General features: G+C 38.8%; 6 protein-coding genes and 1 long non-coding RNA gene across 12 annotated transcripts; 4 read left to right on the top strand and 3 right to left on the bottom strand.

Moving 5' to 3' along the window:
* Positions 1–53,217: 53,217 nt before the first annotated feature.
* LOC137498548 (oocyte zinc finger protein XlCOF6.1-like) lies at positions 53,218–119,686 on the top strand. Of its 4 annotated transcripts, none has more exons than XM_068226243.1 (6): positions 53,218–53,270; positions 58,423–58,673; positions 83,688–83,746; positions 94,342–94,479; positions 99,358–99,428; positions 117,208–119,290. In XM_068226243.1, exons 3-6 carry the CDS (start codon positions 83,708–83,710, stop codon positions 118,013–118,015), a joined length of 1,056 nt encoding a protein of 351 aa, XP_068082344.1. In that variant the 5' UTR covers positions 53,218–53,270; positions 58,423–58,673; positions 83,688–83,707; the 3' UTR covers positions 118,016–119,290. The 4 variants fall into 4 exon arrangements, with proteins under 4 accessions (XP_068082344.1, XP_068082346.1, XP_068082341.1 ...); XM_068226245.1 differs by lacking the exons at positions 53,218–53,270; positions 58,423–58,673 and adding exons at positions 59,711–60,173; positions 119,437–119,686 and having other exon boundaries at positions 117,208–117,844; XM_068226240.1 differs by lacking the exons at positions 53,218–53,270; positions 58,423–58,673 and adding an exon at positions 59,711–60,173.
* A 36,136-nt stretch (positions 119,687–155,822) lies between these two features.
* LOC136856733 (zinc finger MYM-type protein 1) lies at positions 155,823–335,323 on the bottom strand. Its single transcript, XM_067134809.2, has 6 exons — positions 335,263–335,323; positions 306,211–306,269; positions 284,465–284,695; positions 268,592–268,662; positions 211,206–213,363; positions 155,823–155,940 (listed from the first exon to the last, which is right to left on the bottom strand). Exons 2-5 carry the CDS (start codon positions 306,247–306,249, stop codon positions 211,209–211,211), a joined length of 2,496 nt encoding a protein of 831 aa, XP_066990910.2. The 5' UTR covers positions 306,250–306,269; positions 335,263–335,323; the 3' UTR covers positions 155,823–155,940; positions 211,206–211,208.
* A 2,051-nt stretch (positions 335,324–337,374) lies between these two features.
* LOC136856732 (serpin B4-like) lies at positions 337,375–642,206 on the top strand. Of its 3 annotated transcripts, XM_068231104.1 has the most exons (13): positions 337,375–337,582; positions 340,934–341,061; positions 362,749–362,820; positions 363,258–363,317; positions 388,740–388,916; positions 421,546–421,619; positions 547,851–547,929; positions 548,771–548,953; positions 573,200–573,413; positions 594,578–594,786; positions 610,856–611,041; positions 632,286–632,421; positions 642,052–642,206. In XM_068231104.1, exons 3-13 carry the CDS (start codon positions 362,770–362,772, stop codon positions 642,189–642,191), a joined length of 1,509 nt encoding a protein of 502 aa, XP_068087205.1. In that variant the 5' UTR covers positions 337,375–337,582; positions 340,934–341,061; positions 362,749–362,769; the 3' UTR covers positions 642,192–642,206. The 3 variants fall into 3 exon arrangements, with proteins under 3 accessions (XP_068087205.1, XP_068087203.1, XP_068087204.1); XM_068231102.1 differs by lacking the exons at positions 547,851–547,929; positions 548,771–548,953; positions 573,200–573,413; ... (2 more) ...; positions 632,286–632,421; positions 642,052–642,206 and adding an exon at positions 457,158–458,966; XM_068231103.1 differs by lacking the exons at positions 362,749–362,820; positions 547,851–547,929; positions 548,771–548,953; ... (3 more) ...; positions 632,286–632,421; positions 642,052–642,206 and adding an exon at positions 457,158–458,966.
* A 96,514-nt stretch (positions 642,207–738,720) lies between these two features.
* Positions 738,721–780,012, top strand: LOC137498546 (uncharacterized). The gene is made up of 3 exons (XR_011017825.1): positions 738,721–738,863; positions 761,117–761,192; positions 779,543–780,012. It is a non-coding gene; the product is annotated as an uncharacterized lncRNA (long non-coding RNA).
* Positions 780,013–829,015: 49,003 nt separating this feature from the next.
* Positions 829,016–857,081, top strand: MED28 (mediator complex subunit 28). Its single transcript, XM_067142402.2, has 4 exons — positions 829,016–829,092; positions 829,182–829,361; positions 841,137–841,487; positions 856,392–857,081. Exons 1-4 carry the CDS (start codon positions 829,033–829,035, stop codon positions 856,593–856,595), a joined length of 795 nt encoding a protein of 264 aa, XP_066998503.2. The 5' UTR covers positions 829,016–829,032; the 3' UTR covers positions 856,596–857,081.
* Positions 857,082–900,504: 43,423 nt separating this feature from the next.
* On the bottom strand, positions 900,505–1,088,085 carry LOC136856731 (cytosol aminopeptidase). Its single transcript, XM_067134808.2, has 11 exons — positions 1,087,853–1,088,085; positions 1,087,660–1,087,775; positions 1,022,001–1,022,161; positions 995,697–995,868; positions 995,513–995,615; positions 990,064–990,244; positions 953,115–953,261; positions 942,398–942,589; positions 913,815–913,964; positions 908,058–908,134; positions 900,505–901,004 (listed from the first exon to the last, which is right to left on the bottom strand). The coding sequence occupies exons 1-11, from the start codon at positions 1,087,943–1,087,945 to the stop codon at positions 900,852–900,854; spliced, it is 1,545 nt and encodes a 514-aa protein (XP_066990909.2). The 5' UTR covers positions 1,087,946–1,088,085; the 3' UTR covers positions 900,505–900,851.
* Positions 1,045,938–1,052,647, bottom strand: LOC136856729 (E3 ubiquitin-protein ligase COP1). Its single transcript, XM_067134807.2, has one exon. It carries the CDS (start codon positions 1,052,607–1,052,609, stop codon positions 1,050,627–1,050,629), a length of 1,983 nt encoding a protein of 660 aa, XP_066990908.1. The 5' UTR covers positions 1,052,610–1,052,647; the 3' UTR covers positions 1,045,938–1,050,626.
* Positions 1,088,086–1,089,169: the final 1,084 nt, after the last annotated feature.

The following is a 1,089,169-nucleotide window of genomic DNA, read 5'->3' as shown; positions in this document are numbered from 1 at the left end:
AGGATATGTTTCGTTCATATTTTGAACATCTTCAGTTATAAATATTCTTACGAGGTTAAATTGGTAACATTGTTCTAGAACTTACACTTATGGTTTGCCATTAACAAACTTATCCAAAATAAACTTTAAAAGCCTCTTAAATATAAAGCGTTTACATATTACATCGTCTTATTGAAAATAATATGACCATTTGTTGAGTTTGAAACTTTAAAACCTTATTCTAATATTTAAAATACAATGCTATTAGTTAGTCTCTGTATAAATACATTTACAATCTGTTAAAATTGTTGAATGTATTAAAATTATTTGTTGAATACATATTAAAACATATTGTTACAACTGGCGTGAACTTTTTCACACGTTGTACCATATGGTAATGAAATCTTAATACACTCTCAACATGCTGAGTTTAGGCGTGAATATTATTCTTTTCGTCCATAAAATTACAAAACCGATGCATACTGTTGATTATAGGGTATGAATTTTATCCTACTTTAAATATTTAACGTCCAATTTTTCAAATTCACAAATTACTTGTGGACTTTACCAGTGTAGGGCAATCCTACAGACGTAAGCAATGACTCAGTCAAATGGTGACAGTCAAGTTTTGGTGATAAGCAAGTGGTAACTTCATCAAATTTTACGTAAGTCTGTTGACGTATCTGTAACAGGAAAATATTTTTGTCAGAATATGTTAGATGGTTTAAAAGTTGAAGAATCTAACTTTGAAGGATCAGCACTTACCCCTTCTACTCCTGCCTGCATTTACACTAGTGCACTCAGCTGTTTGACGACTGCTTGCACTCCTCGTGTTGTATGTGTGTCTCCGTATCTGTGGGGCAATGGGAGGGGAGGTAACCAAATGTCAATAGGGAAGGTAATGCGAATGACAGGAAGCATGACCAACAAATGGCAGATAAATTAATATGGGAAGCACAGCTCATTCAGAAAGTGATGGAACCAACTAGAGGGAAGAATATCCTGGATGTGGTACTGGTAAAACCAGATGAGCTCTATAGGGAAACGTAATAGATGATATTAGTGATCATGAAGCTGTTTTTGTCGTAGTTAAAAATAAATGTGATAGAAAGGAAGGTCTTAAAAGTAGGACTATTAGGCAGTAGCATATGGCTGATAAGGCAGGCATGAAGGAATTTAAAAACGTAACTATGATTGGTGGAAAATGGTAAATAAAAATGTAAACAGACTCTGGGATGGATTTAAAGCAATTGTTGAAGAACGTAAAAACAGGTTTGTACCTTTAAAGGTGGTAAGGAATGGCAAAGACCCACCTTATTATAACAGAGAAATAAAGAGACTAAGAAGGAGGTGCAGATTGGAAAGAAATAGAGTTAGAAATGGCTGTGGAAGTAAGGAAAAATTGAAGGAACTTTCTAAGAAATTGAATCTAGCAAAGAAGTCAGCTAAAGATACCATAATGGCAAGCATAATTGGCAGTCATACAAATTTTACGGCAGAAACAGGTTCCAAGAAGGAGATTCCAGGAATCATTAATGAACAAGGGGAGTGTGTATGTGAGGATCTCCAAAAGGCAGAAGTATTCAGTCAGCAGTATGTAAAGATTGTTGGTTACAAGGATAATGTCCAGATAGAGGAGGTGACTAATGCTAAGGAAGTATTAAAATTTACATACAATAACAATGACATTTACAATAAGATACAAAATTTAAAAACCAGAAAATCAGCTGAAATTGATAAGATTTCTGGGGATATACTAAAGACAATGGGTTGGGATATATTACCATATCTGAAGTACTTATTTGATTATTGTTTGCATGAAGGAGCTGTACCAAATGAATGGAGAGTTGCTATAGTAGCTCCTGTGTATAAAGGAAAGGGTGATAGACATAAAGCTGAAAATCACAGGCCAGTAAGTTTGACATGCATTGCATGCAAGCTTTTGGGAAGGCATTCTTTCTGATTATATTAGACATGTTTGCAAATTTAATAGCTGGTTCAATAGAAGGCAGTTTTTGTTTAGGAAAGGTTATTCCACTGAAGCTCAACTTGTAGGATCCAGCAAGATATAACAGATATCTTGGATTCAGGTGGTAAAATGGACTGTATCACGATTGACCTGTCTAAGACATTTGATAGGATGGATCATGGGAGACTACTGGCAAAAATGAGTGCAATTGGACTAGACAAAAGAGTGACTGAATGGGTTGCTATATTTCCAGAAAGATCTCAGAGAATTAGAGTAGGCAAAGCTTTATCTGGCCCTGTAATAATTAAGAGGGGAATTCCTCAAGGCAGTATTATTGGACCTTTATATTTTTTTATATAAATAAATAAATTATATGAGTAAAGAAGTGGAATCAGAGGTCAGCCTTTTTGCAGATGATGTTATTCTGTATAGAGTAATAAATAATGTAACAAGTTGGCGGGGTAGTATGATCAATTAACACTAGACTGGTAGCTTCAATACTAAGATTTATTAGCTATGCACTAAACTACACAAGACTGCACACAACTTTTGCTCATAACACAAACTTACACAGTTTGTGCGCTCTCTCTCCCTTCGTTTCTCACTTGTTCTCACACTGCACAGTTTTACACTCACACACAAGGTCCCACGTCGCACGGCTACACGTTCTCTCCTTCGCCGACAGTCCGCACTGTAGCACACTAGTCCGATAATCACTGCAGTTCACATACTTCACTACACTGGCAGTCGCTCACGACTGAACCACACCAACTTCTAACTCAGTCTAACTCTCACTGACTGCAGGCAGGTCGTTCCTCTCTTATATACCTGCGCTGGCTCTTCTAGAATCGTCCGGATGCTGGATGGATCCAGGAACATCGCGAGATGGAACACTCCAGATTAATCGTGGAGTCATTTCCATACTCTTCTGTTACAGGACCGCGAGCGGAAGCGAGTGGGGCTGGCCTAGCATTTAGCGCTGCTAGTGATTGGCGCAGTTGAACCGTAAGGGGTGGGTCTATACGGTGCCGGGCCAGACCCACTGCCAGTTGACATGGCGGACGATATGACCATTACAATAAGTTACAATGTTGTGAGCAACTGCAAAATGACCTTGATAATGTTGAGATGGACAGCAGGCAATGGTTGATGATAAACGGGAGAGTCCAGTTGTGAGTTTCACAAATAGGAAAAGTCCTCTCAGTTTTAATTACTGCATTCATGGGGTGAAAGTTCCTTATGGGGATCACTGTAAGTACCTAGGTGTTAATATAAGGAAAGATTTTCATTGAGTAATCACATAAATGGGATTGTAAATAAAGGGTACAGATCTCTGCACATTGTTATAAGGGTGTTTAGGGTTTCTAGTAAGGATGTAAAGGGGAAGGCATATAAGTGTCTGGTAAGATCCCAAATAATATATGGTTCCAGTATATGGGACCCTTGCCAGGATTACTTGATTCAAGCACTGGAAAAAATGCAATGAAAAGCACCTTGATTTGTTCTGGGTGATTTCTGACAAAAGAGTAGTGTTACATAATTGTTGCAAAGTTTGGGCTCGGAAGACTTGGGAGAAAGAAGACGAGCTGCTTGGCTAAGTGGTATTTTCAATTAGAAATAGGAAAGAACTTCCACCTTATCAATACTTATTTATTGCACTTATTATGCTACAGTACTGGTTTCGACCCCCTACATAGGGTCATCTTCAGCTGAACAGTACATTCACATATAGATCATGAAGCTATGTTTGAGATTACATTGCCTGGGGAATCCCATATGATAACAAATATTTGGTCACGTCCAAATGGGGCATGTCAAAACGGGAACTGGCGTGTGTGTCACTATGTGTGACAATGCAATTATATGTCTATAATGATATGCTTTAGGTCTTAAAATTAGTTTATAAAACACTATCTCCACATGAAACTAACTTATAAGTATATAAGATAAAAGCAATATATGTAGGAACACTTCATGCACATGAACGTTCATGTCTTGCATGTTATTCAGTTCATCGGTTGACTTCTGTGTCCAAGTCTTATTTTCATAGTTGTACACTTGGTTGAAGTTTTGGAGCTTGAATGATATGATTTGCTTGAAAAATTATCACATTATATGTATAAAAGATTTTGTCTTCATGTATATACATAGAGTAAAACACTTTCCAAGTTTAAAAAGCGTGCCAGGCATATGGATACAATTAGGATAAAATATGTATATTCAGCTTTGTTGTGTGTTGAATCTTGTTGTTTTCTGTTAAAGTTGAATCATGTTGTCCTGTGACATTCGTAAAATTTGAGTGGCATTGAATTCAATGTGGTGGCTCCTTTCCCATCTGTAGCTGTGCAGTGAATGTTATAATTATCTGTGGAAGATAAGATTGAGCTGTGAGTGATATTTTATGTTGGAGGAATGTCTAAGGATTCTGTATGCTAATTTCAATATGTACTTACTGTTATTGGTGTGGTTGAGTTGCGTTCGATATGTGAGCTCGTTGTGTACTGCTTCGTGTTCGTCTTGGGCTCATACTAGCTGCTGTGAGGGGAAGGGAAGGAGGGGTAGGGAGAGTTGCTGTTGTGAGGGTAGGGGTGGAGCTAGGTGTGTCGTTTGATGTTTCTCTGTCACGTGTCATGTTTTGTTTATTGATTATCTTAAGGTAATCTTTTTTTTAGGGTGGGGATGACTGTATTGAAGATGATGTTAGTTGTTTCTGTAAGTTAATTTATGTTGAAACTTGGATTGGTATACTGATCTAGAGAAATGTAAAATTCTTCTGTTATGTTGAGCAGGGTCCCTGGGGGTTTATGTTCAGGATTTGCGTGTCGTTCTCGATGTTCGTGAAACTGTGTTTATAGTCTTCAATATGTTGGCCTATTGAGGAAAAATGATTGTCTTTTACAGCATTTGTGTGTTCATTATATCAGGTTAGAAAGTTCCTACGGGTGCGCCCGACGTAGCTTGTCTCACAGTTATTGCATTTAATATGGTATACCCCTGAGTGGTTGTATTTAATATTGTAGTTGATTGTCGTGGCGTTGTGTATGATATTGGTACTGTTGTGTGTAGTTTTAAATGCTATTCTTAAGTTATGTATTTTTTAAACGTTAGTTATGGGGTATATGTGTACATTATTGAGGGTGAATAGTGCATAATCTTTCTTGGGTTTGTCTATTTTTGTTGATTTCATTTTGGGTTGGGATTTTATTTTGTGAATGATTTTGTTAACCATTTCTTTCTTGTATCCATTGTTTTTAGCTATGTCATGAATTAGTTGTAATTCTTTATTTAAATCTTCTTTTGTTAACAGTATATTAAATGCTCTGTGTATCATGCTGTAGTAAGCTGCTCTTTTGTGTGTGTTGGGGTGAACGGAATCTATTTTAATTGTTTTAGAGGTGTGCGTGGGTTTTCTAAATATTTTGTAAGAAAGGTGGTCTTCTTGTCTGGTTAACGTTATGTCCAAATAGTTCAGAGTGCGATTGTTTTTGGTCTCTGTGGTAAATTTTATGTGGGGGGACTATTGTGTTGAGTTTGTCTAATATATTGGTTTCATTTGTGGACCTGTTATGGATGATGACGGAAATGTCATCAACAAATCTACACCAAAAAAATATATTGTCTGTTTTACTAATTGATGTGTGTTCTAAATGGTCTATGTACATTTCGGCAAGTGTACAAGAGGCAGGAGATCCCATCAGTAAGCCTTGTTGCTGGTAAATAGTATCATGGAATTTAAAGTAGTTGTTACTAATGGCAAAATCAAGTAATTTAATGAACTCTTCTATTTCTAAGGTGCTTAGAGTGCTGTGACTTTTTAGATTGGATTCAATGGTTTCTATTGTTCGTTTTGTGGGAATGTTGGGTTACATGTTTATTATGTCGAATGGTGCAAGAATGTGGTGGTGTTCAATCTTTAATGCTTTTGTTCTATTACAAATATCTATTGAATTCCATATTGTTTTATTGGCTGAGAATACATAGTGCTTTCTAAGAAATTTTTGGATAAATTGTGAGAGTTTATAGGTTGGGCTTGCTCTGTAGTTGATAATAGGTCTCATTGGTATCTGTTCCTTATGTATTTTGGGATAAGCCTTAGCAGTTGGTATTTCAGGATTCATTACTATATGTTTTGAGGATTCTGCTTCAGTTAAAAGAAAGTGTTTATTTTTTAATAAGGCTTTGAAGTTTCTTTGTACTGTATGTTAATTGTTGGATCTTTACGTTTGATGAGGAAAGTGTTGTCTTGAAAACATTCTTTAGTTTCGATATATATTGATCTTTGTTGATGATAACAGTGGTGTTGCCTTTGTCGGCTTTCGTTATGATTAGATTATTCTGTTTTATTTTGTCTTTGAGTTTGTTTATGTGTGTTTTATTGGCAGAGTTATTGTTTCGGAAGTTACTGTGAATTTTGTCGATATATTGTGGGAACCTTTTTTTAATATCATATCTGACGTCATCTCGTAGCTCGTGTTGGATTTTCTGTATGTCATTTTCTATTTCAGTGATGGTGGTTGTGATGTTCTGGAAGGTTGATGTGTTGCCCCAACAGTTTCCATTTTGTTAAAAGTCGTGTTAGTGAGATTTTTTACGGGTGGATGGAATTTGTGTTCAGCAATTTTGTTGGGAAGGGTTGGAGAGCTCGTGTTCAGAATTTAGGTTTGTGTGTTTGGTTTGGATAGTTGTTTAGGCGCTTCTAATTTCTTATTTAGTGTATTCTAATTGTTAGTGGCTAAGTATTTTATTTTTTCTACTGTAATCTGTTGAAAATCATCCCGGTAGCTGTGTGGTAGCCCATTGGGTGCTTTTAAATGTATTTGGTATAGTTTGTTGTTGAGATGATGTTGTTTGCGGTATAAAAATTTATTTCTTCTTTCAGCCAGATTTTGTTTATTCTTTTTTGGATATTGCGACTTTGTATAGTGTGTCTATGTTTATTATTATATTTTCTCAAAAATTTTGGTGTTAGGTCATTTATTAGACATTCCTTCAGAAAAGCAATGCTCTTAATTGCATTTGTTAGTTTGATCTTTAAGTTTCTATATCTGTATGCATTCCATTTTGCCTGGTTGGCTATGGTATCGTAATCTATGATCTTCATATCTTTATTGACAAACTGCACAATTAGAACATAGCTTCTTGATCTATATGTGAATGTATTGTTCAGCTGAAGATGACTCTATGTAGGGGGTCGAAACCAGTACTGTAGCACAATAAGGGCAATAAATAAGTATTGATGAGGTGAAAGTCCTTTCCTATTTCTAATTGCGTAGTTCGTCAACACGGATATGAAGATCATAGATTACAATAAGTGGTATGTTGATAAAGATGTTGATTCCCATAGAGAACTTGAAATATTTGTTCCGAATTAGTAAATTGATAATACCAGTGTAGTTGGTCCATTATTGGACACTATACATTTTCCAGCAAAACTCATTCCTGGTTGCCAGCGTTTCGCCCAGTGTGCCAAGTTGGGCTCATCAGTTGTAAATGGCACACCCACCAAGACGCATGGCTAGTGCATACCGTGGAGGCCACTGTGTAGGCTACTTGGAGCCACCAGCAGTGCCAATGCACTATGAGAGACTTTGTCTCATTTTCAAAAATTGATGCCTGCCTGGCCATCAGATGATAAAGATTTTGATTCCCATAGGGAAACAGCGAAACGACTGGATAGGTCTCAACCAAACTTCATATTGTCCTTGCCACAATTTTTGAAGCTGGGTATGGCATTAAAAAGAGAGAAAACTTCAGTTAAATCTTCAAATTGTTCACATTCCCCTTCTTCATTTTCTCCTGCTTCTATACTTCTGGCTCATAACAATTTTGTCATCAGGCCCTGTTAGCAACAGCTTGCACAAAAGGATTTTCTGTAAACTTTTAAAAATCTTTTCAACAATACCTTGATCCATAGGTTGTATAACCCGGCCCCATCGTGTAAGTAGCATGCTTACCTCTTACCCAAAGGCCTCGGATTTGATTCCCAGCTAGGTCAGGAATTTTTACATGGATCTGAGGGATTTTTTGAAGTTGACTCAGCCTATGTGATTACAATTGAAGAGCTATTTGATGATGAGATAACTGCCCTGGTCTAGAAAGCCAAGAATGACAGCCAAGAGGATTTGTTGTGCTAACCACAGTAAACCTCGTAATCTGCAAGTCTTTGGGCTGAGCAGCACTTGCTTGGTAGCCCAAGGCCCTTTGGGGCTGTTGTGCCATGGGGTGTGGTTTTTCATAGGCTATGTTATTGCTGTAATATGTGGCAGTAAGAACTGAACTTAGAAAATTTCATCAGACCGCTACGGTAGCTGTGGAGGCCCTACAGGAATTCTGAAAAAGATGGCGGCTAACGGAGCTCTGGTGAAGTCTCGACAGGCCTAGCAAATTGGTGATGGATATCAACCCGCTTTCAGAGCATAAGAATAATTTATTCGCCATTGATCATTTACATGAAATAGGTTTTGTCATTCATTATTACAGTATAATTTCTATTATCATCTATATATAGTTATTAAAAGTCAATATTAACAAGTTTCATTTCCAATAATTCCTTTACATCATAAAATGGATTTTCCAATGTCCAGTTATACAGTTTTCTTTTAAAGTTATTGATGGACACATCCTGCACAGAGAATGATAATTTATTTAAAAAATTTGTACTATTTACATTATGTGAGTTACCTGTTTTCACAAGTCTATTATGGTTTTTAACATACAATAATGAGATTATATAGATTTATAATTGTTTATTTTAAACCTGATAAAAAGGGAATGACAGTGCTCAAAAGAACCAGCTTTACACATTATACAAACAAGCTTCCTCTGTATTAGAGATACATTATGAACATAAGATGAATGTCCCCACAATAGCAGCCCATATGAAATATGGACCTGGAAGAGTCCAAAATATGCCATTCTCAAATAGTCTGATGTTACTAATTCCCTCACTTTCCACATGAGATATGAGACCTGTGATATATTTTTACAGACATTATTGACATGTACTTCCCAGCTTAATTTGGTATCAATATGAATACCCAGTAGCTTAGCTGACTGAATGTTTATATTATTGGACAATCCTAACAGAAGATGTTGAGTTTTATTCTCATTAAACCATTTTACTGGAGTCCTAAGAGCTTCTAGTGTTATTTCTTGTAGTCTTAATACGATCGTACGTCCTGATTCATCTTAATTAGTATTGTGTCATCCGCATATGGTATAACTGATTGTGACACAACATTTTGTGGTAAGTCATTAACAGCAACATTAAAGAGAAATGGGCCAAGTAGAGATCCTTGTGGAACACCTGTCATAACATCTTTCAGTATAAAAATGTCTATTTCTAATTGCTACAAACTGCATCTGTTACTTAAATATATCTTAATTGCATACAAAGTGGGATTATTTATGCCATAATACTGAAGCTTTCCCAACAAAATGTCATGATTAATACAGTCAAACGCTTTACTCAAATCACATAAAACCAGAGAAAACATTTTCTTTCTTTCAAAGGCTGTTAAAGTTTGACTGACAATTTTCAGAACAGCAGAGGTAGTACTTTTTCCCCATCGGAATCCATATTGATTACTCGACAAATGGTCCTAAGTTTCAAAGTAGTTACTAAGTTGACTGTAAATAACTGACTCCACTATTTTAGATAATATGGGAACAATTGAGACTGCGCAGTAATTATGGGGAAGATGTTTGTCGCCACTTTTGTAGACCAGAATGACTAGAAATTTTAAGCATATTTGATAAAAAAATTCAATCTTTAAACACTTATTGATACTAAACAGTAGTGGTTCACAGATCAGATGTACCGGTATTGTTTGTTTAATAATGTAATTATACAATCAGTACCAGTCCATACTTTAAGAATTTTATCATTTTGAAGCTTTCTTTATGATTTTATTTGGCAAAATGTCAATGCAATGGAAAGTATGTCTCCCTAATTGATGTGGACCAGGCCCAAGGATTGTAGATGTACAGTACCTGTTGGATTATCTTTTTCACCTGTTTCTTTCACTGTGTTCAAAAAGTAATCATTCATAGTATCTGGATCCAGTAATATGTCATATGCATGATTAGGAGTATTCCTCTTGTGCTATAATATACCAAGCTGCCTTGCATTTGTTGGATGCACTTTCAATGTATGTTTCACAAGCTAATTTTTTTTCAAGTGCAAGTTTAGTTCTGTAAAACATTTTACACCTGAGATATACTTCATACTCATCTTTCTGCACATTCCCTTGTACCCAAGAATTTTTATAAACTCTATAGAGAATCAACATCGTTTTCCTTATTTGGGTCGATGTGTCAGAATACCAGTTAAGTTTCTTATTCCTAACTGTGCACACATTATTGATCTTTAACATGGGGAAGCAAGAATGCCAAAATTCAGCACAAGTTTTAAAGAAAGTTTTAATAGCAATTTCATTCTTGTTTTGTCAGTTTGATTTTTATATAAAACATTCCAGTTTACTTTCTTCAATCTTTCCATAAATTAAGTTAATCTGACTATCTTTCTGAGTTCTTATCCATGGAATGTCAGGCTCCCTACTGGTCCTTTTGTCTGTGTAAGGTAAATTCTTTTGGCAAAAAGAAAGTACCAATGGTTCATGATCAGCAAAAGACCCACCAACGAGCTTGACATTATACATATTTCTTGAGAAATTGACAATAATGTTATCAATGCATGCATTATTGCGTGTGGATGTCTTGTTTGTACAGGTTAAATTTAATGATCGTAAAAGTTTGAAAATGTTCTTGAATTCTGTTTGTCTGACTTTGCCATTTCTGTATTAAAATCACCACAGACAGATACTTTAGTATTCGGTTTTAAATTTTTTTCATAACTATTTCAAACTTCCCTAGAAATACTTGAACATTGCCCTTTGTAGATCTATAGAAACTTACAATTATTATTATTATTGATCTTCTACAAGCCAATGTTCTGACATGCACACCACATCACATTTTTTCAGTTTTACAAAAATGTTCTAGTTCTAACACTTTATTTCTGATGCACTGAATATTAACCTGCAGGATAGTCAGTAAACTATTGTCAGTTTCCATCTCCTGGACACTATCAGATTCTGATAAGAACCTAACCTAGTCTGTCTACCTTGCACATTAACACTATTCCCCAGTACAGTCTTGAAAGAACCTAACCTGTACGGACTATCATGAGTATTAATACCATTCCTCAACTCAAGCACAACAGACCGACCTACATCATCCAAGAAATACGGAACAATAAGCTGGACAGATGTAACAGACGATGACCCTGGCGAGGAACAGGATTACGAATTGGAACATGAATATACAAACATTGACTGGAAAAGTAGAAGAGGTTGTAGATGTGATGGAAAGAAGAAAACTGGCAGAGACTAAATGGAGGGGGAAGGTAAGAGAGAGTTGCGGAATGGTTTTTGGTTGTACTGAATAGGAAATGATGAAAGGAAGCAAAGTGGAGTAGGGGTGGTAGTAAGAAACGGATTGAAAGAGGAAGTAAAAGAGTTAAGTGACAGGTTGATGAAAGTCAAAATATCAGTCAAAGGAAAAACCTGGGAAACTGTACAAATATATGCCCTACAAGTAGAATGCATATAACAAGATAAAGATTGAGGAAGAATAGGAGAGACAGTTGAATGGCCAAAAACTCATAGTAATTGGGGACTTGAATGCCCATGTAGGCATGGAAAGGAAGTGATATGAGAAGGTGCATGGAGTGGAAGGATGGGGAAATAGAAATAAAGAAGGGGAAAGGCTTCAGAATTTGTGCAAAAGAAATGGGATGATAGTCGAGAACTCATGGTTCAAGAAAAGAGAAAGCCATAACCTGGTACAGTAATGACTGGTCTAGGATATCCATTGTGGATTACATGACCTATGACTGGGAAAGAAGGGGAATATTACAGATATACCGTAAGGGTAATACCAACAGAGATCCTAGATAGTGACCACAAACTACTGGTAATGAAACTGAGAACAATGAAGGAAAGAAAGAGGACAGAGAAGAGAGAAAGATGTATCAAAATATGGAAATATAAAAAGAATAATACCAGGAAAAAATAAGATTGAACTTGACACCAGGTGATACAAAAGCAGGAGAGGAGGAATGGGAAAGGTTCAAAAGGACATTAGTAAAAACTGCAGGGGAAGTTTGTGGGATAACTAGTACCAGGAAAAGATGCAAGGAGACCCCATAGTGATATGACAGAGTCAAAGTGGCAGTTGGGGAGAAGAATAAAGCTTTTAGAGTGTGGTTTCAACAGAGAACAATGGAGACAATTCAAGAACATAAGACCAAAGAGGCAGAAGCTTAAAAGGTTGTAACAGAGGAGAAGAAAAATGCATGGAAAAGTGGACAAACATGATGGAAGTAGATAGCAAAGGAAATTAAAAAAGTACCGTATGTAATGGTCAAGAGTAAGAGGATAGGCATTAGAGAAGATGTTATGATGATACATAAAAATGGAAATGAAGTGCAGGAAAAAGAGAGATTCAAAGGAATGTGGAAGGAGCATTTTGAAGATTTACTAAACCCAGAAGGATGCACTGAGGAAGAAAGTAGCAGCAGGAAGAAACATGAAAAAAGAAAAAGACTTAACATGGGGAGAAGTGGATGTAGCACTAGACAAGATGAAAGAAGGGAAAGCTCCAGATTTAGATGAAGTGGGTATTGAGATGGTGAAGGCAGCAGGAGAGGAAGGGAAACAGTGGCTTTATCGTGTGTTGAAAGTATTTTTATTGTTCTGGGGTTTCCATGGTTCACAGAGGTGTAAGAAGCGCCTGGGGTGAATGGGTGGACAGTGAAAAGATCAGAAAATAAGTTAAAGCACTAAATTCTGAAATTTTATTTCTTTCGTACTTTCTTTTTCAGAGTTTCAAATTTGATAGCTACTTTGAATAAGCAACAACAAATAACAGTTAAAGATGAGCTCATTAGCTCGTACAATAACAATGACTTAAACTCAAAATCAGGTACAATAGAGAAAATGATTGGCACAATAACTTGCAAGGGTTGAGCAATCTAGTTCAAAACAATTACACTTTTACAAGAGCATGTTTGCTCCAAAAGTTACTGCAGTCCAGTCTCTCAGGGGCATAAGTTTCTAACCAAATTTACACCGTATAAACTTCAAAAACTGTATTTACTCTCATTTCTGCTCGACAGTCTGTTACACACTCGTGACAGTTTGAACAGGGGCAATGAGTGCCTATTCTAAATGGCCTTAATGTACAAAACAAAAGGTTTAAGTCTATCAGCCATGAACAAAATTCTAGGAAGTGAAACACTTGCACTCCGTTTTGAAATACACTTAAAATCCTAAATGGGCTTGTGGCCAGAAGTTTGCAGAGGCTAAGCATATACTACAGTGGGGTGACTAGATGGAAAATATGAAGTACCAAAGCAGAGTGAAGAATGTAAAGGTTTAGAAAATCTTAGTCACCCCATACCAAGTTGAATGGGAGTTAACAGAGGGTGAATTACATGTTTCCCAGCAGGGATTTAAACAAAGTCCTCAGACTTGCTGAAAATTTACATTCAAACCGTTATTTTAAAAATTTACAATAATCAAGATAGTTTGAAACCTTCCCCTCAAGTCATCTAACTGGAGCTATCACACGTTAAGAGATGCCTGCCATTACCTTGAGTTGTTGGGCCTTCTGACAATGGCAAGGCTGCCCCTGCCTCTTAAAATATGCCATATACACACACTAGACCGGAGTGATGAAGATGCCAATACGGCCCTAGGACCTAGGGAATACTTTCATTCCCCTCCCCGAGGAGTAGGGGCGGGCCACTTAGAAGGTGATGCATTCTCTCTGGCCAGGAGATTATACAGGGTTAGGAGATTTGAAAGAAGAAGGAGATGGGTGAACGGTGATGTGTTTATGAGGGAGTTGTGTAGGAGAATTGGCCTCTTGGCTGAGGGAGGTGCAGTTATTCAGTGCTTTATTGAGACATAGATAGCTACTTAGATCAGGGTGCGAAATTGGAAGAAAATGGTGGGGGGGAGCAGGATCATGAGGCTTAACTACTAGTGTTTATTTCAAACAGTATATAGGGGGTATATAATTCCCTTGGAAGTAAATTACCCCCTCCCCTTAAAAATGTACATTTAAAATGTTTTTATTTGAATTCCGTTATAACAAGGATGATGTTCAATGGGAAATTATTCCCGGTTTTCAGATGGACTTGCCAGAATGAAACATGAAAAATAGGCTGCATGTGCGGAGTTGCCGCCGCTGCATTGTTTTATTGCTCAAGGTCTGGCAGTCATCCTATTATTTCTAACTTATGTGTATTATTGTTGATGTTTTTATGAAAATATGCACAGTAAAAGATATTGATTTCAGTAATATATGTGTTACATTTTCCTCATTTTATAATGAAAGAATCCCCCCTCGGCAATTTTAGTGGGGAAGAACCTTTGAGATAAAATCATCGGTGGGGGGAAAACCCTCCCATCCCCCCCCCCCACGATTTCGCACCCTGACTTAGATACATACAGGATTTAAATACATGTGCGTTTTATAACCAAATTGCGGACGGAGATGCGACGAAAGAAAGTTTGTACGAGGTTGAGGGAGAAGGTGAAGTGCGAGGATGTAGTAAAGGGATGAGAAGTTTACCAGAGAGGTGAGTAGAAGGCTGAAGAGTTTAGATGGATGTGGGGGTGGTGGAAGGTTTCTGGGTGGAGATGGTGGAAAACGGATGTGTGGACTGGGTGGTTGAAGAGGGGGTGCAGGCTGGGGACGTGAACGTTGGCGGGGTGAGTTAGGTCGGGTGATAGATTGGGGAGGAGAGCGGGACGGTTCTACCCGGTGGTGTCGGCCATTGAGATATATTCCTTGAGTGATGAGACGTTGGGCGTCTTCGGGTGTTGGCTGATGGGGGCGTACTAAGTACGTTGGTCCATCCATGTTGCGTATTCTAAATGCTCTTCTCACTGGGATTCCTGTCTGTTGGAGTTCTTGAACGATGGTTGCTGCTGGTAGGTTGGGGTCCACGCCGCAGGCGACGCAGCTGAAGACGTTATTCTGGTTGGTCGGTGGTGGTGGTGTTGGCGGACGTGCTATGTCTGCTGGCGCGGCGGTTTCTTCATTAGGCTGCGAGGGAGATTCTTCCTGTTCATCCTGGATAGGAGGGGTTGGGTGGGGGGAAAGTCATAAGGGGGAGGGGTGGAATGTCACTGTAATAGTAGTAGGAGCGGTAGAAGTAGCATGAGTGAAGGTGGTAGTCGTGCTGGTAGCCGGGGAGGTGCTGCAAGGAGAAGGCGAATGCTGCTGTTGTGGTGCGACTATAGTGGGCGTGGCACGTGTGTTGTCGAGCAGCTAGGCAAGTATATTCGGTGGAGTCGGTTCTACTTGATGCAGGAGGCGTCGTTGGATATACACTCCACTATCCAGGACTTTGTAGCAGTCATCCAGCGAAGGGTAATACAGAAGTACATTTCTTGAAGGTGCAGGACTGTCGTACAGTCTGGCTGCACAGTCGGCGCCGGTCGGACGGAGTTCCTCGAGGATGTCTTCTTCGGAGAGAGCTAGGTTAACATCGTGGGCGATACAGGTATACCTATTGGGGAGGCCGACTTCCTCTTGGTGTCAGGTCTATATGCTTTATTGCTTCGGCAGGGTGCGTTAGTAAAGCTGTGGCGTCACCCGGCCGATATAAAAGAAGAGATGGTGTTTGTAGAGTAAACAGTCCACTTTCCGACGGCCCTAAAGCGTCCAGCTTTTATAGTATCTCAGAGGAAATAGTTCCCAAACTCTTTTGAGCTAGGCAGAATGCCTGTACACACCCCCAATTTTAATTGGCTAGAGAAATATACCAAAATTCCTGATTGATTAGTAACTAAGGAAAAAGGAAGCCGTAGAAGTGCTGATAACCTTAGCACATAAAAAAACAAACTACAAACACTTAAGGGATTTTTCTATGTTTGTAATCCTTAAAAGGTAATTGTCTGTAATCCCGCCAGAGGTGGCACATAGGCTGATAGTAGAGACATCTAAAGGTTAAATGTCCAAGTATCTAGTGATACGTAGTTTAGGACACATAGCACAGATGGCCTAGAGAGTGCGCAGTTCCACGGAACGGAGTGTACCCGTGGTTCAGACCTCCAACCCCTAAGGTTTTATCAGAGTCTGAACAGTTTTGAAATCTTGCATCTAAGAACATTTGAAATTTTTGAAAAGTTGGAAGGTATCTTGATGGAGAGTCTATTCAATTTTTTTTTAAAGGAAAGAAGTCTTTACGTAGTTGGCGAAGTCATAGAAGTCCAGTTAGTTATGCCCAAGGTTGACAGTAAGAGCAGCCGGCCGCCACTGGCGATGTCAGTCAGCATGGGTCCCCTGGACCCCCAAGTACCATCAGATATCTTTCTCCCGGTACCTTGAGAGCAGTAGCTATGGTGATGGTTACTAAGGACCAAGTAGCATAGCTCCGCCCAATGATGGAGTGGGCGGTTGGGGTTCTGCTTCCAAGCTACTCCCAAAGATGGCAGCCCCCAAGTCGGCCGATAATAAGGAGACATGGCCGGAACGAGGCGGTCTCATACCCCGTGCCGGCATCCCTCGCCAGTTGTCACGACGTGGTCTCAGGTGAAAATAGGGCACTGTAACAATTGAATTCCTGGGCGACAGTAACTGGTTTATAGACTGTGGTGTATATGGAGCAGTTAAGATTGGCGGCTTGCAGGACGAGTGCACGGACTTTCTGGCTCAGGTTTGGAAGCAGGGGCGGTAATGGCAGAAAGGGAAGGAATTATTGAAGGGGAGGTTTTCAACAAATGATTTTTACAAAATTGAAAATGACAACTTAAATACCTACACATTTTCACCACCAACAGGGGCAGAAGGTCTCCTTATTTAAATTTGCTTGCCCAAAACTTAAAACTAATAAGATGCTAAGGAAACAAATATAATTAAATTGGCAATGCCATCACTTGGTGTCCTATACTGAAGGGCAACATTGTTCACACAGGTTTTACTTGAGACAGATGAACGCGAATAATCCTCTCTGTTTCAGGGTTACTCACCAAGAGGGTGACAGGAGTTAGAAAATCTAATATTACACAAGGTCCATGAAATGTGGGGGTAAGCTTGCCTACTGGAACGAAGCTTTCAACCATGACTTGATCTCGAACTTTTAAATTGGTGGGTCTTTGTCCACGATCATATTTCTCTCTTATTTTCTCATGAGAGGCTTAAAGATTATTTTTGGCCTTTCTCCACAGATCCCTGATATTATCTGGGTCTATTGTCTTTGATAAAAGCTCATTAATTGACCACAAATTGGACGATAGGGTGTTCGGAACAAACTTAAACATAGGAGATGCGAGAGAAAACTTGTGTCAGGTGAACAGCCGAGTTAAAAGCAAATGATAACCAGTGCAGTGAAGTGTTCCGACGAGAATGATCTTCGTGGTGGAAAGCAATCAGGGCAGATCGAACATTACGATTAACCCGTTCAGCTAGAGATGGCTGTGGGTAGTATGCTGACGTTGTGACATGTGAGATGGATAGATCGAAACAAAATTTACGAAATACATTAGGGGTGAACGCCTTGGCGTTATCATAAACAATATATTGACAAGGTCCAAAAGATGCAAAAAAATAGTATTGAGGCAAGAAATAGTGGACTGCGCGGTGGCAAGCCCAGTCGGAAACAGCCATGAGAACTGTGTGAAACCATCCACACATACAAGAATGAATTTATTCCCACTCCCTTTAGATTGAGGGAGAGGCCCGACATAATCTGTGTCCAATCGCTCCATAGAGCGAGATGCTTGGTGTGATGTCAATAGCCCTACCTTAGCAGGCAATGTGGGCTTGCTAATGTAACAAGTTTTACATGCTTTAACCAGCTCCCTAATCTTGCCATAGTTAATCTTCCAGATAAACATTTCTCTTACCTTCTTTCTAATTTTGAAGATGCCCAGATGTCCTCCTAATGGGGGTCTCGTGGTAATACTTGAAAATCATAGACACATTGACAGCTGGAACAACAATTTTCATCTTCTGATCTTGCCTCGAAGGGAAACACAGAACCACATTCCTCAGAACATAAGGGACAACATGTTCCCTACAAGGAAGGGTTTCCATAATAGGAGCCAGCACCAGATCTTCACGTTGATGTTTTGTTATATCGTTAAATAGCATCGGGGCAGCAGTCAAAATGGCATTTATACTAGGAGGTATAGACATAGAAGCTGAAGGGCTTTCCTCCGAGTCAGCATCATCGATATCACCAGAAAACAGCCATCGGTGACCACATTCTTGTATCCCCGAATGTGTCGCACGTCAAACTGAAATGCATAAATTCGAATAGCCCAACAGGCGGTTCGCCCGGTACGACCGCGCCTAGCCAAAACCCAGCTCAGAGTCTGATTGTCGGTCTCTACTTCTTTTTTTGCTAAGGGCTTTACGTCGCACCGACACAGATAGGTCTTACGGCGACGATGGGATAGGAAAGGCCTAGGAGTTGGAAGGAAGCGTCCGTGGCCTTAATTAAGGTACAGCCCCAGCATTTGCCTGGTGTGAAAATGGGAAACCACGGAAAACCATTTTCAGGGCTGCCGATAGTGGGATTCGAACCTACTATCTCCCGGATGCAAGCTCACAGCCGCACGCCTCTACGCGCACGGCCAACTCGCCCGGTGGTCTCTACTTCAAAGTCGTATATGGAGTACTTAGCTTCTTGAGATGACAAGGTTCTATACACATAGGCAGTTGGCCACCTTCCGACATCAGATTCGTGAAGAAAACTGCAGCGACCGCAGACGGCAAGGCGGCTGTCTGTACAGTGAATTTATTGGAGAAATCTGGGATTGTCAAGACTGGGGCTTTCCATAGAGCTCATTTCAAAAACCTCGAACGCAGCTTGCTGCGAAGGACCTCATTCAAACTTGACCCACTTCCTACGGTGATGATTTAGAGGTGCCGCCCTATTAGCAAAGTTGGGGCATGCCGATGAATCTATCAACCTCTTTAACATCTTTGGGAGGCTTAAAGTTACGAATTTCATGCGTTCTGGAATGATCGACTAAAACTACGTCAGGTGATACAATATGCCCTAAGAAGGACATAGATGGTTTAGCAAACGATACCTTCGACAACTTGACTGTCAATCCAGCCTTATGAAGGCGATTTAGAGCTTCCCCTAGATGAGCTAAGTGTTCTTCAAAGGTCTCAGGGAAAATATCATCATCTAGATAATAGTATAGATATTCAAATTTAATGTCGGAGAAGACCCTATCTAGTAGCCTAGTAAGAACAGCCGCGCCAGTGGGGAGCCCGACAGGCACGCGGTTGTATTCATACAAATTCCAGTCGGTAACGAAGGCAGGCAGTCAGATGTTTAGATTGTTCCGCCAGAGTATCTGATTATATGCTTGGTTAAGATCTAGAATGGTGAAAACTTAGCCTTACGGAACCAAGAAAAACGTGAATGCAAGTCAGTAGGGATAATGATTGTAATACAATCTTACGATTTAATGACCTAAAGCCACCTTGAGGTTTTGGTGCCAGAAAAATGGGTGAAGAATACGCTGACTTTAAAGGTCGAATGATACCATCCTTCAACATTTGATGTATGAATTCCTTGAGGGTCTTAATTTTAAGTGTAGATAGCCTATATGGAGGAAACCTTACAGGAACTGAATCCGGCACCTGGATCTTGTATTCGATTAAATCAGTCACACAAGAATTTTCCGAAAACACATCGGAAAATGACTGACATTATTTCCGAATGCAATCAGCGTGATCCTCAGGTAGATGTCTAAGGTCAACGACATCTCACGCTGGGTAGGCGAAATCATAGAAGACGGTGCAGAACTACATTTCAAAAGAGGGTATATGGAAATTACCCTTAAATTGGAATGTGCTGGATTTACTTTGAAGATCGAACACAAGTCCGAAATATGACGTCCCTACTACCACAGGGCATGACGGGTTTTTAGCAACAAATACACATTTTAGTCTGAATAAATTCCAAAATATCTAGAGGGGAAGAATTCGCCGAAACACATTTTACAAAAGAAGAAATATATTCATAAATAAATTTAAAAACAAACATTTAATTTGGAATACCATTCTTCTGAAATAATGGAGCCAACACTTCCTGAATGTAAAAGGGCCGTGACCGGTTCATTATTTATTTCAATTTTGAGGACGGGCAGAATTTTGGGGTCTCAGAGGCAAGTTTGAGACTTCTCTAGGACATTCAAAATATGTTTTAGACGGCCTTCCCTCCTCAGAAAATTCGATGCTCGAATTGAAGTGGACTGAGCCTTGAGAAGCTGACAGTAATGACTCAGCCGGGCACGCTAGTCATTTTCAATCGCTTAGATTAGCGGAGGTAGAACCAGAATTAGTGAAAGAAAGTGTGCTATTAGATGGGTTACAGCTTTTAGCGAGGTGTGAGAGTCACGACCCGCATTTGAAACATCCTTAAGAAGACCCTGCTCCATTTCTAGGAATATTAGTTTTTATAAGAGGACACTTATTCCTAAGATGGTCCGCCGATCGACGCGCATAACATTTGCGGGGAGAGGAGGTTCGGTGAGTTGGTGGCCGAGAACTATTAGAAGACGGTGGTGGTTCCCTAGCGACTCGCAGAGTATCTGCGTATCTTACTCTTTCCGTGGACACGGACATAACCTCAAGTTCAGCAAACGTTTGCGGACGGAAAGCAAACATAAATATGATCTGTAAGATGGAGAAATCCCTTCAATAATTGTCTATACTATTTGTCCTATCGGATAATGCAATGCAAACACTCTGGTGTAGAATTTAAGGTCTTGTATGAAGTTTGCTAGATTTTCATCTAGCCTTTGGACTCGGAAGTAATATTTTTGAACTAAAGATGACGAAGCTTTTGCAGAGATAAAATCTACTAATAGATGGGCATGAAAAGTGTCGATGGTACTCCTTTCCACTATAGCTTTGACTATCTTATCTGAGAGAGCACCAACAGAGTAGGGGTAAATAATCTTAAGATTTGTGAATGCGAGAGAGCGTACACTAAGGCATGGTCCTGATATTTTACCAGAAATCTTAGGAATGCTATAACATCATTAGTAAAATTAACCAAGAATTTCGAAATGTCCTTAAGCAACATGGCTAAATGGTGAGGTAAACTACTAAACCCTGGTAATATGACCGGAGAGTGCGCCGGAGGTTGAGGAGGTTTGAAAGCGGGGTTACTGATAAAAAAGAGGAAGATGTTGTGGATTACTTGTTCGAATAGGGCAAAAGCTTGTTGTGGGTTAATCGATTCCCCACTCTCAGATGATTTATTAGGGTCCTCTTCTGTATGGACATCTAATGGGACAGCGTAGTCATTCTTTCCACTCGCAGACCCGAATAGGAATTGACTAACTTTATTAGACAACTCAGAAATATGTTAAGCTAGGGAGTTAGCCATACTAGAATGTTCATCGTTAAATTTCAGAGGCATTAGGTCCTCCACTCTATTGTAAAAATGAAATAACCTAGCTTGAACACGTTTAATTTTGTTACCGGAGGGTTCACCTCCATCAAAAACCTGAGAACAGAGGCAAGTTCAATAATGTTAGTCGCGATCAGAATAAAGCGTCACCAATGTATCTCCATACACCGGAATACTAATGGGCAACTCCAAAGAATCTTTACGTCTAGATGCGTCTGTTACAACCGTGCCACCAGACTGAACCTTTCTAATTGATCATTCATAAATGAGTTCTTCCTTGTGCAAATACCAAGGAGCAAGAACCTCTCTAGCGCCAGACAAAAATGAATGAAAAATTGACAAATTTTGTAAAATCACAAAACAGAAACAGTTCTAGCGTTCAATTTCGAATTTTGAGAAAAGTCGTCAAAAGGGGTTTTGTCCAGACCCATTCAACCACGCTCTGCTACCACGTATTCCGGGGTTTCCGTGGTTCACAGAGGTGTAAGAAGCGCCTGGGGCTGAATGTGTGGACAGTGAAAAGATCAGAGCATAAGTCACAGCACTAAATTCTGAAATTTTCTTTATTCTTTTTCTGAGTATAAAATTTGATTAGGTACTGTGAATAAGCAACAGCAAATAACAGTTAAAGATGAGCTTTCCAGCTCCCATAATAACGATGACTTAAAGTCAAAATCGGGTACAATAGAGAAAATTATTGGCACAATAACTTGCAAGGGTACAATAGAGAAAATTATTGGCACAATAACTTGCAAGGGTTGAGCAATCTAGCTCAAAACAGGTACACTTTTACAAGAGCATGTTTGCTCCACTCATTGTCATTCTAGGAGACTGTGCTCCAAAAGTTACTACAGTCCACCCCATGTGGGTGGGGGACGCAGATGAATAATACAACCACGGTATACGTGCTTGTCGTAAGAGGCGACTAAAAGGGGCCCCAGTAGCTCTCAACTTGGCTGCGTGGGTTGGCGACCGTGGGGCCCTTAGCTGAGTGCTGGCATTGCTTCCACTTACGTTTATCAGGCTTCTCACTTTCATCTATCCTGCCCGACCTCCCTTGGTCAACTCTTGTTTTTTCCGACCCCGACGTTATTAGAGCATTCGAGGCCTAGGGGTCTTTCAATTTCACGCCCTACCGAGCTCGATAGCTGCAGTCGCTTAAGTGCGGCCAGTATCCAGTATTCGGGAGATAGTAGGTTCGAACCACACTGTCGGCAGCGCTGAAAATGGTTTTCCGTGGTTTCCCATTTTCACAACAGGCAAATGTTGGGGCTGTACCTTAATTAAGGCCACGGCCGCTTCGTTCCCACTCCTAACCCTTCCCTGTCCCATCGTCGCCATAAGACATATCTGTGTCGGTGCGACGTAAAGCAACTAGCAAAAAAAAAAAAAAATCACGCCCTTCATGGCCCTTGCCTTTCTTCATCCGTTACTTCATTTTTCAAAGTGACGGATCCCTTCTTTTTCATTTTTTCTCTCTGTATACCACCCTGTGGGTGGGTGCGCAGACGAAGAATACACTCACGGTATCCCTTGCCTGTCGTACGAGGCGACTAAAAGGGGCGACCAAGGGATAACTGTATTAGAACCATGAAATTACTTGTGATTAGTACCATCACGCGGGGAACACCATGGGTTGCCTTTAGTTGCGAGTAGTACTACTATGTTAGGTACACAATAGGAGTGTGATTACTAAGCAGCAGAGAGTGGTTCACTGTGGGTTTCAAGTACCCGTGATTAGTACCATTATGAGAAACACTACGGGTCTGGGCGTTGCCTGTGATTAGTACCATTATATGAGCGACACCGTGGGTCTGCATTGTCTGTGATTAGTACCCACTATATGAAAAATACCACGGGAATACCGGCGCCCATGATTAGTACACTTATGTGAGAAACACCATGGGTTTGTGTTGCCTATGAGTGGCACCATTATGTGAGAAACACCATAGGTCTGCGTTACCTGTGCGACGCACAATGTTTGTGAGTAGTACCATGCAGTGTGGAACACCGTGAAGCTACGCTACTTTTGATTAGTACTTTACTAGCGATAAGTACCGGTACCATTATGAGGAGCCTTTAACTTGGATTTTGGACCCCTTTAGACAAAGCATGCATCCTCGATTCAGGATTGTGCGTTAGAAGCAGTCCCTTGGTCAGTAATACTATTCTTTATGGTAGTTTCTGGGTCGGATACACTGATTGTTTTAAATTCATATCCATCCATTCATTCTTCTTCATATTTTTATTCTGGTCAGTGGATGAGTTTGAGCTTTTAAATTGTCATTACACTTCGTACCATTTGGGATGATGGCCTAGATGTTAGGCCCCTTTAAACAACAAGCATCATCATCATCTACTACAGTCCAGCCTCTCAAGGACACAAGTTTCTAACAAAATTTACACCTTATATACTTAAAAATCTGTATTTACTGTCATTTCATCGACAGTCTGTTACACACTCGTCCATAAATATTGACAATTTGAACAGGGGCAATGAGTGCCCATTCTAAATGGCCTTAATGTTCAAAACAAAAGGTTAAGACGATTGGCCATGAACAAAAGGCAAAGAGGCGAAACACTTGCACTCCATTTTAAAATACACTTAAAATCCTAAATGGGCTTATGGCCGGAAGTTTGCAGAAGCTAAGCCTATGCTACAGCGGGGTGACTAGATTTGAAATATTAATTAGTACCAAAGTAGAGTGAAGAATTTAAAGGTTTAGATAATCTTAGTCACCACATACCAAGTTGAATGAGAATTAACAGAAGGTGAACACTCTTTATTACCTAAATTGCATGTTTCCCAGCAAGGATTTGAACAAAGACTTACCAAAAATTTACATTTAAACGGTTATTTTAGAAATTTTCATTAATCAAGAATGAAACCTGCCCCTCAAGTTATTTAACTGGAGCCATCACATGTTAAGAGATTGTCTGCCATTACCTTGAGTTGTTGGGCCTTCCAACGACGGCAAGGCTGCCCCTGCCTTCTAAAATACGCCGTATTCACATACTAGACCAGAGCGATGAAGATGCCAATACGGCCCTAAAGCGCCCAGCTTTTATAGTATCTCAGAGGGGAAAGTTCCCGAACACTCTTGAGCTAGGCATAATGCCTGTACACATGTCTAGAGAAATATCTACAAAAATTTCTGATTGGTTAATAACTAAGGAAGAAGGAAGCCATAGAATTGCTGATAACCTTAGCACATAAAAAAACAGTCTACAAACACAGGAGGTTTACAAACACTGAAAATGAAAATTTCTGTAATAGGTAATTGTCCGTAATCCCGCCAGAGGGGGCATATAGGTCGATAGTAGAGACTTCTAAAGGTTAAAGGTCTCAGTATCTAGTGATACATAGTTTAGGACTCACAGCACAGATGGCCCACTAGAAGGCGCGCAGTTCAAGGGGACGGAGAAAGTGTACCCCCGGTATTATTATTATTATTATTATTATTATTATTATTATTATTATTATTATTATTATTGTTCCGAGGTATATGTGGAACAGCAGAGGTGAAAGAAAGTGCGGGCTGGAATGGGTCTAACTACAAGTCCGAAAGATGAATTTTAAAATTTAAATAAATTATATTTTCAACTGATAACAATTTTAACAATTAACAATTTCCACTAGGTGAAACAAAGAAAATCAGGTACAATGCAACTTTACAAAGAAAGCACCAGTTAAGGGGTCTTTACAAATTCGGGGCTACGGGCCCACATTCATCAATCCTTGAGCACTCAGCTCACAACCACAAAATACCAAAGGGCAGAAAACCCTTAATTACATGGAGGCCTTGCTCCCGCTTAGTAATGTCAAGCCTCCTAGAGACACCTTCCAAAATACTAGAAAGAGCTGACCTGCTCTCAATTTGAAAAGCCTATCAAAGGCCACAACAAACTTTACTTCTAACTGCCCTCAAGGCACACTTACAAAGAAACAGGGGTATTTGTACCCAACCTACAGGGCCTTCGCATGAAGAAAAAAACATCAGGTTAAGTTACTGGTCCAAAGTGCAGAAAGGACTGGAGGCGTGAACTTGCACACCTAAATACACATTTTAAAACCTAAGTGGCGCTAGGCCGATACACAGGGGCTAATCCCAAGCTAGGGAGATGACTCGTATGAGAAAACTTTAATACATTAAGGAAGAGAAGAAACGGTCACAAAAACGCAGTCACCTCAATTTCAAATGAAGGGGAGCTCGAGAGGGTAAAGCACTCTCTATCCCCGAATTAAAGTTCAAGAAAACTGAAGTTTACCAGGGAAAGGGTTTACATGTTTAATAGTTTACATATTAAATGTTTCGAACCTTCCCCGAGAGTTAAACTGCTGAGGTAGCAAGAAATAAAGATGTTAAAAGGCCATTACCTTGTTGAAGAGCTGCTGCTTGAAGAAAGAGGCGCTTCCCGCCCCCTGCTACATATTCACACACAGAGCAAGATGTTATACGAGTGGCCCGGAGACAAGAAAATCAGCAGTTTTATACCCTCGTGGAAAATTCGAGACCTTTCAGGAATGAGTAGACACACCCACTCAATTTTTATTGGTTGGCCGCAAAAGTTACATACAAATCGATAAAGAAACACCTTATTGGTGGAAAATTATTTACAGAATTTTAGGATTGGTGATATTCAAAACAGGCGGGAAGAAAACTTAATATTGCCAACCGACAAAAGACAGAACAAAATTTAGTAAATACAAAACTTATGAATACAACATTTCTCCAAGAAGGTTCATTCCTTTACACCAGAGTGCGTTATCATAGTTTTTGGTAGAGACATCTGTTAGAGAATGTCTACACTTCTTGATCAATGGAAAACCAAAGCAAATCAAAAACACACAGTGACATCTTCTGATAACCAGTAGAGTTAGTTCAGTTGTTAAAATCCAGGGTTTCTCCAGTAGAGAAGTACTTTACGGCGAATGTGCGGCGAATAGGTGTACCAACCGGTACAGCCCCCCCCCCAAAGTCCTTCCAAGGGGGTGATACAGAAAAAATTCATTAACAAAGGTTGTTTTCAACAAAAATGTCCATATTTCAAAATTAATTGGATTCCAGCTTCCTTGTAATTAGATGTGTTTAAAAACATTTGACGTCACATTAATCGATGAAAAAGTTTTTTTTCTGAATAGCAGATGAATCTTGGAGAAAAACAAATTTTCAAAGTCTTTTGTGTTTGATCAACATTTTCTGATTCCTTGCCAATAGCTTGTTGAAAATTCTTGGAAGAGTTATTAGAGGTTGAAATTGATTTGTAGAAGAATATTGGAGACGTTACCAAAAGGAAAATTTTCACATTTTTTAAAAGTAGATTTGTAGAAATTATTTAAGCACCAACTTTAGAGTTCCTTTGTTGTAACCAGCAATGTACACTGTGGTAATTCTGACGGCTAGACCAGCCGCCGCTGCCAGTGTCCAGCCGAGGTCGCCCGGACCCCTCAAGTACCCTGAGATACACCTCTCCCGCTACTATGAGAGGGGTAGTCGTGGTGAAGCACGCCGCAGATGCAAAGTTTGTTTACAGTCCTCGAGTAGCTTGCGCCGCACATCAGCCTTGGCCGGAAGGAGGGCTCCGGCTCGCGGTACACTGGTTGGCCTCACTGGAGTGGAGTGGGCCCGTACCCCCACCTCAGTGGCTGTACGCCGCCGCACGGCTCCGGGGTCACTGAAACAGTAAGATCTCGGCGGCAGAATTTGCGTTGGACATTAATGTTTTAGGGTACTGTCTTTGTGGTGAGGCGGAGGAGCCAGCGGCGTGGAAACTTTATTTTATTTTGCCACTGGTGTGGTTTAGCAGGAGACGGGAGCGTGGTAATGGCCGTATTGACAGGACAGCAGAGTAACTATGGGGAAGGTTGTACAGAAATGCTTATATCAATAACCATAAAATTAATTGGGGCAGAAGGCCACGGAGAACGACAAAATATAACCTTTACACCATTGCAAAGCATAGGTGGCTAACTATGATATTACACAGGTTTCACCTGAGACAGATGTGCCCTAAAGATCCTCTCGGTGGCTGGATTACTCACTAGCAATGTGACCGGCGTAAGAAAATCTAAAATAATGCACAGCCCATGAAATCTGGGGGCAAGCTTGCCCGTGGGAACAAAGTTCTTGATCATAACTTGGTCTCCTACCTTCAAATTGGTGGGCCTCCGTCCACGATGATATCTTTCCCTAACCTTTTCATGAGACACTTTAAGATTGGCCTTAGCCTTCTTCCAAAGATCTCTAATATTATCTGGATCTATTGTCTCCGGTAGAATATCACTAAGAGACCAAAGGTTAGAGAGCGGCGTGTTGGGAACAAACTTAAACATCAAGGAAGCTGGAGTAAACTTACGAGATTCGTGAACCGCCGAATTTAAAGCGAAAGCTAACCAATGCAAGGACGTCTCCCACCTAGAATGATCATCATGATGATAGGCAATAAGAGCCGACCTCAGATTACGATTGACCCGTTCAGCTAGAGATGGTTGAGGATAGTAAGCAGAAGTAGTCACATGAGAGATGGACAGATCAAAACAGAATTTACGGAAGAGATTGGAGGTAAAAGCTTTAGCATTATCAGAAACAATATATTGACACGGACCAAAAGAAGCGAAGACTGAATTTAAACAAGAAATGGTGGACTGAGCGGCAGCCAGCTTAGTCGGAAATAACCATGAGAATCTACTGAAGCCATCTACACACACAAGGATGAACTTGTTGGCATTCCCCTTTGACTGGGGGAAGGGTCCTACGTAGTCGATGTAAAGAAGTTCCATGGGGCGCGACGCTTGGTGAGAAGACAATAGGCCTAGCTTAGTGAACATGGTGGGTTTACTAAGCCAACAAGATTTACAAGCTTTTACTAATTCACGAATTTCGCCGTCCATACCTTTCCAGATGAACATTTCTCTGATCTTTTCTCGAGTTTTAAAGATGCCTAAATGCCCCCCTAATGGGGTCTCATGATAGTACTTGAAGATCATGGGCACGAGAACAGCTGGAACCACAACTTTCATCTTCTTATGCCCCGACGGGCAACATAAAACACCATTCCTCAATACATATGGAACGACATGTTCCCCAGAAGAAAGGGTTTCCATAATAGGAGCCAGCACTGGATCTTCACATTGATATTTTTCAATATCCCTAAATAACATGGGGGCATCAATTGAATGGCATTTACACTAGGCGATATGGACTCGGGAAGTGAAGAACTGTCTTCCTGTTCAGAGGTCTCTATATCTTTAGAAAACATACGGCTAAGTCCGTCTGCCACAACATTTTCGGTACCTCTTGTATGCCTGACATCAAATTGAAAGGCATAAATTCTGATGGCCCAGTGGGCTATGCGACCAGTACGACGCGGCCTAGCTAAGACCCAGCTTAAGGCTTGGTTATCCGTTTCCAAGTCGAACTTGACGTGTTCCTGATAGAGGCGGAACTTTTCTAGAGCAAATAAGACAGCCCAACCCTGAAGTTCATAGATGGAATACTTGTATTCTTGGGCCGATAATGTCCTCGAGGCATAGGCGATGGGTCACCTCCCTAGTTCAGTCTCTTGAAGAAGGACTGCAGCTACCACCGAAGACGACGCGTCGGTTTGGACGATGAATTTCTTCGAGAAATTAGGCATAGCAAGAACAGGAGCGTTACAAAGAGCTAATTTGAGGTCTTCGAAAGCGGCTTGTTGAGAAGGCTCCCACTCAAATTTGACGCCTTTCCTGCGGAGTAAGTTCAAGGGTGCCGCTCTATTAGCGAAATTTGGAATAAATTTCCTGAAGAAGTTCACCATGCCTATGAACCTGGCAATACATTATGTCCTTGGGAGGTTTGAAATCACGGATTGCCTGTGTTCTAGAATGATCCACTGCGACACCATCGGGTGACACAATATGCCCTAGGAATGACATGGAAGGTTTAGCAAAGGCAACCTTAGATAACTTCACAGTTAACCCTGCCTTACGAAGGCGATTAAGGACCTCTTTCAGATGATCTAGGTGTTCTTCAAAGGTCTCAGAAAATACGACGACATCATCAAGATAATGGTATATATACTCAAATTTGATGTCGGAGAAGACCCTATCTAGCAGTCTCGTAAGCACAGTTGCTCCCGTGGGGAGCCCGAAAGGCACGCGGTTGTATTCATACAAGTTCCAATCAGTGGCAAACGCTGTAAGATGTTTAGATTCTTCCGCCAGAGGGATCTGGTTATAAGCCTGATTGAGGTCTATGATGGTGAAGAGTTTAGCCTTTCGGAACCATGAAAAACAAGAGTGAAGGTCTGGAAGGGGCACAGATTGTAACACCACCTTCCGATTGAGAGCCCTATAATCAATCACAGGCCTGAAGCCACCTTGAGGTTTCGGAACAAGGAAAATAGGCGATGAATACGCCGACTTAGAGGGCCGAATTATGCCATCTTTCAACATCTGATCTGTGATTTCCTTCAAAGCCTTCATTTTAGGTGGAGATAGCCTATAAGGTGGAAAACGGACTGGAATCGAATCCGTAACCTCAATCTTGTATTCAATGAGGTCAGTAACACACAGAGTATCAGAAAAACTTCTGGAAACGACTGACACAACTTGCGAATACTATCAGCCTGCTCCTCAGGTAGATGTCTAAGGTCTAACAACATCTCATCCTGGGTAGGCGAAACAGATGAACGATACAGAACTACATGTTAACAAGGGGATTTTGAAACTACAAGCAAACTTGAAAGTGCACGACTTGCTCTGAAGGTCGAGCACTAGACCGGTGTGAGTCATGAAATCCGCTCCCAATATAATGGGGCAAGACAAGTGGTTAGCCACAAACAGTTTAACTTTCCAAGTAAATTTAGAAATACCAATTTTGGCATACAGGAAACCTAAAATTTCTAATGGGGAGGAGTTTGCCGAAACGCGTTGTACCAAAGACGAACAATAATCAGGAAGTTTACAAACAGATTTCAATTTGGAGTACCACAGGCCGAAATAATGGAACACACACTGCAAGAATCTAATGGAGCTGTTACAGGTTCATTATTCAATTCAATTTTGAGAAATGGAACAGGTGCGGGGGAATCCGCCGCAATCCTAAGACATTCTTTGGGACATTCAAATGGTAATGTAGAACATTTCTGACTTTTTCCTGAATTTTTGTCGGATTTAACCTGGGCTGAGCCTTGAAAAGATAAATCTGCCGACTCAGCCGGAGCCACTAGTCACTTATGATTTTTGGTGGAAGTTGCACCCGAAGTTGAGCAGGAGGGAGTGCTATTCGAATTCGGGCAATTTTTGGCAATATGGGAGAAAGCGCCGCATTTAAAACATCCTTGAGATGACCCTGCTCCCTTCCTTGTCCCGCTAGATTTGATCAACGGACACTTGTTCCGAAGATGGTCTGGCGACCTGCAAGCATAACATTTACGGGGTGTGACGGGTCGGCGAGGTGGAGGCCGAGGATTACAAAATGAAGGAGGGGGCTCCATCGCGACACGTAAGGTGTCGGCATATCTAACCCCTTCGGCTGAAACAGCCATAGCTTCCAACTCGGCAAAAGTTTGCGGACGCGACGCAAAGCACAAATATGACCTGTAAGATGGTGAAATTCCTTCTACAATAACCTGAAAAATTTGATCTTCGGGAAAATGGAGAGCAAAGACTCTAGTGTAGAACTTAATACCTTGGATGAAGTCTGCCAAGTTTTCATCCAACCGCTGTACACTATAATAGTACTTCTGTATTAGAGATGACCTTGCCCTAGCCGGAATAAAGTTAGCTAACAAATGGGCGTGGAAGTCTTCGATAGATGATTGTTCAGCAATGGCTCTTACTATTTTGTCCGAGGGAACACCAACAGAATAGGGATAAATAATCTGCAGAATTTGACACGGAGAAAGAGAAAAAACAAGAGCATGATCTTGGAATTCAACAAAAAAACCTTAAGAATGAAATAACATCACTGATAGAGTTTACAGACAACTTAGAAATACCTCTGAGCAACATTGCTAAAGGATGGGGTAAACTGCTGAAGCCAGGTGACATAGTAGGTAGAGGCCTAAGCGGCGGAGAAGCAGATTCAGAAGGTGCATTATTCAACGAGGTACGACGTTCAGATTCATTTGTATAATGGGGCAGAGGTTTGTTGAGCTCCTACAGATTTCCTATTTTATTCTCCTTTAGAAGACTCTTCCTCGCTAACTACGTTTACCAGAGCGGGTTGGTCGGTTTTGGGAGGGACTGCCCCAGTTAACAATAGGCTAACCTTACTGGACAATTTGGAAAGGTCTTCGAGAAGAGCACTAGCCTCTTTCCCTTGAATGTCACTCAACTTAGGAGACAATAGATCACTAACTCTATTGGAAAAATGGTACAATCTAGCTTGTACACGTTTGAGCTCATTAGGTGATGGATCACCCCCTTCAAAAAACTAACTACAGATGCTAGCTCAGTGGCATTATCAGTGATCGTGGAGAGAGCATCATCAATATCTTTCTCTCCCAAAGTTGGGATGGTAATAGGCAATTCAAGGGAATCTTTAAGCTTAGTGGTATCGGCCGCAACCGTGCCTCCAGACGGAACATTTCTAATAGCTAATTCATAGATTAATTCCTCCTTGCGCAAATAGCCGGGATGGAGGACATCGCGAGGGCCGGACATGATGACAGACACTTTACAAATTTAGAAAAACCGACAAATTCCAGCGACGGAGAAAATTGTTACAGTTCGAATCAAAAGCAATGATTAGCCGTCAAAAGGGGCTAAATTAAGACCCATTCAACCACGCTCTGCTAGCACTTGTTCCGAGGTATCTGTGGAACAGCAGAGGTGAAAGAAGGTGCGGGCTGGAATGGGTCTAACTACAAGTCCGAAAGATGAATTTTAAAATTTAAATAAAGGTTATATGTTCAACTGATAACAATTTTAACAATTAACAATTTCCACTAGGTGAAACAAAGAAAATCAAGTACAATGCAACTTTACAAAGAAAGCAACAGTTTAGTAATGTCAAGCCTCCTAGAGGCACCTTCCAAAATACTAGAAAGAGCTGACCTGCTCTCAATTTGAAAAGCCTATCAAAGGCCACAACAAACTTTACTTCTAACTGACCTCAAGGCACACTTACAAAGAAACAGGGGTATTTGTATCCAACCTACAGGGCCTTCGCATGAAGAAAAAACATCGTTAAGTTACTGGCCCAAAGTGCAGAAAGGACTGGAGGCGTGAACTTGCACACCTAAATACACATTTTAAAACCTAAGTGGCGCTAGGCCGATACACAGGGGCTAATCCCAAGCTAGGGAGGTGACTCGTATGAGAAAACTTTAATACATTAAGGAAGAGAAGAAACGGTCACAAAAACGTAGTCACCTCAATTTCAAATGAAGGGGAGCTCGAGAGGGTAAAGCACTCTCTGTCCCCGAATTAAAGTTCAAGAAATCTGAAGTTTACCAGGAAAAGGGTTTACATGTTTAATAGTTTACATATTAAAGGTTTCGAACCTTTCCCGAGAATTAAACTGCTGAGGTAGCAAGAAATAAAGATGTTAAACGGCCATTACCTTGTTGAAGAGCTGCTGCTTGAAGAAAGAGGCGCTTCCCGCCCCCTGCTACATATTCACACACAGAGCAAGATGTTATACGAGTGGCCCGGAGACAAGAAAATCAGCAGTTTTATACCCTCGTGGAAAATTCGAGACCTTTCAGGAATGAGTAGACACACCCACTCAATTTTTATTGGTTGGCCGCAAAAGTTACATACAAATCGATAAAGAAACACCTTATTGGTGGAAAATTATTTACAGAATTTTAGAAGTGGTGATATTCAAAACAGGCGGGAAGAAAGCTTAATATTGCCAACCCACAAAAGACAGAACAAAATTTAGTAAAGACAAAACTTATGAATACATCATTTCTCCAAGAAGGCGTTATCATAGTTTTTGGTAGAGACATCTGTTAGGGAATGTCCACACTTCTTGATCAATGGAAAACCAAAGCAAATCAAAAACACAGTGACATCTTCTGATAACCAGTAGAGTTAGTTCAGTTGTTAAAGTTCAGGGTTTCTCCAGTAGAGAAGTACTTTACGGCGGGAAATTCAAATGTGCGGCGTATAGGTGTACCAACCGGTACAATTATTATTATTATTATTATTATTATTATTATTATTATTATTATTATTATTATTAACAAATACATTGCAATTGGGAAATATCCCAGTGGCAATGCTCACTTACAGGTGTGTGATAATAAATTTAAATACAATTACCCAACAACAACAACAACAAGGGTACAACAAGCAATTCCTTGGAAAGAAAATATTACATGAAATACTATTAGTTTAACATCCAGTATCATCATACACAATTTCATACACAACTTAAATATCTTTAGTGCTTAACAATGCGGCTTACAGTACTATAGGTTTAACATTACAAGGATAATAAAGTAAACTTTAAAAACATAATTACCCAACAACAGACCCCTGAAGACTCGAAAAAGGGGAATTTTTTCTATTTGCTTACGTCGCACCGGCACAGATAGGTCTTATGGGGCCGATGGGACAGGAAAGGCCTAAGAATGGGAAGGAAGCGGCCGTGGCCTTAATTAAGGTACAGCCCCAACATTTGCGTTGTCTGAAAATGGGAAACCACGGAAAACCATCTTCAGGGCTGCCGACAGTGGGGTTCGAACCCACTATCTCCCGGATGCGAGCTCATAGCTGCGCGCTCCTAACTGCACCAAGGGGAATAATCATACTCATCTTCAAGAACGGGAATATGAAAGATTTTAAGAAGTATAGGGGACTCACATTCATATGTCACTGTTCGAAGGTATTTGAGAAGATTCTGGTAAATAGAACCAGAGGCAGGGTGGAAGAAAAGTTAAGAGAAGAGCAGTATGGTTTCAAATCAGGAAGGTTCACATTAGACCTTATATTCGCCGCGAGACAATTACAAGAGCATCATCTTGAGTGGGGTAAAGATTTACTCATGGCCTTCTTGGATGTTGAGAAAGCATCTGATCGTGTGTGCAGAAAGCGGGAGAGAGAACAAATTGGTTTGAGCAAAAAGTGGATTAAGACAAGGATATGCTCTGTCACCTTTGCTCTTCATTGTAGTGATGGACGAGCAAATGAAAAAAAAGTGGCGAAGAAAACTGGGGAAGGGAAAATTAAAGTGATGATGCTTGCAGATGATTTGTTAGTCTGGGGAGGAATGGAAGAGGGTATCCAGGCACAGCTAGATGCATGGGAAGGTGAGGTGGAACAATATGGAATTATATTTAATGCCGAAAAGAGTGAGATAGTGATCACAATTAGAAAGAAGGGAAGACCTACGAGAGGAATGATGTTTGGAGGGGAACGGCTTAGGAAGGTGAAGAGTTTCGAGTAAATGGGAAATATCATAGAGGAAAGTGGAAGAAATGATAAGGAAATAATAGAGCGTGGGAGACAAGCAGGAGCGTTCCTGAAAAGTGTCAGAAGCCTGGTTTGGAGGAAGGATGTGTCTCAGAGAAAAAAAAGAGTGATATACAGGTCGTACTATATACCTATTCTGACGTATTCAGCTGAAACTTTGGGTAATGAGGCAGAGAGCTGTGGCTAGGATACAGGCAAGTGAAATGAAATATCTGAGGAGCAGGATAGCAATGGCAAGAATGGACAAGATGAGAAATGAGAAGTTTAAAGATATAGTAAAATGAGAGCCACTCAGGGCAGGAAGGAGGCATCTAGACGTAGAGGTATGGACACACGAAAAGAATGACAGAGGAAAGGCTACCGAAGAGGATGCACGAAATGGAGATAACAGGAAAACCCCAAGAGCCAGGTGGATAAAGGAGTGGATGAGTATATACAGAGGAGAGGAGAAGACTGGGAAAGAGTGATGAGAGAGAAGTGTTGGGAAGACAAGAGGAGATGGAGTGGCTTATGTTCCAAGCAGACCTGGCCAATAGCTGGAAACTGCATATGATGATGATGATGATGAAAATCATTGGCATTAAAAACTTCATCTGCAGGACGTGTGAAGGTGTTATCTAGAATTAAAAAGAACTTTCCCTCTTTTATGTTCATTTTGACGATGTGCTTTAATAATTGATATACATTTATTTTCATACCGATCCTTGAAAATATCAGCAGTCACCCAGGTGATTTTGGGAGTTGTATGTTACAGGCAGACACATAACATTTTGAAAACATGTCAGGTGTTTGCTTTCCCGATAATCTTTAATGGAAGAGAATGGGTGTCACTTGCATTACTGCACACCATTTCACTCACTCTGACCTTTCCAACTTTGTTTCCTGGGGCTTAATATATCTACATAGACTCACACAAAATGCTGTCAGTTGTGAACAATTATTTATTCAGAACTTATTTTCACACCATACACACATAACCTAATCAACTGCCATCTTCAACAAAACACGAATACGGAGAATAAGAAGAATGCGACTGCCATCTTGAAAACATTTGACTGTTACAATAACATGTCGTCAGAATCACACCACGAGCTCACGAAAACAAATACAACTAAATAATAACTCCACTCCACCATCGAGACTGTTTCTTTATATAGGTTACCTGGTCAGGCTTCCAGAAGGATATATTACAATATACCTTCTCGTAATTTTAGAGTGTCTAAAGCCTAGTTATAATGTAAAAGAACATTCCAAAACATATAGTGTCAAAGATACGTTATTCTAGATGTTACAGTGTGTTGCACAACGATACTGTGGATTATACATCATATATACAAGTAATAATACATTATGTACTATTAATAACAGGTTCTTACATTAACTAAACTCATATAAATATATATACAGCACATGTTTCATGATATAACCTCACAAATAATAATAATAATAATAATAATAATAATAATAATAATAATAATAATAATAATAATAATAATAACCCGAGCTCGATATTGGCATTATTTACCCCTGGGTTAAAGGCTATTGTTTTCAAGTTATATCAGTCTGTTACACTTGCGTCCATATCCTCTCCTTTAACTTGAAACAATTTCGAAAGTCCATCACACTCGTCGACTTTGCCTTGGACGTAGATTGTATCTGCTCTCTTCCTCGACGTCGCTGGATGTGCTTTCCTCCTCTTGACCGGATCGTTCTGTGTCGGGGGTCGGGTTTGCATCGCTGCCAGCCTCTTCCTCGATGATGGTTGATGCGTTCTCCTCATGACCAGACTAATTTGTATTATTAGTAGCCTCTCCTCCATGTGGACCCGTAGTAGTGCCAGGCTTACTCTGTATGCGCAGCGGTTGGATGACTCACCGCAACTCCGAGGCGTGGACCTTGACAGGAGGATTGGTCTTTAGTAACTAGACCCCATGGCCTAGCTGCTTTTCCGCCTCGACGGGACCGAACCACTTATGTGCGAGACCTGCGTAAAACCCTCCAATCTTACTACTGACTGGATGGTTACGTCACAGTACTTGTTGGCCTGGTAAGAAGGTCTGGGTGTCTTCGACATCTTGAGCCTTGGCCTGGGTAAGGGATCTCTTTTCGGCCAAAGCTTGTTTCTCCTTGATGACCTGTTGCTGCTGCCACTCTGCTAGGGAAACAGGTGCATCAATTTGACCAGAAGCGGGTGGTAGACGAATCTCCCAATCCCCGGTGCCGTATAGTTGTCGACCAATGAACAATTCCGCTGGGGAATAGCCAGTGACACAGTTGATGCGTCGTCGCAGGACAAAGAGTTTTTGTGGTATCTGACGGTCCCCACAGTCGATATTCTTTGTCTATTGCGTGGACACATAGCATCCTTTTTAGCTCCTGGTTCCGTCGTACTTTTGGACTGATCCTTGGGTTTTAGACAGGGGTGGTCCAGAGCTCCACACCCCATTCTGTCATCATTTGCTGCCACCTCTTTACGTGAACTGACTTCCGATGTCTGAGAGAATGCACCGTGGATAACCGTAGCGGCTGAATACCTCATCTTGTAGAAGGCTGGTGATGCGCCCCGTTGTGGCTGCTGGTATCAGAAAGGCGTCGATCCATCTTGTGAAGATGTTGGTGATTTCTAGGAGTCCTGTTTTACCCCGTGGAGTTCTAGGATAAGGACCCATCAAGTCCCGGGCTATGGCCTCCCATGGGCGTTGCGGCCGTCTTCCCCGCCGACTAGAATCTGCCTTCCTGTTGCTTGCCTTGGTGCAGGCGCAGATGTAGCAGCCCTTCACATGGTCCAGGATGTCTTTTCGCATACTGACCCAGAAGAATCTTCGTCGGATAGACTGATATGTCTCTTCACCTCCTGGATGTCCGGCTTCAGTGCTGTCGTGAAACTTCTCGAGGATATCCATCGTGTGCTGTCTAGGGATCACCACTACTGCAGGCGCATCGGAGAGGTGCGATCTGTACATTAAGAGTCTTCCGTCAACTCGGAATTTCTTGTAGCACAACTTGAATTCCCTCGGGACGAGTCCACTATCTGTCTCCTAATCCACTGCATCATGGTCCTACAGGGCTTGTCTTGTTCTTGCCACTGTTTTATTACTCCCAAATCAAGTTCCTTCTTGATGGTCATAAGGACAGGTTCCTTAGGCTCACTCTGGTGTTTCCGTGTATACCACCTACCTACCTATCTATTACTGAGGACCGGTCGAAACTGGCTAAGAACTGCTAGGAACTGAATCCGGGCATCTTAGACCAGAGAAACAAAATGTAAAAGGCATGTCCCAAGAGAAGAGAGACAATAACATAGAGCAGAGGTCAGTTGAAACGAATAAGGTTTATTAATATAAGCATAGCGAGAATAGATTAAAATATGGGCACATAACACGCAAAATGGGGAAATCCAGGGAATCGAGTACTCACATACATACTTTGTGATGATATATCAATAACAATCGGGTCGTTTGACTCATCAAACTGGATCTCATGAAATTTCTACACTGTCGCAACAGAGGCCATCATGAAAGGCGATACAACTACGTGCAATCGTTACCAGGCAGTGGTACTTAAAATTTTGTTCAAAGTATTTCTTTCTTAGATACCAGGCGTCATAAAGAGTTGAATGTAGCAGTTTTTATGCAAGACAATATTATCACGGCTCCCCAGATAAACTCAAGGCTATATTAATTTTTAAAAGAAACATGGGTCCCAACAATCTTCCTGGAGACCGTATCCCCAGAAATCAAAAACGCCAGTGAAGTAATGCTGGTAAAAAAGAAAACAAATATGGAGCACAAGGAGGTTAAAAGGAGTTGTCATAGTTACGGAAACAAATAAACATAAGTCAAATGAAACAAGTAAAATTGAGGGTAAAATCCCGAAATAAGCAAGTAAATCGGCTGAGCAAGCCTTGAACAAAAGCGAGATAAAACAATAATAGTGATAAAAGCAAATATCCATAAGATACTGAAAAATAACACAGGTCCGATAACACACACACACACACACACACACACACACACACACACACACACACACACACACACACTCAGAGACCTAATATGCGAAGAAGAATGAGAAAAAAATTGTATCAAGGCACGTACGATAAGAATCGCAACAGCATGACAAGAATCATTCGATAGCTCATGAGCTCGATATGAGAGCACAGATCAGATACCTGGGTCGTGCAAAATAGATCAGGCTCACCCTGTGAACACCATAACCAAAATTATCTTACACGCCACATGCCACATTCATATCGCATATCAAGGCGAACACGAATCGTACAGCATCAGCGCTAAACCATATTACAGAACATAAGCTGAAGCCAGACGTCGAAGCCGAAGCGAATTAAAAGGTCTCCAATCAAAACCCACAAACTAACTCATCACACACATGAAACATTCGGATCAGTGCTACCTTTCGCCTAACGTACGAACGATAACATAATAAGCAGACATGAAGAAAAAGGAAGGACACTGAAATAAGTCTGCAGCAAATAAATAAAAGAATAATATACAGTAAAGAAACTAACATAACTATGGTAAGCCAAGGAAGGATAAATAGGGTAATTACCTAGATACTGAAAGAGCCAATCGCATTGATTCAAAGTAATCATGTTCATTGACTCTGAACTGAGTCCGGCTCCATAGATAAATGGTTAGCATGCTGGCCTTTGGTCACAGGGGTCCCGGATTTGATTCCCAGCAGGGTCAGCGATTTTAACCATCATTGGTTAATTTCTCTGGCACCGGGCTGGGTTTATGTGTCGTCTTCATCACCATTTCATCATCATCATCATCATCATCATCATCACGACGCGCAGGTCGCCTACGGGTGTCAAATCGAAAGACCTACACCTGGCTAGCCGAACTTGTCTTCGGACACTTCCGGCACTAAAAGCCATACACCATTTCATTTTCATTTCATTTACTTTGAACTAAGAGAGCCATACAAAGTACAGCATGAATCTTTTGAAGTACCAATTAAATGAGATGAAAATCATCTCGTAGACTAAAGTCTCTATCTTTTTTCATCAAAGCCATTATTGTCCGCCGATCAGAGATCATAAGACTCAACGATAAGTTAGAAAGAAATGCTTTGAAAATCTTCCATTACATGAGGTGCCATCTGTCTAATCGGGATGAACTGCATATCAAGTTAGTTATAGAGAATACTAACCAGTCACAATTAACTGATCTATGACATCGTAAAGAATGTGATATCAGAAAGTAAGATACGAAGGTAATGAGGTGCGGCACACGTGGGAACTCCCTCTCAACAATAGTCCTTCTAGCTTCAGGTTCCAGCCGGGTGCCTAGAAGATGCCTTGCCTTCAAGCTGCATTGACTGGTTATCCCACATGTCTACGTCGACTTCCGCATCCTTGCGAGTCCGGAGATCTCCATCGTGCCACGCGACCCTCAGACATCTGTCCTTTCCCAAAAAGACTTCACGAGCTGCATAGTCAAGGATCACTTTGTATTCTACCAGAAAGTCATGACCCAATATGACATCAGGTATTAGTTTGCGAATCACTGACGTTAGCTACAATCGCCAGGTCCACGCATTTAATGGTTAGGTTAGTCTGTCCTTGGATGGAATAGGTTACCCTGTCCGCTGCTCCCACTACCCTTCCGAGATGGTGAAACTTCACGGACAGTAGTAATCTGGCAACAGTCCCATTTACAAACGAGTGACTTGCTTGGCTCTCGAGTATGATTGAAAATTTCTCGTTGCCTATCCTCAAGATGATCGCTGGGCGATGTTGGTCTGTTCTGCCCACAATCAGACCAATCCCTCTCCTGCTTGCCCAGGGCTGCTTGTCTGTCAGGTCTTGAGGCACCTTCCTGTTCCCGGTCCCATCCCCCCTTAATCCAGAACGGGCCGGGCCTAGTTTCTCCGACGTCAAGCTTGAGCCCTTGTTCTTCAGGTGTCCCGCTCTTCCACTCTGGTAGCACTTATTGACCGAGCCGGTCTCTTCCGTAGCTTTGTTCTTGTGTTTCTTCTTCAACTGGGCTATGCTTCTACGTAAATCAGCAAAGGATCTTGGTTGTGATACCGGTACTTTAACTAGGGGTCGATCTGGTAAGATCTCGTTCTCGCTTTCTTCCGGGTGCAGAAATTCCTGAAGAATGCAGAGTATTTATTTTCAGTGCCAGGCAATAGGCAGTACAGTAGGGGGTTGTTTTTTATAATGTCTGTTCAGTGGACTGAATGTCATAACCATTCAAGCATTGAATCAATGAAATGTTTGTCATTATTTTGTTAAGTACCGGTAGGCCTACAGTTTGAAATAATTAGAGTACCTACAGTGCACAGAATTTTATAATATACTGAACAAGATGGATTTGACAAAAATCACGTCAGCGGATAAGTATGTGGATGGAGCTTCTCATGGTTTTCTTGCAGTTGCGTTGTGTTTTTTAGCGTGAGATCCGAAGAAAACTTTGATGCATCGATACGAGGTTACACATTTTCAACCTAGTGCGTTGTTCCTTCTTTTTACTACATCGATGGACGTCTCCATCCGACTCATCAGTAAGGACCTTCAGTCAATGAAAATCTTAACTACTATACCTTATTCTAGCATGATATTTATAAATAAATTCTCAAATGAGGTTTTATTAAACTAACATTATTTATTGACAAGTGAACATCTGTAGAAATGAACAAACAAATAAATCCGAAGAGGAAATAATAATACCATTTCCAAAATGCTTATTACGGTACAGCTGATACTACATTAATACAACAACATAACCCTTCTTGCTATCATCTTCAATTCATGGAAAAAATCTCGGTATTACAGTAACTCTATAAGTGTGGCTAACGAGTGCTTCATTCTGATTGGCTCCGCCATGTTTTAACCAAATGCCCCGTCAGCTGATTTAAACCAAATACAGTCTTTGCTGTATTTGTTTAAACGTATGTATTCCGCACAGGGTAAGATCACTCTTTATGCAATTTCAGCGAAGCGCAGGCTAACTATTTTAACTTTAATACTACTGAAAATATGTTTTTATTAAACACGGGGATTATTTAGTAGTATTAGTTTCGAATTGTGTGTGAATTTACGTATTTCTTGAGGTCTGAGATTTGAAGAAAATTACGCCAGCCTGTTGTGCTTATGGATGCAGAAACAGATCCGGAAAAGGATTTAAAATGAAAGTAGACAGTTGCTTGTTTTCAGTTTTTAATGTAGCACGTTATAAGACGCTCCCAGCAACGGGTAGAGTTGTCTCATGCATTATAATTGGAAAAATAATAACAAATTTTATGGAGGCCAAGGCAGTAAATGACAGATTTCTCCGTTAATATTCGCCGTATCGAAAACCTGTACATAACGAAAGTTGTTTAGAACAAGGGCGCCCATACCCGGGGGCAAGATGCCTCCCCCCCCCCCCCGTAGCCCTGAGGGCAAGAAAAACCTACTGTAGTCAGGTGTTTTCCTTTCAAGAAAACGATTTAAAAGTCAGTATTACGTAGTAGCGGTAGTACCGTCCCCCACCAACAGGCAGAGGATACCGCGGGTTATTCTACCGCCCCCCAGGTCTGGGCCCCTTCTACAAACTGTCATATGGGCGCCCATGGTTTAGAATATAATTTCCGATCTTTTAAGTTTCGTGCGATTTTACCGCGTAAGGAAAAATAAGAGATTTTCACGATTATATTTTTTCACAAATTTCCAAGTATCCCAGAAAATATCTGTTTTATCTAAAACTTATACATAAAAAAATATATAGGAAAGGTCATTCCCGATCATTTATGTCTCATTCATTTTCACCGTATGAGCTACCATGATGGATATATTCTCGATTTCAAGCTTTTATGGCTATTCATATCTTAAAGGACGTGGTTGTAAGTGCCACCTAGCATCAACTTGAGTTTTCCCATACATTATAACGATAACAATAATAATCCGACTCCGTGGCTGAATAGTCAGTGTTCTGCCCTTCGTTTCAGAGGGTCCTGGGTTCGATTCCCGACCAAGTGGGGTATTTTAATAACTCGGGCTTGGGGACTGGGTGCTTGTGTTTGTTCCAACACCCTCCTGTACAAATCACCACAGAAACATGCAATAGTGAATACATCCCTCCATATAGGATTGACGTAAAGAAGGGCATCCGACCGTTTAACAGGGCCAAATCCACATGTGTGACGCAGTTCGCTCTCATGTGGGAAGAGCGGTCGAAAAAAGGTAATGATAACAGTAATAGCAATGTATTAGCATAACAGATACTAGCAAATAGGATGTTTAAAATACAGTGGATATAGTACTAATACAGTATAATCGAACCGGGGCACAGAATTAGTCGCACATCACGGGGATCGAACCGCGGGTTATCGGTAACAGAGTCCTGAATACAACTACTCCGGGACCAGGATAACTGCTTGTTTTCACCGAGCAAAAGTAGTATTTTCTCAAATTATATTGTATAGTTGATACCAATATTAAATTCCATAATAGACTATATCTTAACAGACTTCGAAATCAGGAAAACTGTTAGGAATGTACGAGTTTTCGGTGGATTTTTCGATGATACAGACTACTATCTGATCTGTAGTGAACTAAGTATCTCTAGGCTTAGGGTAGAGAAAGTGAAATCTGTCTGCAAACGAATAAGGGTAGAAAATCTCCAGGACGAGGAAATTAGACAGAAATACATGGATATGATTAGTGAGAAGTTCCGAACAGTAGACAGTAAGCAGGTTCAGGACATAGAAAGAGAATGAGTGGCATACAGGAATGCTGTAGTAGAAACAGCAAGGGAATGCCTAGGAACAGCTGTGTGTAAAGATGGGAAAAGGCGAACATCTTGGTGGAATGATGAAGTGAGAGCAGCTTGTAAACGTAAAAAGAAGGCTTATCAGAAATGGCTCCAAACAAGGGCCGAGGCAGACATGGATTTGTACGTAGATGAAAGAAACAGAGCGAAACAAATAGTTGTTGAATCCAAAAAGAAGTCGTGGGAAGATTTTGGTAACAACCTGGAAAGGCTAGGTCAGGCAGCAGGGAAACCTTTCTGGACAGTAATAAAGAATCTTAGGAAAGGAGGGAAAAAGGAAATGAACAGTATTTTGAGTAATTCAGGTGAACTCATAATAGATCCCAGGGAATCACTAGAGAGGTGGAGGGAATATTGTGAACATCTTCTCAACGTAAAAGGAAATCATCCTGGTGGTGTTGCGAACGGCCAAGGTCATGGGGAGGAGGAAAATGATGTTGGTGAAATTATGCTAGAGGAAGTGGAAAGGATGGTAAAAAAAAACTCCATTGTCATAAAGCAGCAGGAATAGATGAAATTAGACCTGAAATGGTGAAGTATAGTGGGAAGGCAGGGTTGAAATGGCTTCATAGAGTAGTAAAATTAGCATGGAGTGTTGGTAAGGTGCCTTCAGATTGGACAAAATCAGTAATTACACCTATCTATAAGCAAGGGAACAGGAAGGATTGCAACAACGATCGAGGTATCTCACTGATTAGTATACCAGGCAAAGTATTCACTGGCATCTTGGAAGGGAGGGTGCGATCAGTCGTTGAGAGGAAGTTGAATGAAAACCAGTGTGGTTTCAGACTGCAGAGAGGCTGTCAGGATCAGATTTTCTGTTTGCGCCAGGTAATTGAAAAGTGCTACGAGAGGAGTAGGCAGTTGTATTTATGTTTCGTAGATTTAGAGAAAGCATATGACAGGGTACCGAGGGAAAAGATGTTCGCCATACTGGGGGACTATGGAATCAAAGGTAGATTATTAAAAGCAATCAAAGGCATTTATGTTGACAATTGGGCCTCAGTGAGAATTGATGGTAGAATGAGTTCTTGGTTCAGGGTACTTACTGGGGTTAGACAAGGCTTTCACCTTTGCTGTTCGTAGTTTACATGGATCATCTGCTGAAAGGTATAAAATGGCAGGGAGGGTTTCCGTTAGGTGAAAATGTAGTAAGCAGTCTGGCCTATGCTGACGACCTGGTCTTAATGGCAGATTGTGCCGAAAGCCTGCAGTCTAACATCTTGGAATTTGAAAATAGGTGCAATGAGTATGGTATGAAAATTAGCTTCTCGAAGACTAAATTGATGTCAGTGGGTAAGAAATTCAACAGAACTGAATGTCAAATTGGTGATACAAAGCTAGAACAAGTCAATAATTTCAAGTATTTAGGTTGTGTGTTCTCCCAGGATGGTAATATAGTTAGTGAGATTGAATCAAGGTGTCGTAAAGCTAATGCAGTGAGCTCGCACTTGTGATTAACAGTATTCTGTAAGAAGGAAGTGAGCTCCCAGACGAAACTATCTTTACATCGGTCTGTTTTGAGGCCAACTTTGCTTTACGGGAGCGAAAGCTAGGTGGACTCAGGATATCTTATAAGTTAGAAGTAACAGACATGAAAGTAGCAAGAATGATTGCTGGTACAAACAGGTGGGAACAATGGCAGGAGGGTACTCGGAATGAGGAGGTAAAGGCTCATTTAGGAATGAACTCGATGGATGAAGCTGTACGCATAAACCGCTTCGGTGGTGGAGACATGTGAGGCGAATGGAGAAGGTTAGGTTACCTAGGAGAATAATGGACTCTGCTATGGAGGATAAGAGAAGTAGAGGTAGACCAAGACGACGATGGTTAGACTCGGTTTCTAACGATTTAAAGATAAGAGGTATAGAACTAAATGAGGCCATAACACTAGTTGCAAATCGAGAATTATGGCGACGTTTAGTAAATTCATAGAGGCTTGCAGACTGAACGCCGAAAGGCATAACAGTCTATAATGATAATGTATGTATGTATGTTATATTAGTACCACGAGTGGAATGGTACAGTATATAATGTTAAAAATTATATTATGTTAACAAAAAACCTGGAATATGGTAATATTAATTTTTTAAATATAAATGTAGGATAACTTTACAGTCATCACATACATTATTTAAGACAATGACTATAATATTTTATGCCAGGGGTATTAAAATATAAATGTTATTATAGGCCTAGCTACCAACACAGAATTTCTAACATTTAAATAATTGTGACTTGTATACCATGTATAAATTTAAATTTTGAAGTCTTACGTCAGGTAGTCATACTTTCAATATAACAAATACTGGTAGGCCTATACCCACACAGTATAAGCAAAATAAATAACATCTTAAAACATTGAAGTACTCTATTCTTTATCAAAACGATAACAACATCACTCTCCTTCATCTATCAGCTGATTGAGTAGGCCTACTTGGCTAAAACATGGAGACTGGACTTGGCCACACTGTACAGGCACTCGGTACTCACGAGCAATCCCATCTATCGGAGCTAAGTGCCAACAAAAGACACAAAGCACATCACGACAAACAACGGTCAATATAATGATTTGTTGATCAATTTAATGAGCTTTCTACACTGTAGGCCTTCACATTTAGTTTTCTTTCGACTCTGTGATATTAGGGTGTCTTACAAAATTACTTATAGCGTAGAATGTAGTTCCTTATTCCCCGACTTTAATACCGATTTTCAATAAATTCTGTTTACCCATTTTCTCGTGACTTGGCGCTGATATGGACTTAACAACAAAAATCCAAATTCACGAATATCTCTGTTATCATAGTTGGTACGGTAAAAATGTATACGACACAAATGATCGGAAATGTAATACTGTAACCGTCCAGGTTTCTTCAGCCCTACTAATTTAATATAATATCATTTTACGCGATATCATTTGATATCAAGTTTATCCGCCATCGGCAATTATTCGTAATAACATATGTATTCTACGTCAAGCATTTGTAAATAAGGTTTTTGCAATCATATTGTATATATTATAACATCATTTATTATATATTATTATATTATGAAATGATTTTTTTTAATGTATTGGATTTGGTTAATATGTTGAAATATAGTTGTTGTCATTTCATCTCATATTTGTGTATACGGAAAAGGTTATTCTTGAGCGTGGAAAATTACATGACTCACTGGATTTAATTCATGAGCCAAGGCTAGTAAACAGCGACCCGCGCGCGAGGCTTGCAAGCTGGTCAGCTACATCATCGACACGCCTGCTGGACTTGTCAAGAAAGAAGAGAAGGGGAGTTGATAAATCGATCTACGAATCGGATACTTCGTTGTATATGAGTTTTGAGATTGAACTGTTACCAAGAGTGGGGGTGAGCCCGGATATCCACGAGAATGGCACCTAACAACCTAACTACAACTTCTGCTGGCAACCTAACTATTATTAGAACATCTACTTTGAACGACGTTATTGATTTTTGAGACGGTATGTGCTCGCTCCGCGACATAGTTATTTTGAACACTGTGTTATCGCTTCGATACAGTACTTAGCTGAAGTTATGTTATCGGATCTGCGTGAGATGAAACAAGCTTACGGCTTGTGTTATATTCAGTAAATCTTCTGGACGAAGAACTATGTTTAGTTCAAGTCCACGGAATTTGGTACAAGACTGTACCGTATAAATAGTATAGCTCAGTTGGATTGAGATTTCTACTAATATGGAAAAATTCATATCTCTGAATTTTCTCCTCATACGATCAACGCTGATCAGCTTTTACAAGTATAGGACCAATGTCTAATTTAAAGACTAGGCAATTAGGGAGTGCTAGTCCAGATAGCCCATACTAGATCAGATTGCCCATGGAGCAAATTCTACATCGAGAAGAAGAGAACGAGTAACCACGGAAACCCGATACTTAATGGTTAATTATTTAAAATCCTACCCCTGTGATTTAAGTATAACTCTCTATGCTAGTAAATATAAATTTTGGTTTAACCCTGGCGCCCAAACATCACATAGAGAAATGGGAAACCATGGAATGTTAATTGTTTCTATTTGCGTGGCAATTTGCGGGCAAGCCACATATAGTTTATTTGATATTTACGTGCCCCAAGGTAATAACTTTAATCTCCCCAAGTATCTTGATGAGGAGAGCGAACAGTTACAATATTATAACATTAGTTATGTACTATTTATCGATAGGACCACTAATAACATAAATATTTGAGAAATACATTTTAGGCCTTCCCCTAAACTACAATTTCACTCCGCGTGAATACAATTATTTATGGGCTAGATTGTAGCGACGTATTCCCTAACTTTGCATACCGATTTTTATTAAGACAGGACCACTAATAACATGAATAACAGAGAATTAAATTTTAGGTCTTCCCCTAGACTACCATTTCTCTCAGCGAGAATAAAATTATTTATGGCCTAGATTGTAGCGACTCATTCCCCGACTTTGCATACTGATTTTCATTAAATTCTCTTCAGCAGTTTTCTCGTGATGCGTGTACAGACAGACAGACAGACAGACAGACAGACAGACAGACAGACAGACAGACAGACAGACAGACAGACAGACAGACAGACAGACAGACAGACAGACAGACAGACAGACAGACAGACAGACAGACAGACAAAAATTACGGAAAATTAAAAAGTGCATTTCCTTGTTACTATGAACACGACCGATAAATATATACCATCCTTTTTAAATTCTGAGCAATGTACAGGCAAAACTCTTATTTTATATATGAATATTAATGTCAGTAATATAGCCCTATGTGTTCTACATTTTCCTCATTATTTTATAATGAAAGATCCACCCCCCGGGCAACTTTAGTGGAGTGAACCTCTGAGATAAAATTGTCGGGAGGAGTACCCCCAACCCCCCCACGATTTCGCAGCCTGACGCGGGGCATTATACACTGACTGACAGAGCAAATGCAACACCAAGAAGGAGTGGTTCGAAAGGGATGAAAGTTGGGAAAAAAACAGAGACGGCACGGACGAATAATTGATGTTTATTTCAAACCGATATGCAGGTTACACAATGCGCACGGCATCGACTCAGTAGGATGTAGGACCACCGCGAGCGGCGATGCACGCAGAAACACGTCGAGGTACAGAGTCAATAAGAGTGCGGATGGTGTCCTGAGGGATGGTTCTCCATTCTCTGTCAACCATTTGCCACAGTTGGTCGTCCGTACGAGGCTGGGGCAGAGTTTGCAAACGGCGTCCAATGAGATCCCACACGTGTTCGATTGGTGAGAGATCCGGAGAGTACGCTGGCCACGGAAGCATCTGTACACCTCGTAGAGCCTGTTGGGAGATGCGAGCAGTGTGTGGGCGGGCATTATCCTTCTAAAACAGAGCATTGGGCAGCCCCTGAAGGTACGGGAGTGCCACCGGCCGCAGCACATGCTGCACGTAGCGGTGGGCATTTAACGTGCCTTGAATACGCACTAGAGATGACGTGGAATCATACGCAATAGCGCCCCAAACCATGATGCCGCGTTGTCTAGCGGTAGGGCGCTCCACAGTTACTGCCGGATTTGACCTTTCTCCACGCCGACGCCACACTCGTCTGCGGTGACAATCACTGACAGAACAGAAGCGTGACTCATCGGAGAACACGACGTTCCGCCATTCCCTCATCCAAGTCGCTCTAGCCCGGCACCATGCCAGGCGTGCACGTCTATGCTGTGAAGTCAATGGTAGTCTTCTGAGCGGACGCCGGGAGTGCAGGCCTCCTTCAACCAATCGACGGGAAATTGTTCTGGTCGATATTGGAACAGCCAGGGTGTCTTGCACATGCTGAAGAATGGCGGTTGACGTGGCGTGCGGGGCTGCCACCGCTTGGCGGCGGATGCGCCGATCCTCGCGTGCTGAAGTCACTCGGGCTGCGCCTGGACCCCTCGCACGTGCCACATGTCCCTGCGCCAACCATCTTCGCCACAGGCGCTGCACCGTGGACACATCCCTATGGGTATCGGCTGCGATTTGACGAAGCGACCAACCTGCCCTTCTCAGCCCGATCACCATACCCCTCGTAAAGTCGTCTGTCTGCTGGAAATGCCTCCGTTGACGGCGGCCTGGCATTCTTAACTATACACGTGTCCTGTGGCACACGACAACACGTTCTACAATGACTGTCGGCTGAGAAATCACGGTACGAAGTGGGCCATTCGCCAACGCCGTGTCCCATTTATCGTTCGCTATGTGCGCAGCACAGCGGCGCATTTCACATCATGAGCATACCTCAGTGACGTCGGTCTACCCTGCAATTGGCATAAAGTTCTGACCACTCCTTCTTGGTGTTGCATTTGCTCTGTCAGTCAGTGTATCACAACAGTCTATTGTCTCGCAACTGACCCCATACAATGACCTGCGACTTTGTCGCTCGGTGTGTACCGGAACTAGCCTTTACATTGTTACATTGTCACAGCTCACCAGTATCGGCGACTGGGGATTTAAAGTGCGGGGCCAAAAAATATACACCTAAAGGCGCGTCCAGACTTGTAACAGAACATCGTAACGTAACCGCGTCGCGCTCCTGTCTGGACGGTACTGCGTAACCTCGTCGCGCAACCTTAGCCCGCAACATGAACGATACGGAACGAGGTTCGCTGCGTTCCACTGCTTGTCGGTTTTCCCGCGTCACATCAAAGAGCTGCGCGCGCGGAAGTTACAGCAAGCTTGGACGTACACAGGACCTCGGCGCGTAACACACATTCGCCTCTGTCTGCTTGATCAGTAAAAATGTTGTGGACCGAGCAAAACACACTGCATTTTATTGAAATGTACAGAGCTAAGGAAATGTTATGGCTAACTAGCCATCCCACGCATTTCAACAAAATTTTAAGGAATGACCGCTTTCCCCATCCACTCCATTCTCCGGTTCACTCTACATATTCCCAATATGCCCATCATGCTGCACAACATAATGTTCATCAGCTGCCGAACCCATCACATTTTCAAGGTTACACCGTGTCAACACCCACTCCTTCAGCTTTCTTATCCTCACCGAATATTACTACTACACCCAATTCTTCTCACTCCAACTCCAATCTGTCCACTGAGTCAAATACAGTAAGCAATTCCCACGATGTGGATATGGATTTTCAGGACTTGATTCGACTTACAAAGTAGTGTTTCTGTGTTGAATAAGCAATTAAAATAGATAATGTTTAATGTATGAAACCTAGAATATTCCAGCAATAAATTCCTTACTTACGTTTATATTTTCTTTTAGCGCTTCAATCAGAGCTTGTCACATTCCGGTATGATAACACTAATCGTCTGTTTGGATATTTTGAAAAGATACTGCAGACTAGTGTTTGAATCACCGGTTGCTAGAAATCGTACTGTCACAGCCAGTCTATCTTGCACCGAGATAGCCTCTCTGAATGTGGTATCCTTCTTAGCAACTTTAGGCCCTATCAAATTGATGAGGTGGGATCTCTCGCTGAGTCTGAGGGAAAAGCCAACTCTGGAGGGTAAACGGATTAAGAAAGAAGAAAAGACATGTATTATTATTATTATTATTATTATTATTATTATGGAATTTCTAATATGTTTTCATGTAATAAGATACTACTTCCGTTTCATTGCTGTCATTTTTGTTCAATTAATATGAGTATAGCTATGCAGTATAACTTAACCTCTACAAATGATGTTAGGGCAGTAAATACATTGCAAAAATGATGTTGAAGATAACTACATTAATATAATTAACATAATTTTTGCAATGTATTTACTGCCATTACATCATTTGTAGAGGTTGAGTTATACTGCATAGCTATACTCACATTAATTGAATAAAAATGACAGCAATGAAACGGAAATACGTATCTTATTACATGAAAACATATTAGAAATTCCATAATAATAATAATAATAATAATAATAATAATAATAATAATAATAATAATAATAATAATAATAATAACCCGCTGCTAGTACAACAACTAGCTGCCTCTGTGGATCAGCGGTAGAGTGTCGGCCTCCGGATCCCAAGATAGCGGGTTCAAACCCGGCAGAGGTAGTCGGATTTTTGAAGGGCGGAAAAAAGTCCATTCGACACTCCATGTCGTACGATGTCGGCATGTAAAAGATCTCTGGTGACACATTTGGTGTTTACCAGACAAAATTAATTAAATCTCAGCCATAGACGCCCAAGAGAGTTTCAGTTTACTCGGCTTGCCATCTAGTGGCGGCCTAGAGTAAAACGGAACGTCGAAATTGACGAGCAGACAGCCAGATGGCGTCAAATTGAAATGTCTGCACACGGTAGCTGAGGCCATACGATTATTATTATTATTATTAGTCCAACAACTACAACAGCTGTTTGCCTTTCCTCTATGTTAAAACGAAATGCTATCAAACCATGCCAAATCTTTTCAAATCTTATCAAACCTTCAGCAATGTTGAACAGTCTTTGACAAGATTTGACAAATTTCTTGTGAAATGTTGAACTGACAGGAAAATGTAATGGTGTACAACACGCATAAGACAGTGGTATTTCCTAGCCCGGAAGTTCAGGCGTTGTTATAGATTAAATTTATGAATTAAATATAAGTCCGCACATTCCACCACACACTCCCCGAATTATTCAGATCACGAAATGAATTAATGTAATACGAAGACATGGAGGCGAAAAAAGGAGAAGTCTGCAGAGAATTACGACTTTCTTTCAAAGACGAAATGTGTATTTCGGTCAGTTCAGTCACTTCACCGTTGTAAAATCTTATATACTGTAATATTATAATATTGTAAAACTAAAGTACAGAAAACCGTCGTCAGGCCTGAAAATCGCTGAGCAGGGTCGGCTACAGTCAATCACTTGTTTATTTTCACTTGATGAAAAACGTGTTTAATAATTATTCTACTATGTTTTCACTACCCATATTACCGGGCGAGTTGGTCGTGCGGTTAGAGGCGTGTAGCTGTGAGCTTGCATCCGGAAGATAGTGAGTTCGAACCCCACTCTCGGCAGCCCTGAAGATAATTTTCCGTGGTTTCCCATTTTCACGCCAGACAAATGCTGGGGCTGTACCTTAATTAAGACCATGGCCGCTTCCTTCCCACTCCTAGGCTTTTCCTATACCATCCTCGCCATAAGACCTATCTGCAAAAAAAATCTACCCATATTGAAACATTTAAACCTCCGACTTGATTGCCTAAGCAATAATACTTTTGCGCGGAACTCGAAAACACAAAGCGTTGGAAACGGAAACGACGCCTTGGTCAGGTTTAGCAAGTAAAATGTTTACAATGCCCACTAACTCTCTGTCAGCCAGCAAATTTGAACCACCATGTGTAGTTCTACGTGAATATAGCTGAGTTTGCCACCATCGCCTATGTTTCCGTTTAGTTGCATAATGCAAATAAATATAGGCTGCTGCAGCTAAGTCCATCTTTCAAAGCTGCACTCTCAACTGGCGGAACGCTGGTAGGTTACGCGTTACGACCTGCGGCGCGGGGAAAAGTTGCGTAACATTGCCCCGTTTAACCTTGGCGCACGACTTGGTTACGTTACAGAGTTAGGCGCGCATGTCTGTACCCGCCTTAACAAGCGATACCCGGGTTTGTAGGATATAGTGGCCGGGGGGGGGGGGGGGGGGGATGGGAGGTTATATACATCAAAACTGAAGAAACAAGCTCCAAAATGGTAAGTTTTTGATGCTCTCTGAGCGAATTTCGACAGAGAGGTAAAGGTTGAGAGTTTACCAATTATAACATACATACATACATACATACATACATACATACATACATACATACATACATACATACATACATACATTATCATTATAGACTGTTATGCCTTTCAGCGTTCAGTCTGCAAGCCTCTGAGAATTTACTAAACGTCGCCACAATCCTCGATTTGCAACTAGTGTTGTGGCCTCATTTAGTTCTATACCTCTTATCTTTAAATCGTTAGAAACCGAGTCTAACCATCGTCGTCTTGGTCTCCCTCTACGTCTCTTACTCTCCATAACCGAGTCCATTATTCTCCTAGGTAACCTATACTCCTCCATTCGCCTCACATGACCCCATCACCGAAGCCGGTTTATGCGTACAGCTTCATCCATCGAGTTCAATCCTAAATTAGCCTTTATCTCCTCATTCCGAGTACCCTCCTGCCATTGTTCCCACCTGTTTGTACCAACAATCATTCTTGCTACTTTCATGTCTGTTACTTCTAACTTATGAATAAGATATCCTGAGTCCACCCAGCTTTCGCTTCCGTAAAGCAAAGTTGGTCTGAAAACAGACCGATGTAAAGATAGTTTCGTCTGGGAGCTGACTTCCTTCTTACAGAATACTACTGATCGCAGCTGCGAGCTCACTGCATTAGCTTTACTACACCTTGATTCAATCTCACTTACTATATTACCATCCTGGGAGAACACACAACCTAAATACTTGAAATTATCGACCTGTTCTAGCTTTGTATCACCAATCTGACATTCAATTCTGTTGAATTTCTTACCTACTGACATCAATTTAGTCTTCGAGAAGCTAATTTTCATACCATACTCATTGCACCTATTTTCAAGTTCCAAGATATTAGACTGCAGGCTTTCGGCACAGTCTGCCATTAAGACCAAGTCGTCAGCATAGGCCAAACTGCTTACTACATTTCCACCTAACTGAATCCCTCCCTGCCATTTTATACCTTTCAGCAGATGATCCATGTAAACCACGAACAGCAAAGGTGAAAGATTACAGCCTTGTCTAACCCCTGTAAGTACCCTGAACCAAGAACTCATTCTACATCAATTCTCACTGCAGCCCAATTGTCAACATAAATGCCTTTGATTGATTTTAATAATCTACCTTATTTCCATAGTCCCCCAGTATGGTGAACATCTTTTCCCTCGGTACCCTGTCATATGCTTTCTCTAGATCTACGAAACATAAACACAACTGCCTATTCCTCTCGTAGCATTTTTCAATTACCTGGCGCATACTGAAAATCTGATCCTGACAGCCTCTCTGTGGTCTGAAACCACACTGGTTTTCATCCAACTTCCTCTCAACGACTGATCGCACCCTCCCTTCCAAGATGCCAGTGAATACTTTGCCTGGTATACTAATCAATGAGATACCTCGATAGTTGTTGCAATCCTTCCTGTTCCCTTGCTTATAGATAGGTGCAATTACTGCTTTTGTTCAATCTGAAGGTACCTTACCAACACTCCACGCTAATTTTACTACTATTTGAAGCTATTTCATCCCTGCCTTTCCACTATACTTCACCATTTCAGGTCTAATTTCATCTATTCATGCTGCCTTATGACAATGGAGTTTATTTACTATCCTTCCTCAAGCATAATTTCACCAACATCATTTTCCTCCTTCCCATGAGCTTGGCTGTTTGCAACACCACCATGATGATTTCCTTTTAAGTGTGGTAATAATAGTTTTTAATTTTTTTGATTTTTAAGATTTTGATCCAATACTACACAATAAAACTTTCACCAAAGGAACGATATTACACATTTATTACAATTAAATAGTAGTAACTTACGGCGTGATAATGCAATTAAAATCATTTAGTATTGTCTACACACTAAAGAACTAACAGACGCTGAATAGACTGCCAGACTGACGAATGGGCGTGGCAAGTGGGTGAATCATACCGCAGTGCCCATGACCTTGGCAAAATAAATCTATATATACCGGTGTATCTATCCCTGGTATCCTTCCTCATCTTCATAGCACGTGCAAAGTCTCCAGTACTTACTGTGGCGCTATACAAATCAGTTAGCACGACGAATGACATTTTGTGCGTATTTCCGCTAATCATTTTGTTAATAATTAAAGAAAATAAAGGAAAAATTAGCTGATAAGACAACAGGGCTTGTAAAAATCGCGTTTAAAAAAAATTATTCCTAGTTTCAGCCGGCAAAAATGCGAAAAAAATGTAATATATTCTCCAAAAAGTGGGGGAGGGGGCGACTGCCTCCCCTCGCCCCCCAGCTAATCGCAGCAGCCGGCAAAAATGCGAAAAAAATGTAATATATTCTCCAAAAAGTGGGGGAGGGGGCGACTGCCTCCCCTCGCCCCCCAGCTAATCGCAGCTACTGCAGCTCTATTATATCCTCTTTGGCTCGAAGCTGCCGGCGAAAATGGGGTAAATTCGAAAGAAAACTCGATGCACTCCTACAGGGGACTGAGGACATACAAATAGTAAACCCAGCCCAAACGGATGAATCCCTAAAACACTCATAAATGCGATCCAGGCAGCCACAACTGCGAGCATCCCGGTACACAAACCCAGACAACACACTAACATCGAAATACCGGCCCACATTAAAGATCTAATACGCCCGCGCAACCAACACAAGCGCAAATGGGCCCGATACCACCGCGATGAAGACCGGATGCGTAAAAATGAACTCAGAATCGAAATCGAAACCGAACTAATGGAGTATAGGTCGCGGATCTGGAATAACAAACTGAGTACGTTTGACACTAATACCAGACCGGTGTGGAACTTCGCGAGATATTTCACACGAGAACCACACGTGATCCCAACAATCAAGGGACCTAATGGACCAGTATACGAAAACAATGATAAAGCCGAGGTGATAGCAGACTCACTGGAAGCGGCCTTCACGCCCAATGACGAACCGTCAGATCCCGCCTTCATTAGACAAACAGAGGTCCAGGTAGCGGAATTTCTAGCAAACGTACCCAAGCCTGAGGTTAAGAAGACTAATATCCACGAAATTAAGTGGATAATAGACTACCTTAACCCGAAGAAGTCACCCGGCCCAGACGAGATACAGAACATAATACTAAAAAAGCTAACACCGAAAGCCCTCGCATTACTCACTAAAATATACAATGCAATGTTTCAATTGCAGTACTATCCGGAACAGTGGAAAAAAGCGAGAATCCTTGTATTTGGCAAACCAGACAAAGGCAAGTCTAACCCTAATAATTACAGGCCCATCAGCCTCCTGGACGCCCTCAGCAAGGTATTCGAGAAAATACTGCTGAAAAGGCTAATAGCACATATTAAGGAAAGAGGAATCATTCGACATGAACAATTCGTTTTAAGAACGACCACTTCACCCCGCAACTGCTTACCCGGGTCTTAGAACAAGCGACCATCGGACTAAACAAGCGGAGGGACACAGGCACTGTATTCCTCGATATCCAGAAGGCATTCGATAAAGTCTGGCACGAAGGCCTATTAGCGAAATTAATAGACCTCGAATTCAACCCAGGGTACATTAATTAAATCATACCTGGAAGGCCGAGAGTTCCAAGTAGATGTCCACAACACACTGTCAAGCACGCGACCGATCAGGGCGGGCGTAGCCCAGGGGTCACTCACTAATAGGCCCAATCCTGTTCATCCTATTTACGAATGACATGTCGACAGCGGAACTCGCTACCACGCACCTCTACGCGGATGACACTGCTATCACAGTACAACACCCACAGCTAGCATGCACCCGAAAGAGACTACAAGTAGCACTGCGAACCCTCGAGCCCTGGCTAACCAAATGGCGTATCAAGGTCAACGTTGACAAATGCCAAGCTGTGATGTTCACTAGGAAGAACAGATGCACACACAGGCCAGCCAATATAAAACCACTCAAACTATTTAATCAGATATAGCATGGCACGACAAGGTCAAATATCTAGGAGTAGTCCTAGATAGACAACTAACCACGCTACATCACATTAAAGAAATCCAGCGGAAAACACACGCACGACTGTCACAGCTCTATCCTATACTGAATAAAAGATCCAGTATTAACAAGAGAGTAGCAATCAACATGTACAAGGCCCTAATTAGACCAATAATAACGTACGCAGCCCCCGCCTGGGGCTACACTGCTATGACGAATCTGGATAAGCTGGAACTAATACAAAACAAATGCATTTGAGCAGCGGCTAGACTCCCGTATGACACACCAATACGCCACCTACGCGCAATTGCGAAAGTCAACTCGATAAGGCAACATATACGAAAACAAACACTCCGAATGTACACGAAGTCATGGGGTAGTTTTTTTTGTTAGGGGCTTTACGTCGCACCGACACAGATAGGTCTTATGGCGACGATGGGATAGGAAAGGCTTAGGAGTTGGAAGGAAGCGGCCGTGGCCTTAATGAAGGTACAGCCCCAGCATTTGCCTGGTGTGAAAATGGGAAACCACGGAAAACCATTTTCAGGGCTGCCGATAGTGGGGTTCGAACCTACTATCTCCCGGATGCAAGCTCACAGCCGCGCGCCTCTACGCGCACGGCCAACTCGCCCGGTTCATGGGGTAGTAAGGTCAACCCACTAGTCAGTGGAATAGGACGCTATGACGTCGACCTATACACCAAATACCCCACACCGAAACACATTCTGTTCAGCCACGGGGTTAGGAGGCCGAGGGCCCAAAACCGCCCCCCCCCCTCTTAAGCTGACACCAACTCACTACACCGCATTACGCACACACACTACAACACCTGTATATATGTACATGCCTGTTTACTACCTATATCCTTGTCCTAGATTATGTTATTACTATGTTGCAGATTTAGCCACCACAGGGAATCAAGTGGGGGAGGATTGAGAGAAGAAACACAACATGACGAAGGCAACACAGCCATAATAAGAGACGATCCAATCCAACCCCGCCCCCCGCCAGTGACAAAGAAGTGGACGAAAAACCCACCCCTGCTAATACCATTTAACTAGTTTTACAGGACACGAGAGCGGAAAAGCGGCCCGCACTCTACAGAAGAAAAGTATTAATGTATATATGATAGGATAAGTGTATATATGTGTATATATGTGTATATAGTTACAGAGACAAGTATGTGCCACCAACACCGAAAAGAAGGGACGTCATCAGGTGAGAAAGAAGATGCCCGTTACAATAAGTAAGGCTTGGCACTACTCCCCTTCTCCTTAAAAGGAGACTTGGCACCAGGGAATGCTGGCTGCTGGACCAAGGGACTAACCTGTGGCCCAAGGTCAGGATGCCAGCGGACCCGAGCCGCACCAGGCAGTGACAAGAAGGAATGATTCCTCATAATAATTGACAAAAGCTAGGTAAATGGTTATGATTACATGACACATACTCCTAACTAACACAACCTCTGGACTTTTCCAGCCCACATCTTTGCATGTGCTATCAAAAGATGTCTTGTTTTACATGTAGGCTCTTTCTATTTTCTGCCTATGCGGCTTTTCCCTGACCCTTCAATACCATACCTTAACACCATACTACCAATACAAAATCGCCTAGTACCGAGCTCGATAGCTGCAGTCGGTTAAGAGCGGTCAGTATCCAGTATTCGGGAGATAGTACTATAGGTTCGAACCCCACTGTCGGCAGCCCTGAAAATGGTTTTCCGTGGTTTCCCAATTTTCACACCAGGCAAATGCTGGGGCTGTACCTTAATTAAGGCCACGGCCGCTTCCTTCCTACTCCTAGCCCTTTCCTGGTCCATCGTCGCCGTAAGACCTATCTGTGTCGGTGCGACGTAAAACAACTAGCAAAAAAAAAAAAAAAAAAAAAAAATCGCCTAGTAACGTGTTTAACATGGAAACAGGCAGATACTCCTTGTATCACTTCCCACTCTCCCTGCTATCTCTTTCTACTTAGAAGTAATAGCATGTCGGAGGCAATGTAGATTGTGTCGATTGCCACGCCGGGGGAGCGGGCTACGGGAGCCCCCGTAAAAAAAAAAAAAAAAAAAAAAAAAAAAAAAGCTGCCGGCGAGAAAGATGTGGGACGGGGGCCAGAACCGGTCAGTCCTGAGCGGACACGGGGCTCCGTCAGTGCTCTCTAACCCTCAAACTCTGAAATGGAGAGGTCTGATCCAACTGACGAGCTCGCTGCACCACTGGGGCAAAATGCTAGTAATTTCACGATTGAAAAGGCCTAAAGAGTTTGAACGCCAAGTGAAAGATTATTTGTGAAGAGTTCATTGAATTTTATTTTACCCTTCAAACGACTGGAACGAAAGACAAATGTGTTTTACAAACAACTACCGGTACCAAATTCTTGTAAGGTAGCATATTGATAATAGCATACAGGTTCATCCAACATGTATTGCTCAAAATGTCTTTGGAAATCAGTTCTATAACTGGCGGCAACTCCTCATGAATCATCTTGTGCATCCGTTGCATTTGTATATTTATGAGAAGTAAACAAAATTCTGAATACTCGAAAGAGTGCTCATTTAAAAAAAAAAAAGGTTTCTACAATAAATCAATATTCAGTAAGTAGGCGACTGTACGGGTTCCGAATTGTCGTGATTATGCAGTACCAGTACCTTATTTATATCGCAGAATATCTTCAGACCACTGATTGATTCAAACTGCCGTACACCTGTGGTACAAGACGTTTGGCAGCGGACAGAAGTATTCTTTCAAGTGTTCACTTGGTGGTAGTGCGTAGGCAGACTATGTTTGTATTATGAAGTAATCAGTGCGATAAAATAAACCAACGATTATGAAGTAGTCAGTGCGATAAAATAAACCAACATTTAGCGCACTATTAAATATTCTCAGGGTTAAGAAAGGATATTTACTGTAAGTTAATGGGTAAGTATATTCTGCCATATCCTCTAGATAGTTCCGTTGTTTTCTGTGAAGTACGTTTCTGTTTATATTATTTTGACTTATCACTTCTCACCTCTTACTATACTTCCTTTGAATAACGGGCGCTTAGACTTATTGCCTGCCGTTCGCCAATGGATATACGACATTTACATGGGAATTGTAATCGATTTGAGTATACTTGCCTTAGGTAAGCAGAAGTATTACTGTAGGGTATAATTAAGTTGGTTGTATGAAGCATTATTACGGTCTTTTCCATTTGCCTGTTGTTCTCTTTCGTATATACCAATGTGTAAATATTTTAAACCTTTTTGAGGTGTGGGCGCATTTGAGTCAAATACGAATGGAATGTGTATCTTTGTCGAAGTGTACGATTATTGGTTTGAAGCTAGGATGGAAAGAGATAGGTAGCACCGCCGTCGCGATCCTCTTATACTGCCTGGTCTATGCCACTAGTTTTAACCGTTGCTTACGCTATAATACAAGGCCTTGAAATGCACTCGTGGAAACGGGTTGCTTCCTAGTTCACCATTCAGCCGCTAGGATCGCGGGCTTGCCCCCTTGTATTCGCATGGCCGTATGTGTCAATAAGTAAAGTATATCCTAAATAAAAAGAACTGAATGTTTTTGCGAGTATTGACAGTACTTTATTTATAGAGCGGTGCTGCATTGGCTTGGATATGTCATTGAGGTTTCAAAATTTTCCTTCTGAGGAGCTTCTGATCAAGTTTCAAAACTTTCTCTCTTCTACTTGAGTGGCTCAAAGCAATGTTGTCTAACAGAGGTCTCAGAAATTTTCATAGTGGAAAAAGAGATGGTTTGTCGCCTTTACACTTTCCACACTTAATTTCACTGTTGAACATGTCTTTCGAAAAAATAAACGTACACCTTTTAGTAACTCTCTTCGGGACAAGTACTGCGTAGCGGAAGTGACAAATTCCGTCGTTCACTGCAGAAGTGCCACAGACGATTTACGATATCTGAGGGCTCCTCGATCTTGAAAACGAATAAGACACAATGTTGGACTTTGAGTAGCTGGAGAACAGATATGTTCTAAACAGCCTTTACAGTCTGTTTTTTCTTTTGCCACACGAACCATAATGTCATTGTATTCCGCTTGGCGTCTTAGGTAGCTGAAGAAAAGCTCGACGTCATAGCTCGTTAGGTTCCTCATCAATGCATAATGCAAACGTATACTTATGAGGTACCGTATTTTACGCAGGCCACAGTGGACTGGGTAGTCAAGATCTATGCCTGACACATTTCTCTCATGATTCTTTTTTACTTTCTCTGAATGCATTTTAAGTTTCTTAATATATGACAGGAAATCATTAATTAATCAAATGAGGAGTTCATCTTCAGTACCTACTAAAAGTTGCTTTTTTTTTTTGCTAGTGACTTTACATTACACCGAGACAGATAGGTATTATGGCGACGATGGGATAGGAAAGGCCTAGGAGTTGGAAGGAAGCGGCCGTGGCCTTAATTAAGGTACAGCCCCAGCATTTGCCTGGTGTCAAAATGGGAAACCGCAGAAAACCATCTTCAGGGCTGCCGACAGTGGGATTCGAACCTACTACCTCCCGGATGCAAGCTCACAGCCGCGCGCCCCTAACCGTACGACCAACTCGCCCGGTTAAAAGATGCTCTTTTGTTCTCGTTCCTGAATATGTCCCATGTGAGATGTTGCAGACATGCGCATTGAATAATTTAATAAAATGCTCCATAAAACAAATGGCTTATTTTAAACTGTATTTTATGCTCTCGGGACAAAACCACCTCCATACTTTACAAACCAGAGATTGTTTCAGGGGAAAATACAATATTTTTAGCTCTTGCTACATTTATTTTCGTGAAATTTGTTGGGCAAATTATTTTCCTCGTTGGTTTCCTAATTTATGATTTCTGAGTTTGAAGACGCCTCTCAAATGATTGCCGGTCACGGTAGCATAGTTTAAAAAAAGTCCAGTGACAAATTTTGGGATCGCCCAATTCTTATGACGTAACTCGGATCAAAACTTAGGAACATTCACTGGAAACTTGTGAAACGAAATTCCACTACCTTTAATTGCTCGTGAATAAACCATGACTGGAACTGCGAATGCTTAACATCAGACAAATACATAATACATTCACAACCAACTCAGTTAATGAACACGTTTAAAGGCGCGAGCCTGGTAAACAGGGGGGCAAGATAGCGATCCTAGCGGCCTGGCATTGAACTTCAGTGTAACCACTTCCATAGCGTTTTACGGGCTCTATTTCCAGGCCTTGTATTATAACGTAGGCAACGGTTTTAACACAGGAAGGCGCGAATACCAATATTTCTTCACGTCGCTGTAAGAGTGCAGTAGTAGACGCACAATCTTAGCTGTGTGTGGGTGAAGCACTGTGTTATTGGTGCATGAATGTGTGTGGAAAGCTGAGTTATTTCTTACAATGAGTAAACGTGTCTGCTCACTTCCGTTTGTACAAGGGATATTTTGTATAGAACTGTGAAATGAATTAATCATGTTATGCGTATAGATATTTCAAAAATGATTTTAAGGTGTACTTGTTTCTTTCTGTTTGTGCAAGGTATATTTTTTGGTAGAACTGAAACTTTCGATTTTTCCCCCCGAAATAAACTAATGAGCACCATTTTGCCAATCTCGGCAAGGTGGTTCGCAGCCAGAAAAGATACGACTCTATGAAATACCGCCTAGAAGGGAATTAAGAGAAAGGCGGCTGTCGGCTTTATCCAGGCAAGGACCTAATAAAGGAAGTAATTGGATGTCCTCAGATTACTCTCGCATCTGTGCCTTTACACCTTACTTCAGAAGGTGATGGAGCCTCCGTGACCCAGGCGGCAATGGGCTGGCCTCTCACCGCTGGGTTCCGTGGTTCAAATCCCGGTCACTCCATGTGAGACTTGTGCTGGGCAAAGCGGGAACGGAACTGGTTTTTCTCCGGGTACTCCGGTTTTCCTGTCATATTTCAATCCAGCAACACTCTTGAATATCATTTCAGTTCATCTGTCATTCATTAATCATTGCCCCAGAGGAGTGCGACAGGCTTCGGCAGCAGGCACAATTCCTATCCTCGGCAAGGTTTCATTCCATTCCCGACCCGGTCGAATGATTAGAAACAGGCCGCGGGTTTTTTTCCAGAAGGTGATTAAAGCCGTGGAGTATAGTGGATTCCTTGTGATAAGAATTGTGACGGACAATCACAAAACAAACGTTTTCATGTTTAGACATTTTGGACAACCTCAAATATCCAGACGATAATATCTCAATAAAACTAGAAACAGGAAATCAAATCCTAATTTGCGGGTACTTGGTTCGTGTTGTTGAAGAGAGGATGGAGTGTGACAAGTGCGTCAGCAACATCTCACTGCCTAGAGCTTCAACACTGTTAAATGGAACTGATTTGATTATGCATCAGGACAGATGAGGATTTCGATACCCGAAACCTTGTTATGTTGCTCTGGTGAAGTATCTGCAGGAGTTTGTTTAAGCTACTGTGCCCTATTGTCGAAGTCCTTCAAACGTACGAGCATAATATGAGGACCTGCGACATCTTCCCTTTCAGAATGTGTTTTGTTACAGTGTGAGGTCAAAAAACATCAGCAAACTGTTTGTGTTATTATCCTAACCAAGTTCGTAACACCTCTATTAACTGATATTGCGTTGGCAAGAACACAAAAAGTACGGTACCACTTCAAGGCTTCGTCGGGAAAATCTTTAAATTGTGCATGAAGAGGCCAACTGCGACTTCATACAGGTAATATTGCCGATATTTAATATTACTGATGTAATTTACAAGCTTCAGTGAACATATGACCATAACGCATAGTGTTTTGTAGGCTGTCGTCATTAGAATATGTTTGGAACATTATGAGTTAATGCCTGCCATCTAGCGGAGAAATTTTGTCGCAGTCTAGTCTCAAAAAACCTCGCATAGCAGGCAGTATAGGAGGATCGAGACGGTGGTGAAGGATAGGAATGGCAGGAGGGGGAGTATTCATTCTGTTAAAAGAAGAATTTGTAAGCTACAAAAAAGTTAAAGATGACAAACATGAAATTCTAGGTGTAAGACTAATCTCTAAATATAATAGGCAACTTGATGTCTTTGGAGTGTACAGACCGGAAAGGGTAGCGCTGACGCTGATTCAGAATCTGTAATAATAAAAGGAAGTGTTTGTCTGTCTGTGTGTCTGTGCGCGATGCCCAGCAAAATTTACAGCACGCAGAGATCTGAAATTTTGAACATGGTAGATGGAAGGGGGCCCGAATGCACCTCGAAGCCGGAATTTTCATTTTCGCTTTCATTGGTGAGTTATGAACGAAAAGCCATCGGAAAACGTGTATTGGGATATGACAATCCAAAGTGCTGTCACCAAGATTAAATGCATAGAGTCGCTGTCGCTAGGCAACCTACATATGATAGGTAGAGAACACAATATTCAAGGAGCCATTTTACGTCCAGGGCGTAGGAAGCAGTTTTTGGTCTTATACGGTGTGAGGGCATATGGCGCTGTTGATGATGATTCGTCCGTCGGATCAGGACGTAAAGTCTTGAGCTATTCGAGAGGAGTGGGCTATGTGCTGGCGCCGGGTTTCATTCTTACTATCATATATCATGTCATTCATCCCTTTGAACAAGCAACTTTTACAAGAATTACCCGATGTTGTACAAAGTTACAAGTCTATCGACTTCACGGCAGAGCTTTTGAAAGACTTGGAGTCACCTGGAGTACCCTCGAACATTTTAGAGCGGACGATTGTGGTTCCAATTATCCTTCTTAAGAATAAGAATCCTGCACTCTGCAATGAACACGACTCAAACTGTAGACTAATATTACTGAAGCCATTCTCATGATTGGGCATGCCGCGAGCGAAGTAATATTCATTCCTCGGTTTCGAATAATTTCTTCGGATATATAGTTTAAGTTTAGATGTCTGCAGAGTTCAGAATAAAATTTCTCTACGGGACGCAGATACCTAAAGATGTGTTTTAACAACGACATGGAAAATAGGTAAAAAAAAAAAGAAAAAAAAAGCTTATTCTCTGAATCTACCGTAGACAGGATCTGAAGTTCTGCGTTCTCCATATGGTCTTCGAGAAAAAGTAAAACGTGAAAATGATGCATAAATAACGGTATGTTAAATATACAAAGATCTCACAAACGTAACAACGTTGGGGTCGTATCAGAGTAAGAGATGGGTATCTATACCCTGTGTTCGGGGACCTATGAAAATGAAAATTTGGCTAGGTCTTGCAAGCCAAATACTGTCGGGCTCGGAAGAATATAAGGGTTGACTAAGTAAGGTACGATATAAACATGAATGTGGTGAAGCTGGTAGAAGTACATGGAAGAAGTGTCAGACATGGCTAGTGGTCCCATGGTCTGTAGTCTCTAAGTTTACCCCTTTTAGACCCTCTTACGACAGGCAGGGGGTACCGTACACATATCCTACGTTCCAGCCAACGGGCACAGGTTGCTGCACAGGTACTGTCAGAAAATAACATATATAGCAGCTATATGTAACGAAAAGCATAACACCTAAAAAACTACATCAAGAAGAAAATTCACAAATTACAGTACAATTTAAGAGGCTGTGGTATCTTCGTCTATATGTGTGTGAATATCTCATTGAACTGTTCTATGTGTTACTACGGAACCACAACAATGAGCCAGATGGAGACAGACAAAATGGCGGGTAACCCGTCTCTCATAAACTGGACTGGGAATGAAATGAAGCGTGTGTTCCTGTAGTGCATGATTTTAATGTTAGTGTATAATGGCGAATTATCCTTCATAATTCTGCTCACAACCAAACAAATGCCAGCCAGATTCACTTCGCTCATTTCATTACAGGATTACTAACTCATTGAACAGACAATGCGGCTAAATATCACGATAAGAATGCCAAGGCAATGAAGTGGTAGCCTCCATAATGGTTATAGGCAACAATTAGTTCGCTGAGTTTCAAGCAGGGCGCTGTATCAAGTACATTTAGCAGTCTATATCTCTCATTCCATTGTGTTTTCATCACAATCCAACGCGCCGTGACCACGATTAAAAGTACACATTCGTAGTCGCTAGGCAACCTATTTCCTGTTATCGACATGCATTACATCTTCGTCGTATCTCCGTATACGTCAAGATCTGTTTTCATTAGTTATTTATAGTACCTACTTTTCATAGTTTTAACTACATCTTTATTGAATATATACCCGATATTCATTTCACTCCTTTCTTATCGTTTTGTTCCAACGCGGCTGCAAATTAACACTTCGAATTGCGTGTAAGGTTATTGACTTATATTTTCGCACATGACAAAGATGCCGCAGCCTCCTCGGAAAAAGAAATGTGTACGAAATCGACAACGAGAACACAGAGAAACACAACAAAGAAGAAGAGAAGTGGAATCTACCCCTGAAAGAGAAGCAAGACAAATAGAAGACAGAAGAAGACATGAAAGAAGAAGAGAAGCGAAATCCACTGCTGAAAGAGAAGCAAGACAACAGCAGAGCAGAGAAAGAGAACAAAGAAGAAGAAAATCGGAATCCACCCCTGAAAGAGAAGCAAGACAAATAGAAGACATGAAAGAAGAAGAGAAGCGGAATTCACCCCTGAAAGAGAAGCAAGACAAATAGAAGACAGAAGAAGACATGCAAGAAGAAGAGAAGCTGAAACAATACCAGAAAAAGAATCCAGACTACAGCAAGCTAGAATTGCATCAACTACTTTAAGAAAGCGCATCTGGAGAAATTTAGAGAATGCAGCTTTCGATTACCACCGGTCAGCGGATTATGCCTCCAATCCTTTGTGTCACATCGGATCAATGTCTATAACATGCCAACACTGTGAAGCAAGGAAGTGTAAAGGTAAAACCACAGGTATGTGCTGCAGTGGAGGAAAGTACTTTTCTAACTGGCGATTCCATCGAAGCTAAACATTTCCTGCAAAATATCAGACGCTACAACTCATGCTTCCAGATGACCTCTTTCGGTGCCACCAGAGAAATTAGAGAATCAGGATTCATGCCGACTTTCAAGGTTCAGGGCCAAGTATATCCTCGCGTCGGAAGTCTACGGAGCCTACCGAATAAACACCCTAAATTTCTGCAAGCATATTTTATAGGGGACAGTATGCTACAAGCGGAGCAGCGTTGCAGGAATGTACCACAAACGAGAAAAGATATAGTAATTCAGTTGCAAGACATGCTGAACCGTGAAAACTCCTAAGTCTGTAGCTTCAAACGGGCTATGGAAAAGATGAGTCCTGAATTCAATCTGGTTATCTTAGCGGACAAAACCCCACAAGGTGAACATGAAAGGCGATTCAATGCACCGACGACAACGGAAGTGGCTCTAATAATGGCCGGGGAACATCATGGAGCAAGAGACATAGTTTTAGAACAAAGAAGTGGTACGATCAAACGAATTCCCGATACGCACCGATCGTATGATGCGCTGCAGTATCCACTGATTTTCTGGCAGGGTGAAGATGGATACCATTTTCAACTGCGACAAAGAAACCCAACTACAGGAATGCATATGAACAAGAAGATTTTTGCTATGGAGTTCTATGCTTACAGAATTATGATGCGCTGTTCAAGTTTCAATATTTTCCTGCGAAGTAGAGGCCTCTTTCAACAGTTTATCGTAGACATGTGTGCTAAGATTGAATCTGAAAGGCTCAGTTATATTCGACATAACCAGAGGACATTGAGAGTGGATCAGTATGCGCAGTAGGAAAGGGGGCCTGCCATACAAAGGAGAGACCCCAGTCTAATTCTGGCTGGCAGCAGACAAGAGGGGTTGCCATTGTAATGAAAATTTCCGAAATGCATAATAACTGCCAGTAGGCAAGGAGGTCTGCCATTACAATCAAAACTCCCCAAATCAACTGTGAATAGCAGTATGCAAGGGTCTGCCGTTATAGTGAAAACCCCCCACACGAGTGTCAATGCCAGCATTGACACGAGTGTCAATGCCAGTAGGCATGGGGAACTGCTGTTATATTGAAAACTCCCCAGCTGGATTGTGACTGGCAATAGGCAAGGAGGCGTGTCATAATGAAAATACTCGAATTCGATTCTGGCTGGCAGCAGACAAGTGGGTCTGACACTACAATAAAAAATTCTCAACTACATAGTGATTGACAGGAGGAAAGGGGCCTTAACTTCAAGTGAAAACTCCCCTACTCTACTGTGACTGGCAGTAGGCAAGGGGTCTGCCATTACAATGAAAACTTCCCAGCTGGACTGTCATATAATGAAAACACCCCAGCCTCGCAGCAGGGAAGGGAGCTGCCAATATAATAAAATTTTCCCAACCACATAGTGATTGGTAATAGGAAAGGGGTTATTCAATTATAATCAAGAAACTCCCCAAATCAACTGTGACTTGCAGTATGATGATGATGATGCTTGTTGTTTAAAGGGGCCTAACATCGAAGGTCATCGGCCCACTTGCAGTATGCAAGGGGTCTCCAGGACGAAGAAATTAGACAGAAGAACATGGATATGATTAGTGAGAAGTTTCAAACAGTAGACAGTAAGCAGGTTCAGGATGTAGAAAGTGAATGGGTGGCATACAGGGATGCTGTAGTAGAAACAGCAAGGGAATGCCTTGGAACAACTGTGCGTAAAGATGGGAAAAGGCGAACATCTTGGTGGAATGATGAAGTGAGAGCAGCTTGTAAACGTAAAAACAAGGCTTATCAGAAATGGCTCCAAACAAGGGCCGAGGCAGACAGGGATTTGTACGTAAATGAAAGAAACAGAGGGAAACAAATAGTTGTTGAATCCAAAAAGAAATCATGGGAAGATTTTGGTAACAACCTGGAAAGGCTAGATCTAGCAGCAGGGAAACCTTTCTGGACAGTAATAATCTTAGGAAGGGAGGGAAAAAGGAAATGAACAGTGTTTTGAGTAATTCAGGCGAACTCATAATAGATCCCAGGGAATCACTGGAGAGGTGGATGGAATATTTTGAACATCTCAATGTAAAAATGAAATCATCCTGGTGGTGTTGCAAACAGCCACGGTCATGGGGAGGAGGAAAATGATGTTGGTGAAATTAAGCTAGAGGAAGTGGAAAGGATGGTAAATAAACTCCATTGTCATAAAGCAGCAGGAATAGATGAAATTAGACCTGAAATGGTGAAGTATAGTGGGAAGGCAGGGATGAACTGGCTTCACAGAGTAGTAAAATTAGCATGGAGTGTTGGTAAAGTACCTTCAGATTGGACAAAATCAGTAATTGCACCTATCTATAAGCAAGGGAACAGGAAGGATTGCAACAACTATCGAGGTATCTCATTGATTAGTATACCAGGCAAAGTATTCACTGGCATCTTGGAAGGGAGGGTGCGATCAGTCGTTGAGAGGAAGTTGGATGAAACCCACTGTGGTTTCAGACCGCAGAGAGGCTGTCAGGATCAGATTTTCTGTTTGCGCCAGGTAATTGAAAAGTGCTACGAGAGGAATAGGCAGTTGTGTTTATGTTTCGTAGATCTAGAGAAAGCATATGGCAGGGTACCGAGGGAAAAGATGTTCGCCATACTGGGGGCTATGGAATTAAAGGTAGATTATTACAATCAATCAAAGGTATTTATGTTGGTAATTGGGCTTCAGTGAGGATTGATGGTAGAACGAGTTCTTGGTTCAGGGTACTTACAGGGGTTAGACAAGGCTGTAATCTTTCACATTTGCTGTTCATAGTTTACATGGATCATCAGCTGAAAGGTATAAAATGGCAGGGAGGGATTCAGTTAGGTGGAAATGTAATAAGTAGTCTGGCCTATGCTGCGACTTGGTCTTAGTGGCAGATTGTGCCGAAAGCCTGGAGTCTAATATCTTGGAATTTGAAAATAGGTGCAATGAATATGGTATGAAAATTAGCCTCTCGAAGACTAAATTGATGTCAGTAGGTAAGAAATTCAACAGAATTGAATGTCAGATTGGTGATACAAAGCTAGAACAGGTTGATAATTTCAAGTATTTAGGTTGTGTGTTCTCCCAGGATGGTAATATAGTAAGTGAGATTGAATCAAGGTGTCGTAAAGCTAATGCAGTGAGCTCGCAGTTGCGATCAACAATATTCTGTAAGAAGGAAGTCAGCTCCCAGACGAAACTATCTTTACATCGGTCTGTTTTCAGACCAACTTTGCTTTATGGGAGCGAAAGCTGGGTGGACTCAGGATATCTATTTCATAAGTTAGAAGTAACAGACATGAAAGTAGCAAGAATGATTGCTGGTACAAACAGGTGGGAACAATGGCAGGATGGTACTCGGAATGAGGAGATAAAGGCTCATTTAGGAATGAACTCGATGGATGAAGCTGTACGCATAAACCGGCTTCAGTGGTGGGGCCATATGAGGCGAATGGAGGAGGATATGTTACCTAGGAGAATAATGGACTCTGCTATGGAGGGTAAGAGAAGTAGAGGGAGACCAAGATGACGATGGTTAGACTCGGTTTCTAACGATTTAAAGATAAGACGAATAGAACTAAATGGGGCCACAACACTAGTTGCAAATCGAGGATTGTGGTGACGTTTAGTAAATTCACAAAAGGTTGCAGACTGAACGCTGAAAGGCACAACAGTCTATACTGATTATGTATGTATGTATGTATGTTTAGTTGGGAGTTATCAACGAAAAACCGGTGGAAAATGTGTGTTGGAATATGACAATCCAAACAGATATCATCATGAAAATATGTATAGGTTCACTGTTACTGGGCAACATATACATTATCTGGCTAATACAAGTCAAGAAACCATAAGTTCATGGTATAGGAAGCCATTTCACTCCCTGACATTAGGAGCCATATTCAGTCCGTGATACCAGGAAGTGTTCGTCTGTGTGTGTATGTGTGACACCTAGCCACGTCTATGGCATGTTGAGACCTGAAATTTTTAAACAAAGATGGGCACTGCATTTCGTCGATTACGTAGTCCGTTTCAAAAAGCAATTCTTGCTCCAGGAAATGCTGTCAATATCACCAACAAGCAAAATTTGTAAGAAATTCCCAGTGTTCCATAAACTTACAAATCTGTCGACACCACACCTAATACAGAACAGGCTGTGAACCACACGACAGAGCTTTCCAACAACTTGGTGTCACCTGGAGTACCATGGAAAATCTTGGAGCGGAAGGTTGTGAATATGAATCCTTCTCGCTGCAATGGAACATGACTCTCAATCAAGAAACTAATACCCAATATTATTAAGAGCACAATCATCACTCATTCCTGGTGGAATTTATATCATCCCTTCAGATATACCGTTACAATTTAGGCGTCTCCAGTTCCACATTCATTTCAATTTCGCTATGTGCATAAACAAGGCATAAGGAAAATCTTTTATAGTTGTAGAACTCGATCTTCCGAAATAGAACTTCTCTCGTGGTCAAAACCGGTACGCGATTTAGTCCAGAGTTGGAAAGGAAAACACACCATACATCTCAGCTCCATATGGGAGGAGACTCAGAATACTATATCCGTTAGAACTGTACGAAAAGAAGGTTGTTTTTGTGTAATATGGTCTTTTATATTATTTTAATATGATTTGTACCATCCATTAACCCAATATCTGGAGCGTTGAAAGTAAAAACATAATTAAAAAGAAAATATTACACATGCAATTTATGTAAAAACATTGCATGTTAAATAAGTTTCGTTTTGCTTTTTAAATAACAGTTTTAAAGTATTTAACCAATGAATTAAAAATGCGGGCCAAGCCGCAGGTACATGCTAATTATTTAATAAGATAATCACCTATGTGGGGAACTATATGGAAAGGAACGTGATTGTAGCGGGTGATCTCAATTTACCAAATGTCAATTGGCAAGGTAATGCGAACGACAGGAAGCAAGACCAACAAATGGCAAATAAGTTAATATGGGAAGGTCAGCTGATTCAGAAAGCGATAGAACCAACTAGAGGGAAGAATATTCTGGATGTGGTGCTAGTTAAACCAGATGAGCTCTATAGAGAAACTGAAGTAATAGATGGCATTATTGATAACGAAGCTGTTTTTTCTGTAGTTAAAGTTAAATATGATAGAAAGGAATGTATTAAAATTAGGACTATTTGGCAGTACCATACGGCTGATAAAATAGGCATGAGGGAGTTTAAAAAAAGTAACTATAATTGGTAATGTAAACAGACTCTGAGATGGGTTTAAAGCAATTGTTGAGGAATGTGAAAACTGGTTTTGTATGTATATAGGTGGTAAGGAATGGTAAAGATCCACTATATTATAACAGAGAAGTAAAGAGACTAAGAAAGAGGTGCATGTTGAAAATAGACTTGGAAATGGCTGTGGAAGTAAGGAGAAATTGAAGGAATATACTAGGGAATTGAATCTAGCAAAGAAGACTGCTAAGGATAACATGATGGCAAGCATAATGGGTGGTCATAGAAATTTTAGTGAAAAATGAAAAAGTATTTATAGGTACTTTAAGGCAGAAACAGGTTCAAAGAAGGACATTCCAGGAATCATTCATGAAAAGGGGGGGGAGGGGTGTGTATACAAATTTTCTTCAAGAGTCAGAAACATTCGGTCAGCAGCAGTATGCAAAGGTTGTTGGTTAAAAGGATCATGTGCAGAAAGAGGAGGTGACTAATACCTAAGAAGTATTAAATTTACCTTGAAAACTAGAAAAGTGGCTGGAATTGATAAGATTTCTGGGGATATAATAAAGGGATATAGTATCATATGTGAAGTACTTATTTGATTATGGTTTCCTTGAAGGAGCTATACCAAATGAATGGAGAGTTGCCATAGTAGCCTCTCTGTATAAAGGAAAGGGTGATAGATATAAAGCTGAATATTACAGGCCAGTCAGTTTGACATGCATTGCATGTGAGCTTTGGGAAAGCATTCTTGCTGATTATATTAGACATGTTTGGAAAATTAATAACTGGTTTGAGAGAAGGCAGTTTGGGTTTAGGAAAGGTTATTCCATTAAAGCTCAAGTTGTAGGATTCCAGCATAATATAGCAGATATCCTGGATTCAGGAGGTCAAATGGACTGTATCACGATTAACCTATCTAAAGCATTTGATAGGGTAGATCGTGGGGGACTACTGGCAAAAATGAGTGTAGTTGGACTAGAAAAAAGAGTGACCGAATGGGTGGCTATATTTCTAGAAAATAGAACTCAGAGAATTAGAGTAGGCAAAGGTTTATCTGTCCCTGTAATAGTTAAGAGGGGAATTCCTCAAGGCAGTTTTATTGGACCTTTATGTTTTTTTATATGTGTATCAGTGATACATGTTAAGAAGTGGAATCAGAGATAAGGCTTTTTGCAGATGATGTCATTCTCTACAGAGTAATAAATAAGTTACAAGATTGTGAGCAACTGAAAAATGACCTCGATAATATTGTGAGATGGACAGTAGGCAATGGTATAATGATAAACGGTGTTAAAAATCAGGTTGTGAGTTTCACAAATAGGAAAAGTCTCTCAGTTTTAATTACTGCGTTGATGGGGGGAAAATTCCTTTTGGGGATCATTGTATCATTGTCAGTACCTACGTGTTAATATAAGGCGAGATCTTCATTGGGGTAGCCTAATCACATACATATGATTGTATATAAAGGGTACATATCTCTGCACATGATTTTGAGGGTATTTAGGAGTTGTAGTAAGGATGTAAAGTAGAGGGCATATAAGTCTCTTGTAAGACCTCAACTAGAGTATGGTTCCAGTATATGGAGCCCTCACCAGGATTACTTGATTCAAGAACTGGGAAAAATCCAAAGAATAGCAGCTTGATTTGTTCTGGGTGATTTCTGACAAAAGAGTAGCATTGCAAAAGTGGTTCAAAGTTTGGGCAGGGAAGACTTGGGTGAAAGGAGATGAGCTGCTCGACTAAGTGGTATGTTAATAACAATTATAATAGGAAATTATTTATTGTTCATCTCTTCAATACTATCCACCTTTAGGTGGTTATATTTTCCTACAATTATACCTCTTTACGGGACATGTTTCGCTCACGTAATCTTAAAATGATGACCTTGAACATTAGTGAACATACTAAAAATCTATTGTCAGTGTTAAAACTACACCATGGTCTGTAAAACTAATTTTCATTACATCTAAAAAACAACGCTAAACACTTCTTACGGTAAAAACCTGAAAACTTGAGTGATTGTAATTATCACATTGTCAATACAAAGCCTTGTGTCTGAAACTAATGATAGATCTTCATCCTATAGATAGTAGTAAGCGTTCAGTTTCATTTCTGCAAAATTGGAGTTTACCTTGGAGCTGTTTGAGATTATATAAAGCTTGAAATATAAATTTAAAGGAAGCGGGATCATAAGCGGATGTAGCATATACAATGTATAACATGGTAGGCCTGATTTCTAATATGATTGTGCTACTGTACTTATAAATAATCTGGCCAGTTCATAAAATTTAGCTTAAAAATCTCTGTGATATTCTGCGTTAAAAGTCAACGTCATTATGAAGAGGCTCTTCTTCGTCACCGATTAATGCAATCATCTTCAAAGTCATCTATTTAAATGCTGGAATAAATATAAAATCTCCGGTCTTGGACTTCTCCAACTCGTCCTTCGAATAATGTTTTTTCATTTCATTATCATTGTCGTACATGTATTTCAAATGGAACCTCTTATTCCATGCAAAAAAAGTACAAGAGAAAGGAGAAAAATGAATACAGTTATGCCCAGCACCGTTCAGAATAGCGAAATAATGGCAATGCTACACACTTCTGACTTTAACATTAACGCCACGTTAGTTAACGAGCTTGTTATAGTGTTCTGTGAAATGCGATTTCCATAACGCATGTTAAAATCTTAACAAGGTGTTAAGTAACACTCCTTTTTCAGATTTTTAAGTGGTTGATGAAACTGGCCCTTAGCCACATGAAATCTGTTACATGTTTCAACCCTATTAGGTCATCTTCAGCCAATTACGAACATTGAAATGACATCTTAAAAATTATAAAATGTGTTGAACATATGAAAAGTAAAATAATGAAAAAGATGTAAACGTGAAAAGGTATTTTAAAAACACATTATGCTGTGTCTCTCATGGAGTAATTTTCTTGCTTCAGTTTGGTTGAAATTAACAATGTGGTTATTAGAAACACAGCCTGTCCTATGTTGATTTAAATTTTTATCATGTTAGTTTAGAATAGATTCTCTTGTTCATTGTGGTGGATGGATTCACACAATGACCTTTTGCTACGTTACCTTCAAAAATACTCTCATTCAACTTACTATCCTCTTATGTAGTCTTATTTTTCTATTTTCTTAGTAAGTCTATTATTATTTACCCTGTCAAAGGCTTTAGACAAGTCTGTTGTTATACAGCTTGGCTGTTCTCTGTTGTGTAAAACCTCAGGCACATCTTGTTGGACATGAGCCAGCTGATTTTCACAAGAGTACCCTGCCATGAAACCAATCTGGTATTCAGCTAACCTATCTTATGTATTTGTCTACTGTACCTTCAAAAACCTTACACATGATATGTATTGTCTCCTTATTGTACCATCATGGTAATGGGCCCCAAACTAGTCAGCTGGTCCCAGGTGTGCTCAGTTCAAACTCTGCCAAAATATATTTATCATAAAGTTACACCCTGGATTTTTGATGGGGAACATATATTTCTGTTATGAACAAGACGAAGTAGACTATAGCTACAATATAAGTGATGTTGGCAGAAGCATGGCATCAGATTTGAGGAAAATATTTATTCACACACACACACAAAAAAAAATGAAACAGACCATCAGTTACAATAGATGTGACAAAATTACAAATTTAAGATTTTTCTCAATTTTATAGAATTCATCTTGAGATAATCTTTACAAAGAAACACAGCAACCGTGCGCCGACACTCCCACTTAATATGTACAGTGAACCCATTAAAGGACTTGGGTTCGCGTGCTCGCACCACACACCTGGCTTGTTTTGTTAATTCCTTCAACTATAGATAAGTATTTCCCTTGCCTGCACTCTTGACATTGCAGGAGTGTCCCTAACATTATACATAATGTAATACTGTTTGGAAAAAATACCTAAACTAACTGTACACATGAGATAACTGAGTGTAAAGCACATCCTACTATTATACAACTCAAGAAAAAGCAAAACAAAACCCATCAAACTGTGAACCAAAACCACACACAGATCACATGAAAAGAAACAAATATTTACATAAATCGTGGAGCATATCATGTCACACACACACACACACACACACGCACGCACGCACGCACGCACGCACGCACGCACGCACGCACGCACGCACGCACACACGCACGCACGCACGCACACACACACACACACACACACACACAAAATTTTGATGGAAAAGGTGTCGCAGTAAACAACAGTTTACACAATTCACTCCCTAATCAATGTTGGTCTCTGGGAAAAAATACATCACACAAATTCAAATAAACAGAGTGACTTTAACTTCAAACATTTACTGTAATTCAACGTTGGTCTTTGGAAAAGAGTACATAACACAGATTCAAATCAGCACCAATATTATAACATCAGGACGTCTCAGAAATGAAAACAACGTGCTATTTAAAGATCTCATCTGCAGCAATACAGAAATGACTTGGACAAAATACAAGAATCGGTCGTTTCTAAAAACCATCCTCGGTAGATGCAAATAAATTGCCCTCGCCTATCACACAGCAGAACAACACAAAATAACGGAGGTTCAGACTCCTAAAACAGCGACATCCTTACGGGATTGTAGCCTTAGCCACACGCTGAAACAAATCTACCCGAGGCAAGTTATACAATGAACATCAATAAATCAGGCCTTAACTGAGGAATGTGTCCCCTTAAACTCAACAAAATATAGTCCCATGACCAAAAGATTGCTAAAGCTCACATCGCAATAGATGATGCTGTCCTATTCTTCCATAGTCTTCACAAGTCCGTGCTCATTAAGTTAAATTCAAATAAATGACCAACTCTGTTCTGATACAACATTTAAGACTGAAATAATACCAAATATCACACAAATTCATTGCGGCATCAATTTTTGAAATGAGACAAAGCTCCTCATAGTGCACTGGCATTGCCGGTGGCTCCAAGTAGCCTACGCAGTGGCCTCCAAGTAGGGAATTTGATCCTGGCCCTTATTTATAATCCTGGGATTTTGGGGTTACACTTGGTCAATACGGGATTGAAGGTTACAAATAAAAAAAGAAACTTACAGAAATCAGCTGTTTAATCAGCAAATCAAAATTGAGACAAAATCAATATATTTTAGGTATACACCTAGCTAATCTAATCACTCTAACTAATCAGACTTAGAGTCAGATTTAAAATCACTCAGTCTCTACGTAAAAATTATTATTTTCCAAGAATCAGTGAGATCTCTATAAACTTACATAAATTAAAAAATCTTATGTAACAAACTATGGAAATTAACAACAATCTCTCTGAACATAGACTAAATATCGACTTTCATGTAACAACATAATAAGTAGGTAGAAAGTTTCTTGGCAAAAAGTATTTAAAATAACATTAATCAGTTACATTTCTCGTAAATACAAAGAAATATAATTTAATAGGAACATTCTAATTTGAATTGTGAAAGTAAGATCTGAGAAATAACAATGCGTCCAGTGTTTCATCACCAAGCCTGCTTCTCAATTTGTTGCACATATATGCAGCTGCTGAGAAAGCGCGTTCAGGTTCGATCAAACCATAGTCTTTTTAAGCACCTAAAAACAATTCTAGACGCACCAAATAATACTATATTTTTTAACAAGACATGTTACTTGTATAACATAAAAAAGGGTTAATACTAACTAGCCAAGTTTTAATATTTTCCATGTAAAATAGGACTTGTTGTTTTAAAACTGTGGTTTAAATGGCAAAAGTAGATTCTTTTATCAATTTTACATGATTCTATTGTACATAGACTTTGCCAATTATATATAAAAAATAATTTTAGATGCACTAAATAATATTGTATTTTTCAAAAAAGACATGTTATTTGTATAGTACAATGGGCCTATGCTATTTAGCTATATTTTTAATGTTTTTCATGTAAGAATAGGACTTGCTATTGCATATTTTTAAATTTTTGAATGTTCCTTGCTATTTAAAAAACTCAATGGCTGATGATGGCATAGTGGATTGCCGAAACCGGTCCCAAAGATGTATTTTATGATAAGTTAAATAAATATGTGATGTTCTAAATAGACCATTACGATAACGCATTGAATAGGTGGAACCTTTAGCTTTACTAAGCATTGTAAAATAGTTCCTGGTTTTCGGCATGTAACCAGTTATTCCTAATGCATTTTAAGATGTGGACAGAATCAATGGCAAAGAACAACTTACGGCAAGGATCTTTAGGATGAGCATATAAAAATTTCAATTCAGGAGGGTCACTCAAAAAGATACAGCTTTCCTGTTTAGAGCACTGTTGTCAGCAACCAAACAGAGAACCTCAGACCCTATGTCCTCCAAACCAAGGGTAACGTCCTGTAGAACTTTAAGCAGCCCCTTTCCTCTGATATTAGTTACAGGCACAATGTGAGCTACATCCTTGTATGGTGAATGTAAACTATTCACCATAAAAACATAAGCACTATGACATATTCACTACTGTTCACTGCACTACCCACAATTCTGCCCTGCTTGAAGTCTAACTGAGGTTTTATATGGACTTCATCCATTAAAAGTAAAACCAACTAATCTTCTTTAGATAAGACAGAAAATTTGTTCTTCATGTAAAGAAGAAAATTGCCACTTTGCTCATTTAGTGAGTTGGTTAACAGCTTTGAACAAACAATTTTCAAAATCCGTGGTGCAGGAAGAATCATATTACCAGATGATCGAATAAATTTGTAGCAATGAGGGGAAACAGAATAAGTTAACGATGAAAAAACAAGCATTTCCCATGAATAATTCTTAACTTGAGGCTTGTGAAGCAACTGAATTTGATCCAGTAAAAATGATACCATACGTTTCCTCAGAGGAAACTTTTTCTCAAAATTATCTAATATAGTGTTAAAAATAACCATAGAGTCTTCAACACTGTCAGTTCCAAATTGATCACACCCAGCATACACAGAATGCATACTGTCAATGACATTTTCAATATCCATCAGTGAGCCAACAGGCACAGGATGATTTAACTTTCTACATCTTACTTCAATATTCTTCACAAACAAAGAGGCACGTAAGTCACTTCCTACCTTAACACAGCAAAGAAGATGTGGGATAGGCTCTTCCTTGATTAAAATGCAGTAAACACACTGTTCCTTTTCAATGCAGTTCCAGTCTTGTTTTACAGATATTGAACTTAATTTTTCTTTAAATTTCTGGAAGTTCATGAAAGAAACAGTACTGACATGAGCTTGATAGGTCTCTAAACTTTGAGCAAGAGCCTTGGCCAAACTTTCATATTCTACTCGACAAGCCTTTCGTCTGGAGCTTCTTGGTGGGCAGATGTAGTACCGTATCAGACAAGTACTCTGGGCAGTTTGGAAACTGAGAAGGAACAGCTCCTAAAATGTTTAGACCAAATTAGAGTGCATTCACCTAGATATAAATGCACTCATCTATTAATTCATGGCACCACGTACTTCACAGGACCATGTCATGTCTTAGATATATCTGGTTGATTTTAATATAAAATGAATACCACACAAGGAGACAGAGAAAATCATTGATAATGTAATTTACAATAATTATACAGAACTTGCGATATTGTACCCCTGCGTAGGTTTACAAACATCCCCACAGGGGAAGGAATGAAGGAAAAAGCGCACGGGCCTGGGCCTGTTTCAAACTAACATTCCTTTTAGCGAATAAGCACATTTATTTTCAATACAAATCCCCTTAGTGGGTTTTCCTTTAAACTTGTTAACACGTACAATATCGTTTAAATCTCAAGACAGCCTCAGGCTGTGAACTAAGTACATTAATGCTGGGCGTTGAACCAGAACATTAAAAACAAAATTCAACCATTCAAACTGCCCTCCGTTCAAAAGCACTCAGTACATACAATAGTAGAGACTCTATTATCCTTAACCAGTAACATTGGAGGTGGCAGCTAATTTTCAAGGTGCCTGCCCGTATACAATAACATTGAAAGGCACGTCGTAGGACTGAATATTTCGGAATCCCAATAGTGAGATCCTCCCTTCGTTCTACCCCGCGCTAGTACTTCAGTTTTATCTAGGAAAAGAGCTTACCTCCACACCGAGGACAAGACAGGGTTCGAAACCCAAACGGACTAGCCACCACAACTCAAGGCACCGAGAACATCTGCCGCTGCTGGCTATCAGGCCAGTCAAGTCCCTCACCTCCGTCCGTAGCTCGACAAGTGAGCGGCGGACCGGAGGGAGGGGAGGACGGCCAGCCCAATTGGCTGGAAGAGGGGGGAGGCATGTTGCCATAGTAGCGCGGCGGCAGGACGAAGGGAGAAAATCAATGTCGATAGAAGGTGCTAGTTAGTGACTTTTATAAATCATAACCTGTAAAAGGCCGTACACAGCTAATAATAATAATAATAAATAATAAATGGAAAAAACAAACGTTTAAAGGCGCAACCAGGCAGCCAACAAAGCCCAAAGGGGGCAAGGGAATTGCCTAAAACATACGGCACAGATATAATAAATAGAACTGCCTTACTTGCAGTTAAAGGTCCAGCACAGAAGGAATACATGAAAGCCAATACCTTACATGCCTTCATAATTTAGGCCCTATAAGTTTTCCCAGAATATCACAATACCCACAACAGTAGTCCTATAAAGTAATGTGAATACTCAGTACATCCCAAACTAAGTGTAATAACTGGTAAATTCAATACAGCAAATGCTTATCAGTAAGATATAAATTACCCCAAAAAATCTACTATTTCATTTATAAATAGCAAAGATATAAGGGACCTATCCACAAACCTTGGATGAGATAAAGGTGCACTTCCTCATATGTATGAAACCAACATCGATGAATGTCTTTCTTCAGGTCACCAAAAATGTGAAAATCACAAGGTGAAAGATCCGGGCTGTACAGAGGATGTTGAAATGTTTCCCAACCAAATCACTGAAGTGTAGCATTTGCCAAATTGGAAGTATGGGGGTGAGCATTATCATGCAACAGAATGACTCCATCCGACAGCATTCTTGGGCGTTTTGTCTTTATGGCACGTTGCAGTTTCTGCGAAGTGTCTTCATAGCGCTGCGCATTGGTTGTGCTTCCACGTTCGAGGAAGTCGACGAGCAGAGGGCCCCCATAGTCAAAGAAGGAGATCATCATGACTTTACTGGAACTTGTGTGAACAGATTTGGATTTCTTTGGCGGGGGAGAATTGCAATATTTCTTTTGTTGGCTTTGCCTTTTGCTCTCGGGCTCGAAATGGTGGCACAACATTTTGTCCCCTGTGACAAAACAGGACAGAAACGCCTACTCTTCCTTGTGGTACCGCTACAGATGACTCGTACATGACGCTATTCTGTCAATTTTTTGTCCCTCTGTCAGTTGATGCGGAACCCACTGCGCACAAATTTTAAGGAAATGCTAGTAATCTTTGATAATGGCAAGCACGGAACCATGGCTAATGCCGACCTGAACACAAATTTCTTCCTCCATGATTGGTTGGTTTTCCCAGATAAAGCCATCAGTCCGCCCTATAACATCAGGAGTAATGACTCGATGGGCCTGTCCTGGGTGCGCATCATCTTCCAGTAATGTGCGCCCTTCTCGGAATCTATGCCACTCATGCACACTCGTCTTGGACATGGTGTGTTTGCCATACACAGCAGACATGCGGCGATGAGTTTAGCGTACTCCAGCACCCTCAGCCACCAGAAAATGAACCACTTCTCTGTTCTTCCCTGCTTGCTTCCATTTCTACAGCTGGACCAGCCCGTGCACCAACAAAGACATAACCCAACAACTGCGTGCACTTATGAGTTGTTATTATGTAGTTCTCCTATCACAGCAATGGCAGTATCAGTACATTATAACAGTGTTGCCACCATTCTTGCAGAATGTGTGCTGTGGCGGGTGTTTGGTTTTCAATTGACTGCCCCTTATATATTTCTCTGCCTGTCTTTATAACCCTTTTCCGTAGTTACTACTTTAAGTAAAAATTTTCCGATTTTTGCCTTAACACATTGACAACCGGCCCTGGATATTTCCTTAGTACTGCGGCCAGCAGTTGACGACGGGCCCTGGAGATCTACAATTTTACGCATGGGTATCGTTTGTACCTTGTTGTGGTATCTCTTGGGTATAATTTTAACTACTTTCAATCATGTCATGGAGTAAAGGGATCGTAGATTTTAGTGTTGATGAATTGTACGATCAGGTACGATCGTTGTAGCCATGGAAACTTAGCATATACATGGGTACTCTTACGCACCGAGAATCATTGCCCATGGCAACGTGCCTTGTATGACGACAAACTATTTCAACATTTATATCCAGATTCATTAACTTACGTGCAACATGGATGATGAGCACTGAGAATTCTCATAGTTTCCATCCAATAGTAGGTGACGGGCTGCATAAAAATTCTCGCTTTTCTGCACCTTGTATTTTCTTGATTATTGATGAAATTGTGGGCAAAATTATAAGTTCCAAAAGGTATAGTCTTGGAATATAAATTATTGCTGCATCTTTTTTCTTTAAACCTTCATGTATTTAACAAGATAATATCAGATATGTAGAGCTATTCCCTGGAGCACCCGTGGTGATGTCAACATGGCACGGTGTTTTCAGTTGCTGACAGCTACCGATAATTGTGATTAATTATGAACAGACCGATTATAATAGGTACCAAGTGACAGTCAATTAGATATTACTTATGATTAACAGCTAACACTAAATGGTGAGTAGCCGTAAAGGAAAATTCTTGCATACTTTGAAACAATGAGTATATGAATGGCATCACGACGTACAGACTACGAAGCAACTTAGTGAGTACATGTTCCAAATTTGAGGTCGATATCTTGAATATATTTTGAATTAGTGGTTTAAGTGCAGCCATGTAATTTCTTTCTTGGAGGCTTGAACTACCTGGTCTGCATGGGGTAGCAGCCTCTGTTCGGTACCCGTCGTCAATGTTTTAATTAGTTCCATCTGTAAGAAGTGCAGTTTCCTCTTCCATTACTAATTTTATTCATGGTCATCCTATACTTCCTCTTTAGTGTCTTGACAACCCTGTTATGATGTGACAGGATTTTTTATGGGTTGTTATTGTTTGTGTACACTTTGAGTCTTATAGCAGCCCTCCAGTGAGAACATTTCAATAAGCAAATAACAGGAGACTAATGAACATAGTTGGCCTTCAAAATGATGACAAGTCTTGATGTTCAAACATTTGTGGATAAGAGGTGTTAAGAACTATGTGGCTGTAAATCTAATGTGAAGAATTTTAATGGATTTGCAGGCTGAACAATAAAATGTATATTTGGTGTAGGAATGCATTAATTGTGTACTACAGTTAATACTTCTCCTTACTTCCAGATTGCAGTTAACTTTGTAGAATGGCAGAGTTTGTTACTGTCAAATGTGAGCCAGATGAGGTGAGTAATGTATAAATCACATTCATTTTTAACAGAGGTTTGAAATTTCTACAGTAGAGACCTGTGTGATGTGTAAGGCCAACAGCAGTAGATACCTGTGTGATGTGTAAGGCCAACAGATGGTTGTTAATTGATTGGTTTGGGTATGCCAGCCATAGATTTATTACTTTTATTGTTTCCCGTGGAGCTTCATTATAGTAACTTTGAAGTTTTACATTCTTTGTTAGTAACAGTATAAACTACCCTAACCATAGAACCTGTGATGATTTCATTTATTGTTACCACTTGTCTCAGTCATTCCTGCTAGTGAGTAGGACATTGACGTCTGTTACATCTATAGAGCAGGTGTGAGAGTGGTTTGGAAGCAAGGAAGTCTGCATTTACATTCACATTAAAGCACTCTTAGCGATTATTAGCGAGCTGGGAATGCACAATACAGATTGCATGCTATTGTGCTGCTTAATCTGTTTGAATATACAGAGTTTTCCTTATAAGATCTGATTGCTTGTACATGGCTTAGCCAAAGCTGGATGGATTCCCTCACACTCGCAGCTCACCAGGCCACAGCCGGCCTGTACTCTGTCTTTGCTTCTTAAATCTACTAAACACTAATCACTCAAACACTTCCGTAATTGTATCCATGGACTCCTTAGCTGTATGAGCAATTGCAGAATGTTGTTGAAACCAGGAGTTTGCTATTTTTCTTCCATTAGCTAATTGGAAAATGGGGCAAGAATGACATTTCAGTACCACTATTCATTTACTGTATTACTATTCTTCTACTGGGCCGTTTATGTGTGTTGTGCCAATTGCATACCAAACTCTGATTTTCCTATTATAAAGAGGAGTTGCCTGTATACAATGTGGATTTTCAGAACACCATTAGTGTGTGTTGTGAGTGTTTATATATCCAGATAGGTTGAACAACGCCTTGTCTGTAAAGGATACAAGATGATGGTCGATTGAACCTTCAGTCACTGCTCACAGAAACCACTCGCAATAACACACGTGCTGCAGGATCAGCTGGTTTTAAAGTATGAACATATGTGCAGTTGTAAAGTTTGAGTTTTAATAATTTTATTGTTCTATGTGCAGAAGTCACTGAAACCCCAACTTGCTGTGCTAATTTTGGTAGTGATTTTCGTGGTGAATGTTGAAGTTATGCGCCAGTTTTGTTTAATTTTATCTTCTGTTAATATTGTACATTTTTGCATGCATTTTCTGGTTTAGCACTGAACCACTAGTCTCAGCCTTATTCTCAAAATCATGAATTGAAGTTCTGGGAGGAAGCTGTTGTCTGGGGAACCACCTAATTAACTCCATATGAACACGATGATTCGGTTCATATTTATAATAACACTAGCTGCAGTACCTGTTGTCGATGGGATAGTCACATAGCATGTGCAAAGTTATCGAAATCCCCAGCAATATTCAGGCATGCTGTTTTAGTTGGGATGCAACAGTAATCCCATCTGTCGGAAATGAGTGGCAGCATAAGAGACAAATCACACCACAACAAACAACAATGATCAATGTCATGTTATTGTTGATCAGTTTTATGAGCTTTTGATATTCATAATTAGTTTTTTTCCGACTCTGGGACATTAGAGCATCTGACGTAAAGGGAGTCCTTCCTTCTTTCATGGCTCCCTTTTGTCTTATTCTTCAAGCAATCGTTCCTTTACACAATTTTTCTCATTTTTTATAATATTCTAAACAATTTTCATTGTAAATACAGACCGATGACCATGCGGTTTTACCCTTTAAGACAATTATGACGAAAACCATCGCCAGTTGACATGATTAAACAATATTTCCATGTTAGCAATGCTCGGCGTTGATATAGGTTAAGCAACAAAAGACTGAATTCATCAATTATATTATCATAGTCGGTATGGTAAAATTGTATGACATAAATGATTTGAAAATTTATTCACTTTTGTTAACGATTTTCATTAAATTCTGTTCACTCATTTTCTTGTGGTTCGATGTTGATGTGGACTTAACAACAAAAATCCAAATTCATGAATATCTGTTATCATAAGGTAAATATGTATAGGACATAAATGATCTAAATTTAATTCTATATAACTTCAGTTATGTAGTATTTATCTATAGGATCATTAATAACATACATATTTGTGAATTCCATTTTCGGCATGCCCCTAAACTACCATTTCACTCAGTGCAAATACAATTATTTATAGCCTAGATTGTTGTGCCTCATTTTCCAACTTTACATACTGATGTTTATTAAATTCCCTTCCGCCATTTTCTTGTTATGCCTGCACAGACAGACAGACAGACAGACAGACAGACAGACAGACAGACAGACAGACAGACAGACAGACAGACAGACAGACAGACAGACAGACAGACAGACAGACAGACAGACAGACAGACAGACAGACAGACAGACAGTGATGACAGAAAAAAAAGTGCATCCAGGAGACAGGGGATTCTACCCCCTCTTTCAGCAGCCCTGTAGATTGTTTTCTGTGATTTCCCATTTTCACACCAGGGAAATGCTGGGGTTGTACATTAATTAAGGCCATTGCTGCTTCCTTTACATGCCTAGCCCTTTCCTATCCTATCGTCGCCATAAGACCTATCTGAGTCGGTACGACGTAAAGCCATGGGCACCGGGCATACATGTATAGAAGGAAATTAAAAGGCAGATAAACTGGTCAGGAAGGGGCAGAAACACATTTTGTAGGCCCAGAACCTGTATGCGGGATTTCCTATGGACAAGCCCGACATACATAGGAAAATGGGTACAAAAGAAACAAATGGAAATCTGGAAAAATACTCCACGATGAAGGCTTGCAAAGGAACTAATAAAAGGACCAAACAAGAAGCATACTAAAGAACTGTTGAAACTCAGCAGAGAAAATATAAGATGGATAGTTGGACTGTTGACAGGACACTGCTATCTGAAAAAACACCTACAAAAATCCACTTGATGCATTCAAAAGTGTCTTTGATGAATATGAAACCCTTCATGAGGAGTTTTCAAAGTTCCTTTTCTATTCACCTTGCTTGAAGAAGTTATAAGGAATCTCACAGGAAGATTTGTGAATCAAGAAAAGATTTCTGAAGCAAGAACTACCTACAAACTTACGACTTTAGACCTGTCACACAATAAAAACATTCCAGTTGAGAAATTTAATTTTGGATATGGTGCCAGGATTTTCTTACGAGAGTTCAACTGTATGGAGCAAGAGAAGTTGTTTTTAAAAACTTTTTGTGAGTATGGTACAAAAACTAAAGGAAAAATGCCCTTGAAATCACATCTTGAATGAGGGTTAACTTGTTTTGAACTTAAAATAATATTTCTCCAATCACATGTTGGTTTGAAGAGAGCTGATATTGTCCTTGAAGAAGTTTATGAGAGTATAGCCAAGAGGGCCAAAAATCAGTATGCCCTACTGATAAACAAAGCTCAGTCTGATGGATGGAAGAAAATATTCAGTGATTCTATATCCAGTAACAAATATACTGTTGGACTTGATGAGTTCTTTTACACACTTATTGGGAATGGCAAGAGATTTGTGGATTTATGGTTTGTTGTGAAACTTTGTTTTGTTCTATCAAATGTAAATGCTTCTGTTGAAAGTGGCTCTTCTGTGAACAAAAATCTCATTGTTAAAAATCTAACAGAGGAATCTTTAGAGAGAGAGAGAGAGAGAGAGAGAGAGAGAGAGAGAGAGAGAAGGAAAATTGAGCAAGAACTGAGAGACCTTGGGGAAAAGAATAAAAGGATTAAACTTGAGCGAGAAAAGGGGAATATTCTGATGAACCAGTAAAGTGTGGAGGAATATCTAGGGTAATTTAATTATACGCTACATGGAGTGTAGAAGAGCAAATTACATATCCATCTATTCATTCTTTGATCGTCTGCAATGGACATGGTTATGACATTCACTAAGAGCATATATAAATAAGAATGGCATTTTATAGGAATTCCATACATCCTCCCTACCCTAGTCAATCTCCAGGGGAATGACCAGCTGGGCAGGGTGCATTAAATGTCTTTCAGCTGCAGTATGAAGCACAACGGTTCTTATGTTACCATCTCTCCATTGACATAACTCATCTACATATGCCCGCTTCCACATATGCCTTGGATGTTGGTCCTCTTTTAGAAGGACTAGGTCACCAACTCAGAGCTTTGTGTCTCTTATGTGTGGCTGTTGAACTTCGTGATGCGCGTAGAGGCGCGCGGCTGTGAGCTTGCATCCGGGAGATAGTAGGTTCGAATCCCACTATCGGCAGCCCTGAAAATGGTTTCCCGTGGTTTCCCATTTTCACACCAGGCAAATGCTGGGGCTGTACCTTAATTAAGGCCACGGCCGCTTCCTTCCAACTCCTAAGCCTTTCCTATCCCATCATCGCCATAAGACCTATCTGTGTCGGTGTGACGTAAAGACCCTAGCAAAAAAAAAAAAAAAAAAAAAAAAAAAAAAACTTTGTGATAGCGGTGGAGTTGGAGAAGACATTCTTCCATACCTATACATCTTTTCTAGAAATAATCTGTGGGTTGTTGGCTGAGATGGAATTGCTTCTGTAAGTTGAGATTGATGTTTGGTTCTCATTTAGTAGGCATGACAATTTGCCTCCATGGAGAAAATGTGCTGTTGTCCAAGCAATCACCATCCTCATCTTGAGCTAAAGGTCATGAATTGATGGTAGGTCCTATTTTGGATAAGACAGTATTCAGCACTTCTTTGCGTACGTGGTGTTTTCCTAGATTCTTCCTCAGACACTGTTTAATTGTATCAACCATGCACTCTCACCAGGAGCGCCCCACCAGACTGCTTTGCCGGCAAATTCAAATGGGTTCTGCAAAGCAATGTTGCTAAATATGCACATGACATAAGACCAGCTTGAGAACACTAATGGAAGAAAAATCTTCGCCAGGGGAAGGATTTGAACATGGATCTCCAAGCTGGCAGGATTGCACCATAGCAAGTATGCTACGGTGATACCTGCTGAAACCCACAATGTGATTGATGCTGTTTTCTCGGCAGTGGTAGCTATTGGATGATCGGTCATTTATGGAAATATGGCATTCGTACACTGGACTTGGACTCATGGTGCAATGCAAGCTTTGTCAATGTCGACAATGCCATACAATGGTTCATTTATGCAGAGTTTCTTCCAAGACCTTTTTTTCTTTTTTTGAACAGTATCCTTGAAATGTTAAAAAATTTAGATTTAATTATTTTTCTGTGTTTAATAACAACACAACGCATTATTGTCAGGTTAATTTAATGCTAATTGTGTTTATTATTTTCTTAAATGGTAATTTAATTTTTAAATTAATTTTAATGGGGAGGGAATTTGATTGAATGTTGATTAGGTTACAACAAACCTAAAGTTTATTTCCAACAACACTTCATTCATCAAAATTATTTATTTTTGCAACTAAAATTTCCAACCCTAAAAATTGAACATAATTTTCTGTTACAACTTGAAACTAACCTTTACTAACCCATACTGATTTCAACCTGTAAACATTGTTATATGGTTCATGGTGTGCGTTACTGTAGTCATGTCCTAGTTCATTAACCATGGGCAACGGTTGAGTGGCCTAGTAAGTGGTCCTGAGAGTCGGGATATCATTTGCTATGGAATGGGACTGGGCATCTTGGACATATTCTGAGTTGTGGCCTTCCTTTAGCTCAGGCAGCTAGGACTACAATCCACTGGTGGTCCCTAACCCATTAGAGGAGAGACCCTCACTTGGACTATGTGCAAGTAGGGTAGCATCCAGCTTCATGAATTCACCAAGCTCAGAACATTTTAAGCAAAGCCTCGGACCTATGGGAGTAACGGAGACCCACTCTAATTTGACAGGCGAGGGACTCCTTGGAAACAACTTGGCAAATGAAATGGAATTCGATGGGGAGCTATCAATATTAATGGGGCTTATGGAAGAAAGAAAGTAGAACTGCCTGAGTCAGAGGATGCATCTGGATATACTAGGAGTAAGTGATATTCGGGTCAGGGGAGATAACGAGGAAGAGATAGAAGATTATAAAGTGTATTTGACGTGTGTTAAAAAGGGAAGGGCAGTGTATGGGGTAGGACTTTTTATCAGGAATACTATTGCACACAACATAGTTTCTGTTAGGCATGTAAATGAGTGAATGATGTGGGTAGATTTGGCAATTGGAGGATTTAGGATGAGATAACATTCTCTATATTTTAAGCTCAGGGTCCTGACCTAGTTTTTGTTGCATTAATGGTTGATGATGTTCGCTATGTCGAACGAATTATGTCCCAATATTAGACACTTCATGTTTATATTATAATTCAGTGAGTGTATTGTAATGTATTGAATAGGTGGTTATAAATAAAATAATTTTATAATTTTAACACTAGACCACTCCGCTCACCAACAAAGACATAATCCAACAACAGCTTGCACCTGTGATTTGTCACTGTGCAGTTCTCCTACCACAGGGATGGCAGTATCAATATGTAATAACAGTGTTGCCACCTTTTGCATGGAATGTATGTTATAGCGGGTGTTTGGTTTTCATAAAGAGACTAAGAAGGAGGTGCAGCTTGGAAAGAAATAGAGTTAGAAATGGCTGTGGGAGTAAGGAGAAATTGAAGGAACTTATCAGGAAATTGAATCTAGCAAAGAAGTCAGCTAATGATAACATGATGGCAAGCATAATTGGCAGTCGTACAGATTTTATTGAAAAATGGAAGGGTTTGTATAGGTACTTTATGGAAGAAACAGGTTCCAAGAATGACATTCCAGGAATCATCAATGAACAAGGGGAATGTGTCTGTGAGGAACTTCAAAAGTCAGAAGTATCAGTCAGCAGTATGTAAAGATTGTTGGTTACAAAGATAATGTCCAGATAGAGGAGGTGCCTAATACTAACAAAGTATTGAAAATTACCTATGTTAATAATGATGTTTAAAATGAGATACAAAAGCTGAAAACTAGAAAAGCAGCTGGATTTGATAATATTTCTGGGGATATACTAAAGCCAATGGGTTGGGATATACAGTAGTAACATACCTGAAGTACTTATTTGACTATTGTTTGCATGAAGGAGCTATGCCAAATGAATGGAGAGTTGCTATAGTAACCTCTGTCTATAAAGGAAAGGGTGATAGACATAAAGCTGTAAGTTACAAGCCAGTATTTTTGTCATGCGTTGCATGTTAGATTTGTGAAAGCATTATTTCTGATTATGTGAAATTAACTGGTTCGAGAAGACTGTTTGGGTTTAGGAAAGGTTATTTCACTGAAGCTCAACTTGTAGGATTTCATTAAGACATAGCAGATATCTTAGATTCAGGAGGTTAAATGGACTGTATCCTGATTGACCTATCTAAGGCATTTGATAGGGTAGATCATGGGAGACTACTGACAAAAGTGAGGGTTATTGGACTAGACAGAAGGGTGACTGAATGACATTAATTAGTAGACAAATAAGTTTGATGGTATTTTTTAAAAGTAGGAAAGACCACAATATGAAGACAAAGTTGGAATTCAAGAGAACAAATTGGGGCAAATATATTCGTTTATAGGTAGGGCAGTTAGGCATTGGAATAATTTACCAAGGGAGATGTTCAATAAATTTCCAAATTCTTTAGTATCTGCCACCTGGGTGACTGCAGATCATTGTTGATTGATTGATTGATTGATTGATTTATTGATTAATTGATTTATTTCTGGAATGGACTGTATGTATCACATACACATCAAAAGAGAGCACATACACCTTCTAGTGCTGTCTCCTCACTGAAGGTTTGGCAACCTTGACGGAGTATTTTTTTTCTGTTTTGTGTTTCCTCTATCAGAGTAAAAAAAATACCAGTTTTGGAAGTTAGAACTTCTGATGTAATTATCCAGGAATAATGTAGGTTGTGCGTGATGGTGCATGAGCTTCAAACATTCTTAATAGTATTGTACTTCAAAATTCACTGCATATCACTTATATAGGATTTAAATTCTCAATAATCTACATAGCATAAATGTGTAAATATTTTTCGTTAACATCATATGATGAAAATGTAATGGTGTTTTTATGATACCATATCTGTATTTGGAGTAAGTATTTACAATTTATTTGTACTGGAATTTTTGTCGTAAATTTGCTGTATATTGCACTGACACAGATAGGTCTTAAGACGATGGGATTGGAAAGGGCTAGGAGTGGGAAGAAAGTGACCATGGCCTTGATTAAGGTACAGCCCCAGCATTTGCCTAGTGTGAAAATAGGAGATCATGGAAAAACATCGTCATGACTGCTGACAGTGGGGTTCAAACCCACTGTCTTCTGAATGCAAGGTGACAGCTACATGACCCAAACTGCGCAACCACTTGCTCAGTATTTGCCCTGTTACTAGGAATGGGAGTGTTATGTAGAATGGATGGTCTCAGTCAAGCAGATGGAATATCCTGATGTAGATAGTTTAAACTGTTATAACAATTATATTTACTATACTTGGAGATTCAAAATATCTGAGATTCATAAATGCAGAACAGTAGACAAATTTATGTTTTCCTTAAAGCTGTTCTTCAGTAAATGCATTTTGTCAGTCTCTGCTAATGGGCCATGATAGCCAAGTTCATTGTCACTGACTTCTCAATGAAACAACTGTGGTTCGAATCTTGGCCAACGGATGTGGAATTTAAAAAATAAAAATTTACTTTCGTGTGGTTCAGATATCATGTAAGCCTGTTGCCATGATCACAATATCAATAGTAATGTATAACTACAGTCTTTGCTTTATAAGTCTCTGCAATCCTTAATCTTTTTCTTAATGCATATGTTAGAGTTGAATTATATCAGATTTCATAGTCAGAGATCTTAGCTTGGTTTCATTGTATAATGTGTTTACTTTGAAATAATTATGGCATTCAAAATCTGTAGGTTATAAAATTGTTATAGTTGTTTTTTTAGAGATATATCACCAAGTGTCATCTAAAAAATTGGGTTAATATTTTAGAATAAAATATATTATATATGTCCCAGACTTAGATTTTTAAAATACCATTACTGTACTTAAAGTATTGCCTAGTTAGAGTTAATGTTATAACTTTGGCTTTTCATTTGATCAACACGTAATAAATTTTCAAGTTAATGGAACGGATGAACAATTTAAACAATGTGAATGCTCTTGTTCTGTTTGAATAAAACAAAATGTATCACATTGATTAATTAACTGAAATGAAAGAGATAGATGTGAGAGAATAAATAATTAAATAACATAAAATGACAAGTGCCTTGAAAAGAAATATTAAATGTGCAGTAATTTTACATTAAGGGCAGAAAGGTTGTCAAGGATATAATTTATTCTGATATTGCTAATGCAAAAGAACAAACAAGTGCAAATCAAGTCATGTATAGAAAGATAGGTTCGGGGTGGTCACCTAGCTATCAGCTTGCATTCAGGCGATAGTGATTTCGAACCCCACTGTTGATAGCCCTGAAGATGGTTTTCCATGGTTTCCCCATTTTTACATCAGAGAAATGCTGGGGCTGTACCTTAATTAAAGCCATGGCCGCTTCCTTTCTACTCCTAGCTCTTTCCTATCTCATTGTCGCTGTAACACCTATCTGTGTCGGTTCAGCATAAAGCAGATGACAGATCAAGGTGGGAGAATTGAGAAGTAAAAATAAAATGCAAAAGGAAAGAACAATCTCCACGTCTTCATATTATACTGTCACCTTCAAATAGATTGAAGATATGAAGGTTGTCCTTGTCCTTTTATGTTTTCTTTCTGTTTCTCACTCTTCCTACACTGATCTGTCATTGTGTTTGTCCTAGTTTGTGTTTCAGTGTTCTCATCTTTCTAGGTATGACTTGATTTGCACTTGTTTGTTCCTTCCTATAACATATTGACTCATTGGGTTCCTTTATCTCCTCTTGTGTTTGTCCTCCTTACCTAGTCTTTTACCACCTGTATTCATTGTTGTTTTTTTTGTCTCTGTCTTTTTCCTTTGTTTATCCAGCTTTTCTCTTATCCTACACTTCCCATACCAAGACTGTCAAGACCAAGAGTGTCAAAATGGTCCCTCAATTAGTGTTGAAGGCTGCACTCTTGATGAAGCTGGAGAGTAGAAACAAGGTCATCAGGTGTGGGGGCTGAGAAGAAATGGATATAGAACTGCTGGGATGGATGAGCCAGTCTGTATGAAAACAACAGTGTATCAAGATGTGGAAAGTGTCTTTGCCCTTTTGTATTTTCTTTCTCTCTTCCCATACTGACCTGTCATCTTTTTGTCCTATTTTATGTTTCTTTCATTGTTCTGATCTTTTTATGACTTGATTTTAATATTAGTTATGGACTAACTTGTCAAGTTATTATTTAAAATATGTTTAAGAAAGAGTTTCTGTTGCAGACTGTAATTAATAATTTGATGAATTATTTAATTTAGTCTTCCTATGTATGAAATGTTTTGTCATTAGCTAATACAGTACATTTGATGCTGAATTTGAACCGAGCTGTTAATGTGACATTGTTAGTGTGGAAAATACACCAGTTAGATTTATGATCCATTGAAATGCTGAAATTATTGTTCTAATTATGCTAAGCATGTATCATTTTATTATAACAGGTCTATGAAACAGAACATGATGAAGAAAAATATTCAACAATCGAAGAATCAGAGAAATCTATAACAAACATTTGGGTTAAACAAGAACCAGAATTAGAAGTTGCATCTATTAAAATATTAGAAGAAGATCCAGTTGAGGTGGGTGAAAATTAGAAACTTTAATTTTTGCAATTTTGTTGTAGCTAATGTTTAAAATCATAAAACTTTTTTTTTTTTTTTTGCTGGAAATTCTTCTGTAACTATAAATATGTTTTGTCCCATTTGGAGGCATTTTGTCAACAGACTATGGCTACAAATGCATATCCAAGATATATTTATCAATATATATTTCTGTAACACTATGTTGGGTGAGAAGATACTACCTGTTGCACGAGTCCTTGCCGGCAGGATTCGAGTGAAGTAACAGTTGTGTGGGGCACAGTTGGTTGAATCAGAGCGTGCGGTACAGTCTACACATGTGAATCATTGTGCCACTTGCACTAAGCTCAGTTTCATGTAGGATGCAGTGTTGCTATTCGTATTAAAGAGCTTTATAAACATTTGAGGGAATTTACAGAACTTGGCATGTCATTGCATTGTATTTAGAATGTACACTGACTTAGCAAATGTCATGGGATAGTCACCTAACAGCGTGTGGGGCCTCCTTTGGCCCTACGAACTGCAGTGAGACACTGTGGAAGTGAGTCAACAAGTCCCTGGTAGTCCTCTGGACGCAGCTGACACGAAGTCGTTTGCAGAGCGGCCGCCAATGCTGGTCTGTTCATGGGTGCAGGATCCATGGCACGGAGCCTGTATTCCAGCACATCCTAGATATGCTCGATAGGGTTCATATCGGGGCTCCTGGGTGGCCATGGCAGTCGTTGGACCTCCGCTGCATGTTCCTGGAACCATTCCCGGGTGACATGGGAGCGACGTGGCGGCGCGTTATTATCTTGAAACATCGCAGAACTGTCTGGGCGCTGGAAGGCCAAAAATGGGTGGAGATGGTCTCCGAGCAGCTCAACATACCATTCAAGCCTCTTCCAGAACAACTAGGGGGCCCATTCCATACCAGGAAAATGCACCCCAGACCATAACAGACACACCAGCACCCTGGACCACACTTTCGAGACAGGCGAGATCCATCACTTCATGTGGTCTGCACCATACACGGTGCCTTTCATCGGGATGGTGCAGTTGAAATCATGATTCCTCCGACCATATCACGTTACGCCATTGTTCCAGTGTCCATCCCTGGTGACTGGCGACAAATGCGCGTCGTTGTGCCCGATGACGTTGGGTTAACAGTGGCAACCGTGTGCGGCGCCGGCTCCCATACCCCATAGAACCCATGTTCGTACGGATTGTCCACTGGGAGACGTGTCCAGCATGGCCTGTGTTGAATTGAGCCGTGATTTGTTGCACGGTTGTTTGTCTGTCACTATAGACAATCCGTCTCAGATGTCGCCGGTCACGGTCATCGAGGGTGGCTGGACAGCCGGTCGTTTGTCTGTTGTGGACGGTGACACCCGCATTCAACCATTCACAATACACCCTGGACACAGTTCCATTCAGAATTGCTAGGTGGGCAATAATTCCATTGTGGAGATTTATCTCCTGTATGCAGTTATCAGACTGTGCCTCTTATAAGGGCTTCTGATAAGTTCACCTGCATACATCCCAGCGTCAGTGGGTAGGGTCTGACATATCCCACTCTGATGAGTCTAGTGTCAGACCTAAGACGAAACACTGGTTAATAGAGCAAACGCCTGAAAAACCTTACATATGATATGTTTTTAACATGATAGTGTGAACCGAAATTCCCGCACCACTTCCGAAATCGCACTTCCCATCTGTCGGGCACCGACCACCATATCCCATTCGAACGGTGTCAGCTCACGATGACGTTCCATGTTACACCTGTCACATGCACAGCCACTGCTCAGAAGGTCTCCTATACAACTGCCGCTAGCACAGGGGGCATGTGGTGCGCAGACAACAAACCTGCGCATCAATGCTTCACTATCCCATGACATTTGCTCAGTCAGTGTAGATGTCCCTGAAGATATGCAAAAAAACTCCCATCTCAGAGAAGAACGTTTTATACTGTTCTACAGTTTTCTAAAGAGGAAAAGGGGAGAGGTTTCGTAATCCCTCTCCGGAAAGCTATGGCAAGGACTGCTAAAGCTACTGGTAGAAGTGAAAGGACTGTGCGGAATGTTGCTAGGCAGTGTGCAAAAGCCACAGGAGATGGAACTGTGATTTTTACCCCAGGTAAAAGTCGTCCTCGTCGGAAGAAGACAGAACTTAATGAATTCGATAAAAGTATTGTCTGCCAGACATGTCTGGAATTTTATGTTCACAAAGAAATCCCCACTTTATGTAATTTTCTTAATGCTGTCAAAAGAAAAATACCATTTACAGGAGGGAAGCACACATTCTGAAGACTCGTAAAAAAGCTTAGGGTTTAAATTTAAAAGGTCTAAAAATAAGAGATATATTGATGGAGCGTAATGCATTGAGGCAGAATGAAAATGGATCTAGAAAGCTTGTTGTGTACACAGATGAGACATGAGTTTATACCCTGTACACAAAGAGTGATGGTGGTTCATGTGCGTGGTGAAATGGGGTTCAGTCAAGGTGCAGAGTTGATTTAAGATTACTTTTTCCTTTTTGTTTTGCAAGTTGCTTTACATCGTACCGACACAGTGAGGTCTTATGGCAACGATGGGTTAGGAAGAAAAGGGCTAGAAGTGGAAAGGAAGCGGCCATGGCCTTATTTAAGGCACAGACTGGTGTGAAAATGGAAAACCACAGAAAACCATCTTCAGGGCTGCCGACAGTGGGGCTCGAACCCACTATCTCCCGAATACTAGATACTGGCCGCACTTAAGCGACTGCAGCTATCGAGCTTGGTGGATTTAAGATTTGAAATTCCAATCAAAAGATTACTGTGGTGAAATGAACAGCACAAATTATACAAAGTTGTTGTGGGAGCGATTAATTCCAAACCTGCCTGGTTGCATTGTAGTCCTTGACAAAGCACTGTATCATACCGTTCAGGGAAATAAACCTCCCACATGTGCTGCTCGCAAAGACATTTCATTGTTGTGGTTGAAGGATAACAAAATTGCTGTGATTGACAAACTGACTGGGAGAAATTGTGAAAGCAAATAAATTGGAACTTGTGTACTTGATAGATAAGATTTTGAAAGACAGTAGTTTTACTGTTCTGAGATTTTGAAAGTACTAACATGCGAGAAGTAACCAAAGAAGATTGGATGAAAGAGTATGTGAAAGTTAAAGATATCACTAATGGAACCGAAGATTGCCTTCGAAATATGGACAATGACTAGTTAAGGGTTAATATAACTCATGTTATACTGATCACTACTTCAACCCTTCAATCAATAAAGCTCTGTAGTTACAGTAGGGCCTTAAAGCATAGTCATATTTATTTCATACTTTTATAATTTGTATGAAAATCTAACTGAAAGCTAACTGTATAAAATATACAGGTTTACTAAATGGAGGAATTCAGCATCCATGTTGTTATTGTGTTACATTGAATTTTAGAAATATTCATGGGAAAATATACAAAAATATAGTTACCAGTACATTATAATAATGTTTAAAAGTTTCTTAAGCTATCTCATAATACACTACTCAAAATGGAAATTGCAACACAATGAAGGATTGGAACTGCAAAGCTGCAATTGGGTATGTAAAATGCAGCTGGGCAGTGATATAATGGTAATATTTTCCAGTTTCTCTGTGTACATGTTTGGACCCAATTCAGTGCTAAACATTACAGAATTCTTTGGTGCATGGAGCAAATTAGGCTACTTTATGGGTGATTCAGTGTAGATCTCGCAGAGTGGTTCGTTGGTGGGTTGTGATGTCTGTAGATAGATGTCTTTAATTTCTTCGAGTCATTTGCGATAGGATCCACTACCGAAGACAGTTATGGCTACTCTAGTAGAGTGATCCTATTATCATAGAGGAAATTCTTATGAGAACTGTATGATGGATGCATGCATTATTGTCCATCAAGACAAATTATCCTCCAAAATGCTGGCAATATGTTGTCACTATGGGTCAAAGGATGTCATCCCTGTATCGTACAGATACCCTATATAATGACACCCCAATAAATCAGGGAACCATCCACCACCTTGTTGCACATGCTGAACATGCTGAGATGTGAAGCCTGACCAGATTGCTTCCAATCACGTTGACGATGATCATCAGGAATCGAAGTGATGTGGTCCAAGGACTACGACTGCAATCGATGACAGTTACCTTCAAATTCCAGCTCAGAGGAACCTTGAACACAATGCCACCATACTGAATAGTGACTATGTTTCAACTCAAGACTGTGAGGAACTTGCAACAGGCTGTACCAGGCCCCATGATGTCTAGATTTGAGAGCTGGGCCTCACCGTGGGTGTCGAGTGAAGTCAGGTCTCATACAACCTGTTTCTCACAGTTTTGAGTTGAAACACGGTGATCTGTGGCTGCCGGAAGGTCACTCTTCAATATTGTGGTGTTGTGTTCAAGGTTCCTCTGAGCTGGAATTTGAAGGTAACTATAGACTGCAGTCGTAGTCCTTGGGCTACATCACTTTGATTACGGCCCACCTTTCAATCAACTACCCTTGTTGACCATCCTTCTTGACATTATGTATTATGCGTACACATGTCAAAGATGCCCACTACACTCCTTAGAACATACCTCAAATGCTTGTACACTAGTGCTACAACTTCAACTCAAATACTGCCTTCTTTTTGAGCACAGCACATTCTGCATGTGGGTTGGGATACATGCAGTTGTATGTCTACAAACATCCTAAGGGTTGTCTTTCTGGCCTGCATAGGAAAAGCCAAGATAGCAACACAGTTAAATGACACACAAGGGTGCTGCAAAACATTTTTTGATTTGTGTATTATTATATGAGAATTCGGATTTAAAAAATGTAATTGTAAATAGAGTGATGTATGGGAAATAAGAGCTTTTAGTGTGCCTTCTTATTTACAGGTTACAGAGAAAGAAGTTAGGAGTGATGAGCAAAATATTAAGTGTCTGCTTCCTGGTGAAACAAGTATTGAGTAAGTATATCTTTCATGTAAACTATATCATGTGGAATTAAAAGATGACCTGGGTCATCTGTTGTTAACAAAATTTTAATTTTGCTAACCTTTAATTGGGAATATTCTCAGGTGGCCTACCTTATCAAATACTATAGAGAGAACCATTGTATTTATATGAACTTCTTTAAAAATGTGCTGTTGCATGTTTTTAATTTTTAATATCCTGAAGGACATTCTCAGGTGAGGAGGTACTAAAGGTATGCAAGATTTCACTGCATTTACAACCAAATCCTGTATATACCCTGTAGAATAACATTTTAAATAAAAATGAATTACCCACTCAATGGTAAAAACTGAAAATTACTCTTATCTTTTTACTCTATCATCCTCTGATGAAAGCTACAACAAACAATTTTGGTATCTTGTGTTTCTCTTCTTTGTAAAAAGTAAAAGTAAAGTAGCAAAGTCTTCTCTGTACAGGCCATGAAAGCTGCTGGAGGGGTGGAAGGTAAAGGCTTCCACTATCCGTAACCTCGGCACTTGATGGGGGTAGAGTGGTTAGCTCGATGCCTGGCCGCCTTTGCCCCCAGGAATTAACCTGGTACTAATTTTTTGTGTACGCTGAGTGAATCTCAGGGCCATGTGCACCTCCGGATGTGGAAATCTTGTTTCTTAAATTTTACGACTTCCTGACGGGGATTCAAACCCACGTCCTTCCGGGCAAATCGAGCACGCCTTTACTGCCTTGGCCAGGCAGCCCCTTTCTCTTCTTTGTACTCTGTCCATATGTGCTTACATGGTAGCTAGCTGCTCTCACTTTGTTTGCTGTGGATAAACTCCATGGATCAAGAAGTTCGTGCACTGATCTCATTATGTACCTTAGACATTATTGGCCTCTATCACTTTCAGTAGTCCCCTTATGAGGCTCAAAATTTATTCCAGCAGTGCTGTCATGATTGCAAGCATTTCAGGAAGTCATTTCCTTCACCATCTGAAATCTTTGCCCCTTCAGCTGCATTTTCAGTTTTGGGAATAGAAAGAAATCTCAAGATCAGACAGATACGGAGGATGTGGCACCAGGTTCATGTTATTGTTGGTGAACAACTGTTGAGTCTATAGAGCAGTATGGACAGGTGCATTCTTATGGTGAATGAGCCATGTGTTGTTCTGCCACTGATCAGATTGCTTCCTCACATCTTCCTGTAAGTATTTCAGAATTTCAGCATAGAAAGCAGCATTAACCATTTGACCAGATGGAACACCACGCTCCTTGTGAACCATTTCTGTTTGATGAAAAATTAAAAAATCAACATGCACTTGGTGTTGCTTTTTACTTTCCTAACATTCTTCAGTCAAGTTAACTCCAGAATTTGTGATAGTATATATATTACACCCTCGCACTGTATTTAGAAGTGAGAGATATTATTGTCAGTATTTGATTTATTATTATTATTATTCTTGTTTCGTTTTGGCCAACTAAGGACCACGTCATTTCAACTGTTTCCCTTGAGCTTTAATGTTGGTCCAGTATTCCTTCATTCGTATACAGTGTTGCTCCTTTTGCTCTTCCGTCCATGCCTTTCCAGTTTTCATCTTCGGCTTTGGTAGGAAACTATGTTCTTGGAGTTTTTTCTTAAGCGGGACACGCTCCTGGATATCTTCAGATGAAATCCCAATCTCCTGCAGATCTTTCTGTACCTCACTGAACCATGCCCCCTTTGCCTTTTTCCCTTGGAGGAAAGTGAAAATGCGGTTGGTTAACCGTGTTGAATTCATTCGGGCCATGTGTCCATAAAAAGTAATCCTCCTTTTTCGCATCACATCAGTTATTTTCTCCACATGCGAGTACAACTCCTGGTTGTGCCGTCTCCTAAACTCGCCATTGTCTTTGACTGGACCTAAGATTTTTCTCAAAATCTTTCTTTCCTTGGCCTCCAATTTCTCCATCGTGCCTTTTGGTTCATGGCGAATTCCTCTGCATGTAGAGCCTCTGGCCGGATAACAATGCAATAGTGTTTGATTTTTGCATTCAGAGATATAGATCTTTTGTTATAGACATTTTTAGTCAGATGGTAAGCCATTTCCATTTTATTCATGCGTGAAGAAAAGGCTTCTTTTTTGGACAAGTTAGGTTCTATCTATTCACCAAGATACTTAAATTTTTCAGCTTGCTTGACTTTTCCATGAGTCCCTTCTAGCTCACTTGGCACCAGTTTGATGTTTGTAATGAATTTCGTTTTCTCAAAGGAGATTTGGAGGCCCGCCTTTGCAGCTTATCTTTGAAGCTGGTTGATCTGCTTCGTGGCCACATCCAAGGAATTATTATTATTATTATTATTATTATTATTATTATTATTATTATTATTATTATTATTATTATTATTATTATCAGTATTTCAGTTGTATATTTTGTCATTAATATTTGTAAGCTGTGAGGTCTCCATATGTGGTATGAGTAATTTGTTTTGTACAAACTGATAGGAAAATCATTGCTATCATAACTCAGGAAATTCATATGACTCATGTGTTTATCCCAAAGTCTGATGAGGTGGACTTGTTATTGTAGTCAAAAAGTTCTGATGACTCATGTGAAATACCCGAGTCCGTTGATGGTGTTATTGTCTTGGGGCCAGGAAGAGATTCAGGGCGTGGTCTCGACTAGAGGATCTACTCATGATTGGCTGGCGAGGATGAATCCAGTTAGATCACGTGAGAGGAAGGAGAAGGCTGAGATCTATATATGCAGGTGTCATACGGTGAGGAAGGACGACACTGTACAGGAATGAAGGAGTGGAGACACGACACTACTACACTTACAACTTCTGATACGGTACTGGAGTGACACTGCTGCACTATACTGGACTGAACTTCAAAGTTTGTGGAACGTAGTCGTTATGCTTGTGGAACGTGGCTGACCTATGAACTGTGGAGCGCTTAGGCACTGGTTATTGTATCACTTTGTGGTGGCCTGGTATTATATGTTGGTGAAAGCTATCTCAGACTACATAATTTATCTTCAGGAACGACAAGCGTGTGTTGCTCAAGTGAATATATCTTTAAAACAAGTGTTAGAGTCAGTGAACACAGTATTATGAGGTACAATATCTGTATGATATAATAAGTGCCGATTATGAGAATCTGCAAGTCGTGCTGATACAGAGACAGTGAAGGGTACTTATCTACATATATGTGCATTATTCAATGGACTAACTGCAAATGGTGGCTTAGTCCTCACTTTTGCTCTCCTACTATTTTCATTGTTATTGTTGTAACTATGGAGTCTTCCAGTAATATTTTGTGTGTGTACTATATGTACGTTTTGGTGTGTTGATGAGGTGCTCATGCACGGATTTTATTGAGAATATAGTTAGTTATTTTAGAATCAGTGGAGTTATTGATGAACCTAGGTGCAGTTCCTACCTATTTAGTCATTTTCAGAAGGTTAGGTAAGGGCTGAAGCAGATGTACCAGTACACAGCTTTTATGTACATGCCCTGGGAGAGAAATAATTACTATCATGCTCTATTAAAATTCGAGGGATCCATTCTGGTGAACTCTGGCACCCATACTACGGACATTTTGATTAATTATTTTTGTTAATTTAATTTATTTCAATTATTTTATTAAGTTTTTAAGTAATTTTATTTAAGATTATTTTTATTGTTATTTACAAACAGTTACAACTTTTCCATTGACTGGATTGTTGTTTGGTTTCTGGATCACTGGCAATGTTCTTTGAGGTTCGAGCCAACGTCCAAGTCCTTTTTTGCTTTGAGTCATCACTCAGGGGATTGATCATGAACTTTGATGCAACAAGCCACATGTATAAATTTTCCATTACAATTTTGCAGCAACTTCCATGACTAGATTGCCACCACTGCCTTGACTTCATGTTTAACTGATGGTTTGAAAACTGTCTTAATAATTGTTTTACACATTTATCCAAACAAATGTTTGATGAAACATAAATTTTCTCTTTTCTATTCTCATTCAAAAAGTTATTTTTCCTCTGCTCAGTATAAAGTAGGACTGATGAAGCAATGTGTAAGGGCACTGAACAAAAATGACAATTGCTTCAAACACATATCTGGATTCTTTCCTGGATTGAGTATGGAAAAATCAAGAGCAGGAATCTGTGATGGGCCTCAAATTTGTGAATTCATCAACAATTCAAGTTTCACAAACTGCATGATCACTACCGAAGTTTTTGAAGCTTCTGCCTGATGCATCTTTGTCATGGTTGTCAAAAACTTCTCTGGTAATCATAAAGCACAAAATTACTGTGATTTGTACATGTTATGCTCTCAAAATTTCAAAATCACGATGCTAATATGCTCATGAATGTAAGCTATCTCCATAGCCACTAGTAAAGATTTCCAGAAAATCTTGGTAATTTGAGTGAGGAACAATGGGAGAGGCTCCATCAAGATATACTGGTGATGGAGGAAAGGTAGCAGATGGGAGAGATATATTATGGCAGACAACCATTGGAGCCTTTAGTATGATTGTCCTGATGGCCCACATAGAGGGAAATAATACAAGTGACAATTTTAAGCAATAATTGTGATAATTTCTGTAACGTACTGAATATACAAGCATTCAAAATTCCATAATTTTTTTTTATGTACAAGTATTGTTTAGGGTTGTTAAAATTTATAATAAACATAGTTTGATTCTTAGATTGTTTAGGTAAGTGCCACATTTCCCCAAAGATTTTGCTGAGGTATTAATTACATTTAAAAAAATATAGCCTATTTAGCAAAACCAGTGCTATAAAATGCTTTAAAATGACTTTAATATGATTGTCAAGAAAATGTGTGTTGACCAGTATAATTTATGTAAGCAGTACAACACTGTTTGATTAAAAATTTAAAATTCAGTATATGTAAGTTCCATTATCTGTATTGAATTCAGAATTAGCCACAAAAATACTTAGTCATAAACATCATATGTTTTAATTTATGTTATATAAACCTGCATTCATATAATATTTTTAAAAATATTCAAATTTTAGCTGAGTATGGTACTTTTTAGCTAAGTATTATTTAAATGTTTTTTGGCAACAATTTTATTTCCCTGGGGAGTTTATTATAAAGTATTAGTGTAGTTTTAAGAGGATCCTGTTTAGCATATTGGGTGTTTGCCCTTATTTTGAAACAGTTGTCTTGTCTTCACGTTTCAGGGTGCATGCTACAGTTATTTACCATTTATTTCTTACTAGTAAGATAACTTCTACATTTGTTTACCATTTATTTCTTACTTATTTATTTATTTATTCATATCAGAAGCATACATTTTACATAGCATAATGGTACTTAATGACATACATATCAAATAGTGTCTGCCCAGAATTTTGCCAAATCACGGGCATTAGGTGTTGCAGCCATCAAGTCCTCTATTGTGCAACTTAAAGGACACTTACTACAGTTCATGAAATGGGCTGTGGTTTGGTCTTCACCACATTCGCATTGCATGGATGTGCCAGGAAAGCCCCACTTTACCATATTGGTTCTTGATCTACCAACCCCAGTGCGAAGCCTGTTCAATGATTTCCACGTAGACCAATGTTCCTCGTGTCCTGGGGGGAGATGTTCAATTAGTAGCATCCAATCAGCAAGTTGAGGATTTCTAGTTCTCCATAATCTCAACCTTGTGGATTGATCAGATTCGTTTAAATCTTCGGTTGTATTCAGGAAACTCCTCCTAGACCTCAATCTTCGGTGGGCAGGTTCATATGCATTCAATGGGTGTGCACATGAGGCAAGTGCTTTAGTTCTCTCATTCATGGATGCAACTTCTCTTCTTATATCTGGTGGGGCGATTCCAGCCAAACAGTAGATTCTGTCTCGTGGAGTTGGTCTCAAGCAGCCAGTAATGAGTCGACATGTTTCATTTAGAGAAATGTCAACTTGTTTAGCATGACTTGATCTGTACCAAACAGGGCAAGCGTACTCTGCAGCGGAGTAACACAGAGCCAGGGCTGTAGTTCTCAACGTCTTTGGATGTGTACCCCAATTGGTTCCAGACAACTTGCGAAGGATGTTGTTTCTAGCCGACACTTTCTGCTTGATGTTCATGCAGTGAGAGCACGATCCAATGTTACACCTAGATATTTAGGTGTTGGGCAGTGATCTAGTTGAGTGTATGATTTACATTCGGGCGTTCCCTGGGCAGCGGTGAGGTGTTAACACCGGCTGATCTTTCCAATCCAGAAGTAACATCAACTATTATATAATGACATTCATAAGTCGGGAAAGGTTCTTTTCAGAACCGAAAATGACCATCATATCTATAAACATAGAAGGTATGTCAACTTGTAAACAACAGCTCTTACAAGAACTTTGCCAAACAACAAACTGTGATGTAATATGTGTACAAGAAACTCACAGGGATGTACACCAACCATGTCCTAGAATACCAGGTATGAAATTGGCAGCAGAGAGACCGCATGGACGATATGGTAGTGCAGTCTTCGTCAAGCCAGATCTCCAGATTCTCTCCACATCAATTACAGAAGAAAATGATATAGAATTGATCACAGTGGAATTGAGCAATTCAGTTATAGTTTCCATCTATAAACCTCCTAATGTAACATTCTCATTCATGTCACCTAACAATCTCGATGATTGGAAGGTATCTTTCTTCATTGGTAACTTCAACAGCCACAGCAGTATTTGGGGTTACGAACAAGACGAGAGTGGTGAGAATGTTTTAGAATGGGCTGAAGAACACCATCTGTCTCTTATCCATGATAGCAAGCTCCCTTCTTCTTTTAACAGTGGTAGATGGAAGCGGGGTTATAATCCAGACTTAATATTTGTGAGCGAAAAGATAGCACATCAGTGTGTTAAATCTGTATGTGCTCCTATTCCGAATACACAGCATCGCCCAATAATGTGTCAACTGGTAGCTGCCTTTAGACCTCAAGAGGTCTATTTTAAAAGGAGATATAATTTTAAGAAAGCTAACTGGGAAAGATTCACCAACTTACTGGACGAGAAGATCAAACCACTCAATCCAATTCCAGAAGCATATGAACAGTTTAATAATATCATCAGGGAGTGTTCTGGAGCTACAATCCCTAGAGGATGTAGAACAAACTACATACAAGGTCTAACTCAAGAAACCTCTGCCCTCTTAACAGAGTATCATAAACTCTTCGAAGAAAACCCTTTCAGCAATGACACCATTTCTTACTAGTAAGATAACTTTAAATATGTACAGACATTGAAGTATTAAAATATAATTTTGCTGAAATGCTAATCTATCTCTGTCTCGGTTCAAATATTAATCTAACTACCCTTTTCTGTCATTTGAATAACCTGTCCGTGTGACTGTACTGCACCTCCCCGTATTTCATACCATATGATAAATGAGAACATATTAAACCATAGTATATCATAGCTTGATGTTCATTGTTTATACAGTTATAAATTCATTTTAATATGAAGGAATTCCTGCTAATTTTCTTGCAAATTTCACAAGTTTGTCAAATTATTATCTATTATAATACTCAAAATTTTGTTTGAGGTTACTTGTTGAATATTTTTCACCATCACTGGCAAGGTCAGTATCTACTTCTAATTGAATTTCTTCTGAAATATTACACTGGGGGAGAAAATATCCGAACACCATGAAATAAGGAATGTAGAATATGGAAATTTTGGCAATACACTTGTCGAGGTAACACATTTAATTAATTAAATGTACAAGACTACATGTTAATATCCGCTTGAGAAAAGCCATCGTGAATGTGCCATGCTGGTCCATTAACAACCGGTGTAATCACTTGACTGTTAAATCCAGGTGTGCAAACATGCATGCATTGTGTCGTACAGGTGCTGGATGTCAGCTTATGGGATGGAGTTCCATGCTTGTTGCACTTGGTCGGTCAATACAAGGGCGGTTAATGCCGGTCGTGGATGATGTGTATTATCCTGTTGGAAAACACCTTCCCCCGGGAATGCTGTTCATGAATGGCAGCACAACAGGTTGAATCACCAGACGGACGTACACATCTGCATTCAGGATACGTGGGTGCGGCGGTCCTCCCACTCGGTGGTGCCACAGGGACATCCGGATCTCAGTCTTCTTGCGAGCTTACCTTCTTGTGACCACTGCTGCCAGCACGCATGGACAGTGGAGACATTCCTGCCAATTCGTTCTGCAATAGCGCGGAAGGAAAATCCACCTTCACGTAGCCCTATTATACAGCCCCTTTCAGTCGCAGTTGGCTGTTGATACTGGCCTCTTCATCGCGGTAAAGGCATTCTTGATCCACTCACAATCATTTCATCCAATCTCAGTGGTAACTAAAGCTCTCACACAGTACAGCCTGTATTTAAAGCAAACCTGATGTGCAATGTCATGGGGCCATTACTAGCGTGGTTAATGCGATTTGGAGGAAATTTGAATCAACATCATCTTTCAGATGTATAAACATGCCTACCATCGTTCATTAATCTAGCAAAACCCCTTCTTGGCGTTTGGATAAAAAAAATCCACCAGTATATATAGCTAGTTGTGGAGAGATTTACTCAAGTTTCTTTTCTTTGAAGTACATTTTTAAGTGACCAATTAATTACATTCTGAGTTCTGTTGTGTAAACCAGCAATATTTGAGTCTGAGGTTGAAACTGAAGTTTCATCTGCATGGATAACTAAATTGTGTTCTGTGATACATCATTTACATGAAGAATAAAAAAATGTGAACCAAGAATAGGTAGTCTTGTAAGCTTTTCTGAACAAGACACACCTTTCATTGAAAATTAGAATATTTCTTTTCTTTTTTGCACAGGATTTCTCTCAATCTTCATTATTAAATATGATTTTATTAAATCATCATGATGTCCCTCTGATGTCATAAGTGTCTCCTTTATGTAGCAATGTTCTATGATCTATGCTGTCAAAAACTTTTAACAAATCAATTAAAATTCCTAATAAATATTTATTTATGTTGAAAGAAGAATGTAACACTTCAGAAAACTCTACAAGTGCATTTTGAGTTGATAAGTATTTTCTGAAACCAAACAGCTGTTTATTACTGTAATTCATTCTTCTCCAAAAACTCTGTTATTCTGATATATGACACATATTCTAGAAACAAAATGTACAAATTATAGCAACAGGTCTGTAATTGTCTAATTGGGATCTGTCCCCATTTTATAATACTGGCCTAATTATGTTTCATTTCTGTTTCTTCTACAACCTGTTTCCAGTCATTGACCGGGTCAGGGATGTAACGAATGGATCATATATAGTCTATTATTACAATGGGGTCATCTCTCCCAAAAGCGATGTATATTAATGACTGATAGATGCTATGAAATGAGAATGGAGAGTGTTGCTGGAATGAAAGATGACAGAGAAAACCGGAGTACCCGGAGAAAAACCTGCCCCGCCTCTGCTTTGTCCAGCACAAATCTCACATGGAGTGACCGGGATTTGAACCACGGTATCCAGCAGTGAGAGGCAGATGACCTGCTGTCTGAGCCACGGAGGCTCGGCCTAATTATGAAGAACTTTAAAATATCAAGGAATATACCTGCCTTTTAGGACATGTTTATTAAATATCTTAAAATTCCGTAGATTGGTTCAAAGAGAGGCGAAGGTGTTACTCTTTGTCTGACTTTCGGGTGTACCCCTGCCTTTCAGAAGGGTTTTTATTGGTGTTCCGCAAAGTGATGGAACTCGCTGTCGGGATGCCCAAAATTTCAAATGTATGTAAAGAAAAATGTAATTTAATTAAATTGCTGCATGTATCTGTGAGTGTGTGGGTAAATGAGCGAATGACATATTGTTAGAATGAAAGGAAGTATGTCAGCTCAGGAATAATTGAATGAATGAGTGATTAGCTAACTGCTGATAGAGAGAATGAATATCGAATGAACAACCAGTAAGAAATTAAGTGTACATGCAACCTGTATTTTGTGAACTACAGTATGTAAATATTGTAAATGATATCTCATCTGAAGATAGGTTTTAGGAACATTTATATGTACATGGGGACCCATCTTTTTTCTCTAGACCTTCCATATTTCTGCACAGAATTGTGATAAATGGATACTAATACTAAAGCACTGTTTTATTACCTATGATGAAATTTGATTCCAGCCATAACTACGTTTGTTTTTTTAAGTTCCTTCTTATGATTCTCACTTCAATTTCTGTTACTGGTTTCAGGAAGATTACATTCTGAGTTCTGTTGTGTAAACTAGCAATATTTGAGTCTGAGGTTAAAACTGAAGTTTCATCTGCATGGATAACTGAATTGTGTTCTGTGATACATCATTTACATGAAGAATAAAAGAATGTGATCCAAGAATAGGTAGTCTTATAAGCTTTTCTGAACTAGACACACCTTCAGATTCTTATGTAATTACATCTCTCATTCTTTTACTTTTAGACCACTGAAAATGAAAACTGTCTACTACTTGTGGTTCTGATTTGGTTATACTTGGTTTTTATTTTACGTATTATGTGGAAGATGTAACATTTTTGTACAGTGTTAAATTTATTTAGTAATGGTTATTTATATCATTTTCATGCTACGAGTGAAACAGAAAATTAGCTTCAACAATAAATTGAGTAAAATACTCCACGATTTACAGTGCAGCGCACCTGGTGGTCATGATTATCTGTATGGTCTTGACACCATGGTTAGCCGATTCAAGTCCTGTTGGTCAGAATGTTGGGCGGTAGGGTAGGAAAGGTGGTGGTGTAGAATTTTTAGTCTCTAGGTTGTGTGCCAAAAATCTGGATTCAATTCCAAACCTCTCCGCAGTGGTCATAGGGAATGAGGGCATGTGATGTTGTTGATGGTGATTTGTCCATCTGATGGAGATATTAAAACCTTGAGCAAGCCCCTTGGTGCTATTTGACAGAAGTAGGCTGTGTGCCCACATGACGTTTCATCCTCTCTTTTCCTGCTATCATATGTCACATTATTCAGTTCACCCCGTTAACTCTTCTGATGAGATTGACGTCAGGAAGGGCATTGGGTGGCTTCACTACAAAGATTCATCTCACTTCATACCCAACCACACAGAGAAATGGGACAAGGGTTAGATATACATTCTGCTAATTACAATGCATAACATTCTTTTTTTAAAGTTTTTGAAGTATTTTGATTATGCCTTTAATTATTTAATAAGTAACTATACAGTACATACTCTCATTATTAAAGAACAGTAGATGATGTAAATTGTCTAGAGCAACAATAACTTTAGACATGAAATAGGCTTTCGGATTTATGCCTTGTCAAGGAAACAAGGTGAAGCTCTTTACATTTCGCAGAGAATTTTGCTCTGCGTTTTCAGAAGAAAATTTTGACTGTTCACAAGGAAGACTTCTGCAGTAATGGAGGTTTGAATTTTACAGTTAGTAGAAGAAAGTGGTACGTTCATTCATCACCAGATGGCTCACCGTATGCTGGCACAACAGTAGCATTTCAAGCGGGAGCTGATGGCACCATCTAGAGTTGGTCAGGGAGGGGGGTTGACAAACATGCCACTCCATTGGTATTGTATCAAGGAACATCAAAGAAATATCCGCCTCAATCAGCCGGACAAGTCAGCAAATGCTGACATGCTACTGTACCAGTCAAATGTTCCAAGATGGCAGGCTTATTCTTCTGATTATTCATGTAGTGTTTTATTATGTTGGCAGCTTAATAGTGCATGTATGTAGAAGATGTAAATATAATTTGTGAATAAAATAGGGTGCACAACTGACAGCATTTTATTTGCATCTTTGTGAATACATCACTATAATACTTGAACACAGCAAAGCTGGGAGTAGCTGTGTTATAAACCATTTTTGGAAGTTCTCGAAGTTCATTGACATGATAATCACCTGATTTCTGTCCTAATTTAAAAATCAGCAAGGCCCCTTCCACAAAACTTTCCTCCAGGAATAATTATTAGTCTTTGCTCAGTCCCAATATTTGCCGTAGTGCCTACTTCCTCTTCCAGTTGCAATGTACAATGTGCGACTGCTGAATGTACATCTCATTAACATAAACAATGTTGTAACCTTCGCGCTTGAACTGTCCGATTTGTTGTAGGTACCTTATCCTCCATGTGATTATATCAGGATGCTTGATAAGTAGTTTCCTCTTAGACTGGCATTTCTTCCTAGTGAAACCCAATTTTCTTTTTATCCTTTGTCTTAAAATTTCCCTTCGACAATCAATCAGGGAAGAAACGAGTTTACCAATTGTGGGAATTTCCTTTTTCATAACAAACAAGAGGTGAGTTTTCTTCCTGATCACACAATCTGTTAGACTATTTTGATTCTCTTCTTTCGTGGCACACTTTTACCCATTGGCGTAGAGAAGTGAGTTTGTTCCTCGCAAAAATTTCCTTGTATTCTTTCACAATTAATTGTGCTTACAGAACTCATTGCACACAAGTAACTTTACTCGTCATTTGTAACACATTCCTGTTTGCATTTTTTGTATGCCCGTTTTACTCTCTTGAAATATTGGTAAATATTGTACATGATTTCCTGCACTTGCACCCTGAGAGATCTTCTGGACACACTTAAGGATTTTGATGTCAAACTCATCACACACAGATTTCTACAATATAACATGCGTAAATAAAAAATTGCAATCTGCACATGGGTTACACTAGCCACAGCTACACAAAAGAGCGAGTGAGCCCTATAACGTAGAACGGGCAGCAGGCATGAAGTAGAGTGAGGAAGTCTCTTCCTCTGTGCTGGTGCACATGTGCAGGCTGACTATTTTTACAAGTTGGTATACCTATAACTCTCCCACTTATATGTTCACCTCTGTAGAAGCAACTTTCTAGAAGAGATGGTGGGTGTGATCCTTATGTCAGCAACCCTGAGGATGGATTTTAAATTTTCCCAATTTTCAAAGTTAGCCAAATACTAGGGCTGCACATTACTGAAGGCCATGATTGCTTCCTTTCTAGTCCTATCCTTTTCCTATCTCATTGTTGCTGTAAGACTTGACTTGTGTTGGAGCGACATAAAACAAATTGTAAAAGAAACTTGCAAGAACGTAATTCTCCTCCCATTTACAGCCATGTCATGCTTTTTAAAGTTTAGTAACTAATTGAGATGACATACTTTATTACCACACATAATATACCAAATGGTTTGATGGCATAGAGACATGTTTCTGAAAGAGTTATGAAGCCTGTGATTGGTTTGATTGCTGCCTTATTTTGAACTGAGCGTACTTTGGTGGGATCTTTGTATTAAATTTGATGGTCATTATAAAATCCTGAAGATATTGTTGTTTTCACTGAATAAAATGAAGAGCAAATGTACTAATCTTGCTTTTTGCTTGTTGATTAAGGTGTAAATCATGTGCTTTATAGCAGTTTTGCACAACACTGTTGCAATCAATTACTTTAATGTTCTGAAAGTGCTTACAAATTTTGGCAATGTTACTATCAACTCTTTTAAATGTAGAGACGACCATAATATAAATAATATAAATTAAAGTTGCAATTCAACACAAAGGGTGCAATGCATATTGAAACTGTTGTTTAATTATTTTTAAAAAATCATATCTGTATGGCACATTGACTACTACAACATTTGTATGGGTCAGTGCTAGTTTATCTTTCATTCTTTAGCTATGGCTCTATTGACCCTTCTCTCAGACACTAGAAATGTCTGTAGATTAAAATTTTTGCACATTTGTACAGTGGAGTTATTTTTTTGTAGGTGTTACAAGCTTGTGGCTTCCCTGGAATTGCCCTTACTGCCTTTGTTTAACTGCTGTCTGGTGTACTAGTCCACACAAATAAGCATTCTGCCTTGAATAGTCACTGATTTTGTAGAATCTTTCAAAGAGTTTTCTTCTTTCATCCCCAGAGAATGATTCTGCACATCTTTTTGGATAGCTGCAGTCAGTATTTTGGAAAGTTTTACCTTTACAAGAGTTCCTTTTATATTTATATAGGCCTTACCCGAATTATGCAGGTGCTTTGCAACGTTTCTCTTTGGTGGGTTCCTTTTCTCTCTTCCAGGTTTTGGTGGTTGCAGCCATGGTCACGCCCGTGGTTACTTCTGTGACCTCCGTGGCAGCTTTTACTGTTGTCCTGCAAATGCTCCTAAAACAAGACAGTCTCGTATATTATATGAATGTGTTCATTCAGAAAATATAATTACAACTAACAGAACACTTGTATAATAATGGCGTATGGCCTCCAAAGAGGTCGAGTGCAAGTCTTTCGAGTAGATGCCATATAGAGAATGGGGCCCTACCTTTGATGAATTTTAATGATGAATATGGCACACACCCCCCAGCCCCCAAGCCATTGGAATTAACCAATGGAGGTTAAAATTCTTGACCTGGCCGGGAATGGAACCCGGGACCCTCTGGACCAAAGGCCAGCACATTAACCATTTAGCCATGGAGCTGCACAGAACACTTGTATCTAAAATACTAATACTAATAATAATAATAGGCTGAACAGTGTTGTAATAAGTTATAGGAACAGCACCTATTGACCTACACACATAAAAAGCTTTATTCAGCAAGGTTTTATTTCATTAGAGTTGCTGGTTTAGTTTACAAAAGTAACTAGTACCTATCTATTGCATGTTTGAATATCAAGTTTCCAAATTGGACATAATGAAACTTCAATTTAAGATAACAGTAAAGTAATTTACAATAATAAACTTCATTCTTACATCTGTACTGAATTCAATACTAGTTTCACATTCAAGAGTTAAGTAATACAGTAAAGTAAGGAAGCACATTGGCAGCAACAAGTTATTGACTTACCTGATCCTTCAGATGCACTGTCAATATCATCAGAAGCTTGGTAGTCTGGAACGTTGTCACAGTCATCACACATTCTAACAATTTATCCATATTTATACTAGTGGATTCCATGCTGCAAACTGTTACCACAAAGACAAAGCAACAAGGATCTTAACAATTCTAACAATCTTCCCACGCAATGCATAACAATCATAGTGGCTTAACTCTGTCTTATGCCACTATGATCCTGTAAATTAGCCAGTGTCCTTGAAAACAATAAATTGTGCTGCCTTCTAGCAGCAATTGATGTTATCTGGGCTTACTTCACTATGAATCTAAACAGAAAGTGTTATTGTAATACCATTTCAAGGCCTGACTCCATTTTTGAATTTTGCTGAATTACGCCACTATATTTCTCCTCCCCTCATATATTAAAGAGTTTTCTGAAGCTGACTGCAGACTTTCCTTCATGGGACCTTTAAGAACTTGATACCACGTGCTTGAATTAGCAGAATCGCTTGTGGATTACTATTTACTTTTCATTCCAGTAGACTCAGTTTTGTCTTTAAACACTTATTTTCAGTTTTTAAAGTTTGTAGGTTCTGTTATAATAAAGGTAATATTAAAAGTACATTGTCATTACTTCCTTCATCACAGAAATGAGAATTAGGTGATCTGCTGTATGTTGAAGGCCTAATTTTAAGTCCACCATTCAAGTTGCTCTCACCACTGCTCAAGCAAGTTGAAGTATCCTTATTTACACCATAACTAATGCTACATATACCTTCAAAATAGTACCTAACTCACTCTGGATACCGTTCTTTAATCAATTTCTGTTTATTTATTATTAAGTAACATACAAAAAAAAACAGGAGCTAGCTTCACGGACACCCATCTTTTAAGATGATACTGATTTAAAATATTTTCTCATGTATTTGAGAATTTTTCTTCTAACACATTAGAGACCAAGCCCGAGTGGGTATCATGGTGGGATAACAGTGTAGATGACCATGCCGGAGACTGACTCTAGCCCATGTATTTATTTATATTGTCAACTATATAGACCACTTTGTAGAACTTTTACAACAAGTGTATCATGTACGTGTGTTTGCTTCTGAACTCCATGCTTCCAGCTGCTCAAAACCTATGCTTTCACTGTTTTTAGTGTCTAGTCTGTCTGTCTGTCTGTCTGTCTGTATGTCTGTCCGTCTGTGATTTACAATTTGTTTCTGGTATCATGAGTGGATCTTTGAATGAAAGTGGAATTGTAGAAACATTAGAAAAAATGTTTGATGACATTGGATCAGAAGAAGAGGTAGCTGGTTCAGATTCTAATCTCAGATATAGACACTTTTAATTTTTTGATATAAATGTGTAAATTACAACCTACCTACTAATTTCCACATTGTTTTTAAAACCTTCAAAATATGGCAGCCTGTCTGGTGCAGTGTCACCTTACAGACATAGTCTTCTACGTGTTACTCAGTTGTACAACTACTTCACTCAGATTTGTTAAAATACTAGTATTGCCCTTGCCTATAGTAACAAAACTCATTCAAGTTTTCTTACTCAAAGGAAATTGAAATTCACTAGGACTTAAGACACTATTGCATTTGTATATGTGTGCGTGTACTTGCTTAAAACATATATGATGATTGAATCAATTTCCTACTACAGAAGTATTGTCTTCATTAATATTCACTCTCAGATAAATGGTGATTTCATTTACTTCTTAAACGAAAACACAACAAATTTATTAAATCCATCTCCTGTACAAGGTAATTATGTGTAAGATAAAAATATGAATGGTAGGGCCCATTTATATGGTAGTAAAAGAATTGGGTAAAGAAATATTACAAAAGAAAAATGACAGGTGTTTATTGTTGAAGTACGGTACCCTTCTAAGTTTTGAAATTGATAATACGCTCACTTTAGCAATACGTAATAGAATTCATGCAATATAAATTTTCCTGCACATTGACCTTGCAGATAACTAAAAAAGGAATTGTGGGACGTAAAACTAATAAGGTTTTTGCTTCAGTAACTAGTAATTAAAACAATATTTTCATTGCTATGAGTTCCATAAATAAGGGTACGTTGAGCAGTCAATCCCTCTGACTTGTTTTAAATATATTGTTTCAAGGTGTTGCATATGAATTGACAATTTGTTAAAGATTGTTATTCCAAAAGTGAATAGATTTTGGTAATTATTATCATTATTACAACCTGTCCTTGTTGTTACAATCCTTCAACATGATTTCAATGGTGTACTGATTTTTCCTTAGGAAAACAAGTAGTATAGTTAGTTAAGACTATCTTTTTTCTCCTCAGACATTGTCTACCATGCAATATGTGGATTTTAGTTATTCAAATATTACAGTCAAATTTTCTTACCGTCACATTACAGCAAAAATTGTCCAGCTCCATAGCTAAATGATTAGCATTCTGGCCTTTGGTCACAGGGTTCCCGGGTTCAATTCCCGGCAGGGTCGAGAATTTTAACTATCATTGGATAATTCCGCTGGCATGGTGCTGTGTCATCTTCACCATGATTTCATAGTCATCATGACACACAGGTCACCTATGGGTATCAAATCAAAAGACCTGCAACTGGCGAGCCGAACATGCCCTCGGACACTCCCGGCAGTAAAGCCAGACGCCATTTCAGTGACAGCTAAAATTATTTAATTTTTGACTAATTTTTATTCTGGCATTATCAAATAGGGAATAATAGCAGATCATGTAATATTGTGACAAAAAGAAGCAACTACTTTTGAACTGTTAATGTTCCTTCATTTTTGTTGAGCTATGGATTTTTCAGGGTTGCAAAATGAATGTTCCGAACTTTGGGACATACCTTTGCCTAGCACCATAGTCCTCGCATAAAACAGAATAATCTCCTTAACAGTGTGGCTGCAAAAATCGTTATTTTCTTATTTACATATATTCATTGTACATGATATTCTCTAAACAGGCAGTGTAATAACTTTCAAACACAATGTACACATTGCAGATATGAGCTATAAACAGGCAATTTTTCTCATTTCAGTACAGAAAATGAAGGTTATGCTGCGTTGATCAGATACAATTCCATACAGACTGACAGATATAAAGCTGTCAAAGTTCAAAGAAAGAGATCGACTACAAATGTAGATAAACCTTCCAAGACATACCAGTGTGACCACTGTTTGAAAATATTTCGACGTCGTTTCCATCTCGAGCAGCATTTACTGATTCATTCAGGTATTAGAGAATTCCAGTGTCCCGTATGTGAAAAATTTTATGTTCGGAAAAACCATCTCAATGCACATATGCTAACTCACACAGGGGAACGTAGATACTCCTGCAGGATATGCTCGAAGACTTTCACACAAGGTGGATCGCTGAACTTGCACCTACGTTCTCATTCCGGCGAGAAGCCCTTTATGTGTGACGTATGCGGAAAAGAGTTCTCTCAAAGAGGACATTTATCGAGTCATATGATGATTCACAGTGGAACTCGCAAATTTACCTGCTCTATTTGTTATAAATCTTTTGTGAGGCGTTGTCAGTTAAACATTCATGTTCTCACTCACAGCAAATCTCGCCCATATCCATGTGAAACTTGTGGTAAATGTTTCACTGAAAAAGGCTCTCTTAGAAGACATATGTTCATACACACAGGAGAAAAATTATTTAAATGTCAGGTATGCTCCAAATCTTTTGCGGTCATGGCGAATTTGAAAACACATCTAGTTTTACATTCGGGGGTGAAGAATTTTGAGTGTGATATTTGTTCAATGAAATTTGCTCTCAAAGGTGGTTTGCAAAAGCATGTGCGGAGGCATATTAGGAAAGCTGCTTTGTCTAAAGAATAGGTATTGGAGGTTCTAAATATATTTGTCCCAACCAACTGAGATAGGCACTAATTGTATTTTTAATTAATTCTGTTAGTGAAGCCTGACAAGCCCCCTTTGCTCAATTTCAAGTAACTGGTCAATTATATTAGCATAATTGGCTGCAGTTGTTTCTCATATTTTTAATGAGGCTGTGTATAAATTCATACTGGATGTTATATCTATTGGGACATATGAGGACTGGAAAACATTTATTGTACAACCAACATACTGCTACATATATTGCCTTGCTGCATAGGACAGACAGATCTAGATTTAATTCTAGATACATCCCATTGTTGCAGTTGGAAGTAACAAGTTAAAGAGCTTAGCCACCTGACTGATTAGAGGCATAATGTCTAAAGTGAATGTGTCTAGGTATGTTTATTGATAAATAATATATATATCATATATTTTTTCAAGTATTATACAAGTTGTTCTGTTTTCAAGTGTAATACTCTTACCATATATTTTCTTTTTCAGGTAGTTTATAAATTTATTATTAAAAAATTATTTATGGCAGACTGACGAACCTAACTGTAAAAAAGATTAAACTGATAGATATTGTAATTGAATGCATGTATTAACACCAAAAGTCTTCTTATTGAACATAAATGTGTGATTAGCTATAATGAACAGTGTCGTATTCTTCACATATTGTGAAGGATATTGCTTCTTTGTATGAGTAGGATACAAAGTTCAAGTAATCAAATTCAAATTTATCATGAGTTTACTTAATTATACAAATTAATATGTAGTAATACAGGAAGGGCATCTATCACATTTCAGGGGCATAATGTATAGCATACCAGCATTCTGTCAAAACTAAAATTCGGGCCCTCTCATATAAAATGTTAAACGTATAAATAACTAATATGCATTTAATTACAGCAGGTAGAGTAATGCAGGTAATATATTGTCAAGTAGTATAAACAAAGTTGTTTTATATTATTGTAAATCTCAACCTCCCAATGTCGTCCCACAGATGCTGGTAGATGCTGGATTTATACCAATTTAATTGGTTTAACTTTTCTGTAACTGCAGAACTATACTCTGTAGCCAATAAGGAATTCTCATTCGATTACAACACCGAACCAAGAACTGTTCAAATACAGTTTGAAAATTATCAAACCGCACAGCTGATAAGCCTAGTCTATTATTAACTCCATGCAGAGAGATCTTGTTTGAAAATTAGTTGACCGATTGTTACTACACCAACTTGTTATTTGAATTATATATTGTTGTCAAATAAATGTGTGACAAAAGTGTAATGTTCAACAAAATTTTTCCATAATACGATCTTTGGTGCACTGAGCACCAAGAAAGTATCATTTTCAAACTAAAATGTGGTATATTCATGTCAATTTTCATTGCTATAATTATTTTTGAACAATTTGGTACAGGTCTTTCATGAGGAGCATGTCACGGTGTTGGGAGAGACAGCAATGGCAAGCTGTGCTGTGTTACACTCAACAGAAGTACAATGACTGTTGCTGCATGCAACTATATAGCAGTTTCTCTAGCTACAATTTCTAAAAACGAATTATTTCGACTGAGTTTACAAAACTGCCTTGACCATTTCCGTACAGAGTGACATAGGCTAGATTTTGTGAGGAGTCTGCGGGGGCCCTTAAAGTTCCTGGCCCGCCTGCATTACAGCCTCTAACATTACGTCCCTGCACATTTAAGAGAAATTGATGTTAAATATCACGATGGTATTTAATTTGGCACTGTTACATATTTATGTAACATGTAACACTGTGTTCTATTTTATAACTCACTGAAATTCATTTACTACCATAAATGGGTAAATTGTAATTATGATAGAGCTAACTGGAATTTACAGTAGTGTACTTCTTGTGCATTCCTTTTGGATATCAGGCATCCTGTGGAGTATATAGCTTACCTTGGCTTGCAAGGCTCTGGTGAGTGTTGACCTCTTTATTTCCCTAGCTTCACATGGGACCAAGATTGAACCTGGGATTTTTAGTGTTAATATGCCGATGCTGAAGTGTGGTACCCTTCAAGAAACCGCGTCGAATAAAGAAGAAATGAAAACGGTATACGGTACTTCAGTAGCTGTGGATTATAGAGGGCTATTTCTTTCAACATGCGACCGGTCACGAAATTAAAACCACAGTGAGAATGAAGCATTGTACAGATGTGTTGCACAGTGTGTTTAATATGCCTGTCGACCGCGTCACGTCGCAATTGTCAGTTCTGCGCATGCAGTGAGCACGTAAACATGCCTGGGACAGTAGAGTCTCCCGCCAAATGTGAAGTGCGCGCTGTCATTCGATTTCTTCATGCTGAGGGGTGCAGTCAGCTAGTAATGAATACAGGGAGAAGCCTTGGAGCTCTGAGACTGAAGCGCAATGACAGTGGTCTACATGGGGGGCGTGGTCGTAAATAATCGCGAGAACGCATGCTATTTTTTGATAGTCAAATCTGTCACAGCTCATTGAAGTGAATACGGTGAACGCAAATTGTAATTGCGGGAATTTTCAGATGCAAACACACTGTACGACACACTAAAATGTAAAAAAAAAGGTACTAATATTTAGTTGATGTTGTAGCTCTTACAATGTCGTGTTTTGCATACGGTTATACGAATCGGAAATCGAAAAATATTCCTGGAATAACATTTCAAGGCAAGATTCTAAGTATGGCTTATATTATGTAGTACAGTATATTATATTACCTCCATTGTTATTGTGCTAGTATTTCGGAGTCTTAGAACATCGTCCACTTTTCGTAAGAATTTTTAGGTTAGATTTTCTGTTTATCGTCAATTTTTCCGGAGGTTTCCTGTTCATGAAGAAAGGAGAACAGAGTGGCTTAAGGCCATTAGAAGGGAAAATTGGATAAAATCTCCTTACACCAGAATAAGTTCAGCACATTTCAAACCGGAATTGTTTGATCGGTCCATGGAGAAATTTGTTTTGAAGGAGAATGCAGTACGTACTATTTTCGTGCATTCCCTTCTTACGTACAGAATTAGAGCACTCGAGGCTTAGAGAGTTTTTCATTTTCACGCCCTTCGTTACCCTTGTCTTCCTTTGGCCGATAACTTCATTGTTCGAAGTATCGGATCCCTTCCATTTTTGCTCCTAATTAGTGTTAATAGAGAATGGTTGCCCAGTTGTACTTCCTCTTAAAACAATAATCACTACCACCACCTCTAAAATATTTATATTCTCATATGGGCGAGGATATAATAAGGCTCTCGGTATCCCCTGCTTGTCGTAAAAATCCCTGTAAGTTGGGGGTAGTAGAACAACACCCACGGTATCCCTTGCTTTTCGTAAGAGGCGACTGAAAGGGGCCCCAGGAGCTCTCAATTGGAGCATGGGTTGGCAACCACGGGGCCCTTAGCTGAGTCCTGGCATTGCTTCCACTTGTTCCAGGCTAATTTTATTCTCATTTATTTTATTCTCATGTCCCCGAGGCTATAAGAGGATTCGGGGGCTAGGGAATCTTTCATTTTCACGCCCTTCATGGCCCTTGTCTTTCTTTGGCCGATAATTTCATTTCTCTCTGATTAGTGTTAATAGAGGATGGTTGCCTAGTTGTACTTCCTCTTAAAGCAATAATCACCACCACGTGCGTCCGGCTCCATGGCTAAATGGTTAGTGTGCTGGCCTTTGGTCACCGTGGTCTCGGATTCGATTCCCGGAAGGGTCAAGTATTTTAACCATCGTTGGGTAATTTCGCTGGCACGGGGGCTGGGTGTATGTGTCGTCTTCATCATCATTTGATCCTCGTCTCGACGCGGAGGTCGCCTACGGGCGTCAAATCAAGAGATCTGTACCCGGCGTCCTGAACATGTCCTCGGACACTCCCGGTTCTAAAAGCCATATGCCATTTCATTTACCACCACGTGTCTTAAAAAGGCGATTTAGGGGGCCCAAGGGGCTCTTACTTTCGGAGTGTGGTTTGGCGTCCAAGTGGCCGAAGGGGCTCTTAAATTCGGAGTGTGGGTTGGCGTCCAAGAGGCCATTAGTTAAGTCCTGCATTGTTTCCACTTGTGTCAGAAGGTGGTTTACTTGATGTTTAAACGTCTTATTAAAATAATCACCACTACCACCACTCCAAAATATGTAGTAAGCAATGTTGCTATGCCCAGTTTGGTGATTTACGCATTCACGTAAACATTCAGATTGCGGTATTCCCTTATTAATAGCCTATTCCTTATCTTTACTGATATCTGGCAAAGATTTGCATCTTCTGTTTTTAAGATACCTAATCGGTTTATTATTACCGATAGTCGACTAGCGAGAGAGTAGATTTAAGGCTGCGGGTCATGAGAAACGCTTCCTTAGAGCTCAGTAGAAAACATTAATAGGTCTGTTTGCCAGAAAATTTTGTTACAGTTAATCGCCGTGTTATTTTGAAAACGATTGTACTTAATTGGGCGATTCGAAGTTTCCCTACTCCCGAGAAAATGTCTTAGTTTGTATATAACCACAACGTAAGAATTGCCATGTTTTGGTAATTATAGGGGGCGTGGCCGTTGGCTTCAAGCGATAGCCACAGAGAGTAGTCTAGCGGGCAGCTCCCTGTATTCTTTACTCGCTGGGTGCAATGCAATTTTCTCGAAACGCCTGATCAACTCGCTGAACAAGATCATCGCCTGACACTCGCTTTCTTCCCTGACCACCTGCATTACGAACGTCTGTACGTCCTGCCTCAAAGTTCCTGCACAATCGCTGTACTTCGCTGGTCACTCATTAAAGTTTCACCGTATATTGCACTCCTCAGCATGAAGAAATCGAATGACAGCACACACTTGTCGCGAGACTATTGTCCTAGGCATGTTTACGTGCTCACTGCGCGCTCAGAACTGACAAGTGTGTCGTGATGCGGTCGACGGGCATACTGAAGATACTGCGCAACACATCTGCACAACGCTTCGTCGGATTCTCACTGCGGTTTTAGTTTCACGACCGATCAGAGGTTGAAAGAAAAATAGCCCTCGTATAAATTACGACCGTCTTCCTCGATTCCTGGTCGCTACCAGGGTCGATAGTAAACGTTTTCTCGAGGAATGACCCTTTCTGATCAGTAATTCAGTTGAAATAGTTGATGTTGGTGAATTCGACGAGATGCGAAAGCTTCGCGATGAATCCGTACTCATTAAGGCATCGGCTGAACAGTCCAGACAGCTACTTAAAGCCATATTATTCGGAAAGGTAGAGTCAACATTGAGAAGCACTAATTCCTGAACTCCTGCAAGGGAGTTATATTCCACAGGGATTTGGTTAAGTCTTCCGATGATACTATGATCCGATACTTCGGGGTGTAACCGACGTGAAGAGGTTTAAGAGGCGTGTGGGTGAGAAGCTGCTCAATAGGGGCGCTTTCATCCTGACCTTTGATGCCGAGACCGTCCCGAAAGAATAGAGGTGTCGACCGACTGTTCATCCGTGTATTCCAGATCCAATGAGGTGCCAAAACTACCAAACGTTTGGCCACATCTCATTGCGATGTCAAGGTTCGACGACCTGCAAAATGTGTTGGAAGTGCGAGCATGCAGGTGTCAACTGCACACCAATAGCTATGTTTATGCTCATGTCTCCAAGGATCGTCCCACATTAAGCGGGAGAAGATGATCCAGGAAATAAAATATCGGTATAGGATTTCTTATCCAAACACAAGGAGAAAATTCAAATTTGTGGCTGCTCCGGAGTTTTCGGTCTCTGAGGCATACTTCGTGGTCTCCAAACAAGATTGTAACTATTGAATAAGTCACATTGCTTGCGTCAGCTGTATTGCTCGATTATGGCTGCGTTAGCTTCATGAAATGAGCTGTATTAACTTGACAGAATCCCGACAGGTGACGACTTCCGTCTCATATGTCACGAAAGTCTTTCTCTCGATCTGTGGTTAGTTGAATAATGTCTGACTTGATTCTCTAGTAAGGATGGGCAGTCGGAGACGGGTTCTCGAGATTCTTCGAGACTAGCGCTGGCACTGTTTCTTGCGAGAAATTTCGAGAGATCTCGAGAGCGTTGTCCTTGCATTGCGTGGCGAGCAGCGTGTCGTAGACCTACAGTACACGGTGCTGAATGTTGTTTGTGCCGAGTATGCTAATAGCGAACCACGGGTTTCTCCATTCCCTAAATACGTATCAGCAAGCGACTAAGGCGTTAATTTCTTTCATTTCTACCGATATATTTTGACACAGTATAAAATAATTCTAAAAGATACGCATTTTGGCATTGTATGCAGCGGCAAGTACACGAATGAGTAGGCTAAGTACAGAAACTTACGGCTACTGTAGGTACACCTACCTGAATACTAGAGGCGTGCATTATTCGAACTCAGGACGGGGCATGATGCGTCTTGCTGCATATGCATCCACCATTACGCATGAATGTAACATGCAATCTAAAATGCCTGAGTCTACTCCAATTCTTTCAACAAGTAGGTGTACCTCGTTATCAGACCCCACACTCAATATGATATGACCGGCCACTTCTTGTGTTTACTGATATTTTGGTGACGAAAGAAATAATTCTTTGTAATGTTATAGAGTACACGTGTCATAATTAGGTACCGTACTTCTGTATATGGCGGTGCAATGTGTAATTGTGCCTAATTGTACGCCACAACGTAAGTAGTGCATGCTGGTTATTTTGAAGAGATTCCACATCACACAGCTCGCTGTGTTGTTTGTTCAAAATAAGTAAAATGCGTCGGTAGAAATACTTCTGGGATGATCCGCCACTTAAACATACATTACCGATATAATTAATGAAGAGGAATCGTCACAGAATACCTCCGGGCCGGTCTCACAAGAAGCTACCCTGTCGACAACAATTGCTGGGTATCCAGGTAGGTGTATAAGTCGTGAATAGTTTAAGATACTGACATTCTGTTTTCACTTTCCTTAATGGTATAAAGGGGCTCAAAGTTCAACATGCAGTACTTTCCTAGGCTTATAATAAAATGTATCGACACACACGTTTCCATATGAGAACTGCTGTCCGACTCGGTCAGCTGAATGGTCAGCGTACTGGCCTTCGGTTCAGAAGGTCCCGGGTTCGATTCCCGGTCGGGTCGGGGATTTTAACCTTAATTGGTTAATTCGTACGGCACGGGGGCTGGGTGTATGTGTTGTCTTCATCCTCATCACGACGCGCAGGTCGCCTACGGGTGTCAAATAGAAAGACCTGCACCTGGCGAGCTGAACCCGCCCTCGGATAGCCATTACGTCATTTCATTTCATATGAGAACTGCTGATGATATACTATCAAGCTTACACACGTTCGAACTGGGACGCCGCACAGCTCGCAGTACAGAAGAATCGGTCTCTGAATTCTCGTGAGTCTCGAGATCTGTGACGTCAGTTCGAATAATGCACGCTTCTAGTATCCAGGTAGGTGTACATGCTATTTACAGTTATTCAAAAATTATGCAGGGTTATTCAGCTAAGGAGTCCACTTCGAATAAGTCATGAACAATTTAAGATACTGACATTCTGTTTTCACTTTCGTTAATGGTATTAAGGGTTTCATAGTTGAACGTGCAGTACTTTTGCAAGCTTTTGGCAAAATTTATGGACACACACGTTTCCATACGAGAAAGTTACTTCACGCAATAACTACTTATGATATACTATCAAGCTAACACTCGCAGTTACTGGTACGTCGCACAGATCGCGCCACAGTGGAATCGGTCTCGAGTTTCTCGCAAGAGTCTCGACATCTGTGACGTAAATGAGTTTTTAGCGAGAGCATTGCCCATCACTACTATCTATTACTGTTTGGTTGAAAAATGGAGGCAAATTACATGAACTCAGCCTTCCTAAGTTATGAACGTTACTTTAAACGTTTCAAAGAAGTTCATGTTAGCTCTCGCTTGCTCAAAGGATTCAATGATATGCATGTCTTCAGAGCACTCAAGGTAATTGTTACTGCATATCGCATTAACAGTTATATTTGAGTGATTTTATGACTTATTTGTGTAACTTACATTATTGTAGTGTTTTATTTATATTTCTTGAAATTGTGAATAGAGGGCAGCACTTGGCTTCCGGGACTGTTTTCTGGCGCGAGTGACTGGCGAGAGAAAAGAGAGTAGCGCGTCAGACATGCCGCTAGTAACATGTAGAGACAGCAGTCTCACAAAATACTAGCACAACAGTGCTAACCTTTCAGGTGCAGCCAAACCATTGGCACAATAACAATTAGGAACACAAGTGTAAAGAATATTTCGAGTGTTAATTTGTGTCAGTACGTACCGCATGTGTAAATAAAATTTTATTGTATATGTACAAGAAGTACGTTCAGTACTAGTGCCTTTCGTAGTTCACGTACATCTGAATATATGTGACTTGTGTACTTTTTATGTTTTATATACTGTATTGCCTTAATAACATTTAAGTGGTCCTCCGAAAGTGTAATTCATTGTTTTTATGTGTGGTTATCATACGCGACCTCCAGAGGTAAAGTTTTGATCGAAAAATAAACAACATTTTCATCTCGGTCAAACATTTTGGTCCTAACGGGCCGGAAACTTCGAGCTTTCATTTTATGTGACAACAAACATAGTGCATTTACAGTGACTGGATTATGCCGATAATATATTGTGATGTATCGTGGTGCAATTTATGACGCAATTCGCCACATGGCTGATTTACGCGCGAACTCACGCCGCTAAATCAGAGCTACCAACCGTGCCGGTCAAATCTTCCGCGCTGTGGAATACAACCTGTGGACTGTTGGCAGTAGCAACCCTGAGCCATATCAAGATGGCTCCTTGATGACAACAACTACTTCCCACACCTTACAAGGTCAGATCCAATTCATATCTTTATTCCTATCCTTTCATTATGGCAGAGGAGAGTATTAAAATTCTAATACGCAAACGAGGTGTAATAAAGGGCAGCGTAACACGTATTAAAAACTTCGTAGATGGGTTTAACAGTGAGCAGGGAATTGTGGCTATTATCTCTCGTAGGGAAAGTTTAGAGGAATTGAAACAAAGGTATGAGGACATTCAATCCCAGCTAGAAATCAGTGAGGAGGGAGAAACATACGAAGCAGATAGAGAAATATTTGAAGACACATATCATCAGATGAAGGTCGACATAGACAGAATAATCACCCAGCATGAAATAACAGGTCTTTCCAGACACTCCAGTCAAGGGAATATCTCAGTAAGCAATAATTACAATGGGGCGCACATCAAATTACCTACTATTACACTGAAACCATTTGGAGGCGAGTACGAAGACTGGAGAGGATTTCACGATTCCTTTGTATCTATGATCCATAACAATCAAGATTTGCATGATATACAGAAATTTCACTACCTAATTAGCAGTCTAAGAAACGAACCTCTTTCAATTGCCCAAAGTCTCCCTCTATCTGCTGAAAACTACAGCATAGTTTGGCAAAGGTTAATAGACAGGTTTCAAAACAACAAATTAATTTCGTCAATCCACATTAAACGGATATTAGAGCAAGACTCAATCCAGAAAGAGAATGCCAATTCTCTCAGAGAGGCTATAAACACAAGTCAGGCCAATGTAAAAGCATTACAAGCCCTTGACTTAGATGTTTCAATTGAAGATTTATTATTGTCACAATTGTTAATCAACAAACTAGACCCAGCGACTAGGAAGGCATGGGAAATACACACTTCAGGTTCTGAGTTAGAATCTCTGGAGGCGTTGTGGACATTTTTAGAAAAGAGATGTTTAGCACTTGAGGCAATCAAGCCAGGTACTCAAGTTCAACAGATTAAACAGTCGATTAGATCTACACCCAAACATCAAGTAAGCAATGTGCATGCTAGTGTTAATTACCAATGTGTACTCTGCAAGGGCTCACATTACCTATTTAAGTGCGAGTCCTTCAAAAGGCTCAATGTCCATGAGAGACATAATGTTGTGAGAGATTACAAATTATGCTTTAACTGCTTGGGCAGTAATCATAATGTCAATCAGGCTCGTGCAAGATGTGCGGAAAGTATCACAATTCACTATTGCATGATGACACCAGACGTGACCGCAGCAGGCCAATGCTTAGCTCACGGGAAACAGAGAGAGAACACAGTTCACGCCAAGCAGTAGCTAATCACACAACCCGTTCAACAGATGTTACTCACTGCGCTGTCAAGGAATCCGATCTGTCTACAGTCTTGATATCAACAGCAATAGTCAAGGTTAAAGACATTCACGGTAATATGCATGAGGCTAGATGTCTTTTGGATTCAGGTTCTCAGACAAATTTCGTGAGCGAAGAACTAGCTCAATTATTACGTCTAAGAAAACAAAAACATGTTACACCAGTAACTGGAATTAACGGTGCAGGAGTTCAAACCTCACACTGCATTACAGTTCATTTGCAATCTGCGGTCAGCCCTTTCAATGTAGATGCCACATGCTTAGTGCTACCAAAGATTACAAACAATTTGCCAAGTAGAAAAATCGACATTTCAAGATGGAATCTACCCACCAATATAAAATATGCCGACAGAAATTTCCACATTCCAAGCAAGATCGATTTGCTACTCTGTGCAGACATATTCTTTAAGGTTATATTGGAGGGCAAGAAAACTCGTGATGGGTATCCAACATTGCAGAATACGAAACTGGGTTGGGTAGTAGCTGGCCAGGCACCCATACAACACCAAGGGGAACATGCAACATCACTATTCATCCAGGTAGACCAATTAGACACACACCTTAAAAGATTCTGGGAAATAGAAGAACTGAATATGCCACCAATCACTAAAGAAGAAAGAGATTGCGAAGAACACTTCACTAAGAACACAACGCGAGATGCTACAGGAAGGTTCCGAGTTCGACTGCCACTTAAACAGACTTCATCGCAGTTAGGGAATTCATACCCTCAGGCAGTAGTGAGATTCTACAGTATTGAGAAGAAACTTAATCGTGATCCCAAATTAAGAGAAGAATATTCAGCATTCATGAATGAATATCTGAAACTTGGCCACATGAAACCGGTACCCACGTGCACTGAAGATGGAGGATACTTCATGCCACATCATGCCGTATTCAAACCAACAAGTACCAGCACTAAAACTCGTGTTGTCTTTGATGCGTCTGCTAAGACTGACAGTGGCGTATCTTTGAATGACAAGTTACTCGTAGGTCCTACCATACAAGACGACCTGCATTCTATTGTACTACGTTTCAGATCACACAAGATTGCTCTTGTCGCAGATATTACAAAAATGTATCGACAAATACAAGTTGACAACAAGGACATGAAACTACAACGAATACTATGGAGAAACACTAGCACCGAACCTCTCCAGTGTTATGAACTCACGACAGTTACTTACGGTACGGCAAGTGCTCCCTTTCTCGCTGTGAGGTGTTTGAAACAGTTAGCCGATGACGAGTCAAAGGAATTTCCACAAGCAGCAGCTGTCCTTAGAAAGGATTTTTATGTTGATGACCTCCTAACCGGAGCCAGTACTGAATCAGAAGCCATTCGTTTACAGCAAGAATTAGAGACATTACTGTTAAGAGGGAGATTTGAACTTAAGAAATGGTGTTCTAACAGCAGTAAGGTCATGTCAAAAATACCAGAAGAAAATAGAGAAACCAAATTACCACTTCAACTCGACAATGCAGACACAGTAAGAACATTGGGAATACTCTGGCACCCTTCTACGGACCAGTTTCAATTCGACATAACTGTTAAAAGGGTTTCCCATGCAACCAAGAGAAGTGTACTCTCAACTATTGCTGCAATTTTTGACCCTCTGGGCTTATTGGGTCCAGTTATTCTCTCATGCAAGGTCTTCATGCAACAACTCTGGACCTTTCAATTAAAATGGGATCAAGACCTGCCGAGTCAGCTTCTTAACACTTGGAATGCTATTTACTCGCAATTACCAGAACTTAACGACATCAAAATTGACAGGTACATTTTAAGTAAGACTAAAGTTGTAAATTGTGAATTACATGGTTTCTGCGACGCCTCTGAACGTGCTTACGGGGCTTGCGTGTACATTCGTACCACAGATGAAGAAGGGCTTATTTCATGCAATTTGATATGTTCTAAATTAAGAGTCGCCCCACTTAAACAATTGTCAATTCCACGCTTAGAATTGTGCGGCGCTCTCCTGTTAGCAAGATTACTTAAGCGAACGTTCACGAGTCTCAACCTGGATATAAGTTCTATTCATGCGTGGACAGACTCTACAATTGTCTTACAATGGATTGCGTCACCGTCGACGAGGTGGAAAACATTCGTCGCCAACCGGGTCTCTGAAATCCAGGACACGGCAGAAAACTGCACATGGCATCATGTGTCTACACAAGAGAATCCAGCTGACATATTGTCACGAGGAAGCGAGCCTCAAGCATTAAAATCACATGACCTCTGGTGGCATGGACCGTCCTGGTTGTGCCAGCCTGAAGAATTATGGCCAATCAGTACTGCAGAATGTACCTCAGAAGCACTTGAAGCCAAACCCACTACATGTGCAATCAACAGCTGCGATAATGAAGACATCACTACACGGTTTTCCTCGTTATCAAGAATGAAACGTGTCTTTGCGTACTGTAAAAGATTCATCTACAATTTACAGCACTCACATGCGAAGATTACAGGAAATCTAAGCACGGAAGAATGCAACAATGCACTACTTTGCTGTGTACGATATATTCAACACCAGGAATTTCAGAAGGAAATTCAATATCTTCAACTGAAAAAAGAAGTTGACAAGAGAAGTCAGTTAAAATCTCTCGCTCCATTTCTTGATAAAGATGAGTGTCTCAGAGTGGGCGGGCGATTACGTAATGCAGACGCAGCATATGACCAGAAACATCAGATTATACTACCAGCGCATCACCATGTCACGAAATTAATTATTCGTGACGAACACTTAAGATTACTACATGCTAGCACACAGCTACTAGTTGCATCACTTAGAATGAAGTATTGGATTCCTCACGCCAGGACAACTGTCAAAGGTGTCATTCGCAAATGTGTGACATGTTACAGGTTCAAGGCCGAGAGCTCATCGCAATTGATGGGCCAGCTGCCTGCTGAAAGAGTTAAACCCACTCGTCCTTTCCTATATAGCGGTGTAGACTTTGCGGGACCCTTCTTCATTAAACAGGGTTCTCCACGTAGTAACACGAGAGTAAAATGCTACGTTGCACTTTTTGTCTGCTTAGCCACCAAGGCCATTCACTTGGAACTTGTAAGCAATTTAACCACCGAAGCCTTCATTGCTGCCTTAAGGAGAATGATAGCCCGGAGAGGAAAGGTACTTCAACTTCACAGTGACAATGGTTCATCATTCATCGGAGCCAGAAATCAACTTCGAGAACTTAACAAATTATTCCAATCAGAGCAACACCAACGTGAAATTGATAATGTTGGAATCCAAGAAGGATTTACCTGGAAATTCATTCCTCCACGAGCACCAAATTTCGGAGGTCTTTGGGAAGCTGGGGTGAAATCTATGAAATTTCACCTTACTAGAATCACAAAGCACGCTCACTTGACATTCGAAGAAATGACCACTCTTCTCTGTCAGATTGAATCCATTTTAAATTCACGTCCAATCACTCTCCTGAACAATGACCCAAATGACACCTCTTATCTTTCACCCGGACATTTCCTGATAGGAGAACCCATGATGGCCATACCTGAAACAGACCTAACCTTATCAAATACTTCAAGGCTTTCCAGGTGGAATCATCTTCAAAAAATGAAGGGACATTTTTGGAACAGGTGGTCATCCGACTATCTGGGCAGCTTGCAGCAACGCATGAGATGGAAGTCAGCACAGCCCAGTGTATCTACAGGAACTGTTGTCCTAATTAAGGAGGACAACACTCCACCATTGGACTGGAGACTAGGCATCATTGAGCAAACATTTCCAGGCAAGGACGGGTTGGTGAGAGTCGTTGATGTTCGTACACCCACAGGAGTTTATAGGAGACCTGTGTGCAAATTATGCCCACTCCCAATTGACTAGTGACCTCAGTGTAGTGCGTCGTCCATATTTTCTTGTGTATTTGTGCATATGTATTTATCTTTGCCTTGACAGTTTTTCTTTTTTTTTTGAGACAGAACTCATGCATTACTTGTCTTATTTTCAGGGTATTTAATTTCATTGTTATTGCATTTAATTTGTAAAATGTGAGCACATTTTAAGTGGGCCGGTATGTTACTGCATATCGCATTAACAGTTATATTTGAGTGATTTTATGACTTATTTGTGTAACTTACATTATTGTAGTGTTTTATTTATATTTCTTGAAATTGTGAATAGAGGGCAGCACTTGGCTTCCGGGACTGTTTTCTGGCGCGAGTGACTGGCGAGAGAAAAGAGAGTAGCGCGTCAGACATGCCGCTAGTAACATGTAGAGACAGCAGTCTCACAAAATACTAGCACAACAGTGCTAACCTTTCAGGTGCAGCCAAACCATTGGCACAATAACAATTAGGAACACAAGTGTAAAGAATATTTCGAGTGTTAATTTGTGTCAGTACGTACCGCATGTGTAAATAAAATTTTATTGTATATGTACAAGAAGTACGTTCAGTACTAGTGCCTTTCGTAGTTCACGTACATCTGAATATATGTGACTTGTGTACTTTTTATGTTTTATATACTGTATTGCCTTAATAACATTTAAGTGGTCCTCCGAAAGTGTAATTCATTGTTTTTATGTGTGGTTATCATACGCGACCTCCAGAGGTAAAGTTTTGATCGAAAAATAAACAACATTTTCATCTCGGTCAAACAGTAATAGTATTCTAGATTTCTAAATGCAAGGTAATGGTATTCCTTCTATATCATACCTTGTTTGGTGGGTCCTATTTTGTCTTTAACCTCACATGTTTGCCATAATTATCCGTGGAAGGTGTTTTATTTCTATGTTCCAAATGAATTGATGGCTCGAGCTTGAATAGTTTTCCTTTTATTTCATTTATGATTTTCTTGCTTACATGATTATGTAAATGAGTTTTGATTTGCATTCCATTGTTCTGTGTGGTAGTGTGGATCCTTTTCTACCTTGAGACTAAAATATGATTTTCTGCTGGGACGACCGAATATTGTTTGTGGCGATAGGGACTGGTTCTTATAAACTTATTGCCTGATACACGCGGCACATGTCCGTAAGAAGGCCTGATTGATACTGTATGAGGATACGTTCGCGGGATGCGTTGATGATTGGCGAGATGATGGAATGAAGGTAACCCCTTTCGTGATTTACCTTGTATTTTGAGACACTATTCTATCTAATGCATTATACGTTTGGATTCGTGACCGAGGATAAGGTGCGTCTGTCATGATTCTTTTTTTGTGTCTGGACGTGTATAAATGTTGTCTTAGTTGGATCGTTGGATTCCCTAGGAATAACCATGAGTTAATTCTCATATTGTTGGCATATTTAGCCAGTTAGTTTGTTTGTTCCCCCTTTGTCCTATTTTCATGATTATTTCTGTGGCAACCAGTGTGCTGATTTAAGTAATTGTTCCTTGTTATTTTTTTCGTTCTCGGCGCATGGCTTTTAACCTTGACCCTCCATTAGCATCTCTACAACAGAGATGATTCTTGCTGTTCCTTGAGATTTTTGGGGTATATGGGGTATTGTAGAGAAAAATTATGGTTGAAAATAGAATAGTATTTTTATTGACCTGAAGTAAATTGGTCATATTGAAAGTAAAGATTTACTCTAAACTTGCATTGGCTCAGTACAGACGACTTGTACCAATTTTGAAGGTAAATGATGTTTTGTAAAAGGAACGGAATTGTTAAGAATAGACCGGAGTTGTTGGAGTCGGTCTGTATATGAACTGACGATCGATGTGAGTAACTTCTTGTTTTAATATTTTTCTTTATCTTTTGGGTCATTTTTCTTGGTTTTTAATTAGTTAAACCCCATATTCTAGTTTACATTGAGCCCTTATGCTTGCATACTCACTATGTTGTACATAAGCATCAATTGGGGCAATTTCGCACAGAGTCACGAAATATAAATGTGAGTTTTATGATTAAGTTAACGGCGGGCCAGGAAGGTAAAAGACAGCTGCGTGGAGAAGAACAGACAGACAAGAACATGACAATACAGCTCATAAACCTGTCCCTACCCGTTATAAACGATGAAAGAGCGTATTGCTTGCCCGGCGAAACAATACATCGCAGGAGACAAAGCCCGGACCGATTGGATATGCTTGATAAACAAGGGGCGAAAAAATATAAGATTTGTAAAGAACTCCAGAAGAATGTCATAAAAATAAAACAAACCTTGAGAGAAGGCTGAGGGTTCGAAAACATCTTTCAAGCTGAAAGGACAGAAGACGAGAACAATGAGGCAGATTGAGACCAGACCCCGGTCAACTGATGCCAGGGGGGAATCGAACTTGGTGAGCAAACCACCAAGTCAGGACCAGTGAGGGATAGCGCGGGGAGAAGGACTGAAATGTGATTGGAAGTGAACCCGGGAGAAGAATCTGAAAATCTAGCGTAAGAGAAGCGACAGAAGTGATAAAAAAGTGACAACTCGGAGCGCGGAGGAGGATTACCATGCGTTTTATCCGTCTATCAGTAACATTTTACCTGTCTGTTAGCAGTCTAGTGCTACATTCGATCTCCATCAGAGACTTTAACGATACGTAACTGTCCTTACACAGTTGAACTTTGTGCTCCAGACATACGGCGCGCGCTAACTGAATGTCTCATTTTCCCGACTGAGTCGTGCGAACGTAATATGTATACGGCAATACCACAGTGTTAGAGAGTTTTTTTTTTGCTAGTTGCTTTACGTCGCACCGACACAGATAGGTCTTATGGGGACGATGGGACAGGAAATGGCTAGGAGTGGGAAGGAAGCGGCCGTGGCCTTAGTTAAGGTACAGCCCCAGCATTTTCCTGGTGTGAAAATGGGAAAACACGGAAAACCATTTTCAGGGCTGCCGATAGTGGGGTTCGAACCCACGATCTCCCGAATACTGGCCGCACTTAAGTGACTGCAGCTATCGAGCTCGGTGTGTTAGAGTGTAGGCGCATGTGTGAAAGACCTAAAAAACTCGACGAGTGCAAGTCCAGAGCGCAAAAACGCGACAAAACGCGAGCGCGTGGGAGTTGAAATGCCGAGTACGATTCCGATATTACAGAACGAGTGACGCAGTGCGGGTGTGATCTATCGGTCATCGCGACGCCTAGATGCCGTAATTCCTGAACTATGTGTATGCAGAGACATACTGAACTAGCGGGTGAATTGACCCTAGCCAGATGTAACGTGTAATCATCACGTAGCCATAACCTTTTTATAGGTAAGGCAAATAGCTTAAGGTCACAAATTTGCCTATAAATGTTATGTCCGGCTCCATGGCTAAATGGTTAGCGTGCTGGCCTTTGGTCAAAGGGGTTCCGGGTTCGATTCCCGGTAGGGTCGGGAATTTTAACCATCATTGGTTAATTTCGCTGACACGGGGGCGCCTTCGTCATCATTTCATCCTCATCACGACGTGCAGGTCGCATACGGGAGTCAAATCAAAAGACCTGCACCTGGCGAGCCGAACATGTCCTCGGACACTCCCGGGGCACTAAAAGCCATACCCCATTTCACTTCGCCAGGCTACTTATCAGTCAGCAGTGAACAAGATTCAGCACAGCCGGTTCCAGTACCGTCAGCATCAAAGAGGATTCGCGATTATGAAACGAGACATCAGGACCAGACCCATGAAGAACGAGTTTCTGGAACATCCCCCGACGATGATGATGAACGAGTAAAGCAGTACGGGGCCATCCAACCTGAGACAGAGTGTTACCTGAAATGAGTAGCTTTTTAAATCCCTAAGAACGTAATATATTATGTAGTTAATTAGAGGGGTTCTCTTGTACATAGTAGTCATAATTAAATAATTTCTTTGTTCAGTTTTTAGTGATGAGGCGACCGCCAGATTTATTTAACTAGATATAATGATAATAATTACGGTGCGTGAATCGTATTCAGTTCATCCCCATTTCATTTTATTTGTGGATAACAGTAAAGTAACAAGCATGTCATTTGAAGTAATTGTATATAAGGGAATGTTAATCAGTAAACCTAAAAGACCAAGGCAAATGTCAAGTAAGCATATCAGCTCCTAACGTCATGTCAGGTCTAGCACACTTGAGTAGTTGCATGTCCAGTGTTATGAATATAAGCATTGATGTGAAAGCTATTCTGTGAGTTTGCTTTTAAATAAAATTGTGACCGTTTCTGGTTTATTTGTGTTTAGAGACTTATCGTTGAAAATATTGTGTGTTCAAATTGGAACAAAGGTCAGTGTGTATTTAGAGTAGATATAAATATCAGGCTTAATTAGAAATCAGTTGAAAGCGGTAGGTCATAATTAAATGATTGCTGGACGCAGAGAGGAATCGTCGAACGAAGTTAATCAGTTAGGTCGAAAGAGATCTTGTGATAGAATCGTCATTTATATGTTATGAGAAAGTAGACTGACAGGGTAGTTCATGTAGGACTGTGGAATAATTTTATTGTTAATTTCATATAAGAATTCGATAGAGAGCCGTTAATGCCATGAATAGGCAATTAATTGACAGACCTTGGGGATAGTAATAATGATGTTTAGCAGCATGTTCTTCGAAGTGAAGGCGGGGCCGTGGTTGCCTGCGTCTTAGATATTTGAATCTTCGAAAGGAATTAATGAATTAGAGGAGCCTGCGATCTCTCGCATCTACTGGACGCAGGAATCGTCTAATGAGAGAAATATAGCACCAAGGACTTTTTAGATAGTATCCTATATTGTGCCCTATAATGCCTTAGTCAACGTCACGCCAATGCTGAAATCTGACCAAGTACATTATAGTTACCAATACACTCACCGCCAGGTAAAACACTTTGACACATAGCTTACCTTCTCAATAATCATCTTCATCAGCTCCGGCGTAACATAAATCTTCAGGGAGTATCGGGTAAGAAAAGGGTCAACGTAATAAATAAATTAAGTGAAGAGGAATAAAAATGAGCAGGTCATGAACAAATCTAACCAAAATAACAACGTTTGAGCTGCATCTTCGGTTTTAACAATAAACTAAAAATTCTGATAATGAACAAATATCAAAAGAAATTTTACATAACTGACATAATTGTCATAAACAAATCTAATTGATTTCTAGACATCAATGGGTATCTCAATTGACGTTATAACCTGTGTGGAGGAGATGTACTACATCATGGAAACATCTGGCACTGCAACAAGCAGCATAATGGTTACGTCAAATAAAATGAATTGAATCATAAATCTGCTCGTAGGCAACTCATATCTACAAAGAACATAATCTATTTCTAACGTGAATCTATGGCTCAGTGCTCATAATTACCCTACAAGTTCTAAACAGGCATCCAATATACACGCTACTGTCTGGGAATCGATCGCGAGACCTTTCCAAGTACAACAACCATATGGCATCAAATAAAATGAGAATAACCTATATTACACCTTACGGATACATATGAATAGTAATGTGCCACTATGAATGACCACAAGAATAGTGTATAAAATCTCGTCTACCGGACCCTAATATAAAAAGGTCACTGCTCTCCCGTCTACTTGACAAACACACACTTTCCACCTTCAGGCTCGTGTCATGACGTCGGAAACGAACCACATTGGCTCTTCAACATCTCGTTTTTTGTGTGTAAACTGAGCAGCCATTCCTCTCTGCTATAAATATCTCCCTCAGCTGACAGCCAGTAAACAGAGACAAGGGGGCGACTCTCCCCTCTTTCCGGCGGAATGTGTCTACCATACGTATTGCCCTCATTATAATATAATTACTACAGGTCATTTTATTCCTTAGAGTTCAAATTCAACACTCTAGCGCAGATAAAACTCAAATATAACAGGCCCGTTCATTATTTATCACTGGTGCTCTCTGCGGCCCATTCGTATACATACCCTAGCATTCTTATCGGCACTCACTTTCACAAATTATTACATAACCATTATTTCTCCTGCTATTTAGGGCCTCAACTCAATACTCTGGGCATAATAACATTATTCCTCATTCCTTATGGGCTTCCTACGACATGACTGCTCAGTTTAATACGCCAACCCGAGTGTATTCAAGAGATATAAAAGATCTTAGGCTTTATTCATTTGACAAATAACATTACAGGCTACCCTGCTCATGCACTATGCTAGTTGCTAAACTACCTGTCTTGGTTACACTTATACAAGACCGCATAGGTCCCGGTGAAATGAAATACACGAGCTAAAATTCCCTACCTTAAACATAATATCTCTGCAATAATGACACTAACGACACAAATGAGAATAACAACATGCAAATATAAACTATCTAGCTAAGCTCGAGTCCTGGGCATAAATTCTATTTACACGGGCATTCATACCCCCACATATTTACATATTGGCGGAAGGTCAAATCTATCTCCAACTGACCTAACCATTATCATACTGCTGCATGCTTAAACGATGGAATTATCTAACATGTGTCTGATGATATAACTGAACAGTCCCCCTGTGGACATTGCGAATTTACGCCATCATGTTGATGTTAGAAGCTGGCGACTCTCGTGGTTCGACGACTGGTGACATACTGGTGGGCTGCGATGTTCTCCGCAACTCGTTCAGGTGGCTTGATGATCGCCTCCTCGATGTCATGATGATTTGACGTCACTGATGGTCCACGTTCGCATCTCGATACCGTGAAGAATGCTCTGCAGCTTCGTTCCCAATTACCGCTTCAACGTGCTGAATGAGCAGTGTCCAGTCCACTTGTGATGTAGGAAAAACTTCCCAAGTATAAGGTGAACTCTGATTGCGTTGCTTGTAGATAAAGGCGGTCTTCTCTTCGCTGAGTAGCGGCGTGACAGACACATACGTGACAGCGATACACACAGTGAATGACTCTCGCGCGCTCGCCAGTTGTATATATTAGCGGTCTCGCATCCACGCTATCAAGCTTTACGTGTGTGGGCTTCATGCGCGCGCCCGCGGAGTGGAAAATTTCTCCCGCGATATGCATATTAATTACACATACTTTATTGTGATCACAACTAGAGCCATGCAGCATATCAAAATTTTCAGAAAAATATCCTGATTGCAGTTCTTGTATCCAATCCTCTGCATTCATCTTGTAGTCGAAGATATTGAATAAATTCTTTTCCCTCCAACGTAAACTTCCCCGCGATAACTCATGGAGCTGCATGCGTCCCAAGCTGCAAGTGAAGAGGTTCGCTGGGGTAATAAATTTTAATGAGTATCTAGAAACTTCAGCTCGCTTCTGACGCTAAGTTCTTCTCGAAAAGCGCGCAATCTCAAATACTATTACACAATAAGATGCCACCCAAGGCGCTTTCTTTGTGGTCTCATACGATTCCCATAATAATTATTAAATCCACATTCTTTGACCATGAACAGAATGGTCCAATATGCAGTGAATATCCACAGTACTTATGAGCGAGTAATCATAGCCGTTCTGATCCTTTACACCAAATTAGAAACGACGGCGCACAATTAGGAAATTGGTAGAGGAGATTAATGAGAGAGCGTAAATTGAGATTCACAGACAGCGCCAGTATGCATGAGAAACGATGAACGTGGAATGGCAGAGATCTCTCTTTGTCAGTACCGGTATGTATTTTCTTTTGTGTACCGGTATGCTTGCGAGAACGACATGATGTTACAGGTGCGTGTGCTACATGCCAATTTATTGATTTGATTTGTTGTAAATATGTGTTTTATCGTGGTGAATTGAAATCCACGTGAGGTTTTTATGTGATTGTATGTAAGTTTATTGTGTGTGTGTAATTACTTTACAAAAGAAAATATTTATAAAATCCTCCTATCAATACAAGTCAACCACATCGACACAGATACACAGTAAGCCACACACAGGCTTAGTTGTCAATGTGACTTGAGACCGACAAAGTCATCTCCATTCGAGACGACAACTTTTAGTTACAAGTAAGTCATATGAGTTTTCTTTTCGTACATCATTTTTAACTTGTTTTTCATCCACTCATATATTCCTTTTTTTCTCATTACAGACGTTATACACGTTTTATTCGTAGTATTGACGGTCTCACTACACTCCTCAGCATAGTGTTTTCATGTTAACAGTCAGCAAGATCTATTAGACGAGAGGACTTTGTACCTCAATGTGTTTTTAACTCACTAATCATGATCACTGTCACTTCACATCATTACGATTTTTAATTTGTTTGTATATTATGTAATCACTGTTTTACTACTGAAGATAGCCTTGAGAATAGGCTGAAACATGTATAGACTTTGCTTCATCTAACATATGACTTGACTTATATTGATAGGAGCATTTTATAAATATTTTCTTTTGTAAAGTGATAACCGTCAATACGGAATGAGATTCATAACTTGCAATGTGTGTAATTAGTTATTGCGATACACGTACGATTATTAAAATAAGTGTAGGCTAAGTGATAATACCCCCTAAATAATCACGTAAAGACTGTTAAGGACACCACCACCGTGTTTGCGTACATAAAATTAGCTACTCATTTCTCATGAATTAAATACAAGTCACACGTGATTAAATCGCAGGTGTAGTTTGGTAATACTCTAGTTATTATATTCTGAACTGATAAGTGTTTCCACGTGGGATTAAGCGTGTTGATGGACCCGTGAAATCTGTTGATATAATGTACATTTATTTGTGTGTGTTTATGCTTGATCGTTTTCATTGAGTTCGATCATTTTATGGTTTCATGCCTGTTTGTTTGAATAAATTTAGTAATTAATTTAACCGACTGTCGTCGATTATTTAAGTAGATAGCTTCACCTGATATTAATGCCGGTCTATCGAAGTATATGTTACCCAAAATCTGTATTAGCGGTAATATTTTACTTTAGACTTTGCTTAGAGAGTTAGGACCGGACACGCCTGAGTGATTGGCTACTTGGGGCATCACCAGATTTTTGTGGCGATATGGGGACATCATGTAGTTGTAGTTAGCCTCTTATGTTCAGCTCACTTTGCTTATGAGAACGAAATCAAGTTTACGGTCCGTTTGCGGTCATTTTCAGTCGATATCCAAAATAACTATATAATCTTATGCAACTTCCACTGCGTTTCAAAAGTTCTGGTAAATTTGTGAGAATACTGCCCTTGTTATGTTCCAGTGGCGTATGCTGCGATCAAGACGTGGGCTACCACTGGACTTAGGTCACTCCTTTTCGATAGTTGGTTTAGTGACGTCAAGTCCTAATTGTTTGAATCACCAGAGTAGCTTGCTGCCTTTGGTCCGATGGCCCTCGTTCAATTCTCGGAATCAATCTTCTCGTACTCTTAATTCCCCTCGCTTCGGAACTGGGTGTTTATGACATCTTCATTGGGTCATCGTCAAGCCTTTCCAGAAACTATGCACCACATTATTATTATTATTATTATTATTATTATTATTATCATTATTATTATTATTAAATTAACATGTGGAATTTTACAGCGTTACATGCGGTCCTACACGTCGTTCACTGGTTTATTAGCTTTCTCGGCGGATTAGTGGTGGTTCGATTCCAAACAGAAAAAGAGAATACTGCAATCTAGATTGCATTTCATTTTAGCAGATCGACGTATAAAAAGAAAATTATACTACTCCTATGACAGCAGACATTGCAGTGTCTTCCTACAGTACAAGGATGTAGAAGTAGACGGAAGTAAAAATGAAATACTAGCACTCTGTTATCTATATAATTAAGTCAGAAGAATGACGTAAGGAAACATATGTGATAAGGAACGCATGGTTTCTCTCTCTACCTGGTTTAGCAGTGGCGATCTGTCGAACGGAAGCTTTGCATACCTATCCCCTCGGTTTCCTCACCTATCTGATATACAGCAACGAGCGAGTGAACGAGTGCGTGTGTGTGTAGAGAGAAGTGTGTTCGGTTGATCTTCACTGAAAAGGTCGCGAACGTGTGGATCACCCCACAAAGTTTTGTACCAACTACCTCTACAGAGCAAGCAGTGGTTATTTCAGCCATTAATATGAACAAGTACGAAGGCCATCCGGAAAGCGGTACCCGTTTTCACAATAAAGACGCAGGAGTTTATATTAACAAATATACACATTTTTATTGGAAAGAGCATACTTTACACTACTTCTCCACAAAATCTCCAAGCAAATTTAGGCATTTGTTATAACGTGGGACGAGTTTCTGTATTGCAGCGTCATAGTCTTCCACCGCCAGCGTATTGAGATACGTAGTCACGGCTCGTTTAAGTTCTTCATCGCTGTCAAATCTTTTTCCCGCCAGAAAGTCTTTAAGCTTCGTAAAGAGATGATTTTGTCGATTTTGTATTGCTCACCGTAATTTCCTTAATGTTTCACAATACGCATTAGCATTAATTGTGTCTCCACGGGCCATAAAATCAATGAGCAGTACATCTCGGCGATCCCAGAAAACGGTTGCCATGTGTTTTCTGATGGACAGAACTGTCTTGAATTTGTTTGGTTTGGTTGGTGAATGAGCATGATTCCACTCCCTTGACTGTCGTTTACTCTCAGGTGATGCATAACAAACCCATGTTTCGTCGCCAGTAATGATGCGAGTCAGGAAAGTCTCTCCTTCATCGGATTAACGTCCCAGAAACGTCAGTGCTGCAGCCATATGCTTGGTTTTGTGTTCCTCTGTAAGAATGCGATGGAACCCACCTTGCACAGATTTTTGAATAGTGCAGATGGTCTTTGATAATTTCATGAACAATTGTTCGAGACACATTAGGAAAACGTTCACAGAGTTCATCAATTGTGACGCGCCGATCGTTCCTCACGCATTCGTCTTCTGCGCTCGGCAGTTGGTCTGTAATGACAGATGGTCTCCCTGAACGCTCCTCGTCGTGTGTATTCCCCCTCCCCAGGCTGAAGTTGCGACACCAGCGTCAAACAGACGACTCGTTCATCACATTCTCTCCATATATCTCCGTTAATTGGCGATGAATATCACAAGGTCGAACGTTTCGTGCATTAAGAAATTTAATCACGGCCCTCACTTCACAACTGGCGGGGATCTCAATTTGTTTAAACATTTTAAACGATCACAGACACAACACAGGCAATGCAACATGCAACATCGCACAGAGCGGGCAGACAAGCTACTGACGCGGTCTGACCTTGCCCAGCGGCTACGCGAGTCGTCAGCGCTTCATGCGGCGCTAACGGGTACTACTTTCCGGATGGCCCTCGTAAGCATCTAGTGATCCCAAGAAGGTAACAGGTCCTCCTGGGAAGACAAAAAGTGTATTATTGTCGACATTGCCTGGGAAGGGACCTTCCCAGGAATGTTCGGCTGGGAAGTCCTCCGCCATCAGGGCGGGGTAGGGGGTGGGAAAGACTTGATTTTCTCAGGAAGAAGGCCCAGCGTTCCCAGTCAGAAAGTTCCCTATTCACGGAGTGCTCGGTCACGTTGTGTCCTTCTGCTGAGGAGACGGTAGGGACTGAACCACTCATTATCGTGGATGGTGATGACTCGAAAGGACATCAACAAAGATGGCGGACAATGCACTGTAGTACGCGGAAACAAGGAAAATAAATTGTCCTAATTTTGTAGCGCTACATATCTACACACTCGCACAATATTTATCACTGTCGCCTAGCTGAGTTACGTCAATTAATATCAGTCTCTGTGACATCCATATTTTGTCTACGGGAATCTCGTTTGAGAAATTGACACGACACGACTATAAGAGGATATCGTCTTTATTCTAAAACAGAGTAGCTGTGGATGGCGCGGCAACTGGGTGTGTTTTTCCCTAGTCAACTCCGACACCTTAAGCGACGAAATACCGCTCCGTCCTCAGCTAGATGCAGTTGCAGTTCTCGCGCCTTTGCCAGTAATGACAACGGTGTGCAACGTGCACATTCCGCCGGACAACGATCTTCAAGTGCTTGACCTCCAAGATTTGATTGCTCAGTTACTTCCTTTTTTGCTGGAAGACGTGAACGCCCGTTACACACTTTGGGGTTCTCCGACTTCCTGTGCCAGGGGTAGAACTCAAGCGATTGATTAACCAGTTCGATTTTTGACTACTTAACACTGGGGAACCGACATATTACAGAAGCGCACATGGTACATTTTCCCACCCGATGCTACCTTGTGCAGCCGTGGGCTCGTTTCTGTGTTACGGTGGCAAGTACACGATGATCTCTGTGATAGTGACCACTTCCCGATACTTCTAACTCTCTTGAATCAAGGACAGTCCGAAATATCCAAGCGCTGGTTATTTCGGTGGGCAAATTAGCCAGAATTTTCAAAGCGCGCTGTGATGGATGGTGATTTGTTGGAAACTGTTGACTACCGCGTTTCTTCCATTGCAACTAGAATTCTGGTTGCTACAGAATCCTATGATTGCCAGTCATATCACCATCAAGCGTCTCCGCGTTAAGGCAATTTTTTGATACAAGAATCTAAGGAAGCTACCTGGAAAAACTATGTGTCTTCCATGACGACACATACTGCATTGTGTGGACAAAACTGCGCTGTATTGTTGGAATTCAGAATTTGCTCCTCAGTCCATGGAATCTCCAGGAATGGAGATGTAGTCAGTCATTGGACAGCACAACGCGTCAAATTTCACACATACGTTCAGCTCTGGAAGTTACGACCATGCATTTATGCCAATTAAGCGCGAAGGAGAGACATACCAGCTCTGCTTCGCCACCAGTGCTTCGCATTTTTTAGTACCTTTAACGGAGTGGGGATTGGGAAGTGAACTCACGCTATGCATGGACACGGCTCCTGGACCGGACAAAATCCACAATCAAATGCCTAAACATTTGAGTGACCGATGCCTCAACGATATCCGCACCGTATTCAACAGAATATGGAGTGAGGGAGTGTTTTCATCTCAGTGGCGTGAGGGAATTGTGATACCAATTCCCAAGTGAGGTAAAGTCAAAACTTCTGGATGGTTACAAGCCAATATGTCTTACAAATGATCTTTCTAAGCTATTTGAAAGGATGGTGAATCGACAACTTCCCTGGAAAACGAAGATTTCTTGGCTAACTACGAGTGTGATTTTCGCTCTCATCGGTGTGCCACTATTTATCTGGTCAGACTGGAGAGTACCATTCAGGAGACCTTTCCCCGGAAGAAACACCTAGTTGCCGTGCTTTTGACCTAGAGAAAGCTTACGCTACTACTTGGCGATATGGAATTATCTCCACACAACACCAGTGGCGATTTCGCGGAAATACACTCTTTATTTTTTATGCGGGTTTGTTGTAGACCGAAATAAAATTCTTGATGTGTGTGCTGCTTAGGGGTGGGCCTCTTGCGTGTGTGACTACGCTCGAAAACACAACGGTATCCCAAAAATCCAGTTGCGTGGGAGCACTATGTACCCGCGCGGTAGTATCCGCCTGACAACACTGGTTCCTGCACATCCGAATGCCAGAAGGACATATTGTTAATTGTTCTTTATTTTTAGCGTATACTTATCACGCTGTACACGCTATGGGGCATATGCTGTTGTGGGTGATTTTATAAGGCGAGTCTTATTGATCATGGCCTCATTCAGCCCGTATCGTCCAATATCGGACCCCGGGTAATACCTGCTAAGACCAGGTGGGTATTTCCTAGGCAGCTTGGTTCAGCTGCAGAGGCCCCTGATCGGTGTGGGTGGTATTCGGGTAGGATGATTTCTGACATGGCTTCGAAACACCTCACCAGGGTGATCTGCCACCGAAGTCTTTAACATTTTATTTATTTTTATTGGGAACAAGCGCAGCGTGTTAATTTTGGTTCCAGCTTCCCTAGGTTCCTAGTTTCTACCAGAAGATATGTGCAAAATGTTTAGCTGGTGAAGTATATCTTGTTCAGCAGACACATTGAAGGAATCTACGGCGAACTGGAAAATTTAAATAAAATGCGCAATGGTAGTTTGCTGCTCAAGACTCGTACTGCACATCAAACTGATCATTTGCTCAAGTGTGACTACTTTGGCGAAATGTCCGTCAAAGAGGAGCACAAAATCTTGAATGTGGTTCGAAGAGTTATCTTTCACCGTGATAGAGCACTGACGATGAGTTGATGGAAGGCATGGAAGCTCCGTGGCGTAACACACATTCGGCGCATTACGCACAAAGTCAACGCTGAAGACGTTGTCACGGGTGCATTCATAGTCTCCAAATTGTCAATGTTTCCAGAGAAAGTCAAGGTAACAAATTATCGCTGTGTACCGGGCAAGTTGGCCGTGCTGTGAGCTCGCATCCGGGAGATAGTGGGTTAGAACCCCACTGTCGGCAGCCCTGAAAATGGTTTTCCGTGGTTTCCCATTTTCACCCCAGGCAAATGTTGGGGCTGTACCATAATTAAGGCTGCGGCTGCTTCCTTTCCATTCCAAGGCTTTTCCTGTCCCACCGTCGTCATAAGACCCATCTGTGTCGGTGCGACGTAAAGCAACGAGCAAAAAATATATCGTTGCGATGTGAGACAGTACATTCCGCCGCTCATGCGGTGCCTTCAATGCCAAGGATTCGGACACATGGTATCTCATTGTTCGAATCAGTCTGTGTGTGGTACATCTCCTTACAGCCGGCATCTCCTTACAGATGCACTAACTGCCCTGGTCTTCATTCTCCTCGAGGTGGGATCTGTCCGGTATTTCTCAGTGGAGTGAGAAGGAGATCCAGGTGATGAAAGCCCAAGATGGTCTTTCCTTCCATCAGCAATCAATACTGATCTGCATTTAGGGCAGTCGCCCAGGTGGCAGTAAGCGTGCCTTACGTTCAATTCTATAAATGCACCTGCCAAGACATTACACTTCAGCATGATAGCACAGAATCTACCAGGTTCGTCATTCACATCAGCAACACCTTCTCAGAAGATCACTGCGCCCAAGGCTCCAGTGATCAACGCCGCAATGTGTAAAAGCTCGAAGGCGGGATTATCCCAACCTTCGACCACACAATAACCTGTGCCGGCTAAGAAACCTAAACAGATGTAGCAGGGGAAGGGTCTTCTTTCCCCAAGAGGACGGCGAAAGCTGCGCCCAAGCCGGCATCTTTGCTGGGGCTGAGAATTTACCTCCCAGTCCTTCTAAACATGCAACGGAGGTGGAGAAGGACGCCCTCACCAGGCGTTCTCCCACCCCTCCTGCGAAAGGGGACACTCGCCCTCCATCCGGAGGGTCTAAGTCAGCACCAGCAAATGTTAGTGTTCGAAAACCTGCGCACTCCCCTTGTAGGAGAAAACTCCACCCCCTGAAAATGTCGAAGAAGCTGAAGCTCACCACACGAAGTGATGCTCTTCGAGCACTTATCTCCTTTTGCGCATGGGGACGTGAGTGAAAGTTAAGTAGCATCTCGCCGCTTATAACCTAAAATATAATTTACACTATGGCACTGTTATAGAGGAATTGTAGCGGTTATGACAGGCACCTTACTGGGCCACGCCAGTTAATTAGTCAGTTCGCGGTGAATATAGTTTCTATTCAAAAAACAAATCTGAGACTTGGCAATCGCACGGTCTTGAGTAATTTTGGACTATACAGGGAAGCCAGCACATTTCACCTTCCTTCCCCAATTTGCCTTACACTTCAACGTTGGGGTTTCTTACGTGCCGTAGTTTACCTCTGATTCTGTACCAAAAAAAATAGCCCCAGTAAACCCCTATCTCCTTTAACTCATAAAAATAATTTACAGCTTAGTTTCTTCCGCTTTTTATCTTGAACTTAAATCCTGAATTTGTCAGATTTATGAGCCACAATTTTCCCGTCATGGTGTTGGGCAGAGCCGTTCGATATGACAACCCTGTTGTCATAAGAGCAATACTGTTTTCTTAACATGGAATGCACTATAGTTTCTTCTTAAGCATACTTAACTCCGTCACGATATTCGTATATTATCAAGTCACTCGCGATAACCTACATTGGTTCATTTTCAAGATTCAATCGACCTACTCCCTATTCAACAAAATGCAACTCTACTATATTACATGTTACCTAGCTGTTATGTTTAATGTGGTATGACACTTAATTTCTATCCTTTAAGTGGTCGGGAACATGTTGGTTTTGGTCCTCTGTCGGCTGTGGTCAGGCTCCATCCTTCGGTCATCTCGGTTGGCATGGCACCGAACAGGCATCCTTCTGCTTCTTAGAATATCATCTTGAGCTTGTCTTGCACACTAAACAGAATCATGTACATATATGACATCATCTGGGACATTATGACAAATATGCCTGCTAACATTAATATATTGTCTGTAGTCACGTTTATTATCGGCTTTTCTTTAAATATGAGACAGATTCCCAAGATGTCTACTGTAGTCTTATCTTCTTCTAATGGCTATTAATTGCTAGTTGGATTAATTTGTAGCTGTTGCGTTAAATTCGTTTTCTCGTTTATAAGCCAAGGCTTGTTCAATTCCTTCTTCTCTATGTATGGCTTACTTAATCCTTCTTATTTCTTGCGTATTTTGCGCAACTATATTAATTGTGTTGATATATAATACGTACTTTATTCTTCTCTCCTTTATATGTCTTAATTTTATATCGCATATATTTCTTCTTATAGGATTTGCATCTGTTAACTAGCAGTATGCATTCATTTGTGTGTTTTTCTTCGGTGTTAGGCGCAACATTTTTGAACTTTTTCTTGTCACATGCACTGCCATCATGATTGTAACTATTTCCTTATTTCCGTGATATCATTTTCTTTGATATTTCAAGAATTTGTGTGTTGTATCTAACCCCATTACGGGCAATCGCGCGTAAATCGATCCTGCCGTGATTACAATTAAGGAGCTATCTGACAGTGAGATAGCGGCCCCGGTCTAGAAAGTCAAGAATCACGACCGAGAGAATCCGTCGTGCTGACCACACTGCACCTCATAATCTGTAGCCCTTCGGGCTGAGCAGCAGTCTCTTGGTAGTTTCTTCGGGGCTGTTGTGCCATGGGGTTTGGTTTTTGAGGTTTTGATACACGTCTTTGATTATTGGCGAAAATATTTTACTCTATGTTGACTATATAATTTCCCCATTTTTCCTTTAGTGATTTAGTCAGCAGTTGATCACATTTAGAATGTGATTTTGTATTTAGAAAAATTGAAACTAATACTAAAAGATCACTTTTCAAATACGTTCAAAACGACCACATTATTATTGGCCGATTTATACGCCACGATTGGTATCTCTCCGGAGTAACAAACATTGGTTATCCAAAACAATATTTTTGTGTTGCTGTAGCTATTCCACTTCTGAATTATTTAATGGAACTGTAAAGTAGTTTTTCAGACCGCAATAAAATGCTCTCCACCTGAGTTTGAGCTGTGAAAAATTTATTCGGCGAAAGAAGTTGAATTAATACGACCGACTGTGCCACTCAATCCCTTGATGAGTGTAGTGGTGAAATGTACCAGAACAGTTTTGCAAGCTCGCCAGTAACCACATACACTACTGAAAGAATACTCATTTTTTAAAATATTCTCAGTATACCTTAGGAAGTCCTGTCGCCAAGAGCATCTCACAGGACCAGCGCTGAGGCATGAGCATAAAAAAATTGTCATTCTAACTGTAAAAGTTGTTAAGGAATAGATACTGTGAGAAAAGACAAGGTTGGATTTTGTTTTACAAAGAATATTATCTTATGTCAGCAAAGTACTACCGAACATGAGAAAACTGGGCACCTTAATTTATGCAAAAATGACTTAGAAGATATAGAGCAATTATTGAACAAGAATAATGTTATTTGCTTTACGCCCCACTAACTACTTTTACAGTTTACGGAGACGCCGAGGTGCCGGAATTTAGTCCCGAAGGAGTTCCTTTTACGTGCCAGTAAATCTGCCGACATGGCTGACCGGACTGAGCCAGGATCGAACCTGCCAAGTTGGGATCAGAAGGCCAGCGCCTCAACCATCTGAGCCACTCAGCCCGGCTATTGAACTAGAACCACATACTGTTCAAATATTGTTAATCGCAACTTCTTTAGTGTAAAATATGTGCCACCATTATTATTTTGAAATTCAAAGCTTACAGAAAATCAATAGAGGAGCCTACAGGTGTAAATAGATATCTTAAATCCGAACCTTAACATTATCTTACTTTTCTGTTTTGCAACCGCAACATAAGATTATATTATACAGCGTGATTCAGCTGCCCCTTCCAATGTAGTTTTATGCAACCCACAATATTAATTTCGTCCTAAAAACATCTACCCTGTCGATATGCTCAGACAACATAATTGGATATCTTGGTATTTACCTCCTCACCATGATAGGATGCCGTGATGTTATACTCGTATTTAACACTGGAAGACATACGTTTGCTTTCTAGATCATATGAACCTGAGACCCCGGGGAAACACTAAATTGATATTGTGACCGCAGTAAAGCTAATACTTGCTGTAAGCTGCCTATTGTGCCGTACGGAACCGTAGTGTAAGATGTAAAGGCGTGGCGGACCGGGCTTGCCTGTCAGGTGGTAGGTTCGAGTCCCGGGCGAAGATTACACATTTCTGAAATATTTGTTTAATACGTATCGCAAGCAATGTAAGTTCAATACCCGCTTTCATGCGAATTTTGTGTGAATGAATGTGTTAGTGGCCCTAGGAAGGGCCGATTAGTTAGCAGGCGGGACACATACAGACCGGAAATAATAGGAACACAATTGACCTGACAATGTTCTATCGCAGCAAATGCTCGATGTGTCCGCTTCTGTGGTGTAGTGGTTAGTGTGATTAGCTGCCACCCCCAGAGGCCCGGGTTCGATTCCCGACTACGGCACGAAATTTGAAAAGTGGTAAGAGGGCTGGAACGGGGTCCACTCAGCCTCGGGAGGTCAAATGAGTAGAGGTTGGTTCGATTCCCATCTCAACCATCCTGGAAGTGGTTGTCCATGGTTTCTCACTTCTTTCCCGGGCAAATGCCGGGATGGTACCTAACTCAAGGCCACGGCCGCTTCCTTGTCTATCCCTATCTCATCCCCCATAAGGCCACTGTTCAGCATAGCAGATGGGGCCACCTGGGTAATATAGTGGTTATTCTCCCCGGTGTTATCCCCTGACCCAAAGTCTCACGCTCCGGGACACTGCCCTTGAGGCGGTAGAGGTGGGATCCCTCGCTGAGTCCGAAGGAAAAACCAACCATGGAGAACAGATTAAGAGAGAAATGCTCGATGTGATGACCGTTTAGGTATATGCACATTCAGGCCCGGTATCCAGTAGATCGTCTTGCGCGCTGAAGCATTCCAGGTGTTGTTCAAATGGACCCACAAGAAGAACTTGTGTGATTAGCTGCCACCCCCAGACGCCCGGGTTCAATTCCCGACTATGCCACGAAATTTGAAAAGTGGTATGAGGGCTGGAACGGGGTCCACTCAGCCTCGGGAGGTCAAATGAGTAGAGGTGGGTTCGATTTCCACCTCAGGCGTTAACGGCAGTAAATCCGGTGATCTGGCGGGCCAAGAAACAGGGCCTCCTCGTCTTATCCATTTCCTTGGTAGTTCCTCGTTCAGATGGTTACGAATGCGCAAAGTTGAATGTGGTGGAGCTCCATCCTGTTGCAACCACATCGTCAAACGATCGTGCAAGGGCACATCCTCCAGCAACAATTGGAGTTCCTGACGAAGAAAGGGCAGGTAGCATGGCCCAATGGCCCTCAAAGAAATAAGGTCAAATAAGGCGATCCCCAAGATTCCACACCAAACATTCACTCCCCATCGTATTGGATGGGCCGCCTGTTTACCCAGTGAGGACTGTCCGGACTCCCAATAGTGCATGTAGTGGCGATTGACGTTCCAATTATTGTGGAAGCGCGATTCGTCCGAGAACATATGCGATACGAATGCTGCTTCATTGTCCAACCTGCCTACTAGCCACAGACAGAACTCCATTCAAGCTTCGAAATCCCGTCCATGGATCTCTTGGTGTAGCTCAAGATGGTATGGGTGAAATTTATGTTAATGCAGTATTCGCCAGACGGACGGCTGGCTGCTGTTCACCTGTCGTGTGATCACCTTTGTACTGATGTGCAGATTATTACGAGCTGCCTCCAGAACGGCCTCTTCTGTTTCACCCAATGTAACGGGCCTATCGCGGACTGGTGGCTGGTTGGAAATCACGCTTGTTGTTCTTAGGCATCTTTAAACAAGGCGGAATGTCGTAGCACCCGGGTGTCGTCTGTCGGGATACCGTTCCTGGTACAGTCATACTATCTCGCACGCGTTTTTTCTTCTTTCCCCATAAAGAGGAGCATGTCAACGCATTCCTCTGTTAAACATGCCAAATGAGAGCAGAGATTACAGTACATTCAGGGCCTAACCAACGGAGTATGCGCAGGGCACAAGATGAATAAGGAGTCATTCTACTGTTTAAATGTGGCAAACGTGGGCCTGTGTTTATGTATTAAAACATCGTACCGTTGCAAAAATATTTGAACGTTGCAGGATTCGAACCGCCACTGGCACATTCCTTCGATTGCTAGGCGAACGCCTAACCATATCTGCTATGCTACATGGCTGGAAATATGTTGGTAGTACGATGAGAACAGAGTACACATACGTCATCCTGTTCAGTGTTTGTCATTAATTACTGCACTGTTACCTCGTTTTATGCATTGATTCCCCTCTTCGTTACACCCGGTCACGAGGCACGACACATTAACGTAATTATATGGTAAAAAGACGTTGCTACGTGATTTCGAGACATGTTTTGCAAATGGATAACATTTCGCTAGCATTCCGAATCGTGTGCAAAATGTGCTCACTGAACATTAGTACCCTACACTACGCCTGCAGGGGAATAGAACTCCTATTAGTACCCCACACTACGCCTGCAGGGGAATAGAACTCCTGTAACCATGTGCATGTTAGTTGGACTGCAGCAAATGATATTGGAAGGGGCTGCTGAATCACACTATATAATAGCATGAGAGTATAATTTATCCTGGATATGGACCACTACACATATGAAAAATGCTCAATGGGCAGGTTCTTAGCCTCAAATTGAGCAAATTCTCGATAACTGGCAAATACATCCCTTGAGTTTGAATGTTGATTTGATAAAACACCTAATCAATTAACCAAATCTCTAGTCAACCATAGAGACTGGGTTCGAGCCCCACTGTCGGCAGCCCTGAAGACGGTTTTCTGTGGTTTCCCATTTTCACACCAGGCAAATGCCGGGGCTGTACCTTAATTAAGGCCACGGCCGCTTCCTTCCACTTCCTAGGCCTTTCCTATCCCATCGTCGCCATAAGACCTATCTGTGTCAGTGCGACGTAAAGCAAATAGCTAGCCATAGTAAGGTAACTGACCTCACAACAAACATAATTGAAAATCTGAAATGAGATTTTATATGATTTAATCAGTTTAATTATCAAGCAATACCAGCATCATTGTTCTTATCAGTATACTCTAACCAGGCAGTTATATAACTTTTGATCAATAAAAACACAAGGGAGAATGGATTCTAAAATTTTTATTGCCTTTAAGGAAATTTCAGGAACTAGCATAGATCAGTGAGGAAATGAATATAAACATATTTAATTCAATTATACTAAAAGTACATAGAAGTTATAGAGGGTGAGGGTGTTGAATCCAAAATGAAATATTATTACACTGGAATGCTGAGGAGTTTAGAACATACAACCTATGTCAATTTGACCAAGCTGAGGTTGAAGAGTTTATTTTTAACTTTTGAAGTTGATCAATGGGAACATCATTTTTTGAGTTTTATTAACTACGAATATTTAATTATTAAAAAAATTAGGTTTATAAATACGGAACTTTCCAAAAAATTGCAGTTTACCAAAAACACCCAACACAAGGTCATTTTGATCCACGTTTTTGTAAGTGATTCATGTCTTACTGTTGGTATCTCTGATTGTGAAATACTTCATATCACTCCCTTTACTCAGTCACCAATGGCATTTAGATGCAAGTAAAGCAACAATGCTTCTATTTATTTGTTGTTATTGGGCATGATGTGATCCCTGTCTGCTTCTCTTGAGAGCTTGGTGTAAAGATGCCTCATAAACAATTGTGTGACTAAAGAAATCCTGGAATAACTACATTTTATGGAGGAAGAATCTGATGGATGAAATGTAAGTTTGGGTGAATTAGATGATATCGTAATTCCAGCAACAAAAGCATCCAGTGATTATAAATAAATTGAAAATAACATGAAAAAATCTCTTTACCTCCCTTCATAGTAATTTTCTTTTTTCTTTATCTCCAACTCACGGATGTAAATTCAGTATTTGCCAACATTTTGAGAAGATTTCTTATATGTTGTTATGATTGTAATTTATGAAGAAGCTACTCATATTGCCCATATGGCTGGATCTCCAATAAATATTACCGCTCACAAACAATAGTTCTTTAATTTCAAAACGGCATTATCAACAATAAAATAAATACACCATCATTTTATAGCTTCGGTGAAATTGACCCAGGTTGGGCATTAAAGGCAAACTGAAAAGCCAGGTAGTGGAGTGGCAACTCATGAATAATCATAGTAGCTACCAACTAAAATATTTTTCACTACATAATTTCAAATACCTCATTATTGAAATTAATGGTCTGCCTCTGTGGTGTAGTGGTTAGTGTAATTAGCTGTCACCCCTGGAGGCCCGGGCTTGATTCCTGGCCCTTCCATAAAATTTGAAAAGTGGTACGAGAAATGGGGTGCACTCAGACTCTGGAGGTCAACTGAGTAGAGGTGGGTTTGATTCCCACCTCAGTCATCCTGGAACTGGTTTTCCATGGTTTCCCACATCTCCAGGCAACTGCTAGGATGGTACCCAACTTAAGGCCACAGCCGCTTCCTTCCCTCTTTCTTGTCTATCGCTTCCAATCTTCCAATCCCCCCCCCCCCCGCAAGGCCCCTGTTCAGTATAGCAGGTGAGGCCGCCTGGGCGAGGTACTGGTCATCCTCCCCAGTTGTATCCCCCGACCGAGGGTATAAAGCTGGACACTGCCCTTGAGACAGTAGAGGTGGGATCCCTCACCGAGTACAACGGAAAAACCGACCCTGGAGGGTGAACAGATAAAAAAGAAGAAATTAATGTCAGAAGATCAACTCCGAATTACAGTGAGTAAGTTATACTTGAGTTATAAACTTCATGGCATACTTCTTACTATGGACTACATCGGTTTGCGGCAATGCAAACGTATATGCTTGTTCAGGGCACTCTTGGTAGAAAACTTCTTTAAGCAAACAGCGCACTCAAAATTTTTCTCCCCAGAATGAAATATTAAATGTTGCTTCAGATTCCCACGAACAGCAAACGACTTAGAACATATCTGACATTGAAAGAATTTCTGACCAGTATGTGTAAACATGTGCCTTTTCAAAGCACCACGTTCAGTAAAGTGCCTACCACAGATTTCACAAGGGTACGGGCGTTCTTGAGTGTGTGTCAAGGCGTGAAATTTCAAGTGAGAGTGCCGAGTGAAGGACTTGTTGCAGAGAGAACAAGCAAATTTACGTTCACCACTATGGACTAACTTGTGAGCTTTAAGATGACTTCTTTGTGTAAACTCTTTACCACAGATTTCACACATGAAAGGTTTCTCACCGGAATGACTACGCATGTGGATTTGCAACGTACCAGGTCTGTTGAATGTCTTCGAGCAAACACTGCAAACGAAATTCCGTTCCCCGGAGTGAATGACCATATGACTTGCAAGATGATTTTTTCGAGCGTAACACTTTGTGCATAATGGGCACTGGAAATCCTTTGCTCCAGAGTGGACAAGCATATGTTGATTCAAATGATAACGGCGACCAAATACTTTAGCACACACTTCACATTGGTGCGGCTTGTATTTTCGGGGTTTTGTGGGATATGTTTTCTTCTTTTTAACTCCACTCTTACTAGAACCAGCAGGAGCATTAATGTCGCCAGTTCTTAGGGTTATTTTAGCTTCCAGTATTCCAGTAGCAACCCTGAAAGAGGAGTAACAGGTTCTTCATAAAGAAGCATATCAAACAAAGAAATATGTATGAGAGCAATTGCACCATACATATTAACAACACAATGAAAGCAGCTGATTTTCAATACCAGGATCAACAAAATAAAGTATAGCATCTAAACCTTCCTTGACCTAGAATCATCTTTACACTACATCTGAACTCGCCTAGTCACAAGATTGCCAGAAAGAAAGGACTTTAAAAAATAATACTCATTGGATTCACAAACAATTTATAAGAATGTTTTACAACATATCTCATTCAGCATAATTTTCTATTAAACTGTGAGCTGAATAAAGTCAACTTTGGTACAATTGGACCTCTGATTGCCAGGATTAAGTATAAAATTAAACAGATGCAATAAGTTATGATGAGACAGATTTGCCCACAATTGTTTCTATTTATACTTTATACCACTTGAACAAAATCAATATCTATGAAATGAGATATCATCTGGTGGCTGTTTGACAGATGACGCAAGATCATCAGGCATGCCAGTGAAGTGTTTAAGTTTGAAAGCACAAGCTCTGCTCAGCCCCTTGTACTGCTGGAAAAACAGCACTTTGAGACTCAGTAGGTAAGATTTCCTCGTAACCATATATATGTCTACTCCTTGGTCTCGCTTCCTGATATGGAGTCGGGGATGACGTGAGATGTTTTATGTGCCATGTTCTTTACGGCCGGATGCCCTTCCAGACGCCAACCTTAGTTTAATAGCTATTGTAAATATAATGGATGGTGAATTAAATTGATACGGAGATGGAAGGAATCGACTATGGCATATGAATAGGAACAGGCATTTGTCAGGAAGTGAAAATGGGAAACAACAGAAAACCATTCCCAGGCCAGTCAATGGTAGGGTTCAAACCCATCTGTCTCCCGAATGCAGACTTGGCTCTATAGTCATACTGCATTAACAAACAAGGCCAGTCTGCTCAATATCATGACCCTCTAGCAATGTAAATCATAATTATATGCAAATAGCAACATAGACTATCAGGTGATTTGTAGAATGTAGTTGAGGTATGCTTTTTAGCATTCACCCTAAGTCCCGAAAAGTATGGCACAATGGATAACTGCTATTACAGGAAAGTGTGATTTGCCACTAAAGACAATATGTCATCAGTCTGTAGCATTCCATGTGTTTCTGAGCTAAAGAATGCAACTATGCAGACATGTTGATGAAGGAAAAGGTCGCAGTAGGCTTGCCTCTCTGTGATGCTTGGAAAAATTTGTAGTACATATAAGGTGCCATATGGGAAGCTGGATTAGCTGGCATACCACTTGAATGGCTGCAGTTCAAAACCTTGTGAATGTTGTGTTGGAATTATGCCTGAAAAGTTAAATGATGCCAGGAAGAGCATCAGTCAAACTCAAGCCAAAATTCAATAGGACCACCCCCGTGACAAAACAAATAACTAGGATAAACCAAAGTTTTTGTGGAGCTGGCACATATTTCTAAAAGTTTAAGACCTATTCATGCTTTTTGACAAAAGTTCCTCCCTCCTGATGCAAATAAATTCCTTCTGGAATCGGTCCACAATGTATGGGTACCTTCATGAGTTGACTGGGTCCAACATAATGTGACTGAAATTCAAGCCCCCAAATGATGGGCAATTTTATACAAAATCCACAATGGCTTCTGCAGTTTGATTATATGGTCGGTCTCTAAGACTATTTTAATTGGACTTCCTGATGTCTTGTGCATCTTCTGCACAAACATATGATACATGAATGACTTCTGGCAAATATTGCAATTATCACATATGGTTTTCTGCTGGCCACCCTAAAAAGCAACTGACTACCCATGTACAACGTATGTGCATGCTCCAAAGCACAAATTCATAGCCTATTTCATCAATATAGCTCTTTACAAAATGTTGTGGTTTATAAGTGTGTTTTCTTTTTTCTCTTACATATGCTCAAATGTTTATACCTGTCAGTACAATTACCTATAGGATTAGTTCGCATACTCAAAGTACTTTTGGGCTTAAAAATGCCAATTCACAATTTAAACCTCCAGTATATTTTTTAAATGATGGAATAATGAATTTACACATAATTTTTGCATCTAAGGAGTGAATAAGTAGTTCTAAATTGCTACTGTAATTAAAGGAGAAAGTAAGATTAAATATAGTAATCTTACTCATTTTGTCACAACTTTACAGTTTTGTAGATGATATACAGTATATTTTACACAGAAAATATTGTATAAATTATATGAAGTTCGGAGAAATGTAATATGATCACTTAGTGCCATTCTAATGTCCTCAATTCATAAATAGCAGCACTTTACTCACCTTGCTGCCGGTCAATCAATGAACTGCATTTAGCACTGTGCCCAGGTGGCAGATTTCATATCAACTGTCCTTTCTTAAATAATTTCAAAGAACTTTGAAATTTATTGAACATTTTCCTTGATAATTTATTCCAGCCTCTTACACCTCATCTCATAAATGAATATTTGCCCCAATTTGTCCTCTTGAATTCAAACTTAATCTTCATATTAGGATCTTCCCTAATTGTAAAAGCTCCGCTCACATTTATTCGTATAAGGTGAATTGGGGTAAGTGCATACCCTACAAATGGAAGTGCAACTTTGAATTTTAAATGTATCTAAATTAATTCCATTACCAAAACAAGACTTCTTCCGCATACTGACTGGTTATTTATGTGCGACTACTGCACCTTGAATATGCTTCGAGAATGTATATTCCATTAGGAAATTAAATATCACTATAATGTCCAGAGTACGTATTTGCCCCATGATATGGGGCAAGTGCATCTCTAGCCTGTATTCTTCCATTAAATGTATAACACATAATCGTGGGGAAAATTCATATTTCAAAATTTATAATGTTTTCTATTTAATTCTTCAACTTAGTATGTTGGGGTGTGTAAGATACAAAACATCACAAAAATATGGAAATTAAAGATGAAAACTGGTGTTTCCTTACATTTATTCGTAGCTAAGTTGCTTAGGTTTCAAAGCAATTTATTAACTTAACAATAACTAAAAGCAAATTGTAAAACCAAGTTAAGTTACACCAAATAGGTTACAAGGAAAATATATGTCAACATTAGATACACTGTATCAAAGCACATTAAAAATTGTGTATGAAATTTTTAAAATAAAGGAACAAAAATTAAACAATTTCACTAACAGTAGACTGCAAATATTCATTTAAATAACTTACTGTGTTTAAATCTCCTTATTAATAAAACAAAAGTAAGCTTCACTTGTGGTCCATCATAAAAAATTGTCATATTAAGTTTCACTCTTCACCCATTCGCTGAGTAAAGTAAATGCAAAACAACAGTTTACCCCTGCGGTCTACAGATGGCGGAGGGAGAATAGACATTATTTCATCTTCTAAAATATAACTGATATCTTCGTTGGCTGGATATGTGAAAGCCAAGGTGTGCGAGCTTTCAGAAACCTTTCTAACAAATTTTACTGTAGGGTTTCCTTCATGATTAAATGATAAGATTTGTGCTACAGTGTGTTTTGAAGATTTCTTGCCACAAAGATTTACCAAGATCCAGTCTCCTAATTTTCATTCAGATGGATTTCTTCCTCAATTGTGAACATCCTCCAAATCATCCAATTCTTGCTCTACAAGTTGGGACAGGTAGTCGTCATCACTTGAATTCAGAGGAGTACAGATGTCACAATCTAATGAATCATGAACAAATTTTTTATACGTTTCGTGATCTTTCGTTCTTTCTATTTCCCTTTCCCACTTTTTCTTCGCACATCATCATTCGCTTGATAACATCATCATTTGTGATAACTTTAGCACCAATAGCGATTTTCTTTCGTTTTGTGTTTTCACCCAGTGAGGATTGTTCAATGATAGCTACTAATAATTACTTGAAAGTAGTGCTAGCTTGATGCGTGGCATTAATACTAGCAACAGATGCAGTGTGCTGGATATCTCCTGATCTTGAAGGGATGGGTTCGGTTACTGAAACACTAACAATATTGTCATCTGATGTTGAAGGGACAGTTTCAGCAGCCGAAGCATTAACACTATTATTGTTAGATACTGTTGTTCTTAACTTCCATCTTCTAAGGACTTCTGGATCAAATCTGTCTTCTGGTACTGTTGTATGATTGAAAGGATAGATTCCTCCTTTCTTAAACCCATTTACAAATTACATCCCTAGGTATTTCATTCCATATGTTTCCTACCATTTTTGCAAATTCACTCTTTGGAAGCTTCTGCCCAATATGTTTTCTCTGCCATGATGTAAGCGTTGCATCCTAGCGAGCTTTGAGAGACTTCATGACACTCAAATCTAACGGTTGTAAACGATGGCTTGAATGGGGTGGCAACTTGATTATCACCATATTTTCTTTCCTAGCCATTTGAATCAATTTTAGACCTACATGAGTTGAACAGCCGTCATATTAGGAGCACTGGTCACTCTTCTCCGACACATGTAAGAAAACTTTTCTTTAAATAGTTCTTGAAAACATCACTTTCCATCTAGCCATTGGCCGTAGCTGCATATGTCGTGCCTGGAAATCTGGTTCCTGCTGGTGCTGTCCATTGGTCCCATACATTTTTCCCTCGAAAAATTATTAATGGGGGCCCTCATTGCCATTTGCATTACAACAAAATAGGACTGTGATATTCTCCTTCCCTTATAAACTAGTTATTCTTGTACACGCAGCTCCTTTTGATCCAACTACTTTGGTTTTAGAAGGATCTTTGCAAAAACTGGTCTCATCGAGATTCCATATCAAGTGTAGTTTTTCTGAGAGCCCTAACTCTTCTATTCTTCAAAATGTTAAAGTACTCATATATAATGAATGGATCACAATTCATCGTTCATGCAATCTTGACACTTTGTGGTTTTTTGATTGAAAGATTATTCCATCTCATAAAGAGCACCAGCCAATCAGCTCCAGGATGTCCCTCCTTAAATGGCATTTTTATTCCATTTTGGGAAGCATATTCCTCTACCAGGGACATAATGTGTTTACTAGGTAGTCCATAGCCATATTTTTCAATGTATTTTAATCCTTCAGCAAGTTCAGTTTCTATCTGCAAGGATAAAGCTGTAGGACGACCAAAGTTTGTTGATTTCTTTCCACGCCTTCCCTTAACATGATCAACCAACGTACTACGAGGAATGTTGAATCATTTACTTGCTTATTCAGTGCCACATCTACCACTCATAACCTCTGTAATTGCTAAATTCAAGTCATCTTTCGAATAACCTCCTTCTCTGGCAACTTCCACACATAAATACGTACCATTGTGTATGCAAATGAATTCAGAGCTGATTTCGTATCTGAGATAGAGTAAAATAGTGAAAATTACCAAAAAAGTTAAATGCGAAAGTTTGCAAGTAATGGACAGGGTAAGTGCACACCCCACCATGCACTTGCCCAATTGGGCATGAACGAACTTACCCCATATACTTGTTCTGGCGGGACAAGAGCAACCCCTCAAGTTTTTGTAATTAGTTACGTGGTATTTCTACGATTAAATATGTTAATGAAAAGAGTATACTTTTAGCTTTTAAACTTACTATAAATGAAGTTATTACAATGAAATATGGTCCAGATACGTGGATTCGGAAAGCACGGTGAGTTCTGATGGTTAGTTGACAGCATTACTTCTGGAAATGGCCTATACAACTGCTTGTTAGTCGACTTCACCCACAACATCTAGTGTTAAATAAAGGCAAGACAACTTTACCTAACTCCCCAAGAGATGGCAGAAGTTTCAAACGGACAAATATATTATGGACCAGGGATGCACTTGCCCCATCTCATCTTACTGTCATTCCATGCTATCTCTGTACTGACAACTCAAAACATACCATATAGTAGAACATCCTCATCTCCTTACTCTCAAGTCTTCCCAACCCAAATGTTGCAACATTTTTTGCAACACTACTCCTTTGTTGGACATCACCCAGGACAAATCGTGCTGCTTTCCTTTGGATCTTCCTCATCTTGTATCAAGTAGTCCTGCTATGGGTCCCATACTCCAATTGGGGTCTTACCAGTGACTTACAGATATCCTCTCCTTTACATCCTTACAACAACACCTGAATACTCTCCTATTGATTGCAATGGTATGTAAGGAAAAAGGTTTGAATAATGAATTACTTCTAGGCAGCCCACAAATGAGAAGTTTAATTATGAATTATACTGATAATAGTTCAATTTTATTGAAACAGTCCTTCTAAGCAACCAGAAGCAACCTGCCTGGTGAAGTGGGGAAAAAATTGGAATCAGTTGTGCATGTAGGAACCAAATATTGCACAGTAACAATAATCACTAGCTTGAATGGAAGCAATAATATACAAGTGAAACCCTATGTCAATAGCATTCAGTTTCTATCAAGTTCAAGAAATACCGAGCTCGATAGCTGCAGTCGCTTAAGTGCGGCCAGTATCCAGTATTCGGGAGATAGTAGGTTCGAACCCCACTGTCGTCAGCCCTGAAGATGGTTTTCTGTGGTTTCCCATTTTCACACCAGGCAAATGCTGGGGCTGTACCGTAAGTAAGGCCACGGACGCTTCCTTCCCACTCCTAGCCCTTCCCTGTCCCATCATCGCCATATAAGACCTATCTGTGTCGCTGCGACGTAAAGCAAATAGAAAAAAAAAGTTCAAGAAATATTTTCACTCTCTCTTTTCATGTGCGGTTTTCTGGTAGCACTGATATTGACAAAAATATCTGAGATGTCACATTTTAATCACTCCATTGACTACTTGCAGCTTCTAGTTTCCTTAATTCAAGTACCAAGTTTAGTAGAATTATGTTTAGTGGTAGTTTATACCCAATATTGTGTAATACACAGACACACAAAATCATGTTTTTTTTTTGTTGTACAGAGAAATAAACCTCTTTAATTTTCTTGCCTTCTCCATTACTGCAGATTGGCCACAATCACAGCGAAGTCTGCCTGGTGTTCAGCTGTCCTTCTAAGACTACTCAAATTCAGTCCTGTCTAGTCCCGTAAGTTGTTCAGCCACGGGTGTTTTCTTTGACTGCGACCTCAATGTCAATAAATTTTACCCTCTATGATCAATTTTAGGAAGTTGTACTTGTCACTCTAAATATGCCCAAGGTAGCTGTCTTCCTTTTTTTTTTTTGCTTGTACATATCAACGATCACTCTCTACTCAGGCATCAGAGTATGATAGCAATGGAGACTTAGTCAGTCCACAAGATCTATAAAATCCTTCAGAAAACCCACAAATCGAAGGCATTTATTCTCCTGATGGTGTTATATTTCAGGTCCGTAATTCAGCTCCTACAGAAGCACTGAATATACACAGTATCTAACAAATTTGTGACGTGTCTCCCAGCTGAGGCATTTGTCACACAGTAGATTCATTTTCAGAAAGCTAGCATGAGCCATTTCCATTTGTAAACAGATCTCTAAGTCCTCAGTAATCCAGCTGCCAAGGTACTTAAATTTCCGTACTTGACCAACTTGTTTCTCATAAATGTTCATATGAATGTGAGCATTACGAGCACTTGTAACGGGCATCACCTTTGTCTTGTTGGTGTAAATTTTGAATCCAAGCTTATACCCTTCTTCTATGATTCTGTATACCAGTTGCTGAAGAACTTCAGTACTGTCAGCTAAGATGACAGTGTCATCTGCGTATCTCAGATTGTTGATCAACCTGCTATTAACTTTTATTCCTTCTTCCACTTTTATTTCTTGAGCAGCAGCTTGGAAGATCTGCTCAGAGTACAGATTAAACAACAGGGGAGATAATATGGCATTCTTCCCAAACTCCCTGTTCGATCCTGGTAGCGCGAGTCTCAGTTTTCAATTCCTATGGAAACTTCTTGATGTTCGTACACTTTCGGATAAATGTAAAATCTTCAATATCTATTCCTATTGTGTTCAGAATTAGCATGAATTTGGAATGTTCAACCCAATCAAATGCTCAGGCATAATCAGTGAAAAAGATACATCTTTAGACTGGTCTTTACATTGTTATAAAAGTGTCATACATAGCGAACATTGCAGTTTCTAGTTTCCTTTAATTCAAGTACCGAGTTCAGTAGAATTATGTTCAGTGATTTATTTACGTCTAATATTTTGTAATACACAGACGTATAAAGTCATCTGGTGTTTTTTTTGTTGTTTTCATACACAGAAATGCCACTCAGTATAATTACCTGTAAAATTTGTTTGCATGCTCAGAGTAATTTTCCTCTTTTGTAGTGAAAAACATTTCAATAAGCATAATTTTACCAGAGATATTTGAGACCTAACCTGCTCTTGACAGCTCTGGAGCCATGGCACTACTGAAAATGAAGGCATGAATTAAACTAACCAGTCCATACACTTGGCAAAAAACGACAATGTTCTCAGCACAACTGCATGGTGGGGTGGGAGACAAGCTGCCCTCTCTCCTCCCACTACATGCATGACAAATTCTTGCCCAAAATGCTTTCTATAAAATCAAGCTATAGCAAGGCTTATTAAAAATCAATAATTATAAGAATGACAAGTTTCTATAAACTTGATGATATTAATGGCTTATAGTGGTCTGTAATGACTACTTACAGTGACAATTTCACTACACTGAAAAACAGGAGATGAGTTTTCCTTGTCAAGTGGTTTAATAATGTTATTTGCTTTATGTCCTACTACTTTTACGGTTTCTGGAGATGCCAAGGTGCCAGTATTTAGTCCCGCAGGAGTTCTTTCACGTGCTAGTATATCTACCAACACGAGGCTGATGTATCTGAGCACCTTCAAATACCACCAGACTGAGCCAGGGTCGAACCTGCCAAGTTGGGGTCAGGAGGCCAGAGCTCTACTGTAGTATCTAATCATACGTGTTTTGAGAAAATGTAGTTTTCTTCAAGAAAATAATGTTGTTGCTGTTTGAGTCATCAGACCATAGACTGGTTTGATGCAGCTCTCCATGCCACCCTATCATGTGCTAACCTTTTCATTTCTACCTAACTGCTGCACCTTACGTCTGCACTAAACTGCTTGTCGTATTCATACCTTGGTCTACCCGTAACATTCTTACCCCCTACACTTCCTTCAAAAACCAACTGAACAGGTCCTGGTTGTCTTAAGATGTGTCTTATCATTCTATCTCTTCTTCTCATCGAATTTAGCCAAATTGATCTCCTCTCACCAATTCAATTCAGTATCTCTTCATTTGTGATTCGATCTATCCATCTCACCTTCACTTCCATACAATGCCACGCTCCAGACGAAAGTCTTCAAAAACATCTTTCTAATTCCTATACCAATGTTCGAAGTGAGCAAATTCCCTTTCTTAAGAAAGGCCTTCTTTGCTTGTGCTAGTCTGCATTTTATGTCCTCCTCACTTCTGCCATCATTTTTATTCTACTACCAAAGTAACAATATTCATCTACTCCATGTAAGACTTCATTTCCAAATTTAATATTTCCTGCATCACCTGACTTCGTTTGACTGCACTCCATTACTTGTGTTTTGGACTTATTCATTTTCATCTTGAACTCCTCACCAACGACTCTGTCCATACCATTCAGCAATTTCTCCAGATCTTCTACAGTATCAGATAAAGTAACAATACTATCAGCAAATCTCAGGGTTTTGATTTCTGCTCCTTCGATTGTGATACCTTCCCAAATTCCTCTTTGATTCCCTTTACTGCCTGTTCTCTATAAACAATGAAAACGATGGGGGGCGGGGACTGCAGCCTTGCCTCACTCCTTTCTGGATTGCTGCTTCTGTTTTAAAGCCCTCGATTCTTGTCATTGCAGACTGATTTTTTTATACAGATTGTAGATAATTCATCGTTCTCGATATCTGATCCCGAACACCTTCAGAATCTCAAATAGCTTGGTCCAATCAATATTATCGAATACCGAACGAGTTGGCTGTGCGGATAGGGGCGCACAGCTGTGAGCTTGCATCCAGGAGATAGTGGGTTCGAGCCCTGCTGTCGGTAGTCCTGAAGATGTTTTCCATCCCTTTCCTATCCCATCCTCGCCATAAGACCTATCTGCGTTGGTGCGATGGGAAACAAATTATCGAATGCATTTTCAAGATCTACCAACGCCATGTATGTGGGCTTGTCCTCCTTAATTCGATCCTCTCAGATGAAAAGTCAGAATTGCTTCACCTGTTCCTACATTTCTTCTGAAGCCAAATTGATCTTCTCCCAACTGAATTTTAACTTACTCTTTCCATTCTTCTGTAAATAATATGTGTTAAAATTTTGCAGCCATGAGATACTAAACAATTTTTTTTTGCTAGCTGCTTTACGTCACACCGACACAGATAGGTCTTATGGCGACGATGGGACAGGAAAGGCCTAGGAATGGGAAGCGGCCATGGCCTTAATTAAGGTACAGCCCCAGCATTTGCCTGGTGTGAAAATGGGAAACCATGGAAAACCATCTTCAGGGTTGCCGACAGTGGGTTTTGAACCCATCTCCCGGATGTGAGCTCACAGCTGCGCACTCCTAACCACACGGCCAACTCGCCCGGTGATACTAAACTAATGGTGCGGTAGTTTTCATACTTCTCAGCACTGGCTTTCTTGGGAATAGGTATAACAACACTCTGGTGAAAATCGGATGGCACTTCTTCTGTCTCATACATCTTACACACTAAATGGAATAACCTCAATATTTTGGTTTCTCCTAAGGCAGTCAGTAATTCAGAGGGAATGTCATCAATTCCAGATGCCTTGTTCCTATTTAGGTCTCTCACAGCTCTCTCAAATTACGACCTCAAAATTGGGTCTTCCATTTCATAAACATCAACTTCTTGTTCCAGAACCATTCATCTATATCTTTACCCTGATACAACTGTTGGATATATTCCTGCCTTGTCTTCTTTCCCTAAAAGTGGTTTTCCATCTGAGCTCTTAATATTCATACACCTAGTTTTCCTTTCTCCAAAGGTTTCCATGATTTTCCTGTATGCAGTATCTACCTTTCCTAGTACCATACAACCTTCAACATCCTTGCACTTCTCCTTCAGCCGTTCATCCTTAGCTGTCCTGCACTTTCTATCCACTTCATTCTTTAATTGCCTGTATTCTTTTTTGCCCTCCTTTTTTTGCATTCTTGTACTTTCATCGTTCATCAATCAGGTCTAGTTATCCATTGGTTCTTAGGTGATCTTTCCTTTCTTCCTATCATTTCTTCAGCAGCCCTAGGGACCTCATTCTTCACAACTATCCATTCTTCCTCTACTGTGTTTCCTGCAACCTTTTCATCTAGTCCTTGTGCAACATGTTCCTTGAAACAGTCCCTCACACTCTTTCCTTTCAACTTGTCTAGATCCCACCTCCTTGTATTCCTTCCTTTCTTCAATTTCTTCATCTTCAAGAGATATTTCATGACTAACAAGTTGTGTCAGAGTCCATGTCTGCTCCTGGGAAAATTTTGCAATCCAACACCTGGTTTCTGAATCTCTGCCTGATCATAATGAAGTCTATTTGATACCTTCCAGTGTCTCCAGGTCTCGTCCACGTATATGGCCATCTTTTGTGGTGTTTGAATATTGATCAAAATCCAATGACTTATTTAGAATGACAAATTAATTCGATGTTCGACTATTATCAAAACATTACTGAAAATGAACAACTGAAATACAGGTATTACATGTCTATTTTTTTCATCTTCAAAGATCGTAAACTAATAAAATGGTCCACTCAGATAATACTATACAGTTATTCTTCAGTAGGCTGATGTTGTTGCTACGTAATATAATGCTTATTGTTGATCCAATATTCTTCTAGGACTGTGAATGTAAATTAGCTGTGGCAAACAATGTACTCTAGGTAATGGGAAAGTAGCAGGGTTGTGACCTCTTAAATCTTATTGCAGAAGTGTTTGAAACCTTGATTGGGAGAAAGCTCATAGATTTATTATTATTTTATCTCTTTTCAACATATGTTCTTGCCAATTTGAACAACGAGTTTTCTTCTGCCAAAATTTCAATCAAATTTAAGTCATGATTACCTTGTTTGCAACAAGCACGTAAACAGTTTCTCCAAGATATTCATGTTAATCCCTTTCTGAACTGTGTGCAGTAATTTTATGTTTATAAGTATAAGAATTTATTGAACATAACAGGCATTTAGCCCAGGTACATGTTCACAATGCCTGGTTACATGCACAAACAGCTTACAACGAAAAGAAAGAACACGAGACTCCTTGGCCATGCCATGAGGTCCATCAGATTCTCCGGAAAAGTGACACTCCCTAGGGAGGGTCACCACAGTAGTCATCCTCAGTCCCTACATGCCACGTCCATGGTCTCCACTGGATGTTCAAATAAAAAAAATAAAAAAATCATATGACCTACTACTACTGCCCAGCCATGTCATCACCCCTGGTGAGAAAAAGGGCCACCCTCCCAGTGATGATATGACTGGTCCTATCCATGGGGACCAAAAGGAAGGCCCCAACATCCCCTACCAGTTGACAGCGTGAATTTCTCACCATTTCATTTGCGGCTGGCCACATGAGGTGGAAACTGATCTCCTCTGTGCTCCGCCTTTCTCTCTCTCCTCACTCCACATATGCCTCTATCTTTCTTTTTTAGGTTCTCTGCATATATTTTGGGTAGGCCCATCTTCTTTTTTGCTAGTTGCTTTACATCGCACCGACACAGGTAGGTCTTATGGCGATGATGGGACAGGAAAGGGCTAGGAGTGGGAAGGAAGCGGCCGTGGCATTAATTAAGGTACAGCCCCAGCATTTGCCTGGTGTGAAAATGGGAAACCACGGAAAACCATTTTCAGGGCTGCCAACAGTGGGGTTCGAACCTACTATCTCCCGAATACTGGATACTGGCCGCACTTAAGCGACTGCAGCTATCGAGCTTGGTGGGCCCATCCTCTTACGGTTATGCCCTGCTCTCCACATACCCATCTCTCCTTACCATCTCTTACTATACATAAATAGTGAGAAATGAGCACATGCCAAAATAAATACAACTAGGTGTCGTAAACTGTAAGGAAAGAACAAAGGCAAATAAGACATGACCAGTCGACATGTTACGTAACAAAAATAACAAGAGACGAAAGATAGTGGAGAAAGAAAGATTATGCAACCATGTAGGCCTACTTCTACACTTTTATCTTAGCCTGTCAGCGTGTCTGAAAGCACTTACCACTACACACTAACGTTATCATAACATTTTAAATTTGCTGAGTGCCAATCAACTACTAACCTACTTATGCTGGCCACTTCACTGATTACATTCCAGGTCACATATACATTTGCTTAATTACATCATATAATACCTTTCACTTACCTTAACACTGTTTTTTTTCTTTTTTTTTTTTTTTCTGAACTTAAAAACTTATTTGAGTTACCTTCACTTTTCCAATGGTTCGCAATCCACACTAAAATTTTTCATTCATTGATAATCCTGACAGGTCAAACTATAAATACCTGATCTATTGTATTAACTTTATGTGAATTAAATAAGATTTTGTTCTTATGATTGTTAGTTCTATAAGCTATTTCAATGTCATGTTTTTAAAAACCTTAGACAATTAGTTTACTTTCCTAAGTGAGCACTGAAAAATTTCTTTTTTCTTTCAGATCTTTAAGTACAGTTGTTTAGGGCCTGTTCAGCATTTTAGTCTTTATTGTATTAATATAATACTTAGAGTACCCATTACTCCTTGTGATTTCACAAATTATTTTCATTTCTTAATTAAAGTTATCATTCTTTAAGGGAGTATTAAATGCTCAATTAATTAGACTATGTATAGAAAGTTGTTTATTTTTATGTTGATCAGAGTGATTAAAATCTCTTTTAATAAATGAAATTCGCATATGTATTACAGACCTACAGTGTTTCACACATTGCGGCGCCATTTAGAGGCAATGCAAACCTATAGTGTTCATCATATAAGTGTATCAACCACAGGGACTCGTACTATCCCATGCTGTTCCTCATATAGTGGGTACTAATCATAGGCAAGCCTGAACCATGGGTTCCCTCATCCCATGGTGTCGTTCATGTAGTGCTACGAATCACAGGTACTGTAAAAGCCATCGCACTCTCATTTGCTACTAATCAAAAACCTATTTGGTACCTAACATAGTGGTACTACGTGCACATAAAAGTGACCCATGGTGTTCCCTGTGTGGTGGTACTGTTCACAAGTAATTTCATGGTTCTAATATAATCATCCCATGGTTCCCCCTTTTAGTCGCCTCTTAAGACGGGCAGGGGATACCGTGGGTGTATTCTTTGTCTGCGTCGCACACCCACAGGGGTTGTGTGTTTGGTCCACGAGAGGTATTTTATTTCCCTCAAGTCCGCCGGCAAGCCGGTTAGGACCCCACTATCTGCTACCTGGGATGCGCCACATGGGAGTATCACCTCTTCCCCTGCTACGCCAGCGTAGAAGGTTCGTGGTTGGATGTTCTTTAACTAAGTTATTAATCTGGTTAAATGTCTAGTAAATTATGTTTACTATCATACTTAAATACAGTAGTGTAGCCAGGATTTCAGTTTGGGCGGGGGGGGGGGGGGGGTGTGCATTCATCCAGAATTTTATTTTGATAGGTGTCCAAACTTCCAGAATTTAGGTGGTGTAGAATACCTAAAAAAGGAAATAAGTGTACTTGGATCCAAGTAAGAGTGGTGGATTCATGTGGATTAGGAAGCTAATAGTAATCTTCTCCTTCTTCCCCCACTTTTCCCACATCTGTGGGGTTGCGGGTGGGAACTGTGTCACACATGTGGATTTGGCCCTGTTTTACGGCCGGATGTCCTTCCCGACGCGAACCCTATATGGAGGGAGGTAATCACTGTTCTGTATTTCTTTGGTGGTTGGTAGTGTAGTATGTTTTCTCAATATGAAAAGGAAAGTGTTGGGACAAACACCCAGTCCCCGAGGCAGAAGAATAATCAGACGCGATTAAAATCCCCGACCTGGCCGGGAATCAAACCCGGGGCCCTCTGAACCGAAGGCCTCAACACTGATCATTCAACCAATGAGTTGGACTCCGGAAGCTAATATTAATATACAATATATATAAAAAGCTTAATAAAAGTACATTTGTTAAAACTTCTGGGGTGTCCGGACTCTTTGGACAACAACCACCCAACACTCCCCCGCCTCGCGGCTACCTCTGTTACTCCCATCCCAACATAAATGCAGCATTTCATATATTCCGAGCACAAGTGAAATGAATGCAAGAGTAAACAGTTTGAGTAAAGATGCAATATTCTGGTTTAGAATAAATACGGAAATATTATTATACCGGTAATAATGGCCATGTGATAAGCAATAAAGGAGTGACATTTTATACAAATAATGCGGCAAAGAAACAAACACACACACGCACGCACGCACGCACGCACGCACGCACGCACGCACGTTGAATACAGGTTTCTTGCCCTTCTTGTCCATGGCTAGATGATGGAGTCAAGAGAATGATGGCCCACCGTGACTTGTTATTTCGACATTATAAAAATACCCTAGATGACACAGACTTCAAATCTTACCACATCTTAAGAAATCGCACAAAGCAGTTAACCAGAAATAAAATATATATATATATATTCCTGGAATTTAGCTAACAACTTAAATTCTAATCACACATGGGACCAACCTAGAGCTCTGGGAATAGGAAAACATCAACAGAGACAGGCAACTCCTGACATTCCACTCGACGAACTGAACAATTACTTTAGTAGAATAAATATTCAACCTACCCCAATTAACTGCATCGACTCACCGCCCTCCTCTCCACATTCACATTTCACAGTGTCACAGAAAATCAGGTTAAAAAGGCTTTGTACTTGATTAAATCAAAGACTACAGGTGAAGATGATATTCCTATTACTTTTATACATAACATTATGGATGCTGTCCTGCCTATACTGACACACATACTGAACTAATGTTTACTAAACGGAACTTTCCCTACTGTCTGGAAAAAAGCCAATATTAGACCGATACCTAAGAGTTTAGACCCACAATCACCCTCTGACTATCGTTCTATGTCCATACTTCCTGCGCTTTCTAAAATCGTTGAACGTTTAGTATACGAGCAGGTTCTGGAATTTTATAAATAAAGTTGTATGGGATCCGCTGTCTGTAATTCCTTTTGTTTTGCCAAATTTTCAAATATTTATCCGTTTTAGGTCAACTCAAGACCGAATCAGTGGTTTTTACTTTTCGTGTCTGTTTGTTTGTTTGTTCCACCATCACGTCGAAACGGCTGGATAGATCTCAACCAAACTTCATATTTAGAGTATAATCATCCCAGGGAAGGTTTCGATAGGCATATCATTTTAAAATCTTCTAGAGTGCGTCTGTACATTGACAATTTTGGCGAAATTTCCATACAGTGATCCGTTTCAGGTGTAATAATGACCATCTGCATATATTCAGTTTTGGTGTCTGTCTGTTTGTTTGTCTGTTTGTCTATAACTTGGAAACTACCGGATATATTTCCACCAAACTTGATATTTAGAATCCACCTGTCCTTTGGTAGGTTTGGTAGGTGCAGACCTTTATTCCGATAGTTACTGCTTTGAAACTGTACGACGTATCTACAAACGGACTTCACCATCTTGTATCTTCTATATTTATGGGTTAGATTGAGTTAGAGTCATTGAATGGGGTGAAATTTTGTACAGTTTTCACATACTACTTTATATTTTTGATACTCATGTGACAGCTAGAATCATAAAATTTGGCTATAACCACAACGGTTTTCCTCCATTTTCTCTTATACTATTAATTTTCTGTAAACTCTGTGGACCGTATGTGAAAGGTCTCTTCATTATAAACAACTTTCGTTATGTTCATAATTTACCTTACTCTTCAAATGACGGAGAAATTTACTATTTTCTGTCGATACCATGCTCTGCATTGAGTGACCGACAGACTGACAACGAATATATGGGTTACCATGGCAACATCTCTGACTGCTTGCCAGCAGGGAAGTAACGTATTGCCAATTTCCTCATCATTCCTTTAAATTCGTGGTTGTTCCTTGGGTAGAAAGCAAGAGAGTCGTCAATCGGCCATTCTGCGGGATATTGGTGGAATATCATTGGAGGTTATAACCGTCCTTGAATAGCTTAAGTAATAACCCAAATATTCATCTTCTTAACTGATTACCTAAGAATCCCTATGCCTAAATTTCTCTCCGGTTACTGCTTTCTTATATACATAACTCACACTGGCATAATTTATTGAGGAGCATTTGATTTTCCAATACATTCACTCGGTATTTACATATTTGTCGCCATCCGGATGTCCTCAGTATAATCCATTTTCTATTAATTTCAACTTACTAAACTGTATTATTTTCTTCCTTAATTACCACGTATGTATGCGAGTGCTAATCCCGAATGCTAGACATTCTTTTCTTTGAGGAAATATTCTAAGCTATGCAAATGTATAACATTTGGCGCAGGAAAATTCCGAAATATGGATGCAATTTTAACGACGGTGCAGACCTTCATTTCAGGGTAATTGGTGGCTAATCAGTAAATCGTATCACAAGTCAGAAAGCAAATGGCGTTTCATTTTGGAGAGATCTACAACTTTTGTCCTATGACTTTTCGTCATATTTCTATCCCTCTTACGTTAAATACAGCTGTATTTCTCGATTTCAAGTTGATTTTGTACTTTTACACGTATATGTTATCATTTGGCACACTTATAGGAAAGATAGAATCGTGACATTCGGCATGCATATTAACATGACCATTGGCCATGTTATAGCCAAATTTTATGATTCTAGCTGTCACATGAGTATCAAAAATATAAAGTAGTATGTGAAAACTGTACAAAATTTCACCCCATTCAATGACTCTAACTCAATCTAACCCATAAATATAGAAGATACGAGATGGTGAAGTCCGTTTGTAGATACGTCGTACAGTTTCAAAGCAGTAACTATCGGAATAAAGGTCTGCACTTCTAGAGTGCGTCTGTACATTGACAATTTTGGCGAAATTTCCATACTGTGATCCGTTTCAGGTGTAATAATGACCATCTGCATATATTCAGTTTTGGTGCCTGTCTGTTTGTTTGTCTGTTTGTCTATAACTTGGAAACTACCAGATATATTTCCACCAAACTTGATATTTAGAATCCATCTGTCCTTTGGTAGGTTTTAGGGCAAATATTGTTTATAAATCCCTGAATCGACTGGAGGATTATACGAAACCGAACCCGTGATTTTGCATTCCCACAAAATATACACAACCAAACTTAATGTAAATTTACCTGCCTTAATGGAAATTAATTTCTAAGCCTCCTCATGTGCATCATTTCAATACGAGGATTAATAAGGGAGATATCATTAACGGACCGTTTTCCGGTACAAGTCCCACCGGACTTAACTCAAGAGCGGGTGCGTGTAAAGCGTATTTTTTACAACTTGAAAACTACTGAAGATATTTGAGTCAAACTTTACATTAACATCCACCTGCCCAACGGTAGGTGTTAATCGTCAATAACATTTCATGTTCCCGGAATGGACTGGCGGTTTATAGGGAACGGAAACGGTGATTTTACTCTTACACAATATATACAGTACAAGACCAACCTGACTGGAAATCGACCAAACGTGATGGAATTCCATCTCTAAAACTTTTTTTATGTGCATTTTTTCGACAGGAGGATTAATAAGGGAGATATCATAAACGGTCCTTTTTTTCAAGTTAAGTCCAGCGGATATAGCCCAAAAGGTGTACGTGGAGCAGGTTCCTTATCTATCTATGTAAATAAAATCGTAACGACTGTGTGCTTGTACATGACTATTTTGGCAAAATTTTCGTACAGCTACACGTTGAAGGGGTAATAATGACCATCTGCATATTTTTTGGTTTAATTTCTTGAAAGTCCTAATTTTTACACTCCTCACCGAAAACCCAGATTGCGGCAAGATCAATTATGGTGCATACTTCCGGGAAGTATTATCACATAACGGATGGCACAATCCCCGTTCAATTTGGAGTGATCTACAACCTTGGTCTTACGACTTTTGTCGTATTTCTATCCCTTTTACGTTTGATTTTTCTCTATTTCTCGATGTTAAGTAAATTTGGACTTTTCACATACATCACTTATAGGATAGAATCATCAAACTCTACACGAAAACTGGTCCACCCAGTAGCCATATGTGAGCCAAATGCTATGTATGTAGCTGTCACTTAATTATCCGAAAAGCAATGCAATGTGAAATAATCTTACACAAATTTTACCCTATTCCATGTTTCTAACTCCATCTGACCCATGAATAGATGAGGTATCATAAGACCAGCAATTTAGGCCGCTAAATCCAGCGTCTTATGGTACAATCTTTTCTCGATATGATGTACCGTTTAGCAGCAGTTAATCTGTAAATGAAGGTCTGCAATATTGTAAATAAGCACATACTTTCGTATGTCGAACTATATATGTTCACTGATGTCAATTTTGTAGCGACTGAGAAAGGGTGTGTCTGCTATTGTAATCAGTACTCCCCACACCGACTTTGACTGGCAGTAGGAATGGGGTCCTTCTCTAATTCCTGTGTAACTGGCATTAATAAGGCAGGCCTACCATTGTAATGAATAATTCACTTCTCGATTTGACATGCAGAAGGCAAGGGAGCATGCAGTTTTGTTCAAAACTCCGCTTACCCGATTGTGTTTGGCTGTAGGCAAGCGTTCCCGCAGTTATAAACAGATGTACCCATCTAAAATGTGACTGGCATTAGGCATACTGGCCTGCTATTTTGATGGAAACTCACCGACTTGGTGTGACTGGCAGTAAGCTGGCTGGCAGTTGGAAAAGGGGCCTGTCATTATAATGATAGCTGCACAACTCAATTTTGACTGGTTGTAGGGAAGTTTCCTGCCATTATAATAAAAACTCCTCAATTTGTAATATGTCTGGAAGTAGGAAAGGGGGCTGCCATTGTAACGGAAACTGCCCAAATTGATTGTGACCGCGCAGTAGGCAATGGGGCCTGCAATTATAATGTAAACTTCCCAACTCGATTGTGAATGGCAGTAGGCAAGTGAGCCTGTCGTTATCATCACAAATCCATAACAAGCACTTTACAATGGAAACAACGTATGGGGACCTCTCCATGCTGTTTCTCGCATAACGCTAAGAGACATGCTATTTTAAAACAATCTTATTTACTGCATATACAGTATTTACTTCAATATTCGTATACAATGCAGAATACCGTAGCAAAGCAAGGGTACATTTGCTAGTACCTAAATAAAAATGCTCTTTTGGGCCCTTTGCAATCTGGATTTAAAAAGGGTCACAGTACCGCGACTGCACTTTTGAAGGTTACTGAAGACATTAGAAACGCTATGGACAAATGACTGCTCACTATCCTTCTTGACTTCAGTAGCGCCTCTGACACTATAGTAATTCAGACTATGCTAAATTTCGACCTGGCAGCACTTAAGGTTTTTAGTTCTTATTTGAGTAACCGTTAACAGCATGTAACACTAAATGACAAGGTCTCTAAATGGAAAATGAAACTTACTGTTGCCCCACAGGGCAGTATTCCAGGGCCCCTAATTTTCTGTATTTATATCAGTGACATACCATCTGTGACAGGAAATAACACACACCACCTCTATGTTGACGATCTTCAAATATATCGACACTGCAAGACATTAACAATGACCTCCGACGACTCAGTGTATATGCACAACAACGAATCTCTCTTATACTAAATTGCACAAAATCTCAGGCAATCATAATTGGACCACGAAAATTACTGAGCTGCTCAAACTATGTCGCAATCCCGCCTATCATACTGAATGGTAACATTATTCCCTACAGTAAAACGGTTAAAAATCTCGGTGTAATGATGAATGAAACAGTTGATTGGCCTGATCACAGGAAAGAAATACATAAAATGATTTTTGGAGTTCTACACGCTCTTAAATGGCAGAGGGATGTATTTGCATTTGAGCTACAGGTCAAACTAATACAGACATTCATTCTCCCTATTCTTGATTATTGTGACATTGTTTTAGTTGACATGAAGAGAGAAGAAACACAAACTTCAACGAGCACTGAATTCCTGTCTGCGATTTATTTACAATATCGGGTAAGATGTTCATATCACCCCATACTACCAGGCTGTCTCATGGCTGATGTCTGATAAATGTCAGCAGCTACACATTCTAATGATTGTGTTTAGAGTGGTAGCCGAAAGTCAGCCACTGTATATTTCTTCTAAATTAATCTTTTTATCACCATTTCACAACTTAAATACATGTTCTAGATTCATTCTTTTTATTCCACTGCACCACACAAATAAAATTAATAGATCATTTGTGGTGACTGTGGCCAGATTATGGAATTCCCTGCCAGCTCAGGTCAGAGAAACTAGCTTTTTTTTTAAATCACAATTTAAGGTCACCTGCCGAGACTACCTGCTGAGGACAGCTGACTGAATGGTTGAAGTATGAATGTGTGCGTGCCTGAGGATTAGTCATTTTTAAGATTTTAAAAATATTAATTAATTTTAATATTAATTTAGTTAGTGAAAATGAAAATCTACAGCCTGTTTCCAGACATTCGACCAGGTCAGGAATGGAATGAATGAAACACCCATCTAGCGGCGAGGATAGGAATTGCGCCAGCTGCCGAAGCCTGTCGCACAATTTAGTTAGTAATTTATTTAAATTTATTTTAAATTCTATTCATTTATGTAGTTTTAACTAAGTTATTTTAAGTATCTCAGTATTCTGATTAGTATATGGTTAAGTGTACGAGAGGGCCTGGAGCCCTAACTTTGCCACTGTACAGTAGGCACTAATAAATAAATAAACAAATAAATAATTACATAAATATAGAATGTAAAGCATATGGGTATAGATATTTCGTTAGATGGTAAAGAAAAATACACGTCACAACATATGCTAGGTAGGGTTTACCTTGTTCTATTAGTTTCCCTTGCGGTTAGGGCCATGTAGGTGTGAGCTTGCATCTGGGAGATAGTGGATTCGAACCCCACTGTCGGCACCCCTGAAAATGGTTTCCCGTAGTTTCCCATTTTCACACCAAGCAACTGCTGGGGCTGTACCTTAAGGCCATGGCCGTATTCTTCCCATTCCTAGGCCTTTCCTATCCCACTGTCACCATAAGACCTATCTGTGTCAGTGAGACGTAAAGCAAATTGTTAATTACTTTCCCTCGCAAGCCTGGGATACCAAATATAGTAGTATAAAGCGACAGTTTTGTGATGCTAATATTCGTATATATAATTTTTATTAACATGCCAGAAACCAACAACACGGAGCTATTGCCATTCCAACACCGTTTTAAGGGCCACCGACCCAAGCCGGGATTTGAACCTGCGAACTTGGATTCAGAATGTCAGCGACTCAACCAACTGAGCCACATGAAAAGGAGGCGTTTATGATTATTGTTATAAATAGACGCAGTTGGTATTTTTACAAAGGTTTTATGAGGAGCGTACGTTTTCCAACTGTCCTAAATGCACGAGGCCGGACAGAAGAACTAGCTGGAAGCTAAAGAGCCTTGCAGGAGTGTCTCTTCCTTCTCTGTTCAGTTTTTCAAACCAAACTCTATGGCATAACAGCCCCGAAGAGCCACTGCCTATCAATCGACCTCTGTTCAGCCCGGAGGCCTACAGATAACGAGCATGACGAATCCTCTACGCCGTTATTCTTGGCTTTCTAGACCGGGGCTCCCATCTCACCATCTGTTAACTCCTCAATCATAAACATGTGAGCTGGTTGTACCTCAGACCAGCCCTCAGATCCAGGTAAAATTTCCTGACCTGGCCAGGAATCGAACCCAGGTCCTCTGGTAAGAGACAGGCAAGCTACCCCTACACCACAAGCCCAGCTGGTTACTTTTAGGTTTTCTTATTTTAGAATTTGACTTAAGGCATCCTGCATTTGATTCCCGGCATTGACAGAGTTAAGAAAGGCATGGGATGGGGAAGATACAGCCTTGTTTCTGGGTGCAGTAGAGTTGGCCTCGAGTCTCCCGTAATCGAAAGATCTACAACCTGGAAGGTAGTCACTTTCACGGGGTGTAGTACCAAAGTGGTTCCTTTTTTTTAAGAAGACAAATTAAATGAATATTCTACTTCCTCACAAACAAACAATTTTACGAACAGTTTCAATAATGCAGTCGGTTTATGTTAAGAGTACAGAAGCTATGATTGTACATGGTAACAATCAAAACCATCAATATCTACTGAAGATCCGTCATCGCACTTGGTAGGACCGGCTTTCTTTTCATATCCACCGGGCGAGTTGTTCATGCAGTTAGGGGCGTACAGCTGTGTGCTTGCATCCAGGAGATAGTGGGCTCAAACCCCACTGTCGGCAGCCCTAAAGGTGGTTTTCCATGATTTCCCATTTTCATACCAGGCAAATGCTGGGGCTGTACCTTAATTAAGGCCACGGTCACTTCCTTCCCACTCTTACCTCTTTCTTTTCCCATCGTCACCATAAGACCTACCGTGCGACATAAAGCAAATTCTAAATAAAAATTAAAAAATCTTTCCACAACCCCTTCCAAGGAAAAGTTGTATCCACACTACTGGCCTGGACTTACTCACTGAAATTATTTTGTGGGTATGGCACTGCATCCACTCACCATTTAAGGTACAAAGTAAGCCCGAAAAATGGTCGGATAATCAAAATACACCACCATAAATGATGCAGTTATGGCTCAAAAGTATAAAGAAAGGTAATTGATGGGATCTAGTGTTTTAAGTAGAATCCGTATCAATAGAACATGACTTCCCATTTTAAAAATGTTTCATGCATCGACTGTGGTCTAAGCCTGGGCCGTCCTAATGAGAAGATGGTGCCATTTGAGGTTCCAATCTGTCCCCAGGCATTTGACAAAATAATATAAGCCTACCTATCGAACTTAGGCATGCATCCGTGATTGTCTTGCTGCTGTTAGAATTTTAAAAAAACTTTTCCATAACGTACCAAGGATGCACATAGTTTTGGCTTGTCAGTGATTACTTATATGGCACAAAATGAGGAACTAACGTGCAGCTCACAATCCTGTCACAGTCTTCCCAACACTGTAACTTAAAAACAGCACATCTCTCAACCAGGGTACAACCTGAGGATCCCTGGGACATAGTTGTTTCTGGGAACAGATGTGCAAAAGCTGACACGATGTTGTAAGCTTACAACTGTTTCTGGCCGTTGCCCCCGTTATCTCAGTGGTCACGTTCCAGAGCCCTACTGAATAATCCCTTGCTAATTGCCCCCTTCCTCATGTCTTGACATTTGTCAACACACGGTTACATTCCCAATACTGAGGCCTCTACAGTGAAACATCCCCACGCATCACAATCTTAAGTGTTTTCCTTTCATTCAAGCAGTACAAATATGGAGAATTATGTATGGCCCTATTGAGCCTTGCTAGTAGATTCTTTGTCGCTGTGTTAACTTAACAAGTTTTTAAGTTGTTCATACCGTACGTAAAACAACGGCTTATCCTTACTGTAGTTTCAGGAAACATTTTGGGGGGCGGCCGCCCTGGCCACCCCTTGGCTATGCCAGTGCTTAAATACCATTAACATTGTGTGTGCGGGGCTGAGTGGCTCAGACGGTTGAGGCGCTGGCCTTCTGACCCCAACTTGGCAGGTTCGATCCTGGCTCAGTCCGGTGGTATTTGAAGGTGCTCAAATACGTCAGCCTCATGTTGGTAGATTTACTGGCACGTAAAAGAACTCCTGCGGGACAAAATTCCGGCACCTCGGCGTTTCCGAAAACCGTATAAAAGTAGTTAGTGGGGCGTGAAGCAAATATCATTATTATTACATTATCATTGTAAAATAAACTAATAAATAGGTTTATGACTTATTAAAAGGTGTTGGCTTGTAGAATACAGCAGTCCTGTGTTTTTGGGTATATCCTGTTAAATTTATTTGAAAAACCTGTAAGTGACTTTTCCTTGATTTTATTATTATTATATTGTCGAATCCGGCGTCTTTCTGAAATTTTAACTTGTTAATGTATTAAATGGATGTTAAGAGATAATAATTTCATAGTGTTCTGTATTGAAGTGAGTTCACTATAAAGTTGAAAGAAGGTATATGATGGTTCAACCTTTCAATACTATTAAAATCAGAAATGTAAATTTTACATTTCTACTTAATTATAATTGGTAACCGGTTTTGACCATTATTCTTGGACATCATCAGCCGATCACAAGTAAGTATATAAGACAATGGACAGGTAAATAAAATATGAAATTTAAATAATCCCATCAGTTGCTGTTTGTGAAGCAGTAAAACACTTTACGGAGCACTGTGTATTGAAATTTCAGCCGATCACAAATAAGTATAAAAGACAATGCACAGGTAAATAAAATGTGAAGTTTAAATAATTCCATCAGATGCTGTTTGTGAAACATTATAACACTTTAGGGAGCATTGTGTGTTGAAATTTCAATGTTATGAATAAGTCTAGGACCAAATATGTATTTTTCAGTTGCAGTTCATGAGGCAGAATTTTAGGGATCAGCAATGCATGTTGATAGTTCCCAAAATCATGAAGAAGTCATAGATCAAATATGTAAATGTAGTACAGAGCAAGTTCTTGAAGAGTAGGAAGACATATGTGCCGATCGACACTGTGCTTCCAAAAGTTTATGGAAACCCAAATTTTTTTTATTATTATTTTTTTAAAATTTCAAGTATCAAGTCTTTAAATGGTGATCTGCATTTAGGGCAGTCACCCAGTCTCCTATTATAGAGATCATCTATGTCATATGTGTCAAGAACTTCAAGAATCTAACGAGTTTCTTTAACTTAGATATATTTCTTTCGACAAATGATATACAACTATATTGTACTATTTCACTCATATCAGCATTTAAAGACTTGTTACTTGAACTTTTTAAATTTTTTCATTGGGTTCCATAAACTTTTGGAAGCACAGTGCCAATCGGCACATGTCTTGCTACTCTTCAAGAACTTGCTCTGTAATACATTTACATATTTGATCTATGACTTCGTCATGATTTTGGGAACTATCAATACGCAGTGCTGATCCCTAAAATTATACAGTGTCCCAATAACTGCAACTGAAAAATGTGTATTTGATCCTAGACTTCTTCATAACATTCAAATTTCAACACACAGTGCTCCCTAAAGTGTTATAGTGCTTCATAAACAGCATCTGACGAATTATTTAAACTTCACATTTTATTCACCTGTGCACTGTCTTGTATACTTATTTGTGATCGGCTGATGATGACCAGGAATAATGGTTGAAACTGGTACCAATTATAATTAAGTAGGAATGTGAAATTTACATTTTTTTTATTTTAATAGTATTGAAGGGTTGAACCATCACATATCTACTTTCAACTGAATAGTTAAATGGATGTTATCGAGCTGATTAGATGTTTGTTATTGTTTAGTTGTAAGAATAACTTGCCGCTTGTCATTGACGAGGATCTAATGGGGGACTTCTCAATTTAAAATTTGAAGACGGAATCAGTAGCTTCAAGTTTGAAGAAGGGAGTTGATTGAGAGTCTGTAACAAGAAGAAATGTGTTTTAATATTGAATTGTGTGTTATTGATTTAATGGGGAGACCGCGCTAGAATCTATTACTTACCCCCTCATCTCTCATGTGGCTGGCTTGTCTTATTGACGGTACCATATTGACTGGCTATCGCTGAACTTGTACTCCGTGTGTTGTATTTGTGTAATGCCTGCTGAGGGGGGTGGGTGGGTGATTATACGGTTAATCATTTCTATATTGAATCCGTTAAACTCAGCTAAACTCTTTATATATTTTATTTCCTTATTGCGATCTTTGAGTGCCAGGGGAATTTTATAAGCTCTATAAATTAGAATATAGTATGCTGCTTGTTTGTGGAAATTAGGATGTAAAGAGCTGTTTTTAATTGTAATTGGAGAAAAAGTTGGTTTTCTATAGATTTGGTACTCAAATTCTTCATTCTTGCGGAGGGGAGTGGGTAGGAGAAGAGTGTGTGGTTGGTTGATTTTGGAGGAGTTTTTACTGAAGGTGGAGTTTTTGTGAGTGGATATTTTTTTAAACATTTTTTAAAGATATTCTCTTTTGTTTTTAATACTTGTGATAATTGTGGGATTAGCTCATAAGGAGCATGTTTGGTGTCTATTGTATCGTTTAAATTCAGGTTTTTACTGAAATGTTGGTCTAGAAAAATGTAGATATTTTCATACTCATTAATTAGTTTGTCTTTCTTTAACTTTTTAAGGATTGTTAAGTCTTGTTCTATTGTTGTATAATTGTATCCGGTTTCTTTCATGCACACACTCATGGTGAAAATTTGTTGTGCTTATTAGCGTTAAAATGTTCCAGATATCTTGTTGAAAAACTATGTCCTGTCTGTCCGATGTACAAAACAAAACACTGTGAGCATGTGAGCTTATAAATCCCTGAACCTGAATATTGGTCATTATTGAAATTGACAACATTACGGATAAAGAATATACTTTGGTTGGCGTTCTGTGTTTAAAAAAAGCAAATTTGATGTCTTGCTTCTTAAATGGGTTTGAGACCTGATAGATTGTTATATGTAAATGTAGTAAAAGAAGACATTTTTTGTTTATCTAGAATAAGATTTGACATTAGCTTATTTTTGACTGTTTTGATTATACGGTTAATCATTTCTATATTGAATCCGTTAAACTCAGCTAAACTCTTTATATATTTTATTTCCTTATTGCGATCTTTGAGTGCCAGGGGAATTTTATAAGCTCTATAAATTAGAATATAGTATGCTGCTTGTTTGTGGAAATTAGGATGTAAAGAGCTGTTTTTAATTGTAATTGGAGAAAAAGTTGGTTTTCTATAGATTTGGTACTCAAATTCTTCATTCTTGCATGTAGTAGTGATACCTGAAAAGTTTATAGATTTATTGATTTCTTCTTCTTTAGAAAATTTTATGTTCTGATCAAGGGTATTCAGGTAATCTAAAATGTTGTCACTATTGTTAAGTTCTTGATCTATTATGGCAAATGAATCGTCCACATAACGTAGCCATAGGCTTAGTCCTTTTATTTTAGTTAATATTTTAGTGTGTTCTAAGAGATTCGCATAAATATCTGCCAAAATACCCAAAACAGGATCTCCCACTGATAAACCCTTAAAAGTTGTTTTTTAACACATTAATCTATATATATATAAAGTAGCTTGTCCTGACTGACTGACTGATTCATCATCGCCGAGCTAAAACTACTGGACATAAAGAGATGAAATTTTGGGGATATATTCATATTAACACGTAGGTGCTCGCTAAGAGAGGATTTTTGGATATTCCTTCGCTAAGGGGGTGAAAACGGGGGTGAAATTTTAAAATGAGTTGCTCTATATCTCAAAACTTTAAAAGTTTACAGATGTAAAAATTGGTATTTAGAATCTTCTTTAAAAATAAGGAAACACGTATTTTTTTGTTTTCAGAAAATCCCAATAGGAGGGGTGAAAAAGGGTGAAAATTGGGAAAAATGGGTTGAATGCCTTTAATCAGGATACCGGTACCTATATCTCAGAAACTGAAGATATTACAGACCTGAAAATTGGTACTTTTGACCTCTTTTAAAAATAAAGAAACACGTATTTTTTTGTTTTTGGAAAATCCAATTAAGGGGAGGGTGAAAAGGGGGTGAATTTTTAAAATGAGTGAATCTATATCTCCAAACCTTTAAAGTTTACAGATGTAAAAATTGGTATTTAGAACCTTCATTAAAAATAAAGGAACACGTATATTTTTGTTTTCAGAAAATCGCAATAGGAGGAGTGAAAAGGGGCTAAAAAGTGGTTGAATGCCTTTAATGAGGCTACTTATATATCAGAAACTGAAGATATTACAGACCTGAAAATTGGTGTTTGGGATCTCCGTTAAAAATAAAGAAACACTTTTTTTTTTTGTTTCTGGAAAATCCAATTTAGGGGGGTGAAAAGGGAGTAATATTTTAAAATGAGTGTATCTATCTCAAAATGTTTAAAGGTTATATATGTGAAAATTGGTATTTAGAATCTCCTTTAAAAATAAATAAACACACGTATTTTTTCGTTTTTGGAAAATCCAAATATTGGGGGGGGGGGGGTAAAAAGGGGGGAGGTTAAATTTTTTAAAATGAGTGTGTATACATCTTAAAACTTTAAAATTTACAGATGTAAAAATTGGTAGTTAGAATGCCCTCTAAAAATAAAGGAAAACGTATTTTTTGTTTCCTGTAAATCCCAATAGGAGGGGTGTAAAAGGGTGAAAAATGAGTTGAATGCCTTTAATGAGGATACATATATCTCAGAAACGAAAGATATTACAGAACTGAAAATTTGTATATGGGATCTCCTTTAAAAATAAAGAAACACGTATTTTTTAGTTTTGGAAAATCAAATTAATGGCGGTTAAACAGGAGTGACAAATTTGGTGAATTTTTGAAAGACTATATCTACAGAATATCTTGGAAACGTAAAATGTTACAGACGTAAAAAGTGGGTGTTTGTAATCTCCTGTAAATCTAAAGAAACATAGGTGATTTGTGTTTGGAAACTCCACTTAAGGGGAACTCAAAAGGGGTGAAATTTTAAAATGAGAATTTTTACAGTTTATCTGAAAAAATTTAACATGTTACAGAAGTGAACAATGGTTTTTTATCTCTATTAAACATAAAGAAACGTGTATTTTTAGCTTTCGGAAATACCACTTGGGTGGAGGGGGGGGGGGGGGTAAAAGTGACTGAAAATGGTGTTGAATTCTTTTAATTAGGCTACTGATATCTCAAAAATGAAGATGTTACAGACGTGAAATTTGATATTTGCAATCTGCTTTAAAAATAAAGAAACACGTATTCTCGGAAAATCCAATGAAGGGGGGGGGGGGTGAAAGATTATTGATAAATTAATTGAATTAATTGAATGAGAATACAGACATCTAATAAAAACTAAAGTTGTTACAGACGTGAAAATTCGTATTTGGATCTCCTTTAAAAACAAAGAAAAACGCGTTTTGGGGGGAAACCATCTTGGAGGGCGGGAGTGTAAAGGAGTTGAATTCCTTTCATGAGGACACAAAAATCTAAAACTGAAGAAGTTAGAGTCGTGATAATTGGTATTTAGAAGATCCTTTACTATTAAAGAAACAAGTATTTTTTGCGGGAAAATTCACTTAGGGTGGGGGGGGGGGAGTAATGTGAAATGAAGTGAAAAAAGTAAATTATTTTTATGGGGATACTTATATCTCAAAACTGAAGGTAATAGACGTGAACATTGGTGTTTGAAATCTTCTTTAAACATAAGAAACAAGCCTTCTTTTAATTATTTTTTTTTGGGGGGGGGGGGGGGTGCCGGTAAATAAACTTAACGGCGGTGGGGTGTAGAAGGAGGTGAGACCAATTGATTTTACTGTTGTTAATGTACTTATAAGGATCCTCGGCAGCGCGCCGGCCTCTCACAGCTGGGTTCCGTGGTTCAAATCCCGTTCACTCCATGTGACATTCGTGCTGGACAAAACGGAGGCGGGGCTGGTTTTTCTCCGGATACTCCGGTTATCCTGTCATCATCCATTCCAGCAACACATAATAATAATAATAATAATAATAATAATAATAATAATAATAATAATAATAATAATAATAATGTTCCGGACCGTCGTCAAATGTGCGGACCACGCTGGAAACGGCTCCTGGACGGGTAATGACTAAGAATGCAGTCCGGCCGCGGGTTCAGTGCCTTCTAGGCACCCAATATGACACCACGCCGGATCTCCTGAAGGATTTTATCCACATTAAAAATGATTATAGGAAAAGATGGCAAAGATTTACGGACCCAACTGACCGGGAGGAATATCTGAGCCTAGCCCGGGAAGTACGAAATCGATTGCTGGAAAAGAAGATTGAAAAATGGGAGGAAACATGCCGTAATCTAATAGAAAACGAGTCAGATCGGGAATTTTGGTGGGTTCTCGCAGAAAACGAGTCAGACCGCGAATTTCGGCGGATTATATATCTAAAACAGTAAGCATTCAATTATAAATTTCAGTATAATACCGTAGCGAAGCACGGGTATCTTGCTAGTATATTAATATATTCATATTTTGATGATACATTTTTCTATTGAAGGTGAAACAGTTGTTTTTTAACATTAAGTTTAATAAAGTAATATTAATTTATTAATATATAAACTTTTTAGATATCACTACTACATGCAAGAACAACAGATTCGAGTACCAAATCGCGCGGTCTCCCCATTAAATCAAAAACACATTTCTTCTTGTTACAGGCTCTTAATCAACTCCCTTCTTCAAACTTGAAGCTACTGATTCCATTCAAATATTAAATTGAGAAGTTCTCCATTAGATCATCGTCAATGACAAGCAGCAAGTTATTCTTACAACTAAACAACGACAAACATCTAATCAACTCAACAACATCCATTTAATATGCTAACAAGTTAAAATTTCAGGAAGGTGCTGGATTTGACAATATAATAATAATAAAATCAAGGAAAAATGACTTACAGGTTTTCCAAACAAATTTAACAGGATATACCCAAAAACAAAGGACTGCTGTATTCTACAAGCCAACATCTTTTAATAAGTCATAAACCTATTTATTAGTTTCTTTTACAATGTTAATGGCATTTAAGTATGACAGTAAACAAAATTTACTAGACATTTAACCAGATTAATAACTTAGTTAAAGAACATCCAGTGTGAATTAAAAATGTATTTTAAGAGTACGTGTTCAAATATGAATCAATATACCAGTGGACAACAAGACTTAAGTGCACAAATTTGTCAAAGTTGTTTGAAGAATTTTAAATTTAAAATATTTTAGTGTTATTCCAATAATTTTATATTAGAGTGCAGTATTTCACTCTATGTAAATACATAATTCTATAGTCATCTTTAACTTGTCAAATGTGGACACCTATTGTAACGCAAAAGCACATTTTAAATGACTTTCATTATATTTTACGGAGTAATGCTAGTTCAAATATAAACAGGATCCTGATTATATTTTCATAATTTTAAGGCAAGAAAAATGGCTGATGATGCCCATAATATGAAAGTGAAACATGTCCTATTTATAAAATTAACAATAATGTAAAATTTGTAATGTAATAAGAAAATATATTGTATTGAAAAGGTGGAAAATTTTAAAAACAAAAATTAGATTTTAATAATTACATACCACTTAGTCGAGCAGTTTGTCTCCTTTCCCCCAATTCTTCCCAGCCCAAACTTTGCAACATCTTTGTAACGCTGCTGTTTTATCACGAATCATCCAGAACAAAATGAGCTGCTTTTCTTTGTATTTTTTCCAGTTCTTGAATCACGTAATTCTGGTGAGGGTCCCATACACTGGAACCATACTCTAGTTGGATTTTACCAGAGACTTATATGCCCTCTCCTTTACATCTTTACTACAACCCCATAATATCTACATAACAATGTGGCAAAGATCTGTAACATTCATTTACAATCCCACTTGTGTGATTACCCCAATGAAGATCTTTCCTTATATTAACACCTAGGCACTTACAATGATCCCCAAAAGAACCTTTAACCTCATTAATGCAGTAATTAAAACTGAGAGAACTTTTCCTACCAGTAAAGCTCACAATGTAACCTTAACCCTGTTTATCATCATACCATTGCCTACTGTTATTCTTACAGTCACTTTGCAGTTGCTTACAATCATGTACCTTATTCATTACTCTAATACAGAATAACATCATCCACAAAAAGCCTTATTTCTGATTCCAGTTCTTTACTTATATCATTTATATTTATATATAATGAATAGAGCCTGGATTTCCATGCAAATGCATGTTTTTAAATAAGCTAGTTACACTTCTCAAACTTTGCAAATATTCGTTTTATGACTTAACAATTCCAAATAAGTTCTTTTTCCATGCATGTTTGCATGTTTTGGCCTTTTTAGGAGAAAATGCAGGCATAATGCATATTTTGAAGATTCTGGACTTAATAGCGAAGATTTGGACGTTTATATTGTATAATATAACTGTTCTTCTGACTTTAGCGCATATATAATGTTAAATTGCATGATAGTGTCTTTTATGAACATTGGTTTGCACAATTTGGGACCGCTTTACCACGTTATATGTCTCTTATTGAGAGACGGATAGAAATAGAATGTATTCATGACATCATACCTGACAACCAAAGTTAGTACATACCGTACAAATCCTACAATCCAATTAGCCAAGCACTTTCTTATCTGTTGCTTGAGTAAACGTTGACGTAAACCAGAAGGCCTGATGCTGACCGCTGTAATTCTTAGAAATAAGTTATCTCAGTATAAATTGCTATAAATTGAACCGTAAATTGTCGTTACTAAATAACGGCTCATGTTTTTCGTCTACATTAGACAAACAAAACAAAAGTTGTATCACACTTCTGTGATGCCGTGTTACTGATACAGTGGCTTACAAACCTTGGTTTTGTACTAAACCTTCTTCCGTTCTTATCCTGGAATTTTCTACCTGGAACTCTCACTCGTCACATGTACCAGGCCAAAATCATTGAAAGAAAGGAGGCAGTTGGGAAGCAGCATGCATGCACACTGCAGATTGCAGTTTTGTGTTTCACTGTGTTGTGAAGTGTTGTAATGCTGCCTATTAAAAGTGTAAGAAGAGACCTCATGTCTAAATGGATTGAAGGAAAGGAATTCCTAAGTTTGGATGGTGATGTAGTTTATTATGATTGTTGCAATAAAGATGTAAGTACCCGTGCTTTCTTTTACCTGTCTTTAACAGTTTATTTTCTTTTAAATATTTATATTAGCACCTTATACTAAGTAGTGACCCATTTTATTTAAATTTTACTATTTCTGGAAAATGCACATGTAAAAAGAATGACACATGTTTCATTTGCAGATTAAATATTCAAAAAAGTTTCAAGTTGATCAACATTATAAGTTCCATTTCACACACTGAAAAAATGAAATGACGAAAGGAAACCAAAACAGAATGTGTTCAAACATATATTACTACAACACCAGCTATGCCAGGCCCAAAGCCCTTTTTTTTTTTAATGGATTTATGTAATGCTCTAGTGGAGGCAAATATAGCACTTGAAAAACTGGCAAATCCCATATTGAAATTAAGAGAAGTATATGAAACATGATATCCCAGATACAACAACCTTAAGAAAAAATGTCTTCCAATTTTATATGCAGAGGTACAGAAAAGCAGATTTTTATTAATTTATTTATGCTACTTTTTAAATGTACTCCAATTAATATTATTTGGAAATGTGGAATTAATTTTTGAAAAGACACAACCTCAATCTTTGTTTAACTTACATGAATAGTAAGTTATGATTTCGCCAATTAGGTTTTAGGTGAAATTCGAAACGACTTGGGAGATTCAAACATATGGGCTTCTGTGGACGAAAGTACAGACTCAGCAGGTCAATATATTGCCAATTTGATAGTTGGGAAGTTAAGTGAGAATGAACCTGGTGAAGCTCATCTTGTGTGCTGCAAAGTTCTATGAAAAAACAAACCATTCTTCAATTTCATGAAGGAATGCTTGAGTAGTCGCATTAATTTTGGTAAATTATCTTACAAAATGATGTACATCGTGATTTAAAATGTAAATGAATTCTAATACTTTTACTGATATTTCAGGAATTTTGTGGCCAAATAATTTAGATAAGGAAAGGGTTCTCCTACTGTTGAGTGATGCTGCGCTATATATGGTGGCTTGTATTGAATAGGTGGCACAATAGAATAAATTATTTTGTGATAATTTACTTATATATGCCAATGGCCTTAGCCGTGTTGAAACACCGGATCCTGTGAGATCTCCGAAGTTAAGCAACATTGGGCGTGGTCAGGAGTTGGATGGGTTGCCACGCGCTATTGGTAGGGGGTAAGGGAATGGAGGAGCGGAAAAGAACTGGCCACCCTACCGCACGTAAACTCTGGCTCAGGCATACCTCTTCGGAGGTTTGGACCTGCCTTCGGGCAGAATAACCCTTACCTTACCTTACTTATATATGGTGAAGGCTGGAAAAGCCCTTAAAATATTTTACATCAATTTGAAGCTCATTACATGCTTAGCCCATGCGCTGCATCGTGTGGCAGAAACAATACGTCTTAAGTATGAGAAGGTGAATACACTGATTTCTTCCACAAAGAAGGTAAATAAATGCATAAAATATAGTGTTGAATATTAATTAAATTGTATTCTGAAAAGCAATAATATTCTAAACCATCTATTGACACAATATTTTCATATTAAATAAATTCCTGAAAGCTCCTGATCGTGTTGCTGCATACAGAAAGAGCTTGCCAGATTTGCCCTTGCCACCACAGCCTATTTCAACGAGATGGGGTACCTGGCTAAATGCTGCAATCTTTTACTGCAATAATTTTGAAGCAGTTAAGTCAATAAGAAATCATTAATCTGGCTATAGGTAATAGTAAATGTAATGATTTTTTGAATTTACCATAAATGTGCTTAATGCCATTGATTAGGCGTAATAACACTTAATTGAATCATTTTTTCCGGTTTTTGGTCGTAGACTGTTTTCCAGTAGATGACGCTGCTTGCATTAAAGATGCGCAAGTGGAATTTGACAAAAAGAATGTGCATCAAAACTTAATGTATATAAAAACAAATTTTAGCAAATTGCCTGCTATGATAACGAAGTTGGAAGATACAGGTCTACCTCTTGTCGAATCTTTAGCTGTTATTGAAGACATTCAAACATGTTTGCAATCATCACATGAAGAAGTAGCTGCGGCAGCTAGAGATAAGCTGAACAAAGTCATACCGGGCGAGTTGGCCGTGCGTGTAGAGGCGCGCGGCTGTGAGCTTGCATCCGGGAGATAGTAGGTTCGAATCCCACTATCGGAAGCCCTGAAAATGGTTTTCCGTCGTTTCCCATTTTCACACCAGGCAAATGCTGGGGCTGTACCTTAATTAAGGCCACGGCCGCTTCCTTCCAACTCCTAGGTCTTTCCTATCCCATCGTCGCCATAAGACCTATCTGTGTCGGTGCGACGTAAAGCCCCTAGCAAAAAAAAAAAAACAAAAAAAAAGAGAAAAAAAAAACAAAAAACAAAACAAAGTCATCTGGTCAAATCCTGATTTACCGGACGAGTTGGCCATGCAGTTAGAGGCGCGCAGCTTTGAGATAATGGGTTTGAGCCCACTGTCAGCAGCTCTGAAGATGGTTTTCCATGGTTTCCCATTTTCACACCAGGCAAATGCTGGGCCTGTACCTTAGTTTTCCTATCCCATCATCGCCATAAGACCTATCTGTGTTGGTGCGACATTAAAAAATAAAAAAATAAAAATCCTGATTTTGAATTCATCAGGCTTATAAAAGACATACTGTGTGGTGAACATGCAAAAGATGTACAATTTGACTTCACTTTGTCTCAAATGTGTCCATTTAAGTATGCACCTATCACTTCTTGTGATGTACAACATTTTCTGTGTTTAAGAATGAACTGACAGATAAAGGGATGAGCTTAAGTGAAGACAATTTGGAGAAATTAGTTGGATGCCGTTATGCATCACTAGACCAAGCGCCAAAAGTTGGTTGCGAGATAATCGCGTTTAAATTTGGTTCTATGTGTAAATTCGGGCGAACATAATTTTACTAAATATGGTATTACTGGTGTTGTAGGATAATAGATTGTACCTTCTCACCAAATTTCAACATTTTTATAATCGCACTACATAGATTTTCTTCAAGAAATGGCGCTTAGTCTACTGATGCAATTTAAGGTTTTTCTCAAGTGCGAATAATGTATCACGATGCTACACCAATAACCCCTAACTGTTGAGTATCTACTGAGTAAAACTTCAAAAAAATACAACGTGGTGGCAGCCATGATTAAAAACTGAATCTCCTACTGTCTGAAAAGGCCCGCTAAGTGCTTGAACCACCACGAGCCGCGCCACAACTCCGGTACATTATTCAAGTTTTAGATGGAGAAATTCTAGAAGGGAAGCTATTCTCTAAAGTCGTTGCTATAACGACTTACTGATTTTAGGAATTTCAACTTATTTGAGTCAAATACAAATGGTAAGACATGAGCCATTCTAGTCTATACAGTTTTTAATGGATTTTCCTTCACGATAGGCCTATTATATTCTGAGAGTACAGTATTGACGTGATATTTTTAAGCCTATGGGTAAGTTTTGTTCTGCTTGAGACAGAAAATGTGATTAAAGATATTTTCTCCCATAAATACACACAAATCACTGGACAGGTAATAAGATTGTTGCTCTCAATTCATTCAATCTCGAAATCAGGATCTCCATTAAACTCATCTACGTCATCCACGATCTGAGAATCTGCTTGAAGATTCTGGTAAAATTGTTTGGCATCTGTAGGTATTAGGTGCATCAGCGAACCAAAGTCTCTTAGTTTGGCTTCAGAGATAGGGTTGCCTTTTGGCCACAGAGGTATTAATGCCTGGTGAAATGCAACTCTACTTTCCCGTGGTCGTCCCTGTCTTGACTTATTTAGATTTACTTCCTGAGATTCACCATCAAATTCTGGAGAATGATTCTCAGACGCAACCTTCTTAGCAAGCTGCATTAGTAACATTGTCCTTCTCCTTACTTTTGGAAGTACTTGATACATCGCTGAATTTCGTCACTTGATGAACCACTCAATGTATCACCACGTAAAAATGTCAGCACTATCGAAAATGCGGGCTCCCACGCTGTCATCCGCGTGCAATGTGAGGAATGTGGCGCTTGATCCAATGATGCAGACTGGAAAGTCGCATAGTCTACTGATGCAATTTACGTTTTTACTGATTTCCGCTTTGTCGCTTAGGTTTTCTGTTTACTAACAACTAACGGCCTCTTGTAATGCAGTGGGGAATTTTTTATAAATAGTTCAAGCCTTCCTCTACAAGATGGCGCTAAAATCTCAATTTTCATCAAATGGCGCTTAGTCTACTGATGCATAACGGCATCCAGTTGTTGTACAATGTTTCAAAAGGAACTGAAAATGTAACCACGTTGAACTAAATTTTGATAGTGCATATTTTCAGATTGGATAGTACATGGAAATCCAGGCTCTAATAATAATACTGCCTTGAGGAATTCGCCTCTTAATTATTACAGGGTCAGATAAAGCTTCACCTAATCTAATTCTCTCAGATTTATTTTCTAGAAATATAGAAAGTAAAGTGAAGTTATAATTTTAAAATTAAGGATTCTTTTATTATCATTATTAACAACAATATTATTGCTATTATTTGTATTTGTAATTGTAAGTTATGCAGATGTATACTCTTCTAGTGGTTAGATGTAAGAGAGGGCCTTGAGCACTAACTTCGCTACAAATAAAAGCATTATCTATCGATCTATCTATATGTAACCAGGAAATGTCTTTTTTCCTTTACAATTTGCTTTACATCGCACCGACACAGAGGGATCTTATGGCAACCATGGGAGAGGAAAGGGCTAGGAGTGGGAAGGAAGTGGCCTTAGCCTTAAATAAGGTACAACCCCAGCATTTTCCTGGTCTAAATATGGGAAAACATGGAAAACCATCTTCAGGGCTGCCGCAGTGGGGTTCGAACCCACTATCTCCCGAATGCAAGCTTACAGCTGTGCGACCCTAACTACATGGCCACTTCCTCGGTACCAGGAAAAATAACTAAGCCTATTTTTATAGAAGGAGTTTGAAAATATGAACATGCATACATATATTTTCATTATAGTTAAACTATTATGTTTTTCAGCATTTAATCAGCAAGCCTCTGTGAATAAACTACACACCTCTACAACCATTTATTTGGCACTAACTGTATTGTTTCATTTCCACACTTATTACATAATTAAAATTTGAGTCTAGATACTGTTGCCTTGTTCTCCCTCTATTTCTCTTACCTTTTATGACAAGTCGATTTTTCTCCAAGGTAATCTGTCCTTCTCCATCCACCTCACATAGACCCACAACTAAAGTCAACATGTGCACAGCTTCATCCTTCAAGTTTATTCCTAGCTTACCCTTTATTTGCTCATTCTGAGTACCTTACTGTCATTGTTCCCTCAATCATTCTTACTACTTTCATGTCCATTTCTACTAACTTATGAATAAGATACCTTGAATCTACCCAGCTTTCACTCCCAAACAGTAAAGTTAATCTGAAAAAAGATTAATTTAAAGGTAGTTTCATCCAAGAGCTGACTACTTCTTCACAGAATACTGCTTACTGCAATAGCTTTGCAGCATCTTGATTCAATTTCACTTAGTATACTACCATCTCAGGAGAATACACATCCTAACTATCCACCTGTCCAGTTTTGTATTCCCAAACTGACATTTAGTCCTCTTAGATTTCTTCCATACTAAAATCATCTTAGTCTTTGAAATTCTAATTTTCATATACTCTGTGCACTACTTTTCAAGCTCTAATTTATTACATTGCAGGCTTTAAGCACCACCTGCCGTTAATACTACATCGTTGGCTTAGGCCAAACTGCTGACTACATATTCATCCTACTGAATCCCTCCCTCTTAACTTTCAGTAAATGATGCACGTGTACTATATATATATATATATTTAAAAAAAAAATTACAGCCTTGCCTGACTCTGTAACTACTTTGACCAAGAACTCTCTCCCCCATCAATTTCCACTGCTGCTCTATTACCAGCATAAATACTTTTCATTGCCCATAATAATCTACTCTGAATTCTATAATCCCTCAGTGCGGTTGACATCTTTTCCCTTCGTAATCATGTCATATGCCTTTGCAACATTTGTGAAACATACATATAACTATTCCTTTTGCAGCATTTTTCCATTACTCAGCACATACTGAAAATCCGTTCCTGACATGCTCTCTGTGGTCCAGAACCATGCTGGTTTTCATTCAACTTAATGTCCACCACTGATCACACCCTTCCTCCCAAAATGCCAGAATACCTTGCCTGATATACTGAACAATAAAATACCTCAATAGTTGTTGTAATACTCCCTATTCCCTTGCCTAAAAGTACTGTAGGTGCAAGTACTGCTTTTGTCCAATTAGAAGGTACCTTACTATCTAATCAATCGATCACCACTAATCTGCATTTAAGGCAGTCGTCCAGATGGCAGATTCCTTATGAGTTATTTTCCTAGTCTTTTCTTAAATAATGACAAAGAATTTGGAAATTTATCGAACATCTCCCTTAGTAAATTATTCCAATCCTTAACTCCTCTTACTCTAAATTAATATTTGCCCCAATTTGTCCTCTTGTCCAATTTTATTTTCATATTGTGATCTTACTTTGTTTTTTTTTAAAAACACGACTCAATCTTATTCGTCTACTAATGTCATTCCTCGCCATCTCTCCACTGACAGCTCAGAACATACTATTTAGTGGAGCAGCTCATCTCCTTTCTCCAAGTCTTCAAAGACATTTGCACAATGCTACTCTTTTATTAGAAATCACCCAAAACGAATTGAGCTCATTTTCTTGGATTTTTTCCAGTTCTTGAATCAAATAATCCTGGTGAGGGGTATCATACAAGGGAACCATACTCTAGTTGTGGTCTTTTCAGTGACTTATATGCCCTCTCCTTTACATCTTTACAACAATCCCTAAATACCTTCATAATCATGTGCAGAGATCTGTGCCCTTTATTTTCAATCCTGTCTATGTGATTATCCTTAAGATCTTTCCTTACATTAACACCTAGGTATTTACAGTGATCCCTGTAAGGAACTTTTACAACATCAATGCAGCAATTAAAATTCAGAGGACTTTTCCTATTAGTGAACCTAAAATCTGACATTAACCCCCATTGATCATCATACCATTGGCTTGCTGTCCATCTCACAACATTGTCGAGGTATTTTTGCAGTTGCTCACAATCTTGTAACTTATTTATTACTCTATACAGTATAATATCATCTGCAAGAGGCCTTATCTCTGATTCAATGAATCAATCAATCAATACTTATCTGCATTTAGGGCAGTCGCCCAGGTGGCAGATTCCCTATCTGTTGTTTTCCTAGCCTTTTCTTAAATGATTTCAAAGAAATTAGAAATTTATTGAACATCTCCCTTGGTAATTTATTCCAATCTCTAACCCCCCATCCTATAAATGAATATTTGCCCCAATTTGTCCTCTTGAATTTCAACTTTATATTCATATTGTGATCTTTCCTACTTTTAAAGACGCCACTCAAACTTATTCGTCTACTAATGTCATTCCACGCCATCTCTCTACTGACAGCTCAGAACATACCACTTAGTCGAGCAGCTCATCTTCTTTCTCCCAATTCTTCCCAGCACAAACCTTGCAACATTTCTGTAACGCTACTCTTTTGTTGGATATCACCCAGAGCAAATCGAGCTGCTTTTCTTTCGACTTTTTTTTTTTTCCAGTTCTTGAATAAGGTAATACTGGTGAGGGTCCCATACACTGGAACCATACTCTAGTTGGGGTCTTACCAGAGACTTATATGCCCTCTCCTTTACATCCTTACTACAACCCCTAAACATCCTCATAACCATGTGCAGAGATCTGTACCCTTTATATACAATCCCATTTATGTGATCACCCCAATGAAGATCTTTCCTTATATTAACACCTAGATACTTACAATGATCCCCAAAAGGAACTTTCACCCCATCAACACAGAAATTAAAACTGAGAGGACTTTTCCTATTTGTGAAACTCACAACCTGACTTTTAACCCTGTTTATCATCATACCATTGCTTGCTGTCCATCTCACAACATTATCGAGGTCACGTGGCAGTTGCTCACAATCTTGTAACTCATTTATTACTCTATACAGAATAACATCATCTGCAAAAAAGCCTTACCTCTGATTCCACTCTTTTACTCGATCAACATCTTTACTCATATCATTTGTATATATATATATAAAACGAAACATAAAAGTCCAATAATACTGCCCTGAGGAATACCACTCTTAATAATTACATGATCAGATAATGCTTCACCTACTCAAATTCTCTTAGTTCTATTTTCTAGAAATATATAGGAACCCATTCAGTCACTCATTTGTCTAGTCCAATTGCAATCATTTTTTGCCAGTAGTCTCCTATGATCTACCCTATCAAATATAGATAGTCTGGTTAACCTCCTGAATCTAAGATATCTGCCACATCTTGCTGGAATCCTATAAGTTGAGCTTCAGTGGAATAACTTTTCCTAAGACTGAACTGCCTTCTATTGAACCAGTTATTAATTTTGCAAACAGGTCTAATATAATCAGAGAGAATGTTTTCCCAAAGCTTACATGCAAAACACATGTCAATCTGACTGGCCTTAATTTTCAGCTTTATGTATATCACCCTTTCTTTTATACACAGGTTACTATAGCAACTAGTTTACATGGATCATCTGCTGAAAGGCATAAAATGGCAGGGAGGGATTAAGTTAGGTGGAAATGTAATAATCAGTCTTGCCTATGCTGACGACTTGGTCTTAATGGCAGATTGTGCCGAAAGTCTGCAGTCTAATATCATGGAACTTTAAAATAGGTGCAATGAGTATGGTATGAAAATTAGCCTTTCAAAGACTAAATTGATGTCACTAGGTAAGAAATCCAAGAGAACTGAATGTCAGATTGGTGATACAAAGCTAGAACAGGTCGATAATTTCAAGTATTTAGGTTGTGTGTTCTCCCAGGATGGTAATATAGTAAGTGAGATTGAATCAAGGTATAGTAAAGCTAATGATGTGAGTTCGCAGTTGCGATCAACGGTATTCTGTAAGAAGGAAGTCAGCTCCCAGACGAAACTATCTTTACATCGGTCTGTTTTCAGACCAACTTTGCTTTATGGGAGCGAAAGCTGGGTGGACTCAGGATATCTTATTCATAATTTAGAAGTAACAGACATGAAAGTAGCAAGAATGATTGCTGATACAAACAGGTGGGAGCAATGACAGGAGGGTACTCAGAATGAGGAGATAAAGGCTAATTTAGGAATGAACTCGATGGATGAAGCTGTACACATAAACCGGCTTCGGTGGTGGGGTCATGTGAGGTGAATGGAGGAGGATAGGTTACCTAGGAGAATAATGGGCTCTGTTATGGAGGGTAAAAGAAGTAGAGGGAGACCAAGACAACGATGGTTAGACTCAGTTTCTAACGATTTAAAGATAAGAGTTATAGAACTAAATGAGGCCACAGCACTAGTTGCAAATAGAGGATTGTGGCAACGTTCAGTAAATTCACAGAGGCTTGCAGACTGAATGCTGAAAGGCATAACAGTCTTTAATGATAATGTATGTATGTATGTATGTATGTATGTATTACACCCATAAGCGAATTTACATCATTAATCTATGAATTAAAAATTGAATAATTCGCATATCGAATACTACAGTAGGCTGTGAGAGCTAGCGGTCACAAAGGAACATTCTGGCGCCAGTCAGTCGGCAAGGAAATCCTCGAAACTTGTCTTAGAGCACGAGCAACTTATAGACCGACTTGAGTACTGCATCCAATAAATTTTATGGTACCGCCTAGGAGTGGCAACTTTCTACTTGGTTCTCACGAGAAAATCACGCGTTGAGGCTTGACCTACTTAGCAGGACAAGGGAGACAACGATAACACCCACCAACCCTTGGGAGAAAATGGAAACATCCATGCTGCGAAGAGCGCGAAAGTCTCAGCCAATCACAAAATTCCAAATTTGAATGTCCTGTCATAGCGGGAATCTACAGTCAGTATTTCGCTATTTGGAGCCCGGAAGAGTTGTGGAAAACAGTGTCCTGACTTCCTAATAATATTTGAAAATTTATCGGTGCAAATCTGTGGTTAATTAGTGCCTAATTAATAAAATTTAACTTCACATGGAAGAGTAGTATCGCCCAGGAATTGAACTGTCATGGCGGGAAGGAGCCATTCGCTGGAAGAAAATAACGCCGGTGACGCGCGCCGTCGTGTGGATTATCCTGTGATCGTTTCCCACGGCGCAATATAACAAGTAAGTCAGACCGAAATTAGGAAGATTTTGTACATAATTTTTGAAACTTTAACCTACGGATGTATGATAAAGCGCTCCCAAGTGCTAGATCACTACGCCACATCCCTTCCACAGAACTATTTTCAAGGTGGGGGGAGAACTCATTACAAAACCAGTGAGCAGAGTGGTGAATCTTCAGTGACTGTGTGTTCAGTGTGTGTTCACTGTGTTTAGTGTGTTCACTGTGTTTAGTGTGTTCACTGTGTTTAGAGTGTGTCAGCTAATTCAGTTAGTCAGCTTTGAACTTTACTTTTGTCTGGTAGGAACACGATCAGAGACACTTGTTGGCATCCGAGTGAGCCATGAATTTTACTTGGGAGAGTGATATTCCAGGAGAAATGAACACTTTTAACAAACTGTATTTTATTTTGAATTTATGCAGAGATAACAGGCAATAGCTATATTTCTCAACACTTGCCTTAAATGAACTCACATTACCAACAGAGACGAACAATGGAACATGTTGCGACACGTAACTACATAAAACCTTTCTAATCCACGTGTAGTTTGACATTTGTTGGAAAGCTATTTATTCTTTCATTTTGGGAGGACGATCAGTATAAATTTCCCCACATCAGTGGAAACTGCACTTTTAGCTTGCTTTTACCACATACAATAAACTGTTATGGCAAGCGAGATGTTTTCGGGGAGAAACTAGTTAAAGCAGACAGGGAGGAGAATGACTTTTCTTTAATGGAAGGCCGCAATGTTAAAGACCTTGAGCAAACTGTTATGTTCTGAAGAGGTGAACAACCGGTAAGCTGTAAGTAAACAAACTGAGACCAGCAGGTGTCTTCAGGCAGGTAGCGAAGAGGAAACTTTCGACTTCACGTCAGGAGTCTATGCAGTGCTATGGTATCATCTTTACTGAAGTGCTAGAAAATGCGTGTGTTATGTTAATATGAACGTGTGTAACGCCATGATAAAAATATATCAAGTATGCGTGTGTGAAAATTTGGAATACCACATCAGCTTCAAGATGGAATTCTAATTCATCATGACGGAGCCCGGCGGGTGATCCAACATGCCTCCAGCACCCAGGTATGAGCATCAACAAAAATAATATGTAAATAAATATGTAGGACTGTGAACTAATCGATGATCAAAGGTAGCTTAGACTGTTAGATAGGATTGTAAATAATTCACATAATAATAAATATAATTATAATAATAATAATAATAATTTTTTGCGCTTTTAGCTAGGGTTATTTGTGCACTTCCTTTATGTAGATGTGTTTGCGTATTATTATGGATCATTGTAGTAAGTCACTTTGACAATTTAGGATGCTATATTACGAGATCTCAAGGAGTGTAATGCCGATTTATAATATTAATAATAATAATAATAATAATAATAATAATAATAATAATAATAATAATAATAATGTTATTATAACTTTAGTTTTGAGCGACATTTCTGTTGGAGTTGTGATTTTGTAGACGCCGCCTTGTTGATTTTAATGCTTATTTTGCTATTTTGCGCATTCAGTTTGTTTTATGTTGTGGAATCATCATTCAGATGACCGTTTCCGGTAGTCCTTATACCGTTTATTTTGCGACGATTTTTGGTAGACGCGAGTATTTATTTCTGTGTAGTTGCGGTTACACATTTTTCAATAGCCGTGTTTTTGAGAGGCAATCTCGTCATTTTTAGTAAACAGTTAGTGACAGGAAGCCATTGATGAGTCAGCTCTGATATTTTGTGATATGTGAAGCAGAGAATGATCTAGAGATCGAGCTAAGTGAATAATATCCCTGATGATCTGCGTTGATAATGGAAATGTGATATTTGGACCATGTCATGAACTGTCGTAAGAAATAGAGATGTGCACGACAAATATTTCGCCCGCCGGATACGAGCGAGGCCGCATTATGAGGTACTACGTCGAGAATAATGATGAGTAAATAGAATTGAGAGATGAATAATTTAACCAAGAGTGCTAAATACGTAACGACATGGGTAATGATTGTAGGCAGAAGCCTGTATTTTGTTTCAAATAGTTCTAGGGAAAGTAGATGCTTGGCAAATAGGCCAGTTTATGCTAGCCGTAGTACATGTGAGCAGAGCGACGAATCAATGTGTATTTTGATAGTCATGTAGAGTCATGGATGACATGGAGTAGCAGTAATTATTGTCCATAAAGGTTAAATTGTGTCATGGCCAGACATTTGTCGTCTGAGGTTAGAGATTGCCATCAAATTCACAATATTTTTGCTACTCGTAGCGGGGTAAATTTTTCTGTATACTCCGATATTTTGCGCATTTCATCCTTATTAATTTTCAGTAGGCAGCGATTTTGGGATCTAGATTTGTTTATTTATTATTCTTTCTTTTATTACCGTTTATTTGTGGAATGTGATCGTATGTGAATTATTTGCATTTGATTTGATGTAAATAGATAGGTGTAGTTAGGCTAGTTTTGATTTCTGTATTTTCTTTTGTTGGAGTAATGTTTCTCCATTAACAGGTCTAATTATGTAAATATGATTTCATGTGTTAGGATAAGAGATCATCGATTAGTTCATAGTAGTAGTGGTATGCTCATACCAGGCATTCAGTAATTACCAAACCTTTAAAATCCACTACATTTTAAATTAGGAAATGAAGCAATCTTTAATGAACCAGTTGTATAATAACTGCCGCAATGAATGAGGTAAATGAGATGGGGTCTGCCTCCATCTAGTGGTGGTACCACAAATTATGAGTTCGTAATGAAATACAGTCAGCGGCAAATTAAGTAAAATTTTAATGTACAAGGATCGCTTCATTTGAAATGTAAACATGAGGCACTTGGCCTAATCATCATTTATATTTTAAAGAGGTCCAGGCTATCACAGTCAACCAAGTGAAGTTTAAATAATTAAATGAGTGATTGTAACACTCAGGTTCATGTTTCAATAATGTCTTGTTTTGCAACGAGCAGGTGTTTGAATATGGCAGTGGTTACGTGGTAAATGGAGTACGATGTTCATGGCTGTTTCTTTGATTCCTTATTTGTTACACATGGTTAGTGCAGTCCACGATTATTTTAAAGTTGGTTGTTTCCCAGCTAAGTCACATGTGTTAAATATTTGATAAACACCTCTGAGTCAGTGTTGATTTGATGATTAATTAATTAATTAATTGACCACACTAATTTATTTTGAGTGACATTTCCATGTATTTCAATTCAGTATTTCAAATGAGGTGGTGTTTTCTGACCAGAGTTTTAAATTTATTCACGTCATCGTCTTGAAGACTGAGTCAACGTAATCTGGAACATAACCTGAATATTTTAATTAATTTGATTCACCTTCAGTCAGTTTTATTAGGCAGATAACTGAGTTATTGTAAGGCAGATCTTCAATCTTTAATTTCCTTAGTCTCATTTCATTTCACTTTACTTATTCTTCACCTGTTTATTTTTCATAAATTTTGGCACTTTGCACTTTATTCAATAAATCAGTTTGTTATTTAAATTTTAATTCAGTCTTTGGGTACCGTCATTTATAGTTTACCCCAACTTTTTATTTCCTCACTCCCTGATCGACGTGTGGCCTATCTTCGGGGATATACGGACGCACCGCGCCTGAGGAAGAAGAGTCTACATGCAGCGGTGAGTATCATTTAAATGTCATTGATTACAGGAGCAGCCGGCGCACAGAAGAAGGAAGAAGTTCACCGCAGTTGTTGCCTTGAAAAGGGCACAGTATGTATGTATGTATGTATGTATGTATGTATGTATGTATGTATGTATGTATGTATGTATGTATGTATGTCACCCTTTCTTTTATACACAGGTTACTATAGCAACTTTGCACTCATTTGATATACAAAGGTCACAGTCCCAAGGTCACTACTACACTGTTGTGAACTCTGCATCGAAGTAGGAGGGGGGCATATTGTAGCTCCTTCATGCAAACAGTAATCAAATAAGTACTTCTAATATGGTACAATATACCGACCCACTGTCTTTAGTATAGCCCGAGAAATCGTATCAATTCCAGCTGCTTTTCTAGTTTTTAACTTTGTATTGTAATGTCTTTGTAATTATAAGTAAATTCCAATACTTTGTTAGTATTAGTCACCTTTGCTATCTGGACATTATCCTTGTACCCAATAATCTTTGCATACTGCTGACTGAATATTTCTGCCTTCTGTAGATCCAATCTCTCTCTCTCTCTCTCTCTCTTTCTCTTGCTCCATTCATTAATGATTCCTGGAATATCCTCCTTGGAATCTGTTTCTGCCTTAGAGTACCTATACAGACCCTTCCATTTTTCATTAAAATTTGTATGAATGTCAATTATGTTTGCCATTATGTTATGTGTAGTAGACTTCTTCACTAGATTCAATTTCCTAGTAAGTTCCTTCAATTTCCCCTTACTTCCACAATCATTCTGAAATCTTTTTCACGACCTGCACTTCCATTCTAGTATCTTTACTTCTCTGTTATAATATACAGGTATATCAGAACTATACCGACAACAAAATCAGAGATGCTCTTTGAGTTATGTTAAGAATGCTGGTGCAATCTGAGAAATTTTTTTTAAAAGAAATAATCTTACTTTGTTACTTCCAGGCATGCTATTCAAATGGACGGCCTTGCGGTATTTGGTATGGCAAAGAACCAGCCACTGCCTGTTGCAGTTAGTCATTGGAGGGAAGGGAAGGGAAGTGAAGGGAAGGGAAGGGAAGGGAAGGGAAGGGAAGGGAAGGGAAGGGAAGGGAAGGGAAGGGAAGGGAAGGGAAGGGAAGGGAAGGGGGAGTCAGAGGTAATGCGCAACACACCACACATCCAGAACAGAGTCCAAAGGTCACTACTACACTGTTGTGAATTCTGCATCGAAGTAGGAGGGGGGCATATTGAACCCCTACTGCAATCAAACCATTGGGTGTATTGTTTCCTTCGTTCAGTGTTTCATTCCATATACAATGTTGTGAGTGGAGGATTAAACAATCGTGGGGCAGCAGAGTTGCAACTTCAAGCATGTTCAGTAATAAAGAATGTTACTGCGACCAACATAAAAGAGGAGAAACAATCTGGTGCATTCCTGGACTAACAAGTGTGTCTTAATTACAGTGTGTTCTTGTACTGTATGTGCAGTTACAGCTGTTTAGTAAACGAACGGTTGATATTGCATGTAAAGGACAAGAATAATCCTGCGCGAGTTGAATGAGGAAATTTCTGCATACATGCGGAGCATTACTTCAGTGTCCATCATAAACTTCGCTTGCCCTCTGCTGCAATTCCCTGAAGCACGGCAGTGGCTTGTGCTCTGGTATAGCAAATTCGGCAAGTTTGTCCATTTGAATTGCATGCCTGGAAGTAACAAAAAGTAACCTCAATTTCTCGAAAAGAAACATTTTCTCCACCAATCCGATTGCAACATCGTTCTTAACCCGAAGAGTATTCCTGATTTTTTGTTGGTATAGTTCTGATATGCCTTTGCTGGCGGGACCTAGTGTTTACACTGCACTATGTCTTCTGGTATGGGCTAGAGCAATTTTGTTACTTTCATTGATCTGTCTCTGTCTTATCCTTGGCTTTGACGATATGAAAGTGACTGAGGTATGAGCGATGCTAGTAATGCCATTCCTTACGCAGCCAGTCCCTGCTATGAATGGTGTGAAACTGTTGCTCATAGGGTCGGTTGGTGCATGCATTTCAGTGGGTTGGCAGACTGATAAGTAATAGCAACTTCTGGCTCGGTGAGGAAAGCAACGGGAAACTACCTCACTCCTCATTTCCCTAGTACGCCTCTTCAGTGATGCCTAGGCCATCTATGACAGCTCATGGTGGAACTGTTGAGGATCCAACCAGCCTTCAGGCTGATGACTAAACAAAAACAACATATAGTTCTGATACACCCTGTAGAGGGTCTTCACAATTTCTTACCACTTTTAAAAGGTACATACCTGTTTTCACATTCTTTTGCAATTGCTTTAAAACCATACCACAGTCTGTTTACATTTTTTATTTACCACTTTCCATTGATTATAATTACTTTTTAAAAGCTCCCCCATGCCCGTCTTATCAGCCATATGGTACTGCCTGCGAGTCCTACTTTTACGACCTTCCTTTCTGTCACATTTATTTTTAACTATGACAAAAACAGCTTTGTGATCATCTATTACTTCAGTTTCTCTATAGAGTTCATCTGGTTTTACCAGCATCATGTCCAGAATATTCTTCCCTCTAGTTCCATCACTTTCTGATTCAGCTGTCCTATCCAGATTAACTTATTTGTCATCTGTTGGGGTCATGCTTCCTGTCATTTATATTACCTTCCCAATTGACATTTGGTAAATTGAGATCACCCACTACAATCACGTTCCTTACCGTATCGTTTCTCACATAGCTGATTATCTTATCAAATAATTCCAAATTAATGTCTGCATCACCATTTAGAGGTCTGGACGCTCCAAAAACATCAAGGTGCCTATTATCTTTAGAGATGAGCCTTACACTTAGAATTTCAAGGTTGTCATCTTTAACTATTTCGTAGCTTACAAATTCTTACTTCACCAGAATTCCTATCCTGATAAATTCTCCAGTCCTGTGAGAACATTTCTTCATCCACTACACCATTTCTCAGCAATGATTCAGCTCCTATTATAATATCTGGTGAATATACATCTCTTAAATTACTTTATTCCTTTCTTTACAATACTTCTACAGTTCAATACTAACATTCTTATGTCATCCCTACTTGATTTCCAGATCACTGTACCCTTATCACCACTTCTTAGTCCATCCTGTTTCCCTGAATGTACTTCCCTATAATCCTTCTAAACAAACTTCCTAACTTATACATACCAACGTGGTTCTAGTGAACACCATCTGAGTGCAGATCCCTATCTCCTACCCACCCATGAGGATCTACAAATCTCACTCCCAGAATGAATCAATCAATCTGAATTTAGGACTGTCATCCAAGCAGCAGATTCCCCATCAATACACCATTGGGGGTATTGTTTCCTTGTTTACCTAGGTTTTTCTTTAAAATTTTCAAAGAAATTGGAAATTTATCAAACATTTCCCTTGATAATTTAATCCAATCCCTTACTCCTCATCCTATAAATTAATAATTGCCCCAATTTGTCCTCTTGAATTCAAACTTTCAAGTTTCCAAGTTTCCCCACATATGCACTTTACAGTCTCATTTAAATCCCCGATCACCTTCCAGTCAGTATACCTCCGACACAGTATTCCACCAATAACAATTTCCGCTTCCTTGAACTTCACCCGGGCTGCATTTACCAGATCCCACACATCGCCTACTATGTTTGTACTTATACCTTCTTGCTTTATATTGTTGGTACACCTACATAAAAAAACTACCACCTTCTCCTTTCCCTTCTATTTTCCTCAACATCTGCCTTAATTTAATTCCGGGATAACATTTTACCCTGTTTCCGTTTCCTCCACACACTTTCCCCACAAGTCTAACAATGGGATCCCCCATTACCAGAGCCTCAACCCTATCCACCTCATTTGATCCCCTCCCCTATCATTCCTGCCGACTACAGAAGCTACTTCCCCCTCCCTTTTCTCCCTCTCATGACGATATTCCACTTTTCTTTTCCTATCCCCTACTCTACATTTCCCTGTCCTACCTTTTCCTTCCTCTTACTTCCACACTCCTCAGCAACAGCTCCCTGTTTCACATCTTCTTTATGTTGTTCTACCTGCAGTGACTCATACAGATTTCTCACCGATACCCATCGTGAATTCTGCTCCTGAATAGAGCCCTTAGCCTGCAATTTCCTTCCGCTTAAAACATCAGACCACCTGTCTTCTACAATTCCCTCTTTCCTTCCCATTTCTCATGTACAGGTACTGTATCCCGTACATTGTTTGAGGGAAGCCACCTTCCTTCCTGTCCTCCGAGAGAATCCTAATTGAAGCATGCCATCGAACAACGCTGTATAGCACATTTTTTGTCAAGTTGAGTTTATGGTCGAATAATGATGTATAGAGCATTCTGCGTGCATCGCCACACAAAACACTGCAGGATGTCATTTACAAGTACCTCGTTGCAAGTCTATAAGTTTGGCACCTGGTGGAACAACGCTGTATGCCACGGTGGAGTCTACAATATGGTGAGCCCGGGAGATGTTGTGTTGAGTCCTAGTAGTATAAACCAACTGAACAGATCAGAAAACGTAAAGTGAACGTGAGTGAGTGGAAGGATATTAAATATAAAACACTGAGGGGTCAGGGGAAGGCATATATAAGTTGACGTGGGAGGAATATCCCTGCTAAATCCAAGTAAGTGGAACAATGCTGTATGGCTCGGTCACAAGCTATGCTGTTTATACAATACAGGGTTGGTGAGAAGTGTGATGTCAGGATTGCTGAGCACATTTATGATGAAAATCTTAGGAAAATGAAGCAATTAGCTACGTTCACTTTCTGTTTGGGTGTATAACAAGCCAAATACATTAAAACGTAGGCCGATCTGAAAACTTCCCTAGGCACATTGGAAAGATGAAAGAATTTTGCATTACAAAAAAGGAATGATAGGGGAGGAGATCAAATGAGGTGGATAGGGTTGAGGCTCTGGTAATGAGGGATTCCATTGTTAGTTTTATATGACTATTGAGATAATCAAAGGCATGGGACCTCCAGTTTTGCATGGAATCCGAACAACAGACACATCTCTTTCCATTTCAAAATCCCACTTGCACTGACTGGGTTTCGAACCATGAGTGCTTTGGGTAGAAGCCAGCGGCTAGATTGCTTGGCTAACACATCTTTAATTTGGCATTACTAGAAATGATATAAACCTTCAATTTATTTTAAACACATTAGTATTTGCCTGACTTGATACTTCATGCGAAAAGTAGTAAAATATCACCAACGCAAAACGAGCTGAAAAATGATAAACCCGGTATTGCATAAGTAATATACGATGTGACTACACTTAACCTACAGGTTATACATTACACATTTTATGTAGGCATACTGTTAGGGAGCTTCTACTCCTTCTACCACTTTTTCCACATCTGTCTGGTCGCGGGTGTGAACTGTGTCGCATATGTGGATTTGGCCCTGTTTAATGGCCGGATGCCCCTCCTGACACCTACCCTATGTGGAGGGATGTAATCACTATTGTGTGTTCTTGTGGTGATTGGTAGTGCAGTGTGTTGCCTGAATATGAAGAGGGAAGTGTTGGGACAAACACAAACACCCAGACGCAATTAAAATCCCTGACCCGGTTGGGAATCAAACCCGGCGTTCTCTGAACCGAAGGCCTCAACGCTGACCATTCAGACATGGAGTCGCACCATTAGAGAGCTTATGATGTTTTCGGGCTCTTGGCTGAATGGTCAGCAAACTAGCCTTCTGCTCAGAGGATGCCAAGTTCAATTCCCGGCCGGATCAGGTAATTTTAACCTTAAATGGTTCATTCCCTTCACTCTGGGATTAGGTATTTGTGTGTCTTTCATCATCATCTCCACAGTGTAACCCCTCCTAAATGGGTGCATACTGAAAATGGGGTTGCAAATAGGCAGCCGAACCAGCCCTTATAACTCTCTCGACCAATAAAGGCATACACCATTTCATTTTATTGTTAAGTAAGGTTTGTTTCACATCTGTCCTTCCCGTAGCATAGTGGCCAGCATAGCTGTGTACCATTGAGGTCACCCGGGTTCGATTACTGGCACCAGCAGAGATTTTCACAGAAGGGTGATGATTCCATTTCATCTTCATTCATCTCTCATTAACTCCTCTCAGTAGGACAGCATCAGGAAGGGCATGCGTCTGGAAAACTTTGCCACATAGTTTGCATCTCACCTTATCCCCGACCACGTGAAAAGAAACTGGGTTAATAAGGGGTAAAAGACGTAACAGGCTAGTTCAGCATGCCATAATATAACAAGGCAATAGATTTCACCCTTTCCTCATTTTCCTTGCCAGAACCGTGTCTGCAATCCAGAGCACTGTTTTAAAGATGGCTGTTTAGAGTTGAAGGCAGATGAAAAAGAACAACTTTATATGGAGTTCCACAGCCTTTTGTATGAGAACAGTCCTTTATCGGTTGCTTGCATCAGTGCCGAAATGAAGGAGGAAGGGTAAGAAAGATGCCACTTCAAGAAAGAGCTGAATCTTTAGTTACAACATTGGACAGAAACGGGTCTGTCAAAAAACTTTGCAGGACACATATTCCATATATAAAAAAATTAAAAACATCAGAAAACTTCATTTTGAGTTTCTGATGTTTTTAATTTTATTATATACGTATATGTCTTACTGGGGATGACCCTATGCCAGGTTGAACCATGTCTATGTTAAGTTTCATGTTAATTGGATGTAAAATATTATAGCACTGACTAGGAGGATATCAATATAATTTTGTACAATTTTGTAAGAAAAGAAAAACGAAAAGATGCGGTGTCCTTTGGAAAGAGGAACCCAAACAGGCCCACTCACAAAGAACGAGGGAATTCTGGGCTCAAACAAAAGCAAAGTTCACTGCCAAATGCAACAGGATTTAAACCGGTCCTTGATGGCCCCAGTGAACAAAAATAATAATAATAATAATAATAATAATAATAATAATAATAATAATAATAATAATAATAATGATGATGATGATGATAAAAACAAAATAATGAAAACACTGTACATCCCAGCGGTTTTAGTGCAGGTCCATTGTAAATAATGTGTATCTGGTAACCCCCACCCCTCTGCACCCCTTCACTGTTTGGGAGATACAGGATTAGGAAATTGTCGATACAGCTCTTTTACCTCTTTAAGAGTACAAGCAGTTTTCTTATTAGCTTTCACAATGCCTTTTAATACCCTTCTATCTTTGTCATTAAGTTTACTCTTACTTTCACTGCTGTATTTAGCAAATGGTTGGCTTTAACTGTGCATGTTAAATAGCTTTGGGGAGAGATCCTGTATTCAGCATCTTTTTTTTTCTTTTTTAATTACAGATGCTCCTGCAGGACGGGCAACGGCAATTGCCCTGTTTTACAGTCTGTCAAGTCTAATGTCATGTACCATAAACACAACAGCATGACATGTGTAGATTAACGGACACCAGCAAACAGTTAAAGTACACACTACAGAGCAAAAAGAAATAAGATTACTGTATAAAAATCAAGCTTGCTAATAATATTTAAAAAATAAATAACTGGTGAACAGTGTTTCTATTACTTCATTTTGTTCCTTATTGAATAAAAATAAAAAGATAAAAAGAAACAAATTGTTATATTGCAAAATTCATTCCATCCTGTTTTGAAGGAGTATGTGGCCACCATACTTACTCTCTACATTTTCTTGTAAATCAAGTCCATGCGTCTACCTTTCATCTCTGAAAAGATGTCTATAACTCTTTCTTTCAACAAAGTATCTCGAGAACAATTGTAACTAAGTTCCTTCTCTATTGCTATTGTTGCTATATTGGACAGCCCACTGTTGGTCATTGTGTTACGAAGATATGTCTTAATTCTTTTCAAAGTACTTGTTGAGTGTTCGGCAGAGGCCAAACTAATAGGAATACTGAGAATCAGCTGGAGCAATTTCAGTGTTTGTTCATATACTGTTTGGAGTTCATTATTAACAATAAACCCCAACAACTCTCTGCAAGGAAGTGCTTTGTCTTCAGAGCTGTAAATAACAATCAGTTCATTTTGTAGTACAACGAAGTCAAAATCATCACGATAAGTCTTCTTTAGTGTTCGGAAAAGAGTTTGAGGAAAGACTTTTCTGTACCGAGCAAAATTTTTGTAATTCAAAAGTTCTACAAAATAAATTTCTTCAAAGCGACCAAATCTTTGTTCCAGCTGTATTGCGACTGAGTCCACAATCCCAAAAGCAACACGTTTATAGGTGTCAATGAAATGTTGCTGTTCAAATTCATCCTCGTTGTTGGGTTTCAAATCCAGACTTTCTTGGAGGCACGTCTCAAGAACTACTTCTGAACGTAAAGATAAAATGTTTAATTTGGCAACTCTAATTTCATTCACACACAAGTTTACATCATCTGCTGATTTCAACTGAAGAACATTAAAAAGGTGTTCGCTGATCACAAAAATTCGATTGAAAAAACAAAGCAGAAAAGTGAACAATAAGGAATTTAAAATTCTTAGAAGACTCATCGCGCTATGCACAGAGTCAGGATCCCAGTCATCAGATTCAGTTATGTGACTCAAGGCGCATCGCAGCTCGGAATAATGATCTTTGATGGTAGACACGGCATCCGAGAGATAGTTCCATTGTGTTTGCGCTGGACCGGGAAGTTGGAATCCTTGCTGTTGAAGCAGCTCTGATCGACTTGTAGATCCACTGAAGAATGAACTAAATGCAGAGAGACTGCAAATAAAGAGTTTCACTTGTTTAATTGTTTTGGCACCATGTAATAGCACCAAGTTCAACTGATGTGCATAGGAGTGCATGAAGATAACTTTGGGATATTTTCGGCGTATAATGGCTTGTACTTCGCCGTAACAGCCTGCCATGACCAAAGCTCCGTCATATGTTTGGCAAACAAGTTTTTCTTGCATATTGTATTTCTCTAACACTGTAATTATTTTCTTTGACATGCCTTCAGCACTTTTATCACCTGATACATCATAAAACCCCATAAAACGCTCTTCTACATTTTTTCCAAGGACAAATCTAGCAATAATGCTCAGCTGTGCCTTTACAGAAACATCAGTAGTCTCATCTGCCTGAATTGATACAAAAGTTGCATTGTTTATTTCACTACGGATCTGCTCATGTATCACAACAGTAACAGATTTTATTAAATCATTCTGGATTTCAGGTGAAGTTCCTTTAAAAACAGAGCTGGCTTCTAAATGATCCTTCATTAACCCTTCACCTAGCGCAAGTAGGTTTAAAGTTTCTAAGTAGTTCCCTCTGTTGAGAGAAGCTACACTCCCATCGGGTTCTCTGAAAGCTAATTCTTGCTTTCCCAAGTGACAAACAACATCAATAAGGCGGCCCACAATATTTCGATTACGTGTGACATTCTCATTGTGTTTTCTAGCTTGATCACGTTCACTTTCTGAAATGCAATGGTCAATCCTGTATCTTCCAAGCATGTGAAATGCCTCAGAGTTTTTTATGTGTTGTTTACTATTGGCATGTTTTGAAGCTTTTTCTTCAAAATGTTTTAGGGTTGTCAGGCCTTCTTTGCACCACGATTCTTCTCCTCCAAACATTAAACAATAGTAACAATGATATTTTTGAGTCGTTTTGTTCCCTGCCAACCATCGGTATTTCTTATACCACTTTTCCTGAAACATTCGGGTAAATTTTCCATCTTTATGAGAAATATTTAACTTAGGACGGGCTATTCTTGCTTTCAATTGAACCTTTTGCTCAAGCGACAGGCACTCAGCAGAATTTCTTATTAAAAAGTCTACCGAATTGAAGAGTTCACTGTTGATATCTGCATTATCTTCCACCATTGGGTTTCTGTTGAAGAAAGATAATCTAGATCATATTTAGGTCTACAGAAGTGATATGGATGATGGAGGTGCAAGACCTTGTAAACCACAAAAATTGCAAAACTGCCATTTTTACACTGTTCATTGCATAAGCTAATACCGCATTTGATGACAAATGGTTACAACCCACTACCTCCCTCCTTATACTGTATGTTACAATTCAATACCTCATATCATCAGTGATTCATGTAAAACCTCATATTTATTACTAATAAAACACTGTCTGGCTCCATGGTTAGCCTGCTGGCCTTTGGTCACAGGGGTCCCGGGTTTAATTCCCAGCAGGGTTGGGAATTTTAACCATCATTGGTTAATTACTCTGGCAGGGGGGGCTGGGTGTATGTGTTGTCTTCATCATCATTTCATCCTCATCATGACTCGCAGGTCGCCTACGGGCGTCAAATCAAAAGACCTGCACCTGGTGAGCCGAACATGTCCTCGGACACTCCCGGCACTAAAAGCCATATGCCATTTCATTACTAATAAAACACCATAAGGCATAGAAGTGCATACATGTGTGTTGTAGTTTATTGTGCATCATGTATTCATGTTTTAAAAGTTTGCACATGAAAAAAGTATATTCCAAACACTTAATTCTACATTATAGAGATAAGACTGCATTGGATTTAGTTACTAATGTTAGAATTGTTTGGCCTAAAGTATGGTAAGACTGTATTAAAACTTAAGCTTTCAGTCACCAGTTATCAGGATAACGTTTTGCTGTGAGCACTACACATGTTGGTCATAAAAGGAATGTTGCAGATGTTATATGTTTATGAAATATTGGCCTTATTCAACAATTTAGTAATTCTTCTGTGCTCTAAGTTACAATAATGATTATGATAAGCAGACAAGTAGTGGTTATGAGATGAGAAATAAGGAGGTCAATAATTTCTTCAAACGTTATGTTGACTCTAAGTCAGTAACTACTACATCTATGATGCAATCGAATTACAAGAAGTCAAACTGTAAGATATGACAGAAGAATAAAACCAGTAACTGATTACTTTCTGAGGAAAGGACAAATCATAGACAGCTGATGGATATAACAGTTTTACCAGAAGAAGCATTTACTAGAGATCATAGAGTTGTGATAGCAAAGACGAGTGGGAAAAATTAAAATAAAAGATAGCAAAATAAAAGTGTAGAAATTAAAAGATAATGTACAGGAAGAATTTCTGGAGAGACTGAAACAACAACTTCCAGTTACTGTAGTAGGAAAGGTGGAAGGTGATTAGTTCAACTTCAAAAGAACATTTATAAGTGGGGCAGATGTTAGAGTGGCAGAACACTGATGAGAGTGAAAGAAAAAAAGAAAGCATGGCATGAATGGAATAGAGATAAAAAAGAAAACAAAAGGAAGCAACTTGATAATAAAAGGAAATGTAAGAAATTGGTAAGAGAAGAAAAATTGGGAAGAATTTAAAGAAAAGATGGAAACGGATGAAGCTGGCAGTAAAAGACTGCTGTATGGAATTATACAAAGTAATAGGAAAGAAAGAGTTTGTATTAAGCTGATGATGAAAGAGAGAGTGGAGAGTTGATAACACATCCAGAAGAAATAAAGAGAAGATGGAAGGAGTATTTTGATAAAGTGCTGAACGTGTGAAATTGTGCAGAGGCGATGGTAGTAATATGGTGTAATGACTCAACAGTAGAAGACGATATAACAGTTAGAGGAGGAATAAGCAGTCCGTAAATGAAAATGGGGAAGGCACCAGGGATAAATGAAATTATTGTGGAAATGATAAAGGCTGATGGATCTGTTGGACTAACACGGGTGTGCAGATTGTTAAAGTGCATATGGAAACAGAAAACATGTGCCAGAAGAATAGACAAAGGGAATAATAATACCAGTCTTTAAGATGGGGAGGGGGGGATGGCCTATATGTTAGGCCCCTTTAAACAACAATCATCATCATAAGTCTAAGAAGTGGGAACAGAAAAGTGTGTGATAACTATACAATAATCACACTCTTATCACAAGTGACAAAAATACTGGAAAGGATATTAGAGAGAAGAAAGAGAAGAAAGGTAGAAGGAGAGCTGCGAGAAGAACACCATGGCTTTAGAAGAAGAAGATCTACAGAGGACCCAGTCTTCAGCATGAGGCAATTAATGGAAAAGAATTGGGGATATGGAAACAATCTGGTCATGCAATTCATAGATCTAGCTAAGGGATATGATTGTGCTCCCAGGGAGAAAGTTTGGAAAACCATAGTGAAAAAGAGACTGGGTGCACAAACTGCAGAAAAGGTGCAAGCAATGTACAACAACTGCATTATCAACATACAGACACCGGCTGGAAAGACGGAATGGTTTAGAAATGAAACTGGACTAAGGCAGGGGAGTGTGCTGTCACCCCTTTTGTTTCTAATGGTTATAGAAAAAAATTGTAAAGGAGACAAAGGAATCATATGAGAATAGGGAATTGAAGTTATTACTATTTGCAGATGATGTTGTGGTCTGGGGAACAAACAGCAAAGAAATACAAGAACTTGATGCACTGAATGAGAAAATTGAGAAGTATGGTATGAAAATCAGCACAGAGAAAAACAGGAACATGGTGATAGCAAGAGGAAAGAGATGAGGGAAAGGTATTGTGAAAATTGGGGGTTAAAGTCTTGAAATTGTTACTCACTCTCACTTTTCTGGTGCTACAGCCCATGAAGGGCCCTGGCCTCTCCAATAGCACTCCTTTTGGTCCAGAGCTCTCTTTTTCCACCCCTGGACACCTAACAACTCTAAATCTCTCAAGATATTGTCAAGCCATCTTAGTGGATTTTCTGCTAAATTTGGCAGAATTAGAAGACTGTCGGTGGAGAAATATACCATTTAGCGGACAGCAGATTTTTTGGCGGAATTCTCGATTTATAATAGCGGAATTTAGTGTTTTATCCATTTTACTTTTTTAAATTTGTACTCCAGTCTGTCTCTGAGCTATTCCGTATTTCTTGTCAGGAGCTAGCAGTCACATGAGGAAAACATGTTATTTGATTTGATGTTATGAGATCGTGGTATCATAAATTTGTAATGCATGGGGAAAGGGCACTTATCTCTTAGTTGACGAATGACGACAGATAATGAAACTGTGAGAGAGTAGCATTTATATTTATGCTATGAAGGAAGACCATTTAATGAACTGGCCTGTTCTGTGTGTGGCCCCTGAGGTAGGGGATTCACCTAGTTTGTACCCGGCACTAAAACGCCTACAAGTTTTAGCTCACCGACTCACAGGCAGGGGGTTAATCCCAGTGAAACTCACAGATCAGGTGAGTGCAGACATTTACTTTTATTATTATTATTATTATTATTATTATTATTATTATCATTATTATTATTATTATTTTATCAATTTTGGCCAGCTGCGGACCACGTAAATAACTCCTGTCGATTAAAATTTTTTTTGGCACCAGTACGGTACTCCTGCATCCTCCTGCTTGCTGCTTCTTTCCTTTCAGCTGTCCATTGTTGTTTCTTCTTGGTCGCTGTTTCTGGCTCTAGGAAACCCTTAAATGTGTGTAACTTTTTTCCTGAAGGTGGTTCTATTGTGGATGTCTTGATGTTTGATGTTCATTTCTTGCAACTCTTTCTTCGTGTTAACAAAAAAAAATTCATAAGAGTTGCCTTTCCTATTGGGCTTATTGAAGTGGTTAAAGATTTTCTTAGTAAGTCTGTCAACAGGCATTCTTGAAATATGTCCAAAAAATTTAAGTCTTCACTTTCGAATGACATCTGAAATTATTATTATTATTATTATTATTATTATTATTATTATTATTATTTGAGATCGGATTTCTTGGCAGAATTTTAGCGGATTTTTAGTGGTATTTAGCGGATCTTGAAAATATAAGTTGGCAACACTGCATCTTGTCCTTCGCTGGCCACCAGGATGTTGGTCGAGGATCTTCTTTTCTGCTCAGTCCTGGTCCATCCTTATAATGTGCCTGAGGTACCAAAGCCTCCTCTTTCTGGCTGAGGTCACCATACAGGGTGTAGACTTCTTCATTGCTCCTGATGTGCCACTCTCCTTGATCATGAACTGCACCAAAGATCTTCCTCAAGATCTTTCTCTCCCACACCCATACAAAGTTCTTGTCATGCTCGTTTAGGATCCACGTGTTGCAGACATTCAGCACTACTGGACAGATTTTAACCCGGTACACAGTGAATTTCAATCTTCTGGAGAGCATTGTAGTCTTCAGTAACTTCTGGAAGGCAAAGTAATACCTGTTCGCAGCTGTCACCCTCGCCATTATCTCCTCACTGACCTTGTTGTCCTCAGTCATGACGGCTGCCAGGTACTTAAAGTGTGCCACTCTCTCATAGGTGTCACCTGCATATTCAAGGCCATTCACGCCGTGAAATCTTGCTACGTCTTGGGTGTTCACCAAGTACTTGGTTTTGTCCCTGTTCATCTGCAAGCCCAGATATTATGATCTCTCACTCATGTGCTGCAGAAGTTCCGTCAGGTAGTTTGCACTTGTCCTGAGCGGGAAAACATTGTCCGCAAAGGCCAGGTACTGGAGGGTTCTGTTACAAATGGTACCTCCCCCATGGGTTCAGTAGTTTTCGATGCTTAACGTGCTCCAGACAGAGGTTATGACAGCTTTAAATACTTACGGAGTGAATTAATGCAGAATACAAGGCTGGAAATGGAGATTACCAAGAGGGTGCAACAGGGCAATGCATTCTACCAGAGTGTAAGAAACCTTGTCTGGAATAAGGAAGCACCAAGGAAGTGCAAAGAGATAATGTAAAAAATGTATTATGCACCTATAATGACTTATGCGGCTAAGACCTGAACAATGATGAGTAGGGAGGAGAGTAGAATTCAAGCTAGCATACCAAAGAAGTATGATAGGAAGGACAAGGAAAGACAGATTGAGAAACAACGATGTGAGAAAGGAAGTCGGAATGGAAAACCAAAATGAGAGAATTGATAGAAATTAAGATGGTTTGGACATGTAAAGAGGACAAAGAAGTTGAAGGAAAGCAATAGTAGCAAGAGGGAGACCTAGAAAAGGGTGGATCGAATCAATAAAGAGGACTGCATGAAGAAGAAATATAGACTGGGACAAAATGATACAAGCGGAATGATGGAAGGAAAGAGGATAAGGGAAAGGATGATGATGATGACGATGAAATCCACTGGCTGAGAGTATAGAAAGCATTCAAAAACTGGGAGGGTGATCACCTTGCTGAGAATCAGAGCATAAACAATGGAAGAAAGAGAAGGAGAAAACAATGGCACTGCACTGAGACTCATCAGATAGCAAATATATTTACAGATATCTTTGTGTGTAATGAGGATGTCTTGAGATTTCATCTTAATGTTTTCATCTTCCAAACCCAAGCAATAACGGAAAATGTTTTCTCAAGGCTTGCTTAAAACCCAAATGGACCAATGCAGAAAAAATGAAATGTCCCTCACCAAGAACAATGTGACATTCACACACTGCTGCCTCTCACAGAGATAGCCAATGATACCAAAAGATTTGCAGAAGAAATAATATCAAGTCAGAGAGAAAGGGACAAGAAAGAAACACATACAAACACAATGTAATACTTGTGCTAAATACAAAGAAAAATTTGGATGAATTTAAATGGATGGAAACAAACCAGGACAAAGGATGAGTGATAGAGGAGTGACACCTCTTTAAAAACCTTGGTCCAGCTGGCCCCAATGGTAGTAACTTGTAAGGACTCCTTGTCAGAGTTATGGTGAAGTCTCTGATGGCAGCTTTGGTGGAGAAGGAGATCTTCAGACGGCACAGTTGGCAGATGAGACATTCCAGTACTCAATCTATCATCTTGTAGATAAAATAGGGGAGTACTAATGGCTAAGAGAGTTCACTCTGACAGAAAACCTCACAAATGTGTTAGGTCTATTGAGTCAACAGAAGAGGGAAAGAGACACTGCTTTCAACAATAATGGAACAAGCTTCAGATCATGAGGCAGCTTGTTCATTCCCACACCCAGCCTGCTAGAGTGAAGAAGCGATGATGATGATGATGATGATAATAAATGTACACAAATATCATTATATTAGTGCCACATCTGTGTTTAGTATAAGAGGGACAATATCTCGTAATCCACATTAAGTTCTGATTTTTAAATGACAATACCTCATAAACCACAAAAACTTTGAAAAATATTTATAATTTGATTGTGTTTACAGTTCAGTGTTTTCTATGACAACACATTTGCCAATGGAGACATATTAAACCTAAATTTTTAACCAAAACCATGTCTCAGCAACTTTTAACCTTGCCCTTTAAATTTACTCCATGTGGTTTCCAAAGGTCTTGAATCTCCATCATCAATATTTAAAATGTAAGACACCTATTTGAAGCTTTGCATAACCTTTTATGAAATAACTGCAAGACACACTATGTTTCATTAATTTACATTCTGAAGAACAATAACTTAATGGGGTAGAGATGAGCAATGTTTAATGTAACAGTTAAGATAATAGAGTAACATTTTACCAGAACAGCAGGTTATTCAATTAACCCTCCTCAATTAACAAGAAACAATTTTTCTTCAACCTTTCATTATTTAATTAGACATTTTATTATCCTATGACATTTGATATTACTTAAGTTATTTTAGCTGATTACAATAGCATGGTTCTTAGTTGAATCATTGTTCATGTTGTTATGTTGTACCACATTGGAAAAAAACAAACAAATTGCAGCTCATCTGCAGACAACCCATCTGATTTGCCATGGGCAAGTTGGTTTCTGATTAGATTACACTGGGCAGGCTGGCTTCTGGTAAGATCATAGTAACCAGACCTGCTCCTGCTTGGAATGCAATATGAGCATGGACATAAGTTAGCTTCAATGGGTACTCTGTAACTCTGGGTAGCATTTCTAATTGTTATCTTCAGTTAAAAGACTTTGTACCCCTTACTGAAGTTATTATGATGTATGTACATTTCAATATCTTCAAGGTAAAATAGGGTACATGAGTGGGGAACAATGAAGCTGAAAAGGGAAATGATAAATTCCACTGAAGGAACTATGTTCTGCTACAGTAGATTTTTCACACTGAGGAAAACAACAGTTCCCCGTCCGTTCGTTACAGTGGATCACTAGAGTAGGTTATCCTATAAACAACAGTTGGTCTCTTGGGTTCTTAGCTGAGTGGAGCCATGTAATTTTAAAAACAGTGGTTACATAGTACAATTTGAAAAGTCATTTGTATTTCTGAAATAAGAACACAAGTGTTCGTCTTCTGTAGAGAGTGGGGTTGAAGTAACTGGTTTTATTAGCCCAGAATGCAGCACTCTCTTCACCTGTCGGGGAAATAATAGTTTACTTGACAGGCAGAGTACAATTAATAATGCAATTCTTATTAGGAATGGGCTGACTCTGTGGTCTAGAGGTAACGAGTCTCCCTCTTACTTGGAGGTCCAGGATTCAATTCCTGGGAAGGTCAGGGATTTTTTAACTGGATTGGAGGGCTAGTTCAAGGTCCTCCTAGCGTATATGAGAACAATTGAGGAGCTATCAGACGGCAAGATAATAGCCAAGAAAGTCAAGAATTAGGTCTGAGAGGATTTGTCATGCTGACTATGCATAATCTTGTAATATACAGACCTTCAAAATGAGCAGTGGTCACTTGGTAGGCCAAGCCCCATCAGCGTAGTAGCACAATGGGACAGCCAGGTGCACAGATTTGAAGAATATGGTCCACAAGAGGTTTGAACATCCCTCTGTGTATAGATATGCATACACTATGTGATCAAAAATATCCGGACACCCCCAAAAACATACGTTTTTCATCTTAGGTGCATTGTGCTGCCACCTCCTGCCAGGTACTCCATAGCAGCAACCTCAGCAGTTACTAGATATCGTGAGAGAGCAGAATGGGGCACTCCGCGGAACTCATGGACTTCGAACGTGGTCAGGTGATTGGGTGTCACTTGTGTCAGTAGTCTGTACGCGAGATTTCCACACTCCTAAACAGCCCTAGGTCTACTGTTTCTGATGTGATAGTGAAGTGGAAACATGAAGGGACATGTACAGCATGAAAGCGTACAGGCCGACCTTGTCTGTTAACTGACAAAGACCGCCGACAGTTGAGGAGGGTCATAAAGTGCAATAGACAGGCATCTATCCAGACCATCATACAGGAATTCCAAACTGCATCAGGATCCACTCCAAGTACTATGACAGTTTGGCAGGAGGTGAGAAAATTTGGATTTCTTGGTCGAGCGGCTGCCCATAAGCCACACATCACGCAGGTCAATGCCAAACGATGCCTCGCTTGGTGTAAGGAGCGTAAACATTGGACGATTGAACAGTGGAAAAACGTTGTGTGGAGTGACAAATCACGGTACACAATGTGGCGATCTGACGGCAGGGTGTGGATATGGCAAATGCCCGGTGAACGTCATCTGCCAGCGTGTGTAGTGGCAACAGTAAAATTCAGAGGTGGTGGTGTTATGGTGTGGTCATGCTTGTTGTTTTGCGTTGCACTATCACAGCACAGGCCTACATTGATGTTTTAAGCACCTTCTTGCTTCCCACTGTTGAAGAGCACTTTGGGGATGGCGACTGCATCTTTCAACATGATCGAGCACCTGTTCACAATGCACGGTCTATGGCGGAGTGGTTACATGACAATAACATCCCTGTCATGGACTGGCCTGCACAGAGTCCTGACTTGAATCCTACAGAACACTTTTGGGATGTTATGGAATGCCGACTTCATGCCAGGCCTCACCGAGCGACATCGCTATCTCTCCTCAGTGCAGCGCTCCGTGAAGAATGGGCTGCCATTCCCCAAGCAACCTTCCAGCACCTGATTGAACGTATGCCTGTGAGAATGGAAGCTGTCATCAGGCTAAGGGTGGGCCAATACCAGATTGAATTCCAGCATTACCAATGGAGGGCACCATGAACTTGTACGTCATGTTCAGCCAGGTGTCCGGATACTTTTGATCACATAGTGTATGATCCTACCCCCCTTCCTAGGTTTCTGTATTCAATATATTTTCATACACTCTCTCGTTCTCTTTCTTGTGCATGCATGTGGCCAAGAATTGATAATAATAATGTTGTTGGCATAACGTCCCACTAACTACCTTCTTTTATGGTTTTCAGAGATGCCAAGGTGCTGGAATTTAGTCCCACAGATCTTTTATGTGCCAGCAAATCTACTAGCACAAGGCTGATGTATTTGAACACCTTCAAATACCACCAGACTGAGCCAGGATTGAACCTGACAAGCTGAAGTCGGAAGGCCAGAGCCTCAACCAACAGCTCTCAGCAAAACTTTTCCTGGGTAATCTCATATTTACCCAAACCAAGCTTGCTAATCATGAATTTCCAGTTTACAAAATACATATTATATCTGTTACTCAGCATAGAGTAAAAGTACTTTGACAGCATCGATAGAATATGGAAAAGCACAGTTAACACACACTACAAGTCTAATTTAGTTGAAGTACTTGTTTGAATAGGTTATGATTGAATTAATATAGTCACCTGAAAGTGTTTGATGTGTTTAACACTGGAAAAATTGGGGAATTTTTTTCCATCCTATTCAATAAAGATATTTTGATGCAAGATATTTTATATAACGCATATACCTTCGAAAAACACAGGAATAAAACAAGGATATCAAACAATGTTTTAAGAACAGATACATTTGCTTTCTTTCTTCATACAATTCATACATGGTTTTGTGCAAATTACTTGAATCCTCCATAGAATAACTCAGCAACTGGCAGAGGACAAGTTATGATGCAAGGGTAAGTCAGGCAGAAAGGGCAAGGCGGAGTGAGCAGTGGAATGTATTACTGCATATATAAATGGGCACAATGGTGTGCAGTGTAGTTTGTGTATAGTGTAGAAGAATCCAAGGAAAAATACATCGTCTGTTTTCAAGTTTCAAAGTAGACAAGTGTGGCAATACTGCTTAAAGTATGTTCATAGATGTTCCGCAGCCTCATTTACACACCAGAATAATTCTGCAAGTAACCATGTTATGTAATTAATGCTACTATAAGTACATTAAATTGATTCTGTCTGTTAGGTCTGCCTGTGGATGGGGGTCAGTAGAATATATTCACAGTATCCCCTGCCTGCTGTAAGAGGTAACTGAAAGAGGAACCCAGAGGCTTTCCTCTAGGGAGCATTGGTTAAAGGCCACAGGGCTCCTAGTTGAGCCTAGCATTGGTTGCACTTACTTATGTCAAGTCTCTCCACCTCCATATTTCCTATCCAAACACCCTCCGTCAACTTTCGTTCTCTTCTGACCCCACCGGTATTGGGGTTGCAAGGCCTAGACAGTCTTATTTTCATGTCCTTTCCTTTTGTTTGCAGTTGCCTTCATTCTTCTAAGTATCAGACCTCTTCCATTTTCCTTTCTAATTAGTGTTTAAAGAGGATGGTTGCATAGTTGTTCCCCCACTTGAAGCAATAATCACCACCACCTATCTGTTAGGTCATCAGCCTAGAGGCTGGTTGGGCTCTCAAACAGCACCATCAGAGGCTATGCAGTTATATGGAAACTGCAAAAACCAACAGCAATGCCGAAATGAGGCATAATAGGCAAGATGAAGAGTAAGGGAGTTTGCCACTGCTTTCCTCACTGCAGTTGGCCTCATTCTTCGAAGTATCAGACCTCTTCCATTTTCCTTTCTGATTAGTGTTAAAAGAGGATGGTTGCATAGTTGTTCCTCTTCTGACCTGTGAGTAATAACTTTCATAACACTCAGATGCACTAGTCATGCTCAGCATATCATTACTGAGCATCACCCATCCCTCAATAGCTACTATAATGGCACAGCCATGAATGAGGCTGGGATTTCGGTGGAAGCTACATTTTGCTCTGGTCTGTGTCAAGACATGGATACAAAAGTACTGCATCCCTTAAGAAATGGCAATAGATGGATTAAATTGAATTGGAGCAAAGTATTTTGTTGCAATGAGTCCCCGTGATTGTACAGTTTTGTTTTCATACAAATGTACTGTTATTCTCGCTGCAATGGATTGAAATTTCAAGTCAACTGAGAATTATGTACACTCCCATTGTACTATCTTAGAATCAAATTAGCTTTATGTGCTGTGCCATTACTGTTAATTTGAGCTTGTCAGCCCTTACTTTCCAAGCCATGCTCAGTATTCTGAGATTGCTGAGCAGGGAGTGCAGCTACTATGATGTTTCAGGGCACTGAAAATGCCACCATCTGGATTAACTATCTAAACAGTCTAAACACTCTTTGAATGCAGTATGTGTTTCACTGTCTGTAGTCAATGATAACTACTTACCAATAGGAAGAATAGAAGGCATTAATAATATACATCTCAACACAGTATATGCTCACAATATTCTAACAAACGTAGCAGCCAGCTTCATTCAGATGCAGACAGATTGGCCATAATTTAGTCTAATAAAGCTTCATGTTAAGAACAGTCTTTTTTCACTTTTGTTTTACCAAAAATGGCTGAATAAAGTATACACAATCCAAGCAAACACAGATTTCTCCAACTGCCAGCAGAGATATTAAAGTGTCTTGGAAAGAGAGGTGTGAACGAAATAACACACCTTTGTAATAAAATATACAACAAAGACTTTCTCTCAACAATCATGATAAAAATTCCAAAGAATAATTCCAAGAAATGCAAGGACTACAGGACTAGTAGCCTGACATCCAATGCAGCCAAAATACTACTTAACCCTTTCCACTCGAATTATTTGTACGTCCTGATTTCTCCCAACTCGTATTTATTTCTGTCAGTATTCTTCATATTTTAAAACCTGGTGTTAAGTACTGGTTGTAACAATATATGCAGGAAGAAACTACAAAATTAATGAATGTATGGTCTGTACATGACACAAAATCATGTTTTTCACTTTTTTAACGGTATGTCTTGAGTGTGTGGAAGCGTTCAAAGCAAATGCTTGGATGGAGCCCTGCTTGCTTATCCAACCAGTCTGCACTAAAATAATCCTGCATTTCTGCCTTACTGTTCATCCCCATATTAATAATTACACCAATAAATGCCTTCAGCTCTTCTAATGTCACAGCTTTCCAAGAAAACCAGATAGATCTATTCTGAAGTGGAGTATTTTGCTATAACATTTCGGCAAATTTGTTTGTCTCATGGACAATAGAGGTTATCAACTGATCAGTAAAAAATAGCTACCAGTACTCTAGTTCTATTTTAAGTCTATTGCCACAATTTATGAATACACTGACTAATCTGCAAGGAAATTTGGGTAATCCTGCATCACCCGTTCTCCGCAATCTCCAAGGTATGTTTGAAGACAGTACTGTATGACTGGGACCGGGACGAGTCAAAATACTATCACCTCCTCCATGATTTCTTGCGATGCTGATATCAATATCGTCATTTGAATCACTAATAGAGCTATAACTTTCATCGCCAGATTCAAAATTTCATCACTTTCACGGTCACTATAAAAAAAATCAGCCCAAAATAGACGCAAGAATCTCAGCTTCGGTCAGACCGTGCGCCGCCATGTTGCTTCACGCAACTGCTTTCCATTGTCAAGGAAACGGAGCAATTTTGCCAAGCAAAGAGAAACTAAAACACACCCATTTGGTTTCTTTCGGTTTCCGGAAGGGACCAGCACTTACGAAACAAAGTACAAAAGCCCTGGCATTCCAGGTAACCTAACAACGAGTGGTGAAACATTGTGTCGACTCAGGGTCGACACACAAGCTATAACGCTGAATGACGGCTGTCGACCTCAGGTCGACACACGAGCAGAAAGGGTTAAGAGTATTAGCTAGAAGACTGTATGGAAAGTTTGACAGATATAATGCAGAAGAACAGTATGGTTTTCAAAGAGGTAAAGGGACAAGAGATGCAATTGGAGTGATGAGAACCATAGGTGAGAGATACACTGAGAGTGCTGTTTTCATTGATTTAGAAAAAGCCTTCAACAGAGTGCAATAAAAGAAGCTGATGTACATACCCATGAGGAAAGGAGTGGATTGGAAGGACAGAAGACTAATCAGAGGCCTTTACTTACAACAAAAGGTCTGAATAAAGGTAGGGAATGAAATGACAGAGCAAAGCAGAATTGGAAGGGGCGTTAGACAAGGATGCTGTCTATCTCCCATATTATTCAACGTTTACCTGGAAGATATTACCAGGGAAATGCATGGATGGAATACGAGGAGTACTTATTGGTGGCAGAAAACTAGAGTGTATTCGATTTGCAGATGACATGGTGTTATCAGCAGAGAATGAAAGGGCTCTAAATGAAATGAGAAGACCTGAATACCACCTGTGAGCAATACTGAATGAACATGAATAAGAACAAAACAAAGAGTATGGTGATAAGTGCATGAGGGAACAAGGCAAATGTAAAGATAAACCAGAAGGATATTGAACAAGTGTCAGCTTTCAGATATCTAGGAAGCATAATAATGAATGATATGAGAAGCAGTAGGGAGGTAAGAACTCACAGCGCCATCACTAAAGAAGCCTTCAACAGAAAGAAGCGACTCCTATGTGGACACTTGGACTTGAGATAGGAAGAGGCTGGCAAAATGCTTTGTTTGGAGTGTGGCGCTGTATGGAGCAGAGACCTAGACGATAAGGAAGATACATGAAAAGATGCGGTTATGGAGAAGGATGGAAAGGATATCCTGGGTGGAATGGGTACAGAATGACCAGGTATTGGAGAGAGTTGGAGAAGAAGTTATTATAAACCATCCATACAAGGAAGAGGAACTGGCTTGAACAATGGCTATGAAAAGAGTGTTTGCTGATGGATGCTCTAGAAGGACTGGTAAATGGAAGGAGAAGAGGATGAAGAAGGTACAAGACAGTGGACAGTGTTAAAACAGCAGGAAATTATGAACTAAGGCGACACTCCGGATATAAAAAAGATATTTTTACCTAATGTATGGATTTTCACGAAACTTTGTGGGAATGTCTCCTACATAAAAGTACAGATATCACGAACATGTCTTTCATATACAATTAATAGTTTTTACAAAATAAATTGTTTCTTTTGATTTTTTAAATTTCATTTTTTTTCATGAAATTTAACATGTTAATGTAAATTTGTAATTAGGTAGATAATACTTCTTTTAAAAGCACTACGTATCGATTTTTCTGAACATAATTTATATAAGGAGATATATTGTACTAAAGTTTGTGTAATTTTTTATGTTCTAAAATTTGGGATTTAAAAATCCCTACTACCTGAAAAAAATCTGCAATCAAAAATTCCATACGCATGTTTCTTAATATAGCTGTGATACATATCCTACACAAATTTTGTTACATTTGGTAGAATATTATGGGAGAAAAATGGGATTTAAATGTAAAATTACAATTGGCAAACAAAGCATTATTACAGTAATAAATTGTTTGAATTCAGCCGAATAACTTTGTGACAAGAAAAACGAAACTGAATCCTTTCAATTTCAGTCATTAAAAAATTCACTAAAATGATCAAAATATCTATTTCTATCTCCAGAGTGTCGCCTTAAGAGGATGGCAGCTTACAGGACTGCATGGAGAGCAGCTGTATGAAGACTCAGGACACATTTTATATATATACTAACTGTAGTACCCGGCACTGCCCGGTTATTTTTTGAATGTTCACCTTAAAGATTTGTATTACCAGTTAGTTATGTTTGAAGTGAATTTTTATAGAATTCCTTTTTTAAATGTTGATTTATATTTTATGATCTATGATGTAGTTTTAGAATTATTGAAATGTGTCTGATTTAAAGTTTTAGATTATTTAAGTTTCGAGTAAAACTTTATCGTTGTGGAAGCTCAAACTGACTGGGAAATATCTGAACCTGTCAAAAATATAATAAATGATAACTATACATCCGTTACACTATAGATACGATGTACACAACTTCAACTGTCATTGGGACTGCCACCAATCATCCTTGCGACCCCAAAAGCAGTGGATTCAACACTAATCTCTGTTATTTTAGACTATCTACTTTTAAGCCCATCTCAGACCCCCGTCTCAATGGAGGCTGAATGTGGACTTTTAACGGTATCCAGAGCATAACAGTAATTCATCTCAGCGACACATAAACAATGGATTCAACATTAATATAGGTTCTTCTACCACTTTTCTACATTTGTGGTTTTGAGGGAACGAACTGCGTCATACTTGTGGATTTGGCCCCGTTTTACGACTGGATGCCCTTCCTGACACCAATCCTATATAGAGGAATATAATCACTATTGCGTGTTCCTGTGGTGGTTGGTAGTGTAGTATGTTGCCCGATTATGAAGAAGTGTTGAGACAAACACAAACACCCAGTCCCTGAATGAGAATAATTAATCACAGCGATTAAAATCCCCTACCCAGCCGGGGATCAAACCCAGGACACACTAAACTGAAGGCCGCTAGGCTAAGAATTCAGCCAAGGAGTCGGATGACATTAATATATGTTATTTTCCATTATTTTTACATGTCATCCCCTCCCATTCCCCAACCTCAGCGGGGCTTGGGATGTTCCATCTGCACAGGTTTTCTTTTCTCCTGATGATCATATGTATACCAAATTTTGATGAGAGCTATTCTGGAACATACTCACATTCATCCATAATCTTGGTCATTTTTACATTCATTTTCACCCCTTCTCAATCTCCAATCTGATTGCAGCTGAAGTAGGACTTAACCAGCATCCAGAGTGTCACAGTTCAACTCAGCGACCTCGTAAAAATGGATTCGACATTAATATCAGTTGTTTTTGTGTATTTTTTATTTTACCCCTCCATTCCCTAGGAGTGCTAGGAGTATTTCCCCCCAAACAGTATATTTTTCAAATAGTAAGTCATACGTGTAAGCACTTTCGTTGAGAGCTATTCTGGAACATACTCACATTCATCCATAATCTTGGTCATTTTTACATTCATTTTCACCCCTTCTCAATCTCCAATCTGATTGCGGCTGAAGTATGACTTAACCAGCATCCAGAGTGTCACAGTTCAACTCAACTACCTCGTAAACAATGGATTCAACTTCGATATCAGTTGTTTTAGTTAATTTTTATATTTCACCTCCTCTCTTAGGAGTACTAGGGGTGTTTTCCTCCAACAGTATTTATTTCAGATAGTAAGTCATACGTGTACCAACACTGTATGAGGGCTATTCTGGAAGAATCATACATACATGCATAATTTCCATAGGTTTGAATATTTTCCTTCTGTACCCTTCTCATCCTCATGCCAATGCTGGCCGAACATGAACTTCAAAGACATCCGGAGTGTCATTATTCACCTCAGGGATCCCGAAAACTATGGACTGCACATTAATATTTGTCGTTGTTTATTATTTTAATATTTTAACCCTCTTTCCGTACTTTTTTATAATTCAACTCCGCTGCTAGCGGTGCTAGCTGAATCATACCTCTCTAGTAATTTCTTCCAGGTAATTCATACTGTATATGTACCATGTTTGGTTAAGAGGTATGCTAGACCATATACACATACGTCCGTAAACTTGGTCACTGTAGGATGCTAAATAGTTGATTAATAATATCACCTATTCAATACATTAAAATTTTAAACAATTAGGAATTTATCATTATTACTGTACTAGCTGATGTACCCGTGCTTCGCTACGGGATTCTCAGAAAGACTGTCTTTCTGGTTTTCCTAACTGAAGTCAACTTAGGCCATTACAAAAACGTCAGTAGAAAGGTAGTGATTAAAAGCAATGTTGTCATATAAAATACTCGATCAAATGAAAAACTGCACATTTTCCTCACTTTTAAACAAACAGTACTACAGTGCCGATCTAACAGTCCAAAGTTCCAGTGCTGGAATTACCAGACCAAAGACAGCCGTGAATACTCCTCTGCCATTACTCCGTTCAATATGCGCACTGCTCATTCCAATCAGTGCCACAGAGTAGGGATTGAAGAGCTCGAATGCAATGATGAACCAGTTTGTTACGTGCCAGTAGTATCAGAAAATTTATGAACCAGAGGAACGGCTTGCTAAAGAAGAAAGTTATCTATTATAACTCCCCAGCTACTTCCCGCCAATATTCAGGCAGGCCGTTATACTCAGTACGACCGGGAGAGTTGGCCGTGCGGTTTAGGGGAGTGCAGCTGTGAGCTTGCAACCAGGAGATAACAGGTTTGGATCCCACCGTCGACAGCTCTTAAGATTCCATGGTCTCCCATTTTTACACCAGGCAAATGCTGGGGCTGTACCGTAATTAAGGCCAGGGCCGCTTCCTTCCCACACCAAGCCCTTTCGTATCCCATCGTCGCCATGAGTCTTATCAGTGTCGGTGCGACGTGAAGCAACTTATAAAAAAAGACTCAGTATACAGCAGTAATTCCATCTATCAGAGATCAGTGGCAACAGACACACAAAGCACATAACAACAAACAATGGTCAATATAATGTTACTGTTGATCAATGTTATGAGCTTTCTGTATTGTAGGCCTTCACATTTAGTTTTCTTTCGCCTCTGTAATATTAGGGCGTCTCACAAAATTAATTATAGCGTAGACAGTAGTTCCTTATTCCCCGACTTTACATACCGATTTTTATTAAATTCTGTTTACCCATTTTCTCGTGACTTGGCGCTGATATGGACTTGACAACAAAAATCCAAGTTCATGAATATCTCTGTTATCATAGCCGGTACGGTAAAAATGTGTAAGACATAAATGATCGGAAATTTAATACTATATAACTTTAGTTCAACTTATTCAGTACAAATAAATAAGAAATGTAATGTCCGACTCGTTGGCTGAACGGTCAGCGTACTGGCCTTCGGTTCAGAGGGTCCCGGGTTCGATTCCTGGCCGGGTCGGGAATTTTAACCTTAATTGGTTAATTCCAATGGCACGGGGGCTGGGTGCATGTGTTGTCTTCATCATCATGTCATCCTCATCATGACGCACAGGTCACCTACGGAAGTCAAATAGAAAGACCTGCACCTGGTGAGCCGAACCCGTTCTGGGATATCCTGGCACTAAAAGCCATACGACATTTCATTTCAGAAATGTAATGTTACATTCCTATTTAATTATAAGCGGAAACGGTACTGGTTTCGATCCCAATCTGCGTCATCATCAGCCAAATAAAACGCAAAAACAATGCATAGGTAAAAAAGAAATTAAAGAACGAGTCCCCACAAAAACAGTTGAAGAAGCAATATAGGACATTTTCACACCAGGCAAATGCTGGGGCTGTACCTTAATTAAGGCCACGGCCACTTCCTTCCCACTCCTAGCCCTTTCCTGTCCCATCATCGCCATAAGACCTATCTGTGTCGGTGCAACATAAAGCAACTAGCAAATATTAATAAACTATATAGCATCCTACAGTACAGTACTTCAATACGGATCCATAATGATATTTACCACTTGCAACTCTGTCACTTTCAACATTTTCTTTTCTTCACTCGTTCTCAACCCCTCTGCTGATTGAGACTGAACTTTGTCCTAAACAGCATCCAGAGTGCCACAATTTATCTCAGTGACCCCGAAAACTAAGCATTCGACTGAAATATTGGTCTCTTACCCCTACAGTACTTTTTTCCAGACAGTAAGTCATACTTGTCTGAATATTGGTACAGAGCTATGCTGGAATGTACACACATATGTTCACCTTTACTCACTCACGATGCCAAAGGGAGGTTGACTTTGGACTTTAAAACATCCGGAGTGTCACTATCATCTCAGCGAGCCTGAAAACTATCGATTCAATACTATTTTCCATAACTGACCGACCGACCGACCAACCAACCAGTCTTCTGATAGTAAGTCATTCGTGTAGCAAGTTTGGTTTAAATCGGTTGAGTAGTCCTCAAAACTATGGATTCGACACTAATATCGGTCGCTTTTAGCTCTATTTATATTTCACCTCCTCCCTTGGAGGTTCCAGGGGAGTCTTGGCCCAACATTTTTCACAGGTAGTAAGAAATCTTTGTACCAAATTTAGTTGACAGCTATGCTGGAAAATGCACACATACATCCATAATCTCCAACATGTGGGTCATTTTATTTTTTCACTCTTTCTCTCCCCCTATGCCAAAGGGGCCTGAACTTTTATATCTCACTTCCCCCTTGCCCCCACCGAAAAGCGGGCTGAACTTGGACTTAAAAACATCCGGAGTGATACTGTTCTTCACAGCAACCCCAAAAGCTATGGATTCCACGTTATTTTCGACTATTTCTTATTTTTATACCTCACTCCTCCCTCCCCCACCCAAAAGAGAGCTGAACTTGGACTTTAAGAAGATCCGGAGTGTTACTATTCATCTCAGAGACTCCGAAAACTATGGATTTGACTCTATTTTTTATTACTTTCATATCTCACTTGTCCTCGCCTCCCACCCAAAAGGGGGATTATCTTGGACTTTAAAAAATTCCAGACTGTCACTATTCATCTCAGCAACTCCAAAAATTATGGATTCGATACTATTTTCCATTTTCTTATATCTCACTCCCCCTTCCGAAAAGAGGGCTGAACATTCATTTTAAAAAATCCAGAGTGTTACTATTCATCTCAGTGACCCCAAAAACTATGAATTTGACACTATTTTCGATTATTTTTATAACCCACTCCCCCCCTCACCCCCCACCACAAAGGGGGCTGAACTTGAACTTTTAAAAATTCTGTGTGTCGCTATTCACATCAGCGACCCTGAAAACTAGGATTCAACAGTATTTTTGATTATTTTTATACCCAACCCTCCTGAGCCCTCACTCCTAAGGGGGCTAGAGATGGCTTACCCCCACAATGCTCGTCTCCTGACAGCAAATAATAAGTATTCAAAATTTGATTGAAATTACTCCAATGGTTTAGGAGGAGATGTGTCATTTACACACATACATCCATTTTTATATATAGAATTTTATGTCTCACTTCTTCCTCACCTCCCCCCTCCCCCCAGCGCAAAGAGGGCTGAACTTTGACTTTAAACAATCCGGAATGTTACTATTCATCTCAACGACCCCTAAAACTATGGATTCAACACTATTTTTTATTATTTTTATATCTCACTCCCCCCTGTTGCCCTCCCCCACACGACAAAGGAGGCTGAACTTGTCACTATTAATCTCAGCGATCCCAAAAACTATGGATTCGACAATATTTTTGATTATTTTTATACCCGACCCCCCTAACCTCCCCCCACCACTAAGTGGGCTAGAGATGGCTTACCCCCACAGTGCTCGTCTCCAGATAGCAAATAATAAGTATTGATTGAAATTACTCCAGTGGTTTAGGAGGAGATGTGTCATTTACAAACACACACACATACATTTATATATATATATATATATATATGTATATGTAGGCCTATAAAAGTACAAGGGGATCAGAATAGACAGAGCAAACTCAGTAGGATATAAGAGCCTGTAGTAACAAGAGTATAACTAACTAGCTGTTGTATTCTACTGTTGACATTTTTTTGTGTGGCAGTAATGCCATTTACAGGAGATGAGTAGCAGTGGAAGAAACACAGCACACCTAAGCTACTAACAATAGATAGTCAGTGCAACATTACTGCTGGTAAGTTTTAAGGGGGTAAGGTATTGCAGGTCATCTCATTTTGTTTTCTTACAGTGTATCAATATTATGGCTTTCAACACCATTTTTTATGATTCATTTTCCCCCTGTTCTTTGAGTAATTGATTTAGGTGCTAGGATATTTTGTTTCCATTTGGCTCGGTGATATTAAGGCAAACAGGTTAGTTGTTTCCAGACATGCCGACATCTGCCACTCATATGCGATGAAGCAAGTTGGGCTTTGTTTGCTAAAATGTAAGGTGCAGTATGTTCGAGAGAGAAAAAATTTGCAACCTCCTTGGAGCAGTCATAAACTCCAAAACTTCACTGCTGGTGGCAGGTCTCATCCAATCACAGGATTTCGACTGTCATCTGTCTCATAGGGGAAAAGACAAACTATTCTGCTGATCTTTGTCATGAAACCAAAGTTAGTAAACTGTTTTATTCTCTTGTGGACGGCCATAAATTAAGATGATTTAATGGCCATTCAGTAGTAGTATTTTATTCTCGGTCTGGTTACTTTTAAAGAGTGTGCAACAGTGTTGAGGGTGTCTGATTCCATGGCTAAATGGTTAGTGTGCTGGCCTTTGGTCACAGGGGTCCCGGGTTCGATTCCTGGCAGGGTTGGGAATTTTAACTATCATTGGTTAATTTCGCTGGTGCGGGGGCTGGGTGTATATGTCGTCTTCATCATCATTTCATCCTCATCATGGCAGGCAGGTCGCCTAAGGGTGTCAAATCAAAAGACCTGCACCTGGTGAGCTGAATATGTCCTCTGACACTCTTGGCACTAAAAGCCATACGCCATTTCATTGTTAGGGTTGAGGGTACACGACTACAATCACGTGACCATGGGTAATGAAGTCCAGAGGAACTATTTGCACCGAAAACTATAACGCCCCTGACGCTTCCTAGTTATTCAATACTGATTAAATAAGTGAAGAAGTGATGACCAGTTTGGAAGACTGTACACATTTTTCCAGTGTATAATGTTGTAAGACAGTGATGAAATCAAAGAACTTTCTAAAGGAAGCCCACAGAGTGATCATTTCTGGTATACGAGGATGTGTCAAGACAGAATTTTAAATACACGTGGCACGTGGGATGCAGGGTCTATTCCACTTGATTCCTCTGAAGTGTTCGTGCTGTCAGATCACGTTGCAAAATTACAGATGTAGTTAGCTTTTGTGCGAATAGTTCAAGGTGGCTATCTGCATGTGGCAGGGATTTAAACATTTATTTCCATGCTACTGCTTTAAAATTGGCTGGTAATATTCACTCACAGTTCCGTAATCCAGAGACTATGCAGGACAGAGGCTATAATGCCTAATAGTAGCATGTGAAGGGATAGTACTATAAACTGTATCAGTTTAGGTGAAGAGAGAATTCTTAAACATTTCTCCAATATTCAGTTAAGTTTGGGTAGTAAGACAGATTGATCGTCAAACAGTTGGCAGGAAGGACATGTTCAAGGCTGACCTACTAGCAATAACTCATATGGACAAGTTTATGACAGGATGGAACAAATAATAGCAGTTTGCTTACTTCTGAAAGTGCAAGAACAGGCCTTAACAGAGACATTGTACTTAAATATCAGAACAAACAATGTGCATTGACGTGGAAATCTGTTTAATTTAATTGTATGAGTGAACTGTATTAGTGTAAATTTAACATGTGTTTTGTTTTTGGTGTATGCTGTGTATTGTGCCACATAAGGAAGAAGGAATGTATTCATCACCCTATCATGGATTTATGCCAAGTCATACAGCTATAATTATGAAGTAGCACACTATGTCTGGGTGCAGATGACAGGCTACAGTGAAGCTAGGGATTAAAGTAAGTTAAAGTAAATGAAATTATGTTGATCTCTATGTTTTAATTATGTAAATATTTTGAGTAAGCTGTTGTCCGTTTGTAAATAGTAATCTTTTGTGTGACAAGGCTGATAGTCGAGCCATTATAATTCTTGGTCGTCGTGTGATGTTCAGTGTCAGTCCTTCAGACTTAACGATAGTGTACATTGAAAGAGGTTTAATTATTATTGTGAAAGTGCTAACTGTAACCTCACTAAGCTTAGTGTTGTTACCTTCCATCATATTTAATATTTGGTTGCTTGATGCACTCCTTGAAATGTGTGTCACATTAATTATTTTCTATTTAATATACCTTGTGGCATTCATTCAGGTCACTTATGCTATTCTAAAGATTTCTGCTCTTTGAGGTGTTATAACTGGACTTCAATTGCATTCTTCATAAATACATTCATGCACAATTTCTTGTGATTCTTGGAACTACCTAATCTCGTCACATGATCCCATTCTTGCTGTAGGCTATAACAATTAGTCACCGTCAGTTACTGATTGCTCATCAACTGGGGAAGATGTGTCTCTGGTTCGGTGATCTATTGCTCCTGACTGAGGCAATGCTGATGTCCTACAGTGTCGTAAATGACCCGGGCTAAGAAAGAGAGATGTATCTCTTGTTAAATCAAGTTTCTTCAGCAGCTTTATAGTTTAACTAGCTGATGTACTCATGCTTCGCTACGGAATTCTAAATTTTATACAGAATTCTAGGTTAGGTAGTGTAAACGTTGTGAGCAAGATTGTATTAAGTAGCATAGCTCTTAACATTGCCCTAGAAGCACGACGGGCAAGTCACCAACGTCTTTTCTCATATCAAGACTGGGTTAGGGAATTTTCATTGTAATGGTAGGCCACCTTGCCTACCGTCGGTGACAATCAGGTTGGGGAGTTTTCATTATAATGGCAGACACTCACTATCCGCCTGCCTTTATAGATTCTCAGAAAGACTCTCTTAGTGGTTTTCCCATCTGAAATGAACATGGGTCATTACAATGACATCGGTAGGAATGGTGTGATTAAAAGCAATGCTTTCATATTAAATACTCCATCAAATGAAAAACCACACATTTTTTCACTTTTAACGAACAGTACTATGCTGCCGAACTAACAGTCTGAAGCTACAGAGCTGGAATGACCAAGACACAGACATCCGTGATCCATGAACAATCTTCGTCTTTTTTTCGGCGGAGGGGGGATTGTTCAAATAGTAGATAGTCCCAGGGCAAAAACTATGCCCGTTTACTTATCGGCTTCCTGGGAGTACCCGATGAGTCGGAAAAATCTCAATTCACTACACTGGCAGGGGAAAGAACTATCTGACGTGGAGGCAATTTTTCCTCCAAGCCAGAGAAGAAACCACATCTTCGCTGCTAATTTGGAATAAAATTAATGTAGATTTAATGAAAGTGAAGAGGAACAAGCTTTTCTTAAGAAACGGCTCTTTTCAAGGTTGAATTTTGAGTTATTTAGTGAATTTGGAATTTGGAAATGGGCTAAATTGTAATTCCAGACCAGTTCATACTACTACTCCTACTACTACTACTACTACTACTAACTGAGCCTCTGACTTAAGTGCGCACACTGCTCATTCAAAACAGCGCGTCCGAGTAGGTATCGAATAGCTGGCATACTATGATGAACCAGTGTGTTACGTACCAGCAGTATCAAAAAATGTATGAACCAGAGGATTGGCATGCTAAAGAAGAAAGTTATCTAACTCCTCAGCTATTTCCCGCCAATATTCAGTTAGGCTGTTATACTCAGTACGCAGCAGTAATCCCATCTATCGGAGTTGAATGACAGCATAAGAGACAAAGAACATTACAACAAACAACGGTCAGTGTAATGTTATTGTTGATCTATGTTACGCGCTTTCGATATTGTAGGCCGTCACATTATTAATTGTCTTCTGGTTCTGAAATACCACTCTTATCATAGTCGGTACGGTAAAACTGAATAAAACATAAATGATCGGAAATTATATTCTCTATAACTTTTGTTATGTAGTACTTTTCCATAGGACCAAGAATATAGTTATTTAAAAATTAAATTTTAGGTGCCTTCCCCTAAACTACCATTTCACCCAGGGTGAATAACATTGTTTATAGCTTAAACTGTAGTTTCTTATTCCCCGACTCTATATACCGATTTTCACTAAATTCTGTTTACCCATTTTGTCGGGGCTCGGCGTTGATATGGACTTAGGAACAAAAATCCAAATTCATGAATATCCATCATAGCCGGTACGGTAAAAATGCTTAAGACGTAAATGATCAGAAACTTAATTATATATAACTTTAGTTATGTAGTATTTATCGATATGACCACTAATAATATAAATATTTGAGAATTTAATTTTAGGCCTTCCCCTAAACTACCATTTCACTCAGCGTGAATAAAATGATTTATAGCCTAGATTGTAGCGGCTCACCCCCCGACTTTACATACCGATTTTTATTAAATTCTCTTCAGCCGTTTCCTCGTGATGCGTGTACATACATACATACATACTGTACCAGGAAGGCCTAGGTCCTGGTCCATATTAATTGAAAGAAATGTTATTTCCAGCATTAAAGATCCGACCGACGTACGAACATCCATGTAAAGAATGTTCCAGTATGTGCCAGACCCTACGAGTACGCTAGGCGGAGTCAAGTGACGTCACCTGTCGCTCGAAGCTCACCTCCCCTAGAGATATTTCTCGAAAGAATTTTTCTTTTAACAGCTTTTTAACACCTTAACCAATTTCAACGGGACAAACGCTGAATTATAGCAAACATCATAAAAGTTAATCCCTGTAAATTTCAAATTAATTCATCAAACGGTTGTTGAGTTATAACAATTTAAAGTCTCAACGAAATTACGTAATTACGGTCACATGGCCGAGAGAGAGCTGCCACCCCTCCCTGCGCTGGCATCTATATATGTCAAGGCCAGATAGCCCGCAAACCAGTAGAGTACAGTACAATACCGTACAAGGACAAGCAGACAACTGTGTGAGTGAGATAGTGAAGAGACCGGCCCGCGTACAGTATGTTCGCGCAGTCACGGTAGAAGTACTTTCGTCGTATCTCCAGAACGCGAAATTCTATAGCCGATAAAGGACGTCGCACTGCAGTTAGTATGTCGCGTCGCGATTACAAAATAATCCTAAAAAGACATTTAAGACTGTAACACGAGTGAACTTATTGGAGTACAAATATTAACTATTTCATTACGTGTGGACTTAGGCAACGTCAAGTAACATTAAACCTCTACAGAGCCTAATACTTAAGAATCACCAGAACTTATTTTTTTTTTCTCTCGAGTATTGCATTATATTTCTTTATTCACGTCACATCAATATTTTGAATGAAAAAGTAAGAACTTTTCTGAGTTAATATAACAGGATTAGCAGAAAATCTAACTTAATGACTGTGTTCACAGACTGTGCTTATCGACTTGCTTTCTTTTTTTTCTTCAAGTGTGAACTGTGTGATTAAGAACGTTTCAATAACGACTGTAAATAGTATTTAGTACAGAAAGGACTGTGATTCTTCATACGCCATAAATAGTGTTCAACAGTGTAAGTGATAACCAGTCGCACTAAATGAATTTTCGTGTGCGAAACTCAACAGTTCCAGCTGTCATCACCTCATCGGGAACGTCAACATCGCCGATCCTGATTCTACATGGAACATTCCAGATGTCCATCTTTCGACATTTGGTAACAACAGTTCTTGTCATAAGTGAGTAACAAACTGACTAAACTTTTTCATTTATTTTGAACAGTGAAACTTCAGTGTCGCGTGTGAACAATTTTCATAATTTCTCAAAAGTGATAAATTTAATTTCAATTTCATTTCTCGTAGAAAGACTGTAGGATTTCAAGTGTGCTGTATAACGAGATTGACGAACTGAGAACTGAAAACTTTTAATAATTTCTCATATCCATTTACCATTATAAAAGTGTGCTTAGGTTTAAAAAGACTTTAGGTGGAAATTCACACATATGAAAGACTTTGAAACCAATGATATTTATGCCATTTTTTTTTCAAGAAGATTATTTTCAACATTTAATTTCAATATAAATTTTGAGTCAACAATCATACCGCAGGGTGAGAAATTAATAAATTGTTTAAAAAAAAAATTATTTACCATCTATTATTCGCTCTGCGAGACTATCCTTCTCTGTATCGGCTCCAAAACCCAGTTCCACTCCCTGAGGTCCTACTCATGCCCTTTGCCCACAACTTTTCCTGGTACAATACATACATACATACATACATACATACAGACAGACAGAAATTACGGAAAAGTAAAAACTGCATTTTCTTGTTACTGTGGACATGATCGATACAGAAATACCATTCTTTTCAAATTCTGAGCTATGTACAGACAAAACTCTTATCATATCTATAAGTAATGGCCGTGAAAGCATCAATGGCAACAGGGAAGACTGAATTAAATATTTTGATAACAGGTTGTTATTTAAATGATTATTGGGTGCCTAGTAAAATTTTAGTGAATTATGAGTTGATCTACGGTAATAAAGGTACGGACAGTTATTGTGTTTTAATGTTTGTTACAGTAAAATAATGCACGCAGATTCAATTGTATTCAAAGCATGGCTTTTTAAAATGACAACGTGCCAATGTTATGAATTATTTCATTGTTGAGGTGGATTGATTTGAAGGTTTCCAAATGAGATTACATCCAGGTGCAAACAGTTAATCATGTTCTTGGTTGGCTGATATGCCTCATATGTATGGTATGGTCATGAAGGTGTGTTGCAGAAAGATCACTGAAACTTAGTAATGGCAAAACCAGGTTCTTGTTTGTTCATATCAGTAGTTATAATAATTCAGAACTTAAATAATAATGATGATTTTCCATTAAGAGCTAAACCGTTGTTTAAACTAGAAATGTGGAATTCCAACAATTTTTACAGCAGTGTAAATAGAAATTTATGTGTTGTCTTCTAGGTCAACGAGGGTTGTTGCATGTCTCATAGTGTTTTGTGAACCAACACTGATATTTTTATTTACGTAATCCACCCATGATATCTTTTGTGTGTGCTCGATTTTCAGGATAGATTAGGGAAAGGACATAAGCTAGTTTAATTATTTAAATATAGGCAACAGTCAAACCAACAGTGTCCCAACAACAAAATCATGTCACTGAGCAGATGGTTTATTTTCTTGAGTTAATTACACTGACTGACAGAGCAAATGCAACACCAAGAAGGAGTGGTTCGAAAGGGATGAAAGTTGGGGGAAAAACAGAGACGGCACGGACGAATAATTGATGTTTATTTCAAACCGATATGCAGGTTACACAATGCGCACGGCATCGACTCAGTAGGATGTAGGACCACCGCGAGCGGCGATGCACGCAGAAACACGTCGAGGTACAGAGTCAATAAGAGTGCGGATGGTGTCCTGAGGGATGGTTCTCCATTCTCTGTCAACCATTTGCCACAGTTGGTCGTCCGTACGAGGCTGGGGCAGAGTTTGCAAACGGCGTCCAATGAGATCCCACACGTGTTCGATTGGTGAGAGATCCGGAGAGTACGCTGGCCACGGAAGCATCTGTACACCTCGTAGAGCCTGTTGGGAGATGCGTGCAGTGTGTGGGCGGGCATTATCCTGCTGAAACAGAGCATTGGGCAGCCCCTGAAGGTACGGGAGTGCCACCGGCCGCAGCACATGCTGCACGTAGCGGTGGGCATTTAACGTGCCTTGAATACGCACTAGAGGTGACGTGGAATCATACGCAATAGCGCCCCAAACCATGATGCCGCGTTGTCTAGCGGTAGGGCGCTCCACAGTTACTGCCGGATTTGACCTTTCTCCACGCCGACGCCACACTCGTCTGCGGTGACTATCACTGACAGAACAGAAGCGTGACTCATCGGAGAACACGACGTTCCGCCATTCCCTCATCCAAGTCGCTCTAGCCCGGCACCATGCCAGGCGTGCACGTCTATGCTGTGGAGTCAATTGTAGTCTTCTGAGCGGACGCCGGGAGTGCAGGCCTCCTTCAACCAATCGACGGGAAATTGTTCTGGTCGATATTGGAACAGCCAGGGTGTCTTGCACATGCTGAAGAATGGCGGTTGACGTGGCGTGCGGGGCTGCCACCGCTTGGCGGTGGATGCGCCGATCCTCGCGTGCTGACGTCACTCGGGCTGCGCCTGGACCCCTCGCACGTGCCACATGTCCCTGCGCCAACCATCTTCGCCACAGGCGCTGCACCGTGGACACATCCCTATGGGTATCGGCTGCGATTTGACGAAGCGACCAACCTGCCCTTCTCAGCCCGATCACCATACCCCTCGTAAAGTCGTCTGTCTGCTGGAAATGCCTCCGTTGACGGCGGCCTGGCATTCTTAGCTATACACGTGTCCTGTGGCACACGACAACACGTTCTACAATGACTGTCGGCTGAGAAATCACGGTACGAAGTGGGCCATTCGCCAACGCCGTGTCCCATTTATCGTTCGCTATGTGCGCAGCACAGCAGCGCATTTCACATCATGGGCTACCTCAGTGACGTCAGTCTACCCTGCAATTGGCATAAAATTCTGACCACTCCTTCTTGGTGTTGCATTTGCTCAGTCAGTCAGTGTATGTTCGAGTATTTAATGTTTCAATGTTAAAATGATAATGAGTAATGTTCAATTACCATATTTATTTGAGTATTAGACCCTTCCTTGTCCCACTTTTACAGCCAAAAATAGTAAAGGGGACTCCAATATGCGATAAACTCAAATTCTGTGCAGTGAACACATGACTTCTAGGCTATTGTACATGTAAACATTCTACACCATTCTTTAATAAACTTACGAATGTATTTCAGTTATACTGGCTATTTTCATTAGAAGGCAGTACTCCTAAATGTAAAAAGACAATAAATGGTGAATACGACTTTTAGGCCTACATAAGTAAATATAGGCAGTTTTAGTTATATGTATCACGTCATTCATTTCATCTCATTAATTCCTCTGAAGAGGTTGATGTCAGGAAGGGTATATGGTCATAAAAACTTGCAACGAAGATTCGTCTCACTTCATACTCGACCCCGTAGAGAAAAGGGATAAGGGTATCGTATTATCATATTATGCCATATGGATACAAAATAACTTAATGGGCAGTCATTTGTCTCTGTCAATTGAGCAGTAGGCCTACCACATGGTAAACCTGAGTAAATCTGATCACTGCTTACATTTGAATTACTGTCTTGCACCGCCAACTTCCCTGCTACTGGCAAGTCATCATTCCAAGTGACGTCATCTTCACTGCCATCTCATCAACCACGTCAGCCATGCACTACAATTGAGAGCATTCGAGGTCCCGTCTCCCTTAACCCTTTAAAAATAGTTTCGTTCCCGACTATAGAGTCCGAACAGAGTGAATCTATTCCCAAATGGTTTCTGGAGATGGTCTCTGATATTCCCAGTTGGTGTATGTGTAGCAGAAGCCACTCCTTCCGAATAAAGCCGTGATGCAGAAAGCGTCCCAAACCACCAGGTGATACTAGCATATGTTACGAGTTGTACTTCCAAATGTAATACATAGAGAGTGGAAGCATTCTTTTGATAACTGCGGCTGTTGAAAGTAAGTATATTTCATGCTTGTTCTCTACAATTATCACCTCAGGATTTACTTAAACAGTAGCAAATGAGATAAGAAAGACCACATTGTTTAGGTTAGGTATGCTATCGCCCAGATAGTGTAAAAAGTTCCACAACAGAAAGAATAAAAATAAATAACAGGAATGTTTGCCACATTTATGGATATCTATAAGTGTGGCATAATCATCATGTTTTATTTCGTACGTTCGTTGTCTCCATTTTTTAATTAACGGATACCCTAGTATGATTTGTTTGGTGCCTTCGACAATTGTTAAAGTAAGTGGTGACATAAAATCATTATTATTATTACATCGGTGAGTAAAACAATCGTTATGATTGAATAATTTTTATCACGTTTTAAACTATATTGGCCCGAGTTGCAAGATATTAAACAATCACTTAGTTAATGATCTTGTCTGCTATATTAACCCTTTGACCGCCAGCCTCATAGGCGGTGTCCATGTCCTATACCGCTAAGGCCTAATGAGCACTTTTTACCTTGCAGTAAATTATTCGCAATAACTTCTGTTCAATTTATGCTAATTGGATGGGCATTTTTTTGTTGTGAAGATTATTTCGGGCATTTTACTGATGTTAATTAATGCACCTTTATTTTATAAATGTTTATTTTATGAAGTGATAATTCAAATAAATATTTCCTTACTTTGAAAAAAGTATTTTATGATCAAAAACATAAAGAAAAAATATTTTTACTATCAAAAACTGCATTATTTTAGAGAGGTGGTGTTTCCTATGCCACATATAAAAAACAGAGCCTTATGTACAATATTACAGTTACAATGTTTTTATTATGATTATTACATTAATGTGAAATTTTTTAATCTTACATTATATGCAAATGCTGTAGTTCCTGGTTTGTTTTCAGTGACAATGAAATGGCACATGGCTTCTAGTGCCGGGAGTGTCCGAGGACATGTTCGGCTCACCAGGTGCTGGTCGTTTGATTTCACTCCCGTAGGCGACCTGCACGTCGTGATGAGGATGAAATGATGATGAAGACAACACATACACCCAGTCCCAGCGCCAGCGAAATTAACCAATGATGGTTAAAATTCCCGACCCAGCCGGTAATCGAACCCGGAACCCCTGTGACCAAAGGCCAGCACGCTAACCATTTAGCCATGGAGCTGGACTCGTTTTAAGTAAAAAGGATTACTAATGTCAATTTCACACAAACTTAACACTCAAAAATTCACTTTTTGCCTTAAAAATATGATACAAGACACTATTTACTAGTATTTACATATGTTTATGATGTGTTCTAGCAAATGTGCTTAGGGAGACACGAAGGGTGTACACTTTTCTTACACTGTTTACAAATGTATCTGGTCTTTTTTTTCCATTTATTACCTTGACTAGTACTAATGTTTCTGAATGCGGAACAGTTGTGTGTTTTTTTTTTTCCGGTAAAAGAGTAAGGGGTTCATTACCTGCCCGCGGGAGCTGAATTGCCGCTTGGCCACCAAGCCACTCGGCAGCAAGTTCCTCAACTAAACTTATTGTATATAGTCTTATTTAATTCAATACTAGTCCAAAACATGTATTATACATTATTAAATTGAATAAATAACTTGGAAAATATATTTTTTTGGGAACGTCCCATCATAATGCCTCAAAGTCTCTCATAGTGCATTGGCACTGCCGGTGGCTCCAAGTAGCCCACCCATTGGCCTCCACGGTGTGCACTAGCCAAGCGTCTTGGTAGGTGTGCTAGGTACCAACTGATGAGCCAAACCTAGCATAAAGTGGAGGCCACTGCGTAGGCTACTTGGAGCCACCGGTACTGCCAATGCACTATGAGAGACTTTGTCTCATTACCAAAAAATTGATGCCTGCTTTGCCATCAGATGATATAGATGTTGACTCCCATACGGAATCTGAAATATTTGTAAATTTTTAAATTGCAACTTTGAAAATTTATTTGTAAATTGTAAATTTATTTGTAAATTTATAATACAATATTGGCACTCTGGTGGCTCCAAGTAGCCTACACAGTAGCCCCAATGGTGTGCACTAGCCATGCGTCTTGTTAGGTGTGCTAGGTACCAACTGATGAGCCCAACCTAGCACATGGGGGCGAAACGCTGGCAACCAGCAATGAGTCAGCTGGAAAATTTATAATGTCCAATAATGGACCATTTATATTGGTATTATAAATTTACTCATTCGGGACAAATATTTCATATTCCCTATGGGAATCAACATCTATATCATCTGATGGCCAAGCAGGCATCAAATTTTTGGCAATGAGACAAAGTAATTATTAAATTAATGTAGTAATGGTCCACCTTTCAATACTATAATATGTAATATTCTAAATTACATTAATTAGGGACTAGTTTTGGCCGGGGCTGGCCATCTTCAGCCTTATTGTGAAACAACTAATAACTAAACAAATGTACATGCACACAATTGACATAAAACAAATGAAAACAAATATATACAAAGTGACATTAAAAACTGGGATGGAATTATGAATTAATCTGAAAATGAACTAGGTTCTAACATCTTGAGTATGTTCATCATTGAGAATAATTTCAAGTATTAATTTATATACACAGAACTGTTAGTTCTAATACTGCTGGGAACTGGTAAATGTTGATCCTGTAGTTTGTCATCAAATCTATTTGTGTGGTGTTAGCTATATGTAATCCATTGGACACTGCTGTAAATAACCACTAGCTGATGGGGAACTGTTAGATGTTGTTTCATTCTCAATCAAAATAATAAATGAGATGCTCTCATGGGGCTTGTTAAATCTTGCTGAAAATGTTGTTGGACATTGTCAGGACAGCACATGAAGATGTGGTTAACACAGATACATTGTGTCTGGTATAAAATTTTTGCAATTCATTGTGGTGCCCATGAAGTTAACCTGATAAATTAGATAAAATTAAATTAATGAATTGAATGAGAGAATGTGTTAGTTAGATGGCATAGGTTATATGAGACTTACCTCTCAATACAGCATGAGGTGTGTGGTCTATTGTTGAGTGTGCTTCAGACTAACTGTTGTGAGATTCAAATGAAAAGGAAGGAGAGGGGAGGGGAAGGTCAGAAGGAGAGGGGTTTGGAGAAGGGGGTGGGGGTGGGGGTGGGGAGGGGGGATTAAGGTGGGGCTGAAGGATGTGAGAAAAAGGATGGCTCAACCCAGATAACAGTAACTCCCATAATTCACCCCTTACTCATGGCAACAATAGCTACAAAGATTCTATCATCGCACAAAAGCAAATACTGCACCCGTCCACCTCCCGAGTCCCAGACTAGCATTTATCTCAGGGGTGTCGGTTCATTATTTAAATCATCAAATATAAATATAACGGCATAATAGAACACGGGGATGAACGGAGCAACTTAAAATTAAAAGGGGGAAGGCTCGATTGTAACTTGAATTTAAGGACTCCATGATAGGACTAGGAAGTGACTGTTACTTTAAAAAGGGCATCATCTAACTACAATAAAAAGATTATGAGAGTGGTTTCCTTTGAAATAATTTGCCAGAAGGAGCGGTTTATTACGCCATTTGACGTATAAAACTTTGATACACGTGGCAACAATATTTGAATTTACACACCTGTTACATATATAAATCACTTGCCATACCGCAAGTGGTATCAATATCTTGCTGCGTTGCTTCTGAAATAAAATGACATTTTGGAGGTATAATTTCCGGATCGATTCCATTTGAATCGAACCGTTACTCAAGGATATAGCTTCCTTCTATCGGGAGCCCGAGCATAACCCATGTTACGGTCGGCTTCCCGATTTAACTAAGATGATGTACTCCGGCTATATACATTTTTCCGAGACCGGTACTCGGACTGGGTAATGTTTCTCGTGAAGTGCGAAAACTGGATTCCACGGACAGTTCCTATCTTACGATATCCAGCTGATACCATACCAATGAATTAGCATATACATATTATTTACATGTGATCTGAATTGTCACCAGTTAGCCTCAGTAGACTACTGACACAGATGAGATAACGAGAAGCGGTGGGAAATACCGTGGCCATGGCCCCCCTCGCATCGCGAGCGAAGTAAACTAACACGCAAGTATGACTGTAACATCGTCCCGTACGGAAACCGTACAATAACGCGGTAAAAAAAAATGATTCTAATATTATCACACTCATTATTCAACATACGATTAGAGGGACGTTGTTACCAAATAATTTAATCCACGCTCGTCACAATCTTCATGAAATTATCATCCTCGAAATTATTATTATTATTATTATTATTATTCACGTCACTTAAGAGGTTATTATTATTAATGGACCGGTCACTTCCGCCAAATTATATATTAAGATATCGGTCGCAATTACAAATTAATTCACTGATCAACCAACGACATCATTACAGTTATTATTATGACTATTATTAATCCGACCGCGGTGATTTAACATCGTCCTTACATTGTTATTATTATCGGTTGCATATTCTCAATTAGATTCCCGTTTAACATCTTCATCAACGCTCATTTAATTAAGGCGGTCCAATCCTTTATCTGCAATATTTATTATTATTATTATCACGACATCATGATTGTCCTCACTCGTTATTACAATGAATACAATATACGACCATTTCTGTGGAATCTGAACTCTCATTATCCTTAGATCCCTTGTATCTCAACGAATAACTGTGCAGTCTATTTATTTCGTACATGCTGTCACGGGTTCGAATTCTACCCGCTGCGTAACTCAGTATTTCTCTGTGACACTGCCCGTACATTTTACACTCATATCAATATCCTAAGTGTCTCTCGTACGGAATTTATTTTTCTCTCTATCTCAATATTCCTCGATTCATTTATTTATTCCTCACAGAATTATCAACTGACTTATTTATTCATTTCGGACATCGTACGACCTTTTATTATCTGACTGCAAATTCTTTCACATTTTCTATCTCATTTGGATCTATGCCTTAGTTCATTCTCCACAAATAATCGTAACATCTTGAAATTATATTTACCAAAATTTGACAATCATGGTCTCGTAATATTAGCACTACATGTTCCGGCTAATGAATCGCAACTTCAAAACGCGACATTTATACGTAAAAAAAATTGGACCGTAATTTAAACCACACGTTCATTAACATGTACGGATTATTAACACCGATCTACATTTCAATATTATTAATCGATCAAATTAAGTTATCACGCACTTTAATTCCAAATTAAAACGACCTCCCGTCATTAAATGATTCCCAATAAACTCAACACTTGATCACATAAATTATTATTATCTCCAAATCATATTAAAAAAAGAAATATCTTCACAAAAAAAGTAGTTATATTATTTATTTATTATTATTATTATTTATAAAAAAAAAAATTTCGCCTGTAACTCGGTAGTCCACTCGTAATATGTTTAACGCATAACCCCTTGTACAAAGTCGATTCATTCTGGCACTAAACACTCCAGATATGATTTACTTGGAAATATTATATTAATCGCATCTCACAAATTTAACAACTTCACTTTGAAAATATGACCATATTAATTTCAACAAAACACTCTTGGTATGGCGAAGCTGGATTTTCCTTCCATGTCATTAAATGGCTCGTTAAAATTGACAAAACATAAAAGCACATATCGGGTCTTATTTAACTAGCATAACCAAAATCAAATGTAAAGAAAATTATCGACTACAAAGAAAATATGAATGCATGCATGACTTAACGTACTACACTATATATACAAATTTACATCTCCAACAAACTGAATACATAAAAGACCCGATTATTTACATTATTATGATTTACTACTGTCCGTGCTACAAATTTAGGATGGGGTCGTTAAGCGACCCATCTTGTTACGGAAGGTAACCAAGTATAATCAAATTATTCCCATTTTTCCCATCACGATAACATTTCCCAAATATATTTTACAGTTTAGTACTCATCTTAGTTATCGGTATTCCATTGCAGCTTCGCAGACGAGAGGCTTCATCCAGCCCCTCTCTGCGTTTTACTCCTCCATCCTTGATGGCGTAGTTTCACAAAAGATTTCCTGGCACATTATTATTATTTTACACTCATATCTTGATTACCACAAACCTTCACCATTTACTACGTTAACACTGTATACTTTAATTTGGATACAACAAATTTCTATCCTAGACCCAAGAATTTAATATATTTACACTATTTAATCTTCGTCCACCTACCGCACAATGGACCTGGACACGTACGACGAGGTGTCAACTATTTCGCCCGTCGCGATACGCCCGATTTATACGGCATTCTTGACGTGTTCATTACATCGGTTCGGTATAGCTAAGTACAGGCTACTACTTCCTTAAAGTACTGTTCGTCACACAGTCTATTATGTACGTACTTATGGTGATATATTTTATGCTACTCTCTTGCAGGATAATTACTTTACATCACTGATATTCACAAAGGACAAACACTGTCCTACGTTAACATTTTCTAGATTTAACATGTTGCTTGAGCGCGATCACACTTTACAAACACTGGCGGATGCTCGCGCCATTAAATGACTGTACGTCCGTAGAATTCTAAGTTACCGGCGACCAACAGTTCAGCTCCCGATATTCAATTCACGTGTGCTGGCGACCGTCAATTCAGCTCCAACGATTCAAGACAAGTGTGCTGGCGAGCGTCAATTCAGCTCCAACGATTCAAGACAAGTGCTGGCGACCGTCAATTCAGCTCCGTATATATGGATGAAGCCTTTTTCCCGCGGATTTGTTGACGTCATGCCCCTTAGGGAGGGGGTGGATTTTTAATATCGGTACTTACACTCCGAATTGGAAGTTAAAATTTACATCAAATTAATCCACTCCGCTAGCATATCTGCTGGATAAAATATGAACTCCAGGTGATCACAGATTTAGGAGATATGGATGGATTTCGCTCCTCACATTTCGCGCCTTTGTAAGCGTCCCTGACAACGTGGTCTTCTTTCAGCCAATGAGATTCAAGCTGTCCGGTTTCCAAGAAATCCAGCCTTCAATTTAATTAATTTGCCAATAAGTATTGATTATTTTTCCATGCGTGACATCTAATAAATTCATTACATCCATCCGCGTACTCATATTAATTTATTACTGAATACTTTTGTAGTTACGAAAATATCTCATCCATCATTCCTTAAGATGGTATCACTGAGTCTCCCATCACATTTTTACTATTGGCCGGCAAGCGGTCACGTGATTTAAATCTCCACCTGCTCGAACTTAGGCTAGCGAACGTACACTCAGCCGCTGTACTTTTCCATGAGGTCATGGAATTTCCGTCCTACCAAAAATATCCCAAGGTCTTACTCATGTGGTGGGTTTTCTTTGTATGACTCTCCCCCTTCCTCTTTCTGACCACGACTTATTTGTGGACTCTGTATTTCCTTGTACGCCAACTAATGATATTCCCTGCTGTGAAGTAGCTAAAAGTTGTCGTGTTGAGCTAATCCGTCAGGCTCCAGTCTGTCGTCCTTCCTTCGCTCTGATTTCGACATTACCTAAACGAAATATTTTCAAATACACTCCTCTGTATTTCAATAAATGTATCATATTATTTTACCGATCAAATCATGATTGATTATGGGCCTAAGTCACTCGGGTTCATCTTCCTCTTGCCCAGGTAAAAAAAATCTAGTGAGCATCATGAGATTTTTTTTTATGATGTGTCCATATCATCACTATCATGATTTGACATTGGATCCTCTGTTCTGCGACGGCTATTGATTTCGTCTCTCTACATCTGGTTCCTGACCCTTAACTCCTCGTTCTGTCTTTCGATATCATGGATCGCATTGACAAATTCCTGCACGTCTCTGTCTATCTCTCCACACTCTGGACATGGCCTTGCTTCAATTGGTGTATGGATTACTTGGACTTCTTCTTCCCTTCCGTCATCTTCTTCATCCTCTTCTTCGACCTCATCTTCTTCCGGCTCGTCATCTGCTTCTTCTCGTTCATCCTCTGCTTCCAGTCACATCTCTTTGTTTCCTTGTCCCGAATCGAACGTCGGTGCATTCGGGTTCAAGTCGCTGCCCCCTTTCCTTGCTCTTTGGAACTGCAAGCTCTCCGCTCCTGTCGCTTCCTCATCACGGCCCCGATCATGGATCGCCTCCTTCCATTTTCTCTTGTTCAGCTCTTCTATATACCGCCTAGACTCTTGATATCTGTCATCCTTCTCCTGACGAGATCCTCCCTGGTAATATCTCGGGTTCCCTTGACTTCTAGATGGATACGGCCTATAATTACTTCTCTGGAATCCACGGTATCCCCTGTCGGCTCGAAAGTTCCCTTGGTTGGTTTGCCGGTTGCCTTCCGCAAAATTCCTTGGTCTCGTCCATTGTCGCGGCTTCCACTCCGTATTATATGCTCGACGAGGTTCCGGATCCGTACTAGTTCCCTGGTTCTTCGTACTAGTGGTCTTCGGTTCGATTATCCGTTCGATATTATTCACCTGTTGGTCCCTGCTCCTAATTTGTCTTGGGTTCGAATGATGCGTTGTGAGGTCTAATTGACGTAATAAAGCCTCCGCATCGACAGCTGTCTGGACATTTGACGCTATCATCATTCGTTGGACCTCGAATGGCAATTGCTTTCCAATGGCGCTAATCAATTCTGTTTCGCTCATTGGATTATCAAGCTCCCGTAGCTTGTGAAATTGTGCCACAAAGTAATCAGAGAATTTCGTTGGTGAAGATGTTGCATATCGTCTGGAGTATACTTCCAGCCTTAACTCCTGCTGTTCCTGAATACTCCAGAACTTTTGGAGAAAAGCCCGCCGAAATCCTTCAAAATCTTCAAAAGTATACAAGAAAGCCCTGAACCATACAGCTGGTGCTCCGTCTAGGAATTTCTCGACTGTTCGCAGTTGTCGCTCTACTGGTATTTTATTCTCACTTATATAACTGGCGATTTCTCGGATGAAACCTTTCGGGGTGACATGCCCACGGGCATCGAACTTTGGTGGCTTGTCATCAGACATCTTAATGACGTGTACCACCGATGTCGGGATAGCACTTGATGACGTAGACGACCCATCTCTGTTTTCAAACTTGAAACCGTGTGTATCAGCATGGGATAGGCCTCCTTTCTTATGAATCCCCTGGTTATCATGGGGTTCGTATTCGCGATATTGGAGGTTAAAATCTTGGCTAGACGCTGATGGTTCCAACCTAGCCTTCAACACCTCCAAGTCTTTTCGGATGTCATCCATTCCGTCGGGATTACAACTGGCTATTTCTTTTGTGCCGGAATTTTGCCCATTATACGCCTTGCATTGTTCTAATAGGCGAACTTCCGTGTCGGCAAATGATTGGCCCTGTTCGATTAGATCTTCCGTCCGCTGGAATAACGCTAAGTTTGCGTCTTCGCACTTAGTTATTCTCTGGCTACGGTCTTCTAAATTTATAGTTAGTTCTTCGACTTTGTTTTTCAGTCCTGCTACGATGACAAGTGTACGTGCGGCTTCCCCACGTAACTCGTTCATGCCCTTGTCATGCTTGTCCAAGGTGCCAGCTATCTGCGCGCATTTTTCTTCTACTTGTCCCCGGACGATGTCATTCTCCTTCCTACACTCATCCCGAATTTCCTCTATGTGTGATTCTATGTCTTTTCTGTCAGTTAATCGTAGAGCGGCGAGTTCCTTGACACTAGCGTTCAATTTTTCCTTAATTTCTGCGCGTTCCATTTGAGCCTCATCTCTAACGCGGTCAACCTTTTCATTAACGATGGTAATGTACGCATCCATGTGCACTTTTAATTCGTCTTTCGCGAAGTGACATGCTTCCTGGACTTGAGTTAATTGGTCCCTAAGTTCCTGTCCCATCGCTACGCTCGCGGCCTGAACTGCATCTATTTGTGCCTTGAGTTCTGATTTATTTATTTCACATGCAGCCTGTACTCGGTCGATCTTATTCTCTAGTGAAACACTCGCAGCCTGTACTTGATCGATTTTGTCAACAAGTTCATGTTTAGCTGAAACATTATCGGCCTGCATTTGATCAACTTTATTTTCTAATGAAACACTATTAGCCTGTACTTGATCTATTTTGTTTTCTAATGAAACACTATTAGCCTGTACTTGATCGAACCTACGTTCCATTGCAACATTATTCACAGCCAACGCTTGCATTAAGTCCTCTAACGTGAGAGCTTTCACCTCTCCCTGTCCTTCTACCAATATGTCCTGGGATTGCTCCCCACCGTCGTCAGACATTATAACTTTTCTTGAGAAAGCAAAAGGGCCGATCGGCCTCTCGCCTTGCTGCACACGAAGGAATACGCTATTGGGTCTAGGCCCTATCCTATGACATTATACCCCTACACTAACTTTCATTTAACAAAAAAAAAATTTTGACTATAAAACTTGTTTACATTTGCAGGTCATTCAACTTGAATGCTGGCTTGCGCCTAAGATTTCACAATAAACCGCTCCAATATAACAACAACAACAACATTAAAAACAACGATGAAGTTGGAAATCTCCTGCCCTGAAATACGTTAATTTTAAATTTATACCATCTCAACCTCTTTTTAACTAATAACTTGAACTGGTGCTCAGTAATATTTTTACCATTTCAAGCCTTCCTAAACAGCTGTTTATAATATTCATCTCATGTCCAATGACATTTAAATGGAGTCCTGAATAACAAAAAAAATATTAAATTCCATATGGGAAAAAGAGAAACATCAAATCTTCGAGCTTATTGAATTTTGAATCATTGCCAAACTTGAAGAGATTAGCAGTGGATTATATTAATAACTAGTCAAATCTAGCTCCGTTCGAAACTAACCTTACTCTAGCATGATATTACGTTACAAGTGAACACACACTTGACCGTGATGCGGTCATCAATTAATAAAAATCAAAAATTTAAAAATATAAAATTTTGAAAAAAGGTATAAAAATATAAAAATTGATTAGCAATAAAATTTGCCTCTCTGCGTTCTTAAAGCAACACTTTGCCGTTCTTAAAGCCCCACTTTGGGCCAGCCATTTTGCACCCGTCCACCTCCCGAGTCCCAGACTAGCATTTATCTCAGGGGTGTCGGTTCATTATTTAAATCATCAAATATAAATATAACGGCATAATAGAACACGGGGATGAACGGAGCAACTTAAAATTAAAAGGGGGAAGGCTCGATTGTAACTTGAATTTAAGGACTCCATGATAGGACTAGGAAGTGACTGTTACTTTAAAAAGGGCATCATCTAACTACAATAAAAAGATTATGAGAGTGGTTTCCTTTGAAATAATTTGCCAGAAGGAGCGGTTTATTACGCCATTTGACGTATAAAACTTTGATACACGTGGCAACAATATTTGAATTTACACACCTGTTACATATATAAATCACTTGCCATACCGCAAGTGGTATCAATATCTTGCTGCGTTGCTTCTGAAATAAAATGACATTTTGGAGGTATAATTTCCGGATCGATTCCATTTGAATCGAACCGTTACTCAAGGATATAGCTTCCTTCTATCGGGAGCCCGAGCATAACCCATGTTACGGTCGGCTTCCCGATTTAACTAAGATGATGTACTCCGGCTATATACATTTTTCCGAGACCGGTACTCGGACTGGGTAATGTTTCTCGTGAAGTGCGAAAACTGGATTCCACGGACAGTTCCTATCTTACGATATCCAGCTGATACCATACCAATGAATTAGCATATACATATTATTTACATGTGATCTGAATTGTCACCAGTTAGCCTCAGTAGACTACTGACACAGATGAGATAACGAGAAGCGGTGGGAAATACCGTGGCCATGGCCCCCCTCGCATCGCGAGCGAAGTAAACTAACACGCAAGTATGACTGTAACATCGTCCCGTACGGAAACCGTACAATAACGCGGTAAAAAAAAATGATTCTAATATTATCACACTCATTATTCAACATACGATTAGAGGGACGTTGTTACCAAATAATTTAATCCACGCTCGTCACAATCTTCATGAAATTATCATCCTCGAAATTATTATTATTATTATTATTATTATTATTCACGTCACTTAAGAGGTTATTATTATTAATGGACCGGTCACTTCCGCCAAATTATATATTAAGATATCGGTCGCAATTACAAATTAATTCACTGATCAACCAACGACATCATTACAGTTATTATTATGACTATTATTAATCCGACCGCGGTGATTTAACATCGTCCTTACATTGTTATTATTATCGGTTGCATATTCTCAATTAGATTCCCGTTTAACATCTTCATCAACGCTCATTTAATTAAGGCGGTCCAATCCTTTATCTGCAATATTTATTATTATTATTATCACGACATCATGATTGTCCTCACTCGTTATTACAATGAATACAATATACGACCATTTCTGTGGAATCTGAACTCTCATTATCCTTAGATCCCTTGTATCTCAACGAATAACTGTGCAGTCTATTTATTTCGTACATGCTGTCACGGGTTCGAATTCTACCCGCTGCGTAACTCAGTATTTCTCTGTGACACTGCCCGTACATTTTACACTCATATCAATATCCTAAGTGTCTCTCGTACGGAATTTATTTTTCTCTCTATCTCAATATTCCTCGATTCATTTATTTATTCCTCACAGAATTATCAACTGACTTATTTATTCATTTCGGACATCGTACGACCTTTTATTATCTGACTGCAAATTCTTTCACATTTTCTATCTCATTTGGATCTATGCCTTAGTTCATTCTCCACAAATAATCGTAACATCTTGAAATTATATTTACCAAAATTTGACAATCATGGTCTCGTAATATTAGCACTACATGTTCCGGCTAATGAATCGCAACTTCAAAACGCGACATTTATACGTAAAAAAAATTGGACCGTAATTTAAACCACACGTTCATTAACATGTACGGATTATTAACACCGATCTACATTTCAATATTATTAATCGATCAAATTAAGTTATCACGCACTTTAATTCCAAATTAAAACGACCTCCCGTCATTAAATGATTCCCAATAAACTCAACACTTGATCACATAAATTATTATTATCTCCAAATCATATTAAAAAAAGAAATATCTTCACAAAAAAGTAGTTATATTATTTATTTATTATTATTATTATTTATAAAAAAATAATAATTTCGCCTGTAACTCGGTAGTCCACTCGTAATATGTTTAACGCATAACCCCTTGTACAAAGTCGATTCATTCTGGCACTAAACACTCCAGATATGATTTACTTGGAAATATTATATTAATCGCATCTCACAAATTTAACAACTTCACTTTGAAAATATGACCATATTAATTTCAACAAAACACTCTTGGTATGGCGAAGCTGGATTTTCCTTCCATGTCATTAAATGGCTCGTTAAAATTGACAAAACATAAAAGCACATATCGGGTCTTATTTAACTAGCATAACCAAAATCAAATGTAAAGAAAATTATCGACTACAAAGAAAATATGAATGCATGCATGACTTAACGTACTACACTATATATACAAATTTACATCTCCAACAAACTGAATACATAAAAGACCCGATTATTTACATTATTATGATTTACTACTGTCCGTGCTACAAATTTAGGATGGGGTCGTTAAGCGACCCATCTTGTTACGGAAGGTAACCAAGTATAATCAAATTATTCCCATTTTTCCCATCACGATAACATTTTCCAAATATATTTTACAGTTTAGTACTCATCTTAGTTATCGGTATTCCATTGCAGCTTCGCAGACGAGAGGCTTCATCCAGCCCCTCTCTGCGTTTTACTCCTCCATCCTTGATGGCGTAGTTTCACAAAAGATTTCCTGGCACATTATTATTATTTTACACTCATATCTTGATTACCACAAACCTTCACCATTTACTACGTTAACACTGTATACTTTAATTTGGATACAACAAATTTCTATCCTAGACCCAAGAATTTAATATATTTACACTATTTAATCTTCGTCCACCTACCGCACAATGGACCTGGACACGTACGACGAGGTGTCAACTATTTCGCCCGTCGCGATACGCCCGATTTATACGGCATTCTTGACGTGTTCATTACATCGGTTCGGTATAGCTAAGTACAGGCTACTACTTCCTTAAAGTACTGTTCGTCACACAGTCTATTATGTACGTACTTATGGTGATATATTTTATGCTACTCTCTTGCAGGATAATTACTTTACATCACTGATATTCACAAAGGACAAACACTGTCCTACGTTAACATTTTCTAGATTTAACATGTTGCTTGAGCGCGATCACACTTTACAAACACTGGCGGATGCTCGCGCCATTAAATGACTGTACGTCCGTAGAATTCTAAGTTACCGGCGACCAACAGTTCAGCTCCCGATATTCAATTCACGTGTGCTGGCGACCGTCAATTCAGCTCCAACGATTCAAGACAAGTGTGCTGGCGAGCGTCAATTCAGCTCCAACGATTCAAGACAAGTGCTGGCGACCGTCAATTCAGCTCCGTATATATGGATGAAGCCTTTTTCCCGCGGATTTGTTGACGTCATGCCCCTTAGGGAGGGGGTGGATTTTTAATATCGGTACTTACACTCCGAATTGGAAGTTAAAATTTACATCAAATTAATCCACTCCGCTAGCATATCTGCTGGATAAAATATGAACTCCAGGTGATCACAGATTTAGGAGATATGGATGGATTTCGCTCCTCACATTTCGCGCCTTTGTAAGCGTCCCTGACAACGTGGTCTTCTTTCAGCCAATGAGATTCAAGCTGTCCGGTTTCCAAGAAATCCAGCCTTCAATTTAATTAATTTGCCAATAAGTATTGATTATTTTTCCATGCGTGACATCTAATAAATTCATTACATCCATCCGCGTACTCATATTAATTTATTACTGAATACTTTTGTAGTTACGAAAATATCTCATCCATCATTCCTTAAGATGGTATCACTGAGTCTCCCATCACATTTTTACTATTGGCCGGCAAGCGGTCACGTGATTTAAATCTCCACCTGCTCGAACTTAGGCTAGCGAACGTACACTCAGCCGCTGTACTTTTCCATGAGGTCATGGAATTTCCGTCCTACCAAAAATATCCCAAGGTCTTACTCATGTGGTGGGTTTTCTTTGTATGACTCTCCCCCTTCCTCTTTCTGACCACGACTTATTTGTGGACTCTGTATTTCCTTGTACGCCAACTAATGATATTCCCTGCTGTGAAGTAGCTAAAAGTTGTCGTGTTGAGCTAATCCGTCAGGCTCCAGTCTGTCGTCCTTCCTTCGCTCTGATTTCGACATTACCTAAACGAAATATTTTCAAATACACTCCTCTGTATTTCAATAAATGTATCATATTATTTTACCGATCAAATCATGATTGATTATGGGCCTAAGTCACTCGGGTTCAATACGTGCTCTAAAAAAGAAAATCAATGATAATAATCTCATAATTACGAAGGCAGATAAAGGCAACACTACCATCATAATGGACAAGAACGAATATGTAAGCAAAACAAATCAATTTTTTAAAGATAGCTCATTCTCTACAATAATGAAAGACCCTACTGCAAGAATCAAACATCAACTTAAGCAGACCCTCAAGAATACTTCATATCTTTTAACAGATCAAGAAAAAACTAAATCAATTAATATGAACCCATGTTTACCCACCGCCAAAGCCCTCCCCAAAATACACAAAACCGGTGTCCCCATTCGCCCGATCATTAACTACAGACCAAGTCTCTTATACAAGGCATCGCAATTCATTCAAAGATTTTTAAGAAGAAACTATCATTTCTTATCGAACAAATCCGTCAAAAACATTAAAGAACTGATCGATAAATTGAAAAAATTTAACATTCAATCCAATCATTCTCTCCACTCATTCGATATTGTAAACATGTATCCTAGCATACAAACCTCCAAAATATACCCCATCATTCAAAACAATTTAAGCAAATACAGCAGCTTAAGTATACTAGAAATACAGGATTTCATGTCTATGCTTAAGTTAGTTATCAGCAACAACTATTTCACTTTCGATAATGTTATTTATCAACAAGAAAGATTGGCTATGGGATCACTGGCCTTAGCTGGGATCTACCTGGATTTTTTAGAACACACCAAAATTGATGATAATAATAACTTTAACAACATCCTTTTCTGGGCAAGATTCGTAGATGACATCATAGTAATTATGGATGAGAGCATTACAAATGCAGCTACCACTCTCATTAATCTAAATAACATTGACCCATATATAAAATTCACACTTGAATCCGAATTTGAACAGAAAATAAATTTTCTAGACCTAACTATTACCAGACACCCAAGTTACTTAAGTTATAAGATTTTCAGAAAACCCACCCAAACAGTCACCACAATCCGTCAAGATTCTTCACACCCCCAAATTCACAAACGAGCAGCATACAACAGCATGGTATACCAAGCCTTCAATGTTCCAATGTCTAAAAGAGACCTCAAAAATGAGTTGAACACTATTCGCCATATAGCTAAATCCAATGGATACAGCAGATTCTTTATAGATAAAATAATCAATAAATATAAATACCGCCCTTCTACCACCTTGAAAAAAGATAAGAAAAACAACTCCTCTCTTTCTATCTTTACCTTCAACAAACAAATCTACCAAGTCACCAACATCTTTAAAAAGCACGATGTAAAAGTAGCTTTCAAAACAAAGAATAGGAATGCACAAATCTTACATAATGCCACATCCATAAACAAGTTCAATAGTTATTCAAAATCAGGAGTATACAGGATCACTTGCAACAGTTGTAATTCTTCTTACGTCGGACAGACCGGGAGAAATTTTAATATAAGGTACTCAGAAAACGTCAATGCCCTGAAATACAATAAATTTTCGGCTGTAGGACAGCATATGCATGACTATAAGCACAAATTCACAGACATAAAACAAGATATGGAAATTCTCAAAATCATCAATAAAGGACCCCTCCTTAACATTACCGAAAGCTGCTTCATACATTTAGATCAATATTGCAACCCAAATCATAATCTTAATGAAATTTCAGAAAAACATAATATCCTTTTTGACCTTCTAATTCCCATTTTCAGCAATGTCAAACCAACAAGTCATAATTCAGTTTTTCATTATATTCACAGCACATTTCCTCAACAGCCATCCTTTTTCCCACATCCTTCAGCCCAACCTTAATCCCCCCTCCCCACCCCCCTCCCCACCCCCACCCCCACCCCCTTCTCCAAACCCCTCTCCTTCTGACCTTCCCCTCTCCTCTCCTTCCTTTTCATTTGAATCTCACAACAGTTAGTCTGAAGCACACTCAACAATAGACCACACACCTCATGCTGTATTGAGAGGTAAGTCTCATATAACCTATGCCATCTAACTAACACATACTCTCATTCAATTCATTAATTTAATTTTATCTAATTTATCAGGTTAACTTCATGGGCACCACAAAGAATCGCAAAAATTTTATACCAGACACAATGTATCTGTGTTAACCACATCTTCATGTGCTGTCCTGACAATGTCCAACAACATTTTCAGCAAGATTTAACAAGCACCATGAGAGCATCTCATTTATTATTTTGATTGAGGATGAAACAACATCTAACAGTTCCCCATCAGCTAGTGGTTATTTACAGCAGTGTCCAATGGATTACATATAGCTAACACCACACAAATAGATTTGATGACAAACTACAGGATCAACATTTACCAGTTCCCAGCAGTATTAGAACTAACAGTTCTGTGTATATAAATTAATACTTGAAATTATTCTCAATGATGAACATACTCAAGATGTTAGAACCTAGTTCATTTTCAGATTAATTCATAATTCCATCCCAGTTTTTAATGTCACTTTGTATATATTTGTTATCATTTGTTTTATTGCAATTGTGTGCATGTACATTTGTTTAGTTATTAGGTGTTTCACAATAAGGCTAAAGATGGCCAGCCCCGGCCGAAACTAGTCCCTAATTAATGTAATTTAGAATATTACATATTATAGTATTGAAAGGTGGACCATTACTACATTAATTTAATAATTACATTGTACTTGCAATTCAATACGGATCAGAACAATGAAGTTTATAACCTATGAATGAGACAAAGTCTCTCATAGTGCATTGGCACTGCCGGTGGCTCCAAGTAGTCTATGCAGTGGCCTTCACAGTATGCACTAGCCAGCGTCTTGGTAGGTGTGCTACGTACCAACTGATGAACCCAACCTAGCACACGGGGGCGAAATGCTGACAACCAAGAATGAGTTACCTTGAAAATTTATAATGTCCAATAACGTTTATATTGGTATTAACGTCCGATCAACCTGACATTGGTGGTTAAAGGGTTAACAATACCAATATAAATGGTCCGTTATTGGACATTATAAATTTTCCAGCTAGCTCATTCTTGGTTGCCAGCGTTTCGCCCTCATGTGCTAGGGTGGGCTCATCAGTTGGTACCTAGCACACTTACCAATATGCTGGCTAGTGCATACCGTGGAGGCCACTGCGTAGACTAACTGGAGCCACCGGCAGTGCCAATGCACTAAGAGACTTTGTCTCATCACTAAAAATTGATGCCTGCTTGGCCATCAGATGATATAGATGTTGATTCCGATAGGGAATCTGAAATATTTGTCCTGAATGAGCAAATTTATAATACCAATATAAATGGTCCGTTATTGGACATTATAAATTTTCCAGCTAGCTCATTCTTGGTTGCCAGCGTTTCGCCCTCATGTGCTAGGGTGGGCTCATCAGTTGGTACCTAGCACACTTACCAATACGCTGGCTAGTGCATACCGTGGAGGCCACTGCGTAGACTAACTGGAGCCACCGGCAGTGCCAATGCACTAAGAGACTTTGTCTCATCACTAAAAATTGATGCCTGCTTGGCCATCAGATGATATAGATGTTGATTCCGATAGGGAATCTGAAATATTTGTCCTGAATGAGCAAATTTATAATACCAATATAAATGGTCCGTTATTGGACATTATAAATTTTCCAGCTAGCTCATTCTTGGTTGCCAGCGTTTCGCCCTCATGTGCTAGGGTGGGCTCATCAGTTGGTACCTAGCACACTTACCAATACGCTGGCTAGTGCATACTGTGAAGGCCACTGCATAGACTACTTGGCAACCAAGAATGAGCTAGCTGGAAAATTTATAATGTCCAATAACGGACCATTTATATTGGTATTATAAATTTGCTCATTCAGGACAAATATTTCAGATTCCCTATCGGAATCAACATCTATATCAACATAAAGGGTTAACAGCAACAACTGTGAATATTTCTCAAATAAAGTAAACTAGTTTCCGCATCCCGAAGTGATACAGCTCTTTTTAGACACACCCCTAGTGAAGGGGAGTTACCTGTACCATTTTTACCGCATATCAACCTTCCTGCCATTTGTAAATCTCTGGCAGTACCGTACTGGGAATCGAACTCAGACTCCCAAGAATGGCAGCTAATTGTGCTAACCATTTTGCTGACAGAGATTATTAACTACAAAACACAGATATATAGCATGACTGATGGATGCTTACAATGCGCGGGTCAGACACGAAACTATTCACCTATTCATGCAACGTCATCAGAGCTGCAGTAGGCCTATGCTACAGAGGCAGACATTTGCTAACTACGAAATACAGATGTACTGCATGAATTACATGCATGTTATCTCTGTGTGGGTTGTACAGATGAAACTGTTCACAAATTTGTGTGATGTCATCAGGGCTACAATAAGACTTGTACCCACTTCAAAGCGGAATCATTGTTCTTCTCTGATTAATTACGTTGAGGGGGGTCCTTGTATGCGAGATTCACTCTTTTCATTTTCGTCTCGAAAAGCCGGGTGGGGGGTCTAATACGCTAGGGGGTCTAATACACGAGTAAATACGGTAATAACAATGAATTAATTAATGAATTCATTTGTAACAAATTCTTGATCTGTTAGGTGATTAGGAAATTGATTTTGGCAATGTGTAAATATAAGCAAAAAGGCCTTCGTGTTTAGCAAGTTTTGTTACACCCAGATAAACTTTTAACCTATGGCTCAAGTGGAGTCTTAACCATGGCAATATTGATACAATTTTATTGTAATAAATATGTGAAATCTGTGGAGCTTGTCATAATAAATTAAATCTTGAACAAAGGATTGATGTGGAATCTGTGGCATGATAACTGTGTCGCTGGATTTATGTAAAGTAGGTCCTGTATTTGCCTCAAGCTGTGACTTGACAAGTTTGTGATCATACCCATTGGTCCATGAATACACTATATTGATGAATTTTGTATAATTACAATATGGGTTTCATTAAAAGAATGCACAAATTTTCATTTTGCTTGATTCTGTTTTATTTGCTTTTCCCTGTTGTCCACGAAAGGGACATGAAGCAAGGGCTAGGGATGGAGAGAACATGCAATTTATTGTCAGGAAGCAAGATCGTGGGCAATCATAGCACGCACAGAACGCTGAGGTGTGGCGCTTAGCAACCCTGGTACGAAAGGTGTGTTTGTGTTTCATCATGAAGTGGGGACTCCCCGAGGTGGAGAAGGGTGGAGTTATCCCAATTACAAATCGTCTGTAAGAGGAGAGAGGGTAAAACTTTTTATGATTGTAAACTCAAAACAGCTTGGCCAACTTTGTTTTTGATATCACGGAGCTGCTCGTCATCAGCGGATTTTATAACGATCTGTGACATCTTTTATCATGGTAATGATCACTGGAAAGAAGGAATAAGTTGTTATATAATAGTGGAAAGTTATAGAGACCATATGGTTATTCTCTCTAGAGTCACTTGATGACATAGAAGTCCCATGCGTTAGTTGGAGAATGAGAAGAGATATTTAATTACTACTTTGGATTGTACAAACAGATTTCGTCCGGGATAATCTTAACCACCTTATAAGATCACTGGTCATTATTACGCCTCTAATACCCCGTAAATAGGGCGTATGCATTTTTATAACATATTTTGCATTTTTGTCCATTTTTAAAAATAATTTTCAGTCAGTTCTGTTCCCTTATTTGTCCTTTGGTTATTAAATTTTCATTCAAATATAGTCAGCCTATTTATTTAGTCCAGTAGCCTTTAATTAGGAACCTTATAAACCCCATTAAGATATGGTGAATGATGCAGCCCCCTGGGATAAGAGAAGATAGGTGAGCAGTAAGTATTTGAGCAGTGCCGGGAACTTTGAGAGCTTACCATCCAATCATGCCAATTATGGTAAGAAGGGTATACTTGTTAATATCCCCAATGATTCTCCTTCCAAATGGCTAGAATTCAAAGACACACCCTTGAAAGCTTCCCATTACAGCTACATACGAAGCATGTTTTTTTTTTAAGTAAGTACCATTTTGATATAGAAATTAAAGCAATGAATTTTTTTAAACAATTCTTCTTTTACATGTAAGCCTGTACCTAAAATTATTTCTCAACATAAGTTCCAAGCACATTAAGGCACTCGTATAAATCTGCCGCCTAATGTTCCAGCCACTGCAACACAGTCATTTTTAGGTCATCATCATCAATTGTTGTCATGGTGCTGACCTCCTAAATTCTTTTTCAAGTGTAGGAACAAGTGGTATTCACTAGATGCTAGACTAGGACTATATGGAGGATGATCAAATTCTTCCCAACCAAATGAAGTGATGAGGTCTCAGGTTCAATTAGCCACTTGAGGTCGCGCATTGTCATGAAGCAAAACAATCCCCCTTGTGAGCATGCCACACTGTTTCTTTTGGATTGCACAACAGAATTTACGTAAGGTCTCGGCGTTGACTGTGTCATCCCGGTGCAAAAAATCCACAAGCAACACACCCTGCCTATCCCAAAACACAGTGCACATGAGTTTGTGAGCGCCGGGCTGAGTGGCTCAGACGGTTAAGGCGCTGGCCTTCTAACCCCAACTTGGCAGGTTCGATCCTGGCTCAGTCCGGTGGTATTTGAAGGTGCTCAAATACGACAGCCCCGTGTAGGTAGATTTACTGGCACGTAAAAGAACTCCTGCGGGACTAAATTCCGGCACCTCGGCGTCTCCGAAGACCTTAAAAAGTAGTTAGTGGGACGTAAAACAAATAACATTATTATTATTATTATTAGTTTGTGAGCTGAAATTTTTTGCTTGCACTTCACTTTCTTGGGTGATGTTGAGTGTTTCCATTCCATGGATTGCTGTTTTGATTCCAGCGTAACATAAGTCACCCATGTTTTGTAACTGGTGACAATTTGGTTTAAGAATACATCACCTTCATTACTGTACCACTCAAGAAAATTCAAAGCACTGCCTACACGCTTGGTTTTGTGCAACTAGCAGCATCCTTGGTACCTAGCATGAGCAGAACTTTCGATAATCTAAGTGTCCTGGTAGAATTTCATAAAGAACATTCCTTGAAATTTCAGGCAACTCCAAACTTAATGACAAAATCGTAAAGCGTCTGTTTTCTTGAACCTTTGCATAAACTTTTTGCATCATGTTGTCAGTAATGACAGACAGTCGCCCACTACGCTTTTGCCAATAATGATATCTTGATTTCAATTTTAACATTAATTGAGCTTTAAACTGGTGTTCTCTACAAAGAATGAAACATACTTATAATATATAAAATAAACATTGTAAACTTGTATTGTATAGGTGCGACTTTTCTGTGATTTAACAAGCCCATTAAGGTTGACAATATGAACCAAATATGAAGTTGGGGCCGATGACCTTCGATGTCAGGCCCCTTAAAACAACAAGCATCATCATCATCATCAAGTATGAAGTTTACAAATTTTAACACTATGCTTCTCGTTGCGGACATTATTACGGTTTTAAATGCCTCTCCCTTGCTCATAGTGTGCTCTCCGTACACTTCACTGATTTGCTGATGAATTTCAAAAGTTTTTACATTTTACATTTAGAAAACGAACTGAAAATGAATCACAGCACGTTCTTCACACTCATAAGAAATAAACTGACAAGAGGGTCCACCTTTTCAATACATTATATATCAAGTACATAATATTCCATCAGTCTTGGGACTAGTTTCAGCCACCTAGTGGCCATCTTCAGCCAAATAAAAATTAAACAGATTATGTGATAACTAAAACATATGTATACCAGTTAAAGACAATGTTGCAGGAATAATTATAACATTAAAATACATTTAATAACAAAAATTATGGTTATGATCTTCTTAATACCAATATAAATGGTCCGTTATTGGACATTATAAATTTTCCAGCTAGCTCATTCTTGGTTGCCAGCGTTTCGCCCTCGTGTGCTAGGGTGGGCTCATCAGTTGGTACCCAGCACACCTACCAATACGCTGGCTAGGGCATACCGTGGAGGCCACTGCGTAGGCTAACTGGAGCCACCGGCAGTGCCAATGCACTAAGAGACTTTGTCTCATCACTAAAAATTGATGCCTGCTTGGCCATCAGATGATATAGATGTTGATTCCCATAGGGAATCTGAAATATTTGTCCTGAATGAGCAAATTTATAATACCAATATAAATGGTCCGTTATTGGACATTATAAATTTTCCAGCTAGCTCATTCTTGGTTGCCAGCGTTTCGCCCTCGTGTGCTAGGGTGGGCTCATCAGTTGGTACCCAGCACACCTACCAATACGCTGGCTAGTGCATACCGTGGAGGCCACTGCGTAGGCTAACTGGAGCCACCGGCAGTGCCAATGCACTAAGAGACTTTGTCTCATCACTAAAAATTTGCTCATTCAGGACAAATATTTCAGATTCCCTATGGGAATCAACATCTATATCATCTGATGGCCAAGCAGGCATCAATTTTTAGTGATGAGACAAAGTCTCTTAGTGCATTGGCACTGCCGGTGGCTCCAGTTAGCCTACGCAGTGGCCTCCACGGTATGCACTAGCCAGCGTATTGGTAGGTGTGCTGGGTACCAACTGATGAGCCCACCCTAGCACACGAGGGCGAAACGCTGGCAACCAAGAATGAGCTAGCTGGAAAATTTATAATGTCCAATAACGGACCATTTATATTGGTATTATAAATTTGCTCATTCAGGACAAATATTTCAGATTCCCTATGGGAATCAACATCTATATCATATGATCTTCTTGTCATAAATATGATTTCTTAAAACTGACTTAGGACCTCAGACAAAGAAGTAAATCTCTATCATGAAATATACAGTATATCTAATGTCTGATGTAGAACAAGCACTGACTTGCTGGAGGAAGCAGGCAGGCCATATAAGTACTCGTGCTTGTTCCCAATCCACTCCTTTGTTCACATGGCTTGCCTGCTTCCTCCAACAAGTTTTAGTTACCAAATAATCTGTTTAATTATTTGGCTGAAGATGGCCACTAAGTGGCTGAAACTAGTCCCAAGAGTGATGTAATATTATGTACTTGATATATTGTATTGAAAAGGTGGACCCTTTTGTCACCTTATTTCTTATAATTGCACTTCAATATGGAACAAAAATGAAATTTATATATTATAATTAAATACTTCACACTTGGCGGGACCAGTAACTATCAGAGGCATTTTCAATATGCACAAACATAAATACTGGCAAATGCTTCCATAATGGTGTCTGTGGCTAGCCTAAAGATGTACAAACTGAGTGCACATGCTCTGAACGATGATTGAACCACTGCAGCAGTCATATTTAAAGAAGATACTTACTTAAAAAACATGCTTCGTACCCTCCAGAAAACGCAAATACAGATGGTGCAATAGCACCTGTGGCAGGGCCATAAGACAACTTAGAATTCATTTAGGCCTGCAAAAACTGGAATTCCCATCAAAACGATCAATTCATCAAATTCCAGAAACCTCAAAACCCATCAGATCCAAAAAAACAAAAAATACAATTAAAAAAGACTGGCAGAAATCAAACAACAAAAGGAACTTATACAGAACATTCAGGGAATGATCAAATTATCAAGCACCTAGTCTCGTATTCAAATGTCTGGACTGGACTCTGGAAATAAATAATAAGGAAAATCGAAAACTCCAAAAAAATTATTTCAAGGACCTTTTAAGCTGTGAATGAACGAAAGAACAACCACTCACCTTTGAAAAACCCACATCAAATTTAGACTCAAATACACAAGTACATTGTACTAAGTAAGTTCAAACGCACTCTTTAGTTCAGCATAATGAATCAATAATAATAATAATAATAATAATAACAACAATAATGACATATATATATATATTTGTGTTATACTCACATATTGTCACATTCCTCAATAAATTGTGGACTAATTTTATACTCTTGATCATCAACTTCAGTCTTTATGCCCTGTAAATATAAAGAAAGACCGAATATTCATGGCAGGTCAAGAATAGATCAAATAAAGATTGTATCTTGTGATGTATGTAATGTTACATCCAGACAGCACAAGCCTTAACCAAGTACAGTGAAAGTCCGGTTAAATGTGGTCCGAATCAACGTGTATTCAGATTGAATGCTATACAAAGCATGTAGTAAGGAACTGCACAGAGGGATTCTGCTATACAATCTATAACTAATACTGACTCCACGCTAAACAGAACTTCAAAGGATAACTGGATGGGGCTTTAGAAATTGCATGTCTGTCTATTCACGGAAATAATGGTGTGCCGTTTCCACATGATGTCTATCAGTGAGAATCATGATCAGAACAGCGAGAATACAAATGTGAGGAATCGAGTTCAGCATGATTCTTCAAACATGGCACCGGACTAATTTGATACGGCTATGTGTACATATACTATAAATGGAAAAATCTTAATAACGAGATATGGACTTTTGTAACATTAAAAAAAAAAAAAAAAAAAAAAAAAAAAAAAAAAAAAAAAAAAAAAAAAAGGCGTATGGCTTTTAGTGCCGGGAGATCCCAGGACGGGTTTGGCTCACCAGATGCAGGTCTTTTGATTTGACACCTGTAGGTGACCTGCGTGTCATGATGAGGATGAAATGATGATGAAGACAACACATATTCACGACACTGCTGGGAATCGAACCAGGGACCCCTGTGACCAAAGGCCAGCATGCTAACCATTTAGCCATGGAGCCAGACTTTGTAACATTTTAAGAATCTAATTATGTATAATATTATTCATTTAGTGTTAATTTATATGTTATGTGTGTTGTAATTAATTAAAAGACGAAGCCAAAGAAGATAGGTAAATGAATATCACATAAGAGTAAAGTATTGAAGTGTCCATAACACGATGGTGGCAGCATGTATGCCGTGATCATCGAAGCTACATTCTTTGAACACATAGTAGAAGGCACATTGAGTTAAGGATTTGTTTTTACTTTACTGTTATGTTAAAAAAATAGAAAATCAGATGATTATTGTTATTGTTAAATGATAGAAAAAAGCTTTAGAGATCATAAGAGTTCTGACTGATGATAAGCAGGATTGATATTAACTAGCAGAAACAAATCATCGTTTATGAGTATAATAATATTTGAAAAGATTATTTCAGGCTCATTCTACGAGAGGATCGCATATGTTGAGTTATAATATGATCCAGATTAACGAGATGGAGTGCTAAAATTCAAAGATGAGCCCCAAACGTTGTAAGCCTTGCGGACATGAAGAGGAGGCATAAAGCCACGAGCAACATGGACCCTGGCGTTCAAGTCAGTAACCTATGATATTATATTTATAAAATAATATTCTTCATGTAGTCTTTCTTCTATCTTGCTAGACGTGGTATATGATTTACATCAAGTTTTAGATGTCCTGAAGTAGTTTAATCAATGAGGGAAGCAAACACACAATAAATTATTGCGAGTGACATTAATAATTAAGGTATTGCGACACGTACTTGTCCGAGTTATGTGTTCTAAATTTAACACTTTAATTAGCACGTGCTTGATTATTTTGCTGTGATATTCTGACCTCGGTAGATTAAATAGTGGATGATGTCATTGAGTATTAGTGAACAGTGAGATAATATCCGCGAGTGATGTGTATTGATCTGATTGATATTTATGTCAGTTTAATGGTGTGCATTATTTCACACAAATGCTATGAATTGGTTTCTTGTGTGTAATGGTTTAATATTGCCCAGGTTATGACTAGTTGTGTTGCAATTATATCATGTGTTATATACTATATGGTCTTCAATATATATTATAATGGTAAGTCGTAGAGGTAATGTTGAGTTTATGATTGGTATTCAACGTGAGTATTTATATTTGTTGGTCTTCGTTGATGGGAAACGTTAATGGTAATAATGTGTTGACGAACGATGTTGTCGATATAGATGACGATTTATTGACATTGATGTGTTCTTCGAAATGTATCAAAGACGTATAGTATATCTGAATCTGACTCATGTGCACTCATTAATAAGACATGGAATGCGAGTGAAGTTCTTCAAATTAATGTCAGATTCTTGCAAATCCTGGGTAGTTATTGTTCATCGTTCGAATCCATAGATTATATTCGTATCATGCATGATAGAGGTAATAAGCGTGTGTATTCCCAATTTCTGTACATGTTTAAGAGAACATTGATGAATTGGATGTCATGATGTCCACTTGTAAGCTACTGCTGATCTTGCCATAGGGTCGTTTGCCTGCTAATTCGAGATATTTTATGTGAATGATCATCACCGCTATATTCATATCGTAATGCTCAATATCAAGATGGGATGTGAGTGCCATCATCATTATTTAAGTAGTTATCACATAGCTGCGAGGATGTCTAACCTATTATTTAATTATAATCCAATTGTAGTTACCTACTTATGAGTAAGTTATAGTATTATTGTAGAGTGTAGATTAGATGTGTTATTTATTTATTTTCATTTCTTAAATATGATTTTAATTTCTTGTTCTTGTTTCATGCCATTTCATTCATAATGTCATTCATTATGTTGTTGGTAACATAGATCCTCGGAGATATGTGGGCACACTAATATGGGTTTGATCTTCTGTGAGTGCAAACGTCTTCAGGGCAGTTTTTCATTCAGAATAGGTTAGTTTAGGATCATTTTCATTTGATTTCCACGGCAGAAGAACATTATTAAATAGGATTTTGTCTCAAAAGCAAATCTGAACAACAAAATTTTATGTAATTTAATCATTGCGATACACGCGACAGAATGATCGTGAATATTAAGAAGTCTATGTTATATAACAGGATAATTACATCCAAATTTATAAATTTCAACTAAGATGGTATATCGCATCAATAATGATTGAAAGAAAACAATAATCTAAATGTTAATTGTAAACCAGTGTTCGTATAATATGGAACAATCAAAACTTGATGAGCAATGACAATCGATTTCCACTGCATTATGTTGTGATAGACTTTACTTAATAACTGATTTCAATTTTATCATTTTCATTTTATAATATTTTGACCTAATATTAATCTTTGGTTTCGTCTGAATATAGCTTAGGGACTTCATTGAATCAACATGTTACCACCCAGAATATCTGAGTTGTTGTTCAATGTAATATAGAAATGTTCAACCATCCGTGATCACATACAATGATATTATGCCTATCAATATGTAATGCGTCATTAATATCCTGGGTCTAGACAATCTGGAAACGATGATCATAATCATACGCAATAATGTAGTATATAGCCTATAATGGTGTAACGTTAAACTTAAAATCAATCATGGTATATAAACTCATTGGAATTATATGATAAACCAAATTCTCAGTCTGGAGCATTGATCGCCCAATAGGATTCCTATTGCAATTTGATTTCATCGTCATTTTTAGATTTCAACCCAATCGATGATATTCGTAACCGCATTTGACTGACACTGCGGCACCCTAGCTACCTGTGGCGTTCAAGTATCTCAATTTAATCTCGCTGGTAAGAAGAACCTGTGAAAGACCCTGAGTGTGGAGCTCCATGACACCAAATGTAAGGGTGCACTGGGACATGAACAATTGGCCAAGCTTTTGTATACACAGGGGAAGTTAAACAATTCAAACTTGTTTGCCCACATCTGTGCTTACAAAACACGTGACCGTGTTGATTTTTATCTTCTGTTGGATAGTCTCCTAGTAAAGTCTTGAGTTTAGTGTAGGTACTGTGATGTCACAAAAGAGAGAAGCGTACTCTGAACAATACACTGAACATTATTTTGTGGTGAAGAATGGAATGTTGAATTTGGGTATTTTAGGTGTTCTCTTGTAGCGTACCATTTTTTGTCACCATATAGGTCATTTTCCATTTACCGTACTTAAGCTACAATGCCAGGTAAAGCATATCCCCAAAAAAATCATGTTAAATCGAGCTCCTACTGCATCTAGATATATCTAGATCTACAAATAAAATATACAAGTAATTTGGTTATTTTATCTGTGGTTAGTCTCTATGTAGGTCAATGAAATGAATAGTACCTCAAGGAACGAAACATAGGGTAAACAGTAACCAATAGTGCACCTCGCCTGATAGCCGTGATCGTTAAGGGATAAAACCTTTATGGTCTAACACTGAGGTTAGCAGGTTCAATTCTTGTTGGTGGCACTTTTCATGAACAGAATGTTGGTCAGCAGGGTAGAAGAGATGGTAGTATATAATTTCTAACCACTAGATTGCATGCCAATTTCAATTTCAAACCTCTCCACATTTCTCATACAGAGTGAGGGTATGAATGCTATCGATGATGATTCAACCATTGGATGGCAACGTTAAGACTTGAGTAGACCCTCTGGAGTTATTTGACATGAGTAACTTCACACTCTACTGATATCATCATCATCATCATCATCATCATCATCATCATGCAGTCATCACATTGAACTACATGAAATTTAAGATTGACTGGAGGCCCGGTATGTGGTTTAATAGGTACATGCAAGGTCTATATACACAGGTCAGGACACAAATGTTACTTAGGGAGCCACCATTTTGGGACTCAATGTGGGCGCTTCCTACAGCATTTTCCATCTTGCATATGGGCAAGTTTCAGATTTTTAAAAACGGATTTAAGAACACAAAAGCTGTTAAAATAAGTTTCACTTGTCTTGGATTACATGTAATTAATAGTTTTCCTATAAGCAGTGAATTGTGATATAGTGATACAGTAAGATATCTATTTTGTTATCTGTAAGAACTTGTGTTTCATATTTTGCGAACAGCTGAAATGGAATTAACTATATGACAAAATTATCAGAATTTTTTCAGCCTATTTATTGTAATAATTTTGTAAATTCATATAAATCTATAAACTCTCAGATTCTTTAATCTTTAGACATGGTTTTCTTGATAATAGTACACAAATATTACTTAGGGAGCCAACATTTTGGGACTCAATATGGACGCTTCCTACAGCATTTCCATCTTGCATATAGGCAAGTTTCAGATTTTTAAAAACGGATTTAAGATCATTTAGGGTACCTACGCATGAACAAAGTAATATAATGATCAATGAAGTATGGAAGGTTAAAAGTAAATAATTACACATAGGTTAAGGCCTAAAATAACATTGTTAAAATAAATATTACAGCCAGCAATTTAAGATACATTCCTAATAACAGGAAAACATGCAAATATTAAAAAAAACTGTGTAGCGTAACAGTGTTATTAACTCCCATTCTCAGGGTTCCGGTTCGATTCCCTGTACTGCCAGAAATGTAAAAATAGCAGGAGGGATGGTATGTGGTTGAAATGGTACATGCATCTCACCTTCATTGGGGGTGTGCCTTGAAAAAGAGCTGCATCCACTCGGGATGAGGACACGAGTTTACTATCATAATATAGTGATATACATTTTATATAATAGTTATTATTGAATAAATTATAGACATTTTACATTACTATTATCAAGAAAACCATGTCAAAGATTAAAGAATCTGAGAGTTTATAGATTTATATGAATTTACAAAATTATTACAATTATTAAAATAAATAGGCAAACACAATTTTTTTATACAAGCATTGAAGGCAGTCCTCTTTCCTTCAGGGCCTTCCTGGCACACAAGAAAGATTATGGAGGATTAGGAATGTCGAGGAGTGCAGGGGTGGCATTCCGAATGTAATTTTCACTAACCTCATGAGAATCACTACAGGTTTGCTACTTTTTGTTTTTAAAAAATAATTAAATTGAGCTTTGCAGTCATTTAGACATATCAAAGAACCTGGAACAATAATGTAAAATATGAACTGCCAACATGAACAAAACATTACACAAACTTTCCACAACAAAATCTGAACTGAGTCTAATGGGTGAATACTGTTCAACAACGTACAATAGTTTACATTGGCATTGCAGAACTGTCAAAGCAATATGTTTCACAACAACTAATTTTATATGGTGTCAGCCTTATTTTATTACAAGAAAAGGTATTATCATCAAACCTTCTTAATAAGCAGCACAGCTTTGATGTTCCTTTCTCTCTTTCAGTAGACGAGGAAGGCAGTGACAGCACTGCCACGTTCTCAGAATGCTGAATGACAGCTGCTTGTACCACACGTTTTCATTGTCAATGTGATTTTATTTCGGTGTAAATAAATATGAGATACGTTCACTTCCTTACATCAAACCACTTTATTGCCACTACGTCTATTCCTTAACAACACACATTTATACACAACACAACATCATTAATGGAAACACTGAAACAATTTACTGTCAATTCTGTCAAGTACAGATATCAACAAGTCCTTACACTGATCATTTAGTTCACCATCACACTGTCAATTCTCAAAAATACAGACATCAAGTCCATACACTGATTATTCACTTTACCATCATAAGACAAGGCTGACTACCCTCTCACTCAAGTCGATTCTGACAAGTTCAGATATCAATAAACTCTTCGGCTCACTGTAACACTCACTCTAACCCACATTCTACACTCTGGCCTCTCGGCCTGTCAGCTCGGTATATAAACTGTACAACTAACAGTCTAGAACAGACTTCTGGAAATGTTTTTGCAACATTCTAAATGGAACACATCCGAACATACAAGGAACAATCGATCGATCGGCCTCTTGATTGGAGTAGATCAAACTCAAATATTTGGTTACATATACACAAATGAAAATAACCTCAGCCTTTGTGGGTGGGGTTAACTTCCAATAACTAACCAGGGGAACCTGACCCCTACAGAGCGCGTCCCCAGGTGCAGGTAGGGGGCCCCTACAGTACGTAGGGCTGGTTGAAATACCTAATACAACCCACGAACCAATCAGGTAGCCCAATTTCTGGGGTATTTAAAATACTGGGACACCCTCTCTCCAGGGGTCATAAATATGGAGGACCCTTGACCTGGGTTATGGGTGAAGACCTCAACGGCATCTACGATGGAGAAGATGGACTTCGGTATGGTGGAGATGGCGGAAGGGGCAAACCCACAGCGCCTGTAATCCAGAGGAGCGGCTACAAAAGGCGTCTGACTCCATGTTAGGGGCGGCCTAATTTGAACCTGGCAGAAGGTAATAAAATGCCTTTGGGAGTGCCGAACCCATCATACAAAGAGCCTATAAAATGAGTGCAAGTGAATCGAGGCCTCAGAAAATGCTAGGACGTCACCCTGAAGTGACGCGCAGTTCCTGGTGCTTTCGGTGAACTGTGAGAAGTGGGCTACCAGACATCACAAGAACCGGTATTATCAATGTCATGACTTTGAATGGCAAGGTAGAAGAACTGATAGAGTATATGGAGAAGAAAGACATAGAAATAATGGGAATGAGTGAAACAAAAAAGGAAGGGGAAAGGTCAAAAAGAATTGAAGAAATGGTATAGATTATAGATTATATTGGAGAGGAGGAAAGATGGCAACAAATGGTGTTGGTGTTATATTGAGAGAAGACCTAGCACATTATGTGGACAAAATTAACCAGATCAGTGAAAGGATAATTAAAGTTAGACTTGGACTTGAGCGTGGAATCAAGAATTTTATACAGGTTTATGCACCCCAATCGGAGAACGCAGATGAATGTTTAGAAGAGTTTCTAGAAGAACTGGAAAGCTGTATTGAAGAGAAAAAAGTTATAATAATGGGAGACATGAATGCACGTGTTGGAACAGACAGACAGGGGAAAAAAGAGATAACTGGCCCCTATAGTTATAGAAACTAAGATGAAGAAGGAGATTTGGTAATAGATTTTTGTAGAAGGAATTGATTAATTGTTGGCAATAGATGATTTAGAAAAAAGAACTCACAAAAGATAACAAGATATGACTGGGGAGATAGAAAGACAAAGACAATGATTGATCATATTCTGGTGGAGAAGGAGAAACGTAGACAACTCGGAGATGTAACAGTAATGCCAAGAGCAAATTTTGAAGGAGACCATGAAGTGGTCATAGCCAAATTAAGACTTGGTAAAATAACGAAGTTAATAGAAAAAAGGGAAAGAAAAATAAAGGGATGAAAGTTAAAAGAGAAAGAAAGAAGGGAAAAGTTTCAAGAGGATCTGAAGAAAGAAATTCCCAAAGATGACTTGAACAGTGTGGAAGAGGAATGGACATGTTTCAGAAATGGATTTGTAAAGTCTGCAGTAAATACCTGTGGAAGACTATCAGGGAGGAAAAAGGAAAAGGAGACTCCTTTGTGGAACAGCGGGGTAAAGGAAGCACTTAAAGAGAAACAAATGGCTTGGAGGAAGTGGATAGGCAGCAAAAGTACAGAGAATAGTCAGAAATATAAAAGCCAAAAAGGTATGTAAGAAAATAGTACAAGAAGAGAAACGATAGAGCTGGGAAAGTTTAAGAGAAACTTTACAGGAGGATATAAAGGGAAGTAAAAAGGTTTTGTATGGTTTGGTGAAGAATGTTTACGAAATAGGGGAGATACAAAATTTTAAAAAACTGAAACAGGGCAAATATTGACGCAAAGAGGTGACATACTACAAAGATTGGAAGAATATTTCTCAGAATTGCTAAATATTAAATATTGAACTAGTAGATGAGAAGGAGCAAGAAGAAACAATGGGGAAAGAAGAAGAACAAGAAAAGAAGATATCGATGTTGGAAATAGACGAAGCCATACAAATGAAGAAGTGCGGTAAAGCAGCAGGAGTGGATGAGGTAACTACAGAAATGATAAAAAAAGCAGGACCAATAGGGCTATAGTGGCTGTATAGATTATTTAGAATAATCTCGAGGAAGAAAGAGATCCCAGAAGAGTGGGGAAAGAGTTTAATTATCCCGATATTTAAAAAAGGTGATAAAAAATGCAATAACTAGAGAGGGATCACCCTTATTGCCCATATAGCTAAGATATTTGAGAGAGTATTGGAAGGAAGACTGAGGAGGAAGCTAGAAGGAGAAATGGAAGAAAAACAGTATAGTTTTAGGAAAGACAGATCAACGTTTGACCTGATCTTTACATTAAGATATATGATAGAGAAAAGATGGGAGTTTGGAAAAGACATAGTGATGACATTCATTGACATCGAGAAGGCTTATGACAGCGTGCCCAGACAGTTGGTATGGGACACATTAAAGAAAAAACAAGTTAACAGAGTAGAAGTGCAAATGATAAAAGCTATGTACAAAAGTTTTGTTAGTAGTGTGAAGGCTAGTATAGGAAAAACAAAATGGTTTAAAGTTGAAACTGGTCTCTGACAGGGAAGTGTATTATCCCCCATACTATTCATCATAGGCATGGCTGAAATTCATAAGAACATTAAACGGAGATTGGGAAGACAGGCAACAAAAGTCATGTTGTTTGCAGATGGCATAGTGATATGGGGTGAGGATGAAACGAAGATGTATGGAATCAAGAGAAAGAAAAATTTGGGATGAAAGTAAGCACAGAGAAAAGTTAAACAATAGTGATGACAAGGGGAAGGAAGGAAGGAAGGAAGGAAGGAAGGAAGGAAGGAAGGAAGGAAGGAAGGAAGGAAGGAAGAGGAAAGTGGGAAGTGTGATCACAGAAATGGAAAGAATACCAAGGAAATTGGAAAAATACAACAAGCAAACAGCTTCTACCAGAGTGTAAGGGAACCAAGATGTCCTGAAGAAATGTAAGAAAGTATTATATTCAACCTATAATGAACCCATACTAACCTATGCAGCTGGATCGTGCACTACAACAAAACAAGAGGAGAGTAGAATACTTCAAGACAGGATAGAAACAACAAAGCTAAGGTGGTATGGGCATGTGATGAGAATGGGTGAAGAGAGAGTGCCAAAGAAAGCTTTTTCAGAGAAGTTAACAGGAAAGAGACCACGAGGAAGACCCCGAAAGAGGTGGACAGATTCAGTGTGGGAGTGCATAGAGCAGAGGGGAGGAAACCTAGATGATGTACTTAAAAAAGGAGAAGAGTGGTGGAGAGACAGGCAGCGATGGAGATCCTTGAATCACAACTGGACCCGGGAAGCTGTAAATGGGAAATGAAGATGATGATGATATACACAAAACACAGTGACAAAATCTACAATACTCCTAATGTTTCTACATGTATCTGGATAATAAATCATTATTACAGTAAGTTTCCAGAAACCTCCATATGTATTAGAAAGAGAGTGGATTATACCAATACGAATATTACAGAGTTTTCTACAGTTTTCAACTACACAGATTTTGAGGTTAGACGTATTTCTCAATACGTATTTGAGGTTATACAAATGTACAGTACATATTTACAGGGTATAGTTGTACTTAGCATTTAATAAAAGATAATTCAAATATATTAAACATAATAATTGAAGGTTTTACACAGCCCACCTGGTGGCCATGATCATTAAGGTCCCGTTGGTCGAAGTAAATTTCACTATCAGAATGTTGGCCGGCGGTAGGGGAGGGGGTGGTATACACTTTTTAATCACTGAATTGCGTGCCAAAAGCCTGTATTAAATTCCAAACCTCTCTGCAGTGCTCATATGAAGTGAGGGCATATGATGCTGTTGATGGCGATTCGTCCATCGGATGGCGATGTTGAGCCTTGAGCAGACCCCTTGGTGCTATCTGACAGGAGTAGGCTATGTGCTGCAATGGGTTTCACCCTCTCCTTTCCTGCTATCAAATATCAGATCATTCATTTCATCTCATTTATTCCTCTGATGAGGGTGATGTCAGGAAGGGCATCCTGTCATAAAAACCCACCTCGACAGATTCATCTCACCTCATACCCAACCCTGTAGAGAAATGGGACAAGGCTTGGACAAACAAACAATTGAAGGTTTTACAAACATTAGGTTAAGAGTAGGATGGCGTACATATGACAATGTTCAGTGATGTACTGTATATGCTGTAGTCCCAAGCCCAGGAATTATATTAATGAAGAAGGGGAGGACAGACTGCACCTTATATCGATAGATTTTGTTACTCTGGCAGTGAGAAATTAAGATTTTTAAAAAGATACTCATATAAATATGTCCATTTTTATTTCATACAGGCAAAATATTACAGAAGTGTTTAAACGTTTTGGGATGGGGGTGTGTTCAAACCTGGTAGACGCCACCTTTGTGTACAACTCTGCACTGGACACTGAAAAACATACTCACACAACGACCTTTGCCTCTGAGGCAAATAAATGAAGATTGTAAACCGCCCATCATCACAGCCAATGGACTCGTATCCGAGTACCTGGGCAACAGAATGCACACACAAGCTCAACCATCACTAACCTGCATTTAGGGCAGTTGTCCAGGTGACAGATTCCCTATCAGTTGTTTACCTAGTCTTTCACTTTTTTTTTCTCCCTTGTGACCAATAATGTGGTAGTCACACCCATATCAGATGCTTTAACGCATTATATTTTTGTCACTATTTTTTCTGACATTAGTAACTGTATTTCCTAAACTCTACAAATATTTAACATTTTAATCTCTTCAATAGGGAATGAATTACACCACAGCTTCATTGAAGACATGATCTGGATCAAAATGAATTAACACGCGAGAGGTCGCACCCGCGGCAATTTGCCGCACTTTTAAATATTTGTTAATAATTTCGTTGCTAGCCGCTGTAGGGCTTAGGGCTCTCGTTTCATCCCTCCCCTCCCTCTCTCTCACCTGACGTTGATTATCGTCAGTGAATTACCTGCTGCATTCCGGAGTAGTTTAAGTTTTCTTTCACTCCCACATCTGCCGCGGCATATTGCCTTCATGCGACCCCTCGCATAGTGCATTCTTACATGACTGCATTTCCAAGAAAGTTTCTTAAGTAAAGTTCATGAGGTTTATGGTGGCTTTCAGTGAAGTGTGGTACTGTAGTTTTATCTTGAATTGTGACCAAATCATTCACTGAAATGTACAAATGGAAACATTGCAGCAATTTGCTCACGTGCGACCTCTCGTGCTCTTTAAAAACTCTCGTAACTTTACCAGATTTTGCGACAAAATTCATTAATTTTTTTACATTGAGAAAATATTGTTACTGGGTAATTATGTTAGTACTAGTCGAAAGGCAATTACACAGGGTACATATTAATATATTTATCAGAGCATTCACCGCCAAAGGAAAATAGCAGCTCATTAAAATATGAAGCGTGAGCAATTTGCCTTCGCGCGAACTCTCGCGTTCTAAAACGGGTGTGACCTCTCGCGTGTTAAGCATGCTATCAGCAGAGGTTGCTGATATCTTGCATGATGTCTAGTTCAGATCAGTACACCAGCAGGAACATTTTTGGTGCCAAGGCATAGATAATGTTTACAAGGGATAGGCACAAAGTTGTCAACAAGAATCACAACAAAACTTTCAATGCAGAAAGATGTTTAGTCCAAAGTGCTATATGTAAGATACTTTGTTTTACAGCTGTCCATAGTTCTTGATAACAGTGAACGGAAAGTGGAGAGCAGGTCACCTATGTTCACTAGGAAACACATACAATACATAGCTCTTGGCTTGTGCCACTCGCATACCTGCCAACTTTCCAAATGACCTATCAGTAAAATCACTGTACGGCAAAATACACTGGAACCCGATGCACCAAAATGTGGTAAAACACGACAACATTCATGTAGGTATTTTCTTCACTTCAGATAATTACAAGTTCAACAACATTAATATAAAACACTGTATGCAATTATAAGGGACAAAATATTTCACCTCAGTTAAACTAACACAAATATCTTTAAAATGCATCAATGAAATCTACTTACACAATGTAGTTTCTTTATACACACAACTAATAAAAACTTTGAAGCAAAGAGTATTTTGCTGCACATAATTATATGCACACAAGGTATTTAAATTATTTACACCATCACACACATCTTCATTCTGATGTACGAGCTAACGTTGTGACTTGCTTTGCTTTCTTCAGAAAGTCAACAGAATATGTGTTTGTATAACATGCTTCAGAACTTCTGGTCTTCAAAATGGAAATGGCTTTCAGAGTTCCATTGGACATCAATGACCTGAACTGTGTTCTGTTCTTCTTAAACAGGCTAAAAATTTGTTCACACTCTGCATTTACTATGTGATATAGTAAGAACAGACAGCATGAATCTAGAAATCCTGTCGAATTTATAATGTCCATCAGCTCCACAAATATTCAACAACTGTGCCCATTTCGAATCATTTGTAGTTTAGTTACTTACAACCCTGGATACGTCGTTTATCTGAAAAGCCGCAAACTGGCTTTGGAGTTCATTCACAGCGTCATCTTTTGTTTAATTTTCCCTTTTACACAAAAAAACAGGAAACTTTTCCAAAAAGAAATTAACAGAAAAATACTGTGCTTATTCAATGGCATCAAGTTTAGCAACCTGTGGATGTTAAAGTACACAATTCTTAAAAGGGAACTTGTTATCCATGTAGACAAAGGCTGCATAGAAATAGTTTCCCAATGACAAGGAAAACAGATTCGTCTTCATCTTGTAGTCCCTTAATCCTCTTAGAGCCAGAGTCACTGTGAGCAATCCTCAAAAAATTAACTAAACTTGCCAGCATCGCTCTGGGAGATGCTTCGTTTCTTTATGCTTTGATAGGCTTCTAGACAAAAAAATGGTGCCTAATCTTGGCACGACCATCGAAAAGAGTTCAAGCTATCATGTTCTGACAACATTTTTTTTCTTTTCTGTCTATCGATAATCTCGAGCAATATTTAAAATTCCTCGACTTGTTTACACGCAACTTGCCAAAAGCACGGTGTCGAAGTGTAAGAAAAGTGGTGTAAGAGAGGAGGAAATTAAAGAACTAATGAGTCCAGGAAATGTTGTGGAGCCTGTGCAGGATTGTCATGGTCACCATTCCTTTCTTCCCAACATCTAACTATCACTTGCTTGGTTATATACAGTCACATTCCACACAGGCCTTGTTCAGGTCAGAGGAAAGAAACAAACAGCTTTTCTTCTCGAGATGTAGTGAGATCCATGATTCTGAGAACAGGTCAGTCACATTTGGAAGAACATACTGTTCTTTTGGAGGAGGAGAATGAGGGCAGATACCCTTATTTACCGACTTTTTGTGAACTGAAAACAAAATGGTAGCTCTATTATTTGTATGTATGCTCCACTTCCTGACATCATTATAGAAACACCAGATTTTTATGAATCCACCATTTTTTTCAGCATGCTTACCCCTTATTTTACAAGTATCTGTTGCCTGCCCAGGTCATCTAACATGTTGGTCAGATCATAGTTGAAAATATTGTTGAGAGGCGGGGAGAGATTTTCCAGCACAGCACTGGCTTTATGTCGGTGAAATATATTTCAACAGATACTTCGTTCACTTCTATGCAAACACTTGTAATATTTTTGCTTTGGTAAAAAATCTTCCAAGCACCTGTTGAGAAGTAAATGTGCCCATTTTTCTCCTGGTAGATTTTTGGAAAATCACCTCTCTTTTCAGCCAGATTTATTCAGGTAACCTTTGAATAAATACTTAATGTCCAATTTAGTGAAAGAAAATCCCCAGTGAGCATCCTTGATAATATCTTGTTTTAGCATTTCCTTTTCTTCCTCATTTAGCACGGGTTGTACTCCCAATTTCTTCAGATTTATTTTCTGTACTTAACTCTGTATGATAGACCTAGGTATACCACACAAATCACATGTTTTCCTGTATGATAACATGCCACAGTGAATATCTTGTACAGATTTTTCTAAAAGTTTGAGTCAAATTTACATCATTTCTAGACACTGTCGAAAATCACCCTGGACTACTTTCACTTTTCAAATGTGTCAAATACTAATTTTCACTAAAAACTTCCACAGCATCATATAAACACTTCAGTCAATTGATCTCATTAACAACCAGTTAAAATGCATTTCTTCCAGTTGAAGTAATTGAAAGTACCACTTAACAACAATGTATGAACTTTAAACAATGACAGTCCAAATAGCAAATTGACCAAGGTATGAAGATGAAATGGCGTATAGCTTTTAGTGCCGGGAGTGTCCGAGGACATGTTCAGCTCGCCAGGTGCAGGTCTTTTGATTTGACGCTCGTAGGCGACCAGCGCGTCGTGATGGGGATGAAATGATGATGAAGACGACACACACACCCAGCCTCTATGCCAGAGAAATTAACCAATGATGGTTAAAATTCCCGACCCTGCCGGGAATCAAACCCGGGACCCCTGGGACCAAAGACCAGCATGCTAACCATTTAGCCATGGAGCTGGTCGGTATGAATATGACTCATAATTATAACTGTATAATAAGGGAAACAAAAATAAAATGCATGTAGAAGTGCAAAGCTGCAGCACCTCACTGCTACACAAAAAAAGGGAAAAAGAATAAGGGCAAATTTATCATACTGTCTGAAACCATAATCTGAAATCACCCTGTTTGATGATTTAAAAAAAACTAAATTAAAAATCTACATGACTATAACCACATATGATCTCTAGTTTTATGGGGCACCTGAACAAACAGAATGTGACCTTACATTTCAACTCCCACATACGTCAGAATTTGAACCAAGGCCAGCCTGGTGAGAAGCTACTGACAATGTCACTCAGCTATAATGTCCCTTATTACAACATTTATTTTCTGTATTTTGTTAAGTCTTGTCTCCTTCAATTTCAATTTAAGGTGCAACCTGTACAAATAAACAATAATCTTCCACATGTACAAATAAACAATAAACAATAATCTTCCACATAACAACACAGTTACTAAAGCACAGTGGGTACTCCTTAATAGACAGAAGAATAAAGATTCTTCCAATTTTTTTTGATATGAATGAATGAAAGAATGAAAGTAACATTTGCTGTTTTGCCTACCTCCTTGAGATCTTCTTGGGATGATGGATCTACTGATTGTTCAGCATCAGTTTCTAAGGAGTATCCTTCAAAGTTCTCAGAGAAATGTTCTTCTTTTATTTCATCTATCCTCAAAGTATTTCCTGGTCCTGCTCCTACACCCGGTTCATGTTTCACCCATACTTCAGATTCGGAGTCCTTCAATCCTTGGATATATGGATCATTCCCATTTTCCAGTTCATGTTCGTGTCCCTGCCAAAATAAAATTATGCATTTGTAATTTTAATGTGTACATGTTTAAAATGTGCATATGGACAATAATTACTTGTAAGAATTAATCATAATATTGTTTAAGAAAATTGTGATATTCTAAAGGACCAAAAAATTACTGAAATCAATAAAAAAAAGCTGTGAAGGTAAATTTTTAAAAAGACCGGGCGAGTTGGACATGCGGTTAGGGGCGCGCAGCTGTGAGCTTGCATCTGGGAGATAGTGGGTCGGCAGCTCTGAAGATGGTTTTCTGTAGTTTCCCATTTTCACACCAGGCAACTGCTGGGAATGTACCTTAATTAAGGCCATGGCCAGTTCCTTCCCACGCCTAGCCTTTTCCTATCCCATCATCGCCATACGATCTATCTGTGTCGGTGTGATGTAAAGCAAATTGAAAAAAATAATTAAAAGGTATTCATCATCTGATTCCAGATAAATCCCTGGTCAGAAAATATGTTTCAATTAGTAGCGAAGTATAGAATTGTCCTGGCTGTGCAGTACTCTTCATTCCTTCATTCACATTCTTTTTGACCCACAAAGCGGCAAGGATATGTTTGTACAGCAGCCAACACAGTTCAACATGTGCTGTGAGTGTGTAAATAAGCAAGGTGATGTTTTACGATCCACTCTGCTATGGTCGGCGACAGTGTTGATGGCCCCGGCCGTGCAGAGAGAGAAATGATGCAAAACACAGCATTGCCGCATATGGGCAGTCATTCCCGCCACTCATAACATCCAAAATCAAATATAATGTGTGCTCGGACAAGTTTTTGTGATAGAGATTCTACATATTATGGTTAGGATAAAAGCAAACAATTTTTTTTTTTAAATATAGAAACAAAAATCACACTTCTACACCAAATGGTTTGCATTTATGGTCTGTTAACAAACTTAAACTTTAAGGATATAAAACTCTCTGTAATAATAACCTATGATATTCTATTTTTGGCTCTCCTAAACACCAAAAGAGTCTGGATATGACAGTTCTCTCAACATTAAGATGTCGGGAAAACTGTGTGAATATTGAACCTGAAATTATGTGAGATTAACATAAGCTCCTAGTTTGAAGTGACTGTTGATATCGTGATCATGGTCAGAGGCCTCCAGTTTTATGTGGAATCCGAACCACAGGGACGTGACTTTTTCATTTAAAAATTCACGTGCAATTGCAGGTCTTCAAACCACGGCCACCTTGGTGAGAATCCAACAGCTACACCACTCAGCTATCATGCCCTTCTAATTATGACCCTCTGTTCCTATCACTTAACTTGAACACAATAACGAACATAATAAATTCAGATAAAAGCATTTGACGTGACTGTTGATATCATGATCATAGCCAGGGGCCTCCAGTTTTATGTGGGATCCAAACCACAGGGAAGTGACTTTTTCATTTAAAAATCCACACGAAATTGCCGGTATTCGAACCATGACCACATTGGTGAGAATTCAGCAGCTACATCACTCAGCTATCAAGCCCTTGTAATTATGACCCTCTATTCCCATCACTTAACTTGCACACAATAACGAACATAATAAATTCAAATAAAAACATTTTTCTGTGTAGACAACACCCATGCCTTTCAAATGACGTATCGCATGTAAATCTAGCAAACACAATAGATTTGGGTCGCTCTTTCACTCTCTTACACTCCCTAACATCCACAAGGATGCAGGATAGCAGATATTATGTGTTAGGCTCGTAGCGTTTGGATTTTATTTCCCTTACAGAAGTGAACATATTGTCATATGTCATAGAATGGAGTTGTGGTAATGTACACTTTGGCTTAAAAAATGTTTAAATATGTTACGATTTGTAGACATTATTTTGATATATATTCTGTTATATATTTGTGGCTTTTGCTTTGAACCTTTAACTTATACATACAAGAGTACATACACTTAATAATATAATCTATTAGAAAAAGACCTTCACCAGGCCTTGTTGGAGGCAATGCACCATTATTATTTTTACATAATAATATGCATTATACAAAGTATTAGAGATTATAAACCAATAACACAAAGAAATTGAACAACTTAATCAACATAGGCTACATACGTACATGGTTACTTCGTACTGTCAGAATCACTGAATTCAGAGCCAGAACTTGAACTGCTAGATGTTCCTGCCACATTGATGATTATCAACTTCATTAAATCGTCTCTCACCAATTCTTTACAGAAATCGTCCACCTGCAGTTCATCTGTGTGATGTATGCAAGCTTCCCAATCTGCAATCGAGACTCGATCTATCGCTTCACGAGTTAATCTTTCAGTATTGGCATTTTAAAATGTGGTATTATATTCTGCCATTTACCCCTTCACTTGTGCCCATACCAACTCAATACGGGTAAAGTGACAGTGGTAATCGTACCACCCTGTGACCATGCTGCTGAGCTTTCGTGTCAAGTTCATACATTTTCCCATAGCCCTTTGCCTACTTCATGAGCTGTAATAATTCGGCCCTGGTTTGTGTTGAGACATGCAATATATTGTTACTACTTAGCCATAAAATTATATCATTCTTCTGTGCATTTGCTGTAGGAGTGATAGCTACAACCAAAAGATAGCTCGCATTGTCTATTACAATGAGAGATGCAGGCCGCAGATAAGGTAACAGCTGGTTCAAAAACCATTCTTGCAACATTTCTGTTCATTTCAGTGTGGTAGTAGAAAATTTTCAATTTGGATTTCACCCTAAACCCTAATTTACTCTCGGAAACAAATCGAGTTGCAGCAGAACCAGCATGGCATATAATGAGGTGGCCACCTTTATCAACAGGAACTTTTAACCCCCCCCTCATCCTTCTGTCGACTGCCAAATCATCAATCTTGTGTCGCTCTAGTTTACCCAGGTCTCATCTAAGTAATACATGTTGTGAATTTTTTTTTCCAATTTGCTTTATGTCGCACCAACACAGATAGGTCTTACGGCGACGATGGGACAGGAAAGGGCTAGGAATGGCAAAGAGGTAACCATGATCTTAATTAAGGTATAGCTCCAGCATTTGCCTGGTGTGAAAATGGGGAATTACGGTAAACCATCTTCAGGGCTGCCAACAGTGGGGTTTGGACCTAGTATCTCCCGGAAGCAAGCTGATAGCTATGTGACCCACACTGCACAGCCACTTGCTTTGTTGTTGTGAACCCTCTTCTCTCAAATTTCATGCACTGTTCGTAGAAATGTCATTCGCTACGTTCCATTAAAAATGTCCTCCCATCATTATATTTTACATACCTGAAACCTGCACAGTTTTACATGTTCTGCATAAATTGAGATATCCCCTTAAAATCAGTGTCTTCATGCATTACATGGACTAACTTCTTTGCTGTAAGGAACTCAACTCTGTCATAAAACTCAAATATTTTACTGTGTACAACACTGTGGTCAAAATAGTCAGTGCCAGTTTATCGTTTTAGTATTGTGTTTTTTCCCCTGGAGATCTACACTGTACACTTCCACTTGCCTGTTCAGATAACTTGGTCTCTCAAACTATTCATTTCACACTTCGTACTCCTATACCACCACATGCAAGTGCCGCGTGCTCTTAAACTTTGGCAACGTCACAAAATGGACTCCCTGCATCCGCTTCCCGCTTTAAGAATGTGTACACATTGTAAATTAACTCTCTGGCCTGTTTATGAAATACTTCCTGCCATTTCACTGGCTGAGCCATTGTAGGAACACAATGGATATACATAGAAATATGCAATAGTAACTCTATTACAGAGTTATGCTTGTTATTTTAATAAACACACTCACATTACACTGAGGTTCTTAAAGCTACGAACAGCTGAAGATGACGCCCAACAGCGTCGAAACTAGTTCCAAGTGTAAATATATGTTGTAAATAAACTATAACATTTATTTGTATTGAAAAGGTGGACCCTTTTAAGTTTCCTATCTTCCATTCTACGAACAGCAAAGCGTGGGCAGGCTATTACGCATCCATAGTCCAGGAGCCAGTAATGCTGTCACCGAGCATAGTAGTGAAAGCTAACTGCACCAATAATTGGAAAATTTGTGACAACGAATACAATATATGGTGCCTGTGGGAGGCACCTTCCTCAGGTTAATACAATTGTGAGCAGTACTAGTAATAAACAAGCATGTAACAGCCAATATTCTTCACAAATATCACCCAAGGCAAGGGAAACCCATCCATAAACAAGAATTCATAAATATTTTTAAGATATAGGAAGTCAATCCCCAATAGCAAATACAGTTACAGCCACAGGAGTACCCAGAACAACAGTTAACACTATAATTCCACAAGACATCTCACACCATGAAGCACCAAAGAAATGACAGAAGAGGTATAAAAATTTGTCCAAAATTGACAATTTTGATTGAAATATAATGTGATCAATGATACATGAACTTCAACAACAATAAATAGCAGCCACGGTACACAAAATCCTTTCAGAAGTGAAACAGAAGACATGCATCCATCGGTTTCAAATTCAAGGCAGAGGATAGAACAGCTGCAATGGAATCTTACAAAACACAATATTGTGATCCAAGTACATACATACATACATACATACATACATACATACATACATACATACATACATACATACATATCCATAATAGATCATTATGCCTTTCAGCATTCAGTCTGAAAGCCTCTGCGAATGTACTAAATGCCCCCACAATCTTCTATTTGTAACTAGCTCTGTTGCCTCATTTAGTTCCATACCTCTTATCATTAAATCACTAGAAACCGAGTCGAACCATCGTCGTCTTGGTCTCCCTCTACTTCTCTTACACTCCATGTATGTTATCTATCGTCCTCCATTCACCTCACATGACCCCAACACCAAGACTGGTTTTTCCGTACAGCTTCATCAATCGAGTTCAACCATAACAACAGCCTTTATCTCCTCATTCCGAGTACCCTCCTGCCATTGTTCACACAGGTTTTTACTAGCAATTATTCTCGCTACATTCATATCTGTTACTTCTAATTTATGAATAAGATATACTGAGTCCATCCAGCTTTCACTGCCGTAAAGTTGGTCTGGAAACAGACTGGTTCAGAGTTAGTTTCGTCCTAACAGAATACTGTTGATCAGAACTGTGAGCTCACTGCATTAGCTGTGTTGCACCTTGATTCAATCTCACTTACTATACTACCATCCTAAATACTTGAAATGATCTATCTGTTCCAGTTTTGTTTTGTATTCCCAACCTGACACTCAATTCTCATAGTTTTCTTCCCTTCTGACATCAGTCTAGTCTTGGAAAGGCTAATTTACATATTATACTCATTGTAACTATTTTCAGGATATTTGATTGCAAGGTTTTAGCACAGTCTGCCATTAAGACCACATCGTCAGCATAGGCCAAACAGCCTACTGCATTTCCACCTAACTGAATCCTTCCCTGCCTTCAGTAGATGATCCATATAAACTATGAACAACATAAGTTAAAGGATTACAGCCTTGTCTAACCTCTGTAAGTACCTTCAACCAAGAACTCATTCTACCAACAATTTTCACTGTAGCCCAATTATCAACATAAATGCCTTTGATTGCTAACAACCTGCCCTTACTCCCATAACCCCAAATAAGGCCAACATCCTTTTCCTCAGTACTTTGTCATGTAGTCCGCCTCTACAGTGTGTTGCACCTTTATAAGTGTAATTAATTAGCTGCCACCCCCGGAGGCCCGTGTTCAATTCCTGGCTCTGCCACAAAATCTGAAAAGTGATACGAGGACTGGAACAGGGTTCACTCAGTCTCAGGAGGTCAACTGAGTAGAGAGAGGGTTTGATTCCCACCTCAACAATCCTCAAAGTAGTTTCCCACGGTTTCCCCACTTCTCCTCCAAGCACACGCTGGGATTATACCTGAAGTCCATGGCTGATTCCTTCCCTCTTCCTTGTCTATCGCTGCCAATCTTCCCATTCCCCACAAGGCCCCTGCTCAGCTTAGCAGGTGAGGCTGCCTGTTCGAGGTACTGGTCCTCTTCCACAGTTGTACAAGTCTCACGCTCCAGGACGCTGCCCTAGAGGCAATAGAGGTGGGATCCCCCGCCGCGTCCTGGGGAAAAACCAACCTTGGATGGTAAACGGATTAAATAAATACTCTAAATATAAAACCTCTGTTGCATGCCTTCTCTAGATGTATGAAAGAAACATAACTTTCTATTACTCTCGTGACATTTATCAGTTACCTGGCACATGTTGAAAATATGATCGTGACAGTTCCGCTATGGTCTGAAGCCACACACGTTTTCATCCAACTTAGTCTCAATCATTGATCGTACCCTCCCATCCAAGATGCCAGTGAACACCTTGCCTGGTATACTGACCAATGAAATACCTTGATAGCTGTTGCAATCCTTCTTGTTCCCTTGCTTTCAGATAGGTGTAATTACTACTTTTATCTGATCAGAAGGTATTTATTCATTTATTCGTGTCAGAGGTACCAATATATACAAGAAAGAGATACTGAGTATGAAAAATATACATGTACAAATTAATTGTACATAGTTATAAATGAAGCACTCAAAAAATTTGCATATGAAGTATAACACATGGAAGATCATAAATAAAAATCAAAAAGGAGAAATCAAGTATTACATGAAAATATCTACACTATATATACAACATATACATAAGTTGTGACCAGTATTCGGCTACATTGATGGCAATTTTTCCAGCCAATGCCAGTTCCAACCCTGTACATGAATCTGGGCATAGAAGACAGTCCAAAAGATGCCTAGAAGTCTGTTCCTCTCCACATTCACACAATGAGTCCCCATCATGCACGATGCCCCATTTCATAAGATTGTCCTTAGATCTTGCAACGCCGGTCCGCAGTCTGTTTAAGGACTTCCATATACACCATCCCTCTTCATGACCACGTGGCAAATTTTCAATTTCAACACGTTCTGGATGATCTGGATACCTTAATTTCCATAGCTTAACCCTGGCCTTTTTTGGGTCAGAATCAAGTGGAGCACAAGACTGTAGAAAACTCTTCGTGGACTTCAGTCGAGCTGGTGGTGGCTGATGTTCATGAAGGAGATGGGCTGAGATGCTGCAAACATTTTGTCTCTCGATATTAGCGGCCACCTCACCTCACGTCTAATATCAGGTGGGGCTATACCTGCAAGTGAATAGAACTTCTGGGTGGGTGTTAGTTTTAAACAGCCTGTGATTAGCCTGCAGGTTTCATTCAAGGCGATGTCGACTTTCTTTGCGTGAGCTGATATGTACTACATAGGACTAGCACTTTCCGCAGCAGAGTGCTAGGGCAGTTGTCCTTACTGTCTGGGGATGGGCACCCCATCCAGAATGTCCGGCTCCATGGCTAAATGGTTAGCGTGCTGGCGTTTGGTCACAGGAGTCCCGGGTTTGATTCCCGGCAGGGTCGGTAATTTTAACCATCATTTGTTAATTTCCCTGGCACAGGGGCTGGATGCATGTGTTGTCTTCATTATCATTTCATCCTCATCACAGTGCGCAGGTCGCCTACGGGAGTCAAATCAAAAGACCTGCACCTGGCGAGCCAAACCCGTCCTGGGATTTCCCGGCACTAAAAGCCATACGTCATTTCATTTCATTTCATTTTTACCAGTTACCTTACACAGTAGGCAGTTTCATGATGAAACTTTTGCCTTGTGTTTGGTGCAGTGCGTGGTGAAGGTCAGCAAACGATCCAGGATAACACCAGGGTACAATGGAGTATTGCTGTGTTCCAGCTCCATTCCTTTCCAATTCACACGCAGATTCTGCTAGGCTTCTTTGTTCTTTAAATGAAAGGCACACACATTAGTTTTTGATGGGTTGGCTTAAGGTGATTTTCCTCATAATAATCTGACAGCATCGTTAATGCAGCAGTAAGGTTTTGTTCCACTGGCTCGAAGTTTTTACTCTGAGTTGCCAGGGCCAGGTCATCTGCGTATAGGAAGCTCCTTGTGTGAGGTGGAAGAGGTTGGTCGTTGGTATATATGTTAAATAGCATTGGTGCTAGGAGACTGCCTTGTGGGGGACCATTCTTCTGTGTTCTTCATCTACTTCGCTGTCCTTGGAATTCAACAAAGAAATGTCGGTTCTGCAACAGTGTGGCAATAATCATTGTGAGCCTGAAATCCATAGCAAGATGGTAAAACTTCCTTAGAACTATCTGGTGTTGTACAGTATCATATGCTGAAGGGAGATCAACAAAAGCCACTCCAGAAATATCACTACGCTGAAATCCGTTTTCTATGTGCTGTGTCAGATTAAGGATCTGTGTACAGCAGTTCCTTCCTGATCTAAATCCAGCCTGCTCTGGGATTAGAAGAGGTTCAACCAATGGTGTTATACGGTCAGAAGCATTCTTTCAAAAATTTTATATAGATGGCACATGAGTGATAATGGTCTGAAATTCTTTGGATCCATAGGCTGCTTACCAGCAACCACCTTAGTCCTCCTCCAGATTTTAGGGATTTGAAATCGTTCCAGACAATTACTGAAAAGCTGTAGGATCCATTGTTTCGTAGCATTTCCAAAGTGTTGAATCTGCTCCATATGCATGTCATCTAGACTGGCTGCTTTGCCAGTTTTACTCATTTTTATGGAGTTTTCCAGCTCATTCATGGCGAAGGGATTGGAGAGATTGGATGTTTTTTGTTTGATATTTCTTTGATGTTTTGGGGGTCTTTTTCACTTATCTGTTTTGTCATTTATTAGGAGTTGATGAGCAATCTGGTTAGGAGTAATGTTGCTATGTAGAGGACTTTTCATGGGGTCAGTTTTCAGACGTCTAAGTAGCTTCCAAGCTTCTCTGCTGGTTTTTTGCCATATCTAATTCTTTCATCAACTTAACCCAATGTTCTCTCTCTATTTCACCCATGGACTGGATTAGTTGTTAGTCAGCCTGAATAATGTCCTCACTGAAGGGATTTTCTGCATAGAGCAGTAGATATTCATTTAATTTATCTACTGTACTGGCGTCTAGACCCTGTATATACTGAGACCTACAGCCTCTTAGGATTGACGTGCGAAAGCATTCTTGCACAGCATCAATAAACACATCATATACCTCTGGAATAGACTGCTACCATTTCATCTAAGTACTATGTGCAGAGATGCCAACTTTCAAGAAAGGTAATTCGTAATGCACCCGTTAGGGCAAGGGGGGGGGGGGGGGGAGAGTGGGGGGGGGGGGGGGCGAGGGCGGTCGCAGATATTTTTTTTTTCGTAATCTTACTAACTTACATATCATTTAATTTAAAGCTTGTAGTTCCTGTTTGGTAAACGTACACTGGTGACATGCTTTTTCTTTTCATATCATGTGCATCCTCTGCACTAACAGAACACTAACAGTTCGGAGTTCATATTAGCACGAAATTCAGTCTTGTTCTTTTGTTCTTCTTCATCATGCGCATCCGAAACATCGCGGCTACACACACTACAAAACACGTGTGAATGAGATTTTGAGGAATGCATTAAACAAGGCCATTCTTCCGAGTATACCTCCCTAAATTTTTTAACTATATTTATTACTAGCGTCACTAATCACGGTAACGTAATCACACGTATTTTCCTGCACAAGAAATCGCTTCATTATTTCTAACCTTTCGCATTTCGTAACACACGATTAGCATATATCCTAGAAGAGCAATATATGTAAATTTGGCAACCAAAATAGCAATAAATACATCTTCAACAGTCACGCACACAGTATTCACAATTAAACGGAGTTTGTCACCACTTTACCGCCAAAACAAAGACAAAAGAACTCGCATACTTGCATGCAAGTCTGATTATGTGACGAACAAAGACAACAACTCCGCAAGATATACCACTTCACAGGTGCGTATATTTCCGGAACTGGAGGCACACACTGCGTTTGGTGCGTGAAAACTCGAAATATTCTTAAACGAGGAACAGGAAAGGGGTATAAATTATTACTCAGAAATCCGAAAATAATATTCTGAGAATTCAAGCCGCCTTGTATATCCTTTTGAACAATTCATACACTTAGATTTAAAAATCAACAAAAAATCGTAATTTGTGGTGTGTGATTCGTAAAGGCGTAATTATGATGGGTAATTCGTAATTATTACGATTAAATCGTAATAGTTGGCATCTCTGTATGTGTACTTCACCAGTCAGCTTGTGGATGAACTGCTGAGAAAACTTGGCACATAATGGGTCTGTGCTGTGTGTTGGGTATATGTTTGCAGAGAGACTTCACACACTGCTGTGATATAGCATCACCGACAACAAAGAGATCTGGGTTGTATCCACGTCTCCACCAATGACTGTTAAAAAAAGCAGGAAGTTTACTGTCGTGTATTAAGGACAGTTGACTAGATTCTGACCACATAATCACAGATTCACCGTCTTCACTGTCTTCTCTATATTCCCATAGGCAGCTATGGCTGTTGAAATTGCCCATGATGACACAAATCTTGTCCTCTTGCCCTACAGCTGAATCAGTAAAGTAGAAAGAAACGCTCGGTGGTTTATAAACAGATGTTATGATACAGGTCGATAGCTCCATGGTTAAGATTTCTATATCACTGTTGTCTGTAGATGAGGCAGATATTACGTTCAGCTCTGGCCTTAAGAATATAGCACTACCATAGTTTTCATGCGGTCTCTAGGCTACCAAATGCATTCCTAATACTCTTGTTCGTCTTTGGCCACTACTCCTGTGAGTTTCTTGAACACAGAGACCGTCACTTGTGTGTTTGGCAAAGTTGTTGTAACAGGGTTTCCTTGTTTGACGTTATGCCTTCTATGTTAACTGATACAACTGTCAGCTTTGGTCGTGAGAAGGACCATTTGTGGGGTTTATTAACCATTGAAATTTACCTTGGTACTTCTGCAGTGAAAGACTCAGCTGTCTAGCAAAAGTCCTAGTCCGTTGCCCAGGAGACCCGGATGTATTTGCATGTGATCAGAAGGTACCTTACTAACATTCCATGCTAATCCTCTTATGTATGAACCCAGTAAACAGTGCATCCACTTCCGGAGGAACACATGGCCCTGAGGTTCACTCAGCCTACACCAAAAATGAGTACCAGGTTAATTCCTGGGGGCCAAAGGCGGCCGGGCGTAGAGCTAACCACTCTACCCCATCAAGTGGCGAGGTTACGGATAGTGGAAGCCTTTACCTTCCATCCCTCCGAGGGCCTTCATGGCCTGTATGGGGATGACTTTGCTTTTTGTATACGGTGCAACCTTGATATCTTGAATCACCTTGGAAGCTAAATTTTATTTCGAGTTATCGAAATTCTGAGATATAGAGAATACCGTTTTTGAGTATGTATAGCGCATAATTGAATCATATGCATCTACAAGTTTATACTAAATACAGTATTTTTTACATTATTTAAAAATATACTAACAAACCCACACTTTACAGCATTGCTTTAATCATGACCCTTATTAAAGTAACTTTTTAGAAGTGAGAATACAGTAGTGAAACGAGAAACATACCTCTGTTAACACCTTTGGAAAAAATCGTTAGTCTCTTGTGTTTTTTACTCTTAACCTTCTTTTCTTCCACATACATTTCAACATTTATTGCTCTGAGAAACACTGTCATTTATATTCGACTGACTCTATATGAAGGTTCGAAACACGCAGCCAAGATTCATAAATGCAGCTTGTCATCCACAACTTCCGGGGTTGCTTTTGTACGTAACTGGTAATGAATTTACACCAAAAAAACAATGAAGCTTTGCCGATTTTTCCCATCACTAGAAGTTTGTTTTTCGGTACCTGTCATTTTTAGCTTCCAGCATCATTGTAACCTTTTCTTTACTTGTTAACTGTTCCTCACAAACTAAAAATGCTGTATTGCACAGTCAATATTGTACACAATTCGAGTCACAGAGTATTTTTTACTTCAAGGGAGGAAACGTTTGCTTCGAGACATTGAGAAATTTGTGTAACCAAATTTTGAGTAATAGAAAAATAAATACACGTGAAGAATAGGATAAACGGCCGGGAAATTAAAGTTACTTCGAGATACTGAAAATTCGAGTAATGGAAGTTTGAGATATTGAGGTTTGACTGCATTTCTCCATTTCGGGTCTAATTTAATCTATTCTTGCTGCTTTATGACAATGGAGTTTATTTACCATGCTTTCCACTCTCTCAAGCATAATTTCACTAACATCATTGCCTTCTTCCCCATGAGTTTGGCTGTTCACTTGTCAACAGAAAGAGTTCCTTTTACACTGAGAAGATTTTTAAAATATTCCTTCTACCTGTCCAGTGATCCTCTGAACTCTATAATGAGTTCACCTGATTTACCCAAAACAGTATTCGTTTCCTTTTTCCCTCCCTTTCTAAGATTCTTTAATAATGTCCAGAAAGGTTTTCCTGCCACTTGATACAGCCTTTCCAAGTTATTACCAAAATCTTCCCATGACTACTTCTTAGATTCAACAATTATTTGTTTTGTTGCATTTCTTTCATCTGCATACAATTTCCTGTCTGCATCAGTCCTTGTCTGGAGCCATTTCTGATACACCTTCCTTTTACAGTATGTTCATAAGTGGCCCTCATTTCATCACTCCACCAAGATGTTAGCTCTTTGCCATTTTTACACAGAGTTGTTCGTAGGCATTCCCTTGCTGTTTCTACTACAGCATCCCTGTATGCCATGCATTCTTTTCCTTTATACTGGAGACTATCCATTGTTTGGAACTTTCCACTAATTGTAGCCATGTACTTCTAATTTGCTCATCCTGGAGATACTCTACCCTTATTCATCAGCAGACAGATTTCACACACTCTGCAAGTTGCTTTACGTCGCACCGACACAAACAGGTCTTATGGCGATGATGGGACAGGAAGGAGCTAGGAGTGGGAAGGAAGCGGTTGTGGCCTCAATTAGGTACAGCCCCAGCATTTGTCTGGTGTGAAAATGGGAAACCACGGACAACCATCTTCAGGGCTGCCGACAGTGGGGTTTGAATCCACTATCTCCCAAATATTGGATACTGGCTGCAATTAAGCGACTACAGCTATCGAGCTCAGTCACTCTCTCTATCCTAGGCCTAGAGACAATGGGCAAGTTCACTACAGATCAGATAGTGGTCTGTATCATCGAAAAAAAAACCCCGCACATTCCTAAGGGATTTCCTGAATTCAAAGTCTGTTATGAAATAGTCTATATTAGATCTGGTACCCCTACCCTCCCACGTGTAGTGGTGAATAGCCCTATGCTTGAAGGAAGTATTCATAACTGCTAATCCCACACTAGCAAGAAGTCTAGTAAATGCTTCCCCTTCCTATAATCTTCCACATCTTCCCTACATTTACCCAACACCTTGTCATATCCTTAAGTTCCATTTCCAACTGTCGCTTTAAAATTGCCCATTAGCATTATCCTATCCTTGATGTTGACACTGATTATGATATCTCTCAGTATCTGTGCCCAAGTCAAACTGAATATTAAAGACAGTAAGGATATCAAGATCTGTATTTGGACGAGATATGGTATGATACACACAATGGTGTTTTATGCCACTGGACTGAGGGCACAGACACTAGTGATACGTAGTTTTTTTACTGAAAAAGGTGAAAGACTTATTGTACATATTGGGGGAAGAAATGGTTTTGTACCCAGTGTATTGCTTTCAATGCACAAGAGTTTAATGGGTTCCCTAGCTTATTACCCTGGCACCATAAATGCCAAAATATTTGAAGAGTGGTTACACTAGAAGAACCATCAGTAACTGGTAATGGACAAAGCTCAATATCACTCGCATCTACTGCAATCCATGCAAAGAAAAGTGAAGACATGATATTTACAGTATATTTCAACATTTAAACTTCTCATGCCACCACCAACGTCAGTACTAGAGCTGAGGAAACTCAAAGAAACATTGTTTCAGGACACCCCCCCCCCCCCCAACAGCATTCTCCAGAATATGTATGGTCAGAGCTGAAAAGAAACATACCCTACTATGAAAAAAAGTTTCTAAAAGGACATTAGTTGAAAATACAATAAAAGACATCAAATTCAAGAACTAAGTAAAATATGTTGAAGGTTAAGAATTTCATTCATTCAAAGTTGTAATGAAAAACTGTCAGCTCCTGTTAAATTAATTGCAAGAAAATGACACTACATCTTCAGAGGATGACATTTAATATTATTTTAACTTTACTGTCTGTTTAACTTGTCCAAAGAAATGTCTTTCATTTTGTATGTTTTGTTTCTTAATTTTTTATAGGTACGAAGGCGGATCAAATATAAACGGGAATTTGAATGTACCACTGCTGTTAGTAATAATTCTGAGGCAGGGCTTTGCCATGATGTTGGTGGGCGTGTCTGGAGAACGCGTGAACGACTATGCAGAGCTGGGCTGCTTCAGTATGCCATGAGTGAGCAAGAAGTGCAAACGTTAGTTGCGCAACGCATCATTATAAAATTTCTCACAAAAGAGGACAACAAACCTTCCAAACTTTTGAGATGGCTCCGCACACAGTTTGGGGAAGAAACACTTTTGCAGACTCAAGTGTATGAGTGGGCTAAAAAATTTGTGGCAGGAAGAGAAGCTGTGGAAAATGAACCTCATGAAAGGAGACCGCGGACAAGCATCACTGCAGACAACACTGTTGCCATTTGTGATATTATTGCTGAAGATGAGCGAATAAAAATTTTGCAAATTGTTTTAGCCGCCATAGGAATAAGTTACAGAAGTGTTCAAAGTATAATCTAAGATGAACTCCATTTCAGAAAATTGTTTGCCAGGTAGGTTCCTCGTCCCCTCAACCAGGAACAAAAAACTTTACGCCAGGAAGTTTGTCAGAGACTCTTGCGCCGCAACGAGGAGGAAGGAGAGAATTGCTTGTGTTGTATTGTGATTTGTGATTAAACTCGGGTGCATCATTACACCCCAGAGTCAAAGCAAGGTAGCATGGAATGGCAGCAAAGAGACGTAGCAGGTCCGTCTAGGACAAAACACGCCCATCTGCTGAAAAGGTGCTTGCAACCGTTTTCTGGGACTCTGTGGGCGTATTGCTGGTGGATTTTCTTCACAAACAAAAGACAATTAATGCAGCTTATTACTGTCGATTTTTGGATGAAGCAAAAGCAGCGTATCGCAACAAGTGACGCTGGCAACTGATCTGAAACATCATTCTTCTCCATGACAATGCAAGGCTGCATACTGCCACTTTAACGCAGGGAAAACTGGAGGAAATTCACTGGACACCTCTGGAACACCCTCCGTACAGTCCAGATTTATCGCCCTGCAACTACCATTTGTCTGGACCAATCAAATAAGACCTAGGAGGGCAGCGGTTCGATGATGATGCAACTGTAGAAGAGTTTGTGCGCAACTGGCTCTCCACACATCCCTCTTCTTTCTATCAGGATGGCATAAAAAACTTAACAATCCGATGGAGAAAATGTGTATCGAAGGCAGGACACTAGGTAGAAAAATGATCTCTATATGTGTATTTCTTTGGTTGATTAAACCAGCTTGGCATAACAGAATAAATAAATTAAATAAAGCAAATTATATTACCAAGACTACATCATGCATGCCAACTTTTAGAAATCAAAAATGGATTTCATCACATACATTGCACCATCGTCTAAGTGAAAAAAGGACAGGATACAAGGCATACATATATACAGTTACAGTATATAATTTAAAATCTTAAATTAAGAAAACATTAAAGTGTTACAAGAAAATGTAGGGCCTGCCTAATCATTCTCATTATGACACTTACACACAAATAATAATATTTATATCACACCAACACACACAACAAAATGCATAATAGTTCCCTTTATTAGACTGTAAATTGAACAGAAATTTAATTTTATAGGTATCTCTGAACACTTGGAGATAACGCTTGTTATGTTTTTTGACCATAACGTGAAGAGAAAATACCAGAAACTGTCGCCGACACAAATCTCTGAAATACAGGCAACCCATTAAAATTATGAAGTAAGAATGAACACAAATGCACAGAAATATGCAAAACTACCACATACAAAACAGATTAATATGTCTTATACATTATTAACATATGACTCTGACAGGGGCGAAAAGCACAGAACCGCAAGAAAAAACACGTGGTCTACAACTCCAATGAAACTACGTGCATAAACGATGTTAACAGTGCGTGAACCACGCAATAACAAACTCATTTTTTCTTCTCGATTAACTGAGTCGCTAGCACGTGCTAGCCTCTCTTGTAGGATGATTTCTGTCTCGAATCCCCACCTATAAAGCACACATGATACACGAAGGCGATGGACGATACTCTTGCAAAATAAAGCATCAAATAAATACTCATAAAAATGGGGTTGCATAAATTACACAAGCACATAAGAATTTATCCTTTTTCCTAGGGGAAGAAGATTGACCATACTGGAGGTTATATTGGTCAAAAATAGGAGGAAGTAAGAATAAATCAGAAAATCGGAAGACGAGTTTAAAAAAAAGTTTCCGGGTAAATCAGAAGGGTTGGCAGGTATGCTACATACGATTAAAAAAAAAAGCTTATCAATAGCAGCAAAATTACGACATTATAAAACAGTCACACAGTCAGAAATAACTTATGCTAGTGAAACCATTTTTAAAACTACTAATACAGCTGAAACAGACAGACCATGCATAAATAAACAGTACCAATATCAAGTTAATGGACAATGGAGAATAGCATCAAATAAAACAGTTTATAAGGAAATTGAACAAGTATTGAGCCCGATTAGGAAAAAAAACGTATATCATTCTTTGGACATCTTATCAGAACACCTGACATCAGAATTAGCAGAAGAAGAATTGAAAATTTACAGAATAGCAAGAACAAGATTAAATGGATCACGGAAATTAAGGAGGTTATTAAAGAACTACAAATAACAATAGACGATCTCAAAAACAAAACAGAAAAAATTAAGATACTTCAAGGCACACACGCCAGGCTACAGACCAAGATCAATAAAGGGATGATAACCTTAGATGTTAGGCCCCTTTAAACAACAAGCATCATCATCATCAAGATCAATGAATGGAAGAATGAATGAGGTTAGGATTTATAGTTTGTTATATTATTTCCATTATTCTGTTTCACAGAAGTTTATTATAGACAATATGTGATGAAGTGTAAGAGAGGGCTGTGAGCCTTAACTTCGCCACAAATGAAGGGATGAAAACAAACAAACAAACAAACAACAGTCTGCTGCGAAACACCCACAAATCCAGCAACTTCACGCACCGTATGGCCATGGGCTGGACCAAACACGATTGCCTCCTTTTGCTACTCTGTCACATCCTTATATCTACTCATGTTGACGTACACTGTCAGCTTGAAACATCAATGTCTCACTGATCGCAACTGCCTTATGCTCATGTAGAGCATGGGATTCGTTTTCTGCGCCATCTGTACAGGCTTAACGATCCATCTGTGCATGTGTACTAGGGTGACTCATTTTTTGTCTGGTGAGCTAATTTTACTATCCTGAGAAAGAACATTATGAAGTTCCTCAGGCTGTATTAAAGTTTCTATTTTTCTTTATTTATTTTTCAATGAGCTCAATAACTTTATCAGATGGTAAAAATGAATGGCCTGTCACAGGGAAAGTTAACTCAATTTCTTTAATGCTCTTAAATGACTTTGCCACAAACCAAAAGTACAGCACATATCATAACATAATTCTTGTTCTGCCGTCCACACCCATCAGCAAAACACCTTATAAAAGAAACAATGGGCATATAGCAAGTATTTAGTTTATGATAAAGTGCTGGCTCCTATCCGTAAATCATTTTCACCCCATGTATAAATTAATGTGTTATCTGTCAATGGCTTTTTTGAGGAATCACTCACAATGATAAAATTGTATAAGTACACTTGCCTACTATAACATGTTGCCAGATCTAGAATTTTAGGCACAGGGAAATTCTTTTGACAACCAAAAGAAAGAATCAGGAAATCATATCTTTTCTTTCATTAGTTGATAAAATGCTCTAGCCCTGATTTTATGCAGATCTTTTTCTGTGCTTAAGATCTCTGGATTGTCAGCCAATTTAATTCTTTCATCTAATTCAAGTCACTCGGAACGTACATCTGTACGTCTGGAGCCAAATCCAGTGTTAAAGTGTGTGGTGAAAATTTTGTAAAACAGACCTTCTTTTACCCTTAATCGAGTGACAATTTTGGAGTTATACATGCACCACATTTCCTTAATATTTAACTCGCTACTTAAATAAACTTTAACATCAGATTTCTCTCTCCTATACTGTGATTTCAGACCCTTGAATTGCTTTATAAAAGTTATAACAGCATCCCTCTTTTGTGAATATATCTGGGTTCTATGGTCATCTCCCCTATTTTATTTTGGCATTAAACCAGATTTTTGAAAACGTTTTGCCATTCCCTCTACTCTGTGTTTTGGTATATTAACACACTTAGAAATGTTTCCCTGCATACATGAATTTTGGTTGTGTTTCTGTTCATATAATATACTACTGAAAGTGTTTTTTCTTCCCTGGTGGCAGGACTAGGCCTATGTAGAACTGGAAGCATTAAGTCAATGTACTTCAGAATGAAGCAATCTTGTCTCATTTTGTCAGGATATCTGTACAATTGATTATGAAAGGCAGTTATATCAGTGTTCTTTAAAATCATACACTGGTGAATTTTTGTTGAATGCCCATACACTGGAAGTCTCAGCCTGCTGCTTGAAGTTTGAAAACAAAACACTCCCATTAGTGTGCAAAATTCAAAACTGAAATCAGTGAACACGTTTAAAAACATATTTCACTATAGGAAGAACATCAAAACATAACATTAAAAGCTACACTTTACCTTTCCCTTTTCTGTTTTTCTCATTTCCAAGAGGCCGGATTCCCCTGCCTTTTTCTGGCCCTTTCAAATGCCATTCCATCTATCTTAGTGTCCATTTTTCCCCAATATAATTATAATAGCTATATAGTTCCATAATAAAACCCACAACTTTCATTAAAGCAGAACTACAATAGTCACCACAAGTCAGCTGTTCTTTCCTGCATGATTGCTCCAATTGGTCTGCCCTCTAGCATTAGAGGAGATGGCCGTTATTGTAATTCATAACCATACGCAGACGGCTGTGTCTGCACCTAACTCAAATTTTCTATGAACAAAATAAGATGGTTAGAGGCCGAGTTTGCTGTCTAGTGTTTTTTTTTACGAGTTTCTTTATATTAATAACACTAGTATGTTTTTATTATTCACCCACCTATTCAATACAATACAATCTTAAAGCCATTTTTACCTTAGGAATAGATCAGATATCTAATTGGGAATGACTTATGAATACTGTTAAAAAGTATGTCTTGTAAAATGGATTAGAGATCATTAAACAACTATTTCAATATAAAAACTGTGGTATAATATTACTTAAAAAATATTTGTGTTAATGTTTGAGTTTAAAAATATACAACATAGGTGGTTGGTTCTTGATATTAAAAGATGTTACAATAAAGATAAAAATCAGAAAGTCCATTCCATATAATTGTCAAATGACATGTTAAAAACTTGAGGAAAGTTAAGCATTAGTAATGGTCATTGGTTCTTGAAGTTAATAAGTATTGATTTTCATTTATTTGCTTATAAATTTGAAGAAGTTAACACCTCAGCGATCAAAGGGAATTTCATCACACACTTGGCTACCCACCGATTGAAAACAACGTTCCCTTTTGAAGAATATTAGTTGGAATCCTGGTGCCGTAGGCTATATTGAAGTTTGTGCAGACATCATTAGGCCATTTTCTTTAATGTAGTATTTGTGGGAAGAATTTGTTGTTGAGATGAGCGTACTAGTCAAAAGGGAACGCTGTTGTCAATCGGTGGGTAGCCAAGTGTGTGATGAAATTCCCGCCCTCAAGATAAGTTAACATCTCAGCGATCAAAGGGAATTTCATCACACACTTGGCTACCCACTGATTGACAACAATGTTCACTTTTGATTAAAACGCTCACCTCAACAACAAACTCTTCTCACAAATACTACATTAAAGAAGATGGCCTAATGACGTCTACACAAACTTCAATATAACCTACAGCACCAGCATTCCAACTAATATTATCTTAAAAAGAACCAGCCATACACAAATTCTACAAATTTGTAAGCATATAAATGAAAATCAATCAACAAACAAACTTCAAGAACCAACGACCATTACTAATGCTTAACTTTCCTCAAGTTTCTAACACGTCATTTGACAATTATATGGAATGGACTTTCTGATTTTTATCTTTATTGTAACATCTTTTAATATCAAGAACCAACTACCTATGTTGTATATTTTTAGACACACATATTAACACAAATATTGTTAAGTAATATTATACCTCATTTTTTATATTGTAATAGTTGTTTAACGATCTCTAATACATTTTACAAGACAGTTTTTAACAGTATTCATCTGTCATTCCCAATCAGGTACCTGATCTATTCCAAAGGTAAAAATGGCTGATGATGCCCACTATTGATAGGCGAAACATACACCATCTAATGTATTAATTTTATGTTAACATTTTGATAAGGACAAAGTATTGTATTGTAATGAATAGGTGGGAGAATAATAAAAACATACTAGTGTTATTTATACAAATACTTTGAATATGGACCCAAAAATGAATTTTATCGCATGTAATAAGTTTCTTTATGTCGCACCGACATAGATAGATCTTTTGGGGACAATGGGACAGGAAAAGGCTAGGTGCGGGAAGGAAGCGGCCGTGGCTTTAATGAAGGTACAACCCCAGCATTTGCCTGGTATGAAAATGGGAAACCACAGAAAACCACCTTCAGGGCTGCTGAATCCGCTATCTCCCGAATACTGGATACTGACCGTACTTAAGCGAATGTAGGTATCGAGCTCTGTACTCTGTCTTGTGTAAAAGTGGACAGAGAACACATTCAGCACAAAGAGTGGATTTCAATTTTTTTCTATTTCTTTTGGAGAAAACCAGTTTTGCAAATAGACGACTCATATAACAATTATTCAAGAACTAGCAATGCCCTTGCACTACAAAGAATACTTCCTGAACCAACTCTGAGCTCAGGTCATAAATTAGTTTGCCTTTTATGACAAACTGCCGATTCTACCATCCTTCACTATTCAACAGCATAAAGTCATAGCATAGAGATGTGCTTCTTTGTATTTGCTGGTATGTTCCTCCCTTCTGCTGCCTTACATGCATCTCCATTTGTACAATCAAAGTCCTCTTCTTATTACAAACAGAGGAAGCTATTCCCCGTCACTAAATATCTTAAAGTAAATAAAAATATTTTAAAATAAAAAAACAACAAAAATAACTTCAAAATTCAATACTGGGGAAACATTTCAGCAAGCTTTCCCAAAATTTCCTGAAACTCTATGGAGAAGGGTATGTGTACCAGTTTGGCAAATGATGTTTTAGAGCAATGAATGGTACACAGAATTCACCATACACTTTCCACACTGTTCAATCCATACTGATACATGAATACTCTATAAATAATGTCTAAGATACTGTATGATTACTCACCTCAAAGGGTTCACACTTGATAAGAACAGTATCATCCATGATGATCAATTGACCATGAGCTGAAAAATACGAGGAAGTAAGAACATGTTGCTTTATCTTAATACAGGCCAATAATAGTATAAAAGTGAATACTGTACACATAAATATGTAATTGAATCAATGATGTACCACATTTTGGCAAAAGGTCTGGGTTGCCACAACAAAATTCTGCAGAGAATTACAGTAATATCAAAGCAGGAGTATTTAAGAAACAATAAAAGTATTATTTTCTTTCAAATCCTGAGATTTGGTAAGCGAAATCTATACATATAAAAGAGTTTTGTCTGTACATTGCTCAGAATTTTAAAAGGATGGTATTTCTGTATCAGCCATGCCCACAGTAACAAGGAAATGCACTTTTTACTTTTCCGTAATTCCTGTCTGTCTGTCTATCTGTCTGTCTGTCTGTCTATATGTATGTACACGCATCACGAGAAAACGGCTGAAGAGAATTTAATGAAAATCGGTATACAAAGTCGGGTAATATGTCACTACAATCTAGGCCATAAATAATCTTATTCACACTGACTGAAATGGTAGTTTAGGGGAAGGCCTAAAATTTAATTCTCAAATATTTACGTTATTAGTGGCCATATCTTAATGAAAATCGGTATACAAAGTCGGGAAATAAGTCGCTATAACCTAAGCTATAAATAATTTTACTCACGCTGAGTGAAATGGTAGTTTAGGGGAAGGTCTAAAATTTGATTCTCAAATATTTGTTATTAATGGTCGTATCTTAACAAAAATCGGTAGGGGAAGTTGAGGAATAAGTCTCTACAATCTAGGCCAAAACTTATTGTATTAACGCTGAGAAAAATGATAGTTTAGGGGAAGACCTACAATGGAATTTTCAAATATTTATGTTATTAGTGGTCCTATCTCAATGACAATCGGTATGCATCGTCGGGGAATAGGTCGCTATAATCTAGGCCATAAATAATTTTATTCACGCTGAAAGACATGGTAGTTTAGGGGTAGGCCTAAAATTTAATTCCCAAATAATTATGTTATCAGTGGTCGTATCGATAAATACTACATAAGATATGTAGTATTATATTTCCGATTATTTATGTCTTATACATTGTTACCATACCGGCTATGATCAGAGACATTCATGAATTTGGATTTTTGTTACTAAGTCCTTATCAGCGCCGAGTCACGAGAAAATGTGTAAAAAAGATTTAATGAAAATCTATATGTGAAGTCGGAGAATAAGGAACTACCGTCTACGCTATAAATAATTTTATAATACGCCCTAATATCACAGAGTCTAAAGAAAACTAAATGTGAAGAACTACAATTTGGAAAACTCACAAAATTGATCAACAATAACATTACATTGATCATTGTTTGTTGTGATGTGCTTTGTCTTCTGTTTCCACTGATCTTCGATAGATATTGTCCGGCTCCATGGCTAAATGGTTAGCGTGCTGGCTTTTGGCCATAGGGGTCCTGGGTTCGAATCCCGGCAGGGTCGGGAATTTAAACCATCATTGGTTAATTTCTCTGGCACGGGGGCCGGGTGTATGTGTCGTCTTCATCATTTCATCCTCATCACGACGCTCAGGTCGCTTACGCGCGTCAAGTCAAAAGACCTGCACCTGGCGAGCCGAACATGTCCCCGGACATTCCCGGCACTAAAAGCCATACGCCATTTCATTTCCGATAGATAGGAATACTGCTGCGTACCGGGTATTTTTTTAACATTTGCCTTACGTCGCACCGTCACAGTTAGGTCTTATGGTGACGATATGAGTGTGAAGGATGTGGCCCTGGCCTTAATTAAGGTGCAGCCCCAGCATATGCCTGGTGTGAAAATGGGAATCCACGGAATATCTTCAGGGCTGCCGATAATGGGGTTCGAATCCACTATCTCCCGGATGCAAGCTCACAGCTGCATGCCCCTAACCACACAGCCAACACTCCCAGTCGTACAAGTGGAACAGTCTGCCTAAATACTGGCGGGAAATACCTGGGGAGTTAGGTAACTTTCTTCTTTAGCATGCCATTCCTCTGTTTCATAAATTTTCCGATACTAAAGGTACGTAAACACACTGGCTCATCATAGCATTCGAGCTATTGAATCCCTACTCTGAGGCACTGCTTGGAATGAGAAGTGTGCATATTTAACGGAATAATAGCAGAGAAGTGTTCATGGCTGTCTGTGGCCTGGTCATTCCAGCTCTGGGATATTGTACTGCTAGATCGGCACCATAGTACTGTTCGTTAAAAGTGAGAAAATATGTAGTTTTTCATTTGATCGAGTATTTTATATGATAATTTTGCTTTTAATCGCTACATTCCTACTGACGTTTTTGTAATGACCTATGTTGACTTCAGTTAGGAAAACCACAAAGTTAGTCTTTCTGAGAACCCCGTAGCGAAGCACGGGTACATCAGCTAGTGTTCTTATAAATTTGTGATGTGGAGCTCTCTAAGAAGCTAACAACTCAGTTTATATATTCATGAATGATGTAAAAAAGTATGCCAATCAGAATTGTACTTTATCTTCCTAAGGCCATACTACTATTTTCTTTTTTAAAAGATTCTCTTCACCCACAATCGCACAAACAAGCCTCATTTTACAGTTTAGTGTACAGAGCGTTAAAAATTCCCATGTCAACCGTCAACTTAAAAAAAGAAATAAATACCATAAAAGAAATAGCTGTTTTCAATGGATACAATCCTTCAATCATACAGAAAATAATCAATAAAGTGAAATTGAAATTGGCCATGAACCTCTCCCCAATGAAAATAAATAAGCCTAAATACGCATCTTTCACCTACATTAACCCCATCATACATCAAATCGCTACCTCTTAAAAAAAAACATGATATCAAGATAGCCTATAAGACCCATAATTCTAGTCAAAAGCTATTCTTCAACCACAATAGGATAAACTCGGACAACAATAAATTTTCGGGCTCTGGCATTTATAGACTGAAATGTGCTGAGTGTAACAGTTCATATATCGGTCAAACTGGTAGAAACATTGTAACTAGATATGCAGAACATTTCAATCCCCAAAAGCACAATAAACACTCAGCCATGAGCATCCATATGAAAGACACCGGACATAGTTTTACCACAATTGAACAGGATCTCCAAATTTTAAAAAGACTAGCTAAAGGCAGACTCATGACCGAGTTTGAAAATTTGTACATTTTTTGGACCAAACAGATAATAAGAATAAAAATTTAAATGATCCAATAGACGACCGAAGCCCTCTTTACGAACAATTTATATTTTCGCTCAATAGATTAAATCTGAAAGACAAAAGAATTCTTAACGTCCTCAAAACAAGCTCTCCAAGCACCCCCACTAAGCCGTTCAACTCATCGCGCCCCTATTCTCCCTCCAATACACACAACTCCTCCCTAAGCGCCAATCACATGCCCACAGCCCCGCCTTCTCAAATCCACTCCCCTCCTCTAAGATGTCATTCGTACAACACGAGGAGCAGGACATCAGCGACAGCCAGTGCTCCACAAACCTCCTAGCAATTAGGTAACAGCTCAACAGCTTTTAAGGTAAGCTTCAACTTTCACATTTCCCCCCCCCCCCCCCCCTCTTTTCATCTCTTTTTCCGTCACTTCACTTAACTAATTAAAGACAAATCCTCCATTTCAGATTCCCTCATACGTAAGACAGCTCAAACACCGATTGCACTGCACAACGTTTTCAATCGTTGCCCATTCAACCAACAACTGAATTTCCACACTTCAACAACAAAAATATACGCAAACCTCTAGTCAACTAGGAAGAATCTAATGACATTTTAACTGCCTTCATTTGAAGACATTGTTGTTTAATTCTGTCTTAGCACAGCCTCATTTTATAATCAATAAAAACTGCAGTTCACTTGCACTAGGCACTCCATCCATATAGAGAGTGACCAATGGAGGTGACTACCTCATGAATCCTTGGGTGAATTATTTTGGTTGGAGCCAAAATCACAAATAGACAAAATTGGAATGTTTCTCCTCACCAATTTGAACAATTATAAATAAGTGTATAGTAATTGTAAATTGTATTTTATTTTCCAACATTTGTATACACTACGTAAAACTACCTTCGAACTCAACATCAAATGGACTTTAATTACCTCCATTGTTATACTGTACATGTGATGGCCTCATTTTAATGTTAAGAACCACTAACGTATTTTACTACGTGTAACTAGTCAATTTGTTATTTTGTCTAAGATAAAACCTTGTAAGTGTTTTTTTTAAATGTACTCTCTCTCTCGCATATTATGTTCATAAGTCCCAACCAGACGTCTGGTGTAATTTTGAGGTGCTTTGATATGACTGATGATGCCCGACATAGGGGGCGAAACAATCAGAAGGAAGAGGCTGATCTTTCAAGGACACATACCGAGAATAAACCCATATAGATGGATGTTATAGAATACTCGCTCATCAGGAAAAATGGAAAAATCCCCATTGGTGTAGAGAAGTGCACAAAGATGTAAAGGAAGGAGGCATAAACCCTAAAGAAATTAAAGCCACTTTGAGAACAAAGTTGCAAATATGAGGAAGAATCATGCTAAACCCCACATCATCTCAGCAGAAAAGTGACAAAAGAGAAGCCTGAGATTTAAGAACCTTTGGTTACAATATAAAGACAAAATGGTAAGCCTCCAAAAGAAAAATACCATGTAGTTTGTGTAATCACAGCCCATAGCTGGTTGTATTGATCTAATAATATTAATAATATATAGCATTAACATAAATGTTCGCATCAATCAATTACTATGATCTGCATTTAGGGCAGTCGTCCAGATGGCAGATTCCCTATCTGTTGTTTTCCTAGCATTTTCTTAAATGATTGCAAAGAAATTCGAATTTTATTGAACATCTCCCTTGGTAAGTTATTCCAATCCTGAACTCCCCTTCTTATTGCCCCAATTTGTCCTCTTCAATTCCAACTGTATCTTCATATTGTGATCTTTCCTACTTTTAAAGACACCACTAAAACTTAACCGTATACTGATGTCATTCCATGATATCTCTCCACTGACAGCTCAGAACATACCACTTAGTATTTACAATGCCATTTACATTTTATTATCCACTCAATTCAATACATAGAATGTTTATTGTCTCTAAAGGGACAATACAATACAAACGTTAATTGGGACATATTTCGCTCATTGTATTGAGCATCTTCAGCCATCTTATATACGATTTTCTCAAAATTCAGCTATACGTATAGAGGATGAAAACAACGGTTCATTAAATTTCCTGGATATAAACGTAACACGTATAGATTTTGGATCTGACTTTCAGATATATAGAAAACTGACACACACTCCATTTAAAATAAAAAATAATTCCTTTCATCTGAAATTCCATAAACAAGCTTCTTTTTCAGCTTAGTATACAGAGCTTTCAAGATCCCTTTATCACCAGTTACCTTAAAGAAAGAACTCAGACTTATAAAAGAACTAGCACTAATTCATGGTTACAAAATAGAGACAATTAATCAAATCATTAACAAAGTAAAACTTAAACAGACCATTAATCTTACTCCACAGAAGACCAAAAAATCAAAATATGCTACTTTCAACTACACTAATCCTGCGATTCACCAAATTACAAATTCCTTGAAAAAAAGAGGTCTACAAATAACATTTAGGACAAATAACACTAATAGCAACATCTTTTTAAATCATAACACAGTTAATGTAAATAAAGATGAATATCAGGGATCCAGAATATATAGATAAACATGCACACAGTGCAATTTAATGTAAAGATGAATATCAGGGATCCAGAAAATATAGATAAACATGCACACAGTGCAATTTCTCATATGTTTGCCAGACTGGGCACAGGTTTATCACAAGAAATAAGGAGCACTATAACGCATTAAAACATAATAAGTATTCCACAATTGCTAACGACATGAAAGAGACTAGCCATCAATTTAGCACAACAGATAAGGACCTCACGGTAATAAAAAGAATTGAGAAAGGAAAGTTAATGACTAAACACAAAAAATTCATATTTATTTAGATCAATAGTGAAAAAACACCAAATGATGCAATCAAAATAACAAGCCCATTAATAGAACAATTGCCAAAATTGCTACAAGCTTTTAAATCAGACTCAGTAAATTTCAAAATTTTTCAACCGTAAACCTTCCAATACCTCAACAAATACAACACCCACCACAATTCTTTCCCCTACGGCCTCTACTAGCCCATCACGCCAATGCCCAACATACCGCCCATAGACCCTTTTGTTTCCCCTCCACAAGCTAATCTAGTATCCAACACCCGGCCCACATTTCCCTCCCCTACGCCTCCCACTTGCCCTCTTCACATTATGCCAATGACCAATGTTCCGCCCATAGCCCCTTCTCCTCCACCTAATCGCCCTATACCACAACTGCCTCATTCATATAACACAAGAAGTAAAAACATAACAACAAATACTCTCAATCAATCAATCAATCAATCAATCAATCAATCAATCAATCAATCAATCAATCAATCAATCAATCAATCAATCAATCAAAACTGATCTGCATTTAAGGCAGTCACCCAGGTGGTAGATTTCCTATCTGTTGTTTTCCTAGGCTTTTCTTAAATGATTTCAAAGAAATTGGAAATTTATTGAACGTCTCCCTTGGTAAGTTATTCCAATCCCTAACTCCCCTTCCTATAAATGAATATTTGCCCCAGTTTGTCCTCCTGAATACCAAATTTATCTTCATATTGTGATCTTTCCTACTTTTATAAACACCACTCAAACATATTCGTCTACTAATGTCATTCCACGCCATCTCTCCGCTGACAGCTCGGTACATACCACTCAAGTAACTATTCTCATTTTGGTTCCGTATTGAAGTTGATGTATGTCTCAAATATTATTACAATATTATAGGTTCACCTGTTCAATACAATACAATATGATCCACTATTTCATATGGTCAAAATTTTTATACATAATACATAAAAGTCAATGGTACATGTTTCACCCTCCTTATGGGCATCATCAGCCTATATCAATCTTAGAAATAATACATATGGAGTCATTCTAATCTTATAAATTATAGGTTAAAATGTTGAAAAATGATTTCGTAAAACATTATACAATAACATCTAAAACAACGATAATGCACCAAAGTATGTTAAAAGAGAGTAAATTAACTGTTTTTGAAGATTAAAACGTGGTTAAACATGAATTTTGAGAGTTTAAAACTAAAATGGATCCTTTTTTATAATATCATTAAGACTGTGATGGCCTTGAGTGTAAATACAATCATCGAAGGGGGATGTTTCTTCAATTCCCATAGTTTGAATCGAAGATGGTAAAATCACTGTCAGTTATTTAAAACGGAAGTGTGAACGTAATAAACATGTTAAAATGTATACGGTTGGTATATCTGAAAGTAGAAAAGAAAATGGAACTTCTTGTAGAGGAGTTGCTAATGATAAAACGTATGTCAAAGCTAGCGGATGTCAGTAATTATGTTGGTAGTCGATTTGATTTAAAAGACAGTTAAGTTGATGTTATAATTCCGTTGAAACATTTGTTGGAAGAAATGATCAAGTTTTTCTGAAACAAAATGTAGAAGAAAGTTGGTTAAATAATACCGTACTGTACAAGAGACTTCCCGTACGTCAAAAATGCCTAAGGCGGTACTTACTTGTATGGTGCGTATTAAGTACGTCGGGTTGTTTCAGCAACGCTAGCTTCACTGGGCTTTCTACTTCTAGTATTATAACGGTGTGGCTGAGGCCGTGAAGGATATGGAGGGGGGTAATGGTGGGTGGATCCTTGCGCACGTGTTGTTATTGGAGGGCTGTTAGGAGCAAGATGGGCGGGCCTAACATTTGACGAGGTGGTGGAAGCTTTAGAACAAGAAGTTCTAAAAGTTTGCGGGATTGTATTATGTTTTGAATTCACCATGCCTAATAACTTTGGAGTTAGCTCATATAAAGGATTTTTTGCTTCCGTGGCATCGTTAAGATTATGGTCTTTGTTATAGGCTTGGTCTAAAAAGATGTAAAGATTTTCTAATTCATTAATAAGTTTTCCTTTGCCTCTACATTTTAGAATAGTGAGATCTTTATCAATTGATGTAAACTTATGTCCTGTTTCACTCATGTGTGAGCTCATCGCTGAATATTTGTTGTGCTTTAAGGCATTGTAATGCTCCATATATCTCGTATAAATGCTGCGCCCAGTCTGTCCAACATAACTAAATCCACACTGAGCACAAGTTAGTCTGTAAATACCAGATCTCGAAAAACGGCTGTTTTTATAATTGACTTTATTATGATTAAAAATATACTTTGATTTGTATTTACTGTTCTGAAAGCAATATTAGTGTCATATTTCTTCCGTGTGTTGGCGATCTGGTGGATGGCCGGGTTATTGTATGTAAACGTAGCGAAACTAGTTTTTTTAGGTTTATCAGGAATGAGATTCGTGGATAGTTTATATTTAACTTTATTGATTAACTGGTTAATCATTTCAACTTTGAACCCATTAAGCTTAGCCAAGTTCCTGATATAGTTTAATTCTATTTTTAAGTTGTTAGGGGAGAGTGGGATTTTTAAGGCTCTGTGTATTAAATTATAGAATGATGCTTGTTTTTGAGATTTAGGGTGTAAAGAGGAATTATTTATGGTTATAGGAGATGTGTGTGGGTTTTCTGTATATTTGAAAATCGAAAGTATTATTGGCGCGCGTGATCGTTATATCTAAAAAATTTAAGGACTGTTTAACTTCATCTTCTTTAGTGAATTTTACATTAGGGTCAATTTTATTTAAATTCTCTAAAACTTCGTCGCTGTTAGTAACATTTTTGTCAATAACTACAAAAGTGTCGTCCACAAATCTTAGCCATAAACATATACCTTTTATATGTTCTTTGATTTTCTTGTATTCTATTGAGTCCATGTAAATGTCAGCCAAGATGCCGGACAAAGGGTCACCCATGGCTAAGCCAGTCTGTTGATAAATCTTACCATTAAAGGAGAAAAAGTTATTATTCAATACAAAATTCAGGATCTTCATAAATTCATCAATTTCCAGCTTACTCAAGCTGCTATGTTTTGAAATATTATCATAGATAATTTTGACTGTTTCTTTAGTAGGCATATTTGGGTACATGTTTATGACATCATAGGAACACATTATATGGTTAGGTTGTAAGTCAAATTTACTTAAAATATCGCAAAATTTGATTGAGTTCTTTAAAGGAAGTTTATTATTAAACTTATAATGTTGTTTTAGAAAACCGTGGATATATTTGGAAACTCTATAGGTAGGGCTATTATGGCAATTAATAATCGGACGTACGGGAATGTTGCTTTTATGGATTTTAGATAGGGCTCTGGCTATTGGAATGCTAGGGTTCATGTTGATCAGTCTCTGTTGTTCCTGTTCATTGAGAAGGAATGTGGAGTTCTTAATTATAGATTTTAAATTACGTTGTCTTCTTACGATAGGATCTTTGCTAACTATTGTATAAATCTTTAGTTATGTTGGACAGACTGGGCGCAGCTTTTATACGAGATATATGGAGCATTACAATGCCTTAAAGCACAACAAATATTCAGCGATGAGCTCACACATGAGTGAAACAGGACATCAGTTTACATCAATTGATAAAGATCTCACTATTCTAAAATGTATAGGCAATGGAAAACTTATGAATGAATTAGAAAATCTTTACATCTTTTTAGACCAAGCCTATAACAAAGACCATAATCTTAACGATGCCACGGAAGCAAAAAATCCTTTATATGAGCTAACTCCAAAGTTATTAGGCATGGTGAATTCAAAACATAATACAATCCCGCAAACTTTTAGAACTTCTTGTTCTAAAGCTTCCACCACCTCGTCTAATGTTAGGCCCGCCCATCTTGCTCCTAACAGCCCTCCAATAACAACACATGCACGCAAGAATCCACCCACCATTACCCCACCTCCATGTCCTTCACGGCCTCAGCCACACCGTTATAATACTAGAAGTAGAAAGCCCAGTCAAGCTAGCGTTGCTGAAACAACCCGACGTACTTAATACGCACCGTACGAGTAAGTACCGCCTTAGGCATTTTTGACGTACGGGAAGTCTCTTGTACAGTATGGTTTTATTTAACCAACTTTCTTCTACATTTTGTTTCAGAAAAACTTGATCATTTCTTCCAACAAATGTTTCAACGGAATTATAACATCAACTTAACTGTCTTTTAAATCAAATCGACTACCAACATAATTACTGACATCCGCTAGCTTTGACATACGTTTTATCATTAGCAACGCCTCTACAAGAAGTTCCATTTTCTTTTCTACTTTCAGATATACCAACCGTATACATTTTAACATGTTTATTATGTTCACACTTCCGTTTTAAATAACTGACAGTGATTTTACCATCTTCGATTCAAACTATAGGAATTGAAGAAACATCCCCCTTTGATGATTGTGTTTATACTCAAGGCCATCACAGTCTTAATGATATTATAAAAAAAAAGGATCCATTTTAGTTTTAAACTCTCAAAATTCATGTTTAACCACGTTTTAATCTTCAAAAACAGTTAATTTACTCTCTTTTAACATACTTTGGTGCATTATCGTTGTTTTAGATGTTATTGTATAATGTTTTACGAAATCATTTTTCAACATTTTAACCTATAATTTATCAGATTAGAATGACTCCATATGTATTATTTTTAAGATTGATATAGGCTGATGATGCCCGTAAGGAGGGTGAAACATGTACCATTGACTTTTATGAATTATGTATAAAAATTTTGACCATATGAAATAGTGGATCATATTGTATTGTATTGAACAGGTGGACTTATAATATTGTAATAATATATGAGACATACATACCACTCAATCCAGCAGCTCTTCTTCTTTCTCTCAATTCTTCCCAACCCAAACTTTGCAACATTTTTGTAATGCTACTGTTTTGTCGGAAATCACCCAGAACAAATCGAGCTGCTTTTCCTTGGATTTTTTCCAGTTCTTGAATCAGGTAATCCTGCTGAGGGTCACATACGCTGGAACCATACTCTAGTTGGGGTCTTACAAGAGCCTTATATGCCCTCTCCTTTACATCCTTACTTACTAAAACTCCTAAACACGCTCATAACCATGTGCAGAGATCTGTACCCTTTATTTACAATCCCATTTATGTGGTTACCCCAATGAAGATCTTTCCTTATATTAACACCTAGATACTTACAATGATCCCCAAAAGGAACTTACACCCCATCAACGCAGTAATTAAAACTGAGAGGACTTTGTGAGACACACAACCTGACTTTTAACCCTGTTTATCAACATACCATTGCCTGCTGACCATCTCACAACATTTTCGAGGTCACGCTGCAGTTGCACACAATCTTGTAACTTATTTATAACTCTATAGAGAATAACATCATCCGCAAAAAGCCTTACCTCCAATTCCACTCCTTTACTCATATCATTTATATATATAAGAAAACATAAAAGGTCTGATAATATTGCCTTGAGGAATTCCCCTCTTAAATATTACAGGGTCAGATAAAGCTCCACCTACTCTAATTCCCTGAGATCTATTTTCTAGAAATATAGCAACCCATTCAGTCACTTTTTTGTCTAGTCCAATTGCACTGATTTTTTGCAGTAGTCTCCCATGATCCACCCTATCAAATGCTTTAGACAGGTCAATCGTGATACAGTCCATTTGACCTCCAGAATCCAAGATATCTGCTATATCTTGCTGGAATCCTACAAGTTGAGCTTCAGTGGAATAACCTTTCCTGAAACCGAATTGCCTTCTATCGAACCAATTATTAATTTCACAAACATGTCTAATATAATCAGAAAGAATGCCTTCCCAAAGCTTACATACAATGCACGTCAAACTTACTGGCCTGTAATTTTCAGCTTTATGTCTATCACCCTTTCCTTTATACACAGGTCTTACTATAGCAACTCTCCATTCACCTGGTATAGCTTGTCCGACCAAACAATAATCACATAAGTACTTCAGATATGGTACTATATCCCAACCCATTGCCTTTAGTATATCCCCAGAAATCTGATCAATTCCAGCCACTTTTCCAGTTTTCAACTTTTGTAACTTATTGTAAATGTCATTGTTATAATATGTAAATTTTAATAACTCTTTGGCCTTAGTCTCCTCCTCTTATCTCGACATTATCCTTGTAACCAACAATCTTTATATACTGCTGACTGAATACTTCTGCCTTTTGAAGATCCTCACATACACACTCCCCTTGTTCATTAATTATTCCTGGAATGTCCTTCTTGGAACCTGTTTCTGCCTTAAAATACCTTTACATACATACCCTTCCATTTTTCACTAAAATTCATATGACTGCCAATTATGCTTGCCATCAAATTATCCTTACCTGCCTTCTTTGCTAGATTCAATTTTCTAGTAAGTTCCTTCAATTTTCCTTACTTTCACAGCCATTTCTAACTCTATTTCTTTCCAGTCTGCACCTCCTTCTTAGTCTCTTTATTTTTCTATTATAATAAGGTGGGTCTTTACCATTCCTTACCACCCTTAAAGGTACAAACCTGTTTTTGCATTCGTCAACAATTTCCTTAAACCCATCCCAGACCCTGTTTACATTTTTATTTACCTTTTTCCACCGATCATAGTTACTTTTTAGAAACTGCCTCATGCCTATTTTATCGGCCATATGGTACTGCCTAACAGTCCTACTTTTAAGACCTTCCTTTCTATCACATTTATTTTTAACTACGACAAAAACAGCTTCATGATCACTAATACCATCTATTGCTTCAGTTTCCCTATAGAGCTCATCTGGTTTTATCAGCACCACATCCAGGATATTTTTCCCTCTGGTTGGTTCCATCACTTTCTGAATCAGCTGTCCTTCCCATATTAACTTATTTGCCATTTGTTGATCATGCTTCCTGTCGTTCGCCTTTCCTTCCCAATTGACATCTGGCAAATTCAGATCCCCCGATACAAACACATTTCTTTCCATGCTGTTTCCCACATAGCCGACTATCCTATCAAATAATTCAGAATCCGCGTCAGTGCTACCCTTTCCCGGTCTGTGCACTCCAAATATATCAAGTTGCCTATCCCTTTATTTACCCATTTAGCCTTACACCTAGAATTTCATGTGTCTCATCTTTAACATTTTCGTAGCTTACAAATTCTTCTTTCACCAGAATGAATACTCTCCCTCCCACCATTCCTATCCTATTTCTATGATACACACTCCAGTGCCGTGAGAAAATTTCTGAATCCATTATATCACTTCTCAACCATAATTCAACTCCTATTACTATATCTGGTAAATATATATCTATTAAATTACTTAATTCTATTCCTTTCTTTACAATACTTCTACAGTTCAACACTAACAATTTTATGTCATCCAGTTCCCTGTTCCCTTATCACCGCTCCCTAGGCCACCCCGTTTCCCTGAATGTACCTCACTATTACCCTTCCAAACAAATTTCCTAACTTATACGTACCACTGTGGTTTAAGTGAAGGCCATCAGAGCGCAGATACCTTTCTCCTACACACCCATTAGGATCTAGATATTTCACTCCCAGTTTCCCACATACCCACTCCATAGTCTAATTTAAATCCCCAATCACCCTCCAGTCAGTATCCCCCCTACACAGTATTCCACTAACAACAATCTCCGCTTTCTTAAACTTCACCCGTGCTGCATTTACCAGATCCCACACATCTCCAACTATGTTGGTACTTATATCAGCTTGCCTTACGGTGTTGGTACCAACGTGAAACACTACCACCTTCTCCTTCTCCTCCTCCCTTTCTTCTACTTTCCTCAACATCTGCCTCAATCTAATTCCTGGATAACATTCTACCCTGGTTCCTTTTCCTCCACACACTTTCCCCACGTGTCTAAGAATGGAATCCCCCATGACCAGAGCCTCAACCCTACCCACCTCATTTGATCCCCTCCCCTCCTGGTCAGCCCTATCTTTCCTGATAGCTGCAGAAGCTACTTCCTCCTCCCTTTTCCCCTTCCCAAGACCCAGTTCCACCTGTCTTTTATTATCCTCTACTCTACATTTCCATTTCCTACCTTTTCCCTTCCTCCTACTTCCACACATCTCAGCAACAGTTCCCTGTCTCTCATCTTCCCTCTGTTGTTCTACCTGGAGTGACTCGTACTGATTTCGCACAGCCACCTGTCCTGAATTCTGATCCTGAATAGAGCCCTTAGCCTGCAATCTCCTTCCCCTTAGAACATTAGACCACCTGTCTTCTACAACTCCCCCCTTTCCTTCCCCTCCCTGTTGTACACCTACTGTAACCTGTACATTGTTTGAGGGAGTCCTATCTTCCTTCCTGTCTTCTGTGAGAATCCTAGTTATCTCCCTCAAACTCTCCAACTCCTCCCTCATACCCCTCAATGCCTCGTCACACCCACAGGTCGTACACTCGCGCTCCTTAGCCATTCTTTACGGAAAAAATGAAAATGAAAATAAAATAACTTATTTGCAAAAAATAAATGAACAGAGGGATATACTGTCTGAGATAGTACTCAAAGATCACACAACAATAAGGTAATTAATATACGACTACACTACAATTCTACTTAGTCGTACTCTATTTTTTTATCCTACATCCCCTAACAGGATAAAAACTGCTGTTAATTACTGAATATGGAAAGTAATATATAAGAACTACACAATTGCAAACTGCAATTAAGCCTATCCTAATTACAACAACAGAATTTTATTAAGAGTTTCTACAGATAACTCTACTACACCAGTGCTACACAAATATTTTACAATAATAAAATAAGCACACTAAATTCTAATAGGATATTACTCGTATACTACTGTACAGTACACTACAGTCATTTTTAAACTACTTTCAGACATATCCTAGTTACAATACCAGTACCGTATGTCACTACTAAGCAAAAACAGAAATGAAATTTGCAGGAACTACTGTACTCAAAGATTACCAACAAAGCTAAATGCTTAAACAAATTATTATTGGTACTACGCTCTATATAGATACACACATAAGATAACACACGAATATAGCAGGCAAGATACGGCACTATCTAAATGTACCAGTACTGTATCTATACTACAATGTATCTACACTACAATTTTCAGCTGAAGTGTGGTTATATGAACTTTTACCGCTGGTGGATTAGTATTATTTTCCCTACTGCGCGGGACGGAGAATAAAAGTGTCCTTAAATGCTGAGAATAAGGGGTTGTCTACTATAATTTCTGTCAAAACCACGCCGGTGGCTTGAAGTGCAATATTATTGGGATATAGGAATTTGATTATTAACCTTTACTCTATGAATAAACGAAGGTGGAAAGTACAAGTATGCAGGGAACTAAGACTACAAATTATCGGAGTAATGAATCAGCTGACTTTGTATTTATTTACACTACTATCTTGTGCATGTAGCAACAATCGTCAACAATACAAAAAACTGTTAAGTACCGTAATTATCCAGTGAAATTACCGTGAATTCTCTTTAACTTCTCTTTAAATCAATGTTTACAGACTTATCGTGTTATTTAATGTAATAAATTATTACCTTTGCAATAGTTTGAACGGATATCTGTACGAAATATCGGAAAAGTAGCGACGGAAATTACAGTGAGTTACAACTCCTTATGCTAATCTGCCTTTGTAAGTATAATACCAACGAACCTACAGATATTTAGAAATATTGTTTTAAAAGTTAATATTATTATAGAAAGTATTTCTTAAACCTAAATTCGAAACAAAGTACACCTAGTTAGCCTACTTAACCTAGAAAATGTAATCTACTGAACACCAAATGTATTACTTGTTATAAAATTCAAATAAATAACACTACCCCCAATTTCTACCAACAAGCACTAAACACCAATATACAAATAGCACTAAATGGAATGCACACTCACAAAATTTAAATAATTTCAATAGGTTTTAACTACTCTCAGTACTGCAACAATCACAACTAAACAAAAAAGCATGAAACAAAGGGGTAAGTGATATTCCAGCTTCAATGTACTCATAACAACATTTACAAACTATTACAATCTTAATAACTTTTTGTTGCAGACACAATAATCCATAAGGTTGCAGTATACAACACATCACATCTATGTAACAATTATTGGTGTCTCTGTAAACTACGCTTAACACGAACCCGGTGCTTCAACCAGACAACTTTCTGTTTGATGTCTATAGAACCTCATTTGGCTATGGAATATTTTCCCTGCCCCCTGTGATTATAAACTAAGATTAAACCACTCTGCATATTTCTGACATGTCAATGCTACAATCATCTTCCAACGATTAAAACAACGGGACACACTTGGTACTAGACTTTTTCATATCCTTGCTCACCAAGCTGCTCTCTTGTAAATATGTATATAAACTGTAAATTCTCAACTATTCAATTGGATAATGTAAATTTACTGTATAGTTGCCAACCATTGACAGTAATTATTGTTACAAACATTGATGGCGAGCACTATACCCTTTCCCCCCTGATTGTTATACTGTAAATAATTTTATAAACTTTATAATTTCCTATGAGTGCGTCAATTATTCTTCAGAGCACCGCTGCTGAACTCTGCTATAATTACCCAGTAATTTTAAGCATTGGTGCCGACTTCTTATTCTATAAACTTATATTGTTTAACCACCACCATTGTACAAGTGTTTCTCATACTTAATTTTCCCATTGTAATGTGTATTAATTTGTGCATGTTAAATACTAATCAGGTACCTGATTTTTGCCTTGAGGAGGTAATTTGACTGATGATGCCCTCAATGAAGGGCGAAACATGTCTCAAGCGGAATTAACAATAAATTCCTAAATGTAAAATTTATATGTATTGAATAGGTGATGAAATAAACCATTTAGCATCCTACATAATAAAAATAAGAATTGTAAACACTAGTAGCAAGTTCGATATGGGTAAAAACATGAAAATGGTCTTATGCAACATACCCTTAGTCGAGCAGCTCATCTCCTTTCTCCCAAGTCTTCCCAGCCCAAAAATTGCAACATTTTTGTAACGCTACTCTTTTGTTGAAAATCACCCAGACAAATCAAGCTGCTTTTCTTTGGATTTTTCCAGTTCTTGAATCAAGTAATCCTGGTGAGGGTCCCATACACTGAATCCATACTCTAGTTGGGGTCTTACGAGAGAGTTGTATGCCCTCTCATTTACATCCTTACTACAACCCCCAAATACCCTCATAACCATGTGCAGAGATCTGTACCCTTTATTTACAATCATAATTATGTGATTACCCCAATGAAGATCTTTCCTTATATTAAGACCTAGGTACTTATAATGATCCCCAAAGGGAACTTTCACCCCATCAATGCAGTAATTAAAACTGAGAGGACATTTTCTATTTGTGAAACTCACAATCTGACTTTTCACCCCGTTTATCATCATACCATTACCTACTGTCCATCTTACAATGTTATCGAAGTCATTTTTCAGTTGCTCACAATTTTGTAACTTATTTATTACTCTGTACAGAATAACATCATCTGCAAAAAGCCTAATCTCTGATTCCAGTTCTTTACACATATCATTGATATATATATAAAAAACATAAAGGTCCAATAATACTGCCTTGAGGAATTCCCCTCTTAATCATTACAGGGACAGAAAAAGTTTCGAATACTCTAATTATCTGAGTTCTATTTTCTAGAAACATCGCCACCAATTCAGTCACTGTTTTGTCAAGTCCAACTGCACTTATTTTTGCCAGTAGTCTCCCATGATCTACCCTATCAAATGCCTCAGATAGTGCAATCAAAAAACAGTCCAACTGACCTCCTGAATCCAGGATATCTACTATATCTTGCTGGAATCGTACAAGTTGAGCTTCAGTGGAATAACCTTTCCTGAACCCAAACTGACTTCTATCAAACCAGTTATTAATTTTGCAAACATGTCTAATATAATCAGAAAGAATGCTTTCCCAAAGCTTACGTGCAATGCATGTCAAACTGACTGGCCTGTAATTTTCAGCTTTATGTCTATCACCCTTTCCTTTATACACAGGTGCTACTATAGCAACTCTACATTCGATATAGCTCCTTCATGCACATAATAATCAAATAAGTACTTCAATCAATCAATCAATCAATCAATCAATCAATCAATCAATCAATCAATCAATCAATACTGATCTCCATTTAAGGCAGTCGCCCAGGTGGCATATTCCCTTCAGATATGGTAGTATATCCGAACCCACTGTCTTTAGTAGCATATATCTCCCGAAACCGTATCAATTCCAACTGCTTTTCTAGTTTTCAACTTTTGTATCTTACTGTATATGTCATTGTTGTCATATGTAAATTTTAATACTTCTTTAGTATTAGTCACCTCTATCTGGACATTATCCTTGTAACCAACAATCTTTACATACTGCTGACTGAATACTTGTGCCTTTTGTAGATCTTCGCATACACACACACTCCCCTTGTTCATTAATGATTCCTGGAATATCCTTCTTGGAACCTGTTTAAAGTACCTATACATACTCTTCCATTTTTCACTATAATTTGTATGACCACCAATTATGCATGCCATCATGTTATCCTTAGCTGACTTCTTTGCTAGATTCAGTTTCCTAGTAAGTTCCTTCAATTTTCTCTTACTTCCACAGCCATTTCTAACTCTTATTTCTTTTCAGCCTGCACCTTCTTCTTAGTCTCTTTATTCTCTATTATAATATAGTGGATCTTTACCATTCCTTACCACCTTTGTAGGTACAAACCTATTTTCACATTCCTCAACAATTCCTTTAAATCCATCCCAGAGTCTGTTTACATTTTTATTTACCGTTTTCCACCGATCACAATTATTTTTTAAAAACTCCCTCATGCCTGTTTTATCTGCCATATGGTACTGCCTAATAGTCCTCATTTTAATATCTTCCTTTCTTTCACATTTATCTTTAACTACCACAAAAACAGCTTCATGATCACTAACACCACCTATTACTTTGGTTTCTTTATAGAGCTCATCTGGTTTTAGCAGCACTACATCCAGAATATTCTTCCCTCTAGTTGGTTTCACCACTTTCTGAATCAGATGCCCTTCCCATATTAACTTATTTGCCATTTGTTGGTCATGCTTCCTGTCGTTCACATTACTTTCCCAATTGACACATGTATCTGTATACTCAACGCATTATAACTTCTCAGATAATGTTCTCTTCTTACCCAATAGAATAATATGAGTGGTTATTATTAGCTCTTACAATGTAGACCCTCTGATGAAGGTGAGTGCATTTGCCATGTATACAAAATTATGCTTTATTTTGGTGAAGGATAGTGTTTGGTATAGTGTATGAGGAGCAGGGATTTAAGGGACAGCACAAATACCCAATCCCAAACCAAGGGAGTTGATAATTTAAGATTAAAATCCCTGAACTGGCCGGGAATCGAACCTGGGGCCGTCTGAACAGCAGGCCAGTATGCTGATCGTTCAGCAAAGAAGCCAGATATTTCTTACTTAACACTAGAGAGGGACAGTTTATGTGTTCGTCACTTTGAACTTGGTGAGGAGGTGGGCTCAAGCACTAAACCATAACACCCACTGTATCTCCAATTATGCTAGTGAATTAACTCATCCTAGGAAGATGTCAATCATGCCCACTCCAAATCTACCACCAAACTTTTTTTTTTTTTTAAGAAAATACCAGCTTCTCCAAGGGTCACAAATTCAACTTAAGTAGGAGGGTCGTTATAGACGAGTGCCATAATCACTGGCTTCTCACCAAGGCGGCCCCGGGTCGAATCCCGGCCAATGCATGAAGTATTTCTGAAATTAAAGGTCATCTCCCCGTGCTTCGGATTTTACGTAAACTAGAGGTCCCGTGTCTATGAGATAGGCCTACCGATTACGAGAGATGACGCGGGGTCACCGCGAAGAATCCTTTCGGCCGTTATTCTTGGCTTTGTTCACCAGGTACGTTGTCTCATCGTCATATAGCTCCTCAATTCATCTCGCGTAGACGTAGAGCGACTGGACTCAAAACCCGTCCTCAGATCCAGGTAAACATCCCTAGCCTGGCCATGTATCGAACCCGGAGCCTCTGGTAAGCAGCACGCTCTATACCCTTAGACCTTAGCTAGCTTTTTCAAATTTCGTCATCAGACTAGCACTAGCTCCTGAAATAACCACCCCTAGTCACAATATCACCATGTTGGCAACAGTAAAAAATCATTTGCGGCAAGAGAGGTGACATAGAACATCGATGGATCGCACAGTTCGACAAAAAAGTACGAAACGTACGAACTACATTAAACACAGGACGCAATACATAGGCATGGTATTGCAAAATAATCGTATGCAATATTGAGTCTTTGGCTGGCAAAACAATAGTTCTACTTTCGTATACTATCCGTCGAATTGAAAAACTATGCATACGATGCGTAGAAAAATAAGAATCCAAAGATTGTCACCAGATATTAGCCAGCACATATCATGAATCTACTATAATACGTAAGACAAGTGTATAGAACTGCTCAGTATTCAGAGAGCTAATATAGTGAATTTCCTACAGATCTAAATGAGAATACAGTAACATAGACACACTTCAGTATCTATACGTTCAAGATATATTTACGCACATATTATAATTTTACCACGCACATCACTAAATAGCTGAAGCACCTATGTAATACATATATTTACAATACTGGAACCCAAAGTGAATGCTGGAACCTTACCTCGTTACGAAGTACCCCTTAATCTGAAGTTAAGTATTTCCTGACCAAAACTCCACAATAGTACGAATCGGTATCAAGTACATCCGCCGTTCCACGCTGTTTGTTAGCCACTCCGCACCACTCATTCTCTTTGCGATGCACATGAAACTGACCCCCGCGGAATTTAGCACTTATTAATAACAACCTAACGTTGTCGAGGAAGTCTTTTAAAATCTATCAAAAATCTGAAGCAGTTGGACTCCATGGGAAACATAGTCACGATGGTTTACCTCCTACCAGTAGGCCTATTCGTATACATAATGTCAAAGCAAATTGGTCCCAAGCAACAGTGTGCCTAAAAAATGCCAATGAGTTCCTGTTGACACTAGGCCTATACTACTGGATGGGTAAAATTTTATTACATTGCGACGAGCGAAATTTAATTTTTTGAATTGGGGTGTCTAATATCGGAGCGTAGTGGTGTTAAATACGGCACGGTATATGCATAATTACACCAACTCACTGCTAAAGATAAATAAAGTGTATTATAGTCGACGTACTTGGGTAGATTATTATTATTAGGTGAGGTATTCGGTTTAAATGTCAAAACATTCCGTACGGTACTTTTCTTTTGTCACAGGATCGAGCCTTTTCTTTGGCAAAGAAAGAGTCAGAACGGATTGATATGGACAAGGAAGATGATAATATTATTTTTAAATTATGGAGATGCAGAGGTGCTGGAATTTTGACCTTCATGAGTATTAGCGGTATGTGACATCAAAGCTACTGTACTGACACGGAGCACCTTCAAGTACAACCGGACTGACGGTGGTGGTAGTGGTAATTAGGTTCGGGTATTATTTTAATGATGCTTGTTGTTTTAAGAGACCTAACATCTAGGTCATCGGCCCGGTATTATTTTAAGAAGGTACTGGTGTTATTTTAACAAGTACAACTCGCCAACCATCCTCTCTTAACACTAATCAGAGGAAGAGCCCTGATTGTTCAAAGATAAAATAAAGGGGGGCCATGAAGGGTGTTGAAAATGAAAGACTCCTTAGGCCTCACAAACCTAATACTTTCTAGATCAGATGAGAACAAGAGTTAGGCAAGGGGGTGTTGGATAGTAAAGATGGACGTAAAGTGCTTGGCACAACCAAGTGGAAAAGTGCCAGATTCGGCTACGAGACCCGTGGCCACAAACCATCACTTATGTGAGAGCCTCAGGAAATGTGAGGATTACATCGTTTAGTCGCTCTTACGACAAGATACTATGGATGTCACCCTAACCATAGGCGTCCACCAAACTGAGCAGGAATCGAATACACCACCTTGAACTCAGAAGGCCAGCCCTATACTGCATTCATCACTTAGCCCAGTGGACAAGGAAGAGGATGACTTTCTGAATACCTTTGCACTCCCCTACATCACTACAAATTTCAGTTTAGGAATGTCAATGAAATGTACCGGTAGGTAGCCTACTCTTGCTGAACTTTACCTACCAAAATGTAACTTTGTCCAACTCCCACGTTAAATGGTCAGCATGCTGACCTTTGGTCCAAGGTGTCCTGAGTTCGATTCCCGGTCAGGTGGGAAATTTCTTTCCTTCTTTCTAATCTGTTTACCCTCTAGGGTTGGTTTACCTTTGGACTCAGCCGAGGGATCCCACCTCTGCCACCTCATGAGTATTACGTGCCATTAAAGCTACTGTACTGACACAGAGCACCTTCAAGTACCAGCCTTTTTCCCTCTGATTATTAAGATAGGATAGATGCTAAGCGTGGGTTGGCGACCAGAGGGCCCTAGCTGAGTCTGAAATCGCTTCCACTTGTGACATGCTCCTTGCTTTAATTTTTTCTATCTGACTTTCCTCAGTCCACTCTCGTTCTCTCCAACTCCGAAGTTTGCTAAGTCAAGGGAGTCAAGGGTATTTGATTCTGGCTGGGTCTGGAATTTTAACGTTCTTTGGTTATTTCCTCTTGCTCAGTGACTGAGCGTTTATACCATCTTTAACATCAGATTTCATTCTAAGTAAGGCCCAATCCTCACAGATGCGCAGGTCGCCCATGACTGTCAAATCGAAAGATCTGCACCAGGCCTCTCGGGAGGCCACATGCCGTTGTTATTATTATTAGTGCAGGAGTCCGACTCATTGGCTGAATGGACACTGTTGAGGCCTTCGCTTCAGAGCGTCCTAGGTTCGATTCCTGGCCGAGCCAGGGATTTTAATCTCCTGTTATTAGTTCTCCTGGCTTGGGGACTGGGTGTTTATATTTGACCCAACACTCTCCTGATCATATTCAAACAACACACCACACTACCAACCATTACACAGCAGTGATTACATCCCTCCATGTAGTGTTGACATCAGGAAGGGCATGCTGATGTAAAACAAGGCCAAATCCAAGTGTCGTACAGTCCACACCCACAACCCCAGAGTTGTGGGAAAAGTGGTAGAAAAGGAAGATTATTAGTACAGGAAGAAGAAATTATGGTGATTGTCAATTTGGCTTTTCCACTCGCTTTCTGGAGTAAATACAACTCATGTGCTGTCACATCTTATTATTATTGGAATTCTTATTGCATACGAGAAAATGGAAATGCACTGCATACTGTTGTTTGGCTTAACATAAGCTAAGATTCTATTTTTCTTTAATTCTTTCCTTCATTCCGTGTTCATATTACAATTTGATTTACATCACACCAACACAGATAGGTCTTATGGCGACGATGGCATAGGGAAGGGCTAGGAGTGGGAAGGAAGCAACCGTGGCTTTATTTAAGGTACAGACCCAGCATTTGCCTGGTGTGAAAATAGGAAACCACAGAAAGCCATTGAACCCACAATCTCCCAAATGCAAGCTTATAGCTACATGGACCAAACCATGCAGCCAATTGCTCGGTACATGCCGTGTTATAAATGATACTTACAGCCTATTTGAACCAAGCAAATTCCATTTCTTCATATTTCTTATTACTGTTATGTTTGTGTTTGGGACCTTCTTGACACCAATGCATACCACAAAGGTCCAGCAAAACTAGAAGATGGGGGTTTACTCTATTGTAATCATGGAATCAAGTGCTCTGTGCCCGACTGCCTTCGTCTCCAGAAATTAACCCGGTACTGATTTCTGTTGTAGATTGAATGACCTCTAGGACTCTCTGTGTTTCCAGTCTTACTTCCTGAAAGGGAATCCAACCCATGTCCTTCTGGTTGTATCTAAAACACTTTTACTGCTTCTGCTATATAGCTCATCCCCCTGCTATCGAAAAATTGGGAGTACTGAATTTGCTTAAAAATCTATATCCTAATCTAGAGTTACCTGTCTTATTAGACTTAAGCTAGGGTCCATTAACTGGCTGGACTTCGTCCACACTGTCTGAGATTGCATCAAAATTCCATTCACAGGCCTACACAGATAACATAACAATATGATGAGAATAGTATTATTTTCTCTCTTTGACAGGCTTGCACTTCCTTCTTTCCAAATACATCCTTGATTTAGCAAGAACTAGGTGGTGTGACTGGGTCTGGCATTTGTTAAATGACCTTAAAGGTTGGAATAAGCTCTACATTCCCCGTTATTAGGGCGTGAGTGTTGAGTGAAATCTCACTGTGAAGGGTGCCGTTCAAATCCAGGCTAGTACATTTATGTGGGATTTTGAAAATGAAAGTCACATCCTTTTGGTTCAAATTTCATGTAAAATTGAAAGTTCTGTTTTTAAGACTACATTACCAGCCACCAATGGAAATGAACGGTACCTGAATAGTGCTATACTCACTACCTGAAATTATATGTTTTACTTGAATTTAGCGGAGGAGGAGGTGGGGAGTGAAGGTAGAGATTAGTAGAGAGTCATCCCATGGCATAGGGGTAGTGAGCCTGCCTCTTGCCCGGAGGCTCTGGGTTTGATTTCCAGCCAGATCAAGGATTTTTTACATGGATCTGAGGGCTGATTTGAGGTCTGCTCAACCTATGTGAGAACAACTGAGGAGCTATCTGACTGTGACATAGTGGCTCCTTTCAAGAATTACAGTCGAGTGAATTTGTCACACTGACCCCGCATTACCTCGTAACCTGCAGGCCTTAGGACAGAGCCGAGTTTGCTTGATAAGCCAAGGCATATTAGGAGCTGTAGCAATGTGAGGTTTGTCTTTGATTAACAGAGTGAATAAGCTGTCTGCTTTCCACCCAGACCTACTCTCTGATCCAGATGTCCAAGCCTCGAATATCAGTCAATCTCAGAATTTTCACCTGATAAATAACGAAGCATCAGTAATGGTGTCAGACCTTGGCCAGTTCTGAAATATGCCAGGTGGCTCTAGTGACCCCAGAAGAATCCAAGACACACCAAAGGAAGTATTTTTAAACTTTACCTATCCACTCATGAATGAAGACCTATATTAATCTAAACAACTCATTCCAACTGTCATTTTGATATTAACCTGATGCTAATATTCACTTAAGGTTTCTCCATTGCTCATTGCGTGGATTGTAGTTTCCAAGTCACAGTTTAAAGAACACATAGAACACAAGTTGTTACTGGCAGTACACAGGTATTGTAGGTTACTCCATACCAGTGCCTGATATTGACATCTTTGTTGATGAAAGTATATCCAACACAACCGCATTCTATGAAGAAATTATACTGTTTAGTTGTCCTTCTCTAGTTAGATTTTGTGGTTGTGGTAGATCTACTTGTATTGGTTTTGTGGCCTTAGAATTTTAGATTTCCCCCATATTAATTTCCAAACCAGTTGCTGCTGAAACAACCTGTAGTTTTTGGATTACAGCATTCAGTTCTTGCAGCTCTGCGCTTATAAGTACAATAAATTCTTAGTAAGATTTTAAATATCTTGCCCCCCCCTGTTCAATACAATAAACTATGTTAAGGTCATCTTAATCTTGATGTGCAAAAGACAAGACATACATATAAAGGAACAGTACATAAGAATTAAAATAATAAGAAAGGAACAATTTTATAGTATAATATTTATCATTTTTCCAGTCTTGCTGCGATTTAAATGAGTGCTGATTTAACTAGAAATAAGTCCAGAGTTGAATAAAAAGTGGTTGGCTGGAGCTGTATCACTGAAATCAGCTAGACCATGTACAATGGAAATGTCAGATATTATCGGTCGTCAATGTTCAAACACAGTGAAATTTAAGTTCTGTTTTTCTTTAATGAAGGTTAAAAATGTTGATTAGGTATCTAAAAGGAAATAAAAATATCAAGTGTGATAATGAGAAAAAATTTGAAGAAAGAGTTATCAAATAAAATGCTGAAACATGTACTCTCCCTCTCCTCCGGCTTTGTACACAAGTTGTTCGGGTTGGGTTGATGTTGACCTTAACACTGACTGGGGACTGCTCAGAGATAATGTTCACTAGGGGAAGTAGCAGGTGAGGGAAGGAGGAATGAGTTGAAGGACAAGGAGCTGCACATGTGTTGCATGTTGTGACAGGCGTGCTTGTTTGCTAATTAAGATCTCTTTCAATCATTATATGAACAAGAATGTTACCTTTTCCCAAACTTCATTGAGATTATGAATGGGATGCAATTTTTGATCAAGGTCAATGTAATTATTTTCCAGAATGTGTAATAATAATTCCAATGAATGATATTTCTATGTTTTAACAGAAATATTTAATTTAATCAAGACAATATAGAAAGCTGCTTTTCTCAGCTTCGAAGATTTAATGAACACCCTCTTCTTACAGCTGTAATGCAAAAGTGTGTTATTGACAATGCATATAATTTCCTAACATTTGCTGTTTGTGTTGTTGACTGTGTATATAGTTTCCTAATACATTGGACTCTTTTTGATTGGAACTCAAGGGGAATCAGAAAAAAATTGAATTGTCCAAAATTCCAATCAACCAAGAATGACTGTTTAATAAAAATACAGTACTGTACTAATTCTTAGCATACCTTAAAATGTTTGTATCATGAATATTGTAGAATATGTTTAGTTGATTAGGGAAATCAGTACCAAAATAAAAGTGTGAACCATGTTAAAATAGAAAAAATAAAATGAGCACTTTCTTCTTATGAATACAATCAATTTTCATCTACATCACACAATTTATTTGACTTCAAGTCACTAGCTACCCTGCAAGTGAAGAAAGAAATGGAGATATTACTTCAAATGAGATTTATATCACCATACTCTGCCGCGCTATGAATGGTCAATTATTTACTACAAGTAAAGTTATAAAGAACATTTTAATGCAGCTAGATACAGAAAGTTTCCTTCTATGAGTGAACCCATGAGAGATTACAATAATTCATTTTTGTCTATAGATAAAAATTTAAATATGCTGCACATAGCCAATAAAGGAACTTGTAGATTAAAGGTTGAAGAACATTTTAACACTGTTCTTCAACCTTTAATCTACAACTTTTTATCTTCTCATCAATGTGTTCTACATTTCTACCATATGCCTATGACTTTTGTCTCCTAGAAAGGAATATAGTGATCTCTTGACTAACCTTCAACATTATTTTCTCAATATTACTTTTTGAATAAATATGACTGATCGTCATTCTCGTCAGAGTCTAATTGTAACCGCCAATTGCTCAACTTAATTTAATAGCAATCTTATTACTTGTTCATCACAGTTTGTTGCTTTGTCCATTTTACTTGTGATAGCAGCCTTTTAATGTCAATAATTTTAATACTTCCACCTTTGTAATTCTTCACATTGTAAAAAAAATTTTAAAACCAACATTGTTATTTTTAATGTTAATTTTAGTTTAAGTCTCTTCAAGATTTCTTAAATTAATTTCATCTTATTATATATTAATCAAGTGCTTATTTTTATTCCAAGATTAAGACAATGGCTGATGATGCCTTCATACCAGGTGAAACATGTACCATTTTTAGTTAATAGATCAATGTAAATCATCCAAGACAATGACTTATTGTATTGATTAGGTGGTCAATTTAATAAATAACTTACTGTTATTATTCTAAACACACTCCAGTTCCGTAAGAAAATTTCTGCATCCATTCTATAATTTCTCAGCCATGATTCAGCTCCTATTACAATATCTGGTAAGTATATATCTATTAAATTACTTAGTTTGATTTCTTTCTTTACAATACTTCTACAGTTCAACACTAACATTTTTATGTCATCCCTACTTGACTTCCAGATCCCTGTACCCTTATCACCGCTCCCTAGACCATCCCGTTTCCTGAATGTACCTCCCTATATTTATATTTAATAACAGCACACGAATGTGCAGGAAGTTTTAGGGAGTCAGATCTCCTTACTGTACTTGTTCATGATCTAGTTGACATTTGGTACGTTCAGATCTCCCGCTATAAACAAATCCCTTTCCTTATCAAATAATTCTGAATTAGCATCATCACTACCCTTTCCCGGTCTGTACACTCCAAAGACATCAAGTTTCCTATTATCTTTAGGAATGAGCCTTACACATAGAATTTCATGTTTGTTATCCTTAACTTTTTTGCAGCTTACAAAGTCTTCTTTCACCAGAATGAAAATTTCTGCATCCATTATAAAATTTTTCTCAGCCACAATTCAACTCCTATTACAATATCTGGTAAGTATTGTTATATTTTGCTGAAATACCTATAAATAATAATAATAATTCACTATAATCATTGCCCCACACTTGGGTGCAATTTGTAACTTTACTGTTAACAATAATAATAAAATAAATGACTAAATAAAATTACTCAAAACAATAAAATACTTGAAATAAATTAAATTAATAAACATAATAAATCGAAATGTCCATAGTATGGACGCCAGAGTTCACCAGAATGGATCCCTCGAATTTAGATAGAGCTTGATAATTCTTTATCTCCCAGGGCGTGTACATAATGCTGCATACTGGTACATCTGCTACAGACTTACGTAACCTTCTGAAAATGACTAAATAGGTAGGAACTGCACCTGGGTTCATCAATAACTCCACTGATTCTAAAATATCTAACTATATTCTCAATAAAATCCGTGCATGAGCCTCATCAACACACCAAAATACACTTATAATTACACAAACAAAATATTACTGAAAGAGTCCATATTTACAACAACAACAAAGAAAACAGTGGGGAAAATGAAAGCGAGAACTAAGCCACCATTTGTGTTTAGTCCGTTGAACATTGTACATATATGTAGATAAGAACCCTTCACTGTCCCTGTATCCACATGACTTACCGATTCTCATAATCGGCACTTATAATATCACACAGATACTGTACCTCATAATACTGTGTTCACTGACTAACACTTGTTATAAAGATATATTCACCTGAGCAACACACGCTTGTCGTTTCTGAACATAAATTATGGAAAGTCTGAGATATAGCACCTCCCAGCTTCCACCAACACGTAATACCAGGCCGCCACAAGTGATACAATACCCAGTGCGTAAACAGTCCACAGTTTGCAGATCAGCCACTTTCCTCGAACATAAAAAGACTACGTTCCACAAATGTTGGAAATCCAGTCCAGTATATTGCAGCAGTGTCACTCCCGTGTGTGTTAGCACTACTCTCTTCCCATACAGTGTCAGCACTACTTCATTCCTATACAGTGTGTCAGCACTACTTCCTTCCCTACAATGTGTGTTTCTACTGTTTGACCACATGCTAAACAGACATCAGCATTCCCCTGCCTCTCCAGAAGATACGTCGAGATTGATCTTGGACAGCCAATCATGAGTAGATCCTCTAGTCAAGACCAAGCCCTGAACTACTTCTTGGTCCCAGGACAATAACAAACTGGAGTGTTTCACATGAGTCACAGAACTTTCTGAGTACAACAAGCTCATCTCATCATGACTCATGCATAGTTTCCAAGTTCAAATGTTTTCCCAGCTGTTGTACAAATCAAATTACTCATACCACATATGGAGACCTTCCAGCTTACAAATATTAATGACAAAATATACAACTGAAATACAGATGATAATAATAATAATAATAAAATACTGACAATAATATCTCTCACTTCTACATACAGTGTGAGGGTGTGATATATGTACTATCTCAGTATATATCTATTAAATTACTTAGTTCGATTTCTTTCTTTACAATACTTCTACAGTTCAACACTAACATTTTTATGTCATCCCTACTTGACTTCCAGATCCCTGTACCCTTATCACTGCTCCTTAGACCATCCCGTTTCCCTGAATGTACCTCCCTATATTTATATTTAATAACAGCCACGAATGTGCATGAAGTTTTAGGGAGTCAGATCTCCTTACTGTACTCGTTCAATGATCTAGTTTGATTTTTGCAGTACGTGAAGTGATATCTTTCACACGGTTTGTCACATAAATTGCATATGCACTGACTGTTTGGTTAATGGAAGTGTTTTGTTTTACACAGTTTGTGGCGGAAACCGTGAATAGCGAGTCTTGTGATGGCGCTTCACATGCTCTATGCTATAAACCTTCCAAACAAATTTCCTAACTTATACGTACCACTGCGATTTAAGTGAAGGCCATTTGAGCGCAGATCCCTATCTGCTAACCACACATTAGGATCCAGGAATCTCACTCCCAGTTTCCCACATACCCACTCTATAGTCTCATTGAAATCGCCAATCACCCTCCAGTCAATATCCCTCCTACACAGTATTCCACTGATAACAATCTCTGCTTCCTTAAACTTCACCCATTCTGCATTTACCAGATCCCACACATCGCCAACTATGTTGGTACTTATACCAGCTTGCTTTACGTTCTTGGTACCAACGTGAAACACTACCACCTTCTCCTTCCCCTCCTCCTCTTCTATTTTCTCCAACATCTGCCTCAACCTAATTCCTGCATAACACTCTATCCTGGTTCCCTTTCCACCACATGTCTTGATTTCAGCTTTCTTCTGTGTACTAATTGCAGTAACTCTGACTTCCAATCTTGTTCATAATCTTCATCTCCAAAATGTTTGGATTAAACCCTTGCATTATTTGTTGAAAACGAATCACCTCTTTTACAAGCATGGATCCACCTTTTATTTAGGTCAGCCTCTTTAGGGAATGAACTTGCTTGTTGTTTTAAGGGCCTAACATCGAAGGTCATCGGCCCTTTAGGGAGTGAATGAAACTGCAATGGCGCAACAAACCATACTGAAAAGTATACATTATTAAGGCCTTTTTTATGCTTCTTATTACATAATATAAATACAAACACTTTCCTTTACACCACAGATATGCTACTATCGTGTATTATTAACTTAACTCATAGCTTCCACGTGCATAGCGACTCATATTCGAACTACCTATACCTCGTTCAGCGTGTGGGTCCCGTGTGACGTCATAACTTCGCTTACACCTACCTCCTGTTCATGAATCTTGAAAAAAAAAAGTGAAAGTAACGCTGCGATAACAATGTTCTGGGATTCTCACCGATCACGGCAGTGGGTTTCGGATTACGTCCTTGTGACGTAATGAGATTTTTGGTTTCCTTTCAAATGTCCGCTTAAAGGTGCTAATCTAGTCATGAAACATTCTAATTTTTATTTCGAATTCATTCTTTGGATATGAATATCTGGAATTATCTGAGCAATCTGCTGTAATAAATGTACAGGATCTTCATCTACGCAAGGATACCTCACGATCAGGTTAGCGGAAATTTTATATTGTTTTCACACAACTCAACTAATAGGTTCATGATTTCATGTTAGTTTTATTTTGATGTGATCAATTTAATTATCGGTATGCATTTCCCGTTTGGACGTGGACGTACAATTCTTTCGACTATTGTATGGGTATTATAAGTAGGTATGAAATGCTGTCTGTTGATGTATGTTGCTCTAGTCAGTTATGTTGTCGTTCTTTTTAGCTCCTGTTTACATTATTAAAATTTTACGAGTTTCATACCAATGCTTTTTGGTTGCTTTATTTCGATATAACCTATAATTAAGTATAATATAAAAATGTCTTCATATCGAAGTGTGCGATCGAACACTGCTTTGAGTTTTACGTTTCTTTCTCTGAGCAGTCTTGTAGTTTTCTGGGAGAAATCAAATTATGTTTAATAATGATATTAATGGGAGGTCATGGACACATTACATATATATAGGGAGAGTCAAATGTATTCGGACACTTATAGCGTTTCCGATGTAAAAGATAATACTTCCACTGTTATGGGTAGGAAGTGAAATTCAGTATGTCAAAGGTAAGCTTACTGTACCGTACTTCCGAAAACAAGCGGGATGTATTTACCACTCCCTGTCAAATGGTCTATTCTACGCTCCAAGAGTATTCAGGGACATAATGATAGAGAGAAAGAAATGAGTGTAGTGGTGTCACGTTTCAAAACTGCATTGGGCCTCAGGAGTACCAGTATTAGTGCGACACAATGCAGCAATGGACAGCAGTGAAACCAACAGCAGAATCAAGGAACTGAAAGGTAAGGAGATGACACAGGATGTAAGAAGACTGATTGTAAGGCTACATAATCAATTAAAATCATTAAATGTGATAAGCTGGATTGTTAATAGACCTTGTTAAGCTGTTTATAATGTAGAAGACAAGTTCATTGAGGACAAATCCATCCGAAACAGGCCAAGAATGAGATGACCGCAAATGCTTACATCATACGATAAGCATGTTATTCACCGATCTATCAAGAAAACCCCAGTCTCAGTGATCTGATTATTGTTGTTGAACTGCGGAACACCAGTGTCACAGTTTCTGCAAGCACAGTTTGTAATCATGAAGGGCTCGATGGTTGAGTTGGTCGAAATAAGTTCTGGGTGAATTAAATGAACAGGATAAAGCAACTGGAATTTGCTCTGAAATATATGGATAAGACTGAGGAATTTTGAATGAAAGGTGATATGAACTGATGAGAGTAAATTCAATATGTTTTGGTTCAGATTGGGAATTGAAGGAATGGAGGGATGCAAGCACTGAACTGGAGCCTCAGAATATCTTTCTAACTGTTAAACATGGTGGTGGGGCTGCACGAGTGCACTCGGTGAGCCAAAGTTGCACATTATTATTCATTTTCCACTGCAAGACTTCTACAAAATGTTGAGGAATAACTTTGGTAATACTTTTGTTGATTTGAAGGGGAACAGACTTGAATTTACTTTCTCTTATTGTATCTCTGGTGTAGCACATTTGCTGTAGGTGTCTGGTTTATATGACATAGACTCAAGTACTCTTGTAGTTCTTCTGATCAATTTGTCTTCAGTTGGTGTATTCATGCCTCTTTTCTGTAGATCAGTGGAGAGATCCCCTAATTCTCTCAATGCATCTAACATTGTTTCCTAAAAATTCAACTGAACTTAGAAGTTTCTTTAGCCTGCTGAACTTTCCCTAGAATCTCTAGTTTTGTCATTTTTGGCTATTATAAGATGTAAATACAAACTCTAAAAATCTTCCTACACAGATGTCGCTGCCCAACTTGAAGATAACCTGTGAAAAGTTTTTTAGCTTGTAAAAGGCTTTGTCCCAAGATTACTACCATGGTAAAGAAGTTTGCTTTGATTTTTTGATGATTAGGCCTACTTCTCGAAATAAAATTCGAAAATGAATGTTGTTAGACCCATGTAGTCCCCTCACTGTGTCATTTACAGAGCATTTCACTTTATGATTGCTGCATTGCCATACTGTTATTGTTAGAAAAAACTTACTCAGTTCTATCGTAAAGCAATTTTTTCCCTATTTTCATGCGCCACAAAGATGATTTACTTTTAAAAATTCCAATGTTAAAACATATGTATTTAATCTATCTAAAAGTGTACTTGTAATATATGAGGCAGTTCCACTGTCCAATTCTATAATGTCTAACAATGTTGTCTAACACGAATCATCGTAATCTATAGAAATTTTTTAACAAATAACTAATGTGTCTTTGCTTGCTTATGTTGCAGATTTATCATTAACAATACTAACTTTTTGTTTGTTTTCTGCTATGTAGGTCCCAGGTATGTTGATTGACCCAAATCATACATACATGTCAGTTTAATCAACAAGAATAGAATCTCTACATTGCTTTTTATCCCTCTCTTGGAGTCCATGGTCATGGCCCTCTGGGTAATGTTTCCTGTTAAGGCTCCTATGATGATCTCTAAGAGCAGTTAAAACAATTACACCTTTTTGCATTTCGATAAGACATGCCTCCAGTAATTCTTTTCTCATTTACTCCTAAAACTTGCGACACAGTCTGATGAACCTTGTTTAATTTATATTCTGTAATTACTTTCTTCGACTCAGTTGGTGAGTATTTTTATCACTGCCAAAATAAGAAATTTCAGTCTCTGTCCATTCTCACATTATATATAATGACTTTTCTAATTTATTATTGCCTTTTAGAACATGTCACAGCTTATTTTACCTTGTATAAGAAAATTCCATGGATTTTGCTGTGTGAAATAATTATATTCTTCATGGAAAATGTGCAACAACACTAACAGTCAGGTATTCACTTTTGGACATTTCATTGCTCTGCACTTTACCAGCACTTTTAATTGTTATCACATCACTCTGCACTTCACAGCTATTTTTATCTGTCTTCTTAAGATATTTTAATAAAATTTTTTTTTTTTTAAGATATATAATTTAATTCACAGAAAACAGTACAGTAATAAAGGACCAACACAGCATTCAGCTCAGGATCACACTACCAGTTCATTGCAATGGTTGTATCATGTCTGTAATGCACTAGTCACTAGACCTACATATTTCAGGGATGCACATTTCACAGTCTCCCTCTGGTAACTGTGCCCCACCCTGATTAAGTCTGTAGGTTAGGTGTAGGCCATACAATCAGTCATCTGCCTATGTGCTTAAATGCACAGAAAGTCTGGCAATACTGCATCAGAGAAACACAGGGGATGTATATTGAATTCTAAATAATACATTTTTGATTATTAATAATGTTCATTTCATAACGATAATGATAAGGATTGCCATAAAACTTAATGTTTCTGCTGCATCATTCTTAGTAAATTATGTTTCAGTGCTCACCATCACTAGTGCATATTGCCACATCCTTTCTGGATCTGAAAGTTCCAGTACTCAAGATTCAAATATAGAAAAGTGCCAATACTGCGTACTGGTGAGTTCCGGCTCACTTTAACCCCTATATGTAAGTATATTTTTACTAAATTCTTTCTTGTTCTTGTATATAAACTGTAGCAGTGGAATGATTTCTTTGGTGGCGTAATGTTAAGACCTCTATAAGGAAAATTTAAATTCTATTTCCATAAATAAATAAAGTGTGTCTGCCTCTGTAAATTGTTCTCAATATTATTCATCGGGTATTGCTCTTTCAACTCTATCTTGGTCACAACTTCATTTTGAGGTCATTAACTTTTTGAATACTTACAGTAGGGTGAATGCTTCATCAGGTTTTTGTATATTTAATGAAAATTATTTTCTTGTGGAAAAAGGATGTACATTACTTGCAAGGCTCCATATTCTGTGTCGAAATAATGTTGAACTGTAAATCTTGAACATCTATGCCTGTTTAATGAAGCATATCCAGAAATAAATGTGTCCTAGATTTCACTCAGAAAGCTACATGTGTATTATGCATGCCTTACGTATTAGTGCAAATTAGTATAATATTTTATCCTGTATGAAGTCGTTTAGGAAATTGTAAAGACAGGTTAATGTAAATTACTGGTTTCTTATAGATGGTTAGCAGAAGTACACGTTAAAGGTTCATATAGGGATATGCTGAACTCCAGTGAGAAGTCTGTTGGCGTCCTGTTTTCAAAAGAGAATTTAGGTTTGGTAAAGAAGCAGACCCCTTCCTGAATGGGTTCTAGAATTTTTAAAACTTTGGACAAATTTTACCAAGTCCAAAAGAAAAAAAAAATGCTAAAAATAATGGAATAGGCAGTTTATCATGTCTTCAAAGTGTGGCAGTTTATATATATTTGTAAAATAAATGTTGACCATGTTTATGACATCATGCATTACTTGGTTAAAATGTCTACATGAAAGAAAAGCAGACATAATTTTTTATGATGTCACACAAATAGCAAAATATCAGAGCACTGTATATGAAAGAGGGTAAAACAGTTTTAAAGCAATTACATCTCGCATATAATGCTCTAAAATAATATTGACTCCAGAAATTCAGAACATAGAAAATTTGGAAAATTAAAGTGTATATTTCTTTTTCGAAATATACATGCCCAGTTTTTGCCCCCATTGGAAAAGAATGCTAGTAGCACTCTTTCCTTTAATTTCATATGCTCTCTAAGTGAATTACATTATTCAAAGTTTTACAGTTCTAACACTGCATATTGACTAATCATGTGTTTGAATTATCACGGCTCAACATTTGAAAGAATGACAAATGGACATGCGTAAAACAGGGTCGGCTGGGCTGAGAGGCTCAGGCAGTTGAGGCGCTGGCCTTCTGACCCCAACTTGGCAGGTTCAATCCTGGCTCAGTCTGGTGATATTTGAAGATGCTCAAATACATCTGCTTCATGTCTAGATTTACCAGCACGTTAAAGAACTCCTCTGATACCACGGTGTCTCCAAAGACCATAAAAGAAGTTAGGACATAAAGCCAATAATATTATTAAAACAGGGTCAGCAATTGTGTCAACATTATTCAACAATGCACCACTTCTTTTCAGGATATTTCAATCTTTCTTTTAACGAAGTGCATATTGGTGCTGTTTATGATGCAAATAAATATAAATTGCCAACTGCTGAGTTTAGAAACATTTGCAAAATGTTGTGACATCATAATATATGATGTCGTGGAAGTTCTTTAGTTCCTTGTGAGTTGCTAAATAATAAAATTCCTCACACATGCACAGCAGCAAAAATTTGGACTTACTGTAGTTTCTGGATATTAGTTCCATGTCTCCCTCTAACTCACTATGACATCATGACTTCTCAGTTGCCCTGTAAACATGGTGGGGATGTGCTCTCATAGTCATATACAGGATGTATCTGTGATGATATTACAAACTTTCAGGGATGGTGGAGGACGGCAAATGGATCAGCATGAGATAAAGAACCATATTCCAGAAAAGATCAAGTCAAAAGTTAAGCAAAATTCTACTCATTTAAGTTTATTTACCTGCACAAGTTTCACAAGGTGCTCCATTTAGAATAGATGTTCAAAATGGCCTCCCCCTGTGTCAATGCAGGCATTGCATCGTCACACAAAGTTCTGTCGTACTCGTTCGAATATCCCCAGTGTCATTTGAACAGCATCGCAAGTAGAGAGAATTCTTGCTAAGAGATCCTCTTCAGTCTCGACAGGTGTCTCATACACAAGGCTTTTCACATGTCCCCACAAGAAGAAATCAAGTGGGGTGAGATCAGGTGAACGAGTGGGCCATGAAACAGGACATCCTCTTCCTATCCAATTTGCAGGGAATGTCTGGTCCAGATGTTCATAAACCCTCAGTCCAAAGTGAGGCGGGGCTACATCATGTTGCAACTACATGTATTGACGAAGTGCAAGTGGGATGTGTTCCAGGAACGTGGGTAGTACATCTCTAGCACCACTGTGTACACTGTTGCTGGAAGAAGAAACGGGCCTACTACATAATCATTGACTATGCCTGCCCACACGTTAGCTGAAAGTATTGCTGATGGCTCTGTACAATTGTAGCATGGGGATTCTCATCAGCCCAAACATGACTGTTGTGACAATTTAGCATTCTGTCACCAGTGAAACAGGCTTCATCTGTGAAAAGCACATACCCAGCAAAGTGAGGATTGACTGCAAGGCACTGCTAGACCCATTGGCTGAACACAACTCGAGGTGCGAAGTCAGCAGAACTTAAAGCCTGCACTTTCTGTGTATGGTTGGGGTGTAGCTGCATTTCACGTAATACTCGCCACACAGTCATACGCAAAACATTCATTTCACATGCAACTGCTAGAGTGCTGATTGCAGGCGCCTCATCCACACGAGCAAGGACTGCATCTTCTAAGTCGGGAGTCCGTGTAATTCGTCATCCTCATCGGTCATTGTACTGTGGTACCAATTGCCTTGTTTCACTTAATCGTTGGAACAGTCGTGGGAATATGGTGTGTCACTTAATCGTTGGAACAATCGTGGGAACATGGTGTGAGCCGGATGTCTCCAACATGGATATTTGGTCCCGTACTACCGTTTTGGACAGGGCTGATCAATGTACCACTTCAACCCATAAACACAGACTGAAGCCTACAGTACAGACATCGCACACCGATCACGTCAGTATACAGTACACCATCTGCATTGGAGTAGTTGAGTTATTATCCTAGCCTCTTCTGCTTGTCAGGATTGTCTCTCCTATTTTACTCTTAGCACATGTAGTGTACAGTACAGTTGGTGGTATCAGACTGAATTTTGTTTTAACTTTTGACTGCTGGCTGCAGTGGTGTAGTATATACCTCATTGGTCTACTAATCCCAAGTTAACAGGTTCAAACCTGACTGAGGTCGATAGTGTTTAAGGGTATTGAAAGGTAACAACCCCATGTCATTGGCTTCTGGCACGTTAAAGAACTGCTCCAGGACGAAATTCTGACACACTGGCGCCTGTTAAGAATGGACGGGTGTTAAACAGCTTGGATTATTAATAACTTGCTACTCGAACTTTCCCCAACTGTGGTTTCTTATCTCGAATTGATCGATTTGCCATCCTTCATCATCCCTGAAAGTTTCTAACGACTTCACGGATACACTCTGTATAATCGACTATTCAGTGGTTTATATCTTGGGTAATTGTACAAGAATGCAGTAATGCACCTTATCTCATTTCTCGCACCATAATAAATATATATCTAATAATTTTTAAGAGTGCCAGTGAGAGAACAGAGACTAGTCTGCTTCTATACTGTAACCAAGAATTTAATCCTGGCTGAGGATTGTGGCAATTGCGGGTGTTTGAATGCAATAAACCTGTTGTTGTTGTTGTTGTTGTTGTTGTTGTTGTTGTTGTTGTTGTTGTTGTTGTTGTTGTTGTTGTTGTTGTTGTTGTTGTTGTTGTTGTTGTTGTTGTTGTTGTTGTTGTTGTTGTTGTTGTTGTTGTTGTTGTTGTTGTTGTTGTTGTTGTTGTTGTTGTTGTTGTTGTTGTTGTTGTTGTTGTTGTTGTTGAATTTTGATGTGATAAGGAATTATTCTAGGACAATATTCCAACACCCTGATGTTTCATAAATGTAATAATTAAAGAGATATTAAACAAATAACTTTCTCCTTTTCCTCTATAGAGGTACATCCTGTATCAAAAGACTGCATACAATAGCTAGACTGTAAAAGGACATGATCACTTTGAATCTATTGAAGTGAATTTTATGTTACTTAATTTAATTCACTGAATGTCATCCACTCCACCTGAAAACTTTTATAGCCGCTGTATTTTAGAAACTCATATTGTTCTGTTCTATTATTGGGAGATACCTAATTTCTCGGTATCTGTCCCATATCCTGTTAATGAAGGGTGAATGATGGGAAGTTATATGTATTTATGTTGAGAAAAGGCAACCTCCATAACTTGAATTTTTGAAATTTGACATTCCGTCTGCCAGTGTAACCAAGAAATTCTGTTCTCCAACGATAGATTGTTGAGGTTGAGTTAATAGTACCTCATACCTGAGTCCCATAGCCAGGTGATACTAAATCGTATAGAAAAGAAAGGTTAAGGATTTATGGATTGTTGTGTGAAATGCTTTCTTTTCTTTGCTTCTACTGTATGTAAACCAAACGCTTAGAGGTCATCGAAGATCCATTTCAAAGCTAAGCTGTTGAAATAATGAAATGGCATATGGTTTTTAGGGCCGGGATGTGTCTCAGGACTTTGGCTCATCCGGATGCAGGTCCTTTGATTTGACTCCCGTAGGCTACCTGCATGTCGTGAGGAGGATGAAATGATGATGAAGATGACACATACACCCAGTCCCCGTGCCAGAGAAATTAACCAATTATGGTTAAAATTCCTGACCCTGTCGGGAATTGAACCCTGGACCCCTGTGACCAAAGGCCAGCATGCTAATCATTTAGCCATGGAGCCAGACATCTAAGCTGTTGATAGTACTGGTTCACAGCAATTAAGTTATATAGGAAATGAGTGTTAAGAAGAAAGACTTAGGTCTGGTGGGAGACTTCAAGCTTGGTGGAGGATTTCTTGTCAGCAGAAGATTTGTGTTTTGGGTAGTTGGATATACATTTTGAAGTATTCCTATCCAAATTTTGAAGGAAATTATTTGAGAAAATTTTATAGAGAAATTATGAGGATAATGGAGAGGAAGGCAAAAAGGAACTCCCCTGAGATAGAATTGGAAGGAACATATACAGAGGCTGAATGTTGAAGACAAGAACAGATTGTACAACAAGGAGAGAGGGAAGACCTGTACTGATTGAGTTCTTGAGGTTATCAGGAAATAGAAAGTGAGGGTCTTACTGACATTTGCCAAGAATTGAGGACGAGTTCTGCACTGACCGCAGAGATGGTCAGTCAGTCAAATCAGTCTCTTTTAATTATGTACAATTGACATCATTACATACATTTCAAAGAACTCCTTTGTTAAATAAAAAGGATGTTGAGCAGCCAATGCTTCAGTCTAGTTTTAAATATTGTCGTTGGCTTTAACTAACTGAATGTCTTCCAATAAATTTGCATCTCTCTGTCGATGTACTTTTGATCATTGAACAGACCATTTCTAGCCTGGAATAAGCATCCACACAGATTGCACATAATTGTTAGAAGAGGGCATGGTTGTGCTGCATGGAGTTTTCGTGCATCTGCATACAGCATTTTGGTTACCTTTTTAACCTAGGTTAAAAATCCCTCCATCAAAAAGATACCTAACCTTCACACCTGGGTTGTTCATACAAGATTCATGTAGCATGGTAGCCAAGTATAATGCAAATAGTGTTTGAGCGAGCACACACTACTGTTTCAGTCCGTGACTAATAGGAAATTTGTCAGAGATCCTATTCTGATGGCAAAGCTGTTCGGTCATGCCATCATGGAAGGCCTGAACCAGATCAACAAGATGCTGAGGACAACCAAAGTGTTTCAGTACTGCCCACATAGCAGGTCTTGGAACAGAGATGCCTTTTCCAGGTCATAAAATACTAAGAAGAGAGGATTCTGTTGCTCTCTGCATTTTTCCTGAAGTTTCCTTGCAAATATGATCAGATCAGTTGTGCCTCTGGAAGTTCAAAACCCTCACTGGTACTCTGGAAGAACTCTCTCAGAGATAACCTGGAGCCAGTTAAGTAGAATTCTTGTGAAAATTTTACCTACAATAGATAATAGTGTTATACCGTGATAGTTATCACAAACACTGCAATCCTCTTTCTTGAAGATTGTGATGATAGTGGCATTTTTCAGTTCGCTGGGCACTTCTCTGACTTCCGAAATTTTGAGGATGAGAGTAAAAATCCTTGTTTTGAGTGATTGACCACTAGCTTGAATTAACTCCAGAGGTATGTTATCTGGGCCAGGTGCCTTTCTGGGTTTCAGATGATTGAAAGCTGCATTGAATTCTTGGTAAGTTGGTGAAACTGCCATCCATGGTTCTTTGGACTGTTGAGGCACATCACAAAGAAAGTCTTCATCAGCATAGAAGGACAATTTAGAAGGGTGAAGAACTGCTCCTTCCAATGCTCCAGGACTTCATGCTGTCAGTATGAGTGGTAGAGTTGTCAACAGTTTTCAGTGTACCTGTTAAAGAGCAAGATGGACCATAGAACTATTTTATTCCTGCATAAACGTTTTACAGGTGTGAGCATCAGATAGTTTCTGAAGTTCCTGAAGTTTCTGTTGCCACCAGTTTTTATTAATTTCTCTTATCTTTGTCTGACATGTTCTTTAGAGTTCTAAAAAATGTGCTTTCTTCATGTTGGAGGATGGATCTTGAAGATAGGATAGATATGATTCCCTTTTTTTTTTTTGCTTTGATGAGACACAAAATTTCCTCACTGTTATCATCAAACCAGTCTTGTCTCTTCTGCTTTACAAAATCAATGATCAATCAATCATTGACTGACCAGTAGCAGTGATATCCTATATGATTTTAATTATTTTACTACCACCTCTGTACAGTACTTTGTTTTTAACCTCTGTCAACATGATTGAGTGTTTTTCTCTTAGCCATGATGAACATTCTATGTTTTTCACTCTAGTTTTAAGCCTATTTGATTTTCTATAATGTAAATGTTGAATCTTAGGGTACCATATATTTTAAGGACACTAGGTTCAGGACCCTGATCTAATTTTAGGCTAAGATTTATTTCGGCTGATGATGCTTTCGACAGTTAAGCAAAACATGTCCCAACATACGACTGTTGTAGTGTTTTAATATAAGGAAAGATAAGTATTGGAAAGGTAGTGTAAACGATTATTATTATTTTAATGTTCATAATCTGATGTCCAATACGGTCTACAATTAAATTTATTACTTGTAACATACCACTTAGTCAAGCAGCTCGTCTCCTTTCTCCCAAGTCTTCCCAGCCCAAATTTCGCCACTTTTTCATAACGCTACTCTTTTTGGAATCGCCCAGAACATATTGAGCTACATTTCTTTGTATTTTTCCAGTTCTTGAATCAAGTAATCCCCCCTGTGAGTGGGGGACGCAGACGAAGAATACACCAACGGTATCCTCTCCCTGTCGTAAGAGGCAACTAAAAGGGGCAACCAGGGGATGATCAAATTAGAACCATGAAACACCATGGGTCGCCTTTACTTGCGCGTATTACCACTATGTTGGGTACCAAATAGGTTTGTGGTTAGTAGCAAACGTGTGCACGACGGCTTTTACAGTACCTGTGATTAGTAGCAGCCTGAGTGATCGGCGGACGGAGCTGGCAGCTTCCATGTTTATGATTATTTTTCGGAACCAAACTACAGAACACATACAGTGTCAATTTCATATGACATTAAACTCCGCAGCATTACTTAACAGTTTACAAAAACTAAAGGCATACAAGCTGGACAAACCGCCATGGGTATACAACAGCGGAGTCATCGTCATTTTAACTGATTTTAAACTGAAATGCAACATCATCGTTACCATATTTTATTTCATATTCAACTGTGCAAGTGTTATAGTTTGTTTTAAAGTTGTTTTAAAATTATATTTCATATTCATCCACGCAGGTGTTATAGTGTATTTAAAGTTGTTAAGGTTATATTGTGTTTGCCCGATTTGACTTGTTGGCTGATGATGGCACATAGTTTGGTGCCGAAACTAGTACCTCATGTCAACGATATGTGATTCATTCACGTTAATAAATATCTTTGTATTGAATAGGAGGAACCCTCTTAATTTCAATTATTGTAATCCCACTTCAATACGGATCATGAAATTTCTAAATATTAAGGAACTTATTACCTGAAATAAAAGAATATTGAACATGCTACATGGATGATTTGGTATTTGCAAAAGACTTTCGATGACTACTGTGACAAACTAGATAGACTACTGGAGAACTTGGAAAATACCGGCTTCAAAATTAATATAAATATTGCTAAGAGCAAACACTTTTCATGGGGCATATAATAGATAGAGAAGGTAAAAAGCCAAACCCCCGTAAAGATCAGAGCAATTTGTGATTTTCCTTGTCCAACCCGAATCAAGCAAGTAAGACAATTTTTTGGGATGACCCAGTTCTTTGCTGACCATTGTAAAGGATATACTGATACAGCAGCACCATTCCAATGATAAAGTCTAACAAGCATTTATAGCAATGAAAAACCTGTCGGCAAATAGTATTAAGCTTGGATATCCAGAGTATATAAAAGAATTTATCATTCAGACTTATCCTTCAAACATTGGGATAGGTGCATGCTTATACCAAGAAGAAACGGACTAATTGAAGAAGCAAACTTACTTAGCATTCACTAGCCGCAAGTTACGAAAACACAAACTGAATTACACTACTACAGAACAGGAACTGTTGTGTATTGTATATGCATTACAGCAGCGGAGGAAAATTGTATATGGTTACCCGATCATAGTAAGGACTGATCACAAAGCACCAGTATTCGGTCAAAAAGCGGCGATGACGAGTGAAAGAGTCACACGGTGGGTACTGTTTACCCAACAGTTTCAGATAAAGCTGGAACAGTGCAGCAGGAAAAATAATATTCTAGCTAATGCTTTAAGCAGGAATCCAGTGGAGAGAGAAGAGACAATCCAACAAATCGAGCTGTTACATCAGGACAAAGAACTATTAGAAAAACTAAGGAACATCAACTTATTGCAAAGGTCAGATGAGAAGTTAATGCATGAAATAACAAGACTAGAGCAGAATAATTCAGACAGTGACAGAGAAGCAGAATTATTATATCCTTATTTACTGAAGGACGGAATGTTAATGAGTTATATCAATAAAGATAGGAATAAATTATGAATAGTGGTATCACAGGAATTATATAAACAGATGATCTGGCACACTCATAGAATAACGGGACTTGGTGGAGTTGAAAAAGTAACGAGAACAGTACTAGAGAGATTTACATGGAAAGGGATGAGAAGGATAATCAGGCATATAATCAGAACTTGTGATACTTGTCAGAGATCTAAACATAATACATTCCTAACAAAGCATAAACCTATCAGGATAACAACATATGAAATTTATGTAGTTGATATTTTCGGCAAGTTGCCATTCGCAATGAAAGGGTGGAAATTCTTTGACGTTATTATGGACATATTTTCAAAATTCATATCATTACAACTGATCCAAGGAGCTAATGCCAAACAAGTCTTGAGAGCAATAGTAAAAGGGTTGATACCTAAAATGGGTAAACCAAAGAAAATATTAACAGATAGAGGTACCCAGTTCACATCAACTGAGTTCCAAGAGGCAATGCATGAAATGGAAATCAACCACGTCTGGGTACTATGTTTGGTAAGACATCCATCAGAAAGTCTGGTTGAGCAATGTATGAGGGAAATATCAATGTATTGTAGAATTTTTTGTTCTGTGTATCATTGGAAATGGATAGATGTCATTAATATAATCGAAGAAATCATCAATAACACTGTTCACGAATCAACTGGGCAGATAACTAGTGTTGTAAACTTGAGTCAATATCTGAGAAGACTGCGGGGTGACATTTGGAGAGATAAATGAACCAAAACCCAGCAGTGGAGAAATCTATCAAATGGTGAATGAGAAGTTGAAAAGGCAGACTAACAGAAGATTGAAGAAAGTTCAAAAAAATAGCGTCCATCCACCTTTTAAAAATAATGACCTGGTATTATTAAGAAAATCACCTAGCTCCAATACATCTGAACGCACCTTTTCAAAATTTGTTCATTTATTTGACGGCCCATATATCATTAAGAGAGTACTTGGGAATAATGCATATATTGTTAAAAAATAAGACAGGTACATACAGAAACGTATATAATACCGCAAACGTGAAACTATACTTTGCAGAAGACCATGAATAAAATCAGAATAATATTATAGAAATTCAAATCGAGGCAATGATGCAAGTGCAGGACAATGAAAAGTCCCATTTAGATGAAAATCTATAATATAAATAAATATACTGCAAGCACTATATTTATTTATCCAAGGCAGGGAAAGATAATGTGCCTTTCCATTGTCGTGATTGCCAATATACGCAGTTAAGATGTTATGATTTACTGCGAATAAAGTTAAAAACTACATATTTTAATTGTCAGAAGAATTCAAGTCATATGGTACAAGCGCAACTCGACTCATAGTGGCCATGACCAAGACAAAATGTATCTTCCGAAATTGTTAGTATCAACACAGAGAACAAAAAAGAGCTGATTTTGAGAAGACTGGTGAAAAAAGAACGGTAGATTTGATTTCAAGAAGAAGGTATTCTGGAAGTAAAACAACAAATTTATCAGAAAATCGTAGGGATATCAAAGATACACTTCCACACGTATTATACAAGTTTAATTTAATACGAAAGACTGAAAACAGATAAAATATATAATGGAATTCATCTTGAGCGTTTGAAGGGAGAAGAGGAAGACTTTAAACGGACCTGACTAAATAAAGCAGAGGTTTCGTTAGGAAGCATATTTTACAAAACACAATTGTATAAGATAAAATACCATTGAATTAAACAAGATAAAGTCACGTCAGACATTTTGGTAGTCTGTATAATAACTTACACATAGACGTTATATTAGCGAATATAAAACAAGACAGTAATACAAGAAGGCTTTGAATCTGACAAAATGTTGTTATTAATATTGTCTTTGAATCTGTGTTTCCTGAATGCGCAAGAATCCGACGTAATGGACCTAAAAATCGAGAATGGGTTGACGACCGAAGGAGACCAGCCGACATCACCGGCAGATGAGAGCTCATTTCCCGCAAAGGAAATCCCAGACAACTGAGCCAATAACCAAAGGAGGACCAGTGGAGCTGACGATGTAGCAGAACCAACATCAATCCCGGCAGGCGAATACATAATAAGTTCTCAAAATGTTATTAAATGATTTTATGTTCTTCTTTGTAGAATGTAGATAATATATTATATTTGGAAAGGAATAGGTCGTTAAATCTTCATGATATGATTCAATATATATTTCCACGTGAGTGATCCAAAAGTGACGTATTTAGGAAGGTGATAGGTAGTCTTCAGCATGAGTAAAGTACTTCTTAAGATAGGGGAGTGACCATACAACAATGAAGTGTTATGTTAGCAATATTCATTTAATTATAACAAACCTTACCATTGATAGGGATTTATGAAGAGAATAGAATGTGTTACATAATAATATCGAGTCGTATGATATCAAGTTCGTAAAGATTGATCATTTGTTGCCAGTAATAAATCAGAACAGGTTAAATATGGTACATATTGGTAGAGATGAGAGATAGTTGTTGATCCGTGAAATGATATTTTGGTTATGTGAGAAGTGAATTGAATTGTGTGTTACGTTGAATTAAAAAAAAAAAATACTGACATATGGTGCGGTATAAACATATATAAAGAAATATGAGGAAGGAAGTGTGAAATGATGGAATAACATTATATATAGGAAAGAATCGATGAATTGTGATAAATGCGAAGAGATATGAGAAAAGATTTTCATATATGAATGAATAAAGAGTAGTTAAATAACGCAGATGTGAATTAATGGTAGATTTTGTGGTAATATTGATGTTTACAAAATAAATAATCCATATTGCATGGCAAGTGGCAACTTGGTATTGAACTTACGAGCTAATGATAGGTATTGGTCATCAAAAATATATCCGGTAACCCATGATTATCAATCATATGGTTATTTCAACGATAAATAGATATTATTTATGTGGTTCGAGCTGTTTGTAGCTAATATAACAGGTTGTTAGTGGAATATACAGTTGTAACGTCTTCTTAATAAAATTCTATGACTAATGAGGACTTGGAATTTTCATCCATGGTATTCCTTATTAACCCATACTAGAATGATTGAATTTTATAAGATGATAAACTATAATTGCAATCTGACAATGAAGCTATGGTGTCTATTTAGAGCAATCTCCCTTATTTCCAGAGTAGATATTGAATGTATATGACGTACTGATGATTATATTAATTTAGAAAAGAATATTGTATGGTATGTAGCCAATGGATGCTATACATGATCTAAACTGATCTTATTCTGTTTACATGTAATATATGAAGACAGATCAAAGCAATTGTTCTTAATATCAAAACATTTTGTTCACAACATCATGATATAATTTTTAATCTTAATATCAAAATATTTTGTTTTTTATTTTAATTTCATAATAACTTAATACCTCAACATCAGGAGGCTAATTCTTGAATATCTGAGAGACAATTTTGTGTTATGAAAGATTAATTTTGGTTAACAAGTTCCAATCTACGAAGACTTATCTGATGTGAATTATGTAATTTTAAAGTGATACGTTGAGGATAAACTGAGTTAACTATTTTTCTTTTCAATGAATGTTGCGACAATTTCTATGATATAAAGATTATTGAACAAATACTTTAAAAAATAATATTTTAATTACAACAACAATTTTGAACCTCAAGCAAATATTTAATTTATCCATCATATTTAACTTTTTGAATAAATGATAGTAAGATTTAACTTATTATTCATAGATTTTAATATAGTATGTAAAGTAAGATTATGGCATTGCGAATATATATTGCTGATACTGCAATTGATTTATGATAGAAATGTCTGTTAAATTTGTCTGGCATGAATGGAAGCATTATGTTGGATAATCCTCTCTGAATTCACATTTTAAAAAATTGTACATACGATTTGCTACAAAGCCTGAGATGCTCACCGACCCTAACCATGGATTTTTCTTGAATGCTAGGAGACTTGGACTCGGAATGGCGCACTGTTATGTTTAGAGATGAGCCTTACACTTAGAATTTCACGTTCATCATTTTTAACTTTTTCGTAGCTTACAAATTCTTCTTTCATCAGAATGAATACTCCCCTTGCTACCATTCCTGTCCTGTCTTTATGATGTACACTCCAGTTTTGTGAAAAAATTTCTGCATCCATTATATCATTCCTCAGCCATGATTTGACTCCTGTTACTATATCTTATAAGTATGGTGTAAATATTATTTATTAAATTACTTAATTCTATTCCTTTCTTTGACAATACTTCTACAGTTCAACACTAACATTTTTATGTCATCCCTGCTTGACGTCCAGATCCCTGTGCCCTTATCACCACTCCCTAGTCCACCCCGTTTCCATGAATGTACCTCCTTATAATCCTTCTAAACAAAGTTCCTAATTTACATGTACCACTTCAGTTCAAGTGAAGGCCATCTTCGCATAGATCCCTATCCCCTACCCACCCTATCTACAAATCTCACTCCCAGTTCCCCACTTACCCATTCCATAGTCTCATTTAAATCTCCTATTTCCCTCCAGTCATCAGTATCTCTCGTATACAGTATCCCACACATCCCCAACCATGTTAGTACCTATTCCTGCTTGCCTTAGATTATTGGTACCAACGTGGAAGATAACCACCATCTTCTTACCCTCGTTTCTCCTTTCTATATTCCTCTAACCAAGCTCGATAGCTGCAGTCGCTTAAGTGCAGCCAGTATCCAGTATTCAGGAGATGGTAGGTTCGAACTCCACTGTCAGCAGCCCTGAAGATGGTTTTTCGTGGATTCCTATTTTCACACCAGGCAAATGCTGGGGCTGTACCTTAAATAAGGCCATGGCTGCTTCCTTCCCACTCCTACCCCTTACCTGTCCCATCGTCGCCATAAGACCTATCTGTGTTGGTGCGACGTAAAGCAACTAGAAAAAAAAAAAAGCTATTTTCCTCTACATGGCCTTAAACTTTTTTCTGGATAACACTCTACTCTGGTTCCTTATCCTCCACACACTTTGCCTACATGCATGACAATTGAATCGCCCATGACCATAGCCTCAACCGTGCCCTCATTTGATTTCCTCTTCTCCTGGTCTCCTTTAACACTATGCGCTTAGCGGTAGTAATATTACTACTAAGCAGCTTGCGTCTGATTGCCACATGTTAGTAATACTACTACCTTGAAATGTGAAATTCTTCCACTCGAAAGCTATTCACGTTATCAAAGTTTTTCTTTTAACATGTTGTTGATTTCCTTTACTATCGATAGATGGTGTTATCTTTCAATTGTGATTGGTGGTGCAACCTAGGGACAGTGTTTTGTAGCCATGTGCACTCAGCTGGAATTTATCTAATTGCTGACATACGTACTCCTCATGCACTCCGGTTAGATAATCCCAAATTTATCCACATGTGTTCTAATGATGGATTATATTACTTCACAGATTAATAATGAAAGTATAGTGAATCAACAGTCTGCAATCATCTCTCAAGTAGTCGATTTATACTGTATATTGAGATATGGATATGCGTGTATATGCTGAGCACTGCACATGATGATGACATGATTAAAATATCCGCAGGAAGAGGGAGCCACGAGAAATCCAAACTGTCAGCAGTAGTGGACTATAACAAATTCAAAATTGGTGTTGATAAGTCCAACCAATGACATGTTATGCTTCACAAGGAAGTCATTCAAGTGGTGGAAATAAATATTCTTCCATCTGTTTGATCTTCCCATAGTGAATGCCTATATACCGTACCGTAAGGCTTGTTCACAAAACCTTCCCCTATCGAAATTATGTGTACGTTTAGTGGATGATCTGGTGAGTAGTGTTGGGGCTGAAATCACTGAAGAATCATGAGTATCATCTGCAGTAAGGCTAGTAGGTTGAGATAACTTTCCACACATAATACCTGCAGTGGGCGTGAAGAATTAAAAGGACACAAGCAGCTTACGAGCATGGATTGGTATGTCAAGTCCAAACACAACACTGGCCGTGCTGTGAAAAATATGATGACCGTGTATTGCCGTAAATGTGATGTAGGTCTTTGCATATGTGAATTTTTCAGTGTTACTGTACCAAGGCTAGGTATTGGGAATAACAATGTATAATACTGTTGTTCAGTGACTGAAAACTATCAAATTTTCTTGAGTGAATTAGAAATTCAAGTGCCTGAACAAGGATAAGAGAATGTACCAATATTGTAGCCTGAGTTTCTTTCCAATGTAAGCATTTTTGAATTGATTTCATGCGATAGTCCACTTTTTCTAGAATATGTATATGAATTGGTTATTTATATAGCAAAAGCTGACAGAACTGTGATTTTTTTTCTGAGAGTTTACAACACGCCGGCCCAGGGTAGGGACACTATCTCGACTCATCTGCTCTCATAGTGTTAACTCCTGTGATACCTACAGAACCCTCTTCCTCCACCCTTTTTTTCCTCCGATTACCTGTGCTATATGCTTCCCTTTTCTATCAGTCCCCTTTCCTCTTCCCCCACCCCATCTCTGTAACATCGCCCTGATCTCCATCTTCCCTTTGCTGATCTACCTGCAGTGACTCATACCAATTCCTCACCAGTACCTCTCCCGGGCACACTGCCTGAGGGGAAAACCCCTTAGCCCTTGTTTTCCTTGACCTTAAAACATCAGTCCACCTGTCTTCTACAACTGCTCCCCTTCCTTCCTTCCTTCCTTCCTTCCTTCCTTCCTTCCTTCCTTCCTTCCTTCCTTCCTTCCTTCCTTCCTTCCTTCTTTCCTTCCTTTCTTCCTCCCTCCCTCCCTCCCTCCCTTCCTTCTTTCCTTCATTCCTTCCTTCCCTCTTGCCTACCTACTGTATCCTGTACATTGATTGAGAGACCTATCTTCAATCCTGTCCTTCGTTGCAAGTCTAATTATCTCCCTCAAGTCGCTATCTCTTCTGTCATCTTCCTCAGTTCCCACTCACAACCGCAGTCCTTACAACTGCCTCTCTCAGCCAATCTTCAAAGAAATGTGAAATAATATGGAAATGTCAGCAGAAATAAATAGCACATTCTATGAATAGAAGTTTGTATAAATGTCAACGGGAAGAAATAATCTGTATATAAGTTATATAAAATAAGAGTTTTGTCTGTACATTGCTCAGAATTTGAAAAGGATGGTATTTCTGTATCAGTTGTGTCCACAGTAACAAGGAAATGCACTTTTTAATTTTCTGTAATTTCTGTCTGTATGTATGTATGTATGTATGTATGTATGTATGTATGTATGTATGTATGTATGTATGTATGTACACGCACCACGAGAAAACGGCTGAAGAGAATTTAATGAAAATCAGTATGCAAAAGTCAATGAATAAGTGTTACAATATAGGCTATAAATATTATTCACGCTGAAATGGTAGTTTAGGGGAAGGTCTAAAATTGAATTATTAAATATTTATGTTATTAGTGGTTGTATCTTAATGAAAATCGGTATGCAAAGTTGGGATAATAAGTCGATACAATCTAGGCCATAAATAATTTTATTCACGTTGAGTGAAATGGTAGTTTTGGTGAAGGCCTAAAATTTAATTATTAAATATTCATGTCATTAATGGTCTATCTTAATGAAAATTGGTACACAAAGTCGGAGAATAAGTCAATACAAACTAGGCTATAAATAATTGCATTCACGCTATGAAAAATGGTAGTTTAGGGGAAGGCCTAAAATTTAATTCTCAAATATTTATGTTATTAGTGGTCCTATCTTAATGAAAATCGGTAGTCAAAGTCGGGGAATAAGTCGCTATAATCTAGGCCATAAATGATTTTATTCATGCTGAGTGAAATGGTAGTTTAGGGGAAGGCCTAAAATTTCATTTTCAAATATTTGTTATTAGTGGTCATATCGATAAATACTATATAACTAAAGTTATATAGTATTAAATTTCCAGTAATTTATTTCTTATACATTGTTACCATACCGACTATGATCACAGAGATATTAATGAATTTGGATTTTTGTTACTAAGTCCATATCAGCGCCCAGTCACGAGAAAAGGGGTGAGCAGAATTTAATGAAAATCTGTATGTAAAGGAAGAACAGTCTATGCTATAGATAATAATAGGACGTTCTAATATCACAGATTCAAAAGAAAACTAATTGTGAAGGCCTACAATATAGAAAAATAAAATTGATCAACTATAACATCATATTGACAATTGTTTGTTGTGATATGCTTTGTGTCTTCTGTTGCTGCTCATCTCCGATAGATAGGATTTTTGCTGCATACCGAGTATTTTTTTTTTTGCTTTACGTCGCACCAACACAGATAGGTCTTATGGCGACGATGGGATAGGAAAGGGTTAGGAGTGTGAAGGAAGCGGCCTTGGCCTTAAATATGGTACAGCTCCAGCATTTGCCTAGTGTGAAAATGGGAAATCAAGGAATACCATCTTCAGGGCTGCCGACAGTGGGGTTCGAATCCACTATCTCCCGGATGCAAGCTCACAGCTGCGTGCCCATAACCACACAGCCAACTCACCTGGTCATACAGGGTGTAGCAGCCTGCCTGAATATTGGCGGGAAGTAGTTGGGAAGTTAGATAACTTTTTTCTTTAGAATGCCATGCCTCTGGATAAATTTTCTGAAACTACTGGTACGTAACACCCTGGTTCATAATAGCATTCGAGCTATTCAATCCCTATTCTGAGGCACTGATTAGAATGAGCAGTTTGTATATTAAACGGAATAATGGCACAGGAGTGTTCACAGCAGTGTGCGGCCTGGTCATTGCAGCTCTGAAACTTTGGACTGTTAGATCGGCACCATAATACTGTTCGTTAAAAGTGAGAAAATGTGCTGTTTTTCATTTGGTCAAGTATTTTATATGATAACATTGCTTTTAATCCCTACATTCCTACTGACATTTTTGTAATGACCTATGTTGACTTTGGTTAGGAAATCCACAAATTCAGTCTTGCTGAGAATCCCATAACCGAGCACTGGTACATCAGCTAGTGTTAACTACACTTGAGAAGATTTCACAACAATAGTGTAATTAGGAAACCAACTGATAGAATAACTACACTAATTCTAGTTAAATGTGACCTGAATTTTAGAATACTCAGAATAGGAGGCTAATTACAGAAATGTATAGCTACACTAAATACATACAGTTATAGACTGATTATTATTACAACTACTTGCAGACAGAAAAGGCTAAGGAGTTATTGTCTAATAAAAATAGTTATACTACAATTCTAAACAGCAGTTAAGCCTATCCTAATTACAATAGAGTTCTAATAAGAGCTAAATATCTACAGAGATATTCCCCATACTATGCAAATATTTTGCAGTCATAAAATATGCACACTAATTGCTAATAGAAACAACTTCACTACACTCATTTTAAACTGCGTTCAGACAAATCCTAATTACAAAGGGTTATTACTACACATAAACAGAAATGAAAATTGCTGTTAAAAGTTGAAATTTGGAAGAATAATACAACAAAGCTAATATGTAGACAGATTATTATAATAATCATCAGTACCTTGCTCTACTATGCTCTATAGAAATGAAAACTGCCATTAATTACTGTACTGAATATCAAAAGGAATATACAAGAATATTATACAACAGTAAAGAATGCAAGAAAGATACCACCACTCTCCCAACACACTGAGTTTCATACTGACTCCAATACAGAGTCCCACAGTGTCTCTAACACTGACTCCTAGTCTGACACTGGCTCCACCATGGAGTCCAACACTGACTGACTGTCTGCGGCTAGCCTCCTTTTTTATAGCTTGGTTGATGTGTACCAGAATATTCACAACATGGCTGGAGATGCAATATTCTTGTTGCATCTCCCAGAAACTCACAGGTAAACCAGCCGACGAGAACAATACACGGAAAGGCCGACTGGGAGATCCCCGGTCGTCTGACTCATTAGCCCCTTCCAGGAAGTACCGAAAGGGACTTCTACAGGGCTGCGACGTAATATTGCCCCCTCTTCGAAAGCTGATCATCCCAATCAGTTATCTTCTCAGCTGTTCCTCAGTATGGTGCCTGTTGGTAGATGTATCGCCTTCATCTTGCATTTGGCCTGCATCGTACTCAGTAGCTGACATCATTTAATCCCCTTAGAATGTGGTGTCTTTCCGTGTCATTTTGAGCTTGGGGACAAGCTTCTCTTCCTTGTGGGGTTATATAGCCATACCAGGTCTTCTTCATGATATTTGGTGGAGTCTGCTTGTTGGTTATATCGTGGCTTCATTCAATATCTCTCTATTCTCAATCTCTTCTGGACAGTGCTGTGTACATCCTCTAGTTTCCTTGCTAGATTGAGGCTGTACTGGTCATTAGGGGCAGGATTGGCCAAATGCTAAGCGGAGTTCTCTCCCAAACAACATCCTTGTTATGAATCCACTGACCTCATACACTGCTAACCAGTATGCCAGGGGGACCAGGGGATGGTGACGATCCCCATCCCTATGCGTTTTCACCCAGGTGTCATGACTTCAGTTTCCTTCAAACTCCACGTTCATCATTCGGCAGAGGATGTTCATGCACCTTTCCATTTCCATCTGACCATCATTGTTCCTCCTTAACTGTGTTCCAATCGAGGTTTCTTCTAATTATACCATTCTTGATTGTTTTCAAACACCTTAGTCTGGTTCTCGCTCTTGCCTTCCCTCCTCCTATCTGGGTTTCCATTATCTGCTTTGGCATCTTTCCCTCTTCCATCCTCTTAACATGCCCAAACCATCTAAATTTATTCCTCTCCATTCTGTGGAAAAGCGTTTCCACTCCGATTTCCTTCCTAACATACTTATTTCATACACTGATCTATTCAGTCTTTCCTTTCATACTTCTGTAAAATCATTTCACCGTTCTGGATTTTATTCTCCTGTCTTTTTTGTCAGTGTCAAGGTCTCAATTGCATATGTCAATATTGGCCAGTAGTACATCTTATATATCACCTCTTTACACTTTATTGGTACTTCCTTCCTCCACAACAGGTTTCTCACACTCTGGTAGAATGCATTTTCCTGTTGAATCCCTTTACTGATCTCCATGACAAGCCCTGCATCCTGCATCAGTTCAGATCCAGGGCCTTATAGAAATAGCTATTGTGGTAATCTAACAGAAAGATAAGTTTCCACTTTTTACTTTTTAATTTCATTTGCTGTTAATAAGGTGTTTGTTGGGTTAAGTAGCTTAGTCGTTAGAGCGCTGTCTTTCTGAACTGAAGTTGGCAGGTTCAGCTTTGGCTCATTCCAATGATATTTGAAGATGCTCAGTGTGTCAGCCTCATGTTGGTAGGTGTACAGGCATGTAAAAGAACTCCAGTGGTACATAATTCTGGCTTCTTGGATCTCTGCAAAACTGTAAATGAAAGTAGCAGTTAGTGGGGCATAATACTAGCAACATTAATTATGCAAGATATTTTCCTGCAGTTTTCTTGTGTGCAATTTTTAACTGTTTTTTAGGACAGGCGTCAGAACATATCACAATTTTCATTCATATTTGTCAAACATTTGTCCTTTTTATCTTGGTTGAATTCAGTCCCTGGGATGTCATCCCATTTAGTCATTTCTTATGACAGGCAGGGGATACTGTGGATTATTCTATGATCCCACCCCAAATGGATATTATTGCTGGATTGTATTCAGGTTTAATTCTAAAATATTTACCTTCCCTGAGATGCATTCTGGGACTCGTCTTCTCAGAGTTATACCCAACCATATATTCTCTGAGCATTTATAAAAATGAAGTTCAAACAAGATTGATCATAAAATTCATATTTTTTTGTACATTCTGAAGGAATATGAGATATGTTAAACTATTTTTCCAAGTTCTGAAAGATTTATCTTAAACAGTAAGTTAAAAGAATGGCACCTATACAGTTCATTAAGAACCTTTATTTGCCAAAAACGTGCTGCCCAGACAGATGGCCTGCAATTATTGGATTTTCATATGGTCTATATCACAACATCCTTATCGTAAGCTGAACCTTCTTAACTGGGTGTCCTGATCTCATGTAAGACATCTCTCCAGTTGATCTTAAGAGAGTGAGTGAAGCCTATTTCAGTCCTCACTCCAGAATTAAAATTCTTAAATGAGTCAGGAATAAAACCTGGAGCTTCCATATAATGTGCTGACTACAGGAAGTTAAAAGGCTTGTAGTAACGTATGCTGCCATAAACCAAGTAATATGTTATCACTGTTTTCATTAATGTCCAAGTGAGGACTGTGTAATTATTGATGACTTTCAGCAATTATCCTTGATACAGAAAGACTTAAATTGATAGCTGTAGCCATTTGACACCATACATGAACAGTCTTGAGAAAGGAATGTGTTTTTCTCTTGTTTGACACCTTCAGATGCAGATTTATCATTCATTGAAAGTACTCTCTTAATAACTCTGTCATGATAAAAGTCTGGTCACTCTCAATAGTTATAGATGTATTAGTTTTATTATGTAACAATTGTCAATCTACAGGATGGATGAATTACTCCATGGATGCTTACGGAAATCATCAATCCTGTGTGCAAAGAACTTACCGCCATAATGGTAAGTAAAATATGTAATAACTCAAAAATAGTTCCATTAACCACCAATAAAATCAAAACATGAAGTGGAAGAGTTGATATAAAAACTGTGGAGATTCTGGGGTAGGATAAGTCTTAGTAATGGAAATTTTGGTGAGTAGCAGGCCTACATTTAATTTATGTGATAGAATGAAAGAAAAGTACTAAATTCTATTGAAAATATTTTTTAAAATGTTCATACTTTGGTTATCAGTAATACAAAAATGTGTTGGAGACCAATTTTATCTTTACTAATTTGCTATTGATTTGCTCCATCCCGAAATATGAACAAGATTTTGCCACTATGTGTGATATTTTTCAACAAAAACAAAGCTGCAGTTTAACGTAGGAGTTGTTTAATTTGTTTCATTATGAATCATTATGATTTTATTTACCAAATTTAATTTTTTTCCATTTTAGTGCATTGTGTGTGATATTGTCATGGAGGAGCCAGTGATAAGTAACAGTGAGGAGCAGGAGGTGAGTAGTGAAGTTCCTCCATATCTTTGAAGAATTAAATGAACAATTTGTTTGAATCTGATCTAATCTTGATATTTGTATTGATTTATTTACATTTAAATAATTTGAGCCTTTTCTTTGCATAGATAGTTAGATAGATAAGGAATGGGTGAGCCCTGCCTTCGCAGGGCTCCACACGTAGGTCTGTGAAGACCCGTTGTGTCCCTTAAACGTGTTTGCCTAGTCCAGCCCTAGTGCTCCTATAAAGGGTACCAGCGTCCGGATGTTGGCATTCCTGATGTCTTCCAGGCTCACAAAATGTGAGCCAAGATATCGATGTCTAGTGCTTGCAAGAGCCTCGCACTGACACAACACATGCGCGGAAGTCTCTTCCCTCCTACCACATCTTCTACACATCGGATCCTGACTGATTTTCATGATGTGTAGGTGTCTCTGTAAGGTATTGTGTCCTGTCAACAGTCCAACTACCAGTCGCATTCTGGTCCTATTCATATTTATCAGGACCTCTATATAACTTTGGCTAGGCCCTTTGATAAGTTCACGTGCCTGCCTTGCTATGGTTAACCTCTTTCAAATGTCTAAGTGAGACTGGTTTGTCCACTGGGATATTACCAGTTTCACGCTTCGGAATGACACTCCTAGAAAGGGCTCTGGTCCTATGAAAGGACCTTTTGAGCCCTGTTTCGCTAGTTTGTCAGCTTCTTCATTTCAACTGATACCTGTGTGCCCAGGGACCCATAATAGGGTAACTGAGCTAAGTTCACACAGCTCATCTAACATCCTTTGGCATTCCCATACCATTTTTGATGTTGTTCTAACTGCGCATAGTGCTTTTAACGCTGCCTGGCTATCACTGCAAATGGTGATGCATCTCCTATGTCTAGGCATGTTCCATATACACAGGCCAGTATTGCATATACTTCGGCCTGGAAAACAGTAGCATATTTACCCATGGGAAGGGAGAACCTTGTCTTAGGTCCTCAGACTCCGGCGCCTGTGTCCGTCTCTGTCCGCGAGCCATCTGTGTACCATGTGCAGCCCCCAGACCTAAGACGGGCCACAGCATCCACGGCCCACTCCTCTCTTGTGGGTATAACTACTGTGAACTTATAATTCAGATTAAAACTAGGCTTCGTCAGGTCCCCGATCATCATTGTCATAGGGCAGGTCTGGTGAAGCCTTGTAAGATTAGAAGCATGACCTCTATTTGGATTCTTGAAGGACCATCCTCCGAGTGACCAGAGGTGGTAAGCACTCATTCCCGCTATGTCCTTAACATATAAATGTAAGGGGGGAAGACCTAGGATGGCCTCCATTGCACATAATGGTGTGATATCCAGTGCCCCTGTTATTCCTAGACACGCAAGTCTTTGGACATTGTTTAACTTGGTGGTCACAGTTTTACTCTCCAAACCTGGCCACCAGACTAAAGATGCAAGGTGATCATGGGCCGTACAATAGAGATATAGAGCCACTGGACCACCTTAGGTCCTAGGCCCCAAGTCTTTCCGACGGCTCTGCGACAAGCCCACATAATCTTGCGAGCCTTATCCACCTTATAGTCTATATGTTTCTTCCAACTCAGTCTTGTCTCGAGGATTACCCCAAGGTACTTAACTGAGGTTGTCTTAACTAATTTTTTCCCAAATAGGAAAGGCTCTGACAGTCCGTCTAGCCTCCTCCTCCTGGTAAATACTACGAGCTCTGTCTTGCCGGAATTAACCGACAAGTCCGTGTTGTGGCACCATCTTTCCACCCTACATAGGGAGCTCTGTATGAGCTCTGAAACCATACTGGGAAAATTTTTCCACCGCCATCAGGCTAATGTCGTCTGCATAGCCTTCGGCGTGAATTCCTCCAACATTTAACCTGGTAAGTAGTTCATCCACTACCAGACACCATAATGTTGGTGATAATACTCCTCCCTGTGGACACCCCTTGTCTATATTAGCTCTCAACATTACTGCGTTGAGGGTAAACAGAACTTGACGGCCCTGCAGTGAGGCCATAATCCATTTTATGAGCATCCTGCTCACTCCTCTTCTCTCTAGACTAAGTTCTATGGAACCCAAGGATGTGTAGTTCTATATCTAGGAATACCACCATAGCAATTTGTTGCTGATCCAAGGCGCTCTCCAGCCTAGAAACTAGCTGGTGTAGTGCCGTCTCAACCAACTTCCCTGTTGGTATGCATGTTGATGAGGATGCAGGGGACAGTCTCTTAATACTTTCTCCCTGATAGGTTTATCCACCAGTCTTTCCAAAGTCTTAAGATGTTAGACTAATGGATCTATAATCCTTAGGTCTAGTATATGAAGACCTTCCAGGTCTAGGTATATACACTACCATTGCCTGGCGCCACAAGGAGTACACGTACCTCATAGTGAGACAGGCTCTAAAAATTCTGACCAGGTATGGTATAAGGACCGCACCCGCTTTCTGGAGAAGTGCTGGGAAGATCCCATCCATTCCTGGGCTTTTATAAGGGGCAAAAGATTCTAATGCCCACTTCACCCTTCTTGGGGTAACAATCTCTGCAGCTTCCTTCCAGCCACTTCTATCATGTCTGAAGGATCCGCTCGATTCTACTTCACTATTTGTGACTACTGAACCTGGAAAGTGGGCATCAAGCAATAAGCTCAGGGTCTCCCCCTCTCTGGATGTATATCCACCCGAAGGTGACTCCAATGAGCCCAGCCTTCCCTTTCCATCCAAGGTTAGAATTCTATGAAGCCTTGCCGCTTCATGTTGACTCTCGATGGAGTCACGAAACTGTCTCCAAGATTTCTTAGAAGCCTTTTTGACTTCTGACTTGTACTTTCTTTGTGATTCTTTATAAGAATCTAGACTTTCTTGATCCTGAAGTTCCCTGTATTTATTCCAGACCCTTCGTGTGTTTCTCCTCAGGTGTTCAAGATAATTGTTCCACTTGAAGCTTCCTGTTACTCTTTTTGCCTTAACGACTGGGCAGTTTAATTCATAAGAGGTAACTAGTGTTTGTGTGAGAAAGCTCACACTAAGCTCCAGCTCCTCTTTGTTCTTAATTATATTTGAGGGTCCTCTTCCCAGTCCCCTCCTCACGTCCTCCCTAAAAGACGTCCACTTGGTTCGTCTAGGGTTTCTGTAAGATGGGATCTCGAAGGAGCCCTCTATATGAAACACAATGTGTCTATGATCTGACAAGGAAGGCTTCAACGAAACTTTCCTGTATGATTCCCATGGAACCCAGGGTAAGATCTATGATCCCCTCACTCCTATTATTGATGAAGGTAGGGGTATCACCTATGTTCATGATCTTAAGGTCAGTTGTACATAGATATTCTATGAAATGCTAACTCTTCGGTTTGTGTATTTACTTCCCCAAATGCTATGATGAGCATTGGCGTCACAACCTTCTATAAGGTTAAGTCCTTGTTTCCTACAGTATATCACCAGTCTCTTGACTCCTCCGGTGGGGGTGGAGATTCAGAGTCTCCTGGGAAATATGCAGAACAGACAACCAGATCTCTTGGCTGTCTGCCCTCTTCATATCTCCCTAGAACTGCTACAAGGTCTCTAGTAAGAAAGCCCGGTATAGCCCAAGCGTTATGATCCTTAACTAGTATGCATGCTCTAGGCTTCTTCTCTGCCACTCCACTGAATAGAGTGAAGCTTGCACATTTTAGTCCCATGATATGCCCTTGTCTAAGCCAGGGTTCTTGTATCAGGACGACCGAAAACCTGCCTTTCTGGATACTTCTTATAAGTACCCTAGAGACCGCTATACAACGTTGTATGTTTGCTTGTATGAAAGTAATCATTCCTTACTTTCATGCAATACTTTACCTTATGCGGTCTCCAGAATGTGCAGCTCCATCTCCCGCGATGAATCCTGAGGCTTGGCTGGCCCCGGCCCCTGTCCAGGCTCCCGCTCTTTGCCCCTGCTGGTCTCAGTGTTGTCTATGGTGGGGTTGGTCCTCTGCTTGTTGCGTTTGCCCTCCGCCAGGGTGAAGGTAGCAACATGCACCCCGCAGAAGATCTTCTTCCCCACCACTTTTTCCACATCTCTGGGGTCCATGCTGACCACAAGTCGGACATCTCTCTTCTCCTTCTTGCGGCCGTAGACTCTCCAGCTGTTGGGATCTAAGGCATGGTTCTGGCGTGCCATTCTTCCCAAAAGGATGTTGTTGTCCTTTGGTTGTCCTGGTATCCAGACCATGACTTTCTTATAGGAAAGGAGTTTATCCATGCTCACAATTGTGAGCTTGGCTCCTTCCCACGGTTGCATGTCTGTAACAAGACTAGAAAGCCATGCTACAGTCTCGTCGTTCTCTGCGATAATGATGGCTGCACCTCTCGACAAATAGCAATCCAGGAACTGAGGCTTAATGGGCCCCTGCTCCGGAACTCATCGATCAGATTGGTGATAGCCTCCTCCACAGACTTCACCTGTTTCTCAGTTAGCTGCTGGTCAGGATATCCTACAGGCACTATGGCCATCCTGATCCCAGCTTTAGCTATCCTGGCATACTCCACCTTGGGTTTTTTGTGGGCCTGCCGATCTTCTTCTGGGGTTGCCCCCGACAGAAGTCGTTTCCCACTGGCGTCTTGGTGGGTGGTGTCCTCTGTGCCCTAGAAGCAGAGCCCTTTTCAGGGTCCCGCCTCTTGTGCCCATTGGATCCCCCTCCACAGTCGTCACTGTTGTGGCAGTGGAAGGCCTCTCAGCTCCAGGAGTTAAGCCCTTTTTGGCCTGCTCCCGGGCCTTTAAAGCCTTCTTATATCTCCTCTTCTCAGCGCTGGAGCACAGTTTCTTCTTCTGGACCAGAAGATTGCGCACCTCTAGAGTGAGCTCTGTTACTGTCAAGGTCATACTATCCGAGGGTATTTCCGAAGAGTCCCCATCGGTTATTGTTCAACTGGTGTTTCTCTCGGAGGCCCCAGAGGAGGTCTCCGGTTCTCGGGTGGCTACGGTACTCATGTAGGTCCCACGAGTAGCTAAGGAAATATAATGTCCGCCCAGGCAGAGCCCCGCATACCCGGGTAAGGCTACTTACTTCGAGAGGGCGCCAAGTATTTCGAAGGCTCCGTTCAAGACACATCTGCCACGTGTGCCATGCACCCCATCGGCACGGGTCTCGTTAGGTTGGGTGGTGCTTTAGCTTCCTCCTCCTTGTATACCGAATGGTTACCCAATAGGGCTCCATTCGGCATCGCAAGAAAGGAGCTACTAGTCCCCCTCACCACACAGAGGATCTTCAATATTGAAGAGGGTAACCGAGGTTATCTCCCTACAATTGTAGAAGCACACACGAGGGGGTTTTTCTTTGCATATTTACGTAACCAGATTTGTACCATTCTGCAGATTCTGGTGCATAATAAATAGCCAAGTGGCATTTCCACCGGTTTCTCACGAAGGCCTCTGTGATTCAGTTCTTGGCAAATGTATGTGGGACTTTTTGAAAGAAGAGGCCTGTCCTCATGGAACGGGTTCTATGTGTATAGTCTTGCGACTATGATCATGATATAAGTAGTCATTCAAGAATACAGGCTTACTGTTTTTCCTTGCAAATAGTATTGTAGAAACCTGATATAGGTGATATAATCATGCAAAAATATGTCTTATGTTTCTGTGTTTAGCTAACCAATATGCCAATTCAAAGCAAGACTCTCAAGCCATTGAGATGAATTATTTTAAGGGATAATAAGCCAAATATAAAATTAATGAAGTGAAATTCACTTGAAATCATTGTATAAGCTATAATAGAATATTCCAGCCAAAGTAGCCATAAAATGTAAACTATAAATTTATCATTACTTAAGTTTTTGCAGAAATTTGATACTTACAGTATATATCGTCTGATTTGTACTGCTTAAGATATTGTGGGTTTTTTTTCCCTGGGATATTTCCACTTAAAATACACACACAGTTGTCGTCTGTTTCTTGGAAAGATTGATTACTGCATATCTTGTGGTGATATCTATGGACCACCAGCATGTATGGAGTTCGTGCCTGTCCTGGTGTGGTTCATCATTGTCTCCATCATGTAAAATTCTTCCCAGATATCTTCTTGTTTCTTTATTCTCTCGTCTATTGCCTTTTTCCAACTAGAAGTGTAGGACAGATTGTTTCATTCTGAGATCTTCTATCAAGAAGGTCTCCCAGGCAAGCACGTACACCAGCCAGGAGAGAGTGTGTTCAGACGTTCCTAGTGTAACCTTCAAGAAGTGAGCTTTGACACTGTTTAGATTATGAAAGTCTTTCATGCACAGTTTGCCCCAGGTTAGTTCCAATCCGTACATGATAATGGGAATAATCTTTGTGTTGAAGATTGTTATTGCAGTTTTGAGGGATAGCTTAGTTAATTCTTTGATATCATATATGGCTTTCTGTGGCTGTGGTTGCTCTTTTCTTGGTTTGTATCCTGAAAGAATTTGTTCTGGTCTTTAGGGTGAAACCCAGGTATTTGACGTGGTGTACTGTTTGTAGAGGTTCTTGTTTCATGAAATTTTTTCTTTCATGTATCTTACTCCCTGTGTTCAGTTTTCTTCTTGTTTATCTGTAGCTTGTTTTGGTCAGTCCACTTTTCCAAAGCATAGATTGCCTTTTGCAGTTCATTTCTATCCTGGGGTCCCTGTACTAAGTCATCAACATATATATAAATCTTGATCTCTTGATAATTGCGGGTGGCGATGTTAAATAATACGGGACTGAGTGGGGGTCTCCCTGCAGGACTCGATTTGTGTGCGTAATGATTTCTGACGTGAGTATGTTGTCTGAAATCTGCACACTGTTTCTCCTTTAGATATTGTGGATCAGACATGTGAGTTTGTTATTTATCTCAGCTATGGACTCTAGTTTTGTGCAGATGATACTTCTTTTTAATTTTTCAAACACTTTGGAGAAGTTAATGAATGCTGCATGGAATTTTCCTTGAGGGAAGAGGTTTCTGATGGTTTGGATTGTATTTCTTCCCTTTCTGAACCTGAACTGCTCTTTAGGCATGTTATGCTCTATCTCTTCTGTGATCCTTTGTGTGATTATACATGTGAGTATCTTCAAGTGATTGTTTCCCAGGGTGATCCCTCAGTAACAGTAGGGTTATGTGGATCTCCTTTGCCTCTGTACAAAACCTTAATTGTTGAAGTTTCCCATGCTTTAGAAATATAACTTAAAAGCTTTTCAGTCTGTCGAACACACAAGTTCAACATAAATATTACACTATAACATTCATTCTCAACACTTTCTACATTATGCCTGTATGGGATACAGGCAAACTGCTTTCCTGGTTGTGGACATCGCCTGTATGCCATATGGGCGTGATTTTCGTGCGTGTTTATAGGCAGCTGCATGTATCCCATACAGTTCCCGTCCCTTGCTTGGGAATAGTTGTTTATCTAGTGTCCACTGGAGTGCAGCACTTATTTGGAAGTTCAAATTGAAACGATAAAAAAGGCAGATTTTCCTTGCAGTGACCCCTACCATAGCACTCGTGCCGGGTACTGAGCACACCAAATCTGTTGCACTGTCAGCAGTGTTACTGTGCAAACATATCCTCACACCAGCCTTATGATAGTGATATCTTGGATATTTTATCTGGAGAAGCGGGTTCAGAAATACTGTAGATGACTGTGATAAAGACTCTGCTTACGAACCAGATCTCACGTATCAAGTAATAGTTCAGAAAGATTTTTATTTGTTACGTGCCTTTCAAATGCAAGTTTTAAGCTCCATTATTTTACTCTGAATACAAATGATAAAAAATATTCCACTTCTCCAGAAATTTGGTCTTAGTTTTTGTTTAGATGAAGAGACGCAGGCTGACGATTCACCTTTTCCGCGAAAAGAAAGACGGTGGTGCAAGGAGTGCAACGTTGGACTGTGCATTGCCCAATGTTTTCAGGATTACTATACCAAAACAAACTATTCCTAAATTGGTAAATTTTGTATTTCAAATGTAATTGCGTTTATTTATGGCTTAAGTAGCCACAGTAAATGATTCATTTTTATTGTTTAAGCAGGCTTATTGGTATAACTTTAATGTAAAAGATTTTTAGTACATTTTTAATGTTTTTTATAAGACTATTATAATTAAATTACATTAGATATACTTCCCGATCGACATATTCATTTTGGATAGCTGATACCTTCATATGATACAAAAATTGGGTATGTACCAAAATATACAGTACTCATTTTCGCCCAGTGCGTATGCGCACACCTGAGAGTCTGTGTGTTGTTACATCGCCATGATGAATTGTTAGTTGTGTAAAGAACGTTGTGCTCTGTGATTGGAAGTGACAATGGGTCTCGCGATGGAGGAAAAGGAGTTGATAGTGGAGTATTATTTTCGCTCGTACAGAAACGGTTATCAAGGTGGGCCGAGTTTAAAGTTAGTGGCGGAACAATATCGTGAACACTTCAATAAGCCAGCACCTAACAACATAGTTATGCTATCTATTGTTAAAAATTTTCATCATATGGGTAGTGTATTGTGTCAACGCAAGGGAAGGTCCAGTAGGCCAATAACTGTGTCCACAAATGAAAATCATGGACGTGTCCTCAATGAGGTGTTGCAGTCTCTAAAGCGAGTCTTTGGCGAACAGCCCTGAAATTAAACATTAACCCTACATCACTTTGACGATTGTTTGAAGACATAGGTGGATTTCTGTACCGAATACAGGTTGGGCAATGATTGATGGAGCACGATAGGCATGTCAGGGTGGAATATTGTGCACGATTTTTGGCCCTGGTGTACAAGGATCCAGATTTCTTGTTCAACATGTAGTTCTCCGACGAAAGTCACATTCACTTGGACGGTTTTATCAATTGCCAAACAACTTGCTTTCTTGGCTTTGAGAGGCCAGACAATATAGTCCAGAAACTGCTACATAGTGTGCGTGTGACGATTTGGTGTGCAGTGTCAGGAAACGGTGTGCTAGGTCGGTATTTCATAGAGAATGATCATGGTGCACCTCTTACTGTTAACCAGGAATGCTATAGGAACATGGTGATCACGCCATTTATTCAGGATCTAAGAAGGTTTTGTTGTGCCAGAACATGCAGATGAATAGACAGTGGTTCCAACAAGACGGAGCAACCTGCCACACCTCTCGACAGACTATGGCTATGCTGCAAGAAACCTTTCCAGGACGAGTAATTTCCCGCAGGGCTGAGTTCCCCTACCCATCACATTCCCCCGATCTCACACCACCTGACGCTTACATGTGGGGAATGTTAAAGGAGCAATTTTTCAATTGTCCAGATCCACCCAAAACTGTGACTGCATTACGTCAGAAGATCGTCTCGTTCTTCGGGACTATGCAGCAACCTATGTTCCAGAATATGTTGGAAAATCTGCGTGATCGTTATGAACAATGCCTACAGCTCAATGGAGCACATTTTGAACATTTACATTATCATCTGGATAAGTAAGGTAATGACAATAAGACTAACATAATTTCCAGTACTGTATATTTTGGTGCATACTGTACTATGTTTTGCTGTTGTACAATGAGGTATTAAAATTCAGGAAAAAGACCCAGTTCACTGCCAGGGTCCATGTTAAAATGTGGTAGTGTTGAAAGTGTTGACAGAACATCATCAGATTCTATCAAGTCACACCCAGTATTTGGAAATATTTATGTTTATTTCTGTCCCAACACCTAGGAATTTGAAATTTGGAACTCGAAATTTGGCTCGAATCCAACTGGCTGCCAGTCATTATGTCATGCCCCCACCCTGGTCAGGTCAGTGACATGCTACACTTCCCCTTCAGCTGCTTTACTCGTAGTGTTCCCTTAGTATTATCATTGTTGTTGATATCCCTATTATTATTATTTCTTGTATAATAATACTTTTTAAAAAAATGCCAGGGCTCATATGAGATTAAATGGTCTGCCTTTTATACTGGTAATTTTATTATTATTATTATTATTATTATTATTATTATTATTATTATTATTATTATTATTCCTATTTTTACATTTTTTTTAACTAGAGATTTCTTGTAAGATGTTATTTTTAGTGATAAATGATAATCTATAAGATCGTCTCGAGTGGCGAAGACGATGCATAAATTCAAAGAATTTACTACAGAAAATATCCTAACACACATTCCAGACCTTTAAATCAGAGATTACATTCTGCGGGAATCATTAAGCATGAATGCAAAAAGTGTAAATGTTGTCCAGATGTTAATTAAGTAGGGCAAATAGGGGGAATTTTAAAAAAATGTATGGTCATTCAGTTTCATTATCTTTTTTTTTTCTTTCTTTTTTTTTTTGCAATGTAAATTTTGATTGCTTCTTTAATATTCAAAGATTTACTTTTATTTTCAGTATGCACAGATCTATGTTGATGTCAGTAAAATAGTGTGAACTGTCATATATGAGGGCCATCTGCAAAGTAGTACCCGTTAGCGCTGCATGAAGCGCTGACGACTCGGGTAGCCGCTGGGCAAGGTCAGACTGCGTCAGTGGCTTGTCTGCCTGCTCTGTGCGAGGTTGCGTGACTCTAGTATTGCCTGTGTTGTGTTTGTGATAGTTTAAAATGTTTACACAAATTGAGAACCCCGCCAGTTGTGAATTGAGGGCCGTGATTAAATTTCTTAACAACTTTTATTATAATTTGGATCCACCTTATTCAATACATAAAAACTGTTGTTTAGATGAAATTACAATGTATATTTCAATCAGAACTAGTTTCGACGCCCATTTGCTTCATCAGCTGATATAGGTTCTTGGAAAAATTGGCAATCACATAAGTTTATCTACGTCAAATTGAACACAATTTAAAACCATATTAACAAGCTAAAACTGTGTTACGATTATACTGTCTCAAAGTCCATATTTTCTACAAGTCCGAGACTTGCGAGTCATAAATCTTAAATAAAAACATATGCAAACCGGTTTGCTCACTAATAAAATAACGTGGATTTAAAAGAACAACAACTCAAAAAGAAAATAGTCTTGAAGAAACATTAGCTTAATTTATCACACTTCTTAAAACGTGAGATAGAATCGTATTAAAATACTTCAATAAAATCTTCCGAGTCGCTTTAATGGAGCTATCCTAGTGAGGTGGAAACGAGCAATGGGTCCTTTAAGATGTTAACAAGTACAACATTCCCAGTTCAATGCGGACCTGAAATAATAGGAATGTAATAAACTATCACTTAACTGAAGAGGCAATATATAAAATTACGTCTTATAACGTAAACGTTTTTACGCGACTCACGTCAAAAGATCGCTGTCCATGCAAAGCACAATGAAGCCTAGCGAGCAGTGTTGTGATAGTAATCAAGTGTCCAAGGTTGGTCAGGACCGAAGGGGGGAAATAGGGGAAAGTGGGAGGAGCAACTGAGGAGCGGCAACTCGTTGGAGCTCCGGAGGGCGTGGTCGTAAAAAGCAACTAGTAAAGCTATTACGCTTAATATGAAACACTGTCCTATTGACCGGGATATGTATCTGCCTACCGCGGAAAATCTGTTATATTTTATAGCATTAGTATGTTCTGTGTATCTAATTTTAAAACTTCGTCCTGTTTGACCTAGATATGTGCACCCACAGTACTTGTTAACATCTTAAAGGACCGATTGCTCGTTTCCACCTCACTAGGATAGCTCCATTAAAGTGACTCTGAAGATTTTATTGAAGTATTTTAATACGATTCTACGTCACGTTTTAAGAAGTGTGATAAATTAAGCTAATGTTTCTTCAAGACTATTTTATTTTTAAGTTGTTGTTCTTTTAAATCCACGTTATTTTATTAGTGAACAAACCGGTTTGCATATGTTTTTATTTAAGATTTATGACTCCCAAGTCTCGGACTTGTAGAAAATATGGACTTTGAGACAGTATAATTGTAACACAGTTTTAGCTTGTTAATATGGTTTTAAATTGTGTTCAGTTTGACGTAGATAAACTTATGTGATTGCCAATTTTTACAAGAACCTATATCAGCTGATGATGGCGCAAATGGGCGTCGAAACTAGTTCTGATTGAAATATATGTTGTAATTTCATCTAAACAACAGTTTTTATGTAATGAATAAGGTGGATCCAAATTATAATAAAAGTTATAATCTTAGTTCAATACGGACAAACAATGAAATTTATTAATAAAACTAAATTTCTTAATGCACGAAACGTTCGACCTTGTGATATTCATCGCCAATCAACGGAGGTGTATGGAGACAATGTGATGGATGAGTCATCTGTTTGGTACTGGTGTCGCAACTTCAACCTGGGGAGGGGAATACACACAACGAGGAGCGTTCAGTCAGACCATCTGTCATTACAGACCAACTGCTGAGCGCAGTGGACGAATGCGTGAGGAACGATCAGCGCGTCACAGTTGATGAACTCTGTGAACATTTTCCTAATGTGTCTCGAACAATTGTTCATGAAATTGTCAAAGACCATCTACATTATTAAAAAATCTGTGCAAGGTGGGCCTCGCATGCTTACAGAGGAGCACAAAACCAAGCGTATGGCTGCAGCATTGACATTTCTGGAACGTTATTCCAATGAAGGAGACTCTTTCCTGACTCGCATCATTACTGGGGACAAAACATGGGTTTGTTATGCATCACCTGAGAGTAAACAACAGTCAATGGAGTGGCATCATGCTCATTCACCAACCAAACCAAAAAAATTCAAGACAGTTCTGTCCACCAGGAAACTCATGGCAACTGTTTTCTGGGATTGCCGAGGTGTACTGCTCATTGATTTTATGGCCCGTGGAGACACAGTTAATGCTAATGCATATTGTGAAACATTAAAGAAATTACGGCGGGCAGTACAAAATCGACGGCGAGGTCTATTGTCTACAGGCGTCATTCTCCTTCATGACAATGCCAGGTCTCATGCAGCTGCGATAACACAACAACTTTTGCAGCAATTCAAGTGGGAAACCTTTGACCATCCCCCATAAACCCCGTTTTTGGTCCCTTCGGATTTTCATCTCTTTACAAAGCTTAAAGACTTTCTGGTGAGAAAAAGATTTGACAACTATGTTAAACTTAAACGAGCCGTGACTACGTATCTCAATATGCTGGCGGCGGAGGACTATCACGCTGGAATACAAAAACTCGTCCGACGTTATGACAAATGCCTAAATTTGCTTGGAGATTATGTGGAGAAGTAGTGTAAAGTATGCTCTTTCCGATAAAAATGTGTATATTTGTTAATGTTTACTCCTGTGTCTTTATTGCACAAACGGGTACCACTTTCCGGATGGCCTTCGTATATGCTCTCCAAAGCATGAATGGCATCTGTATCTAATCATGTTTTATACCAGTAATTTATTGTTATTTTTCATTTTTCATCAGAGACTTTACTACAGATAAGAATATCCTCACCCACTTCCTGGATCTTTAAGACAGAGATTACCTCGTGTGGGATTCGTTAAGCACTAATGCCAAAAAAGAAGTTAATGTTGTCCAGATATTAATTAAGTAGGGCACATGGAGAAGGGGGGGAGTTAATAAAAATGTATGGTCATTCAGGTTTTTTTTTATTATTTATTTTTTTTATTTTTATTATTGCTTCTCTAACCCTTTGCCATTCCCCATTTAAAGGCAGATGCCCGACGGTAATTATCGAATTTTCTGGTATAGTCCCTTAAATCCCAATAGGCACAGAAGAAAACTAGAAACCAAAAATGTAAAGATATAAATGTAGTTTTTTTTGCTTTACGTTCCTAATGATCAGTGCAATTATGTAGCGCATACCTATCTATGAAATGTCACTGTAATATTTGTCCCAAATGGAACATAATAATTCCTTTTACACAAATGAAGTGAAAAATCTGTGGTAAATTAAGAAATACCGTCTTTACTAGAGAAATATCTAGAGAAACATGTATACGTACTTACGGGCTGTAGACAGGACTCCCTTTTGTTGCATTCCGCTGCTCATGCCATCTTTTGTTTCTTTCTTGAGGTCCAGGGCTAGCACCGATGAATGGGAGTGCTGAAAATGAAAACCTACAACCTGTTTTCCAGTCTTTGACCGGGTCAGGGATGTAATGAATGGATCAGATATAGGCTGTTATTACGATGGAGTCGCCACTCCCAAAGTGATTTATATTGATGAATGATAGATGCTATGAAGTGAGAATGGAGAGTGTTGCTGGAATGAAAGGTGACAGGGAAAACCGGAGTACAAGGAGAAAAACCTGTCCCGCCTCCGCTTTGTCCAGCACAAATCTCACATGGAGTGACCAGGATTTGAACCACGGTATCCAGTGGTGAGAGGCCGACGCGCTGCCGTCTGAGCCACGGAGGCTTCTGAATGGGAGTGCTATTTCTGTGAATTCTCATTATCTTTGTCCATATGACTAGCGTGGCCAGTTCAAACAGCAAAATAGCATGATCTCTGGACCAATAAATAGGTATATTACATTTTTGTTGAAAGGAAAATAGCATGATCCCTGGACCAATAAATGTATCATTTAATGAATGAGTTAGGGCCCAAAACGAATGAGCAACATGAAGAAAATGACACGTAATTAATGCAGACAACTTCAGTGAGCAAAGACATCACACACGAAAGTGTTAGACAAACAAAACACGTCTTGATTTATCAGTTTCATTTTCTGTATTGACAGTCATCGTATGTTATAGACAAGAAAGTTTCCACCTTTTCAATACAAATTTATTTATATAAAAATTCGATCTGCAGTACCGGTTTCAACCTTTTTACGTATGGTCATCCTCAGCTGTACACTATTACCTTCACATAAGTCCTGCTTACATTTGAATGTTGTTTGTTTGCATCTCCCAGAAGCTGCCCTATTCTTCATTTTTAAACACAAAACACACACTTTGGCATGACCAGGTATCTTCACAAGAAAAGATGGACAGCCGATGGGTTAACTTATTTTCCTGCCCGAACATTTGTGAGACGTGAAGTTCTCGATCGGCTGTTTTACCAAGTTGTGCCAGAAGTTCAGCTGTCTGTTTCCATGAGCTATGAGAGCTGGTCAGTTACTCATATCATAAAGAATGAAACTGTTCACAATGCAATGAAAAATAAATTTCCACAATTTGTTAGATGATTGCCCAACCCCGTTGTATTCTCTTTTCTGATCACTGATGTCCACGCCACCCATAAATTTTGTATAATTTATAACAGCCCAAGGACATCCATTTCTATTTCTTCATTGCCTTTACTGTTTTTTTCGTTTCACTGTACCATCATTCACAGAATCCGAATTTGTTGACAGTATAAGAACAGTACATTTATCTTGTTTTATCTTGTCAGACTGTAGGTGTTACACCCTTGTTTTGCATTTTCCTACATTCTCCCCGCTTGAGTTTCAGTTGTGCATGTTTCGTAAACTGATCAGGCCAACCCTTTTTATTTACCCTCGTCTCACAACTAATAGGTGTTATGGGTTAGCAATAATTTCATCAGTTTTACAGAACTGAAAAGTTATCAAAGTAAGCGTGCTGTCACTTTCTCCAGTATGACTCTGTCAGGTGTAAAACCACCTGCTCTCCTAATAATAAATTCTGGTCCCGCATTTCTTTCTTCCACTTGTAAATCTCACATTTCAGAAGGTAGGCATTTCTACTGTGAGCAATACCCCATGCTTTGATACCCCATTTGGTGGCTTTCCCTAGGAGGTTTCAAGATAAATCTTCCCTTGAAACCTATCATAGCATCTACTGAGAGTTCCCGGCCTGGTGCGTACAAAATGCCGAATTTTTCGATAAGTTGCCGAGCTGGGGCCTGTTCCACGAATGAACTTTGCAACTTTTCAGCTTTGCACTTTTCAAAGTCTTCCTGTTCCACCATGATCTAGGTTTTACTTTTCAATTTTTTCGCAAAGTGAAAAGTCTTTTGCAAATGAGTGATCCGATCAAGTTTATTCCATGGGCAAACTGTATAATACTCCATGATTTTAATGCTTTATATTTTGCGACAAACTTGACAGTATAATTGTGGTAACGGCGGTTTTAAAATTTTAATCATGGGAAAGAGAGCTGATTACAAGAAGCTAGCTGTACTAGAAGTTGTCAAGGAAAAATGATTAATAATAATAATGTTATTTGTTTTACGTCCCACTAACTACTCTTTTACGGTTTTCGGAGACGCTGAGGTGCCGGAATTTAGTCCCACAGGAGTTCTTTTACGTGCCCGTAAATCTACCGACACGAGGCTGATGTATTTGAGCACCTTCAAATACCACCGGAGTGAGCCAGGATCGAACCTGCCAAGTTGGGGTCAGAAGGCCAGCGCCTCAACCGTCTGAGCTACTCAGCCCGGCAAGGAGAAATGAGACATCCTTGTTGGCAACTTTAAAAAATAACCTCTCAAATGATGACAAACATCAATATTAATGAGAGTACCATCAACACATCCACACACAGAAGGAAATTCAGCACTCATTAGAAATTCCGTCGCTATATTATGTGGATTATCAGGCCAATCAACGTACGTCAAAGTTTATCCATTTGGCCTCGTGTGGGAAAGGTTTTTTCCTTACTTCTTGCGTGATGGTAATGTGATTGCGGGATAGATGGATTGGTCTTTTCTTCAGTTTTCGTTCTATTATGCTGTGGACTGAATCGCATTACATTTACGTGTGCCCCCTTCCTTGAAACTTGTGCATGATTGTCTGCCCGTTTTTGAGGCATGGTCTAGCAAGGCATTTGCTAAAAATACTGTTCCTGTTTTGATATGTGATCAATAATCATAGTTGCAAACACTGATGCTGGCAAATCGGTATTGATTTTGCAGAACCAAGACTGTGAAGTTATGGCATGTTAAATTGGTTTTATAATAGAAAGCACTAGCCTGAATACGTGGTGCACTCTTTATGAGCTGTAGGTCTGTCATTCTTCCCATTCTTCACCAAGACTTCATCTGAAGCATACATTTCTGCTGAACTTTTATTCACCCAATCTCCCACAGAACATTCTCCTAACTCCAGCATAGAGAGGAACATCTTCTTGCAGACAGGTTCCTGAGTACCGTTCTTTAATTTCAAATAATAAAGGACCATAAGACCTATCTGTGTTGGTGTGACGTAAAGCAACTTGTAAAAAAAAAAAAATAAGGAATGTAACACTTCTCTGAGATTCTTCTTCAGATATGTATTGCTGCTTTGGTACTAATTTCGTAACATTTTTGCAACAAATACCTTTTGCTGCTCCCATGACAATATTGACGAAAATTCTTGAAATACATAATTTTGCTCCTCCTCAGAAATGTCATCACATTTTCGTTCTGCATATTTCCAACATGATTCAGAGTTGCATCTATCTCTTAATTGTCTTTCATTTCTGGGTTGGTCCTGTAAAACTTAATTCTGTTTAGTCCTATAACATATGTATCAGTCCCCTTCCGTACATAGCCTTTTATTTAAATTTCTACTCCGGCACTTACTATTAGCCCTCTTTTGCTTTAAAGAAGTATCATGTGGGGAAGGATGAAATTCTGTATCAGAAGGCATATGTGAAGCATCTGGATTAACTATTACGATAGAAATGTTGGTGTCTGTAGCAGAATTTTGTTCTTTCCTAAGTTTTTCCAATTCCATGGGTGCCCCTGCAATATCAGCAGCTAAAGGGAAATGAGCAGTAATGCTAGAATTATTGCAATTATTTACAGTTTATTCTGGAACACTATCACTTCATTCATTTTGTTAGAGGAATCTAGTATTGGTATGTCATTCATATGAACAGCTCCCCATCATCTGCTTCCAGGACATATAAACATGATCCGGATATGATATTGTATTATTGCTACCAGCCAAACCATCATTTGTAATAGGCAAACAAACTGGTAATTTCTCGGGGTCTTCAAGCATATTACACTGTGCTTGATTTGTAGGCCTACAGTTTTCAGGAATTCATATAGGTGCACAGTGAGTCATTATTATGATCTAACCTTAATTGATTGCCATTCATTTCCTCTACAGATTTGTTTTTACACTCGGCTAGCACCATTTCTATCATACGTTTAGCTCTAAACACTATTTTATTCCTTAAAAAGAACAGAAAAGTGCCAAATTGTAACAGATATGAAAGTAAGGCTTCAAAAAGAAGAGAGAGAAAAATAAAGAATGCCTGTAAACATTCTCGCTCATTTGAGGTTATGCTCATAATAGTCGTATTTACATGGATGGGTGAAATGGGCATACTACTTATAACTACAAGAAAATTAAGAAATAAAGCTCCTACCAGTATCTCACAATATTTTCGCACAGATTAACACAGTTTATCCTGCAGCTTGAGGCACACATTTCACACGTGATCACAATAAACAGCTTACTACAAAATATCTACATAAACAAATAAAATGGCTACCTGCAATTTGTGATAACCCTCACATCTGTGGGATACAACATTATGCCATTGTGGCTGCATATAAGATTATGCTGAAAGCAAAATGTCATAACCCTAACGGCATGGGATACGACATTTTGTCACTCATTGAAAACATCTTGGCTTTCTTTTATTGTGAGAAATAAGTTAAGTGTCAGCAATACGTGGTTCAGGAAGAAGAATAGTAGAAAGATTACATTTTGTTTTCCATGAAAATAAAATAGAAATATTTATTGGGGGCATATGCCATTTTTACTGAAGGTGGAAACATAACCCAGAAGCCTGAAAATGGCAAAATGTCAATTTCGCTTAAATTGAGGGTTATGATATACTGCCGTTTCATGGATGATAAGCTAAAGAATGGAGTTCTTACACGAGTGTGTAGATAAAGTAGACTTCATGTGATGGATTAATAAAGATACAGTTAAGGACAAAGAATGGAGTAAAGGATTTCACCCCAGACTGGATGCAAAGAAGATGATAGTATAAATTTCTGGAGACAATGGAGAGAGAAATAAAGGATTTTTAAGTGTCTGTTATGAGAGACTTAAATGCAAGGGTGAAATGTAACAGAAAAAGAATGGAAGAAATAATTGGATCTTTTGGATATAGAAAGAGGAATGAAGAGTGGAGAGAAATTGGTAGATATTTGTGTGAGAAATAACTATGGGCAGTATGTGGTTCAAGAATAGCAGAAAGACTACAAGATATGAATGGGGAAACAGCAGGACACTAATTATTATTTCTGGTGGAAAGAGCAGATTTATAGATGGTTGTTAGATGTAACAGCCTTGCCAGAAATAGCCTTTGATGAAGACCATAGGGTAGTGGTAGCAAAAAATTAAAGTAGGAAAAAGGTAGTGAAAATTAAAGAAATAAGAGAAAAGGAAAACAGTATGGAAATAAAAAGATGTAGAAGTAAAAGATAAATTCCAAAATTAATTTAAAACAACACACATACACAGAACAGGTGGAGAGTGTGGAAGTGGAGTGAGATATGTTCAAGAAGGCATTTGTAAGCTGTGTAGAGAGTGCTTGTGGCAGAATAGCTGAAAGAGTGAAAGATAGAGAGACCCTTTGGTGGAATGAGATGGTAAAGGAGGCAGTGAGAAATAAGAAAGCAATGCAAGTATGGAATAGAGATAAGATGGAAGAATGTAGAAGAAAATATCAGGAAATGGAAAGAAGGTGCAAGAAAGTAGTTAAATGAAGAAAAGAAGGAAAGTTGGAAAGATTTATACAAAAGTTGGAAAAGGAAGTGTATAGCAGTAAAAGGATGCTACGTGGACTTGTAAAGAAGGAACAGGAAAGAAAGGATCTACAGAAGGAATTTAAAAGGGAAAATAAAGGAAGAGATAATAATGCAACCAGAGGAGGTAAGAAAAAGATGAAAGGAGTATTTTAATGAACTCTTGAACATGAGAAGATGTGTACACAATATGATAGAGGTTGGGTGTGAGAAGACAGAATCTAAAAGTGAATCACAATGAAAGAGGTGAAAACAGCTCTCACAGGAATGAAAGTAGGATTGGGTGAATGGTGTGTGTGTGTGGAAATAGTTGCAGGCGCCCATTGATCTACAGGGTGGCGCACAAATAGTTGACACATTTGAAAAGCAAATATAAAATGCAACTTATTTACTATGTTGTTCAAATTTCGCACGCACCTTCCCTGTTTCATGGAAATAACTGTAGAACTGACAACTGCTGCTTTGGCTCCAAATGCCTGCATTCTGGTGAATTTTCTGCCATGGCCATTCACGGCCGACTCTGCGTTCTGCAGCACACCAAAACAGTTATATTTCATTGCGAATCAAAAGTGTTACGGCGACACAAAGGAAATTTCGAGCTGTATGTCAGACTAGGTGGGCACCAGCAAGGAACACCATCCTTAGCTTATACAAAAAATTTCAAGAAGATGGCAGTGTGAAGGAAGAAAAGCGACTGTGTTCACCTGCAGTTCGGTCTCCTGAAAACATTGCTGCGCTGAGGGTTGCCATGCAGCGCAGCCCACACTAGTCAACATGGGGAGCTTCAAGAGAAAGTGGAATGTCGTGCCGTTCAGTTCAAAGAACGTTACGCGGTGACCTTCTTTCGTACCCGTACAAAATGACTGTACTACACAAGCTAACAGATCTTCACAGGCAGAAGAGATTGCAGTACGCCTTATGGACTCAAGATAAAGATGAAGTTCTGTTTAACACTTGGTTCTCTGATGAAGCCTATTTTCATCTCAACGGGGCAGTTAATAAACAAAATGTGCATTTTTGGGCTACAGAAATGCCAGACATTATTAATCAAAAACCATGTATGGGTAAAAAGTGAGTGTGTGCGTAGCTCTGTCAAGTCATGCGTTAAATTGACCATTTTTTTTTTTCAATCAGACAGTTAATGCACAGCGATACAAAGACATGCTGGAGAATAGCTTCATGCCTCAACTTCTTGCTACGGAACTCCCTATCATATGCAGGGTAGTATTTGGTGATCGTGTAATTTCTCATGTTACCCACAGTACAACAATAATGGCAGATTCTTCTGTCCTCCTTTAAGCCCAAATTTAAATCCTTGTAATTTATTTCTATGGGGCTATTTGAAAGAAAAACTCTTCACTTCGAGACCTCAAGGCCGCATGAAAATGTGTGCTCAGATTGTGCAGCTCTGCAGTGAAATTCGTGAAGACCTGTGCCGCAAAGTCGTCAGAAACATGCGTACTCGTCTTGAAAAGGTTGTCTGCCATAGTGGAGGTCACATTCAACATGTGATATAGTGAAATGTATTTCCAGGGTCCAAGCTACCTATGTCTAAAATTTCATTAGGGTTCTGTGAAAAATAAAGTTGTTATTCTAAAAGTAAATGTGTCAGCTATTCGTGTGCCATCCTGTACAATGGCTGTATAGGATATTTATATGCATTTGGAAAGAAAAATCAGTACTAAATGACTGAGTAAAGGAGTACTAATACCTATATTGAAGGAGGACAAGAAGGTATATGATACAGAAATTATCGAGGAAACTCTCACTTAACTTGGGTAGGAAAAATATATGAAAGGGTACTAGGAAGGAGAATTAGAAGGAAGGTGGAATGGCACTTTCATGAAGTGGCACGAGGCTTTCAAAATGGAAGATCAATACCAGACCCCATATTCAGTATGAACCAGTTAATGGAATATGGAATAGATTTGGTGATGAGATTCATTGATTAAGAAAAGGCTATCTAGACCAAAGACCAAATAATGCAACAAAAAGAGTTTGATTAAGAAATTGTAGAATATGTGCAAGCAATGTAGAAAAGTTTTTGCATCAGTGTCCAGGCATATGTGGGGAGGACAGAGTGGTTTTGGGATGAAACTGGACTATGACAAGGCAGTGTGCTGTCACCACTGTTCTTCATAATGGTTATTGACAAAATTGTGAAGGAGAAAAAAAAGTAAAATATGGGGAGAGGGAGCTGAAAGTAATGCTGTTTGCAGATGATATTGTGGTGTGGGGAGCAGAGAGGAAGTACAGGGGCAACTCGACATATTGAGTAAGATTATTAAAAGTTATGGAATGAAAATCAATGTGAAATTAGTAAGACAGTAGTGTTGACTATACAGGTGACAGGAAAGGAAAATAAATTGAGGCCTTGGGAGTAAATAAGGGTACGAGACATGCAACATGTTTTGAGAAATGGAGAGAAGAAATTCCTTCATCAAACAAGGGCAATAAACACGTTTTTACAACATTTGGGGTTTTTAAAACTTGCCTATTTCAGTATAAGAATTTTAACATTATTTCTTATCTCAAAAAAATCACTAAATAAATTAATGTCCATGTGTACTTTCATTATTTGTCATAAATGAATGCGCTTAACACTGTTTACATCTGTAAATGCTAATGATTTGCAAAATGTTTTAGTCTTCATTATTGCCATCATCTTGATTATATTATTTCTGTCGACAATCACTGTTAGAAACTGGCTGATGGTGCTAGAAAACTAAAATACTATAAGTCACATTTACACCATTCAGATTTTTTTAATTCAAGAAAAGTATATCCATATGGAATGTGTGACAGGTATAGTCACTTTTTGTACTCATTCTGCCCATAATGATATTAAAACATAGGTTTAAAAGTTAAATTACATTTAACCTAATTAAACACTTATGGTTAAGTTCCCATTGCTTGTGTATAGCAAGCAAACAATGTAATGTACAGCACTTAACATTATTTATGTGAATAAGTTATAGATAATTTTACCTGATAATTTCCCCTTTCAAATGTGTCAACTTTGTCAGAAGCATAGTCTGGATCTTTAAGAAAGGTTTTTTTAAAACAATATTTTGCTTTACGTCACTCCAACACAGATCTTATGGCGACAATAGGATATGAAAGGCCTAGGAATGGGAAGGAAGTGGCCATGGCCTTAATTAATGTACAGATTCAGCATTTGCCTTGTGTGAAAATGGGAAACCACAGAAAACCATCTTCGGGCTGCCGACAATGGGGTTTGAACCCACTATCTCCCTGGATGCCATCTCACAGCTGTGCGCCCCTATCCGCACGGCCAACTCCCCTGGTCTTTAAGAAAGTGATGGTGATGATGATGATGATGATGCTTGTTGTTTAAAGGGGCCTAACTTTAAGAAAGTCATCAGTATCAATATCTTCCACAGATTCTTCTAAAAAGTCCATTAAATACACACCTTGCACATAAGAATCATACACTCGACTGCTACCATCAGCCATTTTGCTATCCTTTGCAACTGTTTACATGTCAAAAGCAAGTCGCCTGCAGATGAGTTCAAATATTTGAAACTGCTTAGTGCTGCCATCTGCTGAGCATCAATTAACTTCTAATTTTAATATAGAAAGTTCTTTACCGTTATTTACATGCATTAATTCAACTTTTGTGGAAACGTCCCTTACCGTTATTTAATCACAAGTTCCTCCATTAAAAAATAAAGGGACAAAACTATGAAATTTTGGACAGTATTGGAAGTGAACTGATGCTGATCAGTAAAAATATTCAACTGGGAAATGAATTCTACCAGAGGAAGATGGAATGGTGCTATAAATATTGCAACCCAGCGGGAGCTGGGTGATGGAAGTGGATTATTATTATTATTATTATTATTATTATTATTATTATTATTATTATTATTATTATTGTTGTTGTAATTAAATAACTGGTATCAGAGATGATGATGTACTGTATAGAGTAATAAATAAATTGTAGGATTTTGAGTGGCTGCAAAAAGACTTTGACAATATTGTGGGATGGACAGCAGACAATGGCATGACGGTAAACTGGGTGAAAAGTCAGGTAGTGAGTTTGACCGAGGGGAGAAGTCCACTCAATTTTAATTAACGTGCTGATGGGGGGAAAATTACCTCAGGGGATCACCCAGGTGTTAATATAAGGATAATCAATCAATCAATCAATCAATCAATACTGATCTGCATTTAGGGCAGTCGCCCAGGTGGCAGATTCCCTATCTGTTGCTTTCCTAGCCTTTTCCGAAATGATTTCAAAGAAATTGGAAATTTATTGAACATCTCCCTTGGTAAGTTATTCCAATCCCTAACTCCCCTTCCTATAAATGAATATTTGCCCCAGTTTGTCCTCTTGAATTCCAACTTTATCTTCATATTGTGATCTTTCCTACTTTTATAGACGCCATTCAAACTTATTCGTCTACTAATGTCATTCCACGCCATCTCTCCGCTGACAGCTCGGAACATACCACTTAGTCGAGCAGCTCGTCTTCTTTCTCTCAATTCTTCCCAACCCAAACATTGCAACATTTTTGTAACACTACTCTTTTGTCGGAAATCACCCAGAACAAATCGAGCTGCTTTTCTTTGGATTTTTTCCAGTTCTTGAATCAGGTAATCCTGGTGAGGGTCCCATACACTGGAACCATACTCTAGTTGGGGTCTTACCAGAGACTTATATGCACTCTCCTTTACATCCTTACTAGATCATCATTGGAGTATTCGCATAAATGGAATTGTTGATAAAGGTTACGGATTTTCTCATATGGTTACGAGGGTATTTAGGGGTCACAGTAAGGATGTAAAGGAGAGAACATATACAGTAAGTCACTGTTAAGACCACAATTAGAATATGGGACCTTCACCAGGATTACTTGATTCGAGAACCGGAAAATATCCAGAGAAAAGCAGCACTATTTGCTGTGGGGTGATTTCCAACAAATGAGCAGTGTTACAAAAATGTTGCAAACTTTTGGCTTGGAAAACCTGGGGGTAAGGAGACAAGCTGCTCAACTAAACAGTATGTTTGAAGCTCTCAATGGAGAGATGATACGGGATAACATTAATTGACGAATAAACTTCATTGGAGTTTCTAATTTAGAGATGATCACAACATGAAGATAAAGTTGGAATTCAAAAGGGCATATTGGGTCAAATATTTATTTATAGAAAGAAGGAATTTGGAATAGGAATAATTTACCAAGAGAAATGTTTGATAAATTTCCAACTTCTTTGATATAATGTAAGAAAATTCTATGAAAACAAGCGATAGGGAATCTGCCACCTGGGCGACTGCCCAAAATGCAGATCAGTGGTGGTTGATTGATTCTGAATTGGTTTCACTTCACCACTGATCTGCATTTAGGGCTTTGTAAACATTGTAATTGACCAGAGTGGAGAGCTCTACCAATGACTGAAGCATTGTATCTTCCATTATCCACTTCTTCCAACTGTACGTACTACTTTTGATATAATATGGTTTTCCTATGCTACAAGGCGAAATATCTACAAACGCATCAACATCTAGAAAAAGTCAATTAACTTTGTTGCTGTTTGGGACATATGGTATGTTTTAAAGTATTTCTAATGTAACTGTTGCATAAAGGTGAAAATTTATTAATGAAGTAACCAGCCCCATAAACCATCTTTTAATTTGCCAAGAAATGTTAAATGAACAAAAGTTGTATATTTAATCCAAGGCTGTTAAAATAGTTTGTAATGTACATGAATTTTTAACAATTAATTTTTTATCAGATAGAATTTATAACATTCAAGGCACTCACATCTTATGAATGTAATGATAGATGTTTGTTGTAATAGTGTATGTTGAATTGATATGTTATACTAACAGGAGGGAGCATGTATTACGGAGCAGAATGAGAAAGATGTAGTGCATGTTTGGGTGAAACCTGAACCAGAATCAGAAGATACATCCGAAAATAGCAAAGACGAGGAAGATGACTATTCAAATCCAGAACCTGAAACTGTAGATGTAAAGAATGATCCTGAAAGAGATGAAGAAAATGAGGTGAGTCTAGAAAGTAAAGTGTCCTAAGGAACAATGTTCATTAACTAAAGAAAAACACCTGTTGATATTATGAATTTGCATTATTTGAATCTATAGAAACCATTTAATGATTGTTATCAATTTGGCTAACTGTTGAAGAGAAGCTCATTTGTTCTGGGAAAGTTACTTCAATGTTTTGTAAAAACATTGTTAAGATTTCTGTTTTCTTGCCCTTGCCATTATTCAGGTAGGTTGACATTGCTTTTTGCTACTTCCATACCTGTAAATTTCTAATAGTCAGTTTTTCCTTAGCTTACAGACTTTGAAGGCCATTACAAGAAATGTGGTTGAAGTCATCTTTTGTCAGTAACCTTGGCATTAAGTGAATTAGTGTGTTCAGATCTGTGCCTGAAAACTTATCACCATTAGTGGGATAAAAATTAATTGACCCAGGCTCTGTATTGTCCAAAACCAATCCTTTTTAAATGTCTATCTTAAGTTTTCACAACAATAATTAACACCAAATCAAAAGTACAGAATATCTCTGAATCCAAGACAACCTCCACTTTTTCCTTTACATACATACATACATCATCATTATAGACCGTTATGCCTTTCAACGTTCAGTCTGCAATCCTCTGTGAATTTACTAAACGTCGCCACAATCCTCGATTTGCAACTAGTGTTGTGGCCTCATTTAGTTCTTTCTTTACCTCTCATATTTAAATTGTTAGAAACTGTGTCTAACCATCGTTGCCTTGATCTACTTCTACTTCTCTTACCCTCCATAGTAGAGTCCATTATTCTCCTAGGTAACCTATCCTCCTCCTCCATCCGCTTCACATGACCCCACCACCGAAGCCGGTTTATGCGTACAGCTTCATCCATCAAGTTCATTCCTAAATTAGCTGTTATCCCCTCATTCCGAGTACCCTCCTGCCATTGTTCCCACCTGTTTGTACCAGCAATTATTCTTGCTACTTTCACGTTTGTTACTTCTAACTTATGAATAAGATATCCTGAGTCCACCCAGCTTTCGCCCCCGTAAAGCAAAGTTGATCTGAAAACAGCCCGATGTAAAGATAGTTTCGTCTGGGAGCTGACTTCCTTCTTACAGAATACTGTTGATCGCAACTGCGAGCTCACTGCATTAGCTTTACGACACCTTGATTCAATCTCGCTTACTATATTACCATCCTGGGAGAACACATAACCTAAATACTTGAAATTATCGACCTGTTCTAGCTTTGTATCACTAATCTGACATTCAGTTCTGTTGAATTTCTTACCTACTGACATCAATTTAGTCTTTGAGTGGCTAGTTTTCATACCATACTCATTGCACCTATTTTCAAGTTCCAAGATATTAGACTGCAGGCTTTCAGCGCAATCTGCCATTAAGACCAAGTCGTCAGCATAGGCCAGACTGCTTACTACATTTCCACCTAACTAACTCCCTCCCTGCCATTTTATACCTTTCAGCAGATGATCATGTAAACTACGAACAGCAAAGGTGAAAGATTACAGCCTTGTCTAACCCCTGTAAGTACCCTGAACCAAGAACTCATTCTACCATCAATTCTCACCGAAGCCCAATTGTCAACATAAATGACTTTGATTAATTTTAATAATCTACCTTTAATTCCATAGTCCCCCAGTATAGCGAACATCTTTTCCCTCGGTAACCTGTCATATGCTTTCTCTAGATCTACGAAACATAAACACAACTGCCTATTCCTCTTGTAGCATTTTTCAATTACCTGGCGCATACTAAAAATCTGATCCTGACAGCCTCTCTGTGGTCTGAAACCACACTGGTTTTCATTCAACTTCCTCTCAACGACTGATCGCACCCTCCCTTCCAAGATGCCAGTGAATACGTTGCCTGGTATACTAATCAATGATATACCTCGATAGTTGTTGCAATCCTTCCTGTTCCCTTGCTTATAGATAGGTGCAATTACTGCTTTTGTCCAATCTGAAGGTACCTTACCAACACTCCATGCTAATCTTACTACTCTATGAAGCCATTTCATCCCTGCCTTCCCACTATACTTCACCATTTCAGGTCTAATTTCATCTATTCCTGCTGCTTTATGACAATGGAGTTTATTTACCATCCTTTCTACTTCCTCAAGCGTAATTTCACCAACAACATTTTCCTCCTCCTCATGAGCTTGGCTGTTCGCAGCACCAGCAGGATGATTTCCTTTTACATCGAGAAGATGTTCAAAATATTCCCTCCACCTCTCCAGTGATTCCCTGGGATCTATTATGAGTTCACCTGAATTACTCAAAACACTGTTCATTTCCTTTTTCCCTCCCTTCCTAAGATTCTTTATTACTGTCCAGAAAGGTTTCCCTGCTGCTTGACCCAGCCTTTCCAGGTTATTACTAAAATCTTCCCACGACTTCTTTTTGGATTCAACAACTATTTGTTTCGCTCTGTTTCTTTCATTTACGTACAAATCCCTGTCTGCCTCTGCCCTTGTTAGGAGCCATTTCTGATAAGCCTTCTTTTTACGTTTACAAGCTGCTCTCACTTCATCATTCCACCAAGATGTTTGCCTTTTCCCATCTTTACACACAGTTGTTCCTAGGCATTCCCTTGCTGTTTCTACTACAGCATCCCCTGTATGCCACCCTTTCACTTTCTATATCTTGAACCTGCTTACTGTCTACTGTTCAAAACTTCTCACTAATCATATCCATGTACGTCTGTCTAATTTCTTCGTCCTGGAGATTTTCTACCCTTATTCGTTTGCAGACAGATTTCACTTTCTATGCCCTAGGCCTAAATATACTTAGTTCACTACAGATCAGATAGTGGTCTGTATCATCGAAAAATCCCCGGAAAACTCATACATTCCTAACAGATTTCCTGAATTTGAAGTTCGTTAAGATATAGTCTATTATGGATCTGGTACCCCTAGCCTCCCATGTGTAGCGGTGAATAGCCTTATGCTTGAAGAATGTATTCATAACTTTTTTTTTTTTTTTTTTTTTTCATGTGGCTATTTCTAGCCGAGTGCAGCCTTTGTAAGGCAGACCTTCCGATGAGGCTGGGCGGCATCTGCCATGTGTAGGTAACTGCGTGTTATTGTGGTGGAGGATAGTGTTATGTGTGGTGTGTGAGTTGCAGGGAGGTTGGGGACAGCACAAACACCCAGCCCCTGGGCCATTGGAATTAACCAATTAAGGTTAAAATCCCTGACCCGGCCGGGAATCGAACCCAGAACCCTCTAACCAAAGGCCAGTACGCTGACCATTCAGCCAACGAGTCAGACGTATTCATAACTGCTAAACCCATACTAGCACAGAAGTCCAGCAAACGCTTCCCATTCCTATTAGCTTCCATATCTTCCCCACATTTACCAATCACCCTTTCGTATCCTTCACTTTTTCCTTTATGAAATTTAATTCAGATTTAAAAAGTGCGTTATGATATCATAATCTTATTTATAATTAGTTACAATTTTAATTCGAGGAAAAAATGCTGGAAACAAATGCAAGTATCATGAAACACATAAAAATAAACCTCTGTCTCATCAGCTTTGCCTATCTGCCCAATTGGTTTTGAATGTTGTTTTCTTGGCTTTCTATGAATAAAATCATTATTCCTTTAAATGGGATGTTATACTACATTTCCACCAACAGTTACTTATAGATATAAATACATATGTTGGTACATGTTTCAGTCAGTGAGACCTTCTTATAGAGGATGGTTGCCTAGTTGTACTTCCTTTTAAAACAATAATCACCACCTAAGACCTTCTTTTGCTAATGAATTACCATATTTCTCGAATCCAAGACAACCCTGAATAAATGACGACCCCCCATTTTTTCCTTAAAAAAATTAAATCAGCCTTAAAAAACACTTGTTGAAGTCATAATTTTATTTATAACAAATTTCAAATTTAATTCGAGAAAAATGAACACACGCAAGTATCATGTAAATCCTGCCTACTTGCCTAATCTTTCTCATTAGAGGTATCTGATATTGCTTTTGAAAGTTCAGGGAATTCCTCTTCGTGAGCCTGCATCCTTATTGGATCTCGTGTTATGGCTATTCCGACCTTGTGTTTTACGTGCACGTACCTACCTCACAATATCATGTTTGACTTCTTTAAAGCGCCCTTGTTGCAGGCCTCTGAATGCCTTTCTTGTGCAGTACGCATTTTGACTACCTTTCTTTTCACGCCAGCGTGAGCATTGGCTTCAGTTTTGCCATATTTTCTTGCAGCTGCACAATTTGTTCTTCATTTCCGCATGTTAATTAACCATCAACTTAAAATTGGCTTCATAATATTGAATAGAACCCATTGAAAATTTGCCAGCAATGCTTGTTCCACACGTCTCTACAATACGAAGATTCATCACGAAAATATTCCTGTTGTCTATAAAACTGTTACCGGTACATTTATTAAGAGTCAGGTACAACTGAATGTTTCTAGACGCACGTCTCGCTTGCTGACTGAAGCCAGCTTCAGCGGCTAGCGATGTACAATAAAGACGCAGATGTTGAAGGTCAACTAGTTTTGTGCGCTCTTGTGTGGCCCTTGTGTTTTTCATGCACATACTTCGTAATTTCATGTTTGACTTCTTTAAAGCGTCCTTTGTACAGTACGTATTTTTTAAGCTATCTTTTTCTTCACGCTATCGCTGAACATTGGCTTTAGTTATGCCATATTTTCTTGCGGCTGCACAATAATTATTCTTCATTTCTGTGTGTTTAATAACCATTAACTTAAAATTGGCATTATAATATTGACAAGAACCTGTTGAAAATTTGCCAGCAATAACTATTCCACGTGTCACTAAAATACGATGATCCATCATGAAAATATTTCTGCTGTCTGTAAAACTGTTACTTTTATGAAGTCAGATATATTAGACACATTATAACTCTGCCATTGGCTTTAGTAGCCGTGAACTTTCTAAGAACTCGAAGGGTCGTATCCTTGCTATTCCGATTCGAATGACATTTCCTGCGCAGCTGGAGCTCGGAAGTACAGTATGGTCGACCTTGCAATTAGCTCAAGAGCGTAATGTTTTGATGCCATTCTGCTGATTTAAGAAACTTTGTTACAAAAACCAGTGACGTTAAACAGAGGCACTTTACAACTGGCTGCCGTGGCTATGATGTATTACAAGGATGTGGACGTTGAAGACCAACAATTTTTGTGTGCGCGTGCACGGGGTGAAGGGAAGCAGCGTAATTACTGTGGTTGCGGCCAGTGGTGTTCATTGCTGTTAGGTCGCGAATGCAAGATGTACCATTATTTTTCACATGAAATTCTGAGAAAAGCACATCTTGGATTTGGAGAAATACGGTAATATTATACCTGCCAACCCTTCCAATTCACCTATAAACTTTGCATTTTGTAACTCGTCTTCCGATTTATTTTTAATTCTTCGTGTTTTTGAGCAATATAACCTCCAGTACGGTCAGTACTCTTCCCCTAGGATAAGGGATAAATTCTTATGTGATTGTGTAATTTGCCGAACCGCATTTTCAAGTTTATGTATTTGATGCTTTATTTTGCGAGTGTATCGTCCGTCGCCTTCAGGTATCGTGTTTCCTGCTCGCTACAGCAGCATGTGTGCTTTATGGCTGCGGATTGGGGATGGCAATCGTCCTACAAGCGAGAGAGGCTAGCCTGCACTAGTGACTCAGTTAATCGGGACGAAAGAATGAGTTCTTATTGTGTGGTTCATGCACTATTAACAGCGTTTCTATGCGTAATTTCGTTGGAGTTGTAGGCCATGTGTTTTTTCTAGCGGTTCTGTTCTTTTCCCCATGTCAAAGTCGTATGTTAATTATGTATGAGACGTACCGATCTGTTTTGTATGTGGTAGTTTTGTGTATTTCAGTGCATTTTTGTTCATTCTTACTTCATAATTTTAGTGAGTTGAATGTATTTCAAGGGAGTTGTGTCGGCGACAGTTTCTGGTATTTTCTCTTCACGTTATGGCCAAAAAACATAAAAAACGTTATCTCAAAGTGTTTCAGAGACACCTATAGAATGTAATTTCTGTTCATTTTACAGTCTAATAAAGGAAAACCATTATGCATTTTGTTGTGTGTGTCGGTATGATAAATACAGTGGAACCTCAATATCTCAAATCACCTCGGGAGATAAATTTTATTTCTAGTGAAATTTTGAGATACAGAGAATACTGTTTTTGAGCATTGAATTTAATTGAATCATATGTATCTACGGTCTTTTACTGAATACATTATTTTTAACAGCACTTAAAAGTATACTAAGAACTCTATTTTATGCCTTCACTTTAATTATAACACTTATTATAGTAACTTTTTAGATTAGTGATACAAGAACCATAGCTCCGTTAACACCTTTGGAAAAAAAATCCGTTAGTCTCTTCTGTTTGCAGCTAACCTTTCCTCCCTTCACGTTGAAACATCTCATCAATACTACGCAGCTGAGTTTCGTAAATGGAGCTTGTCATCCGCGACACTAAGGCTTGCTTTCGTACATGACCAGTAATTGACACCAGAGAAACAGCGATGCTTTGCCGATTTTCCGATCACTAGAAGTTTGAGTTTTTTCAGTTCTCGTCATATTAGTTCCCAGCTTCATTGTAACCCTTTCTTTACTTGTTAACTGTTCCTCACAAATGCCATATTGCACAGTTAATGTTGCACAAAATTTCGAGTTTACAGAGTATTTTTTTGCTTCAAGGGAGGAAATGTTTGCTTCGAGAAATCAAGAAGTTTGTGTAACCGAATTTCGAGTAGTAGAGAAAGAAATAAATACACGTGAAAAATAGGACAAATGGCCGGAAAATTTAAGTTACTTCGAGATACTGAAAATTCGAGTAATGTAGGTTCGAGATATCTACATTCGCCTGTATTATTATTCCTATGTATGTGTCATAAATGAGAGCGATTGGTACAATTTCTTTTAACTCTTTTTGTTTTTATACTTTAAGATTTAAAATTTAATAGTCAATTCTTTTTGTAACTGTAGATATGTATGCCTTTTATGCTGTCCTTTTTTTCAATTAGACCATGGTGCATTATATGTGATGTAATCTAAGAATTAAAAAATCTTCCTATTTTTGATTTCTAAAAGTTGGCAGCTGTGGGTAATATGTTTACGTAATAAACTGTTGAGTTGTTGTTGTGGAAAAAATATATATATGTTCTGAGAATATTTTTTATCATTACTGAAATTAAAATAGTCGTTGGATAAAGAAAGGAAATATATAATAAAATGGATGATTCCAAAGAAATGTTCAATTTAATATCCTTTAGAGAGGATATTATTTATCACTAAAAATAATGTTTTACAAGATGCTCTAATTCAGTTCCATACTTTTGTTTAATCAAAACCATTAACTTTCATTTAATCTATATATACCATATATAAAATAACTTGTCCTGACTGACTGATTCATCATCGCCAAGCCAAAAATACTGGACATAAAGAAATGAAATTTTGAGGATATCTTTATATTACAACGTAGGTGCTCGCCAAGGGAGGATTTTTGGATATTCCATCGCTAAGGGGGTGAAAAGGGGGGTGAATTTTTAAAAGGAGTGTATCTATATCTCAAAACATTAAAAGTTTACAGATATAAAAATTGGTATTTAGAATCTCCTTTAAAAATAAAGAAACATGAATTTTTTTGTTTTCAGAAAAAAACCACTAGGAGGGGTGAAAAAGGGGCTGAATGCCTTTAATGAGGATACTTATATCTCAGAAACTGTAGATATTACAGACCTGAAAATTGGTATTCTGAATCTCCTTTAAAAATAAAGAAAGTGTTTTTTTGTTTTTGGAAAATCCAATTAATTGGGGTGACAAATGGGGTGAAATTTTAGAAATTTTCAAAATTTAATCCCAAAACAAAAAGTTTACAGATGTAAAATTTGGTATTTGTATTCTCCTTTAAAAATAAAGAAACACGTATTTTTTTGTTGCTAAAGGGTGAAAAGCAGGGTGAAATTTTCAAATGAGGATATCTATATCTCAAAAACTTAAAAGTTTATAGACATGAAACTTGGTATTTGGAGTCTCCTTTCAAAATAAGGAAAAACATGTTTTTTTGTTTTCGCAAAATCCCATTAAGGGGTTGAAAAAAAGGGGAAAATTGGTTGAATACCTTTTATGAGGATACTTATATCTCAAAAACTGAACATGTTACAGACAAGAAAATTGTTATTTGTAATCTCCTTTAAAAATAAATAAACAAGAATTTTTTTGTTTTTGATAAATCCAAAGAATAGGGGGTGAACGGGAGTGACAACCGGGGTGGAATTTAAAAAATATATATATATCTAGGCTTACAGTGTATCTCAGACACTTAACATGTTATAGACTTGAAAACTGGTACTTGGAATCTCCTGTAAAAGTAAAGAGGCATACTGTCGGATTTTTTATTATTGGCACTCGAGTTTAGGCTTTAATTACAAACGAACCAATAGGCCTATGGAAATTCGAGTTATACGAATATTTTCCTTGTTTAATTCTACATTAGCGTATATAAGACGAATTGTTTTCGACGTTCATTAAATATTTTTTATTTGTGGTTGTAATAAATATTGCCCGGGTTTTTGGCTGCTTCTATACGAAGCGCTCACTTAGGAATGTATACAAGGAAAACGACTTGTCTGATTGTAATGAAATTTTTATGTGTTATAACTACATGTATTTGTAGTGTAATACTCAAGTTACAATTTTTTTCAACCACCCCGAAAAACGTTCTTATCATTTTTCTAAAGCAACTCTTTCTCAGCCCAGGATAAACGTACAGCAGCAAACTTGGGCTTAATTTGAAGCACGCAGTGATGGTTATCAGAAACTACAACAACTGTAACCGTACAGTGTGGTACCAAATGTATGAAGAGTAATATTGAAGGGAGGTTTTGTCCACGCCAGACCGTGCTATTAACAGCAGGCCGGTTGGTGAAATTGGGCGCAGTGTTGCCGCATTCAGTAGTAAACACGCGCAACAAACACAGTACACTCGCCCCGGGCAGTTGTGAAATGGAATGCCCGTGACCTTGGTTTGACCAGAAGCTATTTTCAGTTTTCCTATGTTCTGCATGTTGACCACGTCACTTCAAGATGCCTCCGAGACCGCCGTTATCAGAGGGTGAACTTTTTTTTTTTTTTTTTTTTTTGTTATTTGCTTTACGTCGCACCGACATAGATAGGTCTTATGGCGACGATGGGAGAGGAAACGCCGAGGAATGGGAAGGAAGCAGCCGTGGCCTTAATTAAGGTACAGCCCCAGCATTTGCCTGGTGTGAAAATGGGAAACCACGGAAAACCATCTTCAGGGCTGCCCTCAGTGGGGTTCGAACCCACTATCTCCCGGATGCGAGTTCACAGCTGCGCGTTCGTAACCGCATGGCCAACTCGCCCAGTTTGCAATGATTTTGAGTGCTATTTTTTCTTTCAATGTGAGGGGAAAAAAAGTAGGGGACAAGAGGTTCCCTGTGTACCAGAAGGTGACAAACTGTCTTGGATTATCGCTGTTGTCAGTGAAGAGAGTAGGAGCCACTTCAAAGGAGAATGATGGAAATACGTCATCCAGGTCATAATTTTACACATTGGAAGTGAAGAACGATTTCTTGACGGTGCAGAACTTTGTTTTAATGGCAAGAAAAGTAGTGGTGATTACCAGAATGAGATGAACTCGACTCATTATGAAGTTAACCATTTTTAAACCTGTCGTTGAAGGTCCAAAGCCCTTATGAGAATAGGTGATGGGAAGTGGAATTTATAAGAGGAAATAAAATTAAAGGTTGAAAGTAAAAGAATGATAGTAAACTAAAAGCTGTGTTCATGAAAGTCCTGAGTTTATTGCCTCAAAGTTCGGCTGTCATTATAGATCAAGCTCTATATCATACGAGGGTCGATCCTTCATCTAAAAAGCCAAACATGCCATGGCTGAAATGTGAAATTATACGTTGGATAATGTCAAAGAATATTTCACTACCACCTGGAGTTGAGGATTATAACAAATTAACTAAATCAGAGCTGTTTAGTTTCAAACGCCAGTAAAGAAGCTGGAACGACTGACTAAACGACTTCGACCAGATGTACAGATTATTTGGTTACCAGTGGCCCATTGTGAGCTTAATCCAATCGAGCTCATTTGGGCTTACGTAAAAGAGAAAATAGCAAAAACAAATATGGCTAACACATTAGAAAATTGTAGAAGTATGGAAGCAATTTACGCTTTATGCCGAGAAGCCTTACGTACCGTCACCCCTGAACTCTGGAAACAATGTATTAAACATGCGGAGAAAATTGAAGACCACTACTGGGAAAAAGATGGACTGTCTGCAAATATCCCTTATTTCGAGTCTGTCATAATCAACATGAATGACAGCAGCACCGATTCTTCGGAACACAGTGATTTTTCAGACGAAGAAAATTGATAGAATTAAATACCGTAAATATATGTAAATAATAATACAAATAACTCTTGCAAAATTGTACAGTGTGATATTTCTAAATTAGGAAGTTAACCATTTTTAAACCTGTCGTTGAAGGTCCAAAGCCCTTATGAGAATAGGTGATGGGAAGTGGAATTTATAAGAGGAAATAAAATTAAAGGTTGAAAGTAAAAGAATGAAAGTAAACTAAAAGCTGTGTTCGTTGCGCGCGTAAGTACTACTGAACGCGGCAACACTGCGCCCGATTTCACCACCTGGTCTGCTGTTAATCGCACAGTCCGGCGTACACAAAACCTCCTTTCAATATTACTCTTCATAAATTCGGTACCACACTGTATGGTTACAGTTGTTGTAGTTTCTGATAACCGTGACTGAGTGCTTCAAAACAAGCCCAAGTTTGCTGCTGTACGTTTATCCTGGGCTGAGAAAGAATTGCTTTAGAAAAGTGATAAGAACTTTTTTCAGGATGGTTGAAAAAAATTGTAACTTTGAGTATTACACTACAAATACATGTCGTTATGACATATAAAAATTTCATTACCATCAGAAAGTCGTTTTCCTTGTATATATTCCTAAGTGGGCGCTTCCTAGAGAAGAAGCCAAAAACCAGGGCAGTATTTATTAGAACTACAAATAAAAAATATTTAATGAACGTCGAAAACAATGTGTCTTATATACGTTAATGTAGAATTAAACAAGGAAAATATTGGTATAACTCAAATTTCAATAGGCCTATTGATTCGTTTGTAATTAAAGCCTAAACTCGAGTGTCCATAATAAAAAATCCGACAGTAGATATATTTTTTGGAGAATCCACTTAAGGGGAACAAAAGGAGGGTGAATTTTTGGAATGAGCATATCTGCAGCACATCTCAAAAACTTAACATGTTACAGAAGTGAAAATTGGTATTTTTAATCCGTTTCATAATAAGAAACACGTATTTTATGTTTTCGGAATGACCCCTAGGGGAGGGGGAGGGGCAGGTAGAAAGGACTGAAAAGAGGATTGTATTCTTTGTATTAGGATACTGATATCTCAAAAACTGAAGACATTACAGATGTGAAAATTGGTGATTGGAATCTCATAAAGAAATGCATTTTTTTCGAAAAATCCACTTCGGGGGGTGAATAAATTGAAAAATTAGTTAAATTATTTGTATGAGTCTACTTATATCTCAAAAACTATAGATGTTGCAGATATGAAAATTGGTGTTTGGAATCCCCTTTCAAAGTAAAGTAACACATATTCCTTTGATATCGGAAAATCCAATTAAGGGGGGGTGTGAAAGAATAGAAAAATTTATTGAATTATTTGTATGAAAACTAAAGTTGATACAGACATGAAAATTAGTATTTGGAAATCTCCTTTAAAATAAAGACGTGCGTATTTTAGAGGGAAATAAACTTTGGGAGGGGGTGAAAAGGAATTGAATTCCTTTTATGAGGACACACATATCAAAAACTGAAGATGTTGCAGTCGTGATTATTGGTATTTAGAAGCTCCTTTATAAATACACACGTATTTTTTGTTTTCGGAAATTCACTTAAGGAGGAAGGGTGAAAGGAAGTGAAAAAATTGAATTATTTTAATGTGGATACTTATATCTCAAAAACTGATGGTTACAGACGTGAAAATTGGTGTTTAGAATCTCCTTTAAAAATAAAGAAACATGCATTTTCGGGGGGGGGGGGGGATGGGGAATCAACTTAACAGGGGTGGGGTGAAAAAGGAGTAGAATTCTTTTTGTGAGGATACTTATATCTCAAAAAAAGTTACAGACGTGAAAATTGGGATTTGGAATCGCCTTTTGAAATAAAGAAACACGACTTCTTCTCTTTTCGGAAATCCACTTACGGGGGGAAAGAATTGAAATATTCGTTGAATTATTTGTATGAGGATACTTATAACTCTAAAACATAAAGATGTTGCAGACGTGAAACTTGGTATTTGGAATCTCCTTTAAAAATTATCACGTATTTTTTGTTTTCGTGAAATCAACTTGGGGGAGTTTGGGGTTAAAATAAGTAAAGAAGGAGTTGAATTCTGTTTAAGAGGATACTTATATCTCAGAAACTGAAGATGTTACAGACGTGAAAGTTGGTATTTTTAATCTCCTTTAAAAATAAAGAAACACGGCCACCTAAAAGGAGAGGGGGTGGAAAAAAGGGAAAAAGTTGAATTAATTTTATGAGCATACTTATATCTCAAAAACTGAAGATGTTACAGACGTGAAAGTCAGTACTGTATTTTGAATTTCTTTTAAAAATAAATAAACGCGTATTTTTTTGTTTTCGGAAAATCCACTTAAGGGGTTGAAAAGAATTGAAAAAGTGGGTGAATTTTGAAAATGAATACTGGTATATCTACAGTATATGTAAAACACTTAACATGTTACAGACTTGAAACTTGGTATTTGGAGAGTCCTTTAAAAATACAGGAACACATACTTTTTGTTTTCGGAAAAGGCACTTAACGAAGGGTGAAAAGAAGTGAAAAAGTTAATAATTTTTAATGAGTTTGCTTGTATCTCACAACTGATGATGTTACAGATGCGAAAATGAGTATTTGGAATCTCCTTTAAAAGTAAAGGAACATGTATTTCTTTTTGTTTTTCAGAAAATGGGAAGGACTGATAAAGGGGTTTAATTCTTTTTATGGGGATTCTTATAGCCTATCTCAAAAACTGAAAATGTTACGATGTGGAGATAGATTTTTGAATCTCCTTAAAAAATAAAAATAAAAATTTGATTGGAGAGAAGACTGTTTCTCATAATATGTACAGTTCTATGTTGCATGGTCATCTTAGCCCCAAAGGCAATAACACAAATGTGTTTTACAAAGAGTTTCCAGGGTAAATGAAACTCAATTTGTCGGTGAATGTTTATACTTTAGGGATTTTCAGATAATGTCTTGGTATAGTACCGAGGAACGATTACTTTTATTATTTTACGAAATCCACGCGAGCGAAGCCGCGGGTAACTGCTAGTCCTTAATATACAAAAATACATTATAATGTGAAGAAGTAACATACTCCTCCACTCTCCATTGTCGACAACACTTCTTCCCTTCTTCTCCACAGAACAGAGCCGAAAATAAAAATAAAAACAAAAACAAGTCTTTGAATAATAAAGAAGCAATTGAATTTTACACCCCAAAACAGCTGTCCAAACCAACCTTAATGATTACGCACATTTAAAAAAACTTTACACCCTCTTCACCCTACTTAATGACTTCTGAACAACATTTACACTTTTTGCATTAGCCCTTAATGAATCTCATATGAGGAAATCTCTGACTTGTCTGGAATTTGGGTTATGTTATTCTTATCTGTAGTAAATTATTTGAATTTATGCAACGTCTTCCACCACTTGAGATAGTTTTTTTAAAATTATTTATCACCAAAAATACTGTCTTACAAGGTATTTTGTAATTCAGTTACATATTTCTTTTTAATCAAAATCATTAACTTGCGTCCACTACCTTTCTTTTCCCCATGGCACTACAGCTCTTGAAGGGCCTTGGCCTACCAAGCAACCGCTGCTCAGCCCGAAGGCCTGCAGATTACGAGGTGTCGTGTGGTCAGCACAACAAATCCTCTCGGCTGTTATTCTAGGCTTTCTAGACCGGGGCCGCTATCTCATCATCAGCTAGCTCCTCAATTCTAATCACGTAGGCTGAGTGGACATCGAACCAGCCCTCAGGTGCCGCTAAAAATCCCTAGCCTGGCCGAGAATCGAACCCGGGGCCTCCAGGTAAGAGGCAGGCACGCATCCCTACACTACGGGGTTGGCTGCGTCCACTCCCTAATACACAAAAATACATTATAACATGAAGAAGCAACTTACCCCTCCCATCTCCAATGGACAAATCATGGCCTACAACACACCCCTACTTCTCTTCCCCTCTCCACGGAACAGAGTTTAATGCCCACAAAATTTCTGACTCACCCCTCTGCTTATCTACTTACCAAGGCCACTTCAGTCCGGAAACAGTTATTTGAAGGTGACGGACTATTCAGTAGCAGCTTAGATCAGTACAGATCATTTTTAGAGACTGAGCTTGATAGCTGCAGTCGCTTAAGTGCAGTCAGTATCCAGTATTCGGGAGATAGTGGGTTCGAACCCCACTGTCAGCAGCCCTGAAGATGGTTTTCTATGGTGTCCCATTTTCACACCAAGCAAATGCTGGGGCTGTACATTAATTAATGCCACAGATGCTTCCTTCCCACTCCTAGCCCTTTACTGTCCCATCGTTGCCATAAGACCTGTCTATGTCGGTGCGACGTAAAGCAACTTGCAAAAAATAATTTCTAGAAGTTAATTAGGTGATGTTTGAATACTACTAGAGTCATTATTTGTTAGTATTTGATCATAACATGACCAACTCTAAATCACTGACAAGTTTATGCAACGTAAACAATATTGTACATATTATTTGCGTGATTTAAAGTGATTTGATAGAATCTGAGGATGTTCTTGTAGAACGAAACTTGTCATTCTTTGTTTAAGAGTGTGTATTTTTTACAGGTATGTTATGTGTGTTCAAATTAGTGTTTTCGGCAGACCGAAAAGGTTTAAACTTACATTAATTGAGTCGATATTGTAATATACAGTAATGGCTTCCTTAACAAACAAAAACAGAAAAACAAACAAATTTGAGAGAAAGGCCAAAAATGTATTGTATCTTTTAGGCATTTGGGTTCTTCATAATATATATGAAAGTTCCCGGATGTTTGACCTACGAAGGTGAATCAAAAAGTAAATTACACTAGCTTGCCGCGAGAGCACGCTGTTTGTCATGACTGTATCCAGTACGGAGCAAGCTAGAGTAACTTCTGACACTTTCAATAGGAAGGTTGGTGTGGTATTCTGTCATGTTGTGTGTGTAGAACGGGCTAGGCTCAATGGCGCGTCGACTGCATGTTCACTCGAAATTGGAGGTGCGTGCAACAATCAGATTTCTATGGGCTATGCGGCTCAATTGCACGGACATTTATTGTGAAATCACTATTGTATATGGCAAGCCTGCAATTTATCGGCCAGGGATTGTAAAGTGGTGTAAGTAATTTGACACCGGACACATGGATCTCATGGACGGATATCAAAAAGGCGGGCCTGGAACGTCTAGTACCATTGTAAATGTTGACCTTGTGCATGGGATCATTAGAGAGAAGCAGCGCATAACACTGCAGGAAATTACCGGCATGCTGAACATTTCATATGGCAGTGTTTTCCCATTGTTCACCACCACCATACATAGCGCTGGAGGTGATTTCTAGGCATCTGGAATCGAAAAGTTGGTTGACCGTTCCGAGAAATATTTACTGTGTCTTGGGGTGTATGTGGAAAAGTGAACTTGGATTATATGTTGTCATAGTCATATTGCCTATGTGTATGTGGTTTCATAAATGGCCTTAACTTGGAAGTGTAACTTTTTTTGATTTGCCCTCATTCATAGCTAGAGTTATAATTTGTGCATTTGAGTTTATAAATACCAGAATCAGAATATTTATCAGTATTATTAATGGTGTGGGTGTTGAAAAATAATTTTAAATTGGTTTAGCTTTGTTGAAGTTAGGTTTGTTGAAGATATTACTTGCTTGAAAAATATTGTTATAAGTAAATAAGAATGTTCTTTTTTTTTCTTTTGGATCTCTGATTAATTTAGTAGATTGTTTGCTTTTTACTTTATTAAGTACGGTATTCTGTTGGAAAAATTTATGTTGTAGCTGTTGATAAGGACGATGTTGTAAATGTTATTAATTTCTTTTTTAAAATTTTTAGTTGATAAAGGAAAATGTAAAGCTCTATGAATCACATTATAAAAGATGGCTTTCTTGTGGGTACCTGGATGTTGCGAGTCCTCTCTTATTATATTTGAGGTTGAAGTTCTTAATATGCCATAAATGAAATTATTGTCCCTGGTAATCGAAAAAATTGAGGAATCTATTAGTCTCGTAATATTCTATCATTTTGCAACTCTGTAATGTAATGAATCAACTCATCTTCCAGCTCAGAAAACCAGTTTTCATCCCTAATACCTTTCATGTTCAGTTGGTGGTTTCTAGCGCAGCTTTCTGTTTATGCCAGTAGCGAACATTAAAGTCGCTCTGAATTCTCGACTGGCAGCTCTCTTACTATGTTCTTCAGCATATTTTATCACTTTGAGTTTAAACTCAGCCGTATAACTCCCACGTTTCTCCATAACTTAAAGATCGACCTACACAAGAAAACAACAATGAAATGTGAAAACAGAATACTGGTACTTGTAGACAATACAACAGATAAACGATACCTAATACTGTGATCACTTGACTGCCTACACAGGGAAACAGTCCCACTTCACGTTATCAGCTCTGCCGGACAGGTAGCGATAAGCATTTTGACAAAGACTGAAGAGTAAGAGGGATGGCTGAATGTGACTGACTGGCTAGGAATGTGGCCTTGGGGCAGGGGTTTGTGAGTTAAGAATTTTTGTTACAACAGCTAGCGCCAACCATTCTGCAGGTAGAAATAAATGAACCTTCTTGTACTGACACGTACAAAGTACCGTAACAGCTATTGGTACAGTCCCAAACTTTATTTCGTGCATGTACCGGATGTCTTTATGACAATGTCAGAAATTAATGCAACTTATGTACGGGGATTTTTTTCCCTACAATTTCAAATGCTAAAAATGGGGTGCGAGATATACGTGGTGGCGAGTTATATGTGAGCAAATATGGCAAAATCCAAGTGAGGCATGATGATTATCATGCTCAATGCGATTTTATTTTGGTGTAAATAAATATCACATGAGATACGTTCACTTCCGTGCATAAAACCACTTTATTGTCGCTATGTCTATTCCTTAACAACATACAGTTATACACAGTTGTACACTACACTACACTACACTACACTATTAAGGGAACACACTGAAGCTATTTACTTTCGATTCTGTCAAGTACAGGTATCAACAAGTTCTCGCTGGTTATTCTCTTCACCATCACACATCACACCATCACATAGTCGATTCTGCAAAGTACAGATATCAACAGTCCACACACTGATTATTCACTTTGCCATCACAAGGCGAGACTGACTACCCTCTCTCTCAAGTCGATTCTGACAAGTACAGATATCAACTCAGTCTAACCCACACTCGACATTCTCTTACTGCGCTGTCTCTCTGTCTCTGTCTCTCTCTCTGTCACTGTCTGACTGACTGACTTCTCGGCCTATCAGCTTGATATATATACCTTTCGACAAACAGTCTATAAATATCAACTTCTGGAAATGTTCCTGCAACACTCTCAGTGGAACACATCTGGACATACAAGGAACAATCAATAAACTGGCCTCTCGATCGGAGTAGATCGAACTTGAATATTCGACTACATATACACAAACCACAGTGACACAATCTACAAAATTCCTAATGTTCTACATGTATCTGGATAATAAATCATTACAGTAAGTTTCCAGAAACCTCCATATATATGAGAATGATAGTGGATAATACCCAATATACTAATATTACAGAGCTTCCTACACTTTTCATCTACACAGATTTTGAAGTTATACAAATGTACATTGCATATTTACAGGGTATAGTCATACTTAGCATTTAATAAAAGGTAATTAAAATATCTTAAACATAATAATTGAAGGTTTTACAAGTGTTAATTTATGTGTAGGATGGCGTACATACGACATGATAAATCTAAAACAAAACAAGGTTGTGGCAAGGTTGGAAACCTCTGTCTAAAAGTTTTGTATGTCACTTTAAAATCAGGACAAAATCACAAATTAAAATGTAAGAACAGTCTTATCTTCAATAATCACATCTGCATGTAGTCTGGAGGGCAACAGAAGCTAGTGTATGTAGTATAAGAAAGACAAAAGGCCAGGTACAGCGTTGTGTGACTCGAAATAGTGGAAACCGTCAATATCATATAAAGTCCAATCTATAATGGAAAGAAGGTGAATGAATATATGTAAAAAAGCGTGAGCTAATAGACAAGAGACAAGAATGAAAAGAAAACTTGGGACTTACGTAGCTATAACTCGAGCATAGTTGTGAATAGGAAGGCATAATGTTGGCTTGGCTGCTCTTTTCACAGTTCAAATATAATTGTCCATGGAATGGGTTACATTGGGAATGCTATATCTGTTGCTTCTCATTGCCCATTTTACCCTCATCATATCAAGCTGTCTGCATGTATGAGGATCCACTAAGCTTCCTGTTCTCTTTAGCTTAATTTCAAAATCATGTCTCTAATGGAGGTAAATGATGTTGCTTACCACCAAGTTAGGAGGACACAGTTATTTTATTCTATTCTAATTGCATACACCTGTTTTCTTTCACTTACCTGCTTAACACATTCTGATTAAGACTAATGTGGATGCAGACAAGGTATACATGCAGCTGTAATGCATGCTGCCTCCTTGTCATGAAATAGAAAATCATTTTGTTTGTTGCTTATTTTGTATACCACATTATAAATCATGAGTGAGTCATCCTGTTGTATGTTTAGGAAATTCACATTACACTAGGGTTGCTACCTGCCCCATATTTTATAGAACATTCCTTTTTCAGGCAAGAAAGTTCCAGAAAATTTGATGATGAAGCTCTAAAATATCTCCTCCTATCCTATGATTTCTCTAAAGATAATGTTAGAGCAAAGTTACAAATGTACTGTTTGAAGAATGGCAGAAGAAGATGGAGAAAGGCATTCATTTTTCTTGTCAGGAAGGTGCTGTCTGATACCTTCAGTTAACAATAAGGATTGGTATGGAAGAACTGTATGACGAGTTTTGCATTTTTGAGACATTCCTTCAAACATCCTGAAAAGAGATGAAGATGCATTACAGAAGTGGCTAAAAGTGTTTACAAAAACTTACGGAACTTGTACTTAATATTTTTGGTTCAAATGCACTTGTGGAAGATGTTTTCTTCTTGATGGCAAATAAGTGGGCTGATGTGATAAATAGATGCTCAGTGTCTGTAATAAAGAATGAAGACATAAACAAAGCAGGTGTTCTCTGCAAAATATAAAGTGTTTCACCTTGTTTTTATGACACGTCATAAGCCCAAAAGCCCATATTATGTCTACAACTATGGGCCGTGAAAGCATCAATGTTAACAAATATAAAAATGTCGAGTAAAGAATTCCATACTGTGATAAAAATCTTATGCTGATGTTTTAACGATTTTAAAGTTAAATAGCAAATACATCTGGAAGAAATAAGGTAATTTATCACAGTCATATTCTAAAATCAGACGTGTTTGTTATTTCCATAAAATGTCCCATATTTTAAGTGACATCTTCCTTATTTCATTTGGTACAATGTGCCAGCTCTATTTCAAACTGGCACATTATACTATCATGATAAAGAGCATGTCCTTGGACACTGCCAGCACTAAAAGCCATATACTGTGATAGACCAGAGGGTAACACAGTGACCAGTCTTGTGAGTGCATCAATGTCTTGTGGCCTCCGAAGAGGCCTGATGCAGGTCTTTCTAGTTGGCACCATATAGGCGACCTGCACCTCTATGAGGGTGGCGTCCTACATACGATGAATTCTAATGATGAAGACGGCACACACACACACGCGCGCCCCCAGCCCCCAAGCCATTGGAATTAACCAATGAAGGTTAAAATTTCAGACCCGGCCAGGAATCAAGCCCAGGACCCCTTGGACCAGAGTCCAGCGCACTAACCATTTAGCCACATATCCGGACTTGTGAGTGCATTGACTCTCTAGTAAAAAAAAAAAAAGTATGTTATATGCTTGTCTGAATCCCATTACGGTTTGTACATCATTGCATTAACAGTAAAAGTGAGCAGTTTCTGTACTCCATCAGATTAAACTTGCTTGATGTATTTACTTTCATATTCAGTTGTTGTAATCCTGGTGTTCTGGGAATTGAAGTGACCAATAGATCAACATCCCACTACCTAAGAAAGATAAAGATCATTCTAGTGGTCATCATGGAAGGAAGCCATCCTCGATGATCTATCCATTCATATTTACTAAATAGAGAAGACTCTCCCTTGATTTTTTCTCTCTTGCAAGGAAACCTTAATCTGCCTGAAATGCTTGACATCATACTAATTGATGACAACACTACTGATTTCATTATTTTTGTTTGTATTCTAATTGTGTATGTGCTTTTACTCTGGAAGTGTTATATTCTCTTAATGTATACAGTAAGTATAGTTTTGATAAATAACTTACATTTTTAATTCATATTGCTTAATTAAATAAATGTGTAATTTCTTAACCCTCGGGTACTAGCGTGGGCTACAGGTGTAGCCGAGTAATTTATTTTGTTGTAGTACAGAGTATATTCATTGTTAGGAATGTTGATACTCTATAGCTGCCTGTCACTGTTGCAATTAACTGGCGAGTGTGTTTCCGGGTTGACTAGGCACGCCTTACAGGCACCAGATGAATTAGAAATGGTCTGGACTACAACAGTATCCCGCTTGAGCATTGCTGTTTCAGTGCTGACAATGACCAAGCAAAGCAAACATTGCCACACAGGCGGCCAGGTAGATGACTTTCAAATCAGTCAGTGGTTAGATGAAAGTAGTGATAGTGTTGTTAGCAGTGATAGTGACGAAAGTGAACAGTATATATATACACACGAAATACACCAAACTGAATTTAAAGAAGGTACAAGCAGTATACCCTGCCCGAGTGTCCTGTGACAAGTGACGATGCAGGTACCGGCAGCAATAATTCTAGATGGCTCATTGCCAAGGACAATTTCAAGTGGCTAAGGGATCATCCACGTACTAATGTGTGTACAAGAGCCCATAATATTATTGTGCACTTTCCTGGCCCTAAGGGAATTGCTCGTACTGTGAAAACTGAACTTGAATGCTTAGAACTTTTTATAGATAACAATATAATACAAATGATGATAACAGCAGGTAATATTTATATAGGTGAATGAAGAGACAAGTTTGAATGTGATCGTGGTGCAAAATTTACCGATACTACAGAGATGCGTGCTTTGATAGGCATTCTCTACCTATGTGGGTGTCTAGGCAGTAGCAGGAAGAACAGTAAGCAAGTGTGGAATAATTCCAAAGGATCAGATGTGGAAGCTTGCTATCTAGCAATGAGTTAGAACCAATTCCACTTCCTAAATCTCAGTGTGACATTTTATGGCCTTCATTGGACCACTCTATCCAACTTTATACAAAGAATTTTTCAGTTTCCTGTCAGTCCAGTACTTCTTCATTCTTTCTGATCTTATTCTTCTTTCTTCATCGGAAATCACCCTTCCTATTGTCTGTTTCTTGATTCTGGTTTGCAGTCTGATTTGCTTGTCTGTGAGTTTCCTGATTTTGTTGGTTTTGTTTCTTAGGTCTTCGACTGTAATTAGTAGTTCATCTATATCTTCCTTGATTTCTGTAATCCACTTAATGTTGCACTTACTATTCCATAATTTTTCTATTATTCTCCTGATGATCCTGTTCTCTGGTGTCCTGATTAAATGTCTAAAAAATGAAATGCGTTTCTTCCTGATCGTGCTCGTTACTGGTTCTATTTCCTTGTAGACTGTTTCATTAGAATCTACTCTCCAGTGTCCATCTTTTTGGTATGATTTGTTGATGCACGTTCTAATGATTCTTCTCTCTATCTTGAGTATTTTGTCTATTTATGCAGTGTTAGTTGTTTTGAAGATGGCTTCATTGCGTATGTTATTTTTGGTTGAGTGACTGTTTTGTAGTGTTTTAATTTTGTTGCTATTGACAGGCTCTTTTTGTTGTAGGTATTCTTGGTGACATATTTTTCTCTGGTCAATTTATTTATTCTGTTATGCCATGCTGTCTTTTCATTGAGGTTATATGTTATGATTTCTCCCAGATATTTAACTTTATCTACAATTTTGATTTCTTGGTTTCTTATGGCAATTTTGTTTATGAGTGGTGGGTCAGTAAACATGATTACTGTCTTTTCAAAAGATATTCCAGGACCAATTTTCTGTGCTATTTCCTGTAGTAATATAACTTGTTGTCTGGTTTCCTGAATATTGTTGGACAAGAGAGCAAGGTCATCAGCAAATCCTAGGAATTTAAACTTATGTTGTCTTTGGGTCTTCCAATTCAGATGTTCTTTGGGTTAATCTTGTACCATTCCCTCATTATATATTTGACGGCACAGTTGAAAAGCAGTGGTGACAAGCAATCTCCTTGTCTTAAGCCTGTTTTTATGATGAATGGGTGGAGCCCAAAATTTCTTAAAATTTTCAACATTGAAGGTCTATGGATACAGTCGTAAGCTTTTTTAAAGTCCATGAAGGTTATTGCAAGAGGTTTGTTTTGCTTCTTGTAATATGCTATGGCTAATTTTAGAGTGATGATTTGTTATGCACAGCTTCTCCAAGGTCTGAAGCCTCCTTGGTATTCACCTAATTCTTCCTCTAGTTGCTCTTTGATCCTCCTGTATAGGATTCTGGAGAAAATCTTGTATGTGCAGTCTAAGAGAGAAATACCTCTGTAATTATCTGGATTACTTTTATCTCCTTTTTTGTGGAGTGGGTGGATTATGGCTGTGGTCCAATGTTCGGGGAACTTTTCTGTTATCCAGATTTTTCTTAGGGCGTGTGTAAGGATGTTCGAACTGTATCACTGGCATATTTCCATATTTCTGCGAAAACTTGGTCTTCTCCGCATGCCTGATAATTTTTCAACTCTCTGAGTGCTGTTTCCACCTCTTGGTTCAGTGGGGGTTTTGATGGGCATGTCTGTATTAATTGCTAAAAGTTCCTGGGGTTCTTCACAATTCAAAAGTTTAATGAATGCTTTTGCCATGATTTTGGCATTTTCCTTGTCATTATGTGTTGTTTTTCCATCCTCACTTTTCAGCATTAACGTGGGAGGGGCAAATTTTTGTACTTGTCTTCCAAACATTTTGTAAAAGTCTCTGGAATTAGTTTTGTGGTAATTTTCTTCTATTGAGTTGATTAGATCTTTCTGTGATTGTCTCTTGGTTTGCTTGATAATTTGTATGAACTTTTTCCTGATATTTTTGAGGTTGGTTGCACTTTCTTCTGTTTTGTTTGTTTGAAATTTGAACCATGCCTGATGTCTTTCTTCATGAATTTTGTCACATTCTGAGGTCCACCAGGCATGTCTTTTACGTGTGTTCAATGGAGCTAAATTTTCAGGTTGTTGCCTGAGAATTGGAACCAGTTTTCTAAGTTATCTGTCAGTTTTATGTTTGGTGTGACTTCTCTATATTTATAATTTCTAATTAATTGGTGTGGATCAAAGTTCCTCTTTCGTTTATTGCATTTTGGTTTCTTTTTTAGTGGTGCGAACTTAATTTTGATTTTGACTATGTAATGATCCAAACTTATATCTACTCCTCTTAATACTTTAACATTGTAGATTTCTCTGTGGAAGGTTTTGTCCATAAATACATGATCCAGCTGCCATTCCCCTTTTCTCCAATCAGGATGTTTCCAAGTTTTAAGTTTGTTGGGCCTCCTTTTGAAGTATGTGGACTTTGAGGTCAGTTTGTGTTCTCTGCAGAGTTCAACAAGTCTTTGACCATTCTTATTTGTATGTTTATGTGGAGCCCATTTTCCAATGATATCTCGGTATTTCTTTTCTCCTCCGAGTTGGGCATTGAAGTCCCCTAACAGGATCCTAATGTTGTTAATATTTATTTGGTTTACAGTTTGGTCAAGATCCCAAAACTTTTCCACTTCTTTCCTAGTCTTTGTTAGAAAATTATTTTCATTAGTAGGGGCATGGGCATGGTATAAATTTTGTTGGATGCTTTTAAACTCAAAATTGCAATTCTAGGTGAGATGGCTTGAAAATGGATTATCGAATCTATTATTTTCACATTGACTATAAACCCAGTTCCAAATTAGGGACATTGTTTCATAACCCTTAGTCCAGGTTTCCTGTTGTAAATTCTGTAGCCTTGAGATTCGAATGGTTCTTCTGTAGTTTTTCTCATCTCCTGGAGTCCTGCTACTAAAATTTTCTGTTTATCTAATTCGTTCGTCAAGTTCTTTAGTTCTCCTGCTTTAAGTAGAGAATTAATATTATTAGTTGCTATGTAGTTGATCTGATCTTGTTTGATCCTGTTCTTATGTGCTGGCTTAGGAATGGGTGATTGCCAACGCTCCGACTCATTGACACCTTCTAGGTGGCTACCTACCGAGTCCGATGTAGCCTTCTCCTGCTTTCTTGGACAGGACGGTGGAATTTTTTTCCTAAAAGTTGAATTTCGAAGGTAGTTAACCTTGGGTGGAGCAAGCTCCGATTTACAACTACGGTTGTTAACCGCAGAGGGACAACCCCAGATGTTCAGGGTTCTGGGTTGGCATTTCCTCCTAACCCAATGAGGTATGGTTTTCCCGCCAATACTCGGGTGGCTGATTGCAGTGGTTTCCCACTGGGCGATGGGCTCGCCACGTCCCTACGCCAACTTCCTAAATCTGTTAAAGAAATTATTTAAAATAGTTTATGTTGGGTCCTCTTTGTCAATACACTTGACTTCACTGATAAAGGGAATGCATATTGTTCCTGAAACATGTATGATAGAATAAATAATTTTCAGTCATTAAAAGTGTATTTACAAGGTGGACCCAACATAAACTATTTTCAATAGTTTCTGTAATAGATTTTGACAAGTCAATGCAGGATCAAATAAAATACCTATTATGGTTAAGTTTATCCACTTCCTAATGGGATGTCTTAGGTTTGGCAACATTAGAGACCGCCAAGATAGGAGAAGCATTGATAAACTAGCGCCTACTATGGAAATATTTGAATTTTTTGTGCAGAATTTCCAGCGTTTTTATGCACCAAGTGAATATTATACAGTAGATAAGCAATTGTTGGAATTCCATAGAAAGTGTCTCTTCAGAGTACACATGCCTAAGAAGCCTACTAAGTACGGAATCAAGGTTTTAGTTTTAGTGTGTGCTAAAAATGGTTACAACGTAAATCTTGAGTTGTGCGAAGGGACACAGTCAGATGGTTCCTACATAACTATACATACAATACCAAATATAACAAAGTATGCAGACGTTTGTTTCTTGAAACAGGCGCATGGGACTTGATAAACCACAAATATCTTGGAGGTTAGAAGTAAAATCAATTCCACTTTCTCTTTGAAAATGTGCCAAGTTTCTTCAAGGAACTGATATTCCTGTGGTTCATCCTTTAGCTGACCAAGAAAATCAAGTAGGAAGATGCTTCTGTTGTGGTTGATGGAGGGATAAATCAACAAGGAAGAGCTGCGGAAATTGCTACAGAAAAGTATGTCCGAATTATTCTACGTGCATTTGGACAGAGTGCTTCAGTGAAGATAAAGTGTGAAGTGTGATCATGCTTATTAAGTTTTCAGTCAAAATGTATAGGCCACAAAGGCAAAAATCAAAAAACAATTAGAGATATTTTTAAAATGCCAAAATTCCTTAAAATGCTCACAGAAACTCTTAAGACAGATTTTTAACCTGAAATTTTTGTAACTTATTTATTTACCATGCAAATATGTTCTAATGTAGGTAGTTGGGTATATACACAAATAAATTTAAAAGCTCTAATTCTTTTATTTCTGTTTCCATGATGGATTTCCATTAGTGTGAGATACAATCAAATTTTTCTTCAAGGATTATTTCCTCTTCTTAACAAAAGAAAAACCTGCATATGATCTTCAAATTTGGCTTAGAAGATTTATATATACTATTATTTAAGTTATTATTACCAAAGAAACCAAAAAATAGTATGTATGAGTCATTCAGATTGAATTTCTGTTTAGGCTACATATGTAGCCCGCCTGAGTAATGCTGCATCTATTCCTAGCACAAGTGTCCAAGGGTTGGGGTTTTTTTTTTTTTTTCAATACTGACATCTGTAGCCTTTCCTTCTGAAATGATATGTACCATGCAAGTTGTCACAATAATAATTATTAAATTAGGCTAATGTTATAATGGTCCACCTTTTCAATACTATAATATGCAATATTTTGAATTACAATATATACCAGCCACAAATTAAGAATTGTCAGTTTTAACCATATCTTCATGTGCCGTCCTGACAATGTCAAGCAGCATTTCAGCACGATTTAACAAGCACTACAGGAACATTTCATTTTATTTATGTTGGTTGATGTGGAAACATCGTCTATCAGTTCTGTGTCAGCTGATGGTTATTTACAGTGGTGTCCAATGGGTTGCATACTGCTGACACCACTCAAGTAGATTTGGTGATTGATGATCTGACTACTGAATCAACATTTACCAGTTCCCGTTTTGCAATAGAAATTGTAATGATTAGCAGTGATGGAAGTAACAATTCTATGACTACCGGTATTAATGCAAGAAAGAGTCTAGATGATAAGCATACTCCAGATGCTAAGAATTGAGAGTCCAATTTATTTATTTATTTTTCAAATTTTACACATAGTTCATCCCAGATTTTAATGTCAATTGTATGTTTGTACATTTGTTTTCATGTCAATTGTGTGTTTGTACATTTGTTTAGTTATTAGATGTATTACATTAAGGCTGAAGATGGCCAGCCAAGGCCGAAACTAGTCCCTAGTTTAGTAATGTAATTCAAAATATTGCATATTATAGTATTGAAAATGTGGACCATTACGACATTAATTATTATTTTGATCACAATTCAATACGGATCAAAACCATGAAGTTCATATCCTATGATTATGTAGCCAACCAGGCAAAACAGAAGGCCTATTTATATTTAGGTCTTCAAGTCAAAATAGCCAAATTGGGCAAAGATATTGAATTTCTCAAACAGTGTATCGCTCACAATTTGACACCCATCTTTCTTAAAAGCAAGTTTAAGAATCATTGTTCTTTAAAAATTACTAAAACCCAAACTAGAACAAATATGATTTGACTGAGAGAGGAGATCAAATTTTTGTACAAGAAAAAGTCCTTTTTTAATCATAGATTATATGAGACTCACCTCAAAACTACAAGTTTACTTTCAGATGCTCACTGGAACCTACTTCAAGCCCAAGTTGACAATAGATTATTTATTGTATCATCAAAAAACCAACAAACCCTAGAGAAAAAACTGCATCCGTTAATGAACTCTAAACTCAACAATAACTATGCTAAAGAAACCAACAAAAACACTAGGCCTAACATGCCCAACCAATTTCACCCTCCGATCATAAATTTGTTCAAGGTACCATTGAACGAAGACGAAAGTTCCATTTTAGCCAAGGGCCCTAAACACAGTTGGCCTGATATTAACACTCTGAACATAGCCATCACTACAGTAGTAGAAGAAGAATTAGTCATTAGCAAATTGCCAGCAGATTAACTCCCATAATTCACCCATTACTACTTATGACGACAATAGCTACAAGGATTCGATTCTCGTACAAAAGCAAATACATGCTCTCAAAAAGAAAATAAATTATAATTATCTTATAATTACGAAAGCAGATAAATGTAACACTACAGTCATAATGGACAAAAACGAATATGTAAGCCTAACATTCAATCCAATCATTCTCTCCACACATTCGATATTGTAAACATGTATCCTAGCATACAAATCTCCAAGGTTCACCCCATCATTCAAAACAATTTACGCAAATACAGTGGCCTAAGTATATTAGAAATACAGGATTTCATGTCTATTCTTAAATTAGTTATAAGCAACAATTATTTCACTTCAGATAATGTTATTTATCAACAAGAAGGATTGGCTATGGGATCGTTGGCCTCTGGTATCTTAGCTGAGATATACTTGTATTTTTTGGAACACACCAAAATTGGTAATAATAATAACTTTGACAACATCCTTTTCTGGGCAAGATATGTAGATGACACCATAGTAATTATGGATAAGAGCATCACATATGCTGCTACTACCCTCATTAATCTAAACATTCACCTGCATATATAATTCACACTTGAATCCGAAATTGAATGGAAAATTAATTTTTTAGACTTAAATATTATCAGGCACCCAAGCTACTTAAGATATAAGGTTTTCTAAAAATCCACCTAAACAGTCGCTATAATCCATCAAGATTCTTCACGCCTGCAAATTCATAAACGAGCAGCGTACAACAGCATGGTGTACCGAGCCTTCAGTGTTCCAATGTCTTAAAGAAACCTCAAAAATGAGTTGAACACCATTTGTAATATAGATAAATCTAATGGATACAACAGTTTCTTTATTGGAAAAATAATCAATAAATATAAATATTGCCCCTCCACAACTTTGAAAAAATATAAACAAAACAACTCCTCCCTTGAAAAAAGATAAACAAAACAACTGCTCCCTTTCTATCTTTACGTTCAACGAACAAATTTACAAAGTCACCAACCTCTTTAAAAAGCACGATATAAAAGTAGTTTCCAAAGCCAGCAATAGGAATGAACAAGTCTTACATAATGCCACATCCATAAACAAGTTCAATAGTTTTTCAAAATCAGGAGTATACAGGATTATTTGCAACAGTTGTAATTCTTCTTACGTCGGACAGACCAAGAGGAATTTTAATATAAGGTACTCGGAACACGTCAATTCCCTGAAGTACAATAAATTTTCAGTTTTAGGACAGCATATGCATGACTAAAATCACAAATTCACAGACATAAAACAAGATATGGAAATTCTCAAAATTATCAACAAAGGACCCCTCCTTAACATTACTGAAAGCTGCTTCATACATATAGATCAATATTGTAACCCAAATCATAATCTTAATGACATTTCAGAAATGCCAAATATCCTATTTGACCTTGTAATTTCCATTTTTAGAAACATCAAACCAACAAGTCATAATTCAGTTTTTCGTAATATTCGAAGCACCTTTCCTCAGCAACCATCTCTTTTCCCACATCTTTCGGCCCTGCCTTAATTCCCCACCCCTCTTCCCCTCCACCCCCTCTCCTTTCTCCGCCCTCTCCCCTTGCCCCACCCCGTCTCTCCTTGCCCCGCCCCTTCCTTTTCCTTTGAATCTCACAACTGTTAGTATGAGGCACACAACAATAGTCCACATACCACATGCTGCAACGAGAGGTAAGTCTCATATAACTAGGGACCTGAAAAAAATCTCATTTGCGATAAATGCAATTTTTTTTATCTTGTACTGAATCCAAGCCTACGGTAATTCTAATGTGGAGTAAAATATTTACGCATAAATAGAAGAGTGACAAAATGCGAATTGTGACCCAAAATGCAAAATTAGTATATGTGATTTTGATGCAAATTCTGCAAAAATGTGCTATTTTACTGGCAAAAACAACATATATTGGCAAAATTGTCCGAAATACTCAAAATATGATGCATAAATCTTTCGACCGTTCTGATCGATGAAGAAAAGTAGCTGATCGATTGCTGCTTGCTGACTTAATTGATATTTACAAGGGGAATAAAATCTGTATCAATTATTATCAAAATGTAAATTGAGTGTCATGAAAATAACGAGATAGATGCAGCGTTGTTTTCCTGTTGTTCAAAATTGAAATTAGTGAAGAGTAGAAAGTCGAGCGATTGTTTAGGTTATGGGGCACATGGCAAAAACTGCGCATGGAAGGGCTCAGCATTATGCAAAAGATGGTTTATATGTCACAGATTCAGCGACAGTGTTTTGCAACTATTGTAATTGCCGAATTGGGTGAGAAAAAAAAGATAGCATTGTGAAACATGTTAAATCTGAAAAACACGTGGGTAAGCAACACGATAACGAAAGTTCAACCCCTGATGCTAGTACATCTCAAAGAAAGCAATCTTCTGTGCTCACACAGTTAGATAGTTGTAAACGACTAAAAATTTCCAGTGATAACTTCTCGAAACACGCAGTTGAAGTATTTGCCAAAGCAAATATACCTCTGGAAAAGCTGGAAAGCAAAGAGCTAAGACCCTGGATTACTGAGATTTCAAATGAAGAGCTGCCGTGTGTGAGAACTCTACGTGAAGTATATTTACTGGGTAAGTTTTGATTTCATTGATCGAGTACAGTTTTAGGTATTACGACATCGAAACCACACGCAAAATTGAAGGATACCAAATTTGAGTGCGATTTCTATATCGTACTATCTTACCCGTATCCAATAGATCCAGTAATTTTAAATTATTTTGTTATAATTTGAGGTCTTTCTTCCTTTCTAGAAGTTGCATCTGACCACCAGAAAAGAACAGCATAGGCTCTAATGGGTAAGACATCAATATACTCTGTGATGAAACTACAGATAGAATGGGCCGCTGTGTTTTTATCATTATGTTCCAAGTCCCAGCCGGATCGAAAAGAGACCTGCACGTTGTTACTGTGAACTATCTTGATGCAGGAAATGCTACAAACTGCTCTCATGCTGTTTTAGAAGCTCTGCGCAGTTATAGCTTACCATATGATGCAGTTAAAGTGTTTGTTAGTGACAGTGCCCTGTATATGACCTGGTGTTATGAAACATTAAGAGTGGTCATAGGGGATCATTTAAAGCATGTACAGTGCTGGGCACATAAGATTAGCTTGGTTGCCAATAGTTGGGTCGCAGTGATGACAGATTTTTTTAAATCGTGTGGTTGCAATGATAAAGTCTGCATTTTTGAACACAAGAAAGTGAAAATATAATTATTTACAATTTTTAACAACAAAGTATGGTGCTTCAAAGGAAGCAGAGCTTTTTCCTGTACCTGTCATAACCCAATTCCATAGCTGGTTTCAGGCTGTCTTCTATTTGAGTGCTTACTTTACTGATGTTGTTATATTTTTCAAGATGTCTGACATGAAAGACATCAACAACTGTGGTATTTAGTACCTGACTGACCTGAGTGACCGAGAAGTGAATAGGCTTCACTCCCACATGGTTTTTGTCACAGATCATGCAGATGGATTGGTTGATCTCTTTACTGAACTTGAAGGGTCTCTGTATCCTACCTCTCATCCATCTCCTTTACCCCAAACTGCATAACCTTGACGCCAGTTTTACCTTCATTTGTGAGGGGAATTTTTCTGCGGCAACTTATGATGCTCACTCCTCTACAGCAGGCTGCATGTAGAGACACATTTGTCAAAGCTGCTCATTCTTCACAGTGTAAGCTAGCCACATTCAAAGCTAAAGACCCCAACCATAATCATTTTGTGTCAATTTCTCAAGCTTTGTATCCAAAAAATATAATTTTGAATAACACTGATAAATTAGATGAGCTTGAGAAATTGTTTGGAGTAACAGGTCTCTCACAAAACAATATCTGGTCTAGTTACCGTTCTCTGAAACATGCAATTCAAACCCAGATGAAAGAAAGTGAAAAATGTGATGTCATGCTTGCATTAGCTGCAGTTCAGACAGAATTCAGCATATTTGCTAAATACTGTCTTGTGTTGTTGTGGACGCCAACGAACATTGTAGATAGCGAGCATGTGTTGTCTCATTACAACACAGTGGTTACACACAGATGGTGCAATTTGAAAAAGCAAATAAAGTACTGACAGGGCTTTTGTTTGAACAGTGTATTTATATTGTGTGTGAACCAAGTGCACTTCATAAACCTGGAATCGTTAAAATTAATAATAACATGCGATTATTTTAACTTTGTAAATAGATAGAAAAATAGATGCTAATTTTGAAACAAATAGATGCTAATTTTTCAGATCCTTACGTTGCTTTCCCAAGTGATATTCCCACCCAGAAATATAACTGTGGCAAACCTGCCTCCGCGCAGTGCTCGTGGTGTGCAAAATTTCTATGTATCAAATATTTCTATGAACAGTATTATCCATCTTCCTGAAGCATTAATATAAGAATGAACTTACAAAACACTGTAATCCCTTAAAGATAACATACATATTTATAAGCTATACATAATAAATGCAAAACACTTTTTGTGAAACACAATTGTAATTTTACATTCATCATAACGCCCTTGCATCCACCAACTTGATAAGAAATATTTGTGTAGTCAATGGACATAAGTAGATAAATGAAACAAACAAAAAAAACCAATTGGGGTTTGAACATGGGGCACACGCCACCGCATCAGTTGAACTTTTTCGTGCTAAAAGGCACATAAAGCACATCAGAAACTTAAACCATAATTTTCTTGGAAACAGTCGAGTGTCTATGAAAGCCAAAACACGTTTGCTTATTTTGACCCCTCGTTCACTGATTGAAGTTTCTGGGAAATTGGTTTGTTACACTTGGTCCCTTCTTGAGGATCAGAATGTTTTGAAATGCATTATTTTTTTACAGGGACCAAAGGCTGAAGAGGGTGTTGTTGAAGATGATGGTATGGACCTATATCCTGCAGCAGTGGTGGAGACTGAGTGAGTATTAGCCAGCACTTCTATATACTCTGATTTAAATAACATGAGATCATCTTACTGTATGTTAGAGCATATACTGTCTGATCATCAGTATCCAGACACACCTCAGTACCTGTAAACTGTTAGCTATTTTATATTCGATACTTTCAACCTCCATTGTCAACCTGTGTTGTTTGTACAGTAGAGTCGCGATTACCTAGCCTGTAATGTTATCCAGATTGTTTTTTTTCTTTTTTTTTCTTTCTTTTTTTTTCTAGTTAAGGGTCTCTGAGTGCAATGCCACATTATACAGTACTTGTAAGATAAGTTGTGAATTACTGTGCTACCATACAATAATAATTTCATGTGGACCTGGATGAATTACAGTACTGTACTTTCTTGTAAAAAATCAACCCTTTTCTTTACAACAGATTCATTATAATCACTACACAACAATGTAAAAATTGAATAATACATTCAAATTGTGCACTACATAAAAACAATTATAAAATTGAAATTAGATTCATGTTAGTAATGTTTTTATACAGGTTTGGTTTTAGTTGCTCAGTGTGTTTGTGAGTTCAACCATTCTTTGTATAAGTTGTAGAGTGAACATGAACATAAAATTTTTAAAAAGTCGATACTTAAAGGAAAAATATTGTGCTTTCTGGGGAGACTAAATTGAAGGCTCAAAGGCATATGGATACTGGGGAATCTGGTATAAAGTTGTCTAAAATATTAGGCGTGGGGTGGGAATGAGCATAATTGTTTACTGAAAAAAAAACTTTAAAATGTTCAGCATAGGCTAGCAAGTGAAATGAAAGGCAAAAGTCAGAAATACAATGAAAAGAAGTGAGCGTCAGTTCTCACAGCAAAGAGATAAAGGTGTCCCAATATAAGGGCTGCTTTTGCAGGAAAGGCCATGAAATTTTACACAAAATTCGGGGAAAATGACATGAACAGGCTGTAGACCATGTTAATTCCAAAATAGCTTTACTGAAGTTCAATAGCACTAGAATAGAGGAATCCCTAAGCCTTACCTTTATAATTAATCGGGACAAACCTAATGGAAAAATTAAAGCAAACGGGTATACAGTTAATTGTCTGATACATGCTGTTTCTTTCCTGTTGAGGCAAGAGCTGCCTTTTAGGGGCCAAGCAAAAATCTTGTTCAACATTTTACAAACTAAAATTAATGGCATAAGATATTGTGCTTTCACGGTCGATGAATTAAAGATATTTCTGAATGACAAACATGATAAATTTTATTTGTTTTGGAAGCAGTGCACAGACGAACATTCATAAGTTTCATCAAATGAAAATGAAGTTAAAATGCTGCAAATTGGTGTTGTGGAAATTGACAAAGAGAAATCATACTGAGACTGTATTGTGAAGTACTAGATACAATGGTTCATCTGAAGAAGCTGGACTTTCTTTCTCTTTTGGATTTTGACTTGTTTGAAACATACATTGACTTTTTTCCTGCTCGGCCATTCGAGTCTCAGATTAAATCATGTGGTAACTACTTAAACGTCCCGGTACTCAAAACCGAGTTGTCGGCCATCTACGTGTCAACAAAATTTAAGAAGTCCTGCATACTAGAACTTTATAAATATTTAACATGTTCAGTATTAAATGTGGCATTACCTGAAGTAACCAAACTCTGTTCTTTAATTTTGACTATTCGTACTACAAGCGCCTCTGTCGAACGATCTTTCTTGGCAATGAAATGGATAAAACTTATTTAAGTAGTACGCAAAGACAAGAAAAATTATCAATATCATTAATTTCAATTGAGAAGAACCTCCTGAAAAGCTCTACGAACAATCCGGGTTTCCATGATTCTGTTACAGATACTTCTGCTACCCAAAATCGCCGGATAGAGAAGTAATATATGCAGATCTACATACAGGATTGATTTGTGTAAATTTAAACATGCACGCCTCATTTTGGTGCTGCCATTGGTTTTTGGGGTTTCCTTATAACTGCATAACCTTTGGTGGTGCTATCTGAGGATCCAACCAGCCTCTGGGCTGATGACCTAACAGACAGACAGACCCATAAATTGTTTTTATGCATGTTTCTACAAACTAGTGTGCTAACACTTCGATAAGGGTCACACGCCGCCACTGCTTGGCACCCTCTAAGCTGTTTGGCATCATGAAACAGAAGGAATCTATTCTGGCCGCGGAAGTGGAGTGCGGTTCTGGGGCAAAAATATGGAAGAATATTCATTCTTCGCTGTATGAGGAACTTGAAAACATTTTAATTAAATGGTTCAAGGAAAAAAGGAGTGACAACACTCCAATTGACAGGAACATACTTAAACAAAAACCTCGAGAATTCTCACTTAAGCTGGATTTTGTCGATTTCCTTGGTTCTAATGGCTGGTTTGATCGTTTTAAAAACTGGCACAATCTTTCAATTCAAAACGTGCGGCGAGAGTGTGGAAGTTATTGACGAAATAGTCTTGTGCTGGAAAAAGAATACGTTGCCCTGACTTCTTGAAGGATGTGATGCTAAGGATATTTTTGACGCTGATGAAACGGGAGTGTTTTATAATTTGCTCCCATCCAAGACATGCTGTTTGCAAAGTAAAATGTCATGGAGGCAAAAAAAAGTAAAGAAAGACTGACAGCATTATGTGTTAAGAGCAATGGGAGTAAATAATTACCCTCACTAATAACTGGATAATTTAAGAATCCAAGATGTTTCAAGAACACCCATATACTCGTGTGTAAATATGATTTTTTTTTCATGCATGGGTGACATTGGAGATATTTCTAAAATTTTTATGAAGCTTGGATGCCAAGATGGGATCGGCAGGAAGGAAGATAGTGCTGGTGATAGACGGATGTCCAGCTGATCCTTCAGTTACGTCTTTCCTGCTGAATATCAAAGTGGTTTTCTTTCCTCCTAACTGCACCAGTCACCTGCAACCTTTAGACTATGGCATTATTCATTCTGTGAAAGTGAAGTACAGAAAGGCCCTGTTTCAAAGAGCTATTTCTTTCCTCAATAGAAATGAGGAAATTAAATTTAATGTACTCCAAGCCATGCATATGTTTGTAGCAGCATGGCAAGTATTCGCGACAGACACTATTCAAATCTGCTTTGGCCATCTAGGTTTTGGTGCCATTTCAGAAGATTTTAATGAAGAAGATTGTACTGATGACAATGGGGAAGATTGGGGATTTGTATCAAAGGACTAGAGTGCTACAACATTAGAAGAATTTGTTGCTTGTGACGATGATATCCTAACCTTAGCACCATAGATGGATGTTGGAGACCTTTGTGACGATGCTAAAAGATGAAGTACTGGAGAGGAAGAAGAAGAGGATCCAGCAGAACCAACTTTTGGGGCAGAAGTGGAGGGACATGATATTGACCGCTGGTACTTCTCCTCCACCATTGATGAAGACCTCATCAACAGTCTCAACCAAATTGAGAGAAAACCTCTTTCCGTGAGACATCTGGGCAAGAGGAAGCAAACTACTGTACTGGAATGTTTCAGAAAGTAAAGGTTAATATGCTTATTCTCTCAGTTCTTGTGGTCTATTTTTCACAAATATCTTTAAAATCATATTAGGCCTCTGTTCCTTCAAGTTAAAATTGCAAGTCAGAAATACTTATTCCTTTTTTCCTTTCTGCAGGTTGGGCTCCCAAGGGTCCACTAAGGAATTTGTTACGTCTGCTGTTTTGTAAATATTTTCTGTTATTCTTGTGTTAATTTGACTTTTTATTATTTTTAATATGTTCATTTGTTATTTCTTGTGATATATAGCCCACATTCTTTGAACCCCCATTTCTATTTCAAAAACATATTCCCAGGGAGGAAGTACAATGGTGGGAACAGCCATTGCTTTGCAGGAGGAGAAGCAGCCTGTAATATCGGTTATGTTATTCATGTTTGAATACGCCAAATGTTGACACAAAACTTCCTCGTTGCTTGGTGAGATTAGTGTGAATGTGCAATCTATCTAGCAAGTTAGTACTAAGAAGGCTGTTTATTAGGGCTGTGTCAACTAATGAAAGAGCAAGATATTACTTTTGTGTACAAGAGCAAGCACCTGTACAAACACAAACTTAATTTTATTGATTCACCAGTTAACAAGTATTCATTCACTTTAAATTGTACTGAAGCTAAAGGTTGTGCTTGCTGGTGACCATGAAAATTAACTATGTACATATTATTTACAAAGTGCTGATTAGTGGGAATGACTGTTGTCAGTTCCTGTGTGTGCTTTTAGTCACAATAATATTCTCATTGCCAGAACACAAATATTAAGGGAAGCTCTATCTTAAAGCACATGAAAGTAAGGAATTAAGTCCTTCTGTACAATAGAATAAATAATGAGTATGCTGAAAGCAAGGAAGACAAGTGAGAGGTAGAAAGGGGATGGCTGATTGTGTGTGCAGAGGTGAAACCTCACGACCTGCGTTAGTCCACCTGTCCAGACCACATTTTCAATAGAGGAACACTGCGTGGCTGGAGTACGGTGTAGACAGGTTGGCATACGTCAGTGCTTCACAGCTCATCCTGCATGCCAGTTTATACTGTAAGTTGGCATGACGTCACTATCCAGCGCTGCACTCTACCACATTGACTGCAGATGAAGGTGCATGGCACACAGTTCAATAAAGGGCACCACAACACCCTCCCCTTCTAATTACGTGGGTACAGCGTAAAACGCTGACATCGTCTATGGCAGTGATGCTGTTGGACTGGGGCGCTGACCATCTGTGTTGTGGTGGCCGTGTGCTGGCGCTGTGGCATTAGTGCAGGTACACCTGGAAAAGAACCCCTATTAATGAACTGGCCTAATGCTCTTTCAGAGAGAGATTGTTGGTGTGGAGGGGGTAAGTCCACTTCTGGGGCTGCTGCGTAGTGCCTGCAGAGCTGATCTTGGTGTCAACAAACGATCCTGCCAGCTGTCTGGACCTCATACTGTCGGTTTCACAAAGGATGTTTGTGACACCAGGTACCCAGGCTGGATGCTGGCAGAAAGTTTTGTCATAGACCTTGTCACCAGTTTGGAACTTGTGGTTGGTGCTGACTGTCTTCTGTTGAATGGGCTGCAAAAGAGAAAGCTGAGTTCTGTGAGTTCGTCCATGCAGCTTCTGCACTGGGCTGAGACCTTCAGGTCTGGGGATGATCTTGTAGTTTCTCAGAAGCTATATGAGAGCCTGGTCATTGTGGAGACCAGAGTGGACAACTTTCTTCATGGACTTCTTGAAAGTATCAACGAGGCGCTCGGCTTCTCCATTGGATTGTGGGTGGAATGGAGGTGCCAAAATACGGCGAATGCCATTTGTTGCACAGAAATCCTGGAATTTGGCTGATATGAACTGAGGTCCACTATCGGAAATAATAGTTTGTGATAAACCTTCAGCTGTGAAGATCTACTGTAAGACACGAATGGTTGCTTCCGTAGTGAAAGAGCTCATTTCGACTACGAAAGGAAAATGAGACATAGCATCTATAACAATCAACCATATTGAATTTAGGAATAGTCCTGCGTAGTCAATGTGTACCCGTTCCCATTGGCTATCTGCTGGCGGCCAGGGGGAGAGATGAGCTGGTGGTGAATTCTGGTGTGTTTGACAAGTTTCACATTGTCTGATCGTGTTCGCAATTTGGGTCAATGCCGGGCCAATAGCAGTGTTGGCAGGCTAGTTGCTTCGTTCGGACGATACCCCAATGACCTTCATGGAGGAAGTTCAGTACCTGTTTGCAAAGGCTGGCTGGAATGTTGACTCGGAAATGAGTGCCTGTTTCTAACCATAAGACTCCTTCACTGACAGTAAGGCGATCTTGGAACTTATGAAAATATGCTACCTCCAATGATAGCTTGGAAGCATTTTGCCATCCATTGTGTACATAGGCTCGTATCTGAGCGAGGAAATTGTCCTTATCTGTAGCTTGGGCAATTCGGTATGCGTCGATAGGAAAACGACTGTGTCTTCTAATTCCATATCTAGTTGTAAACAATCTTGTTCATGAGCATCGAAGGTTGTGTCAGGACCTGCAGGTAGGCGTGGCAGGGCATCAGCATGCTGTGAAGTGGTCCTGTATTTTATCTGATAAGAATAATCAGACAGAAAAAGAGACCATTTCTGTAGTTTGCGGAGAGTCTGGTCTGGTATTTTTTTTTTTTTTACCAGGATTAAATAAGTGAACCAATGGCTTGTGGTCAGTGATGATTAAGAAATTATTGCCATAGAGATAGTCATTAAAATGTCTGACACCATAGATGACGGCTAATGCTTCTTTTTCGATCTGCGAATAGTTACGCTGATGTGAATTGAGATTTTTAGAAGCAAAAGCGAGTGGTCACTCATGACCGTTGTCATCCTTTTGTGATAATAGTGCTCGTAGGCCATAGTCTAATGCATCCATTGCTAATGTAATAAGTTTTCCAGGTGGGAAATGGGAGGGTTTGATGGCCTTGACTAAAGCAATTTTGATTGCCAGCCAGGTGTGATGACATTGAGGAGACCACAGTAATTTAACTCCTTTTCTGCGTAGTGCATTCAGAGGAGCGGCTTCCGAAGCAAAGTGGGGAATAAATTTACTACCTATACAGTAGTTTGCTTTCCCAATAAATTATTGTAATTGCTTCAAATCTTAAGGGGCTGGCATGTCGAGAGTAACAGTGACATTCCGATCGCTAGAACGGATGCCATGTTCATCAATAATATGGCTTAAGTATTGTACTTGTGGATGGAAGAAACTACACTTGTCTAGCGCGCAAGCCATTCTCCTTTAACTTGCTTAATAAGTGTTGGAGATTCTGCAAATGTTCCTGGTTGCCTTTGCCGGTTACGACAATATCATCCATATAATTGGTGCAACCGGGAATCAAAACTGTGATTTGTTGCAGGTATCTCTGGAAATAGCATTTGAAGAAGTGACACCAAAAGGTAATCTCTGTAATTGAAAAGGAACTAGCGGTGTATTGAGAATCAGATAGTAATTAGATTCTTCATCTATATGAAGTTGCAGATAAGCGTCCTTTAGATCTATCTTTGAGAAATACTGTCCTCCTGTCAATCGCTGGAACAGGTCCTCTGGACGGGGAATAGGAAAGATGTCCATTTCAAGCTGACTATTGATAGTTGAACAAAAATCTCCACAGAGACTAATATTTCCATCAGGCTTCTTAACTACGACTATTTACTGGAGTTGACAGGACTGATAATACCTTCGGTTTGCCATCGGCGTAATTTCTCGTTGACTTGTTCACGCAGGGTGAGTGGAACAGAATGGGCTTTGAAAAATCGGGGCGTGTCTCCGGGTTTCAATGTATGTGAGCCTTATAATCTCAAGCCAGGTTCAAAGACTTCAGAAAATCGAGCTGTCAGCTGAATAACATTGGTAGTGGGGCTTAGGTCAGAAATAACATTTACGCCGTCATGCACCTGAAAATCGAAAAGGTTGAACAAATCCATGCCCATTATATTAGTAGTATTGTAGCTGTTGACTACTAACATTTCGATTGTTCATTGAATATGCTTGTAGCTAGCTTGCATGTCTATCTTTCTTTTGATATCGATCTTTTGTTTATTAAGTCACTTGGTGGATATTGACAGGCGTAGTGTGCGGAGACCCAAGAGCGTGATAGGTTGAGAGGCTAGCGAGCGAAGCAGGCGATCCAGTGTCAAGCTGAACTTTGACTGATCGTTGTTTGAATTGAAGAGGAATGATGAACTTGGTAGAGTTCTTGGATTGAAGAACAACATTAACTTGATCAATTTCCATAGGTTGCTTGGTGGAGGTCCTCTTCTGTTGACATACAGTCTCCCACTCTTACAAACTGTCTGTATGCATTCTACTTTATTGCACTTTGAACATGTAGCTTTGAAGAAATGACACACGCGCCGGTCATAGTATTTAAAACATCCACGACAAGACTGTAGCTGTTTTCTATTTGTTGCTTGGAGTTCTTCCCTTGCTGCAACATTTTAGTTTTATCACGTCAAGTGATCTTGCGATCTGAAGTGGAATGCACTGTGTGTGTAGCACACAGCTGGCTAGGGTGCTGTGTGTCAAGGTTAGCGACCTCCCCGGAAATGGTTAATTCCGCTGTCATACGGGCTGTGACTTCGTAGACGGCAGCCAGGCGATGAACCTTTGCTATTGTAGTATTACTGTGTTTTTTGGCTTCGAAGCGAATTTTCTTCTCTGGCGTATGTAATACGACCATGTCTCGAATGAGGAAATCTGAGTAAGACGTACCACAGCCTTCCTTGTTACGTACAAATTTGTATGTCTTATCAAGACCATATAGTTCAGCTATCCAGTCGGTATGCGTCTGGGCAGACTTCATACGGTATTGAAAAAATTTATATTGGGATGCCACAATATGAGGGTCTTTTGTGAAATGTTCATTGAGATGAGCAATTAACTGAATGAAAGGAACTTCCGAGATATTCTCTTCAGGACTCAATTTCTGTAATAGATCACAAGTTTCATTGCCTGCCAAGCTGAGAAAAAGAGCTTGCTGATGAACTTTGTGAGTAATACCATGGCATATGAAATGTTGCTGTAGCCTAGCACAATATGTAGCCCAATCTTCTTTAGTGAGATCGAAAGGGGCAAATGTAGCGACAGAAAAGCTTGTCTGCTGGGCGAAATTCCCTGTAATGCTTCGACAAAAATTGTCTATTATTGCACTTGCTGTTGTAGGTACTGTTGTTGCTGTTGCATCGTCTGGAGGATGGACTCCAAGAGGATTGTATTAGGCATGATAACTCCAGAACGGTACATTAGTGTAATTTGAATGAGGCAATATGGCGGGTTATATTCAGAGTCTTTTAACCGTAAGTAGTAATGAAAGTTTAGGAACTGTCTATCACCTGAATTGTGTATGTTTGCTTAATAGGAGGCACAGTGGAACCCTGTCATTGTCCTCATCACTAATTGTGCACTTTTACACTTCGCCACTTTCGTACCTGTCGTCGTTAATTTCATAGAAAAAATATGGTCATTCTTAACTTGTTTTTCGTCACCAAGTTTGTGACTGAACCTCGTCACCAATTTCATAAAAACTGGTGGCATGGGGTCTGTGCGTAATTAACCTCATTGCCAATTCTATAAAAACTGGCAGTACGCGACTTGTGCGTAGGTAACCTCATCGCCAATTTCATGTTTTGTACAAAAGTAAACACTTGTACAAACGTGAACTTAATTTTATTGATTCACCAGTTAACAAGTATTCATTCACTTTAAATTGTACTGAAGCTAAAGATTGTGCTTGCTGGTGACCATGAAAATTAACTATGTACATATTATTTACAAAGTGTTAATTAGTGGGAATGACTGTTGTCAGTTCCTGTGTGTGCTTTTAGTCACAATAATATTCTCATTGCCAGAACACAAATATTAAGGGAAGCCCTATCTTAAAGCACATGAAAGTAAGGAATTAAGTCCTTCTGTATAATAGAATAAATAATGGGAATGCTGAAAGCAAGGAAGACAAGTGAGAGGTAGATAGGGGTTGGCTGATTGCGGGTGCAGAGGTGAAACCTCATGACCTGTGTTACTGTCGGATTTTTTATTATGGACACTTGAGTTTAGGCTTTAATTAAAAACAAACCACTAGGCCTATTGCAATGCGAGTTATACCAATATTTTCATTGTTTAATTCTACATTAGCATATATATGACATATTGTTTTCAACGTTCATTAAATATTTTTTATTTGTAGTTGTAATAAATATTGCCCGGGTTTTTGGCTTCTTCTCTAGGAAGCACTCACTTAGAAATATATACAAGGAAAACTACTTGTCTGATGGTAATGAAATCTTTATATGTCATAACCACATGTATTTGTAGTGTAATACTAAAGTTACAATTTTTTTTCAACCACCCTGAAAAAAGTTCTTATTTTTCTAAAGCAACTCTTTCTCAGCCCAGCATAAACGTACAGCAGCAAACTTGGGCTTGTTTTGAAGCACTCATTCATAGTTATCAGAAACCATAACAACTGTAACCATACAGTGTGGTACCAAATTTATGAAGAGTGATATTGAAAGGAGGTTTTGTGTACGCTGGACCGTGCAATTAACAGCAGGCCAGGTGGTGAAATCGGGCGCAGTGTTGCCGCGTTCATTAGTAATCACACGCGCAACAAACGCAGCTTTTCATTTACTTCAACCTTTAATTTTGTTTCATCTTATAAATTCCACTTCCCATCACCTTTTCTCATAAGGGCTTTGGACCTTCAATGGCAGGTTTAAAAATGGTTGACTTCCTAATTTAGGAATATCACACTGTACAATTTTTTACAAGAGTTATTTGCATTATTATTTACATATATTTACAATATTTAATTCTATCAATTTTCTTCATTTGAAAAATCACTGTGTTCTGATGAATCAGTGCTGCTGTCATTCATGTTCATTATGACTGTCTCGAAATAAGGGACGTTTTCAGACAGTCCATCTTTTTCCCAGTAGTGGTCTTCAATTTTCTTAGCGTGTTTAATACATTGTTTCCAGAGTTCAGGGGTCACGGTACGTAAAGCTTCTTGGCATAACGCGTTAATTGCTTCCATACCTCTACCATTTGCTAATGTGTTAGCCATATTTGTTTTTGCTATTTTCCCTTTTATGTAAGCCCAAATGAGCTCGATTGGGTTAAGCTCACAATGGGCCACTGGTAACCAAACAAGCTGTACATCTGGTCGAAGTTGTTTAGTCAGTTGTTCCAGCTTCTTTACCGGTGTTTGAAAATAAGGCCTGGCAAGGACAATCAGCTCTGATTTAGTTACTTTGTTATAATCCTCAACTCCAGGTGGTAGTGAAATATTCTTTGATGTTATCCAAGATATAATTTCAGATTTCAGCCATGACATGTTCAGGTTTTTAGATGAAGGATCGACCATCGTCTGATATGGAGCTTGATCTATAACAACAGCCGACCTTTGAGGCAGTAAACTCAGGCCTTTCTTGAACTATTCTTCATAATGAAGTCTCTAATTCATCTAAGGTAGGTATGTTGGGATGCAGCAACTGTGGAATTTGTAAGAAGAAATAAAATTAAAGGTTGAAAGTAAACGAAAAGCTGTGTTCCTTGCGCGCGTGATTACTACTGAACGCGGCAACACTGTACCCAATTTCATCACCCGGCCTGCTGTTCAATCGCGTACACAAAACCTCTTTTCAGTATTTCTCCTCATAAATTTGGTACCACACTGTATGGTTACAGTTGTTGTAGTTTCTGATAACCATGACTGAGTGCTTCAAAACAAGCCCAAGTTTGCTGCTGTACGTTTATGCTAGGCTGAGAAAGAGTTGCTTTAGAAAAATGATAAGAACTTTTTTTGGGGTGTTTGAAAAACATTGCAACTTGAGTATTACACTACAAATACATGTGGTTATGACATACAAAAAATTCCATTACCATCAGACAAGTAGTTTTCCTTGTATATGTTCCTAAGTGAGCACTTCCTAGAGAAGAAGCCAAAAAAACGGGCAATATTTATTACAACCACAAATAAAAAATATTTAATGAATGTTGAAAACAATATGTCTTATATACACTAATGTAGAATTAAACAAGGAAAATATTGATATAACTCGCATTGCAATAGGCCTATTGGTTCGTTTGTTATCAACGCCTAAACTCGAGTGTCCATAATAAAAAATCCAACAGTAGTCCACCCGTCCAGACCACATTTTCAATAGGGGTACCCTACATGGCTGGAGTACGGTGTAGACAGGTCGGAGTATGTCAATGCTTTGCAGCTCATCCTGCACACCAATTTATATTCTAAGTTGGCGTGACGTCTCTATCCAGCTCTGCACTCTACCGCGTTGACTGCAGACAAAGGTGCATGGCGCGCAGTTCAATAAAGGGCACCACAACAATTACTGACACCCTAAATGAAATTTTGGACAATGAATCGGAGGGTGAGCCTTTGAACGTTACATCTGATGATGAAATACATCAACTTTCAGATTCCTCATCAGGAAATGATTCTATACTAGTAACATTTTTTGTGACTGCTAATACTTCGGGCATGTATCAGTTCTTATTTAATAGCTTTTGTTCCACTGATCATTTTACAATGGCATTCCTACAATTCCCAAGGTCCCAGTTTCGATTACCATTACCGGTCCGTCAGTAACATTTACTATGGCGGAATTGTAGGGAATGGGCTCACAGCTTCCTTGAGATGCCGAGAGTTCAATATAAGCTGGAGATAAAAGGAATTAACTCCCCCCCCCCCCATCTCCACAAAGTCTTGACTTAGTATATCTCTTTGAGGTTCTAACCAGTCTTCAGACTGAGGGCACAACATACGTATACTTTTCTATTGATACGTCCATTTAGAATATTTCAATCACCTACCAATGTTAAAGATCATTCCATATTAAGAAAACAGTGCAGCTCTTGTGGATCTACAAGAAGTGATCACACACCCTCTTAGACACCCATAAATCCTCATGGTTAAGGAATATTATAACTCAATTAATATAGTATTATGAAAGAAAGAAAAACCATGAGGCATTTTTTTTGTCTGTGAGTTATTAAAATAACTACTTAACATTTTCTATTTCATAAACACATTCCCAGGGGGGAAGTTAAATGGTGAGAACAGCCATTGCTTTGTTGCCTTCCTTCATTTTCCTTCTTAGTTGCTCTGGTACATACAACACATAATCCATCATGCTATGAATCGCCAGCTACTTATCACTGTTGAAGAGAAGTCATCTATTTATTTCTGTGTGTTTTCTAATATTCACCTACTGTACAGCAGGTGTTACTGAAGATTTTGCTGCTGTGGTGTGCGACGATACATCATGGCATGACTTGTACTGATACAGAAATTTGCTATGATTTGATCTGTGTTTGGTTTTGTTATTCAGTTGTTGTTTCTTAAGCGCATTTTACTTTTAACACTTTTTTCACAAGCACCTCGTATTCTTTACCATTCTTTTCCTGGGGTGATACTAGGGCACAGTAGTACCCGGTGGTGCCTGAACAAATGTAATAACCTTCCAGCGGGCGTGCATACCTGGATCTCCCACATGGCTAAATGGCCACCTTTTGTTTTCACATAAACAGTACTCGGTTTTCATGCAATGAATCATCAGGAACTCAAATGAATAACTTACTATACATTTACACAAAGCACACAACAGACTTTAATGGAAATAGTTGATAACATCCCCATAAAAGGACAGTGGTTAGAATAATAAATTGAGCAAAGAATTCAGTTACCCGAGACTCAATACAGCATTTAATAGCTGGATAATATGAAAATAAGCAAACATTTTGATTAATAAGAAATCTAGCACTTTTAATTGCACTCTTGAACGAGACTTTATATAGTAAAAATCATTTCCGAGCATTGAATTCAGTCCTGTCTGACACATAGTAATGTTACATACCCGTAAAACATTTTATTGGCTAATATTTCTGAACTTAGGAAATTCAGCTATTCATGCTTATTTTAAGAAGCGAAAGGCAATTCAATGAAACAAAAAAGAAAAAATGGGAATAGCAGCAAGCATGAAAGGATCTTAAGTCATGTAGTACAATAACTTTCCTTGTAATCAATTACATCATATCTTCCTCTTCCAAACTGTTGAGGCAAGCATCACAGGAAACTTCCTGCTGTGAATGCTTTTTGCAGAGAAATCTTTCACATTTGTGGCACTGTGAACAAGTACGGTTGATCGAAATCAAAACCGACTTTCAACCTATTAGGTCATGTTAAGTACAGAACAAAAATGGCCAACCAGACACCAGTGGGATCCGAACCCACAACCTCCCAATTTCGCGTCGGTTGCTCTACCAATTGAGCTATGGTGGCCTAGGCCATCTTTGTTGTGCTGGAACGGATCTGAGCTACAGGTCTGGTACTACTACCATCACAATGTAGAGTGCGTTTAAGTTGTCCATTGAGGGCCAAGTCAATAAATATTGAATTTTCACGACCGCATTGTAATCGAAACCGACTTTCAACCTATTAGGTCATGTTACGTACATATAGTACGTGTTGAAGAGATGTTAAGTACAGAACAAAAGTGGCCAACTAGGCACCAGTGGGATCCAAACCCACAACCTCCCGGTTTCGCGTACGGTTGATCTTTTTATGATCAACAACAATCATCGCATTCTTGATGCACTTGCTGTACCTCCATTCGGTGCTCTATCCCTGTAGTACTGTTCCAAGAAAACATGCAAATCCTTTAGAAGAGACCAAATCGTTGCATGGTGTTCCAAGTTTTCCTCCATGAGCGCCATCGCCAATTTGAAAGTATATTCTCTCCTAGAAGTGGTGTTGACTGCCTTGTTTCCCTTATAAATTATGCATGAATTTATTCCAGCAATATTGAGGAATCGATGAAACAGTACCATCTGCCACCTTTGTGTTTGTTTGGAAGTCGAGCACCATGAAGTCATCAAGTCCACTGTATCACCTCCTCCTTTGGTGACTTTGTAATCCATGATATGGAATGTTTTCCCAGATTCCTGATCAATTTCAACATCATCCTCCATTGTTGTTAGAACCAGTACAACTTTCTTCTTCTTAGAAATCACTGATGCAAGGCTTTTATCATATTGGCATCCAAATTGGTATGTTGCAGGAACTAAATGTCTATTTTCAGCCACAAACTTGGGCGGAACCTCTCGTTTGTTCTTCTTCAGTGTGCCCTGTTCCAGTAGGTATTCGGCCAAGAGGTAACTACTGAAATAATTACTAGTAGTCACATTTCGGTTGGTGTTTTTTATTGGCTCGCTCAACCTCTTTACCACATCAGAAGGCTTATTTGAAACTTTACAGTGCCCTGGTTTCTGCATCCCAAAGTAGACCTCCAAATTGTAAGTATAGAAAGTTTGGTAATCGGACATTGCAAAAACTTTGAGGCCATACTTGGTGGGCTTTTTGGCCATATACTGTATAAAACTACAGTGACCACAAAATCGAACTAACATTTCATGTATAGTTACAAACTCACCAAGAGAATATGAACTTTGACAGTTTGCAACAAAGTTTTTGAGAAATTCCAGAATAGTGGCCTGTTTGTCATTTTCTATACGTTCAGTCCTAGTATTCATATCATCAAATCAAAGACTTTTCAACAGTAATTGAAAGTGACTTTGACTGAAGTTATCCCACAGTATTATCATTCCGGTCCCATTGGTAGTGAACAATACCTATAAGTTTGTGCGGTTTACTCTTTTCACGGCTATAAAGACTAAAGCACCAAAAAGAGCTAAAATTTCTAATCTTGTTGTTTCTCTAAAATCTCTTTCTCGACCTTCTGGATGTTGCACTATTACTTTGTCAATAAACGTATTTCTGTGTCTAACAGTTTCAGCAACCATATTTTAATTTATTATGGTGAGAATGCATAGTTTTACACTAGCGAGCTTGTCTTTTGGACCAGGAAAAGTCTTTACCAAGTTCTTTGCCTTTGGTTTTGAAATCCTCCCCATGGGTTTATTTGCCCATAATGTCTCGCCATCTTTTTCAATGAAGAAATATAGGCTGCTGTCATCACAGTCATCATCAATTACATCATCAGCCCTGTCCATTTTAACTTCAGAGTCATTGTTGTGGCCATCCGTTGGGTTTGAAATCAATATCATTAGGATTGTCCCGAAAATCTTCTCCTTCATTCGTTTCTCCTTCTTCCAGTTCATCAAGAATTTGGAGAATAGAATCAGGATCATTGCATCGTGCCCTGAAACTCTAATAAGACACAATTACGCCAATATTACAGAAGAAAACAATAGAAGAAAAGAGGGAATCAAACAGGAAAATAAGCAAACTTCAAAATATAAATATGTTCGAACATTTATGCATAAGAGAAAACTTTCCTCTCACAATCACATACACACACACACACACACACACACACACACACACACACATGAAATATATTTACTTACATGTTTTATTTGGGTGTGAGAGAATGCAAAAACAAATTTGGTGCATGGTGGCAGACTGGCCGCCTGACTCAAATGATAATGGCACGCACCACTTACCAACTGAACAGCAGCTGATCGGCGCTGACTGAAAAATGTACGAAAGCACTGTCTCGCGACAACATGAGTAATTAAAGAATAACTGGGGGTCCCTCGTGGCTAGTTGTCCATGAAGGGCACAATCTCATGATTTTCTCCAAAAGGCGGCTAGATTGCCGCCTACGCACCTGCTGGAAGGTTACATGCAATTAACTGCATCCCCCACCTCCTGAGCCTATAAAAATCATATATTGTGTATTTTCTCCCTTATTTTGCCTTGAACTTCAATACTGAGGTTTTGTATGTTCAGTAGTTTGCCCTTGTTGCTTTAAAAATTTAAATAAACTCCTGCTACAACCCCTGTATCCTCAATTTCGTAAAAGTTATTTGCAGCTTAGTTTCTTCCTCCTTTTATCTTGGAAGTCAAATGCTGTTCTGAGTTTCACATATTTTTGTGCTATTTTTCTCGTTACACTGTGAAAACTTATATGACCCCCTTTCAAACCCCTGTTGCCTCGAATAAACTAAAGTAAATTCAGCATAGTTTCTTCCCCCTTTTATCTTGAACCTAAATACAGATTTCACTATTTATGCACTGCCATTTTCCTGTATTGGTGTGAAAACCAGAATTAGCCCCCCACACACACACACACACACACACACACACACACACACACACACACACACACACACACACTAACCCCCAATTCCCTTGAGTTAATAAAAATAATTTGTAGCTTAGTTTGTTCCCTCCCCCTCTCATTTTTTGAAATTAATTACTGAGTTGCACAAATTTATGTGCCATCACTTTACTGTATTGCTGTCAAAACAAAAATGAGCCCCCACCAAACCCTCCGTCCCCTTGAGTTTCTAAAAATAATTTGCAGCATAGTTCCTTTCTCCTCTTATTTACAACGTAAGTACTGAGTTTCAGAAATGTATGTGCCACTGGTTTTCTGTATTGCTGTGTATGTATTAGGCTTCTTTCAAGTAGTGAAATTAGGTCGCCTGGCCCACTCTTAGACTTAACCACATTTTCAACGCTTTTGCACAATTTTCAATAATGGCTGTGGCCGCTTATCTTTCAGGGCACATTTTTCTTCGAAAGACAAAGAAGAAAATGGAGTTTGAAGCAAGTATGTAATAAGATCATTACTTTCATTCATTATACACGGATTTAAAAAATACTGGCAACTCTTCACAAAACACAGACCACTAATAATAAGTTGTAAACTTCACAGATCAACAGATCAGAACATAAACGTTAACTCGTAACTCGAGACTTCGTGACTAGACTCCCAGTTAGGTTTCAAAGCGAACACTTACCGCTGCATGACGTCATACGTTGTCATGGCAACCAGCACAAGCCCGCCCTCTAGCAGAAAGGTAAGAGTCTGGCTGAAGCCAGACTCAAAGGCTAGGCTCAGTGCTCTGCGAGTAGCGCGGCAGATCAGAGAGCCGTTAAGTCTATTAAGTTTATTAGACATAATTTTCGTGCCTTATATAAATAATTTATTATTCGTATTTCGTCTGGGGAATCTGAGACTCTTAGATTCCCCCCTAGCTTCGCCACTGACAGTAAGCATTTTTAAGTATACTGTACATGCATGGTGCCATAGGAGCAAAAAGCGTAGAACTGGATTTACTATAGTCGGTGAAGTTGGGTATTCCTTTTGTAAAGGCAACGATGGTACGTGACATTTTCAGGGAAATAATGCAATTTTTGACATTTAATGTTAAGTCTACAAGATTCAAAAGGATAAAATAAGAAAAGTTTGTTTTGATATCCGAGATTTGGTATGATTTCATTGCACATCACAATGTAGCTACATACTAGGGCCATATATAACTATTGATGAGGAACTCTTTCCTTTGAACCCCCTGTGGGTGAGGGACATAGATGAAGAATACACCCACAGTATCCCCTCCCTGCCTGTCATAAGAGGGACTAAAAGGGGTGACGAAAGGATGATTGTATTAGAACCATGAAACTACTTGTGGTCAGTACCATCACGTGGGGAACACCATGGGTTACCTTTACTTGCAGGGGCCTGTTCCACAAAAGTATGGTCTTGTACATTACAAGTAAATTCTCTAGTAACTTGTACAAATACCAGAGTTTCTGTTCCACAAAAGAATTTTCTACAGTTGTACTTTACTACTCCATACTTACAAATTACTAGTGAATTTTTATAGGCGTGTTCCACAAAAGTACTAGTACTTGTAACTTACTAGCGAAATGAGAAGAATTCTCTACCAGTGAAAGGACAATAATATATAAATGTACTAGTGCTATTTAAATACGCTTATTTTGGATACATTTTGATAAATATGTGGTCTAGCAGTAGTGATAGTGATGGTGATGAAAATGAAAACTATCGTCTGTATAGGGAAAGAATAAACTTCCAGTTTAACACTGTTTTTTAATACAATGAACGTTTTAGGTTAAGCACAATACAAGTGGAAGAACTTTTGATAGATATTGGCCATAGCTTAAAATATCCTACGAACAGAAATAAATCTCTCTCTGCTAAACAACATTTACTAACAACATTACATTGGCTAGGAAATGGTGGTCAGTACCATGGTACTGCAGATATGCTTGGGATGGCAAAATCTTCGGTCTGTGGTAGCTGCAATAAATGATATAAAATTTCCTCAAATTGTTTGTTGGCCTGAAAATACTGAAAAAAACATATTCCAAGAAGGACATTCCTGGAATCATTAATGAGCAGAATATCTCTTACATACGTCCAACTTTTCCCCTCAAAACCTCCATGAGCTTTTCCCAAGTCAAATATTTCCATCCAACCATTTATTTTGTCTTGTTTTTTCATACTCTCGTTGAATCCACCGAAACGAATATCTTTCCTACCTTCTATTTCCTTCAAAATGAATAACTTTGTTTCTCTTGACATCATTTTAACAATTCATGCAGAGTTTGCAATTTCGTAACAATTAAGTTTGGCGGCCGAATATCGTTATTAGCGGCATCTGATTCCTAATGACAGACCAAGGTAGGTATGTTAGACTCTCGTAGAACATACGCGAGGATCGCGGAAGAACAGAATGGGTGATAATAACGGAGTAATTTCCTATCATCAAAGAAATAAACTGAAAAATAACATCGTAGCATTAAAAAATTCACAGGAATATTAGTTCTTTCAATCTTTGCTGCATAAGTTACAGTAAAATACGATATTACGATAAATGAGGCAAGCATAACCTAATTCAACGAATGGAATACGAAGATAAACAGCTGATTCATGCTATGACGTAGTATGTTTATTGATATGTCGTCACTTGTAAAACTTGTAACAATTCACTGGTAATATACAAGAGACTATCAATCTTTTGTGGAACAGAAATGTACAACTCCATACATTACAAGAACCCACACTAGTAACTTGTAATGTACAAGATCATACTTTTGTGGAATAGGCCCCAGGTAGTACTACTATGTTAGGTATACAATAGGTTTGTGATTAGTAGCAGCAGAGAGTGGGTTCACTGTAGGTTTACAGTACCTGTGATTAGTACCACTATATGAGCAACACCGTGTGTCTGCGTTGCCTGTGATTAGTACCCATTATGTGAGGAACACTACGGGAATACCAGCACCCATGATTAGTACACCTATGTGAGGAACACCATTGGTTTGTGTTGCCTATGAGTAGTAGCATTATGTGAGAAACACCATAGGTCTGCGTTAACTGTGCGACGTACGATACTTGTGAGTAGTACCATAATGTGTGGAACACCGCGAGTCTACGCTACTTTTGATTAGTACCGCAACACGACAAATACCATGGTTCTACATTACTAGTGATAAGTAGCATTATGAGGGGCTGTTGACCTGTATTTTGGACCCCTGTAGACATCAAGCATCATCATTTCAAGAATGTGCTTTGGAAGCAGTCCCTGGTCATTAATACTATTGTTTTAAGATAGTTTCTGGGAAGGTGGGGCATTGCGGATTGGATCCACTGATTGTCTTAAATTCATATTAATCCATGCATTCTTCATCATCACGTTTTGAATTCTGGTCAGTGGATGATTTTGGACTTTTAAATTGTCATTACATTTTGTCTCATTTTGTTCCATTAGAAGCCGATGACCTAGATGTTAGGCCCCTTTAAACAACAAGCATCATCATTATCATCATCTTTCCTTCTAATCTTGCTGCAGATTTACACAGTTCATGGCCTCAGAACCAGATAAATACAGACAGAAATATTGCATGGAAGTAGACAAAGACTCGTATGTTGTGAATGCTTTCCCTTTTCTTGGAAGAGATGACACTAGACCCACTGGTGAGCGTCTTGGTGACTGATGGGATCTTACATGTACAAAGAAGAAATGTCATCACATGTGACAGTTTCTTTACCATCGTGACTCTGGCCAAAACCTTGAGAACCAAGTCAACTACCCTTGTCGGTGCTGTGAACAGAACTCATACAGAGGTACCAGTCTGTGTCAAAAAGGCAAAGGAAAAGTTGTATACCACAGCATTGCTGAAGACCAGTGATGCTACACTGATGATCTATGAAAAAAATGTTCTAGCTCTCAGTACTTTGCATCGGATGTTCAAATTGAGGGTGGTGAAAAGAAGAAACCAGACACCATAACTGTAACCGATCTAGTTATGGAATTGATGTGGTCAATCATATGTCTTATTAGTACGCAACAAAAGCACCATCCAGGCGGTGGCCAATTCACACTTTTTACAACTTATTGGATTGGGCAGGAATAAATCGTGGGTTGTGTACAATGCACTAAATGAGATTAAAACCGGGCGAGTTGGCCGTGCGCGTAGAGGCGCGCGGCTGTGAGCTTGCATCCAGGAGATAGTAGGTTCGAATCCCACTATCGGCAGCCCTGAAAATGGTTTTCCGTGGTTTCCCATTTTCACACCAGGCAAATGCTGGGGCTGTACCTTAATTAAGGCCACGGCCGCTTCCTTCCAACTCCTAGGCCTTTTCTATCCCATCATCGCCATAAGACCTATCTGTGCCAGCGCGACGTAAAGCCCTTAGCAAAAGAAAAAAAAGAGATTAAACTTAAGTGCAGAGAATTCATTCTGCAGGTGGGAGAGGAACTAGCTGAAACTTATGCAGCAGGTAGGGCAGTAAACATCAGAGCTGACATCCCTGAAGAAATTCCTGACAGACAAGAGAATCGAACACGGATTCAAATCGAGTCTAACTGTTCTGGAAATAAGTCATTTGTGAAGTGTCATTCCTGCAGAAAAACTGTTTGTAGCAAATGCTCACCCAAAGGCTACTACATATGCTCCTCATACGACAATAGACTGTAAAGGCAGCAATGTGTGTTTGAAATGTGTATTGTATTGTACTTCATACCAAGTTTTTCATTTTATCTTTAATACTAAACATGTTATAATTCTCTAGAATTTAGTGATCAATAACTCCATTCTTTAATTGAAAGTCATGTGAGCTTGCATCTGGTAGGTAGTGGGTTTGAGCCCCACTGTCGGCAGCCGTAAAGATGGTTTTCCGTGGTTTCCCATTTTCACACCAGGCAAATGCTGGAGCTGTACCTTAATTAAGGCCATGGCCCGTTCCTTTCCACTCCTAGGCTTTTCATATCCCATGGTCGCTATAAGACCTATCTGTGTCGGTGCGATGTGAAGCAAGTTGTAAAGAAGAAGAAAAATGAAAGTCACATAAAAGGAAGGTGGTTCATAAGTGACCAATCTGTGGTTGTAGGGATGAGTCAAACTGTTGCGGTCCTATTGTTAAACTGCATTTCTTGAAGGATCATTTAGACTTCTTCCCAGATAACCTTGGCACCATTAGTGATGAACATGACAAAAGGTTCCACCAGGACACTTCTCAAGCGGAAAAATATTGTCAAGGAAATTTGAGTGCCGCAATTTTGTCCTATTACTGATGGACCTTACAAAAAAAAAGTTTCTGAGGCAAAGTATTGCACAAAATGTTTCTTCACTTTATGTTGCGTCTTTTTGCTTTTTACATTTGGAACTCTTACTGCAAGAGCCTGTCATATACATATAATTCATAGGCTAACATAAGCATTTACAGAAACAGTTGTCACATGAAAACTGAAGCCGATACAGAAATTCTGAAATTACATCTGGATTCTTGGGTGAATTATCTTCCTGAAACGGTATGTTTGGTTCTTGTAATGGAGAAACTGGATTCGTTTTAGAGCAGTGTAATAGCCCAACACATGAACTGGAAAATACTCTGAACAAAATCAGGTTTTATAGTTGGAAGTATTTGATTTTTTAGAACTAATCAGTAAAATAATTTTACGGAAAAATTTCCTTCAGTATGAATGAATAGCAATAAGTTGTTCATAAATTCTATATTGATAGTGATTCTAAGGATGTGGGGTGAATGGAAGTGTAGTTATATAGATTCTAAAGAATACCTCTGAATGTGTATGAATGACTGTAGCAAAGTATGAATATAATGATGAATTTTCTTGAGAGATATAAGTCTTTTCTCCCAAAAATATTTAGTTTTGGAGTTAGTATGTCAATAAACTGAATACAGCTGTTGCTTAGGAAACTGGTGGGATATTTCAAAATTCAGCCAGCATAAATTCAGCTGATTGCACCAGGGGATTTTTTTTTTTCATAAATTCTCAATGGATATTGTAAACATATTGTAATTTTCTGGTTTCTTGACCTCTTATTTTCTTTTTCTTTTTTTCATGGACTTTTTATTTTCTGAATGATCAGAATTATTTTCTCCTTGATCATAGGATAACAAGATTCAATGAACTAATGAACTATAACCCCAAGCTCATGGGTCCAAACCCATTTTTTGAAGAGTAAAAAAAAAGTCCATTCGGAACTCCAGATCGTACAGAGTTAGCATTTTAAAAGATCTCTGGTGACACATATGGTAGAGTAAACCAGAACATCAAAATTGATGCACAGGCAGACTAGATGTAATCAAATCAAAATACACTGACTGACAGAGCAAATGCAACACCAAGAAGGAGTGGTTCGAAAGGGATGAAAGTTGGGGAAAAAACAGAGACGGCACGGACGAATAATTGATGTTTATTTCAAACCGATATGCAGGTTACACAATGCGCACGGCATCGACTCAGTAGGATGTAGGACCACCGCGAGCGGCGGTGCACGCAGAAACACGTCGAGGTACAGAGTCAATAAGAGTGCAGATGGTGTCCTGAGGGATGGTTCTCCATTCTCTGTCAACCATTTGCCACAGTTGGTCGTCCGTACGAGGCTGGGGCAGAGCTTGCAAACGGCGTCCAATGAGATCCCACACGTGTTCGATTGGTGAGAGATCCGGAGAGTACGCTGGCCACGGAAGCATCTGTACACCTCATAGAGCCTGTTGGGAGATGCGAGCAGTGTGTGGGCGGGCATTATCCTGCTGAAACAGAGCATTGGGCAGCCCCTGAAGGTACGGGAGTGCCACCAGCCGCAGCACATGCTGCACGTAGCGGTGGGCATTTAACCTGCCTTGAATATGCACTAGAGGTGATGTGGAATCATATGCAATAGCGCCCCAAACCATGATGCCGCGTTGTCTAGCGGTAGGGCGCTCCACAGTTACTGCCGGATTTGACTTTTCTCCACGCCGACGCCACACTCGTCTGCGGTGACTATCACTGACAGAACAGAAGCGTGACTCATCGGAGAACACGACGTTCCGCCATTCCCTCATCCAAGTCGCTCTAGCCCGGCACCATGCCAGGCGTGCACGTCTATGCTGTGGAGTCAATGGTAGTCTTCTGAGCGGACGCCGGGAGTGCAGGCCTCCTTCAACCAATTGACGGGAAATTGTTCTGGTCGATATTGGAACAGCCAGGGTGTCTTGCTCGTGCTGAAGAATGGCGGTTGACGTGGCGTGCGGGGCTGCCACCGCTTGGCGGCGGATGCGCCGATCCTCGCGTGCTGACGTCACTCGGGCTGCGCCTGGACCCCTCGCACGTGCCACATGTCCCTGCGCCAACCATCTTCGCCACAGGCGCTGCACCGTGGACACATCCCTATGGGTATCGGCTGCGATTTGACGAAGCGACCAACCTGCCCTTCTCAGCCCGATCACCATACCCCTCGTAAAGTCGTCTGTCTGCTGGAAATGCCTCCGTTGACGGCGGCCTGGCATTCTTAGCTATACACGTGTCCTGTGGCACACGACAACACGTTCTACAATGACTGTCGGCTGAGAAATCACGGTACGAAGTGGGCCATTCGCCAACGCCGTGTCCCATTTATCGTTTGCTATGTGCGCAGCACAGCGGCGCATTTCACATCAGGAGCATACCTCAGTGACGTCAGTCTACCCTGCAATTGGCATAAAGTTCTGACCACTCCTTCTTGGTGTTGCATTTGCTCTGTCAGTCAGTGTATCTATACAGGGTACAGAGGTGCCATCTATTACGGATTGTCCGTAATGATTACAGACTTCACTTCACGATTTCAGAATTACGGTCAAAGGGGAAATTATTACTGAAAAGCTGACATTATCACGAAAAAATTCTTTTCTATAGAAAAAGAGAAAAGGTTAAATGTTCAATCCTTCCGAGCCTTTCTTCTAAATCATCCTCGTTTCATTGCTTGTGAGTTGGCAACGATACTTATTCGATCATGACTTCCTTTTGCTACCCATAAGCGTTGTAAAATTCATTGTGAATGAAGGAGCTTGGGTGCTGGTCTTCTCCACTATAAATCCTTCAGTAATGTTGTATTTGATGTGTTAAGTGTACCTGACAGTTGACAGAAGGATTGAGAAAGAATTGAGGCCTACATTAAGCATATCTCCATTGGAATCACTTATGGTTCAGAAGACAAAAATGTTATCACAGTGGGAAGGATGCCTTAAGAAAATCTACATTGAAAAGCAACTGCTGCATGAGAAACAAGCTACAAGGAATGAGCAGCATTTAAAGTAACATTTTATGTAATAATCCTTGCAGTGTAGCCTATGGTGTTCTACATGTTTTATCAAAGAACTTACAGGTTGTGTGCAAATTTTATTGTGTAATACTTTTGAATAGATTGCGAGAGAGAAGGGCAAAAGGGGTGTCATTATCGAGAAGGAAGGAGCATACTTTGGACTTGACCAGAAATTTTTCATGGGGTCAGGGGGCAATTACTGATAATCCACTTCAAAGGTTGGCACCTCTGAGGGTAGCTAATGCCATACAAGTAGTACTACTACCACCACTACTGCTACTACTATTGCACGTTTGAGGTTTTTCGCTTCCATAATCAACAGCTAAAATTTCTTATCAAGAGGACTACCACACTTCTTTGTTGTCAACTTCTTCTTCAGTCCACTTTGTTCATCCAGGCATTATTCTGAGCCTCTGAGGTGAACTACAAGGTCAGTAGCATAGTAGTAGTTGGAAGTCTTACTTCGTTCTTTGTAAGTGTGGGTGATTTCATAATTGCAACAGGGTAGAGTGAACTTCAGAATCACGCCAGTGAAATTTGGTAACAATATACAGGATAAATATTATGAAATTTCTGACTAATTAGCTAGACCATCAATGGGGGTTTAATGGCAGAGCTCTTCAGTCAGTTTGGTATCCGTGTACCAATATTGACCGCAAACATTTTTCTTCCTACTGAGGAGTCTTGAGCGACTTGCTTAGCAGCTTGATAGAAAATAATGTGAACACTATAGAAGTTTTTTTTTTTTTTTGCTAGTGGCTTTGTCGCACTGACACAGATAGGTCTTATGGCGACGATGGGATAAGAAAGGCCTAGGAGTGGGAAGGAAGCGGCTGTGGCCTTAATTAAGGTACAGCCCCAGCATTTGCGTGGTGTGAAAATGGGAAACCACGGAAAACCATCTTCAAGGCTGCCGACAGTGGGATTCGAACCCACTATCTCCCGGATGCAAGCTCACAGCCGTGCGCCTCTAACCGCACAACCAACTTGCCTGGTTTTCTTCTTTGACAATTAATAACACAATATGATGATGATGATTGTTGTTTAAAGAGGCCTAACATCTAGGTCATCAGCCCCAATAAACACAATCATCTTCTTCTTTTCTTCATGGGGCCTCTAAATATTAGTTCCTAATTAGCATCAACCTCTAAGATCTTTTGCTACCATATTTTTCCTATTTTTTTTACGTGTTCAGCTGATTCCTCTGCTTCATTGCATTTCCTACATATATTGTCTCTTATTACTCCAATTCTATGTAGGTGTTTTTTCAGATAGCAGTGTGCTGTCAACAGTCCTACTACCCATCTTATATTTTCTCTGCTGAGTTTCAACAGTTCTTTAGTATGCTTCTTGTTTGGTCCTTTTATCAGTTCCTTTGCAAGCCTGCATCCTGGAGTATCTTTCCAGTTCTCCATTTGTTTCTTTTGTACCCATTTTTCTATGTAGTGTCAAGCTTGTCCATAGGAAATTCCGCATACAGGTTCTGGGCCTACAAAATATGTTTCTTCCCCTTTCCTGGCCAGTTTATCTGCCTTTTCATTTCCTTCAATACCTGCATGCCCTGGTACCCATATTGTTTTGACAATGTTGTACTTTGAGAGCTTCAGCAGAAGTGAATGGCAATACCAGACAATTCTGGATGTTATCCGGACTGCTTCTAGTGCCTTAATTGCAGCTTGGCTGTCCATAAAAATGAAAATGTTCTTATTTCTATAGTTTATTTTCAGATTTTCTTCAAGACATGTTGTGATAGCTATCACTTCAGCTTGAAAGACTGTAGTGTGTTTGCCCAGGCTCATCTGGATTGATCTCTCAGGTCTTCCCCCGTTGATCCCCCTCCTGTGCCATCCACAGTCTTTGAGCCATCAGTCCACCACACTATATCTTCTTTTTCAGTATTCCATTTGTTGATATCCCAGTCTTCTTCTTTTTTTATTAACTGGGTCTCAAACAGTTTTTCAAAGTTGTACTACGGTATCATATGATCAGAAGGCATGTGGAGAACTTCCTCTGTTATTACTCTGTTAATTGTACAGTGCCCTAGATTGGGTCTTTGTACATTCCAGCACTCTGATTGTGCCAGTTTATATGAACTCATTCTAGCCTATCCTTTTATGAAATTGCATAGTGTTGAGAGGTCTAGTAGAGTATTCAAGGTTTTTGTCAACGTAGTTCTCATGGCCTCAGTTATGGCTATGCATGCCATTCTCTTTAGGTTTTCCAATCTATTGCTGACTTTTCCTTGACTTACATTCTGCTACAGGTGATTGCAGCATAGGCCATCAACTGTCTAATGATCATTGTGTATATCCACATTACCATTGATGGTCTTAGGCCCCACGTCTTCCTGACGGCTCTTTTACATGCATACAGCAAGTTCTTGGCCTGGGTTATGTTCCTTTCTACGTGTGGATTCCAGGTTAGATTTTTATCCAACATTACACCTAGGTGCAGTGCCTGTTCTTCCATATATATATACTAGCTGATGTACCCGTGCTTCATTACGGGATACTCAGAAAGACTGTCTTTGTGGTTTTCCTACCTGAAGTCGTCAGAAGGAATGTAGTGATTAAAAGCAATGTTATATAAAATACTCAATCAAAATTAATAAACTGCATATTTTCTCACTTTTAACGAACAGTACTACAGTGCCGATCTAACAGTCCAAAGTTCCAGTGCTGTAATGACCAGACCGCAGACAGCCGTGAACACTTTTCTGCCATTATTCCTTTAAATATCCACACTGCTCATTCCAATCAGTGCCTCAGAGTAGGAATTGAATAGCTCGAATGCTATGATGAACCAGTTTGTTACATATCAGTAGTATAAGAAATTTATCTAACTCCCCAGCTACTTCCCGCCAATTTTCAGGCAGTCTGTTATACTCGGTATGACCGGGTGAGTTGGCTGTGCGGTTAGGGGCGCATAGCTGTGAGCTTGGATCCGGGAGGTAGTGGGTTTGAACTCCACTGTCGACAGCCCTGAAGATGGTTTTCCGTGGTCTCCAATTTTCACACCAGGAAAATGCTGTGGTTGTAACGTATTTAACATAGGGGCTGCTTCCTTCCCACTCCTAGGCCTTTCGTATCCCATCGTCGCCATGAGTCCTATCTGTGTCGGCGCGACGTTGAGCCGATTTTTAAAAAAACTCGGTATACAGCAGTAATCTCATCTATCGGAGATGAATGGCAACAGACACACAAAGCAAATCACAACAAACAATGGTCAATGTAATGTTATTGTTGATCAGTGTTATGAGCTTTCTGTATTGTAGGCCTTCACATTCAGTTTTCTTTCGACTCTGTAATATAAGGCCGTCTTATAAAATTAATTATAGTGTAGACTGTAGTTCCTTATTCCCCGACCTTACATACCGATTTTCATTCAATTCTGTTTACCCATTTTCTCGTGACGGCGCTGATATGATCTTAGCAACAAAAATCCATATTCATGAATATCTCCGTTATCATAGCCGGTACGGTCAAAATGAAGACATAAATGATCGGAAATTTAATACTATGTAACTTTATTTATATAGTAATTGTCACTAAGACCACTAATAACACAAATATTCGAGAATTACATTTTGGGCCTTCCCCTAAACTACCATTTCGCTCAGCGTGAATAAAGTTATTTATGGCCCAGATTGTAGTGACTTATTCCCCGAATTTGCATACCGATTTTATTTACGATGGGACAACTAATAACAAATATTTAAGAATTAAATTTTAGGCCTTCCCCTAAACTACCGTTTCTCTCAGCGTGAATACGATTATTTATGGCGTAGATTGTATCGACTTATTCGTCGACTTTGTATACCTATTTTAATTAAGATAGGACCACAAATAGCATAAATATTTGCGAATAACATTTTAGGCCTTCCCCTAAACTACCATTTCCTTCAGAGTGAATACATATTATTTATACTTTATATTGTAGCGACTTATTTTAGAACTTTACATACCAGTTTTCATTAAAATAGGACCACTAATAACATAAATCTTTGAGAATTAAATTTCAGGCCTTCCCCTAAACTACCATTTCACTCAGCGTGATTAAAATAATTTATAGCCTAGATTGTAGAGGTTCATCACCCGACTTTACATTCCGATTTTCAATAAATTCTCTTTAGCCGTTTTCTCGTGATGCGTGTACATACATACATACATACATACATATATACATACATACATACAGACAGACAGACAGACAGACAGAAATTACGGAAAAGTAAAAAATGCATTTTCTTGTTATTGTGGACATGACCGATACAGAAATATCATTCTTTTCAAATTCGGAGCAATGTACAGTTAAAACTCTTATATATATATATATATATAAAATATCTTGCCCAAATAGCTTCAGTGATCTCTTTCCCTCTAAATTTCTCCTTCTTGTAAAAGGGACCAGACTTATCTTGTCCTTCCCGACACCAGTTCTCCACAAGGTTCAGTGATCTTTGCATGAGGTCCTGGATGACACTCGTCACCCTACCTCGTACCACAATCACTAGATCATCTGTGTATCCTTGTGTATAAAAACCCTGTTCATTGAACATAGCTATGATTTAGTTCACCACAAGGTTCCACAGCAGGGGCGAAAGAACTCCTCCCTGAGCACAGCCTCGGGTGACCTTAACCGTCAGTGTTTCTTCAAACAGGGTTGCTTTTATCTTCCTTCCGTCTAACATGGATTTAATCTGTTTGACGACAGGTTTACTCACCTTGCTCGTTTCCAATGTTATGATCATAGAGTCATAGGTTGTTTTGCTGAAGGTTCCTTCTATATCTAGAAATGCTGCCAGTTCAATTTCTTTATATTCTAGGCTTTCCTCTAGTTTACAAATCAACTGGTGGAATGCTACTTCAGTGGATCTACCAAGTCTATATGCAAACTGATTTTCATGTAACGTTGAATTCAGTCACACCGTTCTTCTGATATACAGAGTGAACAAAAAATGACTAGGTCCGTCAGGGCATTGACGAGTATCCCCGTCCTTACTGTAGGAGTATCGGAATTATCTCATCTGGCCCCAGAACCTTTATAGAATGAAACGTGTCGATTGCCCATTTTGCATGGTTATGTTTTATTATTCTGTTGGTACAGTTCCAGTCTGCTCTTCGAGCTCCAGTCTCTGTTCCAACCGTTACTTCTTCTGTCATCTCAGCCTCAGGAAATTGACACGCCATTAGTATCTCCAGCATGTCCCTACCCGTCTGATCTGGTTTCTGCAGCGTCCCCATTTGATTTAAATGGGTGGCTTTCAGATCCTTCTGGAGCCTTGCTGTTTCAGTATGTGATTCCACTTTCTCACAGAACAGTCTCCAAGATTTTCTTTTTGCTTTCTGTATCTCTAGGTTATACTCAGTGAGTTTCCTATGATATACGTTCCACATACCATTTCTAGATGATATTCTATACAACATCCTAACCTCTTTTGTCATTTTGGCTAGTTTGTTGTTCCACCACCTTACTTTTTTGGTGTTTTTCTTTTCTTTGAGAGGACAGTTGTCATGGAATTTATCTGTAATGGCCTCTTCTAATAGTTCCACTGCCTCATCCAATTCTTTCTGTCCTTTCATGTTAGTTGGAATTTTTTGTACAGCCTTCCCTAGAACTTCTCTGTATCTATCCCAGTTAGTTCTTTTTTGGTCTCTGTACATCTCAATCCCACATAGTCTCACATCTATTGCAAATTGTATGTGCTGGTGGTCTGCCAATAATGTTTCCTCCAGCACCTTCCAGTCTTTAACAAAGTTTGCAATATGTGTAGTGCTTAGTGTAATGTCTATTACCTCCCTATGATTTTTATTTATAAATTTAGGTTTGTTTCCCAGGTTTAGTATTGTCGACTCTGTTCCAATAATAAACTCTAATAAAGACTCACCTCTTGCATTGCAGTTCATGCTGTCCCATGCCGTGTGGTGTGAATTTGCATCTGCTCCACAAGGACTAGGTGTTCGCCTTTCCTCTTTGCATTGCAAATTAGGTTCTCAACTTCTTCTGATGGGGGCAGATTAGTTGAGTCATATGGGAGGTATGCAGAGCCTATGGTTATTTCTCTAGGTCCCTCACAATTTCCAAGTTTAATTTTGGCCACACTTAAGTCCTGCGAACAGTGTTCCTGCAACATACTGTACGACGTTTTAGATTCCTGTTCACAAGAAGACATGTTCTGGGAATTTACGATGTTGTATCGTTCATCAGCCTACCTCCAGATTCCACCAGTCCTGCTGCTCTGCCCTTGACTACCCAAGGCTCTTGAATACGGGGCACGTCAATAGCCTCGGACTTAAACTTCCTGGCAAAATCGGCCACAGCTGCTTTTTTATGCTGAAGATTTGCCTGAAGGACCTTCAGCACCATCTTTATCAACAATGGGTTTCGTTTTTCCCCTGATGAACTGAAATTTGACAAAGGAATGTGGTTTTTTTTTGCAATTTCTATGGGAATAATACAAATAACAGTCAACTGTGTGTTGGCATGCTTTTGTCAATTTGGTGAGCCGTGCTTTGTTTACTTCTTGGTGTACCTGCTACAACCAAATCTGTACATGTTATTTCTTGTTCACAGTAGCATTTATACGTAGTACTGAAATAAATTTGTGATTCTGTACAAATGAAGATAATATAAGGATGCAAATAGACAGGAGTGACTACGATTATTTACAGGATTTGGATTATGAATTTCAGCAACTGCCAACTGAAATTATTGTTTACCTATTTGCCGATGGACGCCGCATTTGGTGCATCTGTGCTGTTCCCTGTAGTGATGTGATATCTGCAGCGAACGGCAAACATTGCTACGATACATAACATATTGTGGTTCCTGCATGTCAGTTCCTTCGTGACAGTTGAAGTGTGCACATCACTAGTATGGCTCCACGGGTGGATATATCCATAGAAAAACGTGCTGCAATTGTAGCAATTAGCCAAGCAGGTTTATCTATTCCCAAAATTGCGAAACAGTGTAGTGCGTCTATAGGAGAGTGCAATACATCCTACACACCCTTCACCGCTAGAAGACAACAGGTAGCAATAAGGACATACCACGACCAGGACAACCTCGTAAAACAACTAAAAGTGATGATAAATATATCAGAATTACCAGTAAGAGAAATAGATTCCAAACAGCGCCCCAAATTTGTGCAGAATTGGTAGAAATGAATATGACAAAAATATATGTTGCAATAGTAAAAAGGAGACTGATTGAAGCCGGCTTGAAAGGATGTGCCATAGCAAGAAAACCCCTTCTAAGGCCCATAAATAAACAGAAGAGACTTGAATGGGCTAGAAAACATCATAATTGGACATCGGAAAAGTGGACGAAGGTGTTATTCACCGATTAATCGAAGTTCAAGATTCTTGGAACCAGAAGGAGAATATTTGTTCACCGATTTGTAGGGGAAAGGGTATCCCATCAGTGTGTTCTACCTACAGTAAAACACGGCGGAGGTTCTATTATGGTTTGGGGATGTTTTGCCGGAGATAGAGTTGGCAACATTATGAAAATAGAAGGATGTATGGATCAGAAGCAGTACCACCGCATACTTCAGTATCATGCAGTACCAAGTGGATTGCGCTTTATAGGGAAAGGGTTCACCTGACAACAGGATAATGACCCAAAACATCGGTCAGAATACTGTACGAACTACATTGCATCAAAGGAAAAACAGAAAGTACTGAAAGATATGGTATGGCCGTCCCAAAGGCCCGATTGCAATCCCATTGAAATGCTCTGGGATGAAGTGGACAGATGTATCAGGGAAGCTAATATATCCAGCAAGGAACATCTCTGGAATATTGTTAAGGATGTGTGGAATCATATAGATTCACGATACCTACAAAAACTGATTGACCGCATGCCTCGAGTTTGTGAGGCAGTCATTAAATCCAAAGGAGGAGACTTTGATGAAAGTAAAATATAATGTTTGTGATTGTATTATATATGTGTTAATATAATTATCTTTTGTGAGAAATAACGTTTGATTTGTGTTTTAAATCGAAATATCAGGGTGTATTGAAATTAATGAGCGGTAGTGTATATCCCTTCAATGTATATTCTTTTGGAAGCAGTTCTCCTTGTCATGTTATTTTCCATTGTGGAGAACTGTCATTTTCCTTTTAAGAAGGGTGGAATATTTACACTTTCTCCCTTTGAGCAAAGTAGGTCTTGAATTTGAAAGCCTCAGTCAACCATTACTGAGTCACCTTAGAGCAAATCAATAATATTCGATTTTAAAAACAACTGCCTGTCTGAAACTGATCCACCATATGCATCCTTATAAAACTCACAAACCTTGATGGATTTATTACAGTCCTTTCACAGTGTTACAGTTTATGTGTGTAGAAAAAGTTCCCTGTTAAGCACTAGGACTCTTGGGCTTAATGATGGAATTTCAGTACAGTAAAAAATTACTCTTGTATTAAGATATTGCTTCTTAAATTCCATAGGGGAGATTTCCCCCAGTCTTCTGATCAACCTAGATATTTAATTATTTGAACTGTCATATTTAAATCAAAATTATATGGAAGTGCCTTGTCTGTTTTGGCCATTCTCAATTTCATAATTGTTAAAAAGACACAATGTTCTTGAGAAATGGGAAATATTTGCAGACAAAATCTACCCCTTCCCAGGGCTTGAAACACTATATTAAAATGTGCTCTGTTGTCAAAACCTGCAAAGAGTTACACTGCATCATATATTGCTAAATGTCTTTCAATGACAATGTCTATGGTTTGCATGCAACATCCCAAACTAAGTTTCCACGTGATAATGGAACGTTCATATTTTCATCGGCTCTGGATGACGGTTCTCAAATACTGCTGTAGGTAAGTCATTGGTGTCCAGAAACACGACTATGTCTTGCCTTGTTTTGTTCAGGTCATCTTCCTTCTTTCCTCTGTTACGTGCCTTAACATCTCTCATCTTTATATCTGAGCTGGTGTCAGGAGTCCAGGGAAATACAGATGGCACCGCATGTAATTTCAACCATGACCTTTTACCTGCAAAATCAAAATATTTCTAGTCATTCAAACAACAATATAAAAATTATAAATTCAATAACAATTTGCATATGCCTTTATGCTGTACCTCTACGCACACTTCGGCTCATTTAATGTTAAATAGCCTGTAGCCATGCTATTAATCATTTATATACTTAACTACTTACCTAATAGCACTGTTTCATATTCATCCTTTCTAAAATGTGCTAATAAGGCTCTATCATTCTTTGTAATAATGCTCAGTTTCAGATTCTTCCTTCTGATTGCATGTATCCACAGTTTTCTAAATTTAACAACTTTCACAAACTGATGGAATGAAAATGCTATGCCTCAGTTTTCGCACAATGGCACACAACAGTAATCCGGCATTGTTACTGAATCTGAGGTTACCATAATAGTATTTATGAGTCATGTAATGCACTGAATGACAGCGATATGCTGACCTTCAAGCCCTGAAACAAATGAAGGTGCAATGACGCACTCCTCTCTGAAGCGGGAGGCAGAACGTCAGAACGTAATCACCTCAGTTTTGCAACTTTAGCTTCAGAGGAGTGTAACGTGCCCTTTACGGAGTGGGAACTCCGCAGCGCCTTAGCGCTTTGCAAGGACACGTGTCCTGGACCAGGCAAAGTACACGCGTGATACCTATCGGTACTAGTTCAGGATAACCCTATTGGGTGTCACGTGGGCAGGATGGCCAAATTTTCAGCTGTATTTCGTGGCCTTCATGGCTAGTACCTGCTCTAATAGTGTTAGTTATTAAATATCATTATCTCCTTAATTTTCGTAGCTTTACAGTGTACAGTTCTGAACTATAGAAAAAGTCGAGATGTGTATTGGCCTCACATCACAAAGTCTGAGGGATTTATCCAATCGTAGGGCTGGTAGCCTAAATTTTAATCTGCCTTAATAAGGTATTAACATTTGCTTTGAATGTAAATAATAATATCAGTTTCTCATAACATTAACCAATATAGGAAATGAAATACTGTAGTTCAGTCTCTCAAAAAAAGAGGATCTCAAGTAAGAAAAGTGGGAAGTTAATGAATGGTAGAATTTTGAAGTACTAGTTTTTTCACATAAAACAGTGTTGAGGTCAATAAAGAACAAGAATTGACTATGGCAGGTCAGATGGAAAAAGTAATGCAGAGGGTCTGACACAGGCACAAATACTGTTAAACTCGGATGGGGTTTCATTGTTCCCCCACATCACGAAATCAGACATGTAAGGAAGCCTTCAGAAATGAATCTTCAATCCAATAGTCTTTCAATTTAGTGTTTTATTGTAAATAGCATTTTTTTGGATTACTCGATCGAATATTTAACTTAGGCATATAAGTTACTAATCTATCATACCTGAAACAATTTTTGATACTCCTAACTTGCATTCATCACCACAGTAGTATTCTTTAGATGTATTGTTACAGTGACACCAATATCAGTTTCTTGGACAAGGTAGGGCAGATGTTACAGGCCACTTGTTTTCATGTGTACAGATTGAGTGGTTTTAAACTATAGAAAAAGTCTAGATGTGTATTGGCCTCATTGCACAGAAAGTATTCCTTACTTATAGTAATTTAGGAAGTTAGGAGTTCTCTCTTTTTGATATCAGTTTTAATTATTGGTATGCCTTTTTTCAGGATTTCTACTATTGACAGTGAGTCTCAGTCTCTACCAGGTTTTAATGAAAGGAACTTCCAGTGTCCAATTTGCCTCAAAAGGTACACTAACAAGGCTTACCTCAGCAAGCATATACGTTTTCACGAGGAAGGGGACAGGAAATATCAGTGTGACATTTGTTTTAAACAATTTTTTCGTCGTCCTCACCTTCTTCGTCACAGAGAATCCCACAATAGTGATAGGAATTTTCAGTGTCCAACTTGCCTGAAGACCTATGCGAGTAAGGAATATTTGAAGAGACATCTTGTTGAACATACAGGAACACGGTCTTTCCCATGTCCTCTCTGTGATAAAAAGTTTTTTCGGGGTGCTGATGTAACTGAACATCTCCGTTCTCATGCTACTGAGAAACGGTGTACTTGTCAAGTTTGCGGAAAAGGTTTCCCCAAACCGTGTAAACTAAAAATGCACATGCGTATTCATACAGGGGAAAGGAACTATGTATGTGAAATATGCAAGAAGACCTTTCGGCAGAATAGCCATCTCAAAGCACATGTGGCAAAACACAGTGGGCAGAAGTTCTCATGTCCTGTTTGTAATGGTCAGTTCACGGAAAAAGGAACTCTTAAGAAACACATGAACATTCATACTGGGGATTTAAAGTTTCAGTGCGAGGTTTGCAATAAGCGCTTCAATTCTAACAGCAACTTGAAAGAGCATCTAATCTTTCATACAGGTCAGAAGAATCATCAATGCCCAACGTGCTTAAAGAAATTCTCCTGCAAAAGTTCATTAAGAAAACATCGTTTAACAATTTGTAAAAATGGAATTCCTCCCACAGCATCCCAGGCAAGCAATGATGATTTACAGAAGGGCAAAATAAAACCTAAGCCTGAGCGTCGTTTTAGTAAGCGTAAGTCCAGTAACAGGACATCTAATGCCTTTGATATTTCAGAAGCAAATAAGAATGCAATACTTGGTGATTCCACAGTAAGCAACAATGGTCTTCCTTCTGGTGTAATTGAGTCAGATCATGAGGTGTTGTCCAATAATCACAGTATGGAAAAAACACATGTAGAACCTTCATTTGTATGTGTGGTAAAATGTGAAGAACCATCAGATGATGAGGATGATTATGATGGTGGAATTTCTAACAACGAAGTTTCTTCCATTGTGTCAACAGGTGATGAAGAAACACTGGATGGAAATACCAGTAATGATCCTTTAAATTTAACTCAAGTACGTACCAAGCAAAATGTATGTGATCAGATGCTGAACAATAGTGAAATTCCTCTCAATCTATCAGTGGCTGAATAGAAGCATAGGACTTCATTGTGTTCAAGCCTTTTGCAGTCATAGTCGTGATATGACTAGCACTTACCACCTTAATGAGCTTTCTTACAGTCCTAGCATTAATACAAAATGTAATTTGTTTCTCCATGTAAAGTTTAAAGTCTTAATTGTCAAAGATTTTGAATGCTTTTTTCCTATCTGATTTTCAGCCTTATTTACTTAACTGGTGAATGTGTACACAGGTAAATTTAGAAGATTTTTGCCCTGAATATACATGTGTTTAATAGTAACGCATCCAGAAAGTAATGATATTTATACACATTTTTGGAAATAGTCGTTGCTGTAATTTCAGCCTGAATGTATTCTTCGGAAAAAAATTTTATTAGTATCATTGTTTGTGCTTTTGTTAAAGAACAATTTTATAGCTAATGCTACAGAAGTAACTTAGTGTGACACTTCGAATGCATATAAAACCAAAGAAATATCTCGCCATGAATTCTAAATGCTCAGAAAACTAGGGAAAGGAAGCCAAATGATCATGATGATCATGAGGGTTAGCAGGATGAACTCTCTTCAAGTGCAGGAGGTGACACAAGCTTATTTCTCTGACCAGAAGAAAAAAAATAGTGTTAAATCCAAATTGAATGAAGATACAGTAATATACCAGGATAACATTTCGGTGACCTCAGAAGTTAATGTGTTATAGTGAAATTTTGTCATACAGAAATGCGTCAATTCTTAAGAACTCACCTGTTGTATCCACTGAAGGATTTACATTATTTCAGCAAGAATTTAGAGATTAGAAAGCTTCATATTTATTATACTATAGGAAAATTAGGATATATACATGAAGTAATGATTTACAGTAATTGTGAGAGATTTTCTGTAAATTTTCAGCACATCAAATTTTACATTTTCCAGTATACTACGTTCTGGACTTTAATTTTTGGAAAGTATGTAATTTTTTAACACTCCCAGGCACAAAAGAATACTCAAGATACTCACTATCTACAGCGCATGAATTTAAGACAAGATTGTGGCACATCATGTCATGACAGAAGAAAATCTTGAAGACTATGTGCCATATTTGTTGCCTGCACAAGAGTCAAACTCTATCGAACACTTTGAGGCACATCTTCCTCTTCCACCTCATGATCACATTGATTTTTGTCACTTGTAATGTCTGCCATTATTTCATCATCACTGATTTTTTGTTTTTTACACTAACACATCACAGTCCACATTGACATAGTCTGTAACATTCACATTTGTCAGCATATCCAACTTTTCACAGAAATGCTTTCAGTTTTCAACTGTTTTTGCATCATCCAACACTTCACTTCTTTGATGTGATGTGCATAAATCACTCCAGCTTTTTTAAATCTGTTTGAAATTATTTCTTCTTTCAGCAATTTCCATGCAACACTGAACATCAGCATTGTTTCCAATATGTTGTCATTAATGTTCCTCTCTGAGGTAATATTACACAGGATACCCTGGACCTCCCGAGCTTGGTAATGCTGCATCTCTGAGTGAATTATCCACTTATCTATTGGCTGCATAATAGAGGTAGTATTTGGAGGCAAGAATAAAACTTACGTACTCCAAATGATGAGGCTTACAATTATTATGAGAAGAATTCCCCTCTTTTCAGCTTTCATCCAATGTTCCAGGCACAGCAACCACTATTCAAATAACATGGGTGTCATCCATGCCCATGCCTAAGTGTTGTGTGTATATATTCACAGGGAAGATGTTGCACCCCATTGAGGCACCTTGGTTTTCCAAATTACCAAATTATGAGGGACTTTAATTTGTCCATCCCTGTGGAGTTTGCACAAGAGCATTTGTCTGTTTGTTTGAACTTTTGCCCCAAATTTGAGGGTTTTGTTGAGCATTAAATTGTAGAATAATGCAGTCTTATCTGCATTATAAATGTTTGCTGATGAATATTCTTTCAAGGCAGCTGATATAGTCTCTGACCACCATTAAGATGCAATTTCCTTTGGGCATCGTTAACTTCATCATTTATAATCTTGTGCGATATGCCATATCTTTCCCAGAACCTATGAAACCAACCAGCACTCCTTATGAATTCTGGAAACCCAAGTGAACGTGCAAACGGCAGTGCATGCTCACGGAAGTCGGCCATTGCTATGAATGTTTCTGGCCTACACTTCAACAAGCCACATATAAACGGCTTTGTACACTACCTCAAAATCTGCTGTCCTTCTTATGTTGTGGGCCAAGGGCATCAGTACCAATATTCTGTTCTATTTTACTTCTCTGTTTCAGGAAAGTAGATAGTGTTAGAGGGCTGATGCCATATTTCTTTGCTATCCTTTTCTTCTCCTCTCTCCACTTCCAGAAGTATTTTGCGTATATCTTTTAAAGAAAACTCCTGTCACCATGTTTTCCTTTTTTATAATTTGTTATATGCCGCACCAACACATACAGTTGGTCTTATGGCAACGAAGGGATATGAAATGGCTAGGAGAAGGAAGGAAGTGACTGTGGCCTTGCTGAAGGTTTGATAGCTGTCAAAATGGGAAAACATGGAAAACCATCCTCAGGGCTGCAAACAGTGAAGTTCGAACCTACTATCTCCTGAATTCAAGCTGACGGCTACATGACCAATACCATGCAGCTGCTCACTCAGTTTACTTGTTTTCATCCATATTGGCGATGGTAGATAGTTTACAGGACACTATACACACATTGCTTTATGAATGAAAGCATCATGAGACATAAATAAACAAAATACAGTAGTATGGTACAGACGTTCATTACTTGATTGTAAAATTTGTGCTCTTCACCAGCCAATAGCATGACTAGTTGCATTGTAAGATCAGCAAAGCTTATTGGTTACTTTTAAAACTATATCCTTGACCCATCATGCAAATGTATGGAAAACGGCTACCATACTGTATAAACTTGAATAATCTAGTAATCTGCACAATAATTTTACAAACGATTTTTTTAAAATAGAAAATTTGTTTTGTGTTTTATTTAAAAGAAATTAATCCTACATAATGATTTACTCCAGAACTGAGTAAAATATAATTTTGTTTTAAGAAACACATTATAAATTTAATATGCTGTTGTGTAGGTAACCAGTTGATCAGAATTGTCATGTGGTTTGCTTACTTTCCCCTAATTGTAATTGGCTGATTTCTTCACATGCTGTTGTGTAGGGAACCCACTGACCAGAATTATCATTCTGTTTGCTTACCATTCCCTGATATTTGTAATCACCTATTTTCGCTCATGTGTTGCAGTGAGTGTGCTGTCTGGTATTAGGTGCATAAGAACTTATTTTTTAAATTTCAGTTTATTCTTCCACCTAATTAATTTGAAACCACGGAAAACCATCTTCAGGGCTGCCAACAGTGAAGTTCGAACCTACTATTTCCTGAATGTAAACGATAATTTATAAATAAAAAAAAAGTGATATCCATCAATACGTGCGTAACCATGAAATATATTGCTTATACGCTTAGGAACTTCTGTGAAATCCCCGGCGATTAAAACAGAATGAATTTCAATTAAAGTTCGAAACAATGTCAAATACAAGCAAAAGGAATAAATTTCAATTCATTGTACTGAAAGTTTGAAATTAGATAAATGAAATGTTTTAACACTCATTGAATAGAGAAAAGGGAAGGGGCCTAAACATTTTGTTATATTGGCATTTGTGACAGCAACATTTTACTGTACTAACAATGTTATCTTTTCATTATAACCACTGTATATGGTTCTGAAATTTATAAGGGGATCTCTCTTGCCCTGATATTTTTACTGTTCAGTTTTAATCCATAATTTTATGATACCCTTCAATGCTGGCAACACACTCGGAATATCCTTGTTAGGAATGGTAGCGATCACCCAGGCTATTTATATGTGCAGGAAATAAGTTTTTATATTTTATGCTGAATTCTTCTTTGTTACATCCTGGAAAGTATGTCAAAAGTATTTTAAAAGTTTTGAATGAATAGGCTCCATTATTTACATGTACTTATATTCAAGAATAAAAATGGAAGTGTGTATGTGATTTCATTTGGAAACATTTATTAGAAATCATTTTAGTACATATTGGAATTGAGACATGTACAGACGTTGTCCAAAATATTTTAATATTTAAATTTTATGAGAAGGCTTCTATTCTAATTTCCACCAGTTGAGTCATTCTGATAATTCAATATTCTATACTTGTAGAAGTGGCTGACTTAGATGTTGAAAGGTTGTCAAAGTGTGTGTTTTTTTATTATTTTTTTTACAGACTTATATTTAAATACTTATCATTTGGATGTGCTAGTATTTGGCTCCATTATGTTGAAAAACGAACTACACTAGTTACCAAATTATTTAGGTACAGTGAAGTATTTAACTTGCAAGTGGTTACATCATACTGCTTTTAAAATAATTAGAATATACAGAACATTCTCATATAAACAAGTTAAAAATCGTTTAAAACTTTCCAGATTACTCAAAAGGGGGGGAAAATCAGCTGTGTGGCTCAAATGTGTTCCATCCAAGTTACTTATCAAAAGATCTACTTCTAACATTTGAAAGATATTAATGCGCTTTTGGCATAGTAAAATTAACAAGGAAACAAGTGTTAAATCTTGACTATATCAAGAAACTGTTGGCCTATACCAAACTACTGCATGAGAGATAGTTATATATCTGTAAAACAAATTTAAGAATGTACTTATGGGAAAACAAATCCTTAAATACATTCTTTGACTCTCAGTGTTTGTGTATGTGATGATGTAACTTTATTATGCAAATTTCTCCATATTTATCTAGAATGTTCCATCAAGGAGTGGCAGTTAGTAGTACTTCTTGTTCTGAGGAGAGGTGACAGAAATTTGATAGCACCTTGTTGTGTTTGAATCTGAACATTGAGCTTATTTACTAGTGTAAGGGTTTACCTGGGAGATTGCTACCCATTAAGATATTTTCTTTCTCTCTTGTTTCCTTATGTTATATCTCACGTAAAATATCAACAGTAGTGTTGTTTATAAACTATATGACACTGTTAAAACTTTGGAAGTCATTAGCTCCAATTGAGCAGTAACAGACTACTATAAATAACAAGATATTTATATAAAATAGTAGTAGAGGAATATTCATCCTGATTCATATAATATTTTGGCAGAATATCAGAGTAGGTTGCCTGGTCTTTTCCCAGGTTTTGTGTTGGGGTTTTCCTTCCCTTAGAGAAGCTGCTTTCAGTACAGCTAATAATTGCTTTCTGCCACTCCTTACCTGGAGTACAGACTTTACCTGGTGAGTTTCATAGTCATTACTAGAGCAAGTAAATATATGAAATTTCATATTCTAAACTATAAAGAATACTCAAGTTGAACCAGATATCTTTACATTTTATGCAGTCAGCAATAAAATCCACCAATAAAAAATGGCATAATATTTTTTTTAAATCTTCATATTTTACAAAAAAAATTCATATTTATTCATATTCTGGCATTTACGCAATTCTGCATAATTATACATTAAATAGTTATTCAAATAAATTAGAAACAGAAAAGGTGTGTCTTTTCATTTGTGTTTTTATAAGCAATAAATAAAGGAATAGATAATAAAATAAATTACAAAACGAAGTTAATTTGTATAAATTTAGTATTAAATCCAATGATATTATTTATTTATTAAATGTAGAATTGAAATAATACTTTTTATATCTGTTAACATGGTTAACCTAATTTTGTACATATATCAATAAAACTGTATATGCCATGTCATATTAAAACCTATGTCACAGTTAAATATTCATGTTATCTATTTTGAATACAGTTGCAGGTATAAAATCGTATGACATGGTATACTTAAAAATAGCGTGCCCTGTTTCAGTACAGATCCCAGCAGCTGAAAGCGTATTAAAGCATACTGAAAATGTAATACACTTTAATCCCGTTTCTTTAAATAAACATATTAAAATTTTTAAGCTCTTTAGGCTTTTTCAATCGTGAAATTACCAGTGTTTCACCCCAGTGTAGCAGTGGGCAAATCAGTTGGATTGCTACACCTTTCCAAAACCTGGCGGCCAGTGCGCCGTTGAGACTCCACTGCAAGCCTCTTATGTAGGACAATGCAGTAATGGTGCATTAGGGGAAGCATGTGCCTCCACTTGTATAAACACCTGCCTTTGGCATTTATAATGTTTTTAACATTTGCAATCAATGAAATTAAATTATGGTTTCCTTCTAGGAGCCTTATTTTTTATATATTAAAATTTATTTAATGTCAAACAGTATTTCCCTTTATTTCATATTAACTTGAAAATAACATGATTTTGTGCACATGTAAAAGCAGCTTTATATACTATGTTGTATTGAAAAGCTTCATAGAAAGTGAAGAATCAATTCATTGTTTTGAATCCAGATGCATGTATAAAACTGGATGGCATAATATATTTAAAAATAATATGTGTATTTAAGCATATTATAATGTTGCTACTTATATATGAAAATTAAAAGGAAATGTGATTCATTGTGGTACGCGCTTATATGCTTTAATATGCTTCCGGCTGCTGGTTTGGTAATAGTATGAGCCACGCACGCATCCATTGTTGACGCCTGGCTTACTTTCTGCATTGATAGTGTGGTTATCATAGAGTTAGAGGTAGCATTGGCGCCACCGTCTACGAGAGAATCACTGTAGCGAGTGGAGCATGTTGAAATCGCAGCTGTTTGGCGAAAAGCTCGCTTCACTGTGCTCATCAATGTAAATGTCTGACTCGTTGGCTGAATGGTCAGCGTACTGGCCTACGGCTCAGAGGGTCCCGGGTTCGATTCCCGGCCGGGTCGGGGATTTTAATCTTCATTGGTTAATTCCAGTGGCCCGGGGGCTGGGTGTTTGTGCTGTCCCCAACATCCCTGGAACTTACACACCACACATAACACTATCCTCCACCACAATTACACGCAGTTACCTATACATGGCAGATGCCGCCCACCCTCGTCGGAGGGTCTGCCTTACAAGGGCTGCGCTCGGCTAGAAATAGCCATACGAAATTATTATTATTATTATTATCAATGTAAATAGGGGCCTTTTAAAACTGTGCGGATATATATAAGGTTTAAAATCCTTAGATGTAAATATTCTCATATACTACAGTATACTTGCGATGCTTCTCTCCTGTAAAAAAGAAAGTCCAAAAAGCATGAATACAGGAATAAATGCGTAATAAGAGAGGATGGTGTTCAGGTACAGTTAATTAACACGAAATTAATTTACTGTTCATGTTAAGTCTTCTAACAACATAGTTTAGAAGGAGGGCTCATATATTTCACTGTTTTTTGTGTAAATGACCAGAAATTGGGTATAATTCTGCTCAACAACCAAAAATGTCCTCTTTCGTACAAAGCGGATGAACGAGTTATTAAGCCTAAAAACGTTGGCGAGATTTTGGGGTAAAGTAGACAAAGTATTATAATTGCCGCTTTAGACTCTAGCTTTCTGAGCCCAAGTTGGCAGGTTCGAGCTTAGCTCAGTCCAGTGATACTTGAAGATGCTCAGATAAGTCAGCCTCTTGTAGATAGATTTAGCGGCACATGAAAGAAATCCCATGGAGAAAATATTCCGACACCTCAGCGTCTCCAAAAACCGTGCAAGTACTTAGTGGGATGTAAAGCCATTATTATTATTATTATTATTATTATTATTATTATTATTATTATTATTATTATTATTATTATTATTATTGTTTTCTAAATGTGATTACAAGTGGAAATATGACACTCAGTTGTAGTTTCAGCCTATTATGGAGTTTTTATTTAGCTTTTCCTGAAATGCATGATTTGCTTTAAGATTTTAACTTGTAAAATGATTTCCATTAATGGAAAGAGAGAATGATAAATTATATGATTGAAGAGAATTGGAAAAATACAGTATTTTTAAAATTTGCTTTACATCGCACCAACAAAGATAGGCCTTATGGCGATGATGGGGTAGGAAAGAACTAGGAGTGGGAAGGAAGCGCCCGTGGGTTTAATCAAGGTACAGCCCCAGCATTTGCCTGATGTGAAAATGGGAACCACGGAAAACCATCAATGGGGCTGCCGACAGTGGGGTTTGAACCCACTGTTTCCCGAAAGCAAGCTTACAGCTGCGTTGCCCTAACCACCCGGCCAACTTGCTCGGTCAATAAATCATTATGCTTGTATATAGTCCTCTGTGACATTTAAAGGAATAATAATATTGATGAAAGTAAAGGACTCAGATGTTCACACAGTGTGGCACACCTAGTCTCTAAATTGTAAAATCTGCTAAGGTACGAATGGGGACTGCTATACGTATTGTACAAAGGGAAAGAAACAAACTGTATACAGAGAAAATATATTCAATAGCTTTTAATAGGCCTGCTATAAATACACACAAAAGGTGAAAAATGGACCACAATTCTAGGCTATCATGCACATCTTTCCAGATTTTCTTTTTTGTACCAATTTGCTTTACGGTGCACCGATACACATAGGTCTTACATTGTCTATGGGACGGGAAAGGGCTAGGAATGGTGAGGAAACGACTGAGGCCTTAATTAAGTTACAGCCCCAGCATTTTCCTGGTGTAAAAGTTGGAAACCATTTTTAGGGCCGCCGACAGTGGGGTTCAAACCCACTATCTCTTGAATGGAAGCCGAGAACTACGTGACCAAAAGCCTGCAGCCACTCTCTCGGTATCATGCACATGACTTTTCTGGGCATTCGCTTTCAAAGGCATGGCCATTTATTGAAAAGAAAATGTCATCCCTTTTATTTTATAAAACATTAATTTCAGTCTTCAAGGTAAGATCCAAAGAATTTAATTCACGCCGACAGGAGAATCAGTTGCGAAGTCGGCCCAAGTAGGCCAATTCATATGACAATAGGTGTCACGCAAAGTATTATGTTATTCGCACGGAAATTAATTTCAAGGAAAATACCTGTGAAATAATACGCCATTGCCCTTTGTGAACCTCTCTATGCAGCCATAAGCTGCACAGGAGACTGGCATTTTCCTTCAGAGAAGTATATACTTCAATTTATCAGGAAGCTCCAAAAGTGACAGTGCCAAACAATCCAGCTTTTGCCAAACAGCGCACTTGTTCAACTTCGCACGCGATTGCAGCGCCCTGTTACCTCTAGTGTATTATTTACTAACTCTATGGTGGTTATCGAGTCGTGAAGATGTCAAAACGAGGAATGAAAGTTTGGCTATTGGAATTTAAGTGCTACGCAAGTGATGGAACAGTCATCTTCTGCACCTATTGTAACAAAGAGGTAAGTCTTATATATTTCATTTATTGAAGCATAAATATGTAAAAATATAACCATATATGGCTTGCATTATTGACATGAAATTTGTAAAATGTATTTAGGTGAGTGCTAAAACAAAATTCCAACTACAGCAGCATCAAAAATGTGCAATGCATGAAAAAACTTATCTTGCTCAAAGGACTTCCAAACATACCTTGCTGACTAATCAAAAGCCAGCAGAGTCAAAAAACCAATTTGCTGAGGATTTATGTGAGGCGCTAATATCATCAAAAATCCCAATTAAGAAAATAGAGACCCCTAAACTCAGAGAGTTTTTGCAAAAATACTGTAACCAAGATATTCCTTCAGATTCAACATTAAGGCAGAAATATGTGGATGTGATTTACAAGGTAAGTGAACAAATTATAGTACAACCATACTTCCACTGTAATATTACCACTTTAAATTATATTAATCCAATACTATTCTACGATTATTTATTGTTCAATATTTTTTGCACCAAGTTAATATAAATACCCGCCGCAAGGTGGCATCCCAAGTAACTTCACGTTGATTAATTAAATGAATTAATTTCCAGACTGTTCAAAGGATCAAGGATGACAATGGTGACAATCCTATATGGACATTTCACAAATAAATCTTTCCGTAAGTATTTATTATTTTTAGTAATCATTTATTATTAGTTTTTCCCATTCTGGTAAGCACATAAACAATGAATACAAAAAAATATTTGATATAAATATATATTTCTAATATGTTCATTTAAATTGATATTAAAAGTCGTAAACATATAAAATTAATTTTAGTGTTGTTCTCTCATATTATTTAAAAAATATATTAAATGTGTATTTCTTGATTTTTGTTTCACTGTATTAACTATTAGATCTTGTTCCCTTTGTAACAGATATATGCAATAAATATCAAATATAAAAAAACATTTTAAAATATCAAAAATTTAATATTTAAAAGTGAACTGAAATTAGCATTCACATTGAGAAAGTCTTCTTTTGTGATATTTGAAAACGAAAAATTTTAAGGGGAGTTTGGTACTTTTTAAATGCTGGTAATGTTTTATTTAAATTTAATTATCTGGTATGTTGTAATATTATTTTAGTTTTTTCTTTGCTGGTGGTAGACAGTTTTGAGGCCAATTCAGCACATTGTGTGGCTCTGACACAGGAAGTGTTCAGAATTGATGGCATCAAGGGCGATTTTTCTTACTAATTTCAGCATGATACCACAGGTCATAGAGAAGCTGGAATGCAACAATTTGACACTAATGTCTGCCATTCAGAATGTGGAAGACCTGAGGGAGGCTGTTGCAGATATTCCTGGACCCAGTGGGAGAATTGGGTCACAAAAATTTTAATCTATGCTGGATAAAAATAAGTCTTACCAGGTACTGAGTGAAATAAAACAAGTTATTGAAGGTATGACAAACATCATTCCAGCAAACATTGCAGTAAATGATGTAGCATGCTACAAATATGCTCCCATTACATCATGTGATGTGGAACGAAGCTTCCCATCATACAAATTATATTGACAGATAAACGTTACAGTTTACTTCCTCAAAATTTAGAAGAATTGTTGACTGAATATTGAAACAAATAGAATATTGTTAATTTATGTATGCAAACTTTGTCCACTTGAAGGTTTCGGCCCTTGACCAAATCCAAAATGACATTGATTGCAAATAGTTATAATTCTTTCATGACTTTTTGTAAATTACTGGGAGCCGATTAAATAAACACAGTCTTAAAAGAAACTTATTTAATAATTTTAAAGTAAAAATTCAATCTAATACTTTCATCATATTGAGTTTTGGAATTAATTCTTCCCAATAAACTTTCAAGTATCCAAATTAAAACCATCACAAACTCCATATTTTTCATATTTGTTAAAAATGTCTTCATATTTTTACTCACGCTAGTCATTACCTACACCGAAGGATCATCACTGACCTAAATGAGCTCATCCACCCTAAGCCATTGGCTCCCTTAAGGTGTCAAATTATTTGCTGCTACAAATCCTCGGTGTTGGAATCACTGGCTGTATGTGTGGTCTATTCCATTACTATATTAGTAGAATTCTTCATATTGCACTACAAAAAGGAACTATTTTTATGTATTGTACATATAATCTAAAAAATAATTTTTGCCAGGCTGAGTGATTCAGACTGTTAAGGTACTGGCTCTTTGAGCCCAAGTTAGTAGGTTCAATCCTGGCCCAGTCCGGAGGTATCTGTAGGTGCTGAAATACATCAGCCAAGTGCTGTAGATTTATCAGTACATAAAAGAACTCCTAAAGGAAAAAATTGTCTCTCCTCGACATCTCTAAAGACCAATATGGTTGGTCCATTATTGGACATTATAAATTTTCCAACTAACTCATTCCTGGATGCCAGCATTTCACCCCAGTGTGCTAAGTTGGGCTCATCAGTTGATAAATAGCACACTCGCCAAGACGCATGGCTAGTGCATACCGTGGAGGCCACTGCATAGGCTACTTGGAGCCACTGGCAGTGCGAATGCACTATAAGAGACTTTGTCTCTTTTTCAAAAATTGATGCCTGCCTGGCCATCAGATGATAAAGATATTGATTCCCATAGGGAACCTGAAATATTTGTTTCGAATGAGTAAATTTATAATATAGTTGGTCTGTTATTGGACATTAAAAATTTACCAGCTAACTCATTCCTGGATGCCAGCGTTTCACTCCAGTGTGCTAAGTTGGGCCAGGCAGAGTGAACCCCACATCTCAGTATGCCAGTCTCGGTTTTATTCCTTTCCCATGTATATTTACCTCCTAGCAACCCCTTCAAATACATTAGCCATTCCTCATTGCTTACTGTATGTTTCCTGCTTTTATATTCTTGACAGATTGTACTAATTCTATTCCATACTTTCTTCGTTCTCTTTATAAAACCTATTTAATAATTGTACCTCTTGGGTCTGCCAGTTCTTTTTATTTTATCTTAGTAAATGTTTGTATTCCTTCCTCTTTTTACAGAAATCTACCCTTAAGTCCTGAGATTCCTCATTTCTGTACACTTTTAATGCCTTTATTGCTTCATTTTCTCTTCTTTTTCTTCTTACGCATCATGATACCATTCCTTTTGTTCATTTTCACTTCTTTCCCACAACCAATTTTTGTTTTTTTTAGGGGGAAGCTATTGCTATTGATCATTTAATCATTCTTATTGCTTCATCTTTGTTATTATTCTCTATCATATTCTCAATATCTAACTTTAAAAATTTCAAAAGTTTTCCCCCCTGTAATAGTCCCTAAATTCATCTCTATGTTCTTCACTCCGTCTATACCTCACTCATTTTCTGTGTACATACTTAAAATATTGTTTTTCCTGTGATTTTCCTTTGCCTCCCACTAATTGAATAGAAACTGGGAAATGATGAAACTCTGTACAATTTTTTATCTGTGAATATCTTTAACAAAGTCAGAGCCTCCTGAGATACTAACGCTAAGTCAATTGCACTTCCTCCTGAATTGACTACTGTATGTAAATTAAGTTTCCTGTTTCATCCACCGACCGGCCACCATTCAAAATGTATAATTCCTCTGCCATGCACATTTCCAATAATTTCTCTCCATTCTTGCACTCTGTCTTTACTTCTCCTTCCTTCTGGTAATATTTCATCAATTTCTCTATCGTATAATGGATTCTTTTCACCCACCTTTGCATTGAAATCTCCCATTATAATTATTCCTACTTCATTCTTTAATTTAATCTGGTTCAATAAGATTGTGAAAGAAGTTTTTCCTCAGAAGGAGACCCCGATGGATGATTGCGATAGAAACCTGTGAAAATCTCTGGAACTCTCTTTATTTTCACTCAGATCATTTCCTCAAATCCTGATTTCCACAGCTCTGCCTGATTACAAATTTCATATTTTATGATCACTTATATTCCTCTAAGGTATTTATGTTGACAATTGGGCTTCAGTGAGAATTGATGGTAGAATGAGTTCTTGGTTCAGGGTACTTACAGGGGTTAGACAAGGCTGTAATCTTTCACCTTTGCTGTTCATAGTTTACATGGATCATCTGCTGAAAGGTATAAAATGGCAGGGAGGTATTCAGTTAGGTGGAAATGTAGTAAGCAGTCTGGCCTATGCTGATGAGTTGGTCCTAATGGCAGATTGTGCCGAAAGCCTGCAGTGTAATATCGTGGAACTTGAAAATACGTGCAATGAGTATGGTATGAAAATTAGCCTCTCAAAGACTAAATTGATGTCAGTAGGTAAGAAATTCAACAGAATTGAATGTCAGATTGGTGATACAAAGCTAGAACAGGTCGATAATTTCAAGTATTTAGGTTGTGTGTTCTCCCAGGATGGTAATATAGTAAGTGAGATTGAATCAAGATGTCTAAAGCTAATGCAGTGAGCTTGCAGTTGTGATCAACAGTATTCTGTAAGAAGGAAGTGAGCTCCCAGACGAAACTATCTTTACATCGGTCTGTTTTCAGACCAACATTGCTCTACGGGAGCGAAAGCTGGGTGGACTCAGGATATCGTATTCATAAGTTAGAAATAACAGACATGAAAGTAGCAAGAATGATTGCTGGTACAAACAGGTGGGAACAATGGCAGGATGGTACTCGAAATGAGGAGATAAAGGCTAATTTAGGAATGAACTCGATGGATGAAGCTGTACGCATAAACCGGCTTCGGTGGTGGGGTCATGTGAGGCGAATGGAGGAGGATAGGTTACTTAGGAGAATAATGGACTCTGCTATGGAGGGTAAGAGAAGTAGAGGTAGACCAAGACGACGATGGTTAGACTCGGTTTCTAACGATTTAAAGATAAGAGGTATAGAACTAAATGAGGCCACAACACTAGTTGCAAATCGAGGATTGTGGCGACGTTTAGTAAATTCACAGAGGCTTGCAGACTGAACGCTGAAAGGCATAACAGTCTATAATGATAATGTATGTATGTATGTTATATTCCTCTCAGCTAACGTCCTTAAGGGATCCTTTTATGTTTCGTTCTACTTCAGCCCTTAAAACCCGGTATTTGTACTTAATCCCCCCTCCCCACAACCCTGTTTCCACCATCCCTATAATCTCATTACCCTGCATCATATCTCTGACTTCATCATTTCCCATTTTACTCAATATACCCTTGATATTTATTAATCTCATGGCTCAGTCTAGTTATTCAATTGTGGGTATATCTGCTTTAAGCCAAGGCTTTGTTCCACATCACTCATTCATGCTTTCCTAACTGTTTAATAGATTCACATGGGGAGCTAACTATTTCCTCTTCAAAACCCTTGGCTTCCATAACTCTAACTACATGCAAACATATGCCTACAGTTGTACACCTAGTTATGGAGGGGCATTACCATACCATATGTATTTCCCAGATAGAAACTAGTTTGATTCTGTAGATTCTAGCTTCTGAGATGCTAACACTATGTCAATCGCACTTCCTTCTGAATTGACTACACACCTTAAGTTTCCTGTTTCATCCACCAACGTTAACTGAATACTTGAAACCTTATTTGAAGGAGATTCTGGTGGTAAGTGTATTTCATAGAAGGATAAAGGAAAATATATGTATTCAAAATAAATTTCAATAAAGAGAAAAGGTGGGGTAGGAACAGAGGCCTGACAATATTCTTCAAGAGAGCATAAGGTTCTTGCAGCTCGTAGATACAATACTTTTCAGTATGTCATATAGGTATGGGCATATTTATGTCATACATTTTCCATAACGTACCAGTTATAATCCTTAAAATATAAATGTGTCATTCCATGCACAATTATAGCTCAATCAGAAGACACCAGGTTTCAAACAATCTTAAAGAGAACCTCAAAACAAATACTATATTTTAAGGTTTTAACTTGTATGAAACAGACCTTGTCTCAAAGCCTAAAACAAATACAAATCCTCTTCTCTACTTATTAACCACAGGCAAATAGTAAAGAAATAGCTAATATTGACATCAAAAAGGCCACAATAGGCTGGAAATACAAGAAGGTGCTAACATAAAAAAGGGATTCAATATCTCAGACTCCATGAAAAAGTAGAAAAGGGAAGTAAACAGGTGTGGTTGTCATTCAAACACTAAAAATAGTAAATAAAGGGAGCCAAGATGATAACTAAACTTAGGAAAAAGTGATTGCAGAAACAAAATTTGAAAAAATTGAATCCAAAGTAAAGCAAACTAAAAACTCTTTTCTTCAGAAAGTAATGGGCACAAATCACTACTTACGTACACTCGTCAGCCACACAGGGTGAATGTCAGGAAACAAATATCATAGAACAATCATCTCAGGTTATCCAAGGTATTAGAAATATCGAGTGTTATGAGACCTTGATACGCCCAAACAATCATCTCAATATCTGTGTCTCAAAACAGGAAAACATGCCAAGTAATCTTTATTCATAAATATATTCAACAAGCTTCCATGAATAAAAATACCAAGGTGGTAATTTCCAAAGCAACTGAAAAACTTTACATTTGATTGGGCCAGTATCAAGCTCTGGTCCATCCTCAAAAGAGGAACCAGGAATTCGTCCACGCAAAAGGACATACCAGGCACCCCAAGATCGCACTCCATTATAATATGAAGTTAGTTAAAACAGTAAGGAAAAAGTACGACGACAATAGAGATTGGAAAACCCCCTGTGGTTGGGGAATGCAGACAAAGAATACAACCACGTTATCCCCTGCCTGTCGTAAGGGACGACCAAGGGATGATTGAATTAGAACCATGAAACTATTTCCGCATGGGTCACCTTAACTTGCGAGTAGTACCGCTATGTTCAGTTTGTGATTAGTAGCAGCAGAGAGCGGTTCACTGCGGGTTTCCAGTACCTGTGATTAGTACCCCTATATGCGGAACATCACGGGCTTACTTTGCCTGTGATTTATACCTTATGTGAGAAACACCACGGGTCTGGGCGTTGCTTGTGATTAGTACCACTATATAAGATACACCATTGGTCTGCGTTGCCTGTGCAACGTACAGTACTTATGAGTAGTACCGTAATGTTCGGAACATAACAAGTTTACGCTATCTTTGATTAGTAGTGCAACTTGAGAAATACCATGGTTCTACTTTACTAGTGATAACTACCATAATGAGGGGCCATTAACCTGGATTTTGAACCCCGTTAGACAACGAGCATCATCGATTCAGGATTGTGCTTTGCAAGCAGTCCCTTGGTCAGTAATATTGTTTCTGGGAAGGTGAGGCATTGTGGGTCGGATCCACTGGTTGTTTTAAATTCATATTCATCCATTCATTCTTCATCATCAGGTTTTCAATACTGGTCAGTGGGTGAATTTTGAACTTTTAAAATTGCCATTGCATTTTGCCTCGTTTCGTACCATTAGAGACCGATGACCTAGATGTTAGGCCCCTTTAAACAAGAAACATCATCACCACCAGAGATTGAAAACAAGTAATATGGTATAAAATAGCTACACTTTTAAGTTATGATCGACTGATAAAACTCAACAGGCTCCCATAAATAACGTATGTAACTAACCGGTAACCACACCGTGTCAATGGAAAGAAAAGAAGGCATTCAAGAATACATATGAGACACATGAGTTAGACGCAGATATAGTGTATACATCATGCCAATTCAAATCGGAGGGATTTGACGTGACAACTGTCTTTAAAACAATTTAAAATATCATAACTAAGGAAGTATATACACTCAAGGCCTCTAAAATCCATATTACTCAACAGGCAAAAGGCAAGGAAGTTCAAAAACAAGGAATAGATAAATAAAGGTAATAAATTAAAATAATGTCTTTGTCACGGCATGCCACATCTAACATTATCTAATGGTGAAAAGGGAAACTATTTAACGAGGCAATCTTCCAGACCGAGGATAAGATGATATCAGAACCACAAGAAATAATGGCATGAAATATACATGCAAAAAAAGCAGAAATGTTTCCCTATTGAAGAAGCACCTGCATGGTTGGAGATTCCATGTTGATACAACCAATCAGCATGACGTGGTTTCAGGAATTGGCTGCAGATTTATTCCGTGCTTTTGTGTACCGTTGAAACAAGTACTTGAACAAGAAGAGTGACTGTATTGAATAATTATGTGTATCAGTCCCCTACTATTGTGTAACCTTATATATGCCTGTGAAATAAAAATCCTCCATTCGAGCTCTTGTTGTTTATTTTTAAATGTGTTTGTTTTTGAAACTGCCTTGTACTTTAAAGAGATGGAGATGAATGATACAAACATGATGATTAGTTTTGATGTGGTGTCATTCTTCACCAGAGTGCAAATGAGTGATGCTATTCCCAATGTTTTAATATATTTCTGGCCAACTTCATAACTCTCTCAACCATTGCCTACAAACAATATATGGTGATTCTCATTAAATGGCCGGAGCTGCTTTTTTTTTTTTTTTTTTTTTTTTTTCTGTTGCTGTCTTTCTCAAACACTGGAAAGAGGAAGTAAACACAGTAAGTCGACATAAGACTATCCCAAAGCACCTCAATATATATACGGTACTAAAAACTATCGGACTGTTATAATATTGTGATTAATACCGTGTAATTTTGAAGTGCCACAGGAGCGTGCCAACCAAGTGAGTTGGCTGCACAATTTGGACCACATAGCTGTAAATTTGCATTTGGGAGATGGTGGGTTTAAACCCCTTTGTAAACAGCCCTGAAGATGGTTTCTCCATGTTTTTTTTTCACACTAAGAAAATGCTAGGGTTGTACCTTCATGAAGGCTATAGTCTCCTCCTTCCTTTGTCGGTGCAACATAAAGCCTCATAGCAAGAAAAAATAGAAGTGCACCACTTCAATATTTGGCCACACCTAACTACCTACTTGGCTGTCGCCTCACTCATGCACAGTTCTGTGTACATCATTATACCGACATTTTGCTGCAGACTGGCGGTAATGTGGATCAGAAAAGGAAGAATGCCATGTCTGAACAGTGTCAACTGATAAAATTATATCTTGCTAACAGGATGTCTCACAAGCAAGTAAGTAAGCTGCTTAATATGCCAAGGAACACATTAGGAGAAATAAGAAGATTCAACAAGGAAGAGAGAGTGATGTAATGTCATTGTTCACCAGAAGGTCAAAAAGATCAGCCGAAGAAACTTGCTGAGCGAGAAGAACAGACATGGGTTAGAGAGGTAAAGAAACATCCCAGCCTTAGTGTTCCTAAATTAACATCAGAACTGTTCTAGGAGTGTGGTTAAAAGATCAATTCTGTAACAGTCGGCCAGGTTATGATGAAAAAAATTTCTTGGTACGTGATATTTGGTCATATCTAAAGCCAAGATTTTCAAGAACTTTCTTCTCTCCATCTTTCCATTTGTGATGCTTTGGAAAACAATCTGGATGTTGATTTCTCCAATATCCATTAATGTAAGAAATACACAAAGACCAACTTGGCAGGTTCGATCCTGGCTCAGTCCAGTGGTATTTGAAGGTTCTCAAATATGACAGCCTCGTGTCGGTAGATTTACTGGCACGTAAAAGAACTCCTCCGGGACTAAATTCTGGCATCTCGGTGTCTCCGAAGACCGTAAAAGTAGTTAGTGGGACATAAAGCAAATAACATTAAATACACAAAGGCACCGTCAATAGCACACACTTGCCGCTGTGTAATAAGCTTGAGCTTGTCTGCTACCTCCACCCTTCCCTTGGTTAGGTTGTAAAATGTGACTGTTGGTTTTTTCTCCAGTCACTAGAAGATTGATGAATTGTGCATAATATCATGTTCCTGTAATTCCATGGCATGTTGTATACTAACAGGATTTATCCGTACCAGAAGCAAACAGACTACAGTTCATTTCCCTTCGCTTAGTATTCACAATTTCTGGTGAGACTGCAGTCTTGATCTTCCTGATGGTAGTGAAAGTACAATTGTTATGTGATCCCTCACCAGTCCATTCACGACCTCCATTGAAGTGAACCAGTTGTCCATTATATTATGACCAGTATTTTTGATTGTTTGGTCAGTCTCTTCATGACGCTGCTTGCTCTATTATCAGTAACTTACAGTCCAGCCAGTTAACCAGTGTAGATATCCATGTTGTAAAACATCTGTGCATTTACCATAGTGAACATCTGGCTTTTTGGCACATACCTTCTGAAACTGTACCATTCATGAAAAGACACTTATTGTCAACTGTAATGTACTCTCTTATGGAATAGCAGTCTTCACAGTGTTGTACAAAGCCCACACATATTTCTCACATTGCTGACAATTTATAAATAGATTTCCTTTCATTTCTCATCTGAACATCACCAATTGAATACATCACAAAAGCAAGTAAAATCTGTAATATGACACAATTAGACAAAATATTTCAGGAGCTGTGCCATCTGTTGCCCACAAATCTTCAACATTTTGATTAGAAGACTTCATTACACCGGGTAAGTAAAGTAATCCTAGAAGAGCCCCGATTTCATCTATGTTAGTATCTGCAGCATCCCTCTCCCAAGAATAATTAGCTCTGTGTGCATAAGCAAAACTGGGAAGTATAGAGCCCATGATTCATATAGTCTCTTTACATTTTGTGCAACACATTTGACTCCTGTTGGATGAATCTCAATGTTTCTTCTCTTTTTACATCTGTTGGGCTAAGGAGGATGAATACTCCACAGAGTAAGGTGGTTATGTCAATCATACTGAGGAGCAGACTCGACCAGCTGATAGGAATTTTTATCCCCGGAAACATCCAGATGTGCTGTCGTGATCACCTTTGGCTGTTTGCTCTACATCGGTGTACTCAGAATCTTCAATCCTACCTTCTGTATTTCAATATAATTGAATGGATGCATGCAAAAATGGGCTAATCATCAAATTTCTGAACATTGTGTTAGATACTGCTACCTACTGTTAATGATAGGCTATAAACTGCGATTACTGAAGTGGGCTACGATCAAGGAATTATCTATAAAGAAATACAGTACAAGGCTTCCAAGTTCTTGGGGGGTATCTAAATCATCTTGACAGAATTGCAAATTTGGATTAACTGAGTACTACAAAAAGTTTGCGAATGATGGCGCCACAATATCAGCAGGATGGCAAACACAACAAAATTTGATAGTCCATGATACATATCCATTTTGGTATCCTGTTAATTCAAAATGGAACAAATTAATGTAAATTAAGAAATGTTATACAGACATTTATTGTTTCTTATTGGCCATATTGTCTGTTTGTAGACCAAGTAAAGATGTAAAGATGTCTTCTGCTTTTGAAGGTCATGATAATTTATGTGAACATAATTGGAGTTCTACCTGTGATGTTTGTTTGTCCAGCCCTTGTCCCGTTTCCCTACGGGGTCAGGTATGAGGTGAGATGAATTTGTCGTGGCGGTTTTTTATGACCGGATGCCCTCCCTGACGTCAACCTCATCAGAGGAGTTAATGAGAGATGAAATGAATGACGTGATATATGATAGTAGGGAGAGGGTGAAACCCGGTGCCGGCACATAGCCTACTCCTGTCGAATAGCACCAAGGGGTCTGCTCAAGGCTTAACGTCCCCATCCGACGGACGAATCACCATCAACAGCGTCATATGCCCTCACTCCATATGAGCACTGCGGAGAGGTTTGGAATTTAATCCAGGCTTTTGGCACGCAATCTAGTGATTAGAAATTGTATACCACCACCTCCCCTACCCTGCCGGCCAACATTCTGATGGTGAAAATTTTTTCGACCAACGGGACTCGAACCGGCTAACCTCGGTGTTAGACCGTTTTAGACTTCAGCGCCTTAACGATCATGGCCACCAGGCGGGCTGGAGTTCTACCTGTGATAATTATAGAAAATGTAAAAGACTGTCAGAGACAGACGAAAGGTTTAGTGGTGATTCTTAAATTATATAAGGAGGTGAACTATGGAAAAAGGAAAGCTTGGATGAAGACTGTAAATATGCATGAAAGTTAATACTATCACTGGAAAATGGTAAAAACAATTTTTGTTTTCATGTTCTGGCCTAGTATTTTGTGTCCCATTCACCTCCATAGCTGAGCAAGTTTACTTACGCTCCACGAGAGGACTGAGGAGCTTTGACGTTCGAAGATCCAAGGTTCAAATACTGATGCTGACAGCAGCTTTCCTGAGGAGTGTGGTTTTACCCTGGGATTTCCGCATTCCTCCAGGTAAATGCTGGGATAGTATATTATTTCGAATTCATCGGCACCTCCCCATGACGATAACCATTAAAGAACCTTTTTTTCAATGGACTGGATTATCATTGTCTGTATCTGAACATACTTTATCCACCCCCTGTTGTGATTATCAATATAACTGTTACACTTGTATTCCAATGTTTAAAATGAAGCTACTTCTTTTAGATGGAAACAAAAAATATGTTAATTTTATCCTTTAAAGATGCATTTTTTCCATCAGTGAGAAAGTCATTTTTCTGCAACTTAAAGAAAATGATGGTTAGACCATTTTAGTGTGTATCCATTAAATTTGTCTGTCATTGGAAATTATACGTTTTCCAGCTGCCTCATTCTTGATGTTAGCAGAGGAGCATGAAGAGAGAAGTAAAAAGGAAAATGGAGGGTAAGGAAGATGTGGGAAGTATGAGGGAAGTGGCACCAGTGGCGGCAGTTCTATTCATCGTTGGGGTCATGGAAATGAATTCAGGCCCTGGACCAGATGGCGCCTTCGGTTGGGTTGAAATCAAAGCGATTAAGGACGTGGTTAAAAGGGCTTGCCAAATGGACCAAGTTAAGGAAATAAGGGACCAGCTGAAGACGAAAAAGGAGATGAAGAGGTTATAGAAGGAAAAATGGGAGGGATGACGTTGAAGGTTGAAAGTAATGCGGAAGAACTAGTGCTATTGAGAAAGAAGGTAAAAAATCTAGAGGAGGATTTGTGTAAGGTGAAGAGAGATGATGCAAATAGTAGTCAGGAACGTATGAGGAAAAGCATCTTTATGGTGATCAAGTGGGAGCAAAAGAGGATAAAGTGGATTTATTGTATAAGGTGGTGGAGGTGATCCAAAATAAAATGAAGATTAACATCGGTGAAGTGGACATTGACGACTTGGAAAGAGTAGGAAAAATGAAGGCACATAGGCCAATAAAGGCCCAAGTTATTATCCACCTTGATGGCCGATATTGTGCTGAGAAAGTGTTGGGTGAGAAGAGGCATAGAGAGTGAAGGAAGTAAAAGCATTCGAATTTTAAGGAAGCACATAGTGATAGCCAGGAGGCAAGGACTGAGAGCATAAATCACGGGCCAACAACTGGTGGTGGGAAATGGAAGATGGACTATAACAGACGTCATCACGTAGTTGCTCCAGGGAGCTGGTGTTACTTGCTCCGCTCGGGACGGGTGTTGGTCACGTGACGAGAGCAGCGGACAGGCGGGTTGCATACCGTGACCGTACTGTACTCGCCGCTCGGAAATGTTACTCTATGAACAGCAGCTTTTATAATTATAATAATTTGCAGCATGAATCATATGAGGCGAACAGGACACAAATTACGGAGTATAACAGGACAAGAAAGTTATTTATTGACAAAGGAAATATACAGCAGTGTGCAATATGTCCTGAATAAATATATTTTCACGATTAACTGATGCTTTCGGACACGTACATATACCGAAATAAAATACAATTTATGTGATTTGTACATTTTTGTGCACTCTCATTAACATACATTTCAATATTTGTATGTCATTTATGGCTTTGAGAACAAATTAAACATACGAACTGAAACATATCAGTGGTGTACTCCTCCTTCACGGGACTTCTGGGCTCGTTTAGATAGCAGTGTGTGAATGTTTGGTACTATCGTTTGCGTACGGGCAAGTCGCAAAACACATTTCAAGTTTTCATCGGTGAGCCTACTTCTGTGTCTAGATTTACAGATCGTCATTAATGAAAACATATAGTCGCATAAATAAGTTGATCCCAATATACTTACAATATGAGCGTTACTATAAATGTGTACACACTATGGAATCTGTCTCGTGCAAAACAAACATAAAATTCAGTCAAACTGTTTTTCTTTGCAAACCTATCTTTCATTTCAGTATCGCACTGTAAGTCAATCAGTTCTAGCTGCATTTCTGGTCTAACAGTTTGCACATCCGATGAGAAGGGAATACCGAACACCTGCAGATCCTTCCCTAATGGCCGAATATCGTGAAACCTACACTCATAGTGACATTAAAACCTCTTTATATTCTTCTAACGTTTTTAAAATATGATTCCATATTCTATTACATATTTCACATTTTTCTGTGTTATTTTCTTGAACTGTTAAATACTCTTCTTCCCAAGAAGTTTTGAAACTTGTTGGCGTCGATGGCCTATGCTGTGCTGAAATCTGTTCCATAGTAATTACAGCATTAACCGACTAGAGTTGAACATCGTGTGGTGTGAGAATAAAGACGGAAACATACTAGTGTCACCTCTCATGAGCTCACGCGTATCGTGACGCCATCTAACCTGTCCAGAAAGATGTGCTATACCTTTGCGCCACTGACCTGCAGTACGTACTACGTCATGCACTTCCCCTACTTGCTCTCTAAGCTGCTCTCTTTCCTCGAGAGTGGGGAGAAAACTGGCTCCGAAGGCATTTCGCTCTCGATTGACGATGCCTGTACTAGAACGTGGTCAGCAGCTAACTTACAGGAAATAGATGAAAAACAGATAGGGTGTTTGTCGACGAGTCAGGGAGAAAGGAAGGTGGCAGAGAGGATGGATGGCCATGACAAGGCAGGAAGCGGAGGTAGGGGAGAGGACAAAGTCCAGTAGAGCGCAAGTGCGGATACTAGAGGTCAGCAGTCACAGGTGGAATGAGAAAGTGATGAATCGATGAGTGTGTCAGCAGCGTGCAGGTACATGGAAGAGGAGAGGGAGAACGAGAAGAAGAAGCAGCCAGATATTGGGTAGAGGAAGAAGTTTGAGTTTAAAAGATCTGTGGGGAAGAAAAATACAGATCAAGAGGAAAAGACAATAAAAAATGTCTAAAATAGAATGAAAGTGGAAAGGGAGAGTGCGATAATAACAAGAAATCAAGCAATGTGGCAGAGGGAGGTAAAAATAAGGGAGGAAGGGGAGAGGTAGGTGAGGGAACTAAGGAACTAGACTGGAAGATAGGTTTCGTAAATATTGAAGGCTTGTTAAGTAAGATTGGGATTGAATAAGTGATAAAATTAGTAGAGAGATCGATATTGTGGCCCTGTTAGAGACGTGGTTAGAAAAAGGAAGGTGTTAATGTGGAGGGAGTTTGTGGCTAGGAATAAAACAAGAAAGGAGGGTATGAGGAGTAGGAATTCAGGGGTATTGCACCAATAAAGCGATTAGGTTCGTGGTAATTTATATTTGGATATATGAATACAACGTACAGTGAATTCAGTCCCGGTACATGCATTTCGCTGGAAGTTGTCCAAAGGACTTCCCTACTTGCAAGCCTATCCGTCGTACTTGGTTATCAGCACGTTTGTTACTGCACTTAAGTCATAAAAGCCTCCAATAAAAATCAATGAGCCGCGTTGTGACAACTCTCACTGAAAATGGAGGCAGGAAACGGCGAAACAAAGAAGCCACATCCAGAGTGAAGAAGAAGCCAGGTGATGGTTAACAAGGATAAAGAAATATGGTCTTCACCCCTTGTCACTGTGGTACAGTCCAACTAAAACTATGTCAAAAGGGCCGTAGGCAGTATTCAACCAACCAAAATATTGGAAATTTCGACCGCCTAACTGAGAGGATAAAGACAGTTCGTTTCGTGACTCAGAAGAAAATTAAAGACGAAATACCGTGCTCTTGTTCTCATGTAATTAGGAATAAGTTTTGTAATAATCCAAGTGCCAATTATAACCTGGATAAGTAATTATAAGCAACTACGTCATAAAAGTGCGGAACTACCGTTAGTCGTTAACCCGCGAGTGGTCGCTATATGAGATTTTCTCTCACTTTTTTTATTGTGATATTACTTCACAGTGATGGAAGGGAGGTGACTTTTCCCTCTTCTAGCTGAGTTTATAACTGTCGTGAGTAGAGCGATTCACATTTGAAGGGTCAGAACAAATGTTCCTATGTGTCCGTGCGCGCTCCGTGAGAGTTTCTCTCATCGCGCGAACAATGACGTTGGTGTTATATTGAAGTGGAGCGGGAAACTTACTCCTGTTTTACGCGTTAGAATTTGTATTATGAGCACTTCTTGTTTTTGAAAATGTTATTGTGGTCAGAAACCTTGCTTTGTACGTAAATATTACGAGATATAATGCATGTGCGAGATTTTATTTTTTACAACTGCAGGACGGAAGTTATTTTTATGTACATTGCATATGTTGTTTTAAGTAGTAATTTGTGTCTTTAATAAACAGCTTATCATTTCATTTTTATCTAAAATAAGTCCAGCTCCATGGCTAAATGGTTAGCGTGCTCGCCTTTGGTCACAGGGGTCCCGGGTTCGATTCCCGGGAGGCTCGGGAATTTTAACCTTAATTGGTTTATTTCACTGGCGCGAGGGCTGGGTGTATGTGTCGTCTTCACCATCATATTATCCTCATCACGACGCGCAGGTCACCTACGAGTGTTAAATCGAAAGACCTGCATTTAGCGAGCCGAACATGTCCTCGGACACTCCCGGCACTAAAAGCCATACGCCATTTCGTTTTATTTATCTAAAATATATAAGGTAGAACTTGCGTTACATTTCAGTAGTAAATTTCAGCCTTACGCCCCACAAAATTGTGAAAAATGTCATATTTATTTTAATGTGAGAGAAAGTCTCGCGCGCGACCACTCACTTTACATTTCGGCTAGCGACCACTCGCGGGTTAAGTGATCCGCTAGGAGAAATTACACCACTAACGCATATCATTTTATTTAAATGTGCACGAACGATTCTAATAATTCTTGACATCAGTGAAATGGCACCAATATTTGGAGTCATGGGCAACATTTAATTCATTAATTAAGACATAGACATGAGAAATGACAATTGTATTAATTAGTTCTGGGGCGTGGTCAGATAACTACAAAATAACCCGACGACGCCGAGAAACCGTCAGTCACGATCAGTCTACCAGCTGGATTCGTCTTGTCACTTTGCATCGTCCGCGCCGCAGATGACAATAGCTTTTGTAATTGAATCTGATGGGTAAGATAATGAAAGAAACGCGGACCAATTTACGTTACCAACACAACAGACATTTGTAAGGTACAATTTATAAACTTTAATGAGACTTGCATCGTTAGATAAGTAAAGTCGGATGAGGTCGCATAATTTAAGTAATAAGCTCTAATACTGAACAGTGAAGGCAGCTCATTGCCAGGGAAGTGACTAATAAAACTAGCAATCAAAGAAAGTAGGTAGAGAATAAAGATTATGTTATGCTGTAGGAAGCAGTTTTAAGGACAATACAGTAAGAGGGGCTTATTAGAGCAACATTTTTTTACTATCAGAAGGGAAGGCGTTAGACAGTAATACACATAGCTAAAAGGGAGGTTATCAAGGACAATGACCACGAGACATTGTTTATAGTTAACGGGAGCCGGATTAGAGATGCAGAGTTAGGTAATGCCTGAGTAGCTGATCATGAAATGATCGTCTCGGCGATAGGAATTGTTTATTCCAGAGATAAAATTGTAAAATTAGTGTACATAGTATATAAAATAGAATAAACTTCAAGACCAGCGTGTGAACAAATGGTGCGTGTGATCAGCGAAAAAAATGCATTTTATTGGTGTATTCTACGGTTCCAGTACCATGCTACGGCCTTAATTATGGGCTAACTTCGTCATGGATATGAGGACCGACTGAATGCAGTAATCAGCCGATAATCAGCACAAGGTAAAGGAAATGTTGATTTTTTTTTTTTTTTTTTTGTAATTAATGTTACGATGAGCAAAGTATTGCCCGAATGTAGGGTAAAATGATGCATAATCCCCCTCGAGAAGGATTAGATGATCAGTTATGAGAATAAATTGAGTTCACGTACCTAACGATAATATATTCCATGTGAGAGTTGAGCAATCAAGTTTAATTCGATCGGGATTTGATTGATGTAATTTAGCATAATGGGTGAGATAAGATTACGTGTAACAGCGTCAAGTTGGTATTTGTTTCTAACAATCAGAACCATCCGAGACCTATCGGTATAAAAATTACAGTCAATTCTGGGGAAGAGATACAGCCATATAATAATAATAATAATAATAATAATACCAGATAAAAGTCGTCTCTATTACAAAATGTTGTGGGTTGCGCGTATTTGGTAATAATTGGTTACAGTGATAATTGATGTCCAAAATAAATGACCGTTAATGTGTGCGAGGCAATAATAATGATAATTTTTTCAGGAACGATTAATAATTTAGCAGTGGTAGCTTATGATTTTCAGGTAGTAAAAGTACAATTTGTGTGTGTAGTGAATATATGAGAGAATTAAGAAAAATAATAATCTATGGTCAGAATTTATAAGGAAAGGTTTGTAATTATTCGCGAGTTTGAAAGGAAGAATCAAAACCTATTGTGTAGATAATCAGATTTTGGTTATAGCATAAGTAATGCCGTGATGGTAAAATATGTCTCCCTTGCTGACCTGTAAGTGATAAAAAATTAAATGTAATACAACATATAAAGAAGTCAGATTGGAAGATTGAAAGCACGATCATACTGTAATTATGAAATAGTATCCTAAGTGTATAGGTGAAATGCTCGATAAGAGGCTGGAAGGGCCATGTCGTGAATGAAATAAATGATAATCATCTCTAAGGAATAGAGAGATGACACAATAATTTAAGGTAATTAAGTTAGCTCGATGAATCGGGGCTCAAATCTATGTGGGTAAAGTGAAAAACGTGATAAGAAGTGTTGAATGAGCAAATAATTATCAGGAATGACAAGACATAAAGTGGAATGACAGATGCAAGTCATTATTGCAAAGACAAACGTGCTCGTAAACTTTGATGTTCGAAAATGGAGTAGAGAAAATTTGAGATCCGTAAGCAACACAATTAGAATTGAGGAAAGGTTCAACCTATTCAGTACTAAGTATGTCGTATAAGATGTTTACAACATGTTATTTATTGTTACTAGTACCGGTTTCGACGCTCAGTGGCGTCATCATCAGCTAGAAGTTACAAAGTGAGCAGGGTACATAACATAAAACTGTGTACATAATACATGCAATGCAAAGTACAAATGGTTAAGATTTTTTTACATTTAGAGCTAAATGAACAATGGGTAAAATATGATGGAGTAATGTAACGCATAACAGGCGTTATAGCCTAATATGGTACGTTGGTGTTATACAGTAAACAACACTGAACCTTAACTTATATACCTCCATTGATAATAACAGAAGAGTGGACATTATTTTGCCTCATCGTTTTATTATATACTGCATACCGTACCAAGATTTTTACTCTCATTCATCAGATCAATATTATTGTAAATTCAGTGTAGGATATTGTAGTCTATTTTAATGAACGTCATGTTGACAGTGTTGTGTATATTTTTACATAAATTCAATGGAGATTTGATCCCTTAATTTAGTGATTAGTGGTCATCGTTATTAAATTGCAATATTCTTCTTTATCTAAGTGAAAGACATCGCAAGTGAATCGCAACAACCAGAAAATGAAACTAGGAAACTGTGTCATGTCATTGAACCGACCTTGATAAATGAACTTAATGTCAAATATAAATGCCGTAAATGTGTGCTGAAATCTGTCACAACAGCACATAACGTAAAGGTTGTGTAATTAGAATGGTTGTTAAGTATGGTCAGTAGTATAATTTCTACATGTGTAAAAAGGCGAGTTCAATTGATCAATGGCAGAAAAAATGTTAGTGTAAATTCTAAAGTGGCCAATGACTGTCACAGTGATTACATTCAAATTACATTTCATTCCTGATACGTGGTGTTAATCTGTATCTTGTATTAAATTTAAAGACGGCCATGAAAGGCAACACAAAGCCGTTTGATAACAGTGTGTGAAAAGAATAACACTAAAACAAATTTTGATTAGAAGTGAGTGTGTGTTTATGGGTGAGATGATTTCGCACAGCTAACAGTCTGCAACACTAGGTTACAAAACTATTCGAATTAGTTGAAATATAGCTGTGAAGGACTGGTTTCACAGGAGATATTTGTTTGTGGAGGATCAGTTTGTTGAGAACCTTGACACAGTGGGATATAATTTTATAAACATTTTATTTGTACGTAATTAGCTATTTGAGTTGATTTTGAGTCATTGTCACGTTACGTATACATACAGAAGGTGATGGTTTCTTTTGATATTGTTAAACATAAGGTTTCTTACACCATAATCATTTTTATTGGGCGTAATTTGCGCTCTTTTGTGCTGGAGTCAAATCAGTTTCATTCTATTGCCTGTTACATTCATTCATTCAATCAATCAGTCAAACAATCACTACTGATCTGCATTTAGGGCAGTCGCCCAGGTGGCAGATTCCCTATCTGTTGTTTTCCTAGCCTTTTCTTAAATGATTGCAAAGAAATTGGAAATTTATTGAACATCTCCCTTGGTAAGTTATTCCAATCCCTAACTCCCCTTCCTATAAACGAATATTTGCTCCAATTTGTCCTCTTGAATTCCAACTTTATCTTCATATTGTGATCTTTCCTACTTTTAAAGACACCATCCAAATTTATTCGTCTACTGATCTCCTCCCACGCCATCTCTCCACTGACAGCTCGGAACATACCACTTAGTCGAGGAGCTCGTCTCCTTTCCCCCAAGTCTTCCCAGTCCAAACTTTGTAACATTTTTGTAACGCTACTCTTTTTTCGGAAATCGCCTAGAACAAATCGAGCTGCTATTCTTTGGATTATTTCCGGTTCCTGAATCAAGTAATCCTGGTAAGGGTCCCATATACTGGAACCATACTCTAGTTGGGGTCTCACCAGAGACAAATATGCTCTCTCCTTTACATCCTTACCACAATCCCTAAATATTCTCATAACCATGTGCAGAGATCCGTACCCTTTATTTACAATTCCATTAATATGATTTCCCCCAATGAAGATCTTTCCTTATATTAATACATTGGTATTTACAATGATCCCCAAAGGGAACTTTCACCCCATCAACGCAGTAATTAAAACTGAGAGGACTTTTCCTATTTATGAAACTCACAACCTGACTTTTATCCCCTTTTATCATCATACCATTGCCTACTGTCCATCTCACAACATTATCGAGATCATTTTGCAGTTGCTCACAATCTTGTAACTTATTTATTACTTTGTACCGAATAACATCATCTGCGAAAATCCTTATCTCTGATTCAACTTCTTTACACATATCATTGATATGTAAGAAAACATAAAGGTCCAATAATACTGCCTTGAGGAATTCCCCTCTTACTTTTTACAGGGACAGACAGATAAAGCTTCACCTACTCTAATTCTCTGAGTTCTATTTTCTAGAAACAGAGCAACCCATTCAGTCACTCTTTTGTCAAGTCCAATTGCACTCATTTTTGCCAGTAGTCTCCCATGCAAATGCCTTAGACAGGTCAATCGCGATACAGTCCAATTGACCTCCTGAATCCAGGATATCTGCTATATCTTGCTGGAATCCTAATAGTTGGACTTCAGTGGGATAACCTTTCCTAAACCCAAACTGCTTTCTATCAAACCAGTTACTGATTTTGCAAACATGTCTAATATAATCAGAAAGAATGCTTTCCCAAAGCTTACATACTATGCATGTCAAACTGACTGGCCTGTCATTTTCAGTTTGATGTCTGTCACTCTTGCCTTTATATACAGGGGCTACTATAGCAATTCTCCATTCATTTGGTAAAGTTCCTTCATGCAAACAATAATCAAGTAAGTACTTCAGATATGGTACTATATCTCAACACATTGTCTTTAGTACATCCCCCGCAACCTTATCAATTCCAGCTGCTTTTCCAGTTTTCAAATTTTGCATCTTACTGTAAATGCCATTGCTGCCATAGGTAAATTTTAATACTTCTTTAGTATTAGTCACCTCCTTTATCTGTGCATTATCCTTGTAACCAACAATCTTTACATATGCTGACTGAATACTTCTGCCTTTTGAAGATCCTCGTGTACACACTCCTCTTTTTCATTAATGATTCCTGGAATGTCCTCCTTGGAACCTGTTTCTGCCTTAAAGTACCTACACATACTCTTCCATTTTTCACTAAAATTAGTATGGCCACCAATTATGCTTGCTACCATGTTATCCTTAGCTGACTTCTTTGCTAGATTCAATTTCCTAGTAAGTTCCTTCAATTTCTCCTTACTTCCACAGCCATTTCTAACTCTATTTCTTTCCAACCTGCACCTCCTTCTTAGTCTCTTTACTTCCCTGTCATAATACAGTGGATCTTTACGATTCCTTACCACCTTTCAAGGTACAAACCTGTTTTCACATTCCTCAACAATTGCTTTAAACCCATCCCAAATTATGTTTACATTTTTATTTACCGTTTTCCACCGACCATAGTTACTTATTAAAAACTCCCTCATGCCTGTTTTATCAGCCATATGGTACTAGGTTCGTTCCAACACACGAGTTTCTGACCGTCACCGGCGGGTTCCTGCATCGCCCTGTACGCATGCGCCGGTTTGGGATTGGTCAGCGGCTGGTCCCGAACTTAGTCGTGTTGGAACACTTCCTGGACAGCAATCCGACGTGTAAACAAAGAGTTTGGCGCATATTACCTTGCCCTGTTTAGTTGTTTGTAAATTCGTGAAAAAAAGGAAAGGGTAAATTACTGAAATACTGATGAAAATCAATATACGTATAGAACACGGTACAACAAGTATTTTAAAAATTAGTAACGAATGAAATACACACTCATGGTTTATATTCGTTTTAATTGGTTAGGGAGGGATAGGCCCTATCTGCCTCGAAGCCTTTGGCCTGTATTTCACTGTTAAGGAACTATGATTTAAGTAACTTTGATCAAAGAAATATTATAGTTTTTGATAAAAGAACTTGGGTGAAACATAAATGTTTATACCTACGTATTTAAATATTTGGGATTAAGGAAATATAGCGAGATACTGAATGATATTAAAGAAGATTATGGTTGAGGATGTAAGGAAGAAAATAAACGTTTTCAGCTCCCAATACTCGGCAGTAAAAACTGTGTAAGGGAACTGCTGATATTGTCACATTTTTGCTATGCATCGTAAATCTCAAAATACAAACGTAAAAATAAATTTACAAGCTGCTTTACGTCGCACCGATACAGATAGGTCATGGTGACGATGGGATATGAAAGGGATAGGAGTGGGAAGGAAGCGACCGTTGCCTTAATTAAGGTACAGCCCCAGCATTTTACTGGTGTAAAAATGAGGAAACCACAGAAAACCATCTTCATGGCTGCCGACAGTGGGGTTCAAACCCACTATCTCCTGAATACAAGCTCACAGCTGCGTGCCCAACTCGCTCGGTATAAAATAAATACACTTGCACGTTCTTTATTATTTATCACCACAATTCTCTATTATTAAAGGTCACTGTCACAACCTTCGTTTCATAGAAGTCGCAGGTCCAATTCCTGGCCAGGTCCAGTTAATTCCACGAACGCGGGAACTGGGTGTTCGTGTTCGTCTCACTACATGCTCTTCATAGACATGCAGCTTCCAACCAACCAACCAACCAACCAACCAACCAACCAACCAACCAACCAGCCAGCCAGCCAGCCAGCCAGCCAGCCAGCCAGCCAGCCAGCCAACCAACCAACCAACCAACCAACCAACCAACCAACCAACCAACCAACCAACCAACCAACCAACCAACCAACCAACCAACCAACCAACCAACCAACCAACCAACCAACCAACCAACCAACCAACCAACCAACCAACCAACCAACCAACCAACCAATAGAGAAACACGTAATAGCAAATACATCCCTCCACAACATGTACAACACAGTTCGCTCCCAGGCCCCACTAGGGTGAGAGGAAAGCAATGGAACAAGTGGTAAGCAGGTTTCCCTTTTGATGTACCAGGATTACCTACAAGGTTTAAATAACTAATTAACTTTTCTGTGGCCGTAACCCACCCTTTTCTACCGTTAGAAAAAACAACAACTATAATAATCGCTACTGAGTTTGGACAGTGAAATCACAATCACGCGATTAGAAAGAACCTCGAGAAATGCACTAGCAACAATAAAACTTAGGCAAATAATTGTCTCGCTTCCTTGGCGCGGATAACTGCATATCCAACTCATCTCCACTGGATGAAGACTCAACGAAATCTCCGCACCTTTCCATTTTTATTGTGTATTTATTAATTCGTTATTTCCTAATTATTACTCATTTATTATTTCTACTCCTCAATTCACAAGTACCTTAACAGAATTAATTAACAGATTTAGAAATAATTATTACCCCTTAGAGGTTATGGCAATGTTAACAAACCACATAGGAGAAGAACAAGGAACAGAACAGGAGTGCAAACGCACGTGGTCTGTCCAGTGAGCTTCCTCTCTCGCGCATGTATTCCATTGCGCATGTCCGTACTACCGGCTCATGCCACAGGCCTCGGACGAGTTCTGGCGGTCAGTAACTGCAGTTTGAGGTATGATGGAACGCCGCATTTGAGTGCATGCATCAGTCCGGGATTGGTTTGGTGTGTGTTGGAACGCTTTCTCTCAACTGCGCATGCGTCGGACGGTCAGGGACTCGTGTTGGAACGAACCTACTGCCTAACAGTCCTAATTTTAATCTCTTCCTTTCCTTCACATTTATTTTTAATTACCTCAAAAACAGCTTCATGATCACTAATACCATATATTACTTCGCTTTTTCTATAGAGCTCATCTGGTTTTACCAGCACCACATCCAGAATATTCTTCCCTCTAGTTGGTTCCATTACTTTCTGAACCAGGTGCTCTTCCCATATTAACTTATTTGCCATTTGTTGGCCATGCTTCCTGTCGTTCGCATTACCTTCCCAATTGTCATTTGGTATTTGAGATCACCCGCTACAATCACGTTCCTTTCCTTATCGTTTCCCACATAGCCGATTATCTTATCAAATAATTCTGAATCAGCATCTGCGCTACCCTTTCCTGGTCTGTACACTCCAAAGACCTCAAGTTGCCTATTATCATTAGAGATGAGCCTTACCCCTAGAATTTCGTGCTTGTCGTCTTTAACTTTTTCGTAGCTTACAAATTCTTCTTTCACGAGAATGAATACTCCCCCTCCTACCATTCCTATCCTATCTCTACGATACACCCTCCAGTTAAGTTTCAGTTTAGTTTAGTTTTATTTGACTTCATATATTTCTTATCCACTTCAATAAAATTATTTAGGTTAAATCAGTCTGGGATACGTCATTGTAGATTAGCTTAACGCACTGTACATGTTTTATCTCCATGATCTTATAATCGTGGACATGAACGCAGCATACCTGAGGTAAGTTTCTACGTGCGCGGTGAGTATTTTTCAGGAGCCGAGGCAAGTCTACAGGAGGATCACCGCCACACATTCCATAAAAAGTGTACAGTATTGTGGTTGTAATAAAGGAAGGACTTAGTGAATAAATTGATGAGATTGAAAATGACAGTCAAGATCGAGACAGTGGAGTGAGCGGATGTGCTGAGTGGTGAGGGGGGGGGGGTGAAAGAGGAGAGCTGACATATAGAGGATGGCCCACTTTCACCGCAGATATATCTGGAACAACAAGAGATATTGAAAAATGACTCTTACGACCATGAAGGCAGGGAAGTGAATACCATGAGCCACTCAAAAACCTGGAAAAATAGTATTTTCAACATAAACTTACGTTTTTTAAATGAACACCCTGTATTATTTCGTGCGCAATCGTTAACATGAAAAATCACATAAGTAATGTTTGTTTCGTCGCAATAGGTCAATTACATCCCGAGATATTGCAACGTGAAATTGACACTTGAAATTAATGAAACGCGCAGCAGTTGCACATCCCAAGAGTCAAGCGCGAACCTCACGTGCCTCTAATCACGATGTAATTAACGTACTACGATGCGACAAGTGCTGTACTCAATGCTATTTGCACTGTTATCAAGAATGATGAAAATAAGGGAAGGGTTTCCTGCCACAGCAAAAGGATATGTAAATAACGGTTTCTCTCTTACGTGTTTTATTTACCTACACAGTACAGTACAGTACTCTGTATTGTACTACTTCAGATTGTACATAATTCGTACAGCAAAGTTGCTGTAACGAAATTTAATGTCACCGGTCAGTGTAAGCCGACCCATTACACTACCCAATACACCCCTCGCCTCTGAAGGTCTGTACTGGAACGGAACGATATGACATCATCGCTGTGTAGTGTGCGAAAGGTTCTCTACGAAGAATGTTGACTTGTTGGAGGTAAGTTCGGGTAAATGACAGTGGTGTACTGAACACAGTAATGTTTTAAAAGTGGCATTAATGTAACTGTCCATCCTTTCTAGGCATTTGACATGAGTTTCACTAAGGAAGAAATGGTTGACATGTTATTACTTTACGGAGAATGTCGCCAAAATGGCACACGAGCAACACAACTGTATGCACAGCGTTACCCGAATAGACATCACCCAACCCGTCTTACCTTCACTAATATTGTTAGAAGACTTCGCGCGACAGGAAGCTTGTCTCCACGACTGCGGGTCCGAAGCAAGAGAGTAACAAATGAAGCAGCAGAAGTCGCTGTTCTGATAGCCATTGCAATAAATCCTCATGCCAGTTCTCGTGAAATATAAAGACAGATTGAAATCCCTCGAATAAGCGTGCTACGCATTCCTCACAGCCATAAATACCACCCATGCTACTTGTCACTATATCAAGAGCTTCACGGCAATGGCTTTCAAATTCGTCTGGAGTACTGCCAGTGGGTTCTGCGGAAAGGCCATGACGTTATGCGTAGGGTACGGTTTACCGATGAAGCCACGTTTACAAACCATGAGAACGTCAACTTACACAATATGCATTACTGGGGAACAGAAAACCCATATTGGCTTCGTCAGGGACCATCAACGTCAGTGGAACATCAATATATGGTGTAGTATTGTAGGACAGCACATCATTGGCCCGTATTTCATTGATGGCGAAAGTACAGGCAGTTCTTGAGACGTACCTTACCTGTACTACTGGAAGACCTGCCTCTGAATTTGCGTCAAATAATGTGGTATCAGCATGATGGATGCCCTGCGCATAACCCATAATGGCAAGAAATGCACTAAATCAACATTTCCCAAATCGTTGGATAGGACGAGGGAGTCCTGTTCAGAGATCGCCGGACCTTGCCCCATTAGACTTTTTTCTTTGGGGACATGTAAAAAGTGTGGTGTATCAGCAGGTTCCAGCAACAAGGGACAACATCAAAGACCGTATTACCGCTGCATGTGCTGCAATAACATCAGAAACACTGGCAGCAGTGAGTCGATCAGTGTTGGAGCGTGCACAGTGGTGTTGGGCACCCAAAAGCACAGGAAGAAGTAATGGATGAGGGTGAATTTTAGGAGAATAATGGACTTGGTCATGGAGGTTAAGAGAGGCAACGTAAGACCAGGACAGTAATGATTAGACAGAGGTTTCCAGCGATTTAAAGGTCAGATCCACTCACGATACCGCTTTTATGTTATAAGAAGCGGCTAAAACTGTCCTAGGGGGCTCCAAATTTGGGTGTGTGGGTTGGCGACCACAGGGTTTTTAGATGAGTACTGGCATTGAGTCCACTTACTTCTGATAGGCTCCTCACTTTCATCTGTTCTATCCGACTTCCCTTGGTCAACTCTTGTTCTTTTCGACCCTGACGGTACAAGGTTGCGAATTCTAGGGATCTTTCATTTTCATGCCCTTCATGGCCCTTGATTTCATCAGAAATATGTCAACATATTGCTCATATGAACCAAGCCTTGGCCGCTTCCTTCCTTCTTTCTTGACTATCCCTTTTAATCTCCACACCTACCCTGTATAAGGTATATAAGTTAGGTTAAACTCTTTTGCCGGTCTAGAAAGCCAAGAATAGCGGCCGAGAAGATTCGTCGTGCTGTCCACACGACACCCTGTAATCTGCAGGCCTTCGGGCTGAGCAGCGGTCTCTTGGTAGGCCAACGCCCTTCATGGGCTGTAGTGCCATGGGGTTTGGTTTGGTTTTTTAAACTCTTTTATGTTAGTTTACTGTTAACCGTCAAGCTGTTCACATCGTGGTAAGTCCTCTCGTCCTATAGCCTAAAGTCAGTTGTTTAGTAGCCCCTTTCGACATTATTCCATAAGATGTCATAAGGTGTCAGAAGTCGTAGCGCGCGGCCCTATTGGTCGTATGTTACAAGTTGTGAGCCCCTGAGGTAGCTCTGTAGTTAATTCTAAACCAATAGAGTATGGGAGACACTTTGCATAACATCCTTCGCCTCAGTTTCTGAATGTCAGACTGATAAAAATAGTAGGTCATAAGTTACAAGTTGCGAGCCCTTGAGGTAGCTCTGTATTTAAATCTAAACGAATAGAGTATAGCAGCCATCTCACATAGCAGCCCTTGCCTCAGTTCTCGAAAGTCAGGCTGATAAAACTAATACGTCAAAAGTTACAAAATGCGAGTCTCTGAGAGAACTCTGTAGTTAAGTCTAAACGAATAGAGTATGTTACCCATCTCGCACAGCAGGCCTTGCCTCAGTTCTCGAAAGTTAGACTGATAAAACTAATAAGTCTTAAGTTACAAGTAGTGAGCCCCTGAGGTTGCTCTGTAGAGTTAGGCTTATTTCAGACGAAGCTATAGACCCCTTTGTGCCAGCAGATGCTGTAGTACTACAAAGCAGAGTTGTGTTCAAAGTCGAAATGTCGAAGCCTGCTCGGGTCGGATATTTTATTCATGTCTATTGTAACGGCATGCATCTCTGCGGCAGCTGTTTTGCTTACATAGCGTAACCAGATAAACCGTCAGCAGATTCCTGTAGCCTCGTGGTTATGAGTAGAAGATTGTTCTCAAGTCAGAAAAGTTGAAATCTACTATCCGGCTAAACCGTCGATTCCCTATTCAGAGAAAGTTAAATAACTATAATTAATGCCAGACTCAGCTCCAGGTCCCCTAGCCGCTAAACCACGCTCGGAATTTAAAATCCCCTGGTACCCCGTTTAGGCGTTTCTTACAGCAGTATTCCATTACCCTCCGACCTATGTTACATCGCTCCACCGACAGTCGCAAGTTAACAAGGGCATCCGGTTAGGAGGATAGATCCTCGAATTAGGACAATACCCGAAAAGCCCTAGCACAGCCGACGCCCGGTTAGTGCCATAAGAGCCCATGTATACGCAAGAGCCCCTACAGCGGCCATCTTGCCTCGAGGGTCCCAGCACTAGTAAGTTGCACGCAGCCGCCATCTTGCGTATTAATCCCTAGGCCACCTCCGTAAGTTCTATGTATACCGTCTATCCTACCCCGGGTCAGCTTTCTCCATAAGAGCCTATATGATAAAAGTAATAAGTTGCAAGTTGTGAGCCCCCTGAGGGGGCCCTCCAGTTAAGTCTATGCGAATAGAGTATAGCAGCTATCTTGCATAGTAGCCCTTGCCTCAGTTCTCGAAAGTCAGGCTGATAAAACTAATACGTCATAAGTTACAAGTTGTGAGCCCCTGAGGTAGCACTGTAGAGTTAGGCTTATTCCAGATTCAGCTATAGACCCCTTTGTGCCAACAGATGCTGTAGTACTACAAAGCAGAGTTGTATGCAAAGTCGAAGAGTCGAAGCCTGCTCGAGTCAGATATTTCATTCATGTCAATTGTAACTGCATGCATCTCTGCTGCAGCTGCGTTGCTTACAAGCTCCAGCCGCTAAACCACGCTCGGAAGTCAAGAGCCCTTGGTACCCCTTTTAGACGTTTCTTACAACAGTATTCCATCACCACCTGACCTATGTCACATCACTCCACCGAGAGTCGCAAGTTAGGAAGGACATCCGATTAGGAGTATAGAACCTCGAATTAGGACAATACGCGGAGAGCCCTAGCACAGCCCACGCCGGGTTAGTGCCATAAGAGCCCATGTATACGCAAGAGCCCTTCCAGCGACCATCTTGCCTCGAGGGTCCTAGCACTAGGAAGTTGCAAACGGCCGCCAACTTGTGCATTAGTCCCTAGCCCATCTCCTTAAGTCCTATGTATACCGCCTATTCTAACCTGGGTCAGCTTTCTCCATAAGAGCCTATATGATAAAACTGATAGGTCCTAAGTTACAAGTTGTGAGCCCCCTGAGGGAGCCCTTTAGTTAGGTCTAAGCAGCCACCTTACATAGTAGCCCATGCCTCAGTTCTCGAATGTCAGGCTGATAAAACTAATAGGTCATAAGTTGTGAGCTCCTGAGGGAGCCCTCTAGTTAAGCCTAAACGAATAGAGTATAGCAGTCATCTAACATAGTAGCCCTTGCCTCAGTTTCCGAAAGTTAGGCTAGTAAAACTAATAGGTCGCAAGTTACAAGTTGTGAGCCTCTGAGTCAGCTTTGTAGAGTTAGGCCTATAAGAACAATGTATCACCATTAGCTCCTGGTCCATCTCCTTAAATTGAGTATCATATAACAAACGTATAGTGACCACCTTGCCTCGGGAGCCCTAGCACTAGGATGTTGCACGCGGCCGACAAACTTGCGCGTAACTCCCTAGGCTGTCTCCTACCCTGGGCTAGCTTTCTCCTTAAGAGCCTATGTATAGCCGTCACCTTTCCCACGTGCCCCTGGTCCAGCTCCCGAGAGTTAGTCCCATAAGAGCCCATGTATAGCCGCCATATTGCTCACTTGCTCCTGGGCCAGAGTTCCCTTTTACTATCTATTGCCGTTTTCCCCTAACAATGCAATCTTAGTTGAATCCTCAGAACCTCCTCCTTTTTTAGGAGAGGGTGCCTTCTAAAAGTATTTTCATAGGCATCGTATTCCTTATTACCTAATTTACAACTCCTTCAACGTTGCTACTCCGACCTTTGTATCTCTATCAAAAAATACCCTGCTCTCTTGTGGTAATTTAAAATCCTCGATATTCAGACCTTTACACATCCTAAATATCTCCATTCTTCCTTATCACTTTTACTCCCCTTTTCGACATCCTCCCCGAGAGAAACGTTGTTGATATATTATAAACTACAGCCGAATTACCCTGTCTTTTATGAGGATGGGTCGAAACACTTAAAAACCGGGCGAGTTGGCCGTGCGCGTAGAGCCGCGCGGCTGTGAGCTTGCATCCGGGAGATAGTAGGTTCGAATCCCACTATCGGCAGCCCTGAAGATGGCTTTCCGTGGTTTCCCGTTTTCACACCAGGCAAATGCTGGGGCTGTACCTTAATTAAGGCCACGGCCGCTTCCTTCCAACTCCTAGGCCTTTCCTATCCCATCGTCGCCATAAGACCTGTCTGTGTCGGTGCGACGTAAAGCCCCTAGCAAAAAAAAACACGAAACACTTCAATCCCTCAGGAGTTGGTGCTGCATTTTCTTCCCCTGATTTTAACTGGTCTAAATTATATACATTTCCTGCATCAGCTTCTTCGTTCACGAAGGAATTATTTGTTATTAGACAAGCTCTGTTATAATACACTGAGTGGCCAGAAGTCGTGGGAAGGGGTGTTCCATTAGAAAATGTTCCATTTATGACCCCTGAACGTTGCGACTAGCTGTGGCGTAGCTCGGCAATCTGTCACAGACACCAGTGTGGTGAAGATGGCAACACGTCGTGAGTTAACCGACTTTGAACGTGAGATGATCATCGGCGTACGGCTCATGGGTCATAGCATTGCGGAGATTACACGCGAATTCGGGTTTCCGAGGTCAGTAGTGTCTAGAATGGATCTTCAATATCGCAGAGAATGTTAACCATCCGCATAAATCGCCGCATGGGTAGACCACAGGTGTTTAACGAACGGACAGTACGTCAGATCATCGCACAGTTGAATATTGACCGTCAGGAACCCATTTCTACAAAAACTGTAAGGATCGAGCTCGATAGCTGCAGTCGCTTAATTGCGGCCAGTGTTCAGTATTTGGGAGATAGTGGGTTCGAATCCCACTGTCGGCAGCCCTGAAGATAGTTTTCCGTGGTTCCCATTTTCACAGCAGGCAAATCCTGGGGCTGTACCTTAATTAAGGCCATGGCCGCTTCCTTCCCACTCCTAGCTCTTTCCTGTCCCATCGTCACCATAAGACCTATTTGAGTCGGTGGGACGTAAAGCCACTAGCAAAAAAGAACTGTAAGGAGGCAACTGCACCGCATAGGCTTCACTAACCGACGACCAACTCGTGTCTCTTTGCTGACATCTGGACGACACAGAGCTCATCGACGTGCATGGGCCCGCGAACATCGGCAATGAGCCATGCAACAGTGGCGGCATGTGGTATGATCCGAAGAATCCCAGTTCCAGTTGTATCGAGCTGATGGGTGCGTGAGAGCGTGGCATACGCCCCATGAAGCTATGGATCCTGCATGTCAACAAGGTTGTGTCCAGGCGGGAGGTGGCTCACTTTTGGTCTGGGTGGTGTCCATTGTCGCAATTAGGCCTCACTGTCCGGCTGCAGGGAGCGCTGACAGGAACATGTTATGTGGACATTTCTTCAGACCATCTGTATCCCTTTTTGGACCTGGAGTTCCCTGATGGAGATGCCATACTTCAACAGGACAATGCGCCATATCACCGCTCTGTGGTGGCACGCAAGTGGTTCGAGGTGCACTCCAGTAAAGTTAAGACCATGGATTTTCCTTCCATCATCCCCTGAACTAATTAAAATTGAGGGTTTGTGGGATGCTGTCGATGCTGGTGTAACCCCACACCATATACACAAGACCAATTGTGGGTAGAAGTGCAAGATAAAGCTGAAAATTGCAGGCAAGTAAATTTGACATGCGTTGCATGTAAGCTTTGGGAAGGGATTCTTTCTGATTGTATTAGACATGTTTGCGAAATTAATAACTGGTTCGATAGCAGGCAGTTCGGTTTTAGGAAAGGTTATTCCACTGAAGCTCAACTTGTAGGATTCCAGCAAGGTATAGTAGATATCTTGGATTCAGGTCAAATGGACTGTGTCGCGATTGAATTGTCTAAAGCATTTGATAGGGTGGATCATGGGAGACTACTGGCAAAATGAGTGCAATTGGACTAGACAAAAGAGTGACTGAATGGGTTGCTATATTTCTAGAAAATAGATCTCAGAGAATTAGAGTAGGCGAAGCTTTATCTGACCCTGTATTAATTACGAGAGGAATTCTTCAAGGCAGTATTACTGAACCTTTATGTTTTCTTAGATATATAAATGATTTGAGTAAACAAGTGGAATCAGAGGTAAGGCTTTTTGTGGATGATGTTATCCTGTACAGAGTAATAAATTAAAATATTGCGAGCGACTGCAAAATGACCTCGATAATGTTGTGAGATGGACAGCAGGCAATGGTATGTTGATAAACGGGGTTAAAAGTCAGGTTGTGAGTTTCTCAAATAGGAAACGTCCTCTCAGTTGTAATTACTGCGTTGATGGGGTGAAAGTTCCTTTTGGGGATCATTGTAAGTATCTAGGTGTTAATATGACAGATTTTCATTGGGGTAATCACATAAATGGGATTGTAAATAAAGGGTACAGCTTTCTGTACATGATTATGGGGGTGTTTAGGAGTTGTAGTAAGGATATAAAGAAGAGGGCAGTCACGAGCGAGACATCGGGAAGTGCGGACGTGTGAGTGAGCTGAGGAGTGCAAGATGGAAGTAACGCTACAGCATTACAGGCTAAAAATTGGAAGATGGGTTGGTGCAAGTGGTTATTAAGGACTGTTGGAGATTATGTTGTGGGCGACGGTTATTGCGACGTTGCTGGTGGTGGGAGGTATAGAAAATAACCCGTGTCCAAACCAGGGACCATTCGCTTGGGAGGAACTTGAAGAGATCAAGAGAGTGGTGGAAGCGAGCAAAGGAGAAGAAATTAAGGAAATGATGCAGGGCCACCGGCAACCCAAATGAAGGGCGATGAAGCACTTAAAAATTTTTATAAAAGAAGAAATTGGAGGGGTAAATGACAAGTTAGCGAAGATAGAAGGTAGGAAGCTGGAAAAAGAAGGTGATGTTATTGGACGGAGAGTTGACAGCAATGAAGAGAGAAGTGAGGCTAGCGAGGAACGAATCAGCAAGAAAAAAATGTGTTTGTGTATGGTGTGCCAGAGGAAGGAACAGAATGTAAAGTGGAAATTGTATTGAAAGTGGTGGACATAGTTTCGAATAAAATGAAGAACACTTCTCTGAAGTGGATATAGATGGTATATATAGATTAGGAAGGAACAAGGGACATAGGCCAGTGAAGTCAAGATTCATTTCAACCCTGATGGCAGATATAATTCTGAGGAATGCTGGAAATTTGAAAGGGTCGAACATTTGTTTTAAGGCTGAGACTGAGAAAGAAGACAGGATGCGGCTGGATATCCTTAAGCGACACATGTGGCGGGCTAGATCGCAGGGATTGCGAGCCAAGATAGTGGGGAGGTGTCTGGTGACTTCAGGCAAAAATTGGTCCCGATCGCGGGCACAGGAGAAACTGGTGAGGATGGAAAATGTGAGGAGGAAATGAGTTGCAGAAATCGAGAGCAGGGAGACATCAGTGGGGAGAAGGAAGAGAGAAGACGGGGCTGCGGTGTCAGCGGTCAGGTGGCGGAGATAGCAGAGACCTTGGTGAGTCAGAACTGAGGAATGAGTGAATCAACAGATAGGTCACTAGACCGAAGTGAAGTGAGTATAGGTAGTGAAGAGGTGGTGGTGGTGGTGGTGGTGGTGGGGGAAAGGAGTCATGGTAGTGACTCAACCTCCCCAAATAAGAGAAATGCAGAAACAAAACTTGGAGAGAAATCAGGCGTTGAATAAGGGGAGAGCGTTAAGTTTAAAAGATCTATGGGTAGGGAAAAAGCTTTAGCACGGAAAAGGTGAAGGATAGTGGGAGAAGAAAGGTAGGGAAGGGAGATGGGGAGGGACCACAGGTAAGAATTACGAGAAGGCGGGGGGAAGTGGTGAAACGCAGAAGCATAGAGAGGGAGGGGAGGAAATAAATAACTAAAGATGGTGGTAGGGATGCTGAATATTGAGGGGTTGATGGGGAAGTTAGGGAATAGGGAAATTGTGGATTTAGTGAAAGATTTTGGGGTAATTGTTCTAGTGGAGACGTGGTTAGGGAAAGGGTTGAAATTACATGGGACGGTTATAGAGTAGTTGACGTGTTAAGGAGAAAATAGGGAAGAGGGGTCGAAACCCAGGGGGCATAGTAGTTCTAATAAGACATGATGTAGCTGAATGGGTGGAGATGTTACAGAGTAGGGTAGAGGGGGTAATGTGGCTGAGAGTAAAAATGGGGAAGGGGGCAGCAGAAGCAATTTGTTTGGCACTGCTTTATAACCATCCGAGCTGTTCAGTTTATGCAAATAAACATTTTTTACGAACTGTCTGAAGAAATAAACACAATTAAAGGGCTGTATGTAGAAGATGGGATGATTTTTTGGGGACTGGAATGCGAGAGTGAGCACTAGGGTACCGGTGTACGGAAAAGGTGTAAAAGTAGGCGGGGGATGCGAAGAAAGTGTAAGGATAATGGTGTAAATAGTTATGGAGAAAGGTTGTTGGAATTATGTGCTATAGAATATTTTAAATGGGTGTATGAAGGGGGATAGTCTGGGAGATTTGACGTATATTACAACAAATGGAGGGAGTGTAGTGGATATAGGAATAAGCTCAGAGATAGCGTTAATGAGAACAATACGTTATGAGGTGTTAGAGTGTGGGTTAACCGAACATATGCCTATCAAAATAAAATTGAGAACTTCTGTTGCTGATGAGAAGGGGAAGATGGAGGAAAATAAGGAGAGATATAGGAATGGAGGATGGAAGTACGTATGGGATGGTAATGCGAAAGAGAAAATGAGATGGTTTTTAAAAGAGGAGGGAGATATATTAAGGGTAGGAATTGAAAGGGCGGCAGAAGGGAATGATATGGAGAGAGTGCTAGAATTAATATAACTCCCTGTATGGAGAGTGGGGAAGAAAGTGAGGAGAAGGGTAGAGGGGAAAAAGAACAAAATGAATCGATGGTTTGATGAAGATTGCAGGAGGATACGTGAGGTTGTGATGAGAGTCCTAGCGGAGTGTAGGAAGGAGGAGGAGCAATAAAAAAGGAAGGAATATTGTAAATTGAGAAAGGAATATAAGGAGGTATTGAATGGGAAGAAAAGAGGATGGAAGGAGGCGAAAGCTGTAGAAATAAATAGATATTGTAGAGAGAAAAAATTGAGAAGATATGGGAGTCAATAAACACGATTAGAAGAACCAAACCGGTGGGGAGGGGGAATAAAATAGGAGAAAACGAGTGGGTTAGGCATTTTAAAAGGCTTTTAGAAGGGGGGCAGATTGGGTAGAGAAAGATACAAGTCATATATAGGAAGGGAATTGGAAGTAGAAATTCCAATATTGGGTGAGGAGATAACAAGGCAGGAGGTAATGAAAGTATAAAGAATTGCTAGACCCAAGGCTGCAGAATGTGTGAACGGTATTTCCAAGAGTGTGTGGAAGGAGGTTGGGGCAAATGAACCGATGCTGAGGGGGATTGTGAAATTCTTTAATAGGTTGCTAGAAACAGGGAGATTTCCGAGGGAATGGAGGAAGGGGGTATTATGCCCTACTTATAAAATTAAAGGGCTAGTAGTGATCCTAACAACTATAGAGGAATCACACTCTTGGACGCGTTGTCGAAGGTGTACACAGGGGTTTTGGCGAATAGGGTAACAAATTGGGCGGAACAGCATGATAGGATACCTGAGTTTCAAAATGGATTTAGGAAAGGAACACAGTCGATAATGTTTGGATTTTGGGGACACCTTGATTACAAAGTATGTGAGGATAGCAGAGCGTAAATTATATGTAGCAGCGATTGACTTAGAGAAAGCCTTCGAGACGGACAGTAGGCGCTATTTTTGAGATTAGGGGAGGTTGGAATGTCGAAGAAAATGAGGTTGGCAATAACAATTTATGAGGAAGTGTTTGTGATGATTAAATTGCAGGATGGAAGGATCAGTAAGTGTTTTGAAGCGAAGAGCGGAGTGAGACAGGGGTGTAAGCTATCCCCGATATTATTTATATTATTTATAAGTAATATTTTAGGGGGCCATGGAGGAGAAGCATGGCAATGTCTTTGGATAGGTAACATGGAGGTTCCGAGGTTGCTATTCGCGGATGACCTATTGATTTTGGCTTTGACGGCAAGTGGGTTGCAAAAAGGGTTGGACAAGGTAGTTGAGTATACTAGGAGGTGGTCTCTCAGGGGAAATGTAAGGAAGACTCAAATAATGGTGTGTAGGAAAAGGGGTGGGAGAAAGAATAAGGAAGTCTGGAGGATAGATCAGGAATAAATTAGACCAGGGGGAAAATTGAGTATCTAGGTGTAATAAATAGTAAGAATGGTTCTTGGAAAGAACAGTGTAGGAGGACTAAATTTAAAGGAAGAGGAGCACTTGCGGTGTTGGGGGTATTAGAAAAGAAATTTCCAGATGCTAAATACAAAATTCAGAAAACGGTATTTAAATCACTGGTAATGGGAAAAATGATATTTGGGGTGGAATTATGTGGAATGGAGGAGGGCAGGTGTGAACTAAACCAGGTGGTGGTGAAATTTAGTAAGATCATGATGGATCTCCCGAACTGTACAGCCAATGCCGGTGCCAGAGTAGTCTGTAAAGAATCAAAGGAGGGTTACAACAGATTGGATTGGGGGTATATGGAGATATTTGGGGGTAAGTAGGAATAAATGGGTATGGGAAAGGATAAAGGGAAGACTACTAGATATCGAAAGACAGAGTTTAATAAGGGAATGTAGAGAGAATATCTTTATCAGTATTAAATCAATTGGTGGAAGTAATAAAACCAAAAAATTGAGTTTGAGGGTAGAAGGGATAAGAGAGGTTTGTATTGGTGGATATTGGGATTTCCAAAAAACAGGGGATGGGTAGGTAGTGAGAATTGTGGTAGATGTGTGTTATGCGGAGAGAGGTGGGAGGACCTGCACATTTTCAATCAATGCCGAGCTTTGGAGGAGGTAAAGATTAAACTACTAAGTAAGAAGGAGCTGGATAAGGTAGGGGAAAGCTATAAGATGACATCTTGGTTATATAGATAGTGAGAGAAAGGAACGAATATAACGAAATTCTTAAATGTGGCTAGAGCTACATTTATAAATAAACTGAGGGAATAACAGGGTTTGCGCAGATAATGTGGTTCATGCCGAGAGAGGATGGAGGAAGGCATTCTGTTCAGAGAAATGGATATCCGCCCTGAGCAGATGGGGAAGGGTATCATGGAGACCATGATATCAGAAGAGGAGCTGTAGTGTTAGGGGAAGGGGAAGAGCACTTTATCCTGTGGAGAGGTGATCCGCCCGGGGCAAATTTCTGAGAAGTAGTTCGAGGAGTAGTAGGATGGGACGGTTTAGTAGATTTAAGACTTGAGGAATACGAGAGTACATGTGTTTATGAGAAGAGTTGGTAACAAGGGAAAGCCTGACAAAATTACGCAGAAGTTGAGAAAATGGGAGGTTACAAAAATAGGTTCTGAGGATAGTATAAATTTAAGAAGTTGGTGTATAGTGTAAGTTTATCGTTGATGGTTGAAATGACGCTTAGTTCGAAGATAGTAATTAAAGTAGTGAGAAGACTGCGTGAACGAGTGGACTTGGAATGGAGAAATGTCTGGTTGTGTGTAAATGAGTTGTGGGAAAAATTTGGATTGTTCAAGTGTTTTTCTGTGAGGAGGGAAGATAAATAAGGTGTATGTAACAGCAATTAAGGTAGATTAAGTGGGACTGTAGTTAAGGAGAAAATGTTGGCAGTATGGAAACTATGAAGGTAGGTCATAGTAAAAAAAGTTACATTGTTTTAGGTGCCTTGGTGAGGGTTGTAAAATGATGGATGGTTGATGTTTAAGTCTTAAGTTTAATAAGATGGAAGAACTGGGATAAGTCTAACGGTTTGATGTATATAAATGTGGTGCTGTAGATTGAGAATACTGAGTGAACTAATGGACTTGGAATGGAAACTGTTTGTCTGTGTGTAAGTGAGGTGTGGAAAAAAATGTTAAATTGTTTTAGGTGCGTTGATGAGGGATGTAAAATTGTTGTTAGTTGATGTTTAAGCCTTAATTTTAATAAGGTGAGAGTTAGTGAGCGCGAGGAGTGCGAGAAAGGATAGTTGACGTATCAAGGGAAGAGGGAGGGGTGGAGACTTGACCCACCCCAAAGAAGTTAGGCTTGAGAATGTCTGCACGGGAAGAAAAAGGAGATAAAAGGTAGTGCGCTGACAATGGACCAGGGTAGGTGTGACGTACATAGCGGAAGTGTGTGGCAGGCCACGTGTTGGGTCTGGTTTCCTCCAAGGTGTCTTGTCACACATAGTAGGACAGGAACACAGTGTCAGCAAGTCTCGGTGAGATATAATATCAGTTCTCACGTGGCGAGGTTGGTGGCTGCTTTCAACGGGTTGGTGGGTTTGTGTTCTATACCAGGGCTGACGCAGCGACCAGTCTACTTAATTTTTAGGTGGTAGGTAGGGGTAGGTGTTTAAAGTAGCTAATAGTGCGGTGGCGTCCTGTATGTGTGCTGGCTATCCGCGTACGTATGGGATGATACTGAGTAGATGTAGAGCTAGTTAATTTAGTTAAGTAGTTTTTAGAGAGATATAGTAGCTATTGTCTGTTCGTTTTCTTGTTTCGCTCTGTCTTTATTACCTGTAAGCCGATGGTGTATACTAGGGTGGGAAAAAAAGATATGTATGTATGTATGTATGTATGTATGTATGTATGTATGTATGTATGTATGTATGTATGTATGTATGTATGTATGTATGTATGTATGTATGTGTGAAAAGGTGAGGGCATATAAGTCTCTGGTAAACCCCCAACTAGAGTATAGTTCCAGTGTGCGGGACCCTCACCAGGATTACCTGATTCAAGAATTGGAAAAAAAATCCAAAGAAAAGCAACTCGATTTGTTCTGCGTGATTTCCGACAAAAGAGTAGCGTTACAAAAATGTTGCAAAGTTTAGGCTGGGAAGAATTGGGAGAAAGAAGGCTAACTGCTCGACTAAGCGGTATGTTCCGAGCTGTCAGCGAAGAGATGGCATGGAATGACATTAGTAGACGAATAAGTTTGAGTGACGTCTGTAAAAGTAGGAAAGATCACAATATGAAGATAAAGTTAGAATTCAAGAGGACAAATTGGGGCAAATATTCATTTATAGGGAGGGGAGTTAGGGATTGGAATAATTTACCAAGGGAGATGTTCAATAAATTTCCAATGTCTTTGAAATCATTTAAGAAAAGGCTAGGAAAAAACAGATAGGGTATCTGCCACCTGGGTGACTGCCCTAAATGCAGATCAGTACTGATTGATATTGATTGATTGAAGATGCGCGGGTGCAGATCCCTCCAGAACGATTACAACACCTTACTGAGTCGATGCCTCGCCGTATTGCTGCCGTTTTGAGGGCTCGCGGAGGATCAGTTCGCTATTAACATCACATTCAGTGTCTTCCCATGACTTTTGGCCACTCATTGTATATAAAACATTCGCATATTTCTCATTATATTGTAACAGGTAATGCCCGTGCTTTAGGCTTGAAGAGCATGAGACATTACGCAGGGCGTGAACGGTACATTAGTTGGAGTGGTACAGTTGTATTTTAAATGAAGTTCGAATAACTTTTAAAACTGTCTGATTTATTGAGGAAATTCAAGTTTATATCACCTCAGTACAGAAGAAGGATAGGGTGTGACCTGTCCCGTCCTGCAGCTGGCGATGTGCCGCGTTAATCCGCTACTCCTCTCGTACCACCATGTATCAGCTCTTGGCAACATGGAACCACGACTGCTCCAGCGATGGAAGCTCTAGATAGTCTTGTAGTTCGGAACGTTGAGATCGCTCACTTAAAAGAATGGCGTGAACACACGTACTTAAGCCCTTGGATGTGTTGATATGAGGTGCATAATAATTCATTCACTTTGCATCGTTCAACACTGAAGACAATACAAGTTCTACTGTGCCACTACGGAGTCTAACTTCATTCACAATGGAAATAATTCAATCACTTCTCGTAATACCGTAGACTGTCACATCACGACGCGAAATCCCCCACAAGCCGACCGTCGCGTCTCGACCGCGGGACTTGACTGTGTCCTTTTGAAAATCTGCTCCGTTTCTATAGCGGAATCGTGACAATTGCAGCTATTTTATTTCATTTAATATCTTCTTTAATCCTTGGCGGATTGTAATAAAACTTGGTGGGACTGAAGATAGGCTATTAAAGAGGCGAATACGATGACTTCAGTATATTTTTATCGTAATTCTAAAACAAGTTATTCATGATAGAATGTTTGGAATGTTCGATGGCTGATGTATGATAGCCTTGGCGAATCGAGGCAGGTTCCTGCGTCATCCGCTTCACGTCACACACAGCATTCTCGCTGCTGCCAGCCGCTTCATTGGCGCGTGGCGCGTATTTTAAGTTTAAAATACATGGACTTTATTACTGGATCAGCGTTCCTGGTACAGTATGTCGTCACGAATTCGTTTAGTGCCCTGCGAACACTAGAAAATTCTAACCATTCACATAATGGATACATCCAACATTTGGGCAAACTTCGTTTCGACATTCATTCGTCTGATGCTAATAAGGGGAATCTCTCTCCCATATCATTTCAGGGTACTCCTATTTCGATTAAAATTTGGACTGTATATTTGGGTATTACACTGGATAGAAAACTTCTATGGACAGTTCACACTAATCAGATGACAAATAAACTCTAAACGAAGTCTATTTATGTCCTTAAAAAATGAAGTGCGGATTATACTGATTTGGGTACCAGGGCATTCAAACATACCAGGTAATCTCCGTGCTGACTATAAGTTTTTAAAATTTAATTTCAGTTTAGGCACCTGAGCCAAGGCTCTTCCTGGTGCAATGCAAATAAATTACAATGGCGGCTATATTCACAATGTAAATACAAAATAAAATACAGTACATGTATATAACATGATGTAATAGATAAAATAAGACAAAGCTTTCTAAACACAATTACCATACTACTTTAAGTATTTAGTTACATTACTCTTGAAAATAGATAAAGTTGATAAAAATGTTATATTTTTGGAAGTGAGTTATACATAATTATAGAAAATGCCAAACAGAATTTTGACCATAACTAGTAGAATGAATCTGGAAAGAGACTGGAAAACCTCGCGGCAAATAACCATAATCTATCATTCCCCCTGGCTATTCTGTATTCTCACATCTGGGGTACTTGTAGATCTTTCATTTGGAACATGTGCCAGTGCGATTGGAGAAGGACAGCTGCTAGCAAGGGACCTTTAAAACCTTGGTTCCTTTAAAATCATTGCACACGTCGACACATATCAATTATTATTCATATGAGACTGAAACCATTTCTGCACGCTTGCTCATCTTTTTCCTATGAAATAAGTATATTTGAACATGTGCCCTTGTGGACTTTAAATTGATACTTCGCTAACCACATAATATTCCAATGACCGCTTCACGAATCAATCAATCAATCAATCAATCAATCAATCAATCAATCAATCAATCAATCAATCAATCAATCAATCAGTAAACAATTCTTATATCCTATATTAGGTTCAATTTTCCCACTCCCCTCAATAACTTCTTGCCTTATATTACATTCTAACCTTCCGACAGCCGAAACATCTTAAATTTTATCGGAGACTAACACTCATCTTTAGTATGGTAGTTATTCCTTATATGTTGATCCGGTCTTGTTTATTTTTGGTGTATAAAACCGCCGTAGTGGATCACTCTGGCGTGAAGAATATAGAACCCTCTGTATCCCTGTGTATGTAACCTCTTTCCAGCATTTTTTCCACTTATATGTAAGCTATATCCCAGAGGTTAATCAATTCTAGTTGTTTTTCACCTTATCGTTTTCTTTAAACCTCATTTTTCTACTAGGCCTACTTTAGCTGGACATATCGCGAGAGCGAAGTCCATCAAACAGCACGAAGAGGAAGAAGACGGGTGCGTTGTTCTTCGGAGTTTCCTGCGATTGCTTAGAATTAATTGTTTAAACACGCACGAATAGTACATCATAAGAAAAACAGCATGAAATAACTAACTAGCCTAACTAACTTAACACTAAAACTAAAGCACTCGAATATTAAACCTAATAATCTAAATACTAAACTGATTAAGACACTAAGATAAAACTCACAACACCCAAATCAACATCTACATTTGAAAACAATACGAGATAACAGTAACAAGGGACACGAGTCTTCTATTACAACCGGAAAGGCGATTGAATCACATGCAAAGGCGCGGGTAAATTTAACAGCTGACGGAGCGATAGCAGCGCTCAAATGTCAAAACCCCTCTCTTATTAGTGGACAACCGCTAGTGCTTCAAATATCCACTGTTTCTTCGGTAAGTAGACTATAAAGACAATTTCGTTACCGGTACAAGATATACCGTACTCTTTGTAACTATTTCTTCTAAGGGTACCTACCGTGTTCAAGCGTATCTGTAGCCAATAATTTCGCTGCATAATCTGGACTTGATCTACAGTTGATGGAAGTATGGCATTTCTTCAGGAGTGGATAACATGCCACACTTTAAACCACAGAAAGAAAAGGTGTTTACCATCCTCTTTTCCATTTTCTGTAAACTGAGACGTACACTACACTAACCTAATTTAATGTGACCTTGAAGTACCGGTACGTAACTTTTGTTCTGCAGAGAAATAGTTTGTTTAAAAGATCTAATCTATGTATGCCTATCGGTGCGCGGTACTCTAGGCCTTGATTTTTTATATCTACAGTTGGTTATATAGTAACACCGTACGGTACCAATGTTCTTCTTAAGTTAACGCTAGCATTTTGCAATTTTTGAAGTAAGTCTACTTAGTTCATCACTCATTTCGTACCCCAAATCGGGATGCACTTCTCTTTCTTCAGGAACAAGTAGGAAAGGACAAGTCACATTAGGATATTGTTCTTCATTTCTACTTGATGTATTTTGTTTCTTCCTTTCGGTCATTAAAAGAACTATTGTATGTAGGCATATTGGTGCGCGGTACTCTTTGGCCTAGGCCAATAAGCACAAAGAAGACTATTTTCAAATATAATTCCAGTGCCATGACTCAAACATATTTAAAATGCAAAGAATGAGGAGGAACTAGAACAGATTTTACGAATCATGCCCTATTTCAAATATACACCTAACTTATAATATCTTTGTAACCTATTTGCTTATACTGTGTAAACCATCGGTTGTGCACTGGAAAAAGTACTTCGACTTTTTTTTTAAATTTTGCGATAAACTGGTTGAATAAATATTTCTTATTTGAAGCTTTGCACTGTCCTTGTACAAAAATATTGTGTTCATTCTCGTCGTTGTTGTTGTTGTTGTTGTTCTTACACCAGTACCATATTGCGAATATTCCGAAGGTTGTGTCGTTCTTGAACTGGGTGCCTGTTAAACACCTTTGCACTTCTAGCGGTATAAGTGGGGAAGGCAAAGAATGTCTTTCCCACTCGGCACTCGGGGTCTCAGGCAACTTAGCCTCAGGATTATTTATTCACCTGAGAAAAACATTTGATATTGCTGATAATTACCTTATCAAGAACTCAAAACCATCTTGTGTTAGGGGTATTGCATTGGTTCATTGATTAGGCCTAACTCAAGAATGGAGAGCTACTTAGCTTACGTTTTAAACATACGACAGTTATGCACAGTAGGTGTGAAAACATGTGGGTGGCGTGCTTTTATCCACAAGTGCTGTGCAAAAGTAACGTTTTATCCTTCCTACGTCAGCAGCCTCACATCCAAAAATACAGAAATACCGTTAAAATATATTATAATTGTAATCTAGGTCCATTTCACCCAATTGTAAATCTTTTCATCCAAAGCTAACCTATTTTTACTCCGACGTAGTTAACAATACTGCCGCTGCCGTCAGTGGCGCATGAATCTTCGCTTGTGGCAGGTATTGAAATGGAATGAATGATTGTACAATTCGCAATGACGTCTAAAGGAATACAGGTCATTTTCTGTTTCTTGGAGAAATTTAAGATAGACTAGTTAAAGATGGTGTTGGCGAATCAAGATTAGTTCCCCATTATTTGGAGCTGGAAGGACACAGTAACAAACATTTAAATCGAGAGTGGTACCTATTCGAAAATTATAAGTGCATTTGGCAATAAGGAGGGAAGCTTGAAACAGAAAATTTTTGAGAGTGGTCAGTATCACTGCATTGCTCTTATGGCGTAGGAGCAGACTTTTCGCAAATGATCGGCTACCCGAAAACTCACTTATCTGATCGTTCCCATTCCCGAATACTTTTGGATAATCGATGCTGTACTGAACCGACCAAATTGGTCATTAAACAACTTTTACATTAAAAAAGTCTTTTTCTTTGCCTTCCTATTCGCAAATGACTGTAAAACACCCTCTTTGCTAGATTAGTGAAGAGGACTGTTCCACAGTTGCTTGCTCGCTGTAAGGCACGAAGGTCATGTAGTAGTGATATCGTGTGCGGCGTGTCATTTGCTGGTGTGCTTTAGTGCATTCTCTTTGCTTTAGTGTGTATAGTGAGTGCAAAGTGAGCGATGGCCGCCTCCAGTGGGGAGCATCCGCCCCTCACAGGTGATCAGTTAATTGTCGATAAAGAAATTGAAGTGCATATGGACGATGAATGTATAGATAGTTCTTTAAACGCAAACCCAATTATCTACGATTAATCAACAAGGGCAAACTCCACCGAACAAACTATCGTGTGCGGCGTGTGATTTGCTGGTGTGCTTTAGTGTGTATAGTGAGTGCAAAGTGAGCGATGGCCGCCTCCAGTGGGGGGCATCTGTCCCTCACAGGTGATCAGTTAATTGTCGATAAAGAAATTGAAGTGCATATGGACGAATGTATAGATAGTTATTCTTTAGAATCTTCTAATCAAAGGCAAACCCAATTATCTACGATTAATCAACAAGGGCAAACTCCACCGAACAAGGAAATTTCATCCGATCAACAAAATAATCAACACAGTGTTGTAGCCCAGTCTACAAATGTGCCAGAGTACTATAATAAGTTCCATTACGGTCCCTATATAGTGTTTGTGGAATCATCCACTGATAAAAATATAGGCCAATTACACCCTATGGCTTTAGGACGACGTTTCTATGAAAACGATTTAAATGTTAAATCCCTGCAACGCAAGGGACGAAACCGAATTCAAGTAACCTTTTACATGGCAGCACAAGCAAATGCCTTCTTACGAATCCCGATGCTTGAGACTCTTAAAGTCAAAGCCTATATTCCCTCTTCGAATGTCCTACGTGTAGGACTTATACGTGGTGTCGACAAAAACCTATCAGCCGATGAAATACTCCGCCAACTTGAATGACCAGTGCCTATTAAAGCTATACAACGACTCAATCGAAAAGTTGTTCAAAACGACACAGTCAAATATTTACCCACAGGATCCATTAAAGTTATTTTTCGCGCACAGACTCTACCTCAACAAGTAGCATTATACAAAGTTTATTTAGATGTCGAGCCATTTATTTTACGCATATCAGATGCCGAAAATGTCAGCGGTATGGGCATACCGAAAAACAGTGTAAAGCACAAACTTATAGATGTGGCAAATGTTCCCAACAGCACGCCACTAATCAATGTACTGAACAGTTCACAAAATGTGTATATTGTAAACGGGAGCATTTGACAGGATCCCCCGATTGTCCGGAACACAAATACCAGGTAAAATTGAAAAAACATCATGAGCACAGAATATATTTCATTTGCAAAAGCGAAAGCCAAGGTAGCACTCCCTATATATTACCCGGAACAACACCCTAACCATTTTCCTCCATTATCCCGAGATCATACCCCTCCTCCTCCTGAAAACCCCAGAAAAAGGAAATTCACGCAGGTTATTATGCATTCTCCTCCTCCTGCCCCAGGATATGTTAAAAGATGTTATACGTCCATAATCCGCAATGAAAATATTCCAGTGGAACGGCTCGCTTCTCAACAAACTACAACATAAGCTGACTCAACAGTTCAACCTTCTACATCAACCACGCAAAATATGTATAATAGAGATATGTCGGTCCCACAGGCCCAACTGCTCGACAGTACGAAGGACCATCTTCAAAAAGAAATTCAACGAATATTAGTCTTATTAATACAAACTTTAGGCAATGAGCCCCAACTATCATAAGTATTTTTAAAATTACGTGATCACATAGCAAACATTCTACACGTGTATGATCAACATCCTACAGTGGAATGTTAGGAGTGTAATTTAAAAAAACGTACATTACAACTACTTATTCAGGAAACCATGGCCCATATTATTATGCTTCAAGAAACTTGGTTCACATCACACTCCCATTTCACTCTCCCGGGATATAATATTGTAAAACAAGATGGCCCCGGATCCGCTGGCGTGGCAATATATGTATACACAAGTCTTTTACCTATATGCCTTTTACAATCCATAATCAGATTCCCCAAACTTATGTTGTAGGCATCATCTATAATAATATTCACTTAGTTACTATATACTGCCCCCGAGATATTTATATCTCGACACTGCAATGGTCCCATTTTTTTCACAATTCGATTCCTTCTCAAATGTTATTGTGTTTGGTGACTTAAATTGCCACTGTACAGAATGGGGAAGTATATGCCGAATCCCGACAAGCGATATCTACTGCTATGAGCAAAGTATTACTTAGGTTTAGCGCTCATGGCCTACAATATTCCATTTCAAAGTGTGCTGCAATGGTATTCACACATAAACGCTCATTTGATAATAGTCCTATTTCCATTGATGGTTTCGTTATTCCTTTCACCAATCACCATACATATTTAGGTATAATTCTTGATGGTAATCTCACTTGGAAACAAAATGTTCAGACCTTACGAAGAAAAGCAGATAGTTACCTCAAAATTCTAAAAACAGTTACTAGGCGTAAGTGGGGAGCAGAACCATCAATCGCGTTAATGCTCTACCGGGCAACTAGTGATGGGCAACGCTCTCGCTCGAGACTCTCGAGACTCTCGCGGGAATCTCGAGACCAATCCTCCAGTAGTGCAAGCTGTGTGACGTACCAGTAACTACGACTGTAAAATTGATAGTAAATCATTGGCAGTTATTGCGTGAAATAACGTTCTCCTATGAAAACGTGTGAGCCAATACATTTTGTCAAAAGCCTGGAAAAGTACTGTATGTTCTACTATGAACCATTAACTAAAGTGGAAACAGAATGTCAGTATCTTAAACTGTTCCCGACTTATTTGGGGTGGACATCTTAGCTGAATAACCATGCATAATTTGTGAATAATTGTAGATAGGATATACGCCTACTTGGATACTAGAGGCGTGCATTATTCGACCCTGAGACGGGGAAGATGTGCTTTGCTACATACGCACCCCCATCACACATGAGTGGAACGTGTAACAGGGGTGATGGGCAACGCTCTCGAGACAGATTCTCGTGTGCTGCGAGCTGTGAGACCTCCCAGTAACTACGATTGTAAGCTTGATAGTTATCATCAGCAGTTCTCACATGGAAACGTGTGTGACGATAAATTTTGACAAAATCCTATGAAAGCACTGTATGTTGAACTATGAGCTCCTTACCATTAAAGAAAGTTAATGCAGAATGCCAGTGTCTTAAACTGTTCACGAGTTATGTCAGGTGGACTTCTTAGCTGAATAACCCGTATAATTTGTTAATAATAATTATTAGGATGTAATCCTACCTGGATGCCTTACAATCGTTGTCGGCAGGGTGGTTTCTTGTGATTCATACCAGACCGGAGGTGTTCTGTGACGATTCCTCTTCATTGATATTATGCGTTTGTAATTGCCGGATCATCCCAGAAGTGTTTCTGCCGATGTATTTTACTTCCTTTGAATAAGCAACACAGTGGGCTGTGCTATGTGACATCTCTTAAAAATAACCGACATCCACGACTTACGTTGCGTTTCGGACATCGTCTTCAAGTTGTCGCGTACAATTCGACACAGCTCACATTGCACCGTCATATATGAAGTACGGTACCTACCTGATTATGACGCGAATACTCTATAGCAATTTAGATTGCACATTCCACTCATGCGTAATGGTGGTTGCATATGCACCAAGGCGCATCTTGCCTCGTCTCGAGTTCGAATAATGCACACCTCTAGTATCCAGTTACGTGTACCTACAGTAGCCGTCAGGTTCTGTACTTAAACCTCTCATTCGTGTACCTATCAGTGCATACAATGTCCGAATGCGTATCCTTTATAATTATGTTATACTGCGTCAAAATAGATCTCGGTTTAAACGAACGCCCTAGTCTCTTGTTGACACGTATTTACGAAAATGAGAAGCCCCATGGTTGGCTATTCGCACATTCGGAACAAACAACATTCAGCTCCTACTACCTGCAGGCCTAGGAAACGCTGCTTGCCGCACATTGCGTGGATAACGCTCTCGAGATTTTTCGAAATTTCTCGCGAGAAATAATGGCTGCGCTAGTCTCGAGAAATCTCGAGACCTCGTCTCAGACTCCCCATCACTACGGGCAACTATACGCTCATATATGGATTACAGTGCTCACATTCTTGATACAGCGTCAGAAACCACCTTAACTCAATGTAATTCAACACCAAGCATTAAGACTTTGTATCGGCGCTCTCAAAACTACCCCCACAAATGCACTACTGGTTGAAACAAGTGAATGTCCCCTTGTCATTAAACGCTTAATGCTTGCAAAAAAATATATCTTAAAACATCTCGCCCTATCACGTTCCATCCTTATACCGAAGCTGCAACTTCTTTATGAACATTATCGCCAACGCCCTCCAAAAACGGAAGAACTCCTGCGCTATATCAGGCTTATTATGTTGAGATGCAAGTTGTTCGCTCCTCGTTACTACGAGCTCCTCAGTTACCCATGCATTCTTTTCCATACGATACTCTAAACTTTATACCACATATTATTATTCAATCCTCATCCATTACCCCACAATCCCTACAACGTACCTCATTATTCACTTCAGTGACTAAGAAACTCAAAATCTCGTCAATCGGATGTGACATAAATACATACACATATGGATCGAAGTCTCAACACGGCGTAGGAGCGGCCTTTTTTGATTCCAATACACTTACAAGCTTTCAGTATCATTTACCAAATCATATTTCTATCTCTATAGCTGAACTCTTTGCAATTAGGCAGACATTATTATATGTTCAACAACATTCCTTTCCTAAATTAAACATTTTTACTGACTCCCAAAGTGTGCTACAAGCCCTAAGTACCACTATACAGTCTTATAATGGATATTTATATGATGTTAAACACATGCTATATCAGCTTGAGAATTCAGGAGTTTATCTCAATTTAATATGGATAAAAGGACACTCAGCACACCCAGGTAATGACAAAGCCGATTTCGCCGCGAAAGCAGCCAGTAACTCCCCTTCTGATCCGCTTCAGATAAAGACTCCTCTTACAGATTATTATTTTAATTCTCAAACGTGATGCTCTTCAAACTTGGCAAAACATATGGCAACATACTTCGAGTACTAAAGGTAAATTCTATTATCAATTACAACCATATATTCCACTGAAACCTTGGTATCTAAAAGGCTCATATACCCGACGACATGTTATTAACATTATAAGATTGTGCTTTAATCACGCTTTCACCCCTTTATATAAAGATCGCTTTAACATTTTAACCTCCCATACTGTATATGTGGAAATCCTGACGGCGATAGTAACCATCTGCTTTTTCAATGCCCTCAATATTCATCCTCTTACCGTATATTATTCAAGCATTTAATAAAATTACACATACCTTTGCCAACAAGCGTTCATTGTTTACTGTTTGAACCTTCTCCCAGTATAATTACACTGTTAAACCAGTTTCTAGATCATACTATATTTTGTAAACAACTGACCTTCTTTTGTTAGTTTCATCACAGGTCTTACACTCCTACATTATTTTGTTATCAACATTACAACAACTGGTCTTCTACTTCGTACATAGTTTATAGACATCGACATGAGTATACATGAGTGCTAAAAGTACACAAGTGAGAGGGATAATATTAAGTGTGTTTTGTGTGGAAAGTCTTTTAAACAACAAACGGGCTGATAATCCCCATAATTCTGCGACTGGGTAACATTAAAAAAACCCAAAAACCCCACCAGCAAGAAGAAGACTGTAAAACATCATCGAATGACAACTCATTTGTTACGTCATGTTCTAAAGACATGATAGTAAATCGTCCAGTCTTGGTTGAAGCATGGTTGACCGTAATTTATTTTTTATTAGTGCCAGTTTAGAGAAAGAACGCTCTGCTTCGCAATTGGATATTGGAATTACCAAATACAATTTCAAAGCCACAAATACATTTGGAAATACACTAATTAAATCATTTTTGTATTTATATATTTAACTATCTCCTGGCAAGTACCGTAACTACATCTACACTTTTAACGAAGTCATCAAAATGTTTAATTTCTAGTTTCAAAAATTCATCAAGATCATCTCGGTAAAAACGTACCGTAAGCAGTTATTAAGAGAAATTTCATCCACAGTTCATAAAGCCTTACAGCCTACTAGAAACTGGAACAATAACTGAAATGTTTTGTAAGACTGAAGACGATTAAGTCCACTATATAAACTATCAATTATCACCAAAAATGTTTCTACTTCAAATTCTTTTCTTCCTTTCAAAATAGTTTCGTTAAGGACATTTCCGTCAGCATATCGCTTCTTTGATTGTCTCTCAGATATGTGCTCAAAACCTGTGAGATATTTTTCACATAACCTATTAGCTTCCTCTTCGTATTTGTCAAACTTACCTCTTTCATTGGCTGTGAATGTAACCAGATACTCGAGAAGTTTACAACCTGCTAAAAAGTCTAGTGTAGGTTTCTGTAAACTCACACTAACTTTATCAAATCTTTCCAGAATTTTCATGCCAAAAGACACACATACAAGCCGAATCGAATTTCATGAACTTATTTTGCAGTGATTTTGCTTTTCTCCGGGACTCATGTTTTTCTTCAGCATTCTGACATATAATATCTAATACACACAAAATATTGTCATAGTTTATACGCAAGACTTTCACTGCTCCATAATGACAACACCATCTGGTTTGACTCAAACTCCTCAGGTGAAGAAGTTTGTAATTTAAGTGTGGTTCCAAATTTCTTGACAACATAGCCCATTTACGAGGAGAGCTTGAGAAATAAACATACAGTCCTTGCAGGTAGGCGAAAAACTTCAAAGCTTCACGACAGGATTCATCAGCACTTACTCCGACTAAATTTCATAAGTGTCCTGCACAAGGCACGAACGGGGTAAATTTATTTTCCTTCTTTATTTGTGCCTGAAACCCATTGTACTGGCCGGACATATTCGCCGCATTGTCACAAGAAAGGCCTCTACATTGACTCAACAGTATGCTTTTGCTATCCAAAAATGATTTTACTTCATTAAACAATGAGTTTCCTGTATGGCTTTCTATAGCCTTAAAACAAAGGAACCTTTCTTTGACTTCCCCAGAATGTAGATATCTATACAATTGACAATTGGTCTACATGAGTACAATCCGGGGAAGAGTCTACTATCAGTGAATAGTAATTTGATTCTTTTATTTCACTTAGGATTGTATTTGACACCTTTTCCCCCATTAAATGAATCAGTTCTTTGGCAATTGTTTTCGATAAATACGAAGTCTTCCCTTTTCCTTCATTACCGTGTTTGAAATGTGCTCCTTCAGAAAAGGGTCAAACTGGGAAGTTAGTTCAAGGATTCCTAAGTAATTGCCATTATTATACACTCCAAAAATCTCATTTTCTCCACGAAATACTAGTCCTGGCACACACAAAAACTCTATGACTGCCACAATTCGTTTCAACACCTCGCCCCAGTACTGGGACACTAAAGTTATCTGTATAACTACCTGACTATCAACTCATGAGGAAATTTTCTCCCTATGCAGCCAAGAATTAATTGCATTCCAATGTTCTATACTGTTTTCATGGCTACTGACAGCTTCGTCTGCTTTTTTTTTAATTACAAAAACCATGTGAAGAAAATGCAGAGTTCATCTTGTCATTTGAAAGTAATTTGCAATGGTAACAAAACACTTTTCCAGCAGATGGCGAATATACAAGCCAAATCCTTTCAACAGAGTCTCCATTTCTGAGTTTGCGCATAAACAAACTGTCTGACAAATAACGATTTTGTGATTTTTGCAGTTGTTTGGATTCAAGGTACTTTCCCGTAACTGAACGGTTTTGAAAGTATTGACGCCCAAGCTGAATACATTGCTCTCTAATCTCGTCCATCATGCACTCAGGCCAATAACCAGGATCAGCGGAAGGAAGATTTGAAGCAGGACTGTCATTAGCAGTGGCAGAGCTGCAACCAGGCTCTATAACACACATAGCCTCATTCTTGGGTACTAAATCTGAATCTGCAACATAAGAACACAAGTAAAATTTCACTTGTGTGATCGTGTATTTAGCCAGCTCCGTGGTGTAGGGGTAATGTGTTTGCTTCTCACCCGAAAGTCCCGGGTTCCATTCCTGGCCAGGTCAGCGATTTTCAGCTGTACCTGAGGGCTGGTAAGTGGCCCACTCAGCCTGCGTGATCACAATCGAGGAGTCATCTGACGGTGAGATGGCAGCGCGGGCAAGAAAACGAAGAATACGACCGCGATGCTGCGTTGTGCTGACCACACAACACCTTGGAATCTGCAGGTCCTAGAGGTTGAGCAGCGGTCACTTGGTAAGGCAAGGTCCTCCGCGGCTGTAGACCATTGGTTTTTTAATTCGTGCATTTATTAAATAAATCATTACTAAGTAAGTAAACATGTGACCACACCGTGTCGGGTCTGGCTTTAAAGCACAATAGTCCATTTATTTTCAAAACCTATAAAGAAACAACTTTCCATAGACGACACTCAGCAACTAGACAGCGACATACAGCAAGATGAACTGTTACAAGCTATCAACGACGCATGTTGTAAAAATTCACGCGGCCCTGATAATCTTTCGAATTTTACAAGTCCTATTGTCAATACATAAAGGACGACTTACTGTTACTTTTTCAAGAAATATTCACAAGTAAAGAACACATGAACAATTTCGTTGAAGAAAAAGTGTTGTTAGTACCTAAGATTAAATCACCCAAATACTTGTCGGATTGCCGTCCACTGACACCAATTAATACATATTAAGTTACAAGTTGTTTGCAAAAATTCTTGCCAGTCAGTTGCATTTTCTTACCTAATATCTTTGGTTCCGAGCAACATGTGTTGAATAACTCCAACATCATACATGGCCTCTCATATCTACGTAACTTTGTGCTGCACATGTCCTCTCAACCTTACAGCTCTGTCGCACTCCTCAGGATAGACTTTCAACAAGCCCTTGACCGCGTTAAACATTCTTATCCATGGTCTGTTCTAAGAAGATTTGTTTTTACAAACATGATAATCACAACACTACGAAACTTATACAGCAATGCAGCGTCCATACTACAAATTAATGGCTTTCTCTCCAAAACAATCCACATTCACAGATCGACTAGACAAGGTTGTCCACTTTCCACAGTCCTTTGCCATCAGCGTGGAACCATTCGTTAGACCATTAACTTTGAATCTTCCAGGAATACAACTAGGTTCAATGTCCTTACAAGCGCACGTCTATGCTGACGACATCACTATTATCTTGACAGCCCAGACAGCCAGAAGACTTAAGACTGGTCATAGACGACTATCAGCACCATTCTAGAGCAAAACTTAATCCACACAAATCTGTAGTACTAACATTAGGGCCTGGTCTACACAAGATCAATGGGTTCCCTATGCCGAAACCCAAAATCCTTGAAATTATATTTTCTGCAAATTTGACTCAAATGATTGATCACAACTGGAGAAATGTGCTCAATACAGTTCGCTATGTCCTATTTGCTCAACACGATAGAAACCTCAATACTTGTCAAAAGATTTTACCTCCACAACGCATAATAGTTAAGAAAATCGATCTAGCTATAGGGTACCGATACTACCTGTGGAGAGGACAACAGTATAACATCGCCAGAACACTTCTGTACCACAGCATTAAGTGTGGAGGGTTAGGACTAGTTTCTGTAGAAGCCAAATGCACTCCACTCGTCGCACGAAATATTATTAATTGTGAGCGCAGACCAGATGGTGATTATGCTACGTCGGTTCTGAATAATATCCGAAGTGTGGCCTTCCCCGTTTCCCATCGTAATTTGCCACTGCATTTCAAAACGAGTTTTGAGCTGTATCGTAAACTTTCCACGAACTTTAATAGATCCAACTTCACTTATAACAACACTCATATATACCCATATAATGTACCGGAATAGTAAGTCATCTACAATACAGGCAAAGTAACCTTCTCGACAGTGGACACTTATATGGAATAATATTCCTAATAAATGGATTCCTTTTCCGTGGAAAGCAACGCTATATCTAACAAACAATAAGTGAAACTATACCAGCAAAGAATAAATTATTCCGACATGGACAGTCTGATTCCAATATATGTGAACATTGTCAACAAAGAATCTTGTGTAAGTGCGGACATATTATCAACATAGAATATGCATGCATGCATCCCGGCCACGGTCAACAACGCAGTTCTCTGGCTAACTGCTGGAACCATTCACTTCATTATGGAACACCGACGGAACCAAGACAGTTGAACTTAAGAGCATTTCAGCAATACATACGGATGGAAATATGGATTTATAAGTGTAATAAGATGTCAACAGGGTTTGGTTCATTCGTACATCAGTTTTAATTTATGGCATAACAGTGTTTGAATAGTGTAATTATCATATCAGTATAAGGTGCTAATGTGACACGGACTGCTTAATGAACTGACAATATAAAAAATAAAGTTAAAATGTGATCCGTTCTAGTCATATTTTGTTATCGTAAGGAGTCACGACGAGGAACTTTATACAGTGTATTTCATCAGTATTTTTGTATACATTATACATGTTTATTATAAAAGGCCTCCTCTGCGAACCATGTGACCTTGCCGCGGTGGGGAGGCTTGCGTGTCCCAATGATGCAGATAGCCGAGCCGCAGGTGCAACCATATCGGATGGGTATCTGTTGAGAGACCAGAATAACGAATGGTTCATCGAAAGGGGGGTAGCAGCCTTTCGGTAGTTGCAGGGGCGGCAGTCTAGATGATTGAATGATACGGCCTTGTAATAATACTCAACATGGCTTGGCTGTGTTGATACTGCTACACGGCTGAAAGCAACGGGAAACTACAGCCGTAACTACCTCCCGAGGACATGCAGCTCTCTCTGTATGAATATTGTACTGATGATGGCTTCCTCCCGGCTAAAATATTCCGGAGGTAAACTAGTCCCCCATTCGGATCTCCGGGTGGGGACTACACGAGAGGGGGCGATCATCAGGAAGATGGATACTGACATTCTGCGAGTCGGAGCGTGGAATGTTAGAAGTTGGAATCGTTGTGGTAGGTTAGAGAATCTGAAAAGGGAGATGGATAGGCTAAAGTTAGATGTAGTTGGTATAAGTGAAGTACGTTGGCAGGAAGAACAAGATTTTTGGTCAGGCGACTACCGAACTATCAGCGCAAAATCAAACAGGGGAAATGCAGGAGTTGGTTTAATAATGAATAAGAAAATAGGGCAGCGGGTAAGCATAGTGAAAGAATTATTGTCGTCAAGATAGACACCAAACCAATGCCCACCACAATAGTACAAGTCTATATGCCTACTAGTTCAGCGGATGATGAGGAAATCGAAAGAATATATGAGGAGATAGAAGATTTAATACAATATGTAAAAGGTGACGAGAATCTAATGGTGATGGGAGACTGGAATGCAGTGGTAGGCCAAGGAAGAGAAGTAGTACAGTAGGAGAATTTGAATTGGGACAAAGGAACGAAAGAGGAAGTCGGCTGGTTGAATTCTGCACTGATCATAATTATTTAGTCCTTGCCAATACTTGGTTCAAACACCACAAACGACGGCTGTATACGTGGACGAGTCCTGGAGACACTGGAAGGTATCAAATAGACTTCATTATGATTAGGCAGAGATTCAGAAACCAGGTGTTGGATTGCAAAACTTTCCCAGGAGCAGACGTGGACTCTGACCACAACTTATTTAATTTATTTTCCGGGTTGAACCGTGTTGTGCTTGTACGCATATCACGTACAGTTTGCCGACGTTTCGAATACATTGCAGTATTCATTGTCAAGGCGACTGAAATACCCCTACTCGATCCGAGGTAATCAGTCTCCCAGGCAGAGTTACACTACTAGAGTGGCCTTGATCTTGGCCTTTTATATCCTAGCCTATCTGGCTGGCGTAAGCCCTGGCTGTCTCGCGAGGCTTCTGGGAAGTTTATGTCACAGCCAGGTAGTGGGGGCTTGCCCGCGCTGTTATGTAATGGGGTTGCGGCCCGTGTGTTTATGTTGTGGTCTGTATGTCTTAAGCTATGAATGATGGGCATCCAAGAATTACTGATTTTGTATCCTTCTTTTGTATCCTTCCACAGCTTGTTGGTCATGAAATGCCATCTGAAGTTGAAGAAATTGAAGAAAGGAAAGAATGCAAAAAGATGGGATCTAGACAAGTTGAAAGAAAAGAATGTCAGGGATTGTTTCAAGGAACATGTTGCACAAGGACTAAATGAAAAGGCTGAAGGAAACACTATAGAGGAAGAGTAGAGAGTCATGAAAAATGAAGTCAGTAGGGCTGCTGAAGAAATGTTAGGAACAAAGAAAAGATCAACTAAGAATCAGTGGATAACTCAGGAGATACTAGACCTGATTGATGAAGGACGAAAATACAAGAATGCTAGAAATGAAGAGGGCAGAAAAGAATACAGGCGATTAAAGAATGAAGTGGATAGAAAGTGCAAGGTAGCTAAGGAAGAATGGCTGAAGGAGAAGTGCAAGGATATCGAAGGCTGTATGGTCCTGGGAAAGGTAGATGCTGCATACAGAAAAGTCAAGGAAACCTCTGGAGAAAGGAAATCTAGTTGTATGAATATTGAGAGCTTAGATGGAAAGCCACTTCTAGGGAAAGAAGACAAAGCAGAAAGATGGCAGGAGCATATCCTACAGTTGTATCAAGGTAAAGATGTAGATAATTTGGTTCTGGAACATGAAGAGGCTGTTGATGCTGATGAAATGGGAGACCCAATTTTGAGGTCAGAGTTTGACAGAGCTGTGAGTGACCTAAATAAGAACAAGGCACCTGGAATTGATGACATTCCCTGTGAATTACCGACTGCCTTAGGAGAAACCAGCATGGCCAGGTTATTTCATTTAGTGTGCAAGATGTATGAGACAGGAGAAGTCCCATCCGATTTTCGGAAGAATGTTGTTATACCTATTCCCAAGAAAGCCGGGGCTGACAGGTGTGAAAACTACCGCACCATTAGTTTAGTATCTCATGCCTGCAAAATTTTAACACGTATTATTTACAGAAGAATGGAAAAAACAAGTCGAAGCTGAGTTGGGAGAAGATCAATTTGGCTTCAGAAGAAGTGTAGGAACATGTGAAGCAATCATGACTTCACGTCTGATCTTAAAGGATCGAATCAAGAAGGACAAGCCCACGTACATGGCATTCGTAGATTTAGAAAAGGCATTCGATAATGTTGATTGGACCAAGCTATTTATGATTCTGAAGATGATAGGGATCAGATACCAAGAACGAAGAATTATCTACAATCTGTATAAAAATCAGTCTGCAGTGATAAGAAACGAGGGCTTTGAAAAAGAAGCAGCAATCCAGAAAGGAGTGAGGCAAGGCTGCAGTTTGTCCCCTCTCCTTTTCAATGTTTACATAGACCAGGTAGTAAAGGAAATCAAAGAGAAATTTGGAAAGGGAATCACAGTCCAAGGAGAGGAAATCAAAACCTTGAGATTTGCCGGTGATATTGTTGTTTTATCTGAGACTGCAGAAGATCTCGAGAAGTTGCTGAATGGTATGGACGAAGTCTTGGGTAAGGAGTGCAAGATGAAAATAAATAAGTCCAAAATAAAAGTAATGGGATGCAGTCGAACGAAGGCAGGTGATGTAGGAAATATTAGATTAGGAAATGAAGTCTTAAAGGAAGTAGACGAATATTTTTACTTGGGTAGTAAAATAACTAACGATGGCAGGAGTAAGGAGGACATAAAATGCAGACTAGCACAAGCAAGGAAGAGCTTTCTTAAGAAAAGAAATTTGCTCACTTCAAACATTGATATAGGAATTAGAAAGATGTTTTTGAAGACCTTCGTGTGGAGCGTGGCATTGTATGGAAGTGAAACATGGACGATAACTAGCTCAGAAAGAAAGAGAATAGAGGCTTTTCAAATGTGGTGTTACAGAAGAATGCTGAAGGTGAGATGGATGGATCGAATCACGAATGAAGGGATACTGAATCGAATTGGTGAGAGAAGATCTATTTGGCTAAATTTGACGAGAAGAAGAGATAGAATGATAGGACACATCTTAAGACACCCAGGACTTGTTCAGTTGGTTTTTGAAGGAATTGTAGATGGTAAGAACGGTAGGGGTAGACCAAGATATGAATATGACAAGCAGATTAGAGCAGATGTAGGATGCGATAATTACGTAGAAATTAAAATGTTAGCACAGGATAGGGTGGCATGGAGGCTGCATCAAACCAGTCTATGGACTGATGACTCAAGCAACAACACCATTATAAAAGGTTAATTTGATAGTAAACAAGTAGGAAAAAGTACATATTTGTAAATTTTATCTTCCATTTCCATAGAATATAGTACAATCTCCCTTCTAGTAATAAATTTTCAATTGTTTAGAGGTATTCATAGTTCTCTTTCCACTTTAAACTTTACTTAGGCGATGGTAGATATGTGTATGACTGCAGTGGTCTCGAATTGAATAGTGTGATAGTTAAGATCATCTATTTCAAGGAATATCAATATCGCAGTAGAGGTTACTCGGTCAGTTAAAAGCCTCATTCACAATGCAAACGTAACGTAACGTAAACTTAAAATTAACGTTAACTCAGAATTTAGCGGCCATCTTATCTAATGGATCCATTCATATGCGCCGACGTAAACTTAACTGCGAGTCCGTAAAATTAAGGCCCCATTCACAATGCAAACGTAACCGTAACCTTAACGACGTAACGTAACAGTAAAATTAACGTAAAATTTGTGGTATTCACAATGGAGACAAGTAACATTAACGTAAAGAGTACACAGCAGCCAATCAAAAGCTGCCGTGTTATTTAGCACGGAAGTCGGATTTTGTACTATCTCGCAGTTTTATATTTCAATACCTCGATAGAATCAAACAACATGGTAGCGGAATTCATATTACTTCAAACATCTGTTGCTTTGCTCCTGGGAAAAGGCGATCTAAACAACGGTGCAGAAAATGGATTCATCCCTTGAATCAAAGGAGGTTACCTCAGTGCGATTTCGGTAATCTAATATAAGAAATGACCCTCATCAGTTCGTTTTGGACATGTGGATGAAACCTGAACTGTTTGCCTTTCTTTCGATTTACTTCCTTTTTTCTCATAAAAAGAAGAAATATAAGGTCTCCTTTACCGGCATCTATGCCCCTGTCTATCACACCCCGATGAGATTTTTGGATCTATTTGTTTGGATGATATCGTTTTCGTAAACTAGTAGTCCGTATAATGTTAAGAAATATACAGGGACACTGTTTTATTTATGGCAGGGATTGTCTCTCGTCCGTTCGCCAGCGCTGCGAGCTTGTCTCCCGCCATTTACCGTTAGATTTCATTGCTACAGGATATTTATTTCCATGTATAATTTTTCGGTACAGCGTCTTTGCAATTCTTTCTCCAAAGATTGTTTTCAAAGAGAATTACAAGTGTTTCGTCAAAAGAAGTCATTATATCGTGCACAAAATACAGTGTTTACCTCTGCTCTGATTGGCTAGTTCTTAAAGTTAACGTAAAATTAACCGCAAGAGCTTGGAGTTTGCAATCCCTTAATTTTACGGACTCGCAGTTAAGTTTATGTCGGCGCATTGTGAATGGTTTCCTTGGATAAGATGGCCGCTAACTTTTGAGTTAACGTTAATTTTAAGTTTACGTTACTTTACGTTTGCATTGTGAATGTGCAGGCGTAGACGCCGAGACAGAAGAGCAAGACGCTCTGAAATACAGGAAGAAAGTAATGTACGGCTTTCCTATAATTATTCGAACAGACCATCATGCATTGACATCCACGCTCCACGCGGTTAATATGTTCGTAGACTAAATAAAAATCAGCATTAAATGAGTTGAGAAAATAATAGGATAAATTAGTAGGTATGAATAATTAATTAATCTTCAGATAATTAAGAAAGAAACTAAAGAGAAAATTACATACGTCGTCTAAGTTGTAAATAGTGTAAATAATTATTTCACTATCAGCCATATTCAACCGTTTTTACGATGTGTCCTGTTTAAGTCCGAAGCAAGGTAGGTTTTCATGAAGTCTCTCCATCTGGGACGGTCTTGAGCGATTTTCTGCCAATTGATCCCAGTAATCTTCCGGATGTCTTTATCCCATCTGTCCGGTGGTCTTCCCCTTGGTCTGAGATGATCTTTCGGACACCACTCAAGCACAAGCTTTGTCCACCTACCATCAGTTCTCCGAGCAACATGGCCTGCCCACTGCCATTTTAGGGTAAATACCCTTTCTAAAATGTCACTGACCTTTGTGACTGACCTGATGTGATCTGCTCTCTTCCTGTCTTTCTTCGTCAAGCCTAGCATGAACCGTTCCATAGCTCTTTGGGTTGTTCGGAGTTTTTGCTTAACAAACTCGCTCAATGTCCAGGTTTCACAACCGTAAGTCAATAATGTAGGTTCAGAGATAATTCAGGTGAATGATTAATATTTAGGATTTTATGTGCAACGTTGTGGATTAAAAATTATGCAACTAAAAATCAATGCCCTCTTCGATAATTATTAATGAATTATGGAGGGAGTGATAGGAAAATTTTCATAGACTAATTTGTGGAGTGGAACTTAATCCTCTCACTGAATTTTTCGAGATAATATTACACTTTGTCATCATACTACTGTTTCATAATGTTACTGGGCTAATTTTTAGGAGCATACCGGTACTACTCAGCTATTAACATAATTTTTGCACTGGGTAAAATGATGCTGATAAACAATTCTGAGTGTTTAACCTTCCGTCAGTCGCAACTGATCTAACAGGCACAGGCTGTAGTCATCGGTCGCTACCGCTCCAATGCACGGACCTACAATTCTCATCCTCTTGACTAGCCTCGCTCGTTGCCACGTTCGTTAGCCATGTGACAGGCAGTCTGTGTTTGCTCGCTCCATAAGCCGGAAGTGTTCCATCTGATCGGGTAGATCATTGCGACAGTTCCCGTTGCGATTGGTGTTTCAAAGAGATGCAAACAATTGCTGTTCTGCAAGAAGTTAAATTATTTCAAAAGGCGGTAAGGGATTGGTGGAAATTTTGTCGTATCGCAGTGATAGTGGTACGGTACACTACTCTACTTGTGCGAGTCAGAGGTGCGCGGTAGTGGTAATCACTTGTGTTTTCGTTCAAGTGTGGTGCGGGAGTGACAAGCAATGGAGACCGACAGTGGAGGAACGTCGGCGGTAACCGGGAATTCCTTACGAGTGGAGCGTGAAATTGTACCTATGGAAGAGGAACCCATAACTAATTCATCTAGTAATACGACACGACAGCAAGGTTCTCAGTCAACTGAGTCTGATGTACAGAGGCGTAATACGGAAGTGGTAGACCGTTCTAATTCCGAACAATCTAACAATCAATCCGAGGCGTCCCAAGTGGCTTCTACCCCGGAATATTATAATCGCTTTCATCATGGACCTTTCTTTGTATTTGTTGAATCTATAAACGAGCAAAACATCGGCAATTTACACCCTATGGCACTTGGTCGCCGATTTTATGAAACTAAACTCAATGTCAAATCGATCCAACGCAAAGGACGTAATCGACTACAAGTTACCTTCCATACGGCTTCTCAAGCAAACGCATTTTTGAGTAATCCTATGCTTGAAACCCTCAAAATTAAAGCTTACATTCCATCCTCACAAGTGTTAAGAGTAGGCATTATTCGTGGAGTTGAAAAAGGTTTATCGAATGATGACATATTACAGTACCTGGAATCCGAGGCAGCAGTTAAAAGCGTGCAACGACTTCATCGCCGTGCAATTCAAGATGGAGAAACCCAATACCTTCCTACGGGTTCAGTAAAAATTGTTTTCAGATCACAAACATTACCCTCCCATGTCGCCTTATATAAGGTGTACATGGAAGTTGAACCTTACATCTTTTCACCCATTCGCTGTCGCAAATGCCAGCGCTATGGGCATACAATTCGGCAATGTCAAGCGAAAAACGCTCGTTGTGGGAAATGTGCGCAACAACATGAAACGCGGGCGTGTACGGAGCAATTTACACAATGTGCGTACTGTAAGAAAAACCATGTCACAGGTTCCTCAATTTGTCCTGAACATAAGTATCAGGTCACCATTAAAAAATTAATGAGTACTGAACACATATCTTTTCCCGAAGCTAAAGCCCGAATCGCCCTTCCAATTTATCATTCCGAGCAACAAGAACTTCAGTTCCCTCCTCTATCGTCGAATCCCCCATCCCCTTCGACTCCAAACCCGCGTAAGCGTAAGTTCACCCAAGTAATCATGCAATCTCCCCCTTCTACACCCGAACCCGGTTTCGACCGACAAGGATACATGGCCATTCTGCGAAACGAACCTTCGGTTCCAGTACATTCGATCCCGTCAACGAGTGCCATGCAACAACCTCTGCAACTAGCATATCCCTCGAGTGTGCCCACATCTGCTAGGCAGCAACCCTCCGCAACCCCTCAAGATATACATTATCCTCCTTCCAAGGAACGCCTTCAACAAGAAATCCAGCAATTGCTGGTAATGTTAATCCAAAGTATGGGTCACGAGCCTCAACTTCACCATGTATTATATAAACTACGAGACTATCATGAACATACTAGCATGATTACTTTACCCCAATGGAATTGTCGAAGTGCCGCCTCTAAGAGACATGAGTTACAAATTTTGCTGAATGAAACACGAGCTCATTTTATCTGCTTACAAGAAACGTGGTTTCAACCGCATTTCATTTTTCGATTACGAGGTTATCAAGTTTTCCGACATGATGGTAACGGCTTTGATGGAGTTGCCACATGTGTTCATACTTCCTTATCAGTTACACATTTCTCTCTACAATATATCATCCCGCACACTTATGCTGTAGGAATAGTACACCATAATACTTGTTTCATAAACATCTATTGCCCTCCCCACATTTACATTACTCAGAATCAATGGATGCATTTTATTCAATAATTTGGCACCTTTCCACATCTTTTCCTTCTCGGTGATTTTGATTGCCACCACACTGAATGGGGATGTATGGTGGATACAATTAAAGGTGCCAATTTACTACTTCAACTCATCAGAATTTGTTCCTTTTAAATGACGGCTCCCCGACCCGTTTAACTCCGCCTAGATCTCCACCCAGCGCAGTAGACCTTACTTTCTGCCGCACAACTATGGCCCCTGTCACCACCTGGCATACATTATCTGATACTCACACTAGTGACCACTTCCCCATTCTCATCACATATGGTATTCACCCACCACATTCCCAGTTTCAGACACCCTCCTGTATAAGTAACGTCCGATCTTGTAAAAATTTTAATGTTTCTAACTATCAATCTTACCTCAATTATATTTTGCAGCAGAAACACAACTCCCCTCTTTCCTTTTCCCTCTTACTCCCTTATTTAACCCAATATTTAAACATGTTTCATCCGTGTCGACCATTAAACGTGACGACCCATCCACAGGAATATGAACTAAAATGGTGGGATAAAGAATGTCACGATCTTATTCATAAGCGCAAACAATTATTCAAACAATATCGCCAATCAATGACGCAGCAGCATTATTTTCAATTGCGAAAACAAAGCTCGTCTTTAATGCAAAAAAACGAAAAACTTGGCAATCTTTTATTTCTCAATTAACTCCACAACTTCCAGCAACGAAATTTTGGAACGCGATCCGCATGATCACGAGAACTTTCAAATACCAAACTTCTTCTGCTTATCCGCGACAAGTTCTAGAAGATTTTTTATACACCCTTGCCCTGTTACAGTAAATCCATTCATTCTACCCACCTCACAGAATAATTCTTGTTCTTTTATTTCCCTTTTGAATCCAATTACATATAATGAATTACACTCTGTATTATGTACCGTTAATAGCTCATCACGAGGACCTGATGCAATTACTTATCAAATGCTCAAGGCCTTACCCCCCCCATGTCCAAATTTATTTACTCAAATATTATAATAGTATTTTCGAGACATTACATGTACCAGCATCATGGAACGAGTTTTTCATCACACCCATTTTGAAACCAACAAAACGACCTAACGAACCTGAAAATTTCCGAGGCATAGTTCTGGGATCGTGTATACGCAAAGTCTTTTGTAAAATCCTTATGAAACGAATGGCGTGGGTATTGGAATATCACTCGCTATTACCCAAGTATCAGTTCGCCTTTCGACGTGGTAATAGTACACAAGACCCTATCATTATTTTCTTACTCGACATCTTATTAGCAAAATGGCGGAAACAATCTATCGTGGCAGTTTTTTTGGATATTAAAGGTGCCTATGATGTTGTGTTATTGCATATTCTCTGGGAGAAATTATTTAGTGCTGGATTCCCCATCCAATTCCTTTCTATTTTAAATCAACTATTTACTAACCGCCGGTTAACTATTAAATCTCCCCAACACACAATTGATAGCCGTTACACATCACAAGGTTTACCACAGGGTTCGATACTCAGTGGAATTTTGTTTGCCCTTTACATGAAAGAGCTCGAATCTCTTGTGATTCCACACGCTCGAATTCTAGCTTACGCGGATGATTATGTTATTTATTGTTCTCACTCCCATATTGACCTTTGTAGAGCCACAATATCTCGGGTTTTAAGTTTAGTCTTTCAGTGGCTAACGGCCCATGGACTTTCACTTTCTATACCTAAATGTGCAGCGATGATCTTTACACATAAACGAACCTTTGATAAAAGCCCTATTAACTTTGACACTTATAGCATTCCCTTGGTTTCACAACACTTATTTTTAGGAATATATATCGATCAAAAACTCACATGGCAAACTCATATACGGCATCTTATTAGGAAATCTGATCGTTATATCACCATCTTACGAACGGTAACGAAACATGCATGGGGTGCTGACCCCTTGTCAGCACTAAAAAATCAAATCAAAATCAAAATCTCTTTATTTGCAAATGAGGTGTCTACCTCGGTGGCAAATGGTACACTAAAATACATTATTGTCAAGCACTAAATTTTAAATTAACAGGAGACGAAGAAAATTTTCCTAGAATACAATATTATACAATTTACGCTAATAATTTTTTCTATTAAACACACACATCATCCTTAATAAATTTATATTGTTTACAAAATTCTACTTATAATATCTTACAAACATAGTCAACTCATATACAGTACGGTATGTGAAATTACTTCTAATAATACTATACAACTGGTATAAGATTAAAATTAACATTGAATTTATTTACATATTATTATATTTTACCCATTTTGGAACCTAAGTAGCATAACGACCTGCTGCGTCTTAACCAGAGCCCCTTTTGCCACCACTTTTCAGAGTTCCTGAAGGGCCTTCACAGCTACCGTAGCGGTCCCAGGGCCCTCGAAGTCCCCACTGTACTTCACCCCTACAGGCAGTCCCCTACTTGGGCTGTCCAAACTCCTTAGACCAGGGGATGGAATTAATTTAATCACACACATTTATTATTTACAATATCCTGCACTGGTCGAATGCCCTCTAACATTTAATTTATTATCTCTGTTGTTGTTTATTCTCTTCTTGAATATCTGTACAGATTTTGGAAAAGGATCAAACACTACCCCTGGTAAACTGTTCCACTCCTTCACGCCCTTCCCAATGAAAGAAAATTTACCCCAATCGCTTCTGCTAAAATTCCTTCTAATTTTGTACTTGTGGTCAGTTCTACCAATATAATTATTTTCCAACCAAAGCCTCTCACGGATATCTCCCCATGCTTCTTCTCCTGTACGGATATCTCCCCATGCTTCTTCTCCTGTATAGGCTCTATATAATCCTATAAGTCTAGTTTTCTCCCTTCTCTTACTTAAAGTTTCCCACCCAAGTTCCTTTAACATTTCTGATACACTACTCTTTCTCCTGAAATCCCCTGTTACAAATCTTGCTGCTTTCCTCTGCACACCATCTAGTTCTTTTATTAGGTATTCTTGGTGAGGATCCCAAACACTGTTTGCATATTCCAATAATGGACGACCCATACTTAAGTAACTTTTCTCTTTTAATTCTTTGTTGCATCCTTTAAGTAGCCTCATTATGACATGTAACGATCTGTATGCTTTCCCAACAATGTCATCAACATGACCCTTCCAGTGCAAATTACTTTCAAATCTTACGCCTAAGTATTTGCACTTGCCATCTTTTGGGATAACTACCTCATCCAAAGTATATTCAAATTCAGTTTTAAAGCTCCTGTTTGTAAATGTTGTAACAGTTGATTTGCCTCCATTAATCTTCATATTATTTTCTTCAACCCATTCTTGCATACTGTCAAGGTCCCTTTGTAATTCTGAACAATCCTCAATGTTATTTATTTCCCTATAAACAATTATGTCATCTGCATACAACCTTATTTTTGATGTTATATTCCCTAAATCATTTGCGTATATTAAGAAAAGTAACGGACCGATTATACTACCCTGTGCAGTTCCCTTCCAGACTTTCTCTTCCTGTGATATATTATTTCCTACTTTGACTTTCTGAACCCTTGAATTTAAAAATGTTCTTATCCAACGTATAACCCTTACGTCCAATCCTATTCCCTCCAATTTCTTTAATAATATTCCATGTTCCACTCTATCAAAGGCTTTGGAAAGATCTATGGCTATGCAATCTAACTGGCCTCCTGAATCTAACTGATCTGATATGTCCTGCTGAAATCCCACCAGTTGTGCCTCGCAAGAAAATTTCTTTCTAAATCCATACTGGCTCCTCATGAACCAATTTTTATCATCACATATCCCTCTGATGTACTTTGCTATTAAACTCTCCAGTATTTTACAAACTATACTGGTCAGGCTGATTGGTCTGTAGTTCTCTGGTTTCCTTTTATCACCCTTTCCTTTATAAATTGGTATTATTATAGATTCCTTCCATTCCTTTGGTATCACACTATTATTTATGACACAGTCAAAGAGAAATTTTAAATAAGGCACTATATACCACCCCATTGTCTTTAATACCTCCCCAGTAATTTGATCACTTCCTGCTGCTTTTCCTTGCTGAAGCAGTTGGATTTCTCTGAAAATATCTTCATTTGTGAATGCGAAGCTTCTTGTTTCCCTCTGTCTCTCTCCCTTTCTATTTTCTGTTACGGTTTCCAAGTCCTGACAATCTTCTACTGAATCTCGGAATTCCCTACTAGAGAGGTTTGCTTTCTCAGTATCTGTTAAATAGTGTTCACCCCCTTCTCCCACCATTGTAGGAATTTGGATTCCTTTTCCTTTTTGATTCCTAATATATGAATACAGCTTTTTCCATTTCCTTTTGTGGTCATTACCCTCTTGAAGAATGCCATTCATATAATTCTCTTTTGCTTCCTTTTTCACTCTATTCAGTTCCCTCATTAGCTGTTTCCTAGTTTCTCTATTCTCCCTACCTTCTTTGATTTTCCTGTTTACTATTCTACATTTTCTTTTTAATTTTCTTATTTCCCTTGTGTAATAAACAGGATCTGAGGTCATTTTACCCTTCTTAACAGGTACAAATCTCTTCTCTCCTTCCCAAATGATTCCTTTAAATTTAGCCCAAAGTGTAGCCACATTATTCCCTTCACTTATCCAACAACTGAATTGTGATTTAAGGTAAGTCCCAAATTCATCAACTTTAGTTTTTCTGTATAATTTCTTGTGTGACCCTCTTATTAAGCATTTTTGGTACGAGTCCTACATCCATTATTACAGCCTTATGGTCACCTATTCCTTCAACTACCTCAGTTTTATCAACAATTTCCCATGGTTTAACCAAGAATACATCTAGCAAGTTATTGAGACGAGTTGGTTCTTGTACTACTTGTGTAAATCCTCCCTCCCAAATTAACTTATTTGCCAGTTTCTGTTCATGGGCTTCATTTGCAGCTCCATTCCATTCAACTTCAGGCAAGTTTAGATCTCCCCCAATTATTACCATATCATTATTGTTTTTATGAGTATAACCTATTATTTTCTCAAATATTTCCATGTCCCTTTCCTCTCTTCCAGGCCTATATGTTCCTATAATTCCCACCTCCTTCATATTATCACAAACTAATTTTATCCTTAATATTTCATCCCTTTCATCAGTAAACCATTCATGCGAACAATAAGTTTCCTTCACCAGAATAAATACCCCTCCTCCCTTTTTATCTCCTCGGTCTCTACGATAGACTGTATACCCTTCTGGAAATACTTCTGTATTACCCACCCCTTCTCTCAACCACGATTCCACTCCTATCACCACATCCGTCTCATAAGATTCTATCAATGTACCGAATTTTAATTGTTTATTTACTACACTCTGACAGTTTACCAAGAGCAATCTCAGACCTCCTTCCTCCCTAAAACTTGACTGTTGCAATTGGGTAACGTTTGACTCATGAGTTGAGAACTTCCCTGGAACCCAGATCCTTGTATTATCCGCACACTTTATCTTGGTGCAGTTACACTCTAGTGCTGAATCGGTCGACCTCGGCGATCTTCGAGATTCGTACTGGCAACCTTTGAAACACAAACTATGAATCGCTTAAGCATCGTTGTGCGACATCTGGCGTACACTTTACGTACTAGTACTGTTGTTGTTTACACAACAAAGCCAAAGTATAGAATTCATGCTAGGAACAAGATTCGCATCGAGAAATGTTTTATAATGTTATATAATGTGTATGTGACATAGTTGTTGGCTTAAGATGATAACGGTTTAGAAATTTCATATCGATTGATCATATTCTTGATTCAATTCAGATTTCATTTTCATTCAGTTGGCAGCACCAGGCAGCACTATCGATACCGGACAGCTCCCTCCTTACTCCTCACCCCCGTACACAAATGCACCAAGATAAAGTGTGCGGATAATACATAGATCTTGATTTAAGGGTCTGGGTTTTCTGGCAAGTTTCCCTGTATGTGCCAGTTTAGTGGTATGGGTTTTCTTAAGTACAGATTAGTTTGCAAATCTCTGTTGATAATTGTAGCAATTTGTCTACAGAGAGTTGCTTTTCCATTACCATTTAGATGTAACCCATGTCTAGTGAACATTTGTCTGCCAAGACCTGAAGTATCTACTACATAGACATTTCTAAAACTCTTACATAATCTCTTGATTTTTATATTTACATTATGTACAGCTTTGTTCACACATGAGTCCTCTAAAAGGTCATACCTGGGTGGCACATTTACTACAATTACTTTTGAGTCAGGTAGTTTGGAAATCTTACCTCTGAGAGTCGTAATTAGTTCCTCACCTTCATATCATGCTATATCATGCAACCATTCGGTCCATACTTGATTATAGCGCCCACATTATTGATTTAACCTCTAAACATAGTTTATTAGCTTTGGATCGTCTCCAATTTTCAGCACTACGTATCAGTGTGGGTGCCCTCCGCTCAACACCAACTAACGCTTTATTAGTAGAAACTACGGAAGAACCACTGTATGTTCGCAGGGTAAAACTTTCCAAAAAATTCCTACTTAAACATATTAGTAGAACGAACTCCCTTATTGTCCCTAAATTACAATTATTACATGAATATTATCAACAGCGTCCTCCTCCCAATCATCGGTATCCCGCCATATATATGGCTTATGCTGACATCCACCATCTTACTGAGACTATACTTCGTACACCACGCGTTAATACGTATTCATACTACTATGATATTCAAACATTCCGTCCTTCTATTATCACTGCCCCTTCTGATCCATCAAACCAATCAATGTCTGCACCTTATCCCACATTATACGCTCATAAGAAATTTAAAAGTCCCATAACCTCATCAGATTACCTCCTATTTACCGATATACTGGAGTCGGAGCAGCATTTTACGATCCACAACTACACATTAGCTTTAAATATCCGTTACCTAATAATTTAACTATCTTTACAGCAGAATTATATGCCATATACCAAGCCCTCGTATATGTTCAACAGTTGCAATCCAAAAAAATAAATATATATTCAGCGATTCTCAAAGTGTTTTACAAGCTCTGCAATCACTCGCCCCTCATACAAATACATATATCTACGAAGTTAAGTCTCTTCTATTTCGACTTGAAACATCCGGTTTTGTTATAACGCTAATATGGATTAAAGGGCATAATCGGCACGTAGGCAACGATATGGCCGATATAGCAGCGAAAGACGCCAGTGCAGATACCGCGAATATATTACAAATCAAAATTCCGAGTCCCGACTTCTTTCCACGTATCAAAACTGCAGCTCAACACACATGGTGCACACAATGGCGATTATCTGCTCGTACGAAAGGCCAACATTACTATCAAATTCAACCGAGTATTCCCACACTGCCGTGGTTTGCAAATGGCACGTATACACGACGTCACATTACCAATATCATCCGACTACGTTTTAATCATGCCTTAACCCCAGTATATTTAACTCGATTTCACATTACGAACGACCCAACTTGTTCCTGCGGAGAATCTCAGGGCGATAGTGACCACTTGTTTCTTCATTGCCCCCAATATGCACATCACCAGGCCATTTTAATGCAGAAATTACTTAAAGTTCCAGTACCTTTCTCTACACGACTTTCAGTTTTGTTGCACCAACCTTCGCCTGCGATCATTACTATTTTAAACGAATACCTTGATAACACTCACATCAAATTGTAATTATGATCTAGTTTTTTCAGTTGTTTTGTTCCGACATGTTTGTGAGGTGGCACTTCTATATGTTCCTGGTGAGTAGATACTGTATCGAGGTTTTTATTACCTTCCGATCTTGTACAGTGTAACAAGTTACTCCTATTCCAGCTTACTGAGTTATTTGTGTCTCTGCTCAGTACCGAATGTAATACTTCCATGAACCTACTTATACCCGATATAATATTGCTTCTTTAAGTGCATCTATCTACGTGTGATCATGCTAAAATCGGGCATTAGTGATGTAATCGTGTGCTTTTGTGATATAAGTGTAATATATTAATGGTCTCGTGACTGGGAAAGAATTTATTGAATCCCAAATAAATATCCGCAAGACAAGACAAGACAAGTTAAATTATTTGTTTACCCTAAATTTGGTGTAATTTCCCACGTAAGCATGTAGATAGTGCAATATAAGCCTGGTGCCTCACAGCCACATTGCGACTACTTACGTCCCAATTTCTCTTTATTTTAGATTTACCATACATTGTGGCCAGTAGGAACGATCATTTTAACTCAGACAGATCCAAAGAAGTGGAGGATGTCCAACGACTGTTGCTGGATGAAGATGATAATGCGTTACATGAGAATTTTGAAGACGAAAGTGACACAAACAGTGACGATCTTCTGGAATCAAGAGATGGTGACTCGGAAACAGAACAGGATGACAACGGTGATGCTGATGAACAAGGAGAATTAGAGGCCAGTGCTAATTATTATAAAGGGAAAGACAAGACAAAATGGTGTACGGTGCCGCCATCCCAACGGGTCCGCGCCAGGAAGCACAATCTCGTACGACATCTACCTGGAGTTATAGGACAAGCAAGGCAAGCTAAATCACCGCTTGACTCCTGGTAGTGTTTATTTACGGAGGAAATAATAGACACTATCATAACTTACACAAATCAATACGTGGACTACGTGAAACAAAATTTTACTCGTGAAAGGGATGCTGAGCTTACAGACCAGATAGAGCATTCTTTGGCCTATTGTACTTGGCAGGATCTTACAGAGATAATAGGCAGAGCCTTGAAGATCTCTGGGGCACTGATGGAGATGGTATAGAAAAGTTTGCACTGGTAATGAGCCTCAAGAGATTTAAGTTCTTGATTCGTAGTTTAAGATTTGATGACCGCCAAAACCCATGAAGAAAAAAAGGAACATGATCGACTAGTGTCTGTGCGAAATATTAGTGTTCTTGTAGAATCCTTACTGAATAATATATGACCCGTTTATATTTCTCATGTTTGTTGTTATTGCTGAGACATATGAACATAGTTTCCGCCAACATAAGATTTTTCTCTGCAATTAAAATTGTAAATATTGTAAATACTGCAAAGATACCTAAAATTTTGAAGAAAATATATGGTTATAAAATGCGGCTTATTTTGGGATCAGAATTTTGCTAAACCAATTTTAACTGACTCATCCACACCTATATAACATAAGGAGTACATTATAGCTGCCCACTTGAACTTCCCGAAACTTATACGTGAGGGGATCTCTCAGGCTCCTTGCGACCTGCCTTGAAACTTTATATATTGCGGCTGACGGAAGGTTAAATAAGATACAGTACACGAAAATCTTGTTTGAGATGCAAATTTTGGCTCAATTTATCTATCATATAGACGGTATGGCATGATGGCCCATTAATTATGAGTAGTGAGTATGACTATAATATATGTATAATAGGTATTTCTAGAATGATGTTCAGCTAGCAGGTGTTGCGATGTGAATGCCACCAGTTATGAGAAATGTGATAATCATTCTAGAGTACATTCAACATGAATTTGGATAACCTTAAGCGATATGTAAGTCCAAGATTAACTCGTTAGTGAGATTTTGTGTGAAAGTTATGAGTGTTCATGTTCTTCAATATCATTTCACATTTACGATAGGCGATGTTGATATTACCTGTTAATGCTATGAAGTGATTTTCATATTGCTGCTGCTGCAACGTGTTTCATTCCCCGCCCTTCGGGCGAGGCGGGCCCCTAGACAGTGTCGCTGTCTCCCAGGCCGGAGATGTTGAAAGAATTGGGGAAGGACCAATATTGTAAGGAGGAGGGTAAGTGGAATTAATGGTTGAGGAGGTGTGCTCGGATGTTATTTAAATACCAGGGATGTGTGGAAGGGGTGAAAATTCAGAGAAGTGTACTAGGGCTGCCATGAAAGGTTAGTAGGTGTAAGGTTGCGGAGATATTGTACAAGGAGGTGATGAGAAGTCTGAGAAGGTCGGCTGTTAAGGGTGGTGAGAAGGAGAATTGAGTTGGTGGACGAACGTGCGAGGGAGTTCGATATGAGGGGGCTGGCCGGGGTCGAAGACGTGGGCTGGTGGGAGTTCTAGGAGGGGAGCGTGAAGGTTCCACTTGATGTTGACGACCGTAGATACGTGCCCCGCTGGTAAGAAGACGTTGGACTGCTTCTTCCGTAGGCAGGTGGAGACGGACGAGATAGGTTGGTCCGGAGTTGTTCCAAATTCGGAAGGCACGACGCACAGGAATGCCTTCGAGATTAAGTTCTTGGATAACCTCTCGATCTGAGATGTCAGGATCCACGCCGCGTAAGACACAACTATGCATAGTGGTGCGATCTGGCAGTGGTGATGTTGAATGACGCACGGTGTCTGCTGGAGGTGAAGGCTGTATGACTGGTGTCGTAGCAGAGGTTTCTTCAGCGATGGTCGAACGGTTGAAGTAGCGGGGAGGGATGTACAGGTAACTGGGCGGATCAGGGTATGGCGGCAGAGGAAGGGTCGTAGTCAGAAGAGGGGAAGAATGGGAGTACGTAACCGTAGTGATAGGAAGGTAGGGAATGCGAAGTGCGCAGGTCGTGGTGGTTGTTGTTGTGGTAGGAGTGGTAGTGGTTGTCATGGTGAGGAGAAAAGAGTAGGTATAGGGGTGGCTAACTTCCAACAAGGCGTCAGCCAATGTGCTTTTTTGAAGTCGGCGAAGTAGCTGGAGTAGAGATGCTGAGCCACCCGGCCGACAAAAAAATTAAGGAGTAAGGGGAGTTCTGAGACGTACGAAGAGTTCAAGAGCGATGTTCATATTAAACGTTCTCAAGCCTTATCATGTGAGGATGCGAATTTTCAAGAGGTATTCATCGCGCTAAGGTCTTCAACAGGTCAAATAGGGTCGTAGAATAAATAAAAATCAGCATTCAAAATAAATGAGGTTTTATGGATACAGTACTTTTGCATCCATCTCTTGGCACAGGCCAGAGTAAAGTGTAGCTTCCACCGAAGTCCCAGTCAACATCCATGACTGTGACAATATAGAAGTTGCTGGGGTATGGGTAGTGCTGAGTAATGACATTCAGAGCATGACTAGTGCATCTGAGTGTTATGAAAGGTGCTACTTATAGCGTCAGTCGTGCTGCAATAGTACTTTCTGACCCAGTGAGGAAAGCAATGGCAAACTACCTCACTCCTCATCTTGCCTAGTACGCCTCATTTTGGTGCTGCCAGTGGTTTTTGGGGTTTCCTTATAACCGCATAACCTTTGGTGGTGCTATTTGAGGATCCAACCAGCCTCTGGGCTGATGACCTAACAGACAGACAATGAATCCATAAATCAGATTATAATAATCTTGTGCCTTAGTATGTGTGCTTGTGTGGGATATGTGTGCCTATTGTTGCTGTACAGTACATTTCAGTGTATTGTTGCACCATGTATTATCGGCACACTTAGTGCATTTGTGTATGGGGGTGAGGAGTAAGGAGGGAGCTGTCCCGGTTCCGGTAGTGCTGCCAACTGAATGAAAATGAAATCTGAATTGAATCGAGAATATGATCGATCGATATGAAGTTTCTAAACCGTTATTATCTTAAGCCAATAACTGTGTCACATACACATTATATAACATTATATAACATTTCTCAATGTGAATCTTGTTCCTAGCATGAATTCTATAGTTTGGCTTTGCTGTGTAAACAACAACAGTACTAGTACGTAAAGTGTACGCCAGATGTCACACAACTATGCTTAAGCGATTCATAGTTTGTGTTTCAAAGGTTGCCAGTACGAAACTCGAAGATTGCCGAGGTCGACCGATTGAGCACTAGGGTGTAAATGCACCAAGATAAAGTGTGCCAATAATACGCCCATCCCACGTCCAGGATAGCTGACGTAAAGAAATCACGAATAGATCTCAGGGTTCTTTTTTTTTTACAGTACGTGCGTTACTACGCCATTTTTATTGTAAAAGATTTTATTTTTGAGTGCTCGTGGGATTCAAACATCGCTGATATGCTATGTAAATCTATCTGTCATCATAATTAATGGACGCCTCCACCTGACGTATCATGAATTTGCAAGAAAATGGATAATTCTACAGTTTAAATCTAAGTTGATTTTTGTTACTATGGAAGACACCAATAGTACATCACATTAACCTTAATTAATGTAATTTATTCAAGAAAGTAAGAAATAAGTGGGTGAGAAAGATAAACTATGAGAATTAAGTTTAAAATTTGATTAATATTCATTCTTCTCATATATAATAATCATCTGTGCTCATATAATCTGCATCAATTATGCTATTTGGCTTCTTGCCTCTCCTATCTTTCACTATTTTTACAATATATCACAATTCAAATGGTTTATTAATTCTATCCCATAAATTGCATCTTGACATGGGAAATGTAGGTGAACTATCGGGCTATGTGAGGAGTAACATAACCACAATACCACATGTTAGTTAACAAATGGTTTATTGAACATCCAACATCTCTGTACATGTACACTGTTCTTGAACACATACTCTACAACGATACCCATCCTTCTACTTATTACATACAGGCTAACATGTTGAGCACAATGAGCTGCTCTTCTTTTTTGTTTCGGGGGGCCCCCGAAGCCACTCCCCCCACGTGGCAATCTACTCAATCTACATTGCCTCCGACATGCTATTAATTGTAAGAAGAAAGAGATAGCAGAGAAGAGTGGGAAGTGTTACTACAGGAGTACCTGCCTGTTTGCACGTTAGACGCATTACCAGGCAAGATTTGTGTTGGTAATGTGCTGTTAAGGCGTGGTATTGAAGGGTCAGGGGAAAACCACATAGGCAGAAAAGAGAAAGAGCCTACATGTAAAACCTGACACATTTTGATAGCACATGCAAGGATGTGGGCTGGAAAAGTCCAGAAGTTGTGTAAGTTGAGAATGGGTATCATGCACCAGCCATGAACCAATTTTGATTCCTGGTAAACATACAGTTTGGAAACACAATGAAATTAATTCAAATTTTCTTAAATTTACATTAAATCTTGAACATCAATATATATAATAATGAATTACATAAAATCTGTACATATTACAGTAAATCAATTGGTATTTCCAAAATCAGCACATCGTTTTCCATATAAACCACCTAATTTTACTAAAATCAGGTGCCAAATTTGTAAATTCTAAATCATACATAGTGTGAGGTGGTGCATGATAGAAATAGTACTGTGGTAAATTCTTTTTACACCTTTTTACACATTTGAAAACACTAGCCTGCAAAGATTTATTCTCACCATCAAAACACTATCAGAATAAATTTTAAACACTATGAATACTAGTGTTAGGAAAGATCAAAGTTGAAAATTAGTCAGACATCCTAGAGATACCGATTCTACAATCAACAGGGACCATTGTTAAGAATGAAAATTACCATGCTTAATTAATACATGTTACACTTTTGTAGACAAATTTTTCACACATGTTGTTGTTCCAAAAAATATAGCGCAGATTATGTAATAGTTCCACAATTCTCAACCACATGGGTAAGGGCACATGGCATACCAACATCAGATTCATGGTAATTAGTCCCATAGTTAGTGTTTATATCATAATTTTTTAAAATCCCTTCAGCAGCAGTGAAAACAATATCAAGGATTCCATCAAAATTACATACCTAGAAAATGTTTTGTACTTACATCATTCCAGTTTCTTACCACCACACACTAGACTAAGTTTAAATTGGTGCACTTTTTACTCTTTTAACAATCGATAGTAGTTAGAGCAGAAGAAATGCAGAGCATACTCAAAAACATTTTAGTATTCCCATGCAGGTTCTCTAGAAGGAATCTGGCATGATGCCATTTTCATTTTCACAGCCGGACAATGCACCATGGCTAGAGAGAGCCAAACACGTCAACACTCAACAGCCTCTAGCAGCAGACAGACGCTGTGTCCAAAAGTTTCTCTAACGACAATAATACCGGAAGTGAGCAGTCCGCTCAGACAAGTTAGTTGCATAGTTCAAACGTGCGGAGGTAGATGGCACTGCTTTGCTCTTTAGGCAACATAGTCATTGTTCTTTAAATTATTACTCTCACATATACATGTTAAAATTAGCACAGGTGACTGCTAATAGTTCCAGACTATATCATGAATTAAAAATATAGGTGAAGTCACTTTCAATATAGTAAGGAGTTTTAGGGTCCAAAACAAATATCATTACTTATATTTTGAAGGGTTGGATGCAAGAACCAGGCAGCTCCATTTTTTCTAACTTTTCAGGAGCAAGATAAAACTGTATAAAATAAGTATGAATTATGCTATAAATAATTACTTTTGTCAGTATGTTAATTATGACCTCCTTGATACATTTAGCCTGTAATGTAGCAGAATTTTCAATTTTCTTTTCTTTTATAGCAATAAATTAATTTTGGAGCCACCTGGTTCTTGCATAGAAAATGTTTAATTCAATGATTTCTGTGGTTTTACTTACCAAAAACTGTTTAAAAAATTTTTTTTACAGTATTTCAATGTGCAAACACTTCATAATTAGTCACAGAAATGTTAAGAACCTTGAATATTAAGTGTATACCCTATTACAGTATGACAGTTGATGTTATTCACTTCCAGATGAGGTGTTCACATTATTTTCTCTTGATTGGCTGGTTATGTTGTTGTAATATCACTTGTCAGTGGGGGGTACATAGCGTTTGGCCAGTACCATTACATCCCGAAATTTTGCTTCCTTGATGTGCAGAGAATCTGGATACAGTTTCCGACTCGCGTGAGGAAACTTTGGAGTACTGTTCTCTTTCAAGAGAGGAAACTCTTGTAGAGAAAAATCTGATGCATTCATTGAACATTTAACACTTCCACAAAATTCTTCACTATGAATAAACAACCGATATTTTGAAATGGAGAACTTCTCTTTACCTACACAACTAACATTCTTCTTGAAGGATTCTTCAAAAGGACCTTTATAGTCTAGAAAGCTGTCTCTCTCAATTTGTTTGACAACAAATTTTGAGCTTGACCATCTTATGAGGTTCACATAGTCATTAGGAACATACAGTCTTTCTCTCTTCCGTTTTTCTTTTTCTACCATTCCGAAGCTTCGGCACCAGTGACGATGCACTGAACTGAAATCGATTGAAAAACCAGGTGGCTCCTGGAGCTGCCTTGTTCTTGCATTAAAATGATGATGAATGCTATCTCCATGTGGCTCCTTTTCCTTTGTATCGCCAATGGAAGTCATTGGAGTTGCATGGTTCTTGCATAGAAATGTGCGCCTATTTGTTTACATTCGATATATATGAAAATGTCCATTTTGATGAAAAGTGGAGCTGCCTGGTTCTTGCATCCAACCCTTTTGTTATGCTTCATTGTACACAGTTTTCATGACACCAGGTGGCAAAGACTCGAACTACTGCGTAACTTAGTTTGTTAAGAAGACTCGTAGGTAGTGCAAAAAGTCAAAACATAGAAATGCAATTTTTACATCCCAGACACTTTTGTTCAGCTCTGCTGTAAAATTTCCATTGCCAACTTTGGGTCCCTTTGCACGCAATGGGCCACATTATATATTTTAACCATAACCTTTTGCTAGAAGTAGACATCTGTACTGTTTATAAGAGAAATTTTAACTGTCCAGACTTAAATTACCGGTAGTATTACATTACTGATAGGTGAGCTGTTGGATCCAAGTGAAATAACAATAACTTCTGTTTCCAGAAGGAAGAGAATGACTGACAAGGACGCAGTGGAGATGATTGCCAGGAGCAATGCAGCTTTTTGCCATTCCTTGTACAAGGTAAATACATGTATTATATAATACATTAATATAGTCAAACCAATTAGAAGGTCTTTTAACAACTCATTTCCAACATATGTACTGTATTCTGATGAGACCAGTAATTAGTGGTTTCTTGTGTTTAGTCTTTTAAGTTTAATGAACTTAACTGTACATACTGGTATTCCTTATTCCTGCCAAGGTTTATACAGTTAAGTGAGCATGGATTGAAAAAAGGTTTCGTTTACCCGTACATCAAAACAATGATGATACCACTTGCTGTGTTGTGGAATGGTGGTAGTGGTGATGATTATTGTTTAAAGAGGAAGTACAACTAGGCAATCATCCTCTCTCAATACTAATAAGAGGAAAAATGGAAGGTGACTGACTCTTTGAAGAATGAAGTTATCGGCAAAAGGAAGGAAAGGGCCACAAACGGCATGGACATGAAGACTCTGTAGGCATCTCTAACCTAATACCATCAGGGCCAGAAGAGAACAAGAGTTGACTCAGAGATATCAGGAAATTAAGAAGTGAGGAGCTTGACACAAGTAAGTCAAAGCAATGCCGGACTTGGGTAGGGAAACCATGGTTGCCTACCTAAACTCCTTAGATGAAAGCCCCTGGTCTCCCTTTTAGCCACCTCATGCGGTAGGCAGGGAAAACTGTGGATGTGTTTTACCACCCCCACCTATCACAGGGGGTGGTGCTAGTGAGGCTGGACAGAATAGGTGATAGGAAGAGCCTAATACAAGTGCAGGCATGCCAGCTGTGTATTGCAGATATTCTTTTTACTGAAAGGTCACATATAACCCCTTTGTCTTGTTCTTTCAACTTTTTAATGAAGTGTCTGTTATGCCAGGTGCTGAAACAAGAGCAACAGCAGAATATTATTTTCTCACCATTGAGTGCACAACTGGTGTTAATGATGGCATACATAGGTGCCAAAGAAAAGACAGCTCATGAGATGGAAGCAGCTCTGCAGTTACCCCAAGATCAGAAATTAACTCTGACAGGAGTTCAAGCTCTGTTGGAAGTTCTTAAGGTAAGATGCTACTATTAAACATGCCAGAATCATCGTTGTCATTATTGTCTTCACCATCATTGTCATCATCATTTCCTCTTACTCAGAGGCCAATTTGGGGAAGCATGGCTCCTCTTCATTTCACTCTATTTTATGGTCATTTACCATTTGTTACTATGTTCCAGCCCAAGTCACATTGTCTTATACATGCCATAGTTTGTTTTCATCATTCCCAAGAGGGAGGAGAAGGAAAGGGAGGAGTTGTAGAAGACAGGTGGTCTAATGTTCTAAGGGGAAGGAGATTGCAGGCTAAGGGTTCTATTCAGGATCAGAATTCAGGACAGGTGCCTGTGCGAAATCGGTACGAGTCACTCCAGGTAGAACAACAGAGAGAAGATGAGGGGCAGGGAACTGTTGCTGAGATGTGTGGAAGTAGGAGGAAGGGAAAAGGTAGGAAAGGGAAATGTAGGGTAGATGATAGGAAAAGACAGGTGGAACAGGGTCATGGGAAGGAGAAAAGGGAGGAGGAAGTAGCTTCTGCAGCTATCAGGAAAGATAGGGCTGACCAAGAGGGGAGGGGATCAAATGAGGTGGGTAGGGTTGAGGCTCTGGTCATGGGGGTTCCATCGTTAGACACGTGGGGAAAGTGTGTGGAGGAAAGGGAACCAGGGTAGAATGTTATCCAGGAATTAGGTTGAGGCAGATGTTGAGGAAAGTAGAAGAGAGGGAGGTGGGGAAGGAGAAGGTGGTAGTGTTTCACATTGGTACCAACAACGTAAGGCAAGCTGATATAACTACCAACATAGTTGGAGATGTGTGGGATCTGGTAAATGCAGCACGGGTGAAGTTTAAGAAAGCGGAGATTGTTGTTAGTGGAATAGTGTGTAGGAGGGATACTGACTGGAGGGTGATTGGGGATTTAAATGAGACTATGAAGTGGGTATGTGGGAAAGTGGGAGTGAAATTTCTAGATCCTAATGGGTGGGTAGGAGATAGGGATCTGCATTCGGATGGCCTTCATTTAAACCGCAGTGGTACGTATAAGTTAGGAAATTTGTTCGGAAGGGTAATAGGGAGGTACATTCAGGGAAGGCCTAGGGAGTGGTGATAAGGGAACAGAGAACTGGAAATCAAGTAGGGATGACATAAAATTGTTGGTGTTGAACTGTAGAAGTATTGTAAAGAAAGGAATAGAATTAAGTAATTTAATAGATATATATTTACCAGATATTGTAATAGGAGTTGAATCATGGCTGAGAAATGATATAATGGTTGCAGAAATTTTCTCAAGGCACTGGAGTGTGTATCGTAGAGATAGGATAGGAATGGTGGGAGGGGGAGTGTTCATTCTGGTGATAGAAGAATTTGTAAGCTACGAAAAAGTTAAAGATGAGACATGAAATTCTAGGTATAAGGCTCATCTCTAAAGATAATAGGCAACTTGATATATTTGGAGTGTACAGATCGGGAAAGGGTAGCACTGACGCGGATTCGGAATTATTTGATAGGATAGTCAGCTATGTGGGAAACGACATGGCAAGAAATGTGATTGTAGCGGGAGATCTGAATTTGCCAAATGTCAATTGGGAAGGAAATGCGAATGACAGGAAGCATGGCCAACAAATGGCAAATAAGTTAATATGGGAAGGACAGCTGATTCAGAAAGTGATGGAACCAACCAGAGGGAAAAATATCCTGGATGTCGTGCTGATAAAACCAGATGAGCTCTATAGGGAAACTGAAGTAATAGATGGTATTAGTGATCATGAAGCTGTTTTTGTGGTAGTTAAAAATAAATGTGATAGAAAGGAAGGTCTTAAAAGTAGGACTGTTAGGCAGTACCATATGGCTGATAAAGCAGGCATGAGGCAGTTTCTAAAAAGTAATTATGATCGGTGGAAAATGGTAAATAAAAATGTAAACAGACTCTGAGATTGGTTTTAAAAAATTGTTGAGGAATGCGAAAACAGGTTTGTACCTTTAAGGGTGGTAAGGAATGGTAAAGACCCACCTTATTATAATAGAGAAATAAAGAGACTAAGGAGGTGGTGCAGACTGGAAAGAAATAGAGTTAGAAATGGCTGTGGAAGTAAGGAGAAACTGAAGGAACTTACTAGAAAATTGAATCTAGCAAAGAAGGCAGCTAAGGATAACACGATGGCAAGCATAATTGGCAGTCATAAAAATTTTAGTGAAAAATGGAAGGGTATGTATAGGTATTTTAAGGCAGAAACAGGTTCCAAGAAGGACATTCCAGGAATAATTAATGAACAAGGGGAGTGTGTATGTGAGGATCTTCAAAAGGCAGAAGTATTCAGCCAGCAGTATGTAAAGATTGTTGGTTACAAGGATGATGTCGAGAGAGGTGGAGACTAAGGCCAAAGAAGTAATAACATTTACATATGATAACAATGACATTTACAATAAGATACAAAAGTTGAAAACTAGAAAAGTGGCTGGAATTGATCAGATTTCTGGGGATATACTAAAGACAATGGGTTGGGATATAGTACCATATCTGAAGTACTTATTTGACTATTGTTTGCATGAAGGAGCTATACCAAATGAATGGAGAGTTGCTATAGTAGCCCCTGTGTATAAAGGAAAGGGTGATAGACATAAAGCTGAAAATTACAGGCCAGTAAGTTTGACATGCATTGTATGTAAGCTTTGGGAAGGCATTCTTTCTGATTATATTAGACATGTTTGTGAAATTAATAACTGGTTTGATAGAAGGCAATTCGGTTTTAGGAAAGGTTATTCCACTGAAGCTCAACTTGTAGGATTCCAGCAAGATATAGCAGATATCTTGGATTCTGGAGGTCAAATGGACTGTATCGCGATTGACCTGTCTAAAGCATTTGATAGGGTGGATTATGGGAGACTACTGGCAAAAATGAGTGCGATTGGACTAGACAAAAGAGTGACTGAATGGGTTGCTATATTTCTAGAAAATAGATCTCAGAGAATTAGAGTAGGTGAAGCTTTATCTGACTCTGTAATAATTAAGAGGGGAATTCCGCAAGGCAGTATTATCGGACCTTTATGTTTTCTTATATATAAAAATGATGGAGGTAAGGCTTTTTGCGGATGATGTTATTCTCTATAGAGTGATAAATAAGTTACAAGATTGTGAGCAACTGCAACATGACCTCGAAAATGTTGTGAGATGGACAGGAGGCAATGGTATGTCGATAAACGGGGTTAAAAGTCAGGTTTTGAGTTTCACAAATAGGAAAAGTCGCCTCAGTTTTAATTACTGCGTTGATGGGGTGAAAGTTCCTTTTGGGGATCATTGTAAGTATCTAGGAGTTAATATAAGGAAAGATCTTCATTGGGGTAATCACATAAATGGGATTGTAAATAAAGGGTACAGATCTCTGCACATGGTTATGAGGGTGTTTAGGGGTTGTAGTAAGGATGTAAAGGAGAGTGCATATAAGTCTCTGGTAAGACCCCAACTAGAGAATGGTTCCAGTGTATGGGACCCTCACCAGGATTACCTGATTCAAGAGCTGGAAAAAATCCAAAGAAAAGCAGCTCGATTTGTTCTGGGTGATTTCTGACAAAAGAGTAGTGTTACAAAAATGTTGCAATGTTTGGGTTGGGAAGAATTGAGAGAAAGAAGAAGAGCTGCTCGACTAAGTGGTATGTTCGGACCTGTCAGCGGAGAGATGGCGTGGAATGACATTAGTAGACGAATAAGTTTGAATGGCGTTTATAAAAGTAGGAAAGATCACAATATGAAGATAAAGTTGGAATTCAAGAGGACAAACTGGGGCAAATATTCATTTATAGGAAGGGGAGTTAGGGATTGGAATAACTTACCAAGGGAGATGTTCAATAAATTTCTAATTTCTTTGAAATCATTTCGGAAAAGGCTAAGCAAGCAACAGATAGGGAATCTGCCACCTGGACGACTGCCCTAAATGCAGATCAGTATTGATTGATTGATTGATTCCCTTCATTCATCCATTTAACATTTCCATATCATCTCAGTCTATTTCTCTCCACTTTATCACATAACTTTTTCACTTTAATTTTGCTATATGTTGTCATTTCTTACCTTACAAACCATTATTCTCGTCATTATTCCGTATTGAAAATAGCTATATCACTAAGTTTACACAATGTGCCGTTCTCAATTCCAGGTCGAGTTACAAAGAAATCCTGTCTAGCTCAATTTATCATTATTTATCATCTCAGTATCAAATTTGGGTCATAGGTTCCGAGAGTAGAGTCATCGGATGAGATAAACGGGTCAGTTTGCATAATATTTGTTAGTTGGACTTCTCCATCTCGCGAATTATTTAATAACATTTCATAAATCTATCATACTTAGTCTATGAATATTTATAAGTACTTATTCACCCTAAGGCATCCTTAAGAGTGAATAAGTTTCATCTAATAACACTTTATTAAATTAAATGATCTTGAAATAGAGTAGAAATTCAATATCTGCTAAAGTCTGGCTATTTCTGTACCTAATTGACCTAGTTAATGGAAACATTCAAAGATCTTTGAAATATAAGAATAAATTCTGACTATGTACATTAGTTCCATTGAAAAGTAGAAAATGTCATAATGATGAGCATCTTGAGGATCCCTTTTAAATTAAAATCATGTTTATGAAACTCATTTCACTGTTTGAACGCATCATAATTCTTTTCCTAAACTTTATGTAATATTTTTCAGACCTATTCGCAAGTTATCAGTCTATTTGCCTGCACGTATTTGTCAATATTTCACAATTATGCTATATATCACGATCATTGATCATTAGGATAAGGGAAACATTAGTCTTCTTGTTCATTACTTCAGTATTTCATATTTAGTGGCTTTATCTCCAGACGTACAAGGAAGAAAAGATAAAATAAGTCCATTAACATTGCTTCACGTTCAAATAAGCAAAAATTATCATTACCAATCATTATGTAGATCATTTATCTGAAATAAAAATAAAAATTCTCAAAATTAAGTGCCAATTATTTATCATGTGCAACCTGTTATTATGTCACCAGTAACTCATAATACCTTATTTAATATCATCTCTGGAAATTCTGTGATCTGTCATCTAAGAAGACTTCAATAACCAGTGTCATCATCGTATAATTACGGAGAACCTCTTCAGTGATATCATTGAAATGAGCAATTAGACATCCTACCTCTATTTCCCTAAATAAACATGATTGTGGTTAAGAATTCTGGATAATGTGGGCTAATTCGGCTCACTCTTTCCTACATGGATTCATTTTGATGATTTACAGGTATCTATCCGACATACTTAACTTATATGGATCATATCTAATGCTGAATGTGGAATACTGAAGAATTAATATACGTTATAGAATTAAATACATGTATTCTTAACCTTAAATTGTGTCAACTAACTTAATATCACCATTAAAATACATCTACCTCTTCTTTCTCGACGAATTAGTAATCATCACCATCATTATCTTTGTTACCGTGTTTTAGCGGTAGTTATGCGTAAAAGAAGGTGCTGGGTGGTGAATAGGTCTCAAGCTACTAAAGAGAAATTAAATTTTAAAATTTAACAAGGTTATATTTTCTTTTCAAAATTAGGTAACAACAAATAGAACAGGTACTTAGTAGCCGAAATACAACTTGAAATGTACAATTACAGGGATTAAAGAATTTGGGCTTCGAGCCCTGAAAACACAATTCTTGAGCAACTAGCTCAACTTTACGATATACCAATTTCAACAAAAGAGGCAGAAGACCCCACTCAAACCCTGGAGCCCTTGCTCCAAATTACACAGCAAAGCCTCCTCGAGGCATACAACTCTCAGTTTTAGAAAAGAGCCACTCGCTCTTAAAGTTAAGCCTCTCCCAGGCCACACCAAACTCAACTTTCAAGTTGTCCTCAAAGGACATATACACAGGGGTAAAATACCCAACCTACTGAGGTCTATTAGGTGAGAAAAGATTAATACATGACCTCTAAAATACAACTTGAGAGGAGGCGAACTTGCACTCCTAATACACTTGCTTAAGACCTACTTGGCACTAGGCCGTTAATACAAGGGCTAATCCCATACTACAGAGGTGACTTAAAGGCAATTTACATTACATTACGGGAGAATTGGTTGAGAAAAATAAGTTCACCTCAAGATGATGTGAGTGGGAACTCGAGAGGGTTAGCACTCTCTATCCCATAATGTAGCTTTACAAGAGAATAGAAGAAAAGAGTAGTTACATTTTAGGAAAAGGTTACATGATGGAAAACGCTTCGAACCCGCCGCGAGAGTTAAACTGCCGACCTAGCAAGAAAAGAAGATATTAATAGGCCATTACCTGGTAGTAGATCGCTGCCGAGGAAAGAGGCGCTTCCCGCCTCCTGCTATGTACTTAATACACTGAAAGATGGAACAGAAGTGGCCCGGAGACCCCAAAATCAGCAGTTTATATCCTCTCGCGGAAGATTCTAGGCGTTAGGGGAAAGAAAACACCCTCCCACAAAATCTTTATTGGTTCGGGAAAAGAAACCCCTACATAGAGGAAAAAGAAACACATTATTGGTGGAAAATTAATTAAAGAAATTCGGGATTGGCTAGATCCAAACTAAGGGGAAAAAGAGGGGTATACAGCCAACTTAAACAATGACAGAAAGAAATTTACCAAAGAACAAACTCCTGAAATTAAATTTTCTCCAACAAAATAGTTCTTTGACTCCGCACTAGGTTGCACTATTGTTGATCTTCAGTAGTGTCCTCTAGAAGAGAAAGTTCACACTTCTTAATACAAGCAAAACAAAAGTACGTCGAAAATGACACAGTTCACAAACTCAAAATTTTCCACGTGGTGACATCTTCTGAGAAAGTAGAGAATTAATAGAATAGATAAAGTTCCACCTTCCTCCAGAAGAGGAGTTTCAACAGGCGCAACTTTTAAATAAACGGTGTAGAGGTGTACCGCCCGGTACAGACCTCCCCCCCCAAAAGTTCCTCCAAGGGGTAACACAGAAGAACATAAACTTTTGTTTGAAAATAAGTTCCAAGTTTTGATGTTGAGATTAAGATAACTTGCAGAAGTATTTGAGAAATTTCTTAATTCGGTTCCAAAATTTTGTTGTTGCAGGTGAATGAAAGTCTTTAAGTTTGTAGAATTTGAATTTTTGAAGATAAACTTTTAATGCTTAAAAGTGAAGAAAAGTTTTGCGATGTCCACCAAATATTGTTGTTAAATTCCCAAATGTAATTATTGCTTATGGTGACTGTCCATGTAGTTGATGTAGATTGAGTCGAATGGCCGGACCGGCCGTTGCAGCTTGCGTCCAACGGAGGCCGCTCGGACCCCTCAAGTACCCTGAGATACCGCTCGCCCGCACTATGAGGGGAGCAGAGGTGTTGAAGTACGCCGCGCCCGCGGTGAACAGATACAGGCTGCGGGCATGTAGCAGGTCGTGCGCCGCACATCAGCCTTGGCCGGGAGGTGAGCTCCGGCTCGCCGTGCACATGACGTCCTCGCTGGAGAGGAGGGGGCCCATCCCCCTCCCCAGTCGCTGCACGGCGCTGCGCGGCTGCGGGGGCGCTGAAACATTAAAGCTAGGCGGCAGAATTGTGTTGGACAATCATTTTCTTTGAGGGTACAGGCTTGTGGAGAGGTTGAGGGGCCAGCGGCGTGTAGATATCCATGGCATTTACTATTATGAAGCCACAGTGTAAGGTGGAGCAGGAGACGGGAGCGTGGTAATGGCCGTGGCAAGAACAGGATGGCAGTTTAACGGGTCGGGGCAGGTTTTACACAAGGCTTACATCTAAAACCAAAATATTACAGAAGGGGCAGAATGCCTTAAAGTGAAACTCAAAAAAATATAACCTTCATATCCTTTCAAAATAATATGAAGCAAGTTAACACAGAAATTACACCGGTTTCACCTGGGACAGGTGAACTCTAAATATCCTCTCGGTGGCTGGATTACTTAGCAATAAGGTAACCGGCGTAAGAAAATCGAGAATGATACAAGGCCCATGAAATCTGGGGGCAAGCTTGCCCGCGGGAACAAAATTTTTGACCATAACCTGGTCACCTACCTTCAAGGTGGTGGGTCTCCGTCCACGATCATACCTTTCCCTAACCTTTTCATGAGATACTTTAAGATTAGCTTTAGCCTTCTTCCAAAGATCTTTAATGTTGTCCGGATCTATTGTCTCGGGCAGAATGTCATTCAGAGACCAGAGGTTAGAGAGCGGCGTGTTGGGAACGAACTTAAACATCAAAGAAGCTGGAGTAAATTTGTGAGATTCATGAACCGCCGAATTCAAAGCAAAAGCTAACCAATGCAGGGACGTGTCCCACCTAGAGTGATCTTCATGATGATAGGCAATAAGTGCGGACCTGAGATTACGGTTAACCCGTTCAGCCAGAGATGGTTGAGGGTAATAAGCAGATGTAGTTACATGAGAGATGGACAAGTCAAAACAGAATTTACGAAACAGATTTGATGTAAAAGCTTTAGCATTATCAGATACAATGTATTGGCACAGACCAAAAGAAGCAAAAATAGAATTTAGGCAAGTAATGGTGGACTGAGCGGTAGCCAGCTTAGTCGGAAATAACCAGGAAAATCTTGTAAAACCATCTACACACACAAAGATGAACTTGTTGGCATTACCCTTTGACTGGGGGAAGGGTCCCACATAATCGATATACAGGCGTTCCATGGGGCGCGACGCTTGATGAGAAGACAAAAGGCCTACTTTAGTGGACATGGTGGGTTTACTGATCAAACAAGATTTACAAGCTTTTACAAGTTCTCGAATTTCACCGTCCATACCTTTCCATATGAACATTTCACGAATCTTTTCACGAGTTTTAAAGATTCCAAGATGCCCCCCCAATGGGGTCTCATGATAGTATTTGAAGATCATAGGTACAAGAACCGCTGGAACAACAACTTTCATCAACTTATCATGCCTCGAAGGGCAACATAGAACACCATTCCTCAGAACATAAGGGACAGCATGTTCCCCAGAAGAAAGGGTTTCCATTATCGGAGCCAGCGTCGGATCTTCACGTTGGTATTTCTCAATATCCCTAAAAAGCATGGGAGCATCTGTTAAGATGGCATTAACACCAGATAGTATGGACTCGGAAGGTGATGAACTGTCGACCGGTTCATGGGTCTCGACCTCGTTTGAAAACATACGGCTGAGTCCATCAGCCACAACATTTTCGGTACCTCTGATATGCCTGACATCGAATTGGAAGGCGGAAATACGGATGGCCCAACGGGCTATACGACCAGTACGACGCGGTCTACCTAAGACCCAGCTTAAGGCTTGATTATCTGTCTCCAGATCGAATTTGACGTGTTCCAGATAGAGACGGAACTTTTCTAAGGCGAATAAGACTGCCAAACCTTCAAGCTCATATATGGAGTACTTTGCTTCTTGAGCTGACAATGTCCTAGACGCATAGGCGATGGGTCGCCTCCCTAGTTCAGTCTCTTGAAGAAGAACTGCAGCTACTGCTGACGACGATGCGTCGGTTTGGACGATGAATTTCTTCGAGAAATCAGGCATAGCAAGTACAGGGGCATTACAGAGGGCTAATTTCAGATCTTCAAAAGCGGCTTGTTGAGAAGGTCCCCACTCGAATTTGATGCCTTTCCTACGAAGAAGGTTTAAGGGCGCCGCTCTATTAGCAAAATTAGGAATGAACTTCCTGAAGAAATTCACCATGCCAATGAACCTGGCGATACCTTTAATGTCCTTGGGAGGTTTAAAATCACGGATGGCCTGTGTTCTAGAATGATCGACTGCTACACCATCAGGTGACACAATATGCCCTAGGAATGACATAGAGGGCTTAGCAAAAGCAACCTTGGACAACTTAACAGTTAACCCAGCCTTACGAAGGCGATCGAGAACTTCTCGCAGATGATCTAGATGTTCTTCAAAAGTCTCTGAAAATACGACGACATCATCTAAGTAGTGATATAAGTACTCGAATTTGATGTCGGAGAAGACCCTATCTAGCAGCCTAGTGAGTACAGCTGCTCCCGTAGGGAGCCCGAAAGGCACGCGGTTGTATTCATATAAATTCCAGTCCGTGGCAAACGCTGTAAGATGTTTAGACTCTTCGGCAAGGGGAATTTGATTATAGGCCTGATTCAAGTCCAAGATGGTGAAGAACTTGGCCTTACGAAACCATGAAAAGCAAGAATGAAGGTCGGGAAGGGGCACAGATTGCAACACCACCTTCCGATTGAGAGCCCTGTAATCAATGACAGGCCTGAAGCCTCCTTGGGGTTTCGGGACTAGAAAAATAGGCGAAGAATACGCTGACTTAGAGGGCCTAATAATACCATCCTTCAACATTTGATCGATGATTTCTTTCAGAGCCTTCATTTTAGGTGGAGATAGCCTATAAGGTGGAAAGCGAACAGGAATCGAATCCGTGACCTCAATTTTGTATTCAATAAGGTCAGTAACACCAAGAGTATCAGAGAACACCTCGGGAAACGACTGACACAATTTGCGAATACTATCAGCCTGCTCCTCAGGTAGATGTCTAAGGTCTAACAACATCTCATCCTGGGTAGGCGAAATAGATGAACATGATGCAGAATTACACTTTAATAGAGGGATTTTACAATTGGACGCAAATTTGAATGTGCACGACCTACTCTGGAGATCGAGCACAAGACCAGTGTGAGAAATGAAGTCCGCTCCCAATATGATGGGGCAAGACAAACGCTTGGCCACAAACAATTTGATCTTCCATGTAAATTTAAAAACCCGAATTTTGACATGTAAGGAACCTAGAATTTCTAATGGAGATGAATTAGCCGAAACATATTTAACAGGAGATGAGTCATAGTCAGGGAGTTTACAAACAGATTTCAATTTAGAATACCAATCAGCCGAAATAATGGAACAAACACTGCCTGAATCTAAGAGAGCTGTTATAGGCTCGTTATTCAACTCAATCCTAAGAAAAGGAACAGGTGCGGGGGTATCCGCCGCAATCCTAAGACACTCTTTAGGGCATTCAAAAGATGAATTTGAAGGCTGGTCGTTCTCTGCATTTACAACCTGTTTACTAGGGGCTAAGTCTCGGGAAGATGGATTAGTCGGCTCAGCCGACGCCGCTAGTCACTTTTTATTATTGGCATAGCTGGAATTTGCACCAGAAGTTGAGCAGGAGGGGGTGCTATTTGAGTTTGGGCAATTCTTGGCGATATGTGAGAAGGCCCCACACTTAAAACAGCCTTGTGATGACTCTGCTCCATTCCTTGTCCCACTTGACTTGATCAGAGGACACTTATTCCGTAGATGGTCAGGCGACCCACAAGCATAACATTTACGGGGATTGACTGGTCGGCGAGGTGGAGGCCGAGTGTTACTAAAGGAAGGCGGGGGTTCTTTCGCCACACGCAAGGAATCGGCATACCTAACTCCTTCCGCAGAGACGGCTAATGCTTCCAGTTCAGAGAAGGTTTGCGGGCACGCCGCGAAACACAAATATGACCTGTAGGGTGGTGAAATCCCTTCAACAATAGCTTGCACGATCTGATCCTCAGGGAAGTGGAGAGCAAACACCCTAGTATAAAACTTAATATCTTGGATGAAGTCTGCCAGGTTTTCATCCAAGCGCTGTACCCGATAATAGTATTTCTGAATAAGGGAGGACCTGGCCCTAGCCGGGATGAAGTTAGCTAGCAAATGGGCATGGAAATCCTCAATAGATGATTGCTCGGCAATGGCTCTTACGATTTTATCAGAGAGAATACCAATAGCATACGGATAGATAATTTGCAAAATTTGACATGGCGAAAGAGAAAAAACCAGAGCATGATCCTGAAATTCCACTAGAAATCTTAAAAATGAAATTACATCACTGGTGGTGTTGACGGAAAACTTAGAGATACCTCTAAGCAACATTGCCAATGGATGAGGCAAGCTACTGAACCCAGGTGACATAGTCGTTAAAGGTTTCAATGGCAAAGAAGTTAGTTCCGAGCGGATGTTACCCAATGACGCACGGCGTTCAGATTCGTTGTTCGATGGGGCAGAGATAGTTTGAGCAGCAACGGTTATCCTATTGACTTCTCCCTGAGGAGGCTCTTCCTCGTTACCCACATTCACCGTGGCGGGTTGATCAGTTTTGGGAGGAGCTTCGCCGGTTAGCAATTGAGTGACCTTATTAGACAATTCAGAAATAGTTTCAAGGAGCGTATTAGATTGCTTCCTCTGAACGTCATTCACCTTTAGAGACAATAGATCATTAACTCTATTTGCAAAGTGATACAGCCTGCCTTGCACACGCTTAATTTGATTAGGAGATGGATCGTTTTCATCAAAAAAGCTGACTACAGATGCTAGCCCAGTAATATTCTCGACGATCGTGGAAAGAGAGTCATCAATTTCTTTCTCTCCCAAATTGGGGATGAAAATGGGCAAATCAAGGGACTTTCTAAGCTTGTTGGTGTCGATTGCAACCGTGCCTCCAGATTGCACATTTCTGATAGTTAACTCGTATATCAACTCCTCTTTGCGCAAATAGTTAAGGAGGAGAACATCGCGAGGGCCGGGCATGATGACAGAACAATTTTGAAAAACTCAAAAAATTCCAGCAACTGAGACAATTGTTAGAGTTCGAATCAAAGCAATGTTTAGCCGTCAAAAGGGGCTAAATTGAGACCCATTCAACCACGCTCTGCTACCACTTGTTACCGTGTTTTAGCGGTAGTTATGCGTAAAAGAAGGTGCTGGGTGGTGAATAGGTCTCAAGCTACTAAAGAGAAATTAAATTTTAAAATTTAACAAGGTTATATTTTCTTTTCAAAATTAGGTAACAACAAATAGAACAGGTACTTAGTAGCCGAAATACAACTTGAAATGTACAATTACAGGGATTAAAGAATTTGGGCTTCGAGCCCTGAAAACACAATTCTTGAGCAACTAGCTCAACTTTACGATATACCAATTTCAACAAAAGAGGCAGAAGACCCCACTCAAACCCTGGAGCCCTTGCTCCAAATTACACAGCAAAGCCTCCTCGAGGCATACAACTCTCAGTTTTAGAAAAGAGCCACTCGCTCTTAAAGTTAAGCCTCTCCCAGGCCACACCAAACTCAACTTTCAAGTTGTCCTCAAAGGACATATACACAGGGGTAAAATACCCAACCTACTGAGGTCTATTAGGTGAGAAAAGATTAATACATGACCTCTAAAATACAACTTGAGAGGAGGCGAACTTGCACTCCTAATACACTTGCTTAAGACCTACTTGGCACTAGGCCGTTAATACAAGGGCTAATCCCATACTACAGAGGTGACTTAAAGGCAATTTACATTACATTACGGGAGAATTGGTTGAGAAAAATAAGTTCACCTCAAGATGATGTGAGTGGGAACTCGAGAGGGTTAGCACTCTCTATCCCATAATGTAGCTTTACAAGAGAATAGAAGAAAAGAGTAGTTACATTTTAGGAAAAGGTTACATGATGGAAAACGCTTCGAACCCGCCGCGAGAGTTAAACTGCCGACCTAGCAAGAAAAGAAGATATTAATAGGCCATTACCTGGTAGTAGATCGCTGCCGAGGAAAGAGGCGCTTCCCGCCTCCTGCTATGTACTTAATACACTGAAAGATGGAACAGAAGTGGCCCGGAGACCCCAAAATCAGCAGTTTATATCCTCTCGCGGAAGATTCTAGGCGTTAGGGGAAAGAAAACACCCTCCCACAAAATCTTTATTGGTTCGGGAAAAGAAACCCCTACATAGAGGAAAAAGAAACACATTATTGGTGGAAAATTAATTAAAGAAATTCGGGATTGGCTAGATCCAAACTAAGGGGAAAAAGAGGGGTATACAGCCAACTTAAACAATGACAGAAAGAAATTTACCAAAGAACAAACTCCTGAAATTAAATTTTCTCCAACAAAATAGTTCTTTGACTCCGCACTAGGTTGCACTATTGTTGATCTTCAGTAGTGTCCTCTAGAAGAGAAAGTTCACACTTCTTAATACAAGCAAAACAAAAGTACGTCGAAAATGACACAGTTCACAAACTCAAAATTTTCCACGTGGTGACATCTTCTGAGAAAGTAGAGAATTAATAGAATAGATAAAGTTCCACCTTCCTCCAGAAGAGGAGTTTCAACAGGCGCAACTTTTAAATAAACGGTGTAGAGGTGTACCGCCCGGTACAATCTTATTACACAGCCATCCTATTCTTCACATCATATCTCATTCTTCATTTCAATAACCCTAATATATCTCAACTTGATGCATATGACTTCATAACTATCGTTTATCCACTTAATATTCCATTTCCTTCTCAATTTTCTTCAGATTCATCTCGTATTGCTCATATGTCTTCTTATGATCCCAATATAACCTGTATATCATATCGCATCATCACCATTTCGTGGTATAACATCCTAACTCAATCATAACATTAACCACAATGTTGGTATAATATACACAACTGAAGTAAACTAACCTCTCACTTAATATAGATAGCATTACGAACGTATAAGCTGATTATCACTGATCAAATTCATCCTGACTAAAGAATTGTCATTTTAAGTTAGATGACTACCTATTATCCTCCTATGTTATTATATCAATGTTATTTCACACATTAAATCACTATTCTTAAAATAAATCAATGACAGCACTGGGCAATTATATTACTCATAATTAGAAAATGGCACTTTTCAAAATAAGATATTTAAATTACTTACAGAAATGTGATATCATTGAATTTATCTTTTCTTCCCTGTATTCCCTCGCTTGTGTGTCCAAATGCATTAGGACATCTTGTTAGATATGACTGCTACATCGGGCTGGTCTCTTGGAAATATATGGGCTGGTCCTTCCTCCTTCTCTGTCATCTAGGGATAAGTTTGCTGACTTCAAGTCACCATCTCCAGACAGTCTGCCTTGGTCTTCTTAGTGCATGACGCTGGCCATCTCTTGCACAGTTAGGATAAAAATACAGATAAACATGGTCAGTTTCGTCATCTTAGTATTCAAAGCCCTCTAACAGTCATTAACGTGCTATCGATAGTTATCGATAGCGACCACTATTGTCTCACATCGATAGTCAGTTGCCTATTACCGATAGTCAACGATAGTACCCCCCCTACTGGCTTATTTTTCGCGCTAACAGAAAAATTGTACAGCTGTTTGCAGTTAACTGGTGAGGAGTTTGTTCCAATTTGTAGGTGAGCATTTAAGTATCTCGGTGTACCTACAACTTCAGTGCCTAACATTAGTTGAGTTGATACCAGTATGGGACAAAAAAAAGATACTGGTATTTATAAGTTGTCAGAGATTGTATGTAAGCGAGAGGACATTTTAGGTCAAAGACTCCATGAAAGCAACTGTAAACTCTCCTGCCATCTGTTGATAATGTTGTAAAATATTTTTTCCAAAGATATTGCAATACCCGAGAATATGTCGAGCGATCGCAAAATGAACACTGAGCTGAACGAGAATTCCTCGGGCGGTCACGTTATGGGGAAGCACGTGCAGCCCGAGAATGTCTCGGATGTGTCACTGAAGAGATTCCGATTTGAATTTCAGAAATGACATAGCATGAAATAATTGTGCTTTCTACTGATTATTTATGGATTATGTTCAATAAATGTTTTACTGTATTTTCAGGCATAATGATATGATTCGTTCCACTTTTTGAAAACTATCGATTACTATCGATAGTAGAGCTCATAATATCGGAAAATACCATTGGCGATTACTATCGATAGTTTGCAGCCTCTAGCTGGTTATGTAACGAACTCTGATCAAGTCGTTGTTATTCCTCAGCTTATTTCTACGCAATTCTATGTAATATTTCTGTAGTCTTGCTCTTCTCTTGACATTATTCCTATTTCCTTCCTGGTCAAGCCTTTTACTATCAAATACTGTCTTCTTCTCGTAGCGATATGTTGTACCGAGCCGCTTGTGATGATTACTTCTGGAATATTTTTTTGAATAAATTTGTAACAATCCTGTATCCTTCATTCTTTTCCACTGCCTTCTTGATACTTTCTCGGCTTATCCCTGATATGAATACAATTCCCTCGACATCGACGATTAAACTTGCGTGTCGTGTTTAATTTTCTCGCGGCATAGCGTCCATCTTTGTTCCAAAATGTTCATTCCTAACAGTGAAATGGCACAACAAGGAGTAATTTATTATACCACCTATTCGATACAATTTATTTCATTATTGTGTGCTCAAATGCACATAGAAATTACCAGATAATAAATTACTCCTTGTGCAAACTTGGTGATATTTCTCACCTTTTCATTCTTTGTCTTCTTAACCAAACCCATCCATCATGATCTGGGTACTACTTTGGCCTCTCTCATATTTCATTTTGAATCCGTAGGTTGCTTTACCTAGCGAGTTAGCCACGTGGTGCAGACTACGTAGCTATAAGCTTGCATTCAGGAGATGGTTGGTTCGAACCCCACTGCAGGCAGCCATGAAGATGTTTTTCTATAGCTTTGGATTTTCACACGTGGCAAATGCTGGGGCTGTTCCTTGATTAAGGCCATGGCCACTTCATTCTCAGTCATAGTACTTTCCTATCTAATCATCAACAGAAATCCTTCTGAGTTAGTCTGAGAGACTGTTCAGAGATAGCCACCCCATAACCACCCACCCAAGTCGAGTCTCAACAGCCACTGGTCGACATCCCATGTTTATTATTCTTCCAGTGAGAAGTGTTCCATAGGTGTCCGCTCCTAAAAGAAGATCCATTTCAGGCGTCTCTTCTCCAGAATCAGAGAGAAAGATTCTATTGTTTTTCAAGTTCTTTCATCCAAGGACCACTTTGGATTCTAGGGACAGTACCACGATTTTTTTTTCTATTTGTTTTACGTCGCACCGACACAGATAGGTCTTATGGCGACGATGGGACAGGAATGTCCTAGGAATGGGAAGGAAGCGGCCGTGGCCTTAATTAAGGTACAGCCCCAGTGTTTGCCTGGTGTGAAAATGGGAAACCACAGACAACCATCTTCAGGGCTGCCAACAGTGGGATTCGAACCCACTATCTCCCAGATGTGAGCTCACAGCTGCACGCTCCTAACCGCATGGCCAACTCATCTGGTGGTACCACAAATAATCGGTTGATCCAGTACAGGGATCTTACATGTGTAGCTGCCATTTAAACTGCTCATCTGTATTTGATAATTAAAATGTAGATGCTCTTTTGATTCAGTTCCTCCAAACGGGGCATGAATCATGTTTTCAGATCCTGATGATTCCAGTCCGATGGTATCTACCAGTTTCTTTAATATATATGATTGCTGTGATCCACTATCTATGAGTGCTCAATCCCCTTTCCTTCCTGTGATCTTCACCAACAAGGTCTACAGAAGAACATCCTGGCTACAGTTTTGGTTACCCAAGGTAGCACTGGCACCTTCCTTTTTGTCTTGTGTTTTTTCCACATTTTCCTTGGAAATATTTGAAGGTAATGTTGGGCACATTAGAATAACATATTTCTTTCCACAGAAGTGACACAATACATTACCCTTACAGATCTTGGCAACATGACCAGGTCTGAAGCACAGAAAACAATACCCCGGTTTCATCAAAATATTCCTTCTTTCCAATAGAGTCATCTTCTGCACCTTGAAGCACTCTTTGCTCTCATGAGATTTTCTGCAGAATACACATACATTTCCAGGATCTTTAATGTCTCCTGTGAACAGACTACTAACAGTGGCCATGTTTTCCAAAGTTTAACCTAGGTTTCTGCTTTGTAGGCTTCTGATTTGCTGTATTAAATCCTCCTTGGGCTAGTGCTATCCTCTGTTCACCTTCCACTTTATTCTTGAGGAATAAAGTCAGTTGTGAGGGTTTGTCACAGTATAAATCCTCGGTAGAGTCACTAACAGGGTGATGGCCAGAATTTCTTAGCCATATTCTCAGCAAGTCTTCAGGTAGAGATGACTCAACTAACGGAAAAAAAGAATGCTGTGTACTTATCAGCAGTCATGCCCAGAGATTCAAGGGATTGAAGGTGGGATTCTAAGCAATTGTAAAACTGTAGGAGAGTCAGTCTTTGTGTTGAAGAAACATTTTGAATCACAAGTCCAAGTAGTTCATGAACATAAAATTCTACGAGTAATTCTACTTTTCCGAATCTACTTTTAAGACAATGAACTGCACTATCATAATTGTTAGCTGTTGGAGGGAAACTAGTTACCATCTCCCTAGCTCTACTTCCTTCAACAGTACATTGGATCAAATATTGAAATTGATCTTCTTTTTCTATGTCTGAGTCGTCATGAATTTGACGGAACTGGCTCCAAAACCCTAACCAGTTCCTAACCTCTCCGTAAAATTTTAGAAGTTCGGTTTTCGGCATTTTGAGTTTTTTCTGTGAGAAACCTATGAAACCATCACTCGATATTTGATTTCCTTCCTTTGTATGTTGTGTTAATACAACACACTCCATTCTCTGACGAGCTTCATCTACTTTATCATGTTATTCATTCACTTTATCGTATTAATTTGTGTATCGTTCTTCGTCACTGTCATCGAGAAGCACTACTAATATTTTCTCATCGACATCCTTCAGTTCATTTTCTAGTTGTTCTAGTTTAGTAAAATGCAATCTTACCTTGTTGGGGTCTGTTTTCGCTATCAACGCATCGTATGTTTTCGTGAACATAGCACATATTGGTTTTCTCGATTTGGTCAACTTATCCATTTCAAATTACTGCTTTGTTCACGTCCAGTCATAGTCGCCACTACTGTTATGTCGAACTCGAAAATCTACTCAATGAAACGGAATTCGTCTGATAGTTACACAGGTGTTGGCTTTTATTATTTTCCACAAACTTCATTTACATTGTTCTTCTTCTCTTTTTTTTTTTTTTTTTTTTTTTTTTTTTTTTACAAAACAATCTGTTCTCAAACCAAAAAAATACAAAATCTGGTGGGTGCATTCCATTTAGTCTCTGGATGTAACAATTGCCATAATTGCATATGTCTCAGTGGTATGATTGCCTTTTAACTACAATATATATCAATTTTTGCAATCTACCGAAGATGATCCAGTTAGGATCTAAACATGTAGATGTGACAAATGTGAAATTTAAGATTTTTAAATTCACATTAACCATAATAGATTGTATAAGGAGGATACTGTTCAACAATAAATCATTGTAATAGTGATTTGAAGAATATTAGTTATGTGTGGTACGCAATCATTACACTACTACTACTACTACTACTACTACTACTGCTGCTGCTGCTGCTGCTGCTGCTGCTGCTGCTACTACTACCATTACTAGTTATTCATTATAGACCATTATGCCATTCAACACTCAGTCTACAAGCCTCTGTGAATTAATTAAGCACTTCCTGAATCATTTATTTGCAACAAGTTCTGTGGCCTCGTTTAATTCCAAAGCTCTTTCGTGAAATGATTAAGGACCGAGTATAACTACTGCCATTTTTCTTTCCCTTTGCTTCTCTTACCTTCCATGGCTAGGTTCTAGATACTCTATCCTCCTCCATTCTTGTCACATGAACCCATCACCAAAGCCATTTTATGCTCACAGCTTCGTACATAGAGTTCATTGGTGACGGCAATTGTTTTAAGGTGAAATCCTACTGGGCAACCGTTCCCTCAACACTAATCAGAGGGAAAATGGAAGAGGTCTGACACCTTGAGGAATGAAGGCATTGGCAAAAGAAAGTAAAAGGTGAGAAAATGAAAGAATCTCTAGGCGTCGCATACCTAATACTGCTGGGGTTAGAAAAGAACAAGAGTTGACCAAAGGAGGTCCGATAGGAAAGATGAAAGCAAGGAGCCTGACACAAGTAGAAGTAATGCCAGATTCACTTAATGGACCCATAGTTGCCAATCCACGCTCCCAAGTTGAGAGTCACTGGTTTCCCCTTTTAGTTGATTATTACTACAGGCAGGAGATACTGTGGATTTATTCTACTACCTCCACCCGCAGCGGACATCAACTTCATTTTTAAGACTTTTATCTTCTCATTCGCAGTACCTCCTGCCATTATTCTCACCTGTTTCAACCAACAGTCATTCTTGCTACTTTCATATTTGTTACTGCTTGTACCAACAGTCTGAAGGAACTTAGGAAATTGAATCTAGCAAAGAAGGCAGCTAAGGATAACATGATGGCAAGCATAATTGGCATTCATACCAATTTTAGTGAAAAATGGAAGGATATGTATAGCTACTTTAAGGCAGAAACAGTTTCCAAGAAGGACATTCCAGGAATCATTAATGAACAAGGGGAGTGTGTATGTGAGGATCTTCAAAAGGCAGAAGTATTCAGTCAGCAGTATGTAAAGATTGTTGGTTACAGGGATAATGTCTGTATAGAGGTGACTAATGCTAAAGAAGTATTCAAGTTTACATATAATAACAATGACATTTACAATAAGATACAAAAGTTGAAAACTAGAAAAGCGGCTGGAATTGATCAGATTTCTGGGGATATACTAAAGACAATGGGGTGGGATATAGTACCATATCTGAAGTACTTATTTGATTATTGTTTGGTTGAAGGAGCTATACCAAATGAATGGAGAGTTGCCTGTGTATAAAGGAAAGGGTGATAGACATAAAGCTGAAAATTATAGGCCAGTCAGTTTGACATGCATTGCATGTAAGCTTTGGGAAGGCATTCTTTCTGATTATATTAGACATGTTTGCAAAATTAATAACTGGTTTGATAGAAGGCAGCTCGGTTTTAGGAAAGGTTATTCCACTGAAGCTCAGCTTGTAGGATTCCAGCAAGATATAGCAGATCTCTTGGATTCTGGAAGTCAAATGGACTGTATCCCGGTTGACCTGTGTCTAAAGCATTTGATAGGGTGGATCATGGGAGACTACTGGAAAAAGTGAGTGCAATTGGACTAGGCAAAAGAGTGACCGAATGGATTGCTATATTTCTAGAAAATAGATCTCGGAGAATTAGAGTAGGTGAAGCTTTATCTGACCCTGTAATGATTAAGAGGGGAATTCCTCACGGCAGTATTAGTGGTCCTTTATGTTTTCTTATATATATATAAATGATATGAGTGGAATCAGCAGTAATGCTTTTTGCAGATGATGTTATTCTCTATAGAGTAATAAATAAGTTACAAGAGTGTGAGCAACTGCAACATGCAAATTAAGCACTTCCTGAATCATTTATTTGCAACAAGTTCTGTGGCCTCGTTTAATTCCAAATCTCCTTCTTGAAATCATTAAAGACCGAGTCTAACCATTGGTGTTTTTCTTTCTCTCTGCTTCTCTTACCCTCCATGGCCAGTTTCTAGGTACTCTATCCTCCTCCATTCTTGTCACATGAACCCATCACCAAAGCCAGTTTGTGCCCACAGCTTCATACATAGAGTTCATTGGTGATGATAATTGTTTTAATGTTTAAGTCCTACTGATATGGACAGTAGGCAGTGGTATGATGATAAACAGGGTTAAAAGTCAGGTTGTGAGTTTCACAAATAGGAAAAGTCCTCTCAATTTTAATTACTGCATTGATGGGGTGAGAGTTCCTTTTGGGGATCATTGTAAGTACCTAGGTGTTAATATAAGGAAAGATCTTCATTGGGGTAATCACGTAAATGGGACTGTAAATAAAGGTTACATATCTCTGCACATGGTTATGAGGGTGTTTAGCGGTTGTAGTAAGGATGTAAAGGAGAGGGCATATAAGTCTCTGGTAAGACCTCTACTAGAGTAAGGTTCCAGTGTATGGGACCCTCACGAGGATTCCTTGATTCAAGAACTGGAAAAAATCCAAAGAAAAGCAGCTCAATTTGTTCTGGGTGATTTCCAACAGAAGAGTAGCATTACAAAAATGTTGCAAAGTTTGGGCTGGGAATAATTGGGAAAAAGAAGACGAGCTGCTCGACTAAGTGGTATGTTCATGATATCGATGTTGATTTCCATAGGGAACCTGAAATATTTGTCCTGAATGAGTAAATTTATAATACCGATGAGGAATGAGTTAGTTGGAAAATTTATAATGTCCAATAATGGACCATTTATATTTGTATTAAGTGGTATGTAAATAACTGTCAGCAGAGAGATGGCGTGGAATGTCATTAGTAGACGAATAAATTTGACTGGTGTCTTTAAAAGTAGGAAAGGTCACAATATGAAGATAAAGTTGAAATTCAAAAGAACAAATTGGGGCAAATATTCATTTATAGGAAAGGGAGTTAGGGATTGGAATAACTTACCAAAGGAGATGTTCAATACATTTCCAATTCCTTTGAAATAATTTAAGAAAGGCTAGGAAAACAACAGATAGGGAATCTGCCATCTGGGCAACTGCCCTAAATGCAGATCAGGATTGATTGATTGATTGATTGATTGATTGATTGATTGATTGATTGATTGATTTATTTATTCTTGCTGCTTTCATATCTGTTACTCCCATCTTATGAGTAAGTTATCCTGAAGCTATCAAAGACCGATGTAAAGATAGTTTGATCGCAGAAGTGATTTTTTTTTCTTACAGAATACCATTGTTCGCAACTGCAAGCTCACTGCATTAGATTTGCTACTGCTTGATTTAGTTTTGCTTAGTATACTACATTCCTTATAGAATACAAATCATAAATACACAAAATGATCCACCTATTCCAGTTTTGTATTCTTTACCTGTCCTCTTAGATTTCTTCCCAAACTTCATCACTTTAATCTCAGAAATGCTAATTTTCATATCAGTCGTACTCGCGGCATCTCTTTATGTTAGATTGTAAACTTTCAGCACAATCTAAGACTAAGTCATCAGTATAGGTCAAGTTTTTTATTACATCTCCACCCAGCTGAATCCCTCCGTTCTATTTTATACTTTTCAGTAAATGAACCATATAAACTAAAGGGGAAAGATTACAGCCTTGTCGTTAACGCATGTAACTACATTGAACCAAGAACTTTTTCTGCCATCCTTCCTGGTGGTGATTATAGTTTTAAGAGGAAGTTCCACTGGACAACAATCTTCTCTTAACACTTATCAGAAGGAAGAAAGGAAGGGGTCCTTCAAAGAATGAAGATATGAGTAAAATGAAGCCAAGGGCCACGAAGGGAATGAAAATGAAAGACTCCTTAGGCCTTACAAACCTAATACCATCAGGGTCGCAAGATAACAAGAATTGATCAATGGAGGTCAGATAGGAAAGTTGAAAGCGAGAAGGCTAGCACAAGCAACTGGAAGCCATACCAGACTCAGTTAGGGACCCCATGACCACCAACTCATGCTCCCACGTTGAGAACCTTTGGGGTCCCCTTTCAGTTGCCTCTTATGACTGGTAGGGGATACCGTGGATGTATTTTACCGTCCCCACCTACATGGAAAATCCATCACTTTTCACAGTAGCCTGTCAATATAAATTTCTTTAATTGCTTGTAATGACCTACCTCTGATCTCAAAATTCATCAGTATGGTTAAATGAGGATGGATAGAAAAGATAAAAGGAAGACATCTAACACAAGGATGTAAAAGTGATGTAAGACAGTGGCAGTTTGAGCTCTATGATGTGCCGACACGTCTTGCAAGTTGTGAGCCCCTGTTAGCCATTGTCCTTCCCTCCCAGTCCTAGCCCCATTCAATTATGAATACACCCATGAATAGTTCTAACACCATAGTTATTACATAATGCCCAAGTTCCTTGTGTCAAACAACAACAACAGTGCATGAATCACCTTCTAGGGGCAGAATTGCCTTGTAAAGAATTTGTTTCAATTTAAAAATCTTAACTTTTATATAATCTCTATTGTGGTTTCTATGATTTTGTTATGCCTTCGCTGGCAGCACCTAGTGTTTACAGTGCACTATGTCTTCTGGTATAGGCTAGAGCAGTTTTGTTACTTTCATTCATCTGTCTCTGTCTTATCCTTGACTTTGACAATGTGAAAGTGACTGAGGCATGAGCGATTCTAGTAATGCCATTCCTTATGCAGCCAGTCCTTGCCATGAATGGTGGAAAATGTTGCTCATAGGGTCAGTTGATGCATGCATTTCAGTGGGCTTGGCAGACTGTTATGTAATAGCAACTTCTGGCCCAGTGAGGAATGCAACAGGAAACTACCTCACTCCTCGTTTCCCTAGTACACCTCTTCAGTGATGCCTAGGCCATCTATGACAGCTGATGGCAGACCAGTTGAGGATCCAACCAGCCTTAGGGCTGAGGACTGAACATACATGATTTTGTTGTCAGTTCTAAACAATGAAAGTATCATATTTCATGACCATAAAACAAATATCCTATGTTTCAGAGTTCCGAACGATTAACTCTGGATGTGGTGAATAAAATCTTCATACAAGAAGATTTCACAATCAAAGTTGAATTCCAAAAAATTATTCAAGACATATTCCAGTCTGGTGTGCAGTTAGTGAATTTCAGGGAACATCCTGGTGAAGCATCAAGTACCATCAATGACTGGGTGAGAGAGAAGACACGGGACAAGATTCAGAACATTGTAAAAGAGAGTAAGTATCAGATAACTGGTAGACACAGAAGTGAGTTGGAGAAAATTGTAAAACTTGTTATATCTAGATAGGAGAAAGAGAATCTGTTTGGTTGTAAATTTGTTGATGTTTCCTGTGGAGAGCTTGTATCATCTTTGCTTCATCATTTATAAAAAGGTAGGATGCCTTTGCTCCCAATACCTTGTGCTTACTATGCACTATGTCTTCGGGTATGGAACAGTACAAATTTTTTACTTTAATTGACCTGTTTCAATCTCATCCTTGACTTTGGCAATGTGAAAGTGACTGAGTTATGAGTGATGCTAGTAACACCAACATTTGAAATTTGGAAGCCTGTCCAGATTATGAATGGTGTGGAACTGTTACTCATAGGGTCAATTGATGTATGCATTACAGTGGGCTTGGCGGACTGAGATGCAATAGCAACATCTAGCTCGGTGACGAGAGTAACAGAAAACTACCTTGATCCTCATTTGCCTCGTACGCCTCTTCATTGACACCTGACAGCTGCTTGTGGAGCTGTTGCGGATCCAGGTAGCCTTCAGCTAACATACACACAGAAAGGAACATGTAGTAGGAAAAGCACAATGACAGATCTGTGTGGGAAGAGGGAGGAAACACAAAAGAAGGACAATCTCCATCTTCAAATAGATTGGCCCACTTCTCATCAATCCTAGTTCTTCTACATCCATTTCTTCTCAGCGCCAAACAGATTTTTTTCTGCTTCCCAGTTTCATCTGCAGGGTGACCTTCAACACTCATTGAGGGGCCATCTTGATAGATCTTTAGTCTTGATGTGGGAAGCATACAATAAGAAGAAAGCCAGATAAGCACAGGAAAAGGAAAGACACACACAAAACATTGTTTTTCTTATTGTGTGACCCTTTTGATGCTCCTATATGAAAATTAAAACCTACAACCTGTTTTCCAGTCTTTGACTGGGTCAGGGATGTAATGAATGAACCATATATATAGGCTATTAGTACAATGAGGTCGCCACTCCCAAAGTGATTTATGGATGACTGATAAATGCTGAAAATGAAAACATACAAGCTGTTTTCCAGTCTTAGACTGGGCCAGGAATGTAATGAATGAAACATATATAGGCTAGTATTACAATGGGGTTACCACTCCCAAGGTGATTATTATTAATGACTGACAGATGCAATGAAATGATAATAGACAGTGTTGCTGGAATGAAAGATGACGGAAAACCGGAGTACCCGGAGAAAAACATGTCCCGCCTCCGCTTTGTCCAGCACAAATCTCACATGGAGTGACCGGGATTTGAACCACGGTATCCAGCGGTGAGAGGCCGACGTGCTGCCGTCTGAGCCACGGAGGCTCGCTCCTATCTGTATATACTGCATAAAAGTTCAGATTTTGCACAATGGTTGCCCTTATGTGTTAAGTGCTTACTAGAGTGAAATGAGGGTTAAAGCCTGAGAACCAAAATATTAATTCCTCTGAAACCCTCAGCTGCACAAAGTTATTTCATATATGGTTGCTGCTTTATTTCCTGGTCGTCAAATAAGAAAAGATTTTAAAATATTTCATCCCTCAGTGAGTTAAATGTTTGTTAAGACCCAAAACAAAAATATTCATCTCTCCAGAACTGTTTCATCCACAAAGTTGAAATTTCATATTATGGTTGCCCTTTTAGTCCTAGATATAAAATGTGAAATAATTTAAAACACTTCAAACCTTAGGTATTTAATAGGAGTTAGCCTTGAAAACATACAAAATTTAAATATCACTGGATAGTTGTTTCTATGTTTGGATGTTAGACAAGACAAGGTTTCCTAAAAATTCATCACTATGAGTTAAGACTTGAAAACAAAAATATTCATTCCTCCAAAGGCGTTTAATGTATGAAGTTGTGTCCTAGATGCTATATAATAAATATTTTTGTACACATTCCAACTTAAAGGGTATAAATAGGGGTTAGCTCTTAAAAAACAAAAATAATTCCTCTAAAATTGTTGCCATTGATGCTGTCACGGCCCGTACTTATAGACATGATACAGGCTTTTGGGCTTGTGCCATGTCAAGAAAATAGGGTGAAATTCTTTACGTTTCGCAGAGAACTGTGCTCTGCCTCTTCAGAAGAAAATCTCAGCTGTCCCTAGGCCACCCCATTTCTCTGAATGCACCTCCCTATAACCCTTCTAAACAAATTTCCTCACTTATATGTACCACTGCGGTTTAAGTGAAAGCCATCTGAGCGCAGATCCCTATCTCCTACCCACCCATTAGGATTTAGAAATCTCACTCCCAGTTTCCCACATACCCACTCCATAGTCTCATTTAAATCCCCAATCACCTTCCAGTCAGTATCCCTTCTACACAGTATTCCACTGATAACAATCTCCACTTCCTTAAACTTTACCCGTGCTGCATTTACCAGGTCCCACACATCCCCAACTATGTTGGTACTTATACCTGCTTGTCTTAACGTTGTTAGTACCAATGTGAAACACTACCACTTTCTCCTTTCCCTCCTCCTTCTCTTCTACTTACATCAACATCTGCCTTAACCTAATTCCTGGATAACACTGTACCCTGGTACCCTTTCCTCTACATACTTTCCCAACATGTCTAACAATGGAATCTCCCATGACCAGAGCCTCAACCCTACCCACCTCATTTGATCCCCTCTCCTCCTGGTCAGTCTTATCTTTCCTGACAGCTGCAGAAGCTACTTCCTCCTCCCTTTTCTCTATCCCATGACCCTGTTCCACTTGTCTTTTCCTATCCACTACTCCAGATTTCCCTTTCCTACCTTTTCCCTTTCTCCTACTTCCACAGTTCTCACCAACAGTTCCCTGTTCCTCATCTTCCCTCGGTAGTTCTACCTGCAGTGACTCGTACCGATTTCTTACAGACACCTGTCCTGAATTCTGATCCCGAATGGAGCTCTTAGACTACTACTACACTACAATACTAGTTAGTTGTATGATTTTTTATTCCTACGACATCCTAACATGATGAAAATATCTGTGAATTACTGGAAACCGAGAATAATACACTCAATCTAGAAGCAGTCGTTCTGCGAAGAAAAGAAAGGTAACAAAAACTTTAAATAAGTGTAGTCAATGGCTGCTATGTAACGCATACGGACACATTACAAAGAACGACATATTTTGTTAAGAAGGAAACCATATTTTCCAGTGTCGACTTAGTCAAATGAGACATGAAACCTTTCCAGTCCGTCATATACACAAAATTTCAATATAAATTATAACACTATAAATATACCCATAAAAAATACACACTATTATACCAAGAATGACATGTTTTGTTCTACAAGAACATCCTCAGATGCTATCAAATCACTTAAATCATGCGTATATATATATATATATATATATATATATATATATATATATATATATACAGTATTGTTTAAGTTGCATAAACTCGCCAATGATAGAGAATTAGGTGATAATATGAACAAGTATTAACAAATGATGATTTTATAAGAACTCAACCATCACCGTATTAACATAATTTGAAAAATGTTGTACTTACCTGGATTGGCCGAAGCTTAGTTCGTTGTCTCCAAACACTATTTCATGACTGCTCAAGGAGAGGCTAGTAGAAGGTTTTGGGCAAAGTATGTTGTTACACGGAAAGGGGATAGGAAGCAGGGGAGGGGCGAGTGGAACATTGTGGATCCTTCCTATTGGATAGCGGAGAGCAGGTCAGTTCTTTCTCCATGTTATAATCGGCATACTGTACCGTGGAGAGGGGAAGAGGCAGAGCAATGAGAGTGTTGTGGAACTTTCCTTCATCTACCGGAGAGGGGGGTGGGGAGTTATTAACCTTCTTCATGTTAAAATGTATTTTATATATTGTGGATAAATGCAACTTAATGATTTTGGGTTAAATAAAGTGCGGAAAGGAAATGGAGAGCATTTATTACATGTTATTTTAATGATAAGCCATACTCTAAGAAGGCTGTTAAGTGCTAATTTAAAGAGTAAGTTTGGACCAGATGTTATGCAAGTAGAGCAAAGAGGGGGGAGGAGTTCCTTAAATGTGTATGGATATTTAGGTTGGTTTCATTGGCTTTTTTTGCAGTGTAAATTTTGATTGTCTCCTTAATACTCAAAGATTTACTTTTATTTTCGATGTGTAAAATGTTTAGATCTGTATTGATGTCTGTGAAATGGTGTGAACTTTCGTATATGTGCTCTCCAAAGGCTGAGTGCCGATTATACATAGGTGAATCAAAAGGTTAGTTGCACTAACGCATCGCAGCAGTGCGCTGTGTGTTGCGAACATGGGCACAGTGGAGAAAGGGACAAACACTGCCCACACGTCTGTTAAGCAGGTCGCTGTGGTGTCTCGTCTAGTATTGTATGAATAGCGGCCAAATGCAATGGCGCGTCAACTGGATGTTCACTCCAAATATGAGGTGCGTGCGACAATCCAATTCCTATGGGCCAAAGGAAGAATTGCACGGACATTCATCGTGAAATTAGTGCTGTGTATGGGGAGCGGGCCATTTCCGGCAAGGTATCATAAAGTGGTGTCAACAATTCGAAGCCGAACGCACTGATATCACGGACAACCATTGCGAAGACAGGCCCACAACGTCCAGGACTCGTGCAAAGGTCAACAGTGTGAATGTGATCATTAGACAGAGCTGGCGCATTAAACTGAGAGAAATCGCAACGCAGCTGAACATGTCGTATGGCACTGTGTTCACCATTGTTCACGAGGACCTTGGATATCATAAGCTGTGTCAAAGATGGGTCCCACGTCTTCTCACCGATGAGCACAAGGGATAACGTTTCCAATCCTCCCTGGCATTTTTGCAACGCTATGCCGCAGACGGCAGCGGGTTTCTGCAGCGAATCGTCACAGGCGACAAAACGTGGGTCCACCACTTCACCCCCGAAACGAAGCGAACATCAATGGAATGGGTGCACCCCTCATCACCACAACGAAAGAAGGCCAAGGTTCAACCTTCAGCTGGTAAAGTTATGGCGACAGTGTTCTTTGACATGGAGGGTTTACTGCACGTGGAATTCATGCCGAAAGGAACGACGATCAACGCATCGTCGTATTGTCAAACGTTGCACCGGTTGCGTAAAGCGATTAAAGAGAAGCGCCAGAGGAAATTGAGCGCCGGTGTGATTTTGTTGCACAATATTGCAACACCTCACAAGGCCCGCCAAACGAGAGCACTGCTGCAGCGTTTCAAGTGGGAGGTCTGGCAACATCCACCCTTCAGTCCCAACCTAGCGCCATGTGACTTTCATCTGTTCGGTAAGCTCAAAACGGAGCTCGGTGGTCGACGTTTCCAGACCGATGAGGAGGTGAAGGCCGCTGTCTCCGAGTGGTTGCAGAACGCTGGAGGAAAATTCTATGCATCCGGCATCAACAAGTTGGTTGTGCGTTCGCAGAAATATTTGGAGTCTCTTGGAAACTATGTAAAAAAGTGACGTTACAGTGTATGTCGTTATAGTCGTGCTGCTGTTGTATAGGTGGTGTAATAAATGGCCATAACTGGGAAGTGCAACTTATTTTCTGATCTGCCCTCGTATCTTATCGTGTTTTTATGTTCTTTGTACCTTGTGTGGAAGTTACATTTTGTTTGTCCTATATATGTGGCATTACAGTTAGGTTCTTGGCACTTGAGTTCATAGACTCCTGACTTGAAGAAAGGGTCTTTCCTGTTGAGGTTGCACTTACTGATGTGTCTCTGCAGTGTGTTGTTTTTGTAGAATGAAACATGTCATTCTTTGTATAATAGTGTGTATTTTTTACAGGTATGTTCATAGTGTTATAATTTATATTAAAATTTTGTGTATTTGACAGACTGGAAAGTTTTTTATGTCTCAAGAATGACATAGGCAAGTGTTAAAATTCAGAGACAGTTAAAATGTTGAAATTTGACAAGAAACTATTAGAAAAATTATACTAAGGGGTTCTACAGCTCCAAAAGAGTGCAATGATAATAATAAGGTTAACTTGATGAGACGTGTAATATACATTTGTTACTAAAGGTAAGTCGCCAACCATACAGGAACTGTTAAAATATTTGAGAAGTATGTGTGTGGCTTTCCTTATGAAAAAGCTACTCTATGACAGCTGTTAATAAAACTTAGGTTTTGTTTCCACATTCTGAAGAAAAAGCAGACTAATGGAATCTGCTAGAACAGTAGCTTGATGATACAAATTCGTAGACATATCTGGAAGTTTCATTCCAAGGGCTGCAGAGTTGTCTATTTAGATGAAACTGGGTACAACACGCGTGGCATTGTGAAGAAAGGGTGGAATGATGGAACATGTAATTGCATATTGAAGTCCCCAACATTGCGAGGCAAGCATATTATGGTATTGCATGCTGGGGACAGTGAGGGCTGGGTGGAGTATTGTCTTTATTTATCAGCTAAAAACATTGGAGACTGCAAAGCTGATAGCCATGATGAAATGACAGCTCAAGTTTTCGAAAACTCCCCTGCTTTGTCCTTCACTTACAGATCAACCTCACAACATCCGCAGTCAGTCGGCTGACAACATAAGGGAAGGAGGAATATAATGGGGTTGGCCGTGAGGTAAGCATTTGATTGTTTTTCTCGCAGCACTGCCACTTACTCACGAGGTTCTTTATTCCCTTCTAATACATTTTATTTCCTTTCAGTACAGACTCCCACCAATCAGGAATGATAATCAGCCAAGGTTTTGATCTTAAGAAATTTCCCCCGGGTGATATAGTTTAAAATTCAAAACTCGGTACATATCACAAGTTAATGAAATGTATGAGGGTTGGAACTTAAATAGTGGCAATACTGCTATGGAGACGCTATGCAACGGAATCTAATATTGTCGCTGATAGCACACGTTGGTTACATACCTACCTTACCTCAGAGCAAATGGACTCGCCCTTCCCACATCACCTGTGTGCGCACAAGTGAGAGAAACACAGTCACGTGTGAGCTAACGGTCTAACATAACATTGTCACTATGTTTTCCAAACAGGAACAACGGAGTTGGATCAAGATTGAATGTGCCAGAGGTCATACAGCATGACACTGTCATCAAGGTCTTCAAGAGGCTTGCTGGGGATCTGCATTGCCTTACAGAACAGTGATGATGATGCTTGTTGTTTTAAGGGGCCCAACATCGAAGGTCATCGGCCTCTACAGAACAGTGGCACATTGGGTAAAAGCCTCAACGATGGTCGGCAAACTGTGGCGGACATTCATCGGGCAGGTCGTCCTACGAGTGAAGAAGAAGTGCTCTTGCCGCATTACTGGACAGTGATCAAAACCAGACGATTCGTGAGCATATGCTACAGAACTGTTGCAGAGATTTGACAGGCAGTAGACCGCTTCATTCGCACCATCAACATAACGGGCCCTGCTAAAGGTACACTACGACTTCCACATCACTAGCAACAGGTTATACACAAGGCTGGTGACCACATTGAAGGACAGAAAAGGTTGCTAACATGTAACTCTTTTGTATCTGTTGCAAATAAATAGTTGCCACTATTTAAGTTCCAACCTTCGTACATTGTATAATGTCAACAACAATCTTATATTTAGAAGAACTTCTTCCCTTTAAAGACTAATGCCACAATGAACTATATTATCAATATGAGCAATGACATGTTCAGTGTTCTAATTCTCTACAGAAGAGCATTATCACCTTGAATGTTCTCATTATGAAAAATCTTCACAACATGAGACAAAAGAAAGACAACAAAACATTGGAAGAATACCAGCAGAGGAAAAGTTATAAAGACATGCTCAAAAAGAAGAAAAGAGAATACATAGAAGAGGCACAAAGAAAGGTCATTACGGAAGCAGAGTCAGACCAGTGTAGGGTCCTATGATCAAAACCCAGCATATCAATGGAAGTCTGGAAAGACCATATCAAGAAAGTAACCTGTGCAAAAGAATCAAGACCCAAAATCAGATCCCCAGAAGACCAGGATATGACAGAATCCATTACAAAAATGGAGATTTTAAAGGCTATGCAGATAATGAGGAATAATAGATCTCCCGGACCGGATAGAATCAGGACTGAACATCTCAAGCAAACTACAGATAAACTGTTACCAGTATGGATGGCGCTATTAAACAAATATTTAGAACTTGGGTGAATACCAAGTGAATGGAAGAAATCAACAATTAAGCTACTGTATAAGGGAAAGGGGAGCACTGATGATCCAAACTCATACCGATGAATTGCATTGGAGTCGGTTGCCCTGAAGCTTTTTTTTTCTATTTTTTTTAACGTCGTACTGACACATATAAGTCTTACGGCGACGATGGGACAGGAAAGGGCTAGGAGTGGGACTGAAGCATCCGTGGCCTTAATTAAGGCACAGCCCCAGCATTTGCCTGGTGTGAAAATGGGAAACCACAGAAAACCATCTTCAGGGCTGCCGACAGTGGGGTTCGAACCTACTATCTCCTGAATACTGGATACTGGCCGCACTTAAGCGACTGCAGCTATTGAGCTTGGTCCTGAAGCTATTAACAGGGATACTGACATCCAGGATAAATGTAATTATAGACCCACTGCTGCCAGAAGAGCAATGTGGCTTCCGTAAGCAAAGGTCAACACTCATGGCAATAGAGAATCTACTACGACATATAACCATGACGCTGGAGAAACCTAATGGCAAACTTTATGTACTCTTTGTTGATTACTCGAAGGCCTTTGATTTAGTCAGCAGAACGATACTTATGAACAAGTTAGAAACGCTAACAGGCAGAACGACGACGACGACCCTCGTATCAAATATATTAGCAGAAATCTACATACAAGTCTATGACGGAGTTGGGAATTCAAACTGGACAATGCAAACAAATGGCGAACTTCAAGGTGATCCCCTGAGCCCCAACCTATTTAATGTGCTCACCTACGATGCTGGTGACAGAATTCGAGAAACAACAAAGGCAAAATTATACATATATGCAGATGATATGGCAATAGCTTCAGAGCAGATAAATGACTTTCAAAAGGCAGTAGACATATTAAGTGACTGGGCCCAGAAAAACAAAGTTACAATCAATGAGGACAAGATGGAAATTATAATTTTTCGAAATGGTGGAAGGCCAGCAGTTTCCGACCAAGTGACCTGCAATGACAAGGAACTGAAAATAGTCAACAATTTCAAATTACCCTACATGTAGCTTCAGGCTACACATAAGATCAAAAACAGCCGCCACAATAAAAGCTATAAACGACATTGGACATCTAAATCTAATTTCACTGGAAACAGCAATGGCACTTTTTCAAGCGAAGGTGCTGCCCGTTCTGACATATGAAGTCGAGCTAACATGGGAATTCCTTAACTACAGGCAATTGGAAGAGATAGAAAAGACAAAATCCAGATTTCTCAGAAGAGCCCTTGGTGTATCAAAGACAACCAGAGACTGGTGTACAAGCTTGCAAGAGAAGCGTTCCTAATAGAGGATCTATGGATAACTCTACTACGGAAAGTTACAACAAGCTACTCCAAATTCTACAGAATTAAAAGCGGGATATACCGATGGAATTCTACACAACAAATGCAATGCTAGACAGAAGATGGACGCAACCTCTGTGCGAAATGAGACAAGTCATGACCAGGCTTGCAGTTCATGGTTTTCGCCACAAGATTTGCTCCCGAAAAGTGTTTCATGATCCAGATGAAAATTGCGCGTGTGAACTATGTAACAATACATGCGGAACTTACCACATAACCACGAGCCCAAACCAAACCAGGTCAATAGTGGAATATAGCAAGGAGTGACATGACTGCTCAGAACTAGGAAATATGCTGTATTACTATGTAGGTCAAATTCTAAAAGGAATATGACATATATGTATCATTATGGCCATTTGGCTGCAATAAATTCTTTATTATTATTATTATTATTATTTTATATGTGCCAATATTTGTACTTAATATAATTTTTTTAAGCAGAAGATGTTCTAAAATGGAATGAAACATGTTCATGTAATGGTTAGCTAGAATTTAAGTTGACATATGTTTGTCATCATCATCATCATCTTCATTTCCAGCTTCCCGGGTAGGGTTGTAAATCAAGGACCTCCATCGCTGTCTGTCTCTCCACCACTCTTCTCCTTTTCTAAGTACATCTTCTGGTTTTCCTCCCCTCTTCTCTATGCACTCCCACACTGGATCTGTCCACCTCTTCCGGGGTCTTCCTCATGGTCTCTTTCCTGTTAACTTCTCTGAAAAAACTTTCTTTGGCACTCTCTCTTCTCCCATTCTCATCATATGTCCATACCACTTTAGCTTTGTTTCTATCATGTCTTGAAGTTTCACAATTCCTGTCCTTTTCCTTATCTCTTCATTTCTAATTCTATCTTTCTGGTCTTGCCCTCGATGCCTCTTAGGAATTTTATCTCCGCTGCCTGTATTCTACTCTCCTCTCATTTTGTTGTAGTCCACAATCCAGCTGTATAGGTTAGTATGGGTTCATAATAGTTGAATATAACACTTTCTTACATTTCTTCAGGACATCTTGGTTCCACAAAATACCCCTTACACTCTGGTAGAAGCTGTTTGCTTGTTGTGTTCTTTTCTCAGTTTCACCAATTATCTTTCCAACTTCTGTGATCACACTTCCCAAGTTCTTTAAACTTTTAACCACTTCCAGAATTATCTTTCCTCTTCCTTCCTTCCTTCCTTCCTTCCTTCCTTCCTTCCTTCCTTCCTTCCTTTCCCTTGTCATCACTACTGTTTTACTTTTCTCTGTGCTTACTTTCATCCCAAATTTTTCTATCACTTGATTCCATACATCTATTTGCATTTCCATTTCATCTTCACCCCATATCACTATATCATCTGCAAACAACATGGCTTTTGTTGCCTGTCTTCCCAATCTCTGTTTAATGTTCTTATGAATTTTATCCATGACTATGATGAATAGTATGGGGGATAGTACACTTCCCTGTTGGACACCAGTTTCAACTTTCCACCATTTTGTTTTCCTGTACTAGTCTTCACACTACTAACACAGTTTTTATACATAGCTTTTATCATTTGCACTTCCACTCTCTTAACTTGTTTTTTCCTTAATGTGTCCCATACCAATTGTCTGGACACACTGTCATAAGCTTTCTCAATGTATCACTATGTCTTTTCCAAACTCCCATCTTTTCTCCATCATATGTCTTAATGTAAAAATCAGGTCAATCGTTTATCTGTCCTTCCTAAAACCTTACCGTTCTTCTTCCATTTCTCCTTCCAGCTTCCTCCTCAGTCTTCCTTTCAATACTCTCTCAAATATTTTGGCTACATGGGCAATAAGGGTGATCCATCTGTAGTTTTTACATTCCTCTTTATCACCGTTTTTAAATATCAGGATAATTAAACCCTTTCCCCACTCTTCTGGGATCTCTTTCTTCCTCCAGATTATTTTAAATAATCTATACAGCCACTGTAGCCATATTGGTCCTACTGCTTTTATCATTTCTGTAGTTACCTTATTCACTCCTGCTGCTTTACTGCTCTTCATCTTCTGTATGCCTTCCTCTATTTCTAACATTGATATCTCCTTTTCTTGTTCTTCTTCTTTCCCCATTGTTTCTTCTTGCTCCTTCTCCTCTGCCAGCTCACTGTATTTAATATTTAGCAGTTCTGAGAAGTATTCTTCCTGTCTTTTTAGTATGTCATCTCTTTGCGTCAATATCTCCCCTGTTTCAGTTTTTACAAATTTTGTATCTTCCCTATTTTGTAAACTATATGTCTCTGATCAAATTCAAACCAATTCCTGCAAACACAAGGAAGACAACCAAACAGATCACATGCTTCGACAATGGTAAACGTCGGCGAAGGGTCAAGGAGTCCCAGGAGATGGCTAGACCAAATGGCTCTGACTTTAACAACACCAAAAGTCTCCTTGTTGAGGCCGCCAAAGACGTTGCAGAAATCAAGAGAAGCAAAAAGCATGCCTTGTGGAATGGTACCTGCGAATCAGTCCTCAAAGAAAGACTTAATGTGTGGAAGCAGTACTACAAAATCAGAAGATTATTGGGAAACCTACAAAACCCAGCGTGCCCAAGCAGCTAGGGTGTTCAGAACTGAGAAACGTAAATACGAAAAATCTCTCATTGAAAAGATAGAACAAAACTTTAGGAAGAATGAAAGAGAGTACTACAGAGCCTTCAAACGCAAACTCACTGGCTATAAAACACCATCTCTATGCTTTGAGTGAAAGGACGGCACACTGGCGACGTCAAATGAAGAAAATTGCAGCATTCTGGCAGACTACTTCAAGAATTTACTTAATTGCTCTAAACCGCAAAGCCCCATTGAGACCAAGGAACCCTTACTCAGGTACACAGATTCCAGACCACCCGACAGATGAAATCAAGCGCCACATTGCCCGTCTCAAAAATAACAAAGCGCCGGGGGAAGACTCAGTAGTAGCAGAACTATGGAAATATGCCCCAGAGGAATCACTTGATATCTTGCAAAAATAAATAGAAGAAATTTGGAACAAGGAGACCCTACCTGAAGATTGGAAAATAGCTTTGATTTGTCCATTACACAAAAAAGGCAGCATGAAGAACATCAACAACTACAGAGGAATATCTTTGCTACCCGTGACTTACAAAATTCTATCACTTGCCATCCTGGAGCATTTGGAAGCACAAGTCGAACATCAAATAGGTGAATACCAAGGAGGGTTCAGAAAAGGTCACTTAACAGCTGAACATTCAAAATCTCAAAACGATCATCAGATATTGTACACTAAGGTCCAAGCAGTATGTGTCTGTCTTTGTGGACTTCAAGAAAGTGTACGACTCCATTGACCAGGAAGTCCTGCTAAACATCTTAAATGAATTTGGAGTTGATTTGAAACTGTTGGCATTAATTAGAACCACCCTGACCAATACAAAATCCAAGGTGAAGTTTCACGGATGTGTCTCGCATTCCTTTGACATCAAAACAGGAGTCCGATAAGGTGATGGGCTATCCCCGATATTCTTCAACTGCATTCTGCATTCTTGAAAAAGATCATTAGAACCTGGCAGGTGAGATTACAGGAAACCAACTACAGTCCATTAAGAATAGGAACCAAATCCAAGGGGATCACAACAGACTGCTTAGCATTTGCCAATGATATTGCTGTTCTCTCAAACGACATAGAAATTGCTAGAGCTCAAGTTGAAATGTTAAAGGAAATTGCCGAACAAACTGGTCTGCGGATATCGTTTCAGAAAACAGAAGTAATGACTAACATCAAAGAGGCCCCACTAAAACTCCATACAAAATATGGGGACATCACCGGAGTCAACAAATTCAAATACCTTGGTGAGATCATCATGAAAAATGGACTGGACAAAGAAGCACTTCAGGAATGAGTACGCAAACTGGAAATAGCCTACCAAACATCCCGCACAATCTACAACAACAAAAATGCCTTTCCCAAAACACCAAGATACGTCACTGTGAAACAGCTCTGAAGCCAGTAGTTCTATATGCAGCCGAAACCCTGTCTCTAAATGCCAACAAAGGACTCCTTGAAGAACTGGAGAAAAAAGAGCGCAAAATTGTGAGAGGAATCTTGGGATCAAAGTGCAGAAATGGAACCCATCAAAAGAGATCCAACGAGGAAGTCTACAGCAAAATAGAGAAAATTACCGACACAATCAGAAAAAGATGGGCACGATTTTACGGTCATCTGAAAAGAATAGATGGAAGAAAGTTACAAAGAAATCTTTCACTTTTTTTTATTCAAACCCCAAAACCACAATTCCCTGGTTTAGAAATACCAAAGAAGACCTGCAAATGCTACATATCTCGGCTGAAGACACCCTTAACAGAGATTGCTTCTGCAAGAAAATATTAATGAACAGGCTAAACCGAGACAAGCAACCGAAGAGAAGACACGGTGCCCATTGGACAGAGGAGCATAAGCAGGCCCACTCACAAAGAATGAGGGAAATTTGGGCTCTAAAGAAGGCCAAGTTCAGTGTCAAATGTAACAAGACTTAACGTGGTCCTTGATGGCCCCAGCGAATTATATAATAATAATAATAATAATAATAATAATAATAATAATAATAATAATAATAATAATAATCCTGTAGTATGATTACAGGACATTTAAATAGACTATATAGTGGTTCTGTGCAAAACTGGGAGTGAGATTTCTAGATCCTAGTGGGTGGATAAGAGATAGGAATCTGCACTTAGATGGCCTTCACTTGAGCTGCAGTGGTATGTATAGGATGTTTGTTCAGAAGGGTTACAGGGAGGTACATTCAGAGAAATGAGGTGGACTAGGGAGAAGTAATAAGAGTACAGGGATCCGGAAGTCAAATAAGGATGACCTAAAAATGTTAGTGATAAACTGTTGAAGTATTGTAAAGCAAGGAATAGAATTAATTTCATAGATATATATTTATCTATGGGAAGTCCACTTTCACCCGTAGTGGCTAATTTCTTTATGGAGCATTTTGAGGACGAGGCTATTGCTTCAGTGCCCGTCAATCCTATGATATGGTGGAGGTATGTTGATGATGCATTTGTGGTCTGGACAGAAGGTCCTGAGAACATCTATTCCTAAACCACCTAAATCAGCAACATCCATCAATAAAATTCACTATGTAGATGGAGTCGAATGGATGCCTTCCTTTCTGCAACGGCCAACCACATGAGGGACACAGGACATTGATGTCAGTAGATAAGAAATACAAGAAAATTGAATGTCAGGCTGTAACAGGTAAATACGTATTCCTTTTGATATTCAGTAATTAACAGCAATTTTCATTCTGTTATGGTTTTGTAGGGTAAAAAATAATGTAATAATATAACATGACAGAGTAGAATTGTAGTGTAGTTAGTATATTAAATAACTTATTGTTGTGTGATGTTTGTGTACTATCCTAGATTTAAAAAAAAATCCTTTGGTTTTTTGCAAGAATAAGTTTTTTAATCTTTGTTTCTTTTCTTTTTCTCAATTTTCTGTAAAGAATGGATAAGGAGTGCAAGTGTAGGAACTGTAGGTATGGCCCAGACATTAAAGAGTATGAGGGAGGAGTTGGAGAGTTTGAAGGAGATAATCAGCATTCTCTCAGAGGACAGGAAGAAAGGTAGGGCTCCCTCAAACAATGTACAGGATATGGTAGGTATACAAGAGGGATGGGAAGGAAAGGGGGAAATTGTAGAAGACAGGTGGTCTAATGTTTTAAGGGGAAGTATATTGCAGACTAAGGGTTTTATTGAAGAGCATAATTCAGTACAGGTGTCTGTGAGAAACTGGTATGAATCACTGCAGGTAGAACAGGGGAAAGATGAGGAAGAGGGAACCATTGCTGAGGAGTGTGGAAGTAGGAGAAAAGAAAAAAGTAAGAAAGTGAAATGTAGAATAGAGGATAAGAAAAGAAAGATGGGACAAGGTCATGGGAGGGAGAAAAGGGAGGAGGAAGTAGCTTCTGTAGCCATCAGGAAAGATAGGGGAGAACAGGAAGTGAGGGTTATGTGAGAAAGTGGGAATGAGATTTCTAGATCATAATGGGTGGTTGGCAATAGGGATCTGCCCTCAGATGGCCTTCACTTGAACCACAGTGGTACATATAAGTTAGGAAGTTTGTTAGAGGGGATATAGTGTGCCCTAAAAGAAATTAAGGATAGGTGAGCATGAAAATCTTGGGTCGATATAGGTCAGTATGGAACATTGAGTGCTGTGGGATGGCTAGACTCGCAAAGAGAAGGTTATAATTGAATGAGAAAAAAAATCTAAGAATATACGTATATTACAAAAGACAAAATTTGGAAAATAACATTACATCACAAATCCAGCGTGATACCAAATATAACAGTTATCAGCCTATCATAATTATACTGACAAATTCAGGCAAACATTCATCAAAAATAAAAATAAAACTGATTTCAAACAGAATGACATATCTTTCACACAGTGCTTTTCCCTCCTTTGTTGGCAAGTTATAGTACTGATAAACCAAAATTGTGCTATGAGTAAGAATTTACCTTGGCCTTATCTTTCAACTGAATAATAGAACATAAGCTTTATAATCAGCTGTGGCTTTACTTCCTTTTCTGTTATAATTCAGCTATTAAATTCTTCACTTTATTATCACTCATAGTCACTTGAATGTCCTTTATTGTCTGATTTAAATACCTTCAAACCATATATTTTAGTACTCCATAACCATCTTATGAAAATAGGTCAATGATACTTACATTACAGATATCACACTCACCCAGGTAATTCATAAATATTTAAATGTTAATTAACCAGTCTAAAATAAGCTTGCATTAATTCACATGTACTGTTACCAAAGTGCACGCATTGTTGTATACTAATTTTAAAAAAATTCTGAATCTAAACTTCACACTCATGGTAAAGGTTGAAACATGGTTTGGTTATCGCTTGAACTCGAAAATATAAATTTGATCAACATCTCCATTTGAATCCAAAATACTCATGAAAAAAAAAATCTCATCCCTGTCATCATGTAAACAAATGTCATGCTGCTATTGTGGCAATTAATTATGACATGATTTCACTTGAAGGAAAACAATAAGTAGGATAAAAAAAAATATCTCAATAGATCTTCTGCCCCCACCATGTTGTCATGGCGGTCTCCATGATTCATACCTATTGCTGTCCCTTTTGGAAGTCCTTTATGACATGTGTGTTACTCTTCAGCTCTCTTCCAAGATTTAAGCTTCCATCTTGGGACTGAAAAGGGTTGGTGGTTGGTTGGTCGTCATCGAACTCCTATCCCATAATACCAATATAAATGGTCCGTTATTGGACATTATAAATTTTCCAGCTAGCTCATTCTTGGTTGCCAGCGTTTCGCCCTCGTGTGCTAGGGTGGGCTCATCAGTTGGTACCTAGCACACCTACCAATACGCTGGCTAGTGCATACCGTGGAGGCCAGCGTATTGGTAGGTGTGCTAGGTACCAACTGATGAGCCCACCCTAGCACACGAGGGCGAAACGCTGGCAACCAGCGTATTGGTAGGTGTGCTAGGTACCAACTGATGAGCCCACCCTAGCACACGAGGGCGAAACGCTGGCAACCAAGAATGAGCTAGCTGGAAAATTTATAATGTCCAATAACGGACCATTTATATTGGTATTATAAATTTGCTCATTCAGGACAAATATTTCAGATTCCCTATGGGAATCAACATCTATATCTCCTATCCCATGCCGAATCCAGGTAAAAATGGATGCAGGCATCTTTGTGAAGTCTTCCAGGTCAAAATATGATGCCTTAATCCTTGATGATCTTGTGCCACGATGAAATGAACTTACAGATTTTCACTTCACTTTCGCGAAATGATCACCTCAAACTTGTTCGATATCTAATACCATGAGTAAAATAAGGTGATTGTAACTTAACTTTGTACTTTAACACAAGATAACCTCTGTTGAAATAATTATGTATATCTGCTTTCCACTTTGCATTATAAACTATTAATGTTTAAACACACTCAAGTTCAACATGATGAACCACAGAAGAGAAAATGTAGCTTGACTATATGTCAAGGATTGACATGCACATATTATTAAATGTTGAACATGTAATGTAATGACATTGTTATAGTCAATAAGGACTTAACCAGTATTGAATAGGTGGTTTCCATAAATTAATGTTCAACATTTAATAATTGATTTTCAATACGGTCAAAATGAAAATAATCACTTGTAATAATCGACGTGCACATGTCACACTTTGTAGAATGAATGCACATGAAAGAAAATGTAGCTTGACCATATGTCAAGAATTGACGTGCACGTGCCACAGTTTGTAAAACACAAGAACATTGTTTTGGTAAAAAAAATCCCTGGATATTTACACTAATTTTGTGTTACTTCTCTGCGTTTGGCAGTTCATTTCAAAGTAACTCACGTTAATGTTCCAAGTTTCCCCATCCAAATGTGTATGGGCTTCTACTGTCATACTTCAAGATTTCTGTTCAATTTAACAATTTAACAAATGCTCTAACATTTTCATACACTATAGCGCTTGCATGTTCACATTATTGTGGGTTAGTGTTGAAAATCCAAGCGCCCAGTTTGATGTGGTAGAAACTACTGTCTTGAACAAAGTAAAGTTCATGAACACATGTTTAAATCTTATCTAACTTCATTACAACAACCTTCTCAAGATTTCAAACAACTAACAATGTACAGATACTTTGCTATTGTAAAGACGGTATTGCAGGATGTAAAGAGAACAAAGTTCTTCTCTGTGTCTGTTTTTTTCCCTTCCATGTCCAAAGTCGTTGAGCAGAAAGATTTATCCCTTCCCAGTATTACTGTGTGGTCCAAAGAACACATCATGATGACGACACACATGCGCCCAGGAAACATCGGGGTGGATTCATACATGTGACCATTTAGGGTACAATAGGGAGCTACATTCAGGGAAACGGGGTGGTCTAGGGAGTGGTGATAAGGGTACAGGGATTTGGAAGTCGAGTAGGGGTGACATAAAAATGTTAGTGTTGAACTGTAGAAGTTTGTAAAGAAAGGTATAGAATTAATTTAATAGATATATATTTACCAGATATGTTAACAGGAGTTCAATCATGGCCGAAAAATGATATAATGTATGCTGAAATTTTCTCACGCAGCTATAGTGTTCATTGTAGAGATAGGATAGAAATGGTAGGAGGGGGAGTATTCACTCTGGTGAAAGAATAATTTGTAAGCTACAAAAAAGTTAAACATGACAAACATGAAATCCTAGGTGTAAGGCTCACTTCTAAAGATAATAGGAAACTTGATGTTTTGGAGTGTACAGATCTGGAAAGGGTGGTGCAGATGCTGATTCCAAATTATTTGATAAGATAATCAGCTATGTGGGAAACGATATGGAAGGGAATGTGATTTTAGTGGGTGATCTCAATTTACCAAATGTCGGTTTGGAAGGTAATGCGAATGACAAAAAGCATGACCAACAAATGGCAAATAGTTTAATCTGGGAAGGACAACTGATTCAGAAAGTGATGGAACCAACCAGAGGGTTGAATATTCTGGATGTGGTGCTGGTAAAACCAGATGAGCTCGATAGAGAAACCAAAAAATAGATGGTATTAGTGATCACAAAGCTGTTTTTGTTGTAGTTAAAAATAAATATGATAGAAAGGAAGGTCTTAAAAGTAGGACCTTTAGGCAGTACCGTATGGCTGATAGAACAGGCATGAAGTAGTTTTAAAAACGTAAATATGATCGGCGGAAAACTGTAAATAAAAGTGTAAACAGAGTATGGGATTGGTCTAAAGCAGTTGTTGAAGAATGTGATTACAGGTTTGTACCTTTAAAGGTGGTAAGGAGTGATAAAGACCCACTGTATTATAACAGAGAAGTAAAGAGACTCAGAAGGAGGTGCAGGTTGGAAAGAAATAGAGTTGGCTGTGGAAGTAACCAGAAATTGAAGGATCTTACTAGAAAATTGAATCTAGCTAAGAAGTCAGCTAAAGATAACATGATGGTAAGCATAATTGGCAGTCATACAAATTTTATTGAAAAATGGAAGGGTATGTATAGGTACTTTAATGCAGAAACAGGTTCCAAGAAGGACATTCCAGGAATCATTAATGAACAAGGGAAGTGTGTATGCAAGGAAATTCAGAAAGCAGAAGTATTCAGTCAGCAGTACAGTATGTGAAGATTGCTGGATACCAGGAAATTATCCAGATAGAGGAGGTGACTAATACTAATACTATTGAATGTGTGGACTTGGTACCCTGGGACTTGAAACTTGGTTCTATCATGGAGTATGTGCAAAAATAAGAATGAGGAGTAACACTGGAAGAATAGGGATCTTCAAACAAATGGTGGTGATAGTTATTAATGGTTTAAGAGGAAGTAGCACTGGGCAACCGTCCTCTCTTAATGCTAATCAGAGGAGAAAGTAAAAGAGATCTGTCCCTTTGAAGAATGAAGGTTTAAAAAAAGAGAAAGAGAAGGTCCACGGAGGGCATGAAAATGAAAGACTCCATAGGCCTCGCAAAGCTAATACCATTGGGGTCACAAGAGAACAAGAGGTAGTCAAGGGAGGTCTGATAGGATAAAGGAAAGTGAGGAGTCTGACTCAAGTAGGCACTCTATAGTCACAAACCCGTGCTTCCAAGCTGAGAGTTTCTGGGGAGTCACCTCTTACAACAGGCAATGGATACCTACAGGTGATAATTAACGAATGAAGATAGCAGCAAAAGTGGTGAAAATGGTGGTGATTATTCTTTTAAGAGAAAGTACGAATGGATAACCATTCTCTATTAACATTAATCAAAGGTAACAAAAAAAATAAAGAAAGAGAAGATCATGATATTGGTGGTGTGGTTATTGCTTTAAGGAGAAGTAATAGTAATAATTTTGTGTGGCTATTGCTAGCTTGGTGTAGCTCTTGTAAAGGAAACTGCAATTTATTGTGGAGGAGGATTTTATTACCATGTTTTTGGTGTATGAGTTGCAGGGATGTTGGGGACAGTGCAAATATTCAGTCCTTGAACAAGGAGAATTAACCATTTAAGATTAAAATCTCCAGCCTGGACAGGAATTGAACTCGAGGCCCTCTGAAATGAAGGCCATAATGCTGAGCATACAGCCAAGGAGTTGGATAAGTAGAAGTAGACCTATAACTGGAAGGCAGATTGGAATGAGACAATTACAACAGCTGTCTCAATAACAAAAATGAACCATTGCAGGTATTCTTGAGAATATGAAATCCCAATATTTTACTCAAAACTGTATTATTTTAAAGTGGACTACAAACATCCTTTTCCTTCAGATGCAGTGACCATCAACTGAGGTGACTATGGTCCAAACTTGATTAAAAGTAATAAGAGGCCTACTTATGTAATACATTTTTGAAAACTGTGGATTTTTAAGAATTTTGCCTGAATTCCAAGCAGATTTACTTTTATGTAATATATTAGTACTAGATTTTGACCTAGTCACCCCTGTGGTCATAGTTAACCCAGTTAATGGTACACAATTCCACTGTGTATACTAACCTATTAATTATCTGTTTATAGGAGACTAGAAGAATTAAATCTACATATAGTTACTGGTTTAAAAAAGGGCATTTACAAATAATTTCATACTTTCAGTAACAAATAGTCTCAGCCACATTCCATTTAAAAGTGATCTTTTAAGAGTTCCTTATAGGAAATGATCTATTTTCAGGTGAAATTCATTCAGATTCAAAAATGATCCTCATCAATGCTGTATACTTCAAAAGCAAGTGGCTTTCAAAATTTTCGGTTGCTGGATCAAAGCCATTCCATATGACTAGTACGAAGACATCACCAGTAACTATGATAACCAAAACGGCAACCTATAACTATGCTCAATTGGATGATTTGAAGTCCCAAGTGGTAGAGCTACGATACCAGGCGAGTGTGTGTTTCTGTCTGTCCTTATTATAATGTCTTGCACATTCTGAACTACCCAATGGATTTGATTGATGATTTAGTTTAAAAGGATTTAACATGAGATCCCCAACCCCAAGGACTATGATAGGCAGAAAGATGAAAGAATTGCAAGCTTCCACACATCTATTAGCCTACTGTATGTATAAGAATAGATCGCAAGTTAATCAAAGGAGGTTGGACAGGTGGTGGTGATTATTGTTTTAAGAGTATGTATAACTGGGCAACTGTCTTCTTTTAACAATAATTAGAAAGTAAAAGGAGGAGGTCTGACACTTCCAATGTATTGGCAAAAGAAAGGAAAGGGCCATGAAGGGCATGCATGAGGAATTAGCCTTGCAAGCCTAATACTGCTGGGGTATGAAGAACGGGAGTTGACTAAGAGAGGTTTGATAGGAAAAATGGAATGTGAGGAGTCTGACACAAGTGTAAGCAATGTCAGTCCCAGTTAGGGGACCCACGGTCGCCAACCTGCGCTTCCAAATTGAGAGCCCCAGGACCCACTTTATCGCCTCTTACAATAGGCAGGGGATACGGTACGTGTATTCTGCTGACTCCCCCCACAGGAGGTATGGTGGGATAAGAATGTGGAAGAAATTCTACACTCAGTTGGAGGCAGGTTAATGTTGCGTACACCTTACACCTCATAAGGTGTCAGTCAGGTTCTGAGGGAAGATGGATTGCAGTTCTTTAGTTGGGATAACATTTTTGGTGGTACTCACCTTACTTTAGGATCTTCCATAATACTGTATACCCTTGTATGTATGGCCACTTCCCATTTCACATTTCCTGCAAGCAGTTCCATCTGCTGACCCTTTTCCCTTCATCAGCCATGAAAGGAAATACAAGGCAGGAAATAAACACTAGACTGCTTACTCTTTCAATCTGAAGAGAGTTCCTCTTTTTTCATTCATTGCACTGAATGACCTTCACTTTGGTGAAGAAATAGGAATTACATGAATAACTTGTAGGAATATCTCAAAGTCATTGGTTTTGAAAATATCTTATTGTTTATGACCCTAATCCCTTGAACAGAATCTTTTGAGAGACAGTATGGCACAATGGTATGTAATTTCTTTCCAGTAACCTGAAACAAAATCATTTTCTCCCTGTACAGAATATTGTTCCTTACCAGCTCAACTAAAGCACTGATAAAATGACAGGAGAGGTATCGGTGAGGAATCGGTATGACTCACTGCAGGTAGATCAGCAGAGAAAACTTGGATATCAGGCAAGTGTTACAGACGAGGTGTGAGGCAAGAGGAAAGGGAACTGTAGGAAAGGCAAACGTAGAGTAGAGGATAGGAAGAGGGAGATGAATCAGGGTAGTGAGAGAGAGAGAGAGAGAGAGAGAAAAGGGAGGAGGAAGTAGGTTTTGCAGGCATCAGGGATGTGAAGAAATGCCAGGAGAGGAGGTGATCTAATGAGGAGGGTGGGGTTGGGTTTCTGGTCATGGGTGACTCAATTGTTAAGCATGTGTGGAAAGTGTGTGAAGGAAAGGGAACCAAGGTAGAGTGTTATCCAGGAATTAGGTTAGGGCAGATGTTGAGGAAAATAGAATGGAAAGAGGAGGGTACGGAGAAGGTGGTCATTTTCCACATTGGTACTAACAGGAAGTAGTTGGGGATGTGCAGGATCTGGTTATGGCAGCATGGAAAAAGTTTAAGGGAGCAGAGATAGTTATCAGTGGAATACTGTGTAGGGGAGATACTGACAGGAGGGTGATTAGGGATTTAAATGAGACAATGAAATGGGTATGTAGGAAATTGGGAGTGAAATTTGTAGATCCTAATGGTTGGGTAGGAGATACGGATCTACATTCAGATGGCCTTCACTTGAACCGCAATGATGCATATAAGTTCGGGGATTTGTTTAAAAGAGTTATCGGGAGGTACCTTCAGGGAAACAGGGTGGACTAGGGAGTGGTGATGACAGAATAGGAAGTAGGAAGTCAAGTCAGGATGACATAAAATTGTTAGTGTTAAACTGTTGAAGAACTGAAAAGGAAGGAATAGAATTAATTTAATAGATAAATATTTGCTAGATATTGAAATAGGAATTGAATCTTGGCTGAGAAGTGATATTATGGATGCGGAAAAAAACACAGAAAGGAACATCATGACAGAGAACTGGAAGGGAATGCAAAGGACAGGAAGCATAACCAGCGAATGGTGAATAAGTTAATATGAGAAGGACAGCTGAACCAGAAACTTTCTAGAGGGAAAAATATTCTAGATATGGTACTGAAAAAACTAAATGAGCTTTATAGATAAACTGAAGTGTTAAATGATGTAAGTAATCATGAGACTGTTTTTATCGTAGGGCTATATATATAAAAGAACATGTCCTGACTGACTGACTGACTGACTGACTGACTCATTCACCATTGACAAGCCAAAACTACTGGACATAAAGAAATAAAATTTTAAGGATACATTTATATTACAGTGTAGGTGCTTGCTAAGGGAGGATTTTTGGAAATTCCGTCACTAAGGGAGTGAAAAGGGGGTTGAATTTTTAAAATGAGTGTTGTATCTATATTTCAAAACTTTACAAGTTTACAAATGTAAAAAGTGGTATTTAGCATCATGAATTCTTTTTATTAGGATACTGATATCTCAAAAACTGAAGATGTTACAGACATGAAAATTGGTATTTGGAATGTCCTTTAAAAATAAAGAAATACATTTTTTTTTGTTTGTTTTTGGAAAATCCCACTAGAAGGGGTGAAGAAAGGGTTTGAATGCCTTTAATGAGGATACTTATATCTCAGAAACTGAAGATATTACAGTTAATGGGGGTTAAACAGGAGTGACAAGTGAGGTGAATTTTTAGAGACTATATTTACAGTATATCTCAGAAATGTAAAATGTTACAGGCGTAAAAATTGGTATTTGGAATCTCCTGTAAAAGTAAAGAAACTTATATGATTTGTTTTCGGAAACTCCACTTAAGGGGAACTAAAAAAAAAAACTCGATAGCTGCAGTCACTTAAGTGCAGCCAGTATCCAGTATTTGGGAGACAGTGGGTTTGAGCCCCAGTGTCGGCAGCCCTGAAGATGGTTTCCGGGGTTTCCCATTTTCACACAAGGAAAATGCTGGGGCTGTACCTTAATTATGGCCATGGACGCTTCCTTCCCACTCCTAGCCCTTTCCTGTCCTATCGTCTCCATGAGACCTGTCTGTGTCGGTGCGACGTAAAAGCAACTTGCAAAAAAAAAAAGGGGGGGGGGGGCATTGAAATTTTAAAATGAGCATGTCTACAGTATATCTCAAAAACTCAACATGTTACAGAAGTGAAAAACGGTATTTTTAATCTCTATTTAAAAATGAAGAAACATGTATTTTTTGTTTTTGGAAAAACCACTTGGGTGGGGGATAAAAACGACTGAAAATGGGGTTGAATTATTTTTATTAGGATACTGATATCTCAAAAACTGAAGATGTTACAGATGCAAAAATTGGTATTTGGAATCTCCTTAGAAAATAAAGAAATATGTATTTTTTTTTTTTTTGGAAATCCACTTGGGGGGGGAGGGGGAATTAAAAAATTAGTTGAATTATTTGTATGAAGAACTATTATCTCAAAAACTAAAGATGTTGCAGAAGTGAAAATTGGTATTTAGAATCTGCTTTAAAAGAAAAGAAACACGTATTCCTTTGATTTAGGAAAATCCAATTAAGGGGGGTGAAAGAATTGAAAAATTAATTGAATGAATTGTATAAAAACTAAAGTTGTTACAGACATGAAGATTGGTATTCGGATCTCCATTAAAAACAAAGAAGAATGCATTGTTGGGGGAAAATCATCTTGGGGGGGGGGGGTGAAAAGGAGTTGAATTCCTTTTATGAGGACACAAAAACTGAAGATGTTTCAGTCATGATAATTGGTATTTAGAAGATCCTTTACTAATAAAGAAACAAGTATTTTTTTTTTTCTGGAAAGTTGACTTAAGGGGGTGAGTGTGAAGGGAAGTGAAAAATACATTGGTATTTAGAATCTCCTTTAAACATATAGAAACACGCCTTCTTTTTTGGAGGGAGGGGGGTAAATCAACTTAATGGCGGTGGGGTGAAAAAGGAGTTGAGACCAATTGATTTTACTGTTCATAATGTACTTGATTCTGATCATAAACCAATCATTTTAAATCTTTCCTGGGTTCGTTTTCAAGAGCCATCTTTTCCTTTGGGGAACTTAAAGTTAGATTACAGTAGATTCGTCTGGCATATAAATAAAAATTTAAACACATTTGAAATAAAGGATAGGAATGACTTTGACTATGCAATTGTTCACCTCTATAATAAGGCCAGTAATGCACAGAAGTACCATATATCATCCGTATCGCCAGAAATCCCACGCACTTGCCTACGCGCGACAATGGTGCTGGTCACATTTTCAGCAATGACAGTGGCAGCAGATGTAATTTACTGCCAAGTAGCAGTCTTGCATCTTGCTGCGGGATCTAGAACATCAATAATAATAATAATAATAATAATAATAATAATAATAATAATAATAATAGTAATAATAACGTTCTGGACCATCGTCAAAATGTGCGGATCGCGCTGGAAACTGGTCCTGGCCAGGTAATGACTACGAATGCAGTCCGGCCGCGGTTTCAGTACCACCATGCCACCCAAAACAACACTAGCCGGATCTCTTCGAGGATTTCATCCATATTAAAAATGCTTATAGGAAAAGATGCCAAAGATTTAGGGACCCAACTGACCAGGCGGAATACCTGGAGCTAGCCCGGGAAGTATGAAACCGATTGCTGGAAAGAAAGATTTTAAAATGGGAGGAACTTTGCCATAATCTCTTGGAAAACGAGTCAGATCACGAATTTTGGTGGATTATACATAAAATGTTAAGCATTCAGTTATGAATTTCTGTATAATACCATAGTGAAGCACGGGTATCTTGCTAGTTAGAAATAAATGTGATAGAAAGGAAGGTTGTAAAATTAGGACTAGGCAATATCATATGGTTGTTAAGAAAGGCATGAGGAAATTAAAAAAGAAAGCATGATCAGTGGAAAATGGTAAATAAAAATGTCAACAGCCGATGGGATCTGTTTAAAGTAATTGTTCAGGAGTGTGAAAAAAGTTCATGTACCTTTAAAAGTGGTAAGGGCCCATTATAACATGGAAATAAAGAGATTAAGAAGGAGGTTCAGATTAGAAGGAGAGTTAGGAATGATTGCAGGAGTAAAAAGAGATTGAAGGAACTTACTAGGAAATTGAATTTAGCAAAAAAGTCAACTAAGGATAACATGATGTCAGACATAATTGGCAGCCATATGAATTTTAGAGAGGAATAGAAGGATATAGATGGATGATTCTTTAAGGCAGAAACAGGTTCCAGGAAGGTCATTCCATGGATCATTAATGAACAAGGGGAGAGTTATGTGAAGACATACAGAAGGCAGAAGTATTCAGTCAGCAGTATGTAAAATCAGTTAGATATTATGGATGCAAAAATATTCTTATGGAACTGGAGTGTTTATCATAGAGACATGTTAGGAAGAGTAGGAGGGGGAGTATTCATACTGGTCAAAGAAGAATTTGTAAATTACAAAAAAGTTAAGGATGAGAAACACGAACTTCTAGGTGTAAGACTTAACTTGAACGATGATAAACAACTTGATGTTTTTGGGGTGTATAGACATAGCAAGACTGGTGCTGATGGTGATGTGGTGACCTGCAAAACTTCTATGCTGGTATAAGGTGATATATGGTCCACTTCGGTCTTCATCAGGGTCATTGAAGACTTCTGACAACATCATTTTAAGTGATAATGGAGAAATTTTAGAGCATTGGAAGGAACATTTCTCTGCACTTCTAAATCATGCCTCGAATGTCGCTGAGGACTTTCTTCGTAATGTCCCTGTGCAGCCCCAACAACCATGGATGGCAGTTCCGTCCACATATAGAGACTTTACCAAAGTACTCAATCAGCTAAAATGAAGAAAGGCTCCTGGTTCTGATAACATCCCTCTGGAACTGATACAAAATGAAGGTATACCCTTGAAGACTAGACTTTTCACACTCATCCTTTTAATACCTGGTTCCCAGTCATTAAGAATTTACGTAGGTAGACCCCTTCCCGGTCCCTTCACTATTGTTATTTCGTCTCGGTGTTTTCCAAATTCGTACGTTCCTCGTCGCCAGATGTTTCATTCCAGGCTTGTGACTGTCATACACCTGCCAATGTCATGTGTTACGCAAACATGTTATGTGAACCGCTTAGACTGATTGTGATGGTTCGGTCAGCTTCCGCTTTGAACACTAGCGTTGCCATATCCTGGGGGCCATCTGGTGGCGAATGAACGTACCATTTTCCACTTCTATTATAACGTTCCAAATTTAAAGTGTCATTGTTTAAGAAGCCTTTCTCGTGGACAGTCGAGATTTCTTCTGAGGATGCAGAGCACAGTTCCCTGCAAACTTCACCTTATTTTCTTGACACGGCATAAACCCAAAAACCTATACAGTATCATGTCTTTAAATATGGGCCGTGAAAGCATTAATGACAACATTCTCACAAGAATTCTATTAAACTGGCTCCAAGTTATCTCGGAGAGGATTTTGCCTGAGTCTCAGTGTGGTTTCCGAACCTCCAGAGGCACAACAGGTATGATTTTCTGTGCTAGACAACTCCAAGAAAAATGCAGAGAGCAACAGCAGCCTCTGTATTTAGTTTTCTATGATCTGGAAAAAGCCTTTGATTCAGTACCAAGATCTGCTATGTGGAAAGTATTGAGACATCAACAAGCAACATGGCGGTAAACAGTGATTTAGTTTTTTCTCCGAGTGGTGATGTGTTTGGTAATAATATGTGTATGAAGTGCAATGGATCTATTCACGGAAGTAATGCTAGTCTTAATAGTCTTAATGCTTCTTATGAGTGCGTATTTAAGAATACGTTTGGTAGCGAAGTGTCGGATCCGGTAGACGATCTCGTTTCCGATAACCTCACTTTGGACTCCTCGCATTTGAGGTTTAGAATAAGAGATCTGGAACTTGAACTCTCATCCAAAGATGAAATAATTAAAATGTTATCAACGGATCTAGAAAATGCTCTGCTGGAATTGAAGAACTTTAAACAAAATAATGTTGAAATGCTGAGACAATGTGAAAATGATTTTAAAGAGGTTAACTCGAAGAATGTTAGGCCTAACCGGCAACATGTTGCATTTAAAGATTCTGTAAATAGTAATATAGTGACACAAAACAGTTTTCAAGCGTTAGAATGTAATGGTCATGAGGCAATCATAGAACATGACTCGGCTGCAGTGTCGAAAAGACAAAAAAAAATCCCGTCGGTGACCGGTACGTAAACAAGCCTGTACAGTAATAGTGGGGGACTCGATGATAAGAAATGTTGGACCCAAAATTGAAGAGGGAATTGCGTACTGCTATCCAGGCATACGAGTGAGTCAACTTGCTGAACATGTAAACAGTGACAGTATTAAAGAAAATCCTGAAGCCCTGATAGTTAATATTGGCACAAATGACCTTCATAATTTCTCAACACCTAGTGACATAATGGCCAAAACTGACAGGCTATTACTGCAATAAAAAGGAGGTTTTCAGCAGCAAAGCTTTGTCTCAGTGGCGTTTTATATCGGCATGATGTTGATTATCGCTATATAGATACTGTAAACTCCACTCTTGACTGGTTATGCCGAAATGGAGATGTCCTTTTTGTCGATGGTAATAGTTGGCTTAGAGGTATTGATTTTAGAAAAGATGGGCTACACCTTAACAGAAAAGGAACCTCTAAGTTTGGTAAACTTCTCAATAGAATATCTAGTAGAATGCTCTTGGGAAACTAATTAAGAAAATGAGGGGGGATGCTAATCCTAATGGCAAAAACTTAAGTGATACAGAAAATGATTTAGAAAGTATAACTTATATCAGGAATACAATACAAAATGTAGATAGGGAATCATTTCATAGAGATCAGATACACTATACTAAGAAAGCACCAAAGACATCAATAAAAAGGTTAGTTGAACACTTTAGAGAATACTATCAAAATATAAATGGACTTCGAAGCAAACTAACTGAACTTAAAATTTCTTCATGTTTAGCTGACTATGACTTCATGGTATTAACCGAAACAAAAATGATGAAATTAGTGATGTGGAACTCGGACTCAAATCGTATTCAATTTTCAGATGTGATAGGTCTTATTTAACGAGTATGAAGGCATCCCATGGGGGGGTAATGATCTGTATTAACAAGAGGTCTGATAACTCTGATACCGTGCATTAACACAGTTGAACAGTTGTTTGTGTCCCTGACTTTTAACAAAACAAAATTAATCATTGGTGCTGTATACATTCCACCCAAGTCTCCTGTCCAAAAATATTTCGAACACTGCAGTACTATTGAAAAAATTATGTCAAATCTTGACAACCATTTATTGCTCATTGTTGGTGACTACAATCTACCACATCTTAATTGGATAGTAAATGAAGAAACATCTTCTGGCCTTATGTCAGTAGGTAACCACACTATGCAGTCCAGTTTAGTTATAGACACTTTTTCTTATCTCTGTTTAAATCAGTTTAATGCTATCCCAAATTTTCTGAATCACTTTCTTGATTTGGTTTTCAGTAACTCCAGTTCCATTGAAGTAAAATCTAGTAATGAAAGCATCGTCCCCCTCGATAGACACCACCCAGCATTAGAGATTTCTTTACCTATAAATGAGCTATACAATTCCTTGCCTGCTGATAGTTTTTATTTTGACTTTTTAAATGGTGACTATAATGGACTAAATTATTATCTGTCACAGTTCAGCTGGAAGGAGATGTTTCAAAATGTATCAATTGATAAAGCAGTAGAAATCTTCTATTCAGTACTACATTATGGCATGGAACTTTACATCCCTATACAGAATTTTAAGACTCCCAAATTCCTAAAGTGGTTTAATCATAAATTGAAGTCCCTGATTATTGAAAAGAAGAAAGCACACAAGCGATACAAAATATCAGTTCTCAATAGTGATTATCAGCATTTCTCGAAATTAAGAAATGAATGCAAGTCTGAATCTAAATCTTGCTATACAATGTATGTCTTCAACTGTGAACGAAGTATTACTTCCAATCCACAGAAATTCTGGCAATATCTAAGTTCTAAAAGGTTATGTAATAATATTCCTTCAACAATGCATCTTAATGAAGTTACAACAGATACTGGAGAAAATATTGTCAATCTTTTTGCTAACCACTTTTCATCTGTTTATTCTTCTTATCAGAATAGTAGTAGTATGTCATATGATTATCCTTTCTCTGTCAATCTATTAGTTATAAACATTAGTAAGGCAGAAATTTACAACAAACTGATATCTCTGGAATTACAGAAAACTGTAGGACCTGATGGTGTTTCAACTTACCTGCTCAAGTACTGCTCATTTATTTTATGTGAAGCACTCTTTTATCTGTTCAACTTATCATTAAACCAAGGCGTTTTTCCAGTGGAATGGAAGAAAGGATTTGTTAGTCCAGTTTTCAAAAATGGTGATAAAACTGACATAAAACAATATAGACCAGTTATAATTTCTTCTCATATTTCCAAAATTTTTGACTCAATAATTCTTAATGGAAAATTCTAAATTCCCATGGAGGGAATTAGATATTTTTCACCAATAGAGCATGTCAAAAATGTCAAAAACATATCAGATGTAAGACTTTTCAGGCGTTTGCTCTATTAACCAGCGTTTCGTCTTAGGTTTGACACTAGACTCGTCAGAGTGGGATGTGTCAGACCCTACCCACTGACGCTGGGGTGTATGCAGGTGAACTTATCAGAAGCCCTTATAAGAGGCACAGTCTGATAACTGCATTCTGAATTGCTAGGTGGGCAATAATTCCATTGTGGAGATTTATCTCCCATATGCAGTTATCAGACTGTGCCTCTTATAAGAGGTTCTGATAAGTTCACCTGCATACACCCCAGCGTCAGTGGGTAGGGTCTGACACATCCCACTCTGATGAGTCTAGTGTCAGGCCTAAGACGAAACACTGGTTAATAGAGCAAACACCTGAAGAGCCTTACTTCTGATATGTTTTTGACATTTTTGACATGCTCTATTGGTGAAAAATATGTAATTCCCTCCATGAGAATTTAGAATTTTCCATTCGGAATTGCTAGGCGGGCAATAATTCCATTGTGGAGATTTATCTCCCGTATGCAGTTATCAGACTGTGCCTCTTATAAGGGCTTCTGATAAGTTCATCTGCATACACCCCAGCGTCAGTGGGTAGGGTCTGACACATCCCACTCTGAGTCTAGTGTCAGACCTAAGACGAAACGCTGGTTAATAGAGCAAACGCCTGAAAAGCCTTACAACTGATATGTTTTTGACATCAATAATTCTTGACAAAATCACACCTCTCTTTAGAAACATCATCATTGATGAGCAACATGGATTCTTTTCAGGACGGTCGACCTGTAGCAATCTTTTTATTCTATTAGTTCCTCTTGGATGCAATAGAGAACCACTCCCAAGTGGACTGCATTTATACAGACTTCTCAAAAGCTTTTGACACCGTTGACCATGATATCTTTCTGCAAAAACTAACTGGCTACGGAATTAATGGGCCTCTCCTCTCGTGATTTGAATCGTATCTTAAAAATCGCCTGCGGATTGTTAAAATAAGGAATCATTTTTCTGCGCCTATTATTGTTACCAGTGGAGTTCATCAAGGGTCTCACCTTGCACCCTTACTTTTTACTCTACATAAATGACATTAAAAATATACTTAAGAATTCTGAATAGCTTTTGTTTGACGATGCAAAAATTTTTATGCAAATTAATTGTCCACTTGATTGTTTAAAACTTCAAGAAGATTTACATCATCTGGAAAAGTACTCTATTCAAAATGGGTTGAAACTTAATCATGAGAAATGTAAAATAATATATCTTTTAAAAACAAGAAGAAAATATCATTTCAGTACAAATTTAGTAATAACAACATTCTAACTCCTGTTTCACAAGTTAATGACGTTGGTGTTTTATTCAGTTATAACCTATCGTTTAATGAACATATTGAAAATATTTGTAAGAAAGCACTTCAAAGATTGGGTTGCATTACTAGATATTCTAGAGAATTTTCAAACTTAGCTACCTATCGATTGCTATATGTGTCTATGGTATGCCCTATACTAGAATACTGTACACCTGTTTGGAACCCTTCTCATCAGACCTCTATCCATAGATTAGATTCAGTACAACACAAATTTCTTCGTTTATATTCATTTAGAGCAGGATTCTCATATGATAATGTTGATTATACATCCTTACAACAGTCCTTAAATCTGCATAGCCTGTCACAACGCTGTGAATTATTGGATATACTCTTCATTTTTAAATTGCTTCATTTCTTGGTGAATTGTCCACAACTCCTTGCTAAAATTAACGTAGATGTACCAGACAGACGCACAAGGTTCAAGAATACATTGTCTACAAATTGGTTTAGAACTAACTACGCATTAATTGGGCCAATTGAACGAATGTAAAGATCTCTAAACAAAGTGGATATTGATATATTTAACTGCTCATTGTCAAAATTGAGAAATCGCTTGCATAATCTCCAGAATTGACTATTACTTTCCTGTGATTACTTGTAATATAACCTGTGTATATATCTGTACATATTTTTCTACTTATACTCCATTGAACTTTCTTTTTAGTGTGTTTTGTTTTGTTTTGTTTATTCTTCTCTACTGTTATGTAAAATGGTATTACCATTAATAAAGTATTAAGTATTAAGTTATGTGGAATTGGTTCAATCTCTTCATGATGACATGTCTGGACAGGTTCTTCATGGTAACTCAGTATGAGATTCGTTCCCAATCACTCATGGATTGAAACAAGGCTGTGTGCTTGCTCCTACACTCTTTTCACTGTATATGGCTGCCATGCTGCATGAATCATCTTCAAACAACTTAGGCATGGAGATTAAATTTCATTTTGATGGAGGCGTTTTCAATCTGGCAAGACTTCGCACAAAAGACGTACTCTGGTTACCCGGGTGACAACTGCAGTATGCCAATGACACCGCATCTCCTGCTCTAACACCTGGAGAACGACAACAGTGAGTCAACTGCTTTGAAACTGCATATGATCGCTTTGGCCTTGCCATTGATGCGAAAAAAACAAAGGTACTTGCACCACCTGCCCCAGGATTAACTCTTCCTGAGTTCAGTATCTCCATCTTAGACACACACTGGAGAAGGTTGATTACTTTTCATATCTTGGAAGCATCTTGTCTAAACGATGTACCTGCAAACAAGATGTTGATAAAATAATTGGGGCATTTGGATGGTTAACACACATAGGCCTGGTTTCTTCAACTGTATGTTTAATTTTACTTAACAAATGTTAACTAACAATTGTTATTAATTTAACACTTTGTTTAAAAGTGCCCTGTTTCACAAACACATTTCCAACATTTGTTACGAAACAATAGTTAAAGACAAATTAACACATTTCAATGAGATTTCTGAACGCGTTTGGCAGTGAGCGTCTTTTGTTTCTTTACATAAAGCGCTCCTAGTGGTGTGTTGAAATAGTATTTTGTCACACAAACACATGGTTGACATTATTATAGGTTATGGTTAGCAGAGACCGATAAGTAAACATGTTAAGTAAGAGTAACAAAAGCGTTATGGTGAATGCGGGTTTTTATTTCATTTAATTTAAAATTATGGGAATGTGCTTAGAAAATGAAAGAACGGACTGTTACATCACAACATTCGATATAGCCTATTCTTATATTCTTATCACCAGGAAAATGTGATAATTGATGTGTTTTGAATGGTTTTTGGGCATTATTTTATTGCGGGGAAAATAATGTAATGCAGTGGCAGCAGGAATTCTTTGCAGGATTCTACACACTTTTTCTTGCACTCCTCAACATAGTCGCCTACAATTACATGAAAAGTGTCTCAAGTGTCTCTAACAAGTAGAGGCCAGACCCTGTGGTCAACCGATTTCACCGAGCTTCAGTGTAGGCCTACCTGTGGGGAGACACTTGACGGTAACTCGTGTATAAGGGTTTAAATCAACACGCTTTCGTTTAAAAAAAAAAAAAAAAAAAAAGAGGTCAGATGTCTTTACACAGAATCTGCATCGGACAAAGTGGAGGTGGTAGAACACTAAAAGGCGAACAAATTTTACTTAAACATGAAAAATTGAAGAATCCCCAGTTCCAATGCAAGGCATATATACTTGGGAGTTACATCACAGCGGAACGGAGTGGTGGCCACGTGGTCATCGTACTTGTCTGCGAACCTCGTAGACGTGAATTCGAGTGTCGTCGCAGCTATGATTTTTGCAGAAAATACATTAATATGTCCGTCTCTGTGGTGTAGTGGTTAGTGTGATTAGCTGCCACCCCTAGAGGCCCGGGGTCGATTCCCGGCTTTGCCACGAAATTTGAAAAGTGGTACGAGGGCTGGAACGGGGTCCACTCAGCCTCGGGAGATCAACTGATTAGAGGTGAGTTCGCTTCCCACCTCAGTCATCCTGGAAGTGGTTTTCCATGGTTTCCCACTTCTCCTCCTAACTTAAGGCCACGGCCATTTCCTTCCCTCTTCCTTGTCTATCCCTTCCAATCTTCCCATCCCCCAGCAAGGCCCCTGTTCAGCATAGCAGGTGAGGCTGCCTGGGCAAGGTACTGGTTATCCTCCCAGTTGTATCCCCGACTCAAAGCTCCAGGACACTGCCCTTAAGGCGGTAGAGGTTGTATCACTCGCTGAGTCCGAGGGAAAACCTACTCTGGAGGGTAAACAGGTAAAGAAGAAGACGACGATTACATTAATATTTGAGGGAACGTCAAGATAAAAATTGGAACAAAAATATTACACAAATTGCAGTACAGTTTATTTTCTACCTGAAATTAATATAGGCCTAAACGTTCTTACAGTTACTGCTGGATCTCTTTCTATATATATTAATTTGAGGTAGAAAATAAAGTTCCACTGTAATTTGATTATTCCTTTTATTCACATTTTACATTAACATTCCCTGAAACAATGATTTAATTTGTATAAAAAAAGCATGTCCATGGCAGGACTCGAACTCAAGTCATCGCGGTTCGGAGACAAATACGGTGACCACTCAGCCACTGCTCTACTTGTCAAGGTTGCAACTCTTCAAGTATTTAGGTGTTGCATTAGAGTCGGGGGCGGGGATTCATAAATTTTTCAGAAATTATTGGTTTGCAGACCTGACAAGTTTGAGTAAAATGTGTTTGCATTTTAGTGTTCTGTCACCTCCATGTGGTTCGAAGCAGATCCTGCCTCATGATATTTGTCCTCACTGTTGGAAACTCTAACCTATTTTCAATATACCTTCTGACAACTCTAGAAAGTAGTTATTTCTTAGTATGGGTCGTCCTTTGCCTTCTTCAGTTTATAAATAGTTTTCATACAGCAGTAAAGCTTCAAACTTACATCTTCTACATGCCTCCATTTTGAAATTTTAGCAGTTGTTAAGAAGTTTAACACAGGGCTGCTGCCAGGTTAATTTAACACAAGTGTTAATAATTTGTTAGAGTTAACAATCCTTGATGAGATGACCATTTTGTTAAATCATATGTTAAGTCTCCTTAACAGCAGAGTTAACACTTAACATTCGTTGAAGAAACCGGGCCATAGTCTTCATGAATAAGGACCTGAAACTGCATACCAAACTCATGGTGTACAAAGTTGTTGTCATTTCCATGCTACTGTATGGCTGTGAAACTTGGACACACTGTTGCCGTGATATAAAAAAATTTGAGAGCTTCCACCAACAAAAATGAGATACATCTTGAATATCAAGTGGGAGGACTATGTGACGAACACTGCAGTTCTCGACAACATGCAGCTAAATAGCATTGAGGCAACAATCATCGCTCATCAACTGAGATGGTTAGGCCATGTTCACCACGTGAGTGATATCAGGCTTCCCCACCAAAATCTTTCTGGTGAACTTTGCTCTGGCATGGACCCCCTCTTAAGCGTTTTAAGGACCAGCTGAAACACATCATGAAGACAACTGGTATAGATATAAAAACATGGGAAGAATGTGCTGTGTACCGTTCACTGTGGCAGAACCCTACATCCACCGCTGTCAACTTGTTTGAAAGAGGATGCCGCAAACATCAAGAGTCCAAGCGACAAGCAAGAAAACTCCATCAATTACAACCCCACCATCCTCCATCCATTCAGTGCGATTTGTATGGACGTATGTTTTATGCCAAGATTGGCCTGTTTAGTCATCGCAAACACATCCATAAACTGAGTTGAACTGCTCACTTTATGCAGGAAGAAGTTATATATACTCAGATCGAATTGCAGCTGACGACGACGAATGTCCAGATAGAGGAGGTGACTAATACTGGTGATTTACTGAAATTTACCTCTGATAATACATTTACAAAAATATACCGAAATTGAAAGCTAGAAAAGCATCTGGGATTGATTAGATTTCTGGGGATATATTAAAGGCTATAGTTTAGGATATAGTGCCATATCTGAAATACGTATTTGATTACTGTTTGCATGAAGGAGCTATACCAAATGAATGGAGAGTTGCAATAGTAGTCCCAGTATATAAGGCAAAAGGTGATAGTTTTTAATAAATTTTCAATATTTGACTTCATTCATGTAATAATGGTGCCATTTTATAAAACCTTTTAAAGTGAGTTTTTCAGTACAAAGTACAGGCACAGTACTTTTAGTGAAGATCGTAAAACTTTAAATGTTAAGATTAAGATTTGCAGCAATTCATGTTTTAATTGTAATCAATGATAAAGGGTCGTAGATAATAAGGAGATTTTGCTTACTGCATGTTGTAGTCTAATTATTGCTGACGAAGAGAATAGCCATTTCTCAAAACATGTGCAATCAATGTTTGATTAAATTAATGAGGTTATAATAAATAATGACAAGGCAGGCACACAACAACCCAGTATACTTATTCCATTAGTCTTAGAAGACAATAGCTAAGAAAATTTCCTTCTTTCTCTAGGGTGAGCAGGTTAGTATGCTTATCCTACTCCCAAATGAAGTAGAAGGCCTCTCTAACTTGGAAGAAAAGCTGCCTACAATTAGTTTATCTGCCATCTACAACCAGCTTAAATATGAAAGTGTGTTTGTCACCATGCCCAAGTTCAAACTGGAAGAAACTATTGATTTGAATGATAGCCTTATGAAGGTAAGATATTTCTGCTATTAATATATTAATAAATGATTCAGGTATGAAAGCTCAGTAAGCAGAATAAGCTAGTTAAGGAAACACATAGAGACCAGGTTTTTCCAAAGTATGGATGCAACCATTACACGAAGATAAAATTAGAATTCAAGAGGACAAATTGGGGCAAATATTTATTTATAGGAAGGGGAATTAGGGATTGGAATAATTTACCGATAATTTCCAACTTCTTTGAAATCATTTAAGAGAAGAGAAGAGAAGGGAATCTGCTACCTGGGTAACAGTCCTAAATACAGATCAATGTTGATTTATTTATTTATTTATTTATTTATTTATTTATTTATTTATTTATTTATTTATTTATTTATTTATTTATTTATTTATTTATTTATTTATTTATTTATTTATTTATTTGTTTGGTTGGTTGGTTGGTTGGTTGGTTGGTTGGTTGGTTGGTTGGTTGGTTGGTTGGTTGGTTGGTTGGTTGGTTGGTTGGTTGGTTGGTTGGTTGGTTGGTTGGTTGGTTGGTTGGTTGGTTGGTTGGTTGGTTGGTTGGTTGGTTGGTTGGTTGGTTGGTTGGTTGGTTGGTTGGTTGGTTGGTTGGTTGGTTGGTTGGTTGGTTGGTTGGTTGGTTGGTTGGTTGGTTGGTTGGTTGGTTGGTTGGTTGTTAGAAAATATTGTAGTACCGTAAATAGTTAACATCTGTCGTACTTCAAGGTTTATTATAAATTCTGTCATGAAAATATCAGCAAAACTGAATTTAGATAAATTGAGTGATACCTCGGTTGTGTTCTTTACGTGAGCAAATGGAGAAACATTTGTTGCACACGATTAACTGGTTTAAAATATAAATAAATTGAAGCCAATATTTCCCCAAATTTGATGTAACTTCAGGCAATGTAAGTTTCACAGGTTACTTCGGTCCCTTAAATAACTAAGAATAGCAGTACAGAAACATTGTTACAAACTGCATGTCTTAAGTGGGAAAGACCAGCTGTAGATGTGGGTAGAGGGGAGTCAAAGGTTATGTATGGGTAAGACTTGGTGTTTGCAGGCTTAAAGGTTGTGCAAATTGAAGTGCCACATTCATCATTTTATTGGCAAGGAAGAGTGAAACAAATAAGTTCATAGAAATTTTAAATTTAGTTTGCTTGTTCGTATGCTTCAATTTAAATCACTAAATGTTTAATTGTAATAAAATTCACTTATGGAAACATTGAATTATTAAGTTAAAATTTTTTTAAATGTTTTATTGAAATTGGTTTCTCTTGAATGTACTATGCCCTTCCCGCATCCAGGATGGGTCACGTAAAAGAAATCCTGACCAGTCTCTCAGGGTTCTCGAATGTCTAGTTGTTTTATGTGGGATCAAAGAAAAGCTGATATGCTGAGTACTATTTTGTCTACCTACCAGTAGACTTGATGGATGTCTCCATCCGATGCATCAGTAGATCAATAGATTGATCGAAACTCATTGCCTTAACTCTAAGGTATCTTACACTACTGTAGAAATCTATAAATAACACCTCAAGTAAATTTTAACTATTCTTATTTATTAAGGGAAAAATATATAAAAATGTAGGAAGAGAAAAATAAAGTAGTGTAATTAAAATTCAAAATTGATTGATTACTAAACATCTGGTGTGTTGAGCTCATTTGTTAATGATCATATTTTATCTTTCATCTCTTTTTATCACTGTTGAAATGCGCTAAATCTCATCTTATTTACAACATTGATAAAATGAAATTGTTAATAAATGCAATCTTCTGGGGAAAATTAGGTTGCATTATGATAACATATAGTTAACATTCTTCGTTATCTACAATAGTCTTACTTGTTCATATCACAGTTCATTAAAATAATGTTTAATGGCTTTATTCCGGAATTATCTCATGATGTAGATATTCTTTCCTAATAAGCATCTGGAAAGTGGATAAGTTTCTTGTTAACTTCAGCCAAAATTTGCTGTCAATAAATACTACTCTATCATTCAAAATCATGTCTTAAATTAACATTCCTGTCCAAGATAAAATGATCACTAAGTCTAGCTTGGTATTTACAACCTTAAATGATTCTAATTAGGACTATAAGATCTCGCATGAATCAATTAATGTTAGGAATTTCATAGGGATATCTTTAGATGACCACGACCTATCATCCTTTTTTTCTTTTTCTTTTTTTAATGAAGGTTAAAATACGTTGCAACTATTGTAATACATGGATTTTTGATAACATACAATGTTACTCAATTACTAGCACATGTGATCCTAGTTTGCATCAGTCATTACATTAGACCGATGACCTTTGATGTTAGGCCCCTTTAAACAACAAGCATCATCATCATCAATCATTACATTCACTGCCTTAAACATTCCATCTCTTCTTTCATTTTGTTGTAGAATATACTTCCATTTAATCCATCTTTCATTTCTTTCCTATAACAACTCTATACTTTCATAATTATCCATTTCAGCTCTTATTTCTTATTATTATCCTCATCTCTTCATAATAATAACCTTCCTTGATGCACAAGTAGTTTCATTCTCATACACTCTCAATATCGGATCAAGTGCTTCATAATTCGTAATAACATTGCTCCTGTCTGGTGACATTTTCATATCTCATAACCTATCTCATAATAACAATGTATCATCTCTGTTAGGTAAATTTAATCCCTATAGTAGACTTTGTCTCGTAGGTTGGAGCTGTATAAAATGGGTACATTATAAAAAATACAAGGTGTCGGAAAGCTTAGTTCACATTTATTTTATGGTCCTCGCAGCCCGGATGAACTTGCCTCAAACTCCTACAATCCACCGTCCTATGTAAGGTAATTAACACAACCATTGGATTACAGTCACTTAAGTATAAAACTTCATGATTCTGATCAAATTCAAACGAATATTAGATGCTTGACCAAGTTAACCTAGCACAACTCTTTGCCCAAAGTCACAACTTCTCAAGGAACTCACAGCTAGGTTATGGTACAACTAGCGCTACCTTTTGCCCAAAGTCATAACTTCTTGCAAGGTTCACAATCGTCCACTGCTACAACTACCCTGGCTAGTACCATCTATTGACAAATTCACAAACTTTATAAAATCTTGTAATTAGTTCCCACTTACTCTTTCGTTCATCCAGAAAGTTACATGTTTCCTCAGAATAATTATTATCCAAATCTTACTCATTTTATAGCACCACGATATTCTGTAAATATGAAAGAGTCCAAGAAACGAACATTAACCAAAAGGAGAGCAACCTTGAAGGCTCGTGTAACTCGCATTCAATACTTTGTTGAGTCGGAAATAAATTCTGCCGATATCAACCTCATTCAGGTTAAATTAAACAGATTGCTCTCCACCAACGAAGAATTCAAGCAAATTCAAAGCCAACTAGAGTCATATGATGAAGAAAATGAGGAATTTAACACGATCTATCGAGAAGAATTCGAAGAGACAATCGACTTGCTGGAGGCTAAATTAAGGACGGCCACCAATCTACAAAACATGTCAGGTAATGTTGAAGTTTTCACTCAGTCATCACATGCCTAGAAATATCAAATTACCGAAAATAAATCTCCCTACCTTTAGTGGGACTCTAATTACCTGGCTGCATTTCAAAGACACATTTGAAGACCTGGTGGTCAACAATAACGACCTATTAAACATAGAGAAATTCCACTACTTGCTCTCCTCTCTGAAAGGTGAAGCCAAAGACAGCATAAGAAATATCAGCATTTCTGACGCCAGCTTTCAAGTAGCCTACAACATTCTGGTCAATCGTTATCATTCACCGAAATTAATTGCAGCTGAACACATTAGGCAAATTACGGAAACTTCACATAAAATAGGTTCAACGGAGAGTGAAATACGCAAGCTGATTAATATATTCAAGGGCAGTATAGATGCTTTTAATGCCCTAAACGCTCAACCAAGTATCCTAGATTTACTTCTTAATGAACTCCTACTCTCTCGACTAGACAAAAATCTAAGGTTAGAATTTGCAAAGGTGCATTCCCATTCCGATGCAGTTAAATTTGAGGAGCTCATTAGATTCTTGGAGAGATGCTGTCAGACACTACAACTCTGCTCTTCTACCCAACCACCTGCAGTCAGTCTTAACAATTATCCCGAATCAGCGTCACGCTTGATAACACAACAACAATCGTACATTTTGACAGCAGAGAGATGTTACATCTGCTCAGAAGAGCACAGACTGTATAAATGCCCTGATTTCCTCAATTTGAGTTCTGATGAAAGGTTCAAATTGATCAAAGATAGCAAGCACTGCAGTAACTGCCTTAGTCCATCACATACTTGGAAAGCATCTAGATCCAGTACCGCATGTAAGATATGCAAGAAATACCACCACACGTTGCTACACCAAAATGATCAGAATGAGGAAAAAACTAACACAAACAACACTATGGCACAAAACCCACAGGGTAACGACACACTCCAATCATTGTATCACTCTCTCAGAAGTACTCCAAACACTCAGGTTCTTCTAAGCACAGTCACGGTTAAAATCAAGGACTCAGGCGGGAGATATCATCGTATGTGAGGTGTATTAGATAGCGGTTCCCAAAGCAACTTCATATGCGAGCAGGCAGTACAACAACTTAAACTTAAGAAGAAAAGAACGACCGTTATATCCCTGAAAGCATTCGGTGAACTGACATCCGAAGCTGATTCATCAGTAAATGTAGAAGTGCACTCGACGATCAGTGACTTTCATTTCAATATAGAATGTATAGTACTATGTAGGATAACTGGTAATATCTCTGCATCAAACATCGACCTCAAGGAATGGAATATCCCAAGGATGTCATCCTCGCCGATCCAGATTTCTACCTTCCTCAGAGTACTCGCCTACTAATTGGAGCTCAGTTCTTTTTGCATCTCATGAAGGAGGGGAGGAAATTTTGCGCAGGATATTCCACACTGCAGAACACTCAGCTAGGATGGATTCTAAGCGTGGAGTATCCACAGCAAATGAATGAAGGAAAAGACAATGGGCAAAGATCTAATTCATTCTTCATTAGGTCTGACTTCAGTTTTGAGAATCAAATACGATTCTGGTCCACAGAGGAAACAAGTCGTGAAATTTGTTCACCAGAGCACGCAGGATGTGAGAAAAATTTCATCGATACCACCTTAAGGGATGAGAGTGGAAGATATGTAGTAGAACTACCCATGAGAAAGAAAATTAAGCTAGGAGGCTCAAAGGAGATTGCAAGACAACGTTTTCTTTTCCTGGAGAGAAAATTGCAAGTGCAGAGCAACCTTCGTCAAGATTATGTCGAGTTCATGAGGGAATATAAAGCACTTGGACACATGGTCAAACTTCAATCAAACTCCACACTAAGACAAACAGAATATTACATCCCTCATCACGCGGTTCACAAGCATTCGAGCAGTACTACCAAGATAAGGGTGGTTTTTTATGCCTCTACAAGAACCGACAATGCCGTGGCACTAAATGGCGTTTTAATGGTAGGACCAACAGTACAAGATGACTTATGCTCATTGGTTATGAGGTTTCGTATGCATAGAATAGCCTTTACAGCTGACATAGAGAAAATATACCGACAAGTAAGAGTGCACCCAAAACATCAACCCCTGCAATGCATATTATGGCGAGAAAGCCCCCAGGACGAACTAAAATCCTACGCCCTCACTACCATCACATATGGCACATCATCAGCAGCTTGCTTAGCAACAAGATGCCTGGTACGGCTGGCTACGGATGAAGCAACCAGATTCCCTCGAGCATCTTCAGTCCTCCGCCATGATTTTTATGTGGATGATTGCATCTCAGGAACAGAGACTTTGGATGAAGCTCTAAGGCTGCAAATCAAACTTCAAGACCTTCTTCAGCTTGGAGGATTTCCGTTGAGAAAGTGGTGCAAAAATAGCCAAGAACTCCTTGAATCAATCCCAGAGAACTTACGAGAATATAAGCACTCATTCACTGACAGTGAGAGCAGCGTAGTAAAGACGTTGGGTTTAACTTGGCACCCTTCAACGGACCACTTTCAAATCAACTGTAGCCTGAAGCCACATCAATCGAGCTCAAGGAAATCCAAGTTCTCAAAACATATGGTGCTGTCTATAATATCATCAATATTCGACCCACTGGGGCTGATAACTCCCGTAGTTGTTCTCTTGAAAGTCTTCATGCAATGCCTGTGGCAAGAAGGTTCAGGATGAGATGATCAACTTCTCGGGAATTTGCTCGATACCTGGATTGACCTATATCAACAAACATCACTACTTAATAATTTCAAAATTCCAAGTCTGGTCCTCAGTGAAGGGATAGTGAAGAATATCGAGATACATGGCTTCTGCGATGCTTCACAGACTGCTTATGGGGCTGCCATGTACATAAGATCTGTCAACCACAAAGCTAAGGTTCTCACGAGACTTCTTTGTGCAAAATCAAGGGTTGCACCTCTAAAACAGATTTCAATCCCCCGTCTCAAATTATGTGGTGCCTTAATTTTAGCTCGCCTCATCAAGAAACGCTTGAAACTCTACGCATTACCCCCGATGGTGTACTACTTTGGACTGATTCAGCAATCGTATTAGCTTGGTTACGCGCATGTCCTACAGAATGGAAAATATTTGTAGCAAACAGGGTGGCAGAAATTCAAGGCACTGTACCAGCCTCCCATTGGCATCATCTTGGATCACTGGACAATCCTGCAGATCTTGCATCACGAGGAGTACAGCCACTGCTTCTTCAAGACAGTGCACTGTGGTGGGAAGGCCCCAGCTGGCTGCGGCTAGACCCTGCATCATGGCCATCACAATCAGGATGCGACACCTCGAAGACCCCTGACCAAAGAATTATAACATCACTTATTGTCATAAAACACATTGATACATTCCTGAATAGATTCTCATCCTTAAACAGATTACTCAGAACAGTTGGTCAGTGTCTCAGATTCTCTTCCAATTGCAAGAAAACTCTCAGTGAGCACGATACATCACCCCTGAAACCACAAGAGGTAAATAATGTCTTCAGGGTCTGTATCAAAACCGTACAATCGGTCTCTTATCAAAGAGAAATACTCTGCCTCAAACAAGGTAAAGCTGTTGATGCAAATAGTACACTGAAGAGCCTGAGCCCAATTTTGGACCAAAATCGTTTTCTTCGAGTCGGAGGAAGACTACAAAATGCACTAATTCCATATGAAGCAAAGCATCAACTTATATTTCCTTCTGAACATCACCTCACCAAACTTGTCTGCCTGAGTGAACATATAAGATTACTACACGCAGGACCTCAATTACTCATTGCATCACTGCGACAGAGATATTGGATACCGAGGATTCGCCAAATCGTTAAGAAATGCATTCATTCATGCTACACATGCTTCAGACTGAGAAAATCAGCAGCTCAACAGAAAATGGCAAACCTCCCAAGATTTAGGGTTACTCCTACTAGAGCCTTTATGAATGTTGGAGTAGACTACACTGGCCCATTCCTAATACAGATAGGCACACAACGAAGTAAGACAACAGGAAAGGCTAATGCTGGAATATTCACATGTCTTTCGATCAGAGCTGTGTACATCGAAATCATCTCTGATCTTACAAGTGCATTCATGGCAGCACTATGTCGTTTCACCTCATGTCGAGGTTGTCCTGCCAATATCTACAGCGACAATGGCACCAGTTTCATTGGTGCATTGAGGGAATTAAAGGAACTTCAGAAGTTCTTATAAGATCCAAAGAAAGAGAAAGAAATTGTGAAGATCGCAGAAAGAATAGCCATTACCTGGCACTCATCCCTCCATCTGCACCTCATTTTGGAGGTGCTTGGGAATCCATGGTAAAAGCATTTAAATTTCATCTTCGAAGAACAATGGGAACAATACTCACCTTTGAAGAATTAACTACCCTGTCTTCACAGATCAGATGTAAGGCTTTTCAGGTGTTTGCTCTATTAAGAATTTTCTATCTTCACAAATCAAAGCTTGCCTGAACAGTCGCCCTCTGTCCAGATTTAGCCGACAGATTCATCCTATGGAAGATAGGAAACTTAAAAGGGTCCACCTTTTCAATACAATAAATGTTATAGTTTATTTACAACATATATTTACACTTGGAACTAGTTTCGACGCTGTTTGGCGTCATCTTCAGCCAAAATGTGGGAAATAGGCTAGCATGTAGACATTTATATTACACAAGGTGTTACATCAGTGTGAATAAATGAGGGAACATGAAGATGCAAAGTACAATGTCAGTTTCAAAGTGGTCATGAAGGGTGAGTCAAAATTGTATAAACATGAGATAACATAATCACTTAAACAGTAAACATATAAACATATAAACTGTAACAAAACCATGCGGAAGTACGAGATGATTGGTATTGGAGATTCAAATTATTTCAGACACTCTTCCATTGAATGTTGCCTGCCGCGAGTGTAGTACAAAACATCGGTTATATTTCAGTAAACACAATCTTCTCAAAAATGCACATAACATTGCCAAATTGCACTGCCAAATTTCATCTCAACCCAAAGGGCGAAACGCAGGCAACCGAGAATGAGTTAGCTGGAAAATTTATAATGTCCAATAACGGACCATTATATTGGTATTATCCCAATTGATGTATTGTTCGTTATACTGTAGTACATTAAGTTCTTAATTATTATTACTGCGCATCATTATTATATATATCGTTGCTGAAAAGGCAAAGTATCGTAAGCAACAAAATATGAATTTTACAGGAGATGATAAAAATTAATAGGTAGTCGAATACTTGCAGTTTAGGCAGTTTCTGTTTTTATTCTTCTCCAGAAATGAATGTTTCACCTTATTGCCAGATATTAGGTTATATATTTATTCAATCATAACAAAAAGGAACTTATTTTAAAGTTATGAATGTCAATACGATTGTTTGCTGGTTGTTATCAAGTGCATTCTTTAACAAAGTGGTCCTCTTATGATAGCATTTATAACACTTAACGATATTTTGGAGGGATTATTTTGAAGGACTATAAGGCACAAGAATAATAAGAGATTTTCTTAAATGATTGTATTAAGAAACGTGGATAAAAAGACCAATAAGAAAATTGACTTACTACATTACAGTAAGAGAATGAAAGTGGAAGTTACACTGATTACAGTACAATATTTAGAAGCCATTTTTTAGTCCTCTTCATCTGTTTGTGGTAATAGATCGCTGTGTTTGGAGTCGTAAGTAATGTTTAGATACTCGTCTTGTGTCACCTTCTAATCTCCGTGTTGGATATCACCCATCAGTTGTCAAAAGTATACTCAGTTTCTGCAGCAACACACTCACAAATTTATTCACTGTCATGTCATGGCGTGTGGCCTCCAGAGAGGCCTGGTGCTGGTCTTTCGCCGTATAGGCAACCTCGATTAAAACCCTTCTATTATTTCTAATCTTCTTCCAGTTGAAGCCTAATTCTTTTACAATACTTCTCAAACTGATACAACCTCCTTGGAAACCAATCCTCTCTTCTGGCACAGATCGTAATTTAGTTATTTTCTGAAGAATGGAAAATTCATGTATTGTGCATCAAAATCTTAAGAATCCGTTACATGCCTTTTCCCTTTCCATGTTTTTTCTGGTTGTACCAAATTATCTTCAGTCTCATGCTATCTCTGTTCTACTGTTTTGTTTTGTTTTTGTTTTTTTTTGCTACTTCTTTAACGTCACATTAACACATTGAAGGTTTTTGGCAATGGAGGGATGGGAAAGGGCTAGGTTGGGAAGGTAGCGGCTGTGACCTTATGGTACAGCCGCTACCTTTGCCTCGTGTGAAAATGGGAAACCACAGAAAAAATATATTCAGGGTTGCCGACGGTGAGATTCAAACCCACTACCTCCCGAATGCAAGCTCACACTTGCGCAACTATAACCACATGGCCAACTTACTCGGTTAAAATTCTCTTGACCATCCTCTACAACTTTTGTTGCATCTGCTATTTTTTGCTGTACTTTCAACAACACCCTTCTATACTGTTCTTGTGTTTTATTCTTTCTGTCCTCAGCTTCCTTATTCATAAAACTATGAACACTGAACAATCTCTCACATTTTTCCTCTTGCTGTTGTAAACTTCAGTTTAGAATTGAGGGGCTGAGGGTACAAGCTCTCCTGTGTGCAAACTGAGTAAATAAATGCTAAAGTTCAGTGGTTGTTTAAAATTCTGAGAGTTGTTTTCAAAACATCAAATATTTTTTTCTAACAGTCATGAGTCTGTGTATATTTGTAGGTATGGTTGGTGATTGTAGTGCCCCTGCATTATTTTTTGAAACATATTTAAAACACTTATACTCCTTGTATCTAAAATCTTTTTAGAGTAAAACAAGTACAAGTGCAAACAGAATTTAATCACCATGTTTTATTTTTAAATTTTTGATACAAAGCATTTGATTTACAATTCATGCTCATTATAAAACAATAAAACAAAGATATGTGAACAATTAATGAATAATTGATATAACAGGTGGAAGAACAAACAACAAATAATGCAAAAACATAAAATAAAAATATGCTGGTGTGGCTCCAACACAGAAGAGACATTATTCATAGTCTCTTTCTACAGAGTGGGCGAGAGTCCCCGTACCCCTATAACTGTTAGTATCAAGTGTTATTTAGGTTGTGTTATTTACGTCATAGCTTATTGAAAGAGGAAGCGAGTGCTCTTTCATTAATAGGCGGTGGCGGCAGACTGCGTTAGTGTAGCTATGGGTGAACAGCGCTGCTTGCGTTAATACAATAAGTGGACACGGCACTATACAAAACGTACACGAAATCAATTCTCCAAGACTTCCAGTTGCCAGAATGACCTTTGAGTTATTCCCTTACATGTGCCATGTGTGTACAGTCCAGGAATATTTGAATAGAGGAAGCTAGCTGGTAAACACATTAATTTAATGGCTTAATGTTATCCTCTGAAAAGATTTGAACATCAGTAATTCTGAAATGACTTACAAAGTATAGAGATATAGTTGAAACTATTATGCATTTCACATTATGAAAGACGTGTACAAAAAGTTTTAACTCGCCCTTGAAAGCATTAGTTGTCCAAAACCTTGGAAAACTTCCAGGACGATTTCACTGATTTGGATGATAGCAGCTCTTTCCTGATTTCCTTCGTACGGAAGAAGAATCGGCACTTAATGTAATGAAACACTAATTTTCCCACAGGTCATATCTGTGATCACTGCTGCATCCAAAGTCTGTGAGTTGGACAACTATGTCTATGCTGTCAAAACATGCACAAAATATATCACCCCATAAATTTTGTTCTGATTGCAATTTTTCTGACTTTATTTGTAATCTGCTTTAATTTAGCTCTGCATGCAGCTAATTTATTTTTGGTTCTAATTTAATTCCTACCAAGGTTTTTAATTTGTCTCCTCAAATTTAGAGTAGTTCTAGAAGCATCAACATAACTATCAGCTACTTTACAGGGCATACTGAGACCAGGTTCTTTTATTTTTACATTATCTTATCATCACTATTAAGTATTTTAGATGTCGAGGGAAAATTTAGTTCATTACATTCTAAGTTACTACTGTTAATATTGTCATTGCCAGCATGTTCTTTGAGTCTCTCATTTTAATGGGGGTTTTCGAATTTTCAGGGACTTGCTTAAATAGGACAGTAAGTTACGAAAAATATGAGGGACAGCTCCTGGCTTCAAGCTCCACCTTATTCTCAGAATTTCAACTTTTTCCCCATTAATAATAAATGAGCCTACCTTTATAATAAGATCTTCTGAAAAATGACGCTCACAAATCCTAGGCTTGTGCATAAGCTATATGTCTTTTCTTGGTATTGCTCTAGCCCACTGAGAGAAATGCTCCTCATTTTCAGGTGGAAAGAAGAAATGTTTACCTTCACTTGACCTGTAAGCAGATCGACACCCTAGCACAAAGCACGACAGCATTTTCACACTCATTATATTCCAAAATGTCTGGCCCCGCAGTGTAGGTGGCAACGCGTCTGTCTGCCACCCGGCGGCCCCGGATTCGATTCCCAGCCGGGTCAGGGTTTTTTAATTGTAAATGATTAACATCCTTGGCCTGGAGACTGGGTGTTTGTTTCGACCTTAACGTTCCTTTCCTCACATTCAACACTCTACACTTCGGCAATTCCAATTACACACAGGTTCATATCATATGGTGCAAGTAGGGGCAAAAGATCTCTATAGGTCGACGCCCCGAACAAATAGCATTAAAAAATTTTTAAAAATCCAAAATATAGTTATTACATTTAAAAAATCACTCCCGCTACAAGTAAAAATGCACGCACCCAGTATAAACAATGCTATCTGTTCACCCAACGCGATTGTTACACTGCAGTGGCAAATCTCTGCTCTGTAGCCACTAATTTCTCCAGTCGAAGTGCTCTCACTTCCTCTTTCTATTTGCTATGATTACATATTAAGACCAGGTTCCTTTTGGTTCTAATTAAATTCAGGGACAGTTCAGGACTTCTTGGTGGCCATTTCAAGGGAGCTGGTGTTGCTAGTGAATCACGACCTGTCCACCGTCCTGGGAAATGTTCGTTTAGGAACTCGCGCACTGCAAGAGTGTAGCAACCATATGCATCCTGTGAGGCCCCCTTCCTCAAGCTGGGATATTAACCATGTTTGTCCAATTGTTCAATTGAAGCACAGACTCCAACACATGTTTCTTCTCGTATCATCTTCCTTCTGCTCCGCGGCCTGGCTTTAACACTGCCTGAGTCAAAAGCACGTCTGTCCCAATCGATAAGTATTGCTTTTTGCGGTGGAGTCTTATTAAATCTTTCCTGGAATGCTTCCAAAATCTCTCTCATTTTCTGCCCTGTGTATTGTTGTTCATGCACCCACACACATGCCACTAACTGCTCCTCAACAGTGTAACTCTTACCGCTCACATTTGCCATGGCTTCACACTAACACTCGACTGGGACAATATATATTCCAACATTTGATCCCAACTATTAATAAGTAATATAGCTTTGGACCTGCATAAAATAGTAACATAGCATAAATAACATTTGATACTAAACAGTTACAGGGGTATGAGGACTTCTCGCCCACCCTGTATATTCCCCTCACAGTCAATGTTTACAGATTTACATCAAAGAAAGGACAATAAGTTCCACCTTTTCAATACTATATATTGTGTGAAAGTTTTACATTACAGTTAAAACATCACAACTTTTGTTCATTCGGTACCGGTTTCGACAGATTCCCTGTCATCATCAGCCGAGAATAATTAAACAAAGACAAGTATAGATCATGATTCTTATGGTGTGATTACAATGGTGGATTAAAAATATACATATAATGTATATATATACTTATATATATCTATATATACTTATATATATATACTTATATATATATATATACTTATATATATATCTATATATATGTATATATATGTATATTTTTAATCCACCATTGTAATCACACCATAAGAATCATGATCTATACTTGTCTTTGTTTAATTATTCTCGGCTGATGATGACAGGGAATCTGTCGAAACCGGTACCGAATGTATAAAAGTTGTGATGTTTTAACTGTAATGTAAAACTTTCACACAATATATAGTATTGAAAAGGTGGAACTTATTGTCCTTTCTTTGATGTAAATCTTGTTTCAATACGGAACCTAAATATGAAATTTTTAATGTTAAATGTTTACAGAATCAGAATCATTCCCTTCTGTGGTATCTCTTGAAGAATGTCCTTCCTGAGGCAACACTCGTGATACTGTACCATTTTGTTGTGCTTTCTTTTCAATACAATATATCAAGTACATAATATTACATCAGTCTTGGGACTAGTTTCAGCCACTTAGTGGCCATCTTCAGCCAAATAAAATTAAACATATTATGTGATAACTAGGGCCCGGATTTTTTAAAAATGCATATGCGCATATGCAATTGCATATTTTGACATATTTTGAGGGTTAGTGCATATTCTAGACGTAACAGCATATTCCGGTATATAATGTCTGAATTTAAGGATAATTACAAGAACTACTAAAATAAATCTGTTTTGTACATCGCTAGCTAGTTGCCCATTTTATGTGCATCCCTCGCTAGTTGGTATTTTCGACTCTCTGTGTAACGGCACTTTACTTTCACAACTGACAATGGCAACAGATAGCTTAGGTGTGGGTAGGCAGGCTGGACTTCCCTGAATTCCTTTCTCTACCACAGCAGATAATAATCTCAAGGGGCTGGGCACTTGATCAGGACAGAAGTATCTTCAGTTCACTAGTTACGTTCCATTTTAATGCCATGCATCTCATTTCTAAAAGTGTTAGTTTTTAAAAAATGCCTAAGGAAAAGAGCAGCAGAAGAGATTTACTAAATCAGTGGGTGTCGGGTAATAGGGACTATTCAACAGATGGTGTCATCGTGTACTGTCAATTTTGCTCAAAGGAAGTGAAATGTGAAAAGAAATTTCAGCTTGAACAGCATTCAAAAACAACTGCACATATTAAAGCAAAGGAGGAGAAGAATAGCACACCACAACAACTACTTCTTACACAGGTAAAGCCCAAGTCCTGTAGTCTTAATACATTTTCAAATGATATTTGTAGGGCTTTCGTATGCAGCAACATTCCATGGAATAAATTAAACAATCCAGTTCTGCGATCATTTCTCGAGAAATATTGCGTAAATCAAAAAATACCAGATGAATCAACTCTTAGGAAAAATTACCTATCTCCGCTATATGAATCTACCCTGGAATTGATCCGTTCTGATATCGGAAGGAACTGTGTCTGGATATCGGTGGATGAGACAACGGATTCGTGTGGCCGTTACATAGCAAATTTCGTGGTTGGTAAATTACATCCAGACGAACCCGGTAAGCCACATCTTCTTGCTTGTAAAGTACTGGAGAAAACCAACCATAGCACAATAGCAAGATTTGTAAATGATTCTCTGCGACTATTGTGGCCATCTGAAATTGAGACTAATTGTTGTAAAGTGCTTGTAATGCTCACAGATGCAGCTTCGTATATGTTGAAAGCAGCAAAGGCCCTCCAAGTATTTTATCCAAAACTCATACACGTAACCTGTTTAGCGCACGGATTACACCGCATTGCAGAAGAAATACGCGCACAGTTTCCAGCTGTTAACAATTTAATTGGATGTGGGAAGAAACTGTTTCTGAAAGCACCAGCTCGTGTCCACCTCTACAAAGATTGTCTACCTGAAGTTCCTTTGGCACCTGAACCTGTCCTGACTAGGTGGGGGACATGGTTATCTGCAGTATCATTTTATCAGGAACATTTTAATGAAGTGAAAGAAGTGGTTACAAAACTTGAAGATGAACATATTGCGTGTGTCCGTGATGCAAAAGGTGTGTTTGAAACCGCTACTGTTTATCAAGATGTGAATTTCAATCATGCACATTTTTCTAAACTTCCAAAAGCCATTGAGAGCTTAGAATCTTCTGGTACTCCCCTCCATGAATCACTTGATCTCGTTGAAAAAGCTGCATCTTCGTTGAATTACGCTCCGGGCGAAATTGGAGAGAAGATTAAATGCAAGTTAGAAAAGGTGTTGAATTCGAACCCAGGACTGAAGAAGATTAAGTTAATTAGTCAATACTTGAGTGGAACTAGGGTATCCTTGCCAGATGTATGCTCCGAAACGTTGGTGCCCATGTATAAGTACTGTCCAATTACGTCAGTTGATGTAGAACGATCATTTTCAGCCTATAAACTCATTTTGACGGACAACAGACATAGTTTGTCTCCAGAAAACATTGAAAGACTACTAGTTACCTATTGTGATGTTTCTTTTTGCAATAAATGATACCTGTAAATAGGTAAGTGAATAAAATTGCATATTTTTAGAGCATATTTCCTTATTTTCCGTGCATATATTGTAACTTTTTAGTGCATATTTGCATGCATATTTTCAGGTTTTTTAGTGCATATAAATCCGGGCCCTAGTGATAACTAAAACATATGTATACCAGACAAAGACAATGTTGCAGGAATAATTATAACCAGGGTTAGGATTTTTAAGTGTGCACCTTTTTTTGTTAGGGTATATTAAAGCTGTTCGGAAAGATATCACAGTGTGAAATTTTGTTTCTAGTTGCGAAGAGAGGCATTTTTCACACACCCTTTTCCCTTTTTTGGGACCTTTATCCCTTTTTCCCTCAACCATGACCATAATACCCTTTTTCCACCCTTTTTTTCTTTTAAGTTTAATTCCAATTTATTCTACAAGATTTCTAATTAATATAAAATATTTAACTTTCAATTAATGTCTCCTCAGCTTGCTGTGTACGTCCGAATAGTAAGCCTACCTCTTTCAGTAAACACCGGCTGGGAGTTGAAAGCACCAATATAGTTAGTCTGTTATTGTACATTATGGGAATCAACATCTTTATCATCTTTATCAGTTGAAAGCACACCTGCAACAATGGAAAATAATTGTGTGTTCGATAAAACCTCTTTCTTATCAGATGTAAGGCTTCTCAGGCGTTTGCTCTATTAACCAGCGTTTCGTCTTAGGTCTGACACTAGACTCGTCAGAGTGGGAGTGTCAGACCCTACCCACTGACGCTGGGTGTATGCAGGTGAGCTTATCAGAAGTCTATTTATGAGGCACAGTCTGATAACTGCATACGGGAGATAAATCTCCACAATGGAATTATTGCCCACCTAGCAGATAAAATATGTGGAAGAACAAGCGGAAGAGTTAGAGAGAAAAGAACATCTTGGTGGAATGATAAAGTGAAAGAAGTCATAACGGAAAGGAATAAAGCCAAACAGTTCTTGATGTGGCTAAGTCTGACAGAAGAATCAACAGCGACCAAATAGACAACAATAAATTGGAAGAGATGGCAAAAGAATATAGATACAGGAAGTTAGAAGTCAAGAGAATTGTACGGGAAGAAAAAGAGAAAAGTTGGAAAGAATTTACAACTAAACTGGAAGAAGACAGTAAAGAGAATATGAAAATGATATATGGAATAGTAAAAAGTAAAAGATCAGATAAAGAAGCAATTACAGCTCTGGAGACAGCAGATGGGAATATAGTTTGCAATATGAAATATATCACGGATACAATGGGACAGTATTTTGACAAGCTCCTAAATGGCCCTAATGAGATCTCTGTTGAGGATGTAGGACAGAAAACAATAGAGGAAGATATCCCAATTACATGGACAGAAGTAGAAGCAAGCTCTCCATAGGATGAGAAGTGGTAAGTCAGCAGGAGTTATGAAGTTACAGCTGACATGATTAAAGCTGCTTGTCCACCAGGAATACAGTGGCTGTATAGAGTTCTCAGAACAATATGGAAGAATAACGAAATACCTGACGATTGGACAAAAGGGGTGATAGTTTCTATCTTTAAGAAAGGGAGTAGAAGGAAAAGTAAAAATTACAGAGGCATTACCCTCTTATCACACGGCCTTAAAATTATGAAGAAGAAGAAGAAGAAGAAGAAGAAGAAGAAGATCATTAAGCCAGAGTAAGGTATATACTACAGCCTATCTTAGAAGAGGAATAGCATGGTTTTAGGGCTGGAAGAAGCACAACAGATCTGATATTTGCTTTGAGGATGTTGGCAGAGAAACACTCGGAAAAGACCTAATTATTGTGTTTATGGACCTTGAAAAGGCGTATGATAATGTTCCTAGATCAACTATTTGGAAAAGTCTTAGAAAACCTGGTATACCGGAGAACCTTATTAGGGAGATCCAAATGCTATATTCTAATTGCAAAAGCTGTGTCAGTATTGGAGATGGTCACTCTGAATGGTTCAATACAACCAAAGGAGTACAACAGGGAAGTGCCTTATCACCTCTTCTATTCATAGCAGTTACGGATACCATTTTAAAGGAACTAAAAAGAAAAGGTAATAAAGATCTTCAGGCTCTGGTATTTGCACATGATGTGGCAATATGGGATGAAACAGAGGATTGAGTGCAAAATAATCTGTACCGGTATGCATGGTGTAAGAAGTTTGATGATTATGAAATGAAATTGAACCCATCAAAAACAGTAGTGTTGAAAATCAGCAGACATAATACAGAATGCAACATAAAAATACAGGACCACCAAATTGAAGTAGTACACCGATTCAGATATTTAGGAAGCATAATGGCTAGTAATAATAGAGCTGAGATAGAAATGACAGAGTAACCAAAGGCTCTAACTTTTACAGTATCATTAGACACCTACTATGGGATGAGAAGGTCTCACAAAGAACAAAAATGACCCTGTACAAGTCATATTTCATTCCCATCCTTATATATTCTCTGGAAACCTGCACACTAACATCAAAGGATTGTAGTAGTATTCAAGCCTTTGAAATGAAATTTATTAGAACTGCACTCCAAAAGACACGACTTGATCACATTAAAAATGATGAGATCCAATCTAACCTAGGTCTAAATGAATGGATGGAGGAAAGACTTAGGTCATCTAGACTTAAATGGTTTGGGCATGTTAAACGAATGAATAGCACAAGGTTACCATGTGCTTGTAAATAAAGGGTACCGATCTCTGCACATGGTTATGAGGGTGTTCAGGGGTTGTAGTAAGGATGTAAAGGAGAGTGCATATAAGTCTCTGGTAAGACCCCAACTAGAGTATGGTTCCAGTGTATGGGACCCTCACCAGGATTACCTGATTCAAGAACTGGAAAAAATCCAAAGAAAAGCAGCTCGATTTGTTCTGGGTGATTTCCGACAAAAGAGTAGCGTTACAAAAATGTTGCAATGTTTGGGTTGGGAAGAATTGAGAGAAAGAAGAAGAGCTGCTCGACTAAGTGGTATGTTCCGAGCTGTCAGCGGAGAGATGGCGTGGAATGACATTAGTAGACGAATAGGTTTGAATGGCGTTTATAAAAGTAGGAAAGATCACAATATGAAGATAAAGTTGGAATTCAAGAGGACAAACTGGGGCAAATATTCATTTATAGGAAGGGGAGTTAGGGATTGGAATAACTTACCAAGGGAGATGTTCAATAAATTTCCAATTTCTTTGAAATCATTTCGGAAAGGGCTAGGAAAGCAACAGATAGGGAATCTGCCACCTGGGCGACTGCCCTAAATGCAGATCAGTATTGATTGATTGATTGATTGATTGATTGATTGACTTATTTGGAAAAGAGAATAACAGGTAGAAGACCAACTGGAAGACTAAGAAGATGGATGGACCTACTGAGGGAAGACATGGAGAGAGGAGGATGGAATTGGGAATCTGTCATGGACAACAAAATCTTTTTGAATAGGCAACTTTGGAAGACGCTCGTTTTCAAACACCCTACTCGGCTCGCTGGAAGGGCAAACCGATGATGATGATGATGATGATGGGGCCTTGATACCTAATGCCTTCAGGGTTGGAAAAGAACAAGATTTGACCAAGGGAGGTCGGATAGGATAGATGAAAGTGTGAAACCTCGTACAAGTGGAAGCAATGCCAGGACTCAGCTAAAGGCCCCGTGGTTGCCAACCCACGCTCCCAAGTTGAGAGTTCCTGGGGCCCCTTTTAGTCACCTCTTATGACAGGCGGGAGATACCGTGGGTGTTATTCTACCGCCCCCACCCACAGGGAAAAGTAATTTCCAAGAGATCTGGCTACAGCAAGAGCTTCACTTTGAAGCATCGGACCGGAAATGAGCATGTTTTTTGACCAGGCAGAGTTGAACCACTCCCACAATACCTCATTGATTTCATCGTTACCGGTGATCTTCGCCTTCCTTTCCATTTGACCATTTCTTGAATCCACTCATTCACTATTTTTCTTTATTTTTAATTGTTCATAAATTTGCATTTTTCCACACTTGAACCCTCATGGAAATTCCGGAAGTGGCCGGGTGAAGAAATAGAACAGCAGATGTACTTATGGCAGGGATGTACAAACGCATGCGTCAGTTTGTCCAAACAACGGCATTGATCATATCAGCACCAGAAATGCACAAATATTGCACGTAGGACTACATTAGCGTCGAAACTAGTTCCAAATGTAAATATATGTTGTAATAAACTATAACAATTTTGTATTGAAAAGGTGGACCGTTTGAAGTTTCCTATCTTCCATTCTCAGTTCAATACGGACAAAAATGAAATTCTTAGATTTAAATAGGACTACATTAGTTCCTAATATTTTCCCCATAGTACAAGTGGATTTTAAAGAATTATTTAATTAACCATTTCTGCATTGGGAAGATTCTGCATTATACAAAAGTAAGAACATTATAAAGCCATAAGCTTCACCGGGACCAAGAAAAAATTCTATGGTGGACAAGCTTCCACTTTATTCAAGTTCCATTTTTAGCAAGTTTTACTGTACTTCATATTTATTTTGGATTAGGTATACAAAAGTATAAAATAGGTTTGGTTCCTACTTTTGTCCGTCTTTCTTTGTTTGTGTCAAGAGTATGTAAAAATGGCTGTCAGGTACACCTGGGGTGTGAACTAGGCTGTATATGATTTGATTAATATACAGTGATCTAGCAGTATTAAGATGGCCAAAATAGGAAATGTCAAATTTCCCCATTAATAATAGGCCTAGTTGTATTGAAAAACTAAGTGTAGCAAAAATTGTGTAAAATATAATGAATGATTTTCATGTTCCATGCCTATTTACTGTGAGAGGATGAATAATAGCATTTCACAATTATTATGTTTTTCACAAGCTTTCTAATATGTCTAACTGAAAAGTGTACAGTATATTACAACATGGAAATTTTAGAAAATGTAATTTCTAATCATTTTCATCTGATAGATTTTTACCATATGAGCTATAATAATAGAGTTATTCATGAAGTTAGATTTTTATTGCCAAGTCTATCAACAGTGAACATCGACAATGTGGAAATATTGTTCTGTCATTATGATAAGAAACTGGCATGTGATAGTGGTGGCGTTGTTGTTGCAGTTAATTTTATAAGCTACAAAACTATATGATTATTAGTTGTACTTCATCAGGAAGATAATGAAAATGACTATGGTATTGAAGAAAAGTTTGATCTTTATGACAGAAGAAAATAGCCTACTATGTCTTAAGCTCCTAAAAACCTATTTTAAGTGGGGTTGTTCCTTAATTGATGTTTTGTTATCATTAAGAATTTTGCATTGTAATTTTTAGTTTTTAAGTTGTTATATTTTTAAAAGGATTTTTTTTTTTTTTTTCATTTCAATGATTTCTGTGTACCTACTCTTATAGAAATAGATTATTTGCAAAAAGGAAATCTTGCTTACAAATATCTGTCTTTTAGCTTGGCATGAAAACTATGTTCAGCAATGATGCAAACTTCAGTGGGATATCAGAAGAAGTTCTGAAGGTCAGCAAGGTGCTCCAGAAAGCATTCATTTCAGTGGATGAGTATGGCACAGAGGCTGCAGCTGCTACATGTAAGTACAAATTCTGTGAAGAAATAAAACTGTAGTACACTGGCCACAACTGTAGTCACTCTATGTTGATGGCGGGGATAGTTCTTCTTTTAAGGTAAAAGACAATGTGACCATTTGTCTCCTGAAACATACTGACCCTTTGCAATCCAAATAATTTTAACTGGACCGAGCTCGATAGCTGCAGTCGCTTAAGTGCAGCCAGTATCCAGTATTCGGGAGATAGTAGGTTCGAACCCCACTGTCGGCAGCCCTGAAGATGGTTTTCCGTGGTTTCCCATTTTCACACCAGGCAAATGCTGGGGCTGTACCTTAATTAAGGCCACGGCCGCTTCCTTCCCACTCCCAGCCATTTTCCTCTCCCACCGTCGCCATAAGACCTATCTGTGTCAGTGCGACGTTAAGCAAAAAAAAATTAACTGGTAGAATTAGTCTAGTCCAAGTGAATTCTGAGGAAATCCTGTCTAATGGTCAAGAGTGAAATGTATATGAAATTAAAACAAAATAAAATAAAGCTAATCTCAAGCAAGAATTTAGTTTAGCTATATCTGAAAAATATGTCTAATCAGTTCACAATTTGAAATTTTTCATTGTGTGGTACTGTTTGAAGCAGTTCTCCACATGAAGCCCAGGTTTACACTCAGATGTTTCACAAATGTAGGTTGTCTCTCGTCTTCCCCCTGGAACATTTTACTTGGAGCACACAGTACAGTCTTTTAGCTTTCCTTCTGGGTGTGGAACGATATACAGCTTTCCATCCAGTCTTTGCTCTTCATCTGAAGTGGAATGCCACCCCCTTCTCGAGTTACCACCCTTTTATGGAAGTCTCCAACAAGTTCCTTGACCAGCTGTCTCCTAAAATTTACATATTTCATGAGCTTAGTTTGATTTGCTTTGGCATTCTGGTCTCAAACACCATGTAAGTATTTATAACTGAAACCTTCATATTCCAGAAAAATATTTTTCTCCACCATTTGAGTGACTTACAGAGGAAGCAGTATGTTCACTATAATGATCAGCTGTATCGATGTCACCAATATGCGTACTGTAATTGACAACTAAACTTCGTTTATTTACAGCTTCATCATCTGTCCGTCCTTCACTTTCCTTCTGATGTTCTCTGATCAGGATGTACTCCATGTACTGAGCATAGTTACAACTCTTTTGTTGCACCAAGCAAAGATTAGCATATCTTCACTGGTGCGACATGCTATCTTTTCTCCTATTTTTAGGGTTGGTTTCTTGATAGAAGGAGGAACATCTTTCCTGTTAGGAACCAGAATTCTGATAAGTTGACATTCCAAAGCTAGAAGTTCAGTGACAAGTGTTGGGCTTGTGCAGAAATGGTTGGTGAGAATATGTTATCCAGAAACACCAGGCCATGTTTCTCAAAGGTTGTTATAAAGTTGAAGAACTATTCTAGAAGTGAAAGGAAGAGATGATTTGATGAGAATTTCTGTAGTGATTTTCCAATGATATGGTGTAAAAGTACAGATATAGCTGTAAACAGAGTCGACCAAAACATATATGCGTGTTCCCCATTTTGTTGTTTTTTGGGTTATAGAGGTTATAGGTGATAAAAGAGTTTCTTCCCTTGAATTCCAAAACAGATTCATCTACTGACACATTCTCCCCTGATATAAACATTGCTTTGCATCTGTTGTCAATGTATTTGAGAAAATTGCTAACTTTTGTGTTCTGGTTTTCAAAGTGAGATCTAAATTGGGAACTCTCTCTAAATGCAACATCTATATATATAAAATAAGAGTTTTGTCTGTACATTGCTCAGAATGTGAAAAGAATGGTATTTCTGTATCGGTCATGTCCACAGTAACAAGGAAATGCATTTTTTTCTTTTTCGTAATTTCTGTCTGTCTGTCTGTCTGTCTGTCTGTATGTATGTACACGCATCACGAGAAAACGGCTGAAGAGAATATAATGAAAATCGGAATGTAAAGTCGGGTGATGAACCGCTACAATCTAGGCTATAAATTATTTTATTCACGCCGAGTGAAATGGTAGTTTAGGGGAAGGCCTGAAATTTAATTCTCAAATATTTATGTTATTAGTGGCCGCGTCTTAATGAAAATCGGTATGCAAGGTCGAGGTAATAAGTCGATATAATCTAGGCCATAAATAATTGTATTAACGCTGAGAAAACTGGTAGTTTAGGGAAGGCCTAAAACTTTATTCTCAAATATTTATTATATTAGTGGTCGTATCTTCACTAAAATTGTTATGCAAAGTCGGGAAATAAGTCGCTATAATCTAGGCCATCAATAATTTTATTCACTCTGATTGAAATGGTAGTTTAGGCGAAGGCCTGAAATGTAATCTATATATAAAATAAGAGTTTTGTCTGTACATTGCTCAGAAATTGAAAATAATGGTATTTCTGTATCTGTCATGTCCACAGTAACAATGAAATGCATTTTTACTTTTCCGTAATTTCTGTCTGTCTGCCCGTCTGTGTGTATGTACACGAATCACGAGAAAACGGCTGTAGAGAATTTAGTGAAAATCTGTATGTAAAGTCGGGCGATGAACCACTAAAATCTAGGCTATAAATTATTTTATACACGCTGAGTGAAATGTTAGTTTAGGGGAAGGCCTGAAATGTAATTCTCAAATAAGTTATTTATTTCTCAAATAATGTTCTCAAGGGATACCTGGTAGGAAGGTATCGATAAATACTACGTAACTAACATAATTTTAGTTATGTTGTAATTTAGTAGTAGTTATGTAAGAAGTTATTAAATTTCCGATCACCTATGTCTTATACATTGTTACCGTACCGCATATAATCACAGAGATATTTCATGAATTTGGATTTTTGTTACTAAGTCATATCAGCGCCGAGTCACGAGAAAATGGGTAAACAGAATTTAGTGAAAATAGGTATGTGAAGTCTGAGAATAAATAACTACAGTCTACGATAAAAATAATTTTGTTAGACGCCCTAATATCACAGAGTCGAAAGAAAACTAATGTGAAGGCCTGCAAAATAGAAAGCTCATAAACTTTATCAACAATAACATTACATTGACCATTGTTTGTTGTGATGTGCTTTTTGTCTTCTGTTTCCACTCATCCCCGATAGATAGGATTACTGCAGCGTACCGAGGTTTTTAAAATTTGATTTCCGTCGTACCGAGACAGGTAGGTCTTATGGCGACGATAGGATAGGAAAGGAATAGGGATGTGAAGGAAGCGGCCTAGGCTTTAATTAAGGTACAGTCTGGTGTGACTGGTGTGAAATGGGAAACCACGGAATACCGTCTTCAGGGATGCCGGGAGTGGGGTTCGAATCCACTAACTCCCGGATGCAAGCTCACAGCTGCGCGCCTCTAACCACTCGGCCAACTCGCCTGGTCGTACCGAGTGTAACAGCCTGCCTGCATATTGGCGGGAAGTAGCTGGGGAGTTAGATAACTTTCTTCTTTAGCATGCCATTCCTCTGGTTCATACATTTTCTGATATTACTGGTACGTAATACACTGGTTCATCATAGCATTCGAGCTATTCAATCCCTACTCTGAGGTACTGGTTGGAATGAGTAGTGTGCATATTTAACGGAATAATGACAGAGGAGTGTTCACGGCGGTCTGCAACCTGGTTAATCCAGCTCTGGAACTTTAGACTGTTAGATCGGCTCTGTAGTACTGTTTGTTGAAAGTGAGAAAGTGTGCAGTTTTTCACAAGCCAGTCTTCCTGAGAATCCCGTAGCGAAGCACGGGTACATCAGCTAGTCCAGAATATTTTAATAAATCATTTCTGTGTCATCACTTCACTGAAAAACTGTACTCTTGATATAAAGTCCTTTGCCCATACAGTAATCCTTTATATCAGGTGAATGAATTATTCCTATGTTGATGATAACTGGGAGTGCCAACATTTCATCCTGTTCCACATCTGCCCAATCATGCCAGGTGGAGAACTTTGATAAAGCTTTCTTGCTAATTTGTGCCGTAGCATATGCATTAGTGGTCGTACTTGAAAGAAAATGGGTATGCAAAGTTGGGGAATAAATTGCTACAATCTAGGCTGTCAATAATTGTATTCACGCTGAGAAAAATGGTAATTTAGGGGAAGGCCTAAAATTTAATTCTCAAATATTGTTGTTATTAGTAGTCCTATCTTGATGAAAATTGGTATGCAAAGTCAGGAAATAAGTCGCTATAGTCTAGGCTGTAAATTAGTTTATTCACGCTGAGTGAAATGGTAGTTTAGGGGAAGGCCTAAAATGTAATTCTCAAATATTTCTTATTAGAAGTGTAGTCGATGAATGCTAGATAACTAAGGTTATATAGTATTAAATTTCCTATTATTCATGTCTTATACATTGTTACCGTACTGGCTATGATCACCAAGATATTCATGAATTTGAATTTTTGTTACTAAGTCCATATCAGCGCCGAGTAACGAGAAAATGGGTAAACAGTATTTAATGAAAATCGGTATGTAAAGTCGGAGAATAAGAAACTACAGTTTACGGTATAAAATATTTTACAAATCACAGAGTCGAAAGAAAACTGAATGTGTAGGCCTACAATATAGAAAGCTCATAACACTGATCAACAATAACATTACATTGACCATTGTTTGTCGTGATGTACTTTGTGTCTTCTGTTGCCCCTCATCTCCGGTAGATAGGATTACTGCTGCGTACAGAGTATTTTTTATTTGATTTCCGTCCCACCGACATAGATAGGTTTTATGGCGACGATGGGATAGGAAAGGGCTAGGAGTGACTTAGCACTTAATTAAGGTACAGGCCCAACATTTGACTGGTGTGAAAGTGGGAAACCACGGAATACCATCTTCAGCGCTGCCGACAATGGGGTTCGAATCCACTATCTCTCGGATGCAAGCTCACAGCTGCGCACCGCTAACCACACGGTCAACTCGCCCAGTCGGACAGAGTGTAACAGCCTGCCTGAATATTGATGGGAAGTAGCTGGTGAGTTAGATAACTTTCTTCTTTAGCATGCTATTCCTCTGGTTTATAAATTTTCTGATACTACTGGTACGTAACACACTGGATCATCATAGCATTAGGGCTATTCAATCCCTACTCTGAGGTACTGATTGGAATGAGCAGTGTGCATATTTAGCGGAACAATGACAGATGAGTGTTCATGGCAATCTGCGGCCTGGTCATCCCAGCTCTGGAACTTTGGACTATTAGATTGGCACCGCAATCTAACTGCAGCACTGTTCGTTAAAAGTGATAAAAAGTGCAGCTTTCCATTTGATCGAGTATTTTATATGATAGCATTGCTTTTAATCGCTACATTCATACTTACGTTTTTGTAATGACCTATGTTGATTTCAGTTAGGAAAACCACAAAGTCAGTCTTTCTGAGAATCCCGTAGCGAAGCACGGGTACATCAGCTAGTCATAATATATATCACTGTCACTCACCTCAGAATCCAGAAGAGCATTAGTAAAACCACTTGTAGCTCTACTGTACCTCCAACATTAGAACTTGGCTGCTCTTCTTTGGTGTCAGTGTTGATGCTTGCCGATTTTCTTGCTGGCACTATCAGTTCATCCTCTGAACCAGAATCTGAAGAATCTCTATATGATATGCTGAGTTCAATTCTTTGTTTCTTATATTTACATTCCTTATCAAAACTCGCTTCACTCAGTACACTATTATCATTTACATCATCACTTTCACTTGACAAATAACAAAATTTGTCATCTAATTCACATAATAATCATCATCATTGCCACTATGTTCATCTATCAGCTTCCTTATATCATTCTCATCCATGATTACAGGATAAAATTCCCCAAAATCACAAATATAACTCAAGAAATAGGTATGTGTTGTCTAACGGAGCGGTAACTATGGAATGTAAAAACAGCTCTTGTTAGGATCATGCTGCCAACATAAATTCGTCATTTTTTTCCATGGAATACCAAAGGTGCATTCTTTTGATAAAAAGATCTTCAATAGTTAACCCACTTTCTGAAAGCCAAAAATAAAAGAACAAAAGCAAACTACCAAAATCCCAGAAAATAAGATCGCCAAACACCAAACATCCTAATCACATCATCATAAAACAAACAACAATTAACCAAAAGAAGCAAGAAACAACCCATCCACATAAATTGAGCAACATAACATTCAATAAAAGGGTAGTGAAGTTAGCGTAATAGGCACAGTCCCTCCTGCCCTCTTCCCTCACCAAAAATAAAGAAAAACAGAAGGGAAGTCAAAAAAAAAAAGATGAGTATCAGAAAGATGCAAATTTTCATTAAAGTAAAGCATAACTCAAGTTTCAGTAAAGAGAGGTAAATACCTTAAAACCAAAAGTCCTGAAGCTTTAAAACCTTCATGAACACAGATGAAATAGAAAATACAGTATAACTAACCTAATTCCCTAGGAAAAGTAGAATAAAATAAATTAAATTAATAAATTAGGGAAGCAAAATGCTTCACAGAAGAGAAAAAGGGTAGTAATATTCAAAATTAACAACTTCCAGAAGGGAAACAGAGTAAGGTTTTACAACAGTTAACACAACAAGGAAGGTTGAAAATCGAAACCAAGACCTCAAGAAAACAAAATTAAAGGGGATAAGAAAATTTGTTACAGATTTGAGAAGAATGTGATTAACAAGACACTTTTAAAGTATGTTATTTCAAAAGGTAACAATAATCTCAGACGTGAAAAACAAATTTAAATAAAATATATAATTTTCCAGGAGATAATTTAGAAATGTAAACAGAATGCAAAAATGAAAATCCACGCGTCAATGAAAGGTAAAGATGCACCGTGGTATTCTGCGAAAATGAAAATCCACACGTCAATGAAAGGTAAAGACGCACCATGGTATTCACAAGGTACACTAGAACACAGTTCATTGCCATTATTCATTAGAGTGAAGAAGGGGCAACTTTCACTAAAAAGAAAATAAACCCACATATTGTAACCTTTTCATTATTACTGTTTATTTTTATTAGATATTGGAAGAAAGGGCATTTTTGTAGAAGTATATGTTTCCAGGTTGTGTGTCTCTGTGATACAGTAAACAACATTCTGTAACTTCATTATTGCTTTTCATCCTTGATGCTCCAAACTTTCTTTACAGTATATATTTGCACCTAACTGAATCCCTCTCTGCCATTTTATACCTTTCAGCAAATGATCCATGTATGCTATGAACAACAAAGATTATGATTATAGCCTTGCCTAACCCCTGAAACTGCTTTGAACCAAGAACTCATTTTACTTTCCTTTAGTACTCTATCATATGCTTTCTCTAGAATTATGAAACATAAACATATTCCTCTCATAGCATTTCTCATTTACCTGAGACATACTGCAAATTTGGTCCTGGCCCCTCTGTGATCTGAAACCACATTGATTTCCATTCAACTTACCCTCAATCACTGATCACACTGTTCTTTCCAAAATGCCTGTGAATACCTTGCCTGGTATACTGATCAGTGAATTAGCTTTATAGTGGTTGCAATCCTTTCTATCCCCGTACTTATAGATAGGTCCAATCAAAAGGTACCTATTCACTTCATCACTTCACATGCTAATCCTATTAGTCTATAAAGCCAGTTCATCCCTGCCTTATGACAGTGCAGTTTATTTACCATCCTTTCCACTTCTTCAAGTTTAATTTTCCTGTCTTCATTGTTCTCCTCCTCATGAACTCATTATTCAGGATTTCAATAGAGAGATCTCCATTTACATTGCAAACTTTTTAAAAATATTCCTTCTATACGTCCAGTGATTCCCCATGATCTACAGTGAGTTCACCTGATTTATTAAATACACTAAATACACTATTCATTTCCCATTTCCGTCCTTTTCCATGATGCTTTATTACAGTCCAGCAAGGTTTCCCTGCCACTTGTCTAAGTCATTCAACGTATTTACCAATATCTTTCCATGAATTCTTCTTGTTTCTTTCCTCTACATACAATTTCCTCTTTACATGTGTTTTTAACTGTGGTTGTGATTGTTGTTTTAAGAGGAAGTACAATTTATCAACCATCGTCTGTTAACCCTTTCACTCCAGTCGACTGATCTAGCACTCAGGAGGGAACTGTTGTGCGCACCCAGTGGACTGCTGTAGCAGTCATGCTGGAGCTGTGCCTCATGGCCAGTCGACTGCTGTAGAAGTCACGTGTCTTTCAGCTGTTTTCTGTTTTGCTACGATAGACTGCTGGGGAAGTTCGGCCTTGTAGGTCTCTTGTGGCTGACTTGGGGGTCTATAATTACGGCTATGATCACCAGATGAGAGGAGTAATCAGTTCGTAAGATGAAAGCAATGTGTCCGTTATGCTATTCACTTCGTGCCTAGTTGCTCCCCTGTGCTGACATGCTTGTGCTTCTCGATTTAGCTTTCAATTGGTTTTAAATTGTGAAAGGCCTGATGACGAAGGAAAGATATACTGCAGAGGAAGCTCTTGCCCACATATTGGACAGTGACTTTGAAGAAGATGACGATGATAGTGATTTATCATCTGATTCTGGTGACAGAACAACATCAATCACACCTTCTACTTTAAGCACATTATCTACTTCAGATACCGCTTCATCGTGTAAGAGGTCGGCTTACTTCGACGATTCTACTGAAGATGAAGATAGCGAGCATGAAGACCAGATGCCTGAACCACCGAGCAGAAAACTAAATTGGAGAAAGAAGAACCTGAATCCGAAGAAACATAATTTCGACGCAGCTAATTCCGGACTGAAAAGTTTAGTGGACAATGCTAGCATGTTAAGTTTCTTTCAGCTGTTGTTTAACACGAGTATCATAACCCTTCTGTGCGAGGAGACTAATAGATACATTTCTTGGAAGGTGGCTGCGGGTGGAGTTCTGGTTAAAAATAAAACAAAACACATTTAACCTCTTCCTGCACTCTCCTCACGTTGCGAGCTGTATTCAGACAGGAGAGCAGAGCAAGACAAGTATCCCGTACAGCAGGTTTGGTGAGCCACTTGCTGCTTGCATCCAGAGGGTAATGCCACCGTACTTGCTATACCGGAGTGAAAGGATTAACACTACTCAGAATGGAAAAGGATGATGTCCAACTTCTTAAAGTACGAAAGTATTGGCAAAAGATAAAAAAGGCTAAGGGCCACATATGAAAGACTCCCAAGACTCCCTAGGCCTTGCAAACCTAATATCATCGAGGTCAGAAACAATGCCAGACTCAGCTACCAGAACCATGGTCACCAATCCATGACCCTGGTTCCCCTTTTAGTCACCTCTTATGACAGGCAGGGATTGCCATGCATGTGTTGCACTGCCCTTGGTGCAAAGAAATACATCATTCCTTGTTTGGAGGCATTTTTTATTAGTTACACATTAAAAGGCATTCCAAGCCACACATAGCATATATTATCAGGCTGGGTAGGAAATAAGCGATGACCAAGTAAGATCAGGACTTGTTCATGATGATGTCTGAATGAAATGTCAGAATCTGATAGAACCTCTAAACTTGGATCATGATTCCTCCCTCAACAACCTTGTGTGTCTGCTGTGATATTATATAACGAAGCAACACCAGCAGCAACAACAATAATAATAATTTGTAGTTGCGATTATTGTTTTAGGGCTAAATTGGAGTTTAATTGTAATTTTGCATTGTTCTGTTGCAGATGTCCATATGGTTGGCTGTTGTGCTCCCATGGAACAGAAACCACCTGAGGTGTTCAATGCTGACCATCCTTTTATGTTTGCCCTCGTTAATCAAGAATCAGGGACTGTACTTTTCTTGGGTGTGTTTGTAAAACCTTAGAACAGAAGAAGACTGTTTCAGGTTGTGAAGTGTTTTAATAAATATCTTCCTTTTTATTTACAAAAATTTGGCATAGTTGTAATTATGGTGGTGGTAGTGATTATTGTTTCAAGTGGAAGTACAGCTCGACAACCATTCTCACTTAACACTAATTTGAGGGAAAATGAACAAGGTCTGATACTTTGAAAAATAATGGTACTGTTTAAAGAAAGGGGAGGGTATGAAAATGAAAACTCCCTATGCCTTGGAAACCAATAACTTATGGAGTCGGAGGAGAACAAGATTGACGAAGAGAGACCTGATGGGAAGGATGAAAGTAAAGATTCTAACTCAAGTAAAAGCAATATTAAGCTCAGTTAAGGGCCCCATGGTCGCCGACACACACTTCCAAAATGTGAGCCCTGAACTCACTTCTATAAATCACCTTTAATTAATCCTCCTGTAAAGCCAGGTTATCATGAACACGTAAAGAAGAAACTATATCAGAACATGCTCAGAACAGAACAGTATCACTAGTTAGTACCATGAGCAGATTTGAGTGGCTGAGGTCTGGTGATTTCTTCAATATGACCTTGGTGTCTGAGTGCACCAGTCTTTGTAAAGAAAAACCTGTGGTAAACTTCATAATTTACCATGTTATGGTCATATTTTTATTACATCAAGCTTGGTTTCATGTTTACCAATGTTTTATCGATTGTGAGGGATTGCTTTTTCAAGAAAACTGTGGTAAAGAATAAAAAATGGAGCTTAACAATTACATGTTATATCTTTAATATCCTAATCAGTTTGAATTGATCAATCAGTCAATCAATCAATGAATCACTACTGATCTGCATTTAGGGCAGTCGCCCAGGTGGTAGATTCCCTATCTGTTATTTTCCTAGCCTTTTTTAAAAAAGATTTCACAGAAATTTGAAATTTATTGAACATTTCACTTGGTAAATTATTCCAATCCCTAACTCTCCTTCCTATAAACGAATATTTTCCCCAATTTGTCCTCTTAAATTCCAACTTTATCTTCATATTGTAATCTTTCCTACTTATAAAGACAACAATCAAACTTATTTGTCTACTAATGTCATTCCACGGCATCTCTCCACCAACAGCTCGGAACATACCAACTAGTTGAGCAGCTCATCTCCTTTCTCCCAAATCTTCCCAGCCCAAACTTTGCAACATTTTTGTAATGCAACTCTTTTGTCAGAATTATTTTAAATAAAATGATGATATATTAATCTTTTTGTATTTACTTCTATTTTCATCATACATACATACATACATACATACATACATACATACATACATACATACAATACATTATCATTATAGACTGTTATGCCTTTCAGCGTTCAGTCTGCAAGCCTCTGAGAATTTACTAAACGTCGCCACAATCCTCGATTTGCAACTAGTGTTGTGGCCTCATTTAGTTCTATACCTCTTATCTTTAAATCGTTAGAAACTGAGTCTAACCATCGTCGTCTTGGTCTCCCTCTACTTCTCTTTCCCTCCATAACAGAGTCCATTATTCCCTTAGGTAACCTATCCTCCTCCATTTGCCTCACATGACCCCACCACTGAAGCCGGTTTATGCGTACAGCTTCATCCATCGAGTTCATTCCTCAATTAGCCTTTATCTCCTCATTCCGAGTGCCCTCCTGCCATTGTTCCCACCTGTTTGTACCAGCAATCATTCTTGCTACTTTCATGTCTGTTACTTCTAACTTATGAATAAGATATCCTGAGTCCACCCAGCTTTTGCTTCCGTAAAGCAAAGTTGGTCTGAAAACACACCGATGTAAAGATAGTTTCGTCTGGGAGCTCACTTCCTTTTTACAGAATACTGCTGATCGCAACTGCGAGCTCACTGCATTAGCTTTACTACACCTTGATTCAATCTCACTTACTATATTAACCATCCTGGGAGAACACACAACCTAAATACTTGAAACTATTGACCTGTTCTAGCTTTGTATCACCAATCTGACATTCAATTCTGTTGAATTTCTTACCTACTGACATCAATTTAGTCTTCGAGAGGCTAATTTTCATACCATACTCATTGCACCTATTTTCAAGTTCCAAGATATTAGACTGCAGGTTTTCGGCACAGTCTGCCATTAAGACCAAGTCGTCAGCATAAGCCAAACTGCTTACTACATTTCCACCTAACTGAATCCCTCCCTGCCATTTTATACCTTTCAGCAGATGATCCATGTAAACTACGAACAGCAAAGGTGAAAGATTACAGCCTTGTCTAACTCCTGTAAGTACCCTGAACCAAGAACTCATTCTACCATCAATTCTCACTGAAGCCCAATTGTCAACATAAATGCCTTTGATTGATTTTAATAATCTACCTTTAATTCCATAGTCCCCCAGTATGGCGAACATCTTTTCCCTCGGTACCCTGTCATATGCTTTCTCTAGATCTACGAAACATACACACAACTGCCTATTCCTCTCGTAGCATTTTTCAATTACCTGGCGCATACTGAAAATCTGATCCTAACAGCCTCTCTGTGGTCTGAAACCACACTGGTTTTCATCCAACTTCCTCTAACGACTGATCGCACCCTCCCTTCCAAGATGCCAGTGAATACTTTGCCTGGTATACTAATCAATGAGATACCTCGATAGTTGTTGCAATCCTTCCTGTTCCCTTGCTTGTAGATAGGTGCAATTACTGCTTTTGTCCAATCTGAAGGTACCTTACCAACACTCCACGCTAATTTTAATACTCTATGAAGCCATTTCATCCCTGCCTTCCCACTATACTTCACTATTTCAGGTCTAATTTCATCTATTCCTGCTTTATGGCAATGGAGTTTATTTACTATCCTTTCCACTTCCTCAAGCATAATTTCACCAACATCAGTTTCCTCCTCCCCATGAACTTGGCTGTTTGCAACACCACCATGATGATTTCCTTTTACATTGAGAAGATGTTCAAAATATTCCCTCCACCTCTCCAGTGATTTCCTGGGATCTATTATGAGTTCACCTGAATTACTCAAAACACTGTTCATTTCCTTTTTCCCTCCCTTCCTAAGATTCTTTATTACTGTCCAGAAAGGTTTCCCTGCTGCTTGACCTAGCCTTTCCAGATTATTACCAAAATCCTCCCACGACTTCTTTTTGGATTCAACAACTATTTGTTTCGCTCTGTTTCTTTCATCTACGTATAGGTCCCGCAACAAGAGCTTGCCAAAGAAAGCTGCGCAGAACATCGGCAGTGTTCGGGTGGGTTCGGTAGTAGCACTGCACGCCCCCCTCACTTCGCTAAATCGCCTTACTCCCAGCAGTTGTTAATGAACCGTCTGCGCTGGCGGTCTGGCCAGCTGGACTGAGTGAAATCTCAGCGCGTGAGTGTAATGCCTTATTGTAATTATAACCAGAGCCAGGACACATTACCCTATAGCATAATGATATTGTTGTACATGCAGAATCAAAAATATTGAATGAAATAACAATAACAAACAAAGAGATTAAGAATTATGTGATCGTAAAATAGCAGTTAACTTACCCAATGGCTTGTTCTAGTCCGCATCTTGTGAAAGTGGTTGAAAGCTGCTCATATCGCCTTCACTGTCATCCGCGCTATCACTAACGCTCTCTCCGTCACTGTCACTATCGTCCTACAGATTAATGATTATGCTGTCTGATACTTCATCCATTATGTGATCGCTCGCAATGTACTTATTCTCAGTGTCAATTACGTGCCTACATCGACTCGACCATTCTTCTGCCCCAATTGACGCAATTCCTTCCATCAGCAATGTTCTTGCATCATCGAGTCTGAAAGTAACATTCTTTTGTGCTACATAATCTTTAACTTGAGCCCAAATCATTTCGATTGGGTTCAAGTCTGGATGGTATGGTGGTAGACGCAAAATCGTATGCCCATATGTAGCAAGTAGTCTGTCGATTTGATATGACTTATAGCGTGATTTATGGGATTTAATCAAAGCATACAGTTGGGGTTTTATCATCTCTGTAGAAAACGGAATACCCTTATCAGTCAACCAATCCTGCATAACTGTTTTTCTGGATGATGATGTGGGTGCACGCTCACATTGGACATTATGGTACGAGGCATTATCAATCATGACTACAGAGTTGGGTGGCAAATTAGGAATTAATTTCTCTGTCAGATATTTCTCGTAGTTTCTATAGTTCATCTCATCGTGATAATCCCCTGTTGTTTGGTTGGATTTGAAAACCAACAAAGCATTTGGAATGAAACCTGCATCTGAACCGGCATGTACCACTATTAATTGTTGCCCTTTCGAGATAGGTGACTTCAGTCCATGAAGAGTACCGTCACTCCAAGCACTTGACTTGGTGTGCGAACTATGCAAATATGTCTCATCAGTGTAAACAATAGGCCTACCCTCTTGTCGGTATCGCTTTATGCTTTGTATGTACTGCACACGTAGGAGCCTTATGTCAGGCTTCTCCATAAGTATTCTACGCATGTCTTCTGTCTTTCTCCATCGAAAACCTAGGCCTCGAACTATCTTGCTTAGTGTTCTTACGCAACCTTTAAACTGTATATCCTCTACCAGTTTCTTACGGATCTTTTCAAGCGTTGGTCTCTCACCTTCGGTATTGTGAAAATTGTGAATCGTGCACCTGACCGCGCATTTCTCAAAATCGTCTAATTCACACTTCTTGACAGACTTCGGTCTTCTCTTTCCAGGCGTTGAAAATGAATCCACTTCACCCCTTTCGATCTTCTTTGCGTCTCGTATTACATTCCGCACGGACCTTTCCGACACACCCGTAGCTTCGGCCACTTTCTTTTGAATAGCACATAAGTTTCCAGTGGGGTGGGTTTCGTTTTTCATGAATTTATACACATTATAAATAACTTCTCTAGTTTGACTGTGTAAAGTTTTAGCACTCTCTAATTTAGAACGAAACGGGGGCATCGCTACGTACACTGAATATAATACTACAACAAATTCACTTTCAGCTACGAAATATAAATAAAATATTAATAATACAAGCACACGCTTCTTGCTTCTTTTCAATACACGCTTGATAAAGAGCTGTACACTGTGCCTCTCAGTGAGCGGTTGAGTAACAATGAGCCCGGTAATCAGCATTCGGGCGACACACAGGAGCCCCGCAACGAGCTTAAACTTCGCCAACAGATATTGGTCTCTGCGCACGTTGGAGTTTCGGCAAGCTCTTGTTGCGCTTAGTATACCAATCCCTGTCAGCCTCGGCCCTTGTTTGGAGCCATTTCTGATAAGCCTTCTTTTTACGTTTACAAGCTGCTCTCACTTCATCATTCCACCAAGATGTTCGCCTTTTCCCATCTTTACACACAGTTGTTCCTAGGCATTCCCTTGCTGTTTCTACTACAGCATCCCTGTATGCCACCCATTCACTTTCTATATCCTGAACCTGCTTACTGTCTACTGTTCGAAATTTCTCACTAATCATATCCATGTACTTCTGTCTAATTTCCTCGTCCTGAAGATTTTCTACCCTTATTCGTTCGCAGACAGATTTCACTTTCGAAAAATCCGCGAAAAACTCGTACATTCCTAACAGATTTCCTGAATTCAAAGTCTGTTAAGATATAGTCTATTATGGATCTGGTACCCCTAGCCTCCCATGTGTAGCGGTGAATAGCCTTATGCTTGAAGAATGTATTCGTAACAGCTAAACCCATACTAGCACAGAAGTCCAGCAAATGCTTCCCATTCCCATTAGCTTCCATATCTTCCCCACATTTACCAATCACCCTTTCGCATCCTTCAGTTCTATTCCCAACTCTCGCATTGAAATCGCCCATTAGCACTATTCTATCCTTGCTGTTGACCCTGACCACGATATCACTCAATGCTTCATAAAACTTGTCAACTTCATCCTCATCTGCACCCTCACATGGTGAATACACGGACACAATTCTTGTCCTAATTCCTCCCACTGACAAATCTACCCACATCATTCGCTCATTTACGTGCCTAACAGAAACTATGTTGCGTGCAATGGTATTCCTGATAAAGAGCCCTACCCCAGACTCTGCCCTTCCCTTTCTAACACCCGTCAAGTACACTTTATAATCTCCTATCTCTTCCTCATTATCTCCCCTTACCCGAATATCACTTACTCCTAGCACATCCAGATGCATCCTTTTTGCTGACTCAGCCAGTTCTACCTTCTTTCATCATCATCGTTATTATTATTAGTGATTTTTGAATATTGCAAACAAATATTATTACTATTTATCATTTTATAAATATATAATTTTTCAAAAATAAACATAATGTTACATAGTTAAAAAAAACCAAACTCCATGGCACTACAGCCCTTGAAGGGCCTTGGCATACCAAGCGACCGCTGCTCAGCCTGAAGGCCTGCTGATTACGAGGTGTTGTGTTGTCAGCACGACGAATCCTCTCGGCCGTTATTCTTGGCTTTCTAGACTGAGGCCGCTATCTCACCGTCAGATAGCTCCTCAATTCTAATCATGTAGGCTGAGTGGACCTCGAACCAGCCCTCAGGTCCAGGTAAAAATCCCTGACCTGCCGAGAATCGAACCCGGGGCCTCTGGGTAAGAGGCATTCATGCTACCCCTACACCATGGGGCCGGCGTAACATATTTAATATGTAAATAAAATTAAAAATTAAAAAATATTTTTTGTATATTGCAATTATATATAATTATTTATACCTTATGGTACACTTGTAAGAGAATTACTGTTCCACTTTTGTTTATTATCAAATGGAATTAATGAACATTTATTCTGTTTATTAGTAAAAACATGATGTCTGTGTGAAAGTATTCTCATCTGTCTACAAAAAAAAAAAAAAAAAAAAAAAAAAAAGCCTTTTTTGATGCTTGTACATTATGATAGTGTTGAACGTGTAAATGCCTTAACTACACATTGAGCATACGCCTTTTTTGTCTTTTCACATATTGTAAACTTTCTGTCTTATATGCATACATTTTTGTGATAAACTAATAAACTGTGTTATAATTTCATTCTACATTTTCTTTTATAAGACCTATGACTTTCTTATTAAGAAGCGTAGTGTTAAATTGATTACATGATAAAAAAGAAGAAGTGACGAAGTCTCCAGAATGGTTACGCATTACATTGTACATGTTTATAAAAACAATATAGCTTTTCCTTTTATATTATCATCGTTATCGTTATTAGAGATTTTTTAATATTGCAAAAAAAATATTAACCTTACTATTTAATGTTTTTATAAAAAAATAGAAATGTTATAATTTTCTAAAAATGTTTTACACATTCATTATAATTTGAAAATCAACTTAATGTTACATTTTCAATATGTAAATAAAATTAGAAATTTAAAAATAATGTAATAATCACTATTAATGATTTTTTATATTTCAATATTCCGTTAAAAAATTCTATGACAAACAGCTTAATTAATTTTGTTCCCTCTAAGGTACACGCATAAGATTCACTTTTTCTATTAAAGTTTATAAGCGAATATAATGAATAAACATTTATTCTTTTTAATAGAAAACACTTTCTCAGCGTAAAAGTATTCTCATCTGTCCATGAAAGCATCATTTTTAGATGCTAGTACATTACAACAGTACAAGGTTGATAACTATTAAATGGTGAATATTCGTTACTAACAGCTACAGGTACGGTAATAAAATTTTAACCAAGACACTTTTTTAATATTTTACTAAAGGAATGTGTTCTTGTCTGTATATGACTACATGTGTTTGAAATGTAGAACACAGAGCTCGATAGTTGCAGTTGCTTAAGTGCGGCCAGTACCCAGTATTCGGGAGATAGTGGGTTCGAACTCCACTGTCGGCAGTCCTGAAGGTGGTTTTCCGTGGTTTCTCATTTTCACACCAGGCAAATGCTGGGGCTGTACCTTAATTAAGGCCACGGCCGCTTCCTTCCCACTCCTAGCCTTTTCCTGTCCCATCATCGCTATAAGACCCATCTGTGTCGATGCGACATAAAAAAACCCACTTGAAATGTAGAACTATACAATCTTATCATTTATTATACTGTTTAATTTTAAAAAATTCTGTACACATTATCTTCTACAGTATTATATTTTGTAAAAAAGGAGTGGAGCATAGATTAATAAAAGTAAATATTAATGCACTTTAATTGGTTGTGTTGCAGTGCATGACAGGGAAATTAATGAGGAATGAAGAATTTACTATCTCAGTCTATTAACTGCTAGTAGGTGGAGATGGTGATAGGGAAGAGGCCAGATACTATTTGTCTTCTCTGATAAAGTTCAATTGTTGAAGACCAGGATGTAGACTATGTATAGAAAAAGTAAACATTAATAAGGTGTAATATCATTTCAGTCTATTAACTGCTAGTAGGTAGAGTTGTGGATTGTACTACATACCGGGGAAATGAATAAGGAAATGAAGAATTTACTATTTCTGTCTATTAACTGCTAGTAGGTGGAGATGGTGATTAGGGGCTAGATACTATTTGACTTCTCTGATAACATTCAGTTGTTGAAGACGAGGATCCAGACCATGTATAGAAAAGTAAGCGTTAATAAGGTGAGAGAATTGGATAAGGAAATGCAGAATTTACCATCTCAGTCTATTAACTGATAGTACGTAGAGATGTGGATTGTAATCTACAGATAAATCATATCAAATAACATTTGAACTGGAACTGGATGTAATAAAGGAAAATAAACACGAGGTGCTAACTCTTGTAATTCATTTAACAGCCATGCAGTACCGTACCGTTTTCTCCTCATTACATCTTAAAATATAATAATGATGAATCATACAACAAACAACTTTGTATGCTACAGAAAATGGTATATGCTTCTGTATGTAATCAGTATGTAGTTCACTTAATTCTGGTTGGCAACGATGAAGAGGTGCAGTAAAACATTTAAAATATGCATAAACAGTAAAACGGTACAGGTTCCTGTTGATATAATTCTCAAATTTCATTTCTGCATTTTTACTATTTAGATGAATAAGCTTTACAGCCGGATGTGTTCGGAAGTCAGATATATTATCTACCTGAATTTAATGGATCAAATTTACAGACATTAATCTGAAGATGAGAAATACTTTGTAGAGCTTTATTGCTCACACCCTCTTCAAACTTTTGAAATTTTGCAAGCAATTCGTTTACAACGTGTTCACGAAACCATTCTGAAATATTATCAGAACATAAAAATGTTGTCATTTTCGATGATATATAAAAAGTTTTATGAATTTCATCATTATCTTTAAAAATAACAAATGAGCATGCAAGTGAGGCATTTAGCTTAAGCTCAGAATGTGTAGTTACAAAATATCCTATGAATTTTTTATAATACCACTTATTATAGTGATGAGAAACATGTATTAATAGTTTCCCAAGTAGATGCCATGACATTAAATAATAATAATAATAATAATAATAATAATAATAATAATAATAATAATAATAATAATAATAATAATAATAATAATAATAATAATACTAAAATATAAAATTATTTCATATTCCATTTATGCAATGTGTGCATCAATGTTTTACTTGATATAATATTAATTAAATATTGATAAAACTAAGAATACATGTATTGCTTTCTATTCCATGATATGACAAGGCAATTGATCGTTTATTTATATGCTGTAATTCGGAATCTGTTGACGCATTTCATCTACTAAGTAGACATACCTTAAAGTCTTCACAGGTACACAAGATTCTATCACGAAATCTCTTAGTTTATCTCTGAAGTGAAATAACTCTAAATTGTTCATCAACAGGAAGATCAGTTAGTCTTCTTGAAGGTGTCCCTGTAAACCGTCCCAGATAGTTAATCCTTTCCATTTTTCTAAAAATTAAATTCTATTATTAGACTTGTTTAAATTAATAATCCCATAGTTGAATAATAAAAAGAATAGAACGTCTACGAAACATCGAAGCAAGCATGCATGGTGGAATGCAGAATGTGAAAATGCAATCAAAGAAAGATTTGAGGCATGGAAATCATGGAATGAGAATAAGACTGTGACAAATTTGGAAAAATCACGAGAAATAAGGAAACAAACCCACCAAACACTGAGAAGAGTCAGAAGAGAACACCTTAGGACAGAACTCACAGAAATGGATGAAAACTTCAAGAAAAACAATACCAGATTATTCCATAGGGCCTTTAAAAATAGAATCAAAGGCTATATAGCACCGAGCCTGCATTTCAAGAAAACGGACGGAACTCTTGCCCTCAACAATAAAGATAACTGTGAGATCCTTGCAAAGTACTTTGAAGACCTCCTTAACTGTGAATCACCACGAGAAAAATTGGAGATTGAGAAGGACACAATCCAGAACCCAGATTCTGAACCACCCGATGAGGAAGAAGTAAGGGAAGTAATAAACTCCCTAAAGAACAACAAAGCATCTGGTGAAGATGGAGTAATAGCAGAACTGTGGAAGATAGCCAATGACGCCTTTATCACTGAAGTGACAGAACTGTTCCGGAATATTTGGAGAGATGAGAAAATACCAGAAGACTGGCTAGTGGCATTAATACACCCACTACATAAAAAGGGACCGAAAACAGACGTCAACAACTACCGAGGAATATCACTTTTATCTGTCACGTATAAGATTTTTTCTAAACTCCTATTGAACAGACTGACACCGCAAATTGACCACAAGTTGGGAGAATATCAGGGTGGCTTCAGGAGAGGGCGCTCTTGTCAGGACCATATCCTAAGTCTAAAAATGATAATCAAATATTACAATGCGCGGCCAAAGAACATCTTCATCTCTTTCGTTGATTTTAAAAAAGCATACGATTCAATAGATAGAGACACATTGATGGAAATTTTGAGAGAATATGGTATCGATCAAAAAACACTCAACTTACTTAGGTTAACACTAACAAACACCATATCCAAAGTGAAATTTCGAGGAGAGATCAGCAAACCCTTCCAGATAAAAACAGGTCTGAGACAGGGTGACAGCTTATCCCCAACACTCTTCAACGTGGTTCTAGATAAGGTCATGAAAACACTGTGGAAACATAATGACTCAGGTGCTATAATAGGTAGTAAAAATAAACATGTCAAACCCAAGTGTTTGGCCTTTGCTGATGATTTGGCACTCTTCGCTGAGACAGAACAGGAAGCAATAACACAGATAAATGAACTACAGGATATAGCTGAGAAAACAGGTTTAAAAATCTCCTTCACGAAAACAGAGATGATGAGCACGGACAGGAATTATGTGAAGAGAACAATGAAGACAAAATATGGCGAAGTGAAGGTCACAAAGCAGTTTAAATACCTGGGAGAAATTATCAGCAGCAACGGGATGGATAAAGCAGCCATGGAAAATAGAAGACTTAAGTTGGAAAGGCTAAACATTGCCACCAAAGCCATTTACAACAAAAAGAATCTCTCCATCAATGCGAAACTAAGACATTATGATGCTGTGGTAAAACCAGTGATTCTGTATGGGGTGGAAACAGCAACACTAACGAACCTGGAAAAACTACTAAAGATTGAAAGGAGAATATTGAGGATGATTTACGGCCCAAGGGTGGTAGAGGGAAACTACAGATTACGCTCAAATAAGGAGATATACAAAATAACAGAAGACCTGGAAACAACAATAAGGAAAAGACGGTTGCGATTCTATGGACACATGGTCAGAATGGATCCAACAAGGTTAAATAAACAAATTTTTAATAAAATATACTACTTGAAGAGCCAGGGGGGATATGCCAAACAGATGAAGGAAGAACTCAAGAGGTTAGGAATTGCAGATGAAGAATGTCGTGATAGAGACCAATTCAGGAAAAGACTTTCCAACATAAAAGTTCTGGTTGAAGAAAAGAAAGAGCGCAGAGGGGGAAGATGGACTGAAGAGAGAAGAGCGCAACATTCTGAAAGAATGAAGGCACTGTGGAGAAAGAGGAAGGAAGAAGGGATGATTAGAAGGAAGTGAAGTGGTATTGGCGTGGTCCTAAGTTTGGCCGGTTCGCAAGAAAGAAAGAAAAAGAATAGAAAACCTTCAAAAGTTAAATGATGTACGCGTTGAAAGTAGATACAGCAAAGCACCCCCAGTCCTTTCCTGCGATGACGATACAGCAAAATATACTTTAATCAGCGTTTGTCGGTCAGATATTATGTGTCTTCTTTTACAAAATAAAGATAATATCTGAAAAAGAAACAAAAATAAATATAAAATTAACGAATAATAATAATAATCATAATAATAATATTTCAGAAATTTTAAATTCAACTTACTTCTTCAAATAAAATACAGTATAGAAAAATTAGGACACTGGATTTTTTTACAATAAGCGTAGACAGCAAATAACAATCACCGATGATGTAGATGATGATGATGATTTTCTAAAAACTTTGTTAAAATATATTGATTTTGATATATATTGATTTTACATATTAAATATATATATTCTTGTTTTACAAAACATAACCCATGTGCTTACTTTAGCTGAACTTGTTGCGAAAGCTGCTTTGATAAAAGTGAGAGAGTGGGGGAATTGATTGTCTGCTTATACACTGTATAACAAAAAACGACGCACCAGGAAAGAGTTGTCTGATGGCGATAAGGATCAGTGGATGTGAGGAACACACATAGAAAAACAAACGATCAAAAGTGAGGAATTTTATGATTTATTGCAGAGTTAGAACGTTACAAAGTGAGGAAAGGTGTTGGTCCACCCCTGGCCTGGATGAAAGCTGTCACTCGACGTGGCATAGACTGATAAAGTTCCTGGATGGTGTCCTGCGGAATTTCGTGCCAAATGGTCTCCAACTGTTTGGCTAAATCGGCGACATTCCGTGATGTTCGCAATCGCCTTCCCATGACGTCCCAAATGTGCTCTATGGGAGAGGGATCCGGCGACCGAGCTGGCCAAGGAAGGATAGGGCAAGCTTGGAGACAGTTCTTAGTAACACGTGCCGTGCAAGGCCGGGCATTATCCTGTTGGAAAGTAAGGCCTGGATGTCGCTGAAGGAACGGTAACATAACCGGCCGTAGAAAGTCATCAACATACCACTGTGCTGTCAATGTGCCAGGAATGACTACCAGAGGAGTCCGCCTATCAAAGGAGATGGCACCCCAGACCATCACCCCTGTTGTGGGCCTGTGTTGCGTGCGATAGTCAAAGCAGGATCCCCACGCTGGCCTGGACGTCTCCAAACACGTCTGCAGTTGTCGTCAGGGCACCGGTGGAAACGGGACTCGTCAATACGGAATATATGTCCCCAGTCAGCGCAGTTCCATGTTGCTCGAACGCAGCACCACTGTAATCTGGCTTGATGGCGAACAGGCTTGAGTGGTAAGTGGCATAACGGGCAGCGTGAGCGCAAATTCCTCTCGCTCAGGCGTCTGTTGATGGTCCTGGTGGACATATGTGTGCGGGTCACACGCTGGATTGTTGATAACGACGACTCCGGTGCTGTGACAGCTGTTCTGACAATCGCTCTGTCTGCCCATGCTGTTGTGGCCCTCGGTCAACCACTGCCGTCCTGACACTGATGCCTGCCGTTGCTGACCCACGCTTGCCAGCATCGTCTGATCGCCATATCACTTCGACCCAAATGTCCAGCGACAGCTCGATTCGACCAACCAGCTTCTACTATAATTTTTGAATGGAACTCCAACGAGTCTAAGCCCCATATGTATATATCTTAATAGTAATATTATATTAGAATAAGGCATTCTTGTTAAATTAGTTTTAGTAATGTTTTACGTACAATCGCTATAAAGCAGGTTCACCAACAGCTGATGATGACCTTTTTACAGGTCGAAACCGGTACTGTTTCAATGTAGATAACTTTAAACATTTTGTAATAAAGTATTGATTAGGTGGAAATCTCATTCTTCATACTTGCAACCAGCTTCTTTCAATCCGATCGCGCGACCTCTTTCAAACTCTGACATCTGCTCGTAATGAGCACGAATCCTTTGGCGTGGCATTCTTACAGCCGACGTTAAGATAGCACAGTCGAATGCAACAGCTACTTTGAGCATACGCTTCAGAATCGCGCCTTGTATACACCTGATGCATGCGCAGTTCGGATGCGCGGGAGCTCTTGCTATTCATTCATTGGACACGAAACTTAAATCATTGCATGTTCGGTCCGAATGTCTTTGAATACGTAATTTCCTTACAATCAGACAACGCCTTCCTGGTGTGTTGTATTTTTGTTATAGAGTGTAAATGCACGTATCAATCACAGCTCATTATCCGTCAGCATTTTTTATAAAATGGTGCAGCCTACACATTGGATTGTGGACTGCCTCCACGTTTTACAGACGCACATGTATTATGTTTGTTCACTGCTGTTAACGAATAATAATAATTATTCAATTTTACGATAACATAAAATATGCACTGATAAACATAGGCAGACGGAGTGAGTAATTGAGGCAGTAACTGCACAGCGCACATGTACTGCTCCACTCTGGTCTTTTTGTTCACACGATACACCATAGACGTTAGACAAGGGGTATCCAGTGAAGAATGCATGCTACGACATGAATAATCCATACAATCATTATTTTTTTTGCTAGTAGCTTTACGACACATCGGCACAGATAGGTCTTTATAGCGATGATGGGGTAGGAAGAAGCGGTTATGTTCGTAATTAAGATGCAGCTCCAGCATTTGCCTGGTGTGAAAATGCGAAACCACGGAAAACTATATTCAGGGCTGGCGACTAGCATTTGCCTGGTGTGAAAAAATGCGAAACTACGGAAAACTATCTTGAGGGCTGGCGACAAGCACTTGCCTGATGTGAAAATGCGAAACCACGGAAAACTATCTTGAGGGTTGGCGACTAGCATTTCCCTGGTGTGAAACCACGGAAACCTATCTTCAGGGCTGACGACAGTGGGATTAGAACCTACTATCTCCACCGGATGCAAGCTTACAGCCACCCGTAACTGCATAGTCAATACAATTATTATAATTTTATTATTGTTATTATTATTATTATTTTGCAAGTAAAGCTTATTATTCACGGTTGGGACATGAAGATTTATAGTGAAAGAATGAAGCGGCCATGTTCTTAATTAACATACAGCCTTAGGATTTGACTGATGTGAAAATGCGAAACCACGGAAAACCATTTCAGTAGCTGACGGATTATAACACACCGAGCAGATAGGTCATATAACGACGATAGGATAGAAAGAAGCGGTCATGTTCTTAATTAAGATACAGCTCTAGCATTTGGCTGGTGTAAAAATGCAAATACACGGAAAACTATATTCAGGGCTGGCGACAGTGGGATTCGAACCCACTATCTCCTTGGATAGAAGCTTAGAGCCACGTGCCTCCAACCGCACGGCCAATAAAATTATTATTTTTATAAGTAACTCTTAACTATTTACAGATGCGACCTGGGTTTCATAGTGATAGTCATTAATTGAGGTACAGCCCCTAGCATTTGCCTGGAGGAAACTACGGAAGACTATCTTCAGCGGCTGACGCCAGTGGGATTCGAACCCACTATCTCCTGGATGAGAACTACTCAGCCTGTGTAATTACAATTAAAGAACTATCTAACTGTAAGATACCGGCCTGGTCTAGGGAATAACAGCCGTAAGGATTTATCTGCCTGCCTGCCTGCCTCTTACTCGGCGAGGTTAGCGATTTTTTGAAAAAAGGGTCTGCACACATACAAAAGAAATAAAATTATTATTATTATTATTATTATTATTATTATTATTATTATTATTATTATTATTATTTCTATCCTTTGTATGCATTACAATGCATGTGCTGCTCTTACACCTGTATACTGGACACCCCTAGAGAGTCACACACACACTAAAGCCGCGTATACACTTGAGCATTCGCCCCGAATGAGCATGCGTTTGCCCAGTTTTGCTCAGATGAGTACAGGGCGAACCGAATGGATCCGAATGTTGTCGGTACCTCAAAGTGAGCACGTGCTCTGTTCGTGCTCATTGTGGACGGTTGATGACGTTCTGTGGAACCCCAAGGACGAGTTCTATTACAATACCTTCACATATACCGGCTCCATGGCTAAATGGTTAGCGTGCTGGCCTTTGCTCACAGGGTTCCCGGGTTCGATTCCCGGCTACTCCTGTAGCCAGAAATCGCAGTGTCACAGCTAGGCTTTCCTCGGCAGATATGGCTTTTCTAAATGTTGTGTCCTATCTCTCAATCGTAGCCCTGATACTATGCAATATTCATTGGTTAATTTCGCGTGGCACGGGGCCTGGATGTATGTGTCGTCTTCATCATCATTTCATCCTCATCACGACGCGCAGGTCGCCTGCGGGTGTCACATCAAAAGACCTGCACTTGGCAAGCCGAACATGTCCTCGGACACTCCCGGCACTAAAAGCCATACGCCATTTCATACCTTGGCACACTTCAGGTACGATTCTGCCAATGGCTTGTTAAGAAATTTTGAAGAGGTACTGCAAACTCGTGAAAGAGTCTCCTGTAGCCAGAAATCGCAGTGTCACAGCTAGGCTTTCCTCGGCAGATATGGCTTTTCTAAATGTTGTGTCCTATTTCTCAATCGTAGCCCTGATACTATGCAATATTCATTCAAAATCCTCGGATGACATTCTCGTAAAATTTTTAAAATTGTCATTTGTTTCATGTCCGATCGTTTATAACAATTCAGCATTGCATCTTTCTTCATACAGTTTTCTTTGCCACCACCGCTTTCTCCTTTTTGTTTTCAATGAATCCAATGAATACATATAACAATCACTGGCGACGATCAGTTTTCGATTCACCTTTGTAGCGCCAGGTCAGGCAAAACACTACACTATACCTAAACACAGGCGGTGTTCTCGGTCCACACGAGGTCCGAACACAGTGGAAACTTGCTCAGCAGATTGGCATGCCGGTCGTTCGAAGAAAAAGTTCGCGTACTGTATAAATCACAGGAAAACTTTAAAATGCCTAGAGAACCCGAACACAAACCAAGATAATTACGCCTATCCACCCCTTCAGTAATAATACCTTCAACTCACTACGGCACTCTTAATCACACGAAAACGTAAGAATTCACCTGCTAATCTACAACACACAGGAGTAAGAAGAGCACAAGGTACAAATCTTCACGCCAGAGCAACCTGTAGACCTGTCAAAGTGTACCTGTAGTTGGCGACTTTCTACCACACGCACGTGAATAAAGTGTTGGTGTCCGAAATGACGCCTTATGCTAGCTAAGTCCAGCCTAGTTCGTGAACTGAAGACAGCAGCTCACCCAGTTATAGTTCGTGGAACCGAAGAAAGCCGAAATGTTCCGAGATGTTCCGAATGGCTCCTCATCCTGCGTTCCCGAGACACAAGTTACAGAGATGGATAGTTTCGCAGGGCGAATAATAGATGGTAAAATTTTTTTGATAATATTTATTAAAAATATTCATGAATATCAACCTGAAGTTGAATCTTCCGAATTAAAGTTTCAGTCAATATTTTCAAAAAATTACAAATAAAATATCGGTGCTGTTGTATTCTGAGATATCCACTTGATCAAAAATATCCAAATAAATATCACCTTTTTAGAGATCGTAAACACCCTACAATTCATCTAAGGTGGATTTAAATACCAAAATAACGCGTTACACATAGAATTTCATCAAGTCCATCACTTGTGATGCAAACCTACAGTTTTTTCTAATATTTTTAAACATAATATTAACACACACTTCCATTAATGATCTGATAGTTCAAATAAAAGTTTCAAACACTTGCTGTATACTCCTACAGTTCATCTAGGTTGATTTTATAAAAAATAAAATAAAATAGTGCACTGGCAAATCTTAGAGTTTATCTACGTGAAATTATTTCAAGTTATAAAAGACTTGAAAGAAGAATTTATAGTTCAAAAGCAAGACACGAAGCCTTCTTAAATTATTAGGAATAGCAAGCTGAAATTCACACGAAGCACTTTTCTGTTGTTGGATGGAGCACTATGATTAACTGAGTGGTTTGTTAAAAGTCAGTTAGTGTTTAAGTGGAATTACTCACTCAAAATGTAAGAAAATCATCTGGAATCTGCTTATAAGCGTTGGTGAAGTGCTGTCCTGCGGCTTGGTGTTTGGAACTTTCTGTAGCGTGCAGCCAAGGCTCGAACTCAGCACCAGCAGCGTGACAAGTCCGTTCACTGAAGATACCACATTATTATCCCTCGTCGACGTCCCTCGATGGATACCATGATCGATGAAACCACGTTAATCCCACGCTGGAAATGACGTTCGACGCAGCAGAATCTCACAACACTTTGCCAAGATTTCCGAGGTTCTTTTAAAGGTAATGTCGGAACTTGGAAAGTTCAATTGGCACAAATAATGGACTATAGAACTCTCAATTTATCATTAAGATTTGTATTATACACTGACACAAGTCTCAATGCACAGTTCGTCTTCTTACTTTTGTATTATAATGTTGAATGCGTGACTTAGAATATCACAGTCTATGCTACAGTATGATTCGTAAGTAATGAAGTAATGATCTACAGTCGTTTTCAAAACGGAAAACACAGTTTTGCACACATACGGTTTATAGAATAAGGATTGAACACTGTCACAGTTCATAATAGTCACTGATTATGTCTTAGGTTCGACCGTAGAATAACCATCACAATCCATGAAACACTTGGGAAAATGGCATTAATAACAGTCTCTACAACAGTCTCTGGAATAATAATGTTCATAGATTAAGAAGATTGTATGACTGAATTTGCATAACACAAGACCGTACGACCTAATATTGCCATAACCGAAATTTCGAGAAAATACACGAAAAAATAGTCACATTTAGCTTTGTTATTTGTTGAACGTTTCGTGGAATAGTATCTCACACAGTTCACAATTGTACTAGTATAGGAGAAATGTGTCTCAAAATCATTTAAATGGTCACAAATTAGAAGTTTAGTCTATCGCACGCAATGTCTTAGAATATTGTCACAGTCAATGTCAAAGTTACGAGTAAATGACAAAGTCCACAATACCGTCAACTGGTAAGTGAATTGAACCTTCAATTCTACTCCAATTCACAATTTCAATTTAATGTCACTCGGTTAACACACTCCTAAATGTTATACAATGACGATTTAATCGGAGAAAATTGTATGACATTTCATTCGTCACGACGCGGTAGAAACTTTGCTTGCGACGTCTTCGCACAATTCCAAAGTGCTCGAGTGTGACTTCTACGTCTTCGCGGATCGCGACGGAGCATACTGTCGTTCTGTTATAATCGCAGAGTACACACACTAGCTCTACTCTCAGTTGGTTGACCGATTTATATCCGGCTGCGAGCAGCGCTGTGAGTCAAGTGATGAAGGGGTGATAACACTTCCCAAACTTCTACTGGCTTTATCTTGGAAACCACTGGACGGATTAATTTCAAATTTGCAGGGTAGTACTTTTAAAACATGGGCTATAATTTAGTGTTGGTTTCATATTTATTGATCCAGTCGTTGAGAATCTTAAAATTGGTTTCGAGAGAATTCTAAGGGGTGGTAAGCTAGAGGCAGTGCTGACGTCACTTGACCTTGCCCCACTCATGTGGTCTCCCTCACGCAGTGCAGTGAGAACGAGAACCTTCTCTCACACAGCTGTCCGTGCATCGTAACTTACCCGTTCGCTCATGAATAAAGATTTATAACTCGTATGTGCCAGGGCCTATGCCTTCCTGGTACACTGTGTATCGTAAAAAGGATAACAAGGGCGAGTTGGCCGTGCGGTTAGGTGCGCACTGGTGTAAGCTTGCAATGTGCTATGGGCAAGAGATTTTTTTCATGTTGACCACATGACACCTAGCCTTAAAACTAGAGACCTCTGTGGTTAGGCCCCTCCAAGATAGTATCGGGAGTTCTGCACCTCGCAAAACCACGTGGCTAAGTCCCGTTAAGATGACAGCAGTGAGGTTAGGAATCGTTCAAAATTCCGAGCACGTGGCTAAGTCCCATCAAGGTGACAGCAGTGAGGTTAGAGTCGTTCAAAATTCCGCTTCTCAAAAGCACGTGGCTAAGTCCCGTCAAGATGACAGCTGTGAGGTTAGGGATCGTTCACTTTTTCAAATTTCCGCGCCCAAGTGCATGTGGTTGGGACCTGTCAAGATAACGGCAAAGAGGATAGCCTTGCACACTTGTTCACATTCCGCGCCAAACAAGTGCACGTGGTTAGGACCTGTCAAGATGATGGCTGTGAGGTTAGCCACGTTATCTTTTTCAAATTCCGCTTATAAAAATTCCGTCTTAACAGATTCATCTCACCACAAACACTTGCTTATGTGACCATCGATAACTTGGCGTACGTTCATTCAATTCGTTTCAGCTAGGCATAGGGCTTGACTACTGGTGTTTATTTCAGGCATTCCCCGGCGGGGGAGAGGGTATTTAATTCCCATTATGTAAATTACCCCCTCTCACAGGAAAATGTACATTTAAGATTTTTCACTTGAATTCTGTTGTTATAACAAAAATTATAATTATTGGAACGTTGTTCCTTGTAGTCAATTACATTTTCCCGTTAGTCATTACACAGTTCAATAAAAATACTAGTAACAAGTAGGCACTTCGAACTAGGTCCAATTTCACTGAATCCCTACGCGTATTCGAAGGAAAATGTCAATGTGAATTTCGGAAGTCTAGGCACTCATCTCTCTCTCTCTCTCTCTCTCTCCCTCCCTTGAGCACGGCTGGTAACAAATCTTATGAGTTGCAATGTTGAGCAATAGTTTATCTGCAACAGATGCTGGTTCGTTGTACAAATTGTGACCATGGAATCCTATAGCTTCTTAACAGATTCATCTCACCACAAACCCTTGCTTATGTGAGCACCGATAACTTGGCGGACGTTCGTTCAATTAGTTTCAGCCAGGCATAGGGCTTAACCACTAGTGTTTATTTCAGGCAGTCCCCCGCTATTTGCGATCTGTAGATTTATCAGCTCCGGATGATCAAGGAAACTCCACTCTCTTTTCGCTGCTACATGGACTGACCATAACACTTTAACAGTTGTATCTAACTTTTCATTTCGACTTTCCATAAACAAATCACGAGCATTCGTTGCAACAGTGAGGTTAGGGATGGTTCACTTTTTCAAATTTCCGCGCCCAAGTGCACGTGCTTAGGACCTGTCAAGATAACAGCAAAGAAGATAGCCATGCACACTTATTCAAATTCCGCGCCAAACAAGTGCACGTGGTTAGGACCTGTCAAGATGACGGCTGTCAAGTTAGCCACGTTTACTTGTTCGAATTCCGCTCCCACGTGGCCAAAAAGATAAGGTTAGGACCTGTCAAGATGGCAGCAGTGAGGTTAGCCACGTTCACTTGTTCACAAAAAGATTAGGACTTGTCAAGATGGCAGCAGTGAGGTTAGCCGCGCCCACGTGCTCAGAAAAGTGAGGATAGGGTCTGTCAAGGTGACAGTTGTCATCTTGACAGCTGTCAAGAGCACGTGGCCATAACGTCATGGGGTCAATAATTTTGGCCAGGGTCAGTGACCACGTGGGGAAATGCTGATTCAGCTCCCATTGTTTTAGAAACTGCCCAACACTACTACTGCCAGCTATTCAAAAATAGTCCAAGATAAATTCATATTGAAGCGCACATCTCAAAGTATTCTTACAAGGAGTTCCGTCAAAGACATTCAATCAGGGAATTCAGTTACTTATTGATCCGTTATGCTCAACTGAGGAGCGCGGAACTTATAAGCACTTTCTTGGTTTTTCTTCTTCTCTTTCCAATATCTCTGCATTCTCTCGCGGTGTTCCTTTTTATATTGTTATTATATCTTCAATGGTTTCTTCATTAATGCCAATTTCATTTAGGTCTTCTCTGATTTCCTTGAGCCAATTACTGTGATTTTTCATTGAGAAGGCTAAGTCTAAAATTTTCTTTGTGAGCCTGTTATTATCCACTCTATATGTGAAAATAAAATTGTAATCGTCGTTTCCTGATTGTGTCTGTGATTTTCTCTGCAACTTGATGGACTTCTTTTTCATCCAAATTCCATTTCCGCACTTTGGTCCACATTTTCCTAAGGATTTTTCTTGTTTTTCGATCATCTTTATTCGAAATCTGCCACCAATTGTAACAGTTTCAGACACATGAAGTGCTTCTGTTTTAACTAATGTGTTATAATGTCGTAAATTTGCCTTTTTTGATATAATTATTTTATTATATCTGTTCCAAGTAATTTGTGTGCTCTTTGAAGTTTTGCAATTCTTTCTTTGTTAGCTTGCTGATTTAACCCTGTTTGTTCAATAATTTCACCTAGATACTTAAATTTGTCTACGGTACTTGTGCGATATTTCCATATTTGGTGATTAACAGTTGACTGTTGAAACCTGATCTAGTCCCTTCCATATACTTTGTTTTTCATACGAAATTTGGAGTCCTGTTTCGACTGCTATTTCATGGAGTTTTTATATAGTCTGGATTGCTTCCTGTCTTTTGTTAGATAGGATAGCCATTTTTTCCATTTGCTGTACGTCGCACCGACACAGATAGTTCTTATGGCAACGATGGCATAGGAAAGGGTAGGACTGGGAAGGAAGCGGCCTTGGCCTTAATTAAGGTACAGGCCAGCATTTGCCTGGTGTGAAAATGGGAAACCACGGAAAACCATCTTCAGGGCTGCCGACAGGGGTGTTCGAACTCACTATCTCCGAATGCAAGTTCACAGCTGCGCGCTCCTAACCGCACGGCCGACTCGCCCGGTAGTTAGGATAGCAATGCCATCAGCAAATGCTGGGCAAGTAAAGTGAATTTTATTTTGGATTTATCTACCAATATTTATAACTTTTGTTTCATTTTGCCATATCCTAATCACTTTTCCCAGAATTAAATTAAATAGCAAGAGAGATAATCCATCCCCTTGTCTGATTCCTATTTTAATTTCAAATGGTTCAGAAATTTCTCCTGAAACATTTACTTTCGTTGTTGTGTCGGTCAATATTTGCTTGATCAATTCTCTTCTCAACTTGGAATTCCTCTAGCACGTTAAACACTGGCTATCGGTCTACGGAGTCTTATGCCTTTTTTGAAGCCAATAAATATGACTACTGTTTGTCTGGTTTATCGAATTTGGTTTTAAGGTCGAAATCCTGCCTGATATTCACCAATTAAGTGCTCAGTTTTTCTTCCAACCTATTAAGCAGTGATTTAGAGAGGATTTTATAGATGATCGACAGTAGAGAAATTCCTATGTAGTTGTCCATAACTGATTTGTCCCCTTTCTTATGAAGTGGGTGAATGAATGCACACTTCAATTCTTTCGGGATTTTGTCAGGATGCCAGATGTCCTGTAATATTTCGTGGAGGATCAGGGCCAGTTTGTCGCCAACTAATTTCAATATTTCTGCATTTATTCTACCTTCGCCTGTTGCTTTGTTGTCTTTTAAGTTCCGAATTATTAGTTTAACCTCTTCCAATGTGGGGGGTGCTGAGTAAGGATTTGGTATGAGTTTCTCAAAAGCAAGTTGGTCATTGGAACCTTCACAGTTCAGCAACTTCTGGAAGTAGTTTGCAAGGATTTTGCAGTTTTCCTTGTTATTTGTTTCTATTGTTCCATCTGGACGTTTGAAGCATAAGATGGGGGCACTATAATTATGAAGTTCTTCTTTAAATATTTCTCATAATAGTTTCTGGTATTATATTTTTTGAAGTCTAGATCAATTTCTACCAGTCTGGCAAGTTCTTATTAACGCTTTTCTCTTCTAATGGTTTTGGGACGTTTGCTGTCGAATTTTAAGGAATTCCTGCCAATTGATTTTTGATTTGTGAGAGTTCCATCTTTGCCATGTCTTGAGTCACTAATCAATTGCTTTGTCACAGGTGTCAGTCCACCATCTATGTTTTTTTCTTCTTTTTGGCATTCCGATCTTTTGCGATGCCTGGTGTATTGAATATTTAAGTAATTCCAATTAGCTGGTATATGTGAGGGTGAATTTCCAAGAAAGATATCTGAATTTTGTCTAAGGATTTCAGGATCAATTCTTGGTGTTCTAAAAGTTATCATTTTCTCTTTATTTGGTTGAAACCTTATTTTTACTAGTCTGAATCTATAATTCCTTTCTTGACTTTAACATTCATTATTTCTCTCTGATTCTGCCTGGTAACTGCCATATGATCAGTTTGAAATTGGCCTTGCTGATTGGGGGATATCTTGCCGGGTAGTGCCAGACAGTTTTTTGACATTATTTTTAAATCGAACGTTTGGTAAAAGTCAATTAACCTGTCACCATTTTGCTTTGTCCTTTTATGTGCTGGATAAAATTCCACTGTTCTCCTAAATTTCTTTTCTGTGCCAACTCGTGCATTAAAGTCTCACATGAACACTTTGACGTGGTGTCCTGGAATGTTATTTGTTACTTCCTCCAGTAGTTCCCAGAATTCATATACCTCTTTGCGTATCTTGTCTATTATAGTTGTTTGTGGGGGCATGTGCATTGATTAATGTATATGCCTTGTTTCGCGATTTAATCAAAAGGGGTGAAATTCTTTCGGAAGGAGATGTTAAATTTAGCACGGAATCTATGATATTTTTCGGACTGCGAATGATGTGCCAAATTATGGAGGTTCATTGGATGTTGATATAACCGGCAGTCCTTTGTAGAATCTATAATTTCCTGATTCGAAGTGATCTTGATATCTATATCGAATTTCTTGTAATGCTAGAATTTGAATGCCAAGTTTGTCCATTAAATCTGTTAATTGCTTCAGTTTTCCAATTTATGTTCTGATATGTAAAGTTCCTATGAAGTACTCGCATTTCGCTTTGAGAGATTTGGGAATCTCCGACACATTCCCGCATGATGTTCTCGATCCCCAAGAATCCGAGGACCGAGGAAACCCAGTATATCAACTAGGGCGTGGGGTAGAAGTCTTGTTAGCTGTTTGTTCCATCATGCTAATCAGTAGAAGGTTATGAGATCAACTGTAGTCGCTCTCAAATTTACAAGTAAGATTTTGAGCATAGAGGTTGCCTCAAGGTGTAATCTGGCTGTTGTTTGGTTTTTGGCAGTAACTGTTATGACCGGGTGCCCTTCCTGACGTCAACCCTCCTCCTTTATCCGGGCTTGGGACCGGCAACAACAGTTAATGAACTACTCAATTCACCCATTAACTGTAGATTATTGTGTAAAAAGTAGGCCTAAGAGAAGGTGTGATTCCAGTCTGTAATACTGCCTTTCTGCATATACATGGAATATCAAGATTTCGAATACAGAATCTTAGTCGGATATTTATGAACATGGGCAGCATTCCTAAAGAAAATGAAAGTGGTGATAAACGTAATACCGGTAATGTTTTCAAGAGGCATTAGGAGTCAGTTATTACTTTCATTTCCAATCTAAAATGAGTCGATTCTCACTAAGGTAGAGAAAGGTCTGCACGGCAATATCTCCCTAGTGACAGTAGCAAAAAAAGTGCCTGAAAACTTATTGCAGAGAAAACAAGGATCAGTCGGTTAAAAGGTTTTTAAAAAATAAAGGTGTTTGTTACATCCTTAAATATTGGCTTCAAATCTTGAGCAACGGATGCCTGTTCTGAGTGCATCAGACTTAACGGCTTAATTGTCGTATATAAAGTGCGTCATGAAAAAATTGAACTCTTGACAAAGTTTAAGAGTGCATACGCAAAAAGCCAAAGCATTTTATAAAGACTTAAAATTCGTAAAGAAAAAAACAGCTCTATTGTCGTTTCATTGTCAGAAGAATATGCTTCTTCCCTGGATTCCTGATGAAAAATGCACAGCCTGTTTCCCGTAATTCGACCGGGTCAGGAATGGAATGTATGAAGTCCCCATCTAGTGGCGAGGATAGGAACTGTGCCAGCTGCCGAAGCCTGTCGCACTCCACTGGGGCAATGATTAATGACTGACAGATGAAATAAAATGGTATCAAGAGTGTTTATGGAGTGAAAGATTACAGGGAAAACCGGAGACCCCGGAGAAAAACCTGTTCCGCCTCCGCTTTGTCCAGCACAAATCTCACATGGAGTGATCGGGATTTGAATCCGGGTTCCTGATAAATCTGCCAATTTTTCTATACAGTTGTATTTCAATGATGTCTGTTTACAGGGATGAATATAATTTACTTTAATCCAAATGATAAAGTCATTTTCAAAACTCTATCTTTCCAGCGTACAATTCCAAAACGTTCTACATCCAACCAAATATCTTTAATAACTTCGGAAATATCGAGCCTTGATTTTCATAATTATGACTATAATAAATGTGTGTTCAACCAGATATAACACTGAAAAAAAGTTGCCTACTGCCACCAAAAGGAAAGGAATGATTAATTTTCAGTGATTTTTACAAAATCGCTTATTAAGGATGTAGGCAGTTTTCGAAGTGGAGCCTGCATTTCATAATTATCCAGCGCCATACTTTGCTATGTTGAGGACAGGTGAAAATATTTCAAGGGAGGTACGTGAATGTCAACAGTTGTAAATAAATAATAAAATAATGTAGGTTGTTTCCTTTTTTAGTGATAAATGTTATTTTTGGATAAGCTAGAGTAGATTGCACTTGTTTACAACGTCTGTGTATAATTTTGTAAATATTCAAGATGGTCATTTAATCCACAATTAATGAATAAATTAATTTTTGGGCAGAGGCAACCACCATGGTCCTTAATGTAAGCACACCATTTCAGTTTGCACCATTTAACGAAATTGTACACAATCATGTAAAATCACTGAGCAGGCCAAGGTAAAAATTGTATGATTTTGATAACGTTAAGAAGACACATGTTCGATCTGTAGTGAATTGATATTATTGCAGCCCTTAATGGCATACTCCTCAGGTAATCCATATGTATTAGGAATGATGAACACAATTATTTATTATGTAAAATTAAAAGTCTTCTTAGGTGATACGTACCGGTAATTTAAAATTTCAAGATTTATTAACTTTATAGAATATAGTGTTCACAATAAAACTTGCGAGTACGCATGGCCATAAGACTTGACTCTTAATAACGACGAGCCGTGAAAGGCGCATTTAGCCAAGTTTAAAATGATGCTGGTGATATTAATAAGAGGAGCTGAGATTTTCTAGAAATTTGTTCACATATATAAACGTGGTAATGTAAGCAGTTTCCAGTCTTCTAGTTGAATATTTATAAACTTGTTAATTTGCGCAGTTTTCAATCTGACAGTTTATATGCCTGTAAAGGTATCAACTACGGAAGTTTTAAAAGTGCTGGTTCAAGTATTTGCAGTATCATAATTTTGAGCAGTTGTCAACATGCCAATTAAAGTAGCTGATTAATGAAGTCTCCGACAATACAATGTCATGATCTACAAGATCATTCCATGTTAAGAAAAGAGTATTGCTCTTATGGACCTACAAGGAGCGAACAAACCCCTCTTAGACACGCATAATTCCTCGTGGTTGGGGAATATTATAATGTACAGTACTTTTAACTGTATTATGAAGTGAAGAAAAAAGGATGAGACATTCTTTGTCCGTGCGTTATTAAAATAACTACTGAAGCTTTTATATTTTATAAATACACCCATGGCTAAATGGTTAGCGTGCTGGCCTTTGGTCACAGGGGTCTCCAGTTCGATTCCCGGCAGCGTATGGAATTTTAACCATCATTGGTTAATTTCGCTGGCACGGGGACTGGGTTTATGTGTCGTCATTATCATCATTTCATCCTCATCACGACGTGCAGGTCGCCTACGGGTGTCAAATAAAAAGACCTGCACCTGGAGAGCCGGACATGTCCTCGGACAAGGTAAAAATTGTATGATTATGTATATATGGCACTAAAAGCCACACGCCATTTCAATACACTCATGTTCATAAAAAAAGACAGAACATCTTGAAAGACTAGAAATAGAAAGTTCATATTCACAGGACATGTTCATTAGTATGTTCTGCAGAAACGATTAGAATTTCAGTCACCTAGGTTCAGCTTGTGTCCTGTCGCCTAGTAGGCACTGGGTTTACCATAGGCACTGATGATTTGTTCCATGCGTGATCGCATCGACGCGTATAAGACGCGAATGGCGTCTTGGGGTATAGCCATCCATGCTGCAGTCACCTGGTTCACAGTTCATCTTTAGTGGTTAGCATTGGGTCACAGCGCTGCACCCGTTGTTGTACCATATCCCACATATTTCGATTGGCGACAAGTTCGGGGATCGGGCGGACTAGGGAAACAGTCTGACATCCTGCGATAACAAAGAGGCACGTGTTCGTGAAGCAACATGTGGTCGCGCATTGTCCTGCTGAAATATGGCGTCTGGGTGTCGTGCAAAACGGGTATGGCTACGGGTCGCAGTGCCCTGCACACGCACCAACTGTGATTTGAGGTTGTACCCAATAGCACCCCATACCATAAGGCCAGATGGTTGAGGCGCAGGCCTTCTGACCCCAACTTGGCAGGTTCGATTCTAGCTCAGTCCGGTGGTATTTGAAGGTGCTCAAATACGTCAGCCCCCTGTCGGTATATTTGCTGGAACGTAAAAGAACTCCTGCGGGACTAAATTCCGGCACCTCGGCGTCTCCGAAACCGTAAAAGTAGTCAGTGGAACGTAAAGCAATACCATTATTATTATTATTATTATTATTATTATTATTATTATTATTATTATTATTATTATTATTATTATTATTATTATTATTATTATTAAAATGCGGCCATCATTTTCAAACAAACAGAACCTGGATTCGTCCGAAAAAGCTATCTGCTGCCATTCCTTTCCCCAGTGACGTCGTTCCATACACCATTGCAGTCTAGCATGTTTATGCACATTAGTCAAAGGTAGGCGGTAACCCAGACCGTCATAAAAAACGACGGACTGTCACTCCTGATAGTGTACGATGTGTTACACTGTTCTATTGTTGCGCCAGAGCCGAGGACGACGCAGATCTCTCCTGCAATGCCATTCGATGAGGAGTCGATCATCTTGGGGGATGGTCTGGGTGGTGCGACCAGACCCATCTCGTCGTGTTCTACGGCCTTCTGAGAATCATTCTGTACACACCCGTTGCACTGCCGACACACTTTGTCCCACACGAGCAGCAATTTCCCGGATGGATGCATCACGTTCTCTCATGCCAATAATCCGCCCTCTTTCAAACTCACTCAATTGACGGCACGGTTCCCGGTTCTCGCATACGTCTGAGAGGCATCCTGCACGTCTGCTCAAGTGACACTGATCCGTTACTTTCGATTTATAGCGACAAAGAGAACTGCAGGCACATTTTTCCAGTCGGTGCTGGTGCGCCGAGATATCGATGTGGACCTTGAACCTGAGGGCCGACAGGGTTCCAATGCTAATCATTTCTTCAGAACATACTAATGCACATGTCCTATCTCTAGTCTGTCAAGGTGTTCTGGTTTTTATGCACTTCAATGTACATCAGTGAGGAAGCACAATGGCGGGAACTGCCATCACTTTCCTTCTGTGTGGCTCTGGTGCATGTAACGCGTAATCCGTTACATCTGTGAATCCTGGCAGCGTATTACTGTTGTAGAGAAGTTGTCTTTTTGTGTGTTGTGTATGTTTTTAGTCTCTATATCAGTGCGTATTTGTGTTGAGTGTTATTTGATTAATTGGCCTACGTGTGTGATTTTTTCCTTTAACATTAATACAGTGATTTATTTACTTTATGGATGAAGCTGAGGAAGAAAGAGAAGTAAACTGTGCTTAAATGCAGTTTACTTTCTTTCCCCGTTTTATATACGTCACACCGTTTTCCCGTGATGCCGTTCATTATGGCAACCCTGTTGTCGTAAGAACAATACTGTTTTCTTAACATGAAATGAACTGTAGAAGGGGTTTGGATGATTATTGAGGAACAGTTAACTGTCAGGAGTATTTAAAGTTATATCTGACATATCTGGATTTAATTTTGAATGTACACTGACTGACAGAGCAAATGCAACACCAAGAAGGAGTGGTCAGAACTTTATGCCAATTGCAGGGTAGACTGACGTCACTGAGGTATGCTCATGATGTGAAATGCGCCGCTGTGCTGCGCACGTAGCGAACGATAAATGGGACACGGCGTTCGCGAATGGCCCAATTCGTACCGTGATTTCTCAGCCGACAGTCATTGTAGAACGTGTTGTCGTGTGCCACAGGACACGTGTATAGCTAAGAATGCCAGGCCGGCGTCAACGGAGGCATTTCCAGCAGACAGACGACTTTACGAGGGGTATGGTGATCGGGCTGAGAAGGGCAGGTTGGTCGCTTCGTCAAATCGCAGCCGATACCCATAGGGATGTGTCCACGGTGCAGCGCCTGTGGCGAAGATGGTTGGCGCAGGGACATGTGGCACGTGTGAGGGGTCCAGGCGCAGCCCGAGTGACGTCAGCACGCGAGGATCGGCGCATCCGCCGCCAAGCGGTGGCAGCCCCGCACGCCACGTCAACCGTCAACCGCCATTCTTCAGCATGTGCAAGACACCCTGGCTGTTCCAATATCGACCAGAACAATTTCCCGTCGATTGGTTGAAGGAGGCCTGCACTCCCGGCGTCCGCTCAGAAGACTACCATTGACTCCACAGCATAGACGTGCACGCCTGGCATGGTGCCGGTGCCGGGCTAGAGCGACTTGGATGAGGGAATGGCGGAACGTCGTGTTCTCCGATGAGTCACGCTTCTGTTCTGTCAGTAATAGTCACCGCAGACGAGTGTGGCGTCGGCGTGGAGAAAGGTCAAATCCGGCAGTAACTGTGGAGCCCCCTACCGCTAGACAACGCGGCATCATGGTTTGGGGCGCTATTGCGTATGATTCCACGTCACCTCTAGTGCGTATTCAAGGCACGTTAAATGCCCACCGCTACGTGCAGCATGTGCTGCGGCCGGTGGCACTCCCGTACCTTCAGGGGCTGCCCAATGCTCTGTTTCAGCAGGATAATGCCCGCCCACACACTGCTCGCATCTCCCAACAGGCTCTACGAGGTGTACAGATGCTTCCGTGGCTAGCGCACTCTCCGGATCTCTCACCAATCGCACACGTGTGGGATCTCATTGGACGCCGTTTGCAAACTCTGCCCCAGCCTCGTACGGACGACCAACTGTGGCAAATGGTTGACAGAGAATGGAGAACCATCCCTCAGGACACCATCCGCACTCTTATTGACTCTGTACCTCGACGTGTTTCTGCGTGCATCGCCGCTCGCGGTGGTCCTACATCCTACTGAGTCGATGCCGTGCGCATTGTGTAACCTGCATATCGGTTTGAAATAAACATCAATTATTCATCCGTGCCGTCTCTGTTTTTTCCCCAACTTTCATCCCTTTCGAACCACTCCCCCTTGGTGTTGCATTGTCACTGTCAGTCAGTGTATATGACTTTTGTAAATGATTAGGTTAATGTAATAATTTTTAGATTTGAGTGTATTCCTTCAGAATATATTAGTAACAGGTAACGGAATTTTCTGTCAAAAATATTATGGTAATCAGTCCTAAGTTGCTTTCTTTAATTTGCTTTTAATAATTATTTGTTAATAAATTCTTTGGTTTAAACCTATACTGGTCTATATTATTTAACGTTATCCTAATAGCTTAGCCTGTAATACTGATTACCCTTGTGTCCGCGAGGATGAGAACATCGAACGATCCAGCCCTGAGGTAAGGTTCACGTGAGCGATTAAGTACATTTCAGCTCCCAGGCAGAGTCAAGGACCCAGGCACCGCTACATCATGTCACACAAGGGGTGTAGTATATACCCAAATAGGAAACATGACAATCACTGGTAATAAATACATTACGTCTGACGTAATACAGTACAGTATTCAATGAAACACAACGTGTTTTATCATATTTTGGCTCTATATTTCACTCCAGTGGCACATAGTAGTTATATTACTCTCCGTTTACAGGCACAAGTGATTCACATTGCTTGCAATTTATTTATAAAGAAAGGAAAGGCTAATACAATATTATAAATGTGCTTCTAAGAAAAGGTGGTGGTTTTTTTTTTCGATTTTTCTTTTTCATTTCTGTTAACTATACAACACTTGCATAAAAGTATATGGCAAGAAATAGCAGTACAAATGTTGTCTTAACGTAGAAATTTTGAAAGATATGCCTTCCCTTAATCATTCCTAGACAATAAACACAGACTTCATTACTTTCTTTCATGATGCGTAGGTTCTATAGAGGGTCCCCAAACATGAAATAAAACTGCCGTAGTCAAAATAACTGACTGGAATGAATACAAAATTAACCACTTAGTTTTTATTCTCATACAAGATGCATCTAGACGCCTTGTGTGGTATTCAAAAAAGAGTTACCAAGTTCTCGTTGGCCGATGGAGATCCTAAGCGTTAGGTTACATTGCAGTGCCTCGGAGACAGTTTTAATATTTAAGAATCCTGGGAAACTGACTGCAATAGTATCATCGTAAATTGTGTAACGTACAGTTAATTAGTTCCACTACGTAACTAGGAACAATATTTGATGTTAATGAACGTCGAATCCAGTCAGAGAATAGTACCAACACTTTAGTACTGAGAGCTAATGTAAATAAACTGAATACATTCTATGTCTCCATGTGTAACATGTTGGTAACACGTTGTCCAACTCAGAAGTTTACAGATTAGAGAAGTCGCACATTTCAACAGCTACGCTGGGACTTGAAACATTCTAAGTGCTTAAACCATGACAAGATAACAACGGCCTCTTATCGACACATTTCGGTAGGCTACTTGATGAACTACTGTGGGACAGGCTCCGGCACACTGAGGTCTACGAGAAATGTAGAAGTAGTTGGAGGGCCGGCTTGCAGACTGAACGCTGAATGGCATAACGGTCTATAATGATGATGAATGCGTGTATCTATTAATAAATTATTCAGGTACTTATTTACTCGTTTATTTATTTGTTTATTTATCTACTTACTTATTTATATATTTATTTATTGATTTATTGATTTATATTTTATAACTGTTATTTTTAAATACCACTGTACCGTTGAAGAATACAGCAGTCACACCCGGAGGCTGTCGACTTTGATCGTGGGAGAACTGTGGTACAGTCGCAACATCCATTGAACCCCCAGCCAGCAACATTTCAGTTGTAGCGGAACACACTCTATCGTCCCTTAGAACCCTTTTGGCTGGGCTTCTAGTATCACGTTGTTGCCAATTGGCGACTCACATTTCGTTCATTTGCTTTCAACACGCTACACAATAAACTTAAGACACAGTTGCCCTATCGAACTGTAAGCCCAAAAATGTTTTGCAACAACGCTTTGTTCTTTTATTTTTTCAGAAGCCCAGTTGCATCACTTGGACGGTACGACCTTCTTCAAAGGCGTTCCGTTCACTTTGATGCTGGCGGGGTTCCAATGATCGTAGCGACTCTATATCGAGACTGCGGATTATCCATCCGAGACATTGGTTCCTGTGTTGGACGGAATGCAGCCACAGTGGTGGCGACTATGAAATCGGCGAGACGGGGGGACGAACTGGCCTATGTGAAGAAACCCGACGGCCTCGCACTTCCGAACGACAGCGTACACATCTTGTGGACGTGGCTATTGTGGGTCGTACATCTACATCACAAACACTCGACCTACTATGGGTCCTACAGTTACATCACAAAAAAGCACTTACGAATTTAGGTGTGTAAGACCTCCCGTACACTGCGACATAGTCTATAGCGTCGAGGTATTTTATTTCAAGACACTCTACCTCCAGCTAAAGTTTACCTTGGAGGTGTTCAAAATTCTGAGGAGGAGTAGAAGAAGAAGTAAAGAACAGATGGAATTTAATGAAGAATAAGATAAACATATATTTGGGGTCATCGGGAGGAGAGAGAAAACGAAGATGCAATCGAAGGTGGCAATGAAAAAATAACAACACTGTGGAAAGATCAATAGATAAACAGAATCTGAAAATAAGGCTGGCAAACTGTCGAGTATTTCACATAGTAATGTAAGGATGCGAGTCGTGGACATTAAGAAAGAAGGACATGGAAAATTCGATTCAACATAATTGTTTAGCTGAAGAAGGATGTTAAGAATTCCATGGACTGATCAACGCACACATAATTTCATGTTAAAAGAGCTCAAAATTGAAAGGAGGACCTCAGGCCACTTTCGGCTCCATCAGCTGAAACACTTCAATCATTTAATGAGGAGAGGACCAGAAAATAGGGAGAAATTCAGTATTCAGGAAACAACCCAGGGACAGAGCCTGCGAAGAAGAGTCAAAACAAGATTTCCTGTAGATGGGGAAGAACAATGTACCTATGTTCGAATAGAGCAAGACAATGACAGGAAATCATGAAGAAGAATGATCTAGCATATCACAATCATCACTACAACGCCTACATGACGTCAGAATTGAAGAGAGAGAGAGAGAGAGAGAAGAATAGTAGAGAGGCTTAGGAGTTGTTCAAGCATAAGACTGGCGAGAAGATGAACAACTTTGGAACTGGCTCAGACAGTGAATGAATAAGGCAGAATTTCAACCAGCATCATATATGTGCCTTTGGAAATAAGACAGTATATCCTACTACAACTCTTGGAACGCATGATATAGCATATTTTTAAGAAAGAATGAAATAAGAAATTATAAAATAATGGGAGGTCAAGCAGGATGCAGGAAATGTAGCAACACGATAAACACAGAAACAAAGAAGGTATGAGAGGATTTGTAGTAAAGTAAATGTAATGAGACAGAAGAATACATAGTTTAAGATAACACGGGACCGAAATATGAAGCTAATTCGAGAGAATGCCAAAGTCGTTAAAGAGAATATAAGTTAAAAGTGACAAAGAGATAAAAGATCAGGATGGAATTTTAAAACAACTGCAAGGAGATATAGCATTATATATGGGGAAAGTCACTGGTAGGAGACTTACATGATAGCAGCAGTACACACCAGAGATACGCTATGATAGCTTGTAGACAGAGGCCCTTGAAAAGAATAAAACCTCAATGATGAAGACTATATATCTATCTAGCTAGCTAGCTAGCTATCCATCTACATATCTAAATTACTATCTACCTGTCTACATATCTCTCCATCTACCTATCTATGTATCTACTTACACTATATATCTACATATCTACCTACCTGTCTACACATTCATCTACCTATTTACCTTTCTTCTACATACATTTATCTATAAACCTATCTACATATCTATCTACCTACCTACATTACTATCTACCTGTCTACATATCTATGCGTCTACTTACTTACATATATTTCTACATATCTACCTACCTGTCTACACATCTATCTACCTATCTATTTATCTTTCTTCCACATAAATATATCTACCTGTCTACATATCTGTCTACCTATCTCCATACTTATTCACCTATCTACCAATGTACAAACATATCTATCTACCTACTTATCTACATATCTATCTACCTATCCATGTACATATCTACATATCTATCTACCTATCTACCTGTCGGTGAGGGAGTGTGATGTAGTTGTAATATTCGTAACAGCCTGGCCCACGAGCTGTGTATCCTCCCGTTCAGTTGTGCTCTAGCTGTTCGGATTCCTTCACTTCGGTCAGTTCGTCCGTCCTCGTCTCACAGATTCCACATTCACACCACTGTGGCCGTATTCCATCCAAAACGGGTTACCAGTGTCTCGGTTAACAATCCAGGGTCTCGAAACGCCACAGTTTTCCTGCGATCAAAGGCGATAACCTTCTGGTGTGGTTGTTGTATTCCTCGACGAAACTCTTTCTTTCTTTCTTTCTTTCTTTCTTTCTTTCTTTCGATTCCATGCCAAATAAATACCCCCTCCCACCTCCCTGCCAGCTTATTATTTATTGTATAATTTTCATTTTTGATTATTATTATTACCATTGTCCCGTTGACGAATACAGCAGTTACACAAGGAGGCTGTCGACATTGACCGTGGGAGACTTGTGGTACAGTCGCGACGTCCAGCTGCCAACATTTCAGTTGTAGCGGAACACAATCTTTCGTGTCTCAGAACCCTTTTCGCTGGGCTTCTAGTATCACGTTGATGCCACTTGGCGGCTCACATTTCGTTCATTCGCTTTCAACGTGCACCACAATAAACTTAGACACAGATACGCGTGGAACAGTCAGCCGGTAGACATTTGGCAACAACGCTCCTTTTTTTTCAGAAGCCCAGTTTCATCACTTGGAGGGTACGACTTTCTTTCAAAGATGTTCCGCTCACTTTGATGCCGGCTGGGGTTGCAATGATCGTAACGACTGTATATCGAGACTGCAGATTATCCACCTGAGACATTGTTTCTCGTGTTGGTCGGAATGCAGCCACAGTGAAGTGAGTATGAAATCGGCAAGACGGGGGGACGAACTGACCCATGTGAAGGATCCCGATGGCCTCGTCACACTTCCGAACAAGAGGGTACACATCTTATGGGCGTAGCTATTATGGGTCGTACAGCTACATCACAAACACTCTACCTACTAAGGAACCTAGAGCTACATCACAAAAAAGTACTTACGAATTTACGTGTGTGAGACCGCCGTACACTCCGACATAGTCTGCAGCATCGAGGTATATTATTTCAAGGCACTCTAATTCCAGCTAAACTTTACATTGGAGGTGATCAATATTCTGAGAAGAAGGAAAAGTAAAGAAGAGATAGAATTAAATGAAGATTAAGATTGGAGTGATCAGGAGAAGAGAGAAAACGAAGATGGAAACGAAGGTGACAATGAAACAGAAAAATTGTGGAAGGATCAACAGACTTCCAAGAATCTCTAAATAAGGCTGGCAAACTGTCAAGTATTTCTCATACAAATGTATGGATGCGACTCGTGGATCTTAAGAAGGACATGGGAAAACAGAGATTCAACAGAAATGTTTTGCTGAGGAAGGATGTTAATAATTCCAGGGACTGATCAACGCACAAATAACTCCATCTTAAAGGAGCTTAAAATTGAAAGGAGTATCTCAGGCCAACTTCGCCTCCATCAGCTGAAATACTTTGACGATGTAATGAGGAGAGGATCAGAAAATATGGAGAAATTCATCATTCAGGGAACAACCCAGGGACAGAGGCTACGAGGAAGAGTCCAAACAAGATTACCAGTACATGTGGAAGAACAATACGTGATCTAATAGAGAAAGTCAATGACAGGGAATCATGAAGAATGATCTAGGATATCACAATGACCTCCACAACGCCTACAGGACATCAAGATTGAAGAGAGAGAGAAGAATAGCAGAGAGGCTTGGGAGTTGTTCAAGCATAAGTCTGGCGAGAAGATAAACAACTTTGTAACTGATTCAGACAGTAAATAAATATGGCAGCTTATTAAAGAATAATTTAAGGAACATTATATATGTGCCTTTGGAAATAAGACGAGATATCCTACTACAATTCTTGGAGCGCATGATATCCTATATTTTGAAGAAATAAAGAAGGCAACATAAAATATTGGGAGGTCAAGCAGTATGCAGGAAGTGTAGCAACACGATAAATACAGAAACAAAGAAGGTATGAGAGGATTCATAGTAAAGTAAAGATAACACGAAGCCGAAATAAGAAGGTTATTCTAGAGAAGGCCAAAGTTATTAAAGAGAACAATAGTAAAAACATTGGACGGTTATAACAGATCGGGATTTAATTTTAAAACAACTGCAAGGAGATACAGAACAACTATACGTGGGGAAGTTGCTGATGGGAACATTATAGAAAATGAAAATACTGTTGAAGGCAACGCGCCTGATTTGTTGCGAGAGACATCATTTCAGCAGTACACACCCGAGATACGCGGACAATGATAGCTGGTAGAAAGAGGGCCTTGAAAAGAACAAAACCTCGTTGGTGAAGGCTATCTATCTATCTATCTATCTATCTATCTATCTATCTATCTATCTATCTATCTATCTATCTATCTATCTATCTATCTATCTATCTATCTACATAGGCCTATCTATGAATCTTCTTACCTACATATCTACCTAGCTGTATACATATCTATCTGCCTGCATACCTATCTATCTACAATATATCTGTATACCTACATAACTATCTGTCTACGTATCTACATACCTATGTACCTACCTACAAATCTATCTATATACTTGCATACCTATCTCTCTACAATATGTATATATTTCTACATATCTACCTATCAATGAGGGAGTGTGATGTAGTTGTAATACCCGTAACAGCCTGGTTCACGAGATGTGTATCCTCCCGTTCAGTTGTGTTCCAGCTGTTGGGATTCCTTCGCGTCGGTCAGTTCGTCCGTCCTCGTCTCACAGATTCCACATTCACACCACTGTGGCCGTATTCCATCCAACAGGGGTACCAGTGTCTCGGATGGTTAATAATCCACAGTCTCGAAACACCACATTTTTTCTGCATTCAAAGGTGATAACTCACTGGTGTGGCTGCTGTATTCTTCGACGAGATTCTTTCTTTCTTTCTTTCTTTCTTTCTTTCTTTCTTTCTTTCTTTCTTTCTTTCTTTCTTTCTTTCTTTCTTTCTTTCAATTCCATGTCAAATACACACCCCCTCCCACCTCCCTGCCAAGTTTACAAAGCGTGTAATTGCACTGAAGCCGTATTGTATCGATCGGGGAGAGGGGTACAGTACCGCTACCTGTCGCAACAGGCGACCAAAACGCATAAGCTCCGAGGGTCGCCACTGGGTGGAGCACTGTACTTTCTCATAAGGCAATAATCAACCATCAAAATCTGAGAGTTATACTAATCTGTGGTGGCAATCCTACACGAAATAACCACTGGGTTCTGGTTTTTTTGTTAGCAGAAATATTCTGTTAAAACCAATTCCTGTATTTCTATGGATACGAAGTCATAGCCAGTGCCTTAGTATATAAAGTTAAAAGAAAATGCCAACACTTCCTAAGAATTTCAACTTTACACGAAGTATCCCGTCTATCCTCGCTATGACATTTATACAACTAGCAGGTTGTAGTAGACAAACACAACAGGAACGATTATTTCAAAAAATGAAGCATTAAGTGACACAATTGTCCTCTGTTACTTCTATTTGCAGTGTTATTTCATGTCTGTAGTATAGACGTCTCTCTTAAACAAAATGCTAGTTAGTCTTTTAGGACAGATGTCTGCGGTTTTCGCTTAGTTGTGATGAAGGTAGCTCATTGGATCACTTCAGATATTAAAGAAACAATCGTTATTTCAGCATGTGTTCAAGTCATCAAACCTTTGTGCAAAGTTGAGTCATTTGATCCATTCCCTGAGTAAATTTGGAAAATAGCCTTTCCAAACCTTCTTTCATTTTTGTAGCAATTTCTTTCCTAATCTTGTAAGTTCATTACGAAGAAATCTCCATTGACATGACGAGATGTGTTTCTTGTCAGGATCAACAATTCTTCACACTGAGGATCAAACAAAAGTAAAAATTTGAAATATATTTTTTAGAGGAAACTTTTCAGAGAAAACTAATTTTAACATTAATACAGTAAAAATATTGACGGTGATTAAGAAATAATTTTACCTCAACGCCTAACCAAATATATTGCTCCACACACCCCGTATATTTGCATTATGTAGTAACATTAATATGATTTCTGGATTGGTGTTCAATTACTATCAATATTATGGCGTACGACCTCCGGAGAAGTCTGGGGCGGTCTTTCGAGATGACGAACCCAGGAGCGACCTGTGCGGCTGTGATGATAGAGCCCTTCCTAAGATGAATTCTTATGTTGAGACGTCACATACGGCCTTTCCTCTAGCCAGAGGAATTAACCAACATGTCCGACCCGGCCGGAATTCGAAGCCCGTTGTCATTCCACTAAAAACAATCCAAACAAGATGACCAATTAGCCATGAACGGGGACCATTACTTACTTTGGTCTAGACATGTGAAGTAACCTTGAAATTAAAATTGATTTACCGGCATTTTGGTGGATTAAAGTGCACTATAATTCAATATGACGTCATTTCTGCACCTTGCGCACCGTTCCAAAATGTAGGGTATTATAACACAGCGAATACGTTTTAACACACGATCTTGTTTTTCTGTGTAAATAATTCATTTGTCCCCAGTGTTTTATACTCTGAATTAGCTGAATGCGTCATGTCATTATTACTTTGAAGTGATGTCCACTCATTGCTAGTGAGTACATATCAACAATTGATAAGCATAATTGAAACTATTCGCGTCATGAAATACATAAATAATTGAACTATTATACAATATAAAAGCACTATCAGGGTAGAGCCCAATGAGCGACCGCTGCGTGCAGGTCAAGAGATGACGCCTGGTCATCATGACGCAATCTTTTGAACGTAATTCTTGGCTTTCACGACCGGGGCCACTATCTCACCGTCAGATACCTTCTCAGTTTGTCTGACGTATGCTGAATAGACCTCAATCTAGCTCCCACGTCCAGGTAAAAGTTCTTAACATGATCGGGAATTGAACGCGATGCCTTCGGGTACATATGCAGACTCGCTAGCCACGACCCATAAATGCCTCCCACTTGGCCCCCTTTTCCCCACTTCTAAAAAGGAACTAGTTCGTGAGATTTAGTTGAGTTCATTACCTTTAGATGCTCCTGGTGATGCTCGGCTTTAATTCTTGCTGCATGTAGTTGAAGTACATTGGATGTGAATCTGGAAGGAACTTCAGCTCCTCGAGTGTTACTAAAATACGAATGCACTTTACGATCACCATCACTGTAGCCATTCATCTCTTCAGTACCTTGTAACATCGTAATGTCACTCATGGTCGTCTGCTTGGTCGACAATACTTTGCTTCTTAAGAAAGTGCAGTAATTGACTACATCGATAAATGTCCGAATCAATGTCATTCATAGCGCTGAGTGTGAGGTGAAATTCTATGCCATTCGCGTTTTCTCATCTTGAACTTCACTAATCCACAGACTCCGATCGTTTCTCTTCTCGTGGACTATTTCCATAAGTACATCTGTATATTCAACACATGAACCCTTGTGGTAAAACACATCCACAGCTTCCTCTGCGACCACAAGCGGCGAACTTCCAGGGGTCCTCGACGTGGACCATGAGTGTGGTGACCATGGGCAAGGCTCCTCGCATTAGTCCTTCCTGTTTGATCTCTCTTGATCTGTTCTTGTCCTTTTCTTACGTCGACTGAATTACGTCCTTCCAGGTACTAGTAGTCCTTTATTTTCACATCCTTTGATTATCCCATACCTTCATTTGAAAGATCGAACTTTTGTTTTATATTCTGATAAAAATGAAGAGAAGGTTGTTATAAGTTAGTTCTTCATCACATTCGAACAAAAGCACTACCACTGCCAGCACCACACCTTACCGACTTTTAATAAACAGTAGATTGTACGTTTGCCGTTTGTATTAATACAGCCAACATATTTTCAAGAAGGGATATTGAGATTGGAGGTACATCAGAGGTAGTTAGGAATGAGTCAATATTACGCCGATCGTTACCTCCCTTCATTTGTCATCTGCTTCTTAGCATTTACCTGTTCGTGCAGATTACACTTGTTAAGCCTCTTAACATGCTTAACTCTATCACACACGTGCTCTTGTACCCTGCGCACTATCCATATTTCTTCTCAGTAATTAAGATTAAATTACGTACTCGAAAACTGCCAATGTGACACGTGTGTTTGGTACTTTGGAGGCGAGGACGTCGTATGAACATTCCTCGGAGCTCTTCATTCGTCCTCCGACAGAGCTTGAAGTAGGCTATCTTCTGCGCTTTGGAGATCGTGTAACGGTCGCAAGATATTACACACCGCCTGTTGGAAACCTCTTCATATGCCGTACAATTCAAAATGAGGTAACAATGTTGTTTGTTGAACGATGTATGTTCTCTAGAACCATAATACAGCACACCATATCATTATGATGGATGGAACACAGGCTGTATAATCATATCACCTGTAGGTATAGGCTGGCTATAAGACTGAGGTCCAGTAAGCGTCCATAAAATTCATAAGATGTGCTGAGAGTGAGATGATCTGCAGAACACAGTTCCGACAAAGCATTCCTGATGAAATGTTTTCATGAGTTACCGTGCAGATTTTTTATTCATCATTACACTGATCAGAAAAATGGTCATTACACAACGAGTTCAGGAGTGCACAGCACCATTTCGTGTGGTAGTCTCAGACACTTCAGCAGAATGAGCTGAATAAACGTCGACCATCTGTAACAAAATGAATTCAAAAGCGAGATTAGAGCAAAGAACTTCCGCCAGGTTTTAAGTTTTGGGTACTGCTGATATAATTAATTTACGTGGAATACGAACGACAGAGCCTTTGAACTTTAAAAATATACTGTTCGCTGCCAGGAAGTCGGGCCGCTGCTGTCTTAATGGAAATGCAGTCACTCAGCTATCACGCACCAAGGCCTTAGATAGAGAACAGAACTCAGCCTAGCGATGTCCGTAACTTGGGCAAGGTACTCGCAGGAGATGTCGTTATCTAAATCTTCTTTTTAAGTGTGGACCACGTCAATAAATTTTCAGTGTCAGACTTTTGATGATCATGATCAGAAAAACCATTAGATGATAGGCGGCACCGTACTAGTTATACTGAAGAGCACTTCTAGTAGACAAGGTGACATGACGCACACTATAGTAGGTTCTCGTGCACATGTTTAGTTTCGTACTTTGACCTAACTCTAATGAAATGAAATGTTGTATGGCTTTTAGTGCCGGGATATCTCAGGACGGGTTCGGCTCGCCAGGTGCAGGTCTTTCTATTTGACTGCCGTAGGCGACCTGCGCGTCGTAATGAGGATGAAATGATGATGAATACAGCACATGCACCCAGCCCCCGTGTCGTAGGAAATAACCAATTAAGGTTAAAATCCCCGACCCGGCCGGGAATCGAACCCGGGACCCTCTGAACCGAAGGCCAGTACGCTGACCCAACTCTAATGAAGTGGCTGGAGTTTCCTCGAAACAGCGATCACGGTACAGGGAACTGAAAGTCAAGAAGGGACGACATACAAAGTGTTGAACTGTAGAAGTATTGTAAAGAAGGGAACAGAATTAAGTAATTTAATAATATATACTAATCATATATTGTAATAGGAGTTGAATCATGGCAGAGAAATGATATAATGGATGCAGGAATGTTCTCACGGAGGAGGAGTGTTTACTTTATCGTAGAGACAGGATAAGAAAGGTAGGAGGGCGAGAATTCATTCTTGTGGAAGAAGAATTTATAAGCTACGGAAATATTAAAGATGATACACATGAAATTCTAGGTGTAAGGCTCATTTTTAAAGATAACAGGCAACTTGATGTTTTTTGAATGTACAGACCTGAAAGGGTGAGGCAGATGCTGACTCGGATTTATTTGATAAGATAATCAGCTATGGGGAAGATGATACAGAAAGGAACATGATTGTAGCACGTGATCTCAGTTTACCAAATACCGATTGGGAAGGTAATGCGAACGACTGGAAGGACTATTAGGCAGTACCCTTTGGCTAATAAGACAGGATTGAGGGAGTTTTCAAAATTATCATAGGTGTAAAACTGTAAATATTTTTTTGCTGTTTGCTTTACGTCGCACCGACACAGATATGTCTTATGGCGACGATGGGATAGGAAAGGTCTAGGAATTGGAAGGAAGTGGCTGTGGCCTTAATTAAAGTACAGCCCCGGCATTTGCCTGGTGTGAAAATGGGAAACCACGGAAAACCATATTCAGGGAAACTATAAATAAAAATGTAAGCAGACTGTAGGATGGGATTGAGGCAATTGTTGTGGAATATGAAAACATGAATGCACCTTTAAAGAAGACAAGGAATGGAAAAGTCCCGCTATATTATGACAGAGAAGAAAAGAGACTAAGAAGGAGGTCCAGTTTGGAAAGAAATAGAGTTAGAAATTGTTGTGGAAGTAAGGAGAAATTTATGGAAGTTACTAGGAAATTGAACATAGCGAAGAAATCAGCTGAGGATAACGTGATGGAAGCATAATAGGCAGACCTAGAAATTTTAGTGAAAAATGTACGGATATTTATAGGTACTTTAAGGCAGAAACAGGTTCCAAGAAGGATATTCTAGGATTCGTTAATGAACGAGGAGAGAGAGAGAGAGAGAGAGAGAGAGAGAGAGAGAGAGAGAGTGTGTGTGTGTGTGTGTGTGTGTGTGTGTGTGTGTGTGTGTGTGTGTGTGTGTGTGTGTGTGTGTGTGAGAGAGAGAGGATCGACAGAAGGCAGTAGTATTCAGTCAGCAGAATGTAAATGTCGTTGGTTATAAGGATAATGTCCAGATATAGGAGCTGACTAATACTAATGAAGTATTGACATTTACCTATGATAACAAAGACATTTACAATAAGATACCAAAGTTGAAAACTGAAAATTCATTAGGAATTGATAAGATTTTGGGGGATATACTAAAGACAATAGGGTTGGGATATAGTACCATTATCTGAAGCAGGGGCCTGCCCCCCCCCCACCGCCCGAAATAATGAATAAGCCTTGAAGAACCGGACCAAAATGATGGGAATTTTCGATCGTTGTTGAGATACCGAGCCAACAGTGGAGATAATATTCTTCAAGACCAATTAACGACTAGTGGTGGGAAGACGATGTACACAAGTTCTTTCATTCAAAACGAACTTATTAACACATTCGGTCACTTAATGCAATCAAAACTTGTAGAGAATGTCAGAAAGTCTGTTTTTTATTCCATTTTAGCAGATGAAACCACTGACATCAGCCAAATCAAACAGTTTTCTCTCTGTGTACGTTACGTAGAGGACCAAACTTTCAAAATCACAGATTTTCTGACATTCGTCCCCGTTTATGACGTCACTGGAGCAGGTTTGGCCAACACAATATTGGAGACCTTGTCAACATTAGGGCTTGGCCTAAACAAAATGAGAGGCCAAGGGTACGATGGTGCTGCCACGATGAGCGGGCAATTCAGAGGAGTACAAGTTTCCATCAGAGAAAAGCTACCATTGGCCCTGTATATATATTGTTCTTCACACACTCTAAATTTATGTTTGTCAGATGCGAAACTGTATGGGTGTCATAAAAGAAGTCTGTGGATTCTTTCATATATCAGCCAAAAGAACCGAAATATTGAAATGAATGATTTCTGAATGTTGTCCAGAACAAAAGAAACAGAAACTTATTTCATTGTGCGAAACCCGATGGGTAGAAAGGCACGACTAACTAATTTTATTTAAAGACATTTCGGAGCCTTTCTCTCCCTTTGCAATATAGAAGAGGAATTGTGATTCAGCATCTAAGACTCACACTCTAAGTAGTGCTATTAGTCAATTTGCATTTCTTATTAATCTTTTGGTTTTAGAGCTGGATGTTGTCAACCATGCATAACTTATCTGAGCAGTTTCAAAACAAAAATATAGATCTTCCACAGGCCTTGACTAACGTCATGAGTGTCTTCCACCTTCCATCGAAGGAGAGGGCAAATACTGATGACTCATTTAAAGCCTTGTATAATCAAGCAAAGTAATTCGCTGCCAGACATGACATTAAAGAAGAGATTCCAAGAATTAGCTGCCTTCAAACAGCAAGTAGCAACGTCCTTTACACCACAGAAGAAGAATACTATTGAGTAGCTGTTTATGTGCCATACCTGGACGATTTTTTGTAGGTAACTCACTAAAAGAACGCTTTGAATATCACAAGGAAACAGTTGCATCCTTACAAAACATCCTTCCACAATTGTGTATCATAACAGATTTCGGTTCACTGGAGGCTGCTTTTAGTTTCTACGAAGAAGATCTGTCACATAAAGAGATTTTGCAAAGTGAGTTTATGTTGTGGAAAGAAAAGTGGAGTCGGGAAAATCCTTCAAATCTTCTCAAATTACTCGCAGTTCTTCCTGTTTCTATCGCAACCGTAGAAAGAATATTCTCTAGCCTAAGGAGACTGAAGACTTACTTAAGGAACAGCACATCTGAAAGTAGACTTAACGGGCTTGATTTACTCTCTATCCACACAGACATTATAGTTAGTGACGAAGAAGTTCTTGATAAGTTTGCAAGTGTATCAAGAAACCTGGACTTCGTTTTGTAACCTTTGGTGTATGTATGTATGTATGTATGTATGTATGTATGTATGTATGTATGTATGTATGTATGTATGTATGTATGTATGTATGTATGTATGTATGTATATATGTATTGCAACATGCCCTACGGTGCCTTTCTCTACAATTATGCCTCACGAATGGGTGATAAATCTAATGCAACCTTTGGTGGCCTCGTAGTCCTAATTCTTACCAAGTTCCAGGTTGGACTGATAAAAAAAAATATAGGCATCACCATCGCGCTGTACTTCCTCATACTTCACCTCAAGTTGTAGTACTAATTTAATATGATGTTGCCCGTGCAATATCTCCACTTACAAGTTGCTAATTAACTATCCGAAATCGGGGATGGATATATCAATCAAACGCGGTGGTTGCATGTCAATATTAAGTCAATATCTCAGGGTAAAAACATCTATACATATTCAACAATACTATTTACTTTCGCAAGTTCCGTTGAAGAGGGTGTATAGTTCAATGTGTTACTCATTTACTCCGAAATCCTACCGTAGAATTAATATAAGCCTTTAAATATCATGACTCCGAAATATCAGCCTAAATGTATCCTTACAACTAATCTTCCTATCTCTACCTTTGAAAATAAACGCTAGAATAATCTTAAAACTAATTTATTAGCATGCCAATATTATAATTAACAAAATAATGATCATCTTTGGAAATAGAGGAAAGTAAACTCAAAAAATCACATATTATTTTTCTTGACAACTAAAATTGACGAATTGACATAATTAAAATTGGGCAGGTATCTTTAATTCATCTGGGCAATTATTATTTTGTTGCGTGACTACATTTCATCATTTTATTTCATCATGGGGACAACTAGGATTTACTCTTTATTAAAGGAGGGAGTGGTCTTTCTTTCCTTTAGGTCTCTTTGCAGTACTCTTTGGAATTGGTTTGGGAATTTGCGTATTGACTTGTTTATGGCATGAGATAAGTAACTCTTTCCAATGATGGCTTCAAAATGCCATTTTAAGTATCTAAAAGAAATTAATCCTAACCATAAATATAAATTCCAACATCCTCATATATATTAAAAATGTGTGCCAAAAATAAAATTAAATATCTTCATTTACGAGTGCCATCGCCATGTTCTTCAACCGTCATGACCTGTCAGAATCGTACCGACCAATTAATTATTATGTGTATTTTCAATTAAAATTACTCCTTCTACTGCCTACTAATTTTACCATTTTCAGGTTAACGCGTGCTCCAATGCTGTATATTCATTATGTGAGACAAATATATAACTAGGCGACTATATCTCTATTCTATATGCACTTCAAAATACATGTAAATTACGATCAATTTATCTCCATATTCCATATAAGTTCGACCAATAGACCATTTAATCTCACTGCTACACTTAATATATTCACGTATCTAGGCCTTAATTTCACTGCTTGCCTCATTTTCAATCGCAACATAACTGTAGCTAAGCATAAATTCGCACCTATTTCCTTCAATCATTTACTTACACAATACCTATTCAACATCTCAAATCTCCAACAACATATTATCGTTTCTGCATTTAATTATTGCGATTCCTCCGCATACAACAATATTTCTACTCAGCTTCTTCGTAATGTCTACCACGTCGCAGTAAAACATTTCTTTTACCTTAATATCTACTCAAAACACCGCAAGCTGCTACTGTTTATTTCAACTCATCGTAAATGTAGACGACATCGGCCTCGTTATTCAATCTGGTCATTGGGTAGCCTAGGTTTATTATTATTATACTGCACTTCACTTTCATATCTCAGCCTCGCCTAGCTTGAATACTACGTTTCCCTAAGCATATAGGTTCAAAAACATCAATTCTCTTCCCGATACTGCTCACATTAACCTCAGATCAAACTTTTGAGCACGGCAGTATATTACTACACATAAATAATACGTATCTGTGGTTATTTTCTCCGGCATATGCCTTAGAATTCACACAATGGCACAAACAGGTCATATATTTGGCACTACAGCATTCCTACAATTATACTACACCAAATGAAATACTTTATAGTTAAATTTCTTAGAATGTTACTTATCTCATGGCCATGTTATGTCCGACGTTGCTTTCTTCTTCCTGCGCACGGCATCTCGGAACGTCTAGCCTTGTGCCGGATCACGTCATGCTGGATCTCTAGGTCTTCAGGCTTGAGCTTACGATGATCTGGTCAGCCTCCCTCCATCGCTTTAGGCTAGCTCCATTTCGTGTCCAATTTCCATGCAACGAAAAGATATTATTAAATTGATAGAATACATCTTAATTTTCAGTATATAGAGCTTTTCCAAGGACCTTCTCTAACTGTATTTATATTTCTTTTCCTCTAAAGATACTGCTCAGATTCAATTTTATTTTCATAAACTGGCTCTTCCTTGGTTTTTTTTGTTGTCTGAATAATGTTCTTTAAATCTTATAAATGGGCTATACGTATAATTTGGTGAAAATTTGGCCGTTTATTAAGTCAGTGTAGGCCTTATTTACGAATGCCATATTCCAACACCTCTTCTTCCGTACAGTATTTGAAATCTATTATGCGTGTTTCCCTGCCGTTTTTACGTATTTTCCAGTAGTTTGTTTCTGGATTCTTCCTTCGTATGGCTCCTATTATGGTTATATTGATTATGTCAGCTAATCTTCTGGTCAAGTAATTGCAATTCACAGTCCGTTTTACGACGAAAAAATCTTCTTGCCAAAGTAGATAATAATAGACCGTTTTTCAATTTTTTTACGTATAATGGTTCATTTCTCATAGAATTTCCTTTCCATCTCGCCAGGCACTGCCTCCTAATTGCGGTCAACTTGTCACAAAAAGTTATTCCGTGCATTCTTAACGCTTGAAGCTGATCTGCGCCATTTTTCTTCCGATCTATTTTCATGCCAACTGACGTCAAAATGTAACGTAATGGTACAGTATGTATGTATGTATGTATGTATGTATGTATGTATGTATGTATGTATGTATGTATGTATGTATGTATGTATGTATGTATGTATGTATGTATGTATGTATGTATGTATGTATGTATGTATGTATGTATGTATGTATGTATGTATGTATGTATGTATGTATGTATGTATGTATGTATGTATGTATGTATGTATGTATGTATGTATGTATGTATGTATGTATGTATGTATGTATTGCAACATGCCCTACGGTGCCTTTCTCTACAATTATGCCTCACGAATGGGTGATAAATCTAATGCAACCTTTGGTGGCCTCGTAGTCCTAATTCTTACCAAGTTCCAGGTTGGACTGATAAAAAAAATATAGGCATCACCATCGCGCTGTACTTCCTCATACTTCACCTCAAGTTGTAGTACTAATTTAATATGATGTTGCCCGTGCAATATCTCCACTTACAAGTTGCTAATTAACTATCCGAAATCGGGGATGGATATATCAATCAAACGCGGTGGTTGCATGTCAATATTAAGTCAATATCTCAGGGTAAAAACATCTATACATATTCAACAATACTATTTACTTTCGCAAGTTCCGTTGAAGCGGGTGTATAGTTCAATGTGTTACTCATTTACTCCGAAATCCTACCGTAGAATTAATATAAGCCTTTAAATATCATGACTCCGAAATATCAGCCTAAATGTATCCTTACAACTAATCTTCCTATCTCTACCTTTGAAAATAAACGCTAGAATAATCTTAAAACTAATTTATTAGCATGCCAATATTATAATTAACAAAATAATGATCATCTTTGGAAATAGAGGAAAGTAAACTCAAAAAATCACATATTATTTTTCTTGACAACTAAAATTGACGAATTGACATAATTAAAATTGGGCAGGTATCTTTAATTCATCTGGGCAATTATTATTTTGTTGCGTGACTACATTACATCATTTTATTTCATCATGGGGACAACTAGGATTTACTCTTTATTAAAGGAGGGAGTGGTCTTTCTTTCCTTTAGGTCTCTTTGCAGTACTCTTTGGAATTGGTTTGGGAATTTGCGTATTGACTTGTTTATGGCATGAGATAAGTAACTCTTTCCAATGATGGCTTCCAAATGCCATTTTAAGTATCTAAAAGAAATTAATCCTAACCATAAATATAAATTCCAACATCCTCATTTATATTAAAAATGTGTGCCAAAAATAAAATTAAATATCTTCATTTACGAGTGCCATCGCCATGTTCTTCAACCGTCATGACCTGTCAGAATCGTACCGACCAATTAATTATTATGTGTATTTTCAATTAAAATTACTCCTTCTACTGCCTACTAATTTTACCATTTTCAGGTTAACGCGTGCTCCAATGCTGTATATTCATTATGTGAGACAAATATATAACTAGGCGACTATATCTCTATTCTATATGCACTTCAAAATACATGTAAATTACGATCAATTTATCTCCATATTCCATATAAGTTCGACCAATAGACCATTTAATCTCACTGCTACACTTAATATATTCACGTATCTAGGCCTTAATTTCACTGCTTGCCTCATTTTCAATCGCAACATAACTGTAGCTAAGCATAAATTCGCACCTATTTCCTTCAATCATTTACTTACACAATACCTATTCAACATCTCAAATCTCCAACAACATGTTATCGTTTCTGCATTTAATTATTGCGATTCCTCCGCATACAACAATATTTCTACTCAGCTTCTTCGTAATATCTACCACGTCGCAGTAAAACATTTCTTTTACCTTAATATCTACTCAAAACACCGCAAGCTGCTACTGTTTATTTCAACTCATCGTAAATGTAGACGACATCGGCCTCGTTATTCAATCTGGTCATTGGGTAGCCTAGGTTTATTATTATTATACTGCACTTCACTTTCATATCTCAGCCTCGCCTAGCTTGAATACTACGTTTCCCTAAGCATATAGGTTCAAAAACATCAATTCTCTTCCCGATACTGCTCACATTAACCTCAGATCAAACTTTTGAGCACGGCAGTATATTACTACACATAAATAATACGTATCTGTGGTTATTTTCTCCGGCATATGCCTTAGAATTCACACAATGGCACAAACAGGTCATATATTTGGCACTACAGCATTCCTACAATTATACTACACCAAATGAAATACTTTATAGTTAAATTTCTTAGAATATTACTTATCTCATGGCCATGTTATGTCCGACGTTGCTTTCTTCTTCCTGCTCACGGCATCTCGGAACGTCTAGCCTTGTGCCGGATCACGTCATGCTGGATCTCTAGGTCTTCAGGCTTGAGCTTACGATGATCTGGTCAGCCTCCCTCCATCGCTTTAGGCTAGCTCCATTTCGTGTCCAATTTCCATGCAACGAAAAGATATTATTAAATTGATAGAATACATCTTAATTTTCAGTATATAGAGCTTTTCCAAGGACTTTCTCTAACTGTATTTATATTTCTTTTCCTCTAAAGATACTGCTCAGATTCAATTTTATTTTCATAAACTGGCTCTTCATTGGTTTTTTTTTGTTGCCTGAATAATGTTCTTTAAATCTTATAAATGGGCTATACGTATAATTTGATGAAAATTTGGCCGTTTATTAAGTCAGTGTAGGCCTTATTTACGAATGCCATATTCCAACACCTCTTCTTCCGTACAGTATTTGAAATCTATTATGCGTGTTTCCCTGCCGTTTTTACGTATTTTCCAGTAGTTTGTTTCTGGATTCTTCCTTCGTATGGCTCCTATTATGGTTATCTTGATTATGTCAGCTAATCTTCTGGTCAAGTAATTGCAATTCACAGTCCGTTTTACGACGAAAAAATCTTCTTGCCAAAGTAGATAATAATAGACCGTTTTTCATTTTTTTTAACGTATAATGGTTCATTTCTCATAGAGTTTCCTTTCCATCTCGCCAGGCACTGCCTCCTAATTGCGGTCAACTTGTCACAAAAAGTTATTCCGTGCATTCTTAACGCTTGAAGCTGATCTGCGCCATTTTTCTTCCGATCTATTTACATGCCAACTGACGTCAAAGTGTAACGTAATGGTACATTTTCTCCTCCCACTTATTTTTTAAATATGTTGGTCACAATATATTTATACTATGCTTCCATTCGTGTAATAAATGGACCTTTACGTTACTCAACTTCCTTCTCCGTACTTCATTTCATAACTGTTGACTTTGCAATTACTCTATGTATTTCTTTTTAAACAATCTCGTCTTCTCCATCTGTTTTACATTCTGAATTAATGCATCCTTCCTTTCCGCATATCTCCGGTATATTATTTAAGGATTGCTCCTGATTTTCCCTGTAATAATACTTGATATTTGCTGCGTTATGGATTCCTTTAATTTTAACTCCAGCCACTGGTATGGTCGGTAATTTCATCTTTTTCTCAATTTCCAGGAATAACGTGTTTGAAATCACACTTATACTTGCTCCCGAGTCTATAAGACAACGTACACTCATTCCATTCACTCTAACCACAATTATTGGCAGATTCAATTTCTGTGGTCTCACATTCGATGTCATATCATGTAGTAAATCCTCTGGTTCGAGCTCCCACGACTCAATCTGTGCTATCATCCAACTTCTAATTTTTATATCCTTTTTCTTTCCTCTATTACCATTTTCATCATAATCTATTTCAAAACTGTCGTTTTTCTTTTCTCAGGAACGTCTAACCCTGTATTGAAATTCTGTGCATTCGGGTTAAGATAACGTTTCCCTGCTTCCGAATTTTTATAATGTTGGAGCTCTAAACTCTCTGCGCCCTCGATATCTCCAACAATCTCCTTGTCTTTAATCGCTTGCTTCCATTTTTCTTGATTTCTCAAGTCTTCTTTCTGCTCCTGGGCATATCTTCTATTTGCGAACTCCCTTTCTCTGAAGTTCCGTCCACCTCTTCCTCCGTAATAATTCCTTCTTCGGATCATATTTCTGTTTCTTGTATATCTGTTACTTTGCCTGTCATATGGCACATATCTTCCATCCATCTGATATGTCCGTCGATATTCTTGATCTCTTTGACGTTGGTATCCTCTCATCTCTTTTCTTTCATCCATCTCCTGGTTCCTAGCCACGTCTCTTTGTCCTCTTCGTTTGTTAATTTCATAATTCTCATGGGCTATTACATTGATTGACTCTTCATTTCCCATATTACGTATTAACCTACTCGTGGGATGAGAAGTCGTCATGTCAATTTGTCTCAGCCTATCTTCCATTTCAATTGCCGTTTGAACGTTCGAGGTCGCCAATTATCTTTGTATTTCAGGTGGAAGTTGGCTTTGAATAGTTTTAATAGCTTCCAATTCACTGGGTGCATAATCCAAATCCTGAAAACGTTGAAATTGGAAAGCAAAATAGTCACTATATCTTGTCTGACCGGCAACAGGGAATTTTCGTGAATACAATTCCATTCTAAGCTGCTGTTGTACTTCCGGACTCCAATATTTCCTTAAAAATGCCGTTTTAAAATCCTCATATTCGTGGAAACTGTACTTAAATGCCTGGTACCAAATACTTGGGTTAGCATCTAAATGTTTTTCAATTACTTTGAGTCGTTTCTCGTTTGGAACGTTATTATCCCGAAAATAATCCTCCATCTCCCTCAAAAATCGTTTTGGGGATAAACTTGCAGTATTATTAAAATGTTTTGGCTTATCCTCGATGGTTTTAATTATATTTATTATTGCTGGACTTCCATTATTACCATTTCCGTTCCCCATCGAACTTCCATTAATACCTTGGCTTGAATCCGTAGTCATTGCTGGCGTTGTTTCCCTATCACAAGCCTGAATTTCTACTGTTCTCATGACATTAGGCCTTGTTGTTCGGTTCTCTATTCTCATTTCCTGAATTTCCTTACGAATCGTATGTAATTCTCTCTCCGTTCTGCTGATTCTGTTGTCAGTTTCATTTTTATTCCGTTCAGCTTCTTCTTGTATTATTTTAATTTTATCTGACACCTGCTCTCTTGCCAGAATGATATTTACTTCCACTGATTTATTCGTTGTTTCGATTGCTTCATTCAATTTGTTAATTCTTTCTGTGGAATTTATCCTCAAACTCTCCAAATTATCCGTTATACTCTTCATCTCTTCCATTTTCAACTTTTGAATGACATTTCTGCTTTCTGTCAATTCTTCCATAACTTTATTTATCTCTTGATTTACCTCTTGATTCTTATTTTCCATAATCCCTCTCATATCCTTACGTAAAACGTCAATATCCACTTTAATTTGTGTCATTTCACTTCCCACTTTTTCCATTTCCATCCTTACAGCTTCTCTCACTTCCTTCATTGTTTCCTGCTGTTTTTCTTCTTGCCTGTTAATGAATTCTTGAAGTTTTCCTTCAATCATTTGCTTTTGTTTCTCATCCTGTCCGTTGATTATTTTCTGAAATTCCTCATTTTTCTCATTCATCCTTTCCAAGAGCTTTCCTTCCAGTCTGTTAATGTTTTCTTCATTCTGCTTTCTATTTTCTTCATTCTGCTTCCTATTTTCTTCAGCCATCTGGTTCCTATTTTCTTCATTCTGCTTCCTAATTTCTTCAGCCATCTGGTTCCTATTTTCTTCATTCTGCTTCCTAATTTCTTCATTCTGTTTCCTAATTTCTTCAGCCATCTGGTTCCTATTTTCTTCATTCTGCTTCCTAATTTCTTCATTCTGTTTCCTAATTTCTTCAGCCATCTGTTGTTGTCTCTCCTCCTGATATTTAATCATCTCCTGGAGCAGCTTCTCACTTTGCTTCCTATTTTCTTCATTCGCCTGTTGTTGTTTCTCCTCCTGATTTTTAATCATGTCCTGGAGCAGCTTCTCATTTTGCTTCCTATTTTCTTCAGCTATCTGTCTAAACACTTCAAGAATCCCTAATTGCTCTTCCTTGGTTTTCTGTATTACTTCATCTCTCTTCCTGTTCTCCTCCTCAATTTCTTTCTTATAATCCTCAAATTGTGATTTTAATTGAGCTAAGTTCGACATTTTTTTGATATTCCACTTAAAATGCTCTATAATTCCAGTTATGTTATATATAACCCTAATTCTCTATTTATCCCTCAACTTCAACCAACCAATCATCAAATATCAACATAAAATTGTCTATCAGACTTATAACTATATCTATTATTATAAATACTTCAAAGTTTACTTTGTACTTTCTTGTTTAACTGGGAAAGACTAACCCAGACCATCGTAACTCAGCCATGACAACCTATACAAGTCATACGCAAATCCAAACATTGACCTATATGCCCAATTTTAATTATATTTATGTCGTATTCACCTAATCATATATATACAATAAATAATATGAAACTTGCGTTATAAAACTCTTCCCTCATCATCATTCATGCATCAAATTCCTTAAAGTAACCTAAATATATATACAGTAGACTTTCTCCTTCCACGAGACTGTCAAATATTGCGAGACTCCGCAACAAATTTCTTGCTACCTTCTTCTTCTCCATCCAAAAATATAAATTTCTCCATTAGTTAAGCCCTCTCTTCCTTAATCTTCATGGCTATCAACCCATTCTGCGTCGCATGCCATACCTAAGTTCATAAACTATCAGGCATCGTCTCCTTCTTCGAATAAATTTCATGACTGTGGTCCAGGATTTAATTCAACAACCCCGGTATCTTTCTCTTGAAACCATTCTCATTCCTCAATTCGTCCTTCTCTTCAGACTTGCTCGACGCTACGGTATCATATGACATATGTCCAAGCCTAAAATCCATATCTCATCCTCAAGATTCACTCCATAATCAAGTTATCAAATTTCTGTATATCCAGAATCTAATTATTCATCCGACCTCTTCAAACTTGCCTCACGTCGGGACGCCATATTTAATGCAACATGCCCTACGGTGCCTTTCTCTACAATTATGCCTCACGAATGGGTGATAAATCTAATGCAACCTTTGGTGGCCTCGTAGTCCTAATTCTTACCAAGTTCCAGGTTGGACTGATAAAAAAAAAATATAGGCATCACCATCGCGCTGTACTTCCTCATACTTCACATCAAGTTGTAGTACTAATTTAATATGATGTTGCCCGTGCAATATCTCCACTTACAAGTTGCTAATTAACTATCCGAAATCGGGGATGGATATATCAATCAAACGCGGTGGTTGCATGTCAATAGTAAGTCAATATCTCAGGGTAAAAACATCTATACATATTCAACAATACTATTTACTTTCGCAAGTTCCGTTGAAGAGGGTGTATAGTTCAATGTGTTACTCATTTACTCCGAAATCCTACCGTAGAATTAATATAAGCCTTTAAATATCATGACTCCGAAATATCAGCCTAAATGTATCCTTACAACTAATCTTCCTATCTCTACCTTTGAAAATAAACGCTAGAATAATCTTAAAACTAATTTATTAGCATGCCAATATTATAATTAACAAAATAATGATCATCTTTGGTAATAGAGGAAAGTAAACTCAAAAAATCACATATTATTTTTCTTGACAACTAAAATTGACGAATTGACATAATTAAAATTGGGCAGGTATCTTTAATTCATCTGGGCAATTATTATTTTGTTGCGTGACTACATTTCATCATTTTATTTCATCATGGGGACAACTAGGATTTACTCTTTATTAAAGGAGGGAGTGGTCTTTCTTTCCTTTAGGTCTCTTTGCAGTACTCTTTGGAATTGGTTTGGGAATTTGCGTATTGACTTGTTTATGGCATGAGATAAGTAACTCTTTCCAATGATGGCTTCAAAATGCCATTTTAAGTATCTAAAAGAAATTAATCCTAACCATAAATATAAATTCCAACATCCTCATATATATTAAAAATGTGTGCCAAAAATAAAATTAAATATCTTCATTTACGAGTGCCATCGCCATGTTCTTCAACCGTCATGACCTGTCAGAATCGTACCGACCAATTAATTATTATGTGTATTTTCAATTAAAATTACTCCTTCTACTGCCTACTAATTTTACCATTTTCAGGTTAACGCGTGCTCCAATGCTGTATATTCATTATGTGAGACAAATATATAACTAGGAGACTATATCTCTATTCTATATGTACTTCAAAATACATGTAAATTACGATCAATTTATCTCCATATTCCATATAAGTTCGACCAATAGACCATTTAATCTCACTGCTACACTTAATATATTCACGTATCTAGGCCTTAATTTCACTGCTTGCCTCATTTTCAATCGCAACATAACTGTAGCTAAGCATAAATTCGCACCTATTTCCTTCAATCATTTACTTACACAATACCTATTCAACATCTCAAATCTCCAACAACATATTATCGTTTCTGCATTTAATTACTGCGATTCCTCCGCATACAACAATATTTCTACTCAGCTTCTTCGTAATGTCTACCACGTCGCAGTAAAACATTTCTTTTACCTTAATATCTACTCAAAACACCGCAAGCTGCTACTGTTTATTTCAACTCATCGTAAATGTAGACGACATCGGCCTCGTTATTCAATCTGGTCATTGGGTAGCCTAGGTTTATTATTATTATACTGCACTTCACTTTCATATCTCAGCCTCGCCTAGCTTGAATACTACGTTTCCCTAAGCATATAGGTTCAAAAACATCAATTCTCTTCCCGATACTGCTCACATTAACCTCAGATCAAACTTTTGAGCACGGCAGTATATTACTACACATAAATAATACGTATCTGTGGTTATTTTCTCCGGCATATGCCTTAGAATTCACACAATGGCACAAACAGGTCATATATTTGGCACTACAGCATTCCTACAATTATACTACACCAAATGAAATACTTTATAGTTAAATTTCTTAGAATGTTACTTATCTCATGGCCATGTTATGTCCGACGTTGCTTTCTTCTTCCTGCTCATGGCATCTCGGAACGTCTAGCCTTGTGCCGGATCACGTCATGCTGGATCTCTAGGTCTTCAGGCTTGAGCTTACGATGATCTGGTCAGCCTCCCTCCATCGCTTTAGGCTAGCTCCATTTCGTGTCCAATTTCCATGCAACGAAAAGATATTATTAAATTGATAGAATACATCTTAATTTTCAGTATATAGAGCTTTTCCAAGGACTTTCTCTAACTGTATTTATATTTCTTTTCCTCTAAAGATACTGCTCAGATTCAATTTTATTTTCATAAACTGGCTCTTCCTTGGTTTTTTTTGTTGTCTGAATAATGTTCTTTAAATCTTATAATGGGCTATACGTATAATTTGATGAAAATTTGGCCGTTTATTAAGTCAGTGTAGGCCTTATTTACGAATGCCATATTCCAACACCTCTTCTTCCGTACAGTATTTGAAATCTATTATGCGTGTTTCCCTGCCGTTTTTACGTATTTTCCAGTAGTTTGTTTCTGGATTCTTCCTTCGTATGGCTCCTATTATGGTTATATTGATTATGTCAGCTAATCTTCTGGTCAAGTAATTGCAATTCACAGTCCGTTTTACGACGAAAAAATCTTCTTGCCAAAGTAGATAATAATAGACCGTTTTTCAATTTTTTTTACGTATAATGGTTCATTTCTCATAGAATTTCCTTTCCATCTCGCCAGGCACTGCCTCCTAATTGCGGTCAACTTGTCACAAAAAGTTATTCCGTGCATTCTTAACGCTTGAAGCTGATCTGCGCCATTTTTCTTCCGATCTATTTTCATGCCAACTGACGTCAAAATGTAACGTAATGGTACAGTATGTATGTATGTATGTATGTATGTATGTATGTATGTATGTATGTATGCATGCATGCATGCATGTATGTATGTATGTATGTATGTATGTATGTATGTATGTATGTATGTATGTATGTATGTATGTATGTATGTATGTATGTATGTATCAGCCCAAATCAATGTTTCCTTTTTTCCTTTCTAAAGTGTTTGAAATCGTCTGACCTCTTAAAATTACTTAACCTAACCTTACATTAATTTTGGCTCCCCCCCCAAAAAAAAATTCTATATTCGCCACTGATCTGAAGTACTTATTTGATTATTGTTTGCATGAAGGAAAAAGTGATAAACATAACGCAGAAAATTACAAGTCAGTCATTTTGACATGTGTTACATGTAAGCATTGCGAAAACATTATTTCAGATTATATTGGACATGTTTGCAAAATGAATACTGGCTCGAGAGAAGGCAGTTCGGGTTTAGGAAATGTTATTCCACCGAAGATCAACTTGTATGATCCCAGCAAGATAAAACGGATAAGTTATATTCAGGAAGTCAAATGGACTGAATTGGGATTGATGTACCTAAGGCATTTGATAGGTTTGATCATGGGAGACTACTGGGAAAATGAATACAATTGGACTAGACAAATAGTGATTGAATATGTGGCTATATTTCTAGAAAGTAGAACTCAGAGAATTATATTAGGTGAAGCATTATCTGATCCTGTAATCATTAAGAGGCGAATTCCTCAAGACAGCTTTATTGGACATTTATATTTTCTTATATATATATTTTTTGCTAGTTGTTTTACGTCGCACCGACACAGATAGGTCTTGTGGCGACGATAGGACAGAGAAGGGGCATTTGCCTGGTGTGAAAATGGGAAATCAAGGAAAACCATTTTCAGGGCTGCCGACAGTGGGGTTCGTACCTACTATCTCCCGAATACTGGATATTGGCCGCACTTAAGCGACTGCAGCTATCGAGCTCGGTCTTATATATATATATATATATATATGACTAAAGAACTGGAAACACAGTTAAGGGCTTTTGGAGATGATGTTATTCTGTATAGAGTAAAAATAAGTTATCAGATTGTGAGCAATTGCAAAAATACCTCGACAATGTTGTGAGATGGGTGGAAGGCAATACGATAAACGGGGTTAAAAGTCAGGTTGTGAGTTTCACTAATAGAAACTCTTTGTTTTAATTCATGTGTTGATGCGGTGAAAGTTCGTTATGGGGGTCGATGTAAGTAATCAGATGTTAATATAAGGTAATTCCGGTAGAGTTGCCGCACTTTTTATGTCTTTTGTTATATCTCGGTATATTTACTTTAAAAATTGTTTCAAATTCATCGAGCATAATTTGAAAACATGTACATTTGATCAGAGATGAACAAAATATTGGTAATTGAAAGTAATTGGGAAAAAGGAGGGAACAAAGATATTGTTGCATCAGCGGCGTCTCTCCCTGGATCCCGGTATATGCCGACTTTGCTCGGGAGAGATGCCGCAAGTAAAATAATAATGACAAAATCAAATTTAAGCCAATTTCTTCAACTTTAATAAAACCGAACACTAGAACGTACTACAAGACAATTATATCCATATAATATAATCATTCAATGGTAAAAGAATCTATCTGATAATTTACAACCTTAAATTAATCATATTTTAATTTCGATTTACTATGAATGTGCATGCACAATGGATTCTTCACTGTTTTATATAAAACCCCACGGCACTTAACGCCCTTGAAAGGGCTCTGGCCTGCTCAGCGACCGCTGCTCAGCCCGAAGGCCTGCAGATTACGAGGGGCCGTGTGGTCAGCACGACGCATCCTCTCGGCCGTTATTCTGGGCTTCCGAGACCGGGGCCGCCATCTCACCGTCAGATAGCTCCTCAATTATAATCACGTAGGCTGAGTGGACCTCGAACCAGCCCTCAGGTCGAGAGAAAAATCCCTGACCTGGCCGGAAATCGAACCCGGGTCCTCCGGGCGAGAGGCAGGCACGCTATCCCTACACCACGGGGCCGTCGTTTTATATAAAGGAAACATCAAAATCATAATGAATATAATTCTGTCCTGACACAGTAATTTGAAAACGTGTCTAAGGCAGGATTCTTGAATCAAAAACTTATGTTTATCCTCTTACAAGTTTTTACAGATTGTTTCTTAAAACTTTGTTGTCTAGCAATCTTGCTGCAACAGTCGTTATATGTGGAGCAAGATTCATGCAGCCACTGTTTGTAACTCAAACACTAGATACAGTCATCCTTTTTTGAATATCATTTTGACTTCGGTGATTATTGAAGTAGCTATACCTGCCGGACCCAGAGAGCCTTTTTCCAGATTTCCTGACTGCATTCTGTTTCAGTGTTCGTTGCGAAATTCTGTAGTATGATTCTGCCTCCCTGATCACTATTTCCTTGGCTTTCAGTCTTTTAACAGCCTCTCTTAAATTTTCCCCTATCCATTGAGGTCTTTTAACAGTGCCCTTATTTTTATACTGAGCAGGCATGTAGCAAATTTTTATTTCTGAAAAATAATATAATTTTATATAATAAAATAATGTTACCAATGAAATCAGTAAAAATAGATTATGTATATTAAGAATCGTGAGACGATAAAATATTCGAATAAAATACCGAAACACTCTGAATAGTATTGAATGTTTCCAGATCGCTTGTAGAATCTGATAGCAATGAGGCATCTCAGCCGGATTGTTGTGCGGCAACTCTCCCAACTATCAGGGAGAGACGCCGCACCCTCCTGTTGTCATACCTCAAGGCTATCATGGCCCAAAATGAGCTTACTCTCAACTACAGTTATGCTTCTGACGTCTACTGTACCGGTACTAAAAACGTCTGATTTAAGCATTTGAAGCCAAATTAATATACAATAAATTAAAACACGGAAAGACTTTGTCAGGAGGAAACATGTACTCGCCTCAAGATATCGGCTATAATTGGCGTAATATACGAGCAAATTTCGACACACTCGTAGTTCTTCCTTAGAAACTGAAAAACCACACATATTGCCATCTAGCTGTAACGATGGGAACCTTTAGCTACAGTGTATGCGGCATCTCTATCGGAGCGGCATCTGTCCCGGATTTACCTTAAGGAGAGACCTTCATTGAGGTAATCACATAAACGGGTATAAATAAAGGGTACAGATCTCTGCACACGGTTTTGAGATTATTTACGGGTTGTAGTAAGGATGTAAAGGAGTAGGCATATAAGTCTTCCAAATGACACTTGGTAAATTGAGATCACCCGCTACGATCACGTTCCTTTCCGTATCGTTTCCCACATAGCTGATTATCTTATCAAATAATTTCTAATCAGCGTCTACGTCACCCTTTCCAGGTCTGTACCCTCCAAAAACAATTCTTCTTTCGCCAGAATGAATGTTCCTTTTCCTATTCTATCTATTCGATAAACATTTCACGTCCGCCAGAAAATGTCTGCATTAATTATATCATTTCTCAGCCACTGCTCTTACAATATCTTGTAAGTGGTGGTGGTGGTGATTATTGTTTTTGTTTTATGAGGAAGTACAACTAGGCAACCGTCCTCTATAAGTTATAACACTAATGAGAGAGAGAAAATGGAAGGGATCCGACACTTCGAAATATGAAGGTATAGGCCAAAGGAAGACAAGAGCCACGAAGGGCGTGAAACTGTAAGACTCCCTAGGCCTCGAGTGATCTAACACCGTCGGGCTCGGAAAAGAACAAAGGAGGTCGGATAGGACAGATGCATATCTATGAATGTACTTAATGCTATTACAATATCTGGTAGGTAATTGTTACATTGCTTAATTTTAGTCCTTTCTTTACAGTACTTCTGCAGTTCAACACTAACATTTTTGTCATCCCTACTTGATTTGCAGATCCCTGTATCATTAGTACACCTCGTTTATTCCACTGATAAAAATCTCCGCCTCCTTAACCTTGACCCGTGCTGCATTTACTAGAACTCACATATCCTAACTATAGTATAACTTATACCTGCTTGTCTTACGTTGTTGGTACCAACTGAATAACTAACACAGTCCACTTTCCTCAACATCTGCCTTAACCTAATTCCTGGATAACATACTACTCTGGTTCCCGTTCCTCCATGCACTTTCCCCACACGTCCAACGTGGGAATCCCCCATGGCCAGACCCAAAACCCTATCCAAGACCGACTACAATATATCAGACCGTAATATCAAAACCAAGATGGTGGACGTCGTGGGCGCAGTAGCTGCCGACTGATGAAGGTTAGGGTAGCACGCAATAACTTCATTTCGTCGATAAACCAACTCACGATTTTCGGAGATGTCGGAATTTAGTGCCGCAGGAGTTGTTTTACCTGCCAGTAAATTTACCGACACGAGGCTGTCGTATTTGAGCACCTTCAAATACTACCGGACTGAGCCGGAATCAAACCCGCCAAGTTGGGGTCAGAAGGCCAGAGCTTCAACCGTCTGAGCCACTCAGCCCGGCGTCACATTAAATTATTGTGTTGATACCACTGAAAGAGCTACACAATATCTGGTTCAATCAGCCAGAAATTACGAAAAGATCACGTACATATTTTGCAAACGGTGGTAGGTAATTTAACATGATAAATGTAACATCATAGGGAAAATCACTGTTGCACCGATGAAAACGCTTCGCGAACAAGTACTCATCACATATAATCAACTAGAATCACACATATTCTGCCAGAATAGATGGACACTCCCACAGCAAAAGAGAACAACAAGCTGATTATTTCGAAATGTCACTTAGTCAAATAACGTTTTCTCTTAGATTACACTTCGCTGGATAGATGGAAATACATTATAAAACTGTTAAAATGATATTTATAACATCATTTGGAATGTTTAAAAATAATTTAAGGTCGAAATTCCTCAATTTATTCACTCTCATAAGAACTATGAAACATAACATGTTGCCTTAGTTTCGAAGTGGTGAACAATTTCTAATGTTCAGCACTCGATGAAAATGAAGTACATCCGAAATGATTACGCCAGCTCAATGAACAGCCGCGGTGATGTTAAGCCTTCCTTACTGGAAACTCTTAAATCGTATGTTGACATGTGATATAGTAGCACTTCCAACCATGATGGTAAACTTAGAAATGAAGCGTTCAAACACTAAATATATAATAGGATTTTCCCCATTGAAGAACATGAGTAAAACAACTCTATTGACTCTAAACAATGATGTCTTTAACCTACATGGACGAGCTACAATTTGGTGTAGACTGCTTGATAGCAGATATCCACAGCATCAATCGGAAGGTATTGGTACAACAAAACCCCTGAGTTACAAACAAAGCTAATCCCTGCAAGTCCCCCCTGTGGGTGGGGGCGGTAGAATAACACCCAAGGTATCCCCTGCCTGTTGTAAGAGGCGACTAAAAGGGGCCCCAGGGGCTCTGAACTTTGGAGCGTGGGTTGGCGACCACGGGGCCCTTAGCTGAGTCCTGGCATTGCTTCCACTTGTGCCAGGCTCCTCACTTTCATCTATCCTATCCGACCTCCCTTGGTCAACACTTGTTCTTTTCAGACCCCAACGGTATTACGTATGGATTCCTAGGGAGTCTTTTTTCAGACCCCAACGGTATTACGTATGGATTCCTAGGGAGTCTTTCATTTTCATGCCCTTCGTGCCTCTTGTCTTCCTTCGGCCGATACCTTCATTTTTCGAAGTGTCGGACCCCTTCCCTTCTTTCTAGATGTACTTCCTCTTAAAACAATCATCACCACCACCACCATCCCTGCAAGTCATTATTTCTTCTGTGTAACAGTGTACAGATTGCTCCATCTGTCACACTATAAGTTTTGTTATACACCAAGATCTAGTCAAATGTTCCCGCAGGCAAGCTCAGATTCTTTCAAAATACAATTGCATCTAAATCACACGACACTTTGAAACACATAGACACCATATCAATTATCACTATCTAAATGATTTTTTTGGGGGGGGGGGGTAGAAGAATACGAATAGGTCCACCATTTAGAATTAGAAAAATAGTTTTCCCTAATCTCAGACTTACTGTCAGATGACATGTGCACACTACTGTTTTGTGGAAATATTCACGATGTATGTTCCTGATCCACTTCTCTCTTAATGTTTCATTCTTTAGCGAACTTAAGAATGGATGTATGAGAGGCATTGCCATAGTTCGATTTAAATCCGGTTCACAACACGATCAAAACAAACATATTCTCACATGACTGCGTATAATTAGAGATCTTAGTGACCACTGACCCATATAAATACACTCACACAATTATATTCTACATAGAAACTAATACTTATCGTCAACTTACATGAAATTACTCCGACTGAATAAGAAAACAAAAACGAATAGGCTCACCATTATCGGCTGGAAAGAGATCTTCCATAACCACAAATTTTGGTTACACACATAGCCTACGATAGTTTGGTCTTTGACTTCCAAATTTTCCAGGTGAATATTCCTTATCCATTTCTCCTGTAGAGATCTATCTTCAGGGAATTTAAAAGCTTCAGCAACGGTATAATTAGATCTACAACCACGAACGCAGCAGGAACGACCCATTTTGTGCTATGTTACAGCACGGCAATATAAACACTATTATACATTAAAAATACCATCAAATAAACTTTTAACAAAACACCATACTGATAAACCGTTATAGATTACTATTTTACCAAACATATACTTTATACTTCAATAACTCGATCAAAATAACACTCTTTAACAGAATGTAAACACAGATACACTGACTGACAGTGACAATACAACACCAAGGAGGAGTGGTTCGAAAGGGATGAAAGTTGGGGAGAAAACAGAGACGGCACGGATGAATAATTGATGTTTATTTCAAACCGATATGCAGGTTACACAATGCGCACGGCATCGACTCAGTAGGCTGTAGGACCACCGCGAGCGGCGATGCACGCAGAAACACGTCGAGGTACAGAGTCAATAAGAGTGCGGATGGTGTCCTGAGGGATGGTTCTCCATTCTCTGTCAACCATTTGCCACAGTTGGTCGTCCGTACGAGGCTGGGGCAGAGTTTGCAAACGGCGTCCAATGAGATCCCACACGTGTTCGATTGGTGAGAGATCCGGAGAGTACGCTGGCCACGGAAGCATCTGTACACCTCGTAGAGCCTGTTGGGAGATGCGAGCAGTGTGTGGGCAGGCATTATCCTGCTGAAACAGAGCATTGGGCAGCCCCTGAAGGTACGGGAGTGCCACCGGCCGCAGCACATGCTGCACGTAGCGGTGGGCATTTAACGTGCCTTGAATACGCACTAGAGGTGACGTGGAATCATACGCAATAGCGCCCCAAACCATGATGCCGCGTTGTCTAGCGGTAGGGCGCTCCACAGTTACTGCCGGATTTGACCTTTCTCCACGCCGACGCCACACTCGTCTGCGGTGACTATCACTGACAGAACAGAAGCATGACTCATCGGAGAACACGACGTTCCGCCATTCCCTCATCCAAGTCGCTCTAGCCCGGCACCGGCACCATGCCAGGCGTGCACGTCTATGCTGTGGAGTCAATGGTAGTCTTCTGAGCGGACGCCGGGAGTGCAGGCCTCCTTCAACCAATCGACGGGAAATTGTTCTGGTCGATATTGGAACAGCCAGGGTGTCTTGCACATGCTGAAGAATGGCGGTTGACGTGGCGTGCGGGGCTGCCACCGCTTGGCGGCGGATGCGCCGATCCTCGCGTGCTGACGTCACTCGGGCTGCGCCTGAACCCCTCGCACGTGCCACATGTCCCTGCGTCAACCATCTTCGCCACAGGCGCTGCACCGTGGGCACATCCTTATGGGTATCGGCTGCGATTTGACGAAGCGACCAACCTGCCCTTCTCAGCCCGATCACCATACCCCTCGTAAAGTCGTCTGTCTGCTGGAAATGCCTCCGTTGACGGCGGCCTGGCATTCTTAGCTATACACGTGTCCTGTGGCACACGACAACACGTTCTACAATGACTGTCGGCTGAGAAATCACGGTACGAAGTGGTCCATTCGCCAACGCCGTGTCCCATTTATCGTTCGCTACGTGCGCAGCACAGCGGCGCATTTCACATCATGAGCATACCTCAGTGACGTCAGTCTACCCTGCAATTGGCATAAAGTTCTGACCACTCCTTCTTGGTGTTGCATTTGCTCTGTCAGTCAGTGTATTTGTGTGTATATTAGCATTAAAACTATTTATCGTCTTACTACTCGAATATGAATTGGAAATCACAGGATATTGCAAACATCTTCTAGATATTTGCTAAAATCTTTACTGACGAAGCAAACAATTTTTTGTGTGTGTGTGTTATGGAAATACAAAATTATATTTATTAAATGTTGTTCGATGATTTTCAATGAACTGAGTCTGTTATTTTCCCCATAGGATGTCTTCATAAATCACATTCACGTGATGTTGAAGATGTAGAGTTGCTGCCTAATATCAGATATGTGTATGTTTTGTGAAACCTTTTGATATTGCAACATATGGTGTAATACTGTTACACTAACTGTCGAGTCGTCGCTCCATCATTGTATGCTTTCAGCGATGAGACAATATTTAGGGAGTTCCAAATTTGCCTGAGGCTATTTAACATTTGTAGATGGGAGGGAGTGACATAGCTGTTTTTAGCTCTGACGTGGGTGTTATACCATGTGACAACTTATGTCTGTATATAGGGCTGTATTCCATAGCAGCTAATCAGTTGGAAGGGGAGTTAGACCACAGCTGGTCAGTGAGTCAGGGAGATGAAGAAAAAGCAGTCGCATGCATATATAATCGTCAGTGAGCAAATGGATTATATGTTCGGAGTGTGTTTCGTGTATCTGTGTGGTCGAGTTCTTGTGTCAGTTTGGTGACAGCCGAATATTGAGACGTCGTAATGCTGACTAACAGTTATCAGTGAATTACTTGTTGATTGTGAAGTGTGAATATAATTTCACGCCATCCTATATCTCGTTTGTGAAACTAAAACTATACATCACCAAATTAGGCTTGAGATACCTACAGTTGATACCAACTCAACTTCGTAATAACACTCGAAGTGTTGAAGGTACTGTTATGTGAATCAGTGAGGGATAAATTTCTTTTACAACCTTTAAACGTCCGGTCAAGAGGATTTCAAATTTTATGCCTAGAGTTTCCTTCAGTTATAATGTCAGAGTTTTATATTCTCTTTTGAATTATCGCAGTAAATCTCACTCGTTAAAATCAGCATTTAAAGAATATATTTTGTTTAGAATCAAATACAATTTATTGTTTTATTTCAATAATAGATCAGATAACCTCAAATTTTAATGGGGAAACCGAACGTCAATCTCCTCTTCCCAGAACCTATATGTTATACTGTCAAAGTAAGCTTATTACCTCACACTCTAGAGATATTCAAGATTGTCATTTATATATAGTTACATGTATTTGTGACCTACTTGCTTGTTGTTTAAAGCTTGTTGTTTAAAGGGGCCTAACATCGAGGTCATCGGCCCTATTTGTGACCTAATCACAACACCAAAATTAATAAACAATGTTGACGAAACAAAGTTAAAAAACAATGTTAATGAAAACATTTCTCAACATGATAATAAACTTTTGTTATACTTCAACATTGTCCACACCAAAATAGCTGTTTGTGAGGTCACAGTTGATAAGGTCAGAAAGAAGAAAGTATTTACAGCTGCAGGTTTCATTATTTTAGTGAATACAATTAGAGAAAAGGGCAGACGCGAAGTGTGGCAAAGAAAAAATACTGGAAAGGCGAGTAGAATTAAGTTTGGAAATAACACTTATGTCAGAACTTTTAATTCATGGTGCAGCAGGTTTTCAACATTTTCTTGAGAATATCCCTACGTTACTTTCAGTTCTTGTTGACAGCAAATGGGTCTAAAATTGCAAGTAGGCCTAATGATACAGATTATCGCAAAGCCGGCTCCACTAATGACAGGTAATTTTTATAATATATATTGTGACCGTATCGGCACAATTAATATGTATTTCAAGCGATATGCTTGGTAAGGAAGCAGGCAGCAAGCTCTCTTTGTGTGGATGTTGGGAGTATTATCAGGTTGTGTAATAAGACGCCCGCCAGAGAGGCGCCTTCACCCGCCCACTGGGTGGCTTAAAGAATCCCCTAACTAGGCACACGTCATAGAAGAAGCAGGAGAAGAACACTATTTAGCGACTCCATATTGGAAAACAAATGCCAGCGTACAGCGATGCCAAAGCGATCGGGCTAAATTTAATGCATTTTCGGCGTAAATAAGGCTTGATTAACAAAACTGCACCCGTCAGAGCAGTGTGCTGAATTTTGGTGGAATTATAAAGTCAGGAGTTCTGATAGAAAATACTCTCCAAGCGAAAGGCGTTGGTAAACAACTTATATAACTCCGTTAGCGTACGTACGCCTAGTGAAAAACCAGATGCCTTCGGGGACTCCCTACTTCCCCTCCAAGCTGATTAATTAATTACTGCTGATCCGCCGAACATATTCAATTCCGCATGGCACAGCGCACTTGTGCATAACCTAGTCACACAGTCTAGCGTATTGCTAATTTCGACAGGCTGGTTTATCCAGGAGCAATCGAAATAAGAGTGGGGGATGAACTCACTAAACCGCCCCTACCGCCGGGGCCAGTATAAGTTTTCTGCACTTCCAGGCAGCTTCAGCATTCGTTGAGGAGCTTTCGACGGGAAACGACGGCCGGTTCGCTATCGAATTACCGCTCTTTTGTATACTATGTGAACAAAGCGGGAGTGAAATTTTTCAGTTTTTTCGCTTATAATTTGTGATAGGCAACAGAAGATTACGGTAATGAGATGTACTTAAGATATCGGTTGCAAAGTAGACTAAGACTTCGTGAAATATGAAGTAGGATTTTGTATAACAACTACTTGATAGTACGCAGAATTTCTGTAGGAGAACAAAGAACTGTATAAATCCACGCTGTTTCCGAACAAAGCGCAGGTCAGATTATTCACTGATTAACAGGTAGTGAGGAGTGTTCCTGAACTATTAAACCATACAGAAGATAGGGATAGAAAATTCTGCATCATACGGATGCTGGGAATGCCCGGCTTAACAGTGCAATTCGGGTAGACTAGCTGAAAGTAGCCGGTATATTCATCTCCATGTAACTGGCAGTGGGTAGACAAAGAAGTAATAGGAGTGAATGGTGACACGTGAGCAAGAAATCGATAAATTGTGTAAATTACAATCTAATTTCAGTGATCCGTGTGCTGCTAAAATGGATTACGCGAGACAAGATATGGAACTTCTGAACTCCAGGACTCCAGGATCCAGCGCCATGAAGTAATCCAACATGGGTAGGCCTCCAGAACTTCCGGATAGGGCCGAAGACATCAACCGTTGAGTACAAAGTTATGTTTCTATTCCAATGCTAGTATTTCCCTTTGTAAATAACAGTCATGAAGTATAGGGTTAAAAATAACATTAATAAATAGGCTTAATCCGCCTAAGAATGGTCGGGAATCCTTTTATTCATTTTGGTTTTAATTAATTAGATATGGGAAGGGAGTGATCCTATGTTAGTGTATAGAATATGGGACCCCTTTTAGTGGCTAGATTTGCATGTAATCATATTTTGCTTATTTAGTGCTGAGAAGGAATTGAGGGGGAAAAGGAGTAGAATGCTATGTAGATTAATAATGTAGGCCTCATCTGAGCAATTGCCTAAGTTACGCAGGGATTAGCGAGGTGACAGAGTCATCAACAAGTGCCCGTATAAAAGGAAAGGCTTGGGCTGGAATCAGCACTATGTTCGTAAAGATAGAGTTTGTTGCATGGTAATATAAGTTTTGGCTGCAACTGAAGATGTTCAAGGAATGACGTGCCGAGGTTTGAACCCCTGTCCTCCACTACACTAGTGGGGTTACACGAAGAAGGTCTGTTAGTGGTTTGGCAGGATTTAATAATTTTAATTAATTTTTATTATTATTATTATTATTATTATTATTATTATTATTATTATTATTATTATTATTATTATTATTATTATTTTCTTAATGTAACTTGATCAGTGTTTTGATACCGATACATTTCAAGCAAAAGGTTAGAGGATTATTATTATTATTATTATTTTACCTAAAGTATTTTGATTGATGATTTATACCGATAGATTTCGAGCAATAGGGTAGTATCTGATAGGTACACACTCTCGCCTCAGAGGCGGAGAAATAGGAGTATTGCTGTGGTCCGTGGCTGACGGATGGTGGACTTTTGGAAGGAGAGAAGATACGAGTCGAACTCCAGACCTCCAGAGATATGAGAGAATGAAATGTGAATTAACGGTCGAATTTGAGAAATGATTCTCGTGTACTAAAAGTATGTGGGCTGGCCCGAATATTGAATAAAATGTGCCAGTTTGTAATGAATTAATTTGATGGACACAGAAAGAAAAATCCTAGCGGGAAGCAGGTTGAATGGTGTCTTTAGTCTCCGGACCGTGGGACGAGTGTCAGTCATGAGTTATGGCTGAGAGGGGGAGCGTCTGGAACAGGGAGGAATAGATACAAGCAGAAAGGTTGGTCGGACCAACAGTCTGTTTTCTTTTGAGAATAAAGACAGCAAGTTCTTTAATTGCCACGCCGTAGACCATGACCCACAGAGCAATATAGATGTTTATTTTTGTTATGACTGTTCTATACATGATCAGACTAATTAGGGCTTGATTACAGTACCCTGGATGGAGACGACCATAGTCTCAGGTTCAAACCTCGTGTGAGCACAGCAGGGATCAACAGCTCGCTAAGACAGCGGGTTACAACGGGTTAATTACAGCCATTGTCTTTATTGACACATGTGTTTGATATATTTCTTTTTCAGGATGTGTTTTTTTGGTTTACTTATAATCGATGTCGATTTGAATCTAGACTTCGTGAAAGTCCACTGGTAGTGATTGCAAGTGATAGTTCGTTGTTCAAGTCTGTGTTTAGTTTTATATGGAAGACTTGAGTCCATTTTTTTTTCTTCTCCGTGATTTAGTGATGGATTTCTGATATGGTCAGAATGTTCGGATTAATTATGTTTTAATATTTACTTTATTGATTTCTTAAGGTAGCCGACCATTCAAAAAGCGGACATTTTTCTTTTGTGAATAGAGTCTAATTTGGAATACGGGATTCAGTCCCATGGAATACTCGCATTGGGGGGGGGGGGAACATGGCTTGTTTTATTTTTGTTTTTGTGAATATGGTAGGGTCATTTTATTGTGTATGGCGTACGCAGTGGTTTATGCTAAACCGGGTGATAGCACGCACAAAACAATCGCGATAATACACAAAGCAATTTGTGTAGCATACATCCAAACTAATGTAATAGTTCTGTAAGCAATATAGGACACAGGCAATTCAAAGTGATAGTATGTGAAAAAGTGAGATCATATTAACAACCTCTTGGTTGTTCTCTGTCTTGGTAGAGAGGGATATGGATATTAACGTCTGTGTCAAAAAAGGAAAATTTATTGGATTAGAGAAAGTAACAGCTAACGTTGCCGTTCACATAGATTGTGTCTGTAGAATGTGGAGGTAACAGCGGATGTCAATGGCAGCGCGGATTTTTCCGCTGCTGAAATAAGTGATTGCTTATATCAATTATGTAATAAATATCATGAGTGTATGTAAATTTTGTATATTTCACCGAGTGAATAGTAAATTGTTCTAAACGATTTCGTGCCTATCTATACCGAAAAAACACGCATCCAGAATCCTCTTCCGTTCATTGTAGGCCTTTAAGATAGTTTATGTTTGATAGCCTCTATATGCCGCGAACGGTCTTCGGCCCTGAGGAGTCCGTGTTCAGACCTCAGGAACGGGAGAGTAGCTTTGATCTAGCTGAGTCGTATGGCCGATAACCTCTCATGTGAGTGGATTAAGTATACAATCCCAATGAGGGGAAATCGGCACAGACCAAAAAGATATCTTGACTATCGACTTCCGTGGAGCATGGTCCCATGTGTTCGTGACCCGAAAGGGTTGGTTTGTTGTCACATGGTCCCATGAGTCATGGGGGACGGTGGGAAAGGTTCCAATATAGCGAGAGAGAGGCTATAACTTTAAGATTCCTAGCAACTGGTGTCATTTCACTTATATACCTATTTGTCTAGAGTATCAAAACAAGCAATTTCAGTTATTGTGTTTGAAGCTTTATACTACATTATCGAGGAATTGGTAAAGGTACGAAATAAAGAAAATTTTCATTTAACCTAGTTAGGATAGTATTTTGATGATATGCATGCGATTATGGGACGTTAGGTTATTCAGCGAGAAGCGACGCTGGAAATTAAACTACATTAGATCACAGCTAAAAGAATATCATACAGAATTAAAGGCGCTGTATATTGAAACTTTCGCTTGCAATTTGATAGCCAATTTTTAGAAGGAATAAGAAATCGTCATATTCCGTGCTACGAATTTGTGTGCTGTAATTGTGTCCTTGCTCATGTGCGAACCGAAATGTTAATGAAAACACGAAAATTTGACTAAAAGTTTCATTCACAAAAGTTAAAGAAATGTTATTTATCAACCTGCTAGAAAAGTTAATGAACAAGCTATTTTGTTTATTAACATACAAAAATGTTCATGAACCCTGTTTATTAACAGTGTTTATTAACAAAGTTAACGGAAACATCGTGGTGTGGACGAACCTTTACACTTGTGGCTCGTGACCTAAATTACCTTTCCTCCTTAACCTTTGTTAAAAGTTCCAACAGAGACAATATTTTCAAGGCTTCATCGTTACACTAAAAGTGATAGAACCGACATAAGGATACGAACTGCGTCACTGCTAGAAGCAAAATATGCTGACATGTGTGGGGAATGGGAAGCATGTATACATTTTCTATATAGTTTGTGTACTCGTTGACTAAGTCTGCAATATTAATTAAAGTATCTTCGGTACTGACCACCGTTTAATGAATGTTAATGAATTTATGAAGGGATTAGTGGAAATAAGTTAAAAGAATTAGTAAGGAAATTAATTGAAGTAGTGCAACAATATTTAATACTAGCTGATGTACCCGTGCTTCGCTATGGAATTGTACATTGTATACAGAATTCTAGGTTAGGTAGTGTATACGTTGTGAGCAAGATTGTATTAAATGGCATAGCCCTTAACGTTACCCTAGAAACTCGACGGGGAAGTCACCAAACGTCTCTTCTCATATGAAGACTGGGTTAGGGAATTTTCATTGTAACGGTAGGCCCGCTTGCCTACCATCAATCACAATCAAGTTGGGGAGTTTTCATTATAATAGCAGACACTCAATCTTCACCTGCCTTTTTACATCCTCAGAAAGACTGTATTAGTAGTTTTCTCAAATGAAATGAACATAGGTCATTACAATGACTTCAGTAGGAATGGCCGAATTAAAAGTAATGCTTTCTTATGAAATACTCGATCAAATGAAAAACCACACATTTTCTCACTCTTTACGCTTCCGATCTAACAATCCAACGTTCCAGATCTGGAATGATCAAGCCGCAGAGGGCCGTGATCCGTGAACAGTTCGTCTTTTTCGGCGGTTTGGGAGTGGGGGTCGAATAGTGAAAGATCTCAATTCACTACACTGGCGGCGGGAAGAACTATCTGAATTGGAAACAAATTCTTCCTCCAAGCCAGAGGAGATACCCCCTTTTCACTGCTGATTTGCAATAAAATTAATGTAGAATTTAATAAAAGTGAAGAGGAAGAAGCTTTTCTTAAGAAACGGCTCTTTTCAAGGTTGAGTTTTGAGTTATTTTGTGAATTGTGGTGCTATAATTTGGAATAGGCCTAAATTGTAATTCTAGACCAGGTCATACTACTACTACTACTACTACTACTACTAATACTACTACTACTACTACTACTACTACGTAAGCCTCTGCATTAAACGTATACACTGCTCACTCAAAACAGCGCGTCAGAGTAGGGATCGAATAGATGGAACGCGTAGCCCTTCCCTGTCTCATCGTAGCCATAATTCCTATCTGTGTCGGTGCGACGTAAAACCAATTGTAAAAAAATATTCTACTATTTTGCTTTACGTCGCACCGACACAGATAGGTCTTATGGCGATGATGGGATGGGAAAGGCCTAGGAATGAGATGGAAGCGGCCGTGGCCTTAATTAATGTACAGCCCCAGCATTTGCCTGGTGTGAAAATGGGGAACTACGGAAAACCGTCTTCAGGGCTGCCGACAGTGGGATTCGAAACCACTATCTCCCGGGTGCGAGCTCGCAGCTGCGCGGCCCTAACTCCACGGCTAGCTCAGCCGGTACAATTAAATAGAAGTACGGCATGATCATGCAATTAAAAGTTATTTAGTATTTTAATACACACTAAGGAACTGACAGACACTGAAGAGGCTGCCAGACTGACGAATGCGTGCGGCATACCGGTGAATTATAACTCAGTGTCCACGACCTTGGCAAAAACATTATACCCCTACTACCCTTCCCCACAGCACATGCAAAGTCTCCACTACTTGCCGTAGCGCTATACAAATCGGTTAGCCGCAACGAACGGCATTTGGTGCCTATTTCCGCCAAAAATTATGTTAATAATTAAGGAAAATAAAGGAAAGAATTAGCAGATAAGACACAAAGGCTTGTACAGATAACGTTTCTTTTACAAATAATTCGCTGTGAGCTTGCATCCAGGAGATCGTCTGCTCGAATCCCACTGTGGGCAGCCCTGAAGATGGTTTTCCGTGGTTTTCCATGTTCACACCACGCAAATGCTGTTGCTGTACCTTAATTAAGGCCACGGCCGCTTCCTTCCAACTCCTAGGCCTTTCCTATCCCATCGTCGCCATAAGACCTATCTGTGTCGGTGCGACGTAAAGCAATTAGCAAAACAAATAATAATTCCTAGTTCCAGGTGGCTAAAGTGAATATGTAATGTTTACTCCACAAAGTGGCGAGGGGCGGGGGCGACTTTCCCGTCACGCCCCACCCCCTAATCGCCGCTACTGTTTGTTAACACGCCAAAGATGCAGAAAAGGAAATTTAATCACTTATTAATTTAGACACGTGTAGACATTCAACTCGATAAAAGAGATGATTGTATGGAACAAAAACGAATACTGTTCGGCGAAATAAGTGTGTAGAAGTCGTACGTCTGTTTGGAGCTTCTGTTGCATTCCGACCAGGTTGTCCAGTTTAAAATAATGTCTATGTATTCACCACTGCTGATCACACTAGCCATTGTCGGTATGCAGACAGCAAATATAGTGCGCCTGTACCATACACCAGCCTAGAACTATACGGTTGAAAACGATGTTTACGAATGCAACGGATGCATTCGACCGGCCGCGCTGAGTAACATGCTGCGAGTGTGACTCTGTTTCTTATCTCTTCATATTCTGACGTAACCTGCCCGCTGGCAGTAGTTCCCCTGTTAAAATCAGTTGGTAGACACCCCACACATCACTTATGCATGCGGGACATTTATAAGTAGAAAGTACGGCGTCCGTGAGCCACCTGGTATATACATACAGGGTGAAGCGTAATTCGCGCACTCGGGCGTCGCAGCGCGACTCCTCACATGCCAGCAATAAAAAAATGTATCTTACAAAATTTCGTCTTGCGAGTATATCCGGTAGAAAACGGACGTTAAAGAGTAGCAATCTGGCAACACCGTAACCATATGTAGGGTAACTACCGCTGTCAGCACGTCTACGTCGTGCTGTACAGTTGGTGTAGTGGGTAGAGTTTTTGGTTGGCATGCAGGAGGTCGATGGTTCGGTCCTGGGTTGAGGCGCATTTTTTATTTGCTAATTTCCATCTGACATTACCTACTGTGATACAGTAAGACACCGTTTCTGAGGTCACATGTATCCTACATTTACAACATAATAATAATAATAATAATAATCATCATCATCATCTGTTTACCCTCCAGGTTCGGTTTTTTCTCAGACTGAGCGAGGGATCCCACCTCTACCGCCTCAAGGGCAGTGTCCTGGAGCTTCAACTCTTGGTCGGGGGATACAACTGGGGAGTATGACCAGTACCTCGCCCAGGCGGCCTCACTTGCTATGCTTAACAGGGGCCTTGTGGAGGGATGGGAAGATTGGAAGGGATAGGCAAGGAAGAGGGAAGGAAGCGGCCGTGGCCTTAAGTTAGGTACCATCCCGGCATTTGCCTGGAGGAGAAGTGGGAAACCACGGAAAACCACTTCCAGGATGGCTGAGGTGGGAATCGAACCCACCTCTACTCAGTTGACCTCCCGAGGCTGAGTGGACCCCGTCCCAGCCCTCGTACCACTTTTCAAATGTCGTGGCAGAGCCGGGAATCGAACCCGGGCCTCCGGGGGTGGCAGCTAATCACGCTAACCACTACACCACAGAGGCGGACATAATAATAATAATAATAATAATAATAATAATAATAATAATAATAATAATAATAATAATAATAATACATTGAGATACGTACTAAACAGCATGCGGTTACCAGACGCAACACGCAATGTTGAAAGGCAGAATTATTGGGACCATGGTGATAACACATACAAATTGTAACCGAGTTTGGACATTATTCGCAGAGCACGTTGCTAGGCCTACTGGTAACGTAAGGCCCTAACGAAATGTAATGGACCTGAACGAGGCAAGAATAATAGTTGGTATTAATCTATGGGGTCCGCCTCTGTGGTGTAGTGGTTAGCGTGATTAGCTGCCACCCCCGGAGGTCCGGGTTCGATTCCCGGCTCTGCCACGAAATTTGAAAAGTGGTACGAGGGCTGGAACGGGGTCCACTCAGCCTCGGGAGGTCAACTGAGTAGAGGTGGGTTCGATTCCCACCTCAGCCATCCTGGAAGTGGTTTTCCGTGGTTTCCCACTTCTCCTCCAGGCGAATGCCGGGATGGTACCTAACTTAAGGCCACGGCCGCTTCCTTCCCCCTTCCTTGCCTATCCCTTCCAATCTTCCCATCCCTCCACAAGGCCCCTGTTCAGCATAGCAGGTGAGGCCGCCTGGGCGAGGTACTGGTCATACTCCCCAGTTGTATCCCCCGACCAAGAGTCTGAAGCTCCAGGACACTGCCCTTGAGGCGGTAGAGGTGGGATCCCTCGCTAAGTCCGAGGGAAAAACCGAACCTGGAGGGTAAACAGATGATGATGATGATGATGATTAATCTATGGGACCATTGGAGGAGGGTACAAAGAAAACAGGTTTCACATCTAGTAGATGAAGTGGTGCGAATAAATTCACGCCCACGACGTGGAGAGGGCGCCTTTCAAAGCTGACCAATGAAAACGATTGTTCGTCCATTTCTAGGGTCGTAGTATGTAAGTGCAAATGGTTTCTAGAGGACCCACTGCAATCGCTGTTAACGATTAAGATGCCAGATACCATACCACCTGGACTACATTTACGAAATAAAAAATATACGCCTCAACCCAGGATCGACCACTCGACCTCCTGCATGCTAACCCTAAACTCTATCCATTGCACCAACTGTACAATACGAGTAATGTGTGCTAACAGGGGTAGTTACCCTACATGTGGTTACAGTGTTGTCAGATTGCTAATCTTCCACGTCGTTTTTCTGCCGGATATACTCGCAAGATGAAATTTTGTAAGAGACATTTTTTTATTGCTGGCATGTGAGGAGTCGCGCAGCGACGCCCGAGTGCGCGAATTACGCTTCATCCTGTATAAAGGGCACTAGGAAAGTTTTGCAGTATGAGTGAACGCTTTAGACTTTTTCAAAATAATTTCCACCACACTCAATACACTTCTCCATACGTCGAAACCAGTCACTGAACCAACTCTGCCACTTTTCTTCGGTTACATTTTCACACTCTTAATCCCATGCTGCCAGAAGCTCCTCATCGGATGCAACACCCTGCCCTTTCAGCTTCATCTTCACTTCTGGGAAGAGTGCGATGTCACATGGGGCAAGATCAGGACTCTATGGAGGGTGATGAAGCACACTCAACCCTGATCTGGCAAGAAAATCCATTGTTACATTAGCACGATAAGCTGGAGCATTGTCGTGATGCAAGAGCCAAGTGTTGAGCCGTGACCTTGGACGGAACTGCTTGAGAGCCTGGATGACCTGAGGCAGACAAGTCTCACTATATCACTTCGCAGTAACTGTCCTTTGTGTTTCTAGCACAACCCGAGTCAGGATACCCCGTTTAGTGAAGAATACTGCAGTCATCCTTTTCTTCACTGACCTTGACTTTCGCACAGTCACAGGAGTACCCACATCTTCAAACAGCCACACCTTCTTCTGGGATTTTGTTGGGACATCGTAATAATAAAGCCAAGTTTCGTCACCTGTAACGATGCTATTGACGTTACGCGAAGTCCCATTTTCAAACTGTTTTAGCATTTTTCGGCACCGTATCACTCGATGTGCCCTTTGTTCCTCTGAAAGTGAATGGGGCACCCAAAGGGAAGAAACCTTTCTAACATGGAGATGGTCGTGTATAATTGAATGAATAGCTGGTGAAAGGATGTGGAGGGTCTCTTCTACCTGCCGATTTGTCAACAGCCTCTCTTGCTGCAACATTTTACTCACAGCTTCAACGTTTTCCTGATTCAGACGGTCACCCAGAACGAGGATCGTCTTCGACTCCAAAATTTCCCCTCTGGAACTCTTTGTACCAGCTGAAATTTCTTGCCAGATGTGGACAGTCTTTCCCCAGCACAGGTGTCACTTCCTCCAGGCACTGGTCAACAGTTAATCCACGAGCAAAATTGTAGCGGATAATTGCGCGATATTCACCTTTAGACCACACTGACATCTTCACTTGCTTTCAATCCCACTGCGTGGTAACAACTGATGTGAAGGTCGCACCTTGCTGTCTTCTAGACCGGTTTTCACCCCTCTTTTCATCCTTCACCATAACAGGGGTGTCCAGCCAACCGTTTTTACGTATTGCAAAACTTTCCTAGTGCCCTTTGTACACTGACTGACAGAGCAAATGCAACACCAAGAAGGAGTGGTCAGAACTTTATGCCAATTGCAGGGTAGACTGACGTCACTGAGGTATGCTCATGATGTGAAATGCGCCGCTGTGCTGCGCACGTAGCGAACGATAAATGGGACACGGCGTTGGCGAATGGACCACTTCGTACCGTGATTTCTCAGCCGACAGTCATTGTAGAACGTGTTGTCGTGTGCCACAGGACACGTGTATAGCTAAGAATGCCAGGCCGCCGTCAACGGAGGCATTTCCAGCAGACAGACGACTTTACGAGGGGTATGGTGATCGGGCTGAGAAGGGCAGGTTGGTCGCTTCGTCAAATTGCAGCCGATACCCGTAGGGATGTGTCCACGGTGCAGCGCGTGTGGCGAAGATGGTTGGCGCAGGGACATGTGGCACGTGCGAGGGGTCCAGGCGCAGCCCGAGTGACGTCAGCACGCGAGGATCGGCGCATCCGCCGCCAAGCGGTGGCAGCCCCGCACGCCACGTTAACCGCCATTCTTCAGCATGTGCAAGACACCCTGGCTGTTCCAATATCGACCAGAACAATTTCCCGTCGATTGGTTGAAGGAGGCCTGCACTCCCGGCGTCCGCTCAGAAGACTACCATTGACTCCACAGCATAGACGTGCACGCCTGGCATGGTGCCGGGCTAGAGCGACTTGGATGAGGGAATGGCGGAACGTCGTGTTCTCCGATGAGTCACGCTTCTGTTCTGTCAGTGATAGTCACCGCAGACGAGTGTGGCGTCGGCGTGGAGAAAGGTCAAATTCGGCAGTAACTGTGGAGCGCCCTACCGCTAGACAACGCGGCATCATGGTTTGGGGCGCTATTGCGTATGATTCCACGTCACCTCTAGTGCGTATTCAAGGCACGTTAAATGCCCACCGCTACGTGCAGCATGTGCTGCGGCCGGTGGCACTCCCGTACCTTCAGGGGCTGCCCAATGCTCTGTTTCAGCAGGATAATGCCCGCCCACACACTGCTCGCATCTCCCAACAGGCTCTACGAGGTGTACAGATGCTTCCGTGGCCAGCGTACTCTCCGGATCTCTCACCAATCGAACACGAGTGGGATCTCATTGGACGCCGTTTGCAAACTCTGCCCCAGCCTCGTACGGACGACCAACTGTGGCAAATGGTTGACAGAGAATGGAGAACCATCCCTCAGGACACCATCCACACTCTTATTGACTCTGTACCTCGACGTGTTTCTGCGTGCATCGCCGCTCGCGGTGGTCCTACATCCTACTGAGTCGATGTCGTGCGCATTGTGTAACCTGTATATCGGTTTGAAATAAACATCAATTATTCATCCGTGCCGTCTCTGTTTTTTTCCCCAACTTTCATCCCTTTCGAACCACTCCTCCTTGGTGTTGCATTGTCACTGTCAGTCAGTGTATATATATAGATTAGTGTGCTTATTTTATTATTGCGAAATATTTGTGTAAAAGTGAAAAATATCTCTCTAGAAATTTAGTTCTTAATATAATCCTATTGTAGAGCGCTGTAGAATTTTAAAAGCAATTTTGAAAATTCGTGAGGCTGAATTGCAGAGAGTGAACTGGAATATCCTCACACGCTACAACTCTTGTCTATAGGCTAAGTGGGGGGTGGGGCATCATCTTCAACACTGATGGGGTAAGTTTAGTTATTTTTGAATCTTTTTCCCATTCATCGAAGTTGATGGGTTTCCTACAGGCGCACGGGAACGGTGTAATGGTGACTGTGATCTCGTTTACCGACACGTTGCAGGTAGGAGGGACGGCAACCCTTGCCGGGCTTGTCCTTAATGTGACTAACCCACACGCTGTGATTCTAGACGCACATTTTGATTGTCTTTTTGGGCCGTTTACATTAATCTCCTGTAACTTAAGAACTTATCACACATGCAGCACAGCTACGCGTATCAGATTCGCGATCATCACTGCGATAGTCCGGCTCCATGGCATGCTGGCCTTTGGTTCAAGAGGTCCCGGCTTCGATTACCGGCTGGGACGGGGATTTTAACTTTCGTTAGTTAATTCCCATGAGTCGGGAGATGGGTGTTTGCGCCATCTTCAGCATTAGAATTCATATTGGGTAGTGTCCCATCCTCACAAATGCGCAGTTCACCTATGCGGCGTCAACTCGAGAGACCTGCTCCATGCCTCTCCGGAGGGTACACGCCGTTAAAAATCACCGTGATGTTCATAAATTTTACAAATTTGAAGTTCAGCCTCCACTGTATCAACGTTCAATCTATTCCTAACATTTGTCCACAGATTTAAAAAAAAAAATCAAATTTTCGATTCTGCATTGGAGTCTGAAATGGAAAAAAAATAATTTAAGAAGCTATTATGTTATTAATATTCTGTAATACTAATTTATATTTTGAAAATTTGTTCGACTTTATTACATTTCAAATAATTATTGAGAAAGCACAAAAAGGAGGACAAGACTCGTCTGGCTCACATTCAAAGAATGATGTGTCCTATAGCCAAACTGCCCGGCAACCCTAGTTGTTGTGCCTTGTGGTTTGTTTGTTTCGATTTCATTTTGAAGTACAATTTTGTATCTGTTAAAGACCTTGAACTTTAATTTTTGCCCTCTCCCTCGGCCGAAGCAGAATCTCTACCCAAGTAACTTATTCGGACTTATCAACAAAGTAACTTTTGCTAAGTCGCTCACCGGCTATGCGAAGTCTCCGGGAATGAATTAATACCGATAACTTTGTCGGGTAAGACGGTCAGTTCGTTTACTTACACACAGACATGTTATGCATATTCCGAGTTCAGAAAAAGTATCATACTGAGTGAGCGATGGGGATGTTGTAATGATGTGATAAGTGCGGCAGCAGACCTCACAAACCACACTAACGAGCAAACCAGATGCTGCGAACTTATTTAAAGGCTGGCCACACTGCCTGCTTATAGATGTCATCAAACAGTTCTCAAGGTAAGTCCGTTGTCCTCACGGTTACTCTGAAGAATTTGTTTTCAATTGGCTTTACGTCGCACCGACACAGATAGGTCTAATGGCGACGATGGGATAGGACAGGCCTAGGAATGGGAAGGAAGCGGCCGCGGCCTTAATTTTAGTACAGCCTGGTATGAAAATGGAAAACCACGGAAAACCATCTTCAGGGCTGCCGACAGTGGGGTTCTCTCCCGGATGCAAGCTCACAGCTGCGCGCCCCTAACCACACGGCCAACTCGCCCGGTAAGAATTTCGTAGCATGATCCTATTTTTGTCCCGAACTCTGGCATTTCTAAGAGCTAGATATTTTTAAAAATTTTATTCCACTGTTCCATTTCCTATGATCCCTTTCTTCAGTCCTAACTCTGGTAATTCTTATAACAAGTAGTTTTTGCTTGATCGTTTTCGGAAGAACTCACTATTGCACTCTTGTCATCGTTCAGTCCACAGATCTGTTCTGTTTCCTGTGGATTTCTATTATTCCATAAAAACCAAACCCCATGGCGCAACAGCCCCGAAGGGTCATGGCCTATCAGGTGACCGCTGCTCAGCCCGAAGGCCTGCAGATTACGACGTGTCGTATGGTCAGCCGACGAATCCTCTCGGCCGTTATTCTTAGCTTTCTAGTCCGGTTTTATTATTCCTATGCCCCAAATACTGATGTCAAGTGGAGAACGATTTATACTCGTATTTAGCGCTGGAATTTGACAAACTAGTACCGTATGTTTGTATTAAAGAAACAAGGAAAGTGCACATAGAAGGAACTGCACATAGAAAAAGATTAATTTGCTAAATAGGTTCGCCAGAATATTATTCAGTTGTTTCAGAATTAGAGTCGTGTTCACTGTCTTAATTATGTTCTTTGTAACTGAGTTTCAGAACTATCATCATTATCAGTGTCATCCTTGCTACTTTATTCACCATATAATTTTGATTCGCCAGCGTAACTCTAGACTTGAGAGATTTCAAGCTTTCTAATATTATTTCAAAATTAGAAATTCACTTCGGATCATTACATTCAGGAACAGGACAAACATATTTCGATGAAAGAGTTGTATTTCCCCTAACAACTCCAGCGGCAAATTAGCATCTCCCCTCGTTAAGCCACCGAAATTAACCCAAATGGGGAACATTGCCATACCCCGTGCCAATGATAACACAAGGATGATCCTACTGTACAAGGTAGTGAACAGGGATAAAATGTTAACCATAACTTTCCAAATTAGCTCTAAGTGTAGAGTTACCAACTTTTTCTTTCTTTTATTCTTTCGTTTACTCTCTAGGGTTGTTTATCCCTCTGAAACGGCGAAGGATCCCACTTCTACCGCCTCAAGGGCAATGCCCTCGGGCGTGAGACTTTGCGTCGTGGGATACAACCGTGAAGGAGGACCAGTACCTCGCCCAGACGGCTCAAGTGCTAAGCTGAACAGGGGCCTTGTGGGGGAGGGGATTGGAAGGGACAGACAACGAAAAGAGGAGGAAGCAGCCGTAGCCTTAAGTTAGGTACCATCCCAGCATTTTCCTGGAGGAGAAGTGGGAAATCACGGAAACCCACTTCGAGGATGGCTAAGGAGAGCCCCCCCCCCCCCACTTCTACTCAGTTGACCGCCCGAGGCTGAGTAGACCCCGTCCTGGCCCTCGTACCACTTTTTAAAATTTGTGGCAGAGCTGGGAATCGAAACCGGGCCTCTGGGGGTGGCAGCTAATCACACTAACCACTACACTACAGAGGTGGACACCAACCTTTTTTATTTTACAATATATTTTTTAAAGATTTTGCTTTACGTCGCATCGACACAGACAGGTCTTAGCGACGATGGGATATGAAGGAAGCGGCCGTGGCCTTAATTAATGTACAGCCTCAGCATTTGCCTGTGTGGAAATGGAAAACCACGGAAAACCATCTTAGGGCTGCTGACAGTGGGGTTTGAAACTACTATCTCCCGGATGTAAACTCACAGCTACGTGCCCGTAACCGCACGGCCAACTCGCCTGATACTTTCTTACAATTTGCTTTAAGTCGCTCTGACACAGATAGTCTTATGACGACGATGGGTTAGGCAAGGGCTAGAAGTGGGAAGGAAGCGACTGTGGCTTTAATTCAGGTACAATCCCAGTATTTGGCTGTTTGAAAATGGGAAACCACGGAAAATCATCTTCATAACTGCCGACAGTGGGAATGGATCCCACTACCTCCCGAATGCAAGCGACAGCTACATCCGTGACTCAAACCGCGCTCGGTAGAGTCACTATTACAGAACAAAATCCGGACACTAACATTGTGTCTCGAGTTTCGTTACAGGAGCAGAGATTCTTTCTTTGTAATACTCGATGGAACTGCATGTCTGGCGCTTTAGCTGAATGGTCAGCATACTGGCGTCCGGCTTAGATTCCGGGTTCGATTTCCGGCCAGGTGTGGGATGTTAATCACGTCTGGTTAATTCCTCTAGATCCGGGCTGGGTATTTGTGTTTTTTCTTTTTACGTCGCACCGACACAGATAGGTCCTACGGTGACGATGGGATAGGAAAGGAATAGGAGTGAGAAGGAAGCGACCATGGTCTTAAATTAAGGTACCGTACAGCCTAGTGTAAAGATAGGAAACCACGGAAAACCACCTTCAGGGCTGGCGACAGTGAGATTCGAACCCACTCTCTCTCTCGAATGCAAGCGGATACCTACGTGACCCAAACCACTCAGCCACTTGCTAGGTATGTGTTTATGATAATACACACAACACATCTCACGACAAACACAGACAAGTAAATACATCCCTCCATATGAGGGAGGCATCCGGTCGTAAAACTGGGCTGAACCCATTCAGTGTGCCGACCCCAGGTAAATGGGCAAATACTAAGAAGAAAAAGAAGACGTGGTGGAACTGTCCAATAATAATAATAATAATAATAATAATAATAATAATAATAATAATAATAATCATCATCATCATCATCTGTTTACCCTCCAGGTTCGGTTTTTCCCTCGGACTTAGCGAGGGATCCCACCTCTACCGCCTCAAGGGCAGTGTCCTGGAGCTTCAGACTCTTGGTCGGGGGATACAACTGGGGAGTATGACCAGTACCTCGCCCAGGCGGCCTCACCTGCTATGCTGAACAGGGGCCTTGTGGAGGGATGGGAAGATTGGAAGGGATAGGCAAGGAAGAGGGAAGGAAGCGGCCGTGGCCTTAAGTTAGGTACCATCCCGGCATTCGCCTGGAGGAGAAGTGGGAAACCACGGAAAACCACTTCCAGGATGGCTGAGGTGGGAATCGAACCCACCTCTACTCAGTTGACCTCCCGAGGCTGAGTGGACCCCGTTCCAGCCCTCGTACCACTTTTCAAATTTCGTGGCAGAGCCGGGAATCGAACCCGGGCCTCCGGGGGTGGCAGCTAATCACGCTAACCACTACACCACAGAGGCGGACAATAATAATAATAATAATAATAATAATAATAATAATAATAATAATAATAATAATAATAATCTGTCCGCCTCTGTGGTGTAGTGGTTAGTGTGATTAGCTGCCATCCCCGGAAGCCTGGCTTCGATTCCCAGCTCTGCGACGAAATTTTTAAAGGGGTACGAGGGCTGGAACGGGATTCAATCAGCCTCGGGAGGCCAACTGAGTAGTGGGGGGGGGGGGAATCGATTCTCACCTCAGTCATCCTCGAAGTGCTTTTCGGTGTTTTCCCACTTCTCCTCCAGGCAAATGCCGGGATGGTACCTAACTTAAGGCCACGGCCGCTTCCTTCCCTCTTCCTTGTCTATCCCTTCCAATATTCCAATCCACCGACAAGGTCACTGTTCAGCATAACAGGTGAGGCCGCCTGGGCGAGGTACTAGTCCTCCTTCCCAGTTTTACCCCCGACCCAAAATCTCACGCTTCAGGACACTGCCCCTGAGGTGGTATAGGTGGGATCCCTCGCAGAGTCCGAGGGAAAAACCAACCCTGAAGGGTAACCGGATTAAGAAAGAAAGAAAGAAAGAGAAAGAAAAAAAGGACAAAATACAATATTCCTAATCGAAAAGTGGACTCATTGCTTTGCCTAATCCAAGATTTAAACTCTGGGACATTTAACCGCTCATCGCGGAGTGAAGAGAAAGCTTCTTTTTAGGCGTTTGAGGACCACAGCTTTTGCCATACATCGTTGTTTCCCGAATCCAACTAACCATACGTTTGTATGACATAAATTTCGACTCGCCGAAAACCTATTTGAGTTAGTGAGACGTTAAACCACTAACAGGCAAAACCTCGACTGATTTAAGGAGAAAGAAACAGAAGTTGTAACTTGATGCAACAATAAGTAACAAGTTAATATACATGCTTTTCTTTTACTGAACATTGTGCAATTACTCATTGTTGACCGCAACGTACCTGCCTAACTAGAACGTGTATTTTAATAACAAACTCCGTTTATAGAATTCAATTTAAAATTGTCCTATTAGAAATACATCTTTCTTTCTCTTTCTTTCTTAATCCGTTTACCCCCCCCCCCCCTCAGGGTTGGTTTTTTCCCTCGGACTCAGCGAGGCAAGGTAAGTAGACTATTTCCCTGATCATTACTGTTCATTCCTTACATCGTGAAATGGCACGTGCAATGCTCCTCCCTCCAACCCTAGGTGTCAGCACCAACTTTAGTTATTAGAGGTATAGTGCCAGTTGTCTTGGAGACCTTGATCAATATTTCTGTGTAAACAAAAACAAATGTCCTTAACTTCAAAACTGTGCAAAAGAAAAACATGCTCGAAAAATTATTAAACAATACATTTACTGTGGTAAAATATACCAAATTGCAGTATTAGGGGCAATTGTTGATGAAATATTGAGATGATCTGTCCATTTTCAGTATGTCAGTAAGAAGCTGTTGTTTAATATGTCAGGATTAGCTCAGATGACAAGCTAGAAAACCAAAAAGGTTGTACCTATATCACAGCTGTTTTAATTTAATTATGGTGTGTGGCATAGCTATCTGGGGTGATAGTAAAGGATGATAATGTGCCTTTAAAATCCAGAGGAATATTTTACGTACTATGACTCATACACGTTAAAGAGCTTCATGCAGACAACTATTCAATTACCGTATTCAGAAATATTAACTTTTCTATCTGAGTATCTGTATGGCATAATTATGTAAGCATATGTCTATGACAATCGTGATAGCTATGCCAGTAGCCAGGCTGATCACAGCTGTAACACAAGGAATACAATAAAGTATGTAGACTTTCGCTGTATGATAAGTGTCCATACTACTCGTTCTCAGAAAAATGAAAGTAACTAGATCTAGCCGACACCAGGAGACACATCACAATCTGAACACTGTTTCTCACGAGAGACAGGTCTGGGTTCCTTATTCAATATAAAAGCATTAATAACCAGCAGTTTTTCTGATACGGAGTCTGGGATGAGGTGAGATGTATTTATATGGCATGTTTTTACGGTCAGATGCCCTTCCTTATACCAACCTCAGTTGAGGAGGTAATGAGTATAAAATGAATGATGGTGAATGGAATTGGATAAGGAGGTGGAAGGAATCTGAATTGGCTGTAGCCTATAGATAGGAGCAGTCCCGGTATTTGCCTGGAAGTGAAAATGGGAAACCACAGCAACCCATTTTCAGAACAGCCGATAGTGGAGTTCGAACCCACGCGTCTCCTGAATGCAGAGCTTGGCCCCATAGCCGTAGCGCGTTAACACGCGCACCCACTTCCTACCAGCAGTTACCCATTTAAGAATAACACTTTCTTGTCCAGAAGGCATAGTCTTCTGAACGAGAATATTTTAAGTATGGTACGGTAGATGAACATTACTGTATTCTCTGTTGTCGCTATGCTGTCACTGATAGTTATTACGTTTTTTGACGAGTCACCTGTTTACGGCATCAAGGCCCCACACCGCTGGCTGCGCAGTAGCGTGTGACTGGGGAAGACATGTCCATGCGCGTACCGCCATGTTGCGGGCGCTCCTCAGCTTGACGCGGAGATCGTATGTAATACGAGCTTTAACTTAAATTTCACACTCATGAAAACATCTACCCTACAAAATTAATGACAGCCTACACCGACTACCGTGTACACACGCAATAAATATACATAGTATGAAGACTGTGGTAATATTAAAATATATTTCTCTATAAAAACGGAACAATCTACACAAATCCTTTGGATAGCCCATAGGTGGCGCACCTAAAAAAAAATTAAAAAGACAGTAAGAAGACTGAAAAATACACTACTATGAAAATACACTAGCAGTACCTCGAAAATTATCACGTCGCTCACTTTAATACTGTATAAGGGTCATGTTTGTAACTAATTTGTTCGAACATTGTACATATCGCAAGAAGGCCAGACTCGAAGGACGAGGATCACGTAACAATCTGTCTCTTGAGAAACGTAGACTCTACAATTTAGCTTTATTGAAAATAAGAAGACATGTTCCAAGAGCAGTCTACAACTTAAGTATGATTACATATCGTGAGATAAAAATTGCCTGTCTCTCAGCAGACTGCAGAACACAAATATTTATAAACTCCTGTACCGATAATAATAATCTTCAATATCAACAAAAAAGGAAACCTGTGAAATAAAATCTTTCTATGAAAGGTAACATAGCTTACGATTCCTCTCTGGTAAGTCATTAGGCCTACAGCAAATTTTACTCAATTCTCTGAATACATTGTTTAAAAAGTACATGACTGCAGAAATCGTTCTAAAACAATCAGATACATGTTTTACCATTTTCTGAATATGAAATGCCGGCTCTGCGGTGTAGGGGTAGCGTGTCTACTTACCCGGAGGCCCCGGGTTCAATCCACGGCCAGGTCAGAGATTTGTACCTGGATATGAGTGCTGGTTCAAGGTTCGCTCAGCCTACGTGATAACAATTACGGAGATATCTGACGGTGAGATAACGGCCGAAAGGATTCGCCGTGCTGACCACATGACACCTCGTAATCTGTAGGCCTTCAGGCTGAGCAGCGGTCCCTTGGTAGGCCATGGCCTTTCGGGCCTTTTGTGCCATGGGATTTGGTTTGGTTTGGATATGAAATAACGTAACTGGATGAGCAGAAGTTAAGTTACTGTATCATTATTGTGTGATTTGGATTTAGGTAAATGCTGCCTGACATTTGTTACACTAGTGCTAATCTTCTGTTGTGTATTTCTTAAAATGAAATGAATGTATAGGGTTAGTTTGAGTTTCTCTGCGTGGTTTAGGGTTAAGTTTTATTTTTACTAATTTGCTTTACGTCGTACCGATACAGATAGGTCTTATCGCGACAATGGGATAGGAAAGCCTTAGGAATGAGAAGGAAGAGCCTGTGGCCTTAATTAAAGTCAGCCCGGTTAGGCTTAAGTAGGAATGGTATAATTTAAGATGTAAAACCCTCCTTATAATATTATCTGCTTGAATAATACTGCTTTTACAAACTCATTCCGAATTAACATTATCTGAGCACATAAAAATTGAAAGTGCGTTCTAATTTTTCTGTAATATGAGCACCATGATTTACACCAGAATGGAAATAGTTGAAACTGAAAGTAAAGCACTTGCAAACAAAAAGATTAATATCATAGTGAACAGTTATTTTGATTAGCGTTTTCTACTGCAGACTAGGATTGACAAGACTGTAATGAGCTTTATTTAGACTTTATATTGTCAGATCTTACTGGAATAGCGTATTAACAATTGCATTCTTTTATTATAAAGCAAATGGGAAAAATTGGAGAAATGAAGACACACGATACTAATAAATCATTTTTTAGATAACTGATAATTTGAAGCAATACCTTACCCTAATATTGAAAGGTTTTATCAAGTTGTATCAATCATATCTTACGGATTCTAGGCCCAGGTTTATCAAATTTATAATACCGCAACACAGTTTATGTAAAAAATATGTAGCCTTTTTCAGAACAGCCGTTTAGTTCTAAACAATTACCTCCGATGAATTGGAAAAAGGCAAACAAAAAAGAAGAAGCAGCCTAAATATTCTAAATGTCATGTCCATGCGTTCTCTGAATCAATCACCCTATAACCTGTTTAGTTCTCGATTATGGTAAATTAAAGTTATTTTATAACAGTTCTATTTCTACTCACATGTGAAAAGAAATACCAGATCCCTTCCGATAGCAACCTGTACAAATGAAGGCTGCGCACGAATTCACCCTCGTGAATATCTTTCCATTCTACAGGTAAGGCCTAACTTTAGGCCTAATATTGCCGAAACTACTGTAATATATCAGTGCCCACATTCCTTGAAAATATTTGACAATATATTAACACTCCGTTACATATAATACTAAAATAGATCCACTAACAGGCATGATTCAAATGAAATCGAAAACATGCAAGGGTCTGTAAACATTACAACGTGCTAGTCATCCATTCGAAGCTGAAGCGCCCGCAACATGGCGATGCGCGAAAGTGTTCAATATTCCGCATAGCATCAGCGCGCTCTGTGAGTCTAGATAAGTAATATTAAAGTCTTTGTACGGCATTGCGCTACATGCCGTACTGTAAGTGTATTGTGACAATAAACCACTACTCTACATTTGTAACCTGCACGTGCCTTCATGTTAATTGTTATACAGTAGTATATGCCAGTGAGAATAGCTTGGACTATTACAAATATTGTAAATGTGTGTCAAACAGTAATCAGTTGTTTAGGGAATCAATATCTGAAAATGTGGTTTCTTTATTATGTCCTCTTCGTATTTATAATACAATAAGATTAACTGAATGAAAGCAATGACTTGACAAATTAACAGAAATTGCTTCGGCTATACACTTGACACATTACATTAGCCCACCCCCTTCCTTTCTGCCCGAAGAGGACATGGCGGGGCATCTTTCAACTTTTTTCAAAGATGGCAGGTCATCCCAGTCTATGTAGTACCGGTATAACATAGGTCATTGCTCTACACCATACCAGAAGCCCTGTAACCGTGACATTGTTGAGGTCATTGAAGGTTTTAAAATAGTTTGCTATTAGCTCGTAGATATCCTTCATCTCTCGCTCGACTGCTTTTGGCTGATTTTTGTCGAAATAGATGATATCTTGTTGTTTAAAAAACAGATATCATCCCACGTTTGAACATACAGTAGCTCATCCATTGGACATAAGCTAATAAATAAATGTTCAAGAAAAGTTATCCGTCTTCACCAGGGATGCACATAGGATGTAAAACATGTACTTCACTAGCGCAGTACTTAGATACACATTTATAATATCTAGATAGTTCACCACAAGACTGAGAAAATTCTGTTTTCAATGATATATTGCATTGTGTATAATACATACATAGCTTTAACTCAGCATGACGAACATTAACAATGAAAATACTTGTTACACTATTTCCCTTGTTTACTCGTATTAAAAGCATGAAATAATATTCTTCTGCTTTCTGACTGGGGAGAATCCAGACCCGATGGACCAGCCCCATCGGTGCGCGCTGCTCCGCAGTGAACTCAATCTTAGCATCAGCTTGAACTCTTCTTTATCCATGCGATTATTCATTAAACTGTCCTAAATGAACTTTAGGAACATAAATTCAGAACACTAAATAGCATACTACTTTATACTTGATGCAGAATCGTTCCAAGGGAAAGTATTCAATCAACAAATAAGGAGAACATAGAAACGTGTGACCACAAATGCGTAACTAAACGGAGTAATGATGCCTGAATTCATTCAAATTCTTCAGTTTTATGACATTTCATATTAAAAAGGATGAGCTCTAGAAATAGTCCAGAACTTACTGATAATTTCATCTTAATTATTACAGAGCAAGTGGCCGTGCGGTTAGGGTCGCGCAGCTGTGAGCTTGCATTCGGGAGACTGGGTTCGAACCCCACTGTCCGCAGCCCTGAAGATAGCTTTTCGTGGTTTCCCATTTTCACACCAGGCAAATGCTGGGGCTGTATCTTAATTAAGGCCACGGCCGCTGCCTCCCAACCCCTAGCCCTTTCCAATCCCATCGTCGTCATAAGACCTATCTGTGTCGGTGCGACGTAGAGCAAATTGTAAAATATAAATAATTAATCTATAATAATAAAAGGAAGTGTTTGTCTGTCTGTGTGTCTGTCCGCGATGCCCAGCAAAATCTAGAGCACGCGGAGATCTGAAATTTTGATGGAAGGGGGTCCGAATACACCTCGAAGCCGGAATTTTAATTTTCGCTTTCATTGGTGAGTTATGAACGAAAAACCATCGGAAAACGTACTTTGCGATATGACAATCCAACGTGCTGTCACCAAGATTAAATGCATAGAGTCGCTGTCGCTAGGCAACGTACGTAAGATAGGTAGAGAACACAATATTCAAGGAGCCATTTTACGTCCAGTGCGTAGGAAACCGTTTTTGGTCTTATAATATGGTGTGAGGGCATATGACACTGTTCATGGTGATTCGTCCGTCGGATCGGGACGTAAAGTCTTGAGCTATTCGAGAGGAGTGGGCTATGTGCCGGCGCCGGGTTTCATCCTCTTCATTCTTACTAATGTCATTCATTTGATCGCATTAACTCATCTGATTAGGTTGACGTCATGAAAGTCATCCGGTCGTAAACATTCGCTACGAAGATTCATCTCGCTTCATACCCAAACCCCGTAGAGAAAAAGGACAAGGGTTGGACACTTATACGTTTAGAGGAAACATATATGACACAATATAGACGATAATAATAAACAAGGAATAATACATAAATCAGTCAGGATGCCATTTAAGTCCATGGAATAGAAAGCCATTTTCCTTCAATTCATGATGTCTGTTTGTCTATCTGTCTGTGTTCATGTGTACGATGCCCAGCCAAATCCACGGCAAACAAAGATCTAAAATGTTTGTCATAGGTCAGGTTTTCACCTAAGACGCGTGGCTGTGTCTGAAAGCAATTCTTGCTCAAATACATGAAACTCAAGAATTATGCGGTTTCCTATAAATTGAAAAGTCTATCGACACGGCATGTCATACAGGTGAGGCTGTCAACTACACGATTTTGAACAATTTGGAGTCACCTGGAGTACCCTCAAACATCTTGGGGTGGACGATTGTGGCACCGATTATCCTTCTCAGAAATATGAATCCTTCCCTCTGCAATGAACACGGCTCTGAAACTGATGACGAATATTATTGAAGCCACCATAATGACTGAGAATGCCGCGGGCGAAGTAGTATTCCTCGGACTGTAAGTCCATTGAGTAGGAAGCCATTTTCGGCCCGCGACACGAGGAGCCATCAGCCCGTAATATTAGGAAGCGTTTGTGCGTATGTATGCGAAGCCCAGTCAAATCTACGACACACAGAGATCTGAAATTTTGACATAGGATAATCGCTTAAAGTTGTAGGATTCCATCTTCGAAAACGGTGCTTCTGCCATTGTCAACTGTACGTGGATTGTTCAGGAGTTCGAAAGGCAAACACAATACAGCATACATCTTACCTCCAAATGGAAGGACATTATTATATTTTATTCCGAAGCTCTAAGTATTTTGTATTATACAACATGGTATTTTACCTGGTTTTAATATTATTTGTACCATCCATCTACCCGGTATTTTAAGCATTGAAAGTAACAATATAATAAAAATAAAATAATGTATTTCATGCAATTTACGTCAAAAAGATGTGAGTTAATAAATATAATGCTTTAATTTGCTTTTAAATAAAGAGTTTAGAAACATCTAACGGTTGAATTACTAAACGCGGGCAAAGCCGCGGGCACATGCTAGTTGTTTATATGTAACTACCGATGGTTTTCGCAATTACATAATTGGCCGTGTTTATACGAATTATATTTTTCTGACGTTAGAATTGTAGACAGGTAGCAATGTATTACTGCCACTAATTATTTTAACCCATATATGCCCACAGGGTCGAAAACGACCCACAATAGTCATTTGCCATCATTTATCCCCATGGATTCGTTTTCGACTTAAAATCATGATTATGTATTTGTCAACATGTTGGCTATTATTGTGAATGTGTGATTGTTGATTTGAAGCTGTATTGTTTGCCTTGTAACTGCAAACAGATTGCTGTGTTACATCCTTCAGCATAGTATTGATGCAGTGCGGCAGAAAATGCAAGTTGACAATTTTGCTGTTTATTATTTTAGCTTGGTTCTTGTGCTGTTACTTAGAGTAAAGAATATAGTTTACGACTACATGTCACAAGTTTTTTAATTTTTCTATATGGTCATATAATAAAACGAGATATTTGATATGGGTCGTTTTCGACCCTGTGGGCATATAAGGAACCTTTCGTGCATTTCATCAAATATGATCATAATTGCATTATTGCTCAATGATAAGATATAGCTTAGTTTCTTTCCGTTATTATTGCAACGTTTTTATATTTGGGGAGAGGGAATTATCACGGGAATCTATTACAGACTCGGTACTAAAACTTAAGAGTTCTTCTTCTCATGTTTCCTAGTTTCCCAAACAGTCTTATAACTTCTGAGATTTTAGAAGAGCTTGAAAGGTTATCTTCCAAACAGGAGGTTTCAACTACTGATGTGGCTACACAACCTCCCGCTGATGAAGGTCATTGCTTCAGACAAAAGGTGTAAAGGCAACAGGAACTGTTAGAAAGGACCGTACGGGACAATGTCCACTAAAGGGAATTGATGTTATGGGCAAGGAGCCTAGAGGAGCATTTGACACAATGACAAACAAGAAACACGGTATCAGTGCAATTAGGTGGCATGATAACAACGTTGTTATGCTCCTGTCAAGTGAGTACTGAGTTCATCCTATTCGACCCACGCAAAGGTACTCTTCAGCACAGAAGAAAGGAATTGCCATTCTTCAGACATTCGGTTTTCATCAGTACAATGGTTATATGCGCGGAGTGGATCAAATGGATAGCAATGTTGTTGTGTACCGGGTTGGAATTAGGGGAAAGAAATGGTGCTAGATGTTTATGTGAACGATGCCTTCCTTCTAGCTCGTTCCCTTGGAAGAACCAATGATCTTCTATCATTTCGTAGGGAACTAGCTGAAACGCTTCTTCTGAAATATGGAGTTGCGCGAACACAACCCGGCCCATCTACCCGATCAAGGAATGTCATAAAGAATGTCCCAGAAATCGCACGCAAAAGTGATGGTCATATGATTACTGTGGGTCAGAAACGTAAAAGATGTGTTTCGTGCAAAAGTAAAACCACGAAAGCATGCAAGAGATGCAATGTCGCGTTGCATGATAAATGTTTCTTAAAGTTTCATGCATAGCTTTTCATGAAGACTGAGACTTCAGTGTAAGATGCACACAGTGCTTGTAACTTTCCAGTGCTGCAATATTTTTGTGAATCTGTTGTAATTCACCATTGTACTTGAACTCATAATTATCTGTGTAATAATATTTGTGTATAATTGTAATAAACAAAACAATAACATTTCACACAATAATGGTTGTCTGTATTAGTAAATAACTGTAAGATATGTAATTACAACAATTTAGGAAAAGGTAGTTTATATGCCCACAGGGTCGTTTTCGACCCATGGCCAATCAGACAGTAACGCTAATAGAAACAAAAAATCAGTGTTGCCATTAACCTAATATCACTAAAAGAAGCAACAAATGTGAAAATGAACACTTCATTCAAAAACAAAAGTTGCGGGCATATATGGGTTAAGCAAGATACGGTATGTCCGGCCCCGCGGTGTAGGGAGAAACGCGTCCGCCTGTCACCCGGCAGCCCCGGGTTCGATTCCAGGCCGGGTCATGGGTTTTTAATTGTAAATGATTAATATCCCTGGCTTGGGGACTGGGTGTTTGTGTTCCTTAAAGTTCCTTTCCTCACATTCAACACTCTACACTTCCGCAATTCCAATTACAAACAGGTTCATATCATATGGTGTAAGTAGGGGCAAAATATCTCTATAGTTCGACGGTCCGAATATATAGCATTAAAAAGATACGATGTGATGAAACATTTATTGTTATGGTACCGTTCTTAATTTCTGTTTTGTCTACAGAATGCCCTATTGTGATCATACTTACAGATGTGGAGACTCTGTTTGCTGCTGATCAGTGCAGTTACTGCGCTCGTCGATGTGGACTCGGGATTACAATGTTCCTGTGATCTCGGTAACGCCTTCACGTTCACCGCTGCTCACGTCAAGAATACTTCTGGCCAGTGGAATACCGAGGTGACTCTGTTGTCCAACAGTAACCCTGTGTTTTTAACTCCTAAAGTTAATATTTGAAAGAATATTGGTCCAAGAATATTGGTCCAAGAGTTCCCAACTTTTTATTGCCGATATTTAATAATTATACGCCCATATGTTACAAGTAAGACTCCAAGGAGTAGCAGTACAGTGCTGCCAAGTTTCAGTGTCACGACCTTAGTGTAGTCTGGCCATGAATTATATTAAACACGTTTGCGAAATTGCTGACTGCGTTGATAGAAAGCAGTTCGGGTTTAGGAAAGGCGAGGCTCAACTTGTAGAATTCCAGTAAGATAGAAGAGATTTTAGATTCAGGAGGTCAAATGGACTGTATCGCTATTGACCTATCCGAGGCCCTTGATAGGGTAGATCATGGGGCACTGCTGACAAAAATAAGGACTATTAGACTAGAGTGGTTAAATTTCTAGAAAATACTTGTATAACTCAGAGAATTAGAGTAGATGAAGCATTATGGGGAGATAGATGAAACGTCACATAACCCTCACAAGTAAGAACCGCCCTTTAATGTTAATTTGTCACTGGGGACGTATGTAGATTCTTGGCGACTAGTACCAACACCTCCCTGAAAATAAGGCCTAACAACAGCGTGGTTACATCACGCTATGGAGGCGATGGCAATGCAGAGAAACGCGGAACATGGTTAAACACAGACATGATTTTAATTTTTTGCCAATGGAATTATTTATTTACTAACAAATAGCGTTTCAAATTTAAAGGATATTGAATTATACTGTCGTTATTACCGTCTTTTAGTGTCTCTGCCATTAAAGAAAAAAAGCAAACAGTTATAAAACATGACAGCATTTTGCAATGTTAACTTATTTAGGCCGAATTGCTAACAGCACAACAGGATGTTACAAACATATTTCAAGTTAAATAGGCATTACATGATCTTAAAAGAAAACTAGCACGTATAATATTAGCATAGGCCTAACATCTAAGCTGATGTAGCATCACTGGCAGGATAAGCAGTATTTCCTCCCTTGAAGTTCATAGTTTAATGAGAATTTCACCTACCATCGATGTTACCAATTTGCCATTCTGTTCAAAACCTTGAAATTTATGTTTTATGTATTCCAGAAAGTATGTAAGTTTCTGTCCTAATATTGGACTACCAATCAGACTGGAGCCTACTCTTTCAAAAGTATTGACATGTGGCAACATTAAATTGCTGTCTCATAAATTTGTAAAAATCGCACGGCGCAACAGCCCTGAAATGCTTGGCCTTGGCCCTGCTCAGCCCGAAGGCCTGCAGATTACGACGTGTATCTTGTGCTCGGCAGGACGAATCCTCTCAGCCGTTATTCTTGGCTTTCTAGACCTGGGCCGCTATATCACCGTCAGATAACTCGCAAATGTAATCACGCAGGCTGAGTGGACCTCGAACTAGCCCTCAGATCTAGGTAAAAATCCAAGACTTGGCCGGGAATCGAATCCGGGGCCTCCGGGTAAGAGGCAGGAATTATATACCTTCACCACGGGGTCGGCCATAAATTTGTAAACATGAGGAGATATCAGACAGAAGGCTCAACAAATAACAAGAAAATCATACACATACTCCTTTATGAACTGAGAATTTTTTAAATTATGACTATTAAATTAACTGTGGGAACATCATCTTCGGTATTCACTTCACTTCACCTACATATCACCAGCTGTTGCGTGTAGTTAATTACGTCATAGGCCTATAATCATTATGGTTGTGTGAGAATGTAATAATAATAGTTACTCACCATTGAGTTATTAGTAAATCTGTAGTCTTGTCTTGGGATTGCACGTAAACATATCTGCCGCATAACCTCGTCTTTCGTAAACTTAATGCATGCACTTCGTTATCACTATCGAAATTCTCCTTACAGTTGAGTACCGTACGCAACACATCAGTACCACTACGTACAACGTATTAGCAATTGGCACCATTAAACGAATTAAAACTCTTCTAAGTTCAGCGTTACATGGCCAAACTCATTGCTGTGTTCTTACTGAAGAGGTTCAAGCTTGCCTCGCGATGCTGACGTCACAGTATATTCTAAGGCTCTATAAGTCTTTAGAGAGCCCTAGTATATTCCAAGAACAGTTGTGAGGCCTTATATATCTAGGAGGTTATACCAAATACAGTAGAGACAATACGCGACACTGAGCGAGATATCGAGGGACAGCTATTGGAGCTCACTCTAGCGGATAGACCTGAACAGTGCTGATTCTTTCATAAGAGCACGTGTATTTTTGTGTGAAGTTTTTGGTGTTATTTATGCGTTTTCAGTGAGTTGACATAATTAAATAGTACCGTGTGTCATTCCTTGATATCTCCTCTCAACATGAGGGGAAAGGTATGTGCTGTGTTTGGCTGCAGTAATTACGAAGTAGAGAAAAGTGCGCCGTCGTTCTTCAGGTTCCCTCGTGACAAGAACATGTAAGTAATATTGCGTTTGCATATATATTCTTCCAGTGACAGAGATTTTTATAGTACTTCATAATCTTCTGACCTGCTCGACCCATATTTTAATTGGCATAAAATGTAATACGCGTATTTTATTGTATAGTGCAGCAGTTAACCTTCAATATCGATGTGTTGTTGTAGGTGTGATCTGTGGGTTTTGAAATGTCACAGAAGTGATTTGGATAAGGTGTACAAGAAAGAAGGGACGCTACGCTTATATAAGAATTATAAGATCTGTTCAGATCATTTCCAGGCCAGCGACTTTAAAAATCCTCGACTATACAGCCAAGGGCATGTTACATTTTTACTCTAATTGTACGTAAATATTCCTCAAAGCATCACTATCGACAACATTTTCATACTTTTCTTTCTTTAATCCCTCTTCTCAGATTAAAGCCGGAATTTTATAGATTTTCTCTCTGTTAGTAGGCTTCATGTTAAGAGGAAAATTGTCCAGCTTTTAAATGTTAATTCATTGCATCATGTGTGTAAGGAATGTGCCGATATTTTTATTGACAAGTGTCTTAATGTGATCATACAATGTTTTTTAAATGAGAAAAAAGATAAATCCAACCGTAAAAGTTCAGGCAGGAATGCTAAAGCTAAGAAAGTAATGTATAAATGAAAACATCAAGCCATTTCACAGCAGCCCATTTCATATCTTGTTTATGTGACTAATTTCAGTCTTTGAATGAACCTTTTAAATAATTCTTCATTCATTTATCCAGAATTGCTTTAGCAACTTCGAAGTTAATCACTCAGTACCACTTTCTTTCTAGACGTAATTTATTTATCCATTTCCGTGTATACATTTCCATTGATATTTGAATTTAGCGCGATTTGTTCAGGTCAAGTCACTAGGAGCGCCACCGTCGAATTGTCTCCCATTTTAGCAAGGCGAAATCAACACCACCTAGATATAAGGCCTGAGCACGAAACCAAGATGGCTGACAATAGAGGCAATCACCATAATGTCACTATGACATCTTACCATATGTTTTAATTGATCTGGCTACTTGAATCTCAAAATAATTACCCCAAACCCTCATTCTTTCATATAAAAGTCACTTACACCTTCAAGAAACTATTTCTGAAAAAATTAGGGATAGTTGATACACAAGGTTTCTAAATAATGCTGAAACTCAAGTGAGGTTCAAGAATTAAGGGAATGGCAGAATACCGAAATTCATAATAAATGTTTTATTTTGTCCCCCTACCCACAAAAAAATTGAAAGCAACAACACACTTATTTACATAAATGCAGATTTGCATGAAATTCAGTCCTGTTGACAAATAACACGTTTCTTCCTCGTCAATACATTCTTTGACGTGGAACTTTTTTTCTTACAATAATTATTCAAAAGAATGTTTGTTGAAGTCCATACCAGTTTTCTACAAACACATTCTGATGTATGTCTGTTATTGCATATATCTGGCTCCCACAAAAGTTCTTTATCATGAATAACTTTCATTGTACTCTCACATGCAACCTCCCTATGAGGAAACTCTGTTTCAAAATCTGTACATAATTTTGTTACTACCAGATAATTATGTATTATTACATACTCTTATTACATACTCTTATTTCTAATTATTATTATTATTTCTAATTAGATTATATCCCTCATCATCAGCATCAATGAAGTCCTCAGTAACAAGAATTCCTTTACAGTGTTCACATTTCAAATATTTTGAGACACTATAGTAACAATAACCTGCTAAATAGACTAAAATTGGCATGTCATTGTTACAGTTTTCAATATCGTGTAAACTTATATGTACAGCTATGCTCTTACACAATGAATTATCAAAATCCAAAAAGGCAGAAGATTCAGGAGGCGGGTCAGAGAACTCATCTACTTCAATCTCCCCAAATGCGTTTGATCTTATCTTTAGAGTCAGTGATGACAGTAACCTTAACTTCTTTTCAACTTCAAACAACTGCCTCACAGAAATATTGTACTGCCCTCCTGCAAGCTGCCTATATTTCCCAAACCTGTCCTCTAATATGTCTGTTTGAAATTTTCCTAATAGGACATATGCAAAATTAAGTTTTGACAAACAATATTCTATCAACATCAACAATCCTTCAGTTGTCAATATCAAAGCAGCCATTGTTTCAGATGATAATGAACCTTTTCCACCTAGATCTCTCCACTTTACTAACCATTGTAGGAATTTCTTCAAATATTGAAGCCCTTCCCCTGAATTCGAAGAGACTGGACACATTAAGCTGTTGTTGAGCCTTACCCCTTTACCTGGTGTTTTGACATTGAAAACAGCCCACCAATCTATTATTATTTGATATTTATGAGGCTGTTTCTTTATAATATGGTAGCTTACACTTTTCACCTAACACTTTCAGCCCTTCTATAACATTGTCATTGAACACTTGCAGAGCTAATTTTACATTCTGCCTTTCAAATGATGAAGGACTTAATGCTTTGAGAGACAGACCATAACCATATTTTAAGAACTTTTCATGCTCAAGATCATATAATTTCTTAATTGTAAGAAAAGAAGCACACTGTACTGCACTGTTATCTTCAAAATCAGGGAAGTTCATGCACATATTCTCATCCTTTCGATTTAACCAGTTATTGCGAACACATTTGAGCAAGTGAACACTATCAAACACAAAGAAAAGTGGTCTGCTCTCATCAGCAGGATGCGGATAAACACATTTCAATTCATTTTCAGGTGAAAATATTTGCATGCATTTTCTGTTTACAGAACTATTATCACTAACAACACAAACAAATTTAAACCCTGTTTCCTCTAATCCTACAATAACTTTTCTTAGTACACCATGCAAATATTCTCCAGTAATTGATTTTACAGGTAATATGTGAGCTACTTCCTTAAAATCAGATAACAAACTTGAAACCATAAAACAATAAGCACCTGTTGCTAACTGTTCATCATTGAATGCTTTGCCAACAACATTACCACCTTTATAGTCCATTAATGGTTTAACATGAATTTCATCCATCATAAGCACAATGAACTTATCACTATAATTGCCAGAAAATTTATCCCTTATATATTTCAGGAAATTGTTATCGTGCTGTCCTATTCTAGGATCTACTTTTAAAGAAGAAGAAAGCCTCCTGGTGGTACATGGATGAGGCAGATACAATAAACTGAGATGTCTGACGTATGCATAGCAATCGGGTGAAATGGACTGCAATATTGAAGATAAAATCAGAAAGGAAGGACTATAACTCCTCCTCTCGTGTGACCAAAGTGCAATCTGTTCAATCATGTATTCAAGTGGTCCTTTTAGTCTCGGTTCTAACATGCTGACATGTTTCAAAAGGTATGCTGCTAAACCTAAAATGTCATTAGTGCTGTTTGCACTGTGAACCTCAGAACTTAACGTGTCAACTTTTTCAAGAAGCACTGAAATTTCATCCAAGTCCTATACAGACTGTGGGAAATGAAAGTAACCAATACTGTCTAATTTTATGTTCTTATAGTATACACTTAACTCCAAAGTTTCATTGATAACTATAGAACTAATTATTTCAAGTTCAAGGTTCAACACAATTTTAACTATTACTACACTGACTGACAGAGCAAATGCAACACCAAGAAGGAGTGGTCAGAACTTTATGCCAATTGCAGGGTAGACTGACGTCACTGAGGTATGCTCATGATGTGAAATGCGCCGCTGTGTTGCGCACGTAGCGAACGATAAATGGGACACGGCGTTGGCGAATGGCCCACTTCGTACCGTGATTTCTCAGCCGACAGTCATTGTAGAACGTGTTGTCGTGTGCCACAGGACACGTGTATAGCTAAGAATGCCAGGCCGCCGTCAACGGAGGCATTTCCAGCAGACAGACGACTTTACGAGGGGTATGGTGATCGGGCTGAGAAGGGCAGGTTGGTCGCTTCGTCAAATCGCAGCCGATACCCATAGGGATGTGTCCACGGTGCAGCGCCTGTGGCGAAGATGGTTGGCGCAGGGACATGTGGCACGTGCGAGGGGTCCAGGCGCAGCCCGAGTGACGTCAGCACGCGAGGATCGGCGCATCCGCCGCCAAGCGGTGGCAGCCCCGCACGCCACGTCAACCGCCATTCTTCAGCATGTGCAAGATACCCTGGCTGTTCCAATATCGACCAGAACAATTTCCCGTCGATTGGTTGAAGGAGGCCTGCACTCCCGGCGTCCGCTCAGAAGACTACCATTGACTCCACAGCATAGACGTGCACGCCTGGCATGGTGCCGGGCTAGAGCGACTTGGATGAGGGAATGGCGGAACGTCGTGTTCTCCGATGAGTCACGCTTCTGTTCTGTCAGTGATAGTCACCGCAGACGAGTGTGGCGTCGGCGTGGAGAAAGGTCAAATCCGGCAGTAACTGTGGAGCGCCCTACCGCTAGACAACGCGGCATCATGGTTTGGGGCGCTATTGCGTATGATTCCACGTCACCTCTAGTGCGTATTCAAGGCACGTTAAATGCCCACCGCTACGTGCAGCATGTGCTGCATGTGCTGCGGCCGGTGGCACTCCCGTACCTTCAGGGGCTGCTCAATGCTCTGTTTCAGCAGGATAATGCCCGCCCACACACTGATCGCATCTCCCAACAGGCTCTACGAGGTGTACAGATGCTTCCGTGGCCAGCGTACTCTCCGGATCTCTCACCAATCGAACACGTGTGGGATCTCATTGGACGCCGTTTGCAAACTCTGCCCCAGCCTCGTACGGACGACCAACTGTGGCAAATGGTTGACAGAGAATGGAGAACCATCCCTCAGGACACCATCCGCACTCTTATTGACTCTGTACCTCGACGTGTTTCTGCGTGCATCGCCGCTCGCGGTGGTCCTACATCCTACTGAGTCGATGCCGTCGATGTGTAACCTGCATATCGGTTTGAAATAAACATCAATTATTCTTCCGTGCCGACTCTGTTTTTTCCCCAACTTTCATCCCTTTCGAACCACTCCTCCTTGGTGTTGCATTTGCTCTGTCAGTCAGTGTATATTTACACCTTTGTGAAGTATGTCCCATGATTCACCTACATTCAGATTATTTAACTTGTCTTTCAGGTCAGTGAAATTAGAAAACGTGTATTCTATTCTTGTGTAAATTATATTCTACTTCACTCTCCTCGATTGCTGCCTGGATATTTTCATTTTCTCTTCTTCTTCTCTTCTCTTCTCTTCTCTTCTCTTCTCTTCTCTTCTCTTCTCTTCTCTTCTCTTCTCTTCTCTTCTCTTCAGGACCTTCTCGATACGTTTTTGAAATACTCAAATACCGTACGCTGGGCAATTTGGCAAAAGTGAAGGAACAGCACTGGGGATAAGTCGTGGAACCTTCAGTGGTAGAGTTATAAGCTGTCCATCCTCACAGTGGAATTCAGTATGTTTCCTTATTTCGGATGGATTAAAATGTAATTCACAAACCTGCAATTACAGACAATCAGTTAACCTAACCTGAACGAATTTCACCATGCATGTTAGAGGTTAGATCCCGTCTAACCTAATAGCCATTTTTTCAGATATCTTATACTACCATCTCTTGATTATATGAATATATTAACACACTATGAAATAAAACATTTGCGAATAAATAATGCATAACCTAGTAGGCTATCTAGTTACGTACCACTGAATACTTCGTTGGAACGAAATTCTCGCGCTTTATTGCACATATCCATTTCTTTTTTAGATCTTCATCTTTCGGAAATCTAAAAATCTGTACTTTGCTATTGGCACTGTAGTTTCCCCTACAATTAGGCACACAACATTTGTAGACCATTATTGTATTTTGTATGACAAAATTACGGATCACGTTCACAAGGCATTGCCTCAACAGTCCGCCATTTTTCTTTTAATCTCGACACCATGCACAGGCCTTATATCTAGGTGGTGTTGGCGAAATCCGTAAGTGTCGCGTATTGTCTCTACTGTATTTGCTAGTACCAACTGATGTGACGTAATTAGTTCTGGTACCAACTTAACTGAGTTCCTATTTCATAGTACCAACTTTGGTCGCACTGTTTAATTTATTCGTGGTTAGTTGCTACGGTCATAAATAAATTCTTCGTTGCTATGGTAACCAACAAACTTAGTTGCTACGGTCATAAATAAATTCTTCGTTGTTATGGTAATCAACAAATTATTGTTAAACATTGATTTTGCTCCTTGCGGAGGTTGCTATGTCAAAATTACTGATTTTAATGATTTCAGTGGTAATTATGGTATGCTAAATTTTGGTATAAATCTTCCTTCTTCCTATGTATGGTACGTTATACAGTACTTTGTTTATGTATGCTCATGAATTACTTTTTCAGCATTCGTCTACTCTGGACCATTTAAAAGTCTTATTATTATGTCCGACTCGTTGGGTGAATGGTCAGCGTACTAGCCTTCGGTTCAGAGGGTCTCGGGTTCGATTCCCGGCCGAGTCGGGGATTTTAACCTTCATTAATTAATTCCAATGGCCCGGGGGCTGGGTATTTGTGCTGTCCCCAACATCCCTGCAACTCACACACCTCACTATCCTCCACCACATTAACACGCAGTTACCTACACATGGCAGGTGCCGCCCACCCTCATCAGAGGGTCTGCCTTACAAGAGCTGCACTCGGCTAGAAATAGCCACACGAAATTTATTATTATTATTATTATTATTATTATTATTATTATTATTATTATTATTATTATTATTATTATTATTATTTATCCGGCAACAGTTCAGTTAGTGCTGCACTTTTTCCCGGCATTCGACTGGATAGGTTAGGTCCAGGTAGTGACGAAACCATTGGTCTGGATAGGCTAGGTCCAGCTTGTGAAAAAAATTGTATGGATAGGTTAGGTCCGGCTAGTGATAAAACTATTGGTCTGGATTGGTTAGGTCCGGCTAGTGACAAACCCATTGGACGGTGACGAAGCAAAGGAGGTCTCGTTAGGGCCGCAAAGCGGCCCTTAGCATACAAGGAATTCAAGGCCTGCCCAATGGCCACTCATAGCTGTCCGCCCTGTGGGTGCTGTATTTGCCGATAGAGGCGCTGTAATTCAACCTCACATGAACACCTCGTTTGGCGGTATTTCTACACATTGTGTGCTTGCTGGTGACGTCGTATTATTAAAATACGTCAATTATATTACAATGGTGTAGCCTACTGTTGCGTACCGTTTTGTAAACAAGGCTCTAGAAATAAAGTTCCTGGAACTAGTTTCCATGAATTCCCTTGCCAAGACCCAACTAGGGAATTATGGATTAAAGTAATAAGCAGACAAAGAACAGTACAGTAAATACGCAGACCATGTGACGGCAAAAATTAAGTTACTCATTATTATTGCTCCTGTTCTGATGATAATAATATTATCTTCGATATAAATCTCCTGGCTCGAGAGACGGTATCACCGTCCAGGAAGCCCGCCTCCCTCTTCAGGGGAGGAATGAAAATATTTAGTAGTTACATGGTCCGTTAATATTAGCATATTATTTGGAAAGATATAAACAATGCCAGACTCCTTGGGTGTCATGACCATCGTATTTGGCACAAATATTGGAGTAGGTACCCCTGGACTTGAAGGCTCTCTCATACTTTCATAATTTCCGTGGTATAGGCCTATTCTACATGAAACTTACATTGAGAATTACCAGTGTCGAAACTGTGATTTGAGTCCGGCTCCATGGCTAAATGGTTAGCGTGCTGGTCTTTGGCCACAGGGGTCCCGGATTCGATTCCAGGCAGGGTCGGGAATTTTAACCATCATTGGTTAATTTCGCTGACACGGGGACTGGGTGTACGTGTCGTCTTCAACATCATTTCATCCTCATCACGACGCAAAAAAGACCTGCACCTGGCGAGCCGAACATGTCCTCGGACACTCCCGGCACTAAAAATCATACGCCATTTCATTTACCGTGCAATATTCGACGAGTGCAGCTGCCCATTCTTATCACGGAGACTAAGTTAATGTGCTCGTATATGCGGGAGGAAGAGAGGAATAGTTGTGGAACGTAAAGTGACATAATATATAAGTAGTTCCTTTTTACCTTTCAGTTTTTCGTAAAAAATAACCAGAAAAGGAATAAATGGTCTCCTGTAAGCTTCTAAATGGTTTTCTTATTTTTCGGAATAAAATAAATAAAATGTATCTTTTTCCAACTTTTGCAACCGTTAGTTAGTGAACAGATCACACATGCGGATGAACCGACAGCAACGAATCCTGAGTTAGCAAGAAATTTTCAAACACAACTGGAAAGCATCGAAAAGGAAGCCGAAGGAACACCATGCGTTTCTATGTCGAGTGCTGCAATGGCATATATTGGAGGGTATTTGGTAAGAGTTGTCGAAGACCACATGCCATGTCAAGAGTGTGTGGACAAAATTATTAGTACCCAGAGTCCATTTCCACTAACGTCATTAATAAAAATCAAATACAGAGGTGTCTCAGGTATTCAATGCCAAGTTTGAATGGTCAGCGTACTGACCTTCGGTTCAGAGGGTCCCGGGTTCGATTCCCGGGCGGTTCGGGGATTTTAACGTTGATTGGTTAATTCCAATGGCCCGGGGGCTGGGTGTTTGTGCTGTCCCCAACATCCCTGCAACTCACACACCACACATAACACCATCCTCCAGCACAATAACACGCAGTTACCTACACATGGCAGATGCCGCCCACCCTCATCGGAGGGTCTGCCATACAAGGGCTGTACTCGACTAGAAATAGCCATACGAAATTATTATTAATGCCAAGTTTTGTTTCACTGCTGATGAAACTGGGGCAAGTAACGGACGAAATGATATCGGTAACGCTGGACAGTACGAAAATAGCACATACATTAACCGAAATACTGTTGCCACATGTTGCTAAAAATCCTATTCTACAGTGTGGGAAAAGTGATCATTCTGAGGAACTAAGCAGAATAATACTGCAGAAGTTTCTGCGCCCCTGTCAGTAACTGCGCTATGGCATAACAGATGAGTATCGCCGAGAATACTTTTTGGGAAAAAAAGACAATATATGAGAAGAAAATATCAAGAAAAATGGTTAAAGTCGATCCTTTTCATTGAAACTCTACGGTGCGGTAGTAAAAATATCTAGTGCAAAACTTATAAAACTTATATATTTTTAAATGCCAGACAAATTTCGACAGTTATGTGTGTTATATGAAATGAAAATCCACAGCTGAATTGAACTCCTAGGGTAAAAGGTGAACATTTATTATTTTCTACTTCATTTTGCTCAGTAACGTATATAATATAAGGAAGTATAGTGTAGAAATAAATTTGTGCTGGTTTTAACTCCCGTTAGCAATGCTGGTGTGTGCTGATATGAGGTGGTATACTAGCGCTGCAGTGGTCAAGACGCGCACTGCCAGGCGGGTACTGTTTCTGAAGAGAACACTGCGAGTGAGCAGGCTTTGTATTCCTTGTAGGCTAAGAGCGGCCTTAGTCCTCTAGCTTTAGCACGATCTACACATCACTGAGTCCAATTTTAGAATTAACACGCTGCGTTTTCTCCGGATGAAACGTAATGGTTTGCCCTGGACCATTTACAAAGGTTATTACTCCTTATGTCGAAAATTATATTTCTATATTTTTTCCCCATGAATTATAGGAGTGACATCAGCGTAATCTATGCTTTACAGTGGCGAGATTCGAAATGATTGTATGGCTAGCTCTGAAACATTGAAAAATGTTATTTTTCTCCTTGTTAATTATTAATCATGGCTGGCGGTAGCACGAATGGACTCTGTCATTGACTGAAACGTCACTCCCATAATTCCAAGACAGCGATATGTTATTGTTATTAATTACATATGCTCATTCTTTCCATTCTTCCTCCCGACTACAGCGATGTTTAGTGTGTCGGTAACATTGCCCCATCATATTGCAAGGTCATATTAAACTATGTCCTCAACCAATTCACAAATTCTTCAAGAAACTGCAATCTGATATCATCTCTTGATGTGAATGGAGAAGCATCCACTTCTCTCTTTCTGCTTCCAATTGACTTGTTCTTAATGTTCATAACTGTCCACCAACTTTTAATGAAGTTAAGAAAATATTTTACTTCAGAATAGTCCCTTGTAGACACTGCTGTAATTGTCTCGTTACAAAAAAAAAATATTACGAGCAGGAGCCCCATTCTGTCTCTCTATGACTGTTGGAAATACCGACTTGTAATTACGTCTAGAGGCACACTTCAATAACTTGTTGGTCTCTAACTCGTACGATTCTCCCAACACTGAAAACTGGGCTTTGAAAACTGTACAACCATGACCAACGACAGGATCAAATTTGGGATTAAAAAAAAGTTTTAGCTTCATCACACAGATTTAACCAATTATTTCTGACAGATTTAAGGACATGAACACTATCACATAGAAAGTAAATAAAAGAATCACACTTTGGGTTGGGCATCTTATAATTTAAACTTTCACCTAGAAGAGAAAACCTGTTGCGGTTTATCCGATTATTATCAGAAATAATGTTAAGCACAGTAAAAATGCAATTTTGGACAGTGCTTATAGCTTTTTTTTGTCAAGTTAGCTAAGTCATCACCTGTTAAATCATTTACTGGCACCAGTGCAACTACAGCAGAAATAATCCCCAAAACAGAACTTATCATAAAGGCCTGAATGGTTCTATCTAACTTTCCAGTTTGATTCTGAGCATGGCCATGCACAACACCTGACATAAACTGGCAATATGAGTTCACATACATTTCATCCGAAAGGAGAGTTACATACCGCTGTCTTACAGAAAGACCACGTGCTGTATTCTTAAGAAAACTCTCATTATTTCGATCAGGTGACGCATGTAAAGCATTTATTATGCGTTTGAGATGTCTGTAATGAGGAAGGAAGATAATGTTTTGATTTCGAATAGCAGTACCTATAACAAGAAGAAGATATGTAGTAAATTAGAAATGAAAACTGAAAAAGAAGGCAGGAATATAACTTCTTGGACACACACAGGAGTTGAAACTGATGGCTTAAAAACACTGCTTGCTTGGAGTCTGGAAATTCTCAGGCACAGTTTCCTGTTCCTCATCTTCCCTCGGTTGTTCTACCTCCAGTGACTCGTACCGATTTCTCACAGACACCTGTTCCGAATTCTGATCCTGAATAGAGCCCTTAGTTTGATAAAGGAAGGTAGCCATTATTTACGGAATAATGAAAAGAAAAAGAAAACTAAACTTAATCCGTGCAAAATAAAAATGAAAGGAAAGAAATATTGTCTAGGATAGTTCACAAAGATTACACGACAAGAAGGTAATTAATATGTTATACAACTACACAACAATACTACTTAGTTGTACAAATTTTTTCGTGCAATACGTCTCTAGTAAGACCCCAACTAGAGTATGGGACCCTCACCAGGATTACTTGATTCAATATCTGAAAATAATCCGAAGAAAAGCAGCTCGATTTTTTCTGGGTGATTTCCGAAAAAAAGAGTAGCGTTACAACAATGTTGCAAAGTTTGGGCTGGGAAGACTTGGGGAGAAAGGAGACGAGCTGTTCGACTAAGTGTTATGTTCCGAGCTGTCAGTGGAGAGATGGCGTGGAATGACATCAGTAGACGAATAAGTTTGAGTGGAGTCTTTAAAAGTAGTAAAGATCACAATATAAAGATAAAGCTGGAATTCAAGAGAACAAATTGGGGCAGATATTCGTTTATAGGAAGGGGAGTTAGGGATTGGAATAACTTACCAAGGGGGATGTTCAATAAATTTACAATTTCTTTGTAATCATTTAATAAAAGACTAGGAAAACAACAGACAGGGAATCTGGCACCTGAGCGACTGCACTAAATGCAGATCAGTAGTGATTGATTGAATTCTTCATCTGAGTGTGATTCAATGAAAGTCACAAGATCTGACAACTAGTCTTTAATATAGTTAACCATTTTCTTGTAATGCACCTGAGGTTCCAGCTCATCATTTGCATGACATACACAAAAATTGTTCAGAATGTTGCTGAGTTGTGACCACTTCTGTAACTTTCCCTTTGATAAGCAATCATTCTTACCTACAATTTCCCTTTTCACAAACACTGATAGCTCCAACAACACTGACACTTTTATTGCTACCTCAACTTTTGGTACCTCATTGATTGGCCGAGTGTATAATACGAACTCATTTTCACTACTTTTTGTGAACCATCTGTTTCCTAAACAGTCAACAAGGAAGGTTGTACAGTCTTTAAGACTACAAAATCTACAATTTTGTCTTTCTCAACAAGTTTTTGGAATTCTTCCTTCTCCCTTTTCTGAATTTATTTACGCCTGTCATCTGGAACTTTTCTTATAGAAGGATTTGGTTTGGTTAAATAATAGGGAAGGTTTGGGAAAATCCTATAGAGAGCGCCAGACTTTAATATAGGCCTGTCTGTTTCCTTGTTTTCCTTTCACCATTGTGATCAATGTAAGTCTCAAATATTTCCACATCTTCAGGAGCAAAGTCTTTCACACACACTACACTATATAGATGAAGTAGGGTTCCAGATGTCTCTGGGGTTACACTTCAACCACGAAGCTTACATTGCAACGTCCTTAGGAAATCTGAACACTGAAATGCATCCTTCTTGATTAGAATCATAATTGTTGGAGCACGAAGAAATGCAGCAGTTCCCCGGCATCTGAAATTAAGCTTAGCTTTAGTTCTGGTTGTCATACTTGTGCAACGTAAAATAAAATAACACAATCATGCGTCACTTTTAAACTACTGCAATTTGAAAAATACAAACACAGAATGGCTTTAAAAACGACGTGGTTTGTCACTATTATACATACTGCAACAAGAAAAGGCTCGCCTTTGTCGTAAATTTATGTCATTCCAGGGTACCAAATAGCATGTAAGTTAATTTTTAAAACTTTAACACATAAAATGTCTTCAGTATACTCTGAATTTAAAATAATGCCATCAAGTTAATTTACGCACAACACAAAATATAATGATACACCACGTTAGACGTTTTTACAAATTACGAACACAGAAGTCACAGGCTTGACTCCTTATAGCGCAGTCTGACCATGTATAATCACATATAATGCTTACCTAGAGCTACAAGCAACACATGTCAAGCTGACTGGCCTGTATTTATCCGGTTGATGTTTATCGCTCTTTCCCTTGTACAATGGGGCTACTATTGCAACTCCCCATTCGTTTGGTATCGCTCTTTCGTGCAAACAGTGATCAAATATTTCAGTTATGGCACTATATCGCAAACTATTGTCCATAGTATATCCCCAGAAATCTTATCAGTCCCACATTCTTTTATAGCTTTCAACTTTCGTATCTTTTTTGGTAAATGTCTTTAAAATCGTAGGTGCATTTCAGTAATTGGTCAGTATTAGTCACCTCATTTACCTGAATATCATATTTATATATAAATATACCTTTACGTACTGCTGACTGAATACTTCTACCTTCTGCAAGTACTCACATGTACAATTCCCTTGTTCATTAATGATACCTGGATGTCCTTCCTGGAACCGGTTTCTGCCTTAAAGTATGTATACATACCTTTCCATTTTCCTTACCACCTTCGAAGATATAAAATGAAATGTCGTATGGCTTTTAGTGCCGGGATATCCCAGGACGGGTTCGGCTCGCCAGGTGCAGATCTTTCTACTTGACTCCCGTAGGCGACCTGCGCGTCGTGATGAGGATGAAATGATGATGAAGACAGCACACACACCCAGCCCCCGTGCCATTGGAGTTAACCAATTAAGGTTAAAATCCCCGACCCGGCCGGGAATCGAACCCGGTACCCTCTGAACCGAAGGCCAGTATGCTGACCGTTCAACCAACGAGTCGGACTTCGAGGATATATACAGTATCCTTTGAGTGATCGTGCAGCAGTCAACTACCTCGGCTAAATCGGAGGCTTGTATATCCAGAATCTTGTGTGTCTCAGGGTAATAACGGGATTTTTGTCTCTGGGAGTCATGATAGGCGAATATCAAGAAAGGCATAACTACTCGAAATTAAAAACAGGAATATATTAACTGAAATTTATTGAATCTAAAATCAAAATGTCATGAACGACGAAATAGAACAGTAGACTATACAAAAATAATGACAGAAATTCATGAATTCATTATTCTTAACAAATTATTTGAATGTCACATGGCTTCTCAACTTTTCATTCTTGTCTGAGGGGCTACTTGAATTTAAAACCATCATCATTAATAATTATTATAGTGCAACAAAAACCTGAAAGTCCCTGAATTCAGGCTCTATTAATAACCGTGGGTTAGTCCACTTGGTTCTTGAAAGTTTAACTCTCGGCAACCGAGCTTTAGACTTTCGTTATTATTAAGGCTGTCCACTAACGTAATACCAAAGCAGGGTACTTTGTATATCATTTGGACCCTTAATTGTATCGGAGTGGACCAATCATTGCCATTTACTGATATTAAAGTGTGTTACTCATTCTGATGGCAAGACATAGCTCTTAAAAGTTAGTCAAATGATTGAAGATCGTGAAGTAATATTGCATCACTTGTGCCATAAACTTAATTCATCAAATTGTTAAATATTAAACAAATGCTCAACAACGGATTTCACACAAATACTGAGTTCCAAAAACCGAACAGTAAAGTTTACATTAAACAAATGAAGTTAACCTTTAACAAAGAAAACACCAATATCATTCAGGTTAAATCTAGGTTTATCACTTGAACTTGCTTGAATAATCGATTACGATTCTAAACTGAAGAAGTTTACTCAACAAACTACCTGATGTACGATATAAAATACAATTCAACCCCGAAAAATAGTTTCACTGAAATGGTTGGCATTATAGTCTTTTAACTTTAACAGTGTTAATTGAAATTGCTTTAATTTGTTCGTTAGAGTCAGTTGTGAGAACAATCACACTTGTTCTCGATGAGCCTATAAGGAAACCCTGAAAAACCTATGTATTCCTACTAAGTTATCGTGTTAACATTCCAGTACGTTATCAAAGAAGCACTAAAATAAAACAATATATCTTAAATAAAATTGTAGGTAAGCCTTAAATGCAATCTTTCCACCGAGGAATCCATCTGCAACTCAAAAAATCGCATATAAATTCAAATTAATAAGAATACAAAAACACAACCGTAATAATTATTTACAATCATAGATAGTAAACCTTAAAATACCCATGGACTAATGGTGAACTAATCAACTGTTACGTGGAGCTTCGTGCAGTTACGAACCTTCTGCGTCAGCTAGGTCACTCAACACTAAATCTGGATAGGTATCCTAGCTACATCATTTAATCGAACCTGCCAGGACTGAAAGTTACTCCACGAAGCCTGTCCCGTGACAATGTCAGGCCGCTTACCTATGATGTCAAGGCGATGACAGTACTATCTGCCATCACCTATGTCCAACACTATCATCTCTACAAACCGAACAAAATAACCTAAGATATAGAAGTGGACCATCAGTCCATCCCAAATCCAAATATAAATGCCAAACGTGAACTACTGACTATCACCGTGTTCATCTAAACGTCGAAATGGTAAAATAGTAGGAGACTTCATTGTTACGAATGGTCACTACTGAAAATCTTAGATCATGTACGTCACCTAACGGTGAAAATACTGAAGATACTATTGATCTCTCATGGATATAATTCCATAACCCGAGGATTATATCAATCTCCGCTGTAGTTAAGTTTCGAATTGTCATTGCTACTATAAATTCCCAACGCAACAGCTGCATCACCCTTGAATTTGAACCCATCATCACCCCATCTACGATCAAACAAATCTCTCTCTAGCTAACACAGCACTATTATAATGAACCCAATAAAAGAAGAACACATTTGTCATATCATTTCCAAAACAGAATTTTTACTGATGCACTTTAAAATAATGAGACCTGAGGAGTTACTACGCATTTAATAAGTGTCAGTTGTATATCTTGGAACATACCCGTACAATCTTTCTGGACATCGGTTCTGCATAAAGCCCGAACCAAAATATTTCCTCAAAATATCATCTCCTACCGTTCTCAAAATCATCGGACATTTTACCTACAAATCCCGGCACTGTACAGAAACATCATCAGGACTCCCAAGCCTGTAATATCTTCACAGCATGATGAAATGGATCTCAGGAACTCACATCTACCTGGACCACAAACAACGTGTTCTCGATACAATATGCGAAACAACGGCGAGAAATCACACCCAATACAAATTGTACACTTATGAATGACATAATAATACCGAAGTGGTGACAAACTTCCAAACTCATTATCACTCGGGTCTCAAACTCTATCAACCGAAGCCTCACACTATCACCTCTCAACATAAATCTGAAGTTATCCGTTAAGGGACCAACTTCTCCCATAATTACGTTTACTTTGACAAATTGCGTTACACATGATTGTGGCAGTTGTTATTAATTTGGAGCTAAGATAGGATTTAACTTCCGCACGCATTACCATTCTACATTCTCGGATTCAATTGCACACTTCTAGAATATGACGAAAACAATAACTTTAACCACCACCGTCAAGCCAGATTACAGTGGTGCCGCGCTCCAGCAACGTGGAACTGCGCTGACTGGGGACGTATAGTCTTTAGTGACGTGTCCCGTTTCCAACGGTGCCTTGACGCCAACCGCAGACGTGTTTGGAGACGTCCAGGCCAGCGTGGGGATCCTCCCTTGACTATCGCACGCCACACAGCCCCAAAACAGCGGATGATGGTCTGGGGTGCCATCTCCTTTGATAGCCGCATCCCTCTGGTAGTCATTCCGGGCACACTGACAGCACAGCTGTATGTTGATGACATTGTACGGCCGGTTGTGTTACCGTTCCTTCAGCGACATCCAGGCTTTGTTTTCCAACATGATAATGCCCAGCCGCACACGCCACGTGTTGCTATGAACTGTCTTCAAGCTTGCCCTATCCTTCCTTGGCCAGCTCGGTCGCCTGATCTCTCTCCCATAGAGCACATTTGGGACGTCATGGGAAGGCGATTGCGAACATCCCGGAATGTCGGCGATTTAGACCAACGGTTGGAGACCGTTTGGCACGAAATTCCGCAGGGCACCATCCGGGACCTTTATCAGTCTATGCCACGTCGAGTGACAGTTTGCATCCAGACCAGGGGTGGACCAACACCCTATTGACGTCCTCACTTTGTAACGCTCTAACTCTGCAATAAATCATTCGATTGTTCTGCACATTTGATCGTTTGTTTTTGTATGTCTGTTCCTCACATCCACCGATTTTTATCTCCATCGGACAATTCTTTCCTGGTGCGTCGTTTTTTTTTATACAGTGTATTTCTGAACGTTTAGTCTTGGAAATTTGGAAATATTTTAACATTGCAGACGGGAGACGAGTTAACTCGTGTTTGGCTGGCCGAGCGTTGAGGGCGGGAGGCGAGTTAACTCGTCTTCACGAGACTCGTTATGTTCGTTAAAAAAGTAAACTCGTGTCCTCATACCGAGGTAGTGCAGCTCTTTTCAGGCAGGTGAGAAATAATATTTTCTTTGCACAAGATGCCTAAAGTAAACAATCCTTATCGTGCCTTTTTCAGAATGCCCAATCACAAAAGAACTGTCATCGTTGGCTATGATAGGTGGATACTTCGTTGGAATTGCCGAAGAAAATTCACAGTGTTTGATCCCAACAGCCTCTTGATGTGCCTAAATAAGGTACAAGACCGAAGTGCTTTGCGTTACCCATCGAGAAAGTTTTTCTTTTTCTTAAGAAATGTTCCTAAATCCACTTCGCATGCTATAAAATATGTAATAATAATAATATTATTTGCTTTACATCCCACTAACTACATTTACGGTTTTCGGAGACGCCGAGGTGCCGGAATTTTGTCCCGCGGGAGTTCTTTTACGTGCCAGTAAATCTACCGACACGAGGCTGACGTATTTGAGCACCTTCAAATACCACCGGACTGAGCCAGGATCGAACCCTCCAAGTTGGGGTCAGAAGGCCAGCGCCTCAAATAATATGTAGAAAATGCAAATATACTTAAATTAAAAGTATTTGTTGTTCGCAAATTCATACAAAATTTATATATGAGGAATGCAATTAGGAGCCACTTCCTGACAATATTGCAACGAAGGTCCTCAAACCAATACCGGTACTTGACAGGCATGCAGGAAATGTTAAAAAATGGCATTTATTTCATGAAGAATTTCATAACAAAGCCTTTAAGTCGGAAACTGTTAAAATTATCGTTCCCATTACGCAGCAGAATATTTACAGGTATTTGGCGTTTATTATTAAAACAGTTATTTATTGAAAGGTGCAATTAATATTTTCTTATTCCTGTAAGTGAGTCATATCTATTAATTCAATTCAAATGTGATGAATTATTATGAATCCCCGCCAATAAAACCCTATGGTTTAACAGGTCTAAACAATGCGATCTAGCGGTGCATTCTCAAACAACGCCGAGCCGCTTCTCAGAACGGCTCTTTCACGGCCTTCAACGCCCATGCGGTGGAAAAGATGGCTCTTCCCAGACTGAACACAAGCTTAGACGTAGACGAGAGTTTTAATGAATTATATGCGGATAAGTAACCGGATTGCCCCAGTGATGTTGACGAACGCGAGTTCGATGTTGAAAGCTATTCTGACAAAAGTGCCTCGGTTGATAATAATGATGTACGCCCTCCAAAACAATGTGAAGTAGCCTAGAGGTGGGTGAGAACGAGGCTGAAAGTGATGTTGTGAGTGTGAATGGAAGTATATATCTATTTCTTCAGATGAGTGGGTAGAAAATAATAAATCAACGACTTTAGAGGATTTCCCAGGAGATCCTAGCAAAGCGGTAAGACTTGATGAACCTCAAAATATTGACGAAGTAGTAGGGATTATTTGTCGTGATGATTTCTTTGAACTTGTTTGCCGAGCAGACGAAATTGTATCACCAGCAAACTGCTTCATCGAACAAAATAACCCTTAAGAGCTTGAAGTGGACAGATGTAACTAGTAGTGAAATACGATAATTTTTGCTTTGTTTATATTGATGGGACAGATAAAAAGTCATTTGGAAAGACTACTGGTCAACTGATTAATCATTGAAACCGCCATATACAGTGAGTAGAAATAGATTTGAGCAGATACCACACCAGGAAACATAATTAGAACTCTTACCAAAGGTCTCCTATAAATTTCACCATAATCAGTACAAGGTTAGTGAAGCTAGACCCAACTGTTTATGCGCATGCACTGTAGCAATAAGTTACACAGAAAATGGCCGGGCACAGGGGTTGAGCAGTCTGATGATCATCCGGTCCGCAATATGTTAAAGACCTCCGTTTGAACGAAAAGGGAATGTCAAACAATTTCGTATCATTTGACAAGTTTACTCTCCGGTACTTGGTTTATTCTTTACAAATAATAACATATATGCATTGTGTTCTATTTTACAACATTCTCTATAACTGCAACAAAATATTGGATGATTGATGAAACTGTGAAAACATTTTTGGTCGAATAGAATTTATCGTGTAAATGGAAAGTTAAGACATAGGCTGTGTACTGAAGCATAAAACTTTCAATTTAGAGTACAAATCGCCGCTGCGCTTGCTAAAACAGCTATGTGAAATATTTCAGCTTAGAAATTTGGCCGACAAGGTTCACCTAAGGTTCAATATTGTGCGAGTAATTTCAAAGAGTTTTCACCCATGATGACGTATGTGTTGCGGGTTAGTATTTCTCCAACTACATTATCACATAGCGGTTTTGAACGGGCGCAACAATGAAATATAATGTGACATATTTTTATTATTTCAATATGGGCTATGAATATTTCGTCATAGGTGGCGATCGTACGAGGAACATGCAGTTCGGAGCAGCATGTTGGATTCCTGTCACCATCCACCACTTCAGCGAAAGGTAAAATTTCATATTTCTTTGTTTCAATTTTTGTTTTGTAAAGTAACGCTTCTGGTGCAGCATCCGAGCTTTTTTCTTCGACTCTTGTAAGTGAAGTCTACTACCATTGTTGTCTTTAACCCTCGACTAGAATCTCCAACAAGGGAACTCTTTGGGTAGGTTTATTAAGAAGGAAGCCATACTTTCCAGTGCCGAATTAGTAAAATGTAACATAAAACTTTCTAGTCTGTCTACGCACAACAATTTCAATATAAATTATAACACTATAAATATACTTGTAAAAATACACACTATTATACAAAGAATGACGTGTTTCTACAAGAACATCCTCAGATTCTATCAAATCACTTAAAACATGCATATATATGTACAGTATTGTTGCGTAAACTTGTCAATGATAGAGAATTAGGTGATAATATGAACAAGTATTGAAAAATAATGATTTACAAGTATCAGTATAACGATGGTAGGTAAGTAAAGAAGTTCTTTTTCATAAGCTAATTGCTTCGATCCACCCAGCTATATTTCAGCAACTAATTGTAATACTACCGTTGATTTTAGAGCAAAATTGTTATTATTACCATTACAATTAGAATATGTTAATTTCACTGAAATTCGTCTGGCTCAACCCATTTTTCTATTTATTATTTTTACTAGTGGTTTAATGTCGCGTGACGCATCGAAGGTTTTCGACGCACAGAAGGGGAAGGGCTACAGTTGGGAAGGTAGCAGGCGTGGCCTTAATTAAGGCAGTTAGCTGGTGTAAAAATGGGAAACTAACGGTAAAACATCTTCAGAGCTGCCGGCCAGAGTATAAGGATTTTTGAACCCGCTTTCTCACGAATACATCCTTACAGGTATGCAACCTGAACAAGTCCAACCTAAATAGTTCCCTGATAAGTGGGAAGTTTCATTTGTATCCATTTTGACAGCTGATTCTGGCATATTACTAAATATCTCAGTTAATTTGGCCTTCTTCTTCTTCTGTGCTCGAGAATGCGAGATTGAATCCCGAATAGTCGGTTGGCATTTCAGTGTTGTGTTTACTGGCATGTTGAAACTTCCGTTTTGGAAAAAGGTAGTTCAGATGATCTTAAACGCATTATACATCTGCATCTGATGTAAGCCGGAAGATACAATATAAAGTAAGAAATCGTGATTCTATCTTCATTCAGCATCTTCGTACGTACTTACTTCCGAAAAATACAGAATTAATTTCTCACTATATTGTAGAATGGAAACATAATAACTGTTTTCTTCTTCTTGCTACAAACTAACACAATCAACATATTAAGCTCCGCTGGCAGTTCAGTTTTCCTGTCTTATAGCGGGTTCCATAGTAGTCTTTCAATGTTCAGTTTTGTTTATTGTTTTTCAGAATACCGTGGAAGCAGCACCGATACCCAGCCGCTATAATCAACATACTGTAGAACATGATTATCCTTCCAGAGGAGTGAGGAAGGGTGCTATAAGGATTTTATTGCAATAAAAACCGAGCGAGTTGGCTATGCGGCTGGACCCTGCAGCTGCTAACTTCATTCGGGAGATAGTGGGTTCGAGCCCCGCTTAGCAGCCTTGAAAATGGTCTTCCAAAGTTTTCCATTTTCACGCCAGACAAATGATGGAGTTGCATATTAATTAAGGCCACGGTATCTTCCATCCCAGTCATCTCCCATAATCGCCACATGACCTGTCTGAGTGAGCGAAACGAAAAACTAATAGATATAGTGAAAATTTTCTGAAATATCTCCTACTAAGAGCCTACCTTACCTAACGAATATTCTAAGAACCTCATTAAACACACATTTTGTACCTCCAATTACAGCCCGCGAATCGCCATAGGTGGTGCCCTATAACATGTGGCCCATGTGTCAGCAAATAGACCCTAACACATACAGTTATATAATATGTAGAAGTGGATAGCCAGCAAAACATACTTTCTAACCGCATATAATTTTTAGATTTATAGAGGAGTAATAATAACACAATTAATTACGATTACTATGAATGGAAAAGTTAGGATAAATAGGGAGTCGACAATAACAGAAAGAATATCAAATTAATAAGTAAAGAACGTCAAGTGAATACTACTACCGTAGCTTAAAGGAAATATTTTTCTAATAATTATGAAGCAAAATGAAATTATTTTAATATTACTATGTTACAATGTATGCCTTTGCTGGCCGGACCTAGTGTTTGCAGTGCACTATGTCTTTTGGTATAGGCTAGGGCAATTTTGTTACTTTCATTGACCTGTCATAGTCTTATCCTTGGCTCTGACAATATGAAAGTGACTGAGGTAAGAGCGATGCTAGTAATGCCATTCCTTATGCAGCCAGTCCCTGCTATGAATGGTGTGAAAATGTTGCTCATAGGGTCGGTTGATGCATGCATTTCAGTGGGTTTGGCAGACTGGTATGTAATAGCAACTTCTGGCTCGGTGAGGAAAGCAACGAGAAACTACCTCACTCCTCATTTCCCTAGTACGCCTCTTCAGTGGTTGCCTAGGCCATCTATGACAGCTGATGGCGGAGCTGTTGAGGATCCAACCAGCCTTCGGGCTGACGGCTGAACATACATACATGTTACAATGTGAGTTCACTGAAAACGATGTTGCTAAGTTATCTATTTTTAGGAACAATGCATAATCTTAAATGAGGAGACTAAAACGTAAATGGGATAGCCTAAGATACATTTAAAATATAATTTTTAGTTTCATTCACACATCGTTCACAAATATATCCATTCAAGTCACTTGTATGTAAGATATTCTGGAGGAATTTACGTAGACTGTCTAAAATATCCTAGACGAGCAAGACTACTTAATATCTACCGGGATCGTATTCTATAAACTTAAAGCAGTGACCAGGAAGGAATGGTTGTAGGCATTTGTTCAGTGCGGCATTATTTCAAGCAGTGATCCAGAACGAATATTAATTTCGTAAAATTAATAACTGTATGATAAGTAGCCACTGGCGTGATCAATTCTTATTCAGTTGTGTTACTAAACTACGCAGAAGTTCTTCCGACATCGAAATTAAGAATAACCACTACATATTATAACCTAGCGCCGAAATGCCATTTTCAATGTGTTTATAGTTTGACCACGTAAGTTTATATCTTGAATATCGAGACACCTGATTTTACTATATACATTTTCGAAGATCATGTTACACCTGTGGAATATTTTCGTGATTTTTTAAGTTCAATTCATTAACTTCCTATTAAGATTGCGGATGTATAGAACAAGGTAGAAAACTTAGAGAGAGACAGATCAGTGGAAACAGGACAAACTTCCGTAATTAGGCGTTCTTTTTGTGAATGATCTTTTCGTGGAGAGAGAGGAATTGCTGTACAAGTAAGGTGCGCACATCCCGAAGACAGTGTGATGTCAGGCACGCACATCATTTCTTATGCAACCGAACAACATTCGATATTAACACCTAACGAACGTGTTGATTCCCAGACAACCGGGAATGCTAATTTATTTGAAAAAAAGTTCACAAGATCCTCGGGAAATCAAATGCCAGTTTTTTCGGGGTTAGATGGGTGTATCCATTCATATGAGTCGGTCTCTTCCTGATCAACACCGCGAATGATCGCTTCAAAATCACACGGCTCATGTAACTCAAACAGATATAACCGATTCAGTCACTAGCAAAAATTTCCATCTTAGCGACGACGGCGCTATATCATACAATTCTTCTCTAAAGTACAAAGAAGAAATTCGTGTATGGAAATTAAAAATTGAACATGTCAACGATGATAACTATAATAAATTTGTACAAGATTTTGCATTATTCCTGTTCACGTCTATTAACCTTCTGTCCGGTCCCAAACACACAGCGAGCAAATTTTATGAGGCTATATGTAGAAACGTTTAGTCCTTAGTGAAAACCACCATACCCACTCGTCAAATCCACAGCGTGCAAATAAACGAAAAAAGGCGAAACAAATATAACTATGAACTCAATACCAGCTCTACAATCAGAGACGGAAGACAGTGACGCGGGTGTCGGAAAACAAGTCCTAGATATGTAAAACTATTCTTAGAAACATCCGTAGTTTCTTTTCCGATACCTTTTTACTATAACAATTTATAAGAAAGGGAAATTTACCCTTCTAAAATCACTGAAGCGGAGTGTGTGGAGAGTGACGAAACGTTCGTGTCCACCGTGTCGAAGGAGGAAATTACTGGTGCCATCCATCATACCGCAGTAGGTACTGTAGATACCGCACGGGGCACAGAGCACAAATAGCAACCAGAATGCTACAAATTGGCGAGATTCCCGTATGTCTACGGAATGCACGTAGAATTTTGTTGCATAAGAAACTGGTGCCCCATCACCATCTTTTAATCATTAGGAGGGTAGTAGAGAGGGCATACGACAGTCGCCTACGTGAGTACACCCGCTACAATGAACACCAGCGAGGATTCTGTTCAACTCCAGGCACCGTTATTGATACTTCCATTCTCGGCGCATTGTTAACATCTGCTAAACAGAGGAAAGATGACGTGACGGTAATTTGTTTGGACATTCGAAAGGCATTTGACAATTTCAGCAACAGCCACCTACTAAAAACTCTGCAGTCCGAAGGAACACCTTCATAACTTGGGGACGTAATTTCCAACCTACAGACTGGGAACGTCACTCAAATCGAAACGCAGAAGGGTATTACCATGACGAATAGAAGACCCAAGAGTGACGACTCAGCCGTTATAGCATGGTAGTTTGTGGCCCCGCCACTGCAAGCACTGCAAGCGATTCTGTCCAACACGTGCTCCAGTAGTTCCGGCAAGCCGGGTATAAGAAAGTGCGGGATACGTTACTGTGCGAAATATTTCAGTCAATAAGTTGAATTTTCTTTGCTTTCAATTCCTAAACTCAGTTCATTGTGTGTTGTGTACTTAAAGCACGCATCTTATGTGGCTTGATTAAATTAATAGTTCAACATGCTGTACTGTTTTGTGCCTGGCTGTAAGTCAGACTATGCGAAAGTGATAATAATATGCGATTCTTTTCACCACCGAAGGATAGAAATACATTTGAAAACTGGGCCAGAACTATTCCACGAAAGGATACTGTGTTAACGCGTAATAGTAGAATTTGTAAAGTTAATTTCTCTGATGATTTGATAGTAAAATCAGGTACTTTTGTAGTGAATGGTGAAAAAGTGGCTATATCTTGTGTGAGATGGAAATAATGTCTAGGAGCAGTGCCTCACATTTTTCCTAATTTGCTGAAATACCTTTCAAGTGAGATTAAGTCCCGTGAAACTCCCAACAGGAAAAAGAACCTAGACACCACCAGGAAAAGTAGAAAAAATTGAAGACGCGAGCGCAGCAGCGAATGGAGAATTAAAAGGTCAGAATGTTGATCAAAATTTGGGCTATTCTAGTGTATGTACTTTCTGATCCAGAAAAGACAATATTATAGCTCAAAAGGCGCCCAAAATGCTAATCGAAATTTAATTCGAGCTAGAACCCTATAAAGCAGATTTTAAATATAGGAGGAAATTGCGAACCTAAAAGGGAGATGATCTTGACCTCGTATGTTAATCAGATGGGTATGTTAGCCCAGAATGTGGAAATGCATAGCAAGACAGTGAAACAATCAGTGAAAACTGCAATTAAGCAAAATAATGTGGTTCATGATGCAGTAAATATCGAAGTGTGGGAAAGCTCTGTACCTGAATTTGATAGCGCTGTTCAAAACTCTTCGATTGAGAAGTGTTTAGTGTACGTTGTTAATTACTCTTCTAAATTTATTAAGTGTTCGCCCTGTGCCCATTCTCTACATGACAACAATCAAAGTACTTTTTCAGTTCTCACTGAAATAAAAGCCTACCTTCAAGCAATAATGAATTGTTTTTAACACGCCCTTCGAAAAGTATATGCGACATTATTTTCCGGGCCGAGAAAGTAATTAGTGGAAAACTGAACTCAAATTCGATGTGGGGCGAAATACTTTTTGATTGTATCTATTCCATAGACAGCATTTCAGTTGATCCTTCAGGAGCTGGCTGTTGTCTTCAACATGTTATGGATATAATCCCCAGACTTGTTTATCATTACCTGAAGTGCCGATTTTTCTTCAGAATGAAAGAAATCCGGCGAGATTTACAATCTCGAACATCCGCCAAATCTTCACGCAAGCTTTCGAAAGTCCAATAACCGACAAACTGAGTTGGTAAGTTGGGTATTGCCCTTAAATTGTTCAAGGGTGTTTGTTTTAATATGCTGAGAGTTATGTGTTATTTATTGTTATGTGCATACTCGAGTAATTTGTGCTTTTCGCAATATGTGAGGTTGTAGCTCTTATTTCCGTGTATGATTCTTTTTCCATTGCACCCTGCCGTGGTATTGCAATTGTAATCTCTCATTGTTTTTAAAAGAAAGTGTATGTACTTATCAGTTACGGAGTAATACGTTTCCTCTGGCACATTCCTAAGACCAGCTGATCGGTACTGTGGACATAGCCCAATCTAGCGCTGTCTGGCGGGGTGCGCTTGAACTCGATGAGTCCCCACACTTGTTCTTCTATTCGTCATGGTTTGTAGTACAAAACCTATACCCACAAAGTGAGGTGTGATGCAGGGATGCCCATCATCACAAGCCTTCTATAACCTAGCTGTTGACCATATCTTCGACGAGCTAAGCGAAGATAGTCTCTCGCGGCATTACGTGGTATCTCTGTCACCCGAACTACCACCTGTAACCATAATGGGTGTTGCTGACGAAACCATCATCGTCGGGAAGAATAAAGAAGCAGACTTAGATCTTACTCGGCTACCCTGCAGGAGGTTTGAAGAAACTGGACTTGACATGAATCCTCAGAAGTGTACAGGGATATGTGTAATCCGAGGCGAGTTGAAGCAAGTGTCGTTATCCGCGGAGGAAGGCTGTAGGATTGGCTTAATTGTCGACGGCGAACAAATTCGTAACTTGGAACTACCATTAGGGACACACTAGTGTTCGACGAGACTGCCATAATGAAAGATCTTCACAATAAGCTCCAATTCTAACATAGTTGCCATTGCTTAAGGAAGACCAAAACACATAGCCCTGAATTATTCTATCTGTCCCAACCTAATTTTTCGTTTCCTGACATGCAGTTTCAAGAAAATAGCACAGAAATTTTTATCCGATAGCGATAAAATTATTAGAAGTGCAACAAAGGAGATACTGGATTTGCCGACGGATTCTCCAAATGGCATGCTGTAGACTGAAAAGAAACACAAAGAACTCGCTCTTTTTAAAACCTCGTGGGAAATCTACCTACAATGCATTAACGTCTGCAACATCTTACTTAAGAATAAAAATCCAATCACTATTGCTTCGAGGGATTCTCACGTGGAGAATCAGGAATGTATAAAACGTGTCAAAATAACAAACGCCGATACTCGGAAAATAACCACCAATAACGGTCTCTACGATACGAAGGAGATACCTCAAATGCTACAAGACCGTGAATTTAGCTCCTGGTGTTTACTACCGCAAAAAGTACTCGGAGTGAAACTTTTTATAAGTACACTCCAGCAAACTATTGAGTGCGAGATCATACCTTTACCGGACTGTCTTGTAACGAGTGGAGTGATGCTGTAAATATGACTGCTAATGTTTCTGCGGTGCGCTAGGTGGCAGGCAGATACCTGGACAACAACATCTCCGACATTTCCTCGGAGAGAAACAAACTCTTGGTCAGGTCCTGGGATTCTGCAGACACGGAGTACTCCTAAGGAACAACCGGCACCAGCAGATCGGATCCTTCATTGCCTCGAAACAATATTCGACGGAAATTTAAAGAGCTTAAACGTATTCAAGCAGACACTGATTTATTTTAAAAAACGCATTTAGGTTCACCACTGAAAGAAGAAGATGAAGAGAAGCACAAACAAGAAAAGCATAAGGAGAAGAGAAGCAGGATGAGGAAGAGGAGAAGCAGGATATGGATGAAGAATAGACGAGGATGAGGAAGAAGAACTTAACGGTACTTCACCATCTAAGCGTGTTAAGTTTTTAACTACAGATGTTAATGCAGAAATACCTACAACATCAACACAAGATCTACCTTCTTTGTCAGTGGTTATGATCACGCCCGAGTATCGTAATCAGTTTAGAACAGTTCACAGATAATTGACATCATAGCCATTACAGACAACAATTCTCAGGGATTCATTTTAGATCCGAATGTCACTTTTGAGCACCATGGCGGTCAGCCAGAGGAGGTTAATCCAGAAAAGATGAAAAAATACGGACCCACTTGTAACTTTTTGATGATAATAATAAATAAAATCATATAAATAAAAATATGTAAATAAATAAAAAACTCAAAAACGTAATAAAATTAATAAACACAATTAACCGAAATGTCCGTAGTATGGGCGCCACAGTTCACCTGAATGGATCCCTCGAATTTTTTACAGAGCATGATAAATTTTATATCCCAGGGCGTGTACATAATGCTGCGTACTGGTACATCTGCTGCAGACCTTACCTAACCTCCTGAAAACGACTAAATAGGTAGGAACTGCACCTAGGTTCATCAATAACTCCACTGATTTTAAAATAGCTAACTATATTCTTAACAAAATCCGCGCATGAGCACCTCATCAAGACACAAAATTATACAACACATAAAATATTGCTGGAAGACTCCATATTTACAACAACAATAATAATAATGAAAACAGTGGGAAAACGAAAGTGAGAACTAAGCTACCATTTGTAGATAGTCCGATGAACAATGTACATGTATGAAGATAAATACCCTTCACTGTCTCTATATCAATTCGACTTACCGATTCTCATAATCGGCAGTTATCACATCACACAGATACTGTACCTTGTAATACTGTGTTCACATATTTTAACACTTGTTGTAAAGATATATACACACGTCTGTCGATCCTCAACATAAATTATGGAAAGTCTGAGATAGCTTTCACCAACATATAAGGCCAGACCTCCACAAGTACTAACAACACTTAATGCGTACGCCCTCCACAATTTGTTGATCAGTCACTTTCCACGAACATAACCAGACTACGCTCCACGAACGTTTGAAGTCCAGTCCATTGCAGCCGTGTCACTCGAGTACCGTCTATCAGCACCACTTCCTTCCCGTACAGTGTGTCAGTTGTCGTTCCTTCATACAGTGTTACTGCTTGTAGTTGTAGTAGTTACATTACAAAGTCCCTGGTTGCCGCCGTATGGTCAACCTTTATAGACATCAACATCCCCCTTCTCTCAGATGATACGTCTGGATTGGTGCTTGCCCGCCAATCATGAGTGAACCTCTTGTCAAGACATGCCCTGAACTTCTCCTTGCTCCCAAGAGATAAACAAACTCTGGGGTTTATTACATGAGTCAACGAACTTCCCTAATACAACAACAAGCTCATCTCATCAGGCTGGGATATATACATGACTCATGGAATTACCCGACACAAGTACATCACAACAAACACTGGAGTAGCCACATGACTCACCCAAATTACCAGGGTTATTAAAGCACTGTTTTCCCACTCGTGCAAAACAAATTACTCATACTTACATATGTGGATATCTTCCAGCTTACAAATATAAATGGCAAAATATACAAATGAAATACTGATAATGATAATAATAATAATAATAATAATAATAATAATAATAATAATAATAATAATAATAAATCGAATACTGACAATAATATCTCTAACTTCTACATATATTTCGGGGGTGTGATATATGTACTATCACACACTATCCCTTACTACAAATCTAAATACCACCTTCAAGACATTGAAATAATATGGATAATGGTTGGTGCTCGTGGTACGGTATCTCGTCTTTTTTCCGCCACGTGGAAGCGCTTCCTACTTCCAAAGAAGCTCATCCCCGAAATCGTTATTATTTAGAGTTATCCCTAATTCATAGCACATCATAGACAAAACTGCACATGTTTTACCTTGTTTAATGGCAGCCTGTTTATGCAATTTTAGGTTGAATTAATTATTATTGTTAAGTTGGGAACAAAACAAAAGCCAGAGGGTTCCAGGAAGGAGATTGTGTTGTTGTTATATTTTTCAGTTTCTAATATAGCATCCCTGAATGCCACCCATTCTCTTTCTATATCCTGAACCTTCTTTCTGTCTTTTGTACTTCTGTAGTTCTGTACATCTCTCTGATTTCATCGCCTTGAAGATTTTATACCCTTATTCGTCTGTAGACAGATTTCACTTTCTTCATCCTAGGCTACAGTGACTGTATCCTAGGCCTAGAGACACTTAGCTCGCTACAGGTCAGAAGACTGTCTGACCGAAGCATCCAAAAACAGCTACTAACTGAGATAATTCTAGTCATAATTCCTCCAACAGGAAAATTCCGTGCCAACAGACCTACCCCGCTGTGTGGTGCTTTCAAGGGGAGGAACCACCCACAAAAGTTCGACGAAGTGGGAGCTCCGGAAAGAAGATGGTGGCAACTTTGGTCAAGCGGGCCCCGGGTTCGATTCCCGGCCGGGTCGGAGATTTTAACCTACATTGGTTAATTCCAATGGCTCGGGGGCTGTGTGTGTGCCGTCTTCAGCATTAGAATACATCACTTGTAGGACTCCAACCTCACAGAAGCGCATTGTCGTGATGCAGCAGAAAGTGCCCACTTTTGAACCTTGGGTGCTGTGACCTCCAAGTGGCGAGGACTTTGGGAAGACAGTCATTTACATTCCATTCAGCATTGACTGTACGACGTGTGTCCAAGGTTACAGAGGTGAGATGCCCCATTTTCGTTTAAAAAAAGTTGCGAGGGGTTGCGCGCGCATGATCCAAGGTCGAAAAACATCACTCTTTCAAATGAAAATAATCCCATTGACCTCAGAATTACGGTTTACGCGCTGCTAAAAACTTTCGGCATAACCTTCGTAATGCATGTATTATAATGTTAATTGATTCGAGCTTTTTTTGATATTGATGTTGTGTTTAGTGTTTGTACTGACCCATTTTTTTGCTTCTTTTTATATCAGTCACTTGACAAGTTGTGTGAAATTTTCTATGGGAAATCCAATTAATGCAATGCCATTTTGTTCAAAGACCAGCACACTAACCATTTATCCATGGAGCCGGACACCAATAATAATAATAATAATAATAATAATAATAATAATAATAATAATAATAATAATAATAATAATAATAATAATAATATTGATCTTACGTCCCACAACCACCTATACTGTTTTTGGATCCGCTGAGGTGCCGGAATGTTGTCCCGTAGGAGTTCTTTCACGTGCCAGTAAGTCTAGTGACACGTTGTTGACGTATTTGAGCACCTTCAAAAATCACCGGACTGAGCCATGATTCAATCTACTAAGTTGAGCTGAACTACTCAGTCCGGAAATGAAATGGCATATGGCTTTTAGTGCCAGGATGTGTCCGAGGACTTCGGCTCGCCAGGTGCAAGTCTTTTGATTTGACATCCGTAGGCGACCTGCACGTCGTGATGAGGATGAAATGATGATGAAGACGAACACCCAGTCCCCGTGCCAGTGAAATTAGCCAATTATGGTTAAAATTCCCGGCCCTGCCGGGGATCGAACCCGGGACCCCTGTGACCAAAGGCCAGCACTCTAACTATTCATGGAGCCGGTACTCAGTCCGGTATATATTAGTGCAGTAGTAGTAGTAGCAGTAGTTGTAGTAGTAGTGGGCAAAATACATTTGTTTAACTAGTCTTAAAATTGACCCCCTCACGTTGCAAAATTATGCGTTTACCATTGAAGTGATTTATCAGTGTTGTGCACTAGGCCTATGCAAACGAAATACTGCTTCACTAAGTTAAAGAATCATTCAAAATTTCAAATATTTTTTAAAACCAAGTAATGATTCTATTTTATAACGCTCAGGTTTCCTCTCGTCCGTGAGTAAAACCATTGCTTCGGTTACCGCTAAATAGGGCCTCGGGTTCGATTCCCGGCCGGGTCGGGGATTTTAACCCTCATTGGTTAATTCCAATGGCTCGAGGGCTGGGTCTTCAGCATTAAAATTCATCACAGGTAGGGCCCCATCCTCACAGAGCACAGACGTATCGACGGATTGCTGCACATGCTGGGCACAATGTATCGGCGGGGTGTCTCTGCATTCAGCAGTGGTCTGTGGAACATTCCCACGTTCGTAGACCAGGCTCCAGGCGTCCGCGTAAGACGTACGTCAAGATCAACGCATTGTGCGAGCAGCAGTGGCCAGCCGAACATCATCCGGGAACGAAATCCGGTTACATGCTGCACCTGCTGTGTCACCACGGACCATTGGGAACCGTCTGCTTGAAGCAGGATTACGATCACGTGTGCCTCTGGCCAGGCTACCACCGACACCATGACACTGCCAAGCACGACTACTCTACTGTCGTAAAAGAGTCGATGGGAGAGGGGAGTGGTGGTGGTGATGATTATTGTTTTAAGAGGAAGTACAACTGGGCAACCATCTATATATATATAAATGTATGTATGTATGTATGTATGTATGTATGTATGTATGTATGTATGTATGTACGTATGTATGTAAATGACACATCTCCTAAACCACTCAAGCAAAATCAAAGAAATTTGGTACACCCATAACTTACTATCTGGAGACGAGCACTTTGGGGGTAAGCCATCCCTAGCACCGTTAGGGGTGGGGGGTCAGGGGGGTTATATATAAAATGAATAGAAAATAGTGTTGAATTCATAGTTTCCGGGTTCGCAGACATGAATAGTGACACGCCGGATTTTTTAAAAGTCCAAGTCAGCCCCTTTCGTGAAGGGGGGCGAGGGGGAGTGATATATAAAAATAATCGATAATAGCGTCGAATCCATTGATTTTGGGGTCTCTGAGATGAATAGTAACACTCCGGAAATTTTTAAAGTCCAACTTCAGCCCCTTTTGGAGTGGGGGGTCCGAGGGGGAGTGATATATAAAAATCCAAAACAGTGACGAATCTATAGATTTCGCGATCGCTGTGGTGAATAGTGACATTCCGGAATTTTTTAAAAGTCCAGCTTCAGCCCCCTTTGGGGTGGGGGGCGAGGTGTTAGTAATATATGAAAATAATCGAAAATAGTGTCGAATCTATAATTTTCGGGCTTGCTGAGATGAACTCGGGATATTTTTAAAGTACAAGTTCGGCCCGCTTTGGGGTGGGAGGCGTACAAATATTACCTACTATCTGGAAAATATACTGTGGGGGCAAGACGACTCTAGAACCCCTAGGGAAGGGGGTCAAGTATAACCTATATTAATAAATGGAAGTCAGTTTGAAAGGATCAATATACATAGTACACTGTACTGTATATATAAGTTAAGGTATACAAATTAAAATTGACGTGAATTAATGAGGCACTTCCAGGCATCCTAGAAACTTAAAACTTGGTACCAGAGAAGCTGATGACTTCAGGATCCCTAGGAAAATAGAAAATTTTCAAAATACTCTGAGGGGCCTCGCTGGGAGTCTCAAATTTGGGGCTCATCATAAGAACCCATTCGAATATATTTATCTTAAAAGATAACCTATAGGTTTCATAGGTTTAAAAGTTTCCTGAAAGTCCCAATTTTTATCCCTCCCCCCCCCAAATCAAGATGGCAGCATAATCTGCCAGACGAGCTAGAAAATTGAAATTTAGCTAAATTATAGCTTTTATCCCGTAACCGACGGAAAAATTACGAGATGTTTAAAATGTTTATTTTTATCCCCGAAAATATCGAAATATGGAGGCAATTTTAAAGACGGTGCAGGCCTTCCTTTTGAGGTATTTGGTGGCTAAACGGTAAATCGTATCACAAAACGGATGGCACATTCTCCGTTCAATTTGGAGTGATCTACAACTTTGGTCCTATGACTTTTTGTCGTATATTTATCCCTTATACGTTAAGTTTGGCTCTATTTCTGGATTGTACGTATTTTTTGCAATTTTTACACGTATAATTGGTAGTTTGATTCATTTATCCGAAAGATAGGATCATCGACTTCTACGTGAACCTTGGCCCACGCAGTAGCTATATGTGTACCAAATTCTGTTTGTAGCTGTCAAATATGTGTCCGAAAAGTAATTCACTGTGAGAAAACCTTACCAAAATTTCACCTTATTCAACCTTTCTAACTTAATCTTACCCACAAATAGATGAGATACGAGAATATATCATAGGACCAGCCATTTAGACTGTTATATATGGCGTCTTATCGTAGGCCTACAATCCTTTTGTCGATATGATGTACCTTTTAGAGCAGTTAATCTTCAAATGAAAGAAAAAATGCACATATTTTCGTATGTTGATCTATATTTATTCATTGAAGTCGATTTGTAACGATCCAGAAAAGGTGTGCGTGCCTTTGTAATTAATACTTTACAAATCGATAATGACTCTCAGCAGGAGTGCGTCTGCTATTGTAATCAGTGCTCCCCACATCGACTTTAACTGGCAGTAAGAATGGGGTCTTTCTCCAACTCCTGTGTACCATTATAATTATTTTCCTTCTCGATTTGACTGGCAGAAGGCTAGGGAACATGCATTTTTTTCAAAACTCCTTCACCCGATTGTGTTTGGTAGTAGGCTAGGGTGCTCGCCATTATAAACAAATTTACCCTCTAAAATGTGGTTGACGTTAAGGCATAGTGGCCTGCTATTATAATGAAAACTCAAAATCTCGATGTGAGTGGCAGTAAGCTGACTGGCATTAGGAAAAGGGGCCTGGCATTATATTGATAACAGCACCACTCAATTTTGACTGGCTGTAGGGAAGGTGCCTGCCATTACAATAAAAATTCCTCGATTGTTATCTGTCCGGAAGTAGAAAATGGAGCCTGTCATTGCAACGATAACTCCCCAAATATATTGTGACCGCGCAGCAGGCAATGGGGCCCACCATTATAATGAAAATTCCCAAATCGATTGCGAATGACAGTAGGTAAGTGGACATGCCATTATCGTACAACTCCGCAACTCGCTCTTTACATTAGAAACAACGTATGTGGACCACTCTATGCTGTTTCTCGGATAACGCTGTGAGACATTGAATTAAAAAAGATCTTATTCACTGCATGTACCGTAATTTACTTAGATATCCGTACACAATATAGAATACCGTAGCGAAGCACGGGTACATTTGCTAGTCCTCTATAAAACACTAATCAGAGAGAAGAAATGGAAGGGATGGGATTCGACACTTCGAAAAATGAAGGTATCGGTCAAAGGAAGACAAGGGCCACGAAGGGCGTGAAAATGAAAGACTCCCTAGGCCTCCATACGTAAAACCGTCGGAGTTGACCAAGAGAGGTCGGATAGGATAGATACAAGTCAGGAGCCTGACACAAGTAAGTGGAAGCAATGCCAGGACTCAGCTAAGGGCCCCATGATCGCCAACCCACGCTCCAAAGTTCAGAGCCCTGGGGTCCCTTTTAGTCGCCTCTTACGACAGGCAGGGGATACCGTGGGTGTTATTCTACCGCCCCCACCCACAGGGGGAAATTGGACAGGGGAATGGCGCTCTGTTGTCTTCAGTGACGGTAGTAGGTTCTGTCTGTCTACAAGTGATGGACGTACACGCGTACGGCGTAGACCTGGTGAGCGGTCTATTCCAGAGTGTATTCGTCCACGATACCTAGGTCCTACCCCAGGCTCCAAGGTGTGGAGGGGGGTCATCATATACAACTCGCGGTCACAGTTGGTGTTTCTGTAGGGTAACATAATCAGTGCTCGCTTTATTGCACAGGTAGTTGTCCCCGTGATACTACTATTTCTTCGACAGGAAGATTATGAGCATTTTCAGCAGAACAGTGCACGTCCACATACAGCTGGTGCGACGCAACGTTCTCTACGTGGTGTACAACAACTGCCCTGGCCAGCAAGATCACTGGATCTCTCGCCAATTATTGAACACGTGCGGGGAATGATAAAGCGGGGAACTTACGCATTCTCCAGAACCAGCAAGAACCATTACCGAATTGCATCAAAAGTTGCAAGATGTTTGGGATCATCTATCGCAGGATGCCATTCGGCTCCTTTGTGATCGTTTGCATGCGCGAATACACGCCTGCATTGCCGCCAGGGGCGTTACACTATTTTGATGCGTCTGTTTGGTCACCTTTTTCTGTGACATGTGTGTTTCATTTGGCCTGAATGTGTAATCATGTACTCTTCCAGTGACGAACCACCTATCTTATCGTTTAAATGACCTTGCCCTTGGGGATGTTGCATGTTTTTTTTTTTTTTCGGCAGTGTATCTTATAGCTGATTTCCTTAGATTTGAACTGAATTCTTTTCCCGATTACCGCGAGCAATTGGTTTTATAACCTGTACTTTGATCATATTTCGTAACTGATCTCTGACAAATATTACTGTATAAGGATATTTTAAAAACAGCTCTTATTTTGTAGTTCGCTACTCGTTGTTTGCATCCAACACTTCACCCGTCTAGAGAGTCACCGCACACCGCGTTGATTTATGTATTTCTATTCTCACAAGGTAAGGGTTTCGTTGTGCTAAAAACATTTATTGTATTTATTGTATTTAATATTGCATTATCAACCCTCTACTGCATACTGTTGCCGTTAGGCAACATATAACTTTTCACCTGTATAAATGGCTACAGACTGTGGACACACCTTCAACTGTACAGCCAATCAAACACACATACCAATACACCAGTGGTGCCTCTTTTTTACGTAACATTTGACAAAATAGCCCTACAACTAAAGGTACTCCTTCCACCCCGTTAACATTCACGCGTACCAACCACCGTTTATTTTACGTGGGCCCTCCCCCATCACATTACCACAGACTTCAGGAGTACCTCTGGCTCAATCTCAAACACAATATGCATGCGTAGCTATTATCACTTGTACTGTAATAATATTACCAGACAATTCCAATAAAAAGAGCGACGTTCAGTCTGATGTCTTAAAATAAAGAAAACAGACACTCAACAAAGGTATTAGGCCTATGACGAATTCATAACATTCCTGCAGTACATACTGTACAACAATCGCGAACATTGAAATGACGAGCAATAATACATGGTTGTATGTACGAAAAATGGCGTATACATGGCCTCCGATGAGGCCTTGTGCGGGTCTTTCGAGTTGACACCGTATATGCGAACTGCGCGTCCATGAGGATGAGGTCTATGATGAATTCTAATGATGAAGACGGCACACACGCCCAGCCCCCGGGCCATTGGAATTAACCATGAACATTAAAATCCCCGGCCCGACGAGAATCGAACCCGGGGCCCTCTGGACCAAAGGCCAGCACGCTAACCAGTTAGCCATGGAGCCGAAAATTGTATGTACTGAATGACAGCAATAAAAAATCGCAGGAATTAGCCTACTTCTAATTTTGGTCTGGTCTAAAACAAACTTAGACATTCAAAGAGTTCCTATCAAATATACTGTAAATGTCGATATTGCCGGGCTGAGTGGCTCAGACAGTTGAGGCGCTGGCCTTCTGACCCCAACTTGGCAGGTTCGATCCTGGCTCAGTCCGGTGGTATTTGAAGGTGCTCAAATACGTCAGCCTCGTGTCGGTAGATTTACTGGCACGTAAAAGAACTCCTGCGGGACAAAATTCCGGCACTTCGGCGTCTCCGATAACCGTAAAAGAGTAGTTAGTGCCACGTAAAGCAAATAACATTATTAAATGTCGAAACATTCGCAAAAGCAAAGTGCATTTTAATAAGTAAAACAAATTTTACTCACCTCTTAGACTATCCTGTGAATTCTTAGAATTCAAACACACGCGAACAATGCACACAGAAGTAATACAGCACGAAACTTGAAATTAAAAAAGGAAAATCTAATGCTAAAGCTAAAGCACTCGAATACTATACCTTGTAACCTAAATAACAAGCTGAACTGATTATAAAATAAAGCTAAACATATAACACATGAATCAACAGAATAACAACAACCAAAATACGAGATAATACAAACAAGGTACGCAGGTAACACAATGTTCACTTCTATTGCAACCAGAAAAGCGACTGAATCATGTGGAAAGGCACAGGTAAATTAGCAGCTGACGGAGCGATCGCAGCCCTCAGATATCAAAAACCGTCCCTTGTTGGACAACCTGTAAAGCACTAACTGCTTTATGTACATAAAACTGCCATGTTGTCCGATATTATTCAACATAAATTAAAATGTGCTCTCAAGGGAGCAAAATATAAAACCTAAAATATAAATAATAAATATATTTATATATAATTAAATATATATATGAATATAAAATATGACCTATTATGATTAATTATGCAAAGCCTAGTTGTTACAGTCTCCAAAAGACATTGATGACATTGTAAGCATTATAGTACTTAGGACTTTTCTCTTCTTTTACAGCTATGAATCGCCTGTGAAGTGATCTTGTTGGGGAAGTGAACCGAGATGTCAGATTTATGTCCATGGTGAAGATTTGTGACAGAGACCAAGTGAAGCCTACGGAGAACAGAACACGGTTCTAATCCTTGAGGAAGAAACAGCCACAATTATTAATTTTACATAATATTCAAATTGATCATTTTCCGGAATACTTATAAACAATGGATTAAAAGTGCCACGACCTTACTCTAACCATATATGTTTGTTGTGAGAATGTACAATTTCTAATAACACGTAATACATTATATGTCTACTGATAAAATCATACTTTTGAACACTCTATTGGAATCTTACTGTAGTGAATGCCGATGTCACACTGTATACTTAAAGAAATAATTTTGCATCAAGGACAATGTAGGCCTATGTATAATTCCAAGTTTCGGTTCTTGTAGCGTAACACATGAATGATTGTAGAAATATACCTTCATATTGTAAGTAAGAATATTTTATTCAACAGAATTACAAGAATAATTACGTAGGGCCCGGATGTTTATGCAGTAATATGTTACAGTGTAAACTTATTGAAGCGAGTGACATGTAGAGTCTACCTGCGCGACGGTAATGCTATGTGGTTTGCAAACCTCATAGCATTACCGTCGCGCAGGTAGACTCTACATGCCACTCGCTTCAATAAGTTTGCACTCTAACCTATTACCGGTACTGTATAAACACCCGGGCCGTAGTAATTAGAATATTAGAGATATAGGTATACTGAATCAACAGTTCTTAGAGAGTGTGCAAGAAGTAATTTCAAGTAAAACTATTGCCTTATTGCTCAACCGAGGTGAAGCTCTTTTCAGGAGACGCAGTGACGGCCGTGGCCGCACCCTTCGAACGCAATGTCGCGTTCAGTTTTACAACCGACCCTCAGCCAGGCGTGGTCTGGGAACGGAATCCATGGGCCGCAATGTGCGTTCAGAAATGTGGATGTTCATGTATCCGGCAGTTCAACCTCTCTCATCAGTTTAAAATTTAATAAATAGATGTGGAAATGAAAGTTTATCCTTTTCGATATAATACAACAATTTATTGGCAACGTTAAGATATTCTGATATTTTCATCAAACCTGTGCCTCTTTATCGGAAAAAGTTCCTCTATAAGCTCTTCTCCTTGTTGTATTTCTCTTTCCGCGCTTTTTAGATGCGAGGTCCAGACAATTCACAGGGTTGATCGGTACACGAGGTGACATGTTCTGAGTAAACTGTATAAATAACAGCAGAAATATGCTTACATTTCATGCGAATATTTTTATTATTTTACCAAGGCCTCACTCGCAACATTAACCTACGCTAACATGATATCGTATTAGAGATAGGCCAAATATATTTTCTGAAGACAGCATTCTTATTACAGTATAACAGTATAGGCTCCGTGCGTACAGCACTGTGCTGCTGCGGGTGGATACTACGAGAACTACTTAGAGTCATCTTCATTAACAGCTCGCCATATGAAGCTGGAATGTGTGTGACGTTTACATGCATTTATTCAATTATTTTACAGTGCTGTCTTCAGATGATAATTTTTTAATGTCACAACGTTCCGACAGAATGATGTGCTTGTTCCTGGCTGCATTAATAGATGCAGTAATACAGAGCTTTCATTCACGACCTCACGAAATGAATTTGAAAAGCAGTAAATCGCAGGAAGTGATTTACATTTACAGTATTTAATACACAGTTACTCTTAACATAATGCAAAGGTTAACAATTACAAACAAATTATTGAAGAAGTTGGATGTCAACACCAACATCTACAAGACCATGCAGAAGACGATGGTCATTGCCACGACTGGAATTGTACGGAAATTTATGGGTTCAAATTCTACGTAAAACTGTGGTTTACATTAAGGTTTATTCTGCTTTGATTTCCTAAAATCTGTACAATTGCTTGAATATTATTATCACGAAAGTGTGCAAAATAAATAAATAAATAAATAAATAAATAAATAAATAATAATAATAATAATAATATTAATAATAATAATAATAATAATAATAATAATAATAATAATAATAATAATAATAATAATAACATACCGTGCTACAGTCCACAATGTGAAATTTTAGAGTATTCTGTCACAACCTCACGAAATGGATTTAAAATGGCAGTGGGCAAATATACTGTAATTATAGAAATTGACCTCCATCACACAATATCAATAGCTCACAGAAATACCGCATTTTACATACGTAAAGTTCTGTTCTCGCCCCGAGGTGGTGCAACTCTTTTGAAGCAACCCCTAATGAACATGAGCTGCATGTACCCTCATGTCAATCTTAAATTTCTGTCTGTATCGGGAATCAAGCCGGGGCCCCCGACGAAGGAAACTAGCAGTGCTAACCATTATATTACAGAGGTGGTCGCGATCGTATTGTAAATACAGACACAACAATTTATTGGCAACGTTAAGATATTCTGATATTTTCAACTGGTCCAACATCAAACCTGTGCCTTTTTATCGGAAAAAGTTCCTCTATAAGCTCTTCTCCTTGTTGTATTTCTCTTTCCGCGCTTTTTAGATACGAGGTCCAGACAATTCACAGGGTTGATCGGTACACGAGGTGACATATTCTGAGTAAACTGTATAAATAACAGCAGAAATATGCTTACATTTCATGCATATATTTTTATTATTTTACCAAGGCCTCACTCGCAACATTAACCTACGCTAACATGATATCGTATTAGAGATAGACCAAATATATTTTTCTGAAGACAGCATTCTTTAATGTGTACATGAAAATCAATCTCGTTATCACCACAAATAATACATAAATTACTATGTTGCCTCTATCGTGAAATGGTAGTCTCTCTAGTGAACCAACGTTTTTCTCTTATTATATTTGCAGTTATTCTCTCTGTTGCTATTTCCTTCGAACAGTTTTTTCTTGTAAATTTAATACATGACCACTTTCTTGAAGTTTGGAATAATTTGGCCGATTGTTGTTGCATAAAACACTCTGAAATCCCACTGTTATTATTTAGTCGGCCATAGCAACACGCTGTGAAACGACAGAGATATGTGCGCGGTGATCGCATTAACTTACAATGTTCGCCACTCGCAGCGCAGCGGTGCATTTTTCCCAGCAGCGCACGGAGCCTATAGGGTGAAACAAAATCAAGCCTAGTGAAAATTAAGATAATTGAGGTGCGAAGAAATGGGGAAAATGTATTTTCTCGCAATTGGTGATTTACTTTATTTATTTATTTATTTATTTATTTAATATCTTTATTTATTTAATCAATTAATTAATTTATTTATTTATCTGACAGTCATAAACGGTATCATGATACCAATCACGTTGGATTTCCAGATACAGGATATGGTACGTGTTACAATTTTTTATAATTTGCTTCACATCGCTCCAACGCAGATCGGTTTTACGGCGACGTGGGGTAGGAAAAGGCTAGGTGTGGGAAGCAAGCGGCCATGGTCTTAAGTATGGTACGGGCCCAGAATTTTCCTGGTGTGAAAATGGGAAACCACGGAAAATCATCTTCAGGGCTGCCGACAGTTGGATTCGAATTCACTATCTCCCGAATGTGAGATGATAGCTACATGGTCCAAGCTGTACAGCCACTTGCTAAGTGGTACGTGTTACACTAATTACAAATCCTATTTGCATACCTACTTGCAGGCATACATTCAAATACAGTAGCGGTGATGGGAATTAGAAGTAGGGGGGCAAAGAAATGCACAGGAAACAAAACGTACTCGGGTTTGTGGTATTTAGTGTGGTAGGGCGGGGGGGGGGGGAGTTATATATGAAAATTAAAAAAAGATACACAATCGTAAAAAAAATGTTCTCTGAGCGAATTTCGACAAAGAGGTAGACGGTTCATCAACTTAAGTGAGGAAACAATAGTTGTTTATGATTTTATTCAATACTATACAATACAATACTATACAATTGTGGTTAAGTGTAAGAGAGGGCCGTGAGCCTTAACTTCGCCACAAATGAAGGCATGAAATAAATAAATAAATAAATAAATAAACACTTTCAACAAAGGAACAATATTACATATGTATTACAATTAAATAGAAGTGCGACGAGATTAAACAATTTAAAATCATTTAGTATTTGACTATACACTAAGAAACTAACAGCCACTAAAGAGACTGCTAGACTGACGAGTGTCCATGACCTTGGCAAAAAAATAAAATACCGCTTCTACCCTTCCTCATAGCATATGCAAAGTCTCTACTACTTACTGTGGCGCTATACATATTGGTTAGCTGCTACGAAAGACATCTTGTGCGTATTTCCGCTAATAATTTTGTTAATAAATTAATGAAAATAAAGGAAAGAATTAGCTGATAAGACAACAGGGCTTGTACAAATTGCATTTCTTAAATAATTTCCTATAATTCCTTGTTTCAGCTGGCTAAAATGAAAAAAAAGTAATGTTTTCCCCACAAAGTAGGGGGGGGGGGGAGAATTGCTTAATTGCCGCTTCTGTTCAAATATAGTAAACAACGTATTATAAACTTGATTTTACATACAAGATAGGTCTTATGGTGACGATGGGATAGGAAAGGGCTAGAAGTGGGAAGGAAGCAAACATGTCCTTAATTAAGGTAGAGCAAATACAGTAGAGACAACACGCGACACTCAGCGAGATATCGAGGGACAGATATTGGCTGCAGTAACTATGAAGTAGAGAAGAATGCGCGGTCTTTCTTTCGCTTCCGTCCTGACAAGAAAATGTAAGTAATATTGTTTTTTTTATATATATTCTTCCAGTGACAAAGAGATTGTTATAGTACTTCATAATCTTCTGACCTGCTCGATCCATATTTTAACTGGCTTAAAATATAATACGCATATTTTATTGTATAGTGCAGCAGTTAACCTTCAATACCGATGTGTTGTTGTAGGTGTGATCTGTGGGTTTTGAAGTGTCACAGAAGTGATTTGGTTAAGGTGCACAAGAAAGAAGGGACGTTACGCTTATATAAGAACTATAAGATCTGTTCAGATCATTTCCAGGCCAGCGACTTTAAAAATCCTCTACTATACAGCCAAGGGTAGGTTACATTTTTACTCTAATTGTACGTAAATATTCCTCAAATCATCACTATCGACAATATTTTCATACTTTTCTTTCTTTTATCCCTCTTCTCAGATTAAAGCCGGGATTTTAAAGATTTTATTTCTGTTAGTAGGCTTCATGTTAAGAGGAAAATTGTCCAGCTTTTAAATGTTAATTCATTGCATCATGTGTGTAAGGAATGTGCCGATATTTTTATTGACAAGTGTCTTAATGTGATGATACAATGTTTCTTAAATGAGAAAAAAGACAAATCTAACCGTAAAAGTTCAGGCAGGAATGCTAAAGCAAAGAAAGTAATGCATAAGTGGAAGATTAAGCCATTTCACAGCAGTCCATTTCACATCTTGTTTATATGTCTAATTTCAGTCCTAAATAATAACCTTTTAAATAATTCTTCATTCATTTATCCATAATTACTTTAGCAACTTCGAAGTTAATATCTCAACAATACTTCCTTTCTGGGCGTAATTTATTTATCCATTTTCGTATATGCATTTCCATTGATATTTGAATTTAGCGCGACTTTTTAGGTCAAGTCACTAGGAGCGCCACCGTCGAATTGTCTCCCATTTCAACAAGGCCAAATCCGTAAGTGTCGCGTATTTTCTCTACTGTATTTGGGTAGAGCCCCCAGAATTTGCCTGGTGTGCAAATGGGAGACCACGGAAAACCACCTTCAGGGTTGCCAAAAGTGGGATTTGAACCCACTATCTCGCCAATGTAAGCTGATAGCTACGTGATCCAAACCACGCCGCCACTTCTTCGGTGTTTTATTTCATAAGGCAATTCATTTAATAGTTTAATAGTCGTTTGATATCGTGTTATTAAACATACACAAAATTTATATATAAGTAATTATATAATCCTTCTCTAATCAGTTTAGATGTATCGTATTTTGATTTTTAAAGTACCGTATTTTGGCAACATTGTCATCGGATTGTGCCTGTCTCTCCTAACAACATAGAAAGTGAGCCTAGTTGTATGTCCATTGTGGATGTTTGTAGATAGAAAGTGAAGTAACTGTACGAACCAAGACTTCGATTCGAAGGCTAAAAATTATTCGAACGGAGCTGTATCGTAGTCACGGCCACAAGTTTTGACGTAGAATACGTACCACGTGATGGGTGTTGTCAAAATAAAGGGCCGATTGCAGAAACGGTGTTTAGACGATGTCTACGGTTAAACAATGCCTAAGTATAGTTGCCAGTGGCGTATGCTGGGTTCAAGACGTGGGCTATCACTAGACTAAGGTTATCCCTTTTCGATAGTTGATTTACTGAACGTGAAGTGTTCAGCATTTTGAGCTGCAGCCAATAGCCAACGGAGAAGCCTGTTGTGTTGTGAAGGCAGCTTCACGAGCTACTGCCCTGGTCAATGCTACTGTCAATACTTAACACCTGATCAGTGGAGATGGAAGCCTAAGGTTTAGCAAATTAAAGTCCGGTTTGTGGCTAAATTGACAGAATGCTTGCCTTTTGGTCCGATAGCTCCGGTTCAATTTCCAGAATCAATCCCCTCAAACAGCGGTCGTACCCATCGTCCACTGGTTAATAAGCTTTCTCAGGAGATCAGTGGTGGTGTCCGACCCATGATCACGGGTTACATTCCAACCAACAACAAAAAACACTAAACCTGAAAGAATGCATTTCATTTTAGCAGATCTACCTATAAAAAGAAAACTATATTACTCCTATAACAGGAGCCCTGCAGTGTCTTCCTACAAGGATGTAGAAGTAAACGGGAGTGAAATACTAGCACTCTCTTATCTATATGGGTAATTACACCAGACATACGGAGGTGAGGAGGAAGTATACTGTACACGATGAGTAACGCATGGTTGACAGCAGTGGCGATCTGGCGGAACGAAGCCTAGCACAGCTATCACCCCGGTCCCAGCACCTATTGAACATACGTCAGCAAGCCGCGTGAAGTGGATCGAGGGGAGAGGGACGAGAGTCTGGGCTGCGATATCAGTCTCCGATGGTTAGCTCTCAGAAATATGTGCGCCCGACGTTTTTTCTTTGCTTTTAAGTTTTGTAATTGGAACAATGTGTCAGATGCTTACATTGTAATGTGCTTTAGACTTCCATCATTCTCAGTTGAGGTTTGAGCTTCACAGATAGCCTGGTAGCCCCCAGTATCCGCCACTGATGGTTGCCGCATTGCAAAGATGTTATTTATCACTTAGACACAGTCTAAAACCGATGTTCAACCGGCCATGTTTAAACACTGCCGAGAACACTGTTTAACCTCAAACGAGAGGAGTGAATCACAATCAGAGGTTATGTACCATGAAACATGTAATTTGTATTATCATGTTGAGACGTTTCCGGGAAGAAAGGTTAGTCTGTGGGTCGCCCGCTGCGAAATCGCAGCAATTCATTTGAAATGTGCAGGGAGGTAGAGCTTAAAATATGATTTCGCTTTTCAAGAGACTTGTTTTTTGAGACTGACAAAGGGGCAGTCCGGTAACTGTCAGCTAGAATACAATTCTTGGCAAACGATATATTTTTATTATACATGTGGTAATTTCCATGGAATTATAGGTCACTTCGACTACATACATGTCACAATTACTTGTCCCAATCGTCAGAGGGCTATCACAGACATCAACCGGGAGGGTTTCACTTATATTTACTGCCAAGTAAGCACACATAATAGTGAAAACTATAAAGTAGGTTGCTGGTTTATATATATATAATCGTCCCGCTAAACCAGATAAGTTTTCGGCAACTAAGAGATAGGAAAAGGCAAGTGGTGGAGATTGTTGTTTAAAGAGGAGGACTGGGGAAGAAGAGCCATGGCCATAATAACAGCCCTAGTATTTGCCTGGTGTAAAACTAGGGTAACTACGGAAAACAATCTTCAGGGCTGCCGACGATACGTTTCGAACATATGATTTCCAGAATGCAAGCTACATCTGTAAGGCCCGTACAACACATTCAGTTACACTTTACTATTGTTTCATCTTCCCTTCGTGGAAGCTATTTACGACTAGATTACACTCACCGTAACAACGCTATAATCAAAGCTACACTTCCACTACGGTAGCGTGTCGCTTTACTGTTGATAATATTATGAGATTTAATTTCTACCGAAAGCGATATTCTTATCTGTGGGCAAGTCATGCTCATGCTTAGCCATATTTCAGTAATGTGTAGGTAGACAAACAGCTGACTGGCGTTCAGCGTGCGCACCGACGAATTTCATTGGTTGCGACAAGCAAAGAGTTGCATGAAAGATACTTCTATCTCCATTTTCGAACCAATATTGAAACTTTAAACGACGTCTAGTTAAACACCGGCTGAACACTGTTTATGCAATGGAAGATCGTGCTCGATTTAGGCATTGCTTAAGTAGACGTTGTCTAAGGCTTAAAACTAGTCATCGTTTCTGCAATTAGCCCAAAGTATCTCGTTAATATGAGTTTGAAACATTTCGATCACTGGAGCAGTAGATGTGCTCCACTTGGGCTCCATTTGTGTAGAATTCACTTTACAATGTTTGGCCACCTTAAATTTGAGACACTCCCGATAAGCCTTTTGACGCTCGGCATTGGTGATTTTGGAATATTTAGAATTTTGACAAGACGCTCTATCCTCTCGCATGTGCTTTTCATAATTCTGAATTCATTTGTTGTCCGTATATCACGACATTTGGCGAAAGGAAGACTTTTTCAATTTTTCACACTTCTTCGCACCGTAATATCTCAATGATCACTATGTTATTTTATTTTTGCCGAATACTGGTGGAACTCACTGAGATGAATCAAACAATACTTCATGCGACGCGCTGCCAGGTTGGAACCCACAATTACATTAATTGTTAGCTGCGCGACATGGCAATTTTAGTACCTCAAGATAGCGGTGCTATTGCTCCACCCGATGACAGCAGAGTAAGAGGTTCCTAGGTGTGTAGCTCATTCCTCTTTACAATGAGATATAAAGCACTGTCGTCACACGTGTTTTATGAAATTTATTTATATTTTAAAACTTTCATATTTTTTAACACTCACCGGCCCAAATACAAATCTGAAGCTATTGGCGTATGTACATCAAAACAAGCATTCTTGGCGCCGACGAGGCAGGAGTCTTATCTGCTTCAAGAACAGTTTCATGGTACAGCAACATTATTGATCTGTCAGTTTAGAACAGTGGTTCCTAAACTGGGAGGAGGGATGATGCAATAGCAGCGATTTGTAGAAAAGATTACATTTTGATTCCATTTTAGCCGACTGAAACTAGGAATTATAGGAAATATTAAAAAAGCCATTTGTACAAGCCCTGTTGTCTCATCAGATAATTCTCTTCTTTATTTTATTTAATCATTACCAAAATTATTAGCGGAAATACGCACAAAATGTCCTTCGTCGTGGTTAACCACAGCAAACAGTGGGGACTTTGCCTGTGGTATGAGTAAGGGTAGCACGGCTATATTTTCTTCCTAAGATCATAGAAATTGAGGTAAGATTCACCACCTTGCCGCGTGCATTCATCAGTCTGGTTGTCTCTTTAGTGTCTATTAGTTTTTGGTGTATAGTCAAATACTAAATGATTTTAATTGTATAATCACGCGGCATTTCTTTTTCGTTGTAATAAATGTGTAATATTGCTCCTGTAGTGAAAGTTTTATTGTTTAGTATTGAATAAAAATCTCAAAAGATTATTATTACCGCAGTTAAGTGGGTAAATTGTCAATCATTACCTCTCTGTCGAAATTCGCTGAGAGAGCATTAAAAACATACCAATTTTGACCTTTTTTAAAGTTTTCATGTATATACCCCTCCCCATCCGCTATATCCCACAAACCCGGGCACTGTTTGTTGTCTGTATTTATTTTTTACCCACGCACTTTCAATTCCCAATCGCCGCTACTGGTCCTGTGCATAAGTCGTATGACCAATTATGCCGACTACCTCGCACACTTTGACTACACTATGGCTTTTAAAATGTCGGCGCAATACGTCAATGCTGGCAACTGCTCCAGACCGCTGTTACCATCAACCATCAACAAGATCCGAAATACAATCCCGCACCAGAGGGAAGAGATAGAGGGTTACGACGATTTTGACTTTTTCTTAAGTTCACCAGACGCAGCAGTTACCCATCAAATCCAAAGCCATCGCACGAGAGACGAAGACGGACCCCTCATCTTGAGAGAAATTGGAAACATCTGGAAGGAGGAAAAGATCTCATTCGCCATGACTTCATGGCACCCGAGGCGAAATACACGCTCGCCGAAAACAGCTTGATGTTCGAGCACAGAGTATTGGTCAGTAAAGGAGCAGTGAGAGTTCCGGACCATAGCGTCGGCATTTTTCTGCTGCACCCGAGGTCATTGACCACGGCCAAGGTCATTGACTCCGTGACGTCATGACCACGTGACCGTGATGTCACGACAACGTGCTCTTGTTTTTAACAAAGCCACGTGCTTTTATGACAGCTGTCATCTTGACGGACAATAGCAAATACAGTAGAGACAATACACGACACTGAGCGAGATATCGAGGGACAGCTATTGGAGCTCACTCTAGCGGATAGACCTGAACGGTACTGATTTTGTCATAAGAGCACGTGTATTTTTGTGTGAAGTTTTTGGTGTTATTTATGCGTTTTCAGGGAGTTGACATAATTGAATAGTAGCGTGTGTCATTCCTTGATATCTCCTCTCAACATGAGGGGAAAGGTATGTGCTGTATTTGGCTGCAGTAATTACGAAGTAGAGAAAAATGCGCGCTCGTTCTTCAGGTTCCCTCGTGACAAGAACATGTAAGTAATATTGTGTTTGCATATATATTCTTCCAGTGACAGAGATTTTTATAGTACTTCATAATCTTCTGACCTGCTCGACCCATGTTTTAACGGGGTTAAAATATAATACGCATATTTTATTGTATAGTGCAGCAGTTAACCTTCAATACCGATGTGTTGTAGGTGTGATTTGTGGGTTTTGAAATGTCACAGAAGCGATTTGGATAAAGTGTACAAGAAAGAAGGGACGTTACGCTTGTATAAGAATCATAAGATCTGTTCAGATCATTTCCAGGCCAGCGACTTTAAAAATCCTCGACTATACAGCCAAGGGTATGTTACATTTTTACTCTAATTGTACGTAAATATTCCTCAAAGCATCACTATCGACAACATTTTCAAACTTTTCTTTCTTTTATACCTCTTCTCAGGTTAAAGCCGGGATTTTATAGATTTTCTTTCTGTTAGTAGGCTTCATGTTAAGAGGAAAATTGTCCAGCTATTAAATGTTAATTCATTGCATCATGTGTGCAAGGAATGTGCCGATATTTTTATTGACGTCTTAATGTGATCATACAATGTTTTTTAAATGAGAAAAAGGACAAATCCAACCGTAAAAGTTCAGGCAGGAATGCTAAGGCTAAAAAAGTAATGCATAAATGAAAGATCAAGTCATTCCACAGCAGCCCATTTCATATCTTGTTTATGTGTCTAATTTCAGTCTTTGAATGATAACCTTTTAAATAATTATTCATTCATTTATCCAGAATTGCTTTAGCAACTTCGAAGTTAATATCTCAATAACACTTTCTTTCTAGACGTAATTTATTTATCCATTTCCGTATATACATTTCCATTGATATTTGAATTTAGCGCGATTTGTTCAGGTCAAGTCACTAGTTGCGCCACCGTCGAATTGTCTCCCATTTTAGCAAGGCGAAATCCGTAAGTGTCGTGTATTGGCTCTACTGTATTTGACAATAGCCACACTTTTATAGACAACAGAGCATCGCTAACCTCGGTGCTGCCATCTTGACGGAGCTAAACCTCACAGTTGCTACCTTATGCACGTGGTGGCGGGCAATTTAAAAACAACGTGCTTTTTTGACACCTGTCAAGATGACAGCTGCCATCTTTAATCACGTGGGCATGGAGTTTAAACAAGCGAACGTAGCTTACCACAGTGCTGCCATCCTGACGGACCTAAACCTCACTGTTACCACATTATGCATGTAGTGGCGCGGAAATAAATTTTTATCTTGACGGGAATTTGAGGACATGCCAAGGGGAGGCATAATAACGGGCAAGCTGCCCTTCTCAACATACTACAATTTTAGAGATCATAGTTTTAAAGCAAGCTGCCCTTCTCGACATACCACCATTTTATGGGAAGCTACATTTTTCTCGACATACTCGTCGCATATTTTTTTCCCTTTTCGAATGAGGAGGGAGCGGTAGAAAGAGGAGGAGGTGGTAAGGAGAAGGTAATACTTTTCGATTTCAGTCAACACACAAAAATATTGTAGGATAAGCAAATGCTATGTCCGACAAGGCAAAACATGTTCAATCCAGTTACAGAATGCAATTATCAAAAATGTAGAATTTACAAGCTAATGCTGTATGTCCTCATTCGACAAGATAAAACATGTTGACTATTGAACAGAAAAACTTATAACACAATAGTTACTGTGCTGTATGTCTCCATTCGACAAGACAAGTTCAAACCTGTTACAATTAGCACACACTGGAATTGATAGTAGAACAAGAGAAAAGATGTTGACTATTAGTGCTCAGAACAGAAAAACTTATAACGCATACACAATAGTTACTGTGCGTTACAATTAGCACGCACTGGAATTGAGTGTGGAACAAGCTAATGCTGCATATCTTAAGCCGACAAGAGAAAACATGTTAACAATTGAACATCAAAAAAATTATAACGCAATAGTTACTGTGCTGTAAGCTTCCATTCGACAAGACAAGTAACAATTCGCACACACTAGAATTGATTGTAGAACAAGAGAAAACATGTTGACTATTAGTGTTCGGAACAGAAAACTTATAACGCAAACACAATACAGTAGTTACTGTGCTGTTACAATTATCACACACTAGAATTGATTGTAGAGAAAGCTAATGTTGTATGTCTTTATCTGTCATTATAAAACATGTTGACAACACAAAAACTTATAACGCGAAACATTATGAGATTCGAACTCTGTTCCCTACGTGCATTATGAGATTAATCTCTCTGTTTATACAAAAGCAATTCTATACAATCAGCGCGCATACATAGAATTGCAATTGTTGTATATCTCCATCCGTCATACTTCTTCTTAACCACTGCAGATAAAATGATTACTACATAGCTGGAGATACCTTTGTCCTAAGGAGATGGATTTGGCGGGATTCGAGCACATGCAAAATCTGTATAGTGATTTAATTACGGAAATAATAAAAAATCATGCCAATGTGCAGATAAAATATTACTACTTGGCAGGGAATACCTTTATCCTACATTATATTAAGGAGAAAAATCACGGATTCAAACCCTGTTCTAACACAAAAAAATCATTGGATTCTACCTTTGTTCACAAGGGAGAGGAATAGAAGTGTACTTCCTCTTAAATCAATAATAACTACCATGCAGATGCCGACTTACAGTTGTACTTCTCCTTAATCACTGCAGATAAAATGATTTTAGTTACTACTTAGCAGGGATACTTTTCTCCTAAGGAGATGAGTAGTATAAGTGGAGAGTTCGGCGCCCTCCTCCTCCTCAGGCTCACGGGAGAGGCCTCCTCCTCCTCCTCAAGCTCTCGGGAGAGGCCTCCTCCTCACGCTGGCAAAGAGCGCGACCCTAACTTCATATCCACCATATTGGAGGGGCTTAATCTAACTTTTTATGCGTAAGAGAGCTAGCCTAACCTCACGGATGGGCTTAACCTCAGTTTTACAGCCGGATGCCCCTCCTGACGCTTAAGAGACCGAGCCTAACCTTACATCCGCTATCTTAGAGGGGCTTAACCTAACTTTTGACCCGCAAGATAGCAAGCCTAACCTCATGGAAGAGCCTATCCTCAGTTTTACGGCCGGATGCCCTTCCCGACGCCGATTGCACAAGATGGCGGCTATACAAGGCTCCTTATCAGACGCCTTAACGGTACTTGCGCAAGATGGCTGCTGATCTTATCAAGAAAGCTAGTTAGAGGCTAACGTGCCGTGCTGGTTCGATTTATTAAATTTGGGGCTTAAATGCAAAATGTTAAATATCTCGAAAACGGTGTGTCGTAGAGAAAAACGAACAAAATTTTTCTGCCTAATACCCAGGTTCGCAGTATCAGAAACATGATAGCATAAGAAAAAGTAGTCTAATGATGATATCAACTGTTCGGTTCCTACTTAGGCCCTTTGGAATTTGGTCTGTTTTAGCTTGTATTGAAGCACGTTTCGTAACTTGATCAGGTCTTGGTATGGTAGAGAGTATAACGTGCCCTGCTGGGTCGATTTATTAAATTTGGGGCTTAAATGCAAAATATCAAATATCTCGAAAACGGTGCGTTGTAGAGCAAAACGGACAAACTTTTTCTGCCCGATACCCAGATTCGCAGTATCAGGAACATGATAGCATAAGAAAAAGTAGTCTAATGATGAGTTCAACAGTTCGGCTCCTACTTAGGTTCTTTGGCACTTGGTCTGTTTTAGCTTGTATTGAAGCAAGTTTTCGTAACTTTATTAGGTCTTGCTATGGTAGAGGGTATAACGTGCCGTGCTAGAAACAACGGTTCGATTCATTAAATTTGGGGCTTAAATGCAAAATGTTCAATATCTTGAAAACAGTGCGTCGGAGAGTAAAACGTACAAAATTTTTCCGCGTAAAACCGAGGTTCGCAGTATCAGGAACATGATAGCATAAGAAAAAAGTAGTCTAATGATGAAATCAACGGTTCAGTTGCTACTTAGGCCCTTGTGCATTGGCGGCTATCTACTACTACCAGATGGCGTCTGTACATAGCTTCTTATGAGACGGCTTAAAGGTGCTTGCACAAGATGGCTGCTGCTCTTATGAGACGTCCCTAGGGATGCTTGCGCAAGATGGCGGACACAAGATGGCAGCTATACATAGCTTCTTATGAGACTGCTTAAGGACACTTACACAAGATGACTGCTAAACATAGGCTCTTATGAGACCCCCTAGGGATGCTTGCGCAAGATGGCGGCTATACACAGCTTCTTATGAGACGGTCTAGGGGTGCTCGGACATGATGGCGGCTGCTCTTGTGTAGAATGTTAGCTTAAAGGCTACTGCGCAAGATGGTGGCTGTTGTAATGCTTGCAATTTTAAATTCCAGTGCTTTCGGCTATCTTTAATCAACAACGCATAGTGCTCCTATCTTTGAAATGTCATGGCGGCAATATCTACATGTTTTTGACATCTGGTATCTTTAATTAACAGAGCACCGTGCTGCCATCTTTAGCTACTACCTTATTTACGTGGTAGCGGGTAATTTGAAAAATTCCACGTGCTTTCTTGACAGCGGCCATCTTTAATCAACAAAGCATTATGCTGCCATCTTTAGCTACTACCTTTGAAATGTGGTTGCAGGCAATTTGAAAAAAATTCTACGTGGTTTTGTTAGCTGTCAGCCGCCATTTTTAAACAACAACGCATCGTGCTGATATCTTTACGGCACTAAACTTCATCGTGGTAGAGGGTGATTTAAAAATTCTACGTGATTTTTGACAGCTCTCATCTTTAATCAACGGAGCATCATGCTGCTATCTTTACAGCACTAAACCTTATACCTTTGAAATGTGGTGGCGAGTAATTTGAAAAATTCTGCGTGCTTTTTAACAGCTGTAATCTTTAAACAATGGTGGCTATACATAGGCTGTTATGGCACTTTCCTTTTCTAACTCTGTTACGGCATAGCTTTATGTCTCTATCGAACAAGTTTAAACATGCATCGCGAAGGCTAGAGTGAGCACGTGCTGCAGTGATGACGTTATTTTGCATGTTTAGACTTGATCGTTTTCTCAAGAGTAAGCTTGCTTGATGGTGCTTGTTGTTTTAAGGGGCCTAACATCGAAGGTCATCGGCCCCTCAAGAGTAAGGAGGTAGAGGAATGCAATAAGTATGCATCATGAAAGCAAGAGTATGCATGTGCTGCAGCGATGACGTCATAGTTGTGCATGCACCGGGCGAGTTGGCCGTGCTCGTAGAGGCGCGCGGCTGTGAGCTTGCATCCGGGAGATAGTAGGTTCGAATCCCACTATCGGCAGCCCTGAAAATGGTTTTCCGTGGTTTCCCATTTTCACACCAGGCAAATGCTGGGGATGTACCTTAATTAAGGCCACGGCCGCTTCCTTCCAACTCCTAGGCCTTTCCTATCCCATCGTCGCCGTAAGACCTATCTGTGTCGGCGCGACGTAAAGCCCCTAGCAAAAAAAGTTGTGCATGCTTAGATTTGCAGATTCCAAAAAAGTGAATGAAACATAACAAAACTAGAATCGAACACTGTACACGATGTCGTTAACTTCAGTATGCGTTTAGAACATTGTTTGATGTGTTCGGATCACTAAATTAGTAATAACAAGACTAGAATCGAACACTGTACTCGACACAACATGTATTTAGAACATGTCAGGGATACTTTTGTTTTAAGAAGATCAGATTACCGCACATTCCTTATAGGGCTGAAGGGCTAATAGGCCTTAGGCTAAGGGGCTAATGGGCTAAAGGGCTACTGGGCTAAAGGTCTAATGGGCTAGGGTGCCTCTCCTTTCTTTATCCGGGCTTGAGACCAGCTCTACATCTAGAGGCGGAGTTAACACCGTAAAGAAGGGAGAATGATGGAAAATAATCTATATCTATCTATAATCTATACTCTCTTCAACAATGTTTGCATTGAAAAATTGCCCTACATGATATCTCATGACATCTCTTGTGATAGCTTCGGGAAAATGCTTTCCGACACTCTTTGCAAATATACCTAGACATAGGTTTTTCCATGGCGGACTTTTTTCTACTGCTAACAGATTCTTCTTTAAATCTGCTAGACACTTGTTACTCGCTACTTCGATGATGCGAACAGTTCAAGAATGCATACAACGCTCACCATGAAGCCACGTGTAATGAAGCTTCATCGAGAAGAAACTACAAGAGCTCAACCGTAGTCAAGCGAACACTGCTTTATTTTTAAAAAGTAAACCTCTGCGAGAGAGTTTTAATTCTCTCTTGTTGTCTAGGCCTGCTACAAGTTCTGTTACTAAGCACAAACTTGAATGTAAAGAGAGACAAAGTCATGATTATGATAGTAAGGATAATGATGTTGATAAAAAAGTAGTAAAGGGAAAGTAGAAGAAGAAGAAGAAGAAGAAGAAGAAGAAGAAGAAGATCTCAATGTTTCATTGCCACTAGAGCTTGATAATTTTACTTCATTTTCTAACCCTACTACACGTTATGTCGCAGTGCAAACATCTCAAGAAGAGATCCAAGATAAAGAAGAAGTTCAATGCTTCATTGCTATCGAAACAAGTTAAGTTTGTACCTAGAAACGCTACTGCTGAAACACTGAAGCTATTGCTCAAAGTTCACAACAATCCTCTGTTACCCTATGTAGACATAAGATACTGTAAAGACCCCAACGTACTCGTAAAACGTTTGCAACTGCTAAGAGCCTATCATGATGCTGGTTACACAGAGTACAAAGCAGATATTTTTGAAATAGAGAAAGAATTACGTCGTGTAGGTATCATTAAGTAATAGCTCTCTCTCGACAGTACAACAGCTTAAACACCTTCCTACAATCCCAGAGCATACCCTCACCTAAGCCATCCTTCTGTAGTATATAGCCGATCGAGTATCTATATGCGTATAGATTACTTTTCAACTTTATCCCTTGGGTGTTAACTCCGCCTCTAGATGTAGAGCCGGTCTCAAGCCCGGATAAAGAGAGGAGAGGCACCCTAAAACATTAGACCTTTAGCCCATTAGCCCTTTAGCCCTTTAGCCCTTTAGCCCATTAGCCCTTTAGCACTTTAGCCCTTTAGCCCAATAGCCATTTAGCATAAGGCCTATCAGCCCTTTAGCCCTATAAGGAATGTGAGGTAATCTGATCTTCTTAGAACAAAAGTATCCCTGACATGTACTAAACACATGTTGTGTCGAGTACAGTGTTCGATTCTAGTCTTGTTATTACTTATTTAGTGATCCGAACACATCAAACAATGTTCTAAACGCATGTTGAAGTTCACGAATCGAGTACAGTGTTCGATTCTAGTATTGTTATGTTTCATTCACTTCTTTTGTAATTTGCAAATCTAAACATCCACAACTATGATAACGTCATCGCTGCAGCACATGCTCACTCCTGCGTTCATGATGCATACTTATTGCATTCCTTTACCTCCTTACTCTTGAGAAAACGATCAAGTCTAAACATGCACAATAACGTCATCACTGCAGCACGTGCTCAATCTAGCCTTCGCGATGCATGTTTAAACTTGTTCGATAGAGACATAAAGCTATGCGTTAACATATTTAGAAAAGGAAAGTGTCATAACAGCCTATGTATAGCCACCATTGTTTAAAGATTACAGCTGTTAAAAAAGCACGTAGAATTTTTCAAATTACCGCCACCACATTTCAAAGGTATAAGGTTTAGTGCTTTAATGATAGCAACACGATGCTCTGTTAATTAAAGATGAGAGCTGTCAGAACATCACGCAGAAATTTTTAAATCACCCTCTACCACGATGAAGTTTAGTGCCGTAAAGATAGCAGCACGATGCGTTGTTGTTTAAAAATGGCGGTTGACAGCTAACAAAACCACGTAGAATTTTTTTCAAATTGCCTGCAACCACATTTCAAAGGTAGTAGCTAAAGATGGCAGCATAATGCTTTGTTGATTAAAGATGGCCGCTGTCAAGAAAGCACGTGGAATTTTTCAACTTACCCGCTACCACGTACCTAAGGTAGTAGCTAAAGATGGCAGCACGGTGCTCTGTTAATTAAAGATAGCAGATGTCAGAAACATGTAGATAATGCCGCCACCACATTTCAAAGATAGTAGCTAAAGATAGCAGCACGATGCTTTGTTGATTAAAGATAGCCGCAAGCACGTGGAATTTAAAATTGCATGCATAACAGCAGCCGCCATCTTGCGCAGTAGCCTCTAAGCTTTCTTCACAAGAGCAGCCGCCATCATGTGCGAGCACCCCTAGGCCGTCTCATAAGGAGCTGTGTATAGCCGCCATCTTGCGCAAGCATCCCTAGGGAGTCTCATAAGGGCCTATGTTTAGCAGTCATCTTGTGCAAGCGTCCTTAAGCAGTCTCATAAGAAGCTATGTATAGCCGCCATCTTGTGTCCGGCATCTTGCGCAAGCATCGCTGGGGCGTCTCATAAGAGCAGCAGCCATCTTGTGCAAGCATCTTTAAGCCGTCTCAAAAGAAGCTATGTACAGCCGCCAATGCCAAAGGGCCTAAGTAGCAACTGAACCGTTGATCTCATCATTAGACTACTCTTTTCTTATGCTATCATGTTCCTGATACTGCGAATCTCGATTTTACGCGGAAAAAATTTGTCCGTTTTGCTTTACGACGCACTGTTTTCAAGATATTGAACATTTTGCATTTAAGCCCCAAATTTAATGAATCGAGCCGTTGTTTCTAGCACGGCACGTTATACCCTCTACCATAGCAAGACCTAATCAAGTTACGAAAACTTGCTTCAGTACAAGCTAAAACAGACCAAGTGCCAAAGGGCCTAAGTAGGAACCGAACCGTTGATCTCATCATTAGACTACTAATTCTTATGATATCATATTCCTGATACTGCGAAACTCGGTATTACGCGGAATTTTTTTTTTCCGTTTTGCTCTACGACGCACCGTTTTCGAGATATTTAACACTTTGCATTTAAGCCCCGAATTTAATAAATCGAAACAGCACGGCACGTTATACTCTCTACCATACCAAGACCTGATCAAGTTACGAAAACTTGCTTCAATGCAAGCTAAAACAGACCAAATGCCAAAGGGCCTAAGTAGGAACCGAACTGTTGATCTCATCATTAGACTACTTTTTTCTTATGCTATCATGTTCCTGATACTGCGAATCTGGGTCTTAGGCAGACTTTTTTTTCTGTTTTGCTCTACGACGCACCATTTTCGAGATATTTAATATTTTGCATTTAAGCCCTAAATTTAATAAATCGAACCAGCTCGGCACGTTATACTCTCTACCATACTAAGACCTGATCAGGTTACGGAAATTTGCTTCAATACAAGCTAAAACAAACCAATGCCAAAGGGCCTAAGTAGGAACCGAACCGTTGATCTCATCATTAGAATACTTTTTCTTATGCTATGATGTTCCTGATACGGCGAACCTGGGTGTTTGGCAAAAAAATTTTGTTCGTTTTGCTCTACGACGCACCGTTTTCGAGATATTTAACATTTTGCATTTAAGACCCAAATTTAATAAATCGAACCAGCACGGCACGTTAGCCTCTAAGCTAGCTTTCTTGATAAGAGCAGCAGACATCTTGCACAAGCACCCTTAAAGCGTCTCATAAGGAGCCGTGTATAGCCGCCATCTTGTGTGCGCGATCTTGCGCAAGCATCCCTAGGGTATCTCATAAGGGTCTATGTATAGCAGCCATCTTGCGACCGCCATCTTGCGCAAGCACCCTTAAGGCGTCTCATAAGGGACCATGTATAGCCGCCATCTTGTGTAATTAGCGTCGGGAAGGGCATCCGGCCGTAAAACGAAGGTTATGCCCTTTCAAGAGTTTAGGCTTCTGTCTTGTGCGTTAAAAGTTAGGTTAAGCCGCTCTAAGATAGCGGATGTGAGGTTGGGCGGCGTCTCATAAGGAGCCATGTATAGCCGCCATCTTGTGCAATCGGCGCCGGGAAGGACATCCGGCCCTAAAACTGAGGTTAGCCCTTCCCTGAGGTTAGGCTTGCTGTTTTGCGCGTCAAAAGTTAGGTTAAGCCCCTCTAAGATAGCGGATGTGAGGTTAGGCTCGTTCTCTTAAGCGTCAGGAAGGACAACCGGCTGTAAAACTGAGGTAAGCCACTCCATGATGTTAGGCTAGCTCTCTTACGCATAAAAGTTAGGTTAAGCCCCTCCAAGATGGCGGATGTGAGGTTAGGCTCGTTCTCTTAAGCGTCAGAAAGGACAACCGGCTGTAAAACTGAGGTAAGCCCCTCCATGATGTTAGGCTAGCTCTCTTGCGCATAAAAAGTTAGGTTAAGCCCCTCCAAGATGGCGGATGTGAGGTTCGGGTCGCGCTGTTAGCCAGCGTGAGGAGGAGGCCTCTTCCGAGAGCCTGTGGAGGAGGAGGAGGCCTATTCCGAGAGCCTGTGGAGGAGGAAGAGGAGGAGGCCTCTCCCGAGAGCCTGAGGAGGAGGAGGCCGCCGAACTCTCCACGTATACTACTGAGATGGTATAGTGATTTAGTTACCGTAACAGAATAAAAAAATGGTACCACTATGCAGATAAAATTATTTTACTTCATAGCAGGGGATCCTTTGTCCTACATCATATTGTGTTAAGGAGAAAAATCATAGATTCAATCCCTGTTCTACATCATTAAAATTCATGGGATTCGAACTTTGTTCACAAGGGAGGGGAATAGAAGTGTACTTCCTCTTAAATAAACAATCACTACCATCATGCTGATAAAATGAGCTGTGAGAGGGATCGGAAATATATGTTATTAACTTTCCTCGATTTTAGGGACGGCTACTCACGCGTCACTCTTTTTTTAGTCGACAGGTGTTTTTGGATGCCGGCACCTACAACAGGTGTTTTGTGTTTAGAATACTTATTGTCTGATTGGAACATTTTTTAATATAGATTTTTTAAAAAATTAATTTATTGGCTTTAGGTGCCAGACCAAACAGCCAGCTAGATATACATTAGATAACAAAGCATATTCATTAAATATACACTTAGAATACATATACACCTATAAATCTTCCATAGTATTATAATGGTATTACGTTCCGAGCCCGTACAGAATGCGCGCACACACATACGAAGAGAAAAAAAATAGAACAAATTGGGACACTGCAACTGTAGTATGTTTACGTAGTTTTTCTGAAGTAGTATCACATCAAACTTTATAATCTTAAATCGGTATCTTTTAAGAATATGGCGATTGCATTATACGCTTCTGGTTGTTGGGATGATAAAATGCACTGGATGTTGAGTGGTAGTTGGAAGTTCAATGAAAGTAAAGTTGTTATAAATTTTTCCTGCTGTACATTATAAAGATGGCACGAGAAGAAGATGTGGTTGAGGTCAGCGATTGCTTGGCGGTCACAGGAACAGTAGGGCGAGTTTAGGACTCCTATCCGATAGAGATGATTTGCAAAACTGCCGTGGTTGAACCTCATGCGAATAAGAGAAGTGATGTATCGGCGACAAGCATTCCATTTGGAGAACCAAGGTGAGTGAGGAGGGTATGGTTGGACTGCAGCGTATTGTTTTCCCCGTTGCCCTTTTGTAATATACCATTCTTCTTCAATTTGCGTCCAGGAACGCTGCTTGATACGTGGCACGTAGTCTCGAATAGACACTGGTGAATCTAGCCGTTCGCCCAAATGCGTTGCTGCTCTAGCGAGCCGGTCAACATACTCGTTGTGTTTGATACCTTTATGACTAGGTATCCAAAGAAAGTGTACAGCAATATTGAGACGAGTAAGTTGTCGAATTCTCTGAATGATCTGAATTTGATGAACTGTTAGTTTGTATGTGGCAGGTGACTGTAAAGTCTTCAAGACACTGAGAGAGTCAGTAATTATAAGAACTGCAGAAGGTTTAACTCTTAAACTGTATGCTAGAGCTTCGGAAATAGCGACAGCTTCTGCTGTAAAAATAGACCAGTCATTTGGTAAAGTGAATAAACGAGATTCTTCAGTTGCGGGACAGTAAAAAGCGCATCCCACTGCAGGTGGTGAGGGTATTTTTGAGCCATCAGTGAAGATTTGAAGAGCATTGGGCCACTGTCTTTGAGTATATTCCACAAAGTAAGACTGAACTGTGGTTAGAGGAAGTAAGTCTGTTGTAAAAAGATGTATTGGAACAGAAAACAATAAGTAGGAGTACGGAATCTCAAAAGCAAGGCAAGACTTGTGGGGTGTTGACGATGGAAGTATGGGGCGTAGAAACTGAAGACTGTTCAGAAGGCATATATTTTTCATCCATTTTCGGTGTCCGTGTTCTCTCATAACTGTTTCTAAATCATCCAGACTGCTGCAGATTGGTGGTTCATTGTTGTACATCCTGGATAATACAAATTTGTCTGCTAAATATTGTCGACGTACAGCAAGAGGAGGTTCGACGCACTCTAGTAACAACGCATTTGTTGGGGTCGAAGCCATTGCTCCAATGCAGGTTCTGACACAGCTATATTGTATTCTGCCCAGCTTGCGCAAAGCGATTTTGCTTCCGTTATGATAAAACATACTCCCATAATCCATTTTGGATCGGATCAAACTGCGATATAGGAGAAGGAGAACACAGGGATCAGCCCCCACCATGTTCGGGTGAGAGCACGAAGAATATTCATAGATCTGTCCAGTTTTGGTGTAAGCTCAGATATATGTGGCGACCATGTCAGTCGAGTGTCATATGTGAGACCTAAAAACCTTGCCTGAGGTTTGACTCTGATGTTGTATGGACCCAAGTTCAAGGTTAAGGGTAGGACTCTCAGGTATTTTCGCGTAAATATCACTACTTGAGACTTGGAAGGCGATAGGGATAAATTATTTTCAAGAAGCCAATGGTCTAATTGATATACAGCTAAAGCCATGTGGGCTTCTACAGTCTGGAGAGAGCTTGCACTAGTATATACACACACATCGTCAGCATATTGTAATATTTTAATCCTGGGTGAAAATATGGTCTCTAGATCACTGGTGTAAATGGTGTAGAGCAGGGGACTAAGCACAGCACCTTGAGGCAGACCTTGTGAGACTTTCCGTGGGCCAAGTAGTTTGTCATGATAGCGCACATATATCCATCTGGTGTGTAGAAGATTGTAAATGCCCTTGATGAGCGGATGAGGAAGGCCGAGGTCCATCAATTTAGATAATAATCTTGAGATATCAACATTGTCGTATGCAGCAGAAATATCCAGAAAAAGGGCAAGCATATAACTGTTCGAAGCAAATGTCTTATATATGTCCGTAGTGAGCAGTGCATGACTATCATAGGTACTTCTTCCTTTTCGAAAACCATTCTGAGTTCGTGGTAGAAGATTGTGAAATTCTAGCCACCATTCGAGTCGAAGTTTTATCATACTCTCGAGGGTTTTCAGTATACATGAAGACAAGGCGATAGGACGGTAAGCGTTCGGATCCTCAGGTTCTTTTCCGAATTTGAAGATGGGTATCACAATCTGTGTTAGCCAGGATAATGGAAATTCTCCTTGAGACCATATTTCGTTTATGATCCGAAGCAGCCACTGTAGAGCATGGATTGATAAATGGGCCAGCATCGGGTAACAAATATTATCAAAACCTGGTGCAGTACTGGAGGACTGTTTTATTGCATTTTGCAGCTCAGCCAATGTGAAGGGAGAGCATAAAAATGAGTACTCGGGTTCGTGTTGAACTGAAGTGGTTGAGAATCAACAAACGGTGGAGCTATTTTGTCAAAGAATCCCTCTATACAGGCTGGTGAGATCGTATGGGATCGTGGACTATGATCTTTGTGGCGGAAGGCTTTGATTTTGTTCCAGACGTCGGAGATGTTGGCATTCCTATCTAATGATGCACAGAATTCCTTCCAGCTGTGTCTTTTCCTTTCTTTCAAGAATCTCCTTACTTGAGCTGTAGTGTGCAGACATTGCTGGTACCTCTCAAAAGTGGGTTGTTCCCGGTATTGCCGAAGCGCTGTCCGTCGTCGTGCAACAGCTCGAGAGCAGTCTGGGGTCCACCAGACAGCTGGTTTTCCCTTGTGTATAGATCCAACTTTCTTCAGGGGAATCGACTCGGATGCAGCTTTCTCCATAGCGGAGATATAGAGGTTGTAGCTGACACCACTAGGATTTTGCAGTGGAAGGCGTAATATCTCTTCATCCATATTGGCTGTAAATACTGGCCAATTTGCTTTAGAGCAGTTCCATTTTCCTGTTGACACTTTCTGCTGATGAGGTGGAGGAGAAGTCTCTATTGTGATCAAAATGGGAAAGTGGTTGGAACCCCCAGAATCAGTAAGGACGGACCAGTTGGTGGACAAGGATAAAGAGGGGTTGGCAATCGTGAGGTCAACTGCCGATTTCTGCCGATTCGGTGAAGGAACCAATGTATGGGAATGATCATTCAGGATGACTAAATTATAATGTTCGACCATATTGACTATATCATTGCCGTAGCGATCGGTGGTTGGACAACCCCATGCTCTGGAGTGAGCGTTGAAGTCCCCACAGATGATCTGTGGGGGAGGAAGTTGCGACATGATTTCTTGCCAAATATCCAAGGTGACTGCTGTTCTCGGTGGGCAATATCCAGATGCTATCGTAAGAGTTCTAGAAGGTAGTTGTATACTAACTGCAATCAGTTGAAATGGCGATGGTACACTACGTTGGATAGTTAGCTGTCTGTAAGATAATGTCGTGTGTACCAGAATAGCAACGCCACCATATCCATCATCACGGTCTTCCCTTAAAATGGTATAGTTGCGAAAATGTATATATCTTTGAGGTTTGAACCATGTTTCTGACAGGACAACAACGTGAGGGTTTATATTGTGAAGTGTATTATCTAGACTCTCTTTGTTTGAAATAGCCGATCGTGCATTCCATTGAAGAATTTTAAATGCCATTAAGAGCTTGGAAAATCTGTCGCAGAATATACTTGATCGCCATGGGTTGTAGAGAGTCAGATGGTTGAGACGAAAATAGTTGGATCAGTAAAGTAAGTAGCCATGTCCCAGATAGTGCGATTATGGATGCATTTTGGCTTTGAATCTCACGCTGTAGAACACCTCTGTTCGAGATCACCGACCGGCCGTTCCACTGTAAGATTTTAAAGGCCATTTTCAGAGGTGAAAATATTGGTAATCATGTCGCGGATTGTTGTTGGATGAATGTTGCTGGATGCTGAAGATTGGAGCTGACCTACGATGAGCATAATAATATTGAATATATGCTCAATGAGTTGTTCGTTGTTTTGAGCAGGATTTGATGTTACGCGATGGGGTTGGGGAGGGTAGGGATTGTGAGTAATCGGAGTAACAGGTAAATGTGGAGGAATATAGGCCAGTTGAGAAATTGGTGGGAAATGGGGTTTGAAAGGTTGTACCGGACGTCTTAACGAGTTTACAGGAACTGAAATTTTACGCTGAGATGCGAGTGGATGGTCGAGTTGTTGGTTAAATGTTGAATGGGGAGAGATCTGTTGTGTGATATTCCATGGGGTATCTTCCTTAATTGGTGGCTCTGCTGTAACACTTGGTGTCAGGGGCTCATGTTGTTTTGGAAAGTTTCTTGCTGTTGACATGTTAGAGGTTGCAGAAATATTAGGTAGCGGGGGAAATTCCACATGATTTTGATAATTAACTGGTGGGCGTGCCGCTGAGTCCGCGTACGCTCTGTTGTTATAAATATCAAGCGCAGCCACTTGAGAGATATTGTTAAATGCCATAAGTTCCCGAACAGAAATCCACTTTTTATATTCTATGCAGTTTTTATCAGTGGAGAGATGAGCTCCTTTGCAGTGAACACAACAGGGAGTAATTAAATCTGAACACTGACTAATATCGTGAGGCCCTGAGCAACGGCTACAGCGTTGAGCACTTCGGCATTGCAGGCTAGAGTGATTGAATCTGAGGCATCGTTCACAAAATCGCACAGACATCACAAATGGTTGCACTGGGCACCTAGTTCCGAGTAAGTGGATATATGCTGGCAGTTGTTGTGCCCGAAAAGTTAACAGACAAACTGGGATAGGCCTTCTCTCCCCGCGAATAACCTTACTGAAGCGCTTTACACGAACAACTGGTAACGGGGTTTGTATCTCCCGTAATATTTCATCTTCACTAAGTGAGGGGTCGACATTTTTAATTAAACCTTGTCTTTGAATAACACTAGACGGAATGTAAGCTTCTAGTTTTTGTTTACGAAAAAATTCTGTTTCCACTAGTTGATTCGCCACTGCTCCTGAAGTGGTTTCAACTCGAAGTCTGTTTCGCCCTATGGGTTTTATGTCCAGGATGTTTTGACGGCTAACGACCTGCTCGTTAAATAAAAGCCTACCAAGCGCCATTGGATGGAGACTACCTACGTCTTTGTTTACACTTTCAACGATAACAACGAAAGGGCCATGATCATTGGGATTGTATCTATTTTCGCTACTATTGCGATATATAACTCTTTGATTAGTGTTGGGCTGATTTACAGATGAGGATAAAGTATTTATTTCTCCCACATCTGCACCATTAGAACTATTCGTGGTATGAGTTGAACCGGAACTGTTTGTGACATCAAGGATCATGTCAGACTCCTCAGTAGGACGGGGTTCACTTCCACTAGGACGCATTTTTTTTGCACTGGGGATTGAATTCACTTAAAAATTCAGAGTCAGAATTACCTGATTTGTTGGCTGGTTGTGCTGATGCAATGGATACTGGTACCTGACCTCTTTGAAGTAATGCGGCAGATGCTCCTTGCATCTCTGTTGAGTAGGTGTTGACAGGTTGTTGAGTCGACAGAAGTTGATGTGGATTCGGAGGAATTTTAGCATTTAAAGTAAAGTCTGGAATCATCGATGGAGAGTTGCTGTAGCATGCTTGTAAGGCAGCGTTAATTACCTGACCCGTGTCAGGAGGATCGTTCATGATGCACTCACATAAACACACACAAAAGGAATTTTCAAGCTGCTGTTATTCTATTTACTGCAGTTGAGATGATAGTAATTCCTCAAATTCGCGTAACTTCTACTTTCCCGTGAAAATGGATTAATATTCTTCAAGCTTTCTATATGTAATATAGATTTAAACACTACAGTTATTTCATGGCCTACTGTAATGTTCACAAGACTAGAATCGAACAAGAGATAGGGTTGTGTGTGCCTAAGTTAAGGATCTTTCTGCTTTGTCTACACAGTAAAAAGCTTGCAACCGCCAGCTATTTACAGGCTTGTGCAATAAAAATTCAGTCTTTTATCATAGAAGTCCCGGGTTCGATTCCCGACACTGTCTAGAAGTTTAACAAAGGCGCACAGCATAAAATAAATTACTATGATCACATCGTAGATTATATATACACTTACCTTTTAATACACATGCTCTAACCTTGCAGCCAATTCGCTCGGTGTTGCAATGGCAACGCTACTTTACAAAATATGATTACAGCTGAGATACAACCTCTATCATATGCTTGGCGCGAAAATAAGAAACCACGGATACATACGCCTAACCGCGCAGCCAATTCGCTCGGTGTTGCAGTAGCAACGCTACTTAACAAAATATGAATACAGCTAAGATACAATTTCATTAATTTGCCTGGTGTGAAAATCAGAAACCGAACCACCGAAAGCCCTAACCGCGCAGCCAATTCGCTCGGTGTTGCAATAGCGACGCTATTTTTTAGCATAAGGAAGTTGGATATATCCACCATCTTACGCAATCGCCCGTAGGCTGTCAATGAAATGGACTCTTACTTTTAACGCATGCTCTAACAGTGGAGCCAATTCGCTTGGTGTTGCAATGGCAATGCTACTTTACAGTATGATTACTATTACTCTACAGCTACGCTAAGGTACAGCCCCTCAGCATTTGACTGGTGTGAACCCACGGATAAAGATATTCAGGTCTGCTAACAGCGGTGTTCGAACCGGTTATTTCCGGAATGAATCCCATGACCTTTAATGTTTATTTATTTATTTATTTGCTCGTGTCAGAAGCATACCTAATCATACAGTTAAAAATAAAGTAATAATTAACTATTTACAAAAATTAACAAAGGAAATTGACCAAATTTATTGTACATCTAGATGGTGTTTTTCCAAAACTGAGCCACACCTAGGGCGTTGTCATCAGCAAGCATTAAGTCTTTCTCTGATCATGAAAATGGGCAGAGAGGACATTGACACGCATGGCTCACTGTCTGTTCTTCACCACAGTCGCACTATTTTTAATGGTGTAGAACAGGGATTGAATCCATGATTTTTCTTCTTAACACAATACGATGTAGGACAAAGATATCCCCTGAGTAAAATAATTTTATCTATCCAGTGGTATGATTTTTTAATTCTATTACGGTAAATAAATCTTCTTAGGACAAAGGTATCCCCTGCTAAGTAGTGACTAAAATCATTTTATCTGCAGTGATTAAGAAGAAGTACAACTATACGTCGGCATCTGCATGATAGTGATTAATGATTTAAGAGGAGGTACACTTCTATTCCTCTCCCTTGTGAACAAAGTTCGAATCCCATGATTTTTTATTGTGTTAGAACAGGGTTTGAATCCATGATTTTTCTCCTTAACAAATATGATCTAGGACAAAGGTATACCCTGCTAAGTAGTAAAATTATTTTATCTGCACAGTGGTATGATTTTTTATTCTGTTTCGGTAACTGAATCTCCTTAGGACAAAGGTATCCCCTGCTAAGTAGTAACTAAAATCATTTTATCTGCAGTGATTAAGAAGAAGTACAACTATACGTCGGCATCTGCATGATAGTGATTAATGATTTAAGAGGAGGTACACTTCTATTCCTCTCCCTTGTGAACAAAGTTCGAATCCCATGGTTTTTTATTGTGTTAGAACAGGGTTTGAATCCATGATTTTTCTCCTTAACAAATATGATGTAGTAAAATTATTTTATCTGCACAGTGGTATGATGTTTTATTCTGTTTCGGTAACTAAATCACTATACAGATGTTGCATGTGCTCAAATCCCGCAAAATCCATCTTCTTGGGACAAAGGTATTCCCTGCCAAGTAATAAAATCATTTCATCTGCACAAAGGTATGATTTTTTATTCTGTTTCGTAACTGAATCATTATACAGATGTTGCATGTGCTCGAATCCCAAAAAGTCCATCTCCTTAGGTCAAAGGTATCCCCTGCTATGTAGTAATCATTTTATCTGCAGTGATTATGAAGGAGTATGACGGATGGAGGTATACAACATTTGCAATTCTATGTGTGCGCGCTGATTGCATAGAAGTGCTTTGTATAAACAGAGAGATTAATCTCCTAATGCACGTAGGGAACAGAGTTCGAATCTCATAATGTTTTGTGTTATAAGTTTTTGTGTTGTCAACATGTTTTATCATGACGGATGAAGACATACAACATTAGCTTGTTCCATAATCAATTCTAGTGTCTGCTACTTGTGACAGGATTCAACTTGTCTTGTCGAATGCAGACATACAGCACAGTAACTATTGTGTTTGCGTTATAATTTTTTTCTGTTCAATAGTCAACATGTTTTCTCTTGCCAGATAAGACATACAGCATTATCTTGTTCTACAATCAATTCTGGTGTGTTATAATTTTAACAGTACTCTAACTATTGTGTTTGCTTTATAAGATTTTCTGTTCTGATCACTAATAGTCAACATGTTTTCTCTTGCTCTACAATCAATTCTAGTGTGTGCTAATTGTAACTTGTCTTGTCGAATGGAAGCATACAGCACAGTAACTATTGTGTTATAAGTATTTTCTGTTCCATAGTCAACATGTTTCCTCTTGTCGGGTGAAAACATACGGCATTAGATTGTCAATTCTATATTTTTGCTAACTGCATTCTCTAACTGGATTGAACATGTTTTGCCTTGTCGGATACAGCATTTGCTTAACCTACAATATTTTTGTGTGCTGATCGCAATCGAAAAAGTGTTACCTTCTCCTTACAGACTCCTACTCCTCCTATTGCTCCCTCCTCATTCGAAAAGGGCAAAAACTTATGAGACGAGTATGTCGAGAAGGGCAGCTTCCCATAAGATGGTGATATGTCGAGAAGGGCAGCTTGCTTTAAAACTATGATCTCTAAAATGGTTGTATGTTGAGAAGGGCAGCTTGCCTTGGTTAGGCCTCCCCTGGCTATGTTCTCAAATTCGGTGGCGTGGCTAAATCCCGTCAAGGTAAATTTAAATTCCACGCCACTACGTGCACAAGGTGGCAACAGTGAGGTTTAGCCCCGTCAAGATGGCAGCACTGAGGATTGCCATGTTCACTTGTTTAAACTCCATGCTGACGTGGTTAAAGGTGTCAGCTGTCATCTTGACAGGTGTAAAAAATCACGTGGTTTTTAAATTACCCGCCACAACGTGCATAATGTGGCAACAGTGAGGTTTAGCCCCGTCAATATAACAGCAGTGAGGTTAGCTACGTTTACTTGTTTAAATTCCATTCCCACGTGGCTAAATATGGCAGCTGTCATCTTGACAGATGCCAAAAATCACGTGGAATTTAGATTGCCCGCCACCACGTACATAAAGTGGCAGCAATGAGGTTAGTCCAGTCAAGATGGCAATACTGAGGTTAGCGATGCTCTTTTGTCTATAAAAGTGAGGTTGGGGTCCGTCAAGATGACAGCTGTCATAAAAGAACTGGCTTTGTTTACAAACAAGAGCACGTGCTCGTGACGTCACGGTCACGTGGTCATGACGTCACGGGGTCAATGGCCTTCACATTGTTCAATAATCTCGGCTGCTGACGCAGCAGAAAAAGTGCTGACGCTATGCTCCAAAACTCTCAATGCTCCTCTACTGTGGTCTTATCTGCACTACGATATGCCATCCTCAAGGACCTGCACGGAGCTCACCTAGGGATCGTCAAAATGAAGGGAATGGCACGTTTCTTCGTGTTTTTGCCAGGCATCGACCTCTGGCTATGTCCATGAGCATCACTGGGAGTACCCGAATGCACCGTGAGAACGCATCCATTAGAATACGCGGGCCCAGTGGCTGACACCATGTTTATGATTGTTGTAGACGCCTACAGAAAGTTGCTCGAGGTCAATCCGACAACATCCACGACAACAATAATCGCCCTGATGTAGTATTTGTTTACAGCGTACGGCATCCCAGTCGTCTCGGACAACGATAGAGAGTTCATTGCAGAAGAATTCAAGGCCTTCCTGCAGAATAGTGGTGTGAAGTACCGCAAGCTTACAGCGCCGTACCATCCATCAACTAATGGCCAAGAAGAATGGTAAGTCCAAACGGTGAAGGATGCCACCTGCGCGATGAAGGGTACCAAAGGAATTTTGCAGACCAACCTGAAGGAGTTCATTCGTCAATTCCGAAAAGCGCCGTATTCTAACACCGGACAAATTTTTCCTCCCAGTCGGTATTAAAAGCTCAATAATTCTCCTCTTCATATTTATGCTTCTTAGACAGCATCACAGCTGTTCGGACACCAGGCCGCAACTGTACTGAAACAGCACACAACAACTGCACACAGAAAAGTATCGGCATTCGCTACTACCTATACGTGAACGCGACTGTCTTCACATCACGACACACTGACACTCTCCCACTCAAAGCACTATATAACGGAAGGCACCGGAACTACCTTCACCTCCCATCTCTCACCAGTGACCTACAGAACTAATAACGTTAAGCCGCACATCGCTGCTCCTGACCGCCGCTGGTCGTGAGATGCCGTTAGATTCCATTAATTATATTATTTAATTTTACTCTAAGGTTGGTGTCAATAGCCGCACGAGACTGACTCAAGAGCCGCATGCGGCTCGCGAGCATCGTTGTGGCCAGCCATGTGTTGTATCATTAATTAAGTCCAGAGTAATCTCTTTTGATCCACTCCATTTCTGACTGTAAATTTTAGTACCGGTATACAGTAGTGCAGAGAGAATGGCATTCGTGCGCGTACTGTATTTGTAGCTTATAACTAGGAGAACAGTGTTGTAACTATAATCCTACTTCACGAGAAGCACATCGTTTGCGTCGTTTAGGCTGTTGGTATACAGCATGGAAGTTGTCGAAGCCGTGCCAACATCTCACGAACAACGAATTGACTTGACATGTTTTCCACTTGGAGCGGAAAACACGCCAACATGTTAAAAGTGTTAACCTCAACATTCTGAGTTAACATGCAAAGTCAATTGGAAGACACAATCACAATATACATGTCAATTGTAACATGTTGAATTTAACATGTTGGTGTTAAATGTTAATCAGTGGAGACCGGCCTTTAGGCTTAGATTAACGTGAATTCTGAGAAAAGAAAGGGAACGCACGTGACGATAAACGATGAACGTCTCCATCCTATCGCAATCTTGAATAAATCAATAATTCGCCGCATAAATTCGACGTAAATTATATGATGAACATCTTAACAACTAAGTCTATCTACAATCAACCTCTAAAAATCATCACTCACTTGATAAATAACAAAATAACAGAAGATATTTATTAAATTAAGCATAAATGAAAGAATAGACAACTCGAATCGTCATGAAATTCCATCATCGATGAATGAAATCAGTCATAATGCACAATATTTTACATCTAAATCAGCGCTGGCTTCATAAAAAAATAATAAACTGAATCCATTGGTTCTGAAATGAACTTGTGTTTCTTAACATATTATTATGTCTGAGATTTAAATCAGTCATTCAATTACCGTGTAAATACTTAATTAGCTTGCAAGAAAATTCATGATTCAAATCAATCACAATAACATGATCACATTGAAGTTTAAAATGAAATACTTTCTGACCATTGACGGGCTAAGGTTACTATCCCTATTGCCTACCAAAATCTAGGCTCCTAACATCCTAGCCTATCATTTGAAATACCAGATAAATTATTAATCATCACTCAAAATATAAAATAACCTACAACACTTCTAACTAAATAATTCTTAATTTGCTACTATAAGGCTCAATATGCATACACTTACTTACTAGACTCATATTCAACATGTCATGCTTGTGCAAGTAATTCCGCAAGTATTTATTTTATGATATCTCGATACTGTATAACTACGTTGTACATTATGGCTATACCGACTTAATATATCTCTCACTTCACACATGTTATGAGAATATGTCATAAGACACGAATATTTCAACATCAACAGCTGTATTTGACATTATGGTAACTCTCTAATCTCAACTATACATATAAATCCACCATTCATACCTTATTTTGTGTTATTCCCACGGCGTATTTCCTTCCTTGTGCTTGCATCACTTATTTGATCCAAACATGAATATTTTAACTTTTATCGACCATATTTACGTCTTGTAATCACCTAAATTCGCATTGTATGTATGTTCAGTCCGTCAGCGATGCCGCTGGTGGGATCCTCAACAGCTCTGCCATCAGCTGTCATAGATGGCTTAGGCTTCACTGAAGAGGCGTACTGGGGAAATGAGGAGTGAGGTAGTTTCCCGTTGCTTTCCTCACCGAGCCAGAAGTTGCTATTACATATCAGTCTGCCAAGCCCACTGAAATGCATACACAAACCGACCCCATGAGCAAAATTTTCACACCATTCATAACAGGGACTGACTGCATAAGGATTGGCATTACTAGCATCGCTCATACCTCAGTCACTTTCATATTGTCAAAGCCAAGGATAAGACAGAGACAGATGTATGAAAGTACCAAAATTGCTCTAGCCTATAACAGAAGACATAGTGCATTGTAAACACTAGGTCCTGCCAGCAAAGGCATAAATTCGCATTACCATTCTCAAATTATTTCATATAACTTCTTTCTCAACTATTAAACCTTCAAACAATTCCATATCCTCATTATCAATACCATAATTCATTACTCATAACCTCTTCCAACATAAAAGCGATTACTAAGACGTACTTTTCTTCTTTACATAAATACTTCCTTAAATGGATCAGTTCTCTTCTCAGATTACGATGCTTAACCTTAAATATTTAAATCATGTATCTAGTAACATTATTTGACAAGGAATAACTCGTATATATATCGCACTTCTTCACATATGATCCACTTGTGACGTAATCCTTGCCTGAATGGTTTCACGAGATCTGTAACTGATATTTAACATTCGCAAATCCTTACATTCATCTGTTTGATACTTTACCTTCATTCCCATAATCTTAATTACTATGATAATCCACTTATTTTACGCATAGCCAATTCCCACGAGATATCGATCTCATTATGTACTAACCTAATACAGTATCAACAAATTATACGTAACACACATCACTTCACTGTTTCACTTGCACTTATAATACTTTATACTATACACATATGCCTAGCTAAATTAAGAATTAAAATATTTATAGTAAAAACTTAGCTCGTCATTCATCAGTTAAGTCGTCAGTAGCTCTCTTTCTGCGTCATATGGCTGGTCACCACTGGCCACGGTCTGAGGTTCGGTTGGAGTCCTCCTCTCACACTAGGTATGGTCAGCTGGCTGGATCACACCTCCCTCCAGGTTGGTCCATCTCGTGTTCAGCAAGACATCTTCTTCATGGTACAGCTACCGAGCTCGATAGCTGCAGTCGCTTAAGTGCGGCCAGTATCCAGTATTCGGGAGATAGTAGGTTCGAACCCCACTGTCGGCAGTCCTGAAAATTGTTTTCCGTGGTTTCCCATTTTCACACTAGGCAAATGCTGGGGCTGTACCTTAATTAAGGCCACGGCCGCTTCCTTCCCACTCCTAGCCCTTCCCTGTCCCATCGTCGCCATAAGACCTATCTGTGTCGGTGCGACGTAAAGCAACTAGCATGGTACAGCTGTCAATATTATCAAACAAGTTCGACAAGTAAGCGTTCATTTTGATAATTTATTAGAATAATATTCTCTCTTTTAAATATTCTATTTGTTTTTCTTTGCGCTATAGCCAATCAATTATCTATATTTGTATAGAATCTTCGGTCTTGTCTTATAGGAATCTACTACTTCAAATTTTTTATCTTCTGAAAATTCAATTTGTTCCTTAATTCTTTTCTTAAGGAATAATTCTTTCGTATCTTCCTCTTTCTCCAACACTTCTAGATAATGAGTTCCGATGAGTTGCTAATCTTGCGTATCGGCTCTATCGGCAAATTCATATATTGCGCCGTCTTTATATTTTTTTACTGTGCTATAGCAAGTATCTTGCCGTCTTTTCTTATTTTGGAGCAGTAATTCTTCAGAAATTCCACTGTAGTCGTGATTATTCCTCTCTTCCAACGCAGTAATAGCGAGTTGCTTCCTATCGCCTCGGGTTCAATTTTTCAAGTGTGTATGTTAATAATATAAAAAAATATTGTTTTCTTGGAACAATTCACCTGGCATTGCTCTGTTCTCCACCGCCTTTTGAAAATAGACGAGCCGAGTTAGTCATGGTCTCCTAATGTATTCATATCTCAAGATTCTCTTGTAGGCCTATACAATCTTAGCCTGTGTGGTCTATATCTTTTCTGGACGCCATTTTGTAATACGTCCAAAAATGCAAGGGGCACAATAATAATGATAATAATAACTGATACGGGGATTTACCATGGAACACAGAGGAAAGAAAGCGCGCGGGATGAATGGCTGAACAGGAGATGTCTTAGAGTTACAATTTACTTGAACAAAAATTTGAAATTGTATTTCTTTCTTTTCTTAAAATTAAGTAGAAGGCCAATGGCGATTCTCGCGACGCCATGTTAAGTAGTAGGGGATAGGGGGTTCACACAAGAGAGCACACCTAACCACATGGAGGAGTCTAAACTACACAGGGCCCTAGTTTTACGGCCAGATGACCTTCACGACGTGAATTGCACAAGATGGCGGCTATACATAGGCTCTTATGAGACTAACTCCTAGAACCTGGGTCACGGGTTACTGTGCAAGATGGCGGCTATATATAGGCTCTTATGAGAGGCCTAGGGGCGATTGCGCAAGATGAGGGCTATACACAGGGTCTTATGGGGACAGCTAGCCTAGAGGCTACTGCGCAAGGTGGCGGTTTGTTTGTAAGCAAAGCCACGTGCTTTCTGACAGCTGTCATCTTGACAGACCCTAACCTCACTTTTTAAGCACGTGGGTGCGGCTAACCTTAAAGTGCCATATTAACAGGTCCTAACCTTACTTTTTGTGAACAAGTTAACGTGGCTAACCTCACTGCTTCCATCTTAAAAACATGGGGCGCGGAATTTAAAAAAGTGACAGCTCTCAAGATGACAGCTGCCATCTTCACAGGTTCTAACCACCTACACTTGTTTGGTACGGATTTTGAACAAGTGAACGTGGCTAACCACACTGCTGCCACCTTGATGAGTCCTAACCTCACTGCTGCCATCTTAACTACGTGGGGCGCGGAATTTGGACTGCCATCTTGACAAGTCCTAACCAAGTGCAATTATTTTGGAGCGGAATTTTAGAACGTGGCTGCTGCCATCTTAACTACGTGGGGCGCGGAATTTGAACTGCCATCTTGACAGGTCCTAACCAAGTGCAATTGTTTTGGAGCGGAATTTTAGAACGTGGCTAACCTCACTGCTGTTATCTTGACAGAACCTAACCACGTACACTTGTTTTTGCCGCGGAATTTTGAAAAAGTAATTGATTCCATCACCTCACTGGTGTTATCTTGATGGGGCTTAGCTACATGCTTTAGTATGCCGCGGAATTTTTTGAAAAAGGGAACGAACCTAACCTTACTGCTATTACCTTGACGGTACATAGCCAGAGGCCTCATCACAGAGGATTATAGTTTTAAGGCTAGTTGCCCTTCTCGACATACCCCTTCCCGACACATTTTTAGAGGGGTCTAAACTCATAGGGTTAAAGACTAGCTGCCCTTCTCGACATGAGACTATCTTAGAGGGGGCCTAAACTTACAGGATTATAGTTTTAAGGCTAGCTGCCCTTTTCGACATCACCTTCCCCTACACACTATCTTAGAGTGGGGCCTATCCTCGGATGACCCTGCCCCTTTCCGACACTATTTGCTAGGAATCATCATTTTGTCATTAATACAATTAAAGAGTTAACTAATGTCGATCTCCCAGACTAGTGTTCAAGGAATAACGCACAATAGGTTTAGTTAAATATTTATTGTTAATGTTACCTTTTTGGTGTAGATATACTTACGTTATGTTATTAAAGTGGAAAGCATAATCTAGAGTTGTCCTCTTGTTCTTTCCACCTCCTGTTACGATGTGTCGCATACGTTTTACATTCCCTTTTTTCTTTTTCCCTTTTCGTTTGATAAAAGAAGAGGAGGGAGCGGTAGCTGAAAGAGGAGGGTGCGGTACGGAGAAGGTATTTATTTTTTACCTTTTGATGTTTTACTTATTCATAACAGATTTTTTCTAAAAAATTATAAATTAATGGACAAAGGAAGAGGAATAGGTTTGTGATGATAATCTATTATAGTAAAAATAAAACTATACCATTTTTGTTTTGTATTATTCATCATAATTACTGGCGATTTTTTGAATATCACAAGTTAATCCATTATAGAAAAATATAACGTTTTATATAGCATAACATTTTTGTATTTTTTTCATTATCATCGTCATTATTATTAGTGATTTTTTGAAAATTGCAAAGAAATATTACTATTTCTGATATAAAAAATTGGAAATGTTTTCATTTTCTAAAATTATTTTACATTCGAAAATAAACATAATGTTACATTTTAATATGTGAATGATATTATAGATCATGAATAAAAAAATAGAATTTTAAAATAAATTATGATGATGTAATAATCTTTTTGTAGATAATCTTCCCCTTTTTACGCATAATTATTGCATGTACAATAATTAACATTTTATGAATATTATTTACGTAACAAATCATGGCACCGAGCTCGATAGCTGCATTCGCTTAAGTGCGGCCAGTATCCAGTAATAGGGAGATCGTGGGTTCGAGCCCCACTGTCGGCAGCCCTGAAGATGGTTTTCCGTGGTTTCCCATTTTCACACCAGGCAAATGCTGGGGCTGTACCTTAATTAAGGCCACGGCCGCTTCCTTCCACTTCCTAGGCCTTTCCTATCCCACCGTCGCCATAAGACGTGTGTGTCGGTGCGACGTAAAGCAAATAGCAAATAATATCATGGCATAACAAGCAGCTATATGTTGTTGTAACCCCATGGTACACTCGTAAGGGAATCGCTATTCCACACACGTTTATTATCAACTAGAATTAATGAACATTTATTCTGCTCAATTGTAAAACACATGATGTCTGCTGCGTGACTGTATACTTATCTGTCTACAAAAATCAGCATTTTAGATGGTAGTACATCACGATAGTTCTGAACATGTAAATGGTTAACTACACTTGAACGTACGCCTTTTGCCTTTTTCACTCATATGCAGATGAGCTAGAGATTAAAGATGTAAGGAAAGCAACAAACTTACTGTCAATAGAACCGACAAAAGAAGGGGTTATGTTGAGTCAGAGTTTGTACATTGACAAATTACTTGCTGATTTTTTCCATGAGTGACTGTAAACCGAGTAAAACTATTTTTCGAAGCGGGTATTCAGCAGCGGAAAATGATGAACAGGAATTTGATTGTACCATCTATCGCAGTGCAGTAGGAAGTTTGCTATATTTGTCAAATAATACTAGACCTGACATTGCATTTGCGATAAGCAAAGTAAAATTAGCCAACATTGTCAAAACCTAAGATTAAAGATTGGAAATAAGTGAAGCATATCATGAGATATCTGTGTGGTACTAGAGATTTAAAGTTGTGTTTCAAAAATCGTGAGGACTCAGTACAAGTGTTCTGTGATGCAGATTGGGGAGGATATACTAAGTCAAGAAGATCAGTGAATGGGTATGTAACTACAGTGACAGGGGGAGCAGTATCTAGTACTAGAAAACAGCTAATGAGGGATCTGAATAGAGTGAAAAAGGAATCAAAAGAGAATTATATGAATGGCATACTTCAAGAGGGTAATGACCACAAAGGGAAATGGAAAAGGTTGTATTCATATATTAGGAAACAAAAAGGAAAAGGAATCCAAATTCCTACAATGGTGGGAGAAGGGGTGAACACTATTTAACAGATACTGAGAAAGCAAGTCTATTTAGTAGGGAATTCAGAGACTCAGTAGAAGATTGTCAGGAGTTGGAAACCGTAACAGAAGGTAGAGAGGGAGAGACACATAGGGAAACAAGAAGCTTCTCATTCACAAATGAAGATATTTTCAGATAATGAGATTTTGATTTGATTTCGATCTTGGTATAGTAAGAAACAGAGTTGTATTGCTAGATCTACCACGGATGGTGAATGTATGTCAATGGCAGAGGTATCTCGAGAAGTAACTTGGATGAAAGATTTGCTATCAGACCTAAGGCTGGAAAGGTTTATGGATATACCTTGTAAAGTTTTCGCTGACAATGCAGCCGCGATTAAATTGAGTAAAAACGATAATGTGAGTGTAAGGTCAAAACATATTGACATCATGTACCATGTATGTAGAGAACTAGTAGAAAAGGGATTCATTGAATTTGTATATGTAGCATCAGAGAGAAATGCTGCAGACTTGTTCTCAAAGAACTTATCAAGCAACAGGCTTATGAGTTTGTATAGGCTTAGAGGATTGCAGTGAGAGAATAATTTATTAAAGTGTAGTATTTTTGAAAAGGGGGAGTGTTGGAATGTTGTGATTTTCTCATAAAAATAAAAATAAGATACCATGTGTATATATATCTTAAACAAAACAACATTGAGGTTTTGTGTTGGCAACTCAGATAAATTTAGTCGAGTGGTTGATCTTCGTTTGTTTTGTTCTTTGAACGTTTAAACTGCTTGGTGTGTGTGATGCTAGTTGTCGATAACAGCTCGTAATACAAGCATGTGAGTGATGAAGGTGGTGTTTCTATGGTATAATTTGATTACCTAAACCGGTGTAATGAGTACAAATGAAGATATATCAATAGAAACCCTGCTGCTCCGCCTTATTCTGTTTCCTTTGAAAGTGTTTTTTGTGCCCACGATCATCTCTTCACATGCATTCCGTTTTCTAGTTCACCTTTGAGTTCTACTTATAATGATCCCTTACGAAAAAACTACGTGTACCCCTTAACGATCAAGGACTCAATATCTATACTGATGGCGCTAAAACTCCCATGGATTCGGGGCAGCCTTCTTTATAGCAACACATAAGTGGAAGAGCTATATCATTTACCGCCTGTCTTCACTATTTTCTCCGCAGAACTCTTTGCCATTACACAGCACTGTTATATATCAAGAAACATTCCACTAAAAAGCTACTATTTATACTGATTCTCTTATTGTCTTGCAATAGCTAATGTCTTCTAATTTCTCACTGAACTGGTATTTATACAATGTTAAAAGCCTCCTATATTATATGCATCAATTTGGTGTCTCTCTTTCGCTTGTTTGGGTCCCTAGCCATAAGGGAATATATGGAAACGAACAAGCTGATATCTTTGCTACACATGCTGCTCTCGCTGATACATCTCCGCTTCAGATAACAGTTCCCCCGACATATTTTTATTGTATGCTTAAAAATACAGCGTATCGAAATTGGCAAGAGGACTGGAATGTTTCTACATTACACAAAAGGAAAATTATATTATAATAAACAGCTGGTCATTCCCTCTAAACCTTGGTATACGAGGGGTACCTATTCTAGGCGTAATATCACCAATATTATTCGTCTTCGTTTCAATCACGTCCTAACGCCTCAGTATAAACTAGATTTCGGTTCACCGACCTTTCAGTTCGTGCTGGTTACCGGTGGTGAGTGGACGTGTGTTCCGAGGCGCTAGGGGTTTACTGTGCGTGTTGCGCAAGTAGTGTTCGGTTTTGGTGTTGTGTTTTATTCCTTCTGTCTGTTCATCGGGAGTGGTGAGAGAGTCTCGTAATTGTTATATGTGTTGATTTTCTCCCTCACCCCTGGCCTCATGGCGGAGTCGAGTGGGTGTAATAGTATGGAGGAGGAGTCTGTTCTAGTTGACAGTCGAGAAATACCTATGGAGGAAACTGTTGTGCTTCCTGATACTCCCCTACCTGAACGTAATTCTGCTCTACCTACTGATATCGGTCCTTCTGTTCTAAAACCTGACGTCCAGTCATACGATGCACACTATACCGGCCCATATATAGTCTTTGCGGAAGCCCTTGACGAAAGTAAAAATTGGGTGGTATGCATCCAATGGACCTTGGAAAAATTTTTATGAACGGAAATTTGTTGGTGTTACCCAAATCTTTCGTAGAGATAGGCATCGGCTACAAATTGAATTTCAAACCCGAACCAAGGCCAATCTTTTCCTGCCAAGTCCCATTTTAAGGAAAAAGTATCTTAAAGCTTTTATTCCTTCAGCTTATATCTATAAGGTTGGAGTGATCAGAGGGGTGGATAGGGATTTGACCGAGGAGGAAATTTGCAAATATGCTGAAACGTCCGTACCTATCGTCGGAACTCAGAGGATGAACAGACGTTCCATACAGGATGGCAAGGTCACATATGTTCCCACATGAACCATTAATATTCGTTTCTATTTATAAGGTTCGAACCCCGGTTGAACCCTTTGTTTTTCAACCTGCAATCTGCCATAAGTGTCAACGTTATGGACATACTAGAAAAATTGTAGAGCTCAAAGCCCTATATATGCCAATTGCGCACAAAATAGCGAGACCCAAGAGTGTACAGATTCTCGTAGACAATGTATCGTCTGTTCTGGGGAACATCCAGTTGGATCCCTTCACTGCCCCGATCATAAACGCCAACAGGAACTGAAGAAAAATCTGGCTATGGAAGTTACTACTTCAAATCCTGATTTTTTTTCACACCTGTAGAAAATCGATTCGGCCCACTCATGTCACTCCAACACTCCCGCGAACTTCTTCTCAAGTTCCACAATCTCCTCCGTCCAGATAACGAAAATTCACGGCGGTTCTCACATCGCCTTCGCTTAAACACGATCGTTCGCCAGGATACGATGTGCGGGGACATGGTGCAATTCTCCAAATGCCTTCCTCCTCCATGAGTGCACTTCCTCCCATGCCTTCTGTATCTGGGAATCGCATACCGGTGCCTCCTAGGCCGGTTGATACTGATGATACCACGTCGAAAGAACGCTTCCTGGACTCGCCCCCGGTTACCGCCACAATTACCGCTATTTCCGATAAAATATCTGCCTATGCTCGGGCAGCAGAAAATGATTCTAAATGGTCTAAGATGCTTCTAACCATGCAGGAGGAAGTACTGGCACTTCTCAATTTTTTAGCACTGTCTTTCTCCAATTATGATTATTCTACAGTGGAATGCACATAGTGTCGTACGTAAGAGATACGAAATATTTTTACTGATTACTGGCTCCAGCCAAACAATTTAATATCCCAAACTATACCTGTATTCGACATGATAACTATGGTTATCATGGGGCTTGTATTTTGGTGTCTGACCAACTACAGTTCCATTCGACACCTTTGCATTACAGAATACCTGGTACACAGGTGGTCGCCATTGTAGTCGCAAACAAACATTTTATTTCTCTCTCTGTTGTCCACCGAAAACCCAAGGCTCATATTCTAATTGGACACATTTTTCTCGCAACTTCCGCACCCTTTTATCCTCGCGGGCCATCTAAACTGTCACCATCAGAGCTGGGGATGCGAGGTCTCTTGCCCTAAAGGGAATAAAATACGTAGCTAAAATAGCTGCATAATATAATTTACGCAGTTTGAATGACGGTTCGCCTACTCGAGTGACATCACCTTTTGAAAATAAGAGTGCTGTCGATTTAACAATATGTACTAGCGATCTGGCACGCAGAGTCGAATGGGAGGTCGTAAAGGACACTCATTCCAGTGATCATTTCTTCATCTTTATTGTCTTTGCTGACAGTCAACCTGCCGCTATGCCCCCGCTTAAAGTGAGTAGGCGCATGTTACCCTTCAATACAACCCAGATTAAACAGTTTTTGGTTAACAAGTTATCTGATTTTGACGGTCAACATATGCCCTATAATACTTTTACATCAATTCTCACTCAGTATTTAGATCTATACCAGCCTAAACGGCCACATTTCCTACCCAAAACTATTCAATATGTACGCTGGTGGGATGCTGAGTGTGCTGCTTTAATTTCACAACGGAAGACAGCACTTCGCTGCTTTCGACGTTTTGGAACTTTCCAAGCATACTTACATTATAAAGTACTGGTCGCCCAAATTAAAAAGGTATGTAACGAATAATGCCGCCTGGCTTGGAAAGCCTTTATTTCCTCTCTTAATAGACAATCATCGTCCAACCGTTTTATTCGTACTCCATCTACAACACACTTCAATATGGAGGCTCTTTCACGTCTCTTTCATCAACTAACCCCGGATTTTGTATCCACACATTATAGTTTCCATATTCCTCCTATCTCCAATAAGTTTTCTTCTCTCCTTAGTCCAGTTGATATAAACGAATTAAATCTGGCTATCCAAACATCACATATTTCGGCCCCTGGACGGGATTATATATCGTATTCAGTATTAAAACAATTTCTACCCTTGGCGCGCCAGAACTTACTCCAGATTTTTAATCGTTGCCTCGAGTCTGCTCAGATTCCTTCCACCTGGGGCGAATTTTATTTGGTTCCTATCTTGAAACCAGGGATAAACCCTTTACTCCCGGCAGTTATAGGGGCATATACCAAGGACAATGCCTTCGGAAAATTTTCCCAAAAATTCTTCTTGAACGCCTTAAATGGTCTCAAGACTATTGCAATTCAGTTCCCAAATACCAATTTGCCTTTCTACCGGGTCGTTTTGCCACTGATGCTATTATCCTTTTGTTAACCGATATTACTCAAGCACGCTGTCGGAAAGATCCCTTGATGGCTATCTTTTTTAACTTACGTGGGGCTTATGATAATGTCGACCTCAAAGTGTTACTTGAGAAATTGCTCCTTTATAACCTCCCGCCCCTATTTGTTAATCTTCTCTTGAACATTTTTTCGCACATAATTCTTCAATTAAAACATTTTCCTCGTATCCAGGCATGCATGACGTCTACAAGGCTTCCTCAAGGTGACATTCTCAGTCCTATTTACGCTATATTCGATGTCCAATTCCTCCCAACCCAAACGTTGCAACATTTTTGTAACGCTACTCTTTTGTCGGAAATCACCCAGAACAAATCGAGCTGCTTTTCTTTGGATTTTTTCCAGTTCTCGAATCAGGTAATCCTGGTGAGGGTCCTATACACTGGAACCATACTCTAGTTGGGGTCTTACCAGAGACTTATATGCCCTCTCCTTTACATCCTTACAACAACACCTAAACACCCTCATAACCATGTGCAGAGATCTGTACCCTTTATTTACAGTCCCATTTACGTGATTACCCCAATGAAGATCTTTCCTTATATTAACACCTTGATACTTACAATGATCCCCAAAAGGAACTTTCACACCATCAACGCAGTAATTAAAACTGAGAGGACTTCTCCTTTTTGTGAAAGTCACAACCTGACTTTTAACCCCGTTTATCAACATACCATTGTCTACTGTCCATCTCACAACATTTTCGAGGTCACGCTGCAGTTGCTCACAATCTTGTAACTTATTTATCACTTCATAGAGAATAACATCATCCGCAAAAAGCCTTACCTCCGATTCCACTCCTTTACTCATATCATTTATATATATAAGAAAACATAAAGGTACGATAATACTGCCTTGAGGAATTATCCTCTTAATTATTACAGGGTCAGATAAAGCTTCACCTACTCTAATTCTCTGAGATCCATTTTCTAGAAATATAGCAACCCATTCAGTCACTCTTTTTTCTAGTCCAATTGCACTCATTTTTGCCAGTAGTCTCCCATGATCCACCCTATCAAATGCTTTAGACAGGTCAATCGCGATACAGTCCATTTGACTTCCAGAATCCAAGATATCTGCTATATCTTGCTGGAATACTACAAATTGAGCTTCAGTGGAATGACTCCTAAAACCGAACTGCCTTCTATCGAACCAGTTATTAATTTCACAAACATGTCTAATATAATCAGAAAGAATGCCTTCCCACAGCTTACATATAATGCACGTCAAACTTACTGGCCTGTAATTTTCAGCTTTATGTCTATCACCCTTTCCTTTATACACAGGGATTACTATAGCAACTCTCCATTCATCTGGTATAGCTCCTCCGACCAAACAATAATCAAATAAGTACTTCAGATATGGTACTATATCCCAACCCATTGTCTTTAGTATATCCCCAGAAATCTGATCAATTCCAGCCGCTTTTCTAGTTTTCAACTTTTGTATCTTATTGTAAATGTCATTGTTATCATATGTGAATTTTAATACTTCTTTGGCCTTAGTCTCCTCCTCTATCTGGACATTATCCTTGTAACCAACAATCTCTACATACTGCTGACTGAATACTTCTGCCTTTTGAAGATCCTCACATACACACTCCCCTTGTGCATCAATTATTCCTGGAATGTCCTTCTTGGAACCTGTTTCTGCCTTAAAATACCTATACATACCCTTCCATTTTTCACTAAAATTTGTATGACTGCCAATTATGCTTGCCATAATGTTATCCTTAGCTGCCTTCTTTGCTAGATTCAATTTCCTAGTAAGTTCCTTCAATTTCTCCTTACTTCCACAGCCATTTCTAACTCTATTTCTTTCCAGTCTGCACCTCCTTCTTAGTCTCTTTATTTCTGTATTATAATAAGGTGGGTCTTATACCATTCCTTACCACCCTTAAAGGTACAAACCTGTTTTCGCATTCCTCAACAATTTCTTTAAACCCATCGCAGAGTCTGCTTACATTTTTATTTACCGTTTACCACCGATCATAGTTACTTTTTAGAAACTGCCTCATGCCTGCTTTAGCAGCCATATGGTACTGCCTAATATACCTACTTTTAAGACCTTCCTTTCTATCACATTTATTTTTAACTACGACAAAAACAGCTTCATGATCATTAATACCATCTATTACTTCAGTTTCCCTATAGAGCTCATCTGGTTTTATCAACACGACATCCAGGATATTTTTCCCTCTTGTTGGTTCCATCACTTTCTGAATCAGCTGTCCTTCCCATATTAACTTATTTGCCATTTGTTGGTCATGCTTCCTGTCGTTCGCATTTCCTTCCCAGTTGACATCTGGCAAGTTCAGATCTCCCGCTACAATCACATTTCTTTCCATGTCGTTTCCCACATAGCCGACTATCCTATCAAATAATTCCGAATCCGCGTCTGTGCTACCCTTTCCCGGTCTGTACACTCCAAATATATCAAGTTGCCTATTATCTTTAGAAATGAGCCTTACACCTAGGATTTCATGTGTCTCATCTTCAACTTTTTCGTAGCTTACAAATTCTTCTTTCACCAGAATGAATACTCCCCCTCCCACCATACCTATCCTATATCTACGATACACACTCCAGTGCCATGAGAAGGTCAGCCGTTGGGGTACCGGAAGGGGAGTCGGAGTGTGTGGCGGACTGTGCGACGTCCGGTGGATAGTAGGGGGCGGTACAGGTTCGGGTGGGAGTTGGCAACGGCCGCCTAGGTGATGAGGCCGTAGGTAATTTGGGGTCGTACGAAGGATTTGTAGGTGTGAAGGAGGAGTGAGGATTTGAGGCCCCACCGGGTCCCAGCTAGGTGGCGCACTAACCGGGCTCGGGTGGCAGTCTTGGTTTTCAGGTATTGGAAGTGGGGGCGGAAGGTGAGATGTTGGTCGAAAAGGATGCCTAGGTTTTTTAGGGTGGGTTGGGTTCGGATAGGGGATCTGCGGATCTGGCGTTTGAGGTTATCTGGGTTTCGGTATACACTGGTTTTACCCCGTCTATGTCGGAACAGGATGGACTGGATCTTTTCAGGATTTAGTTTTAGGTGCCACCGGTCGCACCAGGATAGGAAGGTGTTAAGGTAGGGCTGAACTGAACGGTTGATGGCTTGGACTGCGTGTAAGGGTGCTAGGATGCCGATGTAATCGGCGAACTGAAGGAGTTGGACAGGGGGAGGTGGTTGGGGAATGTCAGCCACAAATAGGATATATAGGAGTGGGGAAAGGGGTGATCCTTGCGGGACGCCTAGTGTGAGAGGGAAGGAGGGGGAAAGTTGGTTGTTCATTGAGATTTGGGTTAAGCGATTTGAGAGGTAAGAAGAGGTGAAGCGAACGTAGGAGATGGGGAGGGCAAAGAACCTAAGCTTGAATAGGAGGACAGGGTGCCAGACGGAGTCGAAGGCGAGCTGGAAATCAAAGGTGATTAGAAGGGTAGGGCGGGCCCGGTTGAAATTATTCGCGGTTGTTTAGATGAGTCGTGTGCAGAACCAGACCACCTAGCAAGTATATCCCTGATTTGGAGGTTAGGCTCACTAATCACCTGAACATTAACATTAACTGAGAAATATCCCTTTCGATTACGATATATTTCAGCCCAATTGCATCCAGGTGATTGGATTCTTACATGTGTGCAATCTATTGCACGTAGAACAAACACCAGGAAAACGGCTTATTTCGTAGAAGTAGCGGATAATTTGCTGACGCTCTTGTACTGAAGGGAATGTTATATACCTCATTCTCATGGATGCTATTGCTGCAGACACTCGACAAACAACTCTATTAACAGTGGCTTTAGAAATTCCAGCCATTCCGGCCATTATGTGAAAATAACCAGTAGCAAAAACTCGTAATATTATCAGTACCTACAACATTGGAGAAAGAGGTAAGTTTCTCTTCGTGGGATATTCTAACCTCACTTGAATTTCATCAACAACCTTAGCAACGACTGTTTTCGATAACCTGTATCTATGAAGAAATTTCGGATCCGTCAAATTTTCAAAGTCATTACGTCGCTGAACTCTTCTTCGATCAGGATTGTTTTGTAAAAGATCTAAATAGAGCAATTCCGCCTCGAAAGCGAGATTCACAGCAGCCATTTTGGAACAGGTTGCTAAATGCTAATGTTAGCCATTTAACATTGGAAATGGCTGATGTTAACTTTAATACGCAGTTTAACATTTGTTGATGAAACGCAAATTTTCTTAAATCGTATGTTAAAATGATTTAACATCTTGTTAAGTACTAACATGTGTTGATGAAACCGGGCCTAAGTATGGCTTCCGATTGAGATAGCTAAAACTAGATTTCAGGAAACTCAATCGTCAAAAATTACCAATGTTTCGCCCAGAGTGCTATCTCAATCGGAAGCCATACTTTTGGTTACACTAGCCCGAGAGGGCAATATAGCAAGTGGAGATGCAATTCTTCCCTAGTATGTCGGCACTGCATTGTGCTTATCTCATGTATAGCTTACAGTGGTGTCGCTACCGGCGTACTAGCCGGCCAGTGTCTTGGAAAGGGTGCAGTATCCAACTGCTGAGCCCATAACGCACTCTGTGTGAAACACTGGTAATTTTTTACGATTGAGTTTCCTGAATTCTATTTTAAGCAGAAGAAGTGTCAAACTTTGGGCTAAGGAAGAGAAAAAGAAAGTGAGGACAGTCATCAGTGAATGACCGAAATATAAATGTTATAATACCTAAAGTATATATATTGCGGAGCTGGTGGATGTTCACAATCGTTCGTGTATATAGACATTCACAATATTCTAGTTTTTTTTTTTGTTTTTTTGGTATAAGAATTGCAAAGGGAATTTCCTCTATTGAGCAAGGAAATTTTTTTGAAGGAAGTTTACTTCCGACTGTTCGTTCGGCTGTCGTTATTATGCGCCATCATGGCGACGACAACAAATGGTAATGGGAATTTGATGGATGAATTTGAAGAAGCTTTCCAGGTAGTTATTCATCCACCGAGATTGGTATTTTGTAATTTCATAAATTACTTTGGTCCTATATATTTACGTATTTTTCATGGTTGTTTCAGTCTTGTTTAAATGTATTGACGAAGGATGAAGCAGTTCCTAGTATGGAGAAGGATGAAATACGAGTTGAAGTGGACCATACAATATTAAGATTTATTGACCTAGCACGCCAAATGGAGGCATTTTTTCTTCAGAAGAGGTTTCTTCTATCTGCTCTGAAGCCAGAATTAGTAGTGAAGGAGGTGATGCTTATTCACTGCTATTCATTTCGTTTGTTGGCCAGGACTGGAATTGTGCTTTTGATAGTATTGTGATTTTTAATGCATTCCGTATGTATCAGGAGAAGTAATAACGAAACACGTCAATTTCTTGTTTATACGAAGATGTTGGTTTCTATTCATAGAAAAAATGTTAGTTGTATCTCTACACCTACAGACGTATAGAGGGGTATATTTTGGTAGATACAACTTATAAATAAATAATTATACGGTCATTTAAACACTTGTGATTTGTAGGCTGGGAGATACCACTGAGGAAAATTAGTTTGAACTGTTAGATCACCATTCTATTTTTGTTGACTAGATCTATTTTAACACAAGGCTAGCATTTACTATATAAATATGTAATACTAGAACATGGAGTTTATGTTTGATTATATGTTTGAAAAGAGTTAGAACTATGGGCATAAGGTTGATTTTCCTATAATTTTGAGATGGACTCTTTGCTTGTAAATGTGTCGGAAAAGAAGGAGAAGTCAGACTAGGGTTACGAACACTTATAGACAAAAAATTCTACTTATATGTGTGGAGCACTCTAATTAGGTTTGAGTAAAGGATTTTTCGGTCATAAGGAGGTACCCGCTGGCATTCACCCTCTGACAGTATTCCCGTTTGAAATTGAACTGCAGTAGAAACTGATTTTATGTTATTCAAAAGGAAACAATTCAAACAAATTATACCGGTAATTCAGAACTAGGCCTATATAAAATTAAGTTTGTTTTTAAATCTTGAATAACATCCTCTGAATTTCTTTTTACTGAAGATTTTAAATGTGTGTTCACAACTCTTGAGAATATAATGGATCTCTCTTTATTAACTCTGATATCTTTTACTGAAAAATTTCTGTAAATAGTACTCAGTTTAGAAAAAATATATGAAACCATTATTTGTAAACAGTCGCAGAAGATCGAGGGCAGATCAAATGAAAATGGAAATTATTTTTAAAAATTTATTGCATCAACCAAAAAAAAAAGCTTATTTAAAAAGGTCACTTTTCTACATAGCGTCCTGCCTTCGATACACATTTTCCCCATCAGATTGGTAAGTTTTTGATGCCATCCTGATAGAAAGAAGAGGGACATGCGAGGACGGTTGGTGCACAAACTATTTTACACTTGCATCATCATCAAACCGCTGTCCTCCTAGACCTTGTTTGAGTGATCCAAACAAATGATAGTCGCAGGGCAATAAATCTGGACTGATATGGATGTTGATTCCCATAGGGAACCTGATATATTTGTCCCGAATGAGTAAATTTATAATACCAATATAAATGGTCCGTTATTGAATATTATAAATTTTCCAGCTAACTCATTCCTAGTTGCCAGCGTTTCACCCCAATGTGCTAAGTTGGGCTCATCAGTTGGTAAATAGCACACCCACCAAGGCGCATGGCTAGTGCATACCGTGAAGGCCACCGCGCAGGCTACTCGGAGCCACCGGCAGTGCCAATGCACTATGAGAGATGTCTCATTACCAAAAATTGATGCCTGCCTGCTCATTAGATGGTATGAATGTTGTTCCCATAGGGAACCTGATATATTTGTCCCAAATGAGTAAATTTATAATACCAATATAAATGGTCCGTTATTGGACATCATAAATTTTCAGCTCATTCCTAGTTATCAGCGTTTCGCCCCAGTGTGCTGAGTTGGGCTCATGGCTAGTGCATACCGTGGAGGCCACCGCGCAGACTACTCAGAGCCAACGGCAGTGTCAGTGCACTACGAGAGACTTTGTCCCATTACCAAAAATTGCTGCATGCCTGGCCATCAGATGATATGGATGTTGATTCCCATAGGGAACATGATATATTTTTCCCAAATGAGTAAATTCATAATACCAATATGAATGGTCCGTTATTGGACATTATAAATTTTCCAGCTCATTCCTAGTTAGCAGCGTTTCGCTCCAGTGTGCTAAGTTGGGCTCATGGCTTGTGCGTACCGTGTAGGCCACCGCGTAGGCTACTTGGAGCCACCGGCAGTGCCAATGCACAATGAGAGACTTTGTCTCATTACCAAAAATTGATGCCTGCCTGGCCATCAGATGATATGGATGTTGATTCTCATATTCAACCTGATAGATGTGTCCTGAATGAGTAAATTTATGAAACCAATATAAATGGTCCGTTATTGGACATTTTTCGTTGTTATTAAATGTATAATGTCCAATAACGGACCATTTATATTGGTATTATAAATCTAATCATTCAGGACAAATATATCGGGTTCGCTATGGGAATCAACATCCATATCATCTGATGGCCAGGCAGGCATCAATTTTTGGTAATGAGACAAAGTCTCTCATAGCGCATTGGCACTGCCGGTGGCTCCGAGTAGCCTACGCGGTGGCCTCCACGGTATGCACTAGCCATGCGTCTTGGTGGGTGTGCTATTTACCAACTGATGAGCCCAACTTAGCACACTGGGCCGAAATGCTGGCAACTAGAAATGAGTTAGCTTGAAAATTTATAATGTCCAATAATGTACCATTTATATTGGTATTATAAATTTACTCATTTGGGTAAATACTATTTAATCTCGAATACCACCCGCCACCGAATAAGACCCGCACCCTTATTTTGAAAAAAAATGAAATTAAAAAAAAGAAAATTGAATTCAAAATGATTTACAATCTTTACTAACACACATCAAATGATTAGAAAATACAAATAAAAGTACCTAAACAAACATTTCATCAGTACCAACTTCGGAACTTTCATCACCATCACCTTCCCACAAAATGTCATCATTGCTGCCATCCATAGCATTAGAAATGCTATATTTCCTGAAGCTCTTCCATATGAGGTCTCCAGGGATACGATTCCATGCCATCAAAATACACGAACACAGCAGCTGAACCTCCAGGCGCTGAATGCGACCGGTTGGCGTCACTGTATGATAATCAGCCGCCATCCATTCTGTATAGTGCTGTTTCAAGGCTTCTTTAAATGAACGGTTTACACAGACATCCAGCGGCTGTAGCATAGACGTTATCCCGCCCGGAATGACTACTAGGTCGGTTTTCCCATCCTTGATATGTTTCTTCACAGCGTCTGTTGTGTGGCTGCAGTAACTGTTGAGAACAATAATGCACCAGGGCAATGTTGCCACACACACTTTACCCAGTCTTCCACAAGTGAACTGCCCATCCACCCAGAGTTCTGAGATATGACGATAACATCAGCGAGTAGATTTTTAGGAAGCGTCTTTTGCTTGAGAACAATGTACAGCGACAATTTGGTTCCGTCGGCGAGAATACACATTACCATACACCGTTGTTTTTTATTACCACCTGTTCTAGTGGTAACACTTTTCGTACCCTTAACATTCACAGTCCTGTCCACTGGCATTTCAAAGTAAACTGGCATCTGATCTACATGCTGAAACGACAATAACTTCTCATCGTAGACACCAGGAAGAAGCTGTGAAATTGAGGTACGCCTTTGTACACTCAACCCATTTCTTTTATAAAAATTACCAACCCATCCTCGACTTGCCTTAAACCCTTCCGGTGAAAGTTCCTTTGCGATCTCTAATGCCTTTAGCTGACACATTTCGGTTGACACACCATATCCCAATTCATGCCTTTCTATCACATATTTATAAGGTTTCTTTCAATTTCTGGAAACTGTACACTCGGTCCACAAAAAGCTCTACGTTCACCACTACATGTTAATAGCACATTTTTCTTTCTCCAATCGCGAATACACTACTCATCAATATCGTATTTCCTACCGGCGCCATGATTTCCAATAATTTTGGCTTCCCGAACTACTTTCAGTTTCTCACTCTCAGTAAAAGATCGCAAACGCTTTGTGGAATTCATGTTGATACTCCACGAACGTGCATGAGACTGACGCCAAGCGCGGAAGTAGCATATACTGAGAGCGGAGAGAGCATTGTTGCCAAGCCGCGCTGGCGGTGATGCCCGATTTATGCGCATTCGGAAAGATAAATTTCACAAAATTTTAAATAAGACCCGCACCCAATTTTGGAAGCAATATTTTCAAACAAACAGTGTGGATGGTATTCGAGATTATACGGTAGGCTATATCAGGTTCCCTATGGGAATCAACATCCATATAATGTTATGGCCAGGCAGGCATCAATTTTTGGTAATGAGACAAAGTCTCTCATAGTGCATTGGCACTGCCGGTGGCTCCGAGTAGCCTACGCAGTGGCCTTCACGGTATGCACTAGCCATGCGTCTTGGTGGGTGTGCTATTTACCAACTGATGTGCCGAACTTAGCACACTGAGGCGAAACGCTGGCAACTAGGTGTGAGTTAGCTGGAAAATTTATAATGTCCAATAACGGACCATTTATATTGGTATTATAAATTTACTCATTCGGGACAAATATATCGGGATCCCTATGGGAATCAACATCCATATCATCTGATGGCCAGGCAGGCATCAATTTTTGGTAATGAGACAGTCTGTCATAGTACACTGGCACTGCTGGGGGCTCCAAGTAGCCTGCACAGTGGCCTCCATGGTATGCACTAGCCATGCGTCTTAGTGGGTGTGCTGTTTACCAACTGATGAGCCCAACTTAGTACACTGCGGCGAAACTCTGGCAGCTAGCAGTGAGTTACCTGGAAAATTTATAATGTCCAATAACAGACCATTTATATCTGTAGATATAAAATACGAGTTTTGTCTGTACATTGCTCAGAATTTAAAAAGGTTGGTATTTCTGTATCGGTCGTGTCCATAGTAGCAAGGAAGGCACTTTTTAATTTTCCGTAATTTCTCTCTGTCTGTATGTATGTTCACGCATCACGAGAAAACGGCTGAAGAGAATTTAATGAAAACCGGTATGTAGTGTCTGGGAATAAGCCGCCACAATCTAGGCTATAAATAACTTTATTCATGCTGAAAGAAATGGTAGTTTAGGGGAAGGCCTAAAATTTAATTCTCAAATATTTGTGTTATTAGTGGTCCTATCGACAAATAATACATTAAGTTACTGAAGTTATACAGGGTGGCCCACTTAAACCTTTCACCGCAGATATATCTGGAACAACAAGAGATATTGAAAAATGACTTTCACGGGCATGAAGGCAGGGAAGGGGCCAATTAAAGTAAATAATATGAGCCAGTCTAAAACGTAGGAAAATAGTATTTTCAACATCAACTTACGTTTTTTAAAATGGACACCCTGTATTATTTCGTAAGCAATCGTTAATATGAAAAATGACATAAGTAATGGCGTTTGTTTCATCACAATAGGTCAATTACATCCCGAGATATTGCAACGTGAAGTTGACGCTTGAGATAAACGAAACGTGCAGCAGTTGCACATCCCGAGATTCCATCACGATTCTCACGGTCCTCTTACTCACAATATGATTGCCGTGCTACAATGCGACAGGCGTTATACTTAATGCTATTTGCACTGCTATCAAGAGGGATGAAAATAAGAGAATTTCGTTGCAGTGACTTTGCTGTACGAATTATGTACATTCTGAAGTAGTACAGTACAGGTACTGCAATGTACTGTGTAGGTAAATAAAACACGCAAGAGAGAAACCGTTATTTACATATCCTTTTGCTGTGGCACGAAACCCTTCTCTTATTTTCATCCCTCTTGATAACAGTGCAAATAGCATTAAGTACAGCGCCTGTCGCATCGTAGTACGGCAATTATATCGTGAGTAAGAGGACCGTGAGTTTCGCGCTTGACTCTGGGGATGTGCAACTGCTGCGCGTTTCGTTATCTCAAGTGTCAACTTCACGTTGCAATATCTTGGGATGTAGTTGACCTATTGTGATGAAACAAACGCCATTACTTTGTGATTTTTCACGTTAACGATTGCGCACAAAATAATACAGGGTGTCCATTTAAAAAAACGTAAGTTGGTGTTGAAAATGCTATTTTCCTACTTTTTGACTGGTTCATAGTATTTACGGTAATTAGCCCCTTCCCTGCCTTCATGTCGGTGAAAGTCATTTTTCAATATATCTTGTTGTTCCAGATATATCTGCGGTGAAAGGTTTAAGTAGACCACTCTGTATAGTATTAAATTTCCGATCATTTGTCTTATACATTTTTACCGTACCGGTAAACAGAGATATTCATGAATTTGGATTTTAGTTGCTAAGTCCATATCAGCGCCAAGTCACGAGAAAATGGATAAATAAAATTTAATGAAAATTGTTATGTAAAGTCGAGAAATAAGGAACTACAGTCTACGCTATAAATAATGACGTAAGACGCCCTAATATCACAAAGTCGAAAGAAAACTAAATGTGAAGACCTACAGTACAGAAAGCTCATAACATTGAACAACCATAACATTACACTGACCATTGTTTGTTGTGATGAGCTTTGTGTCTTCTGTTGCCAGTCATGTCCGATAGATGGGATTACTGCTGTATACTGAGTTTTTTTTGGTTTGTTTTGAATTTGCTTTATGTCACACCGACGAAGGTCTTATGGTGTCAATGGGATAGGAAAGGGCTAGGAGTGGAAAGGAAGCGGCCCTGGCGTTAATTACGGCACAGCCCCAGCATTTGCCTGGTGAGAAAATGGGAGACCACGGAAAACCATCTTCAGGGCTGTCGACAGTGGTTTTTGAACACACTACCTCCTGGATACAAACCCACAGCTGCGCGCCCCTAACCGCACGGCCAACTCGCCTGGTCATCCCGAGAATAACAGCTTGCCTGAATATTGGCAGGAAGTAGCTGGGGAGTTTGATAACTTTCTTCTTAAGCATGCCATTCCTCTGGTTCATAAATTTTCTGATACTACTGGTATGTAACAAACTGGTTCATCGTAGCATTCGAGCTATTCAGTCCCTACCCTGAGGCACTGATTGGAATGAGCAGTGTGTATATTTAACGGAACAATGGCAGAGGAGTGTTCACGATTGTCTGCGGCCTGTTCATTCCAACACTGGAACTTTGGACTGTTAGATTGGCATCGTACTACTGTTCGTTAAAAGTGAGAAAATGTGCGGTTTTTCACTTGAGCGAGTATTTTATATGATAACATTGATTTTAATCCCTAAATTCCTACTGGTGTTTTATAATGGCCTAAGTTAACTGTAGTTAGGAAAACCACAGAGACAGTCTTTCTGAAAATCCCGTAGCGAAGCGCGGGTACATCAGCTAGTTGGTATTATAAATCTGGACTGTACAGATGTGTTCCAGAGGTATCCAGTGAATTTCGTCCAGTTTTTCCCGCATTAAAGCGGCAATAGACCTTGCATTTTCATGGAGAAGAATGACGTTTCGGATCAGTTGCCAGCGTTGCTTCTTGCGATACACAGCTTTTGCTTCACCCAAAAGGTGACGGTAATAGCCTGCATTAATTGTCCTTTGTTTGTGAAGAAAATCTACCAGCAAAACACCTGCAGGGACCCAGAAAATTGTAGCAAGCACCTTTCCCTCAGATGGGCGTGTTTTGGCCTTGAGCGGACCTGCTTCGTCTCTTTGTCGCCGCTCCATGCTTGCTTGCTTTGACTCTGGGTTGTAATGATGCACCCAAATTTCATCACAAGTCACAATATGACGCAAGAAATCCCCTCCTTCCTCCTCATAGTGACACAGGAGTCTGCCAAACTTCCTGGCATAATGTTTTTTGTTCCTGTTTGAGGAGACGAGGAACCCACCCGGCAGACAATTTTCTGAAATGGATTTCATCTCAGATGATGGTCCTACAGCTAAAACAATTTGCAAAATTTTTATTTGCTGATCCTCACCAGTAATGTCATGAATGGCAACAATGTTGTCTGAAGTGGTGCTTGTCAGCAGTCTCCTTTCATGAGGTTCATTTTCCACAGCTTCTCTTCCTGCCACAAAGTTTTTAGCCCACTCATTGGTCGAGTCTGCAAAAGTGTTACTTCCCCAAACTATGTGCGGAGCATCTCAAAATTTCAGAAGGTTTGGTGCCCTCTTTTGCGATAAATTTGATGATGTGTTGTGGAACAGACGTGCACCTCTTGCTCACTCGTGGCGTACTGAAGCAGCCCAGTTCTCCACCATCATTCGCGCGCGCGAACCCCTTCACCAGACACCGCACCAACATCTTGAAAAAAAACTCCGCCTCAGAATGATTACTAACAGCAGCGGTACATTCAAATTCCCGTTTATGGTTGATCTGCCTTCGTAAATGTAAGAGAGACCGGTTGCACCACAGTTGTAAATATGTTCAGGTCTGTAATTCCTAAATGTTTCTGGCAGCTCATCTTTCATCCAGTGCTGTACTGTCAGCAGTGTCTTTGGATTCATCTCTATTGTCCTTCCAGTCATACCATACTGTTCCTTAAATTCCTGAAGCCAACAATTCGATGCATTTAGATCAGAGCTGATATTATACAGACAGTAACGATCACAAAGACTATAATCACAATTATACTACAATACCGGGTGAGTTGGCCGTGCAGTTAGGGGCACGCACCTGTGAGCTCGCATCTGGGAGATAGTGGGTTCGAATCCCACTGTTAGCAGCCCTGAAGATGGTTTTCCGTGGTTTCCCATTTTCACACCAGGCGAATGCTGGGGCTGTACCTTAATTAAGGCCACAGCCGCTTTCTTCCCATTCCTAGGCCTTTCCTGTCCTATCGTCGCCATAAGACCTATTTGTATCGGTGCGTCGTAAAGCAAATAGCAAAAAAAAAAAAAAAAAAAAAATACACTACAATAGATCAAGATCTAAAAATTCTACAATGTCAACAAAAAGGTACACTACTCAACATTTTAGCAAATTTTTACATCAGTAAGGATCAGTATATGAACCCAGCCCTCAACTTAAATGTGATAAATGAAGAAAGAAAGAATGTAATTAGGGAAACTTTTATGCCGATCATCTGTAGTAAAAAGCAGAAACATAAGATCTTACAATTATTACATTCGGTTTGTCACCACCCCCATTATTCCGCACGTTCCCATTCTTCCACAAGCCCCGCCCCATTTCTCCACTTCACTTCCTTGTAGCAACACGTCTTGCATCTCGACTACGGGAGCAAGTTAGTCGAGAGCTGGACTCCATAGTCAGAGAACACGGGTGATACAAGCGGGCCATGTTACGTAAGTTAATTTTCGTTCTTCATAACTTAATCTAAATGTTCTTGTTATTCACCATTTTTGAACCTTAATTCGATTTGTATTATCCATTTTACAGACTAAAAATCAGACGGTTCAACTTCAATAATGCTTATGTATATCAGCCCATGTTGGAACAAAACAACTAAGCCAACAGTATACAGATACCAGTTGTACCACACCAAAGGACGACAAAAACATTGAAACAGAAAGACCTCCAGCTCAAGACTGTTTTAACGATCAACATTTCACAGTTTTTAACTTTCATCATGCTTTTTAAAAACTTTTTAACTAACATTTCGTTTTGTGTTTTTCCGATGTTTTAAATTCATTATACATGTCTTACTGAGGATGACCCAATGCCGGGTTGAAACATGTCATTTATGAGTGAAATTTTGTCTTAATTGGACGTAAAATATACGGTATTGACTAGGAGGATTAAAATAGTTTTGTACAATTTTGTAAAAAGAGCTGATATTAATCATTTTAGCAAATTCAGGAGCATTTGATATCAGTATTTTCCCACCTACGGGTAAAACATGAGCTCATTTTTGTTTAAACTACATAGAAAGTGCCCTTTCTTGTCTGAAATCTTTCCTTTCTGTGGACAAGTACATGTTAAAGATTTAGTCCTCACTTCAGAAATGTTTTGAATTGACTCTTTGTTCCTAATTATTGTACATAATGTACTGTGCACGAGGTTATGACCAGTTGCTATACCTGCTTTTGATTTTTGTGGGTTAGGACCTATCCTCCACTTCTCAAATAAATCTCACCTTTTCCTCTAGAGAGATGCATTTTTGTTTTTTGTCAGTCTTGGTTGCTGTAGACATACTGATCAATCGTCTGCATTGATGCAAAAATGAATAAACTTTTATTCCCATGTTATTGTAGGCTATGTGGCATAAACTGAACGAGTTGGCTGCACAGTTAGGGTCGTCTTTATTTTACTCACTTTCAATTTGAAGCCCTTTCTTACATGAAGTGGATTTCCTATCCTGCCAGTGGTAATTGTACCAATAAGGTGACACTTCTTTGTGAAAAGTTTCTCAGCTAGACTTACATTAGTCCAGTAACAGCTAGTAAGTACCTCGTAACCTTCCACAGATCCTTCTACTGCAACAACCAACAAGTCTATGAAATAGCAGACGATCATTGTGGTGAACTGTTGTTAGCATAATCTAGGTTATTCACAAGAAGTGTAACTTTTCCATAATACGGAATCAAAAAATGGATTTTCACAGTTGTACTAGCAGCCAGAACAAAGACTTGTACTTCTTGTTTGGTTGGTTTCTTATGGTTGTAAATCTTGGATCTTATTTTCCCTTTGAAACTAAATGTAGACTCATCAACTGACATCTTTTTACCAGGTACAATTTCTTTTTTTTTTTTTTAAGAAACCATGATTCTATGTGTTTCAGAAGATACCTAGTTTTCTGTGTTCTAGTATTAGTATAGTCTATTTGAATGTCTTGTGGATTAGGACCCCAATGCAATATCCAGAGGATCTGCGTACATCTATTTTGTGTAAAAAAAAAAAATACTGCAAGAAAAATGGTACTTGTGTTACCCTTTGCTGAGAAAAATAGTCTTGTAAATTGGTTACAGTATTTTGATGAGCCCCATATTGAAAATGACACTAAAATTTCAGTAAACATCATCATTGTCTATTTCCTCCATGTAGACCTTAGTTTCATTATAACCGGGCGAATTGGCCGTGCGCGTAGAGGCGCGCGGCTGTGAGCTTGCATCCGGGAGATCGTGGGTTCGAGCCCCACGGTCGGCAGCCCTGAAGATGGTTTTCCGTGGTTTCCCATTTTCACACCAGGCAAATGCTGGGACTGTACCTTAATTAAGGCCACGGCCGCTTCCTTCCAACTCCTAGGCCTTTCCTGTTCCATCACCGCCATAAGACCTATCTGTGTCGGTGCGACGTAAAGCAACTAGCAAAAAAAAAGTTTCATTATAGACGTTAATTTACAGTTTGTTTCTTCAGCACCTTTTTCATTATATATACCCTCAAAACACTTCTTGTTATAAAAACAAGTTATAATAATTCAGTGGTCTTGCATCAACTGGTAGGTTGAAGTCTTGCATCTCAATTCCTTTGGAATATTCAGTTGGTCCACCATTGTCACTCAAAACATACTTCTAGAACTTGGCTCAATGAGTGTATTGGTATCATTGTCATCAGTAATAGTGATTCATCAGCACTAAACTCAGAAAGAGGAATCACTATCATTTAGTGCTGTATCCTATACGTTATCGAGATTACAAGTATTATTTTTATCCTTTTGCAATGGACACTATTTACTTGTTGAAGCCATGACAGCTGGACTGGTGGTGGCTTGGCTACATTCCACAGAATATCTGGCTGTATTGAGAGGAAGATAACTCATAAAAGTTCTGAGGTTTGATGAGAGGGAGCAGCTACCTATCTGTGTAGGCATATGTCGAAATGACGTGGCGTTTGAGTTTACAAGCAGTCAGAAATCTTTTGTTGAGCCTAGGCAAACATTTGATTTTAGAAGTACTAAGCGAGTGATTAAGCAGACTTTTACATTCAACTGGAAATGGTTAATGCAATACTGATGGTGTAATTTAACTTTTGATACTCCTGGAACTTGTGTAATTAGTGACATATTACAGTAGAATATTAATATATTTGTGTTAATTTTTAGGACATTAATGAACTTCGAATGGAATTGGTAAGAAAGGAGGAGCTCATAAAGCGACATTATGAAAAAATTTCGGTATGGCAGAACCTGCTTGCTGACCTTCAGGGCTGGGCAAAATCACCTGCTCAAGGTCCGGCACCTTCTGGCTTGCCAAATGGTAACTCTGGGCCTCAGCCACCAGCACCACCTGCTGCTCCAACACCTCAAGCTAATGCATTATCAGCAAATATGCAACAGCAGCTACAGCAGCAACAGCAGCAGCAGCAACAACAGTTACAACAGCAACAACTTCAACAAATGCAGCAACAACAAATGCAACAACAGATGCAGCAGCAACAGCAAATGCAACAACAGGTATCATATATGGAGAAAGAACAGATATTATTCTTCCTAAATCATTCCTGCATTACAATTGGGCCAGAGTTTTTTCAGGCATTTCCATACATCCCCATTTTTCTATGATTAATTAGTTTGGTTTCTGTGATTTTCTGAATCACATTTCTCATCCCCCCTCCCCCTGACCTGTATTTTACCTCTTCCTTCTGATACAGGAAGAAAATACCTAATAAAAAATTATACCTTTTTTAAAAGCAAAACTTGACAGAAAATAGAGTCCTGCTGTTCATTTCATAATAGATTTGAGGTTTGATGAAGGATATTCTTACGTACAGTATGTTTGAAAATAAACAGCCAGCTAATTATTCTGATAAAGACCACACCATCACTTATCCTCATAGTTATTTTTGTCAAGTTTAACTTGACTACTGTTAAAATTCCCAGACCATAAGACCTATCTGTGTTGGTGCGACATAAAGCAAACTTCCCAGGTCAGTATGGTGACAATTTGACAATTGGTAACATTTAGAAAGATAGTTAAAAGACCACAGTAATGTGGAGTTAAATGCAGATTAACCATTGATGTGGCACAATAAGAGGCATTAATCTTTGAATGCCCAGACTTTTTTATTTTTGGAAATGTTCAGTTTTTCCCAACAAACATTCTTAGGATAGAGTATTATTCAGGGAAGAACCCCTTTCTGTTTCAAAGCAAATGTGTTTAATTTTGGAAATATAGGGTGTTGCATATATGCAATGCTAGGTGCTTAAGTAACCTGCTTGAAAGGTACCAGCACATACATTGTTTGCTTTGAAAAAATAATGAAAATAGGAGGATAATGAGCATGCAGAAGATGATACAGGTTATTGTTTAAATGCCTATTTACTTACAAAGAAAAGAAAATTGTTTATATTGAACCCGTTTGAGACATTAATCACTCAGGGTTGTTCTGGGTATAAAATAGGCAGTGGCGGCCGGTCAGTACATGCTACCGGGCTCCAGCACGTAGCTTGGAACTGTAAGGAATTATTTATGTACAGTACAATTATTCTGGTGCCTTTTCTTTGTTTTGAGTACGGTATGAATTTGTGTTTTGTGAAAATTAGGATGAAATCTGTTGAACACCTAGCTCTCTTCTCCCGGGGAACTTAGCTTGTGCTCATCTGAAATGAGCTCTGGCATGTAGCCTGAAGGAAGCAATACGCAGGCGCAGCCAAGTTTGCAACACACCCCGTAGCCAGAGGACTATACCATAAACCGGGATCAACTTGCACTGATCCCGTCTATAGTTACTTTCTCTCCCGCAAGGGGGTAGAACTGCTCGATGTCCCCTGCTACTCTGATGTTGAACGTGGTAAGCAATTCTGCCACTAGAGAGCAGCATCGTCTGGGATTGAAAGCGTCAGTCTCGAAAGTAAAGCGTAAGTGGAGGCAATCTATCGCAAACATAATGTTGTTATTAAGGTAACCAACCAATGCTTATTAAAATATCCATCTTCCTTTTGTATCAAAAATAAGGAATTCGTAGGTGGGTCAAAGAATCTTTGACTGACCCTAAATGTTATCCCGCATTACAATGTAATTTATGCTGGTAACAGGGGCGGTCACAATGATTCAGTTGGCAGCGTATTCAGTTGCTCTGTCGGCAGCCCTGAAGATGGTTTTCCGTGGTTTCCCATTTTCACACCAGGCAAATGCCGGGGCTGTACCTTAATTAAGGCCACGGCCGTTTCCTTCCACTTCCTAGGCCTTTCCTATCCCATCGTCGCCATAAGACCTATCTGTGTCGGTGCGATGTAAAGCAAATAGCTATTCAGTTGCTTTGTGTGGTTTTTGATCTCACGGTTATATTGATATTGCGTGTTTTTCTATCATTGTGTTAGTGCTAAAGCTCATATGGAGATTTATCCAATTATTTATCCACTTCATTGTATATAAAGTGAAATTAAATTAGTGTTCATAGTGAGGATCTATATTCCCACGATTCTATTTGCACTGATATAAGTTGGGAAGGGAGTATACAGCATGAATAGCGTGGACAGTTTGATGAAAGAACCATTTTCTAGGAGAACATTAGGAGAAAATGTGAACATAAAAATTACAGGTTGTCACATTCCAGTCTGAAATTTAACTCAGAAGGCTTTGAGGGGAAAATTTCCAGTTATGTCAGGCATTTCAACTGTAAAGTTTACGATGATAACAGTTGGATATGTGGTTGTGATGAAAGAAATGCTTTGTTTTCCTTGTGTCTTATTTGGAAAATAATATCTGGAGTACGAAAGGTGTGAAGGATCTGAAAATCCAGGAGTGATCTTGTAATTGGTTGATTTCATGAGCAGTTTATACAGTGCCATTAAGGAACACATGCAATCCAATAAGGTATTTAAGGCCACATTAAAAACCATCCTGAATGAATTGCTATATTGTATGCTGGAAGTCTGCCTTGAAAAGATACTGGAGGAAGTAAATAACACTAAATACACTACTATCATGGCAGATGAAACTACTGAAGTCTCTGAAGAGCTACAGTTGGCAATTGTGTTCAGATACGTATTAAATGGCCAATCACTTGAAAGATTCTGGGGATTTTTAAATCCAGATGGATAAACTGCAGGTGCAATATGAGTGCATACTGCATCAGGTCAATAGTATTTTTCGGGTTAATCCAGTGAAAAATATTGCCCAAACTTATGATAGAGCATCTGTGATGAGTGGTGAAAGAGGTCGAGTTCAAAGGGAAATCAAAGCTAGCCAATTACATTCACTGCTACGCCCACCAGCTCAGCTTTGTATTTGAGCACGCAGCCTCTCAAAATCAAGCTGCGGGCGTATTTTTCTGTAGCCTAACTGCGTTTCCTGCCTTCTTTTCCAGATCTCCTCAACGCCTGGCAGCTTTGGAAAAAGTGGTAGTACAACAAATTCTAGGATGTTCATCAACAAGATGAAACTTCAAGTCTAGAACTGTCAATGTCGTGTATGAAAACAAAGATGCTATGTTGCAATGCTTCCTGGACCTGGAAAAGTCGAAATCTGTAAGGACAGTTTAAGAAGCACGTGGACTCAGACACAATTTGGAGGATGAAGAGTTTTTATTGTGCCTGTCCTTCTTTCACAGAATAATGCCTCATATGGATATTTTGTAATCCCAGCTACAAGATCAACAGATGCAATCAAAATAGGAAATGCTGTTGGCATTTTTACGAAGGCTGTTGCTTCATTCAGGGATTCTGTCGATAAAATAGCCAATGAAGTTTCTTCAGAAATGCCACAAAGCAAAAGATGCAGAACAGAATCCTATAGGACAGTTGATGCTAAGGATGTTTATGATCAAATTACTGAAGAGTTAGGTTGTAGATTTGAGTCTGTTTCTTATTTAGAGGTTGCAAATTTATTTGATTTGATTAATTTTAGCGAATATTCAAAACAGTTCCCTGTAAAAGGAGTTAACGCCATGTGTGACATATACAGACTCCCAAACAAGAATAAACTAATGACTGAGCTTAGCATTCTGCATGAAAGAACTGATTTCAGAGAAACTGACGGTGCAGTTTCCTTGTTTCAACTGATCATGAAGAACAAACTGCAAGATACCTTCGCCCAAATAACAGAATTGCTCAGGATTTTTATTACTATTGCAATGACCACTTCAGAACCGGAAAGGTGCTTTTTGAGTCTTAAAAGATTGAAAACATTCCTTCGACGTACTGTGTGTCAGGAACGGTCTTCCGAAACAAACGGACAGCCTTTCACAAAAACAGTAACAACTTGTTTGCCAAAGTGTGTAATTAAACTTCATAAATATATTTATAATAGAGCATTCCATAATCCATCTAAATTTCATGAAAATCAGACAGTGTTGTGTTTTAATGTAATAGTACTACAAAGTTGTTGTTTACAAAAAGTAGGCAAGATAATACATACTTTTTGCATTCCGCCTAAGATAACTTTCACAAGAAACATAATAAAAATATGCAAATACCACCAAAGATTGTAGAATAACACAAGCTTTACGAAGGTGTGATTATATTTTAGATTGGTGGACTGGTTCAAGTTTTATTAGCATTTAAACTCGACCGCACATACTTTCTGCGCCGATAGTAGATGGCAACAAAAATGAACTCTCAAGGGCAAAGATAAACATGTACCAAGAAATCATCACTTATGGTAAGTCTTAAAAAGGGAACATTATCAGTCACCATACTCCGATTAGTGCAGCCGTACGATGAGCATGTGTGAATGGTGAAAAGACTTCTTAACAAGCAGGTTCCAGATGGATAAGTGGAACATATTACACAGAAATCCATTTGACGGCATTCAGCCAACATCAACAGCACATAGCAGAAATTGTAATATAACACCACCTAAAAAATCATTTTACAACCAGCAATAATATGATACGATGAAGTCAACTCAAAAATAAGGAAATGATGATGAGATTTTATCTCAAGACTGTGATTTTTAATTATGTTTTAAGGCATATATCCACTGAAGATGACTCTTAAACTGATTCAAAACATATACAGTTAATATAGAAATGTCATCTTTATAGGTAAGATATATTGGATTGAACTGGAGAATCCAGGAAATATTCATATTACATAATTAAAAATGTAAGATAAACCAAACCAAACTCCATGGCGCAACAGCCCTGAAGGGCCTTGGCCTACCAAGCAACTGCTGCTCAGCCCAAAGGCCTGCAAATTACAAGGTGTCGTGTGGTCAGCATGACGTATCTTCTCGGCTGTTATTCTTGGCTTTCTAGACCGGGGCTACTATCTCACTGTTAGATAGCTCCTCAGTTTTAATCATGTAGACCGAGTGGATCTCAAACCGTCAAAACCAGGTAAAAATCCCTGACCTGACCGGGAATCGAACCCGGGGCCTCCGGATAAGAAGCAGGCACGCTACCCCTACACCGCAGGACCGGTAAAAATGTAATTCTGAATTTTGCCTTCAGGACATCCTCCTGATAAAGTAAGGCTCCATTACCTACAACTGATGCATCTGATTGAATAAGGAATTACAATTGGTAATTAGGATAACCAAGCTTAATGCTATTCCTTAATAAAATCTTTGTTCGCTCAAATGCCCTATTTTAATTTTCATACAATTTCCATTTGTTGTTCAATTTTAATAATTCCTGTAAAGATGCTACCATTTCAGCATATGTGGGACAATGGTTTGCGAAGAACTGCATCGTACCAAGGAATTGTCTAATTAATTCTTTAATTCTTTGCGGTCTCTGAAATCCACAAATAGCTAAAATTTTCACTGTCTTAGGTCTAATTTTCTGCATGCTGCTTGGTTTGAACAGGAGTTTAACATCCACCTCTTGGAGCAGGCCAGAGCAAAGTGTAGCTTCTACTGAAGTTCCAGTCTCATCCATGGCTGTGACAGTATGGAAGCTGCTGAGGTATAGGTGGTGCTGAGTAATGACATTCAGAGCACAACCAGTGTGTCTGAGTGTCATGAAAGGTGTTGCTCATAGGGTTAGTTGTGCTACAATAGCACTGTCTGGCCCAGCGAGGAAAGCATTGGCAAACTACCTCCTTGTCTTGCCTAGTATGCCTTATTTTGGTACGTTGCTCATTGGGTTAGTTGTGCTACAATAGCACTGTCTGGCCCAGTGAGGAAAGCATTGGCAAACTACCTCCTTGTCTTGCCTAGTATGCCTTATTTTGGTATTGCCATTGGCTTTTGTGGTTTTTCTATAACTGAACTTTGCAGCTTGTCATACACTTGGCACACTTGCCAGAATTGACCCTTTAGTAAACAAATACCTGTGCGGTCAGTATCCAGTATTCGGGAGATGGTGGGTTTGAACCCCACTGTCGGCAGCCCTGAAGATGGTCTTTCGTGGTTTCCCATTTTCACACCGGGCAAATGCTAGAGCTGTACCTTACTTAAGACCACGGATGCTTCCTTCCCAACACCCTGCTTGTCGTAAGAGGCGATTAAAAGGGGTGACCAAGGGATGATCAAATTAGAACCATGAGACTACTTGTAATTAGTACCATCATACAGGGAATACCATGGGTCGTTACTTGCGCGTAGTACCACTATTTTAGGTACAAAATAGGTTTGTGATTAGTAGCGACAGTGTGTGACTCAGGATGCATTTTACAGTACCTGTGATTCGTACGCCTATATGAGCGACACCATGGTTCTGCCTTGCCTATGCTTAGTACCCACTATGTGAGGAACACCACGGGATAGTGCATGTCCCTGTGGTTAGTCCACTTACATGAGAAACACCATAGGTTTGCGTTGCCCGTAGGTTTGCCTTGCCTGTAAATAGCGCCGCAATGTGTGAAACACCATAGGTCTGTGTTACATGTGCACATTACATTACCTGTGAACAGTACCTGTGAGTCTACGCTACTTTTGATTAGTACCGCAACATGACAAATAGCATGGTTCTACATTCCTAGCGATAAGTACAATTATAAGGGGCCGATGACCTGGATTTTGGACCCGTTTCAACTACAAGCATCATCGATTCAGGATTGTGCTTTAGAAGCAGTCCCTTGGTCAGTATTACTAATACACCACAATGAGAAGTGTCTTGATCAGCTGATCTCTGTGAACAGGCATATCACAACCAAGAAACTGTGTATGGAGCTGAACATTGCCTGCAGTGCATTAGATGTAACCCTTGCAAATTGTGTGCCAGCTGGATCCTACAATTGCTCGCACAGAAACAGAAACTTCATGTGGAAATTCGTGAGAAACTTTCGAACCAATGCAAGGCTGAAGACAACAATTTCCTGAATCAAATCATCACTGTGACAAGACATGGTGTCACCACTGTGAGCTGGAACCAAACCAGCAATTCATGGAATGGCACCATTAGAATTCCCCATTGAAGGATAAGTTCAAGACACAGTCCTTGGCTGGTCAAGTGATGTACACTGTCTTGTGGAATAGGAAATAAGTAATCCTTCTGGACTTCCTGGAACCTTGTCAAACCATCAACTCTGACTGCTATATCACCACAATAATGAAGCTGAAGCACTGAATTTCCAGTCTGGCCAGAGAGAATAAATTCTCTCTTACAGCACATTGTCAGATGCTATACCAGTTTGAAGATCACAGACAACATTGTCCATTTAGTAGGATTGTCATGCACCACCAATGCTATGATCCAAATCAAAGATGGGTGCAGGAGACACTGGTGTCCTAGCAACAATGCTGTTGAGAGCATTGGTGCAGATTTTTACGAACGTGGCGTATAGACTTCAGTTCAGAAGTGGAGAAAATGCATAGCCAATGGTAATGACTACGTTGAAAAATACTGTTATGTTCCTAAAGTAGTGTTTTATCACGTGGTGTTATTGTGCTCTTCTATCTATTGTAGTTTTCAAAGAAACAGAGGGTATTAGTTTTGGAATGACTCTCATATTAAATGTACGGTACACACTTCCGACCATGCTTGGTCAACCCTTGTTCTTTTCCGACCCTGACACTATTAGGTTCTGAAGACTAGGGAGCTTTTAATTTTCACGGCCTTCATGGCCTTTGTGTTTCTTTGACAAATATAATTTTTTGAAGTGCTGGACCCCTTCCATTATTTTCCTTTGATTAGTCATTAATAGAGGATGGTGGCCCATTTGTACTTCCTCTTAAAACAGTAATCACCACCACCACCTCCAAGATGAGGAAGTGCTATTCCTTAACCTGTACACATTACTAACATTTGCAGCTAAAGTTTGCTCCATCTCAGTGCTGGTCATCTTCATTTTTTTATTTTTTTTTTATTTTTTTTTTACAAGTTGCTTTACGTCACACCGACACAGGTAGGTCTTATGGTGATGATGGGGCAGGAAAGGGCTAGGAGTGGGAAGGAAGCAATGATTATGATGATGATGATGCTTGTTGTTTAAAAGGGCCTAACATTAGGCCCCTAATGGTATGAAATGAGACAAAATGTTATGACAATTTAAAAATCCATAATCCTCCAACAACCAGAATTCGAAAACGTGAGGACAAAGAATGAATGGATAGATATGAAGGTCACTGAGGTGAGATGCCCCATTTTCATAAAAAAAAGTTTCTTTCCAGAGCTCCGACTTCGTCGAACTTTTCTGGGTGGTTCTTCTCCTGGAAAGCACCACACAGAAGACTGTCTCTTCGTTTCAGGGTCATAATGGTAGACCCATGTTTCATTACTTGTGACGATATTGTAGGTGTCTTTGGACTGCCCTCCATTGAATTTTTCTAGCAGGAAATGACACCAGTCCACTCTCTCCTCGTTTTGACTTTCTGTCAGGGAATGTGGTACCCAACGGGCACATCTCTTGTTAAGGCCTAAGTAATCGTGAACGATGGTCTGCGCTGCTCTTGACCCAATGTTTAAGGTCCTTTCAATGTCACAAAATGTAAGATGGGGATTTGCTTTGATCATTTCCCTCACAGCATCAATGTTTTCTTGAGTCACAGCTGTTGCTGGGCGACCGGGACGAGGTTCATCTTCAATTGACTGCCGACCCCTTGAAAACTCGCGAAACCAATTTCCAACTGCGGCTCTAGAAGGGGCAGCCTCACCAAAAACGTGCAGCAAAGAAGAATGGCATTCTTCGGCACTTAATTTCTTTTTATAATCATAAAAAATCTTTGCTTGAAAATCGCGGTGCAATAGATCCATCTTGCACCGTGTCTGACTCAGCACTGCCTGTGCTTTCTTCCCTCGCTGTGGAGGAACTACCGCTAGGAGGGGTTGCGCGCACATGTGCCAAGGTCGAAAAACATTGCTCTTTCAAATGAAAATAATCCCATTGTCCTCAGATTATGGTTTACGCGCTGCTAAAAACTTTCGGCATAACCTTCGTACCCTAGTATGTTTTGTTGGCGTCTCTGAAAATTGCTGAAAGTAAATTGAGACATAAAAAATCATTATTATTATTTGTTAGGTAGGTTAGCGAGTAAAACAGTTGTGATTGGATTGTTTTTATCACGTTTTAAACCCACTTCTCTCCCAAAAATCCCTATATTGGCCTGAGTTACAAGATATTAAACAATCACTTTGTTAATGATCTCGCCTGCCTATATTATCAATTCTTTAGCCCTGGAGACAAGACTTTCACATGCGCGGAACGACTGTTGTTTGTTTACACGCTCGCGACCTTCTCGGGAAGGATGTTGTCAAGCGGTGCTCAATGCTGCCAACCTCTCTACTTAGGAACTAATGAGTGTGTGGTGCTTCCATATATAAGAACGTATGGCAGCCGAAAGATAATATCTACAGAATTACATCTTACTATAATGTGTTAATGACATTGTTCTTTTTGTGCACATTGTTAGGTGATATCTGTCACATTCTTGATTACACAGCTCACATATACAATTTTTGCTGGGATTGTGATACGATTTGGTGCTTCAGTAGGTGGTGGTGGTGATTATTGTTAGATCATTGCTCTGGACTTGTTCTTGCTGTGCGAACGGTTAGGATAGGATCTGGATAAGACCTCTGATACAGGGACAAGCAAAGGGGCGCTTTTATTGTGCTGAGGCTGGTAACGGAATATGATTATCATAACTGACTGGAATGAGATCACGGGCCACCTTACGTTGGCCAATAGGAATGCAAGTAGCTACTTAAGCAATAAAAATGGCGTGTAATACTCTTTGTTAGGTTATAAAAGTAAATGTAGTGCTTGGGGCGGGTTGCTGGGTTCCTGGACATCATTATGAACACATCTCTCCTCTTAGATGCATTCCAAGTAAGATTTTATTAATTACCATTTACATATAACATTAGAAATGTCTAGTCTCCAGGGCTGGAGTTTTACCCCTATATTAATAAGCTTAGCAACAACCGTAAATATTTCTTAACTAAAGTAAACTCGTTTCCTCATCTTGAGGTGGTGCAGCTCGTTTTTAGACAAGCCCCCAGTGGAAGAGAGTTGCATGTACCATTTTTCCCGCAAATCAACCTTCCTGCCATTCGTAAATCTCTGGGAAACTGTACCGGGAATCGAACTCAGACTCCCAAGAACAGCAGCTAATTGTGCTAACCATTATGCTGGCGGACATTCTTAACTACAAAACGCAGATATATATATATGGCTGATGTGTGCTTGCAATGCGCGTGTCTGACGTGATACTATTCATCTATTTGTGCGACGTCATCAGAGCTGCAGTAGACCTATGCTACAGAGGTGGACATTTATTAACTACGAAACACAGATGTACCGCATGACTTCGACGCGTGTTTTCATTGCGTGGGTTGTACGGATGAAACTATTCACAAATTTGTGTGATGTCATCAGAGCTGCATAAGGCTTGTAGCCGCTTCGAAGCGGAATCATTGTTCTTCTCTGATGAGTTACGTTGGGGGGGTCTTGTATGCAAGATTTATTTTCTTTATTTTATTAATCTCGAAAAGCCAAGGGGGGTTTAATACACAAGTAAATATGGTACTTACAATGATCTCCCATGAGATACTATCACCCCATCAAAGCAGGAAGTAAAACTGAGAACACTTTTCCTCTTGGTGAAACAGTGTGACTTTTCATCCCATTTACCATCATACCATTGTCTGCTGTCCATCTCACAACATTGTTTAGTTAGGTCTTTTTGTAGTCTCTCACAATCCTGTGATTTATTTTCTACTCTGTACAGTTCTTGAAAATCTGCAAAAAGCCATATCTCTGATTCCAGTTCTTTACTCATATCATTTAATCTACCTTTACATACTGCTGACTTTATACTTCTGCCTTCTATTGATACACCTCCATTTTTTTTCTGCACACTTCCTTTCCAATCTTCGGCTCTTTTCTGTTGTTCTATCCTGTGAGTCCTTTCATGGACTTTATTTTATTTTTATTTCTATTTCCCTACCGCATTCCTCCCCGATTCGTCTGATTACCTTGCTGTTACTTCTCAACACACATACGATGTAACAGTAAACATTAATTGGAGAATAGATGGTGCTATCAGTTCCCACTTGGAATGCCAGTTTACAGTGAGCCATCTGGTGACAAATTAGAGTACCACTTACTGCAGACCAATGGTAAAGTATTCTTAAATTCAAACCTTCATTATTGGAGAAGTCTTCCCCATGAACAGTCGAGATTTTCTTCTGAAGATGTGGAACAAAGTTCTGTGCGAAACATAAAGACTTTCACCTTGTTTTCTTGACATGGCAAAAGGCCAAAAGCTTATCATGTCTACAAATATGGGCTGTGAAAGCATCAATCTAAACATACACTCCTCTTGTTCATTAATGATCTCTATTATGTTTATCATCATGTTATCTTTAGTTGACTTTATTTGCTCAATTAAATTTGCTAGTTGAGTTCCTTCAGTCTCCCCTTATTCCTGCAACCATTCCTAACTCTTATTTATGTAAAACCTTAACCACCTCCTTAATCTCTTTATTTCCCTGTTATAATATAGTGGGTCATTACCATTTCTTACCACCTTTATACTCCTCAAAAATTGCTTCAGACTCAACCCTTGTAATTTTAAATTTTTTGACAAAGGCTGGTAACGTACCTCACCAAAATATTTGCAGTTCAACAGAAAACAATTTGAAAAACCAATGATTATCAATGGATTTACTTTGCTACCATTAAATTTCTTCCATTAGCTTTGCTGGAAACTGTACAGTTCTTTTTTTTTAAGTTAGCAACCCTGCAAATGGAACTAAATAAATAATTTACAGTGAACTTCATTCACAAATAACACTGGTGACAGGGGAGCATGCGACATGCACAGTGCAAGAATTTCAGGCATTGATTACTCGTAATACAGATTTTCATGCACACGTACACCCACATAAAATGGTGCATGCGACACCTTAACTCTTTCGCGCCCAGACATTTTGGCATGGTATATGTAAGAAATCCCAGGCCCTTTTCTTGCGTTATTGTAGTATTTTACTAAAATATGCATATTTCACTTATTTATTGTCCAAATTGAATTTTTTTTTTTTTTTTTTTGCTAGTGGCTTTATTGCACCGACACAGGTAGGTCGTATGATGACGATGGGATAGGAAAGGCCTAGGAGTTGGAAGAAAGTGGCCATAGCCTTAATTAAGGTACTCTATACTATACTAAAGTTTATTTAAGCAGTTGATGTGAGTAGAACATTTCTTCCCGATTAATTTGGTGTATGTTACATGTGTATTTGAGAGCGTATTATATTTTCAAAAAATTACTTATGAAAGTCCGTATATACGGACATTGGGATTTCTTGCACATACTGCCGACATCCATATATACGGGCACAGGGAACGAAAGGGTTAACAACGAGCATCCTCCCACCACACACCTTTCTCTCTCCAACCTTCGTGGTATTAGCATGTGCTAGCACAATTAGATAGGATTCTAGGAGCACAGACTACTGTTACGTTTGGAAAACACTTATATAAATAGAGTATTGCCTGATCTAAATAGGAAAGAAAATGAAACCAATGAGTTACTCAAGTGCTGGGTGTGTACATGCTCTAGTGTAATACCCACTAGCCACTGTTGCCTACCACCAACTTAAAGTATATAGGAGGTATTAGTTTTGGAACGACCTTCATAATGTGCTTTCTTTCCTTTCCCACCCAGAGCAGGCCACAGATAGTAAGTGGCTGGCTTACAACGGGTTTGAATACCAGTTGGCAGCTTCTGACAAGCTCATTGCTTTTGCCAAAATCTACATTGGGAGAGACCTATTAGGTTACCTTCGCAGAATAATGAACAAAACAATTTGTTAAACTCTTTTAGAATGGCAGGTTTTCTGTATATTCGATTTCAAAGAAGAGTCTAACATTACATTTTGTGCAAAATGCACTGCTGAAAGTTAGCTGCCTGTACTGTTTATCTTTCAAGTATTATAGATGTCTTACAGAAGATACTTAGTTATTTGTTGTCAAGAGAAAAGTTATGAATTATCACTTTTTAGACAGAATGCACTAAATATATTGTTATATTATTGACTATTGTCAACAAAAATTTGTGACTTGTTTGAAATTCGTTGTACAGTTTGTAGTCTTCTTTTTCCTATGCAGTCATACAAGTATATTTCCAGATTTGAAGATGTTCACCATTGAATTGATATCGTATTTAGACTAGTCAGCATTGTTTCAATCAGTATTACCCTTATGGACCTACAAGGAGTGAACACACCCCATCTTAGACACTCATAATTCGTCATGATTAAGGAATATTGTACTAGCAGTTACCCATGGCTTTTCTTGCGTTGATTTCGTAATTTGATAAAAGTAATCATTCTTCGGTACTGTACTAAGACATTACCTGAAAATCCCTAAAATATGAAACCTCACTGAAAAATTGAGTCCATTTACCCCAGAAACTCTTTGTAAACCACGTTTGTGGTATTGCCTTTTGGGGCTAAGATGACCATGCAACATAGAACTGTACACGTGAGAATGTCTTCTCTGAAGAAAAGAAAAAAAAAAAAAACCCAACGTTTCTTTATTTTTAAAGGAGATTCCAAATACCTACATCCATATCTATAACATCTTCAGGTTTTGAGATATAAGTATCCCCATAAAAAGAACTTAACCCCATTATCAGCCCTTCCTCCACCCCCACCTAAGTGCATTTTCCAAAAACAAAATAGACATGTTTCTTTATTTTTAAAGGACTTTCCGACAAGTTTCATGTCTGTAACATGTTAAGATTTTTACATACACTGTAGATATTCCAGTACTCATTTTAAAAATTCACCTGCTTTTTCCATTTTCAGCCTCTTAAGCGGATTTCTGAGAACAAAAAATATGTGTTTCTTTATTTTTGAAGTAGATTCCAAGTACATGTTTTCATGCCTGTAACATCTTCAGTTTTTGAGATATAAGTATGATCATAAAATGTTCAACTTATTCGTCACTTCTTTCCACCCCCCTAGCCCCCATAAGTGAAATTTCCAAAAGCAAAAGAATACATATTTCTTTCTTTTTAAAGGAGACTCCAAATGGTTTTCAGGCCCATTGGGCTTACTGAGTTTAGTTCTTTGTGTCAAGGGACTTAAAATGAGCTTTGTCTTGTCCTTGTATGACTAATTCGATATTTCACCTATATTAGCCTATTATTTTCATATCTCCCCCCATCCCCACAAATTGTTTGGAAAATAAAATACAGCCCATGTACCTCAAGGATAATGTATATTTACATTAGTGAAATAATTTTTTAGAATCAGTCCGTAGTTTCTGAGATTACCCTCCAGATATACACAAACTCACAGTTTGCACTCTCTCTTTATTAGATTATGAAAGAAAAAAATGGATGAGACATTGAAAATAGAGGTATTGAAAAAAAAAAAAACTATCCACAGTAACTGATGATAAAAATCTCTCACCAAATACAGTTCAAGAAACAAAGGTACATTGACCTTTTCATTTGATTTATTCTGCAATGAAATGTTCCTCAAATAAACTAACGGTTGCTTCAGATTGCAAGGATATTGATATCTATATAACAACACACGCAAGGTTCTTTGCTGCCAATTTCCACTGCACAGTGTCAATGTATTGTGACATTATCTTCTAATGTTTTAATTTCTAATGAATAATCACGATAGGCCTAGTAGAAAATACTGAACTGTTGTGAAGGAACACAAAGACATGATTTGATGGTGTCATTTTTAAAGCTATGGAAACTTTGGAAACGTACACACCATTTGATACCATGTCAGTTTTATCATGTGAATTTGTTTTTATCCATTTCTATTTGATTTATTTCCACATGCATATGTTATTATTTGTGTTACCAGAATTAATTTTTAATACTTTTTCCAAGATTTTGGTTCCTTGATTTCATTTTGGCCTGTTGATAATTTTAAAAGCCTTTTTTTGTTTGTTATTTTCTGTTTTGTTTGTTTTATTTACTTGAAATTTTTATTTGTTTTTGGGTGTTTCAGTGAGCCCCATGTGGGTTTCTCACTGAAACGGCACGTATTTGTTTTTCAGGGTCCACCTGGTATTTCAGTGGCTTCGGGCAGTGGAGGTCCCGGCCCAATGGTCACACCACAACAAGCCATGTTCATGCAGCAGTCGGCTGGTCCTCGCGGTCCTCCTTTTCCTACACAGGGTCCTACTGGTGTACTTCAAGGTCCCTTAGCCTACCTCGAGAAGACTACGAGCAACATAGGAATGCCAGAAGGGCGCAGGTGACGGGGGCGGGGGAGGGGGCGGGGCAGAGGCAGAGGTCGAGGCCGGGGGAGAGGTCGCGGAGCTATGGATTATGGGACTGCCCCCTAAACCCTCCCATATGGGATCTAATGTGGTTGGATGGTCTGATGTGCATGGAATGTGTCACATAGTTGGCACAAAGGACTGAACCGAAGTAGTATATTCACCTGTGGCAGATGCCATGAGCAGAGTGTACTGATATTGTAGGAAGTATTGTAATGTATTTGAAGTTTCTGTTATGGTATGTCATCTTATTCAGCCCAAGTGTTTGCATGTTCTAATTGATGTATTCTTGTTTGTGGAATGATTATAAACCTCCTCATATTTCCAATGGTGACTATTACTTCGAGCATTTATTGAGTGAATAGTTTGTATGGAGCTGATATATTGTTTTTCTAAAATATGTATTTCTTAATCATCAAATCCGTAATGTGTATTCTGCCTAAATAGATTCTCATTTCGTATATCTTTTTGTTACTACTGTTGTGTTTTGATTTTCCATTTTATTGAGATGAAAACTCTATATAAAGTCTGTTCATTATAAATTAACAATAATATTAATGTAAAATTTATTGATGGACAAATACTTCTCAAAAAAGAAATTGCCATGCTAAAAGGGTTGCAATGTCTCTGCTTAAATCCAGTATACTGGAGGATGGTTGCTCATTTTAAAGTATTAACAGAACTCAGATTCCTTTTGTTTACTTCACTATTTAAATCATTCCAGGTCTCTTGAACATTTTGAGACTTGTTGTTGCATTAAACTATCGAGACCCTCCCTCCTTGCATTTGAATTTCCGTCACCTTTTTTGGCATTCTTTCATCACTCAATCGCTTTGTGTGTCCAAACCATCTTAGTTGGCTCTTCTCTATTGTCATTCATTTTTCCCACTCCAATTTCTTCGCGGATTTTGTCATTCCTAATTTTGTCTCTTCTATATTATACTCCTCAAGAACTTCATTTCAGCTGCCTGTATTCGACTCTAATCCTTTGTCATTGTCCAAGTTTCTGCTCTGTAAGTTGTTATGGGTACGTAATACATCTTGTACATTGTTTCATTTGGTTCCGTTGGCACATCTTTGTCCCATAACATGTTTCTTACACTGTGATAGAAGCCGCTTCTAGCTTGAATCCTCTTACTAATTTCAGCATCCAGTTGAGCATTCCCCATTAATTCACTCCCCAGGTATTTGAACGTCTCTACTACTTCCAGGGGCTTGTCTGCAAGTCTAATCTGACCTTTTCCTTCTTTATCCCCTCTAGTCATAACAAGAGTTTTACTCTTTCCTACACTTATTTTCAATCCACATTCTTCGATCTTCCCATTCACCATATCCAACTGTTTTTGAACATTCATGTCCTCTTCTCCCCAAATCACAATATCATCTGCAAATAATAGCATGCTCATTTCTCTTCCTCCATATGCTGCCGTTACTGTTCTTATGATGTCATCCATTACTATTGTAAACAGAATTGGCGATAGAACACTTCCCTGTCTCAGCCCACTAGTGATTTTGAACCAACTTGTCCTGCCAACTTGTGTTTGCACACAACTACAACATTCTTTGTACATTGCCATGATCATTTTTATTAATCCCTGTCAATTCTTTTTGCACCAGACTGCCCCAAACTTTAGTCCTGGGTTACTGTTATATGAATTTTCAATGTCAATGAATGTCATCACCATATCATTCCCGTACTCCCATTGCTTTTCCATTAGTTGTCTCATAATGAAAATGGGCTCTATTGTTGACCTTCCACTTCTGAACCAAACTGATTTTCCTGTATCTGATTTTCAACCCACAACCTTATCCTACTTTCCAGTATCCTCTCCATTATCTTAGCAACATGGGATATCAGAGTAATTCTCCTGTAGTTCTTCAATACTTTCTTATCGCCTTTCTTGAAAATTGGGATGATCATTCCTCTTATTCTCCCAGACAATCCTGAGAACTCAGTATGTTCACTGCAGGTCTACAGCTCCAGCTGCCTTTATCATCTCCACTGAAATTTCATCTATTCCAGCAGTTTTTACATTCTTCATCTTTCTTACTGCCATTTCAATTTCATTCATTATAATTTATTTATCCATTTCTTCTTCAACTAATTGCCTATCCTGGTGGTCCATTGAATGACTGTCATTAGTTCTCATGTTCAGCAACTTCTGAAAATACTCTTTCCATCTATTTCTTATTTTCTTCTGGCTTTGTTAATATTATGCTGCCTTCATCCTTCACAAATCTGGTGTTGACTTGATCTCTCTTTTTGTTTCTTAAGATACCATACAGTAATTTCTTGCTTCCCTGCATATCATCTCTCAGTTTCTGTGTGAATAAGGCCCAGCTTTCCCTCTTTTCTTCCTCCACTACTTTCTTGGCCAAATTCTTTGCCTCCACATATTTTCTTCTACTTTCTTTAGTCTTAGATGTTTTCCATGCTTTTCATGCCATTTTCTTTTCCTTCACTTTAATCTTTACCCTAGCATTCCACCACTGTGTGTCTTTGTCTTTAACATTTCCTGATGTTCTACCACATACCTTTTCTGCACATCCAACCAGTGCTTCCTTAAATCTTTTCACTGTAGGTTATAATTCAACACAGAATACATTTCTAACTTCAGACTGGAATGAAAAAAGCAAGCACAAACAGGCTCATTGGGTTATTCAGCAGTCTCACTGTTAACTGGCAAGCAAAACTGGACTTTTTTTTTTAAAGGCTAACAACTTGTTCCCCAAAGGTGCAATTTACCCTATAAGTCCAGGAATTCAAGGCCTTTTCCTGTTATCATGTACTTTCCTAGGCCTGCTTCCTGTGGCGAGGGGCTCTTATCTGTGATGGAAATCACATTCCATTCACAAGGAATGACAAAGAAAATTTTCAGCAGTGGGAAAAATGTGATTGTACTAAGCAGTAATAGCAAAAATTCGTGATACTGTAAGTGAAGTTTAAAAAAATATAATTTTAATACAATGGTAGAGATTCAGATCTTCAAAGGTGGTCATCAGTAGTGTGAATCTCTGATGAGACGGTGGGGAATGTGATATCTCAGGCAAATTATAATGTGCAGTTTCAATGGATCAACTTTTTTATATTCCTAAAAGTTAAAAAACAAATGAATTACACACACAAACATAACCTAAGTTACTTTTCTTTCAGCATCTTCATACTGTAGTTGTTTCTGTTGAAAGACTCGAGATCTCAAGCAAATTATAGTATGCAGTTTCAAACATGTTTTTCTATTCCTACATGTTAAAAAAAAACACGCTAAGTTACTTTTCTTGCAGCATCTTCACAGTTTCTTCTTTTGCCTCACAGAGATCCTTCTCAGAAAGCTGCTTTTGATAGCAGATCTCAGAGCATGATAACATTTTTGTTTTTTCCACCAGGAGAGCGTTACAAGTCCTTGTACTCATATTTGATCGAAAGTCAGTGAGATTCTTGCGAACAATACTGGATATTCACTCAGTTGAAGCATTACTGTGAGGAATCACTAAAACGACAAGCTTTGCTTAAGAACTGCATATTTAATGTTTTCAGAAGCATTTTTCAAAATTTTAACCCATGCTGCATCCATTGTTTCACAGTTTGAAATGTGACAGTAGATCAACAGGTGTGCACCTATCTTGTCTGCCGCTGTTGTTACATGGTTGATCTACTTTACTGGCAAATACTGCTAGAACAAATTGTGAATTTGTCTGTTAGATAGCAGTATCCATCAGACATGTTTTCTTTCTGGAATAAATGGAAGTCTTAATTCGTACTAGTTTTGAACCACGTGTTGTTCTTGTTGTGATTTGCTTATTTACTGATTGGTTATTCACATTCAACTGCTAAATTTGGAGAGTTAAATGATGAAGATATTGTGATGTAATTAAGTGCATCTGTAGATTCAAGTGACAAGTCTCGTTTACAGTCCAGGCAATAGGGTATCTTATCTGGAAAAAGTCATGTTATTTCTGAAAATTTATGTTTCTTGGGTCACTGAATCTGAATATTTAACTTCCCATGAAACTCCACCCCCCCCCGCCCAACCATCCCAAAATGGGATTTTTTAAAAGCCGCTTTTTATATATAATTTTGGGAAATCATTTCTAGAATATGGAAAGTAGACAAAATTTGCAACAAAGGAGGTCCTATGACTTTTTGATGTAGGGCGAACGGGGGGCTTGGCGCTGCATGAGGTAAGTTACACAACTCCACTAATTACTCACATTGTTTACGTTCGCTCTCCTATCTCCACCCTCCACCTTTTACGTTAAAACTCTCCTCCTCCCCCCACTCATTCTTCTTTTCAGCATCTGGAAGTCACCAACACCCTCTTCCTTATGAAGAAAAGATATAAGACGATGAGGGGGGAGTACTTTCCATTTTAAAACCTTGGAAACAGAACATTTTGCAGTCAAAGTGAATGATTGAAAGTTTGACATTTACGATAAAAGCTAAGAAAGTACATAGGGCCTATGTACAATAATGTTAAGAGGCATTTGAAACATGATATAATAGTATAGAGCCTAGGTTTTTGCTCAAGACTACCCAAAAAGGAGAAAAATGTTGTTTGTGTTATTTATTTCATTTGTACAGGTCAGGACCCCTATTTTTGTGGAAATTGAAAAGTTATTCTCTTAAAATTAGGAACGTATGGCATTTACATGATGGATTGGAAAAACTTATCTTTCCCCTACTAATGACAAGTTTTTGAAAAAAAAGAAAAATGATACAAACCTGAGTCTGCTGTTCAGGATAAGTTTAAAGAAAAGCGGGTTGAAATGTTCCATCATATGCCTCGAGTGCAACAATTTGTCTGAGAATATCCCTGAAGATATAGTCGAGGATCTGGATGTAGATGATCCACAAGAAGTGGAACTCGAACTGTTGACTGAAAACATTGATCAAAGTGATAAGAACATTTGGAGAAATCATGTGAACCTGAAGATTGTTTGTATAGAGCCCAAAAGAAAGAAAAATGCCAGGTTAATCACTTTTTACCTCCTCTATCTCCCTTTCTTTATCAAACAAACCAGTCGCTTAATAAACCAATGTTGCCAGGTTTGGTCAAAAACTAAACATTTTCCAAACATAATACAAATAAATTTTGCTTTTTATGGGAAGATTTGGCAACTACACAATCATTAAAATCTATTGTTTTATTTGCTCGATCGATCATTGGACCAATCATTCGATCATCAGTCTGCTTTAAAATAGGACATGAAACAAATAACATCTTTTGTCACTCATGAACTTAATATTTAGCTTGATTGGCACATACGTATTTCCGTATGCTGCAGACTTGGGTGAAACCCACAGAGTAACACTTGAGACATCTGATAGTTTTCAGTTTCCACGAAAATAGAGGTCCTAATCTATACAAATGAAATAATTAATATGAGCAACAAATGCATCTCTGTTCTACTTTCTCCTTTTCAGCTAGACTTGAGCAAAATCATAGGCTCTCTACCATTAAATCATGTTTCAAATGTCTTGTAACATTATTGCATGTATGTATTTTCTTGGTTTTGTTGTAAATTTCAAACAATGAGTTATTAACTTTGACTGAAAAATATTATGTTTCCAAGGTTTTACATTTTTTTCTAGGAAGAGGGGGTTGGAGACTTCCAGATGCTGAAAAGAAGAATGAATGGGGTGGGGGGAGGAGAGTTTTAGCATAAAAGGTGGAGGGTGGAGATGGGGGAGTGAACGTAAACGGTGTGAGTGGTTAAGTGGAGTTGCGTCACTTATCAAATTCAGCACTGAGGTCCAGAAGTCAAAATGTAATAGGACCTTTCTTGTTGCAAATTTTGTGTACTTTTTGTATTTTTAAGATATTATTTGTATTATACGTGCACATTGTTTGAATAATACATATGTCAGAGTGACATACAACAGGTACTGCAAGTGTATGTTGCACACCCTCCACTTAGAAATATATCAACTATTGGCTTGAGGGTTATGAACTGATACTAAGAACATGACAAAGACCCAGTGCAGTGGATTTGGTCAAAACTAGCAAAAAACTGCCAGGAACTGGACCCGGGCCTCTTACAGATAACAAACATGTAAGAGACGCAAGAAAATAAAAATATAACAGAAATTTATTATGGAGAGAAAAAAAAAATAGGTTGCATAGGTAAAACAAGGAGGCCAAAAATCAAGTAGGGTAATATTAATAATATGTGGCCCATAATCAAAATACACAAGATTCATTGATTATAGCACCTTCACACGCTTACCTTCATAAAAGACGTGATGAAAAGTTTGGTATAAGGACTTGGCATCTATCATAATTAATTGAAGAATAAGAATTGAGGTGGGTACAAAGCATTTCTTTGTAGCACAGCAGGTCTAAACAACCATAAGTTTAGGGAGTAACAGAACCTAATCATAACATTCTCCCATTCAGTTCCTCAGATAAGGCATAAAACTCTCAACAATAAAAATCACGTCCCCCGAGAATACAATATCATTAAGTAAAAGAGCTTAAAATGGGAGAAGAGGGAAGGGTGCACCGAGCTCATAAAATAAATGCAAAGAGAAAAGGGGAAGTTACCATTGTTTCACGCTAAACAACAAAAAAATATGGAAAGGCAACCCGCAAAGAATAAAACATATTAAACTAGAAAGTAGGTAAAGAAAGCCAATGACGGCAATGTGAAACGAGCAGTAAATAAATTAGGCACAAAAGGTATCACGAATCGAGCGTCGGAACCACCCACGCTCACACAGAGACCAAGGGGTTAGGTCGCCGAAATAAAGGGACGTGTAAGAACGTCAATGCACAGCACATAACAAAATAAACAACCACTCTCGAGCTCAGACAATATGAACCAGAAAGTGGTCCATTTTAAAGAGACGGAGTGTCTCCAACACCAAAACACATAGAAGCAGGCCAATTGTGTTGTTAGCTTGTATTCATACCAAGTCTATGAAGTGGACATGAATTATACAGAACACGCGATAAAATAATACAACATGAGCTCGAGCGGAATGTTTATGAAGCGACACGAGTAAAAGGTCTCGGCCGGCACACAGCAAACAATCTCATACACACACACATGAATCCATGTCACCTTCTGTTCTCAAAATAAACATAGTGGATCGGTAAATGAAAATACCGAAAGAAGCATGTAAAAGTAAAGTTAACACACGAATAAATTAGAAACACATGTAATGAGGGAAACCTTTCTAACCCAACCATGGTGAGCACAAAGCGAAGCAATAATGAAACCAAGAGAAGATTAAAGAAAACTAAATACCTCAATTACATAAGTAATTCACATTCTCAAAAGGCTGAGATATGTACAAAGACATCTTGAATTTGTTAAAATATCTTTTATATGCCACAAAGGCGACTTGGAAATCCAATCCTTCCATCTTCTCTAGTCAAAAATCTCCACCCCCACCCCCCAGAAAGATAACCCAACAAGACGGGGCATAAAAGAAATGCTTAGACCTATGCTATCGTATGAGATGCCATCTACCAGAATAAGGAAAGATTACATAGTGGTAACAACACATGATGGGAAAGAGTAACAGTTCATAAATACAAGAGTTCGCTAGGAACATGAAGACTTCAGAAAAGGCAAACATACCATAAAATGATATGGTGCGGTTGAGTTATTGGATCTACTTGTCCCCTATTATTGTTTTGAAACTATAAAAAGAAAAAAAAATGTCACTGATGAAACATCTACAACTTCTGCATACTTCACTACAGAGTCATGTAGGAATTTGTCCAAAAATATAGTTGGCATAACGTGAAGAAATTTCTTACCAGTTTGAAGATTCGTCTTATGTCGTCTGTAGATAAACTTGCTTCTCACTTAACCCTAGAATGGTAACAAGGAAATTTAACGCTTATTGGTAACTATACCCTTCCAAGGCGTACACGGCGCAAAACAACATCTGTACTGTCTCCTGTTTCTTTTCTCCAACATTCCTCATGTTAACTACATCACTAAGTATAGAGGTGAATTCAATTATATTTTCTTTCTGAAACTAGAATTAATTATTCTATTTCCAACACAAGATATACAAGGCACAAGTGGTACATAAAAATAAAGTTAAAAAAACTAGACTCTCAAGACAGTCTTACTAGCTTGTTGGAACTAAATTCTTGTTCCAGAAGTAACTCAAGTAAAAGAAAAATAACCTACAACAAATTTGATAAAAACTCAAATGAAATAAACTAGAAAGAATCACACCAATTGTTAACCTTCAACTCTTCTAGCCCAGTAGGCAGTGTTACCTTACACTGCACTCATATGAAATAAACTAGAAAGAATCGCAAGCCTTCAACTCTTCTAGCCCAGTGTTACCTTACACTGCACGCACACATTGCTGCTGTGTTCACCACAAATTGATTTCTTGCACTTGTGACAAACCATCTTCGTCATTCTCCTTTTCTTGTAGGAGCAGTAGCTACAGTACTTCCTCTTGAGGTTTCTGTCCATTGTTTCTTCAACAACAGGTTCAGACACACTCCCCAAACATTTCTGGATGCTGTCCCTAACTGCATGAGGCATGTGTGGTTGTTGGAGCCTTTGCATCATCCAAGGAGATTTCAACTGATCAGACAGCTTGACTAGAAAATTGAATCTAGATAATGGTCTTGTTCCGTCCTTATTATTTTTGTAGAAGTTGTACACATACACAACATAAGCGTTGTACACTGCTATGTTCAGCATGTTGTAAAAAAAAACCACATGGGCCATCGCTTTGTCTTCCTTGCACAGCTGGTGTTTGTCACACATTGGTCAAAGGAATCAACCGGCCCTTTTGTCTGATTATAACAGACTGTAATTTCAGGTTTCAGACTCCCCTTGTTCACTGCATCATCATCGTGCATGGTGGAAATCAGCAAGACCACCTTGCGAGGCGAGTAAGAACCAACCATAATGTCTTTGTGGAACAGAGAAAATGATGATCCAGGAGGGCGATTGAAGTACTTTGGATCCACAAATTCTGATGGGAGCTCCCTTTTATTCTTCTTGATTGTCCCTACCATGGTTAGCCCGTAGTTCTTCAGTAGACGTTGAGCCAGTGGTATACTTGTGAATCAGTTATCCGTGGTTATATTTCTGTTTGTGTTTTTTACAGTTTCCACAAGCTTCTCCACAAAATAGTCCGCTGATGGTTTATTATTGGTGTACTGCCCTTTCCGAGGTATGGTATGGCATTGAGCATATAATACATTCCCTGATCACATATCATAACTATCTTCAGCCCGTATTTACCTGGTTTGTTTGGGATATACATTCTAAATATTTTGGTCTCTATAGTCAAATAAGCACTTGACTCATACGATGTTTGACACTGCTTGATCAGCAAATCCCAAATCTCTCGGATGGGAGCTAACTTATCTGTTTTCTGCCTTTCATCTCGTGTCTCTCTGGAGTCAAAGCGAAGAGTATTGATAAAAAATTGATGCCTTTTGACGGAAAGCACGCTTCGATATTTTTCACCACAAAGCACTGGATTATGAAGCACTTCTAAGTTCATATGATTATCCTTTTTTGCCCCTAATAGAAATAGAACTCCCAAGAGAGCTCTTAGTTCCGTTTTGGATAGTTCAACTGGTAGAGGTTTTATATGCACGCCTTTGCCACACAATTTCTTCATTTTTGTGGAGAAGAATAGCTTCCATAATATCTGTAGTAAAAAATACATTGAAAAATTCTTCCTGGCTCCGACGCATGTAAAGCATCATTCTTCGTCGTGCGACTGATATGCACCACGTTTTTGGACACAGTTTTTCCCATCGAATCACTTATAGGAGCAGTTTTCCATGTGAAAATTTGGTCCTGCCCTAACATAATATCACAGTCAGGTTTTATTATTTTGGATGCTTCTGTTCCATTATCACCAGCTTTCTCTTTTTCTTCCCTTGTTCACTCAACTTCAACTTTCTGGCCGTTCTTGGCTTGATGTGGAGTCCAGGTACTGTTGGAGTTGCTTTTGAGTTACAGGGAGGTCGTTAGACATCTACAACAGTTTCCTCTTCATCCTCACACTTACCAGGATCAAACTCGGGGTCAATGAGAGAATCATCTGATTAAGTAGCATTTTCTAATTCTACATCATCTGTGTCACTGGTTTCAGACTCGGGTATTTAAAGCTCAAGCTCTGCTGCTATTTCTTCTTGAGTGGTAAGGATGTTTTGTTTTCTAGACCTCCCATGTTCCATGCTTGACATCTGGAATAGTGAAGTTCACGTTAATGTCAAGTCATGTAAAGTACATCATAAGTATTCCTGTACAAGAATAACATGGCTAGAATTTAAAACTATTGCATGATGCTCAAGATTCCTTACAATGCACCATAAACCGTACTAAAAGTAGAGCGTGCAAGCTGAAACACTCCTGAAAAGTGTATTATTATATACGTCTATTATTGGTAACAATGCGTCTGAGAGGCGTATAAAACTTTACATTAAATGGTAACTATGCGCCTCTCAGGCGCACTACATTATGTAAGAGGGATTATTACTCACTGAACGTGGACAGGAACACGGCTGGGACGTGACTGACACACGTAGGGGGGGAATGTTTGAAGCATAGCTGGAGGGTAGGGATGCCCTGTCAAGGTCACTCGCTTTGGCAGGCATTTACATTTGCATGTACATCTATAAGGCGTATTGTTACCATTCTAGGGTTAATGTGCTGTCTTGTTGTAACTCTAATTACAAGATTGTAGTCATCTTTCTGACAATTCCTGCTATTGAACTTTATATTGGTAATACACTGCAAACTTGCTTCCAACTGCTTTCCAATCTTTGCAGCTTTCACAAACTTCATTAAATTTATCAACTTGATATATGGAAGGAGCTTCTACGAGCAACGTGATGATGTACTTCGTTAAAACGGGGAGTGTATTCTTCAGAAATAAGTAAAGTTTAATGGCATCATTTTCCATTGCTGGTTTCACTGAAAAAATTCTGCTATTTCTGGTTTCTTCTGACTTTACTTCACCTACATGAAACAATTTCAGTGGCTTCCAATGTTGTAATACCTTGTTAATTGAAATCAGTGAGAGATAACTATCTTGTGCTGACATGTTTCAAGATTTTGTGGCTTTTGAACTCATATCCACTCATCCTGATTAATCTTCAATTATTTTTATTTTGGAGCTTCTTTCAAGAAAGAAATGTATATCTACGAACAGTGTCTCCATGTTTACACGTGCTTCCAATGTTTTAATAGCGTTTGGGCAGCTAATTTAATTGACAGATACAGCGTCGTATAACCATTCAAGGATTCTGCTGTTTCAAAAATGCTGACACTCCCTTAAATTTTGTATTTGCATTGTCACAACCAAATGATAAACAGTTTTCCCATTTCAGCATCTTAAACTTAATTTCTCTATCCAACAACTGAATTATTCCTTCCCGAGTGTTATCACATTCCACCAAAGCAAACAGTAGAGTAACAATCTGTTCATTTTTCTCATAAAAATAAGTAAAAAACCAACTGATACAATTTGCAGTCATTGTTATCTTTACTACCATCATTAGACAATCATTGCTAAGAGAGGGCATTTTGGAACATTTCATGTAAGAGAGAGTTTCCTGTGGTATGCTAGTAAGTTCTGTTCCTGTGTGTTTCTCCATGATTAGTGTACTAAATAGAGTTCTAGAAAATGAGTTCTAACATGGAAATGAAGCGTTTTCAGACCCATGTTCAGTAACATATTTGTGTCCTGAAAGTTTAGCTTTACCTTATTGTTACATGCTGTGTATACTTTCTTATTGTTGACATCTGTAGTGTAGATGCAGGAGCAGTTTGCACAATTAGCAATTGTTAGCATATGCAGAATATAGATCACATGCTATTATGCTGCTGATACTAATATTATAATCTGTTTGAATATACATCATACACACACATGCTTAGTAATCTATTGATATGTTACTTCCTCTTAAAACAATAATCATCACCATCATACATTGATGTGCAGCATTTGAAGCACAACATCTGGTTTCAAAATCTTCACCAGCCAATGGCTGCTACACCCACAGTGTTGGCTTCCTTATCAATTTGATCGACACTTCCTAAACAAATATTTGTCATTATCCTTTTGAGTTCCTGCTCCATTAATGTGTAATGGTACCAGTAGAAATTTCTTTATGTACTTCATAATATTTCTAAAACCTTTGGCAGCGGGCGAGTTGGCCATGCGGTTAGAGGCGCGCGGCTGTGAGGTTGCATCCGGGAGATAGTGGGTTCAAATCCCACTGTCGGCATCCCTGAATATGGTTTTCCGTGGTTTCCCATTTTCACACCAGGCAAATGCTGGGGCTGTACCTTAATTAAAGCCACAGCTGCTTCCTTCCAACTCCTAGGTCTTTCCTATCCTATCGTCGCTGTAAGACCTGCCTGTGTCGGTGCAACGTAAAGCCACTAGCAAAAAAAAAAAAACCTTTGGCACACAGCACTCCTATAAAAATTGCTGAGTTTTGCCTTCTTTGCACGGATGTCCTTATCTGTTTTCTCACTGCCTAGCAATGTTACACAGTCTTCCCAGTTCCACTTGCAGCCATAGGCTTTTGACAGCTTTTGAGACCTTTCTCCCTCTTTTCCTTGCAGAATATATGATCTTTCTGCTTTGAGAGTGGATCACGTTACGTGATTTCTTTGAAGATAATTTCTTTAACGAGGTACAGTTCTATGTATGTTCAGTCCTCAGCCCTAAGGCTGGTTGGATCCTCAACAGCTCTGCCATCAGCTGTCATAGATGGCCTAGGCATCACTGAAGAGGCATACTAGGGAAACGAGGAGTGAAGTAGTTTCCCGTTGCTTTCCTCACCGAGCCAGGAATTGCGATTACATATTAGTCTGCCAGGCCCACTGAAATGCATGCACAAACTGACCCTATGAGCACCATTTTCATACCATTCATAGCAGGGACTGGCTGCATAAGGAATGGCATTACTAGCATCGCTCATACCTCAGTTACTTTCATATTGTCAAAGCCAAGGATAAGACAGAGACAGATCAATGAAAGTAACAAAATTGCTCTAGCCTATAACAGACGACATAGTGCACTGTAAACACTAGGTCCTGCCAGCAAAGGCATGAGGTACAATTATGTTAACCAATACAGAAGCAACACAGAAAAATACTGCTGTTAACATTTCAGTGCTCATCTGCATGTCTCATACATATTGTAGTAAACTTTCATAACAAAATGGTTACAAATCTGTGCTTGTATTCCTTAATAGTTCTCATGGACATAATAATTTGTGTTTGATGCTTCATTTTTTTTAAAACCTATTTTTTCCCAGTGGTGTTTATTGTATACTAGCTGACCTGACAGACGTCGTTCTGTCAAAAATAAATGACAATGGAACGAACTGAAATTCAGTGTGTACTGCACGCAAAAATCAGAATAATGCAAATGACTACATCATCAACATCAAATGAGTTATTTTTCTACTGCTACTGAAAGTTAGTAACAAACTACTGGAAATTGTGATTGTGAATAAGAAAATGTTCAAATAGGTCACAGCCTATCACTCACTACCCAGAAATAACCCTGATTGACTGTAACGTGGATGGGAACTGTTCAGCAGGTCTTCAAATCCCTCAAATCCCCGGGTGTTCAAGATTAATGCTGCAAACACTCAATGAATGCCCCTGGGATAATTATCCCCCCATTACAAATCAAGTAATTTGATAAGTTGATGGCATGAAGATAATGTAGCAAAAGTTACTCCTCTTTCTTCGTAGGAAATAACTATCATAGAAAACACTGATTCAAATTAACACTATGAAGATATTTTTCATTGTAAAGCTTTAAGGTACACAATATTTTTTGTTTGATTACCTGGCGCGTAAACAAACAAAGTTGATGGTTTTCCAATGTGGGAACAGGCAACATACAATTGGCCATGCGAGAAACATGGGTGTTCAAGATTAATGCTGCAAACACTCAATGAATGCCCCTGGGATTCATTTATGGTCATAGCAAAAGCGACCCGCACTGGAAACTGCAGTCATTTAAATTTAAATGGTATGTCAGTCGGAATCATAGAGATGCATGGTATGAAAACGTCTTCTCCTTTATACTTCCCCATTAGAATGGTTGCTTCGATCACGTTGTTCAGGCATGTTTTCACCGCTAGCCATGTGCCATTACAAAGACGCGGTTGGATGATATTTCGTAACATTATGACCACTGATCCGACCTTTAATTGAAGAATGTGAGGCGGCAGTCGTGGCAAATCCAGCAAGTTCAAAAATATATAAATTAAAAAGGACAGGTTTATTATTTTTGTCACAAAAACTATAAAAGAAAATAAAATAAAATAAACAAAGCAATATCAGGGATAAGTCTGTTTGTTATGTTAAAAGAAAGCAATGTTATATGTTACCTTGAAAGTTGGTATGAAATTGTCCCGAAGTACATTTGTTGCCCCAAATGAAGTCATTTGAAAGCAGTTGTATTTTTGGATATTTGTAAGGAAATGTAAGGAATCTGTTCCTGTTCCTGAAACCAATGAGTACAATGGATCTGGTGATGGAATCAATGGCACTAATTTCACTTTGCCATTTGTGCGACACAATCCAGCGGCTTCATTTTTGTATTTCAATGCCTTACAATTTTAGCAAACTGACGAACAGTTTGAATGGAAAAATAGTGACGAATATTTGAAAAAAAGAATTAGTCAAATTGGTCCAGTCATTCCAGAGTTTTGCGCTTAGCAACACATTTAGCGATTAATTTTTATTTATATAGACTAGCAGATGCCCTTGGTTTTGTTTGTATTTATTTAGTCTATTCAACCGCTAGATGTTTTAAAATCATGTACTGACAAAATAATTAAAATATTATATTAACACTGGCATTGTTTTTATATAAATGGCATGAATTGCATAATTATCTTATCTGAACATTTTCATTTCCCTCCCTGAAGGGGAGGGGCAGGCCACCTGGAAAGTTATGCCTTCTCTCTGGTCAAGGTGCATTATTTTATTTTTTAAAATATCACTTTCAATGTTCAGCATACTGAGTTGGTATGATGGTACAAATAAAAGTAAAACAATATAAAAGATCTGATATTATATATTTTTTAACCCTAATTTTTTCTCATAGACCTTCAGGATAAATTGTATTAAGTGTCCTTCCATGTGGAGCTAAGTTGTGTGAACAACCCACGTACAGTTGACCCTGGGAGAAGCACAGTTTCCGAAGATCAAGTTCTACAACTTATATTGATTGTCCGTCCTACAACTTAAATTGATTGTCCTTGCGCCTTTCTTGTGGTCATAGCGAAACTCAAATGAACAGGGAACTGCAGAAGTCTAAATTGAAACTGTATATCCGAAGTGATGATTTGGATCCGAGGAATAAAAACTACTTTGCCCAAAGCATGTCCAGTCATGATGGTGGCTCAGTAATATTCGGCATTAGTTTTTTGTTGAGAGTCGTGTACCAGTGCAGAGGGAAGGAGGATTCAAGTTACCGAGAAGCATAATCGATGCCCCAGTCTTAAGCTCCATGATGTGCGAGGGTATTCCAGGTGACTACAAGTTATTCATAAACTCTGTCGTGCAATTGACAGCCTCATCTATATTACATGTTGCGTCGATCAATTAGTAAATTTGCAGAACACCAGGCATTTCTTGTAATAGTTGCTTGTTGATAACATTGACAGCTTCATTTCTTGGAGCAAGAATTGCTCCTTAGCACAGCCATGTGAAATGCTGTTCTTGGATTGTAACTATTCTTCCTATGGTTTGCATTGCCACATGCCCATTTTGATATTAAATAAATAAATAAAGAAAGAAAGAAATAAAATGTTTAAAACTAATATGAATATTTAACAAAAACAGATCTTTACCTGTATAAAGATTAGTCAAAGAATAAATGCAGGTTAATAACAGGAAATAGGTTGCCTAGTGACATACGGTGCGTTGGATTGTCATATCTCAATATGCATTTTCAGCCAGTGTTTTTCTCATAACTCTCGAATGAACATGAAAATAAAAATTCTGGCTTCGAGGTGCATTTGGACCCTATTCCGCCTACCTTTGTTGAAAGTATCAGATCTCTGCATGCTGTATTTTGACTGAGCATTGCACACACATCGACAAACCTTTCCTTTTATCATCATTATAGATGAAGTTATGTGAATTTGATACATCAAACAGTGTTGAAGTCATTAATTTTCATTTCCTTCGATATAGCTAATGCTTTTCACTTACACATTTTGTGGTGATCGTAAAACTAAATTGCTGTTTCTCCGGTTCTGATCTATTTTTTTTTAATGTTCCTGGAGTTAGGCCTCCCTCCATGCTTTCGGGTATCTCTTGAAACTTTTACTGTTCTTATTTTTGAATGTGCACCATCCTTTTCATGTTCACAGTAATCTCTTGGTTTTGATTATATAATTTGTGTTGTAAAGACATTTCATGTTGCCACAAAATAATTACAAGCATTGTTTCAGCAATATTCCATCTTGATCAAATATATGCTGTGACTGGAACACTGCAGTAAAGTTCATGATAGAGGTTGTAATACTGATCTTTTATCAGTTCTTGCAGGGTCCAAGATCTGTAACTTGGTTACTGTACTTGCTTAGACATCATGTGCATTAAAGTTATTTGGTAAACCAGAGCCATGACTGTGCAAGAGTCTAATGGGTTAAGTTATCAGATTATTTTTGTCTATTTATCCATGCATGTTGATATTGCTACCCTTGTGGGACTAATTTCTTTAATCATTGTGCGGAAAGTTATTCCTTCCATCTCGTCATTTCATGCTAAAAACTTGTTTATCTTGCTGTTACACTGCTTTTGGTGATATTTGAAATACTTCATAGTTGTCGTTATTGTGAATTGTCTTTATAAGTGAAAAATTGTTGGTGCATTGTAATATACTTGTTATGCATGTAAGGTATATCCAGAAAGTTGGCCTCAAACCACAATTGGAATTTCATTTTAAATTGAAATAGATTTATCATTGCAGGCCTTCAGTACTCCGACGAAGTGTTTGTCTGTTTTACAAAGTAACTGGTTAAAACTATTCTGTTAGGATGGTTAAGAATTCTTTGTGTGGCAAAAGCTGGTCCTTGTAACTGAGGAGTATAACACAATAAGGAGCTAACTCATAAAAGCATAAAACTGAAATGTTTTAAGTTTTGCCTTTACCATTTTCTGCTGCAAATTCAACAAATCGAGAGGTATTTTCATTCTATTTTTTTTTGTGCTCCAACTTAGCCTGTTTGAAATTAAAAACAAATTTGTATACTTTTTCTTCACAGCATTCACTTAATCACTACACATTTCTCATTCAAATTCATTTTGATAGACCTTTAAGATATTTTTACAATAATTACAGTTATAGACAGAATTATTGTTTTTCTACTCACATTCAGCAATCTGAACTCTTTTTTTTTCTTTTTCTTTTTTCTTTTTACACAGAAGAGCACGGTGACGTCCTTAGCTTGCAGATGAAATATGTTCTTAACTGTTAGCATCGTATTGTTATTGCTACTAACAATAAAATCTCACCACCGAAAATCTATTTGAATTAGTGTGATATTAAACCCAAAGCAATAAAATAAAACAAAATAAAATTCATTTACAACCAGAAACTTGTGAGCAGTTTTCTGCCGACTGGTTAAGGAATATCCTTGCTTAAAAGGAACTATTTAATGAGCTTCTGCTTCACATAAGGTATCGTGAGGATGCCACCTAATTCTACTCTAAAATTTAAGTCTTCAGTTGGGCTTTATCTTTCAGACTGCCGGGCTGAGTGGCTCAGACGGTTAAAGCACTGGCCTTCTAACCCCAACTTGGCAGGTTCGATCCTGGCTCAGTCCGGTGGTATTTGAAGGTGCTCAAATACGACAGCCTCGTGTCGGTAGATTTACTGGCACTAAAAGAACTCCTGCGGGACTAGATTCCGGCACCTCGGCGTCTCCGAAGATCGTAAAAGTAGTTAGTGGGACATAAAGCAAATAACATTATTATTATTCTTTCAGACTAAGCAGTTGTGGCAACTGTATTAGTGCATTTAGTGTATTTATTGTTAATGAAATGATGGATTAGAGGCCTGGACATTAGTCTCCAATTGTTCTCTCCAACAAAATATCACACACTAAGTGACTTGGCTGCGTGAATTAATTATTTTAACCATTAACTAATTAGGTCTGTATTGACTTCACCTTAATGGTACATTCATATATTTAACACACTTAGGCTTCGATCACATTGGAGGCACGCTTGTGCAAGTAATTTGGTGGTGCGCGCGTGCGCAAGCGTGCACATATAAACAAAATCTGTAGGAGAGCAACACAAGCAAGTGGTGACTTGTCTCGCCGAACACACTGCCTGCCACAAGCAAGTGCACGCTTGCACAAGCTTGATCCGACTCCAATTCGAAACAAAAATATTTGTTTTGTAGTTGCAAGCGTGCAATATCCAGGTTATTTTCATAAACTATTCACTGAAAATATATTCAATCGGCACTTTTTTAATGGTTATAATTAATACGTTACATTAACATTTTTGGGAGAGAAAGGCCTACAACATTTTTATTATTGGCAGATTGAATATCATTTTGTAAATTCACCAAAAGCATATTTTAAAATCAATAGTTAATAAATCCTCAAGTCTTACCTCAACGTAACCATCAGCTTCTCTTCAGGTGATACACACTTTCGGAAATTAGATTGCCTCCTTATTCTAGGTGTGATTTTGTTCAGTATATAGTAGGAAGTGTCTGGTATTATTCTGAAGTATTCAAAAAACTTATCAGGCTGTCTAAGCAAATCGTTGAATATTCGTGCATACTCGTACATACTCTCTATCTTCCTCTCTGTCCAAAAAATACTCGTTCACTCACTCTTCCCTGATTTCCTGCTCAGCCAAAAATAAAAATTTTAAAACACCCTTTTCCAAAACCGAGTCCTCATCGTCTGACATCTCCATTTCGACTAATCTGTTTATAATAATTAACTTGCACCTGCTTGCATTTAGTGTAAGCACATTGCTGTTCACACCAGCTTGCATACGTGCGCGCCACCAAATTACTTGCACAAGCGTGCCGCCAATGTGATCGAAGCCTTATTCCACCTTGTCAATATATTTGTTAAATATTTGAATGTATGATTAGCTGCATGATACAGGGCGTTGTGACTGTTGGCTTACATTTTTGGAGATGATTAGTTTGAACCCCACTGTTGGTAGCCTTGAAGATGGTTTTCCATGGTTTCCCATTTTTTCCCATTAGGTTGTACCTTAATTAAGGCCATTGTCACTCAGTCATTGCAGTTTCCTTTCTCAATATCACCAATAAATTTGCCTGATTTGTTGTGACATTAAACCACTAGCAAAGAAGGAAAAGAGGGAGAAAAGAAAACTGACATATTACTCTGTTCTGAAGTGGGGATAGTGTCTGGACTTTACGTTACATGATTGTTCCCAAGATTGGAGCCAGCAGTGGCATCAGATGTTTAATGCTGTGCAGCAGTGAAATTAATTAATCAGTTAATTAATTAGTGTATTAGTGCCTTTTTACAGTGGCAAAGCTAGGGCTCAAGGCCCTCTCTTACACTTAACCACATACTAATTAAAATCTTAAATTATTATTATTAAGCATATGACAACACATTGGAATATGCAATAATATATAAATTATATAATAAAATAAGTAGGTCTTTATTACAATTAGACATAAAACAGAGTATACAATGACAATGTATGCACTTACATAGTGAGAGTTAATTACTATCCAGTTAACAGCAACTGGAGTCAACGCTGGAAAGTCTTTCAGATCACCGAGTATGAAGTAATACTACACTGCTGCACAATTTGTTGGATGGTCTGGGGAGTCACTCCACAAACACAAGATGGATCAGAAATTTTGTTCCATTTGTAGAGGAAGTCATTACATACTCCATGGTTTGTACGAATCCTGTTTGCAGTTTTCCACATACGTCGAGGCAGATTAAAACCAGCTGGTTTAATTTGGGTATTTAAAACAGTTATAATGTCTGGTGGTGCATGTTGGATCCATTTTTCTTCCCAACAATCATGTATGTTGAAGCCCTTATTGAAAAGTTCAACAGCAGATTTTATTGCTGGATGTCTAGATTTTAACCTGCCAGATATTGCACTTGGAATGTACTCATGAATTGGAAGGTCAGGGTGATTCAATATTTTCTTATATTCACTTGACAAAGCATCCTATCTTCTCAGTGCAGGTGGACGAATGTGACTTAATGTTGGTGAAGTTTTTAGACAACCTGTGATTGTATGCATTGTAGTATTGAGCTGGATGTTAAGTTTGCTGCTATGGTTGCTGTACAATAGACTAGTCCCAGTGCAGAGCAATGAAGTGTTGCAACTGTTGATCCCCATGTAGTACCACACAGCTTTTGAAGGATGTTGTTCCTGGAACCAACTTTGGCTGTAGTATTATTCAGGTGTTGTCGATAAGTTAGGGATCTGTCCAGCGTGACACCCAAATACTTTGGAGTAGGATTATATTTAACTAGATTTTCAGTTGTTGGTTTGACTGTTTGTTATGAAGATGAAAACATGAAGTTTCTGTTTTACTTGGGCTTGGTGTGAGTTGCCACTTGTGGTAATACTGACAATATCCTTTCAATTTCCTCTGTGCATTTTCTACTGATGCCAATGGCTAGATCATCTGCAAGCAAATTTCCTGCTTACAGTATGAGGGATGTCTGCAATATATAGATTGAAAAGGATTGGTGCGAGTACAGAGCCCTGTGGAAGACCATTTTTCAGAGTTCTTTGATTACTGATTTCCTTGCCCAGGATAACTTGGAAATATCTGTCACATAGTATGTTATTTAATAATTGGGCTAGAGTTCTGCAGGGGATCACTCTTAAGAATTTTAAAAGGAGGCCCTCTCTCCATACTATGTCATAGGCTGCTGTCAAATCAATAAATACTATGGACATCTTTATTACCACTTGAAAGCCTGCCTCGATATAAGTTGTTAGTCAAAGGACTTCATCCGTACAGCTCTTCCCAGTTTGGAAACCAGCTTGTTCATGTGGGATATGGTCCATAATTTTGCTATTGGTTCAGTTTAGAATCATTCTTTCTAGTAGTTTATAGCAAGCACTGAGGAGAGCTCTAGGGCGATAGTTTTCTGCTTTATTTGTTTCCTTTTCCGGTTTAGGAATTGCTATTATTTTTGTTTCCGTTAGCTCTTTAGGAACGCGACCAGTCTTCAGAATATCACTAAAGAACCTAGCTAACCATAGTTTGGTGTATGGACCAGTATTCAGTAGGAATTCATTATGTATACCATCAAACCCACAGACTTTCCCAGCTTTTATGCTTTTAAATGCTAAACTAACCTCTTCTTGCATAAATGGTTGTGAATATTCTGTATGAGTTTGGCAATTAGCTTTGACTTTTCTAAGTTCCTATTTTAACATTTTTGCATGTATTTTATCTATAGGAGATTTTGATAAAGAGACGATTCGATCAGCAACTTGGTTAGACGATACCAGGGTTTCCTTCCCCTGAACAGGTGGGCTAGCTCCAAGCTTCTTCAATAAGTTCCAAGCTTTTCTACTGGAATGTTTGAAGTCAAGATTTTTGTAGTTTGCATCCATTTCTGCCAATGAGCTACATCAAGTGTTCTGAGCAGTTCCTCTCCAATTTCATTGTCACCACTTCTGATAAATTTTTCATAAAGATCCTCACTTTCTTTATTCCAACCAGGTATAGACTTCTTTCGATAACCTCTTGAGATATGTTTTTTAGCTGTTGATATTACGTCACCTGCAAACCGCTTATAATTAGATGATATGGATGGTATCCATCTCAAGCATTTGTCAAGATCAATGGCAAAATTCTGCCAGTCAGCTTTCTGGAAGTTTCATCTTGGTCTAGGAAAAGATAAAATGACAGGGACCTGGATCCCAAGTTCAAGGAGAATAGATCTGCGCTGGCTTTTGGAGAAATCTTGAACTTTTCTGTTGGCATGAAGGGGTTGATTTGTAGTATCCTTGGAGACAAAAATAAGGTCAGGATTGAAATCTTTGTTCTAAGCAACTGATTGGAAGGTGGATGGACTCTTGGCATAAAAAATTAGGTGAAGGTTGTTTTCAAATGCCCAGTTTGACAAGTGTTCTCCATTTATATCATTCAGTCAGCATGGCTATTGAAATCCCCATAGTAGACTGATGAATGTTGATAAACTTCCAGGGCATGTGATGGCCAAAGGATTGGAGGATGTTAGTATACATTTACAATTATTAATTCACCAATTTTAATTGTAATTGTATGCATGTCATCACCTGTTGATGATGTTAATGGGCAAGTATCTGCAATATTACTATGAACATACGTTATATTACCATAATGACGATGGTAGGTTATCCCTATCGCATCATATCCAGGAATTCTTGCTCTCTTTCTGGCTTCATCTTCATTCTCTATGTGAGATTCTTGGTCAAGAAGTATGTCTACTTTTTATTTTTGTAAGAGCCTTGAGATATATTGACATTTATACGTACTGATGCCTTCTATGTTGATCTGACAAATACAGATGTTCTGTCCTAGTTTCGATGTCTGGTGGTCCTCAAAAGGACCGTTATTTACTTCTGAAGTATTATCCATGTGTGTTATGGCCAGGAGTTCAACAACTGTTGATAGTTTGGCCGCCAATGAATTATTGTTGCTCGCTTAGCACCACCCAGGGGACACGTGTAGAGTAATGAGGAGGTAATTCCTATGGACGTTAAAACTACATAAATTAATGATAGAATTAAAAATGAATGTAAATAAATTACTAACTTAATTAATATTAAAACTAATTAACGTTTAAAACTCTTAAAACTGACAATCCTCAGGCACTCACACATTCATATTTCAACCATTCAGTCAGATGTCTTCAGCAGGTGGTCTCGGCAGGCGACCTTAAATCTTGATAAAGAGCTAGTTTCTCTGACCTGAGCTGGCAGGGAGTTCCATAATCTGGTGCTGGTCACCACAAATGATCTATTAATTTTATTTATGTGGTGCACTGGAATAGAAAGAAAGGATCTCGAATGTGTATTTAAGTTGTGAAATGATAATGAAAAGATGATTTTAGAAGAAATATACAGCGGGTGATTTTTAGCTTACACTCTAAACACCATTTAAAAATGTGTAGCTGCTGATGTTTATGAGGCTTCAGCCATGAGAGAGCCTGATAGTATGGGGTGATGTGAACATCATACCCGATATTGTAAATAAATCGCAGGCAGGAATTCAGCACTCGTTGAAGTTGAAGTGTTTCTTCTCTTGTCATGTCAACTAAAGCGTCACAATAATCAAGAATACGGAGAACCAGTGTCTGTATTAGTTTGACCTTTAGAAAATACATCCCTCTGCCATTTAAGAGGGTGAAGCGCTCCAAAAATCTATTTTATGGATTTCTTTTGTGTGGTCAGACCAATCAAGTGTTTCATCTATAATTACGTTGAGATTTTTACCGTTTTACTGTATGGAATAATGTTACTATTCAGTAGGATAGGCGAGATTGCAACATTGTTTGAGCAGTTCAGTAATTTTCGTGATTCAATCATGATTGCCTGAGATTTTGTGGAGTTTAGTATAAGAGAATTTCGTTGTGCATATATATCGAGTCGTTGGAAGTCATTGTTAATTCTTGCATTGTTTTACCTAAATCTGAAGTCTTGCAGTGTCGATAAATTTGAAGATCGTCAGCATAGAGGTTTCCTATCGCAGATGGTATGTCGTTGATATACAGAAAAGTAATACTGGCCGATGGAGCACCACTAAGTTTCATTTTCCATTTAGAGGCCTTGTCATTTACTGTTACTCGCTGTTGACGGTTATTCAATTATTTATTTATTTCAAGCATTCCATATGTTCAAATTGAAAATATTTATCTATTGATGAATAGTAATATTACATTGTCTTAACAATTTGTAGTTGTCCTACAGTTTTCTTGGAAGCTTCAACTTCCTATCTGGACACATTGGAGAATAGATAGCTTTCTTCAGAGCGAATCATGCGGGGTGTCCTTTCTTCGATATTTATTCCTGAACTTTTGGTCCAGATTTGCTGATCCTCTAGTTGGATACAATATTTTTTTCTCCTTGATAAATCTCTTAAAATAGTCATTAGTTTCATTTTTCATCATCTTGAGAATGATGACTATTATTTGTATAAGTGGATAAGCTCATATCGTAGAGCAGAGAGACTTTGAAAGTTGTAATTAGTCCAGAGTTACAAGGTTTGTATGGATGAAATTATGTGCGAGATGTAGAATTAAAATGAACGTGGTAAAATATATGTTATTGATTCTGAAATTTGAACTTCAGATCCATATAGTGAAGGGTTATATTACTACAGTATTATTCATAAAAATGTCTTTTGTTAGTTGAACGTATTTCAGTATCTTATTCTGGTACTGAATAACATGGAAAACACACAGTACTCTTCAAAATTAATAAATCCTGTTGAAAGTAAAATATACAGTATTTGTCAGAATGTGTCTTCCATTAGGAATTTTCAGTCTTTTTTCAACATTAGATTGCCATTGCTTTTTGCAAAATGTGACAGGTGTTTTAGTTATCCCTGTGCAAAAGCAAATAAACTTTTCTTTGATTATAGTTTGCAGTTGCTAGGACTGAATTTCTGGTATTTATATTACCAAAATGGTGCAACAGAAAATTCCAAATAAGGTGCCAATTTCTGCCCACTATCCATTAGAAAAAGCATAATGACTAATAATGCTGTACACGTTTCAGTATGGTACCCTTTTCTTTGTTATATTTCTTGTGTAAAATCTTCCTTTGTTATCCCTCTTGTATGTACAAACCTCAGGTGAGTCGATGGCCTTAAACATGTCACACATGCTAAGTTTCTAAAGTAAATATGTAAAATAGCTGTCGTAAACATGTTTTCTATAGTAGAAATAAATTTATATATAATTACCAGTGATACTACTATTTTTATCATGCATACAATGTACTGTATTATCATTATTTTCTTGAAAAATGTAGAGACCTCATGTGAGGCCTGTGCAATTTTTAAGGAAATTGGACCTGCAATTATTGTTTTGGCAAATTTGCTTGTATTTTGTATAAAAATAGAAGTATTTCATTTTTGCTTCAAATGCACAAGAATGGAGCCAGCAGTATCATCAGATCTTTAGTGATTTGCAGTACTGAAATCATTTACTGTAAAACGGGGTGAGAATATGACTGGTGGTGTGAGAATGTGACAGTGACTTCATTTCATGTGTCTGCCCTTCCCAGTGCCACCTGGTGTCAAATATGTGGATGAGGCCCACACTAATGCTTTGTTTATAGTCAAAGGTTGGCAGCCATGACGTTCTTCCTGCATTTATTCTTTTATCTTGTCGCGAGCACTGCGTTTATAATTACTCGTCATTCCTGCTCTTTTGTATAAATTTGCATTATCTGTTATGTGCCGCTTCCGCCATGAATTGTAGGCAAAAGGTAAATAGATATTTTGAATCTGGTTTTCTAGGCCTTGTCTCAGTTTCAAACATGTTGTTGTCATAGTTTTTTCATGAAATGCAAATGATTTAATCTAAGATGAGAAGATTGTGGAGTGAAAATGTGACATTGCTTTTCTTTTAAATTTATTACAGGCTGTTTCTCTATAATGTGACGGATTTATAAAAGGAATATTGGTGGACGAAATTACAGAAATTGGGCAGATGATCAGTTAGAAGCAGCACTGAATGAAATTGAAGGCCAAAAAAGCTTCAATTCGTCAAGTTGCGAAGAAATATGAAATCAATGGGAACACGTGGAAAAAAACGCACGAAGAACTTGCCAGTAAGTCAGGTGGTCAAACAGTGTTGTCCTGTGAAGACGAAATATCATCAGACCGGGCGAGTTGGCCGTGCGTGTAGAGGCGCGCGGCTGTGAGCATGCATCCGGGAGATAGTAGGTTCGAATCCCACTATCGGCAGCCCTGAAAATGATTTTCCGTGGTTTCCCATTTTCACACCAGGCAAATGCTGGGGCTGTACCTTAATTAAGGCCACGGCCGCTTCCTTCCAACTCCTAGGCCTTTCCTATCCCATCGTCGCCATAAGACCTATCTGTGTCGGTGCGACGTAAAGCCCATAGCAAAAAAAAAAAATCATGAGAAGAACTTGAAGAAGAGACAGTTGTTTATGCGGAAAATGAAGACAGTTTGGGTTCGTGGGTAAATCATTCAGACGATGAAAATACGAATGGACAAGAGGATATGAATGTTGATGATCATGAAGATGAACAATTAATGAAATGGTACATTAAGATAAATTACAAGCTATTTCAATATTAAAACCATTTTTAAATTGCTGAATTGCATGAAAAGCGGTGTGAGAATGTGCCACAGGCCGTTTCCTAGGGAATTCAAGCGAAGGAAAGCCATGTCACATTCTAACCCCACAATATGGGGTGAGAATGTGCCAAGAAAAAGTGTCCCCCTATCACTCCCTTGTGAAGGAAATACAAAATTGAACGCGGTACGTCAAATGATGACAGTGTAGCTTCCGTCGATTAAATTTTTAGTGCATTTGCTTTAATTTTGGGAATTATGTTGTTAAAAAACAACAAATCTGTCACGTTCTCACTCCATTTTATGGTACTAGTTTCATTCAAGCATTCCACATGTTTGTTTATTGTTTAAAAGATAAATCTAAATCTGTTTAGACAAGAAAGTGGTACTGTTGAATTGATGCTCTTCCTGAGGTCCGAAGTCAAAAGGAACTAATGCAATGATTTCTCTCTCTCTTTTAATGTTAGTATAAGCTGTTGGATCAGCAGTCTGTTGTACTGCACCAGAATTTTAAATTTCTTACAATTACTTTGTAGTTTTGTCCAGTTTTTCCTGCTTTTCATAAGCTGCTCCATCATGAGGTTTGAATAAATGCCATCCCATCATTTGAATTTTTCTTGCATGTTAACTGAAAGTGTTGGAAATTATACTTTATTTCATGTTCATGTTCTTCATCAAAGGCTGATATATTTAGACACTTCAATATTGACACCGTACAACGAAGGCATTAGATGGCGTTTACACTCAAAGTATGTAAGGCTGATGTCCACGGTGACTCTAGATTGTTCCAAATGACTGTGATATTCTTTGATAATATGACTATATATATCTTTTTTTAGTATTTCCAGTTGATGGTAAATAATAATTCTGTCTAAGTACTGAAATACTTCATTATGAGATTTTTTCATAGATACTTGTTAACACCTTCGTATTCAGTCCTAATGAGGAAAGTTTAAAGCAGATACTTAACACTCATAGTTTTTCAACATCACTGTTGTCATAATTTTGCATTATTTAGTTGCAGCCAGTTTGGGTTAGATATACTGTACCGGGCAAGTTGGCCGTGCGGTTAGAGTCGCGCAGCTGTGAGCTTGCATCCGGGAGATAGTGGGTTCGAATCCCACTGTCGGCAGCCCTGAAGATGGTTTTCCGTGGTTTCCCATTTTCACACCTTAATTAAGGCCACGGCCACTTCCACGTAAAGCAAATAGAAAAAAAATATACTGTAGTTCATAGTTCCTTTTCACTTTACTTCATCCATTATGTTCCAGTGTGGATTACATTGCCTTATACACTTCTTAATTAAACCCTACATAATAATTGTATTGCATAATAAATTGTATGAAAGCATTATACCTTTCTTCAGAAGAAAATGAACTTTTCTCCTTTTCTCTCCTGATCAAATGTAGCTTGATATCAATATTCTTTTATCCCCATTTCTTCATAGCTGTATTGTGGAAATTTTGATAAATGGCCAAAACCACTCATATTCTGTTGATAGACATTTGTAAATATTTATAATTATTAATTTTGTTACTATTCATATATAATCACTAAGAAAATAGCATAATTTTTAATAAATAAATCTGGGGTAAATAAAGGGTACAGATCTCTGCACATGGTTGTGAAGGTATTTAGGGGTTGTAGTAAGAATGTAAAGGAGAGGGAATATAGGTCTCTGGTAAGACCCCAACTAGAGTATGGTTCCACTGTATGGGACCCTCACCAGGATTACTTGATTCAAGAACTGGAAAAAATCCAATGAAAAGTAGCTCGATTTGTTCTGGGGGAATTCCGACAAAAGAGTAGCGTTACGAAAATGTTGCAAAGTTTGGGCTGGGAAGACTTGGGAGAAAGGAGATGAGCTGCTTGACAAAGTGGTAGCCTACGCAGTGGCCTCCACGGTATGCACTAGCCATGCGTCTTCGTGGGTGTGCTATTTAACAACTGATGAGCACACTGGGACAAAACGCCGGCAACCAGGAATGAGTTAGCTGGAGAATTTATAATGTCCAATAACGGACCATTTATATTGGTTATTATAAGTGGTATATTCCAAGCTGTCAGTGGTGGGATGGCGTGGAATGACTAGTGGACGAATAAGTTTGAGTGGTGATTTTAAAAGTAGGAAAGATCACAATATGAAGATAAAGTTGGAATTTAAGAGAACAAATTGAGGCAAATATTTGTTTATAGGAAGGGGAGTTAGGGATTGGAATAACTTATCAAGGAAGATGTTCAATAAATTTCCCATTTCCTTGCAATCATTTAAGAAAAGGCTAGGAAAACAACAGATAGGGAATCTGCCACCTGGTTGACTGCCCTAAATGCAGATCAGTAGTGATTGATTGACTGATGTTATCAGATATTACAATGTTTTACTTCATTGGTGCCATATTTTAGTGCAAGTTAATGATGGTCATGAGGATATGCTATGAAATGGGGCATATATGTCAGCTTTTGCCACATGAACATAATTGTGAAGGGTAAGAAGATATAAGATAACCTCTTCAATTTCATATCAGAGTTGTGCATTCCCAACATTGTTCAGTGTTTCTTGAGAAGAGATTTTAGCCTCCATTTTGTAGTTCTGACCATATGGATAATGGTTGGCTACATCCTTACTCTGAAATGAAATGACTATTGGTAAGTGGACAAAGATGTGTCGTAAAATTAAATTGATTGTGCTACAGATGAAAAATATATATTTTCTTGAGAGTATTCATATTTTCTCCCTTGATGTTTGGAACATTTTTACATACAGATAATATGTTTGAATTGTCTTGACTTCCTGGATGTGCCTTATGATTCTTGAAAGAAGTGTAAGAAACTATTTGGAAGTATGAGGAAAATATAGTAATGGTTGGGAGTTTTAGGACAGAAAATGAGAGGATAAAGAATGTAGGTAAGTTATTAAGAATATCTGAAGGGAATGATTGAAGTGCATCCAATGCACATATATAGAAAGTGTGAAGCCTTACAGGTAATATGTCAACTTTTGTTCTAGTGAACACGTACCTGCATCACATTGCTGGCATAACCATCCTTGAACCATCCAACATACCTTCATAAACTGATCCACTGCCCCAATTAACATAATGAATCTCCTAATTGTTATCCATTGATCTCTTAAAATGTTGTTAGATTGTCTAAGTAAAGAAATTTGTTATTAAAGGTTTGCAAGTTGTAAGGAGACTAGCTGTATTTTGTTAACTTTTTGTGAGAAGTACATACATTTATTAAAAAAATCTTAATTTTTTGTAGATTTCTCTTAGTATTTTTATGTGACGAAGACTGGAAAAAATGAGATAAATAAATGTTTAAATTTGGTACAAATACAAAATGTTATTATTTGGAAATAAAATTGTAATATTTTAAACCTGTAGTACCCAAGAAGGCTGATGTTATGAACTGCAAGCTTGGACAGACACTCTAAAAATCATGTTGATGAAACCTTTTAATAAAATATTGTGGGTGACTTTCGAGTCTCTTCAGAATTTGTGGACAACAGATGCAAGAATAAGCAAGATATTAGTTCTGTATTGTAATTTAATTCATAAGTTTACCCATGTTATTGAAAGTGTGATATTACTTTCGTTTATCAGGGATATATGCAAATAATCCCTGTATATTTTTTTCAAAATTTTATGGCAATAAGTTGGGGTGCAGGTATTATTTGTGTCAAGATTGGTACAGTGTTGTTCTCTTTTAGAAATTTGGAAGTTGGTATTTTTTCTATTGGAAACTCTGATCCTTCCACAAGTAAAAAGCATGTTATGAACTGCAAGCTTGGACAGACACTCTAAAAATCATGTTAATTCATTCCAGACATGGTAATGCAGATCAGATGTCAGCATATTTTGAAGATTACGATTTAGTGAGTTTCATAATTTTATAATTTATTCTATTTACAGTTTTGAATATAAATATTTAACAAAGCTATAAAAAAACAAAAAACTTTTTCATATCTTGTCATTTCAAGTAGTAGTATATGTTCAGGACGGCTGACAAGAGCTCTTTTTTAAGTCGTTCATGGCTAAAGAGAAACTATATTATTGAAGAGGCAAACGTGTAAATTGCACTGCAGAAGAAAGTACGATGTAGACAAAAGTTATGCTACATAATTGGAGGGAAAATAAAGCCTGTCTTGTGGATATACATAGTAACTGCCAGGCATTTCGCAGATAAAAAGTGATGATTGTAAATTTCCATAGATTTGCTATTAGTTTGTGCCAGAGAAGTTTATATATACTCTCCAGACATGGTAATGCAGATCAGATGTCAGCATATTTTGAAGATTACGATTTAGTGAGTTTCATAATTTTATAATTTATTCTATTTACAGTTTTGAATATAAATATTTAACAAAGCTATAAAAAAACAAAAAACTTTTTCAAAATTTCCGTTCCAAAAATTAGAGTGCAGGGATTATTTATGTAATACACAGTGCTGTAATAATCTGTTTTTCTCTGAGCTCTTGGGCAGTGATAGCAATTTCAAGAGTTTTGGTATTTCATGTACTGAACTGTAAGCTTTCTCGTGACATTCTAATAGACCAGTTGGAATGACCACTTGAATGTAGATAGAAGCTTATACCATTAGCACTTATTAACTGTGCTGTCTGTCTTTTGCATGGAGTGGAGCTTTTGTTAAACAACTGCACAGTGTTTATATAGTTACAGGTAGCGAAACCCCATATACTTCCTTGCAATTAGAGGTGTGGATAGCTGCCTCAATGGATGAAGGTTAGTGTCCGACTCATGATCTCAAGTTTGTAGGTTTGATCCCGACTGAGGAAGTTGATTTACGAAGGACAGTCAGAATCTTAGCAATCCATGTCATTGTTATTGGCATGTTAAAGATCTCTGATGGCGCACTCACTGACATCCAACAAACTTAAATCAACTCAGCCATATTGTCCGTTGCAGTATAATTCAGATTTCGTTGCTGGATGTTTTGCTACTTTGATAGACTCATTGTAAGTATGGAACTAGCGAGTTATTGAATGCAGTCTCTTCAAACTTTTGTGGTTCAGATACTTTATGTTGTGCTAGATTATTCTGGCACAATCAAAAATACTTTGAGTCGTTTCTTTAGAGTTTTCATATTTTCTACCTTGTATAACACGTCTGACTTGTCTTGACTTACTGGATGTGCCTGTGTGCCTTATTTAGTCTTTTACCGTGAGCATGATTCACAATTCATGCACTTCCATTTAAGAGCAGGAATCTCATAAAGACACCGCACGTTGAAAAGAACACCATTCCCATACCCGATAATTCACATTTCATTACAAGAATTACTTAGTAATGCCAAAGTTCTGTCCTAGTCTACAGATGTGTGTATAATAGGTTGGCACATCTGGTGTTGAGTGTAGTGAAGCAACTTTGTAATCCACGGTCTCAGAATAAAGACGGTTGACAGCCAGTCATTGTTTAGTGAGCATGGAGTGGGAAGTGAAAGAGAACCATATCGCTGAGATTGTGTCACTCAGGTGAAACAAGAATCCAGGAGATATTCGACCTGTCGTGACCTCTGTAAATAACAAGCAAATTTGTATAATGAACCATTAGATAACATGAGACTTCCGTTGTCATTCATAGGATTAAAAGTGGTCAAGAATGTGAGACAGGTTCACCGGAAGCTGTCAAAGCTATAACCAATAGTTAGAAATCCACTTACTGGGTGAGTTGGCCTTGCGGTTAGGGGCGTGCAGCTGTGAGTTTCCATCCGGGAGATAGTGGGTTCGAACCCCACTGTCGGCAGACCTGAAGATGTTTTACTGTGGTTTCCCATTTTCACACCTGGCAAATGCTGGGGCTGTACTTAAATTATGGCCACGGCCACTTCCTTCTAACTCCTAGGCCTTTCCTATCCCATCGTCGCCATAAGACCTATCTGTGTTGGTGCGGCGTAAAACAAATTCTAGAAAAAAAAGAAATCCGCTTCACAAACAATTGCGTGGTAGGTAATTAAACACCCGCCACAAACAATGCCATGGATCGTTGAAAAATATCTTGAGTTTAGAGCATACCAAATAAGCATGGGAAAGCAGTAACTTCATCAGATTAGAGCCCAAAGGCTGTAGGATAAGCACACAAATGGCAGCCCTGCAATCAAGTTCCTTCATGAATGCAAACATTCTCGCTCACCATGGAAGGAAAACTGAATTCCTAGAATAACTGAATGCTCCCAGATCTTGGGAAGCCACCGTCAATTTCCCTATGCTAGAAAAATATCACCGCACAGCTTAAGTAATAAATATCATATGGCCTCATCCACTGCGTACAGACATTTTAATTTGGCACCATCTAGCTGTCTGCTCATTAATTGTAATGTTCCGTTTTACTCTAGGCCTACTATATGGCAGAATAAACAGAATCTCTCCTGGGCGTCTACGGCTGAGTTTTAATTAATTTTGTCAGGTTAACACCACGTGTCACCAGACATCTTTCACATGCTGATATCATACAACATGGAGGGTCGAATGGACTTTCTTCTGCCCTTCAAAAATCTGGCTACCACTGCTGGGCTTGAACCTGTTATCTCAGGATCCAAAGGCTGATATCATTGATCCACAAAGGCAGCTAGCATAAGTGATGGTTTTATGAGAAGTGCCATGAGGGCGTCACACACAGCATTCTGTGAAGGGGCAAGGGGAGGGGGTTGAAAACCTACCTTGAACATCATCTTGTCCATGGGCATGCTTTGGATATCAGTTTCTTGCATTCAGTATGAAACGGAAAGAAGACCAAAATGGATATTGTCAATAAACTGAATTAAATAAGCATCGTGAAATAATACCAGAAGTATAATTCAAACGTGATTGACACCTTGAGAATGAGAGTGGTGTAAGTCATTATTAAAGACATTAATAACGTCTCACAGGTTCTTTGTCGTTGTTTATTATAACACTAAATTCATATAATCTGATAATTTTGTGCTAATTCCAGATTTCACTCTTCCTGTAAATAAATCCGAATTCTTTCCTGCGTAAAATATTAAGGGGAGGTATGGCTGTATTTTGAAACTTCTTCGGTTTTGATTCTAGTTAGATATTTTTGTTATTTTTACTACCTATATTGCTACCGCCTTTAGGCACTCAAGTCACTTCTCAAAAAAAAAAAAAAAAAAAAGAGAGAGAGAGAGGGCATATGGCTTTTAGTACCAGGAATACCTGAGGACAAGTTTGGCTTGGCAGGTGCAGGTCTTTCAAATTGACACCCGTAGGCGACTTGCACATCATGATGAGGATGAAATGATGATGAAGACATACACCCGGCCCCTGTGCCAGCAGAATTAACCAGTTGTGGTTAAAATTGCCGACCCTAACGGGAATCAAACCCTGTGACCAAAGGCCACCACGCTAACCATTTAGTCATGGAGCTGGACTTTCCTGCAAATTTCTGTTCCTTTCAACTGCTATATGACACCTTAGAATGAGCACATGTATGTCTGTCTGTACGCTGGAAGTCTGGTCCAATACATCAAGCCAATGTGTAGCAGTCATAACAAGGAAGTTATCTTCAAACTTCTTTCTGCAAGGTGAGTCCTCTAGTTTACTAAGGAGATGATGATTAGAGAGTGCCAAAACAGGGTTGCAAGGCTTTCTATTTCATAATGGGCAGTTGTTAATATCCTCAAAACCTATTTGGAGCAAATCTTTTACAACCCCAGCTGTTTCAGTATTCTGAACACTCTTGTTCCTCCAAGTCACAGTTGGTGTGGCATTTTGCTCACGGTTACACATTTGTTGTCCATAACCCCGTTGTTAACACATTAAACATTCGTGAGGTGTTTGTGAGGTTTACCTCTGAAAGGAAAATTTTCAATCTTGACATGCCTATTGCTGCCTGATAGTCTTTGTGCCCAACGACTTGTACTGTGACTGGCAGTGTCATCCTTGTATATTTGCTTAATCTCTTGCACAGTCTCATTCTCACAATACAGAAACTCTAACAGCACGTAACGGGCATCAAGTGCAGTGGTCACTTTGAACAAGTGCTATAACTGCACCATAAGTGAGAACTGGTCAAACTAAATTTGAATACAAATAGTAAGGATTTACAGCAAAACCTGCCTTAATGGACACCTCTCTCTTTTTTTTTTTGCTGTTTGTTGTACGTCGCACCGACACAGATAGGTCTTATGGCGATGATGGGATAGGAAAGGCCTAGGAATAGGTAGGAAGCGGCAGTTGCCTTAAGGTACAGCCCCAGCATTTGCCTAGTTCGAAAATGGGAAACCACGGAAAACCATCTTCAGGGTTGCCGACAGTGGGGTTCAAACCCACTATTTCCCGAATACTGGATACTGGCCGCACTTAAGCGACGGCAGCTATCGAGCTCAGTACGGACACCTCTCACTGGCGGACGATTTTCTAGGTCCGTAATTAAATACCCTGTTGTGTACAAGTAATTTACCCCTCTTATACGGACACCCCTTATTACGGATGCGGACACACCATAGCCACGAGAAACTTCAATTAAACCTCTCTTAACAGACACTTTCTTTTTCAAAAAAATACCGTATTTGTGTCCTGTACAGTGTATTCGCTTACTTTTTGCACAGGCGGTACTTCCAAGAATAGCAGACACCGTAACTTTTGGTCCAGGCTGTACACATTCTTGGAAGGCAACACTAAGCTACGCTATCACTTCTGGGAGGTGTGTGATCTGACATGCTCGACAGCGCTGGAATTTGTACCTTCACTGTCAGATTACTTTTCACTGACTCGTAGGCTTTTGATGTGTTCAGTTTTATGTTAGTATGTTAGTAAGTTAGTGTAAACATGGCTCCGAGGAAGATTTTAACTCTAAAAGAAAAGGTAGGCATAATAGACTATCATAAACGTGAGAAGTGTGATATGCGTAAATTGTCCGAAGTGTTCAAGATTGGAAAGACACAGGCAGCTGAAATTGTGGAAAAGCAAGAGGAGCTAGTGAAAGAATGGCATTTAAATGGCAACGAACAGCGCATTAATCTGTTTCAAAGTGGTAGTGGAGCTCTCATTGACAAGGCAATGCTCGAGTGGTTCGCTAAAATAAGAAGTCAGAATGTCCCTGTGTCAGGACCAATGATACAAGCAAAAGCGTTAGAATTCGCGGCAGAATTAGGTAACGGGCATCAAGTGCAGTGGTCACTTTGAACAAGTGCTATAACTGCACCATAAGTGAGAACTGGTCAAACTAAATTTGAATACAAATAGTAAGGATTTACAGCAAAACCTGCCTTAATGGACACCTCTCTCTTTTTTTTTTTTGCTGTTTGTTGTACGTCGCACCGACACAGATAGGTCTTATGGCGATGATGGGATAGGAAAGGCCTAGGAATAGGTAGGAAGCGGCAGTTGCCTTAAGGTACAGCCCCAGCATTTGCCTAGTTCGAAAATGGGAAACCACGGAAAACCATCTTCAGGGTTGCCGACAGTGGGGTTCAAACCCACTATTTCCCGAATACTGGATACTGGCCGCACTTAAGCGACGGCAGCTATCGAGCTCAGTACGGACACCTCTCACTGGCGGACGATTTTCTAGGTCCGTAATTAAATACCCTGTTGTGTACAAGTAATTTACCCCTCTTATACGGACACCCCTTATTACGGATGCGGACACACCATAGCCACGAGAAACTTCAATTAAACCTCTCTTAACAGACACTTTCTTTTTCAAAAAAATACCGTATTTGTGTCCTGTACAGTGTATTCGCTTACTTTTTGCACAGGCGGTACTTCCAAGAATAGCAGACACCGTAACTTTTGGTCCAGGCTGTACACATTCTTGGAAGGCAACACTAAGCTACGCTATCACTTCTGGGAGGTGTGTGATCTGACATGCTCGACAGCGCTGGAATTTGTACCTTCACTGTCAGATTACTTTTCACTGACTCGTAGGCTTTTGATGTGTTCAGTTTTATGTTAGTATGTTAGTAAGTTAGTGTAAACATGGCTCCGAGGAAGATTTTAACTCTAAAAGAAAAGGTAGGCATAATAGACTATCATAAACGTGAGAAGTGTGATATGCGTAAATTGTCCGAAGTGTTCAAGATTGGAAAGACACAGGCAGCTGAAATTGTGGAAAAGCAAGAGGAGCTAGTGAAAGAATGGCATTTAAATGGCAACGAACAGCGCATTAATCTGTTTCAAAGTGGTAGTGGAGCTCTCATTGACAAGGCAATGCTAGAGTGGTTCGCTAAAATAAGAAGTCAGAATGTCCCTGTGTCAGGACCAATGATACAAGCAAAAGCGTTAGAATTCGCGGCAGAATTAGGTATAGGAGATTTCAAAGCCTCGACTGGCTGGCTAGAAAGATTCAGAAAGTGCCATAGTATCAACTTCAGAGTGATTTGCGGAGAATCATCCAGTGTTAATATGGAGATTGTTGAAAACTGGCAAGAAAAAATACCTTCAATCATAGACGGGTATGCTCCGGAAAATATTTTGAATGTCGATGAAACTGGATTCTTTTTCTGTGCATTACCCGACAAAACTTTGTGTTTCAAAGGAATTCATACTGGTGGAAAAGTTGCGAAAGAACGCCTTATGGTCTTTTTATGTGGAAGTTTGAGTGGGGAATGGCAGAAGTCCCTTGTGATAGGAAAAGCTGCAAAACCAAGGTGTTTTAAGAACATGGAGGTTACGAAGTTTGGCATTGAATGGAAAGTGAATAGGAAAGCATGGATGACCAGAGAAATAATGACAGAGGTGGCTAGGACAATTAGACAGAAAAATGATATGCCAGGGGCGAAAAGTGTTATTATTCCTCGATAATGTATCACTTTCTCAGCTGCTTGACCAAGGAGTGATCCAGAACTTCAAGGTTATGTACAGACAGTGATGAAGCATAGTATAGTATCAGAACTTAACGGGAATGAAGTAACCCTTCAAACACTGACAGAGGGACTGAATGTTCTCCAAGCAATTTCGTGGATAACTAATGAATGGAAACATGTAACAGCCTCAACAATTCATAATTGCTTTCTGAAAGCTGAGTTTTCCGCTAGTGGTGAACATCCCAAAATAGAATCGGATACCCTTCCGGACAGCATGGAAACAACACAACAGTTGATTAATGCAGCAGGTTACAGTACAATTGAACACCTATATCAAAATTGATTCAGATATTCCAACAGATTGTGAGAGTGAAGACACGAAAATGATTCTTCAGTCAATCCAAGGGAAGAAGGACAAAAATGAAGATTCTGACAAAAGCGGGAGTGAAGGTGATGCTAATGACGACTTTGACGAAAATATGGAAATTAATGTGCTGCTAATAACCTCGTACAATGAGGCTCTTGGCTTTGTTAAGTGACTGAAAGGATTCTATTATAAACAAAACGATGAGAAAGGTGTAAATATGACTCAGGATTTAATTGCACATAGTGAAAATATCATTGTTAAACCAAAATGGACAAAACAAACAAACATTAAGGATTTTTTCAAGTACTAATGTTTTACTGTACTGTACTGTGCTAGAGATGGCTACATCTACATGTTGACCTTTTTTTTTTTTTTACGTCGCATCGACACAGATAGGTCTTATGGCGACGATGGGATAGGAAAGGGCTAGGAGTGGGAAGGAAGCGGCCGTGGCCTTAATTAATGTACAGCCCCAGCATTTGCCTGATGTGAAAATGGGAAACCACGGAAAACCATCTTCAGGGCTGCCGACAGTGGGGTTCGAACCCACTATCTCCTGGATGCAAGCTCACAGCTGCGCGCTCCTAAGCACGGCCAACTCACCTGGTACATATTGATTTAAAGTTTCAAAAACTCGTACGTTTGTCTTAATTTTAACATGGTGAACGGTAATTGTGTACAGTGTGCTCAATAGAGGTTTCCATAGAAGTGTCTTTGTCTCTTTAATACAGTACATCGCAGCTGCAGCAGCCCATCTACAACTTTCTCATGTGAGTACAGTGCAATATATTGTACAATACTGTATACAGTATACAATTAAAGGTACATTTGCAAGAATTGTTAACACTTACAATACATGGGTTATTGTGTTCCAACTTATGTTTAATAGTACCAGTTTCGTAACCTCTCTCGGGCGGTCACCCCTTCAGAACAGACATTTATTTTTGTCCCGAAGGTGTCCGTTATAGAGAGGTTTTACTGTACTCTATAAATAGCAAAGGTGTAGAAAAAAGTGGCTTTGTAAAAAATGTGGTGCATTAGTTTTGGAGTGAGATGTACAGAACCAGATATCATCAATAAAATAAATAGCAACAGGCCGAGATGATTTTGGCATGTGGAGAGGGAGCAGGAGAATAGGGCTGTGAAGGCAATACTTAAAAGAAAACCCAGAGGATGCCATTTTAGGGAAGACCAAGATGAGTCAAACAACAGCAAAGACTGGGCCAGGGTTATGTGGGAGACCAAGACCCTCCAGGGGTTGGAATTCCAAAGAGTAAGTCATAAGTAAACATGTACATTTTCGAGGTTAGCATTGTATGATACTCATTAACAATGTTTTCCATAATTCCTTTTCTTTAGTTTACTATACCATTACATTAATTGCTTTTTATTATAAACTTTTCCTATCTTTAGCTTTAAGAACTTGATAATGGTAATTATCTGGCTACTGTGCAAGTTTGCTATGCAGTTTGAGATGTGTAGCTGTTTACTTGTATTCAGGAGAGAGTGGGTTTGAACCCCACTGTCTTCAACCGTGAAGATGGTTTCCCATTTTCACATCATGCAAATGCTGGGACTAGACCTTAATTAAGGCATGGTTACTTCCTTCTCAGTCCTAGCCCTGTCCTATTCCATGACCACTTTTAGACCTGTCTATATATGTGTGAGGTAAAAAAAGAAACCAAACAACAGATATCTGGCTGGAACTTGAGACAATTTTGTGAGAAGAAACATAGGTACTGTGATGGTACATACATATATCACAACCCCTCATTATATTAGTAGCATAAAGTTTATTCAATGTTAATTCATTTCTTATATTAAAGTATAAGCTGGAAGGTTCTCTATATTGGATATTGTCTATTAAATCCTTGTTCAATGCTTAGGAAATCATAACTGATTTAGAGCAGTTAACATTGGAAAGTTTGGATGAGTCACTAGTTTGACAGCTTGAAGTCAAGTTGCAAAGATTTGAATCCACCATGTAAGAAAGGAAGATAGCTACTTAGGAGGGCTTGAGAGGAAAGCATGTCTGTTGGTATCTCTGTATGTTGTTGCTATCCTATCCTATATGATCTCAAGTGCTAGTCAAGAGTCTTTTCTTAACCGAGGTGAAGTTCCGATACTTTTTAATGGGTTAGGTAAGGTCCATAGCAGATATACCAGAACAGCCTCATGCACACACTTTGAGAGAAAAGAAAATTATCATCATCAAATTGGAGGGATCCATTATGGTGAATTCTGGCACTCAAATTCACAGACAATTTTGATCATTAAGTTTGTTAAGCTTTTAGTAGAAGTAGTAAAATTACAATACATACTTTCATTATGAAACACACTAATCTGTTTCGTGGTTCTTATGGCCTGGGTAGTCAAATCAACCAAGCATCACTGACTTGAGGCATCTTGGATTCAGACAAGGAAATTACCAATTGATTAGGATGGTTGGTTAGGCACTTGCCTCTTCTGCTTCGATTTGTGGGGTTGTATCTCCATTCTATAATTACCACTTAATGGAGCTTGAATATAAGAGAATCTTGTCAATAGTAGCATAAATTAAGAATGAAAACCAGGATTAAGGGAGAATTCTCTAATTCCTGTTTATAGTTGGGGAATTTACTGGTATAACTCTTGCTCGGGTATATTTCACGCATCAACATTTCTTGATGATGAAATACAGAAAAAAGTACAGTAGAAGTCCGTTGTAGCGAGAGTTCATAACAGCGAAAAATTTGCTTGCTATAGCGGATTGTCGTTGTATCCGATGTTTGCATAAAATCCAGGAAAAACCCATACACATTAAAAATCTGTATGAAACGGCAATCAGTTTGTTCAAATCTTGTGTTTCCGCAAATGATATCCACACTATGGCTTACTTGTTTGTTATTTTTCGAATTCCGATACTACGTGAAAGTGTATGTTTAATTTCATTCTGAAAAAATGTAGTACTGTATTTCTCCGAAACCAAGATGAACCCCATTTTTTCCTTCAAAAAATTTAAATCGGGACAAAAAGTACTTTGTAAAATCATATGAATGCCTCTGTTGCACATTAGGATTGCGCATTATTAGACTATTTTTAGATGCCGAACGTTGGCTTTCGTGATGCCTTTTGTTGTGGCTGCACAATTTTCTTTATTTCCGCGGGTTTAATGACCATTAACTTAAAATACCGAAGAGAACCCGTTGAAAATTTGCCGGCAATACCTATTCCATGCGTCTTTACAATACGACAATCCATCAGGAAGTTATTCTTCCTGTCTTTAAAACTGTTACTTTTGCTCAGCGTCAGATATAACCGGCTACCGCTACACGCACATCTCGTTTGCCGGCTGGCGATGTATAGGCCTAATAGCGGACGTTGAAGGTCAACGAACGAGTTTACTGCACCACGGTATGGCCATTGCGCCCATGCGTTTTTCGTGCACACACCTCACAATTTCATCTTTGACTTCTTTAATGCATCCTTGTTGCAGACCATTGAATGTATTTTTTGTACAGTACGGTACCATGCGCATTTTTTTAGATCTTTATCTTCACGCTAATGCCAAATATTGGCTTTAGTTAGGCCTATGCCGTATTTTCTTGCGGCTGCACAATTATTCTACATTTCTGAGTGTTTACTAACCATTAACTTAAAATTGGCATCATAATATCGACGAGAACCCGTTGAAAATTTGCCGGCAATACCGTACCTTTTCTACGTATCTTTACAATACGACTATCCATCACAAAAATATTCCTGCTGCCTATAAAACTTAATTTTACTAAGCGTCAAGTACAATAGACACGTTATAACTCTGCCACTGAGTAGCCGGCCTTTCTAAGAATTCAAAGGCTCACATGTTTTGATGCCGTTCTGCAGATTTGAGAAACGGTTTTGTAGAGGCTAATTGAACGTCATTCTCTCTTCACTATTTCCCGAGATCCAGTGATGTTACACACAAAGCTGTACAATAAATAATAAAGAGGCGGTCATTTTTATTGTCAACGAGTTTTGTGTGTGCGTGCGCATGCTGGGGGCAAGAAAAGAAGCAGCATAGTTACCGCGGTAGTTGACTGCTAGGCCGCGATTGCAAGACAGCCCTTGAGTTTTCGCATGAGCTTCTGTGAAAAAAAACGTAGTCTTGGATTTGGAGAAATACGGTATCACTCCAGTGGTTTCTGTGGCAAACACTTCAGTTTTCTTTTTCAAATGGTGTCACCTAACCTAACCGTATATGTATCATGAAAACATATTTGAAACGCTTGTAGAGAAATGATAACCTACTCACTAAAAATTTACATGTAAATAGCCTTTTCGAAATTTAACTAGTAGATGCGAGAAGATATGAACTATCCTCTGAAATCAGTGATGTACTGTGCCATATCTTGAGGTGTATCACATTCTTATTTAATTTCCATATGTAACATCAAAATTAAGAGATCATTTATTTCAATCTTTATTTTTAATAAGTTAACAACTGTAATCGGCCACGTTATTTACGCATTTATTACAAAAATGTGTTATCCCCTTTTATTTTGATTGTTTTAGAGAACAGCAGTCAACGGGTATTTCTAATCGACTGCAAAATCGCCTTTGAATGTCGACGAGAGAGCTCGCAAATGCACATAGTGAGAAAACTATACTATACCGTACCGAAGATGATCGATCGCATATTGTGGCAAATATTTCAGTTTTCTTATTCAAACAGCGTCACCTATCCTAACTTAACCATACTATACATATGATGAAAACACACTTCAAGCGCCAGTAGAGAAACGATAACCTTCTCGCTATGAATTTTCATAATAGCTTTTCCGTAATTTAACCAGACGCGAGAAAATATAAACTAACCTCTGAAATCAACTATGCACTCTGCCATATCTCGAGGTGTATCCCATTCTTACTTAATTGCAGTATTTAGCTTTAAAATTAAGCGGTCGTTTAGTCAGCCTTTACTTTTAACGATTTAACAACCATTATCGGACACGTTATTTATGCATTTATTGCGAAAATGTGTTCTCTTTCATTTCTGTTTTTTTACGGAACACCAGTCGACGGGTATTACTAATCGACTCTGACATCATCTTCGAATGTCGACGAGAGAACTAGCTAGTGGACATAGCAAGAAAACTACACCGAAGGTAATCGATCACTTGCAATATAATCGCGGGGGTGCATAAATATCGGGAATGGAAAAATTCGCGCGCGCTTAACCGCTTGTAATAACGGATGCGTCAATGATAGGGCTCTCGCTGTAACCGAAGGACGATACACAGTTTAATATAGGAATTCTGAAGGGCCAAAAATAAATTGTCGCTATAACAGAGTTCTCGTTATATGCAGTACTCGCTATAGTGGACTTCTACTGTACTTTTGGCATATTTTACATATCATGCATAACAATATTGGCAATAATTATACATCTTAGATTTTCTACAACTTGAAAACTATCCTCCGTGTTTGTTAGGTGCCTCTGATAATGCGCTGTTTAGTTTAAAGGTGCCTTCCCTCTCCTCATCACTTCCTGTCCTCCTGTGTGACATCAGGAAATATGCTGATCAGCATGGTAGTGTATTACCAATTTTTGGTCAGGTTAGATAGTGTAGCTCCTTCGTATACTCTTATGATGTCATCAGCCCAGAATATAATAACGTAATTAAAACACGGTCTATATCAACACAAAACACATTTCTTTGCTAGATCTGGTTCGAGAAAGACATGGAAGTAATTTCTAAATGGAATTACAGATTAGAACTAAATATTTGGGAAAATATGGAAATATTTCTTGTCCAGAATTAAAATCTTGAAAAATTATTACATGAATGAATCTATTGCTGAAAATATTCTATTTAAAATTCTGACATGACACTACTGATCACAATACAGAATAACATATCGCATGTCCAAGCAGCCTCACTATTTTCAGGTATGTTGTAACCTATTTAAAGAAATGATTTGTGCTGATATATACTGTGTTTTTAATACATACTGCAAATCATCAGTGCTGTTTTTAAGTATGGCAGTCATTTTATTATAATTGTGGATCTTATCAGCCCAGAGACTGATTGGATCCTCAAATAGCACCACTAAAGATTATGTGGTTATATAAAAGTAAAATACAGTTGGGTTTTAATTCACTGTACTGTAAACAGAGAAATCCAGAAACAGGCCTGCAAGCTGTAAATTTAGTGTGTCCAATTTTAATGCGCATTACTGGTGAAAGCAAGCTAATGCATTTTAGGAAACAAACAAATTGTGAAAAGCTTTGCATAGGCCAAAAACCAGTAAGTTCCCCATAGTTGAAGAGAAACTGTTGGAGTAAGTACAGATTCTAGAAGCGATGAATATTAATTTCTTCTTGAAACTATGCAATTTGCATGTGCGGTAGCCAAGAAACATGGGTTCAGCTTCTTAGATTTTAAAGTGAGCGGAGGCATGGTTACTGTATTGATAATATGAACGACACTGGATCAACAAACACCACAACCACATCTCATGTATTTAAATGGGAAAGAATTACAAAGAGCACTACTTAAAATGTTAAATTACAAACAGCCCTACCCCATCATGATTTGTACCGTTTAAAACCAAATTGTATTTCGTAAGGAAAAAAAATGTTCCACCTTCAAGTATCCCTTCCACCACAGAGATGCCAGTACAGGGTCTCATAGTTCACACATCTGGAGTGCACCTGATTTATTCACAGATGGCAGAAGTTTACTCAGTTATACTCGGAATGTTTGTAGTCCTTTAGGCTCATGACCTATGAGATATCCTGAAGTTGTTGAGCACAACAGCATTTGATTAAAAAAAATAATCAGTGCTTAATTTGAAGTTCGATGAATTTGGCAAGTGTGCGTGTTGGACGACCAGTCATCCCCTTCACGAGGTAAGGCATATCTTCCGATGGAGCTGGACCCATGACTCCTGCAATATCCAAGTGTAACCAGTCTCCTTTAGGAACAAACTCCTGGAAGGAAAGAAGTTCAAAATTAAAGCAGAAGATAAATAGCTAGAGTAAAAAAGAATTCTATTACAAATTTGGAAAAATAAGTCTCACAATATTTAGTAAGGCAAAAAATGTTCCACCTTCAAATAACCCTTCCAACCACAGAGATACCAGGGATAGATCATGGGTCTGGAGGGTGGTGGTGATTGTTCTGTTAAGGGTTAAAACAAAGGATTATCAGTTCCTGTTTGAATGAATGCCTAGAAGAAGAGTGTGTGTTACAAACAAGGACTGTACAGAATTGCAACATATGCAATTAGTCTGAGGTAACGCATGCCTGCAATTTGAATAATTAACCCTTTACACACAATCTATTTACAGATGCATAAACACTCCTGTGCTGAGTTAATTTCACACTCCTTATCCTCATTCTACACTAAGGCCCTAAGTCAACACAGCTCTCTTCTCCTATTGGTTTCATTAGGTTATGTTTTATACACCTTTACTCTCACCAATAAGATTGTACATGTTTTTTTTTTCTTTATTCTTCTTTATGATAAACCAATGAAAATGAAACATTTTGTTTGTTATAATCATTCAGCATTACAAAACAACAGGTAAGTCTTCTTTCAAATGACAGTACCTCAAACAACTGGAATGTGGAACTACACAGCTGCACGCGTAGTGAAGAACCATTTTGTCAATCGCACCTCAAACAGCTTGAATGTGTAACTAAAAAGTCGGTGTGCATAACTATGAACTACTTCATCAATAACATTACCGTGTGGTAGCACTTGTGACAAACTGTGCTGTCAACAGCACTCTGAAGTTTAACACTCTTATCAGAATTTTTTTAACTGGGAACAAAAATTATATTAGCTTTTTTGTTTGTTTGTGGGATGTCAGGAAGAGATACTGCAATGCGGAAGGCCTCCACATTTGCCGTTTTAATGAATATGCTACTTTTAGTGGGGTCAGCGCCTGAAGTAGAGACGGCACCATCAGGCTCACACCTCCTTCCCCTTCAAGCCGCACTGCTCATGGTCCACCCTAAGGGCAAGGCCGGTTCCCTCTCTATTTGCCTGTGGCACGAGGCTGAACTGGAAGCCACGAGAATGAGTAAAGTGGACTCTTCTGGTCAACTGGTCAACTTCCATTGGAGTTCAAGAAGGCAAAGATAATTTCTATTCTGAAACCTGGCAAACCCAGCAACAAGGTAGAAAGCTATCAACCCATCGCCCTTCTTAGCTGCTGCTACAAACTTTTTGAAAGGTTGATATATAACAGAATAAGTAGCGCAATCCTAGAGCATATTCTAGTTGAACAGGCAGGCTTTAGACCAGGACGTAGCTGCTGTGACCAAGAATTGTCTCTTACATCCTTCATTGAGGCAGGATATCAAATGAAGCTGAAAACATCTGTAGCATTTGTTGATCTCTGACACTGTATGGAGGGAAGGCCTTATCTACAAATTTCTTCATATCATACCATGCAGAACAATGGCTCAATTGATTAACAACATGTTAAATAAGTGATTGGAAGTTCCAAGTAATCACTGGAAGCAAGATAAGCAAAGAGAGGAAGCTAAACAACGGATTGCCCCAAGGATCAGTTCTCTCACCATTATTGTTTAACATATCTCTCTGACCTTCCTGACACTTCATCCAGAAAATTCTGCTATGCCGACGACTTGGCTCTAGCTGAACAAGATCAGGTAATGGAGACGACTGAAGAGATTCTGACCAAAGACCTGTCTTTACTGGAAAATTACTTCAAAATCTGGAGACTTCAACCCAGTGTGAGTAAAACAGAAGTGTCTTGCTTCCATTTAAATAATCGTTTGGCAAACGTGAAATTGAATGTTAGTTTCAGAGGGAGAATTCTTCGCCATAACTGGAACCCAAAATACCTTGGTGTCATCTTGGACCGTACACTATCCTTCATACAACACCTGAACTTAGCACAAAAGTTGAAGTCTCGAAATAACATCCTTCATAAACTGTGTGGAACTACCTGGGGATCTTCAGCCCTGGGTTTGGTGTATTCAAGTGCTGAGTATTGTGCACCTGTTTGGATGAACAGTCATCATACAAGGCTTGTTGACACCCAGCTTAATACCACAATGCGCATCATATCTGGTGCAATCACATCTACTCCAGTTCATTGGCTTCCACTGCTAACTGGTATAATGCCACCTGATCTACGCCGATCTAATGCCCTTATGAAGGAATTCCACAAGATCTCAAGAAATCCTAGTCTACCCGTGAACAGTGACCTTCCACTTCTGAATCTTAATAGACTAAAATCACGCCATCCAACTCTGCGTGATGCTGCTAACATGGATGCCAAGGATTTTAAATCTCTTGATGAGTGGAAAAGTAGATGGGAAGCAGCAACAGATGTGCACCTTCATACCTTCTTCTCAGGTCCCAGACTTCCAAGTGAATCCCACCTACCATGCAAGACCTGGACTGCCCTGAATAGAATCAGAACAGGACATGGCCAGTGCAGAGCCGCTCTCCACAAGTAGAAAAAAACTACCTAATCCAGACTGTGACTGCGGAGCTCCACACCAGACTATTCGTCATATCGTCAGGGAATGTAAGATTCGAGCCTATCCCGCTGATGAAGATGACTTCCTGCTGGTATCTCCAGAAGCTGTACGTTGGATTGAAAAACTTGATATTCAATTGTAAAGCACAAATTACTTTGTTTCTCAGCTATAAATAAGTATACATATTACTGATATTGCCTATATAAACCACACGCTAAAAAAATCTGGATGTATCCAGCCTCTGGACTGTTCTGAAATGACTGGACCATGTATATTATATAAGTCAAGTAATAATATAATAATGACGTGTGGTCCCTAAAGAGGTCTGGTGCAGGTCTTTCAAGCTGACGCCATATAGACGACCTGCGCGTCTATGAGGATGGAGCCTGTGATGAATTCTAATGATGAAGACGGCGCGCACGCTCGCGCACACACACACACACACACCCCCAGTCCCCGAGCCATTGGATTTAACCAATGAAGGTTAAAATCCCTGACCCGGCCAGGAATCAAACCTGGGACCCTCTGGACCAAAGGCCAGCACGATAACCACTTAGCCATGGAACCGGACATAAGTCAGGTGAGATCTGCAAGTTTGGTTCAGTGTGAGTAAGTTGAGCTTAGTTGGTTCTTCTTCTTCTGTAATTCTGTTCCATTCCAGATTCCTTCTTCTTATGTTGGTCTAGATGAAGTCTACCCACCTTGCTTTGGGTCTCAGGTTGATCATCGATCGTCCATCGTTGCAATTCCATCATCTGTTTCAATATCCTTAGTTTTCTACTTCAATTTCCTTCCTGGCATTTTAATTTCTCACTCTGTCTTTCCTGGCACACTTCTTAGGAATTTCACTGGCTTGAATTTTACTCTTTTGTCTTCTTGTCACTATCCAATTCTCCACTGCATATGTCAAATACATGTATAGTACATCTTGTACATAACTTCCTTACATTTCTTTGGTGCCTCCTCCTTCCCAAACTAGATTCCATACATTCTTGTAGAATGCATTCACCTTTTGCTAATTTCTATATCCAGCCTTGCATTTTGCATTAATTTGCCTCCTAGGTATTCCAAGCTGTCCACAATTTCAAAATTATGATTCTTTTCTCTACTATGTCACTTCTTGTTATCACCATCATTTTACTCTTCTCCACACTAAATTTCATATATTTCACAATTTTCTCATTCTTTCCTTAGTGCCCGTTCCCCACACCATAATATCAAATTGCATTACATTCATCTTTCATCAAATGCTCCCTTTGACCCATTCACAAATTTAATTCATTACCGCTATAATAGTGGTGATAACATGCTTCTCTATCTCTGCCCAGTGAATCTGTCGATGTGGTACTGTGTTAATAGCCTAAATATAAATGTATATAAGTGTAAATATATGAGAATGAGCAGATTAAGAAATTTCATCACAAACAGTTATAAACTGGTGAAAAATATCATTCCACAGTGCACTAGTTTATTACTACTCGGAATGACTCACTTTCTCCTGCATGGCACTACAGCCCTGAAGGACCTTAGTCTACGAAGCAACTGCTGCTCAGCTTGAAGGCTTGCAGAATACAAGGTGATGCTTTGTCAGTACAACAAATCCTCTTGGCTGTTATTCTTGGTTTTCTTCACCGGAATTGCCATCCCACTGTCAGATAGCTCCTCAACTGTAATCACTAGGGAGCCGATATTGTTGAAATGTCATCTTTTTTCCCTTTGCATTATGACGTTCAGTAGTTTATAAATTCATTCTATGATACAACAAACAACAGTAAAACATTTTTATTTTGCATTTTTTGTCGATTTGAGATGATCAGTCATTACTTCAACTTTCAAGAAGGTTTTATATGTGAATAATTTTGAAGAATTTTTAGATTATTTAAAAATATTTTCAAAAAATTTATGCATGTACTCTTTATTGTCAGGCTGATAAAAGTCCACAATTGGCAACATCAAAAATTATACATTTTTCTTACATATGATTAAATTTGGTACATATCTTTCATGACCAAGCAAATTGACCAGTAATAATTGTTGGTGACTAAGAAAAGGCAAGAAAAGGATTTATATCTGTGAGTCTTGTGTTTCCAAGATATGTGACGGAACACAATACAGAACTGTGATAATTAGGAGGAAGTATTTCCTAACATGTCTCAAGTACAAGGAACGCACTAGCCTTCGCATCCGCCCCTACAGCCAGTCATTTAACCCCGTGTACCTCAAGGCCAAGAACAAATAGAAATGAGAAGGGACTGGAAACAGCAGTTATATAACTTTCCGCTTTAGTACAGAATTATCCGCCCAAGTAGTTCTCTGTATGAAAAATGCCAAAAGTGAAATCACCCCAAGCATATTTTTAATTCAGCTAATGAATGAATTTGGGAAAGACATGTTTACAACAGATGGGCATGTTATATTTTGTACATTGTGCAGTGTTAAAGTGAGTGAGGAATGGAAGTTTGTTGTTCAACAGCACTTTAAACATGAAAGCTATAACGAGTGTGAAGAACAAGTGTTCCCATGTTCCTCGAGGCCATCCAGCAAATCATTACATCCATATTTATATACACTTCTAAGTAAATTAGGAGATAATTATTTCTGTAAAAATGAGAGCTGTGCATTGAACAAAACAGGGATATATTACTAATGTAACACCACTGTTACACAGTCACAAGAATTCAGTTCGGTTAAGTATTTTAAAGTCATTTTTTAATTATTTTATAGCATTTTTCCATAAATTTAAGGGCATTTTATTGATCATTTTCAGGGATTTTTTTTAGGTCAACAACATTTGTCCCCTAGTAATCACGTAGGCTGAGTAGACCTTGAACCAACCCCCAAGTCCAGGTAAAATTCCCCAACTTGGCTGAGAATTGAACCCGGGGCCTCTGGGTGAGAGGCAGGCACAGTACCCCTAGACTGCTGGGCCGGCAACTTGGAATAGCTATTTGTGACAATGTATAATGTGAAGAGGCAAGGTTCAAGACAACAAAAATCCTCAGGTTCCTATATAGGATTTTAAGAAGCTTAGTTCAGTCTGTACTGACATATAGCGTAGCTGCTTGGCATCCCGCAATAGCAGAGAACATGAGCAAGCTGCAGAGAGTACAGTGCTGCACCAAAAGGCTAATTAACCATCACTCCTCCCAACCAATAAGGTTACTTTCCATTGAGGCAAAAGTCAAACAAAATGACCTGATTTTTCTCTAGAAATCCCCCTCTGCCTCTACAGACATAGATCCCTTCCAATGTCTACTGCTCAGCGCAGTTAGGCAAAGGATTTACCTTTTTTCTGCCTTTCGCCTATACCTCTGCTTTTCCAAGTTTTTATTGGTGTTCCATAAAGCTATGGAACTCGCTGTCAGACGATGTCAAGAGAACTTGCTTTTTTCAAAATTTCAGTTGTACAGAGAGAAAAAATAATTTAATGGGAATTGCTGCATGTGTCTGTGAAAGTGATATGTCGATATGTCAGTCAAGAATGAGTGAATGAACTGATAGAGAGTATAAATGAGCAGTGAGAACTCAATGTATACATGAATACCTTGTACAATGTTATTTAAGTACTTTGAAAACCATGGAAGTATTGTAAATAATATCTCGTTTTAAGACAGGTCTAGGGAACATATTTTCATGTACATAGGGCTCACTCTTTTTCTCTAGACATTCCTTATTTCTGCTCAGAATTGTGATAAAGAAACTACATATACTAAAGATTACAGTTACAGTTACTCCATGTTACTTTTGCAATCTGGAAGTTAAAAAAAAGTGGCTCATAGTATTAACATAAATAAATTAATGAATACTGGATTAAAGCCACTATATTTATTTAATGAAGCCGAGCTTACAGCCAAATTGCACTGGCCTTCATAAAGGCATGTTAAGTTCTGTCTGATGAAAGCCAATGCAATTTGGATGAAAGCTCGGCTTCATTAAATAAATATAGGAGCTTTAGTCCAATATTCATTTATTTATTTACAGTTCAAGAGATCTCCACACTACAATGATTCTCATTCTGTCTCTAAGTTGAACTATTAACATACTACCGAAGAGATCTGAACTAAAGTGTGGAGTCATTATTTTGCATGCATTCTTAAAGGGAAGTACCGCTTTACGTCCCACTAACTACTTTTACAGTTTTCAGAGGCATCAAGGTGCCGGAATTTAGCCCCACAGGAGTTCTTTTACGTGCCAGTAAATCTACCAAAATGAGGCTGACGTATTTGAACACCTTCAAATACCACCGGACTGAGCCAGGATTGCACCTGCCAAGTTGGGGTCAGAAGGCCAGCACCTCAACCGCCTGAGCTACTAGCCCGACTTTGTATGAGGACTGTGCACACAAGAGGATTAAGAATCTCCAAAGACATGAAATATGGGCAAGTAGCTCAAAATACTGGTTATAACTTCTAGCTCAGCAGTATGCAAGACATCTATTCTACACCTGCATGGATTAAAGGCTTGCATTACTTTTACACTATTTTAATAATCTTTTCTGTGATGCGAAGACTAGGACTCACCTTAAGAAAGGCAGCTGCTGTACATGATCCCCCAACTTTGGCTTTGCCCACGTTATTTAAATCAGCAGATGGATAATCTGAAACACAATTGGGAAGCATTGTGTGTTAATGGTATGGTATACTGTATATTAGTTGACATAAAAAGTATAAGAGGACAGTCAGAAGCAAAAATTAGGCACTACAAAGCTATAAACAAAATTAGGGATGCATTTTATTTTTACTGCACTTGGATAATTGGAGGATTGGGCTTCTGTTTAGTTAACTATGAATTATTCTTACAAAATTCTTCATCAAGTATAGAATGCATTAGGTGTAACAGTTGAAGCACCTGTGTGGCTAAAGCATGATACTGTCCTGTATTAGCTGATGTAATTTACACATTATTTTCAAGATCTTCGAATTGTGAAGAGATGCAAATGTGTCGTGGAAAATATGGTTCTTCTTTCCCGTATTTTACTCCATCTTTCCATCACTCTTTTCTCATCATTGTCTTTATGCTTTATGCTTTTCTTTTGTAATTTTTATATAATAACAATAATGATAATAATTCACCAGCATTGCAAATTGATTAAAATAATCAAATATGAATAAAATACTTAATCATTTAGTTTAATTTCCGGGTTGAACCGTGTTGTAGTTGTCTGTACATCACGTACAGTTTGCCGACATTTTGAATACACTGCAGTATTGTTTGTCAAGGCGACTGAAATACCCCTACTTGATCTGAGGTAATCAGTCTCCCAGGCAGCAATTTACACTACTAGAGTGGCCCTGACCATGGCCTTTTATATCCTAGCCTTTCTGGTTAACGTAAGCCCTGGCTGTCTCGTGAGCATTATAGACCAAGGTCAGGGCCACTAGTAGTGTAAATTGCTGCCTAGGAGACTGATTACCTTGGACCGAGTAGGGGTATTTCAGTTGCCTTGACAAAGAATACTGCAATGTATTCAAAACATCGGCAAACTGTACGTGATGTACAGACTACAACATGGTTCAACCCAGAAATTAAACTAAATAATTCTTCACACCTTGGAAGCTTCATCTCTAAAATACTTAATCGCCTCACACTTGGGTGTAAATTGTAATCTAATTCAAAATATCTGAATATACAACTGAAAACATACAGTAATTGAATAACTTAATAAAAATAATATTATGAAATGTCTGTAGTATGGGCGCCAGAGTCCACCAGAATGGATCCCTCAAATTTTGATAGAGCATGATAATTTTTTCTCTCCCAGGGTGTGTACATATAGCTGCGTACTGGTACATCTGCTTCAGGCCTTACCTAACCTCCTGAAAACAACTAAATAGGTAGGAACTGCACCTAGAGTCATCAATAACTCCACTGATTCGAAAATAACTAACTATATTCTAAATAACATCCATGCATGAGCACCTCATCAACACACAAAAATATACATAAAATGTTTTTTTTTCCGCCAACATTCTGCATCACCTAAAGGTACCAATTTTTCTTCCCCTGAAATCACTTTAAAAATGATCCCATGCAGCTCCTTAAACCTCTGCAGCCATCCGTTACTTGCCTTAAAATTAGATTCACCAAGCAACTTAGCGAAATCTAAAGCTTTTTGACATATCAAGGGGCCATTAATTGGAATGTTCTGCGCATGCATCTCATTAAACTACCACAGTGTAGCACTGTCCACATTGTCAGCAGCAGCCATCTTCATTTTTTTCTTGAGGGTTAAACTAGCCACCTAGAAAACTTTCTTCAATTTCTTTCCATTTTTTTAAGGAACGCAGCCAACGTCGATTGTGCAAGTCCATACTTCCTCGATACGTCTACCTGTTTCATCCCGTTATCAATGTCTTTGAAAATTTCCAGTTTAGTCTCTAAGCTTATCTGTTTCTGAGTTCCAGCCATTGTCCAGATCTCATTAGCCAAGTCCAAAACGTATTTATCACCTTCAAAATATGGTATTTACAGATTGCACAGATCATGTAAATAAACTTCATACAAGCTCAACACAACACTCCTGACTGCAACTCAAGCTCAATAATGTACAGACTACAACAGTTAACACTGTTTCAAACACAGGAGCTCTTTGACTCTTGCTACTTGCCACTGAGCACAGCTTGCCACGGCTATTCGCTACCTGCTTACTGCCAGCAAAGTATGTAGGGAAGTTTCCAAGAATACAGCACTGAAATTCAAGAGATTTAACAAACAACATGTACTGTTATGGTCAGATTCTTAGAAGCAGAAAATAGTAAGATCCTCAGAACTTTGTCATCGTTATAACAGGATGTTACTAAAATTACTTCATCATTCTAATGAGGGGTAATTAACATAGTAAATCTGCTGGGACCATATAAAATGATCGCTGTAACCGGGTTTATCGTTGTATCAGTAATCGTTCTAAGGAGGTTTGACTGTATGCTCGAACAGGAGGAAAACTCCAAAATATGCATTGTTAAGATAAAACTGCTCCAAATATGCTAATGCATAATTATCCTAAACCTGGTTATAATGTAATATTTACCTCTGTATGTCTTATCATTTGTATTAAGCTGAAGATGACCTTAACATACATCAAAACATGTCCTTTAGACACAATGACTGTATAGACCATTTAATTTAAGTGGTGTACATTTTTGTATATAAAAATATTCTTAAAACTTATTTACAAGTATACTAGAGGACCTGTGCTGCTTTGCAGCATTTGTTATAAATAGGTCAGATAACTCGTCTTGATATGCCTGTCGTAGTCATATTGTTTTGCCTGCCTTTTCCAATGGTTTCACGAACAAGAAGCGCATTCTGGTATACCGCAGTTCATAGTCAGAATTCATCCATTCTGATGTCATCATGCCGTCCATTTGGTAAAAATCTATCCACATGTTCATTCTTTAAATCCTGCAATTCTTGATGTAAAATTTGATATTGTGTCATAGTAGGCAATGGTATTTTTAATTGCAGTTCTTCTATGTAGAACGGTTGCCTTGTTAGCTCATAGGTTAGTCTCGAAGGAGCGTTTTTTACCAGGCAGTGTAGCTAGGTTATCCTTCGATAGATGTTCCCAGATAATGTTTAATGCGTATGTCATGATGGGGTCTGTTTGTACGTAGACTTTTTTCCCTTAGCAGCATGTAAGTTATTAGGAACACTCTGCCATCTGTTGAGTATATTTGGAAGCTGGGAAAGATTTGAGAATCAAAGAGTATCTATGAGGGAGTATATTGTTCCTTGATCAGAGGAAGTGCATACTCTCTGACTTGACAGGTAGTAATCAAACATGGCTGCATGCAATGACATTGCTAAGGATGAAAATCACACATATCAGAATATTAATTAAAGTATTAGTCACTTAGCAACCTGCTAAGTACAGAAATGTATTGCGGGTTACGGTAATTCTCGCCTGCAGTTATTGGAGTGATCATTTAATGAATTGATTTTATGATTACTCAGAGGTTGGCTGAACTTAGAGACCTATCAATGTTTCATGATTCACTGGCAGATAATTCTGGAGAAAATAAAACAAAAATGAAGCAAATCGGTCCAGTATATATATGTATGTAAAGAAACTAATGAGATAAAAGATATTGACAGTTATAATAAAAATCAATATTTGAAATGTTCATCATTCTTCAGTCTAGTTGTAGTAACATGAATACTTATTTGAACAGAAATAAGTCCAGATTTGAACAAAAATTTGTTTGGCTGGAAGAGTTCCTTAAAAAATTAGGTGGACTCTTTTTAATGAACTGTCAAATGTTTTCTGTCGTTTCAATTCTGGAACAGAGTGAAAATTTGGGCTCCGTATTTCTTCATGACGAGTAAAAAATACTAACCAGGAATTCACTCTTCCCTCCAACCTCGTGCATATGTAGTTCAGGTTGGGTTGATGTTGACCTTCATTAAAAACAGTCCACCTAATCATCAGATTCTATCAAATCAAACTTTGAATTTTAAAAAATGAATTGATGAATATTATTAAGAAATGTAAAAACATTTGTTTAAATTCTGTTTTTCCCAAAGTTCTCTCTATGCTTCAAATTTAACTGACTCTGATAATTCATCTTATAGTAATGCTTTCTATTTTAAACCTACTTTTCTCAAGGGCGAATTCCCTTTCTTGGGCAGCGAAATAAATGATTATGGACTGTTCCATTGCCAGCAAATCGTATGAATAAAAATGGCACTGTATCCGAAGGAACTACATTATATCCTACTTAAAACTATATTCTAAGGTCAGTGAGTTGTTGGCCAGATGTTTTGTGCCTTTCCCCTGTTTACTCTGTGAGTGTGTTCATCTGTTGGTTTACGCATTTTACTTGTGAGCAGAACTCTTATGACCTGTGAAAATTGAGTAATTACTGTTAATACTTGGGTTAAAGATAAGCTCATGAAAATTTATATGATTTGTAGGCTTAAGCCCACTCATATGATCGTTTCGTGTATTGTCTTGTATTGTCAACTGTTGATTGTAAATTAAACTCTTGCTGGCTACAATCAGATGTTGTTAGACATAGTCATGGATGCCGTTCAGCCGGTCTACTAACTCCCATACGTAATCTGTCGCCGGCTGCTCCCGATCTGGTGCCGATCCAAACATCAGGTCGTATGGCAGGTGTAGCTCCCTCCCGAAGATCCTGAAGCCCATACTGGCAGGTGTCATGCCCATCTTCTTTTTGGGTGGAAGCCCTATAAGATATCAAAAAGAATGGGACCCTTTCATGCCAGTCCTTCTGATGTGCTGAAACCTTCCGAGGTGCTCCTAAATAGTCTTTATGAAATGCTCTGACTGAGGGTGGAGGAGGGTGGGAAGTGTTGTTTGAGTTTATTTTTTTCCTTTTGCTATTTCCTTTATGTTGCACCGACACAGATAGGTCTTATGGCAGCGATGGGATAGGGAAGGCCTAGAAGTGGGAAGGAAGCGGCCATGGTCTTAAATAAGGTACAGCCCCAGCATTTGCCTGGTGTGAAAATGGGAAACCATGGAAAACCATCTTCAGGTCTGCCGACAGTGGGATTCGAACCTATTATATCCTGGATGCAAGCTCATAGCTGCGCGACTCAAACTATATGGCCAACTCGCCCGGTTGAGTTTTTCAAACTCCCAAACATTGTAGAACTTCCCGCATCAACCTCGACTCAAAGTTCCTGCCCTGGTAGCTATGCAGTTCCCTTGGCACACCGAGGTGGCAGAAGAACTTCTCCACCAAGACGGCGGGTATTGTCGATGTCTCTCGATTAGGGATAGCATAGACCTCTGGCCACTTGGTGAAGTAGTCCATGGCCAGCAGTAGGTAATGATCCCCTGCGTTGGATTCGGGGAATGGCCCAGTGATATCGATGGTGATCTTCTCAAAAGGTGCTCCGACATTGTACTGCACCATCTGGCTCCTACTTCTGGTACGTGGGCCTCGACTCACAGCAAAGGTGTCACACATCTGGCATGTCCTCCTCAGATGCACCCAGTAGTAACGCTGTCGGGGACGTGGTCTAAAGTCTTGTTCACACCCAGGTGAGCGGCAGTGACGCCCACGTGCAACTCGGTTGCCACTTCTTTCCTCATACCCCTGGGATTATCAGCTGGGCAATCTGCTTCCTGCCATCGGTAGACTCCCACACACGTGTAGGACCCTGTCGTTGAATCTCAAGAACTTTGAACGAAGACATTTTCTAGTGGACTAAGCTACTTGGCTATGGGAGTGGGATAAATGGAAATATTATTACATTAAAAAAAAAAAAAACCATACACAAAGAGAGAGAATGTGTGTTTCTCTAACCTGCTACTTGATTTGTGAAATGTTGCCATAGAGGCATCCTCCAGACTCGATCTCCAGTGTCTGCTCCAGCCTTCTGGAGTTGCTTCCACAGAACATTAGAATTGCTGAACACGCCTGTTGCAGACTGTCCAAGAGCCACTCGGATAGCACCTGAAACATTCACACAACTTCAAATGTTACAGTGCATTCTGCTATAAATTCTACAGAATAGTTACCGTATTCCAATGTCAAAATACAAAACATTCTTTCCAATAATACTACAAAATATGATTATTACTACAACTACTGATCACCTCTATGCATTCAAAAATTTCCTTATCCTAGAAGAAATGAACTCTAAAAATACGTATTTACAGAGATCTGATAACAAGATATTAAGGCCCGGTTTCATCAACACATGTTAGTACTTAACAAGCTCTAAAATCATTTTAATATACAGTTTAACAAAATTTGCGTTTCATCAACAACTGTTAATGTTAACATATGTTAAACTTCATGTTAAAGTTAACATCAGCCATTTCCCGTGTTCGATGGCTAACATTAGCATTTAGCAACCTGTTCCAAGATGGCTGCCGTGAATCGCCCTTTTGATGCGGAATTACTCTATTTAGATCTTTTGTACAATAATTCTTATCGAATAATAGTTTTGCGTAATCTATAATCTTCATTTCCGTATTGACAATTGCACAATTAAAAATAGGAGAGGATTTCCACCAATCAATACTTATTTATTGTATATATTAAACTACAGGACCGGTTTCGACCTCATATTCAAGGTCATCTTCAGTTGAACCATACATACATATTTATATAATGAAGCTTTGATTAAGATTGTGGTGTTGAAGGAATGCCATATGATGATGATGTACATTTAGTTACATACAAATGGGGCACGTCTTAGCGTGAACTGGCGTATATGTCATTCTGTACAATATTGCAACTGTATGTCTAAAATGTTGAAGGTCTTAAAACTAGTGTATAAAACACGTCTTTTCCTAAACTAACTTATATATATGTACAAGATAAAAACAATATATAAAAACACTTCATGCATATGAACATTCGTTCTTGCTTGGTGGTCAATACATCGACTAACTTCCGTATTTAAGTCTTATTCACAGTTGTACACTTCAGCTGCTATTCTTGGAGTTTGTAAAATTGCATGGATAAAAGTTTTGTCTTCCTGTGCGTATGTGAGATAAAACACTTTCAATTTTAAAAAGGTGCCAAATGTATGGATGAAATTCAAGTAAAATATGTTCAGCTCTGCTGTGTGTGTTGCCCTTTTATTAGAACCAATTCATGTTGTCTTTTTGGCATCCGTAAATTTGGATGACATTGGTTTCAAAGTAGTGGCTCCTTTCCCATTTGTAGCTGTGCAATGATATGTTTATCTGTGGAAGATAAGATTGAGTTATAAGTGATATTGTGTGGAGGAATGTCTAAGGGTTATGTGTGTGAATTGGAATATGTACTTACTGTTGTTGGTGTAGCTGAGTTGTGTTTGACATGCGAGCTTGTAATGTACTACTTCGTGTTCTTCTTGGGCTTATACTAGCTGCTGTGAGGGGAAGGGAAGGAGGGGTAGGGAGAGTTGTTGTTGTGGGGGTAGGGATGGAGCTGGGTGTGTTGTTTGGTGTTTTTCTGTTGCTTGTTGCGTTCTGTTTATCGATTAACTTAAGGTAAGGGTTTTTTAGGGCGGGGATAACTGTATTGAAGATGATGTTAGTTTTTTCTGTGATTTCATTTATGTTGTAATTTGGATTGGTGTACTGATCTAGAGTGATGTAAAATAACACATAAACGCAGTGAAACACAATTATTTTTCCTCAATAGGACAACATGTCGCAGACTATAAACACAGTTTTACAAACATCGATAACGATATGCAAATCCTAAACATAAACCCCAAAGGCCCCCTGCTCAACATAACAGAAGAATTTTACATCACTCTAGATCAGTACACCAATCCAAATTACAACATAAATGAAATCACAGAAAAAACTAACATCATCTTCAATACAGTTATCCCTGCCCTAAAAAACCCTTACCTTAAGTTAATCGATAAACAGAACGCAACAAGCAACAGAAAAACACCAAACAACACACCCAGCTCCATCCCTACCCCCACAACAACAACTCTCCCTACCCCTCCTTCCCTTCCCCTCACAGCAGCTAGTATAAGCCCAAGAAGAACACGAAGTAGTACATTACAAGCTCGCATGTCAAACACAACTCAGCTACACCAACAACAGTAAGTACATATTCCAATTCACACACATAACCCTTAGACATTCCTCCACACAATATCACTTATAACTCAATCTTATCTTCCACAGATAAACATATCATTGCACAGCTACAAATGGGAAAGGAGCCACTACTTTGAAACCAATGTCATCCAAATTTACGGATGCCAAAAAGACAACATGAATTGGTTCTAATAAAAGGGCAACACACACAGCAGAGCTGAACATATTTTACTTGAATTTCATCCATACATTTGGCACCTTTTTAAAATTGAAAGTGTTTTATCTCACATACGCACAGGAAGACAAAACTTTTATCCATGCAATTTTACAAACTCCAAGAATAGCAGCTGAAGTGTACAACTGTGAATAAGACTTAAATACGGAAGTTAGTCGATGTATTGACCACCAAGCAAGAACGAATGTTCATATGCATGAAGTGTTTTTATATATTGTTTTTATCTTGTACATATATATAAGTTAGTTTAGGAAAAGACGTGTTTTATACACTAGTTTTAAGACCTTCAACATTTTAGACATACAGTTGCAATATTGTACAGAATGACATATACGCCAGTCCACGCTAAGACGTGCCCCATTTGTATGTAACTAAATGTACATCATCATCATATGGCATTCCTTCAACACCACAATCTTAATCAAAGCTTCATTATATAAATATGTATGTATGGTTCAGCTGAAGATGACCTTGAATATGAGGTCGAAACCGGTCCTGTAGTTTAATATATACAATAAATAAGTATTGATTGGTGGAAATGCTCTCCTATTTTTAATAGTTTTGCGACGTAATGACTTTGAAAACCTGATGGATGCAGAATTTCTTCAAAGATACAGGTTATTGAAAATAGTCGTTGCTAAGGTTGTTGATGAAATATGAGTGAGGTTGGAATATTCTATGAAGAGAAACTTACCTCTTTGTCCAACGTTGCAGGTACTGATAACATTAAAATTTTTTGCTACTGGTTCTTTTCACATAATGGTCGGAGACAATGCTGGAATTTCTAAAGCCACTGTTAGTAAAGTTGTTTGTCGAGTTTCTGCAGCAATAGCATCCATGAGAAGGAGGTATGAAACATTTCTTTCAGTAGAAGAACGTCGGCAAATTATCTGAAACTTCTATGAAATAAGCCATTTTCCTGGTGTTCTAGGTGCAATAGGTTACACACATGTAAGAATTCAATCACCTGGAGGCAATAGGGCCGAAATATATCGTAACCGGAAGAGATAATTCTCTGTTACTGTTCAGGGATATTGTTGCTAGGTGGTCTGGTTCTGTACACGACACTACAATATTTAATAACTCCCATATCAGAGCACAGTTTGAACTGGGGACAATTAACCAAGGTATTTTGGTAGGTTATACTGGATACCTGCTAAGAAAGTATCTTTTAACCCCATACATCCAGAAGGAAGATCTCAAAACCGTTACAATCTAGCGCATATCAGGACATGGAACTGCATGGAAAGGATGATAGGGGTCTGGAAAAGATTTACTGTTCTTAGCCAGGGATTTCGGATCAAATGCCCGACAGCCTTAACCATTATTGTGGTGACAGCTGTGTTGCACAACATCTCAGTGCTGACTAGAGATGAACTTCTTCGAGATGACTTACCATTATACCAGTGCATAAGGCAAAGGAGAAATAGGAATGAAAGGATTGAAAATCATCCCACTGAAGCTGATAATGAACACACAGCAGTAGCCTATAGGAATGCAACTGCTCAACAACACGTTGCTCGTAAGTACTGCACATGTAATTTTTATTTAAAAAATAACATTAACAAGAATACAGAATATTAGTTATTTACAATGATTGTTAATTGATTATAATCACTGGCAATTTGCCATCTTTTTTCTTTTAAATAGAGAAGTTTTCCTGTAGGGCTTCTTGTTGCATCTTCTCAGTCTGTTGTTTTACCTCTGAGTTTCTTTTTGCATCTGAAGTAATCCTATTTCATGACTGTATTTTTCTTGTATTAACTTCATTTCTTTTTTGCAGAGAGATGTCCTGCCCTCAGCAAGTGCAGCAATGTTGCTACAGCAAAGACTGGCCTCTGAGTAAAGATGACCAAGAAAAATGTTTAAACATCTGCAATAATGTTTATGACTTTCTCAGTGTGAAAGAGTTGACTGCTTCGTAGGATTTTCTGCACAGGTTTTATCTTTGACCTGGAAAAAAAAAAAAAAAAAAAAAAAAAAATGTAAGAAAGAAAAAATATAAATTGCTGAAAACAGGTAAATGAACACCTGTGACATTGGTGACTATGTTGTGTAAGGCAGGCCATACACTTGTCTGTATTGCACAGATTGCAGCCCTTACCCACACTGTGTTCGTCATGACAAATTGGAGGGGGAAGGGCAAGGTGGATGCGTAGACGAGTCTTGTGCAAAAGATCTGTGGTATGAAAAGTGAACAGTATGATTATATTAGAGTTAAAATCAGTGCATTGTTAAAAAGGCACAATATAACAAAAGTGATCTGAATCACAATACCACATGTTGGGACAATTCCTGAAAACTGTGTATGTTGCTATTATTATTGTTCACTGTTGCCTATATGATTACTACAGGTAGTAGTAGATCATAGTGTTTGATTTCCCATGTATTTATTTCAGCTTTAGGTTTATTTTTGTATGTCAATGTGTAAAGGGGAAAAACTTATGGGTTTTTCTTTTTTATCCAATTTACTTAACATTGCACCGTCACAGATAGGTCTTATGGTGACGATGGGATAGGAAAGGAAGTGTCCATGGCTTTAATTAAGGTTTTGCCAGCATTTTGCCTGGTGTGAAAACAGGAAACCACGGAAAACTATTTTCAGGGGTGCTAACAGTGGGGTTCAAACCCACTACCTCACAAGCTCACAGTTGCACACGCTTAACCGCACAGCCACTTTCTCTGTGAAAAATTTAGTGTCTTTCATTTTATTATTAAACAGAAAAGCGCACAATGTACATCTATATATATATAAAGTAACTTGTCCTGACTGACTGACTGATTCATCATCGCCGAGCCAAAACTACTTGACATAAAGAAATGAAATTTTGAGGATACATTCATAATAAGATGTAGGTGCTCGCTAAGAGAGGATTTTTGGATATTCCGTCTCTAAGGGAGTGAAAAAGGGGGTGAAATTTTAAAATGAATGTATCTATATCTCAACACTTTAAAGGTTTACAGATGTAAAAATTGGTATTTAGAATCTCCTTTAAAAATAAGGAAACACGTATTTTTTTGTTTTCGGAAAATTCCAATGGGAGGGGTGAAAAAGGGTGAAATAGTGGTTGAATGCCTTTAATGAGGATACCGGTACGTATATCTCAGAAACTGAACATATTACAGACCTGAAAATTGGTACTTTTGATCTCTTTTAAAAATAAAGAAACACGTATTTTTTTGTTTTTGGAAAATCCAATTAATGGGAGGGTAAAAAGGGGGTGAATTTTTAAAATGAGTGAATCTATATCTCCAAACTTTTAAAGTTTGCAGATGTAAAAATTGGTATTTAGAATCTTCATTAAAAATAAAGAAACACGTATTTTTTTGTTTTCGGAAAATCGCAATAGGAATCGTGAACAGGGGTGAAAAAGGGGTTGAATGCCTTTAATGAGGCTACTTATATCTCAGAACCTGAAGATATTACAGACCTGAAAATTGGTGTTTGGGATCTCTTTTAAAAATAAAGAAACACGTGTTTTTTTGTTTTTGGAAAATCCAATTAATGGGGGGTGAAAAGGGGGTGATTTTTTAAAATGAGTGTATCTATATCTCAAAACTTTTAAAGTGTATGGATGTAAAAATTGGTATTTAGAATCTCCTTTAAAAATAAAGAAACACGTATTCTTTTGTTTTCGGAAAATCCCAATAGGAAGGGTGTAAAAAGGTGAATAATGGGTTGAATGGCTTTAATGAGGCTACTTATATTTCAGAACCTGAAGATATTACAGACCTGAAAATTGGTATTTTGTAACTACAGTAGAGTCTCGCTCAACCGACCTTCGCTTATCCGACACTCCGTGTTATCCGACACTGGTAGTCTTAATTTGAACTTTAGGTGGATGCAATTCTGGGACACGGGGTGTGGAGGGTGCGACTGTGGGACAAGCACTGGCAGTCATGCGGTAGGATTGTTCAATGTAGTATTGGTTGGGTGCGGATGTTATAGTTTTCACATCCTCTGTGAGTATGGCGAGTAAACGTAAGAAAGTGATTGTTTCTGTGGAAGACAAGTAGAGTGGGTTAAAGAGACTGGACAAAGGGGAAACTCTCCAAAAATGGCTTCAGATTATGGTGTTGGACGTGTTACAGTGGGAGATTGAAAACATACGAGGGAATAAATTGAAAAGTGGTGCTCTACCAGAGCAACAAGTGATGCACTGAAAATTGGAAAAAAACAATGAAAAATGTGAGTACAAAAAAGTACGTGAAGCACTATTTCTTTGGTTCACTAAAAACCAGGAAAAGGGCTTGTCAATATCTGGCCCCATTCTGCATGAAATGGCGGTGTATATCCAGAAGGAGTTTAATAAAGGGACCCTAATTTTACTGCCAGTGCTGGGTGGCTTGATCGGTGGAAAAAACGGTACAGCATTGGGCAGCTTAATATCTGTGGAGAAAAACTGTCAGCTAAATCCGATGAGGTTGTGAAATTTAAAAGACAATTTCAAGAAATAATTCTTGCTGAAGGATTATCCGGTGAACAGATTTTTAATAGTGATGAGACTGGGCTGAATTTCAAGATGCTGACATCAAAACTCTTGCAGCCCAAGCCAAGACGTCTGCACCTGCCTACAAGCGAAGTAAGGAAAGAGTACTGCATCTACTGTACAATTGAATTAATAAGTCAATAAATAGAGTCCCGTAATACATAGTACATAATACAGTATAGCCTTCCTGTTTGTTGTAGTTCATTTTCAAAGTTATTCCGTATTATCCGACATTTTCGGTGATCCGACGTACTCCAGGTCCCGTTTAAGTCGGATAATCGAGACTCTACCGTACTTTAAAAGTAAAGAAACGCGTATTTTTTCGTTTTTGTAAAATCCAAATATTGGGGGGTGAAAAGAGGGGTGAATTTTTTAAAATGAGTGTGTCTACATCTTAAAACTTTAAAATTTACAGATGTAAAAATTGGTAGTTAGAATCTCCTCTAAAAATAAAGGAACACGTATTTTTTTGTTTCCTGTAAATCCTAAAAGGAGGGGTGTAAAAGGGTGAAAAATGGGTTGAATGCCTTTAATGAGGATACTTATATTTCAGAACCTGAAGATATTACAGAACTGAAAATTTGTATATGGGACCTCCTTTAAAAATGAAGAAACACGTATTTTTTAATTTTTGGAAAATCCAATTAATGGCTGTTAAACAGGAGTGACAAATTGGGGTGAATTTTTTGAAAGACTATATCTACTGAATATCCTGGAAACGTAAAATGTTACAGACGTAAAAAGTGGGTGTTTGGAATCTCCTGTAAATGTAATTAAACATAGGTGATTTGTTTTTGGAAACTCCACTTAAGGGGAACTCAAAAGGGGTGAAATTTTAAAATGAGAATTTTTACAGTATATCTAAAAAAACTTAACATGTTACAGAAGTGAAAAAATGGTATTTTTTTATCTCTATTAAACATAACGAATCGTGTATTTTTAGTTTTCGGAAATACCACTTGGGTGGTGGGGGGTGGGTAGAAGTGACTGAAAATGGTGTTGAATTCTTTTAATTAGGCTACTGATATCTCAAAAATGAAGATATTACAGACGTGAAATTTGATATTTGCAATCTGCTTTAAAAGTAAAGAAAGACGTGTTCTCGGAAAATCCAATGAGAGGGGGGAGGGTGAAAGAATTGAAAATTTAATTGACTTAATTGTATGAGAATGCATACATCTAATAAAAACTAAAGTTGTTACAGACGTGAAAATTCGTATTTCGATCTCCTTTAAAAACAAAGAAAAACGCGTTTTGGTGGGGAAACCATCTTGGAGGGTGGGAGTGTAAAGAGTTGAATTCCTTTCATAAGGACACATAAATCAAAAACTGAAGAAGTCAGAGTCGTGATAATTGGTATTTAGAAGATCTTTTACTATTAAAGAAACAAGTATTTTTTGCGGGAAAATTCACTTGGGGGGGGGGAGTAGTGTGAAATGAAGTGAAAAAAGTAAATTATTTTTATGGGGATACTTATATCTCAAAACTGAAGGCAATAGACGTGAACATTGGTGTTTGGAATCACCTTTAAACATAAAGAAACAAGCCTTCTTTTAATTTTTTTGGGGGGGGGGGGGGGAGGTGGCGGTAAATAAACTTAACGGCGGTGGGGTGTAGAAGGAGGTGAGACCTATTGATTTTACTGTTCTTAATGTACTTATAAGTATCCTCCGTTGTTCAGGCGGCAGCGCGCCGACCTCTCACAGCTGGGTTCCGTGGTTAAAATCCCGGTCACTCCATGTGACATTCGTGCTGGAAAAAACGGAGGCGGGACACGTTTTTCTCCGGATACTCCGGTTTTCCCTGTCATCAGCCATTCCAGCAACACATAATAGTAATAGTAATAATAATAATAATAATAATAATAATAATAATAATAATAATAATAATAATAATAATAATAATAATCATAATAATAATAATAATAATGTTCCGGACAGTCGTCAAATGTGCGGACCGCGCTGGAAACGGCTCCTGGACGGATAATGACTAAGAATGCAGTCCGGCCGCGGGTTCAGTGCCGCCAAAGCACCCAATATGACACCACGCCGGATCTTCTGAAGGATTTTATACATATTAAAATGATTATAGGAAAAGATGGCAAAGATTTACGGACCCAACTGACCGGGAGGAATACCTGAGCCTAGCCCGGGAAGTACGAAATCGATTCCTGGAAAGGAAGATTGAAAAATGGGAGGAAACGTGCCGTAATCTAATAGAAAACGAGCCAGATCGGGAATTTTGGTGGATTCTCGCAGAAAACGAGTCAGATCGCGAATTTCGGCGGATTATATATCTAAAACAATAAGCATTCAATTATAAATTTCAGTATAATACCGTAGCGAAGCACGGGTATCTTGCTAGTGTTACATATTATTACAATTTATAAACTGTCATTCACTGCAAATCTACTGTATTGAAATAGTCCTTTTTTCTTACATGCTAGAGAATGATATCTGCCACATGTCCCGCATACCATTCACACTTGCAGTCTGAGATTGGAGCATGAAATTTCTTATTTGTACAAACTTTGAAGTGGAATCCATGCACCGCAAAATGAATAATCGTTTGTCTCAATTCATAGTCTGCAGCTTGCGGTTACCACATCATAGGTTGCGATGTTCAGTAACAGAGGGCTCACCGGATCCCACTGAAGTATGCCTACTGTTTGTAGCAAAGGCTGGAGACCATGAGGTTATCGTCTATGATTAAACAGAAGACTGACAGGAACGAGCTGGACAGAAAAAAAGACTAATATCCAAATCCTGAATGATGTTAATGAGGAACAGACCTTCATTTATTCAACAGAGCAGAGGAAAGCTAAATTTCTTGGACACATCCTACGACAAGACACCTTTCTCCAGAATGTTTTCAAAGGAAACGTCCTAGGGAAAAAGTTGAGAGGAAGACCACATCTCTCATACCTTAGGAACATAATCACTCAGCTGGGTTTTGCTTCCTATGTCACAATGAAAAGTACTGCTGAAGACCATGGGATGTGGCTGCAGCGACAAGGCTTAACCTTTAGATAATGGATGGATGGAATATTATCGCACCTGTTAAATTTTTTTTTTCTGCGACTGAGAAAGAACTAACGATTGTGAATGGATAGTTGTTGTAAGCCAAAAAGACAGATGCTGATCTCACTGTGTGATTTTTTTCTTCCACTTTATTTTTGTGCCGTTGGAATAAAGAAGGAGCGATTCAAAAAGTGAGCCATTTTACTTTATACATGTAATATCTTGCATCTTCACTGAAGATGAGTGTAAGCTGGCATTTCAGTTATTGCTTGTTGTTTAAAGGGGCCTAACATGTAAGGTTATCGGCCCATTTCAGTTATTGCTTGTTGTTTAAAGGGGCCTAACATGTAAGGTCATCGGCCCATTTCAGTTATTGCTTGTTGTTTAAAGGGGCCTAACATGTAAGGTCATCGGCCCATTTCAGTTATTGCTTGTTGTTTAAAGGGGCCTAACATGTAAGGTCATCGGCCCATTTCAGTTACTGCTTGTTGTTTAAAGGGGCCTAACATGTAAGGTCATCGGCCCATTTCAGTTATTGCTTGTTGTTTAAAGGGGCCTAACATGTAAGGTCATCGGCCCATTTGTTACTGCTTGTTGTTTAAAGGGGCCTAACATGTAAGGTCATCGGCCCATTTCAGTTACTGCTTGTTGTTTAAAGGGGCCTAACATGTAAGGTCATCGGCCCATTTCAGTTACTGCTTGTTGTTTAAAGGGGCCTAACATGTAAGGTCATCGGCCCATTTCAGTTATTGCTTGTTGTTTAAAGGGGCCTAACATGTAAGGTCATTGGCCCATTTCAGTTATTGCTTGTTGTTTAAAGGGGCCTAACATGTAAGGTCATCGGCCCATTTCAGTTATTGCTTGTTGTTTAAAGGGGCCTAACATGTAAGGTCATCGGCCCATTTCAGTTATTGCTTGTTGTTTAAAGGGGCCTAACATGTAAGGTCATCGGCCCATTTCAGTTATTGCTTGTTGTTTAAAGGGGCCTAACATGTAAGGTCATCGGCCCATTTCAGTTATTGCTTGTTGTTTAAAGGGGCCTAACATGTAAGGTCATCGGCCCATTTCAGTTACTGCTTGTTGTTTAAAGGGGCCTAACATGTAAGGTCATCGGCCCATTTCAGTTATTACTTGTTGTTTAAAGGGGCCTAACATGTAAGGTCATCGGCCCATTTCAGTTACTGCTTGTTGTTTAAAGGGGCCTAACATGTAAGGTCATCGGCCCATTTCAGTTATTGCTTGTTGTTTAAAGGGGCCTAACATGTAAGGTCATCGGCCCATTTCAGTTATTGCTTGTTGTTTAAAGGGGCCTAACATGTAAGGTCATCGGCCCATTTCAGTTATTGCTTGTTGTTTAAAGGGGCCTAACATGTAAGGTCATCGGCCCATTTCAGTTATTGCTTTTTGTTTAAAGGAGCCTAACATGTAAAGTCGTCGGCCCACTTCAGTTATTGCTTGTTGTTTAAAGGGGCCTAACATGTAAAGTCATCGGCCCACTTCAGTTATTGCTTGTTGTTTAAAGGGGCCTAACATGTAAGGTCAACGGCCCATTTCAGTTATTGCTTGTTGTTTAAAGGGGCCTAACATGTAAAGTCATCGGCCCATTTCAGTTATTGCTTGTTGTTTAAAGGGGCCTAACATGTAAAGTCATTGGCCCACTTCAGTTATTGCTTGTTGTTTAAAGGGGCCTAACATGAAAAGTCATCAGCCCACTTCAGTTATTGCTTGTTGTTTAAAGGGGCCTAACATGTAAGGTCATCGGCCCATTTCAGTTATTTGTGCTAAGTTACGATAGAGACTTTAGGTGATAAACATTGTATCCCTAGATTCTCTTGTCGTAACTGGGTGGGATTGAAGCAGCCAGAGAAAGAGTGGAGGAAATCCACAAGTTTTCACAGTTTTCAAAGTATTATGTAAATAAAAGTATGTCAGAAGGCAGTTTTCATAGGGCAACAACAACAAAGACAACCATTCATAAGAAGTATATCATTTTACTATAAAAATTCCATACATAGTACATACCTGCCAACTTTACAAAACCAAAAATCAGGAGATTTTGATATGAAAATGAGGAAAAATCAGGAGCTATAATTGGTCAAAACTGCTTATTCTACATGTCTTGCACAATACAGTACTATGATATATTTATAACACTTGTCTCAAAGTCCGACTGCTGCTATACGAGGCTACAAGACTAAAAATTACACATCTCTATTACCTCACAGAAAGTACGTGAGTGAGATGATTGGTCTCTGATAAGCCTTCCAAAAATAGTATGAACTCACGTTTCACACGTGTGAATCGGTCATGCACTTAGATGCCATTACTTAGCAAATGCATAGATTAATATATTGCATCAAGCGCCCGCGCGATTTTGTGAAGCTCAATGCTATTTGTATCAAATAACTAGCTGATGTAGACGTGCTTCGCTACAGAATTCTCAGAAAGACTGTTCTTGTAGTTTTCCCAACTAAAGTTAACATAGGTCATTACAATGACATCAGTACGAATGTCACGATTAAAAGTAATGCTGTCATATGAAATATTCGATAAAATGGAAAACAACACACATTTTCTCACTTTTAACGAAAAGTACAACTGTAACAGTTCAACAATAATAAAGGTGTTTTAATTTATTCCACCTATTCAATACTTATATATTCACTTATAGTTGTTACATAATTAAATTCTTGGTTACATGGGACATGTTTCGCCCTCAATTAAGGGCATCTTCAGCCTAAATACAATAATCAAAAATACAACTAAATTAAAAGTGGAAGTTAAATACAATCATCAAAAATACAACTAAAATAAAAAGTGGAAGTTAAAAGTTTAGTCTGTTATTAAAATTCGGAACAATAAAAATGTGAAAAATGATAAAATAAAAAGATGCTAATGGAAAACTGTCTTAAACTATAATCTTGTCGGAGACTAAAACTTCTATTAAAATTCTAATTAAAACAGTTCATATAAAATAATGGAAAATCAAAGTGGTAGTAATAAAATGCCAACGACATGAGGGCGTGTACACAAGCATAAACTTGATTGTCATGAATACAATCTTTTCAAGGCCGCTGATGAAATTCGTAGCAAGTAAGGCAGAAGCGTCTATTGAAAAATTGTAAGAGGCCGTTAGCACCGGTAGGTAATAAAATGGCTGAATCCTTGCCAGAAAATGTCAACAGATGCAGAAATAAGTTTTCTGAAAGAGAAGGAAAAGAAGAAATAAGAAATTGAACGTAAGGAGAGAATTCAGTCTTACATAATTTTGAAACAGATGAGGACTTACATGTAAGTGGAAGTTGTTATTTGTTAACTACTGTTGAGTTGGTTGCTGCCCGTCTGTTGGCTCTGAGTCTGGTGTTATAACTGTGCTGCAGAGACGGTAGTGAACTGGGAGGGGAAGGAATAGGGGAGTGAGGAAGGGAGGAGAGGATGGGTGGAGTCAAATGTGACGAGGCTGACAAAGGGGTGGAGTCAACTGCATTGCTGGAAGTAGGCCTAATATCTGTAGGTATGGGAGGAGTATTAGGGTTTGAAGAATTAAATATATTAGGTATCCTAAATTTATTCGAACTAACTGACTTTAATAATTCCGGCATTAATTCATGTAGCATACTTTTATTGTCCGTGGTTTCATTGAGATTCGTTTGCTTATTGTACGTCTGATCTAAATAGATGTATAAACTTTCTAATTCGTTCAGCATTCTTCCTTTTTGTATGTTTCTAATTATCGCTAAGTCTTTCTCTATGGATTCAAATAAATTCATATAAAATAATGGAAAATCAAAGTGGTAGTAATAAAATGCCAACGACATGAGGGCGTGTACACAAGCATAAACTTGATTGTCATGAATACAATCTTTTCAATGCCGCTGATGAAATTCGTAGCAAGTAAGGCAGAAGCGTCTATTGAAAAATTGTAAGAGGCCGTTAGCACCGGTAGGTAATAAAATGGCTGAATCCTTGCCAGAAAATGTCAACAGATGCAGAAATAAGTTTTCTGAAAGAGAAGGAAAAGAAGAAATAAGAAATTGAACGTAAGGAGAGAATTCAGTCTTACATAATTTTGAAACAGATGAGGACTTACATGTAAGTGGAAGTTGTTATTTGTTAACTACTGTTGAGTTGGTTGCTGCCCGTCTGTTGGCTCTGAGTCTGGTGTTATAACTGTGCTGCAGAGGCAGAGAGATTTGAATCCATAGAGAAAGACTTAACGATAATTAGAAACATATAAAAAGGAAGAATGCTGAACGAATTAGAAAGTTTATACATCTATTTAGATCAGACGTACAATAAGCAAACGAATCTCAATGAAACCACGGACAATAAAAGTATGCTACATGAATTAATGCCGGAATTATTAAAGTCAGTTAGTTCGAATAAATTTAGGATACCTAATATATTTAATTCTTCAAACCCTAATACTCCTCCCATACCTACAGATATTAGGCCTACTTCCAGCAATGCAGTTGACTCCGCCCCTTTGTCAGCCTCGTCACATTTGACTCCACCCATCCTCTCCTCCCTTCCTCACTCCCCTATTCCTTCCCCTCCCAGTTCACTACCGCCTCTGCAGCACAGTTATAACACCAGACTCAGAGCCAACAGACGGGCAGCAACCAACTCAACAGTAGTTAACAAATAACAACTTCCACTTACATGTAAGTCCTCATCTGTTTCAAAATTATGTAAGACTGAATTCTCTCCTTACGTTCAATTTCTTATTTCTTCTTTTCCTTCTCTTTCAGAAAACTTATTTCTGCATCTGTTGACATTTTCTGGCAAGGATTCAGCCATTTTATTACCTACCGGTGCTAACGGCCTCTTACAATTTTTCAATAGACGCTTCTGCCTTACTTGCTACGAATTTCATCAGCGGCCTTGAAAAGATTGTATTCATGACAATCAAGTTTATGCTTGTGTACACGCCCTCATGTCGTTGGCATTTTATTACTACCACTTTGATTTTCCATTATTTTATATGAACTGTTTTAATTAGAATTTTAATAGAAGTTTTAGTCTCCGACAAGATTATAGTTTAAGACAGTTTTCCATTAGCATCTTTTTATTTTATCATTTTTCACATTTTTATTGTTCCGAATTTTAATAACAGACTAAACTTTTAACTTCCACTTTTTATTTTAGTTGTATTTTTGATGATTGTATTTAACTTCCACTTTTAATTTAGTTGTATTTTTGATTATTGTATTTAGGCTGAAGATGCCCTTAATTGAGGGCGAAACATGTCCCATGTAACCAAGAATTTAATTATGCAACAACTATAAGTGAATATATAAGTATTGAATAGGTGGAATAAATTAAAACACCTTTATTATTGTTGAACTGTTAAAACATTTTCAATACGGACCTAAAATGAGGTTTATAACATGTAATAATAAGTACAACTGTGTCAGTCTAACAGTTGGAAGTTCCAGAGCTAGAGTCCGGCCCCATGGCTAAATGGTTAGCGTGCTGGCCTTTGGTCACAGGAGTCCCGAGTTCGATTCCCGGCAGCGTCGGGAATTTTAACCATCATTGGTTAATTTCTCTGGCACGGGGGCTGGATGTATGTGTTGTCTTCATCATCATTCCATCCTCATCACGACACACAGGTCGCCTACAGGCATCAAATAGTAAGACCTGCACCTGGCAAGCCGAACATGTCTTCAGACACTCGCGGCACTAAAAGCCATACACCATTTCATTTTTCATATCTAGCGACTAGAATCTGAATCTCTAGAATCGACTGGACTGATGTGAATGAACACGAACATAGCACACGAGAACGAGAGACTGACAATCGATATACAGGTTTCAATAATCATCGCACATTCGCGCACATTTCTCGCATTAATAAACGTCGATATTTAGTTTGAAAGCGGCCAATGAGCGAAAAAAAAAAAGCTGAAATGGCGGGATTTGAAAACAAATATTTGAAGTTCACTGAAACATAAGCTAAAATCGGGAGAAATAATAGAATAATCGGGAGGCGGGAAAAACTGTCGAAAATCGGGAGTCTCCCGCCTAAATCAGGAAAGTTGGTAGGTATGATAGTACGAAAAAATAACCAAAACACGCAAAGAAACTTTTTCCTATGAAGCTTATACACAGTTATTTGCTTTTTTATTTGTAAAATTTATTTTGTGTTGAGTGATGATTACTGTACATCTGTCTCCATTTCTTTGTAAAAAGTGTATAAACAGGAAAGTAACAGGAAAAATTCTAAAAATAGAAGAGCTACTGAATGTTGTTACATATCGAGCAATGAAGAGCCAGTTGTGATGGTGAAAGTAAAAACTGATATTTTTAGAAGTTTTGCAATTCAGAATTTTGAAGAATTATGATTGACTTAGCAAGATTGACTCTTAAATTATGTGAATTGGCCTTGACAAGAAAGTGTTGTTTATTTTAATATTGTTGTATGTAAATACGGTAGTTTTAATGGTGTTAAAGAAATGCCATACGAGTTAGCTGCCATGTAAATTCACCATTATTTGTTACAATGAAATGTCGTGTGGCTTTTAGTGCTGGGATATCCAAGGACGGGTTCGGCTCGCCAGGTGCAGGTCTTTCTATTTGACGCCCGTAGGCGACCTGCACGTCGTGATAAGGATGAAATGATGATGAAGACAACACATACACCCAGCCCCCATGCCTCAGGAATTAACCAATTAAGGGTAAAATCCCCGACCCAGCCAGGAATCGAACCCGGGACCCTCTGAACCGAAGGCCAGTACACTGACCATTCAGTCAACGAGTCGGTCATTTGTTACAGACTAGAGGAATCACTTAGATGGGTAAGAAAAATGAAAAGGACTGTCCAATGATCAGTCGATGGAAGAGATAGGAACATTTATAGCCAACCAGTGAATTACTCTTCTTTTTTTTTTTTTTTTTTTAAATCTTAACTGGGTGTTGCCCTAGCAATTTCATAAGCTTTGTATTTGTATAATTCTTCCTTATCTATGTGATAACATTATTGCTGCACACATGTACATTCCCATTCCCTGCCTTTTAGGTTTTATTAGTCTGATTATATACATATACTTTAAAGTGTTTGGGGAATCTTCAATTTGTTCTGATCACATGTGTAAGAATTAGGAAAACATTTATATTCAGTTACAATCATAGTGATTTTCAGTCAGAACTAAAATATGCTGAATCTTTGAATAAAAAGAACATTGCACTGAATCATTCATCATGTCCTAGTTGATGTCCCTGGCTTGTTCCTACTTTCAGACTTTATGAAACATTTGTTTTGTCATTTTGTATTTGTTTCCTTTAAATGTAGAATTATTACAAAACCAAGGCTCATATGAACGTATACTGCTGTTATATTGTGTTCATTTGAATGTAATGTTAAAAGTTTTCCAGACTGTGTTCGGTAGACTGGAAAGTTTTTAAGTTGTTATCAGCGGCTTACTAAGGTCACCAGACAATGCTACCACCTGTTTATGTAAATACAGGTTGTGAGGTGAAGATAATATTTCACCATTGGTTTCTTCACAGCATATATGCAAAGTGAAGCAAGACATCAGAGGGTTAAACTTTCTTTGTCTAATTTACCACCATTTGTTAAAAAATTTGGTAAAAATTCCGATAGTGTTACGTGGAAGATAGATCACAGATCGAACATGGTATAGCTGGCACTGTTACAAAGAAGAGGATCTGGACAAGGCCATTGGTCTGGGGACAAGCAAAAAGGTCTGGGAGCATAAGTTATACCTAACAAAATGAACCCCAGCAAACCTTGAATGACTGATAGAAGAGCTATTTGTCCATTACCAAACCTAGGGACACACAAACCCATGCCAAGAAATATAATCACTTTCACTACTTAACATCATACATTGTGTGACAATCTGTACCAGTGGTGTCACTAGCCATTTCAGCCATTGGCTGATATATTTCATTACTCCCAGAGTTCAACACAGAGAGATGTCATTACCAACTACAGCACACTAAGAACCAATTAATATACACACACATCTACACAAAGTCTAACCCTTTATGCCTTGCTTTGCTCAACATATAACTTATGCTGTACAGAAATCAATGTTGAAAAATTCTCTTCACCTCACAACCTGTACACACATTTCCTCAAAATATTAGTTCATACCAACTAAGTATGAACCTAGCATCAAACGAGCTACATGTACGAGGTACATGTGGTCTGGAATGTTTTATGAAAATTATGACAATGTAGTAATAAATTGTAAAATTATGTATACCTTAAAAACTGGTTAACACTTGCATCATCACCACTGCACTATAAAAGTAAAGCAAGTGACTGAGCTATGTTGGCCTACCCTATTGCTCATCCCTATCATATTCACAAAGACGCACACATGAGATGCTGGCAATTGTGTACACTGTTTTATTTAAAAATTATATATTCATTAATAGTTGCACATCAAATGAACCACCATCTTGAACTCAATCGACTGCCACATTAGCATGTCAACCAACTACGGTCACATGTGGTATCAACACAACATAACCACTTCAATGGCAAAACAACAACATGAGTTCACATACTTAACTTGACTAATGACTTTCACTAACAACTCGACTAAACAACCCAACACTCCCTTTACATACCTTGCCTGGCCAGCCTTCCAGAAAAGTATGACACAACAGGCTTTCTCGTATCTACTCGAGTCTCCAATAACCTTTATACAAGTAAATAGAACATTCTGTAAAACTCGAGTGACATCAGGACAAAGGTGCGTTGTTTTTGCCTCTTACCCTGTGTTGCACAAAATTACATCGGATTTATGCAACATATTTACAGGTAATAATAATTATATAATATTGATTATATGTTCTTACATTAAATAGATTCTTATTAATAAACATACGGCAGAAGTATCGTGACATAACCTCACACGTTCTATTACACAAGACAGATCATACAACACACAAATAATAAATGATAGACCACATTTTTTTTTTTTTGCTAGTGGCTTTACGTCACACCGACACAGATAGGTCTTATGGCAACGATGGGATAGGAGTTGGAAGGAAGTGGCCATGGCCTTGATTAAGGTACAGCCCCAGCATTTGCTTGGTGTGAAAATGGGAAACCACGGAAAACCATCTTCAGGGCTGCTGACAGTGGGATTCGAACCCATTATCTCCCGGATGTAAGCTCACAGCCGCGCGCTCCTAACCGCATGGGCAACTCGCCCGGTTGAGACCACAATTTATACCAAATAAAGTCCATACTGGCAACCTGTCATACATAACTATGTAGATAATAATAATAATAATAATAATAATAATAATAATAATAATAATAATAATAATAATAATAAAAGACATAAACAACTTCATAAATCGAAATACCAGTGTATATAGCCATAGCTCACAAGTCACAATAATAATAATGATGATGATGATAATAATAATAATAATAATAATAATAATAATAATAATAATAATAATAATAATAATAATAATAATAATAATAATAATAATAATAATACCACCTACTAATTTGAGCTTGATATTTTCACTATTTACCCATGGGTTTAGAGAATTGTTGCCAAGTTATACTAGTCCATTACACACTTGCAACATCCCCTATTATCAAGTTACCATTCTTGTCAAAGTAAATGAGAGTGTAAGAAGAGACTCGAACTTCAAACACATCATCAAGTCTCAGATAATGAACATAATGCCACTTTTACAAGATAAACTTCAACAGGCAGGTTAAAAATAAGTTGACAAGCTATATCATTCAACACTTGTTTGAGACTGGCTATTCCAGTCAATCAAACTGCACTGCCTGCATAATCTGACTTCAAGTTTGCCTAAGCACAACATTTCCTCACATTCAAAGATTCCAGATATTCCAGCGTGATATCGTTGTCTGTGATAAGGGACTCTCTCAACAGTTTGCATCACCATTTCACTTGGTTTTGAATGTTTCATATAGTTAGAATTAACTAAGTTACCCATATTATATCAGACTTTCACAACAAATTCTATTCTGAAGCTATTCTGGACCCTTGTGATACGCTGTATTTACAATAAAACACATACATTATTTTATCACTCCGTGAAAGTAGTAGTGGTAATAATGAACTTGCTGGGGCTGTACCTTAGTTAAGGCCACGGCCGCTTCCTTCCCATTCCTCGGCCTTTCCTATCCCATCATCGCCATAAGACCTCTCCGTGTCAGTGCGACGTAAAGTAAATAGAAAAAAAAATGAGCTTTTTATAAGTTGGAGGACACTATACTGGTTTTTTTTCAGTAGACTTCAGTCACAAAGTCTCCCCTGATGTTATGCTACAGTTAGTAATTGTCTCCTGTTGCCTAGGATAAGCTCAGCCCTGCATGGCACATCATCTTAAGTTATGTGTTAAGCACATTCTTCAGTATAGTTGAAACATTTCCTCATATTCAAGTTTATTAAAAAGAAATATGGACTTACAGTTTTTGCAGTGGCCCTTAGTGAAGTGACATCCGGAAGTGTGCTGCTCTCAAGGTGTGTATTGACCTTGGGTGATGATCTCACAACGGACATACTTCGTTCATTCTGCTAACAGAACAATGCACATGTTGTTCAGTACAATGTCTTAACACTCAATCACTTTAAGGTATACGTAAAGTTCATGGAAAATAATATTTCATATAATTTATTATTATTACCACCTGTGCAGTTGCCACAACTGGAAGATCCTCATCCACTACAACTTCCACAATCTCAGCAACTCCTACAACAGTACACACAATTGTGTTTAACATTTACTGTCTGATTTATATTAACATGTAAAATCCATTTTTAAATTTTTTATTAATCTCTTTCATGAATGAATGCAATACATACCAAAGTATTCTGCACCACAATCGTAGATGTTACTGCAGGGCTCCATCTGGTCTTCTATCAAGGAAAGAACCCTTTCATCCATTTTGGTTGGAGTATACGAGCACCTCCTGTTTTGTACCTCTCCAACCGTTCTTCTTCCTTGGCTTTCTTTGCCAATTTTTTAATATTAGTATAAAATTGCCGCTGTTGTTTTGAAGTTCGGGAGGTTACGTTCGGATTACAACTGAATTCCTCACGGACTTTCTCCCATGACTTGTCCTTTTCTTTTATAGTCAACCATCTTACACTTGATTACTTCTTTATATTTACTAACCAATTCATTAGCAATTCCTTTTCGAAGGATGAAAAGTTAGAACTACAACTCCATTTTACTACACATGCCATATTTAACAGCTATACTCAAACAAAAGCGCATCAGAGCGCGCTGTAAAACAGTACGTTCATACCACTGCCTTCTTGATTCACACCAGTTTGCAATGTTAGGAGAGTTAACAGTCGATTAGTTAAGTTTGAAGCAACGCAAGAAACCTAACATGCTATTACATTTTTAATTCAGTATTAACTAACTACTTGTTAGTATATGTTTAACAGGTGTTGATGAAACCAACCCTACGAGTATTTCCTTGAACTGCGGTATGTAACAATCATGTAACTGACTTCAGAACTTGCTGGTCCCTGACATCCCATAAAGACTTCTTCACATGCTTCAAATTAATGTGAAACAAATCTGAGTACTGTAGGAGGGTGCATTCATAATTCCTGGATTATGCGTTCAAATTACATGGATCCGTGAGCATCGTAATTAAATCACGCTGTAAAAATTCCGGAATATCCATTCCTCGAAGAAACGATTTCCCGGATCAGCCATCCAGAAATTTCAGACGCATTAACGCTAAATCCTCAATCAAGCATTTTTCAATAAACTGTATCTCATGAAAGGATGGCTATGGCATACTAATGGATCTTGGCGTTAATGCCCCATCATTGCGATAATTAGAGCAAGTAGCCTACTGTATTGGAAAAGCGATTGGCGGTGAACATGCATAAGGGACCATCTTAGCATCGCATTCGGGTGGTATTGTTCAGAGAATCTTGGAAATCATAAAGCATAGAGTGGCCACAACAATTTTAAGGAGACACAGCGCATTTTGACAGCTGTATTTGAAGATGGAACGAGTTTTGTCAAATGTTCACACTTATAAAACATCCACATTATGTCAAGGGTTAGATGTTTATACTTTTACTTTTTTCGATTGTATTGCTGAAAAGGTTTTTGACACTTTACTCAGGGCACTGTATAGCAACTGGGCTTTCAGGCAGGAATCAAAACTGCTCCTTCTTAATACAAATCTAGTATTTTAATATTTTCGTACGCTATTATGTTATCGAGACCAGAACAGATGTTGCACCTTACATTACAAAAAGCCATGGGAGGTCTTCGGATAGCCTATTATTGTTTTGGTTCTAATGTAAGACTGGTTTTTTTAATGTTTTTGTGTTAAAATGCAAAAAAACCACAGTAGTTTTATTTGTGCACATTACATTTAAGTGGTTTGCATCATTTCCAACTTGTACTGACATGTGCAACGAGCGCGCTTTCGAGCTGAGCTCAAGGTCTGAATAATTGTAATTTCTGAAGGTTTGATCAAGACCAACTATGATGTAATTGTATTTGGTCTTGGTTTGATGATATTTTTTGTCTCTTTCCAATTTTATTGGATTAGTGACAGGCAGGATTGAATATAATGCATTCGAAAACTTTTGAGAATCAATACCCAATTTACACGGTACAAGATTTTCAGAAACTGCTACGAACAGTATACTGGAGACCAAATTACAATGGAAGATTAAAAGAGGGGATTTTGCCATCATGTTGGGTGCTTTTCTATCTAATGTGCTTTATTTTATTAGATGAGGGAATTAAAAACAACTTGTGGTCGATTGTCATTTGACATGGCGTTATTCGATTTTTCGAAGAGTTTGGCTAATCAAAGTTGCTGAACTGAAAAAAGTTTTCAAGGGAAACTGACGAAGATTCCCCTGTAAAATTGAATATAAAGTATCAAGATTTTAACTCGCATACCGGTATTTAATGTTTAATGCCGGTTTCGCAGTCTAACTTGTCTGCCTCTCATCCGGAGGGCCCAGGTTCGATTCCTGGCCAGGTCAAGCATATTTTACCTGGATATAAGGGCTGGTTCCAGGTCTACTCAGCTTATGTGATTACCTTTAATTGAGGAGCTATCTAATGGTGAAACGATGCCCCGGTCTAGAGAGCCAAGAATATCGGCCGAGAGGATTCATCACACTGACCATGCGTCACTTCGTAATCTGCAGGCCTTCGGGCTGAGCAGCGGTTGTTTGGCAGGCAAAGGCCCATTGGAGTTGTAGTTTGGTTTGGTTTAGGAGTTTTTGTAAGATTATAATTATACATATTTCTTTTTTGTGATGTTTAGCCGAATTGTTGATGGTTTTCATTCATTCCCGGATTTTCTGTTTTCCCGTGTTATACGTTTTATTTTCATGGTCCCTCCAAAAATGGAGAATCGAGGTTCCACTGTAATTTCTAGCCTTGGAGTACCTCAGATTGACAGTGTGGGAGGATAGGAATGATTGTTGACAGTGAAACAATTGCAATAAGTGATTTGGGGATTACAAGAGCACTATTGGGTCTACACAAAGCCTGTGTGAATCAATCAAAATCAATCAACATTGAACTGCATTTAGGGCAGTCGCCCAGGTGGCAGATCCCCTATATGTTTTCCTAGCCTTTTCTTAACCCGACAGCATGGAGCGATGTGTAGCATACGTCATGCAGTAGCCGTCTGCTGCTATGGAGCGACATGTCAGACACACATTGCGCCGCATTCATATTATCATTCCTTCTCGTGAGTTTCTTTCGAACTATGTCCGAGGTCTCTTCACAGCCATCCAGATAAAGCTTCATTCTTTCTTTACCTGTATCTATCGATACATTTGAATGAATTTTTGCCTAGTTATCGATGTGTAAAATTCATCGACTATTCGCTCGTGTACTTTTCTTGCAATAGTGTCGGTAAACAAGGATAATTTTTCTAGTGATGCTATACAAGGTATGTTAAACGAGTGTTTTAGTGATTATGTGGATAGTTGTTATAATTTTAGTGATGATTCTGATGACAGCGATGTTAATATTGCCGAATTTGACCATGATGAGGCTGAAATGATACAGAAGAGACTGTTGTTTCAGACACTATTCGTGCTACATGTGTTAGTGTATTTTTTACAGGGATGACATAGATAAATATGTAAGAAATAAACATTTTGTAAGGTCTTATCACCCCAAGGTTTAGCTCTAAATGTCGTGCGACCAGTAAAGTCTTCCAAACGTTTCTTTTTCACTTGAACTCGTCCAGTTTAGTGTAACGGAAATAAATCACTACACTTAGTGTTACATAAAGTCCTGAGGAATGTTATTTCCGTTTCAATCTAGAATAAGGGAATTGATTCCAGTTAATGAAAAATGTGATGTATGTTATTTTAGCCCTCTTCATGTTGATGGGAATAGTACAGAAATCAAATTTTAGGTCTTACTTCTCGAAAAATTGTCAGGTCCTTATTTGATTCATATCTTCAGTCAAACTTGAATCTACAGTATATGCAAATTACCTCACTTCAACAACGAGACTAAACACACTATATATGGTGGACGGAAAACTATTTCCAATATACCGTATAATCCCGAATACCAACCGCACTTTTTTCCCCAAAACATTGGTTCTAAATCTAGGGTGTGGGTCGTATTCAAGCTGTTCATTCTCGTAAATATTTACTACATTTACATGGAGTATTGAAATAGATTTGAATACGGTTACCGTACTCAATATACCACATGTAAACGGGCATTCAGGTCTTATGGTGTTTTAATTGCGTTCCAGAAAACAACATCGATTTTTTCTCAATACAGTTACCGTGGCATGTAAAAGCGAAATGTAAGGTAATGAAATACGTTAAATAAAAGAATATGGGTAAATATGCAGTAAATATGAAAGCCGCTGTGCGGATGCTTGATCATAATTTGTTTCACAAGTGTTGCTGGCATGCTGGGTGCGCAAATAGCTGATCTTGTGGGATATTGTACTTTGCGAGAGTGCTGTCTCGATAGTAAGCGATGGATTCAATATGGCATCTGCGGTCATTTACTGTGCGTGAGAAACTTAAAGTTGTAAGCAAAGGTGAAATATATGGAAATCGTATCGTTGGCAGAAAGTACAATATTGATGAATCATATATTTGTGATTGGCGGAAGAAGAAGAAAAACTTCTAAAAAGTAACGGTGATCGCAGAGCGTTCCACGGGCGGAGTGCAGTGTTTCCGGAAATTGAAGAATGAGTCCACAAATTTGTGACAGAGAAACATGAGTTAGGATGTAGTGTTTCTAGTGAAATGTGTCAATTGAAAGCACTAGTGATCTCAAAGGAACTCAAAGACAGGGTTTTAATGCAAGCTGCGAATGGATCTGAAACTTTTATCAGAGAAAGGAATCATGCATTCAGAGACATACATCTATTTCACAACATCTCCCTGGGGCGTATGAAGAAAAAATGGCCTTTCAGCGTCATATTATTCATTTGAGGAAGCAAAATTCTTACCTATTTGCTGTCGCAAACTGGGAATGCTGACCAGAAAACTGTCCATTTTGAAATGCCGTTGAAAAATACAGTGGATACGAAGGGTTCTAAAAGTGTAACCATCAGAACAGATGGTAACGAAAAGCACCGATACACGGTAATGTTGTGCGTATTAGCAGATGGAACCAAACTTCCTCCATATGTGGTTCTGAAAAGGAAAACACTTCTGAAAGGAAACTTGCCGTCCGGTGTTATTGTTAGAACACATAAGTCTGGCTGGATGGATAGTGCGTTAGTTGAGGACTGGGTGAAGTGCGTTTGGCAACGTCGCCCAGGAGCTTTGTTACAAAAACGAAACATGCTTGTGTTGGACAGTTACCGAGGACATACAACTGATGCTGTAAAAGATATGATGAGGAAAGGAAAACCTGGTCTTGCAATAATTCCCGGAAGACTCACTTCTATTCTACAGCCGCTGGATGTGTGCGTGAACCGGCCTTTCAAAATTGCAATGAAACAGTTTTACTCCGAATGGATGTCTAATGGTGATAACGTGTTAACACCAAACGGACGAGTGAAGAGGCTTGAAGTGGGACTAATATGCAGCCGGATCAACACTGTATGGGCGCGCATTCCCAATGATCTAGTGTACAAAAGCTTTAAGAAATGTGGAATTTCAAATTCACTGGATGGTAGTGAGGACAACTATTTGTGGGAAGATGCCAGCGACGAAAGTTCATGTGGTGAAACTTCAGATGACGACGGTGAACTGTGAATGATCTGAGTATTGGACTAATTTTATTTACGATTTTTGTGATGATTTCATTAATTGTAAACTGTTTGAATTTATATTTGTGGTATATTTGAAGAAAATTAAATAGGTATGTAATTTATTTGATTATATTTTTTTCCGTATTTTGCCATCTCAAATTTAGGGTGCTGGTCTTATTCGGTGGTGGATGGTATTCGGGATTATATGGTAATCAAAATTGGTTGGAAATTAAGAGATATGGTAACATAAAACAGTTTGGTGCACAGGTATGTTTTAAATGCTCCCGCTCTGAAAGGTTAAACGATTGCAAAGAATTTGGAAATTTATTGAACATCTCCCTTGGTAAATTATTCCAATCACTAACTCCCAAAATATAAACAAATATTTGCCCCAATTTGTTCCTTTGAATTCCAACTTTACCTTCATACTGTGATCATTACTACTTTTAAAAACATCACTCATACTTCTTCATCTAATAATGTCATTCCATGCTATCTCTCCACTGACAGCTTGGAACATACCACTTATGATAAAGATGTTGATTCCCGTAGGGAACCTGAAATATTTCTCCCGAATGAGTAAATTTATAATACCAATATAGTTGGGTCATTATTGGACCCCAACTTTGCACACTGGGGCAAAACGCTGACAACCATGAATGAGTTAGCTGGTAAATTTAAAATGTCCAATAACGGACCAACCATATTGGTATTATAACATGCCACATAGTCGAGCAGCTCGTCTCCTTTCTGCCAAGTCTTCCCAGCCCAGACTTTGCAAAATTTTCGTAATGCTACTCTTTTGTCGGAAATCACCCAGAACAAATCGAGCTGCTTTTCTTTGGATTTTTTCCAATTCTTGAATCAAGTAATCCTGATGAGGATCCCATACACTGCAATCATACTCTAGTTAGGGTCTTACCAGTGACTTATAAGCCCTCTCCTTTACATCCTTACTGCAACTTCTAAATACCCTCATTATCATGTGCAGAGATCTGTACTCTCTTATTTACAATCCCGTTTATGTGATTACCCCAATAAAGATTTGTCCTTATATTAACACCTAGGTATTTACAGTGATCCCCATAAGAAACATTCACCCCATCAATGCAGTAATTAAAACTGGGAGGACTTTTCCTATTAGTGAAACTCACAACCTAACTTTTAACATTATTTATCAACATACCATTGCCTTCTGTACATCTCACAATATTGTTGAGGTCTTTTTTCAGTTGCTCACAATCTTGTAACTTATTTATTACTCTATACAGTGTAACATCATCCACAAACAACCTTAACTCTGCTTCCAGTTCTTTACTCATATCATTCATATATATATAAGAAAACATAAAGGCCCTATAATACTGCCTTGAGGAATTCCCCTCTTAATTATTACAGGGTCAGATACAGTTTCACCTACTCTAATTCTCTGAGATCTATTTTCTAGAAATATAGCCACCCATTCAGTTACTCTTTTGTCTAGTCCAATTGCACTCATTTTTGCCAGTAGTCTCCCATGATCTACCCGATAGGTCAATTGTGATACAGTCCATCTGACCTCCTGAATCCAAGATATCTGCTATATCTTGCTGGAATCCTACAAGTTGAGCTTCAGTGGAATAATCTTTTCTAAACCCACTGTCTTCAATATATCCCCAGAAATCTTATCAATTCCAGCTGTTTTTCTAGTTTTCAGCTTTTGTATCAACCCAGTTATTAATTTTGCAAACATGTCTCATATAATCAGAAAGAATGCTTTCCCAAAGCTTACAAACAACGCATGTTAAACTGACTGGCCTGTAATTTTCAGCTTTATGTCTATCACCCTTTCCTTTATACACAGGGGCTACTATAGCAACTCTCCATTCATTTGGTATAGCTCCTTCATGCAAACAATAGTCAAATAAGTACTTCAGATATGGTACTATACCCTAACCCATTGTCTTTAATATATCTCCACAAATCTTATCAATTCCAGCTGTTTTTCTAGTTGTCAGCTTTTGTATCTTATTGTAAATGTCAGTGTTATCATAGGTAAATTGCAATACTTCATTAGTATGCCACCTCCTCTATCTGGACATTATCTTTGTAACCTACAAGCTTTACACACTACCGAATGAATACTTCTGCCCTCTTAAGTTCCTTGCATACAGATTCCCCTTGTTCATTAATGATTCCTCGAATGTCCTTCTTGCAACCTGTTTCTGCCTTAATATATCTATACATACCCTTCCATTTTTCAATAAAAAGAAAATTGTAATGAAGTACATTTGTGTGATTACAACCGGTAACTTTTAAGAGTGATTCCAAAACAACTAAATGGAGCTTTAAGAGCATTAATACCAAATAAACAATAAATTAACTTACCTGTGAGGGTGGCAATGTCTAAAACAAACTTCCCACAAAACTGTGCAGAATAGCAGAGAGCATCAGCAAGAATAAGTCTGCCTTCTGCGTCGGTATTGTCCACCAGGATTGTCTTGCCATTCATTGCAGTTACAACATCACCAGGCTTGTTGGCTGAACCACTAGGCATGTTTTCACATAGTGGAATGAGTCCTAAAAGTAAACAAACATCTGCATTTTAATTTTAAGTTTTTTTTTTTCACATTTAGTGAACATTTATTGTGGTCCAAACATCACCAAGTGTACAGCTTTCAGCAAATGTTAAATGGAGATTTCACTGTTCAGTTGTTTTACAAGTCACAGATGACAGCTAGATAGAACACCATGAATAATAAAATTCTTTGAACTCTAACAGCAGAGAGAGAGAGAGAGAGAGAATCCACATGGGATAGCTGTCCTAGAACAAGGGGTACTGGATGATAAAAGCATCAAAGTAATAGTAATGTATTATAATGCCATTCAAATTTTCATACAGTATATCCAGATAGAGGAGGTGACTAATACTAATGGTTCTGCAATGAGCTTATATATTTTTATTCCAAAAATGTCCCTGTTGTACAGCTATCCTCGACAAGGATTACTTTATATTTCTTTGCATATACCGTATAAATTGTGATTTACTGTTGACAGTGAATTACGTAAAACATCTAAAAAAATATCTTTTAAAAATGAAACAGGAATACCGAAAGAAAAATAAATTAATTGAAAAATTTATGACAGATCCTTATGCATCGAAGAGTAATGCAATCACCTCCCAGCAATTGGCAGGTATGTGATACTTTTCTTCAAAGTATTTAAAAACAGGATTCAGTGTGTCTTTTCTTTTCAAAATCAACTTCTTTGGCCTGTGAACTGGTACTCTCAAACATTATTGCTGAATCAATAACAATGCCAATGTTTCTCTTCCTGTCAATCGTGACAATGTCTGACGTTAACCGGATTCATCAATCTAGAGCACTTCTTCAAAGAATTCACATCTTTCAGATTGCATATATTGTATAAATGGTATAAATGGTCCTGCAATAGTGCTCCTGACCTGTGGTGCCTGTTATTCTTCAGTAGTTCCACCTTTAGAGAGACCAAGGACATGAGGGAGGGTTTCTCTCTTGCTGCAGTGATGGCAAAGTTTTTTGGCTTCTGCTGGGAACACTTTGGACTGCTATCACACTACAGTTCATTTTCATGTAATTAGTTAATTGGGAAGTTGAAAGTCCTTTCTCAGTTGTAATCTAGTTGTGTGATTGTTCATTCTAAAAAATGCGAGACACCTTCTCCATGGTGTCAGATTTCTTAGTTTCTTCCGAAGAGTCTGTACCTTAGATTGTTCATCAGGAGCAAAACCAAGGCTTCTTAGCCTACCCTTTATTTCTTGCTGAAAATTTCTTGTTTGCACCAGCACTGGGTCAACAACGGGATCCGGTCTGTTACAGAAGTTAATGTGTTGAAGGAAAGCTTCCCAAGATGCTCTAATAATGTCCAAGCCATGAACTTTCTTTAAGCTATAGAGCATACAGTCTGGACAATCCATTGGAACACCAATTATTTCCTTTATATACTTGTAACAAATTCATCAACATTATCCAAAAACCTACGTCTTGAGTTTTGATATGGGTGCACACTCTAAAGGATAAATCAACCTGGGCCAAATGTATTGATTTATAATATTCATTTTCTGATCTGGTTTAAGAAAATTTGAGTTTACAAGTCTTGATAAATTATCATTTAACATAGTTATAATATTCTTTTCATATAATATTATTCCATTGTTGTACATAACACTGCAATATTTAATGATTTCCTGCTTATCTACAGATGACACCTGCATACTGACAGTCCTAATAACAATGTTTATCAGTTGTCCATTTTCAGTAACTATCACTTTTTATTTAGAAGTATTCAGTGTGACCCCTACTTGGAAAAGTCATGGACTTATAGTACCAATCATAAGCGCTGCTGATTTTAACATGGATATGGTTTTGGACTTGGTGTCTATCTAAAATTAGCATTGATAGTTAAGCATGGACAATTTTCTGACACCACGGTAACCATGGCAACCAGCATCCCACATCTATGTATACCATGACAGAAAAAAAAAATATATCAATGCTTCTATGATTCTCTATGTAGGGGAGGAACTTATTTAAATTTTTATCTTTAGATATTAACACAATATCATCAGTAAACCCCAGTGTTGCCACGCTGTCGAGATCTTGCACAAGATTGTAGCCAAATTGAGAAGCACTTGCTAAGTCGTTTAATTTTCTTAATATGAAATCAACTGCTAAATTATATGGAAGAGCCGATAGAGTTGATCCTTGAGCTACACCCCTATGAACTTGAATTTCCTTAGTTCGAGTGGTTAAATATATCAGGTTCCTGGGAACAGATGCCAAATTTAGTGTATATTCCAGGTGTTATGACCAATATTATTGAATGCTTTGGATATATCTAGCAAAGTGATGCAACAATTCTTTTGCCTTACTTTCACATCCTGAAGACAACTGTCGACCAAAGATGAATTTATGAATGTACCTGGTGTAGTCACAAAATCTCTTTGTTCGGTTAACCAATGAAAGGTCTAATTTTTCTTTCCAGAGTTGTTTCAATGATTCTTTTTAAAACAGAATAAATTGTTATTGGATGCCACTTACTAATTTCATTCAACAGTAGATTATGATTTTCAATCTCTCTGACAATACAAGAAAATCCAATTGCTATGCAGAAAAACTTGTTTTTAGTGAAGAAAAGGAGGCATCTAGACTTAGACAGTATGGACACATAAAGAAAATGACAGAGGAAAGGATACCCAGCAGGATGCACGAAATGGACATAATAGGAAAACTACCAAGAGGAAGACTAAGTAACGGGTGGATAAAAGGAATGGAAGAGTGTGTGCAGAGAAGAGGAGAGGACTAGGCAAGAGTGAAGAGGGAGAAGTAATGGGAAGAAAAGAGGAGATAGAGAGGCTTATGTTCCAAACAGACTTGGCCAACAGCTGGAAACTGCAGATGATGATGATGATGATGATGATGATGATGATAAAATAAAACTCATGTCTTCATCCCGAGGTGGTGCAGCTCTTTTTAGACACACCTACCAATGGAGGTGAGCTGCATGTAGCAATTCAACCACATACCAGCCCTCCTGTCATTCTTAAATTTCTGGCAGTACCAGGAATCGAACCTGGGCCCCTGAGGACAGCAGTTAATAACACTAATCATTACGCTACTGAGACAGACATGATGATGATGATGATGACACATGTGTGCACTAACGTGCAGATATACACTTTTAGCTTATATTCATTCTTAATGAATGAAAAAAAAAAAGGAATGTTACTTTTGTGTAATTAAAATTAGGAGACTGTAGATTTTAAATCAGAAACAATATCCATTACAATACAGAGATATATGACTGAACTGTGTGATTCTGAAAAAGGTGGTGAAAGAGAAAATGTTGGTATTCCTACTCTGTGCATTAGTCAACTGCAATACTGGTATATGATAGTATAAAGCATCGTTCAAGGAAACTGGTGAGGCACTGTGTTTCTGTTCTGTGGATAACATGGAGAAAATGGTTTGAAGAAATGTACTACAGAGAGATAATTAATCAAGGTCTAAAAATGAAATAAAAATATCATTGCATGACTGTTCTGTTTCATCTACAGCCTTGCAGCAGCATTGATAAACAATAACTTATTATCCAGTGTCTTTTGCAATAATTGGTTGCCACTCTGGGGATTGGCTGTCTCTACTTCATTTGGCCATTAGTCATTTCAGGTGTACATTTAATCTTTGGGGCCAATGATCTAGTTGTTACACCCCTTTAAACAACAAACATCATTTAGTCTCTTCATGTCATTGTGTCGTGTTATCAGCCCATTGTTCTCCAGTTCTTTGGCTTAATGGTCAGTGTAGTAGCCTTTGGTTCATAAAGTCCTAGGTTTGATTCCTAGCTGAATCCTTTTGGTTGTTATATTTGGCTTTCTAGACTGGGGCTGCTATCTCACCATCAGACAGCTCCTCAATTGTAATCATGTAGTTTGAGTGGACCTCGAACCAGCCCTCAGATTTACGGCACGCCCCCTCTTTTGGTTGAACATTAGCTGACTGTTGTGATCTGTTGAACAGATTGTAAATTACACATTCACAGCTTTGGGTCACCCCCTAAGATGTTTCTTTGCTTGTTTATATGCCAACATCAGTTTCCATGCTACGAGCAATTGCCACCACGAAGAGTGGAAGACTGGCTCCACCTGCTTTGGATCTCTGGTCATTGCAGAAAGGCATATCTATCAGTATATTATATTTTACTCTTGCTTGTGCTTTAACGTTGAACTTCATAGAAGATGTGATACATTAGGACCAATTACAGACATATAAAGTCACCACCATTTTGTAGTCCCATCACATAGACATTGATGGGGAAAGTCTTTTTCAAATCGTGATAGAAAATATGGCACATAAGTAATGTATAGCTGATGTGGTAGCTTATGAAATATAATTAGTACTGTTATAGCATTCAGTAGAGATTTAAAATTAAGCCACAAGCCACTTTGCACTTCTGATCACCGGCCGCAGGAATCCCCAAGCCAGCGCCACATGGCTTGTGTCAAGTTTGGCCTAATAAGAAGTGTTGACCACTGATGCAACAGATACTTAGCTCTCTCACGCAGTTTGCTAGCAACTATTGGACTTGTTAAGGTGTGTTATAAGGTTATATTCATGATGGTCTAGTACACTACAGTGCAGAGAATGTTTTTAGTCAAGTGTTATTTGTACACGAAGAACAACTTGTTCACATGTGGCGTAGTACTGGTTCCGTAACTAATAAGAAAAATCAGTGAAAGAGATCAGCTCTCACACAGGAGAGGTTAGAAGACATACGGGCAAGACTGCAAGTCAGTCCACAAAAGTTGCTTCGGAGAGTAGCTCAAGAAACTGGTATTTTACGTTCATCAGCACGTAATGGAACAAAATTATTACATTCAATCAATCAATACTGATCTGCATTTAGGGCAGTCGCCCAGGTGGCAGATTCCCTATCTGTTGCTTTCCTAGCCTTTTCCGAAATGATTTCAAAGAAATTGGAAATTTATTGAACATCTCCCTTGGTAAGTTATTCCAATCCCTAACTCCCCTTCCTATAAATGAATATTTGCCCCAGTTTGTCCTCTTGAATTCCAACTTTATCTTCATATTGTGATCTTTCCTACTTTTATAAACGCCATTCAAACTTATTCGTCTAATAATGTCATTCCACGCCATCTCTCCGCTGACAGCTCAGAACATACCACTTAGTCGAGCAGCTCTTCTTCTTTCTCTCAATTCTTCCCAACCCAAACATTGCAACATTTTTGTAACGCTACTCTTTTGTCGGAAATCACCCAGAACAAATCGAGCTGCTTTTCTTTGGATTTTTTCCAGTTCTTGAATCAGGTAATCCTGGTGAGGGTCCCATACACTGGAACCATACTCTAGTTGGGGTCTTACCAGAGACTTATATGTACTCTCCTTTACATCCTTACTACAACCCCTAAACACCCTCATAACCATGTGCAGAGATCTGTACCCTTTATTTACAATCCCATTTATGTGATTACCCCAATGAAGATCTTTCCATATATTAACACCTAGATACTTACAATGATCCCCAAAAGGAACTTTCACCCCATCAACGCAGTAATTAAAACTGAGAGGACTTTTCCTATTTGTGAAACTCACAACCTGACTTTTAACCCCGTTTATCAACATACCATTGCCTGCTGTCCATCTCACAACATTTTCGAGGTCACGTTGCAGTTGCTCACAATCTTGTAACTTATTTATCACTCTATAGAGAATAACATCATCCGCAAAAAGCCTTACCTCCGATTCCACTCCTTTACTCATATCATTTATATATATAAGAAAACATAAAGGTCCGATAATACTGCCTTGAGGAATTCCCCTCTTAATTATTACAGGGTCAGATAAAGCTTCACCTACTCTAATTCTTTGAGATCTATTTTCTAGAAATATAGCAACCCATTCAGTCACTCTTTTGTCTAGTCCAATTGCACTCATTTTTGCCAGTAGTCTCCCATGATCCACCCTATCAAATGCTTTAGACAGGTCAATCGCGATACAGTCCGTTTGACCTCCAGAATCCAAGATATCTGCTATATCTTGCTGGAATCCTACAAGTTGAGCTTCAGTGGAATAACCTTTCCTAAAACCGAATTGCCTTCTATCGAACCAGTTATTAATTTCACAAACATGTCTAATATAATCAGAAAGAATGCCTTCCCAAAGCTTACATACAATGCATGTCAAACTTACTGGCCTGTAATTTTCAGCTTTATGTCTATCACCCTTTCCTTTATACACAGGGGCTACTATAGCAACTCTCCATTCATCTGGTATAGCTCCTCCGACCAAACAATAATCAAATAAGTACTTCAGATATGGTACTATATCCCAACCCATTGTCTTTAGTATATCCCCAGAAATCTGATCAATTCCAGCCGCTTTTCTAGCTTTCAACTTTTGTATCTTAATGTAAATGTCATTGTTATCATATGTAAATTTTATTACTTCTTTGGCCTTGGTCTCTTCCTCTATCTCGACATTATCCTTGTAACCAACAATCTTTACATACTGCTGACTGAATACTTCTGCCTTTTGAAGATCCTCACATACACACTCCCCTTGTTCATTAATTATTCCTGGAATGTCCTTCTTGGAACCTATTTCTGCCTTAAAATACCTATACATACCCTTCCATTTTTCACTAAAATTCGTATGACTGCCAATTACATTTACGATCTTCCTGGTCTCATGCAGTCCGACACATACCACCGACAGATTTCATTGCAATAATATGATTTTGCAACTGGTTAATGAACAGTGTTCACAACATTATCGTGGATCCAACATATATTTTCATTTATTTAAACATTTTTTTAACATCATTACAGCCTCATTGGATCATGTTTATTTAGGTTTCTAACCAAATTTATGTATCCTTGTCCACATGTCCTTCATTCTCTTAATGTGAGTATTTCTTCTGTCCTCAGACCAGGGAGGTCAGTTTTTCTTTGACCTTATCTTCAGGTACCCACTAATCTTGGATTTTTTGTTAAAAGATGAGTCTATCTAGGACATCTTATTCCATTATCCTGTTCAGCCTCAATTCATCAGTCACTCCTTGGTACCATCTGAGTTTAATTTTGAGATTCCAAAGTTGGACACTTCTCTACCCTTTGATAGTGATCAGTTGTCAATACGGACCATAATGAAACTCATAAATTATGATACTGAACACATGACTGAAGAAAAAGACTCCTTTTCCTGATGATGTATGTTACTTTGCCCACCTTGTTATACACTTCTTCATTTTACCTGAGCTTCCATGTTCCTTTCAGTTTAATGGGCTCTAAGATCTTTCTCCCTATCCTTCGTTCTAGTTTCTGCAGTTCTTGCTTTGAGGTTTTATTTCTCAAGCTCACTGCTTCTGCTGCATCTTGTAAAACTTCTGGTCTTACAAACTGTCTGGTAGTGTCAGATCTTAGTTCCCTATGATAATGATCTCTTACTGTATATCTCAAGAGTCTACATGTATGCTGTCTTAATTTTCATTAATTTTGCCTCCACATCCTGTTTTTCACTGTTCTTCATATCTAGCCACTCCGTAAATATTTGAAAGCTTCAACCTTTTGAACACTACTCTGTGTTGTTCTTGTCTTAAATGGACTGTCCTTAATATTGGCCTCATATTTTGTTTTTTCAATTGAGACTTCGAAACCTGCACATGCCGCACTGGAGCGAATCACTGCTAATTCTTTGACGATTGAGTTTCCTGGATGTTATTTAGCTATCTCAATCGGAAGCCATATTTTTGGTCATGCTAGCCCGGGAGGGCATGTATAGCAAGTGGAGATGGAATTCTCCCCTAGTATGTCGGCACTGCATTGTGCTTATCGCATGTATAGCTTGCAGTAGTGTCGCTACTGGCATGCTAGCCGGGCAGTGTCTTGGGAAGGTGTGGTATCCAACTGATGAGCCCATGCCGCACTGGGGCGAAACACTGGTAATTTTTGACAACTGAGTTCCCTGAATGTTATTTAGCTATCTCAATCAGAAGCCATATTTTAGGTATCAGTTATATTCATTCTTAGATGAGTCTGGATGTGTCCGCTCTAGGACGCCGTTATGAGACAATAAAACAGGTCAGCACCATTAGGCATTTGTCATTTACATTTGAGAGTTGGAGGTAGCTCCACATTCCTCTGTGAAAGAATCAAGAAATAGCTATTCTGAGGCTAAGTCCACAAAACAGAACTTAGTTTTTGGCTGAGTAGGCTGCAGGCTAACATAGTCTTCAATGAGAGCAGAGAACACTAAAGTATGTCTGAGTTAGTAAAATACGAGATTAGTTAATCATTTCAGATACATTTTTGGCAGTAGCCAAAGGCTTCGCATAAAATGCAGGAACTCATAAGTCAGATTGTCTTATTTAATATCGACAGTATTCCTAATGGGGAATCCAGTTCCAATTCATGGACAAGAAATAGACAGTCATACTCAACAGTGATATCTTGCAAATGAATTGTGATACGAGGGTGTCTTGCGTTTAATAGTCACATGTGCGGACTATAATTTGTATAATTGAGTGCGACTTGTTACGAAGAAAATTGTGAGAAGGGTATTTTTATTTTTTAATATAATTATTTTTAGATTTAAATATGTAAATAAAATTTCATGCGGAGGAGAAGTCCCAAGTGAGGGGAAAAAGGTATATCAATGTGTCTAAAAATCGTTCTAATGGCAAAATAAAATAAGAAAGAAAGCCAGCAGCACACTGCAATAGAATCTGACATACATCCACCAGGTATTGTGACTTAACTCTTTCATAACCAGTATTTATTTCATTATGTCATCATTCATGTATGTTTGTGATGCGTTTTGGTCACCCTTTCTTTCGTTGTTTTGTGTTATAACATCAGTGATGTATGACAAAAGTTCATTTGAAATGGGTAATCATAGCGTGATAGCCACATTACAGGTTTGCGTGTGTAGTGCAGTAAATTTAATGGTGCAGATGCTTGGGACAATCTATCGTAGGATGCCATTTGGCACCTTTATGATCATTTGCATACGCGAATACATGCCTGCATCGCTACCACAGGAGGGTACACTGTGTATTGATGTGACTCTTTGGGCACCCTTTACTGTGATGTGTGTTTCATTTGGTCTGAATTTATAATTGTATACTCCTGCAATGATGAACTACCTGCCACATTGCTTGTGAATAAAATTACCTTGTCCTTGAAGATAATGTTTTTTTTTTTTCTGGCAGTATATGATGTTTTAATGTTAAAATGTCCTCATGAAAACTGCAGTAATTTTATACGCACAGCATAACATTTAGAAAATTTGTATCATTTGCCAGTCGTACTGGCCTGTGCAGCGAGTGTCTCAATGCATACTCCAGCTGAGTCCAAGGTCATGAATAAACAGAAATTTCTAGAGTTTTATTTTCTCTTTCCAATTTGTTTGTTTAGTGATGGGCAGAATTGAATATTAATGCATTCGAAAACTTTTGAGAATCGATACATACATTCAAAACCATATTCTCAAGTTCAACATGACCTTGAAAAGTCCATGTAGGCCTAATTTATGTGGTTGAAGACTTCCAGAAACTTACTTCAAGCAGTATACCTGTGACTAAATTACTATGAAAGAAGAAAAGAAAAGAGGGGATTTTGCCATCATGTTGGGCACATTTGTGTCGGATGTGCTTTATTTTATTACATTAGAGAATTAAAATCTACTTGTGGTCTTGTGGTCGATTGACGTTTGGCTTGGCGTTATTTATTAGATATTTTTCGATGAACTTGGCTGATCAAAGTTGCTGTCCTGAAAGAAGTTTATACAGGAAAAATGACAAAGATTTTCCGGTAAAACTCAATGTAAAGTATTGAGAATTTTAACCCATGTAATTAATGTTGAATCTGGCCCTGCGGTCTAGCTCACCTGCCTCTCACTAGGAGGCCCCAGGTACTACTCCCCAGCAGTTTTGAAGATGATGCTTGTTGTTTAAAGGGGCCTAACATCTAAGGTCATCGACTCTCAAGCATTTTTACCTGGGTATGAGGGCAGGTTCTAGGTCCACTCAGCCTATATGATAACAGTTAATTACGGAGCTATCTAACAGTGAGATGGAGACCCTGGTCTAGAGAGCAAGGAATAATGGCCGAGATGATTCGTCACACTGACCATGAGTCATCTCATAATCTGCAGGCCTTTGGATGAGCAACAGTCACTTGGTATTAGGGCTGTAGCCTATTAGGGCTGTAGTTTGGTTCCGTTTAGGAATGTTTGTAAGATTGTAATGGTGGTTGAATTAATGAAATGAATTAATAAACCTGATTTAATGTTGATGTTATAGTGAAATTAACATCTAGGTCAACAGCCCCACGACAGGAAAACATTCTGATCCCCTAAAGAATAAAAATATTCAAGTAAATGAGATAAAAATTCATGAAAGGTTGGATGAAATATGAAACAGAGGAGACTGGCACAAGTAGTACCAAACTCAGTTGGAAGCTCACGGTTGCCACAATTCAATCCAGTAACAAGCCCTTGACAGAGTATAGACTTCTACAGCATCTTTTGAACAAAAAGAAATCCAGTACCTTTCACATTGACAGGTAGTTTCTGAGCTGCAACTGCATGAATAGTTGATACAACACAGGCAGCACCTCCCATATCAGCTCGCATCTCATCCATTGCTGCAGCACTTTTGATAGAAATACCACCACTGTCAAATGTAACACCTTTTCCTATATAAAAGAAAGAAACATAAGTGGAATTACTACAGAAGGAATTAAGAACTAACATTGAAACACAACGATGCTGGTACAATAGTGCAAAATTTACAGAATCTTTGAGAATCTTTACAACTGATGTTGAGGATCAGGTGCCAAATACAAATGATAAAGCATTTTTCATTATAAATAAAACAATTTTATAACACTGCTGACGCAGGGTATCACATCATATGTACCAGCAGAACACTGAGAAAATGACGAATGTTGTATTTCTCTTTTCAGAACTGAAATGATATTTTTGGCACTGGCACTATTAAATGAAATATTCACAACTGTCCTATTTCAAAAATATACTGTACATAAATAAGAAGTTTCTACAGCAGAGGTTTTACCTAATTAATATTGTTTCATTAAAGTCCAAATAACTGGTAATATGAAAAAAAAAATTACGGATAATCGATTAAATTCAGCTAAAATTATGAAACCTGGCCCTTTTTATGGATTTGTTTAGGGAGCAGTTGAGAGACCTTGAACATATTTCTTTTTTTGCTAGTGGCTTTACGTCGCACCGATACAGATAGGTCTTATGGCGACGATGGGATAGGAAAGGGCTAGGAGTTGGAAGGAAGTGGCCGTGAGCTTCATTAAGGTACAGCCCCAGCATTTGCCTGGTGTGAAAATGGAAAACCATGGAAAACCATCTTCAGGGCTGCCGACAGTGGGATTCGAACCCGCTATCTCTCTCGGATGCAAGCTCACAGCCACACGCCTCTAACCGCACGACCAACTTGCCCGGTGAACATATTTTCTAGCATACTTTTTTAATATTCATTTCAGTTCTTGCTTCACTATATTTCTGGGCAAATAACCTCTGGTTCACCACACGCGTCCTTAAAACAATCACATTCATAATCATTAACAGCTTGTTCATTTTCACTACAGCTGTTCTTATTAATGACATCGACATACCACTTAAGAGAGGCATTTAATTTACAATCTTTTCCGAAGTGCTTTACTAGTACTTTGTCAATTGTTTTAAGAGGAAGAACAACTTGATAACCATCATCTACTAACACTAATCAGAAGGAAAATTGAAGAGGCCTGGTACGTCAAAAAATGAAGGTACCAGCAAAAGAACGGGAAGGACCACGAAGAGCGTGAAAATGAAAGACTCCGCAGGCCTTGCAAATCTAATACTGCCAGGGTTGGAAAAGAACAAGAGTTGACCGAGGGAGGTCAGACAGGAAAGGTAAGAGGGAGGAACCTGACACAAGTAAGTGGAAGCAACGTCAGACTCAGCTACGTGAATCGTGGTCGCCAACCCCCACTCCCAAGTTGAGAGGCCTTTTAGTCACTCCTCACACGACAGACAGGAGATACCGTTGACGTTATTCTATCATCCCCACCCATAGGGGGATGTAAGATGAAGTAGGCCTACTAAAATATGACACATATGTGTTACGTAGCTTACATTAAAGCATCTTTATTATTTTAGTGCAGATTGTATTGTTATAAATGTCTAAATAAATGTCTATTTTAATTATTTCACTGCCTATTTCCTCAATGTTAAGTGCTTATTTGCCTGCCTATTTCAGAAAAAATAAATACCTGAACTTCCGGGCTCTAGTTATTACAAATTTTCAGAGAGCCTTTCACTCTCGCTGCATCCATAGCAACCCCTTCTCTATCTTTATGATTTGTCCTATTCTGAAGATGGACAACACAAGGTACGAGATCATGACGCAAAGCTTTCAAAGCTTCAGATTTGCTACACAGTCACCATACTTTATGAATATGTCAGAGTTTTACAATCTCACTTTCTAAAAAGTTTCATAGTGTTTTCTGGTTCATGCAGGAGTTCTGATGGTCTTTGGTAAAATTTGAATATGTTCTTCAGAGTTTCATTAAGCTTTCCTAGGAAAGAAACAGACTTAGCAGCTTCAAAGATGGCCATCTGTAGGCAATGCGTGACACTAAATTTAATTAAATGTTGGATCTTCTTTTTTCAAACATACTATGAAATCCAATTTAGAGGTGGTCATAGACATTGCCCTGTCACTTCCTACACTAACCATGTACTTTTCTCCAATCAAGCTCTAAGATATCCAGTTGACCAGTAATGGAAGCAAAATATGACTCAGCTCGACTGTTCTTGAGAGGCACAAGGTGCAAAAGGTCTTCCCACGAGTGTGAACAATCACATCTTCTTCAACACTTCGGTCTATGGAATCGCCAATCAAAATACTGAAACAATGAGCATTTTTCATGTTTTCTTACTACATCTGCTCATAACTTTTTAGCAATGAAATGAAGGAAAATTCTACAGTTTTTATCATTTATGTATTGTTTCATTTGTTTATTTAAACCCTGTTTAGTTGGAAGGACAACTTACTTAGGGCAGTCAGTAAAAGGTTTCTCACGATTTGATTTTTGGATACGCTGGTGGATGGTCGGTTGTTGAAAGCTCTGCCTCTTGATACAGTCTGAAGTAGTTAATAGCTATTAAAAGTTGGTTAGTTTGTGTGTGTGTGATCAATTTAGTAAAATAAATATTGGTGTTTTATTTCAATTTTACACTGAGTAGTTCCATTGGGTTTGGTAGATTACGAATTGTAGGTTACATATGTTAGGCTTTACTTTGCTTCGTATCTGGGTTGGGGAAAAGAGGAAATAATATTCCATTTTTTTTCCTAAAAACCTCATTTTAAACTCATTTTAACCAATTTTGATGACACACTTATATGAAATTAAATTTAAATTTAAACACTGATGATGGACCTTAGTGTCCGAAAATCGGTTATGTTTTAATAAAGTGTGTGATGATACGACTGTATATAAATAATAATAATAATAATAATAATAATAATAATAATAATAATAATAATAATAATAATAATAATAATAATAATAATAATAATAATAATAAAATAACTACATCAGTTCTGTTAATAAGAAATGGCTTTGATATGTTATAATGATTATAAGATAGCTAATGGTCTTTGTACTGTTAGTGATTATTGCTGCATTTCACATTCTAATATACCACTGTTAGTATACAGTCAAGTCAAAATTATATTCCAATATTTGCATTTCAGGTCTCCAGCATAGTTTTTAGAGAGCTTATTGAGAAATTATTTCAGACTTCCCCTTTTTCTAGCACTTAAGGGCAGTTTTAATTTCATCTTGCACGGTAGGAAAAATAGTAATAATAGTAATCTGTCACTGTAATAATCCAAGTCTTCTTTTTCCTACGGCTTTTCCTGCACCTGTGGGGTCGCAGGTGAGAACTGCGTCGTACATGTGGGTTTGGCCCTGTTTTACGGCCGGCTGGCGGGACCTAGTGTTTACAGTGCACTATGTCTTCTGGTATGGGCTAGAGCAATCTTGTTACTTTCATTGATCTGTCTCAGCTTTAACCTTAGCTTTGAAAAAATGAAAGTGACTGAGGTATGAGTGATGCTAGTAATGCCATTCCTTCTGCAGCCAGTCCCTGCTATGAATGGTGTGAAAATATTGCTCATAGGGTCAGTTGGTGCATGCATTTCAGTGGGCTTGGCAGACTGATATGTAATAGCAACTTCTGGCTCGGTGAGGAAAGCAACGGGAAACTACCTCGCCCCTCATTTCCCTAGTACGCCTCTTCAGTGATGCCTAGGCCATCTATGACAGCTGATGGCGGAGCTGTTGAGGATCCAACCAGCCTTCGGGCTGAGGACTAAACATACACATAACCCTCCTGACGCCAATCCTATATGGAGGGATGTAAACACTATCGTGTGCTTCTGAGATGGTTGGTAGTGTAGTATGTTGTCTGAATATGAATAAGAGAGTGTTGGAACACAAACATCCTGTCCCCGAGCCAGAATAATTAATCAGAAGCAATTAAAATCCCCGACCCGGCCGGGAATCGAACCCGGGACCCTCTGAACCAATGAGTCAGACTGTAATAATCTAAGTATTTAGTTTTAATCACATTTCTATTAACTTGTTAAAATTAAGATATGCTTAAGTACAGTTTGGAATTGCAGTGTAGTTATGTTATTTGGTATGGTACTGTAGTATCTGCTTGCAATCTTTACTGTTGTGCAATTCTTGTGTGTTCATTTTGATATTCAGTAATTAATGGCAGTTTTCATTTCTGTAAGGGTGTAGTAGGTTAAAATAATAATAATAATACACCTAAGTAGTATTGTAGTGTAGTTATTTTATTAGTCAGTGTACTGCTTACTTTAATGTCACGTGATCCTTGTGTAATATCCTAGGAAAAAATGTCTTTCCTTTCTTCTACTCTTTACTGTGCTGTTCTTCATGGCTATTCTAGTCTTTGAGTCTGCCACATGGAAAAGCGACATCATGTTAATCTCAAACCAGTCTCTCAGGTTCTTCAGGTTCAGGTTCTTTTTCGGCCAGGTCTCTGTTGTCCTGAGATCTTCTCCTGCATTGCCAATTGCAGGATCCTGTACTTTTCATTCTGCGCCACAGGTCCGAAATATTCAAATTTCCGCTTTTTGATAAAAAGGAGTACTTCTTGTTCAGTCTTTTCATCACCTCAGTATTCCTTACTCTTTCTGTCCATGAGATATGTAACATCCGCCGATAAGACCCACATTTTGAAGGCTTCTAGCTTCTTGCACAGTGCCACGGTTAGAGTCCACCCTTCCATTCCATATAAAAGTGTGGGAAATACATAGCCCCTGACCACTCGCAGCCTCAGATGTATAGTCCCTGCCATATAAGCTTACTAGCAAGATACCCGTGCTTCGCTACGGTATTATACTAAAATTTATAATTGAATGCTTATTGTTTGAGATATATAATCCGCTGAAATTCGCGATCTTACCCGTTTTCTGAGAGAATCCGCCAAAATTCGCGATCTGACTCGTTTTCTAATAGATTACGGCAAGTTTCCTCCCATTTTTCAATCTTTCTTTCCAAAAACGATTTCGTACTTTCCGGGCTAGGTCCAGGTATTCCACCAAGTTAGTTGGGTCCCTAAATCTTTGCCATCTTTTCCTATAAGCATTTTGAATATGGATCAAATCCTTCAGGGGATCTGTCGTGGTGTCGTCTTGGGTGCCTTGGCGGTAGCCTACTGAACCCGCGGCCGGACTGCATTCTTAGTCATTAGCCGTCCAGGACCCGTTTCCGGCGTGGTCCGCACATGTGACGACGATCCAGAACATTATTATTATTATTATTATTATTATTATTATTATTATTATTATTATATGTTCTGGACCCCACAGCAATATGCAAGACCGCTACTTGGCGGTAAATTACATCTGCTGCCATTGTCATTGTTGACAATGTGGCCAGCACCATTGTCGCGCGTAGGCAAGTGTGCGGGATTTCTGACGATACGAATGACATACCTCCGTGTATTAGTGACCTTATTATAGAGGTGAACAATTTGACGGTCAATATCATTCCTATCGTTTATTTCAAATGTGTTTAAATTTTTATTTATATGCCAGGAGAATCTACTCTAATCTAAGAACATTCTCCGAAGGAAAAGATGGCTGTTGAAAAAGAACCCAGGAAAGATTAAAAATGATCGGTTTATGATCAGAATAAGTACATCGAAAGTCAACAGCCTGTTTCCTATCATTCGACAGGATCAGGGATGGAATGAATAAAGCCCCATCTAGCGGCGACAATATGAATTGTGCCGGCTGCCGAAGCTCCCCTCTGGAGCAATGATCGATGAGTGACAAATGAAATGAAATATTGGACAGTGTTGCTGGAATGAATGATGACAGGGAAAGCCGGAGTATCCGGAGAAAAACCTGTCCCGCCGCCATTTTGTCCAGCACGAATGTCACATGGAGTGACCGGGATTTGAAACACGGAACCCAGCTGTGAGAGGCCGGCGCTCTGCCGCCTGAGCAACGGAGGCTCCTTATAAGTACATTATGAACAGTAAAATCAATTGGTCTCACCTCCTTTTACACCCCACCGCCGTTAAGTTTATTTACCCCCACCCCCCAAAAAATTAAAAGAAGGTGTGTTTCTTTATGTTTAAAGGAGATTACAAATACCAATGTTCACGTTTATTACCTTCAGTTTTGAGATATAAGTATCCCCTTTAAAATAATTCACTTTTTTAACTTCCTTTCACGCTCCCCCCCCCCCCCCCCCCTCACAAAGTGATATTAAGGCAAAAAATACTTGTTCCTTTAATAGTAAAGGATCTTCTAAAAACCAATTATCACCACTCTAACCTCTTTAGTTTTTGATTTATGTGTCCTCATGAAAGGAATACAGCTCCTTTTCACTCCCGTCCCACCCAAGATTGTTTCCCCCCCCCCCCCCCCAAAACGCGCTTTTCATTGTTTTTAAAAGAGATCAAAACACCAATTTTCACGTCTGTAACAACTTTAGTTTTTATTAGATGTATGTATTCTCATACAATTAAGTCAATTAATTTTTTCAATCCTTTAACCCCCCAAACCCACTTCATTGGATTTTCCGAGAATACGTGTTTGTTTACGTTTAAAGCAGATTCCAAAAATCAAATTTCACGTGTGTAACAGCTTCATTTTTGAGATATCAGTAGCCTAATTAAAAGAATTCAACACCATTTTCAGTCACTTTTACCCCCCCCCCCACTTCCCAAGTGGTATTTCCGAAAACTAAAAATACACATTTCTTTATTTTTAATAGAATTAAAAAATTACCATTTTTCACTTCTGTAACATGTTAAGTTTTTTGAGATATACTGTAGAAATTCTCATTTTAAAATTTCACCCCTTTTTAGTTCCCCTTAAGTGGGGTTTCCGAAGACAAATCACCTGTGTTTCTTTACACTTACAGGAGATTCCAAATACCCACTTTTTAAGTCTGTAATATTTTACGCTTTTCAGATATTCTGTAGATATAGTCTTTCAAAAAATTCACCACAATTTGCCACTCCTGTTTAACCGCCATTAATTGAATTTTCCAAAAGCAAAAATATACGTGTTTCTTTATTTTTAAAGGAGATCTCATTTACAAATTTTCAGTTCTGTAATATCTTCAGTTTCTGAGATATTTGTATCCTCATTAAAGGCATTCAACCCATTATTCACCCTTTTACACCCCTCCTATTGGGATTTAGAGAAAACAAAGAAATACGTGTTCCTTTATTTTTAAGGGAGATTCTAAACACCAATTTTTACATCGGTAAACGTTTAAAGTTTTAAGATGTAGACACACTCATTTTAAAAATTCACCCCCCTTTTCACCCCCATTATTTGGATTTTCCAAAAACGAAAAAAATACCTGTTTCTTTATTTTTAAAGTAGATCCCAATTACCAATTTTCAGGTCTGTAATATCTTCTGGTTCTGAAATATAAGTAGCCTCATTAATGGCATTCAAACTCTTTTTCACCCTTTTCCACCCTTCCTATTTGGATTTTCCGAAAACAAAAAATACGTGTTTCTTTATTTTTAAAGGAGATTCTAAATACCAAATTTTACATCTATAAACTTTAAAAGTTTTGAGATATAGATACACTCATTTTAAAAATTTCACCCCTCTTTTCACCCCCCATTATTTGGATTTTCCCAAAACGAAAAAATACCTGTTTCTTTATTTTTAAAGTAGATCCCAAATACCAATTTTCAGGTCTGTAATATATTCAGTTTCTAAGATATATGTATTCTCTTTAAAGGCATTCAACCCATTTTTCACCCCTTTTCACGATTCCTATTGTGATTTTCCGAAAACAAAAAAATGCGTGTTTCTTTATTTTTAATGAAGATTCTAAATACCAATTTTTACATCTCTAAACTTTAAAACTTTTGAGATATAGATGCACTCATTTTAAAAATTCACCCCCCTTTCACCCTCGCATTAATTGGATTTTCCAAAAACAAAAAAATTTGTGTTTCTTTATTTTTGACAGCGATCGAAAGTACCAATTTTGAGGTCTGTAATATCTTCAGTTTCTGAGATATAAGTAGCGGTATCCTGATTAAAGGCATTCAACCCCTTTTTCACCCTTTTTCACCCCTCCTATTGGGATTGTCTGAAAACAAAAAAATACGTGTTTCCTTATTTTTAAAGAAGATTCTAAATACCAATTTTCACATTTGTAAACTTTTAAAGTTTTGAGATATAGACACACTCATTTTAAAATTTCACCCCCCTTTTCACCCCCTTAGCGACGGAATATCCAAAAATCCTCTCTTAGCGAGCACCTACATTATAATATGAATATATCCCCAAAATTTCATTTCTTTACGTCCAGTAGTTTTGGCTCGGCGATGATGAATCAGTCAGTCAGTCAGTCAGGACAAGCTACTTTATATATATAGATAAACTAATGGTACAATCGTACTCTTTCTCCCCTGTTAATACTGAAGGTTGTAATTTATAGTTATTTCCTAACCATTTGGTTTGATTCAGTGTCGCTAAACATACAGTTTAGGGACCCTATCTGCTGATACGTCGCCTTACAGTTACATAATCTTGCAGTTTGGCACTAAGTAGTCATGATTTCTTTCGCGACTTGTGAGATTAAATGTACTGCAATGAAAAATCACTAGTGTTATATTTGCGGGTATAAGTATAGCATATTTTCTTTTTCTTTAGGATTGTAAATCTGTTTGGGTAATACCTGGCAAGTAGAATAGTGGCATGTTTGAATACTGCATTTAATAACAAAGTTGGTGTTAAGCGATGAACGCAACATTTTATTAATACAGTCTTTATTTCATCCAATTCATGTGTATAGAATTCAATTCAGATGTATATGAAGCAACAGAAATCTGCAAGAACTCCTCTGAAAACTAAAGTAATGTTACCTCCTCTATAAAGATCAATTCAGTTGATATGTAAGGAAATTTTATTATCAACCTAACCTAACCTAACTTAACCTTGTCTTATCATGACTTTTGTACGGTTTTCAGACTTAGCCTTTGTATATTCTTATTGACTTATAGCATATATACATGTAATATATTTGCTTGTGTGTATTATTACAGCGTGGTTTTGCTTCAGTCCAACAAGTAACAGCAAATTTCAAGAAGGCAACTGAATTATTTACACCAGGCAAACACCAAAGAATACGGTTATAGTAATGCGTGTATCAAAATAAAGCAGAAATATATAACATTAAACTGAGTATTTATTTCCTTAATTCCTCACTGAGCTAGAAAACAGACTTAATTATGAATATTTTGATTGATACCTAATTTACTTGGGTAAGGGAACTTCCATTATTAAAATAAAGAAATAAATGTGCTAATTGGATTAAAGCCACTTGTATACATTTAACAAAACCGAGCTGTTGGAGAAAGACCTTTACATGCCCTGATAAAGGCCAATGGCGGAAATGCAGGAGACAAAGGAAGCATATGGGAATAGGAAGATTAAATTATTACTTTTTGCAGATGATGTTGTGGCCTGGGGAACAAACAGAAAAGAAGTACAAGAACTGCTTTATGCACCTCTTGTATCTAGCTTAGATTCTGCCAAGGATGATATTCAGAAACATCTTCAGAACATGGCTCATCAAGCTGATTATCCAGTATTCCTCGCATTGCTTTGTACTGGTCTTCTTTAGAGTGACGAAGGTGGACAGAGATAAAAAAGAAGGAAATAAAAGGAAGTATCTTGATAATAAAAGGAAATGTAAAACATTGTTAAGTTGGGAAGAATTTACACAAAAGATGGAAACAGATGCAGCTGGCAGTATGGCTAGTATGGTTATTCCCTTTTCCCAGTCTTCTGGCACACATTTCTGCTTCCATACGCATTTTAACAATCTGTACATCCATTGCAGTCCAACAGATCATTTTTACACTAATTTCATCTATCTTCAGGGCTGCCGATGATGCGTTTCAAATCTATGATCTCCAGAACACAAGCTACATCTACTGTATGGCCCGTACAACTCATTCCGTTACACAGTACTACTATTTCATCTTAACTTCGCTGAAGCTATTTACGAGTATATTACACTCACTGTAACAGCACTATAATCAAAGCTCCATTTTCTCGTGCGGTGGCGTGTCGCTTTAGTGTCGATAATATTATTTAAATCTAAGAATTTCATTTTTGTCCGTATTGAACTGAGAATGGAAGGCAGGAAAACTTAAAACGGTCCACCTTTTCAATACAAAATTGTTATAGTTTATTACAACATATATTTACATTTGGAACTAGTTTCGACGCTGTTTGGCGTCATCTTCAGCCAAAATGTGGGAAATAGGCTAGCATGTAGACATTTATATTACACAAGGCGTTATATTAAACAATACACATCTTGCAAGGAGATAAAAACAGGGACAAATATAGAAACAAATGAATCGTTGAGAAAGCAAAAGTTATACATATTAAAAATAACCTTAACCACACATCTTGTAGTGCGAAAATATTCGCCTTGAATGATTCCTGAATACAAAACGCACGCGCACACATTTCTGAAGAGCCAGCAGGCAGGAAAAAGTAAAGTGAAACCTTAAGAGTTCTTCTGAGAAGAGTTCATCATTTTTTCTGTGTTCCGACTAACTAATGAAGTTTCCCTTGAGTTCCTGATAAATACACACAACAGGAAATTCTCCTTCACTCTCAACAATAGCTATAAAGACCAACGGTAAATTTCATTTGAAATATTGTGCAGAGATGTGAAGGCATGATCTTGAACATGATATAACTTCTTCATTTAACCCAATTTTTTACACAAGGTGTTACATTCAACAATACACATCTTACGAGGAGATAAAAACAGGGACGAATATAGAAACAAATGAATCGTTGAGAAAGCAAAAGTTATACATATTAAAAATAACCTTAACCACACATCTTGCAGTGTGAAAATATTTGCCTTGAATGATTCTTGAATACAAAACGCACGCGTACACACTTCTGAAGAGCCAGCAGGCAGGAAGAAGTAAGGTGCTCCTCTTCATCTCGCGCCATAGCTTTACCGCCTTATGTCCCGCAATAAACATCATAGAAACCTGCCCCCACCCTACACGTAACGCTGCAACAATACACCACAAATACTGGCACAGTCAACCTCCAAACTCTCAGAAAACGAATTCCTTAATACCAATTTTATATTCTCGTCGAACTGAATACCGGACCTGTGAAGATTACAAGATTATTTTGTGCATCTACAGAAGGGTGGTGTTAATGAAGCTACGTAATATAGAGAGAGGCTTTCAAAGGTGATTAAATGAAGAAGTTATATCATGTTCAAGATCATGCTTTCACGTCTCTGCACAGTATTTAAAAAATACAATTTACCGTTGGTCTTTATAGCTATTGTTGAGAGTGAAGGAGTTTTTCCTGTTGTGTATGTTTATCAGGAACTCAAGGGAGACTTCATTAGTTAGTCCGAACATAAAGAAAATGATGAACTCTTCTCAGAAGAACTCTTAAGGTTTCACCTTACTTTTTCCTGCCTGCTGGCTCTTCAGAAGTGTGTACGCGTGCGTTTTGTATTCAAGAATCATTCAAGGCAAATATTTTCGCACTGCAAGATGTGTGGTTAATATGTATAACTTTTGCTTTCTCAACGATTCATTTGTTTCTATATTCGTCCCTGTTTTTATCTCCTCGTAAGATGTGTATTGTTGAATGTAACACCTTGTGTAAAAAATTGGGTTAAATGAAGAAGTTATATCATGCTCAAGATCACGCCTTCATGTCTCTGCACAATATTTAAAATGAAATTTACCGTTGGTCTTTATAGCTATTGTTGAGAGTGAAGGAGAATTTCCTGTTGTGTGTATTTATCAGGAACTCAAGGAAAACTTCATTAGTTAGTCGGAACACAGAAAAAATGATGAACTCTTCTCAGAAGAACTCTTAAGGTTTCACTTTACTTTTTCCTGCCTGCTGGCTCTTCAGAAATGTGTGCGCGTGCGTTTTGTATTCAGGAATCATTCAAGGCGAATATTTTCGCACTACAAGATGTGTGGTTAAGGTTATTTTTAATATGTATAACTTTTGCTTTCTCAACGATTCATTTGTTTCTATATTTGTCCCTGTTTTTATCTCCTTGCAAGATGTGTATTGTTTAATATAACGCCTTGTGTAATATAAATGTCTACATGCTAGCCTATTTCCCACATTTTGGCTGAAGATGACGCCAAACAGCGTCGAAACTAGTTCCAAATGTAAATATATGTTGTAATAAACTATAACAATTTTGTATTGAAAAGGTGGACCGTTTTAAGTTTTCCTATCTTCGATAATATTATGGGATTTCATTTCCACCGAAAGTGATATTCATATCTGCTGGCAAGTCATGCTCATGCTTAGCCATATTTGAGTAATATGTAGGAAGACAACAGCTGACTAGCATTCGGTGTGCGCACCGTAAAATTTCATTGGTTGCGACAAGCAAAGAGTTACATGAAAGATACTTCTGTCTCCATTTTTGAACTAATATTGAAACTTTAAACGATGTCTAGCCTAGTTAAACTCTGGCTGAACAGTGTTTATGCAATGGAAGACCGTGCACAACTTAGACATTGTTTAGGCAGATGTTGTCTATGGCTTTGAACTAGTCATCGTTTCTGTAATCGGCCCAATATCTTTATCAATCAATCAATCAATCAATCAATCAATCAATCAATCAATCAATCAATCAATCAATCAATCAATCAATCAATCAATCAATCAATCAATCAATCAATCAATCAATCAATCAATCAATCAATCAATCAATCAATCAATCAATCAATCAATACTGATCTGCATTTAGGGCAGTCGCCCAGGTGGCAGATTCCCTGTCTGTTGCTTTCCTAGCCTTTTCCTAAATGATTTCAAAGAAAATGGAAATTTCTTGAACATCTCCCTTGGTAAGTTATTCCAATCCCTAACTCCCCTTCCTATAAATTAATATTTGCCCCAGTTTGTCCTCTTGAATTCCAACTTTATTCGTCTACTAATGTCATTCCACGCCATCTCTCCGCTGACAGCTCGGAACATACCACTTAGTCGAGCAGCTCTTCTTCTTTCTCTCAATTCTTCCCAACCCAAACATTGCAACATTTTTGTAACGCTACTCTTTTGTCGGAAATCACCCAGAACAAATCGAGCTGCTTTTCTTTGGATTTTTTCCAGTTCTTGAATCAGGTAATCCTGGTGAGGGTCCCATACACTGGAACCATACTCTAGTTGGGGTCTTACCAGAGACTTATATGCACTCTCCTTTACATCCTTACTACAACCCCTAAACACCCTCATAACCATGTGCAGAGATCTGTACCCTTTATTTACAATCCCATTTATGTGATTACCCCAATGAAGATCTTTCCTTATATTAACACCTAGATACTTACAATGATCCCCAAAAGGAACTTTCACCCCATCAACGCAGTAATTAAAACTGAGAGGACTTTTCCTATTTGTGAAACTCACAACCTGACTTTTAACCCCGTTTATCAACATACCATTGCCTGCTGTCCATCTCACAACATTTTCGAGGTCACGTTGCAGTTGCTCACAATCTTGTAACTTATTTATCACTCTACAGAGAATAACATCATCCGCAAAAAGCCTTACCTCCGATTCCACTCCTTTACCCATATCATTTATATATATAAGAAAACATAAAGGTCCGTAATACTGCCTTGAGGAATTCCCCTCTTAATTATTACAGGGTCAGATAAAGCTTCACCTACTCTAATTCTCTGAGATCTATTTTCTAGAAATATAGCAACCCATTCAGTCACTCTTTTGTCTAGTCCAATTGCACCCATTTTTGCCAGTAGTCTCCCATGATCCACCCTATCAAATGCTTTAGACAGGTCAATCACGATACAGTCCATTTGACCTCCAGAATCCAAGATATCTGCTATATCTTGCTGGAATCCTACAAGTTGAGCTTCAGTGGAATAACCTTTCCTAAAACCGAATTGCCTTCTATCGAACCAGTTATTAATTTCACAAACATGTCTAATATAATCAGAAAGAATGCCTTCCCAAAGCTTACATACAATGCATGTCAAACTTACTGGCCTGTAATTTTCAGCTTTATGTCTATCACCCTTCCTTTATACACAGGGGCTACTATAGCAACTCTCCATTCACCTATGAGTGGCTTCTCTGATTCTCAAATGAAAAACACACAGTTGTGTCTTGGATGGATTTGGTTTAAGCTGGTTTGTGCTGTATATCTTGACAGACCTTCAAATGCATTTGTTAGGGTGTTCTTCACTGATTCAATTATTATAACACTACTACTACTACTACTACTGGGCCGATGACCTACATGTTAGACCCCTTTAAACAACAACCATCATCATTATCATCATCATCATCGTCACCATCATCATCACTACTACTTCTTCTTATTTCCATCAGGCTTCTTTTAAAAGTTCTTTGTTTAGCATCTGAAGAAATAGCGCTGCACTAAAGATGATAGTGGTCTAGTACGAATACATTCATGTAATAGTTTAGCATGAAAATCCCCAATAAAATCCCGCTCAGACATGCCATAGTTAGTGACTGGCTAAGGCTCCAAAAGCATGCGAATAAATGATTTGAGAAACCAGATCTCTCTGACACCATACACAGTACTGTGTTCGAGAAACTCAGTCAGAGTTCGCAGGATCTCAATAACTTGTTCAATAGAGTCTACAGTATAGAATAAGACTTCATCTCTTTAACAAGTAACTGAAACAAATAAGGTAGCTTTATGAAATTAACAACTGAATAAACATTCTCGGTGGCACAAGTCAGCACCCGATGAAACACCTTGAACAGGCAGTGGTTGTGAAATCTGCTGTTCACTAACTTCAGCAGGCTTATTTTCAAAGGTGACAAAAGACAGGCTTTTTTGTTTTGTTTTGTTTAATGATGCACCAACACAGATGGGTCTTATGGTGACAATAAGAAAGGAAAGGCCTAGGAGTGGGAAGGAAGCCGCCGTGGCCTTTATAAAGGTACAGCCCCAGCATTTACCTGGTGTGAAAATGGGAAACCACAGAAAACCATCTCCAGGGCTGTCGACAGTGGAGTTCGAACCCACTATCTCCCGGATGGAAGCTCACAGCTGCAAGCCCCTAAGTGCACGGCCAACTCGCCTGGTATCTCCCATTCTCAAAAGAGACTCAATTTTACTGGGCCACAAATCTAATGAAGTTTTCACACCAACACCCATACTATCACCAAATATTAACTGGAGATCAGACATGTGGTTCCTATAATGCAGCAGGTGAGTTTTAATATGAGGAATCTGCTTTCAAGTGGCATCACCTTGAGCTTGACTAAACTAGTCCAGCATGGACTCCATTTGAAACAGAGAAACCGCTATACGATTTAACTCACTTTCAAGAACAATGTAAGGTTGTCAGCTCGATGGACTAACTGGGTTATTAATGAGAAACGAACTAATTTAACGTTATTGTCTAATGTAGCAGCAGGAGAAACGCCCTTAATAATGAGTTTGCATTCCAGCTCCTCGGTTTGTAGCAATTCAAGACCGAAACATTTGCGTGTCTTATCTTCATTATCAGCGTCAGTTGACCCTTGTGCATTCTTACTAGATCAGTCATGTTTGCCCTTTGAAACATGAAAGAATACCAGCCAAGACTGAATTTACAGATTATAACCACGCCAAAATGATACCACCTGAGAAGGTACTAGCATTAGGGCTTTAGCCTTTATCGCCTCATTCTGAGTACCCTCCTGCCATTGTTCCCACCTCTTTGTACAAGCAGTCATTCTCACTACTTTCATGTCAGTTACTTCTAACTTATGAATAAGATATCCTGAGTCCACCAAGTTTTTGCTCCCGTAAAGCAAAGTTGGTCTCAAAACAGACCGATGTAAAGATAATTTGGTCCGGGAGCTGACTTCCTTCTCACAGAATACTGTTGATCGCAACTGCGAGCTCACTGCACTAGCTTTACTGCACCTTGATTCAATCTCACTTACTATATTACCATCCTGGGAAAACACACATCCTAAATAATTGAAATTATCTACATGCTGCAGCTTTGTATCACCAATCTGACATTCAATTCTGTTGAATTTCTTACCTACTGACATTTAGTCTTCGGAAAGCTAATTTTCATACCATACTCATACCAAGGCGTCAGCATAAGCATAAGCCAGACTGCTTACTACATTTCCACCTAACTGAATCCCTTCCTGCCACTTTATACCTTTCAGCAGATGATCCATGTAAACTACGAACAACAAAGGTGAAAGATTACAGCCTTGTCTAACCACTGTAAGTACCCTGAACCAAGAACTCATTCTACCATCAATTCTCACTGCAGCCCAATTGTCAACATAAATGCCTTTGATTGATTTTAATAATCTACCCTTAATCCCATAGTCTCCCAGTATGGTGAACATCTTTTCCCTCAGCAGCCTGTCATATGCTTTCTCTAGATCTACGAAACATAAACACAACCGTCTATTCCTCTCATAGCATTTTTCAATTACCTGGTGCATACTGAAAATCTGATCCTGTGGTCTGAAACTACACTGGTTTTCATCCCACTTCCTCTCAACCACTGATCACACCCTCCCTTCCAAGATGTCAGTGAATACTTTGCCTGGTACACTAATCAATGAGATACCTCGATAGTTGCTGCAATCCTTTCTGTTCCCTTGCTTATAGATAGGTGCAATTACTGCTTTTGTCCAATCTAAAGGTACCTTACCAACACTCCATGCTAATATTATTCTATGAAGCCATTTTATCCCTGCCTTCCCACTATAATTCACCATTTCAGGTCTAATTTCATATATTTCTGCTGTTTTATGACAATAGAGTTTATTTACCATCCTTTCCACTTCCTCAAGCGCAATTTCACCAACACCATTTTCCTCCTCCCCATGAGCTCCACTGTTTGCGACACCACCATGAAGATTTCCTTTTAAGCTGAGAAGATTTTCAAAATTTTCCCTCCACCTGTCCAGTGATTCTCTGGGATCTATTATGAGTTCACCTGAATTACTCAAAACACTGTTCATTTCCTTTTTCCCTCCCTTCCTAAGATTCTTTATTATTGTCCAGAAACGTTTCCCTGCTGTTTGACCTAGCCTTTCCAGGTTATTACCAAAATCTTCCCATGACTCTTTTTGGATCCAGCAACTATTTGTTTTGCTGTTTCTTTCATCTATGTACAATTCCCTGTCTGCATCAGCCCTTGTTTGGAGCCTTTTCTGATAAGCCTTCTTTTTACGTTTACAAGCTGCTTTCACTTCATCATTCCACCAAGATGTTCGCTTTTTCCCATCTTTACACACAGTTGTTCCTAGGCATGCCCTTGCTGTTGCTACTACAGCATCCCTGTATACCATCCATTCTCTTTCTACATCCTGAACCTGCTTACTGTCCACTGTTTGGAATTTTCTACTAATTATATCCATGTACTTCTGCCTAATTTCCTTGTCCTGGAGATTTTCTATCCTTATTTGTTTACAGACAGGTTTCACTTTCTCTATCCTAGGTCTAGAGACTCTTAGTTCACTACAGATCAGATAGTGGTCTGTTTCATCAAAAAATCCCCGAAAAACTCGTACATTCCTAACAGATTTCCTGAATTCGAAGTCGGTTAAGATACAGTCTATTATGGATCTGGTACCCCTAGCCTCCGATGTGTAGCAGTGAATAGCCTTATGCTTGAAGAATGTATTCCTAACAGCTAAGCCCATACTAGCACAGAAGTCCAGCACACATCCCCATCAGCTTCTGTATCTTCCCCACATTTACCAATCACCCTTTCATATCCTTCAGTTCTATTTCCGACTCTTGCATTGAAATCGCCCATTAGCATTATACTATCCTTGCTGTTGACCCTGACTATGATGTTACTCAATGCTTCATAAAACTTGTCAATTTCATTCTCATCTGCACCCTTACATGGTGAATACACTGAGACAATTCTTGTCTTAATTCCTCCAGCTGCCAAATCTACCCACATCATTCACTCATTTACGTGCCCAACAGAAACTATGTTGCGTGCAATAGTATTTGTGATGAACAGCCCTACCCCAGGCTCTGCCTTTCCCTTTTTAGCACCCGTCAAGTACACTTTATAATCTCCTAGCTCTTCCTCTTTATCTCCCCTTACCCGAAGTTAAAATAATAAAGCCATACTGATAATCAGTACAAAGGAGCATAATGGGCTGCGGGCCCCGCACACACACAGCTATCACGATCACTTACCGATTCACGCGGCCATTCGCTGCCACAGTCATCAACCTTTTATTCAACATACACTCCTATGCTTGCAGCCCAGCAGCCGAGGGTCTGAAAATAACCCCTATTAAGACAAGTTAATTCTCTGACATTTAAATGAGCCAATGGACGCAGCCAGCCACCAACACTGTGTTTAAAAAGGGAAGGGGATGGAACAGGAGGGGAACAACCAATAAGGAAACAGAAACATAACAAACCAATATTATTACACTACATTTTTTCAAATAATTGCACAGGTGCACTTCAAGTGTCTGTTGAGCGTCTTTTGAGAAGCAGATAATAATTCAGAGGTTATGTTTAGTTATACAATTTTTGAGAAAATAACAGTCATGGAAAATACATCTGCGATATTATCTATCTGTTTATGTTCTTAAAACAGGACGCAATTCAACCAAACTCCGTATTTAGAATCTACTGATTCACAATTGTGTTATCAGGTGCATATAATGTCAGGGTCATCCCATAGAGTTGTGTTTTGTAGGAATATTCTGAAATATTTTTGTTAATATTAGGTCTATCAAAATTTGTACATAACAAATGTTCAAGAATATGTAATTTCTGTTCACTTATGCCATGTACATATTTATTGTACGATGGATAATAATGGAGATGCATACGAAAATTGGATTTTTAGTCTAAGTCCCGTGGAACACTTGCTGCATGTCACTTTAAGATGGGTTAAGGGGAAAAATAAGAGAGTCATTTTATGCCTTTTTGATAGAGCACATAATAATGGAGGTATCATCAACAAAGGGTTTCATGAGTCTTCAGTCACAGTGCCATGCCAGTAGTCAGAGAAACAACAATATGTAACTGAGAAGCAGGGACAGTTTTGCAGAACTTTGGACCATAAAGTGCACCGTACTATAAATTCAAAAATCATCTTTATTCTTCCTGGACTTTGTTCAGCTTTAACATACTTCACGTTACTACCAAGTTCTTTCAGAGAAAAATATCAGTTTAACATGTAGTATTAAACGTGTGAATGGAACCATGTAACTTCACCTAAATTCACATAGGAAATATATAAAATATATATCCACTGCAAAATCCTGTTGGAAGATCGGGTACAAACGCTAGTAGTAAATAGGTGCATTATCTACATTACTTCTAACTCATAATGAAGTGAATTCCATTAACGACACAGAAACATTTGAGAGAATAATATTTCAGTCCTTTTCTAAAATGCAGTTCTTACAATATAAACAACCAAGAATCTACATGTTATTCAGTGATATTCAAGATACCTCATGTTTGTTGTGCTGAATGGTAAATCTTTTGTATTATGCCCCTTTCACTTTATATATATTTCTCAGTAAGGTACCATTTGTAGAATGAGCCGAATTGTGAAATATTTTCCTTCAATGGACAACCAAATGGAAAACTAAAGCTTTATCTTTGGCATTCTAACACTTGAAGTGAACCACACAGGAATAAATAAAACCCGTACTGTGTAAAATGAAACTAACCAGCATGTGTATGTATGTATGTTAGTACTTGGTAACCTCAACACCACTTCTTCTTCTTCTTCTTCTTTCTTCTTCTTTCTTCTCCTCCTCCTCCTCCTTCTAAGCATCTATCTGTCTACTGATGTAGGGCCCGCTTGATGGATCAAGAAACGCCATTTCCTGCGATTGAAAACATCGTTATGCTGTAGGTGGTGTGCTCTTATGTCAGCATTAATAACATCCTACCATCGTTGTTGGCCTTGTAATTGGTCGAATTCTCTTGATTTTAAGGTGGTAGAGTGTAATGGTGACGGAGTGAGGTGCTGCGTACATGATGTGATCATACTACTGGAGATGTCTCTGATGCATTTTCTCATTTATTGGGGCGATGCCACTCTTCCTCTGAATACTGTCGTTCTATAATGTGGTCAAGGTGAGATATTCCCATCGACCAACGCAACATACACATCTCGGTAACATGAAGTTGGTTGTCTACTTGTCTCGTAACTGGCCAGCGCTCAGCTCCATAGATAGTGACTGGAGGAACAACTGTATGGTATATTTTTGACTTCAAGCGTATTGGCATTCTCTTGTCACAAAGCACTCTCGTTACCTCCCTCCATCCCATCCCATCCATTCAGCATTTATCCTTGCTTGCACTTCAGCGTTAATGTTGGTGTTACTACACAAATGAGATCCTATGTAACAATTTCAACAACCTGACTTAAATGTGAATTTGTACCTAATACTGGCTTTACATTGCATCGACACAGATAGGTCTTATGGTGACAATGGGAGAGGAAAGGGCTAGGAGTGGGAAGGAAGCTGTGGCCTTTATCAAGGTACAGCCCCGTCATTTGCCTGGTGTGAAAATGGAAAACCACGGAAAACCATTCTTCAGGGCTGCAGACAGTAGGATTCGAACTCACCATCTCCTGGGTGCAAGCTCACAGCTGCGCGCCCCTAACCGCATGGCCAACTCACCCAGTGTGTACCTAATACAGTGATAACACCTCCCACTCTCATCACAAGCCCATCCAGATTAGAAGCAATGTCTCGTAGCTCTCTAGGGATGAGGATTTCCAAAGAGTTCACACAAGGGCTGTAGGAGGTTACTTTATTTCACAATTTTCGAACTGATTACTGAACTATTTGATGTGTGAGTATTCTTATTTATTGAAAGCTCAGATGACATTCAGATATATTTATTACCTAACTTAAATACAAAGTGACTATATTGTAATGTAGACAAAGAAAAATTATTTAAAAACAAGAATTTAATATAACGAATTGCTGGAAATTACAAAACAGAGGCAAAATTGATAAAAGACTTAAAAGTAAAAAATGAAAAAATTTGATAAAAAATGACAATAAATATGCATTTCTGTAATCAGCAGACCATGATCCAGAGTTATATATAAGTTAGAGCAATGTGTATGATGCACCAGTTAAAAGACGACATATCAAAATCCTGGCCCTGTATATGACTAACAAATCTGAAAATAATTTCAACTCTTCTCAGTATAACGGAAAAATATTTGGAAAATTGATGGTCTTCTTCCTAATTTCTTGGAGTCAACATCTCATGTGGATATGACTAGTTTTACGGCTAAATGCCCTTTCTGATCTCATTCCAATATGGAGAGATGTAATCACTATTGCATGTTTCTGTGGTGGTTGGGTGAAGAGAAATGTATTAGGGTGAACGCAAACACCCAATTCCCATTCAAACAAATGTAGTAGTGATAATGATTTCGAAACCATGAAAATGATGAACAAATATTATGTGAATATTAAGGGACAGAGTTATAGATGAATGTTGCTAGTGATAACCGGAGTGACAATATTTGTTTTGATGAACTGAAAACATGGGAGAACAATAAATTGGTCCAAAACACGATTTACCTTCTGGGAGTTCAGCAAAATATTTTTTAAAATTATTCGTGGGATGAGAATTTTACAAGCTAACAGGAAAGCAGATGAATATTCATGCCGAATATTTACAAAGAAAAATTAAAACTGTTGATACTACCTGGCAAGATACTAATGCTGATGAAATAAGGGCATATGTAGGAGTTCCAAATTTATATGCGTTTAGTTGTTTTACCTGAAACTGACGATTATTTCCTAGGAGACCTTTGCATGTGCCCATTTGTAAGGCAGGCAATGACAATGAAATGGTTTAGGAAACTTGGGCTATCTCAGTAGCCATGAAAACAGACCAACACCACAAGATGAACATTATGACAATCTGTACAAAGTAAGACCAGCTCTGCAACTTACCGAAAAAATTCAGAATTTTGTACGCACATGGCTGGGAACTTGCAGTAGATGAAGCTACGATAGGTTTCAAGGGAAGATTTATCTTGAAACAGTATCTCCCAGGGAAAAACACCAAAGGGGATATCAAGGCATATGGTATAGCTAACAGTAGAAATGGTTACCTTCTGAAATGCGAGATTTACAAGGGGAAGAAAGAAACACGGGACCTGAATTTATTATTAGGTGGTTTTGCATCTGACAGAGCCATACTGGGGAAAATGGCATCACAGTTACTTTGATGACTTTTTCAATTCTGCAAAACTGAAATTATTGCTAATGCATAACACCTAGAGTTGTGCAACAATGACGGTAAATAGAAACGGGTAGCCTGATCAGTTCAGGAAACCTGCAGAGTTAAAACTCACAAGGGGAGAATGTATGAAAATACAAAATGAGGGAGTAACAGCAACAGATAAATGTACTGTTCTTATACTGTCAACAAATTCAGATTCTGTAAATGATGGTACAGTGAAACAAAAAACCAGTAAAGGCAATGAAGAAATAGAAATTGCATATACTTGTGCTGTCATAAATCAGTGATCAGAAAAGAGAATAATACAGGGCTGGGCGATCGTCAAAAAAAAATGTGGTAATTTATTTTTCATTTTGTGATCAATGCTTGCATTGTGAACAATTTCATTCTTTATGATATGAGTAATGGACTAGCTCTCATAGCTCATGGAATCAGACAGCTGAACTTCCGATGCAATTTGGTGCAACAGCTCATCAGAAACTTCACGTCACACAAATATACGGACAGGAAAAGAAGTTTACCCATTCCATCTCCTAAATTATTTCATTCTCTTGTAAAGATACCTGGTCGTGCCAAGGTGTGTGCTTTGTGCTTACAAATGAAAAACAGGTCAGTTTCTAGGAAATGCAAACAAACAATATTCAAATGCAAGCGGTGCAATCTACCACTGTGCAGCACAGGGTGCCTTTTCGAATACCATCAGGAGCGAAATGTGGAGATCCAAAATTAGGATGAGTACAAATATGTATGCAGTGATCATTTAGAAACAAAATGCAAAAGAAATTACATTTATATATTTACTCATTTGACTTTTCTTTAAAAGGTGGCATTTATGCTGCTGTGACTATTGAGATTTAAATGACTCTGTCAGAAAACATGGTACAGTAATTCCGGCCGGGCAGCTGTCTTTAAATAGGGAATGGCAAAGGGTTAAGTAAAGTGCTGTCGAATTCTTTGTTAAAGAGAAAATTCCTGCCACTGAAATTCATCACAGACTTCAGTGTCTATGTGGAGATGTGTGCATGGATGCTCGAAGAGAAGGGTGGAACATTTTAGATGGAAACACAAGCATCCAAGATCAGCTTCCTAGCAGTTGCCCTTGAACTCCCTACATAGAGCATTGGCCTCCTGAATTCAAATTGGTGGGTTCGATCCTGGCTGAATCCATTAGTAAATAAAGGTGCTCAAATACACCGGCCTAAGTCTACTAGCATGTAAAATAACTCCTGTGAGCTAGAATTCCCACACCTCAGCATCTCAGAATACCATAAAAGTAGTTTGTGGGATGTAACACCAATAACATCATCATCATCATCATCATCATCATCATCATCATCAATATTGAATTGCCTTCAATGAACACAACATAGAAAGAGTTGCAGCATTAATGAAGACTGTCACTGTGGGTACAATTGCAGCAAAACATGTAGTAAGACACAATACAGAGCAGGAAATGTTTGCAAGTTTAGGCTATCAAAAAGTTCATATTCGCTGGGTCCCATGTTTATTGATAGATCACAAAGTTTAGAGAAAATCCATCGCCCAAGACTTTGTTCAGAGATAGTGAAATGAAGGAGATGATTCTTGACTGCATATTGTGACAGATGATGAAAAACTGGTTGGCTCCATGATATGAACCATAAACAAAACGTCAGAGTATGGAGTGGTACCTTCAGAATTTGCTGACAAAAAAGAAAGCTAGGAAAGTTATGTGTACTGTCTTCTCGAATGCAGAGGGGTGCATTTTGGTTCAATTCCTTATGTCATATCCAAACGTTTTACAAGCTCTGTTATGCACTGGAAGAAAGATCACTTTTGAACATGATAAAGCACACTTTCAGTCTGCTCAGTTAACCATGGAGAAAACTGGGAAAATGGTGTAGAAAATTCTGTGCCACACTGCCTACAGTCCAGGCGTGACACTTTCGGGATTATTACATTTTTGGTTTTATGAAGGAACGGATGCAAGGGAAAAAAATGAGACATCTAGAAATGCAATGAAGCATAAATATTACTGCAATAATCTTGAAGAAAACAATTGGGTAGTAGCAATAAAATTTGCCATGATCTCAATGAAATAATATTGTAAAAATTATGTTTATTGTTATTGTTTACTCTGATAAGAAAATAATCCATCTATTTTCTGATATTAATTAAAACATCTTGAAGGGCCTGCATACCAGATAGTCCTATGCCACATTTTGGTGAAAACTGAGATTTTGCCATGTATACAGTATATTCCTAATTCCTTGCTTTATATCTGTTTGAGTCCGATGTAACATAGCACTATCTGCTCCCAAGCCCTTCATTTATATTCTCCAATGAACAAATTCACATTTCTTCAGTTCATAAATGTCTGATAATGCTTAATACTAACTCTAACAATCTGAAATAACCAATTCAATTGTCTGTTAACCTGCATGGTATATTTTGAAATTTTTTGTTGTTTTCAAGGGAACTGTATTTCCTAACTTGTTTTAGAAACATATCTTAAGAATATTGTCTCTTAATATAATGGACACATTCTTATCATTGTATGAAGTGCCTCACTAATTGTCAAGCATATTTAGCCAACAACAAAGCTAAAGGAATATTTAGATGAAATTATAAAGAAGATACGGTACTGAAATTATGAAGGCAGACTTACAGTAGGAAGGTCAATAGTCCAGACAGCAGGATGTGAGGAGTAAATGGAATCAGTAGGAGAGCAGGAGTGTTAAACTGAAGCAAAAAATAAATGCACATATTTTATAATAAAAGTAAGACAATACATATTACAAGCACAAAAGTGGAAATTGACAAATAACATCTAACAAAAGTTTTAATAAAAGTATTCACTCATATCTAATACACAGAACAAATTAAATACTGATTGGTAGAAGTAATTTAAACTATACAAGGGATAACACATTTCATTAACACCTCCACTTCCATAGAGGAGTATGGTCGTCTTCTGTAAAGTAAAGTCGTTTAGCTCACTTGTTCAGTGTAGCACGTTCCGATATTCTTGTGTTTTTCGAGACCAGAAGAATTCTACTTAGAAGTTTGTTTTCCTTCCAGTAGATGACTCAAGTATCCTCTTTTCTTAACACTGTACAACCGTCCCTTTGTGTTCTTTTACTCATTGTTTACAGGCCAAGTTTGGCGCTTGTCAAACTGAGTGAAATAGCACGTGATGGTAGTTGTGCAGTATACAAAGCTTCAAACATGAGTAAATTTAGTAATAACAGAGTGGTTCCAGAAGGAGATATATGTGATATTTTGCACAATAATGGTATGATAGCTTCAGATAGTGAATCAGAAAGTGAGTGTGATTTTCAGGGTTAGGTCTTTTAGGTGCAAATTTCAGATGAAAAAAGGAAGGGAAAAGGTGCTCAAATAAGGTAAAAAAAAAAAAGGGACAAGAAGGTGCTGGTTTATTCAATTAATTCAACAATTTCTCTTTCCTCTATTCTAGTTTATTGAAATACAAACAAGTACACCAAATTATCACTCATCAAAAGAAAGAAAAAACATGAAGCTGTTGTACTTCAAGACATTAATCATCTCTACATTTTTAAAAGTAAGTCTGTTTCTATTAGGAGATAGAATGTCTTTTTTTTTTTTTGCTAGTTGCTTTACGTCGCACCGACACAGATAGGTCTTATGGCGACGATGGGACAGGGAAGGGCTAGGAGTTGGAAGGAAGCGGCCATGGCCTTAATTAAGGAACAGCCCCAGCATTTGCCTGGTGTGAAAATGGGAAACCACGGAAAACCATTTTCAGGGCTGCCGACAGTGGGGTTCGAACCTACTATCTCCCGAATACTGGATACTGGCCGCACTTAAGCGACTGCAGCTATTGAGCTTGGTATAGAATGTCTTTGTAGATGCTAAAGCTTCTTTCGACATCCACAGAAACCAGTGGGGCAAATCTTGTATTCACTCGGAATGGCAACTCTACAGATGTGGTGAATTCCTCAATGTCTGGATTCTTCTGAAGACTAGACTGAAGTTTGTCTTTGGCAAAACCATCTAACTGTCCCCTCACAGAAGTAAAAATATCCCATTGTTTTTCCTTTTCCAGACCTTGTTATTCTAATTGTTTAATAACTGCAGTCAGATACAACTATGGACACAATATAGTTCTACCTGCAAATTATGTATTTTCTCCGGTAACAGAAGTTGCTGTGCCTTGGAAATTGCACCTGCGTCGGCTGCATCCAAAGAAAGCACAAACTCTCTAATTTTGTCAACATTCTCACACAACATATCAGCACACTCAATCCACAATCCCCAGCGAGTAATGACCGGGAAATTTGAAAGGAGCAGGCCAGTGGTTTCCCTGTAGGCAACAACATGACTCGGAGCTTTCAGTAGAATCTTCTTCAGGGCAGAGATGAACTGATTTGAAATGTCATATTCGTTCCTTATGGATTCACAAACCCTGTGAAGGGAATGAACCAAGCGTGGCACATGCTTCAACTTAGGAAATAAAGCTTTCAATTGGTTAAAAGCTGAAACCATGTATGGAGCTTGGTCCGTATCCACAAGAAGAAATTTTTCAAACTCGATACCAGTAGGCCAGAGTTTTTGGCAGAAGTCCATAATTGATTGCATTACTGTACTGGCATTGGCTTTCTGCAGCTCACATATTTTTAACAACATGGGCTTAACGCTCTTCCCTGCTAAGTGAAAAACTAAAATGTTCAAAACGTATCGTTCCATTGAGTCTATGGTTTCATCCACAATGATTCCCACATCGCAATCATACACTTTCTCCTTGATTCTTTGTATGGTTTCTTGGTAAACAGGCTCCCCGTAGTTTTTTCTTAAAGTACTCTCGTCGGGCATTGACATATTTGTGTATTTTTCAAGACATCCCTTGAAGGCTGGATGGTTTACCTTATTGAGTGGAATTCCTGCTTGTGTAAGAGCTGCACACAAATCAATGTTTAATTCCTTCAAATTTTGGCTTTCAATCAATCAATCAATCAATCAATCAATCAATCAATCAATCAATCAATCAATCAATCAATCAATCAATCAATCAATCAATCAATCAATCAATCAATCAATCAATCAATCAATCAATCAATCAATCAATCAATCAATCAATCAATCAATCAATCAATCAATCAATCAATCAATCACTACTGATCTGCATTTAGGGCAGTTGCCCAGGTGGCAGATTCCCTATCTGTTGTTTTCCTAGCCTTTTCCTAAATGATCGCAAAGAAATTGGAAAATTATTGAACATTTCCCTTAGTAAGTTATTCCAATCCCTAACTCCCCTTCCTATAAATGAATATTCACCCCAATTTGTCCTCTTCAATTCCAACTTTATCTTCATATTGTGATCTTTCCTACTTTTAAAGACACCACTCAAACTTATTCGTCTACTGATGTCCTCCCACGCCATCTCTCCACTGACAGCTCAGAACATACCACATAATCGAGCAGCTCGTCTCCTTTCTCCCAAATCTTTCCAACCCAAACTTTGCAACATTTTTGTAATGCTACTCTTTTGTCGGAAATCACCCAGAACAAATCGAGCTGCTTTTCTTTGGATTTTTTCCAGTTTTTGAATCAAGTAATCCTGGTGAGGCTCCCATACACTGGAACCATACTCTAGTTGGGGTTTCACCAGAGACAAATATGCTGTCTCCTTTACATCCTTACTACAACCCCTAAATACCCTCATAACCATGTGCAGAGATCTGTACCCTTTATTAACAATCATATTTATGTGATTACCCCAATGAAGGTCTTTTCTTATATTAGCACCTAGGTATTTACAATGATCCCCAAAAGGAACTTTCACCCCATCAAACTGAGAGGACTTTTCCTATTTGTGAAACTCACAACCTGACTTTTAACCCCATTTATCATCATACCATTGCCCACCGTCCATCTCACAACACTATCGAGGTCACCCTGCAGCCGCTCACAATCTTGTAACTTATTTACACACATCATTGATACATATAAGAAAACATAAAGGTCCAATAATACTGCCTTGAGGAATTCCCTCTTAATTATTACAGGGTCAGATAAAGCTTCGCCTACTCTAATTCTCCGAGTTCTATTTTCTAGAAATATAGCCATCCATTCAGTCACTCTTTTGTCAAGTCCAATTGCACTCATTTTTGCCAGCAGTCTTCCATGATCTACCCTATCAAATGCCTTAGATAGGTCAATCGCAATACTGTCCATTTGGCCTCCTGAATCCAGGATATCTGCTATATCTTGCTGAAATCCTACAAGCTGAGCTTCAGTCGAATAACCCTTCCTAAACCCAAACTGCCTTCTGTCAAACCAGTTATTAATTTTGCAAACATGTCTAATATAATCAGAAAGAATGCTTTCCCAAAGCTTACATTTGAAGAACTTTGTTGAAACACATTTCGTAATAGATGTTGCCGCAATTTGTTTGCTTGAAGAGCCTTCTTCATTTGATGCTTAGAGCAGGAAATGTGTTGTTTGATGCGATCTCCCTGGTGTTTTTCATCTAACAAAATTCTTGAATCACAAATAGTACATCGCATAACATTCCATCAGTGTCTATGAAATCTTGTTTGAATTCTTGAGCCAGAGCAATAAATTGGGCACTGGACACCTTTGGCATGGTAAAATTTAGTAGTACACTCGTTTAGTGATGTAACAAAGTGCTAACACCAGTTCACTTGTTAACTCAATGCGACTATCAAACAACTCAATCTTGCGCTCACTCGCTCACTTGCTGTCCACACTCTCTTATAACACCGCGACAGTTACCAGAATGTTCTCATTATGCTGGAACTGCAGTCTCAGCGATTTCTAGTAGCTTCAAGCAGAACCCAGCAATTCTCGGAACTACGCGGGTGTAGTTGCTGACATCACTGCGTCACCAGCCTCTGCCTCCATGCTAACAGATGACGTCTCTCATAGTAAAAAAACTCACATTCACGAACAGCAGGCTAGTGATTCTGGTGGGATAGTATCACTCATTGTCAACTGCATTATTGCGGGCTACATTAATAGTGGTAAAGTGAGAGAAAAAGATTTTGTCGAACACACAATTATTTTGCGTTGTTTATAACGTGTTTCAGAGTGAATACATATATGTTTGATTATCAAGCATAGTGGAAATTTGTGACACAAACGCATTAACATGCACGATCATATTCTGTGGGCCTTAAAAGGCATTACAGTTAATTTGTAATGGTATCTGCTGAACTCCTGGTGGTACATGCAATTGCCGTGGGCGCTAGACACCAGTGAGTTCGCATGACTGCACTGTGGTGCTATCTGGCCGCATGCGCTACTCCCTATGTTGTCATTTGTCGAATAAATGGTGAAATGACAATGACTTGACTGTTTTTTGTTGTGTTTAGCACGTTGAACAAGAAGCATCGCATCCTGGTCGCTGAACAAAAATTTAAGAGAATTTACATGAAAAAGCAGAAGAAATGGAGAAGATACATGAACCTGGGTGAAATAATCGCCACCCGGCAATAGGCCGAAGTTTTCTTTTCATCATTATTCTTATTTGAGAATATAATTGTACGTAAGTTTTTCAATTTTTGTTGGTCCCTGGGAATGATTTGAAGTAACGACTACAGGCTGTTGATCATGAGTATTTTTCTTCCTCTCGGACTGTGAAACTCAAAATTAAGGTGTTATATAAATTATTGGACTCTGATATTAACCAATTTTGCTAGCAGTATTTATAAAATGTGAAAATCTACGTTAATCGTGTACTCATGTTAAGCATTTCTTTTGGGGCTCTCATTTCAGATGATTATTTAGTAACATTTAGTTTCAATAACCTTCCTTGTAAATTAGCTTTAACAGAGGTAAAATTTGTGAAAATACATTGTAAACCAAATGAGCTGAAAATTGTTTCTTGTAGCTCATTCAGCTCGTATATGGCAGCCATGTTTCTTTTGCTTGGTCAGGTGACCTGGTCGTCATGGTTTCATTTTGTAAACCTCAAGGGGGGGGTGTGCCTTCTATTGACAGCTGAACATTTGTGATCCGATGATTGAGTCATGATTGTTTTTTTTTAATTTTTATGAAGTGATTGCTTTTGATTTGAGTTGTCTGAATCTGTATGAGATTCTATTTAATTGCACTGATGTCTTAAAATAATTGAATCGGTCATTTGGAAAAGGGCACATGTCCACTTTTTTTCCAAATGCATGTTTTCTCACATTCCTGTAGTTGAAATGTAGACGCATTGATCCATGAGAAAAAAAAAAAAAAAACCACGTCTAAGACTACGTATGGAGCACGGAATCTGACAAATTTGTCACTCCATTCGAGAAGGTCACATATCCCACTGCATGTCCTTTTCCAATGGATCGCATCGAGCGCTCGCAGCGCGCTGTGTTAGTTCTCGCCAGTAGGAACATCTGTAGTGAAAAATATAATATATAATGCCTTATAAGATGTATTGAACAATATTACTGGTTTTGTTTATCAGAACGATTTATGTGCATTGTTAGGGATGGTTTTGTAATTCTCCGATTTCTAAGTGCTACAGGTTGATTAAAAGGAGACATTGTAATGATAAAATGTAATTTAAAACAAAATTAAAGAGACAGGGATGAAAAATGGGTGTTTAATTTCTAAGAACATTCCATTCCCTTGTAAAAGGGCACATCTCCAGGAAACAAAATTTGAATTTTTGTCCTTTAGGGATGTAATCTGAAATTCGTATTATGGGAATAAAAGGCCCTCTACCTGTTATATGCATTGCCAAAATGCGGCTTTGGTACTTTCACTCATTCACCATTTATTCACTTTTTTGTCTCTCCTGTAAAATTTACTTTTGTGGACATGTGCCCTTTTCCAAATGACCGATTCAATTTTACCTTCGGGAATAAAAACCTAATTAAGTGTATTCTTGTTGGTTTTCCTTTTAGTGTCGCTTGATTTGAACCTTATGACAGTTAATTTATATTTGCACTTCGTACAGAGCATTGAAAGTCATGAAGAAACAATTCTCTACTCTATAATAACCTGGAAAGGTTCTAAGCTGATATTTCACTCTGTTTTAATTAATTAATTAATTGGTTTCGCAAAAAGAGATTCAAGTTTTGTTTCAATTCCAAGTAGTTATTAATTTCATTTCTAGGGGACATTAATGTTTATATACTTTAATGCAGCTTGGTTGACCATCTTTTTTTTTAAAGAGTACCAAATACTTGTTCAATAATTCAGTTAAATGAAATTTTAATTAATTAAAATTTTAATATTTTGAAATTGCTGTCTATTTATTACAGTCAGTACTTCCTTGATTTTTTAACTAATTCGCCTGACCTCTGTGCCCAGTTTGTTTTTTTAATTCCTTCACGCTTCTTCCGTGGGACTGTTTCTGGTAAGTATCCTTCATTTTCTCATTGCAATTTTGACCTTGTGAAGGTCCCATGTCGTACAACAACTATCGCTGGGGAAATACCTTGGAAATACACGATATCTTGCAGGTGTGCTTTCAACTCCTGCACGGTGTTTACTGAAAGAGGTAGGCTTACTATTCACACATACACAGCAAGCTGAGGAGACGATAATTGAAAGTTAAATACTTTATATTGATTAGAAATCTTATAGAATAAACTGGAATTAAACTAAAAAGAAATAATGAGGAAAAATGGGATTATGGGCATGATTGGAGGAAAAAGAGATAAAGGTCCCAAAAAACAGGGAAAAAGGTGCATGAAAAATGCCTCTTTTTGCAAGTAGAAACAAAATTTCACACTGTGATATCTTTCCAAACAAATTTAATTTACTTTAACAAAAAAGGTGCGCACCTAAAAATCGCAACCCTGGTGATTATGTACACAGCAAAAGCACTGGAAGGGTAAATAGTAATTCAGATAGGAGCAATGACCCCGAGTCTCCTTTCTATCGTTCATTGGCTCCAATATTTGATGTACGTATGGGTGTAAATAAAACAGTGTGGAAAATGATGTTATGTCTTTTGTAAATATTTCTTTCAATAATGATTTCTTCCATATGCACTAATGTAGAACACAGCAGCGGCAAGCTGCTCAGGCAGCTGGTAGTGAAAGTGTTAAGAATCACCAACCTTAAGCATGCTATAGTTGCTAGTAGTAGGAAAAGAACAGAGGTAAATTAGCATGTGCAATGAGCAATTTTTAGAATCTGCAATTTTGGGTATTTGAAGGGTTAGATGTTTGTAATTTGATTTTTTTTATTTGCTAGTTGCTTTACGTCGCACCGACACAGACAGGTCTTATGGTGACGATGGGACAGGGAAGGGCTAGGAGTAGGAAGGAAGCGGCCGTGGCCTTAATTAAGGTACATTTGCCTGGTGTGAAAATGGGAAACCACGGAAAACCATTTTCAGGGCTGCCGACAGTGGGGTTCGAACCTACTATCTCCTGAATACTGGATACTGGCTGCACTTAAGCGATTGCAGCTATTGAGCTCGGTAATTTGAAATTTTACCTGATTAGATGTGTGTTTAGTGAATTTTGGAATTTTTAAATTTGGATTTTGGAATTTGTATTTTTGTATTTGAAGGAATGGATGTTTGGGAATTGGTGGCATTTGGCATAAAAATGTAAAGGGAGGGAAATCTAAGTGTAAATTGTAAAACTTGTCAATTTTTTTTTTACATGTGATACAGGGAAGGGTGTTTAAATGTAAAACTGTGACATTTGTCGATTGGTGAATAGCTAATTTTGGAATTTGGGGATTGAAGTGACTGAATGATAATCTGGCTATTATTTTGAAATGACAGTTAAAATACAGTAGATCTGGTGGCTATGCTTCGAATCTAGTCTGAATTCGGTATCATTATTGACCAGAATCAAGCATTTCTTTCTCACAGTATCTCTTGGTTAGGGTGTAGTTAATTTTTTTTTAAACTGTTAGGTTCAAGAAATATAGCTGTCAGTTCTTCACGCTTGCAAACATTTGTGTTGAAGAACTAATATCCCAAAAGACAAGTAAAAATAATCTTGATGAGGGATTTGAGAATTTTTTGCATCTGCTTACGTACTTGAGAGTTACGGCTACAAAGACGCTTGTGCCATGTTGACAATGCTTGTGTGTTACATCAGGGAATATGTGGATCATTTTCGTTGAAGTGCTCAGCCTTTATGTATTTGATAATGTTGCTAGAAGGTGGATGTTATATAATGCACAGAATTACCTGAAAGAGAAGAACAGTTCGTTGTAATTTCTAAGTGTTTTGAACTGGAAACCACTCCCGGGCGACTGGAATGGGACATTGATGATGATGATGATGATGATTTGAACTAGACTATAGTCTCACTTATTTATATGACTTTTTTTAAGTGATAGTTAAACAGATCATGATAGTTAAGTGAGATCTGGAGCTTAACGACTAGGTCTGTTCTTGCTCAGCTTTCAATATAGTGATTATATATTACATTGTACACGTTTCTTTAAGATTGTACTTCGACGTAGTGAGGTTAAAATTTGAACAAAATATAGTCGTATTTGTACGGTAGTGTAACAGTATTAAGTTGGTTAAGACGAGACGTAGTGAAAATGATTTCATTCAGATGCCGAAGCTCTGGACAAATACAACTGACATATTCAATGAAAACTCTGTGTCTAATGTGTTACAATATAAGAACATGCAATGATACTTACCAAAAACAAGTTGAGGTTTGATATGATATCTAGAGTTTAATGAGACACTCGTCGATCGGTGAACAAATACTGATGAGACTGCAAGAGTAATACCTACTTTTATACTAGTCGAGGATGGGAAGTGTTTGTATGTGGTATAATATGAACAGGCTGTGACAAACAATGATATCAGTTCTTATTACGTTAAAAATGCATTCAAGTTCATGTGGGAAGTTGGAAACAGTTGAGAGATATAATTTTTTTAAATGAATCAAGGCCGTATGCAGCAGTAGTCGACTTGTATGAATGGGAATGTGGGCGGCTTCGAATGTAGGAACTGGGTACAAGCAGGCTGTGTGTTTCCACTCAGTAGTTATGAGTAATAGGCAGTTTAATTATCTGGTTTCTTCTGGAAGTGGTGGGATCTGTTGGATATAAATTTCCGTGTGTTAGAATAGATTAGTTAGTGTTCTACGGATTGGCTAGCAGTACAGACCAGTCAAGAGTGACGAGCCGCCAAAAGTGTTAGCGCTCGACTTCACTTCTGGACTTTGATAAGTAAAGGAAAAACTGATCTGGCAATAATTCAAGAAGGGCTGACCTCTTTACTATAGCCGTTGGATGTTTTCAAAGCTGCACTGAAACAGCTCTACACCGAGTGGATGGTGTCTGCCGACGATCACGAACTGACACCAACTGGATGAGTGAAACGACCCAAAGTGGAACTTCTATGCAAATTGATACAGACTGCATGGGATCACATCTCCAATGACTGGGTGAGGAAAAGTTTCAAGAGTGAAATTTCAAACTCTATGAATGGTAGTGAGGACGATTATGTATGTGAAGGTGACAGTGATCAAAGTTCCGCTGGTAGTTCTGACGGCATTGAATTGTGACTGGTTTGAGCATTGCACTAGTTTTATTTCTCATTATGGTATTTTTAGTGTTTTTATTATTTGTAAAATGTTTTAAATTAGCAATTTTGTGACAAATTTGCAGAAATTTTTAAAAAATTGGAAAGTAAACATGTGATTTATTTTTTTCCAAATTTTGTCATTAGAATTCAGGTGTATGGGCCTTATTCGGTGGTGGGTGGTATTGGGGATTATACGGTAATTTTGATCTTAATGGAACATGCTTATCCCAAAGACGTTTTCTCACAAGATGATAAAACTGTGCTCCATTCTGTATTCTTTTTTTTTTTTTTTTTTAATGCTATTTGTTCGGTGTGACAACCTATGGAGATCTTTGGCCCCTACTTTGCACCAAATGATATGAACCTGTGTGTAATTGGAATTACGGAAGTGTAGTGTTGAATGTGAGGAAAGGAACATTAAGGATGGCACAAACAGCCAATCCTCAGGCCAGGGATATTAATCATTTACAATTAAACAACCCCTGACCCGGCCAGGAATCGAACCCGGGGCCGCCAGGTGACAGGCGTACGCGTTGCCCCCTACACCGTGGGGCTGGACATTCTGTATTCTACAAGTGATAACTGTTTCTTTTGCAGGTGTAATACTGTTATCATATGTTTTCTCTTTCAGGTAGTTTATAAATGTATTTACTCAAAGTTAGTTCTGGCAAATTGAAGAGCCTAACAGTTATAAATTTCTGTACATTGTCATAAGCCTTCTCAATATCTATGAAAATCAAGATGACATATTTTCCTTTTTTCCCAGTGCTTCCCCATGATCATACTTACAGAAAATAACAGATCTCTTGTTGCTTTATTCCTTCTAAAACCATACTGCTCCTCTTCAAGCTGTGGTTCAATGATGGTTCTTAATCTTTCTATGATTCGTTCCATTATTTTGAGTCCATGAGATAGAAGAGTGCTGCCCCTGTAGTTGCTAGGTTTCCGTGTGTCTCCCTTCTTAAATAGGGGGATGATGACTCTTTTAGTCCAGTCTTGGGACGTTTTTCTTCTTTCCAAACGGTGTTTTAGGATTCTAAGCAACCACTGCAATAATTTTGCTCCAGCACCTCTGTAAATGTCAGTGCTTACCTCATCTAAGCCTGTTGCCTTGGCTTTACTCATGTTCTTTAGGGCATTTTCCACTTCTATCCATGTTATAGTAGGCTCTATGTTTTAAATATTTTCTTTTGCCATGGTCTCCTGTTGTCTGATATTTAAATTTTCATCATTATATAATTTTTCAAAATATTGTCCCATTTCATATCTCCTTGTCATTCCAAGTAATGTTTCCATCTTCTTTCTTCAGTGCCTTTATTCTTTCATAGTTGCTTTTCTTGTTTCTCACCTCTTGATATAACAGTATCTTGGTGTTCTTGCTGTCCTCTTCTAGTTTCTCTGCAAATTCAGTCCAGGTTTTCTCTTTCTCACTAGGAATGATTCTTTACATTTTAAGCTTCAGGTCTTGGTATAGCTGACTGAGTTCTTCTAACTTCTTTTCATTCTTTGCCACACCTCTTTATCTCTTAGTTTTCTCATTTCATTCCTCTCCTTTATTGCTGTTTAGACAGTTTCATTCCACCATGGCGTTTCTTTCTCTCTTAATCTGCTACTTGTTTTGCCAAAAATATTGACTGCAGTGCCCACCAGGGTTTTGTAAATCCAATCCATTCTTCTTCAGCTGTTCCCACTTCACATGTGGACATAAAAGTCAATGTTAGAACAAAACATTTTGTATTTCAGGCTGCTGCCGTATGATGACATTGCAATGCTGCGCAGCCTTGATCTCTGGGAAGCACTTAGTCATGTCATCCGTCAGCTGAGTAATGCAGGAGAACTGTCTAAGTGTGCTAATATTTTTTGCAAAAATAAAATATAGGTTTAAGAATCTGAAGACACTAGATGTTATCTTTTTCTGCTGGTAAATCATATCAACCTAATGTAAATTACAAGTGAAATTTTCACCAATTATACCCTTCCCTACTTTTTAAGTTGAACATTAGGGGAAAGGGGTGTTATAGATGAGTAAACACAATATTATCATACACATTACATTATAGACAGGGTTGTTTAATGACTTCTAAATAAATAGGATGCAAAGAAAAAAATATAAAGGTTTCATACCAACAAGTACAATTGGCTTTTCATCCTGCTTTCCTCCAGAGTAGGTAATTTCCAAAAATACTGGAGATTCACAAGAGCCTTTAGCAACTGACAAGAAGGAGCACATCTTCAACTCTTCAATCCAGGCCTTGTTTCTAGCAACCACTTCTACTCCAAGTGGACGCAAGACATTTGTTGCTTCCTGAAATTAACAACACGATACCCTCCTTTACTACTACGCTCATCTCTAAAAAAGTTAAGCATATTTGCAGTTTGGCCACAAATATCTAATATTTACTTTTCATTTATCATTAGATAGGAAGTACGTTGTTTAAATCATGGTGACCCTGAATTCTTCAGAGCTAGAGGCATTCGACTCACGATTGGTATACAAATCCAGTACATCAGAAAAATGAAAAGGCGTATGGCTTTTAGTGTCGGCAGTATCCAAGGACAAGTTTGGCTCACCAGATGCATGTCTTTTGATCTGATGCCTGTAGGCGACCTGCGTGTAGTGAAGATGAAATGATGATGAAGACATCACATACACCCAGCCCCAGTGCCAGTGGAATTGACAATTAAGGTTAAAATTCCTAAACCTGCTGGGAATCAATCCCAGGACCCTTGTGACCAAAGGCCTGCATGCTAAACATTTAGCCATGGAGCCCAATAGTATATTAGAGCTGACGTGACATCCAAGCAAGCATATCAGTATGCCTCTATACACTGTGCACTAAAATGCCTTATGATACGCTGTCTATGGCAGATCATCTGGCTCTTTGGCCGAATGGTCCGAGTAGTCACTTTTGGTTCACAGGGCCCCAGGTTCAATTCCCGGCTGGGTCAGAAATTTTAACTTTCAATGGTATTTCCCCCAGTTCGGGAACTGGGTGTTTGTACTGTTCCCAACATTCCTGTAACCTACACACCACACTATCCTCCACTACAAAAACATGCACTTTCCGTACAGGGCAGATGCCGCCCACCCTCGTTGGCTGCCTTACAAGGGCTGCACTAGGCGAGCCTAACATGTACCTGGACACTCCCAGCACTACAAGCCATACGATAAATATGTAAATAAATATGGCAGATCACAGCAAAATCATCAATTTGTTGCAACAGAACATGAGGCAACTCAATGCTATCAACATTGTTCACGTGCATCAAAGTCTTGGTTGCAGGTTGGGGAAAAAGTTCCAAGACACCCATTCAGTAGCAGACTGACATTGCGCAGGCTGTCCATGCAAAACTGCAGCAGCTAAAGAAAGACTGATATATATGTATATCTGCACATCGACACCCTGCACGCACAACCCCTACTCAGTGTCGTGAGTTTTGAGATTCCATAGGAGGTACTGTAAATACCCAAACAATGTGCAACAGACTCCATGATGGGGGACTGTATTCAAGAAGACCCGTCAGGACTCCTCCATCTTAATGACATCACAGGGTGGCTCGCGTTTGATGGACTAGAGCCCAGTTGTTATTTTTTTTTTGTTATCTGCTTTACGTCGCACCGACACAGATAGGTCTTATGGCGACGATGGGACAGGAAAGGGCTAGGAGTGGGAAGGAAGCGGCTGTGGCCTTAATTAAGGTGTGAAAATGGGAAACCATCTTCAAGGCTGCCGACAGTGGGGCTCGAATCCACGATCTCCTGAATACTGGATACTGGCCGCACTTAAGCGAGAGCCAAGTTGGACACGATATCAATGTTCCAGAACATTGTTCAATGATGAAGTGTGAATTGGCTTACATCCTGATGACAACTCCCTGTTCATATAGAGGTGAAAAGGGAATGTTACAATGAATCATTCTAAGTACATCATCACCAAGCACTATTCTGGGCAGGTATCATGTTCGGCCGCTATACACCACCTGGTTCACACTCAAGGAAACAGAATGGCTGCAGTGTACGAACACAACACTCTCTGACCTATAGTGAATGGTTTTTAAGAGAATGTAGGAGTTGGATTTACTTACAGGGTGATAATGCTCGTCCACATCATGCAGCAGCTGTGAATGGATACCTGGAAGGATGTGGGATCCGCAGAATGGATTGGCTAGCATCTTCCCCAGACAAGAACTCATAGAACATATGTGGACCTTTCTTGAATGAGCAATTTCCAACCGTCAAATTCACCACTAATGATTCAGGCCCTACAAGATGCTACAGTCGAGGAGTGGGACTGTTTGTCTCAAGAAATGCTCAATGATTTGGTAATGGGAATGCACTGTTGCATTCAAGAGTGCCTTAGGGTTTGAGGAGGACCAACACTCATGTGACTGCATTGAAATCTATCTTCAATGTGTGATGTTCTAACTGAGGTGGTTCCTTAATTTGTTTGGTTTAGTCACGTACTGAGTGTTTTTCCTTTCATACTGTGTCCAACATTACCGAGAAATTAACATTTACATTTTATTTACTATTTTGAGCTTCACATTTATATATTGCTTCCACCTCAACACATCAGAATCTCGTATATGGTTAACTTTTCTTGATGAGTGTAATCTGAGGAACATCTATTCATAACAGAAATAGAGACTTTAAACAATAAGGGCCACTTCACACTAGGCGACAAGAATCGGCGACTACAATCAGCTACAGAGTAGCTCAGGTGAATTCTGTGACATTGTGTGGTAGCTTGCCGCGCTAAGCCGCCTTCCCCAGCCTAGTGCCAGTTTTCATAATGAGTTCTCAGGCAGAGGAGTGCCTCTTGCTGCTCTTTTATTGTTAGAAACAAAGAAGGAAAGCATCATGGGTTTCATTCATATCCTATGTTGAAAGATTGTTTGTGAAGAGGACTTTTCTATAAACTATCCAATGATTTATGTGATGATTGTACCAAATTTTTTAGTTATTTCATTTTTCTCTATAGACTATCGAAAAGACGGTAGTGTAGAGTTGTTCATACACACAGCCGAATTATGAAAATTATTGGTTGATTCCTTTCAAGTAAAATCAAGAATGCTTGCAACAAGATGCATTAAATATTGTTCTCCACAACTTAATAATAAACTGGCCAAATCTCCTTTATCTTATTCTGCACCCCATGTGGTTCTGACCCAATTTTATGGAGCGATATCTCTGAGCCAGTAGCACTAACCATACACTATTAAAATCGCCTACTGAGCAAATAGCTTCACAGTTTGGGCCACATAGCTATGGTCTTGTGTCCAGGAGATAGTGAGCTCGAACTCCACTGTCGGCAGCCCTGAAGATGGTTTTCCGTGGTTTCCCATTTTCACATCAGGCAAATGCTGGGACAGTACTTTAATTAAGGACACGATCGTTTCCTTCTCAAAAAATCCCTTTTCTATACCCCTGTCACCATAAGACAAGGTGCTACCTAAAGCAAATTGTAAAAAGAAAATTCCCAACTCAATCAGTAATCAAACTCAGGACCCTCTGGACCGAAGGATGCTGTGCTGAGCACAGCTGAGCACACACAGCCAGGCTGCTGCAAGGACGACATTTTACTTTGGATATAAACAGCAAACAACGATCAAGAGAAGAAGAGGGTACATCTGGAGATATGAAGAAAGTGTTAGCTGCCATGAGATTCAATTTATTAAGAACTTTGAGTGAGTACCGCCACATTTTTTCTTAGAACAGAAGCACTGGGGATATGTTTTCACAAGTCAGATGTCAAAATCTCAATAATGTTGAACATTTAATAAAAGTGAGGTCACTTATATTTGTAATACTTCAATTAAAAAAGCTTGTTTCTTTCCTGGGATGTTCTTTCTTTAAAGTCACTGAAAAACTGTGTCATTACTTCAGAACATGCATTTCTCTTCTCAACTTTATTACTATATTTATCACAGTTTAAATTCCAGATGGACACTGCTCAATTTGTATAATTAAATCATCATTACTGAATGTAATATATTTATTTAGTACAATTTATAGTATTCTGAAATGGTATACGTGACGGGAAGGAACTTGAAATGCACAATGATAATGAAGGGTGTTCTGAATGGAACGCAACTGATGGCGAATAACTGGGCTACATAGTCGCATAGTGTGAAGAGCTCCATTTAAAACAATGTTCCACAAGCACGGGCAGCTGGTAGCTGATTCCAGTTGCAAATTCCAGTCGCCTAGTGTGAAGCGGCCCTTAGTACAAGTTTAAAGAACAAAAGAACAGAGAAGAAACCAAAGTATAATTCATTCTATAAATTTAGGGAGACTAGTTCAAACCCTCAATGATACCGTGTGATACTGGCCAAACGGTACAGGTTATGTACGTGTAAGTTTATACTTTGTGAGTTGAACCCCACTGTTGGCAGCTCTGAAGATGGTTTTTCAATGGACTCTCATTTTCATACCAGGAAAATGCCAGCACTGTACCTTAAGTATCTTATGTGGGGAGGACGCTACTGAGATATTGGACCAAAAATGGCAAAGAGAGAGAGAGATATTTTAATACTAGAAAACACTCTAAACTTTAGGGCAAATGACGATATCCTGTTTTTGCACATGCAGGCCTTTACAGGTCCTGCAAAAAACAATCTCTTTAACTGAGTAACCTACTCTAGCTTTTCTATTCTATTTCTCAAAAGTAACTTTATATAGAATTCAAAATATACCAGCTTTAACCTAATTAGCACCTCTGTAACATAACAGTTAGCACTATTAGCTGCCGTCCTCGAAGACCCAGGTTTGATTCCCGGTGCTGCCAGAAATTTAAGAATGGCAGAAGGGCTGGTGTGTGGTTAAAATGGTATGGTACATGCAGTTCACCTCCATTGGGGGTGTGCCCGAAAGAGCTGCACCACCTCGAGATGAGGACACAAGCTCACTTTAACCCAATCAGCTTCAAACTTTGCACAAATGTGCATCTATACATTGTTCATAATTTGTGTAACCTTTTCTAAAACGGTTGGAAACTCTCAGAAATATCACCAGTCAACACATGGAAAAACCAACTGTTTTTAAGTTGCGATGACACTTATTTATAAAAATGCTATTAAAATAAGTTTTTTAGTAATTAATAACTACCATAATATTACAAATCATTCCTTTGACCTTTCTAATCATAACAACCAAGTTTCATACCACAAAGCAAAAAAATATATATATTGCTGTACCCAAAACATTGTGACAAAAGACCACTTTCTTCGAAAACAGAGCCATAATTCCAAAACTAACTGTTCCATTTAAACTAAATTTGAATTTCTGACTCAGTCGAATGACTTATGGAAGGCTACAACTACCTTTCCTATCCCACTGATGCTGAAAATCAATATGCACAGGTATGATGTTAAATTCATAGCAAAAAAATCTTTGATACTGTACAAAAATTACTTGTAAAATACCGATGCTGTATTAATTAAAACACATCGGAAAATGCATTAAATAATGACAATGTGATGTTAATATGTCACTGATACAAAAATTGTAAGCTATAACTGTTAGGTGCTCAGATGTATAAGTGCACATTTGGAGTGAAGTCCAGAGATTTACCTCAGCAAATATGGTAGGCGTCATATAATTGGCTGGGGTGTCCATTAATCTTCGGGCCAGATTTTGAGCCTCAGCCAGCATCAAACCCTTCTGCCAACTGGACCTAACAGAACAAATTTTATTTACAGAAATAGAAAAAAAAATTAGAACCAAAATAGAAACACTACTGATAAAACAAACTCACTTTTCATTGCCATGCAGAGTTAATTGTGGCAATGGTTTTACTTTTTGCTTGTTCTTAAATCCTTGGTATTTCCAGATACCCAATGCAGCACCTTCAGCAGCTGCTTCTGCATTACCCAACTCCTCTACAGCAATGGTAGTAACATCCACTGCCTGTAAGCTTTGGCAACCAACTGGAAGAAAATAAACACTGTAATATTAACTCCATGATTCCATGCTCCAATAAATGGTGGGAACATAGTTCCAAGTGAAATAAAAATGGAAGTGTTAAATATAGAGTTTGTTTTATAAGTGATAAAGATAGGCTAGGGTAGTGTGGAGAACTGCACCAAACCAGGTCAACCGGTCAATGCTCCTCAGAAAGTGGTGAGTGACATGTGTAAGTTGTGGCAGCACTGTAAGTCTACTATCTTCTTTTGTCATCAGTCCTTGGACTGGGTATGATGCAGTTTTCCAATACATGTCACCTTATCCCGCCCCGCCCCTCCAATTAATCTATCTGGGCTAATGAGCGGGGTGAATGGCACAGATAATCGGAAAACACGGATAATCCAAAAGCATGTGTTTATTGCAAGAAAAATGCCTTCTATAATTTTAAAAAAATACAGTACCAAATAAAGTAGGCTATAATATACAGTATTTATAAAAATAATTCACCCAAATTATTGTGCTCTGAAGAAGTCTGTAATTGTTCTCTGCATTTGCTTGTTCACCTGCTTCCTTACCTTGAGACGTATTTTGTGTGCGGCAATAATGTCACCATATTCAAACCCCCTTTGTCCCATACAATCCAAAAGGGTATCTATACACTGCAGAGCCACAGAATGAGAAAGACTTTCATCACCTTTTTCTTCAATCTCACTTAAACTGTCAACGTCACTACCATTTTCAGCACAGACATTAGTAATGTCTTCATCACCTAACTGTTGAAAGCCTTATTAATGAATGTAGGTTTTCGTGGCTCATTGTATTAACAAAAGAAATAAATGAACTGGATTAAAGCCACTACGTATATGTTTATTTAATAATAAAGCCAAGCTTTCAGCCAAATTGCATTGGCCTTCATCAGGGCATGTGAAGTTTTGCCTCCGACAGTGAGCAAAGAAATTCTCCCAAGGAACGTGGAAGTCATGCCCGTACTATCCACGGCCTGCCCCACTAACTGGACTCAAGGATCGTGGCGCTGTGCTGTGGTGGTTGGGAGGGAAGTTACTGATTCGCCGCCCTCTGTTGACGGTTTGAGTGCGTCCCGCTGTGCCATGGTGGTGTTATGCATGTATTTCTAAAGTAAAGGTCTCCATGTATTTGATAACTTGAAGCCATCTTCCCTGTTGATGTTATTTGGGTGTAGCTCTATCTCCACGGCTTCCCTCACAAGATGAGCATAGAAGTCTTTTACAGGCGCGATGACCTTCGCCTGGTCAAAGAGGATTTCGAGGATTTCATGGCCTGTACTATAGAAATGTTCTGCTATGGCAGACTGGCTTATAGCGTTCTCCGTGGAGGATGAAAGAACGACATTCTTTACCGACCTGATGTGCTCTTTCACCCTGGTGCTAACAAGCCTTTTTGTCATGCCCACATATGAACAACCACAACCACATGGAATTTCATATACACCTGGTGTTTCAAGATGTGGTTTTTCTTTGACCGGTCGAAACAGGGATGACTTCCTTTGGAGAATTTCTTTGCTCACTGTCGAAGGCAAAACTTCACATGCCCTGATGAAGGCCAAAGCAATTTGGCTGAAAGCTTGGCTTTATTATTAAATAAATATATACATAGTGGCTTTAATCCAGTTCATTTATTTCTTTATGTTGAAAGCCATGTTCACACGAGTCACTCAAAAACCATTCAGTTAAGTTATCCACATTACTTTCTTCAAACCCTTTAGCTTTCTTAGCATGTGCAAGAATTTCTTGAGAACTGTCTTCTTCGCGGATGTCCTGTTCTTCTATTTGTGGTAGAATTTTCCTCCATGATCGCAACAGGGTGCACAGTTTTACTTTTCCCCAGGCTGCTGCAACTCCATGTACTGCATCCAATAAAGAATATTATTTTCAGAAATTTGATGGAGTAACAAGACTTTCTTCCATCAATTTTTTCAGGAGTTCGGATCTATAGCATTGCTTTACAGATGCAATAACGCACTGATCCATAGGCTGTATCAGTGCTGTCACATTCAGAGGAAGAAATATGGCAACAATGAGTCCATCATCTGAAGTTAATGAACTTTTGTTTGGATGTGAAGGTGTGTTATCCAAAAGCAGCACTGCTTTCTGTAGTAATCTTTTGTTTTTTTAAGAAATTTTCTTACTTCCAGTACAAAATTTTCTTGAAACCAACTGAGAAATAATTCCCTAGTCATCCAGGCCCCCTTCTGACTGTAATAAACAACAGTCATGGTTTTGGTTTCAGTCCCCTTGAATTAATGGGGCTTCTTGGCTTACCCAATCATGGTTTCTGGAGGAATTTCCACAGCACATGATTGTAACACGTTATTTTGAAGATTTGTGTCCAGGAGCAGACTTTTCCTTCTGTGAAGCGAGAATTTTTGTATGAAGACATTTCCACATTAGCATTATAAGTTTCCCTTTTTTTTTTTTTCTAATTGTTTTATGTTGCACCAACACAGGTAGCTCTTATGGCAACGATGGGACAGGAAAGGCCTAGGAATGGGAAGAAAGCGGCTGTGGCCTTAATTAAGGACAACCCCAGCATTTGCCTGGTGTGAAAATGGGAAACCACAGAAAACCATCTTCAGGGCTGCCAACAGTGGGGTTCGAACCCACTATCTCCCGGATGCGAGCTCACAGCGGCGCGCTCCTAACCGCATGGCCAACTCGCCTGGTTTTTCTCTCTTCTATAAACTTCTTAAAGCTGATGCAAAATGTTGCAGATGTTTCTGTATTTACACTAAGATGCTCTCCTTCCACCCTAATTGATGGATACCAAGTTGCTGTTTGATGCTCGGTTTCAGGAACGTGAAATATCGAACCTATAGTGGTACTCAATGGTTAACTTGTGTTTTGGCATTGCACAAACGTTAAGATACATCTGTCGGTTCGATAAATCGCCTGCAAACTTAGAAGGCCCTGAGCATGAGATATCTATTTGTTCACATGGTGGGCACGTGCTTCAGTACTGGCAGATAATATTATGTTTGCTAAAATTTTCTATGGCTTTCTCATCTTCTTCCGACTAAAAAATTGTAGAAACGGTTAACATCCTAGAATGACCACGATTATATCATTGTCGGCCTAATGTTCTAATGAAGTATAGTGAAAGTGAATTCAAAGACAGATTCAGGCTAAACAAATATACTGTCATACGTTTAGTTGAGGTTATAGGCGACAATTTGCGTCCTATGACAAATAACTTTCCATTGTCTCCTATTTCAAATATTAATTACGATACCCTGTAATACTACTGAGTCTTATCATATTTGTATCGGTGACTGCATTTGTGTCCATAAAAGCACTGATACCAGTAAATGAGTATAACAGAAAATTACACATTTATCATAGTAGACCTACTGCAGGCCTACTTGCCATTGGCAGTGAGCATATACTTTTATTGTGGGATTGTTTTTAATAAACGATATTACATTACAAGAAACTAAAAGATAATATAATTATGTTAATTACCCAATATTTATCGTTATACTGTGATCAAACAAAGTTCATATTTTGGAATAACAGGGAATAGATACAGTATATTCATAAGGCTCAGTGCAAACTTGATCGTGCGTGACATGTATTGCTGGTGTGCATATTTCATTAGAAATCCTCAAACAATGTCAAATTCTTCTGACTGTCCTTAAACAATACAAAACGGATACCCATGTCTGCAAGAACTAGTTGAATACCAATTTCTCACTGCATGGCAAAGACGAGAGAATCGGAGTTGCATGAAAAGCTCAAATGCGATTCATTACTTGTACACATGCATCTGACAGTCTACGAACACATCTAATGCACAAAAACAAAGCAGTACTAGGGATGGCATCTAGTGCGTATTTATGAAACTTGATCAACAAGCCAATAGTTAACAGTTCGATAAGTTAGCTGTTATTCCGCTGTGCAACGCAGCAAAGATTTATAGAGTTGACAGCTGTAACAAATCAACAGCTATTGGACAGAAATCTCACAATTCCAGAAACTGGGCATAAATCTAGTGTTAAAATCACCCTCTAAGCCTAGTGCTTTATGAAAAAAACTTGCTTCCTTGGAGCACATGGCACCTGAAATCGGTATTCCTTCTGCTCTCTTCTAGTTTACACTAGAATAGTTGAACTTTCCTCATACCTATAAAGGCCGCAGGCGGTCATTTTGACTGCTGCCGCTTACTGATATATATCTAGCATCCATGATCTGGGAAACATGTGTATGTTCAATAATTTATTTTAAAACAACATAGTTAACCATTGGGATGCATTGTATACAGATCAATCCATTGTTAAATATTGTTCATATTCTCTCGCCTCTAATAGGTAACAATGAAATATTTTGGCAGACTTGCTATTGAATGCCTTTGTGAAAACTCATGATAAAAATAACAGTCTCTCTTTGTTTACAAGCCTATTCAGGCACTTGACAAGAAATTTATGCAAGTGATTACCTTACAGGGACATTGTTTACAATTGGAGTTCACTTGACATCGTCGTCGCTTACGACTGGCACATTGGACCTGAGTGTGAGGCTCAGGCTGAAGTGTAGGGAGTTCAATCAACAGGGATCTTATCTTCAGAAAATCTGATTTTAGTTCTTGTATTACTTCAAGAATATAATCATGTCGAAAGATTCTCTGTCCTGTAACTTTCATGAATTTATTGCTGCTAGGTCAAGTACATTGTAAAATACATGTACAGGTCACTTTCGGCTTCCAGCCCTATTGGTGTATTTACGCTCCATTTGATCAGCTACATTCACACCATACTTAGTTCCATTTTAAAATTCAGTAGCACGAGGGATCTTCACTGAATTGAACGCCCGGGTGTAGAGTGCTTAGCAGAAGCACACTCTTGTTCACTTTTCCTTGATATACTGTGAGAGTAAAAGAGGGTACATCTGGAGATATGAAGAAAGTGTTAGCTCCTGTGAGATTCAGTTTATTAAGAACTTTGGGTGAGTACCGCCACATTTTTTCTTAGAATAGAAGCATGGGGGATATGTTTTCACAATTCTTTCTGTTATCTTTACTAAACAGTGGGACTATTTCCCCTTTTCTCCATTCCTCAGGCACCTCTGTATTCCTCCAGGCAGCAGTTATTACTTTTCTAATCCAATACACTTCAAGATGATTTCTTGACCTCTGGCTTTTATAATATCACATGACAGATCACATCCCAACCTGCCACCTTCCCAGAATGGCATCTTCTTTGCAGCTTGTTCCACTTCCCCACCCCCCCCCACAGTGGGTAATTTCTAGCATCCAGCCGGCCAAAAATAATATTTTCAACCCTTGACTTTGGTGTGCATTTTCTGTGAGTCGTGTTTATAAGACTCTTGGGTACAGGAATTAAGTATTGAAAAGTCGCGCTGTCTGATTATCTAATCTCACTGAAAGCATAAAGTGGCTCTCCTCCGTTACGGCATCATATTCTGGCGAGGCGAGCGCGCAGTTATTATTATGTGAGGGCTCAGTAAAGACGTCAGAACTAAATATTTCTTTAGCTTGCAATGTGATTATATTAGATGAAAGTATGTATTTTTATATAGTATGTAGCATTTTCTGAAAATTACTATATTGTTGTCCGAAATATGCACTTAAAATTCAGGTACACAGTGTCCAAGCGCTATCTAATTATACAAATTTGAGCTGACTTTCAAAATGGATTGCCTTTGATTTCCGCAATGAAAGTCTTTTGGATGAGTTATCTATACTTTAATGAATAGAAAACTGTGACTTTTTGCTGCAACCAGGCGCGACCATGAGAGTAATTAATTTTTTTCAGAAGCCATGTACTCTGTAACCCGGAGGTCGGTTTTCGAGCTGCTGAGGAACAGCAGGGAATATAAGCGGAACGATGATATTGCGAATGTTGTAATTGAACATTTAGGCTTTGAGGATTTTTCCGAGGATATATCCAAGTCAATAAGGAAATCTGTTAGTATTTTGTGTGCTAAAATTCGATCACGCTGGACAAAATATAGTAGAAAAAGGGACAAATTGCTGAAGTACAATAAAATTTGGTTCGAGCAGAGAATGAGCCTTGCAGAAGGACGTGCATCACAACAATGTCAGGATGATCCTGCCGTTAGTCTACTATAGCTCATTCCATGTTAAGAAAACAGTGTTCTTATGACAACAGGGTCGCCATATCGAACGGCTCCGCTCAACGCCATCACGGGAAAATGGCGGCACATAAATTTGTGAAATTTAGTATGTAAGTTCGAGACGAACGGCTGAATAAACTAAGCTACAATTACTTTTATGAACTGAAGGGTACGTGGGGTTTACAGGGGCCACTTTTGGTTTGTACAGAATCAGAGGTAAACTACGGCACATAAGAAACCTCAGCACTGAAATATAAGGCAAATTGCGAGAGAAAATAGACAAATAATTTTATGGACTTGAGGGGCGGGTGATGTATTTAATTGCATTTAATAAATTTATACAGACAATAAAAGCTAGAAAACAGACGCAGTAAATAAATACTGCAAATGACTACAAAATATCACAGTATTAATGTTAAAGAAATAAATCACACACGTAGGCTTATCGCATAACTCTCATTCAACACACTGATTTAAAGCCTAAAACACACACGCAATAAATACTGTAGATGACTTCACTACAGAAGTTCAGGGAGGAAACGCGTCTATTGGTTGATATGCGAAGCAAAGTGCTGGCAATACCAATGATGGAAACCGCTAGAAGATTCTTCAGAGAGGCTTCCACTTCTGCGGATATTACTTGAGTAGATATAAATTCAATAAACCATCTACGTGCCATCGTAGAAACTCTTTCGTGTGGGTATGCCATTGATAAAGTGACATTTGGCATGTACGCAAAGGAAACTATACAATTGTACTTACAAAAATACAAATCGTACTACATGCCTGTAACTTTGCACAAACTCTTGGGCCATGGCACTGTATTATACCTACTGGACACCTCTCCGAGGAAGCCCAGGAGATCAGGAATAAAGATAATAGGAAACCTTCCAGAAAGACACAAATACTGATCTATTCCATAGGCTGCTTATATCATCGGACTCTTATATTACCAGCTTAGGGAAATCAAGGAGGAGGAAGTTGATTCCGCTTTCACGAGAAGTGCTCAACTTACTGTCTGAGCCTCCTGTATCTGGTTCCGCCGAAGGAGATAATGAAAGTGACGATAGCGATTCTGATGTAACTGCATCTAATGAATAAATTATTTGGCAAGTACATGTATTCCTGTATCTGTTTTTAAACATTTTAAACAGCATGTCCCACTATTAACATCTATTTAATTTCTTAAAGCTATAACGAAAAATGATTAAAATTACAAAGATTACTAATTCTATTCCTGGCGTAGTAATTTGTTCTTTGTACTTGATTGACCACACACTTAATTATCTCCAATAATAGCAGTTACATACTAAGTTTTATGTAAATCGGTCCATTAGTTTCCGAGATACGATTTTTGGTCGGCTAGATTCCTGAAATTACGCACTGTGCCCCCCTTTAATTCCTTTCCTTCATTAGTTCTTGTATCTGAAAAATTTTCTTCTTCTTCTTCCACCTTATAATCACCTTCCTTTCACAGTATATTGAGGAGGTTTCAAAATACTGTTTCAATCTCTTTTCAACACCCCCCCCCTCAGGATGTCCAACAACTTCTGCCTCATTTTTGACAATTATTTATGCATTTATTTATATCTGGATTCTGTAACTTGTCTCGTGTTGAACTCATGCGCTGTGTAAATCACCATTTGCTTTTTTTCCTTCTTAACATTTATTATTATTATTATTATTATTATTATTATTATTATTATTATTATTATTATTATTAATAAGTAACTATGATCGGAGGAAAACGGTAAATAAAAATATAAACAGACTCTGGGATGGGTTTAAAGCAATTGTTGAGGAATGTGAAAATAGGTTTGTACCTACAAAGGTGGTAAGGAATGGTAAAGATCCACTATATTATAACAGAGAAATAAAGAGACCAAGAAGGACGTGCAGGTTGGAAAGAAACAGAGTTAGAAATGGCTATGGAAGTAAGGAGAAATTGAAGGAACTTACTAGGAAATTGAATCTAGCAAAGAAGTCAGCTAAGGATAACATGATGGCAAGCATAATTTGTGGCCACACTAATTTTAGTGAAAAATGGAAGAGTATGTATAGGTACTTTAAGGCAGAAACAGGTTCCAAGAAGGACATTCCAGGAATAATTAATGAACAAGGGGAGTGGGTATGCGAGGATCTTCAAAAGGCAGAAGTACTCAGTCAGCAGTATGTAAAGATTGTTGGTTACAAGGATAATGTCCAGACAGAGGAGGTGACTAATACTAAAGAAGTATTAAAATTTACCCATGACAGCAATGACATTTAAAGTAAGATACAAAAGTTGAAAACTAGAAAAGCATCTGGAATTGATAAGGTTTTGGGGGATATACTAAAGACAATGGGTTGGGATATAGTACCACATCTGAAGTACTTGTCTGATTTTTGTTTGCATGAAGGAACATTACCAAATGAATGGAGAGTTGCAATAGTAGCCCCTGTATATAAAGGAAAGGGTGATAGACATAAAGCTGAAAATTACAGGCCAGGCAGTTTGACATGTGTTGTATGTAAGCTTTGGGAAAACATTCTTTCTGATTATATAAGACATGTTTGCAAAATTAATAAATGGTTTGATAAAAGGCAGTTTGGGTTTAGGAAAGGTTATTCCACTGAAGCCCAACTTATAGGATTCCAGCAAGATATAGCAGATATCCTGGATTCAGGAGGTCAATTGGACTGTATTACGATTGACTTATCTAAGGCATTTGATAGGGTAGATCATGGGAGACTACTGACAAAAATGAGTGCAATTCGACTTGACAAAAGAGTGACTGAATGAGTGGCTCTGTTTCTAGAAAATAGAACTCAGAGAATTAGAGTAGGTGAGGCTTTATCTGTCCCTGTAAAAATTAAGAGGGGAATTCCTCAAGGCAGTATTATTGGACCTTTATGTTTTCTTATATATATCAATGATATGTGTAAAGAAGTGGAATCAGAGATAAGGCTTTTCGCAGATGATGTTATTCTGTACAGAGTAATAAATAAGTTACAAGATTGTGAGCAACTGCAAAATGACCTCGATAATGTTGTGAGATGGACCGTAGGTAATGGTATGATGATAAACGGGGATAAAAGTCAGGTTGTGAGTTTCACAAATAGGAAAAGTCCTGTCAGTTTTAATTACTGCATTGATGGGGTGAAAGTTCCCTTTGGGATCACTGTAAATACCTAGGTATTAATATAAGGAAAGATCTTCATTGGGGTAATCACGTAAATGGGACTGTAAATAAAGGGTACAGATCTCTGCACATGGTTATGAGAGTATTTAGGGGTTGTAGTAAGGATATAAAGGAGATAGCATATTTGTCTCTGGTGAAACTCCAACTAGAGTATGGTTCCAGTGTATGGGACCCTTACCAGGATTACTTTATTCAGGAACTGGAAAAAATCCAAAGAAAAGCAGCTCGATTTGTTCTGGGCGATTTCCGACAAAAGAGTAGTGTTACAAAAATGTTACAAAGTTTGGGCTGGGAAGACTTGGGAGAAAGGAGACGAGCTGCTTGATTAAGTGGTATGTTCCGAGCTGTCGGTGGAGAGATGGCGTGGGAGGACATCAGTAGACGAATAAGTTTGGGTGGTTTCTTTAAAAGTAGGAAAGATCACAATATGAAGATAAAGTTGGAATTCAAGAGGACAATTTGGGGCAAATATTCGTTTATAGGAAGGGGAGTTAGGGATTGGAATAACTTACCAAGGGAGATGTTCAATAAATTTCCAATTTCTTTGCAATCATTTAAGAAAAGGCTAGAAAAACAACAGATAGGGAATCTGCCACCTGGGTGAGACCAGTAGTGATTGATTTGATTGATTAATTTCATAAATTTTAATTTCTCTAGGACGTTTAATATTTTTCATTTCTCTTAAATTATGATTTCTTATTATTTTATATTCTTGACCAAAGAATGTTGACCCTGAATCCACAAGAGCCGAGACGGACTCATTGTTAATTTCAGCTGCAGTAAAAGGTAAATTAGCACATACATTGGCAGAAATGCACTGACAATCAACGTGACACAATGCATCAGTACGTGAGTTAACTAGATTCTTATTATTATCTTGCAATAGGTAATAACACACAGTTTCATTAGTTTTGGGTAGTCATACATTTTGTTGATTTGAGGAGAAATTAGTCTGAGGACGGATAAGATTTGGACAGAAATGTTTACTATGTTGCTTGGATCCACAGTTAAAACGGGCAAAATTAGGGTTAGATTTAGGATTAGAGTTTGAGGACTGTTTCAGACTAGGACATTTATAACTTAAAATCCAATAAAGGTATTTTATTAGTCCACCTATTCAATACTGTCCACATTAAGTAGTTACAAATATATACGATTACAGACACAGGGCAACCTGGGAAGAACTAGGACTGTAGACAATAGGTGGAGGGATATCCACCACAAGAGTCTTCATAACGAAGGTGTCTGTAATCATATGTATTTGTAACCACTTACAAGTGGGCAGTATTGTATAGGTGGACTAATAAAATACCTTTATTGGATTTTAAGTTATAACAGCTTTCAATACAGAATAATTATGAAGTTTATAACACGTAATAGGACATTTTATCTTACTATGCGTCATTAAAATTATTTTTCGGGTATATGTGGTAGATATTTTGATTTTGTCCTCTCTCTGTAACGCCGATTGAGCACCATTTTGTTGATATTTAAATTACTTGTACATTGTTGTGGCTTATAATTTGAAAGTTATTCCTCTTATCTAAGTTGTATCTTTCTCTCTTATTATCATTTCAGTTGTTTTTTAGTGATTTCTTATGATTTTGTTTTGTGCTTGGGTTTTACAATTATTTTACACGTGTACATTTTTGTATATGGTATTCCTCTCATCTTCATTCTTTTGGGTTTTTATTTTATCTTTCTTCCTGTTCCGTTTTATTTATTATTTATTTACATATTTTACGCCCACATTGGAGCACTGAAATCAGTACATTTGAGTTAATTTCTTCTTCTTCTTCTCCCAGAACTTTTTCATCCTCTCCGACCTGGAAGCCCTTTGTGTGTCCGATATAGTATATTGTTTCCGTTCAACTGCTTTTAGTTTGAGACTTATGCTTTTGTTCTTCAAAATCCTCTTCTCTTTTCTGTCTTTGATTTGTTGCCGAGTTATACCCAATTCTTCCAAATCGTCCTGAACTTCTTTGAACCAATTATTATTGATTTTATTCTTCAAAAAGTAATCGAATAGTTGTTTCAATATCCTGGTGTCTGCTAATCTTGATATGTGACAGAAAAAGGAAATTCTTCTTTTACGCATTGTAGATATTATTGATTCACATTCACGATAGACAATGTTGTTAGGCAACAATCTCCACTGTCCATCAACTTGGTGTTTTTTATTAATAATTGTTCTAAGAATTCTTCTCTCAGTTTTCTGTAATTTGTCTGTTGTAGATTTTACATTTAATTTGAATAAAGTTTCACTAGCATAGGTTGCCTCTGGTTTAACTATGGAATTATAGTGTTTCAGCTTAGCGTTTATCGAAAGAGATTTTTTTTTATAGGTTGGCCAGGTAAGTCTTTGTGCTTGTTTAAATTTAGTTGTTCTGTGTTCTATTGCTTCTTTTTCATTTGTGTTCCATGTTATTATTTCCCCAAGATATTTGAATTTCTGAACAATTTTAATCTCTTTATTACTGTTCAGCTGAATAACTGGTAAATCAACTTTAAAAGTTGGCATCATTTCTGTTTTTTCAAATGAAATTTGTAATCCCATTTTTTTAGCTATAATTTCTAGTTGTTCAATTTGAAATTTAGCCTCTTCTATTGTATTTGCAAGTAATGCTAAATCGTCCGCAAAAGCAAGGCAGTTGAGTTTAATATTTCTACCGATCTTGATAGTTGGTTGGCATTTCTTGTTCCATTCACGCATAACCTTCTCCAATGCACAATTAAATAACAATGGTGAAAGTCCGTCTCCTTGTCGAAGTCCAGTTCTTATAGTGAATGATTCTGATAATTCACCTCTAAATTTAACTTTTGCCTTCGTATTTTTAAAAGTCATATTAATGAGGTTAACAAGTTTTTGATGTAAGCCAAATTCTTTAAGGCTTTTTAATAATGAGTCACGATGAATACTGTCGTATGCTTTTTTAAAATCTACAAACGTGATGACCAGACCCTTACTTCGAACTCTTTGGTGCTTCATTATCCATTTTAAACTAATGATTTGATCTGGACAGCTTCTACCTGGTCGAAATCCTCCCTGATATTCTCCAAGTTCTTGGTCGAGTTGTTCTTGGATTCTTGTGTATATAATCTTGGATAAAATCTTGTATGTAATATCAAGTAAGGATATCCCCCGATAATTATTTGGATCGGAGCGATCACCTTTCTTGTGCAGCGGGTGGATTATCGCTGTATTCCATTCCTCAGGAAGCTTCTCCGTGTTCCAAATATCAATGATGTATTTATGTAGGTTTTGAATAGTCTGATCATTAGCATTCTTCCATATTTCTGCTACTATTTGATTCTCTCCTGCTGCTTTGTAGTTTTTAAGTGCATTAATTGCCGTTTTCACTTCATTGTAAACTGGTGGTATAATCTTTTGTAATGGAGTTTTATTTTTTGGGTTAGGATCAAATTCTAAATGTTCCACAGGATCCTCACAATTAAGTAACTCTTTAAAGTATTCTGCAAGAATGTTAGCATTATCCTGATTATTGTGTGCCATTTTACCATTTTTATTTCTTAACATAAGTGTGGGAGGGGTAAATTTAGATTGATATTGCTTGAATGTTTTGTAATAGTCTCTTGTTTTATGCTGATTGAATGTTTCTTCTATAGTGCTAAGCATTTCCTTTTGATAATTCCTTTTAATTGTCCTAATTTCTTTAGCTGTTTGTCTTCTGGCATTAATTAGTTCTTCTCGAGATTTTTCCGTTTTCCTCTGTTGATCATTTATCCATGCCTTGTGTCTTGCTTGAATTGCTTTGTCACATTCCTCGTTCCACCACGCATGTTTCTTTCTCCTTTTGATTGGGGCAATTTCTTCAGCTATGGTTTTAAGTTTGTTGATCATTGTCTCTAATTTGTCATTTAAAGGTGTTTTGGATCTCTCTAAATATATTTTATTATTTATTAAGTAACTGGGATCATAATTTCTCCTTGCTTTGAGATGATTATGTTTGTGTTTCCTTTTTGGTGTTAACTTGATTTTTATTTTTGAGATATAATGATCCGAGTCAATGTCTACCCCACGGAGGACTCTGACATTATAAATTTCTTTATGATAATCTTTATCCATGGCAACATGATCAATCTGAAACTCTCCCAATTTTACGTTAGGGCATTTCCATGTCATAAGTTTATGTGGTCGCCTCATGAATCTGGTGGTTTCCAAAACAAGTCTATGATCTGCACAAAGTTCAATTAATCTTTGGCCATTTTTGTTCGTTAATTTATGAGCTGGCCATTTTCCTACAACTGTGCGATACTTCTTTTCTCTGCCTATTTTAGCATTGAAATCTCCAAGTAAGATTTTTATATGCTCATCAGGGATCTTCGCTAATATGTAATCAAGTTCCTCCCAAAAGTTTTCAACTCCTTCTCTATCTTTATTGTTTTTGTCATTTGTTGGTGCATGGACATTTATTAAAGTATAAGTTTTATTCCCTACTTTAATTGTTAGAAGTGCCATCCTCGAAGATTTTGAAGAAAATTCTTCAATTGAGTCTATTATGCTACTATGAACAAGAAAACCTACACCAAATTGAGGGACATTCTTCATTACTCTTTCTCCTGGAGGTCCTTTGTAGAGACGATAACCTCCTGATTCAATTGGGTCCTGGTCTGTGTTCCTAAGTTCTTGTAAAGCCATTATTAAAATCCTATGTTGGTCCATCACATCAGTTAAATGTTTCAACTTGCCCACCTTACTTAGTGAATTAATGTTTAATGTTGCAAAGTATGAAAATTTTCCTGATTTGTTGAACTTAAGTCTCTTCTTACATTGTTGGGTTAGTCCACTGTCTGTCAGCTGTCTGTCGATTGTCTGTTGGGCTTCCAGGCGCTCCGATTCGCCTAGGTCTTCTACTTGACACCCCACCGATTCCGAGTGGTGTCTTTGTGCAGATCCTTGTTGTTGTTTGTCCACACCGGTGGATTTATTCATTAGAAGACTCATCATCATTGATTGTCTGATCTTTCGATCGAAACATTTCTGACCAAGGTCAGGCTTTACAATTCCAGATGTGATCTGGAAAGGTGATTAATGAAGTATGAATTGGTGATGAATGAAGTGCTACAAGTTCATCCTAGTTGTTCAGGACTGGGAGTAGGCATTTCCTCCATACTCCGCATATGTTATGGTTTTCCCGCCAATACTCGGGTAGCTGATTGCAGTGGTTTTATTATTATTTTATTTTTCAAATTTTCTCCAAATTCTCAAATTGCGTTGGTTGGAGGACCTATTGTCGCCTGCAGTTTAATTTCTCCCATTGAAACAACCAGTAATGTTGATTCATCTCAAATTAATTTAGATCATTTATCCAGTGACCAAGCCGTACAAATTTGTGAATTATGCGCTAAATTTCCGGATGTCTTCACTGATAAACTTGTGTTGACCAATGTTCTTGAGTATAAAAATTGACGTATCAGATAACATACCTGTCAGATGTCCTCTTTATCACTTAGCACCTCCTAGAATGACAATTCATAAGGACATAATACAAGAGATGCTCAAGGATGATGTTATTCATCCATTAACCTCGGCCTATTCCTCACCTATCTTTCTTGTACCTAAGGCTAATGGTGGCTTCCGTCCAGTAGTTGACTGAGGGTCTTGAACCGTAAGATTGTCCTTCAATCTGTTCCATAACCTGACATTCATTCATGTTTCTCTTGGTTCTATGGAGCAAAATTTTACACTTCTCTTGATTTAAATAGTGCGTATCTTCAAATTCCTCTTGCTGAAGAATCTCATCACCTCACTGCCTTTGCAACTGACCAGAATTTGTACAAATTCTGTCGTATGCTGTTTGGACTCTCCACTGGTGCGGCTGTGCTTACCCATCTTCTTGATTTGATCTTATCTGATAGTAAATTTCAGTATGTGTACCATTATTTAGATGATCTCATAATTTACTCAGTAACTCTCCAGGAGCATGTCCTGCATATTCAAGAGGTTCTTTCTCGTTTGCAGAAAGCTGGGCTAACTGTTAAAATAGCTGTGTCCTTCGCTAAACCCCAGATGTCCTTGCTAGGCCACACTGTCTCTCCTGAGGGAGTAGCTATTTATAAAAGTCGAACTCAAACCATTCATGAATTTCCTCCTCCAAAAAACCAGAAATACATTGCCCGTTTTTACAAATTTGTGCCCAATTTTGCTGATATCGCTGCTCCTCTAAATGCATTAAGACACAAAAATGTTAAGTTTGCCTGGGATCAGCCTCAGAAAGAAGCTTTTCAAAAACTGAAATGCACCTATTCTGGCCATTCCTGATTTATTGTACAAACTGATGCATCATGTTCCGCTGTTGCTGGAGTTCTTCTTCAGGAATCTGAATTAGGTAGACTAAGTACTCTGTGTACGAGCTTGAATGTTTGACAGTCATCTTTGCATTAGAGAAATTCAGAATGTATATTGAGCATTCTCCTTTTCTTCTGGAAACAGATAACATGGTTCTAAGTAGAGTTCGGAATCATCTACGTCAAACTGGAGCAATACGTATTTTTTTTTGCTAGTGGCTTTACGTCGCGCCAACACAGATAGGTCTTATGGCGATGATGGAATAGGAAAGGCCTAGGAGTTGGAAGGAAGCGGCCGCGGCCTTAATTAAGGGACAGCCCCAGCATTTGCCTGGTGTGAAAATGGGAAACGACGGAAAACCATCTTCAGGGCTGCCGACAGTGGGATTCGAACCCACTGTCTTCCGGATGCAAGCTCACAGCCGTGCGCCTCTGTCTGCATGGCCAACTCACCCGGTGCAATACGTATTTCAGCCTTCAAGTTCGAATTATGTCACATCAAAGGCACTGATAATGTCACTGCCGACTGTCTGAGTTGAATGTTTGGTGACTCCCCTGTTAAAACTAAAGATACCCACATTTCCGATCTTCCAGAACCTTGTCATTGTGTGGCGGGCTGTGTAAATACCATATTATCTGATTGTCCCTTGTTATATCAGGTTATCAGTAAACAACAGAGTGAAGACCCTAAGTTGAAACTGATCATCAATGAAATCAAATCAGTTAAAACTGTTAAACTGTTAAACCCTATTTGATTTGTAATGGTGTATTGTGCTGTAAAGCGTGTAATGACAAGAAATGGAAAATTGTCTGTCCTCAGCTTTTGATCCCGGTGGTCTTTCAATACTATCACAATTTGGAAATTGGTGGACATCTTGGAGTCTTTAAAACTCGTCACAAAATTAGACATTTTTTTTAAATTTGGAAAGGATTGGATTTTCAAATTGGAGAAATGGTAAAATCTTATCAGGTGTGTGCCATTAGTAAACCCTCTTTGAACACCAAAATTGGAATGCTAGCATCATCTCAAGGAGAGGTTGTTTGTGCAGATTTCATTGGACCGTTACCTCGTTCGAGGCGGGGCTCCAAATTCATACTTGAGTGTGTAGACGGATATACCCGTTTTTCCTGGACCTTCCCAACTTATTCAGCTAATTCTCCTACTGTAATCAATTTTTTGAATTCCATGGGAAATTGTTTATAAAACTGAGGTAATTGAAGGAATAGGTGATCATAAGGCTGTAATAATGGATGTAGGACTGGTGCCAAAAAGGCGTAATAAGAGGGTCACACAACACAAGACATTGTACAGAAAAACTAAAGTTGATGAATTTGGGACTTACCTTAAATCAAAATTCAGTTATTGGATAAGTGAAGGGAGTAATGTGGATACACTTTGGGCTAAATTTAAAGGAATCATTTGGGAAGGAGAAAAGAGATTTGTACCTGTTAAGAAGGGTAAAATGACCTCAGACCCTGTTTATTATACAAGAGAAATAAGAAAATTAAAAAGAAAATGTAGAATAGTAAACAGGAATTCAAAGAGTGTAGGGAGGGTAGAGAAACTAGAAAACAGCTAATGAGGGAACTGAATAGAGTGAAAAAGGAAGCAAAAGAGAATTATATGAATGGCATACTTCAAGAGGGTAATGACCACAAAGGGAAATGGAAAAAGCTGTATTCATATATCACAAATCAAAAAGGAAAAGGAATCAAAATTCCTACAATGGTGGGAGAAGGGGGTGAACACTATTTAACAGATACTGAGAAAGCAAACCTATTTAGTAGGGAATTCAGAGATTCAGTAGATGATTGTCAGAAGTTGGAAACCGAAACAGAAGATAGAGAAGGAGAGACACAGAGGGAAACAAGAAGCTTCTCATTCACAAATGAAGATATTTTCAGAGAAATCCAACTATTTCAGCAAGGAAAATCAGCCAGAAATAATCAAATTACTGGGGGGGGGGGTGTTAAAGACAATGTCATAAATGTCATAAATAATAGTGTAATACCAAAGGAATGGAAGGAATCTATAATAATACCAATTTATAAAGGAAAGGGTGACAAAAGGAAACCAGAGAACTACAGACCAATCAGCCTGACCAGTATAGTTTGTAAAATACTGGAGAATTTAATATCAAAGTACATCAAAGGGATATGTGATGATAAAAATTGGTTCATGAGGAGCCAGTATGGATTTAGAAAGAAATTTTCTTGTGAGGCCAACTGGTGGGATTTCAGCAGGACATATCAGATCAATTGGATTCAGGAGGCCAGTTAGATTGCATAGAGGCCATAGATCTTTCCAAAGCCTTTGATAGAGTGGAACATGGAATATTATTAAAGAAATTGGAGGGCATAGGATTGGACGTAAGGGTTACATGTTGGATAAAAACATTCCTGAATTCAAGGGTTCAGAAAGTCAAAGTAGGAAATAATGTATCAGTGCTATGTGAAACAGGATGGCAAAGTGTATATTTAAATGTAGTGGATTGTTGAGTCTGATAGTTGATAAATATCCTTTTACAGCTCTGATTTACATTTGCATAGGCTGTATATTACGGTGCAAAAATAATATATCTATAAATGGCATCAGAAACATAAGGTTGGTGTAATTTGTGAAAAGAAACATGTTTCCTTAATCTATGAAATAAGAAAAATTATATTTAAAGCATTTACATCTTTGTTGCATGGCTGGTAGAAAATTCCTTTCCCATCTCTTGTAAAACATGGGAAATATGCAATCCACTATGTTTGCATTTTTGCAAAAAGTACTGTTCTTAGTTACTACCTTTAATTCATTAACTGTTCCTATTACTTAGTTTTGGGGTTAACTGATGTTACAGTACCTTGCCATTTGATGTTTTCTCTTGTCGTAGCTTTGTTCTTTCAATTATTTGCTACTGTGTTTATATTTTCACTCGCATCTACCCTTCTGTGTAGTATGTAATGTACTACTCAGCCATTTTACTTAAAATTTCTTCCATTCTCGACCTTTCTATGGTTTGTATTTCAATTGGTCTATCTTCCTGTGTACTGTGACGTCTTCAGCTACGTCGTTTTGACGTCACTTCCTTTTTTCCTTTCTAGTTCGATCTTATTTTGTACACCACTGTAACTGTATTACATTTTTCATCTGTATACCGGTATTTATGTACTATTTTTGACTCGTTACTCTTTGTATTCTCTCAGTTACCCTTCTAGCTCCACCCATTTTTCTCTGTATAAAATGGGAACGTGGAACTTTGGTATAAGCTCGGACCAGCCAGCAATCTACACCATTTGTCGTCTTCAAGCCTGCGGATTAAACATGTCTACGTGTATCTCAAGTAGCTGGGTATGCTGGCACTTTACATCGCTCAAGGTTAACATGCTGGGCATGTTAGCACTCAACGTGGCCTGTACCACTGCTCCCTGCATGGCTACTGTACTTCACAATGCAAAACAACACAATCTTCTCTTCCTCAAGACCGGCTAGCTGCTTTGGGACTTCTCAACACAAAACAATACAGTGACTTACAAAATGTTTTTATTATAACAAATCAGCCTAACTTAGCATCGTAAGTTATTCTACAGTGTAATCCTTTTTTGATGACTGATAATATTTTTATTTCTGCCACGGGCTATGAATGACTGTAACTATATAACTTTCTATTGCAACCGGTATACTTAAAACACTAACTTCTTTCTTCACAACAACTAGAATTATGATAAGTTATTGCCTTAAAGTTTTTGAAATTAATTAACTATTGTGGTTATTTTCAAGCCCTCTAAAGAAATTCTGGACTATGAGCTATTGTGTCAAAGACATCGACTTCTAGCACTTCAAATAAATTTGGGATATTGAGACTCTGACTCTCTTTTCTGTGTCAGCATTCATATTTATGCTTAACATTATTTTTTTTCAATTAATTCGAACCAATAATTGTTTGTGACCGGGCGAGTTGGCCATGCAGTTAGGAGCGCGCAGCTGTGAGCTTGCATCCGGGAGATAGTGGGTTCGAACCCCACTGTCGGCAGCCTTGAAGATGGTTTTCCGTGGTTTCCCATTTTCACACCAGGCAAATGCCGGGGCTGTACCTTAATTAGAGACACGGCCGCTTCCTTCCCATGTCTAGGCCTTTCATATCCCATCGTCGCCATAAGACCTATCTGTGTCGGTGTGACGTAAAACAAATAGCAAAAAAGAAATGTTGTTTGTGAATTCTTTTAATGTCAAATATTTTGAAATTCTGTGAACTGCTTCACCTTTATTCTTTCAACAAATTACAGTTTAGTCTAGTCATGAAGTCAAACTTCATATATTTATTGTTAATAGTTGAATCGTTGAACATTTATTGTAAAATAATTTTCTCAATATAGCATTTATAGTTATAATTTCTTGGGTTTCTTCCATCTCACTTCCTTTATGTTACCATCTACTGAACTCATCTCTTGGTAAGCTTTTACTCTCACTAAACCTTATCCCATCTTCCGGGAATAGGATAAGCTCCAACTCTAGGATTTTATCCCAAGTTATCCCACACTACGTTATTAATGCAGCCTTACAAGTTCGCCTTTTTTAACGTTTTGTAACACTAGCGCAATACCAAAAAATGTAGCAGCACTTTGTTTGAATTTCTAGCTTGAAGTGTTTTAGTCGGAACTGTAAAGAAAAGGAAGTCATCAATGCTGATGATCAAAGGGGTTACTGGAAATTGACGAATTCCTTACTACACTTCCTAGTTCCAGGCTTGCCTTACAACTCCACACCCGCTCTCTGGCTGCTTGGCTACCATCTTTTTCTTAGATGCATGCTGTAAAAACTGAATACCGGTAATATAATTAATAATATTGCTGCTTATTTTATGAAATATATAAGATTTAGAATGGAAAATGGTTCTTATAGGCTCTGAAAGTGAAAAATAGGTCATAACATCGAAACAGGTGTGTATAGGCACTATAAAATCTCATATACTGTGACAGTACGTACATAATACAGATAAATGTTGCAGATAGGCTTGACAGGGTCTTATGCAAAACAACAGGTAAAAACCTAAAGATCCGATGTCTAGTGATTACAAGTGAGGAGCTTTCTGGTGGAGAGATAGCCTCCCTGGTATAGAAAGCCAGGAGTAAAGGCCAAGAGGATTCGTCACAGTGAACATGCGTCACCTTGTAATCTCAGGCCTTCAGTCTGAGCAGAAGTCAGCTGGTAGACCAAGGTCCATCAGAGCAGTAACGGCATGAGGTTCATTTGTTTATTTTTGTAAAATACGGTGATGTGTAACATTAAAAAATAGCACACAGAACTTAAAAAATTTCACTAAGAACCTAGGGTTCAAAATTTATTGCAAATGCATGTAAATTATTTACGTGCCAGTAAATCTACCAACATGAGGCTGACGTATCTGAGCACCTTGATTTTTTCCTCCTTTCTTTCTTTTTCTTTCTTTCTTTTTGAAAGACAGGCATTTTGAATGCAGATAACACTTTGCTGCTACAGTGTGTCTCATGGCATTTTAGTGTTTGATTAAATTATATATAATTTAATAAATATCACTCTTTTTTTCTTGAAAAATGTGGCATTATCTAACTTTTTGACAGTTGTGTATATATGAGGCTTTCCATCACATTCTATACATCTCTGCTGACAATAACACCCACACCATTTTTAGCCTCATTACCTCCACTCCAGTACAATTTGAATCCTTCTCTTCTCTTCACAACCTTTCCATATGATTTGCTGTGACCAAGAATACTTAACTCATTGTTGCACATACAGTTTACTAGCTCTAATTGTTTTAGATGATCTAAACTAACAACCCAATAGATCATAACTACACCTAAAATGGACGATACTTGGATTTTTTATTTTATTTTAGTAATATTATTTGCTTTACGTCCCATTAACTACTTTCACGGTTTTTGGAGATGTTGAGGTGCCAGAATTTAGTCTCACAGGAGTTCTTTTACGTGCCAGTAAATCTACTGACATGAGGCTGACGTATCTGAGCACCTTGATTTTTTCCCCCTTTCTTTCTTTCTTTTTGAAAGATAGGCATTTTGAATGCAGATAACACTCTGCTGCTACAGTGATAAATTGCTGGGATTTGGACTTCACAATCTATTTTGTATAACTTGCTTTACTGAAAAAAAATTATAAATGAAGTTTCAAATGGTCATGTGCATTTCTCCATACAAATAATTCTTTTTCATCTAATGCTGTATCCATCATCGGATGCAGCTAAAGCTGTGGTTTTAATTTAGGACAGGTGCAGATTTTGATATGTTACCCAGACACTTGATGCATCATTAGGTAGCATCCATCACACTGTAAAATGTTTCAAGGAACACCAAACATTTTCTAGAAGACAAGGTTCAGGCCGAACTAGGACTGTTTTTGTGGTGATTAACATATTTATTTGATTACAAGCACTGCATGAACATGATTCAACAATAACCGAGTTGCAAAATTGCCCCCAAAAATGTGCCCATTGCATTTATGGACGTTTTCCAAAATGGCGCATGCCGAAGGTATAGACCACTCGAGCTAAAAGAGTACATAACAAAGTCTTAACATTTAAACACAATAGGAGGCCATGACTTATTCAAAACTACTATATTACAAAGGCGATGCAGAACAGAGAAAAGTCAAGTAGATTGTTAAAAAAAAAAACAAGTAAAATAGAAGAGATTATTGAAAAAAAAAATCACTTGAAAAAATTAACCCGAGAGAATAAGAAGTGGACTGACATCACTCTGTGGAAATAAGGAGATTACTAAGATTCTAATAGAAATACCGAGGAAAAGCTTCGATAATACTGAAGAAGACAGCGAAACAATATATAAAAATAAGGTGGAGGATATAAAATACACTGAGAATTACGAAAATTCATCCAAATACGTGTACTGATTGTCCCGAAGTACAAGATCGGTTAAACTACGAAAACAGAAACTGGAAGCCACAGGAAGAGGAAGCAATAGCATTGAATTACTGCATTAAAGGAGAATTCGTAAAAGAAATAATATTTCCGAAATTATTTAAATTCTGAAAAATTGGAACTTAAAGAATTGGACAATTATTCATCGAAAGAAGACTAAAAAAAATAGCTTAGAAGAAATATTACTTTAGTTAAAATCTAAAATGAATATGTACTTCTCATAAATATGTGATCTTATCGGCAGTTTTTCAAAGAAGATGATGGTCTGCTAAACACCCAGATGGACCGACCTGGAGGGAGATATCATCCGAGCAGTTAAAACTATCCGAGATGAGAGAAGGATGTCGCCCAGCCAGATCAACCTAAGATGAGGAACCCAGCCAGTCATCAAACCATGGCCAGAATACCAGCCATGTGACAAACGGAAGAAGAGCAACTGAGGCCCGAGATGACGAAAGATGAGCTAAGTGTTTATATTAAGTAACATAATTCTTAATTCATGTGTTTTTGTGGTATATGTGGTAGAATAGAATAGCCTAAGCATGAGATAATTAAGCGTGCAAGTGAAAACAGTGAAATGAAGTGCATTATATTTAAGATACTAATGATATATTAAGTCAATGTAGAACTAAAGAATATCTCGTGGAGTACGGTTACGTATTAACAAGTGATTCAACGAGGTAAATGAAAATACAGTTGAGAAGGAAAGTAATATAATAGCTGATTTCAAAGAGTGTCAAATGATGAATAATATCTCTGAGTTTCGTAAATCCATCCAATCTTAGATTGCGTCATGTGTGGGTCGCATATTGAGAAATGATATTTAAATCAAGTTATTCCTTGCCGGATATTATTGTTAAAAGTACATATACGGTATTTTAAGGTTATGCATTGTATTTTATAGTGAATTGGTCAATGAAAAGAAATATTTACGTGGAGAAAAACGTTATGTCTCAATATTAGCAAATGATATAAAGAAGGTTATACGTGTTGAACATATATATTGAGGAAGTTAAGAAGGTATTAATTGAAGGTTATAAATGATAATATGGAGCTTTATGAGATGATTTAAGTATAATATTACGCGTTGTGATAGTTAATGAGACATATATGTGATGAATAGACGTTAAATATGCATGGAATTGATGCAGTTAGACGATGCAAATACTGAAAAGGAATACGCCGCAGGAGTAACTTATAACAAGGTATGGATGGTTAAAATACGTATATAGTTGAGAATTGAAGATGATATGGATGTAATTACAGCTGTTAATAGATAGATATATGTGTTTCGTGTCGTATTCTCAGAAATATAGAATGTGAGGTAGGCAAGATGACATGTAGCTGACGTATAAGCATAATACCGAGATGTCACACCGCAGATACTTGGTGAACTTCTTGCACACGTAGTATATGTGAGATAAGCTTAACGGCTGAACGCATATTGAGCCGTGATACAATGAATTAAGAATTATACAGGTAGAATAGGGAGATAGGTTACTTTATATGTTGAGTATTGTTTTATATTTTAAGTTAGAATTTTAAACGAAGAGATATTAGAATAGGAGCCGTAATTTTAAGTGGCATTAGGGTAGAAAACCTTAGCAAGTCAGTCGTCATAATGTTTTTCATCAGATGATATTCGACGCTAACAAATTCTGATTTTAACATTGTAAAACGTGTAAATTGTGTGGAGGAATCATGAATCTTTCTTAATGATGATGTAATTACGTCATATTAATGCACATGAATGATTAACTTAATTTTTCAAGGATAATTGGAGATATTTTGACTTCATTTTAGAAATATTGGATTCATAATATCATGATCATTTAAAAATAAGCTAGCGCTAACTTAAACTTTAATTTCTATGGAATAATATATATATTTTTTTTTTTTGAGACAATTATTATGGAGTTCATGAAGTTATTCATTCTCATTTCTTTCAATAATTCATTAGTTTAATAAATATGTTTCTTGATTATTTTCATAATTCAATGAGTGATCATTTATAGTGATGGATAGTAGACTGACTTAGTATGTAAGGTAATTTTTAAGTGAGTTGTGTTATGAAATTATGGTAGAAGATGAGTTTGCGAATCTATGTGGTAAGGTGAAGACATTCATCGGATGGTATCGTGTACGGTCGTTGTGTCTTTCTTGGAATTCACGTAAAACCTGACTTATAGAAAAATTAAACATTTTTCTTGCTTGTGGATACCCTGGGACTACATCTCACTAGCCGGAGTGATAGCTGTGTCTCACCTGGACGCGGGTAGGGTTCAATACTTTGGTAAGTCAGTATAAGTGAATGTACTGTAAGACAAAAGTTATATGATGCAGGTGTGAAAACCTGAAGACCTGTCATAGGTCTCAAACTGACAGTACAATACCACATTGCTAGACTATGATTTGCCCGTCAGTACAGAGAGTAGACAGATGATCAGTGGAGACATGTTCTGTTCACAGGTGGATCAATATTCTGTTTAAGATCACAAAATGGAAGAGAATGAGTGTGGAGAAGAGCAGGTAAATGATTTTTCACCCTGTACCTTCATAGATAAAACAGTCTTCAATGGAGGCTCACTTACAGTATGGATATGAATAAACTTAGAAGCTAAGAAAGAATTTGTTTTCATTGAGAATGGCTCCCTCACTGCACACCACTAAAACCTCTATATCTTGAATGAGCACTTCCTGTTTGTTACATACATTTGAAAAGACTTCAAGCTACAGCACAACAATGTGCACCCCCATGCTGTGATTGTATGTCTGATTACCTGAATGAGATTGGGATTCATCGCATAGAGTAGCTGGCTCGTAACCTGGAATTAAACCCCATTAAGCACATCTAGGATATACTGGGATGGCATAACCACAGATGAGTAGATGCCCCCAGGAATCTGCAAGACCTCAGAATGAAGCTGCTACAAGAATGGGAGAACATTCCACAAGAAGCCATAAGAATGTCACTGAGAGTATGCCGCTGAAAAAGAAGGCAGATTTAGGCCAGAAGGGAGAAACACTTGTAACCAACACATCCTCACATGTGAAAGGAACTCCGCCAGGTCACTGAATGATCTTTTAGTGTCTAAATAAAGTAAAATCATTACTTTTAAGGCATCCTTTACAAAGAAGTCATTTATACTGCCTGAATTAATTGTTAGTGACAGTAAATTAGGAAGAACCTAAAGTTAAAATATTCCAAAGCAATGAATTTACTGTATTTGTAATGCATAATAAATCAGCCGGCCCCACGGACTGGACCTGAATGCCCCAAGTTTGTTTCTCAGCCAGGTCAGGGATATTTACCTTGATCTGGCAGCTAGTTCGAGGTCCACTTAGCCTAGATGAGAACAAGTGAGGGGCTATATGATGATATCTAGAAAGCCAAGAATAATGGTTAAGAGGATTTGCCGTGCTGACCACGTGTTACCTTATAAACTGCAGATGGTCGCTTGGTAGGCCACGGCCCATCAGGACTGTAGTGTATGGGGGTGGAGCATAATAAATCACAAATTTTGGAAAAAATTCTAAGTGTTTCACTCTTTTGCTGGTAAGTGTTTCTTTTATACAATAAAACAAATGTCCATGAATGATGCTTCACACTTGCCTGCAGCAGCAACTCTGATGGCCTCCTTTTGCTCGTCAAGCTCCTCCAGTTCATTGTAGCTTGCATCTTTCTTCCCCAACCCAACAGCTGCCACTACAGGAAATTCAGGTTGCAAGTTATAAAATACTCGAGCTTTTCCCTTCTTAAGAACTGGACCAGCACTAAAGAAAATAGAGAAGAATCACCATCAGTAATTCAGATCAGCACTCATGAGTAAATGAACAATTTTAATGAATTAGGAACCAGACAAGCAACTTCTTAGAGGTGCCTATGAATGAATTATAATGGACAAGATTTAAAATACTGAAAATATACTAGAGCTACTTTACAACAATGTTTTAATAAGTGAAGGAGATTAAAGCAATTAAAAAAGATTTTATGAATTAAATATCAAAAAGTACAGTACTAAAAATAAGTTCTGCATACTCTGGTTCAGTGAACTTATTTTTTGTGCTGTGCATATGAATGTACATCATACATTATAAAGGATATATATATTGTAATTAAGTTTGAATAAATCACATGATAACACCACTAAACCAGATCGAACTAAGCAAAGTGAGAATAAAAACCCACCAACTATAGAGAATAACATTGCTGTCTCATGGGCTAAAAATTCTAGAGAAGATCACAGAAAGGAGATTGAGAACCATCATTGAACCACAGTTAGAGGAGGAGCAATATGGATACAGAAGTAACAGATCAACAATGGATCTAATTTTTAGCACCTGCATGCTGATGGAAAAGTACTGGGAGAAAGGCAAGAACCTGGTCATTGTATTCCTGGTATAGAAAAGGCCTATGATAGTGTTATTAGAGATAAGATCTGAGAGTGCCTGAGGAATATAAATGTTACATGTTATGAGTCTCATTATGATAGCCATATTGGAGTACAGAATGTAAAAGTTTCAAACAAATTTATTAAAAAATCACCATTTAAGTTTAAGATGCAAATATTACTTATACTTTAAAATGGGACATGTTTCACTTAGGCTTTGTAAGCATCTTCAGCCATACTTAATCTAAAGCTAAGTCAGGGCCCTGAACTGGGTTCCTCATTAAAGTATAGTACATGCTTTAATACAAGATAAAACAGTCATAAAAATCTAGTCTGTGGAGAAAGTTATGCTTAAATGCAATTAAAATTCAGTAATGAACTTGGCATAGTATTATATGTACAATGAATGAATACTAGTGTTTGTCTAAAAAAGTACAAGTTGGTTATTTGTAGAATGAGACATAGTCATAATGATCTGACATACATTTGAATTGTACAAATTATTTGATATTAATGAAGCGTGGATTAATTAAAATATCGAAAAATAAATCTTTGAACGTTGTTGATTGAGAATCAGGTACGTACAATTGCAGTAGAGTTGTTAACTCATTCATTCAATTGGAAACTTGGAAACTTGGAACTTCTAAAGGACACACAATTAGCTAACTTCTCTAAAACAACCAAGTCACATTTGCCTCATTTAAATGGTATTCCTATGACAGTTAATCTGTCTAACACTAGTTTTTCGGACAGTGAAATGGCTCTCCTAAATAAAGGGTTGAAATTCAATTGGCCTAATCCTAATAATATGGACGATTTAATCACCACAATTGCCGAAATTGAGCCCAATATTTCAAAACTTTCTGTTGATAAACAAAATGACGTCAAATACGAAATAAAAAAGAAACTCCCTTCTTTAGCAAATTAACTAAAATGCAAGTCCGATGCAATTCTTGAGAAACAGATACACGAGATAAAGAGTAAAATTGAGAAGAATAATATAATCGTTACGAAAGCAGACAAAGGTTCCACAACCGTGTTGCTTAATAAAGATGACTACATCAAAGAAACTGAAGACTTCTTTTCTGCTAATACATATACCATAATAAATAAAGACCCAATCCCTAAAATCCAATGAGATTTAAAGAATTTATTGAAAAATTCGTTCTTTCTTTTACAAGAACACGAATAGCACAAGCTTATTTTAATGAATCCTAAGCTACCAACGGCCAAAGCTTTACCAAAAATTCATAAAAACGAAGTACCCGTATGCGCTATCATAAACTGCAGAAACAGCCCCATCTACAATGTCTCTAAATTCTTACACAGTTCCTTGAGTAAACACTTTAAATTTAATAACCTTACCTATGTCAAAAATTCCATTGATTTTTGCAAAAAAAAAACTCTAAATTTAAATTACAACACAATCATATAATGGTTTCATATGACATTGTCAGTATGTAATCGAATATACCTATAAACAAAACTATCAACATCATTAAAACTAATCTTTCAAAACAGAATAACTTAAGTAAATTCGAAATAGAAGAATTCATCAATCTACTGAAATTTGTTCTAAACAATAACTTTTTCACTTTTAACGACAAAATCTACCATCAAAAGGGCCTCGGAATGGGCGACCCAATTTCGGGTATTCTTGCCAATATTTTCATGGACAACCTAGAAATGAATAAAATAATTAACAGAATCAATGGTCTTCAATTGTGACTGAGATTTGTAGACGACACATTCATTATCATCGACAAACATCAGAATAACAGTGATAATATATTAAACTACTTCAATGACCTTGACAATAATATCAAATTCAGTAAAGAAGACGAATCCAATAATTCTTTGAATATCTTGGATTTAAATTTAACAAGGGCAAAGGATAAATTTGTATTCCAAATTTACAGGAAACCTTCGTCCGCTCCATTGACTATAAAGAATGATTCTTTGCATCCACATTCTCATAAGCAGGCGACTTTTTACAGTTTAATTCACAGGGCTCCAAAAATCCCACTTTCTAATGCTAACAGAAAGAAAGAATTTGGTTACATTAAAGATTTAGCTGAACTCAACAGCTACAAACCAGATATAGTCAATAAAATTACAGGTAAAATCAAACTAAAAGCCACTTCAAAATTAACTCCCGAAAAAACCGAAAAAAACAAGTTTTGCTGCTTTTACCTTTACAACCTGGTTATATAACCAATCTAACCTGGTTATATACCGTATAACCAATCCGCTAAAGAAATATGACGTCAAAATCGCGTATAAAACTCATAACACGAATCATAATATATATTTTAACTCCAATACCGTAAATTCAATACACAATAAATTTTTGAATTCCGGAATATATAGACTCAAATGCGCCCAATGTAACTTTATGTACATAGGACAAACCGGATGCAGTTTCAAAACTAGATATTTGGAACATTACAATGCTTCAAAACATAGAAAATATTCCGCTATGAGCAATCATATGAAGGATACCGGCCATAACTTCACCACGATTGAACAAGACCTTCATATTATAAAACACGTCAACAAGAGTAAACTGATGACCGAGTTTGAAAACGCTTACATTTTTCTAGACCAGCATTATAACATTAATAGTAATCTAAATGATGTTCTTGACACAAATAGCCCATTAATTGAACAAATCCCTAATTTACTCACAGCCTTCAGCATAAATACAAATAATTTCATGAAAATATTTAATCATAAACACGTCAGCAATTTACCTAATGCAATAGTAGCCATTACCAAGTCACCGATTCACGCCACACCCCCTCTGCCTACTCCTAATGTCCTCAATGCTCCCCCTACCTCCCCTCTCCTAACTCATTCTCTGCCTTCACAGACACACCCCTCCAATACATATAGCAGTAGAATAACAACTGCCAGATCGTCTCAAACAACCAACAAGGCTAGTCACCTCTCCGTCAACAGTAGGGGTAAGCGTTGTTAAACTTCCACTCATTAATAGAATGTTCTCTATGTTTCAAAACTTACATTTATTTTCTTACACATTTCAGTTTTCAACATGCGCTACATTGTGAATTCTCCCACATCTAAGGCTTTATTGAACACCCTATTTGTTGAATCTACGCTAGACAGCTCACGACTACAATCTATTACGAAGATTATTCTAGAAGGAGACACAACACTTCAATACTGGTGCTTCAAGCGCCTTTTGAACTTATCACGCAACCACTTGGAGTTAACAACTCTACTGCAATTCTACGTACCTGATTCTCAATCAACAACGTTCAAAGATTTATTTTTCAACTAGCGAATGTACCCGTGCTTCGCTACGGTATTCTACATTGTATTCGAATATCGAAGTAAATACTGTACATGCAGTAAATAAGATTGTTTTAAAATTGCATGTCTCTTAGCGTTATCCGACAAAGAGCATGGGGAGGTCCCCGTACGTTGTTTCCAATGTAAAGTGTTTGTTACGGATTTGTGATATAACGGCAGGCTCACTTGCCTACTGCCATTCACAATCGAGTTGGAAAGTTTACATTATAATTGCAGGCCCCATTGCCTACTACGCGGACAGAATCGATTTGGGGAGTTTCCGTTAAAATGGCAGCCCCCCTTTCCTACTTCCAGACAGATTACAGTTGAGGAGTGTCTATTATAATGGCAGGCAATTACCCTACTATCACTCGAAATTGAGTTGTGCACTTATCATTATAATGCCAGGCCCATTTTCCTACTGTCAGCCAGCTTACTGCCAGTCACACCAAGTTGGTGAGTTTCCATCAAAATAGCAGGCCACTATGCTTAATGCCAGTCACATTTTAGATGAGGACATTTCTTTATAATGGTGGGCACCCTTGCCTACTGCCAAACACAATCGGGTAGGGGAGTTTTAAATAAAACTGCATGCTCACTTGCCTTCTGCAAGTCAAATCGAGAAGGGAACTATTCATTACAATTGTAGGCCTTCCTTACACAGGAGTTGGAGAAGGAACCCTTTCCTGCAGCCAGTCAAAGTCGGTGTGGGGAGTACTGATTACAATAGCAGACCCACCCTTTCTCGATCGCTAAAAATCGACATCAGTGAATATATATAGATCGACATACGAAAGTATATGCGTGTTTACAATATTGAAGACCTTCATTTACAGATTAACTCCTACTAAACGTACGTCATATCGACAAAGGATTATACCATAAGACACGCCGCATGTAGTGGCCTAAATGGCTGGTCCTATGATATGTCATCTATTCTTGGGTCAGATTGAGTTAGAAACGTGGAACAGGGTAAAGGTTTTGTAAGATTATCTCACATTACATTATTTTTCGGATAATTATGTGACAGCTACATACATAGCATTTGGCTCACATATGGCTACTGAGTGGGCCAAGAGTTTGATGATTCTGTATTTGATATAAGTAAATGAAAGAATGAATTATGCATGTGAAAATTCCAAATTGACTTAACATCGATTAATAGAGAAAAATCAAACGTAAAAGGGATAGAGATACGGCAAAAAGTCATAAGACCAAGGTTGTAGATCATTCCAAATTGAACGGAGATTGTGCAATCCGTTATGTGATAGGAATTTCCGAAGGTCTGAACCATCATTAAAATTGCCTGCATATTTCGATATTCTTCGGGGATAAAAAGTGAAAAATTTAATGATCTAGGATGTTTTCCGTTCGTTACAGGCTAAAACGTATAATTTTGTCAAATTTCAATTATCTTCTTTTTCTTCTGGCAGATTGTGCCGCAATCTGGATTTTGGGCGAGGTGGGTAAAAATTAGGACCTTCTGGAAACTAAACCAAAAATTATGGAGATGGTCATTATTACCCCTTAAACGGAAAGCTGTACGAAAATTTCGCCAAAATAGTCAGTGTAGAGGCACACAGTCGTTACGATTTGATTTATATAGATAAGGAATCTGATCCATGTAAAACACCCTTTGGGCTATGTCCGCTGGACTTAACATGCAAAAGTGACCATTCATGATATCTCCCTTATTAATCCTCCTGACGAAAAAATGCACATGAAAAAAAGGGTTTAGAGGTGGAATTCTATCACGTTTGGTCGATTTCGTCAGGTTGGTCTTGTTCTGTATATATTGTGGAAGAGTAAAATAACCATTTCGGTTCCCTATAAACCACCAGTCCATTCCGGAACATGAAATGTTATTTAAGTTTAAAACCTACCTTTGGATAGGTGGATGCTAAATACAAAGTTTGGTTCGAATGTCTTCAGTAGTTTTCAAGTTGTAAGGAATACGCTTTACACGCACCCGCTCCTGAGTTAAGTCCGATGGGACTTGTACAGAAAAACGGTCCGTTAATGATATCTCCCTTATTAATCCTCGTATCGAAATGATGCACATGAGGAAAAAAATTAGAAATTAATTTCTACCAAGGTAGGTAGATTTCCATTAAGTTTGGTTGTGTATATTTTGTGGAAGTGCAAAATCACTGTTTCGGTTTCGTATAAACCCCCAGTCAGTTCAGGGATTTAGAAACAATATTTGCCCAAAACCTATCAAGGACAGGTGTATTCTAAATGTGAGTCTTGGTGGAAATACATCCAGTAGTTTGTAGCACTCGAGTACATACGGCGTAATTAAGGAAGAAAATAATACAGTTAAGAAAGTTGAAAGTTATAGAAAATGGATTATAACTGAGGACAGCCGGATAACGACAAATATGTAAATGCCAAGTGAATGTATTGGAAAATCAAATGCCCCTCAATAAATTATGCTAGTGTGAGTTATGGATATAATAAAGCGGTAATAGAGGAGAAATTTAGGTCCAGTGATTCTTAGGTAAACAAATAATAAGAAGATGACTAATGGTGTTATTACTTAATCTATTCGAGGGCGGTTATAACATCCAACGATATTCCGCCAATATCCCGCAGATAGGCCGATTGACGGCTCTCTTGCCTTCTACCCAAGGAACAAACACGAATTTAAAAGCATGATGAGGAAAATGGCAATACGTTACTTCCCTGCTGGCATGCAGTCAGAGACGTTGCCATGGTAACTTGTAGGTTCGTTGTCGGTCTGTCGGTCACTCAATGCAGAGCATGATACCAGCGGAAAATTGTAAATTTCTCCGTCATGTGAAGAGTAAGGTAAAATATGAACATAACGAAAGTTGTTTATAATGAAGAGACGTTTCACGTACGGTAAACTAAATTTACAGAAAATCAATAGTATAAGAGAAAATGGAGGAAAACCATTCGGGTTTTCCTATAAACCCCCCGTCTATTCAAGGATTTTAAAATAATTTGCATATCGAAACCTTCCCCGGGATGAGTATACTTTAAATATGAAGTTTGGTTGAGATCTATCCAGCCGTTTCGAAGTGATGGTGGAAAAACCATTCAGGTTTTCCTGTAAACCACCCGTCTGTTCAAAGATTTTAAAATGATATGCATATCGAAACCTTCCCCGGGATGAGTGTACTCCAAATATGAAGTTTGGTTGTGATCTATCCAGCCGTTTCGACGTGATGGTGGAAAAACCATTCTGGTTTTCTTATAAACCCCCCGTGTATTCAAAGATTTTAAAATGATATGCATATCGAAACCTTCCCCGGGATGAGTATACTCTAAATATGAAGTTTGGTTGAGATCTATCCAGCCGTTTCGACGTGATGGTGGAACAGACAAACAGACAAACAGACAAACAGACACGAAACGTAAAAACCACCGATTCGGTCTTGAGTTGACCTAAAACGGATAAATATCTGAAAAATTGGCAAAACAGAAGAAATTACAGACAGCGGACCCCCTACAATTTTATTTATATAGATATTTTAATTAATTCACGCTTCATTAATATCAAATAATTTGTACAATCCAAATGTATGTCAGATCATTATGACTATGTCTCGTTCTACAAATAACCAACTTGTACTTTTTTAGACAAACACTAGTATTCATTCAATGTACATATAATACTATGACAAGTTCATTATTGAATTTTAATTGCATTTAAGCATAACTTTCTCCACAGACTAGATTTTATGACTGTTTTATCTTGTATTAAAGCATGTACTATACTTTAATGAGGAACCCAGTTCAGGGCCCTGACTTAGCTTTAGATTAAGTATGGCTAAAGATGCTTACAAAGCCTAAGTGAAACACGTCCCATTTTAACATATATGTAATATCTGCATCTTAAACTTAAAGATTGTAAAGTATTGGAATGGTGGTTTTTTTAATAAATTTGTTTGAAACTTTTACAGAATATAAATGTGCCTGAAGTTCAGATTTTGTACAAAGACTGTACTAGCTGTGTAAAAATTGAGGAAGGTCGATCATCATGGTTTGAGACCAAGAGTGGAGTTCAGCAAAGAAGTGCACTGTCCCCACTGCTGTTCACCACTGTTATGGACAATATAATGAAGAACGTCACGGAAAAGTTAGGTGAACTGAATGCAGTGGCCTTTGCTGATATCATGATTTGGGGTGAAACAGAAGAGGAAGTACAGACCAGACTCAACGTATGGAAATCCCAGTTCCAGTTATATAACCTCAACATCAGCGAGACCAAGACAGTGGTGATGGCAGTCAACAGAGAAGGGTGTCCAGCAAGTGTAAAACTAGGAGACCACCAGCTAGGATGTGTGGATAGTTTTCCTTACCTTGGAAGTGTAATCTTCAGTGATAATTTGATCAGAAAGGAAATTACAAACAGAGTACAAAAGGGACCAGTATCGTGATTGACGTGTCTAAAGCATTTGAAAGGGTCTATCATGGGAGACTACTGGAAAAAATGAGTGCTATAGGACTAGACAAAAGAGTGACTGAATGGGTTGCTATATACTTAGAAAATAGATCTCAGAGAATTAGAGTAGGCAAATCTTTATCTGACCCTGTCAAAATTAAGAGGGGAATTCATCAAGGTAGTATTATTGGACCTTTATGTTTTCTTATATATATAAATGATATGAGAAAAGAAGTGGAATCAGAGATAAGGCTTTTTGCAGATGATGTTATTCTGTATAGAGTAATAAAGAAGTTACAAGATTGTGAGCAACTGCAAAATGACCTCAATAATGTAAGATGGACAGCAGGCAATGGTATGATGATAAACGGGGTTAAAAGTCAGGTTGTGAGTTTCACAAATAGGAAAAGTCCTCTCAGTTTTAATTAGTGCGTTGATGGGGTGAAAGTCCCTTATGGGGATCACTGTAAGTACCTGGGTGTTAATATAAGGCAAGATCTTCATTGGGGTAATCACATAAATGGGACTGTAAGTAAAGGGTACAGATATTTGTACAGGGTGATGAGGGTGTTTAGGGGTTGTAGTAAGAATGTAAAGGAGAGGGCATATAAGTCTCTGGTAAGACCCCAACTAGGGTATGGTTGGTATGTATGGGTATGTAAGTATGATTGGTATGTATGGTATGTATGTATGGGACCCTCACCAGGATTACTTGATACAAGAACTGGAAAAAATCCAAAGAAAAGCAGCTCGATTTGTTCTGGGTGATTTCCGACAAAAGAGTAGCGTCACAAAAATCTTGCAACATTTGGACTAGGAAGACATGGGAGAAAGAAGACGAGCTGCTCGACTAAGTGGTATATTAAAGTCAAAGGAAATTTTAATGTTTATTAAATTCCACCTATTCAATACATAAAGAGTAATTTTAATTAAGAATTAAAACTTACGAAGTAAACTATAGGGACATGTTTTGCCTTTTTTTTTTTTAAGGGCATCTTCAGCCTGAAAGGTAATAAATCAGGATCCTGATTGCTCTTAAATTGTTTTTTTTAAAGAAAAATTATAAATGTGAGGAATGATGTAGGTACATGCGCCAGAAAATGAGCGAGAGGGGTGACAGTAGTTAAAATATTCTTATAATAAAGCCTTACAAACCGTCTTAATTTATATACTTTTATGAATGTCCTTGTCTAAAAATGTGGTAACAAGTTGCATATTAGTAGTTCTATAAAAATATAATTACTACTGCGTTGAATTGAACCTTGTTAAAAGGTGCCCTGTAAAAAATAAGCTTAAGAGATTAAAAAGCTTAATCTTTAGAATAATAATGAAGAAAAGTGTTATATGAGTACTCCAAATGGAGTTTAAATAAATTTTAAAGTTGCTAGTTTGTTGTTAATCTTTTGTGATGAGATAAGTCTGCTGGCTTCTTAAATTACATTGTAGGAGCGACGAAAAATGCTTGATAGTAAGTAGCCGTAATTATAAAGTTCTATAAAAACACAGTTAATTCTGCGTTGAATTGAACTTTGTTAAAAGGCGCTTTGTAAAGGTTGATGGCGTAAGAAATAAATTTGGAGCTTAAACAGTTTAATCTTTTGAATAATGATGAAGAAAAGTATTTTTGATCACTCCAAGTGGGGTATAAAATAAAATTTAAAGTTCCTAGTTTGTTGTTAATCTCGTGTGATGAGATAAGTCTGCAGTCTTCTTAAAGCATGTTGTAAGAGCGAGGAAGAGTGCTCGATGGTAAGTAGCTATATTTATATTAATTAGAAAGTGTGACTGCAGCTTCTTATATAGAGAGTTGAAAGGGAAATGTGGTTTAAAGTCTGTAACAAGAGGAGAGTTATGTATTAAGGAATGAAATTGAAGGAAAGATGAGTTCAAAGAATGATGTGTGTAAAATCACTTACCCCTTTGTCAATCGTAATGTTAATCGGTTAAAGTAAAGGTGAGTTAAAGAAAAAGTTAATGTAATTTTATTTATCTTTTCGACTGTTATAGTGTTAATCACTTGCTATGGAAGCATTGAAATGACTGAGACTTGCGCTTCTGGTGTTATATCGATGCGAGATTAGAGGAGGTGGGTGTGGTGGAGGGGGGTTAGGCGGGGCGTTAAGTTTGTGTGTTATTGGTTGCAGTGAGATTGTGGGGGTGGACAGGATACAAGTTGTGTTTTTTAAAATAGTAGGGGTCCTGGAAGATGATAATTTAAGATTATTTAGAATGTTGTTTTGTTTTCAATTTACAGATTGCAATAATTTTGGTAATATTTCATATAATGGGTTTTTTACTTCAATTATATCATTGAGGTTTAGATTTTTGTTATAGTATTGGTCTAAAAATATATAGATGTTTTCTAATTCATTCATCAATTTCCCTTTACCTACTTTTTTAAATAATTGTGAGGTCTTGATTTATAGTACCGGTAGTGAAATGATGTCCTGTTTCTTTCAAGTGGGAACTCATAGCTGAAAACTTGTTGTGTTTGATGGGATAATGTTCCAAGTACCTAGTGTGAAAACTTTGGCCTGTTTGTCCGATATACGAAACGCCACATTGTGTACAAGCGAGCCTGAACCTGAATAAATGTTATTGTTTGAATTGCCTGTGTTGTGACTGAAGTATAATTTATGGTTTGTGTTGGTTGTTCTACAGGCTACACATGTGTTTTGGTTTTTTATGATGTACAAGGCCTAGTAAATGTCTGGATTGTTGTAAGTGAAGGTAATAAACTTGGTTTTTTGGGTCTGTTGGGGATGAGATTTGTTGTTAATTTGAGTTTGATCTTGTTGATTAAATGGTTAATTGCTTTTGGTTTATACCCATTAACCCTTTGACCGCCAGCCTCATACGTGGTGTCCATGTCCTATAACACCAAGGCCTACTGAGCAATTTTTACCTTGCAGTAAATTATTTGTAATAATTTCTGTTCAATTTATGTAAATTGGATGGGAATTTTTTGGTTTTGAAGGTAATGTTTTGGACATTTTATTGATGTAAATTAATGCAAACTTTATTTTATAAATTTTTATTTTATGAAGTGATAATTCTAATAAATATTTTCTTTCTTTGAAAAAATAAGTATTTTATGATCAAAAAATGTTAAGAAAAACATATTTTTACTACCAAAAACTGCATTGATATTTCAATTTAGAGATTGCAATAATTCTGGTAATATTTCATATAATGGGTTTTTTACTTCAATTATATCACTGAGGTTTAGATTTTTGTTATAGTATTGGTCTAAAAATATATAGATGTTTTCTAATTCATTCATCAATTTCCCTTTACCTACTTTTTTATGCCACATATAAAAGAATAGACCTTTATGTACAATACTTCAGTTACAATATTATCATTAAAATTATTATTATTACATTAACGTGAAATTTTCTAATCTCAAATTATATGCAAATGCTGCAGTTCCTGGTAAATTTCAAGTTAAAAAAAATTACTAATGTCTATTTCACACAAACTTAACACACAAAAATTCACTTTTTGCCTTAAAAATATGATACAAGGAACTATTTACTAATATTTACACATGTTTATGACGTGTTCCAGGAAATGTGCTTAGGGAGGCACAACAAATGTATCTGATCTTTTTCCATTTACCACCTTGACTAGTACTAATCTTCCTGCATTCGGAACAGTTGCGTACTTTTTTTCTTTTTTTTCTGTAAAAGAGTAATCAGATGTTGGCAGTTAAAGGGTTAACTTTTTCTAAATCTTTTTAAATAATTGAGTTCTGCTTTTAGGTTTTTAGGTAATACAGGGATTTCTAAGGCTCTGTAACTTAAGCTGTGATAGGTAGCCAGTTCATGGGAGTTGGGATGTAATGAAGTATTTTTGATTGTTGTTGAGGTGTGAGTAGGTTTTCTATAAATTTGGAAGTCAAAGCTATCATTATTACGTGTTACTGTAATATCTCAGAAATTTAAGGATCCGTTGATTTAGACTTCCTTGGTAAATTTAATATTTTGTTCTAGGTAGTTTAAAAAATTTAAAATATCATTAGTGTAATCATGTTCTTTATTAATAATTACGAACATGTCATCTAAGTATCAAACTCGCAAGTTAAGGCCTTTTATATTTGTTAAAATTTTATGATGTTCAAAAGAATCTTAACAGATGTTTGCTACGATGCCAGATAAAGGATCTCCCATAGCTAGGCCATCTTGATGGTAAATTTTACCATCAAAAGTAAAATAGTTGCTTTTTAGAACAAAGTTTAGGATTTTAAGAAGTCTTCTAATTCAAGCTTGCTAAGTTTACTATGTTAACGAGGTTGTCTGATAATATTTACAGTTTCTTTGACTGTCACTTTAGAATACATGTTAGTAATATAAAAGAGCACATAATGTGGTTGGCTAATAAGGTGAATTTTTTAAAAGTATCACAAAAATCTACTGAATTTTTTTTATTGGGGATTTATTGTAAAAAATGTAATGTTTCTCGAGAAAGTTGTGGATATATTTTGAGGTTTTATATGTTGGACTACTTCTTCAATTGATGATTGGACGTATGGGTATATCTTCCTTATGTAATTTAGGTAAAGTTCTTGTGCTGTGGTGGTATTAGGGTTCATTAGGATTAGTTTTTGCTGTTCTTGCTCATTCAGTAAAAATGTAGAATTCTTTAATAATGCTTTTAAATTCCGTTGGATTGTTATTGTGGGGGTCTTTATTAACTACTGTGTAAGTCTCATTTGTGAAAAAATCTTCAATTTTTTAATGTAATCTTTTTTATCTAATATAACTGTAGTTTCCCCCCTTGTCAGCTTTATTATTATTATTATTATTATTATTATTATTAACTTTATTGGCCACATTGGACCACTTGAGTCTTCCATGTACACTTTTTCTTTGAAGGTTGTACTGTTTGATTCTTCTTATCTGCCCAGTACTTCTTCATTCGTTCTGATCGCAGTGTTCTTAATTCGTCTGAAATCTCCACAGGCCTTCTGTGCATCATTTCAGTTGAAAATTTGTGATTCTTAAGAAGGGTGGTAATTTTATTCTTGTTCTCTGCACCTGTAATTTCGAGTCCAACTGTTTGGAGATCCTCTTAAATTTCTTTGATCCAATCCCTCCTGTCGTCTTTCCCAGATTTCTCATCACTAGCTGTCGTAAAATCCTGTTTTCTGGTAACCGTATGATGTGAAAGAAATAAGAGATTCTTTTCTTCTTCATCGTGCTGGTAACTGAGTCAATCTCTCGATAGACAGTTTCATTGAGGAGAATTCTCCAGACTCCTTCAACCTGGTACTTTTTATTTATGCAAGTTCTAATAATTCTTCTTTCAGTTTTGAGGAGCTGATCAGTTCTTCTTTCATTTTTAATTTGGAACAAGGTTTTGCATGCATAAGTGGCTTTGGGCAAAGTTACAGTTTTGTAGTGTTGGATATTAGTGTCTATTGGCAAGCATTTTTAGTTATAAGTTGACAAGGATAGAAATTGTGCTTTTTTTTCATTTTGTTGGTTTTATTTACACATGTTGCTTTCTCACTTAAGTTGTGCATAATGATTTCTCCAAGGTATTTAAATTGTAGGACTATGTTAATTTTTTGATCATTTATGATGACTTCGTTTATGTCAAGGGGTTTCATTGGCATGATCTCAGTTTTCTCAAAGGAAATTTGTAATCCTATTTTTAATGCAATTTTCTGGAGACTGGTGATCTGAACACAGACTTCTTCCATGTCATGGGTTAAAAGAGCTAAATCATCTGCAAACCCTAGGCAGTTTGTCCTTATTGAGGGTTTTGCTCCAATTTTGATTTTAGAGGGTTTTCTTTTCTTCCAAATTTTCATCATGTAATTTAGACCCACAATGAAAAGCAGCGCGGATAATCCGTCAGGTCCTTGTCATCCAAACCAATGCTTTTTAAGATTTGAACAATCTTCTGGTGTTTTACTCTGTCAAAAGCCTTCTGGTAATCAATAAAACAGGCATAAATGTTGCAATTCACATCTCTGCACCTTTGAAACAGCACCTGGATACAAAACAATGCTTCACACGTACCAAAGGCATTTCTGAAACCAAACTGTATAGGAGAAATTTGTTCTTCACAGATCTTGTATATTCTTTGGTAAATGATCCTCAGAAATATATTTTTTTTTTGCTAGCTGCTTTACGTCGCACCGACACAGATAGGTCTTATGGCGACGATGGGACAGGGAAGGGCTAGGAGTGGGAAGGAAGCGGCCGTGGCCTTAAGTAAGGTACAGCCCCAGCATTTGCCTGGTGTGAAAATGGGAAACCACGGAAAACCATCTTCAGGGCTGCCGACAGTGGGGAAGAAATATCTTTAGTAAGTGACTCATGAGGCTGATGGTCCTGTACTCACCACATGTTTTAGCTCCGGGTTTTTTGAGCAATATAATAAATTCAGATTTAAGCCAATCCCGTGGAATGCAACCAGAGTCGTAGATGTCATTGAATAATGCAGTCGATCATTTTAAATTATCTTTACAGAGAAGCTTTAGAATTTCGGAATTTACATTGTCGGGGCCAGGTGATTTACCATCTTTCATTCCATTTATTGCAGTTTGTACTTCTTCCATCAGAATTGTAGGTCCTGTTATGCAGTTTATTTCAGGAGGTTCAGGATGATTGTCATAAAAGAGTTGTTCTATGTATGTTTTCTATGTGTGTTTTAGCTCCTCTTGTCCAACGATTATTTTCCCTTCACTATTCACCAACCTGTTCCCTGTTCTTGATTTGTATTTCCCAGTCACGTCTCGGACTTTTTGGTGAATATTGAAACTGTCATACTTCAGTTGTAATTTCTCTATTTCATTGCACTGTTCCTGTACTTTTCTTTCCTTAGCTTCTCGTATCTGTTTTCTGATCTCCATGTTGATATTCCTGTATTCATCAGGGTTACTTTTCACTTTCCTCCTTCTGTCCATCATTTCAAGTATTTCTTCAGTCATCCATGACTTCTTTTTGGTGACATTAGGTTTCAAATGTTCCTCTTTAACGGATTCCACTAAAGAGTTTATTCTTTTAATAATTCTCTTCAGTGCACAAGTTACCTGCAGAGACTTAAGTTCATTATTGAGATGGACTCCTGCATTTTTTCTTATGGAAGGTTCTTTCAATTTTCAGAAATCATACATTTTGACTCTTTTCTTCTGAATTCTTTTCATTCTGATTTTAATGACACCAACTAGGGGAATGTGGTCAGAGTTAATGTCGGCACCTGAATATGTTTTCATTAAAACACAGCTATTTCTATACCTTTGATTTATCAAGACATAATTAATCTGATTCTCAGTAATATTTTCCTCTGAATCTCCTGAGGATTTCCACGTATAGAGACATCTGGGTGGTAGTGTGAAGAATGTGTTAGTTATTACAAATTTCCATTCTCCTGCAAATGCACTAAGTATTTCACCTCTCTCATTTCTTTCACCAAATCCATAGAGACCTATAATGTCGCCATCAGATCCTGTTCCAATCTTGGCATTAAAATCACTCATGATTATAGTAAGATCTTTCTTCGATAGTTGTTTTAAAACACCTGTGATTTGGAAGTAAAATTCTGCAACTTCTTCTTCACTATGGTCTGTTGTTGGAGCATAGACCTGAATAATGTTCAATTGTGCAGGTAGAGCACTTATTTGAAGCAGGTTTACTCTCTCCGAAACAGGTACAAAATTGGTGACACATTCTGCGATTGTTTTCAACACTATAAATCCTACTCCAGACTGATACTGTCCATTAGATGTTCCTGAGTAGTAATCTCTGTGTTCATTAATGTTACAAGAACCTGAACCTGGCCATCGCATTTCACTTACTCCCATAATCTTAATATCCATTCCTTCCATTTCTTGGATTGCATCGCTTATTTTACCAGCCTGAGCCATCGTCTTCACATTCCATGTGCTTATCTTTATACTATTCTTCAATGATAACCTCGTCTTTGTTACAGCGTTGATCAAAACTGCATCCCCCCCCGACTTGAAACTCCGGAACATTTGTTTTTAAACACAACCATCATGTGTAACTAGAAAAATCCATTCGAATCTTGAACGCAGTAGTTTCTCGTTGCTTTCTGCATTCCCATGCCATTGGCCAAACTGTACCTCATCCGCCTTTAGAGGCGATTTCTCACCCTTTGGACAAGAGTGTGCCCAAATCTTCCACCAGTTCTTCCAGCCTCCAAAGAGGCTGTTGGTATGTGATGAAAGTTTATCTCCTTATCGCAAGGGATATTCGGTCCCTAACATTAATCAATCGCTAATGTATTTATCTATATACCTGGAGGACAAGGATAGGGCAATGCTAGGTGAAAAACCTACGGACGTTGAGCAACGTTGTCCCCACAATCAGAAGTGTAGACTCTGTGTCTTAGGAACATCGGGAAGGCCATACATCTTAGAGCATTACGAAGCCGAACACAGCATCTATCTTCTCCATGACTACCGTGATATTGGTGGCAAGTCAACAAAATGGCTGACACTTAAGGCAAGAATGTAAACCTATATACCAAGTGTCTCTCTTCGTAGTGTTCTCTATGGATCGAATGCACGCAAAAACAATATGGCTGATACTTAGGGCACAACAGTAAGAAATATTAAAGCCTAAAAAAGATGATAAACGATCACAACTCTCTAGATAACACTAACACACACTAAACACTTAATGTAGTGTCAAAAATACTGTGTAGAAACCACAAACGGAGCATAATTCTAACATATAGATGGAGATAATACGCACAGAAACTACATTTGATCTTATGTCATGGCCTACTACATTCTATAGGGGCTACATTTTGAGACACTGATGAGTGTAGTCTGTATAGTTGTAAGTTTAAGAGTGACTTCTTCCTGTCAGAAAGTTTTAATTTCGTTTTTAAGTCAGATTTCATTGGTTTTGTTTTGATAAGTTTTTTCTCTGGACATGTCTCAAGAATTTAGGTACCAATTTTAGTCTAAGACATTCTTTTAAAAAGGCCATGTCTTTAACTTTCAGGTTGAGATATTTGTTTAACATATAATATGAATGGTTGGGTTTTACATTACACGTTATAGTTTTCATATTTTGGTTGGTATTGATTTGTACATTAAAGTCAAAGAAATATTAATGTTTATTAAATTCCACCCATTCAATACATAAAGAGTAATTTTAATTAAAAATTTAAACTTATGAAGTAAACTAGGGAATGGCAGCGTTCCCGAAAATGTATCGCATATACAGTAATTATGTAAATAACAAATGTGAGTTTCATACTAGTGAGAATTGACAAAGCAGACGAATACAATAGAATATATTTGTAGCAGTCAATACGAACCAATTAGACCAAATATGGTCAAAATCACACAGATTCTGAGATCAGCAGTAGTCGAATCATTGGGTAGTATGAGTTCAAGTGTCTCCTACTGACCGAGATTCCGTCTTAGGCCAGAAGGATTGGCGCACTCTGTGAGCATGTGGGCCACGGCAAAGTCGGCACCACAAGAACACACTGGCTGGGTGTCTTCCCTCTTTATAAGGTAGGAGTATGTAGATCTTCAAACTATAAAGTTATTATTCTTTTACTAATTTTTGCTGAATAGGCCAGGAGAGGAGCGCAATAAAGTGCACCGGTACTGGTACCCAAAAGGCTCTCTCTGTGAAAGCCAGAAAGATGACAGCCACAGGGTAGCTGTCTCCTTAATTGCTCTCAGCTTGTTGGGAGTTCAGATATCTAGCCACTCCGATTCCCAGGCCGCCATAGCCAAGAACGAATATCCCTAGCGGGTACATTTACAGGTCTAGGAGGTAAAAAAATACCTCTTCGTTTGCAACATCATCCATAATTTAATTTCCCGCAATCTCAATATGGCTTGTAAGCCACGCAAAATTAATTCCAGTGCCAACATCACACAACCTGCCCAGGTCATGAATCTGCTGCCCCAGCGGGTGTTGCAGGAAACTAGTGTCAATACACTACGGAGAACTTAACGAGTTAGTACACATGAGAAAGTGGTTTCTTTTGTTACCTAGTACGAACTGAAAAAGCTTCTAAGATAGCGAAAAGCTCCGCAGGATACACACTACAGACACTAGGAAACAAGATCTTCATGCTTACATTATCAATGAGACGGGAGAAGAACCCATATCTTAGAGCCATTGGTGAAGCCGTCTCGTAGCTGGATACTGGTGAACAAAGTCCTGGAAATACCTCTGATAAACAAGGGAATCTGTGTTCACCTTGGGTCCAAGGAGTAGATATAGCCGTATATCCAGTCATGAAACCAACCACGGAAGTACCTCGCTAGAAGTCTGCTCAAGACAACCACCGATAGCCACAGCTGACTAACGACACAAGCTATCAATTCAATACTCAGCCAGCCGTGTGGCATTCAGCTGGTCTTGGTACCTCTGGTGATATTGAGTACTAAAGATGCTTTGATAGCTTGTACGTAGTGGCATTTCATGAATTTTGGCAGTGTATGTGAGGAGTAACTGCTGCCTCATTATTCAACTTAAATTGAGTAAGAGTTTCCACCTATTCAATACTTTATTTGCCCTGCATTAAATAGGACTAACACACATTATTTTAGGGCATATTTTGTCTTAATGTAAGACATCTTCACCTAATAGTTCACTTAAAATTGACAAAGAAAATAGATTTATAAATCACTTTTTAAAAAGTCATTTAAAATACATTATGTTACTGGTGTTTGCTTATGATTTGCAATGTCTTCTTCTTCTTCTTCTCCTAATGTAGAAGTTCTTATAATTGTTACAATTGTCGTAATCATAAATTGATGTATTGTGATCTATATCTAAGCTTCAAAACATTTAATGTATGTGCTATCGTTATTTATTTATTTATCTTAAAGGACATTGTAGTGGCTGGGGAAACTCCTCTCATAGTTGACGTTTTGATGGTTTGCTCCTTATCTACTAATAAGATGTTATTGAATATGGAGTCTATAAAGAGAAGAAAAGGAAAAAGAGAATAAGAGAGCAGTTTTGTTACCGTTGTTATTGTGTTTTGGAATATTGAAATATATCAAGTACTAACCTCGCTGCGGGTCCCATTCGATCTTGTTGTGTAGCTGGCTGATGCTTGACTATTTATGTCCAGCACAATAACAAGGTTCCTTCTCATGGTAACAAAACTACTCTCTTATTCTCTTTTCCTTTTCTTTTCTTTATAGATTCAATAACCAATAACATCTTATTTGCAGATAAGGAACAAACTATTAAAATGTCAACTATGAGAGGATTTTCCCCAGCCACTACAATGTCCTTTAAGATAAATAAGTAAGAGTAGCACATACATTAAATGTTTTTAAGCTTAGATATAGATCAAAATACATCAATTTACAACAATTGTAACAATTATAAGAACTTTTAAATTAGGAAGAGGAGGAGAAGGCCGGGTGAGTTGGCCGTGCAGCTGTGAGCTTGCATCCAGGAGATAGTGGTTTGAACCCCATTGTCAGCAGCCCTGAAGATGATTTTCCATAGTTTCCCATTTTCACACCAGGCAGATGTTGGGGCTGTACCTTAATTAAGGCCACGGCTGTTTCCTTCCCACTCCCAGGCTTCCCTATCCCATCGTCGCCATAAGACCTATCTGTGTCGGTGCAATGTAAAAAAAAAAAGGAAGGAGAAGAAGAAAAGATTGCATATCATAAGCAAACACCAGTGACAATGTTTTTTAAACGACTTTTTAAAAAGTGTTAAGATGTATTATCTGTGTCAATTTTAAATGAACTATTAAGTGAAGATGTCTTACATTAAGACAAAATATGTTCTAAAATAATATGTGTTAGTCGTATGTAATACAGGGCAAATAAAGTTTTGAATAGGTGGAAATTCTTACTCATTTTAAGTGGATTGGAGGTCAATACAGATTTAACCATGAAGTTTATAAACTGGCCTCCTTATTCGTAAAGGTGGAACTCCCACTTCAGAGAGTAGGCTGGGAATAGGGCGAGTACGGAAAGCTCCTTTTGCCAGCCTGGTGAACACTGTCTAAAAGGTTCAGCGTAGACCTTGATGCTGAACCATAAGTTGCACTACCACAGTCTATTTGGGAGAGGACAGATTCCACGTAGAAATGTAGCAGCACTGCATAGTCAGTCCCCCGCGAGGTGCTGCTGAGAAACTTAAGTATGTTAAGTCTCTTAATGCAGGCAACCTTCAGCTGACGGATGTGGGGCTGCCATGTTAGTCTCTTATCAAAATGGACACCCAGGAACTTGCAGGTATCTACCACTGGTAAGACACTGTTTCGCAAGTTGAGCTCTGGTTCAGGATGCACAAGGTGACGTTGACAGAAGTGCACAACTAAGGTTTTTGCCGCTGAAAGTCAAAAACCATGTTTCAGGGCCCATCTGTTGACTCTTTTAATAGCTTACTATAGCTGTCTTTCAGAAAACTCCATCCTTCTGGAGCTGTTAATGTAGTGATAAATCATTTACAAAAAGCAATGGAACAACTGCGGGCCTAGCAGTGGCAACAACGCCATTGATAGCAATTGCGAACAGCATTACACTCAATACAGATCCCTGTCGTACTCCATCTTATTGGACATAATATTCAGAAAATGCATTCTGTACTCAGACTCGAAAGAGCCAGAGGAACATGAAGTTCTCAACATTGGCAAATTTCCCCAAAATCCCTCACTGGTGTAGTGCGGAGATAATCCCATATTACCGGGTAGTATAGTAAGCCTTCTCCAGATCAAAAAACACGACGACTAGGTGTTCCTTTTGGAGAAACACCTCCTGAATCGCACTCCCCAGTCTGACCAGATGGTCAGCGGCAGACCGATGAGAGCAAAAACCACACTCGTAGGTAGTCAAGAGACATTCCTTTTCCATGGCCCTCACAAGTTGCCAGTTCACCATCCTTTCAAATAGCTTATAAAGTCCCTTTGTAAGACATAATGATCTATAACCGTGCAGAAGTTTTGGATCCTTACCTAGCTTGAGAACTGGTATCACAATTCCCTCCTGCCATTGATATGGAAACACTCCCACACTCCATATTCTGTGGAATAGGGTGAAGATATCCTTGAGACATTGGTCACTCAAACGTTTAAACATTTGATTGTGGATCTTGTCTGGTCCAGGATTCATGTCCCTGCACAGCACAAGTGCACTCTGCAATTTCCACTCCATGAAAGGCATGTTATAGAAATACGAAACACTAGAGGTGAAGGAGAGATGATTTGCCTCGGCTTCGCGCTTAATAGGCAGAAATGCAGGGTTGTATCTCCCAGAGCTGGATGTATTTGCGAAATGTGATGCGATGTGATCTGCAATGACTGAAGGAATTGTCATCTCCATTAATGGACTCTCTGGAGGCTGAGAGCAAGTTCTGCACACCAACAATACAGCGGAGTATGTCCCATCATGAAAGAGACATACTTTTCCCACTAACTTTCTTACTATCTCGAATCAATAAACAGGCTTTACTGCGGAGATGCTTACAATATGATAGGATTGGCCATCATAGGATTCTGACGATAATGCTTAAAAGCCCGTCAGCGATCACATATGGCTGCTTCAATTTTATTGGTCCACCATGGGACCTGTTTCCAGCGAGGGACACTGGACGAGGAAGGAATTGTTTCCTCCGCAGCAGCCAGAATTCCATTTGTAATGGAAGGAACGTGGTTGTCAATCGACTCCAGCATATCATTGGACATCACTGTGCATTTTGAAAATTCTGGCTAGTTAGCGCACTGAAGTAACCAGCACTTGGGTACTCTGGACCATCTTTGATTGAAGAGCGTTAAGTATTGGGAAGGGGTCACTATCTCGGAGGTCATTGTGTACTTGCCTCCATAATAGGGGAATTAGTGCGTGGAGGCACAAGGTGACATTGGCGTTTTACGGACTTCAGCTTTAGGCTTGGTGTATTCAAGTGCTGAGTACTGAGCTCCAGTATGGATGAACAGTCATCACACAAGACTCATTGATTCTGAATTGAATTCCACTATGCCCATAATAACTGGCACAATTCGATCTACACCAACTCATTGGCTCCCACCCGTATCTGGAATAATGCCATCTGACTTACGCAGATCCACCGCTCTCTTCAAGGAATTCAATAAAATCTTAAGGAACCCCGATCTACCTGTACATGAAGATCTACGAACTATCAACCAAAACAGATTGCGTTCACACCATCCAACTTTACATAACACCTTAGACATGGTTGCTAGAGGCTACAACTCAACTACAGAGTGGAAAAGACGGTGGGAAGCAGCAACGGAGATGCACCTGCACAGTATGTTTTCGAATGGCAAACTTCCAAGTGGATTCCAACTATCACGTAAAACATGGTCTGCTCTGAACAGAATAAGAACAGGCAATGGTAGATGCAGAGACATGTTTAAATGGAACAAGTTGCCGACACCTGCATGTGACTGTGGAGCTGCACGACAAACCATACATCATATTGTCAGAGTGTGTGAAATGCAGGCACACACAGGCAGCAAAGTGGATTTTCTGATGTCAACTCCAGAAGCAATACAGTGGATCAATGATCTTGACATTCAGTTGTAGGGAGCCTTTTCTTGTTATGTATATAATTTATTTCTGAACTCAACTTGATTGTATGGGCCATACGCTAAATAAATAAATAAATAAATAAATAAATAAATAAATAAATAAATAAATAAATAAATAAATAAATAAATAAGTAAGTAAGTAAATAAATAAATAAATAAATAAATAAATAAATAAATCAGAAATGGATTTACTTTCAACCATAATAGTTTCAACTTTTGAATTTGAATGGTACCATTATCTTCAACTGTTAATTAGTTATTAATAAATGACAACTTGTCAATATGTAAGAGGAGCAATACTTGATTGTTGAAAATTATTTCCTCTACTGAAACTTACTTAGAATTGGAAGTCCATCCAGGCAATGAAAGCAATATGCAAGAAAGGAATAACTGGCTACTCAATGAAGAAGAAAATTACACTTTTATGAACTAAAAAATAAATAACATTTTATTAACATACAAATATACAATTTCCAACAGAAGTGAAACCTTGTTACACATCACAGAAAACATGAAAATCAGGATTTTAACTTTAATCACACTATTAAAAATACTGTTTTTTATAACACAGTTAAAAAACAGAACTAAATACAGCTTTAATAACCAGTATTTCCAGTCAAACTTCAGTATAGATTCAAAATTTTACACATCCAGAAAAAAATATATAACAATTACTATGACCATCATGTAATAAAATATACTTTCAAAACTGAAACTTCTTTAAAAGTTTATTAAGCCATAATTCTCAATCCCCAAGAAATTTCTCCAAATAAACTAAAATATTCAGATAAATTAAAAGGAGATAGAAATACCATATTTAACAATTAAACAAAATTTCAAGACAAAACCCAGAATTTATTCAGCTTTTGTCAATATAAAATGAGTATCATTCTCTAAAAAAAAAAAATTACAGTCTAAACGGAATAAAGGCTGGGTTTTGCTTGAGAAAGTGGACAGTGAACAATGATTGCAATAAAAATAGATAACAAATACCCGGTATTCCAAAAGGTTCCATAATAATTGTTGAGGTCTTGCATAGCATCCAATAAATTACATTTCATATCCAGAACAATAATCACTAGTAAACTGGCTTATGGGCATTTTACAGAGAGATATTGTGGAAACAGAGTGTATACTACATTAGTTTTTCCTGTAATATAAATGTGTCAAAGTGTCAATAGACAAAACACTATTGCACACATGGAAAGGAATCATATAAAAAAATTTAAAATGACCAAAGAGGAAAGCTGTAAGTGCAGCAGAAAATAAAACTAAAATACTGCATTTCAATAACTTTTCAGGAGAGGAGGAAAGAAAAATACAGAATGGTGGGAGGGAGTGAGTTTCCTATGGAGGAAAAGATTGCATTGGAAAAATAAAAAGGCATATATGAGAAATACCACTCATATAAGTGAGATGTTTTGCACTTCATGAGGAACATAATATGAGGAGGAGGATGTAACAATATCAGAAGAAAAGTAAACAGGAGTATACACTTTTCTACACTTTCTGCCACGGTAGAATTATAGATTGAAACGAATTTGTACTATTGTTACCATTTTTATTAATCACTTTCAGTTTAAGTATTCATACCAATCCAGCTAAATCACTATACAAAATAACTAGTCCAAATATGTCTTTAAAGAAATAATTAATATTACAATTTACACCACCACAACTTTCATAAGAACTAACGAGTGGGGCATAGGGACATATAATTAAGTTATTACTTGTAAAAAAATAAATGAAAGGGCCAATCGCTGGAAGCGAAAAATTAGGTTTCGATAAAACCAGTATCTACAAACTTGATTTGCATTAATTGGGCAATAAAATCATTCTCTGCTTTAACTCTTTGCCGTCCCTAACGCTCCAGAGCGCTCAAATATTATAACCCGCCTGCCGTGCTGAACGCTCCAAAGCGCTCGCCATACTCGCGTTCATTAGAAGTGGGTTGAGAGAAATATTGGAGGGTCTTGTGAAACCACACTGTATTCCCTTGACTCAGCAAGCTGTAAGGAACTTGCTGAAAGCATTTCCTGTGTCTATTTCCCAAGCAGACCTACTTTATAAACTTCACCTTTCAGTAAGAGATTATTCATGTTCTAGTTCACACCATGTCGTCTAGTCGCGGAGTTGTGTAGAAAGGTATGAAAGAATGAGAAATTGGTTAGAAGTTAGTGGAGATAGTAAGCTTTTAGTTGTGGTTCAGAATTGTATTCTGATTAATGTAGTAGTGATAATGATTCCAAGAATCATGAGCGTGAACAAATACTGTGTGAAGATCGAAGGATAGGGCTACAAGAAATGTTACTAGTGATACCTGGAGTCACAATATTTGTTTCGATGAACTGAAAATAGTGGGGAAAATGCCGGTCCAAATCACGATTTACGTTCTGGGAGTTCAGAAAAAGATTTTTTGAATTATTTGTGGGATCGGAATTTAATGAGCTAGTAGGAGAGCAGACTAATATTCATGCCGAATATTTACAAAGAAAAACTGGCACTGTTGACACTACCTGGCAAGACACTAACACTGAAGAAATGAGGGCATATGTAGGAGTTCTAATTTATATGGGATTGGTTGTTTTACCTGAAAGAGATTACTTCCTAGGAGACTTTTGCGTGTGCCCGTTAGTAAGGCAAGCAATGACACAAACGGTTTAGGAAACTTGGCTACCAATATTTACATCTAAGTAGCCATGTAAACAGACCAAACCACACGATGAACATCACGATATACTGTACAAAGCAAGAGCGGCTCTGCAACTTACCGAAAAATTCGGAATTTTGTAAGCACCTGGCCGGTAACTCACAGTAGATGAAGCTATGATAGGTTTCAAGGGAAGATTTATCTTGAAACAGTACCTCCCAGGGAAACACACCAAATGGGGCATCAAAGCATGGGGCAAAGCTAACAGTGGAAATGGCTACCTTCTGAAATGTGAGATTTACAAGGGGAAGAATGAAACATGGGACCAGAATTTATTATTAGGAGAGCAGGTGGTTTTACACCTGACAGAGTCATACTGGGGAAAGTGGCATCACACTTACTTTGATAAATTTTTCAGTTCTGCAAAACTGATAAAATTATTGCTAACCCAATAATGTTAGCACAACCTATAGCTGTGTGACAACAAGGGTAAATAGAAAAGGTTGGCCTGATCAGTTTAGGAAACCTGCACAGTTGAAACTCAAGTGGGGAGAATGTAGGCAAATGCAAAATGAGGGTGTAACAGCAATAGTCTGGCAATATAAATATACTGTTCTCATGCAGTCAACAAATTCAGATTCTGTGAATGATGGTACAGTGAAGCGAAAAACCGGTAAAGCCAATTAAGAAATAGAAATTGCATGTCCTTGTGCTGCCATAAATTACACAAAACTTATGGGTGGAGTGGACATCAGTGATCAGAAAAGAGAATACTACGGGCTTGAGCGATTGTCTAAAAAATGGTGGAAATTTATTCATTTTGTGATCAATGTGTGCATTGTGAACAGTTTCATTCTTCGTGATGTAAGTAACCCACCAGCTCTCACAGCTCATGGAAACAGACAGCTGAACTTCCAGCGCAACTTGGTGCAACAGCTGATTGGGAACTTCACATCCTGCAAATGTATGGGCAGGAAAAGAAGTTTGCCCATCAGCTGTCCATCTCCTAAATTATTTCATTCTCTTGTGAAGACACCGGGTCGTGCCAAAGTGTGTGCTTTGTGTTTACAAATAAAAAATATGGTAACTTCTGGGAGAGGCAAACGAACGACATTCAAATGTAAGCAATGCGATCTACCACTGTGCAGGACGAGGTGCTTTTTGAAATACCATCAGGAGCGAAATATGAATATTCAAAATTAGGGTGAGTACACATTTATATGCACTAATCATTTAGGAGTGAAATTACATTTGTATCTTTATTTGTATGACTTCTAGTTATTTTCTTTTAAAGGGCGATATTTATGCTGCTGTGCCTATTGGGATTACAGGACCCTGTCAGAAAACACGGTAATTACGGCCGGGCATCCGCCTTTAAGTGGGGAACAGCAAAGGGTTAAAATCACATTTCTAATTTACATCACAGAAGACAACAATTTTAACTTCCATCACAGAATAATGCATGTCAGAGGGAAAGTTTTAATATAAAAATGAAAACTGGAACAATATGTCATAAAAAGGATTAGCTCATACATCTTACTTTTATCACTTGTTCAAATTATAACACAATGAACTTCTAAAAATACATCTGTAGCTATTTTACACAGAAAATCTAGATGTACCACGTTGGGCAGGGATCGAAAGATACCTAACAAATTACAATATACTGTACGTAGGCTGATCAACAAAGACTGAGACTGATTTTTTCCTGTAGCTTTCGTGATAGTTTCCTATCTGTAACACAAATATTTGACAAGAGCTGGTTTTTATGTATAATGTCCGTAGGTGGCAGCACTCTCGTATCGGTAGGTTGGTAGTAATGCTCTATTGTGTAGGCGCTACGTGCATTTCGCATACCAGACAATGAAGGTGACGCGAGAAGCGGTGCAATCAAATTCTGTTTTTGTTTAAACCATACAGCCGCTGAAACTTAGGAAAAGCTGAAGCAAGCGTATGGTGAAGATGCACTACCTCGTGCAACAGTGTTTAGGTGGTTCAAGCACTTCAAAGAAGGCCGACTTGTCTGTGTTAAGCAAGGTGGGCCTGGTGTTTCGGCTTCTGCTGTGACTGAAGTCAACATCAACACAGCTGCTGTGATTGTCCGTGAGGATCGGCGGATAACATTATGTACCCTCAGTGAAATGTTGAGAATTTCATATGGGAGTGTCTTTACGATTATGCACAATCATCTCCATATGACCCGAGTTTGTACCCGTTGGGTGCCACGTCTATTGACTCCCAAACAAAAGGCTGTGCGAATGGAGACAAGCCATGAGGTGCTGCGTCTCTTTGCTGATGGAGGGGATGCGTTAATCACTATGAAACAGTGCTCAAAAAAAGTGAGGCAATACTCAAGGACCTGACAAAGAAGGGTCTGCAGAATGTGTTCAAGGCCTGGCAGAGACTCTATAAAAAGTGCACTGAAGTAGGAGGGGACTACTTTGAAAAAAATGATGTAAACATTGAAATAGAGTAATAAACATCTGTGAAAAAAAAAAATCAGTCTGTCTTTGTTGATCAGCCCTCATATTAGCACTGTACAATATACTTGAGATTTGTTCTCAACAATAGTAGGCAAATAAATAATTCATTGTTAATATTATTTTCAACCTCAAAATGAGAAACCAATCAAAAGATAATTATTTTAGAACAAGGAAATCGGTCTGTTGTGATCTTGCTACGAATGTGACAACTCTGACAAGAATTTCTACATCCTAATTCACATTGCTGAAAGTGGATGTTTCCCATTTTAGTGACAAATACTAAGTTATCAGCTATCATTCAGCAGCAGATATTCTAGAGTTCTTACAAAATACTGACTTAGATTGGCATCTGTAATATAATAGCATGTACATACAAGTTTGAGCACCTCACTAATTCACCGACTACTGATTGCAACAACGATTGGTAAACTGTGCACAACGTAACATTTACACTCTACACTAGTTCCAGCACCTTAATAATTCCTTGACTATTGGCAGCAACAACTACATTAGAGTGCTGGCGCCAACAAACAGCAGAAACAAATTCGTTAACATCATCCTCCTTTCTGTCCTTTTCTAAAACACTTCTTAACGCATCAAATTTGAAACTGAACAGTTGTTTGGTGAGTCCCTTGTAATAGACATACAATGCATTGTTTTCTGAACCACATGCAACATAATCTCCATCAGTAGCCAATCCAACAAAGTTCTTTTCATTGATATGTCCAACAAATGATCGCAAACAATGAGGATTATGGATATTCCACATTTTAAGTTGGCTATCTGTTGATGCCGAGACAATTTCCTCTTTGTTTAAAAATTTTACATATGAAACAGCTTTCCGATGCCCTTTAAATACAGAAAGAGCTTCTTTCATGTTTCGTAAATCATAATAATGGACACAATGATCAGCGGAGCCAAAAGCCAGATGGCACGAGCTACGGGGATTGAACTTCACACAACACACATTCGCTTTCGCCTCTAGGGATGCCACTGAATGGTCAATATTAAGTGACCATAATTTGACACGAGCATCGTCTGAACCTGATGCTATGAGACGAGTATCAACATCATTGAAGTCCACACTCCAACAGCGTTTCTCATGCTCTTGGAACGTTTTAGTTCGCTGGCCAGTAACAGCATCCCACACTGTTACTGTGCCCTCGTAGTCACTACTAGCTAATGTCCCTTTATGGTATGAATTCCAGCTAACACATGATATCTTCGAACTTGATGTCATTTCAACACAGGGATAATGAATATCTACAGTATCACGAATCACTGCTCCATAATCAAAAACTTTAATTTTCTTGGTAACACCAGCTATGGCAAAAAATTCATTGTCCTTATCAAATTCAATACTAGACACAATGGTAGAGTTATTGAATATATCACTAGAATAATTCAGAGTTGCCAAAGGTCGCAGCATGTTGTACCTAGAAAACTTCACTAAATTTTCCCTAAAAATATCCAAACCAGAACTTCCTGATACAGAACTTGAGGAAGGAGCAGTTTTATCAACATTTCCAAACATGAGTTCTTTAGCCCTAGATGTAAAATAACACTGAACAAAATCATCAAAATGTGCATGCATACGTTTTCGTCTAACTGCTAGAGTTGTAGCAGAACTATCCAATGTTTTATTACTGCCATTGAAACCATCACTCCCAGAAACTTCAGCAACAGTTCCACTATCTTCCCTTTTCAACACTGCAGCTGAATCAGTCCCTTCTGAGATGATGCTATCATCATGGCTTAAAGCTTCTGCTTCAAGCTTTGGACATTTATTTTGAACATCTTTTAAAATGCCCTCTACTTCATCAATGTCTTTCTTGATAAGTGCCACTTCCTTGGTCAGCTGAGTCAATTGCTCTTCCTTTTGCTGTAATAAATGTTTTAAGAATTCATGAAGTAGACGATTTTGAGCTGCACATGATTCAGCTTCCAAGAGATGTTTCCTTTGAGTCAGAACTTCTAAGATAACATTGACATCTGGCAAAGTCAGATTCTGAGATTCAGTGGCTACAAAATCTCTGAGCCCATCTGCTGGACCCTGCAAACTATCTCCAGAGCTATCCCTTGATAAGCCAAGCTCTTTTGTACCCATTACACGCGTCTTATACTTGGATACAAGTTCATTCAGCAAAAAATTAGGGAAAACATGCTCCCTACCACTGAGCGCAAAACTACATTTTGGACAACGCCCACTAGTTTCCAAGGATTTAGAAATGCAACGATAGCAAAATGTGTGGCCACACCTAGTTATATGGGCTTCTTCAATCAACTCAAAGCAAATGGGACACAAATAGTCATTGTTCTTATCTTCAAAAGAGCCTCCAATGCCATTTAGAACAGCAGGATGGTGACGTTTTGTAGGTCGAGCACGTTGTGGTGTGGTGGATGATGAAGGACTGCCACTACTTCTACCCGAAGCCATTTTTGAATTGATTAGCAGCTAAGTGGCTTTAATGAATGCCTCAGCATGGCCTGAAACAAGATAATGCCGGTATATAATATAAATTTCTGCCACGATTCTAACTAAAAAATTCTACTAGGATCTCTGAAAAGAATGAGGAACTACTTGCACCTAAAGCATCATCATGTGATGCAAATTAACTATACTAGTTGTAGCAAAATATTGTTTCAGGTCAAACTGCATTGATAATTCTGAAAATTAAACATAACTAAAAGGAAGAAGGACAAAATGTGTGCATATCACACAGCTTTACAGAATGTCTACACCTGCAAAAATTTTAGTTGCTTTGCTAGCACATCATTTTTACAGTATAAGAATGATGCAATCCAAACCCAATCCAAGGGACATCAAATGATAAAAGTAAGAACAAAACATCACTACAACTTTAGAAATGGATCAATTTACATACCGTACTTTAATCACTAAGTCCTACATCTATATAGAAATTCTAGAATTAATTTCAGTCTGGAAAACAGGCAGTCAGAGTCGCAGTGACAACTAACAGTATGCAGATGAGTACGGGAAACAAGTGTACATAGAAAAAATTGACATTTTGTACAAGTGTCTAACATGCAGGCAAATGGAAAAAGTGCCAAAAATATAATATGAAAAAATAACAAACAGGATTGCTGAAGAAAGTAAAAAATAATACCAAACACAAAGGGTCCAACAGATTAAGAAAAATGTGATAGATAATAGAAAATACTAGAGTTGAATCTTTCACAATCTATAAGACTACTATTACATTACTCCGGTGCAGTCTTGCACAGCCAATGTGAGCCGACAAGTTTTGATGGTTTCCCGAGATATTAGGCTGCACAAACATATTAAAAGTGTCAATGTTTCAGTGACACTACAGTAGTCCTTGTCAAGATGAAATGGTTTTCAATACAATACCATAATAGTAGAAAATACAGTACTCCTTTTACGACAGTAGAAACCTGCTTATCCAAGATAATTTGGGACTGAGGGTACCTCGGATAGCTAAAAACTGTGATAAGACGGAACATGTAGTAAATCATGGTTTTTAGATTAGAAATGATCAAATTGTTGCTGCTGATGTAATACAAATATTTAATTAATTCAACCTGTCTTATAAAAATGGAAATCTTATGTATGGTACTTAACACAGTAAGCACTAATAACTCTTTTAAATCAAGTTAAACTTTCTTTGCAAAAAAAAAAAAGTTCTGTATTATTTCTTGTTGAACTTGTTACTCCTCTTACTCGCAGCTGCCATGTGCTTTGGACCCCTATTGTTCTATGTAGGCCAAGGCTGCTTCATCATGTGCAGACCATCTGTGTAAGAAATGCAATCAATGCCCTGTTATCAATTTAGTCAAAGTCTTCCAAATGTAAAACTTCAATAAAGGCACTGTCTGTTAGTTCCTGCTCTCTGTCTCCATTCCATTAACTATGACATCCTATTGGTTCACAGACTCAATAACAGGAAGACTAAGAGACATAAGTTTGTTAACTTCAATCTTACGGTTGTAGTTTGCGGAGTGCAGTGTTATGAATTTTACCGTTAATTTAATTAATGATGTTGACAAAACAAGTGCCTTGGTCAACACAATGCTTCATAAGTGGGTTTACACTGTATCATTCCTGATAATGGTCTTAATGAAATCACACTGTGAGGAGATGATTATTTTCCCAGCTTCCAAAATCCTTACAGCAAGTGGAAGTCACCTAATCACTAATTACAGTACTGATTTTAGTGTAGAAAGTCACTGTGATGTATACATTTTGATTACAGACTGTAACATATTTCAGTGTTTGGTTTCTTCATGATCCTCTATTTGAAGGTAGCAGTGTAGTCTCTTTTGTTTCTAGACAACATACTTGGAAATCATCCAATAAGTAGGCCTATAACCATTATCTCCCAAGTCATTGCTTCACTACAATCAAGCAAAATAGCCACCTAGGCAACCCTCATGACAAGGCTTACCACCATATTCATGCACTTCACCTAAAACTAGCTTTTCTAACTGTTGCTGACAGGTTAGTTTTATTATTACTGCAACAGTGCTGTCATCTAGCAGATATAAGTGGCAGCAGTAAAGACAAAGCATACTTCAACTAAGAGCAGTCAGTGTAATGTTATTGTTGATTAGTCTTGGAGGCTCTGGAACATGTGCATAAGCAGATAAAAGTGTAATTTATTCCATGGAGAACCATTGGTAATACAAAGAAATACCAAGAATTTTAAGAACACTTTTTGGCCTATATTATGTGATAGGACTAATCATTTGCAAATTATTTTGGTTATAGCAGACAAAACATGCACAAGTTCAGTAAATACCTACATATTAATGACTGGCATTTTGAAAAAGTTAATTACTGAAAAATCCGTATAGGTTTGTATTTAAATCGAATATGAGAGATATATCCATACCAAATTTACGCTCAATTTGCCCAGCAGTTTGGGTATGACTGAGCAAGAGAGAAACACAATCTCATTTTGCAAATAATTTTTCAAACAATATACTTTCAGGTTATATTTTGAAATAAAACAGTCAGTAATGTGACAGTGTGACCAATGTTTCTCTCTGATACACTCCCAATCCCTTGCACTACTACACTCACAACACACCTTGGACAACTGCACGTTCAAGTTAGTTTAATGCCAAAAAAAAACATCCTGAGCAAAGAGATTGAAAGCAATGAGGTAGGTGGGCTAGAAAATTCGTCAAAGGAGTTGGGTGGGTAAGACACGTGCATGCTGTAAGTCCAGAAACAAACGTACATTACCCACCACCTGCTATTACTTCCTCTATTTCTTTTAACATCTATATATATAAAATAAGAATTTTGTCCATACATTGCTCAGAATTTAAAAAGAATGATATTTCTGTATCGGCCGTGTCCACAGTAATAAGGAAATGCACTTTTAATTTTCCGTAATTTCTGTCTGTCTGTACATCATGAGAAAATGGCTGAAGAGAATTTAATGAAAATCAGAAAAAAATGGGGAATAAGTTGCTACAATCTCGGCCAAATGCTAAATGTGAATGCCTACAATATAGAAAGTTCATAAAATTGATCAACAATAACATTATATCGACCACTGTTTGTTGTGATGTGCTTTGTGTCTTCTGCTGCCACTCATCTCCGATACGTGGGATTACTGCTGCGTATCGAGTACAACAGCCTGCCTGAATATTGGCAGGAAGTAGCTGGGGAGTTAGCTCTCTTCTTTAATATGCCATTCCTCTGTTCATAAAATGTCTGATACTGGTATGTAACACAGTGGTTCATCATAGCATTCCAGTTATTCGATCCTTACTCTGAGGAACAGATTGGATTGAAATGAGCAGCGAGCACACTTAACAGAATAATGGCAAAGGAGTGATCGCGACTGTCTGTGGCCTGTTTGGACTGTTAGATCGGCAATGTAGTACTGTTTGTTATAAGAGAGAAAGTGTGCGGTTTTTCATTTGATCGAGTATTTCACATGATAGCATTGATTTTAATCGCGTCATTCCTACTGACGTCATTGTAATGACCTATGTTGAAATTTCAGTTGGGAAAACCACATAGACAATCTTTCTGAGAATTCATAGAGAAGCACAGGTATATCAGCTAGTTTGAAATAAAAGGCTGTAACATTTACACTGACTGACAGAGCAAATGCAACACCAAGAAGGAGTGGTCAGAACTTTATGCCAATTGCAGGGTAGACTGACGTCACTGAGGTATGCTCATGATGTGAAATGCGCCGCTGTGCTGCGCACGTAGCGAATGATAAATGGGACACGGCGTTCGCGAATGGCCCACTTCGTACCGTGATTTCTCAGCCGACAGTCATTGTAGAACGTGTTGTCGTGTGCCACAGGACACGTGTATAGCTAAGAATGCCAGGCCGCCGTCAACGGAGGCATTTCCAGCAGACAGACGACTTTACGAGGGGTATGGTGATCGGGCTGAGAAGGGCAGGTTGGTCGCTTCGTCAAATCGCAGCCGATACCCATAGGGATGTGTCCACGGTGCAGCGCCTGTGGCGAAGATGGTTGGCGCAGGGACATGTGGCACGTGCGAGGGGTCCAGGCGCAGCCCGAGTGACGTCAGCACGCGAGGATCGGCGCATCCGCCGCCAAGCGGTGGCAGCCCCGCACGCCACGTCAACCGCCATTCTTCAGCATGTGCAAGACACCCTGGCTGTTCCAATATCGACCAGAACAATTTCCCGTCGATTGGTTGAAGGAGGCCTGCACTCCCGGCGCCCGCTCAGAAGACTACCATTGACTCCACAGCATAGACGTGCACTCCTGGCATGGTGCCGGGCTAGAGCGACTTCGATGAGGGAATGGCGGAACGTCGTGTTCTCCAATGAGTCACGCTTCTGTTCTGTCAGTGATAGTCACCGCAGACGAGTGTGGCGTCGGCGTGGAGAAAGGTCAAATCCGGCAGTAACTGTGGAGCGCCCTACCGCTAGACAACGCGGCATCATGGTTTGGGGCACTATTGCATATGATTCCACGTCACCTCTAGTGCGTATTCAAGGCACGTTAAATGCCCACCGCTACGTGCAGCATGTGCTGCGGCCGGTGGCACTCCCGTACCTTCAGGGACTGCCCAATGCTCTGTTTCAGCAGGATAATGCCCGCCCACACACTGCTAGCATCTCCCAACAGGCTCTACGAGATGTACAGATGCTTCCGTGGCCAGCGTACTCTCCGGATCTCTCACCAATCGAACACGTGTGGGATCTCATTGGACGCCGTTTGCAAACTCTGCCCCAGCCTCGTACGGACGACCAACTGTGGCAAATGGTTGACAGAGAATGGAGAACCATCCTTCAGGACACCATCCGCACTCTTATTGACTCTGTACCTCGACGTGTTTCTGCGTGCATCGCCGCTCGCGGTGGTCCTACATCGTACTGAGTCGATGCCGTGCGCATTGTGTAACCTGCATATCGGTTTGAAATAAACATCAATTATTCTTCCGTGCCGACTCTGTTTTTTCCCCAACTTTCATCCCTTTCGAACCACTCCTCCTTGGTGTCGCATTTGCTCTGTCAGTCAGTGTATTTATTGTTACTAACAATGATGCCGAATGGTGTAGTTGGTTTGCTAATTTTAACTGTCTGAGGGCAGTACAGAGTAATTCAAACATAGTTGGCATAAAATAAGCCCCCCCCGGTCGGTATTTGATGTAACACATGACTTATTTAGTATTGACAGTCTTCTTCTTTAGTTACAGCATTGCTGGCTACAAAGAGTAAAATTTAAATAGTTTCTTTATTGTGCAACTCACTGTTGACTGCTAACCAGGCATTATTAATTAGATGTAACATGCATAGTTCTGCGTCTACTCCAAGAGCATGCACAATGAGTGATTTTCACCTAATGGATGCTGAAATATTCTCAGAGATAGCTCATTCGTCTGAAGACGATGACAGTGATATTACTATTAGTAAAAATGAAGACTGAACTAAAAATATCACAGCTCTATACCGTTCAAAAAATTAAAAGTAACTTATAAGAAAGTGAGTTAGACTACCATCATAATATGTTCATCATGCAAGAGATACACTAACACAGTTCCAAAACTGTTATCCACCAGATGTGTAGAAAACACAGTGAAAGTTATTATTTATCAGACTGAAAGTAGAACATTGAAAATATTTGCATTTTAACAATAGATCAGTCAGCTGTTTATTTAGGGCAAGTCACTGAAAGGTTGACAGCTGATAATGTGCCCAATCAATCAATCAATCAATCAATCAATCAATCAATCAATCAATCAATCAATCAATCAATCACTACTGATCTGAATTTACGACAATCGCCAAGGTAGCATAATCCCTATCTGTTGTTTTCTTAGCCTTTTCTTAAATGATTGCAAAGAAATTGGAAAGTTATTGAACATCTCCCTTGGTAAGTTATTCAATCCCTAACTCCCCTTCCATTAACGAACATTTGCCATGATTTGTCCTCTTGAATTACAGCTTTATCTCACTATTGTGATCTTTCCTACTTTTAAAGACATCAGTCGTACTTACTTAGCTACTGATGTCATTCCACACCGTCTCTCCACTGACAGCTCGGAACACACCACTTATTACAAGTTATGAATGTCATTTTTTTGGTCCGTATTGAGTTTCAATATAATATTTTTTAAAATTTTCTACTTATTCAATACAATATTGTGGAAAATTTTAAAAATAAAACTTAGATATTTAATATTACATAACTCTCAGTCGAGCAGCTCGTCTCCTTTCTGCCAAGTCGTCCCAGAACAAACTTTCAAACATTTTTGTAATGCTACTTTTTTTGTTGGAAATCACCCACAACAAATCAAGCTACTTTTCTTTGGATTTTTTCCAGTTATTGAATCAAATAATCCTGGTGAAGGTCCCATACAGTGGAACCATATTCTACTTGGGGTCTTACCAGAGACTTATATGCCCTCTCTTTTACATCCTTACTACAACCCCTAAATACCCTCATAACCATGTGCAGAGATCGGTACCATTTATTTACAATCATATTTATGTGATTACCCCAATGAAGATCTTTCCTTATATTAACACCTAGGTACTTACAATGATCCACAATAGGAACTTTCACACCATCAATGCAGTAATTAAAACTGAGAGGACTTTTCCTAGTTGTGAAACTGACAACCTGACTTTTAACACCGTTTATCATCATACCATTGCCTTTTGTCCATCTCACGACATTATTGAGGTCATTTTGCACTTGCTCACAATCTTGTAACTTATTTATTACTCTATACAGAACAACATCATCTGCAAAAAGCCTTATCTCTGATCCCACTTCTTTATTCACAACACTGATATATATAAGAAAACATAAAGGACCAATAATACTGCCTTGAGGAATTCCCCTCTTAATTTTTACAGGGTCAGATAAAGATTTGCCTACTCTAATTCTCTGAGTTCTATTTTCTAGAAATATAGCAACCCATTCAGTCACTCTTTTGTCTAGTCCAATTGCACACATTTTTGCCAGTAGTCTCCCATGATCTACCCTATCAAATGCCTTAGATAGGTCAATCACGATACAGTCCATTTGATTCCTGAATCCAGGACGTCTGCTATATCTTGCTGGAATCGTACAAGTTGAGGTTCAGTGGAATAACAATTCCTAAATCCAAACTGTCTTCTATCGAACCAATTATTAATTTTGCAAACATGCCTATTATAATCAAAAAGAATGCTTTCCCAAAGCTTACATGCAATGCATGTCAAACTGACTGGCTTGTAATTTTCAGCTTTATGTCTATCAACCTTCCCTTTATAAACAGGGGCTACTGTAGCAACTCTCCATTCATTTGGTATAGCTCCTTCATGCAAACAATAATCAAATTAGTACTTCAGATATGGTACTATATCCCAACTCATTGTCTTTAGTATATCCCCGCGAAACCTTATAAATTCCAGCTGCTTCATTAGTTTTCAACTTTTGTATTTTTCTGTAAATGTCAGAGTTATCATAGGTGAATTTTAATACTTATTTAGTATTAGTCACCTCCTCTATCTGGACATTATTCTTGTAACCAACAATCTTTACATACTGCTGACTGAAGATCCTTGCATATACACTCCCCTTGTTCATTAATGATTCCTGGAATGTCCTTCTTGGAACCTGTTTCTGCCTTAAAGTACCTATACATATCCTTCCATTTTTCACTACAATTTGTATGACTGCCAATTATGCTTGCCATCATGTTATTCTTAGCTGACTTATTTGGTAGATTCAATTTCCTAGTAAGTTCCGTTAATTTCTCCTTACTTCCACAGCCATTTCTAATTCTATTTCTTTCCAACCTGCACCTCCTTCTTAGTCTCTGTACTTCTCTGTTATAACATTATGGATCTTTAACATTCCTTACCACCTTTAAAGGTACAAACCTCTTTTCACATTCCTCAACAACAGCTTAAAACCCATCCCAGACCAAGTTGAAATAAACTCTTACTGTTGAATGATATCTTCAGTAGATTGTAAGGAATGTAAAATAAGTTGTTAAATGCTGTTTGTATAAATATCTTCAATATCCCAGAAACTTGACTATGTGGTACTCACAAAGTACCCCTCCCCCACCATTGGTATACAAAGAAATAAAGAATAGATTGGCATTCCTAGGGTTCAATGTGTTCTATCTCAGAAACCATTCAGAATAGGACATATGTTCATTATGTTCTTGCTTCAAATGATCATTTCTGTCATATCCCTGAATATCGACCATTCCACCTGGGACACACTGTATAGAAAAATTCAGGCCCAATATGTACCAATGTCTGATACAAAAGTGTTTCAATTTACGGTTGTTATCTGTTCATATCAGCAAGCATTCGTCCCATAACTTCCCGTTCATAAATATATTGAACCACCCTGCTGTGACTTATGAAGTAGAGATTGTCTGAGAACATCCTATATAGATAACTTGGGTCTGTAAACTACAATGGCAGACATTAGTTTAAGACCGATGAGCAGTAGTGAAAAGGAAATTAAATTAAATGAATTTTTATTAATCCTATATTTATAAAAAAAAATAACGTGCTGACTGACAGATTCATCATTGCCGAGACAAAACTACTGGTCATAAAGAAATGACATTTTGGGGAATACATTTATGTTAGAGTGTAAGTGCTCACGAAAGGAGGATTTTTGGATATTCCATCGCTAAGGGGGTGAATTGTTTAAATGAGTATACCTATATCTCGAAATTTTAACAGTTTACAGACGTAAAAATTGGTATTTGGATTCTCCTTTAAAAATAAGGAATTTTTTTCTGAAAATGCCCTTAAGGGGGGGGGGATGAAAAAAAGGTTAAAAAGGGTTTGAATATCTTTCATGAGGATATTTTTATCTCAAAAAAGATGTTACTGACATTACAAATGGTATTTGGAGTCTCCTTTAAAAATTAAGAAACACATTTTTTTGTTTTTGGAAAATCCACTTAAGAGTAAGTGAAAAACGGAGTGAATTTTTATAACAAGCATATCTCAAAAACTTAACATGTTACAAGCATGAAAATTGGTATTTCTAATCTCTTGTAGAAATAAACATGTATTTTGCAGTGGTGTTTCAACAGCGTACTAGCACCAACGTCTTGGAAAAGTGCAGCATTCCAACTGATGAGCCCGCTGCTGCACTGGGGTGAAATGCTGGTAATTTCACGACTGAAAAAGCCTGAAGACTTAAGAGCTTGAATGTATTTTTTTTGTTTTTGGAAAAACATCTTTTGGGGGTGGCGGTAAGAGGGATGAAAAGCGGTTGAATTATTTTTTATTAGGATATCTCATAAAATGCAAGACATGTTACAGATGTGGCTTTACGTCACATCAACACAGATAGGTCTTATAGCGATGATAACTGGTATTTGGAATCTCCTTTAAAAATAAAGAAACCTGAATTTTTTTAGGGGGGGGGGAAATCAACTCAAGAATGGGAGGATGAAAAAGGAGTCAAATTATTTTCTTTTTGTGAGGATACTTAGCCTACATCTCAAAAAATTGCACATATTACAGATGTGAAAATTGGTATTTGGATTTTCCTTTATAAATAATTTTTTTTTGCTAGTTGCTTTACATCGCACTGACACAGATAGGTCTTATGGCGACGATGGGACAGGGAAGGAAGCGGCCGAGGCCTTAATTAAGATACAGCCCCAGCATTTGCCTGGTGTGAAAATGAGAAACCACGGAGAACCATTTTCAGGGCTGCCGACAGTGGGGTTCGAACCTACTATCTCCCGAATACTGGATACTGGCCGCACTTAAGCGACTGCAGCTATCGAGCTCGGTAAATATAAATAATGAAATACACAGTTTTTGTTCTTGGAAAAACCACTTGAGGGGATAAAAAGGACTGAAAGAGAATTCTTTTTGTTAGGATATCACAAAAACTGAACGTTACAGGCATGAAAATTGGTATTTGAAATCTCCTTTTAAAAATAGACAAACACATGCTTTCTTGTTTCCACTGAAAAATGGGTTGAATACCTTTTATGAGGATACTTGTATCTCAAAAACTGAAGATGTTACAGACATGAAAATTAGTAACTTACTTTGAATCTCGTTTAAAAATAAACATACTTTTTGTTTTCAGAAAATCCACTTGGGGGAGGGGGAGGGGCTTGAAAAGAAGTGAAGTAGGGATTGAATTATTTTTATTATGATAATATACATATATATATATATATATAAGGCAATATCCTCTCTGATCATATATCAACGCCCAGGCAAAACTACTCTACATAAAAAAATTAACAAAGAAATTTTTGAGATACATTGCTATAATAATGTAGGCAATGACTGCTGCTTTATGAACTAGGTGTTAAATAACACAAGTTTAGAAACAAAAATATTCATTTCTCTGAAACCGTTTGACATACAAGGTTGAATATTTCACATGATGGTTGCTCCTGTATGTCTTAAATTTTGAATAAAACATGGTTTTTAAATAATACACCTTTAACTGGGGTGGGGGCTATGACAAATATTTTCTCTCAAACTGTTTGGCATAAGAGTTTGAAATTCACATGACAATTGCTCCTATACATACGCCTTAGATTTTAAATAAAAAATGGTCTTAAAATAATTCACTCCTAAGGGGTTTTGACTGGGAAGGGGAGGCCTAAACGCATAAATATTTATACCTCTGAAACCAACTGACATGAGCCTGGAATTTCACATTATAGTTGCCCTTATATGGAATAGAATAATAAAATGTGGTCTTATAACAATATAACCCTAAGGGGGATTTGACTGGAGGGGGATAGCTGACGACATAAATATCAATTTCTCTCAAACCATTTGACATACGAGCTTGAAATTTCACATGATGGTTGGGGCCGATGACCTTCGATGTTAGGCCCCTTAAAACAACAAGCATCATCAACAAGCATCACATGATGGTTGTCCTATATCTCTGAGATATTAAATAGCAAGTGGTCTTAAAGTAATACACCCCTAAGGTGTTTTGACTGGGAGGGTAAGGACTGAAAACATAATTATTCATATCTCTGAAACTGTTTGCCTTACTTTGTTGACATTGAACATAATGGCTGCTCCTATTATTATTATTATTGTCTTTATTGGCCACATCGGACCACTTGAGATTTCCATGTACACTTTTTCTTTGAAGGTTGTACTCTTTGATTTTTTTTTTTTTTTTTTGTTAATGGCTTTACATCACACTGACACACATAGGTCTTATGGCGACGATGGGATAGGAAAGACCTAGGAGTTGGAAGGAAGCGGCCATGGCCTTAATTAAGGTACAGCCCCAGCATTTGCCTGGTGTGAAAATGGGAAACCAAGCAAAACCATCTTCAGGGCTGCCAACAGTGGGATTCTCTCGGATGCAAGCACATAGCTGCGTGCCCCTGAACGCACAGCCAATTCTTCTTATCTGCCCAGTACTTCTTCATTCGTTCTGATTGCAGTGTTCTTAATTTGCCTGAAATCTCTACAGGCTGCATCATTTCAGTTGAAAATTTGTGATTCTTAAGAAGGGTAGTAATTTTATTCTTGTTCTCTGCATCTGTAATTTTGAATCCAACTGTTTTGAGATCCTCTTGAATTTCTTTGATCCAATGCCCTTCTGTCTTCTTTCCCAGATTTCTCATCACTAGTAGTCGTAAAATCCTGTTTTCTGGTAATCATACGATGTGAAAGGAATAACAGATTCTTTTCTTCATCATGCTGGTAATTGGGTCAATCTCGCAACAAATAGTTTCACTGGGGAGGATTCTCCAGACTCCTTCAACCTGGTACTTTTTATTTTAGCAAGTTCTGATAATTCTTCTTTCAGTTTTGAGGAGCTGATCAGTTCTTTCATTTTTAATTTGGAACAAGGTTTTGCAAGCGCAAGTGGCTTTGGGCAAAGTTACAGTTTTGTAGTGTTGGATCTTAGAGTCTACTGACAAGCATTTTTTTTGCTTTTTTCATTTTGTTAGTTCTATTTTGTTGGTTGCTTTCTCGCTTAAGTTGTGCATAATGATTTCTCCACGGTATTTAAATTGTAGAACTATGTTAATTTTTTGATCATTTATGATGGCTTCATTTATGATCTCAGTTTTTCAAAAAGATATTTTTAATCCTATTTTTAATGCAATTTTCTGGAGAATGGTGATCTGAGCATGGAGTTCTTCCATGTCAAGGGCTAAGAGAGATAAATCATCTGCAAACCCTAAGCAGTTAGCCCTTATTGAGGGTTTTGCTCCAATTTTGCATTTTAGAGGGTTTTTTTTCTTCCAAATTTTCATCATGTAATTTAGAGCCACAATGAAAAGCAGTGCGGATAATCCGTCACTTTGTCCAAGGCCTGTATTTATTGTAAAAGCATTTGACATTTCTCCCCTGAACTTTACCTTTGAAATTGTGTTGGTTAAAGAAGTTCAATAATTTTTGTTAATTTAGGATGAAGGCCATTTGATCTGAGGATTTTTAAAGAAGTGGGACTGTGTATATTATCATAAACCTTTTTGAAATCTATGAATGAAATAAACAGCTGCTTATTTCTGTATTTGTAATATTCCATTATTAGTTTCAGGCTGAGAATTTGGTCTGGACAACTTCTGTACTGGCGAAATCCTCTTTGGTATTCTCTAAGTTGTGGTTCCAGAATGTTTTTTTATCATATCGTAAACTATGTGGGAGAAAATTTTGTAAGTGCAGTCCAAAAGGGCTATTCCTCTGTAATTGTCTGGAATAATTTTATCTCCTTCTTTGATAAATGGATTGATTATGCCTGAAATCCAATGTTCAGGGATTTTCTTTGTGATCCACATTTTGACTACAGTAGATGCTGATGTAGATTTATGATTGCTGGTTTCCCTGTGTTTTCCCAGATTTCTGCAAAGACTATGTCTTCACCAAATGCCTCATAATATTTTAGTTCCTTAATTGCAAATTCTACCTCATTGATACCTGGAGGATCTATTAGATCTAGGGTGGTTAAAATGGGTGTGTCAGTATTTACTGCCAATGTTTCCAGTGGGTCATTGCAATTTAAAAGTTTGTGGAATGCCTCTGCAAGGATCTCTGCATTTTCTTGATTACTATGGGCTAACCTTCCTGATTTCTCTCTCAGCATTAATATTGATGGCTCATATTTTTTAAGGTATTTACCAAAGGTTTTATAATAATCTCATTATTGTTTTTTTGTTAAAACTCTCTTCTATTTTTTGTAAGGTATTATTAAGATGTTTGTGTTTGGTTTGTCTGATGATTGTATGTGTTGACTTTCTTTGTTTTATTAGTTCTAAATTTGATTTGTCTGACTTTTGGGCTTGATTATTTATCCAAGCTTGGTGTCTTCTCTCAATTGCTTGGTTACATTCTTCATTTCACCATTCATATTTTTTCCTAGGATTTGTTGGAGCTAACTCTTCTGCTTTCGATTTTAGTTTGGGGGTCAGTTCTTCTAATGTATTAGTTTTGACAGATCCTTCTCCTGTTTTTCTATAGTACTCCCTATTATTTATTAAGGTGGTAGGGTCGAATTTTATCTATTTTTATTCTGAGGTCTTTTCTTAACCCTTGGTTTATTTTGATCTTAACAACATAGTGATCCGACCCCGAGTCTTCTCGCCTTAAGACTTTGACATTGTAGATTTCACGATGGTGAAATTTATCCATGCTAACGGGGTCCAGTTGCCATTCACCTTTTCGGAAATCAGAAGGTTTCCAAGTTTTTAAAATGTGAGGTTTCCTTTTAAAGTATGTTGATTTTGAGATAAGATTGTGGTTTCTGCATAATTCAACCAATCTTTGACCGTTTTTATTCGTCCTCTTATGTGCTGGCCATTTTCCAATGATATCTCGGTACCTCCTTTCTTGTCCCAGTTGTGCGTTGAAATCGCCAAGGAGAATTTAAACGTGTGATGGAGGTATGTTGATTAAAGTTTGATCCAGGAGATCCCAGAATTTTTGTGCTGTTTCTTTATGCTTTAGGATGTTATTTTTCTGATTAGTGGGAGCATATACATTGATAATTGTATAGAATTTATTTGCAGATTTTAGAGTTAACCCTGCAAGTCTGAGTGATCGAGATTTAAATTCCATGACAATCTATGATTTTGGGATTTATTAGAAATCCATTACCAAACTGCAGACAGTTTCTCATCACTCGTTTTCCAGGAATTCCTTTACACAATTGGTACCCTTGTGATTCTATTGGGTCTTGATCACTATTCCTTATTTCTTGAAGGGCCATGATTAGAATTTTATGTCTATCCATGATGTCAGTGACAATCTCTTAATTTTCCAACTTGGCACCTAGAGTTAACATTGTGCATCGAGAAGAAAGAGATTTGTTTAGGTTTAATTCTTTGAAGTTTTTATGTAGATGCTGGCTGTTGAGTTCTCAGATGCTCCGATCAATCATAATATTCCGAATACAGCCCACCACATCAGAATGCTGCCTTTCTTACAATATATGATTGCAGTCGGAATTCTTTTTCAAAAGACTTGAGATGAGGATAAATCCTCGAGGTACAATTCTAAATGTGATTTAGAAAGGTGAAGATGAGAGATGAAGGAGTATTTCATGAAATTGTGAAGAAGGCTTTCTGACTTATTTCATCCTAGTTGTTCAGGACTGCTCTTACATGTAATCGATTTTAAAGGGGTTTCGACTGGGGGTGTGAGGCCCGATAACAAAAATATCTATGTATCTGAAATCACTTGACATATGAGGTTGAATTTTCACATGGTGGTTACTCCTCAATATCTTAGATTTTAAATAAGAAGTGGTCTTCAAACAATGCACCCCTAAGAGGTTTTGACTGGGAGGTGATGTCTGATGACAAACATTTATTTCTCCGAAAGTGTAGTGTTTGACAATGTTGACATTTTACATGATTTTTTTCTCCTACATATCTTAGATTTTAAATAAGAAATGGTCTTGAAACAACATATTCCTAAAGGGTTTTGCGGCCTGATGATAAAAATTTCCCTGTAACCATCTGACGTATGAGGTTGAAACTTCACATGATTATTGCTCCTATATGCCTTACATTTTAACAAAGATCTTAACCCACATCTTCCCACCGTCCTTTTAAAAGGACACCACACATTTCAGACGACAGAAAAGGCACTTTGAAACTTATGTTGGTACAACTGAGAGCGCAGAACCCACCTACAATATATTGAGCACCATTATTGTGCCAGTATACGTGTCTAAATGTTAAGATATTTTGTGCGCTATGGCAAGTCGAGATTAGTAAGTAATATCTTCATTATTTCTCTTAATTCTACAAGTAAACGTTTTAGTTTGTAGTTTAGAGTCTTGACTTTATGTATTAAAACAAGTACATGTTAATAATATTTGGTACCTTCGGATTAAGTAAGTGATTTATATAGGTGTCCTTAAGGACAGTGGGCACGGGAGGGAGCAATATCTTTCCTTTTACAAAACTCAATAAAAACTCAATAAAAGTGTATATTACTTTAATATATGTAATATTTTACTTTATAGGTTATCAGCAGAGGACATAACCTCAATATTGGAAAATGCCGATATTGTTAGTGGTGATATTTTCATATCGCCTCCTGAAAATCTTCTTCTAAGTGATGAAGACAATGGGGATGAGGAAGAGGGGCCCTGTTATCATTAACAACTTAACGGCCAACCAATTACTGAATTTCGAGCAACAAGGATTTTGTCTGGTGTTGAATTGGAGAAAGTTGATATTTACACTGGTGGCGACGCTGTGTGTGTGTACATCAAGACTGTGTTACTCGAGGTCCATCAGGCTCAAAAAGTCGCAAACTAAATTATATTCCTCAAAATAAATTATCGGTAAGTGATAATGTTAGCTGTTGTGAGATTAAGAAATCCAGTAGATGTAAGACGAATGACAGAGGAAAAGACACACTGGTCAAAAGCCGATTTATGTTTTTCTGGAGATAAGGAGTGGACTTTGCCTGATTTTTTGAACGATAGTTTGACACCAATTGAATTCTTTGAATTATTTTTCGATACTGAAGTTGTCGGAATGATTAGTTCTTTTACAAATATGTATGCAGTTCAAAAGGTAAACATTTCTTTTTCAACACTGCCTGCTGAAATTTGTTTATTTATAGCCATAATTCCCCTAATGAGTTATTGCAATTACAGTCGTTACAGAATGTTATGGTAAACCTCCAAAGACGTTCATCACCAAGGTGTGGCCTCAGTTATGTCCAGAAATATATTTGAGGATATCAAACATTATTTTCATGTATGTGATAACACTCAGATAAAAGTGATAAGTTTGCCAAAGTATCACATTTATGGTCTGAACTAAATACAAGATGGCTAAAATATTGTCCGAATTATGCTAACCTAAGTATTGATGAACCTATGGTGCTTTATTATGGCAGACATTATGCTAAACAACACATACATGGTAAACCAGTCAGATCTGGGTACAACGGTTGGTCCATGTGTACTCGTCTCAGATATCTTGTCTATGGGATACCATATCAGTGAGCATCTACAGGGAATACAATGCCTCATTTAGAAGCTGTTATGACAATGTCAAAATTACCTAAGACAAAACCTATAGTATTTTCATTGATAACTTCTTTACTTCTGTGAAACTATTAAGAGGAAATAATAATAATAATAATTTCGTGTGACTATTTCTAGCCGAGTGCAGCCCTTGTAAGGCAGACCCTCCGATGGGGGTGGGCGGCATCTGCCATATGTAGGTAACTGCGTGTTATAGTGGTGGAGGTTAGTGTAATATGTGGTGTGCGAGTTGCAGGGATGTTGGGGACAGCACAAACAACCAGCCCCAGGGCCACTGGAATTAACCAATGAAGGTTAAAATCCACAACCCGGCCGGGAATTGAACCCGGGACCTTCTGAACCGAAGGCCAGTTTGCTGACCATTCAGCCAACGAGTCGGACATTAGAGGAAATGAAAACGCTCGGTAATGATTGTACTGGTACAATTAGGAAAGACCAAGTGGAAAATGCATCTCTGATTGATGCAGCTGTAATGAGAAAAATGAAGAGGGGGGGGGGGGGGTGTCATATGATCAAGTTACCGATAAAGTTAGCAGTGTTACGCTAGTGCGGTACAACAACAACAACAACGTGGTAACTACTGGTTCAACTGAAGTTGGTGTTCATCCTCTAGGTCAAGTCCAGCGTTGGTGTAATCATGCAAAGAAAAGAGTTATGGTAACGCAACCTGCCTGTGGCAATAAATACAATACATACATGCGAGGGGGGGAGTTGACAGGTTAGACGAGAATGTTGCTGCTAACCAATCACGAGTCAGGTCAAAGAAATGGTACTGGCAGATGGTACTGTTTCCCATCAGTGCAAGAGTGAACAATGCCTATCAGTTATACCGCCTCACTCCAAATGGAAAACAGACATGTTCCCATGATTTGTTGTATTTCTTATGGTACACTGTTCAAGCGTACTTTTCAAAGTAGAATTCTGAAAGGAAATCCGATGTCTCACCAAAATATGTAGCTTCGCGAGAGCTCAAAGAAGTAAGGTTCCACAATACTGGTCATCTTATTGTTGGGCCAATGACAAACCAAATAAGATGTGGAATGCACTCAAAGGAGACAAATTTTAAATGAAAAACCTGTGAAGTTGTTTGCATACTGTCTATATATTTCCTATCACCCATCCTAGTTCATGGGAATTTTCTAATGGTATCTTGCACAACTTATCCCCTATTTCTGATAGAATAGCTGTACTCACAAAGATATTTTGACTACAAATGTTGGTATATAATACAGTATAGAATATTGTGTATAAAAATGTATTACATATAATATACAAAGTTTATTCCACCTACTCAATACTGTACAGTAATTGCAATGTTTTTAAATATATTACAATATATAATCAAGGTACTAGTTTCAACCCTATATGGGTCATCATCAGCCTAACTAAGACACACTTATGGATTTCCCAAAGTCCTAAGACAAAATTACATTGTGGAAATAAGATTTAAAAGAATGAACTGTGTATGTGATGTGATAATGTACATATAAAATGGTGGATTGATGAACTGTTAGAGATAAAATAATGTACTTATCAGTGACAATTAAAATTTTTAGGATTTACGTCAATTACAATTGGACTGTAACAATAGTTATCATACAATTATTACAATAATGATTAAAATATTCCCTTGTTAGTGATTACTCTAAAATTGCACTTTTAAAACGTAATATGCCGGTTGAATGCAAAGTCCAGATGCTTCTATTGAGTTCTAGAAATCCAAGTGTATCTTCAGGTGGAGAATTGAAAGTTGAACATTGGCGCAGAGGGTATCTGTCTTGCTTGAGGTCCAATATTTCGGATACAGAAATTAAATGTAGATAAAACCATGCGACATTCTTATAATATAATGAATTCTTGCTGTAGTGTGAATATTCCCAATCCAAGTTGGAACCAATAGAACCTGATGATGAAAAAGTATGAATTAATGTGAGATATTTTACAGGACAGGAATGGCGAAGAACGAAAAGAGAAAACAACGAGTACTCACCTTGCGCACAATGTGAACAACCTGACCGGTGGAGTGAAACTAAGGGAATGAGAATGGCGTGGAATAGGAGGGGAAGATGTTAATGAAGGGAGGAGCAATCCAGTGAGTGATGTGCGAAGGAAGGGGCGGGGAAATGGGATGTGGCTTGTGGCTTAAGGCGGATGGGAAAATGGTGGTGATTGTATTGGTGGAGGACCTTTAATTGGCTTAAAGAAAGATTTTTGGTCTGCTAACTTGTTTTTTCTGAAATAGGTAATGAATAAATCAAATAAAATATTAGACTTTTCCGTTATTTCGTTAAGGTTATAGTTCTTGATTAATAAATTTCATGATGTTCTGTATTGATATCTATAGTATGTCATAGAAAGAAAGAGATCCACCTTATCAATACTAAATTTATTAATGTTTTTAAAACAGGACCGGTTTCGACTTTTCACAAGTCATCCTCAGCTGTCATATACATACACATTAGAATACATGTTATAACAGTTGTATCTTACAAATAAATATGTCATATTTGATAGACATTAGGTAGTATGTCTAGAAGTGAAATTCTGCTTCTTACGTCTAAGTTTAGAGGATTAAGAATATATTAAAAAGATATGTATCTTTAACATATTAAAAGAATTACAACACATGATAAAATTTGTTGTTTACACCTGACCTTGAATATAGCATTAACGTTCAAGTTTTACCAGTAAAAGTTCTTTAAAAAGACTTTCATTTTGCGTTGCTTTTAGTCGACTAAATATGCTTAAATGTAGCTGCATGTGCTTCTACAGTACACTTTTTATTAGGCTTAAACTTTGTCAAAATGAGTAATGTGAATCTGAATTTGAAATTACGATGACAAAAAGTGAAATGCGTTTGAAATAACAGTAATCTAGGTAATTGAAACCTGTGTTGAATGACTCCTTCAATTATATGCTATTTAAAATACATTACATGCAAATAAGACAATAGCACACTTCAATATGTAAAAGTTAAAAGATATAAGACAATCATGTAAGTTTTGTGAAATTCATATGAAGTATTCTTCTTTCTTCATGCGTATGTGTCAAGTTCAAATGGGGTAGTACATTTTATATAAACTTTGTCAAAATAAATAATGTGAATCTGAATTTGAGATTGCGTTGACAAATGAAATGCCAGGTGATTAAAACCTGTACTGAATGACCTCTTCAAATATATACTGTGTAAAATACATTATATGCAACATAAGACAATGGTACATTTCAATATGCAAGTTGAAAGGTAAGAGGCAGTCCTGCAAATTATGTAAAACTTCATATGAAGTACTGTTCTTCACGTGTACATGCCAAGTTCAAATGGGGCACTGTTGGGCACTGTAAGATATTTGCTAAAGTCCGATCACTATAAAATTATATTATCTTGTTAAATATACAGATTGAAGATGAATGTGCTGCTGGGGTTATAAAAGCTGTTGTAGTAGGTGGTTCTTTTCGATCTATGATACTACCTCCATTTGAACTTGACACATACGCATGAAGAAAGAACAATACTTCATATGAATTTCACAAAACTTACATGATTGTCTTATATCTTTTTACATATTGAAGTGTGCTATTGTCTTATTTGCATGTAATGTATTTTAAATAGCATATAATTGAAGGAGTCATTCAACACAGGTTTCAATTACCTAGATTATTGTTATCTCAAACGCATTTCACTTTGTCATCGTAATTTCAAATTCAGATTCACATTACTCATTTTGACAAAGTTTAAGCCTAATAAAAAGTGTACTGTATAAGCACATGCAGCTACATTTAAGCACATTTAGTCGACTAAAAACAACGCAATATGAAAGTCTTTTTAAAGAACTTTTACTGGTAAAACTTGAACGTTAATGCTATATTCAGGGTCAGGTGTAAACAACAAATTTTATCATGTGTTGTAATTCTTTTAATATGTTAAAGATACATATCTGTTTAATATATTCTTAATCCTCTAAACGTAGACGTAAGAAGCAGAATTTCACTTCTAGACATACTACCTAATGTCTATCAAATATGACATATTTATTTGTAAGATACAACTGTTAAAACATGTATTCTAATGTGTATGTATATGACAGCTGAGGATGACTTGTGAAAAGTCGAAATCGGTCCTGTTTTAAAAACATTAATAAATTTAGTATTGATAAGGTGGATCTCTTTCTTTCTACGACAAGGTTATAGTTAGCGTTAAAGTACTGATCCAGATGTATATAAAAATTCTCGATTATATTAAGAAGAGGGCCCATGTTAGCTATTTCAAGAATGTCCATTTCTAGTTCAATGTTTGTGAATTTATGATTGTAATCGACCATATGTTGGCCGATAGCTGAAAATTTATTATATTTGACTGCGTTGATGTGTTCCAAATATCTTATATTAAAGCTTCTACCAGTTTGCCCTACATAAGAAATATTAGTGCAGGAGTTGCATTTAAGCCTGTAAACACCCGATTTTGCGTACCTGTTGACCCTGTTGATATGTAACGTGTTATGTAGAATGTGCGTAGTGTTATTATTGGTTTTGAATGCTATTTTTATGCCCTTTTTTTCTTGAAAATATTAGTGATCTTATGAATTTCGGCAAATCCGCAAGTGTATCTTAGGCTGATGATGACTCATATAGGGTCGAAACTAGTACCTTGATTATATATTGTAATATATTTATAAACATTGCAATTACTGTACAGTATTGAGTAGGTGGAATAAACTTTGTATATTATACGTATAATCTTAATTCAATATGGAACCAATAATGAAGTTTATAACCTTGAATAAATATGTATTGCTGTTCTAAATCAATGAACATGAAAGTTTCCATACTTGTTCATAGTTTTATTTTAAATTAATAGCAAAACATATGATGTTAACAATAATTTTAGAATATTGTATTCGAGCTTATCACGGAGCTAGATGTGACCACTGTCCTTTTAACCTGTTGACGACTGCACCTAAGGACAGTCAATAGAGTGCGCACAGCATTTGCAGTTTGGTCCCACATGCGGGAGCACAGCATTTGTCGTTTTAGGCTAGTACTAAGAACTTAATTGCTTACTGACGTAATATGACATCTGGCAGAGTTTTTGGAACTTTTTCAGTTATTCGAATAGTATCACTGTAAAATCCTAGTTCTGTATGGTGGTGGTCTCTGACGGAAATGTGTATATACTCCCTTCAGTGTAACCTTCAGGTTACAGCAGTGTTACGATTGCCGCCAATGTGGATAGTTGTTTGTGCTCTTCGTAGCTGTAAATATTTTTGGTTTTTGTAAATATAACTGTGAATATATTTTTGACAACTGCTTGAGAAATAATTTACTGCAAAAAGCAACAGAAGGAATGCTGCACACCTGATTGGAGATGGGAAACAAGACCCGTTATGCCCATTGAACTGTAGGTAATATGCTCAATGGTTACACCTCGAAGGTCGCCATTTTATGAGGCCACTCCCACAAAGCGAATGAAAGAAACGTAAACTTCTCAGTCAATGCTACCTGTGCAAACACACTACCCGATCAGGAAGAAGAGGAAAGAAACGAGCTACGAGTATTCTACTTGGGAAGTCGCTCTCTGCATACATCCTTGCTTTGAACAGTACCATACATAAAAAAAAGTTTTGGATTGACAGTGTTTTCTCGATCTATAATGCCTTTTCATGTCTCTCAAAGTTGTAATAAATAAATTCATTGTAATTTAAAAAAAAAAAATTTCTTACTCCCCAGAGGTTGTTTACTGGCCAAATAGTACTCGGATGCAGCCACCATTATTGCATGGCATATGCCGTGCGCACTCGTCAAAAGGTTAAAAGGACAGGCCTTAAATTGGGTCCTAAATAAGAGCTGCATGAAAGGATACATTTTGGGCATTCAGTAGACCCACATGATTAACATATCACAAATATTCTGGAACAGTACGAAAAAAGTAATTCAAGGAAGATACCGGTTAAAACAACACACCTTTAATGGGTTTTAACTGGGGGGGGGGGATGAGTTCTGATGACATAAATAGATCTATTCATTTCTCTGAAACTGTTTGACATACAAGATTAATTTCACATGATGGTTGCTCCTATACACTTTAGATTTGCTAATAGAAAATGGCATAACATGATCTCATTCACCAGGGAGCGTTGTGTGGGAAATCAATTAAGAAAACGGAAGTTTTTGAACTTGTGGTTACAATTATTAATGTGTTAAGAGGTGGACATGGAGCCCTTTTTCATAGAAAATTCAAACAGTTTCTGCTGGAAATTGGTGCAGAATATGGAGACTTGCTGCTGTACAACCATGTAAGGTGGCTGAGTGTAGGGCAGTGCAGTTAGCTTTCCTAACAGACATGCCAAATCATCTTAACACCTTCAACCTGAATCTTCGAGGAAGAAACCATGAGGTGTCAGATATGGTGGGAACTGTTAATGGATTTCGAAACAAATTAAAAATTTTCAAACGTTCTTTAGAAAACAATGAATTGACTCATTTTCCCTGCTGCCTACAATTAGCAGCGGAGAAGGACCAAGAAACCATACATTTTTCACATTTCAGTTCACACATTCAAGAGATCATTGAACAATTCAACACACGATTCAAGGAAACTGAATTTCTGAAAAACAGTATACAACTTTACGTGAATCCGCTTGGTGCTACAATCGAAGAACAAGAACCACAACTACAACTTGAGCTGTGCGATCTAGAAGCCGATACATTCCTACAGACAAGACAAGAAAAGGGATCACATTTTTTTAAACTGCTACCCAGCAAAAAATACCCAAAGTTAAGACAATTTGGACTAAAAATGACTTTAACGTTTGGGAGCACGTACATATGTGAAAGTGTTTTTTTTTTTCATCTATGAAATTCATTAAAAATCAAAATAGAAGTCCACTTTCAGATTCCTCCTAGCTGCATCTTTTGAGATTAGCAACAACAGAGCTGGAGGTAGACATTCGTTCATTGGTAGATGCAGCTGATCGACCACACTACTCCTACTAAAATGTCCTCCTTTAAGTTTTGTTTTGTCTACATTATTAATTTCAGTTATTTTTGTGGCATTTTTTTCTTTCTGACATTAGTCAAATATTAATTCAAATGAACTGTCATTGTTGGGTGCTCTTCTTCAAAATTCAATCGTCCTGGGTATTATAGTGTTAATTTTTAATTTCACTCCTTTATGCTGATGTACAATAGTGTTTTAAGCAATTAAAATGATCAAACCTTCATTTCAATTGAACTATGAACATTATTTCATACCAGTATCTCTGTTCCATTTGTAGAAATTTACAAAAATTGGACAATTATTAAAGTGCGGCCCGCGATCATACTTAATGTTTCCAATGTGGCCCTCGAGTCCTTTCTAATTGGAAACCCCTGACATAGATGGACAACCCGAATCATATTTTCAGTATGTGCAGGGTAACTGAAAAGTGCTACGAGAGGATGTTTTGTAGATCTAGAGAAGGCATATCAATCAATCACCACTGATCTGCATTTAGGGCAGTTGCCCAGGTGGCAGATTTTCTATCTGTTGTTTACCTAGACTTTTCTTAATTAAGAATTTGGAAATTTACTGCACCTCCCCTGGTAATTCCAAACTCTAATTCCCCTTTGTATAAACAAATATTTGCCCCAATTTTTCCCCTTTATTTCCAACTTTATCATCATATTGTGATCTTTCCTACCTTTAAAAACATCACTTATTTGTCTACTAATGTCATTTCACACCATCTCTCCAGTGACAGCTCAGAACATACCACTTAGTCAAGCAGCTTATCTCCTTTCTACCAAGTCTTCCCAGCCTAAACATTGCAGCATTTTCATAATGCTACTTTTTTGTCGGAAATCACCCAGAACAAATCGAGCTGCATTTTTTTTTTTTTTTTTTTTTTTTCCAGTTCTTGAATCAAGTAATCCTGGTGAAGGTCCCATACACTGGAACCATACTCTAGCTGGGGTCTTACCAGAGACTTATGTGCCCTCTCCTTTACATCCTTACTACAGCCCCTAAATACCCTCATAACACTTTATTTACAATCCCGTTTATGTGATTACCACAATGATGATTTTTCCTTACATCAATACCTAGGTACTTACAGTGATCCCCATAAGGAACCCCATCAACACAGTAATTAAAACAGAGGATTCTTCCCGTTAGTGAAACCCACAATCTGACTTTTAACCCTGTTTATCATCATACGATTGCCTGCTGTCCATCTCACAACACTGTCAAGGTCTTTTTGCAGTTGCTCACAATCTTGTAACTTATTGTAACTTAATTACTACTTTATACAGTATAACCATTATCTGCAAATAGTTCTATTTCTGATTCCATTTCTTTACTCATAATCATTTATATACCATATTTACATGTGTATTAGACCCTTTCCCCCCCCACTTTTACAGCCAAAAAAGTGTAGGGGGATCCAATATGCGATAACTTCAAATTTTGTGCAGTGAAGACATGACTTCTAGGCTAAAATGAGCTATAAAGTGTACATGTAAATGTGAATTTTTCCATTTGATTATTCATTCAGAACTGCATTCGACACTGGATAGTGAATGCTTTTGAAATAATCAAATGAAAATTCATGTTTTTTTTTTTTTTTTACAATTTGCTTTACGTCGCACCGAGACAGATAGATCTTATGGCGACGATGGGACAGGGAAGGGCTAGGAGTGGGAAGGAAGCGGCCGTGGCCTTAATTAAGGTACAGCCCCAGCATTTGCCTGGTGTGCAAATGGGAAACCACGGAAAACCATCTTCAGGGCTGCCGACAGTGGGGTTCGAACCTACTCGAATACTGGATACTGGCCGCACTTAAGCGACTGCAGCTATCGAGCTCGGTGATTCATGATATTAAGACAGTTAATTCACTCATTTAGTTTCAACATTTGGAGGTACGTTTGGAAAAAGGCGTATTTCTATTTTTCATAAGAGTTCATCCATTCGCTTATTTGAATCAATCATCCATCAGACACACTTAAATGATAAAATTCATTCATATCACATCCCAATATTCTATGCGATAAACCGAACAGTGTGGTACGGTGAGGTTGATTTTCCTTTACACACACGCATAGGAAAATGAACACTATGATTGTTTTGATGGACTGCATATCCATAAATATGTGGCTGGGAGACGTGACCAGTCTTAACCTTTAGAATAGCAGAGAGCGCAAAAGCGTTCCTCGGCGAGCGAGCGAAAATTGCCGGGAACGCAATAGCGCTCCTTATGCAAGCAGTTTTGTATTTGCTTGCAGTTCTTAGTTTCTGGACATATAGCAGCACAATGGAGGTGATCTAGACTCTTCGGAACCTGTAGTTTCTAAATCTACCACAACTATCGGGCCAATCGCTTTATTTACGGAGATATGATTTTATCAAAGCGACCTATATTTTGTACACCGTAAAAGTTTGTGACTAAGAAAATGGCCGCCTCTGCTGCGCGCGATGTGTTCGAGAATGATGACGATTTAGCTGAATATATTACCAGACTCTGTGCCAATGACGACTATATTGAGTCTGATGAAGACGCAGCTATATCAGGGTCATGTAATAATGATGTTGTTGATGTTATTTCAGAGACAGGAAGTGAGAGTAGCGATGACATTCTACAGTACAATAAACCTCGTGGTATTGTCATTAGTGAAAGTGACAGTGATGCTGATTCGGAAAGTGACGCAAATGAAGACAGTGTAGGCCGTGATGTAGGCAGTAATGACAACAATGCCTACATGCATAACACAGTGTTCAGTGAAGTTCCAGTTGGAAATGACACACGGTTCGAGCCCTCCCCGCTGTATCTCGAAACACCTGGTCATAAAACATTTTTTTAATTAGAAACTTTAGTGCCTAGGTTATTGAAATTTTGCAAATAGTGAACCAAGAGCATGTATCTGCAGAAAATAATATTTTTCAGTGCATATTGCATACGCATATTGCAAAATTTATTAAAGACTGGAAGGTGCTGGAGGAACCATCAGTAGCAGACTACCAGCACGTCCAGTTTGCAATAGATGCGAGACTATGTGGAACTGAGATGTACAGAGACCCAAAAAGAACTAACTGGGATAGATACAGAGAAGTTCTAGGGAAGACGGTAAAAAAATTCCAATGTGAGAGGACAGAAAGAATTGAATGAGGCAGTGGAACTATTAGAAGAGGCCACTATAGACTCATTCCATGACAACTGACCTTTCAAAGAAAAGAAAAACACCAAAAAAGTAAGGTGGTGGAACAAAGAACTAGCCAAAATGAAAAAAGAGGTTAGAATATTGTATAGAATATCATCTAGAAATGGTATGTGGGACATATATCATAGGTAACTCACTGAGTATAACCTAGAGATACAGAAAGCAAAAAGAAAATCTTGGAGACTGTTCTGTGAGAAAGTGGAATGACACACTGAAACAGCAAGGCTCCAGAAGCTTCTGAAAGCAACCCATATAAATCAAGTGGGGACACTGGAGAAACCAGATGGGCCATTCAATCAGGTGGGTAGGGACACGGTGGAGATACTAATGGCGTGTCAATTTCCTGAGGCTGAGGAGATGACAGAAGAAGAGGTTGGAACAAAGACCGGAGTTCGAAGAGCAGACTGGCACTGTGCCAACAGAATAATAAAGCATAACCATGTAAAATGGGCAATCGACAAGTTTCATTCTATAAAGGCTCTGGAGCCAGATGAGATACTTCCGATACTCTTACAGGAAGGACAGGAGATACTCATCAAAGCCCTGATGGACCTTTTCAGAGCTAGTCTAGCTTTAGGGTACGTGCCAAAATCATGGTCTGAAGCTAAAGCAGTATTCATACCTAAGCCTGGAAGGGCAAATTATGCCCAAGCCAAAGCATACAGACCATTATGTTTAACCTCCTTTATGCTGAAAGCAATGGAGAAAATTCTGGATAAATATATCAGAACGGTGCAACTGAACTCAACATTACATGAAAATCAGTTTGCATATAGACCTGGCAGATCCACTGAAGTAGCACTCCACCAGTTGGTTTGTAAACTAGAGGAAAGCCTAGAATATAAAGAAATTGCACTGGCGGCATTTCTAGATATAGAAGGAGCCTTCAGCAATACAACCTATGACTCTATGATCAAAGCAGTGGAAAAGAGCAAGGTGAGTAAAACCGTCGTCAAATGGATTAAATCCATGTTACACGGAAGGAAGATAACAGCAACCCTGTTTGAATAAACGCTGACGGTTAGGGCTATGTTGTGGAACAAAATCATATATTTAAGCAGATCCTCTCCTACTTTGGAAAACTTGCTGCTTTTGGTCTATGAAATGCTTTTGCGGGACTTGTTGGTCGCTTGAAGTGTATTTCTCGTTACCGCGGTAGCACACGTTGCATTCGGACACTTAATACTTGCAGCCCACTGCGTATCCTGATCTCTTATAAAAGGAAGCGCTCGCAGAGAGGGGATGTCGGTCTGAACGTGAAGCCAGAGGAGGTAGGCAGCTACAACTAAAACGATCATGTGTCGGCCCCGTCGGACCCACCGCCGTCGATGGAAGGGAGCCCTAGTGTCGGAGTTGGGGCTGGGCACCTTGGAGGAACGGTCGTACTCGCCCCAAGACCCATACTGGATCCTTCCGTGCCAGCCAAACCTTCCCACCTTACTAAAGGACTATTGGCAGACCTTTGACCCACTCAAAGACCTCGATGACACCCCAGAAGCGCCTCAGATTCTGCAGGCCATCTATCCTACCATCCAGGAGCTCAGACTTCGATCAGCGCCATGGGACATTATGTCCGATGACGGTCCAGCGTCGCCATCCACCTCGCCTCGCGATGACGACAAAGAGGACGATGATGCCCACAAAGACGGCTCCGGCGGTACTGAGGACACTGACTTCGATGAAGACCCCAGCTTCATCTGTCCGTTACCACGCAGAATTCCACACCCAGATCCTCTCAGACCTCCTATACTTCTGCCTCGTCCTCAACCTCAACGCTACTCCTCTGTAGCAGTGCCCTTGGTACAACCTGTACCTTATCTGGAGACCCCCCATGGGGACATACGCCACAGTCTCCAGGGAAGTCTTCCTGCCGAAACTTCGGGACGCCCCCCGGGTCTTCGTGCCACTCGCCCAAGCCCTCTCCTTGACCAAGCCATTCAAGACCTCCTACATTGTCTTCTGGAACCAGATGAAGCAACAGCCGCCTTTCCTGTCTTTCTTGCTCCCAAGGAGGACGGCCGCTCGATGAATGAGGTCAAAGCCGAAAGATCGTAGATGATGCGCCCGAATTTTACGCCAAATGACGATAAACCGCAAACGAGTTGAACCAATTATGCGTATATTATATTTGATGTAGCTTTTAAATGTATATGAATCGTAATTTTTTAAAAATATCTGAATTCCTCAAATAATTTACGCATCCAAAATTTTCACCTGTATTTTTCATCAAAAAAGTGTGTTAATTATGTGAGAAATTATGCTATATTAACACACTCACATAAAACTACTCTAAACTGCATATGTTGTTTACATTGTAATACACTCTACTCTATATTAACTTCCATGAAGTATGTATGTATCGTATACTGTAGTGATGGGCAATGCTCTCGCTCATGACTGACATCACAGATCTCGAGACTCTTGCGAGATCTCGAGACCGATTCTGCTGTGCTGCAAGTAACTACAGGTGTAAACTTGATAGTATATCATCGGTTATTGCGTGGAATAACGTTCTCATTTTGAAACAGGTGAGCAAATAAATTTTGTCAAAGCACTGGAAAAGTATTGCCTGTTCAACTATGAGTACCTTAATACCATCAACAAAAGTGAAAACAGAATGGCATTATCTTAAACAGTTCACGACTTATTTGGGGTGGACAGCTTAGCTGTATAACCCTGTATAATTTCTGAATAACTGTAGATAGGAGGACTACTTGGAGACTAGAGGTGTGCATTATTCGAACATGAGACGGGGAAAGATGTGCTTTGCTACATGTGCAACCACCATTACACGAGTGGAACGTGTAATCTAAAATGCCCAAGTTTCCTCCAATTCTTTCGACAGTGGTGATGGGCAACGCTTTCAAGACTGATTCTCCTGTGCTGCGAGCTGCGCAACGTCCCAGTAACTACGAGTGTAAGCTTGATAGTATATCATAAGCAGTTCTCATGTGGAAATGTGAATGACGATACATTATGTCAAAAGCCTAGGAAAGCACTGCATGGTGAACTATGAGATCTTTAATATCACTAATGAAAGTGAAAACCGAATGTCAGTATCTTAAACTGTTCACGAGTTATTTCAGGTGGACTTCGTAACTTAATAACCAGTATAATTTGTTAATAACTGTAGATAGTATGTACACCTACCTGGATACCTTGCAATTGTCGACAGGGTATCTTCTCGTGATGCAGACCGGGCCGAAAATGTTCTGTGACTACTCCCCTTCATTCATATATGTTTTTAATTGCCGGATCAACCCAGAAGTATTTCTGCCGACGTATTTTACTTCTTTTGAACAAACAACACAGTGGGCTGTGCTATGTGACATCTCTTCAAAATAACCGACATCCATGACTTACGTTGCTTTTCGGACTTTGTCTTCAAGTTGTCGCGTACAACTAGACACAATTACACATTGCACCGTCATATACCGAAGTACCTAATGATATTGAATGTGGGGTCTGATAACGATGTACACCTACCTGTCGAAAGAATTGGAACAAAGTAAAGAATGTTAGGTTACACATTCCACTCATGTGTAACGGCGGCTGCATATGCAGGAAACCGCATCTTGTCTCGTCTAGAGTTCGAATAATGCACGCCTCTAGTATCTAGGTAGGTGTACCTACAGTAGCCGTCAGTTTCTGTACTTAGCCTATTCATTCGTATACTTACCGCTGCATACAATACCAGAATTCTTATCCTTTATAATTATTGTATACTGCGTCAAAATAATCTCTGTAAAAATTAAAGAAATGGATGCCCTAGCGCTTGTTGACACGTATTTACGGAATGGAAAAGGCGCATGGTTCGCTATTAGCATACCCTGCACAGACAACATTCAGCTCCGTCTACCTGTAAGCCTATGACTCGCTGCTCGCCACACAATGTGGAGACAACACACTCAAGATCTCTCGAGCGAGAAATAGTGCCTGCGCTAGCCTCGAGACCTCGTCTCAGACTACCCAATACTAGTTTACTGTAACGTACCCAATACATAATTCCATCCATCAAGAATGTGAATTTTATTGAACTCCACTACTACAATTTTACCTGGTTTTGCAAACTAAATCATTGGAGTTGCAAAAACTACTATCTGAACAACACACTTTCAAAACCTGCCATATGCAAATAAATCATCTTAATAACTTTTTTCCTAATCATAAGATATTTCAGAGCCTTGGTGCACATATTACAATCATGTTTACCTATTGTTTATAATAATAATAATAATAATAATAATAATAATGTTATTTGCTTTATGCCCCACAAACTACTTTTATGGTTTTCGGAGATGCCAAGATACCGGAATTTAGTCCTGCAGTTCTTTAAGTGCCAGTAAATCTACCAACACTATGCTGATGTATTTAAGCACCTTCAAAAACCACCGGACTGAGACAGATCGAACCTGCCAAATTGGAGTCAGAAGGCCAGCAATCAACTTGGTTTTATAACACAATATGTCTTTATCTTTACTCACTACTCCTAGAAATCATCGTTATCGTCATCACCACTCTCACTGTCGTCATCCTCATCCTCTTCATCCGCAGCACATAAGGTTTGAGTTCTGCCGAAAATTGTCGGTTCCCGTAGCAACTGCCGCACTTCAAATGGCAAAGGCTCATTCTTCTTATGCAAGAAAGGAGAATCACTTGTTATTACCAGGTCAGAACTTAACAAAAGCCTGTTAAACACATCTTGAATGTTGTGTTCTCAAGAATATTTTCTTGCATGACCCTCCCTGTATCACCTAATGTGTGCTTATGTCTTGCCTCCTGCGCTTCTTCACTCAGCATAACTATTTTTTTTTTTGTTGTAAGTTGCCTTACGTCGCACAGACAATGATAGGTCTTATGGCGATGATGTGACAGGAAGGGGCTAGGAGTGGGAAGGAAGCGGCCGTGGCCTTAATTAAGGTACAGCCCCAGCATTTGCCTGGTGTGAAAATGGGAAACCACAGAAAACCATCTTCAGGGCTGTTGACAGTGGGGTTCGAACCCACTATCTCCCAAATACTGGACACTGGCCGCACTTAAGCGACTACAGCTATCGAGCTCGATAGCATACCTACTGGCAGGATGTCATATTCAATTATACTTCCTCCATGTATAAGGATCCTGTGCACGGTAGGTGGAAGGAAGTACCACTGATATAACTTGAGATATAGACGTATTGTGTCTGCCATAAAGTTATCAAGTTTATCAATGTCAACAGGAAGTCCAGTTGACATGGCATGCAGAATCACAGGAAATCTCTTGATTATTTCTTCACTTATTCTGGTAATTTTAGCTGATTTGACTGGGTCACGAAAGAATCTTCAAGCAGTATTCCCGTCATTGGAATTTCCTACTCCTCCACATCTCAGCGGATCAACCGTTAGATCCATTTCAGAGTGAAATTGTGCTACTTTCTGCTGCTTCCTCATAGTAACTTTCAGTTTGACTTCAGGTTTTCTAATCTGCCATGCTTTTACATCAAGTCAGTAGGCAATATGCAGAAGGCATTCAAAAAATCTAATGTATGCATGCAGCCTGGTGTGAAAATGGATAACCATGGAAAACCATTCAGATCTCCACCACAAACTCCACAATGATTCAATCGCTTAATTAACCTGTAACTAGCTCAAAAATCTGTGAATTTCACTCACTACGTACTTACATTGTTACAGATACTGCAGTAGTATCTGGCACAAGCCATGACATATCACTTTCAAACTTTGCGGTTTCATTATTTTCACAGAACATGGCGGCCATAAATGATGAGGGCTCTATTGGACACAATAGGAGTTGCTCTCCAGCCAATAGAAGTACAGAAAATGGCAACAATTCACAGACTGACATAATCTTTGTTTCAATTTTTCTATATAAGTAAGAATACTTCAGGGAGTGTATTGGTGGGTTCCTGGCAAGCATAAAGGAACAATCGCTCCTCTCTGCTACTTAAGGTATCATTTCACATCATTTATGCAACTTTCTCTCCTCCTTAAACATGCACTTCCGCTGGTAAAGTGTAACCAGTGTTGCCAACCCATTTTTAATTTAATAAGCTAGATTATCATCCAATGTAAGCTAGAAAAAGGTAAATCAATACTAGAAGTTAAAAAAAAAAAAAAGCCAAACATTTATAACACTGCTCACGGGTAGGAAATTAAACTGTTCTTTGTTCTGTTCAATTAGCAAACTATTATAAATTCAAACCATGGACATTTAATTTTGTACACTGAGCTAGTCTTGACAGGTGGAAGTGGTGGCGATTATTGTTTTTTAACAGGAAGTACAACTAGGACATCATCCTCTATTAATACTAATCAGAGGGAAAAAATGGAAAGGAGTCCGACACTTCAACAAATGAAGGTATCGGCCAAAGAATGACAAAGATCACCAAGGACGTTAAAGTGAAGACTGCTTACATGTTGTGACCTAATATCGTTGGGGTCGGAAAACAACAAGAGTTGACTAAGGGAGATGTGATAGGACAGATGAAAGTGAGGAGCCTGGCACACGTAAAGAAGTTTTGTGAGGTCATCGGACAAAAGTAAAACTGAAGGATGAGAACGGATGTCATAATATTACATCAACAAGGCACATTTCATGCCCCCGCTGGACCAGTGTTGAGTCACGTACCATGACTAAGTGATCATACTTAGTTCGGCTGTTGCTCTCACATCATATAAGAAAGGAACAGAGAGACACAGTCTTTATTCATGACTGGGGGAACCACGCCACATCACATGAAGCCCGTTGAATGAAATAAGTTAGATTTAGCAGGGAAAAATCTAACTCAGGAATATTGCACTTTTGACGCTACACATTTGGTTAAATAGACTGGATTTAGCAGGACAAAAGCTAAGTTGGCAGCATTGAGTGTAACTATAACTGAAGAAAGTTGTCCCACTTTCAACAGCTGTTACATGATGGTATGTAAAGATTTTCCCACACAAGTCACTTCTCATCAGGAAAGTTGTTATATATTACAGTATGTTCTAAAAATTACTGCTCCTAGTCATATCACTCAATCAGTGCAAATACAGAAATAAAATAAAATAAAATTTCATGAATTCTCAACTAAAAAAAAAAAACTTAGGCCTATATACAGATGTAAAGTTTTAGGCAATGTTGAGTTACCGAGGGTCCAGCATCCGGTACTCTACTGGACCAACGGACTGAGCTGGGATTAAACCTGCCAACCTGAGCTCAGAGGTCAGTGCTCTACTATCATAACTACTAAAGCCCAACAAAGTTATAGTAGAACTGTTAAAACTGAGCCGTTCCAGGATGGTGATTATTATAATTAAATTAGAGCAACATTTATCAGTGTTATGTGCCACAGCATTTCAAATTGTCCTATTATTGTTATCTCCAGTAAGTTAACTTTTACACTGAGAAAGGCTACACACAAAGTATTGATCCTTCAGGAGGTTGGATAAGGAAGATGGAAAAAAAATGAAAATTGGGATTAGTTTTAACAGACTACCTATGCAATATCTAAGGGATTTAGAGCATATATTAGAAATGTAGGGCATAATTGAGGATGGAGGTATCTTGGTGTACATGAGAACATCCCCTTTCACCATTCACCACTGCAGAATTGTATCAACAATTTATGGAAAATATTATTATTATTATTATTATTATTCCTTATTTTTGCAAAGACAGATTTCATTTCTGTAAAAAATGTTTGAAAACATAAGTAGAACAAATATTAGAGACAAAATTCATATTATAAACAACTGAATTCCCATCTATTTTAGCATAACGTAACGGTCTGAAAGAAAACAAAGTACTTAAAAGCTGTTGACATAGATAAAAGATACCTTGGCTGTCGACATGGATAAAAATACCTTGGTAAACATGCTCAGATGATGGGTACCACAGAGGTAAGAATGTGTATGGTATGCAACTATTAATGAATGAATTGGTGGTGGATTCCTAGCTCTTACATCACAGTGTATATTTTATTCTCCAAACAATGCTCTACTCTTCAATTGCAATCGTACCTTTCAGATTTCCTGGGAATTATTATCCATTACAAAAGAATGATATTAGTAACTAACTACGAGCTGCAGAAGGATAAGAAAACCGCCTTTCCCTTTCATATATTCCACAAGTCACACAGTGAACTGTACAGTAAAAGAAACAGATACACAGTCAGAACGTATGCAATCATGCAAGTAACGGAGTACTCAGTTCATTGCATAAAGTACGGTTTAAGTTACATGATCATTGCAACGTGCAAATTTAAAACACCGGCGATCTACGTACACTTAAAATTCATTTTCACAAAATGAGGAGGACCCAAATTCGAAGCCGGTTATACGTACGTTTTCAAATCCTCCAGAAACTTGCCCTTAGACAACTCATTGAATTTCTTGGCGGCAGAAGTAAGCACGATATCGTCTTCAGTATCATTTACATATGCACCCAATACCAGCCCTTCCTGAAAGCAAGAAGTATAAATATTGGAACTGCATGTTTTAACACATTCTCTATAAATAATGTAGTTCACATACTCACTTTTCCACACTGAGAACTGTAATGACGGAGAAATCTTGGATAACTGGTCCATTTGGGATGCTTAATTCCCGCTATTACAACCCGACTAGCCATGATCGGTGCCAACTTCAATCACTGCACAAAATCAGGTCACTTGCCTGCCGATTCCCATGCTCCGATCAACATAAACAATCAGCAAACGTTGCAGAAACCTCACCGCTGATAGCAAAGATCAGTGATCAGAAGCAGTTAAATGCGATGTTTTCAAAGAGTAGCAGAATATCGAAATAAATTATTGACTCACAGGGGATTTACAGCCTGTTATAAGTTATCTATGGTCACGGAAAATTCACGAGGATAGTTTCCTATGAGATGATTTGGCATAGAAATCCACGACATATATAACATTGAGTCATCTTTGCACATTTGCGCTATTCTGTTTAATATAAATTTTTTTCATTATGAACATTTAAGATTTTACAATAAATTTCAGATGGCAGATGTAAAGTACAATAACTTGCTGGCATACCTGCCAGAGTTTTAAGTTCGTGTGGCTTCCTTAGGAACTAAACATTAGAAAGAAAAAATAACATCAGGTCTCAGGACCTAGAACTAGGCACTCCTCACATTTATACATCGCATTCTTTCAAGTCATTCAAACAGAGACAGTAGTAGTACCTATCATGAAGTAGCCCATTATAAACTGGGATAAGGTAAGCATTTGGAAATGGTCCAGGCCTACGTGGGATAGGAGCTAATACAGTAGAGACAATACGCAACACTCTGCGAGATATCGAGGGACAGCGATTAGAGCACTGTCTAGCGGAGTGACCTGAGAGTTACTGATTCTGTCATAAGAGCACGTGTATTTGTTTGTGAAGTTTTGGGGTTATTTATGCTTTGCATTAAGTTGACATAAGTAAAGAGTAGCGTGTATCATTCCTTTATATCTCCTGCCAATATAAGTGGAAAAATATGTGCTGCGTTTGGCTGCAATAACTATGAAGTGCAGAAGGATTCGCGGTCTTTCTTCCGTTTCCCTCGTAACAAGAAAATGTAAGTAAATACTGTCTTTGCATATTTATATATTCTTCCAGTTACAAAGATATTTTTATAGAAGGCCTACTTCCTTAACTTCTTACCTGCGCGACCCATGTTTTAACTGGCTTAAAATATAATAAGCTTATTGTATTAGTGCAGCAGTTAACCTTAAACACCGATGTGTTGTTGTAGGTGTGATCTGTGGGTTTTGATTTAATTCAGTAAAATGTATATGCATATGTGTGTGGCTGGTTGTTTTCCAAGTTACCTCATTTGGAATGCCGTAATGCGTTGTCA

This window comes from Anabrus simplex, chromosome 1, assembly GCF_040414725.1.
Source record: "Anabrus simplex isolate iqAnaSimp1 chromosome 1, ASM4041472v1, whole genome shotgun sequence".
NCBI classification, from domain to species: domain Eukaryota; kingdom Metazoa; phylum Arthropoda; class Insecta; order Orthoptera; family Tettigoniidae; genus Anabrus; species Anabrus simplex.
Note: the sequence above shows the minus strand (reverse complement) of the source record. Positions and strands in the feature narration are given on the sequence as shown.

Bases quoted from the DNA above. Each gene is read 5' to 3' on its own strand.
- LOC137498548 (XM_068226243.1), top strand. From the start codon at position 83,708: ATGGCAGAGTTTGTTACTGTCAAATGTGAGCCAGATGAG. The intron at 83,747-94,341 runs GTGAGTAATGTA...TTATTATAACAG, and splicing joins TCAAATGTGAGCCAGATGAG to GTCTATGAAACAGAACATGA. The intron at 99,429-117,207 runs GTAAGTATATCT...TTCTCATTTCAG, and splicing joins CCTGGTGAAACAAGTATTGA to TACAGAAAATGAAGGTTATG.
- LOC136856733 (XM_067134809.2), bottom strand. From the start codon at position 306,249: ATGGATGATACTGTTCTTATCAAGTGTGAACCCTTTGAG. The intron at 284,696-306,210 runs GTGAGTAATCAT...TTATTTTGGCAG, and splicing joins TCAAGTGTGAACCCTTTGAG to GGACACGAACATGAACTGGA. The intron at 268,663-284,464 runs GTAGGCAAAACA...TTATATTTACAG, and splicing joins CCCAAGAAGATCTCAAGGAG to GGCATAAAGACTGAAGTTGA.
- LOC136856732 (XM_068231102.1), top strand. From the start codon at position 362,770: ATGCTTACGGAAATCATCAATCCTGTGTGCAAAGAACTTACCGCCATA. The intron at 362,821-363,257 runs GTAAGTAAAATA...TTTCCATTTTAG, and splicing joins AAGAACTTACCGCCATAATG to TGCATTGTGTGTGATATTGT. The intron at 363,318-388,739 runs GTGAGTAGTGAA...TTATACTAACAG, and splicing joins GTAACAGTGAGGAGCAGGAG to GAGGGAGCATGTATTACGGA.
- MED28 (XM_067142402.2), top strand. From the start codon at position 829,033: ATGGCGACGACAACAAATGGTAATGGGAATTTGATGGATGAATTTGAA. The intron at 829,093-829,181 runs GTAGTTATTCAT...TGGTTGTTTCAG, and splicing joins AATTTGAAGAAGCTTTCCAG to TCTTGTTTAAATGTATTGAC. The intron at 841,488-856,391 runs GTATCATATATG...TTTGTTTTTCAG, and splicing joins AACAGCAAATGCAACAACAG to GGTCCACCTGGTATTTCAGT.
- LOC136856729 (XM_067134807.2), bottom strand. From the start codon at position 1,052,609: ATGGCTTCGGGTAGAAGTAGTGGCAGTCCTTCATCATCCACCACACCA.
- LOC136856731 (XM_067134808.2), bottom strand. From the start codon at position 1,087,945: ATGGCTAGTCGGGTTGTAATAGCGGGAATTAAGCATCCCAAATGGACC. The intron at 913,965-942,397 runs GTAAGTTAATTT...TGAATGTTTCAG, and splicing joins AGACATTGCCACCCTCACAG to GTGCTATCCGAGTGGCTCTT. The intron at 908,135-913,814 runs GTTAGAGAAACA...ATTGTGTTTCAG, and splicing joins TTTCACAAATCAAGTAGCAG to ATTATCCATCTGCTGATTTA.